Below are 1,153,433 nucleotides of genomic sequence, written 5' to 3' on the forward strand. Positions count from 1 at the left end.
CAGTATTCTTGCCTGGAGAATCCCATGGGCAGAGTAGCCTGGAGGGCTACAGTCCAGAGGGTTGTGTTGAGTGCTATAGTCCATAGGGTCCTGCACTTCAGGACACGACTGACGTGAGTTAGCACACACGCACGCTTAGTCCCCTACACTGTGGAAGGACTTAACTAGCATCGTGGTTCTGCTGTTTCCATTTATTTTCATTCAGAGGAAGCTGCAATCTGCCCTCACCCCACCCCTCCATTTTCTGCTCCATCTTGTCATTTTCCCATAGGACTTATATACTTCCAATATTATAGATAATTCACTTAATAATGACAAACACTGTTATTATTTTATTATTATTCCTCTCCCCTGCCCCACCATCCAAAGGTAAGCCTCATGGAACCAGGATTTTGTTCCCTGGACCCTGGCAGCATCTGAAGGCAGGACTAAGAAAAATGCGCTTGACTCTGGGGTCAGGGGTTTCTGCTCATTGAGCATCATCAAGGACCATGAGAGATGGTCAGTATTCCTGTTGTAGTTACTAATCACACCATTTTCACTCATTGAAGAATCCAGGTGATAGGGGAAAATCAATTGGAGGAGAGGCCAGGGAGTCAGAATACCAGTACTCCAGGACAGATGGAATGGCCAGCTATGGGGGAGGGCGCCCCTCTACTCTCAAGGACCAGCTCAATGTTTGGTGCATGGTCAGACTTCCATAAATGATTCTGGGGATGTGGAAGGACAACAGGGTAATTGAGGGAAATGTCTGGATACCTGTATAAACCTGCAAGGTGGATGGGCAAGGAACTAGTTGTGAGAGGGATGCAAGCAGAGGGAAGTCAAGGGTCATTTCTGAGTTCTGGGTCTGGACAGGTGACAGGGCAACTGTGGCCCGAGGGTAGAGGGTAGGGGAGAAGAAGGAGGGGGTCATGACTGGTGGAGTAGTAGAGTCTTTATTCCTGCAAACTAAAAATATGATTCCAGTTTGGCCAAAGGTAAAATGAACATATACTCTTCATAAAAGAATCGAACAATGCAGAACCATACAAAATGGTACAAAAAAGAAAATCTCCAGTGATCTCATCTTAGAGAGAGCCCCTCTTCTGCCCCTTGAAACCCCTGCCCAGGTGGAGAGAGAGCTGGGGGCCTCTGCTTATAGGGGAAACACCTGGCTGCAGCAGTTAGACTGTCTCCACCTCAATGCTGGCTGGAAGGGGCCCAGGAAGTGAGGGTGGAAACAAACCAGCTCAGAGGCTCCAGAGCTAGGAAGGGTGGGGTCCATGAAGGGAGACCCAGGCTTTGCCCAACAATCACTTCAGCCCTCAAGAGACTCCCCCTCCATCCCTTCTCTGACCCTGACTCTTCCTCACCTGGTGGGCGAGAGGGTCAGGAAGAGGCTTCAGTCATGGGTCCAGGATGAACATGCCGGGAGAATTAAGGACACCCTGAAGGGCTAGCTTAAAGGAAAGAGTTCCCCAAGGGATTTCCTGTAGTGTGAGGCCCTCAGGAATACCCAGGAGCACCTTGCCTCAGTCAGAGCCCCCATGCAGCCAGACGCTGTCCCCTACTCTACCCCTGCTCCATCCCCTACCTGGGCTTACCCTCAACATCCTAACCAAAGGTGGCCTTCATGCAGCCTGGACTCAAGGTTGATGATGTAACTCGAACCCTAATGACCACTGTTTTGGAAGAAACCAAAATGATTACCCAAGGTGACTTCTTTTTATTTTTCATGCTGTACAGTAACAACGCCACAGGAAAAAGGAACACAGAAAACATTACACTTATGATGGACAGCCTTCTGCAGTCTCGTCTCATCGTGCACACTCATTTCAGCTGCTTGTCCTCAGCGTCCACATCCTATTCACCCTGCACAGCATTTCACAGTTCAGCAGCATCCATGCGCAGCCCATTTTCAGTGGGGCTGTAATCTCCCTCTAGGCCACAGATCTTATTGCTGGCTGAGCCATTCAGTCACCTCTGCACAGGCGGGCTACAGTCCATAGAGTCACAAAGAGTCAGATGTGGCTGAAGTGACTTAGCCCACATGCACGCACAGGCATTTGGCTTGAAGTGAAATCAACCTTGTAACCACCCTTCCTTTCATCTTCAAAGTTTCCTCCAGGAAAGTGGCCATTGCTTGTGTAGTCTCTGATCATCCCTGTTACACACGGACCTGCTGCTCTTCAGAAAAGCAGAACCAATCACAATGTACAATGTTGCCAATTTACCGACAGCTCTGCAAGTGGCAGAGAGATAATATGTATATATATATACACACACATGGTTTAATGGTCAAGTAATTAACCATTGTACAGATGACAAAACTGAGGGGCAGAGAGACTAAGTCATTTTCCCCCAGGGTCATCCTGCTAGTAGACGGCAGAGATCCAGTGTTGGAGGTCACACTGACCCCCCTCTTAGCACTCCATCAGTCATACCACCCTGCCTCTGGCAGTTGCTTCTAGATGTGGACATAGCAGGCTCTTCTCTTGTCTTTTGTCCTTGAAGGAAAACAAGCATGGCCTTTCCCCTCGTGGCTTCTGTGTCCTACAGCCCAGATTTCTTGGCTTCATCTGCTAGATCCAGGCCTTGAGGAGCTCCTCAGAAGACAGCCCTGAAGTCACACAGGCTTCTACCTCTTCTTTTCTGCAGCTGATTAACTTCTGGGGTGAGTTTGTTATTTTCTGAAAGACAATTTTCATTCATATTCACTAGGTTAATAGTCATAGTCAGAGTTGAAGAGAATATCACCAAAAATCCCAACTATTTGACTCATTAACTTTCTAGCAGCTAAAAAGCCCAAAGAGACTTCCCTAGTGGTCCAGAAGTTAAGAATCCGCTTTCCAATGCAGGGGACACAAGTTCAGTCCCTGATCAGGGAAGTAAGATTTCATGTGCCTCAGAGCCACTAAGCCCATGCTTTGCGACTATTGAACCCACACACTCTGGAATGAGCCACAGTTAGTGAGTCTCTGAGCCACAACAGATTTCCCACATACTGCAACCAAGACCCAATGCAGCCATATAAATAAACTTAAAAAAAAAAAAAGACCTAAAGACAATTCTAACCCCTAGAGCATGGGCTTGCCATTCTACTGAGGTCATTTCCCATGTCACTGACCAGCAGATCTCTTGGGGCCCTGCCTCCTCAGGGACCCTGTCCCACAAAAGCCCAGCATGTAGTGCTGGTTCCAAAACTCAGGCCTTCTTCCACCAGAGAGCTCTGAGGACAGTGGTCCAAGGCGCTCTACAAACAGCACCAGCAGGATGTCTGCTCCAGGGATGGTTTTCCATAGACAGAAGTCCCTTCCTACTCGTATTTCACTTTCTTGCCATCTTCTCCCAGTGACCCCAATGCATCGTCATAACTGATGGTAAAAATGCAGGTATATTCCTTTCAAGGTAACTCTCTCCACTGTTGCTAACTCAGTCACTTCCACCAGACTCACTTGACTCTTCAACAGCTTCTCCCAAAGCCCTGCCCATCATTACCATTATTACTCTGAAGAGTGGCACATGGGCACAGACAGGTAGGCACCATGGTTTCCTCCACCCCAGTCCCCAGGAGACAACAGCTTCATCCAGTCAGTTGCTCTGGATCTTGTTTGTAAAGAAGTGGCTTCAGGGCTTACTCCTGCATCCACAGGCAAACAATGGGCAAGGACAGTGTACAAGCAGGGCTCACCAAACAGGATGTCAGTGTGGAGCCCACCATCAATTCACACTGCCGGTCCACTTGTTCTCAGGACACTGGCTACCTACATCGGCGGTGCTGACACCTGATTGTTTCTTAAACTCTTGAGCAGCGCTATCCAATGGAAATGTACTGGGAGCTACATGTGCAATTAAAAATCCTCTAGTAGCACATTTTATAAGCTAAAAAGAAATAGGTAAAATTAATTTTAATAATATACTTTATTTTTTTAATGTTATTTCAATATATAATCAATATAAATTATTAATAAACTATTTTATACTCTCCTTGTACTGCCTTCAAAATCTATTGTTTATTTTATAGTTACAGCATATCTCAATTTGGACCAGTCACATTTCAAGTGCTTAATAATCACATACGCTAGCAGCTACTGTTTTGGATGGTGTAGTTCTAGGATGTTAAAGTGAAACAGCATAATCTCAGAATTTCGGAAGGTACAAAACTGTCATCCCGTAGGTCAGAACAGGCTTTCAAGCAAGGTTTAGCTAATATATATATATACAAACTCGAATTAGTTCTTAATGTTCAAAAATCAGGAGATTTATTATAAAGTCTAGATTTCTGGTTTCTCATTTCAAACGTAGAGCCCAGGGAGCACCAGCTCACATCCCCTCTTGGTAGGAACCTGCTTGAACTGAGAAGCAGATGCTTTCTTGAGCTGGGGCATGTGCACCTTGGTCCCCATATCCGTCTCTCCCTATTAAGTCACACTTATTGCACTGTACACTCTTTTTTTTTTCTGGGCCCTTTTTTTCTTCTGTACCTGTCTAGGCCCCTGAGGTATCTGAGTTCACAAACTTCACTTTCTTTTTTTGTTTTTAACTTTTTATTTTGTATTGGGGTATAGTTGATTATTATTCATACTTGGAGAATCCCATGGACACAGGAGCCTGGTGGGCTATAGGATCACAAAGAGTCAGACATGACTGAAGTGACCTAGCACAGCACATAGCCAATTAACAATGTTGTGATAGACAGCAAAGGAACTCAGCCATACATATACATTTATCCATTCTCCCCCAAACTCCTCTCCTATTCAGCCTGCCACATAACATTGAGTGGAGTTCCATGTGCTAAACAGTAGGTCCTTGTCAGTTATCTATTTTAAATATAGCAGTGTGTACCTGTCCATCCCAAGCTCCCTAAGTATCACGTCCCCCTGGCAACCGTAAGTTCGTTCTTTAAGTCTCTGAGTCTGTCTCTGCTCACAGACTCCACTTTCTATGAAGCGCACAGAGTCGGACTTGGGATAGTGCACTGAAGCATATCTCAATTCAGAGATGACTAACGTGCGGCCATCTTGATGTTGGCTACCCACATTACAGTGGAATGTGACAGCAAGAAGAGAAAGAATAAAGTGAGTCACAGAAGGAAAGTAAGACCTTTAGCACCAAAGCCTCCATCTCCATGAAGCAATTATGGATAAAAGACAAGGGAAACACATTATATTTTAAAATAGGGAACAGACACTGAGCAGTCTTAATATAATTCTCCTTGCATATATACTTTGGCTTTAGGCTGTTCCTTAGTGATATAAACTTGAATGGAAAGACATTCTTAATGGTATATTTCAGAGCGCAACCATCACCAACTGTAAAATTACAGATGTAGACAGGAAATATTTAATCCAAACAGATAAAACCACTTACAAGCTCAGTAGGACTTTTTGAAGCTCGTCAAGGATTTCCACTTGGTAATTTTCCATGGTTTAATTGGAAAGATGCATGGATTTTTCAAGGTTGGCTGGAAGTTGCTTTTTAATAGTTTGGAGGTTTATCTATGACTAAGGCCGATGCTGAAGTGCAGCTAGCCTGTACTAAAGTCGAGGCTGAGGATGGGGGGAGATGGCAGTGGAGGTGTGCAGCTCCAGAACTTGTTTGGGGTTTGATGGACACTAGCGATCTGTTTCTCACACAGCACTGCAGGAAATGCATATACTCAGAGAAATTGTCCACATTAAAATCTGGGGGAAAACAGAATAGAAATCAAAAGCCTTATGGAAAGGAATGCATGTAGGAAGACACTGGGACAATGTAGGAAGGATGGTAAAGGGAACAGAGAGGCAAAAGGGGGTCAAGGATCACGGCATTTATCTTCCATGGACCAAAGTGGAGATTCTCTCACAGAATCTCTTGTCTCTGGTCTCATCTCAGTTGCTTGGATTTTCCCAGAAGCTTGAGAGTCCCTTGGACTGAAAGGAGATCAGATCAGTCACTCCTAAAGGAAATCAACCCTGAATGTTCATTGGAAGGACTGATGCTGAAGGTAAAGCTCCAATACTTTGGCCACCTGATGCAAAGAGCCGACTCATCGGAAAAGACCCTGATGCTGGGAAAGATTGAAGGCAGAAGATGAAAGGGGCGGCAGAGGATGAGACGGTTAGATAGCATTATTGATTCAATGGACATGAATTTGAGCAAACTCTGGGAGATAGTGGAGGACAGAGGAGCCTGGCATGCTGCAGTCCATGGGGTGGCAAAGAGTTGGAAACGACTTAGAGACTAAACAACAAGAACAGAATGCATTAGGATTCCTAGGAGCTCTTATCATTTGAGGGCTTTCCTTGTGCTCCTGAAGTTCTGTACAGATGCAACATGGAGGGAGCTCTGGAGGCCTGCTTTTGCATTTCCCCCTACCCCTGCAAAGCACACAGGGCCTGCCCCCACTGGGAGACTCAGATCGATGGCCCAGGGTCCTCCTGGCTTGTGAGCTGTGGGAACCCCTCACCTGGGGTAGTCACTGGGCAGGTCTGGATAGTTCCCCTTCCCCAGCCAAAGGTAAAGCACTGTCCACATGCCCCACACTCACACACGTGCACCTCACCCCAAGAACCCAGGATACTCTTGGTGTATGAACTGATTCTGTTGTGTTGGAACATGTTTCTGGATGTAGCTAATATTATAATGATGGGAGAGGGCCAAGAAGGCCCGGCAGGCTGGTCCTCAGGGTAAGACTGTGCATGATTCCTGGAACGCCGAGCTCCTGGGCTGGGCTACACACCTGCTGCCTTGGCTGTGCCAGGCCCTGGGGACAAGCAGCAGAGGCCTGATGGGAGCCTGGGGGAGGCCACCTCCACCCAGAAGGGCGGTCTCCCAGCCCCTCTGATTAGAAGGGAGGTCCTTCTCCCTTCTTGGTGTAAATGCTTGTAAACCCACGAAGTGGAGGTCCATGCCCCACTCAGGCCCAGATGACATCTGGACAGCGCGTCATGCTGAAAGGAAGAAGAGCAATTACCAAGGTGTCGGGGAGCATCACCACGGGGCAGCAGGAGTGCTGGAGCAGCCGGCCCATCTTCCAGACAGAGAGCAGCGCCACCACCAGGATCAGCACAAAGCCCACGAAGGCGAACAGGGCTAGCGCCAGGGGCAGGGCCTCTCCTGGAAACAGAAAGACAGGAACTGGCTTAGGAGACATCAGTGAAGACCAGCTCGCTCGCCAGTCCTGGGCCTCCCTGGCCTTCCTGGGACTGGCTCTGCAGACGGATCAAGAGAGAAGACTCTGGCACCCTGAGATCTGACATATGCCCCAGGGACAAGAGTGACCACCATTCAATCGTTTTTCTGGAATCCAGATTGGTTTCCAGAAAGCCAAGGAAGATTACAGTCTTTTTCTTGGGAAGGAAAAGGGAGGAGCCTCGTGCATTAACCACTAGCTGTGTTTGCACGCACCTTGGCACCACTGCCAGAAGGAAGGCAGAGAGCCAGGCCCCCAGGCAGGATGAGAGGACGGCGCCCAAGAGCACAGCCCAGAAGGGAGCTGGGCAGTACTGAAAACAAAGTGTGTTTCACAATTTTTCCCTTGGCATTGATCTGTATTATGGAGGAAAATACTGAATTCAGATACACAGTCACATAATAACTCTGATGTATTAAGTCCTGGTTATGGTTAAGTGACTTACCCCAGGTCACACAGGGAGGCTGTGCTCCAAATGCTACTAAGTGATGTATCAGAAAGTGCCAAGTCTGAGCATCTGGAGATGTGGAAGTGGGGGATGGGTTATTTTCCCATCTCTCTGTCTTATTCGTGTAGCCCCTCTGGGCTGGGCTGCTCACCCACAGTGTGAAGGGTGGCACAGCCAATACAGCTACAGAGAAGCTGGGAGGGTCTCCTCAATGATTTTCAAAACTATTTTGGCAGTACACATCAAGAGATGGGGCTTCCCAGGAGGCTCAGTGGTAAAGATTCTGCCTGCCAATGCAGGAGACATGGGTTCAATCCGTGGATCAGGAAGATTCCCTGGAGAAGGAAATGGCAGCCCACTCCAGTATTCTTGCCTAGAAAACCCCATGAAAAGAGGAGCCTGGTGGGGTACAGTCCACGGGGGTGCAAAAGAGTCAAACATGACTGAGTGACTGAGCACAGAGCATGCATCAGGAGATAAACAAATGTTCAGACTCTTTCATCCGCTCCTGTGAGTAGATTCCAAAGAATAATTCCAAAGAAGAAAACATACACATAAAGCAATTCACAGCAACGTCTAGCTTAGAGCCACAGCCTCGTAACCAGCTGTCCACTGAGCTCAAAGCAGCACCGAGCACCCCAGCATGCTCTGGTGAGTTCCCTCATAGCACGAACCACCAAAGGAAACCATCTTATTTGCTTACTTGTTTATAGTCTGTCTACTCAACTAGAAGGTAAGCTCAGTGAGGGCAGGGACTTGTCTGCTATATCCCAGTGACAGTGCTGAGTAATTATTCACTGAATGAATGAATGAATCAGTGAATGAATATCATCTTCAAAAGCAGATGGAAATGGGTACTTCCGGGGGTAGTCCAGTGGTTAGGAATCCACCTGCCAATGCAGGGGACATGGGTTTGATCCCTGGTCTGGGAAGATCCTATATGACACTGAACCATTAAGCCCACGTGCCACAACTACTGAGCCTGTGCTCTAGAGCCCATGAGCTGCAACTACTGAGGCCCCCGTGCTCTGCAACAAGAGAAGCCACTGCAATGTGAAGCCTGAGCTCTGCACGTAGAGCATAGCCCCTGCTTGCCGCAACTAGAGAAATTCCACATGTAGCAAAGACCCAGCAGACAAAACTAAATAATTTTTTTTTAAAAGAGCAGATGGAAATGACCTAAATATCCCCAAGTAGAGGATGATTTACTACATCATCGGATATCAGCATGGCAGGTCAGGAGGTCAGCTATTAAAATGAGAATTGGGATACATAATATACACAAGCTTGTTCACTGCAGCATGGGTGGTAGTCACAAAACACTGGAAAGCACAGAATATGCCTAGTTATGGGGTTCTGTTACATGTATTTTGACACATCCACACATTGGCTTGTTATGCATCTTTAAAAATGAGGTAGATCCATATGTACTGACACGAACAGATGTTCACAATAGCAATACCAAGTGAAGGTGAGGGTGGTACAGAGCAGTAAGCATAGTATAGTCCCAACTGTGCTTGTGAGTTCTGGCCTCACACGATGATTGCAAAATTAAACACCACACTTGCCAAAGGAAACCTCCTCAGTGGTGTGGGGAGAATGGAAAACTTGGATCAGGAGGATCCCCTGGAGGAGGAAATGGCAACCCACTCCAGGATTCTTGCCTGGAAAATTCCATGGACAGAGGAGCCTGGCGGGCTATAGTCCATGGGCTCACAAAAGAGTCAGACACAACTGAGCTCACACACACGTACGCACACTTCTTACTCTACATACTTCTCTGTTGTCTGAATTTTTTAATGAGCTTGACCTACATGGTTTTAAAAGATAGTATAAAATGGTAATCAGAGTGTCTTCATGAAAAATGTTTTTGATATGATATTTGTGAAAAAGCAGACACAAAACATACATATAATACAACTGGAACATATGCCTACATGAAGGATAACACCCCTTGAGAGGATAATTTGGAAACAGCAGCCAAAATTCAAATGTGTATCCCTTCGACCCAGCAACTCTGCTGCCAGGAATTTATCCTTCACATACACCAGCAAATGATCTATGTACAAGGTAACTAACAAGAACATTGGCTATAATAGCAAAATATCAGGAAAAAACCTAAATACCTCTCAATAGCATGCGTGTGTGCTCAGTTGCTTCAGTCATCTCCAACTCTTTGCAACTCTATGGACTGTAGCCCACCAGGCTCCTCTGTCCATGGGATTCTCCAGGCAACAATACTGGAGTGGGTTGCCATGCCCTCTTCCAGAGGATCTTCCCAACCCAGGGATCAAATCCCTGTCTCCTGTGTCTTCTGCCTTGCAGGCAGATTCTTTGCTGCTGAGCCGCCGGGGAAGCCCACCTCTTAATAGAGGGGTAGTTAAATTAGTTATGGGTACACAACACACAATGGAATACTAGGTAGCTAGTGAAAGAAGGTTAAAGAAATTCTTTTTTAGATATGGAAAAATCCATAATATGTATAAAGTGAAAAAGACTTTATAGATCCAGAAGATCTATAAAAAGATCCAGAACAGTGCACGGAATATGCTACCATTTGTGCTAAAAAGAAGAAAAATACATAATAATTTATTCCCATTTACTTATAAATGCATTGGGAAGTTTTCAGAAAGATATACAAAGAGCTAACCCCTATGGGGAAGTGAGTAGGAATGACATGGGTGAGTAGGAATGACATGGGTGAGGAAGAGGAGGAGGAAGCCAATTCTTCCAAATTCTTATCATATTTTTTGAAATATATATGTACCAAATATTCAAAATTATATTTTAAAAACTAAAAAGCTATACACAAATGTCACTAGCAGTGTCTGTATGGCAGAATCATGGGATCTGGGGTTTCATTTTGTTTCTTTTCATTGTAGGTTTGTACACCATAGAAAATTTAAGGGAAGAAAATTAAAGAAGAGGATTCTGCAGACTTTCCATCAGGCAGCTGAGAGCAGCTGTGCTACACAGTGGGCACCCTCTCATGAGGTCTGACTTTCAGGGGCTCCAGCTGGCTCACCTGCACTGGTCCCTGATTCATAGGCAGCGGCCACCTGGTCAACCAGCTTTGCAAAGTCTGTCCTCAGGCCTCGGAAGCTTTCAGGGGAAAGTGTGCCAGATAGCTGCCAAGGGACCCCCACCCAGCCCGAGGGTGGACTTTTACCTCAGGGTTGGGGTGGGGATTAGAACACAGCACAATTTCACCACCGGAACCCGTGCAGCCTGGGGGAGCAGGTCAGGGAAACCAAGGGGAGACTCAGAGCCAGAGGAAGCAGCAGGTGCCGTGCGCCCGCAGGAGGGGCAGCCAGGCTGCCTTACCTTGCACCTTGACACATTCTGTCTGGCTGAAGGCACTGTGCCGCCCAATGGCCTTCACGAACGTCCGGGCCTTCACACAGTATGCCGCCCCGGGCTCCACCGTCTCCAGGTACACGGGAAGGACCCCGGGCCTCACCACTTTGACGTGTTCCTTTAGGAAACCAGAAAACAGTCACACCCTGAGCAGAGCGGGACAGGAAAGGGAGAGGAGGAGGGAAGGAAAGCTCTCAATATTTCCTTTCCAGCATGCACACAGAATGTTCCTCTCATTCTTTCATTTATTCATTCATTCATTTTTTTAAAATGACTTATTTATTTAGCACCTACTGTGTGCCAGGCACAGTTCTAGGCACGGAACAAAACAGGGACACACAGCACTGAACAAAACAAAAAGTTCCTGCCTTCGCGGAGCTTATGTCATATATGAGGAAGCCAGACCATTGATAACACACATCAGGTGGTGATGAGGGCTGTGAGGAATCATGGAGCAGGACAAGCAGGTAGAGAGTGACGAGGAGGCACCAGCAGAGTGGCTCAGGGAGGCCTCTCTGAAAGGCTTGTACTTGGACAGAAAGTTGACTGCGTGCTTGGCCCGGCCATGACTTCCAGAGGGTCAGTGAAGAGGAGCACTGCAGCCAGTAGGCAGTGCCTCCTCACGCATCCACCCATCCACTGTCTGTCCATCCATCTACACAGCCCTCCACCTATGCCACCCCCTGATACTTGCGGAGGCTTGTCTGGGCCAAGCCCAGGTGACTCAGGGCAGGCACTCCTCTCCCAAAGAACCTGAGGGACCCGCCTGTTCCCTGCAGCCCAGGCCCTGATCTGCTTCCACACGACTGCATCTGCCTGACTCGCCGTGCCAGGCCCTACCACTGGGCCCTGACCCAGCAGGAGTAAATGCTAGAAACCATGGCTACTCCACTTCCAGGGGAGTGTGGTGGGGCACACTCCTAATGTCCTGGCATTAGGTCAGGGGTACCCTGGGCCGGAGAAGGGTCTATCAAAGGCCAGCCAGCAACTGGCAACCCCTACACTTGGCCTGATAAAATCAGCAGGACCAGTCAGATTTCTTGTCCTGGGAACTGGTTTGAGGAACTGAATACCTGCAGCCAGAAGCAGGGACCAAGGGGAGAAGACACGGTAAGGGGAGTCAGGCACTCACAGGAAGGGGTGATGAGGGGTCAGGGCAAGCTGGGGTGAGGGCCCCAGACAGAGCGCATAGAGAGGACCCCCCAGGGGGAAGCAAGGGCTCCCCAGGCGGACGGGGGCCTCTGGGTGAGTGAGGCTGTGCAGCAGCCTGGCTCTGGGCCTGCTCCAGTCACGGATTCTGTGACGGCCCCCGACAGCACCGTGTTCATCCTTGTGACAGGGCTTCTCTGGTGACTCAGTGGTAAAGAATCCTCCTGCCAATGCAGGAAACGCAAGTTCGATCCCTGGGTCAGAAGGATCCCCTGGAGAAGGAAGTGACAACCCACTCCAGTTATTCTTGCCTGGGAAATCCCATGGACAGAGGAACCTGACCTGATGGGCTATATTCCATGGGGTCGCAAAGAGTCAGACACAACTGAGTGACGAAACAACAACAGTCCTTATGACAGCCTACTTTTTCTTGTGTTGATCTAAGTGGGTTTTATCACCGTTTCAGCTTGGACAGGGCTCCACAGGTGCACCCATGCTCCATGCCTTCTGCTGCTGCAGCTCAGCCACTCCCTCTGAGAGAACTGACCTCCCACCCAGCCTGGCCCGCAGAACCCACCCCACAGGGAGAGGCCGCGCCCCATCTAGGCGTTCCGGGTGGCCCATTGGCTTATAATTAGGGTTGTTTATAAGCTAGCTCCTGGCTCTCTGCCCCAAATTCTGCACCCAGCCCAGATGCACACCCTCAAGAAGCTGGGACCGGCCTCGTATACTTATGAAATCATCCAGTTGATCTGGAACAGCCCTGTCTGCTGCCCCTAAACAGTGGGAAGAATGGCTGAGAAGATATGCTGATGGGAGAGAAGAAATGCATTGCATAGGTATTGTGGATCCAACTGTGACAGAGTTTAAGGCAAAGAGGTGGCCCCCCTACTTCAGCGAATGTGTCCTGAGATGGCTGCCAGCCAAAGTCTGGGTGGGACCAAGGCAGTCCTTTGAGTTTGACACTGCCAGCACTGTCAGCCTACACCCATCTCTGTGTTCCCTCATTTCACCCAGGCCTGCTCATCCTCTGGCCACCCCAGTCAGTGGGCACTGCAGGGGCCAGCCTTCCTCATCCAGCTCTCAGAGCTTCTCCAAAGTCTAACTCAAAGGCCCAGGCTGCAAGTCTCACCTTGGCACCGGGCTCCCTTCTCCAGTAGGACACAAAGAACTCAAAATGGGGCCCCAGGTCTTCCAGCTTAATAAGCAGGTGGAAGCCGTCCATGGTGATCTCCATCCTAGGTGGGGTGAGGATGGCTGTTGGAAAGACAAGGGGAGAGTCAAAGCCAGTCCCAGGCAGGACTGATTTCTGTCCAGGGAGACCATGACCAAATCATCAGTGGAAACACGCCAGGCTCATGGGAAGGAGGGGTTTTGTTGTGGCTTCACAGCATGCAGAAGCAAGCACTGTACTCAGCAGGTGCTCAGTAAACTGTTTGTGAATGATGAGCAAATGAAAAAAATAAACAACAACCATTTAGTACAATTCACATAGATCAGTGATATATACCGTCTGCTGCTAACTTTCAAACACCAGCAGGTCAGCAGCCTGTGGATGGGTTGGCCTTTCTATTCCCAGTCCAAGGAGTCTTCATCTCATAGCCTTATGGGAGATGTTGGAAAGTCAGAGGGTTTTACAAATTCCAAGAATCAGCTCTAGTAATCACAGCCTAAGCACAAACACCATCTTTCATGTTATAGGATCCGAAACAGAGAGACCCGCAGGCCCCCTGGATACTTTCCACTTAGTAGACCAGGAACCAAAGGGCCCACACAGACAGGCTTCAGTCCCTGTCTACTGATGATGGATCCAGACGTTCCTCTCAGATCCAGACACTGCAAGACAAGAAGGGCCACCCCAATTGTGGGCTGTAGCTTGGGAGTGTGTTCTGGCTAAATCCTCCTGTACTGGGGTCAGTGGACACTCAACAGAAAGGCAGTTCCTGCAAGGAGTTTTCAGAGGACAAAGTATTTCCTGGCATCTAAAGAGCATCTATTTCTGCTTTATTGACTATGCCAAAGCCTTTGACTGTGTGGATCACAATAAACTGTGGAAAATTCTGAAAGAGATGGGAATACCAGACCACCTGATCTGCCTCTTGAGAAACCTGTATGCAGGTCAGGAAGCAACAGTTAGAACTAGACATGGAACAACAGACTGGTTCCAAATAGGAAAAGGAGTACGTCAAGGCTGTATATTGTCACCCTGCTTATTTAACTTATATGCAGAGTACATCATGAGAAATGCTGGGCTGGAAGAAGCACAAGCTGGAATCAAGATTGCCGGCAGAAATATCAATAACCTCAGAGATGCAGATGACACCACCCTTATGGCAGAAAGCGAAGAAGAACTAAAGAGCCTCTTGATGAAAGTGAAAGAGGGGAGTGAAAAAGTTGGCTTAAAGCTCAACATGCAGAAAACTAAGATCATGGCATCTGGTCCCATCACCTCATGGGAAATAGATGGGGAAACAGGGCAAACAGTGTCAGACTTTATTTTTTGGGGCTCCAAAATCACTGCTGATGGTGATTGCAGCCATGAAATTAAAAGACACTTACTCCTTGGAAGGAAAGTTATGACCAACCTAGATAGCATATTGAAAAGCAGAGACATTACTCCGCCAACAAAAGTCCGTCTAGTCAAGGCTATGGTTTTTCCAGTAGTCATGTATGGATGTGAGAGTTGGACAGTGAAGAAAGCTGAGTGTTGAAGAATTGAGGCTTTTGAACTGTGGTGTTGGAGAAGACTCTTGAGAGTCCCTTGGACTGCAAGAAGATCCAACCAGTCCATCCTAAAGGAGATCAGTCCTGGGTGTTCATTGGAAGGACTGATGTTGAAGCCGCAACTCCAATACTTTGGCCACCTCATGCGAAGAGTTGACTCATTGGAAAAGACCCTAATTCTGGAAAGGATTGGGGACAGGAGGAGAAGGGGACAACAGAGGATGAGATGGTTGGATGGCATCACCGACTCGATGGACATGGGTTTGGGTGGACTCCGGGAGTTGGTGATGGACAGGGAGGCCTGGCGTGCTGCAGTTCATGGGGTCGCAAAGAGTCGGACACGACTGAGCGACTGAACTGAACTGAACTGAAAGAGCTGCCTGGAAAGGGGACAGGAGGACTTGGGAAGTCAGGGGCCAACTGTGCAAAACATGCCTGGATCAGAGGCTTCATATGAGCACACAGCACTACTAGAACTGCCTCTGAAACACCTCCAATAATAAAGGAGATGTTTGACTCCTCCACTTTTAAGTTAAACATGATTAGAATTGGATCCCCTGGTCTCCATCTATGTGGAGAATAGAATTAGACAAAATGACCGCATGTCATTTCAGTTCAGATGATTTTTTTACAATGTTGTGGCAGGAACCTCTATCCTATGTACCTACATACTCATCTCATTTAATCCAACCAGCAAGCTTCAGAAAGTAAATACTACTCTTATTTACAGATGACATAGCAGAGCCTCAGAGAGGTTTAGTGACATTCCCAGAGTCATCCACTGAATGGCCAGACTTTGAGCTCATGTCTTTCCACGTTTCTAGACTCTGCTGTGTGGGGTGTTTTTTAACTCCCAAAGAACAGGATGCGCTTAGATCACTTAAATCAGACTCTAGGGATGGGTCCCGGAGATCAGGGTTTCTAAAGCTCTCCTGTGACTTGAATTTGCATTTAGGTTAAGAACCTCTGCTCTCAACAGGCTTCCCTTTAAGAACTGGGGATCCTTTCCAAGACAGCCTTAAAACCAGATTTTTCATATGTCTAGGGAGAAGTCGGGGTGGGGTTTTTCAAAGGCCAAAAAGCAGACGTCATGCCCTGAGGAGTCTCAATTTCCTCCCAGCTCTGCAACTGGGTCCACCTGCGTGAGGACCCTCATCCTCTGCTTCTGGGGCAGGTATAGAGACACCTTTCCTCAGCTCCTCGGCAGGAAGCCCTTTTCCTCTTTATACTGGCTGTCTCAAGCGCAAGTTGCTACTGCACACACCCGCCCCCAGAGCTGTGTACACTTCCTTATCTCCAAATGCCCCGTGCCTGCCTTTCCAAAAACAGCTGCCAGCCTCCAGCAATGATCTTGGCTGGAACTCTGTGCTTCCAGGAGCCAGAGGGAGGTGGTGCTGGTGCTGCCCAGGCACTGTGGGTAGAGGCAGAGCTGCAGCAGCCTCCGGTGCCCCTCCAGCTCCCCCAGGGCCTGGCACTGGGATCCCACTGCTTCCACCATGTCCTGCCAGTGCCATGGGAGAGAGGGCAGGCAGAGGAGCCCACATCCTGCACCAAAATTGCTACTGGTATCCATTCCAAAAGGACTTCCCTGTAGCGCAAACGGTAAAGAATCTGCCTGTGATGCAGCAGACCAGGGTTCGATCCCTGGGTCGGGAAGATCCTCTGGAGAAGGGAACGGCAATCCACTCCAGTATTCTTGCCTGGAGAATTCCATGGACAGAGAAGCCTGGTGGGCTACAGTTCATGGGGTCGGAAAGAGTCGGACACAACTGAGCGACTAACACACCCACATATCCATTCCAATGGTCCCACTCCCGCCCCCTAGCTCTTCCCTTCCTCCTCTGCTCGCTGGCTCTCAACTCTGGGCATATCCCTAGGGTAATAATAATAATACGAATAGCTGAGTGCTATTACAAGGCGGCACTGCCCTGAGCATTTACACTTTCATCTCATCCCCAACTACCCAGTGAGGCAAGCCATTGCCCCTCTCACTCAAGTGGCTGAGCTGGGATTTGAACCCCGTCTGTCTGACTCTAGAGGACCAAGTTCTCTCTCAGATCTACATTTACCTTCCTCAACCTCCTCCAGCAGGGGCTCCCTCACCTTCTAACCCTCCCGGTTTCTCCCAACCCCCACGCTCCTCAGAAAGCTCTGACTCACTCCATTAATTTAGAGGCTGCCCCGATCTCTCTGTGTCCTCACTCCCAGCAGAGGGTCACCTGTCACACAGAGAATAGAGGTCCCTGAAGACCTTTCATTTGCCTTTCCTGTGTGTCCCAGGGGGTCACATCATCGCCCACATCTGTCTTTCTACCTCTACTCAATCCCCAAGTCGGCAGCCTGCCCAACATCCCCCCTCCTCCTGCTCCATGAAACCACTTTCAAGAGGACCTATTTGGGGGCCTCCCTCAGGCCCAGCAGCTGCTCGTCTGTTCTCCCCTCTCTGACTCTTTCCCTGTCCAGCACTATTGGTGCCCTCCCCTCCATTCTCTTTAAACCCTAGGTTTCCCAGAATCCTAGCCTGGTTTCTATTTGTCCTCATATCTTGTCCCTAGACACCTTCACCTGCTCTCAAGTCATTAGCTATTAATTTCATTTTGTGTGTCTGTGACCTGAGTCCCAGGGTCTGATTCCCAACTGCCAATCAGACATCCATGGGATGATGTCTGATAGGAATCTCAACCTCAAAGAGCCCAAAGCCAGCAGCATCTCTTATTTCTCAGACCAGCCGCTCCTCCTGGGTTCTCTTTCTTGGATGGCATTCCTACTAACCCCATCTGGAAGCTGGGTCCCATCACCATCTCCCCCAACTCTGTCTCACAGGAACTGGTCACCGAGCTCTGTCCTTTCTAACTCAACCATGTCTCTAGAATTTGTCCTCTTCTTCCCATCCCTCCCCCTTCTCTAGGATCACGATCCACCTTGGTTCAGCTGGAATGTTACAGCCCTCTCTTCACTCTTTCCATGGCCTGTAGGTCTGTCTTATTCCAGTTCACTTTCCATACCACAGCCAGAGCGATTGTTCTGCAGACAGACCTGCACGAGCTCCCCTCCTCTTCCATGACTCTCCTCTACTGATCTGATGAGATTTCATGTCAAAGACCTTCACCATGTGACCAGCTGCTTTCTCGCTCCCAGCCATCCAGACCCTGTTCCTGCTCTTTCCCGACACACCCTTGAACACAGTGGGCATTGTTTGCACTCTGCCATTTTGGTCACCAATCCAGATTCTTCCCTTACTTCTTTCTCAATACATTTGCCAGGTTCCATTGCTATAGAAAAGTTATTTATTTCCAAAGGGCTCTTTTGGGTCACTCTGATCATGTATAGACCCTATTGCCAAAGAAGATGCTCACACAGGCAACAAAGATGGGGACGGTGAGGCCTCAGATGGGAGGCAGTGTTAAGAGTTAATGATGTGTGATCACGGAGGGGAGAGGCCATCCTAGCGCCTCTACCCACTTTCAGAGCAGTTTTCCTTCCAGAGACAGTCAGGAATGACTTCCAAAGTCTCATTTCAAAATGAGAGAGAGGAAGCAGCTGGCAATGGTTTCAACAGACCCAGTTAGGGTTGTTTATGTTTGCAGCATTCTGACTTTGTAAGACTCATTTGATGCTGAAAAGAATCCCAACAGTCTCAGTGAGCACGGCTGCTGAAGGGGAGGCTGCTGGGGGTGAGGGAGTAAGGAGAGAAGGGCCTTACTTGAGTTTTGGTTAAATCGGTGCTTCAGGGTGCTCCAGGCCGAGGTCAGCGAGCCCAGGGTGGCCCTGACCCGGAGGCTGTACGACACAGTGGCAGTGATATCCTCCGTGATGTCGCACTCAGGCCTTTGGGTGGGTGAGCACCAGCTGCTGGGGATCCAGATGTGGCTCATGTACAGGCTCTCATACTCCCTGGCCAAAGAGAGGAGGGGACAGCGTCACACCAGGCCCTTCCACCCAGGCTCAATGATGGTTTCAAGTAACCGCCTCCTCCGCTAACTTTTTATGGGCCAGGAAAACATGCATTTGCTCCACATTCCGTTCCTCCCCTCTCTTCCATCACCAACCATCTTTTCTTCCTGACTCCTTCTCCAAAGACAAGGGAAACCCAGGCATCAACCCCACTCTGTCCTGGTCTGTCCATCTGCAGGTCACCACTCTAGTCTCAGCTATTGTCACCCCTCGCCTTGCTGTGTCTCTGGACAGATTTTCCTACTTCCCTTCCTGCCAGTCTTCAAACCATCTGTCACTCAGCAGAGCAGAGCATTTCTCTCTTTAGTGACTTCCAAAGAGCCGAGAATGGAATGCACACTCTCCCCTGGCCAACAAGACTCTCTGGCCTTCTCGCTCTGCCACTCAAAGCCATGCTCCCTCCACACAGGCCTCCTCACCAGTCCTCCAACTTGGCAACGTGCTTGCTGTGTCTCAGTGCCCTGTCCCCACATTCACACTGGTTGCCTGCTCCTGTCCTTCATATAGTGCCTTAAATATCACATCCTCAGACAGACCTTCCCTAACCATCAGATAAAAAGCTGCCACAGAGCCAACTCGCTGTTGCACTGGATTTTAGCTCCCTCCTAGAACTGATTTCTATCTGAACTTACCTACAGCAGTGCTGCCTGACAGAACTTCCTGTGATGGTGAAAACCTTCTGTATTTGTGTTGTTTTATACGGTAGCCAGTAGCCACAGTTGGCTACTAAGAACTTGAAATGTGGTTCATAAAACTAGGAAACAGATTTTTGAATTTAATTTTGATTAATTTAAGTATAAATAGCTGTTCGTGTCTAGTAGCTAGCACGTTGGACAGTGCAGACCTAGTGTACTTACTTCTTTAAGTTTTTACTGTCTCTTCCTCTAAATGTAATCTTCTTCTGCCTGGAAACTTTGTGGTCTGTACTCCTGAGCCTAGGAGAATGTCTACACATGTAGCTGCTTGGTTTGTATGAATTGTTAATGAACTTTATTGAGTATCTTCTGTGTCCCTGTCATTCCTTGACAGCTCTGAAGGCCTGGACACCTGGAGAAGGGCCAGCTGACCTATAGGCTCACAATTTGTTTTGGCTCCTGGGGGCAAGCGTACAGTCAGGAAAACTGAGGTCTCCCCGACCCCTAAAAGATCTGAGTCTCCAAATAATTTCTCTTCCTCAAGTCAAAAGAAAATTCATTTCATCTTAAGATTTTCTTCAGCTTTAGACAACTGACTCACTGTTGGAAAGAAGCTTCACGAAAACGTGTTTATATACATTTGTGTTCCCAGAGAGTTCACTGTCAAATCCATGGGACAAGTTCCCTTGTTGCTTCAATTCTCTCAGGGCCCGTGAAGACAGAGGAGGCAGATCATAGGAAATCATGTTTCTCTGGGCTCACAAAGCCTTCTTGAGCTCTGGAATGAGGGCTGTGCCTCCAGGAATCAACTACTGTCTAAAGAAGAAAAACTAAAAAACAAAACAACAGCAACAACAACAACAAAAACTCACCCCTGGTACTCGACAGAATAGTGTATTATTTCTTCAGGCACAGTCACTGGGCTCCATGTCAAGACATGCTTCATGTTGGTTGATTGTACAGAGAGGTTCTGGGGGGCAGGTAGAACAGCCACTCCATCTGGGACCAAGGGAGACAGACAAGCTGACAAGGTGAGTTCACCTCAGAGAATGCCACAGCTTCAAGTTAGTTTCTAATGAAAAGTCAAACATGCTTAGGAACTAATCATTCAGTCAGTTCAGTCGCTCAGTCGTGTCCGACTCTTTGTGATCCCATGAACTGCAGCACGTCAGGCCTCCCTGTCCATCACCAACTCCCAGAGTTTACCCAAACTCATGTCCATTGAGTTGGTGATGCCATCCAACCATCTCATCCTCTGTCATCCCCTTCTCCTCCCGCCCTCAATCTTTCCCAGCATCAGGATCTTTTCAAATGAGTCAGTTCTTTGCATCAGGTGGCCAAAGTATTGGAGTTTCAGCTTCAACATCAGTCCTTCCAATGGACTGATCTCCTTTAGGACTGATCTCCTTTAGGATGGACTGGTTGGAACTAGAAGCAACTCTAATTTTACCATATTTGTGTTCATGCTAAATTTTGCTATCATCATTGTAATTCTCCCTTTGGTGACAGAATAGCATATTAACATTAATAATATGTATGTGTATGGGTGCTGAGTCGTGACCAACTCTTTGTGACCCTATGGAATATAACCTGCCAGATTCCTCTGCCCATGAGATTTTCCAGGCACGAATACTGGAGTGGGTTGCCATGCCCTCCTCCATGGGGATCTTCCTGACCCAAGGATCAAACCCACATCTCCTGAATCTCCTGCATTGCAGGCTGAATCTTTACCACTGAGCCATCTGGAAAACTCAATTAATATGAATAATAATAGCTAATATTATTCACATTAATAATGGTTAATATTTTTGGTCACCTGATGCCATCTCATTGGAAAGGTCCCTGATGCTGGGAAAGATTGAAGGCAGGAGAAGAGGGCATCAGAAGATGAGAAGGCTGGATGGCATCACCGATGCAATGGACATGAACTTGGGCAAACTTCGGGAGATGGTGAGGGACAGGGAGGCCTGGCGTGCTGCAGTCCATGGGGTTGCAAAGAGTCGGACGTGACTGGGTGACTGAACAACAGCAATATTACTGAGCACTTACCAAGCTCTATCTATGCCGTGTGCTCAGTTATCACATGATTATCTCATTTAATTCTCATGACCATACTGGGATGTAAGGACCATCGGTTTCTCTGCTTGTACAAGTGAGAAAACTGAAGCACATTATATACAACCTTTGTGTCACATCGGCCTCGATGCAGGCCTGGACTTTGTTTGGACTTTGCCACTGACTTTGTGTCTGTAAACATGTTACGTAAACCTGAACTCCCCACCTCTACATGGCAAAACCATATCGGCTCCTGCCAGCTTCTCATCACCACCCTCTCTTGCTACTGCCATCCTCAGGTACTAAAGCAATTCCTTTGTGTCCCCAAAATGGCCAAACAGGGCAAAGCTGCTGTTTGGGAAGTGCAGGCTCAGGTCTGCCATGGAAGGAGTCCAGTACAGAAGGGCACCAAGCCAGTTAGGAGACTCCGCCCCAGACAGCCTGCAGTTCTCTGAGCCAGACGAGACTCAAGCATCTGCTCACACAGCTGTGTGCCTAGAGTGTGCACACAGTGGGTCTACAGCTTGCACACAGACTCAAAGAGGTCTGTGAAGCTGATCCTTTATAAGGACTTTGCAGCCCCAGTCTGGATCTTCTACTGTGGTCTTCCCCTCTGACTTTTACACACTCCTTTAATCCCTAACACCTGCCTCCTTTTGCTGTTACAGTTGCAGTGATAACATCAACAGCACAGTGTGTATGAGGCTGGGACCCTCGCCTGGGACTTTCCATCTCTGTGTCTGTCTCCAAATTGGCACCTGCTGTTCATTATCAAGTCCTGTAACCATGAGGGGATGGGGGCTGCCGGGAACCTCCCACTTAATGCCCTTGTGGGCACTAATGTAGGACTCTGGTGATGCAGCCCAATCTCACTCTCAGCATCCAGGGCCTGGCCTGTGAGGAAACACCTGGGGTGCCCTCAAGGGAGGCTTCCTGCCCTCCCCACCCTTATACTTGTCGTCACCCAAGGGAAGAAAGGGAAAAGAGTCAGCTGCAGTAAGATAGCACAGGAGAGCGGGGCGTTGTCCCCTCTGACATGCTTCCTCTGGTGAAGTAGACAAAACATTTCTCTAGTCAGATATGTGGGGATTTTAAAACTATAAACATAAAGCTCAAATTCATAATTCTAAAATTCTCAAAAATGAAATCTCCAGGCCCAGATAACTATACTGGAGAATATGAATGTGAGATATGAGAGCTGGACCATAAAGAAAGCTGAGCACTGAAGAATTGATGGTTTCAAACTGTGGTGCTGGAGAAGACTCTTGACAGTCCCTTGGACAGCAAGGAGATCAAACCAGTCAATCCTAGAGAAAATCAACCCTGAATATTCATTGGAAGGACTGATGGTGAAGTTGAAGCTCCAGTACTTTGGCCACCTGATGTGAGGAGCTGACTCACTGGAAAAGTGTCTGATGCTGGGAAAGATTGAAGGCATGAGGAGAAGGGGGGAACAGAAGATAAGATGGTTGGATGGCATCATCGGCTCAATGGATGTGAATTTGAGCAAACTCCAGGGGATAGTGAAGGACAGGGAAGCCTCGCATGCTGCAATCCATGTGGTCACAAACAGTCAGATACTACTTATCAACTGAACAACAACAAAAACTATGAAATAGTTAAAGAGAAAGTAGTACTAATTTTATACAATATCTTCCAGAAATGAAAGAGGAAAAACCTTACTTCATGGGGTCAGTATTACCCTGATACCAAAATCAAAGATTATGTATATTTTTTAAAAAGCAAAAGACTACAGATCAATCTATGTCAGGCACTTAGATGCAAAAATCTTCAACAAATACAATCCAAATTCGGTGTTGTATAAGGCTATACACCCTGATCAAGTGGGAATTATTCCAGGTATGCAAGGGTGCTTCAGTATTTGAAAATCAATTAATGTAATCCACCACATCAACAAGATAAAGAAGAAAAATCATATAATTGTTTCCATTGACACCAAGAAAGCATTTACAAAATTCAACAGCCGTTCATAATTTTGAAACAAAATGAAAAAAAGAAACTGTTTCTTTGAATTATGAACAACAGGAATTATCTCAATTTGATAATGATCATCTATAAAAAACCTACAGCTGGACTTTCCTGGTGGCGCAGTGGAAAAAAATCTGCCTGCCAATGCAGAAGACACAGGTTTGATCCCTGATCTGGGAAGATCCCACATGCCCTGGAACAAGTAAGCCCATACAGCACAACTACCGAGCCCAAGTTCTAGAGCCTGCCAGCCACAACTACTGACATCTGTGCACCTAGAACCTGTGCCCCACGATAAGAGAAGCCACTGCAGTGAGAAGCACTGCAATGAAGAGCAGCCCCTGATCACTGCACCTAAGAAAGCCCATGCAAATCAATGAAGACCCAGCATAGCCAAAAAAAAAAAAAAACAACCTACAGCTAACATCTTGTTCAATGGTGAAAGACTGGATGCTTTTTCCCTATATCAAGAATGAGGCAAAGATGCCCACACTTATCACTTTTATTTGACATTGTACTAGAAGTTCTAGAAACTGTAATAAGGCAAACAAAGGAAGTAAAAGACATTATAGCTTGGAAAATAAGTGATAAATCTCTCTTTATTTCCAGGTGACATGTTAGGCTATGTAGGAAATCCCACAGAATCTACCAAAAAAGCCTCTAAAAACCAATATTGAGTTTGGCAAGTTCATAGGATACAAGATAAACATAAAAAAATTAGTTGTATCTCTAAATACTAGCAATGAACACTTATATGCAGAAACTTAAAATATTATTTGCAATCATTGCCCCTCTCCAAAAGAAAAACTCAGGTGTAAATACAACAAAACATACCTAAAATTTCTGTGGGGAAAACACCACAATGCCAGTGAAAAAATTTCAAAGAAAACCTAAATAGATGGAGAGGCATACTGTGCTCATGGATTAGGCAACTCAACACAGTTAAAATGGTAATTCTCCCCAAACTGATGTATATACGTTTCACAGGATTCCTATCAAAAACCCAGCAAGGTTTTTTGTGGAGATAGGCAAGCTTTTTCTAAAATTTATGAGAAAAGGCAAAGGAACAAGAATAAAACAATTTTGAAAAAGCAAAAGGTAAGAGAACTCAATCTATCCAATTTTAAAACTTACAATAATTAAGACTGTGTGGTATTGACAAAGAAATAGACATGTAGATTGATGAAACAATATAAACATCCCAGAAATAGACCCACACAAATATGCTCAGCTGATTTTGGGCAAAGGTACAAAAGCAATTCACTGAAGGAAGGATAGCCTTTTCAACAAACAATTTTAGAGCAATTGTATATTTGCAGGCAAACAAAAAACCTCAACCTACATCTCACGTTAGCAAAAATTAACTCAAAGTAGACTGTGGACTTGATGTAAAATGTGAAAGTCTAAAACTTTTAGGAAAAAACATAGGAGAAAATCTTCAGGGCCAGACAAAGATTTCTTACACTCGACACCCAAAGCATGATCCATAAAAGGAAAAATTTATAAACAGGCATCATCAAAATTAAAATCTCTTGCACTACAAAGACCCTGTTAAGAGGATGAAAAGACAAGATACAGACTAGGAGAAAATATTTGCAAACAATATATTTCACAAAGGATTTATATCTAGAACATATATATAAAGAATACTCAAAACCCAACAGTAAAAAAGCAAGCAATTCAATTAGAAAATGAGTAAAAGACCTGAAGAGTCATTTCACCAAAAAAGCACACACAGATGACAAATAAGCACATGAAAATATGTTCAATATCATTTCCCTATTAGGGAAATGCAAATTAAAACTTCCATGAGAGAGTGCCTTGCAGCTATCAGAATGACTAAAAATTCTTAAAGTGACAAAACCAAACTCTGATGAGGATGCAGAGAAAGTGGATCCCTCATATATCACTAGGTGGGAACATAAAGTGGTACTACCACACTAGAGGATAGTTCAGCAGTTTCTTGCAGAACTAAACTTGTAAATTACTACACAACCCAGCAAGTGGACTCTTGGGCATTTATCCCAAGGTGAGGAAAATTTATATCACACAAAGTCTGCACAACAAATGTCCATAAACAAACTGGAATCAGCCCAGATGCCCACAGGTGAATGGTTAAACAAATATGGTATATCCAATAAAAAGGCACAAACTACACAAAACAATCTGGATGAATCTCCAGGGAATTACACCAACTGAAAGAAGCCAAACCCCTCAAAGTTACACACTGTATAATTCAATTTTTATAATATTTTCAAATGACAAAATTTTAGATTTTGACAGATTAATGGTTGCCAGGAGTTAGGAAGAGTGGGGAAAGGCATAGTAGTGAGAGATGGGTGAGGTTATAAAAAGGCAACAAAACATATCATTGTGATATTGGAAATGTTCAGTATCTTGACTGTGGTGATAAATATACAAACCTTCACACACACACACACACACACACATTCTCAAACAAATGCAAGTAAAGCTGGGGAAATCTGAACAAGATGTGTGGATTTTGTCAATACCTAGGATTTCAATATCCTAGTTGTAGTATTATACTATTGTTTGCAAAATACCATTGGGGAAACTGGGTATTCTGTATTATTTCTTTTTTTAAAATTTATTTGGCTACACCAAGTCTTAGTTGGGCATGAGGGATCTTTTTTAGTTGCAGCATGCAGGGTTTTTTTTTTTAGTTGTGGCATGCAAACTCTTAGTTGTGGCATGTGAGATCTAGTTCCCTGACTAGGGATCAAACCCAGGGCCCCCTGCATTGTGGGGGTGGAGTCTTAGCCACTGGACCACCGAGGAAGTCCCTCTGTGTTATATCTTATGAAAAGTGTGAAAGTGTTAGTTGCTCAGTCGTGTCCAATTCTCTGTGACCCCATGGCCTGTAGCCCACAGGCTCCTTTGTCCATGGGATTCTCCAGGCAAGAATACTGAATTGGGTTGCCATTTCCTACTCCAGGGAATCTTCCTGACCCAAGGATTAAACCAGGGTCTCCTGCATTATAGGCAGATTCTTCACCATCTGAGCCACCAGGAAAGCCCACTTATTTCTTATAACTGCATAAAAATCTAGAATTACAACAAAATTTCAGTTAAAAAATACAGTGTCATCACACATAAAAAATTAACATTAATTCTGATTATCTGAATGACAGGATACATTTTAAAAGACCACGATAGGATAAACTCAAACAGGATGAAACGCATCTAGGAAAGAAGTTGTAGAATTAAGTGCAGTCAATTAAATCAGCGAGGGAGACCTGTTTAGGGAGGGAGACGTAATGATTAGCTGTCCCAATGATTAGGGCACTCACCAAGGCTTTAAGGAAGACACTCTGAGGTTGAATTTCTGGGTATGTCTTTCTTCATGAAGGGCACACAGGCAGGACAACAGCAAAAGATGTCCCAACTTTTAGGTTACTCCATTATGCTATGTAACAGTTTACACTTGTGTAACTGTCTAATCTAGCTGTGAAGTTCCAAATCTAACTCCACTATGGGCAGAATACTGTCTCATTCCTATATTAAAATGAAAATTACTGCTTCTTTCTGAGCTCTATAAGCAACATCTTCAATACCTTTATGCCACTTGTATAGTATATTCCAAATTCTATCTTTGTTTCACTGTAGTTTATGTAGCACACACACACACTGGGAATGAGATGGAAAATCAGTAATGCCAGTGAACTACTGATGCCAGGGTATGTTTAATTGGGTTACATAGAAAGTATAGCAGAGGACTTCCCTGATGGTCCAGTGGTTAAGAATCTGCCTTCCAAGGCAGGGGGCACGGGTTCAGTCCCTGGTCTGGGCAAAGATCCCACATGCCGTGCAGCCAAAATTTTTAATTAAAAAAAAATAAACTAAGGTGGCACAACATGAGGAAGGATCCATTTTATGCTAGGATACTAAATAGGGAACTCTAGTTTCAGCTCATCTCTAAGAGTGACTCCTTTCACTATGAAAGGTTTTAAAATCCCCTCCAATTGTTTGAGAAGGCACATGGTGGTCCTTAGAAATCAACTCAATGGAGGAAAAAACTTTGTCATCCTCCCAGCAATCTCATTAACAAGAAATGTCATCTAACAGCCAGGAGTAATATGTATTGAAGTCAAATCTCTGAGGAAGCCAGTTAATAGACACTCTCCCTGATGTAAATAAGCAAATACAAAAACAAAGAATACAGTTAAGGGACTTTCCTGGTGATCCAGTGGTTAAGACTTCACTGTCCAGTGCAAGGGGTGCAGGGAGCTAACATCCCACAGCTCTCACAGCCAAAAAACACAAAATGTAAGACAAAAGCAATATTGTAATGAATTCAATAAAGACTTTAAAAAAATACTAAAAAAAAAAAGAAAGAATATAGTCAAGGGAGAAGAGGGGAGAGTAAGCCTGTAGTGTGAATGGGAAAGACACATTAGCCACAGGGAGGAGGGTGCAAAATGGGGAAGAGTTTTTTCCTCAGCCACACTGGATGAGAATTCTCACCGGAGCTGGAGTGAGATGTTGGAATATCTTCTGTATGATCATTTGGTTCCTCTGAATAATTATGCTCTTGTCACTATAGAGAATTACTCTCTTCTAGCTGTCTGACTCAGTATCTCAAGAAGGCCCACAGGGTGGAGCCTCTTGGATGGTGTTTCCAACAAAGACTTGAGTTGGGTGACTGTGACCTGACCATTAAGATTTTGGTGCTCAGTGTGGCAAAACTAGCTAAGCAACATTTTTTGCACACAGCTGCATTCACAAAGCTGATCTCATTTTCTTGTGGCCTGTTCATTTTCTATTGCACTGTAATAAATTCCCACAAAGGCAGTATCTTAAAACAACACAAGATTTATTATTTTCCAGTTCCATAGGTCAGGAATCTGAATCAGGTCTAACTGAGCTAAACTCAAGGCATTGGCAGAAGAGCAGGCTCCAGGGAAGACTGTTTTCTTGCCATTTCCAGTTGCTGGGACAAGGCCCCTCTCTCCTCCATCTTCAAAGCCAACAATGGCTGGTTAAGTCCCTTTCATGTTTCAAATTTTTCCTGCCTCTTTTTCTGTCCTCCCATCCCTCTCTCGCTGCATCCAGTAAAGCTTCTCAGCTTTGAAGGACTCATGTGATTAGATTGGGCCCATCCAATAATCCAGGATAATCTCCTAATCTCAAAATCCCATAACATTAATCGAATCTTTAAAATCCCTTTTTCCACAGGAGGTAACATATCCATGGTTTCCAGGAATTAGAGTGTAGACATCTTGAATTCCCCTGGTGGTCCAATGGTTAAGACTCCGTGCTCCCAATGCAGAGGGTAGGGGTTCAATCCCTGGTCATGGAACTAAGAACCCACAAGCCTCACAGTCAAATAAATGTTTTTTGAAAAAAGAATGTGGACATCATTGGGGGACCATCATTTTGACCACCACTACAAGGGGCTTGAACTTTAGGGGATACTGGTACTACAAACTGACATGACATGTCTCTCAATCATAGTAGATTATTTCAAGAGAATAATCTGAACAAAAGAGCAAGCCTGAGCTAGGACCTGGCTGCTAAACAAGTTGCTGGCATCACTTGCTGCCTAGTAACTAGTGCCCACATCCCAGCTTCAAAAGGTTATGCAAACCAGTTCATGCCTCAGGAAAGTGGTCTATTGTTTCAGGATCTTGAAGTATGGTCTGGATCAGCAGCAGCACAAAAGCCTGCAACCTATGCCCTACTGAACCAGAATCTGCATTTTAAGAAGACCCCACAGGTAATTCATAAACATTAAATTTTGAGAAGCACTGGTGTATAGAGGTTAAACTAACCGTTCTCAATCTTGGCTGCCCATTAGAATCACTGGGGAAGAGGCTTTTTTTTTTTTAAGTTTTATTTTGAAGTAATTTCAGACTTACAGAAGAGCTGCAAAATAGTACAGAGAGCTCCCATATACCCTTCAGTCAGCCTTCCACATGTACATAACCAGAGAACAAATATGAAAAGGAAGATATTAACATTGGCCCAATATCCATAATGAAGCCTCAGTCTGTATCCGAATTTCACCAAAATTTCCCCTAAATCTCTTTCTTTCTTTCTCTCTTCCTCCCTTCCTTCCTCTCTCCCCTCCTTCCTTCCATCCTGTTTTCTTTTTTCAGGAACCAATCCAGGATCCTACATTTCGTTGTCATAGCTACTTAGTCTTCTCCAGTCTGTCCTCAGTCTTTCCTTGACATTTTTGACAGGTACAGGTCAGTTGTGTTGTACGATATTCCTCAGTTTGGGTTTGTCTGACATTTTTTCATGATTTGATTAAGGTTGTATGTTTTTGCCATGTACTCACAGGGAGTGTATGATGTTAACATGTCTTATGACTGGTGGAGTTACCCTTGACCACTTGGTTAAGGCTGTGTCTTAACTATAAAATTACCATTTTCCCCTTTATAATTAATAAATAATTTAGGGGAAATACTGTGATACTGAAATATTCTTTCTCCTCAAATTTTCATCCATTAATTTTTGTATTTATTGGTGGATGTTACTTGCAACAATCATAGCTATGATATTCTAGTAGTGGTTTTGTATGTGTTAACTGGAATTTTGTAAGGAAGAGCTCTTCCAGCTCTACCATTTATGGAGATTTGTAATATATAACTGTGGACTCATAGAAATTTATTTTATTCTATCAATATTTATTGTTATTCAAATTGTTCCATCTTTGGTTATTGGGAACTATTTTGGATTTTGTGTGCTTTTGACTTATTTTCATCTCTCATTCTCTTTTTTCATGTTATTTTCATTAAGACTTTTAATTTTTAGAATAATTTTAGATTTATATGAAAAAGTACAGACAGTAAGTACAGAGTTCTTGTAAAGCCTTCTCTCAGCTTCCCCTGATGCTAACATCTAATATAGTCATGACATACTTGTCAAGACTAAGAAACTAACATTGGTACGTTACTTTTAATGAAACTCCAAACTTTACTTGGATTTTGCCAAATTTTCCATTGATACCCTTTTTCCATCCCAGGTTCCAATCCAGGATACTTGCAGTATCTTGGCCCCCATCCTTTTTTGAGTGCTTCCTTCGTTAACACAAGATGCTCCAAACTTGTATTTTCTCTTCCCAGTTACGGAATAAATCCCTTCTCTAAGGAGTCTGACCCAGGAAGCTTTTAAAAATCCCAGAGCCAAGGCGGCACCCTAGATTAATTAAGTCAGATTTCTGGCTGTGAAATCCTGGCATTTGTATTTTTAAAAGCTCTCCAGGTGATTCCAACGTGTACTTGAGATTGAGAACCACTGACCTAGACCTTATTTCTGGTGCCTGAAAGATAGTTAAAACTATGAATGATAAATGATATCACTTTTACATGGAATCTAAAATACGACACAAAAGAACCTGTCTATGAAACAGAAACAGAATCACGGACATAGAACAGAATGGTGGTTGCTAAGGGGGAGGGGATGGGGGAAGGGGTGGAGTAGGAGTCTGGGGTTAGCAGATGTAAGGTTTTTGTTTGTTTGTTTGTTTTTTGTTTTTCGATGCATGATACAGGGTGCTCGGGGCTGGTGCACCAGGATGACCCAGAGGGATGGGATGGGGAGGGAGGTGGGAGGGGGATTCTGGAAGGGGAAAACATGTACACCCATGGTGGATTCATGTCAGTGTATGGCAAAACCAATACAATATTGTAAAGTTAAAAAACAGATAAATAAACTAATTTTAAAAAAAAGATGTAAGGTTTTATAGATAGAATGGATAAGCAACAAGGCCCTACTGTATAGCACAGCAAACTATATTTAATATTCTGTGATAAACCATAATGGAAAAGAATATTTAAAAAGAATGTACATATATACATGTATAACTATATCATTGTGCTGTACAGGAATAATTATGACAAAATTATAAATCAACTATATTTCATTTAAAAAAAACTATGAATGATAAATCTCCCAAGACTTGAGTGTATTTCCCAATAGGCTCTTATGTTCCCCAAAGACAGGAGACTCTGTTTTGCTTATCTTTAATCAGCACCTAATCCAGAAACTGGCACAGAGTGGGTGCTCAGAAATTTAGAATGAATGGAAACAAAACATGTGAACCAAATCTCGGCTCAGTGAAACTGGCCTCAGCCTGAATTTTTTTCTCCTCTGATTCCTATCTAATTCAGATGACCACTATATCTACTACTGTGGACAAGAATCCCTTAGAAGAAATGGAGTAGCCATCATAGCCAACAAAAGAGTCCAAAATGCAGTACTTGGGTGCAATCTCAAAAACGACAGAAGGATCTCGGCTCATTTCCAAGGCAAACCATTCAATATCACAGTAATCCAAGTCTATGCCCCGACCACTAATGCCAAAGAAGCTGAAGTTGAACTGTACCATGATGACCTACAAGACCTTCTAGAACTAACACCAAAAAAAGGTGTCCTTTTCATCACAGGGGACTGGAATGCAAAAGTAGGAAGTCAAGAGCTACCTGGAGTAACAGGCAAGTTTGGCCTTGGAGTACAAAATGAAGCAGGGCAAAGGCTAACAGTTTTGCCAAGAGAACACACTAGTCATAGCAAATACCCTCCTCCAACAACACAAGAGATGACACTACACATGAACACCACCAGATGGTCAATACTGAAATCAGATTGATTATATTCTTTGCAGCCAAAGATGGAGAAGCTCTGTACAGTCAGTGAAAAGAAGAGTGGGGAATAACTGCGGTTCAGATCATGAACTCCTTATTGCAAAATTTAGATTTCAGTTGAAGAAAGAGGGAAAACCACTAGACCATTCAGATAGGACCTAAATGAAATCCCTTATGATTATACACGGAAGTGACAAATAGATTCAAGGGATTAGATCTGATAGAGAGACTGCCTGAAGAATTATGTAAGAGGTTCGTAACATTGTATAGGAGAAGGTGATCAAAATCATCCCCAAGAAAAAGAAATACAAAAAGGCAAAATGGGTTGTCTGAAGAGGCCTTACAAACAGCTGAGAAAAGAAGAGAAGCGAAAAGCACAGGAGAAAAGGAAAGATAGACCCATCTGAATGCAGACTTCCAAAGAATAGCAAGAAGAGATAAGAAAGCCCTTTTAAAGCAAACAATGAAAAGAAACAGAGGAAAACAATAGAATGGGAAAGACTAGAGAGCTCGTCAAGAAACTTAGAGATAACACGGAAATATTTCATGCATAGATGGACACAATAAAGGACAGAAATGGTATGGACCTATCAGAAGCAGAAGACATTAAGAAGAGGTGGCAAGAATACACAGAAGAACTAACTAAAAAGGTCTTAATGACCCAGATAACCACAATGGTGTGATCACTCACTTGGAGCCAGACATGCTGGAGTATGAAGTCAAGGGGGTCTGAGGAAGCACCACTACAAACAAATCTAGTGGAGGTGATGGAGTTCCAGTTGAGTTATTTCAAAGCCTAAAAGATGATGCTGTGAAAGTGCTGCACTCAATATGGCAGCAAATTTGTAAAACTCAGCAATGGCTACAGGACTGAAAAAGGTCAGTTTTCATTGCAATCCAAAGAAAGGCAATGCCAAACAATGTTCAAACTACCACACAATTGTATGCATTTCACACGCTAGCAAGGTAATGAAATCATTCAAGCTAGACTTTACAGTATGTGAACCGAGAACTTCCAGATGTACAAATTGGATTTAGAAAAGGCAGAGGTACCAGAGATCAAATTGCCAACATCTGTTGGATCACAGAAAAAGCAAGAGAATTCCACAAAAACATCTACTTCAGCTTCATTGACTACGCTAAAGCCTTTGTGTGGATCACAACAAACTGGAAAATTCTTCAAGAGATGGGAATACCAGATCACCTGATCTGTCTCCTGTGCAACCTGTATGCAGGACAAGAAGCAGCAGTTAGAACTGGACATGGAACAACAGACTGGTTCCAAATTGGGAAAGGAGTATGTCAAGGCTGTATATTGTCACCCTGCTTATTTAACTTATGTGCATAGTACATCATGCAAAATGCTGGACTGGATGAAGCAGAAGCTGGAATCAAAATTGCTGGGAGAAATATCAATAACCTCAGATATGTAGATGATACCTCCCTAATGTCAGAAAGCGAAGAGGAACTAAAGAGCCTCTTGATGAAGGTGAAAGGAGAGTGAAAAAGCTGGCTTAAAACTAAACATTTAAAAAACTAAGATCATGGCATCCAGTCCAATCACTTCACGGCAGATAGATGGGGAAACAATGGAAACAGTGACAGACTTTATTTTCTTGGGCTCCAAAATCACTGCAGATGGTGACTGCAGCCATGAAATTAAAAGATGCTTGCCCTTTGGAAGAAAAGCTATGACAAACCTAGACAGCATATTAAAAGCAGAATCATTACCTTGTGGATAAAAGTCCATATAGTCAAAGCTATGGTTTTTCCAGTAGTCATGTATGGATGTGAGAGTTGGACCTTAAAGAAGGCTGAGCACTGAAGAATTGATGCTGTTGAATTGTGGTGCTAGAGAAGACTCTTGAGGGTCCCTTGGACAGCAAGGAGATCAAACCAGTCAAATCTAAAGGATTTCAAGTCTGATTTGAATTCAACACTGAATATTCACTGGAAGGACTGATGCTGAAGCTGAAGCTCCAATACTTTGGCCACATGATGCAAAGAGCCAACTCACTGGAAAAGACCCTGATGCTAGGAAAGATTGAAGGCAGGAGGAGAAGGGTACAGCAGAGGATGAGATGGTTGGATGGCATCACTGACTCAATTGACATGAGTTTGAGAAAACTCTGGGAAATAGTGAAGGACACGGAAGCCTGATGTTCTGCAGTCCACGGGGTCACGAAGACATGACTGATCGACTGAACAACAGTTCCTATCTCACATTAGACCTTTGTGTCCTTCTGAGGTTTATGCCCACCAGAAAGTCCTCAAATTTCTCCAGCAGAAAACCTTGCATCTTCTCCCTTGCATGACTCCATACTGGCTTTCTCCTCATGGGGTCTGCTGTCAATTCCCCTTATTCAGATCCTCTTCTGTCACTTTTACCTCAATAGCCCTTCTGGCAAATGTGTCAGAGAAGGTAGAAACATCTTTATTACTTTCGCTTTGTCCCGCCAACCTTTTCCTGTCCTGCTTATGTGTCAGCTTCTTCTGCAGAGAACTAAAAGGGCACAGGCTCTGCAGGCACCCAAACCAGGATCAAATCCCAGATCTCCAACTTACTAGATGTATACACTTGGGTAACTAACGGAACCTCTCTAAGTCTGTTTCCTAGGGCATAAATGGGGATTATATCACCTCCCTTGCAGGACTGATGTGAGATGTCAAGAGAATGTTTTTACTAATCTAGCACACAGTGTGTGCTCATAAATGGCAGTCATGATAGTCATTGTTGTTGCTATTTTTATTACTATTATTATTGGTAATGGGCATCAGTTTCTTGAATCACACACTATTACTTGAAAGGGACAGGGCAAGGCAAAATAATTCTATAAAAGAGAGCAAGAACTCTATCCATCTGTCCCAAGGATCTAGAGTAAGAACTATTTCATTTAGATGTTGCTGAAATCATTTCAGGCTTCTACACAATTCAGAGGAAATGATCAAAATTGCATAAAAGTAACCTCAGCTAAAGCAAATATTTGCTAACACCACCACCAATTTGCATAACCAACAGATGGTAAGTAACATGGGGTGGGCACCTTGACATCTTCAGAGTTCCTTTGTTTGCATAATCTCGTTTGACAGCTCCCAACCACAAGGCAGCTATTTTGACCATTTTACAGACAAGGAAATTGAAGTGATGTGATACATTCACTGAACTAACAAATGATAAAACTCAAGACTCACCCACAGGTCCTTCTCACTCGACATCCTTGTGGCTTCTACCACTGTTTTTTTTGGTGGGAGGGCAGGGAGAGACAAGGGTGGGGGTGGCTGTTTTTGTTTGTTTGTTTTTCTGGGCAAGATTACAGGTATCAGAAGAGTATTCATCTCCAGATCTGTTTAAAATAGGAGTTTTCCTTGAAAGGCTGGACTGCCTCATTGAAGAAAATGTCAAATTAATAAATGGGTCAAGAGGATCAAAAAAACATAAATTTCCTGTTTAAAAAAAATTAGGAAAAATATGCTGGCTTTTCCCCTTCTCATTCAGCCTCCCCATCTTCTCCCTTTGGCTTAATGGAGGAGTATTTTCTTGGCAACTTGTTTGTCCCACCAATTAATCAATCAATCATTCAACTAACTAACCAATCAATCAACACACTTAGCCTATGCTAGGGGCCATGGGGACACCAGGAAAGATGCCTAGGCCCTGCCTTCAGGCCAGTGTAGGAAACACAAATAACCCACTGATATAGAGTACATGGGGTCAAGGGTCAAAGGAGAGAGGTCTGGTAAGGATCTGCAGGAGCAGGGTCCCACCTGGAATGAAGATGGGACGATGGGTTTGAGGTGGGGTGAGGAACCAGAGATGGAGCTTCTGGTGGAGAAGAACAATAATAAAGTCCAGGAGGAGGAAATGAGGGGGTTACATGCCAACTGTGAAGACAACAGCTGCCTGTGGCCCATACTTGTTTACAAGGAGCTGTGAGAAAGAAGATTGGGGCCTAAATACAGTGGGTCATGAAACAAAGAGCAAATTTACATATCACATGCTGAGACACAGAGCTGTGAAGGGCTGTTGAGCTACACAGGCATAAATTTGATGTTTAAGTCAGCTCCAAACATTTGCTAATCACCTTGGCACTGATTTGTTACCTGATTTAAACTAACTGGATGATTAGTTCTCAATGTTACCCCAAAAAGAAAAGAAAGTATGAAAAAGAAAGTACTCAATACACCCATCAACAGTGCAAAGTGTCTAGTACCTTGATGTATTCAAATTAGAAATTTCTCTTAAATGCTACCTGACAGGAAGAAACATCAAAAGAGAAGAGCTGCGATTTCAGAACAATAAAACATGTAGGTGCAAGCAGCCAGAAATGGAGCAGAGAAAATTATGTAATCTTAACTGGCAGGCAAAATGCTCCAAACCAAATACTTTCAAAAATGTTACAGAGTACCTGACCAGGAGAGGGATCCAATTTTCATAACTCTTGGACCCAATATTAAGGTTGCAAAGTATGTCTTCTTATTCACATGTGTTTTATTAGAATCTTTATTTTACTTAAACCTCTCCTTACAGAGAACATCTCTGAGGCACACACAGAAAGACTGAGATAATACTGTGTTGTGGCTTTTAAAACTCGATAATGAAATGAATAATAAAATGTATATGGATCTCTGCTCACCTTTAAACTATTTGTTCTGATGCTTTATTTCTCTAGATTGGCTCTGTGGAATTTAAGAGAGGTTTCTTAATAGAATGCAGGCCTTTTCTTTGTGGGAATGGAGGATTAGGAAGTGAAAAACCTTTTTAAAAACAGACACAAGGTGATCTATGCATATATTACAACCCCAAACCCTGGGAAAGTATTTTTCAGCTTCTTAACCTATAGTTGAATCCCAGACTATTGGCCGTATTTTGATTAATACTTACCCACAAACAAACAAGGAATCAAGGCGTAGGAAAACCACATGATAAGACTTGTCTTGATTTCTTCTAGAATCATTTTGAGGGTCGGTGTTTGGCAGACTCAGCTTGACCTGGAATGTTTTCTTCCAGAATGAAGCATGCTTTCCATCTCAGCCATCCTTGCTTCAGGACACAGATGTTGGAGCTGAGTCTGAGTCGCTGTAAAACCTGAATTGTTCTGGAAAGCGGAGCCAGCCCAGACAGCTCAGAAAAGGCAGGCGGTGCAGCACCCTCCTTTCTGCCCAAACCTAGATATTGCATCAAGGGGGAGTGGCCTAGGAGAGTTCCAGAGAAAAGGTACCTGGGAAGCTTAAGAATCATCATGGTGGGGGGGAATTCCCTGGTGTCCAGTGGTTAGGACTCTGTGCTTCCACTGCAGGGGGCACAGATTCGATCCCTAGTTGGGGAACTAAGATCCTGCATGTAAATAAAGTTATTATTACTGTTATCTTTTTTTTAAAAAATTAAAAAATCTGCCGGGATCACAGGCTCTAACCTGGGGGACCCTGAATAGACCTGTAGAGGTCTCCTTGGCAGTACCAGGCAAGATTATCTGACCCTCTCATCAAATAGCTGTTCTCTTTCACAAGGCTCCCTCTTGTGAGTTCATTGGAGGTGGGTACTTTTTGCTACATCTCCACTTCAGAAGAAGTAGAGATGTTTAAAAAAATTTTTTTAAATATCTTTTTAAAAGTCAGGAGATGAAGAATATATAGCTTCATATTTGTTTGCATTTGCAAAAAGAAAACCTGGAAGGAGACAGAGAAACTACCAAGGTTGTTTATCTTGGGGCAAAGGGAGTGGGAATTGGGAAGATGGAGGAGAAAAATGGGAACCACTCTTTCCAGTAACTTTTGTTTGTTTGGGGAATTTTAAAAACTGTTTTTATTGTGGTAAAATACACATAAAATTTACCATCTTAACCATTTTTCCATATACAGTCAGTGGTATTAAATACATCCAAATTGTTATACAACCATTACCACCATCCGTCCCCATAATTCTTTTCATCTTGTAAAACTGAAACTCTATACTCATTAAACAGTAACTCCCCCTTCTCCCCTCCCCCTGGAAATCACCATTATATTTCCTGTCTTCACGGTTTTGACTACTCCAAGTACCTCATGAAAGTGGAATCCTGCAATACTTGTCTTTCTGTGACTTGCTTATTTCAAATAACAGCTTAATGTCCTCAAGATTCACCCATTTTGTATATTATAGAATCCCTTCCTTTTTAAGACTGAATAATGTTTCATATACCACACTATGCTTCTCCATTCATTGACACTTGAGTTGCTTCCACATCTTAGTTACTGTGAATATAATGCCGCTCTGAACACAGACGTACAAATATCCTGAGGTTCTGCTTTCAACTCTTGTGGGTGCTATGTATCCTTTTATATTGTTTGATTACTAAACCATGTGAATGTATTATTGAACATTTTCACTTTTTTTTAAATTGGAAGGAAATCTTATGATAAGGTTTGGCCCCTTAAAATGTCAGCTTTTTAAAGTTTCTAAACACTCTACATGTGCAAACGCATTAGTAAAAAGAACGTGAATTTTAGAGTGCAACATTTTAGTTACAGTGTCAGAAATTATTTGCAATATAACCTTAGGCAAGTTATTTATTTATTCATTCAACCACCATTCACTAAGGGCTTACTATATGCTGCTGCTAAGTCACTTCAGTCATGTCAGACTCTGTGAAACCCCATAGATGGCAGCTCACCAGGCTCACCGTCCCTGGGATTCTCCAGGCAAGAATACTGGAGTGGGTTGCCATTTCCTTCTCCAGTGCATGAAAGTGAAAGTGAAGTCGCTCAGTTGTGTCCGACTCAGCGACCCCATGGACTGTAGCCTACCAGGCTCCTCCATCCATGGGATTTTCCAGGTAAGAGTACTGGAGTGGGGTGCCATCGCCTTCTCCTACCATATGCTAGATACTGGAAATTAATAGTTTCCTGCCCTCAACCACAAACTTCCCAACTAGTGGAGAAAATGGACATGAGAATAATCACAAATCAATATTGAAAATGAAGTGACAGAAATGTTATCAAAGGAATATAGGAGCATTAAACAGAACCACCTAACCCAGCCTAGCAGGTCAGAGAAGACTTCCTGGAAGAGGTGACTTTAGGGCTGAGTATTAAATGCTAAAAAAAATCAGCCAGCTACAGTGTGTTTAGGAAACCACAAGAAGCTTGGTGCAACTGGAGAACAAGGTTGGAGTAGCAAGAAATGGGGCTCAAAGGCAGACAAAAACAGAATTTGTGAGAGCTTTGAATGTCTTGTTGAAGAGCATTGAGTTCATCCTGAGGCAATGAGGGTTAAAGGAGGGGTTTAGAGCTCCAATCTGATTACATCGTCCTCTGTATTTGAGTTTGAGAAAGTTTATGACGAGGGCGGAGAAAATAGTGGAAGCAGCCAGACTGGAGGCTGGTAGGTGAGGAGGGAGGTATTTTGGTCAGTTAGGTGAGAGATGTTGGCTTCCACTAGGTTTTCCCATGTCTCGAGAGAGAAGCGAATAAATTCAAAACATGGAGGTAGAATTGACAGCTCCTAGACATTGAGTGGATTGGAGGAGGAGGAGGCAAACGTGATTTTCAGGTTCTAGGTTTCAGTAACTAGGTGGTGACAGCAGCTTAACCTAAATAATGTTAAGGAGGGTGGAGTGGCAGCAAGGCAGTCAGGGTTGGGGATGGTATAGAAAAAGTGTGCATGTGTTCAGTTTGATATACTTGAACTTGAGGTGCTCGTAAGGACTCGGGGAGTCTTCAAATGTAAACGATCTTTGTCTCAGTTTATGAGTGTCAGGGTATGGCATCATTTCCCCTACCTTCAACATTTCAGTGATAGCTGAGACTAGGAAATGGTGAGAACATTCAGGGAGGGTATGTAGATTAAGGAGGTGGGTGGATATGCTGTTGGAGAAGATTGGCATTTAAGAATGAACTGACACAAGAGAAATGGCATAGAAAGATATGGGGGAATAAATAGGTCAGAGAGGTGGTTCTGGAACAAACTATGGTCCTGGAAACGAGGGAAGAGGCGGTCACCAAGGGGGAGTGCACAAGAAAGTCACTTGAATTAATCATCAAAAAACGTCTCCAAGATTTATGTCACCTAGAAGGTCATTTGTAATCTCAGTAAGAGGAGTTTCAGTGGAGAACTTCGATCAGAAGTTAGATCGCTGTAGGCTGAGGAGCGGATTGGAAAAAGTAGTGCTCTCTTGATGTGAAGGGGAAGATAGCAACTCCATAAGCCTCATTTTTATAAAACAACAATGTCTTGCATAATAGTTGTGGGAATTAAAGAATGCAGACAAAGCATATTAGCACAGTGCCAGGAACACAATAGGTCTTCACAAATGGCTTATTAACCATTTGTTGTATTAATAATATTAACAATAAATACATTAGGGATTATTTGCTCTTCCTGGCTGGACCTTTGTAGGCTACCCATCTTTCAGTTTGGACCCTGGATCAGTAAAGAAAGGCTTCCAGTTGGTGACATCTACTAAGAGGGTCGTTGAAAGCATGGGTTCTGGAGCCAGACTGTCTGGGTTGGCGTTTGGGCTTCGCCATTTACTAGTTGTGGTTTTTTTAGCCAACTCTTTAAAGCAATCTGTTTTAATGTCTTCCTCTGCAAATTGGAAAAAATTGTAATAGTACCTAATTCATAGGGCTGTTGTTAGGATTATATGAGACAGCACATTCAGGACAAGATCTGGCAAAGTAAGTACACAATAAGCATTAGCTGTATCTTTTAACTACATAATGGTCAAGAACACTTGCTGCACCGTCTCCTTGATCCCCACATTTTATATATATAGTATATATACAATTTAAGTCTTTCAAGGTAAGATTTGATTCCCAACTTTTCAGATGAGGACACATCTGAAAATTTACTGTAGACCCCCAGAGCTAGACAGAGACAGGAATTTTGACAGAGATCTGCCTAACTCCAAGTTCATTTCACTCACCTTACTGCCTCCCAATTAGCACCAAAAGAGGGCTCATAATGTGTATGAGGGACATAAAACAGTGAACAATCTAGGAGATTAGCAAGGGCTTTCGAGAACAGACAGTCCTTACTATGACATTTCAAGGATGTACCCACTTAGATTTGGATAGGAGATACACATTTGCAGTTAAGCATTCCAACCGAGAGGATGGCATGGGCAAGGCTCAAGGATGGAAAAGTTGAAGGAAAACGGATGAAAAGGATAAAAAGGTAAATAAACAGAAAATGGGAGAAAGAACAAGACTCATTTAGTTATGCTGTAGGGGAAGGAGAGTTGTTCACCAGACTTTGAGGTCTTAAGATATTTAGCTCAATCTGTACATGAGTCCCTGTCAAGATCCCCTGCCCACCACTGCTATGTTGACAAGGCAGTACTGCCTGCCAATCCTTCACAATCCACTGCAAAGACTCTGAACTCTGCTCAGCAGACTTCTGGGGCACTGAAGGGTAACGCTACCCGGCTGTCACAAGCTTTTGAATGGCAGTTCATCTCAGGACTGGCCCATGAATCAACAAGGAGCTCAGACCATCAACCTCTGCATGGGCCATGCCACTGGTTGAGAATTTCTGGAGGGTCATGCCTCACCTGCTAGCCGCTACCCTTGCCTGGACATGCCTGACTGTGACCATACCTTTTTCTTCTGACTTTGAGGAACTTCCGTTTCTATACCTTCTCATCAGTTGGTTGTGACCTATTGGTTGGTTAGTCTATGCAACCTGACAAAACCGAACTATCCTCTAACGTGCTGCCAGGACTTCTCAGATTAATTCCCACAGTATTCCAGAGTTGAAGATGATCAGTCATCTATGTCTGAAGATGAACCACTGGAAGAACAAAGCTATTTCCTATCATAAGTACAGTCTACAAACAGGAATTAGTTTTCCTATTACGCTATTTGCCACTTGAATGATTATGGAAGGAAAAGCAAGGAGATAGTTTTTTTATGGAAAGGCAAAAGAGTTAGGAGGGAAAAGGAAATTGATGCTCAAGGAAGAAACTCCTACGCCCTCTGAGCCCCATAAGGGCTGGGATTAAACTGAAGCAAGGGAGGCACAAGGGCACAAAATTTGAGGCACTAACTCTTAAGGTTGTGCAAACTCAGGGTAGGTCCTGGTGTTCTGGCACAGACCATGAGGTCAATTAACTGCAATGATGCTTCCCTGCTCTACTTAGCACAAAATAATTCTCTTCCCTTTAACCAAAGGAATATGTCTATGTCCTGTGTTTCAACACATCTGACATTTCATTGTAACCCCTTCTCAATTTTTTTTTTCTTCTGCAAGTAACACAGTAGGTATTTAAACAGTAGAATTTGCCTTGTCTTAGATTTTTTTTACTCCTGCTTCCACTGAGTCTGCTCCAGATGTAACTTTGACACACTTTCCAGCTCTCGTTTTCAGGATTCTTGCAGCCCCTTTTCAACCTCCTCTGAACATACTTTACTTTTTCAATTTCCTGCCTGGTTTATTGTCTGGCCACAGTGCAGAACATCAGGAATGTTAACCTCAATTCTTTCCTTCGGGTGTGAATTAAAACCTTCAAGTCTGTCAACAAACTGTCCTCCTTCCTGTAGCTGTAACTGATTCTTTTCTATGTGACATTCCTCAACAACTCCTTTTAAGATGGAGAATCAGGCCTTATTCAAAATAGAACTTTGCAGTTAAAAGTTCCATGTCTGAATAAACCAAATATCACTTTATTCAATTTTACAATTTGAAAACCAGAAACAATGCTCTGTAACAGTGAAGCTCTTAATATAATTTTTCAAATGATTCTGACTGCTGTATTTTCACTCATTCACTGGTTTAAAGCTAGTCACCAGAGATTAAGTGAAGCACACAGTACACTCAAGGTCAATTTTATGAGACCTCCTTTGACCATCCTACATAAATTAACAACACTCTCACTCTCATCTTGCTCTGATTTTCTTCACAGAACTTCTCCATTAGGCTTTATATCATGAAAAATGTACAGCTTTTGGACAAACGTGTCCCTTTTCTTCCCTCTCATATTGCTAGGTTAGAATGGTCTGGCACCTACGCAATCAAATTATTTGAGGTGAGGTGGCTGGATGGTTGGTTGATGGATAAGTATCTCCAAAACCTAAGCAGACATAAAACTATACACATAAATATATAACTGTCCAAAAAGTATTTTTCTCATCCTGACACCAAGTGATTAGCATATGCCCTGATGAAATTATTTGTCTTCTACACCATCCCCCTGACCTATAGTCTAAAACATATCAAAACAAGCAAAAGTGTGATTGCATTACTTGTTCCAAGAAAAGACATTTATTCAGGGATCACTAATTTCTTCAACAAATGCTCAAAAAACATCAATTTTATAACCATTCCAGTATTTAACAGACTCTGTAGTCTCATTCTGGAATACATCTGTCTCCATAATTTCCCAAAAGCTACCTTCAAATGTTCTACAGAGTTTAATATATTTTCTGAGTCTAGAGATCTATTTAAAGCAATATCTAAACTACTTTAGATGCCTATTCTTGTTTACTTATAAGTTTGTTTTCCTGTTCACAAGTCACAGTAATACATGGAGAGGAAATTGAGTACTTTTTGTCTTCTGTAACTACAAATAAAATTTGCAACATTATTTCAAAATACACAGACCAGCTTTCTCAAAAGTAATTTGAGAGGAAACATTTAAAAAATCTGCTAGGTAAACTAAATGTGTGAATCCTTTGTAGGCATCAGGCCAATTCTGAAGTATCCAAGATAACGTAAGCGCTCAAACCAACATACACCCTCTCCATGGTGGTTTATCTCTGTGAACACGGCCAGTGATAATAAAAACTCTTGCTCTTCACAACCTAAGCCCAATTTATGTTCTCATTTAAAAGTCTCAACAAACTATATTAGTGCTTCCAAATCAAAAGAACCCTTCACAGAAAACAAGAAAAATGTATTTCAGTTCTTTGGTCACTGGTTTTAGGTTATTTAACAGCAAGAAACTAGGGTGTGGAGTAAGAGTTTAGAAGATGACGGTTAAGTCATATAAACTTGTTAAAAGCCAATAGAACCAGTTTATCAGAAGAAAGGAGCTTTCCTACCTTGCCTTGCAATAGAATAAAACACTGATTTTCCCCAGAAGCAGTAATATGGCATTTTCAAAAAGTCCATTGGATGCTGTTCAAAACATAAAATGAGGGTGTCATTTGTGCTGTATCAAATTTGCTTTATGTTAGAAGTGACTTCAGTTGTGAAACCACTCAAAAACATTCAAAGAATCTAGATAAATAAGATTACAAAGGATCTCCTTTTCTTCTAGCAAAATACTAAAGTGGAAAAGTTAAAGCATGCTGTACTATTATATTCCTAATTTTTTAATTTGGACATTGCAATTGAAATGTTTCTGCCAAAATGGTCACTTTCCAGATTCCAAACCAAAAACTCCAAGTTACAGGAAAAACAGGGAGTAACAGTAACTGCATTTTGAGATTTGAACTAGGAGAATAAAGGTTGGGAAACAGTTTTATGCTGTTAATCTTTAATGTATTGGTAAAAATAAGGGGAGCATCCATACTATCCAATGCCTTGTGAGAATTCAAATCCAGTGTGACCAGCTTCTCATTTTTCAGGGGAAACCAAAACTCTGTTTATGTAATCCCCCCATTTAAAAATGTTAACAATTATTTTTTTAAGCATTGTAGGTTGAACTGTATTCCTGTTTGGTTGTATCCTGAACTGGGTTATCTTGCAAGACAGGGGAAGGGTGGTGATGGTGAGTTTTGGACTTATCAACAGCAACAGAAGTGGCTGTCTTGCCAGGGGAAGACGTGCCTTTTTGTAATTCTCACAAATGTACATACACAGACGGTAGTGGCCCTGCTTCTTGCAAACTCTCAATTAGATGACAAAATTAAAGCATTAAAGCTGGAGACAACTTATGGGTCATTACTCTATCCACATATCCATGAAGACATCATTCTAGCAACCAAAGCTAGGCGTTTTATTCTTACAGCAATTACAATGAATTGCACTAAAGCCTTCTGATTTTGTTAAGTGATGTATCTGTGACACATCATCTTTAAAAGTGCCAGGTGTTACTGTGTATAGTCAAAGGTGGGTGAGTATGTATTCAGCTGAACATAAGGACTTCTGACTAAATAACATATACAGCAGCAATAGTTTTCTGTCACTGAGCTTATACAAAGTTCTGAAAATCCTTCTTCCAGGAGTTTGAAGTTATTTGTAGAAGTGGGCAGAGTTATGTGTGTCATGAATATTTAAATTGAAAGCTAAGCATCTCTTCACAGGTGAAAGAAAACTTCTGTAATATTGCTCTTTATAGGACTTTCCTCCTAGTCTAAAAACAGGCACAATGAGGCCAACGTGCCACAAGGCAAGTGTACAAGCTAGGATGAGGAAACGTGGTTTCTAAGACAAGTCCTGCTACTAGCTAGCTATGTAGATGTTTTTGAAAATGGTTCCAGTTCTTAAGAAAATCCATGCTTTTAAAAAAGAAGTCATTGATGTAAACACTGGTTTTAAGACTTTAAAAAAATTGATAAAATGTTGAAGCACAAAATTAAGTAGTTCCCAGTGAGGTTTCCATCATATAGTAAATGCACACAATAGCTATTATTGGCACACATGGATCTCCTAGGAATTCTCTAGTTATTATAAATCTAATTATAGCACAGAAATATGCATTGTTTCCAGTGCTACTCCAATCCTAGCTACTTTCTCAAAATGCTTGACATCAGCTCAGCAAGGTTTGCTATAAATAGCTCATGTCTGTGATACAAAGTAGTAATTGAACCCATCCCCTCCTTTCTTTTTTTAAACAAACATCCATTTTTTAAGTAAGGAAGCCTGGGGTGGGGGGAAACCACAAAGAGGTAGAGAATAAAAAGAAAGCATCATCAAATGTTTGTTTAAAATTAAAAAGTCATTTTACAACTACTTTAGAACTATTTTCCTCAATTTATATTCAAGTGATTTTACAGCCAAAAAAAGGTAAGCATGTGACTTTTGTTTCTATTAAACTTGCCTACTCATAATTATCTTAATAAATAAAGTGGGGCTGAGAAAGATGATGAAATACAAACTGAAAGGCTTTAAAAGCAGATGTAATAAAGGTAAAAAAAATTGTAAAATGTTTATATTTGCTGACTCCTGTTGCTTAGAGGGAGAAGTCAGGGCTGCCACCCAGTGGCAATGTAAGTCTTTAAATGATTTGAAGATTCAGAGAATTAAAAGACAAAATAAATCTAAAAACACCAAAATCAAGAAATTCATGAATTAGACAACTTCAATTTTAGAATCAGTAATTTTGTGTCTTAAATGTGTTTATAATATATTAAAGAATAGAAACATTCATTTGCCTAGGCAGCACTGGTGAAATTTTAAAAAAAATTTCATGACTTTCTCCTAATTACTAAATTGTTTTAGTAAGTATTTTCTATTAAAATATTGAGGGTACTTTCCTTAAATCTCCAGAATTCATAATGGTGTGTGTGTGTGTGGGGGGGAGTTGTGGCCATAAAATGTAACTGGTTTTCTTCTGTGATGTACAGAAATAGATTAAATTCTCTACAGTAGCCTCAGCCTCTTACGCATACACCCAAACTTCTGCTAGACAAAAATGTAATAGAAGCATCTGCAAAAAGAAGATTCTAAAAATTTTCTCAAAGCATTAGCACATCACATCTTTTCCTCAAGTATATATCAATTTTAGTGTCCTGGTCAATAAAATTCAAAGCTGAATGAAGAAAATAAAAATACTACAACTACTATGCCTGATTATTACTGATTTTTGGGGGGTGATGGGTGGTAGGGAGAGAACCAAGTAGCTCATTGTCACCTACTTCTTCAAAATTTGGCCATAGCTTTTTTCACAGTGACAAGATATAACATACTCAAAAACAAGACGCTTTGGTAAAATAACACTAGGGGAAAAAAATAACACTAGAGCATCCCTTTACAGTTAAAAGCGAAATATCTTGAGAATGCTTTTTTCTCTTGAATAATCAGATAAGAAAGAAGTGGGGTAAAAAAATTCATAGGAATTTGGAGATTTTTGCTTCCAACAGCTGTAAATTTAAATTTTACAAGATATATTTTCTAACCTATGTCCCATATGGTTTGCTTTAAACTGAAAACAAATGAATTCTGAAAAATGACAGACACAACATATTTGGTACTTACAATGGTTTGTGACAAATATAATAGCTGAAAATAATTTCTAATTTTCCATTTATTATTGCTATTTAGTCACAGAAAAGATTAACTCTCCAAGAAATTTATTTTAGCATATGGTATATGTTGATATAATAGATATAATAATTTTATATGAATAGAAACCACTGCAGAAGTAACTAAGGTGGTACCCTTACAAGAAAATAAAGGAAAGGCAATAAAGAAATTCTTTCATATAAAGACTTTTGATTTGCATCATTTTTTCAAAATATAAAACCTTAATATTAGAAGCAAGAGAAAAAAGAGCAAAGAAAACAATAAATCAGAAGACCAAGGATAAGGAACTGCTCTATGCAGATGCTTGGTGTATGTAGTATATATATATGGTCTGAGTTATAATAAAAATATTTTATGTATTATAGTCAATTCTCATATAGAGTTAGAAACAGCAATTTCCAATCAAGCATGACTGGACTGACATTTTCTCAGTCTTCAATTACATGACGAATTACAACTGTACAGCAGTTCACTTCGGTCAGCAATATCATGATAAATGCTTGATAAGATATAATTTTTCTCCTTGTTCACTTGTAAAAATTGGTGCCTTTTTGTAATGTTCTACAAGTTCTTCCATGGTGCTGAATTTACGCTGCCCAATGCAGTAGACAGTCTCTTTTAGTTGTACTTTAAAATGCTTGTTTTTCCCTTGTGCTTTTAGTGATACTGAGAAATCATTTGGCTAGAAGAGAAAAAAACATTTTGAAAGACATCTATTAGCATTTTTATATAAACTAATAACAGCTAAAATGTGAGCACTTTAAACACCAGGCACAATGCTAAATTATTTACATGAATTATCTCCTTTATGCCTCAAAAAGACCCATTTCACAGATGAAAAAATAAAGGCTGAGTTGCCCAAGATCATCTATCTAGTTAAAAGAGCCAGGATTCAATATTGAACCAGTTAGACACCAAAATCTCCCTAACGCCACTGCAAATCCTTTAGTTTAACATTTGATGCATAAGATCTTCTCTTCATTCAAACTACTGGAGAAACATAGCAGAAAATCCAAGACATCCACCCCTTTTCAATTAGTAGCAAACAGTAGATGTCTTACATAATAGCTGATATATACTCTGAATTCTCAAAGATGAAGGACACAAAAATGAGAACTAATGTAAACTCTAAGAGGTCATAAAATCAAAATGCCTGTAAGGGGGAAGAAAGAAATATAAACAAGGGCCAGGGTGGTTATATAGGGGGAACAACAGTGCACGGCCACTTAGCTGCAACTGTTGCCCTGTAGGAACATAGCTCAACATTGACAGGTCTTCCAATTTTAAAAGGGACGTCTGATGTCTAAATTTTTATTCGAAACCTCCCAATATTTAAATACTGACAATGAATTCAAATTATTAAAAACACTGTGCAAGTCAAACAAAATATGCCTATTTGCGATCTCTACTTTAAAACTTCTACTACTAAGAATAATGGTATATTTTGGCTAATATCTATGCTCAATTACCTACAAGAAAATACAAGGTATTCTGCAATCAAGCTACTTTCTTAGGTTATTTCTTTTTTTAAATCTAACACCTAATAGTTTAAATCTGACATCTAATAGTCTGTATCACCGTCTTATACAGTCACTGTCAAAGCTGCAAACAGCGGGTATCTTATGGTTATTAACCACCCACTCCAGGGTCACTCCCTTCCTAGCCCTTCTGCCCACTGCTTGTCCTGGAAACCAGGGCCAGGTCAAGCATCTAACAAAAATCAAATCCCACTACTATTCCCCATCATCAACCACCTGCTCTTCCTGCAGAGTTACATACAGACCCCCATTTCCTGAACTTCACAGCAGGCAGTTCAATTAATTTCAATCTTGCTCTCTCTTCCCCCACACCTTACATACATGCGCGCGCACACACACACACACACACCACTCAGACAGATAGGTTTTCTTTCTTTCAACCTTTTATAGAATCACACGTAAACTTTTTGTACAAATATATACACACAAAGCCAATACTAATCATGGAAAAGTAGCGATATCCTTTATCAAGGAAAAATAAAGGTCATTTTTAAGGGAAATAAGTATTGTCAAATTCTAAAATCCTATACAGTATGCAAAAGAGCCCACATAACTATTTTCTTATTCAATTTTTATGGTTTCACAATTTTATTGTTTTACTACTATGGGAACAGAATTTATCATTATTGTAAATGCCCTCCAAATACGGTGCACGTTCAAATGGGTTTTTGAGGTACCTAAAAGTGTATTCCAACTTCCAAACAAGTAATTTATAGAGAAACAAATAGATTTTTTTCTAAATTCAGGGATTTCCTTTATTGTAAGGATGACAGTGTACCCATGATGCAATTTAAGAAATGTTTTTCCAGTTTAATCTACTGCATTGTTCTCAGTGAAAAAGTCAGTGTTTAATTTTCTCCATTTTTCAGTTTAATGCAACAGAAATATTTCAGGAAGGCAAAACCAACAGAACTAGACAAGGCCAAATAATCCTGTTTAAGGCTGCTGCTGCTGCTGCTAAGTTGCTTCAGTCGTGTCCAACTCTGTGCGACCCCACAGACGGTAGCCCACCAGGCTCCCCTGTCCCCAGTATTCTCCAGGCAAGAACACTGGAGTGGGTTGCCAGTTCCTTCTCCAATGCATGAAAGTGAAAAGTGAAAGTGACGTCACTCAGTAGTGTCCGACTCCTAGCGACCCCATGGACTACAGCCCACAAGGCTCCTCCATCCACGGGATTTTCCAGGCAAGAGTACTCGAGTGGGTTGCCATTGCCTTCTCCGTGTTTAAGGCTATATTTTACTAAAAATAAATATACTTGGAAAGAACATCGACTTTACTCAACAATTTCACATGTTAACAGATATACTACCTGGTTAATTTTACAGAAACCACTACACCTCTCTGGTCTTCCATTTATTTTTTTTAAATATCCAGGGCTCTATTTCCATTTACCTTTGAAAACCAACTTACCGAAGATTCACTATCACGAATGAGGAAATCACCTTCGTGCCCTCTTTCATTTAATGCCATTTCTGCTTGGTGCCTGGTGACTTTCCCATAATACCACGGATTGCCAGCAAACTTTCCAGTGAGTGAAGGCCTAATGTAATCACACTGTGGAGGCGATGGTTCCAAACCTGATGTTAATGGATTATTCTGCATAATGGTAACATAGTTTTTTGGCACCAGACCAACCATTCCATTGATCTTCCTGCATTTCCACCATTCGGGGTCATTTTCAGGTTTTTCAATAACATCCATTATATCTCCTTTCTCAAAATTAAGTTCTTCATCATTGGACGAGCTGAATGGGTAAAGAGCCTGAACCACATGTAACACTTGCCCAGTATTTAGGTTATTGACGACTGCTGCTAACTTCTCTGACAAAGAACCCACATGGTCACCCAAAGGACTGTCACCTTCCTCAGTCACATAGTTTGAAGGGAACCATCCAACTTGTCCATTGTAGCTACCCCGCCACCACCCATCACTGCATTTCTCCATAACGATCACCTTCGTCCCTTTTATCAATGATAATTCATCCTCTCTCTCTGCCATATAGTTAAATTTTACATAAGCAGGCATGTTGAGGTCATAGAGACGTTCCCCTGGGTCAACAAAGCTATCATCAGCAGGAGATGCAGAGTCTGGCACACTAGGTTTTCTTTTCACTTTTCCAATGCCTGTTTAAATAAAAAAGGGTAATGAGAATATAAAACAATGATAATCAAAAAACACCAATTCATTCATTACAAAAGGATCTTCAACTCAGTAACTTAAGTTTTTTACTCTCCCTCCTCCTCTCCCTCTCTCCTCCTCTTCTTTCTTTACATCCTCATGACTTATTTATTTTATATAACTGAAGTTTGTTACTTTTGACCCCCCTCATAAATTCTCTCTTCTCATGTTAAAGGCCCTGAAGTAACTGTATAGCATCATTATAAAGTTGCCCTAAAATTAATAAACTCTCTTAAATGTAAATATTAAATTATTTCCCACATATCTACAATCTAAATAAAGGCTCCAGCAAACCCAAGTTCTTCTTTACTAACTGAGAGTCTATAGCTGTATAGAAATTAAATAGTAACTTACATTAAATAGTAACTTACAATTTGATATGCAATATAAAATTCTAGTTATGTCTGGGTAATCCTCCCATTTGCTTTCTTAGTGTCCAAGACTCAGGTTGCTCTATTTACTTCAGCTTATTTTACAATAATATACTATTTACTTGCTTATCTGTCTTCACCCAATTCACATATAAATAAGCTCCAAAACAGCAGAGATTTTTGCTGACTTTGTTCACAGATATAATCCCAAGGATCTCACACAATGCCTTAGTACACAGGAGATGCTTAACATATATTTGTTAAAAGAATGAAAAAAATAACCAAATGGTACTATCATTGTAAATGTATGCTACAGCAACTTTAGTCAGGCATTTTCACTACTGCTCACTTCTTAGCATATGAGTTTGTGCTCTCCTTTTACTGAAAAAACTAAGGCATCCTTAGGTAAAATTTCTCAAATACTTTATATCTCAAAATTCTTTCTCATTACCCTTACTCTCTTTCTTCTGCCAAGTTCCAATCTCGAATCCTTCTGGACTCTTAATACCATCTTTCCTGCCTCTTTTTGGGACTCTTGGCCATCCAGATGTGTTTCCCTCCCACTCACTCCCAAAGTCTAGAAAAACACTTAGATCACTTCTATTCCAAAATCAAGTTCTACAACTCTGCTACTGTTTTTTAACTACATCATTCTTAAAAGGTTGTCTTCCCTTTTTCCTCAACTCTTTCACCACTCACTCACTTCTAACTCCTTATAATCTGGTCCTCCATCTCCACCAAAACTACTCAATTACAACTGTCATCTTTTCACTGCAAATCAGACCATTTTAGAGTCCTCAGTCTTTTCAAACTCTCTATACAGAACCAAGATCACACATTGCTCTCTACAACATCTTCTCCTTCTTTAATTTTCCCGAGAGTATGTTGTTTTCCCCACTGACCTGTTTAAATATTCTTGTGTTCCTCTGTCTGGGCTCCTGTAAACCTTGTTATAAAAACTGCATTTTTACTTGCTCACTTGTCCATCTTAATAAAACAGTAAGTTTCCTGAGGCAGTAAACTGGATTTTACTACTTTGTCTCTCCAGCACTTAGCAGTAACTATACTAGTAGCAGGAGCAAAGGGAATGTCTGCTGAAAGAGTAAGTGAATGATTCCTTAGTTCAAAGTATTTCCCAAGATGCCATGCTTGGACTTAGCCTCTACTTCAAGGAAATCACTTTCATCTTCTGTAACTTCCAAAGAGAAGGTTCCAATGTCTCTTTGCAGCTCCAAGCTGGAATTCACACATTACAATTCCAATTGCCACTAATCATCTACAGAAGGCACCATGAGCACCTCAAATACAACTGCCATGTCCAGATGAAAATAATCTAATATCCAGAAATCAACTAACTCCCTCCCCTCCTAATTTCCTTCCTTCTGGCTAATGATATATTATAATTATGAAAAATTTGTACATCAGGGATTTCTGGCACTGTAAGGAACTCTAGGGTTCCATCCTTCCAAAAGAGTAATTAATGAGCTCCTGAATACTGTCAAAATCAACTTTTGTGGAACTCTAGAATCTAGTAAGGAACTTACAATAACTAGGGCAAGGCTTAATGAAGAAAGAAGCTGCTGCTGTGTAGTAAGAGAGCATGGTAGCATTTTAAGTTGTCTGCCTAAGTATCTCTTAATTCCAAATCAGCTGTGACTGTGAGGACAGCAACCTAAACTAATAATGTCAGAGAGAGTAATACAGATCTTTCTCACAAAGAATTGTAATTACGGGTTTCAGCCTCTCGGGCAGCTACCTGAAGGACTGGCACAGTCAGTGGCTTGCCTTGCTTTCACCTGACTTGGAACATTTTCAGAGTTAGGGTGTTTTCTGCTGAAATTATTTAATTGATACAGCAGCCTGAGGTAAAAAACATAAAAATCTTGAAAAAAAAAAAGAAAAAAATTTTAGAAATTCCTAAAAGGAAAACTTGCATGTCCTATCATCAGCAACTATTTATATAGAATTTACATTATATTAGGTATTGCAAGTAACCTAGAGATGATTTAACATATATGGGAGAGTATGTGTAGAGTATATGCAAATACTACACTGTTTTGTGTAAGGACTATCCCTAAGTTTTGGTATTTGCAGGGGATACCAGAACCAAAACCAAGCAGATACCAACGGATGACTATACAATCCAAAGTGATGCACAGATTCAATGTAATCCTTATCAAAGTACCCCCCTTTTTTTTTCAGAAATGGAAAAAGCTGACCCTAAAATTCATATAAAATTGTAAAAGATCCCAAATAGCCAAAAGAAAAATCTTAAAAATGGAAAACAAAGTTAGAAGACTCATATTTCCCAATTTCAAAATTTATTACAAAGCCACAGTAATCAAAACAGTGTAGTACTGGCACAAAAGGAATGAAAAATAGACCAACACAATAGAATTGAGAGTAGTGAAATAAAACCATACATCTATGGTCAATTGATTTTTGACTCTGACCACGAGAAGGGTGCCAAGACCATTTAATACAGGAAAGAATAATCTCTTTAACAAATGATGCTGGGACACCTGGATATCCACATACAAAAGAATGAAACTGGATTCCTATTTTGTATCACATACAAGTATCAACTCAAAATAGATGGATGAAGCAAATATAAGAGTTAAAACTTAAAAATTCTCAGAAGGAAACATAGGAAAAAGTCTTTCTGACCTTGGATTTAGCAATAGATTCTCAGATTTGACAACAAATAATAATAATAAACTATACTTCATTAAAAAAAAAAAACCACTTGTGCAAAGGACACTATCAAGAAAATGAAAAGACAACCTACAGAATTAGAAAAGAATACTTGCAAATATAATTCTGATAAGGATCTATATCCAGAACATATAACGCACTTGAAGAACCCAACAACAAAAACTTATCTCACAAATGGACAACGGACTTGAATAAGTAATTCTCCAAAGAAGGTATACAAATACCTCAAAAGCACTTGAAAAGATGCTCAGTATCATTAGTCATTACAGAAATACCAATCAAAATAACAATGAAATACCATTTCACATCTTACTAGGATGGCTATAATAAAACCAAATTAAACCAAACCAAAAAAAAGGAAAGTAAGTGTTGATGAGGATATGTAGAAACTGGAACCCCTTTTAAACCACTGGTCAAAATGTAAAATGGTACAACTGCCAATGGAAACAGGTGATGGTTCCTCAAATGTTAAACACAGAACTACCATAATTCCACCCCTAGGTAGATACTCAAAAGAATTGAAACAGGAATTCAAACAAATACTTGTGTACAAATGTTCACAGCTTCCTAGTAACAATAATCAAAAGATAGAAACAACCCAAATGTACATCAACAGATGAATGGGTAAACAAAAATGTGGTATATACCCGTATAAGGCAATATTATTCAGCCATAAAAGGGATGAAGTAATGATACATGCTACAACATGGATGAACCTCAAAAACAGCGTGCTGAGTGAAAGAAACTAGACACAGAAGGTTAATATTGTATGATTCCATATTACCTACTCTGGTTATGTCATATAATGATTACATATTATACTACAACATAGCCAGAATAGGTAACTCTGTATAGACGGAAAGCCGATTCGTGGTTGCCAGGGGCTGAAGGGAAGGAGTAACGGGAGCAACTGTTGAATGGGAATAGGGTTTCCTTTTGGAGTGATGAAAATAGTTTGGAATTAGACAGATGTGATGGCTGCACAACACTGTTAATGGACTAAATAATGCTGAATTATACACTTTAAAAAGGTTAATTAACTTCATGAGCTTGACATCATAAAAATTACTTTCTTAAAAGATTCCCACGTCAATTTCTTAAAGTCATCATATGTCATTTCTGCCAAAACTTTCCATTTCTACTATTCATGTTCTAGTTCAGGCCCATGTTGGGCTTGAGCCTTCACTACTCTCTAGTTTTCTTTTCCTTTTTCTTTTACTAACCCAGTCTAACTCACTTCAACCCATCACCCATATCATCCAGTCTAACTTTATTTTACAGCTACAATTACATGACCTATTGTAGCACAAGCTGGAATCAAGATTGCAGGGAGAAATATCAATAACCTCAGATACACAGATGACAACACCCTTATGGCAGAAAGTGAAGAGGAACTAAAGAGCCTCTTGAAAGTGAAAGATAAGAGTGAAAAAACTGGCTTAAAACTCAACATTCAAAAAACAAAGATCATGGCATCCAGTCCCATCACTTCATGGCAAATAGAGAGGGAAACAATGGAAACAGTGATAGACTTTATCTTCTTGGCTCCAAAATCACTATGAATGGTGACTGCAGCCATGAAATTAAAAGATGCTTGTTCCCTGGAAGAAAAGCTATGACAAACCTAGACAGTATATTAAAAAGCACAGACATTACTTTACCAACAAAGGTCTGTCTTGTCAAAGCTATGGTTTTTTCAGTACTCATACATGGATGTGAGAGTTGGACCATAAAGAAGGCTGAGCACTGAAGAATTGATGCCTTCAAACTATGGTGCTGGAGAAGACTCTTGAGAGTCCTTTGGACTGCAAGATCAAATCAGTCAATCCTAAAGGAAACCAGTCCTGAATATTCATTGAAAGGACTGATGCTGAAGCTGAAGCTCCAGTACTTTGGCCACCTAATGCGAAAAACTGACTCACTGGAAAAGATCCTGATGCTGGGAAAGACCGAAGACAGGAGGAGGAGGGAACGACAGAGGATAAGATGGATGGAGGCTGGATGGCATCACCGAATTGATGGACATGAGTTTGAACAAGCTCCAGGAGTAGGTGATGGACAGGGAAGCCAAGTGTGCTGCAGTCCATGGGGTTGCAAAGAGTTGGACTCAACTGAGCGACTGAACTGAACTGATGGCTCAAAACCCAACAGTGGCTCTTGTGCCTAACAAATTGAAAGAAATACTGTGCCTAGAGTCTACAGTCCTCTACAGAATGTCCTCAAACTTTCCTTTCCAGGCTTATGTTACAGACTATAGAAAACAGAGGCCTTGAAACATTATAGGCCTTTGGGTTCAATTCCCAGGTATGCATCTTACTAACCATGCCAGCGTGAGCAAGCTATTTCACTTTTCTAAGCTCAGAAATGGGGTAAACAGCACTTACCATGAGTGTTATGACAAATGAATAAAATAATGTAAAGTAATAGCACAGTACACAGGAGTAAATGTTAAATAAAAGCATCTTTCTGTAACGCCCTGCATTGAAATTACTCTAAATTTTAATAAAAATGTGGAAACATCTAATGCATGACTTAGTTTACCTCGTTTGCTAGTTTTTTTCCAAAACCTTATTAAAAATTCTGTCTTTTAAAGAATCTACCCATTCAAGAAGTGTCATTTCAAATAACAACTTTATTATTTTATCTTCCTGCTTTGTGTTTTTCAACATCCTTCATTCTCCATCCTCACCTCCAATGATATATAAGCTCTCTTTTTTTTTTAGTATTTTTATTTTAGTATTCTGTATTTCTGAGGTACTTGTATGCTAGCATTTCCTGTGTTTATCTTTTAACCCTATCGACTGGAATATAAGCTTTCAGAGAGGATCATTTTACTATCTCACTGATCTTTTGCATTTCCTATATACTATTTATAACTGTACAGATGGAAGAGGATCAATGGGTTTATTAAATTAATTAAATCGAATATTGATATAAGCAAATGTAAAATTTAAACCTGAAAATGAAGACTAGTTCTAAAATTTTTTTGATTCTGAAAAAGATAATGGTCTAAGACTAATTATACCTTGTCTAAAAAAAAGAAGGAAGAATTTCTGGACAGACCCAACAATTAAATCCCAAGTGGGAAACAATCAAAACAACTTATTTTAATCTTAGAGGCCAGAAATAGTTCAGAGAAAGAATATAAACTTAGAATATCTGTTTTCTGTGCAACACAAAGTCCTGTTTATCATGTGGATGATAGACAAATGCATGCAAAATCAATGGTTTGCTTTTTCCCCTGCTTACAAACCTTTAGGAAGGGCTTGTTTATTTCTTTTGTTTCCACTGCTTAAAAACAGTCGTCTAATCTCATGTTTTATCAATGAGAGTAGATGCAAATGCACTTTACAAAATTATACAATGTAAAGTATTAGTATCTCAATTTCTCATGTTATAATCAACAACAATTAGATCATTCCAACAACACAGTGCTTCTTGGATAGCTCAGTTGGTAAATAATCCGCCTGCAATGCAGGTGACCCCGGTTCGATTCCTGGGTCAAGAAGATCCGCTGGAGAAGGGATAGGCTACCCACTCCAGTATTCTTGGGCTTCCCTTGTGGCTCAGCTGGTAAATAATCTGCCTACAATGTGGGAGACCTGGGTTGGGAAGACACCCTGGAGAAGGAAAAGGCTACCCACTACAGTATTTTGGCCTGGAGAATTCCACGGACTGTATAGTCCATGGGGTTGCAAAGTGTCAGACATGACCGAGTGACTTTCTCATCACATCACATCAACAAGCAGGCTCCCTCAGATTAATGTATAATCTTTTCTAAATTTTCCTCAACTTCAGCTGGTTCACCACAATCCTAATTTTAATCAGACCCTTTTGCAGCAAATCCTGCCAATCCATTGCTTATCTGACTCTAACGCTAGAGTCATAAATGTAATGTGTGCACTAGGAAAACTCTTTAACAAGAGACCCTAAGTTTAAATTTCAATGGTGCTACTTACAGATTAATCAGAGCTTGGTCAAGTTATTTAACCTTCTTTAAACTCCAGTTTCCTTGTTTGTGAAATGTGGTATACAGTAAGTACCTATCTCAGAAAAATTTTGTAAAGAATTTTTAAGTTTATATGGAAAGCACTCAGCACAGTACATAGCACACAGCAGGCACTCAATCGATAGTGATGAGTATCGATATTTTCCTACCTCCTAGTGCTTCTGGAATTTATTTTTTCAAAAATAAGCATTTTTTTTACTATACTTCTTATTTTTACTGTTTTATTTATTTATTTTTTACTATACTTCTACTATAGCATGAAATAGCTGGACGTGGCCAGGGTTGGGAGGGAAATACTTAGGTCTATGTACTCAGGATGTGCATAACTCTGAGGCAGTCATTTTTTTTTTTAATATTTAATTATATTTAATCCTATAGCACACATAAGAAAATATTAAAATATATATAACATATTAAAATACACATATTAAAATATACCTAAACCCCCAACATCTTATCCAAGTAAAAAATAAAATGCTTCCCCATTATGCATTCAATTAAAACAATTTCCAAGCTACTCCTTGTAACTTAAGAAGGGAGAAGGCTAACAGAATCTCTCGAGGTAGTCATTTTTATCATTAGCTTTGTTTAAAAAAACCAAAAGCATTAGTGTAGCTTTCAATATTCCCCTCACTCACACTCTTCCCTTTCCACTCCAATCTACTGGTCTTACTTCTTTCTTCCTATAGCACGGTTTCTTGACCAAAACAATGTACTATTAACTCCTCAAAAGTTTTCAAGAATCTAGTGAAGCACTGTGAATATTCCATCTTTATAAATAGTTATCCTCTCCTATAGTATACTTAAGGCAAATCTTTGTACCCATTAACTATTCGTTATGTAACCTGGTTTCCAAATCCTTTGATAAACCTGATGCCAGTATTTGGAAGCACCTCAGTTTCTCAAAACCACTCTTAAAAAAGTATAGCTCTCCAAAATGAATAGACTATGTCATGTTTTATTTGGCCAGCACACACTGCAGCCCTTCACCTGAGTGCCTCATAAATCTGAATCAACACCATCATATAATATGTTGAGTTTTTTTTTAGCACATACATTATCACAGCAGCTCCTGCTAAGTCTTTCACTCATGTAAACCACTGCCAGAACAGATTCTCAGCAATTCTTTCAATCTCTTTTAAAAAAATTAATGTAGACTTTTACATTAATGTCTATCTCTATTCATCTGTTTCTGTTTTTAGCTTTCAAATGTATTTCTGAACTCAATGTACTAGTTACACTTTCATCATTAGGTCTTTACTTTAAGGATGTCATTTCCCCTCCATCTAAATCACACAGTAAATAAATGTCAACAGAATGAGTCCGATGGGGCACTTCTCTGGTGGTCTAGTGGTTAAGAATCCCCCTTCCAATGCAGGGGAGGCAGGTCCAATCCCTGGTCAGTGAACGAAAATCCCATATGCTGTGTGCAGTTAAGCCCACATGCCACAACTACTGAGCCCAACATGCTCTAGAGCCCGTGCTTTGCAACAAGAGAAGCCTGTGTGCTGCAATGAAGACCCAGCACAGCAAAAATAAAATAAAATTATTACTGATCCTTGCTAATTCTTTAGGCAACTATAATTCTGTTCTTATGTTCCTATTTCTTCAAAACCAGTTTTTCCCTTATGGATTTTCCCCTGATTTCTATGACACATGTAAGACTGATCAGCTGTGAACCAGGACTATAAGACTTTCAGAGTCAGTAGGGAATTTCCAAGATCATCTGATCTTGCCCAACTCTCTCCTTTACAAATAAGAAACAGGAAATCAGGAAAGTTATACACCCTTGGCCACATGGCTAATAAGTGGTATATCTGGGAGGAGAATGAAGGAATTCTAAATATTATAAATGATGTTCTTTCCAATAGAGGTTTTTATTTAATTTTTTTTGTATTTTTATCAGTTCACCTGATTTATATGAAATAAAATAAATTACTGCTTTTTATTATTCTCTGCTTTATCTGAAACAATGCCCTTTCTGTTCTAGTTACCTGCCACACAAGGAGCACAAATATTATTTCCTCTATGTTTCAAGTCCATTCAGGGTGGTGAAGAGCCTATTTCTATTCTAACAAGCTATAAAACTAAATTAGTAAAAATTTCGGCTTACTGTAAGCAGTGAGGAAATGAATATTTTGGAAATCAATCTCAAATCCTGATTCTAAGTCTACAAATGTATTTAAGAATAACTATCAACTTTCTAAGATTCAACAGAATGATAATTTTATATTATATTGATGGTATATATTAAATCACTGTATCAGTGATACAGTATATCCTTTTTATATCACTTCTAGTTGGTGTATGGTATCACTCAAAATCAAACTTAAGAAATATTAACAATAAATAACAACCATCACCTACTTCCCCATCAGAATGTAAGTTCTGTGATAGTTTTTATCTGGCTTGCAGTAGGTAGGTTCTCAATAAAAATGCTGATAAACGAATGAATGAATAAATAAACTCTTTAAAAGGAAAACTAACTCCCAAAAATGGATTTAAAATTTTAACAACTCCCCAAAAAGTAAACAAGAGAGACATATTCCAGAAGGATTCACCTGGCCACCAAAGGGAAAGGGAAAGGGAAGTCGCTCAGTCGTGTCCGACTCTTTGCGACCCCGTGGACTGTAGCCTGCCAGGCTCCTCCGTCCATGGGATTCTCCAGGCAAGAATACTGGAGTGGTTTGCCATTTCCTTCTCCAGGGGATCTTCCCGACCCAGGGATCGAACCCAGGTCTCCCGCATTGGAGGCAGATGCTTTAACCTCTGAGCCACCAGGGAAGTCCAGAAGTTACTAAAAAAAATGAATGAGTCTTAATACTACAGTTACAGCTTTTTTTTCCAATGAAGTGCCTGATCCCTTTCCATTTTGCTCTTTGTCCCAAAATCTCCTGACAGGTTACTCTGTTTCCTTAGACTCCTTACACATAAGAGAGTTTTACAACAATTTCTCTGTTCATTTTTCTAGAACCACTGAGCAACTGTTCAAAGAGACCAAATCAAGTTCACTATCATAGGAGTATAAAGAGGCTATCAGCAGATCCACAGTTTAGGTTCTTTGTTAGTATCAGAATCACTTTAAAACCTTGACTCAAAGCAATCCAAGAGTTCATTATTTTGTCAATGTTTTCGTATTCTTTGTATGCAGCTGCTCTCACAATTCATTTAGAACTACCAAATCTCACATTAACCAAAACAGTAATTTCTAGCAATCTGACACTTATTAAATTAAAATACTCTCTATATCGGTACTTTCATTAAGTGTTATCTTCTACATCAGTCCTCTAAAGTCTAAGTAAAAAGCAATAACAGTATCATGTTACTTCAAATGCTGAGGATGAAAGAACTTGCTCACTTAAATCCTTTTTCTCCTCCTGATTTTAATATGTTTACAATTTATTTAGTTCATTTCAAATGTCTATGCTAAGTTCAGAGAACTAACTATATCAAAGTCAAATCATTTTTACTTTTTCTATTTGTTATTTAAATATTGACATTAAAAATTTTGAAATTATTTTACTTATCAAGTCAAAGCTATTAATATCTGATGTATTGCCAATCACTTAGCTTATGATTCACAAACAACGTAAAGCACCAGCCTATATAAATCCACCATGTTCTCTCCTTACAGTTTTCCTTTAAATTCACAAACTGAAAACTCTAATTCAAAAACAAGAAAGCTATAGATATAATAAACAGATTAACTTACCGAAAAAATCTTTAAACACCTTTAGCCAATCCATTTTGGAAAAAAATCCCGTGTTCTCTTTTGTCAGTTTGTTAACACAGCTCAGGATAATGTTCAGTGAACTTCCAGGTTCTGCAACACTGAAACTCCCCACACCCCATCCATGTGACCTGGCCCACACCCAGGCAATAGAAAGTTTTCCTAAGGCTTTTCTCTTGCCAAAACATTTTTTCCCTGAACGCTAACAGAACTAATAAAACAAGGATATTGTGATGGCCACAAATATGACCTTATTATTCAGATTTATTCTGGAAGAAGTTTTAAAGCACATACTTAAAGCATATTTTTTTTTTTCAGTAGTTGAAAATATATTCATGTATTACATTCTTTTTTAATTGGAGTAGAATTACTTTACAATGTTGTGTTAGTTTCTGCTGTACAACAAAGTGAATCAGCAATATGTATATCTATATACCCTCCCTCTTGGATCTCCCTCGCATCCTACACCCCCAACCCACCCACTGAGGTCATCACAGAGCACTAAGCTGAGCTCCCTGTGCTGCACTGCAGGTTCCCACTAGCTATCTGTTTCACACGTGTTAGCGTACTTCTGTCAAACCTAATCTCCCAGTTCATCTCACCCTCCCCTTTCCTAATCCCTTCTCCCAGAGTTCTGTATGTCTGAGTCTCTATTCCCGCCCTGGAACTACATTCATCTGTACTATTTTTCTATTTTTCATCATGTATTCATTCTTTCCTTTGTTTTCTCCTTTTCTTTCTTAACCTTCAAACAATATCTCCATCAGCACAATCTTTGTGAAACAAATCCATTAGTTATACGGAACATTTAAGTTACCAAAAAGAAATTCAGAAACCTTGAGAAAGGGGAGAAGGCTGTCCATCCAAGGCAAAAGCTAGATTTACATCATTAGTCAGGCTAACTGTAGGTCACTACCTTAAAACAGAATGTTTCCAAGTACTTTGGAATAGACAGCAATAATTGTAATATAATACAATGATAGCCTAGAACTTAAATAGATACAATCTCAATAATACAGTCTCAAGACAGTTAAAAAGATACAGTCTCGAGACAGCTAAACTGTCTCAATAATATCAGAAAATAGTATGCAAGGTTTCCCAAGAGTATTAATTAAAAAAACTGTATCTAATAAAGCTTTTAAAATTTATATGAAGTTGTATCTAAAACTGAGATGTTTTTTCTCCTTGCTCTATATTAGTTTTTTCACTGTCTTTTGTTAATTACTGTCACATCTGCTATAGTCTCAGGATACCACTACCCTTTTTTAAAGAAACATAAAGGTTTATCTAGGTGTGTCCCTAGTCCTTTCTGTGCCTTCATCACTATAAAGCATACTTTGACAGAAGTTACCTTAATTTTCCCGAACATCTCTAATCAATATGCTTTAAATAAATATCCAATTATTTACAAAATCATAAGTATTCCTGGTTCTAACTTTGATCTCTTCAACCATTTGAGGACAATCTCTTTCCAGCTGTCTTCCATTTAAAAACTAATATTAAATATTAAATAATTAAATAATATTAACTAATAACAATGACCTCAAAAATCTCAAAAAAAAAAAGGTAAGCCTAGTTAAAGCATTTAAATGTATGGTTAATAACTTAATTTATTAAATTACCTTTAGAATAGAATAACAATAATGCTGAGTAAGAAATAAAAATTAATATAAAGCAGTCAATAATACTCCATGTTCATCAATCATGTCACATTATTCTCAAACTATCTTTTTCAAGGAGAAATTATACTTTTTCTTCTACATATACACGAAGAACTATTAAGTAACAGCATGCTTGCCTGAATATCTGAGGGAAACTCTGTCCCTCCCAATTCCTTCCTGTCAGCTAAGGAGAATTTTTTAAAGAGAGAGACAGACTGGTTCTCATCTGCGCATACTTCCTTCCTATCACAGCTTGGCCAAGCCCAACATGAAGTAGGGTCCCCTATTTATGGCCCTTCCCTTAGGGGAAGGTCAGTAAAAACAAAATTTACAGTTACAGGAAGAAAGAAGAGAAAAAAAGAGAAACAAGAAAGATAAGCTTTGTAGATGCTAATATATGGTAATGATCTACAACTTAAAACTTTTATCAAATATAAGAACAAAATGACAGTTTGTTTTTAAAAGCAAATATCAAAATGTAAGCCATTAGATGTAAAATCCATCAATATATCCTGCAAAATAAGTGACCTTAATGACAAGGAGGATATTCTGCATATCATTCATTTATCCCCATCTCAATTATATGGAGAATCTGTCTAAACTCCAATAGGTACCTACGATTCAAGAAGCCCCTGACAGAAGATCAGTCAGTTCCACTACCTAGATTTACAGAAAATGCCTTCATTGGTCTCTTTGAACACACCTGACTTGAATACACTTGCTATGAGCCAAACTTACCTTGCCTAGCTGTACATCCCAGCTTGGGATGTTCTTTCTAGTCAGTTCTGCCAACTGATGCCAAAATTCTGTACAAAGAACCAATTTCTAGCATTCATTAAAAAGAAAGTATTGCTGTTCTTGTTTTAAAACAAAAATAACTTACCTAAGGTATCTTTTAGGTTTTTTACAATAGATGCTTTCCGGGCACTGTTTTTCCTTTCCACATAGTTAGAAGGCACAAAACCCGTTTTATTCATGGAATTTCGAACTCGCCACCAGGACTTAGAATCATCCAGAAGCCACAATCTCTCATTCTTCTTGATGTCCAGCTCTTGTTCTTGTTGGGCCACATAATCAAACTTGGCTACTACTACCACTTCCTCTGCCATTTTTCAGCACCTTCTGCACTGTAACCACACAGAAAATATTTTAAATAAGGTTGAGAAGTCGTCCACATGCTTTAAGAGAAACAAACCTAAGAACCTAGGAGTACTGAATGGTTAAAAAATAAAAATAGGGAAAAAAATTAAAATACCAGGCAAATACTAATCAATACAAAACTGGTATAGATGTATTAATAACACACAAAAGGACTTTAAGGCAAAGTTATCACTAGTGATAGGAAAGTCACTATATCCTGACAAAAGGTTTTATTCAATATGTATAACAGCTAAGCTTATGTGTACCTATTAATATAGGCCCAAAATAGATTGACAAAACAAGAAAAAAGTGACAAATCCACTGTCATAGAGGTTTAACTTTTAACATATTTATCTCAGCAGTAAATTAAGAAGACAAAAAATTAGAAAGGTTAAAGAAGAACTGACATGATAACCATTAAGTTTGATGCAATAAACATATACAAATATAGATGGTTTATTCCTTAGCTATATTCAGGCCTTCTTTAATTTCATGGAGCAATTTGAAAGGAATACAGTACTAAGAGATTTTATTAAGTGCTGGTATGATGAGAACTGACTTCCATACAGAAGACTTCCAAACAGAAGAACACAAATAAGAGTATGTACAAAATCCAATCAAATGCCATAAAAGTCTCTACACATTTTTCGTGTACTTGGTATCCTAAATCATATTCTCTGACAATCCCAACAAAAAGATAGCTTTTAAAAAATCTTATATGTTTAGAAACTTCTAAAAACTGATGTGGAGAAGGAAATGGCAACCCACTCAAGTATTCTTGCCTGGAAATTCCCATGGACAGAGGAGCCTGGCGGGCTACAGTCCATGGGGTTGCAAGAGTCAGAAACGACTTAGCAACTAAACCACCACCAACATTGCTTTCGCTGAAAAGAAAATCCGGTTTCACATAAACGCATAGCTGGAAAAAGGGAAAGAATATTTTAAAAGTGTTTTCAGATAACTGTGGATTCTTTTTTGGTACTACACCAAAACATGACAAGCAGTAGAGTTTCTTAAAGACTAGTTTCTAATGTGGAATCTAAAACTTCATCAATGAACTTTTCCATACTGTTTTAAATATTAAAAATCACTGGCCCAAGCATTTTTAATTTCAGGAATGATGAGTGTAAACAAGCCTGCTGCAAACCCTCTCTCCAACTGATCACAACTAAAACCTCCATGAAAAAAATGCAAAGAATCAGCTACCTAAGGACTCTGGAAGTATACAATAGGTAGCTTGGAGAGGAAAATCAACCTTGAAAAAAAGATCAATACATAAATTTCTCTTTGAATAAAATTTCCTTTGAAATTTGACTGAACAATAAATTCCCTTTTGGTCACCCCACCACACACATACTTTATTTCTTCAGTTCAGTTCGGTCGCTCAGTTGTGTCCAACTCTTTGTGACCCCATAACTGCAGCATGCCACGCCTCCCTGTCCATCACCAACTTCCAGAGTCCACCCAAACCCATGTCCCTCAAGTCGGTGATGCCATCCAGCCATCTCATCCTCTGTCGTCCCCTTCTCCTCCTGCCCTCAATCCTTCCCAGCATCAGGGTCTTTTCCAATGAGTCAGCTCTTCACATCAGGTGGCCAAAGTACTGGTGTTTCAGCTTCAACATCAGTCCTTCCAATGAACATCCAGGACTGATCTCCTTTAGGACGGACTGGTTGGATCTCCTTGCAGTCCAAGGGACTCTCAAGAGTCTTCTCCAACACCACAGTTCAAAAGCATCAATTCTTCAGCACTCAGCTTTCTTTACAGTCCAACTCTCACATCCACACACAACTACTGGAAAAACCATAGCCTTGACTAGACGGACCTTTGTTGGCAAAGTAATGTCTTTGCTCTTTAATATGCTGTTTAGGTTGGTCATAACTTTCCTTCCAAGGAGTAAGCGTCTTTTAATTTCATGGCTGCAATCACCATCTGCAGTGATTTTGGAGCCCAGAAAAATAAAGTCTGACACTGTTTCCCTATCTATCTGCTATGAAGTGATGGGACCAGATGCCATGACCTTAAGTTTTCTGCATGTTGAGCTTTAAGCCAACTTTTTCACTCTCCTCTTTCACTTTCATCAAGAGGCTCTCTAGGTCTTCTTCACTTTCTGCCATAAGGGTGGTGTCATCTGCATATCTGAGGTTATTGATATTTATCCCCACAATCTTGATTCCAGCTTGTGCTTCTTCCAGCCCAGCATTTCTCATGATGTACTCTGCATATAAGTTAAATAAGCAGGGTGACAATATACAGCCTTGACGTACTCCTTTCCCAATTTGGAACCAGTCTGTTGTTCCATGTCTAGTTCTAACGTTGCTTCCTGACCTGCATACAGATTTCTCAAGAGGCAAGTCAGGTGGTCTGGTATTCCCATGTCTTTCAGAATTTTCCACAGTTTACTGTTACCCACACAGTCAAAGGCTTTGGCATAGTCAATAAAGCAGAAATAGATGTTTTTCTGGAACCCTGTTGCTTTTTCAATGATCCATTGGATGTTGGCAATTTGATTTCTGGTTCCTCTGCCTTTTCTAAAGCCAGCTTGAACATCTGGAAGTTCACGGTTCACATATTGCTGAAGCCTGGCTTGGAGAATTTTAAGCATTACTTTAAACTAAGCAGAACAGGAAATTGTGTAGCAGGTACAATAAGGAAAAACCTCATACGGAAGAGAAGCTCACCTGGCCAAAGCACTGGGGGAAAAGGCTCTTGAAAGCCAGAGTGGGTAAGTTAAGTCTCTGAGGTTGTTTCCTTCTTCTCCTCCTCTCCCAGCCCTGTCCCAAGGCCAGCAACGGTGGATGTGCATTACTGCCACAATGGTGGAGATAGCATATACATTAAGACCACTTCCCTGGGAAGGGACTTCCCTGGCAGCCCAGAGGTTAAGACTGCGCTCCCAATGTAGGGAACGTGGGTTTGAGTCCTGGTCATGGAACTAGCATCCCACATGCTATGCGGCACAACCAAAAGAGAAATAATTTTTCTTAAAAAAAAGAACCTAAAGGGACATCTATGCTTTCTCTAACCACTTCACCCTGAAGGCAGGCATAGTTGTGCCGAAAACTGAGCAACTGTTGTTGTTCAGTACGTACTGAAACTGTACGTGTTGTTCAGTAGCTAAGTCGTGTCCAACTCTTTGAGACCCCATGGACTGCAGCATACCAGGCTTCCCTGTCCCCTTCTCTATTTCCCTGAGTTTGTTCAAACTCATGTCCACTGAGTCGGTGATGCCAACCAACCATCTTATCCTCTGTTATTCCTGTCTCCTCTTGCCTTCAATCTTTCACAGCAACAGGGTGTTTTCCAATGAGTCAGCTCTTCACATCTGGTGGCCAAAGTATTAGAGCTTCAGCATCAGTCCTTCCAATGAATATTCAGGGTTGATTTCCTTTAGGATTGAATGGTTTGATCTCCTTGCTGTCCAAAGGACTCTGAAGAGTCTTCTCCAGCACCACAATTTGAAAGCATCAATTCAGTGCTCAGACGTCTAATAAGAGAACCCAACTTTTCTGGCTACGGGAACTGGAGAATATGGGGAAAACTCCCATGAAAGAAGAGCAAAAGAATGTAATCTATGACAAAGACTTCTTCTTGACCAAATTCTAGTCAGGTTCCTCTGAACCCTCTTCTTGAGTAGGCCTCAAACCTGATCTATAAAAACTGCAGACTCTCAGCATAAATGCTTTGTCATAAATGACTTCTCAAACTAACAGACTTGAACAAACACTAGGATAGTTTCCAACTTATGGCTCCATCCCTAAGATGACTCCTCCAGCCCCCTTAATTTCCTGCCTAAGAAAGTTCAGTGTTGCCAGAAGAATTTACTGTTTGTTCCAGCTAAAACTTGATGACAGGCCCCTGAAATCCCTCTTAAAGCAGTTACTTTAGAAAGCTTGCAATTATAAGTACTTCTTCTGCCCCCTTGAGATATAAATTGTCTACCACCTAAAACTGCCTTTTCAAGGACTGCAGAGCAATCTTTTTAAAATGCAAACATTCAAGAAGATAGTTCTCATTTTTGTTCCCAGACCCTGTAGGAAGATAGGGACTTAACTTTGGTGGGTGCCTTGCTCTAACTTGGGCTTCCCTGGTGGCCCACTCCAGTATTCTGGCCTGGAGAATTCCATGGACAGAGGAAGCTGGTGGGCTACAGTCCAAAGGGTCGCAAAGAGTCGAACACAACTGAGGGACTTTCACTTAGCTCTAAAACCTGCACCACTGCCTCTGTTATAAACAGAAGTTTATTTCTCCTCTGGATAAGTAACAATTACAAACCCAGGTTCCCCTAGGCATATGGACCAATCCCACTTCAACACCACTTGATGCCTTTCCCTTAGTACACCCCAGTTTTGAAAAAGCCTCCTGCCTTTTGTTTTGACAAAGTTGAATTCTCTCTTCCCTACTGTAATATTTATTGAATAAAAGCTATCCTTAACACTCCAATTAGTATTGAGCTTGTGAATCTTTAATATCTATAATTCTAGTTATGAACCAACTTAAGTACTAAACCTCCACCAAGTTGGACATTCATGGAATTTCCAAATAAGTATTACAAAAGCACTGAGAACTGAAGTACAAAATAAATGCCGCCCAAGCCCAGTCCACCCCTGACTACTGCATACAGCAAACAGATGCAATCAGCACAGCAAAGGTTTATAAACTGAAACTGATATTGGAACTACAATCCATAAAAACCAAGTAAAAACTGCTCTGAACCTAACCAGATTGACGCCTGCTTAAACAACAGCAAATTCTCCAAAGAATTTTAACAGGATCCAAATTCTCACAACATAATACTCAAAATGTCCAGTACATAAGCCCAAATTACCCAACATACCAAGAAGCAGGAAAATTTGGCCAAAAATTGGAAGAAAAGGACAACTAATAGATGCCAACCAATAAATAACCCAGATGTTGGACTTACTAAAAATCTTAAAGTAGCCAATATAACCGCATTCCATTAATAAAGGTAAACACTCAAATGGAAAGATAAATCTGAGAAGCTGCTATTAAATGAATCAAATGTAAATTTTAGAACTAAAAAATCACAATATTTGAAATAAAAATTTCACTGGATAGCACACAGAATCAAGATGGCAGATGTATTCATTTTCTATGACTGTTGTAACAAACTGGGTGGTTTAAAAATAACAGAAATTTATTCTGTCACAGATCTGAAGGTCTCAATCAAGGATACAATCAAGAAGTCTGAAATCAAGGTGCTGACAGATCTGTACTATCTCTGAAGGCTCTAGGGAACAACCAGTACTTTGCCTCTTTCAGCTTTTAGTGGCTGTAAACATTCCTTGTGACTGCATCATTCTGCCCCTGCAGTTATACTGCCTCCTCCTCTTCTGTCTAGCAAATCTCCCTCTGCCTCACTCTTATAAGCTTACTTGTCATGGGATTTACAGCTTACCAGATAATACAGGAATTTATCCTCCTCTCAAAATTCTCAAATTAATTAATCATACTGTTTATCACATAAGGTAATATTCACTAATTCCAGAGATTAGGAAATGAACATATCTTTTTAAAGGGTCCCATTCAGCAAAATACCACAAAAGCTATGTAAACCTGAAGACAGATCAATAAAAATGATCCAACCTGAAGAATGGAGAGGGGAAAATATTTTTGAAAAAGAAAAAAACAGGGCTTCAGGGACCAATGGGACAATATCAAAAAAGCTATTCATGTCTTTGGAAACCCTAAAGAAAAGCTACTGATGCAGAAAAAAACACACTTGGAAGAAACAGTGGTTGAAACTTTCCAAAAGTTAGCAAAAGTCATAAACTTATAGATTCAAGAAAATAAGCAAATCCAAACAGGATAAATTGAAATCATGTCCAAGCCCATCAGAATCTAACTGCTAAAAACAATAAATGAAAAATCTTGAAAGCAGCCAGAGAAAAACAACATATACATACAAGTCAGTGGTTCTCAACTGGGGGGTTATTTCATATCCCTTGGGGATATGTTACAATGTCCAGAGTCATTTTTTATTACCACTGTGGGGGGAGGGGGAGCCAAGGGTGGGGGTGCTAAAGGGTATAGTCTAGAGATACTGCTAAACATCCTATGATGAATGGGATAGGACTCCACAACAAGAAATTATCCTGTCCAAAGTACTGAAGTTGAAAAATCCTGATATAGGGAGCAATTTGAATGAAAGGACTTTTCATCAGAAATCATAAACCATATCTAAAAATACTGGAAGAAAATAACTCAAAATTCAGAATTCTATATTCAGTGAAAATATCCTTCAGGAATGAAATGAAATAAAGATATTCTCAGATGAAGCAAAATTATGTCATTTTGTTGCCAACACTCTAGCTCTAAAAGAAATGTAAAGGAAGTTTCAAGGCTAAAACTGGTAAAAAAAAAAAATAAGTATCAAAGGGAAATGAAACTTCAGGAATGATGGAGGAGCAATAAAAACGGGGATATCTGGGTGAAATAAGAAGATTAATCTTCATCTCTTAAGATCTTCAAAATATACACAGCTCTTGAAACGGAATATTATAACATTTACATGGGGGGAGCTTCCAACCTATATATGTACAATTCATATGACAATTATCATGTAAGTGGATAGGACAATGGAACCTAGACAGTTGTTAAGGCTTTATGTTCTAGCTTAAGTTGTAAAATATAAACTTAAAAGATATACGGGGAGGTGGGGGTGAGGGGAAGAAGGGGTAAAAGTGTTAGTCACTCAGTCACATTCAACTCGGCAACCCCATGAACTATATAGCCCACCAGGCTCCTTTTGTCCACAGAATTCTCCAGGTAAGAATACTGGAGTGGGTAGCCATTTCCTTCTCCAGAGATCTTCCTGACCCACGTGGGTCTCTTGCATTGCAGGTAGATTCCTTACCAACTGAGCCACCAGGGAAGTATAATGTTCAATTTAATATACTATATTTATATTTAATAATATGGGGGAAATTAAATATTAAATATATGGTATATTAAATTAGATATAATCTTTAGAGCAATTACTAAAAAGAGGGACAAAGAGATATAGCCAAAAACCGATACATTAAACAGATACTAAAAAAATACTCAATCCAAAAGAAGGGAAATGGGAACAAAAAACACAAGAAACAAACAGTAACAAATATTAAAACTCAATGTATCAATAATTATATTGATTAAATATAATTAAGATTAAATTAACAAATAAGACCCAACTGTTACCAAAAATCCATTTTAAATATGATGCTGTATAGATTAAAAGTAAAAGAATCAAGTATATATTATTTCAAAAGAAAGCTGTAGTGGCTATCTAACCACATGGTTTTCAGAATAAAAATTACCAGGGGCTTCCCAGGCAGCTCAGAGGCAAAGAATCCACCTGCCAATGCAGGAGATGTGGGTTAGATCCCTGGGTCTGGAAGACACCCTGGAGAAAGAAATGGGAGCCCACTCTAATATTCTGTAGATCTGGTAGACAGAGTGCCTGAAGAACTATGGACAGAGATTCGTAACACTGTACAGGACTGAGTGACCAAAACCATCCCAAAGAAAAAGAAATGCATGAAGGCAAAACGGTTGTCTGAGGAGGCTTTACACACATCTGGGGAAAGAAGAGAAGCAAAAAGCAAGGGAGACAGGGAAAGATATACCCAACTGAATGTAGACTTCCAGAGAATAGCAAAGAGAGATAAGAAAGCCTTCTTAAATGAACAGTACAAAGAAGTAGAGGAAAACAACAGAATGGGAAAAACTAGAGATCTCTTCAAGAAAATTGGAAATATCAAGGGAAGGGAACATCCCATGCAAGGATGGGCACGATAAAGGACAGAAATGGTATCTAACAGAAGTAGAAGTGATTAGAAAGATGTGGCAAGAATACACAAGAACTATATAAAAAAGGTCTTAATAACCCAGATAACCACAATGATAAGGTCACTCACCTAAAGCCTGACATCCTGGTGTCTGAAGTCAAGTGGGCCTTAGGAAGCTGTATGACAAACCAGGCTAGTGGAGGTGATGGAATTCCAGCTGAGCCATTTCAAACCCTAAAAGATGATGATGTTGAAGTGCTGCACTCAACATGTCAGCAAATTTGGAAAACCCAGCAGTGGCCACAGGACTGGAAAAGGTCAGTTTTCATTCCAATCCCAAAGAAGGGCAATGGCAAAGAATGTACAAACTACCATACAACTGTGCTTATTTCACATGCTAGTAAGGTTATGCTCAAAATCCTTCAAGTTAGGCTTCAACAGTACATAAACTGAGAAATTCCAGATGTACAAGCTAGATTTCAAAGAGACAGAGGAACCAGAGATCAAACTGCCAACATTCACTGGCTCGCAGAGAAAGCAAGGGAATTCCAGAAAAACATCTACTTCTGCTTCACTGACTATGCTAAAGCCTTTGACTGTGTGGATCTCAACAAACTGCAGAAAATTCTTAAAGAGATAGGAATACTAGACCATCTTACCTGTCTCCTGAGAAACCTGTATGCAGGCCAAAAAGCAACAGTAACAACCAGACACGGAACAACAGACTGGTTCAAAATTGGGATAGGAGTTAAGACACGACTGTATATCGACACTCTACTTATTTAACTTACATGCAGAGTACATCATGTAAAATGCTGGGCTGGATGAATCACAAGCTGGAATCAAGACTGCTGGGAGAAGTATCAATAACCTCAGATATGTAGATAATACCGCTCTAATGGCAGACAGCGAAAAGGAACTAAAGAGCCTCTTGATGAGAGCAAAAGAAAAGAGTGAAAAAGCTGGCTTAAAATTCAACATTCAAAAAATGAAGATCATGGCATCCAGTCCTATCACGCATGACAAAGAGATGAGGAAACAATGGAAACAGTGACAGAGTTTATTTTCTTGGGCTCTAAACAAAATCACTATGAATGGTGACCGCAGCCACAAAATTAAGATGCCTGCTCCTTGGGAAAAAAAGCTATGACCAACCTAGACAGCATACTAAAAAGCAAAGACATCACTTTGCCAACAAAGGTCTGTATAGTCAAAGCTATGGTTTTTCCAGTAGTCATGTATGGATGTGAGAGTTGGACCATAAAGAAGGCTGAGTGCTGAAGAACTGATTCCTTCCAACTGTGGTGCTGGGGAAGACTCTTGAGAGTCCCCTGGACTGACTGCAAGATTAAACCAGTCAATTCTAAAGGAAATCAACCCTGAATATTCATTGGAAGGACTGATGATGAAGCTGAAGCTCCAATAGTTTGGCCACTTGATGCAAAGAGCTGACTCAATGGAAAAGACCCTGATCAAAAAACTGAAGGCAAAAAGAGAACAGGGTGACAGAGGATGAGTTGGTTAGATAGCATCACTGACTCAATGGACATAAATCTGAGCAAACTTCAGGAGATGGTGAAGGACAGGGAAGCCGAGCGTGCTACAGTCCATGGGGTCGCAAAGAGTTGGACACCACTTAGCAACTGAACAACAGCAAAACAAGAGTTCCAAAATACATGAAGCTAAAACTACTAAAACTGAAAGGAGTAAAGAAATTCACCATTTTTCTTGGGGACTGTAACACTACTCTTGATAATACATAAAACAAGTAGACAGAATAGCAGCAAAGATACAGAAGATCTAAACACAGCCCTCTCAATCTAATTGAAAATTATACTCAACAAAGCAACATATGTACACATCTTTCAAGTACACCAAGACAGACAATATTCTGGACCATAAAACAAACCTTAATAAATGCAAAATAACTGAAATCACACAGCATATGTTCTCTGACCATGAAGGAATTAAACTAGAAATCAGGAACAGAAAGGTAACTGGAAAATTTCTAAATATTTGGAAATTAAACAACACAATTCTAAATAATTCATGCACCAAAGGGTCTTCTCAAAACAAACTAGAATATATTTTGAACTGAATGAATATGAAAACACAACAAATGAAAATTTGCTGGATGAAGCTAAAGCACTGCTTGGAAAGAAATTTATAGCATTAAAATGCTATTACAAGATGTATGAAAAGAAGATCTCAAATCAATAATGTAAGCTTCCACCCTAAGAAACTACAAAAAGAACACACTAAACCCAAAGGAAATAGAACAACTTAATAATGATCAGAGATCAATGAAACTCAAACAAAACATACTCTGAAACCAAAAGGATGTTCTTTGAAATGATCAGGAAAATTGCTAACTCTCTAGCAAGAATGACCAAGAAAACAACTTGTTCATGTCTTATTGTTCAGTGTAAGGTAGAACTTTTGAGGATGAAACTGAACTATTTGGCTGACGCTATTTCCAAACAATGTGCAGAAGCAGCAGTATGGCTTCTCTTGAATGCTAATACTGAAATGCAAGTAGAGAAATAAAGATGCAATTGTTATTCAAGTGGTAAACAGAAGTTTAAATATTAAGTTGAAAAACTCTCTGCCTATATATATTGGAAAAAATGAGAAAGCACTATGTTCAGAACAGAATACTGAAGTTGTGGCCCAGGACCCCATGATAAAGAGATTAGTATGGGTGTGAAATCAGACTTAATTAGACACCCAAGCAAGAAACAGCCAATCTGAATTGGAAGAAGAAGAAAGATTGTCAGTTTTCTTAGAAGACTTTTACAGGATGGGACCACGAACCTATTCAGTTGGTAACTTGGGATATTGTTCAAGACGTGAGAACAAGGACCCCAAAGGTGACTCTGAAATCATGAAGGCTGCCTCCCCAGTTTTCAAAGAGGAGGCTATTACCTGGGTTTCAACAGGCCTGAGAAAGACTCCCAGCCCAAAGCCATGGGGGCCAGGCCAGTAGAACCACTAGTCTGTAAGATTTCATACACTAAATTATTATTAATAATAAATGCTTTGCCACTGATTATCAAATTAATATATTTAATTAAATGCTAAATATTTAATATTTAAATGGGCAATTTTTTTTAATATTCTTTTTTTTTTTCTGGCCACATTGTACAGTATGTGGGATCTTAGTTCCCAACCAGGGATTGAACCCATGCCCCCAGCATTGGAAGCATGGAATCTTAACCACTGGACCACCAGGAAGTTCCAGAATAGACAAAATATTTGAACAGATACTTCACCAATGAAGACATATGGAGAGTATATAAGCATGTGAAAAGATCTTCAATATCATTAGTTATTACAGAAATGCAAATTAAACCCACAAAATGCTACCACTACACAGCTATTAAATGGCTTAAAAAGAGAAGGGAGGTAAAGAAGGAAGGAAGTAAAGAAAGAAAGGGAAAAAGGGAGCAAGGAAAGCAAGTGAGATAGAGGAGAAACAAACACAAAAACTGACAATAATAGGTGTGAATGAGGCTGCAGAGCAGTTTGAATCCATACACTGCTTGTTGGAATGCAAAGCAGCACAGCCACTATGGAAAACAGTTTGGCAGCTTCTTACAGAATTAAACATAACTTACCATAGGACACAGCTATCTCACTGAGTCAGACTCAAAAGGCTACATATGACATTCTGGAAAAGGCAAAACTAATGTGAACAAAGACTAGACCAGTGGCTTTCACAAGTTAACGGTGGGAAGAGAATATGACTACAAAGCAAGAAAGAAATTTTTTTTTCTTGAGCAGGTGAAGGAACTGTTCTATACTAACACTGTGGTGTTACATCACTGTGATTACTTCATTCCAAGTATGTGTCGAACTCATTTATACCCCAAAGTGTGAATCCTACTGTACGTAAACTAAAATAAACATACAGCAGAAAACATTCATTGGGGCCTTAAATGTAACTATTTTTACTTATATATGGTATTGTGTCATCACTCAATATACAGTCACCAAGTTTTGCAGACCTTCCAAATGCTGACATCTTTATAACACTGCATTTCAAGCAGTCTCTAGTAATTTCAGAGTGGAAACAGAAACTGAATATCCCAGTCTAATGAAAACAGTTTGTGCCTTAGGAACTCCCTGAAAGGTCCACTTTAGCAACGTTGTTGTTGTTGTTACTGTTGTTCAGTTGCTATGTCATGTCTGACTCTTTGCGACCCCATAGACTGTAGCCCACCAGGCTCCTCTGGGTTCTTTGCCATTGAGCCACCAGGGAAGCTCCTTTAGAGAACTGCTTATCTAAATGTGGGAATAACATCAAGCCAAACACATAAAAATAAGTTCTTCCCAACCTACTTTTACAAATTCATTAGGTGTATCTATATATTAATGACACTAAGTCATGTCAACAATCATCTTCATATTGTGTAGGATCTGTACACAATGAGAAAGGGTAATGTTTGCTACATATGTGTGAGTGCTCAGTCACTTCAGTCATATCCGATCTTTGCAACCTCATGGACTGTGGCCCACCAGGCTCTTCTGTCCATGAGATTCTACAGGCAAGAATACTGGAGTGGGTTGCTGTGCTCTCCTCCAGGAGGTCTTCTGGACCCAGGGACTGAACCCGTGTCTATTACGTCTCCAGCACTGGCAGGCAGATTCTTTACCACTAGCGCCACCTGGGAAGCTCTTGCTATGAATATAGATCATGGAAATATGACCGTTTGGGGGAAGCCAGTTATTATATTCCAAGGAAAAAGAGAAGAACCAGCTAGTGATTCTAAAGGGAAATCTCCCATGCTAATACAAATGCAATTTTAGAAATCTGCTGTACTTTAGCACATAACTTGACAACTTCCTGTTTCTGATAAAAATCAGCAGAGTGACAATACCCAAGTGACTAGCTCCGGAAGTTAGGCTGGGCTACAGATCTCTCAATAAACAATGAAGAGGGGGAAATCCCCAAATAACTAACTTCAATATGCTCATCCTGAAAAACTCCCAGTATGTCTAGGGGTTACTGGGATGATACCCTTTTCCCAACAGACTAAAACCTGAGAACATGTATACTCAGAGTAACCATCACCACGTGGAACCTGGCAATGAAGCTGAGGGGCAAATAAAAATTAGATTTCATTTTTTGAACCTCTAAACCTAATCATTCTTCTATCTAGAATCTATCTCTGAATTTTTCATTTCACAAGCGAAAAAGTACCTTTCTGTTAAAAACAAACTAAAAGGGTCAACATGTAAGAATGATAGGCATCTGAACTGACTGGAAAAAAAAAGTATTAAATTTAAAGGAGAAAAGACTAGTATAAGAAAGACTTCAGATGGAAGAAAAATGAACAAAAACAAGAATATAAAAAGCTAGACGAGGTTTAAGGAAACTCTAACACTAGCAAGTATAGATACTTTCATATTTAACAATTTTGTATGTGTGCCTATACATGTACATATAAACACTCTGCAATAGGTTAATGAAAGCTAACACTGAACACTATGTGGTGCTTATAAACAACCAAATCACTGATTTTACCAAGCTTTCACTTTGTAAATGTTTACTAGGTGTTTTTTTTTCTTTGAGGTCCTACTGTGTGTCAAGCACAGTGTCAGTGAACCAGCTTAGAAAACTAAAGCTGTCCTGGAAGAGCTTACAGACTAGTGAGAAAAGTTTTACTTCTTGTTACTATTATTTTACCTATAATGCTGACTTATCTTAAACACATTTCACTTCCAATCAGCATCACAAACTATGCCAAATGCATGCATAAATTAGGTCCAATGTGTTGCTACTGTTTATACATTTATCTGGGCTTCCATGGTGATTTAGCCTCTCTTTTCACTTTATAAACTCTTAGCTGCCAGAACACACCAATTTTAAAATGTAATATAAAAACATATGGCCTGCCTTGAATTCCAAAGGCCTAAAGAACAAAAAATATAATGGTCCTAAGAAGGCAAGCTTGGTATCAGGTTAAAATAGGATAGATCCAGAAGAGCAGCGTAACAAGTTTATACTTACTAGTTCTAAGACAGAGGCTGTACATTCTGGCTTCATTCTCCTCACACAGGGTAATGCAAAAAAGGAAACCACTAATAGTCGGAGGGGAGCTTTTTCTACTCCATGAGTCATCCATCCTGGAGGTGCTGGTAAATACAAACTATCTTCCTGAGACATGGAAGGAGGCATTTTACTCAGCCTTGTCTGCCTCTACCCCCTAACTGCTGGGGGAAAGGACTCTCAAAAAGAAACATGTTCTTTTTCCAAGAAGAATGGAGCTGAATTAGGTGACTGCACCCTCAAAAACAAAAAAGGAGTCATAGAGAGACCAGTTTTACTTGACTGTGACAGTAAAACACCTGATATATCTCATGTCTTTTTTACAATTATCTTTAAACTTCCTCCACATTGGTATGTGCGCTGTAACGCAGAAGAAATGAGGATTGTCTACAGATTCTCTAACTCTTCAGCCAAGCTTGAGAGAATCCCAGGTGGTTGTGTAGGTGAACACAACTTTAGAAGCACAAAGGAAAATCTACACTCTCTGATTCAAGGAAAAAAAGAATAGGAAACAGTCCAAGTCTGACAACAGTACACCCTACACTGTTCTCAGGGAGTGAAGCAATGTTCCACAAGTGCTCACAAACTGTTAGATAACCTCACACAGAGGGCTAGGTCTGAAGGGACAATTCTCTTCTACCATCACCCCACCTAGCTTCCTCAAGCTATCCCTAATGTGTTGGGCTGGGAGGTACCTCTTAGTCTTATTTGACATTTTAAATCACGTTCATACATTACGCTGATAAATAAGGATTTTAGAAGTGCAAGGGCTGCACCTAAGAATGAGTACTTCCTTCAGTTCTGTATCCTAGGCAACTTAGTTGCTTGTCTCACAGTAGTTCCAGTCCTGCTTGACTGCCCCATGAATAAAACATGCTTATGATACATTCGATTTCCTTTTTAACCACACACTCGGGTTCTAAACATTGCTCAGTCATTAGCTATGACTCAGGGAATGTCACATCAACCTCCAGGAAACTCCATTTCCTTATCTGTAAAATAAGGGAACTGAATAAGATAAAATCAAAAAGTCTTTTTTTGAGCATCAAAATTATGATCTAAGTTTCCCCTTAAATTTTATGGCCTAAACAAGACCATATTTATCTTGTGTTTTTAACTTTTTTTCACTATATTAACCACCTCACTATTCCACTCCTTACTCTTCAGTATACTCTAATTATTGTACGTATTAAAAGTGTCACTCGAAGTTGTACATATTTCCAAAAGAGTACGGAACAGACAGGATAGGGGAATGTACAGTATAAATAAGGTTTAGATTGCATCATCACTTTTACCATATTTACAGTAAAATTTACCAACCATATTCTCCTGACATACACCAAACTCATGGTCACCTGAAATTCCAGCCTATTTAACATGCAATTAATCATAACATTTGGGCATCTTTCACATTAACTGCTGCACTTAATTCTACTTTCCCCTCAAGGCCTCCATGTGTAATTTTCATTCAAAAATAGATTTAGGACTTCACTCAGAGGTCATCTCACATTTGCCAGAATGGCTATTATCAAAAGGACAAATAAGTACTGGTGAAGATGTGGAGAAAACAGAAACCTTATGCACTTGTTGGTGGAAATGTAAATTGGTACAGCCACTACAGAAAACAGTGTCAAGATTCCTCAAAATCCTACAAATAAAACTACCGTATGACCCAGCATTTTGACTACTGGGTATTTACCTGAAGTAAATCAAAACATTAACTTAGAAAGATACATGCATCTCTATGTTGACTGCAGTATTATTTACAAGAGCCAAGATATGGAAACAAACTAAGTGACCAACAGGTGAGTGGATAAAGAAGATGTGGTATATATGTATGTGTACACACACATACACACAAGAATATTACTCAGCCATATAAAAGATGAAATCTTGCATTTGCAACAACATGGATGGACCTAAGAGGGTACGATGCTAAGGGAAGTAAGTCAGACAGAAAAAGACAAATACTGAATGATTTCACTTATATGCAGACTCTAGAAAACAAACCAACCAACATAACAACAGAAAGATACAGAAAGCAAACAGGTGGTTGCCAGAGGGGAGGGGTGGGGGGAACAGGAGAAGTTAAGTGAGGGAGATTGAGAGGTATAAACTCTCAGTTACAAAATAAATGAGTCACAGATATGAAATATACAGTGTGGGAAATATGTCAATAATTAATGTAATACCTTGGTATGGTGGCAGATGACAACAACTTATCATTTTGAAATATACAGAAATATGAATCATATTCTGTATATCAGAGACATATAGTGTTGTAGGTCAATTATACTCCAAAAACAAACAAACTCATAGAAAAAGAGACCAGTTTTGTGGCTACCAGAGGGGTTGGGAGAGGGAATTAGATGAAGGCAGTCAAAAGGTACAAACTTTCAGTTACAAGACAAATAAGTACTAGGGACATACTGTAAAACATGATAAAGATAATTAACACTGCTGTAAGTTATAGATAAACATTGTTAAGAGAGTAAATCTAAGAGTTCTCATCACAAGGAAAATTTTTTTCTATTTTTTAATGTTGCATCTATATGAGATGATGGATATTCACTAAACCTACTCTGCTAATCATCTCATGATATATGTAAGTCAAGTCACTATGTTATACACCTTAAATTTACATAGCACTTGATTTCAATTATATCTCAATAAAACCGGGAGGAAAGTTTAGGATGGTAAATTTTGCATTATATGTATTTTTACTACAATATTAAAAATTTGGGGGGAAAGTTATATATTGGGTTGGTCAGAAAGTTCATTCAGGTTTTTCTGTAAAATGTTGTGGGAAAACCAAACAAACTTTTTGGTCAACCCAATAGATTTAAACTTCCTAGGTCTAATGTTTCCCTTTTTTAGCATTTCTGTTTAATTATTAAATTGTAAATGACCTAGTCTCCATGCTACAGCCACAGTAATCTGAGCTTTTTTAAAAGTCCCCTACTCAAAATCCTTCAATGGTTCCTCCTAGCCCTCAGAATAAAACCACCTTCATACAGACCTATCTTTCCATATTCTCACCTATGCTCCATCATAAAGATCCATGTTCTGCTTCCCCAATTTGGCATCCTTTAAAGATGTTTGTCTCTGCATTGCTCCTTCTTTGGAACCTAAATTCAAGAGTCATTTCTCTTATCATCAGATAAGGCTGATTTAGGTGCCTCTCCACTGTGCTCTCAGGTGGCACAGTGGGAATCTGCCTGCCAATGCAGGACACAGGTTCAATCCTTGGGTCGGGAAGAGTCCCTGGAGCAGGAAATGGCAACCTGCTCCAGTATTCTTGTCTGGAAAATTCCATGGACAGAGAAGCCTAGTGGGCTACAGTCTGATAGCTTACGGTGAACGATGTCGGATTCGTGATCTCCGAAGAAGATTTAACTTTGGGACCAGGCACCAGAATTGACCACTCTGCTTTTGTATAGCAGAGTTTTATTAAAGTATAAGAAGGGACAGAGAAAGCTTCTGACGTAAGACATCAGAAGGGGATGGAAAGTGCCGCCTCTTGCTAGTTTTAGCAAGCTGTTTCATGTCTGTTGCTAACTGCTAAGTCACCTCAGTCGTGTCCGACTCTGTGTGACCCCATAGATGGCAGCCCAGCAGGCTCCACCGTCTCTGGGATTCTCCAGGCAAGAACACTGGAGTGGGTTGCCATTTCCTTCTCCAATGCATCAAAGTGAAAAGTGAAAGTGAAGTCGCTCAGTCACGTCCGACTCTTAGCGACCCCATGGACTGCAGGCTACCAGGCTCCTCCATCCATGGGATTTTCCAGGCAAGAGTACTGGAGTGGGGTGCCATTGCCTTCTCATGTCTGTTAGAAAGCTATTAATCAGATAAGAGAGATACCTCAAGGCTGACAGTTTCACCAGGCCCCTCTCCCACAATATGCATTTTTGAGATAGGATGGCATGAGGTGTATCATCCTCCAGCCATAAAACAATTAATATGAATACTGGTTTGTTGAGCTATTATTAGCCCAAGGTTTGAAAAGAGAAAAAGTTATTCTTAGGTGGAACCATTTTGAAGAAAGGCAAATTCCAAAACAAATACATAGCTTCATTAACATGGCTTAAGAAAAACATTTCCATAGAGAAACCTCCTTTTAATTTTGTATGGAGAAGGAGAAAAAAAATCTGACACTTGCAGTTTGTTTCCTCCTGCCGCTTAAGGGAGAGAGAAAAAATGTCTGACACTGGCAGCCTATTTCCTCTGTTTGAAGATCCCTGGGCCTTCCTGCCTGTTACCCTCTCAAGTCCATGGGGGTCGCAAAAAGTTGGACGTGACTAAGCATGCACACCAGGCAGGCCACTGTGCTCTTACACCACTTTTTATTTATTCAGGCATTGAGTGTCCTGTCATTGAAACAGGCTGCTTAAATAGTAGCTCCCCACCCAGCAAGTTCTTAGATGAACTAAACAAAGTCTCATTTCACTTTGTATTCTTGGCTCCTTAACAGAATACCATGTGTGTGATAATTAAATTTACAGAATCAACATCATAACTTTAAGCTTCCTTCATATGGTATTTCATTCCTCAATACAAGTGCCTTTCCTCACTCAGCAAACTCCTGAATTTCCTTTATGATCTCATTTATGGTTTTTTTTTTTCATTATTTCCTCATACTTCTCTGAGCAGAGTTAGTCAATCCCTTCACAATGCATCTGCCTAACTTCTTCTCTTTATATACTTATCCCACTGCATCTGAAATCCTCTTGTACACAGTTCTTACAATTTCCGTGCCTCCATATGGCAGGAATCATTAGTTGTCTGCCTTTTTATTTGTTCTCTTCTTCCTAAATAACAGAACTTCCCAACTGAGCTCAGCACATGGCAACCACAATAAAAAATAAAATGTAAATTTGGAGTTAGCTGTGACCATGTAAGTTTTACTCTGAAGTAGCAGGCAGTTGTAGTGTGCCTCCCATAACAAGTAAGGCAACTCACCCCTATGTCTGGTTTTGCTCAGTACCCTTAGCTCTGGTCTCCAGTATCAAGTGTGACTCTCAGCCTCTATGATCTTACAGGACATGAATTCAGGACCACCTCAACCATTTCCGTATCTAAATCCTGGCACTGCCAAGGCTTCAACTCCACTTTGCAAGTCTTACTTCTAATCTACTACTTACTCCCACATATAAATTTATCTCATTTTTTCAAACAAGGCTTCACCTTTTAAAATTCTTTCTATTTTATCTATCATTGGTTTTATAGACCAGGCATATATTATCCATTCTAAAAACTTAATCCAACCAATTATTAAAACTATATGGGTCTCTGCAGATACTGGTGAAGAAATGTTAGTACGGTAAAGCCAAGAGGCTATATAGGATATGCATGTATTATTTTGTTATTAAAAAGAAACACATGCTAAATACAAAAATCTTATCAATTGTTTTTCTTTCCTCCCTTCTTCCCTCCCTTCCCTTCTTTTGCAGTTTTGAAGGGCAAAAGCTTCCAAATCTACTTTCAGAAATACCATCACTACTAAGATAAAAACAGTATTTATCACTGTATCACCCAGTTCCCTAGCATATTAGGTACACAAGGATCTAGTGACTGAGGCTGATACCATATAAGGATTTGGTATCTGAGGCAATGAGGTCAATAGGTAATTCTATATTCCCACTTTGTTATAAACTGAATTATAAGTAGTATTCAATTACCAACTCATCAAAAGACAGAAAAAGAGAAGTAAAAGTGGTAAACAAATCAATGAAAAATTCAGTCTACTAGATGTTCAGTTCAGTTCAGTCACTCAGTCGTGTCTGACTCTTTGCGACCCCATGAACCGCAGCTCACCAGGCCTCCCTGTCCATCACCAACTCCCAAAGTCCACCCAAACCCATGTCCATTGAGTCGGTGATGCCATCCACCATCTCATCCTCTGTCGTTCCCTTCTTCTCCTGTCCTCAATCTTTCCCAGCATCAGGGTCTTTTCCAATGAGTCAGCTCTTCGCATCAGGTAACCAAAGTATTGGAGTTTCAGTTTCAACATCAGTCCTTCCAATGAACACCCAGGACTAGATGTAAATGTGTTTAGTTCATTTGTAAGAAGTTATCAACTTTGATATAAAAATAAAACACAAAATTCAACTAAAGGCTGTTTATAGGAGAAATAAGCTGAAAATAAATTTTAAAATATTTTGGCAAACACCAACAGAAAAAAGATGATGCAGAAATCTTATTATCAGACAAAACAATATTATGACAACATTAATAGGTATGGAGAGGTATGATACACAGTAAAAGAAGTATAAATAAACAGGAATTCCCTGGCTGTCCAGTGGTTAGGATTCAGCACTTTCAGCACTACCAGGGCCTGGGTTCAATCCCTAGTCAGGGAACTAAGATTCACAAGCTGCACAGGGTGGCCAAAAAAAAAAAAAGCATAAATAAACTAATAAAATGCATCAAAACTTTATTCACACCTCACTCTTAAGTAAGGCAAAGCTAATATAATTATAAGAAAAAATCAATCTTCAACCACTGCATGAACTGCTTGCTAATTTACTTTTTTTAAAAACTGATAAATCAGAATAAGTATATAGAATAGATCCAAATTAATAAGTTTAACCTAACGGTTATATAGAAAACTTACTACTAAACAAAAATACAAGGATACAATTATTTTCAAGTACACATGGAACTAAAAAACCGATTACAGAGTCACAAAAAAAGACAAACTTTCAAAGAACTTATGTCTAAGATTACCTTCTCCGACCACAATATAATATTGAAATCATCAATAAAACATCTTTTAAATGTTTTAAAACTTAAAAATGGGACCCCAAGGGACTTCCCTGATGGTCCAGTGGCTAAGACTCTGCACCTCCAATGCAGGGGGGCCAGGTTCAATACCTGGTCAGGGAATTAGATCCCACATGCCACAACTAAGAGTTCACATGCCATAACTAAAGACTCCATATGACACAACAAAGATCAAACATCCTGTGTGTCCCAACTAAGACCAGGTACAGACAAATAAATAAGTATTTTTTAAGAATGGACTCCTACACAAAAAATTTAAAAGAAAATCACAATAGAAATGATACAAAAAGAACCAGGCAACAATCAAAGTATTATGCTATCCAAAGGTAGATCTCAGCTTATAGTTTTAATGCATTTATTACCCTAGTAAGACAAAATACACTTAATTAATACATTTTCAATCAAAAGAGAATGTAAACCTAAAGAAAGCATAAATGCATTAATTATGTTTAAAAATTTCCTGTATCTTTTAATGGGCTTCCATGGTGGCTCAGTGGTAAAGACTCACCTTTCAAAGCAGGAGATGCAAGTTTGATCCCTGGGTTGGGAAGATCCCCCGGAGAAGGAAATGGCAACCCAATCCAGTATTCCTGCCTGGGAAAACCCATGGACAGGGGAGTCTGGCAGGCTAAAGTCCGTGGGGTCGCAGAAGAGCTGGACTAAACTAAACTCAGTGACTAAACAACAACATATCTTTTAATGCTCTGATATGGCAGAGCCTTTAAGACCCAGGGAAGGACTGGTCATCCAAGGAGTACCTATCTAATCCCTAGAGATAGCAAATAAACCCAGAAGCACATCTCTGATGTACAACAATGAACCCAGAGCCTATATCCCCAACCATTTCCATCAAAAGAAACCTCTCATACACCAAGCCAATATTCTCCCTGCCCTAAATCACTTCAGGGCCACTACAAGAAACAACTGAAGACCACCCCTATCACCTGGAGTTATAAATTATTCAAACTATCCAGTTCCAAACTTGCTCAAGTTTGCCTACCCTGCTTCAATCATGCCTTCTCATAGAAACCACAATAAAGGCTCCATACAGCACTACCATCCAATGGCTTAAAAATGTTTGCTTTACCAAAATGCGATCCCTCTTAACATCACCTCAAACCAAAAGACCGGCTTAATGGTGAAGGAAAAATAGTATTAATAATAAGCATCCACTGCTCTTAGCACAGACTGCGTCACCAGGAAATTACCAGACTAACAAAGCAATGGAATGGCATGTTACTCAGCTGAGCAATCACCCTGCTAGTCTTCCAGGATGCAGTATATGCACTGAACCAGTGACTATGCTGTTGTATCTCTAGTATCCAGAATATGGATGTGTGCTCAGTCACTCATTCGTGTCCAACTCTTTTTCACCATCAATCCCAGTAACTCACTTGTGGAATCTGGTTTCCCATACCCACAATTTAAAAGCTCTCTTGTACTAGAGGTTCTGAGGGTAATACTTTTACCAGAAGATACAATAAGGGTTCCACTGAGCCTAAAAGCTACAACCATGGAAATCAAAGAAAAAGAAGCTTCCAGAGGAGGAAGGCAAGAAGCACCTTTTTGAGGCAGGGCCTTTGCACACGTCCTATCGGTTGGAATGTTCTTCTCCACTTTACTTAACTTCAACTTATCCTTCCAATTTCCAAGTAAGTGGAGTTCCCTTAGAGAGACCATCCCCAACTCCTGAATGTAAGGCCTCATCTCTCTCTCCTTTTATATGCGCTCATGGTCCTGAAAATTTTCTATATAACTATTATCACAATCGTGTTGGCTGAAATGTGACTAATGTAAATATAACTGTACTAACTGAAATGTAATTAGATGAATTGGCATTAGATGAATCTAATGTAATTAGATGAATTGCCCAACCACTACTTGGGCACTGTGGGCTCATGTTGACAGAACAGCAGACAAAGAAAGGAATAAAATATACTAGCTGTGACAACAGAATTCTGAATATCATTAGGAGTTGTACACAATGGAGGTAGGAAGCAGTCTGTCTGAAACCTTTTTCCATGCTTGGTACTAACAAAGGAAACAGGAAATCAAAGCAACCATGGCCCAAAAAGGGTTAAGACCACTAAGAGCTCAAGTCCCTCAGGTTTGGAAGGGAAGGACTTGAGGTCACAAGCCACCTAGAGCAGCTGAACTGCTGGGCCAGCATAAGGAAAATCTAGACTGGGTGGTGGAAGAGGAAAACGACTGAGTACTAATCCTTGCTTCAAGACCAGCTGCAGCAGCCAGTACCAACAGCGTGCATCAACAACCCTTTGTAAATGTCTATTGAGAGTGCAGTGACTCAGTGAAGGATTAGAATCAATGCATGGTCCAAACAGATCTGCAGCCCTTCTTGGTAGTTCAGTGGTATGAAGAATCCATCTGCCAGTTCAGGAGACATGGGTTCGATAACAGGGGTCAGGAAGATGCCCTGAAGAAGGAAATGGCAACCCACTCCAGCACTCTTGGCCTGGGAATCCCATGGACAGAGGAGCCTGGCAGGCTGCAGTCTATCAGGTGGCAAAGAGATGGACAGGACTTAGCAACTGAACAACAACAATCAGATCTGAGCAGAGCAAGAGGGACATTTATGGTAATTTGTTACACAGCAAAAGCCTGAAACAGCTAGAATTGAAGGTGAGGCTGGAAGCAAGGTGTAGATTCTATCAGAAAAATTTTCATCTTCATGAGGTCCAATTCTCTTTTGATTCTAACTGTATTAATTTTCCTAATGCCATGTTAACAAACTGTCATACATTTAGTGGCTTAAAACAATACCAATTTGTTATCTTAAAGGTCTGGAGATAAGTTCAAAATAAGTTTTACAGAGCTGAAATCAAAGTCTACATTTCTTCAAAAGGTTCAAGGGGAAAATCCATTCCTGTCTATTCCAACTTCTAGAAGCTTCCCACATTCCTTGGCTCCTAGCCAGATCATTGTGATGACCTCTGTCTCCACTGTCATACTTTTTTAATGAAACAGAGTCAAGTTTATTGAAATCCTTCAAAGTGTATACTTAATATATTGTTTCTAAAATGTTTCACGTTTATATAGTTTTTATTTCACCTTTCTTTTATATTTTGTAGTTTTTTCCATTTTTTTCTCTTTCTAAAACTGACACTCCTACTTCCTCTTATAAGGTTCCTTGTGATTACACTGGGTTCACCAGATAATCCAGAAAAATCAACCTATCTCCAGAGTTCCTTCTGCCATGCAACGTAAGATATTCACAGGTTTAGAAGATTAGGATGTATATATCTTTGGGAGATCACTATTCTGCCTACCACACTAGGCATAAGCCAAGGCTAATAATTATAGGTAGGTTCTGACTTACTTCCCCCACAATATTCACTGTGATTCATTTTCTTTGTGCCCCGAGGCTTCTTTAAAGCCATGAAGTGAGACACCACTTAGCAGGCTCCTGCGTGCAGCCCTAAAATAGGGGAGGGAAGGAGAAAGAATTTACTCCCTACTGAGGTAACTGTCTACTGGAGGAGAACAAGGACAGATTGTGTGATACAGGTCACGCCTGACCATCCCTGAATCGACAAACTGAGAAGCATCAAGATCCTCAGAAGTTCCCACTGGGATTGAGTCCTAATTGTCACAGCACTTAATAATTCAATAACACACTCTTACATCATCTTTTCTTTCATTTCATTCACCTTGGTCCTTTGCTTTTGTTCCCTAAGATCATCTGCCAAATACATTACCTACATGCAACTCTTCTTTTAGATTGTTCTAGGGGAAAGGGTGAGGAAGAGATTTGGCTAAGGCAGTCAGTCAGGTATAGAGTTTCAAACACAGAAAAGGGAAACAAAAACTATGCATAAAGGAGGGTGTCAAGTGTTGAGATTACCACTGTATAACTTGGAGTCAAATTTCTTAATTTCTCTGTTTTATCACCTGTAAATGAATGATTTGACTTCCATGATTCTCTGTAATTCCTTTCAGCTCGAAACTTTTATGATACAACAAACAAAGTTATGGATTGGTGAAAGGGGACAGTAGTAAGGCAGAACTGAGAAATTATACCAAAGAGGCCAGCCAAGAAAATATTGAAACAAGCCAGTCAGAAGGTAATATAGTGTGAATTCAAAAAGCCATGGAGAAATTAGAACCCTTATACACAGCCACTTTGGAAAGTAGTTTTGACAGCTCTCTGAAAAGCTAGACACAGTTAGCATATAACCCAAGAATTCCATTCCTAGTTACAAACCCCAATCTATATTCACATAAAATTTATACAATGAAGTTGAAGCCTTACCTTACACCATACACACAAAACAAAAGAACTCAAAATGGATCAAAGACCTAAATGGAAGAACTAAAACCATGAAACCCTTAGAAGAAAACAAGGCGAAAGCTTCACAACATTAGACATGGCAACAATTTCTTGGATCTAACATCTAAAGCACAGGTGACACAAGAAAAAGTTGACAAACTGGACTTCAACAAAACTAATTCTTTTGAGCATCAAAGGAATCCATCCTGGCATGGAAGATAATATTTGCAAGTCACATATCTGATAAGGAATTCACATCCAGAATATAAAAAGAACTCTTACAACTGGATAACAAAAAAACCCAACCCAATTTAAAAATGTGCAAAGAATCTGAATAGACACTTCTCTAAAGACTATATACAAATGACAACAAGCACAAGAAAAGAAGCTCAACATCACTAGTCATTAGGAAAATGCAAATCAAATAAAATCTGCCACTAGCTTAAAACTCAACATTCAAAAATCTAAGATCATGGCATCAGGTCCCATCACTTGATGGCAAATAAATGCAGGAAAAATAAATATATAAACAGTGGCAGATACTATTTTCTTTGGTTCCAAAACCACTGCAGACAATGGTGACTGCAGCCATGAAATTAAAAGACACTTGCTCCTTGAAAGAAAAGCTACGACAAACCTAGACAGCATATTAAAAAGCAGAGACGTCACCTTGCCAACAAAGGTCCATATAGTCAAACCTATGGTTTTTACAGCAGTCATGTATGGATGTGAGAGTTGGACCATAAAGAAGGCTGAGTGCTGAAGAATTGATGCTTTTGAACTGTGGTTCTAGAGAAGACTCTTGAGAATCACGTGGACAGCAAGGAGATCAAACCAATCAATCCTAAAGGAAATCAACCCTGAATATTCATTGGAAGGTCTGATGCTGAAGCTGAAGCTCCACCAATACTTTGGCCACCTGAAGCGAAGAGCTGATTCTTTGGAAAGACCTTGATGCTGGGAAAGACTGAGGGCAGGAGGAGAAGGGGCAACAGACTCTGGGAAATAGTGAAGGACAAGGAAGCCTGGTGTGCTGCAGTCCATTGGGTCACAAAGAGTCGTACATAACTTAGTGACCGAACGAGATACCACTACCTCACACTCATTAGGATGCTAATCCTATCAAAAAACAGAAAATAACAAGTATTGGTGAAGACATGGAGAATTTAGAACCCTTGTGCATTACTGGTAGGAAAGTGAAATGGTACAGCCACTGCAGAAAAGTTTGGGGTCCCTTAAAAATTGAAAATATAATCAAACAACTCTACTTCTTGGGATATACTCAAAAGAAATAGTAGCACAATCCTGAATAGATATTTGTACACACATATTCACACAGCACTATTCACAATAAAAAAAGGGGGAAGCTACCAGAGTCCATCAACAGATGAATGGGTAAATAAAATATGATATATACAATCAATGGAATATTACCAGCCTTAAAAAGGATGTGCTACAATGTGAAGACATTATGCTAAATGAAATAAGCCAATCACAAAAAGACACTGTAAATAAGGTTCCTAGGTCAAATATACAGAGGCAAATTATGGTGGTTACCAGGGGCAGGGGGAATGGGAGAATGAGAGTTAGTGCTTACCGAGTAATGTATACCAAGTTTCAGTTGAGGAAGATGAAAAAGTTCTGGAACTAGCTGGTGGTGATGGTTGCACAACACTGTGAATATACTTAAGAGCCAAAGAACAATACTTAAAAATAGTTAAAATGGTAAATTCTATGTTATGTATATTTTAACCAAATAAAAAAAAAAAAATTCAAAAAAAAAAAAAAAAAAAAAAAATTCATACATGAATGTTCCTAACAGTATTAAGTAATAGTCAAAAGGAAGAAATAATCCAAATGCCCATCAACTGATGAAAAAGGATAAATTTGGTATATCCATACAATGGAATATTATTCAGTAATAAAAATAATAAAGTACTAATGAATTAACAAAGTACTAAACACATGTCATCACATGGATGAACCTTAAAAACATTATGCTACGGAAAGAAGCCAGCCACAAAGGACCACATATTACATGATTCCATTTATATGAAATGTGCAGAATGAACAAATCTAGAGACAGGAAGTAGATTAATGGAGGACTGGGGGCAGGTTGGTGAGACGGTGACAAGAGGAGTGGGGTTTCTTTTCAGGGGTGGTATAAATGTTCTATGTGGTGATGGCTGCAAAGCTGTGAAAGTATGAAAAGCTACTCAATTGGACAGTTTATCTCAAGGTATTTTTTTAATTTCCTCTTTGATTTCATTGGTGATCCATTGGTTTTTTAGCAGCATGTTGTTAAGTCTCCATGTAATCATTTTTCTCTCATTTCTCTTTCTGTGGTTGATTTCAGAATAGTATATTTTAAATAAGTGAAGTGTATGTACGGGAACTATATCTCAGTAAGCTGCTTTTTTTTTTTTTTAAATGTCAACAGGGCCCAGGGACTGACTGGGACTGTAAAATGAAACAAGGGATGAGTAAAAGATTAACTGCAAGAACACAGAGACCGCACAGCTTGAGCTCTGCTCCGACACTGCGTGTGTGACCGTGTGCAAGTTACAGACACTCTGTGCTTTGATGGCATCTACTTGCAGAGCCGCCGTGAAGATTAAACAGAGCAACATGGAAAACAGTACAGTGCCTGCTACATAATCACCTTTTCCTGCCCTATCCTCCCACCTAACTTAATGATAGTTATATCTGAATTTTATAAGGAAATTATGTCCATTCCACGTAGCAAACTACCTAAAAGTCATCAATTACATGCTACTGGCAACACAATTTTCAACTGCGAATTCACTGCAAGTTGAAACCTGAGGCAAAGCAAACGATAACCTTTAGAAGCTCCATTCACCAATTATCTCTTAGCTTCCTTTTCTCTTCCCCTCCCTTCACTTTATACACGTCTTTCCTTGCCTCCCTGACTTTTTATCTTACCCTTTATTACAAACTACTACTCTTACTTACAAGTTGCTATTGATCATGAAAAGGCAATAATAATTTACTTTTTTTCATAATAATACATGTGAAGATAAGAAAAGAAAAAAAGAGAAACTGGTCAGGCAAGCTACAGAACAATCAAACTGTGCAGCTAACCTGCCAAAGTTCCCTAAACAAAAAGACAATAATGAAAATGAGTGCAGGAAAGCTCCCACACCTTTCCTCAGGAGGCTCTCTTACTTGATTACCTGGAGACAGAATCTTGTGGCAGCTACATAAAAGGAACTGGAATTTCGTCACACTACCTATAACTAAGTTCCACTACCAAAAGTCAAGTGCTCTTTAAAGTTAATACAATTTGACATATTAAACTATGCTTCCATTTTAAATATACTTTCATTTAATTTCAATGTTAAATAAGAATTTAATCTCAACCCAGTTTAAAGGACAATGCCTTTCAAAGAAGCACCTGCATTATAAATGCATCTGGAGTAAGATTCAGTAAAAGGATGTGGTTAAGAAGCATAAAAAGATGAACTGTCACTGTACTGCTATGATTCTGCATACTTTCAGGTCAGAAAATTCCTACTAAAAACACTTCAAAATAAATTCATAAATGTTATCTACAACATTTAAAAAGAATGTATATCTAAAGAAAAGATGCTACAGCAAACTGAGAAGTCTTTTCTTCCTCTACAAACTACTTAATGTCTCCTTGATGCTTAATTGTATTGTCTTATTGAATTTCACTTCAAAACGTTTACTGGACACTTAAGGAAAAGAGCAAGTACACTAAGTGCTTTTAATATAATATGTTAATAATCCCCACAGTGACCTTATGAAGCAGACATTAATACTGCCATCAAAAGGAATAGCCATACTAGCAGCAATCAAGTTAAACTTGCTTCTTTCCCGAAATGCCTTGGCTTCCTTAACCCTGTATTAAGTTGGTTCTCCTCCTCCCTCTCTGCTTATTTCTGATTTACATATCTGGCTTCTCTTTTTTTTCTTCTCCCCTTGCTCTTACCAGTATATACATTCTCAGTAGATCATCCATTTTCATGGCTTCATCTTACCACCTTGGTCAACTGATTTCCAGATCTAAAATTTCAATGGTGTGCTCTAATTTAAGCCACTGTTCCTCAATATTTCTACATGAAAGTCTTGCTATCACGTCAAACTCAACATGTATCAATCCCAACTCATCAACTCCAAAATGCCAACTGTTCTATCCTCTTTGTGCTGAGTCACGTCCAACTCTTTGCCACCCAATGGACTGTAGCCCGCCAGGCCCCTCTATCCTCTTTCAGTTCAGTTCAGTTCAGTCGCTCAGTCATGTCTGACTCTCTGCGACCCCATGAATTGCAGCACGCCAGGCCTCTCTGTCCATCACCAACTCCCGGAGTCTACCCAAACCCATGTTCATCGAGTCGGTGATGCCATCCAACCATCTCATCCTCTGTCGTCCCCTTCTCCTCCCGCCCCCAATCCTACCCAGCATTAGGGTCTTTTCCAATGAGTCAACCCTTCGCATGAGGTGGCCAAAGTACTGGAGCTTCAGCTTCAACATCAGACCTTCCAATGAACACCCAGGATTGATCTCTTTTAGGATGGATTGATTGGATCTCCTTGCAGTCCAAGAAACTCTCAAGAGTCTTCTCCAACACCACAGTTCAAAAGCATCAATTCTGCGGCGCTCAGCCTTCTTCACCGTCCAACTCTCACATCCATACATGACCACTGGAAAAACCATAGTCTTGACTAGACGGACTTTTGTTGGCAAAGTAATGTCTCTGCTTTTAAACATGCTATCTAGGTTGGCCATAACCTTCCTTCCAAGGAGTAAGCGTCTTTTAATTTCATGGCTGCAGTCACCATCAGCAGTGATTCTGGAGCCCAAAAAAGTAAAGTCTGACACTGTTTCCACTGTTTCCCCATCTATTTCCCATGGAGTTATGGGACCAGATGCCATGATCTTAGTTTTCTGCATGTTGAGCTTTAAGCCAACTTCTTCACTCTCCTCCTTCACCTTCATCAAGAGGCTCTTTAGTTCTTCTTCACTTTCTGCCATGAGGGTGGTGTCATCTGCATATCTGAGGTTATTGATATTTCTGCCGGCAATCTTGATTCCAGCTTGTGTTTCTTCCAGCCCAGCGTTTCTCATGATGTACTCTGCATATAAGTTAAATAAGCAGGGTGACAATATACAGCCTTGACGTACTCCTTTTCCTATTTGGAACCAGTCTGTTGTTCCATGTCCAGTTCTAACTGTTGCTTCCTGACCTGCATACAGGTTTCTCAAGAGACAGGTCAGATGGTCTGGTATTCCCATCTCTTTCAGAATTTTCCACAGTTTATTGTGATCCACACAGTCAAAGGCTTTGGCATAGTCAATAAAGCAGAAATAGATGTTTTTCTGGAACTCTCTTGCTTTTTCGATGATCCAGCGGATATTGGCAATTTGATCTCTGGTTCCTCTCTGCCTTTTCTAAAACCAGCTTGAACATTTGGAAGTTCACGGTTCATGTATCCTCTTTACTCATCTGTAAATTATAAACCACTATCATTCCCTTTATCCAGACTCCCCACTTTAGTCACAGCAATTTGCATTTATTTTTCCTTTCTTGTCCATCCTTTTCTGTTCCACTGGCACTGCCACCACTAAAACCCAAGCCCTCAGCAATTCACCTAAACTACCATTTGAAGTGTTCATTATAATTAATTCACTCCAATCTCTCCATTTCAGTCTGTTCAGTATAATGGTCATTCATTCATACAACACATTTACAGAACGACTAGAGTGTGCTAAGCATTGGCTGGGTATTGCAGGGATATAAAAGTGAGAAAGACATCTCTTGCTTTACTTAAAGCAAACTAATTTTGTTTTTCAAATAAAATTCAATTTTTTTTCAAATAAAATCCCATGGATGGAGGAGCCTGGTGGGCTTCAGTCCATGGGGTCACTAAGAGTCAGACACGACTGAGCGACTTCACTTTCACTTTTCACTTTCATGCATTGGAGAAGGAAATGGCAACCCACTCCAGTATTCTTGCCTGGAGAATCCCAGGGACAGGGGAGCCTGGTGCCCTGCCATCTACAGGGTCGCACAGAGTCGGACACGACTGAAGCGACTTAGCAGCAGCAGCAGCAGCAACCAGCAACCAGCTGTGCTGTACTGTTATGTCTGACTCTGCAACCCTGTGGACTGCAGCCCACCAGGCTCCTCTGTCCATGGGATTTTCCAAGCAAGAATACTGGAATGGGTTGCCATTTCCTACTCTAGGGGATCTTCCAGACTCAGAGATTGAACCTGCATTTCCTATACTGGCATGGCAGGCGGATCCTTTACCACTGAGCCACCTGCTGCTGCTGCTAAGTCGCTTCAGTCGTGTCCGACTCTGTGCGACCCCATGGACTGCAGCCCACCAGGCTCCTCCATCCATGGGATTTTCCAGACAAGAGTACTGGAGTGGGTTGTCATTGCCTTCTCCGACTAAGCCACCTGGGAAGCCCTTAATCAAGGGAGTTCTAATCTAATACACACTGTGACAGAGACTGCTAGAGCTATTGCTCATGAATATCTATGTTTTCTCATTAGTACAACTGCTATACAACATTTCTCAGCCGCCTCTGTAGTTAGGTGAAGTCATGGGACTCAGTTCTGACCAATGAAATGTGGGTGGAAGTGATATATGCCACTTTCTGAGCAGACCCTAGAATCTTCCTCCACACTTGCTTCCCTTTTCAAGACCATCTCAAAAGCTACATTGTGATGTGACAGTGATAACTTAAAAAGATAGAGGAGCCTACGCCTCTGAATTACTGCACAGAGTAGAGGTAGCCCTACTCCTACTCTATTTACCCAGAAGCTTCCCTAGTGGCTCAGTGGTAGAGAATTCACCTGCCAATGCAAGGAATGTGGGTTTGAGTCTTTGGTTGGGAAGATCCCTTGGAGAAGGAAATGGCAACCCATTCCAGTATTCTTGCCTGGGAAATCCCATGGACAGAGGAGCCTGGCAGGCTACAGTCCATGGGGTCGCAAAAAGAGTCAGACATGATTTAGTAACAACTCCTCCAAAACACATATACAGTAGACTGACGTGAGAAAGTAATATAAACTTCCATCATGTTAAGCCACTTAAGATTTGTTGCTTAGTAAAGCTGTTAGCATATCACGATTAATAGAGAAATCTTAAAAACCATTCTTTGACTACTGGTAAAGAATTAGTTAAAGGAAAAAATAAAACAGTAGAAATATAAACTGGTCCATTAGACTGGTTAAGACAACAACAAAAATTTTAAATACAATATTTATATAGACATTTCTCTAGAGATAAAAGAAGAAGGGAGAGACAGAGGATGAGATGGTTAAATAGCATCACTGACTCAATGGACATGAATTTGAACAAACTCAGGGAAACAGTGAAGGACAGAGGAGCCTGGCGTGCTGCAGTGCATGGGATGGGGTCGCAACGAGTCGGACAGGACTTAGCGACTTAAGGACAACAACTAAATATATACAAATGACCAACAACCACATGAAAAGGTGCTCAACATCATGAATCATTAGGAAAACAACAATCAAAACCACAATGAGATATCACCTCATATCCATTAGGATAGCTACTATCAAGAAAGGAGTGAAGGAAGGGAGGGAGGAATGATACTTCCTCAAAAGAAAGTATTGCAGTTCCTCAAAAAATCAGAGAATTATCATGTGGTCCAGGAATTTCTGAAAAGAGACTTGAACAGGCATTTGTACATTCATGTTCACAGCAGCATTATTCAAAATAGCCGAAAGTAGAAGCAAACTAAGTGTCCATCAACAGATGGATAAACAATATGCGGTATGTATATTCAATGGAATATTATCAGCCTTAAAAAGGAAGAAAATTTTGCACATGAAGACTATGCTAGTGAAATAATGCAGCCATAAAAAGACAAATGCCAATGATTCCACTTACATGAGGCATCCAGAGCAAACAAACAGAAACAAAAAGAACCAGAAAGGAGACTGGTGGGTGCCAGACATTGGGGGAATGGGAGAATGGCAAGTTGTTTAGTGAGTGCAGTGTTTTGTTTTTGCAAGGCAGAAAAGTTCTGGAGATTGGTTGCACAACAATGTGAATTTACTTAACAATACTGAACTATATACACTTAAAACTGGTTAGAAAGGTAAATTTTATGTTATGCGCATTTTACCACAATTTTTTAAAGACATGAATCATTACATGGCATACCTGAAACTAGTAAAATGTTAATCATATCTCAAATAAATACTGACAAGAGTCTAACTGAAATGATGATGGTGGCTTGGTAGCCTGGACTTGAATGTTATGGTGACTATGTAGACAGAAAATAGAAGAATTCAAGATGTATTTGGACTTTGAAGAAACCGGATGGATTAGAAGTATGGGAAGTAAAGAAAGCAAGCTACTGGGTGAATGGCAATACCCATTTAATGAAGTTAGAAAGATTGAGGAATGGACTAATGGAGGAAAGAAGGGAAAGCGTGCAGTTTAAGAGTAAGAAATCAAGAATTCATTTTGATTAAGTTCAAAATCTCTAAGATATACAAGTGGCAATATCAAGGAAACAGTTTGATACATGTGGCATACTGTGTTTTCCAAAGATGGTTGAAACAGTATCTTTAATACTGCATGATTCTCTATGATTTAGACACTGCCTCTTAATGGGGGGGAGGGAGGAGGAGACAGTCAATTTCCCTAGCCTTGAACACTGGTACACTTATTACTATGCAGAAGTGAAGCTACCTGACTTCCAAGGCTGTCATAATAAAAACTGTCACAGCTTCTGCTGGACACTCTAAAACTGCCTGGTCTTGGAGCCCAGCCATCATGCTATGATGAAGCCCAAGCAGCCCTAGGTAGACATCTATAGGAGAGGAAACAAGGTTCCCAACCCATACCCAGCCACAGAACTCCCAATCAACTATTAATAACTTGTCAGCAACACGAGTAAGCCACCTTTAGATGATACCTCATGGAAAACAGACAAGCCATCTCTACCCAAGTCCTGCCTAAACATGGATCTATGAACAGAATAAAATGATCACTGTTTTAAACCACTCAGTTTTGGAATGGCTTTTACAAAGTAATAGATAATGGATATAATATATGACTCTGGACCTTGGAACAGAGGTCTTGCATAGAGACATAAATTTGTGAATCAACCACATACCAATACTATGTATAATCACACGACATGATTAAACTAAGGGACAGTACAAGAGAAAACTAATTTCAGAATGAAGCTCTAAACTCCAGCTCTTAAAATGAAGCTCTTAGGCTTCAACTAAGTAAGCAAAAGACATCACTAAATCAACTTCAAACTCTTTGCCGATTGCCTAAATTAAGAGATACAGACACAAGGTATTCTAATAGTTTCATTGTCATAAAACTACAAGGGCCTTCTCACCCATTCAAATCCAGACTCAATGCTCTTTCACTTAGCAATCAGTTAGCATTAAGGGAATCCTCTTTATCACCTTAAGGATCCCGCTTGTTCCTTTAGAATTCTATTTCCTGCTTCTATATTGCTCATCTTCTCTCATTGACATTTACTCCTTCCTTTTGGTGGGTGGAGCAAATCACACAATAGCATTAGTGATGAAAAGAAATATTTGGAAACCTTGCATGACTTAAAATGTCTACATTCTATACTATGTGTAATAATTTGGCTGGGTAAAGAATTCTAGCTTGGAAATTATTTTCCTCCAGAATTTGAGGGCATTGCTGTCTTCCAGTTTGAGAGGTTGCAGTTGAGAATACTCAATCTCTGAAGTTGACAGACCCATTTCTCCCTCTATGGAAGTTTATAGATATTCTTTGGCCCATGTATTCCAAACTTTCACAATAACATACTTCAGTGTCTGTTGGTTAGTAAGCTATTGTCCCAGAGTTCAAACCTACTCTTCACTAGTCTGCTCTGTTGGGGCTGGAACCCTGCAAACCACATTTCTTTGCTAGCTGGCTTCCTGTTAGACTCTGCCCAAGGGGACACTAGCAAGCACTGGAAGACTGAAGGAGGAAACAGGGAGATACTCCTTCAGCTCAGTATCAACCGTCAACCTTCACTCGGGCAATAGCAATTATTCTAGTATCGGCAACTGGTTTCAGTTAACAACTTTTGTGTTTCTCCTGCCATTCCCATACCAGCCTCATCAAGTGTCCTAAAATACATTTACTTTCTGAGCACATAGCAACTTCTTAGAAGTTTGAGTTCCAGTGCCTCAGAGCCACTCTTCAACATTTCTTATAATTCCAATCTCTTCTCTTTGTTCTCCCAAACCTAAGGGTGTGCTAGAAATTACTTCCTACAGTTAATTATCTTTGTGATACCTGAAAGTTCCCTTATTGCCTTTTCAGTCCTCTAATTACCTAGTCTATTAGTTTCTGAGGGCTGCTGTAACAAAGTAACACAAACTAGACTGGCTTCCAACAGAAATTCTTCCCACAGTTGTAGAGGCCACAAGTCTAAACTCAAAGTATTGGCCATGTTCAAGACTCTCTCCTAGCTTCTACAAGGCAGGCATTCCTTGGCTTGTAGATGGCCACCTTCCCTCTATGCATACCTGTGTCCAAATTTATGTCTAAATTTCCCCACTGTTTTTAAAGAACACTGGTTGGGACTTTCTTGGTAGTCCAGCGGTTAAGACTTTGCCTTCCAGTGTAGGGGTGCTGGTTCAATCAGTGGTCAGGGAACTAAGATTCCACATGCTTTGCAGCCAAAAAACCAAAACATAAAACAGAAGCAATATTGTAACAAATTCAATAAAGACTTTAAAAATAGCCTACATTCAAAAAAAAAAATCTTAACACCAGTCATACTGGATTAAAGGACACTCTATGACCTTATCTTCTTACTTTAACTTGATTACCTCTGAAAAGACTCTTTTCGAGTAAGGACACATTCTGAGGTACTGCAGGTTGGACTTCAAATATCATTTTGCAGGGACACAACTTAACCCATTACATATGGCTAAACAATTCTTTGTATTATAAAATTCTGTTATAAGTAGTATGGTCTTCATTTTCCTGACTAGACATTGATTCCAAGTACATTTATCTTTTTTCATTCATTTTCCTTGAGTACTCAGAGGACCTCTCAATATGCAAAATGATGTTCCTGAACTCTCCGGTATTTTTTTTTTAATATTTCATGAATATTTCTTCTCTATACTGTTCTCTTACCAGCATTTTTGTTACTTGGAAGTTGATCTCCTGGATGGACTGACTTTTGAATTGTATTGCTGTTTTCTTTTAACTTATTTTCCATCTTTTCCTCTACTTTATCCAAGGTCTACTCTAGGGCTTCCCTGGTGGCTCAGTCAGTAAAGAATCCACCTGCAATGCGGGAAAGTTGGGTTCAATCCCTATGTCGGGAAGATCCCCTGGAAGAGGGCATACAACCCACTCCAGTATTCTTGCCTGGAGAATCCCCATGGACAGAGGAGCTGGCCAGTCCATGGGGTCACAGAGTCAGACACGAATGAATGACTAACACTTGCACTTGCTTCTACTTTAACTTCTATTCTTCTAGAGTGTTTTTTTCTTGCTACTACCCTCTAATTTTCAAGAGCTTTTTTTTTTCCTCTGAGTGCTCCAAATTCTTTTTTTCTATTTGTTTTGATCTCCTGTATTAAAAAAAAAAAAAGCTGTTCTCATTAACCTGGTGATCCTTGATTTGCTCATATTTAAAAGCTGGGCCCTAAAAACTGTGTATAATTTAAAGCGTTTTTCTTCTTGTTTCTACGAAGAATCATCCTCTAAGTCAGCAGTCCCCAACTTTTTAGCACCAGGGACTGGTTTCATGGAAGACTATTTTTCCATGGATCAGGTATAGTTTCAAGATTATTCAAGCACACTACATTTATTGTGCACTTTATTCCTATTATTATTACATCAGCTTCACCTCAAATCATCAAGCATTAGATCCTGGAGGCTTGGGACCCCTGCTCTAAGTTCCTACTTGACTGTCAAGATTCTGGGCCCCCAGGAGAGAGACTTCATTAAGGTTCTAATATTGAGCGTATTTACATAATCCAAGTGTTCACTGTAGGATACCTGGTCTTCAATTATATCTATCCCTCTCTCAGAGACACTGCATTTTATCCACTGTAGAGGATAAACCTTCAGTCTTCTGCTGAGGTAGTAAAGAGGACAGGCACTTAGCTATACAAATTGACAAAAATATCTAGGCTCATGTTGCCTTTTTTTTTTAAATAAGAGCTTACTGAGATATAACTCAAATACTATACAAGTGATCAATTTAAAGCATACAATTCAATGATTTTAGTATATTCAGTTGTGTAACCATCACAATTTTAGAACATTTTCATTACACCAAAAAGAAGTCTGTACCCTTGAGCAGTCATTTCCCATCTCCCTCTTATCTCCCCAACTCCTAGCCCTAGGCCACCACTAATTTACTCCTTATCTCTATAGATTTGTATTTTCAAGACATCTCATACAAAACAGAATGACATAATATGTGGTCTTCTGTGACTGGCTTCTCTCACATAAGCATATTGTTAAGGTTCATTCATGTTACAACATGTATGAGTCCCTCACTACTTTTATTATAATATGCATTTTATTTACCATTTATCAGGTGATGGACATTTGGGCTGTTTCTACTTTTTTGGTTATTAGAATTGACTGAGCTGGCTCCTTAAACAGTCTTTCAAACAATCCTATTTTTAGCACCACTCTTGCCTGCTTCTTCCACAAGAATACCTGATGCTGTGAACTCCTGAGCCTGAGGATTCTTTTCCATTTTTCCCACTTCTACTAAGATGTTTCTTAGACCAATCTAGACAGCATATTAAAAAGCAGAGACATTATTTTGCCAACAAAGGTCCATATAGTCAAGACTATGGTTTTTCCAGTGGTCATGTATGGATGTGAGAGTCAGACTATAAAGAAAGCTGAGCACTGAAGAATTGATGCTTTTGAACTGTGGTGTTGGAGAAGACTGTTGCAAGTCCCTTGGACTGCAAGGAGATCCATCCTTCAGTCCTGAGTGTTCATTGGAAGGACTGATGTTGAAGCTGAAACTCCAATACTTTGGCCACCTGATGCGAAGAGCTGACTCATCTGAAAAGACCCTGAAGCTGGGAAAGATTGAGGGCAGGAGGAGAAGGGGACGACGGAGGATGAGATGGTTGGATGGCATCACCGACTCAATGGACATGGCTTTGGGTAGACTCCAGCAGTGGGTGATGGACAGGGAGGCCTGGTGTGCCGCAGTTCATGGGGTCGCAAAGAGTTGGACACAACTGAGCAACTGAACTGAAGATGTTTCTATCAGTCTGTTGCTTTCCAGCTTCCAAATTTCATTGCTTCTTCCATTTTCTTTACCTGTACAGTTCAAATCTATAAAAAAAATTCTATATGATAATCTTTGTAGGCTTTGGAGGGGAGTAAAAGTTACTGCACCTTTCACTCATCCATCTTTACACAGAAGTCTTTTGTATAATAATCTAAGAGTATGTAGTTGTTCCACTATTAATAATTATTATTAATAGTATTTGACTATTAATAATTACTCAAAGTTATTCTAAAATATTCCAAATTATATTTGTAGATTTGTCTCCTTTTTAGTTCTGCCAGTTTTTTTTCTACCAGATTGGCAAAAATTAGAACAACAATGCAAAGACAAGGAACACTGTTGGTAAACAGATAAATCAGTATTTTTTTTCTGAAGAGTAGTTTGGCAACCGTTATCAACACTTAAGAACCTCTGTATCTTTGAACCTTGTTATTTTACACCTAGAAACTGATTCTAAAGCTCTTAGTGTGCACCAAACATTGCTTAGCAGTTAAGAGGATTCACGAATTATCATGTAAGTTCGGTTCAGTTCAGTCGCTCAGTCGTGTCCCACTCTTTGCGACCCCATGGACTGAAGCACGCCAGGCCTCCCTGATCATCACTAACTCCTGGAGTTTACTCAAACTCATGTCCAATGAGTCAGTGATGCCAAACAACCATCTCATCCTCTGTCATCCCCTTCTCCTCCAGCCTTCAATCTTTCTCAGCATCAGAGGCTTTTAAAATGAGTCAGCTCTTCGCATCAGGTGGCCAAAGTATTGGAGTTTCAGCTTCAGCATCAGTCCTTCCAATGAATATTCAGGACTGATTTCCTTTATGATGGACTAGTTGGATCTCCTCGCAGTCCAAGGGACTCTCAAGAGTCTTCTCCAACACCACAGTTCAAAAGCATCAATTCTTTGGCACTCAGCTTTCTTTATAGTCCAACTCTCACATCCATATGACTACTGGAAAAATGTAGCTTTGAATAGACAGATCTTTGTTGGCAAAGTAATGTCTCTGCTTTTTAACATGCTGTCTAGGTTGGTCATAACTGTTCTTCCAAGGAGTAAATGTCTTTTAACTTCACGGCTGCAGTCACAATTTGCAGTGATTTTGGAGCCCAAAAAAATGAAGTCTGCCACTGTTTCCCCATCTATTTGCCATGAAGTGATAGAACCAGATGCCATGATCTTAGTTTTCTGAATGTTGAGTTTTAAGCAAACTTTATCATGTAAACTTTATAATAATCTTCTGAAGAATAAGCTTAAAAAAAGGCTTAAGCCCCAACAAATAGTGATGAAGTCTACCTAACGATGAAGTCTACCTATACTGGAATTTAAGTTGTCTGACTCTAGAATCTTTAAACTTATATATACTGACTCAGGGCTTCCCTGATAGCTCAGTTGGTAAAGAATCCACCTGCAAGGCAGGGGACCCCGGTTCAATTCCTGGGTGGGGAAGATCTGCTGGAGAAGGGATAGGCTACCCACTCCAGTATTCTTGGGCTTCCCTTGTGGCTCAGCTAGTAAAGAATCTGCCTGCAATGCAGGAGACCTGGGTTTGATCCGTGGGTTGGGAAGATCCCCTGGGGAAGGAAAGGCTACCAACTCCAGCATTTTGCCCTGGAGAATTCCATGGACTATACAGTCCATGGGGTCGCAAAGAGTCCTACATAGACAACTGAGTGACTTTCACTTTCATACTGACTTAAAAGAATGTTTCTAAGAAACAAGTTAGAAAACAAGATGTAGCATGTGATCCCATTTTTAAGTTAGCATGAGTTTATATATTCATAGAAACAATTCTGGAATATACATATCAAAAAACAACAGAGATAGGGACTTCCCCAGCAGTCCAGTGGTTAAGATTCCATGCTCCCAGAGCAGGGGACATGGGTTTGATCCCTGATCAGGGAACTAAGACCCCACATGCCACATGGTGCAGCCAAAACAAAAAGAAAACACATAAACGCTAAAGACAGTTATCATTGAGAGGAAAGAAAAAGATCATTATACAGAAACCTGTGATGAGACTGCTCACACAATTAAGACTAAACATAACTTAGTTTTTCAGCAGCTAGGACTTAAAGGATAAGATATTTATTTCCTGTAACAATATAAGTCCTATTTCTCCCATTCTGCCACGTGGCTTACATTAATTCTCTCATTTCTGAATGATATCAGGTGGAAAAATACAAGCGCACACACACACACATACATACATATACACATATACTACTGCCTGGAACAGCTTCCTGTCTAGAGCAGATTTATTCTGCCAGTTAAGATTTACTGACTACAGAGAGAGCAGTTGAAGGTGGCTCATTTAAAATATGACTTGGGCCTGTTCTTAATACAATTGTCCCTCTGCCATTTTTCAAAGTATATGCTCTCATGTTCTGTACTTAGGTGACAAGACAAAGAACAATGCATACACTCGTTATGTGTTGTGATTTATTTCTTCAATATTTTGTGTCTACTTTTTGAGATTTTAAATTAAAAATATCTCACATCTATGAATTGAGTATATCCTACCAAATCTTAGTCGTAACTTCCATGTTATGCACTAGACTAAACCAAAGAACTTCAGGAAGTTCCAAGATTGTAAACTTAAGCCTGAGTAGGACTAAGTAGTTATAGTCTAGAAGCTTTATTAAAGGAAATCAGAACCATTACAACAACAAGGTACACACTTTTTTCTGTAAATGGCCAAACAGCAAACGTTTTAGTCTTTAGTCTTTATGTAGTCTCTATTACATATTGTTCTCTTTTTTACAACCCTTTAAAAATGTAGTATCATTCAGACTGGTTGGCTTCCCCACTCTCACTAGAAATAATTAAAGACTGGCATACCCTACCAAAAGAAGGGGATTGAGAAATCCAGCCCCTCACACCAAAAAAATACTGGCAGCCAAACTTTCAGCCCTCAAGCAGATTTGTGTTTTCCTTCACTAACCTGACCCAAGAGGAAAACACCTCTTGGACAACAATCAGGGTTTTCTCTAAAAATGGCTCACTTAGGCCACTAAGAAGTCTTTAAGTCCCCATCAATTCAGACTTTCACTCTCTAGATAACATCCAAGGATTACTGACACCTAAGTAAGCCTCCAACAGAAAAGCTGGAGACCAATTTAGAAGGAAAGAGGCTGTAAAAAGAAAAAAAAAAAAAGTGTTTTTTTAAAAATTACACTCAGAAATTAAAGACAAGGCATCCATGACACAAGCACAAGATGTGCTCTATAAAAGAGAAACTTTAAGAGAAAAAGAACTCTTGGAAAATCAAAAATCTTCACAACAAAAAAAGGAAAATTCAACACCAGGCTTAAAATAAAGTTAACAAAGACTCCCACATAAAATAGAGCAAAAAGACTAGGAGGTGAAAAGAAAAAGAAAAAGCAAGTATTAGAGGACTAGTCGAAGAGATCCAAACAAATAATGGAAGTTTCATAGAGAGAAGAGATACAAACAGGAGAAGAGGAAACCATTGTTATAAACTGAATTGTGTCCTGTCAAAATGTGTATGTTGAAGCCCTAGCCCCCAACGTGACTGTATTTGGAGATATGACACTTTGGAGGTAGCTATGGTTAAAAGAGGTCATAAGGGTGGGGCCCGAATCCAACAGGACTGGTATCCTCCTAAGAGGAGGAAAGATACAGTTCTTTCCACAGAACGCCCTGTAAAGGACACAGTGAAAAGGTAGCTGTCTACAAACCAAGAAGCAAACTCATCAGAAACCAATCCCAATGGCACCGTGATCTCAGATTTCCAGCCTCCAGAACTGTGAGAAAATTAGTACCTGTTATTTAAAACACACAGTCTGTGGTATTTTGTTATGGCAGTACTAGGCAATTAATCTAACCATCAATTACGAAATTAAAGAAAAATTACCAGAGCTGATGAAGATAATTTGGTCGATTTGGAGGGCACAATAAATAACATCTAGGGAAATGCACAAAACTAGATGTATTTCATGAGAGTATGCCAAGTCACAGTCTCATGAAATTAAAAAAATTCCAAAACGGCCAAAAGCATTAGGATCAGGAATCAGAATGTCTTCAGAATTCCTAAAACAGTTACAAACTAGAAAACAATGGAGATGCCTTCAAAATTTCTAAGGGAAATTATTTCCAACCTACATTACTCAACTAACCAAATCAGTGGGAAGACCTACATAAATAAATAAAGGAGGGGTTATTAATGTAGATCTCAACTTTTCACAGGAATCTACTGTGGGATATAACCCATCAAAAGGAGGGGGGTCAAACCAATAAAAAAAAATTATGATTCACAGGAAATAAGAAATTTAAGGCAAAGGGAATAGTTTTATGGTCATGCGGGAAATCCCAGGAAACTACTATAGACCAGCTAAAGAACTAGTTTGATCAAGTGCAAAAACTGGTAGACAAAAACAGAGCAATTCTACTCCCATAAGGATGTATGTCCACTAAAAGAGTTGTAAGTAAATGTTCACAGCTGCTTTATTCACAACTGCTTTTAAAAAAATGGAAATAAATATTCATTAATGGTGATTTTTTTTTTTTAATATCTATTCATCCAACAAAATACAGTCTTCAGTGAATAAGACCAACTACTTCTGCACCCAACACCATGGGTGAATCCACAAACACAAAGTTAAGTAAAAGCAGCCACAAAAGAGTATATACAGTATGGTTCCACTTACATTAAGTTCAAGAACAGGTAAAAATAATCTATGGTAATACAAGTGAAAACGGTGATTACTTTGGGAGGCAAGAGGACAGATTCGAAGGAAGCATGAGAGCGCCTTCTGGAGCACTAGGACTGTTCTATACTTTGACCTGGGTGATGGGTAATACGATGCCTACGAACGGAAAAATTCATTATGGATACACTGAAATTTGGGCACCTTACAATTTAAAAAAAATATAACAATACTGTCTCTAAACAAGTTTTTAAAGAAATTAACGGACTTTTCAATTGGATCCCACAACAGGAACTAATCAAAAGGAAAATTTTCTAAGGCCTTATACACGAAGATTTTTGTTTCAAAGTTATTTATAATAGGAAAAAAAAAACTAGGAATAACACTTAAAAAACAAATGCAAACTCTAGATTTCTCTGGCATAGGAGAGAAATTATTATTTGATGTGTTTTTATTACTAGCAGCCAAACTTAATACTTATTACCCTAAGGAAGCCATCTGCCAGGCGGGTTCACAGGCTACAAGGCAAAAAAGAGCCTGGTTATTCAAGGTCCAAAGAGCAGCCTAAAGGAAAAAGATAATGACAAGAGATGCAGATAGAAGCTGGCAAAAGCTAAATCATGGAAAGTTTCACAGGGCTTTCTAAGAACATGTAAAAAAAATGAAAAAAAAAAAAAAAAATTAAATGACTTCCCAGGCAGCAAATTGAGAGGCAGTATAGGAGGTATTCTAAATGTAACTAAAAATAATGTTACATAAAAACATACAATATCTGGAAGTTATCAAGCATTTCCAAAAACTTTTCCAATGCACTGTTTAATTAATAAAATGTTTTCTTAATATACCTGGACTAGGCAAAAAGTACAAGGAATATTAAATTCTTTGTTATATTTATTATCTGAACTGATCTAAGTGCAACATGATTTTGAAGCATGTACTGAGACTTTTGGAAGGCTGGTTCACCTAAAAAACAAAACAAAACAAACAAAAAACCTTTTTAGATGCACTCATTTTTTAAAGAGATTTCCCCAAGCCATACTCTCACTGCTTTATTCAACTGGTCTGTTTGAACAGAAATTACTCATAGTACACTCATCCAATTTAGCACTCCTTAAGTACAATTTCAGGAATAAAGAACAAGAGAATCAGTGTTTCAACAGTTTATTTTAGCAGATAATTTAAACAAATAAAAATAAGCCATTTATAAACAACCAAAAAATAAAACAAAAATAGCTTCTAATTTGTTTCAGGCCAAAAATGTCAAGCATACCCTCCTGAGATATTTCACCTAATTTTTCTGTGCTACTTGTCTTGTTACATAAATATTAAGAAAAATACCAAGGAAACTCTATGCTGCTGGTTTTAATAGAAACTTTAGAGTTGGGGGGGGTGCGGAGTGTGAAGGACAAACATACAAAAGGTCTCCAACTTTCCAAGTGGAACAAATGATTTTCAGAATGTTCTGCTCAATAAACAGATTGCTCAATAATCTGTTTCTTGACAGAACAAAATGAAAAAATAGCAAAAGTGTTCCTGTTCTATCAAAAAGAGCATTTAGTTAGATCAATAAACTCAGATGCCTTACAAGTAATGCATTGTTCACATTTACTTTCAAGGCTCCCAAAGAGTTTCTCTTTTTCAAGAGATTCAGACTAAAATCCAACAGTAAAACTTGTAAGAGATTCATTTTTAATGGCTCATAGGACTCAACAGTGGACACGCCAATATTATTTTAGTTAATGCTGTTAATATACCCAACAAGCTAGAGAAAGACTTCATGTAGACTTTTTTTTTTTAATTCATGTAGACTTTAAATCACTGTTTCAATGATTCAAACAATTCAGGTCATAAAGGTTACCCTTCCCTCATACAGAAGTTCTGAATCTATTTGAGAAGGCATTAACACACAAAATGCAAAGTAATGTGAAACAAACAATACAAAATGACATTGCAAGAGATGAAAAGAAGTATAGTTTCATAAGAATACACACATACATTTTTTTTTTTTTAATATACAGAGCTTGAGTTAGGAAATCAAGTAGGAAATTAAGGTTTAAGTCAGCTCTGCCAGGGTCACTAGGTGAATTTCAGTGAACTTAGTCTGTATGGATTACATATTCCCTACGTATAAAATGGAAGGATGGATTCCAACATTCCCACAATATTGTTCCATAGCATTATAATATGTGTCCACATATTAAAAACCAAAGAAATGATAAAACGGTAAGGGCTGTGGGTTCAAAGGAAAGCAACAACACAGGGAACAGAAAGATCTAGAAAGCTGTGTGGAAGGACCAAATATGAAATGTCAACAAAATCTGACTTTACTTGCCACTTAATTTTAGGAGGAAAATTTCTTTTAAAGCCTACTAGCAATAAACAGGCAGTCAAAGTGTCAACAGACATGAAGGCAGAAAAATACACAATCTAGATGAGAACAAGAGATTGATTTGTGTTAGGGTGGACAGCTCCTACAGAGAATTACTGATATCATTAGAAAAAACAGGTTTTGAGCAGACTGTTAGAAGGCTAGGAATTCTGAACTATACTCTAAATAACAGAGAACTAATGCTGGTTTAACAGTGAGGGCGGTGGAAGCATTATTTTAAGAACAAGGCAGAAGCCAGGACATACTAAACAGGGAGAAAAGAGGCAGAAAATCCAGTTAAAAGCTACTGGGGGTGGGGGGCGGGAAATAGTGGGAAGAACAGCTGTCTGAAAGAAATTTCAGAAAATGGCTGACAAAAATTGGGCAATGTTATGTGGTGAGAGGAAGTCTAAGATAAAACCAGGGCTTATGCCTGGGTAGTTTAAGGCATGATAGTATCACCAAAACAAAGTCAGCATATGGAATCAGTTTTGAAGGAAGACTACAAATTACATCTTTCAAATAAAGTGAAGAACATCCAGACAGAATTGTTGCCTCATTAAATAATCTTTAAATGTCACTTTTGGCCCTGTCAGTTGTCTTCCTAAGACAGCACAGCAAAGTATTGACAGAGAATTTGTTAAATGCTTAGTGATTTCAAGAGTTTCCTCCAATTCTACTTATCAACTAAATAAGTAAATCATTTAGTCTTCTGGTGTAGGCAGAAAAATATCTGGTATTTTTCCATATTACAAAGGTAAATAAATTGTAAAATTTGTTAAATTATAAAAGAATAAAATAGACAGGATATGTATTTATTAAGTCTTCCTGACAAATGATTTATAACAATATTTGCATCAAATCTACTTTGAGTTTTTGCAGGGAAGTTCTCAAAGGTGCAAAAATCCAGTGGCCTAAAATATATTTCAATATCTAACAAAATGTACCATGTATTTTTCAAGTTCTATTTTCAAGGACCTGAAAGCACTAGTAAAATCTAGACTAAAGATAATATTTAGAAAAACAAAGCAAACAAGTTTATAATTTAATATATGAACAAGCACAGCTGAGAAATCTTTAACATTCTGCAAACTGTCCACAATTTTCCAAAGGAAAAAATGGTAGTTTGCAATGAAAATGAAATAAAACTACTATTAATCAACCAATGCATAGTTCTCGAGTTTCTATCAAACTATGAGTGGGATACCTATTTAAGAACTGAACATTACTGACAATTACCAGACAAACAGAACCTTCTTCTTGGATAATTTCTCCATTTACTCTGTAAACTCCCTGAAGGTTGAGACACAGAGCTTTCCGTCTGCTTAATAAACTGTATGGTTGGTCTTTTCTTACATCTACGAAAATAAGATTTTTAAAAATGAATACCTCTTGCAACACTTCCTCGTCCTGACTGGACGGTGAGCTTTTTTTGCTCACCACACAAGATGGGGATAGAAATTTCTCCTTCAACTCATCCTTTCCTAACTCCCATGGTTTCTTGCCTAAGTTAACGGGCAGAATTATTTTTAAGTAACTAGTTCATTAGTGTGACACTAAACTGGGCGTCTATAAAGTAAGCGTTCTCAGTCCCGCACAAAATCCAGCTTCCAGAGCTTCTGATGGCAAACTTTCATGGACACACATAAGAAAGGTTACAAAACCAACTATCAAGATACATTTTTTCCCCCAGATATAGTACAACTCAAGTCAAAAGCTTACAGCCCAAGTAACTCAAGTACAAATCCATAGGATGAAAATAACCCAGATTTCCAGACGAGGGAAACGGCTGGGGGCTGGGTGGGGGGAGGGGCGGGAGGAGCATCCCGAGGATGTCCATCCTCCGCACCCGGAACGGCTCCCTCCCACTCCTCGAGGTGAGCGCCCCCACCACCACCACCACCACCACCACGTCCCTACCTCCGCGGCCTCGGAATGCGCCACAACAGCCGTCAGGACTTTTAGAGAGGAAAAGAAAAGGAGAAGGGTGCACGCCACACACTCGACCTCCCAGCCTCCGGGGGCGGCCGGCCGCAGCGCTCACCCAGACCCGACGCTCCAGGGATGGGCAGGAAGGCCGTAGGGCTGCGCTGTCCAGGGCAGTGGCCGGAGGGTCGCGCGGAGCTGCGAGGCAAAAGCCCAGGCCCAACCAAGCGGCCTCCCCGCCCCCTCCGGCTTAGCTCCGGGCCGGCAGACGGCGCCCCGGGAGCTAACTTCAGCAGGGTAGAGGAAGCACCGCGGCAAGTAACAGGCTATGTGGATTCCCCGGACGAGAAAAGGCTGTCTGTGCGTCTCCCTGCCGGCAGGACCGTCTCACCTCAACTCCCCTCTGCCGAGCCCGGGCGGCGCCAGCTCACTTGAGGAGGGCAGGGACGCCGCCACGGCCGCCGCGATGGCCGTTACGGCACGAGGCCTCAGCTCTGCCGCCGCGTAGCTCTGAGGAGAGGGGCGGGGCGCGCGCGGCGGGAGGGCGGGGCTGCAGCGCCGACTGGTCGCGAGGCCCTGGGCGGACCCGCGCGGACAGGAAACCCCCCTCCCTGCCCAATCTGATAGGTTCAGTCTTCCCTTTCCTTCCTATCACTGACGCGAGGGCGGTCTTCGCCGTGCTGGGATTGGGCGACTCCGCCTGTCAATCAATTGCTGTGCTGTGTGTAAAGCTGAGGCTGCTCCGCGGAGAGAGTGAGAGAGACAGAAGCGGTCTCCCTGTCCATGGGTTTTTTTGCTTTTGTGTCTCTGGCTGATTATTCTGGGGCCTTCCTCCTCAGCGCCACAGGAGACTCCGCAGCAAAAGTGACTGCTTTCCGAGTTAAGCCCCGATTGCTCTGGGAGCTTCCTTCTGGTTTCTGCACCTGGAGAAGGTCTTACCAGCGGAAAGTTCTTAGGGACGAGGAGAGAAAATGAAAAGCAAACAAAAAGGCATGAACGTGGAGTCCTGAGAGAAAAATGTAAGATGTGTTCTTAATTTGAAGCGCAAATCAAAATAAGCTGAGTCTGAGGGCCTTCGAAGCGCCCTGGTGCGTGGATAGCTTCCATTCTTGGCTGCGGTAGCCTTGCTGTGAGGACAGTGACTTTCGGTGCCAGGTCTGTCCTTTCTTAGCAACCCAGCCCCAGACACCTGCCATCAGTAAGTTGGTTCTCCCCACGCCGGCGCTTCAGACCCCATCACCTGCCTCTTCCTCCCCAGCCATCTCTGTGGCTCTGCTTAAGCATTTCCCGCCCAGGGAAGCCTGCTGAGCGCACAGGTGTTTTCCCCACCCAGCTGCTGAAAGAGCCAGACTTTTTGCGACCCCATAGATCTGAAGCCCGCCAGGCTCCTCTCTCCATGGAATTTGCCAGGCAAGAATACTGGAGCCGGTTCCATTTCCTAGGGATCCAACCAGCGTCTCCTGCACTGGCAAGGGGATTCTTTACCACCTGGGAAGACCTCTCTACCCCTACCTGGATTGTAAACTCAAATCAGGAATCACGTCAGTACTGTTTTTCCCCAGTACCTAGCACATGGTAGTGTTAGGCACTTAGTCCTGTCTGACGCTTTGCGACCCCATGGACTGTAACACATGGAATTGTCCAGGCAAGAATACTGGAGTGGGTTGCCATTTCCTTCTCCAGGGGATCTTCCTGACCCAGGGATCGAACCCAGGTCTCCCACTTTACAGGCAGATTCTAGCACATGGTAGATTGTCAGTATTGTTTAAGGCATTAGTACAGCTTCGAGTCCCAATTTCATTCGTTTACGCTTCTCTGTATTTAACCTAAGAGGTGTTCATTTGGATCCTAATAGAGGAAAATGGTTCACTTGCCATATATAGGATCACATGGTCAAGCATAAATCACCTGTGGCCCCTTCCTGGCCTCAAGTTGAGAGGGCAAGTGGACCAGGAAACTCTGGGCAGCAACTCCATGTATATCCCATAATTAGGATCTAAAGTCAATAATGTAAGTGGATTTTGGATTTATTCTAAGGATCTAAATACCTTTGTATATTTTATCATGGCTTCTATGGACTGAATTGTGTCCCCTCTCAAAATTCATATGTTGAAGCTCTAACCCCCCAATGTGACTGTATTTAGAGACAAGACCTTTCAGAGATAATTTAGGTTAACTGAGGTGATAAGAGTGGGGCCCTAATCCTATAGAATTAGCATCCTTTATAAGAAGTGACTGCAGAGACATAGACACTGTCTTCCTGTCTGTCCTCACAACTAGAAGACACAGTGAGAAGGCAGCCATTTGCAAACCAGGAAGAGAGCATTCACCAGAAACTAACCATGCTGGCATCCAGACGTGGGACTTCCAGTCTCCAAAACTGTGAGAAGTTAAGTTTTTGTTGTTTAAGCCACCCAGTCTATGGCATTTTGTTATAGCAGCCCACACTATTGTTATAGCTCTAACACAATAGTTTTATTTGTTGATACATCTTATAAAGTTTATGGATTGAGATATTTCATTCATTTTTGAAGCTGTATAAACCGATTGTCCAGAGGTTGAAACTATTTCTCCAAAATAGTTTCACACAACAAACTGTTAGGTACACCTGGTTCATAACAAACTTAGCTACACCTGGCTCGGTTCAGCTTTAGTTTTTTAACATGTGACAGGATTAGGGGAATGTGAATACAAACATAACAGGTAAAATAGTCCTTGCCATCAGGCAGCGTAGACCACTTCCATAAATGGGGAAAATAAACACAGAAAAAAAATATGCTGAAGTTGTAACTTAAGATTTTATTTTGTAAGGGATTATGTATTTTGAATGGGTCAATGATCTGAACAGACTGTGAGATTTTGATTCAGATCTCTTAACTACTGTGTGCCATATGTTTAAGTAATAGAAGAAGTAAAGGAGAGAACTTTTTCGTAAAAGGATTTTAGTTTCCTGTAATACGTGTTTTCCTTTTAACTTTTCTTTAAACGTTCCCTCATCACCCTATTCTTACCAGGAACTCTTAAGAAAGAAAGAAAAACTCAAAAAATATAAGAAAAAGAGAAGGAATTGAAGAATAAAAATAAGAAAACAGCAATGAAAGGAAAGCATTGGGGTAGATAGACAGGAAGTCATGTATGAAATTGCTCTATAGTGTACTTAGAAGTATGGAGCCCATGTTTGTAAGGGGTGGGTGTTGTCCCAGAGACCTTTCACACTGTCTCCCCAACTTCCAAACAGAAACATGTGCTTGACTTCTTCTTCCTCTCTTTTAGCGGAACTCAAACCAAAAATGGGAATCAACCCTGCTAATTAGTTCTCAGTGAACTAGCCAGAATCAGGCAACAACATTTAGGTCAAAACTTATGACCTATGGACTAGAAATAGGGTTTCAGATACTGGTAGCTAATCAATCTAGGATAAGAACATGTAGGTAGTTCACTTCATTCATCCCAGAGGAGAGAATTTGGGAAGACAAGAAAAGGAAAAATGGCCTCCATGTCTCAAGTTCTTTCCCGGGAAACTATTGAGGACTTGTAGTTAGAAATGATTAGAGAGAATGATCTGGTTTAATATCACTGTAAGGACTACGTAGGACAAAACAAACAAAAACAAAGTCCTACCTACTAAATCAGTAAGAAGTCACTAATCACAAGCTTGACTGTGAAGTGCAGAAATTAGTGGACCCTGGTAACTAAATTCTCTTTCTGGGTAGAGTATTATCACTCTTTTATGGGAATTAATTAAACAAAAATTTATTGAGTTCACTCTGTGTTAAGCACTACAATACATACCAGAGATCAGTCTTAAAGGAGTTCCATCCAATGTCAGAGAATGAAATTTAAACTGATACTTATTATTTGTATAGTAAATACAGCAATAGATGTCTACGGGGAGACATTAGGCCACAATGCAAGGGGAGGTGTGTCTGTGATCAGGCTAGTGAAGGTAAATAAGTAGGCAAAGAAGAGAAGGGCTTTTCATATAGAGGGGCCTCCATAAAAAAAAAAATTAATTTTTTAAAAAAGGAAGTACACAACAGTAGAATATTGCTAGAGCAAAAGACGACAAAGTATAAGCAAGAGTGGGTTATGCAAGTTAAGTGCCTTCATTTTTATACTATAGGCAATGAGAAGCCTTCAAAGGGTTTTCTTAACAGCACTTTAAACTGTCATTCTATTGCTTTCTGGCCTCCACTGTTTCTGATGAGAAGCTAGCTGTAATTCTTACCATTGTTTTTCTGTAGGTCATGCTGCTTTTAAGGTTTGTTTGTTTATCAGCAGTTACACTATGTTTCTAGGTGTGGTTTTCTTTGTATTTATGCTGCTGGGGGGTTCACGTATTTCCCTGGATATGTGGATTGCTGGTTATTGTATCTTTTTATTGAATTTGGAAGACTCTTGGCCAGCATTTCTTCAAGTATTTTTTTCTGCCTGTTCTCTCTTTCTCTGTGACTACACTTACATTTATGCTAAATTTCTTACTCCTTAGTACAGGTCATTCCAAGATCTGTTCATTTTTTTTTCAAATCTTTTTGTTTCTTTGCTTCAATTTGCATAATTTCTATTGAGAGTCAGTAATTCCTGGAAAATCTGAATGTTAACATTTTCCCAAAAACACAAACACCCTACAAATGGCTGTGGGTTCCTTTGGGATATGTCCAAGGGCATGTTAGCCAAGAGAACAGAAATCAAAAGATATTACAACAAAAAACTTACTACCGGGTGTTGATGGATTGGAAAAGCAAAAAGGGAACACTGAAGTAGCCCACATGTGTTAACTACAGAGAGCAGCTATCACCTCTAACCTAGCGAGATACCAGCTGGCATAGGAAAAATGTAGTTTGCAGGATCTGAGCCATAGAATCACATAGGAAAGTTATAGATGAGTGTATATGAAGTTAAGATAGCTCAATAACAATAACTTAATAACCAGTAGCATATCAACGTTTGTTTGTGCTAAATTAGTAAAAACTTCCCAAATTGGATCCAAATTAATGCTACCTTATGCAGTTTTACAGACTTTTAGCTCTTTTGAAAGGAATCCAGTACACAAAGTTTTCAGTTTTCTGCTGTACTATGATTACTGTTAGTGTCTTTTCCAGGAGTAAGGAGTACCTTTGCTGCAGCTCACACACGTACTTGCTACAAAATCGTAAACAAGGGCAGGTTTGGAAGAAAACTGCATAACTGAGGATTAGTAGACCCTCCTGCAGCATTCAATCTCACACCATATGGCACAGAATGGCATAGACTAAGTAGAGCTGGCATGAATCCATCTTCTCCCTACCTCCATTTCCTATGCATTGCCTAATATGGCCCGAGCAAAGGGAAGAGTTTCCTCTCCTAAGGTAGGACAACTACCATTGCCAGTGAAAAACCAACTCCTTTCCTTTGTTTTCTCTTTCTTGCCTCAACTCCAGCTACTTTACCCAGCCCGATCATCTCTAGTTCCCTAATGCAAACAGATGACAAAAACAGGGCTTGGTATTCAGCATTTCATCTTATAGAGTTCTGAATATTGAAGGATTTTTGTCGAACACTTATAGAACATTGGACATGAACATTTTTTCTAACTTCTTAATCTTTAGGACTGCTGAATTTCCACTGGAAAGGAGTCATTTCTTTAAGTCTTATGTTTTTTAGTGCTAAAAGTTGACATTCTCTACCACCTTTTATTATTTATAATAAATAATAATTTTATAATAAAAATTACCTTTTATTGTTAACAGCAAACAGACCAGATTCATGATATTCCACATAATTTAATATTTAGAAGACTAGAATAAATTTTTCTACATCTGCATATATTAATTATATATGGCACTCTGTCAGTTATACAACACACAAAAAAATTTATAGGTGAACATTAAAATGGCAGTGTACCTATTAGTAACTGAACATTAACAAGATAATAATCAAGTATTCATTTAATGGGAGAGTCTAGTATTTCCTGATAATCCTGCCTTCTTAAATTCCTCCAGTAAAGTTTGTAGCCAGCAAGGACAAAGACACTAATCATAATGATTACCCCTCCAAAGACATCATAGACACTAGGAAATATATGTAACACTAGAAGCTGCAACACCATTGCTACCACAATCTCCAGATGTTGTACTGTGCTGACCAAAGCTGGATGGAATTTGTCCAAGGCATAATAAACTCCCAAGAAGGCTGCAGTAGAACAAATGCATATAGCAATTAGATAACTCCAGGTTTCTCCATCTAATGGGATGATGGGTTCTTGAAGAACAAACATAGTAGATATTCCCCAGACTGTCCCAGTCCAACCAAATGTAAACAGTGCAGTCCACATGCTGATCTTCTCCTTAATGGATCTGTATACTATCATGGAAAGAGCAGTAGTCAGTCCAGCCATCACAGTCATAGTATACCCAAAGGCTTCTTTCCAGGCATTTAACAAAGAATTATCTTCATCAACAATGTTGGGGATCATGACAAGACAAACACCTAAGATGCTGCAAACGACTGTAGCCATGTCAACATAAGCCATTTTCTCATCTACAAGTAAAAAAGCCAAAATGGCACTGAAGACGGTGGTTGTGGCTCTCCACATAGTGGTCCCATTGCTGGGAGGAACTATTGAAAATGATGTATAAGCACAGGTGATAGAGATGACATTGCATACACCATAAAAGAAAAGTCGCAGTCTGTATCCACTTGGTCCAAAGGGAGCTTCCTGGTAGTAACACACAACTAACACAGATAAGACCTGCAAAACAGAACGGATAAAAATCAGTTCTAGAGATGGAACTTTGGAACGATCAGAAACAAGCCTAGTGATAAGAGCTACACATCCATGAGCCAAAGCAGATCCAAACAGCACTATCCACATTTTTCTGGATTGAAAAATATTTTTTTCTGCAAAGCTTTGGAACTGTCCAATCTCATTGGTCACTGGGTCTTCTGTTGGAGGGCAGGTATCCATGGTTCCAAAGAAGGTTCTTCCTTTTCTTTTCATTTCACTCAGCAGGCCTTTCTTTGGGTTTTCTTCCATAAAACTTCCATAGTCTTCATTGATTTCTTCATATCCACCATCCCCAGGTTGAGGATAATGAGAAGTATATTTCACCATGACTGTGTTTGGATGTATTTTCACCCGTTTTTTAACTGGATATTTTTTGGAGGGAGAAGTATCCATTTCTCCAGGCAATCAATTCTATTTAAGAAGGAAAAAAAGACAAATGTACATGTTCATCAGTTGAATTATAGTTTTAAATTCCATTATAGTCTCATGCATCAATTCAATAATAGAAAGCAGAGGTTGTAACAGGAGTTTTTTTCCTAAAGTAATAGGAAGAGATGATCTGACAATATGCCTCATCAGTATACAAGCCCCAATGAAATTGTCTACCCTTTTTTCACTCTCATCCTAAGTCAGCCCCAATTTCTCATCATGATTATTCTTTGTCTCATTAAATTGTATTTCTTTAAATAATGAATAACTGATTTTTTCCATTTTTTCATTCCTACCTCTACCAACCCCATAAGATAAACACAGAAAAATAAATAACAAAGTAGATCAAACCTTTCCTTCTGATTGTGTCCATTTGTCTATAAGTAATTAAGTCCAAATTCTTTGGTGTAATCACTTCTGTATGATACCAAAACTAGTATTATGAATTATAGTGATTTTTTAAACATTTATTCTGGATTCCCATACATCTTCAGATATATGGAATACTGAAATTAGAAAATAAAATGTATTTTTTGACATTCATGCACTGTTGCTATATATAACTTTTTTGATGAGCAAATGGGCAATAGGTTTAAGATTCTAACTGAAACTACCCTTCAATTCATCAATATCACATCTAAGATTTTACCTTAAAGAGATGAACACAAGATACTTTTTACCTTATGTGTTTTTTAAGAAAGGAAAAAATAAGAGTACATATTTATATTTGTTTATATAATATAAAAAGTATAACATAAAGGAATTATGGAAACATACAAAGGAAACTAATAATCATTGAGGTGGGACAGGAAATAAGAATAGAAAGAAAACATTCTGTATACTTTTTAATATATTATTTGAATCATAATTGATTAATTTTTTTTTTTACGAGTTCATCTGGTTTTGAGAAAAGAGAGCACATAAAAAGATTGGGAAAATGTATGAACAGGAGAGTTCATTGTAGCTTACCAGAATGACCCTCCATACTACACTATGCATGCGTTTAAAATAATAATGCTGATCTTTACTGATGTAGAAAGATGTCCATGTTGTATGAAGGATTTGCCATGCTGCTGGCATATAGTAAAATCTCAAAGAATATTAATAAATTCAGCTTCCTTTCACCTATAATTAACTCTTTTGAAACACTGGGTGTCTTCTACAATGTTATTCTTTCTTTGAGACCAGTATTTGTTCATTCAGTTCTCTTTAGTTCTTTCCCCTCTCCCCAAGAACAATTTGCTATTTCCTTCCCAATGATTTCTTCCCCCCAAAACAAAAAAATTTAAAAAGGAAACCTTTTTATTTTTTGTCTTCATGACATATTTCCCTTGTTCAATGCCAAAAACTCATCAGTTCCAGGATCTTAAACCACAGTCCAGAAATCAAATCCCATTTTTTTCTTTAACACCATCTGTTCCTATTTATTAGTTTCTCTTCTAAGTGACACTACCTTCGGTTGGAAGAATCATTTTAAAAAACATCACCTGTGCCTCCAAGCCCTTCAGTTCCTGGCCTGGATCTCCAACTTGCAGTCCTTCATGCATAATGCTATTAAACTAATCTGGATGTTCTCTTTTTTCAACTTTTATTTCCACTTTGAATCATTACTTTAGCTTTAATCACAAACTGAATTAACAGTCTTGGTCTCCCAAATAGATTTTCTGTCCCTAAATTCCTCATTTATGTTTGAAATATCACCATCTTTCTAGTTCCCCAAGCTAGAAACCAAGGAATACTCAATTATTCTTTCTGCCGTCACACTCCATTTGGTCATCAATTTTATTGTTTTTGTCTCTGAAATATTTCTCAGACTTTTCCTTTCTCCTCCAATTTATTTTACCTTTTGAATCTGGATCAGATTTTTGTGAATTCCCTTCTAGCATATTGCAACAGCATCCTAACTAGTCCCCTTGAATCCTAGTCCTTCTCTTCTAAAATTCAACTATATTATACTACTGTCACATTAATGCCTTTAAAAGATTCAAACAAAACAAAAAACTCCCCTCAAGCTTTCCCCATTCAAGAACATACAACATTTCCTACCAACTACCTCACTGAGTCTCAACCCTTCTGCCTAGCTCTCAAGACCCTGCCTAGCCTTTGCCCCTATCAATACTTAGCTCCTTAACACAGAGACTTCACTCCAGTGTTCTCCCTGTCCTGACGCCCCACGTTACATGTTTCTCTTAAGTCTTTATTCCTACTAGTTTCCCCTCTGCTCCCACTTTATAAACACTGCTCATCTTTTAAGACGGCCCAGTCCAAATCCTGCCTTTTAGAAACAAGCCTTCCCTGACCACTCTAGTCTCTTATTTTTTCTTCCTTATTTAACATCTGCAATAGTTCTTCTAATTTTTGTAATCTCATCACTTTTTTATTTACTTGTCTTAACTCAGTGGAATTTTATCTGCAGTCATTGTACCCAAATTTGCTGTTCAATCGCCTTTCCTTGTTAGTCAGCAAGTATCTTTTTTTTTTTAAGCAAGTATCTTAACGACATCTCATAACTTTCTATTTGCTTAAAATTGTTAAAATTGCATATCCATCAAAGCTTTTCCCTTCCCACTGCAGCCAGATTTCTAGTCCCAGGAGCGCAAATAGGGGAAGGACACATTCTGCTGTTTCACTCCTTCTGAGAGAAAGGAGTGAAAGGAGCTGGGCTCCAGCTTCCCTGGTGTATTGGCACAGGGAGGAAGGGAAAGGACACGTATCTCAGACACTGGTCGCTGCTGTGTGATGGCTTTTGGATGTATAAACTCGGCTAGGCTGGGCTACATTCCTGAGTTGTTTAATCTAACACTAACCTATGTGCTGCTATGAAGGTTTTTGCAGATGTGACAGAAGTTCCTAATCAGCTGACTTTAAGTTAATAAAAGAAAGACTATCCTGGGTGAAGTGAAGCAAAAGTCACTCAGTTGTGTCTGACTCTTTGCAACCCCATGGACTGTAGCCTATCAAGCTCCTCTGTCCATAGGATTTCCCAGGCAAGAATACTGGAGTGGGTTAACCTCTGACCCAAACAAGTAAGCTCTTTCAAAAAGAGATTAGGCTTTCCATGAGCTCAGAAATCCCAAATAGTTCATGCCATTAGAGTCCCAGCCTTCTCATGACCTTCCTTCCTTACTACCTGTGGACAAGAAACTTTGGCCTGTTCTCATGGTTTCCAACTGGAGAAGGCAATGGCACCCCACTCCAGTACTCTTGCCTGGAAAATCCCATGGACAGAGGAGCCTGGTAGGCTGCAGTCCATGGGGTCGCTAAGAGTCAGACACGACTGAGCGACTTCACTTTCACTTTTCACTTTCATGCATTGGAGAAGGAAATGGCAACCCACTCCAGTGTTCTTGCCTGGAGAATCCCAGGGACGGGGGAGCCTGTTGGGCTGCCGTCTATGGGGTCGCACAGAGTCGGACACGACTGAAGCAACTTAGCAGTAGTAGCATGGTTTCCAACATGCTCCTGATCTTTTCTTTCTGATTGCCTGCCCTATAGACCACAGACTTCATTATCCAACCCTGACAATTACATTAGCCATTTCCTTATAATAAATTGTCTGGTTCTGTGTCTCAGGTTGAACCCTGACTCTAATACATGGTGAAATTCTGTCTTTGATTGTTGTCTTTGTTTCTGTACTAACTCTAACAGGCCACTGATAGTCTCTAGGTTGTAGGCATCCAAATGCAGGCTATCTTAGATCAATTATGTAATCTCCCAGTGCACAAATCCTTGATGTAGGCTGCTATGGGCCACAGGTTTTTGCTGTTTGGGTTCTCTTGCGTGTTGGGAAGTTCTCTTAGTGAGGCACCAACAGTATTCACTTGACCCCGCGAAAGTCATATATCCTTACCACTCCAGTGAGTATTATATCAGCTACTCACCACTGCCCTCTTCTCTCCAATCTTACTTCTCTTTGCTCGAGCAAGTAAAGAGCGAATTAAAATGTGCTGTCTAAGCAGACTTTGGGTTGGAGGAAGAAAGCACACCCAACTGTTGTAGATAATGATCTGGTAACCTTCACCCTCAGTTGATTTTAAAGGGGAATATCCCTCTCCTCTCTCCATTAGGAAAAAGTACAATACTGTTCTTGGACCAAGGACCCATAACAGATATGATCCCTTTGACAGATTGTGTTTTCCAAAGAGAGCCACCAATCTAGTATCTCCCATACTACATGTCTAGTTTTTTTTTTAATGTGAGTTTGACATTATTAAATAGAGAAGTGGGGTCTATGCTCCTTCCCTTTAAAAGTAGCCCCACTTTTGTGACTATTTCACAAGTAGAGTATGGCAGAAGTGACCTGTTATGACTTCTGAGGTTAAGTCATAAATATATCTATGCCTTCCTAGCTGCAACACTTGTGCTTGGAGCTCTGAGCTGCTAGGTCAGCAGTCTGACTGCTCAGAAGCCACCATGCTGTGAATAAGCTCAAACGAGCTATGTAAAGAAACCACATGGAGAGGTCCTGAGACTAACTGAACAGAGAGAAATTCCTGGTCAGCCCCCAGGTGCTCCAGCCCCCCCCTGTTCCAAGTCCAGCCACTCATCTAACTTTAAGTATATATGAGACCCTGAGTCAGAATTGCCCTTCCAAGATATTTCCAAATTCCTGATCTATAGAAACCATGACAGATAGTAAAATGAGTGTTGTCATTTTAAGCTACTAAAGCTTTGGAGTGACTTGTTACTTGCAATAGATAACTGGAACACCCTATTTCCTTTCCCAAGATTTAAGGAATGGGAAGGAGGAATGGTCTTAATGATAGTTTAAAGGCCTCTTATATTTGGACCAAATTGATTGGCTTTTGAAAGTTGGACATTTTGTCCCCTGTTGTGAGATCCTGGATTCTAATTCTGAGTTAAGAGGAAAGTTTTTTGTTTTGTTTTCATCGAAGTATAGTTGATTTACAATGTGTTAGTTTCTGGTGTACAGCAAAATAATTTTATTATATATATGTATATACATATATATGCACATGTATATAACTGAATCACTTTGAGATATATAATGTATACATACATATATGAATGAAGAAGAAAATTTTATTCAACATCCTGTTAGGCACAGATTAATGTATTTCATCCTAGTCCAACTGCATATTTTAAAGTATTATTTGAACTGTGTCATCTTTTTCATTTCTGTCAATGGATTGGTCTATACCTGATATCTTCCAGGTATATCTCAATATTATATTATATTGTATCCCACTGATACAGAAGTCAGTCATCTTATACTAAAGGGATACATAAAGATTTTGGTTTTTTTGTTTTGGCTGCACCATTCAACATGTGAGATCTTCCCTTACCAGGGATCGAACCTGTGCCCCCTGCATTGGGAGTATGGAGCCTTAACAACTGGACCACCAGGGAAGTCTCAAGATCGTATTCATTCTCTCTAGTTTTCATTTAATTTCAGGCTTTGTGAGTATAATTCTTGAAGAGAATCTGGAATCCTGACTAGTACTTACATTTGTACACATTTAAGTCATTCAACCTGTGAACATTTCAGTAAATAATGAGGTACCATGTCCCCAGCACCACTCCAGGCTCTATAAATAGAAAGATAAATAAAACTAGTGGAAGAGACAGCAAGCAATTCAAATTTAATATTTTTAAAAGTCAATAATGCAAGTAACTACTTGAATACAGGAAAGGGCACATACAAAAGGCATCTAAACCCAAACACGGAGGATCTTTGCAGATTTCCAGGTGGAAAGGACACCTGAACTGGGGCTTTAAGTATATGTAACCTGTAAACAAACAAAGAGGATAAAGAGAAAAACCAAAATTTTTTTTCTACTGCTGCTGCTGCCAAGTCGCTTCAGTTGTGTCTGACTCTGTTCGATCCCATAGACGGCAGCCTACCAGGCTCCTCTGTCCCTGGGATTCTCCAGGCAAGACACTGGAGAGGGTTGCCATTTCCTTCTCCAATGCATGAAAGTGAAAAGTGAAAGGGAAGCCGCTCAGTCGTGTCTGACTCTTTGTAACCCCATGGACTGCAGCCTAGCAGGCTCCGCCGTCCATGGGATTTTCCAGGCAAGAGTACATGTTGATTTTCAGTTCTAGCTCTGCCACCAAATAGAGCAATAATTATGTCTATTTTAAGATAAAGAGTTTTAGATGATAATTGTTGGGATCTTTCAACTCAACTCTCTTCAAAATCAGTTTGTCAGTTTAATGATTTCACATATCTAGTGTTTTGCCATCCCTCCGATGAGGGATCACCATGCAATTCAATGATCACAACTTTCTACTACCTGCTCTAAGTTATTCTGACCAATGCGCCAACTCAACTTCTCCTCCTCCTTTACAGAGATGAGGAATCTGAACTAATTTTATGGCTCCAGGGCCCTTGACTTTATGTGGGGATGTCCTCCTCCCAGGCAGAAATGTCCATTTCAGCTGTGTAAAGCAACTGGCCTGAGCAGAAAGAATGTGAAACAACAGGACCAGAAGACTAGCCTCCCCAGCTACAAATGTATCAACTTGAAATGCTGGGCATAAATGGATTAAAAGGATACATAGTTGGTCTCTGCTTGAACAATGGGCAAAATTCAAGCCTGAAAGCAGTACTTGTATCCAAAAGAGGTAGTTTCCTAAGCTACATCCACAACATAGGGCCCAAGATCACTTCTGTCCTAAGTTGCAAATATCAACACTGCATCCCTATTGTTTTAGTGAGAATCCTTAGATATAACCCTTATGGTGCCTAAGGCAAATGGCACTTGGTAATAAGAACTTCTTTCTTTAGTTACCAGACTAACTCCTAAAATAATAAAAAGTCTTAGATATAAAGCTAGCTAGAGCAACTTGATTATAATATAGTGATTTAAATGTAGGCATTGATGTGATATTTGACACTCATGAGTCAGACTGGCTTTGAACCAAATATTTATCAGAAACTGATAGGTTACTACCTTATACCTGAGAAGCCAAGTCCTGAGAAACCTTATTACCCTGGTACCTTTGGACAGTCTTGCCCCTGAATGAAAATAAAAAGACCATACCTAACTGGTCACCTGAAAGGGAAGACCTAACAACCATCTTTCCAGGATATTGTGAGACATTAGGATATGCATAGGATCTGTGCTATTAAACATACCTTCTGAGACCTACTGAGAGAAGCCATTCTCCCTCCAAACTGATGAAAAAGGGGACCATATTCTGAATGCTCCAAAAGCTGTGAGCATGAGTCTACCCATCCTTGTGCTGAACTCTGCCTAGCATAACCTTTAACACCTCTCTTTGAATTCTCTCTCTTCCCCACTGCAACCCATGAAGATCAGAAGAATTAGAGGCATCATTTAAGTCTGCTTGTGTTTTATTAACACTCTTTGAGACTTCCCTGGCGGCTCAGACGGTAAAGTGTCTGCCTACAATGTGGGAGACCCGGGTTCAGTCCCTGGGTTGGGAAGATCCTCTGGAGAAAGAAATGGCAACCCACTCCAGTACTCTTGCCTGGAAAATCCCATGGACAGAGGAGCATGGTAGGCTCCTACAGTCCATGGGGTTGCAGAGTCGGACACGACTGAGCGACTTCACTCACTCACTTTGAGTCTATATCTTTTTGTAAAGGCCTACTGTTTTAGTGGTAAAAGAACCTCCTTTTAAGCTCCAACCTCTGGAACTAGAAAATTAGTTCTTATATAAACTAACAAAGTAGAATTTGAAAGACAAGAATAATAAGTGAGAAATAACAGAGTAGAAGTAAAGAACATGCCCTTTCTTAAATCAATCACACTTAGGAAGTGAGGGATTTACGATGAAGAAGTAAATGTCGCCCTTCTTAGAAGGTGTGATAATATTCACATTGTGTGTAAGTAGTAAATGAGCAAAATGAAATAAGTCTATAAGCAAATCATGAAACTGAGCACTTTTATGAAGAGGTAAATGGGGGGCTGCAAGAAAAGTTAATTGTATAAGATTTCAAATACTCAGATTATAAAAGAACCAACATAAGCAAATTCAACTAAAGGAGGGAAAAAGAAGAGACATACAACCTAGGAGTCTCCTATGGTAAACCAACTGAATCTCTTGTTGTTGTGTTCAGTCACTAAGTCCTATTCAACTCTTTCAAACCCCACAGACTGCAGCACACCAGGCCTTCCTGTCCTTCACTATCTCCTAGCGTTTGCTCAAACTCAAGTCCCTTGATGCCATCCAGCCATCTCATCCTCTGTTGCCCCCTTCTCCTCCTCCCTCAATCCTTCCCAGCATCAGGATCTTTTCCAGTGAGTTGACTCTTCGCATCAGGTGGCCAAAGTATTGGAGTTTCAGCTTCAGCATCAGTATTTCCAATGAATATTCAGGACTGATTTCCTTTAGGATTGACTGGTTAGTTCTCCTTGCTGTCCAAGGAATTCTCAAGAGTCTTCTGCAGCACCACAATTTGAAGGCATCAATTCTTTGGCACTCAGCCTTCTTTATGGTTCAATTCTCACATTCATACATGACTACTGGAAAAACCATAGCTTTGACTATACAGACCTTTGTTAGCAAAGTAATGTCTCTGCTTTTTAATATGCTCTCTAGGTTTGCATAATTTTTCTTCCAGGGATCAAGATCTTTTAATTTCATGGCTTGTAGTCATGTAGAAATTTTCTTGGAGCCCAAGAAAAAAAAAAACTGCCACTGTTTACACTTTTTCCCCATCTATTTGCCATGAAGTAATAGGTCTGGATGCCATGATCTTTGTTTTTTGAATGGTGAATTTTAAGCCAGCTTTTTCACTCTCCTCTTTCAGTTTCATCAATGGGATCTTTAGTTCCTTTTCGCTTTCTACATTTGGAAGGTATCATCTGCATATCTGAGGTTATTGATATTTCTCCTGGCAATCTTGATTCCAGCTTGTGATTCATCCAGCCTGGCATTTAGCATGATGTACTCTGCATATAAGTTAAATAAGCAGAGTGACAATATATAGCCTTGATGTACTCCTTTCCCAATTTTGAACCAGTCCATTGTTCCATGTCTAGTTCTAACTGTTGCTACTTGCATACAGGTTTCTCCTCTCAAGAGGCAGGTAAGGTAGTATGGTATTTCCTTCTCTTTAAGAATTTTCCACAGTTAGTTGTGATCCACCTAGTCGAAGGCTTTAGTGTTGTCAGTGAAGCAGAAGTAGATGTTTTTCTGGGATTCCCTAGCTTTTTCTATGATCCAACAGATGTTGGCAATTTGATCTCTAGTTCCTCTGCCTTCTCTAAATCCAGCTTGTATATCTAGAAGTTCTCCATTCATGTACTGTTGAAGCCTATCTTGAAGGATTTTGAACATCACTTTGCTAGCATGTGAAATGGGTGCACTGAATCTCTATAAAAATATAGAAAGAAATTTCAAAGAATCTGAACATTCTAACTCAAATGTATTACTTAGGACAGATCCCTGGGCCAGGAAGATCTCCTGGAGGAGGAAATGGCATCCCATTCCAGTGTTCTTTGTTTTTTCTTTCAAACTTTAAACTTTTTATTTTGTATTGGGGTATAACTGATTAACAGTTGTGGCAGTTTCAAGTGAACAGTGAAGGGACTCAGCCATGCATATATATGTATCCATTCTCTCCCAAACCCCCATCCCATCCAAGCTGACACATAACATTGGATAGAGTTCCATGTGCTATAAAATATATCCTTGTTGGTTATCCATTTTGAATATAGCAGTGTGTACGTGACCTTCCCAAACTTCCTAACTATCCTTTCCCCACTGGCAACCATAAGTTTATTTTATAAGTCTGTGAGTCTTTCTGTTTTGTAAGTAAGTTCATTTGTATCATTCCTTTTTAGATTCCACATATAAGGGATGTCATACAATATTTCTCCTTCTTTATCTGACTTATTTCACTCAGTATGACACTCTCTAGGTCCATCCATATTGCTGCAAATGGCATTATTTCATTCTTTTTAATGGCTGAGGAATATTCCATTGTACATGTGTACCACATTTTCTTTATTCATTCCTCTGTCGATGGACATTTAGTTTGCTTCCATGTCTTGGCTATTGTAAACAGTGCTGTCATGAATATTGGGGAGCCTGTATCCTTTCAGATCATGTTTTTCTCTGGATATATGCTCAAGAGTGGGATTGCAAGGTCATATGGTAGCTCTATTTTTAGTTTTTTTAAGGAACATCCATCCTGTTCTCTATAATGGCTGTATTAATTTACATTCCCAATAACAGTGTAGGAGGGTTCCCTTCTCTCCACACCCTCTCCAGCATTTGTTGTTTGTGGATTTTTTTTTATGATAGGCATTCTGACTAATGTGAGGTGTCTCATTGTAGTTTTGATTTACATTTCTCTAATAACTAGCGGTGTTGAACATCTTTTCATATGACTGTTGGTCATCTGTATATTCTCTTTGGAGAAATGTCTGTTTGGATATTCTGCCCATTTTTTGAGTGGACTGCTTGTTTTGATGATGTTAAGCATCATTTAAGTGTTTGTAAATTTTGGAGACTAACCCCCTATTGGTCATATTATTTGCAAGTATTTTCTCCCAATCTGTGGGTTGTCTTCTCATCTTGTTTATTGTTTCCTTTGCTGTGCAGAAATTGCTGAGCTTAAGTAGGTCTCATTTGTTTATTTTTGTTCTTATCTCTATTATTCTGGGAGATGGATCAAAAAAAGATGTTGCTGTAATTTGTCAGAGAGAGTTCTGCCTGTGTTTTCCTCTAAAAGTTTTATAGTACTGGTCTCACATTTAGCTATTTAATCCATTTTGAGCTTATTTTTGTGTCACCCCAATATTCTTGCCTGAAAAATCCCATAGACGAAGGAGCCTGGCATGCTACAGTCCCTAGGGTCACAAAGAATCAGACACGACTAAGCAACTGAGCATTGAGTACTGACTATATATGATGGCTGAAACTGCAATTAAAATATTGATAGCACTCATATTGCATCAGATTATTGCCTGACAAACAACAGTGCATCTACATCAGTCTTAGAAAAGCAAAAAATAAGGCATGTTATCAATTTCTCCTTTGTAGCACTTAGATTAAAGCATACTTGCAATAGCTATCAGAAAGAGACTAAGAAGACAAGATCTTTATTTAGCCAGAGAACATGACAACTTTTTCAGCTCTAATGGAAACAATCAGAATTAGCATAAAAGCAAGAATGGGAAAACATAGAAAAAAGAAAGGCACAAATGATGACTCTAAAATCCAGTGAAAATAAGGAAATATGGAAGAAGTCAATAATAATACTGTCAGTAGACAGACATATTGATATTTACGTTTGTACAGACAATGTGCTAAACACTAAACATGGGTCAACTCAGCTTTGAGAGAAAATGAAATCTTAAGAGATTGTGGAGTAGGACAGCATTGGGGAAGGGTGGAAAACAACCCCCCCCCAAAATGGAGAAAACTAATGGCCTACCTCACTTTGAACAGAAAGAACTTAAAAGAAAGGTACTCACTTTAGGAAACTAATTTGGCACATATTGTTGAACACCCTCTATGTGAAGGGCACCCGGTAGTCCATGTGGAGCAGGTCAGTAGCTTCTATTGTTGAAGAGAATTTGTCCCAGAGTTTTGTCTGGAACTTTGTCACATGTCACCCCAAATTAGTCTCTCCTCCCTGCTCTTCTGTCACCCTTTCTTCTTCCCAATCTACTCACTCTTTCCCCATCTTACCTTCTCAGCTTTACTCTTGTCACCCACAGATACAACCTGGTCTGATGTTCTAGCCCAGAAGTAACTACCATTTGTTCATGCAAATGGTTTCAGGGAAAAAATTGTATTTATTTTATTGCCTTAAAGGACAAGCCATTATCACTGTCAGAGTCACATTCTGCTTTCATAACAGAATAAACTATTTTCATTTTCCTGAAATCATAAGTTCTCTGACAGGATACAGGAGTGATGATGACAAAATATCTATGCAGAAAATAGGATAAAAGCCTCAGTCATGTGAGCACCCCTGACACTAGAACCCCACCCTAAAAACTAGCCTCTTAACATCCAAACCAAAATGTATACATATCACTACTCTGGGTCTTTTTCCTATTCTATCTGGTACTTAGACTCTGCCTCCTTTTTTCATTTTATTCTCTTTGTGAATGACACTGTTAAGTTTTAAAAAGCAGTGGATCCTCAGTATGTGTTTGCGGAAAGAGGGACAACCTAAGTGCCCCAACAGATGAATGGATAAAGAAAATACAGTATATCCATACAATTGAATATTACTCATCCATAAAAAGGAATGAAGTTCCAGTACATGCCACATCATGGATGAACCTGGAAGACAGTAGGCTAACTGAAATAAGCCATACCCAAAAGGACAAATACTGCATAATTCTACTTATATGTGGTATTTAGAATAGGCACATTCATAAAAAGAGAAAATCAATTAGAGATTCCTGAGGGCTGGGGGAAGAGGGAATGGGAGTTATGGCTACAAGGTTTCTGTTTTGGGTAATCAAAAAATTTCAGAAATAGATAGTGGTGGTGATTGTACAATATTGTGAATGTAATTAATGTCATTGAATTGAATATTTTAAAAGTGTTAAAATGGTAGATTTTGCTTTATTTCTATTTTAACCCAATTTTTTAAAATAGGAGAGAAAAGAAAAGAAAGGTGTGTGTGTGTGTTGGGGGGTGTTGTGATTCCTCCAGTTGGGGGATAAAGGAAGGCAATGATAGGCATTGATATTTTTAAAAACCTCCTCAGTGATCCTAATGCCTAATTTTCTTGTGCAAGAACTACTCAACTAAATTATCTAGGGACCCTTCTGGCTTTAAGATTTAATGAATCTATGGCTACTGCATGATTGAGGAAAACAGGGATGGAGATTTTTTTTTTAAAGTGGTCATTGAAGCCAGACTGTCTGGAGTTGAGTCTAAGTTATAGAACTTATTAAATATGCTACCTTGGGTACTTACTTAACCTCTTCTGAAAATTTCAATAAGATTCTACTCATAGGGTAGAATAAAAATATTAAATCACTTAACACATACAAAACACCTAGTATATGGCACCTAGCAATTGCTCAATAAATTTTAGTTCTTTTTTTCACATGATTCCATCTGCCTGGAATGACATGGTCCTCCCCCTTTCTGCTCTTGTCTACCTGCAGAGCTTACATTTTGTGCTTCAGTGGTTTGCTTAAGTGTTACTTCCTCCTTTACAAAGTCTTAACTGGTCTCTCCAATCTTTGTGCTCCATTATCTCTGGCACATACTGGCATGAAGAAAATGTCTGTTGGGTGGAATGGAATGGATTTGAAAACCAAGAAGTGGAAGACATGGAAAAGAATGAGGAATGATGCTGACTACTGACATCTCTATAGGATCTTACAGAACCACATATCCACTTCTGGTCTCTTACATCACTGTTCAGTCAATGGTAGGTAACTGAAAACCTGCAGTTTCCCATGATTATTCAAACTAAAAACTGTTCAGAAGAATTCTCCCTGTCCTCTGCCTTTACCCTCTTTATTAATCAGGGTTCTCCAGACAAACAAAATTAATATGATGTGTATATATACAGTTGTAAGAAAAAAATAATTGTAAGGAATTGGCTCATCCAATTATGCAGCCTGGCAAATCTAAAATCTTCAGAATACCCCAGCAGGCTGCAGATCCTGGAAAAAGTTGCAGTTTAAGTCCAAAAGAGTCTGCTGGCAGAATTCCCTTCTCCTCAGGAGCTGTCAGGTTTTTTCTATTAAGTCCTTCAGCTGATTGGCTGAGGCCCACCCTTATAATGGAGAGCAATCTGCTTTACTCAAATCCACCAATTTAAATGTAACTCTTATCGAAAAACACTCTTGCAAAAACATCAGCATCATCTTTTTTTAAATTAATTTATTTATTTTAATTGGAGGCTAATTACAATATTGTAGTGGTTTTTGTCATACATTGACATGAATCAGCCATGGGTGTACATGTGTTCCCCATCCTGAACCCCCCTCCCACCTCCCTCCCCATCCCATCCCTCAGGGTCGTCACAGTGCACCGGCCCTGAGTGCCCTGTCTCATGCATCGAACCTGGACTGGCAATCTGTTTCACATATGGTAATATGTATGTTTCAATGCTATTCTCTCAAATCATCCCACCCTCGTCTTCTCCTGCAGAGTCCAAAAGTCTGTTCTTTATCTCTGTGTCTCTTTTGCTGTCTCGCTTATAGGGTCATTGTTACCATCTTTCTAAATTCCATATATACACATTAGTATACTGTATTGGTGTTTTTCTTTCTGACTTACTTCACTCTGTATAATAGGCTCCAGTTTCATCCACCTCATTAGAACTGATTCAAATGCATTCTTTTTAATAGCTGAGTAATATTTCATTGTGTATATGTACCACAGCTTTCTTATCCATTCATTTGCTGATGGACATCTAGGTTGCTTCCATGTCCTAGCTATTGCAAACAGTATCAACAACATCTTTGACCAGCCAAGTTGACACATAAAATTAACTATCAGAGTCTCAACCATTGCTTGTCCTTTATATGCACAAAAGTTCTGGCTATTGTAAACTGTAGGAAATTCTCTGAATATGTCATGCTCTCTCATGATTCTGGATTTTTATATATGCTGTTCCTTCTTTATGGATTACTCTTTTCCTGCTTTTTCACCTGGTAAATTCCTGCTTATTTTTTAAGGCCCATCTCTGGAGATCTTCCCTAGGCCCACTTCCCACCCCCAGTCTGAGTTAGATGCCCACCAAAGTGCTTCAATCATAGAATTTATTGAATGCATTGAATTATAACTGTATTTTTGTCTTTATCTTCTGCTAGACCTGTGAGGGTTTTAACCCCACAGGTATTAAAATTACATATTACTGATTTTTATGTTTGTAGCACCTAGCTCAGTGCTTGGCATGAGATGGGTGTTTAGTGTTTGTTGAATGAATGAATGAGTGAATGAATGGACTATTTTTAATGAAGCAAATTTTGTTAAGTAGAAATTATAAGTAACATGCATGCATGCATGCTAAGTTGCTTCAGTTGTGTCCATCTCTTTGTGACCCTACAGACTGTAGCCTGCCAGGCTCCTCTGTCCATGGGATTCTCCAGGCAAGAATACTGAAGTGGGTTGCCATGCCCTCCTCTAGGAGATCTTCTCAACCCAGGATCAAACCCTTATCTCCCATGGCTCCTGACTTGTAGGTAGATTATTTACCACTGAGCCACCAGGGAAGCCCATAAGTAACATCAGTTAAGTTCAGCTCAGTCACTCAGTCAGGTCCGACTCTTTGCGACCCCCATGAACAGCAGCACGCCAGGCCTCCCTGTCCATCACCAACTCCCAGAGTCTACCCAAACTCATGTCCATCGAGTCAGTGATGCCATCCAGCCATCTCATCCTCTGTCGTCCCCTTCTCCTCCTGCCCCCAATCCTTCCCAGCATTAGGGTCTTTGCCAATGAGTCAACTCTTTGCATGAGGTGGCCAAAGTATTGGAGTTGCAGCTTCAACATCAGCCCTTCCAATGAACACCCAGGACTGATCTCCTTTAGGATGGACTGGTTGGATCTTCTTGCAGTCCAAGGGACTCTCAAGAGTCTTCTCCAACACCACAGTTCAAAAGCATCAATTCTTTGGCGCTCAGCTTTCTTCACCATCCAACTCTCACATCCATACATGACTACTGGAAAAACCATAGCCTTGACTAGACGGACCTTTGTTGGCAGAGTAATGTTTCTGCTTTTAAATATGCTCTCTAGGTTGGTCATAACCTTCCTTCCAAGGAGTAAGCGTCTTTTAATTTCATGGCTGCAGTCACCATCTGCAGTGATTTTGGAGCCCCCAAAAATAAAGTCTGACACTGTTTCCACCGTTTCCCCATCTATTTCCCATGAGGTGATGGGACTAGATGCCATGATCTTAGTTTTCTGAATGTTGAGCTTTAAGCCAACTTTTTCACTCTCCTCTTTCACTTTCATCAAGAGGCTCTTTAGTTCTTCTTCACTTTCTGCCATAAGGGTGGTGTCATCTGCATATCTGAGGTTATTGATATTTCTCCCGGCAATCTTGATTCCAGCTTGTGTTTCTTCCAGCCCAGCATTTCTCATGATGTACTCTGCATAGAAGTTAAATAAGCAGGGTGACAGTATACAGCCTTGACGGACTCCTTTTCCTATTTAGAACCAGTCTGTTGTTCCATGTCCAGTTCTAACTGTTGCTTCCTGACCTGCATACAGGTTTCTCAAGAGACAGGTCGGATGGTCTGGTATTCCCATGTCTTTCAGGATTTTCCACAGTTTATTGTGATCAACACAGTCAAAGGCTTTGGCATAGTCAAAAAGCAGAAATAGATGTTTTTCTGGAACTCTCTTGCTTTTTCGATGATCCAGCGGATGTTGGCAATTTGATCTCTGGTTCCTCTGCCTTTTCTAAAACCAGCTTGAACATCTGGAAGTTCACGGTTCACATGTTGTTGAAGCCTGGCTTGGAGAATTTTGAGCATTACTTTACTAGCGCGTGAGATGAGTGCAATTGTGCAGTAGTTGGAACATTCTTTGGCATTGCCTTTCTTTGGGATTGGAATGAAAACTGACCTTTTCCAGTTCTGTGGCCACTGCTGAGTTTTCCAGATTTGCTGGCATATTGAGTGCAGCACTTTCACAGCATCATCTTTCAGGATTTGAAATAGCTCAACTGGAATTCCATCACCTCCACTAGCTTTGTTCATAGTGATGCTTTCTAAGGCCCACTTGACTTCACATTGCAGGATGTCTGGCTCTAGGTGAATGATCACACCATCGTGATTATCTGGGTCATGAAGATCTTTTTTGTACAGATCTTCTGTGTATTCTTACCACATAAACAAATGGATTTAAATGGAAAGTAACTCAAATAGGGGGCCTTATCATTAAAGTACTTTAAAGTCCTTAATAACATATCAAGAATGATAAAACATTAAGGTGAGAAGTTGGCTATTAAGAAAATGTGTGTATTTAGTTTCTCTGCCTCTCGTTCTATTTCTGCTGCTAGGTCTCCCATATTTTCTTTAATATTAAATTCTCCAGGCATAACTAGAGCTGTCCCTTAAATAATGTGTATCTAGTTTTCTTAATTAAACCATTATTAAACAGCTAGGAAGGGTGTAGAGATACATATCTTTCAGCACCACCAGACTGAACTTCAGTTGCTATCTCCCTGCTTTCCAGAACATGTCTCACAGTTTGGCCCAGTCAAATGAATCCCACCAACAAGACAACAGCAGTTCCTTAACAGAGTTCCCTTGACTTGCTCAGGACAAGCTTCACTCAGAAGCTGTTCACCACCATCAGATCTTTAATTAAAAAAAAAAACAAAACACATTTTGTTTATTCCTATTTCAAAAGCAACATGTTTATTGTAGAAAATTGAGAAATGTGAGGAAGCAAAGAAAATGAAAACAACTCATAATCCTACCACCCAGAGATAACTGCTGACCCTCCCAGGCTTTTTTCTATTTGCGAACATTTTTTCCCCAATGTAATGCAATACAAATACTCACTCATACATATCCAACTCTTTGCACCCCAATGGACTGTAGCCTGCCAGGCTCCTCTGTCCATGGGATTCCCAGGCAAGAATACTGGAGCAAGCTGCCATTTCCTACTCCAGGGGATCTTCCCAAACCAGGGATCAAACCCCAGTCTCCTGCATCTCCGTGTCTCCTGCATTCATAGGTAGGTTCTTTACCACTGGGCTTCCCTTGTGGCTTAGCTGGTAAAGAATCCGCCTGCAATGCAGGAGACCTGGGTTCGATCCCTGGGTTGGGAAGATCCCCTGGAGAAGGGAAGGGCTACCCACTCCAGTATTCTGGCCTGGAGAATTGCATGGACAATCCATTGGGTCACAGAGAGTTGGACAGGACTGAGCGACTTTCACTCACTTCACTTTCACTTTACCACTAATGCCACCTGGGAACAAAAGCGGTATCAAAGGCTATATCCTATTTTATAACTTCCCCCTTACTTATCAATACATTGTAAACATTTTTCCATGTCATTAAATATCATTTTTAATGGATAGTTACTATGTACCCAATATTGGGTTCTGAACACAACAGGTCAGTCATTAACTTCAGCTTTTTGACAGCTGAAAGGCAAATGAGATGACCAACTGCTGCTGATCTTTTATGCAGGGATAGATCTATAACCATCCCAGGAAAAGCCACAGATAACAATGTTGAAGTTTTCTCACTGAATGTAAATGAGGAAACAGTTTTTGATGGCCAGGGGAAGATTGTGAAAGAATAAGTAGGAGATAAATCAAGAGGATTCGTGTTTCTCTCTTTGTTCCCTGTTCAGATGTCATCTATGGAGAGAAACTGGCTGAGATGAGTAGTGAAATAAAATGTGTCTTCATTCATTTTTTGTGTTTATTTAGGATCAATACACTGTTTGGTTTTGAAAAACTTTGAGGTAACCATCCAATTATAGTTAAAGGAAAAATGAAACCACGGGAAATATCAAGCACAGATGCTTCCAAGCATCTGGGAAGTACTCTTTTGAATTGCTTGGTCCTGAATATAGTTCTAGGTTCTCTAATTATAAGGATATGTTTGCTGCTGCTAAGTCGCTTCAGTCATGTCCAACTCTGTGCAACCCCATAGACGGCAGCCCACCAGGCTCCCCCGTCCCTGGGATTCTCCAGGCAAGAACACTGGAGTGGGTTGCCATTTCCTTCTCCAATATGTTTATTAGCCTCTATTCTGTGGCAGGCATATACTAAGAACTTTACCATTTAAAGGTCAAATGAATTCTGTGAGGTAGGTTATAATCTCTATTCTGTACATAAGGAAATAGGTTCTGAGAGATTGGATAATTTGCCAGTGAGTGAGTGACATAACTAGTTAATACTAGAGACAAGATTCAGATCCAGGTCTGCCTTCCCAAGCGCTTTCTCCTATGTTACTCTATTAAGTAACCATTCATGGTAGGCAGAGTAATACCCCCCTCCTTCATCCTAACTGCCAGAACATTACATTATATGACAAAGAGGAATTAAGGTTGCAGACGGAGTTAAAGTTGTTAATCAATTGAGCTTAAAATAGGGAGACCATCCTGGATTATCTAGTTGGGCCCATTGTAATCACAAGTGTCCTTAAAAGTGGAAGACAGAGACAGAGAAGATGTCTCAACAGAGGCAAAGTCAGAGTGATGCAATGTGAGGACTCAGTCTGCTGTTGCTAACATTGGAGATAGAAGGCAATCATGAACCAAGAGATGTGGGCAGCCTCTAGAAGCTAGAAAAGGCAAGGAAGTGAATCCTCCCCTAGGACATCCAGAAAGGGATATACCCTGCCAACACCTGGGTTAAGCCCAGTGATACCTGAACTGGACCTCTGACTCACAGAACTGCCAGATAATAAATTCATGTTGTTTTAAGCCACCAAGTTTGTGGTACTTCGTTACAGCAGCAAACAGAAAACTCATACACCATCATTTTGTGACTATCTAAAGATCAGATTTGTATTCTTAGAGAGAAGACCCACACACTTAGCTGTTGTTCAGTTGCTACTTCCTGCATGTAAATCCATGATTTTCCCCAGAAAAGAATTCTTAAGATCTAGAAAAGTGTTGGATGAGACTACAAAGTTCTGGGTCAAGTGACATGGACAAGATTATTTTAACCTGAGATAGAAAATTATCTACTATCTATTTACTACTATGGCTTGCTTACCCCTATGATACTGTTTGAGAATCTGCTTTTAAGATCCACATCCTCAGGGATCATCTAGGAAAAAAAGTGAATTATAAAACACTTCTCAAGGGCTGAGTAAACTGCCTTGTTGGATGTAGTCATTATATACTAAGTCAGAACTTTGGCTGGATACCACAGATAGGACTTTGGAGTAATAAACAATGCTGAACAACAGGTCTACCAATTCTCAAGGCAGAAGATCTGAACCTGAATTCTACCTCTATCACTTTCTACCTGTGTATATATAGTGTAATCTTTCTAAACATCCATTTTTTCATCAAGATGGGCTGATATTACCAGCTTGGAAAGGTTTTTAATAAGGACTTAATAAAAAGATATATCTAAAGCATCTAGAACAAGGAATTCCCTGGTGATGCAGTGGATAGGAATCTGCCTGCCAATGCAGGGACATGAGTTCAATCCCTGGTCCAGGAAGATTCCACATGCCGCAGAGCAACTGAGCCTGTGCGCCACAATTACTGAGCCTATGCTCTAGAGCCAGTAAACCACAAATACTGAGCCTGCTTGCTGCAACTAGTGAAGACCATTTGCATAGAGCCTGTGCTCTAGTGACAAGAGAAGGCCCCGCAGTGAGAAGCCCACGCACTGCAACTAGAGAAAGCTGGAACACAGCAACAAAGACCTGTCACAACCAAAAACAAACAAATAAATAATAATAAAAACAATTTTAAAGCATCTAGAACAATACCTGGCACATAGCAGCCAATAACTACTAGCTTACTTCCTTCATGTTACTGAAATGCTGTGAAGGCTTTTTTTACCAGCAGAGAGGAAATGCTTATTTTCCTCTATGATCTGTTTTTATTGCAAGAAGGCTTACATATAGTTTATAAATTGCTAGATTAGGAATTTTTTTTAAAGGATATAAACATTCATTCTAGGAAATGTGCCTGGAGGCCCAGATTGAAATCTGCTCCTCCAGCCCTTCCAATGATTTTAGAGGCTTCTGATCCCTTGTGTTATATCTCTTACTGATTCAAAGAGCTAGAGTAATTTTTGTTATCTGTAACTACACCCTGCCAGATACACAGATGTGCTGTGTGTTACACCATGTGATATGTAAAATTGAATCCCGTCAGTTAAGGAAACTCTTCTGCTTATTCTGCTTTTAACAACATAGATGCTAATAAAGCATTAATATTTTGGAATTTATGGAAGAGTATTCACTCATACATAATGCCAATCTAATGAGCCAAAGACTAAAGATAGTGCTGGTGATCTCTTCCAATAATCTTAAATTGCCATTAACTCTTTACTTGATGAGACAGGGTGGTGAACAACAATAATTCATGGTAGACAATTGCCTAACATTTTCTTCCTCATGTAGTTATTTTTTGGGGAAAATGGCCTACAATTTATCAAGAAAGCTAGAACATGTTTTTGAAAGAATCAACCAGGATTGGTGTGGAGTAATAATAACATAAGGTTTTCATAAAGATGAGTAGACAGCACTTTGAGCTCCTACTGCAGAAATACATGTTAATTGTGGTAAATAAGAATTTAGGACAGCTAATTAGGATAGAATCCAAAAAATTCCTTCAATCTATCTTCTACTGTTGTTGGAAACCTTTGAAATTTAACGTGGACTACTTAATAATTCTCTGTAAATACAATTATCAAAGTGAGTTTCTTACAACTTCCTTACACATTCTGTCTACTCTGTCAAACACTTCTCAAATCTTCTTGTAGGCCCGGCTAGCAAATTTCAGGCAAGTGTTAAAAGTTACTCAATCCTCTGATTTTTTTAAAAAGAGCTATTTCTGAGAGGACTCAGAGCCATAGAGAAGTCAGAAGTCATCACAGTATGACTCTATCTCCGCCCACATCCATGTTAGGCAGGACTTGTCAGTGCATCTCAAGTTTCCTGTGTTGTGCACAGCCCAGTGTAGCTCCTTTAATCTGCCATGTCCACTTTCTCAACAGATCAGGCACTAAACAGGCACTATTTAAGGGGAGCTGGCCAAGTCACAATCTCCTTTGTGGCCTGTAAGTTCCATGAAAGCAAGAGAGTTCTCATCCATATTTGTATTCCTAGCACACAAAACACATTGAACAAATGCAGGTTGAACAAAAATACTCAGTTCTGAACTACATTCTACAACTGCTCCTTGAACTCTGTCCCAGTCTGCTATCAGTTTTCACAGGCTCTGCTGTTCGGTCTCTCATTTCTCTCCTGTTTTCACCTTTGAGATTGTCCTCACATTGTTATTTTTGCCACTTGGCTACAGTTCTGACTTCTGTGTTAGAGATATTGGTTCCAGATCCCTGAGGAACCCTTCTCCTGATGCCCAAAAGGTTGGGGACCACTGGTCCCAGTGATCTAAGAAGTATTGCGCTCTTCTGGGCTATGAGAAAACTAGAGCAAGGCCCGAGGATGTTGCTGAGCTGTGTCAGCCTGGGTTATAGAGAGGAGACAATTACAGCTAAAGGGCTTGGAGATGCGGTGAGGTGGGGAGAGAGATCTAACACGGTGGATATGGGGTCAGGAGAGGTAGGAAGGAGAAGTGGAGAGATGCACCAAACAGGAAGCCTAGCACTAGTTTGAGCTGGAGAATCAGCTGACAGTTCTAGGGCAGAAAGTTAGGAAAGAGATAGCCAGGGGCTGTCAGCTGTGCAGAAGCTACCAGGAGTCAACTCTGGGAGGGGAAAAGACTGAGAAAAAAGAAATAATTAAATGTAGAGGTGCAAAATGTGGAAGAGGGAAAGGAGTGAAAGAGGGGAGGTAAGGATGAGAGCTATCAGTCTGGTTATGTCGCTTCAGTCGTGCCTGACACTTTGTGACCCCCCTGGACTATGGCCCACCAGGCTCTTCTGTGAATGGGATTTCCCAAGTAAGAATACTGGAGTGGGTTGCCATTTCCTTCTCCAGATAAGTCTGGTTAGAGCTGGGCTAAACATTCTATTTTGCCATCAGCTTGGAACTTCTGGGCATTCAGTTGCTGTGTAGGCAAAATTGAAGTGAGAAGCTTGTCTCCTCTGTACTCAAATGACTTGGGTAGATTCTAATGAACTGTGTATATCAGGAAAGGAAAAGGTTAACTGAGATTAACCTGAAAAACAGCCTTATGTGGCAGTTTCCAAACAAGCAGGTTGACTTGGCTTGTGTGAAGGTGATGATGCCTGATCTGGAAAAGAGCAATATATGTTGTACCATTTTAAAATCCCTTCTGGCACACTGTGGTGAATGTGTCAGCTGGCAGCTAAGAACTTGCTGAAATGCAAAGTCTCTCACCATTTATAATCGACACTCCCCTTCTAGGAAAGAGCTTGTCTCATCTCTAAAGCAGTGGACTTATTAATTTGCATAAAATCTGCCATTCTCAATGAACACATATTTATCATCTACCACTTACTTTCCTACTGTCTTTAAAAAAAAAAAAAACAAAAGCCAAAACAGAATTAGTGTGCAGTGAATCAGCACCTTTAAATTCAGCCATGCCAGGTGAATCTGTCAAGAGTGGCAGGAAGCCATTTCTGGAAGGGAGAGGGAAAGGCATATTATGATCCTTTTCTGTTTCCATCATCTTTTTTTGTATGTATTTAAGTGGTTAAATCACCAAGTAGGTCAGATGTTAATTAAATGTAAAATAGATTACCGTGCTGTTTTGATATCATGTTAAAGTTGTACTTGTCGGTTGTTTATTATTTACCTAACTTATGAGAGATGATCAAATAGCCCAACTGAGTACAAAGAAATCTGCCAACCCTCCAGGTCTTAATACCAGTTCCTGAACAAAATAGGAACACCCACGATCAACAGTCTACTCTCAAATCCCACAGACACTACATATACTACCTGCTCACATTTGCCCTGTTCTTGCTGCTATTTGCCCATGAGAAAGCCAAGCCCGAGTTTTCTCTTGAAGCTAAGACTTATGGAAATGCCAAATTAATCAGTTCAAAATTTTACACATTTGGTTTCATTTAACTGATTCTTCGTGCTATAGGCACCACTTGATGACATTACAACTCAGTCACATCTCTCCATACATCTTATTAAACTGAAATAACATAAAGCAATAGAAAAAATGGTGACCAGATGCCATCTTGTTTCAGAACAAACTATGTCAGATTTTGAATGAAACTTGACAACATCTGGTTGCTTAGATGGCATATATAGATTTATTAGAGTTATTTCAGGGGATTTCTCTGGTGGTCCAGTGGTTAGGGAATATGCTTTGCAATGCAGGGGACGTGGGTTCTACCTCTGATCCAGGAAGTAAGATTCCACATGCAGCTAAGCCTGCACACTGCAACTACTGAAGCCCACACACCACAACTAAAGAGTCTGTGTGCTGCAATGAAAGATCCCACATGATGCAATGAAGATCCTGCATGCTACAACTAAGACCCAACACAGCTAAATAAATAAATATTTTTATAAATAAAGTTGTTCCACTCCTTTAATGTCATTTAGAGAATGCACACAAATATATGATGCTACTGCAAAGCTGAAAAGAAACTTTATAAAGTCCCATCATTGGCAGGGACACTATATGAAAGAAAAGCATAGTATAATCCATCTCATCAAGAGTTAATTTTACCAGAAGCATGTATGAAAATTCAGAATGTGTGAAGTCTTTGACCCAGCAGTCCTATTTCCAGGAATATATCCAAAGGAGATCACTAGTAAAGTACATAAAGATGGCAAGCAAGGATACTCATCATGGCTTTCTTTACACAATGAAAAATGGAAAATAACTTTACTGTCCTTTAATGAGGGACCTGTTAAACAAAAACATCAATGCAATATTATGCAGTCATCAAAAAAGATAATGTATCTGTACACATATATTAACATAAAAAATCTTCATGTCACCTACGTGCGTGCTAAGTTGCTTCAGTCGTGTCCAATTCTTTGCGACCCTATGGACTGTAGCCTGCCAGGCTCCTCGGTCCATGGGACTCTCCAGGCAAGAATACTGGAGTGGGTTGCCATGCCCTCCTCCAGGAAATCTTTCCAACCCAGGGATCAAACCTTGAACTCACGTCTCCTGTGTTTCCTGCATTGGCAGGCAGGTTCTTTATCACCACTTGGGAAGCCCTAGTGCCACCTGGAAAGCCCCTTCATGTCACAATGCTAAGTAAAAAGAAAGGTATAAAAGATATAAAAAAGCATTCATCCTATGACTCTATATAAAACAATTTGTATCTAGACTCTGGATGGTGAAACTTCAATTATTCAACACTTTGTTCTATTTACTTCTTAGTTTTATTTTCCATATAAGCCATGCATCTACTTTAAAAGCAGGGGAAAAAAAAACAAGCTACTTTCATCAGAGGGAAAATAATCAGTATTCCATGTTTCAGTCAGACCAGAAGTCACCCAGGAAGCCAAATGTAGCTCTTACACTTCTATGCCTTCTGTTACAAGGAAAACTGCATATAAACAGACCATGTTACAAAGGGAAACTGGATAAGTGGTGTCTAGAACCCAAACCAAAACAGAGGTGAAATACTACATAAACTAAAGTGGATGGCTTTATTATACATAGTGTTCAAAAAAATGAATTGTGCGTGTGTACGTGTATTACTATATTTTCATGACTAACAAAAAAAATAACGTGGATTCCAAATAGCAGCAAAGAATATAATCATCGTTTTTTCTTACATAAATTACCACTCTATAAATCTCCATGTTAATGTGGAAAAATCTGACCTGAACAGATGGATCTCACGCTGTTTTCTAAAACATGAACAGATTTCTGATCTTCTGGACCAGGAAATGAAGTCAGCACTACAACAGCAGACACCATCATCCAGCTCCTAGCATTTTAATTTAAGGAACTGCTAATAAAAGCAATATTCCCTCTTTAGAAATAACAACACAGCGATATGTTTGTCTTAATGGAATGTGCTCTTGATACAGAAACAAAACATAGTGGAGACCTGTAGCAGTGGAGGTGCTGGCTGACTGATCACTGAATTGCACTAGTTTTGGAGAAGCCCCTCACTGTGGTTCTTGGCAGGTAGCATCATTCGGCTGCCTCCATCCTTCATTCTCCAAGTTTCCCATGGAAGGCACAGTCCTGAAAGCTGCCACTCTGCCTGCTTAAATCTTCATCTCATTAGCCCAAGGGCCCCTTTTCCTTGAGTATGTCTTCACAGCAGCAGCTTCACAATAGACACTCTTGGGTTGGAGAACTCGCTGTCAAGCAATTAAGCAACTTTGCACATTTTTTCCTGCTTCACCACTTTCTAGCTGTGTAACTTAAGGCTGTGAAGAGACTGGTAGCGGCAGCAAGACTGAGCATGAGGAAGAACTGTGGCCAAGGAGATCGCCCATGAGGTCAAGATATCGGTTATATAAAGGGAGAATAAACAAATATTATAGTTAAATATACTGAAGATAATGGGAACCAGATTTCTCACCATCAGAGAAGGAAGATATAAATAGAAAAAAGGTGAAGACTAGAATTAACACTGTGGTATTGGAGTGCAGTTTAAGATATTAAACTAATTTTAATATCAATAGATTAATAAATATAGATGTGTATATGTACTTATGAGTTTCCCAGTTCTGTCAGCTAAGATGGCCCTTGTTCTTGTTGTTGTTGTTTAGTCGATAAATCATGTCCAGCTCTGTGACCCCATGGACTGTAGCCCACCAGGCTCCTCTGTGCATGGAATTTCCCAGGCAAGAATTCCGGAGTGGGTAGCCATTCCTTTCTTCAGGGGATTTTTCCGACCTAGGGATTGAACTCTCATCTCCTTCATTGGCAGGTGGGATTCTTTACTGCTGAGCCACCAGGGAAGCCCAGGATGGCCCTAAAGTAGCCTAAAGTAATGATACTCCAGTAGCAATGACCACACCTAGCACCCCAATCTTGTATTCTCTACTAAAAGAAAGCAAGGCTCTTTGGAAAAATATCTTTTGAAATGACTGAAATGGCAGGGGCGGGAAAAGTACAAGATGAATCTGAAACATCTTACACTAGAAAGTACTCTGATAATAACAGAGATTTCAAAGCAACACAAGAAACAACTTGAATGGGATTCAAATGACCAAATCTGTAACAATTTCATCATCAAAGTCAACAATGAGAGTAATACACTGAACACAATAGAAATCCACAAGCCAAACTGATGTAAATAAATGAATACATAAATAAAGAGAAAACTCCCTTACAATAGATTACCAACTAGTAAAAGTAAAATAAATGGGGAATTCCCTGGTGGTCATGTGGTTAAGACTCCACCTGGGGTTCAATCTCTGGTCTCGAGGAGTTAAGACCCCACAAGCCACATGGCATGGCCAAAGAAAACAAAAAAGATAACATGAATATTGGAATTGGAAAAATTGCCATTTGGCAATCATCATAGTAATTATTTAAGCAAGAATCATCATAAGTGACTGAAAGTTTGTTGAAAAATAGGATGACATAGTCTCAAAGTATCTCCCCACAAAATGCTTATTAATTACAAAGGGAGGGCTTCCTTCATGGCTCAGTGGTAAAGAATCTGCCTGCCAGTATAGGAGACACGGATTTGATCCCTGGTCTGGGAAGATTCCACATGCTGCAGAGCAACTAAGCCTGTGTGCCGCAACTATTGAGGCTGTGCTCTGGAACCAAGGAGCCACAACTACTGAAGCCTGTGCACCCTTGAGTCCATGGGTGCCACTGCAATGAGAAGCCTAAGCACCACAAATGAAGAGTAGCGCCCCCTCTCCACAACTAGAGAAAAGCATTTGCAGCAATGAAGACTCAGCATAACCAAAAATAAATAAATAAAATTATCTTTTAAAAATTACAAAAGGAAAAATAACAATTTGACAGTGGAGAAGTCACCACCTTTACCAAGTCATCAAAGTTCACATCATCAGCAAAAAGACCAATCACTGGGGAAGGGGCGGCAGGCACCATATTGGGCAGCAAAGATACAAGAAGAAGCCCCCGAAGCAGTCCAAGAAGCGAGACAGAAAGATGGACGAGGAAGACAAGGCATTCAATCAGAAAAAGAAGGAGGAGCAGAAGAAACTCGAGGAGCTAAAAGTGAAGGCCGCGGGGAAAGGCCCCATGGACACAGATGGAATTAAGAAATCTGGCAAAAAGGAAGCTGTTCCTTGTGCCTGAGGCAATGATGATCCTTAATTCCATTCATGTTTCAACATCTGGATTTCCTGCTGTAACATCTGTTGCCATCTGCAGCTAGAATGAGGTGTTGTCTTAGAACCTGGTACATTTAAGAACAAACGTTTGTATAAATTAATAAGTAATCATAGAGTAGCTCCTCTTTAGTTCTTCTTAGCCATTTCTACCTTGGCTATGAGATCTGCATAAACCCAACTGAGAATCCTGCCGAAATGTGTTCTTAAGTCTTTGTTCTATACTGAATTCTGTACTACTTGGAATTAAATAAATTCATTTGAAATGGGAAAAAAAAAAGACAAATCAATATTGTGTCTCTTAATAAGATCCACTGAAAACACACAATATCACATCTATCATTTTCCTGCCAAAAATGCGTAACTTGCATCAGACAAACCTAAAACCTAAATGAGGAACATTCTACCAAATGAATGGTCTGAACTTCCAAAAATGTCAAAGTCACTAACAACAAGAAAGAAATGAAGAACTACCACAGGGTAAAGATTAAAGGGACATAACTAAATGCAATTACAACCCTGGATTTGATTCTAGACAAGAAATAAAAAATATTTTTCCAAAAAGGAAATTACTGGGACAAATACTGAATGAGATCTGTGGATTCAATGCAGAATTATGTGTTAAGTTCCTCATTTTGGTGATAATTCTGTGGTTATACAGAAGAGTGTCTTGTCTTTAAGGAAGACACTTGCTACTGCTACTGCTGCTAAGTCGCTTCAGTCGTGTCCGACTCTGTGCAACCCCATAGATGGCAACCCACAGGCTCCGCCATCCCTGGGATTCTCCAGGCAAGAATACTGGAGTGGGTTGCCATTTCCTTCTCCAGTGCATGAAAGGGAAAAGTGAAAGTGAAGTTGCTCAGTCGTGTCCGACTCAGCGACCCCATGGACTGTAGCCTACCAGGCTCCTCCGTCCATGGGATTTTCCAGGCAAGAGTACTGGAGTGGGGTGCCATCGCCTTCTCCGAAGGAAGACACTTAAGTAGGCATAATTAGGCATCATATTTGCAACTTACTTTCAATTGGTTCAGAAAAAAAAAGAAAGTACCTGAGTGAATGACAAAGCAAACATTGAAAAATGTTTATCACTGGAGAACTTGGGGTGAAGTATACATGAGAATTATCTTTCACCCCACGAGTTTGTTGGGCTATGCATGAAACTTTACTATAAGTTTGAAATTATTTCTAAATAAAACATGAAAAAATATATTGGGGATAACATAAGAGTTTTTGGAAGAAGTACATGAGTTAATACATTTGAGGTGCTTAAAACATAGCTAGGTATACAGTACCTGTAAAGAAGGCTGAGCATTGAAGAATTGATGTTTTCAAACTGTGGTGCTGGAGAAGACTCTTGAGAGTCCCATGGACAGCAAGGAAATTAAACCACTAAATCCTAAAGGAAATCAACCCTGAATATTCATTGGAGAGACTGACACTGAAGATGAAGTTCCAATATTTGGCCACCTGATGCGAAGAGCCAACTCTTTGGAAAAGACCATGATGCTGGGAAAGATTGAGGGCAAGAGAAGAAGAGAGGAACAGAGGAGATTTTTGGATGGCATCGCTGACTCAATGGACATGAGTTTGAGCAAACTCCGGGAGATAAAGAAGGACAAGGAAGCCTGGTGTGCTGCAGTTCATGGGTTGCAAAGAGTCAGACACGATTTAGCAACTAAAAAACAACAAGGTACACAATAAATGTTAAATAAATGTTAGTGATAAAGGTAGTAGTAGTAATGAATACCTCACCACAACTCATCTGAATCAGAACAAGTTGACTCTGGCTCACTTATTTGTTTTCTCTTTTCAGATTTAATTTTGAGATTGAAAGAACATTTATTTGCATTTGAGATGCTAACACCATCATTAAACTTTTTATTGAAGTTTAAGCACACAGTATACATGTAGGACAATATTTTATAAACTGTTAGTAAAAAAAGACGTTAGTAAAATATTTTAAATAATCAAGATCAAGCTTTTGAAAAGTCATTTTCATCTTTCATTAATTTAAGCAATATGGTGATAATGAGATTTTATGATCTGTACATACATAGATATATATGTCTTTATCCATATACAATATATACATTAACATGTATATATTTACTATAGGGTATTCATATACAACATTATAATAATACATATAGAATTAACGACCATGAGAGTTGAAAAAGTCTTTGTGGGTCATCTACTCCAATTCCTTTAATAGCAACTATACCTCTATAGCATCTGCAACAAATAGTACAGTTTCTGTTTGAACCTACTTATTCCTTTTGAAGGCAGTCACCTGGGAATCATTCTGGTTGTTAGAAAATTGTTTTTTAACATTCAGTGAAAATCTCTCTATCTATAATTTCCAGAGTCTGTTCCTACATATTAGCTCTGGGGTCACTAATTATTTCTCTTCCATAGAAAATTTCAGTATCAGGAACTTTTCTACCCTCCTCATCCCAGGCCTCCCATCATGAGTTTTCTCTTCTCCGGACTGAAAATCTCCTCTTTTTTCAATTACTCCACATATAATCATGGTTTTCATCTCACCATATTAACCACTCCAGTTTCTATGATCTCTCCTATTCAGGAGATTCTGTTTCTATGAGGGGAGCCTGAGATCACACCAGCTATTCTGGCATCCTCACACATTTATGGTTTCTCCTTCATTCAGTCAATATTTACTAAATGCCTATGGTGTGGAAGGCACTGTGCTAAGATATTGTGAGAGAGAAAATTAAGAAAACATATGCTTTCTCTTAAAGAACTTACACATTCATTTGGGAAAAAAGAAATATGCTAATAAGTACCAAAAATAGACACAAGTGCTGTGTATGTTAAAAGAAGGAAATTATACAATTAAATATCTATTTGTTGTAACACTGAGTACTAGAGAACAAAAAAAGTAATGACAGTTTCAGACTAGACCTGTTTTGGTTTGGGATAGCATGAGAATTGGTAAAAAGCAGTAAGCGTGGGATTTAAAAACAGTAAGAGAGGCAACATTGAGAGAGGAATTTCTAGATTGGGAGAATTATGCATTGGTTAAGAAGACACAAAAGGTTTATATTTTTATCCTTTTGACCTGTGACGATGTGATCAATAAACACTTGTCCAGATTGATTTACATGAGACAAGAAATAAATTGACTGGACTACTACGCATCTAATGCTTTACATGTATTATTTTACTAAATCCCACAACAACCCCAACAAGGTAGGCACTAATATTAGTCCCTCTTTAAAAACAAATCAGTGCTCACTTTGGCAGCACATATACTAAAGTTGGAACGATACAGAGAAGATTAGCATGGCCCCTGTGCAAGGACGACACGCAAATTCGTGAAGCATTCCATATTTTTGCAAAAACCACTACAATATTGTAAAGTAATTAGCCTCCAACTAAAATAAATAAATTAAAAAATAAATAAATAAATAAAAACAAATCAAGTGAAGATCAACAAGCTTCAGTGACTTGGCCAAGGTTACAGAGCTGCTTATGGCAGCCAGTCTTCAAATTCAGACTGTCATATTCTAGTTCAACTTGAAATCATCAACTACTTACTGCCCAATGAAGCAATATTCGGCAAACTCCCACCCACATTCCCACAACCTTTCTTGAGAACTACTTGGGAGAAATCTCTCACTGAACAATCTGTTCCTCCTCTGGGTTCAAGAACACTTTCTACAGAACTCTGTTACAATCCTTGGCATAAGGTATCACTGTGAATTGTGTATGTAACACTCACTCCTGATAAAGTGTTACTGCTCCAAGAGCAGAGATTATGTCCTTATCTTCTTCATGGTATCCCCATACCCTAAGGCATTGCCAGACTCACTGGGAGCATGGTATAGCTTGCCTTCTTTGAAGAAAGTCACCCGTTTAACCAGAGACCTCTAACTCTGGATCTCATTTGTCGTGCAGAGCTTTGGTTGCCACAATTCTGCAATCTAACACTATCTTCTATCTCAGCTCTAAATTAAGGGAATCATCCAAGAAGTAATTGTGAGTATCTGGCTTCAGTCCATCCCACCCTCAGCAGCCTCATTCATCTTTGGGATCCTCACTCCTATCTATTATTTTTTAAATTTTATTTATTTTTGGCTCCACTAGGTCTTTGTTGCAGTGAGTGGGCGGCGAGCAGGGGCTGCTGTCTAGTTGTGGTGTGCTGCTTCTCATTGTGGTGGCTTCTTGTTGCAGAGAAACAGGGGCACAAGGACTCAATAGTTGTGGGACATGGGATTAGTTGCCCCGAGGCAAGTGGGACCTTCATGGACCAGGGATGGAACCTATGTTCCCTGCATTGGCAGGTGAATTCTGAACCACTGGACCACCGGGCAAGTCCCTCACCCTCATTCAGAACAATGGCTCAGCCAGAGTTACACAGAGCCCAGAGGCAAAATAAATGGGAAATTAGATTACCTAATAGCTTTACTTTCCTTCAAGTTTTTAAAGTAAAAGTCAGGGTTCAATAAAGTTGCTGATACTCCGGAGACTTAAATAAAAGGAAAGGGAAAAGTGATTTTGAGAAGTCAGGAAATGACTAAATGAACCTAAGTAATGATGACACACATGTGGATTGAATTAATATAAAATTCAATACATGAAATAGTGTTAAGTGCACATAAATTATTACATATGCCCATTAATATATATAATTCAACTACAGCAGTGGCTATAAGAGAAATCAGAGTAGTAAGTATTTAACATGTATAATGTTATATAGTGAAAGTGAAAGTCACTCAGTCGTTTCTGACTCTTTGTGTCCCCATGGACTGTAGTTAATGGAATTCTCTAGGCCAGAATATTGGAGTGAGTAGCCTTTCCCTTCTCCAGGGGATCTTCCCAACCCAGGGATTGAACCCAGGTCTCCCACATTTCAGGTGGATTCTTTACTAGCTGAGCTACAAGGGAAGCCCAAGAATACTGGAGTGGGTAGCCAATCCCTTCTCCAGTGGATCTTCCAACCCAGGAATCAAACTGGGGTTTCCTGCATTGCAGGTGGAGTCTTTACCAACTGAGCTATCAGGGAAGCTTATAAAGGGCCAAAATTTTTAAGCTTTATATATATATATATAAACATTTATTGGGCAAAGTACAGTTTTGGTCCACAGAAGGAAAAAACTCAATGATCTCAGCTCATCTTTGACATTTCCCTAAGTAGACGGGGATTTCCTGTGTCTAGACTAGAAGGTAGATGGATGAAAAGTGAGAAGGGAGAGGCACTGGAGTGGGTATCATTCTCCTTCTGGCACCCAAGCCAGTGATCAGCACACAGTGACTTTTAAACAATACTTTGGTTACTAAGAGAATCAACTGTTAAGGACAGAATGGCAAAAGAAAAACAAAAACAAGTGTGGTGATGGGAAAGTTTACTGTGCCTGATTTTATAATAAAAATAATGCCAGAGAAACATGAAATAAGAAAGAGCAGCGGCACATAACATCCTGGAACTGTGACTTACCAGAGTGTTTAAGAATACCATCCATATTTCCTTGCAGAGGCAAAGTGACCTCCACAAAGAAAATGAGACAAGACACTCATCACCAATGAAATGTCCGAAAGTGCTCAAAAAAGAGAGTTTGGTTAGAATACGATTAATACCATCATCATTTTCCCCATCAACAAATCCCAACCTCAGAATGGCAAATTATACTGCCACTCAGTTCACCAGGAGGCAAAGACTCCTCAAGCATCTACTAATTGGGAATGATCTAGTCCTCATGAATACCAGCACAAACTGTCAGATTTGTGCTAGACAGGCCAACAATTGCTATGATCAGCTAAAAGATCTGAAATGTGGATAGCAGTACTATCCAACTTAAAAGTCATTAGGGATAAACAACAAAGTCCTAATGTATATCATGGGGAACTATATTCAATATTCTGTGATAAACCATAAAGGAAAAGACTATTTTTAAAAAGAATATATATGTGTGTATAACTGAGTCACTTTGCTGTACAGCAGAGACTGGCACAACACTGTAAATCAACTATACTTCAATTTAAAAGAGTTACTGGGGAATTCAGCCATCCATTTGAATTAAAATATTGTGAAAATTAATTTTATAAGCTCCAATTAAGCTTATATTTGATTATGGCATATTCAGTTCAGTTCAGTCGCTCAGTCATTTCTACCTCTTTGCAACCCCATGGACTGCAGCATGCCAGGCTTCTCTGTCCATCACCAACTCCCGGAGCTTGCTCAAACTCATGTCCATTGAGTTGGTGATGCCATTCAATCATCTCATCCTCTGTCACACCTTCTCCTCCTGTCTTCAGTCTTTCCCAGCATCAAGGTCTTTTCCAATGAGTCAGTTCTTCACATCAGGTAGCCAAATATTGGAGCTTCAGCTTCAGCATCGGTCCTTCCAATGAATATTCAGGACTGATTTCCTTTAGGATTGACTGGTTTGATCTTCTTGCAAGCCAAGGGACTCCCAAGAGTCTTCTCCAACACCACAGTTCAAAAGTATCAATTCTTCGGCACTCAGCTTTCTTTATAGTCCAACTCTCACATCCATACATGACTACTGGAAAAACCACAGCTTTGACTAGATGGACCTTTGTCAGCAAAGTAATGTCTCTGCTTTTTAATGTGCTATCTAGGTTGGTCATAACTTTTCTTCCAAGGAGTAAGCGTCTTTTAAATTCATGGCTGCAATCACCATCTGCAGTGATTTTGGAGCCCCAAAAAACAAAGTCCGTCACTGTTTCCATTGTTTCCCCATCTATTTGCCATGAAGTGATGGAACCGGATGCCATGGTTTTAGTTTTTTGAATGTTGAGTTTTAAGCCAGCTTTTTCACTCTCCTCTTTCACTTTCATCAAGAGGCTCTTTAGTTCCTCTTCACTTTCTGCCATAAGAGTGGTATAATCTGCATATCTGAGGTTATTGATATTTCTCCTGGCAATCTTGATTCCAGCTTGTGCTTCATCCAGCCCGGCATTTCTCATGATGTATTCTGCATATAAATTAAGTAAGCAAGGTGACAATATACAGTCTTGATGTACTCTTTATTCAATATTCCAGGTATATTTATATCTATACATATTTTCTTCATGGTCATATTTTCTTTCATCTACCACAAATACTCTAAAGAATAGCTCCTTTTTTAAAAGATTGGATAGTAACAGTTTAAAAATATGACAGACTAAATGGCATTTAAATAAAAACACTTTCATTAAGTATTTTTTTATTAATTTTTATTGGAGTATAGTTGCTTTATATTGTTGTTAGTTTCTGCTGTTCAGCAAAGTGAATCAGTTATACATATACACATATCCCCTTTTTTGTATTTTCTTCCTTTTTAGGCCACCACAGAGCCCTGAGTATAGAGTTCCTTTTGCTATACAGTAGGTTCTCATTAGTTATTTGTTTTATACATAATTGTGTAGATATGTCAATCCCAATCTTCCAATTCATTCCACTTCCTCGCCTCCTTGATATCCATACATTTGTTTTCTACATTGGTGCCTCTATTTCTGCTTTACAGATAAGTTCATCTGTACCATTTTTCTAGATTCCACATATAAGTGACACTATATGATATCTGTTTTTCTCTTTCTGACTTACTTCACTCTGTTTGACAGTCTCTAGATCCATCCTCATCTCTGCCAATAGCACAATTTAGTTCCTTTTTATGGCTGAGTAATATTCCATTGTGTATATATGCCATAACTTCTTTATCCATTCACCTATTGATGGACATCTAGGTTACTTCCTTGTCCTGGCTATTGTAAATATTGCTGCAATGAACATGGGGGTGCATGTATCTTTTTTAATCATTAAGTATTTAGAAACTGAATAAGTATTAAAAGGTTCAAACTGAGTAACGTGTTACTCCTTATAGAAGACAAGCCTATGTACATGTGGGTTAAAATAAGCAATTACTTCTCACAAAGTCATCTTCAATAGAATTTTACATCTAGTAATGAAATGAATTTAAAAAGGAAAATGGAAGTATAAACCTAGAATTTAAAATGTAATCTTTTTATATCATGAAACATAGTAGATTATCTTTATTATAGAAGGATGAACAACCAAATGTAAGTGTCAAATATTATAAAGGGTAAAAAGATAGATTTGACTATATAAAATGTGAAATTTTCTATACAGCAGAAAATATCATAAAGTTTAAAAATTAAAAAAAGTCAGGAAAAAAGTTGCAACACATGCAACCAAATCTTTAGCATCTGAAGAATTTTCACAAATAAGAAACAGCCTATAAGCATACCAACAGAAAAATAAAGCTATGAGCTGGAAACTCACAAAACAAAAATAAATATAACCAGTAAGTATATAAAAAGATGCTCTTTACTGCCTATCCAACTGACAAAAAACCTTATTTTGGTAATAGTATGGGGATTCTGACATTCTAATTCAGTTTTTATACTGGTATATATTGGTACATCTTTTCTGTAGCACAATCTAGAAATATCATTCTTCCAACAAATATTTCTTGAATACACATATATCTGACATTGTGTAGATGCTAAGAACATAGTAAAGAATAAAACAGGCAAGGGAAGAGATAAGAAATAATTAAATAATTAAAGAAATAAATCAGTGTATCAAAAATAAAACATACATATCCATTGAACCATCAATTTCACTTCTAGGAATTTTTTCCAAGGATATAATCAAGTGCACAAATATTTACTCAAAGATACTATTTGCAGAATAGTATAATAACAGCAAAAATAAGAAATAAATAGATGTTCTTTATTATGAGATTATTTAAATAAATTGCTCTGCTTACATAGTACAATATTACACAACACTTAATACTGATGACCTAGTTTTATATGTATTGATTTGAAAGACATTAGTGATAAATTATCGGAGAAGGCAATGGCACCCCACTCCAGTACTCTTGCCTGGAAAATCCCATGGATGGAGGAGCCTGGTAGGCTACAGTCCATGGGGTCGCTAAGAGTTGGACGACTGAGCGACTTCACTTTCACTTTTCCCTTTCATGCACTGGAGAAGGAAACGGCAACCCACTCCAGTATTCTTGCCTGGAGAATCCCAGGGACGGCGGAGCCTGGTGGGCTGCCGTCTGCGGGGTCGCACAGAGTCGGACACGACTGAAGTGACTTAGCAGTGATAAATTATACAGTGAAAATGCAACCAACAGAAGATTGGCTCATTTAAAATACATGTGGACTTATTTAAAAGAAAATCTGTTTGAGTATAGAGGTGTCCTAAAAATCTAAAAATAGAATTACCATAATGATCCAGGAATCTCACTCCTGGACATGCATCCAAAAAACACGAAAGCTCTAATTCAAAAAGGTACATGTACCCCAATGTTCTTAGAGGCACTGTTTACAATACCCAAGACACTGAAGCAACCTAAGTGTCCATCAGCAGATGAATGCATAAAGAAGATGTGGTATATATATATAATGGAATATTACTAATCTATAAAAAGAATGAAATAATGTCATTTGCAGCAATATGAATGGACTGACAGATTAACATACTAAGTGAAGTAAGTCAGAGAAAGACAAATATTACATCTCTTATATATGGAATCTAAAAAATAAAACAAATGAACTTATTTACAAAACAGAAACAGATTCATAGACATAGGAAACAAACATTGTTACCAAAGGGAAAGGGTGGCATAAGTTGGAATATGGGATTAACAGATGCACACTACCAAATATAAAATAGATAAATAACAAAGATTTACTGTATAGCACAGGGAACTATACTCAATATCCTATAATAAACTATAATGGAAAAGAATCAGAAAAAAGAATATAATGCATATATGTATAACTGAATCACTTGCTACACTCACACAATATTGTAAGTCAACTATAATTCAATTTTTTAAAAAATTTATTTACAATGTTTTCTCTGGTTTTATGTATTGCCCTATTACCCAAATTTCCTAACAATGAGCATACATTTTATTAGAGAAAAACCACAGCTATTTAACATTTTGAAAAACATATATGTAGTCTTTACAGGGTTCACAAAGCGTATCCCACCAGTATAATTGAGATTATCAGCATTATGATATATCTTAGTTATTATTTTCTTCAGATTATAACTTTCCATAAGATTGTTGGCTAGCTATTGTTTTCTACTAAATTTGTCATTAATTCTTTCTGTTTAAACTTCGTTTAGGAACATCTTTTTTGTATTAATATCAATTTTACCTCTTTATAGACTATATTTGTTCTGTAATTAAAATATGTGTATTTTCTTATACTTCAAACTTTTTATCTTGTTTTGGGGTATAATTGATTAACAATGTTGTGATAGTTTCAGGTGAACAGCGAAGGGACTAAGCCATACATACACATGTATCCATTCTCCCCTAAATTCCTGTCCCATCCAAGCTGACGCATAACATTGAGCAGATTTCCATATGGTGCTCAATGTGCTCAGTCACTAAGTCATGTCCGACCCTTTGTGACCCCATAGACTGTAGCCTGCCAGGCTCCTCTGTCCATGGGATTCTCCAGGCAAGAATACTGGAGTGGGTTTCCATTTCCATCTCTAGGGGATCTTCCTGACCCAGGGACCAAACCTGCGTCTCCTGCATTGGAAGGTGGATTTTTTACCACTGAGCCACCAAGGGAGCACCATGCTATACAGTAGTAGGTCCTTGTAAAAATAAATAAATAAATAATTCTAAAATATGTGTAAATACTTTCTTGCTCAGCCAAATACCAATAACTTTAATTCACAGGTTCTGTGACTTGGGAACAGATGATTATGAACATTAATAGTTCTGCAGAGTTCAGAAATACTAAAGGTGTCAAAAAATAAAGATGGATTATAAAAATGTTCTGGAAAACATGTAATTTGTAGTGTGTGATGGCGCTGAAAACCAGTGAGTGTATTTACATGTGTGTAATGTTTGTGTGTATATATTCACACATGCATCCCACATATGCTATGTATTTGCATATGTGAGAGTTCTTGTTTATGCTCACCCTGTGCCCTCCCATGTAGGTAAACCAAACCTGTTAGGCATATGCTTTATCTGCACCCCCAGGACGAGCCACATTTGCCTTCAGGTTATCTTCAGGAAACAAGCATCAACTCATCCGAAAAAGGTTTCACTGTCGAGCGGGCGCCACTCTGGCCACTTGCCTTGGAGGCCGGCTATTTCTGGCAAAGGTGCAGGATAGAACCGCAAGGAAGGTCGCCTCCAGGGAACGAAGCCGACGACGAAGGCGCTGGAGGTACTTCAGCACCACGGACACGGGCAACCCCAATCAGGTCCTTTAGAGCCTAAAGTCAGCCGACACCTCCCCTTCCCCAAGCGCTCCCAGCCCTCTCCGCTCAGTGCGTCACTGTCTCTGGGCCCTCAATCGTCACTCGTCGCCAGCTTTTCATCCCGCTCCCTCGCCAAGCCTGGCAAAAGCCTGCACAGAGATGCGAGTCTGCGCAACTCCCCTACTTGCCTTTCCTGCTGCCCCGTGCCACCCCTCCATCCTCCTCTCTCCAAAGACGCCACACGAGCGCACGTGGCGTAGAAACCCTACGGCCCAAAGGCGGGTCAGGGAGGGGTCGTACTTTCCTCCTCGGAGCTGGGGGAGACTGCGTGGACTTGCCCTGCGCCTCCAGCCACCACTCTCGGCAGCGGCCTGGCCCTTCCTCCACTACTCCTTGCCCTTGCCTTTCATTGGGGAAAGATCGCGCTATACCGTTTATTCGCCGCGAAAATCTCAAACCATGCAGACAGGCGTCCAAGAGTCGGCAACAGAGTAAAGGAAAATACTCATTCTTGGCCTTATTTCTAAAACCACCCAGCATTCTTAAAAAGTTTGAAATTGATGCCATGGCGCCACAGGGACTCACCCTGGTTTGGGTGGGCTCCCGGGCGTGAGGAAAGCAAGAGCCCCTGGCCTTTATCAGAGAAGTACACGTAAACGCGACGGTGGCAGGAAACGGGGGCGCAGAGGCCATAGCTGATGCTGACCCTACCGAACCCATGTCCAGGTTTTCCAAGGCAGCAGTGCTGGCAAGTGGGGGCCCCGCGGACCCTCAGGCGTCGAGCAGAGCCCCGGAAAAAGGGTGTGAAGGGGGCGGGGCGCTTCACCCGGGTCCGGCCCAAGCCCCAAAGAGGGACTCGGCCTCTTAGGTGCCTCGGCTGAAAGTGAGTGTGTGGGCTTCGGGGTATGCCCTCACTCATGGGTGGGGGCGGCCCGGCAGGCAGCGTCAAGTCCCCAGTCTGTTGTGCTGACCGGCGGCCGGGCCCGGGTTACCTGCGTGCCGCGGCGAGGAAGGCGCGAACCGGTGCTCCGGCCGGGGCTGCCCGCTGCCGCGCGCCTAGTCCAGGCTCTGAGCCCGATGAGGCCACCGCGGGTTCGCCACGAAAACCGCGGCTGGCGCGGCGGAGGCCGCGGGGCTGGGCGGGGAGAGGGGCGTCGCCCGCGCGGACACTGCGCCTGCGCTCTCTGCGGCTCCCCCTGTCCCTCACCCGCAGGTGCCCCAGTGGAAGACAACTGGCAGCGCCGGGCGTTCGTGCCGGGACTGAGGGACTTCCCCTACCCGCGCGGTGGGAGGGCCCAGGAGCCGGGAGACTGCCTTCCCGGACCGCTAGAGCCTACGCCGTCAGAAACACGCCCTTGGAGAGACCAGATTTGAAGCAATCGCCAGCCAGCCCGAGTGACCTGGTTTTCTGGAAGCGAGCAGGGAGGCAGCCTCAAACCATTTCGACCTTTCTGTTTGTGCTTAAAGTCGCAAATCGATTCCTTGATATTTAAAATATGTCTGGCATCAGTAAATCATGGTCCGAAAAGGTCTTCGGGCATCCCGGACTGCACGGGAAGTTTTACCCATGAGGTTTCTGGGGGGGGGGGGGGTCTTGACGCTCCAGAGCTGGCTCCTGAACTGAGGTCTATACACCCCAATCCTGTGCTGAATGAATTCAGCTTCTTGAAAACAGACCTGGTCATCAAAGCAATGGACTAGATGGGTCAAGAGGACGGGCAAGAAGACCAGCATCACAGGCCAGACAAGAAAGGGTGATGCCTGAATCAAAGTGCCAGCTGCGGGAAAAGATAGGAAGTGACTGTTGGTTTTACTCGTGTCCTTCCAGACCCACTTACCACTCTGCTCTGTGACTCAGGGCTGACTTTTAGGGATGACATCAACTGTCCTCTGGCTTTTTGCCTGGTATTGGCCAATGGAAGGCACCTGCAGAAGATGGATCACGGTGTTTGCATGCTAAGGGGCTTCAGTCGTGTCCCATTCTTTGCGACCCTATAGACTGTAGCCTGCCAGGATCCTCTGACCATACGGATTCTCCAGGCGAGAATACTTGAATGGGTTGCCATTTCCTTCTGCAGGGGATCTTCCTGACCCAGGGATCGAACTCAGGTCTCCTGCGGCTCCTGCTCTGCAGGCAGATTCTTTACCACTGAGCCACCAATGGATCACAAGGCAGGATGTTATTCAGGACCTCCCCCTTGCAACATCAGAGGGCCACTCTGTTAGCTGTGGCTACATTCTCTATCTGACCACCATTTCTCCAATCCCGTGGCCTTCTCCTACAGTTCTCCCTTACTTCTGTTTGCCACCTGCTGCCTCTGCCCCTACAGACCTGGGGCTAGTTGTGGTTCCCAGTACGTGCATGCTCAGTGGTTCTGTGGTGACTTTTTGTGACACTATGGACTATAGCCCACCAGGCTCCTCTATCCATGGGATTCTCCAGGCAAAAATATTGGAGTGGGTTTTGGTGCCCTCCTCCAGGGGATCTTCCCAACCCAGGGATGGAAGCCAGGTCTTCTGCATAGGCAAGTGGATTCTTTATCATTGAGCGAACTGAGAAGCTTACAGTTCCCAGAGGTTTCCCTTCAGTTCAGTTCAGTTCAGTTGCTCAGTCGTGTCCGACTATTTGCGACCCCGTGAATCATAGCTCGCCAGGCCTCCCTGTCCATCACCAACTCCTGGAGTTTACCCAAACCCATGTCCATCAAGTCAGTGATGCCATCCAACCATCTCATCCTCTGTCGTCCCCTTCTCCTCCTGCCCCCAATCCTTCCCAGCATTAAGGTCTTTTCCAATGAGTCAACTCTTCGCATGAGGTGGCCAAAGTATCGGAGTTTCAGCTTCAACATCAGTCCTTCCAATGAACACCCAGGACTGATATCTTTTAGGATGGACTGGTTGGATCTTCTTGCAGTCCAAGGGACTCTCAAGAGTCTTCTCCAACACCACAGTTCAAAAGCATCAGTTCTTTGGCACTCAGCTTTCTTCACCATCCAACTCTCACATCCATACATGACCACTGGAAAAACCATAGCCTTGACTAGACGGACCTTTGTTGGCAAAGTAATGTCTCTGCTTTTAAATATGCTCTCTAGGTTGGTCATAACCTTCCTTCCAAGGAGTAAGCATCTTTTAATTTCATGGCTGCAATCACCATCAACAGTGATTTTGGAGCCCAAAAAAATAAAGTCTGACACTGTTTCCATTGTTTCCCCATCTATTTCCCAAGAAGTGATGGGACCAGATGCCATGATCTTAGTTTTCTGAACGTTGAGCTTTAAGCCAACTTTTTCACTCTCCTCTTTCACTTTCATCAAGAGGCTCTTTAGTTCTTTTTTGCTTTCTGCCATAAGGGTGGTGTCATCTGCATATCTGAGGTTATTGGTATTTCTCCCGGCAATCTTGATTCCAGCTTGTGTTTCTTCCAGCCCAGCATTTCTCATGATGTACTCTACATAGAAGTTAAATAAGCAGGGTGATAATATACAGCCTTGACATGCTCCTTTTCCAATTTGGAACCAGTCTGTTTTCCGTGTCCAGTTCTAACTGTTGCTTCCTGATCTGCATACAGGTTTCTCAAGAGACAGGTCAGATGGTCTGGTATTCCCATGTCTTTCAGAATTTTCCACAGTTTATTGTGATCCACACAGTCAAAGGCTTTGGCATAGTCAATAAAGCAGAAATAGATGTTTTTCTGGAACTCTCTTGCTTTTTCGATGATCCAGAGGATGTTGGCAACTTGATCTCTGGTTCCCCTGCCTTTTCTAAAACCAGCTTGAACATCTGGAAGTTCACGGTTCACGTATTGCTGAAGCCTGGCTTGGAGAATTTTGAGCATTACTTTACTAGCGCGTGAGATGAGTGCAATTGTGCAGTAGTTGGAACATTCTTTGGCATTGCCTTTCTTTGGGATTGGAATGAAAACTGACCTTTTCCAGTCCTGTGGCCACTGCTGAGTTTTCCAGATCTGCTGGTATATTGAGTGCAGCCTTTAACCCTGCCCAAATCTTTTTAAATAGTCCCTTCCTTAAATTCTCAACTATCCCGTGGATGTGCCATGCCATCGTTATCCCCCCACCTTTTTCCTACCATTCCAAGATACTATAACAGACTTTGACTTTACTGTGGCTGGGAAGATTCATTAAAAAAAAAAAAAAGTGCCAAAAAAGATGGGACTTTTAAAAGGCGAGATGTCTCCCAGACTCATCCTGATAGTTCTCAGGCTCTGGGCAGCCATCATGGTGGTCTCCCCACTGGGTTCACTGGCCTGAGGGCATCAAAGACAGTCTGAGTAGACCCAAGAATGTGATTCAGACTACTCACAATCAGTGTGTTCACAAAAGGGCTGGGGGGGTCATCTGAGTGTACAGCATAGCAGAACTTTTGGATGCCTCTTAATGTAGAGACAATCTAGACCTTTATGGAGCAAGAGCTTGTGCCCTTCCAACTGCAGCTGGGCAGCTTTTGAATGAGTCAAAATCCTTGGAACACTTAAAGAGTCTTGGGCACAGTGTCTGAAAAAATGTGTTTATGAAGGAGCTGCTGAGTGAGGCAATTGTCAAGGAGAGTCTCCAGCTGTTTCTGTAGAAAACCCAAAGAATGTTCCCAAAGAGGGAGAAATGAAAGGCAATAGTGAGTAGCAATTGCCCATAGCACTCATGTTAGCTGGGTTTCCTGACCATTCCTCTGGCTTGTAAGGACAATCAAACTGGTTTAACTAACTTAATTTTTCCTCACCCCACCCCACCCTCTTAAAAAAATCACACAGACAAAACAAAACACTGAGGCACTATCTTGACAAAATTTACTGAAAGGTAACTCCAGGAGTAGTTGTTTGCAAACAGAATTAATGTCCACTATTTGAACTGAATACAAATGAGGCCAGAGCATAAAATTTAACATGTATTTTTGGCCTTTCATCTATTTGAAGAGGAAGGATCCTTTGTTGTTCAGAAAGCAGCCTGGGCACTAACTGTGTGATCTAGGTAAGGAGTAGAGGTACAGAAGCAAAAGGAGCCTGAGAAGGCTAGACTGATGCACAAAACTCAGCTGCTGCTGCTGCTGCTGCTAAGTCGCTTCAGTCATGTCCGACTCTGTGCGACCCCATAGACGGCAGCCTACCAGGCTCCGCCGTCCCTGGGATTCTCCAGGCAAAAATACTGGAGTGGATTGCCATTTCCTTCTCCAGTGCATGAAAGGGAAAAGTGAAAGTGAAGTCGCTCAGTCGTGTCCGATTCTTGGCAACCGCATGGACTGTAGCCTACCAGGCTCCTCCGTCCATGGGATTTTCCAGGCAAGAGTATGGAGTGGGGTGCCATTGACTTCTCCGACAAAACTCAGCTAGAGCTTATGTTTCTCTTGAAGGAGGTGGGGGAGGAAGAGAACCTGAAAAGTTTTGAGAATCAGAGTGAGAAAAATGAAGATAGAGAGTAATCTGAGTTTAAGAGAGGTTTCTGGGAGGTTTGAGACAGTAAAACTAGGAATCTAGCACAGCTGCCATTCTGAATGATACTGAGAGATACAGAGAAACAGGAAAAAGGATTTTTAGATATTTTGTTATGCGTATTAAGTGGAATTCTTCTTTTGTGCTATAATATTGAGAACTTTTTCTGGCAAGTGTCAAAAATGCAAACTGATTTAACTGAAAAAAATTATAAATAGATAGCTGCAGATATGGCTGGATCCAGGGTGCAAGCAATGTTATCAAACATGGTCCTTCCCTCTCTGTTGCCTTCAAAGTGTTTATTCTCATGCAGTGATTTTTTCCCCCACCTCCTCACCTTTCCCCAATGTTGAACCTATATCATCCTTATAGCTAATCATTCCAGTAGGAACAAAGTACTTATTTCCTAGTAGTTCCAATAAAATCTTATTCTCATTAGCAAACTCTGGATTATATATTCAACCATATGCTTTAGCCCAGGGGACAAAGAATGGGGGATGAGTCATTCTCCAAAGGAAAATCAAGGTTCTATTATCAGAAAAAAACTGTAAAATGATAGGCAGGTGGAAAATAGAACATGTCCACTACAAGTTCTTCTCAAAGAAACTTCAGTTAAGATTTATGTTTGCTTTTCAATTTTTTAATATTAGAATTGCGTTTCTTTTGAAAATGACATCATGTTGACATGAGAAGCATGGCAGCTGAAATGTTCTTTCAACTAAAAAAATACAGTGAAATATCTTGCTGTTCCTCCAGAAAGAGGTGCCAGAAAAGATTTTTTAAATATATTTTTGTTCTGAGTTTCCATATACATACAGCCTTTATTTAAAGGTCTCTTTTCTGATCCCAGGAAATGGTTCAAATTCCTGAAAACCTGATTACCATTGTGAAAATACATGTTTCCCCCATCAGTGCCACCACAACTTTACTCTTGGGATTAGACACAAAGCTCAATACTTGTAGCACTCTGGGCTAAACAGCTAGGAATTGGTTTGCGTATCCGCACAGGGCGGCACACAGTAACAACCCATTTCAGGAGCATTCAGATTTTCATTAACTCAAATGCTCCTCTGTATGGAAATTCTCCAGGTAAGAATACTGGAATGGATTGCCATTTCCTTCTCCAGGGGATCTTCCTGACCCAGGGATCCAACCTGGGTCTCCTGAATTGCAGGCAGATTCTTTACCAACTGAGCCACCAGGAAAGTCCCAAATACCTGGCACAGCACCACAAACCTTGAAATATGTGAGACAACTTGCTGTCTCAAAGATCAAGCACTTGCTTTAGCCTTCAAATTGTGTACAAAACAAAGGGTACCAACAATATGCAGAGCTGTCTGTTGTCAATCAATTCTTTCTTCATTATCATTTAGTACCCTATTACCACAATTGCTTGTGGCTCATCTGGTAAAGAATCTACCTGCAATGTGGGAGACCTGGGTTCAATCCCTGGGTTGGGAAGATCCCCTGGAGAAGGGAAAAACTACCCACTCTAGTATTCTGGCCTGGAGAATTCCATTGACTGTATAGCCCATGGGGTCACAAAGAGTCAGACACAACTGAGCAACTTTCACTTCACCACATTTGCTGACTACACCACTTACTAGCGCTGTGCTTCAGATTCCTTATCAGGAAAAGGGACAATGATAACCTACTACCCAGGGGTGTTATGAGGATTAAATTAATTAATACATGTCAAGTGTTGAGGAGGACAATGTTGGGCACTCAATAAGCACTAAATTAATGTTTGCTTTTATGATTACAGGGGCCTAAAAGTACATCTCTCTCCATAAGTAAAACATGTGAAAAAAAATTTTTTGGATATCGTGTCTGAAGAGAATGCTGTATAGGGAGAGTAGATGTTCATTCAGCTTCAGAGACCTTAAGGAAATTCAAATCCAGTGCTGAAAGATCCTTTGTTTTTTTTAAATATGAGGTAGAAATCTTGATTTATTTTCAGTTTTGCCACAAGGCTTGATGGATCTTAGTTTCCCCACCAGGGATGGAACCCTGGTCCATAGCAGTGAAAGCATCAAGTCCTAACCACTGGACAACCAGACAATTCCCAGGAATCTTGGTGTTTAAAAAAATTCATTGCTCTTCTTTCCTGCTCGTGGATGCTACAGAATAATCATCATTGAAGCGTACCCCCTTCCACTGATGTCATGTCTAAATCTGAGTCTCCCAAAGAGCCCGGACAAAGCTCATCAGAGGACTGAGCTTTGAAACAACTGATGAGAGTCTGAGGAGCCATTTTGAACAACAGGGAATGCTCACAGACTGTGTGGGAATGAGGGATCCAAACCCCAAGTGCTGCAGAGGCTTCCAGTTTGTCAGGTACATCACTGTGGAGGAGGTGGATGCAGTCATGAATGCAAAGCCACACAAGGCAGATGAAAGAGTTTTTGGAACCACAGTAGGCCATCTCAAGAGAAGATTGTCAAAGACCTGGTGCCCACTTAACTGGGAAAAAGATTTTTGTTGGTGACATTAAAGAAAACACTGAAGAACATCACATAAAAGATTATTTTAAATAGTATGGGAAAACTGAAATGATTGAAATCACAGCTGACCAAGGCAGTGGCAAAAAGAGAGGCTTTTGTAACCTTTGATGACCCTGACTCCGTAGACAAGAATGTCATTCAGAAATACCACACTGTGAACGGCCACAACTGTGAAGCAAAAAAAGCCCTATCTTAGCAAGAGATGGCTAATGCTTCATCCAGCCAAAGAGGTCAACGTGGTTCTGGAAACTTTGGTGGTGGTCATGGAGGTAGTTTTGATGGAAATGACAGCCTTGGTTGTGGAGGAAACTTCAGTGGTCGAGGTGGCTTTGGTGGGAGCTGTGGTGGTGGTTGTGGGTATGGTGGTGGCAATGGGGATGGCTATAATGGGTTTGGTAATGATGTAAGCAATTTTGGAGGTGGTGGAAGCTACAGTGATCTTGGCAATTATGACAACTGATCTTCAAGTTTTGGACCCATGAAAGGAGGAAATTTTGGAGACAGAAGTCCTGGCCCCAATGGTGGTGGAGGCCAATATTTTGCCAAACCACGAGTAACTATGACAGTGACAGAAAGTTTTAATTACTGCCAGAAAACAAAGCTTAGCAGGGGAGAAGAGCCAGAGAAGTGACAGGGAGGCTACCGGTTACAACTGATTTGTGAACTTTTAGGCAAGTACAGTGGTGGCAAGGTCTAGCTGCTACAAAGAAAACATGTTTTAGACAATACTCATGTGTATGGCAAAAAACTCCAGGATTGTATTTGTAACTAATTGTATAACAGGTTGTTTAATTTCTTTTCTGTGCAAAGTGTAAAGCATTCCAACAAAGGATTTTAATGTAGATTTTTTTTTCTTTTGCACCCATGTTGTTGATTGCTATTGGAGAAGGCAATGGCACCCCACTCCAGTACACTTGCCTGGAAAATCCCATGGACGGAGGAGCCTGGTAAGCTACAGTCCATGAGGTCGCGAAGAGTCGGACACGACTGAACGACTTCACTTTCACTTTTCCCTTTCATGCACTGGAGGAGGAAATGGCAACCCACTCCAGTATTCTTGCCTGGAGAATCCCAGGGATAGCGGAGCCTGGTGGGCTGCCGTCTATGGGGTCGCACAGAGTTGGACACGACTGAAGCGACTTAGCAGTAGCAGTGTTGACTGCTAAATGTAATAGTCTGATCATAATGCTGAATAAATGTGTCTTTTTAAAAATGTGCTGTAACTAAAATAAATAAATTTATTAAAATAATAATAATAATAAAAATGTGCTGTGTAAGGTTAGTCTACTCAGAAGCCATTTTGGTGAACTACCCCAACAGTGTGGAGTTAGAATTCCTTCAGCGTGATGCTAGGTTCCATTCAAAATTTATTTACAACCTGCTTTGGTGAAGAAGCTGTTGTCTTCAGAAACCTTGGTGTAGCTGAACTGACAATTACTGTGTTGTGACCTGGAGTTCACTGCTAAAAGGGTCACCCATACAAAGTATTCCATTGTATGTATCTACCATATTTTCTTCATCTATCTGTCAATGGACATTTAGGTCTTTTCCATAACTTGGCTGTTGTAAATAGTGCTGCTATGAACACAGGGGTACCTGTATGTTTAAAAAAAATTTATTGGAGTATAGTTGTTTTACAGCACTGTGTTAGTTTCTACCATACAGCAATGTGAATCAGCTATACATATGTACGTATGTACATACATACATACACATATCTCCTCTTGTTTGGTTTTCCTTCCCATTTAGGTCACTACAGAGCATTCCCTGTGCTATATAGTAGGTTCTCGTTAGTTATCTATTTTACACATAGTATCAATAGTGTATATTTATCAATCTCAATCTCCCAATTCATTCCACCACCACCTCTTTCCCCCTTGGTTCAGTTCCGTCGCTCAGTTGTGTCCAACTCTTTGCGACCCCACGGACTGCAGCATGCCAGGCCTCCCTGTCCATCGCCAACTCCCAGAGTTTACTCAAACTCATGTCCATTGAGTTGGTGATGCCATCCAACCATCTCATCCTCTGTTGTTCCCTTTTCCTCCTGCCTTCAATCTTTCCTAGGATCAGGGGCTTTTCAAATTAGTCAGATCTTCGCACAAGGTGGCCAAAGTATTGGAGTTTCAGCTTCAACATCAGTCCTTCCAATGAACATTCAGGACTGATTTCTTTTAGGATGGACTTGTTGAATCTCCTTTCAGTCCAAGGGACTCTCAAGAGTCTTCTCCAACACCACAATTCAAAAGCATCAATTTTTCAGCGCTCAGCTTTCTTTATAGTCCAACTCTCACATCCATACATGACTAGCGGAAAAACCATAGCTTTAACTAGATGGACCTTTGTTGGCAAAGTGATGTCTCTGCTTTTTAATATGCTATCTAGGTTGGTCATAAATTTCCTTCCAAGGAGCAAGCGTCTTTTAATTTCATGGCTGCAGTCACCATTTGCAGTGATTTTGGAACCCCAAAAAATAAAGTCTGCCACTGTTTCCACTGTTTCCCCATCTATTTGCCGTGAAGTGATGGGACCGGATGCCATGATCTTAGTTTTCTGAATGTTGAGCTTTAAGCCAACTTTTTCACTCTCCTCTTTCGCTTTCATCAAGAGGCTCTTTAGTTCTTCTTCGCTTTCTGCCATAAAGGTGGTGTCATCTGCATATCTGAGGCTATTGATATTTCTCCTTAATTCCATTTTGTACTTCATCCAGCCCAGCGTTTCTTATGATGTACTCTGCATATAAGTTAAATAAGCAGGGTGACAATATACAGCCTTGACGTACTCCTTTTCCTATTTGGAACCAGTCTGTTGTTCCATGTCCAGTTCTAACTGTTGCTTCCTGACCTGCATACAGGTTTCTCAAGAGACAGGTCAGATGGTCTGATATTCCCATGTCTTTCAGAATTTTCCACAGTTTATTGTGATCCACGCAGTCAAAGGTTTTGGCATAGTCAATAAAGCAGAAATAGATGTTTTTCTGGAACTCTCTCACTTTTTCGATGATCCAGCGGATGTTGGCAATTTGATCTCTGGTTCCTCTGCCTTTTCTAAAACCAGCTTGAACGTCTGGAAGTTCACGATTCACTTACTGTTGAAGCCTAGCTTGGAGAATTCTCCCTTGGTATCCATACATTTATTCTCTATGTCTGTGTCTCTATTTCTGCTTCATGAATAAGACTGTCTATACCAATTTTTTTTTCAGATTACACATATATACATTAATGTACGATATCCGCTTTTCTCTTTCTGACTTACTTCAGTCTGTATGACCATCTTTATGTCCATCCGTGAAAGTGAAAGTGAAAGTCACTCAGTCATGTCCAACTCTTTACCACCCCATAGACTATACAGTCCATGGAATTCTCCAGGCCAAAATACTGGAGTGGGTAGCCTTTCCCTTTTCCAGGGGATCTTCCCAACCCAGGGATCAAACCCAGGTCTCCTGCATTGCAGGCGGGTTCTTTACCAGCTGAGCCACAAGGGAAGCCCAAGAATACTGGAGTGGGTAGCCTATCCCTTCTCCAGCGGATCTTTCCGACCCAGGAATTGAACTGGGGTCTCCTGCATTGCAGGTGGATTCTTTACCAACTGAGCTCTCAGGGAACCCCTAGGTCCATCCCTGTCTCTACAAAGGACCCAATTTCACTCTTTTTTATGGCTGAGTAATATTCCATGGTATCTATGTACCACGTTTTCATTATTCATTCATCTGTCAGTGGACGTTTAGCTTGTTTTCATGTCTTGGCCATTGTGACTAGTGCTGCTATGAGCATAGGGGTGCGTGTATCTTTTGGAATTACAGCTTGGCTGGATATCTGCCCAAAAGTGGGATTACTGGATCATATGGTAATTCTATTTTTAGTTTTCTGAGGAACCTCCATACTGTTTTCCACCGTGGCTTCATCAACTTACATTCCCATTAACAGTGTGGGAAGGTTCCCTTTTCTCCACACTATCTCCAGCATTTGTAATTTGTGGACTTTTTAATGATGACCATTCTGACTGGTATGAGGTGATACTGTTAGGGAAACCACTGACTGGCCCACCCTGGCCAGGCAAGATAGTAACTTCTTACAGAAGTTATCTTACAACAAGAGGTCCTGGTAAGGAACTCAGAAGTAGCAAGCTACCACCAACAGGAAGAATTCTGAAAAGGTCAAAAGAAGAGAGGGGCCCCAATTCCTATGTCCTACAAACCTCCCAGAATTCTCCTTGCTGGAATCCATCTTTGCTGAATGATGCATGTGCCACCAGGAAGAACTCTGGGTCAGAAAGATTGGCCAGAGACAACATGGAAACTAACCCCATCACCATAAAACCCGAGACTGCAAGCCTTGCGGCAGAGCAGTTCTCTTGTGTTCTCTTAACCTGCTGCTCTCTACCCAGGCATCCCTTCCCAATAAAGTCTCTTGCTTTGTCGGCATGTGTTTCTCTTCACACAAGTCATTTCTGAGCATTAGAAAAGAGCCCACTCTTGGGCCCTGGAAGGGCTCCCCCTTCCTGTGACAGTACTTCATTGTAGTTTTGATTTGCAATTTTTTAATAGTTAGCAATGAGTACATTTTCATGTGCCTATTGGCTATCTGCATTCCTTCTTTGGAGAAATTTCTTTTTAGGTCTTCTGCCCATGTTTTGATTGGGTTATTTCTTTGTTGTCGAGTTGTATGATTGTTTGTATATTTTGGAAATTAAGCCCTTGTCGGTCACATCATTTGCAAATATTTTCTCCCATTCTGTATGTTGTCTTTTTTCATTTTTCTTTCTTGTTGTTTCCTTTGCTGTGTAGAAGCTTGTACCTTTGATTAGGTCCCATTTGTTTATTTTCATTTTTATTTCTAATGCTTTGGGAGATTGACCTAAGAAAACATTGGTACAATTTATATCAGAGAATGTTTGCCAACATAAAATCATACACTTTATTTTTTTAATTTTTAACTTATTTTATTTTGCTGCAATGAGTCTTAATTGCAGCACATGGGATCTTTCATTGTGGTGCTCAGGCTTTTCTCTGGTTGTGGTGTGGGCTCCAAAGCGCATGGGCTCAGTAGTTGTGGTGCCCAGGCTTAGTTACTCCATGGTATGTAGGATCTTAGTTCCCTGACTAGGAATAGATATGTACACCTTAAAATAGTTAAAATGGTAAATGTATGTTATGCATATTTGCGATAATTTTTTAAAAGTTAAGTTACAAAATGCAAATACATAAACACTCTGTCAAACACATCCATAATCACAAGTTATAGAACTTGCAGAGGAAAAGATGTTAACAAACAAAAAATTAAAAATTACATGAGGAATCATCAATAGGGAGAGTCAAGGAGATGCAGCAGGGAAGTCATCTCTGGTATTGATTGCTTCCTACTGGCACTACGGATCCCCTTGATGTCTGGCTGTGACTTCTAGAGGATTTCTAGCCCAAGAAATCTACAAATATCTTTTGGCTACAAGGTCGCTTTGCTGCCACCATGGTGACCTTCTGGTCAGATGAACTTGTATAATCAGTTACTTTCCATATCCCTCACAGTGCAGGCAGGAGCCTCTGGATCCCTTCCACACTCTACAAGAGTATGAGAAGAACTAGGAGTGTCACCTCAGCCCCACTTTTCTGCCTTGAGTATGCCACACTCACTTCTCCTCTGCTTTGCCATCCTGTGTTGGTGCAAAGCCACCTGTGAGGCTTCCTCCTCACTCATTCACATCAGGAGTGGAACTGAAGCTCTTTCTACTCTTGGCTTGCCCATAGCCTTGGAATTTCTGCTTGGAAGACTAAGGTCACAATACAAGGGTCTGTCTACCTCTTTACTCCTACTTTCACTTTCTTCTCCTTTCTGCACTCAAGTAGCAAACTGAACTTTGACTCTATTTTTTTTTCTCATTAAATTCCTTTTTCAGGAGTCCTAATCATCCCCACCCTCATGGTTAGTAGGTAACTTTGACGGACTAGAGAGGTAATATACATGGAAATGCAAAAGAGAAGAACATATTGTATATTATTTTACTCCTGTCCCTTCAGGCTATCATTTCACAGCCAACAGCTGTCTCCTCCCTGAGTCTGTGCTTCAGACCCCCCACTTTCCAGCACCCAGCCCACCCCCTGCAATGAGACACACTACTCAGGCTAGGGTGGGCAGGGCTGCGGCATGGACTATGTGCACAGTTCTTAACCTGTCCTGTCTTCCACAGACCATCCGCTGTGTTCTCTTTCAATCCCCCAAACATCCCTTTCTGTCTCAGCTGATTTCCCCACCATGAGGGGATTTTTCTGATTGGGAAAATCTCTTCTCACTTTCAGCTTCCTGCCAGAGTTGCTGGCCCATTTTTTCATTCCTGTTTTCCTTTTCCTATCTAGTTGTGAAGAGAGATTTTTCTTGTCCTTTTAGGTGCCTGAGTCTTCCACTAATATTCGGCAGGTGCTCTGGGAGAACTGTTCCATTTTTAGATGTACTCTTGATGTGCGGTAGTCTGAACGTTCTCTGACATTGCCTTTCTTTGGGATTGGAATGAAAACTGACCTTTTCCAGTCCTATGGCCACTGCTGGATTTTCCAAATTTGCTGGCATATTGAGTGCAGCACTTTCACAGCATCATCTTTTAGGATTTGAAACAGCACAACTGGAATTCCATCATCTCTATTGGCTTTGTTTGTAGTGATGCTTCCTAAGACCCACTTGACTTTACATTCCAGGATGTCTGGCTCTAGGTGAGTGATCACACCATCGTGGTTATCTGGGTCATGAATAAAGATCTTTTTTCTATAGTTCTTCTGTGTATTCTTGCCACCTCTTCTTAATATCTTCTGCTTCTTTTAGGTCCATACCATTTCTGTTCTTTATTGTGCCCATCTTTGCATGAAATGTTCCCTTGGTATCTCTAATTTTCTTGAAGATATCTCTAGTCTTCCCCATTCTATTATTTTCCTCTATTTCTTTGCATTGATTGCTGAGGAAGGCTTTCTTATCTCTCCTTGCTATTCTTTGGAACTCTGCATTCAGATGGGAATAGCTTTCCTTTTCTCCTTTACCTTTAGCTTCTCTTCTTTTCTCAGCCTCCTCAGACAACCATTTAGCCTTTTTGCATTTCTTTTTGTTGGGGTTGGTCTTGATCACTGCTTCCTGTACAATGTCATGAACCTCCACCCATAGTTCTTCAGGCACTCTGTCTATCAGATCTAATCCTTTGAATCTATTTGTCACTTCCACTGTATAATCATAAGGGATTTGATTCAGGTCATACCTGAATGGTCTAGTGGTTTTCTCTACTTTCTTAAATTTAAGTTTGAATTTGGCAATAAGGAGTTTATGATCTGAGTCACAGTCAGCTCCTGGTCTTGTTTTTGCTGACTGTATAGAGCTTCTCCATCTTCGGCTGCAAAGAATATAATCAGTCTGATTTTGGTAACGACCATCTGGTGATGTCCATGTGTAGAGTCCTTGGAAGAAAAGCTATGACAAACCTAGAGAGCATATTGAAAAGCAGAGACATTACTTTGCTGAAAGCTATGGTTTTTCCAGTAGACATACATGGATGTGAGAATTGAACCATAAAGAATGGACCACTGAAGAATTGGTGCTTTTGAACTGTGGTGTTGGAGAAGACTCTTGAGAGTCCCTTGGACTGCAAGGAGATCCATCCAGTCCATCCTAAAGGAGATCAATCCTGAATATTCATTGGAAGGACTGGTGCTGAAGCTGAAGCTCCAATACTTTGGCCACTTTGGTGAAGAACTGACTCACTAGAAAAGACCGCGATGCTGGGAAAGACTGAAGGCAGGAGGAGAAGGGGACGACAGAGGATGAGATGGTTGGATGGCATCACTGACTTGATGGACCTGAGTTAAAGCAAGCTCCGGGAGTTGGTGATGACAGGGAAGGCTGGCATGCTGCACCCATGGGGTCACAAAGAGTCGGACATGATTGAGTGACTGAACTGAACTGAACTGAACTGAACTCTTGATGTAGTTGTGAGGAGAAAGGAGTTCTGGGTCCTCCTATTCCTCCATCTTGACTCCTCCTCTGTGTGTTATTTTAAATTAAATAAAACAGACTAATTTAGGCAATAAAGAGATATAATTGCTCGTATAACTGAACAGTCCAGAGTTTCAGGCCAGGCTTTAACCAAATGCTGAAATGATGGAATTAGGACTCAGTTTCTCTCTGTTTCTCAAATCTACATGTTCGTTGTTGGCTCCATTTTTGTCAGGTTTCTCCCTTCATGGTTTCAAGAAGCTCCAGGAGACTGTCTGAGTCTCCAGGACACACATGCTTTCTTGTTCACTTGCAGGAAAGAAGAGCACATTCCCTCTTCCACTTTTGAACCAAAATCTTGAGCTTAGCCAGGTTTGGATTTGTCCTTCCCTGATCCAGTCATTGTGATTGAGATGATACCTTTTAGCTTAAGTTAAACACCACATCCCATGTGAAATATTCCATCCCTAAAGCAGGGTATCAAGTTCCCCTGAAGCCCATGTATCATGGCAATAAGCATTAGATATCATTAACCAGGAAAAAGGGAAACATGTGTTGGGTGACCAATGATAGTGATGTAGGCTACCTCCAGTGTCTACCAGATTTGATTTGACTTACTGCTCAACACACATTTATTAAACTAAATACTGAAAAAAAAAGAATTGTAAAACAGAAACAACCTAATCTTAACAACTCTTCCTCATAGCACAGATCCTTTTTGACTCCTATTCTTGCTTGGGGAAATTTCTTTTAAAATAATATCCTAGTCTGTACTTCTGGAGAAGGCAATGGCACCCCACTCCAGTACTCTTGCCTGGAAAATCCCATGGATGGAGGAGCCTGGTAGGCTGCAGTCCATGGGGTCGCGAAGAGTTGGACACGACTGAGCGACTTCACTTTCACTTTTCACTTTCATGCATTGGAGAAGGAAATGGCAACCCACTCCAGTGTTCTTGCCTGGAGAATCTCACGGACGGTGGAGCCTGTTGGGCTGCCGTCTATGGGGTCGCACAGAGTCGGACACGACTGAAGCTACTTAGCAGCAGCAGTCTGTACTTGATACACCAAAATTCATCTATTTCCTAGATGTCCTAGGCCACTTCTGTATTCAGTCTCTGTCCTTGCCCTAGGACTTTGTTTGAACCCTTGGGGCTTTATGAGAAACAGGAGCCTGTGCCCAATACCCCTGGCTATGTGGGCAAGCTGCCAGTCTACATGTCCACATCTCCTTAAAGATCATTAAAATGGTTCATAAATCACCTCACGACTGAACAGAGTTTGCTCTCATTTTTATCACATTGCTTATTATTGTGTATAATATTAATAATATCTGTAATATATGGGTCTTTCTGCTTCAATCTGACTGTGAAAATACAAAGAAAAAGAAGCGGTCTGTTGGGAGGGGGTCACCAGGACCGAAGCCCAGTGGCAGTACTGGGGGTGGAGGGGACTCACCCCAGGCTTCCTGCCTTTGCCCCCCTGCCATTTCACTTTTATTCCCCTCTGAGCCCTCTCTAAACACAGAACAATAACCAGCCTGTCACCAAATTTTCTATATGCAAAATAACCTCTCTCTTCTCGCTCCGTTAATCCTCAAAGATTTTTCACTTTAAAACTGGAGATATAACTGCTCACACAGGATATTTAATATCATATGTAATAATAACCAGTGTGATAAAAAATTAGAGCAAACTTAGCTTCAGCTGTGAGGTAGTTTATGAAACACTTTAATGATCTTTAAGGAGATGTGGACACTCAGACTGGCAGTCTGCCCACACGGCAGGTGACGTTGGGCATGAGCTCCTGACTGGCGGGGGGAGGATGGCCCGAGTTCTATTGTTAGCTCTGCTGCCCTGCAACTGTGTGACCTTGAGCAAATCAATTAACCCTCTGGACCTACCAGTTCCTTAGCTCTAAAGAGCACGATTAAACTTGATGTTCTCTAAGCTCTCTTCACCTGCAGCATTCTAAAATGTTCAAAGAAATTGATTTTGTTTTTAACAGGTCACAAATGAGAAGTTACCAATAAAGATTTCTTATTTTTTCTGCAATAGGAAGGATCATTAAGAAACACTCATTCAGGCTGAAGGGATTAAGGAAGAAGTGGGGTGTAGACAGGGTACCGCAGGGTGATGAAGATGGAGGAGGAAAAGCTCCTGTGCAGGTCTGACCCTCCTGAGTCTCTAGTGAACCTCAGAGAACACCCTCACAGCCTCTGTGTGCATTTAACTCTCCATGCCCTTTGGCCTGGGGCGAGGTTGAGTATTCTAGATTCATAGGATTCCCTTCTTCTGAAGCTCCTCCAGGGACCCAGTGCTCTCTCCCGCCACCTCTATTTCCTAGAGGAGGGCCCTAACTAGAGGGGAAACATCCAAGGTATTGTCCTATGACACCTAAATTAGGATGACAATTGGAAAGCTTGAAGTAACCTAGGAAAGAGTTTTTCTGTTTTGTTTTTATTTATTTTTGGCTGTGTTGGGTCTTCATCGCTGCTTACAGGCTTTGTCTGGCTGTGGTGAGTGGGCGACTCTGTAGTTATCGTATTCGGGCTTCTCATTGCTGTTACTTTTCCTGTTGCTCAGTATGGCCTCTAGGTGCATGGACTCAGTAGTTGTGGTGCTCAAACATGTGTCCCGCAGCATGTGGAATCCTCCTGGACTAGGGATCGAACCAGATATTGAACCTGTGTCCCCTGCTTTGGCTGGCAAATACTTAGCCACTGGATCACCGGGGAAGTTCAGGAAAGGTTTTTTGATTTTTTTTTTTTAAGATATGTATCTACAAGGACCAAGATAAAAGATGAGGAGACAACAACTGAATTTTATCTGAATTCAGGGAGTTAGAAAATGCCTAAACGAGCAGTAACTGGCTTCAAGGACTCTAGTAAACAGAATCCTAAATCGGTGATGGTGGAAAAGAAGAAGCAGCCCGATTTACACTGCAAAACCCCAAAGCTCATGAACTGGCAGCACTAGGTATCAGTAAAGTGGGGCTAAAATAAGCGATGGAGATAAAATGGATTGATTGAAGGTTCTTTTAAGAAGTTGTCAGTTCCCCAGATTCCCCTCCAAATTTACACAGCCAGGAAACTACCTCTACCCCACCATAGTAGGAGACTAGAGGCCTTCCCTCTGAGGGCAGAGGCATGCTCTCTGGAGAAGGGAAATCTGAGGGTCTTTGAACTGGAGGACATCGGGCCTAACTGAGGGTAGGGGGAGCCACGTGGAAAGCAGGAGGGTGTGAATGTTCACATACTGAATGTTAAAACCACTGGCCCTCTTCTACATTTTAACTCCCAGAATAATGGCAGCCAGGCCTGTACCATCCAAGAGCCTGGAGGAGCCTTCTCTGAGTATTCTGATGCTCAAGAGAGAGACTTCAAAATTCTGACATAGGGATTTGCTAGCCATTGGCCATGCTAAACCTCTGTACAGTGAAATAAACAACTGACGGGCCACAGTCTATGCTCTGAGAGCTTCCAATCAGCATTTTATGCCCTATCCTCAAATATGAGCAGAGGTCAAAAATCACCACACATCTGAGAAAAGCCTCAGAGAGACCAGAACAAACAAAGATAATTTTGAGGAAACAGAGTCTATCCAGGGAGAGAAAAAAAATTTTTTTTAATAACCCAAATTCTCAGAGAGCAGGATATTACATCAATGAAAGAAAGAAAGTATATTTATAAAAAAGAATACTCAGAGAACACAAAGGGAGCCTTTGAAAATTTAAAACATAGTAGTAAAGTTTTTTAAAATTGTTATTCATTTATTTTTGGTTGTGCTGGGTCTTCATTGCTGTTCTGGGGTTTTCTCTAGTTGTGGCGATAGGGGGCTACTCTCTAGGTGTGTGGGCTTGTCATTCAGGTGGCTCCTCCTGTTGCAGAGCATAGGCTCTAGAACTCAGGATCAGTAATTATGGCACACCTATTTAGTCACTCCGAGGCTTGTGGGATCTTTCCGGACTAGGGATCAAACCCATGTACCATGCATTGGCAGGTGGATTCTTATCCACTGTGCCACCACACAAATCCCAAAAGCTTTTTTTTTCTTAAGTTAGTAAAAAGATGGAAAAGAATAGTGCCCTATGATGTGAAACAAAAGGACAAGAGGATGGAACATTGGATAGAAAAAGTAAGACAATGGGAAGACCTATTCTGGAAGTATAACATACAAATAAAGAGTCCCGAAAGACGGAACAGAGAAAACAGAGGTGAGGAAATAATCCTTGAAATGATTCAGGATAATATCCTAGAGTTTGCAAATTGAAAGAGCCTATATAGTACCCAACATGGCTGTCTAAAATAGGCCCACATGAAGGCATATCTTAGTGAAATTTCATAACCCTTGGGGGTTCCCATGTGGCACAGTTAGTAAAGAATCTGCCTGCCAAAGCAGGAGACGCAAGAGATGCAGGTTTGATCCTTTGGTCGGGAAGATGCCCTGGAGAAGGAAGTGGCAACCCACTCCAGTATTCTTGCCTGAAAGTCCCATGGACAGAAGAGGCAGGCTAGAGTCCATGGGGTCACAAAGAGTCAGACATGACTGAGCACACACACACACACAGGGACAAGCAGAGAACACCTTCAAGCTTCTAGAAGGAAAATAAAAATGAAAAACATTTTGATAGAACATATAGAAACTTGAAAATGACACAAACAGAAATATACCCCGTGTTCTTGGATTGGAAGGATTAATACTATTAAAATGACCACACTACCCAAGGCAATCTACAGATTCAATGCAATACCTATCAAAATACCAATGACATTTTACAAAAGTAGAACAAATAATTTAAAAATGTACATGGAAACAGAAATGACCTCATATAGCCAAAACAATCTTGAAAAAGAAAAGCAGAGCTAGAAGAATCATGCTCCTTGTCTTCAAACTATGCTACAAAGACACAGTTATCAAAATAGTATGATACTGGCACAAAAACAGAGACAGATCAATAGAACAGAATAGAGATCCCAGCAGTAAATCATGCACTTATGGCCAATTAATCTCTATGACAAAGGAGGCAAGAATATACAATGGAGAAAAGACAACCTCTTCATAAATGGTGATGGGAAAACTGGACAGCCACATGTTTGACAATTCAGGTAGAACACTCTCTAACACCACATACAAAAATAAACTCAAAATGAGTTAAAGACCTAAATGTAAGACCAGAAACCATAGAAATCCTGGAGGAAAACATAGGCAGAACACTCTTTGACGTAAATCATAGCAATATTTTTTTGATTCATCTCCTATAGCAAAGGAAATAAAAGCAAAAATAGACAAATAGGACCTAATTAAACTTAAAAACTTTTGCACATCAAAGGAAACCACTGACAAGTGAAAAGATAGCCTACTGAATGGGAGAAAATATTTGCAAATGATATGACCAATAAAGAGTTAATATCCAACATGTACAAACAGCTCATACCTCAACATCAAGAAAACAAACAACCCAATTTTATAAGTGGGTAGAAGAACTAAAGAGACATTTTTTTCAAAGAGGAAATGCAGATGGCCAGCGAGCACATGAAAAGATGTTCAACATCACTAAGTGTCAGGAAAATGCAAATCAAAACCACAATGAGATGTCACTTCACACCTGTCACAATGGCTATCATCAAAAAGAACACAAATAACAAATGTTGGCAAGGATATTGAGAAAAGGGAACGCTGTTGTACACTGTTGGTGGGAATGTAAATTGGTGCAGCCACTGTGAAAAACCTCCATACTGTTTTTCACAGTGACTGCATGAATTTACATTCCCACCAACAGAATTACCATATGAGCCAGCAATTCTACTCCTGGGTATACATCCAAAAAACAAAAACTCTAATCAAAAAAGATACATGCACCCCAATGTTCAGAGCACCACTATTTACAATAGTCAAGATACAGAGGCAACCTAAATGTCCATCAACAGATGAATGGATAAAGAAGATGTGGAATACTACTCAACCACAAAAAAGAATGGGAGTTTTCCATTTGCAGCAACATGAATGGACTTGGAGTGAATTATGCTAAGTGAAATAAGTCACACAGAGAAATATTGTATGATATCACTTGCGTGTGGAATCTAAATAATACAGCAAACTAATGAATATAACAAAAAGAAGCAGACTGACAAGTATATAGAACAAACTAGCAGTTACCACTGGGGAGAGGGAAAGGGGGAGAGGAAATACAGGGGTAGGGGAATAAGAGATTCAAACTATTGTTTATAAAATAAGCTACAAGGATGTATTGTACAACATGGGAAACATAAGCCAATATTTTATAATAACCATAAATGGAGTATAACCTTTAAAAACTGTGAATCACTCTTTTGTAATGTATATAATATTGCACATCAAATATACTTTAATAACTGATCAATCAATCAAGAATTAGAATTCCTGGGGCTTCTTGAACAAAGCCCCTGCCGTGTGCTCAGCGGTTCCAGCCAAATTTTCAGTGCTTGACTCTTTTCCTTTTTTGGTCACGCCGCAGGGCTTGCAGAATCTCAGCTTCCCAACTAGAGGTTGAACCCAGGCCACAGCAGTGAAAGTACAGAGTCTTAAGCATTGGACCACCAGGGGATTCCCTTCAGTGCTCTACTCTTAAATGTAAGTCAAAGACTGAGGACAAAAGAAAATTATAAATGATGATAGTAGAAGACTGCTGCTGCTGCTAAGTCGCTTCAGTCGTGTCCGACTCTGTGCGACCCCATAGATGGCAGCCCGCCAGGCTCCCCTGTCCCTAGGATTCTCCAGGCAAGAACACTGGAGTGGGTTGCCATTTCCTTCTCCAGTGCATGAAAGGGAAAAGTGAAAGTGAAGTCGCTCAGTCGTGTCCGACTCTTAGCGACCCCATGGACTGCAGCCTACCAGGCTCCTCCATCCATGGGACTTTCCAGGCAAAAGTACTGGAGTGGGGTGCCATTGCCTTCTCCAAGTAGAAGACTAAGTCCTGTTTAAAAGTCTAAAACTCATTCCCCTCTCCACTACATCCTGAGCAACCAGAGGGATGGATGGAGCCAGAGCTAAGGAACTGCTTGCCAGCCATCCCTTTACTTTTCCCTCAGACTTCACCTCTGCCACCCAACCTTTCATTATTCACTGCTACCACCCTCTCTCTCTCTCTCACCCACACACAGATACACATACACTAGCTTAATTTGAGGACATGCATCATGCTGCTTTTCTTGATAGCAAAAATTGTTAATTATGGCTCTGCCCAGGAAATAGGCAAAGATCCCAGGAGCTCAGGCCTTGACAGTAGGGAGTTACACTTCTCTTTGGACAAAGAATCAGGCTAGATTTAGTGACAAATTCTAAACTGGTGTGAGACTTTCTGATTTCCTTGAAGCATAATGCTCCATTGATTGCAAGCTGAGTCATATATCGAATCTGCTACTCACACTGTCAGTGGGAAGTGTAATTCCTGAATGACTCCCAGCAGACATTTATAGATTTTTCAGTCTGTTAAGTTATAAAAGATATTCAAAGTCTTTTTTTTCCTGAAGACCTTTAAATAAATCTTGATCACAACAGCAAGCCATTGAGCATAATTACATTCAACACACTTGGAGTAATCTGCATAGAAGCAAGAGTTAAGTTAATGAGGATAGAAAAACAATCAAGTAAGTGTGTAAAGGAAGAAAGAACAGAGGGCTGAAGACTGTAGTTCCACCTTGCAGTGTGCTCTTGTTTAAGAGGTAGAAGAAAGAAAACCAGCTATTTAAGTAGACAGGACAAAGACGGGAATTAGAACTTGTTTAGGGTGCCAGGAAAGAAAGAAAAGAAAAAAAAATACTTCAACGCCACTCATTATTAGAGAAATATAAATAAAAACTACAATGAGGTATCACCTCACACTGGTCAGAATGGCCATCAACAAAAAATCTACAAACAAGAGATGCTGGCGAGGGTGTGGAGAAAAGGGAACCCTCTTGCACTGTTGGTGGGACTGTAAACTGATACAACCATTATGGAGAACAGTATGGAGATTCCTTAAAAATCTAGGAATAAAGCTACCACATGACCCAACAATCCTGCCACTGTGCATATTCCCTGAGAAAATCATAACTGAAAATGACATATGTATCCCAGTATTCACTGCAGCACTCTTTACAATAGCTAAGACATGGAAGCAACCTAGATGCCCATTGACAGATAAAGAAGTTGTGGTACATATATATGAAGGAATATTACTCAGCCATAAAAAGAATGTATTTGAGTCAGTTCTAATGAAGTGGATGAACCTAGAGCCTACTATACAGAGTGAAGTAAGTCAGAAAGAGAAAAACAAATATAGCATATTAACGCACATACATGGAATATAGGAAGATGGTACTGATGAACCTATTTGCAGGGCAGCAATGGAGAAACAGACATAGAGAAAGACTTGTGGACACAGTGGGGGAAGGAGAGGGTGGGACGAATTGAGAGAGTAGCATGGAAACATACATTACCATAGGTAAAATAGACAGCCAGTGGGAATTTGCTGTATGATGCAGGGAGCTCAAACCCAGTGCTCTGTGACAACCTAGAGGAGTTAGATGGGGTAGGAGATGAGAGGGAGGTTCAAGAAGGAGAGGACATATGTTTACCTATGGCTGATTCATGTTGATGTATGGCAGAAACCAACACTATATTGTAAAGCAATTACCCTCCAATTAAAAATAAGTACTTTTTAAAAAAAAAAAGAAAAGAAAGTGCTAGGAAATTAGTGCTTTCCTGTCCTTGCTCCAGCACAATAGCCCTTAATCAGTGACTAACTAGAGTTGGTGTATAAATATCCCAGATTCCACACCCCTTAGGATAATTCTGAGCCCATGTTCTGCACTGACTCCGAGTTCCTGTGCAGCATTAAGTTCTAGTCACAGTGGTAACTGACTTGATAGGATACCATTTATTGCCTTTGCTCCTTTTTCTTTCTCACTTTCTCTACTGTTGCTTCTTGGCATCATCTACAAAAGACTACGATGAGAAAAGGCCATTGATCAGATAGCCTGGAGATTCCTGAGAGATCAAGATCTGTCAAATGGAAAAGGCAGAAGCGACATAAGGAATTAGAGACAGAAATGGAAAACTCTTGTCAGAAGTTTAGCTTTTAGAGGAAGGAAAGAAACAGGGGATGGGGGTAGTGGCGTTAATGGGGCAATGTTGCTCAGTCACTTAGTCATGTCCGAATCTTTGCAACCCTATGGGCTGCAGCCCACCAACTTCCTCTGTCCAGGAGCCTCTGTTCCTGCCTCAGTTCAGGCCATTAGCATCTCTTACATGAACTATAATGTGCTCCTAAGTCATCTCACTGCTTTTAGTCTTGGGCCATTCAACACATTCTTCACACTTCTGCCAAATAGATTTCCTGCTGTTTAAAACATCTCCAGTCTTTGTCACATGCTTGTGTGTGTGTGCGTGTGTGTGTGTGTGTGTGTGGTGGGGGTGGGGAGTGGGTTATGAGAGAGAGAAAGACTATAGAAGGATGTTCATGGGGAAAATTGTGTCAAGGACCCCAGCTTTCTGGGTCCTTTCCCATCTCCTTTCCTGTAGGTTCAAAACAAGAAAATGACTCCTCCAAAGATAATGAATCTTTTTCTGGGGTCAGCCCCTGTGAACCAGGGAAAAGATAGGAAAGACATCCCCTGGTATTTTTCATCTATGGATGACAGCCACCAGTGGTCCCCTGGTATTTTTCATCTACGGATGACAGCCACCAGTGGAGTGCCCACAGTTAAGAAGCAGAACTGAAGGAGAGTCATGCTACAAAGACAGAAAGCTCAAGGTTCAGGAGCCCTCCTAAGGTAAGCATCTTCAAGGCAAAGGCCAACTTGGCAAGACAAAAGAAGGTGATTTCTTTTTTCTTAAAAAATTCTTGTTTCAAAAGTTGTTTATGGACTGAGGAGGGAGACATTCCCATCCTAGATCTCATACGGGCCAACAACATCTCCCAAGACAGTGGTCTTCAACCTGAGGCTTGTATAGCTCTAGAGGCACATGAAGATTTTCTTATTTCTTTTCTTCTAAATGACTGATGTGGGTTTGCATCCTGTCCTACCTACTATTTTACGGTTATCCTTCTCCTTCTTTACAAAGGAGAGTCACATCTGTCACTCATCCTGAATCTTACTATGGTGTACCAAAAAAGGGTGTGAGTATACTGGGGTGGAGGAATTTGATAACTTTGTATTGGTGCTGAGGTGAATCACTAGATTACAAAACTTTTTGTAAGCAAGGTGTTTCTTATTCTTTCTTCAACAAATTGAAGGAGGATCTAATCAAGTTATCAGCTGACAGCTCAAAGGAAATAAATTTTTATATTATATAATTCTATTATTTTGTGGCATATAACTTAAAGGAGTTTGAAGCCCTGAGTGACATTTATTTATAACAAAATGCTTTCCATTTCCATCATCTCATTCATATAAATAATAAGATTTCTCAGAGCTCACACATATATAAGCAAACAAAAAAGAAATACGGTTGCTACTGGATGCTATCTTGTTCCAGCAATAAATAATTTTCATCCATGCATTCATGAACTAATTTTTTAAATAGCCCTCCACTTCATTAATAAGCTTACTCCAACTAATTTTAATCTTGATGTTTAGTATTACTTATCAAAACTTGGGATATATTTATATTGTTTTAATCAAATAAGTACTTATATTAATTGTAATGATAACTTGATCCAGAAGAAATATTTAAATAATTAGTCTAATGTAGGCTAATGGTCACAGCAAACGTTTTAAAATTCCATTTCAATTTATATATACAATTTTGTCACAGAGGTGTATGATACTGTGATCAATAAAAGACTGACAAGCATAAAAATATACTTCTGTGAAGGAAGCGAAATGGAAATCTAAGTTCGAGGAGAAAAAAATGCAATGAAATTTTGCAGTACAAAATTTTCTACTGAAAAAAAGGCTGTTCGTGTATGTTTTAAATGGACATTGGTTGGAGGATGGTACTGCATTGCTTTGGTATTTAAATTCTACTGGATTCATTTAAAAGAGTGAAATAACAGTTTATTTTAAAATGCCAATATTTATAAAGTACCAGAAAGTATATCCTTTGCCGTGATTAAACTTATGATAAACATTTTAAAGTTCAACTTAAAAATATGCAAAAAAATGCACAGGATATATAGTTTTCAAATTATTTTAGGGAACATAAGAGCAAAAATGTTTGAAGCCCACTGAGTTAAGACTGTTTTATTTTGTTTTAAGTTAACCATCACCATAAAAGAGCTCCCAGTCCTGATAATGCTCCTTATCACTGAGGATAAACTTCTTAGCATTGAGCCAGGCTCATAAAGTTCTATCTGCCTACTTCAGATTCCACCAACTTCCTATTTGGCCAATCCCCTCCTTTTGCCTCATTTTCCACTTGGCCGCCCTCTCACATGGGATCCTTACAACTCCTCCCCAAACCACCATCTCATTCTGTACCTCAGGCCTTTGCTCAAACTTCTCCTCTGCCTGGGATGCTCCTCAACTCTCCCCTCAGTTCCGCTTCTCCATCCAACAGGGAATTTCTGCCTCAAACTGTCATTCATAACTGGTCATTCATTAGCATGACCAACTATCCCAGTCTTCCCAGGACTGAAAGGTTTCCTCAGAATGAGGGACTTTCAGCAATAAAACCAGAACGGTCCTGGGCCAACCAGGATATTTGGTCACTTCACTATTCTGTGTTCAAGGAATTCACGATGTGGTTTGGGAAAAGCGACCCCAACTTTAGGGTGTTAGGGTCTTTCTTCTTCCTACTGACCACCTCTCACCTGTGGGAGATAATCACTCTTCTGTGTTCTTAGAGCCGTTTCTTAGGATAATACAATTCAAATGCTGTGACCCTTTAAGCTACTGTATTCCCAATTATCAACTCACACTTCAAAGAGCAGTTCCTTTGTGATCTTAAAAGAAACACTCCCTTCTAATTAATTAAACTCATTAAGCTTGCATATTCAACTCCTGCCAGTGCATGCCTTAGATCACTTCAAAATAATTGATCTGCAAAGATTGGGGTTTGTAATCTCCTAAATATAATTTTGAGAGGAGCATTATAAATTTCCTGTGACTGTATGAGTGTTGGGGGGGGGAGGTGGAAGATGGAAAGTTGAGTGTAAGTCATTGAAGTGTTTCCAGAATTTCTCAAGGTCAGAATGTGATCAGGAGTGGAGAAGCCATAGAAACGTGTTACCTGACTGAGCTTCAGTATCCAATCCAGTAAGCATGATAGCATCTACTTTATTGAATTATTGAAAGAGGCAGCATAACAACTTGGTTAGGAACACAGATCCTGGAGTTAGGTTGTTCTTGGCCTGAAATTTGTCTCTCTAGCTTACTAGCTATATGACCTTGGGCAAGTCACTAGAACATCTCTGTATCTCAACTTCTTTATCTGTAAAATGGGGACAACAATAGAAGATGCCTCATAGGTTTCCCATGAGGATTAAATGAATTAATATGTGCAAAGTGCTTAGAACAGTGCCTGGCACACAGCAAGTGATATAAAAGTGTTTACAAAGAAATGCATGGAAAATGCCAGGAGCATTAACAGAAGCCTGGGATATATACCTATATATAAACTATTATTGTTTTTATAGGCATTCTTTCTTAGCTAGAATCTCTAAACTTTCAGAGAATAACTGGATTCAGCAGAAGTTCAACAAATTACTGAACCATGAGAATAGATTTTCTACCTCTCTACTGAGAGTTCTTTTTGCTCAAATTATTTAGGGCTCACTGAGAAAAGATTTTGAGAGATAGATTGTTTTTTTTTTCCATTGATAAGAAAATCTGACAATTGACAATAGAATTATTTTAGATAAACTGTCTTATATTAGCAAGGGCATCCCTGAGGTTTTCATTCAAATATTTCATTTCTATCATTGTTCTGCTTGCAAGGGAAGGGAGGCCAGCATTTGCAGCATGGTTCAGAGTCCAGGTCAGCAGGCAGCCTTCCTCAGCAGGGCTCCCCTTGGTACACAGGACAGTGAAACCAATTTGGGGTTACCATGGTAACTAAGGGAGGTTCTGGAAATTTTTCCAAATGAAACATCCATTCAGGGCACCAACAGGCATGGCCTGGGGGGAGGAGGGAGTGGGGAGAGGGACAAAAATGCACTGTCCCTGACTCCACCAAGTTCACAAGTCTATTGGATAGAAAGAGTTTTATAAAAAACCAGTGTGTTAAAAAGATGCTTTTTAAAAACATTTTAAAGCTTCTGAAATCAGATGTGTCAATGGATGATGGGTTCTCCCTATTAGTAATATATATAGACCCAGATATCTATTACTAAGTTAATAGATTAAAAGATGTCTTACAATCTGTAACTTCTTGGAACTGAAGAAATTTGGTATACTGCTGTGCCCTGTGCTATGACTGAAGCCTGTACAAAGGACAGAAGGGACCAAGTGTTAGAGGGAGGGAAAAATAGCAGAAATGTAGTTTAGCTCCCCAGGAAACTTTCTGCAAATTTCTGCCTTGGTTCTGAATTATTTGGATACAGAAAAAGATACAGGACCGTACCAGCAGGATGCAAATCAAATTCCCCCTACCTTCTCTCTCTTTCAACATGCCACACCAGCCTTACCTTATGATACGGAGATGACAGAAAGATGAAAGGAATAGAACTTGGGTGGCAAGGCTTATGCCCACAGATGGCCATCTGTGAGCACTGGTCCCTGGCTCTTGCAGCCCAGACAGCAAGAAGCAGACCTGCTGAGGAGGCTCTGTCTGTTGCATCAGCTTTTAGTATGGCTACTCTCAGGGGCACCTTCAGTCAAACTAATAAGAAACCCTACATACACTATAAAGTGCCAGCACCGCACTCTTCCTTGTGAACTGGAGGGAGAGTACTGTCCACAAACCAAGAACAGCAAACACTTAATAGACCTTTCTGTGTTAAAACTCTGACACTGTTCTAAGAGGCTTACACAGTGAATTCATCTAATACACACAACAACTTTATAGATATGACTATCCCCATTGTGGATTTCCCAGGTGGCTCAGTGAGTAAAGAATCTGCCTGCAATGCGGGAGACTCGGATTCAGTCCCTGGGTTGGGAAGATTCCCTGGAGGAGGGCATGGAAACCCACTCCAGTATTCTTGCCTGGAGAATCCCTATGGACAGAGGAGCCTGGTGGGCAATGGTCCATAGGATCGCAAGAGTCAGACATGACTGAAACGACTGAGCATGCATCCCCATTGTGGTCTTCCCTGGTGATTTAGTGGTAAAGAATCTGCCTACAATGTAGGAGACTTGGGTTCAGTCCCTGGGTTGGGAAGATCCCCTGGAGGAGGGCATGACAACCCACTCCAGTATTCTTGCCTGGAGAATCCCCATGGACAGAGAAGCCTGGCTGGCTAGAGTCCATAGAGGGTTGCACAGAGTTGGACATGACCGAAGCAATTAAGCAGCAGCAGCAGTAGCATCTCCATTGTACTGATTAGACAATAAAGGCATAGAGGTGAAATAACCTGCTCTCAGCACCACACTCTACAAAGTGCTGAGATGTGAACTCAGTCTGAATTTAAAGTCCAAGTTCTCTACCTTCTGCTGCCTCTCAGGCTTGCTGTGAGTTAGACAAGCGCATATGGGGATCCAGGACCATACAGACAGCTCTTAACTTTGCCTTTCATGGTATATTCCCATCCTTAGAGACTAGAGAGCAGGGAGAAGAAATAAAGGTGGGCAAGGCTTCTATTGAACTTGAATGTCTAGCCACTGCTGCTGGTGTGGGATCAGGTAGGGTGAGGGTTCCTGACACTCAGGCCACCTTATGTGGCCAACTTCTCATAGATAAAAAAGAAACCTTCCCTTTTGCATCCTTTCCAGCCCTTCATCCACAGGCCTTTCATTCATTTACCCAGAGGTCTTCAGGGACCAGTAATATAACACAGAGAGCTAAAGAACAAATGCTCAAATTCAAAAACATGAAAGCCTATGACTGACAAAGAAAACACTTCTGGAGACAGAATATAGACTGGGAAGTTGCCAGCTTGCTATCACTGGTCTATTTCTTATTTATTTATTTTTTGACTCTGCTGGGTCTTTGTTGCTTTGTGAGCTTTTCTGCAGTTGTAGTGAGCAGGCTACTCTCTAGCTGTGGTTCACAGGCTTCTTGTTGAAGTAGCTTCACTTGTTTCAGAGCAGGAACTCTAGGCGTAGGGGCTGTAGTCCTCGCAGCTCCCAGGGCTCTAGAGCACAGGCTCAGTTGTTGTGGCTCAAGGGCTTCACTGCTCCACGGCACGTGGGATCTGCTTGGACCAAGGATCAAATTGGTGTCTCCTGCATTGGCAGTCTGATTCTTTACAAGTGGTCTATTTCTTTGCTCCCCGCTCATAGCCAGAGACTCACTTGCAATGCAAGAGACCCAGATTTGATTCCTGGGTCAGGAAGATACCCTGGCAAAAGAAATGGCAACCCTCTCCAGTATTCTTGCCTGGAGAATTCCATGGACAGAGGAGCCTGATGGGCTACAGTCCATGGGGTCACAAAAGTCGGCCATGACTGAGCACAAGAGAGCACCCCTTTCTGGTGCTCAGCCTCTAAGGAGCTGTCACCTTGGCATCCTGTCCCATCCTAATCCCTTGAGGGATAGCCCAGGGGAGGCTTTGTTGATCTGGGTCTTAAAGGATGGGTATGAGTTTGCCAGGGAGGAGTTTGACAATGAAGAAAAATGGAGAAAGAAATAGCAAGAGCAGGGACCTCCCTGGTGGTTCAGTGGTTAGGAATCTGCTTTGCAACGCAGGGTACGTGGGTTCCATCCCTGGTCAGGAAACTAAGATCCCACATGCCTCAGAGCAACTAAGCCCACACACCACAACTAGAGAGCCCTTGCCCCACAATGAAGAACAAACACAGTCAAAATAATAAGAATAATAATAGCAAGAGCAAAGACTGAGAGGTAGATCACTTATGAGACTGCTTGAGGATTTGTGGGTGATTTTATGTGACTGGAGAGTATGGCCTTTGGGGGAGGCTGGAGAGGGAGGCAGGGCAAGGTATCAGCAGGATTCCAGCATCTACTGAAGAAACTTAGCTTTGACACTGGAGTTGTGAGAAAAGATCTCCAAGATTTTAAGCTAGAAAGTAGGATACTTTGACTTCTATTTAGAATCTTCACCCTGACAGCTGTAAGGAAATGATTAGAGCCAGTAGGGAGCTGCCAGGAGGCCAGGCTACTTGAACCAAAGCAGTGGCTCTCAGGAGAGAGGGCAGAGGTCCCAGGGATAATTAGCTTGTAGGAAGGATGGTGTTCAGTGATGTAGGGGGGAAGAGGAGAGAAAACTGCAGTATGGATAATGTTAGAGCTAGTTCAGGAAAACAGTCTAGAACATGTCACTTGAATGTCTTTGTAGAATCTGTATCATTTTGACTTGAATTTATCCTTGAATTGACTCAAACTAATATGAGTAAATCCCTGTAGAACTGCTTTAAAAGTTCATTCTGTTCTAGTACAGTTGTAACTGAGATTAACAGTTACAGTTTCCTCTGTAACTGTAGCAGAGGGCAAAAAAAAAAGCACAGAACCCATTTGTGAGGAAATGCGGAGGGAATACAGGCAGTAACATGGCAGTGGTAGGTGGGCACGTAGCTGGTGTTAGCTCCCATGTTCTCTTGGTTCCTCTCTCTCTCTAACTCTCTCAAAGCTTCCAACCAGCACTGTCCATCTTCAGTCCTCTAGCCTTTAATTGACTGACTCCTCAGAAGCAAGCTGTTGCTGCTGCTAAGTCACTTCAGTCTTGTCCGACTCTGTGCGACCCCATAGACGGCAGCCCACCAGGCTCCTCCGTTCCTGGAATTCTCCAGGCAAGAACACTGGAGTGGGTTGCCATTTCCTTCTCCAATGCATGAAAGTGAAAAGTGAAAGTGAAGTCACTCAGTCGTGTCCGACTCTTCAAGACCCCATGGACTGCAGCCTACCAGGCTCCTCCGTCCATGGGATTTTCCAGGCAAGAGTACTGGAGTGGGGTGCCATTGCCTTCTCTGCCTCAGAAGCAAGCACCTCTGGTCTATTTAGTCAATGCCCTGAAAAGGCAGAATGACACTTAGTCAGATGGATCCCAGTATCTCCAGATACAGGACAATTATCAGGGAGAGAAGGGGTGGGTAGGTAACAGGGAAAACTGCTCTTTGAATCAAGGTCCCCTTGGGGAGATGAGCGGTGGATGGCTCAGTGCTCAGAGGTTTTGTTCAGAATGAACCACAAGGATTGGGAGGCATGAGAGTAAGCTTTGAGCTGACTCACAAGGGACAGTGCCAAGGCACGGGAGACATGAAATTCAGCAAATAAGAAAAGGCCATGATCTTTACCTTTAGGGGTAGGAAACCCAACTGCCTACAGGGACCATGCAAGAGTGAAGTGGGTTGAGGGAGACTGGTACCCTGGAGCAGGTGTGTCTCATCTAGAAGGGGCAACTCCCACGCAGCTCCAGCGAAGACCATGTGGCAACGTGGGCAGGGAGACTGGTACCCTGGAGCAGGTGTGTCTCATCTAGAAGGGGCAACTCCCATGCAGCTCCAGCGAAGACCATGTGGCAACGTGGGCCCAAGAAAGGGAGAACTGCTAACTTCTCAAGAGGAAGCAGAAGTTCAGAGTTTTATGAGCCATCTCCTGGTCTGGGAATGTTGGCAGTTAATTCAAAGTTTAAAGACAGTGAGTAGGCCAAACAAAGCTCACTTGTGGGATGGATTTGGCCCAACAGCTACCAAGTTCCAATCTCTGCTCGGAAACTGGACATTAAGTTCTGAATTTCAACAATCCAGAGCTAGAACAGGAAAGATGGTGGAGACATCAGGAGGTCGGAAAGGGGCAAATGGTTCATCGGACCTGAGGAGTCATTAGTCTAATTCCTAATGGCATAGATGGGGAAACTGAGGCTCGAGAAGACAAGTACTGAAGGGCACAGAGTTTCAGGGAACCCGTGGCGTTTGTATCAAGAACAAGGAGCTCAGAGCAAGCTTGAGAAAAGCAGCTCTGAGCCGGCCTGAATGGCATTTGCTCCTCTCCCCTCAGTCTCCTGTTTGCTTATTTATTTAGTTCCCTAGTTTGCAGCTGTGACTGATACGTATGTCCTTTTCTGAACTCTGGGTTCTCCCCATTGGGCTCCTGGAGACTGTCTTGGGCTTCATCTGGAGCCCAGCCCAGACCTCTCATCCTGAAGCTGGTGCTATATCTGAGTCTGCTGGCACTGTTCCCCACCCCTGGGCTCCTCTTGGGGCCTGAGCCCCACCTGTGCTGGTGTGACAGGGCAAAAATAGTTACTGTTACTCAGCTGTTACTCTCAGTCTGCCTGAGTCCTGTGTTCTGTCCACTCAGACACACTGCTTCCCAGGATTAATATCTCCTGCAGAGTGGAGACAAAGGCTTGAATATTGGTTTTGAATGTGAACTATAAAATGAGTTTGAGTACATTTCAGTTTGGTCTTTCTCACCCTTTTTGCCCTCTCATAGTCAGGGCCAACTTGTCTGTTAGACACAGCAAGCACAGCATTGAGGATCTGTGACACTTGAAAGGGACCACCAAATTTTCTTTTTTTTTTTAATCAGAATATGGGTTTCCCTAATGGTCCAGTGGTTAAGACTTCATCTTCCAATGCAGGGGTCGCAGGTTCAATCCCTGGTTGGGGAGCTAAGATCCCATATACCTCAGGGCCAAAAAACTGAAACAGTATTGTAACAAATTCAATAAAGACTTTAAAAATGGTCCACATTAAAAAAATATTTTAAAAAATCAGAATAAAAATAAATACAATGACTATATAAAAACGAATCCAGTATACTTAATGCCAGTGAACTGTACACTTAAAATGGTAAATTTTTTGTGATGCATAATAACACACTAAAAAAAAGGTGAATGCAGCCTGGATTGTATTCATCTTTATACCAAAAATCATAAAATACAATTTTTTAAAAAAAAAATTAATGGAAAAAGAGGTCTACAAATTCAAAATGCCAAGGATCATGAAAGTCATAATTCAGCCCTACTAATAATGAATGGTTGGTTAATTCATATCAATGATAAGGTTTGTATTTATGGGCCAAAGCATATGGACTGTCACTTGTCCATGGCTAATCATGTCATGGCCTAATCATGAAGGCTACACACCAAGATCTAGGCTCCCAGCACCTGTCACCTGGTGACAGACAGCTACAAAGATTGTAGATGATTCAGATGAGATGCTGAAGACAGTGGGTGTGAGAACCTTCCACAGTATAGGTTCCCCCTTCACACAGTAAACCCAGACACTTGGAGGTGATCAGTTTTATTCCAAAGTGCATTTCTGATATTTTTTAAAAAATTAACAAGTCTTCCTCTTGGCCTACCGAAACAGCCTTTTGGTGGCTCTCCCTGGCTGGACTTTTGCTCCCGTCCAACCCAGTATGATCTTTGTAAACTTCTATTTCCCCAAAATAAGATTCTTCAGTGACTCCCAATATTTTCATTATTATAAAAACTCGACAGAGATTCCACTTTTACTCAAGCAAGTAAAACAAATGAACTCAAAACTGTTTGAGTTTGGGCTAGAATTGTACCAGCATGCTTGGTTTAATTAATAAATTTTGGGAAAACAAATGCATTTTTCTTCCAGGCCCATGCTGTGTTTTGCAAAGAGGTATCTCACACAAGGGCCCCTGGGGAAAAAATCATGAATGGGTCCTGGGAAGTGCAAAGGTGTGGGGGTCCCTGGAAGTGCCTTGGTAGAGTTGGGAGGGTCAGGCCAACTGTTTCTGTTACTGTTACTGAGCTGTTATTCCAGCCACAGAGAAATTACTGACTAGCTGACTCTGGGACTCCGGGAGAGGGGGAGGGGATGATGAGGAATCATCACATTAAAATTCAATGCAAAGTGAAAGCTTGTCTTGAGCAAGGGTGAATGACTCAGCAAGAAACTTGTTTCCAGGATTTAGTTGCTGCTCTCCACAATTTCTATATTAAACAAAAAGCACATACTTATTATCTACTTGAAATAATTCCATAACTCACCAGATGGCAAGTAAGTAACAAATACATTTCCTGGAATGTGTTTTAAGTCCTAAAGTGAAAGACTGCTTAGGGTCACAGCTACTTGGTGTATCTGGTCTTTGTGAGAAAATTGGCCTTTGGCAGCATGAGAGAGGTTTTGGTGTTTTAAGTCTAGTTCTGCTTGTTCGTCTTTATAGTACGGAGTTATCATCTCCCCCTCCCAATTTGGGGGGAAATCAATAAATACATACTCAGTTCACTCTTTTCTTTATTTTATTATTTTTAAATTTATCTTTATTTATTTATTTTTATTATTTGGCTGCACTGGGTCTTAGTTGCAGCATGCGTGATCTTTAGTTACAGCATGAGAACGCTTAGCTGTGGCATATTTGTTGTAGTTTTCTGACCAAGGATGGAACCCGGGAGTCTTAGCCACTAGACCAGTAGGGAAGTCCCTTCTTAATTCATTTAAGTAGTACTTATTAGATGCTTTCACTATGCTATTCTGGACCTAGGAGCCACAGCAGTGAACAATTCAAGGTCCTTAATGAAAGCTATTTGGGAATTCAGGTTTATGTGGTATAGGTGGGCATGTGACCTTGGTTATTTCTTAGCATAATCTCTCCCCTTAACTACCTACCATTCAGTAACTGACTCAGAAATGTGCCCGTGTCTTAGATGAGGTTCCCTAGATGAAGAACCTGAGGCAAGGATTCAGAGGTAAGAAAGACAGGGTGTGCTCTTAGGAGAAATATGTAACGGGGTGAGGGAAGAAAGATAAAAAAGAAGAAGGAAACAAGCAGAGAGCTGGCGTAGAAGAATATGGAGAAACAGAGTCCTGATGACACTGTCTCACAACCAGCTGTATAAAGAGGCAGGTAGCCTTGGACATAGGTGATGTTCAGCTGGGCAAAGTATAAAAGCTGAGTCCAGGGGGCACAGATGTTTAAAGAGAGAACCGAAGAAGAAACACTCATGGAGGATGCTAGGAGGTCAGAGAAACAAGAATCTAAACTGAAGAAGAGGTTTTGAGCCTGGGTCAGTAAGGCTTTGCATAAATTCATTTAGGGAATTAGTGTAGTGGAATATCCCTGGGTGGCACCTTCCCCCTTTTCTAGATCTCCTGCAACTGTGAAATGGATATGTTCATTTTTGCCTCAAAAACAATCCTCCCCCACCACCCATGGACATGATCCTTTGCATAGTTCCTGCTCACTCTGGAGTTCTGTCTCCTCTGGCCACAGTTTATTAGAACCTATGGAAATCAATCCAAAGGCAACCAAATTCTCTGATTAATCTAAGCTGAAAAGCCAAGTAATGACTCTGATGAATATTTTAACAAAAAACCATAGAGTGTGAACCTAAATCAGCACAGGAACAAGTCAGCACCATAGCTAGCAGGAAACAAAAATAAAGAAAGAAGGGTCACCTTGAGAAGAAAGAAGAAACTGGTCCTCACAGAGAAACAGGTTAATAAAGCAAATGCAAAAGAAGCAGAAATCAAGAGCCATATCACTTTGTGAGAACTGCAGGGGTAGCTTTGTTACTGAGTCCAAGCTCACTCTGTTCACTGCACGACAGGCCAGTGAATCCCAGAGACAAAGTTGAGGCAAGGAAAAGGACTTTATTCCGAAAGCTGGCTGACCAAGAAGAAGGCATACTAGTGTCTCAAAGTAACCATCTTGTCAGGGTCTGGGTGCCAGTTTCTTTTGTAGGGTCAGAGAAAGAAGCAACAAGGAACTAAAGTCAAAAGGCAGAATAGAGAGGGAGAGCAGGATTGAGAGGGGAAATAAAGTGAAAGGGTCTTCAGTGTTGCATAACATCTCCAAGGGATTGACCAGCCTGTGGAAGTGGTGTGTTAATCTCTTCCTTTCGTTATAGCTTTTCACAGGTGGGCAGGGTCAGATTATCTCTCTCTGAGCTGAACAAAGGCATTGCAGTTTACAGTCAGGCAGAGGGACAGGGTCCTCTGAGGCAGGCCATTATATATGACTGTAATAACAAAAGCAATGAAAAGCAAGTCAAAGAAACAGTTCCAACATGGAGTCAGGCTTGGCTTCTTCTCTGCAACAGTTTCTCATCCTGACTTTCTAGTTTGAGTCCCATGTCACCAGTGCAGCCTCATTTCCTGCCCTCAGATGTTTAAGACATTGTTCATTGATCTCTTACAATAATATATTCTTCACATAAGCTAACTCAAATGACCTCCTGTTATATGACCAGCCCTGTCTGAATTAAGAGACAATATGCTTATTACATCTCTGTGGCTCATTAAACAGATGTGTATTACTTATAGACAGTATGGTAGATGGATTTATTGGCACCAGTTCTTCACCTTTGCCTGCAAACACACCTTTTGCCATGTGACTTTATTGTTCCTTTCATTAGAGGCAGAACATATTTCTCCTTATTGTGTGTAAAGCTTTGTGATTCTCTTTGGCCAAGAGGATATTATTGGACACTGTGCATGGGAAAGCTGGAAATCTGTTCGTGCAATTCAGCTTGGCCTCTCGCATCTCGGCTGTCACCATGAGAACTGTCCTAAGGAACAATTGCCCTCGCAGCCTGAGCCTTAGAGGGAACACATATGGAGCATATCTGAGCCCTATTTTCAATGAAGAGCCAAACACAGGTGAACCCACAGCTTGAAGCAGAGCCAGCCAACCAAATCCAGTCTAGATCAGTCAACTCTCTGATACACAAGCAAAAATAAATGAGTTTGTGATCATTTGCTACACAGAATTATTGTGACTATAGCTCACTAACATGCCCACTAACAATTCCTGGAATATTCCAGCCAAGTAATGCTATTACCACCTTTCTACATGTATTGAAATTTCCTTGGCCTTCCCCTCAGTTCATAGGGGGACCTGTGCGGTGGGCTCAGCTTTGTACATCAGGCCTCACAGTATCCCAGCTATCTTCAGGCTCCACTGGACACATGAACTTCCATTCTCTTCAGGGTCCATGCTAAAATCATCATTCTTCAAGTTCATGGCTCAAGCCTAGCAAGGCTGGTGGATCCTACCTATAGCAGGTGCTGAGTTTCGGAGCCTAACAGCAAAGCAGTGCCAATTACCTTCTTTCTGCCACAACCAGACCATGAGATAGTTAAGTAAGAAGGCCCCCAGACACTGGTAGGTAATTCATTTACATAAATTCTTTTGTTTAATCCTCATAGTAAGTCTTGACATATTATTATAAAGTGGTATATTATCTCCACTTTTCTTTGAAGATTGAGAGAATTTTAGTGTTATGGCCAAGGTCACCAGCTGGTTAATACAAGAATGAAGCAGAACTCCAGTCTCCTAAATCCTAGTTGGTGTTTTTTCCTCTGTATACCAATGTGTCCTCCACCTGGATATGTCCCGTTCCCTTCAGCACACATAAGCTTAACCCAGCTGTGAGGGGACTCAGTAGTCAGAGTCCAGTTCTCTTACTTCAGAGAAGAGATTAAGTGAGTTTAAGGTGGTAGAAAATTGGGGATTGGAATCCAAACCTCATGACTGAAATTGAGGGCATGTTCAGGGCACCAGGCTGTCCTAGCCCTTGGAAGGGACTAAAATTCTTTTGCCAAGGGAAGAGTATCTATTTTACAAGGTCGCACTGTTAGGAGAGACACAAAAAGAAACCCTGCCTGGTGATTGTTCAGTGTATTCCAATTTATGAAACATTTTCACATCTAAGATATCCTTTGAGCCTTCCAGCAGCCCTGGAAGTCACCAAGTTCTGTGCCCTGTGTCATTTCTCCCTGGAGACTCAGAGTGATTGAGTGTTCCACTCGAAAAAGAACTGGGACAGGAGGAGGGCTGGCTTCTGTGCTGACCTATCTGTTCTGCCTCTTGGTTACATACAAGCTGAGAGAGGCCCTTCCTGGAGACTCCGCCGCACCCTGCAAATGCAGGCTGGGCTGCACTCACCCTTGGCCTCTGTTGGCTCTGTGTTTCTTGCATTTCAAGGAGCCAGCAGGCTGAGGGCCAGAAGAAGATCTCATTAAGGAATATGAAACATATGCTTCACCGCTCCTTTGTTGCTGTCAGACAAGAAGACTGAAGAATTAAGTGTTGATGAATTTCTGGAAGTGAACAAAGATAGTGCCAGAGTCAAGAAGGCAAGAGAAAACACCAACTTTTTTAAAATGACGAAATCCGAACTTAAAGAGACTGTGAGGTTTCAAGCAACTGACTAGTTGTCCAACCTTGGAGTGATTCCTCTACTCTCCTCCATACTCGAAAGCTTGAAAATGTTATTTTGAAAACATATCCTCCAAGGATTAGCAATGCTTTTGTGGGACTAGTCAGTGATGAATCAGAAATTTAAAATGAACTTCTAAAATTTGAAGTTAGGATTCTCCAACTGTTTTTACTTTTCTGAAATACAACGTTGAAGACTACCTCCTTCCATCTGGGCAGCCAGGCCACTCGGCTGTGGTGAGTGTCTCCTTGGTGAATGTCATAGACATGGTAACCTGCCATTCAGATCCCCTTCATTGCAGGATTGCTGTCCCAGCTACTGGGAGTGCTGTTAGCAGAGAGCCTTGGGCCTTCAGTTCCTTCAGAGGTTGTCTTGTCTGTAGAGATTTGCTTCACCTAAGGTCAGTCTTTCAGAGCAGGCCATATTCAACGAAGAAAGATGCAGGAAATAAAGACCTAGCCACCTCAATCCAACTTGGGAAAACTTTGATGGGCCATTCTCACTCTTATACTCCGTTTGAGGGAGCCAAGGCTACTGTTGGGCTTGCACTGGAGTTTGGTTTCTCACTCTGTCAACTCCTGCTTCTTTCCCCTTTGTTCAGCAAGGGTTGATTCCGAGGGCACTTCCCCATAAATAGCCAGCACACTAAACTCCATTTTCAATCTGCTTACTGGAGAATATAATTTGAGATAAATTGTTTCAATATTTTTTCAACCTTTAGATGATTTTTAGAGCAGGTTTAGGGTCACAGCAAAACTGAGCAGAAGGTAAAAAGATTTCTCACAGAACTCCCTGCCCATCACACACACAATCTCCCCCAATATAAAAATCCCACATCACAGTGATTCATTTGTTACAACTGATAAACCTACATTGACACATCATTATCACCCAAAGTTCATAGTTTATATTAGAGTACTATGTGCTGTGCTGTCCTTAGTCACACAGTCATGTCCAACTCTTTGAGACCCAATGGATTGTAGCCTACCAGGCTCCTCTGTCCAAGGAATTTTCCAGACAAGAATACTGAAGCAAGTTTCCATTTCCTACTCCAAGGGATCTTCTCCACCCGGCGACCAAACCCATTATCTCTTGTGTCTCCTACATTGGCCAGAGGATTCTTTACCACTGAGCCACCAGGGAAGCCCCATTAGAGTTCTGCGTGTGTGTGTGTGTGTGTGTGTATGTATGTGTGTGTGTGTGTATTAGTCACTCAGTCGTGTCCAACTCTTTGTGACCCTATAGACTGTAGCTTGCCAGGCTCCTCTGTCCATGGGATTCTCCAGGCAAGAATACTGGAGTGGACAGCCATTCCCTTCTCCAGGGGATCTTCCCAACCCAGGGATTGAACCTGGGTCTCCTGCCTTGCAGGCAGATTCTTTAATGTCTGAGCCGCCAGGGAAGCCCATAGGGTTCTATAGGTTTTGACAAGTTCATCGTGGTATGTATCAATTATTATGGTGTCATACAGAGTAGTTTTATTGCCCTAAAAACTCCGTGCTCTGCCTGTTCATCCCTCCTTCCTTCCTTTTTTAAAAAATATTTTATTTATTCATTTGGCTTCTTCAGGTCTTAGTTATATAAAGCAACTCTTAAAATGCAGACAGGCAGGATCTTCATCATGTAGGATCTTTTGTTGCCAGGTACAGACTTTCTAGTTGTAGGGTCAGGGGCTCCAGAGCACACAGGCTCAGAATCTGTGGCAAAGCAGGCTTAGTTGCTCTGTGGCATGTGGGATCTTAGCTCCCCCAATACCCGTGTCTCCTGCATTGCAAGGGTTAGGGTTAACATTGCATTGCCCTGCATTGCAAGGAACACGTGTATTGGGTCCTTTATGAATCACTCTGATATGGGATTTTGATACCAGAGGAGGCTGTGTTTGTGATGGGCAGGGAGTTATGTGAGAAATCTTTGTAACTTCTGCTCAATTTTGCTGCATTGCAAGGCAGATTCTTAACCAATGGACCCCCGTTGGTTAAGGGAGCCCCCCTCCCACCTTCCTTTATTCCTAGCAACCAGTGATTTTTCAATGCTTCTTTAGTTTTGCCTTTTCCAAACTGTCATGTAGTTGAAGCCATACAGTAGGTAGCCTTTTCAGATTGGCTTCTCTCACTTAGTAATATATAGGTAAGTTTCTTCCATGTCTTTTCATGGCTTGGTGGCTCATTTCTTTTTAGGGCTGAATAATAATACACTGTCCAGATGGACCACAGTTTATTTATCCGTTCACCTAGAGAGGGACATGTTGGTTGCTTCCAAGTTTTGGCAGTCGTGACTAAAGCTGCTGTAAACATTCCCATGCAGATCTTCATGTCGACATACGTTTTCAATTTCTTTGAGTAAATACCAAGGAGTGTGATTGCTGGATCATATGGTAAGAGTATTTTTAGTTTTGTAAGACACCTGCCAAACTGTCTTCCAAAGTGGCAGGACTATTTTGCATTCCAACCAGCAATGTAAGAGAGTTCCTGTTGCTCCATATCCTCATAGCATTTGGTGTTGAAAGTGTTCCAGATTCTGGCCATTCTAATCAGTATGTTGTGATATCTCATTGTTGCTTTAATTTGCACTTCTCTGATGGCATGTGCTGTAGAGCGTCTTTTCATATGCATATTTGCCATTGTGTATCTTCTTTGGTGACAAGTCTGTTAAGGTCTTTGGCCCATTTTTAAATTGTGTTGTTTTCTTAATGGTTGAGTTTTAAGAGTTCTTTTGGATAATGGTTCTTTATCAGAGGAGCCTTTTGCGAATATTTTCTCCCAGTCTGTGGCTTGTCTTCTGATTCTCTTAGCATTGTCTTTTGCAGAGAAGAAGTTTTTAATTTTACTGGAGTTCACTTTATCAATTATTTCTTTCATGGATTGTATCTTTGTTGCTGTTGCTAAAAAGGTATCATCTTACCCAAAGTCATCTAGTTTTTCTCTTGTATTATCACCTAGGCGTTTCATAATAAGCTTTGTATTTTATGCTTAGGTCTATGATCCATTTTGAGTTAATTTTTTTTGAAGAAAATAAGATCTGTGTCTAAATTTTTTTTCTTTGTGTGGATATCCAATTGTTCCAGCACCATTTGTTGAAGATACTGTATTCTTTCTATTGTATCATCTTTGTTCCTTTGTCAAAGATGAGTTTATTAGGACATGGGGAAAGGGGATGAGAGGGTGAAATGTATGGAGAGATTAACATGGAAACTTGCATTACCATATGTAAAATAGATAGCCAACGGGAATTTGCTGTATGTCTCAGGAAACTCAAACAGGGGCTCTGTATCAACCTAGAGGGGTGGGGAGGGGAGGGAGATGGGGATGAAGTTCAAGAGGGAGGGGATATATGTATACCTATGGCTGATTCATGCTGAGGTTTGACAGAAAACAACAAAATCCTGTAAAGCAATTATCTTTCAATTAAAAAATAAATTTTAAATAAATAAATAAATTTTTAAAAATAGAAAAAAAAGATGAGTTGATTATATTTATGGGGGCATATTTCTTTTTTTTTTTATAAATTTATTTATTTTAGTTGGGGGCTAATTACTTTACAATATTGTAATAGTTTTTGCCATACATTGACATGAATCAGCCATGGGTTTACATGTGTTCCCCTTCCTGGACCCCCCACCCACCTCCCTCCCCATCCCATCCCTCTGGGTCATCCCACTGCCCCAGCCCTGAGCCCTTGTCTCATGCATCGAACATGGAATGGTGAACATGAACTCTCAACTCTATTCCATTGATCTATTTGTCTATTCTTTTGCCACTATTGCACCATCTTGATTACTGTGGCTTTGTGGTTAAGTCTTGAATCTGAATAATGTCAATCCTCTACTTTGTTCTTCTCCTTCAATATTATATTGGTCACTCTGGATTTTTTGCCTTTCAATGTAAACTTTATTTAGTATTTAAAATTCTTAATTTTATTTTCCTCTGCTTCATTGTGATATAATTGATATAAAACATCGTGTAACCATAAGGTGTACAAGTAATGGTTTGATATATGTATATACTGTGAAATGTTTGTCACAATAAGGTTAGTTAACACATCCTTCATCTCACATAAGTACCATTTTTGTTGTTCATCTTATGGTGAGAGCACTTAAGATTTACTCTCATAGCAACTTTCAGGTATACAGTATTGTTAACTATAGCCACTGTGCTGTACATTAGATCCCTGGAACTTATTCACCTTATAATTGAAACTTTGCATCCTTTGGCAGACATTTTCCCTACCTCTTATTCCCTGATAACCATCAATCTGCTCTTTATTTCTATGACATCAATACTTTTAGATTCCATGTATAATTGAGATCATACAATATTTGTCTTTCTCTGTCTTGTTTATTTCACTTAACATAATGCCTTCTAGATTCATTCATTTTGTTACAAATGGAAAGATTTTTTTCTGACTGACTAATATTTCATGCAGTTTTATATATATATATATATATATATACACACACACACATACAGTAACCCACATTTTATTTATCCCTTCATCCATTGATGGACACTTAGTTTGCTTTCTTGTCATGGCTACTGTGAATAATGCTGCAGTGAACATGAGAATGCAGTTATCTCTTCAAGATAAAGATATCAGTTCCTTTGGCTATATACCCAGGAGTGGGAACGCCAGATCATATGCAGTTCTATTCTCAAGTTTTTGAGAAACTTCCATACTGTTTTACATAGTGGCTGCACCAGTTTACATTCTCACCAACAAATCACCAAGGTTCCCTCTTCTCCACGTTCTCATCAGTCTCTGTTATCTTTTTTTTTTTTTTAATGATAGCCATTCTAACAGGTGTGAGGTGGTATCACATTGTGATTTTGATTTTCATTTCAGTGATGATTAGTGATTTTGAGCCCCTTTTCATGTATTTGTTGACCATATGTATGTTTTCTTTGGGGAAATGTGTATTCAGACCCTTTACCCATTTTCTAATTGGATTATTTGTTTTTTCCCTATTGAATAGTATAAGTTCATTATGTATTTTGGATGTTAACCCCTTAACAGATATATGGTTTATAAATATTTTCTCCCCTTCCTAGGTCACCTTTTCATTTTGTTGATTGATTCTTTTGATGTGCTTTTTAGCTAATCATAGTCCCACTCATTTATTTTTGCTTTTATTGCTTGTACTTTTAGTGTCACATCCAAAAAACCATTGCCAGGACTGATGCGTGTGTGCTTTCCCTTGTTTTCTTCTAGAAATTTTATATTTTCAAGTCTTATGTTTATGTCTTTAATCCATTGTAGGTTAGTTTTTGTGAATGATGTAAGACAGGGATCCAGTTTCATTCTTTTTTGAATGAATATCTTATTTTCCCAACATCATTTATTGAAGAGAATATATTTTCCCCATTGCATATTAGTTGACTACATATGTTGGGATTTATTTCTGTGATCTCAATTCTCTTCCTGTGATCCAATTCTCTTCCTGATCCAATTCTCTTCTCTTTCTGTGTATGTTTCTATGCCAGTACCATGTCGTTTTGATTAGCGTGGCTTTGTAATATAATGTGAAATCAGGAAGCATGATATCTCAAGCTCTGTTACTTCTCAAAATGGCTTTGCCTATTTGGGGTCTTTGTGATTACAAATGAATTTTAGGATTGTTTTTCCTATTTCTGACAAAAATGATATTGGAATTTTAATAGGGACTGCTTTGAATCTATAGATGGCTTAGAATAGTGTGGACACTAACAATATTAACTCTTCTAATCCATGAACAATAGACATCTTTCCATTTATTTATATCTTCTTCAAAATTCCCCTCAATCAGCTCAGTTCAGTCACTCAGTTTGTCCGATTCTTTGCAACCCCATGGACTGCAGCATGCCAGGCTTCCCTGTCCATCACCAACTCCCAGAGCAAGCAAACTCAAGCTTGCTCCCATTGAGTCGGTGATGCCATCCAAGCATGTCATCCTCTGTTATCCCCTTCTCCTCCTGCCTTCAATCTTTTCCAGCATCAGGGTCTTTTCCAATGAGTCAGTTCTTCACATCAGGTGGCCAAATAATTGGAGCTTCAGATTCAGTGTCAGTCCTTCCAATGAATATTCAGGACTGATTTCCTTTAGGATGGATTGATTGGATCTCCTTGCAGTCCAAGGAAGTCTCAAGAGTCTTATCCAACACCACAGTTCAAAAGCATCAATTCTTTAGCACTCAGGTTTCTTTAAACTCCAACTCTCATACTACTGGAAAAACCATAGCTTTGACTAGACAGACTTTTGTCAGCAAAGTAATGTCTCTGCTTTTTAACATGCTGTCTAGGTTGGTCATAGCTTTTCTTCCAAGGAGCAAGCGTCTTTTAATTTCATGGATGCAATCACTATCTGCAGTGATTTTGGAGCCCAGGAATATCTGTAGGAGGATTACCAGCCAAATACAGTCACTAAGGGTTTCCCTTGTGGCTCAGCTGGTAAAGAATCCGCCTGCAGTGTGGGAGACCTGGGTTCAATCCCTGGGTTGGGAAGATCCCCTGGAGAAGGGAACGGCTACCCACCCACTCCAGTAGATGTATAGACCTTTTACTTCCTTCGTTAAATTTATTCCTGTGTAGTTTATTGTTTTTGATGCTATTGTAAATAGAATTGTTTTCTTTATTTCTTTTTCATATAGTTCATTTGTCATTTGGTTCATCTATATTCATCTGGGATATTGTCTTGTAGTTTTCTTTTCTTATAGTATCCTTATCTGGCTGCGGTAAAAAGGTAATGCTGGTCTTGCAAAATGCATCTAAGAGTGTTCCTTCCTCTTCAGTTTTTTGGAAGAGTTTAAGAAGGAATGGCATTCATTCTTTTAATATATTGTTGTATTCAGCCATGAAGCCACCTGGACTTTTCCTGGTAGGATTTGATTACTAAGCAAACTCCTTACTTGTTGTTGGTCTGATTTTCTATTTCTTCATGATTCAGTTTTGGTAGGTTGAATGTTTCTAGGGATTTATCCATTTGTTCTAGGTTGCCCAGTTTTTTGACATATAATTGTTCTTAATTCTTTTATGATCCTTTGTATTTCTGTGATATCAATTGCAATGCCTCTTCTTTCATTTATAATTTTATTTGTTTGAATTCTGTCTCTTTTTCTTGGTAAATCTAGATAAAAATTTGCTTATTGCTTATCTTTTCAAAAGTCAACTTTTAGTTTCATTGATCCTTTCTAATTTTTTTTTTCTATTCTCTATTTCATTTACTTTTACTCTGATCTTTGTAATCTCCTTTCTGCTAACTTTTGGCTTAGATTGTTTTTCTTTTTCTAATTGCTTGAGGTGTAAAATTAGATAGTTTGCTTGAGATCTTTCTTTTTTTTCTTAATGTAGGCCTGTATCACTATACACTTTCCTCTTACCACAGCTTTTGCTGCATTCTGTAAGTTTAAGTGTGTTGTATCTCCAGTTTCACTTTTTTAATTTTAATAGTTATTTGTTTGGCTATGTCAGGTCTTAGTTATGGCACACAAGATCTTCATTTCATTGTGTAAGATCTTTTGCCACAGCACACAGACTGTCTTGTTGTTGTGCACGAGCTCAGCAGTTGTGGCATATGGGCTTATTTGCTCTGTGGCATATGGGATCTGATTAGTTCCCTGACTAGGGATTAAACCTATGTCTCCTGCATTGCAAGGTGGATATTTAACCACTAAATCACCAGGGAAGCCCTTCCATTTTCATTTGTCTCAAAATATTTTTTTATTTTATTTTTTACCTATTAGTTGTTCGGGAGTGTGTTAATTTCCACGTATTTGTTAATTTTCCAGTTTTCCTCTTGTTTTCAATTTGTAGTTTCATACCATTGTGAAATGATAACTGGTGCATTTTTAGTCTTTTTAAACTTGTTAAGATTTGTTTTGTGGCCTAACATATGACTTGTCCTAGAAAATGTTCCATGTTCTTTTGAGAAGAATAATATTCTGTTGCTGTTGGATGAAATGTTCTCTTAGTTCCCCAACCAAGAATTGAACCAAGGCACATAGGAGTGAAAGTGCTAAGTCCTAACCACTGAACTTCCACATAATTGCCTTGAGTATTATTTTCTGATGTGTTGTATTTTCATGTTATGAATTAGTATCCTTTTGTTTCAGTTTGATGGATTCCTTTCATCATTTCTTGTAAGGGAGGACTAGTGATGATGAATTCTGAACTTTTGTTTGTTTGAGAAAGTCTTTATCTTACTTTCATTTCTGCCAGGTAAGATATTCCTGATGACAGTTTTTTTTTTTTTTTCTTTCAGCACTTTAAATGTATCATGCCCCTCTCTCCTGGCCTGTATGGTTTCTGTTGGGAAATGCATGGATAACCTTATGGAGATTCTCTTGTATGAGAGAGAGTCTTTTCTCTTGCTACTTTAAAAATTCTCTCTTTGTCTTTGATTTTAGACTGTTTTACTATAATTTGTCTTGGGGAGGATTGTTTTGAATTGAAACATGAAATTAGCTTCATGGACTTGGATTTCCAAATTTCTCCCCAGATTTGGGAAGTTTTCAGTCATTATTTCTTCAGATAAGCTTTCTACCTCTTTCTCCCTCTCTTTTCCTTCTGGAACTCCAATGATGCATAGATTGTTTATCTTAATGGAGTCCCACAAATCCCATGGGATTTCTTCATTTCTTTCCATTCTTTTTTCTCTCTATTTTCAAATGATCTGTCTTCAAGTGCACTAATTCTTTATTCTACTTGGTCCAGTCTACTGTGGAAGCTCCCTATTGAACTCTTCAGTTTAGTTCTTTAATTCTTTAAAATTTCCGCTTGGCTCCTTTTTATTATCTATCTCTTTGTTAAACTTCCCATTTTATTCTTATGTTGTCTTCCTGATCTCATTAAATTATCTGTTTTCTCTTGTAGCTCTTGAGCATCTTTAAACCAATTATTTTTAATTCGTTATCCGAAAATTCACATGTTTCCGTTTCTTTGTGGTCAGGTACTAGAAGTTTACTGTAGTCCTTTAGTGGTGTCGTGTTTCCCTGATTCTTTGTGATCCTTGTAGCCTTTTACAGGTGTCTAAACATCTGAGAAAGAAGTCACCTCTTCCAGATTTTATGAACTGACTGGTAAAGAAAGATATTCACCTGTGGGTGGGGTACACAAGAGCATGCTGTGACCCAAGGTTTAGTGGTGTAGGGTGTCAAGTGAAGGGATATGTGGCAGCTCCAGATCCATGATGTGTGTGATGACAATGGCTCAGCCTGCTGGGGTCCACAGCATTGACAACCATGTGGTCTTTGATGAGTATTGCGGGGAGTCCACAATGGCTATAAGGGCTGTTGGGTGCTTCCAGGTTATGAAGATTATTGCAGGCACTGGTGGTGGCTGGAGCCAATTGTGTGCACACACTTGGCTGTGGGAGCCAGCTGCAGGTGCCTCTTTAGTGGCAGGGGATGGTTGCTGACACACTCAGTGGTGAGGGCTAGGGCCAGAACTAAGGACCAGGGCCAACTTCAGGGACAATAGCATCTGTGTATGCTGGCTATGCAAGCCTACTCCTATGGCCACAGAATCTATGGGAATGCACATAGCAGTGGAGGCCAATGATAGGAGTTGCGCCAGGGTGTGCAAATTTCACAGATAGAAGGGCTGCAGGTGAGATCAGCAGCGCAAGCCAGTGACAAAAGAGGGGTTTTATATGTGCCAACAAGCAGCCGTGGGGCCTCTGGCTGTTGGCCTGGACTTGTGCAACTCTGAAATCATGCAACAAGTGCATGGCAGTAAAGCCTGGTGACAGTATGCAGGTCAACAGGGTACAGGTGCACAGCTGAAGGGGCTAGCTGCAGTTGAGTTCACCAATGCAGGCCAGTGATAGGAGACAGGGCTGGATTGGGATCCAGAAGCAACTGTGGGGGCTCTGGCTGTTGGTGTGCATTCTTGTGGCTACAGGATCTCACCACAGGCACATGTAATACTATGGAGGTTAGCCCTTGGGGCTAAGTTGGCATTTTCACTTATGCAGGTGTAGAGGCAGGGGCTGGCTGCTTTTATGGATCTTGGGCTGGAGTGGTTGGAGGGAAAGAGACTAAAGAAAGAGCTGGGAGGGACTTAGACAGCTAGTGTCTTCCAATGTGAAAATTGGTGGGGTAAAAACCATTGAAATCTGTAGAGGGTCATTGGTGGCTGTGCTGGCCTTTAGTTTCATCAGTGGTAAATCTCCTGGGGTCCCCTACATAGCTGATCACTGGAAAGTGCAGTGCCTCCTACTGCATGGCTGATAATGGGAGAACTTCTTCCTGGCTGTCTCTATATATCTCTGTATATCTATGTAATTCTGTATATCTCAGCTTTGCTTGTCTCTGGGTGGGGTGAAACTGAACTGGGTCCCTTGAGTATTGCCCCTAAAGTCTGGTTATTCATCCTGCTCTCCCATTACTGATGAGGAGAATTATTTCTAGCTGGAAAATTTTCTCTTGGAGCTGAGCAGTGCTGGCCTAGGGGATAGGATGATGCAGGCAAAATGGAACTGTTAATTCTCCCTTTTTGTGAGTTATTCTCAGGTTTTTTTCCTACTGTGTGGCTGAAATTTCTAAAGTGGAATCCTGAGCTCTCCCAGAGCTGTTTTTGTTTTGGATGCCCTTCTAATTGTCAACTGTTGTGGGAGGACAGAGACTGAAGTCTCCTACACTGTCATCTTGGTGACATCACCCCATACAATTTGGAATCAGCTTATAAATATCCACAAAATACCTTTCTGGAATGTGATTAGGATTGTATTGAACCTATAGATGAAGTTGGGAAGAACTGATATCTTGACAAAATTGAGTGTTCTTATCCATGAACATGGAGTAGCTCTCCATTTATTTAGTTCTTTCTGTATTTCTTTCATCAGAGTGTTACAGTTTTCCTCATATAAATATTGTCCATATTTTATTAGATTTATACTTAATTAATTTGTTGAAAGTTAGTGTAAATAGTATTGTGTTTTTAATTTCAAATTTGACTTGTTCATCATTAATATATAGGAAAGTGATTTTTTTTTATTTACAAGCTACTAATCTAGTATCCTGCAAACTTTCTATAATTGCTTATTAGTTGATTTTTTCAGATTTTCTACATAGATGACCATTTCCTCTGTGAGCAAAGATGGATGTCTTTGTTAAAATGTATATAGTTTCCTTTCCAAGTTACATACATTCTATTTTCTTGTCATATTGCACTAGCCAGGAATTCCAGTATGATAAAAAACAGTGATAAAAAGGAATATCCTTGCTTTGTTTCCAATCATAATAGGAATGTTTTGATTTTCTTATCATTGAGTATGATATCATGTGTAAATTTTTTTATACACATTTTTTGTCAGATTAACAAAGTTTTCCTCTATTCTTAATTTGCTGAGAGTTTTTGTCATGATTGGCATTGGATTTTGTCAAATGCTCTTCCTCCATCTATGGCCATCTACAAACCAAGTTGAGAGACTTCAGAAGAAAAACTTTGCTGACACCTTGATCTTGGACTGTTAGCCACCAGAACTGTTAGAAAATAAATTTCTGTCTAACACAGGACTAATCTTGACCATTTTTTGAGCTGATGATGCTCACTCATGGTACATTGTCAATGTTCTGATTGTAGTGCTACATTTTGAGTTTTATATTGTCCTTGTCCATATCAATGCTTCTGTGCTATGCTTTGTTGCTCAGTAGTGTCCAACTCTTTGTGACCCCATGGACTGTAGCCCACCAGGCACCTCTGTCCTTGGGGCTTCTCCAGGCAAAAATACTGGAGTGGGTAGCCATTCCCTTCTCCAGAGGAACTTCCCAACCCAAGAATTGAACTGGGGTCTCCTGCATTGCAGGCAGATTCTTTATCAGCTGAGCTACCAGAGAAGTCCATCCATATCAATATGTGGTATCAAATTAGCCATAAAGTTAAATACAGAAATCTTGACAAATTCTAGTTCATAGAAATTCCATCAAAAAAGGTTTAGGAATGTATTAAGTATTTATAGTTATAAATGTTGTGTTACTAAGTATATTCTCAAAGGCATGAATGAGAATAGAATCACATGCTTATAATTGTTATGTGTAGTGATTGCTAAAATATTCCACAGAGTAACATCTGGATCTATATATTTCAAACTATATTTCCATTCCCTATATACTTCAATTGTCAGGTTCTGCGGACAACTTCATAAGGCAATTCATCCTCTAACTCATACCTTAATGTCACGATCCCAGGTAAATTAGTATAATGGGCAGTAGGAGTTCTCCTAGAAGACATTTCTAACCCAGGACAGTAAGCAATAAACTACTACATATAGATGGACTGTAGCTTACCAGGCTCCTCTGTCCATGGAATTCTCCAGGCAAGAATACTGAAGTGGGTAACCATTCCTTTCTTCAGGGGATCTTCCCAACCCAGGGATCAAACCCAGGTTTCCTGCATTGGAGGTGGATTCTTTACCATCCGAGCCACCAGGTAAGCCCAAGTACATTAACATACTTCACTAAATCCAAACTAATTGTTTTTCCAACTCAACTTCTCCTTAACCAGATTTCCAAAATGCTCATGGCCATTCCAATGCTGCACAACTCAAGAAGTGTGACACAGGAGAAATTTAAGTGGAAATAAATTTCTTATTTTTGCCAAGTTTACAAAAATATACCACTCTTAGAATGTTCTCGGGTTCTCTCTTGAGCTCTAAAAGAAATTGTGTGCATGTCAGGAAACCTGGAGCTTAAGTTCTAATGATTTTACTATAAACCTGCCTCTGCCACTATGACAGCCTTGACTCTAACACCAGTCATGAATCACTACATGGTTCTCTGACCGACCAAGACCTTCTGTCCATGGCATTTTCCAGGCAAGAATACTGGAGTGAGTTGCCAGTTCCTCCTCCAGGGGATCTTCCTGACCCAGAGATCAAACCTGCATCACCTGTGCCTCCTGCATTGGCAGGTGGATTCTTTTCCACTGAGCCACCTGGGAATCTCTACCCACTTCTAGTGCCTACCTAATTTGCTGGTCTCATACCCTGAAATCAATGTAAAATTCTGCCATAACAATATGAAAAACAATAACTACTTCAAGAATTTCTGCCCTATGTTCCTAACCACAGTCCCATCACATTCAGGTTTATCATGGTCTTTTCCTTGAGTCTCTCTGGTTTGCATTCTAATCATCACTCACTATTGTCACAATATGAAGTGACACCTGTAACCTATCACCTCAGACACTTGACTAGACCCTGAAAGAGAGAGGATCAAGGAAGAGGCAGAGTCTGGATGACCAGGAATGGGGAACCATGACCAGAAACATAACAGCTTAAGTCAGGAAGAAGAGTTGACTGGGTTTAAAATATAATCTCCTTTTTGTTTATTTTATTTTTATATTGAACGTGCTGCTTCTGAAAAGTAAATGTATCTTTAACGTGAAAAGTAAGAACCTCCCCACTTTGAAGTCATCATCCCTTACTCCATAGTTAATCAGTCACTGTGGTTAATGATTTCCTCTGTGTGAATCTGAAGGATTAATTTTGAGAGAGAGATTATGACTCTGGTTTGAGACACATTAAGTGGAGGATTATGATGTTATATCTTGGTGGCAATGTTCCAAGAACAGCTGGTCGTTTTAAATAGGCAGTTGGAGAAGTGAGAACTGAGGTAGATCTGGAATTTTTTTCTGCATTGTTAATGGTGTGAGAGTGAAGGAGTTGTGAGGGAGAGAAATGAGAGGTAACCACACACACACAAAAAAGAGAGCACAGTTCTTAATCCTAGATAATGTCCACATTTCAGAGGTGGCCAAGGAAAGTGAGCCCTTGAAACTCAATGGTCAATGAGAAAAGCCAAGAAATGATTCTGTATTTTAATGACACATAAACTCAGCTTCCCTGTGAAAAATGCATTATAAACATACCTGGCAGCCAATATTCATACTGACAAAAAAACTTATAGCAGATGTAAATACATTTTTAAAGATTTTTTATGTGGGCCCTTTATTGAATTTGTTACAGTATTGCTTCTGTTTTATGTTTTGGTTTTTCTTTGGCCATGAGGCATGTGGGCTCTTAGCTTCCTGACGAGGGATTGAACCCATAGCCCCTGCACTGGGAGCTGAAGTCTTAACCACTGAACTACCAGAGAATTCCCAAACATAACTTCATCTTGTGCGGTATTTTACTGTAGAGCTTTCTGTTGCTCATTCTTGTTCACCAGTGTTCTGCTCTGAGTTTCTGTTAATATATGCTGGAGTTTGGGCCTCAAGCCTAACATAGACACGTGGGGACCACAAAGTCTCCCCGTGCCTCAGCTTTCTTTTCAGTTTTGCTCTCTGGCCATTGTAAAAACCTCCCTCCTCTCTCACTGTGGTAGGTAGACTTCTAAGGTGGCTTCTTATGATTCTCCAACTGCTAGTATTCATACCCTTGCATAATTCCCTCCCCTTTAGTATGGGCTAGACCTATTGAGTTGATTCTATGGAATTGGTTATGGGATGTCATTTCCATGATTAAGTTATAAAATATTATAACTTCTGTCTTGCTAGCAGATGTTCTCTGTTGTCTCTGGACTTGAACATTTTGAGGAAGTCAGCAATTCGTGTAGTAGAGGACTGTGTGGTGAAGAACTGAGGGCAGCTTCTAGCTCAGTGGTTACCAGCCTTTTTGGCACCAAAGACTGGTTTTGTGGAAGACAATTTTTCCATGGACCAGGGTAGGGAGGGATGGTTTCAGGATGACTCTAGTGCATTACGTTTATTGTGCACTTTATTTTTATTATTATTACATTTTGATATATAATGAAATTATTATACAACTCACCATAATTCAGATCAGATTATCAGGCATTAGATTCTCAAGGAGCATGCAACCTAGATCCCTCACACGTGCAGTTCACGATAGGGTTCTCGCTCCTGTGAGAATCTAATGCTGCTGCTGATCTGACAAGAGGTGGAGCTCAGGTGGTAATGCAAATGATGGGGAGCGGCTATAAATACAGATGAAGCTTTTTTCACTTGCCTACCACTCACCTCCTGCTGTGTCGCCCAGTCCCTAACAGGCCATGGAGTAGTACCTGTCTATGTCCCAGGGGTTGAGGGCCTCGGTTTTAGCTGATAGGCAGCAAGGAACTGAAGTTATCACTGTGCAACAGCCAGTGAGTTGTTGGCTTGGAAGTTGATTCTTTCCCAGTTGAACCTTCAGATGAGATCACAGACTCTGGGCTAAAACCATGATTCCAGCCTTGTGAAAGACTGTAAAGCAGGGAACCCAGCTCAGCTGTGTCCAGATTTGTAACCTACAGGAACTGAAATATGATATACGTGTATGGTTTGAAGCCACTAAATTTGGGGGTAATTTGTACACAGCAATAGATAAATAATAAACATACTAAACTCCTAATGCTGGTTGTCTAAGAAGTGTCCCAAACCTCAAGTGTCAGGCTCCAGACATGCAAAAGCCTGGACCAGGACCATGACAAAGGGAATGGAGAGTAGTAGTATGTAGGAGGCAGGACGAGCTAGACTATCAACTGGACAGTGAAAGTTTAAGAGGAGGAGCTGAGCTGCGTTTCCAGGGGGGAGGGTGGGGCTATTCACTAAGGAGTCATATACAAAGGATGAGGCAATGAGGAGATGGTTTTGCATAAAATGGTCTGTTCTCAACTAGAAAAAAAAATAGTTCAGTTTCAGACTTCTTTGATCTGCTTAAAAGCATATCTGTTGGCAAACTATATAGGGGTACATACACTATATTTTAGAAGCTGGGGTCATGGATATACAAAAGTATACTTTTCATTATACAATTTTCAAAATTTGTACATGTTTGAAATTTTCCATAGTGAAAAAAAAAAAAAAAGCTCAGTTGGTAAAGAATCTACTTGCAAAGCAGGAGACCCTGGTTCGATTCCAGAGGAATATCCCCTGGAGAAGGGATAGGCTACCCACTCCAGTATTCTTGGGCTTCCCTAGTGGTTCAGACAGTAAAGAATCCACCCACAATGTGGGAGACCTGGGTTCAGTCACTGCATTGGGAAGATCCCCTGGAGGAGGGCATGACAACCCACTCCAGTATTCTTGCCTGGAGAATCCCCATGGACAGAGGAGCCTGGCAGGCTACAGTCCATGGGATCACAAAAAGTTGGACATGACTGAGTGAATAAGCATGGTACAAAAAAAAAAAAAAGGAAAAAATTAATAGCTAGGATAACCTCGGTTGTGCTAAAGGAAAAATGAAGAGAGAGAATGTGTATTAAAGGTAACAGGCAGAAGAAGAAGAATTAAATAAAAACAGGACAGTTTAAAGCTGCCTTGTGGGAATTCCCTGCCAGTCCAGTGGTTAGGACTCTGCACTTTCACTGCCAAGGGCATGGGTTCATTCCCTGGTCAGGGAACTAAGATTCCTTAGGGCACATGGCATGGCCAAATTTTAAAAAACAAAAAACAAAGCAGCCTGAGAAGTTCCCTCAGCTAAAGAGGACAGTAGCTAAAACTTTTAAGGGGATGCTATGACCTTGACCACTGAAGGCCCTGAACCAGCCTGAACTCTGAGCTACAAAAACAATCCCAGCCCCTCCTCTGGTAAGATGCTTAGGACATTTCATAGGTAGAGACAGCAGTAGTATCATTCCAAGCAGTGTCATTGTGGAAAGCCATCTAAAAACCCGGCAGGGAAGAAAAGGCCAACAGACAGCCCCCAGAAAATGAACCTGACTGGAAAAGTATCCAAGTTGGTAGTGGTAGACTGCAGAGATACAGGAGTATCCTTCATGTTTGCATCACTGGTAGAGGAAAGGGGACTGGGAAGAAAGTGGTCAAGTGTAAATAAGTGACCTTTCAGAAGGAGATCTGGGAGGCAGCAGGCCTTCCTTCTGGTGAAAATTACAAGATACCTACAGAAGCTAAGAAGGAGCAGCCCAAGACTATTACCAATGCCATTGACTCCTGGGATTAGAGCCATCCAACTGCCTTCCACTGTTAGCCTTTCATAATTCCAAACAATGGGTAAAAAATTTGCAGGGAGCTGAAAGGCTGATTTGAACAGCAGGGATGAGGCAAGGGTAAAACAAAGGCTGACAATTACCTACAGACTTCGAGCCATGGTAGAAACGCTATAGGATCAAATCAAACACAGTAGCAACCAAAGTGTGTGCCACGTGGGACAGATTATAGTTCCAAAGATCACTCTGTGAATGCATCCGTCATGCATTATCCTGGGATAAAGTCAGTGCTTTCTTCTCAAAAAGCTGATGGACCTTACAAAGGTAAAGTGAACATCTCTTACTAAACTCAAAGCCATCCTCAGTTCCTCCACTGCTCAGAGGCAGGTAATATCTGCTGCCATGAAACTGAGTCCTTACCTTGGCAGAATAAATTAGTAGCAGTGACATACTGGTAATTTTTTTTTCATTCAGAGTTTTAAAAAATATTTATTTATTTGGCTGTATCAGGTCTTAGTTGTGGCATGTGGGATCTTTAGTTGTGGTATGTTCCCTGCATTGGAAGGGTGGAGTCTTAGCCACTGGGCCACCAGGGAAGTTCAGTAAATATATAACAACTGGTTCTCAAGGGTTGAAGTAGGGGAGAATCACTGGTTTTAGCATTTGTCAATATCCATGGTGTAAATCCCAATTTCAACTTGACATCACAGAACACAGTTGGGAAGACATGTGCACAAACAGCTCTTACAAGCAACCCATGCTCTACAGGTCTCAGCTAAAGCAACATTTCTTTGAAGTTGTCTTTTCAAGAATCCTCACATCAGTCAGATGCCCCTGTATGTGGTATCTTAGAATCCTGCACTTTTTCATAGCACTATGACAATTAGAATAGCTACTATTGGGCTTCCAGTGTAGCTCAGCTGATAAAGAATCTGCCTGCAATGCGAGAGACCTGGGTTCAACCCCTAAGTTGGGAAGATGCCCTGGAGAAGGGAATGGCTACCCACTACAGCATTCTGGCCAGGAGAATTCCATGGACTATATAGTCCATGGGGTCGCAAAGAGTCGGACATAACTGAGCGACTTTCACTTTTGCTATTATAGAAGACACTTGAGAGCCCCTTGGATTGCAAGAAGATCAAAGATTGAAGGCAGGAGGAGAAAGGGACAGAGGGTGAGATGGTTGGATGACATCATCGACTTGATGGACATGAGTTTGAGCAAGCTCTGGGAGCTGGACAGGGATGCCTGGTGTGCAGCAGTCCATGGGATTGCAGAGTGGGACATGACTTAGTGACTGAACAATAATGACAACAACTATATACCTACTTGTTACATAGTTTTTTATTATATAAGTAGTTATTATATAATTCGCTGTTTAATGCTTTTATTCTCCGCTAGAATGTTAATCTCTAAGAGGGTGAGGACTGTGTCTGTCTTGTTCTTCATTGTCTCCCTAACACCTAACATGGGGTTTTACATACTATAATAGGTACTCAAATATATTTGGTAAATGAATGAGAACTGCTTCATTCTCAGAGTCTCCCAGCCTTCTGTTGGAAGGGAAATCTCCTTTCTTTAAGACTCACAATACATCTTGGTTTCAGCCTCTGAGAGGCACATGCAGATACCTAGGCCTCTCTCTTTCTAATGGAAGGTCACCTGGACTTGGATTTCATGTTTCTTTCCAGTTCTAGATGTCTGCTTATGATGCATGTACTCAGAAACCATTCGTCCAAGAGTTATTCAGTGCTTTAGCCCTAAGTTAAAAGAATCTTTTCAGTGGTGAAAATTAGATACAATTATTTTAATGGTTCTTTCATTATTTAAATACTAATATGAATGTTTAATAAGTCATTTTCCTTTATGGTATGTTGCATACCATATTATTTTATAGCTTTAGAAGTAGCAAACAAAATGATGTTTGTAATACTACTCAGTTTCTAGAAATGAATACATAAAAATGTATAATACACTTAACATTGTTTAACTTTAAAGACATCATTTTTCTCTGATTATAACAGTCTATATTTACTAAGAAAATTTGGAACATTCACAAAAACAGAGAAGAAAATAAATATCACCTTTAATTCTAATACCTTAGAAATAGACCATTAACATTTTCATGTAGTTTCTGATAGTGTTTTTGTTATTGATATCATATAGTTCAATTTTTTAGAAAAATGAAATTATATACATTTTTAGTTTTATATCCTGCCTGTGTCTTTTGGTAGATTGTAGGTACAAGTTGGTACTCTCTTTGAAGGGCAATTAAAATTAATGATACAAATTTAAAATCCATATACCCTTTGACTTAGCAATTCTATTTATTTTCTAGGTACACTCCATGAGCATGAAAAGATAAAAATGTATAAGGATGTTTCAACAGTAAATAATTAAAAGTAACCTAAATGTTCATATGGTACATTTACACAGTGAAATACTGTTCAGCCATTAGAAAGAAAGTAGATGTCTTGTTTCTCATTCAGTTGTTAGAGAAAATAGATGATATAGGACAATGTTATTAGTATGTACTCATTTGTGTAAAAAATTTAAAAATGTAAAACGGGCAATATGGGCACAAAAATATTTCTTTTGATTTGTACAACTGGTTTCTTTGGGGAGGAATATTGTTCTGAAGTGTTAGGAAGGTTAAGTTTCCCTTGCATATACATTTTGCAATATAATTTTCTCTTTTAATAATCATGAGCATTTATATTATATTTTTTAATAAGAAAAATTAAAGATTTTAAAAAGGACCTGAAATTCCAATTTTCAGAAATATTTGTTGTTAACATTTTGATATATTTTCTCCCACTCTTTTCCTTTGTGAGAGTATGTGTATGTGTGTGGATACATTTACATCCATGTGTATATGTTGGTAAGAAACAATCCCCAATCCCCAAGATAATGGGGATTATTGATTATAAATCTGTATCTATAACTTTATATATTAATTTCTGCCATTTACTAGTATCATATTGTAATATTTTTATGTTAATGAATATTCTTTGAAAACAAACAATGTTTCGAAAAGCTATAAAGTTTATGCACACACATATATCATGTATGGGCTTCCCTTGTGGTTCAGCTGGTAAAGAATCCACCTGCAATGTGGGAGACCTGGGGTCAATCCCTGGGTTGGGAAGAGCCCCTGGAGGAGGGAAAGGCTACCGACTCCAGTATTCTGGCCTAGAGAACATGGACTGTATAGTCCATTGGGTCACAGAGAGTTGGACACAACTGAGTGACTTTCACTTTCACTTTTCAGATATCATGCATATATGTGAATCATTTATGTTGTTTTTTTCCTTCTGACTAATTGAAGTAAGGCTGTGATAAATATCTTTGTGTATATTAAATTCCCCATTAATTTATTTAATCAAGTTTAAAATTATACTCAAAGAATAAATTCCTCAAAATAGAATTACTGGGAATTAAGGATCTTTATATGTACATTTAAGTTAATTTCCAGGTTGTTTACACCAGTTTACTGCCTTAGGTGAGGAAGAGATTGTCTATTTATGACAAAGTTAATTTTCCAAAATTAAAATAGCTTTGTTGCACATTTTGATTAAAAATAAAAATACAAATTCAGAAAATGCAGGAAAATAGTAAAAAGGAAAAGAAAAATTACTATCCAGACAGTGTTACCATTAACACCAAGGTATACATCTAGATTTTTTTCTTACTATATATTAACCTGATTTTATTTAACTTAACGTTTCTTTCCAAGCCAACACATCTTATGGAGGTACAGTATCTTTTTAACAAGTACACAGTAATCTATTAAAAGGTAATACTATAAATGGCTGTCTCAGGCTGGGTCCCCTGGGAAGCAGACTCTGAGCTGAATTTTAATAGGCAGGATATTTATTAAGGAGTGACTTTGGTATCAAAATCTATGGGAGGAAGGAGAAGGAAGCAGAATAAGAAAGAGAGAAGTTAAACTGGGATGCAAGCCCAATGAGAGCCTCAGTTGACCTCACAAAGAATTCTAGTGCTGAAATGCCACCCCTTGCCCCAAGAATTATCCCAAATTAGACTTAGATGCCAGGCCTTTCATACTCTGGCATTGCTTGGTCATTGGATATGGGCCATTCTGGGAAGGGACACACCTCTTTGCAGAGAAGTCCATCTCTGAAGGAGCTAATAGCATTCCCAGAAGTCAGGGTAACAAATCCTTCACTGATTAAGAATCTGGGCAGCATATCACAGTGTCCACTGCAGCTGAAACCAAGCAGGACCCTGCAGGGCCTTTCTAGAGACAGCCTCCCCAATCCCCCACCTCTCATTCATAGAAATGCTTTAACCTCCTAGGCCTTCCCCAAGTTCCAAAGAGCAAGTTTAATGAGAGAAGTAAGAAAATGCAGAAACAAAGGAAAAGAGTCAAGCAAGACAAAATAACAATAGTTTAGCCATAAAGCAAAGTTAGGGCCTCCCTAGTGGCTCAGATGGTAAAGAATCCATCAGCAATGCAGGAGACCTGGGTTTGATCCCTGGGTTAGGAAGATCCACTGGAGAAGGGAATGACAACCCACTGCAGTATTCTTGCCTGGAGAATTCCATGGACAGAGGAATCTGGTGGGCTACAGTTTATGGGGTCGCAAAGAGTTGGACACAACTTAGTGACTAACACTTCCAAAGCAAAGTTAAGGACTTTTAGTTCCTCCTCAAGGGCTATAGAAAATGTTCTGAGCCAGATCCTTTGAGCTGTTTTTCCAGAAACTGATGCCTGCTGGTCCCTGGAGTCAAAGAACCCAAAGAGCTTGTGTTAGCAGCCTAGCTTGTAGCTCAGTGGGAGTCTCGCTGTGTTCGCTGGTAAAACTGGGTTGCCTTTGGAGACCTGTACCTCCAACTCTGCAGAGCTGGGAGACAATTTTCCATGGATCTGTTTCTGCTGATCTTCCCTGAGGACACCAACAGCTTTTGTTCTGAGCTATCTTTTCAAGGGTGTTTGTACAGGAGCAACCTTAGAAGATAGAGATGGTGTCTCTCTTCAGAACAAAAGGCAAAGTGTTTTAGAAAATTGAAATATAGTTGATTTACAAGGATGTGTTAGTTTCTGGTGTACAGCAAAATGATTCAGTTATATATAAGCTATGCAGGCTTGTGTGCTAAGTTGCTTCAGTTGTGTCTGACTCTGAGACACCATGACTGTAGCCCACCAGGCTTCTCTGTCCATGGGATTCTCCAGGCAAGATTCCTGGAGCGGGTTGCCATGCCCTCTTCCTGGGGATTGTCTCAACCCAGCGATCAAACTTGCATCCCTTATGTCTCCTGCATTGGCAGGCAGGTTCTTTACCACTAGTGCCACCTGGGAAGCCCATATATGTCATATACATATATATAATATATATTATTTTCAGATTCTTTTCCATTATAGGTTATTACAAGATATTAAATATAGTTTCCTGTGCTATACGGTAGATCCTTATTGTTTACCTATTTTATGTACAGTAGTGTGTATCTGCATTTGAATGCAGAGTTCCAAAGAATAGCAAGGAGAGATAAGAAAGCCTTCCTCAGTGATCAATGCAAAGAAATAGAGGAAAACAACAGAATGGGAAAGACTAGAGATCTCTTCAAGAAAATTAGAGATACCAAGGGAACATTTCATGCAAAGATGGGCACAATAAAGGACAGAAATGGTATGGACCTAACAAAAGCTGAACATATTAAGAAGAGGTGGCAAGAATACACAGAACTGTACAAAAAAGATCTTCATGACCCAGATAATCACGATGGTGTGATCACTCACCTAGAGCCAGACATCCTGGAATGTGAAGTCAAGTGAGTCTTAGGAAGCATCACTATGAACAAAGCTAGTGGAGGTGATGGAATTCCAGTTGAGCTATTTCAAATCCTGAAAGACGATGCTATGAAAGTGCTGCTCTCAATATGCCAGCAAATTTGGAAAACTCAGCAGTGGCCACAGGACTGGATAAGGTCAGTTTTCATTCCAATCCCAAAGAGAGGCAATGCCAAAGATTGTTCAAACTACCACACAATTGCACTCATCTCACACGCTAGTAAATTAATGCTCAAAATTCTCCAAGCCAGACTTCAGCAATACGTGAGCTGTGAACTTCCAGATGTTGAAGCTGGATTTAGAAAAGGCAGAGGAACCAGAGATCAAATTGCCAACATCCGCTGTATCATCAAAAAAGCAAGAGAGTTCCAGAAAAACATCTATTTCTGCTTTATTGACTATGCCAAAGCCTTTGACTGTGTGGATCACAATAAACTGTGGGAAATTCTACAAAGGATGGGAATACCAGATCCCCTGACCTGCCTCTTGAGAAGCCTGTATGCAGGTCAGGAAGCAACAGTCAGAACTGGACATGGAACAACAGACTGGTTCCAAATAGGAAAAGGAGTACCTCAAGGCTGTATATTGTCACCATGCTTATTTAACTTATATGCAGAGTACATCATGAGAAACGCTGGGCTGGAAGAAACACAAGCTGGAATCAAGATTGCCGGCAGAAATATCAATAACCTCAGATATGCAGATGACACCACCCTTATGGCAGAAAGTGAAGAGGAACTAAAAAGCATCTTGATGAAAGTGAGAGAGGAGAGTGAAAAAGTTGGCTTAAAGCTCAACATTCAGAAAACTAAGATCATGGCATCCGGTCCCATCACTTCATGGGAAATGGATGGGGAAACAGTGGCTGACTTTATTTTTTTGGGCTCAAAATCACAGCAGATGGTGACTGCAGCCATGAAATTAAAAGACACTTACTCCTTGGAAGAAGAATTATGACCAACCTAAACAGCTTATTAAAAAGCAGAGACATTACTTTGCCAACAAAGGTCAGTCTAGTCAAGGGTATGGTTTTTCCAGTAGTCATGTATGGATGTGAGAGTTGCACTGTGAAGAAAGCTGAATACCAAAGAATTGATGCTTTTGAACTGTAGTGTTGGAGAAGACTCTTGAGAGTCCCTTGGACTGCAAGAAGATCCAACCAGTCCATCCATTAATTTGAGCAGCCTCAAAATTCAATTCTACACATACTCTCTCAGTTTATGCTGACTAGATATTGAAGCTCCTTTGGAATATAATTATTTTCCTACATTATTAGATCTAGCACATTGAGACATACCTTCAGTTAAGGCCTCTTGGACAGGATAAAAACTGAGAACAAATCTTGAGAGGGAGGGAACTTGTCCTGATGGGAAGAAGTCTTTGTACCGTTTCTGAATAATGGGAAAGGAATTAGGCTTAGCAGAGGAGGGTGGGCCACTACTGGGAATATCTTCATCTACTGTGTTAAGCCCCATTCTTTCCCAACAGGGCCCTGACCTTGGCTTAATATATTTGTCTTGACTTAATTTTTGGAGCTTAGCCACTTTGAGTTTATTCTGGTCTCCCACTGTAGGAGATGACAGCTACTTTGTGTACCACCAAAGTACTATAGTATTCATTTTAGCTTTCAGTTGGTGATTAATCACTTAGCTTATCATTATCTTTTTACAGTGCATCCATCTGGCTAAGGAATAGCCACCTGTTTTAGTCAGCTCAGACTGCCATAACAAAATACCATAGACTAGGTGACTTAAACACCTGAAATTTACTTCTCAGTGTTCTAGGAAGAGATCAAGGTGCCTACCAGCTGATTCAGTTTCCAATAAAACTTTTCTTCTTGGTATGCAGACAGCAGCCTTATGGCTATATCTTCATATGACCTTTCCTTCCCTGTGTGTGGTGGGGAGAGTGGGAAGAGGAGGTGGAAGGGAGGGGAATGTGAAGGAGAGAGGGAGGAAGGGAGGGAGAGAAAGAGAGGGCTCTTCCTCTGTTGGGGTCCTTTAATGGACCGGAACTTGGGGGTACAGAGTCGACAGATAAGAAAGTGAAAGAAGGAAGAAAAGAGGCTGAGCAGCCTGAAGGGGACAGAGAGAGAGAAATGAAGAAAGACACGGGGACCAGTGCTCTGATGGAACAAAGGCGTTTATTCAACATATTGTGGGCATATATATACTCTCTTACAAGATAGCCCTTTTAGCAGAGACAGGGATAAAAGAATCTTACAAGTTATTCAGGAAGCTGGAGGCTAGAATCATTTTCAAGGGAGGGGATTGTAAGAGTTACTTTCCATATCAGAAGGGAAGAGAGTTGTAAATGGCTGCTTTCCACCGTATGGAGAAGTTACTTTCCATACGAACGAGATGCATAAATTCCTATTATTCCGGGAACCATGTGCGATTCCTCCAGCGCCTGCATTCAGGTGCTATGAGGAACAAAGGATTTATGCAAGACCGAAAACAGCATACGGGAAGCCTTCTGTTAAATGCTACCCTACATTCCTCTTAATTATAAGACCACCAGTTCTATCAGATCAGGATCCTATTCATAAGACTTTGTGAGTGTGTGCTCAGTCGCTTCAGTCATGTCCAACTCTTTGTGACTCTATGGACTGTAGCCCACCAGGCTCCTCAGTCCATGGGATCCTCCAGGCAAGAATACTGGAGTGGGTTATCATGTCCTCCTCCAGGGGATCTTCCCTACCCAGGGATCGAAACTGCGTCTGTGTTTCCCACATTGCAGGCAGATTCTTTATCGCGGGGCCATCAGAGAAGCCATAAGATTTCGTTTAATCTTAATTACTACCTTCTAAACGCCCTATTTTCAAAGGCAATCACATAGGGGGTTAGGACTTCAACCGATGAATTTGAGGGAGCAGGACACAATTCAGTCCTTGTTGTTGTCGTTCAGTCACTAAGTCATCTGACTCTTTGTGACCCTGTGGACTGTAGCACGCCAGCCTCCTCTGTTCTCTGCTATCTTCCAGAGTTTTCTCAAATTAATGTCTATTGAGTGGAAATGCTTTCTAACCATCTCATCCTCTGCTGCCCTCTCCTTTTGTCTTCAATCTTTCCCAGCTTCAGGGTCTTTTCCAATGAGTAGGCTCTTCACATCAAGTGATCAAAGCACTGGAGCTTCAGCTTCAGCATCAGTCCTTCCAATGAATATTCAGGATTGACTTCCTTTAGGATTGACTGGTTTGATCTCCTTGCAGTCCAAGAGACTCTGAAGAGTCTTCTACAGCACTATAATTTGAAAGCATCAATTCTTCAGCACTCAGCCTTCTTTATGGTTCAACTCTCATATCCATACATGACTACTGGAAAAATCATAGCTTTGACTATATGGACATTTGTCAGCAAAGTGATGTCTCTGCTTTTTAATACACGGTCTAGGTTTGGCATAGCTTTCCTTTCAAGGAGCAAGTGTCTTTTAATTTCATGGCTGCAGTCACTCTCTGCAGTGATTTTGGAGCCCAAGAAAATAAAATCTGTCACTGCTTCCACTTTTCCCCCCCTTCTATTTGTCATGAAGTAATGGGATTGGATGCCACAATCTTTTTGAATGTTGAGTTTCAAGCCAGCTTTTTCACCCTCCTGTTTGACCCTCATAAAGAGGCTCTTTAGGTCCTCTTCACTTTCTGCCATTAGAGTGGTATCATCTGCGTATCTGAGGTTGATGATATTTCTCCTGGAAACCTTAATTCCAGCTTGTGCTTCATCCAGCCTGGTATTTCACTCTGCATATATATACTCTGCATATAAGTTAAATAAACAGGGTTACAATATACAGCCTTATTGTATTCCTTTTCCAATTTGGAACCAGTCAGTTGTTCCATGTCCAGTTCTAACTGTTGCTTCTTGACCCACATACAGGTTTCTCAGGGGACAGGTAAGGTGGTCTGGTACACCCATCTCTTAGAGAATTTTCTGCAGTTTGTTGTGATACACATAGTCAAAGGCTTTAGAGTAGTCAATGAAGCAGAAGTAGATATTTTTCTGGAACTCCCTTGCCTTCTCCATGATCCAACAAATGTTAGCAATTTGATCTCTGGTTCCTCTGCCTTTTCTAAACTCAGCTTGTACATTTGGAAGTTGTCAGTTCACATACTGGTGAAGCATAGCTTGAAGGATTTTGAGCATAACCTTACTTGCATGGGAGGAAGGGGGTGACAGAGGATGATGGTTGGATGGCATCATCAACTCAATGGACACGAGTCTGAGCAAACTCTAGGAGATAGTAAAGGACAGGTAAGCCTGGCATGCTGCAGTCCATGGGGTCGCAAAGAGTTGGACATGACTGAGTGACTGAAAACAAAATGAGAAATGAGCACAATTGTACAGTAGTTTGAATATTCCTTGGCATTGCCTTTCTTTGGGATTGGAATGAAAACTGACCATTTCCAATTGTGGCCACTGCTCAGTTTAGTTCAGGTGTCCAACTCTTTGTGACCTCATGGACTGCAGCATGCCAGGCTTCCCTGTCCATCACCAACTCCCAGAGTTTGCTCAAATTCATGTCCATTGAGAGAGTGACGTCATCCAACCATATCATTCTCTGTCGTCTCCTTTTCCTCCTGCCCTCAATCTTTCCCACCATCAGGGTCTTTTCAAATGAGTCAGTTCTTTGCATCAGGTGGCCAAAGTCTGGAGTTTCAGCTTTAGCATCAGTCTTTCCAGTGAATATTCAGGACTGATTTCCTTTAGGATGGACTGGTTGGATCTCTTTGCAGTCTAAGGGACTCTCAAGAGTTTTCTCCAACAACACAGTTCAAAAGCATCAATTCTTTGGCACTCAGCTTTCTTTATAGTCCAACTCTCACATCCATACATGAATAGGGGAAAAACCAAAGTTTTGCCTAGATTGACCTTTGTTGGCAAAGTAATGTCTCTGCTTTTTAATATGCTGTCTAGGTTGGTCATAGCTTTTCTTTCAAGGAGCAAGTGTCTTTTAATTTCATGGCTGCAGTCACCATCTGCAGTGACTTTGGAGCCCAAGAAAATAAAGTCTGTCACTGTTTCCATTGTTTCCCCATCTGTCTGCCATGAAGTGATGGGACTGGATGCCACAATCTTAGTTTTTTGAATGTTTAGTTTTAAGCCAGATTTTTCACTCTCCTCTTTCACTTTCATCAAAAGCCTCTTTAGTTCTTCTTCACTTTCTGCCAGAAGGGTGGTGTCATCTGCGTATCTGAGATTATTGATATTTGTCCCAGTAGTCTTGATTCCAGCTTGTGCTTCATCCAGGCTGGCATTTCACATGATGTACTCTGCATATAAGTTAAATAAGCTGGGTGACAATATACAGCCTTGACGTACTCCTTTCCCAATTTGGAACCAGGCTGTTGTTCCACGTCCAGTTCAAACTGTTGCTTCTTGACCTGCACACTGATTTCTCAGGAGGCAGGTCAGGTGGTCTGGTATTCCCACCCTTTGTAGAATTTCCCACAGTTTGTTGTGATCCACACAGTCAAAGGCTTTGGCATAGTCAATAAAGCAAATGTAGATATTTTTCTGTAACTCTCTTGCCTTTTCTATGATCCAATGGATGTTTGCAGCTTGATCTCTGGTTCCTTTGTGTTTTCTAAACCCAGCTTGAACATCTGGAAGTTCACAGCTCATGTACTGTTGAAGCCTTGCTTTGAGAATTTTGAGAATTACTTTGCTAGTGTGTGAGATAAGTAGAACTGTGTAGTAGTCAGAACATTCATTGGCATTGCCTTTCTTTGAGAGTGGAATGAAAACTGACCTTTTCCAGTCCTGTAGCCACTGCTGAGTTTTTCAAATTTGCTGGCATATTGAGTGCAGCACTTTCACAGCATCATCTTTTAGGATTTGAAATAGTTAAAATAGTCCATCACCTCCACTAGCTTTGTTCATAGTGATGCTTCCAAGGGCCCACTTGACTTCACATTCCAGGATGTCTGGCTCTAGGTGAGTGATCACAACATCATGGCTATCTGGGTCATGAAGAAATATCTTTTTTTGTATAGTTCTTCTGTGTATTCTTGCCACTTCTTAATATCTTCTGTTTCTGTTAGAGTCATACCATTTCTGTCCTTTATTTTGCCCATTTTCCCATAAATGTTCCCTTGGTATCTCTAATTTTCTTGAAGAGATCTCTAGTCTTTCCCATTCTATTATTTTCCTCTATTTCTTTGCATTGATCACTGAGGAAGGCTCTCTTATCTCTCCTTGCTATTCTTTGGAATTCTGCATTCAGATGGGAATAGCTTTCCTTTTCTCCTTTGCCTTTAGCTTCTCTTCCTTTCTCAGCTATTTGTAAGGCCTCATCAGACAACCATTTTGCCTGTTTACATTTCTCTTTCTTGGGGATGGTCTTGATCACTGCCTCCCGTACAATGTTACGAACCTCTGGCCATAGTTCTTCAGGTACTCTGTCTATAGATCTAACCCCTGGAATCTATTTGTCACTTCCACGGTATAATCGTAAAGGATTTAATTTAGGTCATACCTGAATGGTCTAGTGGTTTTCCCTACTTTCTGAGTTTTCCAAATTTGCTGAGTTTTCAGCTCAGGCCACTGCTGAATTCTCCAAATTTGCTGACATATTTAGTGCAGCACTTTAACAGCATAATTTTCTAGGATTTGAAATAGCGAAGCTAGAAATCTGTCACCTACACTAGTTTGTTAACCGAAATGCTTCCTAAGGCCCTTTTGACTGCACACTCCAGGATGTCTGGCAACTAAACCATCACAGTTATCCAGGTCATTACAACTTTTCTTGTATAGTTCTTCTGTGAATTATTGCTACCTCTTCTTAATCTCTTCAGTTTCTGTTATGTTCTCCCCACTTCTGACCTTTATTGTGCCCTTCCTTGCAAGAAATATTCCCTTGATATCTCCAATTTTCTTGACGAGATCTCTCTTTCCCATTCTATTGTTTTTCTCTACTTATTCTGTTGTTTCCCTCTATTTCTTTGCATTGTCCATTTAAGAAGGCCTTATCTTTCCTTGTCATTCTCTGGAACTCTGCGTTCACTTGGCTGTATCTTTCCCTTTCTCCCTTGCCTTTTGCTTCTCTTCTTTCCTCAGCTATTTGTGATTCATGATTTAGTCTACCAACTGAATACCAAATCCAGTGAAACATAATCAGTGTCTCAGTGTTCATAACAGCTTTACTATAAGAAAAATATTAAGTACAAAATGTACATTGGCAGTTAAATGGACATACTGTAGTCTAATCATATAATGGAACACTACAGCAGTGCTAAAGAGGAATGAATAATTTCTATACACAACAATGTGGATGAATCTCAAAATAATTTTACCAAGTAAAGAAATTTTTTTAAAAAGTACATAATATATTATTCAGGGCTTCCCTGGTAGCTCAGATGGTAAAGAATCTGCTTGCAATGCAGGAGACCTGGGTACAATCCCTGGGTCAGGAAGATCACCCAGAGAAGGGAATGACTACCTACTCCAGTATTCTTGGCTGGAGAATCCCATGGACAGGGTAGCTTGGCAGGCTACAAATCCATAGGCTCGCAAAGAGTCACAAATGACTGAGCAACTAACGTTTTCCCTTTCAATGTATTATTCAGTTTATATAAAATTCTAGTAAATGCAGTTAATCTATGGTGACAGAAAGCAGACCAGTAGTTGCCTGAATGGATGAGAGGAGAGAGGTGAAGTCATTCAGTCATGCCCGATTCTTTATGATCCCATGGACTGTAGCCTGCAAGGCTCCTCTGTCCATGGGTTTTACCAGGCAAGAATACTGGAGTGGGTTGCTATTTCCTTCTCCAGAGGATCTTCCCAACCCAGGGATTCAACCTGGGTGTCCTGCATTGTAGGCAGACTCCTTACTGGCTGAGTCAGGAGGGAAGTCCAAAAAAGTGAAAGTGACTCAGTCCTGTTCCAGTCTCTGCAACTCCACGGACTATACAGTCCAGGGAGTTCTCCAGGCCAGAATACTCGAGTGGGTAACTTTTTCCCTTCTCCAGCAGATCTTCCCAACCCAGGAATCAAACTGGGGTCTCCTGCATTGCAGGCGGATTCTTTACCAACTGAGCTATCAGGGAAATCCCAATAAAGGCAGAGAGGGATGGATTACAAAGGGATATGAGGCAACTTTTAGAGTTGATGGATATATTTATTATCTTGATTATGGTGATGGTTCCATGGGTTTATATAGGTTACAGATGAGTAAATCATATACTTTAAATATGTGCAGCTTATTATATATCAATCACACCTCAATATAACTGTAAAAAATAAAATTAAACCCACAAAAGAAAACAAAAAATACCAAGTATACCAAGTATCTGCCATATATACTAGTAAGTGCTCAATGCACATCTACCTAAACATCATTGAAAGAAGATGCTTATATTCATTGATTGTTTCCATGGTTTCAGAAAAAACTGCAAAGTCCTGGTAACTTTTTATTAAAATTTGATCCCTAGAAATGTCATAACACTAAGATTAAAGAAAAAGTCCAAAAGCTTCTGGAACTGGGTAATTGTGGCTGCTTCTTGAGAGAACTAAGAGGCTAGGGGGAAAAGATAGGTAACTTTTAAAATTGATCACTTGCATGTAGTATTTATATTAAGAGGTTCTTCTTCTCAATGTAATAGAGGAGGGCAAATTATAGAGGAGAGAAGTGTGATCTAAGGAAGCAGCCATGAGCCAAGGAATGTGGGCAACCTCTAGAAGCTAGAGGCAGGAAGTAGATTCTCACCTAGAGCCTCCAAAAGAACTCAGTCCTGTGGACACTATTTAGAGCTTCTGACTCTAGAACTGTAAGATAATAAACTTGTATTGCTGTAAAGCCACACATTTGTGGCAAAGTGTTACAGTAGCAATAGAAAACTAATGTTAGATCTCAGTTCATCTCAGTCGAGAAATCACTTACATAAGTTTGATAGAATTAGTAGGAAACCAGCAAAAAAAGTTATTTTTAAGAAAAAATTTGATATTTAAAAAATGCAGTAAAAAATCACAAGAATTGATTTGAATGTGTTTCCACGAAATATTTTACCCAGTGATGATTTATAGCAAATAAAGCAAATTAAACATGTGTAAGCTTCTGGTGATGATGATGAAATTAAGCAACTAGTCATTCATTAAGAGTAAGACCACACTTCCATCCAGTTTATCAGTATCACTGCATACTAGAATACACTAGACAATGCTTTGAGAGTTTTAACGGAAAGTAAATTCAGTTACATTGACAGCATTACTTCCTATTCTTTTATATGTAGTTATTGAGGATATTCTTCTGAAAAACAAGAAGATTAACCAAGAACGTAGACCAAGATTCTAGAAGAGTAGCTCCAACTTTGGAGCAGAGTAAAGGGAGGCTGTTAGCAGTATAAGAGTTTAAGAACAGTTAGGCTAAGTAGGGGCAGAAGGCCAAAGGTCAATCAGGTGTCATCACCAGAGGATCACCAGAGGCCAAAAGAAAGAGATCATCTCTGTAAAAGGATAGAGAAAACAGAAAAACTTGATTAGATAAACTATGTGTAACATACAGGAAAAAAAACACTATTTGAAGCTCTAGAAGCAATAAAGCCAAATGAGCAGCTTATGGTCCAAGTATGACGCACACATATTTGGGCAATGGGTAATAAGGGTAGAGAATTTATTTGATCCTGATGCTCCACATGTTTTGAGTGGCTTTCTAGTGGCTGTGACAGAGGTCTTATAGAGAAAGTGAAAGTCGCTCAGTTGGCTCTGACTCCTTGGAATTCTCCAGGCCAGAATACTGGAGTGGGTAGCCTTTCCTTTCTCCAGAGGATCTTCCCAACCCAGGTCTCCCTCATTGCAGGTGGATTCTTTACCAACTGAGCCACAAGGGAAGCCCAAGAATACTCGAGTGGGTAGCCTAGAGAAGAAAATGTAATCCCAACACTTTTCATAGCCTGGAAGTTGGTTGTTAATTTAGAATCAACTAATAGACAAAACACGAATGATATTGACTGTGTTTAAGGGAGGTGAGTAGAAGGTGGGAAGGAAGAATGGTGGTATTAATACTAAAGTCAAAATACTGTCTTAGGTTGAAGTATTATCTAGAGTTTCACAGTATTCTGTTAAAAGTTACAAAGATAACCAACAAAAGAGCTGAAATTATTGTAACTTTAAGTATCAGAAGGCTGGTTGTTAACACAATCCTTATCTTCTATGAGTGAGTCCTTGCTGCTGCTGCTGCTGCTAAGTCGCTTCAGTCGTGTCCGACTCTGTGCGACCCCATAGCCGGCAGCTCACCAGGCTCCACCATCCCTAGGATTCTCCAGGCAAGAATACTGGAGTGGGTTGCCATTTCCTTCTCCAGTGCATGAAAGGGAAAAGTGAAAGTGAAGTCGCTCAGTCGTGTCCGACTCTTAGCGACCCCATGGACCGTAGCCTACCAGGCTCCTCCGTCCATGGGATTTTTTTTTATACTGTCTAAAACTGATATGAGCATATTTAGAAATACTGAAGTAATCACAAACAAAAACATGTAAAATAGGTTGTCCCTGGTGAATAGGCCTAGAGGTAGAAAGGATTAGCATGAGATTTGTTGCTTTTCATCATAAATTCTTTGGTGCAGTTTGATTTGTTATGGTGTAATTTGTTTCATTTGTTGCCATTTGTACACTTCTTTGATTGAAAAAAACATTAGAGACTGGTTGCTCTGTTTATATGGAAACAATATTTTAGACATCTACCTTTATCAAAGTTGACTCCCTGAAATATGTCAGGCCTCCTTCCAGAACTTTTAAAATGAAATTCCAAGGACACCAAGATACTTGGACTAAGCAAATGGCTGTTCTACTGATACTTTACTCTTTATCCTAAATGATATTTACTTAATTTCTCAGTCATGTCTGACTCTTTGTGACCCCATGGATTTGTAGCCTGCCAGGCTACTCTGTCCATGGGATTCTCCAGGCAAGAATACTGGAATAGATAGCCATTCCCTTCTCCAGGGCGTCTTCTCAACCCAGGGATCAAACCCAGGTCTCCTGCATTACAGACAGATTCTTTACCATCTGAGAGACCACGGAAGCCCAAATGACATTTAAGAGTCCTTAATTTTACAGCTACTAGCTCCAGCACTCTGCTTACGAGATTTCTTTTTTAAAGTGTCTGAGTAGTTCTTTTCCTCAATTTTTGGGAGAACAGAGTTTTTCCTGAACCCAGTTTTACTGATTCTGAAAGAGGAAGACTTCTGGTTTTGGGACAGAATTGATTTTTCACGTCTAGAAGGAGTTGGGAAAAAAGAGGGGTGGGATGAGGTAGGAGGTGGGAGGGAGGCTCCAGAGGGAGGGGACATATGTATACCTATGGTTGATTCATGCTGATGTATGGCAGAAACCAACACAATATTGTAAGGCAATTGTCCTTCAATTAAAAATAAATAAGTTAAAATGTTTTTAAAAATGGAATGGAAAAAGTCACAGTTTAATCTGAAAGGTAGGCCACTATGGCACATTACTGCCACCAGTTGGCAGCACACCTTAATTGCAAGAGTAGAAAAGAAGGGAAAACCATTCATGATTTTTGCAAAAGTCTAGCTGATAAGCAACAGGAAATATCCTGTAGCCAAGCGAAAAATGCAAAGGAAGAATACTTGATTTGGGAAGAGTAAATTGAGACAGTGGTCATGATCCCTAAAATACTATGTTACAGATATCCATGTGGTTTGTGGAGGTAGTCAAAGTGAAGTATGATAAAGTATAATCAGAAGACTTTTCTTCAGTCTAAATATCAAGAGGTGTATCTGGAACTCTGTTAAAAGGTATGGGAAAGGGGAGAATCATGAATCAATTGCTACGTTAAACAGTTTTTCTTACAAGATCTATATGAGGAAAACTATAAAATTCTGATGAATGCAATCAGAAAAGAACAAAATAAATGAAGAGATGGCTAGGAAGATTCAATATTATCAAGACGTCAGTTCTTCCCAAATTGATCTTAAATTCATGCAATACAAATAAAAATCCTGGCAAGTTATTTTATGAATATCAACAAATTGATTCTGAAGTTTATATAGAGAGGCAAAAGACCTAGGATAGCCAGTATAATATTGAAGGAGAGGAACAAAGGTGGAGGACTAATGCTACCTGACTTCAAGACTTAATATTAAGCTACAGTAATCAAGACAGCTGTGGTACTCATGAAAGATAGACACATAGATCAATGGAAGAGAATAGGGAGCCCAGAAGTAGACTCCTATAAATATAATCAACTGATCTTTGACACAGGAGCAAAGGTAATACAGCAGAGTAAAGATAGTTTTTTCAATAAATGTTGCTGGAAGAACTGCATACCCACATCCCCAAAAAGAAGAATCTAGACACAGGTCTTGCTGCTGCTGCTGCTGCTGCTGCTAAGTCGCTTCAGCTGTGTCCGACTCTGTGCGACCCCATAGATGGCAGCCCACCAGGCTCCACCATCCCTGGGATTCTCCAGGCAAGAACACTGGAGTGGGTTGCCATTTCCTTCTCCAATGCATGAAAGTGAAAAGTGAAAGTGAAGTCGCTCAGTCGTGTCCAACTCTTCGGCGACCCCATGGACTGCAGCCTACCAGGCTCCTCCATCCATGGGATTTTCCAGGCAAGAGTACTGGAGTGGGGTGCCATTGCCTTCTCCGAGACACAGGTCTTAGATCTTTCATAAAAATTAACTCAAAATGGATCATAGACCTAAACATAAAATACAAGACTATGAAACTCCTAGATGATAACTTAGGAGAAAATCTAAATGACCATGGGTAGGTGACACCTTTTTATGTATTACCCAACTCTAAAGACACAATCCATGAAAGAAATAATTGATAAGCTGGACTTCCATAAAATTAAAAACTTCTGCCCTGGAAAAGACAATGCCAAGAGAATCAGAAGCCACATACTGGGAAAAAATATTTGGAAAAGACATATCTGATAAAAGACTGTTATACAAATAACTCTTAAAACTCAGCTATAAGAAAACAAACAACCCAATTTAAAAATGAGCCAAAGACTTTAACAGACATGTCACCAAAGAAGATACACAATGGCAAATATGCATACGAAAAGGTGTTCTACAGAATGTGCCATCAGAGAAGTGCAAATTAAAGCAACAATGAGATATCACAACATACTGATTAGAATGGCCAGAATCTGGAACACTTTCAACACCAAATGCTGATGAGGATATGGAGCAACAGGAACTCTCTTACATTGCTGGTGGGAATGCAAAATAGTACTGCTACTTTGGAAGACAGTTTGGCAGTGTCTTACAAAACTAAAGATACTCTTACCATATGATCCAGCAATCACACTCCTTGGTATTTACTCAAAGGAGTTGAAAACTTATGTCTGCACAAAGGCCTATATAGGAATGTTTGTTGTTGTTGCTTAGTGACTCAGTTGTGCCTGATTCTTTGCGACCCATGGACTGTAGCCCGCCAGGCTCCTGTCCATGGGATTTCTCAGGCAAGAATATTGGAGTGAGTTGTCATTTCCTTCTCCAGGGGATCTTTCTGACCCAGGAATTGAACTTGCATCTCCTGTATTGGCAGGTAGATTCTTTACCAATTAGCCACTGGGGAAGCCCACAGGAACTTTATTCATAATTGCCAAAACTTGGAAGCAAACAATAGGTTCCTCAGTACGTGTGTGTGAGTGAATGAATAAATAAGACTGTGGTATATCTGCACAATGAATTATTCTCTAAAAAGAAATGAGCCATTAAACCATCAAAAGACATGGAAGAGGCATGGAAGTGGCTTAAATGCATATTACAAAGTGAGAGAAGCCACTGAAAAGGCTACCTATCCATATGACAATAAAAATTAGTGATTTCCAGGGATGAGGGAAGAGGAGGGATGAATACACAGAGCATGGAGGATTTTTAGGTCAATGAAAAAACTATTATAATGATGGACATATATCACTACACATTTGTCTAAATTCATAGAAAGTACAATACTAAGAGTGAACTCTAAGGAATTGCCTGTGGACTTTGAGTGATTATAATGTGTCAATATAGGTTTATCCTCAGTAACAACTTTATCATTCTGGTGAATGATGTTGATTACAGGGGAGGCTATACCTGTGTGCAGGCTCAATTTTGTTGTGAACCTAACAGTGCTCTAAAAGAAAAGTCATTAAAAAAAAAAAGGCTTCCGTGAAAGGAATGCAATCATTACTGTCATGAAGCAAGTTGGCTGAATGTCTTTTACTTTAAGCAGGACTCTAAGGTCAATGGAATAACTTTGAAATCTTCTTCATGCTAAAATTATCCAGAAAGGAAAAAGATTAAGTTCAGCCAAAATTTAAAAGGAGTTCTGCCATCTAAATAGCCACAAGTTAGCTTTTTATAAGGCAAAGTTCTTCACATTGTTGGTTAGTAAATGTTAATGATTTATTCTGTAAAGCATTTATATTACATTTACATGTAATTCTGTAATGCAATTTAAAATTTTTAATAATAAAACTTTCAAATTTAGTATTTCATGTATTATATGCTTTTGGACCAGATTGGCTAAGAGATTGAGTTGAAACAAAAGTCTAATAGGCATGTGCTTCTTCTTTAGACAACTAATCTATCAACCTGAATCTTCAAAGTGGGTCAGGTCTCATTTCAGGTCATTTGAAATTAACGATGAGGTACAAATTCCAAAGGGCACCAAGAAACTTGGACTAAGCAAATGTTTGTTCTATTGATACTCTACTCCCTACCCCAAATAATACTTAAAAATCCTTAGCTCTATCCACACTAGTTCCAGGTATTCTTTTTGACATTTTTGTTCACACCTCTGACTTAAAGCTGTTAATGAAAATTGTGGTGTTTGAAAACCATTGCCGAGATCTTTGGACTCCTGGTTAAGAATTTCATGAAAGCAGAGGCTCCTGGGAAACATATGGCTCTGCAACAAGGTCAACTTGTTATAGGACCTATAGACTTCTCTGGTGGCTCAAACGGTAAAACGTCTGCCTACAATGTGGGAGACCCGGGTTTGATCCCTGGGTTGGGAAGATCCTCTGGAGAAGGAAATGGCAACCCACTTCAGTACTCTTGCCTGGAAAATCCCAAGGACGGAGGAGCCTGGTAGGCTACAGTTCATGGTGTCGCAAAGAGTCGGACACGACTAAGTGCCTAAACTTAAACTTTCTACTTTATCTTGGGCTTCCCTGATAGCTCAGTTGGTGAAGAATCCGCCTGCAATGAAGTAGACCCCGGTTTGATTCCTAGGTTGGGAAGATCCGCTGGAGAATGGATAGGCTACCCCTCCAGTATTCTTGGGCTTCTCTTGTGGCTCAGCTGGTAAACAATCGCCTGCAATGTGGGAGACCTGGGTTCCATCCTTGTGTTGGGAAGATCCCTTGGAAAAGGGAAAGGCTACCCACTCCAGTATTCTGGCCTGGAGAATTCCACGGACTACAGTCCATGGGGTCAGATGACTGAATGAATTTTACTTTATCTTATCAAATAGATAAAAGTTGAATGTATCTGATATTACAAAGCTACTAAGAGGAATCAGAAACTTGAATAAGAAACATGCATTATTTTAAATGTTGAATTTTGCACTGGAGCTTCCTGGCAAGAAAGCTGAATATGAGGAACGCTAAGGGAAAATCAGGAACAGATAGTAATTTAAAGAGACTTTTGAAGGGCAGTAATGTAGTAGAGAATACCACAGAGAGCTAAGAGTTGACCTATGGGTTGGACGAAAGAGGAGGCACTAGCAAAGGAATACAAAGACCAGAAAACCAGGTAGGTTGTAGATCCCAGGAACTGTCTTAAAAAAGGGGGGCACAGGGTTTCAAGAAGGGGATAAAGATTGGGTGTGCCAAGAAAAAGAGGATGAGAAAATGGTTGGAAGTTAGAACTCGTGTGACTTTAAAGTGTAAATTCAGTTTGCCATTATGGGTTAGACTGGTAAAAGGTAAGGAGTAAGGTGGAAGTGAAAGCAGGAGACCACTTCTCTTAAGAAATGTGACAGTGAAAAGAAGGTTGATATTACAGTAACTGGAGGTAGTAGTACAAATTTTTAAAAAGCCCTTGGAAATTGCTGAAAAACAGAAAGAAGCCAATGGCTAAGATACTGAAGATATAAGATCCTAGGAAAGTAGCGGTGGAAGGAGAAAATAGGAATGGACGACTTAGGTAGTCCTTCCTGCAAGAAGCACTGATTTTGGAGAGAAGGGGAGGGGGAGAATGGGTTAATTTGGTGAGAATTTGAAAGGTCATGTCAACAAATGTTTTAAGATGGAGAGAATATCAAACTGGAATTCCATGGCTCTGATCCTGTTAACCAGATGATTTTATCTATTAGTATGGATTGGGACTGGCACCTTAACAAGGAAAATGAGAAACAGTCTGCAGAGAATACGATAGGAATAAATCCAAAGATGAGTTTATATATATATATATATATATATATATATATATAAAAAGTGGGAGTGCAGTCACGACTTCATATCCAACCAGGTAGAACTGGGGCTTCCTCCAGTGAAAAACCACACAGTGTGACCTTTGAGAGAGAAATCAGAAATAGGGATAGTTTATTGGAGACCGGCCCTTAAGACTATAAAGGAGTCGAGCAATTCTAAGGCAATACAGAAATAGAGCTGGTTGGCTACAATAACAAGAGAATTTAGTCATAAATGGGGCTGATGACCTGGGAGATTAAGGATTCACTTTTGCATTGAAAGTTTTGAGTGGGTGAAAGGTAGGAGCCACGACCAGGCAGAGGCGGGGCGGGGGGGGGGAGAGTAGAGAAAAGGCGACATTTAAAGGCATATTTTGGTCATGATTTCACGCTAGTCAATTGTTTCCCTTTTGGCAGCTAAAAGGCTAGGATTCTCCAGTCCATTTCAGAGCTACTGAGAGTAATACTAGGCTATGGAAGGAGAAATCTGATTCCAAAGCGGAGGCTATATTTTCTCAATCTACTTAACATTCTTTTCTCACTAACTAGCCAATGCTGCCGCCTTATGCAAAGCCGGCACCACGGAAAGGATCTGCTTTAGAGGCAGTGACGACGCCAATCGGCCTGGGGCGCGCAGTGTTGCGTCTAGATGCACGGCGAGGGAGGTCCCAAACAGCTCTCAAAACCTTTTCACCCTCGTCCGGGAAAGCACCTCGTCAAGAGTAGACAATAAATCGCTCGTACATGCTAAGCTCTGAGGCCCTGGTTAACACCAGGAGAGGCGGGAACGTGGTTTTGCGCTGCCACTCCTCCGCTTTTCTGCAGAGCGCTCTTCTGCAGAGCGCTTTTCTGCAGAGGCGGGGGATGGGGGCAGCAGGAGCCGGGCGGGGCTGCGGGGGTGCGCTAGTCCAGCGACCTGGGGAGGGGCCGCAGTGAAGGGGCCAGGGGCGGGTTTCCCTCCCAGGTCCCGGAAAAGCTCCAAAAATGGCGGGCGGCAACCCAGCCAGCGGGGCGCGCAAGCGCCACCGCGGCCATCCTTCCGCCCGCCCCGGGCGGCCCACGAACCGTCCACAGCACCCTCACGAAGAGGTATCCGCCGCTTGCGATTGGCTGAGCTGGGCCAGCGCTCCGTGCGGGGGCCGGGCCGCCACGCAGCGGCCACGTTTCCCGCCCCGCTGGTGCGCGTGCGCGCAATCCCCACAGGAAAGCGTTCGCGCGCGTCCCCGCCGCGGCCCCCAGCTCGCGCCTCAGCTCCCTCCCCTTTCCGGGCAGGCCCGTCCCGTCAGCGAGGCAGTAAGCACCGCGGCCAGCAGAGGGCGGTCCGGACCCAAGTCTGCAGCGGCGCCATTGGCGTGTGGAAAATGCCACCAGATGGCGGGTTAGGATTGCAGCTCCGTTGAAGGCGCGGCCCCCGCTCCCGAACCCCCGGCGACCACCCCGTAACAACCCCCCCACATCGGGAATAACACACCGGAGACTTTTGGGGGGAAACTAGGTCGACGGCCGGCGGTGCCCGGATGGGCAGCTGAGGTGAGCGCGGGCGGCGGCGACGGCGGCGGGGGGCGGGAAAGAGGGGGAATGCGGCGGCAGCGGCGCGGGGGCTGGAAGCGCCGATCCAAGATGGAGTCCGGGCGAGAGCGAGAGAGCGCGAGCGGGGAGCGGGCGGGCCGGGCGCGGGCCCCGCGCGGGGGAGGGAGGCCGCGCAGGCCTGTGCGGGGCGCGGCGGTCGCCGGCCGTCCGGGCGCCAGCGGGGACGGCTGGGGGTGCGGCGGGCACCCCGGAACCCTAGTCGCTCCGCACCCCTCCCGCGGGCCCCGAAAATTGTGCCCCCGCCCGCTCGGGCACTACGGCGACGGGCGCGGAAGCCTTTGTGGCGCGCTCGGGCCCGCCGCCAAGCCCGCCCTCCGCCCCCCCGCCCTCCGCCCCCCCGCCCGGACTCTCGGGACTCGCCCGCGCCCGGCGGGGCCGGGCCGAGGCGGGCTGGTGCGAATGCCATCCGCCGCCCTGCGTTTCTGCGGTGTTTTAGCGGCGGCGGCGGCGGCGTCACATGACAACGAGCTCGCCTCGGCTGAGGGGCCTGGGGGTCGCTCGGCGAGGCGACCGGCCCAGGCCTCTTCTCAGCGGGGAGGAGCGGGGGGCTGGCGCCTGGGGCAGAGGGGACGTCAAAGCCGGGCTTTCCCGCTATCTGCCCTCCCCGCCCCCGACGGAGGCCTCCTCGTGAAACGTGTCCAGGCCGGAGCACTGCCCCGCTAGTTTTCCAGCCCCCCGGGAGACGAGGCCAATAAAAGTTGTTTTCCCTCCTTTCTCGGGGTGGGGGCGGGGTGAAGAGCTGGGAAACGAGAGTGCTTGGAGTTGAACCTGGGCCTCGATTGGAGAGTCCAAACTGGGTGCTTCTTGTGTGCTGTGGGGACTAAGAAATTTTCAGGTTTTAGGATTGTCACATCACCTCTTCTACCTACCTTTGAAAGGTTACCGATTCTCTTCATATTGCAGAGAATCGTGCCCCGGGAGTGTAAAGCAGGGGATGGTTTTGGACACTTACATTCAAAACAATGCTGTTTGTATGCGACAGTAGCGAATTATTTGCTGTTAGTCGATGTTAAGATGATGTGTACAGTTTATTCTTGTGGTTGTGACTAGAAAGGACTTTTTTTTTCATCTCTTAGCGAACGTAGTGTTTATGAAAGTATTTGACATGGCATAAAGAAAGTTGTATGATTTGTGACTTACGGGGTATTTGACTCCATCTTTTAGATTTGCATGTGCCTTTTTAAGAAAATTGCAAATTCTGATGGTGAAGCATTTAGGAAAATAAAGATTCAGAACAGGGAAAATAAAAACAACTTGTGTATTGTATTGAATAGTGTACCTTGTACTCATATTTATACTGTACGAAAAATTCAGGCTAAAAAAATTGGCTCTAGGGAGGAAATAGCGAAAAGTTTGGGAAGGTTGTTTACTTGCTTTCAGTTTTTGAGAATAGTTATAACACAAGTAGTTTGCTATCTAAATAAAGTACTAGAAAAACCGACAAAGAGTTTTGCTACAATTTTTTCTTTATATTTCAAAACGTAGATTAAGTTTACTCCGGTGGTCTACCAATGGTCATTTTAACAACCAAGCTACTTTGATTGGAAATTCCTCAATATCCACTTTAGTTTTGATATTCTGACAAAACTTAGGAGTATTTAAATAGATGTGAAATATGGAAAATTGTTATTTTCCATATGGAAAATGTCGCTGGATTTGCTTCCTTTGAACACAGTATACAAGTACTGTTGATTTGAATGACTCTTAAAGGCTGGGGTAGGAAGAGAGCCCAGGACTGAAGTTATTTTAAACTTTTCCTAGGTTTTTGATCTTTGGGTTGTCGCTCTTCCAGCCTTACTTTCCTCATCACTAAAATGAAAATTTTTGGGTTGTATTAGTTTTCTTTTTATGTATAGCGAGGTACCAGAAATTTAGTAGCTTCAGTTCAGTCGCTCAGTCGTGTCCGACTCTTGGCGACCCGATGAACCGCAGCATGCCAGGCCTCCCTGTCCATCACCAACTCCCGGAGTTCACCCAGACTCATGTCCATTGAGTAGGTGATGCCATCCAACCATCTCATCCTCTGTCGTACCCGCCCCCTTCTGCTCTCAATCTTTCCCAGCATCAGGGTGTTTTCCAGTGAGTCAGCTCTTCGCATCAGGTGGCCAAAATATTGGAGTTTCAGCTTCAACATCAGTCCTTCCAATGAACACCCAGGACTGATCTCCTTTAGGATGGACTGGTCGGATCTCCTTGCAGTCCAAGAGACTCTCAAGAGTCTTCTCCAACACCACAGTTCAAAAGCATCAATTCTTCGGCGCTCAGCTTTCTTTATAATCCGACTCTCACATCCATACACGACTACTGGAAAAACCATAGCCTTGACTAGACGGACTTTTGTCAACACAGTAATGTCTTTGCTTTTTAATATGCTGTCTAGGTTGGTCATAACTTTCCTTCCAAGGAGTAAGCGTCTTTTAGTTTCATGGCTGCAGTCACCATCTGCAGTGATTTGAAGCCCCCCAGTGGAGACTGTTTCCACTGTCTCCCCATCTATTTGTCATGAAGTGATGGGACCAGATGCCATGATCTTAGTTTTCTGAGCTTTAAGCCAACTTTTTCACACTCCTCTTTCACTTTCATCAAGAGGCTCTTAAGTTCTTCTTCACTTTCTGCCATAAGGGTGGTGTCATCTGCATATCTGATATTATTGATATTTCTCCCGGCATCTTGATTCCAGCTTGTGCTTCTTCCAGCCCAGTGTTTCTCATGATGTACTCTGCATGTAAGTTAAATGCAGAGTATATTTAGTAGCTTCAACAACACCTATTTATTATCTCACACTTTATATAGGTGAGAAATCTGGGTACCTTGTAGTGGGTCTTTCTGTTCAACATCTCACCTGGCTAAAATCAAGATGTTGGTTGTGTTGGCTCAGTTCTTATCTGAGGCTTAGGACCTTCTTCCATGCTCACTACTTGTTGGCAGAATTTCCTTGTGGCTGTATGACTGGAGTCACCATCTTCTTTCTAGCTGTTGGCAAGGCTTTCTCACTTCCTTACCACATGTTCATATAGGCATTTTCACATCATGACTTTTTGCTTTCATCCAGGCAAGCAAGAGTAAGTTCTCTGGCTTCCTCTTTGTCCTCTGGACTCCCTTAGGAGATTCCTTTTTAAAGCTGATCTAATTAGATCAGACCTACTCAGGATGATCTTTTTGATGAACTCAACTGATTAGGGACCTTAAGTACATATGGAAAAATCTGTTTGCCATATAACAATCACAGGAGTGATATCCCATTATAATTACAGGTCTCTCCCATACTGGAGGGTTGCTTATGAGGATGAGTCACTGTGGTTTGTTAGGATTTTGCTTGCCATGGGGACAGAAGTATCTTTATAGTTTGGAATCTTTATGTACAAGAAGACCACTTAGGCAAAGCAGTAACCCTACTTGATAAGTTTACTCATACTTGTTTTGTCTTCATGCTTTTTCCTCTTTGTATTTCCTGGTACCTCAGTTGAAGTACCTCCCTCTATAATAAGACTTTATTGCATATAGAGGAAATTAAAAATAAAAATTAAAAAGTTAAGTAAAAAGAAAGGCAAAAAAAGGGAAGTGGAGATTATGTAATTCTCATTGTTGCTTGATACCTATTGTTTTACTAATTTTAGGAATGAGATTGAGTCTCAGGGAAGTTAAGAAATTTAGATGACTAAGATCACCCTCCTATTAAGTGGCAGGTAGATTCATAAACTTATTACATCAGACAGTTGCTGTGGCATGATTGGTCCAGCTACTTTTGAAGAGAGAATTATGAAAAAGAATAATTATTTAAAATGGAGTACAGATATTGAAAAGTGTTAGTTGCTCAGCCATGTCCTACTCTTTGCAACCCTGTGGACTGTAGCCTAGCAGTCTCCTCTGTCCATGGGATTCTCCAGGCTTGAATACTGGAGTGGGTTGCCATTTCCTTCTCCAGGGGGTCTTCCCTACCCAGGGATCAAACCTGGGTCAATTGGTGGACAAAGAGGGGAGCAAAAATTGGTCATGGTACATTGGAGGTTTAACAGTCTAAGAAGCAAAATATCTTCAAAAGAAGGCAATTAGGACTGTTTTAGTTAAGAATAAGAAGATTTAGAGACTATAACCAGGAGTTAAAATTGTTCAGGAGGTACAGCTAAATTTCTTAATAGAGAGATGATAAAGTAAGGGCTTGGTAGATCTTTGTTAGCTGAATTAAAATATAAGTCTCTAGGATTTATATGATCCTTGCTACTGTGACACTGTAGGGAAAGGAAGGAAGCAGAGAACTAAGAGGATGCTCTTTCATAAGCCTAGGAAAGAGATGATTCTTGAGGTGGGAATAAGGATGTGGCTACAGAGAAGAAGGGATCATTTTCTGTCATTTTAGTAGTCAAGAGGACAGGATCCCAACTTCCTGAGTTTTAGTGCTGAGGGAAACCTTGTGATTGACAAATGTGATTTTTTTAAATTGAGCTTTAAGTAGGTCATAGGCCAGTTGGTTTTCTAGAATCTTTTCTCTGTGTACTAATTCACACCTTATTGCTTCTTTCAAGTTTCTTCCCCTTCCTTTGCTGTGTTCTTGCCAGTTAGTGTTTAAAGGACAGTCAGTCCTACCTTCTCTATAAGATACATTCCTTTGTGCTGTGAGCCTAAATGATGCACCAGTTAGTCCTCCAAATTTCTCTATAGAGTTTTGCTGCAATTAAACAGCTCTATAGATGGCTTTTAACTTACTGGAAGCACAAAGTTACAAAAACATTTTATGTTGTGACCCAGTACAAACACACACACAATGGAAATAACACTTAAACTTTATGCAGTACGTTCTGATATATTGTATATATTTTTGAAACTAAGAATGCTGGTTGCAGCTCACCTATGTGACTTACAGCAACCCTTTCACTTGGCTGAATTATAATCTCATTGGTAATTGGGAGAGTGCAAAGTAAAACCAAACCATAAGAAATCATTTCACTTCCATCAGATTGGCAAATACTAAAAATTCTGATAATATCAAGTGTTGGTGAGAATGTGGGGAAATTAGCCTACGACTTTTGGAGGAATATATAGTCATTTTGTAAAAGAAAGTGACTTTTGTTGTAGAAGAGTACATGTACCTTAACCTAGTAATTATACTTTTGTCTTTTTATTCCTAATGAGAGAAATTCTTGTATGCTGAGATATGTGAACAAAAATATTTGCAATAACCAAAATTTAGCAACAAAGTGTTCATCATGCTACCAATGTTTTTCAAATACCAGTGGTGATTTTCAAATGATAAAATAATCTTGATTCGTAGGATAACCTCACTTGGTCACAGTGTATTATCTCTTTTATATTTAATGTTTTGCTAGAATTTGGGGATATTTTTTCATCAGGAATATTATTTTGTAGTTTTCTTTGGTTGTAATGTCTTTGTCAGGTTTCAGTATTTGGATTATGATGTTCTCATAAGTACGAGAGGTGTTCCCTCTACTTACTGAAAGACCTTGTCCAGTATTCCTTGACTGTTTGGTAGAGTTCATCAGTGATACCATTTGGACTTAAATTTTTTTTTGTAGGGAGACTTTTGGTAAGTTCAAATTCTTTTTTGTTTTTCATTGGACATAGAGCTGTTCAGATTGTTTCATCTTATGTCAGTTTTGGTGTATTTTTAAAGAAGTTTGTTGACATTAGTTGTTTATACGATTCCCTTGTCATCTTTAGGATGTTTGTAGGATTTGTATCGCTATCTCTTTAATTTCTGATGTTGTTAATGTGTTCTTGCTTTTTTTTCTTGACCAGTCTAATTCTTGGTTTATCTGTGTATCTTTTCAAAAATAATGCTGGTTTTCTCCATTTGTCTTTTCTCTCTTTTTTTTCCTGTTGTTTTTAATTTTCTTTTCCCCATGTATTTTGCTTTTCCTTTTCTAGCTTCTTAAAGTGGTCAGAGATTTCAGACATTTCTTGTTTTCCAATTTAAATATGCAAAGCTCTAGATTTTCTTCCAAGCACTGCAGTTACCTACAGTGATATTCTTATTATCATTTACTTTGAAATAGCTTCTAACTTGCTTTGTGATTTCTTTGTTGACCCAGGGATTATTTAAAAAGGGTTTTGTTTAATTTTCAAATATTTGGCGTTTAGATATCTTGTTATTGATTTCTAACAATTTCATTTTGAGGCTTGAGATATACTCTGTATAATTTTAATCTTTTCAAATGTACAGAACCTTGAGTTATGGTTCAACATGTGGTTTATCTTGATAAATATATCTTTCACATTTGAAAAAAAAAATGTGTTCTGCAGTTGTATGGTGTACTATTCTGTAAATATCAGTTAGATTCAGGTGTTTTGGTAGCATTTTTCAAATCATTTGTGTCTACTGGTTTTTTTTGTTGTTGTTATTTTTCTGGTCTAGTTATATCAGTTGCTGAGAGGGATGTTAAAATATCTAACTGTGACTGTGGAATTAGCTATTTCTCCCTTAATTTTGTTGCTTTTTGCCTCTGTATTTTGAAGCTTTGTTACTTGGCACATTCAGTTAATACAACCACTCTAATTTTCTTGAGCTTACTGTTTCTGTAGTGTATTTTCTTCTATCCAGTTACTTTACTGGATAGAAGTTACTTTTTCCAGTTACTTTTCTTCTATCCAGTTACATTTTGTGTTGAAAATACCTCTCTTGAAGGCAGCATATAGTTGAGTTTTGCTTTTTTTAAAAATCCATTGTGACAGTATGGAAGTAGCATCTCTCAGTTATTCTGAACATTGATTAAGTACTAATGCCTGTCAAGAAATGTGGATGTTCTAAGATTTTACTGAGATTTAACTTGCTAACAAGTTAACCTGCTACAGTTTAATGGAGTCATGAGACTCCTTGGTCAGAGATGAACAGTGCCCTAGAGCAATAACAGTAGCCATGGCATCAGCATTAGTGTCAGATCTTGGAGCCCCACTTTGTACACTGTGGAGTAAAGATGTGACACCCACACGTGTATTGGGTTGTGTTAGAGGAGAGGAATCCTAAAGCTTAGAGAAACTCGTATCTTTACAATGGATTATAAGCATACCTCTCCTTTTCTCTGACGGGGATACTATTTCTCTTTTCCAAGATAATTCACTCTACAAATATACTTGAAAACATTGGATCAAAGACAGTTGGTGTCTCTGTTTTCAAGATAGGCAGAAAAACAAGAGACCCGTGGAAAATTCTTTCAAAACTGTCCAGTGAATTTTCTCAATTTCCCTGTGTACCTAGATTTTTCTTTTTTTTCTTAGATGGCCCCAGCCTAGCTTTCCAGCTCTGTCTCTGCACTGTACTGCTCTTTGGGTTTTATGCTCTCACTAGATTGATTTCATACTTTATTCCACGTCCCTCATGTCTTTGTTCTGGTGTATAATGTGTGTGTAAGGAACACTCATTGAGTATTTACCGTGTACCAATAAATATTTTGCAATAACCCTGTGAAGAAGTTATATTGGTATTGTCTGTTTTACAGGTTAGGATAAATTTATTTAATCTTAAATTAACTAGATAAGTTTATTAGGTTTGATTAAGTCTCTCATGTTTGTGATGAGGGAGGGACACATTGAGAATCCTTTGATTTCTTGATGTTGGTGGTAGTTAGTTACATGGAGTGCTCCCTTTATAATTCTTTGAACTATTATCTAGATTTTATGTAATTATGCTACATAATTGACATATCTCACAAAGAAAGGAAAAACAGGAAAAAGAAATAAACACTGAGCTGTAGAATCTGTTTCAAGTCTTCCTGATATCTTCACCCTCTTTGTATTTTCATTTGTTGCAAATATATTATTGGCACAATAATGTTTGGTAAGTGGTGGGGTTCATAAGGCAAGGTATTTTGTAGACTACTTGTTGCAAGGCCACACAACTGATAAATGAGAGAGTCAGGATTTAAACCCAGGCTTACTTTCAGAACCCACAATTTAAATCTCTTAAAAGGGCATTTTAATCTCAGCTTTATTTATGCTGTTTGAAATCTTTTGCATTTTGAAGTTTATCTTACAGAGATTTGGTTTTCTTTCCTTTTCCATCACATAACAGTCGGGTAGTCTTGAGTAGAACATTTGATTTCTAGAGGCCTCAGTTGTCTTATCTCTATGATGGGAATCCAGTTAAGATTCTTTCAATAAATATTTATGAGTGCCTAGTCCATGACTAGTAGTGAGTATACAAAGTTGTTTAATACATAGACTTTGCTTTTAAACAGCTTCTGTTCTATTGAGAGAGATTAAAAACCAAAACCCCCAAAGCAACAAACCAAGCTAATAGGGATAATACATGGAAGTTGTGAGAGCATTAGGTTCAGGATACTTTGGAAGCATAAAGTACAGAGGTAAGAGGACATGCCCCTCTCCTTGTCACTTCCCCCCCAAAGTAGATAATTTTTAGTATATCAGGAAGAGTTAGAAGAGTTTTTCAGGGTAGTTCCTTGACTTTGATAGTTAAGTGTAACCTGTACTGTTTTTCGCCTCTGGCAAAATTTCTCTTCATAATTGTTGAGTTGGTCTAAAGGTTCAGGTAGAGGTTTGAGACACCACTGCTTGTTTCCTTAGTCTTAGGCAAAAAAAAGTGTTTTATACATAGTCAAGCATGAATATGACCTGATTGTCTCTTTTGAGGTAACTGATTCCCTGAAGCTATCCTGAAGTTATCTTCCCTGAGGTTATCCTGAAGCTCTGTCAGTTCTATTAGGTTATTATTTTTTTCCTATCTCATTTAGAGTACTGAGAGGTAGGCTTTCTCTGTTCTCTAGTAGAGACAGTACGAAGTAGCATATGTGCAGAAATTCTTATGACAGAATGCAAGATATAGAAGCTAAAGAATGTCTTAAGCTATGTTCTGCTTAATTGTTAAAGCCTAAATTAATTTTCAGAGAGAAAATGCCCTACTGTGTGCTTTGTACTGTTGGGGATAGTTAAAAAGTTTGTGCGTTCACAGATGAAGCGCTGTCACATAATGAAGGGCTAAGAAAGCCATTGTCTGTCGTCCAAGAGATTTCCTGGCCTGAGTTACACTCCTGGTGTTAAATTCTAATTCATCTCCTACTTAGGTATGTAAACATGGGCAGATTCTTTAACCTCGATAAACCTCAGTTTTCTCACCTGTGTGATGTCACTAGTGCCTCATGGATTAACGTATCAGTTAAAAAGTTAGCTTTTAACTGTTAGACTGTGCTGTTTTGTATGTAAATCTAAAGGACATTAATGTTAAATTTAAAAGGTGAATAAAGTTAAAATACAGATAAGTCATAAGATTACTTTCCAGAAGCAAAGACTATTAATTAATTGGGTCTTACCAGCACATAGAGCTAGCTGATTCTTATTAGCACGTAAAGCTAGTTCAACAATGAGCTCTGTTAATGAGAGTGGTCGGAGGGTGAGGTTCTCAGGTTAATAGAGAGATGAGGGTTATAGCCAGTGTTTGAGTGTGTGCGAAGAGGCTTGGGGTTACTTAGAGATTAAAATACAGAGCAGTAAGCAGTGACCAGAGTGCCTAGTGTGCCAAAGTAGAGGTTAAACTTTGTCCTTTGGCCAGTGACTGCACATTAGAATCACCTGGGAGCTTTAAACATAAGCTAAAGAATGGGACTTCTAGTGGCTCAGTGGATGGGAGTCTGCCTGCCAATGCAGGGGACAGTGGTCTGGGAAGATTCCACATGCCGTGGGGCAACTGTGCCTGTGAACCACAACTTCTGAGCCTGTGCTCTAGAGCCTTTGAGCCAAAACTACTGAGCCCATGTGCTGCAACTACTGAAGCCTGTGCGCCTAGAGCCTGTGCTCGCCAACAAGAGAAGCCACCGCAATGAGAAGCCTGTACACTGCAATGAAGAGTAGCCCCTGGTAGCCGCAACTAGAGAAAGATTGTCTGCAGGGATGAAGACCCGGTACAACCAAAAAATTAAAAATAAATAAATAGAAGAAGTTTAAAAAAACAGAAAATAAACTAAAGAATGGTTGGGATCTACCCCAGACCAACTGACATCCAGTCTCTGACTTTCTAATGCACAGAGGGTTCTGAAGTACATACTTGACAGAACTTGGTTACTTATTATAATAGAATATATGTTTATTGAGAATGTGTCAAATACTTTGTCGAGAACTGATGATGATAAATAACACCACAGTCTTACCTAGGTATTACATTTCACAGATGAGGTAGAGAGGTTAAGTACTTTTCCCTAGCTAGGAAGTGGTAGGTTTGAGTGCAAGTTTTTATAACTCTATGATAAAGTCATAAGCAATAAACTATAATAAATCTCTTAAGCAATTTTTTTTTAACCTGGGATTCATAAACTTAGAGGGGAAAATAATCATATTTTCATTTTCCTTAATCTCTTAAGAGATTTCACATTTTCTTTAATTTTGAATGTAGTAACAAATCACAGTTGTATAAGCAATACTGTAGCTTTCTTACCAATAGAAATCAGAAATATTTTCATATTAAATTACAGATGTTGCAGATATCTCAAAATATCTTTTATTCTAAGCAGTGCTTTAAAATTGGGCTGTTAGATCCACCTCTAGATCTTTTATTTATTGTGTTAAAGAAGCACATACAATACTGTATCACAAATCTGTTTTCTTAATATGTTGATAATTATATTTGAATATAATTAATAATGAATTCCTTTTCTAGATAATAGTCTTTGCTGAGAGAGTTTAGTAGGGTAAGGTGGGCAGAAAATAAAAGAATCATTTTTGTTATCTTGTAGAATGGAGATCCTTATAAAAGACAGTCTCTCTTTCCTTCACCACTTCTCTTTCTTTGTTAAATAGGACCAAAACCCAAGTTCTTCTTACTTGTCAAAGTTATTAAAGACTACTTGGGTTTGGAGTGCCTTTTTTTAAGCACTTTCTGAAAAATTAGAAGAGGTATATGCATTATCTCATCAGGCATTCTTGTAATCTGATACAGTGCAATTTAATAGAACTTTCTGCAGTGATGGAAATGTTTTGTTCATGTGCTATCCAGTATGGCATCTATTAAGCATAATAACACAATCAAAGTGACGATAACAGCAATATAATAACATTGATAGTTAGCAGTACTACCTGAACATTTTACATATATTAACTTGTGGGATCCATACAACAACCCCATGAGGTAGACACTGTTTTTAAGTTTCAATTTACATGTAAACTGAAACATGGAGAAGTTAAGTGATTTTCCAGAGTTCACATAGCTAGTAATTAGCAGAACTGGGGATTCAGACCCTGGCAGTCTGGCTTCCTTTATGTTCCCTTTTTAATATATTCCTTTAATCACTTTCCTCAGATTCCCCCTCCCCTCACCGCCCCCCATGCATATACAGGATGCTATCAGAAGCAATATTTTAAAACGGAATTTAAGATCACTCATTTTGCTCTAACTATTAGCTAAAAGTTGTGCAGAACTTACTGGTTTATTTCCTGTAAGTAAATTTGTCTTAGATGTATTAGATATTTTTAGTAACCAACACTGATATTGTTAAACAGGAATTTATACTTTTCCTGAGTTTAATTTAAATCTGGGTTCAGAAACTGAATATTCATGTGGTTATTTTGTTTACTGAAACTAACTGAAATATAATTCTGAAGCCATTTTGTGATGAGTTGGCTTTGGTTAATAGATACTTGGCTTTCCTTAGTCAATATACACATGTGACTAACTAACCTATGTTACACCTAGTATGGTATGTTGTGTTCCTGGAGGCCCAGAAGGGGAGAAGTATATCTCTGAGGTACAAAATTCCATTCCTGCTCTATTCTGGGTGAGCTGGTGGTAGAGTGATATTAAAAGGGGCACGAGAACTGTTATTTTTCAGTTATCTGTATAGGCATTGTGCTTGAGGCTTTACATACAAAGCCATCATTTATTAAATATAGGCTGTTTTTCACACCCTTCCAGTGCTTTAGATTCATTACATATGTCATTTAATCTGCACCCAATGCCTCAGAGAACATTATGATGACAAGGATACTTTATGGATGAGGGCTTTGTTAGTCTCTTCCTCTCCTCTCAGCTTTCCCCTCTCCACTTCAAGGGAATGATCATAAATATAGGCGGGGAATGATCATAAATATAGGCGGGGAATGAGAGGGGAGTGGTGCTGAGGTTATTGATACCAGCTTATCTAGTACTTAAGGTTCTCCAGCTGATAAGTCCATTCATTTCATTTTGCCTAGATGTTGGAAATAAGGCAGACAAGATATTTGTCTTCATGTGAGAGACAGTCAATAATCAGGTAAACAAAATAACCATACACTGTGTTAAAAGCTGCGAAGGGAATGATTGAGGTACTGTGATTGGTAATATTGAGATACCTACAGTCAGGAAAGGCATCTTTGAGGATGTTAAATTTAAGCTGAGCTTGCACAAAACCTGACAAGAATGGTCCAGGCACAAGGAAGAGCCGGTGCAAAATTTCTGTAGCAGAAATGGCTGTTGTATTTTAGGAACTGAGAGGTGATAATGGAGGGAGCGAGCATAATACTGGAAGAGTATAGTGGCTTCACCTGAGGCTAGAGGGGTAGGCCAGAGTCTGGCTTATGTATGATATGTTTGGGTTAGCAGGGACTATAAGGAGTGCAGATTTTATTATAAGTAAAATGAGAAACCATTGAGTTTTAAGCAGAGAAGCATTTAAACAACATCTCTCCCTCTAGTTCAGTGATTCTCAACTATGGGTTATATCTTGCTTTACAGGGGACATTTGGCAATCTGCAGACATTTTTGATTGTCATGACTGGGGGGTGATGACGTATGCTACTGGCATTAGTGGGTAGAGACCAGGGATGCTGCTAAACATTCTTCAGTAAGCCCCCTCCAGCAAAGGATTGTTGGCCCAAAATGTCAGTAGTGCCAAAGTTGAGAACTTCTGTTCTAGCTGCTCTGTGAGTATTGGATTGTGCTGAGGGTTGGAATGTAAGAAGGAAAAGTTAGGTTGATGCAATGTCCAGGTGATGGTACCTGCACCATGGTTGCAATAGAGGTAATAATAAGAAATATTGTAATTGTTTTTATGTTTTGAAAATGATGAGTCAAGAATGATCTCCAGGTTTCTGACTTTAGTAACTGAGTGAATGGTGGTGCCATCCTGGCACCACTTTGGGAAAGACCGAGAATGATGAGTTCTAATTTTTTAAATCTTATTTCATGGAACCTGAGTTGCCATTAAAAGATGACACAGCACTATTTTATGGGCAGTAAGAAAGAAAATGCTGTATGCTTGTGCAGTCTGTAATTGGTCATACCAGCCACTCATTGCTTGGAAACCTTTTATCTATTTCCAGAGATTTGACAACTTCTTCTACCTTCATTTCCATTGCTTGGCATGTGATAGGCTGTCCTTTAGCATGTATCTCAATAGCAAAACATAATACAGTTTCCTCTACTTGTGGCTGTTTTCATATCCCATAAGTCGCTTTGTTCCTTTGCAAGAAAACATGAAATTGGGATTGTTACTAGCAATAATGAAATTTTATTTACTAATCTTAATTTTTGTAACTTAGTGTATGGTAAGTTTTTATTTCAATATTAAATTACGGAGTAATATTTTAAGACATTTAGCAGGTAGTTAAACTCAACATGCATGAAGCTGACAGTGCAGACAATTCAATTGATGACAGGGTCAGTCAACAATTATGCTTGAGTTCATGGATGAACAGTGGCAGCTGTGTTTAATTACTGTCTGTTCAGCACATTTATAAAATGCCTTTAATTGTGAGATACATCTTTATCTCAGAAATGTTAAAATAGGGGGAAAATATGAAATACAGTAGGTAGTCAGAAACATCCCATACCAGTCCATTTAACAAATGATAGGTTGAAACGGATTAATAGCACTACTGATAGTACTTGTGTTAATAATATAAATGGTTTCTATGTATGGAAACTCACTTTTTAAAGATCACTGGCAGGTAAAAACTTGAATTTGCAACGAGCTGATCAGACAGTGGTAGAATTTGTTGAAAGAATGGATTCAGAGGGTGACAAGTAAGAAATCACTCTAAGACAGTATTGTGGAAGCTAAGTGATGAAATTAAAGCAATGAAACTCCATGTGTATGTGATTTTTGAGGCTGTGTGCTTATACTAGCAGCACAATTTTACAGAGTGGATGTATAGGCAAATACATCTTAATTTTGGTTAGTTAGAAAACCTAGCCGGTTCCCCCTCCCCCCTCCCCCCCACACTGCATTATAATTTCTGTTAATAGTTTAACTTACATAGCTTTGGAAAGCAGTTTGCTAATAGTTTTGGTGCATTATATTAAAAGATAAAACAGATACTGAATGTTTATTAACCAAAACAAAGTTCCTTTGTATATAAAAGGTGTGTGCATATGTGTGTATGTTAGTAATGTTTCTTTGACATACAAAACCCAGAACTCTTACTGCTACCATTCTTCAGTGTGAACGAAGCTGTGGTTCTTTAGTCCAAACCATACCATAGCCAGGCCGGTTGGAAACACTAGATACTCCTGTGAGGTCTGATAGTGATCTTATTCCAGCCCCCCGTAATAACCATATTGGTCAAGTCGCAAATAGCCTGCTATGACTTTATCTTACTTGTTTGGCACTTAAAATATTGTTTGTATTGTGATAAACTATAATAATTTACACACGGTTTTCTTTTCTATACTATAAAGTGTCTTTCAGGGTAGGGACATGTTTTTTGTGTGTGTGCCTTATAGCAGTGGAGCAAGCACATTGCTGGGCAAAATAATAGACACTCAGTAAAGACTGCATAATTCAACCATATTGAGTAATTTAGATTCATATTATATACTAAGCTTAATTGTTATACTTTAAATCTTTTTATTAGAGATTATTGCATTTAGCTTTAGATATGCTGAAAACATCATTCTTTGCTGAGATTAATTCCTTTATTATGCTATTTGTTCCTAAATCTTTTCAGCCACCTTTTTCCTGTCTACTTATACTTCTTTCGTTCATTGCATATTGTTACTGACCAGTTTCACTTTTAAGGTCAAGCTGAACAGAGTTTGGAAATGGGAAATAATTCTTTTGTCATATGACTTTAAACAGATATCCATACAATTAAAGAATGGTATATTGATGTATGCATTGACCTGTTTGCTTACATTAGATTTTTTGATAAAGATGGTAAAGGTTCATTGATTCACCAAGAAATTTGGATGCTTCTTTAGTTAATTCAAAATATTATTGGAAAAAATTTATCTTTGGATTTACATAGAAATGTTGAGGAAAATATAAATTTGTAATTATAATACTTCAGACATTTAACCTTTTCCATTTGGAACCTTTCTTAGTTCCCTTAAAAAAAGGAAATTTTTTAATTGTTAGGAGGATTTCATTTTCTAAAATAATGAGAAAAAAAATGGCACTTTGTATAAAAGACCTGTTCATGAATTTCTATATATGTTGAATTTTTGGATTTTTTTTTTTTTTTTTAACACAGTCATTAACAGTTTTTTTTCAGTCCAGAGCCTTAGTCCTTTGACACCTCTCTTGTCTCCCTCCTGCTTTAATTTTCTTATGTAGCTTGGAACGTTATTTAACTTTTGAAATATGTTGTGCTGCTTTCCTTTTTTGTCTCTTCATTGTATCTTTTCAATCAATACTCAGCCACAGATCAGTTACTGATTTCTATGTACCTGGCTGCGACCTGCTGAGCACAGCTGGAAAAAACCATAACTTCGCTGACTGCAGCTACCAGATTATTCATGCTCACCAATCTTAATTGGACCATCACTGTTACCCAGTAATTCTTTTTTGCCTAGTTAGTTCTTTTTCACTTTTCATAGCAGTTATTAAAAAATTTTTACTCTCTTGTAACCCCTTACTTAACCACTTATTCTCTCTTTCTCAGTAGATGATCATATCTATTCATTGATAAACTTGGATTTAATTACTGTTTTATTTCCGGAATATGTTGAAATGAGGCTAGATAGAGATTACCCTGACATTTGCTATGCCCAACCCTTGGAGGCATACACCAAACTAAGATAGAAATTTTAGAGCAAAATTTAAAATACTTATCTTTGTATACTTTTGGTTGAATCTACTGTGGGCTGATTTTAGTATAAAATCACTTCTTCAATTATAATTACATTCTTGGAATAGTTTTATGTATTGAAATTTAAGATTAAAACCATTTTTCTGCGTTGTGTTAAAGGTTCCAAATAAATATCTTGTGCCATCTTTTAAAAGTATAAACATGTTAATACATAAAGAACACTGCCCATAAGTTTGATGAATTTTTACCATGTAACCACTTCCCAGATCAAAGATCTAAAACAATTCTGGCACCCCAAAATCTTCTCTTAGTTATTTCTCCCTCTCGTCTCCCAAACTATTCCAACTTTTGTAGCTATCGTTTAATTGTACTTTGAGTTCTTTTGCTTTACATGATGTTTGTGAGATTCATCCATATTGTGGCATGTATCCACGGTTCTTTTTTTATTGCCATGTAGAATTCTACTGTATGAATATACCAAAATGTATATCTTTTTTTGTGTGTGTGTATGTGGACATTTGGGCTGTTTTCTGAAGTTTTTGGCTATTAAAGTTGCTGTGAACAGTCTTGTACAAGTTTCTTGGTGAACATATGCTCTTATTTTTTTTTTGGATACATATACCTTGAGTGGAATTGCTGGATTAGTATACTTCTCAATGCCTCTTGTGCTTCCCAGGTAGCTCAGTCAATGCCTCTTTTGTAATGGAACCAAATCATTAACGTCTGACTCGTTGCGACCCCATGGACTGCAGTGCACCAGTCTTCCCTGTCCATCACCAACTCCCAGAACTTATTCAGACTCATGTCCATCGAGTCGGTGATGCCATCCAACCATCTCATCCTCTGTCGTCCACTTCTTCTCCCGCCTTTAATCTTTCCAAGCATCAGGGTCTTTTCAGATGAGTCAGTTCTTCTCATCAGGTGGCCACATAATTGGAGTTTCAGCTTCGGCATCAGTCCTTCCAGTGAATATTCAGGACTGATTTCCTTTAGGATGGACTGGTTGGATCTCCTTGCAGTCCAAGGGACTCTCAAGAGTCTTCTGCAACACTACAGTTCAAAAGCATCAATTCTTTGGCACTCAACTTTCTTTATAGTCCAACTCTCATATCCATACATGACTACTGGAAAAACCATAGCTTTGACTAGATGGACCTTTGTTGGCAAAGTAATGTTTTCTGCTTTTTAATGTGCTGTCTAGGTTTGTCATAGCTTTTCTTCCAAGGAGCAAGTTTCTTTTAATTCATGGCTGCAGTCACCATCTGCAGTGACTTTGGAGCTCCAAAAAATAAAGTCTGTCAGTGTTTCCCTTGTTTCACCATCTATTTGCCATGAAGTGATGGGACCGGATGCCATGATCTGTACAGTTTTCTGAATGTTGACTTTTTAGCCAACTTTTTCACTCTTGTCTTTCACTTTCAACAAGAGGCTCTTTAGTTCTTCTTCATTTTCTGCCATAAGTGTGGTGTCATCTGCATATCTGAGGTTATTGATATTTCTCCCTGCAATCTTGATTCCAGTTTGTGCTTCATCCAGTCCAGCATTGCGCATGATGTACTCTCCATATAAGTTAAATAAGCAGGGTGACAGTATACCTGACGTTCTTGATGTAGTGCTTTCCTGATTTGGAACCAGTGTGTTGTTCCATGTCCAGTTTAACTGTTGCTTCCTGATCTGCATATAGATTTCTCAGGAGACAGATCAGATGGTCTGGTAGTCCCATCTCTTTAAGAATTTTGTACAGTTGTGATCCACACCATCAAAGGCTTTGGCGTAGTCAGTAAAGCAAAAGTAGATGTTTCTCTGGAACTCGCTTGCTTTTTTGATGAATCTTGGATGTTGGCGATTTGATCTCTAGTTCTTCTGCCTTTTCTAAGTCCAGCTTGAACATCTGGAAGTTTGCGGTTCACATACTGTTGAATCCTGGCTTGAAGAAATTTGAACATTACTTTGGTAGCGTGTGAGATGAGTGCAATTGTGTGGTAGTTTGAACATTCCGTGGCATTGCCTTTCTTTGGGATTGGAATGAAAACTGACCTTTTCCAGTCCTGTGGCCACTGCTGAGATTTCCAGAGTTGCTGGTGTATTGAGTGCTGCACTTTCACAGCATTACCTTTTAGGATTTGAAATAACTCAAATGGAATTCCATCACCTCCACTAGCTTTGTTCATAGTGATGCTTCCTAAGGCCCACTTGGCTTCTCATTCCAGGATGTCTGGCTCTAGGTGAGTGATCACACCATCATGGTTACCTGGGTCATGAAGATCTTTTTTGTATAGTTCCTCTGTGTATTCTTGCCATCTGAATATCTTCTGCATCTGTTATGTCCATACCATTTCTGTCCTTTATTGTGCTCATCTTTGCATGATATGTTTCCTTGGTGTCTCTAATTTTCTTGAAGAGATCTCTAGTCTTTCCCATTGTATTGTTTTCCTCTATTTCTTTTCACTGATCACTGAGGAATGCTTTCTTATCTCTCCTTGCTATTCTTTGGAACTCTACATTCAAATGGGTATATCTTTTCTTTTCTCCTTTGCCTTTAGCTTCTCTTCTTTTTTTTATTTTTTATTTTTTTTATTTTTAATAAATTTATTTATTTTAGTTGGGGGCTAATTACTTTACAGTATTGTAGTGGTTTTTGCCATACATTGACATGAATCAGCCATGGGTTTACATGTGTTCCCCATCCTGAACCCCCCTCCCACCTCCTTCCCCATCCCATCCCTCTGGGTCATCCCATTGCCCCAGCCCTGAGCATTTGTCTCATGCATTGAACCTGGAATGGTATTCTATTCCACATATGATAATATACATGTTTCAATGCTATTGTCCCAGAACGTCCCACCCTCACCTTCTCCCTCAGAGTCCATAAGACTGTTCTATGCATCTGTGTCTCTTATTCTGTCTCGCATATAGGGTTATCGTTACCATCTTTCAAATTCGTATATATGCATTAGTATACTGTATTGGTGTTTTTCTTTCTGGCTTACTTCACTCTGTATAATGGGCTCCAGTTTCATCCATCTCAATAGAACCGATTCAAATGTATTTTTTTTAATGGCTGAGTAATATTCCATTGTGTATATGTACCACAGCTTCCTTATCCATTCATCTGCTGATGGACATCTAGGTTGCTTCCATGTGCTGGCTATTGTAAACAGTAGCTTCTCTTCTTTTCACAGCTATTTGTAAGGCCTGGTCAGACAACCATTTAGCCTTTTTGCATTTCTTTTTCTTGGGGTTGGTCTTGATCACTGCCTTCTATACAATGTCACAAACTTCCACCCATAGTTCTTCAGGCACTCTATCAGATCTATTCCCTTGAATCTATTTGTCCCTTCCACTGTATAATCATAAGGGATGTGATTTAAGTCATAGCTGAATGGTCTAGTAGTTTTCCCTACTTTCTTCAATTTAAGTCTGAATTTGGCAATAAGGAGTTCATGATCTGAGCCACAGTCTGCTCCCGGTCTTGTTTTTGCTGACTGTATAGAGCTTCTCCATCTTCGGTTGCAAAGAATATAATCAGTCTGATTTCGGTCTTGACCATTTGATGATGTCCATGTGTACCCCTATCTATAAGCAGCGTCATTCCTTTTGGTAAATAATACAAAAAGAGCATTAGACTTTCTAACAAGACTCTAAGAAAAGGCACTTTTTTTGTTTTTCATTTACATATAAGATTAAAATTCTTCATTTGGCTCCAAATGGAACTATTTTTGTTTCTGCTAGTACTTCCTTCAATGTTGTTTGTAAGTCTTTATTTATAAATTTCCTGCCTTTATTCAAATTTTATCATTTCTTTCTATTATAGTTCACCCTGATCCCTGTAAAATTATCTTATTATTAAAGGATTTCTCTGACTGCTCTTAAGACTTCAGAAAATAATCATTGGTTTTTCTGGTAGAAACATAGGCTTTCTTGGTCTTACTGGGTTCACTTTTTAGACACTTGAATTGTCTGAAGTGGAAGGAACAACTGAATTTGTAGACCAGAGATCTGGATTCTAATCCAAGCTAGTCTGTTTGTTAGCAGCATGTCTTTTTGTGAATAACTTTTAAGGATAAGCCTCACTGATGTTAGGGATAAGAATGTATGTCCTTGTTATCTCAGAGGATGTTAGTAAATGGGCTACTGTAACAGTGCTCTATAAACTATGAAAAATGAATATATACAGTTGTCTATTGAGGGGACATTTTGTACATTTGCAGATTTCTGAGCAGCATTCATCTAGTTTATAAAACAAACAAAATACAAGTTGCAGTTGTCAGAGGCATGCAGCAGGGCGGTAGAGTGTCTCCAGGGAAGGCTCACTGTCTGATGAGTCAGTTCTTAAGTGTGGCAGGAACTGATGAACTATGTACCAGACTCTGGTTCTCAGAATTGATATGTTTAAAAGTTCAATTTATTATTTAAATGTAGGAGTGATTTAGGTTTTGGGTGAAATCTGAGGTGTAAGTCAGGGTATCAGGCTATTGATGTACATTGAGAAATGTAATTTTCAAATGAAATGGACTGTCTGTGCTCATTAGTCATTTTATTCTGCTCCTGTCGGAAGACCTGTGTCAGACACAGATCTGAAGATTGACCAGTAAACCTAGAATGAACCCAAAGTAAGTTCGGTCATCTTAGTTGTCAGTATTATTGAACTGTGATAGCCTGATATATATGTCTGCACTGCAGCAAATCTGGGTCAGAACACTATCCAGAGACAGTGTTGGAGACAAACTGCCAGATTTAATTTGTTTCAGCACTCTTCAGTATTCAGTTAATTTGGTTTCTGCTTTCATATAGTCATGGACAAGAGCTGGGTCCTGCTTCCCATGCTGCCTTATTTGTATTTTATGTATTTACTTTTTTTTCATTCTACAGATGATTTATCTCTTATGTTTGATTCTCTAATTTAATTCTCATTCTGACTTTACCTCAGTTTAAAAGGAACCTTTTTCTTTGTGTCCCAAGTACTGCTTCATTAGTGGATTAGATTTATCCTTGCAAAGTTGAGTAATACTGCTTTGAGTCTACCCTTACTTCTGGATGTAGGAAGAATAAGGATTTTGCAGTCAAGTTTGGATCTCAGTATTGGCTCTGACATCTGTTTAGCTGAGACTTTTGGTCAGGTTACTTAGATCAATCTGTCCATTCATTCATCATCTCAGAGGCACTTTCGTCCCGCTGCTCCGTCTTCCCCTCCTTTCCTGTCTCCTTTACAATTATACTGAGGTATAATTCATGTAATATAAATACTCTTAAAGTATATGATTCAGTGATTTTTAGTTAACTTGCAAAGTTGTACAACAATCACCACAGTCTAATTTTAGAATATTTCTGTTATCCCCAAAGAAATTCCATAACCATTTGCAGTCACTTAACATTTTCACCCCTAAACCTAGGCAACTACTAATTTATTCTCTGTATTTATTCATTTGCCCTTTTTGGATAATTCATATAAATGGAATTATAAAAATATGTGGTCTTCTGTGTTTCCTTCTTTCATTTAAGTGGTTTTGAAGGATGGCCTATATGATAGCATGTTTCAGTACTTACTTTTTTATTGTTGAAGAGTATTGATTTTTTGATACATTGACCAGTTGACGATCATTTGGATTTCCATTAGTTGGCTATTGTGAACAGTGCTGTTAAAAGTTTGTGTACAAGTCTTGGTGAAGACATATTTTTATTTCTTTTCCATTGATACCTTGGAGTAGAATTGTTGTTAAATTTATATTTAACATTTTAAAAATTGCCAAACTGTTTTCCAAAATGGCTATACCACTTTGTTTCTGCTTATCAGTATGTGAGGGTTTCTGAATGTTGTAGATGTCTCTTTGATTAGATTTTAATATCACATGATATTAGTTGCTATCAGCAAATAATCATAGCATTACAGGATTTTACGTATAAAGCTAGAAAAAAAATTTTAATTACAAAATGTAATAATATAGTTCCAAATGTTGAAAAACCTAAATTTCAACTAGGTGAATGTAATTATTCGAAAAATTTCAATACAGCAAGACAAATCATTCTATAGAACTGGGAAAACTTTGTTACTTTAATTAAAATTAGCTCTTAATTACAGAAAAACCTGAAATATGTAGGTGATGACAGGTTAGTTTAGTGAATCCTCACATACTCATCACCCAGTTTCAAAATTGTTATCATGTCTAGTATTGTTTCATCTATAGCCATATCTGTTCCCTTCTCCCCCATATTATTTTGAAGCAAACCCTAGACATGTTAAAGATAAAGCCATTATCATACCTGATGCTATTAGTAATAATCCTTTACTAAGAATTTATTGCTTTAGAAGAGTGAGATGCAGAAAGAAAATTTTAAATACGTCTACTATTAAAAATGAAAATATTAATACTTAAAAATAGATTTCTAACTCAGGAATTGGAGTGTGTGTGTGTCTGTGTTTTAAAGAAATGTCTATGCATTTTTTAGTTCTATATTTTCCTCTCCTCCCCACCTAAAAAAATATGACAAAGTTTTGAGGGTGTAGAGACTGGGATTATGCTTTCTGTGGTCCATTTACATGAGGATAAGTATCTACTTCTGCTTCATTGACTACGCTAAAGCATTTGACTGTGTGGATCACAACAAACTGTGGAAGATTCTTAAAGAGATGGAAATACCAGACCAGCTTACCTGCCTCCAGAGAAACCTGTATGTGGGTCAAGAAGCCGCAGTTAGAACCAGACGTGAAAAAATGAACTGGTTCAAAACTGGGAAAGGAATATGTCAAGGCTGTCTGTTGTCACTGTTTATTTAACTTCTATGCAGAGACATTACTGACAAAGGTCCATCTAGTCAAAGCTGTGGTTTTTCCAGGAGTCATGTATGAATGAGAGAGTTGGACTATAAAGAGAGCTGAGCGCCAAAGAACTGATGCTTTTGAACTGTGGTGTTGGAGAAGACTCTTGAGAGTCCCTTGGATAGCAAGGAGATCAAACCAGTCAATCCTAAAGGAAATCAGTCCTGAATAGTCATTGAAAGGACTGATGCTGAAGCTCCAATACTTTGGCCACCTGATGCGAAGAACTGACTTATTAGAAAAAACCCTAATGCTGGGAAAGATTGAAGGCAGGAGGAGAAGGGGATGACAGAGGATGAGATGGTTGGATGGCATCACAGACTCAATGGATATGAATTTGAGCAGGCTCTGAAAGTTGATGTTGGACAGGGAAGCCTGCCTAGCGTGCTGCAGTTCATGGGTTGAAAAGAATTGGACACGACTGAGTGACTGAAGTATCTTTGAAACATGAGGTGAGGTTAGAAGGAATTTGCCATTTCTCATTGGAATTTACTTTATTGCAGTTTTAGGGAAATTTTTAAAATTTACATTCAAAATTGGCTTTCTGAGTTTTGGTCTTCCCTGGTGGCTCAGATGGTAAAGAATCCACCTGCAATGCAGGAGACCTGGGTTCGATCCCTGGGTTGGGAAGATCCCCTGGAGGAGAGCATGGCAACCCACTCCAATATTTTTGCCTGAAGAATCCCCATAGACAGAGGAACCTGGTGGGGCACAGTCCATGGGTTTCTAAAGAGTCGGACACGACTGAGTGATTAAGCACAGCACACAACTTTCTATAACATGATTTCTGACCAGCATTATAGATCCTCTGGATACTCCCAGATTCATGGTCTATTTTTTGTTTTGTTTTCTGAAAAGAGTACAGTTTTTCTTTTCCTGGTACACAGAATTGATTTCTTATTAGTACCAAAATGCCTGTAATATCAAAGTCAGTGGTAACTTTATGGTAAGTCTGGGCTTTCAGATTTACTAAAGAATAAAATGAGGTTTAGTAGATGCAAGAGGATTTTTTTGGGAGTGTGGATGTTGGACAGGGTTAACAATACTGTGTGGTGTTACACTTCATGAATTTACAGAGGAGAGCAAGGAGAAATGGAAAAACAGAGGGCAACTATTAAGTGCCTGTTAGATACTACTCATTATGGTAATTTATTTACATAAATTCCTGCTTGCTTGTTACAACAATGCTGGAAAGATTATATGTATTATTATCTTCATTCTAAACCAAAGCTCAGAAATGTGAAGTGTTTTGCAAAATGTGTATGTTATCCTCACTTTGTGAGTGACGAATCTAAGGCTTGCAAAAGTGTAGTAATTTGCAAAAATGCTTACAACTAGTTAGTGTCAGAATTTCAGTCTAGGGCAGCTTTAATTTGAAAGTTCATGCTTCTTTCTATTGTGAGCAGTTGTATATCAGGGAGATAATGCACATTTTTACTCTCTTTTTTTTGGTCTTAAGCATTATAATGTTGAAAGCTACTTTCGCCAGTTAGTTACTTAAAATATTTATAATATAACCATACTTGTTAGTAATATATTTAGGCGACTTTACAGAAAAGTAAAACTTGAGTTATTTTCTGTTATCTGCATAGCTGAATTGGATTTATAGAATAAGCATCCTGAAAGCACATGGTCAAAGCAATGGGTCATCAAAAGTGTTGTCAGAACTTCAGATTTTCAGGTACAAATGTCAGCAGTTTTGCCATTTTCCAGTTTTAGATTAAAAACTTGTTTAGTGTTGCACCAGGAATTCTTCCTTAGCCACTGGTGGTTCTTCATAGCACTCATTGGAGAAAACTCAGATTTGAAAGATTTAACCCTAAGAGTTTTATCTGTTTTCAAGGTAAAATAAGCTGATAGAGAAAAATTAAGTTAAGGAAGGTGCAGGCATTCATACTAAGCAAGAGCAAGACTAGAGCAGAAACCATTTGCTACCAGGCCCAAAGTGGCTTCTTTATCTGTGATGTGAACCATTAGAAATGATTCATGTCAGTTTATGTGGACCTTTTATATATCTTTTTTAGCTATAGTAATTGACTAAGATGTTTAGCAGACTTTGTCTATTTATTTGCCTTTCGAAAAGAACTTTCAGCTGTGAAATAAAGCACATTAAGTGCATCAAACATAAATGTACTGCTTAATTATTATAAAGTAAACATTGTGAAACTGATTTGGTCAAGAACCAGGACATTGTCCGCACTGAAGAATCTCCTCCACTGCATGCCCATTTGCATTACAGCTCCATCCCTTTACCCTAAATGAATCATTATCCTGATTTTTTTTGGTTAGAATTTTTCTTGTTTTTTAAAAATATTTCTACCTCCTAAGTCTTTATTCCTGAATGCTATAGCTTGGCTTTGTCTATTTTATAGTTTCACATGGACAGAATCACGCTGTTTTTTTATGTCTTGCTTCTTTCAGTCAGTAGTGTATTTGTGAAATTCATCCAGGTTGTGAAGACATAGTTCATTTTTAGTAAGTATTCAGTTGTGTGATTATGCCACAGTTTATCCATTCTACTGTTGATATCCATTAGATTATTTTCAGGTCAGGGCCATTATGAATAATGCTTCTAAGAACAATCCTATATATGTTTTTAATGCCATTTCTCTTGGATCTGTATCTTGGAGTCAGATCTTCTGGTGCTAATGTATGTCATCCAAAAATGCCAAGTTGTTTCCCAAAGTAGTTTTTGTTGTTCCATATTTTATTTCTACTAGCAGTATATGAGAATTCCCTTTCCTTTCTTTATATTTCTCCTCAGCACTTACTACTAGTCTTTTAAAGTTTTAGCCATTTTTGATGGTTTAAGTTTGTATTTTCACTGGATACTAATGCTGTTAAGAATCTCACTTTTGGCTCTTTTTATAAGCTATTTTGTGAAGTGATTGTTCTTATCACTTGTCCATTTTTCTGTTGGATTGTCTCTGTTTTGATTCATGGAGTTTCTTAATATTGAGTCCTTTGTCAGTTTAAATAGATCCCTACTATTTTCCATTCTGTAGTTGCCTAAGGTGCCATTTAAAGTGGTATCTTTTGGTGCAGAGTTGTTTTTATATAGTTATATTTAGCATTTTTTTTCCTTTCTGCTTAGTGCTTTTTGTGTCCTGTTTAAAAAAAAATTCCTTACTTGGATGTTATGAAGTTACTATTTTAAATCATTTAGAAGCTTTATTTGCTTTTCTTATTTAGACGTGTACTTTACCTGGAGATAACTTTTGTGTGTGTATTAAGTCATATTTTAATACTTTTTGATATATATATCCAGTTGTCCTGGCACCATTTAGAAACAACCAAACAAGACATCAGAAACCTTTCCTATTGCTCTGCAGTGTCATCTTTTTATAATTCGTGTTCATGTATGCATGCTTTGTCTCTCTGCTTCTATCTTGTTACATCAATCTATTTGTCTGTCTTTGCACTAATATCATTACATTATTTATTGAGTTTAATGTTGACTTAGACTATTCTACAAAGCAAGTCTTCCCACCTTATTTTTTCCCTCAAGACTTTTTAGTCTAATTTTTGCATTTCATGTGTAATTTAGAACTATCCTGTCAGGTCTTCCCTCACCCACACCCCCATTAAAAAAAAAAAAATCAGTAAAACTCCAGAACCTGTTGGAGTTTTGATTGGAATTGCATTGTTGCTTTAAATCAGTTTTGGAGTGGGGAGAAATGACATCCTTTATAGCTTTCTGGGTAGAAGTTATGCCTATCCTTTGTTAGATTTATTATTAGATATTTGGTTTTTTTTAAATGCTATTATAAGTACTCTTTAATTTTTTTTTTTTTATGGTATTCTCACAGAAATTGGGATACTTTAATCAGGAGGTTTTTTTTTTTTTTTTTAAGATCAGGAGTTTTATAGCAAAATTTTTTGTGAACAGAATTTTATTCTAGTTCTAAGCCAAATTGTCTAAAGCATCTTTAGCATTTCTAAAGCCTGACAGGTTCCAGATACTACACAAAATAATTGCTTCTAATAATGGTATTTTCCTTTTGCTTTCAAAGAAGGTAGACAAAGCGATTATTGTGTGTTGTGATAAAAATACATACACATGACCATTTCACTTTAACCAGTATGGTTGAATAGACTTTTTTTTTTTTTTTGCATTTGATGTTTATTTGCATTTACAGTTTTAAGCTAGTTACAGAAAGAGTTGCTTAAATAAAATGGTCTATTTACTGTTTTTTTAGTTTTAGATTTTTCTTCTTGCCAAACTCTACTTTGCATTAAATCATTTCTTCTGGTCCTTGGTTATAATGGGGTAGGACTATGACCTAAATAAACGTTAAAGTGAAGTACATTATGCAAATTCCAACCTTGTTGCAATGAATATGAAGTATAAAAAGATATTTTGAAATTCTGTGACTGTGGAAAGGAAACAAAATACAGTGTAGGTTTAATTCTGCATAGTGGTGTATGTGTGTGTGGGAGAGAAAAAATTAGACAGGAACTCTGGAACTGGAGCACTGGAATAGAGTGTAAGGGAGAAAAGTATCAGAGAATAATGGTAAAATAAGATACCCTAGAGAATGGAATAATAAAATAATACTTGAGCAGCTTGTTTTTGGAAAATCCTTATGAATTCAGATTTCAATACTGTGGGAAGACTGATTTTCATTTAATAAAAACTTACGCATTGGAATTTTATGTGGGTGAACTTTCCAAGACTTTAAAAACAATATCCAGAAAGGAAAGAAAAAGAACAAAACCCACGTATTTTGGGGGGTAGATAGGCCAGTTCAGTTCAGTTCAGAAGATGAAGCTCCAATACATTGGCCACTTGATGTGAAGAACTGACTCATTGGAAAAGACCTTGGTGCTGAGAAAGACTGAAGGCAGGAGGAGAAGGGGACGACAGAGGTTGAGATGGTTGGATGGCATCACCGACTCAATGGACATGAGTTTCATCAAGCTCCGGGAGTTGGTGATGGACAGGGGAGCCTGGCGTGCTGCAGTCCATGGGGTCGCAAAGAGTCAGACACGACTGAGCAACTGAAGTAAACTGAACTGAACTTTCCTAGCCCTTAAAAACAATATCCAGAAAAGAAGGAAAAAGAAAAAACCCCACATATTTCTGGGGGTAAATAGACCGGAAAATGTATTATGTTTTATGAGTAAATTCTGTGAGACTTATCTGGCATTCTCAAATTCCTCCTTAATTAGGGCAAAGTTCATTTAAACTGAAAAATAACCATAGATCATCTATGTAAATCATACTGTAATCTGACTTTCCTACATCATAAATTCTACATCAGGGTTGGTTATAAAGTAGATACTAGTAAATACACACATGCTTAAAATAATTTTAAGAATTTACCACACATTTCAAAGATTCTGTGACTTTTACTACACATATATTTGAGGGCGTTCGAGGATTAAACTAGACACCTAAATGGTATAAATACCACTATTAGTAAGCAATGAAACTGTTTATTTCAAGTTAGTATTTCATAATTCATATTGGTTTTCCATTAATCTTTTTTTCTTAAATTGGAAAATTCGTATAACATCCAGTTAACTATTTTAAAGTGACATTTAGTGCAGTCATAGTTTTGTGCAGCCACAACTCTCCAGTTTCAAAACTTTCATAACACCAGAACAACACACAGCATATCCATTAAGGAATCACTCCCCACTGCCCCCTACACTTGTTAGAAATCAACCCTCAGCAGATCTCTATGGATTTGTTTATTTATGGTATTTCATATAAATGGAATCATTTAATATATGGCTTTCACTTAGCATAATGGTTTCAAAGTTTATCCAAGTTGTAGCTTAATCCTTTTTATGACTGAATGGTAATTTCATTGTATGTATGCCTTTTTATATAAGGGACTAAAGCATCTGTGGATTTTGGTATCTGTGATGGGGTCTTAGAACCAATCCCTTGGGAATACCAAGGGACAACTGTACCACAGCTTGTTCGTTCATCTAATGCACATTTTGGCTGATTGTCAATAATGCTGCTATAAATATTTGTGTACACATTTCTGTGTGAACCTGTGTTTTCATTTCTTTTGGGTATATACCTGGGAGTGAAATTGCCACATCACATGGTTATCATATGCCAGATCTGTGTTTAGCTTTCTGAGGGACTGCCAAACTTTTCTTGACTGTGGCTGCACCATTGTACGTGTTCACCAGTGTTGTAGACTTCCTATTAGTCTACATTCTTGTTCAGTTCAGTCACTCAGTCGTGTCCAAATCTGCGACCCCATGGACTATAGCCCACCAGACTCCTCCATCCATGGAATTTTCCACGCAAGAGTACTGGAGTGGGTTGCCATTTCGTTCTCCAGGGGATCTTCCTGGCCCAGGGATCAAACCCTGGTCTCCCGCATTGCAGGCAGACACTTCACCGTCTGAGCCACCAGGGCTTCCCTATCAGATGTATGATTCGCACATATTTTCTTTAAGTCTGTGAACTGTCTTTTAACTCACTTGATAGTGTCCAAAGTTAAGTTTGATGCTGCTGCTGCTGCTAAGTCGCTTCAGTTGTGTCCGACTCTGAGCAACTCCATAGACAGCAGCCCGCCAGGCAAGAATACTGGAGTGGGTTGCCATTTCCTTCTCCAGTGCATGAAAGGGAAAAGTGAAAGTGAAGTTGCTCAGTTGTGTCCGACTTTTAGCGACCCCATGGACTGTAGCCTACCAGGCTCCTCTGTGCATGGGATTTTCCAGGCAAGAGTACTGGAGTGGGGTGCCATTGCCTTCTCTGTAAGTTTGATGAGGTACAGTTTATTTTTTCCATGAAGTTCTTGTATTTCTGGTGTTATCTCTAAGAAGCCATGGCCAACTGCAAGTCCATAGCTTACCTCTGTACTTTCTTATAAGAGTGTTATGGTTTTAGTCTTTATATTTAGGTCTTTGATCCTTTTTGTGTTAACTTTTATACGGTGTGAGGTAAGAGTCCAACTTCATTCTGTTTCGTGTGGATATCAAATTACTCCAACATGTTTTGTTTGAAGAGATTTGTTTCTTTGTCATTAAATTGTCTTGCATCCTTGTAAAATATCAGTTGACCCTAGAATTATGTTTATTTCTGGATTCTCATTTCTTTTGGTTTATGTCTCTCTTTGTACCAGTACAACACTGTTCTGATTTAGTAGCTTTGTAGGAAGTTTTTTAAATTAGGTGTGAACTGTCCAACTTTGTTTCTCTTTTTCAGTATTGATTTGACTGTTCAGGGCCCTTTGTAATTTCATGTTAATTTAGGAGTTGATTTCTCCATTTCTGCAAAAAGGCCATGAGAATTTTGAAAGGGATTGTCCTGAATCTGTAGATCACTTTGAGGAGTAGTGCCACTTTAGCAGTACTAAATACTCTTTCAATCTGTGAATATGGGATGCTTTTCCATTTCATTAGGTCTTCTTAATTTCTCTCAGCAGTGTTCTTTTTGTTGTTAGTTTACAGGTCTTTAACCTCCTTGGTTAAACTTATTTCGGGGTGTTTTATTTTTTGGATGTTGTTATAAATGGAGTTATCTTTATTTCCATTTTGGATTGTTCATTGTGAATAGAAAACACACGATTTTTGTATGTTGATCTTACGTCCTGCAACTTGGCTTAGTTTTATTAGCTTAGTAACTTTTTTGTGGATTCTGTGGTATAGTTTATATATCTATCTATATCTATCTGATCCTGTTCTATACAACTAGAAGTAGTTCTTCCTTTCTACTATGTTGTTGTTCAGTTGCTAAGTTGTATCTGACTTTTTGCAACCTCATGGACTGCAGCACACCAGGCTTCCCTGTCCTTCATTATCTCCTGGAGTTTGGTCAAACTCATGTCCATTGTAGGTGATGCCATCCAGCCATCTCATCCTCTGTCATCCCCTTCTCCGGCTATCAATTTTCCCCAGCATCAGGATCTTTTCTGATGAGTTGGCTCTTTGGATCAGGTGGTCAAAGTATTGGAGCTTCAGCTTCAGCATCATGGATGCCCTTTAATTTTTTCTTGCCTAAATCTTGCCTAATTTAACTTGCCAGTACAATGTTAAATAGCACTGGGCTTCCTTATCTTGTTTTTGATCTTAGGGGAAAAGCTTCAGTGTTAACTATTGATTTTTCATAAATTTCTTTTATCATGTTCAGGAGGCTTCCTTCTATTCCTAGTTTTCCGAGTATTGTTTTTAGCACGAAAGGCTGTTGAACTTTGTCAAATGGTTTTTGTATGTATGTCTATTAATATTATCATATGGTCTCCCCCCCCAAGTTCTATTAATATGATTTATTACACTGATGAAATTGTGTGAGCCATTCCAGGATAATTCTCATATGGTCATGGTATATAATCCTTTTAATGTGCTATTGTATGTAGTTTTCTGATATTCTGTGTGGGTTTTTTGCATGTATATTCATAAAGAATATTGTTGTATAGTGTTTTTTTTTTTCTCTTGTACTTCTGTTGAGCTTTGGTGTCAGGGTAATACTGCCCTTGTAGAATGTGTTAGGAAGTATTTCTTGTTGTAATTTTTGGAGGAGTTTGATAGTATTGGCATTATTTCTTTTAAAATGTTTGGTAGAATTCACCAATGAAGCTAACTTTTGCTGGCCTTGGCTTTTCTTTGTCTGGAGGCTTTTGATGATTGATTCTCTTGTTAGAAATATATTGATTTTCTTCTTGAGTTAGTTTTGGTCTGTTTCATTTACATTATCCAATTTGTTGGTGTACAATTGTTCATAGTGTTCTCTCATAGTCCTTTTATTTTCTGTGTGATTGGTAATAATACCCTCACTTTCATTTCTGATTTTAATTATTTGTGTTTTGATGTTTTGTTCTTAATCTAGGTAAAGATTTGTCAAGTTTGTTGAATTCTGTGAGTTGTTTTTCTGTTCTCTATATTTCATTTATCTCTGCTCTAGTCTTTCTTACCTCCTTTTTGCTGGCTTTGGGTTTTGTTTGCTCTTCTTTTCCTATTTCCTTAAGGTATAAAGTTAGGTTATTGATTTGAAATACTATTTTTTAATGTAGATGTTTATAGGTGCTATAAATTACTTTCTGAGTACTGCCTTTGCTATATACAGGTTTTGGTAACTTGTAAATTCATTTTCATTAGTCTCAGGTTATTTTCTGATTTTCTTTCTGATCTATTCTTTGACTTATTTCTTGTTTAAAGGTGGGTTTATGTTGTTAATTTTCCAGTTTTCCTTCTGATACTGATTTCTAGTTTCATTCTATTGTGGTCCAAGAAGATATGTTGTATATTTCAGTCTGTTTAAATTTATCAAGGATTGTTTTGAAACCTCAACATGTGGCATATCCCAGAGAAAATTCCATGTGTACTTGAGAAGGGTATATGTTCTTCTGGTAGGTGGAATGTTCTATGTATGTCTGTTACACCTTGTTGACTTATAGTATTGTTAGTGTACTTTGTTTTCTTATTGATCTTCTGTCTAGCTGTTCCAGCCATTGTTTAAAGCAGAATTTTAGTCTTCACAACTATTATCATCTCTTTCTCCATTCAGTTCTCAATGTTTGCATGTTTTTCTGGGCTTTTTTGCTTGCTTATAATCATTATTGATTTTTTTGACCTAAAATCAGTAAATGAATCTGGATAGTTGAAGTGAATTATAAGTTTAATTATAGGTGAATTTATAAAGTAACATTTGCTAATTTAATAATTTAAATTAATTTAATGTTGGGCATTATTGATTGGAAATAATTTTAACAAGTAGTGATTTTCATTTAAAAAATGTAAAAGAATAGTCACATTAGGTTTGAATCAATAATTAAAATCTAATTTGTATAGTAAAACTGTGGGGTCAAAGAAATAGCTCTTCATATTTTATGTTAATTAGCTGACTTCATTTGAAGTTTTCAGTGGATAGAAAGAATTGATATGTTAAATGAGTCCCACAAAAGTAATAGTCACCTTTTATTGAGCAATTGCTATATTCCTAGGACACTGAAAGTTGCAGTATATGATCCATTTTAATCCTCAGAACATCCTCACAAGATAGGTATTTATCTTTTCAGTTGGAGACAGTTGATGCTCAGAGAAGTTAGGTATATGTACACAGTGGGGTGGCCAATATCAGCTATTAAGTGGCAGAGGTTGGAGGCAAGTTCAGGTCCTTCTGGCTCTTCTACTGAGCTGCTTTTTATTATGGGATACAGTGACTTCTAGGACTTACCTGAAAAAGTGGAAAGAATACGACTTACTCTGGAGAGATTTCCTGTAATGAGGTATGGGGTATTGATGTTTTCGTTGAAGAAGAGGGTCTTTTTTTTTTTTTAAACCTTTTGTTTTGTACGGAGTATAACCGATTAACAATGTTGTGATAGTTTCAGGTGAACAGGCAAGGGACTCAGCCATACATATACTTGTATCCTTTCTCCCCCAAACTCCCTTCCCATCCAGGCTGCCACATAACATTGAGTAGAGTTCCATGTGCTGTACAGTAGGTCCTTGTTAATTATGCATTTTAAATATAGCAGTGTACCTGTCCATTCCAGACTCCCAAACTCTTCCCACATCCTTCTGCCCTGGCAACCATAAATTCATTAAGAGATTCTTTCTTAGTAACAGCTTTATAGCTGTGTACACATGTAGACATTTGAGGATAGAGTAGTGGTGGTGGTGTGTCAGCTAGGGGTTAAATTTTAATCAGGAACCAAAATATTCAAGGATAGAAGTCAGGTTTTTATTTTTTAAAAAGCTTTTAATATATTTCAGACAAATTGGATATTTAAAAAATAAATATATTTAAGGGTTTTTGAAGATGCAATAACTCAAGATAGGGATTGTTACATTTACTTAAAATACTTGAGAAAGCATATTTATATTCTTTTAAATTGTTTTTGAGAGACCTTGTGTTGATTTCTTGCTAGCAGTGCCATTATAGGTTAGAGAATCATTAAATCATATATCCTGTAACTAGAAGGGATTTTTGAAGTAATCTACTTCTGTATGTCCGTTTATCAAATGAGAAAACGGAGTTTTTTCATCTTAGTAAGATGAGAAACCCAGTTTGTGTGTATGTACTTAGTCACGTCCAACTCTTTGTGACCCCATGGACTGTAGCCCACTAGGCTCCTCTGTCCATGGAATTTTCCAGGCAAGAATACTGGAATGGGTTGCCATTTCCTACTCCAGAGAGAGACCCAGTTTTGTGATACATTTGCTTTAAGTTCCCTTGGTGCTTAATTGCTCAAGATTAGGAATGGAAGATAGCATGAGCATCTAGAAGTTGTCTTCTGGAATTGCCAATTCTAGGCAAAGCTTTCTAGACAGGGAGGAAGAAAAAGTTTGGGAGGTATGCCAATAAGGAGAGAAGGTGGAAGGACATTGTCACATTTTAATCATGTAGAAGAATATCAAAGAAAGGGAGGAATAAACTTCTTTTTCAATGATTAGGCCGTTTTGAATCTTCTGAAGTAAATTTATAGATATTAGCAGACAAAGAATTGGAGGCCTGTTGCGTGGTAACAAGCATAGAATATTGAAGGTGATCATATGTAGACAAGATGTGGCTACTTGGTAGGTCCCTCCTTATTTCTTAGTATTGATCAAACCTATTGGTTAATCTGTTAATTTAACTATTAACTTCTGACTTGTTCCTCTGAAAGTACTTTTCTTTAAGAGAATCAAGGATGTGAAGACTTAAAGATTATGAATCACAGCCTTGTATATTTTAATTCAGTGATTGTCAACGTACTGTTTGGGTTTATAGAACATTAGAAGTGTCTATGGAAGCTTTTTGAAAAGTATATATCTATTTATGATTCTTCTTGGTAAATCGGAATGTACAAATGTAGGGTCAGAGTAGAGAGGAAGATACTATTTACATTCTGGGAAAAGCTACCCATGTGATTATTCTGCATCAGCCTCCTACCTTCTCTCTGAAAAGAGGGTTGAAAAAGTTAAAATCTTCCATCAAAGACAGGAATTTGGAGAAGTCTGAATTTGGAGTTGATAGAAAGAGCTTTAAAAAAAGGATGAGTTTTAAAATATGTTTGCTTAACTGAATATGTTAATGCTGAAACTGAATTGATGTTTTGAATAGGAGATATGACACAGAATGATGTGTCACAGAGGAAGACTTCTTCAGTTATCTTTAGAAATACAATTAGAAGAGTTCAGAGGCAAATCACAGACAAGTGAAATTTGGGTACCAAGTGAACTACTTATATGAGCAGAATGAAGAATGGCTTTTTAATTTACATTTTTAAAAAGCTTATTTATTGTTAATTGAAGGATAATTGCTCTACAATATTGGTTTGACTTCGGCCATGCATCAACATAAATCAGCCACACGTGTATGAACGTTGCCTCCCACCTCCCAGCATTTCCCACCCCTGTAGATTGTTACTGAGCCCCAGTTTTAATTCCCTGAGTCATATAGCAAATTTTTGTTTCCTATCCAGTTTACATATGGTTGTGTATATGCTTCCATATTACTCTCGTATTTACACTTTTTTAGTTAAAAAATCAGTTTAGCAAATAAGTGTGTTTACCATGTGACAGGCTCTGTTCTAGATTAATCATTGAACAAAGATGACAAAGATTCCTATCATAAAGAAAGTTACATTTCAATTTGAGGAGGAGGGCACAGTGTAAACAATTGCTGAACATAAGTAAATAGATTAAGTGGTAAGTACTCTTCTAAAAGAAAAAAGTAGAGCAGAGTAAGGAGATTGAGAGTGTTAAGAAGTGGAATGTTGGAATTTGTATTAGGATGTAAGAGTAAAACTGTTGAGAACCAGAGACCAGAAGACATAAATAATCTGGTGTAGCGATTTAATGGTAGGGAAAGTTGACTTAGCAGGTACTTGGTGGTGATGTCAGTGTTCAGTTCAGTTGCTCAGTTGAGTCCAACTATTTGCCACCTCATGGACTGCAGCACACAAGGCTTTCTTGTCCATAATCAACTCCCAGCGCTTGCTCAAACTCATGTCCATTGAGTCGGTGATGCCATCCAACTGTCTCATCTTCTGTCGTCCCCTTCTCCTCCTGCCTTCAATCTTTGCCAGCATCAGGGTCTTTTCCAGTGAGTCACTTCTTTGCATCAGGTGGCCAAAGGATTGGAGTTTCAGCTTCAGCATTTCAATGAATATTCAAGACTGATTTCCTTTAGGATGGTCTAGTTGGATCTCCTTGCAGTCCAAAGGACTCTCAAGAGTCTTCTCCAACACCACAGTTCAAAAGCATCAATTCTTCGGCGCTCAGCTTTCTTTATGGTCCACCTCTCACATGCATACATGACTACTGGAAAAACCATAGCTTTCATTAGATGGACCTTTGTCGGCAAAGTAATGTCTCTGCTTTTTAGTATGCTGTCTGGGTTGGTCATAACTTTTCTTCCACTGAGCAAGCGTCTTTTAACTTCATGGCTGCAATCACCATCTGGAGTGATTTCGGAGCTGAAGAAAATAAAGTCTGTCAGTGTTTCCATGGTTTCCCCATCTCTTTGCCATGAAGTGATGACTGGATGCCATGGTCTTTGGTTTTTGAATGTTGAGTTTTAAGCCAGATTTTTCACTCTTCTCTTTCACTTTCATCAAGAGGCTCTTTATTTCTTCTTGGCTTTCTTCCATAAGGATGGTATCGTCTGCATATCTGACGTTACTTGTATTTCTCCTGGCAATCTTGATTCCAGCTTGTGTTTCATCCAGTCCGACATTTCTCATGATGTACTCTGGATAGAAGTTAAATAAACTGGGTAACAGTATACAACCTTGATATACTCCTTTCCCATTTGGAACCAGTCCCTTGTTCCATGTCTGGTTCTAACTGTTGCTTCTTGACCTGCATACAGATTTCTCAGGAGGCAGGTAAGGTGGTCTGGTATTCCCATCTCTTTAAGAATTTTCCACAGTTTGTGATGATCCACACAGTCAAAGTCTTTGGTGTAGTCAATGAAGCTGAAGTAGACATTTTTCTGGAACTTGCTTGCTTTTTTCTATGATCCCACAGATGTTGGCAATTTGAGCTCTGGTTTGTCTGCCTTTTCTAAATCCAGCTTGAACATCTGGGAGTTCTTGGTCCACATACTGTTGCAAGCCTTGCTTGGAGAATTTTGAGCATCACTTTACTAGCGTGTGAGACGAGTGCAGTTGTGCGATAGTTTGAACATTCTTTGGCATTGCCTTTCTTTGGGATTGGAATGAAAACTGACCTTTTCCAGTCCTGTGGCCACTGCTGAGTTTTCCAGAGTTGCTGGCATATTGAGTGCAGCACTTTCACAGCATCATCTTTGAGGATTTGAAATAGCTCGACTGGAATTCCATCACCTCCACTAACTTTGTTCATAGTGATGCTTCCTAAGGCCCACTTGACTTTGCGTTCCAGAATGTCTGGCTGTAGGTAGTGATCACACTATTGTAGTTATCTGGATCATGAAGATCTTTTTTGTACAGTTCTTCTGTGTATTCTTGCCACCTCTTCTTAATATCTTCTGCTTCTGTTAGGTCCATACCATTTCTGTCCTTTATTGTGCCCATCTTTGCATGAAATGTTCCTTTGGTATTCTAATTTTCTTGAAGAGATCTCTAGTCTTTCCCACTGTATTGTCTTCCTCTATTTCTTTGTATTGATCACTGAGGAGGGCTTTCTTATCTCTGCTTGCTGTTTGGAACTCTGCATTCATGAACAGTATGAAAAGGCAAAAAGATATGACACTGAAAGATGAACTCCCCAGGTCAGTAGCCAAAGTGAAAAAAACGCCCAGTTTTGGATGTGACCAGTGATGAAAGTAAAGCCTGATGCTGTAAAGAACAATATTGCATAGGAACCTGGAATGTTAGGTTCATGAAACAAGGTAAATTTTAAGTGGTCAAATAGGAGATGGCAAGAATGAGCATCAACATTTTAGGAATCGGTGAACTAAAATGGACCAGAATGGGCAAATTTAATTCAGATGACCATTATATCTATTACTGTGGGCCAGAATCCCTTAGAGAAAATGGAGTAGCCCTCAGAGTCAGCAAAAGAGTCCAAAATGCAGTACTTGGGTGCAGTCTCAAAAATGACAGAATCATTTCTGTTCATTTCCAAGGCAAACCATTCAATATCACAGTAATCCAAGTCTGGGCCCCAACCATTAATGCTGAAGAAGCTGAAGTTGAACGGTTCTGTGATGACCAACAAGACCTTCTAGAACTAACACCCAATATAGATGCCCTTTTCCTCATAGGGCACTGGAATGCAAAAGTAGGAATTCAAGAGATACCTGGAGTAACAGGCAAGTTTGGCCTTGGAGTACAAAATGAAACAGGGCAAAGGCTAACAGCTTTGCCAAGAGAATGCACTGGTCATAACAGACACCCTCTTCCAACAACACAAGAGATGACTTTACACCTGGACGTCACTGGATTGTCAGTACCAAAATCAGATTGATTATGTTCTTTGTAGCCAAAGATGGAGAAGCTGTATAGAGTCAGCAAAAACAAGACTGGGAGTTGACTGTGGCTCAGATCATGAACTCCTTATTGTAAAATTCAGACTTAAATTGAAGAAAGTAGGGAAAACTACTAGTCCATTCAGGTATAACCTAAATCAAATCCTCTATGATTATACAGTGGAAGGGACAAATAGATTGAAGGGATTAGATCTGATAGGGTGCCAGAAGAACTATGGACGGAGGTTTGTGACATTGTACAGGATGCAGTGATCAAAACCATCCCCAAGAAAAAAAATGCAAAAAGGCAAAATGGTTGTTTGAGGAGGCCTTACAAATAGCTGAGAAAAGGGAAGATGTCAGTGTAGGAAGTTGCGTAAAACAAACCAGGAGTTTGGGAAAGATTTCTATACTAGAAATATAAAATTGAGATAGTTTAGATCTTTAAATCTGTGAAATTACATTTCCAGAGACTGATCATTGATAGGGAAGAGCCTTAGGGTTGTTTTGCTCTGAGGTCTGTACTCAAGTGGTAGGGGAGGAGATGTGTGTGTGCGTGCTCAGTAGTGTTTGATTCTTTGTGACTCTGTGGACTATCCTATCAGGTTTCTCTGCCCATTGAATTTCCCAGGCAGAAATACTGAAGTGGGTTGCCCTTTCCTCCTCAAGGGGAGCTTCCAGACCCCGAGATTGAACTGCGTTCTGTGTCTCCTGCATTGTCAAGCAGATTCTTTTCACCACTGAGACACTTGGGAAGCCAGGGAAGGAGAGGAAGATCCAGCAAGTTGTTACCAGCAAAGGAGAACAGCTAGAAAAGTAAGGTGATCCAGAGGCAACAAATGTTTTAAATTAAATTTTTGTGCTGCTGATAGGTCAAGTTAAGATGAAGACTGAATATTGACTGTTAGGTTTAGCAAAAAGGAGTTACTGGTGACTTTGGCTAGCTCTTTCGATGGTATAGTGGAGGAAAAGTCTTACAGAAAAGTGAGTTTAAGAAAGAACGAAATGAACAATGTTGGCAATAGCAAGTACAGATAATTAAATTGGGCTCCAGAGATTTTTATTATTTAATTAAAAATATTTTTGATGTGGACTCTTTTTAAGTCTTTCTTGCTGCTATTTTTGACCCCGAGGCATGTAGGATCTTAGCTCCATGACCAGGGAACCAACTCACATTCCCTGCATTAGAAGGAAAGGTCCTAACCACTGAACCACCTGGGAGATGCCTGGCGTAGGTGTTTAAAAGAAATTGCAAATTCGTTTCTGTGCTGAGGTGGATGATCAATTAGTATGTGAAAAATTGATGTTGGAAAAAATTTGAGAAATTGTGGGAATATATCCTTGGCAAGTTCACTGGAGGGAGGCAAGTCTGTGGGCATAGGTGCCAGTGAGTGGGTAAATGATGGGTTTTTGGTTTGTGGAAGTTTTCTGATAATTTCAGTTTTTTTCTGTGAAAGGGGAAGCTGAGCAAAGATGGGAAATGGTATGTTGTAGGACTGAAGAGAGATTTAGTGTGGGTGTGTGTAAAATGGTTGTCTAGAACAGTGGGAAATAAAGTGCTCCTTATTTAATTTTTTTCAGAAGTATATAAAGTAGAATATGAAAATTGCCATTCACTTTTTTATCTGCCTCCCTTCCTCAGAGGTAACTGCTGTTAATAGTTTTCTCTGTATCCTTTCATTCCTTTTTTCTAGCTATTTAAAACTGTATGTTGATATATATATATATATATGTATATGCAGTTAACAAAATGTAGCTGAGCTGGGTAAACGTTGAATAGTACCAGTTATGTGTCCATGTCCTAACCTCTGGAACCTGTGAATGTGACTTTGAAAGAAAGGGTCTTTGCAGATATAATTAAGGATCCTGAGAGAAGATCATCTTGGATTAGGGTGGAATTTAAATCCCAATAACAAATATCCTTAGAAGAGAAGAGAAGACACAGAAGCAGACATGTGAAGTCAACAAGTTTGGGGAGAAGGTAATGTGAAGATGGAAGCAGAGGTTTAATCCACAAGCTAAGGAACACTAGGAGCCAGCAGAAACTGGAAGAAGCAGGGAAGAATTTCCCTCTAGAGCCTTTGTGGTGAGCATAGTAGATTGAGCATATGGAAATATAATGCAATTGTTGTAAGAGAACAAAATCTATCCTTCTTCAGTAGCTGTATGTTTCTGTCAAATTTCTAGAAGATCTGCCAAATATGCCCTCCTAAGAGATTGTTTTAATCTATATTCCTATCTTCAGTTTGAGCATTTCTTACACTAACACGGAATATTAAGAATCTTTAATTTCTCTTATCTAATGGGTAAAAATTAGTATATTGTTTTGTTTTGCTTTCCTCTAATTGCTAGTGAATTAAATATTTTGTTATGCTCAGCCATTTGTAAGGCTGCCTAAAAGTGATACTCATTGTTTAAAAGAAAATAGTTAAGTATAATAAACTTCAAGTATATTTTTAAGAGACAAATGTATAATCTTCTTTTGTTTGCAGTTGACAGTTATCTTCCTTTATTAGTTTAATCAAAGGTAATAATAAGCCTAACATAACATAAAATGCTGAAAAAGAAGGGAGGGCAGAGTTGAGGGAGGCGGCTTTGTAACCTTTGAAGACAAAAGTAGAATCTTGTAAATGGAGTTTGGTATGTTGAACTGGTATAAAATACTGGTAAGCCTGCATGTAATGAAATTGTTTAACTCACAGAAATCTGGTAGTTTGTAAGTATTAGAAAACCACTTTTGTTATAAACTGTATATAATTCTCACCACTTAAAATCATGAGTTCTTGGTACAACTTCTCACACCACTCTTCTTTGAGCCCTATTCCTAGATTTCATTTCATTTTTCTTTGTGTTTCATGTAAAGCATGACATTGGACTTTCATATTAAGAATCCTGTATGTTATGAAAATCAAATCATCATGATGATTTTAATTATTGAAATTAAATATATTCAGAGTATCTTAGGTTATTTAAATGAAGATAATTAAAGGAGAAAGACTTGTTGCTCCTGTTGTCATAAACAGAAAATATGACTAGTGAATTAGATTGCAGTTTGATCCCCATTCTGAAAGTAAGAAATGAGTTACTTAATCAAGAAACTCCTATATTAACTACATCTTCCAACACTGAAGATTTGATTGATCCCTTTGGTTTTTCTCTTAACTAAGTCTTCTACTGATATGATAGATTCATGTCTGTTGATTCATAGGTCTGTGAAATATGGCCCAGATTCAGTGTGCTCTGTCTTAAGTTACTGTTCTAATATAGTCATGTAATTCAGAATATAAGTTGTGTGAATTTTGTTCAATTTTTGAAAAAATTTTAATCTTCAGTTTACTTTTTTGTACACTTGGCCAGAGGAATTAGGATGAAAAATGACAAATTGTCATAAAGTTAAGAAAAGCTGAACAACACTTTGGAAATGGTGCATGATGAGGCAGGTCAACAACATTTAGGAATGAAAGAGTTCTTGGTGTTTTTTTTTTTTTTTTGCTGTGAACATAGTTATGAAGGACCCTGGAAAACTTTGAAGGCAATGAGGAGCACCAGGCCAGTATAATCAAGTGATGATGAGAAAATACAGTTGACTGATTTTCTAATTTGGAACAATTTTTGGTTATGTGGGTGAAAAGAAAAGCACTTGTATTTCTTCTCTTCTCTGCTACAATATTGAAGACTCACTGCCCAAATGTGTTGGTTATCCAAACATCAAGCAATTCCATGTCACCAGCTGGGTATCCCAAAATTTTAGTCAGTTCTGACATTTTACCTGGGGTTAGCATCAGGTCACGCAAGTAAAAGACTTAATCCCACAGGACCAAAGCCCACCACCTCTCCTCCCACAGACATACAGACACACATGCATGTATCTTCAGATACGAATAACTAACCCAAGTTGTTACTTGTGCTTTTGACCAACTGGCTGTCAGTGGAGGTTCCTATACCTTCCTCCTCGGGTTTGATTAGTTTGCTCTAATGGCTCGTGGAACTCAGGATAGTGGTCTGTTTACTAGAGTATGGGTTTATTATAAAAGGATACAACTCAGGAACACCTCGTGGAAGAGGAGGTATAGAGCCAGGTGTGGGAGAAGAGGCATGGCATGAGTTCCCAACCCAGAAGCTCTCTGAGCTCCCTTTTGGCTTTCTATGGAGATTTCATTGCATAGGCATACTTGATAAATCATTGATCATTGGTGATTAATTGATCTCTATCCTTTTCTCCCTTCCTTGGAGGTCAGGGGATAGGGTTTAAAAGTCTGACCCTCTTCTTACAAAGTACAATACAACAGTGGATAAACAATCAAACACAGAGGGCCTTAAGTATATGAATAAACAGTTATCTCAGCAGAGCCATTATCTCCCTATAAAATTAAGTAGACTAGTGAGACATTAAAAGGAGACATTTTTAATAGGAGCAAAGAAGATGGTTTGATCTTGCCAGTAAGACAGCTGGTTAGCAAATAGCACTAGTATCAAAGTATTTTCAGTGTGAGCAAAATAGGAAACTATTTTGATTCTTGACTATGAAGCAAGTATGGTTGAATTGTTAGATACAGAATCCCAGGAATGGAAGATTTTTGCTTAAGAGTCTCCATGGGAACAACATTCTGCCAGCATTTATTCTCATACCTTCTAAAATGAATTTAGATTTTAGAAGGTAAATCACAGAAGATTTTTACAAAGAGTAACAACCCCAGTTTTATAGAAAAGTCTACATTCCTTAAGCAATGATTGCCTGTCTTTTTATATAGATTAAAATAATATGAAAACAAGAAAATGTGTTCTCCACAAACTTGTTTACTGCTTTATGATATGAAACAGAATTCTAAGAAGACAAAAATGACACGTTCGGGAAGTAAGGGATCTTGTTAAGGAGAATACTTAGCAACTATTTGTTTCAGGAATCAGTGGGTCTTAAAGTGAGGTTCAATCAGTGGTCTTGAGCAATGAATAAAATAGCATTGAAAAGCAGGAGAATATAGGTTTATGTCTTGACTTACTTGATTTTGGGGGATAAATACCTCCTTTAGTCAGTTTCCTGTTCTATAAATTGATAATTCTTCTTATTAATGGGACTGAGAGAATGTATCTGAAAGTGATTAGTAAACTGTTAGATATATCTCTCTATATATGTGCGTGTATGTGTATATATATGTTTTGTTAAAGATTGTAAATGGAAAGCCAGGGGAAAGTGGGGAAAAAAGGAAAAGAAATGTCAAAAAGTTGAGTCTTATAATATTAAAACCCAAATAAAATTTTATCTTTGTTTTTAAATTTTACAAAGAATATTTAGTGCTAAAATGAGTTTTTAATAGCCAAAAGTTAACAGTTGGCTCACTTATCATTTCTTTTTCTTAACCAAGTGTGTGAAACTAATCTGAAACAAACAGAGCCTGTATTAGTGCTAAAGTTTGATAATCACCGAATTTTCTATAGTTGTAACATGTATGTCATTGAAAAATATGATTGTGGATATCTCACTTGTGCCAAATTTACCTCATATTTATTTGCTTAAATATTTGTTGTGTAGTCTAGCTTCTATAAATATATACTTAAAAAATATATACTTTAACTTCTCTATTAAACAAGATACAGATCTTGGGGATGCAGTCAGGATGAGGAAATTTTGGTCTCTTCATTTTCTATTTCTCTTCACTGCATAACTCCAGATTTTAAAATGTCTGGGTTGTGTCTAATTTCAGAATGTTCAAGTAGACGAGTTTTAGCAGTAATAAAGTACAGTACATTGTGGTAGTGGGTTGTAGTCATTATTTGTGATCAATGATTTTTTTAAAAATTGTGGATCCTTAGGCTACTGACATTAGAAATGACTGGAGTGCTTGTTAAAAATCTGACCTCTGATTCCAACCCAAGACTTACTGAATCAAAATAAACCTTAGTTACACATTGGAATTACCTGGGAAGATTAAAAAAATTACAATTGACTGGACCCCACCCCCAGAAAATCTGATTTAATGCATCTGCAGTCATGGTTAGGGGTTCTCAAAACAGTGTTAGAATTACCTTAGGGCTCTTCTGAGTTTGTTAGATCCCAGACTGAGAATTTGTGATTCAGCTGATTATGTTTGGGACCTGATATTTTGCAGTTCTAATAAGTTTTCAGGTGGTACTGATGCCAGTCCAGGGACTACACTTTGAGAACTGTACTCTGAGGTTATGAACTACCTGTTTTGGAGGATATGCAATATTAAATGAGGAAGCTTAGTCCATAAGGAACATAGGAATTATAATAGATTTCAAAAAAAAAGGTGTTTTGTGGTAAACTCTGTATTTTAATTTGTAAAGGAGAAAGGTTATTACTGTATTCATTATATTCATAAGTCTGAAGCCTTTAAAGTTTTTAGATGAATGAAAAAATCCCAAATATTATTAATAATGTGTGTGTGCTCAGTTGCTCAGTCATGTCCGACTCTTTGCAACCCCACAGACTGTGGCCCGCCAGGCTCCTTTGTCCATGAGATTTTCCTGGCAAGAATACTGGAGTGGGTTACCATTTCCTCTTCAAAAAGAATATCCTGTGATGTTGAAGAAAGCTAATTTTTCTCTCTCATGTCAGGTTTATTGACATGGAATTTACATAAAGTAGAAGTAACTCTTTCCTGAGTTTTGACAAACGCATCAACTGTGAAACTATCAGAATCAAAATATAGAAGAGTTGTAACAATTCTCTCATGCCACTGTGTAGTCGCCTGTTTCTCCAACCCCATACCTTGGCAACCAGTGATCTCCTTTCTCATCTTATAGTTCTGCTTCTTTAAGAATGTCATATAAATGAAATCACCTATTCTGGTTTCTTTCACTAAGCAGAATGCATTTGAGATTCATCCATGTTGTTGCATTTATCAGTAGTTCCATTTCTTTCTTTCTTTTTGTAAGAACATTTTAAGTTTATGCCAAATTTAGCTGAAAGTGTGGAGAATTCTTGTATAGCCACGATGCCCCCATTCTCAGCCAACCTGATTAACAACAGAGTGGTTCACTAGTTATAATCAATGAACCTACATTGACACATCATTATTACCCAAAGTCCATAGTTTACACTAGGGTTCATTTTATTGTTTATTTTTTGAGTTTGACAAAAATGTAATGACATGTATCGACCATTATAGTATTACACAAAATAGTTGCACTGCCCTAAAAAAATGTGTTTTGCCTGTTTATCCCTTCTATCCCCTTAATCCCTGGCAGCTACTTTTTACTGTCCTCCATGGTTTAGCCTTTTCCAGAATGCCATTTAGTTGAAATCATCCAGTATGTAGTGTTTTCAGATTGGCTACATCACTTAAAAATTTGCATTTAAACTTTCTTCATGTCATTTCATGACTTGATAGCTCATTTTCTTTTTATCACTGAATAACACCACAGTTTATTCATTTACATGCCGAAGGACATCTTGGTTGCTTCTAAGTTTTAGCAATTAGGAATAAAACTGTTCTAAACATCTGTGTGTATATTTTTATGTGAGCATAAGTTGTCAGTTCATTTAGATAACCTTCAAGGAGTGAAGTTGCTGGATTGTATGGTAAAAGTATGTTAGTTTTGTAAGAAACTCCCCAACTGTCTTCCAAGTGGTTATACCTGCCAGCGATATAAGAGAGTTCCTGATGCTCTGCATTCTCATCAGCATCTGATATTGTCAGTGTTCCAGACTTTGACCATTTTGGTAGATGTGTGTTGTTGAGTATCTTTTTATATGCCATCTGAGTATCTTCTTTGGTGAGATATTTAGGTCTTTTGCCCATTTATAAATTGAATTGTTTGTCTCTCTTACTGTTAAGTGCTAAGAGTCCTTTGTATATTTTAGGTAACAGTCATTATTAGATATATTGTTTATGTACATTTTTTCCCAGTCTGTCAGTTTGCTTATTCTCTTGGCAGTGTCTTTTCAGAGGAGAAGTTTTTAATTTATCAAAGTCCAACCTAATTTTTTCCTTTTATGAATTGTGCCTTGGATGTGGTATCTAAAAAGTTCTCTCCAGACCCAGGATCATCTGGATTTTTCTCCTGTGTTATCTTCTAAGATTTTTATGCATTTTAGATATAAGCCTGTCATCTATTTTGTATTCACTTTTGTGAAGAATGTAAAATCTTTGTCTAGATTTTTGTGGGGGGAGGGCATGTGAGTGTCTCTTTGTTCCAGCACCCTTTGTTGAAAATGTTTACTTTCTTCTCCGTTGTATCACCTCTTGCTCCTTTGTCAAAGATCAGTCGACTAGATTGGTGTGGGTCTATTTCTGGGCTCTCTGTAATGCTTTCTTAACCTAGTTGTCTGTTCTTTTGACACTATCGCACTGCTTTGATTACTGTAGATTCAAAGAAAGTTTTAAAGTTGAGTGGTTTCAGCCCCCCTGAATTTCTTTAATACTGTGTTGGTTCATAATTGGAAAAGAATGTATACCCCAGTGTTTATTGCAGCACTGTTTAACAATAGCTAGGACATGGAAGCAACCCAGATATCCATCAACAGATGAATGGATAGAGAAGTTGTGATGTATAAATACACAATGGAATATTACTCGGCCATAAAAAGCAACAAGTTAGAGTCAGTTCTAGTGAGGTGGATGGACCTACAGCCTGTTATATAAAGTTAGAAACAGAAAAACTAATATTGTACATTAATGTGTACATGTGGAATCCAGAAGAATGGTACTGATGAACATATTTGCAGGGCAGGAATAGAGGCACCGACATAAAGAATACACTTGTGAAAGCAGTCAGAGATGCACTGAAGACCGAATTCAAAGCAAACGCCATGAAGACTGCTGGCAGCAACATAAAAATTGTGAAAGTGAAAAAGGAATAATATACCCTGAGTACAGCCTGAATGCTGCAAGTTCAAGGTGAAGCTGTGGGCACATATTATAGCAGATTGGAAACCACCTCCCTTCATGAAAAATAAATAAATAATACCTGTCTTGTTCATAGATTGACAATGCCAGTAAATTAAAGTACATTCACTCTAAAAAAAAAAAAAAAAAAAAAAGAATACACTTGTGGGCACAGCCGGGGAAGGAGAGGGTGGTTCGAGTTGAGAGAATAGCATGGAAGTATATACATTACCATATTTAAACTAGATAGCTAGTGGGAGGTTGCTGTACAACACAGGGAGCTCAATCCAGTGCTCTGTGACAACTTAGAGGGGTGGGATGGGGTCAGGGGTGGGAGAGAGGTTTAAGAGGGGGTCACATGTATACTTACGGCTGATTCATGTTGTATGGCAGAAACCAACACAGCTTTGTAAAGCAGTTACCCTCCAATTAAAAGCTAAAAAATATTGTGTTAGTTTTTCTGTCTTTTGCCTACCTGTATAAGCTTAAGAGGAGAAGGCAATGGCACCCCACTCCGGTATTCTTGCCTGGAAAATCCCATGGACGGAGGAGCCTGGTAGGCTACAGTCCATGGGGTCGCTAAGAGTCGGACACGACTGAGCGACTTCACTTTCACTTTTCCCTTTCATGCAGTGGAGAAAGAAATGGCAACCCACTCCAGTATTCTTGCCTGGAGAATCCTAGGGACGGCAGAGCCTGGTGAGCTGCCGTCTATGGGGTCGCACAGAGTCGGACACGACTGAAGCGACTTAGCATAGCATAGCATAAGCTTTAGAACCAGTTTGTGATATACATAATGTAACTTGTTGATTTTGATTGGGATTGTGTTGAATCTATAGCTCCAGTTGGGAGGAACTGACATTTTGACAATGTTTTCTATTCGTGAACATGGAATAGCTCTCCATTTACTTAGTTCTTGGGTTTCTTTCACCAGTGTCATCATTATTAGTTTTCCTCGTATAGGTCTTACATATAACTTTTTAGGTTTAGCTTAAGTATTTCATTTTTTGGTGTTGATACAAATGGTGTTATGTTTGCATTTTTTGATGTTGATACAAATTGCACTTGCTCATTGCTGAAATACAGGAAAGCAATTGACTTTTGTACGTTAACCTTGTATCCTGCAACCTTGCTATAATTGCTTATTATATAGGAATTTTTTATCTATTCATTTAGATTTTCTGCATAGACAATCATGTCATCTGTGAATAAAGGCAGTTTTATTTCATCTTTTCCAATCCATGTACCTTTTATCTCCTTTCCATGTTTAATTGCATTAGCCACAGTGATGATGGAACATCTTTGACTTGTTCCTGATGTTAGTGGGAAAGCTTCTGTTTTATCAACATTAAGGGATGAAATTAGCTGTAGGTTTTTTTTTTTTTTAAATTGTGTTCAAGTACACATAACAGAAAATGTACCATCTTGATTGTTAAGTGCACATTTCTGTAGTGTTTAGTACTTTCATATTGTACAATCAATATCAGAATTCTTTCCATCTTGCAAAACGGAAACTCCATACTGGTTAAACAACTTTCTATTTCTCACTCTTCATAGCTCTTGGCAGCCACCATTTTACTTTCTGTGTCTATGAATTTGACTACTCTAGGTACCTCATATAAGTGGAATCATACACTATTTGTCTTTTTGTGATTAGTCTATCTCACTTAGCATAATGACCTCAGGTTTCATCCATGTTATAACTTGTGTCAGAATTTTCATCTTTTTTAAGGCTGAATTATATGTACAATGTATAAATTACATGTATATATAATTTTTTTTTATCCATTCACCCACCAGTGTACACTTGGATTGCTTCCAGGTGCTATTCTGAATAATCCTGTTCTGAATGTGGATATACATGTATCTCTTTGAAGTCTGTTTTTAATTGTTTTTGGTGTACACTCAGAAGTAGAATTACTGGATCATTCATTACTTCTTTAATTTCTTTAAACAACTTTTTGTAGTTTTTAGTGTATAAGGGTTATGCTTTCTTTGTTGTATTTGTTCTTAAGTATTTTATTTTCAGTTTTTCAATTTTTTTTTATTTTATTGACTTATGGTTGATTTACAGTGTTGTGTTAGTTTCTGGTATATAGCAAAGTGATTCAGTTAAAAAATATATATATACACACACACACACAAACACACACTTAAATATATATATTTTTTACATTCTCTTCCACTATAGGTTATTACAAGATATTGAGTATAGCTCTCTATGTTTACACAGTAGGTCCTTGTTGATCATCTGTTTTATATATAGAAGTGTGTATATTTTAATCTGAAACTCCTAATTTATCTCTCACTTTTGTAACCATAATTTTGTTTTCTTTGTGAGTCTAATTCTGTTTTGTAAATTCATTTGTATCATTTTTTTTAGATTCCACATATAAGCAGTGTTACATGATATTTGTCTGGCTTACTTATAATAATCTCTAGGTTCATCCATGTTGCTGCAGGTGGCATTTTATTCTTTTTTTATGGCTGAGTAATATTCCATTGTGTTTGTATGTGAGGGGTGGGGATAGATACACATCCATTCATTTGTTGATGGACACTGAGGTTGCTTCCATGTCTTAGTTATTGTAAATGGTGCTGCAATAGATATTAGGGTGTGTGTTTCTTTTCAAATTATGTTTTCCTTTGGATATATGCCCAGAAGTGGGGTTGCAGGATCATATGTTAGCTCTGTTTCTAATTTTTTAAGGATTAAGTATTTTATTTTTGATGACATTGTAAATGGAGTTGTTCATTTTCAGATTGTTCATATTTATTATATGGAAACACGGCATATATTTGTTTATTTTTTAATCATACAAGTTTGCTAAATTTTAAAAATTAGTGCTAAAATTTTTCTCTGTGTGTGTAATCTTTAGGATTTTCTGCATGTAATATTATATGATCTACAGATAGTTTTATTTCTTTTCCTATTTGGATGCCATTTCTATTTTTTTCCTGCCTGGTTGTTGTGGTTTCTAATACTGTGTTGAAAAGAAGTGGTGAAAGTAGGCATCCTTAGCTCCTTCCAGATTTTAGAGAAAAGCTTTTCAGCCTTTCACTATTAGGTGTGATATTAGCTGTGAACTTTTAATATATGGCCTTTATCATGAAAAAGATGATTTCCTTCTATTCCTAGTTTGTTGTTTTTAATCTGAAATGGCATCATATTTTGTAAAGTGCTTTTCTGTATTGCTTGAGATGATTATGTAGTTTTTTCCTCTTTGTTCATTAACGTGCTGTGTAGTACATTGATGGATTTCGATATGTTGATCCATCCTTGCTTTCTAGGAATAAATCCCATTTGGTTAAGGGGTATAATCCTTTCAGCATGCTATTGTTTAGCTCAATCTTGAAACATTTTAAAAAATAAAGTTATTTTTGTTTATATAATGATAGTCTTAGTAAATGACAAGGCTATCTTCATTTTATACAGAGTTTGTATAGTGTGGTATTTCAGTTCTTACTTTTGACCTCATGTCTATATACTGCCTTACTTGGATTATACCTGATTTAAGGGGGTATATTGTTTCTCCTGAGGCTACAGACAGAATTTCACATGTGAAAGCTGCTCATTTAAGACATACAGTTAAATATTGGTGAGTTTGATACAGTTTTCAGTTCTTGTATAAAAGAGGCATATTTTGCAATTAGGGCATATGTATGTTGCTATTTTGTAATGTTCTGAACTGTAATTCTCAGATGAATATATTTTAAGTCAAAGAGATACAATAATTTTTGTTCCTCAGTCACCTAGTCGTGTCCTACTCTGCAACCCCATAGATTGCAGCATGCCAGGCTTCCCTGTCTTTTACTATCTTCAGGAGTTTGAATGATTTTATTTTCCTCTGTATAATTCAGTTGATAGTTATTCATATTTATATATTTTTACCATGCAAAAAAATCAAATTTTTGTGTGTGTTACAACAGGCAATGCTTAGTTTAGTTTTTTTTATCATATATAATTCTTTAATCCTTATATTGGACAAAATCTGCATCTTGATGTATCTACTTAAAATTAAAAATATTCAATTCATATAGTTTTTACCTGAAGACATGAGAATTTACCCCCGTTGCTATTCTTTTTGGCTTAGCTCTCAACTTTTCCTTCATTCTGTGCAAATAGCATAGTATCTATTGCTCCATATTTATCTCTCTTCATATTATCTTATACAGATATTTGTATTCCTAGTTACATATATAGACTTGCTGTGATGTCGAGTTTAAAAAGGTGGGATCATTATATACACTTTTCTGCATCCTTTCTGTTTTCATTAAGAGTACCTTAGAGAAATCCCACATCTAAAGGGTAACTTTGCTCTCCATTTGAAGTGTAACGCTTAATTTATTGTTTTTGCGACTTCAAAAGAATGCTTAATTGTGTGTTGTATAAACTTTATTTAATCATTCCCACATTTATAGAAATACTGTCTTTCTAGTTCATTGTCATTTTAAACAGTATTGCATCTTTGAATATGTCCTTTCTTCCAGATGGTTTTATTTCTTTGGGATAGATTTCCAGAAGTAGAATTGTTGGGTTGAAGGGTTTTTATATTTTTTATTTAAGTAGATGATGCCAAATTGCTTTTTACTGAAATTTTCCACTAGCAGTGTGTGATAGATAATACTCTTTCTCTTACACCTCTGCCAGGAATTGGGGCTATAGCTTTTTAAACCTTTGCCAGTCTAGTAGGTGTAATGTTCATCTCATTGTTATTTCTAATTTGAATTTCCCTGAGTACTAATGAGTTTGGACATCTTTTTTTTTTTATTTGTGAGCATTGATTTTCCTTTTTTGTGAATTGTTCTTTTGATATCCTTTTTGGCCAAACTCTGTTTGAGTTGTTGGTCTTTTTCACATTGTAAGAGCTCACTGTGTCTTAATACATTAATGCATTACCTCTGTTGCAGATGTTTTTATTTCTCCCCAGGTACAAAAAGCTTTTTATGTGAATCCCTTTATGCTTTTTTAGTTTTGAAGAATCATGAATAAGATGTTTCCCAGATTTTTTTTCATGGAAGATTTTTACTTTTTTTACACTTACATTTGTCTTGAGTTTATTTTTCTTTGTTTTACAACGTTAGAGCACCTACTTTTTCTTCAAGATTACCAACACTTTAAAAAAATTAATTAGGCCACTGTGACATTGTACAGGAGGCAGAGATCAAGACCATCCCCAAGAAAACGAAATGCAAAAAGGCAAAATGGTTGTCTGAGGAGGCCTTACAAATACCTGTGAAAAGAAGAGAAGCTAAAAGCAGAGGAGAAAAAGAAAGATATTCATTTGAATGAGAGTTCCAGAGAATAGCAAGGAGAGATAAGAAAGCCTTCCTCAGTGATCAATGCAAAGAAATAGAGGAAAACAATACAATGGGAAAGATTAGAGATCTCTTCAAGAAAAGTAGAGATACCAAGGGAACATTTCATGCAAAGATGGGCTCAATAAAGGACAGAAATGTTAGGGACCTAACATAAGCAGAAGATATTAAGAAGAGGTGGCAAGAATACACAGAAGAACTGTACGAAAAAGATCTTCACATCCCAGATAATCACGATGGTGTGATCACTCACCTAGAGCCAGACATCCTGGAGTGTGAAGTCGAGTGGGCCTAAGGAGCATCACTATAAACAAAGCTAGTGGAGGTGATGGAATTCCAGTGGAGCTATTTCCAATCCTAAAAGATGATGCTGTGAAAGTGCTGCACTCAATATGCCAGCAAATTTGGAAAACTCAACAGTGGCCACAGGACTGGAAAAGGTCAGTTTTCATCCCAATCCCTAAGAAAGTCAATGCCAAAGACTGCTCAAACTACCGCACAATTGCACTCATCTCACACACTAGTAAAGTAATGCTCAAAAATGCTCAAAATTCTCCAAGCCAGGCTTCAGCAAGACGTGAACCGTGAACTTCCAGATGTTCAAGCTGGATTTAGAAAAGGCAGAGGAACCAGAGATCAAATTGCCAGCATCCGTTGAATCATTGAAAAAGCAAGAGTTCCAGAAAAACATCTACTTCTGCCTTATTGACTATGCTAAAGCTTTTGACTGTGTGGATCACAATAAACTGTGGAAAATTCTGAAAGAGATGGGAATACCAGACCACCTGACCTGCCTCTTGAGAAACCTGTATGCAGGTCAGGAAGCAACAGTTAGAACTGGACATGGAACAACAGACTGGTTCCAAATAGGGAAAGAAGTACATCAAGGCTGTTTCCTGTCACCCTGCTTATTTAACTTCTGTGCAGAGTACAACATGAGAAATGTCGGACTGGATGAAGCACAAGCTCGAATCAAGATTGCTGGGAGAAATGTCAGTAACCTCAGATACACAGATGACACCACCTTTACGGCAGAAAGTGAAGAAGAACTAAAGAGCCTCTTGATGAAAGTGAAAGATGAGAGTGAAAAAGTTGGCTTAAAACTCAACATTCAGAAAACTAAGATCATGGCATCTAGTCCCATCACTTCATGGCAAATAGATGGGGAAACAGTGGAAACAGTGGCAGACTTTATTTTTTGGGCTCCAAAATCACCGCAGATGGTGACTGCAGCCGTGAAATTAAAAGATACTTGGTCTTTGGAAGGAAAGTTACAACCACCCTAGACAGCTTATTAAAAAGCAGAGACATTACTTTGCCAACAAAGGTCCATCTAGTCAAAGCTATGGCTTTTCCATTGGTCATGTATGGATGTGAGAGTTGGACTATAAAGAAAGCTGAGGGCCGAAGAATTGATTCTTTTGAACTGTGGTGTTGCAGAAGACTCTTGAGAGTCCCTTGGACTGCAAGGAGATCCAACCAGTCCATCCTAAAGGAGATCAGTCCTGAATATTCATTGGAAGGACTGATGCTGAAGCTGAAACTCCAATACTTTGGCCACCTGATGCGAAGAACTGACTGATTTGAAAAGACTCTGATGCTGGGAAAGCTTGAAGGCTGGAGGAGAAGGGGACGACAGAGGATGAGATGGTTGGATGGCATCACTGACTTAATGGACATGAGTTTGAATAAACTACAGGGGTTGGTGACCAACAGGGAGTTGGTGACTGCCTGGCTTGCTGCAGTCCATGGGGTCTCAGAGTCGGACACAACTGAGCGACTGAACTGAAGCCATACATTTTCCTCTAACTTGAGGGAATGCCATTACTTCATTAAAAATTTTCAGTTTTATGGCACTCCTTCTCTCATTTTGTTATTTTATTGATACTATTCTGTTTCTGTATAAATACTGAGTAGTTTTCTCTAACAGTAATGTGTTTTCATATTAGATACAGGTTCAAGCTTAACCTTTTTCATCTTTGGTTTGCAGCATTTGTTCTTATATATAAATATGATCGTTCTTTCCTTAAAAATAGTTTGTAAAAGCCATTTGGATTCTAATTTGAATTACATGAAATTCATTAGCATAGGGGATAACTGACATGTCTATGATAGTGCTTTCTGAATATATGATAATGTGTATATTTTTTAATATATACTTTCTTTATATATTTTGCCAAATTATTTATTTAAAAGTATTTTATAGGTCTTGATGCTTTTCTGATGAGAACATTTTATTCTTACTTCTCTCTCTAAGGTTATTCTTCCTCCAGCACAAAAACTATTGATTTTTGTATATTGCTCTTTTCTCCAGCCATCACCTGGTAAATGGATTAAAAACAATGTGGTATACAACAAAGCATTATTTAGCCATAAAGAGGAACCAAGTGTTGATTTGTGCTTTAGATAAGATAGATGAACCTTGAAAACATTATGCTAAGTAAAAAGAGTCAAATCCAGAAGTTCATATAGTATATGATTCCATTTATATGAAAATGTTCAAAATAGGTAAATGCAGAGAAACAGAAAGTAGATTAGTATTTGTCAGGGGCTATGGATAGGAGAAATGAGAAATTACTGCCAATGGGTGTAGGGTGTCTTTTGGGGATGATGAAAATGTTCTGGAAGTAGATAGTGGTGATGGTTATACAACCTTGTGAATAAACTGAAAACTACTGGATTATATGCTTAAAGTATATAAGGTTGAATTTTATGATGTGTGAATTGTATCTCAGTGTTTAAAAAGAAAAGGTGACTTTTTATTTGTGTTACTTAGCATTGAATTTGGTGTTAGGAAACAGAAAACCAGACAACCTTGGCTTGATAAAATAGAATTTCATTTTTCTTACACAGTTGTCTTGTATTGCTTCGTTGATACAGTGATAGCAGAACAGGTAATTGATTCTTGCTCCGTAATTTATTCTTGACTTCTTTTTCATGTTTGCATGTGGTTGATATGGCTCCAAGCACAGGAAATAGAGGAAGGGGAAGCAACAGTGATTGTATCAGTAACTCCAAAGTAGTCTTCAAATCTCAAGGCTGGACCTTGTTAAATGGTCACTCTTGGCTGGAAGTTGGTGGGGGAAAAGATGGTGGTGGGGAGTGAGATTTGTGTCAGAAAGTTTGTGGCACATGAACTTTCCCATTTAGATCCTTATTTAAACTAATGTCACTTAGCATTTCACAGTTAAAAAAGACACTTGTTAATTTTGTAGTCTCAGTTATATTCAAGTTTTTTTCCTAGTTCACTTAGTTTTTTTCCTTTAAAGTTCTCTACATTTTCAGGAGTTGTTCATAGCATTTGTTTATTTACAGAATAGGGAATAGGGAACTAATTATTCAGGACTCCCTTTAGCTTTGTTTTTAATAGCTTTATTGAATTAGAATTGACATACAATAAAGTGTACATATTTAAATTGCACACTTCAAATTGTACTATTAAATTTTGACATAAGTATACACTTGTGAAAACATCCATCACTGCAGTTAAGAAACTTTTTTTGTTAATGCCTCTCTTTTTTATTGAGATGTAATTGATGTGTAACATTGTAATAGTTTCAGGTATACAACATAATGATTTGATATTTGTATTTATTGCACAGTGGTCACCACAATAAGTCTAGTAAATGTCCATCAGTACACAGTTACAAGTTTTTTTTTCTTGTGATAAGAACTTTTAATACTGTCAGTAACTTTAAAATATATAATACAAAATTATTAATTGTAGTTACCATGCTATACATTACATCCCTTGGACTTAACTTATTTTATAACTGGCAGTTTGTACCTTTTGTTTACCTTCACCCATTTTTCCTGCCCTGAGCTCCTGCCTCTGAGAACTACCAATGCCCTCTGTATTTATGAGCTGGTATTCTGTTTTGTTTTCAGTTTTTTAGATTCCACATTTAAGAGATCATGTAGTATTTCTCTTTCTCTGTCTGACTTATCGTAATGCCCCCATGGTCCATCCATTTTTCACAAATAGCAAGATTTTCTTCTTTTTTATAGGGGCATAATATTTAATTGCATATATATTTATATATAGCTACATATATAGGTGTGTGTGTAACATGCAATCTAAATTGCCTCCTGCCATTTTTTGGCTATTGTGAATAATTCTGCAGTGAACATGAAAATGCAGATCTCTTCGAGATAATGTTTTCATTTCCTTTGGACAAATGCTGAGAAGTGGAAGTGCTGGATCATGTAGTAGTTCTATATTTAATATTTAATATTTGTTTTCCGTGGTGGTTACACCAATTTATAATTCCATTGACAGTATACAAGTGGTCCCTTTTCTCCATATTCTCACCAAGACTTATTTTTTTCTCTTTTTGATTATAGCCAAAGAGTTGGACATGATTTAGCAACTGAACAACAAAATTCTAATACATGTGAAGTGGTAACTCATTTTGGTTTGATTTGCATTTCCCTGATGGTTAGTTATATTGAGTGTCTTTTCATATACCTGTTGGCCATATGTATGCCTTTGAAAACAATATCTATTCAGATTTTCTACTAGTTTTTAAATTGGATTTTTTTTTTTTGCTATTGAGTTGTATGAGTTCTTTATGTATTTTTGATATTAACCCCTTATCAGGTATATGGCTTAGAAATATTTTCTCCCATACAATAGGTTGCCTTTTTACTTTGTTGATGGTTTCCTTTGCTGTATAGAAAATTTTTAGTTTGATATTGTCCCACTTGTTTGCTTTTTCTTTTGTTGCCTTTGCTTGTGGTATCAAATTCAAAAAATCATTAACAAGACTAATGTCAAGGTCTTAGCACCTATAGTTTCTTCTAGGAGTTTTATAGCTTCAGGTCTTACATTCAAATCTTTAATCGTTTTGAATAAATTTTTGTGAATGATGTAAGATGGTGGTCCAATTTCTTTCTTTTGCATGTGGCTGTCCAGTTTTCCCAACACTATTTATTGAGATTGTTCTTTCCTTGTGTATTTTTGGCTCATTTGTCATAAATTAATTGACTGTATAGTCTTGATTTTATTTCTGGGCTCTTTATTCTGTTTCATTGATTTGTGTGCCTGTTTCGTTGCAATATGATACTGTTTTGAAATTAGGAAATGTGATGCCTCCAGCTTTGTTATACTTTCTCAAGATTGCTTTGGCTATTCATGTTCTCCTGTGGCTCCATACAGATTTTTGGATTGTTCTGTTTCTGTGAAAAATGCTGTTGGAATTTTGATAGGGATTTCTTTGAATCTGTTGATTATTTTTAGTAGTATGGGCATATTAACAGCATTAATTTTTTTAATTCATGAGTATGATATACTCATTTATTTCTTTCGTTTTCAGTTTTTTTCATAGGTGTCTTCTAATTTAAAATGTACTTCTTTCTTCTCCATTAAATTTATTCCTAGGCATTTTATTCTTTTTGATACAATTGTGAATAGGATTTTTTTTGTTACTTCTTAAAATCAACTTTTTGGGGGATGGTGTTTATGTTTGAATTGTAAGTGCATGGTTTTAGTTTTGACAAATATATAGGTTTTTGTAACCACTACCACCATAATCAAGATGAAAACCATTTTCAGCAGTCCAAGAGAGTCTCCTCATGTTTCCTTCAGTCATTATCTCAGGCAACTGTAGTTATACTGTATGTGACAGAATTTTTCAATAGAACAGATAGAATCAAAAAGTGTATATAGTTTTGCTTTTGGCTTCTTTTGGTGAGGCAGTGTCTTTTAAAAGTGATGCATGTTGTTGTACAGGGCTTTCCTAATAGCTCAGTTGGTAAAGAATCCACCTGCAATGCAGGAGACCCCAGTTTGACTCCTGAGTCGGGAAGATCTGCTGGAGAAGGGATAGGCTACCCGCTCCAGTGTTCTTGGGCTTCCCCTGTGGCTCAGCTGGTAAAGAATCTGCCTGTAATGCGGGAGACCTGGGTTCGATCCCTGGGTTGGGAAGATCTCTTGGAAACGGGAAAGGCGACCCACTCGAGTATTATGGCCTGGAGAATTCTAGGACTGTATAGTCCATGGGATCGCAAAGAGTCGGATACAACTCAGTGACTTTCACTTTCATGTTGTTGTATGTATCAGTATTTTTCTGTTGTTTGAATGTATTCATTTTGTCTCGTCCCTTGTTGACATATTTGGCTGTTACTGGTGTGGCCAAAATGTTTGTTCAATTTTGTCCAATGATGGCTCTATAGCACTTAGTTATCTTTAACTTAATTTGAAAGAATTTTGTTAGATTGTTTTGTGACAACTGTGATTTTAAAAAATCTAACCAGAATTGGAGAATTTTTGTGTAGACAATATTGAAGATGGAAGGAAAAAAAGCAACTTTTTTTAGCATATTATGCTATGAAATATTAGTATTTCAACAAAGGTAGAAACCCAACTGAAATGCAAAAAAGTATTTGTACAGTGTATGGAGAAGGTGTGTGCTGTGACTGATAAAAGATGTCAAAAGTAATTCGCAAAGTTTCATGCTGGATATTTCTCACAGGATGATGCTCCATGGTTGGGTAGACCCGTTGAAATTGATAGCAATCAGTTTGAGACCTTAATTGAAAACAATCAATGTTCTACCACTTGAGAGATTGCCAGCATACTCAAAATATCTAAATCGGCTGTTGAGAATCATTGGCACCAGCTTGGTTGTGTTAGTTGCTTTGTTGTTTGGGATCCAACTAAATTAAGTGGGAAAAAAAAAACCTTCTTGTCCCTATTTCTGCATGTGATTGTATACTTAAATGTAACAAAAATGTTCTGTTTTTAAAACATTGCAAGGAGTGATGAAACCTGCATAGTGTAAGTAATGTGGGACAGAAGATATGGGACAAGTGAAATGAACCACCACCAATGACACCAAAGACCAGTCTTCATCCAAAGAAGGTGATGTTGTATACATGCTGGGATTGGAAGGGGGTCCTCTCTTATGAGCTCATTCTGGAAAACAAACGATTAATTCCAACAAGTGCGGCTCCCAGTAAGACCAACTGAAAGCAGCACTTGATGAAAAGCATCTGAATTGGTCAGCGGAAAATGCATAATCTTATATCAGGATAATCCAAGACTGCCTGTTTCTTTGTTGACCAGGCAAAAACTGTTACAGCTGGCTGGGAAGTTTGATTCATCTGCTGTATTCACCAGAGATTATACCTTCAGATTTCCATTTATTTTGATCTTTACAAAATTCTTTTAATGGAAAAAAATTTTAATTCCCTGGAAGATTGTACAAGGCACCTGGTAGAGTTCTTTGCTCAAAAAGATGAAAAGTTTTGGGAAGATGGAATTACGAAGTTGCCTGAAAAATTGCAGAAGATAGTGGAATAAAATGCATGGTGAATACGTTGTTCAGTAGAATTCTTGGTGAAAATGACAAGTGTGTCTTTTGTTTTTACTTTAAAACCAAAGGAACATTTTTGGCTAACCCAGTAGAAATAAATTCTTCTCAAACATTTTTGTAGAAGTCTTTGTGTGGCTGTAAGTTTTCATTTCCATAGATAATGTCAGTCCACATTATCTAAAAATGTCATTTCTCTTATATGACTACTTTATCATTATGTCTGAGAAAACTACCAGTGATTTGTTTTTTATTATAATATAATGCTTTGTTCAAATTTACCTAGTTGATTTCAAGGTCTTTCATAGTGTCTTTTCCTTCCCTTGTGTGTATGGGTAACCCACTGCATCAAGGCCTGTGGTTATGTGTTTGTTCTGTTGTAATCTAGAATCACTCATACCCTTTTCCTTGTAAGATACTGACTTTTTACTAGACAAGACTGCTTATTTTTAAAATGTCTCAACCGTTTTTTTTTTTTTCTTTGTTTCAGAGGTATTCTTTAACTTGTTCCTTTATCTTCTTTCTGTATTCCTTCTGAACTGGAAACACTGAATGACTGTTTGCTGAAAACTTTTTAGTTATAACTAGTTTTTACCATAAAGTCTCTTCACTCCCTGATATCGTTAATTATGTTCTGAGCCCAGGATGAATAGACGTTTCATTTATTATTTCATTTTTGGAAGGTAAAATTGTACTAGTTATAATTACATAATTATTAGATAATATATTAGAACACATGAGTTGTTAAATCTAAAAGGAGTAGCAGGTTTAACAAAGATGAATTTAGGTCATCAGAGATGACCACTTGATGTAGGGATTAGAAAACTGTAATATAACAATCCAACAACCCCTGTTTCAAGTTGTATATATATGCTACAGTGTTACTACCTCAATATTTTAATCTCTTTTTCATAACTAATATTTAAAGAGAAAGGGGGAGTGTTTCATTTCAACACCTGCCCATTAGATGACACAGTCCTTGGTCTCCAATTTTGTTTTCCCTGTGCATGAAAAAAGCCCCACTGGCTAAATTTTGAACAATTTTAACATCAAAAAGAATAACTATAATTGATTATAGAAATGTAAGAACTCTGAATCCACAAGGATACTCAACAAGACAAAATGAGAAACTGACTTGCTACCATAGAAATGTACATTGGATAAACTCCTTATTCTGAAAATATGGTTAAGTAAAGGTAAAGAATTAAGCATTTCTGCTGCATTTTTAGGTGAGCTATAGTTTACCCTCACTACTTACAAAGGGGAAGGTTTTTTTTATTTTTTTGTAATGTGGAAGTAAATGTGGAAGAAATAAAAGAATTAGAAAATTACCATTTTGCAATCACCAGTGAAATAACTGACTCAGATAAAGATCATCAATGAATTCTAATGCCATTACATGAAAGATATTCTGGGCAACAATATCACTCCACAGATTGCAAAGGGAAAGATCTGGTAAATCTTACCATTAACTAAATGATCAGATTCATCATCGCTCACAGTGGAAAAAAATTGAATTTATGTTCCCACTTCAGCAGGAACTTAGAAGGTATACGATGTTACTTTTACACTGTGTGGAAAAAAAGTTTAACCATAAATTAATGAAGGATTTTAGACAATTTTCAGTTCACAGGACCTGAATATCTGTGTTGGTATGCTTTCTCCAGTCTCTTTTCCCTTAAATTTGGTTTACTAGTTCAGTCAGCCTCTTTATTGTGGCCTTTGTCTAACAATATTCTTGCATTCAAAATCTTGTATTCAAAATCTGAAGCTGTACTAATTCTTTTTGTTTCTTCTTTTGACTTGGGGTGGATGTGTGTGTGTGTGTGTGTGTGTGTGTGTGTGTTTGGCAAAGAGTGGAGTGGTTGGTACATTTACCCAATGGTAACTTTATTCCAGGTTCTCTAGTTGATTTTTACATCTTGGTAAAAATCACTTTGTTAATTTCTATGTTTTGTGGTAAAATTTTAATGAAAATATGTGTATGTCAAAAATACAAAATAGCAAAACTTTGTTATAGTTTTTTTCTTTCTCTAAATTGTATTACTTAAAAAATGTCCACATACATGCATATATGTTTGTTTAGGCATATAATACAGCTGAAAAGATACAGACACAATTGGTTATAATGGTGGGTCTAGTTGCCTCTGGGATAAGGAGTTGTAGGAGTATTACTTTTCATTATGTATCCTTATTTACTTATTCACTCCCTATCCCCAGATTTAAGCTCTTCTGTTGTAATGAAGCTCACATATCTGTGTGTGTACATACATCCATTAAAAATGCTGTTTCCATCTTCACTGAAACATTTAGCAGGAGCAGTAATTTTCAGTTTGTGGGCTTCATTTTTGTGGGCTAATCTGAATTCTGATGACATTTCTATATTCTAGTTAGGCTCATATATGTTGGCTAGAATGCTAGCTCCATGTCAAGGAAATCTTTGCTTTGTTAAACAGTAACAACAGCAACAAAATAGAGAAGTGTTTCTGCATATTTATTTGAGTGAAATTGTAGAAATATGCTTTATTGTTGAATGGGTTGTTTGACTTAACTCATGTTTCAGCAGCTCAGCTTCCTACTACCTCATAAATCACTAAAGATGAGAATATTAATTTATTCCTTGTTGGTTCTGTGCTTATATTATTTGTATCTGTTCATTTGTATCTGGTCATCATTTCAGTATATTGCATTTTTATTAAAATTCTTCAAGAGTCCTATTTTTTTCTTAGTTTATCTGAGGGTGAAAAACCTGGCTTAAAACTCAGTGTTGAAAAACTAAGATCATGGCATCCAGTCCCATCACTTTATGGCAAATAGATGGGGAAAAAGTAGAAACAGTGGCAGATTTTATTTTCTTGGGCTTCAAAATCACTGAAGATGGTGACTGCAGCCACAAAATTAAAAGACCCTTGTTCCTTGGAAGGAAAGCTATGACCAACTTAGTGTATTAAAAAGCAGAGACATCACTTTGCCAACAAAGGTCCATCTAGTGAAAGCCGTGGTTTTTCCAGTAGTCATATAAGGATGTGAGAATTGGACCATAAAGAAGGCTGAGCACTGAAGAATTGATGCTTTCGAACTGTGGTGCTGGAGAAGACTCCTGAGAGTCCCTTGGGTAGCAAGGAGATCCACCCAGTCAATTCTAAAGGAAATCAGTCCTGAATATTCATTGGAAAGACTGATGCTGAAGCTCTAATACTTTGGCCAGCTGATACGAAGAGCCAGCTCATTGGCAAAGACTTTGGTGCTGGGAAGGATTGAGGACAGGAAGAGAAGAGGGTGACAGAGGATGAGATGGTTGGATAACATCACCGACTCAGTGGACATGAGTTTGAGCAAACTCTAGGAGATAGTGAAGGACAGGGAAGCCCGGCATGCTGCACTCTATGCGGTCGCAGAGTTGGACATGACTTAGTGACTGAATACCTAGAACAACATTATTTTTCTTGGTGCTGTCAAAGGATTTATCTAGAGATATGTTGGATCCAGACGTTAGCTTTCTCCTTTGCTTCCTGTCAATCTGCATTTGTGAAGATAATAGTAAGGCTGTGTTGAGATTCAAATAGAGTATGAGATAATATCTGTTATAGGTTTATAAAGCATTTGGAAGAGAAAAAACATGAGCTGTAAGATATATACACATTTTGGTCGATTTATTTTAAAGCGAATAAAAGCTCATTAAAAAATTGAGCCTCTTTGTTTTTGTGCTGTTTCTGGCATAGTCTTTATAGATGCAAAACAAAAACATTTCACCATGAGCTGGAAAATTCATCCATTATTGAAACTCTTGGTGGTGTCAGTTAATATTTATCCCAACATGTGTTGAGATACATTATTTTTCTTCAAAGTACAAGTTGATTAAAAAAAAATCTAGAGTTCTACCTCTTTTCTTTAAAGTGAATGTATTTTTATTCTGGTAAATACAGAGTTCTGAAAGAATGGGTGAGTTTTGCAAGAGCCTTACTAGTGTAGTCTAAAAATCAGTTATGAATCAGTGTTTTTCCCTGGCTTTGCCACTTCCTTGCTTGGCGACCTCATACATCAAATTTTGCATTTATTAAATGGGAATACTGGAAGCATTTTTGGCTACAGGGTTGGAAAAATCAAAAGAGTAATGTGAAATTATGTGCTTTTTACTACATACATTGCTGGTAATGTTGAAGGAGTCTGTGAAATTGAAATGGTGAGTGAGTAATTTGACTGTAAGTTGTTCCTGACACATATATTCAAATCATTGAAAATTTCCTGAAAATTATGTAATATGTGTTAGTTATTTGTGTGCTGCTATAAATAGTAAGTGCCATGATTTCATTAGTTAAATGTAAGGATGTTATTTAGAATAATTAAATTCAGGTCTTGTTCCTTAAGGGGTAGAGTGCTCTTTGAAGTGAATGTTATAATTTATAATATGACTTTTTTGGGGGGGATAAGTATATTGCTTTTTTTCTTTTTTTTTTTAAATAGAAAAATAGTTGATTTACAATGTGTGAGTTTTAAAGATATAGCAGAGTGATTCAGTTATGCATATATGTATATATGTTTTTTTCAGATTCTTTTTCCTTATAGGTTATTATAAAATACTGAATATAGTCCTGTGCTATATAGTTAGGTCCTTGTTGATTATCTGTTTTAAATATGTGTGTATATGTTAATCCCAAACTTGTAATTTATCTTCCTCATCTTCCCCTTTGGTAACCATAAGTTTGTTTTCTAAGTCTGTGGGTCTGTTTTTTTTCTGTATATAAGTTTATTTGTACTTATTTTTTTTCTTTAGGTTCTACATATAAGGGATTTTGTCTTTGGCTTTGTAAATGTGATTTCTTTTTTTCTGTTATTAATAAGATGCCAGGTAATTTTTTGAAGTAATACATAGGTCTGAGGTTGTGGAAAGAGACAGTTTGTCAGTTCAGGGCTTTAAATTTTAATAGAGTTTATATTCCCTGATTGGCAAGATCTTGTAATGGGAATTGTAAAAAGTACAGAAAATACAAGTAAGCAACAAAATAAAAAAGTTATAATCTCACCACTGAGTAGGTTACATCATATTGATGTTTAAAAGACTATAACATTTATCCTTACAGTCTTTTATGTTTCTGTTACAGGCTTACACACAAGCACAAGAATAATTCTAAACACAATTTGGTAATTTTTTCAATTAGAAGTTATTTTTTGTGGTAGAGATGTTTCCAAGTTCTTCTTAGCATTGTAGCTATTAGTTCAAACTACTTTAGGGAGAAATGTAGTAAATAAAACAGATAACAGTAGAGCTGCTTTGTTGAAAATAGGATGGAAATACAAAACTTCAGTATTTGGCTTTTTTTCCCTAGCCTGAATAATCTGCCTTGGAGATACCTCTGAAGAACTCTAGGAATTGTAATTGAAGATTAGGACTAACATACATCTTTAATGGCTGCAGAGTGTATTCCTTTATATGGCATCTGTAATAGTCCTATAGGTATTCTGCTTGGCTTTCCCTTGGAAGAAACCTACCTTAAGAAGTGTTAGATGACAGCCTCCAGGCTACAGAGCCTTTGGGATTTGCTGCAGCATTGAGGCGTGGCCATGTTCCTGGGCAGCTGTCTGCCAGTAACTGAATACAGCAGGATACTAATGTCTCCATTTCTTCCCAGTGTGGGTTCTTTTTAAGGCAGTTCTTTGGGTATCTGGAATTTCCCCTGGAGAAGGAAATGGCAACCCATTACAGTATTCTTGCCTGGAGAATCCCATGGACAGAGGAGCCTGACAGGCTACAGTTCATGGGACCACAAGAGTTGGACACAGCCTAGCACTATCTTTATCTTTTGCACCTAAACTCCCTGTTGTGCTGGCAGACCAGAGCTGCACTGATCTGAGGCTCATACAGTACTCAGACCTGCATTGCAGCCTGAACAGTTTCTCTGCCTATCAGCTTCTGCTCCTCCTTCTCTCCTTCATTCTTTTTGTTTTCTTCTTCTTTTTGGCTGCATGGCATATGGTATCTTATCTTAGTTCTTGGACCAAGGATGGAACCTGTGCCCCCTGCTTTGGGAGCCTGGAGTCTTAACCACTCGACTGCCAGGAAAGTCCCTCCCCTTCATTCTTCATAGGCATTTCTCATAATGAATTTCTTTAACTTCTAACTGCATGTTGGGTCTGATTCCCAGAGAAACTGACTTGACTCACATCCAGGTGTGTAGTGTTTACTAAATCTTTTTCAGTGTTATAGATGTAATATGTGTGCTTGGTTCTAAAAAAGCAGAGAAATGCACAAAATGAAAAGTAAAATATCTACCCCTTCCCCAAAACTCTCAGAAGCTGGGCATATACACCGAGGAAACCAGAATTGAAAGAGACGCGTGTACCCCAATGTTCATCGCAGCACTGTTTACAATAGCCAGGACATGGAAGCAACCTAGATGTCCATCAGCAGACGAATGGATAAGGAAGCTGTGGTACATATACACAATGGAATATTACTCAGCTATTAAAAAAATACATTTGAATCGGTTCTACTGAGATGGATGAAACTGGAGCCCATTATACAGAGTGAAGTAAGCCAGAAAGAAAAACAACAATACAGTATACTAATGCATATATATGGAATTTGAAAGATGGTAACGATAACCCTATATGCGAGACAGAATAAGAGACACAGATGCATGGAACAATTTTATGGACTCTGAGGGAGAAGGTGAGGGTGGGACGTTCTGGGAGAATAGCATTGAAACATGTATATTATCATATGTGAAACAGAACACCATTCCATGTTCGATGCATGTGACAAGGGCTCAGGGCCGGGGCAATGGGATGATCCAGAAGGATGGGATGGGGAGGGAGGTGGGTGGGGGGTCCAGGAATGGGAACACATGTAAACCCATGGCTGATTCATGTCAATGTATGGCAAAAACTATTACAATATTGTAAAGTAATTAGCCCCCAACTAAAATAAATAAATTTATTAAAAAAACAAAAAAGAAAACAATCTTCACTAGTTAATTTTTATGCTAGTGTCATACTCTAACTTACTATTTTTGGATTTGTCAACTTTAGGTAGTATGTTATCTTACTGTTTTGAAAGATCAGGGAATTAGTGTATCTAACATTCCTTTTATAATTCCTCCTTCTCTTTTAATTTTTGTTAACTTGTGATGTTATTATTTTTACCTCATCAAAGTTTTGTTTATACATAGTTATAAAATCTGTAATTTATACTGTTTTGACTATCAGTTGACTTTAAAAATAGATTTTAAACAACAGCATCTGCTATTTTATAATTGTATAATTTAGTTGTGAACCAAGTGATTTGTTGAAACTATAAAGGGGAAGTGTAATTCTTTGTATTTTAGCTTCTGCCAGAGAAAGTCTTCAAGTTTCATTCTAGATGCCCAGCTATCTCTGTTCCTTCTTGCTCATGTTGTCTTCTTCAATGGTTAAGAACACATTCCACACTACTTATGATTGAATCTGAATATCAGTAGTTATGGTAATGTGATATTGAGCAAGTTACTTAAGCTCTCAGCTTAAAAATTCTGATCTGCAAAGTTCGTGTGTTGTTCAGTTGCTGTGTCAAATCTGAATCTTTGCAACGCCATGGAAGCACACTCCAGGCTTCCGTGTCCTTCACAGTCTCCTGGAGCCTGCGTAAACTCATGAACATTGAGTCAATGATGCTATCCAACCATCTCATCCTCTCTTGCTCCCTTCTTTTCCTGCTCTCAATCTTTCCCAGTGTCAGGGTTTTTTCCAATGAGTTGGCTTTTCACATCAGGTGGCCCAAGTATTGTAACATCTACTTCAGCATCAGTCCTTCCACTGAATATTCAGGACTGATTTCCTTTAGGATGGACTGGTTTCATCTCCTTGCAGTCTGAGGGACTCTCAAGAGTCTTCTCCAACACCACAGTTCAAAAGCATCGATTCTTCGGCGCTCAGCTTTCTTTATAGTCCAACTCGCACATCCATACATGACTACTGGAAAAACCATAACCTCGACTTGACGGACCTTTGTCCACAAAGTAGTGTCTCTGCTTTTTAATATGCTGTCTAGGTTGGTCCTAGCTTTTCTTCCAAGGAGCAAGTGTCTTTTAGTATCACAGCTGCAGTCACCATCTGCAGTGATGTTGGAGCCCAAGAAAATAAAGCCTGCCACTGTTTCCATTGTTTCCCCATCTATTTGCCATGAAGTGATGGGACTGGATGCCATGATCTTAGTTTTTTGAATGTTGAGTTTGAAGCCAACTTTTTCACTCTCATCTTTCACTTTCATCAGGAGACTCTTTAGTTCCTCTTGGCTTTCTGCTATAAGGGTGGTGTCATCTGCATATCTTAGTTTATTGATATTTCTCTCGGAAATCTTGATTCCAGCTTGTGCTTCATCCAGCCTGGTATTTTGCATGATGTACTCTGCATATAAGTTAAATAAGCAGGGTGACAATATACAGCCTTGATGTACCCTTTCCCAGTTTGAAACCAATCTGTTGTTCCATGTCTGGTTCTAACTGTTGCTTCCTGACCTGCATACAGATTTCTCAGGAGGCAGGTATGGTAGTCTGGTATTGCTATCTCTTTAAGAATTTTCCACAGTTTGTTGTGATCTACATAGTCAAAGACTTTGGTGTAGTCAGTAAAGCAGGAGTAGAATTTTTTCTGGAACTCTCTTGCTTGTTTGATGATCCAGCGGATGTTCGCAGTTTGATCTCTGGTTCCTCTGCCTTTTCTAAATCCTGTATAGTCTGTATAGTCTACCTGTTTGGTGGTGGTGGTGGTTTAGTCCCTAAGTCGTGTCTGACTCTTACTCTGTGATAATCTCCTTGTTTAAAAGGTCCTAAGTCATTTCTCATGTAGTGAGGTGTCTAAAGAAGTAACTACAGGGAATGGAGATCATGGTGACCAAAATCTTGGCCTAATACAGTCCTCCCTTTGGCCTCTGTGATCCGTATCTGTCTTACATGTAAAAATGCGTTAACCCTGTCTCAGGATCCCCAAAGGCCTCATCCTTCTTAGAGTATCCATTCGGAGTTCTAAGTCTCATCAGCTTAGAAGTGTTAAATTTTGTGTCTAAATTATTTAATTCAAGTATGGGTGAAGCTCTCTGTGGACCTATGAAACTAACGAGGTAGTTATCCATCCCCAAAATACAGTGGTGGGACAGCATTAAGATGATAGTTTTTAGATTTTTCAGTTCAAAAGGGAGAAAATGGAAAGAAAAATTAGTCACAAGTACTAAGTAACTTTTAAAAACTAGTTGGAATGGGGGGACCCATGTACACCCATGGCTGATTCATGTCAATGTGTGGCAAAACCCACAATACTTTACAATATTGTAAAGTAATTAGCCTCCAATTAATATAAATTAATTAATTTAAAAAAAAAACCAGTTGGGGAATTACCAGTAGATTTTAAGGCCTGGGAGTGAATAATCCTCTGCAGTTGTGACCTTTGCCCTGTGGGCTTACATCTCTGCCCTCCTTGGTTATTTTTGTTGTTTGGTTTTTCATCTTTTATCTTTCCTTATATTTGGTAATTCTTGGTTGTCTATTCATACTCATGGAAGAAGGACTAAGTTGCTAAGTGAGTTTCTCTGCTGCAGGTTTGTTTTATTAATAGGTTCCTTCCTATACTGTGGTAGACTTCTTTATTTACTCTAAGGCATTAATTCTTAAAGAGGTAAAAATTGGTTATGGGGTTAAAAAAAAAGGGGCTCTTTTTAAGTATAAACCACAGAGATACATTACAAACAAATTCACAGTGTGTCTGTGGTACTACAGTTTCATGGAAATGGTGATTAGGGTGAAGACGTTAAAAAATCTCCTTAGGGGGTAAATATTGGAAAGAAAGGTGGGAAAAGTGCTTTAAGGTATTTAGTTGAGGAGGAGGCAGACTGTTGGGTATCCACAGTTGCCAAACTCATCATAGCTTATGTGGAGAGTGTCTCAGCTGCTGCTTTGCTTTTTTTCATGCTTCAACACCCACCCTAGGAGCCCTCCACAGACCTGCACACTTTATTTCGAGTAATAATATTCTGATATTTTCATTGAAACTTAGTACATTCACACATACATAAATTTATAGATCCATAACTGAGCAAAAGTTCCGTGAAATAGTGTATACTCTCACTTTGTATTTTCTGTACTATTCATTCTTGACTGTTGAAAATTGCTAGCTGTAACCCATCCAAACTTCAGACCTGTAGTTTTGAATAGGGTCTTCCCACATGGTGCAGTGGTAAAGAGTCTGCATGCCAGTGCAGGAGATGCAGGAGATGTGGGTTCAATCCCTGGCTCAGGAACATCCTCTCGAGTAGGAAATGGCAACCTGCTCCAGTATATCTTGTCTGGAGAATCCCATGGACAGAGGAGCCTGGCTGGCTACAGTCTGTGGGGTTGCACAGAGCTGGACAGCTGGACAGCAACTGAGTAGCAGCATAGTTTGAAGAGGACTTTAGTGCCTGGCCTTAATGGTAAGACTAAGAACCACTGCTTTTTCTTTAAGCAGGGAGAGTTGACTAATTATTTCGAATGCGGTTCTTTTATTACTGATATACTGATTTATATTCTGGATAACATCCCACCATCACCTCCTGCTCTTTTTATTGGAATCTTATGGAAAATCCTGAATGAGGTTTTTGGCCAACCCAGTATTTTAAGCTTGGCGCCTCTCTTTGACTTTGTTGGGAAGACCCAAAGTGCTTATCTTTGTTTCAGTTCCTTTGTTCACTTTTTCTTAATCTGAATTTTTTTTTTCCAAGTATTACCCAAATTTCTGATCTGATTGTGGAATGCTTTTCTTCTGTATGTTTATGATGTATTTTCTTAAAGGCACCTTTGTGTGTTCAGTCTGCCACCTTGAATTGGAAGGTCTTTAGTTTGTTTAACGTTGGGTTTCCCTGTTGGCTCAGACGGTAAAGAATCTGCCTCTGATGCAGGAGACTTGGGTTCAATCCCTCGGTTGGTAAGATCCCCTGGAGAAGGAAATGGTAACCGACTCTAGTATTCTTGCCTGGAGAATTCCATGGACAGAGAAGCCTGGTGGGCTACAGTCCGTGTGGTTCCAAGAGTCACACAACTGTGTGACTAACACTTTCACACTCAAATGTTATATTTTGGTGTTTTCCAATTTTTCTGCAAGTTTATGATGGTTAAATCTGCATGCATAGCCACGATTATTTTTAGGAATGTTTATGTTGACTGACTGTGTGACATATCTACCTGTAAAATCTTCTGCTTCCCTGTTTCACCAAAGCTAAGTGGTTGACTGGGTCATGATTAAGCTGTCTATGGTGAAACTGCCAGAGGTTTTTGAATTCCAGTTTTGCCACTTAGTAGCTCTGTACCTTTGGGCAAATTATCTCATTTCTCTCTACCTTTTTGCTTATTCTAAAGTAAGGGTAGTAATATGTACTTCTTAGGGTTGTTGTGATAATTAGAATTTAGAGCATATTAAAAAAAACCAAAACTTTTAGGACAACGCTAGTGACATATTCAGCTGGTAAATAATCCGCCTGCAATGCAGGAGACTTGAGTTCAATCCCTGGGTTGGAAAGATTCCCTGGAGAAGGGAAAGGCTACTCACTCCAGTATTCTGACCTAGACTGTATAATCCATGGGGTCGCGAAGAGTTGGCACAACTTAACTTTGACTTTTAGGGCTTCCCTGATAGCACAGATGGTAAAGAATCCGTTCGATTCCTGAGTCAGGAAGATCCGTTGGAGAAGGGATAGGCTACCCACTCCAGTATTCTTGAGCTTCCCTGGTGGCTCAGCTGGTAAAGAATCTGCCTGCATTGTGGGAGACCAGGGTTCGATCCCTGTGTTGGGAAGATCCCCTGGAGAAGGGAAGGGCTTACCCACTCCAGTATTCTGGCCTGGAGAATTCCATGGACTGTATATAGTCCATGGGGTCACAAAGAGTCAGATACGACTGAGCGACTTTCACTTCACTTTTGTGACATGTAGTAAGCATTTGACTGTTACTTGTCTATGTCACTATCATAACCATATTCATCTATACGTATGTGGTTTTTTTGCATAAGAAGAAGGAAATGGTATTTTGTTTTATCCTCTTGACCATTGTTTTTATCTAAGTTTCATATTTGTGCAAATTTTACCTTTGTGGGGGTTTTCAGCCTACTTGATTTTTATTTTAAACAATCAAATTCATTTTTGCTTTGATGGAATTATTAAGCTGGGAAATTGACATAGCTAAGAATGAGTTAAGTAAATTAAGGATAGCAAGGGTAAGAGGTAACTGGAGAAACATCAGTTAGGCTGATGGGTTGAAGGTTGTAAACCATATTCACTTACTTCGGCATTGTAGATATAGGTAAATGTAAGAGATATCGAGTCGGATTGTCTGGGTTACAACATTGATTCCACGACTTATTTATTGGCTATGTGACTTGGTGTAAGTTACTTTTCTGTACCTCAGTTTTATCATCTGTAAAGTGGAGACAATAAGGATTATTGAGAAGATCCCATGAATTAACACATAAAAATTGCTTGGAAGAGCTTAATTATTAGTAGTTTTGATATGTTGCTAGAGTTTTGAATTGTGTTTGATGGTATTCAGAGTTAAAGTGTAAGGAGTATAGAGTTGTAAAAAGGGTGAGGTTTTTGTATTGAAAGGAGAAATGTACTGTTTTCTACTCTTTAGAGATGATATAGCATTTGGTACGAAGGAATTAATCTAAATTAATGAATATTTTATTAATACAAATAATACTTCAGTCATTGGGCCTTCTAGGGTTGTTCCTATGTGTTTGGAGCCACACCTAGTCATTGTTGCTAATTGTCTCATTTAATAGCCATTAAAACATTTCTCTTTCATATTTGTTATGTCTTACTAAAAAAGTTTCTCCTTTAGTAGTTAACAGTAGTTAGCCCCTATTTATTTATTTATGTTTTATTGAGGTATAGTTGATTTACGATGTTTTGTTAATTTCTTCTGTGGAGCAGAGTCACTCAGATATATATATATGTGTGTATATATATATCTGACCCCCATATTCTTTTCAATTATGGTTGTCACAAGATATTGGAATATAGTTCCTTGTGAACTATATACAGTAAGACCTTTGTTTATCCATTCTATATGTAATAGTTTGCCTTACCTAATCTCAAACTCCTATTCCTTTCTCCCCTAGCTCCTATTAGAAGTTTATTTTCCTTTCAAGTTGTGCAAAATTTAAAGTTAAAATATGTATGACATACAGTCTTACATTAACTTATAGTTTCCTTTTAGAGTAGTTACTCAAAATATTTTTCTTTATAGTTTTTGAGTATCACATACTCAAAAGTATTAGATTTTTAGTAATTTCAGTGTAGTTTACCTAGTTATCCTATTTGTAGCAACTTTTTCCTGTTTAAAACCACTTTGGGTAATACTTATACATTCTATTTATTTATATGAATTATATGTTTGAGTATAGCTTTAGAAATAGATTTTTTAAGGCTGCTAAGTTTTGTTTACTATTTTTTCATTTAGTCATGTAAATGCGTTAAATAGCCATTTGAAGTTATTTGCAGATACAAATTTGTTTTTGAAAGTTTTTTATTGCAGAATTGCATACGGTTCAAATGACTTCATTGGTTCACCCTGGCTAGCTGTGTATCTCTTCATGAGAAGGAATTTCGTCAGTATAGTCTTTGAAGAAAAGATGTCTTATCTCTGATGAGTTGCCAGAAGAATAATTTTTCTTAAAAATAGTGAAGTGTCTTTTGTATTTACTATTTGCCTGCACATCTTTTATCTTTGAAGTGTGTGTGACATACGTGTACACGCCATATGTGCATTGAGAAACATTTTAATCTACCACATTTAGGGCCAACTTTTTCATTAGTAAAATTGCATGAAAATTTGGCAGTTTTTATTACAGCATATTAAGTTTATTACCTTTGATGGTCTATTGCTAAATGTAGTTCTGATTATTTTTATCTCCTTTCCTGTATCAGTTGTGTGCATTTATAAAAAAGCTCTGAATCTATTCTTTATATTCTGTGTTATTAATTATAAGCTCAAATTTGAAATTTATAGAGCACGATAACATTTTGATTCAAGAATATCAAATATCCCTCTTGTTACAAAGTAGTTGCCCTGTTAAAGGTAGTTGAGTTTCTCCTTTCATTAGGGTAATGTGCTATGTTGAGCTTAGGTTGTTAATTGATAGATGTGGTATCCTCTCTGCAAGAGCTTTTAAAATGCATAACACGTATTTCTGAAAGCAGCTGTTGCTATGGCAACTCTCGGGTCACTTGCAGCTCAGCTTACATGATTGGCTGTTAATGGAGTCTAATATGCTTAAGAAGAGAATTGAGCAAATGAAAGAGGGTTTTGAAGGGTTCCTCTTAAACCTCTTGAAGTTTAACAGACTAGCACACAAAATTTTAACACTTATAACACTGTTAAACAATTTACTAGTTTTATGAATAATGAAAGACAGGAAACATTTTTGGAAAAATAATTTTCTGAACCCTTTTAGGAATGCTGGAAGCTTGTGTTGTCACTTTTCCTCATTTTACTATTGTTTAAAGAAACACTCAACTGTCAGTTACGTTCCATATTCTACTGTCTGTAGCACCTACCTCAGAGGAGTTAATTAGATTGGGACATGGAAAGGTTACTAATTGTGCAGGCTCAGAAAGAATGGTACAACCAGGAATGAAGTTTAAATTGACTCTAGTTACCTGAGTTAAGAGTCTGCTCTCACTTGGATTCTTAATGTAGTCACATGAAGTCTTAGGGGTATAGGAATGGTGTGAAAAGGGAGATAGTGATGTGTAGTTTGAATTTTGAGGCCTGTTAAGTAAAATCAAGTCTAATTAGGAACTACCATAGTAAAAATAAATTGAGCCATGCAAATTGGCACAGTTATATCTATCTTCTTAAATGATGGAATTTTTCTCAGTATCTACCTACCACCTCTTTTGTAACTATGATGTTAGAATGAGGGCAGTTATACTAATTTAAGTAACTGCTGTTTCTACTTTATGTTAGGGTTATAAAAAGTTGATTATGGTGGTGGTGCTGAAATTGATACACTAAGGAATAGGCTGTGTTGGTATGTATAGTTATATTAGATTTTCTTATTTTGCTAGCAAAACTAACTCATGATAAAAAATTAATTAGCACTTGGTAACACTCTAAATTACCTTTGATAATTTCCCTTATTAAGGAAATCCTTTATGACATTAAAGAACTTTTCATAACAGACTGCATAGAAATGTGGAGTACCCCCATTAATTTTTTGACAAAACACTTTGGAAGTTCAATAAATGACTTCTAAACACTAAAACTGTATGCCCATCATCAGTATGATCTTTGGAAATATTTTAAAATATCGTTTGTTTTTAAATGATAATGACATGTGATCTGGGGGATCTGGTGACCGTAGGTCCTGTTCTGCCTGGGCCATTCTGGTAGTACTGAATTATTATTGTTCTGTTACCTAAATGAAAATATTAAATGGCACTCCTGTTTTGTATATAATACTAGGAAATTTAAAGAAAAATATTGGAAATCATGTACAGATTTGTATGTAGTTCATAGATAATCACCTGTTAACATTTTAGTGCATCTTCTTAGTGCATCTCCTTTTCAGTCTTCTGTGTATGTAAATATCTATGCAAGTCACTCTTCATATATTTTCCTTCCATAAAGTTTCATTAACATTTCATGCTTAATATTTCATAGTCATTATTTTAATGGTATATGAAATATACTGCTGTCCCTTTATAGGGCATTGTTTCCAGTTTTATTTATTTTTTCTATTATAAATGTTTCAGGACAATGTGTAAAAATTTGTATGTGTAAAAATATTTACTTTTTAAAATTTAGGATTCAGAGAATAACAGTAAGTCAAAGATTACTGATATTTTAAAGGTCTTAATATGTTAGTTGCTTTCTAGAAGAATTTTTTTTTCATTTTTTTTCCTACTTTGAAGTTACTTTAAATTTACTTGTTGGACCCCAAGTGCAGAATGTAGAATTAATACTCTCCTCACTTCATGGCACATGGTAATTACTGACTCACTTAAGATCTTGCTCTCATTTTATTTCCTGTTATCTGCATTATCCACTCTTCTATCTCTTCTCACAGGCATTTATATAACATGATACCTACACACACACAAAAATCTATTTGTGTGCATTCTTGAGAAACATATATTGCTGAATTGTGTGGAGTTTATCCTTGTCAGACATAGAGTAGAATTGGCATCATTTTGTCCTTTACTTTTTTTTCTTCCCACTCAGCATTATGTTTTAAAGATCTATTCATGTTACTCTATGCCTGTCTTGTCCATTGAATCTAATGGCTTCTTAGTATTCCATAGTGTTCCACCTGCCATGTTTCACTTAACCATTGCCTTAGTTCAGTGATGTACACTATAATTCCTCCAGCTCTCTGTTAGCACAAACATTACTGAAAAAAAGCGTTCTTATTCTTATTCCAAGAATAGCAAGGAGAGGTAAGAAAGCCTTCCTCAGCGATCAATGCAAAGAAATAGAGGAAAAAACAGAATGGGACAGACTGGAGATCTCTTCAAGAAAACTAGAGATACCGGGGAACATTTCATGCAAGGATGGGCTCAATAAAGGACAGAAATGGTATGGACCTAACAGAAGTGGAAGATATTAAGAAGAGGTGGCAAGAATACACAGAAGAACTATACAAAAAAGATTTTCACAACCCAGATAATCACAATGGTGTGATCACTCACCTAGAGCCAGACATCCTGGAATGTGAAGTCAAGTGGGCCTAAGCTAGTGGAGGTGGTGGAATTTCGTTTGAGCTATTTCAAATCCTAAAAGATGATGCTGTTGAAAGTGTTACACTCAATATGTCAACAAATTTGGAAAACTCAGCAGTGGCCACAGGACTGGAAAAGGTCAGTCTTCATTCCAATCCCAAAGAAAGGCCATGCCAAAGAATGCTCAAACTACCGCACAGTTGCACATCTTACAAGCTAGTGTAATGCTCAAAATTCTCCAAGCCAGGCTTCAGTAGTACGTGAACTTCCAGATGTTCAAGCTGGTTTTATTTTTTTTTTTATTTTTATTTTTTTTGCCATGTAAAGCTGAACTTTTATTTCCAGTCTTCCCTTCCACACAGTTCTGTTTGAAAGCATGGTAGTTACAAGATTAAAAATGTTAACATTCTGGCTATGCTCCTTACTACTGGTCATGTGATTTAGCAGCCACTTATTAACCTCTGTTTCTAAATTTTCCATCTAGGAAATGGAAATAATACCAATTCCTACCTATAAGGTTAATGTAAGATAGAAATGAGTCCGTGTCTGGGCTAGGCTAAGTCGCTTCAATTGTGTTCAACTCTGAGATTATATGGACTCTAGCCTGCCAGGCTCCTTTGTCCATGGGATTTCCCAGGCAAGAATACTGGAGTGGGTTGCCATATCCTCCTCCAAGACATCTTCCTGACCCGGGGATTGAAATCATGTATCTTAACTCTTCTGCAGCATTCAATATTAATGTCTCAAAATTGGGCACATAGTTTCTCAGGAAAATGTTAATACAGAAAAAGAAAACAATGAAATAATAAGAAAGCATTCTTTGGTTCAGTTCAGTTCAATTCAGTTTCTCAGTTGTGTCAGACTCTTTGCAACCTCATGACCCGCAGCATGCCAGGCCTCCCTGTCCATCACCATCTCCCAGAGTTTACCCAAACTCATGTCCATTGAGTCGGTGATCCCATCCAACCATCTCATCCTTTGTCGTCTCCCTCTCCTCCTGCCTTCAATCTTTCCCAACATCAGGGTCTTTTCAAATCAGTCAGCTCTTCACATCAGGTGGCCAAAGTATTGGAGTTAAAGCTTCAACATCAGTCCTTCCAATGAATATTCAGGACTGATCTCCCTTAGGATGGACAGGTTGGATCTCCTTGCAGTCCAAGGGACTCTCAAGAGTCTTCTCCAACACCACAGTTCAAAACATCAATTCTTCAGCCCTCAGCCTTCTTCATAGTTCAACTCTCACATCCATACACGACTACTGGAAAAAACCATAGCCCTGACTAGATGGACCTTTGTTGGCAAAGTAATGTCTCTGCTTTTTATTTTTATTTTTTTTATAAATTTATTTATTTTAGTTGGGGGCTAATTACTTTATAATATTGTTTTTGCCATACATTGACATGAATCAGCCATGGGTTTACATGTGTTCCCCTTCCTGGACCCCCCACCCACCTCCCTCCCCATCCCATCCCTCTGGGTCATCCCATTGCCCCCCGGCCTTGAGCCCTTGTCTCATGCATCGAACATGGAATGGTGTTCTGTTTCACATATGATAATATACATGTTTCAATGTCAAGCTGGTTTTAGAAAAGGCAGAGGAACCAGAGGTCAAATTGCCAACATTCTCTGGATCATTGAAAAAGCAAGCGAGTTCCAGAAAAACATCTATTTCTGCTTTATTGACTGTGTGGATCACAATCAACTGTGGAAAATTCTGAAAGAGATGGGAATACCAGACCACCTGACCTGCTTCTTGAGAAACCTGTATGCAGGTCAGGAAGCAGCAATTAGAACTGGACGTGGAGCAACAGATTAGTTCCAAATAGGAAAAGGAGTACGTCAAGGCTGTATATTGTCACCATGCTTATTTAACTTATATGGAGACTACATCATGAGAAATGCTGGGCTGGATGAAGCACGAGCTGGATGAAGCACAACCTGGAATCAAGATTGCCGGGAGAAATATCAATAACCTCAGATATGCAGATGACACCACCCTTATGGCAGAAAGTGAAGAAGAACTAAAGAGCCTCTTGATGAAAGTGAAAGAGGAGAGTGGAAAAGTTGACTTAAAGCTCAACATTCAGAAAACTAAGATCGTGGCATCCGGTCCCATCACTTTGTGGCAAATAGATGGGGAAACAGTGGAAACAGTGGCTGACTTGAATTTTTTGGGCTCCAAAATCACTGCAGATGGTGATTGCAACCATCAAATTAAAAGACGCTTACTCCTGGGAAGGAAAGTTATGACCAAACTGGACAGCATATTAAAAAGCAGAGACATTACTCTGCCAACAAAGGTCCATCTAGTCAAGGCTATGGTTTTTCCAGTAGTCATGTATGGATGTGAGAGTTGGACGGTGAAGAAAGCTGAGCACCGCAGAACTGATGCTTTTGAACTGTGGTGTTGGAGAAGACTCTTGAGAGTCCCTTGGACTGAAAGGAGGTCCAACCAGTCCATCCTAAAGGAGATCAATCCTGGGTGTTCATTGAAAGGACTGATGTTGAAGCTGAAACTTCAATATTTTGGCCACCTGATGCGAAGAGCTGACTCATTTGAAAAGACTCTGATGTTGGGAAAGATTGAAGGCAGGAGGAGAAGGGGATGACAGAGGATGAGATGGTTAGATGGCATCACTGACTCAATGGACGTGAGTTTGAGTAAACTCCGGGAGTTGGTGATGGACAGGGAGGCCTGGCATGCTGCTGTTCATGGGGGTCGCAAAGAGTCGGACACGACTGAGTGACTGAACTGAACTTAACAGTCCCATAGAACTCCAGTATTCTTGCCTAGGAAATTACATGGACAGAGGAGCCTGGCGGACTACAGTCCGTGGGGTTGCAAAAGAGTTGGACATGATTTAGTGACAAAACAGCAGCAAGAATGCAGCAGTGTTTTCAACCTTTGGGGGAAAGTGGGAAGATCAGTTAATAAAATCAACTGTTTCTTTCTTCATGTTTTTGGATCTTATAATGAGGTGTATTTAGTGTACAGTTTGGGAGTTATTTTGAATTTTTCTCTTTACCTCCTAAAATAATTTCAATTAAGTCTCCAAAGTAATATAGATTTATTCTCTGTATCCTTCACCTAGCTTCCCCAAATGCCAGTATCTTAATTATCACAGCACAATTTTCAAAATCAGAAAATTAACTGATGCCATATTATTAACTAATATGCAGACCTTATTCATATCTTATCAGTTGTCTCACTAACATCCATTTTCTGATCTAGGATCGAATCTAGGATCCACATGGCATTTAATTGTTATGCCTCTTCTCGACAGTTTCTCAGCCTTCTGTCTTGCATGACTTTGATGCTGTTGAAGAATACCGGGTTGTTGTTTTCTATAATGTCCTTCAGTTTCGGTTTATAGGATTATGATTAAACTCAAATTTTTCTTTTTTGGCAAGAGTACAATGGAACTGAATTGTATCCTTTTTTGTTCTTCATATCAGGAGGCTCCTGTTGATGTGTCCCATTATTAGCAGTGTTAAATGATTCCCTGGTTAAGGAGGGGCTTGTCAGTTTTCTCCATTGTACTGTCACTGTTTTCCTCTTTGTCATTAGTATGTTGTACAAAGGAGATACTTCAAGACAATACTTTTCGTTATACTTTTGCCTACCAGTTTTGGTATCCATTAATGATTCCTGCCTCAAAAAGTAATTATGATGTTTATTAAGTGGTGATTTTTCTTCTTTTATCATTTCTTATACATTTATTCTGTGAGGAAAAGCTTTCCCTTCTCCCCCATTTACTTTTTCATTCAATTTTTATTTATATCATTATGTACTGTTAGATGATTGCCTTATTTTTGGGGTTGTAAGCCATTATAGTTCAGGTTTTTCTAATTATACTAGTCTTCAAGATTAAAGAATTTTTCAGAATTTAAGATAAAATATTACTTGCTGGTGGAACAGTAGATTTGAGGAGAACTCACAGTAGGTCTCTGGATTTAAAGAAGCAAGAGAAAATTAGATACTTTAATTATTGTTCATAGGGTCGCAAAGAGTCGGACACGACTGAGCGACTGAACTGAACTGAACTGAAAACAATGTTCAAATTTTCTAGTTGTAAAAGAACTTTTCCTAAACCTATGCACAAAGCAGTGCATCCGTAAAATTTCATATCTTTTATCTGGTTTGGACCTTTATTTTTTCTTTTTTAACTTGAAGTATTAAATACTGTGGTAGTTTCAGATGTATAGCATAGTAATTCAGCATTTGTGCAGATTATATGCCATTATAGGTTATTATAAGATGATAGATATAATTCACTGTGGTATACCAGTATATCCTTATTGCTTATCTATTTTATTTATATATATATGTGTGTATATATATATGTGTGTGTGTGTATATATATATACATGTATATGTATATGTATATATGTACACATATATGCATACATACATATATGCATACATACATATATATATATATATATGTAGTAGTTTGTGTTCCTTAATCCTGCACCGCTAATTTGACTCTCTTCCTGTCTCCCCTGTGGTAACCACAAGTTTTCTATATTTGTGAGTTTTGTGTATACATTCATCTGTATTAGTTTTTTAATTCCACATATAAGTTACATTTAATATGTTTCTTTTTCTGACAAAATTCACTAAGCGTAGTATTCTCTAAGTCCATTCTCATTGCTGCAAATGACAGTAGTTAATTCTTTTTATGTGACTGAATAACAGGCTATTGTACATACACAGCACATCTTCTTAACCCAGTGTCTGTTGATAGGCACTTGGGCTGCTTCCATGTCTTGGCTATTATAAATAGTGCTGCTGTGACCACTGAGGTACATGTATCTTTTCAAGTTGAAGTTTACCTTTTTTTTTTTCCGGGTATATGCCCAGGAGTGGAATTGCTGGATCATATGGTAGTTCTATATTTAGTTTCATAAAGGACCCTCCATGCTGTTTCCATGGGCTTTCCTGGTGACTCAGTGGTAAAGAATCCACCTGCCAATGCAGGAGACTCGGGTTCAATTCCTGGGTCAGGAAGATCCCTGGAGGAAAAAGTGGCAACCCACTCCAGTATTCTTGCGTGGCAAATCCCATAGACCGAGGAGCTTGGTGGGCTCCGGTCCATGGGTCGCAAAAGTGTAGGACATGACTTAGCAACTAAGCAGCAACTACTTAATGTTTCCATTGTGCTTGTATTAATTACATTCCTATCAGCACTGAATGGGCTCCTTTCTCTCTACATCCTCTTTAACATTTATTATTTATAAACTTTTTGATGATAGCCATTCTGACAGGTATAAGGTGATACCGCATTGTGGCTTTGATTTGCATTTCCCCAATAATTAGCAGATGTGGCTGTTAGCCATCTCTGTGTCATCTTTTGAAAAATAGGACCTCATTCTTTTAAAGTTTGTTTAGTCATAAGGATTTATTAAGAACCCATTTCTTCCTGATCGTGGCCCCATAGAATCTGTTTTTTCACTGCCTTTATCAAACTGAATAGGCATGTATTCCTCTCTCAAGAACTAAGAATCTATCATGCGTTCTGTGTGTTTTAGTTCCTTAAGAGCAAGCAGCATAATTTTTTTAATAATTAAACTTATTTTTAATTGTAGAATAATTGCTTTACAGTATTGTGTTGGTTTCTGCCGAACATCAGCATGAATCAGCCATAGGTATACATATGTCCCCTGCCTCTTGATCCTGCCTCCCTCATCCGTCGCCACGCCACCCCTCTAGGTTGTTACAGAGCCCAGCAAATTCTCCTTGGCTATCTGTTTTACATATGGTAATGTGTTTCCATGTTGACTTTCTTCATACATCCCACCCTCTCCTTTTTCCCCTACCCATGTCCATAAGTCTGTTCTCGATGTCTCCATTGCTGCCCTGTAAATAGATCATCCGGAGAAGGCAATGGCACCCCACTCCAGTACTCTTGCCTGGAAAATCCCATGGACGGAGGAGCCTGGTAGGCCACAGTCCATGGGGTCGCTAAGAGTCGGACATGACTGAGCGACTTCACTTTCACTTTTCCCTTTCATGCACTGGAGAAGGAAATGGCAACCCACTCCAGTATTCTTGCCTGGAGAATCCCAGGGACGGCGGAGCCTGGTGAGCTGCCGTCTATGGGGTCGCACAGAGTCGGACACGACTGAAGCGACTTAGGAGCAGCAGCAGCAGCAAATAGGTCATCAGTACTATCTTTCTAGATTCCATATATATGCATTAGTTTACAGTATTTGTTTTTCTCTTCCTGACTTACTTCGTTCTGTGTAATAGGCTCTGGGTTCATCCATCTCATTAGAACTGACTCAAATACATTCCTTTTTATGTCTGAGTAATAGTCCACTGTATATATGTACCACAGCCTCTTTATCCATTCATCTGTCAGTGGACATCTAGGTTGCTTCCATATCCTAGCTGTTGTAAATAGTGCTGCAGTGAACTTTGGGGTACAAGTGTCATTTTCACTTTTGGTTTCCTCGGGGCATATGGCTAGTAGTGCAATTGCTGGGTCATATGGTGGTTTTATTCCTAGTTTTAAAAGAAATCTCCATACTGTCTTCCATAGAGGGTGTATCAATTTGCATTCCCACCAATAGTGCAAGAGGGTTCCCTTTTCTCCACACCCCCTCCAGCACTTACTGTTTGTAGATTTTCTGATGATGACCATTCTGACTGGTGTGAGGTCATACCTCATTGTAGTTTTGATTTGCATTTCTCTAATAATGAATGATGTTGAGCTTCTTTTCAGGTGTTTATCAGCCATCTCTGTGTCTTCTTTGGAGAAATGTCTGTTTAGATCTTTTGCCCCGTTTTTGAGTAGGTGGTTTGTTTTTCTCATATTGAGTCGTGTGAGCTTCTTGTATATTTTTGAAATTAATCCTTTGTCAGTTGTTTCAATTGCTATTATTTTCTCCCATTCTAGGGGCTTCCTTCGTAGCTCAGACGGTAAAGTGTCTGCCTGCAATGCGGGAGAACCGGGTTTGATCCCAGGGTCAGGAAAACCCCCTGGGTAAGGAAATGGCAACCCACTTCAGTACTCTTGCCTGGAAAATCCCATGGATGGAGGAGCCTCATAGGCTACAGTCCATGGGGTTGCTAAAAGTCGGACATGACTGAGCAACTTCCCTTTCTCCCATTCTGAGGGTTGTCTTTTCACCTTGCTTACCGTTTCCTTTGCTGTACAGAAGCTTTTATGTTTAATCAGGTCCCACTTGTTTACTTTTTGTTTTTATTTCCATTATTCTAGGAGGTGAGTCATAGAGGATCTTGCTGTGGTTTATGTTGCAGAGTGTTCTGCCTGTGTTTTCCTCTAAGAGTTTTGTAGTTTCTGGTCTTACATTTACGTCTTTAATCCATTTAGAATTTTTCCCTGTATATGATGTTAGGAAACGTTCTAATTTCATTCTTTTACATGTAGCTGTCCAGTTTTCCCAGCAGCACTTATTGAAGAGACTATCTTTGCCCCATTGTATATTCTTGCCTTCTTTGTCCAAAATAAGGTACCCATAGTTGCTTGGGCTTATCTCTGGGCTTTCTGTCTTGTTCTGTTGATCTATATTTCTGTTTTTGTGCCATTACCATACTGTCTTGGTGACTGTAGCTTTGTAGTATAGTCTGAAGTTAGGAAGGTTGATTCCTTCAGCTCCATTCTTCTTTCTCAAGATTGCTTTGATTATTCTGGGTCTTTTTTGTTTCCGTATGAATTGTGAGATTTTTTTTGTTATAGTTCTGTGAAAACTGCCATTGGTAATTTGATAGGGATCGCAGCGAATCTGTAGATTGCTTTTGGTAGTTTAGTCATTTTCACAATATTGATTCTTCTACCTCAGAAACATGGAGTATCTCTCCATCTGTTTATGTCATCTTTGATTTTTTTAATCAGTGTCTTATATTTTTCTGTATACAGCTCTTTTGTCTCCTTAGGTAGGTTTATTCCTAGATGCTTTATTCTTCTTGTTTCAGTGGTGAATGGGCTTGATTCATTAATATCTCTTTCTGATTTTTCATTGTTAGTGTATAGAAATGCAAGTGATTTCTGTATAATGATTTTTTATCCTGCAGCTTTGCTAAATTCACTGATTAACTCTAGTAATTTTCTGATAGTATTTTTAGGGCTCTGTGTATCATGTTATCTGCAAACAGAGTTTTACTTCTTTTCTAATCTGGATTCCATTTATTTCCTTTTCTTCTCTGGTTGCCATAGGACTTCCAAAACTGTATTGAATGATAGTGGTGAGAGTGGGCACCTTTGTCTTGTTCCTGATCTTAGAGGTAATGCTTTCAGTTTTTCCATTGAGAGTAATGTTTACTGTGGGTTTATCATATATGGCATTTATTATGTTGGGGTAAATTCCTACTATGCCCATGTTTTGAAGTCTTTTTTTTTTTTTAATCATAAATGGGTACTGAATTTTGTCAAAGGCTTTCTCTGCATCTAATTGAGAATGTCATACGGTTTTTATCTTTCCTTTGTTAATATGGTGTGTCACAATGATTGATTTGTGTGTATTGAAGGATCCTTGCATCCATGGGATAAACCCTACTTGACCATGGCAAGCACTGTAATTTAAACATTTTTTGATACCAACATTTTCTAACATCGCCTTGCATTTAGTAGATCAAATACCATTGGGGGCATTTAAATACCACTGGGGATATGGAATGGAGGGCTGCAGAGGAATATGGTCTTGTCTTTTTAAGTTTGTGGGGTTATTTCCCTGTGAAGCTAAGCATATACAAAACTATTCCAGAATGTCTCCTGGAGACTACACATTTATCCCTAAACCAGAGAACAGAAGTATGCATTCTGCAGTGAGAAAAGTTTGTTATGTTGCTTTTATTTTGAAAATTAGAATTACTATTAGAAAGTTAGTTTTGCAAATTAATATTGTACAAGGTGATAAAAGAAATAGTGAATTGTAAATAAAAGAATAGTGTGGAAAGTTACGAGTTTAAACTTGAGCCATAAATTATGCATGAATTTAAAATTTGTTTTTGAAAAGTTTTAATAATGGAATAATACACATATTCTGAGGGTAATTGAAAAAAAATGTTGGCTAGAAAGCACATAGAAACATAGATTCCTGTAATTTTGGCAGACAGGTATGTCAGTTATCTGTTTGCAATTGTATTCTCTCTTGAATACTTAGTACAGGATGATTTAATGTAAGGAACTTAATTTCCTTGGTGTTCATTTTTACTTATTAGCTATCTTAAAGGTTGATGGCATTTTTAATGCTATTTAAATTTAGAGCAGGCCAATCAATAACATATTTGTAGTTGGTTAGTTGAATAATGTAATATTTTTTAAGATAATTTTAGAGGGCTATATATTTAAATTTATTTAAATTTAATTTTTTCTTAAAATGACAATGAATACATATTCGTAATGCTTTCTTAAATTTTTGATTAAGTTAGATTAATAATACAGATGAGCAAATGTCTTGACTCTGCCACAAATCCACGTATTATATTCATGCAGTCTTTGAAGTTTTATTACTTGTTTCCAGTCTGCTCTGGTCTTGATACAATAGTTTATGTAAGATTCTTTTCTCTTAGTTCCATTTTGTGCTTGTAATTTTACTCCTGTTTGTTAGATTTGTCATTTTGCATCTGACTTTGGATTCTGATTCCTTATCAAAGCTCTAGTTTGGATCTGTTCGATTGATGCTTTTTTGTTTTTCTACATTTTTCATATAGTACACCTGCCTGTCGAACTCTTGAAACTTAACTCAGGAGGCCTGAACCTTCTCTAGAGGAACCAGGGATAAAGCATACTGTACTCTGACTTCCTTTTGTAGTTTTGGTGCTGTACAGATTTCCAGAAATGAGAAATCTCAGTTAAACTAAAAGGCAGTTTTTATGACAGCTATGTAACTGGTTAGAAATTATAGTGAGAAAAAGCTCCCGTGCACAATAGCTTTAAAAACTTCCCTTGTAGTCCAGTGGCTAAGACTCCACACTGTCGGTGCAAGGGGTCCGGGTTTGATCCTTGGTTAGGGACTGGATCCCACCTGCTGCCACTAAGAGTTCACCTACTACATTTTTTTTTTTTTTAAGATCTCACATGGTGCAACTAAAGCCACATAAATAATATTTCAAACAGACTTATAAATGAACTAGCAATTTACTTACCATTTTAGTGAGCTTCCCTGGTGGCTCAGTGATAAAGAATCCACTTGCCAATGCAGGCGATGTGAGATGCGGTTTGATCCCTGGGTTGGGGAGATCTTCTGGAGGAGGGAATGACAATCCACTCTAATGTTCTTGCCTAGAGAATTCCATGGACAGACCACGGAGTTGCAAAGAGTTGGGACATGACTGAGTGACTAACACTTTCACCTACCACTTTATTAATGTTTTACATTTGCTAATACGCCACCTTTTTGGGTGCCAGGTACTAGACATTTCCTTAGGAACAAGATGAGAAGACAGTTCTTCCCAGAAGATCATACAATCTCCTAAAAAGCTAGAAATACAAATGAATTATTTAAATTGTGTGGTGGATTGCTGTGAACTTAAAACTGCCTTAGGAAACTCAGTCAGGGGCTCTGTATCAACTTAGAGGGGTGGGATGGGTAGGGAGATGGGGAGGAGGTTCAAGAGAGAGGGGATATATGTATACCTACGGCTGATTCATGTTGAGGTTTGACAGAAAACAATTCTGTAAAGCAATTATCCGTAAATTAAAAAATAAACTAAAAAAAAAAAAGACTAACAGAGTGGCGTGATAGAAGTAAGGAGCTGGAAGAAATTTGTGGAACTATTACTTACAAAATAATACATGATCACACACAGACACGCACACATAGTACACAGCAAAAAGTGTGATTCCTAACCCTGCCTAGATTTCAAGAAGTTGAGAGCTTTCGAATTTGCTTCAGGAGTAGGGTTTTATTGGGCATGAGGTAGTATTTGCACATGCGCAGAAGCAGAAGAGAATTGGTTTTGTCAAGAAATAACAAGCACTTTGGAATTAGGAGTAGATTAATGGGAGAGGAGCAGTGAAAGTTGCAATTGCAGGACAGTTTTAAGGTGCTTGCTGTTATCTCTTGGTTTTAGAGTATAAGAACATAAAGTAATGGGAATATAAAAAGTAAAGGGAAAATGTAACTAGATGTGAAGAAGATAAAAAGGAAGAATTTGGGAAATAGTTTGAGGATGTTTATCATGGAACTGCATTTTCCAAGGCCAACATGTAAAGCTTTGGCACAGTTTGGTCAAAACAGAAAAAAATTCGAAGCTTTCTGGATATGACAGGAGTCTTATTTTGGCTTGTCATTTTCCCTTAGTGCCAGGACATTTATCTGTGTGGTAGAGTTGTATGTGGGTATAAGATCACCTATGGGGGGCTTTTTCAAACAACTTTCTTCCATTTCTCATATACTCTGTTCCTCCATCTTATCTCTTAACCCCCTTGCTTGTCCTCCTACCTTCATCTGCCCAACATCTTAATGTCACTGCTAAATAAGTCAGTTACTGAGAATACTACTGTCAACTATTTTTGTGTTTGCTTTTAAAGAAAATGCTGCTGATTTTGGTTTGTCAACTATCTGAGAATTCTCATGTTCAGTTTTGCAACTTTGGCTTTTAAAAATATATTTACATAATATACATGCATGGACACATACTTCAATTGAACAAATTTTTACTGGGTTTCAGGCATTAAGAGTATGCTTTCATGTGTGGTAATTTGCTTCAGTCGTATCTCTTCGCGACCCTGTGGACTGTAGCCCCTCCAAACTCCTCTCTGTCCATGGGGTTCTCCAGGCAAGAATACCAGAGTTGGTTGCCATGCCCTCCTCCAGGGGATCTTCCCAACCCAGGGATCGAACCCGCATCTCCTGCATTGACAGGTGTGTTCCTTACCACCAGTGCCACCTGGGAAGCCCCATTAAGAGTGTAGCAGTGAGCAAAAAGAACAGATACTTGGACCTGCAGAGCTTTGTGTTTTTATATGCTTCTTTCTGTAGCCCGGTCTTAATATTAAACAGTTACAGGCATTCTTCCAATTATTTCTCTCAGCAACCATATGAAGTTTTTTTTTTTTTCCTTAGTTTTATTATTCCTGTTTCAGAGGTGGGAATACTGAGGCATAGTGAGTTACAGAGTTAGAAAGCTTAAGGCCCAGATGATCTGGATCCAGGGCCCAAATTCTTGAAGCCCTCTGCTATATTTCCTTTTGATTTTAAGGCTTTGTTACCTGGAGATGGTAAAAGAAGGGAATACTTTTTTAGAATATTTGAAGAGAAAAAGAGGACTAATGAATGAGTCAACTTACTGTTACCAGTAAACTGTCCCATTGAGCATGTAGTTCAATTTTTGTTGTAACAATGTCTTGTCTCTTTAATATTTGAGATTTTGAGGATTAATGTTTTCTAAAGTTTATTACTTCTCCATTTCCTATGTCATAACAGTGCCTTTTTCCTATTTACATCATCTTGTAGTAGGAATTGCTGTGTAACTTGGAGGTTTGAATTCTATTTTGGCATTCTTTTTATTCACTAAAAGAACTAGAAAAAATTTCTCATTTGTAGGCTTACTTTTACTTAGAGATTGGTACTTTGTTTTCTTGATTGAAATCTGCTTAAATTCTTTGTAGTATGACGTATACATTTATGTATTGGAAAAATTTTTTTCTCTTAATATCTTTAATTTGCTGTCATGAACATCAGTAACAATCATAATTCTAGTTAAAAGAGTAAATGAGTATAACACTTCTATGTTGGTACAGAGTAGTACTTCAGATCCACACACGCAGGATCTTTGTTGTGAAAAATGCATGGACTCTCTAGTTGTGTGAGGGCTCAGTTGCCCTACAACATGTGGGATCCTAGTTTGCTAACCTGGGATCGAATCCTTGTCCCCTGCATTGCAGGGTGGATTCTTAATCTCTGGATCACCGGGGAAGTCCACAGTTTTAGAAACACCGTTGTTTTGCTTTGCAAATCATTTGCCATCCACTACCATGTACCCTCATGTGTGAGTATATACACATTAACTGCTAAGAGATTCTCTCAGACAGCTCAGATAAAATTTTAGGAATGATAAAATAGGGGCCTGAATTAATTAGATTGTAAGTGTGCCTGGAGAGTGAATTCCTCTGATTAAAGACTAGAACTTTGTACTCCACAGGTGATACTGCCTGTAATTGGAAATAAACTGTGCATTAGATACTGCTTTTTAACCCTTGTTCTTCAATCAGTTAATGAGAATTTATAAAACTGGGTGTTATTTAGGCAAGATACAGGTTGGTCATTATATTCCGAATTTTATGTTTCTTCCTCTCATCATCTTTGGCACAGTGCATGGCAAACAGATAGGGGCACTGTGTATTTAAGTAGATGGGGCATTATGCCTCTGTATCTGTGTGTGCGCACATGTGCTTAAATCCATGTGAGATCAGAAAATTGACCAAGGATATAAATTAACTCTGTGGAAAACTTTAATCAGCTAATAAGTTATTTACTATTTCTAAAAAAAGACTTTATTTTTAAGAGCAATTTTAGGATCACAGCAAAATTGAATAGAATATACGGAGACTATCCCATATATTCCTTGTCACCATGTACATACAGTCTCTTCCACTATCAGCATCTTGTACTATAGTGGTACATACGTGAGTTTAATTGATGAACCTACACTCACATGTCCTTATCAACCAGAGTCCATAGTGGAACATTACTGTTCACTTTTGGTGTTGTATAAACTATGGCTTTTTATAACTAGATCATGACGTGTGTCCATCATTATAGTATCATAAAAAAAGTTTTACTGCTGTAAAAACCTGTGCTCCACCTATTATCTCTTCTGCCCTTGTAATCCCTGGCAACCACTGGTATTTTTAACGTCTCATAGTTTTGCCTTGTCAAGAATGCAGTGTAGTTGAAATCATGTAGTATGTAGCAGTTTCAGATTGACTTCTTTCAGTTACTAATATGCATATGACTTTCCTCTGTGTCTTTTCATGACTTGGTGACTTGTTCCTTTTAGTACTGAGTAATATTCCATTGTCTGCATGTACCACAGTTTATCCATTCACCTCCTGAAGAACATCTTGGTTCCTTCCATGTTTTCACAATTTTAAATAAAACTACTGAACATCTTTATGTAGGTTTATGTGTGGAGATGAGTTTTTATTTCCTTTGGATATATACTTTGGAGGATATATACTTTGGAACATATGGTAAGAATATATGAAGTTTGTAAGAAACTGCAAGACTGTCATCCAAAGTTGCTGTACCTTTTGCTTTCCTGCCAGCAGTGAATTTCTGTTGTTCCATTTACTTGTCAGCGTTTGGTTTTGTCAGTCTTTTGGCTTTTCACCATTCTGAGTGTAGAAGTATCTTACTGTTTTTTAATTTGCAGTTCTTTAATGACGTAGGATGTTAAGTATTTTTTCATATGCTTATATGCCAGCTGTGTAGTTTCCTTTGTGAGGTGTTATTCGAGTCTTATACCCATATTTTAAGCAGGTTATTTGTTTTCTTATTGAGTTTAATACTTCTTTATATATTTTGGACATTTAAGATACTAGATTAAAAATATATTGAAAATATTAAACAGAAATGTCTAGAGAAATATTATTTCCCTGCCTGTGACTTGTCTTTTCATTTTCTTGACAGTCCTTTGCTGAGCAGAAGTTTTTAATTCTAGTAAGTCCAGTTTAACAATCATTTTCCCCTCATAGTTCATGCCTTTGGTGTTGTATCTAAAAAGTCATCACCATACCAAAGGTCATCTGGATATTCCCATATGTTATCTTAAGAGTTTAACTTTTCAGTTTATATTTAGTTCTTTGATCCATGCTGAGTTAATTGTTTGAAGGATGTAAGATCTGTGTTTAGATTCTTCTTTTTCTTCCCACATGGATATCCAATTTTAACATCATACATTGAAAAGATGATGTTTTCTCCATTATATCACTTTTGTTCAGTTGTCAAAGATCAATTGACTATATTTGGGTGGGTTGACTTCTGGGCTCTCTATATTATTTTATTAATCTAGTTGTTTACTTTTTGCCACTATCACAGTCTTGATTACTATAAACGTATTAAAGCAAATCTTAAATTCAGATGTTATCAGTCTTCTGATTTTGTTCTTGTTTTTGAATATTGTTTTGGCTATTCTAGATCTTTTGCCTTCCAAATCAACTTTAGCACCAGTTTTCGATATATGGAAATTAACTTGTTAGGCAGTCAACAGGGAATGTGTTGAATCTACAGACCAAGATGGGACTGACATCTTGACAATATTGAGTCTTCCTGTCTGAACCAGGAATAGCTATCTGCTTCTTTAGTTCTTGGGCTTCTCAGGTGGCTCAGTGGTAAAGAATCTACTTGCCAGTGCAGGAGATTCAAAGGACACAGGTTCCATCTCTGGGTTGGGGAGATCCCCCTGGAGTAGGTAATGGCAACCTGCTCCAATATTCCTGTCTGAAAAATTTCATGGACAGAGGAGCCTGGTGGGCTGTAGTCCATGGGATCACAAAGAATCAAGATGCAACTGAGCACATATTTAGTTCTTAGATTTCTTTCATTGGAATTTTGGAGTTTTCCTTGTTTAGATCTTGTCCATATTTTTTTGGATTTATATCCAAATATTTCTCTTTTTTCCAGTGCTGATGTAAATGGTTAGATGGATAGACAACATCACCGAATCAATGGATATGAATTTGAGCAAACTCTGGTAGATAGTGGAGGACAGAGGAGCCTGGTGTTCTGCAGTCCTTGAGGTCGCAAAGAGTCAGACATGACATAGCGACTGAACAATGTAAATGGTGTATTAATTTCAAATTTCATTTGTTCATTTTATATATGAAAAACGGCTTTTCAGTTTTTTCAGGTTTTCTATATAGACAGTCATGTAATCTGCATACAAAGAAAGTTTGATTTCTTCCTTCCCAGTCTGTATACCTTTTATTTCCTTATTGCTTTAGCTTGAATTTCTAGTACACTGTTGAAAAGGAGTGATAAAAGATATCTTTGCTTTGTTCTTGTTATTAAGAGGGCTAGTTCTTCCCATTATGTATGTGTTAGGTGTAAGTTCAGGCAGATCTCATTTATTTTAGTTGAGTGAAATTTCTTTTAAAAATTATGAATGGGTGTTGGATTTTATAAAATCTTTTCCCTGAATTTATTGATATGACTGTGTGGCTTTACTTCTTTGCCTCTTGTTGTGATGGGTTCCATTATTTGATTTTCAAATTTTAACTAGATATGTGTATATAGGATAAAGGACTTCACTGGTGGCTCAGATGCTAAAGAATCTGCCTGCAGTGCAGGAGACCAGGATTCTATTCCTAGGTTGGGAAGATTCCTTGGAGAAGAAAATGACAACCCACTCCAGTATTCTTGCCTGGAGAATCCCATGGACAGAGGAGCCTGGAAGGCTATAGTTCATGGAGTTCATTTCCAAGACAAACCTTTCAGTATCACAGTAATCCACGTCTATGCCCCAATCACTGATGCTGAAGAAGCTGAAGTTGAACGGTTCTATGATGACCTAAAAGAACTTCTAGAACTAACACCAAAAAAAAAAAAAGTCATTTTCATCATAGGGGACTAGAATGCAAAAGTAGGAAGTCAAAAGATAACTGGAGTAATAGGCAAGTTTGGCTTTGGAGTACAAAATAAAGTAGGGCAAAGGCTAACAGAGTTTTGCCATGAGAATGCACTGGTCATAGAAACACCCTTTGCCAACAACACAAGAGACAACTCTGCACTAGTACATCAGCAGATGGTCAGTACTGAAATCAGATTGAGTATGTTCTTTGCAGCCGAAGATGGAGAAATTCTATACAGTCAGCAAAAGCAAGACCGGGAGCTGAATGTGGCTCAGATCATGAACACCTTATTGAAAAATTCAGACTTATATTGAAGAAAGTGGGGAAGACTACTAGACCATTCAAGTATGACCTAAGTCAAATCCCTTATAATTATACAGTGGAAGTGACAAAGAGATTCAAGAGATTAGCTCTGATAGAAGTGCCTGAAGAACTATGAACAGAGTTTTGTGACATTGTTCAGGAGGCAGTGATCAAAACCATCTCCTAGAAAAAAATGTGCAAACAGGCAAATGGTTGCCTGAGGAGTCCTTACAAATACTGAGAAAAGAAGAGAAGCTAAAGGTAAAGGAGAAAAAGAAAGATATATCCATCTGAATGCAGAGTTCTAAAAAATAGCAAGGAGAGATAAGAAAGCCTTCCTTAATGATCAGTGCAAAGAAATAGAGGAAAACAATAGAATGGGAAAGACTAGAGATCTCTTAAAATTATAGAGATACCAGAGCATTTCATTTTATGCCCATTTCATGAAAATGGGCATAATAAAGTACAGAAATGGTATGGGCCTAACAGAAGCAGAAGATAATAAAAAAAAAGGTGACAAGAATACAAAGAGGAACTATACAAAAAAGATCTTAATGACCCAGATAACCATGATGATGTGATCACTCACCTTGAGCCAGACATCCTGAAGTGTGAAGTCAAGTGGGCCTTAAGAAGCATCACTACAAACAAAGGTAGTGGTGTTGATGGAATTCCAGATGAGCTATTTCAAATCCTGAAAGATGATGCTGTGAAAGTGCTGCACTCGGTATACTAGCAAATTTGAAAAACTCAGCAGTGGCCACACGAGGAGAAAAGATCAGTTTTTATTCCAATCTGAAAAAGGGCAGTGCCAAAGAATGTTCAAACTACCACACAGTTGCACTCTTTTCACATGATAGCAAAGCCCAAAATTCTCCAAGTGAGGCTTCAACAGTACGTGAATGGAGAACTTCCAGATGTTCAAGCTGGATTTAGAAAATGCAGAGGAACCAGAGATCAAATTGCCAACATCTGTTGCATCATTGAAAAAGCAGTTCAGTTCAGTTCACTTGCTCAGTTGTGTCTGACTCTTTGCGACTCTGCAAACTGCAGTACACTAGGCCTCCCTGTCCATCACCAACTCCTGGAGTCTATCCAAACCCATGTCCATTGAGTCAGTGATGTCATCCAACCATCTCATCCTCTGTCGTCCCCTTCTCCTCCTGCCCTCAGTCTTTCCCAGCATCAGGGTCTTTTCCAGTGAGTCAGCTCTTCGCATCAGGTGGCCAAAGTATTGGAGTTTCAGCTTCAACATCAGTCCTTCCACTGAACACCCAGGACTGATCTCCTTTAGGATGGACTGGTTGGATCTCCTTGCAGTCCAAGGGACTCTCAAGAGTCTTCTCCAACACCACAGTTCAAAAGCACAATTTTTCGGCACTCAGCTTTCTTTATAGTCCAACTCTCACATCCATACATGACCACTGGAAAAACCATAGCCTTGACTAGATGGACCTTTGTGGACAAAGTAATGTCTGCTTCTTAATATGCTGTCTAGGGTGGTCATAAACATCTGCTTTATTGACTACACCAAAGCCTTAGACTTTGTGGATCACAACAAACTATGGAAAATTCTTAAAGAGTTGGGAATACCAGATCATCTTACCTGCCTCCTCAGAAACTTATGTGCGGGTCAAGAATCAATAGTTAGTGCCGGTCATGGAACAACAGACTGGTTCCAAATTCGGAAGGGAGTATGTCAAGACTGTATGTTGGCACCCTAATTACATGCAGAGTACATCATGTGACATGCTGGATTGGATGAAGCACAAGCTGGAATCAAGATTGCTGGGAGAAATATCGATAACCTCAGATATGCAGATGACACCACCCTTATGGCAGAAAGTGAAGAAGAACTAAAGAGCCTCTTGATGAAAGTGAAAGAGTAGAGTGAAAAAGTTGACTTAAAGCTCAACATTCAGAAAACTAAGATCATGGCACCCAGTCCCATCACTTCATGGCAAATAGATGGGAAACCATTGAACAGTGGCTGCAGCCATGAAATTAAAAGACACTTGCTCCTTGGAAGAAAAGCTATGGCCAGCTTAGACAGCATATTAAGAAGCAGAGACATTACTTTGCCAACAAACGTCCTTCTAGTCAGAGCTATGGTTTTTCCAGTAGTCATGTATGGTTGTGAGAGTTTGACCATAAAGAAAGCTGAGCACCAAAGAATTGATGATTTTGACCTGTGGTTTTAGAGAAGATCTTGAGAGTCCTTTGGACTGCAGGGAGTTCAAACCAGTCCATCCTAAAAGAAATCAGTCCTGAATATTCATTGGAAGGACTGATACTGTAGCTGAAGCTTCAATATTTGCTACCTGATGTGAAGAACTGACTCATTTGAAAAGACCCTGATGCTGGGAAAGATTGAAGGCAGGAGGAGAAGGGCTGACAGAGGATGAGATTGTTGGATGGCATTACCAAATCAATGGGCATGAGTTTGATGAAGCTCTGAGAGTTGGTGATGGACAGGGAATCCTGGAGTGCTGTAGTTCATGGGGTTGCTCATGAGTGAGTAACTGAACTGAACTGGACCTGGGATAAATCTCACTTGCTTGTGGTGCATAATTTTTTAAATACATTTAAATTTTTTATTGGGTATTATTTTGTTGAGGATTTTACATCTGTGTTGATGAGAGATAGTGGTCTTTAATTTTCTTGCTGTGTGTTTGTCTAATTTTGATGTTAGGGTAATATTGTCTCATAAAATGAGATAGGAAATATCTCCTGCCCTTTCATCTTCTGGAAGAGATGGTAGAGAATTGGTTATAGCTTCTTCCCTAAATGTTTGTTAGAATTTACCAGTGAACCTATCTGTGTTTGGTTCTTTATGTTGTGGCAGGTTTTAATATATTGATGCAGTTTCTTTTATAGATATAGGCCAGTTTATATTGCCTGTTCCTTGTTGGCATATTTTATCTTTCAAAGAATTGAGTCCATTTCATCTCGGTTTCACATCTTGTGAGTATACTCATAGTATTCTGTTGTTATCCTTTTTGTGTTGTCGTTTTCTGTAATGATATTCTGTTTTTTATTTCTGATATTGTGTACTTTTTTCTTAGTTAGCCTAGGTGGATGTTTATTGATTTTTATTGGTCTTTTCAAAGAAGTCAGTGCTATAAATTCTCTCCAAGTTGCTTTGGCTGCATCCTAAAGATTTTGATGAGTTGTATTTTCAGATTCATTCGGTTGAAATGTTTTTAAATTTCTGTTGAGATTTCTCCTTTGACTCGTGTGACTTAGAAGCATGTTGTTTAATTTCCAGGTGTTTTGTGATCTTTACAATTATTTATTAATGATTTCTAGTTTAATTCCATTGTAGCCTGAGAGCATGCATTGTATGATTTCTCCTTTTTCAGATTTGTTAAGGAATTTTTTATGGTCCAGGATGTTATCTGTTCCGATGAATGTTCCATGTGAGCTTGAGAGAAATGTGAATTCTGCTGTTGTTGAATGAAATAGCTTATAGATGTCAATTAAATCCAGTTGATTGATTGTGTTATAGAGTTCACTTGTGTCTTTATTGATTTTCTGCCTGCTTTTTACTATTTTTGTTGCCATTCTTTATCCCTCAGAAGTTTGACAGAATGAGAGGAACAACTCTTTTACATTTTATTTTGAGTGTGAGAACTGATGGGAGAAGTGGAAGAGTTAGGAGCCTTGAGAAGAAGTAATCAGCTCAGCTTAGAAGGTAACCTTAGGAATGATGAGCAATGTACCTTTAGAATGAGAAAGAGATATATATATATATATATATATATATATATGCTCTTTCAGGTGTAGTATCTTTCCAGGTGGCTCAGTGGGAAAAACTGCCTGCCAGTGCAGGAGATTCGTATTTGATCTGTAGGTCAGGAAGGTTCTTGGAGGAGGACAAGGCAACTCATTCCAGTATTTTTGCCTGGAAAAATCCCATGCACAGATGAGCCTCATGGACTGAAGTTGGGTCACAGAAAATTAAACACGACTGAGCATGCATGCATCTTTAAAATGAACATAACTCAGAAAGAATGTGGAATTTTCTTTATTGAAAGTGAAATTTAGCATAGTGTCTAGCATGTAGGTAGATACTTTAATGAGTGTTGAATGTTCTCAGTAAAGAGAAAAAACAATAGCAACTTAGTTACAGTGATACCAATTTATGGGTGACTACCTATAAAACGAAATAGAGGACTATATGACCAATGATAAATTTATAAGATTGGTGGAATGATAAGAGAAATGTTTAGAATGGCTTATGAAAAATGTAGTAAGTACAAACGAGTTTTAAAGCTATGATTAGAACAGAAATAAGATTAAGGGATGGTAAAATGTTAAGTGAAAGATTGGTATGCATCATTTTTATATACTTTCTCCACCAAGGGAAATTTTTTTAGAGCTGGAGAGAGCCAAATGTATAGGTTTCTAAGACAAAGTTGGTTGTGTTTAATAAAATGAGACTTAATTAAAACTGGGGAATAGAGAATAAGAGTGCACCAGATTATTTTACTTAAGTAAAGTACTCATAAAATGAGATTCTCAAAATTTTGCAGATGTCCTGAAACCATCAGCAGACTTCGTGTTTTTTGATCCCAGAACCTGGTGTTCATATGTGCTAAGTCGCCTCAGTCGTGTCTGACTCTTTGGAACTCAGTGGACCATAGACCATAAGGCTGCTCTGTCCAGGCAAGAATACTGGAGTGGGTTGCCTTGCCCTTCTCCAGGAGATATTCCTGACTCAAGGATTGAATTCATGTCTCTTATGTCTCCCGCATTGGCATGCGGGTTCTTTACCACTGGTGCCACCTGGGAAGCCCCTAAGGAAAAAAAAAAAAACCTACCAGTGGACTTTATTTTCTGAGGAAGAAGATTAAATGCAGGAAGGTAAGCTGAGTGTTCTGCCTTTTAAACTTGTATTGGTATAAAACTAAAACTATAGTAGGTTTATGCTTAGCTGCTCAGTCGTGTCTGACTATTGCAACCGCATGGACTGTAGCACTCCAGGCTCCCCTGTCCATGGGGTTTCCCAGAGAATACTGAAATGGGTTGCGATTCCGTTCTCCAGGGGATCTTCCCCACCCAGGGATCGAACACAGTCGAATGCAGGTCTCCTGCATTGCACGTGGATTCTTTAACAGCTGAACTACCAGGGAAGCCCCATACTGTGTTTATGGAAGTTTAAAATATATATTAAAATGTTTGTATGATTAAGGAAGACTACATGACAGCATTGTTTATAGTAGTCAGAAACTAGAGACAGGCTAAATTTAACCCAAGGAATGGGTTAAATACACTTATGACACATAAGTATTAACAAATGGTATAGAATTTCCACAGTGCTTTTTCCAAGTAAAAAATGTAAATGGCATATAAACATGTAAAGCATTCCATATTTGTATTTCTTATTAAATTAGTATAAGTTTGTATACTTCTAGGAATCAGGTATTTTGTTTCTTCTCAGATTTTTATTTTTCAAAATATTGTAGTTACTCATTTTAGTTCCTTTCTGTTTTGAGAATTATGTCAGTTATTTGAGATATTATTTGAGAATTAAATCAGTTGCTGCAGAAGATCCTGGTTGGATATACAAGTTAAGTTGTAATTTGGATATGTTGTTCAATCTTCAGATTCTGTTATGCTGTCGCTTTATAGTCAATCCTCTTTTACCCCAGTCTCTAACAACCACTCGTCTGTTCTGGTGTTCTCTGTGGTTTTCTCACAATGTCTTGTAAGTGAAAATCTACAGTCAATACATAGTCTGTGTACCTGAGACTCGTTTAATTGTTGAATAGTATTTCATCTTGTGAATATGCTAATTGTATATTTATAATATTTTAATTAAGGATAGTATTGGGGATGTTTACAGTTTTTGGCAGTTATGAATAAATTACTACAAGTATTTGATTATTAATGCACTTTTTCTGGAAGAACATAAGCTTTCTTTGCACTTGGTAAATACCTAGGAGTGACATTGCTTTCAGTTCAGTTCAGTAGCTCACTCATGTCTGACTTTTTGTGACCCCATGAACTGCAGCAGGCCAGGCCTCCCTGTCCATCACCAACTCCACAGTTTACCCAAACTCATGTGCATTGAATCGGTGATGCCATCCAACCATCTCATCCCTTCTCCTCCTACCCTCAATCTTTCCCAGCATCAGGGTCTTTTCCAATGAGTCAGCTCTTCGCATCAGGTGGCCAAAGTATTGGAGTTTCAGCTTCAACATCAGTCCTTCCACTGAACACCCAGGACTGATCTCCTTTAGGATGGACTGGTTGGATCTCCTTGCAGTCCAAGGGACTCTCGAGAGTCTTCTCCAACACCACAGTTCAAAAGCATCAATTCTTCGGTGCTCTGCTTTCTTTATAGTCCAACTCTCACATCCATACATGACCACTGGAAAAACCATAGCCGTAACTAGATGGACTTTTGTGGACAAAGTAATGTCTCTGCTTTTTAATATGCTGTCTAGGTTGGTCATAACTTTCCTTCCAAGGAGTAAGCGTCTTTTAGTTTCATGGCTGCAGTCACCATCTGCAGTGATTTTGGAGCCCCCCAAAATAAACTGAGCCACTGTTTCCACTGTTTCTCTATCAGTTTGCCGTGAAGTGATGGGACTGGATGCCATGATCTTAGTTTTCAGAATGTTGAGCATTAAGCCAACTTTTTCACTCTCCTCTTTCATTCTATCAAGAGGCCCTTTAGTTCTTCACTTTCTGCCATAAGGGTGGTGTCATCTGCATATCTGAGGTTATTGATATTGCTCCTGAAAGTCTTGATTCCAGCTTGTGCTTCCTCCAGCCCAGACTTTCTCATGATGTACTCTGCATATAAGTTAAATAAGCAGGGTGACAATATACAGCCTTGACGTACTCCCTTTCCTATTTGGAACCAGTCTGTTGTTCCATGTCCAGTTCTAACTGTTGCTTCCTGACCTGTATACAGGTTTCTCAAGAGGCAGGTCAGGTAGTCTGGTATTCCCATCTCTTTCAGAATTTTCCACAGATTATTGTGATGCACACAGTCAAAGGCTTTGGCATAGTCAATAAAGCAGAAATAGATGTTTTTCTGGAACTCTCTTGCTTTTTCGATGATCCAGTGGATGTTGGCAATTTGATCTCTGGTTCCTCTGCCTTTTCTAAAACCAGCTTGAACATCTGGAAGTTCACGGTTCATGTACTGCTGAAGCCTGGCTTGGAGAATTTTGAGCATTACTTTGCTAGCATGTGAGATGAGTGCAAGTGTGCACTAGTTTGAGCCTTTCTTTGGGTGGGATTGGAATGAAAACTGACCATTTCCAGTCCTATGGCCACTGTTGAGTTTTCAAAATTTGCTGGCATATTGAGTGCAGCACTTTCACAGCATCATCTTTGAGGATTTGAAATAGCTCAAATGAAATTCCATCACCTCCACTAGCTTTGTTCGTGGTGGTGCTTCCTAAGGCCCACTTGATTTCACATTCCAGGATGTCTGGCTCTAGGTGAGTGATCGCACCATCATGATTATCTGGGATGTGAAGATCTTTTTTGTACGGTTCTTCTGTGTATTCTTGCCACCTCTTCTTAATATCTTCTGCTTCTGTTAGGTCCCTACCATTTCTATTCTTTATTGAGCCCATCTTTGCATGAAATGTTCCCTTAGTATCTCTAATTTTCTTGAAGCAATCTCTTGTCTTTCCCATTCTGTTTCTTTGCATTGATCACTGAGAAAGGCTTTCTTCTCTCTCCTTGCTATTTTTTGGAACTCTGCATTCAAATGGGTATATCTTTCCTTTTCTCCTTTGCTTTTCACCTCTCTTCTTTTCACAGCTATTTGTAAGGCCTTCTCAGACAACCATTTTGCTTTTTCACATTTCTTTTTCTTGGGAATGGTCTTGATCCCTGTCTCCTGTATAATGTTACAAACATCCGTCCATAGTTCATCAGGCATTCTGTCTATCAAATCTAGTCCCTTAAATCTATTTCTCTGTTCCTCTATATAATCATAATGGATTTGATTTAGGTCATACCTGAATTGTGTTGTGGTTTTCCCCACTTTCTTCAATTTAAGTCTGAAATTGGCAATAAGGAGTTCATGATCTGAACCACAGTCAGCTCTCGATCTTGGTTTTGCTGACTGTATAGAGCTTCTCCATCTTTGGCTGCAAAGAATATTATCAGTCTGATTTCAGTGTTTAAGATCTGGTGATGTCCATGTGTAGAGTCTTCTCTTGTGTTGTTGGAAGAGGGTGTTTGCTACGACCAGTGTGTTCTCTTGGCAAAACTCTATTAGCCTTTGCCCTGCTTCATTCTGTACTCCAAGGCCAAATTTGCCTGTTACTCCAGGTATCTCTTGACTTCCTACTTTTGCATTCCAGTCCTCTATAATGAAAAGGACATCTTTTTGGGGTATTAGTTCTGAATGGTCTCATAGGTGTTCATGGAACAGTTCAACTTCAGCTGCTTAGTTATATATTAATAGTTAGTATCTAGTTACTGAACTGTTTTTTAAAGGGATTGTGCTATTTTTGCATTCCTTCCAGCTACGTATAAGTTTTCCAGTTGTTCTCACTCCTTACTAACCCTTGAAATGGTCTTTTAAAGTTTAGTCATGCTAATATGTATGTAGTAGTATCTCATTTCAGTTCTAGTTTCCATTTCCCTAATGGGAAAATCACCTGGAGAAGGAAATGGCAACCCACTCCAGTATTCTTGCCTGGGTATCCCATGAACAGAGGAGCCTGGCGGGCTATAGGCCATGGGATCACAAAAGTTCGATACAACTTAAGAGACTGAAACAACAAAACAATGGCAAAGAGCATCCGCTGGAATATATATGTCGCCCTTTTATCTTCTTTGTTGGAAGTGTCTGTTGAAATCCTTCACGTGTGGGGAAAAAAAGGAACTGTTTTCTGTCTTACATTTGAGATTTGAAATCTTTCTTCCTTTAAGTTCTTTTTCAATTACATGATTTGAAAGTGTTTTCTCTGTGTATGACTTTTTTTTAAATCTCTCAAGTGTCTTTTGCAGAGAAAAAATATTAAGTCCAGTTAATCTCTTTTTTGTTTCTTTTTATGAATTATACTTTTGGTGTCAACACATAAGAACTCATTACCTAACTGGAGATGACAGAGATTTTCTCATATTTGTTACCTTCCATTTTGTGATTATAGCCATCCTCAAAACTGCAAAATGGTATTGTGGTTTTAATGTGCATTTCTCTAACAAGTTGAGCCTCAAATCTTGATATGCTTATTGGCCAATAATATATCTTCTTTGGAGAAGTGTCTGTTTGAGTCTTTTGACCATTTTTTTAAAAAATATTATTTATTTTTGGTTGTGGTCAGTCTTTGTTGCTGCAGGCAGCTTTTTCTAGTTGCGGTGAGCTGAAGCTCCTCTTTGTTGTGGTGTGTGGGCTTCTCATTATCCTGGCTTCTCTTGTGGAGCATGGGCTCCAGGTTTGTGGGTGTAGTAGTTGCAACTCACAGGCTCTAGAGTACAGACTCAGTAATTGTGGTGCAGAGGCCTAGGTGCTCCAAGGCATGTGGGATCTTGTAGGACCAGGGGTTGAACCTGTGTCCCCTGCATGGGCAGGTTGACTGCCAACCACTGAACCTCCAGAGAAGTTCTGACAATTTCTTTTTAATTGGTTTTTTTTTTTTTCGGTCTTTTTGGATGGTAAGAAATTATAGTAGACTCTTGAACAGCATGAATTTGAATTATGTGAATCCACTTAAACATAGAATTTTTTCAATAAATGCATACTATAGTGCTAAACACAGTCTACAGTTGGTTGAATCTGTATCTGCATAACTGTGGATATAGAGGGCCATCTGTGAAGTTATATGTGATTTTTCAACTGTATGGGTGGTTGAAACTTGTAAGCCCTGTGTTGTTCAAAGGTCATCTTTGTATTCTGGATACTAGATTCTTATCAGATAAATGATTTGCAAAATTTTTTCACTCTCCCTTGGTTGCCTTCTGACTCTGTTGATAAAATCCTTTGATGTAGAAAAGTTTTTTTTATTTTCATGAAATGTAACTTATTTTTTGTTTTGTTGCCTGCACCTTTGGTGTCATAGCCAAGAAGTCATTTCCAAATCTACTATCATAAAGCTTTTGTACTAATTTTTCTTTAAGGAGTTTTATAATGTTTTTACATTTAGATGTTTGATCTATTTTCAGTTGATTTTTGTGTATGATGTAAGACCAGGGTTCAATTTCTTTCTTTCTTTTTTTTTTTTGTATGTGAATATCTATTTTTCACAGCACTATTTTTATGAAAAGACAGTGTTTCCCTTATTTGCATGATCTTAGTTTGCTTGCCAGAATCCATTTGACCAAATATGTGAGGATTTATTTCTGGAAGGTCTTTACTTTTGGTTTGTATGTTTGTCTATATACTTGTATCACAGTGTTTTGATTACTGTCACTTTGTGGTGAACTTTGAACTCTAGAAGTGTGAGACTTCCAACTTTGGTCTCTTTTTCTAAGATCATTTTGGCTTTTAAAAGTCCTTTCCATGAGATTTCATAAGAATTTTGGATGAAATTTTCTGTATAGGAGAATTAAGATTTTGATAATTAGAGTATTGAATCTGGAGATTGTTTTGAATACCTAGTGATATCCTTATAATATTGTTTTCCCATCTGTGAATGAATCTTTTACCTTGGTTAAATTTCTTTTTTCATTGTTTCATTTATTCTAATGCAACTGTATATGTAATTTTCTTCCATTTTTTTTAATGGTCACTGTACAAAAACAGTGTTTTGTGGTTGAATTTTTATCCTCAAACATTGTTAAACTTATTAGTTGTAAAAAAGAAGCAATTCATTTTTGTATGTTATCTTCCACCTACAAGTTTTTTTCAACGTGTTCAGTTGCTCAGTTGTGTCCAACTCCTCGGGACCCCATGGGCTGCAGCCCACCAGACTTCCCTGTTGTTCACTGTATCCAGGAGGTTGCTCAAACTCATGTCCATTGAATCAGTGATGCCATTTTCAATTAGTATTTGGCTATTGTTGATTCTTTAAGATTTTCTATATATAAAGGATTATGTTGTCTCTGAATAAAGTTAGTTTTACTTCTCTTCCTACTTGGATGTGATTTATGTCTCTTTCTTGCATAATTATTCTGTTTCAACATACACTAATTTGTTGAAAACCATGGTAAAAATGGACATTGTTGACTTCTTGATTTTATGGGGGTAGCTTTTATTTTAGTCGTTCAACAGAGTATGAAATTAGTTACGTGTTTTTCATAAATGCTCTTTATTATATTAAGAAAGTTCCATTCAGTTTCCTAGTTTTTTGAATATTTTATCATGAAGGAATGTTTTGGCTCTTTGGTGTCCCTTGAGGTTTTGTCAAATGCTTTTTGTCTTAATTTGAGATGATTTTGTGGTTCTTTTTTACTTTCTAATAATGTATCTTATTACATTGATTTTCTAACGTTGAACAACTTTGGCATTCTTGGGTAAATCCCCCTTGCCCATGGTATATATTATGTTTAATATGTAGTTGTATGTTTGCTATTTGAAAATGTTTGCATTTATATTTATAGGAGAAATTGTTCTGTAGGTTTTTTTTGTGGGGTGATGCTGTCTTTGGCTTTTATATAGAAGAAATGCTGGCCTCACAGATTGAGTTAGGAAATCTTCCTCGTATATTTTTAGGAAGACTTTGAGAATGACCAGTGTAATTTCTTTAAATTGCTTGTAGAATTCACTAGTGTAGCCATCTGATTCTGGACTTTTTTGTTAGGATGTTTTGATAGCTGATTCTCTTTGCATGGTATAGGTTTGTTTAATTTTTTACTTTTGCTTGAGCCATTTAATACAGGTTATGAAGTTTGTTGGCATACAGTTTTTTTCCTATTCTCAATCTTTTTTATTTCTGTAAGGTTTTTAATTCTAGAAATTCAAGAAAGGTGGGAATTTATAAATAAATAAATTTATAAATTTAAAACTCCTTTAATCAGATCCTGTTACGAAATACTTGCAGGCTCTATAGCAATAGTTCTCAAAGTATGGTTCCCCACCAGCAATGTCAGTATCACCTGGGCACAGTTAGAAATGCAGATTCTTGGGAATTCCCTGGGAGTCCAGTGGTTAGGACTCTGTGCTCTCACTGCCAAGGGCATGGGTTCAATCCCTGGTTAGGGAATAGATGCAGCAAACTGCATGGCGTAGCTAAAAAAAAAAAAAAAGAAATGTAGATTCTTTAGCTATACTCCATACCCACTGAGTCAGAACCTGGGGATGGGATCTAGCAGTTGTATTCCAACAAGACTTTCAGGTAATTCTGATACACACCAAAGTTTGAAAAACCCCAGTGCAGAGCTTTCCTGAATGTTCCTAGTATTCCTTGAATGGAGACCTGATCTCTTCAGCCCTCAGGAGCAGAAACCCTAGAAGTATTCAAAGCCTCCAAGGCATAGTCTCCAGCATCAATGGCCTATCCAGGGTTGGCACCTTACTGGTCCCAACTTGTCCTCAGAGGCAGACAGAGAATGAGCATCATACCAGCATGTCTCATCCCTCCTCAGATGTTCTACCATCTACTTGTCTGCTTCAGTCATCTGAACAAAGGCCATGTAACTGTGGGAGGAGCTCCTATCACTTCACCCAGGGCAGCTGCACAGGGCTTAGGAGCCAGTTGTCCTGGGGCCCAGACCAGGATGGCAGGGTTGGCTCCTGTAGGCTTAGTGTCAGGTAGAGGTCCTGAGATCGAGTCTTCATGTGGGTTGAATTTCTGGCTGAATTCAGTTCAGTTCAACCCTAAGTTCCATTTAGGGTTCTACATGCCGGCTGCATGATGACAGCTTTGAAAATGCACACACTTTCATGAAGTTAGAACTTCATTAATTTGAAATACTTGATATCAAAATGTTTTATTAGAGGGAATTCTCTGGTGGTCCAGTGGTTAGAGTTCCACATTTCCACTGCCAGGGCCATGGGTTTGATCCCTGGTTGGGAAACTGCTAGTGTTGGAGGGGTTGAAGGCATGGATCAGCAGTGGCTTGCTGTGGGAACCTACTTCTCTGTAAGGTTGATAGTAATATTCCTGCTTTAATTTATGAGTGTGGTTACTTGCGTCTTCAGCCTATCTGCCCCCGATCCCCTCTGTCAGTGCCTACTGTCTTTCCTGGGTTTCTCTTACCTTGGACGTGGGGTCTCTCTTCACAGCTGCTCCAACAAAGCTCAGCCCCTGCCCCTTACCTCAGACGCTCCTCTCGACCACTGCCCCTGACCTCCAGCTCCGGGCCGCTCCTCTCTGCCACTGCTCTTTACCTCAGACGTGGGGTAGCTTCTCTCGACCACTGCCCCCGACCTCTGGCCCAGGGTAGCTCATCTTGGCTGCCACTCCTTACCTGGGGAGTGGAAAGTGATGATCAGATGCAGTGCTTCAGAAGGATGCTTTGGCTGCGGTGTAGACAGTGATGGACAGTCACAGGGCTGGAGACAGGGAGATGAGCAACTGGCTTCCATCTGCGTGGGGTGACTCCGCCCCGGACCCCGCGGGTAACTGGTGCTCTCATCCTTGCCACGGCGCGGCCAGTCCGGTCATGTCTCACGTTTGAGGGCAGGGGGTGGCTCAGTGGCTGGGTCGCAGCTTTCTCCTCTGGCTGAGGCCCGCCACAACCAACATGAGCTGTTTCTGAGCGGTTACAGAAGAGTTCTGTTGTGAAGTATTGCCAATCTGATCACATGGACCACAGCCATGTCTAACTCAGTGAAACTAAGCTATGCCGTGTGGGGCCACCCCAGACGGACGGGTCATGGTGGAGAGGTCTGACAGAATGTGGTCCACTGGAGAAGGGAATGGCAAACCACTTCAGTATTCTTGCCTTGAGAACCCCATGAACAGTGTGAAAAGGCAAAAAGATAGGACACTGAAAGATGAACTCCCCAGGCCAGTAGGTAGGTGCCCAATATGCTACTGGAGATCAGTGGAGAAATAACTACAGAAAGAATGAAGGGATGGAGCCAAAGCAAAAACAACACCCAGTTGTGAATGGGACTGGTGATAGAAGCAAGATTCGATGCTGTAAAGAGCACTATTGCATAGGAACCTGGAATGTTAGGTCCATGAATCAGGGCAAATTGGAAGTGGTCAAACAGGAGATGACAAGAGTGAACATCGACATTCTAGGAATCAGTGAACTAAGATGGACTGGAATGGGTGAATTTAACTCAGATGACCATTATATCTACTACTCTGGGCAGGAATCCCTTAGAAGAAATGGAGTAGCCATCATAGTCTATAAAAGAGTCCGGAATGCAGTACTTGGATGCAATCTCAAAAAGGACAGAATGATCTCTGTTCGTTTCGAAGGCAAACCATTCAATATCATGGTAATTCAAATCTATACTCTGACCAGTAATGCCGAAGAAGCTGAAGTTGAACAGTTCTATGAAGACCTACAAGACCTTCTAAAACTAACACCCAAAAAAGATGTCCTTTTCATTATAGGGGACTGGAATGCAAAAGTAGGAAGTCAAGAAACACCTGGAATAACAGGCAAATTTGGCCTTGGAGTACAGAATGAAGCAGGGCAAAGGCTAATAGAGTTCTGCCAAGAGAACGCACTGGTCATAGCAAACACCCTCTTCCAACAACACAAGAGAAGACTCTATACATGGACATCACCAGATGGTCGACGCCAAAATCAGATTGATTACATTCTTTGCAGCCAAAGATGGAGAAGCTCTATACAGTCAGCAAAAAGAAGACTGGGAGCTGACTGTGGTTCAGATCATGAACTCCTTATTGCCAATTTCAGACTTAAATTGAAGAAAGTGGAGAAAACCACTAGACCATTCAGATATGACCTAAATCAAATCCTTTATGACTATACAGTAGAAGTGGGAAATAGATTTAAAGGACTAGATCTGCTAGACAGAATGCCTGATGAACTATGGATGGAGGTTCGTGACATTGTACAGGACAGAGGAATCAAGACCACCCCCAAGAAAACGAAATGCAAAAAAGCAAAATGGCTGTCTGAGAAGGCCTTACAAATAGCTGTGAAAAGACAGGAAGCAAAAAGCACAGGAGAAAAGGAAAGATATACCCATTTGAATGCAGAGTTCCAAAGAATAGCAAGGAGGGATAAGAAAGCCTTCCTTAGAGATCAGTGAAAAGAAATAGAGGAAAACAATAGAGTGGGAAAGACTAGAGATCACTTCAAGAAAATCAGAGATACCAAGGGAACATTTCATGCAAAGATGTGCTCGATAAAGGACAGAAATGGTAGGGACCTAACAGACGGAGAAGATATTAAGAAGAAGTGGCAAGAATACACAGAAGAACTGTACAAAAAAGATCTTTACATCCCAGATAATCGCGAAGGTGTGATCACTCACTTAGAGGCAGACATCCTGGAATGTGAAGTCAAGTGGGCCTTAGGAAGCATCACTACAAACAAAGCTAGTGAGGGTGATGGAATTCCAGTTGAGCTATTTCAAATCCTGAAAAATGATGCTGTGAAAGTGCTGCACTCAATATGCCAGCAAATTTGGAAAACTCAGCAGGGGCCACAGGACTGGAAAAGGTCAGTTTTCATTCTATTCCCAAAGAAAAGCAATGCCCAAGAATGCTCAAACTACCGCACAATTGCATGCATCTCACACGCTAGTAAATTAATGCTCAAAATTCTCCAAGCCAGGCTTCAGCAGTACGTGAACCGTGAACTTCCAGATGTTCAAGCTGTTTTTAGAAAAGGCAGAGGAACCAGAGATCAAATTGCCAACATCTGCTGGATCATCGAAAAAGCAAAAGAGTTGCAGAAAAACGTCTATTTCTGTTTATTGACTATGCCAAAGCCTTTGACTGTGTGGATCACAATAAACTGTGGAAGATTCTGAAAGAGATGGAAATACCAGACCATTTGACCTGTCTCTTGAGAAACCTTTATGCAGGTCAGGAAGCAACAGTTAGAGCTGGACATGGAACAACAGACTGGTTCCAAATAGGAAAGGGAGTACGTCAAGGCTTTATATTGTCACCCTGCTTATTTAACTTATATGCAGAGTACATTATGAGAAACGCTGGGCTGGAGGAAGCACAAGCTGGAATCAAGATTGCCGGGAGAAATATCAATAACCTGAGATATGCAGATGACACCACCCTTATGGCAGAAAGTGAAGAAGAACTAAAGAGCTTCTTGATGAAAGTGAAAGAGGAGAGTGAAAAAGTTGGCTTAAAGCTCAACATTCTGAAAACTCAGATCATGGCATCCGGTCCCATCACTTCATGGCAGATATATGGAAAAACAGTGGAAACAGTGGCTGAGTTTATTTTGGGGGGCTCCAAAATCACTGCAGATGGTGATTGCAGCCATGAAATTAAAAGACACTTACTCCTGGGAAGGAAAATTATGACCAACGTAGACAGCATATTAAAAAGCAGAGACATTACTTTGCCAACAAAGGTCCGTCTAGTCAAGGGTATGGTTTTTCCAGTAGTCATATATGGATGTGAGAGTTGGAGTATAAAGAAAGCAGAGCACCGAAGAATTGATGCTTTTGAACTGTGGTGTTGGAGAAGACTCTTGAGAGTCCCTTGGACTGCAAGGAGATCCAACCAGTCCATCCTAAAGGAGATCAGCCCTGGGTTTTCATTGGAAGGCCTGATGTTGAAGCTGAAACTCCAATACTTTGGCCACCTGATGCGAAGAGCTGACTCATTGGAAAAGACCCTGATGCTGGGAAAGATTGAGGGCAGGAGGAGAAGGGGACGACAGAGGATGAGATGGCTGGATGGCATCACCGACTTGATGGACATGGGTTTGGGTGGACTCAGGGAGTTGGTGATGGACAGGGAGGCCTGGCGTGCTGCGATTCATGGGGTTGCAAAGAGTCAGACATGACTGAGCGACTGAATTGAACTGAACTGATTTGCATCTTCTCTCTTTTTTACTTACTGAGTCTGAAAGTTTGTCAGTAATGTCAATACATTAAAAAAAGTCAAATATTAGCCTTATAAATTCTATTATTTCTCTACTCTTGTTTATTTCTTCCTTTATTTTTATCATTTCATAACTTTGCTGCCTTCAGGTTTAATTTGGCTTTCCCAGGTCGCGCTAGAACCTGCCAGCCAATGTACGCGACATGAGAGATGTAGGTTGGTGCCTGGGTCAGGAACATCCTCTGGAGGGGGTTATGGCAACCCACTCCAGTTTTCTTGCCTGGAAAATCTCATGAACAGAGGAACCTGGCAAACTACAGTCCACTGGGTTGCAAAGAGTTAGCATGACTGCAGCAACATAGCACACACACAGGTTTAATTTGCTCTTCATTAAGGTAGAGAGTTAGGTTATTGAATTGACACATTTTTTTTTAGTGGGTGTTTACAATTATAGTTCCCTCTGAGCACTACTTTTGGTATGTCTCATAAATTTTGACATATAGTGTCTTTGTTTTCACTAGTCTCATAGTATTCTAATTTGTCATTTCTTCTTTAACTCAGTAATTTAAGAGTATGCTGTTAGTTTCCACATATTTGTAAATTTTCTAGTTTCTCTCCTGTTACTGATTTCTACTTCCTTTTCATTTTGCTCTAAGAATACAGTTTGTATGATTTCAAGCTTTTAAAAATTGCTGAGACTTTTTTGTGGCCTAATCAGCTATGCTGCAGGATGTTGCGTGTGCACTTGAGAAAAAGGTGTATTCTGTTTTTGGGTGGAGTGTTCCTTACATGTCTATTAGGCCTGTTTGATTTATGGTGTCTGTTGTTCACGTCTTCTATTTCCTTATTAATCTTATGTCTGGATCTTGGTTTTTTGTTTTTTTTTTGAAAGTGGTGTATTAAAATCACCAACTATGGCGACAGTCCATGGGGTTGCAAAGAGTCCAACATGATTGGTTGACTGAGCATGCATGCTTGATAAGGAAAGAGTTTTGTCACTTTGCTTTTTTTTTTTCTTTCCTGCTTGTCTTATATCTTCATTTTTCTTTAACTTTGTATTGGGGTGTAGCTGATTAACAACCAATACTGTGATATTTTCAGGTGAACAGCAAAGGGCCTTAGGCATACATATACATGTTTCCATTCTCCTCCAAACACCCCTCCCATCCAAGCTGGCACATAACATTGAGTAGAGTTCCATGTTCTATACAGTGGGTCCTTGTTGGTTTTGCATTTTAAATATAGCACTGTGTACATGTCCATCCCAAACTTCGTAATTATCCCCTTCTCCCGTCCCCACACTGGTAGTGAGAAATTTGTTTTCTAAGTCTGTGAGTATCTGTTTTTTGCATCACTTCTTTTTTGATTCCACACATAAGAGATGTTATATAATATTTGTGTGTGACTTAGTTCGCATAGTATGACACTTTGTAGGTCGATCCATGTTGTTCCAAATGGCATTATTTCATTCATTACATTGTGTGTATGTGTGTGTATGTGTGTGTGTGTGTGTGTGTGTGTGTGTGTGTGTATACACACAAACCACATTTTCTTTATCCATTCCTCAGTTAATGGACATTTAGGTTGCCTCCATGTCTTGGCTGGTTCAAAATTTCACAAGGAGTATGTCAAGGCGGCATGTTGTCCCCCTGCTTTTTTAACTTATATGCAGAGTAATCATGTCAAGTTCAGGGCTGGAGGAATCACAAGCTGAAATCAAGATTGCCAGGAAAAATACTAACAACCTTAGATATGCAGATGATACTAACTACTCTAATGGTAGAAAGCAAAGAAGAACTAAAGAGCCTTTGGATGAGGGTGAAAGAAGAGAGTGAAAAACCTGGCTTGCAACTCAGCATGCAAAAGACTAAGATCATGGCATCTGGTCCCATCTGCTGCAGTGCTGCGTCGCTTCAGTCATGTCCGACTCTGTGCAACCCCATAGACGGAAGCCCACTAGGCTCTGCTGTCCCTGGGATTCTCCAGGCAAAAACACTGGGGTGGGTTGCCATTTCCTTCTCCAATGCATGAAAGTGAAAAGTGAAAGTGAAGTCGCTCAGTCATGTCTGACTCTTTGCATCCCCATGGACTGCAGCCTACCAGGCTCTTCTGTCCATGGGATTTTCCAAGCAAGAGTACTGGAGTGGGGTGCCATTGCCTTCTCCATCACTTCATGGCAAATAGATGGAGAAAAAAGTAGAAACAGTGGCATTTTCCACTGGGCTCCAAAATCACTATGGACAGTGACTGCAGCCATGAAATTCAAAAACTCTTAGTCCTTATAAAGAAAGCTATGACAAACCTAGACAGTGTATTAAAAAGCAGAGATAACACTTTGCTGACAAAGATCCGTATAGTCAAAGCTGTGGTTTTTCCAGTTCAGTTCAGTTGCTCAGTCGTGTCCAACTCTTTGTGACCCCATGGACTGCAGCATGCCAGGCCTCCCTGTCCGTCACCAACTCCTGGAGTTGACTCAAGCTCATGTCCATTGAATCAGTGATGCCATCCAGCCATCTCATCCTCTGTCGCCCCCTTCTCCTCCTGCCCTCAATCTTTCCCAGGATCAGGGTCTTTTCCAATGAGTCTGCTCTTCCCATAAGGTGGCCAAGTACTGGAGCATCAGCTTCAGCATCAGTCCTTCCAATGAATATTCAGGGTTGATTTCCCTTAGGATTGACTGGTTGGATCTCTTTGCTGTTCAAGGGACTCTGAAGAGTCTTCTCCAGCACCACATTTCAGAAGTATCAATTCTTTGGTGCACAGCCTTCTTTATGTTCTAGCTCTCATATCCGTACATGACTACTGGAAAAACTATAGATTTGGCTAGATGTGCCTTTGTTGACAGAGTGATGTCTCTGCTTTTTAATATAGTGTCTAGATTTGTCATAGCTTTTCTTCCAAGGAGCAAGCCTCTTTTAATTTCATGGCTGCAGTCATTGTCTGCAGTGATTTTGGAGCCCAAGAAAGTAAAGTCTGTCGCTGTTTCCATTGTTTCTCCATCTATTTGGCATAAAGTGATGAGACTGGATGCCATGATCTTTGTTTTTTGAATGTTGAGTTTTAATTCCGTTTTATCACTATTCTCTTCCACCCTCATCAAGAGGCTCTTTAGTTCCTTTTTGCTTTCTGCTATAAGGGTGGTGTCATCTGCATATCTGAGTTTATTGATATTTAACCTGGCAATCTTGATTCCAGCTTGTGCATCATCCAACCTGCATTTCATATGATGTACTTTGCATTAAGTTAAATAAGCAGGGTGACAGTAGACAGTCTTGACGTACACCTTTCCCAATTTGCAACCAGTCTGTTGTTTCATGTTTGGTTCTGACTGTTGCTTCTTGACCTACATACAGATTTCTCAGGAGGCAGGTAAAGTGGTCTGGTATTCCCATCTCTTTAAGAATTTTCCACAGTTTGTTGTGATCCACACAGTGAAAGGCTTTGGCGTAGGCAATGAAGCACAAGTAGATGTTTTTTTCTGGAATTCTGTTGCTTTTTCTATGATGCAATGGATATTTGCAATTCGATTTCTGGTTCCTCTGCCTTTTCTGAATGCAGCTTGTACATCTGGAAGTTCTCGGTTCAAATACTATTGCAGCCTAGTTTGAAAGATTTTGAGCATTAATTTGCTAGCCTGTGAAAAGAATGCAATTAATTGTTTGTTAGTTTGAATGTTCTTTCGCATTGCCTTTTTTTGGGACTGGAATGAAAACTGTCCTTTTGAAGTCCTGTGGCCACTGCTGAGTTTCCCAAATTTGCTGGGATATTGAGTGCAGCACTTTGACAGCATCATCTTTTAGGATTTGCAGTAGCTCTTCTTGAATTCTATCACCTTTAGTAGCTTTTTTCATAGTAATGCTTCCTAAGGCCCAGTTGATTTCACACGGCAGGTTTTCTGGCTGCAGGTGAGTGATCGATCACACCATTGTGGTTATCCGGATCATTAAGATTTTTTTTTGTATAGTTCTTCTGTGTATTCTTGCCACCATCTTCTTAATATCTTATGCCTCTGTTACATCTGTACCATTTCTTTCCTTTATTGTGCCTGGCTTTGCATGAAATATTTCCTTGGTATCTCTAATTTTCTTGAAGAGATCTCTAGTCTTTCCTATATTGTTTTCTTGTATTTCTTTGCATTGATCACTTAGGATGGCTTTCTTATCTTTCGTTGCTGTTCTTTGGAACTCTGCATTCTGATGGCTATCTTTCCTTTTCTCCTTTGCCTTTTGCTTCTCTTCTTTTCTCAGCTATTTGTAAGGCCTCCTCAGATAACCAGTTTGCCTTTTTTGCATTTCTTTTTCTTGGGGATGGTTTTGATCACCTCCTCCTATAGAACATTCGCGCCTCCATCCATAGTTCTTCAGGCACTCTGTGTAGTAGCTGCTGAACAACCACTGACAGAATGTTGCTGCTGTTAAGTCACTTCCGTCATGTCCGACTCTGTGCAACCCCATAGATGGCAGCTCACCAGGCTCCCCCATCCCTGGAATTCTCCAGGCAAGAACACTGAAGTGGGTTGCCATTTCCTTCTCCAGTGCATGAAAGTGAAATGTGAAAGTGAAGCCGCTCAGTCGTGTCCGACTCTTAGCGACCCCATGGACTGCAGCCTACCAGGCTCCTCCATCCATGGGATTTTCCAGGCAAGAGTACTGGAATGGGGTGCCGTTGCCTTCTCCAGACAGAATTTTGGAACCCCCCAAAATAGATACCCTATGTACAAGGGGAAAGGACACCACAACAAGATGGTAGGAGGGTGCAGTCAGATTTAAAATGAAACCTCATACTATCCAGAGACTCTTGGAGGATGCAAACAAAACCCTGTGTGCCCCAGGACCAGAGAAAGGAGCCGAAATCTCCAGAAGAGTCTGAGCCAGACCTGCCTCTCTGTGTTTGAATGTCTTTTTTGGAGGCATGCATCAGAAGTGGCCAGCTGCTGGGATGATTGTGGGAGGTGCGGCAAGTGCCATAAGTCCTCTTGGAGGAAATCGCCATTATCTCCAGTACAGAGCCACAGAGCAGGTGACCCAGAAACTGCAGAACAATTATACCAAAAAAGTTCTTTCACTGTTGCGAATGTTCTAGGCCCCACAACAGATTTCCCAACCTGGGGATCTGGCAAAGGGACTCAGAACCCCCAGGGAATTTGACTTTGAAGTCCAGTTTAGTGTAAATACCTTAATTATTTTAACTAGATCTAGTTAATTTGGTGCAACTTCTGCATCAACATTTGCTGCTTTACATTGCACTTTTATGTTAAGGAGACAGTTTCTTTCCTTAAGTGTCATGTACCAACCTCTGCTAGCTTCAGACTTTTCTATTGTAGCTTCTTCAATTCTCTTAGTCTTTGTAGAATTAAGAGAGTTAGGGCCTTTTTTGGATTAGACTTGGTTTAAGTGAAAGTTGTGACTGAGTTGATCTTTTATTGAGATCACTAAGACTTTCTATCACCAGTAGGCTGTTTTGTTTCCTTATCATTTTTGTCTTTGCTAGGATAGCATTTTCAATTTTCTTCAAGAACCTTTTCTTTGAATTCACAATTTGACTAACTGCTTGGTGTGAGAGACCTTGCTTTTGATCACTGAGCTTTCAACATTCCTTCTTCATTAAGCTTAATCACAACTAGGTTTTGTTTGAAAGTGAGAGACAATTCTTCCTTTGAGTTGAACACATAATGGCTCTTGTAGGTTTATTAATTGGCCTAATTTCAGTATTATTACATATCAAGGAATAGGTCTATGAAGAGGGAGAGAGAGACAGAGGAACAGCTGTTCAGTGGAGCAGTCATAATATACACAACATTTATTGACTATGTTCTTTGGCTTATGTGGGTGTCATTCACAGTACCTGAAAACAATTATGGTAGTAACCTTCCTGATCACAAATCACCATAACACAAAATGATAATAATCAAAAGTTTGAAGTATTGTGAGAATTACCAAGATGTGACACAGAGACATAGCAACTGCTGTTCGAAGAATAGCAGTGATAGACTCTCAGGGTTTCCAGAAAACCTTAAATTAGTCAACAAAAAAAAGCAAACAGTACCTTCAAAGTGAACAAATCAAAGTGCAATAAAATGAGGTATACCTGTAATAACTTGTAAAATCTTTCTCCTGTCCTCATCCCTCACTTATAGTATTGTTATATCTTTTAATTCAAAGAATTAGATATTCCATAATCTTGGATTGGAAGAATTTATATTGTTAAAATGTCCAGACATTTTGGACAAAGCAGTCTATAGATTTAATGCAACTGGTGTCAAAATATCCGTGGAAGTTTTCATAAAACTAGAAAATGTTGTCCTAAAATTTATATGAATTGCAAAAGACCCAGAATTGCTGAAGCAATCCTGAGGAAAAAGATCAAAGCATAGCCCGTTCAAACTTCAGACTCTACTACAAAGCTATAATATCTTACCTATTATGGAAAGTAATCTGGTAAAATGGTATAATTGAGTCACTTTGCTGTATACCTGAAACAAACATGGTATTGTAAATCAATTATACTTCAATTAGAAAGTCAACTATATCTTTATACATTGTGTATTCAGTAACATAGACATATAAATACTATTTTATTATTTTTCTTTTAAAACATAAAGGAAACAAACATGGGAATTACAAACCAAAAATAAATGAGGTTGGCTTCTGTATCTGCCTTTAGTTCATTTTTCCAGTGTTTTCTGTTTTTTGTGTGTGTGGTTTCAAGTTACTGTTTATTGTTCTTTCATTTCTGCATAAGGGACTTCCTTTATTATTTCTTGTAGGGCATTGCGGTTCTAGCAACAAGCTTCTTCAGTTTTTATTTTTCTAGGAATGTCTTCATTTCTCTGTCATTCTTGAGTGATAGTTTGCTGGGTATAGAATTCTTGTTTTGACAGTTTTCTTTTACCATTTTAGGTATGTCATTCTAATGCCTTCTGGCTTCCATATTTAATGAGAAATTGAATGTTAGTCTTATGGTGGATTCTGTGGATTACTTGTATGTGGTCAGCTTGTTTGTTTTTGTTCTTTGTTTAAGATTCTTTCATTAATCTGGCTTTTACAGTTTGTACAATTGACTTCTGAATCAAGTAGGTTTGAACTGCACTTGTTCACACTTAGTTAAACAGGTGTTTTTCAGTAAACAGTAAAGTACTTCACAATCTGGTTGGTTGAGCACTGATACAGAATCATGGATATGGCCAGCCAACTGCGAAGTTATGCATGAAGTTTTTGAATGTGCAGGAAGTCAGTTCCCCTAATCTTGTTGCTGTTCAAGAGCCAACTATAGTTTGTATCTGTGTGACTTTAAAAAGGTTACTTCCTATTTACAGTTATTATAAAATGTTAGCAATATTCGTCATGTTTTTTAATATTTGTTTAAATGTATCTTACACCCAGTAGTTTGTTTCTCCCACTCCCCCATCCCTATATTACCACCCTTCACCCTTTCCCACTGGTAACTACTATTAATAGTTTATTCTCTGTACCTTTGTGAGACTCTCTTTTGAATTTCTCCTTCTTGGAGTTCATGTATCTTATTAATTATGTAGATTTATGTATTTAAAATAGGTTAAGTTTTTGCCGTGTATCTTCAGATATTCTTTCTTGTCTCTCTTTGTTTATCTACTTCTGGAAGTCTAAGTTCAATATCTGGGCTTAGATGGAGGTGATTTCTGTGAATTTTTTTTTCCTGTTAATGAACATCATTTCATATTTCTCTGTATGCCTTTTGAATTTTTGATGTTATTAAAAACTTGACATTTTCAATATGTCCAATGTAACATTGGACACTAGATTCTTCTCTCCTCCCCATGGTTTACTGTTGTCTTTTTGAGGGCTACAGTCATCTCCTTATTTGCTTTGCTAACCGGTTTTTGCAAGGACTGTATTCTTTGTCATGTGTGGGTCCTAAAATTTTGTTGTCTTGTTCAGCAGTGATCTTCCAGATTTCTTTTTCTAATGGAAGTTGGAAACGAGTAATTTGTTTTTTCATTTTTTTTTTTTTTTTTGCAGATTGTCTATTAGCTGAGGTAATTCTTCAAAAATTAGGCAGGCTGCCTACAGCTTTGCCTTAGTAGTCACTTTGTGCTTTCACGGAGAGCAAAGATCACCTAGAATTGAAAGCCTGTACTCCCTAGTTCTTCTCTAAGAATTCATCCAGCCCTGAGCATTCATTTAGTACTCTCCATTTCCTTGCATATGTGATACCCCTTTAAAGTACTTATTCCCCAAATATCTTTCTCCTCCCCCTTTTTTATTTTGAGGCTTTTTAGATTGTTTGATGCTTATGCAATCCACTCTCTTGCACCAGACAGCTACTTGTATCACTGTGTGTTTAAATGCTTTTGAAAGATAATAGTCTTTCCAAAAAAGGAAAAAGGAAGCTCTTCAAAACACTCTGCTACAATTTTAGAGAACAGGTTCATGGTGTTCTCTTGGGTACCAGCAAGCCACACCAGTAACTTGGTCTGCTGCCCTTGTGGAGGGCATATGGAGATGGCATATGAGTAAGCAAAAATACTACTGTGCTCTCTTATCAGATATAATAGATGTCTCTTAGGCACTCTTCTCTTTATCATAAACTTTTATTAGATTTCAGATGTTCATAAGAGATGAGCTTTGTTGTTTTTTGGCCAAACTAAGAGTTGCTTCTGGCTTCCCTGGTGGTTCAATGGTAGAGAATCCACCTGCCAATACAGAATATGTGGGTTTGATCCCTGAGTCAGGAAGATTTCCCCTGGAGAAGGAAATGGCAACCCACTCCACTATTCTTGCTTGGGAAATCCCATGGACAGAGAAGCCTGGTGGACTACAGTTCATGGGGTCCCAAAAAAGTTGGATTTGACTTAATAACTAAAAACAACAAAAGTTCCTTTACTAGAGATGCTAATTAAGGTTTCCTAGTCCTCCATTTTCCATGACATTATTTCTTTCTTTTGTTTTTGAAAGATTTACAATTCAATTTTCTTGATTTTTTTTCCACTTCACATTTCAAACAATGCTTATCTGTCTTTCAGCTTACATTGTTGGAGTTGGTGATGGTCAGGGAAGCCTGACGTGCTGCAGTCCATGGGGTCGCAAAGAGTCAGACACAACTGAGTGACTGATCCCATGGACCCCAGCACTCCAGGCTTCCTGTCCTTCACCATCTCCTGGAGTTTGCTGAGACTCATATGTCTGTTGAGTCGGTGATGCCATCCAGCCATCTCATCCTCTGTCGTCCCCTTCTCCTGCCTTCTCTCTTTCCCAGCATCAGCGTCTTTTCCAGTGAGTCGGCTTTGCATCAGGTGGCGGAAGAATTGGAGCTTCAGCTTCAGCATCAGTCCTTCTAGTGAATATTCAGGATTGATTTTAGAATGGACTTGTTTAATCAGCTTGCATAGTTTCTACCGAGAAGTCTGATCAGAATTTTTTGTTTGTTTCTCTGTATGTGAGGAATTATGTTTCTTTTGTTTCCTTTCGAATTTTCTTCATATTTACCAATATTTATATTTTAGAATATTTGTGGGAATTCTTTGATCTTTCTTCTGTGTTTTAAAATCTCAAATTACTTTTGGAAAGCTCTTTGCAACCTCTTCAAATGTTTTGTTTTTGCCTTGTTGGTTCTCTCTCCTTCTGAATTCTAGTTATGTGTTATTCTGTTAGGTATTGTGTCATGGCCTGTCTTGGATGCTCTGTTTTGTCTCAGTCTGCTACTTTTTTTTTTTTATTTAATAAACTTTAATTTTAAGATAAGTTTTAGGCTCACAGCAGAATTGAATAGAAGTTAGATCCCCCATAACTCTTATTCCCACATACATATAACCTCTTCCACTGTTAACATCCCACGTCACAGTGATCCATCTGTTACAATCAGTGAACCCACGTTGACATGTCATTATCACCCAATGTTTGTAGTTTACATTAGGGTTCACTCTTTGTGTTATATATTCTATGGGTTTTGTTTTAAATGTACAGTTTAGATTACCCATGATTCTAGTATCATACAAAATAGATTCTGTGACCTAAAAATCTTTTGGTCTCACTTATTCATCTTTCCTATCCCATAATATCTGGCCATCCCTGATATTTTTACTGTCTTCATAGTTTACCTTTTCCAGAATGCCATGTCATTCAAATCATATAGGCTGTAGCTGTTTCTCATCAGCTTCTTTTAGTTAGTAATATGCATTTGAGCTTCCTCCATGTCCTTTCCTGGTTTGATAGCTCATTACTTTTAAGTGTTAAGTAATATTTTGTATTTTCTATGTACCACAGTTTATTTGTTCATTTACCTCTTAAATTTCACCTTTCTTCTCTGTTTTGGCAGTTTTGAATAAAACTGTTGTACATATCTTTATGCTGGCCTTTATCTAGACATAAATTTTCAGTTCATTTGGGTAAATACAAAGGAGTGTGATTGTTGGTAGTACTGGTAGTTGGTAGTACTGTTGGTAGTACTGTTGATTGTAGTCTATATATTCTGACATACTCATTTTTTTCCTCAAGTAATTTTCGGAGGACCTAAATAGACATTTTTCTGAAGAATATACACAGATAACCAAAATCTACATGAACAGGTACTCAACATCACTAATCTTCAGGGAAATGAAAATCAGAGGTATTCCTTCACACCTATGTGAGGATGTCTTTAATCAAAAAGATAAGAGAGATATTCTGGTTGAGGATACGGACAGAACAGAAGCCTTGTTCACTGTTAGTGGAAATGTAAATTGGTACAATCTCTAGAAAACAATTAAAAATAAGACTATTGTATTATATATAATATATAGGGTCTTTCCAATGAGTCAACTCTTCGCATGAGGTGGCCAAAGTATTGGAGTTCTTCAGCACTCAGCTTTCTTCACTGTCCAACTCTCACATCCATACATGACCACTGGAAAGACCATAGCCTTGACTAGACGGACCTTTGTTGGCAAAGTAATGTCTCTGCTTTTAAATATGCTATCTAGGTTGATCATAACCTTCCTTCCAAGGAGTAGGCGTCTTTTAATTTCATGGCTGCAATCACCATCAACATTTATTTTGGAGCCCCAAAAAATAAAGTCTGACACTGTTTCCACTGTTTCCCCATCTACTTCCGATGGGACCAGATGCCATGATCTTAGTTTTCTGAACGTTGAGCTTTAAGCCAACCTTTTTACTCTCCTCTTTCACTTTCATCAAGAGGCTCTTCAGTTCTTCACTTTATGCCATAAGGGTGGTGTCATCTGCATATCTGAGGTTATTGATATTTCTCCCAGCAATCTTGATTCCATGGGGATGGTCTTGATCCCTGTCTCCTGTACAATGTCATGAAACTCTGTCCATAGTTCATCAGGCACTCTGTCTATCAGATGTAGTCCCTTAAATCTATTTGTCACTTCCAATGTATAGTCATAAGGGATTTGATTTAGGTCATACCTGAATGGTCTAGTGGTTTTCCCTACTTTGTTCAATTTAAGTGTGAATTTGGCAATAAGGAGTTCATGATCTGAGCCACAGTCAGCTCCTGGTCTTGTTTTTGCTGACTGTATAGAGCTTCTTCATCTTTGCCTTCAAAGAATATAATCAGTCTGATTTCTGTGTTGACCATCTGGTGATGTCCATAATGCTGGGAAGGATTGGGGGCAGGAGGAGAAGGGGACGACAGAGGAGGAGATGGTTGGATGGCATCACTGACTCGATGGACATGGGTTTGGGTAAACTCTGGGAGTTGGTGATGGACAGGGAGGCCTGGCGTGTTGTGATTCATGGGGTCGCAAAGAGTCAGACACGACTGAGCGACTGAACTGAACTGATAATATTATATAGCAATCCTACTTCTCAGTATTTATCCACAGTAAATGAAATCATTATCCCAAACACATAGATATATTTATCTCATGCTTACAGCAGCATTATTTACCATTACCAAAATGTGGAAACAACTTTATGTGTCCATGGACTGAATGAATAGAGAAAACCTGATTGTCTCTGTGTACACACAGTGGAATATTACTGTCTTTAAAAAAAAAAACACAACTGATCATTAGACAACTTAGATTAGCCTGGAGGGCATTATACTAATGAAATTAGCACCACAGAGAAAGACAAATATCACATGAAATCACTTATATGTGATATCAATAGAGCGGGAAGATTCATGGAAAAAGTAGTCGCCAAGGGCAATGTGGTAGAAATAGGGAGCGATTGGTGAAAGGGTACAAACTTTGTTCTAAATGAATAGGGTCTGAAGATCTAATGTATAATAAAGTGACTGTAGTTGATAACACTTGTATAATTGAAATTTGCTAAAAGAGTAGAATTTATTAAATGTTTGGGCCAGAAAAAGAAGATATGTGAGATGATGGATGTACTAATTATAATTAACTCAATGAGGGAAGCCCTTCACTGTGTGTCCATATATCAAATCATCTTGCTGTAACTGTTTTACAGTTTGTCTACTATACATCAGTAAACTAGAAAAATAATTTCTTTCTTTCTTTTTTAATTAACAGGGTTACCTTTGAGGTTATTTTGCAAGTTTTGAGTTGTACAGCACTTGATTCTTTTGCTACATTGTGGAAAGATCTTTGCAACAATGATTACTTCAGAGTTGCCAGTGTTACAGTAAGTATTACAGCTTTTTATTTTTTTAAATGCATGTAACACTTTTCTGTATCAAAATACTTTTATTAATGAGACATGAAATGTGTTCTTTGATAATTGGGCAATATGTTTGAAGTGAAAGATCTATTAGAGGGTATAATTATTATATCCATCTATAGCCCTTCCACTGTAATGTCAGTATGTAATGTCCATGTTACTGAACCAAAAAGTTACTGTCTTATTTTAGGATTCAGCAGAAACTGTGACCATGGGCTGGTTTGACATGCCAACTTCTTTTGTAAATAAAGTGTTAATGAAATGAAATCACACTGACTCCTTTGCAGAATTGTTTATATGCTAGAGAAAAAATTAACCTGCAAACAGAAATATTTTGTTTGGCTATTTATAGACAAGAGTTTGTATACCTCTATCCCGTATCACCCTCCCACCCCATGCCAGAACTTCTTTTCCCTGAGATTGATATTGTAATTGATGAGTTGCTCTTGGCATTTCTGGTGGCATCTAATTAGATTTTGTTGGAGTTATAGGAGATATCTGGAATTTGATCTTATTTTCGATTCTCTGGGAAATGTGATCATGTAATGGCAAATACTTTTTCCTTTATAGGTTTCATTAGGCTCCGAAGTAGGAATCTGCATACTCTGGTCGTATATGATAACAGCAGTTGAGATATAATGAAAGTGACCAACAGTTTACATAATTGTTTATATGTTTTTATAGTTCCAGATCATTTATTTATATGTGTTTTTTCTAAGAAACTGTAGTCACATTCCAGTTGGTATCCTGTCCTTCCGTTTTTCCTCCAGAGTTTTAAGACAGAATGCTATCCAAATTACTTTACATGCTAAAAGCCATATGAAAGTGTTAATCGCTCAGTTCTTTCTGACTCTGTAACCCTCCAGGATTACATGGACTATAACCCTCCAGGCTCCTCTGTCTAGGGGATTCTGCAGGCAAGAATACCAGAATGGCCAGCCATTCCCTTCTCAAGGGGATCTTCCTGACCCAGGGATCAAACCCTTGTCTCTTGCATTACAGGGAGATTCTTTACTGTCTGAGCCACAAGGCAAGCTTTACTATTAAGCATTATTAAATATTGCCAATTACAACATATTGTTTATTCCACCAAATGTTGTAGTACAGGGAACTATGCTTGGCTTTGAGGAGAAAGAGCAAGTGGAAAAGACTCACTCTGTCCTTGCTGCCATGAAGCGTATATAGATAGATATTAATCAAATAATCACCAACATATAAATATAAACTGCCATTGGTGCTTTGAAGGTTAGCTGGAGGATTTTATTAGAATTTTAACACATGCCTTTAGTTAGTCTACTTTTCTAAGGAAGAAGTGTAGGGAGGTAGGAGGAATCGTGATAGGCGGAATCACAGTGTGTTTGAGGGACTGAAATAAAGCTGTGATTTTTCTTTTTTCAGGATTAAAGATGGAGAGTGGGGTGAGATATGGCTTGCAAGTAGAGTAGGGCTATATTGTATAGGACCTGCTAAGTCTTAAATTAAGAATTTTGAGGTTGTTTTCCCCTGGAAATAGAAGGAAATCATTATAGAGTTTTAATCATGAGAGAGATATAATAAGATATATACTTTGAAAATCATTCTTAGTACACAGTATAGTGATTTGATTGGAAAAGGCAACAGAAGAAACGAGGCGTTTTACTAGGAGAAAGGTGTTGCAGTGTCCAGGCCAGAGATAATAACAACTTGAGCTAAAATGATTACAGTGAAAATGGAGAGAGTAAGACAGAATTTACAGAGTTTTCAGGGAATTTAAAAAATGACTTTATAAGGTTTAACATGATTTTTCTATTCTCTTTATTTATGTCCAGTAGTCATTTCCAGGCTTTTTGGTAGAGCAATTTGTTTGAAGTTTGAATTTGCATAGCCCTTGATCCAGCTTTCTGTGCCTATTCTAGAGAGGTATTTATTGATGTGTAATAGAGTTAACAGAGTACATCATGAGAAACGCTGGGCTGGAAGAAACACAAGCTGGAATCAAGATTGCCGGGAGAAATACCAATAACCTCAGATATGCAGATGACACCACCCTTATGGCAGAAAGTGAAGAAGAACTAAAGAGCCTCTTGATGAAAGTGAAAGAGGAGAGTGAAAAAGTTGGCTTAAAGCTCAACGTTCAGAAAACTAAGATCATGGCATCTGGTGCCATCACTTCATGGGAAATAGATGGGGAAACAGTGGAAATAGTGTCAGACTTTATTTTTTGGGGCTCCAAAATCACTGCTGATGGTGATTGCAGCCATGAAATTAAAAGACGCTTACTCCTTGGAAGGAAGGATATGACCAACCTAGATAGCATATTTAAAAGCAGAGATATTACTTTGCCAACAAAAGTCCGTCTAGTCAAGGCTATGGTTTTTCCAGTGGTCATGTATGGATGTGAGAGTTGAACGGTGAAGAAAGCTGAGTGCCACAGAATTGATGCTTTTGAACTGTGGTGTTGGAGAAGACTCTTGAGAGTCCCTTGGACTGCAAGGAGATCCAACCAGTCCATCCTAAAGGAGATCAATCCTGGGTGTTCATTGGAAGGACTGATGTTGAAGCTGAAACTCTAATACTTTGGCCACCTCCTGTGAAGAGCTGACTCATTGGAAAAGATCTTAATGCTGGGTAGGATTAGGGGCAGGAGGAGAAGGGGACGACAGAGGATGAGATGCTTGGATGGCATCACCGACTTGATGGACATGGGTTTGGGCAGACTCCGGGAGTTGGTGATGAACAGAGAGGCCTGGCGTGCTGCAATTCATGGGGTCGCAAAGAGTCGGACACGACTGAGCGACTCAACTGAACTGCACTGAATAGAGTTACTGTGCAGGGACAGTTGTTTCACTTCCGTTTTTAGTAGTTAAAAACTGGAGACAGTCTAAGTACTCACAGATAGGGAACATATTACAGAGTAGCATTTCGGAATCCTTTGTATTTGTAGGAAAATTCCTATTAATATAAATTTAAAAAATTAAAATGTAGACATTGCTTTGTATTTATGTATATATATGCCAGAAATAAGTATTTATGACAGTACTGATAAAACTTAATGATCTTGTTCTGCGGATTGAAATTCAGAGTTAGGGTATAGTGAAGTGAAACTCTTCCTTGTATTCTTATATCTTGCTTGAAATTAAAAAACATAGTTATATATCATGTATTCTAATAAATAAGAAATACATATACTGATTGAAGTATGTTAGTTGTTTGTTGGTAATAGCTTTCATCTTTTAAGCTGGCTGAAGTGTGAAGAATTAAAAAACAATTTTACTTTTTTCTGTTGTCAGTGAACTATTGCTGAAGGATTAAATTAATTTTACTAATGGGACACATTTTGTATCCTTGGAACAAATTTGCTTTTGTAGTTGCCTGGAGATTTCTATAAGCATCAAAAGCACTAGTGTATTCTGTCCACATAAGAGAAATACTAAACATAATATTTGCATTCAGGTATCCTGCCATGGAGATAGAGAATTCACATTTACCTTGAGATCAAAGTGGACCCTCCCACTTAATAGTTGTGTGAATATGAACAGGATTATCACGTTTTCAGATTTCCTCATCTGTAAAACTGAGACATCATTTTGTTGCCTTAATAAGGTTTTGTGCATAGGTAATGTCTATAAACCGGCACACAGTATATGCTAAATGGTCTGTTTGGATTATAGTGAGGAGAAAAAGCAGTATGATCTATTATTATTAATTAAATCAGTGATTGAAAGACTACTGATACTGTTTCAGAAACCTGTTTTTAGAAATATTATTGGACCATAGCAATACCCATTCATTTATGTATTATGAGTGGCCATATTCATGCTATGGTCCCCAAGTTGAGTATCCGATACAGAGAACTTCATATCTTTCAGCCTGAAATATTTACTGTATATCCCTTAAAGAAAATGTTGACCCTTGGACTAGATCAGTATTATTTATAGTTTTAAATACCAAATTGCCTTTGAAGATTTGCAAAGAAAGAAGGAACATGATATGAGAATATTATTGACAGTAGTGTGTAGAGTGGCTTGGACAGGGAAATGTTAGAAGCAGAGAGATAAGTTGCAATTAATTCAAGAAGTTGTGGTTATGGTAGTAATCATAAAAAGAATGAGAAGAGGAATTAGTATATAGAGGGCGACTCAGGAGGATTTTTAACTGATGGCCTAAGAGGAAGACTGATATGATTGTAGGTTTGAGTAAGACAGGGTAATGGTGACAATAATAAGTTTATAAAACAGTGCAAATTTGGGTATTAATAAATTAGTTATTTAGTGGTATTGCTGTGAGTAGAGAGCTAGAAATAAGTCATAATTGGACTTAATTTTATATGTATTATTTGGTGAATTTGCGATGGTATGCAAAGAAGTATGTTACACATGCAGTTGAAAATCTTGAATTACAGATAGGTCTAGTGATAATATACTGAAGTCATTGCATAAAAGTTCCACATCAATTGGATGAGATGTCCAAGAGAGGTCCGCTTAAAGGGAGAAGAGCAGATACTAATGAGATGAGCTTTAAGGGATCAAAACAGAGAATGAAACCAAGAGCCTTCAGTGGAGCAGCTTCAGAAATATTAAGTTGTGAGTTGAGTTTACCATTTGCTTTGTACCCTTCCTCTTATTTGCAGTTTTATACAGATACAGTTAGTAGTGTAGAATTCAGTGAAGATATTTTTGTTAATATTATACATGTATTTCTAATGCCATGCTAGGGCCAGTCTGTATTGGCCTGCAGAGCTGAATATTAAATTTCCAGGAATTTTGTGACCTTGTTAAATATAACATGCATGCATGTGTGCGTGCTAAGTTTCCTCAGTTGTATTCAACTCTTTGCAACCTTATGGAACACTGTAGCCTTCCATACTCCTCAGTCCATGGGATTCTCCATGCCTGAAGACTGGAGTGGGTTGCCATGCCCTCCTCCAGGGTGTCTTCCCTACCCAGGGGTAAAACCTGCGTCTCTTACATCTCCTGCATTAGCAGGCAGATTCTTTACCACTGGTGCCCCTGGAAAGCCCATATATAACATAGCTATTATGGAAAGTTAAATTAGACAAGCTTAAAATTAAATAAATCCTATTAAAAATAAAAGTAAATGCTCAAAACTCATCACTTCCTAATTATTTTATATCCTACTATTTTCTATGCTCTCAAGGTTTTTATTTACACCTATTCCATGTATGGTGGAAATACTTTGTAGTAGTGTACTACTATTGTTAATTACTTTTCAACTCTGTATTTGGTGATGTCACTTTGGTAGTTTGAATTTGGTTGTGGTAAGAGTATTCACTTTATGAAAATCAGCAAACACTACAAATCAGGACTCAGTTTATTGTTTTGTTGTTTGTGGACTCAATAAAGTGATGGAGAAATTGTTAATAATGCAGATTAAACTTAAAGATGTATCAGGTCTTTAGTCATTATATTATGAAACCACAAAAATTTGAGGACATATCCTTCCTAGTGATTGAGAACTATCACGTATTCAATTCAGTAAAGAAGATGCTCACAGCGTTGATCAGTGAGTGAAGTTCCAACAGATGGCTTTGTCATTTCTTTTGCTTTCTATTCATTAAAATGCACAAAGGTATTAACTGTCTTTCACGTCAAAAGCCTGTTAGTTCATCAGTTGAAACCATAGATTAGCTAGGGATACAAGAGTTTCACAAAATTATCAAAATCATTTTATATGAATCTGTTAGCTAGATAGAACTTATAATAAAGAATATTGTGCATTTTATTATTGTTTGTAAGTTGTGTGCTCTACTTCCTTTATATTGGTACCATGTCTAATACTTTATGTGTGTAGATTTTTTGAAGTGCCATTGTTAAACATTTACTAACACACTTTCATTATTTTATGAAATGAGTAAAGTTCCTCCCAAGCCTTTATTTTTTTTATATTGAAGAATTAGTCTTTTGCAGATGTATTTTGCATTTATATTTTGTATAGCAGCTGCCATTTCCACAGTCCTTTCCTTGTCTATATTTCTCTGTTTGGAAAATCATTTTATTCATTGTTACTTGATATTAACCAGGGGGGGTAATGTTTTCAATTTGCTAAAGATTTTTTCTGAACGTGAAAGTATAAACCACTTTTAATCAGCTATATGTGTACATACAGCAAAAGGTAAGAAAGCTAGAGGAAGAGAGCTGCATTGTATTATTAATAGGTATGTATTTATTAATTTGTTCACTAAAATAATGTATCATATTTTCTAGAGATTCAACTAATGAGACTACTGCCCATTCTGATGCTGGCAGCGAACTTGAAGAAACAGAGGTCAAAGGGAAAAGAAAAAGAGGTCGACCTGGCCGGCCTCCAGTATGTATATACTTGTCATCTTTGTTTCTGTAATGGTTACCAAGTAAAGGTTCTTGATATGAGCTATTTGTTAATTATAATACTATTAATACTTTTAAAAATCTCACTGACTTATTAGAATGTCTTAGAAACTTTGCTTCATAAATTGGCTTAGCAGTGGTTAGAAAAAGAAAATTAATTGTATCTTTTTTGCTTTCCATACCTCTCTTATAAATAAATGGTAGTCCATATGAAGGGATTGGGAAGATGATCCACATGGAATGAGGTGTAGTTATGATTTCCTTGCTTTTTATTTTTAGATGCAGCTCTGATTTCTTGTGAGCTCTTTAAGTATGCATTTTTGTAGTATTTGAGTTCAGTCTCAGAATATATTCTCATTTACATATGATTGAGAAGTTTAGAAAAGCTCTAGGTGTTCTTACTGTATGGTATCTTTATGTCAGATGAGTACACAGTCATTTAATTGAAAGTAGTACCGTCAGAGACAGTAGTTAGTATCACTGTATCAATGGGTTAAGGCTTGTATTATTTTATACTCACCTTTATGAGTATAAAGGTGAGTTGACTTTGTTATTGCAGTTTTAAAATTTTATTTTATAAAAGGTCTTATTATGGAAAAATTTAGCCACCTTCTATGGAAGTCATAATAAACCCAAGTTACAGCAATTATCAAGTCATTGCCAATCTTTCTTTCCTGTGTTATTTTTGAAGGTTATTCTAGATATCATTCCATCTTTGAATATTTTAGAATGTATCTAAGGGCTTCCTTTCTCTCTTTTTTAAACATCACTCCATGACTTAGCAACTAAACAATAACCAATATCATTCTCATAATGCAAGATGACAGTATTTTAGTAAAATCACCAAATAACACATTTAAAGTTTATAATCATCTCATAAATATTATCTTTTAAAAGTTAGTCGGTTTGACTCATGATCTACCTATGGAATCAGTGGCTATGTTATTTAACCAGTTATTAGATATGTATGTCCTTTGTAGTGACTTAAAAATGTTTTTTATGTTATTTTTGTTCTGTCAATATTTATCTGTTTGCCACAGTTTCTAATTAGATTCAGTGAAACTCCGTAGCTTTTACTTTACAGGACAGTCTAACAACAACAAAGAAAGGAATAGAATGAAGACTTCTATAGTTTTCTTTACACTTGATTTTATCCTTCGCCTTTATGTAAAGTAAAAAATAGTGGAGGAAAAGACATATATTATAGGCACTCTTTATAATCCTTAATTTTGTAGAAGTATTTGGTGCTATGGTATTCCTTTAAGAAACATTTTGGACAAAATGAGAGTCTTGTACCTAGAAGCGGTAAACTCTTTTAGTTTGTCTTACTACTATATGATTTTTCTAAGACTATTGGCAAGTCACATTGCTTTCTCTAGGATTCATTGTTTATAAGTACACATTTTGAAATAAGACTAAAGTTGCTTGAAAATAGTAAAATAAACTGCAAACATGATTGCTTTCTTGAATTTGTTCCCCTCCAGTCAAAATTCTTTATTTAATGATTCAGGTTAAGTGCTGTCTTCTTCAAGAACACCTTTATTTATTTATTTTTTTTCCTAAACAGAATTTATCACCCCTTCAGCAGTCTGTTGTATTATTTTTATAACCTATTTAGTTGTGACTTGTCTACAGCTATATTCATGTAATGTTTTGCTTTCCTGATGAAAAGGAGTCTGTGTATCCAAATGCTTAGCTCTTTTGTGGTTAGAAATAAGATTTTGTTTTTAGTGAAATTGGCTTCCGTGGTGGCTCAGACTGTAAAGAATCTGTCTGCAGTGCAGGAGACCGAGGTTGTGTCTGTGGGTAGGGAAGATCCTCTGGACAAGAGAATGACTACCCATTCCAGTATTCTTGCCTGGAGCATTCCATGGGCAGAGGAGCCTGGTGGGCTACAGTCTATGAGTTCGCAAAGAGTCCGACATGACTGAAAGACTAGCACTGACTTTAATGAAACTGCTACTACATAATCTAATATATAAATAGTACATGTTTATCCCATGTTTCTAGAATTGAAAAACTGTCAACCATCATAGGATAGTAGCATTATAGAAACATGTGTTAGACTCTAGTCCTTATAGTCACACTCATTAGTCACATAGCTTTTTATATTTTTACCTGACTCAGAGCCATTTCTTAACCTTGGAAACAAAAGAGCTGCCTGAGTTTCTACTCTGGGGTTTGTACTACACTGATGTTTTTTATGTCATTTAATCTTCACACCAGTACTGTTAAATAGGTCTTGTATGCAGTTTACAAAGTAGAAAACAAAAAAAGAAAGTGATATTTTGCCTAAGGTCACATTGTTGCATAAGGAACAAAGCTAGGATTTAAATTCACAACCTACCTCCCAAACTTTCCCTCAAGAATGCCGAAACACCAAGATGCTAATTATAATTAAGTGGTATAATTGTCAGAATGATCATATTTGTTACGCCACAGTACCTGTTCTGAAGATAGCTTGGGCACTTTACATCAATTGGCGCCATTTTGAACAATTTTAAGTTTTGATTGATAAACTCTTTGTTATTGTTCATTCTTGTTAAAAGGACTTCATGGATCTCTGATTTTACTGATTTACTCAGTGAAATGAAAACAAATTGTATAAGGACTAATGCTTTGAACAGCATTATTTTCCTTATTTCTAAATTCTTAGGAGACATCTCATTTTTGGTGTTTCTTTTCAGTATGTTATTATTTCAAAGACTTTTCTTACTGAGCTATTACTTTGCAGATGTCCTAATTCATACTTGTTATTATTGTGGCTCTGAAAGGATGATGCTATCCAAGAATTGCACTCAATATGTCAGCAGATTTGGAAGACCCAGCAGTGGCCACAGGACTAGAAAAGGTCAACCCTCATCCCAATTCTCCAGACGGGTAGTACTAAAAAATGTTCAGACCATAGGATAGTTGTACTCATCTCCTGTGCTAGTAAGGTCATGCTTAAAATCGTGCATGCTAGGCTTCAGCATTATGTCAACCAGGAACTTCCAGACGTCCAAGCTGGGTTTAGAAAAGGCAGAGGAACCAGAGATCAAATTGCCAACATCTGCTGTATAATAGAGAAAGCAAGGGAATACCAGAAGAACATCTGTTTCATTGGCTGTGCTAAAGCCTTTGTGTGGATCATAACAAACAGTGGAAAGCTCTTAAAGAGGTGGAAATACCAGACCATCTTACCTGTCTCCTGAGAAACCTGTACGTGAGTCAAGAAGCAACAGTTCACACCCTGTATGGAACAACTGATTGGTTCAGGATCGAGAAAGGAGTACGACAGGGTTGTCTGCTGTCATTGTGTTTGTTTATATGCTGAGCACATTATGAGAAATGCCGGACTGAACGATTTACAATCCTGAATCAAAATAGACAGTAGAAACACCAACAACCTCAGATATGCGGATGATACCACTCTAATGGCAGAAAACTAAGAGGAATTAAAGAGCTTCTTATGAGGGTGAAGGAGGAGAGTAAAAGAACTGGCTTAGAACTATTAAAAAACTAAGATCATAGCATCTGGCCCCATTACTTCATGGCAAATACAAGGGGAGAAGGTGGAAGTAGTGACAGATTTCTTCTTCTTGGATTCTAAAATCACTGCGGATGGTGACTGTAGCCATGAAATCAGAAGATGTTTGCTTCTTGGCAGGAAAGTTATGACAAACCTAGACAGTGTGTTGAAAAGCAGAGACATTACTCTGCTGATGAAAGAAAGAAAGAAAGTTACGACAGATCTAGACAGTGTGTTGAAAAGCAGAGACGTTACTCTGCTGACAAAGGTCCGTATAGTAAAGGCTATGATCTTCCTTCTGGTCACATATGGTTGTGAGAGCTGGACATAAAGAAGGCAGAATACCAAAGAATTGATGCCTTCAAACTGTGGTGCTGGAGAAGACTCTTGAGAGTCTCTTGGACTGCAAGGAGATTAAACCAGTCAATCTTAAGGGAAATCAAGCCTGAATATTCCTTGAAAGGACTGAAGCTGAAGCTTCAGTGTTTGCTTACCTGGTGTGAACAGCCGACTGATTGGAAAAGTCCTTGATGCTGGGAAAGATTGAGGGCAGAAGGAGAAGTTGTCGTCAGAATATAAGATGGCTGGATGGCATCACCAATGCAATGGACATGAACTTGGGTAAACTTTGGGAGATGGTGAAGGACAGGGAGGTCTGGTGTGCTGCAGTGCATGGGGTTGCAAAATGTCAAACGTGACTGGGCAACTGAAGAACAACAATTCAAATAATTATTGATTTCCAAACAAACACTGTATAATATCAGGTTTATTCTACCTCTGTGATTTTATTAAGAATTAATGGACATCTTTTTCTCTGTCTACACCCTCTCTAAGATCATGTCACCCAGATTTATGTCTCCAGCTTGGACTTTACTCTAGATTCCAGACCACATCTAGTATCCATTGAGAATCATCATTTAGCTATTTAATGGTCCCAAGATATTTTAAAAAACCAAACTTTCATGCTTCCTATCCCCTGCTCAACCCTTTTCCATAATGGCAGCTTTGTGCTTCTAGTTGCTCAGCTGTAAACCATGTAGTCATCTTTGAATCTTTCTTTCCCAGCCTATATCTAAACTATCAACATATGTTATGTAATTGATTTTCAAATTGCATCAATCATTTTTTACTGTAATGCTGAGTTAAGCTATCATGTGCTTTTGCTGAAACCTATCATGTGTGCTCCTTGCCTCAGAGTCCTGTGTCATCTTTTCAGTGGGGCCTCCCTTATGGATGATATCTAGAATTTCGTATCTCTCCTCCTACTGCAAGAGACTTTTTGTCCTCATCGTGTGTGTGTGTGTGTTTTCTCCCCTTTTTGTCCTCATCTTCTCTGTGTGTGTGTGTGTTCTCCCTTTTCTCTGTAGTACTTATTGCTGTCTAACATAGTATGTTTTCTTGGGCTCCAAAATCACTGCAGATGGTGATTGCAGCCATGAAATTAAAAGACGCTTACTGCTTGGAAGGAAAGTTATGACCAACCTAGACAGCATATTAAAAAGCAGAGACATTACTTTGTCTACAAAGGTCCATCTAGTCAACGCTATGGTTTTTCCAGTAGTCATGTATGAATGTGAGAGTTGGACTATAAAGAAAGCTGAGCACCCAAGAATTGATGCTTTTGAACTGTGATATTGGAGATGACTCTTGAGAGTCCCTTGGACTGCAAGGAGATTCCAACCAGTCCATCCTAAAGGAGATCAATCCTGGGTGTTCATTGGAAGGACTGATGTTGAAGCTGAAACTCCAATACTTTGGTCACCTGATGCAAAGAGTTGACTCATTGGAAAAGACCCTGATGCTGGGAAAGATTGAGGGCAGGAGGAGAAGGGGACGACAGAGGATGATATGGTTGGATGGCATCACTGACTCAATGGACATGAGTTTGGGTGGACTCTGGGTGTTGGTGATGGACAGGGAGGCCTGGTGTGCTGCGGTTCATGGGGTCGCAAAGAGTGGGACACAACTGAGCAACTGAACTGAACTGAACATAGTATGTCCTTTAGTTATTTACTCATTGTCTGTCTCCCCGTATTAGAAGGTAAGCTGCAGGAAGTGAGGGATTTTTATCTGGTTTTGTTTACTGCTGTATACTTGTGTTTGACTTCAGTGAGTGTTTATTGAGTTAATGAATGGTGTTTAATTTTGCTGAATCATCATTGTTTTTTTTCTTAGTTTCTAAAATTTTTTGAATTTTGAGATAATTTCAGTCACAGATGAATTCCAAGAATTCTACAAAGAATTCCTGTGCAGATTCTTCATGCATATTGTCCAAATGTTAAAAGGTTCAATGTTTGCTTTATCATATTTTCTCTCTCTCTCTCTCTCTATATATATATATAGATGCATAAATGTAAATATACATTTATATACACAAATCTATTATATGCCAATTATTATTTTTTAACTCTTTGAGAGTAATTTGTTGACATGATGCCACTTTACTCCTAGTACTTTATTTAGTATACATGTTCTTAAAATCAGATATATTCTTCACAACCACAGTACATGTTTGAAAAATCAGGAAAACAATATTTGTATAATACTGACCTTATGTACATACATTTCATTCATATTTTGCCTGATATTCGAATAATGCCCTAAACAAAAGAAAAAAAGTGTTTTTTTTTCCCTTGGTTCATGATCCAGTCTAGGATTTCATGTTGCTTTTAGTTGTCCTGTAAATCAGCATAACTGTAACCTCACCTGTCTTTAGTCTCTGGTTTAATGTTTTATTATGTTTTTTGTTTTCCATTCTATTTAAGTGGGAACCAGTATTTATATTCTTAACATTATGTAACTTTCTGTTTGCTAGGCTGAGTAGGAATAGTAGAAAAAGAAAAGTAGAAAAAGAGATACAATGTTTACTTTTCTGTCCATATATTCATACACATAGAAGATTTAGCATAGCATATACAACAGAATATTAACAATGAGTATCAGAAGTAGGGGTTAACAGGTGAATGTGTTTTTGAAAATCAGATATTCTAAATTCATTGGTACTTTTGTTTATAATGTTATGAATTTTATGATATATATATTATAAATTTAAATCAGTACATAGTATTCTGTGTGTAATTATCTAATTTAATGAATTCCCTATTCTTTAGCATATATGTTAAAATTTGCTTACTAATTTAAACCATACAGACATAAACTTACGTCTCAAGAATAAATTTTGTTCTAGAGCCATAGGTACTTTTTAGTCTAGATTCTTTAAAGTAGAATTTATTACTCAAAAGATATGCTATATATTTTGAAAGTTTTTGATATATGTTACTGGGTTACTTTTCACACAACAAAATATATGGCATTACCTATCTTACTTTTGAATATACTGATTGTGAAATCTTTTCTGATTTTTAAGTACTGTAACATTTCATCAATATGTTCTGCAATAGTGATCATTTGTGTTTCTTCTCTGAATTGCCTCTTGGTCATTTTCCATACCACTTTTTCTCTTTTTAATTTTCTAAGCAATTGAAATCTCTTTTTAGTATAGTTTTTGTAGCTTAAGCCTGCATTTATGATCAGTTTTGGAAATGTATTTATCAGTTGGATTTGTATCTTAATCTCCTCTTTGACAAATCAGCTTTGTTGTTTTATTTTGAAAATTTTTTCATTGAACATTTCTTCTACAGACTAACATTTAGTTCTGGCTTCCTTAATTGTGCTAAAAGATACCATATTTTTTCCAGGAATCTAGAATTAAAACCCAGCAGTCACCATTGAATTTCCTCATCCCAAATCCCTTCCCTTCCAGCCTATATCTAATGAGATGCCAAGTCTCATGAATTTTTGTTCCATAATGTCTTATACATCTGTCCCTTTTGTTACATTTCCAATGTTCCTTTCTTTAGGCCTCACTTTATAGGACTTTATACTGTTACCTTCCTGTTTTTAAACTTTTCCCTTTTCCATCCTATTTTTTTAATTACTGCCAAGTTGACTCCCCCCTTTTTTTTAACTTGTTTGAATATTAAGAAGCACCTTTTTATTGGGGGAGGGCATGTTCTTCTGTTATTTTATTGTGCTTCTAAACTCATAACCTTTTATTCAGTCAGATACATCTCTTTTGTCCTTCTGTATATGGCTTGTGGTTTTTCACTTCTGTACCTGAGCTCATGGTGTTTATTTTCTTTTTGAAATCTTTGTTTCCTAAATTCTGTTTATGCTAATCTAACTAATTTTATTAATTTTATTTAATTCACTAAGTCTCAGTTTTATGCTTGTCTCTTTTGTGACGTTTTCCCTGACTATCAGTCAGTGAAAGTTATTTTTCCTTTCATAGACCCCTTCCAATATTTATCTTAAAGCAAGTTTCCATGAGAAGTTTTTTTTTAAATATGCTATAGTTTACTGTAGTTAGTTGTGTTTCTATTTCAGTTGGTAGTTTCTGAGGATTTTACATTAAGCTACCCCACATATGTTGATATTGATATTCATTATTTGTGAAAGGATGGGGATTACTTTATAGTCATACGTTATGAATAAATTTACATTAGGCACAATGAATGAAAAGAAAAGTCAGTTTATCTCTCCGTTTCTTAAAGTTTGTAGAAAAGTTATTGTACATATAGACTGCAGTTTCCTGTAGAGAACTTTCAGGATAGAGTAGTTTTGGATAATCCTCTTGTCCAACTATGCCAACTTAAAATAGTTGACCAGAAGTGTGGATACACGTTTAAATTAAGTAGTATAGGGTTGTAGTAAAGTATTTGTTCTAAAGATTGGTCTAAACTCTGACATTAAATTGCATCATTTTCACAAAGTGAAGGATGTATATAGCCTTTTTAATTCCTGAGTCTGTTTTCCAGAAAATGCATTCCTTTATACATTGAGTCAGGGGTTTGTTTTAGGAAGTTGCCCCCCCCAGCCCCCCAGATATTCGTTCATGTCTTTTTTCCCACAGTGTCCCTTGAATTACCTATAGCAATGAATATCTGAACTCTGTCTACCATAGATATCTCACTTGCACTACGATTTATGGGATTTGAAGCTTCAGTGTCCCTTCTTCACCACCAAATGACAGAATTATATTAGGATGTTGAAAAATACATTTTAAACACTGAGTTTTTTGAAAGGTATGTGTGCTGCTATATAGAAGGATCAACTATTTAATATTTTTGGCACATAGTAACTGGACAGTGAATATAGAAAGAAAAGTTGTGTTGAATAAGTGAAAGAAATTGTCTAATATCTTATATTCTGTAGATTGAATCAATTTGAGCATGTCTCTTTGCTCATGATTAGATTCACATTATGCATATTTGATAAGTGACTTACTGTCAGTTGGGCTATTAAGCATAAATTCTTAGAGGTAGAATAAATGAGCCTCTGTGAGATAAGACATTAGAAGCTAGCCATGCATAGTCGATCGAGGCACATATTTGGGAGGAGGTCCACTTTCCATTAGTAGGAGAAAGATTTACTAGGCAGGTAATAGCTGGGATAAATGGAGTAAGCTGATCATCTTCTACCAGGGAAACTGTATCTCTAGGATCATGAGCTACATCTGGGCTAGAGCTAGCCCCTGTATTGCCTGGCGCCTGTTATGAGGGCCCCACCCAATGGCCTGGGATTCAAGGATAGGATTTCAGTCCCTGAGACAAACCGATAATGGATAGGACTCTAGCTCCAGGGAGCTGGGTTACTGGCTAGGTTTCTAAGGCATTAGTAACCTCCCAATTAAGGCAAAGACTCAAGTTTTTTTGTTGTTGTTGTTTTTTTTCGTATTAACTTATTTAAATTGAAGCATAGTTGATCTATAATATTGTTAGTTTCAGGTATGCAGCAAAGTGATTCAGATTATATACTTCAGATTGTTTGCCATTATAGGTTATTATAAGATACTGAATATATTTCTTTGTGCTTACAGTAAATCCTTGTTGCTTATCTGTTTTAGTTGTTTGTATTTATTAATTCCATATTCCTAATTTATCCTTTCCCCTTTGATAACCATATTTGTTTTCTATGTCTGTGAGTATGTTTCTGTTTTGCATATAGATGCATTTGTAATTTGTTTTTAGATTCCACATATGAGTAATATCATATAATATTTGTTTTTCTCTGTCTGACTTACTTTACTAAATATAATATTCTCCAGGTACACCTGTGTTGCTGCAAATGGTTATATTTCATTTTTTGTTGTGCCTGAGTAATACTCCATTATATATATGTGCCACATCTTCTTAAGCCAGTTGATTGTTGAGGGACAATTGGGTTGTTTCCATGTCTTGACTTTTGTATTGAGTGCTACTGTGAACATTGGGATGGATATATCTTTTTGAATTGGAGTTTTCATTTTTCTCCTGATTTAGGTCCAAGAGTGGAATTGCTGGATCGTATGGTAGCTTCATTTTTAGTTTTTTGTTTGTTTTTAAGGAACCTCCATACTGCAGCACATGTCTGTATCAGTTTATATTCCCATCAACAGTGTAGGAGGGTCCCCTTTTCTCCAGACCCTCTTCAGCATTTATTTCTAGACTTGTTGATAATAGCCATTCTGATCATTGTAAGGCGTTCTGTTGCATTTCTTTACACTAAAATGAAATATCAGAAAGCGAAAGCTAAAGAAAAATCCCATTTAAAGTTGTGTAAAAAAATACCTAAGAATAAACTTAACCAGATTGAAAGGCATATATGCTGAAAATGATAATACATTGATAAAGGAAACTGAAAATGATTTAAAGAAATTGAAAGATATCCCATGCTCCTAGATTGGAAGAATTAATAGTTAAAGTGTCCATAGTACCCAAAGGAGTCTGCAGATTTAATGCAATCTATATGAAAATGCCCATAACATTTTCATAGAACTAGAGCAAATAGCCCTGAAATGTATATGGAACCCAGAATTGCCAAAGCAATACTGAGGGAACAGAACAAAGCTGGAGGGATAACCCTTTCAGTTTTCAGACTATACTACGAAGGTATAGTAACCGAAACAGTGTGATGTTGGCATGAAAAACAGGCATATAGATCAATGGAACAGAATAGGGAGCCCAGAAATAAACCCATGTGTTCATGGTCAAGTAATCTATGACAAAGGAGGCAGGAATATACAATGGGAAAAAGAAAAGAAACACCCTCTTCAATAAGTTGTGTTGAGAAAGCTGGACAATTATATGTAAAGCAATGAAATTAGAACACTCCCATGTACTATGTACATGAATAAACTAAAAAATGCTTTAATGACCTAAAGACATGACACTATATATCTCCTAGAAGAGAAAATACGCTAGACATTCTCTGACACAAATTGTAGCAATATTTTCTTCAAGTAGTTTCCCATGGCAAAAGAAGTAAAAGATAAAGAAGTGGGGCTTCATTAAACTTAAAAGCTTTTACACAGCAAAGGAAACCATCAAAAGAAAAGACAACCTAGGAATGGGAGAAAATATTTTTAAATGATATGACTGACAAGGGGTTAATAACCAGAATATATAAACAGCTCTTACAACTCAATATTATGAAAACAAACAGCTCAATCAAAAAAAGGAGGGGCAGAAGACCAGAATAGATACTTTTTCCAAAGAAGACATATAGATGGTCAATAGGCACATGAAAAGATGCTCATCGCTAATTGTTAGAGAAATGCAAATCAAAGCCACAGATGAGATATTATTTCACACTGGTCAGTATGACTCAGTTCTTAAGATGGCATCACTGGAAACTGGACCAGTCAAGCAAGTTTGATACAGAACATCACCCATTTCTTTCATTTGAGAGCACCATGATTTCTTGTCCAGGAGTGAGACTATATCTACAGGTGTCCTAACCTTTGTATCAAAAATATGTAGCCAGTTCAGTTCAGTCGCTCAGTCGTGTCCAACTCTTTGCTGCTGCTGCTGCTGCTAAGTCGCTTCAGTTGTGTCTGACTCTGTGCGACTTCGTAGACGGCAGCCCACCAGGCTCTGCCGTTTCTGGGATTCTCCAGGCAAGAACACTGGAGTGGGTTGCCATTTCCTTCTCCAATGCAGGAAAGTGAAAAGTGAAAGTGAAGCCACACAGTCGTGTCTGACTCTTAGTGACCCTATGGACTGCAGTCTACCAGGCTCCTCCGTCCATGGGATTTTCCAGGCAAGAGTACTGGAGTGGGTTGCCATTGCCTTCTCCAACTCTTTGCGACCCCATAAATCGCAGCACGCCAGGCCTCCCTGTCCATCACCAACTCCCAGAATCTACCCAAACCCATGTCCATCGAGTCAGTGATGCCATCCAGCCATCTCATCCTCTGTCGTCCCCTTCTCCTCCTGCCCCCAATCCTTCCCAGCATTAGGGTCTTTTCCAATGAGTCAGCTCTTTGCATGAGGTGGCCAAAGTATTGGAGTTTCAGGATGGGCTTCGATGATTGCTCTCAATTAGTTGTTGTCTGTTTCTGATGGTTGGCCACTGTGCTCCTCATCTTCAAGGCTCTTGTGTAGTTGCAAAAATTCTTGAACTACCACTGCACTGTATGTTTGTTAGCAGTTCCTGGGCCAGATGCATTGTTGATGTTGTGAGTTGTCTCTGCTGCTTTATGACCCATTTTGAACTCAAATTAAAAAAAAAAAATCGCTAGAATTTGCTTTCTGTGTAAAAGAAATATAAAATAGAGTGCAAGTGTTAAGTCATTAGGAAAAAAAGTGAGAAATGTACATTCAAATGATGTCTATGATAATCACATGTATTTAACAGTGTATTCCAATATCAAACAGCAATGTTCAACAATGCAAAACCACAATTACTTTTGTACTAGCCTAACAGCTATGTGAGGCTAGAGGTTATGATGTTGGATTGTACAAGGTTGGAGAGACTAATAAGGAGACAAATCTTCACCAGTAATTCAAACAGAAAAATGTAATGTGAGGAATTATTTGTTGAAAATTCTTTAATCATTTATCATTCAAGGATTGTGAATTAAGACAACTAACTATCTCCCTGTTAGAGTGGCTGAAATCTAAGAACCTGGCAATACCAATTTCCTGGCACGAATATGAAGCAACAGAAGCTGGAGCTCATTGCTGGTTAGAATGCAAAATGATGTTGCTACTTTGGAAGACTGTTCGGAAGTTTTGTACTAAGCTAAACATAGTTTTGCTGTATGATCTGGTAGTTCTAGGTGTTTGCACAATGGATTTGGAAGTTTTGTTTATACGCAACTCTGCATGTAAATTCTTATAGGAGTTTTATTCCTAACTGGCAAAAATGGTGGTCAGGATGTCCACCGTTAGGTAAATGGATGACAAAACACGGTACATGCATACAGTAGAATATTGTTTACAGATAAACAAATGAGCTATTCAACCACTAAAAGACATGGCTCAATCTTTAATTCGTTTTGTTAAAATGAAAAATGCCACTATGAAAATGTATGCTGTGTGACTACAATTATATGACTGTGTAAAAGACAAAACAGTAGTGGTGATTAAAAAAATTTCTTTGGCATTTGCCAAGGGAAAGTGGGAGGGTTAAATGTGAAGCACAGGCATTTTTTTAAGATAGTGAAACTTTTTTTCTATTATACCATAATTGTGCATACATGACACTATGTGTTTGTCAAAAACCACTGAGCTTCTCATAAAAAGTGTATTTTATTAATTCACGTGTTTAAAAAATCATTTATAAGGTTGGGGGGATACCAGGATGGAATATAGAGTGTATCAATATCATCTAACTCTGTTGCTGACTTTAGTAACTTTGGAAATGAGTCTGTAAGACTAAAGTCAAAGGAACTGCTGTACACAGTGCATAAAAGAACTGCAATCTAGTTCATAAAATTGTTTCCCATGGGGTAGGGCTTAAAATACTGCTATGTAAGTACACTGATGAGAGCCAGATTTCTCACTGTTGGAGTGGGAGTTTGTAGATGAAGAAGGGGAAGAAGTATCCATATGCTAATGGATTAGAGTTGGAGATACCAGTTACAAAAAAAATTTGCTTAACTTAATGTAGATAACAGATCATTGCATACAGAAATATTTGTAGTTATGTGTATATATATGGAACATACATTTCATTCTTTTGCCTATTTAAGGGCCTAGAAGCAAGAGCACTCAGTATCAAGGACCAAAACCTAGTGCCCAGATCTTCTTTCCTAATAAAATTCTCTAATAAAAGGAGCCAGGACTATTACCTGATTCTAAAACTGGAAAACAGAATATACAGTATGAGCATGGAAAATGTTGTGCTGCCAGAAAGTAACCAAGTACTAAATAAAAAATACACACAAGGAAGTATGTGTGTATTTATCACACAATAATATGTCAAAAGGACACAGGAGACAAAACTGAAAGATCTCTCAATGGCCAAAGCTGAAACAAGTTGAACAACAAAATAAAATCACATTGAATTGTAATCCAAAATAAATGTTGACAGGTCTACGTTAGTATAAATGATTGAATGAATGAGAGAGAATAGAGAAATCTCCCATGCTGAAAGAATATCAAATAGTATGTGTAAATGCTCTACCTCCAAGGAGGTGGAGCATAGCCCCTCCCCCCTTCACTGTGGAATGCACATAGAGACTTTCTTCCAAATGGTGCGTATGGAAAGGAGAGTAAAAGCAACTGTACAGTGGAAAACCTGACAAATACCACCTCTGCCAACTGACTAACAGGTCAGCATTAAGAGTGATAAATCATGTGTTAGACTATACCCTTGATTGTGAGGTGACAAAAATGACACTTTATCTCTCGTATCTTCCTCTCCAAATCCATAATTCCAGTCTAGTCATGAGAAAAATATCAGACAAACCCCAGTTGAGGAACGTTGTATAGAATACCTGTACAATATAAAATACTTGTCCAAAATTTCTTAAAATTTTTAAGGTCACCATAAACCAGGAAAGAATAAAAACTGTTGCAGCCAAGACGAGCTTAGGGAGACATGATGTGAATATGTCTAAGAGCCCTTGGGTGGGCTTCTAGAACAGACCATTAAACAAAAACTAGGAAAATTTGAATTAAATATGGACTTTTGTTAATGTATCAATAGTGGTTCATTAACTGTAATAGATGTATCATGCAAATAATGTGTTAATAATAGGTCTAATTACATGTGATATATGTGGGGGTTCCTTGTACTATCTTCACAACTTTTTTCTGTAAAGCTAACACTGTTCTAAAAATACTTTATTTAAAAAAGCAGTAAATTCATTATGTATTAATCCACACACACAAATAGAGGTCAGGCTATTAACTATAACATCAAGAGGAGTGAGAGAGTACTTTGAAGAATACAAGAATAGAGAATGATGGGAGTGTGTCCTGTGAGCAGGAAGAGAAGCCCCACTATGCTGTGCTTTGTAGTGTTCCTCTTAAGGCAGTTTAGTTATAAAGCTTACCATTGCAGTAGATGACAAGAGAAATGTTTACCAAATCCAGTTCCAGCATCACAAAGTGGGGCAGAATAGAGTACATTTGGAGACCAGTAAATTGATAACCAAAACACGCTGGTATGAGAGAACCAAACCACTCGAGAGCATATAAAGATTGAAAAGATGCTTAGCAGAGACCTAAGGTAACACTGATGGGTAAGGAATATAGGGAGGGAAGAGATATCTGAAACACATAGGGATAATGTGGCTTGCTGGGAGAGTTACAAAAAATGTCTATTAAATTTAGCAACATTAATTTTACTGGTGAGTTTGGTCAGCAACTCTAATGAGTTTATATATAAGTGAAATTTATGAGAATGATAACAAGAATAGTGACTGCAAGCTATTCTATCTTGACTCTAAAGGTAAGACATAGCAGGTGTTGACTTTTCTTTATAAGTTGGGGGCATGGGATGGGTTATTAATTGAAGAATGTGCCTTGTCTAACTCAGTGAATGAGCCATGCCCTGTAGGGCCACCCAAGTTGGACGGGTCATGGTGTAGAGTTCTGGCAAAATGTGGTCCACTAGAGAACTGAATGGCAAACCACTTCAGTATTCTTGCCTAGAGAACCCCATGAACAGTATGAAAAGGTGAAAAGATAGGACACTAGAAGATAAACTCCCTAGGTCAATAGGTGCCCAATATGCTACTGGAGAAGAGTGGAGAAGTAACTCCAGAAAGAATGAAGAGACAGAGCCAAAGCAGAAAAAAAAAAACCCATTTGTGGACTGACTGGTAATGGAAGTAAAGTCCGATGCTGTAAAGAACAATGTTGCATAGACACCTGGAATGTTAGGTCCAAGGTAAATTGGAAGTGGTCAAACAGGAGATGGCAAGAGTGAACATTGATATTTTAGGAATCAGGGAACTAAAATGGACCAGAATGGGCAAATTTAATCCAGATGACCATTATATCTACTACTGTGGGCAAGAATCCTTTAGAAGAAATGGAGTAGCCGTCATAGTCAACAGAGGAGTCTGAAGTACTTAGGTGCAGTCTCAAAAACAGCAGAATGATCTTTGTTGGTTTCCATGGCAAACCATTCAGTATCACAATAACCCAAGTCTATACCCCAACCAGTAATGCTGAAGAAGCTGAGGTTGAATGGTTCTATGAAGGCCTACAAGATCTTCTAGAACTAACACCCAAAAAAGATGTCCTTTTCATTATAGCAGATTGGAATGCAAAAGTAGAAAGTCAAAAGATACCTGGAGTAACAGGCAAGTTTGGCCTTGGAGTACAAAATGAAGCAGGGCAAAGACCAACAGAGTTTCCCCAAGAGAACACACTGGTCATAGCAAACACCCTTTTCCAACAAAACAAGAGACGAATCTATACGTGGACATCACCAGATGGTCAATACCAAAATCAGATTGATTGTATTCTTTGCAGCAAAAGCTGAAGAAGCTCTATACAGTCAGCAAAAACAAGACTAGGAGCTGACTGTGGTTCAGATCATGAACTCCTTATTGCCAAATTCAGACTTAAATTGAAGAAAGTAGGGAGAATCACTAGACCATTCAGGTATGACCTAAATCAACCCCCTTAGGATTATACAGTGGGAGGGACAAATAAATTCAAGGGATTAGATCTGATAGAGAGAGTTTCTGCAGAACTATGGATATCGGTTCGTGACATTGTCCAGGAGGTGTTGATCAAAACCATCCTCAAGAAAATGAAATACAGAAAGGCAAAGTGGTTGTCTGAGGAGGCCCTAGAAATAGCTGAAAAAAAGAAGCAAAAGGCAAAGGAGAAAAGGAAAGATACATCCATCTGAATGCAGAGTTCCAAAAACAGCAAGGAGATATAAGAAAGCCTTCCTTAGTGATCAGTGCAGAGAAATAGAGGAAAGTAATAGAATGTGAAAGACTAGAGATCTCTTGAAGAAGATTAGAGATACTGAGGGAACATTTCTTGCAAAGATGGGCACAGTAAATGACAGAAATGATATGGACGTAATAGAAGCAGAATATACTAAGAAAAGGTGGCAAGAATACACAGAAGAGCTGTACAAAAAGATCTTGATGACCCAGATAGCCATGATGCTATGATCCCTCACCTCGAGCCAGACACCCTGGAGTGTGAAGTTAAGTGGGCCTTAGGAAGCATCACTAGGAACAAAGCTAGTGGATATGATGGAATTCAGCTGAGCTATTTCAAATCCTAAAAGATGATGCTGTTAAAGTGCTGCGCTCAATATGCCAGCAAATTTGGAAAACTCAGAATGGCCACAGGACTGGAAAACGTCAGTTTTCATCCCAATCCCGGAGAAACGCAATGCTAAAAATGTTCAGACTACCACACAATTGCACACATCTCACACACTAGCAAAGTAATACTCCAAATTCTCCAGGCTAGGGTTCAACAGTAAATGAACAGTACAGGTGTTCAAGCTGGCTTTAGAAAAGGCAGAGGAACCAGAGATCAAATTGCCAACATACATTGGATCATGGAAAAAGCAAGAGAATTCCAGGAAAACTTCTGCTTTATTGACTATTCCAATAGCTGTGACTGTGTACATCACAGGAAACTGTGGAAAATTCTTAAAGAGATGGGAATACCAGACCACCTTACCTGCCTCCTGAGAAATCCGTATGCAGATCAAGAAGCAACAGTTAGAACCATACATGAAACCATGGACTGGTTCTAAGTTGGGAAAGCAGTACGTCAGGGCTGTCTGTTGTCACCCTGCTTACTTAACTTCTCTGCAGAGTACATCATGTGAAATACCGGGCTGGATGAAGCACAAGCTGGAATCAAGTTTCCTGGGAGAAATATTAGTAATCTCAGATATGCAGATGATACTACCCTTATGGCAGAAAATGAAAAGGATCTAAAGAGTTTTCTGATGAAAGTGAAAGAGGAGAGTGAAAAAGCTGGCTTAAAACTCAACATTCAGAAAACTAAGATCATGGCATCTGGTGCCATCATTTCATGGCAAATAGATGGGGAAACAATGGAAACAGTGAGAGGCTTTATTTTTTGGTCTCCATAATCACTGCAATTGGTGACTGCCCTATGAAATTAAAAGATGCTTGCTCCTTTGAAGGAAAGGTCTGACAAACCTAGACAATATATTAGAAAGCAGAGACATTATTTTGCCAACAAAGGTCCCTCTAGTCAAAGCTATGGTTTTTCCAGCAGTCATGTATGGATGTGCAAGTTGGACCATAAAGAAAGCTGAGCGCCAGAGATCTGATCTTTTGAACTGTGGGGTTGAAGAAGACTCTTGAGAGTCCCTTAGACAGCACAGATATCAAACCAGTCAATCCTAAAGGAAATCAATCCTAAGTATTCATTGGAAGAATTGATGTTGAAGCTGAAACTCCCAATACTTTGGCCATATGATGAGAAGAACTGACTCATTGGAAAAAACCCTGGTGCTGGGAAAGATTGAATGGGGGAGAAGAAGGTTGTGACAACAGAGGATGAGATGGTTGGATGACATCACTGACTCAATGGACATGAGCTGAACAAGCTCCGGGAGTTGGGGATCGATAGGGAAGCCTGTCGTGCTGCAGTCCATTGGGTGGCAAAGAGTCGGACTTGACTGAGTGACTGAACTGAACTGACTGAAAACGTTCTTCAAAGCCAGAATATTTGCCATAATTTTAATACTTGGAATGGTTCAAAAATTGTCAACATATATTTGTTGCATGACTGAATAAGAAATATTTTAGTATTTAAGTTGAAGGAGAAGTTGAACATGCAGTTTGTCCAAGTAGCATTTTGTTAAACATGATTTCTGAGGAAGTCTAGTCTTGAGGTTGGTAATAAGAAAATGTCAAGACGGGGTTGTGTTTGGGGACAGGGTTACAGCATTGGCATTATTGTACAAAATGGTAAATATTTTTATTTTCATACCTTGTGTAAATTAACTTGTACTTTGCTGTTTGCACTTTTTTTTAAAATCAATACAAACATCGTAAAGCTTCTTTTGAAATTATCTCTTGTCTGTAACAGTGCTAACTTCCCTTTCACAGGTTCAAGCACAATTTGAGATCACTCTCCATAAGGCAAATATGCCTGCATTTAATTTTGCTTTTCCTCTTTTTTTTAATTCAGTCTACAAATAAGAAACCTCGAAAATCACCGGGAGAGAAGAGTAGAATTGAAGCTGGAGTTAGAGGAACAGGCCGTGGAAGAGCTAATGGGCACCCTCAACAGAATGGTGAAGGGGAACCTGTCACATTATTTGAAGTGGTGAAACTGGGGAAAAGTGCAATGCAGGTAAATTTTAAGTGTTTCTATCTTATTAATAAAGCAATATATTGTCAATAACATGTAAAACCTGTTAGTGTGTATTTTGACATTTTTATACAATTGTTGATTGTGTAGTCAAGTTTATTAAAGGTTTTTCTTTGCTTGTTTTGTAAGTGTCAGGAAAGGCATATTGTTTAATAGTAAGTTAACATTACAAATTTTAGATTGCATTATGTTGAATAAAATAATTGTATATAGTAGGAACTGCCTAAGAATTTGTATTGCCTCAATCGTGTGTATTTTTAGAATTTGACTTAATGTAAGTAACATGTGTATTGAAGAATATTTGAAAGAAGAAAAGGGTGTAAAAAAATGCTTAAGTAGTGAATTAGAAATAATCACAGTTAACATTTTATGGTTTTTTGTGTTTGTGTGATCTTTTATAACTTCTTACACTGTTTTCTGCCCTCATTCACTCAAGTGTCATTAAATAGTCTCGAAGAGCACATCTTTATTGGCTTCTGACTAATTCATTTTAAGGATAAACTATAAGTATTATGGTTCCTTTAGTGTGTTTTTACATTTTTAGAATATTTTAAAACTTATTCATCATTTGTATTTAGTTCCTTATATTTTCTTTTCATTTTAAAGGACTAGAGGTAAAATTATTTTAAGGATATTTCTTAACTCTGTAGTAATAAATACCCTTTTATTCTCCAGAATTTGTACTAGTTTATCTTTCACCAGAAGTGTAGCTAGCAATTAGATATTTTATATTTAAGAATTATTTGGCATTATAGATAAAGACCGTAATTCATTATTTTAATTTTCATTTTTTAACTACTAACGATTGTATGTTAAATCTTTCAATTTTTATTTGCTCATTTTTGATACTTCATTTTCAATTTAAGTGTGAAAGTTGGGTAATTTATGAAACAGATTTACTTTTAGAACTAATAGCAGGCAACTTTTCATTAGTATACCTTTTATTTTTTATATGTATTTGTTTTTGAATTCCTTAAGGAGGTTTAGTGTATGTTACTGGATTGATTTGTTCAGGAATCTTGGAATTTGTATGGGAGGGTGTTGGAGTGGTGGGATGATGCTAAATGGTGAAAGAAGTATTGAATTCCCAGTTATCTAAAGCAATGGACAACATTAAAGTATATAAGTATAATTTTGAAATATATTAAGTGATTTGTAGCCATTAAGGTTGATAGTTTCTATCACAGATACAAACTGCAATAGAAAAATTGTTAACAGGCTATAGAAATACTAATCAAAATCTATTTATTGCCTCCCATCTGTAGGTAGAGACACAAGCAGAAAATCAAGGAAATTAAATTTAAAAATTGCATTGCATTATTTTGCTTTCTTTTTTCATGCAAAAGTTTATTTTTGCAGCTTTTACTTAATATGAATAAAATCTTCAGTATTTAGTGTGAACAAAATCTAGTGATTTGATTTTGATACACACTAGTGATGAGTATACGATTTTTTCTTCTTCACCCATTACGTTCTGTATCCTTCATCTACATTACTCTTCCGTATCGGTGTTTTCATACTGTATTCTATTTTTAAATTATTTTGGATTCATATTTATGAAGGGTAAAGATTAGTAGTCAGAACCTTGGTACGTTCCAGAATTTGGTTTTAACTTACTTTTTCAACTTATTCTCACTCTTCTTCTATTGAAAGTGACCCTATGCATTTTCGACTTTGCTGTAATTTTTTATTATTCCTTTATGTTTTTGTTTCCTAGCTGTATTCAAATTAATCTACAAACTGCTGTAATTTTTTTCATTTCATTCAGCATTCTGTTGTGGGCATTTTTTTCCAGTAGATTAACTTTACAGTTTTTAACGTTTATATACTATAACATGGCTGAGCCATGATTTATCTAATTAGTTTTCTGTTGGACTGCTTTATTATTTAAGAAGAATAAGTGTATATAAGATAACTATTTAAGAGTAGTTTTATTCTGTTAAAAATAGTACTTCTTCGAAGATCTTTATATATCCCTATGAAATGTTGCCTGTAGGAATCCTTTGTAATGTAAATTCCTGAAAGCGGTCACTGAGTGAAAGGAATGCTTAAAAATTCATGTTTAAAAAATGAATGCAGGTCTTTTAATGAAATTGGCACACTAATTTCAGTGTTTATTATCCCTTCATTTCAAATATAAAGTAATGAAAGACAAAGTACTAAAAAGAGGGTAGACATTAATGAGTTTAGAAACTAAATGTTTCTGTGGTTTATATAGAAAAACTACCTAGTGGTCAGCATTAGATTTAAGGTAGCAGAAGTATATACTTGTAGACAAGAGTTTGGATATTGTATGTTAAAAGGACGTAAGGTGCTTCATGAAGCATGTATCAATAGAGTTAGGCTTAAAATACATGAAGCCAGGGCCTAATATGAGACCCCATACTTGGAAAGGAGATGAAAGAAAGCCACTGATAACTGCTGCGTAGGCCAGGGCTTAGTGTTTAAGGGGATCATATTAATAAATGTCTTAGGTTACCCTTGAGACTCTGCTTTATGCTTATCATCCATGTATTTAACTAATAGAGACTCCTTTACTACTCAGGATGGTCCTAGTTTGGATACTGGCTTATGCTAAAACCCCACTTTTTGGAAATCGTGAGATGAAGGAAAGGGGAGGACAGACATAGTCCTTATAATCAGGACCTGAATTAAAATGACTACTTTCTTGGTTGGTGAGGGAGTCTTTAAAAATCTCCTGTATCATCTTAGAGCAGTAAGTTCTTTTTAAACCCACTGTACCGTCTAGTTCTCCATGAAGTGAGTAGATGGAGCAGAGATAATCTCAAAAACATAGGGAGGGGTAAATAATAAAAGAAACAAGTATGTTTAAATTTCCATAGAAATGAAAGAAATTCTACCTAATACTAAAAAGGAAATAAACGTAGTAAATAGGTTTTTCTGAGGTTAAAAAGCCACATTAGATGCCATCAAAGGGAGAATTCAAGAATTGGCATTCATTAGGCATTTATTCAGAATGTAGCCCTGAAATAAAAAAGTAAATATGAAAGAGCAGTTGAGTGACTTTGATGTGGATTGAAAGGGTTCCAAAATATGCAGGGGAAGAATTCCAAGGGAGTAGAAGAGACTCAGTTTTTGAAGAGGTAGTCTTGTAGAAATTTTCAGTCACATTTCCTCGGATCTAGAGTTTGTTCTCAGGAGTAAGTAAGATAAGTGAAAATCATTACACAGGCATTCCTTGTTGTTGTTGTTTTTTTTTCCTGCGCTTCGCAGATACTGAATTTTTCACAAATTGAAGGCTTATGGCAACCCTTCATCGAACAAGTCTATAAGCACCATTTTTCCAACACATTATCTTTTAATTAAGGTATGTACAATGATTTTTTAGACATAAATGTTTCTGCACACTTAATATAATATAGTGTGAACATAACTTTTATATAAACTGAGAAACCAAAAATTCACGTGACTCACTGTATTGCAATATTTGCTGTGATGCAGTGGTCTGAAACCAAATCCTTAATAGGTCTAAGGTGTGCCTGTACACTATAACTGTAGAATATTGAGGCTAGAAAGAAAGTCTTGAAATATTTCATTAAGGATTACCGGAATCTTTTCTCTAACTACAATGCAAGTAAGACTGAAATATGCAAAATAAATTCCCTTTCTATATTACATCATAGTCACAAATCTTGGAAAGGCACTTTTAATTATTTCATGTAGTAAAGAGTTAAATAAGCAGTTGAAATGTGAATGTTAATAAAAGTAATACCAGCAAAAACACTAATTAGCAAAAATAGTATCAACTTAGAGAAAGAAAAATAGCAAACCTGAAGTAATCAGGAAGAAAGGAATAAAGAAAAGTAGAAATGGAAATTAAGTAGAAAAAGAAATAATAGAAAGGTCAACTGATTCAACATGGTGGCAATTTGAGTTCAGTACACTTAAAACTTACAGATTTTATCTTAGGAATGCAAGGGTGACTTAATGGTAGAAAGTCTTTTACTATTACATAGCAGATAATCATATCAAGGGGGAAATTAATGTAGAATGTTTATAAAAATCATTTGATAAAATAATAGTTGATACATTGAACAATAACTCTTTGTGAGTAAACTATCAAGAGGGAAGTTCCATAGCTTGGTAAAGGTTATCACACAAAAATCTTGTAGGTCACATCACACCATTTTTAACAGGGAAATTTAGATGTATTCCCAGGAATAAGCACTAGAGTATAATAGTTGAAAATACAAAATTATCTATATTTGCAGAATATACAATTATCTATGTAGGAATTTCAACATAACTTAGACTGTTGGACTAATGAGTATTCAGTAAAACTCCTAGAGAGAAAATTAACACTTTAAAAAAAATCAGCATTCTGTAAAGTAGTAATAAACAGAATACGTTAGAGGAAACAGTAGGCCATTTAAGAAAATAGGAAGGAAGAATGAATAAAATTTGGTGTGAAATAGAATAAAATTCTGTTTCATACTCTTCATTTGAGTACCATAAAAATATCTGGAAAGTACCAAAAGTCAGTAAGGATGCAGAGTACCAACTAGTGAGAGTAAAAATCTGTATAACCCCTTTGGAGAAAAATTGGACAGTATTAAGAAAGGTTAAATGATCTATTCATTTTTCCTTCATTAGCAACTATTTAATGAGTACTTACACTGTGGGCCACACCTTTTTTCTTTCTTATGTCTTTCTTTTTTTAACTGGGATACTTTGAAGAAAGGGAATTTAATTCCTAGATATAACTTCTAGAGAAATTTTTATGTAGTTTTATAGATGAGGCTCATACAGTAATTTTTGTTATTAATGTGTAATGGTGAAAAGAAAGACAAAAGAAGTAAAAGTCTGTGAACAGAACAGTTGATAAATAAAATGTGGTATATTCAGACAGTTAAATTTTCTGTGGCAGTTAAAACTAGTGTGAACTAGAGCTTTAGGTACCATTATGGACAAATTCTAGAAATGCATTTTAAGGAACAAAGCAAGCTACAAAATGATACATAATATATCATACTACTTATATAAACACGTACCTAAAGGGATCAGACAGGTGTATTTGGACTACTGGAGCAATAACTAAAAAAGAAGCAGAAAGAAACAAATATGGCTGTAAAATATTAACTGTTGTTGAAACTGGGTGGTCTGTACCTTCTTATCTATCTTATTATTTGAAATAAAAGTGATAGTATTTCTGAAATGCTTCTCAAAAGGAGGACTTATATTGTCAGTATATTTGAAAAATGACTGTATCCCTTCCCCTTTGGAGAAGTGACATGTGAAGGCTTTGGTAAGATTGGTTTTAAAGACCCTAGTTTCTTTTATTTATCCAGCATTTCACAAACCTTTGATTCCTACAACTATTTATGACCATTTTGTATTTTAGTCTTTTCTCCTTATTGCAAGTGTGAAAAATCAATTTTACTATCTTAACAGATATTTGTTACATACCTCCTGTAATTGGATGTTGTGCTAGATAGTTCCTGAATGTATAGAAATAAAACCACAGTTTTTCTCTCATGGGAAACAGGTATTACAGAATACTTTAATAAAACAGATATATAGAATAGGTTGAAAATATTAAAAATTCACTTGGGCCTCTCTAGAGGACAGGGTTATTATGTAAGTCTTGCCTATATAGCTGAAATTTGACCTGAGACTTGAAGGACGAAAAGGAGTTAGCTAGGCAGTAGCAGAGGGAACTTCTTATAGCAGAAATGCGACACACAAAGATAAAATCTCTACCCCTACAATGGAAGCCATAAGATGTCCAGTAAAAATAGAGCTAAAAGAGGCTAAATTCTAAACATTGAGCTTTTTGTGAAATTGATGGCATTTTAGTAAGAAAATGACATGATCATATTAGCATTTTTAGAAGTACCTTTCTGGAAACAGTTTAGGTGATGATTTGGGGTGTGTAAGGCTAGAAGTAGAGACACTAGTTAGGAGGCCTTTTTTTTTTAATTGATCCAATTCGTAAGTAATGAAAGTTTGAATTTATAGTGTCAGTGTAGGGGAAGAGAAAGAGATAGGGGCTGATTCTATAAATATTAAGGCTGCAAGATGCTTCTGAAAGATGAGAAAGAGGACAGAATCTAAGGTAATTCCTATTTGTTTGACTTGGGGATATTCACTGAGAGGAAATTTGTAAGAATATAGATGTTAGTGGTGGGTATGAGAATAGTTTGGTTTGGACATTTTGCCATTTAGGTGCATGACACTGACTACATACTGTATTTTGGAACACTCAAGCTGTTATTCTGTTATTTGTTGCTTTAATAGTTATGAAGTAGTATTTTAATGAATTTCTATAATCCATTGGCATTTGCATTTTGTACCCCAGACTTCATCTAAAAAAGTTGGGCTACAGTTGATTCATTCAACAGAAATTCATTGAGAGCTCTTGTTTAAGGCATTGGATTAGGTGCAAGGGATACAGTATGAACTAAGTTTGTCTAACCCTTCCCTTCATAGACTTTCTAACCATAGATGGGAGAGGAAATTCTGCATAAAAGTCAAATGGTCTGTTAATATACTATTACAAACTGTTGATTAATGCTAAGAAAACTCCATTTGGTCTTAATGTACTGATATAATAAATTTTGTGAATAAGAAATTGGATTAAGCCTATAAATGAAGCATACTCAATGGCACAGGTTGGTTTCCTGTTTGCTTTTGACAGATGACTATGAAGATTAAAACTGATTTTGTCTGTTGAAGTTGTGATTGGGAAAGACCCAGGTATTTTAGGGCGTTAGTCTGTGATTAGTCATTCTCTATCTTTTAGGGAGGAAACTTTGTTCTGATGCTAAATAAAAGTATAAACTTCTACAGGACATTTGTTTGTTCTAGTACCCAACTTACAAATGAGTTAGATGCCAAATCTCAAGGTATCAAATGCAGGGGAGTTCTCCCCCAAGATTTGTGTAGGTGAGTTTTACTTACTTTATGACAACACCAAGGAAAGTGAAAAAAGCACCTATGAGTTTATTAAAATCACACCTGTTAACTTGTGTTTGACTGGTAGGTAGTGACTGTATGAGAATTGAATACTTTTCTGAGCTGTTAATTGAATGGATAAACATGTCCATAATAGTTTTTTAATTTTTGAATGTTCATTAGAAGCTTAAAAGTTTTAAGAAGTATTAAAATAGCTGAAGGATATTGTAAGAAGTGTAATTATAGAAGAATTGGTAATGAAGTAAACCTTAGGAGACAAATACTATTAGGAGAACTTAGAACTATTGTGTGAAATGAAACTTTATAACAAAGATGGTCAGGAAATATTGAGCGAACGAAATACTACAATGATGATGAGGAGTGAAACCTTATAAAACTAAGCAAATACGTAAGTATTTGAATAGGATCAATGTATGAGTGTAATATAAGAAATACCTGCTTATAAGTGCAAACACTACAGTGGCAGGATATTGGGTATAGGACTTAAAAATCATGAAAAAGAATGAAAAGATTTATTCTGATTTTTAACAGTATCATAATAAAACATCTAAACTTAACGTAAAACATTTAGATTTTAAGTTTAGGTGAAGATAAGTGTGGAAAACTGAAAATAGCCATTGTTTAAACAGTAGTTTATTTCTGTTTCTCTTATATGTAAAATATCTTAGGTGATCTTTGCAATGGCAGTAGGTAGACCGACAGAGGATCAAAATTGTTAATATATTTAATACTTTAATAATCATTAAGGAATATATAATCATAAAAACTTTAACAGCTATTCTGCTGCTAAGTCGCTTCAGTCGTGTCCACCTCTCTGCAACCTAGACAGCAGCCCACCAGGCTCCGCTGTCCCTGGGATTCTCCAGGCAAGAACACTGGAGTGGGTTTTTAACAGCTATACATTTTGATATTTATAAAAAATGACAGGCAAGAACACTGGAGTGGGTTTTTAACAGCTATACATTTTGATATTTATAAAAAATGAATATTACATAATAGAAAGACGCCACAGCAACACAATTGTAGTCTTTACCCAAGGTAGCAGAAATTGGGTCCTATTTTAAATCCGGTGATTATCTTTTAAATCCTATTTCTCATTCCTCTGTCTTGACCCTTGTGGACCTAATATTTCTACTAATGATGACAGCTAGCCACATTGCACGTTACATATTCTATGAATAAGTTGATGTTTTAGGGATGGGGTGAGGGTGGAAGTCCTGCTGGTGCCAGGCACTGGGCTATTGAGATGAACTGCTTCATTTTAAACCTCTTAAGTTCCTGTAGATAAACCATGCATGAATGGCCACAAGAATGGTCAAAGCCTGGTAAGTAAGGACTAGCAAGCATACCTTTGTGGACATTGATTGCCTGCAGAGCCCCAAATGTGACAGAAATGTTGTTTGAAGGCCTACCAGTGCAACTAGATGTAATCGTGTTGGTGAACCTGGGTGGCATCCATAAGTTGGAAAAAGAAGATCTGAGTTTTCAACAAACACCCTGTTGCAAAAACATCACTGCTAGGATGCCTGTGGCTTTTAAACTCAGACTGGGAAGCTGGGCTGCAGTGCTTCTTTTGTGACTGCTGCTGGCTAAATTCCAACTACATGCTGGCACTACAAGCAGCCCACCATCTATCTTAAGCAGCAACAGAGCACTTTTTAGAAGACCCTAGATGACATGGCCATTGGATGAGATGGACATTCCTAGCTCTGCCTATTTTGAGACAAGGGTAGGGTTGAATTACTCTTCTGGGTCTAGAAGTCTCACTGTGCACTTATGTGGAAGTCCCCTGCTGGTAATCTCTACATGGATAAGAAATCCAACCCAACCCCCATGAAACTTTGACAGCTAGTTCCATTCACTGTGGTGGTCCTGCTGGCCATGGTTGTTAGCATTGCAGTCCTGCTGATCAACCTCAGAAGTAGGGGAAGTACAAGAAAGCAGGAATCCTAAAGTATGTGAACCATGAACTTCCAGATGTTCAAGGTGGATTTAGAAAAGGCAGAGGAACCAGAGAACAAATTGCCAACATCCGTTGGATCATAGAAAATGCAAGAGAATTCCAGAAAAACATCTACTTCTGCATCATTGACTACGCCAAAGCGTTTGTGTGGATTACAACAAAACTGTGGCAAATTCTGAAACAGATGGGAATACCAAACCACCTGACCTGCCTCTTGAGAAATCTGTATGCAGGTCAAGAAGCAACAGAATTGGACATGAAACAACTGGTTACAAATTGGGAAAGGAGTAAGTCAAGGCTGTATATCGCCACCTTGCTTATTTAACTTATATGCAGAGTGTACATTATGTGAAATGCTGGGCTGGATGAAGCTCCCAACAACATAAATGAGCTTAGTAGTAGGTTCTTTCTCATTTGCACCTCCAAGTGATAGTGTAGCATAGCAAATACCTTGATTGCAGCCTTGTGAGACCCTATGAGAAGATTCAGCTGAGTTGTATCTACATTCCTGACTCTCAAAGATTGGGAGATGTAGGTAACCACAAAGATGTTTATGGCAGCAGGAAAATTAATATAGTGCTTAGGCAACACTGAAAGTTGTACTTTCTTGTCCATTCCAGATAAAAACAACTTACCTTGAATGGTCCTTGTAAATAAGGAAAAAAGACATTAGCCAGATTGTGTGTGTGTGTGCTCAGTCGTGTCTACCTCTTTGCAACCCCATCAACTGTAATCCACCAAACTCCTCTGTCCATGGGATTTCCCGGTGAGAACATTGGAGTGGGTTGCCATTTTCTCCTCCAGAGGATCTTCCTGACCCAGGGATCAAACCCATGTTTGTGGCATCTCCTGCATTGGCAGGCAGATTCTTTACCACTGAGCCCACCTGGGTAGCCCAACCAAGTTGGTAGCTGCATATCAATTGACAAGGTCTGCAGGTGCCATGAAGGTCACCACATAATTAAGCTTACAATGACCCATAGTTCCCCAGTTTCCATCTGACTTCGGTGTTGGCCAACCTGATGAGTTTAGTAGGGATAGGATCGATTTCTCTACCTCTCTCTCTTTGAAGTCTTTGGTTAGATTCTATAATTCCCCCAGGGATGTTGTATTGCTTCTAGTTTATTATCTTGGTAAGGAAAGGAAGTTCCATGAACTTTCTTCAGACAGTCCTACCATAATGCCTCTTATTCCACAGTCAGAAAGTTAATGTGGGTTTCTTCCAGTTGCCAAGTATGTCTGTTCCAAGTATATATTCAGGAACCAAGGAAATAACCACAGGGTGAATTCCTGGACCATTTGGCCTCATTCTTGGTCAGGCTGGAGTTAACAACCCCATGTATATCACCTGACCCATGTATCATGTATCACCATAAACCTCTTTCTTAAATTAACTTCTGAACCACAGTGCCAGGAATTAAGGGCTGTTCTGAGACAATGTTTATTAATAACTATTTCATTTTTACAATATATAATACCTCTAATTAATGGCTTCAAGTCTCTGGGGAGGGTTAAGAGGAGGGTATATGGTGTGACTTAACTTCTGCGGGGTCCTTTTGCAAGGGACCTGGTTTCCACTTGTGACTCTGCATCTGTGAGCTAACTCAGATTTGGCAAGTGAGAAGGCTTTAAGTTCCTGGTGAGAAGTTAACTTGATGAGAAGGCTTTAACTCTGCACTGTGTGTTGGTGACAGACTTCTGGCTACAAGTCCTAGCATTTTTCCTGTTATATAAATTAAACATGGACTGCACACCTGTTTTGTTCCTGGGGGCACTGTAACCATTTAGCTGCTGCCAAATTATTCTGATGATAAATACGTCCCTGATGCCCTGTACGGGTAATGTACCCACCTTGTCTTTGATGCTTAAGTTTATCCTCTTAGACTGTGTTTCCTTGGCTCTCATCATCTCCATTGAAGCCTGGAAGCTATTCTTGATGACCACATTCCCTGCACTCTTACCAGGCTCACAAAGGAGAGTAATCACAGACCTTTGTAAGGTTGGTAGATGTTGTTCCTCCCTGCACTAATGCTCTCTGGGCTCTCTTGTGTAACATAGATGAGGAATGGCAGTATGAAATTCTCACATGATAAGTCCAGTTCGGCTCCCTAAATCATTATATTATTTCCTCCTTCCTTGCATATCAATGCCAAGAAGGCTCTGGCGTCTCAACCTTTAAATCCAGCTTTTGGTGCACCAATTAGATAATAATGATCACCACTTTCAGCTACATGAACTATTGTATTACCCTCTGTGGTCAAATACTTCAGGAATCCACTCTACACTTGGTTTTCCAGTTTCTTCTGGGTATGTAAGCTATTTCCTCTTGGGTCATAGTGTGTACCTGTCCCCCTGGATCATGCTGAGTTTTGACTCTAGTTATGAATCTAATGGCCAAAGGAGTTGGCTGTGGCAGGTCTTTAGGAGAATGAGCATAACCCTTCAAGAATTTTTCCATGTGAGATTATCATAAGATTTTTAAGCCAAAGAGGGCTAGTGTTCTTAGACACTGGAAAGCAAGCTATTTCCATCTGTATAGGAGCTCCTAATTACTAGTGGAGGGTTAGGGAGTAGGGAACGGGTCAAAATTGTTAGTTTCATTTAAGACCAACTAGATGCTCCATTCGAATTTCAGCATCTTATTCTTTACCCGTTAAGGTTTTAATTTACAAATGAGAAACTTGAGACTGAATTTAGCTGATTTTTGTAATTCAGCAGTGTACACAATTAAATTTTTAGTTTGACTTTCAACAGTGTCAGCTCTCTGGTTCTCACAGTGGGACTTAAGCTGAGAGTTAATGGACTTGAGCCTTTTATTTTCTAAGTGCTCAGTTGTCATCATTACTACCATAATGGGAGGAGGTATCCTGTGCTGTACTAAGTCATTTCAGTCATGGCAGACTCTTTCTGACCCTATGGACTGTAGCCCGCCAGGCTCCTCTTGTCTATGGGATTCTCCAGGCAAGAATACTGGAGTGGGCTGCCATGCCCTCCTCCAGGGGATCTTCCTGATGCAGATATTGAACTCATGTCTCTTATGTCTCCTGCATTGGCAGGCGAATTCTTTACCATTAGCACCACTTGGGAAACCCAGTGGCAAATATAGTAGCCAAAGTTCCAAAGGCATGTGCTTGAGTTGACACTTCATCATGATGAAACACAGCTGAAAAGTTCACTGGTTTTCTGAAACTGCTGTATGCCATATATTACTAGCATCCCATTTGCTTGGCCAGGAGCTCAGCCCTGTGCTTAATCCCTAGGATGTGACCAAACCAGTCCCCAAATCTCATCTTTACTGGTTTATCATTTGGAGCCATCCCCAGGACTATTTCTGTACCTGTCTAGATTCAGTTTGGAGTTGGAAATGAGAGAGTAATTTGAATTGGTAAAATGTATTATACATAATTACTAAACTATGATAGAAGAGTAACTATAAAGATGTAAAGATAACACTAAATCTTCTAGGACTGAAGGAGATTTCTCAAGGAAAGACAGCCTTGGAAGAGAGGGTTCCCTAGGCAGGAGTTCAGACCTTATTGGAGAAAGTGGAATTAGAGTCTATTAAGTAACAGAGAAGTTCACTGGATTGCCTTAACCAGAGCTGGTTCACAGTTACTGGGCAGCAGAAAACAGTACTGAGTTATAGCCGTGTTAAGCATGGTAGACAGTTGTACATGAAAGATGGGGGCACTGCTGGCAGCATGAGACCTGAAGCATGCCAGTGTCTGTGTCAGTAGGCCTGCATCAAAAGGGTAATCACTAATCCCAGGCTAGGGTATAAGGTTGCCAAAAGACTGCACGCCCTTGTCATGAGCTTGGGATAAACACCACTGGATTTCCTTTTATATAATTGCTACTATTGGACTATGCATCAAGAGCAAGAATAACTAGACTGACATATGAAAAGGAAGAGAGGCCCCTTTCCTCCTGCAGTGTTCTTCCAGAGCTATATGTGAATAAAGCTTAAATAGTGCTTACTGTGAGAGAAGTATCTGCTCATTAGTACAGAGCAGATAACTGAAGGGTAACTTTGGAGTTGAGGCACAGTAAACTGGTAACTAATGAAGATTTCCTTAAATGTCTGGTGTTGGCAGCTCTTTGCTTTCTTAAGAGAGAGGCAGGTTGGATGCTCTGTGTGTAGAGGTGGAGTTGGTATAGGTTTTCTGATATAAGATTTTATCTCGACTTTGCCCTTTTCCTCATGAATTCCATTTCTATATTTTTGTGTTGAGATTTGTTTCCCCATTCACCTTCCAGGATTTTAAATTTATTCTTTATAGTGATTATTCTTAAATTGGTCCAATGAATATTTAAATTTGATAGTCTTTTTTTTTTTTAACTTCCAGAAAGTCTTTTTATGGTTTAAATCTTCCGTTTCATATAAACGCGATTTTCTTTTTTCTTCTTGATTGCTGAGTCTTTTAGGCATTTTACTTTGCTTTGACTTCTTAAGGCTCGTTTTAATTTTGGTGGTCAAATCCAATGATTGGCATCCTTCCATTGCCAGAAATTCGTGTATAATGGGTGTTGCCATGGCCTCCATTCCTGTGAATATCACGCTAACCAGTAGTTCTACTAACTGGATAGTGTCTTCCCAGCTTTAGGAGGAGACAACTCACCTTATAGTAATAGTCCCCTGTAGTTCCTCTGAGGCCAGGAATATAAAAACTTTACATTAAGAGAACTGATATTTAAAATATCGTTTTAAGGTATTTGTATCATTTTACTTAGATATCACTATTATAGTACTCAGCTTCAGACCTAGATAGGTTATCATGTTAAACTGAAAAGTGTACTTGTTGAAAGTGCTTTCTATTTCAAAAGCTGAATAATACAAAACAAAAGAAAAACAGAACAAGATTAGTGTCAAGTAAAAGTATGAAAGTGGTTTATTTTTCTGAAAAATGACATTGAAATGATATTACAATATGTGATTCCATTCCTAACTCCAGAATAAAATCTGCCCTGTCACATGATGGGTCACAGCATTTATCTGAGTTTAAGAACAAATATCTCTAAGCAATAATACAGTTGAGTAAAAGGACAGTGATAAAGGTGATCAGATTGGCCAAAAACTGCAGTTAACACAAAAATCAACAACAAAGAGCAGCCTTTAGAAAACTCTGAAAAGAAGAATATTTTAGCTTATATCTGAGGTTAAAATAACAGTCTTGTTTCATGGAATAATAAAAAACTTTTCTCAGTCTACCTATATCGTATTTTATTTTTTTACTTTCATTCAGAGAAAACATGTATATGGTATTAGTAAAAGCAGTGTTGAAAAAAATCATCTAAATATTAATTTACAATGTAATGATTCTTGTTTGAAAAGAGGTAGGACCCTTTATTCATTTAAGATTCCTAGTTAGTCTTTAGTTTATGAAGCATCTATATTGCCATCTGTTTGTATTTCTTCAAAGCAAATGAATCTACTCTTAAGCAACAGTATAGAATACTAATTCTCTATGACCTTGTCTGTTTAACCAAGGTCCTATCAAATGGCTTGCTGAAAAAAGTATATTTATCTAATAGAATTTGAAGAATGTACACTCAGTGTGCTATGAAGATATCCATATTGAATTGATTATCTTTCTTTTAGGTTTACTTTATAAGACACTTAGAGGCAAATCTAAATTTTAAACTATGATATTTACTGTTCTGTTCCACATTTTTTCTGTTTCCTGTTCTTATCCTTGACATTTATTTTCTCTTTAGTTTTTCTTTCTCAGTTTTTAAGCTATACTTCTAACTACTATAAATTTGTTATACTGTCCTATATTTGTAGAATGATAAAGTGTATAGCAAATGTCATGATTTTTGTCACTTCACTGTTATCTGTGATTCAGGTGCTGGCTAATGGTTTTCTCTTTGAGGATCTATAACTTTTCAGAGATTATCATTTTAGTAAAGTCTTAGATTTAAACTTTCTGTAATGAATTAAGGACAAGCCTGTCAGTGTCACAGTTTGAATTTTTGCATATCTTTTTCTATGCTACTATAAATGCATGTGTGTGATATCTAAGAGTAGAATCATACAGTTCTCTTTTCACTTAACATGTCACAAATAACTTTATATCGTTAGTGCTAACATATTGATATATACCATTTGTATAGTTATATTTTATTCTGTACACATATAATGTAATTTAGTGAAACCTTCTTTTATAAATATTTTAGATTGATATTTTTGCCCCAGTAAGCAGTACTTAGAGTATCCAGGCGGGTGAGTATTTTTTCTTTGTGGGAAGAAGGCTGGATATAAATATTTATAGACAGAGGGCAGATTTTGGCAGAGATGACTGGCCACTTACCAAATTTATTTTTCCTTTTTCATAGTGGATAAAGTTCCAGGAGGGTACTGGCCAAAACAGACTTCATGTTCCCATTTATCTAGATGTGGCTAGTTTATACGATCATGCTAATGAAGTATTAGACAAAGTGTTGTATACTACTTCCAAAGCTGAATTATAAAAATCTACCATGCTTTTCTATGTTTTTTTTCTTCCATTATCTGGCTTTGGACTTCTCATGATCAACCTTGGAAGCCTCTTATAGAGGATAATCTTATATGACCTTATAAGGTGACAGAGGATGATAGAGCCTCTGTCACCTTAGCTCCCAGAATGATTGTGTGACTTGTATTTTATATGTTCTTCTCTCTGAGAGATTGTGGGTGTGTTATTAGAAATGTTTTTTCTTGTAATCTTGCAGTAATATCTTTCTCTGCTCCTTAACTGAGGGCAACCAACATTTAAATGTAATGTGTGTTTCTTAAGGTGGAAGCTTAAATCATTGGTTTAGAACTTTCTTTTATTATAAAGTGTGTGAAGCCATAAATTTCCCTCTAAGGACTGTTTTACCTGCATTCTACAAATTTTGATATATTGTACTTTCATTATCATTCAGTTCAAAATATTTCCTAATTACTAAAACATTTGGGATATTTCAGATAACGTTTTTGTTACTGATGTCTAATTTAAATCCATAATATTCTGAGAATTTTCCCTGTGTTTTTTTTATCCTTAAAAACTCATAGAGTCTTCCTGTTCGGTCTTTTGGTGAATGTTCAATGTATACCTAAAAGGAGTGTGTATTCTGTAATTGTTGGTGTTGTGATTGTATGTTGATTGGATCATGTTTATTAGAAGTGCTGTTCAAATCTTCTATATGTTTACTATTTTTTGTGTTTGCTTCTTCCCTCAGTTACCAATAGAGGTGTAGTAAAAATGTCACCTATGGTTGTATACATTTATTCTCCATTTTACTGTAACCTGTATGTGCTATTATATTCAAAGTATGTCTCTTGTAAATATCATGTGATTGATTTTTATTCAGTCTGGATTGTCTGTTTTTCAAGAGTAGTCTTTATTAGTCTATTTGCTTGGTTTTGTTTTAGTTTTCTTTGTGAAGTTTTTATGTTGCTTTTATTTGAAGGTATCTTTTTGCCATATACAAAATTCTAGATAGGCAGTTTTTTCTTTATTTTCTCCACCTTTATTGAGATATATGTGTGTGTTGAGGGGAGGGCAATACTAATTCATCCATGAGAGAGGAGGAAATCCTGCCATTTGCAACAACTTAGATGAACCTTGAGGCCATTGTACTAAGTGAAGTACATGAAAGAAGGACAAACACTGTGTAACACTTATATGTGGAATATTAAAAAAAGAAAAGATACTAAGTTATTTCCATATTTTGACCATTGTGAATGCAGTGAACATAACAGTGCAGATATTTCAATAAAATCCTGATTTTATTTCCTTTATATATATACCCATCAGTGGGATTTCTGGATTATGTGGTGGTTCTAGTTTTTAATTTTATGATGAACATCTGCACTGTTTTATGTAGTGGCTGTACTAGTTGACATTCACACTAACAGTGCACACTCTCACCAACACTTGTTATGTCTTATCTTTTTGATAATAACCATTCCAAAGTGGTGTGACATTAATATCTCATTGTGGTTTTAATTTGCATTTTCTATTTGATTAAATGATGTTGAGTGTCTTTTCATGTATTTCTTTGCCATTTGTATGTCTTCTGTGTAAAACTATTCAAATTCTCTGCCAACTTTTAATTAGATTGTTTTCTATTAAAGTTAGTGATTTATTAATTTGATTTAATATAGAAATGCAATTTTACATTGTATAGAAATGCAGCTGTTTTCTGTATGTTGGTTTTGTATCCTGCAACGTGTTGACTTGTTTTTTCATGGAGTCTTGAAGATTTTCTATATGGAAGGTCATTAGCTGCAAAAACATTTTTTTATTGTTCCTTTTCTATTTGGATACCTTTTATATACCTTTTAAAATACATTTTCTTTTTCTTGACTGATTGCTCTGGCTAGGAGAATTGAATAAGAGTGATGATAAGAGTGCACTTTTAATCTTTTATTCTATTAATGTGGTATATCACATTTATTTCCTTGCATCACTGGAACAAATCCTGCTTAGTCAAGGTATATGATCCTTTTACTATATTGTTGAGTTTGATTTGCTAATATTCATAGAGAATTTTTGCATCTGTGTTCATCAGGAATATTGGCCTTTTCTTGTGGTATTTTTTGTCTGGCTTTGGTATCAGAGTAATATTGGCCTCATAAAATGTGTTTGGAAGACCTCCACCATCTTCCTAGAATGTTTGTTGGAAGTTATCAATGAAGCCTTCTGGTGCTGGACTTTGTTGTGAGGTTTTTAATTACTGATTCAGTCTCCTTGCTAGTAACTGGTTAGTTCAGATTTTCCATTTCATCATGAGATAGTCTTACTAGGTTGTATGTTTCTAGGAATTACTCATTTTTTAAAATCAGGTTTAATTATTTATTTAAATATTTGGTCCCACCCTGCAGCATGTGGGATCTTAGTTCCCTGACCAGGGATTGAACCCACACCCCCTTTGTTGGAGGGCAGAATCTTAACCACTGTACTTCTGGGGAAGTCCTGAAATTTAGTAATTTTTTCCCTAGGTTCTCTAATTTGTTGGCCTATGATTGTTCACAGTAGTCTTTCATCATCCTTGCATTTTTGTGGACTCAACTGTAATACCTCTTTATTTCTGAGTTTGTTTATTTCAGTCTTCTTTTTTTCTTGTTGAGTCTAGATAAAGGTTTGTCAGTTTTGTTTACTTTTTCAGAGAACCAGTTCTTAATTTCTGCTTGAATCTTTATTATTATATTTCTGCCTCTCCACTAATTTTGAGCTTAGTTCCTTCAAGTTTCTTGAAGTATAAACTTAGGTTGTTAATTTGAGATTCTTCTTGTCTCTCGAGATGGGTGTTGATCGCAGTGAACTTCCTTCTTAGAACTGCTTTTGCTGTATCCCATAAATTTTGGTATGCTATATTTCCATTTTCATTTTTCCCAAGAGAAGGAGAAAGCAATAGAGAGGAACTACAAAAGCAGCTGAAAGCAGTTAATAAGGTTGCAGTACACACATACATATCAATAATTACTTTAAATGTGAATGTAGCAAGGTCTGTAATCAAAAGATACAGTAATGGATAACCAATTTCTATTTATTTATACCAATAAAAGTATATCTCTTTAATATATTCTGTGTTGAATTCTTCGATATAGTCATTGTATCCTTCAGTTTCAAAATTTGTTTGGTTCTTTTGTTTTTTGTTTCTTTGTTGAACTCATTTTGTTCTTGTATTTTTTTTTTCCTGATACATTAGTTGTTCATCTGTGTTCTCTTACAGCTCTCTGACCATCTGCAGAGTAATTATGTTGAATCTCCTTGTCAGGCAAAGATCTCCTGGATCGGCCAGTTACTGTAGGCTTACTATGTTCTTTGGTAGAGATATATTTCCCTAATTCTTCATAATCCCAGTTGCTTTGTTTTCATGTCTGTTCATTTGAAGAAGCAGTTAACCTCTTCCAGAATTTATAGACTGAATTTGATAAGGGTCAGCCTTTCACCTGTGAGTGAGAGTACACTAGAACATGCTGTGAGCCTTGGTATAGTGATGCAGGGTGACAATGTGGGGATCATGTGGTAGCTTGGATCCCTGTGGGCATGATGTATATTTAGCTCAGGCCATTGGGCTACACATGATTGACAACTGTGTGGTTCTTGCTCAGCACTGAGAGGAACCTTGTAGTAGTTCTAAGCAGTGCCTTCACTGTGATTTATCAGCTAGGAACCAAGGCAGGCTGTTGTAGAGGCCAGTTGCAGGCATACATACAGTGATGAGGGCCACTGCAGACAATAAGGATTGGTGCTAACTATGGTCTCATTGGCTAAACTGGAGTCCCTGGCCATCAGTGTCATCTCCTGTGGTTGCACACACTCCGCCCACATGTGCACACTGCTTTGAAGGCTGGCAGAGGTTATTGGGCCGGGTTGTGCAGTGCACAGCTTGGAGTGGCTAAATATAGGTGGACATGTTGGTACTGGCCAGTGACAGGAGGCAGAGCCTTATCTGGGCCCACAAGAAGCTATGGGGTGCCTTCGTTGTAGGTGCTCTCACTGGTGGCTGCATATCCCTCCCATCCCTTCTGTGCATGCTCACTGCAGTGGAGGCCAGTGATGGATGTCAGTCTGGTAGTGCACAGTTGGAGGGACAATCCCTGAGCATGAACACAGTGGTCTGGTTTAGTGTGGGTAGGTGGTGTTAGGATAGTATTTTGCATTTGTGCAGCTGCAACAGCCCCAGTTGGCTGCATGTGTGGCTCTCTGGCTCCTTGGTGGGTAGAGATTCAGGGGGCTGGCATCTTAAACTCTCACAGCTATAGAGAGCTATAACATATTATAATCTCCTCCCCCCATTGTGTTTGTGTGTTTATTTCTTTATTTTATATGTTTATAAAATATAAATATAAAATATCCTTATTTATATAGTAGCCACCATAGTGGCTACAGTGTAGGTTCAGTATTGGCGGGAGAAGGGTACAGAGAGGGACTCAGGTGGCTGGCATCAGTGAACACAAACACAAATACCTGTGGGGAAAAAGCTGGCAAGATCTGTAGGGGTGTACAGTGACTATGCTGGCCTTTGGCTTTCTCATTGGTGAAATTTGCTGAGTTTGTCTGAAGAGCCGTTCTCTGTGAACTGTGATGCCTCTGGCTGCTTCTCTGTTAATAATATTGCTTCTGCTTTTATTCCTTGTTCATAGCTGGGTCAGTAACATCTCAGATTGCTGGGCTTGGTGGGATGAAACCAAAGCAGAACCTCTGTACAATGCACTGTGAAGCTAGGGAAGCTGGTCAGTCACCCCACACTCCTTTTCTTGGCAAGAAGAATTCTTTTTAACTGTGAAAAATTTCTTCTTAGCACTGAAGGGTGCCAGTTTGGGGGATGGGATGATGCAGGCAAAATGAAGTTAACCTTCCTTTTCTTCTAATGTGAATGTTCTCAGTTTTGTTGTTCTTAAAACTTCATAAGTGGACTATAGAGATCTCCTGGATCTTTTTTATTCTTGGATAGCTGTTCAGTCATTTTTTTTTTTTTTTTTTTTGAAGATTTAGTTATTTATATATGGCTGCACTAGGTCTTCCTTGCTGCATGAGGACTTTCTCTAGTTGCAGCAAGCAGGGGCCACTTTTCATTGGGGTGCGTGTGCTTCTCATTGCAGTAGTTTTTCTTGTTGTAGAGCATGGGCTCTGTAATTGCAGCATATGGGCTTAGTTGCTCCGCAGCATATGGAATCTTTGTTCCTCAGCCTGGGATGGAATCCATGTCCCCTGCTTTGGCAGGAGAACTCTTAACCACTAGACCACCAGGGAAGCTCCAGACAATTGATTTTTGTGGGATGATGGAGAAGCTGGGTTTTATCCCAACCAATAGGTAATTTTTCTTTCTTTCTTTAAACATATCATTCCATTATTCACTGGCTTTTATTATTTTCTATGAGAAGTGTGCCATATATCTTATCCTTTTATCTCATGTATGTACCCTGTGGGTTTTTTTTCCTCTTTATTAAATGTTGCCAGCTATTTAGTTTTGATGTGCCTTATGAAGTTTTTTACTTTATCCTCTTCACCTATCAGCCAAAGCTCTGTAAATTATGACAAGTTGTATCATCCACCTGCTTGTGTCCATACTTGGGAATGTCTCTAACAGTTATCAGTCTGCCAGTCTAAAAGGCTTATCTTTCTGGAGTTAACTGTTTAGATTCTTTGGTCCCTACACTCTGATAACTTTTAAAATGTATAACTTTGTTTCCTTCCAGATGAATATCAATTATATCAATATCATTTATTAAATGAACCACTCTTTTTTCCATCTAAAATTGAAATATCTCCTCTATTATAGCTTAAGTTTTAAATATACCTGTATCTATTTCTGTGCTCTGCTGTCTTATATGACTTTTCTTGTCCTATATTGCTTTCAATATACATTGTTTTCAGTATTCTTGTATTTTTTAATATTCTAATGCAAGTCCCTCCTCACTAGTGTTACTTATTCAGAATGTTTTGGGCTCTTCATATATAACTGGTGGGATTATAAATTTATATTTGTATTATACGCTGGGAGCTAAAGAAATTTAGTCACAGTATTGAGTGCATTCACAATGCCGGGTCCCATGTAGAAGTGGGGAAATGGCCTCCTCTGTTCTTTGTGCCATACTTTGTTACCTGGGTTACAAAGCATTTCTACTTTACTCCTGAGTCTCAAAGTCACTGTTGACCTGCTTTATCCATTCTTAGGCCTTACCACCATGCTTAGCCAACAGACCCAAACACAATATGCAACAGAGCTGAACCTTGAATAGATAATAAGCTGTTCATTTTACTCATTTTCTTTTTACCCTCTACTACCATCCAAGAAAAAGAAATGCAACAAGGCAAAATGGTTGTCTGCAGAGGCCTTAAAATGAGCTGAGAAAACAAGACCAAGTGAAAGGCAAAGGAGAAAGGGAAAGATATACCTAACTGAATGCAGAGTTCCAGAGAATAGCAAGGAGAGATAAGAAAGCCTTCTTAAGTGAATGATGCAAAGATATAGAGGAAAACAGTAGAATGAGAAAGACTAGAGATCTCTTCAAAAAAAACTGGAGATACCAAGAGAACATTTCATGCAAAAATGGGCACAATAAAGGACAGAAGCAGTATGGACCTAACAGAAGCAGAAGATGTTAAGAAGAGGTGGCAAGAATATGCAGAGGAACTGTACAAAAAAGACTTCAATGACTCAGATAACCACGATAGTGTGATCACTCACCTAGACCAGACATTCTGGAATGTGAAGTCATGTGGGCCTTAGGAGGAATTAGTACAACTAAAACTAGTAGAGGTGATGGAATTCTACCTGAGCTATTTCAGATCCTAAAAGATGATGTTGGCAAAGTGCTGCACTCAGTATGCCATGAAATTAGGAAAACTCAGCAGTGACTACAGGACTAAAAGAGGTTAGTTTTCATGCCAATCAAAGAGGGCAATGCCGAAGAATGTTCAAACTACCACACAGTTGTGCTCATTTCAAATGCTCACAAGGTAATACTCAGAATCAGCGTGAACCGATAACTTCCAGATGTACAAGCTGGATTTAGAAAAGGCAGAGGAATCAGAGATCAAATTTCCAACATCCGTTGGATCACAGAAAAAGCAAGGGAATTCCAGAAAAACATCTACTTCTGCTTCATTGATTATGCTAAAGCCTTTGACTGTGTGGGTCGCAACAAACTGTGAAAAATTCTTGAAGAGATGGGAATACCAGACCACCTTACCTGTCTCCTGAGAAACCTGTATGCAGGTTGAGAAACAGCCATTAGACTTGGACGTGAAACAATGGACTGGTTCAAAATACGGAAAGGAGTACTTCAAGGCTATCTGTTGTCAACCTGCTTATTTAACTTATATGCAGAGTACATCATGCAAAATGCTGGCTGGATGAAGCACAGGCTGTAATCAAGATTGCTGGGAAAAATATCAGTAACCTCAGATATGCAGATGACACCACCCTAATGGCAGAAAGCGAAGAGGAACTAAACAGGCTCTTGATGAAGGTTAAAGAGGACAGTGAAAAAGCTGGCTTAAAACTCAACTTTGAAAAAACTAACATAGCACCTGGTTTCATCACTTCATGGCAAATAGATGGGGGAAAAATGGAAGCAGATTTTGTTTATCTTAGTCTCCAAAATCACTGTGGATGGTGACTGCAGGCCATGAAATGAAAAGAGGTTTGTTCCTTGGAAGCAAAGCAGTGACCAACCTAGACAGCATATTAACAAGCAGAGACATCACTTTTCCAGCAAAGGTACATCTGGTCAAAAGCTATGGTTTTTCTAGTAGTCATGTACGAATGAACTTTTGAACTGTTGTATTGAAGAGGACTCTTGAGAGTCTCTTGGACTGCAAGGAGGTCAAACCGATCAATTCTAAAGGATATCAACCCTGAATATTCTCGGGACGGGCTGATGGTAAAGCTGAAGCTCTAATACTTTAGCCACTTGATGAAAAGTGCTGCCTCATTCAAAAAAACCCTGATGCTAGGAAAGATTGAAGGCATGAGGAGAAGGGGACCACAGAGGACAAGATGGTTGGATGGCATCACCGACAACTCAATGGACATGAGTTTGAGCAAGCTCCAGGAGACGGTGAAGGACAGGGAAGCCTGGCATGCTACAGTCCATGGGGTCACAAAGAGTTGGACATGACTGAGTGAATGAACAGAAATAAATGTATGAATGTGAGAGTTGGACCATAATGAAGGCTGAGCACAGAATTGATGCTTTTGAATTGTGGTGTTGGAGAAGACTGTTGAGAGTCCCTTGAACAGCAAGGAGATCCAACCAGTCTATCCTAAAGGAAATCAGCCCTGAATATTCATTGGAAGGACTGATGCTGAAACTGAAGCTCCAATACTTTGGCCACCTGATGGGAAGAGCCAACTCACTGCTAAAGACCCTGATGCTGGGAAAGATTGAAGGCAGGAGGAGAAGGGGACGACAGAGGAAGAGATGATTGAATGTCATCATCATCTCAATGGACATGAATAAGCTCTTGGAGATAGTGGATAACAGGGAAGCCTGGTGTGCTGCATTCCCTGGGGTTGCAAAGATTCAGACACAACTGAGCAACTACCACCACCATTGTATTTTTTTTATACTCTAAAAACAAAATCTACCAGATACTAATGTGTTGAGAGAAAGTTGTTATATACACCAGCTTTTAATAAAGGGTCTTCCCCTTAAACATAGAAGGAAATATGATTGCTCCTTAGATCACTAAAGAAGAGAAATGTTCAATCAGAATGGGTTAAAATAAAAAGGCTGATGAGATCTAGAGTTGGTGAGGATGTGGAGCACCAAATATCAATACCATTTGTTGCTGGAGGAAGTATAATTTAATATACCTGTTTTGGAAAACAGTATGACATTGTGTAGTAAACTTCAGTATATATGTATTGTTTGTTAATAAGTCTGCTACTAGGTATGTATACAGCAGAAAAAAATGTTTATGTGAAAAGATGTGTATAGTTGTGTTCATAATAATTTTATTTACAATAGCCCTAAAATGGAAACAACTCTCATGTGCATCAATAGTAAATTGGGTTATAAGATAAAGTATGTTAATTCAATGAAACACTGTCCAGCAGTGCAAACAAGGAATTACTAATAACACATAGTAACATGACTGAATCTCACTGATAAAACATTGAAAGAAATCAAACACAAAACACAATAGTATTTACATGAATTTCAAAAGCATATCTATTGTTAAGGAATAATAATTAAGTTATTTGCTTGCTGAATGATTACTAACTGGAAGGAAACATGAGGCAGCCTGTTTTAGTTCTGGAAATGTTTTTTATATTTGCATTTTGGTTATGGTTATACAGGTGCATGTATATGTAAACTTTCATTGAGGAATAACTTAAGATTTCTGCATTAATTATACATAATTGTAGCTAAGTACAGAAATAAAAGTTTATTTAAAACTTTTTAAAAAGTAATTTTTATCTATTTCTTGTGCTTCCCCTTTACCCCCAGCAAAACCCTCAATAGTTATGCCTGGTAGTATGCTAAGTGGAATTACATTGTTTATCTAACAATTTGGAAAGACTTTCTTGATGCAGCATGAAGTATTTCTAATATGGAACTCATTTAAGTCATTTTCTGTAAACTAAAGGTGTTTTTATAATGTTCTTCATTGAAATTTATATACTCCTTCAATTTGTTTTTAGATGATTTTAGTTGTGAGCAGCCTTCTCAATCCGATTATATTTTATAATATTGCTAATGTTCAAATTTGATTTTGTACTTTTGTCTTTTGTCAGTTGTCAAATTTTTTATTAGTCTTTAGATCGCATTAGTAGAGACTCAGTAGAAAAGGAGAATTGTTGTTATTGATATTTTACTAATTTTTGCATAAACTAAAATTTTTAAAATATGTGTTAAATGCTTAGTGATGCATCCTTGCCTCATTCTTCTTGGAGCTGAAAAGTGTTAAGGTTTCTACAAGAAATATGTTTTGGCCTTTGTCTTTATGTTGTCTACCAACATATCACATAACCCTAGTTTTTCTAGACATGTTTTTATTAAGCATGGCTCCAGGATTTTTATCAGATACCTTTTGAGATCTGGTATTATAATCATTTATTTTTCTTCTTTACATTGATGACTAATTGAATTGAGTTCCTAATATTGAATCATACTTGTATTCCTGGGAAAAAATGTATTTTATTATATATGGTCTTAATTTTATATTATATATATAATTTTATATATATTACATATGTGATTTAATTAAGTAGTTTTCTTGTTTAAATAGCTACACATAGAAAAACAGTAATTTATCGAAAATTCATTTGCTGTAATATCAATTAAAAACTTTTTCATTTTTTTTTTCCCCCCACAGTCTGTGGTCGATGACTGGATTGAATCATATAAACAAGACAGGGACATTGCACTTCTGGATTTAATCAACTTTTTTATCCAGTGTTCAGGATGTCGAGGTACAGAATGTTGAAATAAATGATATACATTGAGACTGTCAGTCCAGCAGTTTCAAATTTACTTTACCTTGTGTTAATCATTTTATAATTCATTCTGGAATTAATTACCAATCTTTTGTGGTAAAATTATATTATTTAAAAATATTTCTCTTTTTCCTAATTCAATCTTACTCATAATTTAATGCTTTGAAGGAAATTTGAAATTAAGGAGTTTGTGAAAAGACTTTTTAGATCATAAGATTTTATAATTAATATTTTCTGATATTATTTGTATCTGTGCTCTATATTGTGAACTGTGCCAGTTGCTAACATTTATTACTTTGAATCCTCATCTTGTAGGTGAAGTGCTTGAAGCTTAAATATTTGAAGGTGACATAAATATGAAAATCAGGTTTAAGTTTACAATCATTTGGAATCCATAGACAATTTGTTGAAAAGTGAAGGTATTTTTATCATATTAGTAGGTAACTGATAGAGACCTTTTTTCTCTAGAATAAATATTAACAGGTTAAATTGTACTGCATGGGATAAATCAGTTGGTAAACACTATTCTTTGCTTATCAGTGCAGAAAGGTGATCTATTGAGGTCACTGATCAAATTGATTTCTTGATGGCTTTCTTATTTCTGATCAAGTTATCACTCACCATATTAACATAAGAATTTTATCAAATATTTACAAAGTACCTAGGTTATTGTTCCAAAATAAATATATATATATACTATCAAGACAGTCTCTGCCCCAGTAACTATTAGAATATGCTTAATTTTTATTTATTTTTTTAATAATTTCTGCTCTAATTTTTTTTTAATGTCCTTTCTACTTTGAGTTTGTTTGCTATTTATTCATTTGGCCATGCTATGCAGTGTGTGACATCTTAATTCTCCAGCTGGGAATCCAGTCTTTTGCCTACTACAGTGGAAGTGTGAAGTCTTGATCACTGGACCACCAAGAAAGTCCCTGTTGAGTTTTTAAAGAAGGATGTTTTGCAAAGAAAAGGAGGGAAATAATACCAGTAGTTCAGTGAACTGCTCATTACCAGGAGAATAATAAAATTGGTTACAATTAAATGACTGTTTCAGCTTGGCAGTGTATGTGCCAAGCTGTGTGCCTTACATACATTAGCTCGTTTGATATTGGTTTGACACTTTTATTAGTCAGATGGGATTTTTATTCTGACGTTGAAGTAACTAAGGATTCAGGGCTTAGGTTAGTTTTTGGACATCATCCAGTTTTTAAGTGCCAAATTAACGATTTAGATTCAAGCTTGTCGCTATCTGTAGTCTCCATGTCTAACCACAAGGTGTAGTGTAGGAATAACAAGGAGGAGCTTCTGATTCAACCTAGGCTGTGTGTTTCTGTGTATGTGTGAATGTGGGGATATTTGTAAGAAAGTGCATCTCGAAGGAACAAACTTGATACTGGAACTGAGGTGTTGAGTAAGAGTAAATTAAGGTGGAAGAGAAAGGTCCAAGTTGACAGTTGATGTAAAAATTCCAGAAGAAGAGAAAGTATAGCACACTCTAGTGCATAAAGAGAGTGTGTGGCTGCAACCTGGAGCATAGAGGTGGGTGAGGATTGGCAAGAGATTAGTTTATTTGAAGGATTAGTTTATTTTACAGTCTTAAACTGGGAAAGGCAAGTACTGAGTAATGTGCTTTACGTATGTAGTCTTGTCTAATCTATGTAAGTGTCCTGTTAGAATGAGTTTCAATTTTAAAACAAATGGCAGTCTTAAAATTTTTTGCTTTTGTAAATCGTTCGTATCGTTCAAAAAAAAAAAAACAGAAATGTAAATCAAAAAGCCTTTACTACTTCTTGCCTTCCCATCTATCTCCACAGAGTTACTTATTTCTTAACTGCTTTGTTGTATATCCATCTGTCTGTCTGAATGAGTAGGAAATGTATACTCTTTTCTTCCTCACTCCTCTCATACAAAAGATAATGGTGTATAGAGAACTTACTTGGTTTCCTGCCTTCCCTCCCCTTTCCTCTTTCTTTCCTTCCCTCCCTTCCCTCACATTTCTCCCCTTCCTCTCTTCCCCTTCCTTTTCTTCCCTCTCTCCCCTCCTCTCCATTTCCTTCCTTCCCTCTCCCTCTTTTCCAGCATCAAAGCATTCCTTTTTATGTATGTACAATTTATTTAACTATTTGTCTGTTAACAGTGCATTGACTATTATCTGTTGTCTTTTGCTCTTACAGTGAGTAATTTCATGTGTACCTCATTTGTTCTTTGTGGCAGAATGTCTGTAGGTTATTATATTTTTAATTATGTTAGATATTGCCAAATTTCCTGTTACGGAAATTATGTCCATTTTTACTCCTATCAGTATATATGACAATATCTGTTTCTAAGTGTTTTTATCAAGTATTTTTATTGGTCTTATGAATGACTTAAAAATACATCATATGATTTTTTTTTAATTGAGGTGAAATTCACTTAAACAGTTAACCATTTTAAAGTGGGTGGTTTATTAGTTTTTAGCACATTAACACTGTTGTACAACCACCTCTTTTTGATATCAAAACTTATTTTTTATCATCCCAGAAGAATACTTATCATTAACTAGTCACTTCACATTAGCCTCTTCCCTGCAGTTCTTGGCTACCTCTAATCTGCTTTCTGGTCCTATGTTCTAGTCATTTTATGTAAAAGGAGATTGTACAGTATGTGACCTTTTGTGTCTGATCTCTTTAACTTAGCATATCTTTGAGATTTCTCCGAGTAGTAGCATATATTGACAAAATTCATTTCATTGTGTGTATATATTACAATTTGTTTATCCATTCATCCATTGATGGACACTTGGACTTGCACTTTTTGGTTGTTGTGAATATTGCTACTATGAATATTTATGATCAGGTATCTATTTGAGCACTTTTTTAAAAATTCTTTTGATATAAATACCTGGGAGTGAAATTGCTGGATCATATGGTAATTCTATTTTAAGTTTTTGAGGAACTGCCAAACTGTTTTCACAGCAGCTGCACCATTTTAAATTCCAGAAATATATGAAGACTCTTATTTCTCCACATCCTCTAAAACATTTTTACTTTCCAGTTTTAAAATTTTAATGTCCTAGGGGGTATGAAGTGGTATTTTTTTATGGTGTTTGATTTGCATTTTCTTTATTAACAGTGACTTTGGCAACTTTTTGTGTTTTTGGCAATTTGTCTTTTTTGAAGAAATGTGTATTTGAGTCCTGTGCTTATTTTGAAATTAGATGGTTTTTATTTTGCTGTGAGTTATTGTATTAGAGTTCTTTGTATATTCTTGATATTAAATCTTTTATCAGATACATAATATGGAACTGTTTATAACTTGCAACTACTCCCACACTGTAGGTTGTCTTCTTCCTTTATTAAAGATGTCCTTTGATGGACAAAAGTTTTAAATCTTTGTGAAGTCCAACTTTTTTTTCATTTCTTTTGCTCATCCTTATGGTATCAAGTCTATGAATCCGTTGCTAATTCTAAGAGCATGAAGACTTACCTCCGTATTTTCTTCTAATAGTTTTATAGTTTTAGATCTTACATGTAGGTCATTGATCCATGGTTAAGTTTTGTATTTGGATGATTTTAATTTGTATTTCTCTTACGTGTGTGACTTGAGAGCCATTTTTATTTCTTTTTTTTCAGTTTTTTGTTCATATCCCTTGCTTATTTTCCTTTCAGCTATCTTCATAGTTCCTGAAAAGGCATTTAACAAAACAGATTTTAAAACATTTTAGACTGAGATGCATATTTTCTTAATATGTTTAAAAGAGAAAGCTCACTGTCTCTCATATTAGTTCAGTATAATAAAAATCTAAAATAGATTCAAGTACCTGTGAACATGTAGTAAGCAGATACTACTAGCACATATGAAAGAAGACAGCTGCAAGATACAACTATACAATATACCATTTTTCATCTATCAGATTGATAAAAATTATAAGTTATAATCTCTGTTCTTTAGGCTGTGAGGAAACAGACACTCTTATATTATTTGTTGGAATAAAAGTGCATACATATCTCATAGATAGAAATTTGACATTATCTACCAAAACTCCCTTATAGCTCAGTTGGTAAAGAATCCACCTGCAATGCAGGAGACCCTTGTTCGATTCCTGGATCGGGAAGATCTTCTGGAGAAGGCATAGGCTACCCACTCCGGTATTCTTGGGTTTCCCTTGTGGCTCAGGTGGTAAAGAATCTGCTTGCAATGCGGGAGACCTGGGTTTGACCCCTGGGTTGGGAAGATCTCCTGGAAAAGGGAAAGGCGACCCACTTTAGTATTATGGCCTGGAAAATTCCATGGACTGTACAGTCCATGGGGTCGCAAAGAGTTGGACACGACTGAGCAACTCTCACTTTCACCAAAACTCCATATGTTCTTATCTTTTGACCTAGCTATACTGTTTCTCAGAGAGGGCAATGGCACCCCACTCCAGTACTCTTGCTTGGGAAACCCCGTGGACAGAGGAGCCTGGTAGGCTACAGTCCATGGGGTCGCGAAGAGTCGGACACGACTGAAGCGACTTAGCAGCAGCATACTGTTTCTAGAATTTTGCTGTTAAGATACATTTCCATTTTGCAGAAATAAATGCACAGGGTTATTCAATAACATATTATTTGTAGTTGTGAAATATTGGAAACAACCTAAATGCCAATGTATAGGACAGTGATTGAATAAACTGTGGCAAAACTTATTCAATGGAGCTTTTTGGCATGCCAAAAAATTATGAGGAAAAACTGTGGGCTAATGCAGGGAGATTTTCAGGATACATTTATTTAAGTGCAAGAGAATGTATAAAAGTATTCAACTTTTTTTTATTGGAACGAAGGGAAATAATAGAATATACACATGTATCTGGCCACTTGAGCACAAAGAAACAAAGGGAAGATAAGACACAGAACAATGATTGACTACCTGTAGGGTATGTGTGTATGTAAATGGAGTGGAAAACTTACAGGGAATTGGGGTGGAGGGATGATATTTACTGGAATATACTTTTTGAACAGTCTTGACTTTGGGAGTTATCTTCATGTTTCATATACTGTGAAAAAAAGAAAAATCAGTGAAGATGGACGGAAAATGCAAGACTTGGATGCACTCAGAATAGATGAATCATGCATAAATAACTTATGCTGAAGAGTGTAAAAAGTACAAACTAAATTTTGAACTCAGTGCTTATACTCCAAAACTAGTGGGGGAAAGTGAAAAACATAATATTTACCTCCTCAGATTGTCTCCTTACAAGATATATATTATGAATAAAATGGTACTTTACCTGTACAAACTTAATAGACACCACCTTAAACAAATTATGAAAGCAAACAGTGCAAACAGCTATAGAACCAGTTGATAGCATGTACTTCATGGTAGGCACTTATAAGAATTCAGCCTCATTTTTGTATTATTCTAGCCTATAGTACAGAGTCTGAAACTACTCATGAGAAAACTGGGCAAGCTCAAGTTGAGATACATTTTTCATAATAACTATCCTGTACTCTGTAAGAGTGTCCATGTCACGAAATAGAAATGACTAAGTAAACTGTTCCAGAACTGAATGCAATACATGGTCTTAGATTTTTCTTTTGACACAAAGAACATTATTGAGACAAATACTAAATTCCAAAATCAGTTCTGTGAATTAGAACATATATATTATATTGTTAATTTCAACTTTCTGATCATTGTTCTGTAGTTGTATTAGATTTTTCTTTGCTTTGGGTAAATATATACAGGAGTATTGATGAATAAAGGGATATGTGAAGAGGGAAAGGATAAAAAAGGTAAAATGTTTACATCTGAGAATTTGGTGATGGATATTCAGAATCCCATGTACTTTTCTTATAACTTTTTTGTAAAGTCTGGAAAGTGAAAAATGGAAGGATAAAAAATGCTTTTAACCCCAAAGCCAGCATCACGCTCAAGGGAATCTAGTAGAATACTTTTCACTGAAGTCAAACAAGACAAAGATGCCCATTTTCACAACTGCCAGTTAATATTAGCCATATAAGCCAGCATGTTTGTGGTGAAGCCATTAAAGTGAAGTATGGGACGGGGGCGCCTGGTGGGCGGCCGTCTATGGGGTCTCACAGAGTCGGACATGACTGAGGTGACTTAGCAGCAGCAGCGTGTATGATCACTATTTGAGAGTAATATTGAAAGTTGAGAAATTTCAAGAGGAATAGTTTGCAAAGCTAATAAAAACAATATAATAATTCTGAAAGAGATCAAAATAGCAGAGTACAAGGATGCTGAGCTCCCTTCTCCCTGAGGGACATCTCATAAATACAGTACATGTGTGGCTACTGTTACTGAAACAAACTGTATACTGATAGAACAGCCTTTCTGTAACCAAGACTGCAAAGAAAGATTCACACAGAGTTGAGTAGGAAGAGAGGAGAAATGATCAGTTCCGGACTTGCACCCCTAGCAAGGAGAGTATATCACAAGCTCAAGGATCCTTCCTAGGGTGTGAGACATTTGAGCTACATATTTGGCAACCCAGATTTGGGGTCTGTTACCAGGAAGATGAGTCCCCTTAGCTGGTTTGAAATCCAATAAGACTTACCATATGGCTATACAAAACCAAAATTCCACTTGTGATGGTTGTATACAAACACTTGCTTCCCCTCGGGAACAAGGTGGAGGAAGCAGATTTAAAATGACCTGAGACTGACTGATTTCCTGCAACTGTCCCATTGCACACTCTAGCTTGCACTGGGTACTTTCTCCGGCCCCCCTTCCTCTAGCACCATACTCTCCTAGGGTGAAGGCTGCGATTGCCAGGTAGGGTGAGGACTTGGAGATTTGGACCTAGCTCAGACTCAGTCTTATGTCAGAACAGAGCGAGGGCAGTCCAGGACTGGATGGCTTCACAGGAGAATTCTACCAAACATATTAAGAATAGCTACAACCTGTCCTTCTCAAACGTTTCCAAAAAGTTGAAGAGGAGGAAACATTCCTAAATTCATTCTGTAAGGCCACTAATGCACAAAGACTGCCCCCACCCCAAATACAAGCCAATATCTCTGATGAATATAGCTACAGAAATCTCAAGAAAATATTAGAAAACCAAATTGAGCAATCATCAAAAGGATCATACACCAAGATCAGAATTCAGCAATCAGAAGGATCATACACCATGATCAAAGTTCAGCAATCAGAAGGATCATACACCATGATCAAAATTCAGCAATCAGAAGGATTATACACCATGATTAAGTTGGTTTTATACAGGGATACAGGGATGGTTCTGCATTCATAAATTAATATACCACATTCATAAAAAGAATAAAATTACACAATCATTTCAGTAGACAGAATTCAGCATTTATTCATTCATGATAAAAACTCTCATCAAACATTAAAGTCGCTTAGTCATATCTGACTCTGCAACCCCATGGACTATGGAATTCTCTAGGCCAGAATACTGGAGTATGTAGCCTTTCCCTTCTGCAGGGGATCTTGCCAACCCAGGGATTGAACTCAGGTCTCCCGCATTGCAGGTGGATTCTTTACCAACTGAGTTATCAGGGAAACATCTTCCTGTATTGCAGGAGGATTCTTTACCAACTGAGTTATCAGGGAAACCTCAAACTTGATATGAAGGATATATGGCAGTATAATAAGGTTTAAGTATGACAGACACACAGCTTTTAGGTTAGTGCAAAAGTAATAGCGGTTTCAGAGCCTGAATTTTAAATCATTATAACTAGGCACAGACACATCTTTATTAAACAAAAAAGGAACCATTAACTGTCAACACATTTTTGCCAGTGAAAAATAAGTTTATTCCTGTAGCATAAATATCCGTGCTTTGGGATTCGGTGAACTCTGGGAAAGCATTTTCTTTGTCCTGCTGGTTGTGGAAACATTTTCCTTGCAAAAAGTTGCCGAGATGCTTGAAGAAGAGGTAGTTGGTACTGGTGAGAGGTCAGGTGAATATGGCTGATGGGCAAAAATTTGTAGCCTGATTAATTTAACTTTTGAAATGTTGGTTGCGTGACCTGTGGTCAAGCATTGTTGTGGAGAAGAATTGGGCTCTTTCTGTTGACCAGTGCTGGCTTTAGGCATTCCAGTTTTTGGTGCATCTCATCAAGTTTGTGTACATGAGTAAAAAATTCTTATATTTGTGTTTCCAAAATTTTTATTTCTGAACTTTAGGTATTAAAAGAAATCATTGTAAGTATAGTCTTCATTTTTTCTAAAGTAGACTTTATTTTTTATAGGAGTTTGAGGTTTACAAAAAAATTAAGTGAAAATTACACAGTTCCCATATACCCTCTTCTCCCCTCAGTTTCACCTGTTAACATCTTGTACATTTGTGAAAATTGATGAAACAGTATTGATACATTATTAACTAAAGTCCTTAGTTGACATTAGGGTGTGTCCACTGAAAAAAATGCACAATCTAAAAGTTGAGAATTATGTTTTATTTTGTGAACTTGCTGAGGACCTAACCCTAAAACACAGCCTATGAGATAGCTCAAAGGGACTACTCCAAAGAGGTAAGGGAGGAACCAGGATATATAGGAGTTTTTGCACCAAAAACTAAATATTAGTATTTTATTTTGTCTTGTTTTTAAATTGCAGGATAATTGCTTTACAGTATTGTGTTGTTTTCTGCTGTACAACAACTCATATCCGCCGTAATTATATATAACCCCTCCATCTGGACCTCCCTCCCACCCCACTGCATCCCACCCCTCTAGGTCATAACAGAACCCTGGCTGGCCTCTATATGTTATATAACAGCTTCCCACTAGATATCTATTTTAAACATAGTAGTGTGTATACGTCAGTGCTGCTCTGTCAGTTCGTCCCACCCTCTCCTTCTACCACAAGTTCAATCTCTACATCTGTGTTGCTATTCCTGCTCTGCAAATAGGTTCATCAGTAATGTTTTATCTTGATTCCATATATGTGCATTAATATACAGTATTGTTTTTCTCTTTCTGACTTCACTCTGTGTAACAGGCTTTAGTTTCATCCACCTCTGTTCATCTGACTCACGTTTGTTTGTTTATGGCTGAGTAATATTCCATTGTATATACATACCACACCTTCTTTATTGTTCATATGTTGATGGACAGCTAGGTGGTTCCCATGTCCTGGCTAGTTAACATAGTCCTGCAGTGAACATTGGGGTACATGTGTAAAAATTATGGTTTTCCCAGGTTTGTGCCTAATAGTGAGATTGCTAAGTCAGAGGGTGGTTTTAATCCTAGTTTTTAAGGACTCTCCATACTGTTCTCCGTAGTCAGTGTGTCAGTTTACATTGCCACCAACAGTACAAAAAGGTTCCCTTTTCTCCCCATCCTCTACAGCATTTATTGTTTGTAGATTTTTGAATGATGTCCATTCTGACTGGTGTAAGGTGGTACCTCATTGTAGTTTTGATTTGCATCTCTCTAATAATGAACAGTGCTGAGCTTCTTTTAATGTGTTTATTGGCCATCTGTATGTCTTCTTTGAAGAAATACCTGTTTATGTCTTCTGCCCCTTATGGGATTTGGTTGTTTGTTTTTCTGATAATTTGCTGCATGAGTTGCTTGTTTATTTTGGAACTTCTTTGTTGCTTCACTTGCAGTTATTTTCTCCCATTCTTAAGGTTGTCTTTTCACCTTGCTTATACTTTGCTGTGCAAAAGCTTTTAAGTTCAATTAGATCCCATTTGTTTATTTTTTTTATTCTCATTACTCTAGGAGGTGGGTCAAACTGAATCTTGCTGTGATTTACGTCAAAGAGTGTTCTGCCTATGTTTTATAATTTATGGTTTCTGAACTTATATGTTGGTCTTTAATCCATTTTGAGTTTATTTTTATGTGTAGTGTTGTTAAGTGTTATAATTTCATTCTTTTACTCATAGCTGTCCAGTTTTCCCAGCACCACTTACAGAAGAGACTGTCTTTTCTCTATTGTATATTCTTCCCTCCTTTGTCAAGGATAAGGTGTCCATCAGTGTGTGAGTTAATCTCTGGACTTTCTTGTTCTATTGATCTGTATTTCTGTTTTTGTGCCAGTACCACACTGTCTTGATTACTATTCCTTGGTGGTATGGTCTGAAGTCAGGAAGGTTGATTCCTCCAGCTCCATTTTCTTTCCTAAGATTGCTTTGACTATTTGGAGTCTTTGGTGTTTCCATACAAACTGTGATATTTTTTCTTCTAGTTCTGTGAAACATGCCATTGGTAATGTGATAGCGAATGCATTGAATCTGTAGATTGCTTTGGGTAGTATAGCATTCCCATCCAAAAACATGGTATACCTCTCCATCTGTTTGTGTCATCTTTGATTTCTTTCATCAGTGTTTTAAAGTTTTCTGTATACAGGCCTTTTGTCTCTGTAGGTAAGGTTGTTCCTATATTTTTTATTCTTTTTATGGCAGTGATGAATGGGATTGTTTTCTTAATTTCTCTTTCTGATTTTTCATTATAAGTTTACAGGATTGCAAGAGATTTCTTCTTTTTAATTTTGTATTCTGTGACTACTGAATTCACTGATTACCTCTAGTAATATTCTGGTGGCATCTTTAGGGTTTTCTATGTATATAGTATTATGTCATCTGCAAAGAGAGACAGTTTTACTTCTTTTCCAATCTGGATTTGTTTGTTTGTTTGTTTCTTTTTCTTATCTGATTGCCTTGACCAGAACTTCCCAAAACTATATTGAATAATAGTGACGAGAGTGTGTACACTTGTCTTGTTGCCAGTCTTACAGGAAATGCTTTCAGTTTTTCACCATTGAGAATAATGTTTATTGTGGGTTTGTCATATATGGCCTTTATTATGTTGAGGTAGGTTCCTATGTGCTCACTTTCTGAAAAGTTTTTGTCATCAATTGGTAGTTTCTTTTGTCAGATGCTTTTTCTGCATCTATTGAGATGATCATTTGGTTTTTATTGTTCAGTGTGTTTATATGGTATATCACATTGATTCATTTGTGTATATTGAAAAATCCTTTCATACCTGGGATAAACCCAACTTGATCATAGTGTATGATCTTTTCAATGTGTTGTTGGATTCTGTTTGTTAGTATTTTGTTGAGGATATTTGCATGTATGTTCATCAGTGATATTGGCCTGTAATTTTCTTTTTTTGTGTTGTCATTGTCCGGTTTTGGTATCAGGGTGATGGTGGCCTCGTAAAATGAGTTTGGTAGTGTTCCTCCTTCTCAATTTTTGGAAGAGTGTGAGCAGGATAGGTGGTTAGCTCTGCTCTAACCATCTGATGGAATTCTCCTGTGAAGCCATAGGGCTTTTATTTTTTGGAATATTTTTGATTACAGTTTTCATTTCCGTATTTGTGATTGATCTATTCATATTTTCTATTTCTTCCTGGTTCAGTCTTGGAAAGTTATACTTCTCTAACAATTTGCCCATTTCTTTCAGGTTGTCATTTTATTTGCATATAGATGTTTATAGTAGTCTCTATGCTGCTAAGTCGCTTCAGTCGTGTCCGACTCTGTGTGACCCCATAGACAGCAGCCCACCAGGCTCCACCGTCCCTAGGATTCTCCAGGCAAGAACACTGGAGTGTGTTGCCATTTCCTTCTCCAGTGCATGAAAGGGAAAAGTGAAAGTGAAGTCGCTCAGTCGTATCCGACTCTTAGCGACCCCATGGACTGTAGCCTACCAGGCTCTTCCGTCCATGGGATTTTCCAGGTAAGAGTACTGGAGTGGGGTGCCATTGCCTTCTCCGAGTAGTCTCTATGATCCTTTGTATTTCTGTGTTGTACATTGTTACTTCTCCTTTTTCATTGCTAATTTTATAGATTTGAGTCTTCTCCCATTTTTCTTAATGAGTCTAGCTAATGGTTTATGAATTGCATTTATCTTCTCAAAGAACCAGCTTTTAGTTTTATTGATCTTTGCTGTTGTTTTCTTCACTTCTTTCTGCTGTAATTTTCATGATTCTGTTCCTTCTACTGACTGGGAGTTTTTCGTACTTTTTTAGTTCCTTTAGTTATTAACCTTATTGGCATCCCTTTGTATGTTATCTGTTGCTTTTCCCTTGCTGCTTTCAGTAATTTTTCTTTGTATTAATTTTTGTTGGTTAGATTGATATGTGTCTTGTTGTATTTCCTTGTAGCTCAGCTGGTAAGGAATCCGCCTACAGTGCGGGAGACCTGGGTTCGATCCCTGAGTTGGGAAGATCCCCTGGAGAAGGGAAAGGCTACCCACTCCAGTATTTTGGCCTGGAGAATTCCAGGAACTATCCAGTCCATGGGGTCGCAAAGAGTCGGACACGACTGAGCAACTTTCACTTCACTTCACTTGTTGTAGTTCTCATTTGGCTTATCCTGTTTGAGACTCTCTGGGTATCCTGTACTTGGGTGGCTATTTCCCATGTTATGCAAGTTTCCAATTATAATCTCCTCAAATATTCTCTCATTTCCTTTCTTTTTTTCTTCTTCTTCTGAGGCCCCTATAATTTATATGCTTGTGTATTTCATGTTGTCGCAGAGGTCTCTGCAACTGTCCTTATTTCTTCTTCATTCTTTTTTATTTATTCTGCTATGCTTCAGTTATTTCCACCATTCTGTCTTGCTACTTAGTTACTTGTTCTTCTGCCTCAGTTATTTTGCTATTAGTTCCCTCTAGTGTATTATTTATTTCAGTTCTTGAGTCATTCATCGCTGATTGTTCTTTAGTACTTCTAAGTTCTTGTTAAACATTTCTTGTATCTTCTCTGTCAGATCTCCATTCTATTATCTGTGCCTTCCTTCTGTTTCCCAGATTTTAGATCATCTTTACTATCATTACTCTGAATTCTTTCTCAGATAGACTGCCTATTTCCTCTTCATTTTTTTGGTCTTGTTGGTTTTTACCTTTCTCCTTAATCTTCTGCGTATTTCTCTGTCTTCTCATTTTGTTTAACCTACTGAATCTAGGGTCCCCTTTCCACAAGCTTCAGGGTCATAGTTCATCTTAACTTGTAGCATGTCTGTCCAGTGGATTGGGTTTGGACCAGTGCCTTGTGTGGTCTTCCTAGTGAGGGGTCTGGTGCCTGTGTTCTGTTGGGTGGATCTAGATCTTCTCTTTCTGATGGGCAATGCTGCCTCTACTGTGTGTTTTGGGGAGTCTGTGAATTTAGTATGGGTTTACACAGCCTGTCTGCTAATGGGTGGGGTTCTGTTCCAATTTTGCTAGTTGTTTGGCATGAGGCATCCAGCACTGGAGCTTGCTGGCTGTTCAGTGGAACCAGGTTTTAGTGTTGTCAACTAAAATGATGCACAATGTGAGAGTTCCAAATCAGATTTTATTTGGGGCAAAATGAATATAGGAGCCTGGGAGATAGCACCTCAGACAGCTCTCATAGACTGCTCCAGAGAGGCTGTGGGGAAAGGTCAATATATAAGATTTTGGTGAAGGGAACTTAAGTGCAATCAAGTGCCTACTTTACAAAAGGTTTTCTGCTAGTCACAAGGAGCTGATGTCATCAGGAAGGGATTTAGTGATTTTCTAGATGTGAAAAGATGCAAGCATTGGGATCTTGAAGTAGTTCCTGAAAATATCTAACTATCTGAAGACCTGTTCCACCAGTTTCCCTGGAGCAGAGTGCCTCATTCTTCACCCTGAATTCCCCTCAGGAGGTATTGAAGGTCAGTAGCTGCAACAGCACAGACAGGGTCCAGTCACCACAGAAGCAGATGACAAAAGCCCTTGTTGTTGTTCACTCACTGCCAAATGCTTTTGGGAAGTACCAGTTTGTAGTTGACAGGCAAGTGCTGGTTTGTAGCTGACAGCGTTGAGATGGAGGCCTTTTGGAGAGCTCTTGTATCTTGGATTGGGACTTGAACCCATGTACTGGGACTCAAATGCAGCCAAAACCCATCTTGGGTCTCAAACCCACGTGGTGGGACTGGAACCTGGCCAAAACCCTGGTTCGGACTTGAACTCGTAAGACTGGAAATCTAACCCACCCAAAATCCATGGTACCTGGTTTCAGGACCTAATGAAGCTCAGGTTGTTGATGTCTTATCTCTGAAAGAATTCAGTGAGACAAACTGATGGGTAAGAAGTGGGTTTATTCATATTCAGAGAGAAACATACTTCATAGATATAGTGTGGACCATTCCAGAGGGCGTGTGCAGCTACGAAACGTGGCCTGGTTAGTTATTGTAGACTGGGTAACTTAATATGCTAAGTAGTGGGAGGATTATTCCAACTATATTGGGAAAGGGGTGGAGATTTCCAGAAATTGGGCCTACTCCTTGGTCTTTTGACAGTGCCTTGGGACTGTCCTTGGTATCTCTAATTTTCCTGAAGAGATCTATAGTCTTTCTTGTTTCCTTGTTTTCCTCTATTTCTTTGCATTGATCGCTGAGAAAGGCTTTCTTATCTCTCCTTGCTTTTCTCTGAAACTCTGTATTCAAATGGGTATCAATTCAGTTCAGTTCAGTCATGTCCGACTCTTTGCGACCCCCATGGACTGTGGCACGCCAGGCCACCCTGTCCATCACCAATTCACGGAGTTTACTCAAACTCATGTCCGTTGAGTCGGTGATGCCATCCAACCATCTCATCCTCTGTCGTCCCCTTCTTCTCCCCTCTTCAATTTTTCCCAGCATCAGTGTCTTTTCAAATGAGTCAGCTCTTGGCATTAGGTGGTGAAAGTATTGGAGTTTCAGCTTCAGCATCAGTCCTTCCTATGAATATTCTGGACTGATTTCCTTTATGATAGACTGGTTTGATCTCCTTGCTGTCCAAGGGACTCTCAAGAGTCTTCTCCAACACCACAGTTCAAAAGCATCGATTCTTCGGCTCTCAGCTTTCTTTATAGTCCAACTCTCACATCGATACATGACTACTGGAAAAACCATAACCTTGACTTGACGGACCTTTTTTGACAAAGTAATGTCTCTGCTTTTTAATATGCTGTCTAGGTTGGTCTTGGCTTTTCTTCCAAGGAGCAAGCGTCTTTTAATATCACAGCTGCAGTCACCATCTGCAGTGATTTTGGAGCCCAAGAAAATAAAGCCTACCACTCTTTCCACTGTTTTCCCCATCTATTTGCCATGAAGTGATGGGACTGGATGTCATGATCTTAGTTTTTTGAATGTTGAGTTTGAATCCAACTTTTTCACTCTCCTCTTTCACTTTCATCAAGAGACTCTTTAGTTCCTCTTGACTTTCTGCTATAAGGGTGGTGTCATCTGCATATCTTAGTTTATTGATATTTCTCCTGGAAATCTTGATTCCAGCTTGTGCTTCATCCAGCCTGGTATTTTGCATGATATACTATACATATAAGTTAAATAAGCAGGGTGACAATATACAGCCTTGATGTACTCTTTTTCCTATTTGGAAGCACTCTGTTGTTCCATGTCCAGTCCTAACTGTCTCTTCAGGTATTGTACCCATTTTTTGAGTGTGTTGTTTGTTTTGATGCTATTAAGTGTCATAAGCTGTTTGTAAATTTTTGAGACTAATCCTTTCTCAGTCACATCATTTACAAATATTTTCTCCCAGTTTGTGGGTTGTCTTTTTGTTTTCTTTATTGTTTGCTTTGCTGTGCAAGTTTTTGAGTTTAAGGAGGTCCCATTTGTTTATTTTTGCTTTTATTTCCGTTATTCTGGAAGGTAGATTAAACAATATTTCACTTTGATTTATGTCAGAGAGTGTTCTACCTGTTTTTCTCCAAGAGTTTTTTAGTGTCCGGTCTAACATTTAGGTCTCTAATCCATTTTGAGCTTATTTTTGTGTATGAATTTAAGGAATGATGTAATTTCATTCTTTTACATGTGGCTGTCCAGTTTTCCCAGCACCATTTATTAAAGAGACTGTCATTCAAACATTGTGTGTTCTTGCCTCCTTTTTCATACATTAATTGCGTATAGGTGCTTGGGCTTACATCTGGGTTTTTTATCCTGTTCCATTGGTCTGTATTTCTATTTTTGTGCCAGTACCGTAGTGTCTTGATGACTGTAGCTTTGTAGTATATAGTTTGACTTTGGGGTCTGATTCCTCCATCTCCATTTTTCTTTTTCGAGATTGCTTTGGCTATTCTGAGTTTTTTGTGTCTCCATACAAGTTTGAAGATTTTTTTTTCTAGTTCTGTGAATAATGCCATTGGTAATTTGATAGAGATTGCATCAAATCTGTAGGTGACCTTGGGTAGTTTAGTCATTTTGACAATATTGATTCTTCCAATCCACGAACATAGTATATCTTTCCATCTGTTTATGTCTTCAATTTCTTTCATCAGAATCTTACAGTTTTCAGAGTACAGGTCTTTGACTTCCTTAGGTAGATTTATTCCTATGTATTTTATTCTTTTTGATGCAGTTGTAAATGGAATTGTTTCTTTAAATACTGTTTCTGGTCTGTAGTTGTTAATCCGTAGAAATGCAACAGACTTCTATGTATTAATTTTGTAACCTGCAACTTTACCAGATTCATTGAGAACTTTTAGTAGTTTTTTGATAGCATCTTTGGATCTTCCGTGCATACTATCATGTCAACTGCACACAGTAACAGTTTTAACTTCTTTCCCAATTTGGATTCCCTTTACCCATTTTTTCTTCTCTGATAGCTATAGCTAGGATTTCCAAAACTATGTTGAATAAGAAAAATGGTGAGAGTGAACATCCTTGTCTTGCTCCTGACCTAGAAGTAATGCTTTCAGCTTTTCACTGTTGAGTATGATGCTGGCTGTGGGTTTATCATATATGGTCTTTATTAAGTTGAGATATGGACCTTCTATGCCCACTTTTTGGAGAGTTTTTTTGGATCATAAATGGGTGTTGAATTTTGTCAAACGACAATACTGCATCTATTGAGATGATCATATGGATTTTATTCTTCAGTTTGTTGATATGCTGTATCACATTGATTGATTTGCAGATGTTGAAAAATCGATACATCTCTGGGATGAATCCCACTTGATCATGGTGTATGATCCTTTTAATGTATTGTTGGATATGGATTGCTAGTATTTTGTTGAGGATTTTTCCATCTATTTCCATCAGTGATATTGGTGTATAATTTTATCTTTTTTTGTGGTCTTTATCTGGTTTTGGTGTCAGAGTGATGGTGGCCCCATAAAATGAGTTGGAAAATTTTCCATCATGTACAGCTTTTTTGGAAGTTTCAGTAGATAGGTGTTAACTGTTTAGTAAATATTTGATAAAATTCACCTGTGAAGCCATCAGGTCCTGGACTTTTGTTTGTTGGGAGATATTTATTCATGCTTTCAATTTCAATGCTTGTGATTGGTCTGTTCCTATTTTCTGTTTCTCCCTGGTTCAGTCAATGGAGACTGTACCTTTCTAAGAAATTGTATTTCTGCCAGATTGTCCATTTTATTGGCATACAGTTGTTCATAGTAGTCTGTTACAAGTCTCAGTGTTTGTGTGGAGTCACTTGTTGCTTCTCCTTTTTCATTTCTAATTTTACTGATTTGAGTCCTCTCTATATTTTTCTTAATGCCTCTAGATAAAGGTTTATCAATCTTGTTTATCTTTTCAAAGAATCAGCTTTTAGTTTTATTGATCTTTGAGATTGTTTTCTTTGTTTGAATTTCACTTATTTCACCTCTGATCTTTATTATTTCCTTCCTTCTAGTACCTTAAGTTTTTTTTTTTTTTTTTGTACTTCCACTAATTGTTTTAAGTGTAAGGTTAGACTGTTTATTTGAGACTTTTCTTGTTTTTTGAGGTAAGATTGTATTGCTGTAAACTTCCCTCTTTGTTGTTTTTCATTCACTTAGTTGTATCTGACTCTTTGTGACCCCCTCGACTGCAGCATGCCAGGCTTCTCTATCCTTCACCATCTCCTGGAGTTTGCTCAAAGTCATGTCGATGATGCCATCCAACCATCTATCCTCTGTCATCCCCTTCTTCTCCTGCCTTCAGTCTTTCCCAGCATCAGGGTCTTTTCCAGTGAGTCAGCTCTTTGCATCAGGAAGCCAAAGTACTGGAGCTTCAACTTCAGCTTCAGTCCTTCCAATGAATATTCAGGACTGATTTCCTTTAGGATTCACTGGTTTGATCTCCTTGCAGTCCAAGGGACTCTCAAGAGTCTTTTCCAACACCACGGTTAAAGCATCAATTCTTTGGCGCTCAATGTTCTTTACAGTCCAATTCTCATATCCATACTTGAGTACTGGAAAAACCATAGCTTTGACTAGATGGACCTTTGTTGGCAAGGTAGCGTCTCTGTTTTTAATATGCTGTGTAGTTGGTCATAGCTTTTCTTCCAAGGAGCAAGTGTCTTTAAATTTCATGGCTGCAGTAACCATCTACAGTGATTTTGGAGCCCCCCAAAATAAAGTCTGTCATTGTTTCCATTGTTTCCCCATCTATTTGCCATGAAGTGATGGGACTGGATGCCATGATCTTCAATTTTGAATGTTGAGTTTTAAGCCAGCTTTTTCATTCTCCTCTTTCACTTTCATTAAGAGGTTCCTTAGTTCTTCTTTGCTTTCTGCTGTAAGGATGGTTTCATCTGCATATCTGAGGTTATTGATATTTCTCCCGGCAATCTTGATTCTAGCTTGTGCTTCATCCAGCCCAGTATTTTGCATGATGTGCTTTGCATTAAGTTAAATAATCAGGGTGACAATATACAGCCTTGACGTACTCCTTTCCCAGTTTGGATGCAGTCTGTTTTTGCATGTCCAGGTCTAACTTGCTTTTTGACCTGCATACAGATTTCTCAGGAGGCAGATAAGGTGGTGTGGTACTCCTGTCTCCTTAAGAATTTTCCACAGTTGTTGTGATCCACAAAGTCAAAGGCATTTCCTATATCCCATAAGTTTTTCACCATTGTTCTTTCATTTTCATTTGTGTCTAGGTATTTTTTAAAATTCCTTTTTGATTTCTTCAATGATCCAGTGGTTGTTTAGTAGTATATTGTTTAGCTGCCACATGTTTGTGTTTCTTAAGAGATTTTTCTTGTAGTTTATTTCTAATTTCATAGAGTGTGACTAGAAAAGATGGTTGATATTATTTTCATACCCCACTTTCATCAATGGACAGATCATCCAGACAGAAAATCAGTAAGGAAATGCAGGCCTTAAATGACACTCTAGATAAGTTGGACTTAATTGATATTTATAGAGAATTCCATCCAAAAGCAACAGACTACACATTTTTGTCAAGTGCACATGGGACATTTTCTAGGATTGATCACAATGTAGGCCACAAGGCAAGTCTTGGTACATTTAAGAAAATTAAAATAATATCAAGCTTTATTATTTTTTTAAAGTAAAATTATTATTAGTTTCATCCATGTGTATGCCAAATTGTATATTTCTTTTTCTTCATATGTGTCTGGGATCACTTCTGCCTGCTGGTCACCATTTAGAAATTCCTTTCAAGGTCTCTTGTGATTCTGTAGACTTTGTTGAACTTTTTCTGAAATATGTTTAACGTGTCTTTATTTCTTAAAATATATTTTAATGGGTATATAAATTCATATTTCCCTTCAGAGCATTGAAGATTTCTGCTTTCTTCTAGCTTGAATTATTTTTGATATCTTGGAATAATCATTTCCCTCATTTTCAATGATTTTTTTCCCTAAAGTATAGGATTTCCTTTTGTTTCCCATTTTCTGCATTTTGACTACATTATATTCTAGATATAGAGCTTTTTTCTTCCATTTAGTTATTTTCAACAATCACTTCAGTTCAGTTGCTCACTTGTGTCAACTCTTTGCGATCCTATGGACTGCAACACTCCAGGCTTTCCTATCCATTACCAACTCCTGGAGCTTACTCAAACTCATGTCCATTGAGTCAGTGATGCCATTCCAACCATCTCATCCTCTGTCATCCCCTTCTCCTCATGCCTTCAGTCTCTCCCAGCATCAGGATCTTTTCCAGTGAGTCAGTTCTTCGCATCAGGTGGCCCAAGTATTGGAGTTTCAGCTTCAGCGTCTGTCCTTCCAGTGGATATTCAGGACTGATTTCCTTTAGGATTGACTGGTTGGATCTCCTTGCAATCCAAGGAACTCGCATGTGACTTCTCCAACAGCGCAGTTCAAAAGCATCAATTCTTTGGCACTCAGCTTTCTTCAATCTTTTAAAATATTGCTTCTTCTCCTTTTATTTTACTACTCCCTTGGTAACGCTCTTTGAACTTCTTTACATACTCTCTTCTGTTTTCATTTCTGTATATTTAAATTTTTGTGCTGTTCTCTGTGTAATTTTCCACCTCTTACACTTCAAGTTACTGTTTTTTCATTTGTGGCAATCTATTGTATTTATTTTTCACCCATTTCTAAACATTATAGCTACTTGGCTTTCGTTAAAGAAGTTCATGATATTGTTCTCCATATATGTTCAGTCATTTATTTTCCTTTTTTAACAAGTAAACTTATTTCATTTATAATCTGTATCTGATAATTCTACTATTTAAGTATAATTCTAATATATAATCTGTATCTGATAATGTTTCCAAAGTCAGACTTGACTACTTGCTGCTCATAAGCTAGTGGTTCGAGAGGCAAGTGTCATTACAAAGGAAAGATGCTTTATCTGGAAAAGCTAGTGATCTGAGCAGATGGTCAGCTTGTGTCCAAAGGCAAACTTCAAACATTCTGCTCAGTCATGACAGTTTTTAAAGTGAGAAATGGAGAGGAAAAGATCTCAGTGAACCATCGTCGAGTTAGTATCTAGCTGTAGTATTCCTTAGGGGGACTGTTGGGAGTAGAGGGCTTATCATTCTTTAACTACTTAATTGTTGATTCTTACTACTTTGTATCTGGGCCGAGAATTATCATGTTAGGAAAGGCATAATGTGCATTCATGAAAGAATATGTCAGGAATTAGTTTCAATTGCTTAGTGATCTCATTTCTATAATTACATTTTTTAGGTTAGATGGGGAAGAAATGGTTAAATAGGAAAGAGGCAAAAGAGCTGGTTTTAATAATTCTAATATTTGCATGTATTTTTTGGTCTTTTTCTTTTGTGCTTGTCCTTTTTCCTGTTGCTCTTCTTTTTGATATATGTAGTTACATTTTATTTCAAGCTCCATATTTTTTCTCAAATTTAAGGCCTAGGATAAAGACACTAGTGAGGATTTGTCATTTATCTGACAAATGCCCAGGGCTATTACCAATCTGGGAATATTTGCTACTAAGTACACTTTGAAATTTTTTGGTTTGGGTTATGTGAATTCAGGATACCTGTGAGAATACCAGTTTTTGATTACCACATTGGTAAATGTTCCAGGCACATTTACCACCTTCTACTTAGTACCCCCCCCCCCCCAAAAAAAACCCACACCAGAAAAACCTTATTTTTGGCACTCCCCAAATTGTTAAATACACTGTTTCTGTTGTTTTTCAGTCACCCATCACATCTGACTCTTTGCAACCCCATGGACTGCAGCATGCCAGCCCTCTCTGTCCCTCACTGTCTCCCAAAGTTTGCCCAAGTTCATATCTAGTGCATCGATGATGCCATCCAGCCACCTCATCCTCTGATACCCTCTTCTTCTGCGCTCAGTCTTCCCCAGCATCAGGGTCTTTTCCAGTGAGTCAGCGGTTTGCATCATATAACCAAAACACTAGAGTTTTAGCTTCAGTATCAGTCTTTCCAATGAGTACTCAGGGTTGATTTCACTTACGATTGACTCGTTTAATCTTGCTGTCCACGGGACTTCCAGGAGACTTCTTCAGCATCACGGTTCCCAGGCATCAATTCTTCAGCACTCTGCCTTCTTTACAATCCAACTCTCACTACCGAATGTGAGCACTGGTAAGACCATAACCTTGACTATACAAACCTTTGTTGGCAGAGTAATGTCTCTGCGTCTGAATGCATTGTCTAGGTTTGTCATAGCTTTGCTGCTAAGAAGCAGTCATCTTCTGATTTCAAGGCTGCAGTCACCATCCACAGTGATTTTAGAGCCCAAGAAGAGGAAATCTATTACTACTTACATATTTTCCCCCTCCGTTGCCATGAAGTAATGGGTCAGATTCCACAATCTTAGCTTTTTAAATATATACTTTAAAACTGGCTTTTTCACTCTCCTCCTTCCCCTCATCATTAGCCTCTTTAGTTCCTCTTGGCCTTCTGCCATTAGAGAGGGGTATCATCTGCATATCTGAGGTTGTTGGTGTTTCTCCTGCTTATCTTCATTCCAGCTTGTAACTCATCCAGCCTGGCATGTCTCACGATGTGCTCAGCATATAGATTAAACAAAAAGGGCGACAGCAGACAGCCTTGTCATACTCCTTTCTCAATCTTGAACCAATTAGTTGTTCCATACAGGCTGCTACGTGTTGCTTCTTCACCCTCATACCGGTTTCTCTGGAGACAGGTAAGATGGTCTGGTATTCCCATTTCTTTAAGAGGTTTCCACAATTTATTATGATCTTCACAGTCAAAGGTTCCTCTGGTTCCTCCTCCTTTTGTAAACCCAGCTGGGACATCTGGAATTTTCATGAGATATGTTAGGAAAGTGTAATTTCCTCAGTTCTTTCTCTCCACAACAAAGATTTGAAATGGTGGTCCAGTGTTACAACTCCCTTGCAGCTCAGAGTTATATTTGGCAAACAAAGGTTAGTATACCCTCAGAGGCCTGAGGGCAGACGGACCTGAAAGGAGAGGCCTCAATCTGTCTCAGTTTAGTTGCTCAGTCGTGTCCGACTCTTTGTGACCCCATGAATCGCAGCACACCAGACGTCCCTGTCCATCACCAACTCCCGGAGTTTACTGAAACTCATGTCCATTGAGTCGGTGTTGCCATCCAACCATCTCATCCTCTGTCATCCCCTTCTCCCCGCTTCAATCCTTCCCAGCATCAGGGTCTTTTCTAATGAGTCAGCTCTTCTCATCAGATGGCTAGCTCATCAGATGGCCAAAGTATTGGAGTTTCAGCTTCAACATCAGTCCTTCCAGTGAACATTCAGGACTCATCTCCTTTAGGATGGACTGGTTGGATCTCCTTGCAGTCCAAGGGACTCTCAAGAGTCTTCTCCAACACCACAGTTCAAAAGCATCAGTTCTTCAGCACTCAGCTTTCTTTATAGTCCAACTCTCACATCCATACATGACTACTGGAAAAACCATAGCCTTGACTAGACGGACCTTTTTTGACAAAGTAGTGTCTCTGCTTTTTAATACGCTGTCTAGGTTGGTCATAACTTTCCTTCCAAGGAGTAAACGTCTTCTAATTTCACGGCTGCAGTCACCATCTGCAGTGATTTTGGAGTCCCCCAAAATAAAGTCTGCCACTGTTTCCATGGTTTCTCCATCTATTTGCCATGACGTGATGGGGCCGGATGCCATGATCTTAGTTTTCTGGATGTTGAGCTTTAAGCCAACTTTTTCACTCTCCTCTTTCACTTTCATCAAGAGGCTCTTTAGTTCTTCTTCACTTTCTGCAATACGTGTGGTGTCATCTGCATATCTGAGGTTATTGATATTTCTCCCAGCAATCTTGATTCTAGCTTGTGCTTCATCCAGCCCAGCATTTCTGATGATGCACTCTGCATATTAGTTAAATAAGAAGCGTGACAATATATACAGCCTTGACACACTCTTTTTCCTATTTGGAACCAGTCTGTTGTTCCATGTCCAGTTGTAACTGTTGCTTCCTATCCTGCATACAGATTTCCTAGGAGGCAGGTCAGGTGGTCTGGTATTCCCATCTCTTGAAGAATTTTCCACCATTTATTGTGATCCACACAGTCAAAGGCTTTGGCATAGTCAATAAAGCAGAAAAAGATATTTTTCTGGAATCTCTTGCTTTTTCAATACTCCAGCGGATGTTGGCAATTTGATCTCTGGTTCCTCTGCCTTTCTAAAACCACCTTGAACATCTGGAAGTTTTCGGTTCATGTATTGTCGAAGCCTGGCTTGGAGAATTTTGAGCATTACTTTGCTGGCATGTGAGATGAGTGCAATTGTGCGGTAGTTTGAGCATTCTTTGACATTGTCTTTCTTTGGGATTGGAATGAAAACTGACCTTTTCCAGTCCTGTGGCCACTGCTGAGTTTTCCAAGTTTGCTGGCATATTGAGTGCAGTACTGTCACAGCATCATCTTTTAGGATTTGAAATAGCTCAACTGGAATTCCATCACCTCTACTAGCTTTGTTAGTAGTGATGCTTCCTAAAACCCACTGGACTTCACATTCTAGGATGTCTGACTCTAGGTGAGCAATCACACCATCATGATTATCAGGGTCACGATTCTATTATCAAGATCTTTTTGTACAGTTTTTCTCTGTATTCTTGCCACATCTTAGTATCTTCTGCTTCTGTTAGGTCCATACCACTTCTGTCCTTTATTATGCCCATCTTTGCATGAAATGTTCCCCTGGTATCTCTAATTTTCTTGAAGAGATTTCTAGTCTTTCCCATTCTATTGTTTTCCTCTATTTCTTTGCACTGATCACTGAGGAAGGCTTTCTTATCTCTCCTTGCTATTCTTTGGCTCTCTGCATTCAAATGGGTGTATCTTTCCTTTTCTCCTTTGCTTTTCACTTATCTTTTTTTCACAGCTATTTGTAAGGCCTCCTCAGACAGCCATTTTGATTTCTTGCATTTCTTTTTCTTGGGGATGGTCTTGATTCCTGTCCCCTGTACAGTGTTACGAACCTCTGTCCATAGTTCATCAGGCTCTCTATCAGTTCTAGTCCCTTAAATCTATTTCTCATTTCCTCTGTATAATCATCAGTGATTTGATTTAGGTCATACCTGAATGGCCTAATATTTTTTCCTACTTTCTTCAACTTAAGTCTGTATTTGGCAGTAAGGAGTTCATGATCTGAGCCACAGTCAGCTCCTAGTCTTGTTTTTGCTGACTGTATAGAGCTTTTCCATCTTTGGCTGCAAAGAATATAATCAGTCTGATTTCCGTGTTGACCATCTGGTGACGTCCAGGTGTAGAGTGTTCTTGGCTTCCTCTTTTTTTTTTTTTTGGCTTCCTCTTTTTATATGTTTTGTCTCCGCCTACATCCCCCCTTGAGCCTGCCCTATGCAAATTGGGCTTGCCAGGAAGGAGTTGAGTTTCGTTCACCTAAGGTTCTCACTCTAGTCATTGGATTGTCTTTTGTTCCGTTTTCACAGGCTTTTTCCTTTCTTTGTCGTGTAGCCACCACTATTTTGTACTCTTTTTACCTATTCTAAGTACCTAACATTCCCCCCTCAAGAGATAGGAGGCCCAGTTCTTTGGGAATAGGAGCATGGAGGTCTCTCTCTCTCTAGTTCCTGCTGAGCTGGGACAGCAAGGAGTGTTGGGCCTCCCTCAACCCCTGCTAGTCTCCAGCTTCAGAGTCCTTATGGCAGTGTGCTCATCTAAGGGTGAGTGATAGATGTTTTCCCCAGCCGCATATAATTCTCTATATCCTTGTTGAACTAGCAGTTCACTGTGTAGCTTGTTGACCTGGGAAGAGACAAAACGACTTAAACAATTTACCTTGATTTGTGGACTGATTCCAGGTTCCTATGCAATCCTGTTCTTTGTAACATCAAATTTTAGAATCACCAGACACATCCACAAGTGAGCATTGTGTCTGCTTTGGCCCAGCCGCTTCATTCTTTTGGGGGCTATTAGTAGTTTTCCTCCACTGTTCCCCAGTAGCATATTGGATACCTTCAGACCTGTGGGACTCATATTTTGGTGTCATATATTGTTGTCCTTTTATGCATGTCTTGAAGTTCTCACGGCAAGTGACCTATTCATCTTCGATGGCTGTAAACAGAGTGGCTCATGGGTTAAAGTTACCGGCAAGCCCCTTTGCCATGAAGGAAGTGATCTGTGAAGGGGAGGTATACTGCTAGTTTAACCTTAATCTAGAGGTTAAATTCTTTGAGCCTCCACTTCATGAAAGAATTATTTTTTCTCTGACGTTTCACGTTAGAATTCCAAATTCATGCAATGTAGGTTCAGCAAGTGTTATCAGAGAAAGATGATTTCGGTGTTTCTTCCTTATTTTGGGTTTCCAGTTTTAGTTATTTATCATAGTAAATAACTATGTAACCTGTATGTATCAAATCTGAGTCTTGTGCCTCCTGCATTGGCAGCTGGGTTCTTTACCAGCTAAGCCACTAGGGAAGCCCTTCATAATAATTATAATTGCTAAAACTAGAAACAACAACGATGTCCTTCAGAAGATGAAATGGATAAACTGTGGTGCATCCATTCAATGAATCCTTCTTGATGAGAAGGAAATGAGTTCCCATGACATGCAAAAACAGAGAAATCTTAATGGGTATTATTGAGTGAAAGAGACCCATTTGAAAAGCCTTCATAATGTGTTAATTAAGTTTATGTGACGTTCTGGCAAAGGCAAACTGTAAAGATGGTAAACATATCAGCATCAGGATTTTGGGGAAGAATGACGGTTGAATAGGGTATGAAACTATTCTGTATGATAATGTAATGTTGGATATGTGGGCATTATGCATTTTTCAAAGCCCATAGAACTTTATAGCACAAAGAATAAAAATCAGTGCATGACAATTAAAAAAAATACCTATCAGGTCATCCTAGGATGAATGCAGACTATGGCAAAAGGATAAATGATCTAACTGTATTTAAAAAACTACATGAAATAAACTTACTGCAGGGTATTTCATGTATGTTTTTTAAAAACTTTTTTTTGGCTTCCCAGTTGGCTCAGTGGTAAAAAAATCTGCCTGTAGTGCCAGAGACCTGGGTTTGATCCCAGGGTTGGGAAGATCCCTTAGAGAAGAGAATGGCAACCCACTCCCATTATTCTTGCCTGGAGAATTCCTTGGACAGAGGAACCTGGCAGGCTACAGTCCCTGGGGTTCCAAAGAGTCAAAAATGACTGACTTTAATACTTTCATTTTCACTTTCAGCCTCACTGAATGGATGTGGGAAAGCAGTGTTCTTAATGACTCAAGAAGCGAGTGAATGCTCATAACTAATGACAAAAGGAACTGTATGTGATAAACAAGAAGTATCTGTTATATAGCACAGAGAACTGTATTTAGTATCTTGAATAAAATATAACAGAAAAGAATCAGAAAAGAATGTAGGCATTTCAGTAACTGAAATTACTTTGATACACACCCAAAAGTAGCACAGTATCATAAACCAACTGTACTTCAATTTTTTAAAAAAGGAACTATATATAAGCACTGTACTTTAAATAGCAAGTTGTTTCCCGTGGGAGTGTCAGTTACCAATTCTGAGGTATGCTTGGGTTGGAAAATTAAGTAAATAAAAAATTAATGGTGGGAACCAGGTTTTTTGCCGTTGAAGGAAGAGATAATGGATAAGTCAGGGGAGGACATTAGAATAATCCATTTGGTAATTCTGTTGAAGGTATTAGTATAACTTATATAGCATAATATATATATATATATGTTATTACATATGAAAATATTTATTGGTATGTTTGTATAGTGGTGGTGGTTTAGTCACTAAGCTGTATCTGACTTTTGTGACCCTATGGACTGACCTTCCCCGATGGCTCAGTGGGTAACGAATCTGCCTGCAATGCTGGAGACACAGGATACGCAGGTTCGATCCCTGGGTTGGGAAGATCCCTTGGAGCAGGAAATGGCAACCCACTCCAATATTCTTGGCTGGAAAACCCCAGGGACAGAGGAGCCTGGTGGGCTAATTCCAAAGGGTCAGAAAGAGTTGGATACAACTAAGCATGCAGGCAGGGACTGTAGCCCACCAGGCTCCTATGTCCATTGGGTTTCCTAGGCAGGAATACTGGAGTGGGTTTGCCATTTCCTTCTGCATAGGGTCTTCCAGAACCCAGTCTCCTGTGCTGCAGGCGGTTTCCTGCATTGCAGGCAGATTCTCTACGGACTGAGCCACTAGGGAAGCCCCACATAAATGTTTTCTTATTATTTCAGCTGAGAGAGCTTAGGGGAAATGACAGTCTACTAATAGTGATCCAGTACCAATGGACACACCTAGACCCAAATCTTGGTTTTTAATTCTATTCTCCAGTAAGAAAGCTAAGCAGAAATCCTAAGTGTTCTCATCATAAGGAGAAGTTTTTTCTTTTTATTGTAACTGTATGAGATGATGGATGTTAACTAAACCTATTGTAATCATTTCATTGTGTATATATGTCAAACCATCATGCTATATGCGTTAAACTTACATGCAGTGATGTATGTCAATTATTTCTCAATAAAATAATGTTAGTCAGAAAATAGTAATGTTATCAATATTGGCTTGTTTCAGATATGCCTTACTAATGTCACATTCTAACAGTAGGAGAAACTGGTTGTGATGTTTATGGCAACCTGTGTACTGTGGTCATAACTTTTCTGTCAGCCTAAACTACTCTGAAATAAAATGTATATTTTAAGAAAATACTGGGGAATTCACTTTAAGAAAACCTTTTTGAGACTCTTATTAAAACCAGTTAGTTTTTTTTCTCTTTGATCACATACATAAGTTTGATAAAACAGAAAAAAGGCCTTTTAGACAAAGATAAGTTGAGAAAGTTTTAAAGCCCCATAAAAATTTTATAAGAGGGAGTTCACAAAACTGTGCTGGAGAGTATTTAGGATCTTCTATTGATAAAGCCTTGAAACACAGGTTAAACAAACAGGACTTGGTTATTTACATGAAGTTTGATAAGAAACTGCCAGATAATCCTGCTGCTGCTGCTGCTAAGTCGCTTCAGTCATGTCCGACTCTGTGCGACCCCATAGACGGCAGCCCACCAGGCTCCGCCGTGCCTGGGATTCTCCAGGCAAGAATACTGGAGTGGATTGCCGTTTCCTTCTCCAGTGCATGAAAGGGAAAAGTGAAAGTGAAGTCGCTCAGTCATCCGACTCTTAGCGACCCCATGGACTGTAGCCTACCAGGCTCCTCCGTCCATGGGATTTTCCAGGCAAGAGTACTGGAGTGGGGTGCCATTGCCTTCTCCGAGATACTCCTACATAATCTCAAATATTTAAATCTTGTATTATATAGCTGGAGTGAAATATGTAGCATTTTCTGTAAATTGGATAGTTGGTAAATAAAAATTTTCACTATTTATGGATTAATGTAATGTGCAAATTCCCTTGTGGTTTTTCCTTTGCCATTTAGAGATGACAGGGGTTCTCTTTAAACAATGTGGCAACCCACTCCAATATTCTTGCCTGGAGAATCCCAGGGACGAAGGAGCCTGGTGGGCTGCCGTCTGTGGGGTCGCACAGAGTCGGACACGACTGAAGCAACTTAGCAGCAGCAGCATGGCTTGATTTATTAGGATGGGAAAGAGTTCAGCCTTTTCTTCTCTCCATTTTAAAGTCCAGTCTTTGCTTTTCTGTACCACACTATGAAGGGTGAATCTTCTCTGGAGCTATTCTTTACTGTCACAATTTTATTTCTCCCTTTATTTTTCTAAGAAGAAAAATCTTTAGTATTTTTTGTGTAATGGATAATTTTTACTTTTTTTGATTTCTCAAATTCCTGTAATAATATCCTGAAAAGTTTGGACCTTTCTCTACAGAAGTACATAGAGCCAGATTTTCGTATAGTTTCAAAAGGTTCATAGATACTTAAGAATCCATGTGCTATGGATTAAGAGAAAGCCTGTCTGTCTTGAATTACGTTAGCGATAGTAATAGAGCCTCAGGTAGCAGACAGGCATTTTAAAAATATTTATTTTCCTCACTTTTCTTTACTCTAGTTCTTGTCTGTATGAACAGCACAAGCACTGAAGATGAAGTTAATTATAATATTGTTGAAGATTTGGTGAAAATAGTTTGAAATATTACAGCTCTGGGACATTGCTTTGCTTTGGCCCTGTGCTATACTAGCATGGCTAACAAGCTCCAAAATTTCAAATTCTAATATTTTAGTAAAATTATCTGCTCTTGATATGGATGAAATATACTGTATTCAGTTTTGAAAGACTTGATACTCATCATATCATATGCCAGTGTGTCATTTTTCTTTTTGAGCATTTATTTTGATGTTTCCCTTACCTTCTGTATTTACAGAGGAAGAAGTATATTAACCTTTTTTTTACTTAACAAAGAATTTACAAAGTACAGGCTGCCATCTAGAGACAGTGTTACTGGAGACATCACAATAAGTTTTATTTTTATGCAATTTAAAAAAATTTATGTTTCTGAAACTACATATTTATTTATAATTTGTGAGTTAATTTTTTCCATATTTTCATATGTTACTTAGACCAAATACATCCTAAGATTTTTATAATTAAGCTTGAAATGCTAATTAAAAGGGATGTAGAGTATCTGTTTCTCTCTACCTTTTCCCCACTCCTTTTAAATCTTGAGAAAGACTTTTACATATGGTCACTGGAATCCTAGGTTTCTGTTACATTCTACACTTTTGGTATGCAGATGTTCCTTTAGTGACTCCTCACTTTTAGTAGCGTCAGCATTATTTCCCCTCTTTTGACTCAGATTTTCTCTACTAAATTTAACCATGTTTATGTTCAATTTTTCTAATTTTATTTAATTAATTTATTTTTGGCTGCACTGGTTCTTTGTTGCTGTGAACAGGCTTTCTCTAGTTGTGCGCAGTGGGGGCTACTTTCTATTTGCAGTGTGTGGGCTTCTCCTTACAGTGGCTTCTTTTGTTGTGGAGCACAGGCTTCAGTAGTTCTCCAGCCCTAGAGTGTGTGCTCAGTAGTTGCAGTGCACGGGCTTAGTTGCCCTGAGACAGTGGAATCGTCCTGGACCAGGGATGGAACCTGTGTCCCCTGCATTGGCAGGCAGATTCTTAACCACTGGACTACCACAGAAGTTCTTTTTCCATTTTATTTTGATTTACTGTCTGCTGCGTATTAGGCAAAATAAAATGAGACAAAAAATAAAAGACAACCAAACCATCCTGTTACATGCTTGGATTCTCTGGTCCCTCATCAGATTAGATTTTATTTATTTAGACTCTGTAATCTACTCTGAAAAAAAACAGTCTTAAAATTAAAAGTTTTTAAATACATAGACCAGTTACTTAGAAAACATTTACTGGTTGGAAGGCTCTCTGTTAAGTGCTCCCAGGCAATGTTAGTGTCCTACACCCATGAAATCTCAACTCCCAGGTTAATTTTGAGTGAGCTGTAATATCATAAAAGCTACAAATATTTTGTTATCTTTAGATGAATTGTTTTTCATTCTTCATTTCTACCTGCTTCTGTATCTTGTTGGAAGAATACAGAGAAGGCTAATGTTCCTGTCTGTCTGGCATCGTAATATAGTGGAGGGATAGAATTGAAAAGATTGAAGAAGATAAGGTGAGATGTTCTTTAAGCCATGAGTTCATACATATAAGAATAAGACAGTTTGCTGGTTCCTGCTTGACTTCTCTAAGAATGAATTCTTTATGGCCATAGCTTATCCCTGTGACAGGTTCTGGGCTTTTGGGGCACAGATGTTTACTGCTGTTGTATTTGATCAGCTCCACTCTGGACGTGGAAGCTAAAGGTCTGGGTGATGGGAAAATTGCTGGGATGACTTTCCACGATTCTGGAATAAAAGAGGTGACTGATCTCATTCTCCAAAGAGCATTAATTAACCTAGCAACATGCATAAGTAGGAATCTGAAGTCAGGTAAGGAATTAGAGCTCATAGCTTGCCTCCAAAATTGCAGAATAATCTATCCAAAAATGAATGCTTAAAGTAAGAGAGTATAATACTAACTGAACATCTTATATCCTGCAGATACTGTGCTAAGTACTTTACATTTATTGTCTCTTATAGTTCCCGTCCTTAGTTTTAACAATTTTTTTAAGTTCGCTTAGTAGCCACAGGTTTTTGTTGGAATCTTTAGGGTTTTCTCTATACATAAGATCATGTCATTTGCAAGCAGTGATAGTTCTACTTCTCCCTTTTCAGTTTGGATGCCTTTTGTTTGTGTGTTTATTTTTGATTAATTGTTCTGACTAGGATTTTCAGTACTATGTTAAATAAAAATGACAATAGTGGGCCTTGTTGTCTTGTTCCTGATCTTAGAGAAAAGACTTCAGCTGTGCACTATGAAGTATAATGGTGGCTGTAGGCTTGTCATGCATGCATGCATGCTAAGTCGCTTCAGTCATGTCCGACTATGTGCGACCCTATGTTCTGTAGCCCGCCAGGCTCCTCTTTCCATGGGGATTCTCTAGGCAAGGATACTGGAGTGGGTTGCCATGCCCTATCCCAGAGGATCTTAACCCACCCAGGGATGGAGCCTGCCTGTCTTATATCTCCTGTACTGGCAAGCAGGTTCTTTACCACTAGTGCCACCTGGGAAGCCCATAGGCTTGTCATATATGGCCTATACTATGTTGTGATAAATTCCCTCTATAACTGCTAAGTTGAGAATATTTATCATTTATGGATGTTTAATGTTGTATGTATTTGTTTATTTACTCATTTATTTATTTAGCTGTGCCAGGTCTTAATTGCAGCATGTAGGGTCTTTGATTTTCCTTGTTGTTTGATGATTTTTACATCTGTGTTCATCAGGGATATTGGCCTGCAATTTTCTCTTTGTGACATCTTTGTCTGATTTTAGTATGAGCATAATGGTGGTCTTGTAAAATGTGTTTGAAAGAGTTCCCGTCCCCCTGCCCCCATTCTGGTTTTTGGAAGAGTTCCAGAAGGTTTGGCATTAATACTTCTTTGAATAGTTGATAGAATTCACCAATGAAGCATTGGGTTTTGGGTTTTGTTTGTTGGGAGAGCTTTGATTACTTGTATCTCTTTGGTAATCTGTCTACTCAGATTTTCTGTTTTGTCTTGATTGACTATTTAGATAGGTTGTTTCTAGGTATTTATCCATTTCTCTAGGTTGTCCAGTTTGTTGTTTTTTATGATCCTTGGTGTTTCTGTAAAATCAGATAGAACAGCTCTTTCATTTCTTTTTTTAAATTTGATTCTGTCTTTTTTCCCCTTTTGGTGAGTCTAGCCAAAACACTTCTCGGGTTTTTTTTTCCAAAGATTCACCTGTTCATTTCATTAATCTTGATTACTGTCCTTTTAGTCTCTGTTTCATTACTGGCCCAGTCTTTATTATTTCCTTCCATCTACTAACTTTTGGCTTCATTTCTTTCTACTCTTTCTAATTCATTTAGGTGTAAAGTTAGATTGTTTTCTTGTTTCTTGAGGTAAACATTTATCTCAGTAAACGTCCCACCTAAAACTGCTTTTGCTGTATCTCATAAATTTTGACATGTTGCATATCTATTTTCACTTCCCTCAAGGTATTTTTTATTTCTTTAAATTTCTTTGACCCATCATTTATTTAATATCATATGTGGTTTAATCTCTGCAAATTGTAAATTTTCCAGTTTTCTACATGTAACTAATTTCTACTTTATACCATTGCAGTCACGAAGTATACTTAATATGATTTCAATCCTCTTTTCTTGTAATTTTTATTTTATATCAGAGCATAGTTGTTCACAATGTTGTATTAGTTTCAGGTATAGAGCAAAGTGATTAGGTTATGTATATTGTTCTTGTATATCTATACTTTCTCAATGAATGCATGTGTTAGCTGCTCAATTGTGTCCGACTCTTAGCGACTCCATGTAGCCCACCAGGCTCCTCTGTCCATGGCATTTTCTAGGCAAGAATACTGGAATGGGCTGCCATTTCCTTCTCCAGGGGATCTTCACTATCCAGGGATCAAACCTGGGTCTCCCGCATTGCAGGCAGATTTTTTACTGTCTGACCCCCCAAGGAAGCCCATACTTCTTCAAGTTCTTTCCCATTTAGATTTTTACAGAATATTGAGCAGTGTTCCCTGTGCTATGCAGTAGGTCTTTGTTAACTATCTGTTTTAAATATAGCAGTTTATACATGTCAGTCCCAAACTCCCATTCTGTCCCTCTCCCACCCTTCCCTGCTGGGAACCTGAAGATCATTCTCTTAAGTTTGTAGATCTGTTTCTGATTTTTTAGGTAAGTTCATTTGTATCCTCTATTTTTAGATTCACCATACAATATTATTTGATATTTATCTTTCTCTGTCTGACTTCACTTATCTGATAATCTCCACATCTGTTCATGTTGTGGCAAATGATATTATTTCCTTCTTTTTAATGACTGAACTTGGTACCACATCTTCTTTATCTCTTCATCCGTCAGTGGGCATTTAGGTTGCTTTTATGTCTTGGCTATTGTTAACAGCACTACTATGAATGTTGGCATACCAGTATCTTTCAAACCATGTTTTTCTCTAGATACTTGCCCAGGATTGGAATTTCTGGATCATATGATAGGTCTTAAGGAACTAGATCTTAACGTAGGTCTTAAGGATCATATGGTAGTCTTTAGTTTCTTAAGGAACCTCCACACAGTTCTGCATAGTGGCTGTACCAGTTTACTTCCCACCAATGCTGTAGGAGGGTTCCCTTTTTTCCACACCCTCTCCAACATTCACTGTAGGTTTTTGAGGATGGCAATTCTCAGTGATATGAGGTGATTTCTCACTGTAGTTTTCATTTGCATTTTTCTAATAAGTAGAAATGTTGAGCATTGTTTCGTGTGCCTGTTGGTGAGCTCTTTTTTGGAGAAAGAAATGCCTGTTTGGGTCTTCTGCCCTTTTTTTGATTGGGTTCCTTGTTTTTTTTTTAAATACAGAGCCACATGAGCTGTTCTGTGAATTTTGGAGACTAATCCATTGTTAGTTGAATCCTGTGCAAATACTTTCTCCCATTCTATGGTTTGACTTTCTGTTCTGTTTATGGTTTCCTTTGCTGTGCAAAAGCTTTTGAGTTTAATTAGGTCCCATTTGTTTGTTTGTTTTCCATTACTGTAGGAAATGTATTGGAAAAGATACTGCTGTGGTTTATGTCAAAGAGTGTTCTGCCTATGTTTTCCTCTAGTAGTTTTATACTATTTGGTCTTACATTTAGATCTCTAATCTGTTTTGATTTTGTGTATGGTATTAGAGAACGTTCTAATTTTATTCTTTTACATGTAGCTTTACAATTTTCCCAGCTCCACTTATTGAAGAGACTGTCTTCTCTCCATTGTTTGTTCTTATCTGCTTTGTCATAGATTATGTGACTATAGGTGCATGAGTTTAGCCTTTCTATCCTGTTCCATTGATTTATATTTGTATTTTTGTGCCCATACCATACTGTTTTGATATTGACTTTAGCTTTATAGCCTAGCTTTGAGGTAGGGAGCCTGTTTCCTCCAGGTCCGTTTTTGTTTTTCAAGATCTATCTGGCTTCAGGATCTTTTGTATCTTCATGCAAATTGAAGATTTTGTTGTTGTTGTTATATTAATAGTTCTGTGAAAAATGCCATTGGTAATTTGATATTTTGCATTAAATATATAAATTGGCTTTGGTCATTTTGACAGTATTGAGTCTTCTGGTCCAAGAACATTGTATATCTTTCCCATCTGTTTCTGTCATTTTTAATTTCTATCTTCCATGTCTTATATTTTTTGCCTACAGTTCTTTTGTTTCCTTAAGGGAGTTTTTTCGAGATATTTTATTCTTTTTGATGTGATGATAAATGGTATTGTTTATTATTTAAAATGTTTTGAAATCAAATTTTATTCCTTTATTGAAAATCATATTTATTTTTGGCTGTGCTGGATGTTCGTTGCCATGTGGGGGTTTTCTCGAGTTGCAATGAGTGGAGGCTATTCTTTGTTGCCGTGTACAGCCTTCCCATTGTGGTGGCTTCTTGTTGCAGAGCATTGATTCTAGGTGTATAGGCTTCTGTGGCTGCTGTGCAAAGGTTCAGTAGTTGTACAGGCCCTAGAGTGGATGGGCTTCAGTAATTGCTGTGCATGGTCATAGTAGTTGTACCTTGCAGAATCAAGAGCCTAGACTCAGTAGTCGTGGTGTACGAACTTAGCTGCCCCTCAATATGTGGGATCTTCCTGGACCAGAGATCGAACCCATGTCGCCTGCATTGGCCCATAGACTCCCAACCACTGGACCACCAGAGTAGTCTGGGATTGTTTCTTTAATTTATCTTTTGTTGTTAGCATATGGAAATGCAAAAAATTTCTGTGTGTTGATTTTGTATACTACAGCTTTACCAAATTCATTGATGAACTCTAGTAGATTTCTGGTAGCATCTTTAGAATTTTCTATGTATAGTAAGTATCGTTTCATTTGCAAACTTTTTTTTAATTTGTTGACTCATTTATTTATTTTTGGCTGCACTGGATCTTCACTGCTTCCCACAGGCTTTTTCTAGTTGGGATCAGCAGGTGCCCTTCCAGTTGTGGTACACGGGCTTTTCATTGTGGTGGCTTCTCTAGTTGTGGAGCACAGGTTCTAGAGCATGCAGCCTTCAGTAGTTGTGCTACCTGGGCCCAGGACTTGTAGCGCATGGGCTTAGTTGTCCCATGGCACCGGTTGTCCTCGAACCAGAGATCAAACCCTTGTTCCCTGCCTTGGCAGGTGAATTCTTAACCACTGGACCACCAGGAAAGTTCAGACAGTTACAGTTTTAAGTCTTCTTTTCCAGTCTGGGTTCTGTTCACTTATTTTTTTCTTCTCTGATTGCCCTGGCTGGGACTGCCAAAACTATCCTGAATTAAAATGGGGAGAGTGGACATCCTTTCTCATTTCTGATCTTACATGAAATGCTCTCAGATTTTCACCATTGAGTGTGATGTTAGCTGTCAGTTTATCATAGAAGGCCTTTATTATATTGATATATGATTCCTCTGTGCCCATTTTGTGGAGAGTTTTTATTTTAATTATAAATGGGTGTTTGTCAGAAACTTTTTTTGAATCTGTTGAGATAAGCATGTGCTTTTTATTCAGTTTGTTGATGTGGTGTATCCCATTGATTGATTTGTGGAGATACTGAAAAATCTTAGCATTCTTAAGGTAAATTCCAATCGATCATTAGTGTATGATCCTTTGAACGTGGCATTTGTTAAATTTGGATTGCTAGCATTTTGTTGAGGATTTTTGTGTCTACATTCATCACTGATACTGGCCTGTGGTTTTCTTTTTCATGTGTGTGATATCTTTAATGTTTTGTTATCAGGGTGATCATGGCCTCATGAAATGGTTTCATCATATTCCTTCCTCTGCAATTTTTTTTAAAGAATCATTTCAGAAGGATAGGTGTTAACTTTTCTCTATGTGTTTGATAAACTTTTCTTGTGAAGCTATCATGTCTTGGACTTTTGTTTCTTGGGAATTTTTTAAATCACAGTTTCAATTTCAGTGCTTGTGATTGCTCAGTTCATATTTTCTGTTTCTTCCTGATTCAGTCTTGGGAGACAGTATGTACTCTTAGAATTTGCCTGTTTCTGCCATTTTCTCCATTTTATTGGCATATAGTTGCTTGTAGTAGTCTTTTATGATCCTTTGTATTTCTGCAGTCTCTATTGTAGCTTCTCCTTTTACATTTGCAATTTTATTGACTTGATCCCCCTTTTTTGATTAGTCTGCTAAAGTTTTATTGATTTTTTAAAAATCTTTTTAGGAAGCAGCTTTTAGTTTTATTGATCTTTTCTATTGTTTTCTTCATTTCTGTATCATTTATTCTGCTCTGATCTTTATGATTTCTTTCCTTCTACTAACATTTTTTTTTTTTTTTCTTTAGTTGCTGTAGGTGTAACATTAGGATGTTTATTTGTGGTTTTTCTTATTTCTTGTGGTAAGGTTGGTTTCCCTCTTAGAACAGCTTTTATGGTACCCCATAGGTTTTAGATATTTACGTTTTCATTATCATTTGTCTCTAGACATTTTTTAATTTCTTTGATTTTTCACAGCTTCATGTTTACTATGCTATGCTCAGTTGCTCAGTCTTGTCCGACTCTTTTCAACCCCATGAACTAAAACCCAATAGGCTACTCTACCCAGGATATTTTCCAGGCAAGAATACTAGAGTGGTTTGCAATTTCTTACTTCAGGGAATTTTCCTGACCTGGAGATTGAACCCACGTCTCTTGTGTCTCCTTCATTGGCAGGCGGATTCTTTACCACTAGCGCCACCTAGGATCCATGTTTAGTAGCATATTTTTAGCCTGCACGTGTATGTGTTTTTTATGGTTTTTCGTTATCCTTGATTTCTAATCTCATGAGCATTGTGGTCAGAAAAGATACTGGATATAATTTCAATTTTCTTAAATTTACCAAGGCTTGTTTTGTAGCCCAGCATATGATCAGTCCTGGAAAATATTCCATGAGCACTTGAGAAGAATGTCTTTCTGTGGCTTTTGTATGGTATGCTCCATAAATATCAGTGAGGACAATCTGGTCTAAGGTGTTACTTAAGGCCTGTGTTTCCTTATTGATCTTCTGTCTGGATGATCTGTGCATTGATGAAAGTGGGGTCTTAAAATAACCCACTGTTATTGAGGTAATGCCAGTTTTTCCTTTTATGGCTCTTAATATTTATATTATATGTTGGGGTGTTCCTATGCTGGATACATATATATTTGTAGTTGTAACATATTCTTCTTGAATTTATCCCTTTATCATTATGTAGTGTTTGTCTCTTGTAATAGTCTTTATTTTAAAGTGTACTTTGTCTAACACGAGTGTTGCTGTTCCAGCTTGCTTTTGATTTCCATTTGCATGAAATACTTTTTTTCATCCCTCACTTTCAGACTATTTTGTCCCTAGATTTGAAGTGTGTCTTTTGTAGACAGTATATGTACAAGTTTTGATTTTGTATCTATTCATCCAGTCTATGTCTTTTGGTTGAAGCGTTTAATCCATTTACATTTAAGGTAGTTATCTCAATGTATATTACTATTGCCATTTTGTTGATTGTTTTGAATTTGTTTTTATAGGTCTTTTTTTCTTCCCTTCCTGTTTCGTTCTCTTCTCTTCTGATTTGATGGTTAACTTTAGTGTTGTGTTTGGATTCCTCTGTGTGTGTGCGTGTGTGTTTATTATAGAGTTTCTATTTGTAGTTATTGTGAGAGTTTGTTTTAGGTTTTTCTTATGTGTAGCATTTTTAAAGTTTTTATTGAATTTGTCATAGTATTGTTTCTGTTTTACATTTTGATTTTTTTTGGCCATGAGACGTGTATGATCTTAGCTCCTTGATTGGAGATCCAACATACATCCCATGCATTGGAAGGCAGAGACCTAATTACTGGACTTCTGGGGAAGGCCCAAAGGGTGGAGTGGGGGATAATTTTGTTTTGGCCCTGCTGCTTAACATGTGGGGATCCTAGCTCCATGACCAGGGATCAAACCCATGTCCCCTGCTTTGGGATCATGGAGTCTTAACCATTGGACCACCAGGGAAGTTCCTGTGAGATTTTGATATAGCAGTCTATAACAAGAATATTCTAAGTTGCTGCCTTTTAAATTCAGTTGCCTTTCTGATATCTTGCATTTGTTGCTCTCCTCTTCTCACAGTTGCTGGTTTTGATATCTTATCTGTATGCAGATGAATTCCTACCTTTATTTTATATTTGGCTATACCAGTGAATTTTCCATTCATAGTAGTGGCCTTGTTTCTAGTAGTGGTCTTTTATTTTTCACTTAGGAAAGTTCCCATAGCTTTTGTTGCAAAGGTGGTTTCATGATGCTGAATTCTCTTAGTTTTTGCTTGTCTGTGAAGTTTTTTATTTTTATTTTTTGTTGAATCTGAATGAGAGCCTTGCAAGACAGGAAATTCTTGGTTGTAGGTTTTACCCATTCATCACTTTAAATATATCATTCCACTCCCTTCTTGCCTGCAGAGTTTCTGCTAAGAAATCAGCTGATACCCTTATGGGAGGGATATCTCTTATATGTTACTTCTTGCTTTTCTTATGTTTTTTAAAAAATATTTTTTTCTGCTTTAATTTTTGTGTTTGGTTACTGTGTCTCAGTGTATTCCTTTTTGGGTTTATCCTGCCTGGACCTTGCTGCACTTCCAAATCAAATGACTGTTTCCATTCCCATGTTAACGAAGTTTTCAGGTATCTCTTCAAATATTCTCTTAGGTCCTCACTCTCTCTTCTTCTGGGACTCCTGTAATGCAAATTAGTGCATTTAATGTTATCCCAGAGCATCTGAGGCTGTTTTCATTGTTTTTTTCTTTATTGTGTTCTGCAGGTGTGATTTCCACCATTCTTGTCTTGCAGCTTATTTATCTGTTCTGACTCAATTATTCTGCTGTTGATTTCTTCTGTTGTCTTTTTTATTTCAGTTATTGTATTGTTCCTCTCTCTTTGTTCTGTAAGGTCTTTGTTAAACATTTCTTGCATTTTTTTAATCTCTGCCTCCATTTTTTTTTTTTCTGAAACCTTGCATCTTCTTCACTCTCTTTACTCGGTATTCTTTCTCCAGTAGATTGCCTATTTGGACTTCACTTCATTACTTTTCTGAGGTTTTGTCATGTTCTTCATCAGCAGTATATTCCTCTACCATCTCATTTTGTCTGATTTTCTTTAATTCTAGTTTCTGTTTCACACGCTATAGAATTGTAGTTTCTTTGCCCTTCCGTTTTCTGCCTTTCTCCTGGATAAGGCTGTCTGAGATGCTTGTGCAGGCTTCTTTGTGGGAGAGTTTATTCCTGCTCTCACTGGTGGATGGAGCTGGGTCTTGTTCTTCTGCTGGGCAGCACTGTGCTCAGGAAGACCTAAGCAGCCTATCTTTTGTTGGGTGGGGCTCTGCTGGTTGTGTGGCCCGAGGCCTTCCAGCATTGGAGCCTACAGGCTGTTGGGTTAGGCTAGGTCTTGGGGAGCAAATGATGGTTTCCAGGAGGGCTCATATGAATGAATATTCGCCAAAACTGCCAGTGTGTTTATCCCTGCAGTCAGCAACAGCCACCTCCCCAACCCCATGCCACCTCTGCAGATGACCATCCAGTTCTAAAAGGTAGGTCCAGCCCAGCCTCATGTCGTCACTGCTTTTTTCCCCCTATGTGCTGTCATGTGTGGGACCTTGTGTGCACCTCCAAGAGTGGAGTTTATTTTATACATTCCTATGAAATCTCTGTGATCTAACCCCACTGACCTTCAAGGCCAAATTCTGTGGGGGCCCTTCCCCTTGTTGCCAGGCCCCAAACCTTGGCAGTTTGACCTGGGCCCAGGCCTTTCACTACCATGGGAGAACTTGTGTGGGTATAATTGTTTACCAGTTTGTGGCTTGTCAATCTGGCAAGTATGGGATTTGATTTTATTGTGACTCTACCCCTCCTACTGTGTCATTGTCATTGCTTCTTTTTATTTGAATCTAAGATATGTTTTTTGGTAGCTGCCAGCATGCCTCCTCCCCCCACTATGGTTATTTAGGATTTAGTTGTGATTATAGTGTTTTTGTCAGAAAGGGTGAGGTCATGTCCATCTACTCTGCCAACTTTCCAGACAACATTATGCCATGTGCTTAGTCGCTCAGTCGTGTACAACTCTTTGTGACCCCATGGACTATAGCCCACTAGGCTCCTCTCTCCATGGGGATTCTCCAGGCAAGAATACTGGAGAGCATTGCCATGCCCTACTCTAGGGGATCTTCCCAACCCAGGTCTCCCGCACTGCCGGTGGATTCTTTACCATCTGAACCAACAGGGAAGCCCATCTACTCTGCTAGCTTTCCAGACAACATTGCTATGCTATGCTATGCTAAGTCGCTTCAGTCGTGTCCGACTCTGTGCGACCCCATAGACGGCAGCTCACCAGGCTCCGCCGTCCCTAGGATTCTCCAGGCAAGAATACTGGAGTGGGTTGCCATTTCCTTCTCCAATGCATGAGAGTGAAAAGTGAAAGTGAAGTTGCTCAGTCGTGTCCGACTCTTAGCGACCCCATGGACTGTAGCCTACCAGGCTCCTCCGTCCATGGGATTTTCCAGGCAAGACAACATTAGTCATCTTGAATTTATTAAAACTTGTTTTATGGCCCAATATATGATCTAAGAATATGTTTCCTGTGCACTAGAAGAAAATGTTGATTTTAGATGGAATGTTCATATATATCTGTTAAGTCCATCTGTTCTAATACTTGATTTAAGGCAGTTATTTTCTTCTTAAGTTATGAAAGTCTTCTATTATACATTGCTTTCTCTTTCTCGCTCCCCCCCCACTTTCTCTTTCTTTTATTAGTTGTTTTAATTATTTTGTGCATAAATATTTTCAGATGTTATATTTTTTGTTGGATGACCCCTTTACCATTATCTTATACATAAAATTATTTTTTTTATTATACCATTATTATAAGTCTCCTACTTAAGTCTGTTTTGTGTGATGTGTGAATATCTGTCCCAGCTTTATTTTAGTTTTTATTTACATGGTATAGTGTTTCTGTACCTTTACTTCAGTCTGTGTGTCTTTACATCTAGTGTGTCTTATGTTGGCAGCACATAGAAGGAACTTGGTTTTTAATTTGCTCAGCTACTCCATGTCTTTCGGTTGGAGAATTTAGTCCATTTACATTGAAAGTAGTTACTGATAGATTTTTGCTTATTGCCTTTTTCTTGTTTCCTAGCTGCTCTTGAAGTTACTCTCTGTTCCTTTCTTCTTCTCTGCCTCTGCTTTGTAGTTTGATAATTTTCTCTAGTGATAGGTATATGTTTCTTTATTTTCTGTGTATTTATAGTATAGGTTTTTGCTTTGGATTACCATGAGATATATAACAGCATTTTAAGTTGATAATAACTTTACATTTCATCCCATTTTAAGGCTCAACACGTATACTCTGTCCCCGCACTCCATGTTTTATATTTTTGATGTTATATATAACATTTTGAAAAATCTTATGTATTTCTTAACTAATTATTTTCATGCAAGTCATTAATCCACTACTTTACTATATATTTGCTTTTCAGTGAGATTTATTATTTCATATGTGTTCTGATAACTAAGTAGTGCTGTTTCCTTTCATCTTAAAGATGTCCATTAAACATTTCTTGTAGACTGGTTTAATGGTATAGATTCCTTTAGCTTTTGCTTGCCTGGAAAACTCCCTTATCTTTTGAATCTGGATGAGAACTCTTCCAGGTGGAGTTTGCTTGGTTAGAAGTTTCTTTTCTTTCTTTCTTTTTTTTTCTAGCACTTTGAATATATCATGCATTCCCTTCTGGCCTGTAGAGTTTTTACTGAAAAGTGTGTTCAAAGTCTCATGGGAGGTCTTTGTGTATAGCCAGTTGCTTTTCTCCAGTTGTTTTTAGCATTATTCTTTTGTCTTTAAATTTTAACATTTTATTTTATAATGTGCCTTCCTTGGAGCCTTTTTCAGTTCATCTTAATTGGTATTCTCTGGGATTCTAGGACTTGAATGTCTGATTTTTGCTCCTTTCTTGCCCTCTTCTCCTGGGAGACCTAAAATGTGAATGTTAGTATATTTGGTACCATCCCAGGGACAGCGGAGCCCGTTGGGCTGTTGCCTGTGGAGTCACATAGAGTTGAACACAACTGAAGCAACTTGGCAGCAGCAGCAGAAGTCACTTAAGCTATTTTCATTGTTTTTTGTTTTTGCTGCTGTGATTAAGTTCCAGTGCATTGTTTAAGTTTCAGTGTATTGTTTTCAAGTTGATTGATCCTTCTTCAATTTCATTTGTCTTCTCTTAAACCAATCTAGTGTACTTATCAATTCTGTTGCTGTCTTCTTCATCTCTGTGGTTGTATTGGTTACCTTTTTATGTTTTCCATCTCTTGTTGAAGTTCTCACTGTATTTATCCATTATTCTCCCCATTTCAGTGAATATCTTTATGAGTTTTACTTTATAAGGTAAAATGTAGTCCTTTCATTTGGAACATATTCCTCTGCTTCTTCCTTTTGCTCAACTCTTTGTTCATTGCTATACAGTGGGTGAAACAACCACCCCTTCTAGTCATGAGGGAGTAGCCTCGTGTAGGAGATGAACCTTTTTGTTCAGCTTTGCCCTAACTATTTGTCATCTGTCAAACCTCTGTTTGTTGTCCAAACAGTCTAATATATTTTTAATAGCTCTCAGTAGTTGAGGATGTGCCAATGTTTGTCACTGGCTCAAAGTGGAAGATTTCACTCCTCGATTCAGGGTGACTAGAAGCCAGGCCATCAGCTAACAGCTTTTAAAAATATGTAGATATAATATATGCAGTCCTAAAAGGCTGCAAGCATAAGACCCACTGGTTACCAGATCCAGGCAATCTGAATGTATATCTTGGAGAGCAGTCACAAAAATCAGGGATTCAGATGAGTGTATTACTTCTTTGTAGAAGATAACGGTGAATTGGAACAAGGCTAGAGAGAGCATCAAAATGACATCCACAGTCGGTATTCCTTGAGAGCTGCTCCATATGTGCTGCTACATGTGTGTCAAACCTGAAGCCTTTTTGTCGATCTGAAGCTCCAAGAGAAGTAAAGTAGCCTCTTTCATAGACTGGAAATGTGTTTCAGGCAGCTATTTGTGCAGTGGTCTATACATGTTAACCTGCCCAGAATCATCCCTCTAATTGCCACAGTCCATCACCCAGGTACCCCATTCCCTTCTGTCAGAACAAGGTTATCAGGTAGCCATCAGTTCCATTTGTAAAATCTCAGGTGTTAAACACAAAAATCCAGGGCACCAGATACATGTAAAAGTTCCTACCAGTGGACTCTGGTGCTCTGGAACACTTCAGAGAGTGAGGGTGAATATAGTGCCCAGTCTCTGAAATCATTGAAAAAGGAATGCTCAGTCCCTCGATATTTGTTTAAAGAGAACCCTGCCCCTTCGGTCACAATTGTAATGATTAGCTAATAGGTCTCTTTCACAGAAAGATTGAACTTTTGGATCTGTTGCCTCTTCCTATTCCCTGGAAGTGGTAGCTGATTTAGAACTCTTTCTTTATTGGTTAAGGTGTTGCAAGATCTACAGTTTTAAGTCCCACCGGCCTCCAAAGTCAAATGAAACAAAGGTGTCCCCCTGACAGCAGTCACAAAAATCAGGGTACCAGGTGGATAGGAGCTCCATTCTGGTGACACTGATTATTACAGTTCCATGTGATCAGGAATGCAAGCTCCCCTGACCTCCAGAGCCGGGTGATCAAGAATTATATCGTCAGCAGCAGCTGCAAAAATTAGGACATCAGGCACATGTAGGCCCCCTTCCAGGAGATATTGGTGCTCCAGAGCATGGCAAAGGGAAAGGATAAAAATGGTGCCTGCTACTCTCTGTCCCCAGAGAGTGTTCCAGCAGGCTGCTAGATGTGCATGTGTTAAATTAGGTACCTGCTTCTTAGGCTATGGTTTTAATGTAAGCACGTGATCCTTATTTGCTTTAAGTTTTAGTTGCCTTAACCTACCTCTGAGCTGAGCCCTGGGTGGATGAGTTCAAGTTGTGCAGGCCCTTTTAGAACTTTCTACTAGATTGATGCTATTTTATGGGTCTCAAGATACGATCCCTGTTGATTTCAAAAGTAGATTTTTTTTGGATGGGGCTCATCTCTCAAGTGCCTATCTTAAAATTTGGCGTGCCTGATGTGGAGTTTGAGCCCTTCACTCCTCAGGGAGAAGCTCTGGTTTTGAGTTCCCTCCAAGTTGTAGTTCACTGCAGTGTAGATTGGTTTTATTTTGTGCCACATTTGATGATATTTTGTGCCAGCCTGTCTTACTGCTTTGATGTGATTTTCTTCTCGTTTGTTGGATATATAATCATCATTCAGCCAACCTTTAGCTTTTTTTTTTTTTTTTTTTTTTTTTTTTATAAATTTATTTATTTTACTTGGGGGCTAATTACTTTACAATATTGTAATAGTTTTTGCCATACATTGACAAGAATCAGCCATGGGTTTACATGTGTTCCCCTTCCCGAACCCCCCACCCACCTCCCTCCCCCTCCCATCCCTCTGGATCATCCCACTGCCCCGGCCCCGAGCCCTTGTCACATGCATCGAACATTGAATGGTGCTCTGTTTCACATATGACAATACACATGTCTCAATGCCATTCTCCCAGAACGTCCCACCCTCACCTTCTCCCTCAGAGTCCATAAAATTGTTCCATGCATCTGTGTCTCTCATTCTGTCCCGCATATAGGGTTATCGTTACCATCTTTCAGATTCCATATATATGCATTAGTATACTGTATTGTTGTTTTTCTTTCTGGCTTACTTCACTCTGTATAATGGGCTCCAGTTTCATCCATCTCAGTAGAACCGGTTCAAATGTATTTTTTTTTAATGGCTGAGTAATATTCCATTGTGTATATGTACCACAGCTTCCTTATCCATTCATCTGCTGATGGACATCTAGGTTGCTTCCATGTCCTGGCTATTGTAAACAGTGCTGCGATGAACATTGGGGTACACGCGTCTCTTTCAATTCTGGTTTCCTCGGTGTATATGCCCAGCAGTGGGATTGCTGGGTCATATGGCAGTTCTATTCCCAGTTTTTTAAGGAATCTCCACACTGTTCTCCATAGTGGCTGTACTAGTTTGCATTCCCACCAACAGTGTAAGAGGGTTCCCTTTTCTCCACACCCTCTCCAGCATTTATTGCTTGTAGACTTTTGGACAGCAGCCATTCTGACTGGTGTGAAATGATACCTCATTGTGGTTTTGATTTGCATTTCTCTAATAATGAGTGATGTTGAGCATCTTTTCATGTGTTTGTTAGCCATCTGTATGTCTTCTTTGGAGAAATGTCTGTTTAGTTCTTTGGCCCATTTTTTGATTGGGTCATTTATTTTTCGGGAATTCAGCTGCAGAAGTTGCTTGTATATTTTTGAGATTAATTGTTTGTCTGTTGCTTCATTTGCTATTATTTTCTCCCATTCTGAAGGCTGTCTTTTCACCTTGTTTATAGTTTCCTTTGTTGTGCAAAAGCTTTTAATTTTAATTAGGTCCCATTTGTTTATTTTTGCTTTTATTTCCAATATTCTGGGAGGTGGGTCATGGAGGATCCTGCTGTGATTTATGTCGGAGAGTGTTTTGCCTATGTTTTCCTCTAGGAGTTTTATTGTTTCTGGTCTTACGTTTAGATCTTTAATCCATTTTGAGTTTATTTTTGTGTACGGTGTTAGGAAGTGTTCTAGTTTCATTCTTTTACAAGTGGTTGACCAGTTTTCCCAGCACCACTTGTTAAAGAGGTTGTCTTTTCTCCATTGTATATTCTTGCCTCCTTTGTCGAAGATAAGGTGTCCATATGTGCGTGGGTTTATCTCTGGGCTTTCTATTTTGTTCCATTGATCTATATTTCTATCTTTGTGCCAGTACCATACTGTCTTGATGACTGTGGCTTTGTAGTAGAGTCTGAAGTCAGGCAGGTTGATTCCTCCAGTTCCATTCTTCTTCCTCAAGATTGCTTTGGCTATTCGAGGTTTCTTACATTTCTATACAAATTGTGAGATGATTTGTTCTAGTTCTGTGAAAAATACCATTGGTAGCTTGATAGGGATTGCATTGAATCTGTAGATTGCTTTGGGTAGAATACTCATTTTCACTATATTAATTCTTCCAATCCATGAACACGGTATATTTCTCCATCTGTTTGTGTCCTCTTTGATTTCTTTCATCAGTGTTTTATAGTTTTCTATATATAAGTCTTTTGTTTCTTTAGGTAGATATATTCCTAAGTATTTTATTCTTTTTGATGCAATGGTGAATGGTATTGTTTCCTTAATTTCTCTTTCTGTTTTCTCATTATTGGTGTATAGGAATGCAAGGGATTTCTGTGTGTTAATTTTATATCCTGCAACTTTACTATATTCATTGATCAACTCTAGTAATTTTCTAGTAGAGTCTTTAGGGTTTTCTATGTAGAGGATCATGTCATCTGCAAACAGTGAGAGTTTTACTTCTTCTTTTCCTATCTGTATTCCTTTTATTTCTTTTTCAGCTCTGATTGCTGTGGCCAAAACTTCCAAAACTATGTTGAATAGTAGTGGTGAAAGTGGGCATCCTTGCCTTGTTCCTGACTTTAGGGGAAATGCTTTCAATTTTTCACCATTGAGGATAATGTTTGCTGTGGGTTTGTCATATATAGCTTTTATTATGTTGAGATATGTTCCTTCTATTCCTGCTTTCTGGAGGGTTTTAATCATAAATGGATGCTGAATTTTGTCAAAGGCTTTTTCTGCATCTATTGAGATAACCATATGGTTTTTTTCTTTCAATTTGTTAATGTGGTGTATTACATTGATTGATTTGCGGATGTTAAAAAAACCTTGCATTCCTGGGATAAAGCCCACTTGGTCATGATGTATGATCTTTTTAATATGATGTTGGATTCTGTTTGCTAGAATTTTATTAAGGATTTTTGCATCTATGTTCATCAGTGATATTGGCCTGTAGTTTTCCTTTTTTGTGACATCTTTGTCTAGTTTTGGAATTAGGGTGATGGTGGCCTCATAGAATGAGTTTGGAAGTTTACCATCTTCTGCAATTTTCTGGAAGAGTTTGAGCAGGATAGGTGTTAGCTCTTCTCTAAATTTTTGGTAGAATTCCGCTGTGAAGCCGTCTGGTCCTGGGCTTTTGTTTGCTGGAAGATTTCTGATTACACTTTCGATTTCCGTGCTTGTGATGGGTCTGTTAAGATCTTCTATTTCTTCCTGGTTCAGTTTTGGAAAGTTATACTTTTCTAAGAATTTGTCCATTTCTTCCAAGTTGTCCATTTTATTGGCATATAGCTGTTGGTAGTAGTCTCTTATGATCCTTTGTATTTCTGTGGAATCTGTTGTGATCTCTCCATTTTCATTTCTAATTTTGTTGATCTGATTCTTCTCCCTTTGTTTCTTGATGAGTCTGGCTAATGGCTTATCAATTTTGTTTATCTTCTCGAAAAACCAGCTTTTAGTTTTGTTGATTTTTGCTATGGTCTCTTTTGTTTCTTTTGCATTTATTTCTGCCCTAATTTTTAAGATTTCTTTCCTTCTACTGACCCTGGGGTTTTTCATTTCTTCCTTCTCTAGTTGCTTTAGGTGTAGAGTTAGTTGATTTATTTGATTTTTTTCTTGTTTCTTGAGGTACGCCTGTATTGCTATGAACCTTCCCCTTAGTATTGCTTTTACAGTGTCCCATAGGTTTTGGGTTGTTGTGTTTTCATTTTCATTCGTTTCTATGCATAATTTTATTTCTTTTTTGATTTCTTCTGTGATTTGTTGGTTATTCAGAAGCGTGTTGTTTAGCCTCCATATGTTGGAACTTTTAATAGTTTTTTTCCTGTAATTGAGGTCTAATCTTACTGCATTGTGGTCAGAGAAGATGGCTGGGATGATTTCAATTTTTTTGAATTTACCAAGGCTAGATTTATGGCCCAGGATGTGATCTATCCTGGAGAAAGTTCCATGTGCACTTGAGAAAAAGGTAAAATTGATTGTTTTGGGGTGGAAACTCCTGTAAATATCAATTAAATCTAATTTGTCTATTGTATCATTTAAAGTTTGTGTTTCCTTGTTAATTTTCTGTTTAGTTGATCTATCCATATGCGTGAGTGGAGTATTAAAGTCTCCCACTATTATTGTGTTATTGTTAATTTCCCCTTTCATACTTGTTAGTATTTGCCTTATATATTGTGGTGCTCCTATGTTGGGTGCATATATATTTATGATTGTTACGTCTTCTTCTTGAATTGATCCTTTGATCTTTATGTAGTGTCCTTCTTTGTCCCTTTTCACATCCTTTATTTTAAAGTCTATTTTATCTGAAATGAGTATTGCGACTCCTGCTTTCTTTTGGTCTCCGTTTGCATGGAATATGTTTTTCCATCCTTTCACTTTCAGCCTGTGTGTGTCCCTAGTTTTGAGGTGGGTCTCTTGTAGACAGCATATATAGGGGTCTTGTTTTTGTATCCATTCAGCAACCCTTTGCCTTTTGGTTGGGGCATTCAACCCATTTACATTTAAGGTAATTATTGATAAGTATGATCCCATTGCCATTTACTTTGTTGTTTTGAGTTCGTGTTGAAACATCCTTTCTGTGTTTCCTGTTTAGAGAAGATCCTTTAGCATTTGCTGGAGAGCTGGTTTGGTGGTGCTGAATTCCCTCAGCTCTTGCTTGTCTGTAAAGCTTTTGAATTCTCCTTCATATCTGAATGAGATCCTTGCTGGGTACAGTAATCTGGGTTGTAGATTATTCTCTTTCATTACTTTAAGTATGTCCTGCCATTCCCTTCTAGCCTGAAGGGTTTCTATTGAAAGATCAGCTGTTATCCTTATGGGGATCCCCTTGTGTGTTATTTGTTGTTTTTCCCTTGCTGCTTTTAATATTTGTTCTTTGTGTTTGATCTTTGTTAATTTGATTAATATGTGTCTTGGGGTGTTTCGCCTTGGGTTTATCCTGTTTGGAACTCTCTGGGTTTCTTGGACTTCTGTGACTATTTCTTTCCTCAATTTAGGGAAATTCTCAACTATTATCTCCTCGAGTATTTTTTCATGGCCTTTCCTTTTATCTTCTTCTTCTGGGACTCCTATGATTCGAATGTTGGGGCGTTTCATATTGTCCCAGAGGTCCCGGAGGTTTTCCTCATTTCTTTTGATTCTTTTTTCTTTTTTCCTCTCTGCTTCGTTTATTTCCATCATTCTATCTTCTACCTCACTTATCCTATCTTCTGCCTCCGTTATTCTACTGTTGGTTCCCTCCAGAGTGTCTTTTATCTCCTTTATTTCATTATTCATTCTATATTGATTCCTTTTTATTTCTTCTAAGTCCTTGATAAACCTTTCTTGCATCTTCTCAATCTTTGTCTCCAGGCTATTTATCTGTAACTCCATTTTGCTTTCAAGATTTTGGATCATTTTTATTATCCTTATTCTAAATTCTTTTTCGGATAGATTCCCTATCTCCTCCTCTTTTGTTTGGCTTTGTGGGCATTTCTCATTTTCCTTTACTTGCTGAGTATTTCTCTGCCTTTTCATCTTGTTTAGATTGCTGTGTTAGGCGTGGCCCTTCTGTATTCTGGTAGTATGAAGTTCCTCTTTGTTGTGGAGGTTCCTCACTGCGGTTGGGGTTGGACAGGTGGCTTGTCAAGGTTTCCTGGTTGGGGGAGCTTGTGTCGGTGTTCTGGTGGGTGGAGCTGGATTTCTGCTCTCTTGAGTGTAATGGAGTGACCAGTATTAATTTTTGAGATGTCTATGGATTTGGTGTGCCTCTGGGCAGCCTGTATATTGATGCTCAGGTCTATGTTCCTGCGTTGCTGGAGAATTTGCGTGGTATGTCTTGCTCTGGAACTTATTATCTCTTGGGTGGAGCTTGGTTTCAGTGAATTTATGGAGGCTATTGGATGGTCTCTTATTAATTAATGTTTCCCCTGGCTTTCAGTCTTATTCTTGCAGTAGCCTCAAGACTTCTCCTTCCATACAGCCTCAATAATAAAACTTTTAGGTTAATGGTGAAAAGATTCTCCACAGTGAGGGATACCCAGAAAGGTTCACTGAGTTACATGGAGAGATGAGGTGGGGGGGGTGGGTTGAAGTGACCAGGAGGGGAAGAGGGGAATTCAAATGTGGAGAGAGCAATCTAGCCAGTAAGCACTTCCCTCTGTGCTTTCCACAGTTTGGAACCCTCAGAGTGATTCACAGAGATACATAGAGAGGGGGGAGGAAGGTAACAGAGGTGAGCATGAGTAGAAAGGGAGGAATTAAGAGGGGAGAGAGAGATCTGGGCAGTATCCTGTTCCTGAAGTGTTCTCCGGTACCCAGAACACCCTCAGAGATTCACAGAATTGGGTTGAGAAGAGAAGGAGGAGGGTGGGAGATAGAGGTTCCCTGGGGGAGAAGAAAGAGCATCAATAGGGGGAGAGAGTGATCAGGCCAGTGATCACACTCCTGAGTAAAAATGGGTCCTAAAGATTGGGTTCTTAAATGTACAAAGTTGATATCAAATATGTAAAACACAGATTAAAAATCTAGAGTAGAGGTTAGACTCTTATAAAACTTACAATCTAAAAAAAAAAATAAAAAGAAAAAAGGGAACAGTGTAAAAAGAAAAAAAAAAACAGTAAAACAGTAAAAAAAGAAACAGTAAAAAAATGTAGAACAGGAAAAAAACATTAAAAAAAAAAACACAAAAGGTATAAGATATATGTATGTAGTTTGCTTCAAAAATAGGGTTTTTTTTTTTTTTGCAAGTTAATAGTGTGTTATGAAAATGAAAGTTAAAGGTGTAATAGAGGACTTGAAGAAAAAGGAAAGAAGAGAAAAAAAAATTTTTTTTAATTAAAAAAAAAAAATTAAAAAAAAAATTAAAAAAAAAAAATAATAATAGTAAAAAATATATATATCCCGGACTTTCTCTGGAGCTGTTGTGAGCAGTGTGGGATCTGCTCAGTTTTAGATAGATCCTTATTCCTGCTTATACTTTTCAAGATCTGTAGGTCCTTTTTAATGCAGTCGGTATTAGCTACAGGGATCTTAATCTGTTGGCCTGTCCCTTCCAAAGCACTTCCCTCTGTTTATTTGGCTTCTGTTTGGAGATCTCTTCAGTATCTAATTTCCGCCCTGCAACAAAGCGGTGGAGGTGATCTCTTTAGGTTCGCTTGTTCAGTCGTGCTGTGGGGAGGAAGGAACACTGCAATTCTGGCGTGTGTGTGGTAAGCTCGCAGTGTCTCGGCCGCACTGGGTTCGCCCCCGCTCACGGCGTGTGTGCTTTCCCCGTCTACCCTGCTCAGGCTTCAGGTTACTCGGCCGGGGAGCGGGCCCTGAGCTGCGTGCACTTCCTAGGACTAAGCCGCTCAGGTTCAGGCTCCCGGTTACTCCACAAAGGCGCAGACTCGATTTTGCCCGCGGCTTGTGCCGTTCCCGGTCGGAGCTGCCCAGGCGGCCAGGAGTTTGGCGAGGGCGCTGTCCCCTGTTGGGGCGGTGCGGCTTATCACCTCCCTAGTCCCCGCCTCGGTTTACGGGCGCGCCCGGCTCCGGTGTGCTTTGTGTCGGTTCTGGGGAGCTGGTCTCTGGCTGCGACCCTCCCGGCTGCTGTCGACCCTCCGGGATCTCAGGCAGTCTTTGCTTAAAAACTGGGAGCCTGTTTGCAGTTTGGTAGGGGGTGCCCTCTCTGGAGCCGAGTTTGCCCCTTTCCGGCTCTAGCGGGCCCCGCCTGCCCGCTGTGTCCGGCGGGGGATGGCGCGGTCCGCAGCCGGCTAGCTCTCCTCTGGTATCGCTCAGTCCTTTGTTCTGTGAGCGGGCCGGCAGTGCCTTAGAGTTGGGCTTTTCGCGGGATAGTTCTCTCTCTCTCGCTGTCCCACAGTTTAGGTTACTATCTCACGTTAGCTCCCTCAGATTGCCCTCGGGGCACTCGGGCCCGGTCCTTACCCTAGGCAATGCCGCCCGCTCCTCTCCGTTCAGCCCCCACTTGCTGGTGGCGGATGATGCGAGCGTCTGGGGTTCTTTGCTGGGAGTTGCTTTAGGCACGTAATCTGTCGATTTTATTTATTTTTTCCTCCCAGTTACGTTGCCCTCCGAGATAAAAAATCCTCCCCCACACCCGCCGGTGAGAGGGTTTCCTGGTGCTTGGAAATTCCTCCTCTTTTACGACTCCCTCCCCGGGACGGGTCTCCGTCCCTAACTCTTTTGTCTCTCTTTTTATCTTTTATAATTTCTCCTACCTCTTTTGAAGATAATGCGCAGTTTTTGTGAAAGCCTGACGTCCTCAGCCAGCCTTCAGAAGTAGTTTTGTGAAGTTTGGTCAGCGTTCAGATGTTCTTTCGATAAATTTGTGGAGGAGAGAGTGGTCTCCCCGTCCTATTCCTCCGCCATCTTCTGCTCCTAGCTTTTTTTTTAAGAGGAAGTCTTTGCATGTGTAACTGTCGACTGTCTCCATGGGATAAGGTGAGTTCAGGATCTTCCTATATTGCCATCTTGAACTAGAACCTATACCTCCCTTTTTCATGTGTGAATATATCCTACAGATCTTTTTATATCAGTCATAGATAACTTTGTTTTTTATATCCATGGCTTCCATTGACTTTAAGAGCCATTTAATAGTAGTGGTTTCCATGGCTCTATCGCCAGTCTGCCTACATACAGGCAGGCCATGGATCTTCTGCTGGAAAAGCCCTTTACAAGGTGCTAAATCTCTTAAGTGTCTCCAGTTTCTCATCTGTAAACGGGAGAAAAATTGTATTCTGTCTGAATAAGGTTGTTGTGAAGTTTAAGCACTTATTTAGTACAGTGCCTAGTTGGTGGTGAGCAGCCAAATGTTGTCTGCCACCATTGTCATTATCATCACCATTTTTACTTATTTAATCAGATTCTTATTTATGGGGAAATGGGGTTTTTACCTTTTTTGTTGTTGCAAACTATGCTTCAGGGAATAACCTTGTGTATTCATTATTTTGCACAGATGTGATTTTATGAATGCTTCGAAACAAGTACAATATCAAGGCAGAAAGGAATATAAATTTGTAATTTTGGTAGACATTTGCCAAATCATATCCCACAGGGATTGTATCAATTTCTGCTGTCTTCAGTGTTTGACATAGTTTAAATGATCAAGAATTTACGGGTAGATTTCTGATGTTACTTCTGTTTCTAAAATTATTCGTAGTTTAAAATGACAACTTTTAAAGTTCTTCCTTTTTCTTTATTAAAACTACAGTCCTGTTTGGAGAGCCTGCTGAAAGAACCTTTCATAAAATATGTATATTGGTGGCTTATTCTTTTAGGATTCTCATAGGTAACTTGTTAGTATTTAAGGGCTTGAAAGATGATCTTTACTCTTTTTTATTCTATATTTTCATATAGTTTTGTTTCCATAAATCTGAATTATTTCAGCTTTATTTACCTTTACTCTCCATAATCTTAGGATAATCTATAACATTCATATTTAAGAACCAAGAATCCAAAAATGAACTGAGGTTAGCTTTTTAATGTATTTTTTAATTAGTTTATTTTCTATTTTTTAACTTTACAACATTGTATTTGTTTTTGCCGTACATTGACATGAATCCACCATGGGTGTACATGTTTTCCCCTTCCAGAACCCCCCCCTTCCACCTCCCTCCCCATCCCATCCCTCTGGGCCATCCCGGTGCACCAGCCCCGAGCACCCTGTATCATGCATTGAACCTGGACTGGCAATTCATTTCACATATGATAATTTACATGCTTCCATGCCATTCTCCCATATCATCCCACCCTCGCCCTCTCCCATAGAGTCCATAATACTGTTCTATTTATCTGTGTCTCTTTTGATGTCTCACATACAGGGTTATCTTTACTGGTTGACTAAATACCATATATATGTGTTAGTATACTGTATTGGCGTTTTTCTTTCTGGCTTACTTCACTCTGTATAATAGGCTCCAGTTTCATCCACCTCATTAGAACTGATCCGAATGTATTCTTTTTAATGGCTGAGTAATATTCCATTGTGTATATGTACCACAGCTTCCTTATCCATTCATCTGCTGATGGGCATCTAGGCTGCTTCCATGTCCTGGCTATTATAAACAGTGCTGCGATGAACATTGGGGTATACGTGTCTCTTTCAAGTCTGGTTTGCTCAATGTGTATGCCCAGCAGTGGGATAGCTGGTTCATATGGCAGTTCTATTTCCAGTTTTTTTGAGGAATCTCCACACTGTTCTCCATAGTGGCTGTACTAGTTTGCATTCCCACCAACAGTGTAAGAGGGTTCCCTTTTCTCCGCACCCTCTCCAGCATTTATTGCTTGTAGTCTTTTGGATAGCAGCCATTCTGACGGGCATGAAATGGTACCTCATTGTGGTTTTGATTTGCTTTTTAATGTATTTTGAAAATTCATCTTGAATTAGGGCAATATTCTTTTGTTGTTATTATCAAAGAAAACTGAATAGGACAGAAGAACTTAAGACGTCAGAAAGTGTTCAAGGCTCATGGAGAAATAAAAAGATCAGTAAATAGTGGTCCCTGCTATACTTTTTTCTATTGGGTGGGCTAGATGGGGGCCGTTTCCAGGCTAGAAAATTTAAAAATGGACAACGAATGCTTGAATGGAGCTTTAGAAACTACCTGTATTTACTCACGTTAAATGCCTGAAAGTAAGTGAAAGAAATCAAAACAAATCAACAGAAAATACAGTACAAATATATAATGCTATAGGAACCAGTGAAATAAACAAATGCTTTAAATAGAATAGATAGATTATTACTAAGATTGTTTGATGTAGCAGTTCAGAGATAACTGGTGTGAGGAAGCAGTTTCAATAGAATTGTGGGACTCAGTTGGAGAAGAATGAACAGGTGGAAAATAAGTAAATAAGGTAATCTTTGGCACAGTCATTATGGCAGCAAAAGGAATTTCTTAAAAAGTATCAGTGCAAAGCTTCTCTGTTCATTTTAAAAAGTATGACTTTTAAACATCTGATTTTATTTTGTTAGTAATTGTTTTTTGTATATTATAGTCATCTTTAAAGTTTTTTATATTGCTTTTAATACTGGTTGCTGTTTTGTTGCCTTTCGCTTCACCACATTAAATTGATGCCGTGAAATAGTCTTCCCTTTATGAACTAGCATAGCTATTTTATTGAAAGTATATTTAAGACTCCACTCTATGTGAAAACTGCCTTGTCAATTATGGAAATTGAGTAGTTGAGCATTATTTACATTGGAAGTATTTTAACAGTGATATGTGCAACTCATTACTGAAGAAGTAGGGTTAGCTTTGTCCTTTTCCTTGAATTTTTAAAGAATCAACTTTACCAAGATCTAATTTCCATGCATTAAAATTCACCAGAGTATATAGATAGATCGCTTTTGACAAATGCATACAGCCATATGATGACACTCTATTCAATATCTAAAATATTTCTATCCCCTTAAGAAGAACAGTTCTTCGCATGTTTAATAATTTTAACATCTAATTTTATTTCTTTTGCTTTATAAGTACAGATGAATGTAATTTTACTTATCAAATGTTGTTGTTGTTCAGTCGCTAAGTCATATCCGATTCTGTGAACCCATGAACTGCAGTACGCCAGGCTTCTCTGTTCTTCACTACCTCCCTGAGTTTGCTCAGGTTCATGCCCATTGAGTCGGTGATGCCATCCAACCATCTCATCCTCTGTCGTCCCCTTCTCCTCCTGCCCTCAATCTTTCCCAGCATCAGGGTGTTTTCCAGTGAGTCAGCTCTTTGCATCAGGTGGCCAAAATATTAAAGCTTCAGTTTCAGCATAAGTCCTTCCACTTATCAAGGGTACCATGAATTAACTCTTGAAGTGACTTACTTTTTATCTATGGAAATCTATTTCAGATTGATGGAATATTTCATGACCCATACAAGGTTAAATATAAACATATTTATTTAATTGAGTGATTTTTAAGAATATCTAACAGAAAGTTATTTTTATTTGAGCTCACTTATCAGCACATTTCTTGTTTATTTAATTTTTAAAAATCCTCTGAAAATATAGACTGTTCTATAGTACATAAACAGCCTATTTTCAACACTGTTGAATACTCTCTGCATTACTGCTTTTCTCATAAAATTTTAAATCACAGTAAAAATTTTCTCATTTTTTTTGGAAATTTCATGTTGGGGAAGAACTATTTAAAAACATTTTTCCTCTTCATTCTCCTTCCAGCCTATCATCTCTACAGTTGAATATTTGGAATACCTATTGAAAATTAATGAGAGCTATGTATCAATAAATAAAATGTGCTGTAAAATGGTTCTGATTTAAAGATAGGGCAAGTATAATTTTTCTTGTTTTAAGATTAGTAAAAATTAAGTTAAATAAGTGCTAGATATGCCACTGTAGTTTTTTTAGGACTCTGATTCTCGATCATACTTTGACTTTAATGGCTATTCATTGTCCATGCTCTTTCATACAGTATGTCTCAGAGACTCTTCCTGCCTCCATTGCTAATTGTGATTTCAGTTAGAGGTGATATTAATCACTGGCAAGGAGCCTGTCAGAAGTTATAAATTAATTATTTTCCTACTGTTTATTGAGTATTATTCTTGTGATTTTTAACTTGAACATTTTACATTTATGCAGTTGAAACTGAACCTCATTTAATTATTGAGCTTCCCAGGTGGCTCAGTGGTAAAGAATTCGCCCGCCAATGCCGGAGACTCTGTTTGATCCCTGGGTCAGGAAGATCTCCTGGATCAGAAAATGGCAACCGACCTCTGTATTCTCGCCTGGGAAATCCCATGGACAGAGAAGCCTGGTGGGCTACAGTCCATGGGGTCGCAAGAGTCAGACACGACTTAGTATCCAACACATTTATCCAACTAAAACAGAACCTGCTTTAATTATGTGCCAGAATTCTTTGTATCTAAGTTGATTTTGAACCTTGTTTCAGTTTTCTTTAAATGATGTTATTTTTAACATAGATTTTTCAATATAAACTACTCATTCTTATAATAGTGATAATATTTACATAGCCACGTTTGAGATAAAAGTAAAGTAAGGTAGAAGTATGAAGGAATGAGATGAAAAGGGGATTACAGCTTTTTCCTTTGTTTGATCCTTATTCCTTTGTTTGTTCCTGGCATCTTCAAAGAAAACAGATATGACTGAAAGCATTGTTAAATTAAGGAACAGTTAGTTTGAATTAATAGAATATTCTGATGATTAAAAAAAAACAGAGGGTGCCTTCAAGGGAGATAACATTCTCTATACTTGGATGTTTTTCGGAGTAAGGCATCCAGCTGGATCTTCTTGACCCAGGGATTGAACCCAGGTCTCCTGCTTTGCGGGCCAACTCTTCATCATCTCAGCCACCAGGGAAGCCTCATATATCTGATTATCATAAGTCATCTGTAGGGCCCTCCGTAGTATGTAAATTCATTGTTTTATTTCTTTGTCTTTTCCTTCTTCAGTACTTCTGTCAACATTTTTCCTTAGACTTGTCTCCATAGGATATTCAGGTTTTTTTTTTTTAATGTTTTAAGAATTTTTAAATTCTTAAACAAGGGATTCCTTTAAAATAGAAGTTTGGGGAAGAAAGAAAAACCCAATCACTTTCATATAAAACTTTTCAAATAGTAGTCAAGTTAAATTTAACTTTTAGCATGGATAGGAAAAATTAACTATAGAATCTGTTGTTCCACAGGTACTGTGAGAATAGAGATGTTTCGAAATATGCAGAATGCAGAAATCATCAGAAAAATGACTGAAGAATTTGATGAGGTATAGCATTTCACTGTTTATATAAATTGCCTGCTTGCACTTGTAAATGGTGAATATGTTGATTAGTTTTGTTTTGACTTGGTATTTAGTATAAGAGAAGTTATAGTATTTTCTCATTTATGTACTAATCCATGCTGTTAATTCCAAAATGAATCATCTTTGGAAATTTTATTACATTGCATGGAGATAGTAGCACTGAATAATAACTGATGGTTGATAATGATTGGAAAATTAATGGTATGAGGTATGAGTTGATTCTTGACATTCAGTCTTGAAGACCATCTAAAATCGTGAATTTATAAATGCACCTCCAGCAGTTTCATATTCTGTGGAATGCTAGTCCTCTTAAATGTTTTAAAGAAAAAAGGATTTGGAGGTCAAGGAAGTGTCAGAAGGCTGGCTATTATACCTACCTTAGAGATTGTCAAAGCACATTCTCTTATTTAAGGGTTATTAGAAATCCTAACAGGGAAAAATTTCCTAAATTTAATCCAGAATTCCCCAAATTATTTTATATGGATCACTGATATGTGTCCCTCTGCCCTCCCCCACCCCATTTCCATTTTCTGTGTGTGTGTATAGTATTTCCATTTGGAACACTCTGCTTGAGATAATATGATTTCTCTTCAGAATACAAGTTTTCTTTGCTAGTCTTCACGAGTTAATCATGCATGATTTTCCATTTTAAGAGTTAAATATTCTCTCAAGTAGTTTCACACTGGTCATAAATGTTTATTTTTGAGACACTTTAACAGTTTTATTTCTTTATTTATAGTGAACTCAATTCATGTCATGCTTTAGGCCAGCATCAGTTCCTGTTTTAACATTCTGCCTTTGGTATTATTTTCTATTTTCTGATAGGCGTTCCTTTGTTTTGACCTTCAACACTAACCACAAGGATTGGTTTTCTTACAAGTCCACTCTTTTAGTAAGATGGGTTTAGGTTTTTTATTAGTAGTAGCAGTTACTACAAATACATACTAAAGTAAACATCCAAGCATAGACTGCTCAATGTGTCTTTCTCATCAGGTGTTCACTTTTAGCAGCACTATCAAAATGTTTTAAGGTGCATCTTTCTAGATAAACATTCTGTCAGTGGCTTTCAGACTATGTAGTCACAATTTATGGGAGATAGGGAAGAACTTGAATTGTAACCTATGCAAATAATATTTCAGAATCACTTGCCTTAATTTCTATAATCTCAAAAAGCTCTGACAGTTCATAATCCAAACTGTCAGGTTTGGCTCTGAGGCCACATGGCCTCAACTAACATGAGGCTATTTACAGTCAATTTTTATTTCTCACAGTCAGTTTGAATATAAATATATATATATATGTATATATATAGCTGTTAAATATTAATGTTCTTAACTACTGAGTGCTACACCAGATTTTATTGGGGTATGATGAAATATAAGGTTATGCACCAAGTTCACTTTTAAAATTCAAAAACCCTAGATTCTGAAACATTTCTGTGGGGCTACTGTTCAGTAAAACGTTATTTTTTTGTTGTTAATTCATGAGTTTATATGTTAGAAATAGAAGTTAAAGCCAGGTAACATACAGTTACGGTGCAGGTAGTAGGTTTACTCACCAGCTGCTATTCTACCATGCGTGGCCTGCAATACAGGTGATTCAGATTGTAGATTTAAAAGTAGTATATGTCTTGGACCTTCCCAGGGCTAACACATGATGGAGTGATTATTAACTATTTTAAGACAGTGGTTCACAAACTAAATTTGAGCTGCAAATTAATGTCTCACTGGGGTACTGATGCCTGGCTCCCTTACACATGCCCTAGACATTTGATTAATTTGTAAGGCATGTGACCTTGGCATAGGGATTTTATTTTTAAAAGCTCACCAGGTGATTCTAACATAGAACAACTATTGAGAACTATTATTTTAAGGTAAGTAAAAAGAGGAATCCAAGATTTAAGTTATAAGAACACTTCATATATGAAAACAAGCTGAGGGGAAAACAAAAATGAATACAGTGTAACAAATGAAATTTTTCAGAATGCATGTTTCATATTCTTAAACATTTTGTCTGAATATCTGAGATCATTGACCTAATCAAAGACTTTTAAAAATCAGCATTCTCTTTGAATACAATTCTGTTCTAATATTATTTTGATTGTTATTAGAATATATTAACTTAAAGCAGAATTAGATATCTTCTAGGGCTACATAAAAGTAAATAAATATAATTGTGGTGATTAGACATTTTAATAAATATTTTTAAGTTTCAATTTTAAATATCTATTTAATACTTTTAATTAGGTGGGATCTTAAAACAGTGTCATTAAAAAAATAGGATGCTTACTCATTTGCTTGAGATTTTCTTGTATAACCAATTTGAAAAATAAAAATTTGAACTCAGAATAATGAATAAATCAATAAACACACAACAAATAGACAAAATTTCCAGGGATAATATTAGTGAACAAGATGTGCCAGACCTATTTGACAATGATAATTGTCTGCAAGTATGACAAGATTCGTTGAAGCAAGAACAAGTGGAAATTCTGTTTGAAAGGTAGTATTGTGTTTTGGAGGGACAGACTATGTATTTGCAAAAGCCGTTGATGATGCAGAGTGGTAAGATTTATGAGCTCAGTACATAATAAGCATAAGTGGGAGTGAATCACACATTGTTCACTGTAATGAATTCAATGAAATTATAATTCAGATGGAGATAACAAAAATTTTTATCTTCAATTCTTTAGAAAGATATTGATCTTTTGCTACTGTGTATATACTTGAGAATGCATTTAAATGCTGGCATATTATTAAATACACAGGTTTTTTTTTTTTTTCTTAAATACCGAATAGGTCATTTAATTCCTTGGGAGTGGAAGGAGGTTAGTTTTTGAATTATGATTTGTGATAAAATTCTGAAATATCTGATGACAGGAGTCATTAGATCCCAAGATCCTAGAAAAATGCCTAGTTAATAGGGAAAAGCCACTAAACTTCTGTTGAATGGATGACTGAATATGTTGTATTATAGCAAAGTAAAGTAAAGGTGAAATGAGGTAGAAGTCATTTCGATTGAAACTGTTTAAACTGAAAAAGGTGGTCAAAAGTATGTTATTGTCTGAAAAAATACTATGCTGTAGCTTCTATTCCTTATTACAAACTAGTCATACCCAGTTATTACATGACCTTTTTTGAAAGCCCTACAAATCTCTGCCTGGCCAAAAGTCTTTTATAATTGTAATAACAACCTAATTTAGAAACATGTTAATTCCCAAAGCAGTCTATAACTCTTCAAGGTCAGTAGATATACTTAGTTCCTGGTGGAGTCAGTTGTCATGAGATAAAGCAAAATGTAATTGTATTTCTTCCTGAGATTATTAGAATCAGATCTCCATATATAAATTTTTAGATACTGTTTCTCAAAGGTCAGTTTGTGTAGTTTTCAAATATTTAAGTAAGACATCTATGTTGGGGAATCTTTGCAACACAACACATTTCATATTCAGCTGACCCTTGGACAGCATGGGTGTTAGGTACTGTAATGCCTCTGTAGCTGAAAATCGTCATTATAACTTTTGACTCTCCCAAAAGTTAACTACTAATACCTTACTGTTGACTGAAAACTTTACCAACAATATTGACAGTCAGATAACACATATTTTGTGTTTTATGTATAGTATGTGCTATATTCTTAAAGTAGTCTAGAGAAAATAAAATGTTATTAAAATCATAAAAAGGGGAAAGTAAATTTACAGTATTGTGTACTACATTTATCATTACTGTAAGTTTATGTCATCAGTTTACAAGGTGAATCATCCGTTAGTACCTATATCAGTATTTTCTTATATGATACAAAACACCATAGTAGGTGTTACATATATTACTAACACTAGACTTCAAAAAATGAAAAGATGATGTGAATAATTCATATTGATTTATAGTTATGATTTATGGGTGATGATGAAGAAGGCAACAACATAGCTGCTTTATATTAGCCTAGCATAACTGATAAAATTGTTTCACAGTAGCCTTGCCTTTACACTAATGAATGAATTGTTATAAAATTTTTATAGCATACAGTATTACTGTCATATTTATAATATACTATTGGAAACATTTTTTAAAATCATGCTGATACATAGTTTCAGCTCATATATTGCTGATACAAGATATGCTGATACATAGTTTCTCCAGCTATATGAGAGATAGTATGTCATACTATATAGTAATGTAACTCTTTGAAAGCAAAGTTATAGAACACTGTAAAAAATATCACTCACCTCATGCTTGTCTTGCACACAAAACATAATTGAATACTTAAGCAATGATGATGGCACAAGAACTCATACAGTTCTTGCCATAAAAAGATAAAGATAGTGCTAAGGTGTGTCTGACTCTTGTGATCCAGTTCATGGGAACTGTACCCTGCCAGGCTCCACTGTCCATGGGATTCTCCAGGCAAGAATACTGGAGTGGGTTGCGATTTCCTTCTCCAGGGGAACTTCCCGATCCAGGAATTGAACCCAGGACTCCCACATTGTAGGCAGATGCTTTACCTACTGAGCTCTGTGGGATATTTTCCGCTGGAGACACACACATATACAGCAGATACATTTATTAAGTGTATGGCATGGTGATTGTTGCTGTTCCTTAAGTGGAAGTGAATCATCATAAAAATCTTTTTCCTGATTATCTTTACATTGAGTATGCTGAGGAAGAGGAGAGTTTGGTCTTGCTGTTTCAGAGATGGCAGATGTGGAGGAGGTGGAACAGTAAGCAGGAAAACAGGCATATTCAGTGTAATTTTATGCAACTACATCATAATTTCTGTCTGAATTTTGCTTTTTCATCTATATAAAAATGCTTCTATATAATACCAAACCTTCTTCCACCATTCGCTCTAGTTTCAGTGCCCTATAATAAAAGGGTCCTTGTTGTAAAAGAAGTTAAAAGTAGTGTTTTAGTAAGATTGTCTAATGTTGTTTGTTTTCTGGCATTGTTTCTTCTATGTGTTCTTCCTCATTGTACAGTACTGGTTTGGAAGCACTCATCTGTATCAAGTCATCTTCTCATAATTCCTTTGGTGTAGTGTATATTAGCTCTTGATTTCTCCAAAATTTGTATCTTAAAACCCTTCATTCACTACACGCCACCTTTTATGCCATATTCATAGTCTCCTTCATGATTCCTTTCATAGGCTCTCGCCTAAGTCCTCTAAAGTAATGGTAAACATACGGGCAAAATTGATCTCCAGTGGAAATTTATTATTTCAGGCCTGATAGCTTTCATGACTCTTTCTGTAGCAACAATGGCAACTTCAGTGATGAAGTTCTTCCAGACTTTCATGATGCTCTATCTTCCATAGTACAGAGACAGTCCTTTCCATCGATTACTATGTATCATGAGGCCCTTATGTGAACATTTTATTCAATGATCGGGCACAGTAAAGGTCAGAAATGGTAAGGACCTAAGAGAAGCAGAAGACATTAAGAAGAGGTGGCAAGAATACACAGAAGAACTATACAAAAAAGGTCTTAATGATCCAGATAATTGCGATGATGTGCTCACTCAATTGGAACCAGACATATTGGCATGTGAGGTCAAGTGGGCCTTAGGAAATAATTACTATGAACATAGCTAGTGGAGGTGACAGAATTCCTCCTGAGCTATTTAAAATCCTGAGAGCTACACTCAGTATGCCAGCAAACTTTGAAAACTCAGCTGCAGGACTGGAAAAGGTCAGTTTTCATTCCAGTTCCAAAGAAGGGCGATGCCAAACAATGTTAAAACTACCATACATTTTTGCTCATTCCACGTGCTAGCAAGGTAATGCTCAGAATCCTTCAACCTAGGCTTCAGCAGTATGTGAACTTCCAAATGTACCAAGAACTTCCAAATGTACAAGCTGGATTTCGAAGAGGCAGAGGAACCAGAGATCAGAGTGCCAACATCCATTGGATCATAGAGAAGGCAAAGGAATTCCAGAAAAACTTCTGTTTCATTGACTACCTGAAAACCTTGGACTGTGTGGATCATAAAAACAAATTATGGAAATTTCTTCAAGAGATAGGAGTACTAGACCACCTTACTTGCCTCCTGAGAAACCTGTATTCAAGTCAAGAAGCAACAGTTAGAACCGGATGCGGAACAACTGACTGGTTCAAAATTGGGAAAGGAGTACAACAGCGCTATATATTGTCACCCTACTCATCTAACTTATGTGCAGAGTGTGTGTGCGCATGCTGAGTCGCTTCAGTGGTGTCTGACTCTGTGCAGCCCTGTCACTTTAATCCAGTAGGCTTATCTGTCCATGGGATTCTCCAGGCAGTGCTGGAGTAGGTTGCCATTTTCTACCCCAGGGCATCTTCCCAATCCAGGGATCAAACCTGAGTTGCTTACATATACCTGCATTGGCAGGCAAGTTCTTTACCACTAGTGCCACCTGGGAAGCCCCTATATGCAGAATACATTATGTGAAATGCCAGGCTGGATGAATCACAAGTTGGAATCAAGGTTGCTGGGAGAAATAGCAGTTTCAACCTCAAATATGCAGATGATACCACTCCAATGACAGTAGTTCAAAAGAAGCTATAAATCTTGATATGGATGAAAGAGGAGCGTGAAAAAGTTGGCGTGAAACTCAACATTCAAAGACTAAAAAGACCGTGGCATCCAGTCTCATCACTTTATGGCAAATAGAAGGGGGAAAAGTGGAAATAGTGACAGATTTTATTTTCTTGGGATCCAAAATCACTGTGGACAGTGACCACAACCATGAAATTAAAAGACCCTTCTCCTTGGATGGAAAGCTTATGACAAACCTTGACTGAATATTAAAAAGCTGAGACATCACTTTGCCAACAAAGGTACATACAGTCAAAGCTATGGTTTTTCCAATAGTCATGTATGGATGTGAGAGTTGGATGGTAAAGAAGGCTGAGCATGGGAGAATTGATGCTTTTGAATTGCGTTTTTGGAGAAGATTCTTGAGAGTCCCTTTGACTGCAAAGAGTCAGTCCTAAAGGAAATCAAGCCTGAATATTCATTGGAAGTACTGAAGCTGAAGCTCCAATACTTTGGCCACCTGATGTGAAGAGCCAACTCACTGGAAAAGACCCTGGTGCTCGGAAAGATTGAGGGCAAAAGGAGAAGAGGGTGGCAGAGGATGAGATAGTTAGATAGCATCATGGACTCAATGGAAATTAATTTCAGCAGACTCCAGGAGATAGTGAAAGATAGATGAGCCTGGCATGCTGTAGACCATGGGGCCACAAAGAGTTGCACACGACTTAGGAACTGAACAGCAACAACTGTGACTTCCTGATCTAAAGACTGAATTAGAGATGTTTTATTTGAGAACAATTTGATTACTTTGACACCGTCAGTGTTGAATTCATAGGGTTCTGGGTAATCAGGGGCATTGTCCATTATGAAAAGAATTTTAAAAGTCAGTCTCTTACTTGCAAGGTACTTCCTAAATTCAGCAACAAAGCATTAATGGAATCAGTCCGGAAAAAAGGTTCTCATTGTCCATGCATTCTGATTGTACAGCCAAAAGTCTGGTAGCCAGTATTTATCTTTTTCTTTCAAGGCTGAGGAGATTGTAGTTTTGTAGTTGAGAGGAGTCTTGCTCATAAACCTGACTTCCGTATGTGCAAAAAGTAGAGTTAACCTATGCCTTCTTGCCTTATGGCCTGGTGCTCACTTCTTCCTTACTAATAATGTTCTTTATGATAATTTTTTTCCTGAAAAAAATTTTTTTTTCACAAAAGATCACTTTCATCTGCAATAAAAACTTGTTCAGGCAGACTTACATATCACTGAGCATGTGCAGATATAAGTAAACTTTGTCTCTTCTCCATTTAGCCTGTTGGTTGTCAGTTAATTTTCAGGCCCTCTCTATAGGATCCAAGCTGGAAGGGAAAAAAGTTTTTCCTGTCAGAAGTTTTGTTGACTAGGACAGGATGGTTGGAACTTTCTGCTCAGTCCAGAGACAGTAGCTGCAGCTGAGATCACTAGTCCAGCATAGCTGAGCTACTCTCCTGCCACTGAGATATATAGGAACACACTCAGCCGTGAACAACGAGGTATGTGTTATGCTGAAGAGCAGTTGCTAGCACTGTTGACACTAAGCAAGGGTCTATGACTCTTGCTAGTTCCTGCAGGTGCCCCATCCTTAGCTGGCCAGGAGAGAAAACAGTATGGCAGAGTAGAAGAACTTAAGCTCACTTCCTCCCATAAGAATATCAAAAAATCACAACTAACTTCTGTATAGCCATAAATTAAAAAAGACTGAAACCTTCCAAAAAGGTACTCTACATCCAAAGACAGGAAATCACGAGGTGATAGGTGGAGCGCATTTGTGATATAATCAAATCCCGTACATCTTGAGTAACCCAGAAACTGGAAAATAATTCTATCACAGAAATTTTCCCATGGGAGTGAGAGCTCTGAGCCCCACATTAGGCTCCCTAGCCTGTGGGTCTGGCATCAGGAGGAAGAGCCTCCAGAGCATTTATTTGGCTTCTGACTCCAGCAGCTTTTGATCACAGGAGCTCCATGGACTGAGGAAAACAGAGACTCCAGTCTTGGATGATGCACATGAGGTTGTGTGAGCACCAGGACTCAGAGGGAAAGCAGTGACTTCATAGGAGCCTGGGCTAGAACTAATCCTGCTCTTGGAGGGTGTCCTGGGAAGGAGAATGTGGCTGTGACTCTCTGTTGGGTCATAAAGTTGGCGGTGAACATATCCATAACAAATCATCTGAAGGTTGACATCTTGCTTGGGACATTAGCACCAAGACCTGGCACCACCCAACAGCCTGTAGGTTCCAGTCCTGGAATACCTCAGACCAAATAAGCAACAGGACTGGAACACAGCCCCACCCATCAATAAAGAGGCTGCCTAAAGACTTCCTGATCCCACAGCCACCTCTTGGCACATCTTTTAACAAAGCCCTGCCTACCAAAGAGCCAAGATCCAACTCTACCCACCAGGCCCTCCCACCAGGAAGGCTCCACAAGCCTCTAGATCAGCCTCACCCACCAGAGAGGAGACAGCTGAAGAAAAAAATATACAATCTTACACCCTGTGGAGGTGAGTCCCCAAACAGGTCAGAACTTACAATGGGACCAGCTGGTACCTGACCATTGCATTATGAGAAGGAATTGTACTGCTGAAACACATAGGACATACCCAACAGAGGGCTTCTTTTTAAAATTCAAGAATAATAACTTTACATATACATAAAATAAAAATACAACTTTAGACAAAATGAGATGACAGAAGAACATATTCGAGATAAAGGAGCAAAATTAAGTCCCCAAACAACTAAATGATGTGGAGATAGGTAACTACATGAGAAAGAGTGCAGAGTAATGATTGGAAACATGATGCAAACATTTAGGAAGATAATGGATACACAGAGCAATAAGTTAAAAGAAGTTTTTAACAGGGATTAGAAAAATAAAGAATACAATATCTGGGGACTTCTGGTGGTCCACTGGTTAAGAATCCTCTTGCCAATGGACGGTACATGGGTTTGATCCCTGACCTGGGAAGATCGCACTTGAAGTAGCACAACTTGGCCCATGTGTCACAGCTACTGAACCTGTGCGCTGCAGCTACTGAAGCCCACTCACCCTAGAGACCATGCTTTGCAACAAGAGAAGCTACAACTGCAATGAGAAGCCTGCACACTGAAACCAGAAAGTAGCCCCTGCTCGCCATAACTAGAGAAAGCCTGTACATAGCATTGAAGACCCAGTACAGCCAAAAATCAAACAAATAAAAGATTTAAAAAGAGAATACAAAAGCTGAAATGAAACATACAGTGGAAGGAACCATTAAATAAATAAAGCAGAAGGCCAAATGAGTGTACTGGTTCAGTTCAGTTCAGTTGCTCAGTCGTGTCCGACCCTTTACGACCCCATGAATTGCAGCACGCCAGGCCTCCCTGTCCATCACCAACTCCCGGAGTCTACCCAAATCTATGTCCATCGAGTCAGTGATGCCATCCAACCATCTCATCCTCTGTCGTCCCCTTCTCCTCCTGCCCCCAGTCCTTCCCAGCATTAGGGTCTTTTCCAATGAGTCAACCCTTCGCATGAGGTGGCCAAAGTATTGGGAGTTTCAGCTTCAACATCAGTCCTTCCAATGAATACCCAGGATTGATCTCCTTTAGAATAGCTTGATTGGATCTCCTTGCAGTCCAAGGGACTCTCAAGAGTCTTCTCCAACACCACAGTTTAAAAGCATCAATTCTTCAGTGCTGAGCTTTCTTCACCGTCCAACTGTCACATCCATACATGACCACTGGAAAAACTATAGCCTTGACTAGACGGACTTTTGTTGGCAAAGTAATGTCTCTGCTTTTAAATATGCTATCTAGGTTGGCCATAACCTTCCTTCCAAGGAGTAAGCGTCTTTTAATTTCATGGCTGCAATCACTATCAGCAGTGATTTTGGAGCCCCCCAAAATAAAGTCTGACACTCTTTCCACTGTTTCCCCATCTATTTCCCATGAAGTGATGGGGCCAGATGCCATGATCTTAGTTTTCTGAACGTTGAGCTTTAAGCCAACTTTTTCACTCTCCTCTTTCACTTTCATCAAGAGGCTCTTTAGTTCTTCTTCACTTTTCTGCCATAAGGGTGGTGTCATCTGCATATCTGAGGTTATTGATATTTCTCCTGGCAGTCTTGATTCCAGCTTGTGTTTCTTCCAGCCCAGCTTTTCTCATGATGTAGTGTATATCACCGTTGTGGTTTAGAATAAACGAAAAAGAATGGAAAGAAACAATAGTATTTTTTTTTCTTTTTTTGTTGAAGAATAATTGCTTTACAGAATTTTCTTGTTTTCTATCAACTCCAAAATAAATCAGCCATAAGTATACATATATCCCCTCTTTTGAACCTCGCTCCCTTCTCCCTCCCCACCCCACCCCTCTAGGTTGGTACAGAGCCCCTGATTGAGTTTCCTGAGCCATACAGCAAATTCCTGATGGCTATCTATTTTGCATATTGTGATGTAAGTTTCCATGTTACTCTTTCCATACATCTCACCCTCTCCTCCCCTCTCCCCATGTCCATAAGTGAATTCTCTATGTCTGCTTCTCCAGTGCTGCCCTGTAAATAAATTATTCAGTACCGTTTTCCTAGATTCCATATATGTGTGTTAGAATATGGTATTTATCTTTCTCTTTCTGACTCACTTCACTCTGTATACTAGGTTCTAGGTTCATCCACCTCGTCAGAACTGACTCAAATGCGTTCCGTTTTATGGCTGAGTGATATTCCATTGTGTATATGTACCACAGCTTCTTTATCCATTCATCTCTTGATGGACATCTAGGCTGTTTCCATGTTCTAGCTATTTTAAATAGTGCTGCAATGAACAGTGGGATACATGTGCCTTTTCAATTTTGGTTTCCTCAGGGTATATGCCTAGGCGTGGGATTGCTGGGTCATATGGTGATTTTATTCCTACTTTCTTAAGGAATCTCAAAACCTCTTCCATATGGCTGTATCAATTTACATTCCCACCAACAGTGCAAGAGCATTCCCTTTTCTCCACACCCTCTCCAGCATTTATTGTTTGTAGACCTTTTTGATGATGGCTCTTCTAACTGGTGTGAGGTGATAATCTCATTGTGGTTTTGATCTGTATTTCTCTAATAATGAGCGATGTTGAGGATCTTTCCATGTATTTGTTAGCCATTTGTATGTCTTCCTTGGAGAAATGCCTGTTTAGTTCTTTTTCCCACTTTTTGATTGGGTGGTTTGTTTTTTTTTGGCATTGAGTTGTATGAGCTGCTTGTATATTTTGGAAATTAATCCTTTGTCAGTTGTTTCATTTGCTATTATTTTCTCCCATTCTGAGGGTTGTCTTTTCACCTTCCTTATAGTTTCCTTGGCTGTGTAAAAGCTTTTAAGTTTAATCAGGTCCCACTTGTTTATGTTTGTTTTTATTTCTGTTACTGTAGGAGGTCGATCATATAGGATCTTGCTTTGATTTATGTCATTCAGTGTTCTGCCTACATTTTCCTCTAAGAGTTTTATAGTCTGGTCTTACATTTAGGTCTTTAATCCATTTTGAGTTTATCTTGTGTATAATGTTAGGAAGTGTTCTAATTTCATTCTTTTACATGTAGCTGTCCAGTTTTCACAGCACCATTTATTGAAGAGGCTGTCTTTGCCCCATTATATATTCATTTGTCAAAAATAAGGTACCCATAGGTGCATGGGTTTATGTCAGAGCTTTCTATCTTGTTCCATTGCTCTGTATTTTTGTTTTTGTGCCAGTAGCATGCTGTGTTGATGACTGTAGCTTTGTAGTATAATCTGAAACCAGGAAGGTTGATTCCTCCAACTCCATTCTTCTTTCTCAAGAGTGCCTTGGCTATTTGGGGTCTTTGTGTTTCCATATGAGTTTAGAAATTTTTTGTTCTAGTTCTGTGAAAAGTACCATTGGTAATTTGATAGGGATCGCATTGAATCTGTAGATTGCATTTGCTAATATACTAATTTTCACAATACTGACTCTTCCTGCCCCAGAACATGGACTATCTCTCCATCTGTTTATGTCATCTTTGATTTCTTTCGTCAGTGTCATAATTTTCTGTGTGCAGTTTTTGTCTCCTTAAGTAAGTTTATTCCTAGATATTTAATTCTTTTTATTTCAGTGGTGAATGGGATTAATTCCTTAATTTGTCTTTCTTATTTTTTCATTGTTAGTATATAGAAATGCAAGTGATTTCTGTGTATTGATTTTGTTTCCTACAGCTTTGCTAAATTCACTGATGAGCTCTAGTAATTTTCTGATACTGTCTTTAGGGTTTTCTATGTAGTTACATGTCATCTGCAAACAGTGAGTGCTTTACTTATTCTTTTCCAATCTGGATTCCTTTTATTTCTTTTTCTTCTCTGATTGCTGAAGCTAGGACTTCCAGAACTATGTTGAATAATAGTAGTGAAAGTGGACACCCTTGTCTTCTTCCTATTCTTAAGGAGAATGCTTTCAGTTTTTCACCATTGAGAATAATGTTTGCTGTAGGCTTCTCATATATGGCCTTTACTATGTTGAGGTAGGTTCCTTCTATGTCCATTTTTTGAAGAGTTTTAATCATAAATGGATGGTGAATTTTGTCAAAGGCTTTTTCAGCATCTATTGAGATGATCATATGGTTTTTATTTTCAATTTGTTAATATGGTGTATCACATTGATTGATTTGCATTTATTGAAGAATCCTTATATCTCCAGAAGAAACCTGACTTGATCATTATGTATGAGCTTTTTGATGTGTTGCTGAATTCTGTTTGCTAAACTTTTGTTGAGGATTTTTGCATCCATGTTCATCAGTGTTATTGGCCTATAGTTTTCTTTTTTTGTGCTGTCTGTCTGTTTTTGGTATCAGGGTGATGGTGACCTCATAGAGTGAGATTGGAAGTGTTCCTTCCTCTGCAATTTATTGAAAGAGTTTTAGAAGGATAGGCATGTTTGATAGAATTCTCCTGTGAAGCCACCTGGTCCTGGGCTTTTGTTTATTTGGAGATTTTTGATCAGAGCTTCAATTTCAGTGCTTGTAATAGGTTGTTCATAATTTCTATTTCTTCCTGGTTCAGTCTTGGAAGATCAAGCTTTTCTAAGAATCTGTCCATTTCTTCCATATTATCCATTTTATTGCCATATATTGCTCATAATAGTCTCATAATTCTTTGTATTTCTGCATTGTCTGTTGTAACCTCTCCTTTTTGATTTCTAATATTGTTGATTTGATTCTTCTTTTTTTCTTGATGAGTCTGGCTAAAGGTTTGTGAATTCTGTTTACCTTCTCAACGAACCATCTTTTAGTTTTATTAATCTTTACTTTGTTTCTTTCATTTCTTTTTCATTTGTTTCTGCTTGGATCTTAATGATTTCTTTCCTTCTGCTAATTTTAGGGTTTTTTTGTTCTTTTTCCAGTTTTACTAGGTGTAAAGTTAGATTGTCTATTCGATGTTTTTCTCGATTCTTGAGATAGTATTGTATTTCTGTAAACTTCCCTCTTAGAACTGCTTTTGTTGTATCCCATAGGTTTTGAGTTGTTGTGTTTTCATTGTCATTTGTTTCTAGAAATTTTTTGATTTCCCTTTAGATTTCTTCAGTAACCTGTTGGTTAGTTAGAAATGTGTTGTTTAGTCTCCATGTGTTTGTGTTTTTAACAGCTTTTTCCCTGTAATTGATATCTAGTCTCATAGCTTTGTGGTTGGAGAAGATGCTGGATACGATTTCAATTTTCTTAAATTTATTGAGGTTAGATTTGTGACCCAAGATATGGTCCATCCTGGAGAATGTTCCATGTGCACTTGAGAAGGTGTATTCTTCTGCATTTGGTTGCAATGTCCTGAAGATATCAATGAGATCCATCTCATCTAATATATTATTTGAGACTTGTATTTCCTTATTAATTTTTTGTTTTGGTGATCTGTCCATTGGTGTGAGTGGGGTGTTAAATTCTACTATTATTCTGCTACTGTCCATTTCTCCTTGTATGTTTGTTAGTGTTTGTTTTATGTATTGAGGTGCTCCTATTTTAGGTTCATAGATATTTACCATTGTTATGTCTTCCTCTTAGGTTGAGCCCTTGATCATTATATAGTGTCTTTGCTTATCGCTTGTAATATTCTTTATTTTGCAGTCTAATTTGTCTGATATGAAGATTGCTACTCCAGCTTTCTTTTGCCTCCAGTTTGCATGGAATATTTTTTTTCCATCCTCTCACTTTTAGTCTGTATGTGTCTTTAGGTCTAAAGCAGTTTCTTGTAGAGAGCATATGGTCTTGTTTTTGTATCCATTCAGCCCATCTGTGTCTTTTGTTTGGAGTATTTAATCCATTTATATTTAAAGTAATTACTGATATATATGTTCCTGTTGCCATTTTCTTAATTGGGGTTGATTTTGTACATCTTTTCTCTTTTGTATTTTGTGACTATATAAGTTCCTTTAATATTTGTTATAAAGGTGGCTTGGTGGTACTGAATTCTCTTAACTTTTGCTTCTCGCGAAAGCTTTTTATTTCTCCATCAATTTTGAATGAGATCCTTGCCGGGTACAATAATCTTGGTTGTAGATTTTTCCCTTTCAGTACTTTAAATATATCTTGCCATTCCCTTCTGGCCTGCAGTTTCTGCTGAAAGATCAGCTGTTAAGCGTATGGGGTTTCCTTTGTATGTTACTGGTCGCTTCTCCTTTGCTTCTTTTAATATTGTTTCTTTGTGTTTAGTCCTGGTTATTTTGATTAGTATGTGTCTTGGTGTGTTTCTCCTTCGGTCAATAAAGGAGAAATAGATGTTTTTCTGGAACTCTCTTGCTTTTTGGAAGATCCAGCGGATGTTGGAAATTTGATCTCTGGTTCCTCTGCCTTTTCTAAGACCAGCTTGAACATCTGGAAGTTCTCAGTTCAAGTATTGCTGAAGACTGGCTTGGAGAATTTTGAGCACTACTTTACTAGCGTGTGAGATGAGTGCGATTGTGCGGTAGTTTGAGCATTCTTTGGCATTGCCCTTCTTTGTGATTGGGATGAAAACTGATCTTTTCCAGTCCTGTGGCCACTGCTGAGTTTTCCAAATTTGCTGGCACATTGAGTGCAGCACTTTCACAGCATCATCTTTCAGGATTTGAAATAGCTCAACTGGAACTCCATCACCTCCACTAGCTTTGTTCGTAGTGATGCTTCCTAAGGCCCACTGGACTTCACATTCCAAGATGTCTGGCTCTAGGTGAGCAATCACACCATCATGATTATCTGGGTCGTGAAGATCTTTTTTTTTTACATTTTTTCTGTGTATTCTTGCCACCTCTTCTTAATATCTTCTGCTTCTGGTAGGTCCATACCATTCTGTCCTTTATTGAGTCCATATTTGCATGAAATGTTCCCTTGGTCTCTAATTTTCTTGAAGAAATCTCTAGTCTTTCCCATTCTATTGTTTTCCTCTATTTCTTTGCATTGATCCCTGAGGAAGGCTTTCTTATCTCTCCTTGCTATTCTTTGGAACTCTGCATTCAAATGGGTGTATCTTTCCTTTTCTCCTTTGCTTTTCACTTCTCTTCTCTTCTCAGCTATTTGTAAGGCCTCCTCAGACAACCATTTTGCTTTTTTGCATTTCTTTCTCTTGGGGATGGTCTTGATCCATGTCTCCTGTACAATGTCACGAACCTCTGTCCATAGTTCATCAGACACTCTGTCTATCATATCTAGTCCAATGAATCTATTTCACATTTCCACTGTATAATCATAATGGATTTGATTTAGGTCATACCTGAATGGTCTAATGGTTTTCCCCACTTTCTCAATTTAAGTCTGAATTAGGCAATAAGGAGTTCATGATCTTAACCACAGTCAGCTCCTGATCTTGTTTTTGCTGACTGTGTAGAGTTTCTCCATCTTTGATACTCCCTATGGTTAGTTCTCTGGTAGTCTAGGATCTTGGAGTCAGTGCTGCGACTTCAGAGATTCACGGCTTGATCTCCACAGTCCTCCTGTAAGGGTGAGAGAGACGGTGACCTCAAAGGGTACAGCATGTGCATCATGTGTGTCTTGCTGTCCCATAGATGGTTAGCAGTCAGCTTCAGATCTCATTTCCCCATTGCCAGAAACAAAATCTGCAGGTGCTCAGACCCGTAAGCTGCCTTTGTCGAAACAAGAGTATTTTAAGTGACATTTTGGACCGTCTCAAACACACCAACATTTGCATTATAGGAGTCTTCATAAGAGAAGGGAAAGGGCCTGAGAAGACATTTGATGAGGTAACAGCTTAAAATATCTGCAGCATGGAAAAGGAAGCAGTAACTAAGTTTACTAAGTACAGAAAGTAGCATATTGGATGAAACCATGGAGGAACATACCAAGACTCACAGTATCAAATTGATAAAAAGATAAAAAGAAAATATTAAAAAACAACAAGGGGAAAAGAACGAATAACATGCAAGGAAATCCCCAATATGTGATCAGTTGAATTTTCAGCAGAAACTTTGTGACCAGAAAGGGCTGGCATGGTACATTTAAAACAAGGAATCGGAAAAACCTACAACTAAGAATTCACTATCCAGCAAGTCTCTTACTTAGATTCAATGAAGAAATCAAAAGCTTTACAGACAAGGAGAAGCTATGAGAATCCAGCCCCACCTAAGCAGATATACAGCAAATGCTAATGGGAATTCTATAGACAGAAAGGCCCACTTTTAGAAGGAGGAAAATCACAAAGCAGGAAAGTTCCCCAGGAAAGACAAACATTCAATAAAGATAGAAAATCATACATGCACATAAATGGTATCTATACCAATAATTGTGAAAGGAGGAGTGTATAAATTCAGGCTATTTCAAATAAATTTGAAATCTAGTGATCAACAACTGAAAACATTCATGTGTATGTACAGACTGCTATATCAAACACTCATGGTGACCACAATGGAAAAAGCTATAATAGATATACACACAAATAAGAAAATAGAATCCAACCGCAGCACTAAAGAAAATCATCAGATCATAAGAGAAGAGAACAGAAGATGAAGGGAGAAAAAAGAGCTATAAAAATAAACCCAAAACTATTACCAAAAGAGCAGTAAGAACATACATATTGAAAATTGCCTTAAATTTAAATGGATTAAGTTCGTCAGCAGAAAGACGTAGAACTGGCTGAATGCATATAAAAAAAGACCTGTATATATGCTGTCAACAAGAGACCCTCTTTAGATCTATAGTTATATACAGAATTAAAGGAAGAAGATAAAAGATATTTCATGCAAATGGAAGTCAAAATAAAGCTGGAAGTAACAATACTCATATCTGACAAGATAAACTAAAAAAAAAAAAAGACTATTATAAGAGGCTAACAAGGGTATTGTATAATGACTAATCCAAAATCATACAACAGCTGTAAATGAATGCATCCAACATAAAAGCACCTCAGTGTATAAGGCAAATGTTAATGGACATAAAATGAGAAATTCACAATAACACAGTAATAAAGGTTCCTTTAACATGTCACATACATCAATGGACAGACCATCTGGATAGAAAAAAAGGAAACACAGACTTGAAATGATGCATCGGACCAGATGGACTTAATTGATACTCAGAGAATTCCATCCTAATGCTGCAGAGTACAGATTCTTTTTAAGTATACATGGAACATTCACCAGGGTAGATCAGGTGCTTGGCTACAATACAAGTCTCAGTAAATTTAAAAAGGTTGAAATTGTATGAAGCAATTTTTCCAGTCACAACACAAGGCTAGAAATTAACTGCAGGAAAAAAAAGTGTGCACATGGCACGAACACATGGAGAGTTCACATATTCTAGGAAACAACCAATGGATCATTGAAGAAGTTATAGAGGAAATCAGTAAAGACCTAGTGACAAATGAAAATGCAAAGATGAAGACTCAAAATCAATGGGATGCAACAAAAGCAATTCTGTGAGGAAAGTTTATAGCAATACATTCTTACCTTAGGAAACAAGAACAATCTCAAATAAACATCCTAACTATCCACAAAAGCAATGAGATTAAGAAGAACAAGGGAAAGCCCAAGTTAGTAGATGGAAAGAAAATACAAAGGTCAAAGTAGAAATGAATGCTGCTGCTGCTGCTGCTGCTAAGTCGCTTCAGTCGTGTCCGACTCTGTGCGACCCCATAGCCGGCAGCCCACCAGGCTCCGCCATCCCTGGGATTCTCCAGGCAAGAATACTGGAGTGGGTTGCCATTTCTTTCTCCAGTGCATGAAAGGGAAAAGTGAAAGTGAAGTCGCTCAGTCGTGTCTGACTCCCAGCGACCCCACGGACTGAAGCCTGCCAGGCTCCTCCGTCCATGGGATTCTCCAGGCAAAAGAGTACTGTAGTGGGGTGCCATCGCCTTCTCCGAAATGAATGCAACAGAGACTAAAAAAGCAATAGAAAGGATCAATGTAATGATAGTTAATTCCTTGGAAGATTGAAAGATTTAAAGAATGGTAAAACTTTAGCCAGACTCATCAAGAAAAAAATAGGTAAAGGGCCCAAATCAGTAAAATTAGAAATTAAAAAGAAAAGTTAAAACTGACATCACAGAAATAGAAGGGACCTTAAGAGACTACAGTGAGCAGCTGTATGCCTATAAAATGGACAGTCTGTAAGAAGTAGAAAAATTCTTAGAAATTTACAATCTCCTAAGCTGGAACTAGGAAGAAATAGAAAACAAGAATAGGACAGGTATAAGGTCTGAAATTGAATGTGAGACTTAAAAACTCCCAACAAACAAAAGTAACCAGATAATTTCACAGGTCAATTCTGTTATATTTAGAAGAGAATTAAAATACCTATCCTTATAAAACTATTTCTAAAAATTGCAGATGAAAGAGCATGTCCAAGGTCATTCTTTGAGGCCAACATCAGTGTGATACCACACGATATGCAAAAAAACCCACAATTATATATATATATATATATTACAGGCCAATTTTACTGATGCACATAAGTACAAAGTTCTTCAAGAAAATACAAGCAAACCGAATATGGTATAAAGATCATAAGCTGTCATCAGGTTGGTTTTATCTCAGAAATGCAAGGGCTTTCCTGTATCTGCAAATCAGTAAGTGTGATACATTGCATTAGCAAGTTGGAAAATAAAAACCATACTGTCCTCTTAATTGATGCAGAAAAATGCTTTTATAAAGTTCAACATCGATTTATAATTTTAAAAAAATTTTCCGGAAAGCAGACAGTACAGAGCTCAATATAATAGAGGCCATATATCAACAAATGCACAGCTACCATCATACTCAGTGGTGAACAGCTGAAAGGACTTCCTCTGAGATCAGTAACAAGATAAGGTTGTCTGCTCTCACCACTTTAAGAAGTCCTAGTCAAGGTAATAAGAGAAATAAAAAGAATCCAAATTGATAAAGAAGACATAATACTTTTATTGTTTGCAGGTGACACTGCCTGTAGAAAATCCTAAAGATAGTACTAGAAATCTGCTGAAACTCATCAATGAATTTCATAAAGTGTATAAAATTGATACACAGAAATCTGTTGTATTTCTATACACTAACAATGGAAATTCAGAAAGTTAAAGAAAAATCCCACGTAGCATTGTATCAAAGGGAAAAAAAAATACCTGAGAGTAATCCTAGAAAAGGAGGTAAACGACCTATACTCCAAACACTATAAAATGCTGAAAGAAATTGAAGATGATACAAATAGATGGGAAGGTATACCATATTTTTGGATTGGCTGAATCAACATTGTCAGAATGACTATTCTGCTGAAGACAATCTACAGATTCAGTGCAATAACTATCAAATTGCCAGTGGCATTTTTCACAGAACTAGACTTTTAACAGAATTGTGTGGAAACACAAAAGACCACAATTAGCCAAAGCAATGTTAAGAAAGAAAACCAATGCTGGAGAAAGCAGGCACCCCGTGTTCAGACTATACCGCAAAGCTACAGTCATCAAAATGGTATGGCACTGGCACAAACAGACATACAGAACATGATACAAAACTCAGAAATAAAACCAGGTACCTGTGGTCAATTAATCTATGACAAATGATGCAGGAATACACAATGGAGAGTAGAAAATCTCTTCAGTAAGTGGTGCCAGGAAATCTAAAAACTACATGTAAAAAAATAAGATTAGAACTTTCTTTCATACCATACACAAAAACAAACTCAAAATGGATTAGAGACCAAATATAAAGACTAGATAGTATAAAACTCCTATATGAAAACATAGAACATTCTTTAACATAAATCATTGGAATATCTTTTTTGATCTATCTCCTAGATTCATGGAAACAAAAACAAATTTAATAATGGGACATAATTAAAAAAACAAAAAGATAACATATAGAATAGGAGAATATATTTGCAAATAATGCAGCTGAAATGGGATTAATCTCTGAAATAATGCAAAGAGCTTATGCAACTCAACATCAAAAAAGCAAGCAAATAAAAAATAGGCAGAAGAGATAGAGAAGCATACAGATTACCAACAGGCACATGAAAAGATGTTCAACATTACTAGTTATTAGAGAAATGCAAATCAAAACTATAATAAGATACCACCTCATACCAGTCAGAATGACCTACATCAAAAAGTCTATAAATAATAAATGCTGGAGAAGGTATGGAGAAAAGGGAACCCTCCTACATTGTTGGTAGTAATGTATATTGGGACAGCCACTTTGGAGAACATTATGGAGGTTTGTTAAAATAGTAAAAATCAAGCTACCATATGACTCTGCAGTCCCACTCCTGGGCTTGTGAAGAAAAACATATCCTGAAAAAAAAGCATAGTTGGAAATGATACATGCACCACAGTGTGCACAGCAGCACTATTTATAACAGTCAAGACACGGAAGCTCTGTAAGTGTCCATTGACAGATGAATGGATAAAGAAGAGTGCTGTGTGTATGTGTGTTTGCAGTGAAATATTACTTAGCCATTAAAAGAAAAAGAAGAATGAAATCTCACTTAGAGCAATGTGGTTATACCTAGGAGATTATCATACTAAGTGATATAAGTCAGACAGAGAAAGACTAATATCATATATCATTTATAAGTGAAATTTAATAAAAGTGATACAAATGAACTTACGTAAAAAACAAATACACTCACAGACATAGAAAACAAATATTTGGTTTACTAAAAGGCACAAGGGGTTTGGTTACAAAATACACACAGTACTATATGTAAAATATATAAGCAGCAAGTACCTAGAGTTATAGCACAGGTCTAGACTCAGTATCTTGTAATAACATATAATGGAAGAGAATGTAAAAAAAGAAATACATATACATACACATACATATGTACACACCTAAATAACTTTGGTGTACACTTGAAATGAATACAACATTGTAAATCAACTATATTTCAATAAAAGTTAAAAAAATTTTTTTAGGCAGTTGTCCTTTCTCCTTAGTGATTGTCTTAATGAAGACTTGGAATTTGTCTGCTGCCTCTTGGTCAGCAGAATTTTCTTTGCCTGTTATCTTGATGTTTGTTAAAGCAAACACTTTTTCTAAAATTATCAAACAATCCTTTTCAGGCTTTAAATTCTCCAGCTTTAGATGTTTCACCTTTCTTTCGTTTTATGTTTTCATATAATGACCACATTTTCTCCACTTATATTAGAAATCATAGATATGCCTTTCTTAAAGCAGTCCTATACCAGCATAAGAGCTGCATTCAATATGAAATAAAAAGATACGAAAAGTGCAAGGTTTTCATGCCTGCTGATGTAGCTACAGTGATCATTTCATGAATTTCCTTTTCTTTTTAAATGGTCTTTATGCTGGATTTCATTTATTTTGAAATGGTAGGCAGCCACAGCTGCAGACCTCAGTCTTTCGTACATACCAAGCAACTTTTCTCTTCTTTCGAGGAGCACTTCCAGCATCATTAGTAGCACTTCCTGTGAGTCTCATGGTATTATTGAAGGTTTCTCGTGGTATTGCACTAAACATGATGTTAAATATGAAAGAACAGCAAAGATTCCTTTTTACTGTAATTATGCAATTTACTAAAGAAACAAAGTGCTCACATGGAGAAGATTAGTGTCACACAGCATATTAAGCCAGTACTCACTAAAATAGAAAGAGAAAGTAGCTACAAAATTATGACAGTAATACAGTATGTACTATAGTTAATTTTATGCAGTTATGTTTTAATATTGCATCTTTACATTTGTTTACATTTCTCCCAACTGCAAATGGCGCCATGTGACAGTCTGTAAGTGTTTGTGTGGGTAAGTTTTGATATATTTTAACTTTTTATAGTAGATTTATGTATATTTTATGATAGTGATAAAGTAATTGGTATCACTTTATTTTAAGCATTGATGATATTACTATTTCTCTTAGTTTTTTGGTTGACAGGCTATATGGTTTGCCAGTTAATTTTCAAGTTTTTGCAAATCTATAAAAAAATTTCCCAATTTATTTAAATTTGAAAAACTTTGTGTGGATTTGCATAGTTCAAACCCGTGTTTTTCACGGGTCAACTGTATCCACTTAATGCCTTTCATTCTTATGTGTGTTATTTTGTATTGCTCTGCTCATAATTCTAAATGTTGTTTATTGTGCTCTTTATAGTGTATGATTTATCTTCTAGCTTTTTTCTTCTCATTTTTAATCATATGTGCTTCTGTGAATTTGTTGATTTAAACTTAAGTATAGTACTTTTTGCTTATCCATTTGAGCAGTTATTAAACAAATGATTAAAAATATTATGAAATGTAAAAATGTTTAAATAGTACAAACTGAGAAAATGTGAAGAGATGCCAAAACGTGATAAGAGGAAACCTGAATTTAAAGTCTCTAAATATTTTTGATTGTATATTCTATCAATGAGATATTTTTAACCTAAATTTCTAATCATAAAAACTTATGAAAAAGCTAATTTTATATATGAAATTATTCTACCCATGTCTTCCCCACACTTCTTCTCAGAAGGCTATAGTTCTTATCTTGTAAGGAAATTGCTTAAAAAGTAGCTGCCTGGCAATTGTTGCAGACTTTCTTAGTTCTGAACTAAGTTTATTTCCTAAACACCTAATAAATAAAAATAGGAAGTTGTTTTCTTTTATCCTTATGTCACTAGACTGTGTATTTATTGTTTATTATATTTAGTGTTTGTTAAAGCATATATTTATTTATAGAATTAAATGCTTGTACTAGTAGGTCAGTTTCTTTTGTTTTTAATTTATTTTTAACTGGAGGATAATTGCTGGTGAGTTTCTATTGATGGATGTCGTTAGCTTGTCATCGCGGCTCTTAAGTTTCATAGTGATCTAAAGGAGAGCTTGTGAAGGAAGTGTCAGTGCCTCCATGTTTCTTGTTATTCACTTGTGATTATAGATTTTTGTTTTTGTGTCTGTTTTCTCCGGAAATCTTTGCATTTCCATTTTGTGAAGAGTTAAACATAATATAAATCATAAATCCATTGCAATGATAATAAGTAACTTATGAACAACCTGTGAAGAGTTCCATTTCTCATGTCAATCCTTTAGAGCACTGAACTATTTTTGTTCTCCTAGGATACCTCAAATAGGATACCTCAAATACTATCTGTGACACAGAACAATCTGAAATATGGACCTAGTGAGGACATACCAATCTTACTCATTATCTTAAATATTTATAGTAAATTATTTATTTTTAGATAAAAATAAAAAGTTGTATTTTGTTGCAGTGCATTGTTCAGTTTGTGTTGTCTGTATTACTTTGGAGACTACTCCAAGTTGAGGCAGGTAAACAGAATATTAAAGAAAGGAGGCAAAGTTGGATATGAGAAATGCCAAAACAAAGGAATAATCGTGTAGGAAGCTAATACAGACTCAAGAAGTTGTACCCAGTTTGTAATGTGGAAAGATTTCAGACTGGAAATAATATTACACCTATGAACCTTGAAGTATAATTATTGAAGACATGATGAAACATGTTGAAAAATAATCGTAGCAGATACAGATACTATACATGCTATTATGTACCATGCACCATTGTAAGTAAATTTCATAAAAATGTAATGCTTGACATTTTCATGAGGTAGGTTTTCTGTATCTTCTTTTCACAGATGATAATATTGAGGCCAAAGGAGTAGAGAAACTTCTCCTAGGTCACAAAACTAGTAAATGGCAAAGCCAGAAACTGAACCCAGATCATTTAGCTCCTAAGTTCATATTGGTAGCCACTACTGTATTCTGCCTAATATATAACTCTAAGTGTATAATCTGAAATAGCTGGAGATGGGTACAAGTAATAGTTATACCTTTAGTCAGGTAATAACATTCTGGTGGGTTTTATTATCTGTGTCTTAGGACTAACTGAATAAGTTGTGGAATTTAGCTAATATTTCTTAAAGGATCAATTATATTCTATTGATTAGTATTAAATCTTTAATTTAGATTGAGTTTTCTGAGACACTCTCATTATGAGAAATGCTTAAATGAGATAATCATAAACCAAAGTATGACTCAACAATAATACTTGTATCGCTGGGAACTGGATTAACTCCCTGTCTGTGTTAATCATAATCAGCTGTATATTGAGGTTATTCCTTTGTGGTAATTTCAAGCATTATATCCTTCAGTTTTAAAATATGCCTACAAAATCATGATGTAATTGATGTGTGACATAAATGATGCATATTTATTTTAGGGGTAACTTTTTATTCTAACAAATGTTAAATGAACTGTTTGATCTTTCAAACTTATTTGTATGGTATTAATGTAATTTTGTATTTGTTCAGTAATAACACTTAATGTATGTCCAACTTTTGGTTAGGAGCTATAGAGATCAACAGGTTATAGCTCTAGACAGTGAATTTATGTTCTAAATGATGAAAGAACTTTGTAAACTAATAGCAGTAATACACTGACAACTTCAATATTGAAAAATATAAGACCTGTGAGAACCCAGAGGATGAGTTCATTATCTGAGGTGTGAATGCTTCATACCTCAGATAATGATTATTTAACCATTAAAATTAGATTTCCAAAGATACACAGAAGTTCTGTCATAAAACATGGAAGGAGCTTATAGAGAAGATGATGTTTAGCCTGTAGAGGAGGAAATAGTGAGATACAAAGCTGGAAAGAGTGAAAACAGCCTTGTAGATTAGACTGAGGAGATTGTATTTAGTACTAATAAATAAGTCATGTCCAAAATATTGTTGTCCTCCTAAGCACATGACACAATGTCCTAGATAAATGCTAGAGATACAGAGATGAGTAAAATTATAATAACATTTTTGTTGCATTGACTTGTAAAGTTGTTCTTTCCAAATGTATTTTTATATTGTTTCTTAATTAGTTTACATATATTTCTATGGGCATATGAATTTACTGATACTTCGGAAGTCTGAGTGTTTGCCAAAATTGGAAGAGTTAGTTTCAGCTTAATTAGCAGAGGTCTGATAGTAAAGAGCAATTTCTCTTTTGTGCATCATGGCAGACAACCAAAAAATCTCTCCTGTAAATAATTTTTATAGTTATTTTTGTTGTTTTTAAATGTACAGTATAATTTAAAAACAAAAGTTCAAAGGATATATTTAATAACAAAATATTAATGATAAAATGTAAAATACTCAGTTTTGTTTCATAACTGTGTTTTTTACTGGATCTTTCCGAAGATAAGAAGTATATCCTTTTCTTTGTTCAGTTGTTATGCGTTTTGACATTGAGGGAAAATTAAAATGAAGAACTCTACTGATCACTGTGATATGTAAATTCACAGATGTTAATAAACACAGACTGTGACATTGTGATAATTTAGATAATCATACCCCAGAATTTGGGATTTCTTCTAGTGATTTTAGGAACTCAAAGATGTTGATGTGGATAGTTTCAAACACTTTTTAATGCATCCACCTAGAGAAATTATATGTCACTCGATACATACCAAAAAATGTACTTAATGTGTAAGATATGTAAATCTCCCACCCTCAGCTTAAGAACTGAACTATTATTAATATTACTAAAATGCTTCTCATCAGAGGTAATCAATGTCTTGACGTTTGTAAGCATTTTTTTTTCTTACAAACCCATTAATCATTTACCACTCCTTATGAAATGTTTGTGAAGATGCATGGATAGGAGTAGAGAGGCCAGACGTTCCATAGCACTTCACTTAAATAACGGATATCAGTGTCGAGCAGGACGTATTTAAAAGGAGCAATACTTGTAGTCCCATTGCTGCTTTGACTTTATATGTTTTCCTCATTTCTGTCTATGCCTAAAGAAACAAAAGTTATCAAAGTTTATGATTAAGGAAAATATTGATAGGGATCATTTAGATATGTTTACCATTATTTTAGGCCCATTTTGACAGTATCATTTTTGAGGTAATTCATTCGTTCTACCAAGAAATATTTGACTGTCTATTAACCATGCCAAGCATGGAAGACTTAGCACTGAATAAACCAAAATCCCAGTCTTCATTGGAATTTTCATTTTATTCAGGGGAAAAGCTAATGAATAACATATATAGCCAAAAGAGTATGACAAATGATAATAAATGCTATGCAGAATAATAAATCAGAGAAGACTGAAGAAATTAGGAAGGGAAAGATTATTTTAAATAGGATGGTCAGAAAAACCCTGTAAGTATGTAACCTTAAGTAAAGACTTGAAGGAGGTGATGGAACATCGAGCCATATATCTGGGGGAAGAGAAAACAACAAGGGCAAACGGCCCCTTGATAGAAGCATAACTAGGGTGTTAGACAACAGTGAAGTAAAAGCACACTGATATACATTCTGCACTTGATTGTTGTGTTCTCAGGACTTTTAAAATATGAAATAGTCCCTCCACTGTTTTTGTTATTTGCATCACATTAACTTTTAGATGACAACCTAGTTTTCATCTAAAAAAATACCTCACATTTTTATTTAATTGCTTTCCCTCCATGGTATCATTTAATTTTTTCCTATAGTGCCTCTATTTTGTAACAGAAAGTTAGATCTAGTGACTTCATTAAATTATATTTACATTCTCTGGAAAGATAATTTCATAGGTGATGCTGTACACTTCATATATTGTCACAGTAGGTAGCTCATAATGTCAGGTTGCCCACTTATTATTTTGATTGATCACTTGTTTAATTTAAGGTAATAACTGTTGAATCTTTTTGTGAAACTACTTTTCCCTTTTCAAGTCTCAAATTATTTGGCACTTAACATTCTGCTTATGTCAACTTGCCTCTTAATGGTTTTAGCATCCGTTGACAACGTGTTCCAGAAATTTTGTATTTATTTTGACTGTAGATACCAGTGTGGTGTGATGTCTAAAAATAGGATATTCTCTATCAATCATTTATGAATTAAAGGGTGTTAGTCTCTTCTTATGGGATATACTAATTAGGCATTCTTAAAAGTGTTATGCCTTCTGCAGGAGTCAGGGAGTAAAGAATTCTTTGTTTCCTGTTGTGAGGAAACAGATTCCACCCAGAAACAGAAAGTCATTTTTTCTCCATTACTCAATTTACTTGAGTAGATTTTAATTCTTTAATTTTTGAATATTCATCACATCCCTCCCATTTTGTCTGTTATTATTTTTACTATATTAAATGGTCTCTCCCCTCACACTTTCGTTTTTGGATTGACTGCAGTGGAGAGTCACCTTTGCTCCATTTCCTTCACCTTTTCCGCTATTTTTCACATTGGAACCAAAATACATTTTTAAACCTCATAGCTGTTGATGAACATCCCTCAGTTCAGTTCAGTTCAGTTGCTCAGTCTTGTCCGACTCTTTGCGACCCCCTGGACTGCAGCACACAAGGCCTCCCTGTCCATCACCAACTCCTGGAGTTTACTCATGTCCATTGAGTTAGTGATGCCATCCAGCCGTCTCATCCTCTGTCCTCCCCTTCTTCTGCCTTCTGTCTTTCCCAGCATCAGGGTCTTTTCAAATGAGTCAGTTCTTCGCATCAGGTGGCCGGAGTATTGGAGTTTCAGCTTCAGCATCAGTCCTTCCAATGAATATTCAGGACTGATTTCCTTTAGGATGGACTGGTTGGATCTCCTTGCAGTCGAAGGGATCTCAAGAGTCTTCTCCAATACCACAGTTTAAAAGCATCAGTTCTTTGGCGCTCAGCTTTCTGGATAGTCCAACTCTCACATCCATACATGACTCCTGGAAAAACCATAGCTTTGACTAGACAGACCTTTGTTGGCAAAGTAATTTCTCTGCTTTTTAATTCAGTGACCACCTGTTTTCTCCAAAGTAAAGTTTGGCTTCCTTACCTTTCTTTGATCCAGCCCCATCTTTCTTCTTGGTTACAGAATCTGGTTTAGATTCCAACTGTAATGCAGTTCTGTACTCCCATTGTTGTACCTTTGTTTATAGGCCTTCACTATTGTTATTGCCTAGAAAAGGTGTTGACCCTGTTTTCCCTGTCCAGTTGCTTCTGCAGAGAATTGACATTCCTTTCTAAGTACTACAAACCCTTGTCAAGTTCCTATTATTGAATTTAATTCTTTCACAGTTTTTTTAATGTGTTCATCTTATCAATTAAATTAGTTTTCTTTAGGGGATTGGAGAAATGGGGAGAAGTTGATAAAAGAGTTTAAATTTCCACTTACAAGATGAATAAGTTCTAATGATTTAATGTACAGCAATAGTACGTGTTACATACTTAAAACTTGCTAAGAGAGAAGATCTTAAATCTTATGTCACACATACAAAAAGTAATGGGATGAAGGTGTTAACTAATTCAGTGGTGATAAGCTTTGCAATATATGTGTATTAAATCAACATGTTGTATAACTTAAATTTACACAGTGTCACATATCAATTATATCTCAATAAAGCTGTTAAAAAATATAGAGTAGAAATTCTTAGAAGAATATCCTTGTTCTCATCTTTGTATGCCTGAGGACCTGGTATAGTGCCAGAGCTTATTTGTTGCTTAATAAATGGTATGAATAGATAAATGAGTGGGTGGATGGATAGTTTCTCCAAACAGATGTTTGCAAATCATTGATTTAAGCAATAGTGGTACATATCCTCAGGCAAAGTCTGTTGAGATTAGGTAAGCAAAAGCCAAGTTTTACCGAAAACAGGTAACTTTTTTATGACATTGTCCATCAGCTGGGTTAAAAATCAAATCTCTTGGATTTAGTCTTAGAAAGTGTTTTATCTCTTTAAATATTTGTAATTTGTGACCACATTGAGTTCCCAAATACCAAAGTCTTAGAAATTAGGCAGTTAGCCTTCCACCTCTGCTAGCTGCATGAGTTCTACCTTGCAGTGGACCTCTTATCTTTTAAGATTCTTATTTTAATCCCAGTTAGAACCTCACAATCTTCTCGTTCTTATTGTTGACTCTTGTCTCTAAAGCTTGACACCCTTAGCTACCCACACCCATCAGTGTTCCCAGAACTTCCAAAATAGACGTTTTCATTAGTTTTTTGTCTCTCCGTTTGGCAGCAAAAACAGAGTTTTTCTCCTTTGGAACAGTATTCACTAGACAGCCTTTCTGTCCTCCAAGGTTACTGTAGTAAACCAGGTGAGGCTCCATTGTAGAATAGAGAATACATGGATTTTACAAACCCAGAACCAGAGGAGACTTGTAGCTGTGTGATCTGGGACAGGTTCTTTAGAAGTTATTTTTCCCCATCTTTATATGTACTATAGGATTCTTTTTTCTACTCGTCTAGCTGCAGTGGGTTTTTGCTGTGCCATAATGGTGAATCCATTTATTTACCCTCCCCCACAAGATTAAGGTTTCTGGCTTTTAGCGGAGAAAGGTCTAGAGAAGTGAGCTGTATGTCTTACCTTTCCCATAGCAATTGAGGATCATCCTTTGTAGGCCTACATCAAAATAGGTTCTGTCTTTTCTGCTGTCTCGGACTTTTATTACCTGGTTGAAACCTGTGGTCAACTGATAAAAAGAGATTTGGAGTGAGTGTGAATTTCTTGTCATTCTGCGCTGACAGGTTGGCCCACACTTGGTCTTTGACATTTGTTAGCATTTTGCCTCAGAGAAGGCAGTGGCACCCCACTCCAGTACTCTTGCCTGGAAAATCCTCTGGACAGAGGAGCCTGGTAGGCTACAGTCCGTGGGGTTGCTAAGAGTCGGACACGACTGAGGGACTTCACTTTCACTTTTCCCTTTCATGCACCGGAGAAAGAAATGGCAACCCACTCCAGTATTCTTGCCTGGATAATCCTAGGGACAGTGGAGCCTGGTGGGCTGCCGTCTGTAGGGTTGCACAGATTCAGACACGACTGAAGCAACTTAGCAGCAGCAGCAGCAGCATTTTGCCTGATTTCTTCTTACCTCTTTTTATCATGTCACCTTTTCTTCCTGGGTTCTGCCACAGGTGGTAGAGTTTGTGTGGCTCATCTTTTCTTGGAAAGCTTATTCTTTGAAGTTCAAGTTACTTAAGCTCAAGGTGGGATTAAGAAAAACTATAATTTTTTTATGTTGGTTAAGCTTATTTTCATTGTTTGTAGCATTTTATATTCTAAGTGGAGGCTAAACCCTGTTGTTACTCTTTTGACTTTGCTTTTAGTATTGTGTTTTTTTAATGCAAAAAAACACTTTTATGTTGTTTGAATTTGTTGGTTCTTCTTTTTTTAAATTTGTTGATTTCTGACTTTTTTAATATTTTTGAAAAAAAGACCCACTCAGAATATTCTCCCATATTTTCTTCTATTTCTCTTTTTGTTAAGTATTTTTATTTCATTGGGAATTTAATTTGGTATAAGGTACAGTGATATCTAATGTTTTTCTAATGAAAAGCCAGTTGTATTGTACCAAAATTATTTATTAAGTTATCTTTCCCCACTGCTCATAATTCTGCTATAAGAGAAATGAATTTGTTTGTAGCAGAAAACCTGAGCAGTAGTGGCTCAAATTCATAGGAGATTGTCTCACACAAAATAAATGTGTAAGTAGACAAAGCATGGTTAGTACTACACCTTAACAGAGCAAAAACCTATACTTTTTCCATCTTTTTCTCTAGGATTCTTTATCCATGTCCCCTCATAGTTACAAAATGGCTATTGACTATCAATACCAAATCCAGTGAAAAAGGAAAGGGCAAAGGTTGAAGAGGTCATAGTAACCTACTTTGCCCATTTTAAAGATTTTTTCCACAAGTCCCATCTAGGGTATTATTTTCTAGGCTACTAGCGTAACTTCTGTCAGTGACCATCCTTTCCTTTAGTTCATCAATTGAGTTCCTAAAGAAATAATGTATTTTAGATATATGCAACCTCATGTTAATTGCAGCATTATTTACAGTAGCCAAATATGGAAACAACATAAGTGTCCATCAATGGATTAATGGGTAAAGAAAGTGTGGTATGTACACACACACACACACACACACACACACATAAGAAATAGTATTCAGTAGTTAAAAAAAGGAAATCTTGAATTTGTGACAGCATGGGTGGTCCTTTAGGTCACTACACTAAGTGAAAATAAGTCAGAGAAGGACAGATACTGTATGATCTCACTTATATGTGAAATAAAAACAATAGCAACACAGAAGAACGCTGAGCTCATAGATACAGAGAACATGTTAAGTGTTTGTCAGTGTGGAGTGATATGCAAAATGGGTGAAGGGGGTCGAAAGATATAAATTTTCCAGTTATGAAATAAGTCCTGTGGATGTAAAGCATGGTGACTATAGTTCTTAACACTTCATTGCATATTGAAAAGTTGCTAAGAGAACAGATCTTAATAGTTCTTACCACAAGAAAAAACAAAAAGTTTTGTAACTGTTCATGGTAACAGATATTAACTACACTTATTGTGATGATTTTTTTAATATATAGAGATATTGAATCATATTTTATCCCTGGGACTAATGTTATATATGAATTATACTTCAAAAAAGTACATATATATAGATATATATAAGTTCTCTAGAGTTTTTTGTTTGTTTTATGCTACATTTGAATCTTCGAAGTATACTTATTTTTTTTATTTAGGTTTTCCTAAATGCAGATTTTTCGGGCTTGCTTTCTTCTTTCTGTTGCACCTGAACACAAAGATTATTTTCTTTCTGTTTCCTTGGGGCCCAGGTCAGGTTATGAGCTCTAAGTGGTTGACTTTCACAGTTGGTACAAAGCAAAAGAAGCTCTTCCTTGGTGGGCTTTTGTGAAATAGAAGCAGCAGGCAGCCTTCAGAGATACCTTTGAGAAATACCTTACCTTTCCATCCTGCTACCGTCTCCAATCTGTGTTTCCATATCCCCAGTCTAAAGAGCTGGGAAGAGTCAGCCAGCCCTTCAATTCCTTTTTGGTCTGCTATAGAGCTTAGGAGAGCTTATACGGAGCTTATAGAGCTTATATGGCTGTCTGAGGAGGCCTTACAAATAGCTGTGAAAAGAAGAAGCCAAAAGCAAAAGAGAAAAGGGAAGATATACCCATCTGAATGCAGAGTTCCAAAGAATAGCAAGGAGAGATAAGAAAACATTCTTCAGTGATTAGTGCAAAGAAATAGAGGAAAACAATAGAATGGAAAAGACTAGAGATCTCTTCAAGAAAATGAGAGATACCAAGGGAACATTTCATGCAAAGGTGGACTCAATAAAGGACAGAGATAGTATGGACCTAACAGAAGCAGAAGATATTAAGAAGAGGTGGCAAGAATACACAGAAAAACTGTACAAAAAAGATTTTCATGACCCAGATAATCACAATGGTGTGATCACTCACCTAGAGCCAGACACTCTGGAATGTGAAGTCAAGTGGGCCTTAGGAAGCATCACTATGAACAAAGCTAGTGGAGGTGATGGAATTCCAGTTGAGCTATTTCAAATCCTCAAAGATGATGCTGTGAAAGTGCTACACTCAATATGCCAGCAAATTTGGAAAACTGAGCAGTGGCCACAGGACTGGAAAAGGTCAGTTTTCATTCCAATCCCTAAGAAAGGCCATGCCAAAGAACACCCAGACTACCACACAGTTGCACTCATCTCACATGCTAGTAAAGTAATGCTCAAAATTCTCCAAGCCAGGCTTCAACAATACGTGAACTGTGAACTTCCAGATGTTCAAGCTGGCTTTAGAAAAGGTAGAGGAACCAGAGATCAAATTGCCAACATCTGCTGGATCATCGAAAAAGCAAAAGAGTTCCAGAAAAACATCTATTTCTGCTTTATTGACTATGCCAAAGCCTTTGACTGTGTGGATCACAATAAACTGTGGAAAATTCTGAAAGAGAAGGGAATGTCAGACAACCTGACCTGCCTCTTGAGAAACCTGTATGCAGGTCAAGAAGCAACAGTTAGAACTGGACATGGAACAACAGACTGGTTCCAAATCAGGAAAAGAGTACATCAAGGCTGTATATTGTCACCCTGCTTATTTAACGCATGCAGAGTACATCATGAGAAACTGGGCTGGATGAAGCACAAGCTGGAATCAAGATTGCTGGGAGAAATATTAGTAAACTCAGATATGCAGATGATACCACCATTATGGCAGAAATTGAAGAAGAACTAAAGAGCCTCTTGATGAAAGTGAAAGAAGAGAGTGAAGAAGTTGGTTTAAAGCTCAACATTCAGAAACCTGAGATCATGGCATCCAGTCCCATCCCTTCATGGTAAATAGATGGGGAAACAGTGGCAGACTTTGTTTTTTGGGGCTCCAAAATCACTGCAGATGGTGACTGCAGCCATGAAATTAAAAGTCGCTTACTCCTTGGAAAGAAGGTTATGACCAGCTTAGACAGCATATTAAAAAGCAGTGACATTACTTTGCCAACAAAGGTCCGTCTAGTCAAGGCTATGGTTTTTCCAGTAGTCATGTATGGATGCAAGAGTTGGACTCTAAAGAAAGCTGAGCACCGAAGAATTGATGCTTTTGAACTGTGGTGTTGGAGAAGACTCTTGAGAGTCCCTTGGACTGCAAGGAGATCCAGTCAGTCCATCCTAAAGGAGATCAGTCCTGGGTGTTCATTGGAAGGACTGATGTTCAAGCTGAAACTCCAATTCATTGGCCACCTGATGTGAAGAGCTGACTCATTTGAAAAGTCCCTGATACTGGGCAAGATTGAAGGTGGGAGAAGCAGGGAACGACAAAGGATGAGATGGTTGGATGGCATCACCGACTAAATGGACATGAGTTTGAATAAATTCCGGGAGTCGGTGGTGGACAGGGAGGCCTGTCGTGCTGCCATCCGTGGGATCGCAAAGAGTTGGACACGAATGAACGACTGAACTGAACTGGTAGAGCTTAGTGTCCCATGTGGTATTCATGTAATACCAAAATTAACTTTCTTTTTAGGGTATTTAACTAAGTGCCAAGCTTTTCCCTTCTTTCTATTCCAGGCTCTTAAGAGTCTTTCCTGTTGTAAGTATCACAGTACTCTTTCCTGGGACACCAGCAGTGCTAAAGACCTCATTTGTATCCAATTTTCCTAGCTGCATTTTGGCCTGGAAAAAACAGTCACAAATTGAGAATAGATAACAAAGTTCACCGAATTTCTCACTCTCTGCCTTGTGAATTTCCATTTCTCCACCAAAATGTTTTAGGCTAGAGTGGGAAACCTCTGCTGTATTCAGCTTTCAGTTTTGTATTTTAAACAAGATGATACAATCTAGTGATACCAAGAGCCCATGGTAGGCTTTTTTTTTTGAAAAGTTTATAAATTCTCTTGAAATTCTTAACTCTTTAAAGTGTCTTATTTAAAATAATTGAAAAGTGCTGTGACACATATCATGATTAGTTTGATCAGAATTTAGTAGCAAATAATCCTTTCTAGTTAAACTTTTTTCGTTTTTTGTTTTCTTCTTTACTTTAAATCATCTCAACTAGTTCCCTAGTACAACAAAACTTAAACTATTATTTTGAATGAATGGCTTAGAATAATGAATTAAATACTGGTTGTAAATAATAATTTTGAACACATTAACAATTATTTAGTTGTGGCAGATCAAAACAAGCAAAAAAGAGAAAGCCATCATGTACCTCTTGATATCTGTGCATATATACTTTGAGAAAAAATGTTCCTTTTCCAGTAGGAGGAAAAAAGAAATCGAACTGGATGTCATATATCATATTTAATATGTTCTTTTTTCTTTTTATCCCTTTTAGGACAGTGGTGATTACCCCCTTACCATGCCTGGACCTCAGTGGAAAAAATTTCGTTCAAACTTTTGTGAATTTATTGGAGTCCTGATTCGACAGTGTCAATATAGCATAATTTATGATGAGTATATGATGGACACAGTAATCTCGCTTTTGACTGGTTTGTCAGACTCCCAGGTCAGAGCTTTTAGGCATACAAGTACTCTTGCTGGTAAGTAACTAACACTTTATTTCCTTTTGATTTAGTTTTGTTAAATATATTCCATTCTAGTTAAGCTTTATTTAGATTAAATATTAATTTAAATTAATTACTTTGCTCTTGAAAAACACAATTTTTCTCCAAAATTCACATGAATGGTTTGTATTCTCTGAAGTAAAATGTGCGCTTATTTTGATAACTGACGTTTGATAGTCTTGAGAATGAAAATTGAAATTTTCTGACGAATGTTACCAAATCTCTTTCTGAATCTGTAGTTATTTTCTTGCATTTTTTATTTTGTAACCAAATAAGTTTTAGGAGTCCACCAGGCCATATTCTTTGATAAAACCAAGTAATAGTTGAAATTCCAAATTCACAGGTTTTTATCCTACTTAATTACATTGTTTCATGTTATACATAAATGTGTAAATATCTGTTTATATATATATATATTTTAAACAGTCCCATCTGATTGTAATAGGTAATTGTGACCTAGCTAGCATTCTTTCTATTCCTAGTGCTATAATAGATTAAATGTAGTGTTTCTAAAATCAGTTCAAGTACGTAGGCTAAGTCCTGAAGAACTGATAGATTATCGTTTTCCCTTTTGCTTCTGTTTTAGAATTATCTGTATAACTTCTCAGTCAAGTATATTCATTTTCCCCTTGTTTTCCTGTAAGAAGATAATTTTGTTAGTTTAGCTGTTCTGAATTTTTCGGCGATTTTAACTGTATTTACCTAAAATGACTAAATGACTATTCTTTTTCTATTATATATATGTGTATGTTTATTAAGAAACTGTATGTTTGCATAAACATATATTTAAATATTCCCAAATTACATCCCTTTTAGTAGCAATAACTATGTTCAACTTATACACATTACCATGACAAAAATGAGATATAATATAATTAATTGCATTTTATTTTGAATTTACATTTAAATTTCTCATTTATGTAAGTTATTAAATACACTGATTCTTAAATTTTAGCATTCACAAGAATCACTCCAGGCCTTACTGAAACAGATTGTGTGCCCTAGCCCCCAAGTTTAGCATATTTCTAGCTGATGCTGTTACTTTGGGCACTATACATTACAAATCCTGAATTTAAAGTTTTATCATTTTCTTGTTTAACCTGTTGGCTAAAGCCAATGTGATACTTTTATATAGAATCATCTGCATTTTTTCCACTTTTTTTTTCCATTTCTTTTTCCTTCCTTATTCAATGTGATTAATCTATATTATTAGTGTCCCATATTCCCTTAGTTGCAATTCTGTATGGAACAAACATGACACACATCTATTCTTCTGAGAGTTTCCCTTTCCTATTTACTAGGTAAAGAGGAAAATCTTTTACTTAATTTTATCTTTTTTTAAAAAGGTAAAATCACACAGTTTATTGTTGAAAAAATTTTCTGTATAAAACAAACATCAAGCACATTTTATTCTGTGTTTTGAGAGACTTTGTACCAAGTTGTAGCTTTTTTGACAAGATACTGTAAATATACTACTTATTACTTAAAAGTTACCAGATACTATATATTTTTTCTAATTCATGCCTTTATTATTTTCTGCCCTTTATATGTACTTTTTTCTTTTCTTTATATTTTCTATTTACTTTTCATCTGTCATTCTTCTGTCTGCAATTCCCATTTATTTAGCTATTTTTCAGATGCATAGTACCAAGAAAAATAGGAGATCAATGTTATGTTTATCCTTATTTTTCAAAAGCTAACCTATTTTTCAAGTTATTCTCAAATTTACTTCAGAATACTACGATAATTTCTCTGTGTACATTAATGATCATGTCTTCCAAAGTTCAGTTTCATAAAAAGTGAGACACCAGTCCTACCCTTCAACAAAGTGTGGAAATCTTGCTGAGAATTTAATTCCTGGCTGGATAATAATTTCCATCTTTTCAAGGATTATTTTCTTTTCATCTTTGATCTCTTCTCTGGTTCTCGTCCCCACCCCCTTTTGTTTTCTTTTATGGTATGTGTATGAGGGATAGATTTAAAGATAATCATTTTTATTCACTTTACAGGACGAGTCTTGGGGACTAGATAAAATGGGCAGGAACATTTAATCCTCTGCTTCAAAGACTATGTGCATGGACAGTTACAAGGCAGTTATGGCCAGATATGATTATCGGCTTTGGAATAAAATGCTCCTTGACATTGCTTATATCTTAGCTGAGAAGAGAGACAATCAGGTTAGTTATTTTCTAGGGTACAGACAAGATAAGTTTTAGAGCTTCGTAAGTCATCAGAGTGGTCTTATCGGTAGTACTTTTAATCTGTTTACCAATATCCCATTTTCTTGTTGTTAATTAATAGTGTGTCCCAATTTGTTAGTGTTTATGCATTGCGTTTAGTTGTATATTTTTGCCACATTTTTATTAAATTTTTTCATCATTTTGTAGTTTTTCAGGTTTCTCTGTTTTCCAGGTAGAAGTAGTCTCATTTTCCATTAGAGATAAACTGAAGTTTCCCTTTTATTTTTGGAATTCTTTTTACCATTAAATTGAAGCAGATTGTTAACAATTAGATTTTATATTACTTTTTCCTTATTTTTTTCCTATTCTTTTACTTGTAAAGCATACTCTCCTGTTCGTCTGATTTATCTTCAATAAAGAAGCTTTACTTTGTAGTAAACTTTTCATTAACAATCTTCACAGTTAAGTGCCTTTGTTATGAAGCTACATAGATAGATAGCTAAATAGTTAAGACATATTAGAACATAGTTTGTGGAATTAATATATATAAGTAATATTTTGGTTGATTTACAGTCAGAGATTGGCCATATTTTCTTTCTCCAATTTCATGAAATTTTCATGAAAAAATGTTTTTCTCCTCCAGGTCAAAAATAAGTAGGATTCCCTTTGTTTTACCACTTTGTTCTTTGGTATTATAAAGATAATTCTACTCTCAAAGGATCTATTTTTCAGATTTATAGTTATACTCAGTCATTTGCTTTTATAATCTATGCCAGTACTTTAGAAATTGACTTCAAAATTTTGTTAGATAACAAGATGAATAATGTTGGCTTACCTTTTTTATTTTTTGCTGTTTTATCACCTGCATAATTTTCTCCGTTACAAGTAGATTAATAATGGCTGTGTCTCGTTTCTAAGGTAAAAATGCTAATTTGAACAAAGAGGGATTAACAGTACAGAATTTTATTAATAGCAATATGATGATTGATTCTGTTCTATTTTTTTCTAAAGTGAATTATGGAAAAATTAGAAAATGTGGTCAAAATCATCATATGGTAGGTGGCCTCATTATGCTGGAAGGTTATCACTATTTAACAATAATGGGTGCCTCTCAGACTCTTGGGGAAGGAAACATTTCTTTTATATCTCATTGTTTAACATCATTATGTTGGTAAATGATTGATTTTTATATTGACATATGATTTGTTATTGATTATCACTTTCTACCAAGTCAGCATCTCTGGACTTCCACTGAAGAAAGACAAGCTATATGAAATTTCTTTGTTCTCCTGTCATAGACTAAAAATAATTTTGTCTCAGTAAATTGATGTCTTTTCTTTGGCTTTCAGTTGTTGAAACCATATAATATAGGGTTCATAGAATGGGTTCTGAACCAGATTGTCTGAATACATATCCTTTTCTGCTTTTTACTAATTGGGTAACTTTGACGAGTCCATAATTTATTTGGCCTCACTTTCTTCATTTGCAAAATGGGAAAGATGTTGATAACTATCTCATTAAAAGAAATTAGGAAAGCCTGAATGGTGCCTGACATTTAGCAAACTAGTGCTGTTATTCTGTAATTACAAAAAGAGCCAGTAGTATTTGCAGTGTTTCCCTTCATTCATGTCTTTTTCCCTCAGAATTTATTGAACATCTACTATTTTAGTAATAGAAGACATTAGAGATGGGGAAATCGGAAACAAACATGTAAATAGATCTTTCAAAAACTATTATTTGGAAAACTAACATTATGCACTTTCATTTTATTTATCTTTTAGTTCTTCAATGACAAATTCTGCTTATTAAATTCAGTAGATATTTTATGGCTCTTAACCAAATTGGATGTCAATTTCTATATGGTAGACTTCTGGTATTCTAGGATTAATGCCCAATAATTGACCAAATCTACAAGTGCCACTGTATATCATGTAACGGTATACACAAAATATAGTAAACTTTTAAAATGTAATTTGCTCTTTCAAATCTAAATATAATTCAAGTAATGAAGAAGTATCATTTTCTTAGAATTATCTCTTATTTTCTATCACCAGGTATGAAAATTAGTTTTCTTTTGGGAGCTAGTTTTTGTAATGAAGTTATGATTTTTAAAATCATTTTATAAGCATGTCCTTTCTGTGTCAGCTTAATGACCTTGGGCAAGTCACATAACTTCGGGGCCTTACTTTCCTCATCTGTATAATACTGATACAAATAGTCCCATTTTATTAGGAGTGTTGGGAGGCTTAAATGAAATAATTTGTGTTAAATGTTTCACATATACAAGTCATTCAGTAAGTGTCTGATGTTATAATTATGATAGAATGACAAAGCTTGCTTGGTTTGACTCTAAAGAGGGCAGAGAAACCGAGAAAATCTTGTAGATTTTCCATTAATGTTTCCATGTTACATGTGTAAACATTTTCTGTACATATTAAATCACACATGCAACTTAACGAATTCAGAGAAGGAGAAAAGTACAAAAGTAAAAATCAGCCATAATCGTACCACTTCTTAATTTTGCCATGACATGTTGGTGTTTCCTTTTAGTTTTTTTTCTCTTATACATATGTATGAGGATTTTTTATTTTTAAACAAATAATAGGATATTATAATCAATTTCGTGGAATGCATTTTCTATGCTTTTAATTTTTTATAATTATGTTTAATATAGCAGCCTCATCTTCTAAATCTAGATGTCCTTTAACTAATGTAGCATTTTTGCCATTATTTGGATCCTTTGTTTTCTGTTGGATCTCCTGTCTTTTGCCTTGACTTTTTTTTTTTATTTAATTTATTCTCTTTTTTGGGGGGTAGCATGTTTTTTGATAGCTTCTTGAGAAAAAGAGCATTGGAAAAGTATATATTTTAGATTTTATATGCCTGAAAAATACATTATATTCTTATGTTTAGTTGGCCCAGTACAGAATTCATCATTGAAGATTTTCTTGAGAATTTTTCATCTTGTTTCCAGCGTTGCTGTTGAGAATTCCAATACATTCTCAAACTTCTGATTCTGATCCTATTTCTTGTCTGTGGAAGCTTCATTTTATGAAATATCATGGTGATGTATCCTGATATATGTAGATACATAATTTCCCATTCATTATTCTGGGCACCCTCTGCTGAATATATTTTACTTGGATGTTAATCTGTTGAATCAGTCGTAAGTTTCTTGTTATTTCTCTTTTAGTTTTCATTCCTTACTCTTTTTGTTCACTTTGCTTATATTTCTTCAACTTAATTGAGGTAATTTTCGTTATAATTTTAAATATTCTAAGAGTTCTTTTCCATTCTCCATGTCGTTTTTTAACATTATCATGGGTGTAACATTTTCTCTTATCTCTTTGACAGTGTTATTACTCAGAAGTTTTGTTTTTGTTTTTTTGGTGCCCCATTCTGACCTCTTTTTCAGTTCTCTTTTACCAGTGTCTTTCATGGGAAGCTTTCCTTAAGTATCTGTTGGCTCTCTAGCCATTGCTAACAATGAAACACTAAAGAACTGATTGCTGGTGTGTGTGTGTGTGTGTTGTGTTCGACAGGTAGTGGCAATGACTTTGACCTTTTTGGTGACCATCACTGTAGGTTGGCCCTGTGGTCACTTACCGTTTTCATTATGAACCATAGAGGGTTGGTGTTGATAATTATTTTCCCTGAGGAAGTTCAGCTCCTTTGCAGAAGGATCTTTCAATCTCAGGTCTGGTTGCTGTCTACCATTTGGGAGTTATACAGGGTGAAGGAGTACCCAGGGCACCGTGAACTTCACGTATGTCCCTTCTCTGTATCTGATGAATCCACATTGCTTGTTTATGTTCTTTAGGGAATAAACTTTTTTAACTTCCAAGATGAGTGTGTGATGGAGGAATTACATGACTGCCTTGGTTCAAGTGGAGATTTAATTGCTTATTATACAGACTTTGAAATGCTCCTGTTTTTAGACCTTACTTCACTTCATCTTCTGTAAAAGCCAGTACTTCTCCAGTTCCTTAATGCTTCTGAGTTCTACAGAGTAAAACTGTTTTCTTTTTGTCTTTTCTTTAAATACAGTTGTCAAGCTTTTTTGACCATTTAGTTTGATTTGCATACTTCATCTATCTGCTTTACATATGTTAACATATTATGGTTTGGCATTCCAAGTGTTTTTCTGAATTTATTGAGGATGAAAATTGTTTTCTCATTATTTTGGTTGGGTTTTTAAGAGACAAAAGATTTATTAAATATTGTTTGTAAAGTGGAAGCTTGTAAACCTTAAGTTTTTTTTAAACAAGTTTTTTAAAACTAAAGAAGAAACATAATTACAATGGAATACTATTCAGCCTTAAAAAATAATGAAGTAATGCCATTTACAGCAACATGAGTAGACCTAGTGATCAGAAAGACATATGGTATGTGATACACATGAACTTATTTGGAAAGCAGGAACAGACTCATATACAGAAGAAATTTATGGTTGGGAATGGGGGTGGGGGATTAGGAGTTTGGGATTTGAAGATACAAGCTACTATATATAAAACAGATAAACAACAAGGTTGTACTGTATAGCACAAAGAATTATATTTACTATCCTGTAAACATTATGTAAAATATGTATGTAAAAATACATAATATATTTTATATGTAAAAATAAAACATTATGGAAAAGAGTATGTATATATGTGCACAACTGAATCACTTTCCTGTACACTAGAAACTAACATTGTAAATCAATGATACTTCAATTTTTAAAAAAGGAAGATAATCATATCTCTCTTTAAAATTTAGTTTTGTCCCACTATCAAACAGTTTTAGAGTTTGCAGTAATATTTTTCAAAAGTATAGTAGGTATCAACTAAATATAAGGGCAGATTTTTAGTTTTCATTTTTATGTTTAAGGAAACATAGTTGCAAATTGTTGAATAGTGATTTAATGGCCAGTGTCCATAATCTTAGTTTCAGCCATCCTATTTGCTGATACCTTTTGTCGCTGTTTTTGTTTTATATTTTCCCACCTCCAGTATTGTTTCTCCTTTACTAGGCTGTTAAATTCTTTGATCCTCTTTGTTCAGTGCTCTTGATGTCGTTACTTCCTCCACTTTCCTAGCTTAGATTCTGTTACCCAGATTTATTATAATCATGTCCTTCTCATGAAGGACCCTTAACATCCTTGCCTGGTTGCCCTCTATTATATCCCTTAGGAAAACCTCATATTATCACCTGCTCCATAACTGCACCAGTGGAGTTGAACGTGAGTGTAGAAAAACACATAATGACTGGGCTTTTTACATTTTTCTCTGATTTCTACCTAGCAATCCTATTACAGTATTTTATGCTATGGATATTCCTTTCTTATAATATTATTTCATACCTTCTCATCAAACCTATAATGTCTGCTATCCTCTTTTCTTCACACTTGGCTGATTATCTTACTAGCTTTATATGAATAGAAGAGAATCCTTCAAGGATTAAATCTACTTATCTTAGCTGCACCTGTACACATATACTCTGCCTTTTCTCTTATGAGGGTGCTATCTACCTAAGATCAGTTCTTGCACTTGTGCAGTGGATCCAATCCCTGTTCACTACCTCAAGAAATTTTCTCTCTCTCTCCTGCTTCAATTCCTGCACACTTTTTATCATTATATTAATATTCTGTAACAGCCCTTATCTTTTAGAAACACTTTGTATCAGATAGGGCTCTTCAGAAACATAGAACCATTGGGAAATATACTTTGTTACTTGCTTACTTATTTGCATAATACAACCATTAAGCTATGTTGTGTGTGTGTGTGTATGTATGTGTGTATGTATGTGTATATATTTGGAGAGAGGAAGATTTATTTTAGTGAATGACACACACAGTTTTGGAGCTGGCTATTTTAAAATCTGTAGGGCAGACCTGCAGGCCAGAAACTTAGGCAGAAGTTGTACAGTCTCGAAGGAGAAATTGCTTTTCCTGTACCCCTCTGTTTTTGCTCTTAAGGGATTCAGCTGATTGGGTGAAGCCACCACATTATTGGGGGTAGTCTCCTTTACTTATAGATGTTAATTTTATCTACAAAATAGCTTCACAATAACACCTGGAATACTGTTTGTTTAAATAACTGGATACCATAGCCTAGCCAAGTTGATACCTAAGACTGACCATCCCACCATCCCTCGTTTCCACATGCTCCTTAGCTATAGTCCTATTTTTCTCCTTTTCTTTATAGCAAATCTCAAATAATTATTTCTGTTTACTGTCTCTACTCACTCTCCTCTTACTTTCTTTAAACCCACTCCAGTAGGGTTTTATCTCTACCTCTTGACTGCCTTTGCTCTTGTTGAGGTCGGCAGTTAACCTTCTTAGTGTCCTAATCACTGAGCAGTTCCATTGTTACCTTTCTCTTTCTTGAAAGACATAGCTTCTTCTTCCTTCTTAAAATGCTATTTTGATTTATCTTAGAAAGCTAAACTGTAAATACTGAATTATCTCAGGACTCAATCTAAAGATCTTTTCATTTTTTTATATCTTTATTCACTCCTCAGTGAATAAAGTGAAAACAAATTCCATGTTTTTATTATTTCTACTAAAAAATAATGATGGTAGGAGAGTAATGCTGTCATTTGATTTAAAATTCTAGATGTAAAAATGTTATATGGTGAAATGTCACTCTTCTATCCGTGGCTTTCAGGCAGCAAATTCTCTTCTCTGAATGCATCCAAGTTTCCTGTTTCTAATATATCTTTCCAATGATATTTTATGACTATGATAGCAAATGCATATTCAGTGAGAGGCAGTATGGTATAGTGGTTAAGAGCTTAGACTGTGGAGCATGATAGCTGCAATCAAATTATATCTCTGCCAGCTACTGGCTGTGTAATTGCCAAATCTCTTATCTAATCTGTGCCTCAGATTTCTCTTATATAAAAAAGAAATAATTACAGTACTTGATAGAGTTGTGAGGTACAAATGAATAAGTGTGTAAAGAGCTTAGAAGATTGGCACATAAATAATGCATTCCTTATTTATGCATAAATGATAATATACACACTGACAATCATCTTTTTTTTCCCCCATTAACAAGTGTATTGGTAGACTTCTTTTCTGCATACAAATCATGCCTCATTTGTTTCCAGTGACTACGTTGTAGTCCATTGAATCAATATGACATCAGTTTAATGGCTTTAGAAACCAGTATTTTGATGATGATGTATATCTGTTAACCATCTCCACTTGTTGTTTAGTTGCTAAGTCATGTCCAACTCCTTTTGCAATCCCATGGACTGAGGCTCCTCTGTCCATGGAATTTCCAGGCAAGAATACTAGAACATGTTGTCATTTCCTTCTCCAGGTGATCTTCCTGACCCAGGGATCGAATCTGCACCTTTCGCATATGCGGGTTCTTTACCACTGAGCCACCTGGAAAGCCCCGTTTCCATTTAGATACCTAATAAGCACGAGACTTTCTAATTTCCCTTGCATTTGCTGTTTCTCTAATTTCCTATATTATCATATTCTTTCAGCTTTACCTTGGAAATATATTTCGGATCTAATTTTCTCTCTACCTCTTGCTGCCACTCTAATCAAAGCTAGGATTGCTTTACTGAGTTGCTTAAGGCCAAAAACTTGAGAATCAACTTTATAAGGTTTTCACAAAATATGTGCAGCTCTTTTTCAGTGTTCTTCTATTTGGTCTTCCTTCTTCCACTTTTACTCTTCTATAAATGTTCACACAGCATTTTAAAATATAAATCAGGCTATTTCTCACCCACACCAAAATTTCCAGTGGGTCGTATCTCATTTAGATTTCATTCTTGTGTTCTAACTAATTCCTAGTAAAACTCTTGTAACCTGGCCTTTTCATTTCCTCTTCAGCCTGTCTCTTGCCTATCTCTATGCTCCAGCCACACTAAATATGTTGCTCTTTTTATGAACAGTTTACCTCATAACCTTTGCACTTTTTATTCCCTCTCCCTGGGAATTCTGTTACAGAATCATGTTCATCACCTCAGTTTATGCTTAATTGTGAGCTCTTCAGAGAGGCCTAACCAGCCTGTTTGCCCTCTGTCCTTTTTTGTTGTTGTTGTTCAGTTGCTCAGTCATGTCCAACTCTTTATGACCCCATGAACTGTAGCACACTAGGCTTCCCTGTCCTTTCCTGTCTCCTGGAGTTTGCTCAAACTTGTGTTCATTGAATTGGTGATGCCTTCCAACCATCTCATCCTCTGTTGCCCCCTTCTCCTCCTGCCATCAGTCTTTCCCAGCATCAGGGTATTTTCCAGTGAATCAGCTGTTCACATCAGGTGGCCAAAGTATTGGAGCTTCAGCATTCGTCCTTCCAGTGAATATTCAGGATTGATTTCCTTTAGTATTGACTGGTTTGAACTCCTTGCTATCCAAGGGTCTCTCAAGAATCTTCTGTAGCACCACAGTTCGAAAGCATCAATTCTTTGGCACTCAGCCTTCTTTATGGTCCAGCTCTCACATCCATACATGACTGCTGGAAAAACCATAGCTTTGACTACACATACCTTAGTCGGAAAAGTGATGTATCTGCTTTTTAATACACTGTCTATGTTTGTCATACCTTTTCTTCCAAGGAGCAAATGTCTTTTAATTTCATGGCTGCAGTCACTGTCCACAGTGATTTTGGAGCTGAAGAAAATAGTCTGTCACTATTTTTCCATTCCATTTTTCCCCATCTATTTGCCATGAAGTGATGGGACCGGATGCCATGATCTTCGTTTTTAGAATGTTGAGTTTTAAGCCAGTTTTTTCACTCTTGAACTTCATCAAGAGGCTCTTTAGTTCCTCTTCAATTTCTGCCATTAATATGGTGTTATCTACATATCTGAGGTTATTTATATTTCCCCTGGCAATCTTGATTCCAGCTTGTGCTTCATACAGTCTGGCATTTTGCATGATATACTTTGCATAGAAGTTAAATAGACAGGGTGATAATATATAGCCTTGACATATTCCTTTATCAATTTTGAACTAGTCAGTTCAAAATAGTTGGGTCTAATCTAATCTAATAGTCTGGTTCTAACTGTTGCTTTTTGACCTGCATACATGTTTCTCAGGAGGCAAGTGAGGTGGTCTGGTATTACCATCTTTTTAAGAATTGTCCACAGTTTGTTGTGATCCACACAAAGGCTTTAGCGTAGTCAACAAAGCAGAAGATGTTTTTCTGAAATTTCCTTGCTTTTTCTATGATGCAACGAATGTTGGTAATTTGATCTCTAGTTTCTCTTGCCTTTTCTGAATCCAGCTTTTTTTCTGTAATTTCTTGGTTTACATACTGTTGAAGCTTCAGTTCAGTTCAGTCGCTCAGTCATGTCCAACTCTTTGCGACCCCATGGACTGCAGCACACCAGGCCTCCCTGTCCATCACCAGCTCCCGGAGTTTACTCAAACTCAGGTCCATTGAGTTGGTGATGCCATCCAACCATCTCATCCTCTTGTCATCCCCTTCTCCTCATGCCTTCAATCTTTCCCAGCATCAGGGTCTTTTCAAATAAGTCAGCTCTTCTCATCAGGTGGTCAAAGTATTGGAGTTTCAGCTTCAACATCAGTCCTTCCAATGAACATTCAGGACTGGTCTCCTTTAGGATGGACTGGTTGGATCCCCCTGCAACCCAAGGGACTCTCAAGAGTCTTCTCCAACACCACAGTTCAAAAGCATCAATTCTTCAGCGCTCAGCTTCCTTTACAGTCCAACTCACATCCATACATGACCGCTGGAAAAACCATACCCTTGACTAGACGGACCTTTGTTGGCAAAGTAATGTCTCTGCTTTTTAATATGCTGTCTAGGTTGGTCATAACTTTCCTTCCAAGGAGTAAGCGTCTTTTAATTTCATGGCTGCAGTCACCATCTGCAGTGATTTTGGAGCCCCCAAAAATAAAGTCAACCACTGTTTCCCCATCTATTTGCCATGAAGTGATGGGACCAGATGCCAAGATCTTTGTTTTCTGAAGGTTGAGCTTTAAGCCAACTTTTTCACTCTCCTCTTTCACTTTCATCAAGAGGCTCTTTAGTTCTTCACTTTCTGCCATAAGGGTAGTGTCATCTGCATATCTGAGGTTATTGATATTACTAACAGCAATCTTGATTCCAGCTTGTGCTTCATCCAGCCCAGCGTTTCTCATGATGTACTCTGCATATAAGTTCAATAAGCAGGGTGACAATATACAGCTTTGACGTACTCCTTTTCCTATTTGGAACCAGTCTGTTGTTCCATGTCCATTTCTAGCTGTTACTTCCTGACCTGCATACAGATTTCTCAAGAAGCAGGTCAGGTGGTCTGGTATTCCCATCTCTTTCAGAATTTGCCACAGTTTATTGTGATCCACACAGTCAAAGGCTTTGGCCTAGTCAAAGGATTTTGTGCATTACCTTGCTGGCATATGAAACGAGTGCAATTGTGTTCTGTCCTTTTTACCATACTTTATTTTTCTTAACCATGTCTTACTTTTATTTAGCTGATATATTTTTTTCTTTATGTTATCTATTGATACTTTGCCTTCTCCTCTCTAGACGATAAATTTATAGAAGCAGATACTGTCTCATTCACTTTTCAGCTTCTGATACTCAGAACAGTGTTTAGTTCGGATTGGCAGATGAGTGGGAAGCACTAAATAAGTACTTTTTGTGGTGAAAGACTAGTTGTTACAAAACATTCTTAGTGTCATTTTGTTAATAGACTCAATATATATAAGATTATTCTGTCAGATTGTTATAAAAATTTCTAAAATGTTACTTTCAAATTTATACTTTTTTTTTTTTTTTTTACAGCAAGAAACGTTTATTTTTCTCACTAATAAGTTTATAGTTTGTCTTGGAAGTCTCTGTGGACTAAATGGGGATTAGCTGGCTAGACTCGAGGCTTCAAGTGTGTTTTGACTCCAAGCTGCAATTTGGGTTAGATGTGCTCAAAATTTCTCTCTTCTGGAATCAGCAGCTCCCCAGAGCATGCTCCTGTTATGACTTTAACAGAAGCACAAGAGGCCAAACCAAATCATTTAACAACAGAGTTATACTTTACTGAACTTGTAACAAGCCATTTGTATTCTGAACATATTTGCATAGCACACTCTTAGTAGTACAGCAGTAGAACAAGTTTGTTATCCCATAGCTAACCTTTAAAATGTGAATGCTAAATGAAGTATTCACTTTGGTAAACAAAGAGAAGACACTTTCAAAGTCCATATCATAGACCAGGCTGAATTCCTGTAGGATTATTAATTTATAAAATTCTTTTAGTAATAGCAGTAAATCTTCATTCATGCTCACTTTATGCAGGAATGAGTCTTTTTCCAGGGGACTCTATCATCCCACTCACAATCCCCATATTGTACCTACATTGTTAAGTTAGGAGTCTTCTTCACTTGCTGTATTTGCTTGTATGTTGGTATTTAAGGTGAAAGTTTCAGTGAAGTTTAAATTTTACATATTCATAAACATTAGATACTATCATATCTAATATATTTCTAAAAACATACTGATCATTTTACACTTCTTCTGTTTTAGTTTGTTGATATATTTTTGTTGTTGATATATACCTAGAGTGTGAGAAGGGTCATTACACAACCGATAGTTGGGGAGTTTGGGATCTGGGTTCACAAGGCGATATAACAAAGCATAAAACAGTTAAGTTCAAGAGCATTAATGTCTCAGCTTCCACTGGTTAATTCCAGAAAGAGTTGGTGTAAATTTAAATGCTTTCCAACTCCTTGATCTTCAAGTCATTTTATTTTAGATCTAGGAGTATAAACTGAAGTAAGCTCCATTTGGGTATGACTTTGTATGCTTAGGACAAACTCCCTTAAAATGTTATCCCTAAAGGAAAAGTAATTCTTGACTTAGGTAGTTTGAATGCCCCTGATCAGTTCTGTCTTTCAGCTATTCTTATTTATGCAGGTTAATTTTAAAAGTACTGTTAACTTTCAGAGGTATTCTACTGAAAATGAGTAAAATGCTGTCAAATCACTAGCCTATATTTTGAAACACAAGATTTTTCAATATATTATATTTAGATGTTGTATCTCAGAAAAAGAGAAACATTTTAATTTAAATGCGTTTCCTTTTTGTGTGTGTGTGTTTCAAGGAAAGTTTTATTTGTAAAATTTAATGTAATTATTGACATGCTTGAATTTCATATCATTATTTGATTTTTTTTTATCCTTTCATTGTCCTCTGCTGGTTTTCTTTTGTCTCTTTTTGGCAGTATATAAATGTATTTTTAATATTCTGCATTAAATGCATTTCTAACAGCTCACTAACTTAAATGCATTTTGTTTTTAGGATTTTTGTCTTATATTTTGGTTTGAGGGCAGTATCAATTGATAGTATCCAAAATGTAGATAGAGTTTCAGAATAATGCGCACACATGTGTGTGTAGATGAATAGATAGATATAGATACCGCATTATGTATATATGTTTATGTGTAATTAAAGGAAATTTTGGAAGTTTTAAAAGAAGTGCAGGCTCATATTTAATTATGTATATGTTTGTATTGGTTCTTTCAAAACACTCATTAGTAACTGAGCATTCATATTGCAGATAAGTAAACTAAAGGGACAAAAGGGGAGATTATTTTTCCATCACAAGTTCATCTGTTCCTTTAACAGATTTCCTTATACTCTCATCATCTCAATGATGAAACTGAATAGGAGTAGACAATAGATTAAGTATTGTGTCATACCTGTTCCTCAGAGGATTTGAAACAGAAGTTTGAAAATATCTAAATAGATTTATAAATACAGGTGAATGTTTAAAAGTACATGAACACTGTGACTGGGGAAAATAGATCAATCAGAAATTCACAAAATATGTTTTTGATGAATTTAATGTGTTTCATAGGTTCAGTCCATTTTTCAGAAAGGAATCAAAAGTTATGCCATTCACTGAGGTAAGGAATACAGGGAAAGAACCATCTTTGGGAATAAAAGTCATGAATTGATTGTACACAGCTGAGACACCTCTGAGGCATCTAAGCACAGGTATTAAGGAAGCAATTGTATACACAGAACTGGTAGCCAGAAGTGAGGTCTAAAAGGCTTGGTTCGTATTCTTGCCTGAAGAATCCCATGGACAGAGGAGCCTGGTGGGCTACAGTCCATAGGGTTGCAAAGAGCTGGACACAACTGAAGTGACAGAGCACACATGCACACACTTAGGTTTGTGTGTGTTTGAAGGTGAGGGGAAAGAGTTGTTGAAGATACTACTTAAATTTTTCATGCTAATAATTAGAATGAGTCAGTTGAGGGGGGCGGGGTGGTGTTTGGGTTTGGGATTTTTTTTTGTTATTGTTACTTGTTTGTGTCTGCACCATACAGCTTGCAGGATCTTAGTTCCGCAACCAGGAATTGAACCACCCAAGGCCATGGCAGTGAAAGTGCCAATTCCTAGCCACTGCACCACCAGAGAACTCCCAGGATGAGTCTGTTTTTCGTAGGAATATTAATAAGCCAAGCCTATAGGTACACTGAGACAGAGAAAATTTTTGCAGACTAAAATGATGACTTTATTTCCGTAAACTAATTTTTCTTTTTATTTCAATTATGCCTAAATTATAAAACATAGAACTTGACTAGTTTCCTTCCATCATCCATTTCTGCTACAAAATTGTAAACTTTTGAAGTTCTGATTCACAGGTGAATACTAGAATCTTCCTTTATTTCATAGCCATGAAGCTCATGACTGCTCTGGTGAATGTTGCCTTAAACCTCAGTATTCATCAGGATAATACACAGAGACAGTATGAAGCTGAGAGAAATAAAATGATTGGGAAGAGAGCCAATGAAAGGTTGGAGTTACTACTTCAGAAACGCAAAGAGGTAAGTTTCACAGTAACTGAGATTCTTCAATTTGTTTTTTAAAGCTAGATTATTTGATCTCAAAGTTTTCAAATGAATCTGGTATTAGATTCCAGCCAGTGGTTATCTGAGTGCAGTGTGATGGCAGAAGAGTGTCACAAAACAACCCTGTTTAGAAAGAAGGTAGTCTTGAGAGTTAGATAACTCAGAAAGATTATCAAGCAATGAAACCAGAAAGTACAGTAAATACTAACATCAGAACTAGGGGCCAACAAAGTTGCATTCCACAAGAAAGCCAAAGACTGTATATTTGTAGATGTATGAAACATTTCTGTGAATAATAAGATTGGCCCCCGTTTTACAGTGAAAGTTTCATATATGGGTTGAAAATGATTTTAAACTGGATTTTTATAGGAAACATTTTTTCATCCAATCAGAAATAATATTTTAGATGTACAGTATTAACCTCTGTTTTAACTTGAAAAAAGAATAAGATCTCAGCGCTATAAACACATTGCTGTCAACAAATACTGGGTTATAACTGGCAATTAGAAGGAACAAACTTATAATTGATTAAATCGTGGTCTGTGATGTATTGGAGGGCTAAGGCTGCTATAGCAGATACCACAAACTGATTTTTCTTTAGGACAGAAATTTATTGTCTCACAGTTGTGTAGGCTGGAAAGTAGAAGATAACTCTAATCTTCACATGGCCTTCTCACTGTGTGTGTCTCTAAGTTTCTCCTTATAAAAAGGAGACATCAGTCATATTAGATTTGAGGTCCATCCTACCCCATTATGACTCCAAGTTAACTAATTACATCTGCTACAACCCTGTTTCAAACCAAATAAGGTTTGAGGTTCTAGGAGTTAAGACTTCTGTATGTGAAGTTTTGAGGAACACAATACAACTCAGCACATTCCATACTAGAAATAATTGTAAGTAAGTTTTGGAATTGTTCTTTAGTAAGTCCTGCTAACCAAACTGTATACCTCTCATATAAATTACTAAGTTTTTGTATAATAAAGGTAGCAAAAGTAAATTTAAAGTAAGTTTCAATAATTTGAATGATTCCCAAACTTATTTCAGTAAAACTGAAAATAAAGCATATAGCAAAAGAGGAAGTCTGAGGGTATTTTATTGTCACAGTATTGAATATACTTTTTGTATCGCTGGTTTTATTCATTTTGAGTAGTAATTGAACTCAAGATTTTAACTCCAATGATTAGTAATGCCTGAAATTTCTTTATCTCTTTTCTATAGTATTTTATTTTGTTGCTGCATTTCATCACTAATGGCTAAGATGCTTGCTGCCTTGTATTCCTCCTATATTGGGAATTTGACCTACACTCACTTTGAGGCTATCAGATGTAGAGTAATATTTGGATACTTTAGGTGGAATAGGAACTTTCCTGTACAATGGCAAATATAATAATCAAGATTATCTGTTACTGGAAAAGTAAAACCAAGCAGGGGACCTGATTTGGACAGGAGAGGTATAGAAATTGAGGCCTATTCCCAAAGCAAATGATATTTTGTGATAGTCATCTGGCCACACTTAAACCATACCAGTCTTTTTTAGTCATTGTGTAATACATGTTGAGAGAGACAGAAAGAGGTTCTAAGCCAATGTAGTAAAGCTGTAGAAAAAATGAAAGGATCCTGGTAATTTCAGACATCTGTTGTACAATACTTAAGAAAAAAGATTGAAAATTACACAGAATGAGAATAATCATGAATTTAAAATAATTGGAACTCTTTATTTCAAATAAAATTATTAGTATTTTAATTTATATTTATTTCTTATTTCAGCTACAAGAAAATCAGGATGAAATCGAAAATATGATGAACTCTATTTTTAAGGGTATATTTGTTCATAGATACCGGTAAGGGATTTTAAAAATCATTTAGAAGATTTTTAATTTGTTGCTTCTTTGTAGTCCTACTCAATTATAGAAACATAAACTCTTTAATTACTTGTTTTGTTAGCTGTAAAACACCTTTGTATTTGAAAACTAAATAAATGTCATGCTATTAACTGTGGTCAAGATTGTACCACAACTATCATTGACACGTTCTTCCAGATTCAGAATATATATTGTTAGCGACTTCCTATGTACTTGCATTTGTATGAATTTCTCTTAATTAATAAGATATCAGTAAGTTAATGTGGCCTTAATATGATTTCATTATCTTCATTTTTGAAAGAATTAAATTCCATGCTTAATGCCCCATTATACACATCTTATTATATGATCAAATTAACCAGTGGTGTTTTAAAAACTGTTATGGGAGAAATGTGTACAGGAAAGGGTGCCTCTGCAGATAATACAGCATCTCTGTAATATCATTCTTCTTTACCTTCAACTATATACATGAAAGTAGGAGCAAAATATTCCTGAAGTATTTTTGTCATGCTCTATTGCAAGTGTCTTTCTGTAAAACCTGTGAACTTTTAAAATATTAACTACATGAGTGTATTTCATAGAGAATTAATGAATCAAATACATATGCTTGTTGCTTTCTGTTAATTAGGCGTGATATGATGTTTACATAGATAAGACACAGACACAGATAATAGGACTGTTTTTTAGACACATTTGAAACTTGTGATGGGCCAGTTAATTTTAAAAGTTAATTAAAACAGAAAAAGTAGGGGGAATTGCTTTTTTTTTTAAGGAAAAATTGTAACTTTGATAATTTACTTTAAATCATTTTGATGTCATTTGAAATATAAAACTCTTGAAATAGAACCAAGGCTTTTACTTTGAGTGTGAATTCTTTGAATGGAGAATCACATGCTCTTCCTTGCCTATACTGGGCTTTCCTGGTGGCTCAGCTGGTAAAGAATCTGCCTGCAATGTGGGAGGCCTGGGTTGGGAAGATCCCCTGGAGAAGGGAAAGACTACCCACTCCAGTATTCTGGCCTGGAGAATTTCATGGACTGTATAGTTCATGGAGTTGCAAAGAGTCGAACACGACTGAGCGACTTTCACTTCACTTCATAATGAATTATCAACAAATTAATTTTCAAAAATGCAAGAATTTCCATATACCTGCTGTGCAGTCTTTCTGAACTTCCCTAGTGGCTCAATGGTTAAAGGATCCGTCTGCAATGCAAGAGACACAGGAGATGTGGGTTCGATCACTAAGGTAGGAAGATCTCCAAGAGAAGGAATCAACAACCCCTTCCAGTGTTCTTGTCTGCAAAATCCCATGGACAGAGGAGCTTGGCAGGCTACAGTCCAAAGGGTCACAGAGTCGCACATGAGTGAGCGACTGAGCATGTATATACATATATAAATATAATTAACATAAAATAAATTGTACATTTAAATGCATAATTTGATGTTTTGACACATATACACACACACCTGTAAAAGTCACAGGCAAGGTATGTCCATATCCTGAAAAGATTTCTCATAACACTTTGTAATTCCTCCCTTCCTGCCACTCTTCACCTTCCCCATCCTTAAGCAATCATTAATCAGCTAAATGATTTGTTTACATTTTCTAAAATTTTATAGAAATAGAATTTACATGTTGTACTCCTGATTCTTGTTCTTGTCTCCTTCTGATTTCTTTCACTAATAAAATTAAAGTCTTTCATCCTTAAGACTGAACTGTAAGTTTTTCATAGATTAACTTTGTTGAGTTCAGGAAGTTTCCTGTCTCGTCCTGGTTTTCTGAGACTTCATTAGGAATAAATGCTGAATTTTGTCAAGTACTTTTCTCCATCTTTTGAGATCATTTTGTGGTTTTTCTTTTTTAAGATTATTAATGTTGTGAGTTAATTTGGTTGATTTCTCATATGTTAACTCAACTTTAAGTTCTTGGGATAAAACCCACATAATAATGATGTATTATTTTTCTTCGTTTAATGTTTTTATCACTATAAATTCAGGTTTATTTTTTAAAGTACAAATGATTTACAGTATCGTGTTTCTGGTACACAGCAAGTGACTCAGATATATACACGCACACACACACAGATTTACACACACATGCTTTAAGACCCCTATACAAGCATAAGTTCTGTCCTGAGAGCAAATGTTTAAGTCCAATGTGTTGATAAGTCCAACAAAGTTATACTGAACCCCCAACTAACACAATCGGCTATATAGTAAAGTACTGTGCTTAGTCGCTCAGTCATATCCAACTCTTTGCAACCCCATGGACTGTAGCCCACCAGATTCCTCTGTCCATGGGGATTCTCTAGGCAAAAATACTGGAGTGGTTGCCATGCCCTCCTCCAGGGGATCTTCCCACTTCAGGGATCGAACCCAGGTCTCCTGCATTGCAGGTGAATTTACCAGCTGAGCTACCAGGGAAGCCCATATAGTACAGTACCATAGTGTAATTAGTTTTATAATACTTTTATACACGAATAATACACAAAAAACAAACAGAATAAACATTTTTTATATTTACAGTATGTAAAAAGTACAGTATTACAGCAGCTGACATACAGGAGTTGGCATCGAGTGAATAAGCAAGAAGAGTTGCTGACTGTAGGAGGGAGGAAGGGTGGGAGATGGTAGAGCTGAAGGATTGTCAGCAGTGAGACAGAGCAAGGTGCAATTTCACGCACACCTGATGATGATTGCAGTTTCTGGTTTCTTGGCGGGATTCAGTTCTGTGTACTCTCTTAGGAAAAAAAAAATGATCCCGTGATATGTGGGTAGTAGCTCTATTTTTCTTACCATAGATGACACAGTACCCAGGTTGCATTCTGAACTGCTGCTGCAAGCTTCATATACCGTTCTATGTTAAGGTCCTGTGCCTCACAAACAAATAGCACCTCCTCAAATAAAATCCCCTTGCCATTTCCCACATCATGGATCTCTTCAGTGTTTCAATTACTACTTCTTTCTCTTCTTTGTTTTTTCTCTGAGCCTGCAATTCCTGGCACTTCTTAGCAGTACCACTTATATCACTGCTGCTCTTATGCTTGCTTCCAGACATCCTGGACTGACATAAAGATCCTATACTACTGTACTCTATACAGTATTGCACAGTAAAGTGCAGAAAAGAACAACCACTTGTAGAGGATGCACACACATGACAATGTATGGCAGACATGTGAACTAACTTATGTAAATTGGACATGCAAACACACGTTGTCATCTTTGAAATTTCACAACTTGCAGGTTTGTGTGGAGGGCACTCACTGTACATGAATGTAAATTTATTTTTTTCCTGATTTTTTTGCCATGTTGTTCATTCACTAAGTCATGTCCAGATCTTTGTAACCCCATGAACTGCAGCATGCCAGGCTTCCCTGTCCTTCACTATCTCCCAGAGTTTACTCAAACTCATATCCATTGAGTCAGTTATGCCATGCAACCATCTCATCCTCTGTTGCCCCCTTCTCCTCCTGCCCTCAATCTTTGCACACATCAGGGTCTTTTCCAGTAAGTCAGCTCATCCCATCAGGTGGCCCAAGTATTGGAGCCTTAGCATCAGAACTTCCAATGAATATTAGCTGTTGATTTCCTTTAATACACTGTCTAGGTTTGTCTTAGCTTTTCTTCCAAGGGTCAAGCGTCTTTTACTTTTGTAGCTGCTGTCACTATCCGCAGTGATTACAGAGCCCAAGAAAATAAAATGTCACTGTTTCCACTTTTCCTCCATATATTTGCCATGAGGTAATGGGACCAGATATCATGATTTTCACTTATAAATGTTGAGTTTTAAGCCAGCTTTTTCATTCTCCTCATTCACCCTCATCAAGAGACTCTCTAGTTCTTCTTTGCTTTCTGCCGTTAAAGTGGCAGAAGATTTGTGCACTGTGTAGAGAAGGTGCTGTGACTAATCAAAGATGTCAAAAGTAGTTTGGAAAGTTTCATGCTGGAGATTTCTTGGTCGGATAGAGCAGTTGAAGTTGATGGCAGTCAAATCAAGACATTAATTGAAAACAATGAATATTATACCGTTCAGGAGATAGCCGAGATACTCAAAATATCTAAATCAAGCGTTGAAAATCATTTCCACCATCTTGGTAATGTGGAATGGAAGAGATCTTAGAGCAAGTGAAATGAACCAACCCCAACCACACCAAAGGCCACTCTTCATCCAAAGAAGGTTATGTTGTGTATATGATGGCATTGGAAAGGAATCCTATTATGAGCTCCTTCCAGAGAACCAAACAGTTCCAACAAATACTGTTCCTAGTTAAACCAACTGAAAGTAGCACATGATGATATGCGTACAGAATTAGTCAGCAGAAAACACATAATCTCTTTCATCACGATAACACAAGACCGCAAGTTTCCTTGATAACAGGCAAAAACTCTTACAGCTTGACTGGGAAATTCTGATTTTTTCCACTATATTCAACAGACATTGCACCTTCAGATTTCCATTTATTTTGGTGTTTCCAACATTCTATTAATGAAAAAAATTCAATTCCCTGGGAGACTGGACCAGAAAACTTACCTGAAACAATTCTTTGTTCAAAATGATTAAAAAAAAAAAAAGAAACGTGTTGGGAAAGTGAAATTATGAAGGTGCCTGAAAAATCATAGAAGACAGACTTTTTCTTTTGCCTTTATCAGTGAGCTTTTCAATTTTGTCCTTTTGTTTTGTTTCCAGTTGTAGCCTTTTCTTTTCAACCTAGAGAACTTCTTTCAACATTTGTTGTAAAGCTTGTTTGATGATGCTGAATTATTTCATCTTTTGCATGTCTATAAAGCTTTTGATTTGTCCATCAGATCTGAGCAAGACCTTTGCTGATAGAATATTCTTTGTTATATGCTTCTCTCCTTTGTCACTTTAGGTATATTGTGCCACTCCTTTCTGGCTTGCAGTTTCTGCTGGAAAATCAGCTGATAACCTTATGTGAATTAACTTGTATATTTTTTGTTGCTTTTCCCTTGTTTTTAATGTTCTCTCTTTAACTTTTGTTAATTGGTTACATTGTGTCTAGGTGTGTTCCTCTGTGGATTAATCCTGTGTAGGAATTTGGGTGACTATTTTCTTTTCCTTGGTTAGGAAAGTTTCCAGCTCTTCAAGCTCTTCCTCCACCTCGCTCCTCTCTTTCTGGGACCCCTATAATGTAAATATTAATCTACTTGATGGTTTCCCAGAATTCTCTTAAACTTCTTCACTTTATATCATTTTTTTTTCTATTCTGTGGCAGTGATTTTCACTACTCTGTCTTCCAGCTGATACATTCTTCTGCCTCATGTAGTCTACTGTTGATTACTCCTGTTATATTTTTCATTTCAGTTATTGTATTCTTCTGTTTTGTTTATTCTTTATATTTTCTAATTCTTTGTTAAAAATGCCTCATTTCTCACTCCATGCATCCATTCTTCTCTCAGCACCTTTCATCATCTTTAGAGTTATCACTCTTAATGCTTAGGTAGATTGCCTGTCTTCACATCTCTTGGTTGTTCTTCTGTGGTTTTATCTTATATTTTTGTCTGAAACATATTCCTCTGTCATGTCATTTTGTCTAAATTACCATTTGTATGTGTGGAATAGGTTGATTACGTTTCTCAACCTTGTGAAAGTGTGGCCCTCTGTAGGACACGTCATATAGTTCCAAGCAGTACATGCCTGTCTCCTTATCTAAGGACCAGGGTCCAGCTGGCCTGCATTTGCAGATTCAGTCTGCAGGCTGCCTGAGTGTAGTTTTATTGCTTCTGTTGTCTGCCCCCTGGTGGGTGAGGCTGCTCTAGAGGTTTGTACAGGATTCTTAGTGGGAGGAGTAGAGCTGAGTTTGGGCCCTCTGATGGGCAGAGCTGGGTCTTGACCCTCCAGTGATTAAGGCCATGTCTATGGGCCTGTCTTTAGGTGAATGTGTGCTCAGGAAGTCTTAGGCAGCCTGTCTAGTGACACATCCCCACTTGGTTAGTTGTTTGGCCTGAGGCATTCCATTACTGGAGTCTACAGGCTATTGGATAGGGCCAGCACTTTGTATTAATGACCCAAGCAAGATGTTAGCCTCCCTGAGCATTCATGCAGATGAATACTCCCTGATAAGTCTATCTAGTGTCTGTGTCCCCAGGGTGAGCCATAGCCACCCTCCCCAGCTCCCCAGGAGACCCTCCAATACAAGCAGGAAGATCTGGCTCCTAAAAAATTACTCCTTTGGCTTTTTGTCCCAGTGCACATGTGATTTTGTGTGCACCCTTTAAGAGTGAAGTCTGTTTCTCCCAATCTTGTGGAACTCCTGTGGTCAAGCCCTGCTGTCCTTCAAAGCCAGGTGCTCTGGGCACTCCTCTTCCCGAGTGTTGGACCCTCAGCCTAGGCAGCCTGATGTAAGATTCACATTTCTCACTCCTATGAGAGAACCTCTGTATTATAATTATTCTCCAGTATATGGATTGCCCACCTGGGGTATGGAATTTGATTATATTGTGAGTCTGCCCCTCCTACCTATCTTACTGTGTTACTTCTTTATGTCTTTTGTTTTACAAAATCTTTTCTGATGGATTATACTCCTCACTGATAGTTGTTCTGTGCATTGTTCTGATATTCATGTGCTCATGAGAAGAGGTAAGTTTCAGGGATCGAACTAGCATCTCCTGCTTAGTAGGTGGGTTCTTTACTACTGAGCCACCTGGGAAGCCCAAAGTATCAATATAAAATTGTTCATAATATTGGTGGTTACATATGTCTCTCTCACGTATCTTCTGTCTAGAGCTAATCAATTATACTTATTTTTTCTTAAGAGATTGAGATTTTGGTTAATTGTACTTCACTGTTTTTGTTTTCTGTTTCACTTGAGGACTGCTCTTTTTCTTATTGTTTTCTTTCTTCTGCTTTCTTTAGGTTTCCTTCCTTTGTCCTTAGTTTCTCAAGGTGGAAACAGAGATCGTTGATTTAATCCTTGCTTTTCTTTCTGCTATAATTCTTTTGTTGTTCAGTCAGTTAGCTGTGTTCAACTGTTTGCAACCCCATGGACTGCTGCACACCAGGCTTGCTTGTCACTCAGTTTCTCGGAGTTTGCTCAAACTCATGTCCATTGGGCTTCCCTGGTAGCTCAGATGGTAAAGAGACCTGGGTTCGATCCCTGGGTTGGGAAGATCCCCTGGAGAAGAAAATGGCAACCCACTCCAGTAATCTTGCCTGAAAAATCCCATGGGCAGAGGAACCTGGTGGGTTACAGTCCATGGTGGTCACAAAGAGTCAGACAATGTCCATTGAGTTGATGATGCCATCCAACCATCTCATCCTCTGTCACCCCCTTCTCCTCCTACCTTCATTCATTCCCAGTGTCAAGGTCTTTTCCTATGACTCTGCTCTTAGCATCATGTGGCCAAAGTATTGGAGCTTTTTTACTCCTATACATTTCTTTCTTAGCAGTGCTATACCTATTTTACCTAGATTTGGATGTGTCGTGTTTCCATTTTCATTTAGTTCAAAATACTTTCTTATTTCCCTTTGGGCTTATTTTTTTGAACCATGGATTATTTAGAAGTTTTGTGTATATTTGCAAATATCTCAAAACTTTCTATTATTTTCTCATAATTTAATTTCATTTTAGTCAGAGAATATACTTTGTATGATTTAAATGTTTTTGAGTTTAATAAGATTTGTTTTATGTACCACAGTATGTTCTATCTACTTTCATTTTGAGTGGGAAAACAGTACGTATCATGCTTTTGTTTTTATGCCAGTTAGGTCAGAGTTGGTTGATGGTTGGTTAAGTCTTTTCTATCCTTACTAATATTCTGTCTGTATTCTTGATTCTGGTGCGTTATCACATAAATGATTTTCATAATTTTCCCCAGCCTATGACTTTATTTGCTTTCTTCATGGTACTTTTTGAAGGCAAAAGTTTTCAAATTCAATAATTTATCCATTTTTCTTCTTTGGTCATGCCTTTGATGTCATATCTGTGAACAATTTGCCTAACCCATTCTTATGCATTACATTCTAGAGGTTTAATCATTTAAATTAGTTTATATAAACTATTTTTAAGTTAATTTTTGTATATGGTGGATATAAGGGTATAAGTACACTTTTTGCATATAGGTGTTTATTTTTAGAAGTACCATTGGTGGAAGGCTGTTCTTCAGCTGAGTTGCTTTAGCGCTTTTCTTGGGAATCAAATCACTATAAATGCAAAGTTTTGTTTTTGGTTTTTTTAATCTTTTCTTACACCCATACCACCTCTATTGATCTCAGTACTTTTGAAATTTTTTAAAAAGCTTTATTGAGATCTAGTTGACATATAACATGCGTACGTTTAAGGTGTACAACAAAGTCCTTTGAAACATATATTTTGAAAAGATTAACATCCTATAAGGTTAGTTAATTCCTCCATCACCTCACCTTTTTTAATTTAAAGTTGTGGTAATATTTAAGAATTACTCCCTTAGCAGCTTTCAACTGTGTAATACAGTATGGTTAACTATAGTTGCTGTACTGTACATTAGGTCCCTAGAACCTTTTTATCTTAAACTAGAAGTTTGTTCTCTTTGATCAATACCTCCCCACTTTACCTCCCTACTTTACCTTAGCATTTGCAACCATCTTTGTACTCTGATTTCTGTAAGTTCACCATTTTAGATTCTACATAAAAGTGAGAACATAAAATTTTATAATTAGATTGTCAATTTTTACATAAAAGCTTGCTGGAATTTTAATGGAAAATATAATCAATAAATACTTCATTATGGAGAGAATTGCCTTCTTCATTATATTGCATTTTCCATTCTGTGAGTATAGATTGTATCTGCATTTACTTAGATATTGTTTAGTTTCTCTTAGCAATTTTTATTATTTTCAGTGTATGTCTTTATTGCTTTTATTAAATTTATTTCTATATGTTTTCATTTTTATTTTGTTATAAATGGGAGTTGTTTTCCTTAATATTTGTTCTAGACTCCTTCTTATCAATGTTAAAAACATAATTCTTTTATTCCTCAAAAGTTATAAAATATTTTCATTAATTCTGTAGTTTCAGTGTTTTGTTTTTTTAGATTCATTAAGATATTCTACATACAGGATCATGTCTTTTGTGAGCAAAGACACTTTTAATACTTACCTTGACTCTCCAGTATAATACTCAATAAAATTGTGAGAGACAACAAATTTACTAGATTCCCTCTTCCAAAAATATACTCCATGTGCATAGAAGAATATATTCTATTTTGTTATATCTTTCCATAGACCTTTTTATTATTATGAAATGTCTTTTCTAATATGAAAAGTCTTTTTCTTAAAGACTTGTTTGCCTGATAATAACATACCTATAGCTCTTTTCTGTTTGCTTGATGTATGACATCTTTTTTCCTCCTTTTACTTACAACTTACTTGTGTCTTTGAACATGAAATATATCTCTTATGGAGAGCCTAGAGATGGATTTTGGGTTTTAATCATTAAACAATCTCTTTATTTTCTTTGTAGTTACTACAGAAACTTCATCCCATTAGCATGACTAACTTCACATAAATACAGTTTCTTTGCTTCAGTATATCTCCATTTTCTTCTTCCTTTGCAGTGTTATTGTCATATATCTTTTATCTCTGTTCTTGTCTTAACAGTGCCAGCTTAACCATAATCCACTATCAAAATCTTATGCTATTCAGTGAAATTACCACTATCAAAATCTTATGCTAGTCAATGAAATTAAACAAGTAAATGTTCATTCTGTCTTCTCTGTTTACCCTGTTGTTAGCATTTCTAACATTCTTCATTTTCTTCTATGAATGTGAGCTATTATATAGAGTTATATTTCCTTTCAGTTTGAAGGACTTTCTTTCCTGTTTCTTGTAAGGCAAGTGTGCTAGCAATCTTTCTTTATCTGGAAGTGTGTTATTTCATCATCATTTTTAAAAGATAGGTTTGCTGGATGTAGAATTCTTGGTGGACAGTTTTATTTTCCTTGCAATAACTCGATGCCTTTCTGCCGCTTATTGTACTTCATAGTTTCTGAATAAAAACTCAGTTGTTAGTCTTGCTTTTCCCCTGTACATCATGAGTCACTTTTTTTGTATTGTTCATTTTTCTTTTCTTTCCCCATTTTATTAGCTTTCCACAGTTTATCTGTTTAGATATGGACCTCTTTGTGTTTATCCTGAGATTTTGTTGACCTTCTTGGATCTGTAAATTAATGATTTTTATCAATTTCAGAAGCTTTTAGCCATGGATTCTTCTAACATTTTTTACTTATTTCTCTTTGTTTGGACTCCTTTTTCACATATGTTGGTACACATGATACTGTTTTTTTAGGGTTTTGGAGCTTACTCACATTCTCTCTTTCTCTCTCTATCACACTCCCTCTCCCCCTCTTCCTCACTCTTTCTCTTTCTTATTTTTCCTTCTCAGTGTTTTTCATCTCAATTATTTGGATATTTTCTATTATCTTCAGGTTTGGTGTTTTCTTCTGTCAATTCAAATATACTGCTGAAAGTATGGTGAGATTTTAGGTTTTTTTATTGTACTTTTCAGTTTGTCCTATTTTCTATTTGGTATTTCTTCATCATAATCCACTCGTGTCCTTCTCATGTTCTCATCTAACTCTTTGAGTATAGCTTCTTGTAATGCATTGATTCTACTTGTTATATCTGCTTTAAAATTGTTGCTGTATTTAACCACTGGGCCACTCAGAGACAATTTCTTTAGACTGTTTCAGTATCCAGGTGTTACTGTTATTTCCCTTTTTCTTTGTATGTCATGCAACTTTTGTTAGAAACTATTTATATTACAAAATATAGCAAATTTGGGTTCTGATTTTTCCCTTGAAATTTGTTCTACTGTTGGAGATTTTGTTTTTGAATAATTTAATTGGACTTAATATGAAGAATTTCTTTCTGCTAGACGGTAGCTTTAAGCAGAATGCTGCTCTTTCCAAATTCATTTCTTATAGAGTTCAGTGTTTTTATTGAAATCTTCCCTGGATGTAGATATGTAGCACGCTGTATCAGTTGAGTCACCTTCCTCAGCTTAAATCTTTGGTTTTCCTGCACATTCCCAGTCCTGTCAACTCAACTGTACCTGCTGCTCCTGCTTTTAAAAGGGTGTTTGAAGGGGTTAGGTCCCTTCCAAGATGCCATAGAGTTTTGCTCTTTTTGGCTCAAATTTTATCAATTTTTTACAAGTAAATGCTTTTCAACTTCTTAAAATTTATTTCCAGAAAAACAAAGATTATTTTTATATTTTGAGTTATTTGGAGGGGGTTAGAAAGGTGTTTTCTCTTAGTATGGATTGTAGGTTGACTTTTTTTCAGTCTTTTAAAGGAATTGATCCACTTTCTGTGGTTTGCCTTGTTTCTATCTAAAACTCCTATCATACTTATCTTGTGTCCTTTGTAGTTAATTTATCTTTTGCACTGGTTGTATTTAAGATTTTTTAAAATTTATAACTAGTTTATACCATTCTTTCGTGCTATTCTTTGGGGTCATTTTCCTCATGTTTCTTTTATTCTCTCCAGGCTCTCTTGTAGCCTCTTAAACACATGAATTTAACTGTAACTGTTTTACTCTTCTATTTCACTAGCTTCATCATCTACATCATGTCTGGTTTTGTTTGTTTTGATTGATTTTTCTCATTCTTATGAGTCGTTTTCTTGCTTCTTTGAATGCCTCACAATTTTCATTAGATGCCGGCCACTGTGGGCTTTGTTGAGTGCCAGACAAGACATTCTGAAAATTATCATCCACTTTTCTCTGGGACATAATTAATGATTGGTCTTTTTCAAGACTTTATATCAAGGTTTGTAAAGTAGACCAGTGCAGCATTTAGTCTACGGTTAACTTTACCCAGATACTAAGGTAAAACCATTTTTTGTACTTTTCTTGATGAATTACAAGGTTTTTCTGCTCTAATTCATTGGAACACAAAAGTATTCCAGGCCCTATATTTGTTCCAGATATTGCCCTGTCTGCTCTTTCCATTCTTTCCTCAGCATTGGGTGGTTTCTTCACATGCATGTGCTCTTGAGTACTCACCTGAAGACTTGCTAGGGTCTTCCTGTAGACTTACGGAGCTCACTGTCATGTGCATCTCTGGTACCGTGTCTCATAATAATTTAGCTACCCTGCCGTCTATATTCCCAGCCTCTTTTCCTCAACTCAGGGAGATATGCAGTCTCTGTCTGGGTTCCTCTGCCTATACTACTGCCCTTCTCTGCCTGACATTCCAACATCTAAAAGCTATTATTTTATATATTTTATGCAGCTTTTTTTACTTTTTTTCTAGTAGAAGTATAAAACCTGTCCATCTTGGCTGAGCCATGCAAATTCAGTGCAGAATCCATTTCATTTTTTATGATATTAGTTTAGTCTTCAACCCCAAAGTAACATAGTCTTTATTTTATTTTAGTGACACACCCTTTTTGAGTCTTGCCAAAGTTTTCAGTCTATTATTCTCATAGAAACAATTCTTTAATTTGTTACTGTTACCTTATTGATTTTTAATTTAATCAGACCTTGCATACTAGCATTGAGTCTGCCATAGCTCAGTTTTCAATTTCAGTTATCAGTTCAGTCACTCAGTCGTGTTGCTTTGCAACCCCATGGACTGCAGCACACCAGGCCTCCCTGTCCATCACCAACTCCTGGAGTTTACTCACACTCATGTCCATCAAGTCAGTGATGCCATCCAACCAACTCATCCTCTGTCATCACCTTCTCCCACCTTCAATCTTGCCCAGCATCAGGATCTTTTCAAATGGGTCAGTTCTTCACATCTGGTGGCCAAAGTATTGGAATTTCAGCTTCAACATCAGTCCTTCCAATGAATATTCAGGACTGATTTCCTTTAGGATGGACTGGTTGGATCTCCTTGCAGTCCAGGGGACTCTCAAGAGTCTTCTGCAACACCACAGTTCAAAAACATCAATTCTTCAGTGCTCAGTTTTCTTTATAGTCCAACTCTCACATCCATACCTGACTACTGGAAAAACCATAGCCGTGACTAGATGGACCTTTGTTGACAAAGTAATGTCTCTGCTTTTTAATGTGCTCTCTGGGTTGGTCACTTTTATTCCAAAGAGTAAGCATCTTTTAACTTCATGGCTGCAATCACCATCAGCAGTGATTTTGGAGTCCAAAAAAATAAAGTCTGACACTGTTTCCATGGTTTCTCCATCTATTTGCCATGAAGTGATGGGACCAGATGCCATGATCTTAGTTTTCTGATTATTGAGCTTTAAAGCAACTTTTTCACTCTCTTCTTTCACTTTCATCAAGAGGCTTTTTAGTTCTTTGCTTTCTGCCATAAGGGTGGTGTCATCTGTATATCTGAGATTATTGATATTTCTCCTGGCAATCTTGATTCCAGCTTGAGCTTCATCCAGCCCAGCATTTCTCATGATGTACTCTACATATGAGTTAAATAAGCATGGTGACAATATACAGCCTTGATGTACTCCTTTTCCTATTTGGAACCAGTCTGTTGTTCCATGTGCAGTTCTAACTGTTGCTTCCAGACCTGCATACAGATTTCTTAAGAGGCAGGTCATGTGGTCTGGTATTCCCTTCTCTTGAAGAATTTTCCACAGTTTTTTGTGATCCACACAGTCAAAGGCTTTGGCATAGTCATTAAAGCAGAAATAGAAGTCTTACTGAAACTCTCTTGCTTTTTCACTGATCCAACAGATGTTTGCAATTTGATCTCTGGTTCTTCTGCCTTTTCTAAAACCAGCTTGAATATCTGGAAGTTCACACTTAACATATTGTTGAAGCCTAGCTTGGAGAATTTTGAGCATTATTTTACTAGCGTGTGAGATGAGTGCAATTGTGCGCTAGTTTCAGCATTCTTTGGCGTTGCCTTTCTTTGGGATTAGAATAAAAATTGACCTTTTTCAGTCCTGTGGCCACTGCTGAGTTTTCCAAATTTTCTGGCACATTGAGTGCAGCACTTCTATAGCATCATCTTTTAGGATTTCAAATAGCTCAACTGGAATTCCATCACCTCCACTAGCTTTATTCATAGTGATGCTTCCTAAGGCCCATTTTGCTTCACATTTGAGGATGTCTGGCTCTAGGTGAGTGATCACACCATCGTGATTATCTTCATCGTGAAGATCTTTTTTGTATAGTTCTTCTGTGTATTCTTCTTAATATATTCTGGTTTTTTTAGGGCCATACCATTTCTGTCCTTTATTGAGTTCATCTTTCCATGAATTGTTCCCTTGGTATCTCTGATTTTCTTCAAGACACCTCTAGTCTTTCCCATCCTATTGTTTTCCTCTATTTCTTTTTATTGATCACTGAGGAAGGCTTTTTATCTTTCCTTGCTATTCTTTGGAACTCTGCATTCAAGTGAGTATATCTCTCCTTTTCTCCTTTGCTTGTTGCTTCTCTTCTTTTCACAGCTATTTGTAAGACCTCCTCAGACAACCTTTCTGCCTTTTTGCGTTTCTTTTTCTTGGGGTTGGTCTTGATCCCTGCCTCCTGTACAGTGTCATAAACCTCTATCCATAGTTCATCATGCACCCTGTCTAGGAGCAGCTGTGAGGAGATACCTCATACCCAAGGGCAAAGGATAAGCCCCAGCAAGATCGTAGGAGGGGCGAATTCCCATTCAAAATCAAACCCCATTCCCGCCAGAGAAACTCAGAGGGCTCAAACAAACCTTGTGCACACCAGGACCCAGGTTCCCCACAGAAACTGAGACAGAACTGTGTTTGAGCATATCCTGTGGCAGTACGGGTCAGCAGTGGACTGCCACATGGACAGGAGCTCTGGGTGCAGCAGACTTGGGTATGGCATAAGCTCTCTTGGAGGAGGTTTCCATTAAACCCACCATAGAGCTGCCAGAACTTACACAAGACTTGGAAATAGACTCTTGGAGGGCTCAAACAGAACCTTGTGTGTACCAGGACCCAGGAGAAAGGAGCAGTGACCCCACAAGAGACTCACCCAGACTTTCCTGTGAGTGTCCAGGAGTCTTCAGCAGAGGCGTGGGTCGGTGGTAGCCTGCTGCAGGGTTGGGGGCACTCAGTGTAGCAGTACATGCATGGGATCTTTTGAAGGAGGTCGCTGTTATCTTCATTACCTCTACCATAGTTTGGCCCCTGGTAAATAGCAGGGAGGAAACACAGTGCCATACATCAATAGAAAATTGGATTAAAGATTTACTGAACATGGCCCTGCCCATCAGAACAAGACCCAGTTTCCCCCTCAACAGTCTCTCCCATCAGGAAGCTTCCATATGCCTCTTATCCTTCTCCATCAGAGGGCAGACAGACTGAAAACCACAATCACAGAAAAATAACCAATCTAATCACATGAACCACAGCCTTGTCTAACTCAATGAAACTATGAACCATGCTGTGTAAGGCCACCCAAGACAGATGGGTCATGGTGGAGAGTTCTGACAAAATGTGGTCCCCTGGAGAAGGGAATGGCAAACCACTTCAGTATCCTTGGCTTCAGAACTCCATGAACAGTGTGAAAAGGCAAAAAGATAGGACACTGAAAGATGAACTCCCCAGGTCAGTAGGTGCCCAGTATGCTATTGGAGAGCAGTGGAGAAATAACTCCAGATCCAGAAAGAATGAAGACATGGAGCCAAAGCTAAAACAACGCCCAGTTGTGAATGTGACTGGTGATGGAAAGAAGGTCCGATGCTGTAAAGAGCAATATTGCAAGGAAGTTGGAATGTTAGGTCCATGAATCAAAGCAAATTGGAAGTGGTCAAACAGGAGACGGCAAGAGTGAACCATTTTAGAAATCAGCAAACTAAAATGGACTGGAATCGGTGAGTTGAACTCAGATGACCATTATATCTACTACTGTGGGCAGGAATCCCTTAGAAGAAATGGAGTAGCCATCATAGTCAACAAAAGAGTCCAAAATGCATTACTTGGATGCAGTCTCAAAAACGATAGAATGATCTCTGTTCGTTTCCAAGGCAAACCATTCAATATCACAGTAATCCAAGTCTATGCCACTACCAATAATGCTGAAGAAGCTGAACAGTTCTATGAAGACCTACAAGAACTTCTAGAACTAACACCCAGAAAAGATGTCCTTTTCATTATAGGGGACTGGAATGCAAAAGTAGGAAGTCAAGAAACATCTGGAGTAACAGGCAAATTTAGCCTTGGAGTACAGAATGAAGCAGGGCAAAATCTAATAGAGTTTTGCCAAGTGAACCCACTGGTGGTAGCAACCACCCTCTTCCAAAAACACAAGAGAAGAGTCGACACATGGACATCATCAAGTGGTCAACACCGAAATCAGATTGATTATATTCTTTGCAGCCAAAGATGGAGAAGCTCTATCCAGTCAGCAAAAACAAGACCAGGAGCTGACTGTGGCTCAGATCATGAACTCCTTTATTGCCAAATTCAGACTTAAATTGAAGAAACTAGGGAAAACCACTAGGCCATTCAGATATGACCTAAATCAAATCCCTTACGATTATACAGTGGCAGTGACAAATAGATTCAAGGGACTAGATCTGATAGAGTCCCTGATGAACTAGCTCATTTTTGATACATTAAATTTCAGTTCCTCAAAATGGAAGAGTATGATCTTCTTGCCAAAGTGATTAGCATGTCATAAATACTGGTTATTGATTTTTCCAGAAGTATCTCTTAATCTAGTTTATTTGTTAAAGAAAGATGTTATTGCATGTACGTAGAAATAGAAGTTCCATGGAGAGGTGACAATTTCAGTTGATGCTTTGTATCTCGCCTGCCACCCCAACTTCAAACAAAAACTAAATATTAATGTGTATGTTGCTAGATTTAACTCCTAGTTATAGGAAATACAGAAAATAGAAGATCATTCTGTCTGACTGAATCCTTATGGTATCATTTTAGTCCAGAATGTGGGAAATTCATATACCAAATGACTCAGTTTATTCAACAATTAAATGGCGTATAATACTAACAAGTAGACTTAAAAACACAATCTTAAAATACAAGATATAAAAACTGTATTAATGGATATATATTTAGTGAAGAAAATAGACTTCAGACTGTTGAAGAGACTACTAGTGAATTATAATATAATACTGAGGAATTTACCCAGACATAGAATGTAATAGAATGGCATTTCTGAAAAAAAAGGGAATCATTTGAGAGGCTTTGTAAGTCCTTTACATAATATTTCAAAAGAAGAGAGACGTATTGGAAAGTAGTAATAAAATGAGAGAACTGAAATTTCAGAAATTGGTTAGAAAAACGGGTTGAAAAAATTAATGTGTGGTAAGTAGGTTAAGAAGAATATTTCATGTCTATGCATACCATAGTCAAAGTGTAAAACATCGAAGACCAAGAAAAAGTCTTAAAAGCAATCAGAAAAGAAAGACTGTTATTTTAGTGTTAGTAAAAGAATTTAAATGTTATTAGTTCTTGGGCTTCCCTGGTAGCTCAGTGCTAAACCCATTGAGAAAGACCTGTCATATTTTCAGAACTGTTCTTATACTATACTATGATATGATTTATTATGAGTAAACCTGTCATTCGGTTGCTTTAATCTCCTTACTTCCTAACATTTCATCCTTGACCTAAACCTGTGGGTCAAATTCGTAGTTTCAATGTAAATATAAATTAAATATATTTTTCCTTGAAAGTTAATGTATCCTTGACATTCAGTTTTTAATCTTATACATAAACTTCTGTTAATAGTAACATATTAAGGGGTTATACAAGATAGCAGATAACTATGTCACCTGTTCTGTGGGAGACTTTGTCATGTATTTTGTCAATACATTGTCATGTATTTTGTCAGTATTTTTTCTAATGGATAATACAGCAAAAGAAAGGAAATGTATTTTTAATTTCTGTAAGCTTATTATGTTTCTGATGCACTTAAAATCAGTGGTCCCCAAACTTTTTGGTACCAGGAACTGGTTTCATCAAAGACAATTTTTTCATGGACCAGAGGTGAAGGGGAATGGTTTTGCAATGATTCATATATTGTGCGCTTCATTTTTATTATTATTACTTCATCTCTATCTCATTTCATCAGGCATTAAATCCAAGAGGTTAGGGACCCCTGCTTTAAATAACACTGGTCATACTGAAATAATTTAGTGGAAGATTTGGTTTTAGTAAGAAACCAGGAGAGTTTCAGCTGTTTGGGTCTATACAAACATTACTGCCTCTCAGAAGCCTTCTTCGACCCTCTGTTTCCCTCTGTCATTTTACATGGTTCGGGTTTCCCTGTACTGCCCTTTATTAACATTTAACACTCTCTAAGTGAATGTTTGGAGAAGGCAATGGCAACCCACTCCAGTACTCTTGCCTGGAAAATCCCATGGACGGAGGAGCCTGGTAGGCTGCAGTCCATAGGGTCGCTAAGAGTCAGACACGACTGAGCGGCTTCACTTTCACTTTTCACTTTCATGCATTGGAGAAGGAAATGGCAGCCCACTCCAGTGTTCTTGCCTGGAGAATCCCAGGGACGGCGGGGCCTGGTGGGCTGCCGTCTATGGGGTCGCACAGAGTCGGACACGACTGAAGTGACTTAGCAGCAGCAGCAGCAGCAAGTGAATGTTTTAATCATTTTCTGCAAGCTATGTATTCTCTAGTTCTTATTCACAGTCCAGTGAATGATACAGTATGACTTTTTAGTGACTCCTTCAGCTATTCCTTTCTCCCTTAGGCTTTTGTCTACCTTATAAGAGTTGTGCTATTTTGAAAAATGTAAATTTTTTAGCAAAACATTAGTGACAAAATTGGTTGAGACATGAATTTACTGTGTTGTACAATTTAGATAGCAGACCTTCTCAGCATTCGTATTATACTTCCTACTCCAGTACTCTCATGAAATTTCTTGTTTAAGAGAGATAACTGTGTCAAAACATGTATATTAACTAAGAATTTGTCTCTGAAATTTGTTTATTTGCCAATTTAGTGTTCTTTCTTACTGGGAAAGCATCTATAAGGGTAGTGCACAAAACATTTAATTAAAATTAATTAGCAGAAAACAATTTAAATTTCATCTACCAGGAAAGGAATTCAAAACAAAAACTTAAGTCCCGATATTAAATTAAAGGTACGGTAACTGTGAGGATCAATAAAGTATGGAAATTTTCCGTAGAAATGAATATAATTATTCTTTTATACTGTGAAAAAAAAAAAAGAGGTACAGCAAAGGATTAATTGCCACAGAATTATTCTTTTCTAGTTTTTTTCCTTTAAATTTGCAGGTGAAGTGTGTTCTGGGCTTCCCAATTGGCTCAATGGTAAAGAATCCACCTCTAAGCAGGGGACATTAGTTTGACCCCTGGGTCAAGAAGATCCCTTGGAGAAGGAAATGACAACCCATTCCAGTATTCTTGTCTGGGAAATCCCATGCACAGAGGAGCCTGGCAGGCTGCAGTTTATTGGGTCACAATCAAGAGTCAGACATGACTTAGCGACTAAATATCAACAACAATGTATATTCTGACTTCTTTTTTAGTTGTTCATTTCAAGACCCCAGTACTAGAACTAATAGAAATTAGTTCCTCATATTATTGTCTTTATACCTTTCCTCTTGTCTTACTAAGTTTTTTGCTCCACCACTTTAATCCTTACTTTGGAAACTTCCAAACACCTGCAGCTAAATGTTATCTTTCAAAATGGATTGAGGCCTTCGAAAGTAGATTAAGGTGTTAAAAATAAATTTTAGTATGAAAATCGAGGACTGAAAGACTCTTATATGAGAAAAATATCTGTGTATCAAAAGATATACTGTAATCAAACCAGGAATTTTAGAACTGTACTAAATTTTCATTTCCTAATTCATATACTTAAATAGAATGTTAGTTCCTGGAAACCAAGAAAGCATTCTCTGATAATAAGAGGATATGCCATGGATCGTGGAAGAACCAAAACTTTACTGGAACTTGAAAGAATAATCATTGTACATAATCAGAGTGGAACGAGCGCACTGTATATGTAGGAATGATCACAGACATGTAGTCTGTATGGTTGAGATATTTGGACTAAAAAACTCACTCACAGACTAAACTAGAAGAAAATTGGTTATGGCTTAATTGTTAAAGGCCTATAACAATAATAAAATTAATAGTTGTTGCTCAATCACTAAGTCATTTCCAACTCCTTGAGACCCCATGGACTGCAGCACACCAGGCTCCCCTGTCCTTCTTTATCTCCCGGAGTTTGCCCAGACTCATTTCCATTGTATCAATGATGCCATCCAACCATCTCATCCTCTGTCCTCTCCTTGTCCTCCTGTCCTCAATCTTCCCCAGCATCAGCATCTTTTCCAATGTGTCAGCTCTTTGCATCAGGTGGCCAAAGTATTGGAGCTTCAGCTTTAGCATCAGTCTTTACAATGAATATTCAGGGTTGATTTCCTTTTGGATTGATCTGGTTTGATCTCCTTGCAGTCCAATGACTCCCAAGAGTCTTCTCCAGCACCACAGTTAGAAAGCATCATTTCTTAGGTGCTCAACCTTCTTTATGGTCCAACTCTCACATCCATACATGACTACTGGAAAAACCATAGCTTTGACTATGCAGACCCTTTTTTGGCAAAGAGGTGTTTCTTCTTTTTAATATGCTATTTAGGTTTGTCATAGCTTTTCTTCCAAGGAGCAAACATCTTTAATTTCCTGGCTGCAGTCACTGTCTGCAGTGATTTTGGTGCCCATGAAAATAAAATTTTGTCACTTTCCACTTTTTCCCCATCTATTTCCCATGAAGTGATAGGAGCAGTTACCATGATCTTAGTTTTTGACTTTTGAGTTTTAAACCAGGTTTTTCACTGTCGTCTTTCACCCTCATCTTGAATAGTATGAAAACTAATAATATTGGTTATCTTTTGCCATGTAACAGGAAGCAAGAAAGACTCCAATATTCAAAAAAAGAGGCATGTCCCTCCACAATAAGGAATACTAACAAAATCTATGGAAATTTTAAGACCAACACCAAAAAATTCTAATTTTACTCTATAATCTATGATTACATAATATAATTACATGTAGAGAATGATTAGTAGGGTGGTATCAGCAAGCAAAGTAGATTAGCACTCCAAAACCCAAATTGAGGAAGGATCACCAAGGGACTTTTAATAGTAGTAAAGTGGGCTATCTTATCACACACGGTTTAAATTGAAGTTGGAGGGGTCAGATGAGCATCTGAAGTAGACAGGGACTGGCATTCCAAGAAGAAAAGCTGAATCAAAATGTTGGCAATGCATACAGAGGAGAGCAGTGTTCCAAAACCATGAGCTTTGGGGAGTCTAATAAGTGAACCAAAATGGCGTTAGAATATGTATACATATGGCTGATTCAGTTTACTATACAGCAGGAAATAGCACAACATTGTAAAACAACTATACTCAGACAAAAAATACTTTTTTTAAAAAGACATTAAAGATTAAGGTTAGACATAGATATGGTTATAAAAAAAGATTTTGACACTATTTCCAGTTTTTCCTACTGAAATAAAGCTAAGCCTTTATATTCTCTAGCCTTGGAAATCAGCCACCCATAATCTCAATTCCAGTAGTAAGGATAATACCAATAGTAATGAGTAGAAGAATGATTGAGCTATGTATTATGAATTACCATACTTAATAGTCACTAAAGTTTTGTTTGTAATATTTATTTATTTATTTATTTATTCATTTATTTTTGTCTGCATCAGGTCTTAGTTGCTGCTCATGGGATCTTTCATTGTAGCGCATGGGCGTTTCTCCAACTGAGGCTCACAGACTCTATTAATAGTTGGGATGCATCATGGGCTTACTTGCTCCATGGCATATGGGATCCAGCTCCCGGATTAGGGATCCAATACATGTCCCCTGCAATGGAAGGCAGATTCTTAACCACTGGATCATGAGGGAAGTCCCATCGTCACTATAGTTTTAGTCACAATACTATACCTATTCATTTTGTCCTTTGCCTGCTTCCCTGAGATTGTGTAGTTTAAAAAAAAATAAAAACTCAGCCTGGTTTGGGTTTGTTTTAGTTTTTATTTTTATTTTAAGATTAGTCTTTCCAAAAGTAATTCAGCAGGGAATAAGTGTAATAGATCTCTGGGAGTGACTGCTTGGTAGGACTGGGAGAGCTACAATGGGTATTTTGTGTTTATGTTTTGTTTTTGGATGGGGAGCTATTTTGTTGTTTGTTTTGTTTTTAACTTAGTCCAGTAGAACGCAAAGTATATGAACTTGTAGTTCTCACAGGTGGAAATTTATGTAAAATAGTAGAACACAATGTCAGGCAGGGATTTAAAGCACTATATGGAGAAATTTGTTAATATCTGATTAAAGTGAAGATGTATATTCATTCTCACCCAGTAAATTCTACTTCTAAGTATAACAGCACTGTCTCACAGACTTCACTGACCATGGTTTAGTCCCTAACTCGTGTCTGACTCTTGCGACCCTGTGGACTGTAGCCTTCCAGGCTCCTCTGTCCATGAGATTTTCCAGGCAGGAATACTGTAGTGGGTTGCCATTTCCTTTTCCAGAGGATCTTCCGAACCCAGGGATCAAACCTGGGTCTCCTGCATTGCAGGCGGATTCCTGCATTGATTATGTCCTACATCAAGTACACAGATGTTCCAAGAAAAAAATACTTACTTGCCTCATCCCATGTGAAGCACTTGAGTGTTTTCTGTCCTGAACACTTTTGGTTGCCGCTCGGAGAAGGCAGTGGCACCCCACTCCAGTACTCTTGCCTGGAAAGTCCCATGGACGGAGGAGCCTGGTAGGCTACAGTCCATGGGGTCGCTAAGAGTCGGACACGATTGAGCGACTTCGCTTTCACTTTTCCCATTTGTGCGCTGGAGAGGGAGGTGGCAACCCACTCCAGCGTTCTTGCCTGGAGAATCCCGGGGATGGCAGAGCCTGGTGGGCTGCCGTCTATGGGGTCACACAGAGTCAGACACGACTGAAGCAACTTAGCAGCAGCAGCATAATGTGCTGATAGGTAATAATGTCCTGTTTGAAAAACACTGCCCTAGGGAAATCTTTACACATGTGCATAAGGAGACATGTAAGAAAATGCTTATGGCATTCATTGTTAATAAAAACAAAAACTGCAAAACAACTGGTGTCTTCTACTGAGAGAATGTTAAGTAATTTGTAATTTATTTGTAGAAAAGATCACTGAACATCAGTTAAAGTTAATAAATTGGAGTTGAAGCTATATGAATCAGTATGTATAAAGTGTAAAACCTGACTTGTGAAAAAATCAAGTTGGAGGCAATACCTACAAGATATAATGTATGTAAAGTTTCAAAATATGTAATATGAAGTTAAAGTTCAATAACTTTGTAATGTCTGAAATGTTTCACATTCAGAAAAAATAAATGTTTCCTCTTTAGAAAATGCCCTTGATCTATTGCATTCAGTATTTTACAGGTCAGGGAACATTCTTTTACAGTTGTTAAGCTGCTTTTTATATTATCTTGTCTAGATGTGAATGTCTAGATTGGAGATAATTAAAAAATTGTAATAATGAACATTTATGGAAGGTTTTAGTAGGTACAGAACACAGTTCTGAGCTTCTCAGGTGGCACTAGTGGTAAAGAACCCACCTGCCAATGCATGAGACATAAGAAATGTGAGTTCGATCCCTGAGTTGGAAAGATCCTCTGCAGGAGAGAATGGCAAACCACTCCAGTATTTTTGCCTTGAGAATCCCCATGGACAGAGGAGCCTGACAGGCTATAATCCATAGGATCACGAAGAGTCATACACAACTGAAATGACTGAGCACACATGCACACAAACACATTTCTAAGTATTTTATTTTACTCTCAGAGTAACGCCTTCTCACAGTAACTATGAGGTCTAGATTCCATTATTATTCTTGTTTTACCAATGAGGAAATTAAGAAAGAGGGAAGTAACTAACAGCTAGTAAATAGCAGAGTTAGGATTTACATTCAAGATGTCATGCTCCAAAGTCTGTATCATTCACCTCTGTGCTATAGAGAAAAAGGTATTAACAGCAGCAACAACAACAAAAATGTAGGCAGACCTTAACTCTGTAACTGGTAGTATATTTTTGAAAGAGAGTGTTTCATATTTTTGTTCTTTAAGCAATGACACAGACTTAGAAAAACTAAATTTATTAGAGCAGAGAATTAAATATTAGAATACTAGCACTCATTGCAAAAGAGAAACCAAAGAAAAGCACCTTGATAGATGATTGCCTTGTGTAAATTGGAGAATTAAAAATTACCTAAAGTTTTAACTATGTATTCATGTATGGCAGCTCAGAAACCTTTAAGATTGATCTACAAAAGAAAGTTAGGATTTACCTTATTGTATAATTTGGAAGTGTTTTTAGCCAGAATTATTAACCTGTTGAAAGATAAGGTAAAAAATTAATATCGTGTCTGTTTGTGGTGCACAGATTTTTAGAAGTAATCCCAAGAGGGTTGTGGTGGATGCTGATGGTGAGGTGAAAAGTTGTCTGGGCACAGAGCCAGAGACCTTGACTTTTGCAGTTTTTTCTCCTACAACTTCATAGTGTAGTCACCAGGATTGTTCTTTTGTGACTAAATGTGAATTAAGGTCTTGGGTTTTGTAAGCTATATTTTCAAGGGCTTCCCGAGTGGCACAGTAATAAAAAAATCTGCCTACCAATGCAGGAGACAAAGGTTCAATTTCTGGGTCAGGAAATAGCCTGTTGAAGGAAATAGCAACCCACGCCTGTATTCTTGCCTGGAAAATTCCATGGACAGTGGAGCCTGGTGGGTTACAGTCCATGGGATCAGAGAGTCAGATGCAACTGAACACACATGCTCATACATTTTCAAATAATACAGGCTTCTAAAATTTTGCCTCATAAATACTAATTTGTTGTTCATGAAAATCATTTTCTTTTAATTCTTTAGATGTGTACTAGCTTATAACTCACAGTTATTTAGAAAAACAATTTTTGAATTCTACATTATTCTGTATTTGGATATTGATACTCTAGTTCCTTAGAAGTTTTAACATATTTAATGATCCCATAATTGTGAGGTTTTCAGAAAGCTGCAAATGCCATTTCCGAGTCCACTGAAAATACAGCACTTGAGTCAAAATAAGATGATTTCCAGAAGCTTTTTTTTTTTCAGTTTGTTATTGGTAGTTTTTATAGAAGTCATACAAAAAATAGAAGATACTCAAGTTGGAGACCTTCGAGAGTGCATGTATAAATAACAGTATTTGGATTGTGCTAAGTTGCTTCAGTCGTGTCCAACTCTTTGTGACCCTATGGATTATACCCCACCAGGCTTCTCTTCCCATGGGATTCTCCAGGCAAGAATACTGGAGTGGTTGCCGTTTCCTTCTCCAGTGGATCTTCCCAACCCAGGGATTGAACTCACATCTCTTATGTCTCCTTCATTGGCAGGCAGGTTCTTTAACACTAGCACCACCTGGGAAGCCCAGTATTTGGATAATACTGTTTTTATTGCTTGCTGAAAATGAGTACGAAGTCCATTGTACCTTTGAATGTTAGTCAGAGATTTTTCTTTTTTTGTTTTGTTTTTTTTTGTTTTTTCCTCCTCTAGTGATGCTATTGCTGAAATTAGAGCCATTTGTATTGAAGAAATTGGAGTATGGATGAAAATGTATAGTGATGCCTTTTTGAATGACAGTTACCTAAAATATGTTGGCTGGACTCTTCATGACAGGGTAAGTTACTCTGTTCTCAGCTTTGATAGAATATATGCTTTGTGCAAATATTAATGGTAAAAAGCTTGAAATTAAGATGGCATTTGTTGGGCTTTTTTTCCAAAAAGTGTAATAATAATGAAATTTGAGATGATATAGCTGAATACGGTTTACTTGTGGCCATGATGAAACTTGAGACATCAGGACATGTCTCAAAACTCTTGTCTTACTTAGTTGTAATGCTATCTTAAACCATGGTTGACAGCCTGATACATCTGAATTTAAGAGAGTATAGTATCTTAAGAAGCTAATTACAATTACGATTACAATCTTTTTCTAGTTTATAATCAAAAGAGATTCCTTGTTTCTCTTAATATATAGAAACTAAATAAGCTTTCTTATTTTGATTCTCAAGGGTCATATCCATGGTAGAACTTTTTTTTTTTTTTATAAATTTATTTATTTTAGTTGGGGGCTAATTACTTTACAATATTGTAATAGCTTTTGGCATAGATTGACATGAATCAGCCATGGGTTTACATGTGTTCCCCTTCCTGGACCCCTCACCCACCTCCCTCCCCATCCCATCCATGGTAGAACTTTTATCAGAGGTGAATAAATTTGTTGGATTTTAGAATATTTGATCTTAAACTCTATCTGTACTTCCACTCTCTTAGAAAAGGCTCTGACATAAAAGGAATCCCACAGTATTGAATACTGGATATGTAATCCTTAAAATAACAAAGGATAGGAATGAGAAATTACTGGAATTTTTATATTGAATAACCTGTATTCCTATAACTTGAACTGCCAGATTTTCACAGAAAAAACTAAATCTCACAACAATTTTTTTTTAAGTTGCTATATTCCATTATTTGAATTGTTAAGAGTATCATAGGTATTAGAAAACATTTTAAATTTCTGTTTATTTATTTATTTTTGGCTGTGCTTCGTCTTCATTGCTATGCCAGCTTTTCTCTAGTTGTGGCAAGCTTGAGCTGCATTCTAGTTGTGCTATGTAGGCTTTTCAATGTCGTGGCTTCTCTTTTTGCAGAGCACAGGTTCTAGGGAACCTAGCTTCAGTAGTTGGACCTTCTGAGCTCTAGAGCACAGGCTCAGGAGTTGTGGCACATGGGCTTAGTTGTTCCATGACATGTGGAATCTTCCTGGATCAGGGATTTGAATCCTTATCTCCTGCATTGTCAGGTGGATTCCTTACCACTAGGCCACAAGGGAAGCCCAACATTTTATCTTTTTAAGTGCAATATTATTTTTAGACTTCTAAGGTAATTTTGGTAATATTCTTTGACTTTATGTTTTATGCTATTTTTTAGAATTTGTTAATTGGAGGATAATGGCTTTACAATGTTGTGTTGGTTTCTGCCATACAACAATGTGAATCAGAAATAATTTTATACATTTCCCCTCCCTCTTGAGCCTCCTTCTCTGCTCGCATCTCACCCCTCTAGGTCATCACAGAGAGCCAGGCTGGGCTCCCTGTGTTATATAACAGCTTCCCAATAGTTATCCATTTTTACATGATAGTATAGGCTCTCACATCAGGAAGTGTTCATAAACCTCTTATCCTCATTCATCAGAGGGCAGACAGAATGAAAACCACAATCAAAGAAAACTAACCAACCTAATCACATGGACCACAGCCTTGTCTAACTCAATGAAACTATGAGCCATGCTATGTAGGGCCACCCAAGACGGATGAGTCATGATGGAGAGTTATGACAAAACATGGTCGACTGAAGAAGAGAATGGCAAACCACTTCAGTATTCTTGCCTTTAGAACCCCAAAAACAGTATGAAAAGGCAAAAAGATAGGACGCTGAAAGATGAACTCCCCAGGTCAGTAGGTGCCCAATATGCTACTGGAGAAGAGTGGAGAAATAACTCCAGAAAGAATGAAGAGGCGGAGTCAAAGCGAAAACAGTGCCCAGTTCTGGATGTGACTAGTGATGGAAGTAAAGTCCAGTGCTGTAAAGAACAGTGTTGCATAGGAACCTGGATGTTAGGTCCATGAATCAATGTAAATTGAAAGTGGTCAAACAGGAGATGGCAAAAGTGAGCATTGACATTTTAGGACTCAGTGAACTAAAGTCTGAATTTAATTCAGATGACCATTATCTCTACTACTTTAGGCAAGAATCCCTTACAAGAAATGGAGTAGCCCTCACAGTCAACAAAAGAGTCTGAATTGCAGTACTTGGGTACATCTCAAAAACAACAGAATGACCTGTGTTGGTTTCCATGGCAAATCATTCAGTATCACAGTGATCCAAGTCTGTGCCTGAACCAGTAGTGCTAAAGAAGCTAACATTGAATGATTCTATGAAGACTTACAAGACCTTCTAAAACTAACACCAAAAGAAGATGTCCTTTTCATCATAGGGGACTGGAATGCAAAAGTAGAAAGGCATGAGATGCCTGGAGTAACAGGCAAGTTTGGCCTTGAAGTACAAAATGAAGCAGGGCAAAGGAAAACAGAATTTTGCCAAGAGAACACACTGGTCAGAGCAAACACCCTCTTCCAACAACACAAAGACAGTTCTATACATGAACATCACCAGATGGTCAACATCGAAATCAGATTGATTATATTCTTTGCAGCCGAAGACGGAGAAGCTCTATACAGTCAGCAAAAACAAGACCGGGAGCTGACTGTGGCTCAGATCATGAGCTCCTTATTGCAAAATTAAATTGAAGAAAGTAGGGAAAACCACTCGGAGAAGGCAATGGCACCCCACTCCAGTACTCTTGCCTGGGAAACCCCATGGATGGAGAAGCCTGGTAGGCTGCAGTCCATGGGGTCTCTAAGAGTCGGACACAACTGAGTGACTTCACTTTCACTTTTCATTTTCATGCACTGGAGAAGTAAATGGCAACCCACTCCAGTGTTCTTGCCTGGAGAATCCCAGGGACGGTGGAGCCTGGTGGGCTGCCATCTATGGGGTCGCACAGAGTTGGACACAACTGAGGTGACTTAGCAGTAGCAGGAGGGAAAACCACTAGACCATTCAGATATGACCTAAATCATATCCTTTACAATTATACAGCGGCAGTGACAAATAGATTCAAGGGACTAGATCTGATAGAGTGCCAAAAGAACTATGGACGGAGGTTCATGACATTGTACAGGAAGCAGTGATCAAGACCATCCCCAAGAGAGAGAAATGCAAAAAGACAGAAGGGTTGTCTGAAGAGGTCTTACAAATAGCTGAAAAAAGAAGAGAAGCGAAAGGCAAAGGAAAAAAGGAAATACATACACATTTGAATGCAGAGAACCAAAGAATAGCATGGAGAGATAAGAAAGCCTTCCTCATTGATCAATGCAAACAAATAGAGGAAAACAGTAGGATGGGAAAGACTAGAGATGTCTTGAAGAAAATTAGAGATACCAAGGGAACATTTCATGGAACGATGGGCTCAATAAAGGACAGAAACAATATGGACAAAACAGAAGCAGAATCTATTAGGAAGAGGTGTCAAGAATACACAGAAGAATTATGCAAAAAAGATCTTCATGACCCAGATAACCATGATGGTGTGATCACTCAACTAAGAGCCAGGAATGTGAAGTCAAGTGGGCCTTAGGAAGTATCACTAAGAAATAAAGCTAATAGAGGTGATGGAATTCCAGCTGAGCTATTTCAAATCCTAAAAGATGATGCTGTGAAAGTGCTGCACTCAATATGTCAGGAAATCTGGAAGACTGAGTAGTGGCCACAGAAGTGGAAAGGGTCAGTTTTCTTTCCAGTCCCAAAGAAAAGCAGGGCCAAAGAATGTTCAAAGTACTGCACAACTACACTCATCTCACATGCTAGCAAAATAATGCCCAAAATTCTCCAAGCAAGGCTTCAACAGTACCTGAACCAAGAACTTCCAGATATTCAAGCTGGATTTAGAAAAGGCAGAGGAACCAGAGATCAAATTGCCAACATCCACTGGATCATTGAAAAAGCAAGAGAGTTCCAGAAAAACATCTGGAATATCTGCTTTATTGACTACACGAAAGCCTTTGACTCTGTGAATCACAACAAACTGTGGAAAATTCTTCAAGAGATGGGAATGCCAGACCACCTTACCTGCCTCTTGAAATCTGTATGCAGATCAAGAATCAACAGTTAGAACCGGGCACGGAATGACAGATTGGTTCCGAATTGGAAAAGGAGTATGTCAAGGCTGTCTAATGTCACCCTCTTTATTTAAATTATATGCAGAGTACATCATGCAAAATGCCGGGCTGGATGAAGCACAAGCTGGAATCAAGATTGCCGGGAGAAATATCAATAACCTCAGATACGCAGATGACACCACCCTTATGACAGAAAGCAAAAAGGAACTGAAGAGCCTCTTGATGAAAGTGAAGTAAGAGACTGAAAAAGCCAGTTTAAAACTCAACATTCAAAAAACTAAGATCATGGCATCCAATCTCCCATCATCTCATGGCAAGTAGATGGGCAAACAATGGAAACAGTAAGAGTCTATTTTCTTGGGCTCCAAAATCACTGGAAATACTGACTGCAGCCAGGAAATTAAAAGACGCTTGCTCTTTGGAAGAAAAGCTAAGACCAACCTAGACAGCATATTAAAAAGCAGAGACATTACTTTGCCAACAAAGGTCCATCTAGTCAAAGCTATGGTTTTTCCAGTAGTATTGTATGGATGTGAGAGTTGGACCATAAAGAAAGTTGAGTGCCAAAGAATTGATGCTTTTGAGCTGTGGTGTTGGAGAAGACTCTTGAGAGTCCCTTGGACTGCAAGGAGATCTAACCAGTCCATCCTAAAGGAAATCGGTCTTGAATATTCATTGGAAGGACTGAAGCTGCAGTTGAAGCACCAATACTTGGGCCACCTGATGCAAAGAACTGACTCATTAGAGAAGACTGATGCTGGGCAAGATTGAAGGCAGGAGGAGAAGGGGACGACAGAGGGTGACATGGTTGGATGGCATCACCAACTCGATGGACATGAGTTTGAGCAAGCTTCGGGACTTGGTGATGGACAGGGAGGCCTGAAGTGCTGCTCTCCATGGGGTCTCAAAGAGTCGGACATGACTGAGCGACTGAAATGAATGTATATATGGCAATACTACTTTCTCCCTTCATCCTACCCTCTCTTTTCTCCGTTGTGTCCACAATTAAGACTTTATTTTCTATATGTTACTATTACTAGCCTGTAGGTCATTTTTAGTTTTTTATTTTTAGAGAGCTCAGAGCAATTTATTGTTTTAATACGTTGGCAAGTTTAAAATTTTTCTTTAATTGAAGGATAGTTAATTTGTATTATCCAATTTCTGTAGTACAGCATAGTGACTCAGTTATACAGATACATATATTCCTTTTTTTATATTCCTTTCCAGTATGATTTGTCACTGGATATTTGGTATAGTTTCCTGTGCTATATATTAGGATCTTGTTGTTTATGGATAAATGTAATAATTATGAATGTAATAGTTTCCATCTACCAACCCTAGCCTTCCAGTCCATCACTCTCCCTCTCCCCCTTCTCCATGGCAACCACAAGTCTATATGTCAGTGAGTCTGTTTCTATTTTGTTGGTAGGTTCATTTGTAGCATATTTTAGATTCCACATATAAGTTCTCATGATATTTGTCTTGCTCTTTCTGACTTAACTTCACTTAGTATGATGCATCCATGTTGCTGCAAGTGGCATTATTTCATTTTTTTTTATGGCTGAGTACTATTTCATTTTTTATATTTACCATGTCTTAATCCATTCATCTGTCAGTGGACATTTACGTCGTTTATATGTTTTGGCTATTGTGAACAGTGCTGTTATGAATATAGGGGTACACATATCTTTCTGACTTACAGTTTTGTCCAGGTATATTCCCAGCAGTGAGACTACTGGATCATATGATAATTCTGTTTTTATAGTTTTCTGAGAAACCTTTATTCTGTTTCTCATAGTGGCTGTACAAGCTTTACTTCTCACCAACGGTGTAGGAAAGTCCCCTTTTTGCCACATCCTTTCTAGCATTTATTACTTGTAGACTTTTTAATGATGACCATTCTGACTGATGTGAGGTGGTACCTTATTGTAGTTTTCATTTGCATTTCTCTAATAATTTAGTGATGTTGAGCATCTTTTCTTGTACCTAGTGGCCTTCTGTATGTCTTGTTTGGAGAAAGGTCTATTAAGGTTGTCTACCCACATTTTGATTGGGTTATTTGGTTTTTTGTTGTTAAATTGTGTTGAGTTGTTTGTGTATTTCGGAGATTAAGCCCTTGTGTGTCACATCATTTGCAGTTGCTTTCTCCCATTCCATAGGTTTTTTCAGTGTTGTTTTTTTTAATGGTTTCCTTTGCTGTAAGAAGTATATAAATTTGATTATGTCTCATTGTTTTATTTTTTATTTCTATTGTCTTGGGAGACTGATCTAAGAAAACATTGGTACAATTTATGTCAGAGAATGTTTTGCTTATGCTTTTTTCTAGGAGTTTTATGGTGTCTTTTCTTATGTTTAGTCTTTAAGCTATTTCAAGTTTATTTTTGTGCATTGAGTGAGGATGTGTTCTAACTTCAGTGATTTATTGATACATGCAGGTTTCTAGCTTTCCTAGCACCACTAGCTGCAGAGACTTTCTTTTTCCCATTGTATATTCTTGTCTCATTTGTCGAAGATTAATTGATCATGGTTGTGTAGGTTTATTTCTGGGCCCTCTATTCCTTTGATTCATATGCCTGTTTTTCTACCAATACCATACTGTTTGGATTACTGTAGCTTTGTAGTATTGTCTGAAGTCTGGGAGAGTTATACCTCCTGCTTGGCTTTTTTTCTTTTTTTTCTTTCCAGAATGCTCTGGCAATTCTGGGTCTTTTATGGTTCAATATACATTTGTTATAGTTCTGTGGAAAGTGTCATGAGTATTTTGATAGGGATGGCATTAACTCTGTGGATTACTTTGGCTAATATTGCCTCTTTAACAGTGTTAATTGTTCAAATTCAAAAGCCTGGGTTATTTTTCCATTTTTTGAATTTTTTTATTCCATTTATTAATGTTTTATAGTTCTTAGCACATAAGTCTTTCACCTCCTTGGTCAGTTTTATACCTAGGATTTTATTTTTATTTTTGATGTAATTTAAAAAAATTGTTTGTTTTTTTTTTTTACATTCCCTTTCTGATATTTCATTGTTTGTGTAAAGGAATGCAACCAATTTCTGAATGTTAATCTTGTATTCTGCTACTTTCCTGAATTCACTTTTTATAACTGTTTGTTTTCCTGTGGAGTCCTTGGAATTTCCTGTGTATAGTATCTTGTTATCTGCATATAGTAAAAATTTTACCTTCCAGTTTGGATACCTTTTTATTTCTTTTTCTTGTTTGATTGATGTGGCTAGAACTTCTGAAACTGTATTAAATAGAAGTGGTGACAGTGGGTATCCTTGTCTATTCCAGCCTTTACTGCGAAGGCTCTCCATTTTACCTCATTGAGTATTATATTGGCTGTGGGTTTCTCATAAATGGCTTTTAGTATGTTGAGCTTTGTTCCCTCTTTTCCGACTTTGGTAAGAATTTTTATCATGAATGAATGTTGAATTTTGTCAAATGCTTATTCTGCATCTATTGAGATGATCATGTGGTTTTTACTTTTCTTTTGTTACTACATTCATTTATTTGCATATTTTGAACTGTCCTTGTAAATCTGGGATATAATCTCACATAGTCATGATATGTTGTCTTTTTTATGTGTTACTGGATTCGGTTTGCTAGTATTTTGTTGAGAATTTTTGCATCTACATTCATCAAAGATACTGACGTGTCATTTTCTTTTTTGGTAATGTCTTAGTCTGATTTTGGTATCAGGGTGATGGGGTTTCATAGAGTGTCTTTGGGAGTGTTCCCTCCTCTTGAGTCTTTTAGAAGAGTTTGTCGAGAATCAGTATACGTTCTTGTATGTATGTTTGTAGAATTTGTCTGTGAAACCACCTGGTCCTGGACTGAATTTTTTTTAGGACGTTTTTTAATTACAGGTTGTATTTTACTTTTAGTGATCAGTCTTTTCAAATTATTTATTTCTTCTTGATTCACTTTTGGTTGTCTATATGTTTCTACAAAGTTGCCCATTTCTTCTAAGTTGACAAATTTGTTGCTGTATAATTGCACAGTATTCTCTTACCTTTTTTTTCCCCCCTGCACTATCAATTGAAATTACTCCTTTTTCACGTCTTACTTTGTTTATTGGGTGCCTTCTCTTTTCTTCTTGGTGAGTCTGGCCAGAGGTTTGTCAATTTTGTTTGCTCTTTCAAAGAACCAGCTCTTGGATTTGTTGATTTTTTTTTTTAATCTTTATTTTCTTTCTACCCTGTTCTTTATTATTTCACTCCTTCGACTTTAATTTTTTGTTATTGTTTTTGTTCTCCTTTTTCTAATTCTTTTAGGTTAGAGCTTAGGGTGTGTACTTGAAATTTTTTGGTTTTTGATCAAGGCCTGTATCACTCTGAACATTCCTCTAAGAACTGCTTTTGCTGCATTCAGATTTTTTATGATTGTATTTTCATTGTCGTTTGTCTCAAGGTATTTTTTAAATTCTTCTATTATGATTTCCTCATTGACCCATTTTTCAGTAGCATGTTATTTAGTCTCCAGGTCATCATTTTTTCTCATTTCTTTTCCTGTGGTTGATTTCTAGTTTCATGCCATTGTGGTCAGAAAAGATACTTGAAACAATTTCTGTACTATTAAATTTGTTAAGATTAGTTTTGTGCCCCAGGACATGGTCAGTCCTAGAGAATATTCCGTGTGCACTTGAGAAGAATGTTTATTTGGGGTTTTGTTTTTTCTTTTATTTTTTGTATGTAGTATCCTGAAAATACCAATTAAGCTAAGCTGTTCTGTTGTATCATTAAGGACTTACATTGCCTTATTGATTCTCTGTATGGAAGATCTGTCTATTGATGTGAGTAGGATGTTAGAGTCTCCTGCTGTTAATGTATTCATATTGGTTTCTCCCTTTATGTCTGTTAGTATTGGGGTGCTTGTATATTAGGTGCATATATGTTGAAGTGGCTAAAATCCGCTTATTGTATTGATCCTTTTATCATTATTAATGCCGTTTATCTTTCAGCCTTTGCTTTCAAGTCCATGAATTTCTTGTATGTTTTTAATTTGTGGTTGCCCTGTTTTTTCAAGTCTGTTAAGCCCTTCCTAATCCACTTGATTTAGACTGATACTCATATCGGCTCAAATACATTCTTAAAAAAAAGAAAAGAAAAAGAATCTGCATTTTCTTACTCTCCTTCCTTACATTTTATGGTTTTGATGTCCCTTTTTATATCTTCATATTTATCCCTTTGCTGCTCCTTGTGTTTATCATTGCTTTCACAAGTAAGTTTTTTTTTTTTTCTTTTGATTGTATTCTGGCTGATTTTAGTGCTTTACTTTACATTTCTGATTTTCTCCTTCCTATTTCTTCTTTTCTATTTAGCAGTGACCTTTCAATATTTATTGGTTTAGTATTGCTAAACCAATACTAGGTTTAGTATTGCTATGTTGTTTTAATTTCTGCTTCTCTGAAAAATTCTTTATTTCTCCTCCTATTCTAAATGATAATCTTGCTGGCTAGAATATTCTAGGTTGCAGATTTTTCTCTTTTAAGATTTTGAGTATATATTGCCACTCCCTTCTGGCCTACAGTATTTCTGTAGAGAAATCAGCTGACTGCCTTATGGGAATTGCCTTGTAAAAAAAACTTTTTTCTCTTGCTGCCTTTAGAATCCTCTCCCTTTAACTTGTGCCTTTTTTATTATAATATGTGTTTGTGTAGGTCTGATTGTGTTCATCCTGTTTGGGACCTTCTGTGCTTTCTGTATCTGGATATCTGTTTCCTTCTTTAAGTTTGAGAAATTTTCTGCCGTAATTTCTTCAAATACATTTTAAATCTTCTGTCCTCCTTTTTCCTCTTCTGGAATTCCTATTATGCATAGATTAACCCACTTTATATTATCCCATGCTGCTAAGTTGCTTCAGTCGTGTCCGACTCTGTGCGACCCCTAGACGGCAGCCCACCAGGCTCCGCCGTCCCTGGGATTCTCCAGGCAAGAACACTGGAGTGGGTTGCTATTTTCTTCTCCAATGCAGGAAAGTGAAAAGTGAAAGTGAAGCCGCTCAGTCGTGTCTGACTCTTAGCGATCCTATGGACTGCAGCCTACCAGGCTCCTCCGTCCATGGGATTTTCCAGGCAAGAGTACTGGAGTGGGTTGCCATTGCCTTCTCCAATATTATCCCATAGGTCTCTTTATTTTGGGTTTTTTGTTTGTTTTTTGGCATTCTGTCTGCTGCTTTGATTCGGTAGTTTTTATCAGTCTGTTTTCCAGGTCACTTATTCTTTCTTCTGCATTCATTCTTCTGTTCATTGCCTTGAGCTCAGATTTTGTCTCAGGAAAGGAATTTTATAATTTTTCTTGGCACCTCCTTATAGCTTCTACTTCCTTTTTTATAATAACCTACATTTTCATCAATAGTCTTTATTAATTTCTTCTGTATTTTCAATACCTCCTTTTTGAAGTCTGTAACTGTTAGACTGAAAAGGTCTGTTACATTGTTTATTCCTTCAGGGGCATTTTCTTGGTCTTTTAACTGAGAATGGTTCCTCTGCTTTTTCATTTTCTTATATTTCTCTTACTCTGAGTTTAGGAGGAACAGTTATCTACTGTGGTCTTGGAAGGCTGTTTATCAGCAGAAGTGAAGAGAAGCAAAAGCAAAGGAGAAAAGGAATGATACACCCATCTGAATGCAGAGTTCCAAAGAATAGCAAGGAGAGATAAGAATGCCTTCTTAAGTGAACAATGCAAAGAAATAGAGGAAAACAATAAAATGGGGAAGGCTAGCAGTCTCTTCAAGAAAATTAGAGATACCAAGGAAACATTTCATGCAAAGATGAACACAATAAAGGACAGAAACAGTATGGACCTAATAGAAGCAGAAATATTAAGAAGAGATAGCAAGAATACACAAAAGAACTGTGGAAGATAGGTCTTAATGACCCGGATAACCACAGTGATGTGATCCCTCACGTAGAGCCAGATAGCCTGGAGTGCGAAGTCAAGGAGGCCTTAGGAAACATCACTACGAACAAAGCTAGTGGAGGTGATGGAATTCCAGCTGAGCTATTTCAAATCCTAAAAGGTGGTGCTGTTAAAGTGTTTCACTCAATATGCCACAAATTTGGCAAACTCAGCAGTGGCCACAGGACTGGAAAAGGTCAGTTTTCATTCCAATCCCAAAAAAAGGCAATGTCAAAGAATGTTCAGACTACTGCACAGTTGCACTCATTTCACATGCTAACAGGTAATGCTCGAAATCCTTCAAGCTAGGCTTCAGCAGTATGTGAACAAAGAACAAAGAACTTCCAGATGTACAAGCTGTATTTAGAAAAGGCAGAGGAACCAGAAATAAAATTGCCAATGTCCTTTAGATCATAGAAAAAGCAAGGCAATTCCAGAAAAACATCTGCTTCATTGACTCTGATAAAGCCTTTAGCTGTGTGGATCACAACAAACTATGGAAAATTCTTCAAGAGATGGGAATACCAGACCAACTTACCTGCCTCCTGAGAGTTCTCTATGCAGGTCAAGCAATAGTTCAAACCTGACATGGAACAACAGACTGGTTCCAAACTGGGAAAGGAGTGTGTCAAGGCTGTATATTGTCACCCTGCTTATTTAACTTATATACAGAGTACATCATGAGAAATACCTGGGTGGATGAAGCTCAAGCTGAAATCAAGATTGCCAGCATAAATATCAATAACCTCAGTTATGCAGATGACACCCACCCTCATGGCCAAAAGTGAAGAGGAAGTAAAGAGCCTCTTGATGAAAGTGAAATAGGAGAATGATAAAGCTGGCCTAAAAATCAGTGTTCAGTAAACTAAAATCATGGCATCCGGTCCCATCACTTCATGGCAAATAGATGGGGATAAAATGGAAACAGTGACAAACTTTATTTTCTTGGGCTCCAAACTCACTGCAGATGGTGACTGCAGCTATGAGATTAAAAGATGCTTACTCCTTGGAAGAAAAGTTTTGACAAACCTAAACAATGTATTAAAAAGCAGATACAACGCTTTGCCAACAAAGGTCCATCTAGTCAAAGCTATGGTTTTTCTTGTAGTCATGTACAGATGTGAGAGTTGTACCATAAAGAAAGCTGAGCATCAAAGAATTGATGCCTTTGAACTGTGGTGTTGGAGAAGACTCTTGAGAGTCCCTTGGACAGCCCCTCTGACTGTCTTCATGCAGCCAAGTCCAGTCCAGTCCCCAGGGTTGCTGAAGCCTGAGCCTTAGTATCCAGCCCCTACCATTTCCACCCAGTGGGCAGACAGATATCTCAGGCTGAAGAGTGCTGGGTGGTCAGGACCTGATTCTGCTTTGCCCTCTGCACACCTATTGCTGGGCTCTCCTCTGAGGCTCCAAAGCTCCACCTGTGTCCCTGCTAGTGAGGGGACTTGCTCGTGTGATGAAAGCATTCCTCTTTCACAGCTCCCTCCCAGAGGCATAGGTCTTGTCTGTATTTCTTTCTCTTTTTTTCGTTTTTCTTTTGCCCTACCCACTTTTCATCCCCTTTTGGAAGTCTGAAGTCTTCTGCCAGTGTTCAGTAGATATTCTGTGAGAGTTGTTCCACACATAAATGTATTTTTGATGTATCTGTGGGAAGATGAGCTCCACATCCTACTCTTCTGCCATCTTGATCTAGTCCCCCAGACATGTTTTTTTAATAGTAGTGTGCTAAGTATTAGAAAAGATATTTAGAAAATGTCAAAATTACATAAATTATATTGAAAGTTCCCAGTGGAATTTACTAATGCCATTTTTGCTATAAGAGAAATTTCAGAGCATCACAGATGGGTTGGTCAATTTCACAATTATTGATTTTTATTTGATGATTAGAAGGTTAGATGGAAATTGATGGTTCTTACTTCCCACCTCATGTGAGGGGAAATCCACTTAGTATGTACATAGCGAATTTTTTCCTGAATATTTATTTTCCCTAGCAATTCACATTCTTTTCTTTTCACTAATAAATCCCATGCTCAATGTTGTTTTCGTTTTCCAGTCTTTGTGTGGTTTTGGGGACCTTCATGTCTAAGCCTCATCTCAGGTGCATCCAGTTAAATTTCACTACAGTGTGAGACATTGCAGGATTTCACCTGTGCCATTATGCAGGCATATCCACACTATTAAACCCGACAAGACCAACTTTTTAGTAAGAATAAGTTTAAAGTCTTTCATTTATATTACCCACTACTACTGTACCAGTTTTCCTCCTTTCCTTATCTCCCTAGTAGAATATTGTACCGAATTTCAGTAACAATAACATTTACTAGTTTTAACAGAACTTATGTATGTCAGAGAAGGCAATGGCACCCCACTCCAGTATTCTTGCCTGGATAATCCCAGGGATGGGGGAGCCTGGTGGGCTGCCGTCTATGGGGTCGCACAGAGTCGGACACGACTGAAGCGACTTAGCAGCAGCAGCAGCATGTATCTCCACGAATTTGGGGGAAAATACTGATTTGATGTTACTTATCAAAAAATAACCACCCTTTTCAAATAAATCGCTAAACTGTGTTTCGAGGAATCTTCTGTCAAGATAAAGAGGTAGATTTCTCTTTTATATTGTTGATAAAATGATTTAAGGAGTTTTGCATAGAATGATTTTAAAAACTTCTTGTGTGATCTCCAGTTGCTTTACTTAGAAAAGGGCATAAGTGTTAAATAGTTATTTCTAAACTTTCTTTTTTGTCATTCCCTTTTCATCACCTTGTATTTTCTTTTCCTCTGAGGACCAAAGTCATTTCCTTTCTCTCCATTTAATCATCTGGTTGAAACTGCTCGTTGTATAGGCTATAGCTTCTGTGTTCAGACCCAACCTGTGCCTTTTCTAATGAGCTGATAAAATTTCTTCTTTTTTTTAAGATTACATTTTAATTATCAATTGCATTTTTCCATTTTTATTGCAATATAATTGACTTTATCATTGTTTTGGTTTAAGGTGTACAGCAGAATACTTTGATATTCTGTTTTTATTTTAGAATATTATAAGTTATAACCTAGTTTACCCTCCTAAAAATAAGACAAACTTTTTTGTAATGCTGCTGGTTTGTGTAAGTTTTAAAGTATAAGTTTTGGCCAATAGAAAGACAATTTCTAGTTTAGCTAAAGGAGTTGTTAGAAATTCAGTTTGTCTCTCTGCGAAAACTTATTTACAAATTCCTACCCATTCATTTTAATTCTAACATTGAGAATGACACAGAAGAGACCTAATTTAAATATACCTTTAGTAATCTTGTGCTAAATATCTTACTCTCTTTTTGTATTTATGCTCATGACTCTAGGTTGCCTTTCTCTGTCCTTTCCAGTTAGGAAATATGACTCTTTAGTGTTTTTACTTTTAGCTTATGTGTACAGTTCTCCTACTTTCTTGCATTATACTTGTTTTGCTTGAAGCAAAGCACAAAGGTTTTAGCTTCAATTGGCCAGTCTAAGAAGGACTGCACAAACTTCACATGCATGATAACGCATCCACCTGATTGGAACGATCAGCAGCATGCCAGCACTACTAGAAGGATCCTAGCTAACACCCTGGTACTGCTGAGTTTCATCTCCCACCTTGGTGGTATCCCAAAGGAGGAAAGTGCCCATGGGAAGCATCATGTCAAGAGTAGAGTCAAGGAGCCCTATACATTGGTACCCAGAACCTCAGACCACCCCAAAGCTGTACGCTCCAAGGGGAAAAAAGAAAAATAATGATTGACATATTGAGATTATGGTTTTGCAGGCATAGCCTAATTCTGTGACTGCCTAGTTCACTTCTACCACAATCAAACTGAGTATTTCCCAACATGTTTTGCAGAGCCTCATTCCCTTGAACTGGAGTGTTTAGTCTCCAGAGTCCATAGGAGTGTGCCCATTGTTGTCTTGCTTGGGCAGTGAAACATCTTCCTTGGACAGAGTCAACTCACATGGGGTATCCAAAAATATGATGTACGTTTTATTCAAGGTCAGCTATGATAGTTTTGGCATCCACATGCCAGACTGGAATAGTAATACCATAGCCTAACCAGGCATTATGACAATGAGGCATCATCCTTGCCTGTGACTGGTGGTCAGGGGTTTGATGTGAATAATCTGCCACACCCAGGCAAGTCCAAGTCCTTGGTTAGTGTATCCCAGTTCTTCTCTCTGGATGATTTAAGTATGTCAACAAGAATCACAAGATTATATTACATCCTTAGACTTCTAGATCATCTTTTGAGCCCTGGCCCATTTTTGCATCTGAAGTGGACTCCTTTTCCCATAGATGTACCCAGGCATCTGTTGCAACCTACTAGGCACAAATTTGATTGGCACATGAATTCCCTTTATGTATTTTAAAAGGTCCTTTGCAAACTCAGTCATGTAGTTCTTTGCAAAAAAAGAAGAAAAAATGCTACTGTTAAAAAAAAAGCAATGAGTCAATGAAGAAATTAAAGAGGAAATCAGAAAATATCTCGACAAATGGAAATAAAAATGCAACTTGCCAAAATCCATGGGATATAGAAAAGCAGCTCTCAGAGGGAAGTTTGTAGCAATACAGGTCTACAAGAAAAATCTCAAACAAACAACCTAACCTACCAATTGAAGGAGTTAGAACCAGTACTCTTGCTGGAGAATCCCATGGACGGAGGAGCCTGGTAGGCTGCAGTCCACGGGGTCGTGAAGAGTCGGACATGACTGAGTGACTTCACTTTCACTTTCATGCATTGGAGAAGGAAATGGCAACCCACTCCAGTGTTCTTGCCTGAAGAATCCCATGGACGGGGGAGCCTGGTGGGCTGCTCTGTATGAGGTCTCACAGAGTCGGACACGACTGAAGCAGCTTAGCAGAACAAAGCCCAAAGTCAGCAGGAATAAAGAAATAATAAAGATCAAAGAGGACATATATGAAATAGAGCCACCTGTCCACCCGCCCCCAAAAAAAGATGTAATAGAAAAGATCAGTGAAGCTGAGTTGATTTTTTTGCAGACATAAGCAAAATGGAAAAGTCTTTAGTCAGGCTTGTTAATAAGAGAGAGAGAGAACCCAAATAAGCAAAATAAGAAATGAAAGAGGAGAAACTATAACCGATATCACAGACATACAAAAAACTCAAAAGAGAGTACTATAAGAAGTTATATGCAAACAGATTGGAAATCTAGAAAAAAATGGGTAAATTTCTAGAAAAGTACAATCTTTCAAGACTGATTCTGGAAGAAATAATCTAAGCTGAACAGTCACTAGTAGTAAAATAGAACTAGTAGTCAAAAAACTCCCAGCAAATTTAAGTCCAAGATCCATTGGCTACACAGAGGAATTCTACCAAACACATAAAGAAAAGATACTACCTATCCTTCTCAAACTATTCCCACGAATTAAAGACCAGTTTCAAATTCATTCCATGAGGCCACCATTACCCAATACTAAAACCAGATAACGATACTTCAAAAAATGAAAGTGAAAGTCACTCAGTCGTGTCCAGCTCTTTGTGACCCCATGGGCCATACGTCCATGGAATTCTCGAGGCCAGCATACTGGAGTGGGTAGCCTTTCCCTTCTCCAGGGGATCTTCCCAACCCAGGGATTGAACCCAGGTCTCCCACATTGCAGGCAGATTCTTTACCAACTGAGCCACAAGGGATGCCCAAGAATACTGGAGTAGGTAGCCTATCCCTTCTCCAGGGGATCTTCCCAACCCAGGAATCGAACCAGGGTCTCCTGCATTGCAGACAGACTCTTTACCAACCGAGCTATCAGAAAAAGAAAACTAGAGACTAATATCTCTGATAAATAAAAATGCAGAAATTCTCAACAAAATATGAACGGAGCTGATTTAGGAATATAGGAAAAGGATCATACACAATGATCAACTGGAATTTATGATACGAATGTAAGGATTTAATATCTGCAAATGAGTCAGTGATACACAACATTGACAAAATGGCAAATATAACCCCATCATTTCAGTAGACACAGATAAAGCATTTGACAGAATTCAACAGCTCTCATCAAGGTTGTTATCAAGAAAGCATATGTCAAATAATAAGGCCTATTTATGACAAACCTAAGAGGCCCTAGTGGTGAAGAACTCGCCTACCAGTGCAGGAGACATAAGAGACATGGGTTTGATCCCTGGATTGGGAAGATTCCCTGGAGGAGGGTATGGCAACCCACTCCAGTATTCTTGCCTGGAGAATCCTATGGACAAAGGAGCCTGGCAGGCTACAGTCACAAAGAGCCGGACACAACTGAAGTGACTTGGCGCGCACACACACGACAAACCCACAGCTGACATCATCCTCAGTGGTGGAAAGCTGCTAAAATCAGGAACAAGACTAGAATGCCCAACTCTTGCCAGTTCCGTTTAACATGGTATTGAAAGTCCTTGCCACAAGAATCAAAGAAATGAAAGGCATCTAAATTGGAAAGGAAAAAGTAAAACTGTCTATTTGCAGATAGCATGATACTGTATTTGGAAAACCTTAAAATGTCCACTAATGTACCATTAGAACTAATAAATGCATTTAGTAAAGTTGCAGGACACAAGATTAATATACCAGAATCAGTTGCTCTTCTATATGCTAGTAATGAACTATCAGAAAAAGAAGGCATGAGAACAATCCCATTTAAAACTGCAGTAAATGGACAGAAGAGAAAGTCCAGAGATAAACCCATGCAGCTATAGACACCTAGGCTATGACAGAAGGCAAGAATATAAACTGGAAGAAGGAAAGTCTCTTCAGTAAGTAGTACAGGGAAAACTGGAGAACTACATGTAAACGAATGAAATTAGAACACTCTCTAACATCATGTGCAAAGATAAACTCAAAGTGTATTAAAGACCTAAATGTAAAGCTGGATACTATAAAACTCACCAAGATATTTTTCAATCCACCTCCTTGAGAATAATATAAATAAAAACAAAAATAAACGAATCCTAATTGATCTTAAAAGCTTTTGCACAGCAAAGGAAACATAAACAGACAACTCTCAATATGGAAGAAAATATTTGTAAACAAAGCAACAGACAAAGGATAAATCTCCAAAACGTACAAACAGCTCATAAAGCTAAAAAAAAAAAAAAAAGTCACAATATGGCACAATATCTAAATAGACATTTCTCTAAAAAAGACATACAGATGGATAAAAAATACATGAAAAGATGCTTAAAATTACTAATTATTAGAGAAGTGCAAATCAAAACTACAGTGAGCTATCATTTCACACCAGTCAGAATCAAAGTGAAAGTCAATCATGTCTGACTCTTTGTGACCCCATGGACTATACAGTCCCTGTTCATCAACAGAGGAATGGATAAAGAAGATGTAGTACATGTATACAATGTAATATTACTAAGCCATAAAAAAGAATGGAAAAATGCCATTTGCTGCAACATGGATGGACCTAGAGATTGTCATACAGAGTGAAGTAAATCAGAGAAAGACAAATATCCTATGGTACTGTTTATATGCTGCTGCTGCTAAGTCGCTTCAGTCGTGTCCGACTCTGTGCGACCCCATAGGCTGCCGTCTATGGGGTCGCACAGAGTCGGACACGACTGAAGCGACTTAGCAGCAGCAGCAAAAGTGGGGTATACCCGTGTTAATTGCAGCACTATTTACATTAGCTTGGACATGGAAGCGGAGAAGGCAATGGCAACCCACTCCAGTACTCTTGCCTGGAAAATTCCATGGCTGAAGGAGCCTGGTAGGCTGCAGTCCATGGGGGCTGCAGTCCAAAGAGTCGGACACGACTGAGTGACTTCATTTTCACTTTTCACTTTCATGCATTGGAGAAGGAAATGGCAACCCACTCCAGTGTTCTTGCCTGGAGAATCCCAGGGACGGGGGAGCCTGGTGGGCTGCCGTCTATGGGTCGCACAGAGTTGGAGACGACTCAAGCAACTTAGCAGCAGCAGGATGTGGAAGCAACCTAGATGTCCATCAACAGATTAATGGATAAGGAAGTAGTAGTCCATGTGCACAATGGAATATTGGTCAGCTGTGAAAAGGGAACACATTTGAGTCAATGTTAATGAAGTGGATGAACCTGTAGCCTATTATACAGAGTGAAATAAGTCAGAAAGACCAATACTGTATATTAATGCATATATAGAATCTAGAAAGATGGTAATGTTGATCCTATTTGCAGGGCAGTCAAGGAGATGCAGACATAAAGGACAGCCTTTTAGACAATGGGGGAAGGAGAGGGTGGGATGATTTGAGAGAGTAGCATTGAAACATATATATTACCATATGTAAAATAGATAGCCAGTGGGAATTTATTGTATAATGCAGGGAACCCAAAGTCAGGACTCAGTGACAACATAGAGGGGTGGAATGGGGAGGGATGTAGGAGGGAGGTTTAAGAGGAAGGAGACATATGTATACATATAACTGATCCATGTTGATGTATGGCAGAAACCATCACAATATTGTAAAGTAATTATCCTTCAATTAATAAATTTTAAAAATAAATTTTTGAAGAGTACAAATGAACTTATCTACAAAACAGAAATAATTGCAGGCATAGAAACCAAACATGATTACAAGGGGGTAAGAGAGAAGAAGAGTAAATTGGAGCATTGGGATTGATGTATATACACTATTGTACATAAAACAGATAACTAATAATGATCTATACAGGAGCACAGAACTCTATAGTAGAGCATGTAGAATTCTACTCAATACTTTGTAATGGCCTATAATGGGGAAAAAATCTGAAAAAGAGTGGGTGTATGTATATCTATAACTGATTCACTTTGTTCTACATCTGAAACTAACATAACATTGTAAATCAATTATACTTTGTAATTACATCAAAAAAATAAGATACCTAAGAATAAACTTAAGCAAGGAGATGAAAGACCTGTTGCTGCTGTTGTTCATTCGCCCAGTCATGTCCAACTCTTTGTGACCCCATGGACTACAGCACGCCAGTCCTCTCTGTCTCTCACCACCTCCTGAGGTTTGCCCAAGTTCATAGCCATTGCATAGTGATGTCATCCAGCCATTTCATCCTCTGACACCTTCTTCTCCTTCTCCTCAATCTTTCTCAGCATCAGGGACTTTTCCAGTGAGTCAGCTGTTCACATCAGATAACCATAATACTGGAGTTTCAGCTTCAGCCTCAGTCCTTCCAACAACTAGTCAGGGTCGATTTCCCTTCAGATTGACTGGTTTGTTCTCGTTTCTGTCCAGGGGACTCTCAGGAGTCTTCTTCAGCACCATGGTTCAAAGGCAGCAATTCTTTGGCTCTCCATCTTCTTTACAGTCCAGCTGTCACAACCATATGTGACCACTGGGAAGACCATAGCCTTGACTATATGAACCTTTGTCAGAGTAATGTCTCTGTGTTTCAACGCACTGTCTAGGTTTGTCATAGTTTTCCTGCCAAGAAGCAAATGTCTTCTGATTTCATGACTGCAGTCCCCGTCCGCGGTGATTTTAAAGCCCAAGAAGAGGAAATCTGTCACTACTTCCACCTTTTCCCTATTTGCTATGAAGTAATGGGGCCAAATGCCGTGATCTTAGTTTAATATTTAGTTTTAAGCCAGGTCTTTCGCTCTTCTCCTTCACCCTCGTGAGTCTCTCTAATTCCTCTTCACTTTCTGCCATTAGACTGGTATCATCTGCATATCTGAGATTATTGATGTTTCTCCTGCTTATCTTGATTCCAGCTTGTAACTCATCCCGCATGGCATTTCTCATGATGTTCTCAACATATAGATGAAACAAACAAGGCAACAGCAGACAGCCTTGTCATACTTCTTTCTCAATCTTGAACTAATCAGTTGTTGCATACAGGCTACTACATGTTGCTTCTTCACCCCATACAGATTTCTCTGGAGACAGGTAAGATGGTCTGGTGTTCCCATTTCTTTAGGAGGTTTCCATAGTTTATTATGACCCTCACAGTCAAAGACTCTGGCATAGTTGATGAAACAGGGGTAGATGTTTTTCTGGAATTCTCTAGCTTTCCCTGTGATCCAGCAAATGTTGGCAATTTGATGCCTGGTTCCTCTTCCTTTTCTAAACCCAGCTTGGACATCTGGAAGTTCTTGGTTCTCATAATGCTGAAGCGTAGCATGTAAGCTTTTAAGCATGACCTTACTAGCATGGGAGATGACTACAATTGTCCAATGGTCAGTACATTCTTTAGTTACTACCCTTCTTGGGAAGTGGGATGAGAATTGACTTTTCCAGTCCTGTAGCCACTGCTGGGTCTTCCAGATTTGCTGACATATTGAATGCACCACCTTGATGGCATCATCCTTTCAGGTTTTGAATAGTTCTACTGGAATTCCGTTGCATCCACTGGCTTTATTAACAGCAGTGCTTCATAAGGCCCACTTGACTTCAGTCTTCAGAATGTCCGGCTCTGTGTTGCTGACCACACCATCATAGTAATCAGGTTCATTTGGATCTTTTTTGTACAGTTCTTCAATGTATTCTTTCCATCTCTTCTTGATCTCTTCGGCATCGACTAGGTATCTGCCACTTATATCTTTTATTGTGCCCATCTTTGGGCAAAATGTTCCCTTGATAGCCCCAATTTTCCTGATGAGATGTCTAGTCTTTCCCTTTCTGTTGTTTTATACACTATTCATTGAAGTAAACCTTATCTCTCCTTGCTGATCTTTGGAAATCTGCATTTAGTTGGATATTCCTTTCCCTTTTCCCCTTGCTTTTCACATCTCTTCTTTTCTTTAGCTATTTGAGTCCTCCTCAGATAACCACTTTGCCTTCTTGCTTTTCTTTTTCTTTGGGATGGTTTTGTTCGCTACCTCCTGTACAATATTACAGACCTCCATCCATAGTTCTTAAGGTACACTGTTTACAATTTCTAATCCCTTGAATCTATTTGTTACCTCCACTGCATAGTCATAGGGGACTTGATTTAAGTCGTGGGCTTCCCTCATAGCTCAGTTGGTAAAGAATCCGCCTGTGATGCAGGAGACCCTGGTTCAATTTCTGGGTTGGGAAGATCCCCTGGAGAAGGGATGGGCTACCCACTCCAGTATTCTTGGGGTTTCCTTGTGGCTCAGCTGGTAAAGAATCTGCCTGCAATGTGGGAGACCTGGGTTTGATCCCTAGGTTGGGAAGATCCCCTGAAGAAGGGAAAGGCTACCCACTCCAGTATGCTGGCCTCGAGAATTCCATGGACTAAGTCCATGGGGTCGCAAAGAGTTGGACACGACTGAGCAACTTTCACTTTCTCTTTGATTTAAGTCGTACCCAGCCGGCCTAGTGGTTTTCCCCACTTTCTTCAATTTAAGCGTGAATTTTGCTATGAGAAGTTGATGATCTAAGCCACAGTCAGCTCCAGGTCTTGTTTTTGCTGACTGACAGCTTCTCCATCTTCAGATACAAAGAATGTAACCAGTTTGATTTCAGTATTGGCCATTTGGTAATGTCCATGTGTAAAGTCATCTCTTGTGTTGTTGAAAAAGAGTATTTATTATGACCAGTGCCTTCTCTTGGCAGAATTCCATTAGCCTTTGCCCTGCTTCATTTTGTTCTCCAAGGCCAAACTTGCCCGTTACTCCAGCTAAGACCTGTATTCTGAAAATTATAAAATATTGTTGAAGATCATAAATGATACAAAAAATGGAAAGATATTCCATGTTCTCAGACTTAAAGAACACTGTTCGGATGGTTATACTGAAAACAATCTACAGATTGCAGTCTGTATCCAAATACTCATGTCATTTATGACATAAGTAGAACAAATCATCCTAAAATGTATGTGGAATTACAAAATACCCTGAATAATCAAAGCAACCTTTACAAAAAAGAACAAAGCTGGAGATAGCATGCTTCCTGACTTCAGACTACACTACAGTGCTACAATAATCAAAGTATGGTACTAGCACTAAAACAGACACACAGATAAAGAGAATAGAATAGAGAGCCCCAAAATAGAGTCAATTAATCTACAACAAATAGGCAAGACTATGCAATGGGGAAGATACAGTCTCTAAAATAAGTGGTGTGGGGAAAGGTGCACAGCTATATGTAAATGAAATTAGAGCATTTTTACACACCATATACAAAAATAAATTCAAAATAGATTAAAGACCTAAATGTAGTCCAGAAGTACAAAACTTCTAGAAGAAAACAGGCAGGATACTCTTTGACGTAAATTATAGCAATATTTTTTTGGCTCAATCTCCTAAGGCCAAAGAAACAAATGTAAAAATAATCAAATAGAACCTAACTAATTCAAAAGTTTTGCAAAGCTTTTATCAAAGGAAACCATCAACAAAATGAAAAGACAACCTACTGAATGAGAGAAAATATTTGCAAATGATACAGTGGATAAGGGATTAAAAACAGCTCATACAACTCAATATCAAAAAACCAAGCAACCTGATTTTAAAATGGGCAGAAGATCTGAATAGTCATTTTTCCAAAGACATACAGATGGCAAACAAGCACATATAAAGATGCTCAACATTGCTAATCACTGTAGGAATGCAAATTAAAGCCACAATGACATATTACCTCATACCTGTCAAAATGGCTGTCATCAAAAATACCATAAGTAACAAATGTCAAGGATGTTGGGAAAATGAAACCTGCCTACAGTGTTTGTGGGAATGGATTGGAGATGCCACTGTGAAAACCAGCATGACAGTTTCTAAAAAAACTGAAAATATGTGTGATATAGCAGTTCTACTCCTAGGTTTATTCCCAAAGAAAACAAAAACACTGATTTGAAAAGATGTGTGCACTCCTGTGTTCATAATGGCAACATCTACAATAACAAAGATATGGAAGAAACCTGTGTTCATCAACAGATGAATGGATAAAGAAGATGTGGTATATATACATACATACACACCAATGGAATATTGCTCAGCCGTATAATAATATGAAATTTTGCCATTGCAACAACATAGATGGATCTGGAGAGTACTATGCTTTGTGAAAAGTCAGAGAAAGACAAATACTACATGTTAGTACATATCTAAAGATGAATGAATATTACAAAACAAGCCAACTTACAGATATAGAGAACAAACTAGTGTTTACCTGTGGGGAGAGGGAAGTGAAGAGGGCCAGGAAGGAATAGGAAATTAAGAGGCACAAACTACAAGGATAAACTGTACAAAGCAGGAAATATAGCCAATATTTTATAACTTTAAATGGAGGATAAATCTATAAAATGTTGACTCAGTATGTTGTACACCTGTAACTAATATAATATTGTAAATCCACTATACTTCAATAAATATAAAAATAAAGAGAAGATCCTTTGCCATGAGTATCTACATAAGTGACATATGTTTTTTTCTTCCCAGGGAGCAAGCTGCTGCCATAGTTCTTTTTCCCATATGGGGGATCCAGTCTTTTAATTGCTATTTGCCTGACCAGATGGCTAGGTCATTGGCAACAACCTGCTTGTTGGTGAAAAATGTTACAAGGAATGGTAGTAGGGGTGACTTGCACTGCTATTACCATAGTGCAGATCTTGGCCTATTGAAATGCTGACACGTGATAGTCAAAAGATAGCCATACACTGGTCCAGATGGTGGCTGCAGCCTAGCAGGACTTATCTACCTTTGTTTCACAGAGCTGTCAGTCAACCATGCCATAATGTCATTTTTGAACCCTGAGCCTTAGAAATTGCACCTGCTGTGCCTAGGGCCTGGATTTTATCTGTATTTATAGTCAAATTGGCGCTAATCATTCAGTGTCAGTGGCCCAGTACAGCACTGTAGCCTCCATGTCGTTAGCAGCACTGTAGCTGTGTCATTAAGGAATGACTAAAATTTCTGTGGGCACTTGGGCTTATTGAAGATCAAGCCCTGCCCTCTGATAGCATATTACAGAATAATTTAGGTATCCCTACAGGAGTGCAGTAGAAATATACTGTAGGCTGTTCAGTGTGAACAAAAATTGGTCATGACCTCATTCTGCAAAGGGATCAAGTAAGAAGCCTTAGCCAGATCAGTCACAGCTTGCTTGTTTCACATGTGAGTTGCACTGTCTCAGTGATGGTGATAATATCAGAAGCTGCTGGGGCAAAAGCTCAAACTTCCACGTTTCTCCTTTGGTAATCTGTCAATCTCTAGTCTCTGGAGGCCTTCCTTATGGGCCAGATTGGACTGCTTGTATTATCTTGAATTAGCAGAATGATGTCCTTATCCCCACCATGGATTTAGTATTTTTGTTGAACAGTGTACCATGATTTGGACAGCTCTGGAGTTGGTTAGGAGCGTACCTGTCCCATTGTGCTTGAATTTGTCCTTGTTGTACATACCCCATGAGGCAATGGTGGTGGTCGGTACTATACACAGCCAAATTGTTAATGCCTATTATATACTCAGTGATAGGAACCACTCAGTGATAAGATTATCAGCACCTGAAATGGTCTAAAGGGCCTCATCTACAAAAACATGTGGATGGCCTTCTGTAACTTCATTCTTCACAGAGCTACTATGTACGTCAAGGATGTGTAGTGTCACCCTGCTTATTTAACTTATATGTAGAGTACATCATGCGAAATGCCGGACTGGTTGAAGCACAAGCTGGAATCAAGTTCCTGGGAGAAATATCAATAACCTCAGATATACAGATGACACCACACTAATGGCAGGAAGGGAAGAACTAAAGAGCCTCTTGATGAAAGTGAAAAAGAAGAGTGAAAAGGCTGGCTGAAAACCCAACATTCAGAAAACTAAGATTATGCCATCCAGTCCCATCACTTCGTGGCAATAGATGGGGAAACAATGAAAATAGTTAAGAGACTTTATTTGGGGGAGCTCCAAAATCACTGCAGATGGTGACTGCAACCATGAAATTAAAAGATGCTTGCTCTTTGAAAGAAAAACTATGACCAACCTAGGCAGCATATTGAAAAGCAGAGACATTACTTTGCCAACAAAGGTCTGTCTAGTCAAAGCTATGGTTTTTCCAGTAGTCATGTATGGATGTTAGAGTTGGACTATAAAGAAGGCTGAGTGCTTTTGAACTGTGGCATTGGAGAAGACTCTTGGGAGTCCCTTGGATTGCAAGGACATGAAACCAGTCCATCCTATCCTAAAGGAAATCAATCCTGAATATTCGTTGGAAGGACTGATGCTGAAGCTCCAATATTTGGCTACCTGATGTGAAGAACTGACTCATTAGAAAAGACCGTGAAGCTGGGAAAGATTGAAGGCAGAAGGAGAAGGGGACGACAGAGGATGAGATGGTTGGATGGCCTTACTGACTCAATGGACATGAGTTTGAGCAAGCTTTGGGACCTTATTACTGACAGGGAAGCCTGGCATGCTGCAGTCCATGGGGTCGCAAAGAGTTGGACACGACTGTGTGACTGAACTGAACTGAACTCTTTCACAGTATTCCCATTGGGGTGTTCATACTATATGTATGCATTTTAATAACAATCAACATTTTCTCCTATAAGTATGAAAACTGTCCATTTAAATACAACCCATTGTGAAATCATGCCATCTTTTTTTATAATACTTGTAGCTCTTGACATTTTTTCAAAAATAATTTTGCAAAAATCTTAACATTTTTGTGTCTCTGACAAATAACTCATCCCCTCTCCCTTAACAAATTATTTTTCTGTGTTTCTTTTATGTTTTCTCATTTTTATATAGTTAGTCATCCAAAAAATATTTTTCGAGCAACACAGTGGGTTAGGCACTGTGTTAAATAGCACTCAGGTCTGAATAAGATTTTGTGTAATAGGAAAACAACAAAGCGTTTAGGCTCTCTGATAGCAGCAGCTTCAGAGTATAATGGAGTCCCAAAAGAGAAAAATTACCAAAATTGCAGGTGGGTTTTTCATCTAAGTTATTGTTAAAGTTATTTAGTTAAGTTCCTGTAATGTATGCAGGCCATGTCATAGGTAAAGAACAAAGATTTGGTATAAGAGGTACTTGATTGGGAAGCATCACCAAACAAGGTGCAGATAAAACTTAATTAATGTCTTTGTTCTATGTATAATTTTCTGTGTGAACTTGATTGGGTGAAAGTAATTTCATCTTTTTTGGCCTTATTTTGAAATTTAGAGGTTAAGAAACTTCTTACATGCTATCTTAAATCTGGGATTATAATTTTACTTTGGATCAGCCGTCTTTAATCTTTTGTTTATCTGTTGTTGATCTCTTGTAATCATGTATACATATTATGTAATACTTTTTTTGGGTTTTCATATATCTTGCCTCCAGGAAAACCATATCTTATGAGCCATATCCACCGACCCCAAGGGCTGCTCTTCAACATTGCTCTGCCCATTACAATTATCATGTCCATCTTGCATCTACTAGTTTGGTGATGCTACCTTGTTTCTGCTATTCTGTAATTTCATCATCATTTTTGTTATTGGAATGGAAACTGAATTCTCTTTGAGTCTCTTCTGTTGCCAGCTCTAGCCTCCAGAACACAGACATTTTGTAGTTTCTCAGTAATGCCTGGGCCCCCAGTCTTTTCTTTATTGCCTTGATAAACAGTATTGTCCAGGCTCTCCTGAGGAACATACCCAACCAGTAGGTCTTCTGAGTTTATACAGTAGATCCTTTATACTGCTTACTTCACTGTGTTTTAATTACCTTTCTTCACAGTCTGTCACAATGATTCTTGGATCTCTTATTTCTTTAATATACACCACTGCTTTTTCCAGAGGTCATCCAGCAATGTTAGTCCATTTGCATGGGCCTTAAATCCTGAGGCAAGAAAGAGCGCCCCATATCCCAAAACTCTCTCTTATCTTGTTTGATATTCCCATTCCCTAGTCCAGTACCCTTAGCAACCACTCTCGGTTCGTTCTTGTTCAAATTGTCCCATTCCTGCAGCACTTAGAGTAATATAATCTTCCTCCTCCTTTAGCAGACCTATTACTTCCCCATTTGGGCCATACTGAAATTTGACCTTAGCTTGTGGCCATAAAGGAAGGTTGGTAGAGAACATGAGGAAAGCTACTAGCATTGTCCTTAAGGTAGTTGCTTCACTTGAGGTTTGCATATATTCAAGGGAATAGTTAGGTGGAAGAAGCATGCTTTCTTCTAACAGGGGAACTTGAGACTTATTTGCAGGCCCACATGTTCATAGAAAACTTCAAGTTCATGGTTCTATCTACATCTGCCAGCTAATCTTTGAACTCCCACTTCTTTCCTATATGGCTATGATTTGGCATAGACTTGCCTGAGATGCAACGTCTCATTAATTCTGCCACCCTTAAAATTGGGTTTTTGGTCTAGTCTTCAATATAATGAACTCTTTATCTGTAGGAGATGAAAGTCTCTTAAATGTTGCCATTTGTTGATTTAAACTGGTGATTAATTAGCCTGTCATTTTCTCTCTTCAGCGCTCAGTGACAGCCACCCAATTCCATAGTCCTTATAGTTATTGTTTACAACGTTATTCCTCAAATGCTTGTCATGTTGTACAAGCTAAGTGCATATCTTCTTTCATGTACAAGTGAATTAGCAAATTGCTACTCTTCTATGTCAGAGACTATCATTGATTTCACTTACAACCAATAATTGGGTCCATCCTCATAGTAGCTCTTCCTTCAAATGATCCATCTTCAGAATCCCATCAGTGAAGTCTGCTTGTTAGGACCACTCTTGCTACTGGCTGTTTAGGTCACATTCCCTAGAATCTCAGCCTCAGTCAGAGATTTTTGTGCTAGAAATACATTGAAGTGTATATTCTCAGGAGAAACCTGTAAGTAAATGAGGAATATAGGATAAAGTAGGAGACATTGACAGAAATGTGGTTTCAGGAGAAGTTTTGTCTGAGCATAACCTCAGAAGGAACTTTGAAGAATAAATTGCACCTCAGAGGTTATCCTGTCCTGAGACAAGGAGATTGGGCTATTTTACCCTCCTATATCATTCCCCAAGGCTATGAGCTTCATCCTGAAGGAGGCAAAGGCAAAGTAGAGCATAGGAATCTCTGTACTAGGTGGTTCTTTCCAGCCATGGTCAATTCTCCAGAGAGAGATGCAGATAAGCTCCATTAACTGTCAATACAGAAGGAAGTGGAATGATTAGCTATGTATATTAGGATTTGGACATCTGGGCAGGTCATCAATAGCAACTACCACAGATACCTTCTCTGTGCTAGAGACTTGACCAACAAGCATGTCTCACAGTGATGTGCTTGAGCTACCTTGAATCAGCGTTCAGTGCACATCCATTCATTTATATCACTTCAGGATTGGTATCTTGAAATTGGCTGTGGAGAAAGGAATCACATCACAGAAATCTGTAAATGAACAGTTCAGGGCCCATTCCCAGAGCTGGTTGTTAAAACTTTTACCAGCATACCTCTGCATTCAAATTTTAAAACAACTTAATGAAGTCAGAATCATATTTTATAAGTGAGAAAACTAGTATCAGACTGATTAGTGTACTTCAGTTCAGTCTCTCACTCGCTTCTGACCCTTTGCAACCCCATGGACTGCAGCACCCCCATGGACTGCAGCACCCCAGGCCTCCCTGTCCACCATCACCAACTCCCAGAGCCTGTTCAAACTCATGTCCATCGAGTCGGTGATGCCATCCAACCGTCTCATATCTGTCATCCCCTTCTCCTCCTGCCTTCGGTCTTTCCCAGCATCAGGATCTTTTCCAAAGAGTCAGTTCTTTGCATCAGCTGGCCCAAGTATTGGAGCTTCAACTTCAGCTTCAGTCTTTCCAATGAATGTTCAGGACTGATTTCCTTCGGGATTGACTGGTTTGATCTATTGCAGTCCAAGGGACTCTAAAGGTCTTCTCCAACACCACAGTTTAAACGCATCAGTTCTTTGGCGCTCCTTTTTCTTTATGGTCCAACTCTCACACCCATACATGACCACTGGAAAAACAATGGCTTTGACTAGACGGACCTTTGTCAGCAAAGTAATGTCTCTGCTTTTTAATATGCTGTCTAGGTTAGTCACAGCTTTTCTTCCAAGGAAAAGCGTCTTTAATTTCATGGCTGCAGTCACCATCTGCAGTAATTTTGGAGCCCAAGAAAATAAAGTTTGTCACTGTTTCCATTGTTTCCCCATCTATTTGCCATGAAGTGATGGGACCGGGTGCCATCATCTTAGTTTTCTGAATTTTGAGTTTTAAGTCAACTTTTTCACTCTCCTCTTTCACTTTCATCAGGAGGCTCTTTAGTTCTTCTTCCCTTTCTGCCATAAGTGTGGTGTCATCTGCATATCTGAGGTTATTGGTATTTCTCTCAACAATCTTGATTCCAGCTTGTGCTTCATCCAGCCTGGCATTCCTCATGATACACTCTCCATATAAGTTAAATAAACAGGGTGACAGTATACAGCCTTGATGTACTCTTTTCCCAATTTGGAACCAGTCTGTTGTTCCATGTCCAGTTCTAACTGTTGCTTCTTGACCTGCATATAGATTTCTGAGCAGGCAGGTAAGGTGGTCTGGTATTCCCATCTCTTTCAGAATTTTCCACTTTGTTGTGAGTCACACAGTCAAAGGCTTTAGCATGGTCAGTGAAGCAGAAGTAGATGTTTTTCTGAAATTCTCTTGCTTTTTCTATGATGCAGCGGGTGTTGGCAATTTGATCTCTGGTTCCTCTGCCTTTTCTAAAACCAGCTTGAGTATTTGGAAGTCCTTGGTTCATGTACTGTTGAAGCCTGGCTTGGAGAATTTTGAGTATTTCTTTATTAACGTGTGAGATGACTGCAACTGTGTTGTAGTTTGAACATTCTTGATATTGCCTTTCTTTGGGACTGGAATGAAAACTGACCTTTTCCAGTCCTGTGTCCGCTGCTGAGTTTTCCAAATTTGCTGGCATATTGAGTGCAGCCCTTCACAGCATCATCTTTTAGGATTTGAAAGAGCTTTGCTGAAATTCCATCACCTCCACTAGCTTTGTTCATAGTGATGCTTCCTAAGACTCACTTGACTTCACACTCCAGGATGTCTGGCTCTTAGTTGAATGAGCACACCATCGTGGTTATCTGGGTCATGAAGATCTTTTTTTGTATAGTTCTTCTGTGTATTCTTGCCACATCTTAATATCTTCTGCTTCCTGTTAGGTCCATACAGTTTCTGTCCTTTACTGTGCCCATCTTGCATGAAATGTTATCTTGGTATCTCTAATTTTCTTGAAGACATCTCTAGTCTTTCCCATTTTATTATTTTCCTCTATTTCTTTGCATTGATCACTGAGGAAGGCTTTCTTATCTCCCCTTGCTGTTCTTTGGAACTCTACATTCAGATAGATATATCTTTCCATTTCTTCTTTGCCTTTCCCTTTTCTTTTCTCAGCTGTTTGTAAGCCCTCCTCAGACAACCATTTTGCCTTTTTGCATTTGTTTTTCTGGGGGATGGTTTTAGTATACTTATCATCTCTCTAATAATATATAGAATTGGATGTCTAGTTTTGTCTGATTCCAAAACTCGGGTGCCCACTGTGGAACATGTTGCTTTTTGAACATAGAAATTTCGTTCTCTTTTGAATCATTTGGATTGGCTAAGTTTCCATGTGATCCTGAATGCATTTTGATTACCAACATCCACTCCAAATTAATGGTTTTTTTATATTTCCCTAGTAAAGAGCAACCCCAGGACACATCACTATCATTTTTCCTTTGTTTTAAACATTCTTCCCTTTATCATGTTTTCCTAACTGCTCTTCCTGGGATATAAAAGACATTTAGTAAATATTTGCTAAATGAATGAGTGATAGTACTTTATTATGAAGTTAAATTTTTTTAGCATACCCTTTTTTAATTAAAACCGTAGGGTACAAATTATCTCACAGTGCCACAGTATGATTGTAGGAAATATTTCATGTTGAACCAGAATTGATACATATTTTAAAAAGGTGTAGGCTTACTCTCACGTAACTAAGGGGTTTTAGTGCATTTTTAGTTAAATGTAAGTGCAATATAATTACTTGGTTCTACCTTATGTCAAATTACAGTATGAAATAAATTGAATGGTTAAGCTGAAAATAACTTTAGTCTTCATATAGACTTGAAAATCTAACTTTTTTGACATGGAATTGACTGTTTCTGTTTTGGTTTTATTTGCATTTCTGAAGCAAGGAGAAGTCAGACTGAAGTGTTTGAAAGCTCTGCAAAGTCTGTATACCAATAGAGAATTATTCCCCAAATTGGAGCTATTCACTAACCGATTCAAGGTAAGAATGCTTAACTTCTTTCCTTTTTCACTTTAAAAATGCTTGTTATAGCTAGCTTAGCAAATGGCATTACCATAGCAAATGTAGCTCATGTTCTTTGCTATATATTCTTTAAATAGACCTGTATTAAACAGATGAATCTCTGCTTTATAAAAGATGTTACCACAATGAGTTCTTATTTGTTACCTTCAGTAGAAACCTCTCCTGCTTAAAATAAGATTATTTTCCTGGACATCTTTTTATAGTTATATTAATTTTGCAAGATAAGGTTTGTCTCTTTGCTAGAGAATGAAAATTTCTCTTTGTTGATGAAAATTATAAACATTTACAACACCTCCTGTTTGTGCATAAGATCATGATGATATGATTTGAGAAGGAAAACTTTCCATCTAATCTAATCATCATTAGACTAATCTATCATTAGTCTTCCATCAGCTCCCCGCAAAACATTACCTCAGATCTGTCTCAGCTTCTTTTCTGTTCATGGTTGGTTTGACTTATAACTTTTCTTCAGGATCGCATTGTATCAATGACGCTTGATAAGGAATATGATGTTGCTGTTGAAGCTATTCGATTGGTTACACTAATACTTCAGTAAGTATAATATTTTAATTTAGTCTATTAAAATATTAATGTTGTTTCCCAGCATTATTGATGCCTTTCACATATATAATCCTGATGTATATTCTTATCACTTTAGGTTTTATTTTCTTATTTTAAGGTTAGGTTTGAAACAATGTTTTCTCTTTGTTTTTTATTTTGAATATTTGCTATTTCCTCTATGTAAAAGTTCTTTTATGCAATCCAGAAAAAGTATCAATGAAGTAACATTGTTATTGTTTAATCTCGAAGTCATGTCCAACTCTTTTTCAACTCCTTGGACTGTAGCCCACCAGGCTCCTCTGTCCATGTGATTTCCCAGGCAAGATTACTGGAGTGGGTTGCCATTTCCTTCTCCAAGGGATCTTCCCAACCCAGGGATTGAACCCACATTTCCTGCATTGGCAGGTGGATTCTTCTGTTTAAAGAGAGAGAAATTGAGAGAGAAAAGACTTCAAAGGGTTAGGTTTTTCAAATAGGCTTCTTTCGAATGGTACAGAAGTAAAAGAAAGTAAGGTGTTTAAATTATGTCATTAATATGATATAGATTTTAAAATAGGAGTAGTTTCATATGTAGAACTTTAACTAAAAACCAGGAAGAATCTGTATGAGAGAATGCAAGACCTGACAAAGTCATTACAAATCCTCCTCTCCCTATTTTGTGATGCATGGAACAACAGACTGGTTCCAAATAGGAAAAGGAGTACGTCAAGGCTGTATATTGTCACCCTGCTTATTTAACTTATATGCAGAGTACATCATGAGAAACGCTGGGCTGGAAGAAACACAAGCTGGAATCAAGATTGCCAGGAGAAATATCAATAACCTCAAATATGCGGATGACACCACCCTTATGGCAGAAAGTGAGAAGAACTAAAGAGCCTCTTGATGAAGGTGAAAGAGGAGAGTGAAAAAGTTGGCTTAAAGCTCAACGTTCAGAAAACTAAGACCATGGCATCTGGTCCCATCACTTCATGGGAAATAGATGGGGAAACAGTGGAAACAGTGTCAGACTTTATTTTTTTGGGCTCCAAAATCACTGCTGATGGTGATTGCAACCATGAAATTAAAAGACGCTTACTCCTTTGAAGGAAGGTTATGGCCAACCTAGATAGCATATTTAAAAGCAGAGACATTACTTTGCCAACAAAAGTCCGTCTAGTCAAGGCTATGGTTTTTCCAGTGGTCATGTATGGATGTGAGAGTTGGACAGTGAAGAAAGCTGAGCGCTGAAGAATTGATGCTTTTGAACTGTGGTGTTGGAGAAGACTCTTGAGAGTCCCTTGGACTGCAAGGAGATCCAATCAATCCATCCTAAAAGAGATCAATCCTGGGTGTTCATTGGAAGGTCTGATGTTGAAGCTGAAACTCCCAATACTTTGGGCACCTCATGCGAAGGGTTGACTCATTGGAAAAGACCCTGATGCTGGGTAGGATTGGGGGCAGGAGGAGAAGGGGACGACAGAGGATGAGATGGTTGGATGGCATCACCGACTCGATGGACATGGGTTTGGGTAGACTCCGGGAGTTGGTAATGGGCAGAGAGGCCTGGCGTGCTGCAATTCATGGGGTCGCAAAGAGTCGGACACGACTGAGTGACTGAACTGAACTGAACTGATATCTGTCATACACCAAATATCATGTATGTCAGAGTCTATTGTTGTTTTGGTCTCTTTTTACCCCTTTCTGCTGTACTACCATATTCTTTATTATTGTGGCTTTATATTCTAGTAGATGTTGTGTGTTTATAAGTATGGCCTCTTACTGATCAGTACCTTCTTTGCCTTTCTTTTTAAAATGCACTTAGCTACTTTTTCCTTATGAATTTTTAAGGTACTTTTTTCTAATTCTTCAGAAACTTTGGTTGGGAGTTTAAATATTAGAACTGCATTTAGGAACTTCCCTGGCAGTCCAGTGGTTAAGACTTTGCACTTTCACTACAGGGACAAGGGTTTGATCCCTGGCTGGGAAACTAAGATCTTATAGTGGCGTGGCCAAAGAAAGAAGAACTGCATTTAATTTTATGATAAATTTAGGAGAGAATGAAATTTTTTATAATTATATATCATTTATACATGAAAATGATATATTCCTTTATTCAGATCTCATTTAGTCTTGTATAAAGTTTAAATTTGTTTTGTAGCAGTAGTGTACATTGTTTACTGGGTTAATTCTTAAATACTTTATGGTTTTGTTGTTATGTGATTAATATTTAGTGTTAATATATTTTCTGCTGAATTATCGCTAAGACAGAGAACCTTAATCTTCATGGTTTGTCTTTTATGTGCAGCATATTAGAACTTTTATCCATGGTGATGGTTGGATTTTATTGAATGTACTATGTAGATTATTTTATAAAGTGAAGGACAATTTTAGTTCTGCCTTCTCCTCTTCTAATTTTAAAACTTTTGTTTCATTTTCTTGTCTAATTCCATTAGCCAGGATATTGAGCACTATAAAAGTATCCTTGATAGTGGATTTTTTTGTTCTTTTTCTAGGACGGCATCTAAAGTTTTTTGTTTCTGCAGTTACTGAGATAGGTTTTTGATATGAAAAATGTTCTTTTGTATTCTCAATTTTCTGGGATTTTCTTTTTTTACATAAATGAGTCTGAATGAAATTGATGGATTTGTCTAATGGTAAACCACATGTGCATTTCTAAACTAAATCCTGTTTGAACGTGACATATTTGTTTTCATTATAATTTGCTTAAATGCAGTTTTATGTTTTATTTAGGATTTTCACAGTTATGTATAACTTTGATAATTTTTTCTTTTCTTTATCCAACTTTGAAATCAGAGTTATATGTATACTCTTTGTAAATTATCTTCAGTAATTTCTCACCCTTTTTCTGTTCTGAAATAACTATTCTGTGACAAAGATTAATTTCTCCTTGAAAGTTTGAGAGAATTCTCTTGTTAAAGCTATGTGTCAGTTTTAAGTTTCTTTTGAGGTCTTTGATCATCATTTCTACTTCTTTAACTGTTATCTATCTAAGTTAATCTTTATTTCCTCTTATATTAATTTTGACTTTTTGTAAGCTTTTGAAAATATATCAGTTTTATCACAGTTTTCAACTTTATTGTTTTATTGTTTGTGATATGTTTACTCATAAAACTTTGCTATTTTTCTGTTATTTCTCTTTTTCATCATTTATCTTGTTTGTATCCCCTTTTTCTTGATCAGTCATGCCAGAGGTTTGTCTATTCTACTGTTCTTTTCAATGAACTAGCTTCTTTAAGCTATTTGTTTATTGTTTCTGAATACTCATGTTTAAAGTAATGAATATACCTTTAAGTACTACTTTCAATTTCACTACTAGTCTCCTAAAAATTTGGACATGGAATATTTTCATAGACAGTCAATGATAAATATTTTGATTGCTGTTATGATCTTCAGTTTAATCATAGATTATTCAGTGGTAATTTCTGTTCTCCCTAGATCAGATTGTTTAAAGCTATTCTTTCTATTTTATTGTATTACTTAAGAATGTGCTCTGCATATTTTAGTCAATCTTCTGAATTTTCTAAATTGTGTAAAAACAATACTTATCTGTGTTGCTTATATAATAGTTATGTATTCATAGTCATTACTTTTAATTTATTCAGTGTCATTCAAATTATGTATAACTTTACTTTTTTTGCCTATTTTTCAGAAGGATGTGTTAGAGTCTTCAACTATCTTTTACTTATCTTTTCTTATACACTGTTGTTTGATATACATCAGATTATACAGATCAGTACCTCTCTATTCATGATTTGTACATCTTCTGATGGTATTCACTTTATCCTTATATATCTTCTTTGTCATTTATGAAGAATATAACTACTATGACAAGTAGATTATAATCTACGTGTGAATTTTACGAGCTTATCAATGTCTTTCCCTTGAACCAAAAATAACCTCATTCCACCCACTCATCTTTTTCATTGAAATTGTCTAGAGTTTAAAATCTGTTGTTAAGGATTACTTTTTTACCCTTTTTTTTTTTTTAATTTAGTTTCAATACTTGCTCATTCAGGCAAGTGTTAACTGCTTTGATATTTTCAATACTTCTTCCCTTACCTTCAAGGAAGAGTAATTCTCTCATTTGTTGTTGTTGTTCAGTCACCCAGTCATGTCCCATTCTTTGTGACCCCATGGAGTGACCCCAGGCCTGCCTGTCCCTCATCATTTCCTGAAGTTTGCCAAGCTCATGTCCATTGGATCGGTGATGCCATCCAGCCATTTCATCTTCTGATGCCCTCTTCTCCTTCTGCTCTGTGTTTCCTTGCGTCAGGGACTTTTCCAATGAATCGGCTGTTCGCATCAGATGACCAAAATACTGGAGCTTCAACTTCAGCTTCCCTGATAGCTCAGTTGGTAAAGAATCTGCTTGCAATGCAGGAGACCCCGGTTTGATTCGTGGGTTGGCAAGATCTGCTGGAGAAGGGATAGGCTACTCACTTCAGTATTTTTGGGCTTCCCTGGTGGCTCAGCTGGGAAAGAACCTGCCTGCAAGGTGGAGACCTGGGTTCTATCCCTGGTTTGGGAAGATCCCCTGGAGAAGGGAAAGGCTACCCACTCCAGTATTCTGGCCTGGAGAATTCCATGGACTGTATCGTCCATGGGGTCCCAAAGAGTCGGACACGACTGAGCAACTTTCACTATGCTCAGCTTCAGCATCAGTCTTTCCGACAAGTATTCAGGGTTGATTTCCCTTAAGATAATTGGTTTGATCTCCTTATTGTCCAAGGGACTTTCAGGAGTCTTCTCCAGCACCACAGTCGAAGGCATCAATTGTTTGGCGTTCTGCCTTATTTACGGCAGTCTCTCATAGGCTCCTCCAATATTATATTTTCTGGTTAGTTTACTTCCTGAAAGAGTGTTTTCAAACTATCTGATAGCTTGTTTGGCTAAAAAAAAAATCATACTTTCATCCTGAATTTAGAAAGTAGTTTGGCTAGTTTCAAAAGTCTATTTTTAAGATTCTTTACTGTGTTTTCATTGGAGGAAATAAGGGCAGAACATATCTTATATAAAAAGTACAGTTATGGCCCTCCAACTGTGTCAGATGATCTAATTCATTAGATACTTTGGTCCTTTTCTGGATTCCTCAGACAGTTCTCCCTGTTGCAGGAGAGGGAGATGTCATCCTGAGACCCACAGAAGTCCTTAGGATGGACCTCCAAGTGAGGGTCATTGGCTACCCACAGGAAGAATTCAGGAGGGAACCATAGTAAAGGGAAAGCAAGTTTATTTAGTGATACACATTCCATAGACAGAATGCAGCCTGTCTCAGAAGGCAAGAGCCACCCCAGGGCACAGGGTCCTCTGGGAAACTGAAAAGGCCCATGGGCATGGGGACGTACATTTTTTGTGTTAAGTGATTTCATAGGCCAATGAGGAGGAGAAATATTCTTGCTTTTTGGGGGAAGGGTGGAGATTTCCCAAGAATTGGGCCACTGCCTACTCTTTTTGGCCTTTTATGGTCCTTTTCAGAATTGACATGGTGTGAAAGGAGTGCTTTTTAGTATTTCGGTGAAGGTATTATGAGCTAAAGAACAATAACTGTACTGTTCTCAAGCCATCTTGGTTTCAGCTGGCTCCAGCCTGTCCAGCATGCCAGCAGGTGCTCTCCATCGTCATTATCTAGCGTTTGTGTCCTGCCCTTTTTCCTCCTGTCTTATCCCCCCTTTGGGTGTTTATGACAGTGGTTCCCCACAGTGGATGATGCTTCCTTTGGCTATTAACTTTGTGGTTCAGCACCTGGCTTTCCGTTTCCTCTCTTTGAGTCGCTTGCCCTGTATATGGCCTTGTTGGGCAAAATGTCTTTTAAAACTATCCAGGCTGGCTCTCTTTAATTATTTCATATCTGGCCTAAAGGAAACTTGGAGGAAGTATGAATTTATACTCATTATATTGCTCTGTCTTCTGATTTCTACTTATATGGTGAGGTTCACAAACTAACTCTCAGTCTCTTATAGCACTGCATGAAATAATCTGGCCTTATTTTTCTTGGCTTGTGAGATGTCTACCAAAACTTCCTCAAACTAACAAGTTATAGTCACCTTTAACATCTTGTTGTACTATCTTTAAATTCTTTTTCTCTCCATCTGTTTATTCTTCTTTTGGTGTAGATTATTTCCTTTCCCTTATGAGCTTGGATTACTGAGAAATCTTATTAATTTTTTTTCCTATGAGTTTAACTTCATCTTGGGGGTATTAGTTCATTGAGCTGATTTATATACATATAATTAAGTGGTTAAAACTTAGGCCTTGTTGAGAGGGGAAAAGAGTGAACTTTAAACTGCTTCTAATCTGTCTCCCATCCTTGATATCCAGCTCTTTTTCATTCAGAACTAAAGTTTCTCCCTTATACTATGATGCAACTACATTATTTTGCTGCAAAGGTCTTTCTAATTTATATTCATTTGACAGATCCCTCAATCTCCTTCTAGTCTCTGAGGCATGTCCAGAATTGAATTCTGTGGAATGAGTTTGTACCGCTACATCTTGTCGAGAACCTGTACAGCCCAAACATTCTGTACCTCAACTAGTCATTAATCTTTAATCCTTTCAAATGTTTTTAACCATGTTAATAGTCAGGAAATAGATATTCCCTCTTTGGGGAAAAATACTTAAAGATACATTCCAGCAAACCAATAAAAGGTTGAAACTTTAAAACTACATGAAAAGAAAGACGGCAAATTTGCATTAGTGAAGGAGTGATTATGACTAGTAAATCCATTTTATATAAAAAGAAGACTAAATAGTATTGTAAATATTGTGATAAACTATAAAATAGGCAATTCTGGGAAGAGTGACATAGCACAGTAACAATTTAACTATGAAATGGGCAAATATATGACTACTGTCTGTTAACAAAAAAACTTTTGCACATTTAAAGAAGCTGAGCTAAATTAAGCGAATATATATCCGAAGGTATTAATAGTTGTTGTCTATAAGTGTGTATGGGAAGAAATGTGGACCTTTTATTTTCTTGTTTTATCTATATTTTCTGAATTTTATACAACAATTGAAGCGCCCTTTATAGTTAAAGAAAAATATTATTTTCAAACTCAACTAAAAAGAGTGGAAAAATAAAATCAGTATACCTTGAGCTTTTGTAAAGAACCATATAAAATTTTGATGAAGGTAGAACTGACAGTAAACATTTGTTTTGGCTCAGTTTTACTTTTCTGAATTTTTCAGTGGAAGTGAAGAAGCTCTTTCCAATGAAGACTGTGAAAATGTTTACCATTTGGTGTACTCAGCACATCGCCCTGTTGCTGTGGCAGCTGGAGAATTCCTTCACAAAAAGTGAGTTAATCTCTTTGAAACAAGTTCCACTTTTCTGTTTTTGTTTTGATGTTGTTTTATAGTTCGTAAAAGAAAGAGTGACTGAAAATAGTGCTAGAAGTGGCCACTGCAAATTCTGTGGGCTGTAACATTCTTACAGCCTATATACACATCATGAATCACATCCCTGAGAAAGATGTCCCTTGTGACGTATTCCTTTGATCTAAAATCTAAAAGGACAGTCGTCAGCTAGTCAGCTCCTTGTAAATGGAGACGGCAGAAGTGCTTGAAGTTTATAAAGACTCACCTAAGTAATTGATATTTTATTTCATCAAATTGCTTTCCCTTTTAAAATTCTGTGTTCTCATCTTAACTTCCCAACACTGGTAATCTAAAATTATCTTCAAAATACCTCCCAAATTTTCAGGGTTTTTTTTTCATCTTATTAGGATTATTTTAATCAGTAATCTGTAATGATAGTAAAAATATGTATGCAGCTACAGTTTAATTTCAAAGCAAAATCTCATCCAATTTTTTGACAAAGCATAGAGCTAATGAGAGTTTTTTGATGTAATTAAACATCCTTATGAAATATGTTTTTGATCATGATCTCTATTATATATATTCTATAAGTTATTAATTTATTCTTAAAATATAAGCATATTCTTGGGCCAGGGGATGTTTTGCTATGTTTTTGTTTTTGTTCATAGATTTAACTTAGTGACTTTGACAGGTTAACCCAGAGGTCTTTTACATGTAGTGATTTGTAATTACGTGTGATTATGCTAAGCACAGATACAAGTCATGCACTGGGCAACTGTTGTACATGGGTGATTAACTTTGATAATGAGCAAGCGTGGCCCTCCATCTAGCATCAGCATCTTGGTGCTGCAATCACAAACTGCTCTTTACTCAGTAGTAAAGTGACTCTTCCTTATAACTTATATATTTGTCTCACTGTCCTTTTTTAAACCTGTTTCTCTGTGGACAGCTACAAAGTAGGCTAAGACTGAGGGTGCTCAGCTGTCATAGGAGTCAGCAAAGCACAAGGAAGCGCCACACATCCAGTGTGCTTAGCCACTCAGTCATGTCCAGCTCTTTGGACTGCAGCCTGCCAAGTTCCTCTGTCCATAAAATTTTCCAGACAAGAACACTGGAGTGGTTTTCTGTTTCCTCCTCCAGGGGATCTTTCCAATCCAGAGATCGAACCTGATCTCCTGTGTCTGCTGCATTGCAGGTAGATTCTTTACTAGCTGAGCCATTGAGGAAGCCCCTCTTTACTCAGTGGTACCTCTCAAAACAAGAAAGAGCTATTTCTATGTAAAAAATATTTATTTAAGAAGGAAGCTGGCTAGGAGTGCATGCTGCTAATGAAAGTGAAGAAGTCAGAATTTTCAGGCATGGCTTTTACAGCAAGATGTGACTCTTGACTCATTGGCCTGTATAGAATAGTGCTATTTCCATATTTATCTTGAGGTGTTGTCTGTCGCGAATATCAAGGGTATATATTGTAGTCTTAATTTCCCCTTTTTTTTTATTATATTCTAGTTAGTCTCTAACTTTTCAAAAGGAATTTTAGAAAGAATTTATTGCTTCTGTATTTTTAGAAAGAATGTATTGCTTCTGTAGTTTCAAAGAAAAGATAGATTAAAAAGGTTAATTATGTACAGAATGGAGGCCATTAACTGGCAGCATTGGAATCAGAAAGAGCCCTTGGATACATGTAATCTTATCTGTATTGTAATTGTCTAAGTTTGAAACATTTGCTAAAATTTTTTAAATTTAATATTTCATATAAATATCTACCAAGTAAGCCTCCATTATTTTTTACTTCTTTGAGAAAATGGAGTCAATTGCTATGCAAACAAAAGCTTCGCTTCATAAGCATCTTTTATTCCCCTGCCGTGGAAATACTCAGTTGGAGAACTTTTGAAAAAGCTAATGATCTTTTTCAGCATTTTCCTACCATTTAATATTGTGATCTTTTAAAATCTGTTAAGTAAACTGTAGAGTAGACTCAGAATTCCATGATCAAGTTTGTTTTTCTGTTTGTTTTTTACAAAATGTACATGCACATACACTTAGTCTGTTTTTTAGTCTAAACACTGAAATTTATATACTGAAGGAGAAGGCTTAAATTCATATCCATGTAAATTTGTAATATTCTTGTTTTGTTACTTATTTCCAGATTGTTTAGCAGACATGACCCACAAGCAGAAGAAGCATTAGCAAAGAGAAGGGGGAGAAACAGTCCGAATGGGAACCTCATTAGGATGCTTGTCCTTTTCTTTCTTGAAAGTGAGGTAAATTTTTAACATAGCTCTTTATTTTGTTGTATTAGATTACATTTTAAGTAAAACTATCATTTAATCATTGTAATTAGTGATATTTTTTAATCAAATGAAGACAAGACTGTTTCTTACAAAGTTACCTCCATGGATATTTTAAATTTTTGGCTGTGATGCGCAACTTGTGGGATGTTAGTTCCCTGAATGAAAGCCCATGTCCTAACCATTGGACCACCAGGAAATTCCTTACCTCCGTGGATTTGATTCCATGATAATGGGATCAGTACTCTACCTTTTTTGGGAATACCTGCATAGGTATGGATTAACATTAAATATAGGTTAGCAGTTTTTAAAGTTTTATAGTACTGCATTGCAATAGAGCATACTTTTTTTTGTTGCTTTTTGTTTTTCTTGAATTTTTATCTGTAGCTTTTAAATTATATTATTTAGGGAATTCCCTGGTGATCTAGCAGTTCACCAGGGAATTCCCTGCTGAGGGCCTGGGTTCAATCCCTAGTCAGGAAACTAAGATCCTACAAGCTGTGTGGTATGGCCAAAATAAAAAGAAAAACTGTATTATTGAAACAGTGTATGAACATTTTCAAGCTGTCAAAACCACTGGTTCTATCTTGTTTGAAAGTTATTTAAGGAAAAGGAAAAATATGAATTTGAATATAAATTAGTATTTGTGTAAGCGTATGCGACATTTCCATGTCAGTTTATCAAACAGTTAACATCCATAACATATTATCCATCAGAATCTGTTTGCACATGTGAACTTTAGTTTGCTCGTTTAGATGTTCTTTGATGTTAGAACTGTATTTCCTACTATTACATGGGGGGATGGCAGACTGATACCTGAAGCCCTGAATGAACGAACTTGGCTTAGAAATGAGTGGGAACAGAGTTGCAAATAAAGGTAGCAAAAATCTAGAAATCTAGGGCCCTGAACCTTACTTGGGGGAAGTGTATTTTTGGTTTGTATGGGAATGTCTAGGAATAAGAAAAACATAAGAGACTGGATGACTGCTCAAGTTTGAAAGTGCTGGAGAAAGTCTGTAGAAATGAGGAATTGAGAGACAAACAGGTAGTCTATAAGAAAATTAAGATCAGAGAGAGATGTAAGGATTAGTGGAAAGAGTGGGGTTAGGGCAAAGCAGAGCCAGAAAAGTGATGAAGGAATTGCTGATATTTTTTAGGTGAGTTGGGAACAGATAGAGAAAAGAATACAGTCAAAATGAAACCAACTGGAGAGTTACATTTGTGTAAAGGATGTGTTTAAGAACAGTGTATTAAATATGTATACAAATTTTGTGGAGATCTTAAAATGCCAGTTGTAATTCAGTTACTCTTGAGTTGGAATCTGAGATGCTACTTTTTGTTTATGCTTCTGGACCAGAAGTCCAGGAGCCACTTGGATACCAAGAGTCCAAAGCGTTATTTTCGTAACAAAGCAAGTGTGGATATTATTATGGAGTAAAATACAGATGCTTGTGAATGTTTAAGGTAAAACGCTAAATAGTAAATATCACACCTGTGATAGACTATTCAAATTAAACCCTTAACCCTTTACGCTTTAAAGAAATGAGATTAAAAGTATTTTGCAACAATCAAGTCCTATTTAAAATTTTGACTTTAATAGTAACAAAAATTGATAGGGATGAGATACACATATACTATTAAACTGCTGACAAGTTTGGGTAATATGGTGATCAGATTAGTTGAACTTGATTATTAATTGAAAGAAAATGCTTTGGATCTCTGAAAGCCCAAGGACCTTACTTTTTTGATGTATTAAAAGCCATAAATACTTAGTTTTACAGTTTCATCTTCTATTTATAGCAGTAATTTGTGATGTGTATTACTGCTTTATTTTTGAAATGGTATTGCTGTTTTATGTGTTTGCTGCTCTTTACTAAAATGTTACAAGAACATTAAAATATATTTCCCAGTTGTCTTCTGTGACATTCTTGTCAGCTGCAAAAACAACTGCAAATCATATTTAAGGATTTCTAGTTGATTCATGATCATAATATTGGTGTTTATGGTCTCCTGTTTCACAGGAAGCATTGTTTGTTAAAATCTTTTTTCTTATTTTGTAATACTAATGTACACCTGGAGTTGAATGCTTATTAAACCCATATTCTTGTAATATGGTGGGATTCTGATTATACGTTACTCTGAATTCCTCTGGTTTTGCTATAATGTGTATTTTAGTAATATTTTAGTCATAGGCTCATAAAAAGTTGAATTGGAAGAAACCTTAGAAATCATAAAAGTAGAATAAATCTAGCTTATAGTTGAATTATCAATCAGTTACCTAGAATTGACTGAACTGATTATCTTTCCTGTTCCTTTGTTTTACTGGGATGATGTTGTTGTTCTTTACTTGCTAAGCCCTGTCCAACTCTTTGCAACCTTATGGACTATAGCCCGCCAGTCCTCTGTCCATGGAATTTCCTGGGATGTTAAGTAGTAACATTTTAATAATAGAATTGTAAAATAGTGAATTGAAAGAAGTTTGTAGTCCATAGGGTCTTCCTCTTTTATATGTGAATTATAGGTGAAATAATCAAGATTAAGAGATCTGCCTAAATTAGTTTTTCTTTCTTTTTGTACCAAAAAGTGGCATTTTTTTTTTAATAAATTTATTTATTTTAGTTGGGGGCTAATTACTTTACAATATTGTAATAGTTTTTGCCATACATTGACATGAATCAGCCATGGGTTTACATGTGTTCCCCTTCCTGGACCCCCCACCCACCTCCCTCCCCATCCCATCCCTCTGGGTCATCCCATTGCCCCGGCCCTGAGCCCTTGTCTCATGCATCGAACATGGAATGGTGTTCTGTTTCACATATGATAATATACATGTTTCAATGCTATTCTCCCAGAACGTCCCACCCTCACCTTCTCCCTCAGAGTCCATAAAATTGTTCTATGCATCTGTGTCTCTTATTCTGTCTCGCATATAGAGTTATCGTTACCATCTTTCAAAAAAAAGTGGCATTTTTAAGCCATCACAACTTTTTTAGCAGTCATTGGTTTCAAGTGAAAAAAATACCTAGTGTATTTGGGATTGTCGTTGTTTGAAATACATGCCAAATAGTAGGATAAATGGTACTTGTGTATGGTAAGTCCACAGATTTCCCTGTAGGTAGTGTGAGCATGATACTTACTATACAAACTTTTGAAACTGATGCTTTTCAGAGTGACAAGGATGCTGTTAATAATTAGTCCAAAAAAGGTAATCATAACCCAGAACATTCCAGACAATCTAGAAGTATTGTAACTGTATTTCTAGGCATATAGAATGATAAGGCCAATTATGGCAGTGATTTAAGACAGAAATTTAACAGATATATTATGAATGTAACCACCAGGAAATTCCCCCCAGAAAAACTTTTTCTTGTGTTTTGTTTTTTTTAATGTGTTCTTCAAGATTACCAAAGCTGACTCTGTTTCAGCAGAGAATAAACCCAGTATAAGAGTATTTACAAATTTAGGCTTAATTATTTAGAATGGTTATTTGAACTGTAAATGATTTTTCATAAAAGGAATAAGTATAAGATTCCATTATACTGTGAGCTCCTTTAAAGTACTAACTGTTTGACAGAAGAGTTAACTATTTGACATGAGGTACAATATTTATGAATAACCTTGAAACCAATTAAAGACAAATGGGAACACACTGAGAAAATTTTAATTAAAGTCACCAGGAAAATGAAATTAGTTATATACAAGATTAGATGAAACTCTGTAAAATAAATTATGCTTAGATATAGCAGAGTAAAATTCACCCCACATAAATGTAATTTTAATTTATGTATATAATATAATTCTGATTATTTTGCTGTACAGTGACTCTTTATCCATTAATGAGCAACCTTTTTTGTTCATCTGTTTCAAAGGAATACAAAGAATGCTTGCACAACCTGATTTTCATGCTGTTTTTATAAAATTATGATACCAAAAACTGTTTTTAGAAAGTAAATTTTTGTTTCATTGTTAGGGTTCCAGATCCTTTTTAATCCCAGGGCTTCTTTATGGCCATTGAGAATGCCTCAAGACCTTTCTTCTTAATAGCTTCATCTTTCACTAACAATAGAAAATCCTTGGTATGAATTGTCTGAAAGACTATTGTAACATTTTACCCTATTGGCCACATAAAAAAAAATTTTTTTTTTCTCAAACATGTATCTGTCTACCTGGTATTCTTGTAGAAGTTTGAGAGTAGCAAGTTATGTGGCCATCACAGATGCCTCAAGACAGGAAGATGGTATCATGAATATTATGTCAAGCCAGTTCCTGACAGACTGTGTTGTACTGATTGCTGTTGCTAATACTGGTGAACTTAAAATTTTTAATCAAAAAATGGGCCAACATATTATCATGCCCTGCTGGTGTACACATTGAGTTTGAAACAAGAGGTTATTGGTGTTAACAGAATGCATTTTACTAAGCCACCACCTTAGTCAGAAAGAAAATGGTCCAAGACATTAGCATCTATATTGAAAATACACACACAAAAAATTTCCAGAACAATGACAGCATTCCTGAGTTAAATTTTAATATGCTATCATTTAAGGCATAGAAAAATCATCCTTAAAAATGCCAATACTAGGGGAATCACAATATTTAAAGCCTTGAATTGTGCCAACAATTCATCCAACTGAAAACCTCAGGCTAAAAATGTCAAAATGAATGAGACATTACCAATTGACCAGGACAATGCAAAGTAAATGATTATGAATTCATTCCAGTAGAGTTAAGTATCCCATTCCCTCACGGAAGACAAAAATAGGGAAAAAATTTTTGAGACTTTTTTAGTAGAAATCTGAAATATGTTAAAGACAAGAGAGAGCAACAAAGGCTGGTGAAAGGAGTAAGCTATCAGTAATAATTAAGTGACTGCCCTTTAGTAGAGCTTATTTCTCACTTTAGAAATGCTGGTCCAGGCATTGGGATATAGACATTAGGCTGAGAAGCAAAATCGTGAATAAATACGTCAGTAATTTATGGGTACCTGTAGGGACAGGGAACTTCTGCACTCAAAATACAAAGTGCATACCTACAATTAGCCTGCCTGACTATATATCCCCCTTTCCACTTTCTTCACAACCAAGGAAGCTAGGACCTTGCGATCAGACTCAAGAAAAGCATTCTAGCTACTAGTATTCTTCAGTCTGGGCTCATTTTTATATATATATATATATATATATATATATATATATGTATGTATGTATGTATGCTGGTACCCAAGAAACTGAAACCTGAAAATAAAATACCATGAAAAAGAAGCACAAGGCCTGACATACGAAAATTTTTTATTAATGCCCCCAAATACAATAAGAAGTAATTATGAAAGAGGAAGAGAGTTCTTAGAAATTAACATGATTTTCAAAATGTGGGGGAAAAGTGGATCATTAAATGACCTGAATTGACATAACCAAAGATTGGCTATAGATCAAGGGATTTTTTTCCAGGAAGGAAACAATTTTTTCCAAAGGAGGAAAGATAATAAAAGTATGAGAGAGAAATTAAGAAATAGGGGGTACAGATTAAGAAAGTTTGTTATATTGTCTAGTAGAAACTCTAAAGAAAACAGAGAATGAAGGGGGGGAACTAAACAAAGGATATGTAGTTAAAATGTTTACTACCTTTGTATCCTATAAGCAAAGTATTACTTGAGGAAGTTTTTTAGCAAAGTGAAAAATTGATGCAAAAACAGGAAAATAAGGAATATAAGAAATATTGATGAACAAATAAGTCTAGGAATCAAGCTAAACAATATGGCTGTTAAGCTTAAGGAAAATAAAATTGTAAAATTTTGGTGATGATGGTGATGGAAAAAACAAGTTAGGAAAAAAACTCTGCAGGGAGCACAGATTTAAAAAAGATAACTTCATTAGTAGAGCACAGGGGAAGCAGATGCCAACACCTGCAATCTCAATAAATGTAAATGGACTAATATGCTTTATTTAAAAGGCAAGTTATCATAAAGGGTTGAAATAAAGAGATTAAATGTTTACAAATACACCTTAATCAAAAATTTAACACAGAAAGTGAACTGGGTAGATACTGGATGTAATTAACAAATGCTTATAAAAAGCTGAAGGAGCAATGTCATATGTAAGTCCAGAATTCAGAACTAAAAGGGACAAGGAGGATATGTATAGAAGGTATAATCTGCCAAAAATATAATTGTTAACTTTTTATACCTATTGTATAGATATGGTTAAGTATGTCAAGCATAAACTCAGGTTTACTCAGTATTTTTTTTAATTTTGGTGAAACAGTTTAGCATTTTAGCTACTAGTAAGTGTACTTGTTCATTGGCATTAAATACATTCACGTGGATGTCCAGGTGTAACTACCATCAATTTCTCGAACTTTTTCAAAATCTTCCCTATATTGAAACTCTATACCCACTAAATAGTAACTCCATTTCAGCATAGACTTAGTAGCCTATTTAAAAAAAAAAAAACTATTGGTTTTTCTATTTTCTGCTGCTAATTTTCATTTTTGTTACCAGGTTGTGCACTATATTTGTGCCTGTCACTGTTGGAATGATGTTACTAATGGTCTAGGGATATTTTCCTAGGATATGTGATTTAGAAAGTTTGACTGTATCTGGCTGCAAACCTTTGCCCATCTTCTTTCTGAACAGAGATGCTAATCAGTATTATCTACTCTGGCTTTGACAAAAAAACATTGGGAAACTGTGGATGTTGAGTGTGCATGGGTGTGTACATAGTTTCCTGAGGCATTTCAGAAAACAGAATGTGAGATTTAAAATGCAATGGAAATGAAGTACAGAATTCAAGAGGTGAAATGAGGCAGAGCTTTAAATAGGTCATCAGAATTTACATAGAAGTTAAGAATAATGATAGAATTAGGAATGAGGAAGAAAAGCAACTCACCTGCAAAATGTACCAAGATATCAGTAGATAACCAGTAGGTCTACTAAGGTGACTTTCACATTTTCAGACCCCTCCTCATAATGTAAAACTATTTTCTCTCACAAATACAAGAACATATGACTGATATATAAAATAGTACTTAACATTCTGTGTGTTAACATTCTATTCCACACTCTTTTTTACTGTTTCATTTTTTTTAAACTTTGATCTCAACACATTAAATTATATTAACAGCCAGTGAATGGCTTGCAATCCTAAAGTTTGAAAAATGCTGCTCTAGAAAGTGGTTGTCATGCGACTCAAAGGTAGTAGAACTTTCATACAAGGATAGAGAAGTTAATTTTAAGTAGCAGAAACTAGAACATGGCCAACACCTCTACTGAACTTTTCTAAAGAGATTAATATTCTTCACAGTTTAGTGACTCACAGGCAGAAAAGAGTTGAGTGTGAAATGTTTGATGAGGAACTTTAGAGCATTTGTTTACTGTGGGAACAAGGATTCCAAAGAAAATAGTAAAGTAATAAGCAGCAAAAAGTGAAGGTGTGGTGAAATGACAGATTCACTGAATTAAGTGGAAATTAGAGGGGGAAAGCAGAGATATGGAGTAACTTACATTTTGACCTTTACGAAGAAAACAGAGATAAAAAGTAAGGCTGGTACCAATGTTTCAAATGAAATTATGGGAGAAAGTAATTGATTTTTTTTTTTTTTTTAAAGTTTGTTATAGAGAGAGATAAACCAAAAGTAATGAATAGTGGCATAAATCCAAATGTAACTTCAGGAATTCTGTTAACTAGTTGTCCTCTCAGTTTACTCATTAAAGATAATGCCGTTGGGCTAGAAGATCCTTAACCTTACTATTATTTTAAAAAATTGATTGAGTCTATATATTGTATCCCCATTATCAGTAGTGGAAAGCAAATGTGTGTGTATGTGTATGTATATTCTCTAAGTGGCTCTTGAAAACATTGTCAACAGTTTTAATTATAAACAAAATGGCTGAATAACTCAATATATTAGTAGTAGTTTCTTCATTAAATGTTCTTCAGTCACATTTGATTTGTTATTTTTAGTTACATGAACATGCCGCCTACTTGGTGGACAGTTTGTGGGAGAGCTCTCAAGAACTGTTGAAAGACTGGGAATGTATGACAGAATTGCTATTAGAAGAACCTGTTCAAGGAGAGGAAGGTACAGTATTTTGATAAGTTGATTTACATATTGTTTTGGGTTCCCTTTAATAATCATAGCATCCTGTATAAATGACTTCTTAAAAATGAGTATATGCAAGTATACTGTGTATCTTTTTTGCAAAGAGAACAGTTTGTTTCCTGTAACAAGCAAAGATGTCTTAAGAGTGTCTAACATCTTTCTATATTAGGACTACAACCATGCATGTCCCACAAGTTTTTAAAACCCTATAAACGTCATATAGCATTCAAGGTTTTCTTTATGCTGATTTGAGATACAAAATACTGACATACTTATTATAAAAAGAAAAAAAAATGGTTCATCCAGAGTCTTTTTGCTGTATATAAGTACTTGGCCTTTCACATACAAGGTTTAATTAGACCACAATCATCCCATCTTTCGTTATATTATTTTTTAACGTTAAAATCAGGAAGCCAACAATAAAGTTACTTACTTAGCTGTTCAAGAAATAGGGAGGGAACTTCCCTGGTGGTCCAGTGGCTAAGACTCCACACTCCCAGTGCAGGAGTCCTGGGTTTGATCCCTCATAGGGGAACAAGACCTCATATGCTGCACCTAAGAGTTCATATGCTGCAACTGAGACCCAGCACAGCCAAATAAATATTAAGAAAAAGAAGAAATATGGAGAAATAATTGCTATACTGATAATTTCTGAAGTATGCATCTTAATGTTACACTTTGTGTAAGAACATGAACAGCAGACTGGATGTGTATACTTAATAAGACATTCATCTTCTAAAAGCTTATATGAATATTAGCTCCTTGAAGCTAGCAATGCTTTTTCTTCTGTATAGCTTGTTTTTCAGTCTAGTCCAGAATATTGTTCAGTCAATAGGTCATATCTGACTCTGCAACCCTATGGACTACAGCACACCAGGCTTCCCTGTCCTTCATCATTTCCTGGAGTTTACTCAAATTCATGTCATTGAGTTGGTGATGCTATATAATCATCTCATCCTCTGTCACCCCCTTTTCCTCCTGCCCTCAGTCTTTCCCAGCATCAGGGTCTTTTCCAGTGAGTCCACTCGTTGAATCAGGTGGCCAAAGCTTTGGAGCTTCACTTTCAGCTTTAGTCTCTCCAATGAATATTCAGGGCTGATTTCCTTTAGGATTGACTGGTTTGATCTCCCTGCTGTCCAAGGGACTCAAGAGTCTTCTCCAGCACCACAATTCAACAGCATCAATTCTTCACCGCTCAGCCTTTATGGTCCAACTCTCACATCCATATATAACTACCAGAAAAACCATAGCTTTGACTAGACAGACCTTTGTCAGCAAACTGATGTCTCTGCTTTTTAGTACACTGTCTAGGTTTGTCATAGCTTTTCTTCCAAGAAGCAAGCGTCTTATGATTTCATGACTGCAGCTGCAGTCCGCACTGATTTTGGAGCCCAAGAAAATAAAATCTGTCACTGTTTCCATCGTTTCCCCATCTGTTTGTCATGAAGTGATGGGACCGGTTGCCATGATCTTAGTTTTTTGAATGTTGAGTTTTAAGCCAACTTTTTCACTCTCCTCTTTCACTTTCATCAAGAGGCTCTTTAGTTCCTCTTCACTTTCTGCCATAAGGGTGGTGACATCTGCATATCTAAGGTTATTGATATTTCTCCCGGCAATCTTGATTCCAGCTTGTGCTTCATCCAGCCTTGCTTTTCTCATGATGTACTCTGCATGTAAGTTAAATAAGCAAGGTGACAATATACAGCCTTGATGTGCTTCTTTCCTAATTTGAACAGAGTCCGTTGTTCCATGTCCGATTCTAACTGTTGCTTCTTGGCCTGCAAATAGGTTTCCCAGGAGGCAGGTAAGGTGGTCTGGTATCCCCATCTCTTTAAGAATTTTCCACAGTTTGTTGTGATCCACATAGTCAAAGGGTTTAGCATGGTCAGTGAAGCAGAAATAGATGTTTTTCTGGAATTCTCTTGCTTTTTCTATGATTCTATGGATGTTGGATACTTCACCTTCTTATATTTCTTTTTATTTGGGATGGTTTTGGTCACTGCCTCCTGTACAGTGTTACAGATCTCTGTCCACAGTTCTTGAGGCACTCTGCCTACCAGAGCTAATCCTTTGACTCTATTTGTTACCTACGCTATATAATAATAAGAAATTTGATTTAAGTCATACCTGAATGGCCTAGTGGTTTTCCTCACAGAAGTAGTTTAAAAAATGACTATTTCATGTAATCTATATGAATTCCTAGAATGGAGATGATACCTTTATGTGAGGCTTGTAATGAGCTTTAGAATTGAAAGAAACAGATTCAGATATCTAATTATCCTTTGTTACTTAGATCGTGTTTTTTCTGTTCCTTAGATTACTTTTCTTTAAAACATAGATTCTTTTTCTTATTTTCTTAAATAGTTGTTGTGAGGATTAAATGAAATAGTTTACTATTGATTCTCCATTCTTTTTTTTTTCCTACTTTTCTGCGTGGTTCAGCTCTCTGGTATATGAGCAGAATTAGCCATTACCTGCAATCCATTACCTTTACTGAATAGTGACCATCCCTTAATGTTCTTTCCAAGCAGTAATGCTAATTCTTAACCACCAGACCACCAGGGCAGTCCTTGGTATTGTTAAATTTTTACTCTCATTTAAATATATAAAACATATCATTCAGAAAATAATTACCATGACTGTTAGTCATCAAGGTGTTCTAGATGGATCTGCCTTCTTAAAATAAGTATGTATTATTATTAGATTTTCTTTGTGGTTTAAGTTTAGTTGACGTTGGATTTAACTTGCCCCCAGTTGGCTTGGTTTGGTTTAATTTTTGATTTTAACTAGAAAAGCAGATTGTAAAATGGGGGAAATTTTTTAAATCAACCACAATTTCAGGGTATGGTTGACTCTGGAAAGGCATGACTGGAGAATTTATTCATAACGAGTGCAGAACTATTTTGAAATCCTGACTCAACTTTTTTTCATACATTTGTCCATTTGCATGCTGTACCACATATAAGCTTTGGTGTGGAATGACATCCAAATCAATATTCTGAGCTGCTGTTTTGCTGTATTTTATATAATAAAATGCCATTGTAACTTATTTTCTTAAGACTAATTAGAAGTTAAGTTGTACTTCAGGTAAGTGAAGTTTGATAGATATTCTAGTGTGTGAGTGTCTAGTTAGCAGTTGCAAATATAGGACTAAAATTTTTTCAAAACAGTTATCAAAAACTACCAATAGAAATTTAAATCATAGCTGCTATATGTCCAAACAAAATCACCAGTCAGAAAGGTAAATGCACCCCTGAGTGCATAGTAACACTATTTACAGTAATCAAGATGTGGAAACAACCTTAATGTTCATCAGCAGATGAATGGATGAAAAAGATGTGGTGCATGTGTACAATGGAATACTACTCAGCCATAAAAAAGAATGAATGTCATTTGCAGCTACATGGATGGACCTAGAGATTACCATACTATGTGAAGTAAGTCAGAAAGAGCAAAACAAATACCATACGATACCACTTATATGTGGAATCTAAAATATGACACACGTGAACTTATCTATGAAACAGAAATGGACTCACAGACATAGAGAACAGACTTGTGGTTGCTGATTGGGCAGGGCGTTGAATTGGGAATTTGGGACTAGCAGATGCAGACTACTGTATAAAGGTGAAGTCACTCGGTCATGTCCAACTCTTTGCGACCCCACGGACTGTAGCCCACCAGGCTCTTTCGTCCATGGGATTTTCCAGGCAAGAATACAGGAGTGGTTGCCATTTCCTTCTCCAGGGGATCTTCCCGACCCAGGGATCAAACTCTGGTCTTCTGCATTGCAGGCAGACTCTTTACCATCTGAGCCACCAGGGAATCCCACCTGTATGTAGAATGGATAAACAATAAGGTCCTATTGTATAGCACAGGGAACTGTTAGTATATTCAATATCCTATAATAAACCATAATGGAAAAAAAATAAATCACAACTTCTATAAGACTACTTTGCAGTGTTTTTAAGAGATGGTTGTTTGTGAGGATATATGTGTATTCTACAACAAAATCAAATTGCTGGTTAAATGTTTTAGTGTAATGTGAAGGTCTGGATAACAGGTAATCAGGCAAAAACAGGGCCATAGCTAAGTTATTTAACCTCTCTGGGTCTTAGCTTCTTCATTTATTAAGAAAAGTCTTGTTGATTAGATAAACTTCTGTGGTCATTTAAGGTTAGATTTCTGTGACCCAGTTGAGGCTGAGGTAACGTGGATAAGTGGAATTCTTCAGGTAGGGAGTCATTAATTCGGTTATAATATGAACATATTTGTTGACCACCTTCTATGTGCTGTTATACCAAGCATTGCAAAAGTAGTCTTAAGCAGGGACAGCTCACTGCCCATATGGAGCTTACATTCAAGTGGGGATGATAGACCAGAACTAAGTGGTCAGATTTAAGGGACTAGATCTGATAGACAGAGTGCCTGATGAACTATGGACAGAGGTTTGTGACATTATACAGGAGACAGGGATCAAGACAATCCCCATGGAAAAGACATGCAAAAAAGCAAAATGGCTGTCTGAGGAGGCCTTACAGATAGCTGGGAAGAGAAGAGAAGCGAAAAGCAAAGGAGAAAAGGAAAGATATTCCCATCTGAATGCAGAGTTCCAAAGAATAGCAAGGAGAGATAAGAAAGCCTTCCTCAGCGATCAATGCAAAGAAACAGAGGAAAACAACAGATTGGGAAAGACTAGAGATCTCTTCAAGAAAATCAGAGATACCAAAGGAACATTTCATGCAAAGATAGGCTCGATAAAGGACAGAAATGGTATGGACCTAACAGGAGAAGAAGATATTAAGAAGAGGTGGCAAGAATACACAGAAGAACTGTACAAAAAAGATCTTCACGACCCAGATAATCACAATGGTGTGATCACTCACCTAGAGCCAGACATCCTGGAATGTGAAGTTAAGTGGGCCTTAGAAAGCATCACTACGAACAAAGCTAGTGCAGGTGATGGAATTCCAGTTGAGCTATTTCAAATCCTCAAAAGTGATGCTGTGAAAGTGCTGCACTCAATATGCCAGCAAATTTGGAAAACTCAGCAATGGCCACAGGACTGGAAAAGGTCAGTTTTCGTTCCAATTCCAAAGAAAGGCAATGCCAAAGAAAGCTCAAACTACCGCACAATTGCATTCATCTCACACGCTAGTAAAGTAATGCTCAAAATTCTCCAAGCCAGGCTTCAGCAGTACGTGAACCGTGAACTTCCAGATGTTCAAGCTGGTTTTAGAAAAGGCAGAGGAACCAGAGATCAAATGGCCAACATCCGCTGGATCATCGAAAAAGCAAGAGAGTTCCAGAAAAATATCTATTTCTGCTTTATTGACTATGCCAAAGCCTTTGACTGTGTTGATCACAATAAACTGTGGAAAATTCTGAAAGAGATGGGAATACCAGACCATCTGACCTGTCTCTTGAGAAACCTGTATGCAGGTCAGGAAGCAACAGTTAGAACTGGACATGGAACAACAGACTGGTTCCAAATAGGAAAAGGAGTACGTCAAGCCTGTATATCGTCACCCTGCTTATTTAACTTCTATGTAGAGTACATCATGAGAAACGCTGGGCTGGAAGAAACACAAGCTGGAATCAAGATTGCTGGGAGAAATATCAATAACCTCAGATATGCAGATGACACCACCCTTATGGCAGAAAGTGAAGAAGAACTAAAGAGCCTCTTGATGAAAGTGAAAGAAGAGAGTGAAAAAGGCAGCTTAAAGCTCAATGTTCAGAAAACTAAGATCATGGCATCTGGTCCCATCACATCATGGGAAATAGATGAGGAAACAGTGTCAGACTTTATTTTTTTGGGCTCCAAAATCACTGCTGATGGTGATTGCAACCATGAAATTAAAAGACGCTTACTCCTTGGAAGGAAGGTTATGTCCAACCTAGATAGCATATTTAAAAGCAGAGACATTGCTTTGCCAACAAAGGTCCGTCTAGTCAAGGCTATGGTTTTTCCAGTGGTCATGTATGGATGTGAGAGTTGGACGGTGAAGAAAGCTGAGCGCCGAAGAATTGATGCTTTTGAACTGTGGTGTTGGAGAAGACTCTGGAGAGTCCCTTGGACTGCAAGGAGATCCAACCAGTCCATCCTAAGGGAGATGAGTCCTGAGTGTTCACTGGAAAGACTGATGTTGAAGCTGAAACTCCAATACTTTGGCCACCTCATGTGAAGAGTTGACTCATTGGAAAAGACCCTGATGCTGGGTAGGATTGGGGGCAGGAGGAGAAGGGGACGACAGAGGATGAGATGGTTGAATGGCATCACTGACTCGATGGACATGGGTTTGGGTAGACTCCGGGAGTTGGTGATGAACAGGGAGGCCTGGCGTGCTGCAATTCATGGGGTCGCAAAGAGTCGGACACAACTGAGTGACTGAACTGAACTGAACTGAACTGAACTGAAGTGGTCAGAATAATTTCAAAAGTTAGTAAGTACCTGTAATAGGTGATAACAATAAGAAGGGGACCGTCTTTAGATTGAATCTCAAAAGGAGATTTTGTCTAAGGATTCCATCCATGAGCCAGGAATTTAAAGGATATGGGGTCTAGCCTTTAGAAAAAAATAGGTGTCTAGATAGAGGAAATGGTAATTGCAGAGTGTATAGCATGAATGATATTGTTATATTCCAAAAGCTGCAATAGCTGGAGCACGGTGGGTCAACGGCACTAGATGATAGAGGCAGAGGCCTGATGATGTAGAATGTTTAAGTTCATAAGTGGATTTATTTAGTTTATTGTAAGTGTAATAGGAAGCCGCTGAAAGATTTTAAACAGGGAAGTGTTGTGATCGCATTCGTATTTTAAGAAAAATGCTTTTTGTTAACATTTTTGGAATAGGCAAAAGATCAGTTAGATAACTGTTGCAGTGGTCTCTATGGAAAATGATAATAAAAATACAAAAGATGTAGATAAATTATGGAAATAAAAAGCCCTTGTGAGTTTTTAAAATTGTGGATAGGAAGGGGACAAAAGCAGAAAGAGCAAGAGTGACAACAAGCTGTATAAAAAGAATGGTAAGAGATAACTGTACACTATAGAAGACCCAGTAAAGAGGGTGTTCAAGAGAGCTATGGTTAATAATATCAAATATTACAGACGAGAAGAAAAAGGACTGTGCAGAGACCATTAGCTTTAAGTGAAGATTTAGATTATCAGTGACTTTTTAGTGTTTCCTTTCAGTAGTATTAAGGAGAAAAGCCGGAGTTTAAGGTGATAAGACTGAAATCAGTAATGAGGAAATTGAGATGATGTGTAAAGAGATTTCTGAAAACTTAAAAATTTGTGAGGTTATTTGATAATTCATAGAGCAAACAGCACCCATTCCTTTTGGCCATTGTGGCTATTTGGCTCTCAACTGTGGCTTAAGGCTTGCTTGTTTTCACTTTTAAATTTCGATTGTTTTGAGTTTGCCATATCAAAATGAATGATTTCAAATTATACACTAATAAAGCTGATGGCATTAGACACTGTATAAGGTTGAGTTATTCTTCAACACTAATTTATAGATTTTAGTGTATAATAGAGTATATCTATATTTGATAAGGTTTTCTTTGTCCTCACTTTCCACAGAACTAGATTTTTTTTTCATAAATAATAGAAAATGCATTTATTGGGTTGGCCAGCGAGTTCATTCAGGTTTTTCTGTAAGCCGTTACAGAAAAACCCAAACGAACTTTTTGGCTGACCCAGTAGTTCATAGTCTTGTCATTCCTTTATCCCCAGCCAAATGTGAAAAAATAAGAAATTCTAGAATCATAAAGTAGAAACTTTGATTGTTTTATTGCATGGGAAGTTTTTTCATATTATTAAGCATTGAATTAGAGAGTATAAATGGAAAGCTGAAGCTGTCTCTGTGGTTTTAGTAAGACAAGCTAAAGTTCATGTGTTTTTCCTATCAGTTAAAGTGTTAAAAATGATTGAATTAAGATGTACATACATATTCCTGTTCAGGGTGATTTTGGTATAGAATACAAAACTAAGATGTAACGCCTTTGTTTGCCTTTTCGTTGGTGTTGCACCAGCTTATTTTGAAATAATCAATATAGACGTCTCAGCTTCCAAAGCTTATTATTTTTTCTTTATGCCTAGTTCTGTCTCTATAATCCCCATATCTATTGGTCTTATTTTTTTAATTTGTCTTTAGCATAAATAAGTATACAGAGAACACGAGGAAGGAGACAAAGATAAAATGAAACTATTCAAATTAGTTTCAAAATGTTTTTAAATATATATATAGGAATGAATTCAATAAGGAAAGTACAGAATCAATCTGAAGAAAATCATAATGTTTCATTAAATAATGTCAAATACGATCTTATAAATGTAGAGTTATATCATGTTCCTGGCTGGAAAGATGATTAAAATGTCAGTTCTTCCCAACATAATGTATAATTTTCTTAAAAATACCAGTTCAAATTCCAGTGCATTTGAGAGAGTTCTGAAAGGTGAGGTGAGAAAATGAGCTAAGCATAATGATTTTAAAACTTATATAGACTTAGTAAAGTAAGTCCAACAGAGAAGATAAATGTCATATGATATTAGGTATATGTGGAATATTTTTTTTAAAGGGTACAAATTAACAGTCTGCAAAACAGAAATACAGTTACAGATGCAAAAAACAAACATGGTTACCAGAAAGTTGAGGCAGATAGATTGAAAGATTGGGATTGACATATACACACCGCTATATATAAAATAGATAATAATGGCCTACTGTATAGCACAGGAAACTACTTAGTACTCTTTAGTGGCCTATATGAGAAAAGAATCTAGAAAAGAGTGGAGAGGTATATATATATATATGGCTCACTTTGCTGTACACCTGAATTAACACAACACTGTAAATCAACTATACTCCAATAAAAATTAAAAATTAAAGTTTATGCAGAATTTCAGGCATATGTTATAAAGACAGTATAGCATAGTGCTTAAGAGCATAAACCTTGAAGTCAGACTACCTGGGTTCATATCTTGGGTCTACTACTAATTGAGTGCTTTGAAAAGTTATTTATAACTGTGCCTTACATATAGAAAATACTTAATAAATTGTTTGCTACTAGCTTTATAGAAATTAGAAATTTTTTAGGAAAAGGATTAGATAAGGGAAATTTGTCCAACTGAATATTCAAATTAGTTGAATTAAGGTGTATTATAACATTATAAAGTTGCTGTAATCAAAACAGCATGGCTTTATAACACTGAAACTAAAGAATCCAGAAATATTAATAGATCAAAGTATATAGGAGCATCTAAAACATGTTAAAAGGTGACATTTCAAATAAACCAAGGAAAGCTGGTTTTCTTTAACAGTGGTGGGGGCATCATTGAGCCCATCTGGTGGGGGTAAACAAACCCATACCTGAAATTAATACTATCAGCAGAATAAATTTAAGATAGATTAGAGATGTAAAAGCAAACAACAGAGACAGAGAAGAAAACATACTTCTTTAATCTCTGGGAGAAAGGAGCTTTTTGAAAGCAATGTCAGAAACCCAAAAGACTTTTATTTTAATCTCTATGAGATGATAGATGTTAGCTAAACTTACTGTGGTAATCATTTCACAATGTATGTAAATTAAATCATTGTGTGGTACAACTTAAACCTGGATGGTATTGTATGTCAGTTGTCTCTCCAAAAAAAAAAACAACCCCTGGAAAGCATAGAGAGAAATCTGAAAGTCATAAAACAGATCAGTATAGATATGACTCTGTAAAAGTTAACTATTTCTGACAAAAGATACCATGACAAGTCTAAAACCAAAAGAGCAAACTGTGAGAAAATATTTGCATCATTTAAGACAAAGTTAATGCTACTGATATGTAAGAATCCAAGAAAGGTGTATAACAATAGAAAAATTAGCAGAGAATAAACAGAAAAATCTCCCAAAATTTTTTTAACTAATAAACAAGAAAATGCACTCCACTAATTATGCAGGAGCAAAATAAGAAATACCACTTTCAGTGATTGGATTGGCAAAAATTAAAGGAACTTATAACACCCAGTGTTGGCAGGGATAAGAGGACTCAAACATTGTCATCATTGCAGTTGGAGGTGTGGACTGCAGTAAGTAACCTTATTGATTTGTCAGTACCAAGATTTTAACCTTTGACTCATTTCTCCTTCTCTTGACATTTATTCTGCAGAAATAGAAGTGTTAGTTACATAAATATGTATGTATTTATGATACTTGTTATTGAATTTTTTATAAATGTGAGAAGAATTTGGGGAAAATTAGAGTGAATGTTAATAGAGAAGGTTGAATAAACTGTGGAACACAAATTATGTAATAACTTGTAATTATTTAAGGTAAAATTATTCATATGTGTCATATGACTTGAAAGATACTCAAAATCTATTGTTAATTTTTTTTTTACTAAAGAAAGCAAAAGATATGTAAACTTTGAAATGATACAGAAGGAAATTTTTGGCATTGTGTAATTCAGAAGTATGATATTACAAAAGATTAGGTATTAGAAGAAACTGGAGGTTATCCTCTTTTTCTTTACTTGTATATCTCTTTCTTATTTGACTTATGACAGGCACATATCATTGAAAAGATAAAAAGGACAAAGAATAGAACTTCACCTTAGTCTTTAAGTAATAGGTTGCAGGTTTATTTTTTTTTTTTGTAATTGTGTGAGTTTTTGATATGTGGCTATTATAAAACTATCTACTTATGCTAATATGTTTTGTTTGACTTTAGCAATGTCCGACCGTCAGGAGAGTGCTCTTATAGAGCTAATGGTTTGTACAATTCGTCAAGCTGCTGAGGCACATCCTCCAGTGGGAAGGGGTACCGGCAAGAGAGTAAGTTATATTAGTGAGAAATCTAAAAAAAAAAATTAACGACTTAACTGTTTCACATATTTGAATATTTACTGACGTATGTATTCCTAAAAACATGGAATTTTTGTAAATGATACATGCTGTGGTAGTACATCTTATATCCTGTCTACTCATTTTCCAAAAGTAGATTCTTTTCGTCCATGTTGCTATAGCACCTGTGCCTGCTTCTCTTCAGTATCCTAAGAATTTTCACATGCATATTTGTTTAAAGTACAGAAAGGCTCTGAAGGCAAACTATCTAGTTTTGCAAACTCTTCATTCAGCATCTATGTAATCTTTGGACAGTTGACCATTTTCTTTGTTAATTTGCTCACCCATAGTATGAGGCTAATAATGCAGGTGTTATTACTGATAGCTTACAGTGAATGATGTCGGATCCGTAATCTCTGAGGAAGGTTTAGCTTCGGGACCAGGGACCAGGCTTGATCACTCAAGACCTTTTGTGTAGCAGAGTTTTACTAAAGTGAAAAAAGACAGAGAAAACTTCTGACATACATCAGAGGGGGATGGAGAGTGCCCCCCTCACTAGTCTTAGCAAGGCCTTATATACTTTTACCAGACCCACTCCCACAACATACATCTTAAATTAACAGGATTAGAACTAACAAGTGAAAGGTCTTACCAGATCCATTCCCACAACATACATCTTAAGATAACAAGATTAGTCAGAAGGTTCTTGCTAAGAAGAAACATGTCCTCAAACAAGATACATTGTTATATTGACTAAGACAAAGCAATGTAGAAAAAGTTTGTCCTTTTCTCCTTCTTGAGAGCCCCAGACCCCTTCTTCTCAAGGGCTCTGGACCCCTTCCTCCTTGAGGACCTCAGACTCCTTATCAACCTACCTAAGGATTAGATCTTTCATTGCTATTCCAGATGAATTGAGATGATCACAGATGGAAAGACTAGCTCTGGTAGTGTGAAGAAGTAGGCAATTTCCCTTCCCCCCCCCAAAAAAAAGGAATGAAACTGGAAAAATTATCAAAACCCATATCAGGGCTCTGGAAATTCACCACAGATAAAAAATTAAAAAATTGAGAAGTATTTCTAGGCATATCTTAGAGATATTGTATGTTGAGTTCCAGACCACTACAATAAAGCAAATATTACAGTAAAGCTAGGCACATGAATTTTTTCTTTTCTCAATGTGTATAAAAGTTGTATTTATACTATACAATAGTCTATTAAGTGTACAATGCCTTATGCCTAGAAAAATGATGTACATACCTTAATTTAAAAATACTTTATTGCTTAAAGAAAAACACTATCATCTGAGCCTTCAGAAAGTTAGTCTTTTTACTGGTGGTAATTTCTTAAAGTTAGACAACAATGTTTACCTCACTGATGGACTTTTCCTTTCGAAAAATGGTTCTCAGTAGCATGTAATACTGTCTGATAGCATTTGACCCACAGTAGAAGTCTTTCATAATTGGAGTCAGTCCTCTCAAACTCTGCCACAGCCTTATCAACTAAGTATGTGTCATATTCTAAATCCTTTACTGTCATTTCAACAATCATCACAGCATTTTTGCCATGAGTAGATTACATCTCTACTCTAGGAACCACTTACTTTGCTCACCCATAAGAAGCAATTCCTCATCTGTTAAAGTGTTTATCGTGAGGTTTATACATATTTAGACTCCACTTTGAATTCTTTCTCTTATTATTTCCAGCACATCTGTAGTCTGTAGTTCCTTCCTCCACAGAACCCCTTGTACTTCTCAAAGTCATTCATAAGAGTTGAAATCAACTTCTTCAAAAATCCTGTTAATGTTGATATTTTGATCTCTTCTCCTTGAATCATGAATATTTTTAGTGCCATCTAGAATGCTGAATCCTTTTTAGAAAGTTTCCAATGGACTTTGCTCAGATTGATCAGAGGAATCACTGTCTATGGCAGCTATAGCCTTACAAAATTTTTCTTAACTAGTAAAACTTGAAAGTTGAAATTACTCCTTGATCCATGGGGCTGTAAAATGAATATTGTTAGGCGGCATAAAAACAACATTATTCTCTTTGTGCATCTCCATCAGAACTCTTGGGTGACCAGATGCATCGTCAGTGAGCAGTCATATTTTGAAAGGGATCTTTTTTTTGAGCCATAGATCTCAACAGTGGGCTTAAAATACTTGCCAAACCACCGGCTCCAGAAGTTGGTGATGGACAAGGAAGCCTGGCATGCTGCAGTCCATGGAGTCACAAAGAGTCAGACACTACTGAGCAACAGAACTGAACTGAAACCACGTTGTAAACAGATACGCTATCACCCAGACTTTGTTGCCGCATTGATAGAGCATAGGCAGGGTAGATTTAGCATAATTTATGGGGCCTTGATCCATGGGGCTGCAAAATGAATATTGTGGTAGGCAGCTTGTAGCTCAGTTGATTAAGAATCTGCCTGCAGTGCAGAAGACCCAGGTTCAATTCCTGGGTTGGGAAGATCCCCTGGAGAAGGAAATGGCAACCCACTCCAGTATTCTCCAGTATTGCCTGGAGAATCCCATGGACAGAGGAGCCTGACAAGCTACAGTCCATGGGGTCGCAAGAATCAGACATGACTTAGTGACTAAACCACTACCACTAAGGGGCCCTAGGACTCTCAGAAAGGCAAATGAACATTGGCTTCAGGTTAAAGTCACCAGCTGTATAACTATGAAAATCCTAAATGGCATCTTCTTTTAATATAATGCTATTTTATCTACATTGTAAATCTTTTGTTTAGCGTAGCCACCTTCGTTACTTGTCTTAGCTGGTTCTAGATAACTTGCTGCAGCTTCTACATCAGTACTTACTGCTTCACCTTGAAGTCTTATGTTATGGAAATGGCTTCTTTTCTTAAATCTCATGAACTAGATTCAAACTTTTCTCTTGGAGCTTCCTCACTTCTTTCAGCATAGAATTTAAGAGAGGGCCTTGCTTTGTATTAGACTTTGACATAAGGGAATGTTATATCTGGTTTGCTTTTATCAGATCACTAAAGCTGATTCCATATCCTCATAAGGTTGTTTCACTTTATTATTATTTATGTATTCACTGGAGTAGCACTTTTAATTTCTTTCAAGAACGTTTCCTTTGCATTCACAGGTTAGCTACCTGTTTGACTCATAAGGCCTAGTTTCCAACCTGTCTTAGCTTTCAACACTCCTTCCCCATTAAGCTTAGTCATGTCTAGTTTTTGTTACTCAGTTGCTAAGTCAAGTCCAAGTCTTTGAGACCCTGTGGACTGTAGCACACCAGGCTTCCCTGTGTGTTTGCTCAAACTCATGTGCATTGAGTCAGTGATGCCATCCAACCATCTCATCCTCTGTTGTCCCCTTCTCCTCCTGCCTTCAGTCTTTCCCAGCATCAGGGTCCTTTCCAATGAGTCGGCTCTTTGCATCAGGTGACCAAAGTATTGGAGCTTCAGCATCAGTCCTTCCAATGAATGTTCAGAGTTGATTTCCTTTAGGATTGACTGGTTTGATCCCCTTTGCTATCCAAGGGACTTTCAAGAGTCTTATCCAGCACACCGTTCAAACACATCAGTTCTTCAGTGTTCAGACTTCTTTATGGTCCAACTCTCACATCTGCACATGACTGTTGAAAAAACCAGAGCTTTGACTATTCAGACCTTTGTCACCAAAATGAAGTCTTGGCTTTTTAATATGTTATCTAGGTTTCTCATAGCTTCTCTTGCAAGGAGCAAACATCTTTTAAAATCATGGCTGCAGCCACCATCCACAGTGATTTTGGAGCCCAAGAAAATAAAGCCTGTCACTGTTTCCGTTGTTTCCCCATATATTTGCCATAAAGTGATGTTACCAGATGCCATGATCTTAGTTTTTTGAATGTTGAGTTTTAAGCTAGCTTTTTCACCCTGCTCTTTCACCTGCATCAGGCTTTTGATTTAAAGTGAGAAATGTGTGATGAAGCTTCTTTTCACCTGAACACTTAAGAGGCTTATTAGGGGTTAGTAGGGTTATTAATTTCAATATTGTTGAGTCTCAGGGAGTAGGGAAGCCTGAGAGGGAGAAAGATGGGAGAACAGCTAGTTGGTGGAGCAGCAGTGAGGCACAACATTCATCGAGTAAGTTCCCCAATTTATATGAGCATGGTCTCTGGCGCCCCAAAACAAATTAAGTGGTAACATCAAAGATTGTTGTTCACACCAGAACAAATATAATAATAATGATGAAAAAGTTTGAAATATTGCCAGAATTACCAAAATGTGATGCAGAAACACAAAGTGAGCAAATGCAACTGGAAAAATGGCACCAATAGACTTGCTCAAACAGAGTTGTCACAGAGTTCCAATTTGGTGGATTTTTTTTTTTTTTTAATGCAGTATCTGCAAAATATACTGAGGTGTGCTTGTATTCTTGAAAAACTGCTGAAGCTTCAGTTTAAAGCTGTAGGAGTCTACAGCCTTTTTGCCTAGGGTTACAATGCACACAACCCGCAAGCTTGATTGGTGACGTCTCTGGTTTTACCAGACTGGTACCGTATGCAAAAACCAGCATACAATTGCTGTCAGAGAGAAAAGACTCAATACATGACAAGAGGGAAAAGTCCACAACTTTGTCAACTAGAAATGGAAGAAGCACATATAAGAAAAACTTTCACCTATGACATTCAGAGATTGTATCTGCAATTGTTAAGAATAGTGGACCAGCCAAGAATCTAACCATAAAAATACCGGAAATGAGAAAGCCAGAAAAGGTTTCATAAACTCTTCATACCATCCCTGACTGATTGGGAAACCTCAGAGAACCCAACAGAAAATAAAAAGCAAGAAAACTAACAAACTGACTGAACCTCGAATGTGCTCCCTATCCCACAGCAAATCAGGTCTCAGAGAGGAGAAGTCTTATAAATTTGGAGCATTTGAACACAATCTCTGCCAAATCATTGGCTGTGATATGTTGAAACACAGAGGAAACTTCCAGGAAGACAGGTTAAAAAAAAAAGAATAAAATTCCAAACAGAAACCATCCATCATGTGAGAGACAAGTTACACAGTTTCAATTAAGGATTAATTTGTTAAAGTGAAACTTAGGAAAATAATTTTGAAATATGTAGCTGTTACAAGATACCCCAAAATGTCTGCTTTTCTAGAAAAATTGGAGCCATGCCAAAAAAAAAAAAAAAAATGAACAGTAAAGTGTGACCATACTCAGGGGGGAAAGTAGACAATAGAAATGATTTCTCAAGGGCTTCCCTGGTAGTCCAGTGGTTAAGAATCCACCTGCTGGTGCTGGGGATACAAGTTTGATCCCTATTCAGGAAAGATCCCACATGCCTTAGAGCAACTAAGCCCACATGCCACAGCTACTGAAGTCTGAATGCCTAGAGCCTGTGCTCTGCAGCAAGAGAAGCCACCACAATGAGAAGCCCATGCACCACAATGAAGAGTAGTCCTGACTTACTACAACCAGAGAAAGCCCTCGTGCAGCAATAAAGACCCAGGGCAGGTTAAAAAAAATTAAAATTAATTAAAAATGTAAAAAAAAAAAAAACCTTAGAAACAAGAAATGGCTTCTCAGTAGGCCCAGTTGTTGGGTTTAACAGATACTCCAGAGCCCTTTTTGTAAATGTGTTCAAAGAGTTATAGGAAAATATGTTCAGAGAATTATAGGAAAATACGGTAACAAGAAATGAGGAATGAGTAATTTTAATTTTTCAAATGCTAATTTATGAGTTGAAAATTACAATAACAGAAATTTATAATTTATTAGATGAGCTGACCAGATTTTAGATGACAGAAGAAACAATGAACATGAAAGATTAATAGAAATTATTCATTTTGAAAAAAAACAGGGAAAAAGATGAAGAGAAATGACAGAGCTTAAGAAATGTGTGAAACAACATCAAGTGCACCAGATTTGTGTAATGGAGTCCTAGAAAGAAAGGAATGAGAGAAGGAGACAAGAAGGAAAAACATTTAAAGGAATATTAAGAATTGCCAGAGACTTCCCAAATTTGGTGAGAAATGTTAACCCACAGATCCAAGAAATTTATAAAAAACCCAAATAGTGTAAACACAGGTCACGTTGTTGAAAGACAAAAATGAAAAATCTTGAAAGCAGCAAGTAGAAAAGAACTAATGTCGGGGACAGCAGCAATAGATTTAATAGTTTAACTTATCAGAAACAGTTAAGGCCAGAAGACAGTAAAATGACAGTCACCAAAAGACAACAAAATTGCCAACAAAGAATATTTTACAAGTATGAAGATGAAATGAAAACATTCCTATATAAACAAAGATTGAGAGACATGTTTTGCCTTTGAAGAAACACACAAAAAAATGCTTTAAGTTGTAAAGAATGGAAACTGTAATCCACAGGAAGAAATAGAAAGTACTAGAAATGATAAATATGTAGGTGGGTATAAAAGGCTGTTTTGTTTTGTTTTGTTTTTTTGTTTTTAAAGGGGCATGAGATTATTTAAAGTAATAGTACTAGCACTGTAGTGTTAAGATTGTAATATACATAGACATGTGACAATAGCACAAAGAAGCATAAAGGAAATAGAATTCCCTTGTAGTAAAATTGCTGTATTTTGTTGTAATTAATTCATTATTAATTTGAAGTTGTTTGTAATAAGTTGAAGAGCTATTGATATATTGTAATCCCTAGAGCAACCTCTCATACCTAAAAAAGAGAACAAAATCAACAGAGAAAATACAATTGCTTGCTGAAGAATGTTTAATTGCATAGAAGACAGTAAAGAATGAAAAGAAAGGAGGAAAAAAAGATACATAGATAACAAATAGCCAGTGACTGATATAAATTTAACCATATTAGTAATTGCATTAAATATGAACATAGGGCTTCCAGGTGGTGGTAGTGTTAAAGAACCCGCATGCCAGTGCAGGAGACTTAAAAGACATGGGTTTGAACCTTGGGTCAAGAAAGTCCCCTGGAGGAGGTCATGGCAACCCGCTCCAGTATCTTACCTGGAGAATCCCATGGACAAAGAAATCTGGAGGGCTACAATCTATAGGGTTGCAAAGAGTCAGACACGACTGAAGCGACCTAGCACACCCACATGAATATAGGAAAGATTCCAAAAAGTAAAGATTGAGAAAAGTAGTGACTAGGTACGTAATGATAATACGGGATTATTGCTTAATGTTGGAGATGTAAAGTCTGTTCTTGCATCTTCATCTGTTAAATACATACTTAAATATCAGGGGTGAAATAATATACCAAGAATTTGCCTTAAAATGCTACAGGTGGGGAAAAAAAAAAAAACTTAGAGAAATTGATGAAGCAATGACAGAATGTAATCTTGACTGACAGCCCCTTTGGGCTAATTTCTTGTCATTCTGACATACTACCATTTTTTGAGTGCTTTCTTTTAGAGCAAAATGTTCCAGGCTCACTTTCTACCTTTACTGCTTATATTAGTAATCTATTGCTATGTTTAAAAAAATTACAGTAGTTGTCCCTTATCCATCGTTTCTCTTCCCAAGTTTTAATTATCAGTCAACTATGGTCCAGAATATTAAATGGAAAATTCAAGAATAAACAGTTGGTAAGTTTGAAGTTGCATACTGTGCTAGGAAGCATGGTAAAAATTCTCACGCATCCAGCTTTGTCTGTCTCCATCCTACCTGGATCGTGAATCATACCATTGTCCAATGTACTCCACTAGTTAGATACTTCATAGCTGTTGTAGGTTATCAAGTCTGCTATAATAGTATTGCTGTGATTGTGTTCAAATATCCCTTATTGTACTTAATATTGACCTGAATGCACAAGAGTAGTGATGCTAGCGTTTTGGATATGTCAAAGAAAAGCCGTAACTGCTTCCTATAAGTGAAAAGATGAAAGTTCTAGACTTAACAGGGAGAGAAAAAAATATGTGCTGAGTTTGCAAAGATGTTCGTTAAGAATAAATTTCTGTGACATTGTGAGGAAGGAAAAGGAAATTCCTGTTTGTTTTGCTGTCATTCATCAAACTGCAAAAGTGATGGACACAATACTTGATGAGTTCTTAGTTAAGATGGAAAAAGCATTAAATTTATATAAAATATTTTGAAAGAGACCACATTCACGTTTTATTGCAGTATATTGTTATAATTGTTATGTTAGTTACTGTTGTTAATCTCTCACTACGCCTAATCAATTTAACTTTATCATAGGCATGTTCGTGTTGGTAAAAAACATACTATATCAAGGGTTCAGGACAATTAGCAATTTCAGACATCCACTGGGCATCTTGGAATGTATCCCATATGGTTAAGGGGGACAACTGTACTCCAAACTTCGAGGCTTAAAGCAATAAGTATTCATTGTCTCATATAGTTTCTGTAGGTCAGAAATTTGTGAATGACTTAGCTGTTTTTAATTTAAATTCTCTCATAGGATTACAGTTAAGATATAGCCAGGGCCTTAACCTCTGAAGTCTTGATAGTAAATTTGCTACTTCCATAATGGTTCAGTCACATGATTGGCAAGTTAGTGTTTGTTGTTGGTAGGAAGCCTTAGATCCTTACCTTGTTGACCTCTTAGTAGTACTGTTTCAAGGCTGCAAGCCTCCCCCAGAATGAATGATCCAAGAGAGAATAAAGTGGACACTTCTTCTATGTCTTTTATGACCTCGAAAGTCATACAGCATAATTCCCACAGTATTCTTTAGGTTACACATGTCAGTCTTATTCATTTTTGGAAGAGATTCTATTAAGGGCATGAATACTAGGAGACAATGGTCTTTTGGGAGTCACGCTGTAGGCTACATTACCCTAGAACAGGAATCTCCCACGAGCACTAGTTCCGTATGATAGAGAGTAATATGTAAAAATCAGAATCTTGTCACTAAGGATCAGTTCTGTTCAGTCGCTCAGTTGTGTCCAATGCTTTGCGACCCCATGGACTGCAGCACACCAGGCCTCCCTGTCCATCACCAACTCCCAGAGTTTACTCAAACTCATGTCCATTGAATCGGTGATGCCATCCAACCATCTCATTCTCTGTCATCCCCTTCTCATCCCGCCTTCAATCTTTCCCAGCATGAGGTCTTTTCAAATGAGTCAGTTCTTCGCATCAGGTGGCCAGAGTATTGGAGTTTCAATTTCAACATCAGTCCTTCCAATGAATATTCAGGATTCATCTCCTTTAGGATGGACTGGTTGGATCTCCTTGCAGTCCAAGGGACTCGCAAGAGTCTTCTCCAACACCACAGTTCAAAGCATCAATTCTTCAGTGCTCAGCCTTCTTTATAGTCCAACTCTGACATCCATACATGACTACTGGAAAAACCATAGCTTTGACTATACAGACCTTTGTTGGCAAAGTAATGTCTCTGCTTTTTAATATGCTGTCTAGGTTGGTCATAGCTTTTTTTCCAAGGAGCAAGTGTCTTTTAATTTCATGGCTGCAATCACCATCTGCAGTGATTTTGAAGCCCAAAAAAATAAAATCTGTCACTGTTTCCACTGTTTCCCATCTATTTGCCATGAAGGGATGGGACCAGATGCCATGATCTTAGTTTTCTGAATGGTGAGTTTTTAGCCAACTTTTTCATTCTCCTCTTTCACTTTCATCAAGAGGCTCTTGAGTTCTTCTCTTTCTGCCATAAGAGTGGTGTCATCTGCATATCTGAAGTTATTGATATTTCTCCCAGCAATCTATGATTCCAGCTTGTGCTTCATCCAGTCCAGCATTTCTCATGATATACTCTGCATATAAGTTAAATAAGCAGGGTGACAATAATATAGCCTTGATGTACTCCTTTCCTGATTTGGAACCATTCTGTTGTTCCATGTCCAGTTCAAACTGTTGCTTCTTGACCTGCATACAGATTTCTCAGGAGGCAGGTCAGGTGGTCTGGTATTCTTATCTGTTGAATTTTCCACAGTTTGTTGTGATTCACTAAGAATACTCATTGTCAATTGATTATCATTTCCACTAGGCACCATTATATACAGAGCTAAAAAATACATGTATTTATATATACACATTTGTGCTTAAATCATGCATTCATATTAATATTTCTGACTTAAATTTAGTATAACAGAGTTTTTAACCTCTTTGATTTTGTTTTGCATCTTTATTTTTTGGAAATACATAAAAAGTTTACTTAATTAAAAAATCAGAATGTTTAGAGAAGTCTTTCTTAAATCCTTCTAATACCCCTTTTCTACCAGTATCCAATTTTATTTGTTTTTTAATCTCTCCTTCAGTGTTTCATTTTGCAAATATAGATAAATGCATGCACAGATACAGGTGCATGTATTCTTATTCTCCATCCTCTTCTCTTTCAATCTCCTATCTCCTACAAAAGATAGCATATTTTATATGGTGTTCTGTACCTTATATTTTCATTTAACAGTACATAACTTAATTTGCATATTTTTTGTATTTTCTTGTGTCTGAATAGGATTCGTTTTGCATATACACTATTGAGAGTCTTTTTGGTTGTTGCCAATCTTTTGCTAGAAATAATGTGAGGTGAATAACTCTGTATCATTTCATATTTGTACCAAGTGTGTTGGTGGGGTAGATTGCTAAAGTAAGATGGCTGGGGCAAAGAAAAAAAGTGTATACAATTTTGTTGGATATTTTCAAATTTCCCCTTCATAGGTATTATGCCATTTTTGCTCTCCCATTGAAGATTCCATGAGGATTAAATGAGTTCATGTACATAGAGTGCCTGACACAATGACCATTTAATTGATGATACCTATTACCCTAAAATCAATATCCTTAGACCTTTCATACATTGTCTAATGAATTTCAAGACTTCTCAATATTCTAAATACATTTCTATATACATATACATTTCATTTTATATGTATCCCCTTTATGCAAAACTAAGCTTGACACTTGATGGTAGATCATTCCAAAATGTTTATTTTATGTTTTAAGAGGTTGAAGAACAATTGTTGTTCAGTCGTGTCCAACTCTTTGCAACCCCATGGACGCCAGGATTCCCTGTCCTTCACCATCTCCCGGAGCTTGCTCAATGTCCGTTGAGTTGGTGGTGCCATCCAACCACCTCGTCCTCTGTTGTCCCCTTCTCCTCCTGCCTTCAATGTTTCCCAGCATCAGTCTTTCTAATGAGTCTGCTCTTCACATCAGGCTGCCAAAGTATTAGAGCTTCAGCTTCAGCATCAGTCTTCTATTGAATATACAGGGTTGATTTCCTTTAAGATTGACTGGTTTGATCTCCTTGCTGTCTGTGCAAGGGACTCTCAGTTCTCCAGCACCACAGTTCAAAAGCATCAATTCTTGGATGCTTCTTTTTGGTCTAACTCTCACATCCATACATGACTACTGGATAAACCATACCTTTGACTATATGGACCTTTGTTGGCAAAGAAATATCTCTGCTTTTTAGTACACTGTTTAGGTTTGTCATAGCTTTTCTTCCAAGGAGGAAGCGTCTTTTAATTTCATGGCTGCAGTCACCATCTGCAGTGATTTTGGAGCCCAAGAAAGTAAAGTCTGTCACGATTTGCATTGTTTCCCCTTCTAATTGCCGTGAAGTGATGGAACCAGATGCCATGATTTTATTGAAAAGCAGTAAAGCCCCTGAAAGAACAATTAAATAGGAGATCCTGTTCTTTCATATGTTATCAAACATTGAAGTTTACATTTATAAAGTAGCAGTTTATATTGTAATGTTTCTGTCCTGTAAAATCATTCAAAATTATGGTGGTAAATTCCTTCAAACTGCAGAATACTTTGAGAAAATAACTATCCTCACTGAGCCTGCATTTTAATGTTTTATTTTTGGAACCACCTATGGTTTAACTAGTTGAGTACAAGTTAAGGTGAAAGGCTGTAGTCTGCTCAGTGACCACAGGCTATACTCCTCTGTCTCAAATATTGTAACTGGTTTTTTAGAAATGTTTTTGTTTTGATTTAATCTAAACAAGTAGTAATTTATCTAAAATAAGTAGCTATTTAATAAAGGAAGTGTACATGTTTATTAGTAGTTTGAGTAAAACTAGATACTTTCATTTTAGTAGTTTGTTAAGCTTTTCTGAAACTTCTGTTATATTATCTGCCAGTGCTTCATCATCTTGGTAACATTCTAGATGTATAAATCAGTACATTACACTTATTCTTTACACATTTAAATTTATTTCTAGGTGCTAACTGCCAAAGAAAGGAAAACTCAAATTGATGATAGAAACAAATTGACTGAGCATTTTATTATCACACTGCCTATGTTGCTGTCAAAGGTACAGTTTCCATTTTCAGTTTTGTGATAGTATGCCACCAAATTTGCTTACTACACTGTACTATTAAAGTAGTTACATCTTTTTCTTTGCTTCTTCTTCTAGTATTCTGCAGATGCAGAGAAGGTAGCAAACTTGCTACAAATCCCACAGTATTTTGATCTAGAAATTTATAGCACAGGTAGAATGGAAAAGGTAAGAAATTGTAAAATTGAAATTCTGCTGTTATAGTCTGTTTTATTAACTGGATTATTTTATTTTCATGTAATATATAGGCTTATTATGTGACAGATGCTTAGTTTTATTTTTTGTTATTAATCTAAATATCATAGTTTTTTTTTCCTCTGCAGCATCTAGATGCTTTATTAAAACAGATTAAATTTGTTGTGGAGAAACACGTAGAATCAGATGTTCTGGAAGCCTGCAGTAAAACCTATAGCATCTTATGCAGTGAAGAGTATACCATCCAGAACAGAGTTGACATAGCTCGAAGCCAACTGATTGATGAGTTTGTAGATCGATTCAATCATTCTGTGGAAGATCTGTTGCAAGAGGTTGGTTTTAAAGTTAATGTGTACATATAATAATTTTGGCTAATAATTATTCAAGGTAGCTGAGTTTGTAAATTTTTTCCATTTTAAAATTTAGTAGAATTCTCTAACGTTTTCACAGCTTGGCAGCATTATTGCAGTTCATTTTATAAAGATCTGCCTTAGTTACACTTTATTTTTATTTTAGAAAACCTATTTCATAAAGGGCAGGTTTTTTCGTGTTTTTTTTTTTTTAAGGAAGATCTTTTTAAGGCCAGCTTTTTTAACTCATGTTTTTCATTTTCTATTCCTGGAATCTAATTTGCATTTTAATATTACTGAACTATGATGATGTACTAGTGAATAGAACATGAAAATAAAGTGTGCTAATAAAGGATGGCTGCTCAACAGTGGTGTGCCTAGGAAAGCAGCAAGCACCTCCAGCTGGTTATTTTTATAATTATTTCTGTGATTCCTGAGTCTTGCCATCTTCCTTCAATCTATATAAGGCAACCTGGAATTCCCACAGCTTTATATGTCCTGACAGCCAGGCTCATAGAATTTCTTTTTAATAGGAATTTTCCCCTATAATCAATTTTCCCCTATTTTTAATTTTAACTTTTAATTTTTTCAACTATTTTAAAATTTTCATTGTGATTTTGCAGTTACACACGTAAGTGACAGTAAAATCTTTGAAATAACCATTAAAATCTTTAAAGTATATATCCTTCCACTCAGCAGTTTCAAGGAATTTATCCTAAGGTATTAATCAGAAAAGGGTACAAAGTCATGTTTATGACATTGTTTAAAATGCAAAAGTGGTCATGTCTGGGTGTTGGACTTACAGGTGTTTTTTATTTTCTGGTATTTTGCTTATTTGTACTTTCTCATTTAGCAACAGTGAATATGTACTTTTTGAATAATTTAACATAATTTTTCTTTATTAATAGACTTTCATATGAATTTGAGGATGAGTAAATTTATGGTAGTGAGGTGCTATCTGCTTTCTGTTTATAGGGAGAAGAAGCTGATGATGATGATATTTACAATGTTCTTTCTACATTAAAGCGGTTAACCTCTTTTCACAAGTATGTCATTTTATTTAAAGTAGATTTAGTGAATATCCTATATTAGTTAACATAAAACAAACTGATTGTAATGTTTAACATCTGTGTAACAATGGGAAATTTTAGAGAAATATTGAGATGTAAATTTTTTATTATTCAGATTTTCTCAAGATAAATTGAGTATTTTGTTATTATTTGATTACTTACGGAGTAAGATTTATCTTTCAGCATAGTGAATGTACACTCTCCACTGTAAAAACTTGAAGATAATTAGTTTTATTAACAAATTAGATGGGCTTATTCTGTAAGCTAGAGTTTTGTAGATATAATTGTCAGTTCATAGATCTTAGAAAGCTTGCTAAATAAGAATCACAATTTTGACAAAAGCCATAAAAGTTATTTCCATATGCTTTTTTCCCTGAATTGTTCTTGTTTGTCTGTTTATTATTGTGTTCTTACTGTGTAGACAGAACAGTTGGATTTGAGTAAGGAAAAAAGGCTCAGATCAGTGAAATAGGTATCATTTTCAAATTCACCTTTACATATCCCTTGTAATGAGACATGCTTATCTTCTCCATAAAGAGGGGGAAGTAAAGAACTTTGTTGTGAAAAAGAATATTTAGGTATAGCTCTTACTTTAATGAATACTTCAGAGTCATTTCAAAAGCAGTGTCTAAAATCTAAGCCTTTTTTATATATACAAGTACATTTTTGGAGTTCCATGGAGAAACAGACTCATATCTAAAAAAATATTTTGACATCTGAAAATAAAAGTTGACAACCAGTGTCAAAACTCCTTTTTAAGAAAATATTGTGACACTTGAAAATAGAGGTTGACAGCCAGTAATCATACTGTTTTTAGTAGCACAGCTCATGAGAATTTACAATGTCAGTCTTACCTCATTCAGAAGTCCTCAGCCCATATAAACAGCTACACCAAAGTTTTAGAACTATGCCATATTTCCCTTAGCCTGACTTTGTCTTTCGTGTCTTTTGTTATCTCCATCTTGTGATGATTACAGATCTCTTTCAAAAATATGCATGTATTTATACTTTGAAATTGTAAATGAATTTGCTTAAATATACTTTAAAATATAGTAGAAAGAATGGTAACCTTCACTTAAACATATGAAATTTTATTATTATTGATTTCTCTTAATGAATTCCTAATATCAGCTTCTATTCTCTTTCTCTACCCATCTCTGTCCTCTTCTCTCCCTCTCATTCCCCTCTTCCCTCTTTTTTCCTTTTCTCTCTCTCTGTCTCTGTCTCTCCCACTCTTTCTCTTTTTTCTTCTGTTTGGAGACTTGAACGTTTCCTTATGGAACTTTTACACTTCTACTAGAAAATGAAATTACGTTATTTTTCCCCCATTGAAACTGAGCTCAACAAATTTAAACTTTCCTCCACTCTAGAATAAAGTTAATGCATCTTTGTTTATTTTAGCGCCCATGATCTCACAAAATGGGATCTATTTGGTAATTGCTACAGATTATTGAAGACTGGAATTGAACATGGAGCTATGCCAGAACAGGTAGGAGTTTATCGTTATTCCTTCCATGTCATTTTATTTATTTATTTATTTATTTATTTATTTATTTTGGCTGTGCTGGGTCTTAGTTGAAGCTGGCAACTCCATTGCAGGATGCACACGGGATTTAGTTCCCCAACCAGGGATCGAACACAGCCCTCCTGCATTGGGAGCACAAAGTCTTACCCACTGGACCGCCAGCAAAGTCCTTCTGTGTCATTTTAGAAAGCTAAGCTTTTCTGAGATCATGGGGGATTATCAAAAGCCTTTCATGGAAACATAGTTGACAGTTCTTAAATGCAGCCACCTCTTTTGAGAATTATCACCATAGTGATTGAGTGTTACAGATAGGTATATTTTACTTTCAGATTTGAACAGAAAAAAATAGAAAAAGTTTGCTATAATGTAGCAGAAGTTTAATATGAATATTTAATTTTAAAGTAAGTATTGTTACTCTTTTAGGAAGAATACCATTAATTACTCTAGAAGCAGTTTCAAAACTTGATCAATTTAATATAATGAAAATTTCTGATCATGTGTGTTTCAGGCACTGTTCTAGGTATTAATAAGAGTAAGCCTTAGATATGACTTAGTTTTTGTGGAAGAATCATAGTTAAATAAGTTTAGAGGCTTTTAGCAGATTTTAGACTTTTTTGTATTCATATGTAAGTTGGAGTAAAAGTTTCTCTAGTCTGAAAGAGATTTCAGTTATCATACAGAGAATTAAGACTATAATACTTAATTAAGTTGTGAGTTATTAATTAACAATTATAATTATTGCTAATTAACCATAAACAATCTGTTGTTAAGAAGTAAGAGTTACTTTGTACATTGCAGACACTTATTCATATAGACCAAAATATTAATACTATCCCCGTGGTTAGGTACAGATGATGTTTAAGGATGAGTTCATCGATTCCTGTTTTGGTAATATGGTATGCTTAGATGACACTGCGTTATACTAAAGCAATAAGAATGTCAATAGATGTAACAAAATTACTAATTTATGTTACAACTTAATTGCAGAAACAATGCTTTATTATTGCTATGATTAACTCTTAAGTTGCCTTAATTCATGTCTTTGATCTCTACTTTGTAGGCACTCTTAATAACAAATGTCCCTGATTGTATTAGATGTTTCATTACAGTTTGTGCGAAAATGTTGAATATTTGACCCCTTGTTTGTTCTTCACTTATTGTTGACTCTTCCAACTTTCATCCTCTTTTTATCTCAAACTTTTCAGTAGCCTACATGCAATTCACTGATACTCTAAGCTGTGCTTCAGAGTTGAAATGATAGAGTTAAGATAATCTTGTTTTGGTCTACTTATTTTCCTCAAGAAGAGAATAAGAATAGCACTTTGCTGTTTTATCTGGAGATATAACTAACTATATCTAAATTTATTTTTAATTCTCAATACCATCATTTGTCAGTGATCTTTTTTTAATTTATTTATTTATAATTGAATGATAATTGCGTTATAGTCAGTATCATTTTTTGTATTAGACCTGACTTGTTATAGTCTCACAATATTTTTTGGTGATTATGCTGTTTTTCTGTTATTTATTTGTACTACATATGCATTATTTACCCCATCTTATTTTAATTTCTTTGAGTAAAAGAACATATTTATGTGACATTTGCTTTAGCTTTGTTAACTTCTTAGACACGTTCTTTAAACTTTAATCATGGGTATGCGTTTTGAGTACATCACTACTAGATTGTACTCTTATTCATTTTAGCAGTTAGAAATTATTTAGCTTTTAGCAGCTCTTAGAAACATCTCTTTATATACCCAGTATTAAAAATCCAAAATGTGAATTCAGTCATTTCTTCATAGGACCGTGAAAAAAAAAAAGTAGAAGTGTTAGTTGCTCAGTTGTGTCCAACTCTTTGCGACCCCATAACTGTAGCTTGCCAGGCTCTTCTGTCCATGAAATTCTCGAGGCGAGAATACTGGAGTGTGTAGCCATTGCCATGCAAGCTTGCTTTTTTAGATTCCAGTTCTGTTCCTTTCATTTAGAATCCAAAATATATGTCAAAAAACTACCACAATGTGTACTATTATTAAACCTCAGTTATGCTTAACATTTTGAAGATAGATTAAAATTTATTTACCAACTGTTTTGTGGAACTGTATTGTCCTTTTATGTTTGACTTCATTTTCTGTGGTTAACCATTTCACGAGAAGTTTTACAGTCCCACTCTTCGGGATTAACTGAACTCTTTTTTTCCTTCCTCTTTCCATGATCTCCTTTCAGTGCTGTTTTAACTATTGTAGTAGAATATGTAAAACCAAATTTTAAAAAATCTAGCTGTTCTTAAAATAGGTTTTTAAAGTTGAATTAAAAAAAAAGTTATAATAGAAAAATTAACTTATTTCCTTTAGTTCATCAGTTGTCTATTTCCCATAGTTGCATACTCACGTTTGCACTTGCTCTCTCCCTCTTTCTCTCTTCCTCCCCATATAATAATATGCATGTGTAAAAATAAATATTAATAATACTCTAGAATTTTTCTCCAGCCCTGGATCCAAGTCATAATAATGCATTACATTTTTGTAATATCTTTGGGGGTTTTTTTGGTCTTCTTTAACCTGAATGGTCATTCAGGCTTGTCTTTTATGACATTTTGAAGAGTACAGACCAGTTATTTTATAGAATGTTCTCCATTTAGTTTTGTCTGATCTGCATGTTTAGATTTAAATTATACATTCTTGGCAGGAATGCTACATAAATGATACTCTGTTTTCAGTGATCACATCAGGAAGCACATGATGGCAGTTTGTTCAGTATTGGTGATAGTTAATTTTGATCACTTTAGTAAGTGAGGTCTGCCAAGTAACTCCTGTGTAGAGTTGCCGTGTTCTTTTTTAATTCGTTAAGTAATCTGTGGGAAGATTCCTTAAGACTGTGTATATAATCCTGTTTCCTATCAAACTTTAACATAATAATTTGAGCATTCATTTATGATTTTGCCTGACTTGTTTGTTACTATGATAGTCACAGAATGGTAACTTAAGTGGTGATTTTCTGTCTTTTATTTTATGTTTATTTGTTGGCCCTCCGCTGTAAGAAAGAGCTTTTCCTTACTCCCAATAGTTATTTACTTATGTATTTGTTCATTAATTTACCTTTTTAAATTTTAAACTTATTTTTAAAAATTTAGTAGCATTATGGACTTATGGTTTCCTGTTTTATTCCTATTCTGTTCATCTGGTCAAAACAGTACTATGGTTATTTATTTTGGTGCTCAAGTTGTTGTAGATTTAGCCAGACGGAATTTCTTTCCAGCCTGCTCCTGTGTGCTTTAAATATCTTTCTGAGCATTTCCATACTTTCTGGCTCAAGAATATGTTCTAAGGTCTGTTTAGGCCCTGCCCTATGCTAATGAAACTTACTGCAACTCCTTGACACAGTAGTTATTAGCTTGTATAGAATGCGCATTTCAGAATTTAGTGTAGTATTTCTTCATACTTTTTTCTTTTTTTGGGTAAAAAAATGAAGGCAAAAAAATTTAAATATTTAAATTCTTATCCTGTTTTGTATTTCTTGTTAGTATATCTGTAAGTTATCTGAAACTCTTCTTAGGCAACATCAGAGAAAAATTAAATATTAAAATTCTGCTTTAATACATAGTTCCCAGAATTATCTTTCCATATTCTAAAAATTGAAAGCCAAGAAACAGAAATTCATAAATTGTTTTGGTAAAGATTTGCTATATAGCAATAGTGTTATTAAACACATAAAAAAGGAAGTTAATCATGTCAGTAACTTTGGACCTGTCAAGCCATCAGTAATAGAAAATTTTAGTTTTGTGTTTATTATGTACCATGTACTATTTTAAGTCTTTATATGCATACATTTGTTGAAGCCTCCTGACAACCCTATGGAATATACATTGTTATTCTCATTTTATTGATTATTAAACTGAAGCAAACAGACATTAACTTACCCGAAGTCTCATAACTGCTTCATACCTTCTTAAAGCTTTTAAATTCTTTTCATTGTCTTTTCAAATTTTCTGCTGCTAGTTTGCTACTACTGTTTATAGTATCCCATGCCTTCTGATGTTTGTCCCATGTCAAACTCTTATTATTTTGCATTTTTATATTTTTTCCAAACTTCTTTTGTATTTTTCTAGTGAGAATTATGGGGAGAGATTAGATGCTGGTACTTTATCATTGTAAATTGAAAATCAATACATTTCTTTCTTTCTTTCTTTCTTTTTTAATTTATTTTTGGCTATGCTGAATCTTCATTGCTGCACAGTCTTCTGTAGTTGCAGTGAATGGGAGGGAGCTGCTCTCTAGTTGCAGTGCATGGGCTTTTCATTGTGGTAGATTCTCTTCTTGCAGAACACAGGCTCTATGAGTTTCTAGAAGGTTTCAGTAGTTGCAATTCCTGGACTCTTAAGCAGAGACTCAGTGGTTATGTGCATGGGCTTAGTTGCTCCTGCAAGATGTGGCATCTTCCTGAAACAGGAATCAAACTTGTCTCCTGCATTGGTAGGTGGATTCTTTACCACTGAGCCACCAGGGAAGCCCTCAACATATTTCTTTAGACGTAACATAGTATATGGAGTTAAGTTTAATTTTAGTCAAGTTATTGCTTATGATTATAATAAGGCTTATTATATAAATATTGGAACCTTGTTTTCTTCAGAAGTATATCGATGTAGTCATGCTTTCCTTGAAAGACTACATACTTATTTCGTTGACTGGGCATAGAAATGTTTTCACTTACGAACTTCTGACTATTCTTTGGGCATGCCATATCAGAACCTTTTGGAACATCTTCACGACCCTTCCACACACATCCACTTAATTCTCTGATCCTAATGGACCAAAAATGTGTTTGAGGTTCTGGAGGTATAAGGATATCTTGGGAGCAGTGTTTAACCTCAAGAGACTTTTGATCTTTTTAAAAATTCTACCTCCTTAATATCTCTTCCTGTCATCATTCTTTTAGCCCTACTGCTATTTCCTTAGTTTCATCCTTCATATCTTCTCTCATGGATCATAGTAATAGCTGCCTGTTTTGTCTTAGTAACCTGAGTTTCATCCTCTGTCCAGTCTAGGTTCTATTCTAGTAATTTTCAACTATATGTGTGTGTCAGAAAACGTTACGGAGTTGTTGTTGTTTTTTTTAATACTGACATACTTTCAAATACCGTTCTGAGAATAAATTAGTGTGATCCTTTTGGAAGGTTATTTGTCATTCTCTATCAAAATTAAAAGTGGGCATACCTTTTATTGAGTGTTTGTAGTTTGAGGAATTTAGACTACAGGTATGTACTTGGACATAGGTACAAAGGTGTTCATTGCAAAATTACTTATAAAAATTTAAAACTTAAAATAATTTTAAATGTCCAGCAACAGAAAACTGGTTGTCTGTGGAAGGACTGTTTTGAGTCTGTATAATACTGTGTAGTCATAATTAAAAGAGTGGGGTTGATATTATTTGTTCTGTAATATTCTCTGTGAGAAGACATTTTACGAAAAAGGCAAGGGACAGAACAGTGTAAATTTAAAAGGATGATAAGATTTATATATACATGTACCTTTTGATTGACAGACTATTTCTGGAATGATAAATAAGAAATTAACAGTGACTTTAACAGTGGCTTTCTCAGTGGAAAACTAGAGATTTTTAGTGGTCAAGAAACTTAATTATAAGGGGGTAGGTAATTTAGGAGTTTGGGATTAAGATATACACAGTACTATGTGTAGAACAGATAACCAACAAGAACCTTCTGTATAGCACAGGGAACTATACTCAGTATTTCATAATAACCTATAGGGAAAAGAATCTGAAAAATCTGTGTACACACACACACGTATGTATTACTGAATCACTTTGCTATATACCTGAAACTAACACAACTTTGTCAATCAACTATACTTCAATAAAAATAAAAACAAAAGTATATTGTTGTACATTTTACCATTATACTTACTGCTTTTTAAGTTTAAAAACCAGCTGTTTAAGACCAGTAAGGTAAGGTATGGGGGAGGGGCAAGATAAGGGTATGGAATTGATACAAACTACAATATAAAAAACAGTTGTTTAGTAATAAACACTGGCAAGTGAAACTTGAGAAATACGTGCCATTTACAATAGCACCAAAAGACGCGAAATACTTAGGTATAAATCCAACAAAATATGTGCAGGGTATGTATACTGAAAACTATAAAACACTAATGATAGAAATCAAAGAAGATTTTCATAAATGAAGATATATTGAGTTTGTGAATTACAAAGCTCTGTGTTGTTTAAATGTCAATTCTCCGCAAACTGATCTTAGATTTAGCACAATTCTGGTTAAAATCTCAACAAAATGTTTTTGTAGAAAGTGACAACTTGATACTAAAATTTATATGGAGAGAAAATAAAATAACCAAAAGAATGTGTTAAAAATGAATGAAGAAGATTCACTCTACTTGATTTCAAGACTACAAAAAGTTTTAGTGTAACACTAAAGAGAGGATAGACATAAATAAATCAAAGGAACAGTATAGAGAATCCAGAGATAGACCTACACATATATGGTCAATTGATTTTTGAAAAACGTGTCAAAGCAGTTCTTTGGAGAAAGGATGATCTTTTCAAAAGTGGTGCTCAAATGGCTGGATATCCATATGCCAAAAAAAAAAAAAAAAGAATCTCAGTTCATTTACTTAATTCAAAATAGACCATAGACCTAGAACACGCAGGCTTCAGTAGCTGTGGTTCCTGAGCTCTGGAGCTCTGGCTCAATAATTATGTGCAAGGGCTTAGTTACTCCTCCGCATGTGGAATCTTCCCGAAACAGGGATCAAACTCACGTTCCTGCATTGGCAGGCGGACTCTTTACTACTGAGCCCTTTTATTGTTTGAATATTTTGCTTGAGTTTTTCAATCTTACAATTGAAAAAAAAGTTTATATAGTATGCATATTGGTAATACAACAGTGGATGATCTCTCATTCCCAAAACACATGTAGGATTTAGGAATCTCCTTTTTATTAAATAATTTTTGCTACTTTATGATCTGCTTCCATGTTTGTGCTTTTCTTGCATTTACTCAAAAATATTACTGTAAACTTTACTCTTTGCCACATTGATTCTTACTCATTGTTATACAGTAAAACTGACTTGTCTTCCTTCCTATGTGACGAATTTTAACATATGTATAGATTATGTGGTTACCACCACAATCAGGATGCAGAACAGTTTCATCATCCCCAAAACTTCACATTATCCCTTCACAGTCATATGCTTGCACCACCTACATACGACTACTGGAAATCACTCATCTGTTTTGCATCACTATGGTTTTGTCTTTCTGAGATTTCCAAATAAATGAAATTTTATAGTATGAACCCTGAGCATAATGCCTTTGAGATTAATCCAGGTTATAGTGTGAGTTGGTTTGTTTTTACTGCTCATTGTTAGTCCATTGTGTAGATATTTATGTTGGTGAAAAAGCAATTGTGGTTTCAAGCCATAAATTTTAAATCATTATAGCTAGGCTCAAACAAGTCTTTATTATTCAAAATAGAGACCACTACAATCAACACATTTTTGCCAATGAGAAATAAGTTTGGTTATTCCTGTAACATAAAAAAATCCATGCTTCAGGATTTCAAGAACTCTTGGAAAGCATTTTCTGCCTCCTGCTGATTGTGGAAGCATTTTCCTTGCAAAAAGTTACAGAGATGCTTGAAGAAGTGCTAGTCAGTTAGCTAGAGGTCAGGTGAATATGGAGAATGAGGCAAAACAGCATAGCCCAATTAGTTCAACTTTTGAAGCATTGGTGTGTGACATGTGGTTGGATATTGTCATGGAAAAGAATTGGGCCGATTCTGTTGACCAATGACAGCTGCAATTCTTGCATTTTTCGGTCCATCTCATTGATTTGCTGAGCATGCTTCTCAGATGTAACGGTATTGCTGGGATTCAGAAAACTGTAGTGGATCAGACTAGTAGACCACCAAAGAGTGATCATGACCCCTTTTTGGTGCAAGTTTGGCTTTGGGAAGTGCTTTGGGGCTTCTTCTTGGTCTAACCACTGAGCTGGCTATTGTCAGTTGTCATATAAAATGCACTTTTCATCGCACATCACAATCCAATAGAGAAATGGTTTATTGTTGTTGCATAAAATAAGAGAAGACAACACTTCAAAACGATTTTTTGAATTTATAGTCAGCTTATAAGGCACCCATTTATGGAGCTTTTTAACCTTTTCAATTTGCTTCAGATGCCAAACGACCATAGAGTGGTTGATGTTGAGTTCTTGGGCAACTTCTCATGTAGTTGTAAGAGGATCAGCTTCAGTGATCCTCTGAATTGGTCATTGTCGACTTCCGATGGCTGACCACTGCACTCCTCATCTTCAAGGCTCTTCTCTCCTTTGCAAAACTTCTTGAACCGCCACATGCTGTATGTTCGTTAGCAGTTCCTGGGCCACATGCGTTGTTGGCGTTTCAAGTTGTCTTTGCTGCTTTACAACACATTTTGAACTCCAGTAAAAAAATCGAATTTGCTTTTTGGGTAACATAATTTCCCTAATCTAAAATAAACAGCAAGTAACAAGTCTTTGGCAAAAAAAACATACAGCAATAAATGTGCATTAAAATGGTGTACACCACAACCACATTTATTTAAGAATGTATTCCAGTATCAAATGGCAAAGTTCAGCAGTGCAAAACTGCAGTTACTTTTGCACCAACCTATGCATCACTGTTTTTAGTCATTCAGTTGAAAATATTTGGGTTGTTTTCAACTTTTGGCTATCACAATAAAAAGCACTGTAAATATTTGTGTACAGTCTTTTGTTTGAATGTAAATTTTCACTTCTCTAAATTCCCAGGAGTGTAATTGCAGGGTCTTATGGTAAGTACATGTTTAACTTCATTAGAAACTGCCAAGCCATTTTCCAGAGTAACTGTACTATTCTGCATTTCTGCCAGCAATGTATGAAAGTTCCAGTTGTTCTGAATTCTTATCAGCACTTCATATCGTCAGCAGTTTTTACTCTAGCCATCTGAGTAGATATGTATTGGTGTTTCACTATATTTTTTAATGTAAGTTTTCTTAATGCTAATGATGTTAAACATGTTTACATGTACTTATTTGCCAGCCTTATACCCTTTTTCATGAAACCATGTTGGTTATTAATTTTTACCAGAAAGGATCTTTTTTTTCATGTTAACCAACTCTAAATATGATAAATAAAAAAGACCAGTTTTGGATATTAGAAGCAGACTAGTACTAAGTTCAGTTCATTCTTTTGTCATGCACTTGTCCACTAAAAAAATTTGATCATCCTTCCCCTTAAAGTGTCTTACAAACAGAAAAAAAGTAAGAGTCTTAATTTATCCCAATCATTATGTGGATTTTCAGAATTTTATTACTTTGCCAGGCAAAGGGGGGACATGGTAGGCTAGTGCCTCAAGAACTGTGCCCCCAGGTTTTCAGATTTTTAAACATGTCCAGTATATGTAGATGATACATATCTACACATGCATATATATTACATGAACATTTTTCCCATTCTTATTATAATAATAATTTTTCCTATTATTAGTCACTTGTCAGATTTTATTTTCCAGGCAAATTCAGTTTTGCAAAACTTTAAACTTCCTAAGATTTTCTATCTCTTTAGTCTTCACTTACATGTAATAAATACAGTTCACCTTCATCTCCAAGATATATCATTAGTTATAGGTTGAATGATTCTCAGTGATTCAATCTGCTAATCAAAGAGCTAGCTCCTTTAAATAGATTAAAGTAATTATTTTTTAAAAAGGGCCAATAAAAAAGAATTTTTATGTTGGTTAGGGTAATACTAGCTGCTATAATAATCTTAGTATCTCAGTGGCTTAACACAATAGAAAGTAATTTCTCACTTACATAACCATAAAGCACAATTACGGGAAGTAGGTGTCACTGCACAGCCAAGTCATTCAGAGACCCATGGTCTCCTGGATTGTTGGTATCCTGCTGGCAGATAGGGGAGGAAAGGGTGAAGCAAGCAGTCCTGCTTCTTAACTAATTTTTGCCCAGAAGTGTGCAGTATACATTACTATGTCCTTCCAGGAACATCATTACCTTGTGCAAAAATGAGGTCAGAAGAGTAGGGTTGGAAGAAATTCTTAGTCATCAGACTAATACTTGGTATTACTCAGTTCAGTTCAGTCACTCAGTCATGTCTGACTCTTTGCGACCCCATGGACGGCAGCAGCCAGGCCTCCCTGTCCATCACCAACTCCTGGAGTTTACCCAAACTCATGTCCATTGAGTCGGTGATGCCATCCAAGCATCTCATCCTCTGTCGTCCCCTTCTCCTCCTGCCTTCAATTTTTCCCAGCATCAGGGTCTTTTCAAATGAGTCAGCTCTTTTCATCAGGTGGCCAGAGTATTGGAGTTTCAGCTTCAGCATCAGTCCTTCCAATGAACACTGAGGACTGATATCGTTTAGGATAGTTGGATCTCCTTGCAGTCCAAGGGACTCTCAAGAGTCTTCTCCAACACCACAGTTCAAAAGCATCAATTCTTCGGCGTTCAGCCTTCTTTATAGTCCAACTGTCACATCCATACATGACTACTGGAAAAACCATAGCCTTGACTAGACAGACCTTTGTTTGACAAAGGCCTCTGCTTTTTAATATGCTGTCTAGGTTGGTCATAACCTTCCTTCCAAGGAGTAAGCGTCTTTTAATTTCATGGCTGCAGTCACCATCTGCAGTGATTTTGGAGCCCAAAAAAATAAAGTCAGCCATTGTTTCCACTGTTTCCCCATCTATTTGATATTATTAAAAGATCCTTTCCAGAGTCAGAGCAGTGTTAGTCAAGAAAAGGCAGGACTGCCCTGCTCCTAGGTTAGAATTATCTTTCGGCTTTTTCAGTTTTTAATTGCTTGTCTTTCCTGTTTTACCTGTACTACAAAAAGGTGAAGTTGCTAAATAAAAATGACTTTCAGATTTAGGATAACATTGCTAGTATAGGAGATAAAAATCAATATGATTGATGTAAAGGCTGGAAGAAAGAGTTCTGAATTTTCCTTTGAAGTGTGATCAACTATATTGTTACATAATTATAACTGTGAGAAAGCAAAATGTTTCCCAGTCAATGAGAGTGAGCTTTTTATTTTAAAATAATACTGTGGAGCCCTTCTGAAGTAAACATATGATGAATACCATTGTATTGAAAATTAAAATGGGGGTGCTGTATTGGAAATAGGTATTGAAGTGACCTGTTTCTCTCTTCTAAATCTAAGAAACTTGTGCACAACTTTGAAATACGTTTTGAGTAATTCCTAGTATATAGGTCATAGAAATGTAGAATGAAAAGAAATGATACTTGTAATGATTAGGATAGATATAACCAAAATTAAGCAGATCTTCAACAATACTTTTTTCCATGTCTTAATTTCCCATTGATTAATGTTCTTTGTATATTACTTTTCTAGTAATCTAACAGCACAGATAGTTTCAAATTCAAGAAAAAGTTTTAAATCACACAAACCACTTCAGTACTTTTTTTATAAGGTAGAACTTATCAGAAGGTATCTCAGGACCAGAAGTGTACTATATTGAGTATCTTCTAAGTGTAGTAAGAGGACTTCTTTAGCATTAATGTTCATAAGTTGATGGTGTTTCAGTAAGTCTTATTTCTGGCATTCTGACATAAATCAGGCATTTAATTATCATGTTTAATAAAACCTTGACATCTCATTAGTATTGTATGAAAAGCAGCACCACTCATCCTAGTTCTGATGAGTTATTTTCAGAGCTGAGAAGATACACTGGAAATATCTTTTATTTAATGTGATCTGAAACCTGAAATTTTTAAAGTAAAACAAATTAAATTTCTACTTCCTGAAGCATTCCACTTACTGATTTCTCTTTTGATTTATCTTATACATATATTCATTCTTATGATTTTTAGTCTATCTAGAGGGGAAAATAATAGAGACGCTATAATAATGGAGTATCATATCTGATATTCTTTATTGCAGTAGAGATCTATCATGTATTCAAACAAAAATGTTAATAAAAGACCTATCCAAAATGAAATTTCCTTTTTTATTATGATAATTAACTTTTATTTTCCTAAATTCTACTGTTTGCCTTGCTGAAATATATGGATTAACATTTTACAGAATAGGGTTCAGCCCTAATAAAAAATGAAAAGGTGCTCATCTCCATTGATAATTAGAAAAATATAAATTAATACCACATTAAGATACTACTCATACATAAAATAAAGTCACCAGATGTAAAATATGTGATGATATCAAATGTAGATAAAAACATGGAGCCACAAGAACTGTCAAAGAATATTAGATATAGCCACTTTGGACAAAAATTTGGCACTATCTCCTGTAAAGTTAAATACACAGATACCCAGCAATCCTGTTCTCAGAGCAGAGATTCTCAAAATGTGGTTCAGGGAGGCTGGGAGATTTCCAAGGCAGGCTCGTAAGGTCAAACTATTTTCATAAAAGAGAAAGGTGTCATTTGCTTTCTCTCAAAGTGCAAATTGAAGTATTTGGTGTTGTATCAAAGAATATCCACATTTATCTACAGACACTAATCTGTGACAGTATTTTCTTCACATACGTCAGTCATTAAGTTTTATGTATGTTTATGCACATTTCTGTATGAGTGTTATATTTCATATTAAAAACTCTTAAAACAAATTAAGTAATTATTTAAGTGTAACATTTGGATAAAACAATTTCTTCAATCTCTTCTTAAAAATTTGACTGAGTAAAGTATTCATGACAATGCATTTTTGTGTAAAGCATAGTGTATTCGGGTCCATATTTATTGAGATACATTGTATCTGTATTCTCCAGATTGATTGATTGGTTTGTCTTTTTTAACTAAATATTATTTGGTGCATTCTTATTAATTCTACAACTATTTGGACTTGAAACTTTATTGTAAGATAAAAACTGTGATAAATATTGTTCTCAATATTGTACAAACGTAAATTATGTCTCATTTGTTTGAATTTTTTATTTGATACAGATAGTCGTACAGGCACTGCAGTGTTCCCATTACTCGATTCTTTGGCAGTTGGTGAAAATTACTGATGGTTCTCCTTCCAAAGTAAGTAAGAGTTTCCGTAGGCAGAAGGATTATTACTAAAGCAAATTAATCTTGCTTAACTCATTATATTATTTTTATTATTATAATTTTAATAAAATATAAAACTACTGTTATCAATTCTTGTTTTATCCTGAACATATATATGTATATATATTTTTTTACATCTTTGAAAGATAAAGTTTTCCAAGCAATAGCCAGAGTTGTATGTATACATGAAGTTTAAATTATTTTAAGAAATAACTGTACTTGAAACCACAAGAGCTTTGATAGGTAATGTGCTGTAAGAGAATAATATTGAAAGACAACAGTGTGTAGGTTTCAGTTCTGGCATTATGGCACCTTGGGACCCAAACTAAACAACACTTTTGTTTTTGAACATTTTAAATCATTGGGGAAAATATATTTTTTTTAATTTTTAATTTACCCATGACCATGCAAAACAAAGGGAAAATACAAACCAGAAGTTAAGTGAAACTCAGATCCAAGAAAGTCAAGCAGAGTACTAACACCTACTTAACCTTAAGGATATTTTCTAATCTAGGCAATTCCCAAAGCCCTCCTGAAGAGGAATGTCTAATAGGTAGCATGTCCCTTGCTAAAGTTGGGATCCCAAAAAGAGCTACTCCCAGCATAAGGGTAAATTAGAAATAAACTCATACCAGTTCCATTTATGAGGGAATAAATAAGATTTGGATTTAAAATGTTCTATAATGGTAGTATCCCCAAGCACCTAAGAGAATCAAATATAAATCCTTTCTGAAGGAAGTTGCCTCAGAGTTTTCCAGAGTTTTAAGAAAAATGAGCTCATATTAAAAAACCAACTTTACTGAAAAGAAGACTAGAAACCATGAAGAAATTCAGACTAAAAAATATTTTATACATTGCAATTATCTGACATAAATACAAAACCAAATATATTTCAATTGTTTCATGAAATCAAAGGGGCTTGAACATATGCACAAAGAGCAAACACTTGATAAAGAACCAAATAAAGAGACTGTGATGTTTACATATTCTCATCTTAACAAAACAGAAGCTATTCAACCAGTAACAATGTTAATAATACATTTCCATATAGAACCAACTGCTTGATACAGAGTATTCTTTTCTCGGAGAAAGAATTTTTTTTCTTTTTGTCTTTTCCATTGAACGATTTGAGGATTTCTTTGCCTTTGGAAGTAATTGGGGGTTTTGTTCATTTTCAGTTAGAAGGAGGTTGATATATTTGTTGGCTTCTTGGTTTTTTTCTATTTTATTAAAGGTTTTAGTCTTGAAAAGCAAAAATCAAGGTTGATCTTCTTTTATTGGAAACAAAAACCACTTTAAAACTATATAACATTTTCATGTTTTTTGAAATATTCTTTTATATGAAAAGATTAAAGGAGAGTGTATATATGTAAGTTAAAATTTGAAAGCAAGAGTTTATATGTTATACATAATTAGTTTATTTGAATTTTTCACTTAGTTTATTTGACTTTTATATTCAGTTTTTCCACTGAGATCATTTTGATTGAGTTATTTGTATTTTAACTGAATGTTGATAACTGCATTTTAGTAAATTTGGAATATATGCTAGCCTAAAACTTTAGCATAATTAGTGGTTATTTCCTTCATTTAATTTAAATTTTGTCCCTTTACAATTAAATTCCATATTTAGAGTAAAAATCTATTGTTGGACCTCCTTCTTTGAATATTTTGTTTTTTAACCCCGACCAGAACGCATATCGAACGCATACCCCCCTGCATTGGAAGCACAGAATTTTAAACACTGGACCAACAGGGAAGTCCAGAATATTTTGTTTTTTTAATCCTGTTGCAACAGAGCTATTTTGAGATTCTTTGCCTTTCTGTTTAACATTCATCTGATACATTCTCCTAATGAAAATAGCTTCCTTTTTGTCTTTAGTCATTCTACTGATTCTGTTTTTGTCATTGCCACAATGGCAATGCAGATTTCATAGCCAACACTGGTTTTGTTTATTCTGGAAACAGTGCCCTAGCATCTTTTAGATGCTTTAGTGTTCATTGATTTCCATTTTGGTTTTGTGTGCATTTATATCACATGTGAAATTCTCCTTACTTGGCTGTCTCTCAGGATGTTTCTTCTCACTTTGAAGTTGTTGGTAATTTTTGCAAACCAAAGTATATTTAGTAATCATGTATTGGTTGTGTCTATAGTTTAAAAGTGATTCGCTCAAGTGATAACCTTATAAAACATGAATCTTTAGGATACACACAAACTTGAAAAATTAATCTTCCATTGCTAATATTTTTTCTTTTAAAGTAGTTATTTTAATGATTCTTATTTATAATAATCACAAGATCAAGCACTGTCAAACTTTCTAATCCTCTATATGATATAGGATATCTTTGAAAATGTACGAGCCACACACATAAGCTTTGTACACATGAATCTATATTAGTAACATCCCACTTGATAAGATATCAAATTCTAAGTATAGACTCAGCCACATCATTAAGTTATTAAAATAACCTTGAGGCAAGTCACTTAAATAATTTTAAAGTAAATAATTTATATCAAAGCATTTTATCAGTTGTAAAGGGCTTTCCATATTCTAGTAACAACTGAAAAATCACTTATCTGTGTCTCAGGTTACTTTGTTATGAAGTTTATAGTTGTGTGTCGCCAATCTTTTCTAGCTCTAGAATTCTACAATCTATGCTAAAGTTAAAAACTGCATACTGAAAATGTTTGGATATATATACAGGAATCTTAACAGTGATTACCTCTGGGAAGTTGAAATTCTTTGGGGGCAGGCATAAGGAGAGAAATTTACTTTTCCATTTATACCTTTTGATACTTTCTGAGGGATTGTTTTTGTTGTTGATATTTAAAGTGAATATTAATACCTTAAAAATTAATTTTTAAAAACCACTACTACGAAAATTTTTTGATTTTCCATCTTCTAATCTTAAGTTTTGGTTTATCACAAATAACTCACTGAGTTGTTGGACTTAGATGAATACTAAAAAAAGTACATATTATGTTCTGTATCTTACTTGCTGTTACAGCATTCTTCTGTTGTTTATAAATGTAATATTAAAGCTATAAAGGAATTTGAAAATAATTTGATGAAACCTATAAGGGGACATTTAATTTTTACCTTGTTGATATTTTACATGTTATTAGTCATTTTAATATAAATGTTCTAATTTAGTTAAATCTACTTAATCATCCTGTAAAGTGGATATTATAATCCCATTTTTACAGAAAAGGAACCTAATACTTAACAAAAATTGAGTTGTCTAAAATCACACTTACAGCACAAGTCTCTTTGAATCTCAGCATACTGTCTTTCTGTTACTACTCCTTAAAATCTTGTATTATTAAGCTTTTATATGGAGTTTTGTTGTAGTTGGTTTTTTTTAAAGCAAATTTTCTAAGGACACATTGGTTAATTCCTCACTGAACAATATCAGTTGTCAGTTGTATATTGAAAAGTATGACACATGGCAGTTTTCTGTGGTCATTCCGTATCCCTCAAGGTATTTAAATGGGAAGCTATCATGATTTTTAAATGGCTCAGTTTGTAATGTCAGTGGCTTAGTTAAAGTATATGGAAAACTTTGCTAATAATGCACTTGAAATTCTCTGTCCTTCTTTTTCCCCCTTAATTTGTTTCCTGAAATTTAAATGTAATACAGCAAACCCTTTGGGTCTATATGTTTAACATTTGTAATATTGATTTTGTAGAGGTAACATGAAAGTCTTACTACATGAATTAATTTTGGTTTTTTTTATTGTTGAATAACTGTTAATATAGAATGAGCCATTTATTTAGTGAGGAACTGGCCACTTGACTGCTGTTTTTCTCTGCTCATTTTTGTTATATTTATAGAAATTCATTTAAACCTCTGAAAAGATCACTCATATTTTTAATTAATAAATTATGCATGTTTGGTTTTGGTGTAAAATATAAGGTAGAATGGTTTTCATAAATTTGAGCTTTCTTACTTATGTGTTCATTATAAAAACTATATACATAAAATGAAGTTTCCAAATCTTACCGCCTGTTAATATTTTGATGTATTTCAGTACTTTTTCTTACATACTTTTCAGTCTTATTAAGATTATGATGTATTTATAATTTTGTGCCTCTTCAATTAACATAACATATTCTTCATGTATTGAATGTTTATAGATAATATTTTAATGTATGCATGATAGTACATAGGGTGGCTTATAACTTATTTTACTGCTGTCTTGGATATTTAGATTGTTTGCACATTTTAAGTAATAAAATTAATTCTGTGATGGACATTCTGGTGCAAAAGCTTGTTCTGTGTTTTGCATTTTTTCATCTTACATTCTTGGAAATAGAATTGCTTGGTCAAAGATTGTACATACTTTTAAGGCTTAATACACACTGTCAAATTGCTCTTTAGCAAGTACTTTCTAAAATTTATTTTTCTTCTTTCTCTGTTGTCATGAACACTGTCATTTGGGGGATTATGAATGGTAGTTATATTTGAAGTTTAAATTCAAATTATAGCTTAACAGTGAACAGTATTCTATAAAATGAAGTATATGAGAAGACTGTGTCAAGAACAGGATTAGATCTTTATTTGAAATGGAAGTCCACTGGGTTTCACCAATGGGTGTTTCCTCTGTTCCCCTGATTTCCAGAGTCTCACAGGTCATGCTCAGTATACTTTGCTCCGGTGCCCCCTAGTGCTGGTCCTGTAGAAGCAGCCTTCAGTTTCTCTTCTCTGTAGCAGAAAACATACTTCTTCCTTCAGCTCGTTCTGGACATATACAGAGACATTTAAAGAGCCAGGTAAATAAGAGTTAGGGCTGAACTAATGCCCCTATTGCCTTTTTTGGCCTGGGGATCTAGAATTTATCCTCAATTTTTTTTTTTCCTCCCGAGAGGAGCTGTCCTGCTCTCTGTAGTCTTAAATTTGTAGTGCTCTCTGCCTTACCCTGCATGTTTCTATTCTAGACAGCAGTAGGAATGGCCTGGGGAAAAATCCCTGTATTCTGCACCCAGGCTTTATTCTTAAGTCTTCAAATTAAAGAAAATCCACATCCCTCAGGGAGCTACAAGTCAAATTATTACTGAGAAGTATAGCATGTTTACTATGAAATTTGTTCCTCCATTACACTCTTGACTAAAGATTCTCCTCTGTAAATTTCAACTTGTTTACCACCAAACAATTGGGGTAAAGATGGGACTGATGATGGCCAAGCCCCATGAGGAGAAATGTTTAACCTTGCTGTGTATAAAAATCTACAGTCTGCTTTCTAGACCTCTTCCTTTCCCCTTCCAAGTCCTGTAGAGTATTAATATCTGTGAATAAGAAAAAGATAGCTCACTCAGGTCCTTGCCCCCCCAACTCTTATAATAACAAAATACAGATAATACACCTCAGTCTGCAGAGTTCACTGCTTTGAAGGGGAAGGGAATGAGGCCAACAGCTGGCAACAGTTGCTATCCCTCTAGGAATAAAGTATACAACCATTTTGCTTCATTCTTTTCTAGATCTCCCCTCCCCTACCTTTTTATTTCTTGAGAAGTCTATCCTCAATAACTGTCTACTTGGTTTTAGTTTTAAGCCTTTCCTTTTGACTGGTCCATGACTTCAGAGTGTTTTTGTGGTAGCTGTGTTTCTATTGTGTCCAGTCTCAAGTGCCTGATTTGCTGGTCTGGGAAAGTTAGGAGGGAAAGATCCAGGACTTGTTTTATATTCATTTCTTTTTCAGCTCCTGGAAGGTTCTTTTTTGTTGTTGTTGTTAATCTGGAATACATAAGTAGATGGCTGTTTATACTAAACTCCCAACTTGTCCAAAATTTTATCCAACTCAACATTCTAAAACTTTCTGGAAATCAGAAGTAAATATGTTCAACTTAGAGGGGAATGTACAATTCATGATTCCAACATCTTACTAAGAATTCCACGCTGTGTTTGCAACCCTGTCCCTGGGCCTCTACTTTTTGGAGCTTGCTTTCTGGTAAGGAATGCCTTCCCACCCCTTGAAGGACAGCATAAGGCTTCCTCAACTTCACTAGCCTGTCCATTTGGATGCTGTTTTTACTTGCACAAGGACAGTGGTCTTTAAAGTACCACTTTATAAATACTCTTAACTCCTAATTTATTTAATACCTCAGGATCTAAGCAGTGAGCCAGGACTGAGAAGATCTATTCTAAATAACCATTATTATAATGTAAAAATGTGTTTTAACTGAGTTTATTAGAGTCTGAAAGCAATGTTAACAATATTTAATGCTGTGTGGTGTGGCCAGATATCTTTTAAAAAGAATATTTAAACAAAGCATAACGCTTCCCACTCTTCAGTACAGAGATTGGAGATCTTTCTCCACCAAAATTAATGATAAAAGAAGTTTACTTTCCTGTCAGGCCATTTATTTGAATAAAAGAATGTAAGTATTTTATATTATTTAATATTCCCTGAGTGATAAAATAATCACTTTTCCTTTCTGCAGTAGGTTTTTTATTTTGAAAATGTTTTTTCCAGCCCATTCTGTAATTGCTAGGTATTTGTTTAAATGATTTCTTCTTGCTGACCCAGTTTATATATATATAAGAAACTTTCAGTTTATAAATAGGATATCTTTCCAGCATTTTTTGTGTTGAAACATGGCCTTTGGAGTTAAATCGAGTTTGAAGTTTGGCTCCATTTAAAGGTATACAAATAGCTTCACATTTGAACTTTAGTTTCCTAATAAGTGATATTCACTGCTGGATAGGGTTGTTGGGAAGATTAAATTAAAAGAAATGTTTTAGTCAGCAATAACTGTTGCTTTGATAGCATTAAATTACAGTCCTAGCCTGTGCTTTCCTAATCTTCTCCCCTGCCAAAACCAAAAATTAATGCTAAATAAACTGTTATGTAAAGTTATGAAAGTATATAAACATGCTCAGTGTCTAGTGTAGGTTTGAAATATAGCATGATAGATTTTGTCCTCTATCTGTATTTTGAAAAACTTGAGAATTCACGTCTCTCACTTTGCTCCTAACAGTCACTACTTTCCCCCTATCCCTCTGACTCCTCCTTTAGCTTCCTGCATCTTTGTACACCACAGAAAAGAGAAATCAGAAGATGTTTTGGAACTACAGTAGGCAGCTTAAGGGTTCCTAGATCGATTGGATTACCCTTGAGGCAATGGCAGGAGTCAGCAGGTGGGAATTCAGATCACCAAGAAAAACAACACTGAAAACTAGGTATTAGATTTGGGGTTTTAAAATCCAGTATTTTACTGTATATTCACAAAAGTGGCACAGTCTCCTTATCTTCAGAAGAGAAGCTAGTAGCAGTTACTCGTGCATGAAGGCAGTTTCAAAGATATTCCATAGGATTTACTCTACAGCAACGGTGAGGCTTTTGTGTCTTGCCCACTGATGTGTCCCAAGTGAATGAATTACCTAGTTAAATATGTTTCTGTCATATTTACTATGGATAATGAGTTAGTTGAGCTGAAAAATAATTTAATGAACCTTATGTTAGTAATGATGCTAAGTACATAAAAGTATAATGCAGTTTATATGTCCAAAGAGCTTTGTAGCCCAATACATACTAGACAAACTGTAGCCCATGGGGCAAATCTGACTAGACACCTGTTGTTGTAAGGAACGTTTTAATGGAACACAACAATGCTCATTCATTTATGTTCTGCTTTCTTGCTCCAAAGGCAAAGTTAAGTAGTTGTAACAGAGACATTATGACCCACAAACCCTAAAATATTTACTATCTTACCCTTTACCCAAAAGGTTTGCCAGTACCTGGCCTAGTAGAGTAACCCCTTGGTCTTGTTTTTAACTAGCTTAGTTTTGTGCCCCATTTTTTAATCACAAAAAGTGTTTCACTAAATTCTTAACAGGCTTTATTTTCATATTCTAAGATCTTTGGCCTGATCTAGGTCCTTATTTCACAACTTTCCATGTTTTACTTCTGCACACTCTGAAAATGTAGAATTGTCAGATAATGTTGAACTAGTTTTAGCTATTTATTGCTAGTTTTTCCATGGCTTCAGTTTCTATGATTATCTAAATGGTATTTCATAGTTGTGGATAAAAGGGCAGACAAATGTAGTCTTCCTCTAGATACATAAAATTATGATGCAAAAATGAAATCACCCATTTAAATCTGCTTCTTTGGGTCTTCCAGGGAGTTCAGTGGGTAAGACTTTGCCTCCCATTGGAGGGGGTGCAGGTTTGATCCATGGTCAGGGAATTAAGATCCCACACGCCCTGTGATATGACCAAAAAAGAAAAAATCTGTCAAGATCTGCATGTTTTGTGTGTTTAGGAATTAAACCCTTATCTTTCCTCACTGACTGTAATCATATTGAGATACTTGGCTCTTAAAGGACAATCTGCATTTTTTCTTCCCAAGATGTTAGGGTAAGTCAAGTTTGAGCCTTTGTACCTTTGTATATTGTCACCCTGCTTATTTAACTTATATGCAGAGTACATCATGAGAAACGCTGGGCTGGAAGAAACACAAGCTGGAATCAAGATTGCTGGGAGAAATATCAATAACACAGATGACACCACCTTTATGGCAGAAACTGAAGAAGAACTAAAGAGCCTCTTGATGAAAGTGAAAGAGGAGAGTGAAAAAAAGTTGGCTTAAAGCTCAATGTTCAGAAAACTAAGATCATGGCATCTGGTCCCATCACGTCATGGGTAATAGATGGGGAAACAGTGGAAACAGTATCAGACTTTATTTTTTTGGGCTCCAAAATCACTGCTGATGGTGATTGCAGCCATGAAATTAAAAGACGCTTACTCCTTGGAAGGAAGGTTATGACCAACCTAGATAGCATATTTAAAAGCAGACATTACTTTGCCAACAAAGGTCCGTCTAGTCAAGGCTATGGTTTTTCCAGTGGTCATGTATGGATGTGAGAGTTGGACGGTGAAGAAAGCTGAGTGCCGCAGAATTGATGCTTTTGAACTGTGGTGTTGGAGAAGACTCTTGAGAGTCCCTTGGACTGCAAGGAGATCCAACCAGTCCATCCTAAAGGAGATGAGTCCTGAATGTTCACTGGAAGGACTGATGTTGAAGCTGAAACTCCAATACTTTGGCCACCTCATGTGAAGAGTTGACTCATTGGAAAAGACCCTAATGCTGGGAAAGATTGGGGGCAGGAGAAGGGGACGACAGATGAGATGGTTGGATGGCATCACTGACTCGATGGACATGGGTTTGGGTAAACTCTGGGAGTTGGTGATGGACAGGGAGACCTGGCATGCTGCAATTCATGGGGTCGCAAAGAGTCAGACACGACTGAGCGACTGAACTGAACTGAACTGAACTGACCTTTGAGAAAATTTATAATATAGTGTATATGGTAAATTCACCATCTTAATTGTGCCAGCCTTATTTGGGGCTCTTCTTTGTTGAGATTTGCTGACTAGGGTATATTTTCAAAACATCATGTTAGTTCGTTAAGGGAGATTTCTTTTATTTTTAACAGTAGATCACTGAAAAACTGAAGCTCTTTTAGCCCTTTCACATTTGAGCATACTGGGTTTCAGTCTTCTAATTCTTGGTTTCACTAAATCTACAGGGAAGCAAAAGCTTCTCTTAGTGAAGCAACTTGCAAAATGTATACAAAAGAACATAGCCAAGATATTATCATTTAAATCTCAGTGTCATCTTCTCACTTGACCCTTTTGAATTCCTTTCCAAAACTACTTTAGGAAAAGTGCTCTTAACCCCAATCTGCTTTCTGAAAATAAGAGAAAATACTGGTTTCATCTAGGGAGAAGCATTTAAAAGGAAGCACTGTATTCTTAGTCTACATTCTCTTATATGGACTGAGAGAAGAGATTACTGTTCTAACTCTGCCTTCAGTTTTTATCACTAGAATGCAGGTACTTTGGCTGAAAAGAATTTAAATAGAATTCCATCATGTTCAGAGTGTTAGAGGCACTCCCTAAAAATTTTAGTCACTTAAAATTACAGTCTATTACATATAGTTAGCTCTTGCGTTGTTCTTTTTCAGTGTCTTGGGTTGACCTGCGTTTTTGTTTATATATAAGTATATTTGAGTAACTTGAGTTTCATATTTCTTACCTCCATAATGCTGCCTGTTTCTTCAGTATATTAATTTTTCTGCATTATAGAAAGTCACTATAGCAAAATGGTTACGACTACAGACTCTGGAGGCAAACTGTTCTGGTTAATTTACTACCTCACTTAACTAGCTTTGTCTTTGGGTCTGCGTTTAACATTTCTGAGCCTGTTTCTTCATTTGTAGAATCAAAGTGATAGTATCTATACCCGTCACAGTTGAATTAATATGTGAGAAGCTTAGATTAGTGCCTAGTACACAGTAACTGCCAATAGATGTTAACTTTATGTAGTGTGAGATGCTAGCATAATGAGGTTTGTAGGAAAATTGTAGGATGAATAAATAAAGCACAGTGTTCTGAAATCCAAAAGAACTGAAGTTTTGTTCTCAGCTGTTCAGAGGAATTTAATATTTGAGATTAGCTATCTCTGTTAAATATACAGGATCTGTGCCTGTTTACCTAAAATTGTTGGTACTTACACTTCTCTCAGTGGGTTCTAACTGATTACAATTAAGTTAACTTTCTTGAGCACTGAATATTGAAGTTACATCCAAATCTATGTTAAACTTACTGCTAAAGAAGCTTCTATTTCCTTAGGTGCTTTCCATTTCCACATTCTTAAAATGCTACTGCTGATCAGTAAGCAATCAGTAGGTTGCTTACCTAGTTGTGATGTTAAATTTATAACTCAGATGGATTGGCAAGTAATCATTTTATATAAGGCACATCTGCTTTATGATTGACCTTTAAAGGAATCTTTTGTCTCCAACTCCAGCAATAGCTGATTCCCTAGACTGCTTCAAACTGCACAGTAACCATGAAATTTAAGGGAATAAAGGAGCATTAATGCCTCCTAGCATCATTTTTAACTATATTTATTGTGTAGTAAAATGAACACATTTATTTGTCCCTCGGATTGTGCTATCATCTGTATTATGTGTACTTGGATATCATTCAGCAAATATTTACTAAGCATCTGCCCATGTGCCAAACACTGTTCTAGGTACCAGCAGGAACAGTGAATATTCATCCTTTGAATACTAAGTTTACCAGTTAGCACCTGTATGTTCTCGTTTGAATGCCTAGATTAATTCAGCAGAATCACAGAATGCCATAGAACCTCAAAGAATACATATTTCAACCCTTTTGTTTATAGATTTTTAAAATCTGTAATCCTGAGATAGTTTCTCTAAGATCTAAACTAGTTCATAGCATGGCCTGCATTTTGTTTTTCTTTCGGTTATTTATTCAACAAACATTCTCAAATCTTTTCTGTTGAAAGGTCAACAAAGACCCTCAAAGACCTCTCCAGTAAGCTGTCCTATTTTTCTCTCACTCTTTACAGTCAAATTTTTTTGAAAGAGTTGCCTTCTTTCTTATCCTTTCTACCATTGCAGTTTTAAGCCCTTTTAATTCCTTTGAATGAGTGTGTGTGCTCGGTCATGTCCAACTCTTTATGAGCCCATGGACTGTAGCTTGCCAGGCTTCTCTATCCATGGGATTTTCCAAGCAAGAATACTGGAGTGGGTTACCATTTCCTACTACAGGGGATCTTCCTGACCCAAGGAGAGAACCTGCATCTCTTGTGACTCCTGGATTGGCAGGCAAATTCTTTACTTCTCTTGCCACCCGGGAAGAATTGATGCCTTCGAATTGTAATGCTGGAGAAGACTCTTGACAGACCCTTGGACTGCAAGGAGATCAAACCAGTCAATCTTAAAGGAAATCAACTTTGAATATTCATTGGAAGGACTTACGCTGAAGCTGAAGCTCAAGAATTGATCCCTTCAAATTGTAATGCTAGAAAAGACTCTTGACAGTCCCTTGGACTACAAGGAGATCAAACCAGTCAATCTTAAAGGAAATCAACTTTGAATATTCACTGGACTGACGCTGAAGCTGAAGCTACAGTACTTTGGCCACCTGATGCGAAGAGCTGACTCATTGTACAAGAACCTGATGCTGAGAAAGATTGAGGGCAGGAGGAGAAGGGGACGACAGGTGATGGTTAGATAGCATCACCGACTCAATGGACATGAATTTGAGCAAACTCCAGGAGACAGTGAAGGACAGTGAAGCCTCGTATGCTGCAGTCCATGGGGTCGCAAAGAGTCAGACATGACTTAGCAACTGAACAACAACAACAAAATTCTTTTGAAGAGCCTTCCTAGTGGCTCAGTGGTAAATGCAGGAGACACGGGTTTGATTCCTGGGTTGGAAGATCCCCTGGAAAAGTAAATGGCAACCCACTTCGGTATTCTCACCTGGGAAATCCCATGGAGAGAGGAGTCTGGTGTGCTGCAGTCCACAGAGTCACAAAAGAGTTGAACACAACTTAGCAACTAAACAACAATCCCTTTGAAAGTGTTCTCCCAAGGTCACTCATAACATTGTTGCTTTATTCTTGCAACACTTTCAAGTCCTTTTCTTTTCTCTTGGTGACATTTGTCATCATTAAACTATTCCATTCATTACTGTTGTTCAATATTTTTATTTATTTGTTTGTTTTTTAGCTGTGTCGGGTCTTAGTTGGAGCAGGGGGGATCTTCAATCCAGTGCACAGGATCTTTTGTTGTGGTGCTCAGGCTCGTCTCTAGTTGTGATAGGAGGCTTAGTTTCCCTGCGGCATATGGGATCCAAGTTCCCTGACCAGGGATCAAATCCACATCCCCTGCAGTGGTTTATTTAAGGTACAGTGCTCAAGGTGAATTCTTAAGCACTGGACCACCAACGAAGTCTCAATTCTACTCGTTTTTAAATGTTTCCTTTTCTTACCTCTGGGATGCCATATTCTGATTTTCTTCCTACTTCTCAGACTATTTCTAAGATTTCTTCATATGCTTTTCTTTCTTATCCATCTGTTAAGTTTTGGTGTTCCCTAGGGTACTTTTGTCAGCCCTATTTACATATTCTCTTTTTAACGGTCTCATCTACTTCCATTGTTTCTAAATGCAGAGGACTCCCAAATCTCTTCTTGCTCAGAGTCTTTACTGTGGACTTTGAACTCATACAGCTGCCTATTAGACATCTTTAGTAGGATATTGTCCGGGGAGTGTGTAATTTCCTCGGTTCTGTCTCACTGCAACAAAAATTTGAAGCAACAGGTGGACCAGTGTTACAGCCCCGTGTAATTTCCTCAGTCGCAGCAAAAATTTGAAGTGATGGATGGACTGGTGTTATAGCTCAGTGTTATTGGCAAGCAAAGGAAAATACATCCTCGAGGTGTGAGGGTGGTCCAACCCAAAAGACGAGAAAAGAAAAGCCCGAGGCTCAATTTTGGCTCCTCTCTTTTATGTTTTTTCTCCTCCCCCTGAGCCTGCCTTATGTAAATTGGGCTAGCCAGGAGGGCTGTTTGTGTTACCTGAGGTCCTCACTCCTTCGTTTCTTCTATTTTTGCAGGCTTTTCCCTTCCTTGTCTTTTAACCACTGCCATTTTGGACTCCTTTTTCCTATTCTCACTACCTAACGATATCCTTCAGGGTTTGCAGATCAGCATCCCTAAAGCCAAACTTATTACTTTAGCATTTGTTCTTAACTATCTTGGTGACTTATACCATAATCCATCTAGTAGGCAACTACCTAGAAATTAGGAGTCACATCAACATCCTCTGTTCCTGTTAGCTCCTGCTGCTAAGTCGCTTCAGTCGTGTCCGACTCTGTGCGACCCCATGGACGGCAGTTCACCAGGCTCCGCCGTCCCTAGGATTTTCCAGGCAAGAGTACTGGAGTGGGGTGCCATTGCCTTCTCCCTGTTAGCTCCTAAATGCTATCAATTCTGCTGCTTTAATTTCTCTACACTCTGTTGACATCTTTACTGACAACATTTTATTTTTAGGCCCAATATTTTATTTTCAGATTATTCCTATGGCATCTGTTAATAGGATGATGGTTAGAAGCATAGGCTTTAGAGTCAGATAGCACTAGGTATAGATCCTTACTCTATCACTTAGAATCTATAGATGCTCTGAACCTCACTTTCCTCCTCTGTAATACAGGCATATTAATCACTTACTTCATAGGGTGATTGTGAGACTTAAATTTATGCCCGTTCACCGTCGTTCATTCAGTTGCTCAGTTTGACTCTTTGCAGCTCCATGAACTGCAGCATGCCAGCTTCCCTGCTCTTCATCATGCCCCTTAGAACACAGCATTTGGTACATAATAAACCCTCAAGAGAAGACTGTATTTATTATTAATACTATTAAGATTTTATTTACTATTTTACATCTTTCTCCCTTTTCCTTAGAGTATGATTCCTTAGCATAAATTTTTAGCAACTTCATAATAAAAATCCTTATTTATTAGCTCCTTATTGCTGACAGGATAATAGCCAAATAATTTAACATGGCATTTTAAATTGTATTCCATTTAAATGGAAATAGGTCCTCTTTCTCTTCGGTTTTCTCTCACCACTCTCCTCTCATTTGCACCCCAACTGCAATAAATTAACAGTAGTCTCTCAAAAGCACCTCCAGGCTTTTGGACATTCTGTGCCCTCTGGAACATGTATCCTTATAGGTAGATGATTTTCAGTTGTTCAGAACTCTTCTTTGGCAACCCTGCTGTGACTGCTCTTGACTCTGGGTTAAGCTTTCCAATGTAAGGACTCCATAAATTCTTTTGTGACTGCCTATTCTCTTCTCTCTTTCCCCTAAAGCTTTGTGAGTCTTTGAAATTAAAGAAGATCAAGGAATGTTGAAGTTTGATTGTTGGATGTTAATCTACAGGGACATTAAAGGTTCTGAAGACAGTGTCCTTTTTATTACTCTGCACAAGAGGGTCTTATTCATTCTAAATAGTGCACTCATTTTAGCAAAAGGATATATATATAATTTTTGAAGTATCATTATTTGGGATGTGAAGATTCCAAAATGGAATAAGCACTGTCAACTATGCAAAATAGAAAAGCTTAAAGAATCTTAGTTTCATAGAATGCCTTTTAAAAGTGATTTCTATACCAGCCTATGCTCATTTAATTACTCTTCATTACTATTTTAAATATCAATATAATACTGAGTTATCTGCATGCATCTTGCTCATTAGTCAGTGAAAGAATGTGAGCTCTGCTATCAGACAGTCTTGCTTTCAATCTTTGCTAATAATAACTACTTCTTATAATCAATATAAATATTAAATTATACAATAGCGCTCTTACCAGTGCCTGGCACTTTATAGGGACTTGATAAATTTAAATTTCCTTTTATAGTTTTCCACTGTTTCATATTGAATATTATAATATGGCCATCTGATTAAATCCTCTTCACCTATCCAATCTTGGATTAAAGCTCAGCTTTCTATGAAGCTGCCTCCAACTCAGCCATGTATGTCTGCTACAGTTAGAGTTGATACCAAAAAATTAAACAATTAATTATTCTATGATTGGTCTAACTCCCTGCTAAAATATTAACTCTTTGAGGACAGGGACACTATCTTAAAGTTATCTCTTCACCTTGACATTTTGCAGAGTGCTGAGAATATGGGAAAAATTCAGTACATGTTTATTGCTTAATTGGTTTTTTTTTTCAAAATGCTGCTGCACCTCCTCATTTTACTACATCTAGTATTTGTTATAGGAATGACTATCTATTTTAATACCAGCCCAAGTAAACCATATTTATAAAGGAAGTATGTTGGAGGAAATCATACTGAGCATTCCAAAGCGAAACTGAACAGAGTATTTGGGATTATCAGTTTTGCTGCCCCTTCTGTTAGGATAACTAGGAAATTATGATTTGGTTCCCAGTGATAAATTTGGTTTTATGAATTTCCTTAACAGTAAACTGATTTGGCTATTTTCCATTTACTATTTCTTCAGTTTTCAAGAATAATGTAATTCATGCCTGCAAATTTGTGTCTTACAGGAGGACTTGTTGGTATTGAGGAAAACAGTGAAGTCCTTTCTGGCTGTTTGCCAGCAGTGCCTGTCTAATGTTAATACTCCAGTGAAGGAACAGGTAAGAGATTGTCAGTTAAGACCTCTCAATATAAATAACTCACATGCATTGAAGAAGCGTAATAAGATGTAAATTTTTTTAAGATGTAATTTTTTATGGCAGTTCTTAGCATGTAGTTTATCTTATGGGACCTGGGACAAGAGTATAGATGTCTAAATATTTAAGTTATAAAGAATGCTAACAAACTTGTTATACATCTTTGTACCTTGGCAAATGAGGTCAGGTTTAAATTTAGAATTCTTGATTCTTATGAATTCTATACCAGAACCTGAGGATTCTGTACCAGAATGGGAGCTGGCTTAGGTTCCACTTTCTTCTCATCTTACCTTCAGCTCTTTCCCACACCAGGTAGAACTTCTCACATATGCATGTGAACAATTTAGCCCACATATCCAAACTATCAGCATCACTTCCTTAAACAAATTGTTCCTTAACTATCCTGGGGCCTAGGAGTGCACACTGGGGATGCCGTTGTCTCAGAAGGATGCCTGTGCAGCCCCTCGTAGCAGAATCCAGTCTGTGAGGGCAGGGAATTCCTGAATCCCTGTCCCTGGACAGAGATGTAAAGTTGGGCATATCCCATTGGTCCAACAGACTCCTCACCCCTTGGCAAGGGGTGTAGACCAAAGACCGTCAAAGTGAAGCCCAAAGCAATACCATTTTCACAAAGTGATTTTGTAAACTAAAACTGTTCTATTAGGAAGAGCTTCTATTAAAAAAAAAAAAAAAAAGATATATCTTTTCCATGCTGTTTTTTATTATGACGTTCAACTAGAAAGAGTCTGTATCTAGTTAAAGAATACAATAGTACTTACCCTTTGCTATCTCGTCTTACAAATAGGGTATCACAGGTCTCTTCTTTATTAAGTTATCAGCATCTAACTTAAAATAGGAACAGAGATTATCTTTCCTAAACCTTATTCTCTAAATCTTCTGAACTTAACCAGTGCTATCTAAAAGTGCCTAACTCAGGATATTTAAGCCAGAAATTCAGTGTTTCTGCATCATCACTGTTTGGTTACATGCAAAAGTATGGCCTCGGTTAAAAATATAGATTTCCCTGGATTCCTTTCATGCTCTCCTCTTTTCAAGTGACTGTTTCTAAATTTATGTATTTCATGGTAGTGTACTTAGAGCATGAATTTCCATGATTCTTCCTGGAGGTAAACAGCCAAGTATACAACCATCTCCAAATATATACCAAAATTGTGTTTTCCACAGAAGTCAATTTTTAGAGGGGGGTGAATGGATTGTTTTAGGGTGTAAGAGCCCTCAGTTATTCCATAACAGTAAATTGATGACACAGGTTTATTTTGTATCATCCATTAAATAGGATAAATTTGGCAATATAACCGTAATGTATTCTCTATGGGAAAATATATTGAAAGTTCTTTATGTGAATACATTTGTTGGGAAGTTTTGCATCACTGTTTTTTATGTGAATGATCTTGAATCCAAGTTTAACCTGTGGTTCAAAATTTTGTTTTACAGTAGATTATTAAAAGAAGAATCCAAAATGGTAGCTTACAGATTTAGTGTACTACATTGTAATTGATTGAATTATACAGTTTATCTTAAGATTTGTGCTTATTTTTTGCTTACGCAGTATACAATTGATTTATAATCTCTGTCATTAATATAGTAATTCAATTTTGTGTTTCCAGAGTTGAATTCAGTTCATTTTTTATAAGTTCAAGTCAAAAATCTCTTAATGGTTTTGAGTTAATACAGCCAAATAAAAAAATAGTTTATATTTAGGGGAAGTGAAGAGTCTTAAATATGACTAGTATATAATGAGAAAAAGTAATTTTATTATGTTTGGAAATTAAAATTAAGTAGCTGCAGTTTGACTACTTAGCATTTGTATTATGCTGCTATTACTGAACTGCATTTAATTTAGTATATTATCATTTGTAGTTATTACTGTACAATGTTTTACTGATGAGTTTTCCTTTGCATTCCAGGCTTTCATGCTACTCTGTGATCTTTTGATGATTTTTAGCCACCAGTTAATGACAGGTGGCAGGGAGGGCCTTCAGCCTTTGGTGTTTAATCCAGATACTGGTCTTCAGTCTGAACTTCTCAGTTTTGTGATGGATCATGTTTTCATTGACCAAGATGAGGAGAACCAGAGCATGGGTATTTGCAGCTATCATCTTGTCAATATTGATCTTGTCTTAACAACCTCAAGAGATTGAAGAAAAAATTTCCAATTCAGTCCTAAAAAATACTACAATTTCTCTCTTTTAAACGAAAGTTAATAAATTCATATAATTCAGAAATCAAGAATAATAATAATATACACAGTGAAGTGTCGCTCCTTTAACATAGTACCTTAGCGATCTTTCCCCATCACTAAGTACAGAGAGTTCCTTATTCTTATTCTAATAGCTACACAGTATTTTATTATTTAAATATAGCATAATTTATATTATTCATCTCATATTGATTGACATTTGACTAGTTTCCAGTCTTCTGCTATTCTAAACTATACTCTAATGGATAATTGTGTATATTTGTTATTTCCCACATGTTTGAAATGTATGTTTAAGATAGATTTTTTTTTCTAATAGAATCCAGGTTCATAATTTTCTAAAGGAAAGCATCTGAGCTCCTTTCTGTTCCTGAGTAGTGGTCATATATTACTTAAATTAACAAAATGTGACTCTTAAGATACTAAATGCTAAAAGAATATTATGAAACCTCACCGGTCAAAATTGTTCTGAGCCTCCAGAATGAAAACTTAGTAAAATAAGACTGAATATAAATAATTATAAATAAATACTGTATAAAATAGGTTATTTGTGAAATAGATGATTTAAGCTGTCTTAAGTAAGATCTGTGGCATATCAAATCCACAGATCTACTTAGTGCTATTGGAATGCTCTTTATTTAACAGAACATTTTAAAAAATACTAGACTGTGAAAAAAGGATCTTTGAGTTCATGTTAATCTCAGGAGACAATATTTACCTGCTACTTGTCCTAAGCAAAAAGATTTCCAACTTCCAAAAGCATTGTTGCTTCACAGCAGGACCAGTTAATAGAAAGGGAAGGGAGAAGCTGAGAATAAGTTATTTTATGAATATACATGTGAAGAAGAGAAAAAGAACACTGTCCCTAAATAAGGGCAGGCCAAGACATGAGAGGGTCAGGACAGAACCTGAAACAACTGTGTCGACTTTTATCATCTGGAGACTTGTGGAGATATTTTGAGGGGGATTAGAAATAGATAAACCTGAGAATCTAAAAAATGAGGAATAAACACTACTTGTTTGAAAGCATTTGATAATGTTTTGTTTCAAAAAATGTGTATGTACATAACATGGTTTGCAAAATATACTTTATTTCTCAGCTTATAATGTAACCATGTTTAAGACAAGAACTGAAAACTAACTCCTTCATGTAATTTCCATTACTCCCCGTATATGTTTCTAAAAGAAAACTTTTCCCTGTGTCTTAAATTTTTCTGGAAATTTCTTCTCTGTAGAAATAGATTAGCACGTATAAGGAATATTCAGATAAAAGGCAGCATTTTAAAGGTAAAAGGACAACAGTATTGTTATGACAAAAGTATGAGAAAAAAATATATATGGTTTGCTTCTCTAACTAGTCTTTGCTATGATAATCTCCTAGATCCTTAGTGCCTAGTAAGTGTTTAATCAGTATGTAACTAAGTATAGCACCCTAAAATAATCAGTATAACTAATAATTTTTATCCTATCTAAAACTAAATTGTACCTGTTTGTAAAGTTATAGCCTAGTTATTTGTTCTACAGATTGTCTGCAATGTTTTACTTTGGATAAAGGGCCATAGTTCATAACTAATTTATTTTCTGTGGTTAGAGGGTGATGAAGAAGATGAAGCTAATAAAATTGAGGCCTTACACAAGAGAAGGAATCTACTTGCTGCCTTCAGCAAGCTTATCATCTATGATATTGTTGACATGCATGCAGCTGCAGACATCTTTAAACACTACATGAAGGTATAGTCTCATAGTCGTTTTTTTAACGGGTCAAAGGACATTTATTGATTGATTGATTGATTAAGATAGTAGCTTCTTATTCCTGTTTTTATCATCCCACCTAAGTGCCTTAGAAGTTTGCAACTAAAAATGAAAGAGTAGTGAGCAAGCTAAAATTGACAGCTTTTACCTAAATATTATTGATGGTTTTCTGACATATTTAAAATTTCTCTTTTTTATGAGCTTTGTATCACCCTATACCATTATATCAATTCCATGAAGTAGGAGTTCCTTACATTTATAAGAAAGAATGCTGTTTTATTTTCTTAAGGCCATGGACCCTTCTTATGGGAAACACTCTCTCTTCCCTATGACATCTCTCCAGTTATGTTTATTTGTGTGCCTACCATGCTACCTGCCAGACACTAAAGTTAACAAAGATTTTTAAATTCCTACTCCAAAGTGGTCTAAAGCTGGAGACAATCAAGTGATTAGACAATTGCATTTCTGCAGTGTAGAGAGATATGTGTAGGGGCTCCTGGAAATACATAAAATAGATACACTCTTAAGAAATATGAGGGTTAATGAAAACCGTTAGACATGCCTTTTGAACTAAGTCTGAGATGAGAAGCATTCATTAGTCAAGCAAAGAACTAGCAAAAGGGCTTTCAGGCAGACTGGACTACTTGTACAAAGACAAAGGAAATTATTTGAGGAAAATGCAAGTAATTTGATATAGCAACATAGATTGCTTATGAGAATGGAGCTAGAGGTAAGATTTAAAGAAGTTAAATGAGGTTAGACCTTACATGCTGTGTGAGAATTTGGGATTTTTTCCTGCAGGAGGTAAGGAGATGTCCAGAGTTTTACACCATTCTGATAAGTATCCGACTTCCTGGCTGCTCTTCTTCCCAGAAGCTCCATTTTGTTTCTGACATTCAAAAAAAGCAGTCCTCAAAAATCTTTATGATAAAACCTAACAGGCATACTTATCGGTGTACATATTTTTGCCTTGTTTCTATGTCAGAGACAGTATTTTATTTTACCCATGTTCAGAATATCGTGTATGCCATTGATTCACTTGTGTCTTTGTCCATGTTTGGGTTCTGTTATAGTTATGACACAGTAACTAAATATTTTGCTAGACAACTCCAATGTGATGAGTACTATGTTGATAGCCAGAGCTTTAAGTAAGACATAATTTCTGTACTAAGGTGGTTATAGATTACAGAGAAACTGAAATGTAAACATTATATAACATGCTAATAATGAATAGCTGCCTATGTTCTATGCCATTTATATTCAAGAAACTGCTCTAAGGCTTTTATATTATCTTTGTTGACTGCAGTAACTGTGATTTAGGAGATCATCATTTATAGAAAAGGAAATCAAGGCTCAGAGAGGTTAAGTAACTTTCAAAGATCACACAACTATTAAAGTAGCAAAACCTGACATTTGGTTTTTCTAACTTAACTCTTTCCACTAGATGTAAAGCCTCAGCATGATTATTGTGGTGACAGATGTATAAATTACAAAGCAAGCACAGATACATAGACACTTAAGTGAGCAACCAGGGCAGGCTTCCAAAAGTAATATCTAAACAGGATTTGGTTGGATGAATATGAGCTTACCATGGTTTTCCTTGTCATCCCTCAGCAGTACTATCTTGGGTTGAAGAAATAGGCTTTATCCAAACTTTCATCATCCTTAGCAGTTTTTACACACCTGTGTTCATTATAGGCTTTAATCTTTTATGAATATTTTAATCGCTGTTTACCATTCTTTATATATCCTTGTCTATTTGGCTTTTTGCCTCATTTCTCTATGTGATTATTAAAAATCTGAATTTTTGTTGATCTACCTGTTGAACTACTTTAGTGTTCTCATATATCTTTTTCTTTTTATCTGCACTGAGATAATTTTTAATTGCACTGAAAAGATGATTCTTTTGAGATATTTCCCTTTTTGGCTTTCCATTTTCTTTTTTTGCACCTCCCATCATGGAAATATACCCGTCTTCTTGAAGATAAAATGCAATTGTCAAGCTAATATACTCACTTCCTTACATAGGTTATAGGTTTTAGGTTTTAGTTTGGAAATAACATGCAGATTTAATAGTCTCAGAGTTTCTCCTAATTATTTACTCACAAGGAAAACTCTTTAAATCCTGTGTCAAAAAATTGAATTATAAAATTAGTTGAATTTTTCCCAATCACTGTTAAAGAAATCACTGTTTTTATTTTTTATATTCTATATGATGGTAAAATATAGACATTGTGGGGGAAAATGGGTACACAAAAGTATTTAATGAAAAGTTAAATCTGTTATTGTAATCTACCCTTCCTTTGTTTAGGCCCTCTCCCCGGAAGTAAGCAATTTTGACTGTTTAGGTTTTAGTTCTTCAAGATGTTTCTACCAGAGTTCTGTTTCTTGATCTGGACAGGTGGTGTCTGTTGTAAAGAATGAGTAATTTTCCTCACATATATCACTTCTCCTCTTTGAATTTCCCAGTTTTTTAGTTTTATTATTAGTTATTTCATAATTTTAAATGTCCAATGTGTATTTTTTTAACATTAGACTATCATTTAACTCTCATTAGGTTTTTAAGATGAAAAATTAAACATGTCTTTACTCACCTTTCCGTTTTTTTCACCAGCCTGTTCTTTATCTCATGAAATGTCAACAGTTTTAAAGCTGTGTTTCTTTTCCTTACAGTATTACAATGACTATGGTGATATTATTAAGGAAACATTGAGTAAAACTAGGCAAATTGATAAAATTCAGTGTGCCAAGACCCTCATTCTCAGTTTACAGCAGGTAAGAAATTTGAAGGAAAAGAAATGAGTAGAATTAATATTATTGAGCACTGGCATGTGCTTATTATTATGTGCTAAGTTATCTTACTTCATTTAAATTAGATCATTATATTAATACATTACTATGGATACTTTCTGGTACAAAGATGTGTTATGTGTCTTTTCTTTAGGAAGACAGTCCTATAGTTCACATTTCAAATGAGTGAAATCCTAAGGTGATCTACTCTTAGACCAGACAAAATGCCAAATTGGATATTTAAAAAGTGATCATTTTTAAAGAACAAATATAAAAATACATTTTAAAAGTATTTAATAAGGGAAGGGGCAACAGTAGTATCCAAAAAAGAAAATATGTCACATGTATTTCCTAAAGAAGATTCCTAATAAATGCCTAGTATTAAAGTAGAGATGAGGGATAGTAGTGGCTATAGGTATGTATGTATATATTTAGCCTTTGATAAAGGTCAGTGGGGAAAGGATCAGTTCCTTTTTAATAGGTGATGGGTCCATTGACTATGTATTTGGAGAAATGGCTATAAATAGCCCTTCCTAACATCCTAACATGTATCCAAAATAACTACTAGGTGGATTATATATATATATATGTATATATATATATATATATGTATATATATATATATATATGTTAAAAATTAAAAGTTTAAAAGAATATAAAAGGATATTTTTATATACTGGAGTAGAGAAGTCCTCCAGGAGAGAAGCCACAATGTAAAAAATTGATTATATATGTAAACTTAAACAGATTTATACATCAACCAGCACTCTGAACAAAAGTAAAAAACCAATGACAGATTATGGGAAAATATTTTTAATCATACAAAGCAAATCCTAGAAATCTGTAGTAAAGGTAAATAAATCCCATACAAAAGTAAGCAAATGAAAAAAGCCACTTTTCAGAAGAGGCAACTTTTCCTTAAAAAGCAATAAACATGTGAAAAAACATAACTTCATTAATAATTAATATAATACAAATTGAAGCAAGCAGATATTTATCACTGCCAAATAGACTGGCATAAATTAAAATGATAGATATACCAATGATTGTTAAAGATACGGCAAGAAAAAGGTCCCTTGTGAAAGCAATTGCTCCTACCTTCTTGGAATATAATTTTGCAGTATATTTCAAAGTTTAAGATATACATTCCTTTTGAACCAGTTTTTTCCTACTTAGGTATCTGCATAGATACATTCAGGTATGCACAAAACCGTGTATATGAAAGATAGTTTTATTGCAACAGTCTGTGTAATATTGCAAGATTCTAAATAGTCTAAATGTTCATCAACATAGGACTAGTAAAATAAACTTATTCTGAAATAGCTAAAAAAAATTGTAAGACAAAATAGTAAGTGTAAAACAGCAAGTTTCAGGACAAAATATAGTACATTACCATATAAACAAAAATTAAAACTTTATGTATATGTAATATATTAATGTGTCTAAATTGGTCTAAAAAACTTTCAAACTTGAACCCTAACATTGATTACTTTTGGAGAGAAGAATGATACATAATGGGAAAGAGAAAAGAGAATTTTACTTTGATATTTCTTGAATTTTATAGTTTTATACAGTTATACAAAGAATTTTACTTTGATATTTCTTGAATTTTATACAGTTTTATACAGTTAATCAAAGAATATACAATATATTCTTTGTATTTATTGTAAATGTAAATTTTAGAGTTTAAGGCTATTGTGTACATCTATCTCTGAAAACATTTTAAAATTTAATAATTTATAAACAATTAGCCATGAATAAATTTGAAAATCTCTGGAAGAACTGCTGTTTCTAGTCATGGCAGAGTAAGTAGTTTAAGCCAGTCTATTGCTAAAGAAACCTAAAAAGGCAGACAATATAATTAATAGAAGAGAAGAGCTATTTCAATGAAGTGGTGTGACTAGAGTAAATTGAGAGATTGGGAGGTGAGGAAGTAAAGAAAACAAATAAAAACAGTATTTCTCAGGATCGTTGTGTAAAGAGAATGTGACAGATGGATCTGTAATTGGCAGAGGAGATGGAATTAAGAAGTTAGGGTTGTTTGTTTTTTAAGATGCATGCATATCACAGAGAGGGAGTAGTTAATGATTCAGGAAAAAGCAGTACATGGGACCAAACCACTAAGTAGGTAAAGGACGGTGAGATTCATAAGCAGGGAGTGGCTTTAGATCAGAGCTTGGACTGTTCATTCTCTCATAATAGAAGAGGAGGCAGATACATGTAAGTGTCTAACTTTGGTGGCAGAATGACAATGGCTTTTATATTCTTTAGTATTCCAGAGTTTTGATCCTGTTATTTTGATGCAATACATGTAATGTGTATGTAATTATAAAACCCCATCACTCAGTTTTAGAACTTTTTTGTGTATTTTGTCATTGGATGGGAAAAAACATTTCATATATCTTAATGATCTTCTTTTACATAATGTTCTTGTCTAAGATGTAATGAGTGAAAAACAAAGTTCTGAACCCTGCATTTTATATATTGCCATTCCTGTGAAAACAACAAAAAGAATAGTGTATTTTTGTAAACATTCTCCCCAACCCAAAATATGTTCCTTTTGGTAGAAAAATAAATTCTGGTTTGCATGTAATCACACAACTAGCATGAAAATGAGTTCGAGAAATTGTAGATAATAGTAGATGACTTGGAGATGGGGAAAGTGTGGCTACTGTTAATACAAGAAGGTAAATATGTATTTTACCATATGGCTTTTAAATATTATTTAAATTGCATTACCTGTTCTAACAGTAAATAAATATTTCTTAGCTATGAACTTTTTCCTCGTTTTTTCTTTTCTACCAGTTGTTTAATGAACTTGTTCAAGAGCAAGGGCCCAACCTAGATAGGACATCTGCCCATGTCAGTGGCATTAAAGAATTGGCACGTCGCTTTGCCCTTACATTCGGATTGGACCAGATCAAGACACGAGAAGCAGTTGCCACACTCCACAAGTGAGTGAGCTAAATAAACACTGTTATATACAATCTGGTTTACTGAAACTTACCAAAAACAACTATTATTTGACTGATTTTTTAAAGTAACAAATGTTAGACTTTTCAAGGAAAGTTTTAACAAAATATTCTTGTCAGTCTATCACTGAGAAAATGTTGTGGGAGACATAAGTTTAAAAACACTGTGCATCCTCATTTCATAATTAAAAACTGAATGATAAAAAAAACTTTTTTAAGTACCTTACAAAAACTCTAAGAACCAAATTTTCTGACATTCTCTGTATCTTTCCAGGGTATTTTATTACCTCTAAAAGCTACACAGAAATTTAGCTTTGTGGCTATATAGCTATTTTTTATTTTTTACAATATAAGTTTTGAAATATAACTTCACAACATAAGTTGTTTTCCACTATAAACACTAAAATTAAATATTATTATGCAACTATGTCATGCAAATTATTACTTTACCATTTGAGAAGGTAAACTTCAGTGATGATTTTGCTGCCTTCCCAACTATTTTTCTTAAATTCTAGCCTGTTGAAGAACTATACTAGCTATTTGGAAAAATAAGACAATATTTTCTTTTATTTCAGGGATGGCATAGAATTTGCCTTTAAATACCAGAATCAGAAAGGACAAGAATACCCACCTCCTAATCTGGCTTTCCTAGAAGTACTAAGTGAATTTTCATCTAAGCTTCTTCGGCAAGACAAAAAGACTGTGTAAGTTGCACGTTGCAGGATAAGTGGTTTTTATCATGATACCATTATAATTTTTGGAGAAGGGAATGGCAACCCACTCCAGTACTCTTGCCTAGAAAATCCCATGGATGGAGGAGCCTGGTAGGCTACAGTCCATGGGGTCACAAAGAGTCAGACACGACTGAGTGACTTCACTCACATTATAATTCTAAGTGTTACAATTTTTGAAGGAAATTAATCATGTAATTACATTGATAACTTAGGCTCTGATAGTTTAAAGGACTATAATTTTCTTTCAAACTTTCATGTAATTTTTCTTTGCTTACCTTTCAGTACCCTAGAATTTGAAAGTGGAAATGATTTCTTATTCTCTTATTCAAAGATCTGTGAACACTAGCTTAACCATTGTGGAACACTTCCTTCTTTCCTTTTATATTAGTTATAGTTTAGTTTTATTTTGTATTTGGCTTGTTTCCATAAAATCAAAGTCCAGTTGGCTTATAGTTTTCTTTATAACATAGTAGTCTTCTATTTTCTGTTAGTTCTGTGAATTACTGCAAATGGGGTATTGAAGTCTCCAACTATTTTTATTGAATTGTTATTTCTCCTTTCAGTTCTCAGTTCTCAGTTTTTGCTTCAGGTGTATTTTGGGACTCTGTTCTTAGGTTGTATGTATAATTGTTATATCTCCCTGGTGGACTGATTGACTCTTAACTCCACCGCCTTCTCTGTCCCTAGAAGATTTTTGTCTTAATGTCTATTTTGTCTGATACTAGTGTGTAACCACTCCAGCTCTATTTTAGTTACTGTTTGCATAGTATAGCTTTCTTTCTCCATCCTATCACTTTCTACCTTTTTTGCCTTTGAATCTGAAGTGTGTTTCTTGTAGATAGCATATACAGGCATACCTCAGAGATGTTACAAGTTCAGTTCCTCACCACCACAAGAAAATAAATATTGTGATAAAGTCACATGAATTTTTTGGTTTGTCAGTGAGTGCATAGAAACGTTGTATTTACACTCTATTGTAGTATATTAAGTGTGTGATAGCATTATGTCTTATAAACAATGTCCATACCTTCATTTTAAAAACACATTATTGCTTAAAAATACTAACCATCATCTGACAATGCAGGCTTCCTGCAAACTTTTAATTTGTAAAAACTGCAAAATGCAGTAAAGCAAAAGCACAATTAAAATGAGGTTATTTGTTATTAGATCATGTTATTTGTTTTAAAACAGTCTCTGCCATGATACTTTGTTTTCTATATGTCTGTGTCTTTGATTTTTCCATCTTTTATTGCCTTCTTTTATATTAAATAGATATTTTCTAGTGTAACATTTTATTCCTCAGTCCTTAATTATATTTTTCAGTTCTTTCTTAGTGGTAGATGTGAAATACCATCTCTATCTCTTGTCATTTCCTTACTCCCAATACATCTTTGCTGTCACCCACTTTTTTGTGTACATTGTTAAATATACATTTCTGTTATTAGCCCAACAGCACAGTAGTGCATATTGTTTTATACAGTTGCTTTTTAAATCAATGAAAAGATAAGTAGGCAATTATATTGTTCTTTATGACTACCTGGTAATTACTCTTCCACACTCATAGTTTTTTTCATGTAAATTCAGATTACTTTCTGGTGTGATTTGTTTTTAGCCTGAAGAACTGTCTTTAGTATTTCTTGTAAGGCAAGTCAGCCACCAACAAATTCTCTATACATTTTTGTTCATCTGAGAGACTGTTTTTATTTCCTCTTTACCTTTGAAGTATAGTTTTTTAGATACAAGATTCTTGTTTGATAGTGTTTTACTTCCAGCATATTGACTGTGTAATCTTGCTGCCTTCTGGCATTTACTGTGTCTGATGAGAAGTCAGCTTTTAAACTTATTGGTGTTCCCTTGTTTGTAATCAATTACTTTTCTCTAACTACTTTCTAGATTTTTTTAGTCTTTGGCATTCAGCATTTTCATTGTCATGCATGTCATTGTGGATCTCTTTGTATTTATACTGCTTAGAGTTTGTTGCACTTTGAGGATGTGTTGATTGTTTTTCATCAAATTCTGAAGTTATTAGCCGTATTTCTTCACATTTGCTTCTACACCTCTCTTCTCCTGGCACTCCCATTACACATGTCAGTGTGTTTAATGATATCCCACATTTCTCTCAGGCACTGTTCATTTTTCTTCATTTTTTTTCCTCTCTGCTCTTCAGATTACATAATCTCTATTGATATTGATATATGATCAAGATTATTGACTTCTCTTCTGCCAGCTCAAATCTGTTGAGCACCTTTAATGAATTTTTAATTTCCATTGTTGTACTCTACAATTTCCATCTGATTCTTTATCATTTCTATCTTCTTATTCATGTTCTCTATTTAATGAGAAATAGTGTTATTATGGGGCTTACTTTTAATTCTTTAGACATTGTTTCCTTTAGTTCTTTGAATATATATATAATAATTGCTTTGCACTGTTTTAGGCCAAGATTTCTGTTGCTTGCTTTTTTTTTTCCCCTATATATGGATTACATTTCCCTATTTCTTTGCATGTCTCATGATTTTTTGTTGAAAAGTGACCATTTTAGATAACATATTGCACATATGATACATCATGAGATAATTATCTACTTATGATGTTCATTCTTTATCTCCCTAGAGACTGATGGGTTTTTTTTGGGGTTTTTTTTGTCTTTTTTTTTATTATTATTATTATTTTTTATAAATTTATTTATTTTAGTTGGGGGCTAATTACTTTACAATATTGTAATAGTTTTTGCCATACATTGACATGAATCAGCCATGGGTTTACATGTGTTCCCCTTCCTGGACCCCCCACCCACCTCCCCTTAGAGACTGATGTTATTGGTTACTTGGTTGTTTATTTGTTTAGAGACTTGCATCAACAAACTCTGTGAGGTCTGTTTCTCTTGCAGCATGCAGCCTCTACTGTCCCTGCTGAGATCTTTGTTCTTTGTTTTCTTTATCATTTAACCTGTATTAGCCTCTCAAAGGTTGTGCTTTAACCTCTTTAGCAAGTTAGATTTTTTACCTTTTACTGTTGGATATGGGTGTGGCTTTTAAAAGCTGCTATCACAGTTCAGGTTGTTTACTTTGCCCCATGATCAGTCAGGAGACCAGCAGCTTAGAAGCTTCCTCCCTGATTGCTCCTGAGAAGGGCAGCCTTGGGCCATGTACTGTCTTCTAGACCAACAGGGAAACATGTGATATAAAGTATTTATTTTATTTAACTTTACTTTTTTAGAGCAGTTTTAGGTTCACAGCAAATGTGAGGGGAAGGTACAGACAGTTCCCATCCCATAGACCCCCTAGCATCCCCCACTATCTACCACCAAAAAGGTGGTTTTGTTGGGGACAGGGTATGCCACTCTCCGCACTCCACCATTTTAGAAATCCTGCCCTGTTTGAATGTTTTAAAAAAGTATCAGTATCTTTTTTGAGCCAAACTTCTGACTTGTTTTTTTTGAACATTGGTATTTAAAAAGGAATAAAGGAAGAAACACATACACCCTTAGAAATACATTGCTTATTCCAGAGATAATGTGAAGCAAAATCTTAAATTCTCAATCCCTGTCTTTCTAAAGGTAACCACTATGAACAGTTTAATGTGTATCTTTAAGGATTATTCAGAGAGAGAACAGAGCTTCAGGTTATGAGAAAAATTAAATAAATAAGTGATGCATGAACTGCTTCCATAAAAATGACTGCTTCTGTTCTGTTTCTAGTCACTCGTACCTAGAAAAATTCCTTACGGAACAAATGATGGAAAGGAGGGAGGATGTATGGCTTCCACTCATCTCCTACAGAAATTCTTTAGTCACTGGCGGTGAAGATGATAGAATGTCTGTGAACAGTGGAAGTAGCAGCAGCAAAACCTCCTCAGTAAGGAATAAGAAAGGACGACCTCCACTTCACAAAAAACGAGTAGAAGGTAAGTGTGCCTTTATGGTGTGAGGCAAATAATGTGCCTGCCGAGATAAATAAAGCAGTGAATGCTCTGTTGAAGCAAGATAATACTGTTAAGCACATTATTTCCTTGTGTGTTTCATACACACTGAGAGAGGTGTAGGCATGAAGGTTAGAATAGACAAAGTCGAGCAGAAGCGGGTCAAGGAAAAAGAAGTTGAAAAAGCATTGAACACAGGAAGATGATAAGCACAGAGAAATAAAGGAGACAAGAAGGTTGATAAAATTGATTCCCTTACCATAGACCTCTAATACATTAAAATTTAAAATAAGACAGTCATAATGTTATTCTATCAACATGCATCCTAATATAGGAGAGATTCTGGTAAGTTTAGGGTAGAACTCTGCAACACATTGAATATACCAAAACAACTTCCCATTTCCACTGCTTGGTTGGAAAATTTATTTTTGTATATCAAAGTAGTGATGGTCAGATCTAGTTTTAGATCTAGACCTCATAGATACAGATTACTCGTAGGCTATGGGGGACGGGAGTTGAACTGTCGTGAAAATGTGATCAAGAGTAGAAATTCCTATATCCCAAAAGACTAAAGATTGCTATTAAGACAAAAGTGTGCAAGTCGCTCAGTTGTGTCCGATTCTTTGTGACCCCATGGACTGTAGCCTGCCAGGCTCCTCTGTCCATGGAATTCTCCAGGCCATAATATACTAGAGTGGGTAACCCTTCCTTTCTCCAGGGGATCTTCCTAACCCAGGGATCAAACCCAGGTCTCCTGCATTGCAAGAGGATTCTTTACCATCTGAGCCACCAGGGAAGCCCAGAGGATTATTCTTTTTTTTTTTTTTTTTTTAAGGATTATTCTTAAACTAAGAGAAAACTCAAAGTAAAAATGCTTATTTCCTCAAATAATCTTCCTCCATCTCCATGATTCTCCTAATAAAATTTCTCCAAACCAAGGCAGCAACATGCTTCTTCTTACAAATTTCTGTTTACTTCTGCTACCTTAAAAACAGTGATTCATCAAAGACTTTGCTGAAATCTGTAGCAGAATTAATTAGAATTTAAGTCTGATATTTCCCTCATCATTGAGGAAGTGGTATTAACTATTGATGAAGAGCACAAACTCTAAATTCAGAGTTCTAGAATACAGACCTGGATTTCTCATTTTCCAGTTGTATAACCTTTGAGCAGGTTACTGAACTTCCATAAGCCTCAGTCACTGAGCAGATGAAGGATGATCTGAGTACTTGTGTTGTTGGCTGTTGTGAATATTAGATACTCTTAAATAAAAAACTTAGTATACAGACAGTGATTACCTAGCACAGTGCTTGACACAAAGGCACTGTTTTATAAATGTTAGCTGCCATTGTTCAGATGTGGTCATCATATAGTATTGTCCCTCATCTAGCATTAGTCATTGGATCAGGCTGAATTTATATTTCAAAGAGAATAAAAAAATTTGAAAATATTTACAAAATTAATGTTAAAGATTTCCTTTCAAGTTTCAACTTTAGGACTTAACATCTTTTTGGTCCAGAAAATGAAAATAACAGAACCCTATCTTTACAGTATAGGATCCTCAACTTTTCTCTAAAGAATAATTTCAGTCATTTCCTCTTGAAAATGTCTTTATCTGGGCACCCCACATCTATTCATCTATCTGGACTCATTTTTCTGCTTACAGCTTTTCTTAGGTGTAGTATGCATTTATGAGCCAGCATTCATCAAATCCTTGCTATGTACTTACATTCTATCACTTAATCATTTATTTGACCAGTGTTTGTAAAGCACTTAGGTCAGTTCCTGGCACATAATGAATGCTGTGTAGATGTTTTATAAATCAGTTCTGAGTTCAGCACTATTACCCAGATTTTACAGAGAAGAAACAAAGGCCTAGAGAATTTAGATACCCACTTATCTACACACTAATGGAGAGTTAGTCATTAGTGTGCTCAGGACAGAGAGGTATATGTGGGCCAGATAACCAACTTTGGTAACCATTTAATTGCAAAAAAGAAAATCTTTTTCCATATCAGTTTCAGATTTACCAAGTGAATAAGGTAGGTTAGGTCCAGAACCCTTAAGCAATAGGGTTTCATCAGTTTGGGATGAAGATGAGAGAGCTTTGCAAGAAGTGTTTTCATTGAGGAATCTTGAGGGGTTAGGAGGATCTCTTGAAGAAGAATAAATTCTTCCTGAAGTTATTCTTCTATTCAGTAAGTTTTTACCAAGCACCATCCTAAGAACTGTGCTATATGCTAGGGATTTGGTATTAAAAAAGAGTTCATACTACAGAAAGGGAGACAGAAGCAGGCAGTTTCAGTTCAGTGTGGTGAGTGCTCTGATGGGCCAAAAAGTTCTCTGGAAACATACAGGGAGTGACCAATCTCTTAATGGATCCGGGAAGATTTTTTTGGAGATGACATGTAGTAGAAAGCTGAAAGATGGTTTACCAAGTTAAAAAACCTAAATGAAACCATTCCTATGATCATCAAGTTTTAAATGCAGCAGAGAATAACAGTTCTGAATTAAATGTTGAATGAAAGTGATATGAATAAAAGATGTAATCTTGGCTGACTTAGAAGAGATTTGGTAGTGAGTTTCAGATCAGTGGAATGACCTTAACCAGATAGTAGATAGATATTTCCAGGAACAAAAAAGCTTATCCAGAACATACGTGCATCTGACAAAATTTTAGAAAATCTGAAGGCAATAGAATGCTTGATGGCTAAAGAGAAGCCTCACGTACACATTGTCTCTGTGACTAAATGGGGGAGGAAAATTTCGTAATATATCTTGTGATTAAAATTCTTCTGACACAAGAAAATGCAGTTGACTTTGAACCAATGGAGTGGGGGAGCAACCACCTACATAGTTGAAAATCCATATCTAACTTTACAGGCCATATACATGGTTCTGCATCTGTGGATTCAGCCAACCGTGAAGCATATAGCACTGGAATACATATTTATTTTTTAAAATCCATGTTTAAGTGGACCCAACAGTTCAAACTATATTGTTCAAGGATCAACTGTAATTTAGAATTTTATAGGTAGAACTTTATAACTACATAGTATTTTATCAGAATTTAGATATGCAAATGATGCTATAAATAGTGATTTAATCTGTTCAAGTCTTTATAAATGATCTTTAGAAAAAGGAAAAAATAGTTCCTGGTCTCTTGAAGAAACTTAAATCTGATTACAGAGATAGTGAATGCACATTACAGATCACTGCCAGGACAGTATATAAAATTAAGCCCTAAGTGAGCAAGAATGATTCTGTTTCCTCTGGAAGCTAAAAAAGAATGGTAAGTGGGGGCCAAGCAGGGTGACCAGGGAAGACTTCCCTAAAGAGGTCGAAGTTAAAGGTGTGAAAACAGATCCTCAATCCAGCCTCAGAAGTATAACTTGGCAGAGAGTTACTTGTCTGGTGACCAGAGCCTAATTGTGTAATAGGATTTGCTGATTTCTCAGTGAAGCCAGACTTTCATTGCTACTGCCTGGGGCCCCTGTAAGACCCAGCAAATAGGCCCTTTATTGCTTTAGCAAAGGAAGGTAGAGGGGTCTCTGGCTGACTACATTCTTCCTCTCTGTGGAGGTAGAGGGACTTGGAAGAGATGATAATGTAGGATAGCTAACATTGATTTGCTGATTACATACATCACCTCGTTTAATCCTTACAATAGGGAGGGCAGTTACTGATATGCCATTTTGCATACAAGGAGGTTGAATTTTGGAAATTTAATAGCTTGTACAAAGTCACACAAGTGAGTGGTATAACTGGAATTCAAACCCAGGCAGTCTACTCCAGAGCCATGCTCTTTGAATGTGTGCTGTAACTTCTACCAGAGTTCACTCCACCCATGACATTCTGTGACTCTGACTGGAATTTTACAGATGAAAGCCTGGATAATACGTGGCTGAACAGGACTGACACCATGATTCAGACTCCTGGCCCCCTGCCCGCACCACAGCTGACTTCCACTGTCCTGCGGGAGAACAGCCGACCCATAGGAGAGCAGATTCAGGAGCCTGAGTCTGAACATGGCTCCGAGCCCGACTTTTTACACAAGTGAGTAGTAAAAAATAGTTTTCTTGGCATAAACCTTCACCTGTTAAAGTAAGAGGAATTATTTCATCTGAGCATATTATTTTCTCAATTCATGAGAAAACAAAACCACCAAGAGATTAAATAACTTGTATTAGAAGACATATAGTATCTTCTAAAGTGGTGATAAATTCTGTATTTCTGTAAAAGAGAATCAAGTGCTTACCTTTTCCCACACCAGAGATTAAAGTGTTTTCTGGTACCATGGGTCTGCAAATCATGGAAAAGTCAGGGTGATGGCATGACTTTCGCTATGAAAACCTTAACTTTTTGTTATTTTTCCATTCAAATTTGGAAGTCTCTAAGTTCCTCACTTGTGTTTCTATTCATATTAGAGTAATTCTGTGAGTTATTCTGATGGATAAAAGAATTCTCACTCGAACTCAACAAACTTAGGTTGAAAAGAGAAAGGTTAGAAGTGTTAGAAGTATTCAAATCTTGGGTTTTCATAAGGAATCTTTTCTCTTAAGATCTGCCGTCTTCAAAGCTGAAAGGATAATTATTGTCAGCTCCTGCATAACTGAGCAGTCTTAGAGGGGAGTTTACCTTATGACCAACATTCCAACTCCACTTCCTTGGCAGTGAGGAGTCTTTATTTGAGCAGCCCGCCTTGCTTTCCTGATTTTATACCACGTCAGGCCCTCCTGGCTGTGGTCTGTCATCTTTTTCCTGCTATAGTTTTATAGGTTGAATCAACGTGGTAGCCTCACATGATAAAAGACAGCTGCTTTGAGAGAACTTCATGTGGCAGATTTTAGCTACCAAAAAGTCATCCCATCCAAGTTTGCATCCTATAAAATTCACAAGAAGCATATGTATGCAAGTGTCCATGTTTCAGGAAGGAGAGAGTGCAGGTGAAGATTTGGCCCACATGTACCTGACTCCAAACTTCCTCAGAAGGACTGAGAAAAAATGTGGTCTATCCCTCCTTGTTCGACTCTGGAGAGCTCTGAGCCACCAAGCCAGCATCATTCCTGTCCCTTAGGGGACTGAGTGTCCAGCTAGGAACACTTGTAAGTAGGGTAGCAGCTGGATACAGGAGTCTGAGAAGCGTTCTTGTTTAGTTAGGGATTTGTGGAATTAGGATGATAATTTAAGCATCTAATAGGGGAGGAAAAAGTTTTCCTCAACCCTCTTAGAGCCCCTGTCAGGGTCTAAAAATTAAACTGACAAAGACAGATTAACAGGGGAAAAGTATACAAATGTTATTAAATTTTTATATGTACAGGGGAGCCTTCACAAGAGAAGGAAGACCTGAAGAAGTAACCAGAGTAGGAAGCTTTTAAGCCTTTTAGACAAAGAAACAATACATTTGTGAAGAAATGACAAGACACATGAGTTTGGACTAGGGGTGGTCCCACCAGGGCTAGGTAGTCCTCATCTTCCTTCACCAAGAATGAGCATTTGTGTATCAAGGTTTGTTTGCAGGTTCCTCTGGTGCCATCTCTGGGCTCATCAGAGTCTATCGCCAGTAAAAGGATAATTTATTTCCTACCCTTTTAGGATGAAAAGGGGAACTTTTTGTATTTTGCTGCTGCTTAATTGCCTTCAGCTCAAAATAATTTCTGTCTCAAAGAGGCATATTTGCAGATGACATATTCTGATTGCCTTCACATCTAACAACTAGCTGCCACAGCCAACTGCTCTTGGGGACTTAGGGATCTCCAGCTTACTACCATTTCTGCCAAGACAGGTCCTTTGATAATGATCTCAACCTTGACCCTGGAATAAATCCAGCTAACTCCGCTTACATGGGTATTAGACCAACCAACTATGCCTTCTTAGCATGGGACTGATTACCTAAACCCCTCCTCTGCTGCCACAAAATGAATAATACTACCCTCTCTCAGTCCTCAGATGCAGATCTCTTGGTTAGGCCAGCCGAAATTAGAAGACTTAAATCGGAAGGACAGAACAGGAATGAACTACATGAAAGTGAGAACTGGAGTAAGGCATGCCGTGTAAGTGTTCCATCAAGTGTCATGAGAACATGATGACTGTGTGATGATGGTCATTTTGTGTAATGACTTCTTGGGTTTCTCTGATGTTTAGTCTTAGGAGTTAAAATCATAACACAAATATGCTATGCAGCGTAGAATAGGAATGGAGGGCATGGGCCCTTAAAGTGTTCAGCATTTAAATCCTAGTGCTGTCTCTTGTCAGTTGTGTGGTCTTGGGTAAGCTCTAAAACCTCTGTGCCTCCAGTTCCTCCTTTGTAAATTTTGGATAATAATGATACCCATCACTTAGAGTTCTGTGGGAATTTGTGTACATAGTTAAGTAGTAATATGGTTATTGCATTTAACTTCCTTCTGATGAACTGAGATGAAATCTTGAGTGAACCAAATGAATGATCCTTAATTACCTGAGTTCAATAGCATAATTTGTGCAGTCTGTTGGTTGCAATTGGAAGGTGCTTTAACTGGTTTGCAAACCCAATATAAGAGTCAGGATTCCAGGTTCTATGAGTCTGAACAGCTTTCTGACTATCTTTTCATATCAGTCGGGGTCTCATGGAGGAAGATGCTGAGCCCATCTTTGAAGATGTGATGATGTCATCCCGGAGCCAGTTAGAAGATATGAACGAAGAATTTGAAGACACCATGGTTATTGACCTGGTAAGGAAGTTCAATACATTTTTTTCTGTTAACATATGTGAAAGCGTTGGTGTAAGATGATGCTCTTGTTTTAAGAACCCTGTGAGGCACAAGAGGAGATAACATTGACCAACAGTGGGTGTGGCATTTGGATGAGCTTGTGTTTTTCAAACCTGCTTTCAAAGCAAGTCAGATTTTTAATTCTGGCAATAATAGGAACTGGCTCCTTATTACATTCATGAAAAACAGCTTCCCTAGATCTGTCTTTCAGTGCAGCATGTGTATCTGGCTTCTCGTACTTTAAATTGGAGTCTGACTATATACACTGTGGTCCAACATAGCAAACAGTTGCAGAATATGGACATAGTGTAGGTATACTAAAATGATTAACTTTGTCAGAAATACATGGTGGTTATGTTCTTTTAAAAAGAGATCTGTTAAGAGATACACTGAAGTTGTCAGAAGTGAAATGACATGAGGGAAGAAAAACAAAACAGGCGATTCAGTGAAACAAGATTGGCCAAGTGTTTGAAAATTGTTGAAGCTGGGTGATAGGTGCACAGGGGTTCATCATACTGCTTCCTCTGTGTATTAATTTGCTAGACTGCCATACAAATACACCACTGACTGGGTGGCTTAACAAATTTATTTTCTCACAGCTCTGGAGGTTAGAAGTCTGAGAGCAAGGTGTCAGCAATGTTGATTCATTCTGAGACCTCTCTCCTTGACTTGTAGACGGCCATCTTCTCCCTTTGTCTTCACATGATGTTTCCTCTGTGTGTGTCTCCTCTTCTTATAAGAACATAGATCACATTGAATTAGAACCCACCCATATGATCTCTGGGCTTCCCTGGTAGCTCAGTTGGTAAAGAATCTGCCTGCAGTGCAGGAGACCAGGGTTCAATCCCTGGGTCAGGACAATCCCCTGGAGAAGGAAATGGCAAACCACTCCAGTAGCTTTGCCTGGAAAATCCCATGGACAGAGACACCTGGTGGACTGCAGGCTATGGCACAGAGGGTAAAGAGTCTGCCTGCAGTGTGGGAGACCCGGATTCGATCTTTGGGTCGGGAAGATCCCCTGGAGAAGGAAATGGCAACCACTCCAGTATTCTTGCCTGGAGAATCCCCATGGACAGAGGAGACTGGTGGGTCCATGGTGTCCCGAAGAGCCGGACACAACTGAGCAATTTCACGTTCACGTTCATATGATCTCCTATTATCTTACTCACCTCTTTTTTAAACACCCTATCTCCAAATACAGTCAAATTCTGTGGTCTAGGGGTTAGCACTTAAATATATTAATTTGAGGGGCATAATTTAGCTCATAACAGTATGCTTTATGTTTTTGAATTTTACATAATGAAAAGGTCTGGTAAGACATGTAAATGAGACATATCCACTCTAACCTCCTTCAACCCACCCATCAGTAGCTCTCCATCTACCTACTTCGGGTAGGGAATTTAGTGAAGTTTTGTCACCTATTGTTTGATCAATCTTACAATTATCCCATGATTGAAAGGTGTGTTCTTTGTTTATAGGCCCGAAAATTATATACTTTTACACATTTATTGTAATTTGAAAGACTTCAAAAAAAAAAATAAACTAAGTGATAAAAGCCAAACAGTTAGATTTTTCTTTAATGTATGCTCCTGTAAGTCAGACTCTTTTTCCTTTCAAAGTGACACTTAACAGTTATTTATATTAATGATACCATAGAAATATTAGCTGATTATCACAGTTTGTCTTAATGTATCTCAGGAAAAAATTAAGTATCGGTTTCTCTTTCCAGCCCCCGTCAAGAAATCGGCGAGAGAGAGCCGAGTTGAGGCCAGATTTCTTTGATTCTGCAGCTATCATAGAAGACGATTCAGTAAATGTTAAATTATTACTGTTCTTTCTTGTGTTTTCTGGGTCTTGTTTACGCATGAAGTTAATAATTGTGTTTCATTTTTTCTAGGGATTTGGAATGCCTATGTTCTGAAGTCTGAAGAAAATTTACAAATCTGGAACTCTATTATTTAGAGCTAGAGGCCTATATACTGTGATAGCTTGTATGGGGAAAAAAACACTTTTGATGTGATCTGATTTGTTTTTTAATCAAATGATTAAGGTCAATCCCTTTTTGCAGTGACAGAAGAGGAGCATGTAAATTACCCAAGGGAATGTTGGTGAATGTCACCTCAGAAAGACTGACCTGAAAAATCATTTGTGTCCTATTATTGGACTTATCCCAGTACAGATGTGTGTGTTTTTCTGGAGGGAGGAAGAAATTTTAAATTTTTAAAACAGCTGTCAAGATAAACACTGTAATACCTGTTTTATGAAAACTCAGCATTGAGTAAAAAAAAATATTTTTAACTTTATTTTCCTGTTGTACAATTTAAAAACCGTTTTAACATTTTGCCTTTTTATGTTTTAAAAGCTAACCATTTTTATTAAACCTATGAGTAAGCAGCTCACCCTAATTGCCGAAGAGTGTTTTTGGAGCTCACTGGATTTGGTTGACCATGTGGAATACGAGAATATGGAGGAGCAGAATATTGACAAGCTATGATGAAATTCTGACAGTGCATCTCTGCCAAAAACCACACACCCTCTGTGGACATGGATATGAATTCCCAGATTTTATATACTCTTGAATAAAAAGGTTTATTTTTATTTATAAGGGGGCATAAAATAAGAAATGTCCATGCAGCCATTTTTCCAACAGATGCTGTACACCATTCATTTTATATAGAATAGGGAGATTCAAATACAGTACATTTTCTATTGGTATTTGTTCTGTGCATTTTTAGCAACTTCTACCAGCAAATAAAGTATTCTCAGTAAAACAAAAATGGTTCTCAAGTTATCAGTTTGCTGTTTTTACCACTTATTTCATGCCCTGCCAAATTCAAGTTACATGGACTTCCATTTTCTTAAAATGATAATCATGAACTCCTTTGCCATTCAAACGTAATTTTAAGTGTAACATAACCGTGTCTACTTCCCATGCACTTAATACCCTTATGCACTAATTTTGTGAATTAAGTTTACCAATTATAGAAGTATGTGCTGCATAGAAGTCTGTGCTTAGAGGGTGAAGTACTTAAGCTTACCTTGAAATACAGCTACATTTCAGTGTTAAATGTGCATATTAAGGATAATTCTTTGGGGGAAAGAAATTATGAATCTTCAGGACAGCCTTCATGGTTTAGAGTTACATTCTGCTTAGACTTTTATGACTTGCTGCTACTGTTATTTTTTTTAAAAGCCCACTTAGTTTCTTCCTTTCTGATTTTAAAAGGAAGCCTCAGAATTTGCAAACCAATCCACCACAGCTGTTTCCAGGCTGGTTTTTAAAGTAGCTGCAACAGAATGATGAGGCTTTGCTTTCCCTTTTTACCAAAAAATAAAAGCGTTTTTTAAAAAACAAATCTGTGCACCCAGTGACTATGTGGGAAAGCAAAATGGGTTATTTTATTCATCCTTTTAGTAAACAAACTTCTCAACATTTGTACAGTTCTGAAAAAAACTTGGTCACCAAAAATGTTTTATCTGCTAATTTAGCAATTCCTGGGCTCCATTTAGGGGGGCTGGGGTATCGCTTTCTTCCAGAAATATGGATTTCACTGGATGTGAAGGGGCAGGGATGACTGGACTGTCTACCACACCAGCCCTGCCCCCTGTGGCTCTGACTGGGGAGCAGGCTGGGAAGTGCCCTGGCACCTGCACAGATGATTGGTCCTTTGCTGGACAGTTTCATGTGGAAAAACCAATGCCGACTTAGAATCGTAGACAACCACACGACAGAAAAGGCTTAGTCTCTACTCCAATGGGTTTCCAGTTTAGTTTGAAGTCAATCGAATTTTTGTATTTTCAGTGTCTCCTTGATTGGTTTTGCTAGTAATTCTGTAAATTGTACATTTGCAATATGAGGTTTTTTTCCTTTTGTACAATTTGAAACTGATGCTTCACCTTTCCTTTAATAAACTATTCAAAATCAGGCTTGTGGTAGTCATCCTATTGTTCCTGTTAGGTAAAGCTTGAAATAGGTGATTTCTCATCCTGTTCAACAGAATGATGAAGCTTTCCTTTTTTTTTTTAACCAAGAACTGAGAATTTGCTCTTTAGGATAATCTGTTAAAACAACAGCAAATCACTGTATCAGTGAGGCTTTACTCTTTTAAGCAAGTAGAATTTTAAGACTAGCTCATCAGTTTTCTTTCATCCATTGGATTTCCTTGGAGAGAGGGAAAGACTGGTTAGACCAAGTGGGCATTCAAGAGGAAGTCTCTTGTGGGCTGAGTGTTGGAGGAGGCATTCATGGATTATCAACTGGTCTGAAGCCTGGGACCGTCCCCCACCTGAGATCCAGACCCAGCACTTACGTACGACCATGCCCTTTAAAGACCACTTGTGTTCTACATGGCTGCCAAAGGGAAGGTTTCTCTTGACACCGCTGCCAGATGTCACTGCACAAAATCGTGTCCTACACTTTACAGGCCCCACCGTGTTCTCTGGGCTGTGTTCATTAGATGGCCTGAGATGTCCATGAGAAGAAGCAAGAATTGCAGGGGATAAATGGGCAGCGGGGATTCTGGGGAGCCAAAGACGAAGGTGATTAAGTTGAGGCTCTAGCAGCTCATCTGGAAGGTTATGTGCTTATGAGATTAGACCAGGGCTTTACCCAGGTGCAATTCTACCCTGGCTGTGACTGTTGGCCCTGCTCTCAGAAAAGAATCAAACAAGGAGCAGGATCTTCATGGGAAGCAAAGGCTTAGTGCCTGTTCAGGCTCTTCATAGCAGACCAAACTCAGGTAAGGTTCCATCCCTGCCCTCCTAAGTGCCTTGCTCTGCAGAGGTCAAGGATAGCTTTCTACTCCCAAGGACACACAAATTATCACAGACAGTAGGGACATGGGAAGTACCTACCTACTAAATACACTCAAGTCCTCTCTGGTGACAAGATTCACCATTTCCTCTAAGACAAGACCACAGTTGGGAAAGGCATGCCTAAACACCAGCCCATGAGAACTCAATGCCACTCTGTAACCCACAGAGGCTGGTCTACTGGACAAAGCTGCCAAGATCTTACAGCCTTGTGTCTCCTCCACCACCAGCTTGGTTTTCAAATGGGCCAAATCCTAGATTGGCAGACCCCAGAAATAGGATTGGCCGGGCAACTTCAAGCTATTGAGCCACACACTAGCCAACCTGTATGATTCTTCCTTAGCCAGGGGCCCTCTAAAAACCCAGGAATCCACCACCACTCCTTTCCCAGCTCCAATAGCTTAATCTTACTGCTGGTGCCAAAGAGAAGTACAAAGGACCCCTGGCCAAACATCTCTACCCACTAGCAACTTATCACCTAGCTTGGAAGACAAAACTATGTTTCAGGTCTAAAAAGGGAAGGAGGCTGAGGAATGCACCATAAACTGCTTAAAAAAAAATACATGTTATGAGCAGAATCATCTCAATACAAGTTGAGATGAACTAATGGGAAAGTCGGGCCCTTGAGCATGAGCAGATTGGAGCTACTTGAAGCAAAACAGTATTCTCAAAACTCACTAGAGGCAGGACAGGGACATATCAGAACCTTCTGTGTGGGCTGCAGACTCTGGAGAGCAGGGTACTATCCATTAGAAGTGCTAGAAATGCAACAAGATCTGGACATGGAATGAGTCTTAGCTCAGGACAAGATTTCTGGCTTAGCAGGAGGCCACAGAGATGGGCAAGAGGTGGGGGAAGACTTGTAAAAGAACTCAGAACCCAACTAGAGTGGGAGATGATTCCCATTCTCCAACACAGGGAAGATGCTCAAGAAAAATAACTCTAGGGGCATAAACCTATCTATCCAGAATGGTGGGGTGACTGGCGGAAATGGAAAAAGTGGATGATAGTCACATGTAGGTTAAGTTGAGCTTAAAATGATGCAATCAAGCAGGGCTTACAGACCTTTGGATCTAAGAGTCTGGAACAAAGTCATCAGGGATTGGAGGATTCAGAACTCTCACCTCAAAGAAGCACACTCATGCTTTAATCTTCATGTTGGAATCAGTTAAAATCACCATTTCTGGTATTACTTAATAGTTTACATACTCAGAAAAATAAAGTCAACAAGGGTGGGGGGAAAAACTCTATAAAGTGGTCTACAAACAAAGGACTGATTCTTTAAAAATGATAACCACCCAAGTTACTAATCCAAGTAACCATGTACCTTCTGTTTAGAAACAATTACAAAAAAGTCTTGAACTTTACTTTAGAAGGTTTGATGTTGATAAAGCTGTAGTATCTCTGAAATTGGTGTTTATTATAGGACTAAGCAAGTGAGTAAAATACCCTTAAACAACACAGGTTTTCAACTGGACAAGTCCACTTATACAGGTTTTTCAACAGTAACTACTACAGTACTACATGGTGCACAGTTGACTGAATCCTGGACATGGAACTACAGATTGGATCTGCATATAGGGAGAGCCAACTATATTTTACATGGCTTCTCAACGGCAGGATGGCAGGCCCCCCCTAACCCCTGCATTGTTCAAGGGTCAAGTATATACTGAATAAGAGCCCATTTCATCAGTGTAGGAGAAGACCTACCTAATTATGGAAGGAAAGGAAGGCAAATAACTTATATGTTAGATTAGAATTAAAAGTTTCAATATGAGCTCAAAATTTCAAAAATTACATAATATATATTTTCATATATATATGTTCCCTATATACATATATATATATACACACACATACCGGGATAAATATTTCATAGTCCGCTGAAAATACCTAGAAGCAATGACAACCCAGTATCAATGTGAAAATATAGTGTCAATGTTTGCATCCAAATTTCATCTACTAAAAGAAACCACGGCTCTAAGAAAAATATACGATGAACCTAATACATTATCCTGTGTCAAAAGCAAGTGCACAAAAAATTACTGTAACATATCAACAGGACTAAGAAACCAGCTTGAAAGAGCACCCCTCTGGCCATATCAGGAAATTCTGAACATCAAAATGAGTAACATTAAATCTTTAAAGAACCCATGATTGAATATATTCATTCACTAAAAGCAAGCATTTATGAAATTATGTACCAAGCACAGATTTCAGCTATGAATATATGATTCTCAATCTCAAGAAAGCCTAGGGTGGGGCTTCCCTGGTGGCTCAGTGGTAAAGAATCCTCCTGCCAATGCAGGAGACACGGGTTCGATCCCTGGTCCAGTAAGATCCCACATGCCTCAGAGCAACTAAGCCCATGCACAACTACTGAGCCTGTGCTCCTAAGCCTGGGAGCCGCAAATACTGAGCCCACCCGCCGCAACTACTGGGAAACCATACGCCCTATAGCCTGTGCCCCAGAACGAGAAGCCTGAGCAGTGCAACTACAGAGTAGACCCAACTTGCCACAACTAGAGAAAAGCCCGCACAACAAAAAAGACCCAGCTCAGCCGAAAATCATAAATAAATTAAAAAAAAAAAGAAACCCTGGGTTGGAGAAGGTATGGGACAGGGAGAAAAATGTAACAAACAAGTATAATGTGTGTTTGAAAATTTGACAGGGTGATAGATAGCATAGTAAGAAAAGGCTTCCCTAGTGGCTCAGACAGTAAAAAGTCTCCCTGCAATTGCAGGACACTCAGGTTCAATCCCTGGGTTGGGAGAATGGCAGCCCACTCCAGGATTCTTGCCTGGAGAATTCAATGGACAAAAGAGCCTAGGGGGATACAGTCCATAGGGTCGCCGAGAGCCAGACACAACTGACCCCACACACACATAGTAAGAAAAATAAACTATTTCAGGAAAACTGTTTAAAAATGAAAAAACAATTTACATGTCTAAATTGATACTAAAAATTTTTTCTGAAGAGGAGAAAACTCCTCCTTCCTTCCTTATGGGTAAAATGATAGGATCAGAAATATAGTATTTTATAACCAACATAGAACAGCTGATTGAGGCAAGAATCATACTACAAGTACTAGACAAAAGTGTGCTGACAGGCTTACAAAATGCCCCCAGATTCACTACTAATTACAAAGAGAAAATTACAAAGGCTGTCATCTTTGCAGCTGTCACCTTAACCAAGTGATAAGATTCAATTTCATCAATAACGGGAAAAAACTAACATGTGCTTCCTAATGTAATATAAGAAAAGAACACTCTTGTGTATTATTCTTACCTGGATCTAAATTTCTGTAAACAACCAGACAGACCCAAACTGAGCGACTGTCTACAAAATATTTGACAAACATGCTTCAAAAATGTCAATCTCATTAAAGACTATGTAAGACAATGAGCCTTGTTTCATAGGAAATAAACACTGAAATCTGGAGAGACAAAGGGTTATGAGTCTGCAACTTACTCTCAAATAGATCAATAAAAATAGTAATTATACATTTATGTAGGAGATGAAGCAAATGTAGAAAGTGTTAAGAACTGGAGAATCTTGGTAAAGAGTATACAACTCTTGCCACATTTCCACAGGTTTGAAATTTTCCAAAATTTTTTAAAATCTGAGGACACATTTCTGGAAAGAAGTTAATATAAGGTAAGCAATTACTATACAGTATATGCTTCCTAAGCGTCTATTCTGGTAGACACACACATATATACACACAATTATAAATACGTTTAATCCTCAACATTTCCTGAAGGAAACAAGGACAGTATACATCATTTAAATATTATACCATTTATAAGTAAGAAAACTGAAGCCTAAGCAGATAAATAGTTCACTCTAAAGGCTTATTATCTCACCTTCAGAGAAAAAATTAATTCTTAGGGAAAGAAAGGAAAACAATACACAGATAAGGGTGAGCTCAAAGTGATAATACTATAGTGTTTTCTTTCTAGTTTTCTTCATTTTTCAGATTTCTACCACAAAGGAAAAAAAAGAAAGAAATTTAAGCTCAAAATATATCAGTTAAGATTTTTAATAAAATAATTTTACAGTAAGGCACAAATGAAATCTTTCTAGAATTTAATAAACTTAGCCATTTCAAGTGATTAATGGTATCTAGATTCCCAGGTTTCATGACTGCAAAGGCAGGGGCATATACAAATGGCCTGGCAGTAATTAGGTCCTGGTTTATCTTTCCCTGATTCATTTACAATGGAATATTCGCATGTTTCCTCCAAGGGCGCTGTACCTTCTTGCTGGCCAGGACATCCAGGTCACAGCAGATTCGGGCACGTGTGGAGGAAGGCTGGATGATGTCATCCACAAACCCTGGGGAAGCACAGGAAAGGAAGTGGATCACCTGCTGCCCACCAAGCCCTCACGTGGTGCTCAGTGTGGGCACCGCCTTCTAGGGCCCAGGCTGACACAAGAGGGGCTCGGTCCTGCGAACCTCCTCATGACCCCAGGAGCCCCCTGTTCCTCTGGAGGGTTCCAAACTGGCCCAGAAACACTCAGCAAGAAAAGGAAAATGTGACCCCTCTTCCATCCTGTCAAGATGAATTTAGTAGGGAATAAAATGAAGAAAGTGCACTTTTATTTTTAAAAACTCACTACAATCATTGGTCCCATCCTGTGCGTAAGTCCCTCTGCCACTTTACTTTGCCACTCTTCCCATCAGGAAGTGGACTGTACTTCTTCACCTGGCCTTGTAAATTGCCTTGGCCAATAGAATGTAGCAAGAGTAACATTGCAACTTCCACACCTAGGCCTCAAGGCACTTTCTTTCCCCTCTCACCCTCTTGCTGCCCTCAGGACACCCTGCAGAGCAGGGTGGACTCACCTCCCAAAGAATAAGCAACCCCGTGAAGGAAAGTCCAGCTGACAGCCAGCACCAGCCATGTGAGTGGGGCCACCACGGACTATCCAGCCTGAGTCAGGCAGCTAGATGACATACTTCATGACTGATCCCAGGAGAACCACTACCCAGCTCAGCCCAGACCAAACGCTGACCCTCAGAACTATGAGGGGAAGGTGCAGGGAGGTTATTTTAGACCACTTTGTTTTGAGTAGATTTTTCACAGTACTAGGTGACTGGAACACCATGAAGAGAGATTTAGCCACTTCAGCAATGTTTTCTTGATCATGGTTACAAAGTGGCCCATACAAGCCCCTCTGCCCTTAAGTGATGATGGCTCGTGGTCCAGCAAGCCCTCACCAGTCTTCAGATTCAACAGGAAGGGCAAAGGTAGGCCTTCTGGAGCAAAATAAGCAGCAAGCGACTCAACAACTGAGCCAAGCTGCTCTCCCCAACACAAGCCCACCTCTCACGGCTGCAGGAAAAGGGTTGGCAAACTTCTCGATGTACTCTGCCTGAGCAGCCTCCACGTTCTCGTGCCCTTTGAAGATGATCTCCACAGCACCCTGTCATGAGAGGAGTTGGTGATCATCCTGGAGGCCCCCGGAGACCAGGTCTGGCACCCCCTCCTCTCAACATCACTGGGAGTGATTGCAAATGTCTCGGTAAACAAAGTGTGCTAGAGAGAAGTGGCCACGCCAGGTGCCTGGAGTGACTGCCATAACCCCACGGCTGCAATGGATGCTCAGCCACGGCTCCAGTGACCGGGTGGCCCAGACCAAGTCATCACTTGCCTCCCTAGATTCTGTCCTAATCTCTCCAAGTGCATTTGTCCTTCTCCGAGGCCAAGATATTTGGCCCAGTTTCCACTGTTAGAGTCAAGGTCCTCTTATCAAGGGAAGCAGAATGCTGTTAACACTTTTTCATTATCCTGAGCCCTGAGCACACAACTCAATGGCCAGAGGCAGAGAATCTAAAATGCAAACGTAGAAAAATGAGGACTGAGAGAGAAGCCTTCTTATCAGAACCCCTAAAAGTCAGCTTGGGGAGGTGGGGGCCTGGGAGATACCTAGTTCAACCCCAACAGATATTTCAAAGCAGGAAAGGAATGGTGAGTAGACCAAGCAACAGGAGGCACCCTGCCCAAAGTCAGCAGGGTCAGGACTACAGCCCGGCTTCCGTGGGCTGCAGGAGTGGCTCCGGGCCCTCTTGGGAGCTGGGGATGGGGTTGGGAAAACATCCAGTCCTCCAACAACTAGTTCAGCTGACTCAGCCCTTTCCCTTCTACTGAATCCCTGAACCCACTCGAGGCCCCTACTACCTGGGTCCGTGCCTGAAGTGAAAGTGCGGGAGGGGGATTGCCAAGGTCTACACCTCAACTCCTCAGAGGCCTGGTGACCCCAGAGGCCCAGTTCTTCCCTACACTTCCCAGCTATGCAAGTAGAGTGGAGTCCCTGGAGCCAGGAGAAGGGAAAGCTAGAGGGTCTTACCTTTGCTCCCATGACTGCAATCTCCGCTGTGGGCCAGGCATAGTTGGTGTCACCACAAAGGTGCTTGGAGCTCATGACATCATAGGCACCACCGTAGGCCTAGAACAGTCCCAAATGCTGAATGTTAGAGCCTGAGTCAACCAGATCACATCCCTATAAGACCCCAGGAAGCCAAGTGAAATGAGGATGAAAAGCAAGACTGGCCCTGCTGGGTTCCTGAAGGCCCAGGGCTGGGAGGCCCGGGAACACAAGGGCGCAGCCACAGGCCTTTCACAGTTCACGGTCATGGTCTTCCGGCCTTTTCCCACTGCTGCTCTCAGTTTCCAGATGAGCAGGGACTTCTCTGCTGGGCGTATCTGCAGGGCCATCCACGCTGAGCCATCCTCGAGAACTTGTTAAGGGGAGTGAGGCGTAGACTCCTTCCAGCACTGCTGACCCTCTCGGCCAGACCCCCAACCCCCAGGCCCCGCCACTGGGGGTGAGGGGGCTCCAGCCTCCAGCCTGAGCTCCTCACCTTCCTAGTGATGACCGTCACTTTGGGCACAGTGGCCTCTGCAAACGCGTAGAGCAGCTTGGCACCGTGGCGGATGATGCCCCCATACTCCTGCGCAGTGCCTGTGTCACAAGCAAGTTACTGGATCCCCAAAGAATCTCCCCGGGGTCAACCCCCACTCTCAGCTGTGAGGGATTCCCCCTCCCCACAGGGCCACCCCCAGCCAGTCCCACCCTCCAGACACCCAGAAGATGGCAACGTCACAAATCCTGAGGGAACTGTGCAAGAAGATCTCCAAATAAAGTGGGCATCTCACTGGGCAAAACCACCTCTCCTGACCCACCTCTGTCAGTGACTCACCAGGCAGGAAGCCAGGGACATCCACAAAAGTGATGAGGGGAATGTTGAACGAGTCACAGAATCGGACAAAACGAGCCCCTTTCACAGATGAATTAATGTCCAAGCATCCTAGAAAGAGATAGACCACCATGCTTAGCTTCTAGGCCGCTCCCAGTCCCACCCATGCTGAGCAACCATTCAGAGCTGGTTTCTACAGGGGCACCAAAGTTTCGTCATCAGAGAAACTAAAGGAGGGCTTCATATTCCAAGAAAAACAGGGGAAACAGGAGAATCCACCTGGCACTGGCCAGAGGACCCAGCAATGGCTCGGCCCCAAGGGCTGGCACCACCCCCCAGCACAGACATCCAGTCTTTGTCTTGTGAACTGAAGGGTAGCTGTCACCTGAGGCACAGCCTACCTCACCCCTGGAGCCTGCAGTGGGAGGCCTCATCCAGGGGCTGGTCTTATAGAGTCCGTGTAGTTGGGATTGGATTCTGCCTCCACCAACTACAGCCATGTGTTTAGGGAAATTACTTTCTGAGCCTGAGATTCCCCACCTGAAAAGGAGGGATGTTACTACCCCTACCATGGAGGTGGTGGGTTAGTCGCTAAGTCGTGTGCAACTCTTGCGACCTCATGGACTATATAGCTCGCCAGGCTCCTCTGTTCATGGAATTCTCCAGGCAAGAACCCTGGAGTGGGTTGCCATTTGCTTCTCCAGGGGATCCTTCCTGACCCAAGGATCAAACCAGGGTCTCCCACATTGCAGGCAGATTCTTTACCAACTGAACCACCAGGGAAGCCCTACCATAGGTGTAAGGATTAAAGGAGATGGTATCAGTAAAATGGCACAGAATAGAATAAGAGCTCAATTACTAGTAAATCCCCCCAACCAGGACAGGCTGCAGAGTATTCTATGAGGCCAGCATTATCCTGATACCAAAACTTCTTGTTTTGGGACAAGAAAATGCAGAGCAAAATCCCTCATTAACACAGATGCAAAAAGTCCTGAGATATTATAAAAACACTGTCAAGTGCAGTTTAACCCAAGAATCCGGAGTTGATCTAATGTGTGAAAAGCAGTGAAATTATTAAAGGAAAAAAACAATATGGTCATCACAACAGATATAAACATCTGAGAAAATCCAATATTCATAATTAAAAACTAGCAGTAAACTAGGAGTACAATGGAACTTCTACTATCTGATAAAGAATGTCCATAAAAAACTTAAATACTCATGGATCAGAAGAATATATAAATCCCCAAAGTGAACTATGCCAGTGCTGTCCAAGAGAGCTTTCTATGATGATGAAAATGTTCTCTGGCTCTGTTATTTGTTGACACAGTAACCACTAGCCACATGTGGTTACTGAACACCTGAAATATGACTAGGGAAAGTGAGAGACTAAGCTCCTAATCATATTGAATCTTAATTACTTATGCTATTTTATTATTTTAGCCTAGCTTAATAGCTAGGCTAGCATAGCTGGACAAATCTGCATTTTCAAGCAATTCCTATCAAAATCATAGGAAATTCCTTTGTAGAAACTGATAAGCAGATTCTAAAATGCATATGGTAATACAAAGGAGACAGAATAGTCAAGTGGTATTTTTTTTTAAATAGCAGTATCAGAAGACTTCCACTAGCTGACCTGAAGACTCAGAAAAGCAGGGTTTCTCTGTCTTGGCCCTACCAACATTTTGGACAGAATGATTCTTTGCTACAGGGGTTTGACTTCTGCATGTAGAACGTTTAGTCGTCATCTCTGGGTTAGACACACTAGATGTCAAGAGCCCCCTTCCATCCCTCACACCCACTGTGACAATCAAAATTGCTTCTAATATAGCCACATGTTCCCGGTACATTGAAATTGTCCCTAGTTGAGAACCACCAAGAACTATAAAGCTTCAGAAATCAAGACAAGATGGGAGAGGCATGAAGGTGGGCAAAACCAGCAACAAAAACAGGACAGACAGGGAAGAAATAGACCCAGACGACTGATTTCAGACCAGGCACCAAAACAATGTGGAAAGCAAGATACTGTTTCACTCCATACTCTACACATGAAAATCAACCCAAAATGGACCATAGACCTTAACATAACCCACAACCACAAAGATCTGAGAAGGTGATTTGGACTATCTTTGAAACCTTGATGTAGGCAAAGATTTCCTGGACAGGACATAAAAAGCTCTAATCAGAAATAAAACACTTTTTACCATTTTTTAAAAATAATGTGAGTCAAAAGACACCATTAATTAAATAAACAAACAAGTCACAGGCCAGGAAAAAAATATTTAAAATACACATATCTGACAAAGGGTTCACATCAGAATATATAAAGAACCTTAGAAATTACCAATAAAAAGACAACAAAAAATAACAATAGGCAAAACTTCCCTCTTGCTAAATGCATTTTCTGAGATGATAGAAATGTTCTATATCTTATTTTGAATGGTGATTACAGGTTGTGAGTTTTCCCCTGGGTGGGGAAGATCCCTGGAAGAGGGCATGGCAACCCACTCTAGTTTTCTTGCCTGCAGAATCCCATGGAGCCTATGGTCCATGGGGTCACAAAGAGTCAGACTTGACTGAAGTGATTTAGCACACATGAATTGTCAACTTGCCAAAACCCACCCAAATGAGCATGTAAAAGCTGTGCATTTTATGGTCTGTAAATTATAACTCGGTAAAAGAAAAATGTTTTAAATCTCCCCTCCTCCTTTATCCAAACTTATGTTAATAAAGAATGCAAATGATGAGTCCTGGGATGAAGACAACTCTAAATTAAGAAACCGCAAGATGGAAAAGAGGTCAGAATAAAAATCAAAAAGAAGAAAAATATAAGCAATGACAACCAAAACAAGATAAAATCATTGGGGAATTGAAAATAGTCAGAAATGGAAAACCTGTGACCCGGAGCTGCCAAGAGTGGGCCCTAGGTCCAAGAGCTTGGCTTCCTCATCATAGTCCAGGCCTGTCAGAGCATATGGCACCCAGGGAGTCCAATGAGCCCTGGAAAATTCTACAAGGAAGAAATAAGAACCAGTGACAAGCGGGAGGAGAGGAAGGGGAGAGAAGGAGTGTGAGTTTGGGATTAGCAGATGCAAACCAGTATACATAAAATGGGTAAACAACAAGGTCCTACTATATAGCATGGGGAACTATATTCAATACCCCATGGTTTATCATGAATATGAAAAAGTATATATATATATTAATATATGTATAACTGAATCACTTTTTTTGTATAGCAGAAATTAACACAACATTGTAAATCAACTACATCAATAAAAAAGAAACAGAAATGAGAACCATGACAGAGGCCTCCTCTGTGAGCCTCTGACACTTTATGACACTCCATAAACATCACAAAGAAAATTACAAGGTCAGAAGGTGGGAAGCTGAAGAATCACAATGGAACCAAGTATTCAGACCCCAGTCAGGGCTCAGGAAGGCCCTGGGATAGAAGTCTTAGGTATTTGAGGATAAAGTTTCCAGAATAAGCTAAGCAGTTTCTTCAAAAGTGAGCTTGTGAGAGTGCACCTGTACTGGAGGATGCCAGAACCTGCAGACATGGTCTCGGGACGAGAAATCTCTTTGTGCAGACACAGGAAATCATGTGAAGTCCATGCCAGGGACAGACACAGTGAGGAGGAGGAACTCAAGAATACATGAACAGATGAGAACTTACCACAGGAACAAAATGCATGTTCAGTGTGTGTAAACATGATTTCTAACTAACAAAAAGCTGGAACAGACAGCACTGAGCTCCTATCCTCAAAGAGAAACATCAAAAAACAAGCAGAAACAGTCAGAACTAACTTTGTCAAAATTCTGAAACAGGCAAGTTAACTAAACAAAAGCTGAATTGGGAAAAAGGCAATTTAGAAACAGCAGAAAAGCTTTGTAGCATTTTGAATTACACTTGCCCCACATTCTCCCTGGTTCTAGAGGAAGCAAAGACGACCTCAGACACAAATCACCATGTAGGTCTGTTCTACCTTGTGTGAGGGTGCCCTGAAAAATGATGCAAGCCTTTCATCTCTGTACCTAACTCAGAACTCACCCAGACCACAAAAGTAGCAGCCATTGCTCACTGTGAGAAAAAAAGAACCACCGACAGACATCTGGGGCAAAAGATTACAGTTGAGATCACCTAAGGCCAGGGAGAAAAAAAAACAGGCAGAGTGGGGGTTTGGTGGAGGTGGGGCAGAATTTGGACATTCAAGAGCAACTGTATATACAAGGGACTTCAGAAAGAGGCAGATATGCCTAGAGCAAGATGTATGCTCAGAAAAGATCTGAGAAGGGAAATTAGAAAGTACCTTGAATAGATCAGTGAAACATAACAGAGCCCAGAAATAAACCCACAGAGCTAAGGACAATTAATCTTCGACAAAGAAGGCAATAGTATACAATGGGAGAAAACAGTCTTTCAGCAAGTGGTGTTAAGAAAGTTGGGCAGCCACATGTAAACCACCCTCTGAGCATACTCAAAAAGAAATTCAAAATGCCTGAAAGACTTAAATGTAAGACAAGACACCATCAAACTCCAAGAGCAGTACACTGGCAAAACATTCTGACATAAATCGTACCAGTGTTTTCATAAGTCAGTCTCTCATGGCAACAGAAATAAAAGCAAAAATAAACAAATAAGATCTAACCAAGCACATAAGCTTTCAAACAGCAAAGGAATCCATAAACAAAATGAAAAAGACAAACTTCCAACTGAGAGAAGATATCCGCAAATGATGCAACCAGCAAAGGCTTAATTTCCAAAATATACAAACAGCTTCTACAATTCAATAACAAAAAAGCAAATAACCAACCAAAAAATGGGCAGAAGGCCTAAACAGACATTTCTCCAAAGAAGATATACTGATGGCCAATAGATACATGAAAATATGCTCATCATTGCTAATGATTAAATAAATGTAAATCAAAACTACAATAAGGTACCACCTCACACCAGTCAGAATGACCACATTGAAAAGTCTAGAAATAATAAATGCTGGAGAGAGAGTTGAGAAAAGAGCATCTTCTTACACTGTTGGTGGGAATGTAAATTAGTGCAGTTCAATGCAAAACAGTATGGAGGTTCCTCAAAAACCTAAAAATAGAGGTGAGGTATGACACAGCAATCTCACCCCTGGGCATATACCCAGACAAAACTATAATTTGAAAAGATGTATGCATCCCTATTGTTCATAACAGCACTATTTACAATAGCCAAGACATGGAAAGAACCTAAATGTCCAGTGACAGAATGGTGTGTGTGGTGTATACACACACACAATGAAATATTACTCAGCCATTAAAAAGAATGAAATAATGCCATTTGCAGCAACATGGATAGACCAAGAGATTATCACATTAAGTGAAGTAAGTCAGAAACAGAAAGACAAATTCCGTGTATCACTTATATGTGGAACACAGAACATGACACAAATGAACATATGTACAAAACAGAAACAGACTCACAGACAGAGAATAAACATACTTATGGTGGCCAAGGGGGAGGGTGTATGGGGGAAGTAAAATTAGGAATTTGGTTATTAGCAGGTGCAATCTGTTATATAGAGAGTGGATAAACAAGGTCCTACTGTATAGCACAGGGATATTCAACATCCTGTGATAAATCAGAATGCAACTGACTATACAATATAGCAGAATTTAACACAACACTGTAAATCAACTGTACTTGAACAAAATTTTTCTAAAAAAGAATATACCTTGAGATGAATGAAAATGAAAACATAACATTACAAAACAAAAGGCCTGAAAGGATCTTAAGCTTTAATCTTGGGCTGATTCCTAAACTCTGTTTAAGTCTGGCCAAGTGTTGAAAGAAAGCCTCAATACAGAGCCAAATTGCAAAGACTAAAAGAGATGTTTTCTCATTTGCCTATTTTGGTACCTCAATCAAAAACAGTAGTTGGACACAAGCTAAGGAAGAGAACAAGGAATACAGCCTCTGCAAAAACAGTTAGGAAAAGTCACTAGACAAATGGACTACTACAGCATTCAACAATCAAAAAAACAACAAACTCTGGAAAAGGAGGAGAATATGATTCCAGAGTTTAACACATTATAATATTCAAGTGTTCAGTTTCCAACAACAATAAAAAAAGGCATACAGAAAAACAGGAAAGTAGAACCATTCGAATAAACAAAATAAATATAAACAATCATCCTTAAGGAAGCCCAGACAATAAATTTACTAAACAAAGATTTTAAAACAACTGTTTCAAACATGCTCAAGGAGGTAAAGAAAAACATGAAGAACTAAACAAACAAACAAAATAAACCAGGAAAAAAATATATGGACAAAATGAGAATATTAATGGAGAGACAGAAATTATAAAAACGAAACAAACAAATTCTATTACTAAAAAGTACAATAACTGAAACAAAAAAATCACTACAGGGGTTCAACAACAGAATTGAAAAGACAGGAAGAAGGATGAGGAATCCTGAAAATACAAAAACTTAAATTATCCAATCCAAGGAACAGAAAGAAGAGAAAAACTGAAGTGATTACAGACTAATGGACTATCAATACCATGAAGTAAACCAATACATACAGCATGTCAGTACCATAACAAGGAGAGAGGAGAAATGGGTAGAGATATTGTTTGAAGAAATAATGTCCAAAAATTTCTCGAATTTGGCACAAGATGTGAAGAAACAAAACCAAGAAACTGTAAGCGTAAGTAGAATAAACTCACATATATCCACACTGAGACACACTATAGTCAAACTATTTAAAGAAAAAGAATCCTGAAAGTAGCAAAAGTAAGAGATTAATCAAATACAAAGAATCGTCAATAAGATTACAAATTGATTTCTCAGCAGAAACCATGGAGGCCAGAAGACAATGGGATACATATCTAAAGTGCTGAAAGTTCTATTTTTTATTTTTTTATTGAAGGATAATTACTTTACAGAATTCTGTTGTTTTCTGTCAAACCTCAACATGAATCAGCCATAGGTATACATATATCCCCTCCCTCTTGAACTTTCCTCCCATCTCCCTCACCATCCCACCCCTCTAGGTTGATACAGAGCTCCTGTTTGAGTTTCCTGAAACATACAGCAAATTCCCATTAGCTATCTATTTGACATATGGTAATGTAAGTTTCCATGTTACTCTCTCCATACATCTCACCTTCTCTTCCCATCTCCCCATGTCCGTAAGTCTGTTCTCTATGTCTGTTTTTCCACTTCTGCCCTGTAAGTAAGTTCTTCAGTACCATTTTTCTAGATTCCGGATATATGTGTTAGAATACAATATTTATCTTTCTCTTTCTGACTCACTTCACTCTGTATAATAGGTTTAAGGTTCATCCACCTCATCAGAACTGACCCAAATGCTTTCGTTTTTATGGCTGAGTAATATTCCATTGTGTACACATACCACAACCTCTTTATCCATTCATCTGTTGATGGACATTTAGGTTGCTTCCATGTTCCAGCTATTGTAAATACTGCTATGATGAACAAAGGGATACATGTGTCTTTTCAATTTTGCTTTCCTCAGGGTAGATACCTAGGTGTGGGATTGCTGGGTCATGTGGTGGTTTTACTCCTAGCTTTTTAAGGAATCTCCATTCCGTCTTCCACAGCGGCTGTATCAATTTACATTCCCACCAACAGTGCAAGAGTGTTCCATTTTCTCCACACCCTCTCCAACATTTATTGTTTGTAGACTTTTTCATGATGGCCATTCTGACCAGTGTGAGGCAATATCTCATTGTAGTTTTGATATGCATTTCTCTAATAATGAGTGATGCTGAGCATCTTCTCATGTGTTTGTTAGCCATCGGTATGTCTTCTTAGGAGAAATGTCTGTTTAGGTTTTTTTCCCAATTTTGATTGGGTTGTTTGCTTTTATGCCATTGAGTTGTATGAGCTGCTTGCATATTTTGGAAATTCATCCTTTGTCCGTTATTTCATTTTCTATTATTTTCTCCCATTCTGAGGGTTGTCTTTTCACCTTGCTTATAGTTTCCTCTGCTGTGCAAAAGCTTTTAAGTTTAATCAGGTCCCACTTGTTTACTTTCGTTTCTATTTCCATTACTCTAGGAGGTGGGTCATAGAGGATCTTGCTTTGATTTATGTCATCGAGTGTTGTGCCTATGTTTTCCTCTAAGAGTTTTATAGTTTTCTGGTCTTACATTTAGGTCTTTAATCCATTTTGAGTTTATCTTTGTATATGGTGTTAGGAAGTGTTCTCAGTTCAGTTCAGTCGCACAGTCGTGTCCAACTCTGCAACCCCATGAACCAAGCATACCAGGCCTCCCTGTCCATCACCAACTCCCGGAGTCCACCCAAACCCATGTCCATCGAGTTGGTCATGCCATCCAACCATCTCATCCTCTGTAATTCCCTTCTTCTCCTGCCCTCAATCTTTCCCAGCATCAGGGTCTTTTCCAATGAGTCAGCTCTTCACATCAGGTGGCCAAAGTATTGGAGTTTCAGCTTTAACATCAGTCCTTCCAGTGAACACCCAGGACTGATCTCCTTTAGGATGGACTGGTTGGATCTCCTTGCAGTCCAAGGGACTCTCAAGAGTCTTCTCCAACACCACAGTTCAAAAGCATCAATTCTTCGGCGCTCAGCTATCTTAATAGTCCAACTCTCACATCCATACATGACCACTGGAAAAACCATAGCCTTGACTAGATGGACCTTTTTTGGCAAAATAATGTCTCTGCTTTTTAATATGCAGTCTAGGTTGGTCATAACTGTCCTTCCAAAGAGTAGGCGTCTTTTAATTTCATGGCTGCAGTCACCACCTGCAGTGATTTTGGAGACAAGAAAAATAAAGTCTGCCACTGTTTCTACTGTTTCCCCATCTATCTGCCATGAAGTGATGGGACTGGATGCCATGATCTTAGTTTTCTGAATGTTGAGCTTAAGCCAACTTTTTCACTCTCCTCTTTCACTTTCATCAAGAGGCTCTTTAGTTCTTCTTCACTTTCTGCCATAAGGGTGCTGTCACCTGCATATCTGAGGTTATTGATATTTATGCCGGCAATCTTGATTCTAGCTTGTGCTTCCTCCAGCCCAGCATTTCTCATGATGTACTCTGCATATAAGTTAAATAAGCAGGGTGACAATATACAGCTTTGATGTACTCCTTTTCCTATTTGGAACCAGTCTGTTGTTCCATGTCCAGTTCTAACTGTTGCTTCCTGATCTGCATATAGGTTTCTCAAGAGACAGGTCAGATGGTCTGGTATTTCCATCTCTTTCAGAATTTTCCATAGTTTATTGTGATCCACACAGTCAAAGGCTTTGGCATAGTCAATAAAGCAGAAATAGATGTTTTTCTGGAACTCTCTTGCTTTTTTGTTCTAATTTCATCCTTTTACACATAGCTGTCCAGTTTTCCCAGCACCATTTATTGAAGAGGCTGTCTTTTCTCCATTGTATATTCTTGCATCCTTTGTCAAAAATAAGGTAGCCATAGGTGCATGGGTTTGTTTCTGGGCTTTCTATCTTGTTCCATGGGTCCATATTTCTGTTTTTGTGCCAGTAGCATACTGTCTTGATGACTGTAGCTTTGTAGTATAATCTGAAATCAGGAAGGTTGATTCCTCCAGCTCCATTCTTCTTTCTCAAGACTGCTTTGGCTATTCGGGGGCTTCTGTGTTTCCATATAAATTGTGAAATTTTTTATCCTAGTTCTGTGAAAAACACCATTGGTGATTTGATAGGGATAGCATTGAGTCTGTAGATTGCCTTTGGTAGTACAGTCATCTTCACAATATTGATTCTTCCTACCCAGGAACATGGACTATCTCCCCATCTGTTTATGTCGTCTTTGATTTCTCCCATCAGTGTCTTACAATTTTCTGTGGGCAGTTCTTTTGTCTCCTTAGGTAAGTTTATTCCTAGATATTTAATTCTTTTTGTTGCAATAGTGAATAGGATTGATTCCTTAATTTCCCTTTCTGATTTTTGTTAGTATATAGAAATGCAAGTGATTTCTGTGTATTGATTTTGTTTCCTGAAACTTTGCTAAATTCACTGACTAGCTCTAATAATTTTCTGATACTATCTTTAGGGTTTTCTCTGTACAGTATCATGTCATCTGCATACTGTGAGCGTGTTATTTCTTCTTTTCCAATCTGGATACCTTTTGCTTCTTTTTATTCTCTGTTTGCTGTAGCTAGGACTTCCAGAACTATGTTGAATAACAGTAGTGAAAGTGGACACTCTTCTCTTGTTCCTATTCTTAAGGGGAATGGTTTCAGTTTTTCACCACTGAGCATGTTTGCTGTTGGGTTCTCATATATGGCCTTTACTATATTAAGGTAGGTTCCTTCTATGCCCATTTTCTGAAGAGTTTTAATCATAAATGGGTGCTGAATTTTGTCAAAGGTTTTTCTCTATCTATTGAGATTATCATATGGTTTTTATCTCTCAATTTGTTAATATGGTATATCAAATTGATTGATTTGCATATATTGAAGAATCCTTGCATTCCTCGAATAAACCCAACTTGATCATGGTGTATGAGCTTTTCGATGTGTTGCTGAATTCTGTTTGCTAAACTTTTGTTGAGGATTTTTGCATCTATGTTCATCAGTGATATTGGCCTGTAGTTTTCTTTTTTGTGTTGTCTTTGTCTGGTTTTGGTATCACAGTGATGGTGGCCTCATAGAATGAGTTTGGAAGTGTTCCTTCCTCTGCAATTTTTTGAAAGAGTTTTAAAAGGATAGGCATTAGCTCTTCTCTAAATGTTTGACAGAATTCTCCTGTGAAGGAAGCCATCTGGTCTTGGGCTTTTGTTTTGGGGGAGATTTTTGATCACACCCTCAATTTCAGTGCTTGTAATTGGGTTGTTCATAATTTCTATTTCTTCCTGGTTCAGTCTTGGAAAATTGAACCTTTCTAAGAATCTGTCCATTTCTTCCAGATTATCCATTTTATTCCCATATAGTTGTTCATAATAGTCTCATAATCTTTTGTATTTCTGCACTGTCTGTTGTAACCTCTCCTTTTTCTAATTTTTTTGATTTGATTCTTCTCTCTTTTTTTCTTGATGAGTCTAGCTAACGGTTTGTCAGTTTTGTTTATCTTCTCAAAGAACAAGTTTTCAGTTTTATTAAGCTTTACTATTGTTTCTTTCATTTCTTTTCCACTTATTTCTGCTAGGATCTTTATGACTTCTTTCCTTCTACTAATTTTTGGGGGTTTTTGTTCTTCTTTTTCCAGTTGTTTTAGGTGTAAAGTTAGGTTGCCTATTCAATGTTTTTCTTGTTTCTTGAAGTAGGATTGTATTGCTATAAACTTTCCTCTTAGAACTGCTTTTGGTGCATCCCATAGGTTTTGAGTTGTGATCTTTTCATTGTCATTTGTTTCTAGAAATTTTTTGATTTCCCTTTTGATTTCTTCAGTAACCTGTTGATTATTTACAAATGTGTTGCTTAATCTCTCCATGTGCTTGTATTTCTTACAGTTTTTCTCTTGTAATTGATATCTAGTCTCATAGTGTTGTGGTTGGAGAAGATGCTTGATACCATTTCAATTTTCTTAAATTTACTGAGGTTTGATTTGTGATCCAAGATGTGGTCTATCCTGGAGAATGTTCCATGTGCACTTGAGAAGAAAGTGTATTCTTCTGCATTTGGATGGAATGTCTTGCAGATATCAATGAGATCCATCTCATCTGAAGTATCATTTAAGATTTGTATTTCCTTATTAATTTTCTGTTTTGATGATCTGTCCGTTGGTGTGAGTAGGGTGTTAAAGTCTCCTACTATTATTGTGTTACTGTCCATTTCTCCTTTTATGTCTGTTAGTGTTTGTCTTATGTATTGAAGTGCTCCTGTGTTGGGTGCATAAATATTTATAATTGTTATGTCTTCCTCTTGGATTGATCCCTTGATCATAATGTAGTGTCCGTTCTTATCTCTTGTAATATTCTTTATTTTACGGTCTATTTTGTCGGATATGAGGATTGCTACTCCAGCTTTCTTTTGCTTCCCATTTGCATGGAATATATTTTTCCATCCTCTCACTTTCAGTCTGTATGTGTTTTTAGGTCTAAAGCAGGTTTCTTGTAGGCAGCATATATATGGGTCTTGTTTTTGTATCCATTTAGCCAGTCTGTGTTTTTTGGTTGGAGCATTTAATCTATTTACATTTAAAGTAACCACTGATATATACGTTCTTATTGCCATTTTCTTAATTGTTTGGGGTTGATTTTGTAGATCTTTTTACTTCTCTTGTATTTCTTGGCTATATAAGTCCTTTTAACACTTGTTGTAAAGCTGGTTTGGTCGTACTGAATTCTCTTAACTTTTGCTTGTCTGAAAAGCTTTTGATTTCTCCATCAATTTTGAATGAGACCCTTGCAGGGTACAGTAATCTTGGATGTAGATTTTTCCCTTTCAGTACTTTAAATATATGCTGCCATTCCCTTCTGGCCTGCAGAGTTTCTGCTGAAAGATCAGCTGTTAAGCACATGGGGCTTTCCTTGTATGTTACTTGCTGCTTCTCCCTTGCTGCTTTTAATATTCTTTGTGTTTAGTCTTTGTTAGCTTGATTAGTATATGTCTTGGCATGTTTTTCCTTGGGTTTATCGTGTATGGGACTCTTTGTGCCTCTTGGACTTGACTGACTATTTTATTTTCCTTGATGGGGAAATTTTCAATGATAATGTCTTCAAAACTTTTCCCATACGCTTTCTTTTTCTCTTCTTCTTCTGGGACCCCTATAATTTGAATGTTGGTGTGTTTGATATTGTCCCAGAGGTCTCTGAGACAATCCTCAGTTCTTTTCATTTTTTTTATTTATACTGCTCTTCAGAAGTTATTTCCACCATTTTATCGTCCAGCTCACTGATTTGCTCTTCTGCTTCAGATATTCTGCTATTGATTCTTTCTAGAGTGTTTTTAATTTCAGTAATTGTGTTGTTTGTCTCTGTATATTTATCCTTTAAGTCTTCTAGGTCTTTGTTAACTGATTCTTGCATTTTCTCCATTTTGTTTTCAAGGTTTTTGATCATCTTTACTATCATTCTTAATTCTTTTTCAGGTGGTTTGCCTATTTCCCCTTCATTTATTTAGACTTCTGTGTTTCTAGTTTGTTCCTTCATTTGTGTAGTATTTCTCTGCCTTCTCATTATTATTTTTTTTAACTTATTGTGATTGAGGTTTCCTTTTCCCAGGCTTCAAGGTTGAATTCTTTCTTCCTTTTGGTTTCTGCCCTCCTAAGATTGGGCCAGTGGTTTGTACAAGCTTCCTACAGGTGGGATTTGTGCTGAGCTTTTGTTTGTTTGTTTTTCCTCTGATGGTCAAGGCTGAGTGAGGTGGTAATCCTATCTGCTGATGATTGGGTTTATATTTTTCTTTTGTTTGTTGTTTAGATGAGGCATCCTGCACAGGGTGCTACTGGTTGTTGTGTGATGCTGGGTCTTGTATTCAACTGGTTTCCTTTGCGTGAGTTCTCACTATTTGATACTCCCTAGGGTTAGCTGTCTGGTAGTCCATGGTCTTGGAGTCAGTGCTCCCACTCTAAAGGCTCAGGGCTTGATCTTGTCCTGAAGGCTGAAAGTCTCAGATCGAGGTGACCAGTGTGGTCAGGTGAAGACACTCCTCCAAGCCACAGACTCATCACTGGATGCTCCCCTCTCTGAAGCGAAGTCCTGGAGGGATACCCCAGCGTGTGCAGCAGATAGATTGCTAGGCAGAATGTGGCAGCAGTCTTTGCTCCCCCTATTTTTTTTTAATGGTAGTTTTATGTTTTGGTTTTTTGAGAATCCTCCATACTGTTTTGCATAGTGGCTATACCAATATACATTCCCACTAATAGTATACAAGGGCTCCTTTTTCTCCACATCTTTGCCAACATTTATTTGTGTTCGTTTTGATGACAGTTATTCTGACAGGTGTGAGGTGATATCTCATTGTGGGCTTGATTTTCCATTTCCCTGATGATTAGCGAGGATGAGGATCTTTTCATGTACATATTTGCCATTGCATTTCTTCTCTGGAAAAATGTCTATTTAGTGCTTCTGCCCTAGTAATTTCCACTCCTGGGTATGTATCAAAAAAAAAAAACCACCACTAATTCAAAAAGATACATGCACTCCAATGTTCATAACAGCATTATTTATAATTCCCAAGATATGTAAGCAACCTAAGTGTCAATAAACAGATGAACAGATAGAGAAAAATGGTGCATACATATAATGGGCTTCCCTGGCGGCTCAGACAGTAAAGAATCTGCCTGCAATGTGGGAGACCCAGGTTCATCCTTGGGTCAGGAAGATCACCTGGAAATGGGAATGACTACTCCTCCAGTATTCTTGCCTGGAGAATACCATGGACAGAGGAGCCTGGCCAGCTACAGTCCACTGGGTTGCAAAGAGTTAGACATGACTGAGTAACTAACACTCATACATATAATGGACTACTACTCAGACATACAAAGAATGAAATTTTGCCATTTGTGGCAACATGGATGGACTTGGAGGGCATTATACTAAGCGAAATAAGCCAGAGAAAGACAAATACTGTATGATATCACTTATATATGGAATCTAAAAAATAGAACAAACTAGTGTACACAACCAAAAAGAATCAGACACAGATGTAGACAACAAACTAGTGGTTGTCAATGGGGAGAAATAAGACAGGAGGGGCAATATAGGGGTAAGAGAGTAAGAGGCACAAGGTATAAAGTAAGCTATGGGATACATTGTATAACATGGTGAATACAGTCAATATTTTATAACTATAAATATATATACAACTATAAATATTTTTAAATTATAACCTTTAAAAATTGTGAATTACTATGTTGTACGCTATAATATATATTATACAGCAAACATATATACTTCAATTGAAAAATTAAGAGACAAAGTGCTGAAAGTGTAAAATCTCAACCAAGAAGTCTACACTTGGCAAGCTGTCCTTCAAAACTGAGGGACAAATTAAGACGTTTCTGGATAAACAAGCTGAAGAGTTTGTTACCACTATGCCTGCCCTACAAGAAATGGTAAAGCAAGCCCACCAGGTTGAAATAAAAAGATAGTAGATGGTATCACAAAACCATACCAAGAAATCAAGATCTCCAATAAAGATAACTACATGGGGAAATATGAAAGTCATTATTACTGTATTTCTGGTTATTATTTCTGGCATTATTACTGTAATGCCACTTTTTATTTCTTACATGATTTAAAAAATAAATTCAGGGAATGCCCTGGCAGTCCAGTGGTTATGACTCCACACTTTCATTGCCAGGGCCTGTGTTCAACCCCTGGTCAGGGAACCTAAGATTGCGTAAGTTGTGTGGCGTAGCCTAAAAACAGAACAGCAACAACAAAAAACGCACTCCAAAAAAGTTCATTGGTGGAGAATTCTACAAAACCTTTAAAAACGAAATTGCACCAGTTCTCTATGATCTCTTCTAGAAGATACAATCAGAGAGAATATTTCATAACTCATTCTATGAGGCCATCATCATCCTAATACCGAAACAACATTACAAGAAAACTACAGACCAATGTCTCTCACAAACATAAATGCAAGAATCCTCAACAAGATATTTAACAAATCAAACTCAGTAATAGACAAAAATAATTATACACTACTTCCAGGTGGGATTTATGCGAGGCTGATTCAACATCTGAAAAACAGACTTCCCTGGTGGTCCAATGGCTCAGACTCCATGCTCCCAATCCAGGGGGACTAGGTTTGATCCCTGGTCAGGGAACTAGATCCCACATGCCACAACTAAGAGTTCACATATTGCAACTCAGAGTTCTTATGCCGCAACTGAAGATCCCTCATGCTGCAACAAAGATCAAAGACCACATGTACCACAACTAAGACCCAGCATAGCCAAATAAATAATTTCTTTTATCTGAAAAGCAATTCACATATTTCACTACATCAACATCTAAGGAAGAAAAACTACATGAATATATCAATAGATGAAGAAAAGCATTCACAAAATCCAGCATCTCATGATTAAAAACTCCCAACAAACTATAAATAGAAATAAAGGGGAATGTTCTTAACTTGATAGAGAACATCCACAAAAACCCATAGCTAACATCATATGTAATGGTGAAAACCTAGAAACTTTTCCAATAAGATCAGGTATAAAGGCAAGAATAAGCCCTCTCACCACTCCTTTTAAAAACTGTACTTGAAGTTCTAGATAATACAATAAACCAAAAAAAGAAAATATATAGAAACCACACAGACTAGGAAGGAAGAAACCTAACTTTCTTTGTTTACAGATGACATGATTGTCTATGTAGAAAATCCTATAGAACAAAAACACTGCTGAAACTAATAATTACAGCAAAGTTGCAGTATCCAAAGTGAATTTACTAAAGTAAATCACTTTTCTATATACCAGCAATGAATTTGAAACTATTAGTAACAACACAATACCATTTACATTAGCACATGCCCCTCCCCCAGAAAGAAATATATAGGCATAAATCTAACAAAACAAATACAAGATCTATATGAGGAAGATTACGAAACTCTTATGAACAAAATGAAAAAGCTAAATAAGTGAAGAGATATTCCATGTTCATGGATAGAAAGACTCAATATCATCAAGAGGTATGGTATTGGTGAAATAAATGAGGTATGGCATTGGTGAAATAAATCAATGGAACAAAATAGAGTCCAGAAATAGACCTACATAAATATAATAAAGTAATCTTTGACAAAGGATCAAAGGTAATACAGTGGAAGAAAGACAGTCTTTTTAACAAATGATGCTGGAACAACCAGACATCCCTATCCCAAAAAACTGATGTAGATCCAAACCTTACACCTTTCACAATAAATTAACTCAAAATGGATTCACAGACCTAAATGTAAAACACAAAACTATAAAACTCCTAGAAGACAACATGGGAGAATACTTAGGTGACCCTGGGTATAGTAGTTAACTTTTTAGATATACTACTTTCAAAGGCATTATCCATGAAGGAAATAATTGGTATGCAGGACTTAAAATTAAAATTTCTCCTCTGTGAAAGACACTATCCAGAGTATGAGAAGACAATCACAGACTGGGAGAAAATACTTACAAAACACACAGTCTGACAAAAGCCAGCTATCTAATGTACACAAAGAACTCCTAAAACTTGTGAAAGAATTTCAGCCTAAAATAGGATATAAAATGGAGAGGATATAAAATGGAGAATCTCATACATTTGTCCTCAGGGAGACAAAACTTATACACTAAAAAACTGATTTCCCTAAAATGCCTGATTTATTGAACACCAATAGTGCCAAAGGGGCTGTCTCATATCAAACTTTGGGAAGTTTCAAAAATGGGAGATGACCCAGGTCAGGTGACTCAAAGGGGGGGCTGAACTGAGTTTTGTTTCTGTAGCTAAACTGATTTTTATCTGCTCAGGAAGTTTTCAAGGCTGGTCTCCATTTCTTGTTTATTTTAACTGACTGTAACTGAACTCTCCCCTCTTTACACTCCTTGTCCGTAAATACAACCTGCCCCAAACCCTCAATGGACTCACCTGTAACTTGCTACAGTTTGCTTGTCCTGAATTACAGTTCCTCTGCTATTCCTAAATAAACTCATTTTCTTGAGCTTGCTTCAGTCTACCTCTATATTTAGGTCAAACAAACTCAACAATAAGAAAACAAGCCAATTAAAAAAAATGGGCAAAAGACCTGAACAGATCCCTTACCAAAGAAAACACAGACATGGCAAATAAGCATATGAAAATATGTTCTACATCATATGTCATCAAGGAAATGCAAATTATAATGAGATACCACTACACACCTATCAGAACAGCCAAAATTCAGAACACTGACTCCAAATGCTGAAAAAAGATGTGGAGCAAGAGAACTCTTCTTCCTGCTGGTAGGGATGCAAATTAGTACAGCCACTCTAGAAGACACTTTGGCAAACTAAACATACTTAGAAATTTACTTACAAGCTAAACACACTCTTACTTTTTTGAGCCAGCAATCATGTTCCTCCATATTTATCCAATGAGGTGAAAACTTATGCATGTCCACATAAAAACTTGCATATGTATTTTTAGCAGCTTTATTCATAATTGCCAAAACTTAAAAGCAGCGAAGACATTCTTCAGTAGGTGAATAGAAAAATGAATTATAATATAACCAGACAATGTAATATTAATGCTGAAGAGAATTCAGATATTAAGCAATGACAAGACATGGAGGAAACTTGAATCACAGACTAAACAGCCTTATCAGGCCAGCTTCTCCCATATAACTAGATGGAAGGGGCTGATCCAAATAATCTACATACTGTGTGATTCTAGCTACACAGTATTTTGCAAAATTTTGGAAAACTATAGAAACAATAGACGCATGAGTGACTGCCAGTGGTTATCAGTCTATCGGGGTTATGGCTAAGGGAGTGGTGAATAGACAGAGGATTTTTAGGGCAAGTGAAACCATTTAGTATGGTGCTGCAAATGGTAGATACATATCATTATACATTTATCAAAACCTACAGAAATGCAAAAGTGGTTCAATATACAAAAAAATCAATCAGTATGACTTAACCACATTAATACAACAAAGGACAAAAGCTACATGATCATCTCAATTGACACAGAAAAGGCATTTGGCAAAATCTATCACCTTTCATGAAAAACACTCAGAAAACTACAAACAGAAGGACACTTTCCCAACATCATGACCATGTACAAAAACCTACAGCTAACATCCTATTCAATAATGAAACACATAATTCTCACTCTAGGATCAGGAACAAGACAAGGATGCACACTAGTACCACTGCTATTCAACACTGTGCTGGAAGTTCCAGTCAGAGCAGTTAACAATAAAAAGGCATCCAAGTTGGAGAGGAAGAAGTGAAACCATTTTTATTTGCATAACGACCCTATATATAGAAAATCCCAGAGAATTTACAAGAAAACTATTGAAGCTAATAATTTCAGCAAAGTTGCAGGTTACAAGATCAGTAAACCAAAAGCAGGTGCATACTTGACTTTCTATATGCCAATAATGAACAATCTGAAAAGGAAACCAAAAAAGGAATTCCATTTATGATAGCATCTAAAAGAATAAAACATTTAGGAGTAAATTTGACCAAGAGGTTACTTAAAGACTTATGCAGTAAAAACTACAAAATACTGTCGAAGAAATAAAAGAAGACCAAAATAAATGGAAAGACATCCTGTCTTCATGGGTCAGAAGACTTTACATAGTTAAAATGTCAATACTACATGAAGTGATCAATAGACTAACTGCAATCACCATCAAACTTCCAACGTCCTGTTTTGCAAAAATAGAAAGGCCAGTCAATAGTCAATGGAACTGCAATAGCTCATATGGAACTGCAAGGGGGCTACAAAATAATCTTGAAAAAGAACAGCACAAGACGACTCACACTTCCCAATATTAAAACTTACTACAAACCTACAGTAACCAGAACAATGTAATACCAGCATATGGACAGACATGTAGACGAAAGGAACAGTACTGAGAAACCAGAAATAAATTTATACATCTCTAAACCATTGATTTCTGACAAAAATGCCAAAGCCATTCAATAGGAAAAGAATAGTCTATATAGCAAATGATGCTGGGATAACTAAGTTTCCACATGCAAAAGAATAAAGTGGGGGGGTGGTCCTCAGATGGTGGAGGAATAGGATGAGGAGACCACCTTCTCCCCCACAAAATCATCAAAAGATCATCTGAACACTGAGCAAATTCCACAAAACAACTTCTGAATGCTGGTGGAGGACACCAGAAAGGCAGCCCATTGTCTTCGAAAGGAGGTAGGACAAAATATAACAGATAAAAAGAGACACAAAAGAGTTAGGGACAGAGACCCGTCCTGGGGAGGGAGTCATGAAAGAGGAGAAGTTTCCAAACACCAGGAAACCCTCTCACTGGTGGCTGTGTGGCGAGTTTTGGAATCTCAGAGGGCAACATAACCGGGAGGAAAAAAATAAATAAATAAAACCCACAGAGTACGCACCTAACCGCAACTCCCAGCAGAGAAGTAGCTCAGACGCTTGCATCTGCCACCAGTGAGCAGGGGCTGAACAGGGAGGAGCAGGCTGCATTGCTTAGGGTAAGGACTGGGCCTGAATGCCCTGAGGACGATCTAAGGGAGCTAACCTGAGATAGCAACCCAAACTATGGGATAGCCAGAGAGGAAAAAAAAAGAAAGAGAGAGAAAGAGAGAACTTTCAGGCGAAAAGCTCTAACCAAAGGCACTGCGGGCCCTCCTCACAGAACAAAGGACAGAGTGAATACCAGAGGACAGCTAGCTGGCTGCGGACTGACCCATCCCTTGCCCGAGGCAGAGAGGCAGGCGGGCAACAGCCAGAGAGAGAGGGAGAGGGGCAATCTCTGCCCCAGAGATGGCATCCTCCACCAAACTATGAGCAGGCCCCCAGTTGCTAACCAAGTCTTCCTGGGATCGTGGATGGTTGACATCCACCAGGAGGGTCACGGCAGAGATCAGCTCTCCAGAGGAGACACATGGCACACCTGAGATGGCACTCCCGCTGCGCACCCAGGAAACCAAGCAGCTGGGACCAGGGAGGTGATAAGACGCACCGCCCCACTGGGGAGAGTGCACTCACCAAGCACCTGGTTGCTTGAGCTGCTCGGACCTGGGAAGGGCACAAAACGCAGGCCCAACCGAGTCTGTGCCTTTGTGGAGTACCCGAGAACCTGAACCTGAGCAGCTTAAACCTGGGAAGTCCACGCAACCCAGGGCCTGCTTTAGATAGCTCCCCTGCAGAGCAACCTGGAGCCTGACCAGTGGAGACTGGGAAAGCACACCCGCCGTGAGCGGGTGCAAACCCAGTGTGGCCCAGACACTGTGAGCACTCCCCACACACGCCAGTGATATATGTTTGCAGTGTTCCTCCCTCCCCACAGCACAAGTGAACAAGTGAACCTAAATAAGTGATCACCTCTGCCCCCTCGTGTCAGGGCTGAAATTAGACACTGAAGAGACCTGCAAACAGAAGAAGCCAAAATAAACAGAGGGAACTGCTTTGGAAGTGACAGGTGGAATAGATTAATACCCTGTAGTTAGGACCAACTACATTGGAAGAGGCCTATAGACCTTGAGAAGAAGTATAAGCTGGAACAAGGAACTACCTGAAACTGAACTGACCCCACACTGCCCACAACAGCTCCAGAGAAATTCCTAGATATATTTTATTATTATCATTTTTAAAATTTTTAAATTTTAATTCCTTTATTACTCCTTTAATTTTCATTTTTATAACCTACTACTACCTTGCAAAAAGAAAAGACCCTATTTTTAAAGCAAATTTCATATATATTTTTTATAATTTTTGTGATTTTGTTTTGTTTTTTTAATATTGTATTTTTGAGAGTCTAACCTCTACTCCAGATTTTTGATCTTTGCTTTTTGGTATTTGTTATCAATTTTGTACCTTTAAGAATCCAATCTTCAGTACCCATTTTAACTTAGGAGTGTGATTACTGGCTTGATTGCCCTCTCCCCCTTTTGACTCTTTTTTTTCTTCCCCAGGTCACCTCTATCTCTTCCCTACCCTTCTCTTCTCTACCCAACTCTGTGAATCTCTTTGGGTATTCCAGGCTGTGGAGAACACTTAGGGAACTGATTACTGGCTAGATCTGTCTCTCTCCTTTTGACTCCCCATCTTCTCCTCCTAGTCACCTCTATCTCCCTCCTCCCTCTTCTCTTCTCTACATAGCTCTGTGAACCTCTCTGGGTGTTCCAGGTTGTGGAGAGCACACAGGGAACTGATTACTGGCTAGATTGCTCTCTCCCCTTTTGATTCCCCCTCTTCTCCTCCTGGTCATCTCTATCTCCCCCCTCTCTCTTCTCTTCTCCACGTAACTCTGTGAACCTCTCTGGGTGTCCCTCACTGTGGAGAACCTTTTCTCCATTAACCTAGATGTTTTATCATCAGTGCAGTATGGATGGAGAAGTCTTCAGGTTACTGTAAGAATAAGACTGAAAACCAGAGGCAGGAGGCTTAAATCCAAAACTTGAGAACACTAGAAAACTCCTGACTCCAGGGAACATTAATTGACAACAGCTCATCCAAAAGCCTCCATACCTACACTGAAACCAAGGTCCACTCAACTGCCAACAAGTTCCAGAGCAAGACATATCACAATAATTCTCCAGCAACACAGGAAAATAGCCCTGAGCATTAATATACAGGCTGCCCAAAGTCACACCAAACCCATAGATACCTCAAAACTCACTACTGGACACTACATTACACTCCAGAGAGAACAGATCCACCTCCACCCACCAGAACACCGATGCAAGCTTCCCTAATCAGGAAACCTTGACAAGCCACTTGTCCAACCCCACCCACAGGGAGGAACCTCCACAATAAAGAGGAACCACAAACTTCCAATATACAGAAAGGCCACCACAAACACAGCAATATAAACAAGATGAAAAGGCAGAGAAATATTCAACAGGTAAAGGAACATGATAAATGCCCACCAAACCAAACAAAAGAAGAGGAGATAGGGAGTCTACCTGAAAAAGAACTCAGAATAATGATAGTAAAAATGATCCAAAATCTTGAAAACAAAATGGAGTTACAGATAAATAGTCTGGAGACAAGGGTTGAGAAGATCCAAGAAATGTTTAACAAGGACCTAGAAGAAATAAAAAGAGTCAGTCAATAATGAATAATGCAATAAATAAGATCAAAAACACTCTGGAGGGAACCAACAGTAGAATAACGGAGGCAGAAGATAGGATAAGTGAGGTGGAAGATAGAATGGTGGAAATAAATGAAGCAGAGAGGAAAAAAGAATTAAAAGAAATGAGGACAACTTCAGAGACCTCTGGAACAATGCCAAACACCCCAACATTCAAATCATAGGAGTCCGAGAAGAAGAAGACAAAAAGAAAGACCATGAGAAAATACTTGAGGGGATAACAGTTGAAAACTTCCCTAAAATGGGGAAGGAAATAGCCACCCAAGCAAGTCTAAGAAACCCAGAGAGTCCCAAACAGGATAATCCCAAGATGAAACACCCCAAGGCACATATTAATCAAATTAATGAAGATCAAACACAAAGAAGAGACATTAAAAGCAGCAAGGGAAAAACAACAAATAACACACAAGGGGATTCCCATAAGAATAACAGCTGATCTTTCAATAGAAACTCTTCAGGCCAGAAGGGAATGGCAGGACATACTTAAAGTGATGAAAGAGAAAAACCTACAACCCAGATTACTGTACTCAGCAAGGATCTAATTCAGATATGAAGGAGAAATCAAAAGCTTTACAGACAAGCAAAAGCTGAGAGAATTCAGCACCACCAAACCAGCTCTCCAACAAATGCTAAAGGATCTTCTCTAGACAGGAAACACAGAAAAGGTGTATAAATTAGAACCCAAAACAACAAAGTAAATGGCAACGGGATCATACTTATCAATAATTACCTTAAATGTAAATGGGTTGAATGCCCCAACCAAAAGACAAAGACTGGCTGAATAGAAAAACAAGACCCCTATATAGGCTGTCTACAAGAGACCCACCTCAAAACAAGGGACAAATACAGACTGAAAGTGAAGGGCTGGAAAAAGATATTTCATGCAAATGGAGACCAAAAGAAAGCAGGAGTAGCAATACTCATACCAGATAAAATAGACTTTGAACTAAAGGCCGGGGAATGAGACAAAGAAGGACACTACATAATGATCAAAGGGTCAATCCAAGAAGAAGGTATAACAATTATAAATATATATGCACCCAACATAGGAGCATCACAATACGTAAGGCAAATGCTAAGAAGTATGAAAGGGGAAATTAACAGTAACACAGTAATAGTGGGAGACTTTAATACCCCACTCACACCTATGGATAGATCAACTAAACAGAAAATTAGCAAGGAAACACAAACTTTAAATGATAGAATGGACCAGTTAGATATAATTGATATCTATAGGCCATTTCACCACAAAACAATGAATTTCACCTTTTTCGCAAGTGCACACGGAACCTTCTCCAGGATAGAGAACATCCTGGGCCATAAATCTAGCCTTGGTAAATTCAAAAAAATCGAAATCATTTCAAGCATTTTTTTGATCACAATGCAGTAAGATTAGATGTCAAATACAGGAAAAAAAAACTATTAAAAATACAAACATATGGAGGCTAACCAACACACTTCTGAATAAACAGCAAATCACAGAAGAAATCAAAAAAGAAATCAAAATATGCATAGAAACGAATGAAAATGAAAACACAACAACCCAAAACCTATGGGACTCAATAAAAGCAGTGCTAAGGGGGAAGTTCATAGCAATACAAGCTTACCTCAAGAAACAAGAGCAAAGTCAAATAAATAACCTAACTCTACACCTAAAGCAACTAGAAAAGGAAAAAATTAAGAACCCCAGAGTTAGTAGAAAGAAATCATAAAAATTAGGGCAGAAATAAATGAAAAAGAAACAAAGGAGACCATAGCAAAAATCAACAAAGCTAAAAGCTTGTTCTTTGAGAAGATAAATAAAATAGACAAACCATTAGCCAGTCTCATCAAGGAAAAAAAGGAGAAGAATCAAATCAACAAAATCAGAAATGAAAATGGAGAAATCACAACATACAACACAGAAATACAAAGGATCATAAGAGACTACTATCAGCAACTATATGCCAATAAAATGGACAACTTGGAAGAAATAGACAAATTCTTAGAAAAGTATAACTTTCCAAAACTGAACCAGGAAGAAATAGAAAATCTTAACAGATGCATCACAAGCACGGAAATCAAAACTGTAATCAGAAATCTCCAGCAAACAAAAGCCCAGGATCAGATGGTTTCACAGATGAATTCTACCTGAAATTTAAAGAAGAGCTAACACCTATCCTACTCAAACTCTTCCAGAAAATTGCAGAGGAAGGTAAACTTCCAAATTCATTCTATGAGGCCACCATCACCCCAGTACCAAAACCAGACAAAGATGTCACAAAAAAAGAAAACTACAGGCCAATATCACTGATGAACATAGATACAAAAATCCTTAACAGAATTCCAGCAAACAGAATCCAACAACATATTAAAAAGATCATATAACATGACCAAGTGGGCTTTATCCCAGGAATGCAAGGATTCTTTAATATCTGCAAATCAATCAATGTGATACGCCACATTAACAAATTGAAAGATAAAAACCATATGATTATCTCAATAGATTCAGAGAATGCCTTTGACAAAATTCACCATCCATTTATGATAAAAACCCTCCAGAAAGCAGGAATAGAAGGAACATACCTCAACATAATAAAAGCCATATATGATAAACCCTCAGCAAACATTATCCTCAATGGTGAAAAATTGAAAGCATTTCCCCTTAAGTCAGGAACAAGACAAGGGTGCCCACTCTCACCACTACTATTCAACATAGTTTTGGAAGTTTTAGCCACAGCAATCAGAGCAGAAAAAGAAATAAAAGGAATCCAGATTAGAAAAGAAGAAGTAAAACTCTCACTGTTTGGAGATGACATGATCCTCTACATAGAAAACCCTAAAGACTCCACCAGAAAATTACTAGAGCTAACCAATGAATATAGTAAAGTTGCAGGATATAAAATTAATACACAGAAATCCCTTGCATTCCTATACACTAACAATGAAAAAACAGAAAAAGAAATTAAGGAAACAATCCCATTCACCATTGCAACAAAAAGAATAAAATACTTAGGAATAAATCTACCTAAAGAAACAAAAGACCTATATATAGAAAACTATAAAACACTGATGAAAGAAATCAAAGATGACACAAATAGATGGAGAAATATACCATGTCCATGGATTGGAAGAATCAATATGGTGAAAATGAGTATACTACTCAAAGCAATCTATAGATTCAATGCAATCCCTATCAAGCTATCAACAGTATTTTTCACAGAACTAGAACAAATAATTTCAAAATTTGTATGGACTAGCCAAAGCAATCTTGAGAAAGAAGAATGGAACTGGAGGAATCAACCTGCCTGACTTCAGACTATACTACAAAGCTACAGTTCATCAAGACAGTACGGTACTGGCACGAAGACAGAAATATAGATCAGTGGAACAAAATAGAAAGCCCAGAAATAAATCCATGCACCTATGGACACCTTATCTTTGACAAAGGAGGCAAAAATATACAATGGAGAAAAAACAATCTCTTTAACAAGTGGTGCTGGGAAAACTGAATTCCACTCACATTGCAACGAAAAGAATAAAATACTTAGGAATATATCTACCTAAAGAAACAAAAGACCTATATATAGAAAACCATAAAACACTGATGAAAGAAATCAAAGATGACACAAACAGATGGAGAAATATACCATGTTCATGGATCAGAAGAATCAATATAGTGAAACTGGATATACTACCCAAAGCAATCTATACATTCAATGCAATCCCTATCAAGCTACCAACGGTATTTTTCAGAGAACTAGAACATATAATTTCACAATTTGTATGGAAATACAAAAAAAACTCGAATAGCCAAAGTAATCTTGAGAAAGAAAAATGGGACTGGAGGAATCAATCTGCCTGACCTCAGGCTATACTACAAACCTACAGTCATCAAGACAGTATGGTGCTGGCACAAAGACAGAAATATAGAATAATGTAACACAATAGAAAGCCCAGAGATAAATCCGCACACCTATGGACACCTTATCTTTGACAAAGGAGGCAAGAATATACAATGGAGAAAAGACAAGTGGTGCTGGGAAAACTGGTCAATCTCTTGTAAAAGAATGAAACTAGAACACTTTCTAACACCATACACAAAAATAGACTCAAAATGGATTAAAGATCTAAATCTAAGATCAGAAACTATAAAACCCCTAGAGGAAAACATAGGCAAAACATTCTCTGACATAAATCACAGCAGGATCCTCTATGACCCACCTCCCAGAGTAATGGAAATAAAAGCAAAAATAAACAAATGAGACCTAATTAAACTTAAAAGCTTTTGCACAACAAAGGAAACCATAAGCAAGGTGAAAAGACAGCCTTCAGAATGTGAGAAAATAATAGCAAATGAAGCAACTGACAAAGAGTTAATCTCAAAAATATACAAGCAACTCCTGCAGCTCAATTCCGGAAAAATAAGCTACCCAATCAAAAAATGGGCCAAAGAACTAAACAGACATTTCCCCAAAGAAGACATACAGATGGCTAACAAACACATGAAAAGATGCTCAACATCACTCATTATCACAGAAATTCAAATCAAAACCACAATGAGGTACTATCTCATGCCAGTCAGAATGGCTGCTGTCAAAGAGTCTACAAACAATAAATGATGGAGAGGGTGCAGAGAAAAAGGAAGCCTCTTACACTGTTGGTGGGAATGCAAACTAGTATGGCCTCTATGGAGAACAGTGAGGAGATTCCTTAAAAAACTGGAAATAGAACTGCCATAAGACCCAGCAATCCCACTGCTGGGCATACACACTGAGGAAACCAAAATTGAAAGAGACACGTGTACCCCAGTGTTCATCACTGCACTGTTTACAATAGCTAGGACATAAAAGCAACAGATGTCCATTGGCAGACGAATGGATAAGAAAGCTGTGGTACATATACACAATGGAATATTACTCAGCCATTAAAAAGAATGCATTTGAATCAGTTCTAATGAGGTGGATGAAACTGGAGCCTATTATACAGGGTGAAGTAAGTCAGAAAGAAAAACACCAATATAGTATACTAACACATATATATGGAATTTAGAAAGATGGTAATGATGACCCTATATGCGAGACAGCAAGAGACACAGATATAAAGAACAGTCTTTTGGACTCTGTGGGGGAAGGCGAGGGTGGGATGATTTGAGAGAATAGCATTGAAACATGTATATTATCATATGTGAAGCAGATTGCCAGTCCAGGTTCGATGCATGAGACAGGGTGCTCAGGGCTGATGTGCTGGGATAACCCTGGGGGATGGGATGGGGAGGGAAGTGAGAGGGGGGTTCTGGATAGGGAACACATGTGCACCTGTGGCTGATTGATGTCGATGTTTGGCAAAAACCACTACAATATTGTAAAGTAATTAGCCTCCAATTAAAATCAATAAATTAATTTTTTTAAAAAAGAATTAAGTGAACCCCTAACTCATACTATATGTAAAATATAGGTATATAGGCAAAGAACTGAAAATGGGGTTTCAAACAAATACTTAAACGCCAGGGCTCACTGTGACATTATTCACAATACTGAAAAGGTAGAAACAACCCAAGTTTCCATCAACAGAAGAATGATTAAATAAAATGTAGCATGAGGCTCGGAGAAGGCAATGGCAACCCACTCCAGTACTCTTGCCTGGAAAATCCCATGGCCGGAGGAGCCTGGTAGGCTGCTGTCTGTGGGGTCACACAGAGCCGGACATGACTGAGCAACTTCACATTCACTTTTCACTTTCATGCATTGGAGAAGGAAATGGCAACCCACTCCAGTGTTCTTGCCTGGAGAATCCCAGGGACGGAAGAGCCTGGTGGGCTGCTGTCTCTGGGGTCGCACAGAGTCAGACACGACTAAAGCGACTTAGCAGCAGCAGCAGCAGCAGCATGAGGCTTCCCTGATGGCTCAGTGGTAAAGAATCTGCCTGCCAACGCACAAGATGCAGGTTCAGTCCCTGGGTTGGAAAGATCTACTGGAAAAGGAAATGTCAACCCACTCCAGTATTCTTGCCTGGGAAATCCCATGGACAGAGAAGCCTGGAGGGCTACAGTCTATGGGGTCACAAAAGAGACAGACACAATTTAGTGACTAAAGAACAAGTATACACATGCACTATCATATATAAAATAAAGAACAAGGATTTATTGTATAGCACAGAGAACTATATTCAATATCATAATAACCTATAAACATCTGCACATCACTGGATGGTCAATACTGAAATCAGACTGACTATATTCTTTGCAGCCAAAGATGGAGAAGCTCTATACAATAAGCAAAAACAAGACTGGGAGCTGACTGTGGCTCAGATTATGAACTCCTTATTGCCAAATTCAGACTTAAATTGAAGAAAGTAGGGAAAACCACTAGACCATTCAGGTATGACCTAAATCAAATCCCTTACAATTATACAGTGGAAGTGACAAATAGATTCAAGGGATTATATCTGATAGAGTGCCTGAAGAACTATGGATGGAGGTTTGTGACATGGTACAAGAGGCAGTGATCAAGACCATCCCCAAGAAAAAGAAATCCAAAAAGGCAAAATGGTTGTCTGAGGAGGCCTTACATATAGCTGAGGAAAGAGGAGAATTGAATGGCAAGGGAGAAAAGAAAAGATATACCCACTTGAATCCAAAGTTTCAAAGAATAGCAAGGAGAGATAAGAAAGCTTTCTTCAGTGATCAATGCAAAGAAATAGAGGAAAACAACAGAATGGGAAAGACTAGAGATCTCTTCAAGAAAATTAGAGATACCAAGGGAACATTTCATGCAAAGATGGGCTCAATAAAGGAGAGAAATGGTAGGGACCTAACAGAAGCAGAAGATATTAAGAAGAGGTGGCAAGAATACACAGAAGAACTAGACAAAAAAGATCTTCATGACCCAGATAATCACAATGGTGTCATCATTCACCTAGAGCCAGACATCCTGGAATGTGAAATCAAGTGGGCCTTAGGAAGCATCACTATGAACAAAGCTAGTGGAGGTGATGGAATTCCATTTGAGCTATTTCAAATCCTAACAGATGATGCTGTGAAAGTGCTGCACTCAATATGCCACCTGAAGGAAAGTTATATGGTTCAAAATAGCCTGGAGTTAAAACTCTCCTCCTCCAAGTCCTCCCCACCATTCTATGCAAAACAAAGAACTCTCTCACCCAAAGAAAAAAATGGACATTAAGGTTGATTATGCCCAGCTCCCAGCTGGTCCAGCCTCTGGCTGATCGCCATAATTCCTTGCCCCAGCTGTTTAACAGATAACTACTCCGAACAACCTTGGAGAAGAACAGGCCCCCTTAAGACAGTAACTTTCCACATACATGCCTATATACACTTACTCATTTCTTAGGTTAGTGCAGCAGCTCGCTAATCTGACTGCTGCCCCTTCTCACCTCATTAAAGGTGATCTGTTCCTGTAAAGTGCCGGTCTCATTCTTTTTCTGAAACTCACCTTCTCTAATTCCCTTACATTTTTGGTGCCAAAACCCGGGAGGTTGAGATTCCTTCTCATTCTCCACGGCCAGCTCTTTGGAGCGTGGAAGCCTGCCGAGCTCACTTTCCTGCCTGGGCTTTCAAGACCTCCTCAAGAGGATGCCCTCTGCCTTTGTGAGCAGTACAAGTCCTGTGTAAGGGCTTTATTGATTTTCCACATAACCTGAAGAATATTGGCCTCTCTCTCTCTCTTCCTCTTTTCTCTACACTTTCTTTTCCACGAGACCGACAGGACAGAAGCCTTTTGCCATTCGACCACTTTACATGCAACACTTCACTCAAGCCGGCCCCTAGATTAAGGTAAGATCCGCACAATGTTCTAGAGGCGGTCCCGGGGACCCTCGGCCTGGGGCCACTCTGTAGACGACGGTGGGGGATGCTCCACCTCGACACACAACTCTCTTCTTATAACTCCTATTGCAACAACGGGTGACAACTCGAGCTCCTAATAGGAGCCTCTGCTTGCCTTTCAATTATGGGGTCTGGCCAATCTGTCCCAAAGGATTCCCCTCTGGCCTGTGTTCTCAAAAATCTCAGACCACTCTCACTCCCTGAACTCAAAGCTAACCACTTAAAACAACTCTATATACAGATTTGGCCTCAATACCAATTAGACAACCAAAACCGCTGGTCTGAGTTCAGGACTTTCAATTTCAATATTTTATCAGATCTCAGTAACTTCCTCAAATGGAATGGCAAACGGTCGAAGGTTCCCTATATTCAAGCTTTCTGAGACCTTAAAAGCTGTCCTTCTCTCTACAAAGACTGTTCTATCTATCAAATCCTTCTCTGCTCTCTCTCCCCCTCCATTACAAAAGAATCCAAATCTAAAGCCCCTAAAAGGCCCCCTAAACCCTCACCTCCCAATTTTGACCAGACAGATGAGCCTCCTCCCTACTGCCCCGGAGAAAAAGCTTCCAGAGACGAGACCCCATCCTCTAGCCCTTCCTCCTCCAAAACATAAAGTGATGACTCCAAAACCCCAAAAGAGATTTCCACCCCATCTCCATCGGCCAGGACCCAAAGCAAATACATTTCCTCTCAAAGAGGTAACAGGACTGGAGGGCCCTACATGGGTTCATGTGCCTTTCTCAATTTCTGATATGAGCCAAATTGAAGAAAAATTGGGATCCTTTTCAAAAAATCCTACTAGATACAGAAAAAATTCCCCCACCTTACACAAACATATCATTTAACCTAAAATGATCTTTATTACATCCTAAATACCACTTTAACCCTGATGGGAAGGAAAAAAAAACAGATATCACAGGCAGCCCAGACTCATGCTGATCAGCTCCATAACCAAGATTAAGACTAATCCAGTGACTGATGATACAGTCCCTTTAACTGAGCCACGGTGGACATATCAAGCAGGTGATGCCAACATCCAGTACCCACATCATATGATCACCTGTTTACTAGAAAGAATGCTAAAAAGCTCTCACATTCATATTAACTACAATAAGATTAAGGAAGTGACTCAAAGAAAAAGATAAAAATTCTGCCCTTTTTCTTTCATGGCTTACTGAGGCAGTCCAAAAATACACTAATCTAGATATTTCCACCCCTGCTGGACTTCTGTACCTACATGTCCATTTTATAAGCCAGTCAGCCCCCAATATTCGCCAAAAACTACGCCAATTAGAGAAGGTCCCTGAGACACTCCCAAAGAGATCTTCTAAAAATAGCCTTCAAGAAATTCAATAACAGAGACGAAGAGGCTAAGAGAGAGAGAGACCATGAAAAAAAAGCTAAATATGCCTTTTTGGTGGCAGCAATTAAGATCAGCCCGGCCCAAGTCATCCCAGACTAAAACTTACGATCCGCCCCCCAACCCCGGACCCTGCTTCCAATGCAACCAGTAAGGACACTGGACAAAGACATGTCCAAACCCACGGCCCCCGCAAAAACATGCCCAACCTGTGGTCAGTGGAGACACTGAGATGTAGACTGTCCTCAGGGACGCCCTGACACCCCTGGGGAGGTCCCCGCCTCCCAGACCTGGAGGATGGAATGTCCACAGGGATGCCCTGGCGCCCCTGGAGAGATCCCCACTTCTCCCCAAAACCCCAGCCCAACCCTACGAGAGTTGTTCCAATGACAGGGCCTGGGTTCCAGCCCCATGGTCCATGTCCCGGATACAAGCTCAGAACTTAGGGTAGACAGGGTAGTGGCCGGAAAAAAGACCTCCTTTATAGTAGACACTGGAACCACTCTCTCTCTCTTAACTTCCTACTCTGGCCCAACTCAAGACTCAAAACTCACAATCAAGGGAGTCTCTGGAGTTCCCTTAAGGCCAAAAATCAGCCCTCCATTACTCTGTCAATTTGAAAAATCGACCCTCATACACTCATTTCTCATAATGTCTAAGGCCCAATGGCACTCCTAGAGAGAGATTTGTTATCCAAATTGGGGGTTTTTATTACCATACCACCCCCCCTCGATACAGTCGCTATATTCTGCATGTAGATGGCACCTGGACCACTCTATCCCTTACCCCTGACCTTCCCTTGGATCTACCCGCCTTAGACCCCAAGTCTGGGACACTGATCACCCATCCATAGCCAAACATCATCCCCCAGTCCACATTACCCTAAAAGACCGCTCAACTATAATCACCCAACAACAGTACTCTCTCACCCCGAAGGCCCACAAGGGACTTAAGCCTATCATAGACCGTCTTCTTCAAGCCTCTATCTTAATTCCTACCCATTCACCACACAACACCTCTATTCTGGCAGTAAGCAAGGGACCAAACTCTTGGAGACTGGTCCAAGAGCTGCAAAAAATCAATGAGGCTATTATGCCAACATTCCCAGTAGTCCCTAATCCTTACACCCTTCTGTCTGCCATACTCCCGACTGCAACCCACTTCATGGTATTAGATCTCAAAGATGCCTTTTTCACCATCCCCCTCCACCCCCTCTCCCAACCCCCTTTCGTCTTCACCTGCAAGACCTCGAGACTCATGTTTCCCAACAACTAACATGGACAGTTCTCCCCCAGGGGTTCAGAGACAGCCCCCACTTTTTTGAACAGGCTTTACAAAAGGACCTACAGACACTCGACCTAGCCCCAAGACATCTCCTCAATACTAGATGACCTCCTCCTTTGTAGCCCAACCCTAAAACTCTGCTTCTAACATATTGCTAAACGCCTTGGGGCCCTGGGATCCTGAGGTTATCGGGTGTCCCGATCCAAGGCCCAAGTAGTACAGACAAACGTCACCTACCTGGGGCTCTCCATATCCCACCAACAAAATACTATTCTCCCAGATAGAATCCAGGCCTTAATTAACTGTACACTTCCAAAAACAAAAAGAAAACTCCTGTCCATCCTCGGCCTCCTAAACTTTTTCCATATCTGGATCCCTAACTTCTCCCTCATTGCAAAGCCACTCTATGAGGCCATTAAAGGATGTCTGGATGAGCCCCTCTTTAACCCCTCCTCACTGGCCAATCCTATTCGCCAGCTCAGCTAGAGCCTCCTCCGAGTGCCAACTCTCCACCTGCCAGATCACACCAGGCCATTCTTTCTCTTTGCCCATTCCAACCAAGGACAGGCCCTGAGACTTCTATGTCAGCGGGCAAGAGACACCTGGGCTCCCATAGCCTATCTGTCAAAACAGCTTGACAAGTCCCATCCTGGTTCATAGATGGCAATGCCCAAAAACAAGCCCCATTTGGGGCTGGATACACTATAGTTCAGAGACAGCCCGACAAAGTTACCTCCCCACCCCTGCCTCATCAAGTCAGCCACACTCTCAGCTCACACATCTTCACAACAGGCTGAACTGATAACTCTTACACAAGCTTTGACCCTAGCCAAAGACCAAAAAATAAACATTTACACTGACTCCAAATATGTCTATAACATATTACATTCTAACATTATAACCTGAAAAGAGAGGAGATTGCTCTCTCAGAAGGACACACCTATTCTCAATGCTTCTTTTATTTCTGAACTCCTCCATGCGGCTCAGTTCCCAAAACAAGCTGCTGTAATAAATACATTGCCGGAGACATCAGAGACATAGTCTTTTTATAACAATATAACAAATCATGAAACAAAACGACAAGCCGTCTCTGTTAGTGCTGTCTTTACTATAGCCCAAATTGGTGAGCCTAACATCCACACATTACTTTCATATTTACATTCCCTTTTCCACCCCTCTGCAAAAGTACTTAAGGCTTTCCTTCAGAACTTTATTAAACTGACTAAGGACGATGTGACTTATTTAAATAATCTGACCCAAACTTCTACCATTTGTCAGCGGAGAAATCCTAATTCTAACATTCACCCCCTTCCTTTCCCCACCCACCAAGTTCATAGACATCTTCCCACACAAGACTGGCAGGCAGAATTCACCCACATGCCACCCGTAAAAAGGGTTAAATTTCTCCTAGTCTTTGTAGATACATTTTCTAGATAGATTGAAGCTTTCCCAACTACTAACAAACGAGCCCCTACTGTGGCTCAGCTTATTCTTACTAAAATCCTCCCAAGGTTTGAAATGCCTTCCTCCCTCCAGTCTGACAATGGGCCCGAGTTCACATCCCAAATCACCCAAAATATTGCATGAGCCCTTCAAGTCCCTTAGAGGTTTCACATTCCTTATCATCCTTGGTCTTCCGAAAAGGTTGAGAGCCAGCTGAGTCCTAAAAGAAACTCTGACCAAATTAACGATCGAACTTCATCAAGACTGAACTAAACTCCTCCCTTTAGCCCTCTTAAACGTCCAGGCCTTACCAAAAAAACCCCTTAAATATCAGTCCATTTGAGGCCATGTATGGGAGGCCCATAATACCTTTGGGTCTTCCCCTCTCCCAAAACAGTTCCAAACTGCCTTCCCACCTTCCTTTTCCTTTACTTGCCCAGATACAAGATGCTCTTTGGCAACATATGGATAACTTCCTCCCTCGACCACACCCCAATCTTCCATACTCATCCCTTCAAATAGGAGACAAAGTCTATATGACAGTTGAGTCCCACTCAGCTCTAACCCCAAAATGGCAAGACCCTACACAGTAATTCTGCTGACCCCTATCACTGCAAAGTTAAAAGAAATCACCCCTTGGGTACACATCACCTGGTTTAAAAAAATAAAAAAGGTTATACAGCCCAATGATGAAAACGCTTGCCAGACTAATACTTATCAACTTTCTCACACAGGCCCTACAACTCTAAAGTTCTCACAGCTTCCACTGGTCCCAACTGGTGACAGATGAGCCTGTCAGATTCACGGCTACAATTATTCCTGGAACAACTTCTGGCAGATATCTGGGTCTTGAGTCCTCAAAGATCCACGCTCGAACACATTGAAGATTATACTCCACACTGTGGCTATAAGAAACCTTTTATAACTTTTACCCCTTCTCAGACCATTCATTTTTATCATCCTCCTACTCACCTTTGGGCCTTGTTTGTTTAATCTCTTCCAGAGATTCCTCCAAGACCAAATCCGAGCCATTTCCCGAGTCCAAGTCAAGACTGTTCTTTTGCCTGAGACTCTGACGGCTAAAATAAAAAATCAACACTACAAGCCTTGGACCTCCTTCCTCCCAGACCACAAACCCCTGATCCTCATTTATCAGCACGAAGAAGCCCTGAACACTAACAGCGCCCACCTCTCTTTCTCTTTTTCTATATATTCCTTAGGGTCTGGAATGAAGGAAAGTTACATGGCTCAAATAGCCTGGAGTTATAACTCCCCTCCAGGTCCTCCCCACCATTCTATGCAAAACAAAGAACTCTCTCACCCAAAGGAAAAAATGGACATTAAGGTTGATTATGCCCAGCTCCCAGCTGGTCCAGCCTCTGGCCGATCTCCAAAATTCCTTGCCCCAGCTGTTTAACAGATAACTACTCCGAACAACCTTGGAGAAGAACAGGCCCCCTTAAGACAGTAACTTTCCACATACATGCCTATATATACTTACTCATTTCTTAGGTTAGTGCAGCAGCTCGCTAATCTGACAGCTGCCCCTTCTCGCCTCATTAAAAGTGGTCTGTTCCTGTAAAGTGCCATCGTTCTTTTTCTGAACCTCACCTTCTCTAACTCCCTTACACCACCAAATTTGGAAAACTCAGCAGCAGTGGCCATAGGACTAGAAAAGGTCAGTTTTCGTTCCAATTCCAAAGAAAGGCAATGCCAAAGAATGTTCAAACTACCACACAATTACACTCACCTCACACACTAGCAAAGTAATGCTCAAAATTCTCCAACCCAGTCTTCAATAGTATGTGAACCATGAACTTCCAAATGTTCAAGCTGGATTTAGAAAAGGCAGAGGAACCTGAGATCAAATTGCCAACATCCGTTGCATCATGGAAAAAGCAAGAGAGTTCCAGAAAAACATCTATTTCTGCTTTACTGACTACCCCAAAGCCTTAGACTGTGTAGATCACAACAAACTGTGGAAAATTCTTAAAGAGACAGAAATACCAGGCCACCTGACCTGCCTCTTGAGAAATCTGTATGCAGGTCAAGAAGCAACAGTGAGAACTGGACATGGAACAACAGACTGGTTCCAAACAGGGAAAGGAGTACGTCAAGGCAGTATATTGTAACCCTGCTTATTTAACTTATATGCAGAGTATGTCATGTGAAATGCCAGGCTGGATGAAGCACAAGCTGGAATCAAGACTGTCAAAAGAAATGTCAATAACCTCAGATATGCAGATGACACCATCCTTATGGCAGAAAGTGAAGAAGAACTAAAGAACCTCTTGATGAAAGTGAAAGAGGAGAGTGAAAAAGTTGGCTAAAAACTCAACATTCAGAAAACTAAGATCATGGCATCCAGTCCCATCACTTCATGGCAAATATATGGGGAAACAGTGGAAACAGTGACAGACTATTTTCTTGGGCTCCAAAATCATTGAAGATGATGACTGCAGCCATGAAATTAAAAGACGCTTGCTCCTTGGGAGAAAAGTTATGACCAACCTAGACAGCATATTAAAAAGTAGAGACATTACTTTGCCAACAAAGGTCCATCTAGTCAAAGCTATGATTTTTCCAGTAGTCATGTATGGATGTGAGAGTTGGACTATAAAGAAAGCTGAGTATCGAAGAATTGATGCTTTCGAACTATGGTATTGGAGAAGACTCTTGAGAGTCCCTTGGACTGCAAGGAGATCAAACCAGTCCATCCTAAAGGAAATCAATCCTGAATGTTCATTGGAAGAACTGATGCTGAAGCTGAAACTCCAATACTTTGGCCACCTGATACAAAGAACTGATTCATTGGAAAAGACCCTGATGCTGGGGAAGATTGAAGGTGGGAGGAGAAAGGGACAACAGAGGATGAGATGGCTGGATGGCATCACCGACTCAACAGACATGAGTTTGAGTAAGCTCTGGGAGTTGGTGACGGAAGGGAAGCTTGGCATGCTGCAGTCCATGGGGTCACAAAGAGTCAGACATGACTGAACAACTGAACTGAACTGACATATATCATACAGACACACACATATAGACGTATATAAAAACTGAATCACTCTGATGTACACCTGAAACTAACACAAGATTGTAAATCAACCATAGTTCACTATCACAAAAAATGGTTAAAATGGCAAATTTTACATTAATATATTTTACCACAATAAAAAACATTTTTACAAACCTTTTTCTAAAGACAAGGAAGGAGAAATTGCCATGGCAGAAATAAAAGATGAGACTGGGTCAAAAAGGGAAGGTGTATGCATCCCACACAGGGATTCAAAGGAAACCTAAGAAGGAAGATAGTAAGGAGGGAAGTGGTGAGCAGAGTCCCCAGCCCCACCCTGAGCACAAGCATGGAATAGTCCCCATCCCACCCAGCTGGGATTCAAGTGTGGCCATCTCACCAGAAAACTGTGCACAGCAGGATGCTGTTAACTTGTCACATATAACTCTGTACCTGGCACCCCTGAAGCCACTAGCAATAAAACTATGAATAAGACACCAACACCCCTGGCCTCATGGAGCTCACAGTTCAGTAGGTTAGTCATAACCAGATGGACAGAAGGCAAACCTCTGAAAAAGCGAAGAGCTTAAAAGTTAAAAAGTAATCCATAAACATTTAAAAAACTAGAGAAGCATGAAAGAAGCATTTTCAGATACGTATGTTAATTTTGAGGAATTAAGAGAGAAAGGAGCTTTTGCAACATCTATTGAGTTTCTCTGGCCATAGAAGGCCTTGACTGAGGAAAAGGCAGAAGACAGGCACTGTGGGCGCAGGCAGCTCTGGCCCCCATCCGCTCCCCTACCCCGATTTAGGTCTGTAAGAGCATTTCCCTCCTACCTGAAGCCACCTTAGGTTGGTTGCCAACAATTCCAACAGTCCTCCCGTTCATTCTTGCAAAACCAACAATGATGTTCTTGGCATAATTGGGCATGATCTCAAAAAATTCTCGCTCATCAACAACCTGCAGGGATAAATTCACTCCTGAGCTCAAAATGATAAACAAGATACAACCACATTACAGAATGTCAGATATTTACAGATTTACAGGCAGGACAGCTGCTCCCCAGCACAGGTTCTCCCTGTGAACAGGACAACGCACAGAGGTGGTACCTCCTCCTGTGCACGGCTGGGGGAAGATAAATAAGTGCACCCTTCTTTTTAAAGGTTCTATTTAACTCGGCATATTTAATACATTTTTTACCTTATTTTGAAATAATTTCAAACTTACATAAAAATTTCGAGAATAGTACAAAAAATTTAAATATTCTTCACCCAGATTCCCCGTTATTAACATTTTACCATATAAGCTTTATCATTCCCTCTCCCTATCTACCTTACTCTTCTCTTAGTCTCTCAAGAATATAAGTGTGTATATATATTTACTATTATGTATGTATATATAAGCAATCTTTTTTTCTGAGTTTTGAGAATTACAGACATGTTGCCTCTTTACCTCTAAGTACCTAAGTGTCTATCTCCTAAAAATAGGACAGTCTTCTATGTAACTTCAATGACAGTGTCAAAATAAGGATGATAATATTAATAGATTATCATCTATTATAAAATCTTATTCCCATTTTGTCAGTGATTCCAATAACACCTCTTACAGCAACAAAAGTCTGGTCTTAGAACCTAACCCAAGATCACCTGGTACTTTTAGTGGTAATGCCTCTTTAGCCTCCCATAAATTTTTCCCCTCCATCTTTGTCTTTCATGTTCATAACATCTCTGAAGACTACAGGTTGGTTATATGGTTATTTGGGTTTCATGTTTGTTCATGTTTAATTTCAGCCTAAGCATTTTTGGCAGAATATCACAGAAGTGACCCTCTCGAGTGCATCACATCAAAAGGCACACAAAGTCAATTTGCCCATTAATAGAGGTGAGATATGCCAGGTTTCTCTCCTGTAAAGCCACTATTTTTCCACTTGTAATTAGTATTTTGTGGGGAAGTATTTCAAACTTATGTAAAAATCCTATTCTTCGTCAAGTTTTTACTCAGGAGGTTTACTTAGCATTCATGGATGAGTGCTCACTCACTTCAGTCGAGTCCGACTCTATGCAACCCTATGGACTGTAGCCCGCCAGGCTCTTCTGCCCATAGGATTTCCCAGGCGAGACTGCTGGAGAGGGTTACCATTCCCTTCTCCAGGGGATCTTCCCAACTCAGGGATTAAACCCACATCTCCAGCACTGGCAAGCAGATTCTTTACCTCTGAGCCACCAGGGAACCCAAATTACTGCCACAATAACTGTCAAATGATTTCTCTAACTCTATTTTCCTTCTCCACTTTTTACTTGGCATTCTCCTGTTAAAAATGTCTTTGCCGTTCCCATTTACTAATGGAAAATCCAGTGTGAATTTACAGATTTATATTTTATCATGTGGGTTACAATCTTTACCAACATTACTTTATGTTCAAATTTTCCCATATTTGACAGTGAGAGCTCATTCAAGACAGATCCTATGCCCTTTTGATGTTTCTCCACCATTCTTTGAGCACTACCTTACTTTCTGGAATTACCTTACTTCTAGGTTCATCTCATATTTTTTTCCTGCCCCAAATGTATAAACAACCATTTTTCCAAGAAGCCCAGGTCCCTGGGGTGGAGAGGTGGGGTAAACAATTACTTCCAAGAAGCTATCCCAGAGCAAAGAGATAGGAAGTCCACAGACACACACATACACACATTTCTGTGAGTAATATGAAAATCGGGAGTTCACACTGATGACTTCATTCTAGTTCAACTACAGGGTTAATTCTAGTACCTCCCTTTCCATACCTCTTTCTCCTACAGTGGAATCTAACTCCATTAACCTCAAAACATTTATTCAATCTGCAAATAAAAATGAAATGGTTTCAGAATTCATATGGCTGCCAAATACACACACACAGAAAATACAACTTCAATTCAGTATTTCCTTATTTCTGTCATTACACTAAAGGTTTAGAGTCAAAATACTGTGTTCAAGTCATTCACTTGAAACACAGTCATGTTCTTTTGTTTTTATTTCAAAGGTTAACTACCCAGTATTGATTTTATTTTTTAATATGTAAACATTAACATAGTTTAATAATGTCATTCCCAATCTCTTCCACTCACCAGGTTATGAATGTCATCATTTTCTGATTTATGATTTGTGTGTGTATTGCAGAAATGAGTAGATACATTTATAACATTTTGATTCCCCTTCCACCTTAGACAGAGAAATACTCTCTCTTGCACTCTGGGTTTCTTCAATTAATATATCCTGGGAATCACTCCATATGATTCAGAGGGCTCTGCCTCACTCTTTTTGACTCCTGGATAGCACTGCATTGTATGGATATACCATAGTTTATTCAATCTCCTATGTGTTGTTTACATTATTGTGAAACTGACATTCAAGTTGCTTAGAATATTTTGTAATCATAAATAATGATGTAACAGTAGTAACCTTGTTCATCTATAATTTTGTATGGTGGGAAGTGTATCTTCAAGGTAAATCCCTAGAGGTGGGACTGCTAGGGCAAAATCTCACATATTACCATAACCCTTACCAGCAATATATCAGAGTGTCTACTCTCCACAGACTTACCACAGAAAGCATTTCCAAGTTTTTAGTTTTTGGCCAATCTGACAAAGGAGAAACAACTCAGTATAATTTTAAGTTGCATTTCTAGCATTATGAGTAAACTGGAACATCTTTGTAAGATGTTTAAGGTCCATTTCATATCTTCTTGTGTGTGTGTGTATCAGCTATCCATGATTTTTTCCTGCTTTTTATCAATTTTAGTTTTTGTTCTCTTAATTTTTTAAAAAGTTCCTTACATTTTAGTTATTGGTCCTTTATTTGTGATATATGTCACAAACATTTTCTCCCAGGTTGTTGGTTGTCTTTTCTTTCTCTTGTGCCACACCTTGGGGCATGTGGGATCTCAGTTCCCTGACCAGGGACTGAACTCCAGCCCTCTGCAGTGGAAGCAGAGTTCTAATAAAGGGACCACTAAGGAATTCCTGGTTGTCTTTTTAATATTCATGTTTTTATTTGGCTGCTCTGGATTTTAGCTGTGGCACGTAGGATCTCTGATCTTTGCTGTGGCATGCAGGATCTTTCCATTGTAGCATGCAAACTCTTCAGTTCCTGCATGTGGGGTCTAGTTCACTGACCAGAGATTAAACTCTGGTCCCCTGCATTGGGAGTGTGGAGTCTTTGCCACTGGACCACCAGGGAAGTCCCATTCCTGGCTGTCTTTTAACTGATGTACTTTTTGCCATGCAGAGTGGAATTTTTAAATGTTTACACAGTCAAATTTATCAATTTTTAAACAGAAATTGCATTTTAAATCAGTTCAAAATCCTTTATCTTTTCCTAGAGAAATTGTGGAGAAGGCAATGGCACCCCACTCCAGCACTCTTGCCTGGAAAATCCCATGGATGGAAGAGCCTGGTAGGCTGCAGTCCATGGGGTCGCTAAGAGTCGGACACGACTGAGCAACTTCACTTTCACTTTTCCCTTTCATGCACTGGAGAAGGAAATGGCAACCCACTCCAGTGTTCTTGCCTGGAGAATCCCAGGGACGGCGGAGCCTGGTGGGCTGCCGTCTATGAGGTCGCACAGAGTCGGACACGACTGAAGTGACTTAACAGTGGCAGCAGCAGCACAGAAATTGATCCATGATTTTTTTTAGTACTAATTCACTTATTGTATTTAGTTCTCTGATCTATTTGTAGTTTATTTTTGTATATGGTATGAACTAAAAATATAATTTTATATTTTCCTAACCAGCTATTTGGGCTTGCCTTGTGGTTCAGTGGTAAACAATCCGCCTGCCAATGCAGAGACACAAGTTTGATCCCTGGGTCAGGAAGACCCCCTGGAGAAGGAAATGGCAACACACTCCAGTATTCTTGCCTGGGAAATCCTATGAATAGAGGAGCTTGGTGGGCTACAGTACATGGGGTTGCAAAGAATCGAATACACCTTAGAGACTGAGCATGCAACCAGCTATCAAGTCACCTAGCACCATTATTTTTGGGCGGAGGGCCATTTTCTTTTTTTGAATGCAGGCCTTCAGCAGTGAGAGAGTAGACTCGGAACCACTGAACTGCCAGCAAATTCTTTAGCACCATTAAAAAGCTAATCTTGCCCCGAGAATTTGACATAATACCTTTATCATATGTGCCTGAACTCTATTATGTACTTGAATCAACTTCTAGCTTTTCTATTCTATTCCACTATTTATGTGTCAAGACTATACCGTTTTAACTATAGCATGCTTTAATAAAGGATATGGCCATAGTTTTTCTTTTGACATTTTTATATTAACTCAATATCCAGGAACAAGGGATGTCTGCATTTGTTCAAGCCTATATTCATGTTTTTCAGAAGTTTTAAAATTTTCCCTGTAAATTTATTACTAAATATTTTATCTTTGTTGTTGTTCAGTTGCTAAGTCATGTCCAGCTCTTTGCGATTTCATGAACTGCAGCCTCCAGGCTTCCCTGTCCTTCACTATCTCCCAGAGTTTGCTCAAACTCATGCCCATTGAGTCGGTGATGCCATCCAACCATCTCATCCTCTGTGGCCCCCTTCTCCTCCTGTCCTCAATCTTTCCCAGCATCAGGGTCTTTTCCAGTGAGTCTGCTCTTTGCGTCAGGTGGACAAAGTACTAGAGCTTCAGCTTCACTATCAGTCCTTCCAGTGAATATTCAGGGTTGATTTCCTTTAGGATTGACTGGCTTGATCTCCCTGCTGTCTAAGGGACTCTCAAGAGTCTTCTCCAACACCACAGTTCAAAAGCATTGATTATTTGTGCTCAGCTTTCTTTAGGTCCAACTCTCACATCCATACATGACTACTGAAAAAACCATAGCTTTGACTAGACGGACCTTTGTTGGCAAAGTGATGTCTCTGTTTTTTTAATACACTGCCTAGGTTTCTCATCGCTTTTCTTCCAAGAAGCAAGCGTCTTTTAATTTCATAGCTGCAGTCACTGTCCACATTGATTTTGAAGCCCAAGAAAATAAAGTCTGCAACTGTTTCCACTTTTTCACCATCTATTTGCCATGAAGTGATGGGACCGGATGCCATGATCTTAGTTTTTTAAATGTTGAGTTTTAAGGCAGTTTTTTCACTCTCCTCTTTCACGTTCATCAAGAGGCTCTTTAGTTCCTCTTCTCTTTCTGCCATTAAAGTAGTATCATCTACATATCTAGATTGTTGACATTTCTCTCAGCAATCTTGATTCCAGCTTGTGATTCATCCAGCCCAGCATTTCGCATGATGTACTCTGCATAAAAGTTAACTAAGCAGGGTCATAGTATGTAGCCTCGACCTACACCTTTTCCAGTTTTGAAAAGGAGTCCATTGTTTCATGTCCGGTTCTATCTTTATTGCTATGTAAAATGAGTTTTTACACTACCATATACAATTGGTTATTGTTTGTGTATATGAACACTATTCCTACGTTAATTTTATATCCTGTTCCCTATTTATTCTATTTATCACATATTCTCTAGCATCTTTAGCATATTATGTCCTCTACAAGCATAGGTTAAACTTTCCAAAGCTTTTTGCCTCTAGTTGACTTTCTTGCCAAATTGCATTGACTGATACCTCCAGTACAATGTTAAATAATAGTGAAGATGGACAGCATCCCAGATCTTAGTGTGAGTATTTCCATATCAAGTAAGATGCTTGGTTTTGAAGAAGTGTACATTAAAGTCTATCATGTTAAATATTCATCAATTCCTAGTCTGAGTGTGTGTATTAGAAATAGGTGTTGAACTTTCTTAAAAGCTTTTCTCAGCATCTATGAAAACAACTACATGATCTTTCTTCCATCTTTTAACAGAGTACATTATAGATTTTCTATATAAGCAACCTTGCATTCCAATAAATCCTACTTCCTTATGGTATATATTAACATGGTGTTGGAATCTGTTAACATTTGGTATTCTTGCCAAGTGATGGTAAGTGATGCCAATCTGAAATATTTTTCTACATCAGGTTCAAGTATCAATGCCACACTTGCTTCATGAAAAGAATTTCTAAAGGGTGTGTGTATGTGTGTGTTTAATGTCTAGTCTCTGAAACAATTTATGTAGCATTGTCACTCTTTGGTCTTTGAAAGTTTAATAGAATTCCCACCTGAAACTATCTAGGCCTGCAGCTATTTTTGTGAAACAACTAATATGTAATTGGGTCTACTTAGGCTTTCTACCTCTAAGAGGGTCAGTTTTTGGTAAAATGTATTTTCCAAATAAAATGTCCAGTTCATCTAACCTCTTGTGATTTTGAAATTTCTTATATTTCCTTTGCGTTTTTTAAAACTATTTATTTTAATTGGAGGCTAATTATTCTACAGTATTGTAGTGGTTTCTGCCATACATTCACATGAATCAGCCATGGGTGCACATGTGTCCCCCATCCTGAAACCCCTCCCACTTCCCTCCCCATCCCATCCCCCAGTGTCATCCCAGTGCACCAGCCCTGAGCACCCTGTCTTATGCACCGAACCTGAACTGGTGATCTATTTCACATATGGTAATATACACGTTTCAATGCTACTCTCTCAAATCATCCCACCCTCGCCTTCTCCCACAGAGTCCAAAAGTCTGTTCTTTACATCTGTGTCTCTTTTGCTGTCTCGCATATAGGGTCATCATTACCATCTTTCTAAATTCTATATATATGTGTGTTAATATACTGTATTGGTGTTTTTCTTTCTGACTTACTTCACTCTGTATAATAGGCTCCAATTTCATCCACCTCTTTAGAACTGATTCAAATGCATTCTTTTTAATAGCTGAGCAATATTCCATTGTGTATATGAACCACAGCTTCCTTATCCCTTCGTCTGCTGATGGACATCTAGGTTGCTTCCATGTCCTAGCTATTGTAAACTGTGCTGCAATGAACACTGGGGTACGTGTGTCTCTTCCAATTCTGGTTTCCTCAGTGTGTATGCCCAGCAGTGGGATTGCTGGGTTGTATGGCAGTTCTATTTCCAGTTTTTTAAGGAATCTCCACACTGTTCTCCATAGTGGCTGAACTAGTTTGCATTCTCACCAACAGTGTAGCAGGGTTGCCTTTTCTCTGCACCCTCTCCAGCATTTATTGTTTGTAGACTTTTTGATAGCAGCCATTCTGACTGGCGTGAGATGGTACCTCATTGTGGTTTTGATTTGCATTTCTCTGATAATGAGTGATGTTGAGCATCTTTTCATGTGTTTGTTAGCCATCTGTATGTCTTCTTTGGGGAAATGTCTGTTTAGTTCTTTGGCTCATTTTTTGACTGGGTCATTTATTTTTCTGGAATTGAACTGCAGGTGTTGCTTGTATATTTTTGAGATTAACTCTTTATCAGTTGCTTCATTTGCTATTATTTTCTCCCATTCTGAAGGCTGTCTTTTCACCTTGCTTATAGTTTCCGTTGTTGTGCAAAAGCTTTTAAGTTTAATTAGGTCCCATTTGTTTATTTTTGCTTTTATTTCCATTACTCTGGGAGATGGGTCATAGAGGATCCTGCTGTGATTTAGGTCAGAGAGTGTTTTGCCTATGTTTTCCTCTAGGAGTTTCATGGTTTCTGGTCTTACATGCAGATCTTTAATCCATTTTGAGTTTGTTTATGGTGTTAGAAAGTGTTCTAGTTTCATTCTTTTACAAGAGATTGACCACTTTTCCCAGCACCACTTGTTAAAGAGATTGCCTTTTCTCCATTGAATACTCTTGCCTCCTTTGTCAAAGATAAGGTGTCCATAGGTGTGTGGATTTATCTCTGGGCTTTCTATTTTGTTCCATTGATCTATATTTCTTCCTTTGCACTTTTTACTTGTCTATTTTATACTTGACTAGTAGTTATTCTATTCCATTAGTTACAGTTTTTTTTCTATATCCTAAATCATAAAATTTCTGCTTTATTATTAAATTCTTATAATCCTTTAGAATATTTTATTTTTCCCCAGCTTTTTGAGTACAGAATTTAGTTTCTTTTCCTTCTTTCATTTTTTACTAAGCATTGAAGGCTATAAATTTTCCTCCTCTCACAGAGAGTATTCTGTAGATATTGATATGAAGTGTTTTCATCATCTTGATTCTCTTATAATTCTGTCGTGTGTGCAAGTTAAGTCTCTTCAGTCATGTCCAACTGTTTGAGACCATACGGAGTATAGCCCACCAGGCTCCTCTGTCCATGGGGCTCTCCAGGAAGAACACTGGAGTGGGTTGCCACGCCCTCCTCCAGGGGATCTTCCTGACCCAGGGTTCAAACCCACATCTTTTACATCTGCCTGCACTTGCAGGCGGATTCTTTATCACTAGCGCCACCTCATTATTCTGTCATTTTGGCTTTTATTTTCTCCTTTTGTCCAAGAATTAACAGAAATTTTATTTCCAAATGAGTATATTTATTGTTGTAGCTATAAATTTCTAGTTTTGATCAGTGTTGTTTACAATATTTTTGCTTCATGGGCTGCTAGGATGCTTTCTTTCTGACCAAATATATGATCAACTTTTGTAAATGTTCCACGTGCACTTGAGAATAAGATTCATTGCCTTTTACCAGGCTGTAAAGTCTGAAATACATGCATAATATCTACCTATGATGTTACTGAGGTCTTCCATATATTACTTTTTTTGTCCATTTCATGTACATTGTACTAATTATGGTGTGTTCAGTTGTTTCTACCTATGTCTACTTGAATATCCTATAGCTTTTCTTTTTCAAAGATGGTAGTTGTATCATTTAGAGCACAGATCTTTTTATCATTATTGTGGATAATGGCTTTTAACATTTGAAAATATCTGTCCTTGTCACAGTAAATATTTGAATTTTACATTATCCAATATTAGGCTCACACATACTTGCTATTTCTGTTCTCCTGACATACCTTTGCCCATCCTTTATGTTTAACTTTTCAGAATCACTTTGTCTCCTGTACATCACATATAGCTGGTTTTGCTTTATGAGGTACATTGAACATCTTTTTCTTTTAATAGATGAGATGAATTTAATAAGTTAAGCCATTTATATTTATTGGTATTTCAGATTTTTATTCTTATAATTATTCTGTGTATCATGTTGTATTTGCTGCTCTAAATGATAGGTTTTATGTTTTTATTTAAAAAGATGTATATTTTTGATCTAGCGGTTGCCACTGTAATCATACCTTTTTAATGCCCTTAGTATATTTCCCTATTTAATGTCTTTATTAACTGAGTTGTCTACTTTTAAAATCTGTTGAGCCACAACTATCAGTGAACTTATTCTGTTGTACTCTCTCTTTCATCTTTCAGCGGCATTTTCTTCTCCAACTGAAACACTCATTCCCAACCCAGTTTCAGTCTTATAGTTAAATAAGTACCATCAATCCCTTTGCTAAAATTTCTCCACTCATCTCTTGGTTGGTTGAAACTCATCCTCCGGTAGCTTCAAGAAACACCTGGGAACACAGAATTCCCTCAGTTTTACCTATTTAAAACTGGTTTTCTTTAGTCTTCATACATGAACATCAGCTTGGCCAGCCATAACATCCTCAGTCCCATACTCTTTCCTGGAGTCTCCAGAAGTGTTTTTCTATTGTTGCCTTGCTTTGTTGTTGCTGTTGAGAAATCTGCTGCTACTCTAGTCCTCCTAACCTTGTAAGTTTTCATCTTTTTGCCTCAAAGTCCTGTTTGTATTTGCACTATGTGCTCAGTCATGACTGATCAGAGGATTTTTAAAAATCTAATGGTTATATGTGGATATTAACTAGAGTTTCATCATTCTTGGTTAATTTTCCCATATACTCAGCGTGAGTGTAGCTCTAGGTCCTATTTCTGGAATGCTTTCTTGGATTACAGTTTTACACATCAATTCTATTCCTGTTTGTCCTTCATCAGACACTCCAGTTATATGTATGTTCAGTCTTCTTTGCCACTTTAATCACTTGTTTTCTGATTTTTGTTTACATTTTTCTTTATATTCCTGGTTGTCCTCTCACTTTTCTTCAACATTCCTTATTAAATTTCATTCAAATTTTCTCCCTAGAGCACTTTATAATTGTCTTCATTTCTGATATGTGATTTTGTCCCCCAATTTTAATTCAGTCACCACTAACATTTACCTCTTCCTATTTTATGTCTATTCTGTTATTCGTTTCTGAATTTTTCACAATTCAAATGATTTGAGATGATTTGAGGCTACTGAACACAACTGCAGGGTGATCATCTGCTGAATGAATTCTTACTCTGAAAGGAGTTTTGTCAATTGAAGTTTTTATTCTCATTTTTGGTTTTCATTTTAGTAGCTTTATATAGATAAACTACTTGCATCGAATGAACAAGGTTGGCAGTTTGGATGGTGAACAAGATTCTCAGTTCAAGAGCACCCTCTTCTGTCAGTATAACAAAGTGCCATTTAGTTAATGGGTGTCTTGATATTAGAGTGGTAGGGAAAGGGGTATTATGATCTTCAAATTTTGGTTTTTATCTTGCAAACACATAAATTTATCTCTTTCTTCATTCTTCCCTCATTTCATAATTTCCAAAGGTGCCTCAATAACCTCAGATATGCAGATGACAATACCCTTATGGCAGAAAGTGAAGAAGAACTAAAGAGCTTATTGATGAAAGTGAAAGAGGAGAGTGAAAAAGTTGGCTTAAAGTTCAACATTCAGAAAACTAAGATCATGGCATCCAGACCCATCCCTTCATGGGAAATAGATGGGGAAATAGTGGAAACTGGCTGACTTTACTTTGGGGGGCTTCAAAATCACTGCAGATGGTGATTGCAGCCATGAAATTAAGAGACGCGTACTCCTTGGAAGGAAAGTTATGACCAACCTAGACAGCATATTAAAAAGCAGAGACATTACTTTGTCAACAAAGGTCCATCTAGTCACGGCTATGGTTTTACCAGTAGTCATGTATGGATGTGAGAGTTGGACTATTAAGAAAGCTGAGCGCCGAAGAATTGATGCTTTGGAACTGTGGTGTTGGAGAAGACTCTTGAGAGTCCCTTGGACTGCAAGGAGATCCAACCAGTCCATCCTAAAGGAGATCAGTCCTCGGTGTTCATTGGAAGGACTGATGTTGAAGCTGAAACTCCAATACTTTGGCCACCTGATGCGAAGAGCTGACTCATTGGAAAAGACCCTGATGCTGGGAAAGATTGAGGGCAGGAGGAGAAGGGGATGACAGAGGATGAGATGGTTGGATGGCATCACCAATTCAATGGACATGAGTTTAGGCGAATTCCAGGAATTGGTGATGGACAGGGAGGCCTGGCATGCTACGGTTCATGGGGTCACAAAGAGTCGGACATGACTGAGCGACTGAACTGAACTGAAAGGTGCCTCTCTCTTCCTTTAAATCTTTTCTTCCCAAGAAGGAATACCCTTCCATGACTGCCTTCGTGATTCTTGTGCATGTTTAAATCCCCCCTCTGAAGTAACTCTTCTGAACTAACAGGACTCTTTTCCAATATTTTCACTCTTACAGTGAACTTTCTCTCTGAGTGGTTTCTTCTAAATACCCTTCTCTTTCTTCTGAGCAACATCTCAACACTTCTAGCTCTCCACAGAGACTTATAGCCAAAACTCAAGAAACAGTCCAACTAGAAAATGGTATTTATTGTTCCACTCATTTTTATAGTAAGTTTATGGTTTCCTGTCTTCCAGTTACAATAAAGGCATGGAATTGGTAGGTTTTTATTCCTTCTTATTGACCTACATACAGTTTTTCAGGGATGTGTAGAGTTTTGGATTTAGAAGACCATGACTACCCAGAAATACCACCTTCCCTACTGCCTTTTTAAAAAAAAAAAACAATTTTAAGACTTTTGCTCTCTGGCCAAATTCCATTACTGGTCAAATATCCATTCTGATCCAATGGATATAGTCACAAAAACATACTGATACACAGAGATGTTTTCTGCACCACTACTGTAAAAGCAAAAACTATTAAAGATTGAACTGTCCATCAGTAAGTACTGCTACTGCTGCTAAGTCGCTTCAGTCGTGTCTGACTCTGTGCGACCCCATAGACAGCAGCCCACCAGGCTCCGCCATTCCTGGGATTCTCCAGGCAAGAATACTGGAGTGGGTTGCCATTTCCTTCTCTACAGTAAGTACAGTAATGCTTAAATAATGTTCCATCCATACGACAGAATAATACACGGCCATCACAATGAATAAGGTGACTTTGTGTGTCATGACTGGGAGAGAAAGTGAAAAACAGTAAGGTGTGCAAGTGTCTATAATAATTTTTTCTTCAGTTAAAAGTAAATATGTTGATACGTATTTGACATATAATTTGTCTTCCAAAAAGATACACAAGAAACTTAATAGTAGTTACCTCTGAGAAAGACTGATAAGGAGAGAGAAAAGATGTGTATTTCACCTTACATGTTTCTATAGTATGTTTTCTCCTTTGTACATATTATTTACTTGTATTTTAAAAGGATTAAGAGACTGTAGCAGAGTCTCCTAAGTATCCACCAAAAATCCAGCTTCCATTTCTACCACTGTAACAGAAACGATGGCCAAATGGCCCTCATATTTCCTAACTCCCCTGCAGTTAGATGTGGCTATATCAAAATTAAAGAAAATATATTAAACTTATGGTTCAAAAATCTGAGAAGGGGAAAAAATGATTAAATGAAAGGAGAAAAGGAATTAATACAAAATCAAAAAACATATAGCTTTAAAAAAGAAAAAACTCTGAAAGTTGACTCTTCAAAATACCCCAATAAAATATTTCAACTACTAGGTAACTATCAAGAAAATACAGAATACAAAATGTCAGAGGAGCAAACCACTAAAAGAGATTTTGCTGATCTGAGACTATATAACCCTACGTAACCCTATGCAGGTAAAATTAAAAATCTGGACGAAATAGTTAAGTCACAGAGAAAAATTTATATACTTTACCAAAACTGACCCCAGCAAAGATAAAGTTTAGAGACATTAGCATTAAAGACCAGAGGAAGTTATCAAAAAGCCACTCCTCCATCAAAAAAAACAATAATAAAGCACTAGGCACTGACAATTTTACATGAGAATTTCTCCCAGATTTTTAAAGAGGAGAAAATCCCAATGCTATTTCAGTTGTTCAGTCCATAGAAAAAGAAAGAAAACTTGTACATTCTTATTATGGCACTTTATGAACTGAACTGTGTACCCCCATTCCAAATTCATATGTTGAAACCTAACACCCAATGTGATTATACTGGGAGACAGAGCCTTTAAGGAGATAAAGTAAACAAGGTCATAAGGATTCAGGCCCTAGTCTGAAAGGACTGGTATCCTTTTAAGAGGAAGAACACTGGGCAGTGTCCACTCAAGCTCCACGTATGCACAACTGTGACGTGGTGCTTCCACTCTCAGTATGGACTCAGAGATGCAAAAGTTTTGTTTTGTTTTTTGCCAAAATCACATAACAGAATGATCATATCAGAACTATCTGTAATTGCCTCACACCAGAATTATCCAAATGCCCATCAACAGCAGATAAACTGTGGTCTGTTCATATAAAAGATGAAGAACCATGGCAATAATATACACTGCAACAATGCAGATGAATTACAATTGTCATGTTGAATGAAAGTAGCCAGACAGGCAAGACCACACGCTATATGACTCCATTCCTATGATATACAAAACCAAGAAAAACTAAACTATGCTGTTAAAAGTCAGGATGGTGGTTTCCCTTAAAGGTTTAGGGGGAAACAGTGCCTAGAAGAGAACACCAGGGAGGCGTCTCTGTTTCTCTAGGTGATGCATTTGAGCTACTCTACGTGACGTTGCTTTGTTTTTAGGAAGATTTGTAATTGTTAAAAATAATAATAATAATGGTTACCTCTGTAACTATACCTATTTAATGCTCTTGGTCCCCTGAAGTTAGCAATTGGAGAAGTCATCAGGAGGGCTGTCATTCAACAGAGAGACAAAACCAGAAGCCAGGTTCCAGAGAGGAATAAAGGAAGAAGAGACATGAGGAGGTGAAGGTAGAAGGGAGGGAAGACTGTGGACAGCAGTTGAGCAGAAACACAGGTAAAGAGGGGCATGTTTTAGCAGACAAGAAGTCCATACATGTTCAAACACACTGATTGCCCAGAGGAAGGAGTTACCAGAGGGAGAAGTTCAACCAGGTAAGAAAGCAAGAGGCCAAATAGACAGGGATGGAACAAGAAGCCCCGGTGAAGGCACCTCATTCCTTGAGCCTGGGGAGATACGACGTGGGGGGTTGTGGGGGGATGGTGGGGAGGGAGAAATGGGCACCTATGGGGCTCCAGGAACCTGATGCTCTTAATTTTCTCCATAAAGGAAATGCCAATGTCATGTGATCCGAGTGCGGAGTAGACAAGGAAGTTAGGGTTTGAATCAGGAAGAGTGAAGAAGATAAGACCAGGGGCTGAGGGGAGGTTCACAACACATATTCAAGCCAGGGGCCAGAGAGGCACACCGAGGGCCCAGCTCAGGCTGGAGCAAGGCTCCAGGGCTTTCCCCCAGCAGGCTAGCAACACAGGCGGATGGGCAGATGACTGCAGCCTTGAACCAGGGATGGTGCGCCATAGGATCAAAGGAGAATCGGGGCACTGATGACAAAGACCCCATTTTACCTTATTCACTGTATTTTTGGACCTAAAATTACCCATGCTGGGTATGCTTTTGCTCTCTGAATCTCTCACCCCGAGGTAAGGTCACCAAGGCAGGGTTTTGTCCATCACAGTGTCACTAAGAACAGTGCCTGGCTACTAACATCTGGCACAATGGCAGAGTCCAAGCTGGGCCAGGAAGGAAGTGGCCAGAAGGCGCAGAGGGCTCCAGAAGAAAGGGAAGGACAGAGACAGTGAGAGATGGACAGGACAACTGCGAGGTGCAGAGAGTAGTGAAGGCCAAGATCAGAGGAGGGCCTGCTGGAGGAAGGGGGCTCACACGGTGCTCAGCAGGCAAAGATCCCTGCAACAAGGATCAGCTGCTAACTCACGCTGGCTTCCCACAGCACAGGGGAGAAGGAACAGGTCCCTGGGGGAACCAGGGCCTTGGGAGAGGCTGACCCCACAGAGCTGCCTGGGCTCAATTAAGCAAGAAGAGCTGAGAGCTCAGAGCACACAGGGAAGCAGGAGGGAGACAATGGCCATGGACAGGCACCTCCAGTTCACTCCAACACTGTCCTCTCCACTTCATGAGCCAGGAACCCACTACACCAAGAAAAAGGTGCAAAGGACTCCTGTGCTCCTCAGACCTACACACATGTCCCTCAACCCTGTCACAGGATGCCTTGTGAACTCTCCTTTCTCTAGAGAAACAAAACCCTCCCTGAGCATGAGACCCCAAACAGAAGTGCGTGAAGAGTCAACCCACCTCAACTCCAGGCTCTGGACACATGGCCCCTTCTCCGTGGGCCACAGAGTGCCAGCTCAGGACCTCTGGGCTCTGCTGGCCCAAATGCTGCCCCTCCCTCAGGTCCATCTGAGCCAGTAGGGTGGCCACAGCCACTGACTCTTCCCACAACATGCTCCTCAGCGCCCTGCTTCTGTGCCACCCCATGCCCCGCCTGTGGTGCCTGCTGTGAAGGCGTGTGGGTCCTGCACTTCCTCACTGAGCCAAAGCACAATGACACGCACACTGCCAAGCCAGCGGACAGACAGACAGATGTGGCACTCACAGCGTGTATGATGTCCACCATGTTGTAGGCTTTGGTAGATTCCAAAGGGACAATTGTGTCAAGCTCAGGAACCAGACGGTCACTTTGGGTAGAAAAAGAAGTAGATTTAATCAACATGGAAGAGCCGGTTGCCTTCTGTGGGTGGTGGGGGATAGGAGAGGGAAATGGGAGACAAGAGTGTGGGGGCTGGACTGATTCTGTCCCTGCCGGGCTTGCAAAGCAGTCCTCAAAGATACATTCCTATGTTACCACCACATTAAAATGAACCTGAGCTTGATATTAACCCAGAAGATCTTCCCATTTTCATTTGGAGGAAAAAACTGAGCTTATTCCCCTGAATGTGGTGATGCCTTCATTTATCCTCTGAACACTTCCTACATTCCAGGGACTGTACAGGGCACTAAAAGACATGTAGTGAACAAGACAATGCCCATCCAATTTTGTCTTGTGGGAACAAGACAATTCCCACACTGGGGTTTTGGGTATCACCCCACCCAGTAAAAAGGCCTCTCTTATTGTTCATTTGCTGTTTACTTAGACACATACAACTTCCCTGGGACTGAATAGAGAGCAGCTATGGCTGGGCCAAAGCAGGCTATTCAGACATGTGTAGGCCCTTGGTCCATAACACCTTCAAAGATGTCCTAAACTTTTCAAGAACCCACACACAGTGCAGAGGCTCAGAAAAGGAGGCTGTGCCCATTGCTCTGGGCCTTGTGACCACCCTGCCTTTCATGACCACACACAGTGGGCCACTGGTTGGGTCTCCTGAGGAATAAGGCAGGCAGACAGGGAGGGGTCCTGGTGACATGACTCTTCAGAGCAATTCTGGCCCACACACAGCCCAGAAGGTGGGAGCCCAGGTCCACCCACAGGGGAGGGTCTGAAAATGGCTTCTTCTCAAGGGACACAATTTCAAATCCTTCTGCAGAAGTCATGTAGGCCAAGTGAGTGCTTCAAAATCAGAGAGGAAACAAAGTGGAGAAGAAAGCTGCCAGAGGTCTGGAGCAGTGGTTCCCCAGCTGGGCTTCTGGTTTACTCTGTGGCATGCTCCCACATCAGACAGAGGCCCAAATAAGCAAGAAGGAAAGTGAAGAAGGTCTTCACAGGGTGGCCAGCAACACGGCCTTCCCCAGGGCTGCCCTAGCTCCTGGCCGCAAGCAAGTGTGCATAAGCACATTTCCTAAAGGGCACGCTGTCTGTATCAGTTCACACTGATTTACTTCATGTTAATACAAACAAACAAAATCTATCTCAATTCTGAACAAATTAAGACTGCCAGAAATAATATTTTGGGGCCCCATTTTTTTTATTCCCAACATACTTGTCAGGTATTACAGAGAGGAAAAAAAGAAAATAAAAATAAAATCTTTTGGGACTTCCCTGGCAGTCCAGTGGTTAAGTCGCCACTCTTCCACTGGAGGGAGCACGGGTTCGATCCCTGGTTGGGGAACTAACATTTCGCATGCCACACCGCATGGCCAAAAATAAATTTAAAAAGAAAAAAAAATTTTTTTAATAAATGACATCTTTCTCAGCTTCTGTACCCAGACATGCCACCACCATGCCTACACCTGACTCCACTCCACAGTCTACTCCCAGCTACCCACGAGGGCAGACCTTGGAGGTCCAGCCAGGGCAGGGGGACCAGAGGACTCAAAACTGCAACTCACCTGGGGTCATGGCACTCAAGGACAGGAGCTGGGTCCTGATTGCTGAGAGGCAGGTAGTTGAAGAACTCCCGGAGATTACACAAGGCATCAATGTCATTCTCAAAAGCCCTGTGGGCCACGCCTGAGAAGACAGGGAGGACGTGATGAGCCAGGGCACCTGTCAGTCCAGAGACGCAGCTTCATGCCCACCTGCCCCTTCTAGGGCAGGCTGGCTGACAGCCCTGTCGCTGCCCCCCTCCACTGAGGATGGCATCCCACCACACACCTTCAGGCTGATCCTCTGTCTATGCAGCCTGTTTCTTCTGCTCCGAATCTACACCTCTACAGGGGTCACTCCTTATATTATACAAGTTTTTGCCCTAATATCACCTAGTCACTGGGGTTTCCCCTGGCCCCTCTCCCAAATGCAGCCCACTATGTGAATTATATCTCAATAAAGCTATTACTAAAAAATAAATATATATGTGCGCATTGGGAGAAGGCAATGGCACCCCACTCCGGTACTCTTGCCTGGAAAATCCCATGGATGGAGGAGCCTGGTGGGCTGCTGTCCATGGGGTCGCTACGAGTCGGGCACGACTGAGCAACTTCACTTTCAGAGCATCTTTGGGGTCTTACTCTGAGACTACAGAGCTAAGTGCATCAGACACAGCCCAAGAGCCTAAGATTCAGGACACCAAATTCTGCTTTTAAAGCTAAAATTATGTTATAGAAGAAAATATAATGTCACAAACAATAATTCATTACATTAAGCTGTCAAATGAAAAAACAGGCCACAAATGAACATTTTACACCTATGTTTGAGTATGCAGTTGCATATTCACATCCATCTGCACAAAAAGACTGCAGGGTATAACCAAAAAGTGAATAGCATTTATATTTGGGTAATAAAATTCCTAGTGATTTTTATTCCTACAGTTTCTAAATTATCTACCACAAATATGTAATATTATTGCAGTCAGGAAAAAAATTGCATATTTCATCAAATCTAAGACTCCATCAAGACTCAACATTATTTAGGGTGGAATGGATTGTGAGATTGGAATTGACATATAGACACTACTATATCTAAAATAGATAACCAATGAGAACCTACTGCATAGCACAGGGAACTCTACTCATCGCTCTGTGGTGACTTACATGGGAAGGAAATCCAAAATGGAGGGGATATATCTATACATATAGCAGACTCACTTTGTTGTACAGCAGGAACGAACACATTATACAACTATACTCTAATTAAATAAATACATAAATTTTTGAAAATTCTATGGTTAATTTCCAATCATGGTATTAATTTAAGAACTTCTGTGGTGTGATCTATAAAATCAGATCTATAAATCTATAATAAAGTCAAGATTACAAACAAAGGGAAAAAAAAGTCGCAACATTATTTTATATTCCAGTAAGAAAAAAACTGCTGCCAATTGAGCCCTGAGATAGGAATGTGACAAGCTGTGGGTCAGCAGTGAGAAGTATGCTGGCCAGAGAGCTGAAAGGACCTGAAGGGTAAGAGAAAGGGGTGTGTCAAGGTGACCCCCACCCAAAATAGGGGAGGAACAACTTCTGTGGGTGGGGGGAATCAAGAGGTCTTTTATTTTTTAACCAAATTTCATCAAATGTTAAGACCTCACGGACATTAAGACATACCTCAGCTATATGTACGCCAAGAAAGAAATGCTGACAATCAAATGATGACCCAATGCCTTAAGCACAATATAGCGTAGTGCACAGATCATCCACCAGCCTCTCAATGCCCTGAAATCTCTCAAAGAGGCAATTTCTCCTGTCTTCAGTTACACTGCTTGCTGTGTGGTACGCAATCCTTTCACAACTTGAGGTCTTTCACCAAGGAATTATGTAATTCCAATCATTATTCCAACAACTATCTTCTCTAATATCAGATTCATGCTCTGCTCCCAATTACATGCCTCTGTGTATAAACAGTCTCTTTCAATGGTGAAAGCAAAGGATAATCTTCTAGCATATGTGACACTTAACCTTAAGGTGGTGAAAAGCTATGACCAACCTCTTGAGCACATGGGTCTTGACCACGTGCTCACTGGCCAATGGTGACTGGTAAGATGCCACTGACTCTTAAAACATACCCCAACTTTGGAGTAAAAAACTTCCACACAAAGGGGCTTCCCTGGTGTGGCCCAGTGGCTAAGACTCCCCACTCCCAATGCAGAAGGCCCAGATTCAATCCCTGATCAGGGAACTAGATCCCACACGCCACAACTAAAGATCTTGTTTACCTCAACTAAGACTCAGCGCAGCCAAAAAATTATTTTCTTCTTAAAAAGTCACATCAAAATGCAATTTTTTAAGTTCAACTATACTCACATGAATCATAATTCTTATAGCCATCATTCTAGTTAGTTCAACATTTTGAAAGACTACAAAAGCATTAGAAGTACCCTGTTAGTTAACGAGTTTGAGATATAAATCCACATTTATTACTATCTGTAGACAATACATCACACTACAGTCTATTCAAATAAACTCTGTCAATGAAGCGATATTTGTAACAGACTGTCAGCTCTAGCAGTGCCTCGTCTCAGTGTCTGACAACAGTGAGGTGAGCCTCAAGGCCCCTCACCTGACATGGTGGTGTGGGTCCTGGCACCTCCGAGTTCCTCCTGAGTAACGTCCTCATTGGTGACAGACTTCACAACGTCAGGGCCAGTGATGAATAAGTAGGAGGTGTCCTGAAACCAGAGAATTCCAGAAAGTTCAATCTCAGAGAAGGTGGTGACATGGTGGCAGAACCAGGTTAGGATACAGCTCATAGATGCCTAACCAAAGTAAAGACCCATGGTTTCCCTGCCTTGCCATCAAAAAATCTTCGTTGCCTGGTTCTCTCTCAGCAAAACGACCTGCAGTGTGGCTAACATTTCAGGGTCATTCATCTGTAGGGCCACACCCTAACAGGTGGCCCTGATGCAGACCCTGCTATGCACCAAGGACTTTTCTAAGCACTTCACCAGACTGTGTCATTAAAGCCTAAGTACTATTATCACCTTATTCATAGATGAAGAAAGGCACTGGTCTGCAGCTTGCCTAAAATGAACCAGTCACTTTAAGTGAAGCCATCTGGAGACAATGATAATAATCAATGTTTGGTGTTCTGAGAGACTGATAGGCTTTGATTTCTAGTTTTTAACTTAAAGATAATAAAGATACATTGTAAAATATTTAACCAGAATAGGAGATACAGTGGAATGTAAGTCTACATGCCAGCCCTTATTTCCAGGCCTCTAATTTCCATCCCCAAAGGCAACCACTGTCAGTTTCTCTGACACCCATGCATATGGGAGCATTTATATATTTTTCCCTTCTTATTTTCTCTCTAGCACAGTGCCACACACACACTGTTCTGGAACTTCCTGATGATCATTCCACATCAGTAGAGTAAAATATGTATCACATATTTACTGATGTCACCTACTGATGGTCTTTTAGATTGTTTCCAGAGTTTTGCTATAGCAAGCAATCTTGCAATAAATATCTTACTACAATTATCTGTCAACTCACTGTTCATGTTCTTTGCTCATTTTCTTACTGGATAGATGTTTTTATATAAAGGACATTAGTCCTTAGATTATTACCTGTGTGTATCAAGCTTTATTTTATGGCTCCATGGTTTGGAATCTTGCAAGAATGGCCTATCTAGAGAGGTCTATCTTCTCCACTCTACACATGGACTCAAACACATGTTCACATGACTTGCATCAGCCAGAAATTAGTAACAGCCCAATTCCATCAACAAGTGAATCTCAAAATAATTATCCTAAGTGAATGAAACCAGCCCCATGCCACAAAACAAACAAAAAGAAAAGTACATAGTGGACTTCCCTAGTGGTCCAGAGGTTAAGAGTGCACCTGCCAGTGCAGGGGACATAGGTTCAATCCCTGGTCCCGGAAGATTAGTCCCGCAACTAAGCCTGTGCACCACAACTACTGAAACCGACGTGCATAGAACCCATGCTCTGCAGCAAGAGCAGCCACCACAGTGAGAAGCATACGCCACAGCTAGAATAGGCTCTGCTTGTCACAACTAGAGAAAGCTCGTGCACAGCAACAAAGACTCAGTGGAGTCAAATATAAAATAAAACAAAATTTTAGAAAACTGTGAATGAAAAACAAAAGTACATATTTTTTGTATATATTTTGTATACACAAAATGTTTTTTTGTAAAATTTCATTTTGCATGATTCTGTTTATATCAACATAATATTCTAGAAAATGCAAATTAATCTAGTGTGATAAAAAGCAGATGAACCTGAGGACAGGGCTGGGAGGTAGGAAAGAATGAATTACAATGATACATGAAGAAACTTTGGGAAGTAATGGCTATGTTCATTATCTTAATTGTGGTCATAGCTTCACGGCTATATACATGCATCAAAAAACTCTTAATTACACAACTAAAATGTGTGCAGTTCACCATACATCGATTATATCTCAAATTTGTAAAATATGTGGAAATGCAAAGGGTCAAGAATATCCCATATCCCATATCCATATGACTTAAAGAAAATCAGGGGGAACAGCTTGCTGTACCAGATGTTAGCATTTGTTATAAAGCCATTCTCATTGATAGTATGGTACTGACTGCCAGAGATAAGCAAACGGATCAAGAAAGCACAATAAACACTCTTGATATATGGACACTTGATTAGTGACATAAACGACATTACAGAGCAGGAAACAATGTTTTTTCAATATAAGGCTCTATGTCAACTAGGTATCTATATTGGAAAAAAAATTTTTAAATTAATCAAACTAGCCTCTATGTGTAAAAGCCACTCCAATTTTACATGAAAATATAAAACACAAAATAAAAAAGCCTTTAGAAAACAGAAAGTATCTTCATGACTTCAGGGTTGGAAAACGTTCAAGAACTTAAACTCACTATCCATAAAGTATTCATTTGACACAGGCTCTCCTATCAAAAGGGCACAGAAGCCAGCTTACAGCGACTCCCATTGGCTAAGGGAAGGACAATTTGAGCATCAAAATAATGATAGTAATGGATTATAAACCACTCAGTAAAATATGAAATCCATGAACCTGTATTAAGTCAATGAAATGAACAAATGCCCAAGAAATGCAGGGCTCTTCCTTAAAGTAGAATTCCAATTAATATGAAGCAAGTGGTGGAGCTGGAAAATAACCATCTTGTAAAGATTGGTTTGGACAGGGATAATCGATAAATATTAATCAAGGAGCAAAAGTATAACATGGAACAGTTATATGGCCTCAAAGCATCTTTCCAGTGAGGATCAGCTACAAAGTAAAAACAGTAACTACACAGTGGAGAAACCAAACACCTCAACAATGATCAAATTAATATCATCAGTGAAGGGCAGATGGCCACCACTTGCCTCCAGATGCGATCATCTAAGCAGGATACAATACCACTAATGTTGTAGACAGACTGGGATATCTAATCTGAATCTGATCACGAGGAAATGCTAGATAAATCCAAACTGAGCAACAACCTATGAAATAATTCATTCTGTAGCCTTCAATGTCATGACAAAGAATCTGAGGAATTGTCACAGGGTAAAGGAAATTACTGCAATGTAACAACTAAATGCAATATGTGATCCTGAAATGGATCCTGTACTAAAGAAAATGCTATAAAGGACATTTTTGGGACAACTGCCTGAACTGGAATCTGCTTGGTAAACAAAGGTATTACATCAGATGGACTACATGTTAGTCATATGCAAAATAAGCTTAAGAAATTTTTAAAAATTAAAATCATACAAACTATCTTGTTTGATCACAATGGAATGGAACTGGAAACAGAAAGAAAACTGGAAACTTACAAATACATGGAAATTAAACATCAAACTCTTTGAACAACCAATGGACTAAGATGAAATCAAGGGAAATTAAAAAATATCAAGAAATGAAAACATACAAAAACTTATGAGATACAGCAAAAACAGTACTAAGAGGAGAAATTAAAGCTGTAAACACTTACACTAAGAAAGTTCTGAACCCAACTTTACACCTTCAGGAACTTATCAAGAAAAAAAAGAACTAAACCTAAAGAGCAGAAGGAAGGAAATAAATATTAGAACTGAGATAAGTGAAAAATAGAAAAAATAGAGGGAGAAAAAAAAATCAGTAAAACCAGAAGTTGGTTTTTCGAAAAGATCAACAAAATTGACAAATATTTAGCAAGATGGACAAATATTTAGCAATATTTAGCAAAAAGAGACTCACATTACTAAAATCAGAAATGAAAGTGGGGGGACTTTCCTGGTGGTCCTGCAGTTAAGAATCCACCTGCAATGCAGGGGACACAGGTTCGATCCCTGCCACAATTACAGAGCCCGCACTCTAGAGCCCAGAAGCCACAACTACTGAAGCATGCACACCCTAGATCCTGTGCTCTTCAATAAGAGAAGCCTCTGCAATGAGAAGCCTATCCATCACAACAAGAGTAGCCCCCACTCACCTCACTACAACTAGAGACAGCCCACATGCAGCAATGAACACCCAGCACTACCCCAGACAAAAAAATGTTTTTAAACAGAAATGAAAGTGGAGACATAACTACTAATTCTACAGAAATAAAAAGATTATAAGAGTCCTATGAAAAAAAAAAAAAGAGTCCTATGAACAATTCTATATCAACAAATTGGATAACCTAGATGATATGGGCAAATTCCTAGAAACATAAAACCTACTACCAAGATTGAATCATGAAAAAGTAGAAAATCTGAATAGACCTGTAACTAGTAAGGAGACTCAATCAGTAATCAAAAACCTCCCAAATAAAAGCTCAAGACCAAGTGGTTTCACCACTGAATTCTACCAAATATTAAGAAAGATTAAACACCAATCCCCTCAAACTCTTTCCAAAAAACTGAAGAGGAGGAAATATCTCCTAATTCATTCTATGAGACCCAGCATTACCTTAACACCAAAGCAGACAAAGACACTACAAGAAAAGTATAGATCAATATCCTATAAATATTTTGATGTAAAAATACTCAACAAAATACTATCAGACCTAATCTAACAATATTTTATAAGAAATTATACACCAAAATGAAGAAGAATTTTTTCCTGAAATATAAGGATGGTTGAACACACCAATATCAATGTAATACACCACACTAACAAAACACAAAGAAAAAATTACATGATCATCTCAATGTAAAAAAGCATGACAGAATTTAACACTCTTTCATGATAAAGATACTCAGAAAACTAGAAAGAAACTACTTCAACATGATTAAGGTCATATACGAAAAACCTACAGCTAACATACTCAATGGTGAGATTAGAAGCTTTCCTCTAAGAACAGGTACAAGGTAAGGATGCCCATTTTCTCCACTTCTATTCAACATAGACCTAGTCAAAGCAACCAAAAAAAAAGAAAGAAAGAAAAAGGTATCTAGATCAGAAAGAAAGAATAAAATTATCCGTTTGCAGACGACGTGGATTTTATATGCAGAAAACCCTAAAGATTCCACACAAAGTTAGAATGAACAAATTAAGTTGCAGGATACAAAATTAACACATCAAAATCAGTTGCATTCTGTACACTAACAATGAAAAATCTGAAAAGGAAGTTACAAAAACAAGTTCATTTACAATAGCTTCTAAAAGAATAAAGCACTTACGAATAAGGCAAAAAGGTAAAATAAAGAAAACTTGTACAATAAAAATTGCAAAACATTTCTGAATGAAATTAAATAAGACATACAGAAAAGACAGCTGTGTGTGGACTGAAAGACTCAATATTATTAAGATGTCAAAACTACCAGAAGGAATATACAGATTCAGTGTCATCCCTATCAAAATCCCAATGACATTTTTGAAGAAATAGAAAAATCCATCCTAAAGTTGATGTGGAGTCTAAAGCGACTCTGCATGCAGTCAAACAATATTTTTTTGTGTAAATTACAAATATCCTTTACGAATATTGACATAGAAATCCTGAACAAATACGCACAAACCAAAGGAGAACATTAAAAGGTTTATCCCACTATAATCAAGTGGGATTTATTCCTGGAATTTGAGAATGGGTCAACAGACAAAAATTAATCAATGTGATATGTCACCTTAATAGAATTAAGGATAAAAATCCCAAATCATGTCAATTGATACAATAAAATAATGACAGTCAAACAATTTTTAAAAAGAACTAAGTTGGAGATCTCACACTTTCTGACTTCAAAACCTACTACAAAGCTACAGAAATCAAAACAATGTGGTACTGGCATAAAAGCAGACATACAGACCAATGGAACAGAATAATGAGCCCAGAAATAAACCCTTCCATACTTAGTCAAGTGTTTTCAGCAATGATCCTTAGACTATTCAATGGAGAAAGAACAGTCTTTCCAAAAAATGGTGCTGGAATCCAGCATTATGTTGGAATCCTGGGCATATATTCAGAGAAAACTCTAATTCAGAAAAAATGCATGCAGTCCAGTATTTATAATAGCACTATTAACAACAGCCAAGGCATGAAAGCAACTGAAATGTCCATCAAGAGATGACTGGATAAAGAAGATGTACTACATATATACAATAAAATACTGCTGCTGCTGCTGCTAAGTCACTACAGTTGTGTCCGACTCTGCGCAACCCCATAGATGGTAGCCCACCAGGCTCCCCAGTCCCTGGGATTCTCCAGGCAAGAACACTGGAGTGGGTTGCCATTTCCTTCTCCAATGCATGAAAGGAAAAAGTGAAAGTGAAGTCGCTCAGTCGTGTTCTGCTCTTAGTGACCCCATGGACTGCAGCCTACCAGGCTCCTCCATCCATGGGATTTTCCAGGCAAGAGTACTGAGTGGGGTGCCATTGCCTTCTCCGAATAAAATACTACTCAGCCATAAAAAAGAATGAGAGACATCCCTGGTGATCCAGTGATTAAGACTCCATGCTTCCACTGCAAGAGGCACAGGTTCAATCCCTGATGGGGAACTAAGATCCCACATGCCACTTAGTATGGCCAAAAATTTTCTTTACTAAAAATAAATAATAAATAAAAGAATAAAATAATTGCCATTTGCAGCAACATGGATGGATGTAGACATTATCATACTAAGTGAACTAAAGAAAATGAAAGTTAGTCACTCAGTCATGCCCAGCTCTTTGCAACCCCATGAACTGTAGCCTGCCAGTCTCCTCTGTCATTAGAATTCTCCAGGCAAGATACTGGAGTGGGTTGCCATTCCCTTTTCCAGGGGATCTTCCCAACCCAGGAATCAAACCTGGGTCTCCTACACTGCAGACAGATTCTTTACCATCTGACTCACCAGGGACTAAGAGAAGGACAAATATCATATGATATTACTTATATGTGGAATCTAAAATATGATACAAATGAACTTACTGACAAAACAGAAACAGACCCCTAGATATAAAAAACAAGCCTATGATGGACTATTACTCAGCTATTTAAAAGAATGCATTTGAAGCAGTTCTAATGAGGTGGATGAAACTGGAGCCTATTATACAGAGTGAAGTAAGTCAGAAAGAAAAACACCAATAGAGTGTATTAACGCATATATATGGAATTTAAAAAGATGGTAACAATGACCATATATGCGAGACAGCAAAAGAGACACAGACGTAAAGAACACACTGTTGGACTCCGTGGGAGAAGGTGAGGGTGGGATGATTTGAGAGAATAGCACTGAAACATGTATATTATCATATGTGAAAGAGATTGCCAGTCCAGGTTCGATGCATGAGGCAAGGTGCTCAGGGCTGGTGCACTGGGATGACCCTGAGGGATGGGATGGGGAGGGAGGTGGGAGGTAGGGTCAGAATGGGGAACACATGTACACCCATGGCTGATTCATGTGAATGTATGGCAAAAACCACCACAATATTGTAAAGTAATTAGCCTAATAAATAAATAAATAAATAATTTTTTTTAAAAAAGCCTATGGTTACCAAAGGGGAAGGAGTAGGGAGAGGAAAAAATACTTACAGATACACACTACTATATATAAAATGGAACAGCAAGGACCTACTGTAGAGACCAGGAAACTAAATTCAACATCCTATAATAAACAATAATAAAAAAAAAATATTGCTGGAAAAACTGGATATCCACATGCCAAAACATGAAGTTGGACCTTGTGTTATATCATGTACAAAAATTAACTCAAAATAGATCAAAGGACCAAACATAAGAGCTAAAACTATACAACTCAGAAAAGAAAAAGGGGAAACTCCTGTTACACTGGATTTGGCAAGATTTCTCAGGTATGACAACAAAAGCAGAGATAACAAAAGTACATAGACTTCATCAAAATTAAAATCTTTTGTGCTAAAAACACTAACAGAATAAAAAAGCAGCCCACAGAATGGGAGGAAATATTTTCAAATATGTATGTGTTAAGCGGTAATATCAGGATATGTAAAGAACTTCTACAACTCAACAACAACAAAAACAATCCAATCAAGAAGGCTTGAATAGACATCTGCAAAAAAGACATATGAAAGTGAAAATATCAGTCGCTCAGTCATTCCCGACTCTTTGCACCCCATGAACTGCAGCCCACCAGGCCCCTCTGTCCATGAGATTTTCCAGGTAAGGATACTGGAGTGGTTTGCCATTTCCTTCTCCAGGGGATCTTTCCAACCCAGGGATCAAACCCAGGTCTCCCGCACTGCGGTCATATTCTTCCCCCAAATGAGCTACCAGGGAAGCACGTACCAATGGCAAATAATAGGAAAAGAGGCTCAACATCACTAATTATATTAGAAAATGTAAATGAAAACAACAATGAGATACCACTTCACACAAACTAAGATAGCTATCATCAAAACAGAAAACAAGTGCTGACAAGGATGTGGAGAAGAGGAAACTTTTGTGCATTTTTGGTGGGAATGTAAAATGGTACAGCCACTGTGCAAAAACACTGTAATGTTCCCTCAAAATATTAAACAGAATTACCATTTTGTTGAAAAGTTAGAAAAGGCAAAAAGATAGGACACTGAAAGATGAACTCCCCAGGTTGGTAGGTGCCCAGTATGCTACTAGAGATCAGTAGAGAAATAACTCCAGAAAGAATGAAGAGATGGAGTCAAGCAAAAACAACACCCAGTTGTGGTTGTGACTGGCGATAGAAGCAAAGTCCGATGCTGTAAAGAGCAATACTGCATAGGAACCTGGAATGCTAGGTCTCTGAACCAAGGCAAATTGGAATAGTCAAAGAGGAGATGGCAAGAGTCAACGTGGACATTTTAGGAATCAGCGAACTAAAATAGACTGAAATAGGTGAATTTAACTCACCTGATCAATACATCTACTACTGTGGGCAAGAATCTCTTAGAAAAAATGAAGTAGCCCTCATAGTCAACAAAAGAGTTCGAAATGCAGTCCTTGGATGCAATCTCAAAAACGACAAAATGATCTCTGTTCATTCAATATCACAGTAATCTAAGTCTATGGCCCAACCAGTAATTGCTGAAGAAGCTAAAGTTGAAAGGTTCTATGAAGACCTACAAGACCCTCTAGAACTAACACCCAAAAAAGATGACCTTTTCATCGTAGAGGACTGGAATGAAAAAGTAGAAAGTCAAGAAACACCTGGAGTAACAGGCAAATTTGGCCTTGGAGTACAGAATGAAGCAAGGCAAAGGCTAACAGAGTTTTGCCAAGAGAATACACTGGTCATAGCAAATACCCACTTCCAACAACACAAGAGAAGACTCTACACGTGGATATCACCAGATGGTCAATACCAAAACCAGATTGATTATATTCTTTGCAGCCAAAGATGGAGAAGCTCTATGTAGTCAGCAAAAACAAGACCAGGAGCTGACTGTGGCCCAGATTATGAACTCCTTATTGCCAAATTCAGACTTAAATTGAAGAAAGTAGGGAAAACCACTAGACTATTTGGTTCAGTCCAGTTCACTTCAGTTGCTCAGTCATGTCCGACTCTTTGCGATCCCATGAATTGCAGCACGCCAGGCCTCTCTGTCCATCACCAACTCCCGGAGTCTACCCAACCCCATGTCCATCAAGTCAGTGATGCCATCCAAGCATCTGACCCTCTGTTGTCCCCTTCTCCTCCTGCCCCCAATCCTTCCCAGCATCAGGGTCTTTTCCAATGAGTCAACTCTTCGCATGAGGTGGCCAAAGTATTGGAGTTTCAGCTTCAACATCAGTCCTTCCAATGAACACCCAGGATTGATCTCCTTTAGGATGGGTTGATTGGATCTCCTTGCAGTCCAAGGGACTCTCAAGAGTCTTCTCCAACACCACAGTTCAAAAGCATCAATTCTGCGATGCTCAGCTTTCTTTACCGTCCAACTGTCACATCCACACATGACCACTGGAAAAACCACAGCCTTGACTAGACGGACTTTTGTTGGCAAAGTAATGTCTCTGCTTTTAAATACGCTATCTAGGTTGGCCATAACCTTCCTTCCAAGGAGTAAGCGTCTTTTAATTTCATGGCTGCAATCACCATCAGTAGTGATTTTGGAGACCAAAAAAATAAAGTCTGACACTGTTTCCACTGTTTCCCCATCTATTTCCCATGAAGTGATGGGACCAGATGCCATGATCTTAGTTTTCTGAACGTTGAGCTTTAAGCCAACTTTTTCACTCTCCTCTTCCACTTTCATCAAGAGGCTCTTTAGTTCTTCTTCACTTTCTGCCATAAGGGTGGCATCTGCATATCTGAGGTTATTGATATTTCTCCCGGCAATCTTGATTCCATTCTTCCAGCCCAGCGTTTCTGATGCTGTACTCTGCATATAAGTTAAATAAGCAGGGTGACAATATACAGCCTTGACATACTCCTTTTCCTATTTGGAACCAGTCTGTTGTTCCATGTCCAGTTCTAACTGTTGCTTCTTGACCTGCATACAGGTTTCTCAAAAGACAGGTCAGATGGTCTGGTATTCCCATCTCTTTCAGAATTTTCCACAGTTTATTGTGATCCACACAGTCAAAGGCTTTGGCATAGTCAATAAAGCAGAAATAAATGTTTTTCTGGAACTCTCTTGCTTTTTCGATGATCCAGCAGATATTGGCAATTTGATCTCTGGTTCCTCTGCCGTTTCTAAAACCAGCTTGAACATCTGGAAGTTCACGGTTCACGTATTGCTGAAGCCTGGCTTGGAGAATTTTGAGCATTACTTTACTAGCATGTGAGATGAGTGCAATTGTGTGGTAGTTTGAGCATTCTTTGGCATTGCCTTTCTTTGGGATTGCAACGAAAACTGACCTTTTCCAGTCCTGTGGCCACTGCTGAGTTTTCCAAATTTGCTGGCATATTGAGTGCAGCACTTTCACAGCATCATCTTTCAGGATTTGAAATAGCTCAACTGGAATTCCATCACCTCCACTAGCTTTGTTCAAAGACTATTCAGGTATGTCCTAAAGCAAATTGCTTACAGTTATACAGTGGAAGTGAGAAATAGATTCAAGGGATTAGATCTGATAGACAGAGTGTCTGAAAAACTTTGGACCGAGGTTTGTTATGTTGTACAGGAGACAGGAATCAAGACCATACCCAAGAAAAAGAAATGCAAAAAAGCAAAATGGTTGTCTGAGGCAGCCTTACAAATAGCTGAGAAAGGAAGGTAAAGGCAAAAGAGAAAAGGAAAGATATAACCATTTGAATGCAGAGTTCCAAAGAATAGCAAGGAGAGATAAGAAAGCCTTCCTCAGTGATCAGTTCAAAGAAATGGAGGAAAACAATAGAATGGGAAAGACTAGAGATCTCTTCAAGAAAATTAGAGATAACAAGGGAACATTTCATGCAAAGATGGGCACAATAAAGGACAGAAATGGTATGGACCTAACAGAAGCCGAAGATATTAAGAAGAGGTGGCAAGCATACACAGAAAAGAAAGTGAAGTCACTCAGTCGTGTCCAACTCTTTGCGACCCCATGGACTGTAGCCTACCAGGTTCCTTCATCCATGGGGTTTTCAGGCAAGAATACTGGTGTGGGTTGCCATTTCCTTCTCCAGGGGATCTTCCCAACCCAGGGATCGAACCCAGGTCTCCCGCATTGCAGGCAGATTCTTTACAGTTTGAGCCACCAGAATATGCAGAGGAACTATGCAAAAAAGATCTTAATAACCCAGATAATCACAATGGTATGATCACTCACCTAGAGCCAGACATCCTGGAATGTGAAGTCAAGTGTGCCTTAGGAAGCATCACTACGAATAAAGCTAGTGGAGGTGATGCAATTCCAGGTGAGCTTTTTCAAATTCTAAAAGATGATGCTGTGAAAGTGCTGCACTCAATATGCCAGAAAACTTGGAAAACTCAGCAGTGGCCACAGGACTGGAAAAGGTCAGTTTTCATTCCAATCTCAAAAAAAGGCGATGCCAAAGAATGTTCGAACTATCACACAATTGCACTCATCTCACATGCTAGTAGAGTAATGCTCAAAATTCTTCAAGCCAGGCTTCAACAGTACGTGAACCGTGAACTTCCAAATGTTCAAGCTGGATTTAGAAAAGGCAGAGGAACCAGAGATCAAATTGCCAACATCCACTGGATCATTGAAAAAGCAATAGAGTTCCAGAAAAACATCTATTTCTGCTTTATTGACTATGCCAAAGCCTTTGACTGCGTGGATCACAATAAACTGTGGAAAATTCTTCAAGAGATGGGAATACCAGACCACCTGACCTGCCCTTGAGACATCTCTATGCAGGTCAAGAAGCAACAGTTAGAACTGGACATGGAACAAGAGACTGGTTCCAAATAGGGAAAGGAGTACATCAAAGCTGTATATTGTCACCCTGCTTATTTAACTTACATGCGGAGTACATCATGAGAAATGCTGGGCTGCAGGAAGCACAAGCTGGAATCAAGATTGCCGGGAGAAATATCAATAACCTCAGATATGCAGATTACACCACCCTTCCGGCGGAAAGTGAAGAACTAAAGAGCCTCTTGATGAAAGTGAAAGAGGAGAGTGAAAAAGTTGGCTTAAAGCTCAACAGTCAGAAAACTAAGATCATGGCATCTGGTCCCATCCCTTCATGGCAAATAGATGGGGGAACAGTGGAAACTGTGAGAGACTCCAAAATCACTGCTGATGGTGACTGCAGCCGTGAAATTAAAAGATGCTTGCTCCTTGGAAGAAAAGTTATGACCAACCTAGACAGCATATTAAAAAGCAGAGACATTACTTTGTCAACAAAGGTCCATCTAGTTGAAGCTATGATTTTTCCAGTAGTCATATATGGATGTGAGAGTTGGACTATAAAGAAAGCTGAGCAGTGAAGAATTGATGCTTTTGAACTGTGGTGTTGCAAAAGACTCGAGAGTCCTTTGGACTGCAAGGAGATCCAACCAGGCTATCCTAAAGGAAATCAGTTGTGAATATTCCTGGAAGGACTGATGCTGAAGCTGAAACTCCAATACTTTGGCCACCTGATGTGAAGAACTGCCTCATTTGAAAAGATCCTGATGCTGGGAAAGACTGAGGGTGGGAAGAGAAGGGGATGACAGAGAATCAGATGGTTGGATGGCATCACTGACTTGATGGACGTGAGTTTGAGTAAACTCCGGGAGTTGGTGATGGACAGGTAGGCCTGGCGTGCTGCGGTTCATGGGGTCACAAAGAGTCAGACACAGCTGAGCGACTGAACTGAACTAAGGCCACAGAAATATAACAAATTTTTACCACATTAACCATTTCTTATGTGTATTCTATAATTTTTTTGTAAGTATTATATCTGGACTTCCCTAATGGTTCAGTGGTGAAGAATCCACTTGCCAATGCAGGAGACACTAGCTGGATCCTGGGTCAGGGAAGATCCCACGTGCCTCGAAGCAAATACCCCATGCACCATAACTATTGAGTCTGTGTTCTAGTGCCTGGGAGCCGCAACTATTGAGCCACGTGCCATAACTACTGAAGCCCACATGCCTAGAGCCCAGGCTTCCCAAAAGAAGCCACTGCAATGAGAAGCCCAAGCACCGCAACAAGAAAGTAGCCCTTGCTCACTGCAACTTGAGAGAAGCATGTGCAGCAGAGACCCAGCACAGCCAAAAATAAGTTAACAATTTTTAAAAAGTATTATATCAGTGTTAAACTTCTAGAATTTAAAAAGGTTATATAAGTTCTTAAGAATTATACACTGAAGCATTAAAAAGGTAAAGGGACATGATATATATAATCCATTCTCTGTTAAGAATTCTGTACATTTGAAATTTCAAGATAAAAAGATTTATTTTTTAATTCTGCCCAAAGGATAGCATTGAGACAGAAAACTTCATGTCACAGAGTAGGAGAAGACAGGTACAACATACATAATTGATACTCATATCCAGACCATAAAAGAACTGCTAAAACCAGGAAGAAAAAAATGAAAACCCCAATTTTTAAAAATGGGCAAAACAGATGAACAGGCATGCCACAAAAGAAACATACAAATGAATTCCCTGGCAGTCCAGTGGTTAGACTCCTTGCTTTTACTGCCAAGGGCCCAGGTTCAATTCTTGGTCAGGGAACTAGGATCCCACAAGTCACACAGCATAGATAAAAAATAAATAAATAAAAGAAACATATGAAAAGGGTTCAACCTCATCAGTCATGTAATGCAAATTAAGACAAGAAGAGATCACACCACATGTAAACTGGCATTAATTAAATTACATCAATAAAAGTGCTGGCAAGGACATTAGTTCAGTTCAGTCACTCAGTCATGTCCGACTCTTTGCGACCCCATGGACTGCAGCACTCCAGGCTTCCCTGTCCATCACCAACTCCCGGAGCTTGCTCAAATTCATGTTCATCAAGTCAGTGATGCCATCGATGCAGTCGGCAAGGACATAGAACAAGTGAAATTCTCACACACTACTAGCAGAAGTGTAAATTGCTGCAACTTCTTAGTAACAGTGTTACCTAGAAAAGCTGAAGATATGTATATCCTCTGAGAAACTGAAACATGTATGCAGCAAGATACATGTGTAAGAATGCTTACATCAGCATGGTTTGTAATGGTGATACCACTATTAAAATTAAACACTTTTACAAAGTACACAGATAAATCTTAAAAGCATGAGGCACAGTCACACACAAAAGAATGTATATTTATTTTAAAGGTAAAATAGACAGCATTACCCCTCTGTTTAGTGAGACATAAATAAAATTTTAAACTGAAAAGCAAAACAAATTTTTAAATTACCATAAAAGTTGAAATAAATACTTCTAGGCAGGATAGATGGAGACAATAGTGATTAGGAGGGTAATGGGAGCAGGGCTCCTAGAGGGCCATTTCTTTCTTTTTTCAAATTTTTTGGCTGAGCTGAATGGCATTTGGGACCATAGTTCCCTGACCAGGGATCAAAACCACACCCCCTCGCAGTGGCAGCACAGAGCCTTAACCCCTGGACCACCAGGGAAGTCCCTGGAGGGCCATTTCTCCATCTGGGTGTTATTTACATGAATCTGTACTTAATAATAATTGTTTTCCATATTTTATGTACTTCCCTGAGTATGTACTACATTAGAAAATTTAAAGTGCTCAAAATTTTGGGGACTTCCCCAGTGGTTCAGTGGTTAAGAATCTGCCTGTCAATTCTGGGGACATGGATTCCATCCCTGCTCCAGGAAGATCCCACATGCTGAGCGGCAGCTAAGCCCATGTGCCACAACTACTGAGCCTGTGCTCTAAACCCTGTGCTCCACAACAAGAGAAGCCACCGCAATGAGAAGTCCACATGCTGCAACTAGAGAGCAGTCCCTGCTTGTCCCAACTAGAGAAAGTCTCTGCATAGCAAGACCCAGTGCAGCTAAAAATAAAAATAAATAAACAAGCAAATAAATAAAGTATTTAAAATTTTTTAAATTAACTGGGAGAGGAGGCTGAGACAGAAGCAGGAAAACCAGTTAGAAGGATTCTGCAATAACCCCAGATGGGGTGTTTGACTCAAAGTAATGGCAGTGTAAGTAATAAGAAGTACATGGCAATTTGATTATGCTTTAGATTATATCCTAAGGTAGAGCAAATATGATTTCTGACTGATTGAACTTGGAATTTGACAGAAAAACAGGAGTCAAAATTATGCCAATGTTTTTGACCTGAGCCAATGGAAGACTGGTCTTGCCATTTATTGAGATGAGGAAGGCAACGGAAGAGCACTTTGGGAAAGGTTCATGGAAGATCTACACCTATCAATTTTGAGAAACCCGTTAAAGTCCAAATGGAAATGTTGATAGGAAACTGAATGTTTAGTCCTGGAGTTCAGGAGACTGTTCCATCCTGAAGAAATAGGTCTGAGAGCTGTCAGCACATAGATATTTAAAGTCTTGAGATAGGATAAGATCACCAAGGGAATGAGAGAATTGCTAGAAGAAAACCAAGAGAGTATAGTGCCCTGATGTTTCAAAGAGGAAGAAGTGATGAGATTGGTCAAGTGCTGCTGGAAGATCAAGAAAGATGAGGACTGAGAAATGTCCACTGGATTTAGTGATACAGAAATCGTTGGTGTCTTTGATAAGAGAAACTGATATTATCAATGGCCCTGAATAGAATAATATCCTTTTCATCCTAAATTAAATGTCTAAGTATATTTGGGTTTCCCTGTGGCTCAGATGGTAAAGAACCTGCCTGTAATGCGGATCAAATCCAGGTTTGATCCCTAGATTGGGAAGATCCCCTGGAGAAGGGAATGGCAACCCACTCCAGTATTCTTGCCTGGAGAATTCCATGGACAGAGGAGCCTGGCAAGCTACAGTCCATGGGGTCAAAAAGAATCAGACATGACTGAGCAACTAACACACACAAGTACATTTAGATTTATTTCTCAATTCTGTTCTGTTCCCTAGTCTACTTATTTACAAACTGACCAGTTTAGTTATTTTAGCTTTATAATGTATTTTCTCCCCTGGCAGCACTAGCCCTTCATTGCACTTCCTTCATGGTATGTCTATTTTTACACTGTGGTTTTCCCCCTAATATGAACTTTATAGTTACCTTGTCTAGTCCTTTAGAAGAGAATCTGCTAGCATTTTTACTGTACTCTCACTAAACACATGGGAAATTTAAGATGCAGACTGGTTAAGGCTTAATGATTAGTTGTGGAGGACGAGAAAGAAGAGGTGGTGCCAATACGTAGGTATTAAAGTTCTACCAGTGAAGAGTGGAATTACTTAGGATGAAAACACAGGATTAAAAGACAAAGCATACAAAGTCAACGTAGAAATCAACTGTACTTCTACATACTATATACAAAATATACACCATATACAAAATATCTGAGAAAGAAATAAAACCAGCCTATTCACAATAGCATCGAACGTTACAATACTTAGGGATTAATTTAACCAAGGAATTGAAAGATTTACACACTGAAAACTATAGGACTTTGATGAAAAACACCAAAGAAGACACAAATAAATGGAGGGAAAAAATACCCATGTTTAAGGATAAAAATATTGTCAAAATGTTCATACTACCCACAGCCATCTATAAATTCAATGCAACTCCTATCAAAACTGCAATGGCATTTTTCAACAGAAGTCTGTCATGGCATAAAAAGAGAAACACAGACTAATGGAACAGAATCAAGAGCCCAGAAACAAGCACTCACATATACAGTCAATGAATACTTGACAAGTGAGTCAAGAGTATTCGGTGAGCAAAAGATAAGTCTCTTCAATAAATTTACAGTGGGAAAACTGGATAACCACATGCAGAAGGTGAAATTGAACTTGGACCCATATCTTACACCTCTCACAAAAATTAACTTAAAATGAATTAAGGACTTAAAGACCTGAAGCTGTAAAACTTCTAGAAAAAAAACACAGGGGAAATACTCCCTAACACTGGTCTTGGCAATAATTTTATGTATGACACCAAAAGGGGATGCAACAGAAGCAAAATAAGTGTGAGGCTTCCATAGTGGCTCAATGATAGAGAAACCGCCTGCCAATGCAGGAGACACAGGTTTGACCCTTGGTCTGGGAAGATCACACATGCCGCCAAGCAACTAAGGCCATGCTCCACTTCTACTGAGCCAGCACTCTAGAGCCCACACGTTGCAATTACGGAAGCCCTCGCACCTAGAACAGCAATAAAGACCCAGCACAGCCATAAATAAATGAATTTTTAAAAACAAATTAGTAAGTGGGACTATATCAAACTAAAAAGCTTCTACAGAGCAAAAGAAACAATCAACAAAATGAAATGGCAACCTACTGAATGGGAGAAAGTATTTGCAAATCATATATCTAACAAGGAGTTAATATTCAAAATATAGAGAGACCTCAAGCAACAGCAAAATTTTTTTGATTAAAAAATGGGCAAAGAATCTGAACAGGTATTTTTCCAAAGAGAATATAAAAATGGGTACATGAAAAGATGCTCAATATCACTCATCATCAGGGAAATGCAAACCAAAACCACAATGAGGTTTTAGCTTCACACCTGTTAGAATGGCAATTACCAAAAAGTCAAGAAATGACAAGTGTTAGTGAGGATGTGGAAAAAAATGGAACACTTGTGCACACTGGTAGGAATGTAAATTGATACAGCCATTGTAGAAAAAAATATGGAAATATTCCTCAAAAAACTAAAAATAGAACTATAAAATGATCCAGCAATCTCACTTCTGGGTATGTATCCAAAGGAAATCAAATCAGGACCTCAAAGAGATATCTGCATTTCCATGTTCAATACAGCATTATTCACAATAGCCAAGATACAGAAACAACCTAAGTGCCCACCAATGGATGAATGGATAAAAAAAAAGTGACACACATACACACACACATATATACACAGCATTATCCATTGGATATGCATATCAATAAAGAAAATGTGACACATACATACACACAACCACAGCCAGAGAAATATTCAGCTATGATAAAAAAGGAAATCCTACCATTTGTGACATGAATGGACCCTTAGGGCACTTTGCTTAGCATATGCTAAGAAAATAAGTCAGAGAAAGAGAAACACTGTATAATCTCATTTATATGTGGACTCTAAAACAGCTCAACTAGTAGAAAAAGAATGGTGGTTACCAAGTGGGGGGGGCATGTTAATCAAAAGATACAACCTTCCAATTATAAGATGAATAAGTTCTGGGGATTTACTGTACAACATGGTGATTAGTTATCAATAAATATCATATCATATACTGGAAAACTGCTGAAAGAGTAGATCTTAAATATTATCATCACAAAATGGGAATGGCATTTATGGGAGGACTACGAGGATAATCATTTTGCAATATGTAAGTATCAAATCAACATGTACACCTTAAACTAGAACAATGCTATATGTCAATTATATCTCAGTAAAACAGGGGAAAATGTTTTAAAATCCCAGCATGTAAGTAGGGAGAGGAGGAAAGAAGGCTTTAGCCTGAGGAACTGATCCCACTCCTCCATTCCTACCAGATAGGAAAACAACTAGTGTAGCACCAGGTAGGTATGGCATACACAGATTTAGTGGGCAAAGTTCAAGGAATCCTGCTTTGTTCAGGAAGTAAGGGATGTGGTCATCTTAATTTTTAAAGCCCAACCTAAACTGAACATTGAACTTTTAGGTTGTTTTTAATCCATCACTAAGAAAAAATAGTTGAGTCAAGGGGTAAGGACTCTGCTAAACCTTAATTCCTAATGCCAAAGAGAAAAGTGTTTCCTATGTACGCTCCCTGTGTTTACACTATTTTCCTCTTGGATGATTCTCTTTCATTTTGCACACTAAGTCGTCTTGACATTTATTGCTCATTATGCTTAAAAATATTTTAAGAGAAAAGACTTTTTTAAGTATCAGGGTAAGGGTAATTACACACATATGATTTCAAATAGGCTTCTTTTAAAAATCATTTTTTTCAAAGGCTACATATTGTATGATTCCATTTATATGACTTTTTTTTAAATGTGGACCATTTTTAAAGTCTTTCCTGAATTTGTTACAATATTGCTTCTGTTGTCTATGTTTTGGTTTTTTGGCCATGAGGACTATGGGGTCTTAGCTCTCTGAAAAGTACGTTAGTCGCTCAGTCGTGTCTGACTCTTTGTGACCCCATGGACTGTAGCCCACCAGGCTCTTCCGTCCATGGAATTCTCCAGGCAAGAATACTGGAGTAGGCTGTCATTCCCTTCTCCAGGGGATCTTCCTGACCCAGGGATCAAACCCAAACTCCCTGCGTTGGAAGGCAAAGTCTTAACCACTAAACTACCAGGGAAGTCCCCCAAAATCATTTTAAAATATCAAGTCATCTAAATCATGTAATACAGATATGTACCTTGCACAATGAAGCTAGATATCAGATTTAACATTACCATCATAAACAAAATATAATAAAATGGCAAAGAAATAAAGGCAGAACATAAGCAACAACTTCCCAGTGAAACAGATTACAGAAAAGTTTTCCATGAGAAACTTTCTAATAGAATCCAGTAAATAATCACCTGCCTAGGCAGAGGATAGAATCTTTCGATTACCTAAAATCATCTGCAATTCATATCAGCAAGTAAAGTCACCCACCAATGAAGTACACAAGCATATTCTGCCACTGAATCCACACAAGCTGCAGTTTTCATGCCAAAACTTTATCCCTACCAAGATTTTATCATCACTACATTGAAAGTCAATATAACTGTACAGATAACAACCCAGATCTGGGTCAGGAATGATTGCTATTGCAGATGAGGTGCTGCATAACTCTCAAAGGGCAGGAGAACCAGGCACTTCTTTCTTACCTTCACCATGAATGTGAAGTCTGTTAAGGCTGGGGAGTAGACAGCCCCACCAGCACACGGGCCCATGATCAGAGAAATCTGAGGGATGACTCCGGATGCTGTGACATTCCTCTGCCAACAGAGAAAGGCAAAGATATCTGGTTACAGAGGTGTTCAAGGCATTATCTGCAGAAAGACAGAGGCAACAATGAAAGTATATTTGGCTTTTATTCAAAGAAATTCTATCCAAGAGAGCTAATCTGTACAGTTTCTTCCAAAATTGTATATGGGATCTTCTCCCCATAACTGGTGGGAAGGTTGACATATTACTTTCTGGACCAAATAACCTCTTCTCTCCTTGGCGGGGCATTCGTTCCCCAAAAGCTTCACCAGGACATGAAGTCAGAGAGAACCCCACCACTCTCAACCCACTGCTAAACACACCTCAGGCCAGAGCCTCTGTCTGTACAAAACTGGCTGGAAGAATGAATGGAAACCTTAGACATGATACACAAGGCCAACACTTATCCTGGACCCTTGACCTCTACTTGGAGCCCCTTCCCACCACCCCCAGAGGATACCCAATAGTTACAGGGTAAGGCTAAGAGGTTAAGTGCTACTTTACCCTGAGTCTTCAATGTCTGCCTACCCCTAGACAGGGCAGATGGGCAAGAAGGAGGCAGCAGGAGCCAGAAGGGCTCCATAGGGACAACGGTGCTGTGAAAAGCCAACCCTCAGGCCATCTTTTGGGAAAAACAAGATTTCCCAGGGGGCTGGAGGACTCAGGCAAGATATGAGCCCAATGACTCCTTGCCCAACCACCAGCTTCTATCCTTCCCTGAGCCATGTCAGCTTAAGAGAAGTATGTCCATTTTTAGCCCTGCCCTGGGTCTGAGCCCAATTTCTGTAAGGACATAGCTCAGGACAGCACAAAAAGGATCTATAGAGAGGATTCTGGGAAGATAGAGTGGGAAGCACCAGGAATCTGACACCCCACCTGGACAAAAACTGCACTGGCAGAATCTGCCTCATGTAACTTTTTGTAACTCCAGAGGCTACTGAAGGTTTTTAACTTTGAGAGGAAGATTAGGAAGGCAAATTGTGGTTCATTTCCATTTCAGCTCTTAGCACAGCAGCAGCCACCCCTACCCAGCCCCTAACCCGAGCCATGAGGCACATGCAGCTGTGCATGTTTTCCTGGAACAGTTTACCAGACGAAAGCCAAAAGGACTCTGTCCTCCAAATATTGGAAATCTATGCTCTGATGGTCAGTTGCTGATTCTAACCAGAGGTGCAGTTAGGAAGTTAGGCAGCCATTGTTGTTGCACCTCACCTCATTGTTGCAAGCCCCTCTCTCCAGCTCAGAATCACTTGCATGAGGGCAAATCAAACCTAGAATGAGATGCCACATCATACGCATTAGGATGGCTACTATCAAAAAAATAGAAAACAAGTAGTGTCGGTAAGGATGAGGAGAAATTGGACCCCTGTGCACTGCTGGTGGGAATGGTACAGCTGCTGGGAAAAAGCATGGTGGTTCCTCAAAAATTTTTAAATAGAATTATCACACAATCCAGAAAGTCTACTGTAGAGCCCTATACCAAGGCCACAGGTGCAAGGCCTTGTACCAAGGCCACAGATGTGGAGCCCCACAACCAAGGTCATCTCCGGAACTGACTGAGCCCCATAACAACTGTTGCCGAGAGCCCCTCTGATCTAAACTGGCCTGTTCTCTGACAGCATATTAGATAAAAATATCCACCTTATTCACCACCTTATAGCATCCTCACCAATCACCTCATGCCACCCTTCCAGAAGGAATTTTCTTTGTTGTGAGGCTACAAATATTGGCTACTAGCCCACGAAAAGCATGGACTCGCGCTTGAGCCAGCCGCTGTTCTAACAGCATCTCCCACTCTAATAAACTCAATCCTCCTCTCGGTCTGCCTCATGTCAGGAAATTCTTTTCCAACCCCCACGACATCTACTTCTGGGGATATACCATATAGCATGCAAAACAGCGTCTCAAGGAGATAATTTTACACCCACATTCATAGCAGCATTACTCACAATAGCTAAAATGTGGGATCAACCCAAATGCCCATCAACAGATGAATGGATAAACAAAATGTATATGTATACAGTGGAATATTATTCAGCCAGTCACAAAAAAACCAATGTACAATTTTCCTTGCTGCTGCTGCTGCTAAGTCGCTTCAGTCGGGTCCGACTCTGTGCGACCCCATAGACGGCAGCCCACCAGGCTCCGCCATCCCTGGGATTCTCCAGGCAAGAATACTGGAGTGGGTTGCCATTTCCTTCTCCAGTGCATGAAAGGGAAAAGTGAAAGTGAAGTCGCTCAGTCGTGTCCAACTCTTAGCGACCCCATGCACTGTAGCCTACCAGGCTCCTCCGTCCATGGGATTTTCCAGGCAAGAGTATGGAGTAGGATGCCACTGCCTTCTCCGACAATTTTCCTTAAATAAGCTATTTAGTCAAAGTAATAGAGTATAATGGTGATTACCAGAGGCTGGGGAAGGGGATAACAGAAAGTAACTGTTTAATGGGTACAGAGTTTCAGTTTTGCAAGACAAAAAGTTATAGAGATGGACAATGGTGACAGGTGCATAAAATCATGAATGTATTCAAGACCACTGAACTGTACATCTTCTGCTGCTGCTGCTAAGTCGCTTCAGTCGTGTCCGACTCTGTGCGACCCCATAGACGGCAGCCCACCAGGCTCCGCTGTCCCTGGGATTCTCCAGGCAAGAATACTGGAGTGGGTTGCCATTTCCGTCTCCAGTGCACGCAAGGGAAAAGTGAAGGTGAAGTCGCTCAGTCGTGTCCGACTCTTAGCGACCCCATGGACTGTAGCCTACCAGGCTCCGCTGTCCATGGGATTTTCCAGGCAAGAGTACTGGAGTGGGGTGCCAGTGCCTTCTCCAACTGTACATCTAAGAAGGTTTAAATTTAGTAATTTCTATTATGTGTATTTTACCACAATTATTAAAAAAAAGATGAAGAAAAGCTGTTCATATTCTGCAGAAAATATCAAGCTGGGTGAACAGGCTTCCAGCTCTGACAGAGTGAAAAGTTCAGAAAACTCTCTCCCCAAAAGCCAACTATAAAATATCGCTAAATTGTCAAAAACATTTCAGGGCTCTGAAACTAGACCAAACATTAATGGAGGCATGTTTACTAATGAAAAACTGCTGACTGTGCGATAAGAACCGTGGGAGTCTAAGGCATTCTTAACCAAGGCTCTATCATTGCCCACACAAGCTCAGGATGTCCTTCAGGGTGAAAGAAAACACCACCAGATGGTAATTCAAATCCACAAGAAGTAAGAACACTGAAACTGGTAAATTTGTGGTTAAATATACAATACTGCATAAACATAGTTCTCTCTCTTAATCCTTTTAAAACAACAAGGGTGCACAAGGCAACAATGCTAATATGTTGATGTTAGACTTATAACAATAACAGCACAAAGAAAGGATAAAAATGGAGGTCTGTTGGAACAAAGTTATTATATTTTACCAGAATTAAGTCAGGATCAATTTGAAATAGATAAATTTACATATTATTACCCTTAGAGTTGAAACCATGTACAAGCCCTGTGTCCTTGTCTTGTGAAGTAAAATGCTGACTCGAGAGTTAATGAGTGGGAAATGTGAAGATGCAGAAACAAAGAATAGCTGTTGGGCTAAGGAACTGGTAACAATTTAGACTATAATTCTGCCACATAACAGAATCACCAAACTCCCAGTTTCCTGAAAGATATAAACGCCTGACACACATTCCTAAGTTGTTTTTACAGGAAGCAGACCCCCTCCAGATGAAAACTGCTGACCATAGGAACATAGACCCTGGACTGGTTGAAACCAGAAGGTTGACTGTATTGCTGATCCTGTTGGTGATGCCAGTTGTTTTGCTGTTCACAGTGTTCACTGAACCCAGGGTAGGCAAGCTAAGAGTCTGGAAGAAGATACAAGCAGACATAGGAACTGCAGACATGGTTATTCTCTCTTGGCTGGCACGGCAGCCATAACCCAGCCTCTCTCTTGGCTGATGCAGCAGCTGTAGCAGCAGCCACCACACAGCCATAACCGAGTCATCACATTATCTCACATAACATAACCATGATGCCGCCCCAGCAGCCAGGGCTTTTCAGGTGAAGCTTATATCTACTTATAGAACAAAAGTAGCCAGTGGCCAAGCAAGTACCTCCAGGCGTGCATGCGTATTGCTATAATTGATCTCAGCTGTTACATAACCCTGCAAAGTCCTTGTTTACAGAACATAGGGCGAGACGGTGTGAGAGTGTAGAGCGAGAGAGCCTGACTGGGGCCATCTTGTTAATTTCCCCACAGTTGATGATGCTAGAAACTTCACCTTGATGCCAACCAATCCAAGAATTGTCCACGAGCTGATCACGCCCTGCTCCTTGAACACTATAAGACTCCTCTCTACCCCTTCCATGGTGGGTCACACAGTCTTCAGGGCATTAGCCCACTCTGGCCCCCTTTGCCTGGCAAAGCAATAAAAGCTAGACTTTTTACTGCACCCAAAACTCTGTTTCCATGCTTCTATTTGGCACCTGTGAAGAGAGGCTGAGCTTCAATAAGGGCAGCCACTTAATAAAACTCATACAGTACCAAAAGTTCAGAGGAACTGGAAAGGTACATTTAAAAATATTTGTTTGACATAATATTTGAGTGACATCAAAGATTATAGAAAAGGAATCCATCCCACCACCAACATAACTACAGAGTTGGCAGGAACTGTCTGAAGCAACTCTTTTGAAACTCTGTGGAGTCTAAGTATACACTTGTAGCTTCCAGGCAAGACTTCCTAAAGAGGTAGGTAAATTTCGGTCAGTTTTCACATTTAGCATAGTAGTGTTGCAACAGAGTTCTTGGCCTCCTTAATTAGCAGAAATTGACTAGAGATCAGACAAGAAATTCAGGGGAGGCTTGAGGTGGGCAGGGGGAGGGGGAAACCCATGCTCAGCAGGGAGGAGCAAGAACAAACAAGTTTCCTTTGGATGCTGGTTCCCCAAATTGGGAGGCAGGGCAGGTAGTAAGCTTGTTCATTGTATTGGGTGAGGGTAGGGGTGTGTCCAGGTGTCAGACCAGAGGGGTGGCTTAGGCGGTTTGCCCACCCCATAGGTAGTGTTCTGTGCAGAGGGCATGCACAGTATCCTGCTTTTGCTCCAGGCTCCTTAGAAGTAGCAGTTGCGTTTTCTGGTTTCTTTGCATCTTTTGTCCAGGATTTGTCCTGACTGCCCATTCATGAAGTTATTTTTAGTCCCATATAGTTTCTCTGTATTTTGTTGCTCGAGGTGTGTCCAGGTACAAGCATTGCAGCACTGCAGCAAAGAGTCCCAGATCTCAGTAGCTGCCCTCCCACAGCCTACAACCCTGTGACAGCCTGGGTTCCTAGGGTGGCTAGCTGGTGTCAGAGTGGGTAATAAGGGCCTTGTCCTCCAAAAATCAGGTTTGTGGGTTTAGTTACTGATCACTGGGAGGCCAGCACAGAGGCTAGCCACTGTTTTACCCCTGACTGGCTAAAGCCACTTCCCAGCTGAGATGGGATTTAAAGGGACTTCTCATCTCCTAGGAGCCAGATATTTAAAGAAATATTTGTCAGGTCACCAGGTGACTGTAGAGACAATGGAACTGTTAGGGGAAGCACACTGAATGAAACTGCCCACCCTGGCCAGGCACCATAGTAACCATTTGCATGAGTTATTTTATGAAGGAGGTCCTGGTAAGGAACATGAAACTAATAAGCCACCATCAACCAGAAGAGTTCAGGCAAAGTCAAAAGGAGGTGCCAGGTGTCCTACCACCTCCCAGAATCCTTCTCGCTGGCATCCATCTTGGCTGAGAAATGTGTGTGCCATCAGGAAACAGAACGATTGGCCAAAGACAACTCGGAAACTAATCCCACCACCATAAAACCTGAGACTGCAAACCACATGGCAGAGAAGTTCTCCTGGGTTCCCTTACCCTACTGCTCTCCACCCAGGCACCCCTTTCCCAATAAAACCTCTTGCTTTGTTAGCATGTGTGTCCTTCAGTGAGTGTTTGACAAGAGTCCACTTTCAGGCCCTGGAAGGGGTTCCCCTTCCTGCAACAGAATTAAAGCTTCAGTGGCCACAAAAATGGGAAACATTTTGCAAAAATAAGTTGGCGAAGTCACAAATAGAAGCCCCTGGGGGCTCAGATGATAAAAAATCTGCCTGTAATGCAAGAGACCCAGGTTCAATCTCTGGGTCAGGAAGATCCCCTGGAGAAGTGAACAGCAACTCATTCTAGTGTTCTTGCCTGGAGACTCCCCATGTACAGAGGAGCCTGGTGGGCTACAGTCCACGGGTTCGCAAAGAGTCAGACACGACTTAGCAACTAACACGTTCACTTTTCAGCCTCCATAAGCAAAAATCAGCAATCTAAAAAGTGGGAGAATTAGATTTCCAACATTACCAAACACAATTCAATGTCTAATACATAAAAAATTACCAAACACACAAAGAAACAGCCTAGTATAGTCTATTTACAGGGAAAAAAAGAACCTGACAAAAACTACTGCTGGGAAGCCCAGACAATGGAATTATAAGTCAGAGATGTTACATTAACTGTCTTAAATATGTTCAGTGAGCTATAGGGAATCAGGAAAACAATGTGTGAACAAAATGAGAAGGACAGTAAAGAAATAGAAATTATAGAGAAAAACCAAGCATAAATTCTGGAGTTAAAAAGTACAATAACTAAAACCAAAAAGATGACTAAAGGGGTTTAACAGATTTTAGCAAGCAGAAGAACCTGAGAGAACTTGAAGACAAGACAATTGAAACTATTCACTATGAGGAACAGCGAAAAAGCAAAAAAAAAAAAGAATAGAGACTGAGGGACCCGTGGAAAAACATCAAATGTACCAACAAACACTGTATATGAATACCAGGAGAGAGAGTGTACTTTTGATGTGAAGATAAGCATATAGATCAATGGAAAAGAACTGAGTCCAGAAAGGAACCCTTACATTTATGTCAATTGATTTTCTTTCCACCAAAGTGCCATGACAATTCAAGAGAGAAAGAATGATCATGTCAGTAAATGGTGGTGAGACAAGGATGAATTTGGACCCTGACCTCACACCACACTCAAAAATTAACTCAAAAGGGATCACAGACCTAATATGAGAGCCAAAACCTGTAAAACTCCATTTAAAAAAACAAAACACTGCACAAAATCTCCATGACTTCATGACATATTGGGCAGGGTTCTTACATATGACAAATAAAACACGATTCACAATAGAAAAAACTGATAAACTGGACTTTAAAATTTAAAATTGTGCACTTCAAAAGCCACCATTAAGAAACAAAAAGCTACAGACTAGGAAAATATATTTGTAAATTGTACCTGATAGAGGACTGGTATCCAGAATATATAAAGAACTCTCACAACTCAAGATCCAATTATAAAATGAGCAAAAAACCTGAATAAACACTTCAGCAAATAAAATATACAAATGACTACTATGTACATAAAAAAATATTCAACAGGATTTGTTGGCAGGAAAATACAGATTAAAACCTTAGATACCACTACTTATCACTGAAATGGCTATAATGAAAAAGGATGACAACGCTAAGTGTCAACAAGGATGGCAAGAACCTGAAACCCTCAATTACAGCCACTCTGGAAAAAAATTTGGCAGTTTCTTATAAAGTTACACATAGGAGATTCCTTAAAAAACTGGGAATAGAACTGCCATATGACCCAGCAATCCCACTGCTGGGCATACACACCAAAGAAACCAGAATTAAAAGAGACGTGTGTACCCCAATGTTCATCGCAACACTGTTTGCAATAGCCAGGACATGGAAGCAACCTAGATGTCCATCAGCAGACGAATGGATAAGGAAGCTGTGGTACATATACACAATGGAATATTACTCAGCCATTAAAAAAATACATTTGAATCGGTTCTACTGAGATGGATGAAACTGGAGCCCATTATACAGAGTGAAGTAAGCCAGAAAGAAAAACAACAATACAGTATACTAATGCATATATATGGAATTTGAAAGATGGTAACGATAACCCTATATGTGAGACAGAATAAGAGACACAGATGCATAGAACAATTTTATGGACTCTGAGGGAGAAGGTGAGGGTGGGACGTTCTGGGAGAATAGTATTGAAACATGTATATTATCATATGTGAAACAGAACACCATTCCATGTTCGATGCATGAGACAAGGGCTCAGGGCCGGGGCAATGGGATGACCCAGAGGGATGGGATGGGGAGGGAGGTGGGTGGGGGGTCCAGGAAGGGGAACACATGTAAACCCATGGCTGATTCATGTCAATGTATGGCAAAAACTATTACAATATTGTAAAGTAATTAGCCCCCAACTAAAATAAATAAATTTATTAAAAAAATAAAAAATAAAAAAAAATAAAAAAATAAAGTTACACATAAACTTATCACAATGAAGTCAAGCAGGATCTTGTAAGACCTTCCAAGTACAAAAATCTTACTGGGTCCCCCAATTCTTGTTTGTAGGAAAAACTGTCAGCCTCCTAGACCTTCCCTGAGTTCCAAAGGGCAGATTCAAATAGTGACTAGTTAAGTGAGTGAATGGGGCCGGGGCCTGTTCCTCCTCAGGGGATGTGCCTAACAATTTGACACATATCTCTGAGTTCTACAGAAACTAACGCCCTCTACCACCAAGGTGGGGGATGGTAACTTGAGGCTAAGCGCAAGGACTGAATCTCAGCCTGGTTGGAACCAGAATGCTGGTAAGTGAGATTCCTGGAACACCACCATGTTATCTCACCATCAACCACAATGCTACTCACCTTCTGAAAAACTCTTACTGAAACCCATTGAGGAGTTCAGGTCTTTCCTTGGCCCTACAATAAACTTTTCTCCACTCCAAATTCAACGTTTTAGTTTTGTTTGGCCTCACTGTGCATCTGGTACACAAACTTGGGTTCAACAATTTGATGCAATAATTCTACTCTTAGGAATATACTCAAGGGTTATGAAAACATATGTCCACACAATGTGTTATATGCAAATGTACATTGCAGCATTATTTATAATAGTCAAAAGTAGAAACCCAAATGTCCATCAATTAGATAAATAAAATGTGGTGTATCTATATGTTATTCAGCAATAAACACAAACCACTGATAAACAGTACAATATGAATGAACTTCAAAAACATGCTAAGTGAAAGATTCAGATGAAAAAGGATCTTTTTGGAAGGAACGATTCTAAACTGTAGATTGTGGTAATGGTTGCATAACTCTAAGTATATTTTAAAAATTGTTGAATTGTATGCAATGGATGGATTTTTAAATTATATCTCAATAAAGCTGTATTTAAAAATATCAGAAGTCATGGAAGACAAAGTAAATCTGAGGAAATGCTCCAGATTAAAGGATATATAACAACTAAAGGCAGTACCTAATCCTAGATTGGATTGGGGGGGGGGGTGCCCAGGGAGCAGGGAGTAACTTAAGGGTCTTTATTAGGATCATTTGATGGAATATGAATAAAAACCATGAATAACATCGATGAGTCAATATTAAGTTTCCTGACTACTGTACTCTGTTTATACAAGAACGTCCTTGTTCTTAGAAAACAATGAAGGATTTAGGAGATAAAGGGGGCACAATCTCCAATCTATTCTCAAATGTTTCAGAAAACTATAACATGCAAATATGCATATAGAGAGAGGAAATGATAGAGCAAACAGGCAAAATGTAAACTGGTGAATGTGGGTAAACAATACATAGGAGTTCCTTTACTCCCTAGTGGGCTATCCCTAGAGCTCAAGTTTAAAGATTAAAAGGTAGGTTTAAGATCTACAAAGTGGCTTCTTAACGCACCCAAGTGCTCCCACAACTAGCCGAGTATCATACACAAAGTAAAAAGACATTTTTCTGTATGATCACAGAGGGCAGTGGCCAGGAATAAAAAGCCTCATAAGCCTGCAGGCCTGGGGACAACAAGAACAGCTGGCCTGATTAGAAACAATGTCTGCCTGTCTCCCTCCTATCTCTCCTCCCTTCCCTGGAAATGCTGACCTGTCCCTTGCTTAAGTTTCCATTTGGCAGGATCTCTCCCTCACCCCAGCCTCCCTTACTATACTCTCACAATACACTGCCCACTTCAAATAACACATTTATTTTTATGTTTCTTTTTATTTCTTTCTCTTTAATTTCAGTCTGTAAGAAAGCAGAAAGACATCTGAAATGATGTTCACCAAATGTTCCTGAATGGTGAGGTCTGGGGGAGGGGAGATTTCTTTCTTCTTTGCACTACAGCTTGAACTTTGTACTGTGTAATGATCTTGTAATGTCTTAACCAAAAAAAAAACAAGCACTGCTTTTTTAAAATTTCCAATCCTATAGATACATGTATCCATATAACTGAACCACTACACTGTACATCTGAAGCTAACATAGCATTGTTAATCAACTATACTGCAACATAAAATAAAGTTTAAAAAAAATTATAATAAGAAAATTCCTAATTCTAGCAAGTCAGTTAATTTTAACCTTTTAGATTCCTTCCTCCTTGCTTTTGAAAAAAAAAAATTTAAGTGACTTTCGCTTCTGAATGATCTTTAATTTTTTTTCCCCAGTAAGTGTGAGGCCTCTACAAGTTAAAAAGGAAGAAAATCCTCCCCACTGTACCTCTCTTGCTTTTTTTTCCCCCTTGTCACAGCACTCTGCTTGCGAGATCTCAGTTCCCCCAACCAGGGATTAAACCTGGGCAATGGCAGAGTCCTAACCACTAGGCCTCTAGGGAACTCCCATCTCTCTTGCTTTTCACCCAGCCCTTAAGCCACCCCTAGTGACACAGGAAAGAGCCACAGGACACAAGGAGGTGAGATGGGGAAGCTCTAACCAGCACACAGCTTAGAGAACTCAGCCCTGTACTCTTTTATTCTCTTTGAACAGTTTCTCACCAGAAAGATGTCTGCGTAGCCAGCCAAAGACTCCACTCCCTCTTGAATCCGTGCACCCCCAGAGTCATTCAGTCCAATCACTGGAGCCCCCACTGTGAGGGCTTGGTCCATGATCTGAGACAGCAGAGAAACCTTTTGTGAGACAACTGATCTTGCTATGAAAAACCATATTTACAAAGCACCACAGTGGTTTTCTAGAAAATGTTTTGAGTGTCCTTTTCAAAACAAGAGTTGGCAACACTGGCTTCATTACCCATGGTGACTGGGTACCTTCATGGAAGACAGCGAATCAGATATTTAAAGGGCTGATTAAAGACCCCCAAGCAGCCCAGAGCCAAAGAACTTCCCATTAGCAGACGCTAAGACTATTCATGGCAATTTCTAGAGCCAGAGGCCCAGGCTGTAATATTTTTTCAATAGTCAGTTTTGTTCCCAATTACTCTTTTGAAAGAACTGATAGAAGACAGAATGGCAAAGCAATATTTTTCTTTTAGTGTTCATATATTTATTTGGCTGTACTGGGTCTTAGTTGTGGCATATGGGATCTAGTTCCCAAACTAGGGATCGAACCTAGGCCTCCTGCAACAAGAGCGTGGAGTCTTAGCCACTGGACCACCAGGGAAATCCCCCAAAGCAGTATTTCTGTGAAAGTAAATGCTGACTCATCTATTAAGAAGAGTCCAGGCTCAGGCCTTCTACTTCCAACAAGAGATTTTTCTCACAAGTCAGTAGTTGACAGCCTAATGAGCAACATTTTTAACAGTGCTAGAGAATTTACAAAGTACTTTCACTTCCATTATCTCATCTAAGCATCATAACAGAGACAGTAAGAAAAGAAAAATTAGGAAGATTTAAAAGTGAAGTGATTGGCCCAAGGTCTCAGGAATAACACGATAGGACCATATCAAGAAGCCAGGTGTTCTGTTACACAGGGAAACCCACCCAGCTATTAAGTAATGTCTACCTTTAGATCAGCTGGTTAGAGCGTGGTGCTAGTAACGCCAGGGTTGCAGGTTCAATCCCCGTATGGGCCATAGTTCCCTTTGGGCTTCCCTAGTGGCTCAGATAGTAGAGAATCTGCCAACAATGTGGGAGACCTGGGTTTGATACCTGGGTGGGGAAGATCCCCTGGAGGAGGACATGGCAACCCACTCCAGTATTCCTGCCTGGAGAATCCCCATGTACAGAGCAGCCTGGCGGGCTACAGTCCATGGGGTAACAAAGAGTAGGACACAACTGAGCAACTAAGCACAGCACTTTTAATTGAAAAACTCTCCAAATGTGATCTACACTATTACTTCCAGAGCATCTAATCTCTAGCAGAGGTTTTTAAATACCATCATGTAATCCTGTACTGTTCTTTTAGCAACTGAACTCTCCACCTAGACCACAGGTTCTTTCACTGGGGTCCCAAGAACCCAAAGTGGCTTGTGAACTTGGACCCTTAGAGCAAGGAGTCTATGAACTTGGATGGGAAAATCTTACATCTTTATTAACCACAGAGGTAACAGAAATACCTGTGATTTTTGTCATAAAAAGAAGTCAGATTTTTACATCCCATTAAAGTTCCTGCAGATAGTCTCAAAATACTGTTTTCATTCATACCTACTTTGAAACCAGAGTTTATCCACTGCTAAATCTTGTTATTTAACACATTAAATAAGGAAGCATATATATTACATAGGTGATTTTTAATATTTTTAATCCCTTGTAATCCTACATATTTTATTTTATGCATGTGTAAAAATGTGGGTCCAGGCTTCACAAGACTGCCAAAGAGATCCATGTTACAAAAAATGTTAAGAAATCCTGCCCTGGACTGAAGGAACCTTCAGGTCAGCACCACATCCTGCACACCTCTGACCCACCCCATGTAACTGATGAAAGTACTGAGTTTGTTTTGCAACATTGAATACTTACTTTGCAGATCTTTTGGGCATGTGCTCCAGACAGGCTACCTCCAAAAACTGTAAAATCCTAAAAAGAAAACTAAATCAAAAAATATGTAATGACTAGGCAGAGATGAAGACCCACTAGGAGGAGGAAATGAAAAATTCACAGATTTTAAAGTTTTTTAAAGCATTTTCAAAAGTTTAAAAGACTGGGGGAAAAGTCTGACTTCTAAATTATTCTACAGAATAAGTAGTGAATAAAATATCTTAAAAGGGGTTCATGTAATGTGAAGAGCAAAAGACCCAGTTTTTGTCTACAAAAAAAAGATTTGTAGCTCTGAGGAAAGGAAAAGTTTTCATGCAGAATTAACCTCAAAAATAAGATTCTATGGAGGTCAAACAGGGATTTCTGTTACTAGGATATATTTGCTGTTTTGACAAAAGAGGTGAAAGAAGTGAATGACAGTCCTCACTGCTTATTCTTGCCTCTAGATTTTCATTACCTTCTGATATAAAAAGCTTTCTGTAGGAATGACCTCCTTCCTGAAACCCCTTCAAAAAGATAGTAGAGAATTAATAACAGATTCACCCCATGAGGACAAAAAAGGAAGAGCAAACAACAGCAGACGAGCGAGTGAACAAATAAGCAAACTGAAAGCACAAGAATATCTAACTTGGAGCAAATGGAAGCCTCTACACGTGTGTAGGGAGTAACCTCAGGAGGGGACAGCCCAGGAACCACAGAACGTGTGGTGGGAAGTGGGCAGGAAGTCTAGGTTGAGAGCAGTTAGACCCCACAGGGCCTCTTCTTTACCTGGAGAGGAGAAAGGACGTTTACTCCCTCAAGAAACCTAACCAGAAGGTTGTTGTCACAACACCCGCCACTACAGGCAGCAAAGATGAGGCTGAAACAGGTGAGATTTCCAATCTGTACAGTGAATGATGAGCCAATGCTGACCTCCCTCCGGCAGGAACACATCTACAGCCAATTATCGCGCAAAAGACTGCGATTGCTTCTCTGGAAAAACGAACGCTCCTCCTAGAAAAAAAGGCCTGCAGATACGAACATCCGGGGGATCACTACAAAAAAGCTGGCTCATCACTCTTCCCCTCAGTATCCTTCAGGGCCTATTTCACATGCCCCATTTTCCCTAAAGCTTTCCTGGATCCGAATGTGATCTTTCCGTGTCCTGAGAGCTAGCCCAGAACCTCACTATAGATGTAGCCATTCCTGTTCTGCCCCATTCCATCAACAAAATGATTAGCTTCTTCAGGACAAGAACTGTCTCATCATCTCCACCTCCACCACACTCCCACCAAACAGGGGCAGAAGAGGCGATCAAAGTATCAATTCAATGAATTTTTGTATCTGCTTACAGTTCAGAGAACATTGTGCCCAAAAAGCACAATAACCTTCTTTCTTCTAGCTATCTTACTAATGGTTCCTTCTGTACAATTTTTTGCCTAGCTCTCCTAAATGACAAAAAAAAGAGATAAGATTCCTTCTAGTCAGGCATTTGGTATTCTCATTTATAAAAAAGTTTTAAAATATTTCAAAAGTAATCCTATTCGCAAATTAGTATGGTTTAAATTTTAAAATAATCAAGCATAATTATTTTACTACCAAATCCAGAAAACATTCTAGGTTCCTAAACAAGCTCCCTACTTTTAGGATCTGTAAAAGAAACTGAATATTTAAAGTTATATATATTCCCATCTCTTAGTGGAGGGGGAAAAAAAGAGTCAAACAAAAAAATAGTATACAACATGTTCTTTACATTAGTTTTCATTGCTGTTGTAACAAATTACCACAAATTCAGTGGCTTGAGACAATACATTTTCATTACCTTACAGTTCTGTAATTCAAAAGTCCTGCATGGGTCTCATTGGGCTAAAATCATGGTTAGTGGGCCTATGCTCCTTTCTGGAGGCTCCACGGGAGAATCTCTTATCTTTTCCAACTTCTAGCGACCATCTATTTGCTTTCCTCCCCTCACGCCCCTGTCTCCCTTTTCTGACGCAGCAATGGCAGGAGGAGTCCTTCTTATATAGCCTTACTCCGACTTCCCCTTCTGCCTCTCTCTTCCACTTCTAAGGACCCTTGTGCTTACACTGGGCCCACCTAAATAACCCAAGCTGTTCTATTTTAAAGTCAACTGATTAGTAACATTTATTCCAGCTACAAGCTTAATTCTACTTTGCCAGGTAAAATTACATATTCATGGGTTTCAGGGATTAGGATTTTGAGTCACTATTCTGTCTACCACATTCTCCTATGGTCTCCATGTGAAGAAACTGTATCTGTCTTAAGAACCTAACAAAACTTGCTTGAACACATTCATGAAAGCCCAAAATGGCCTGTGGTTCTGAGAGTCAACTCCCCTCTGCCCAAATGCATCCACTGCCCAGACCATGGCAGCCCTCCCGGCACACACCCAATCTGCCAAGGGGAATCTCACTCACTTGGATAAACTCCTGTCTCCCAAGACCGCTTACAAGACTACTGCCCTGTGATCCTCCCCCAAACAGACTAAGGATTCTTTCTCCCTAAGAAAAAAAACACATAGTATAATACTCTGGACATATGTACTAACAAAAATAATAATAATTCCCTCACCAGCCCCAACTATGGGTAAGCATTCTTTCCCCAGAACTGTTTTCTTCTCAAAGAAAAGAACATTTTGCTCCTGGCTCTGCCCTCAAGGAGAGCTCAGCCAAGTAGAGTAGAAAATACCTGACTGAAGACATAAACCAGTCTTCCATTGATTCGTCCTCGTCCAGTGACCACACTGTCTCCAGGAAACTACCAGAAAAACAGAAAAATAAAGGTTAAAAAATCCAAATACTTCTCTCACGAATCTAGCAATTATGCCCCAATGAAAGATCCCACCCTAAAAAAAACTCCACCCCAAATCCCTTAAAATTCAGTATAAAAACAGAACATGAAGGAATCCCCCCTCCCCACCTCAGCTCTGCAACAGCAAGCACTGGGCTACTGCTTCATCACCAGAAGTGAAAAGCACTATATCCTTCCTAGAAGTAGAATAATCAGGAGACCCCCCCTAGGGCTGTCACTATTGAGGGCTCAGAGGAAAGGAGACGACATACAAAGAAACATGGCAATTTCTGCAAAGCCACACACCACCCCCCAAACCTTAAAAAGGCAAACCTAGCATTTTGCTTGGAATTCTGACAGTCACTGTGTGGTTCATGATGAATCAAATGGAGCTGGCTAGTTTATTGCTAAGGTTACAAATCTTTGATCACAGACCTGAAGAAAATGGACCCAGTGAGTCCAAAGAATTCTGTGCACCTTGGAGAACACCCAGTCGAAAGAATAGGTGTCGGTAACTCTGATCTCCAAAACTCCAAAGCATAAACTTAAAGTATGTCAAAGAGGTGACTGGTTAGCCTTTAGGGGTCCCTGGTACCTAGGCAGAACAGAACCCAATCAAAAGACATTCTCAACTCTCCTTCTAAGTTTGTCATTCTAGACCTTCGAGAACTGGGAAACCACACGGGAGCTGGGCCAGTCACCTTGCACAAGGCATGAGCAGTGCACCCACTTCCTTCAATTGCAGACAAAGGTGACTGGTGAAACTGGAGACCCCAACAGTGCTTCTCAAGAGGCACTTCTGCAATTCCAGAACCCGATATTTGAAAATTTTCAATGTATCCTGAGTTCCGGCAGGACTTCATTATCTAGTAGTAGACCAGCAGGGCCACAGCTGGTAAGTGCAACTTGGAGGCCTGCACCATCGTGAACAGATACCTTATTCTTATCAGCAGCCATTCCAAAATCTGCACATCTGTGTTCCACAAACATGTCACTCTCAACAAAACTGCCAGGGTCCAGCAAGAGACTGATCCGCTCTCTGGCCGTCAGCTTTCCCTAAAATGCAACAAAAATCACTCAGCAATGTCATGACACACAAAGTCAGCAGGCAAGGAGTGTTCACGGGAGGGCCAGGAGGACTGGGTTTGCTTTCACCCCACATGAAAGCCCTCTCTCTATTCCATCAACCCACCCAAGAGACAGGTGTTATCAGTAGAATTCAGCCAGTAAGGCAATCAGGGCAAACCAGCTGCTCCAGGAGCCACTAACTGTGAAAACAAATAGAGAGTAGGAGGAAAAGGTGGAGAGGACAAATGGCGGGGTAAGGAGAGCCTGACCCTGGAACAAGATAACTAGTTCCACCAACATTTACTGGAGATCCAAGGGTCTTTCTCCTGAATAAGCAGGAGAAAGAAAACTAAAGCAGGCTTTGCAAAGCATCTGAGGCTACACCCCCAGGTTCACAGTCTTCCTATAGGGAACCCCACCACCCCTCTTAAAAAAAACAAAACAAAACAAAAAACACCTCTAACTAGCTATATTTTCCCCTTAAGAAAGAGACCAAAGCTAACATTGCATATTAACACAAAAAGGCAATCCTCCACACTACTGCGTAAAATAAGTTTTCAGGAAAGCAATTGGGCAATATATATCAGTGTTGAAAAATATTCAGATCTTTTGACCTAGTAATTCCACTTCTGGAAATCTACCCTATGGAAGTAGTCCAAAAATTGTGTAAAAGGGAGTGGAGTGAGAGGTTTAAACCAAGTCAGCCTGCTGACTAAGTCAGCTTTGGCAAAAGAAAAACAGTTTCTGGGGGTTACATCTAAAGCCAGTAGAATCACTTGGAGATGGTTGGGGTGATGATCCAGGGAGGGAATGAGTCATGGACCCCAAGAGAAAGATCGCACAGAACACCGACAGGCCTTTGCAGAGGACGATCTGAAATTCCCTCACAAACAGCCACCCGGGGTCGGTCAACCAAATTTACATCTCACTCCCAAATGGCAAAAAGGAACTGTCACCTTCAGGCCCTTATCAAATGGGTATTTACAACATCTAAATCAACATTCAATTTAAACTTAATAAAGGGCTGGTGCAAATCTCCTCACTGAAGACCCCACCTCCCCCCTGCTTGTGAGTTTATGCCTCAGTGTCCTTCATCTCTAAGAATTTCACTTTCGTGCCTTCCAGGTTGGTTATTTAACTCTTCTAGCACACCAATCCAGACTCACACGTGTCCAGGACCCACTGGGCGAGCCTTGTTTTAAGTCCCAGGTCACTGATCTGGGCCTCAGTTTTTTTTTTTTTTTCTGCTACTAAAATGATCCACAGAAGCACCCTGGGCAGTGGGTGGCAGTGCTTGAGCTGTTCACTTCAACCAAATACTCAGAATGACCTGAGCAACCCCAGGAAGAAAAAAAAAAACAAAAAACACCTGTTTCCTAGCGTGCCTTTCCTACCCAGCAAGCAGGTCGATGTACTCTTGAGACCCATAAGAGGTTCAGCTGGCACTGGGAGGAGAGTTTCCACAAGTTCCCTACACAAACCACACGCCTACCCAGGTGAAGGAAAGTTTGCCCATGTAACTTGCCCTGCCAAATGTCTTGATTTTCCTGCTTCCATAATGGAGCAAGAAGCTCCTACCACTCTTAAACCGGGCATGAGAAGAGCAAGATTTTTTTTTTCCGTGCCTATGGTTGTTTCATTATCTTATTCCACTAAGATTATGAGGGGAGAATTATTGCCATTTTCTGTTAAGAATAAACTGACTCCGGGGGAATAAGTAACTTGTCCAAAGTTAACTGGTAAGCCGCTGGAGCCCAGCCAGGCTCGTCTAAAATTCCAAAGAGAAAGTAGACAGTGACAAAGCACAATGGTGCTTGTCCTGGTTTTACCTGCCCAGTGAAAGGCATCAGGTTCACAAGGTGAACATCCTCGGCCCCGCCCCGCCCCTCAAGACATCGCGTCGATTGGCTGAGAGGCCTCTTACGCAGCGAGCCGCACTCGCTGTGATAGGTCGCGAACGCTGGGGGCGGGCTGGCTGGCCTGGACCCCCTCACGACTCACTCGCTTGTGCTGCGCGTCAATGCGGCGCTGCCCTCCTCCCAGCAGTGCAGCTTGCCGCTTGTTCTCGATGCGTTCGTTAACCGATAAGGGCTGGGTGCACAAGCTGCGCACCGCGCCCCGGAGACTTCTCACTACAGCACTGAGCCTGACTCCGGCCTTCGCCACGCGCATTGCTGCAGCCATTTTTGCTCTAGCAGCGCACTGGAGTGCGCATGTGCTTCAAGTGGGCGCTCTGTGGCGTCTGCGCCTGCGCAGCATGGGCGGGACGTAGGAAGCCTGTGGGCTGAAATACCGGAGGCGTTTGAGAGAAAGTCTTTGGAGTCCTGAGGCTGCGCTAGGGCGTCACCCTGAGAAGACATGTGGGACGAATCAATCTGTGTTGTGCCCTCCAGGTTGCACAGAAGAGGGACTTAGCCTTTGCTTTTTGTGGCTACCTAGACTGCTAGTTGTGTCCTCCACGTAGCAACCAAGAACTGCCAGCTGTCCAAGCTGGATTTAGAAAAGTAAGAGGAACTAGAGATCAAATTGCCAACATTCTGGATTATAGAGAAAGCAAAGGAATTTCAGAAAAATATCTGTCTGTGTTTCAGTGACTACACTAAAGCCTTTGTGTGGATCATGACAAACTGTCAAAGCTCTTAGAGATACGGGAATAGCAGACCTGAGAAACCTGTATGCGGGCCAAGAAGCAACAGTTAGAACCCTGTATGAAACAACTGATTGGTTCAAGATCGAGAAAAGAGTATGACAAGGCTGTCTGCTGTCACCCTGTTTGTTTAACCTATACGCTGAGCACATCATGAGAAATGCTGGGCTGGTTGAGTTACAAGATGAAATCAAGACAGGCGGGAGAAACATCAACAATCTCAGATATGCGGATGATACCACTCTAATGGCTGAAAGTGAAGAGGAACTGAAGAGCCTCTTGACCAGGGTGAAGGAGAAGAGTGAAAAGAGCCGGCTTAAGACTAAATGTTAGAAAAACTAAGATGAAAGCATCTGGCTCCATTACTTCATGGCAAATAGAAGGGGGAAAGGTGGAAGTAGTGACAGATTTCCTCTTCTTGGGCTGCAAAATCACTGCTGATGGTGACTGCAGACATGAAATCAGAAGACAATTGCTTCTTGGCAGAAAATCGATGATAAACCTAGACTGTGTTGAAAAGCAGAGACATTACTCTGCCAACAAAGGGCCATATAATCAAGGCTATGGTCTTGCCAGTGATCACATTTTGTGAGAGCTGGACCATAAAGAAGGCAGAAGGCCAAAGAATTGATGCCTTGGAACTGGGGTGCTGGAGAAAACTCCTGAAAGTGCCTTTGACAGGAAGGAGATCAAACCAGTCAATCTTAAGGGAGATCAACCCTGAATATTAACTGGAAGGACTGATGCCGAAGCTGAAGCTCCAGTATTTGGTCATCTAATGCAAACAGATGACTCATTGGAAAAGTCCCTGATGCTAGAAAAAATTGAGGGCAGAAGGAGAAGAGGGTGTCAGAGGATGAGATAGATGGGTAGCATCATCAATGCAATGAACATGAACTTGAGCAAACTCCAGGAGATGGCAAGGGACAGGGAAGCCTGATGTGCTGCAGTCCATGCAGTTGCAAAGAGTTGGACACAACTGAGTGGCTGAACAACCACAATAATTAACTTTATGGAACACTGTACCAAGTGTCACTTTAACCATTTTCTGTATTAGCTATTATCCTGATTTTACTGGTGAGGCAAATTAAGCGAGGTAAACTGATTTGATCCAGTGAGGAGTACAGAAATGGAACCAGGATTCAAACACAGATGTTTTATGTACAACTTATTGAGCACCTGACATCAGCATCACCTGAAGGCCAGTAGGGAAATGCAAACTTTCAAATTCTCAAATTCCATCCCAGACCTACTGAATCAGGAATTCTGGGGGTTTGGCCAGCAATCTCTTTGGACAGATGGCCTCTAGGTGATTTTGGTACTTGCTCTGAGTTTGAGAACCACTGCTCTAGGGCTTTAGAACTGAACTGTTGGGAGCTTGTCCATTTCCCCAGCTAACTGTTGGCTCTTCAAGGAAAAGAATAAGGTGTACGTTTTATGTTCTTCACCACAGGAAACTGCTGAAGTTGATCATTAATCCCACTGAGCTCACAGCTAGGGCATTCATAAAGTCCAAACTCTGGCCTGAGACTTCAGTGTTAATACAGCTCAATTCAGCCAATGTTTTTGAGCAGTTGCTATCTGCCAAGAACAAACCACCAGTACTTACTACTTTCTTGGAGTACGAATTGTTCACCTAGATATGCAGGGAAGCTAAGGATTTTAGGCCTGAGGTCATATGACTGGACAAAGCCCACCTGAAGCTCTCTGACTCCATAGTATTAATAGATGCTCTTGGCCCTGCGTTTGGGTCCCTCCTGGGTGGCACGGTGGTAAAGAATCCACTTGCCAATGCAGGAGACACAAAAGACACAAATTCGATCCCTGGGTCAGAAAGATCCCCTGGAGTAGGAAATGGTAACCTGCTCCAGTATTCTGGACTGGAAAATTCCATGAAGAGAGGAACCTGGTGGGTTGCAGTCCTTGGGGGTGGAGAAGAGCCAGACATGACTGAGCACACAGCTGAGCGTGCATGCACAGCCAACCTAGAGAGGTAGACTAAGGACCGGCCTGATAGCACAGGGAAGAATTTGGGCAAGGCTGAGTGTGTCAAGGAGAGTTATCTCTAAGAAGGTAACTGCATTCCGGGAGTGATGGCCTGTCCAGATTCATACACATGATTGTGTCCCCAGCTTTGGGGAGAATGGTGGTAAATTATAGTGTGAAGAATTTTGCCATATTCTGAAACTGGGACTTGACTTGGCTTGGGGCATTGGGACTCCTTTGTCCTAAGGTGCTTTGCAGATCCCTCTCCTGTGGCTCATTTCACACTGTGTTAACATTCACTCTGTGTTTAGCTCTCTTCCCAGTGAGATTCCCAAGCCAGAGAGCAGGGACCGTGGCAGCTCGCTCACCACTGTGGCCCCTGCACCTAGAAGAAGACCTAAAACAAAGGAGACCTTCAGAATATATTTGTGGAATTGAGTTGAGCCTTAGGCAATAGATATGGTTCAGGAGGTTTTCTCCTAGACCTCTACATCTTTCCAGGCTCTGCTCAGGTATCATCTCAGGCAGTCTACCCTGATCCTCTACCTGAGTTAGGGAGACTGTTGGTCCCTCTGGCAGCAAGGAAGTTTGTTTTTCTTATTTAACTTTGAGTAACCAGTGTTTAACAGAAAGCACAGCACAGGAGGGATCCATAAACAACTGTTAAGAGTTGTTAAGAGCCCTGTTCAGACTGTTCTCTTTCCCTCCCTTTCTTTCTCCTCCCAGTCTTCCTCATCACTGTTCTAGTAACCCACCATGGCTACTCAATACTGTGCAGAATTCTGAAGATCCATCATGTTATTTCTCCTACTTCAGATGTAAGCCTAGGGTGGGTGGGAGAAGGAGGAGGAATATTTGAGTACTCAACAATTGCCCTTGGGAATCCTCGCATGCTCTGGGCTATGTTTGAGTTATTTCTTCATTTCAAGACAGGAGTCACCTTGATCTGGCCATTCTATGCTTGTCAGTGACCACTGTCAGCAAAGATGGGTGAAATGGAAAGAATAAATTTGGAAGAGGTGGCATATTTGGGGGAGTGGGTTATCAGAATCTTCAGAAAAGCAGCTGCCAAGAGAGGAATTAAACATGTAAGAAATCAATTAGGGTAATCGCCTATAAGAGAAAATGGGACAGCACCTGGGAGAGGCTGGAAGACCCATCAGTCAGATTGCAGTTCAGTCTGACCCCCAGTCAAAGAGAAAGAGAAAGAAGAAGGGCAACTAGGAGCTTTTTAGAGTTATGTGCCATTTTAAGAGACTGAGAGGCGTGGCCTCAGGGCAAGTTCAGCAGTTAATTAAGGAATGAAGCCAGGGGCTCTCTGTCAGTTAGGATTAGTGTAATACTGCTATCTTCTCACCTTAGAGAAGGTAGGACCAAAGGGTGTTAGAGGAAATTTTGGAGAGCAGCTACCATCCATGTGGGGAGACAGGATTTTTTTTAAATGTTTCTTGTACGTTATGAATGCACTTATCCCTCAGTGTTCTATTTTTTTAAGTGAAGGGGGAAAGTACTTTAAATTCACTTTTTGTTTTTTTCTGGACCGTGTTTCTTTGACTACTGAGATTGAGTCACAAGAGCCCTGGTTTAAATTACAGTTAAAACTGTTACTAAGATGTGGGACCTGGTTTTCCCCAGTCCACACATTTTTCAAGTCATCTTGGAAAATATCTTTTCTGACACCTTGGGCTCTGTGGGAAATGAACAGAACTGGCTTATCCTTTTTTCCAGAGGCAGTTCCAGGCCTCTCTTCCACGTTTGATAAGCTGGTCTTCTTTTGAAGTTTTTGCTATCTGTTGATACCACCTTTCAGCATTCTCTGACCTCCACAACATACCTTCTCTGCCTTCTCTTATGATGTCTATGTCAGGCTCACATTTTCCCTCTTCCCTACTACACTAATCAGGATTAGGGTTCTGCAAAGAAATAGAACTACGGGCGATAGAGACAGGGAAAGACACATAGAGAGGGTTTTTATAAGAACTGACTCAAAACAACAGTGAGCTGCTGCTGCTGCTGCTAAGTCGCTTCAGTCGTGTCTGACTCTGTGCGACCTCATAGACGGCAGCCCACCAGGCTCCCCTGTCCCTGGGATTCTCCAGGCAAGAACACTGGAGTGGGTTGCCATTTCCTTCTCCAATGCAAAGTGAAAAGTGAAAGGAAAGTCGCTCAGTCATGTTCGACTCCTAACGACCCCATGGACTGCAGCCTACCAGGCTCCTCCGTCCATGGGATTTTCCAGGCAAGAGTCCTGGAGTGGGTTGCCATTTCCTTGTCACTACCTCACATCAGTCAGAATGGCCATCATTAAAAAGTCTACAAATAACAAATGCTGGAAAGGGTGTAGAGAAAAAGGAACACTTTCACACTGTTGATGGAACTGTAAGTTATTGCAGTCACTATGGAGAACAGTTTGGAGGTTCCTCAAAAATTAAAAATAGAGTTGCCATATGACCCCACAATCCGACTCCTGGGCGTATACCCAGACAAAACTATAAAAATATACATGTACCTCTATGTTCATAGCAGCACTATTTACAACAGTCAAGACATGGAAACAACCAAAATATTTAGTGACAGATGAATGGAAAAAGAAGATGTGGACAATGGACTTTTTGTTTAGTCATTAAAAAGAATGAAATAATACCCTTTACAGTTACAAGGACAGACCTAGAAATTATTATAGTAAGTGAGTGGGAAAGAGAAAGACAAATACCATGTGATATCACTTATATGTGAAATCTAAACTATGGCACAAGGACTTCTCTGGTGCTGCAGTGGATAAGAATCCACCTATCAATGCAGGGGACACAAGTTTGATCCCTGGTTTGGAAAGATTCCACATGCTGTGGCACAACTACTGAGCCCATGCTCTGGGACCTGCAAGTCACAGCTGCTGAGTCCCCATGCAGCAACTACTGAAGCCCACATGCCCTAAGCCTATGCTCTGAAACAAGAGAAGCTACCACAAGGAGAAGCCTGTGCACTGCAGTGAAAAGTAGCCCCTGCTTGCTGCAACTAGAGAAAGCACGTGCACACCAACAAAGACCCAGCACAGCCAAAAATAAATTAATTAATTAAAATTTTAAAATAAAATAAGCTATGACCCAAATGAACATATCTACTAAACAAACCCACAAATATAGAAAACAGACTTGTGGTTCCCAAAGGTGGGGGTGGGGTAGGGAAAGATTGAGAGTTTGAAATTAGCAGATGCAAATAATTACATATAGGATGGATAAACAATAAGGTCCTACTGTATAGCACAGGGAATTATATTCACTATCCTGTGATAATTTATAATGGAAAATAATATATATAACTAAGTCACTTTGCTACATAGCACAAATGAAACACATTATAAATTAACTATACTCAACAATAAAATAATAATAATCTGATTTAAAAATGGACAGAGGATCTGAATAGAAATCTTTTCAAAGAAAACATACAAATGGCTAATGGGTACATGAAAAGATGCTCAATATCACTCATCATCTGCTGCTGCTAAGCTGCTGCTGCTAAGTCGCTTCAGTCGTGTCCGACTCTGCGCGACCCCATAGATGGCAGCCCACCAGGCTCCGCCGTCCCTGGGATTCTCCAGGCAAGAATACTGGAGTGGGTTGCCGTTTCCTTCTCCAGTGCATGAAAGGGAAAAGTGAAAGTGAAGTCGCTCAGTTGTCCGACTTTAAGCGACCCCATGGACTGTAGCCTACCAGGCTCCTCTGTCCATGGGATTTTCCAGGCAAGAGTACTGGAGTGGGGTGCCATTGCCTTCTCCACGCTCATCATCAGGGAAATGCAAATAAAAACCACAATGAGGTGTTAGTCTCACATTTGTTAAAATGGCTATTACCAAAAAGTCAAGCAATAACAAGTGTTAGTGATGATGTGGGAAAAAAGGGAACACTTGTACACTGTTGGTAGGAATGTAAATTGATACAGCCATTATGGAAAATATTATGGAGTTCCCTCCAAAAACTAAAAACAGAACTACCATATGATCTAGCAATTCCACTTCTGGGTATTTGTCCAAAGAAATTGAGAACACTAACTTGAAAAGGTATATGTACCACCATGTTCACTGCAGCTTTATTTACAATAGCCAAGACATGGAAACTGCCTGTGTCCACCAATGGATGAATGGGTAAATAATATAATATGAATATTATTCAGCCATGAGAAAAAATGAGATCTTGCCATTTGTGACATCATGGGTGTACCTTGAGGGTATTATGCTAAGTGAAATAAGTCAGGCAGAGGAAGACAAATACTGTATGATCTCACTTATACATGGAATTTTTAAAAAGTGCTCAGATTAGTGGTTGCCAGAACTGGAAGGGTGGAGGGGAGGTAGGGGGGCAAAACTGATGAAGGGAATCAAAAGGTACAAACTTCCAGTACTAAATATGTCATGGGGAATGTAATGTACAGGTTAGTGACTATAGTTCGTAATACTGTATTTCATATTTGAAAGTTGCTAAGAGAATAGATCTTAAAAGTTCTCATCACAAGGAAAAAAAATGTGTAACTATGTATAGTGTCAAGTTAACTAGACTTGTTGTGGTGACAATTCCACAACGTATACAAATATAGAATCATTAGGTTGTATACCTAAAACTAATATAATGTTATGTGTCAATTACCGGAGAAGACAATGGCAACCCACTCTAGTATTCTTGCCTGGAAAATCCCATGGACGGAGGAGCCTGGTAGGCTACAGTCCATGGGGTCGCTAGGAGTCGGACACGACTGAGCGACTTCCCTTTCACTTTTCCCTTTCATGCATTGGAGAAGGAAATGGCAACCCACTCCAGTGTTCTTGCCTGGAGAATCCCAGGGACGGGGGAGCCTGGTGGGCTGCTGTCTATGGGGTCGCACAGAGTTGGACGTGACTGAAGCGACTTAGCAGCAGCAGCATATGTCAATTACACCTTAATTTAAAAAAAAAAAAGCATTTTCAGCCATGTAAATGGACCTAGAGACTGCCATACTGAGTGAAGTAAAGTCAGACAGAGAAGGAGAAATATCATATGACATCTATTATATGTGGATCTAAAAAGAAATGATACAAATGAACTTACAAAACAGAAAGAGACACAGAGACTTAGAGAATGAACTAATGGTTGAAGAGGGGAAGGGATAGTTAGGGAATTTGGGGTGGACATGTACACACTGCTATATTTAGAATGGATAACCAACAAGGATCTGCTGTATAGCACATAGAGCTCTGTTCAGTGTTATGTGGCAGCCTGGATGGGAGGGGAGTTTGGGAGAGAATGGATGCATATATATATATGGCTGAGTCCCTTTGCTGTTCACCTGAAACTATCACAACATTGTTTATCAGCTGTACCCCAATACAAAATAAAAAGTTTAAAAAAGAAAGGGCTACAGTTAACATTTTTGAATTAAAAAGAAAGCACTCTGTAATAGTCACAGTTTATTTCATGTTAATATATGTTATCAATATTAAAGATTATTTAATGATTTATTTTTTAAAAAGAAAGCCTGTTGTGCTATTCAGTCTGAGTCCAAAATTCTGAAAAAGGAAGGCTGAAGAGTTAATAATGTAAATCTCCATCTGAGTCCAAAAGCCATCAGGAATGCAGGTGTCCAAGTGCAGGAAAAATGGATGTCTCAGCTCAAGCAGAGACATTTGGCCTTCCTCTGCCTTTTTGTCGTACTTGATTGGATGATGCCCATCCACATTTGTGATGATGATCCTTTTTACCCAGTATGCTCAAATACAAATTTCTTCTAGAGACACCCTCACAGACACACCCAGAAATAATGTTTACCAGTTATTTGGACATCACTTAGCCTAAACTTAGTTAGGCTGACACATCAAATTAACCTTCACATCTTCCTTCTACCACCATTGTCAAAGAGTTCGTTCAATCTTTATACTGATATCCTCTGATTATGTGGCCTGAGAGTGCCTCACCTTCCATAACAGGAAGGGTCTTCAGCTGTCTTCCACTTCAGCCACCCACATGTTGGGCCCTCCAGTCACCTAGAATTGCTCCACTTCCAGGACCTAGAACCCAGAGGTCCTCTCTACCACTCTCTGTCCTCCTGCGTTTCCCACACCCTTTCTTCATACTGAATCTGGTCCATGCCCTCAATATAATCCCCCACCTTCCCCCTCGCAGCCCTTTTTTTTTTTTTTAATGAAGATGACATAGCAGGAGTATTTATTCATTTTTATTTTTGTCTGTGCTCGGTCTTTGTTATTTTGCTCCTGCTTTCTCTAGTTTTGATGACTGGGGCTACTCTTCACTGAGTGCACGGGCTTCTCCTTGTGGTGGCCTCTTTTGTTGCAGAGCACAGGCTCTAGAACTCAGTAGTTGTGGTACAGGGGCTTAATTGCTCTGAGACATGTGGAATCTTCCTGGACCAGGGATTGAACCCATATCTCCTGCATTGGCAGGCAGATTCCTATCCATTGTGCCACCAGGACAGTCTGGTAGTATTTATTTATTGGCTGAGTCAGGTCTTAGTTGCAGCAAGAGGGATCTTTCATTGTGGCATGTGGGCTTAGTTGCCCTGTGGCATGTGAGATCTTAGTTCCGGGACCAGGGATCAAACTGCATCCCCTGCGTTGGAAGATGGATTCTTAACCACTGGACCACCAGAAAAATCCCAATATAACCTCTTTTAAATCCCGCAATATAACTATTTAAACTCTACCTACTCTAGCACTGGCCTCTCTCGATCCTTTGCCATCAAGATCACTATGCCAAGGCCCAACCCTGGGTCATTGCTTCTTTTGGATCATGCTGATTCTGCTCACAGACTGCCCACAGTTGCTGGAAGAAGTAAAAAAAAATCATACCAGGCATATTAATTTCCTAGAGTTGTTGCAACCAATTACCACAAAATTGGTGTTAAACAATAGAAGTTTATTCTCTCTCAGTTCTGGAGGACAAGAGACCAAAATCAGGGTATTGGCAGGGACAATCTGCCTTCAAAGGCTTTTGAGGAGAACCCTTTCTTGTCTCTTCCAGCTTCTGGTGATTCCTGATATTCCTAAGGTTATGGTAGCATCACTCTTGTCTACATCTTCACATATGTGGTCTTCTTCTCTGGGTCTCCTTGTCTGCGCTCTCCCTCTTCCTTTCTTTGTTAGGATACCAGTCATTGGATTTAGGACCTACCCTAAATCCAGGAAGGCTTCTCAGGTGGCACTGGTGGTAAGGAACCCACCTGCCAATGCAGGAGACATTAAGAGATGTGGCTTTGATCCCTGGGTTGGGAAGATGTCCTGGAGGAGGACGTGGCAACCTATTCCAGTATTCTTGCTTGGAGAATCACATGGACAGAGGAGCCCGGCAGGCTATAGTTCATAGGGTTGCAAAGAGTCAGACACGACTGAAGGGACTTAACATGCATGCATGATCTCTAAATCCAGAATGACCTCATCTTGAGATCATGCACAAGATTACATATGCAAAGGTCTATTTCCAAATAAGGTCACAGTCACAGGTGCTAGGGGTTAGGGCTTGGATGTATCATTTGGGGGGCCATCATTCCCAATACTGCACTAGGTCACTGAAGATTCTTGCTGTTCCTTGCTCTTCTCTTCAACCCTATCTCTGCATGTCCTAATCTAATACATCCACTTTCAAACACCATTTCTTCCACAAAACATTTCCACAGTTCCACATCATAAGCAACCTCTTCTTTTGCTAAACTCCCATCTACTTTTTGTTCCTAATTTATGGCTTTTATCAATTTCTGCCTGCTACTGGTGATATCTCTGGTTCCCTGGGTTGCAGAAAGTATCTCATTAGTAGTCTTCACTTTGGAATCTTAGCTCTGACTGGAATCATTTATGTTGTTCCTGCCACAAATGAACATGCTGCCCTGGCCCCTCTACCCTAAAGGTCCTTGTCTTTCTCAATCAAAAGAGGCTTACAATTCTTAGTGATTCTTCTTCCCTAACTAGTTCTCTGTCTTCCTCCCTCTTGCTTCCGCTTCCCCCCAGTACTCTGCTCAGCAACCTATCCTTTTTCTACTTCCACTTCTCAATCAGGCCATTGGTTGCTTCCCTTTTCTCTCCTTGACCAGTTCAGTTCTTTGCTTAGGGTTTTCTTCTACTGCCTCAGGGCCCACTAGATAGCCCTTTTAAAATCAGTTGATTAATTAATTAATTTGGCTGCTCTGGGTCTTGGTTGTGGCACATGGGATCTTCAATCTTTGTTGCAACATGGAAACTGTTAGATCTAGTTCCCCAACCAGGGACTGAACCCAGGTCTGGTGCATTGGGAGTGCACAGTCTTAGCCACTGGACCACAAGGGAAGTCCCCTTGATGGCCTTAACTTTCTCCAAGAACACTCCCTTCAACTTCTTGCCTTTCCTGATAGCCTTAGTCCACTTTTTCTAATATCCAACATGTGTGCATTTGTCTTTCATGTTCCCATTGTTTGTCCCTACTTCTGTGATGGTACCTTCTTGATAAGTTGCATTAAAATTACTTGTTCGGGTTTTGCAAACTTGACCCTTACCATCCATGTTACACTTCAATTCTATCTGTATCTATATCTGGCAATGTGTTTGGGATGAGTGTGTTCAGGACTATTGTACATACACCCAGCTGGAATGATAGAAGATAAGAAAAATGATGTAGATTTGAAGAAAGAATCCTTGAGCTTGCAAAAACAGTTCCAGTATTGCCTTCTGAGTATATTGATTCTACTATCCTTGAGAATAGCCTTTTCCACTTCGACTGAAAGTCTTAACAATTCTCTCCATTTCTGGATACTGGGTTGCATTTAAATTAAAATCTAACCATCATACTAGAAATATTCTTTCATTTTTCCTAATCTTCCTCCTTCCTTGCCCTCTTCCAACTGTTTAGAAAATTCCAAGACAAGAGTCATGGTACTGGATTAAGAAATGTTTCTTTTATTTAGGGGCTTCTCCTCCTCACTTCTTTTCTAATTTCTGGTATAGAATTCCATAGACAGAAGAGCCTGGTGGGCTACAGTCCATAAGGTCTCAAAGAGTCAGACACAAGTGAGCAACTAACACTTTCACTTTCACACAGATGACCTATGTTAATTTCACAATTATTTCTATTATAATGGATGGTTTTAAGCATTTGATATGAATTATGCTGTTCTAAAGCAATTAAAGTTAACATCTAGAAACTGGAAAAATTGAGTATTAATACATGACTCTCTATTGGATTATAAAGTTGTTTAGGGTAAGGATTCTATAATTTTTATTTCTAAGTTTCTAGTACTCTTGCCTGGAAAATCCCATGAACAGAGGAGCCTGGTAGGCTACAGTCCATGGGGTCGCTAAGAGTCGGACACGACTGAGCGACTTCACTTCCACTTTTCCCTTTCATGCACTGGAGAAGGAAATGGCAACCCACTCCAGTATTCTTGCCTGGAGAATCCCAGGGACGGCGGAGCCTGGTGGGCTGCCATCTATGGGGTCGCACAGAGTCGGACACGACTGAAGTGACTTAGCAGAAGCAGCAGCCAATAGTTCCTAGTCCAGGGGAGGTATTCAATCACTGAATGAATTTCCCATCTCCTTACTCTAGTTTCTTTGGGAAAATGGAATTTTCCAAAATGGAACCCTCAGTTCCATTATTAGAAGCAGCTTCGGAGAGAACAGGTGGCAGAGGACTAGGTGGACGTGGAGTACATCTCTCTCCCCGGATACATCAGGAATACACTTTAGAAATGCATACAGAACACCAGCTGAGAGCAGACAGGAGGACCTGATCAGCAGAAAAGAATATATAGACCTACCCAAAACTTGGTAGGAAGAAAGAACTAGTGGGAAAAACAGGAGTGTTAGTAGGACTGCCCTCAGATGGTGGGGGAACTGAAACAGGGGTCTGATCCCCACATTGGGGCAATTGTCTGAGTCAGAGGAGAAACATTTAAGGCTGAGAGTGAAACAGATGATCTCTGGCAGCCACCCAAGACGGACAGGTCATGGTGGAGAGTTCTGACAATACGTGGTCCCCACTTCAGTATTCTTTCCTTGAGAACCCCATGAACAGTATAAAAAGGCAAAAAGATAGGACCCTGAAAGATGAACTTCCTAGGTCAGTAGGTGCCCAGTATGCTACTGGAGATCAGTAGAGAAATAATTCCAGAAAGAATGAATACATGGAGCCAAAGCAAAAACAACACCCAGTTGTGGATGTGACTGGTGATAGAAGCAAAGTCTGATGCTGTAAAGAGCAATATTGCATAAGAACCTAGAATGTTAGGTCCATGAATCAAGGCAAATTGGAAGTGGTCAAACAGAGATGGCAAGAGTGAACATTGACATTTTAGAAATCAGTGAACTAAAATGAACCGGAATGGGTAGATTTAACTCAGATGACCATTACATCTACTATTGTGGACAAGAATCCCTTAGAAAAAGTGGACTAGCCATCATGGTCAGCAAAAGAGTCCAAAATACAGTACTTGGATGCATCTCAAAACCGACAGAATGATCTCTGCTCGTTTTCAAGGCAAACCATTCAATGTCATGGTAATCCAAATCTATGCCCCAACCAGTAATGCTGAAGAAGCTGGAGTTGAATGGTTCTATGAAGACCTGCAAGACCTTCTAGAACTAACACCCAAAAAAGATATCTTTTTCATTATAGGGGACTGGAATGCAAAAGTAGAAAGTCAAGAAGCACCTGGAATAACAGGCAAATTTGGCCTTGGAGTACAGAATGAAACAGGGCAAAGGCTAATAGAGCTCTGCCAAGAGAACGTACTGGTCATAGCAAACACTCTCTTCCAACAACACAAGAGGAGACTCTACACATGGACATCACCAGATGGTCAATACCAAAATCAGATTGATTATATTCTTTGCAGCCAAAGATGGAGAAGCTCTATACAGTCAGCAAAAACAAGACTGGGAGCTGACTGTGGCTCAAATCATGAACTCCTTATTGCCAAATTCAGACTTAAATTGAAGAAAGTAGGGAAAACCACTAGATCATTCAGGTATGACCTAAATCAAATCCCTTATGATTATACAGTGGAAGTGAGACATAGTTTCAAGGCATTAGATATGATAGACAGAATGCCTGATGAACTATGGATGAAGGTTCGAGACATTGTACAGGAGACAGGGATCAAGATCATTCCCAAGAAAAAGAAATGCAAAAAAGCAAAATGGCTGTCTGAGGAGGCCTTACCGATAGCTGTGAAAAGAAGAGAAGTGAAAAGCAAAGGAGAAAAGGAAAGATATACCCATTTGAATGCAGAGTTCCAAAGAATAGCAAGGAGAGATAAGAAAGCCTTCCTCAGTGATCAGTGCAAAGAAATAGCGGGAAACAATAGAATGGGAAAGACTAGAGATCTCTTCAAGAAAATTAGAGATACCAAGGGAACATTTCATGCAAAGATGGGCTTTTTCCCCTCAGTCACATTTTTTTTTATTGTTGTTATAAAACCTCTGCCTCTATGTTGGGGTTTTGCAGGTCTGGGGAGTTTTGGTTTTTTTTTTCTCTCTCCCTCTTTTTAATTTTAATTTTTTAAACCTATTATTATTTTTTCTACATTTATTCCTTTGTTTGATTTTCCTACTGTTTTTTTCCCCGTGGTTAATCTTTAATATATATAAATCTTCTTTATCTACCTCTATTTAACTTTGCATATCTATTCTTTCTTTTCTTTCTTTCCCTTAGTCTCAACATATTTGTTAGTTTTATTTTCATTGCTTTGTTCCCCACTTGGAACCTTGCTTTAGTTTTGTTTTCCAGTTCATGCATTAGTTACTTCTGTTCTGGTAGATATAATTTTTGGTTTCCTTTGTTCACTGATTCAATCTATTGTACTTTATTTTTGTTGGACTGTTTTGATTTTGCTTATGGGTATATGTGTATATGTGTATTTTCAGTCACATTTTTATTGTTGTTATAAACCTCTACATCTATGTTAGGCTTTTGCAGTTCTGTGGAGTTTTCCTTTTTTAAAAAATTTTCTTATTCTTCTGTTTTTTTTAATTTTCTTTTCTCTTTTTTATAATTTTAACTTTTATTTTTCTTAAACCTAGTACATTTTTTCTACATTTATTCCTTTGTTTGCATTTCCTACTACTCTTTTCCCCTGCAGTTAACCTTTATATGTACAAATCTTCTTCATCTACCTCTATTTAACTTTACATATCTATTCTTTCTTTTCTTTCCTCTCAACATATTTGTTAGTCTTGCTTTTATTGCTTTATTCCCCACTTGGAACCTTGCTTTAGTTTTGTTTTCCAGTTTCTGCTTTAGTTAGTTTTGTTCTTAACTGGTAAATATAATTTTTGATATCCTTTGTTTGCCAGATCAATCTATTGTACTTTATTTTTGTTGGACTGTTTTGACTTTGCTCATGGGTGTATATGTATATGTGTATATTCCATTATTTTAATTATTATTTGCCTGATTTTGTAACTGCCATTTGTCTGGGATTCATCTTTGGTTTCTCATTTTTGGATGTTTGTTTTAATCACACTTAACGCTATAACAAACCACTTGTGAAATTTTCCTTCCTGACCAGAGATCAAGCCCCGAGCCTTTGGAGTGGGAGCACTGACTCCAACACCCTAGACTACTAGAGAACTAACCCTCAGGGGTATCAAATAGTGAGAACTGACACAAAGGAAACCACTGGGATACAAGACCCCTCATCACATAACTACCAGTAGCACCCTGTGCAGTAACATCATCTAAACAACACAAAACAAAAATACAAACCCCATCATCAACAGACAGGATTATCACCTCACTCAGCCTTGCCCATCAGAGGAAAAACAAAAACAAACAAACAAAAACTTAGCACAAATCTCATCCTGTAAGAAGCTTACACAAACCACTGGACCAACCTTAGAGGGCAGAAACCAAAAGGAAGAAAGAATTCAATCTTGAAGCCTGGGAAAGAAAGTTGATCACTCAATCATGTCTGACTTTTTGTGACCCCATGGACTGTAGCCCGCCAGGCTCCTTTGTTCATGGAAGTCTCCAGAAAAGATACTGGAGTGGGTTGCCATTTTCTTCTCCAGGGGATCTTCTTGACCCAGGGATCAAACCAAGGTTTCCCACATGGCAGGCAGACTCTTTACTGGCTGAGCCACCAGGGAAGCCTGGGAAAAGGAGACCTCAAACACAATAAGATTTAAAAAAAAAAGAATAATGAAAAGGCATAGAAACACTACACAAATGAAGGAACAAAATAGCAACACAGAAGTCCAAATAAATGAAGAGGAAATAGGCCAACTACCCGACAAAGAATTCAGAATAATGATAGTAAAGATGATCAAAAACCTTGAAAGCAAAATGGAGAAAATGCAAGAATCAGTTAACAAAGATCTAGGAGAATTAAAGAACAAACATGCAGAGATAAACAACACAATTACTGAAATTAAAAACACTCTAGAAGGAATCAGTAGCAGACTATCTGAAGCAGAAGAACGGATCAGTGAGCTGGAAGATAAAATGGTGGAAATAACTTCTGAGGAGCAGAATAAAGTAAAAAAAATGAAAAGAAGTGAGGATCATCTCAGAGACCTCTGGGACCATATCAAACACACCAACATTTGAATTATAGCAGTTCCAGAAGAAGAGAAAAAGAAAGGGTATGAGAAATTTTTTGAAGAGATTATCATTGAAAATTTCCCCAACATGGAAAAGGAAAGAAATAGTCAATCAAGTCCAAGAGGCACAAAGAGTCCCATACACGATAAACCCAAGGAAAAACATGCTGAGACACATGCTAATCAAGCTAACAAAGACTAAACACAAAGAAAGAATATTAAAAGCAGCAAGCGAGAAGCAACAAGTAACATACAAGGGAAACCCCATACGCTTAACAGCTAATCTTTCAGCAGAAACTCTGCAGGTCAGAGGGGAATGGCAGGATATATTTAAAGTACTGAAAGGGAAAAATCTGCAGCCAAGATTACCATACCTGGCAAGGATCTCATTCAAAATTGAGGAGAAATCAAAAGCTTTTCAGACAAGCAAAAGTTAAGCAAATTCACTACACCCAAACCAACAAATGTTAAAGGGACTTATATAGCCAAGAAATACGAGAGAAGAAAAAAGATCAACAAAATCAACCCCAAACAAGAAAATGGCAACAGGAATATATATATTAATAATTACTTTAAGTGTAAATTTACTAAATGCTCCAACCAAAAGACACAGACTGGCTAAATGGATATACAACCAAGACCCATATATATGCTGTCTACAAGAAACCCACTTCAGACCTAAAAACACATATAAACTGAAAGTGAGAGGATGAAAAAATATATTCCATGCAAATGGGAAGCAAAAGAGAGCTGGAGTAACAATCCTCATATCAGACAAAATAGACCATAAAATAAAGAATATTACAAGCGATAAGGAAGGCCGCTACACAATGATCAAAGGATCAATCCAAGAGGAAGACACAACAATTGCAAATATCTATGCAACCCAACATAGGAGTACCTCAATACATAAGAGAAACACTAACAGACATAAAAGGAGAAATGGACTGTAACACAATAATAGTAGGAGACTTTAACACCCCACTCACACCATGGACAGATCATCAAAACAGAAAATTAATAAGGAAACACAAATCTTAAATGATACATTCGATGAGCTGGATCTCATTGATATCTTCAGGACATTCCATTCAAATGCAGAAGAATACACCTTCTTCTCAAATGCACATGGAACATTCCCCAGGATAGACCACATCTTGGGTCACAAATCAAATTTAAGAAAATTGAAATCATATCAAGTATTTTCTCCAACCACAGCACTGTGAGACTAGATTGGAAAAAAACTGTAAGAAACACAAACACATGGAGGTTAAACAACATGTTTGTAAATAACCAACAGGTTACTGAAGAAATCAAAGGGAAATAAAAAAATTTCTAGAAACTAATGACAAGGAAAACACAACAACTCAAAACCTATGGGATGCAGCAAAAGTAGTCCTAAGAGGGAAGTTTATAGCAATACAATCCTACTTCAAGAAACAAGAAAAACATCAAATAGACAACCTAAGTTTACACCTAAAACAACTGGAAAAAGAAGAACAACCCCCCCCCAAATTTAGTAGAAGGAACGATATCGTAAAGATCCTAGCAGAAATAAGTGAAAAAGCAATGAAAGAAACAATAGTAAAGCTTAATAAAACCAAAAGCTGGTTCTTTGAGAAGATAAACAAAACTGACAAACCTTTAGCCAGACTCATTAAGAAAAAAAGAGAAGAATCAAATCAACAAAATTAGAAATGAAAAAGGAGAGGTTACAACAGACAATGCAGAAATATAAAGGATTATAAGAGACTATTATGAACAATTATATGGCAGTAAAATGGATAACCTGGAAGAAATGGACAAGATCTTAGAAAAGTTCAATCTTCCAAGACTGAACCAGGAAGAAATAGAAATTATGAACAACCCAATTACAAGCACTGAAATTGAAGCTGTGATCAAAAATCTTCCAAAAAACAAAAGCCCAGGACCAGATGGCTTCACAGGAGAATGCTATCAAATATTTAGGGAAAAGCTAATGCCTATCCTTCTAAAACTCTTTCAAAAAATTGCAGAGGAACACTTCCAAACTCATTCTATGAGGCCACCATCACCTTGATACCAAAACCAGACAAAGACAACATGAAAATAAAACTACAGGCCAATATCACTGATGAACATAGATGCAAAAATCCTCAACAAAATTTTAGCAAACAGAATTCAGCAACACATCAAAAAGCTCATACACCATGATCAAGTTGGATTTATTGCAGGAATGCAAGAATTCTTCAATAAATGCAGATTAAACAATGTGATACACCGTATTAACAAATTAAAAGATAAAAACCATATGATAATCTCAATAGATTCAGAAAAAGCCTTTGACAAAATTCAGCACCCATTTATGATTAGAAATCTTCAAAAAATGGGTATAGAAGGAACCTACCTTAACATATTAAAGGCCATATATGAGAACCCTACAGCAAATGTTATTCTCATTGGTGAAAAATTGAAAGCATTCCCTCTAAGAATAGGAACAAGACAAGGGTGTCCACTTATACTACTGTTATTCAACATAGTTCTGGAAGTCCTGGCTACAGCAGTCAGAGAAGAAAAAGAATTAACAGGAATCCAGATCAGAAAAGAAGAAGTAAAGTGCTCACTGTTTGCAGATGATATGATACTGTACATAAAAAATCCTAAATATAGTATCAAAAAATTACTAGAGCTAATCAGCAAATTTAGTAAATTTGCAGGATACAAAATCAATACACAGAAATTACTTGCATTTCTATATACTAACAATGAAAAATCAGAAAGAGAAATTAAGGAATCAATCCCATTCACCATTGCAACAAAAAGAATTAAATATCTAGGAATAAACTTACCTAAGGAGACAAAATAACTGTCCACAGAAAATTGTAAGACACTGATGGAAGAAATCAAAGACAACATAAATAGATGGAGAGATATTCCATGTTCCTGGGTAGGAAGAATCAATATTGTGAAAATGACTATATTACCAAAGGCAATCTACAGACTCAATGCTATCCCTATCAAATTACCAATGGCATTTTTCACAGAACTAGAACAAAAAATTTCAAAATTTGTATGGAAACACAAAAGCCCCCAAATAGCCAAAGCAGTCCTGAGAAAGAAGAATGGAGCTGGAGGAATACCAATGGCTAACAAACACATGAAAAGATGCTCAACATTGCTTATTATTAGAGAAATGGAAATCAAAACCACAATGAGATATCACCTCACACCGGTCAGAATGGCCATCATCAAAAAGTCTACAAACAATAAACGCTGGAGAGGGCGTGGAGAAAAGGAAACACTCTTGCACTGTTAGTGGGAATATAAATTGATACAGCCACTATGGAAGACGGTATGGAGATTCCTTAAAAAACTAGGAATAAAACCACCATATGACCCAGCAATACCACTCCTAGGAATACATCCTGAGGAAGCCAAAATTGAAAGAGACACATGTATCCTATTGTTCATTGCAGCACTATTTACAATAGCTAGAACACGGAAGCAATCTAGATGTCCATCTACAGATGAATGGATAAAGAAGCAGTGGTACATATACATGATGGTATATTACTCAGTCATAAAAAGGAACGCATTTGTGTCAGTTCTGATGATGTGGATGAACCTAGAACCTATTATATAGAGTAAAGTGAGTCAGAGAAAGATAAATATAGTATTCTAAAGCACATATATGCAATCTAGAAAAATGGTACTGAAGAATTTATTTACAGGGCAGCAATGGAGAAATGGACATAGAGAATGGACTTATGGACCTGAGGAGAGGAGAGGAGAGAGTTAGATATATGGAAAGAGTAACATGGAAGCTTACATTACCATATGTAAAATAGATAGCCAACAGGAATTTGCTGTATGGCTCAGGAAACTCAAACAGGGGCTCTGTATCAATCTAGAGGGGTGGGATGGGAAGGGAGATGGGAGGGAGGTTCAAAAGGGAGATGATATATATATATATACCTATGGCTGATTCATGCTGAAGTTTGACAGAAAACAACAAAATTCTGTAAAGCAATTATCCTTCAATAAAATAAATAAATAAATAAATAAAAGAAGCAATTTCTTTCTCATGGAGCATGGAAAACCTATACAGTTTCCCAATGGTGTTTTTGATATTTGAGACATACTTCCTGGGGAATATCAAAAGTAATAAAGATAATCGCTTTCCTTTAGGGCATGGTTCATTCAATCTTATGACTGATGCAAGTGTGAATGACCCTAAGTGAATGAGAGAAAGAAGGCAGGAGGTTTGGGAAGAGGCAGGGCATTTTAAGGAAAGTCAGCAGGGGAGCTGAATGATGTGATGCCACCAAGTGCTATCTGCTGTCCCACATGATTTGTTATTTTGTTAAGGAAGGAAGGAAAAAATGAAAGAAGGAACAAAGGGAGCAAGGAATGAGAAAGAAAGAGAAAATAAGGAAAGATGAAAGAGAAAGGAAGAAAAGGAAGAGCAGGGAAGGGCAAGAAAGGCAATGAAAAACACATATTGTTTGAAGCCTTAGAAAGCAGATACAATAGGAGAATTTTCTTTAGAACCTCTTTTATATATAGGGAAGGATTAAGTAAATATTGATGTATTTCATGCTTCCAGAATCAGATGATCACAGGCTACAAGGGGCCCTAGAGAGGAGCACTGCAGTGGTTAGGAGTTAGTGAAGGGTTTCTGGCACGATGAAAAAACATGCTTTGATGCCATAAAAATGGAATTTAAAGTAACACAGCACTGAAAAACATGAGTTTATCTCTTTGAGCTGCAGTTTTCCCATTTATTAACAGCAATATTAATATTGACCCTATAGAAGAGATAGAAGGATTAAATTAAGTGTAACAGCATATTTAAAAGTGCCTTTCACAGTGCTGGGTATGCACTAGGTGCTTGATAAACGTTAATCTCATTGACTCTAGCTTGGGAGGAGAGGCCAATTAGATAGGAAGGATAGTATAGATGAAACCAATTCTGTAGCTCTGAAGAAGATAGCTAACTATTGCAAGGAGGGAATTGTCAAGAAGTCTGAAGAAAAGTCAAAAAGTAAGTGAATCTAGAAGTAGGAAAACAGAGCCAAGGTTATGCCACAAGAATAGTCTGCTTAGAACATTGACCTAAAAAACACTGTTGCCAGGACATGCTGGCACTGCCCCTGGATTCTCAAGGCCATACCACTACTGTGAACGGTTTTGATACTGTTATGTATCTTTGTGTTACTCCCACATTTGGAGTTTTGAGTGGGAATGTGTCAGATTGTCAGAGACTAAGTAAAATGCCCACACTCTAGCATGAGAGCGATCTAATCCATTTGTCAAGAGTCCCATGAAAGGAGACTCCCTCTAAATAAAAGGGAGTTATGATGGTGAGTAGCCAAGAAAAGGACAAATGATTTCTGTATTATTTAGAATAATGCTAGCAACTGTAACGAACCAACCCCCAAATTTCAGTGACCTAACATAATAGAAGCTTATTGTTCACTCATTGAACATTCCAGTGTAGGTGTTCCTCACATGGTGGGCAGCTTTCCTCCACATGGTGTTTCAGGGGCTGAGGTATCTTCAATCTTGTGGCCTCACTATCCCTAGAGTCCTCTGTATTCAACTGGAGAATAGGGAAGAAGACAAGTAGAAGAGGAGTCCTGCTTCTTAAAGAGCCCAGCTATCCCTGGATACAGGAGCAAGCTTGGCCATGTGATCCCTGACTGGCCAGCCACTTTCTAGCAACAACTCCACGCTACAGAAAGGGAATTGCAAAAGTGTGGTGGCCAATAAGCTGCCTATGCCACATCCTCTACTGAATCAACGTATGTGGTAAAGTGTGTGGGGTTTGGGATCAGGGAAGTAAATATGAAAGCAACCTGAAAAGATGGGGAACTCTTTGAGTAGGGGATTGGAGAGTGGGGAAAGAGATAGTACACCAGGAAGTGGAAGTAAATGGGGAACATCAATCCCAGGGTGCAGGATAGTCTGAAAAATGCAGCATTCCTGGCAACCTCTTTCCTATGACTGTTGCACTGAATTCCTGTGTGTATAGCGCACTTGGTGAAGTGCAGAGGTTGACAAGGGTGACCTAATGGTAGCTATCTCCATGAGACTTCTAAACTATTGGGAAGATGTGAACATATATAGAAAGATAAGTTTTGTTTTCTTAGGTAGCACTTGGGAAGTATAAAGTGAGTGGTGCGGGTAAGTGCCATAAAAGTTCAAAATAGAAAGTTGTCACTGACTGCTGAGGGCTTAGGGCAGGTGTTTAGTCAAGGTTCTCCAAAAAACTGACACCAGACACAACTGAATGCCTGTGAGAGAAAGGGCTTCCCTGGTGACTCAGACGGTAAATTCGCCAGCAATGCGGGAGACCTGGCTTTGATCCATGGGTTGGGAAGATCCCCTGGAGGAGGGCATGGCAACCCACTCCAGTATTTTTGCCTGGAGAATCTCTATGGACCGAAGAGCCTGGTGAGCTACAGGCTCACCACATGGTTGCACTACTCACATAGTCTCAAAGAGTTGGACACAACTGAGCGACTAAGCTCAGCACAGCAATGAGAGAAAATGCAGCGGGAGCCAGGGGAGTCTGGGAGAGACTCTAGACTATGAGTATAAGGTAAACCTGATCCTGAGTGAAGGAGAATGTGAGAAGTGATCTGAGTGGAAGCAACTTTTTATTTTTGGCTGTGCTGCACATCATACGGGACCTTAGTTCCCTGACCAGGCACTGAAACTTCACCCCCTGCAGCGGATGCTCGGAATCTTAACCAGGGGACCTCCAGAGAAGTCCTAGGTGGAAGCATCTTAAACTGCAGAGTAGGTTAAGGAAAGTGGAGCTAGACCATCCAGGAGTCCTTGAGCAAAGTCACCCACCTGATGAGCCCCGCATCTCCCAGGAACTTCAGTTTCCCTGTCACACTCAGTCATTGACTGGGAGCAGCCTGCAGGATGTACAGCCTTGGAGAAAATCCAGCCAGGGAATGCGGAGAGCAGCAGCGAGGCCCTTGGTCAGTTATATTCCTTTAAGTTGGAGATCTGAAAGGTATATCCTCAGGGCCACCACAGTCTACCCTCTACCCCCACACAGATCTGCCTCTTCCCATAGGTTAAGGAAGCAGTTCCTCCCTGTTCCTGTGGGCCTTTCTTTCTGAGAGGAAACTCAAAAAAGGGCATTTAGTGGCACAAGCTATAGCCTCTGTGGCTGCAGTTACTCTCAGAGCCACAACTGGTGTTCATCCTCTCCATCCCTCACCACCCATTCTCAAGTCCCCTCGCCCTCAGCAATCACCTTGGCAGGTCTTGTTGACTGAACTGGTGATATGACCCAAACTTTGATCCTGGAAGAGTCTGAACCTTTCTCAGGCCACATTGCATTTATGGCTACAACAGAGAGTACCAGGAGGCACCTAAGTGGATCACTTGGCTTCCACATGTTTCCTCCTTGTCCCCATTGTGTAAAAGCCATGTCCCCAACCTACTCCACCCCCACCCAGCTAAACAGAGTCAATTACCCTTGCTAGATAGTGATTCCTCTCACCTGTGGTCCTGGACACACGGAACTCAAAGAGCCATGGCAGCAGCTGCAGCTTGTAGTTCAAAGGGGTCCTCGTTATATCTTTTGGCAAAAGTGTGCCCTGTTTGGGGACTTGGATGTCTAACCTGTTGAGTCAAGAGTTGTGGGTCTAGGGACTTCCCTGGTGATCCAGTGTTAAGACTCTGCACTGCCAATGCAAGGGGCTTTGGGTTCACACCCTGGTGACGGCACTAGATCCCACATGCTACAAAAAAGAGCCCACATGCTAAAGATCCCATGTGCCACAACTAAGACCAGGCACAGCCAAGCAAATTGAAAAAAAAAAAGTGTGGTGGGTACAGGAAGCACAAAACTCCTTGGTGGGACATTGGGTGTGATAGCAAGTGAGGTCACTTCTGCTTCTATCTCTTGTTTCCTAGACCCATGTATCCTTCCTAATGAGAACACAGCACCATGTAGAGATCTCTGCTTTAACACACACACTGTGTCTTGTATGTGTTAAATCAGATGGGCACCCCATCCACCAAACTCTATGCTGTAACTTGCTGCCTCTATCAAGTACTTCAGTGCCCTTGGAGGCCACTGCAGACCTGCCTTAGCTGAGCATTCCAACATCTCTGGAGCTCTGCTACTCTAACAATTAGGTCTTCATCCTGCAACTCAGCTGTGTATTCCCTTCCCCTGATGGACATAAAGGTCTCTCTGTAAGCTATCCCAAAAGCCTATGGCTTCTTGCTTAACCAAAAATTGCTTGTTGTTAATGGCCTTCCATCTCTCATGATTTCTCTGCAGGCATCAATACAACTTGATAGTAACCACTTAGTTTTATTTTGTAAGCGTTATTCCTTCCCATGTTTTTATTATTATTATTTATTTTATGTATTTTTTTGGCCACGCCACATGGCAAGCAGGATCTTAGTTCCCCAACCAGGGATCAAACCTGTGCGCCTTGCATTGCAAGTGTGGTGTCTTAGCCACTGGACTGCCAGGGAAGTGCCCCCTATTCCCACTCCCATGTTTTAAAATGCTTGTATCATCACACCTGCCACAGCATTCCCATCCATTGGGCCATTTCCCTGGGTTAACACTGGTAGAATCTTTAGCAGTTGAGCTACAACCTATGTTCTGCCTACAAACCAGCTTGGTGTGCTTTTGAATAGGCAGTAGATAAGCCAGTCCAAATTCTTATCTTACCACTTGTTTTCTTGGACCCCTTCTGGTACCATTTGTGTAAGTCCAGATCACTGAGAAACGATGCAAGACAAGACTAACCATGCAAGAAATGTATTAGAGGAAATGACTATAGAGAAAATAGGGAGTCAAAAAAAAAAAGGATACTGGAAGAGCCATCAGATTACAAAGCGAGTCTGACTCTGAGTGAAAGGATGAGGGAAGGAAGATTCAATGTAAGCATCTTACACCCCAGTGCAGTTCTAAGTACAGTTGGACAAGGATTTTCAGTATTTCTCAAAGTCATCTATCAGAGGAGTCTGGCATCTCCCAAGAATAGGCCTGCTTTAGCGTCTGTGCCACATTCAGTCATTGTCTGGGAGCAGCCCATGGGAAGAAGAACCTTGGTGCAAACAGTGATGAGTTTCAGAGGTCAGTAGCTAGTGCCCTCGGTCAATTATGCTCACTTCAATCAGAGAGCTGAGAAGTATATTCTAATGACCTCCACAGCAGTCTTCATAGGAGAGGTAAGATAGGGTCAGGGCCTAGAAAATAGGCAGTAATTAGATAAGTAGTGATGGGCAGAAGATATATCCAATGGCGATTGTTAGGCAGAATATACTATCTGTTCTAGATTAAAAAGAAAATTGGGTACCTTATCTGAAGGGCACCTTATCTAAAAGGCTCATTTTAACACTGTCATGGGAAAAATAATGGAAAGGTAGGTAAAGTTATAATTGTTGTGGGCCTTCTACCAGAGTGAGAAATTCAGGCTTTATCCCATCAACACTTGGAAGTGATGGACATATTAAATCTACATTTTACTCTCAGTAGCTTTGAATACAAATGATCACTCTCCTTCACTTCCTCCTTCATGAAAAATTCTCTTGGCTTCTTTGACATCACATACTCCTAATTTTCCTCCTGTATCATTGATCACTTGTTTTCAGTCTCCTTTGTGCAGTTACTCATGACTTGAAAGTGGGTGGTTTGCCCAGAGGAGAATATAAATGGGTAAGAGCAGAAATCCAAAGAATTAGTTATTGAGTTAACCCATCCTTAAGCAACTTTATCAGGATTATGCCATTCTCAAATCGAAACACTTCAATGGATTCTCAGTGTTCATATGATAAAGACAAGCATTCTTAACACTGTCTATAAGACCCTGCATGGCATAGGTCCTACCAACCTCTATGACTCATCTAGTACATCCCTCAATCTCTCTGCTCCAGCCAAACTGGTCTTCTACCAACTCTTCAAAGTCACCACGTTTCTCCTTCTGCAAGGTTTTTGTCTTTACCGGGTAAAGGTGCATCTCTTCTCTTTTCAGTGGTTGAAGTCTACTCATCCTTAGATTTCAGTTTGACACTTCCTTAGAGAAGCCTTCCATGACTTTTTTAAGTCAAATTCTTCTGTTTTATCTCTTATACCATTTATTTTTATTTGTACTTATCAAAGTTGTTATTGTATATTTATTTGTGTGATTATTTGTAATTATCAAAGTTATTTTTGTATATTTATTTGTGTGAATGTTTGATTAACATCAGTTTTGTCAGTCTCTCCAACTCTACTGTAGAGGCACGTGAGAGTAAGGACTGTATCCATATTTTTATTTTTCTTCTATCACTTAGGACAGTGACTGAAATATATTTAATACAATACCTTAATTAATCGGGCTTCCCAGGTAACTCAGTGGTAAAGAATCCTCTTGCCAATAGAGGAGACACAGGAGATTCCAGTTTAATCCCTGGGTCGGGGAGATCCCCTGGAGGAGGAAATGGCAACCCACTCTAGGTTGTGTGTTTATAGCAAGAGGCTTTTTGTTCTCCCAGGAAAGCAATGCTTTTCCTCTATTCTCACCACCAAGTGAGTTAGGAGTACTGGTATGTGGGAAAGGGAAGCTGATTTCCTGTTGAATGTATTTTTGAGTAGGAGACTTGATGGAAGCAAAGGGAAAGGAACTGAAGAGAGATGTCAAATGGGCATTGGAGGTAGGCTATGGGGGCTTTCAAGGTGGCGATAGTGGTAAAGAATCCACCTGCCAATGCAGGAGACATGAGACGTGGGTTTGATCCCTAGGGTGGGAAGATTCCCCTAGAGTAGGAAATGGCAACCCCTTCCATAGTGTCGCAAAGAGTTGGACACTACTTTAGTGACTCAGCAGGGTATGGAGCAGTCTGAACTTCCATCATTTTTCATAACAAGAATGAGTAATTCCAAAGAAGCAGAGGTAACCATAAGGGCAAGAACTATGATCCTTCCTAGCTGGGCAGACACTCATTGAGACCCACCCCAACCATTTGCAGGGCCCAGGACAAGTGTACAAATGGCAGCTTACATACCATAGGTCTAAATATTTACACGTTATAAATCAAACTAACAAACTTTTAAATGATATATGTTTTATCCTCCTACTTTGATGAACATATTTTCAAAACAACATTTAAGGCGGGGTTACAATTTAGAATTTTTGAAGTCTTTGGAGTTTCACACCAGAATATGGCAGCACAGGCAGAGTTGGTCTTCCAACTATGGCTCCTGGCCCACCTCCCTTCTCGTTTTACTCTGATTGTTCCTCATTCTTCAAAGTTCCTAATCTTGAGGTTTTTCACCTAAACTCAAACATCCAACCTCTATTACCAACTGCTGTCCCTTGACCACTTCTTAGACTCTTGGGAAAATCTCTTTGGTTTTGTGGACCCCTCTACCTGAAAGGAGAGTCTTCCCCAGAGTGGCTCCTTCTAGTCTGGGTCTAAGTGCGCTACTGCCCTAGTTCCTCTTCCTCTCCTATTTGTACCAACACACCAGAAGAGCTAGATCTTGAGTGAAGGGAAAAGAAGAGATGAGATTTTAAAGTATTTTGAGATACTGAAAATACTAGCAGCTGAAACTACTAGTTGCCATCCAAAGTCTATCCTCTTCTTCTTCCTTGATGTTAGAACTTCAATTTTGCTTGGCAAGTCCATGCACCTACTAAAAGCCTGTTTTTCTAGGGTCTCTTCCCATTGGGCATGGTAAAGTGATCAAGTTATGGCCAAAGAAATGTAAAAGAAGTGTTATGTGGGCTGCTTAAAACTGGAAATTTCTTAGAAGGTGCTGACACAGCTGGAAGGTAGGCCCTTTTGTTTTCCCTTTCTCCTTACTGTTGTCTGAAATGCTGAAACTTCAGAAGCTGTCTTGTACTATAAGACAGTCTTGAAGGTAGATGTTTTTGGATGGTGGAGTATAAAGATAAAGCTTGAGTCCCTGATGACAGTGGAATTACCACGCCAACTGTGCAAGTCCTACCTCTGGACTTTTTCTTTAAAAAACATGAAAGAAGTAGATAGATATCTATGTTGTTTAAAAATTGTTAGTTTAGCTTTTCTGTGATTTCATCCAAACCTACCCTTGATTCAAAGTTTTAAACTAGGCTTTATTAACCAGAAAGTTATGGACTCTACAGAAGATGTAATACAAGGACAAGAAAGGCCAATTTAATATAGCATGGTTGAAAGTAGTGATTGGACAATAAATGAGTCAAACAGTAGGGCCCCTCTGTGGTTTTGAAGAATATTGCTTCAGTAAATGGTGGAGACAGAAATCTGATTTCAAGAGATGAAAAACATTGAAATAAGGTTAAATTCTACCAAAAGTTTGACAGATTAAAGGAAGAGAGAGAAGAAGTGGTCTGAAGGATGGTTTTTGAAACATATGTCCCGGTTAGACAGAACTGAGGAACATAGCAACGAGGGATGGAAGGCTGAAGAAGTATTTAATAAGATTTGGGAAAACCGTGGAACAAATTCCTAGAGGAAGCCAGAAACAGAAGGCAATGATAAAAGATGGGGAATTATGGACTATTTTGATGCAGACAAGAAAAAGATCTCGAATTTCTCCTTAAAGTAGAGAGGTAAGGTCTGCTAAGAACTGCAAGGTGAGATGGGAGTTCAAAGATATGAGAATGTGGAAAAGATTTGGAACAGACAGCACCATTCCATGGCTAAGAAAGAGCTGGCCCTTTCAAATAAGACTTCAGTAGTAAAAGGAGCTACCATTTGTGATGCCTACTGTATGCTGTATAGTATGCTAGACACTTACATACACCACTTCACTAAAAAGGAAAAATTTTTCCTGTTTGCTTTTTACCTCTGTAACTACTCCTTCTCAGTCTTTTTTGTGAGATGCTCTTCTCTGCTCTTTGTTTAAATATTGGTGGTCCTGAGGGTTTCATTCTTAGCCTTTTTCTCTTATTTCCCTGGGTAATTCCTGTCTCTCCCATGATTGCTCTTGCCAGCTGACTGCCAGGTTTAGGTCTATAATCCAGATCGCTCCCTCCCATACCTGGAACACCAGACTCATCTAACTGCCTACTGGACATTTCATTTGGATGTCTCATAGCAACTGTAAACGTCTAAAACCTGCATTTACCATTTCCCTCCAAACTCATTTTACCTACTGAGTTCCCTATTCTGAATTTATAGAATATTAAAAGTAGAGACTGTGGAACCAGACAACCGGGATTCAATTCTCACCTCCCATTAATTGTGTGACCTTGAACAAATTACTGGACCTCTGTGCCTCAGCTTCCCCATAAGCGAAATGGGGATGATAAAATAGCAATTACCTCATGTTGAACAGGATAACAAGTTAATATACTTAAATGACTTTGATCAGTGCCTGGCACATGGTAAGGCCATGTGTTTGTTATTATTGTTGGCAAAATAAGAGAATTTTGACATCACCTGTGACTGTCTCTCATTCTCGCATTCCATCTTTCATCAAGTTCTATTGATTCAGTCTCCTAATATCTCTCATCCCTCACTGACACCTCCTTAGCTTGATGCCCAAGATCAAGGGTCAGCAAATTTGTTGACCTAAGAGGCCAGTTAGTAAATATTTCAGGCTTTGCAGGTCACAACTACTCAAATCTCCTGAAGTAATTTAAAAAAATTATATAAATTCATAAATGATTGAGTGTGGCTGTGTTCCAATAAGATTTATTTATGAACACTAAGATTTGAATTTAATGTGCCATGAAATATTATTATTTAAAAAACTTTTAAATGTAAAAAATTCTTATTTTGTGTACCATACAAAAATAGGCCTTTAGTCTGTAATGGCCAACTCCTGGGCAAGATCATTTTTTGATGAGATATTGCAATAACTTCTTAATCGGTCTCTCAGCTTCTGATCTTGTATCCCCTCCTTGCAAAACCTATTTTCTACGATGTCCCATTACTCTTAGGATGATCCTAATAGTGTCCATAAAGTCCTTCATATTACATCACTTTTTCTCTTGCACTATATATGTTTTAGCCCTACTCAGCTACATGAAGTCTCCCAAATACGCAAGCTTTTTCCTCTGGGCCTTAGTACATGCTGTTTATTCTGTCTATAGACTCTTCCCACCTTTCCCACTTTCTCTCACTTCTCCTTCAGGTCACGTTTTGTATATCACTTCCTTTATACTTTCCTGAGTTTTGATGTCTAGTTAGGTGTCCCTTCTCATGTTTCTCAGTCAGTTCAGATCAGTTGAGTTGCTCAGTCGTGTCTGACCCTTTGAGATCCCAAGAACTGCAGCATGCCAGGCTTCCCTGTCCATCACCAACTCCCAGAGCTCACTCAAACTCATGTCCGTCGAGTCGGTGATGCCATCCAACCATCTTATCCTCTGTCGTCCCCTCCTCCTCCCACCTTCAATCTTTCCCAGAATCAGGGTCTTTTCAAATGAGTCAGTTCTTTGCATGAGGGGGCCAAAGTATTGGAGTTTCAGCTTCAACATCAGTCCTTACAATGAATATTCAGGACTGATTTTTTTTTAGGATGGACTGGTTGGATCTCCTTGCAGTCCAAGGGACTCTCAAGAGTCTTCTCCAACACCACATTTCAAAAGCATCATTTCTTTGGTGCTCAGCTTTCTTTATGGTCCAACTCTCACATCCATACATGACTGCTGGAAAAACCAGAGCTTTCACTATACAGACCTTTGTTGGCAAAGTAATTGTACTTTTTAATACACTGTCTAGGTTTGTCACAGTTTTTCTTCCAAGGAGCAAGTGTTTTTTAATGTCATGGCTGCAGTCACCATCTGCAGTGATTTTGGAGCCCAAGAAAATAAAGTCTGTCATTGTTTCCATTGTTTCCCCATCTATTTGCTATGAAGTGATGGGACTGGATGCCATGACCTTCATTTTTTGAATGTTGAGTTTTTAGTCAGCTTTTTCACTCTCCTTTTTCATTTTATCAAGAGGCTCTTTAGTTCCTCTTTGCTTTCTGCCATTAGGGTGGTGTTATCTTCATATCTGAGGTTATTGATATTTCTCCCGGTAATCTTGATTCCAGCTTGAGCTTCATCCAGCACAGGATTTTGCATGATGCACTCTGCATATACGTTAAATAAGCAGGATGACAATATACAGCCTTGACATACTGCTTTCCCAATTTGGAACCAGTCCGTTGTTCCATGTCCAGTTTTAACTGTTGCTTCTTGACCTGCATACAGATTTCTCAGGAGGCAGTTAAGGTGGTCTGGTATTCCCATCTCTTTAAGAATTTTCCACAGTGTGCTGTGATTCACACAGTCAAAGGCTTTGGAATAGTCAACAAAGCAGAAAGTGAAAGTCGCTCAGTCATGTCTGACTTTTTGCAACCTCATGGACTATACAGCACGTGGAATTCTCCAGAGGAGAATACTGGAGTGGGTAGACTTCCCAGGGGATCTTCCCAGCCCAGGGATCGAACCCAGGTCTCCCTCATTGCAAGTGGATTCTTTACCAGCTGAGCCACAAGGGAAGCCCCAATAAGGCAGAAGCAGATGTTTTCCTGGAACTCTCTTGCTTTTTCTATGATCCAAGAGATGTCGGCAATTGATCTCTGGTTCCTCTTCCTTTTCTAAATCCAGCTTGAACATCTGGAAGTTCTCGGTCACGTACTGTTGAAGCCTTGCTTGGAGAATTTTGAGTATTACTTTGCTAGCATGTGAGATGAGTGCAATTGTGTGGTAGTTTGAACATTCTTTGGCATCGTCTTTCTTTGGGACTGGAATGAAAACTGACCTTTTCCAGTCCTGTGGCCCCTGCTGAGTTTCCAAAATCTTCTGGCATTTTGAGTGCAGCACTTTCACAGCATCATCTTTCAGAATTTGAAATAGCTCAACTGGAATTTCATCACCTCCACTAGCTTTGTTTGTAGCAATGTTTTCTAAGGTCCACTTGAGTTCGCATTCCAGGATGTATGGCTCCAAGTGAATGATCACACCTTCATGACTATCTGGGTCATGAAGATCTTTCTTATATAGTTCTTCTGTGTATTCTTGCCACCTCTTCTTAATATCTTCTGCTTCTGTTAGGTCCATACCGTTTATGTCCTTTTCTGTGCCCACCTTTGCATGAAATGTTCCCTCGGTATCTCTATTTCTCTAGTCTTTCCCATTCTATTGTTTGCCACTATTTGTTTGCACTGATCACTGAGGAAGGCTTTCTTATCTCTCCTTGCTATTCTTTGGAACTCTGCATTCAAATGGATATATCTTTCCTTTTCTCCTTTGCCTTTCCCTTCTCTTCTCAGCTATTTGTAAGGCCTCTTCAGACAGTCATTTTGCCTTTTTGCATTTATTTTTCTTGAGGATGGTCTTGATCACCGCCTCCTGTACAGTGTTATTAACCTCTGTCCATAGTTCTTCAGGCACTCTATCTATCCAGTCTAATCCCTTGAATCTTTGGCAGAATAGGAGGACATGCACTCATCTTTTCCTGCAAGAACTCCAAAATTGCAACTCACTGCTGAACAACCATCAACAGGAGAATGTTGAATCCCTCCAAAAAAAGATACCCCACATCCAAGGGCAAAGGAGAAGACAATTGGAGGGGTGAAATCACGTTTAGAATCAAACACCATACCTGCCAGAGATGCTTGGAGGGCTCAGACAAGGCCTTGTGTGCACTAGGACCCAAGAACCTCACAGAGACTGAGTTAAACCTGCCTTTGAGTGTTTGAGTGTCTCTTGCGGAGGCTCGAGTCAGCAGTGGCCTGCTGTGGGGACAGGGGCTCTGGCTGCAGCAGACCTGGGACATATAGCATGTAGCATAAGCCCTCTTGGAGGAGGTTGCCATTAGCCCCACCATAAAGCTGCCAAGTAGATGACCCACAAACTACAGAACAACTATACCAAAGAAATTCTCACACTGTTAATTAAGAAAGTTTTAGGACTCACAACAGACTTTTCAACCTGGGGATCTGGCAAAGGGACTGAGAATCCCCAGGAAATTTGATTTTGGAGGCCAGTGGGGTTTGATGATAGAACTTCCACAGGACTGGGGAAACAGACTCTTGGAGGGCACAAATAAAACCTTGTGTGTACCAGGAGCCAGGAGAAAGGCACAGTGTCCCCACAAGAGACTGAGCCAGACTTGCCTGTGAGTGTCCAGCAGTATCCTGCGGAGGCGTGGATCAACAGTGGCCTGCTGAGGGGTCAAGGGCACTGAATACAACAGTGCAAACTTAAGTCCTTTTGAAGGAGGTCACCATTACTGTTATTACCCCTACCATAGTTTGGCCTCAGGCCAAACAACAAGGAGGGAACACAGCCCCACCCATCAATAGAAAATTGGATTAAAGATTTACTGAGCATGGCCCCACCCATCAGAACAAGACCCAGATTTCTCTACAGTCAGTCTCTTCCATCAGGAGGCTTCTACAAGCCTCTTATACTTATCCATCAAAGGGCAGACAGAATGAAAACAATGATCACAGCGAACTAACCAGACTGATCACATGGATCACAGCCTTGTCTAATTCAGTGAAATTATGAGCCGTGTAGGGCCACGCAAGACACACGGGTCATAATAGAGAGTTCTGACAAAACATGGTCCACTGCAGAAGGGAATGGCAAACCACTTCAGTATTCTTGCCTTGAGAACCCCATGAACACTATGAAAAAGCAAAAAGATATGACATTGAAAGATGAACTCCCCAGGTTGGTAGGTGCCCAATATGCTACCAGAGAAGAGTGGAGGAATAACTCCAGAAAGAATGAAGAGACAGAGCTAAAGCAAAAACAACACCCAGCTGTGGATGTGACTGGTGATGGAAGTAAAATCCAATGCTGTAAAGAGCAATATTGCACAGGAACCTGGAATATTAGGTCCATGAATCAAGGTAAATTGGAAGTGGTCAAACAGGAGATGGCAAGAGTGAACATCGACATTTTAGGAATCAGTGAACTACAATGGACTGCTGCTGCTGCTGCTGCTAAGTCGCTTCAGTCGTGTCTGACTTTGTGCGACCCCATAGACGGCAGACCACCAGGCTCCCTGGGATTCTCCAGGCAAGAATACTGGAGTGGGTTGCCGTTTCCTTCTCCAGTACATGAAAGGGACAAGTGAAAGTGAAGTCACTCAGTCGTGTCCAACTCTTAGTGACCCCATGGGCTATAGCCTACCAGGCTCCTCCGTCCATTCAGATGACCATTACATCTACTACTGTGGGCAAGAATCCCTTAGAAGAAGTGGAATAGCCCTCATAGTCAACAAAAGAATCCAAAATGCAGTACTTGGGTGCAGTCTCAAAAATGACTGAATGATCTCTGTTCGTCTCCAAGGCAAACCATTCAATATCACAGTAATCCAAGTCTATGCCCCAACCACTAATGCCAAAGAAGCTAAAGTTGAATGGTTCTATGATGACCTACAAGACCTTCTAGAACTAACCCCCCAAAAGATGTTCTTTTCCTCATAGGGGACTGTAATGCAGTCCAGAGATACTTAGAGATACTTGGAGTAACAGGAAAATTTGGCCTTGGAGTACAAAATGAAGCAGGGCAATGGCTAATAGAGCTCTGCCAAGAGAACGCACTGGTCATACCAAACACCCACTTCCAACAAAACAAGAGAAGACTCTACACGTGGATATCACCAGATGGTCAATACTGAAATCATATTGATTATATTCTTTGCAGCTGAAGATGGAGAAGCTCTATACAGTCAGCAAAAACAAGACCAGGAGTTGACTGTGGCTCAGATCATGAACTCTTTATTGCCAAATTCAGACTTAAATTGATGAAAGTAGGGAAAACCAGTAGACCATTCAAGTATGACCTAAATCTCATGTTTTTTACAGGACCATATTGAAGTACTTGTCTCATTGCATTGTAACTATATATTCATTTCTGTCTTAGCTGGTAGACTGGAAATCCTGAGACTGTCTTTTTCACCTGTGTACTCATAGTGCCTATGTTAGAATTACATTTGATGACAATATGACTCTCCATGGTAACCCTTCAAGGTAAGTATTTTTATCCCCATTTTACAGATGAGAAGACTAAGGCTCAGAGAGCTTGGATATTTTCCCCAACTCTACACAGTAAGTATTGGAATAAAGATTTGTTCATACTAATATCACTACCCCATGCCACCCCCCAAAACTCAGAAATAACAAGAAGGTTTGGCTCAACTTCAGGTTAGAAATATTTTTTAAACTATTTTTTTTTATTTGCAGTACAGTTAATTTACAATTTGTGTTAATTTAGTTTCACATGTACAGCATACATACATACATATATATAAAAAACAGGTTAGAAATATTCATTTTTAGCCTGTGTTCTGTCTTTAAGTTGCAAATACCATTTTTTCCCAATTTTATTGAGAAATCATTGACACATATAACTGTGTAAGTTTAAAGTATATAGCAAGATGATTTGATTTACATATGTTGTGAAATGATTACAATAGGTTCAGTTATCATTCATCTTCTCATATAGATACGATAAGAAAAAATAAATAAGAAAAAAGGAAAACATTTTCTCCCTATGATGAGAAATCTTAGGGTTTACTCTCTCAACATGTTTCCTATTTATTATATACCAGTGTTAGTTATAGTCATCATATTGTACATTACATCGCTAGAGCTTATTTATCTTATAACTGAGAGTTTGTACCTTTTGACTACATTTCTCCAATACTCTCTCTCCCCATCCATCACCCCTAGTAACCACAAATCTGATATCTTTTTCTGAGTTTTTGTTTTCAGATTCCACATATAAATGAGATCATACAGTATTTGTCTCTCTGTTTGACTTATTTCAGACAGAGAGCATAATGCCTTCAGCATAATGCCTTCAGGGTCTATCCATGTTGTCACAAATGGTAGGATTTTCTTGTTTGTTTTTTTCAATGGCTGAATAACTTTGCATTGTATATATGCCAGAACTTCTTTATCCATTTATCCATGGATGGACAGTTAGCTTGTTTTCATGTCTTGGCTATTGTAAATAATGCTGCAGTGAACATGGAAGTGCAGTTATCTTTTTGAGTTAGTGTTTTCATCTCCTTTGGATGTATTCCCAGAAGTGGGATTCCTGGATCATATGGTAGTTCTATTTTTAATTTTTTGAGGCTCCTCAATACTGTTTTCCACAGTGTCTGTACAAATTTAGAATCCCACCAACAGTGCACCTGGGTTCCCTTTTTTCCTTACATTCACACCAGCATTTGTTATTTATTGTCATTTTGATGGTGGCCATTCTAATAGATTTGAGGTGATATAACACTGGAGTTTCAATTTGCATTTTCTCTAATGACTAGTGATGTTGAGCATTTTTTCGTGTACCTCTTGACCTTCTGTATATCTTATTTGGAGAAATATCTATTCAGGTCCTTTGCCCATTTTTATTTATTTTTATTTTTTTGCCTATTTTTAAATTGGATTTTTTCTATTGTGTTATATAAGTTCTTTTTATATTTCGGATATTAACCCCTTACCAGATAAATGATTTGCAAATATTTTTTCTCATCCCACAGGCTGTCTTTCAGTTTGTTGATGGTTTCGTCTTCTGTGAAGAGCTTTTTAGTTTGATATAGTCCCTTGTTTATTTTGATTTTGTTGATTGTGACTGAGATGTCATATCCAAAAGATCATTGCTGAGACCAATATGAAGGAGCTTTATTCCTATGCTTACTTCTAGGAGTTTCACAGTTTCTGGTCTTACATTTAAGTCATTAATCCATTTTGAGTTAAGTGTTGTAAGAAATGAATTCAGTTTCATTCTCTCACTGAATGATGGAGAATGATTCAGTTTGGAGAATGATGGAGAATGATAGTGAATGATTCAGTTTCATTCACTCACTGGATGTGAGTATCCAGTTATCTCAGCATCATTTATTAAAAAGACTTGTCTTTTTTCCACTGAGTATTCTTGGCCCCCTTTTCAAATATTAGTTGACCATATATGCTTAGGTTTATTTCTTGGCTCTCGATTCTGTTCCATTGGTTTAGTTGTCTGTTTTTATGCCAGTAGCATACTATTTTGATGACTATAGCTTTACAGTATAGCTTGAAATCAAGAAGTGTGATGCCTCCTGCTTTGTTGTTCTTTCTCAGGAGTACTTTGGCTCCTTAGGATCTTGCGTGGTTCAAAGACCATTTTTTAAGCCTTATTGTTCAGGAGTGTCTCCTAAGATATCTTTACAGATCTCATTTTATCCAAGAGATATACCCTTTTAGAAACAATTTCTGCAATCGCTTTTTTCCCTGTCCCTAAGCAGTTCCCTCTCTCATTTCACATAGCAGCAATACCAAACTCGCATCACTCTCTCGAAATTTTCTTGCTACCTTCCCTAATACTAAAATTTTGAACAATCATATTTAGGACTGAGGCTCTTTCAGTCCTACCTTCTTGACTCAACCTGCTTGACTAGAGAACTGTCTTAATCATGTAATGCTAAATCCTGTACAGTAGGTTGGTGGTCTTGATGCTAGCAAACTTCAGGTAGTACCACATGCCATATGGAACAAGTGGGAATTGTAAAGAGATATAAATTGTCCTAAGACAAACAGAGATCTTAGATAATGGCCATGTAAAAGCCCCCAGGGACAAATGGGCTATGTTTCAAAAATTCAATTTTAAATTGATTGTTTGGAATGCAGGACACGTTTTCCCTTAGAAACAATGCTATGAATAATCGCAACTATTCTCTCAGGGAAGTCTACAGAAGCTTGTTTAGCCCATAGTGTAACAGAAATATCTGCTAAGATATTTTAGATTTGCAACAAGTGCATCCCTAAATCCTTACCACTCTGAATTATTAATTAGCTGTTTACATAGCTGCCACCCCAACAAGACTGTGAACTCTTTGAGGGCTGGAAACTGTTGAATTATTCATTTTTGTATTTTGAATGCCTGGCATATAACTGGCAATAAATGTTGGTTGCATAAATGAATGGACAAATTTAATAGGTATTTGAATAGTGTTAAAAGTGTCTTAAGGAATAAAAACAGTAACATTTAGTGGGTACCTTAATATGTGTCTGGCACTGTGGAGTCAGATGACCAACAAAGCAGCTGCTTTGCTTAGGCTAGAGTTAGAGATGAAGAAACTGAAGGCGATTTTAATATTTGAGACATAAATAGGTGCTGGACTTGCTAAATAAATGTTTTGGATGAAATGAATGGATATATGTATTAATTTGGAAAAAATTTCATTGAAAAATAACAGAAATTGATATGTAAAGGGATATGTGTCTTTTGAAGGGCTACTTTTTTTTTTTTTTTAATATTTATTTATTTGGTCATGCTGGGTCTTCAGCTGCACCACTCAGGATCTTTAGTTGTGGCATGTGGGATCTAGTTTCCTGACCAGTGACTGAACCCAGACTCCCTGCATTGGGAGAATGCATTCTTAGCCGCTGGACCACTAGGGAAGTGTCAGTGAGGGGCTACTTTTGAGGAGGAGATAGGTATGACCACAGCTAAAGAGCAGCAGATGGAAGATGAAATTTGGTAACAGTCAGAAAGGAGTGGATGGAAAGAGCAGGATTGGTTTTGATTAAGCCCTGGGCTTAAGTTCATCTGGTTTACTGTTCCTCATAAAGTGATATTTGCTCTGGCCAATCTTCAAAGGCTCCTTGTGAGTTATATTAAGCTATTATGATCACTTTTCATAGATGGAAGTTAATTGGATTGATTTCTTTCCACAACAGTAGATCAAGCACTTGTTAAAATTTGGTAGGGATGACGTCTCAGTGAGCCTAGTGAAAGATTGTTTGCTGAATCACTAAAAGACACCGGGATTCTTGGCCTCCGGAGGAGAAGAATTCAATCCGGGGCCAGAGACGAGGCTTGATCACTCAGAGCTTTTGTGTAATAAAGTTTTATTAAAGTATAAAGGAGACAGAGAAAGCTTCTGACATAGGCATCAGAAGGGGGCAGAAAGAGTACCCCCCTGCTAGTGTTAGCAGTGGAGTTATACACTCTAAGATAACAGGATTAGCCAGAAGGTTTAATCCAGAGACTGTCCTCAGGCAGGATATATTATTGTTAGATAATCCTCGTAAAGACAGACCTACTCCCATAATTTACATTTTAAGATAACAGAATTAGCCAGAAAGTTTAATCCAGAGACTGTCCTCAGGCAGGATACATTGTTATATGATCCTAAGGAATGTAGAGAGAAAAGAAAAAAAAAAAGTTTGTCCTTTCTTGCTCCTTGAGAATTCCAGACCCCTCTCTTGGGGACCTTGGGGACCCCTAGACTTCTTATCAACCTGCCTAGGAAATGACTCTCTCACTAGGCTGCTATCACACAAAACCATAAACTGAAACTTAGTGGCTTAGAGAATATTTATTTCTACAATTCTGGATGTTAAAAGTGTGAGATCAAGGTGCCAGCATGATCACCTAGCAACGGCCCTCTTTTGGGTTGAAGATGGCTTATACCTTTGTTGTATTCTCACATGACAGAGTGAGAGAGTTCTTTGGGGTTCTTTTCATAAGGGCACTAATCCTGTTACAGCCACGCGTTTTGGGAAACAAACTCACTCAGAAGAACAATGCAGGTAATGGAGGGCAGTTTACTACACCGGCGGGGCCCAAGGCAGAGTCTCCTCTTAGCCAAGGACCCCGACCAGCATTTGTGAAAATCTTTTATACCCCATGTGTACATGTCTGAACTCACCACCCCCCAAATTCCTTGAGACTTCCATAAACAAAGGAAGGGTAAATACAATCACAATAATCTCATCATTTAGGTGTTATGCGTTCAAACAGTTAAACAATTGGCCAATAATCAATAAGCCCGAGGTTACGCTCCGATAGGTACAGAAAAATTTACGGCCTGTCCAGAGACAGGGGTGATTAGTGTATGTTTTCTCTTAGGCGATGAGTAACCTGGATAGGATCTTCAAGGTTCCCCTGTCCGGAGGGGGTCTTATCCTTCTATTGTTGTTTCCACAGGCACAAAGCACAGAGTTCAGAGTCCATCAGAGAGGTGGCCGAGCATGATCAGCACGAACAGGCCTAAGATGGAGTCCAGGCCCTATGAATTCCTTCTTCAATCCCATTCATAAGGGCTCTATCCTCATGACCTAATTATCTCCCAAAGCCCCACCTTCTAATACTATCACACTGGAGGTTAAGATTTATATATATAAATTTAAGTTGGGAACTTCTCTGGTGGTGCAGTGGATAAGAATCTGCCTGCCAATGGCAGGGGACATGGGTTTGATTCCTGGTCCAGGAAGATTCCACATGCTTCAGAGCAACTAAGCCCTGAGCCACAACTACTGTGCTCCAACTATTGAAGCTCATGTGCCTAGAGCCTGGGTTTCACAACAAGAGAAGACACCCCAATGAGAAGCCCATGAGTGGCAACGAAGAGCAGCCCCCACTTGCCACAACTAGAGAAGGCCCTGCATGCAGCAGACCCAGTGCAACCAAAAATAAAATTATAAAAAAATAAATAAATTTGGGTTGGGGAGGGGGACATAGACAACAGATGGTTACAGGAGAGAAGGTACTGGAGCAGAGATACTAGGCAGTTAGGGAGACTGCATCCTGGGAAGGTGAGAGAGGGAATATCATCTCCAGATAGATTTTGGTTTTGGAAGGAGAAGGCAGAGGGAGGAGGGTGAAATAGGAAGAGAAAAGAAGGCAAAAACTTTTTCGCAATTTTCTAAAGGGCTTAACCCCTCAGAAAACCCCTTTGACTTATCGCCAGCCTGATCTTTGTTCACTGAAAGTATAACTATAACTACTTCTGCATTAATTTTATTGTCCTCAAAGTGCTAGACGACAATCAATAAATACTTGTTTGATTATTCCTAGTGTTTCAAATCAATCCACACTCTGGCTTTACTAAGGGTCTTAGAATTGACATTGATCAAGCTGAAGTAAGAACTATCGTTAAATTTATAAGACATTTTATGTTTTTCTCCAAGGAGAAGTAAACATTTGTCCATGTCTATTATTCACCACACACTGTATTTTGGGATGTTTACTTATAGTATCACATTTCTAGCAATTCATCATTATTTTAACAATTACTGAGGAACCATTATATGTCAAACCCTGTGCTTGGCAATAATGATAAAGGCAGAGAGAGAAGAGCAGAAAACTGCTCTTCAAATGGTTCTAGCATAATAAGAAGATAGGACTAAACCAACAACTGTCACTTAGTGTGATAAATGCAGTCAAAGAGGTAAGCACTTGGAAATCTTGGAAGACAGAAAACGGGAGCTTTAATTCAAAATGGATAGGAAAAACGATAATAAGAAGGAAACAAGTATTTGTTGTTTGTCTGAAATGAAAATTTAAGTGCCAAGAGGAGTCTAAGGAGCCATGACTAAATGTGATGTGCTACCCTTGATGGCATCCCAGATCAAGAAAAGAACATTAGGGAAAAACTGAAGAAATATGAATAAAATATGGATTTTAATTAATAATAATGTATTACTATTGGTTCATTGATTGTGACAAATGTACAATACTAAGCTGTTACTGATAGAGAAAATTGGATGTAGAATTTAGAACTACCTGTACTATCTGCGTAATAATTCTGTAAATTCAAAACTGTTTTCAAATAAAAAGTTAAGTAATTTTTAAAACTGGCATTTTGTATTTTTATCAGATCTGGCAACCCTAACAGTTTTACTTCCAAATAATAATTAAACACAAAATATGAAAAAAATTACCTTAAGTTGATAGTTTGAGATATTTAAGTTATATATGAATTCTCCTAAATATTTGATCCAGGCACTTCTTTTAATATAAACAGTTCATTTGTTTTCTTTTCAGGCAAACCTCAAACAAGTAAATAGTTATTATACAAGGAATGTATTTCAGCGTGGAGATGCTTTGCCTCTGAGTGCCATAGCCTATCAGCATTTGCAACCAATTTCAAAAGCTAAAAAAGAACTGCCTCTTCTTTCTCTTTCACACACACTCACACATGAACCATTAATAGAATTATTCTTAATCTGACGTGCACATCTCAAGAGATTTAAAAAAATCCGTTTATGTGAAAATCAGCAAGGTTAAGGCCCTGAAAATAATCACTTGCCTAGGGTGACCGCTAACTTGTAATGTCTGAATGGAAACAGTGCTGATATTTCACTCTCCCTGTTGGTCCTCTGGGGAAGAACAACCTGTGTGTTATAGAAGAACTTGAGTCTGGAATAAAAATAGAACTATTACAATATTGTAAAGTAATTAGCCCCCAACTAAAATAAATAAATTTATTAAAAAAAAAAAACAGTTTTATTTGAAGGTGAGCTTAGAAAAGATTTCTTATTTAAGAAAAAAGGAAGACCAGGCTTTTAAGAGTGAATTTTATAAACTATTTGTCATTTTCTAGATACAATGACCAAATACATTTTGCACAGCTTTGTTTCACAAAATTAGGAAAATAGATTATTTTTAACACTTCATACTAATAGTATGCCAGTGCTTCCAAAGAAAATGTACCTGTCCTCAAATGGTAATAGAATTTATCAGACGTTATATGAGTTCTCTTGATACCTTAACTCTTCATTTCTACTCTAAGCGGCAAGCCTCTAAAACAAATGTGTTTGTGTCAGAAAAGATGTACATACGTCATAAATCTTCATTTGCAGACATGTGTAGAGCATTTACTAAGCGCAAAAAGTTACGCTGAAGAGCTTTGGTGTATCCAGAGATGATTCCTACGCTGTTTCTATTTTTAAAGACGGTTTTGTTCTTTTGGAGGGGAGGGGAGTCAGACGTTAAATTAGGGTTTTGTTTTTATCTCAGTGACCTTGGTCTCCTGCAAAAACAGGAGGTCAAAACTTACTTCGAAAAACAGGTAATACTTTCAAGGATTTGGGTTCTAAAGCAGGACCATGGGTTCTTTATCTGTTCATACAGAGGGCGAGGTCTATTAAAGGACAGAAAGAGATTTCGTTTTGTTGTTAAATTGGATTCCTGTGGAGAGCTTGGTGCCCTGGAAGGCTGGGCTGCTCACGTCCGTCGTTCTCCAAGCACTCGAGAAAGAGCCCGCTCTGACGGGTAGAGTAGGAGGTGAGAGCGGGCACCACCGCTTCAGACGGCCTGCTCCGGCCTTAGAGGCCTCAGGCTGCCGTCGACGCGAGCCGCAGCCCCAAAAGAGCCCACGCCGCCCGAACGCCCGCTGGGAGCGCAGCCACGTCGCTCGCCACCTCCCTTCTGAGCCGGGCGGGTGCAGGGGAGCGGCGGCAGCGCCCTTTCGGCCGTCTGGAAGCTCGGTTCCAGGAGAAAGGCCGCGAGGGCGGGGCTTGGGGCGGTGCGGAGCTTTCTCCTCACCTCGCGGTCAGCCCGGGCGAGGAGAGGCCGCGTGGGGCCAGGGCGGAGCGTCACATGGCGCGACCCAGCCGGGGCTCCGCGTTGGCGGACACCGAGGAAGCCGTGTAGTGCGAGAAGCCTACAACCCACACTGGGGAAGGATGGGTCAACTAACGAACGTTTCACCACAGCCCACACGCCTAAGAGGGAATTTGAGAGCGCATGGGGGAGGGGCGAGGAGAGCACCAGGAGCACACACAGTACAGGGAGCAGGAAAGTGGAGAGTCAGGCATGCGCAGTGAGCTCAGGGTGGGTTGGCAGCGGGGAGGGGCTGGTGTGAGCGGGCTGATGTGTTTATCCGGTTTTCTGGGTGGGCGCTCAAAGCGCACGCGTTAAGGGCGAAAGGCGGCGGAGTTGGGTAGTGGAATGCGCATGCGCTGAGCGAGCCGGTAGCTCTGGGAGGGTGTGGAGGGGGCTCTTAGAGGAGAAGCAGGGGAAAAGGGAAGCGAAGGGAAAGGAAAGGGCGGGGGGAGGGGTGAGAATGTGGTCTGCGCATGCGTGCGAGCACTAGCGACGACGGCGGCGGGGGAGTCTCGGGGATGACAGTGGCTTTGCCCGTTGGGGTAACGGTCGTCGTCGCCGGCAGGGCCTGAGGCACCGCACAGCCCGCGGGATCCATTAAGACCGCAGCAGCCCGGGCCCTACCGAGCTAGAGTGGCGCGTGGAGTCGGGGTGAGGGCGGCGAGGCACGGGGGGAGGGGCCTGCGGCGGGGCCTTGCTGTGTGCGCTGGGCGGCGGCGGGGCCTGTCGGTGTGAGCGCTTGCCTCCGCCGCGGCCGGCCGGGCGTCGTGGGCGGTGGCGGCCGTGGTGCTTGGCGGAGGAGGTGTCCGTGTGTGTGGCGCGGAGAAGATGGCCGGGCAGTGAGGGGGCGGCGCTTGCGCCTGGTGACCTCGGAGTGAGCGACTGAGGAGCGAGGGGCGCCGCCGCGGCCCGGCCGGGCCTGCTCCCCGCCCCCTCCCGCCGCCACCGGCCCGCGCACTTCCTCCCTGGCCCTCCCCTCTCGGGCGGGGGCCTCCCCTACCCGCTTCGCCACCTCAGGGAACAGCCGGGCTCTAACCGCCGGGGCGGAGAGCCAGGCTCAGTCCGGACCCCGCGTCCGATATGGAGAGAGCGGCGGCGGTTTCCGCCAGCCGCAGCAGCAACGTTCTCCGCCGCCGCGGCTCGGTGCACTAGATCCAGGAAGCCGACGCCCGCGCCGCCGTCCTTGCCGTCGCCGCTGCCTCCGCGCCGGGCGCTGTGATGGAGTAAGGGCCCCGCAACCCGTGAGAAGCGTGCCCGCCCCTCGGACCGGGCCGGGGCCTGCTGCCGCGCCCGCCCAGCTCGACCACAGGAGGTGCCTCCGCGTCCAGGGATGCAGCTCGAGCGCAGGCCGCCCGCCGAGCCGCGGGGCTAGACTGAGCGCCGCCTCCGCCGCGTTCTGCGCCCCGCGGCCGCCCGGGACGAACTCGAACGCTGGTTTCTTGCTCGGTCTTTTTTATATTTTTTTCTACTCGGTCTGCAAGTCTCAGGGACGGAGGAGGGGCGCCAGGGCCCCATGTGTGGGAGGATTGCTTCAGCTCCACAAACTTGTACGGATTTTGGTTACTACTTTGGCCAGTGGTTCTGCCCCGATTTCCTCCGAATTGTTACAAACTCGCCGTTGTTCCCTGGCTGCTTACAAAGTTGGATCCGGAATTTCTTTTCACCCGGGAGCCAACAGTGTCGAAGCGTCTGCAATGAACCCGGTGAATGCTACTGCTCTCTACATTTCCGCGAGCCGCCTAGTGCTCAACTACGACCCCGGAGACCCCAAGGCGTTTACAGAGATTAACAGGCTCTTGCCTTACTTCCGACAGTCCCTCTCGTGCTGCGTTTGCGGTGAGACGCCTTTTATTGTTCCCTTTTCAATGCTGATTTAAAAAAAAAAAAGAAAAACTCTGGGCGATGGTAACAGGAACGGTTTGACGGCCGGGTAGTTTGTATTAAGCTTTTGTTATTTGTACGGTAGTGCAAGGTCTTTAGTTTTGAAACTCGCCAGAGGACTTTTGCCCGGCATTTGAGACAGAACCTTCTAAACCGCCCTGTACGGCGGCCTCAGTGTTCAAAATTATTTAATTCGCCTTAAGTCAGTTCTGTACCATTTCTGGTGGTGGGTTTTTGTTGTCTTTTTTTTTTCCCCCCTCAAAAAGGGGAAATCATGCATGCTGCTGCCTTAAAAAAAATTTTTTTTGACGCTTTCGATATCAGAACTGGCAAAACACCTACCTTGGTTAAACCTGGTATAAACACTGTACATGTGGCGTGTTTGCATTTCTCCAAACGTGTTAGGTGTGGGTGATGGTATAGCGGGTGAACTCGGTGTGGAACTTTTCCCCCCAGGTTCTTCTAATAGTTTGACAGCTTGACGGTAAACGATGATCCAGGGTAGACTGATGGTACTAAGTGCTTTTTAGCTGGTGGGGTTTTTTACAGGATTACTTTTTCTTTGGCTTTACTATATCGTGGCTTGCTAGAAAGTGATTTTAGGTGTTTTTGTTCAAGAAGTATTAGTTCGTGCTGGACAGGATATTTTCCAAGTTATTTTTGAGAGATGAAGTTGTCTAACATTCGTGTTTCAAAAATGGTAGTAACTTGTGATTATTATCGAAGTGATTGAAATTTATTTTTCAAAACACACCTAGACTGAAAACTTTAATATAAAGGAAAGGGCAACTGGCAAAACCAAAACAAAATAGTAATACTCCACATTCTTATTTCTCCAAAACTTCTGAGGTTTTGTTGATCCACTTGTTTCGTCAGAATTTGAGAAATTCAGTCGTTTCAGGCTTTCACTTAAAGACAAATTTTGCGACTGTAGTGGCTGAAGGGAGAAATAGTATTCATCTGAGATTCAACTTTTTCTGTATAGCTCTGGGGCAAAGCACTGAGGAGGGTGCAGAAAAGGTGAAGAGGTTTTTTTTTTTTTTTTTTGCACGTCAGGTACTTAATTTATTCTCATAGACATTTAAGTAACAGTGTTCGAATGTGATTAAGTGCTACGCTGACTGGTAACGGAGACTTAATCTTTATAGAGAAACGGTTGCTCTGGGTGAATCAGTTAACTGCCCCCGGACCTCAGTTTCTTAACGTGTGAAATGAAAGCTTTGGGCTAGATTCACAGTTTTCTTTCTGCTCATATTTTACAAATATAAGGATTTGCTTGATTTCAGCGTTCTATCCCACCTCATTCTCCCTCTCTTTTTTGTATGGAGTACTTTTTTTTTATGCCTTCACAGCTTTTGATAGTTCGTGGAATGAGGAGATGGGCCTGCTGTAACAACTTTTTACACAAACTTTTCTGGGGGTGGGGATTGCTACTGTGGAAATGTAGAGTGCATAAGCCAGCCCATCCCGGCCTGCAATAAAGAGTGATGTCATAATCCAGATAACACTTCAATATCTGGTAGGTCTCCTTTTTACAAGATAGAGGGAATTAGCTCTCTAAGAAGGAAATGGTAGTTTTGAATAGTGTAGGTGCTTGGTTCTTATCAGTAGCTTCAGGACAGGTGTGGTCTAATTGAACATTTTCTAGAGTCTAACCTGGATTTTAAACAATGTTATTAAAGCTACATTATAATCTATTTTGAAAACCAGATTGACAACTCAAAAAGGAATTTTTCTGACATTGGGGCTTGGTAATTATTCCTTTTTCTTCAAAGGTCTCTTTCCCATCATTCTATGGAAGAGATTTGTGGGTTCTACTTTGCCTTTATAATTAAGTAGCTGGCATAAAATTTCAGCATTATAGGTGTAGGTTCAGTTTTTTCCCCTTATCTCTTTGGATATAAGTCTGTGGTTATCAAGAGATGGGAAAAAAAATCTGTTATTTGAATTCAGATCCAACATTTTTCATCTTTGTACCAGATACTATTCTAGACCCTTTCTTCTTAGCTGAAAAATAGTTATTTCAATTAACAGGTCATATGCAATCTTACTTAATAAGGATAAACAGATATGTAAAAACTAAGTTTAATTCTCTTGGTGCTTTAAGTAGGAAGTTTGTTTCAATAGGTCCTTCAGTGTCTGACCCAGTCCTACCTTTTCAGCTTTGTATTCAACTGCCCTCTTATATGTAATTTCAGTCAGTTTAATGTTTTTGTCTTTTCAAACGTACATACTTTATGACTTTCTCCTCTTTTCCCCACCTTTGCATTCTGAAGTTCTTTCTACCTAAAATATGTTTCTATTCTGTATTGTCTAACTCCCTCCTCAGTGAATTCGTTGTTCTAATCATAGGCACTTTTAACTCTTGTAATGCAGTTTTTATATAAAATTATTCTATCTTAGGGTAAATACTAAGTTTTTATACATTTTTGTGTTCCTTCTGCCTCATTCTTTCCTATCCAGTGACTTGCATGTAGGTGTTTATGACAGACTCAGAGGAATGAAGTGAGAGGAGGTGGGGAGGTAAAAAAGGTCTATGAACTTTGCAGTTAGGTACAAATCCTAGCTTTGCTACTTACTGTCTAGGCAAGTTATTTTAACTTTTCGCCTAAATATCCTCTATGTACAGAACAGGATAGTTATGCCTTCTTTAAGTTTTGTTTCTCCAAATCTGTGTTATATGTGAGTTTATTTTTAAGGGGGAAAAGCCTTTTGAACCCATGAGAACAAGTGTGTGGAGTTGCTGTCTGGCTTAGTATCCTACTGTTGCAGAGAGGTAGAGAAAGGTAGGGGGAAGTGAGAGATTGAACTGTCAGTTCAGATATTGTGAGTGAGTGAAAGTTGCTTAGTCGTGTCCGACTCTTTGCGGCCCCATGGGCTATACAGTCCATGGAATTCTCCAGGCCAGAATACTTGAGTGGGTAGCCTTTCCCTTCTCCAGGAAATCTTCCCAACCCAGGGATCAAACCCAGTTCTCTGGCATTGCAGGTGGATTTTTTACCAGCTGAGCCACAAGGGAAGCCCTTGTGAATATTGTGAAACCTTGAGTATTCACTGGAACTACAGGTTTTGTTATCCTTGTTCTTTGAAATGTTAATAAGCTGATTATCACTGCTTGTTTTTCAGTTGCTTTGTATGTTTAAACTTTCTGAAGCTTCTGGTGAATGGGATAGCAATGCTCCAGAGAGTTATTGTTGTTTCTAGGCCACTGAAACAGTGACCAGACAGTATTACTGCAGGTACTAATTTTGTGTCAGTTTTTTTCCCTTGTTATAAATGTTGAGCTTTATTATTTTGTCATTTATCTTGAAGTATGTAGAATTTACTTTTGATGGCATGAGACTTCATAAGTTCTAAGGATTTTAAGTTTTTTGTTAAGCTTTTAAGTCCTCAAATGGTGTAATAAGTTTGATATGTTAGAATCAAATACTGTTAGAACTGGAAGGACAAGATATGTGGAAAAATATTACTCTCTGACATATTTGGAGTCCTGTAAATTAATCATGGTCACATCACTACTCAGGGATGTGAATATTTCCCTGATGTTTTAAATTCTAGAAATGAAATGGTTTTGACTTTTACTGAATAGTTGTGAAACTTTTGGATATCCAGTTTCTCATTTATAAAATAGAAAGGGGCTGGAGAATAGTACCACTCACTTAGGCTGACCAACTTTTTGTTTTGAATGTTACGGTCTTAAAAACCAAGCCCTATCTTTTCTTTCTACTGTTACTCTCACATTGCATTGCAAGGTAGGTGGTTCCCTGAGGGCGAGACTCTTGCTGGTCTTGGTCACCTCTGTAGCCCTGCACCTAACAGTTACTGGCTCAACGAGTATTGTTGAATGGTTGAAATTACTGTTAAATAGAGCAAGGTTCAAAGTAGGAAGGATGTGCTCTTAGAATAAAGTATATGCCTTAAAATTAAATAGATTTAACTTTATGAAAGACGACTTTCATTTTCCTTATTTGTCTCATTTTGGCATTGTTTGTGGGACCGCGTTGGAATTAGTGCAGTAGATGATCTCAAGAATCTCTTTCAGTTCTGGAATTCTGATTCTTGAAGCAGAAATGCTTTGTCCTTTGACTGAGTAAACAATTTATAAATAGCAAGAATCTTCTAAAATGAAGTTTGAATATGTAGCCTGGAGTGACTTATTTTAAACTATCTTTTAGACAGTGGCTGAATTAAAAGCCATTTGTATAATGTAAGCATTACACTAACTTTAAAAATTTTAATTAATTTATTTGGCTGTGCAGAGTCTTAGTTGCAGCCCGGTAGGATCTTCCGTCTTTGTTGAGACATGCGAGATCTTTAGTTGTGGCCTGTGGGATCTAGTTCCCTGACCAGGGATCGAACCTCGGCCTCCTGCATTGGGAGCATGATTTGCCACTGGACTACCAGGAAAGTCCCTATACTAATGTTTTATATTTATATTTGTTTCAAGTGTGAGTTCATTTGATATATTTTTCTTGTACCTAAAATCACTGTAGTAAAATTTTTTTATTGTAAGCACATAATATAAATATAAAACTTAACCACCTTAACCTTTCTTTTAAAAGTTAATGTTTGGTGTGTTGGATCTTTGTTGCTTCTCATGACTTTATTTGTGGTGAGTAGGGGCTAGTCTTCATTGAGATGTGCAGGCTTCTCATTGAGGTGTCTTCTCTTGTGGAGAATGGGCTATAGGTGAGTGGACTTCAGTAGTTGTGGCGTGTGGGCTTAGTTGCTCCAAGACACGTGGAATCTTCTCAGACTGGTGATCAAACTTGTGTCCTCTGCATTGGCAGGTGGTTTCTTAATCACTACACCATGAGGGAAGACTGTTAACAATTTTTAAATGTATAGTTCAGTAGTGTTGAATATGTTTACATTGTTGTGAAACAGGTTTCCACAACTTTTTTGGTCTTGCAAATCTATGCCTAACAAGCAGCTACCATTTTCTTTCTTCCCCCCAATCCCTTGTAACCACTGTTGTACTTTCTGTCTTTCTGAATTTGACTGCTGTCACTGATTCCTTATATAAGTAGAATTATATAGTCTTATATTTGTCTTTTTTTTGGCTTATTTTGCTTGGCATAACATCTTCAAGGAACATGAGTGTGTAAACAACTCTTGGAGACACTGCTTTCAATTCTTTTTGGTGTATATATACCTAGAAGTAGGATTGCTGAATTGCGTGGTATTTCTGTTTTTATTTTTTGAGGAACTCCATACTGTTTTCCAAAGTGGTTGTACCGTTTTAGAATTCTACCAGCAAAACAGGGTTTCCAGTTAGTTTCTCCATGTCTTTGCCAACACTTGTATTTCCTGTAATGTTGTTGATTTTTTTTTTTTTAATGGTAGCCATCCTGATGGGTGTGAGATGATCTCACATTGTGATTTGTATTTCTCTGTAGATTGGTGATTTTTGCTTATACTTACTGGCAGTTGTATATCATCTTTGGAGAACTTTTTTTAAATCTTGAAAATCTTTTATTTTGCTTATAAAATTGATATCTTTAATCAGTTGTGATGTTCTCAGTGCTGGAATAAAAGATGAATTAAGACACATAGCCCCAACCATATGTTCCTCAGTGATATGGGGAAGACAGATAAGTAAACCAGCAATTATTGTGTGTTAGAGGCACTTATACCAAGTCTCAAGCATTATAATAGAATACTCATAAGTTAATTTTGTCACACATGTAAAAACCTCAGAAATTAATAGAGTAGTCATGTCCCCCCTGCCCCCAACTTGTTTTTGAATAGCTGTTTGGGTCAAAGTTTGGGCAACCCTGATTGGGGTTAAAGCAGAATTTGGTTTACCAATTTTTTCTTGGAACTTAAGTTTGCCTCTTTGATCTGGGAAGAATTCTTTGCTCAGTCACCCATGTAACTTTTTACAACTTTTTCGATTGTAGTCCGCCAGGCTCCTTTCTCCATGGGATTTTTCAGGCAAGAATACTGAAGCAGGTTGCAATTTCCTCCTCCAAGGGATCTTCCCAACCCAGGGATCGAACCCACGTCTCCTGCACTGCAGGCAGATTCTTTACCACTGAGCCATTGGGGAAGCCAAAGGAAGAAAATTATGTAGTATTATGTTTTGGCAGATACTCTTATTTTAGATATATTTAACTGTTGGTCTCTTTTCCTAAGAAAAATCTCCTTTTTACAGTTTGCCGTTTTAGTATTCTAAAATTATTTCTAAAATGTTAGTTCCTACTTGGTTATGTTTGAAAAGTGAAAGTCTCTCAATTGTGTCCAACTCTTTGGGACCCCATGGACTATAACCTGCCAGGCTCCTCTGTCCATGGAATTCTCCAGGCAAGAATACTGGAGTGGGTTGCCATTCCGTTCTCCAGGGGATCTTCCCGACCCAGGGATCGAACCCAGGTCTCCCGCACTGCAGGCGGATTATGTTTATGTACAGTGAAATTGCCTTAGGGAAAGGGATGCTGAGTGAGAATAGCTTTGATTCACACTCCTTTGTCATATGATAAATACTACTGAAAATGCAGTAATGGTTCAGGGCAGAAACAGTATGGTACTGTAGAATTAGGCAGCAGAAATTGTTTCAGTCTAGTGGGATCTAAGGATTTCCCAGGTGGCTCAGTGGTAAAGAATCCACCTGCCAAGCAGGAGATGCAGGTTTCATCCCTGGGTCAGGAAGATCCCCTGGAGAAAAGTGAAAGTGTTAGTCACTCAGTTGTGTCTGACTCTTTGCGACCCATGGACTGTAGCCTGCCAGGTTTCTCTGTCCATGAAATTCTCCAGGCAAGTTGTACTGGAGTGGGTAGCCATTCCCTTCTTCAGAAGGGAAGATCCCTGGGTTAGGAAGATCAGCTGGAGAAGGAAATGGCAACCCACTTCATTATTCTTGCTTGGGAAATCCCATGGACAGAGGAGCCTGGCGGGCTACAGTCCTTGGGGTCTCAAAGAGTAGGGGACATGACTTAGAGACTCAGCAGCAGCAGTGAGATCAAGGAAGTTTGGGGCTTGAGCTGGGCTAAGAGGAATGGTGAAAAGTGAACATTTTCAACAAGACATAAGAGAGAACATTTGGCTTGTTCAGGATGCAAAAAATCAAGTTTATTTCTAATGAGTCCTTGTAGGAGAGCGTATCTGTGACCCATAGTGGTAACTCAGGGACCTTCTGTGGGAGGGAACCTTGATGTCAGGCTAAAGAATTTGACATTTACCATATGACTTGTCTTTTTCACAGTGTGTTCTATAGGTCACCAAATCAAACCTACTGAAAGAGATTGTTAAAATACAGATTCCTGGTTATCAGACTGATTGAATTGAAATCTCTGTGGGCAAGGCCTTGTAATCTGCATTTTCTCCCTTCCCCCCAATATGGGGAGCAGAATTTGGAAATCCCTATTACTTTTGAGAAATATTTTTAAAGTAGGAGAGTGATGTGATTGAAACTATTTTAGAGAAGATTAGTTTGGGGATGGAATTTAGGATTGATTATTGGAGTAAGGTGAAATTCAGTTAGGAAGGATAATATGTATCCATGTTATAGAGGCCTGAATAGTGGTTGGGAGTGAAGAGGCAACACCCTAAGATAATGCAAAGGGAAAATTTTGTCCTCTTTATGGTTATAACATTTTAATTCTTTGATATATACTGTAGTATACTTTGTTTTTGGCTAGGCATATTTCGCTGTGAATGGGTTAAAATGAGATATTTCCTCCCGTTAAATTTATAAAAGTACTAAATTTTACAGATAAAACCTGGCTTGTCAGGTACTTGGGAGAGGTTTCAGTTAAGATAGAAATTAGTGGAGAAGGAAGTGGCAGCCCACTCCAGTACTCTTGCCTGGAGAATCCCTTGGACAGAGGAGCCTGGTGGGCTACAGCCCATGGAATCGCAGAGTCGGACACGACTGAGCGACTGACACACACACAAAATTGAGGAGATACTTGATGGTGCAATACACTTGATCTACTCTCCCATCTCCTGCAGGAAGCAGGATGGGGCAGGCAGCACCTGGGAGGCAGGATGGCTCCCCCCCACTGCCCCCCCCAATCCCTTCTGGAAGTCTTGGGGCTTCAGTGCCTGCAACAGCTGGCCTTGGGCAAATAAAAGACTTAAGTTGTTTACTGGCAAAACAAAAAAAAAGATAGGAATTAGGACCAAGTGGGCCTGGGGAGAATGAAGAGGAGGATGAAACAGTAATGATTTGATGATGTCTAGGAGTTAGGACTAGTGAGGAAATATTATTGGAAATGTGTTTAGGAAAGGCTCAAATTGAAACAATTTTGTGCCCTTTCCTGGAAACTTGATTTTAAAATGATCTTATATACTTTTTGGTATAGCAAAACAAACAATATAGCTTTTGACTCCTGGGGTTATGGTTTTTATTCTCTCAAATTAATGTGAACATTCAGTGCTTTTTTTACACTCTTTGTTTTCATTGCATCGATGGTATACCATCATTAATTGGTTAATGCTTTATTGTATTATCTTCTCTTGGAGTCCACCTGGCTATTTTAATGTATGATTTGATTTGTTTTTGTGAGTTCTGATTAAATTTTATCTTTTATTTTAAAAGATAGTGTTTCAGAGTCCTTATTCTAATTTGTATTTTTCTCTGTGTCCATCACCTTTGAGTTTTCTTCTTATCCGTTTAGTTTATGTTATTGTCTTTTCTCTTTTAAAGATTACTTTTTGTTGTTTCCATGTCAGGAAATTAATTCAGATATTTTTTTTCACGTTATTATTGTATGCCTGGCCATTTTCATCTTTTCCCTGTTCTGACTCCATAATATTTTAGCAGATGTTTTCTTGTTCATTGCCTTTCTGCTGGACACATCTGGCTTTGTCAAGCTATTTTTATTGAGTTTTATAGCCTGCATATTTTCTGTATGTTGACTTTAGTTTGTCTATTGATTAGCATTTGCCCTTTAAAAAAAGTAATTATATTTTTGGCTGAGCTTGTTCTTCATTGCTGCAAGGGCTTTTTTCTAGTTGCAGCAAGCAGGGGCTATTCTGAATTGCAGTGCATGGGCTTCTCGTATCCGTGGCTTCTCTTGGGTTGTAGAGTGTTGACTCAGTAGTTTCGGTTTGTGGGCTTACCCCACTATATGTGGGATCTTAGTTCCCCAGCCAGGGATCGAACCCATGTTCCCTGCTTTGGAAGGCAAATTCTTAACTAACCACTGGACCACCAGACAAGACCACCTTGAAGTTTAAATCTCTGTCTCTTGTTCTCCCAGGTGGCACAGTGGTAAAGAATCTGCCTGCCAGTGCAGAAGATGTGGGTTCGATTCTGGGTCAGGAAGATCCCTGCCATAGGAAATGCAACCCACTCCATTATTCTTGCCTGGAGAATTCTACCAACAGAGGAGCCTGGCAGGCTACAGTCCATGGGGTTGCAAAGAGTCAGACATGACTGAGCTACAGAGCACAGCATACACTCCTGTTGTGAAATTTGGGACTCTGTCCATATATAATACGGGATTCTAAAATTAGAAGGGACCATTCCAATTCAGGTATCCTTGTGATGGATTTCTGAATCCCCTCCACAGTTAATTAGTTGGTTGTCCAGCTTATGAGTCAGCTTTTTCAAGATATGACATAAGATATGACTGGCGTATTCTTTCCACCAGAATCTCTGAGTCTCTCAGGGATCCTTTAATGATATCATTTGAGCTTGCCGGTTCAGTTTTTACATAGATTTTACATGGAAGGTTAGTCTTCCTAATGAGAATTTATAAAGTTTTAGACAGAAAGGAAGATAAATTGTAAAGCCATTTTTTTCACATCAAATAATCCTTTCTGTAGTATTCTTGAAAATTCATCCAAGCAGTCTCATGAATACCTCTGGGGTAGGGAGCTAAATTTTACTCTGCAAAATAGCCCTATCTGTTTTGAACCATAGAATTCTAATGTTGGGATCTTGAATTATTTTGTGAAGCCATATCTGGATAAGGATCACTGTTGCTTTATCTTGTTTGGCATTTGGGATAGTTATTGGTTCACAATGTTTATGGTCAGTTAAAGCATTTTCATAAATTGGTTGATGGTATTGTTTAGATCTTCTCTGTCATTACTGATTTTCTGTTTTGTAAGTTTTTGAGAGATGTTGTTATCTCTAGCTGTGATTACGGACTTAGTTTCTCTTTGGAGTTTCTATCACTTCCTGCTTTGTGTATTTTGAAGTTCTGTTTTTAGGTACGTAAAATAATTCTGAACATATGGGATATAGTTAAGATATATAATGTGATAGTTATATAACATAATTGGTCAAGAGCAAGTTGATTTTTAGTGTTCTGGTCAAATCCTGTCATCTATCATTTCTAGTTATATTGCTGTTTGGTTCTTCTACTCTGCATGGGTCATATTTTTCTGCCTTTTTGCATACTTAGTTAATTTTTTAAAAAATGTATTTTTGGCCATGCTGTGGATACAGGATGTGGGATCTTAGTTCTCCTATCAGAGATTGAACCTTGTGCCCCTTTCGATGGAAGTGTGGATGGAATCTTAATACAGGACTACCAGGCAAGTCCATAGCTGGTTAATTTTGATTGGATGCTAGATACTGTGAATTGTACCTTGTTGGTAAAATTTTACCTTGTGGGTGGGTGTTTTTCTGTTATTCTTGAGCTTTGTTCTTGAGAATGAGGTTAAGTTACTTGGCAGATAGTTTGACCCTTGATCCTTTTGAAGCTTGTTTTTTTTTTTTTAAGGGATAACCGAATTATCCTTTTGGGACTGATTTTCTGCACTACTGAGGCAAGAACCTTTTAACTATTCTGATGCCTCATGAATTATGTGATTCCTCACACAAGGTGGTGGGAATAAGAATTGTTCTGCTGCTTTGGAGTTACAGGTATTGTTCTTTTTGCTCCTTTCTGGAGGTTTTCTCTCCATCCTGGGGTGATTTCCTCATACACATGTGCTAATCATTTTTTACTCAGCTGAAGATTTGAAAAGGACCACCATGTATGAGCATGTATTCTTTCACTGTGCAGCTCTCTCATCTGTGGTGTACTCTGCCCTGAGAAGTCTAGCTGCCTTAGCATCCCAGTTCTGTCTTCTCAGCTCAGGGAGACTCCTGTACCTTGTCTTGGTTCTCTCTCCTTGTACTGTGGCCTGAACATTATTTCCAGACAGTAAGCTGGGACAGCTTAAGTTGTTTGTTACTCCATCCAGGGGTCACTATTCTGTGGAATCCATTGGACAATATGTGTGAAAACCATTGTTTTGTCCAGTTTTTGTTTCAGTTGGGAGAGTAAGTCTGATTATTCCATTTTGTCTGGAAGCAGAATCAGATTATATTTTGAACCCATGTTGTCCCATACAGCAGCCATTAGCTGCTGTGACAATTTTAAATGCAGTTCTTTAGTTATACTTAGCTTTATCTTAGGTGCTCGGTAGCCACATGTAGGTAAGAACTACCTTATTGCACATGTAAAATATTTCCATCATTATGCATAAAACCGTTCTCCTGGGACTTACTTGGTGGTCCAGTGGTTAAGACACTGCACTGCCCCTGCCGGGAGCACAGGTTCAGTCTCTGGTTGGGGAACTAAGATGCTGCACACTGTTGGTGGTCAAGAAATAAACGGAAAATAAAAATCTTAAAATAATAAAAAAGCTCTACTGGACAGTGCTAACACAACTAAAGAACTTAGGTTTATTCCTGAAAGCTGTGGGAGCATGGAAAGATACTGTTTTCATCTCAAGTTTTAAAGCATTGAGTCCTTAAAACATTATGAACAGATCACTGGAGCTCACCACTATAGACTTAAAAAACAATTTTCCCAAATCAGTGTTAGTGAATTGGGTTCAAGCAGGTGTTTCACAGTATTCATGTAGTGAAGTGAAGTGAAAGTTGCACGGTTGTGTCCGACTCTTTGCGATCCCATGGACTATATAGTCCATGGAATTCTCCAGGCCAAAATGCTGGAGTGGCTAGCTGGTCCCTTCTCCAGGGGATCTTCCCAATCCAGGGATCGAACCTAGGTCTCCTGATTGGCAGTCTGATTCTTTACCACTGAGCCATCTGGGAAGACCTCATGTAGTAAAAGGTTTCCATTATTTAAGAAAAGGGAAAATAACTATTTTTCTTCCTTTGAAATTAGGCAATTTGAGATGTCAAATGAATACTGAACCAAAGCGTGTGACATACTAGTGAGTAATTTTGCCAAATCCTTCTATCTGTTGTGAGGGTTTTAAATTGTTGTACTAGTTCAGTTCAGTTTAGTTGCTCAGTTTTGTCTGACTCTTTGTGACCCCATGGACTGCAGCATGCCAGGCCTCCCTCTCCATCGCCAACTCCTGGAGTTTACTCAAACTCATGTCCATTGAGTTGGTGATGCCATCCAATCATCTCATCCTCTCTCATCCCCTTCTCTTCCTGCCTTCAATCTTTCCCAGCATCAGAGTCTTTTCCAATGAGTCAGTTCTTCGCATCAGGTGGCCAAAGTATTGGAGTTTCAGCTTCAGCGTCAGTCCTTCCAATGAATATTCAAGACTGATCTCCTTTAGGATGGACTGGTTGGATTTCCTTACAGTCCAAGGGACTCTCAGGAGTCTTCTCCAATACTACAGTGCAAAAGCATCAATTCTTTGGCGCTCAGCTTTCTTTTTAGTCCAACTCTCACATCCATACATGACTACTGGAAAAACCATAGCTTTGACTAGATGGATCTTTGTTGGCAAAGTAATGTCTCTGCTTTTTAATATGCTGTCTAGGTTGGTCATAACTTTTCTTCCAAGGAGTAAGCGTCTTTTCATTTCATGGCTGCAGTCACCATCTGCAGTGATTTTGGAGCCCAAGAAAATAGTCTGTCACTGTTTCCACGGTTTCCCTGTCTATTGCCCATGAAGTGATGGGACCAGATGTCATGATCTTAAGTTTTCTGAATGTTGAGCTTTAAGCCAACTTTTTAACTCTCCTCTTTCACTTTCATCAAGAGACTCTTTAGTTCTTCTTCACTTTCTGCCATAAGGGTGGTATCATCTGCATATCTGAGGTTATTGATATTTCTCCTAGCAATCTTGATTCCAGCTTGTGCTTCCTCCAGCCCAACATTTCTCATGATGTACTCTGCATATAAGTTAAATAAGCAGGATGACAATATACAGCTTTGACGCACTCTTTTTCCTATTTGGAACCAGTCTGTTCCATGTCCAGTTCTAACTTTTGCTTCCTGATCTGCATACTCATTTCTCAAGAGGCAGGTCAAGTGGTCTGGTATTCCCATCTCTTTAAGAATTTTCCAGAGTTTGTTGTGCTCCACACAATCAAAGGCTTTGGCATAGACAATTAAACAGAAATAGATATTTTTCTGGAACTCTCTTGCTTTTTTGATGATCCAGTGAATGTTGGATGTTCTACTCCTTAGTCATGTGTTAATGTTTTATTAATTCTTAGTAATATTGTTTTAGTTTTTTGAGTTCTTTGTATATCCACTTAATGGACCATTGATTAGGGACAAGAAACATTAAGAAAATTAAGTTGCTACAGAAATACTAGGTAACAAGGAACACAAAAATGCTGATGATTTTAAGTATCTGGCTCATGATTATTATTGCCTCTCTCTGTAAATTGTCTGTGTTCTGTTAATATCCTGTGTATTAACAGGGTATAGGTGATTATCCAAAAAGAAATATTAGCAAGAAAAAATAGTGATATATTTGTATATATATTTTCAGTTGCTTCAGTCGTGTCCAGCTCTTTGCAACCCCATGGACTGTAGCCCGCCAGGCTCTTCTGTCCATGGGATTCTCCAGGCGAGAATGCTGGAGTGGGTTGACATTTCCTACTCCAGGATATATATATTTGGCCTTTTATTTTTAGAGAATAAAGACTACGCTTGCTGTGTTACTTGAAGTGTTTGTATATACCAAACACTTTATCATTTAGTAATAGAACACTAAAAGTTTTTCTAGTGAAAGATGAATTCCAAATACCAAGTCACATTTACAGTTTTGTCCTTGTATAACGTATTAAATTTTAGCCTGTTTTTAACATTCGTGAGTCTACAAATGAGTCATTTGAAAATAGATATTGGGGGGGTGTCCTTGGCAGTCCAGTGGTTAGGACGCTGTGCTTCTGTTGGGCTTCTACTGCAGGGTGCAGGTTGGGGAACTAAGAACCCACGTGCTGTGTGGTGCGGGCCAACAATAAAAAAGATACATTGCCAAAATGCATTTTCTTACATAATTTAAATAAATCAAGATGTAGTCCTTGTCAGTAGGAAGTCAAAATTTATGTTTTATTAAAATGAACTCATAGTATAATCTTTGATAATACTCTGATTTTAAAATTTTCTTTTTTGAAACCATTTAATCACATTTCTTAACTGATGAGAAAATTGTCCAGGTTCTTGTTCCTGTGAAAGATGGCATCAAGGCAAAAAAGGTAAAGTATCTTTAATCCTGGTTATGGATCAGAATTTGTTAGGAAGCTTATTCAAAATACATATTCCTGGGCAGTATTGAGTCAATCTGGAGAAGGCCATCTACATAATTCTAATACTAATCTCTGAATAAGAGTACTGCTGTCTTTGAATTCTCCTTATGTGAGGTTTTATAGGTGTACTTTTAAAAATATGTATGTGCCAATAAATTTAGGTAATGCCGTATTAAGCAAGGGCTTCCCTGGTGGCTCAGTGGTAAAGAATCCACCTGCCAATGCAGGAGACGTGGAAGATGTGGGTTCGATTCCTGGGTTGGGAAGATCCATTTCTTAGAGAAGAAAATGGCAACCCACTCCAGTATTCTTGCCAGGGAAATCGCATGGACAGAGGAGCTTGGCAGACTACAGTCCATGGGGTCACAAAGAATTGGACACAACTAAGCGACTAAACGACAATATTAAGTGAGCAAGTTTCTTGACAGTTTTCAGTTTTAAGACACTACTGTAGATTTTGGGATGCCTTTCCAGGAGGGTATTAAAGCAAACCTATTACTGCATTCTGGTATAATGAAACACCAGTTTGGGAAATTTGGATCTAGCTTTATATTGATTTATTCAGTTAATGTTTGGTTGTTCAGTTATGAATCAATTGTGCCTGACTAGCCTGCTTTATCTTACTGCTAATAATTTAATGAGAGATCATCATGGCTTTCCTAAACTATGAAAATAACAGAATATTACAAAAGTGCTCTGTAACCACAAAACACTCTATAAAAGTCTCCCCTACATAATTATAAGATAAATGGTGTCTGGCATTCTTTTAATTTCTTACTAGAATGTGAAATGAGGCATGACTTGAGTTTATGACTATGCTGTGGTTTATATAGCATCCATTTAATAATTTATGATGAGTGTTTGGTCTTTTAGTTTATAATGGTAGTTGACTGGTGAAGCCTACTTACCTTGTTATCAACTACTGACATCACCAAGAGGATCAGGAAATATTTTTCATAGTTTTACATTGACTAAAGACATAAAAGTTAAAGAAGCTCTGAAGTTTAATTATTCAGATGTTCAGTAAACAGGTTGGCTTGAGTAACGTTCATACTTTTAAAATTGCAGTATTTAACAGTTGATTTGCATTTTTCATTACTCAGCAGACTAGTTATAATCCTTTTTCCAAAACTGGAAATGCAGATTTTGTGTCTTTTTTTTTTTTTTCACCACTCTCCCCCACCACCGCCTCTCCTCTGGTGTACATAATTAGCTGTCACTGATCTCTCAGTAAAGTAGTGCTTACTTATTTCAAGTGATGTAGTGAACTTTAATTACTTGATCAAGCACTCAAAATACATCTCTCTGTGTCATCATTTTTAGTGATCGATGCATATCTATCATCATACTCCCTTATTTTAAAATGCACCTTTTTCTACCATACTGTGAAATTATGGATGTTTGTGCTAGATATTTTAAAGAAAAGTTTACAGGTGTGTGAAATCTAGATGGTCAGGGGCTAATGGTGGTTTGGGGCATAGCTGCTTGAATATTTAATTAAAGAATAATAATTTCTTTGAAATTTTAATTTGTTTGGATTTGACTTTTTGAGGCATGTATTTGCTCTTTTTTTAAACTTGTTTTTTAGTTTATTACTAAAGTAAATTTATGCAAAACTTTAAAAGAACATGTTTTAAGTGCTGCTTAATCAAAAATTTAAAGAAGAAAAACAGACCTGGATTAGCAAGCTCTGCCAAGAGGAAAATGGAGTTGTCTTCTTAAGAAGGTTCTCTAATCTCATTCATTTCTCTTTGATTTGTGCTTATTATTCTTCATAGTGGTGCTCATACTGATGAATTTTGCCTAATGAAAAGATTTGTAAGAGGTTTAGACTTCAACATATGTTTGAAAAAAGCATATTGGGCACAGGTTTTATAAGACTAGTAACAAGTTTTAAAAAGAACAGTTTAAATTGTCTCAAAGTTAATTCATCTGTGCCCATTTGCTAAGTGATACATAGGATCTTTTTATGGTATTGTAATTTTTGTTCTTAACTGAATCCAGATTATTAATCCCATGTGTTTATCTATCTAGGAGATCTCTTAATATTGTTTCAAAACATACCTTACATCTTTAATTTTGGGGTGTAATTTTGGTGCTGTAATTCAGTGATGTAGAAAGGTCCAAGTATTCTTTATTAAATACACAGTGCTTGGCACAGAGCTGGGCCTTAGAAGTTACTGCTTAATTGAAGAAAGCCTAAACAATTAATTCTTCATTTGGAAGAGGTGAAAAATGGGGATACTTAGATCAGTAGGTTGAATTATGCAAAGATTATTGACCTTTGCTTGATTATGCAAAGGTTATTGACACCAGTAGGAGAAGTAAATTTTCCCAGCCTTTTTTTTTCTCTTCAGCTAAGACAGTAAAAGAGATGATTTATTTTATACAAGTTACATTTAGCCACAACTGAGTACAGAACTAGTCCATAATGTCACAGGTTCAGGGCAAAGGACCCAAAGGGACTGCTTTGTTACAAGCAAGGTGGGTCTCTGAAAGGTGGTCTCGGCGATCAGAATGGCTATAGTGCTCCAGATACACTGAGACAAGGTCTAGACGGTAGGCACGCAGTCCAGCAGTTCATACGAGTGTCCGTGGCCCACGGTTTCCCTCGCTTCTGCCTCTGGCTTCGGATGTACAGGTTCACCTGGCCTCTGCCTTATCTCCTTTTGCGCTTTAGCTCACACGCTTCCTCCTCCGCCTAACCTGCATGGTGGGGCGGTGTCTCGGGATGGTGCTGAGGCTGGGAACTCGCCCAGTGTGTATGTGCCTTGATAGTGCTGTTGGAGATTGAATCTAGGCTGAATGGCTGTAACTCAGAGTCAGCAGAGTTATTCTCACACCACAGGAAGAATAGGGCGTATGTATGTACTGGGGTCCATTAGCGTCAATTTAGTGCTACTACTAGCTTCACTTTTGTAGATGAATTATAATACTTTTGAAAGTGGCATTGCTTACAAAAACCAGCTCATCCTAATCTTAAGAGTTTAATATGTACATATTTACTTATTTTATATACTTAATGTTATGTACATAGAACATTAATATATATACACATAGTCTTTAGTTAAGATTTCTCATGCTGTAAATTCATAGACTGATGTGTAGTCTGGGGTTTTTTTGTTGGGCTGTCTTCACAGAGGAGATAATACAATGCTTTATATTATCATGTATGTTCACTTAAAACATTTAAGATTAACTTTAAAAATAGAGCTTGGTGTATAAGAGAATCCAGGCAGGACTCTTGTAGCTCCAGTTTCTATGCAGTAAAGATTTCCTCACCCCCACCAAACTATTATTGGTCATCCATTCTCCCCTTTGTTTCATTCACTCTTCCTGTCTCATTCACTGTTCCTTACTTCCAGTACCCGTTCCTGTCTTGTATCTCATTCCCTCAAAATGTTTTACATCTTGTGGTTGTTGATTCTGCTGTGGCCCAATTTCAGTAATTACTCTTTTTGATAAGTGAAAACAAAAATTGTCTCAGTGGATGCCATGGACTTAATAGCAGATGTAGGGATGCTGCCTGTTAAGTAGAAAGAATACTAAGATTGGGAATCAATAGATTAAGCTTCTATTTTTCTTTGCTAGTAACTAGCTATGTAATTGTATGGAAGTCCATCTTGGTTAAAATGAGGCCATGGAACAAGTTGATTTCCAAGGTCATTCCCAACTGTAATGTGCTTATTTTTATGATTCATTCATTGAACATTTATTAGGTGCTGGCTTATGTGCCAACACTGGCTTAAAGATACAGAGATAAATAAGTTTCTGGCCTTGAGTAAGTGAGACCTAGTGAATGGTGACTGTATAATGTGATAAGTGCTATAATAGGATGTGCAAACTCCTTTTTGAACAAACTGAGGGGCAGCAATTAAGGAAAGGTTCCTCTTGGAGGTCATAGTTGAGTCATGTCTTATAGAGTAAACAGTTTACCGTGCAAGGAACGAAGAAGGTCTTTATAGGAAGAGCAAATCACAGAGGTATGAGTAAGCAAGCATTGCTTGTTTTAAAATGGCCAGGTGAGAATTGAGTATGGAGTTTGTGGAGAAAGCTCAGTGGTACAAAATATTTGGGAAAAAGGTGAGTAGGGGCTAGATTCTTAAAGGCCATATGTCATTCCAAAGACTTTGGGTTTTAAAGGTTGCTTGAAGGTGTTTTTAGTTGTTCCTTTGTGAAGTATTTTGTAAAGAAGAAAGATCATCAGATTTGTGTTTTAGAAATGTCACTTGGTGGTAGTATGGAAAATGAACTGATGGAAGTAGGTGAAGTTAAGTCAGGAAGATATGCTATAGAGAACCCTTGCAGTATTCAGGATGAGAAATGATGAGGGTCCAACTAAGGCGGTATGTTGTTTGGAGTGGGTGTGAGTAGGATGGGCAGTGGGGGGAGAGGGAGAATATTTAAATATGTAAATCTGGTAAGTTTGAAATCATGAAAAAATTGGGGCAAGTGAAAATATGCAAGCTTTCATTGAGTTTTTTTTTTTTTCATTGAGTTTTATTTTGAAACTTGTATAGAAAATTTCATTATACAAAATAGAACCCTAATATCCCTATCCTTTCAACAGTGGTACTCAAATGTAAGACTTCTTCTGATATACTATCGACCTTGCCGTAAAATCTTAGCATCATCAAATTTTGGAGTTAGATCTTAGATATTTAATCACTTTATAACTTTAAGAAATAGGCTAGTCATTTTTAAAGGCAGAAATCATACACTTTTTTTTTTCAACTCAAAATTAATCAGATTGGGACGGCTAAAATTACTAGTGTAGTGGTTGTCATGTACACACTAGCCAAATCCCCATTTAGGACTGAAGGATTTCATTTTCTTAGTTACTGGCGTTGTCAGATCTCCCTGGGAATTGCTGCTGGCTGAAGAGAGACACTCACCCACACTCACATTCCCTTCCTTGGAGTATCTTGCATCCAAAGACTAGTCAATTAAAGACCTTGCTCTCTTGCCAGGACAACCTTGAAGAGCCATCTCAGCTTGAGAGCTGTGGGGTCGGTCTGAGGCCTTTGTTGTGATAGATCCCAGCCTGATTTGTTCTTCTGCCCCTTCCTTCCTTGCCTGATAAACTTTCCACACTCTAACATCTCTCCTAAGGGTTTGAATGTCTAGGAACTTGATTTCCAACACTGATGAACTTTAAAAACTTCTTTTGATTTGTAACAGATTTGTCAACTTTGAAGGATTTAACATCTACCACTTTTTCATGTTTATGAGAAATATTCAAGTAAATGTTGAAAAAGTCACGTAATAATGTAATGAAAGGATGGAAAAAAATTATTTTTGTGTGTGTGTGTGTGTTAGTCGCTCAGTTGTGTCCAACTTTGCGACCCCATGGACTGTAGCCTGCCAGGCTCCTCTGTTGGTAGAATTCTCCAGGCAAGAATAATGGAGTGGGTTGCTGTTCCCTTTCCAGAGGATCTTCCCGACCCAGGGATTGAACCTGGCATTGCAGGCAGATTATTTACCATCCGAGCCACCAGAAAAAAAAATGCATTATTTGAACATGTTTTGGGATGGAACAAAAAGGAAAGTAACTTTTATAGTATGGTACACTTTTACCAATGGTATTCTGAAGTGAATGAATTACCACTGGCTTTGTTCAAACTTGGTATCACTTATGAATTTAGAAGAGTTTGCCAAGACTAATCATATCCTTGCTTGCTTCTTATACTAAGGAGTTGTGCCTATTCCTTGTACAGAGAAAGGGGCAAGCTGATTTGAGACCTAGTTATATAGTTTGCTTATTTATTTTGGTGCTGTGGGCCTTTTTCTCAAACTTAGGCTGCTTTGTTGTTCTTGATGCTGGCAGTGGTGCTTGGCAGAGGTAGGGCATGGCAACACATCTTAGCTTTAGTATATTAATACTGCAAAAGTAGCAATTTGAATGATCTATGTTAAATCTGTTTAATAGAAGGAACATTTTACGACTACCCCAAAAGCCATAAATATGTTTACTGAGAAAATACAACTTCTGAAATGTTTTTTTTTTTAATGCCAGAATTAAAGCCCTCTTCTAGGTTTTTAAAATTTTTTCCCTCAAGTTAAACCTAAATTTGATTTTCATTTTATTTATTATATTTATTTAAATAATTAATTTTGTTTGGTGTGATAATAACATTCTGATTACTTAAGAAAATGTACTTTGTAGTGATTTATACTGATACATAGAGATGAGACTTGGTGGAATTTGCTTTGAAATACTTAAAGATCAAAAGATGTAGATGAACCAAATGTGGCATAATCTAGATAATTATTGAATCTGTGTGATAGGTATTTGAAGGCTAGTTTTACTATTCCCTGCTTTTGAAACTACTGTAATAAAGAGTGTCACAAATTTAAGAGCATTAAAAAATTTTGGTATTGAATATCTTAGTAAATTACTTGCCAACAGTTACAGTTACGTATTCTCAGAAATTCCCAGAATGACTATTATGGTAATCTAAAACTAAATCTTAAATCTCAGATTATAAGTATCTTAGTTGGGGATGGGAAAAGTTAAGGAGATGGAGAGTAAAAAAGGAATTAGTAACTTTCATTACGGTGAGGAGTAGAAATGAAATTTAATCTTTATTATTTTTAGGGTCAATATAGCATCATTTAGTATTAGGGCACATGATATCAAATTCATTTAGTTACAAGACAACTTGCATTATATAAAGGAAGGTAATTCCTGTGATATATTGCTGATTAAGACTTCAAGTCAGTGCAGTGAGAAAACTTTTTGTCATGAACTATCAATTTTTAAGGTCTGAAGGTGTGTACTTTTGGGCAAGTCTTTTTGTGCATGAGTATGAAACTGGATGTAAGCTAAGCAAGTTAAACTTCTTCCCAAATACTCCCAGTTTTTACGGTATGGTCTACCAGTAAGTGACACATTTCCTCTTGATGCAAATTGCCCCTCCATTTTACTTTCTAGGGCAAGATGTATTTTTACCATTTAAGAAGTGTTATTTGATAATTTCTTAATTTTGCAGGAAGGAGTTTCCTTAGGGACATACAGTAAGTATATGGTTAACATTTGGTTCTAGGAAGCCCATGAACTTTTTCTTCCTTCCTCGTATCATTGGAGCTGCCTTCCTCATGAAGTGTAAAGAGAACCCTTTGGGAAGCTTTTGAGTATTAGGATACTTAATTGAGTGCATGAAACAAGTTTGCTGATAGACATCTTCAATAGTAGATTAAAATTTCAAATATCTTTGTTGAGGAATGGTTGGGCAATCCAATAGGTAATATGAGTCTACATGGCGGAAGTTCTTAGGAACTCAGTGGTAGTAGAATTATGAATTAATAAGTGATAGTTTTTGTGTTTTCTAGCCCGTTTTCAGTTCTCAGGATTAGGCATAGTCTAAAACCTCATCACAGGACACAAAAGATGTGTAGGGGGTAAGTCCTTTAAAGGTGCTGGGTAGCTCATGATTAACATAACTGGTGAAAAGAAAATCAGTGATGGAATGAGGGCAAGAGGTAATCCTTACTTTTCACTTAGCTTGTACAATTTGCAAATCATCGTTGTTGAGTTGCCAAGTCGTGTCCGACTCTTGCGACCTCATAGACTGTAGCCTGCAGGCTTCTCTGTCTGTGGGATTTTTCAGGCAGGAATACTGAAGTGGGTTGCTATTTCCTTCTCCAGGGGATCATTCCAACCCAGGGATTAAACCTGCATCTCCTGCATTAGCAGGTGGATTTCTTTACCTCTGACCCACCAGGGGAGCCCTTAAAATGATATTCAAATTAATGTTATTCTTCCTTTATTATATTATTTCTATAAAGTGAAACGTCTCATCTGTGATTTGGTTATTTAGTGGTTTAGCTCATATGTAGGTAAGTCAGAATAAATACTTGCTTCTTGCTCTTTGTTGTTGCTGTTGTTTAGTCCCCTTCTCCAGGGGATCTTCCTGACCCAGGGATTGAACCTGAGTCTCCTGAAAGTCTCCTGTATTGCAGGCGGATTCTTGTACTGTGGAGCCGCTGGGGAAGCTCTTGCTCTTGGGGCTTCCCCTGTGGCTCAGAGGTTAAAGCATCTGCCTGCAATGTGGGAGACCCAGGTTCGATCCCTGGATCAGGAAGATCCCCTGGAGAAGGAAATGGCAACCCACTCCAGTATTCTCGCCTGGAGAATCCCATGGACTGAGGAGCCTGGTAGGCTACAGTCCACGGGGTCGCAGAGTCGGACACGACTGAGCGACTTCACTTTCACTTCCAAACTTAATGAGGAGGTTCACTAGCATCCTGAAACTGGTTTTCTCCCTGTTTTTAAAAATGAACTCAAGAGATTTGAACTTTTTTAGGTGTGCTTTTATATTCCATTGCATTTATGCATGCTCAGATTTTCTCATCTTGGGTCACTGGAAGCCTCTTCAGGTTTGCTCCTGAGTCTCTTTATTTTATTTTATTTTTTAATAAATTTATTTATTTTAGTTGGGGGCTAATTACTTTACAATATTATAGTGGGTTTTGCCATACATTGACATGAATCAGCCATGGGTTCTGAGTCTCTTTAAACATTATCCTGATCTTTGATAGTTTCCTTGTGAAATTCCTAGCATAGGGTAATCAAAATTAATCTCTTCTAACTTATGTCACAGATTTAGAATTCACCATTTGCCCTGATCCCTTTGAACAGGAAATTGTTTTTCAGCATTATTAACTGAGTTCATTGCTTCTGTGGTTGGTTCCTGTTTCCATGCCTTTTCAGTGTATCGTGCTAGGAAATATGTATGTCTGAAGTGAAAACTTAAGTTCCTGTTGATAAATCCAATTGAAATTCAGGCCTACGGAATTTTTAATTTTAACTTTCATATCTTATGACATTTGCCTCCTTCTTACTAAAAAAAAATCAGGATTTTCAAGGACTTCAACGTTTACTTTATCCCACAATTAGACACTATCACTTTATGGTAACTATCAACACTACCAGCAACAAATATAATTTCTGAAAACAAAACAAGGATATAAGGACTAGAGTCAATTTTCTGTTTTAAAGTTTAATATTTGAAATAGTTAACTGAAATGGTTATACCATCAATTTGATAAATTACAGTTACTTGTGTTGCTTTTTATTTGTAGGCGTTTCCTTTAAATTTATATAATTATGTAAAGTATTTACATGGTTGGCAAGTTAAACGTTACAAAACAGTTTAAACCCAGAATAGATTAGTGCTATCCCAGGTCATTTCACTTTGTTCAGTCTTCTCTTCTCAAGAGGGTAACATATTTTTTAGCTTTACGCTTTATCCTTTTAAGTGTGTACACATCTCTCTTTATTCATATTTTCTATACCCTTCCTTAGATTAAGTCAAGGGTACCTTAAAGGGTTCCTGCATTGGATGGAAAGCAGGTTGGACTCTGTAACTACAGAGGCCTTGCCTTAAGGTGTTTTTATTTATTTATTTTTAAGTGCTGTGCAGCCATCACCATGAAATGATGTTAGAACATTTTAATCACCCCAGAAGTTCCATTGAGCCTACTTAAAATTAACCCCTGCTCCTGCCCCTAGACTTAGGCAACCACTATTTCTGCTTTTCTGTCATTTCTAGACATTTTATGTAATTGTTGTGCTTAGTTGCTCAGTCATGTCTGACTCTTTGCAACCCTTCGGACTGTAGCCTGCCAGGCTCCTCTGTCTGTGGGGTTTTCCAGGCAAGAATACTGGAGTGGGTTGCCATTTCCTTTTCCAGGGGAATCTTCCTGACCCAGGGATTGAAGCAGCATCTCTTGTGTCTCCTTCATTGCAGGCAGATTCTTCACCCTCTGAGCCATCAGGGAAGCCCTTTGGGTGATCAGGGAAGCCCTTATATAAATGGGATAATACAACAATGTATTCTTTTGCATCCATCTTCTTTCACCTAACGTAATGTTTCTGAAGTTCATCATAATGTGGCATGTACCAATAGTTCTCATAATTGCTGAACATTATTCTTTTGTATGAATATACCACATTTTGTTTATTCACTAGTTGATGGACATTTGGATTGTTTTTGTCTATTATGAATAATGGGCTTCCCTGATGGCTCAGTTGTTAAAAAATCTGCCTGCGATGCAGGAGACCGCGGTTTGATTCCTGGGTCAGGAAGATCCCCTGGAGAAAGGATAGGCTACCCACTCCAGTATTCTTGGGCTTTCCTTGTGGCTTAGCTGGTAAATAATCCTCCTGCAGTGCAGGAGACCTGGGTTCAATCTTGTTCACAAACATCTCTTTATATGGATATATGTCATTTGTTTTTGAGTAGGCTCCTAGGAATAGAATTGCTGGTTTGTATGGTAAGTGTATGTTTAACTTTTAAAGAAACTACCAGACTGTTTCCCAGTGTGATTTGTTATTTTATATTCTTACCAGTGATATAGAAGGGTTCTGATTTCTCCACATTTTTGTCAACTCTTGATATTATCGGTCATTTTGGGTTTATCCATACTAGTAGGTATATAGCTGTATGCCATAGTTTTACTTAATAACTATATTTGGCATATTTTCATGCTTATTAAATATTCATGTTTTATTTAGTGAGATGTTTATTCAAATTTTGTTTGATTTTTAAATTGAATTGTCTTTATTGATTTATATGAAGTTTTTAAAATATCAAGTTATAAGGTTTTTATCAGATGTATGGTTTGCAAATATTTTTTTCTCATCACTCTGTGGATTATCTTGTTTTCTTAATGATGAGTTCTGAAGCACAAGTTTTTTTATTTTTTGAATATCTGTTCTACAGTTTTTTTCTTTTTGTGCATTTGATGACACATCTGACACTGCCCAACTCAAAGTCACAGTTTTTTTCTCTTCATTTTCTTCTGCTTCTGACTTTCAGCTTAGATTTTGGTCTGTGATCTACTTTTAAGTTGGTATTTGTGTATGTTGTATACTAAGTGGAATGAATCCTCTTCCATCTTAGCAGCTTCCTATTCTCAGAGGGTAAAAACCGATAGAGCTGGGTGGTTGGGAAGCCCCAGAGCAGAACCCCACAGATTCCCACTGTCCTTACCTGAAATTCAGCAGTTTTTCATACATATATGCTTCTCAGATGGTTTTATGTCTTTGGTTGTGAAAATGACTCTTTGTCAAAAAATTTTCAGGTTTATAGTTTTTAAGGGAGAGGGTTTGCTGATTTCACCATCTATAACCAGAAGTACCTTCTGTCTCAATCTTAAATTATGTAATGTTTATGAGAAAAGAATGCTGCTTTGAGTTCATTATTATTTGTCCTGAATTGGAAACCAGTAACAGTTGTTTCTCTGGGGAGTAGGGTAGAGATAGGGACTGGATCTAGTTGTGTTCCCCTTTCTGATGTCATTTATAATTTAGGAGTTATATCAAGTTAGGCATTCACTTTTATATTATATTGCTGTACTTGGGATACTTGACCATGGTCATTTTCTATTCTGACAGAAAAATTTGAGCCCAATATTAAATTCTTTTATTTTTTTAAGCTACATTTAAATGTTCTTTTCTGTTGTCATTGTATTTTGATTTTCTGTAAAAGGATGTAATACTATTCCCTTTTTTTAAATAAATGAATATAGTTCTTTTTCATCATAACTATATCTTGGTCATCTCTTTTCTAGTTTATGATTAGTATATACAGTCAAATGGTTTGCAGTTATACTTTTTCCGTGAAGATGCTTTTGTACTGATGATTAATGAATACCCTCAAACAATGTCTGATGAGGCAAGGACTAACTTTTTTTTGGGAGCCTTGTTTATCTACCCACAAGGCCTGAAAAAATTATCAGGAAATAGTTGGCCTGTCGCTACCTAACTGAATCTTCCCTATGAAACAAAACATTCAGTTTAAGGAAGAGAAACGAGTAAGAATAAGAATAGGGATTAACTCTTGTGCTTATCTTTTTCCCAGTGTCTAGACAATTGTTGCATTATGTTGAGGTCCCAAGGGTTATAGGCCTAGTTTGTACTTTTAGTGACTGATCTTCACCTCTTTATAGCCTTTGGAGAAGAGAGTAAGAAAGTGAACCAGAATATACTGTTTTGGGGGAGAAACAGACAGAGGAACATTGAGATAAATGGGGAATGTAGCATGGAAATGAAGTGAGCTATTGAGTATTTTTCTGTTTCCTGTAAGATACATTTTTTTGTATCCTGTTTTGTTACCTGGTCTGGTGAGTTTAGTCCATCTTAAATTTTAATAGATTATTTATAATCTCAACTTTGGTATATGAAATTATAAATTTATTTTACTAAAATCTTTGCTTTCCTCCTTTTTCCCTCTTAGGACATTTGCTACAAGATCCTATTGCACCCACCAACTCAACCTGCCAACACTATGTCTGCAAAAGTTGTAAAGGCAAGAAAATGATGATGAAACCTTCATGTAGCTGGTGCAAAGACTATGAGCAGTTTGAGGAAAACAAGCAGTTAAGCATCCTAGTGAACTGCTACAAAAAACTATGTGAATATATAACACAGACTGCATTGGCACAGGATATAATAGAAGCAGTCGACTGTTCTTCTGATATTTTGGCTTTGCTTAATGATGGATCCTTGTTTTGTGAGGAGACGGAAAAACCCTCAGATTCATCCTTTACTTTGTGTTTGACACATTCCCCCTTACCTTCAACCTCAGAACCCACAACTGATCCTCAAGCTAGTTTATCTCCAATATCTGAAAGCACCCTCAGCATTGCTATTGGCAGTTCTGTTATCAATGGTTTGCCTACTTACAATGGGCTTTCAATAGATAGATTTGGTATAAATATTCCTTCACCTGAACATTCAAATACGATTGATGTATGTAACACTGTTGACATAAAAACTGAGGATCTATCTGACAGTTTGCCACCTGTCTGTGACACGGTAGCCTCTGACTTATGTTCCACAGGCATTGATATTTGCAGTTTCAGTGAAGATATAAAACCTGGTGACTCTCTGTTACTGAGTGTTGAGGAAGTGCTCCGCAGCTTAGAAACTGTTTCAAACACAGAAGTTTGTTGCCCTAATTTGCAGCCCAACTTGGAAGCCACTGTATCCAATGGACCTTTTCTGCAGCTTTCTTCCCAGTCTCTTAGCCATAATGTTTTTATGTCCACCAGTCCTGCACTTCATGGGTTATCATGTACAGCAGCAACTCCGAAGGTAGCAAAACTGAATAGAAAACGATCCAGGTCAGAAAGCGACAGTGAGAAAGTTCAACCACTTCCAATTTCTACCATTATCCGAGGCCCGACATTGGGGGCATCTGCTCCTGTGACAGTGAAACGGGAGAGCAAAATTTCTCTTCAGCCTATAGCAACTGTTCCCAATGGAGGCACAACACCCAAAATCAGCAAAACTGTGCTTTTATCTACTAAAAGCGTGAAAAAGAGTCATGAACACGGATCCAAGAAATCTCACTCTAAAACCAAGCCAGGTATTCTTAAAAAAGACAAAACAGTAAAGGAAAAGATTCCCAGTCATCATTTTATGCCAGGAAGTCCTACCAAGACTGTGTATAAAAAGCCCCAGGAAAAGAAAGGGTGTAAATGTGGGCGTGCTACTCAAAATCCAAGTGTTCTTACATGCCGCGGCCAACGCTGCCCTTGCTACTCTAACCGCAAAGCCTGCTTAGATTGTATATGTCGTGGCTGCCAAAACTCCTATATGGCCAATGGGGAGAAGAAGCTGGAGGCATTTGCTGTGCCAGAAAAGGCTTTGGAGCAGACCAGGCTCACTTTGGGCATTAATGTGACTAGCATTGCTGTGCGCAATGCTAGTACCAGCACCAGTGTAATTAATGTCACAGGGTCCCCAGTAACGACGTTTTTAGCTGCCAGTACACATGATGATAAAAGTTTGGATGAAGCTATAGACATGAGATTCGACTGTTAAATCAGTGGGTCTTTAAACCTACCTCTGGTAGGAAAATAGCTACAGTTTTACGGCAGCTATGGTTTTGTTGGTTTAACTTGCCGGAGCTCCTGCATATAGATCACTTGTATCAAGTGTTTTCATTGCTAAGTTATATGTGTTAGTGTCGGGGAAATAGTTTGCAGATAATGGAGGAGTAACCCTACAACTATATGTCCTTAGTTCTTACAGAACCTCATAGTTTGAGAACAAATGCTGATGCAACTGATTTATACAAAATGAACTTTGGCAAGGAAAATAACATTAACCTCATTGTTTATGGTCATGCTTTGTGCATAATCAAAGTTTATGATTAAATGTAAGGAAGTGGTATCTAGTCAGTCCATAAAGATTGTGCTCATATTTTGTGAAAAAGTAGCCATTAGTTTGGTCAGGAGACTCAGTGCTACCCTTCAGATGCCATTGATGTTTCTCCTGTTGAAAAGCTGATGTGTCCAGCTCAACCTTTGTACTGACATAATACCATTTCTGATCATGAAAATTGGCTACTGGTGTGTGTAGCAGTTTTTAAATCAGCAGTATTATGAAAGAAAATTTGCCCCTCATTAGAATGTTGAAAAAAATCTGTCTTTTAAAAGTGAACAGACTGAAATTCTGTCAGACTGTGGATGTTTAGCTGTTCATGCCACAAAACTCTTCTGAGTTGAATCCCATTTTTAGTTAAGTCTGACTCATTTCTAGGGGAAAAACTCCAAATCTTTCCTTCACTTTGAGCAATGTTCTAATTAGATAAATGAAGTGGAGAAGAGTAGTTTTATTCTGAAGGTAATTGAATTTAGACTATACTATGTGACAATTTAAAAAAACTATACAAATGTTTTATTTAGAAATTGGGATTTACTTAAAATAATTTTGGAATAATGCTCCAAAACTTACTCAGATTTATGCGTTATACCTATTGCCATTGGCCACTTCAAAGTGATTTTGTTTCCTCTTACAGTTCGCCGCAGGCTTTATTTTGAAGATGCTTTTTCCTTTTTTTTTTTTTTTCAATAGGGTGCTATTCGTTGTGGAGACTTCTTTATAGAGGCCTAATAAAAATGCCTTTTTATGAAGCCTGTGCATTTAGGTAGGTTTGAAGCTAGTTGGATTTTCTTTAGAATACTCTTTTGCATGTAAAGCACAAACGATGCTTCAGTTTAAATACTTGTCTTCCCTGTAATTTTTATGGGGGAGATAAGTGAGTCACAAACATTCTGTTGAAGGGAAATCTAGTCAGTTGCTTGAAAGAGCACACACAGCCCAAATAAAACAAGGACTGACTAGGTTGTAAAGAAATGACCTTATGATTTAAAAGAAGAGTTGCTGCTTTGACAGTGCTTATTTAAAGAAAAATACTGCTGGAAAATTTTCAGTTTCTACTACGTTCACCATCTCTTCTGAGATCTGACATATGCTGAAGTTATGTTTTGATTTGGCACACAGCATGTTCAATGATGGTTACTCACCTAGTACAAGACATGGAGAAGAAACCTTTGGACACAGAGCAGATGACACCTCCTTCTGTTTTGTAGTGTATCCTGGTGTCATTTTCTGTGAATGTGGTCAGGTAGAGTTGTTTTTGTTGTTGTTGGGCTTTTTTTTTTTTTGTCTCTTTTGGTGGGGTGGGGGTGGGCTAAAGCCATAGGAAGAAAAATGTGATGTATGTGTCCAGTATGTACTATTTTGTTTTTGTTTTGCAAGAAGAGTTGAACTATTTTTGATAACAAGAGTAAATGGTGGAAAATGCTTCTTAGTTGTCTTGTCTTTATTTGCTTTCCAAGTTTTGGAATTTTATTTAATTCCTCTGAGTGTTAGCAGTGTCTTATGAAACATGTATTTGCCTAAAGTTTGTAACAGTTTTACGTTGGACGCAGATGCCCTGCTATATAAACTTGTAAATCTGTTCTTTATTCACTAATGATCACTGCAAAAATGACTAGAAATAATGAGATTGTACACATGGATGATTAGAATATATTTTGCAAATCTCCCAAACTTTCTTAATATTATGATCTTAAAATTCCTTGAGTACTTTATTGCTTCCCAAGTTTGATAATCTTAGTTTCGTGTTTTTTGATGCATGGGAGGTTGGCAATATAGACAAAGTGAAAATCATTAGTATGTGAGGGCCTTGATTGTTATGTAATATTGCCAATGATGAATTCAGGTTGTTTTTAGCACAAGTTTCTCTTTTTTATGCTGGTATTCTCACTGCCACACTTTTGGAAACCTGTATTACACCTTAAATCTATCAATAAATGTTAGTTTTCTAATTCTATGTTGTAGAATACTGAGGAGTTTGGGATAGCATGCTTTGAATGGCCTGTATTATATACATTTGGGGAAGAGTCATTACTGTGCCTTGATTTTTATGTTTTTCTTTATGGTGAATTATTTTTAGGAATGCTGACCAATGGCTAACAATGGATAATGGAGAAATTATTACTGAAGTAACTGGATTTACTTCAACAGGAGTTAAAACCACCAAAACAATAACAGCATTTAATATGACTCATCTTCATTTGTTTTTTTTGATTCCTTGTAATTACCATAAATGATCCAATGATCTTTCACCTTAGGCAACAGAAGTTTTACAGCTGACAGTTCTAGAACTAATCTTTTTGATTAGTTTCCATAGGTGTACACCTCTAAACAGAGATGCAGTACAGTTCTAGGATACAGAATTTCTTCACTGTGTTCTTAGTTTTCTTAAAACAACTTGCTGGTGACTAAAGAAAAGTAAAAGTTTCACAACAGATGAAAAATAAAATTTTCCTCGTATTATAGGCAAAAAATATAAAATGTTTTAGAGAATACTAAGTTCACAGTTTAGAATTGGAATCTAAAGTGTGGATGGTATTTTTTCTCCCTCTTTGTTAAAAAAAATTTAGGTATCCAAATAACAATTACACATTCTTTAAACAATATATAAGGCTAAATTCTCCTTTGATCTTATGAACTTCTCATTCCCAAACCCAAATTCCCATCCCCAGAGGAAATGACTTCTTAGTATTAGGTGTTATCTTTCCATATCTTTCTTTATAAAGTTTTCCCAGAGGTTCAAAGAGTTACTTTCTTTGAAACTCAAGCTTGTTTATAATGCTACTCTTTCAAACATAAAAATGAGTTGCAAGTGTCATTAAAACCAAAAGTGTGTATTTGACAACTTTATTTAGTTTTGCAAAAAGGGAAGAACAAAAGTTAAATCATGCAGGCTTCTCCACCCAAACACACGGTAACATTTCCAAAGTTGAGCAAATGACTTCTCTCATTTGATCAGTCTAGAGTTTTAGAAACACTTAGAACAGTACACAATGACATAGATAAGATGCGAAAATACACATAATTTCATTAGTTTAATTACCTTGGCAGTTAATGTTATGCTCTGAAACTTACATCTCAATGATTAGCTTTAAGGTCATACCCTCAATTTAACTTTTATCAAGGAAACTTGGATATTGTAACAACTTGAAATTTCCAGTTGGGCAATAATGATTATATTCTGCATGATCTTTACCAGAAAGTCAAATATATCCTATTTTAGTTCCTCAGAATTCACATTTCTTATATTTAATACTAAGAAGGGAATACAGTGAAACACATTCTTGTTTCTGAAAATGTGTTAACTTTGGGTAACCTAAATTAAAAGCGCTTATCTTAAGTGGAATGATACTGGTAGCTATACTTTTATAATAATTACAGGCTTTTGAAACCAAATATTGACCAAAATGAAAGCAAGATGACTTCAGTAAGGAGAAACAAGGTAAAGTACAGCCATGTAGTTAAAAAAAAACAATCAAACTTGTATTGGAAAACTGAATTTGTGCTGAGCCTTAGAAATAGTTTAGATCATTATGGCTAATAAAACCTATAAACCATATCTGACTTCTAAAAAAATTTACCATTTGAGTATTTTTATCTGAAAAAAAATTTGTTTCCTTGTAAAGGCTGGATGGTGTAGATGGTAAATTTTATGTACTACAAAAATACTTTTAATCCTAATTTCCAATGTGTTTAGATTATTGCATGTAGTATTTCCTAAAAATTTAGTCACTTTAAGCTTTTCTTTCTTTGTGAGCTATTAGAAACTAAGTTTTTTCTGTAATAGTTAAATTGAATGTCAGTTCTGATCATGAAGGTAAAACAACAGGAAACCGGGAGGATACTGACAAAAGCATTGGTAAATCTATTAATAACTGTACTAGTTGATGGTGCATTTCCTAGATTCTCCTTTTCTCTACTTTTTGCCAATGTTTGATTATTTCAAAAGTTTGGCCTTCACACCAGCAAGGGAACCAATGTGGGGCAGAAAGGGAGCTATTCTGACATTTAGGACTTGTGGTTAATAAATCCAGGGGAAAACTTAATACAGAGGTGGATATTAAAAAGTTTCTTGGAGGTTTCTTTTATACTAGCAGAAATTTCCATCCTAAATTTTTAATAGTTTATTTTCAATTTGTCTTCAACAATATTGTGTGATTTGACTGCCTTGTGGTTTGCTGACAAATACAGTATTCTGTAATAACCACATCTACTACTCTAGTAAACATGAAGTTGCTTTCTTTTATGGGTAGCATCTGTTTTCTCCCATTTTTGTGATAAATACTGAAGTGGATGCAGTATTTTGAATAAGTTATTTTTCAACATGAAGGAATAATGTTGAGATTGAGGCCTTTACTGTTAGCCTAGGCTAATATTCAGTGATGAATATGTCTAGTAAGAATTTTCATATATTATTTAAGCCTTCAAGTAGGCTTTGTGATACGAAGTACAGATGGGACACTAATTTTTAGATTAATAAATCACTCAATATTTGTTACAAATATTAGATGAATTAAAAGGAAACTTTTTTCCCTCTCAATTAGGAGTCATATTCTGTACTTGTCCTCAGTTATGTTTTTCTTCAGATTTTATATAAGATCTACAGTCAGGATGGGGGAGGGTTTAGAGCTTGCTAGCAAGGTTGGAAGGCCCAGTGGTTACAATACCTGAGGATGTAAAGTGACTAGCAGTTTGGCAGGTCATTGTGAAATTACATTAACTAAGTTCAAGATCTTTGAACTCCAGTACACATACAATTAAAAGAAGTCTCTGAGATGTTTTGGCAGTGCTTTTATTACCAGGGCTAATTCAGTTCTGGAGGCCCTGACTGCTTTTTCAAGTTCCAGAATTTCTTGACTCAAGTCTTCTGAAAGTGAAGGTTTCTTCTGGGCTCCATAGGAGCCCTGATGGGCCTCAGGGATACTGGACAACAGAGGCAACTTCTGCTTTTGTGCAGAGAACCGTGCTTGGCACTGTCCCCAAGAGATCCTTGGTACATTCAGGGTGAAGAGTGCTGATTCACAGACGTTGGAAGGTGATGTATATATCATTTGCTTCTGAGGAAAAGCTCTGTAGGAGGTTTGAGGCAAACTGGAGGAGTCTCCCAAATTGGGTATGTGTATCCAGAGCTATTGCTCAAAAACGTTAAAAAGTTCCTAGTGCAGATACACACTTGCAGAAATCAAAGCTTTTAAAATGCAATATGCAAACTAGAGCATCTCTTCACAAAAAAAAATTTTTTTTAAATACATATCTCTCATGTAGACATTGGCAGCTATTCTTCATCCACTGACTGAAGCTTTCCACATTTCTCTGAAAGGCTTGAGGTCACTATTTTATTGCCTTTGTTTCCAATTTCAGAGGGAGAGGGAGGCTCCTCTGTTTCATAATCTTCAAAGGAGCTGAAAGAACAAAAATGAGTTACTGATTTTTTAAAAGTTTTAATGTTTGGATAGAAGTCAACATAGCAAACCAGACTGAAGATTAGCTAGCAAAAGTACCTGGAGTTGCTAAATGGCAACTATAAACTGAAACACCCTGGGAGAAATCCTGCCCTGGAACAAAAAACACATTCTCCCTGTTCCTTCAAGCTCAAGTTCATGTTAGAATATGTTGAAAATGTGCTGAATCAAGCTTTCCCTTGGAGGCTTTGATGGGAATGGAAGCATTATGGATTGAGGATATGAGGTCTGGAAACTATGAGCTTTTACATGAATGCTTGCACTGAAGTGGCTTCAATGCAGAGTGGGGAACTTTCTCAACTCTAATTGCTTTATAGCTTCCATGGCTTCTAAGAAATCTGTGTACACAGAGCTGATTAAAGCTTACTCTTGGATTTTGTTTCATTCTTTGCAGAATTCCACAGCATATTCCCTCTGCTCACCCCTCTTTAGAGTTCCATATCCTCCAGACTATCCCTCCTGGCTACTCCAGGCATGGATGACAAAATATTTTATCTCCTGGGAATGATGGCTGCTTCACCTGTGCAGAAATTTCTGGATAGATAATTGTTTTGTCAAAAAGTTACCAATACTGGCTGGTGACAAAAAAAAATACTAGGTTAAGACTACCCAGTAGGTGGCACTTACTCATTGAGGGTAGAGAATGTTAACATTTTTATTAAAAAGCATATCTGATGTTTGAAAAACTGCTGAGTATCAGTTGACGATCCTGTCAGAAATCATTTACAACTGTCATTTTGCAAAAACTGTCCATACTTAATTTCTGTTTTCACTCTGCCATCTCCTAGAGGCTGCAATATAACTGGTATATGATGACTAAAGAGGCAATAAGAGTAATTTTGCTTTAATGGAATTGAAGCAGGGTTGATGGAAGATCCTCCATTTCTGGGGGGAAACACTCAAAGAAAAGTTAATTCTAGAAATGCAGTTACTTATTTCCCATCAGACTGGAAGACATTTTCTTCCTCTTTGTGATCTAATCTGCTGTCTGTGAGTGCTCTCTCAATGCAGATCTATGAATGAATTAGAGTTAAGTCTGAGCTGAGACTATTCAATATTCAATAAATATTTGAGCTTCTGTTGCTAAGCATGAGCCAAATGCTAGGTATACTATGGTGAAAAAGACTGACCAGCCCCTTCCTCACAGAGCTTACAGCCTAATGGAGACCATCTGGAATAGTGGTTAAGTGGTTTAGCTTTAGAGCATGGACTTTGGAGTCAGACTCCAAAGTTGAGTTCTAATCTTAGTTTGGTCACTTAATGCTACTTTGGCCATATAACTTAACCAACCCCTCTGCCATCAGCTTCCTCAACTAATAGTTCCTACCCCACTATATATGGGCTTTACTGATAGCTCAGTTTGTAAAGAATCCGGATGCAGGAGACCCTGGTTCGATTTCTGCATTGGGAAGATCCGCTGGAGAAAGGATAGGCTACCCACTCCAATATTCTTGGGCTTCCCTTGTGGCTTAGCTGGTAAAGAATCGGCTTGCAACGTGGGAGACCTGGGTTTGATCCCTAGATTGGAAAGATCCTCTAGAGAAAGGCGTGGCAAGCCACTCCAGTATTCTGGCCTGGAGAATTTCATGGACTGAATAGTCCATGGGGTCGCGAGGAGCCGGACACGGCTGAGTGACTCGCTTCACTTCAGCCCATTATAAGGGTTGAATAGAGATTAGGTGAGAGAGAAAATACCACATTGTAACGGTGGAGAAGTACTGGGGCTTACTGAAGCAGAGTGGTGACACCTAATCCTATACTAGGGGACAGGGTTTTGTGAATTTTTTTTTTTTTAACAAAGGAGTATATGTGTTTTCCCACTAGCCTCATGTAGAAATGGAATTTTTAACAACGGGTTTGTTTCAAGCTAGTACCTAAACGTATTCCAATGCTTTGTGGGTTGGATGTAGTGGAATGTCACCTGCATTTCTTTTGTACTTTCAAGGCACCAAGAACAGTACTATACATAAAGGCTTTGGAGGAATCTTGGGTCAAGGGAGCTCATTCAGAACCTCTTGTCAGTGTGCTGATGAATCTTTTTACCCTAACTCAGTAGTTCTCAGCTGGGGTTGATTCCCCCCACCTTGGGGGTCATTTGGCGATGTCTGGAGACATATTGGCATCTAGTGGATAGAGACCAGGGATGCTGCTAAACGTCCTACAGCAGAATTACCAGCTTAAGACACCAGTGCTGTTGAGAGATCCTGCTCTAACTGGCCCTGGTACTGTCAGTGCCTCCCAGGGTTCTGGACTAAGCTCTTCTCACTTTGTTTCCCTGAGCAATCTGTCTTTCTCATGGCTTTATTATCTACACTTGTGGTTTCTAAACGTACATGTCCAGCCTCAGCCTCTTTCTAAGCCGAACACTGCCATGTATCCACCTGTCTAGTATGTGGCTCTTCCAATGTGGCAGCGTATACAAACCTGGACTCATCCTACCTACAACCCTGGTTCTCCCTATTGTAGCAAATCGTACCGTAATCCCACTCAAAGCCATAAATCTCATTACTTCAAGCTCCTCTTCCCTCCCCTCTTCAAATCCAGCGACTCCCTCCTATGACTTTGAATAATACCACATGGATACAGTCTTGGCTCTTCCTCTCCATTGCCACTAATTGAGTAAAGGATGTTATACTTTCTTGCTTGGATTACTGCAATAGTTTTCTAACAATTGGTCTTCCTGTTTTTGCTCCTATCACATAGCCTTTGCTCCTGCCATACCAGACTGTTTACAGTGTCAGAACAGATCTTGGGACCTAACACCACAATAGGTGTTTTTCAGGGGCCTGCAGTGCCCTCCCTCCTTGGTTAACTTGTGCTCATATTTTAATCTGAGATATCATTTAAAAAGTTCTTGATTTCCAGTGCCTGAGCTTCCACCATCTCGTACTTAGATGTCTGTAATGGCTTCCTTATTTGTCTCCTCATCTCTGTTCTTGCACCTCTCCAACCTAGCAGAGTACTACCTTAACTTTTTTCAATAGCTCCCCCAGGCCCTGCATGATCTGACCCTTGCTAATCTTTCCAGCTATGATTCCCTCTGTTTCTCACTATACTCCAGCTATACTGGCTTTTTAAAATGTCCTCAACACCATTTCCTGCCTCAGAGCCATTGCACACATTTACCCCTCTGCCTAGAATATTTCTCCTCCCTGCTTTTTGCATAACTTTGCTTCTCAAATTTTTACGTTCTCATCACCTTAGAAAGTTCTTCCCTCAGCTCCCTAAGTTGCAAGCCTCTATTACTGGTTTACCGTGTTTATTTTTCGTAATTATATAATTAAATGTGTCATGCCAGGTAGCTCAGATGGTAAAGTGTCTGCCTGCAATTCGAGAGACCTAGGTTCGATCCGCGGGTTGGGAAGATTCCCTGGAGAAGGAAATGGCAACCCACTCCAGTACTCTTGCCTGGAAAATTCCAAGGATGGAGGAGCCTGGTAGGCTACAGTCCATGGGATCGCAAAGAGTCGGACACGACTGAGCAACTTCACATACATATGCCCACTCAAATGTGAAATGTCCATTTTGTAACGCACTAACATCCTTGGGTTATAGTATAGTGACTGACACTAGCTGCTTAAAATGTGCTGTTGAATGAAAAACAATGTCTTAGTGCTCTTTTAAAATAATGTATTGAGTTGTTGACGAAGGCTGGAGTCAGTAAAATGGTGAGGGTACAGAAGTCATCTTGAAGTCACCAAAGTCTTTATCTTGCTCTCCAGGAATTCCTGAGGGAGAGAGAATGTTGACTGATTGTCTTCTAAATGACCACTTCCAGGCTTACTTGCAGGTCAATGGAATTCCTCTGGGCTCAAATGAAATTATTTTATGATGTATTGCCTGTTCATTTAATTGGCCATTTTAAATTGAGTAGAGGGGTCAGAGGATTAAAGAACTCAGGGTTCACAAGAAACCCTAGGCATCAAATTGAGCACAGATTCTTTAATTGAGTAGTACCAGTATTGTTAGCATAAGGGAAAATAATGGTTCATGTATTTTTTTAAAAACTTTATTTTGTATTGGGGTATAGCCGATTATTGATGCTTTTGAATTGTGTTGGAGAAGACTTTTGAGAGTCCCTTGGACTGCAAGGAGATCAAACCAGTCAATCCTAAAGGAAATCAGTCCTGAATATCCATTGGAAGGACTGATGCTGAAACTGAAACTCCAATACTTTGGCCACCTGATGCGAAGAACTGACTCATCTGAAAAGACCCTGATGCTGGGAAAGATTGAAGGCGGGAGGAGAAGGGGACGACAGAGGATAAGATGGTTGGATGGCATCACTGACTCGATGGACATGAGTTTGAGTAAGCTCCGGGAGTTGGTGAGGGACGGGGAAGCCTGGCGTGCTGCAGTCCATGGGGTCACAAAGAGTCGCACACGACTGAGCAACTGAACTAATAGCTGATTAACAATGTTGTGACAGTTTCAGGTGAACACAGAAGGAACTCAGCTCTACATATATGTGTATCTATTCTCCCCTAAAACCCCCTCATCCATGATGCCACATAACATTGTGCAGAGTTCTGTGTACAATAGGTCCTTGTTGGTTATACATTTTAAACACTGTAGTGTTTACAGGTTCATGTATTTTTGCTAGCAATATGGTAGCCTTTAGAAACCCGTGTCCCTAAGTTTCCCCTTTTAGAAACTGTGTCCCTAAGTAAGTTTCCCATTTCAGATGAGCAATTTCTGGGGAAACGTATTAAGGCTAGTCCTGCAGATTCCTGGGATTGAAGTATAATAGCTGGAACGAACAGAAATAATGACTGGCACATATGTGGTCTGACAAAGGATTTGTATGCAGTTTTAGGATGTTGTCTGGGAGTTACGGTTTGATTCCAGTTTGGGGATTCTGACTATTTACAGGGGCAAAGGGATAGAATATTTGATTCAGGGTTCGTCTGAGGAAATCTAAGATACATGATAGCTATAAGCATAGAATAAAATGTTAACTAGTCCTCTTAATTTGAAGTCTATATTGCTGTAGAAATAGGAGTAGATGAATTTTACCCTTATACTTTTAAGAACAGATATCCTAAGCCATTTACATAAAATGAATTACCTGAAATACTTTAGAAGTTGGATATTTGGTTCAAAGAATTTCCTTATTGAGCCATTCAATCACTAGAAAATCTTTTGCTTCAAATTTTGTTAAAATTTCCTAATACATACCATTTACTTTTTTACCTTAGAAAGTTGATCCTATTTATTTTTTGATGGCTGAGGATCTCTTGCAGTTCTAGGTCATGAGCCATCAGTAATTCTTTATTTTGGCTGTAGATATTATAAAAATTTTGGATTAAATATATTCTAATTATGAACTTGAAGGGAGGGACAGAGTTCAATTCATTTTTATTACCAGCCACAGTGCCTGGCATAAATTAGATACCAGTGCATATCTACTGAAATAAATTAAAATTTATTTAATTTTAAAATTCTCTGGCCTTCTGACTGACCTTCTGCAGTGTCTTATTTTCCAGTGCTAATTGAAGTATATGTACATCTCATATAAATAGTAATTCAATATATGTTTATATTTAACATAAAGGAGAAATTCACCTTTAAAAACATCCAGTGGAAAATAATTCTAAATTATCTAAATGTCTGAAGATAGGGAATATGGATGTGTTACTGCTTGAGAGAATGCTCTGAAGCATTAAAAGTCATGTTTTTGAACACACTAGTAACATTAAGCATCAAAAAGAAATACACCAAAGTATATATAGTGGTTATCTCTGGGTGACTGAACCAAGGATGATTTTAATCTTTTTATATTTTTCAACTTTTCTTCAGCAAAGCCTGTCTTTCTCTACTAATCAGATAAAGACTCAGAAGAGAAAATTGTGTTTAGGTTAATCAAATGTAAAGCTGTTGGTGAAATACCAGAATATCCTGTAAGAAAATATTTTTAAGATAATGTAAAAGGCTCTTAACTAAAAATCTGAAGTAATCAAGTTTTTGTCAGACTGGTAGAGAAGATTGTTTCTAATTAATACAGGTCCTAGTTCCTTAAGATAGCAACATGGAGGACCCTTTAGCCTATTTTTCACAATTCTTGTGGCATTTTAAACTTTATTGCAAAAACCATAAGAAAGGTAATTATAAATTAATTGGGTTTCATAACTTGTTATCTTCATGTATGTGACATGCTTAGTTGACCAGGGGTATGTAACTGTTACCCTGTCTCTGGCTTCCCCTATGACCTTGGCTGAATTTATACAAATGCTGTTGTATGCTGTTATCATGCTGTGTGCTAGATGGGGTAATTCACAATGTTTGCAAATTCATACCTAAGGAGACCCTTGGCCCTCCTTCACCTCAGTAAAATATGGAGTCATACTGCATTTCTCATTTTTTCATTACTAGGTTGCTTACTGAAGGCATTACCCAGGCAACAGCCTTGAGTCAGGGGGTACAGGCACTTGGCCCAGAGGTGGCCTGTGATGTGAAATGGTAAAGTAGAGAATTTCAAGTTGTTTCTGGAAGGTCAAATTGTCTAGGCTTCTGCAGTTATCCTTGTAGTGAGGGTGGCTTCCAGATTAGTGCTACCTTCTGTGCCACTCAGTAAACATTTGTTGAGGCTCTCCTACCTCCCGAATAGTTTGCCCAGTGCTGGGGCTACAGGATGAATGAAACAGGTGCTTTGCCTTAAAGGAGCCTGTGTTCCAGTGGAAACACAAACAGGTCCATTTTCCCCAGCATTTATATGCCAGATACTGTTAGTTAGATACTGTTAGAAATCTCTTAATTCTCATGCAACATATGTTCACTGTGTGTCAACTGTGTGCCATGTTCTGGGAATGAAGGGGAAAGAGGCAGTGGAATGCTAATGTGCTGCTGCTAAGTCTCTTCAGTCGTGTCCGACTCTGTGCAACCCTTGACGGCAGCCCACTAGGCTCCCCTGTCCCTGGGATTCTCCAGGCAAGAATGCTGGAGTGGGTTGCCATTTCCTTCTCCAAGCTAATGTACTACCTGACTAAATTCTAGTTCAGAGAGGTAATGTAATGTGGCCATGATCACAGAAGTGGTAATAATAATTGTTATTGTTTAGTTGCTCAGTCGTGTCTGACTCTTTTGAGACCCCATGGACTGTAGCCTGCCATGGGATGACAGTTGACATAGCCTGCTCCTATGTCCATGGGATTTTCCAGGCAAGAATACAGGAGTGGTTGCCACTTCCTTCTCCAGGGGATCTTCCCACCCAGGGATTGAACCCGTGTCTCCTGCACTGCAGACATTCTTTACTGTGGAGCCACTGGTGAAATATGGTACTAATAATAGCCATTGTTTATTGATTACACATTTCCCCAGTGGTAAAGAATCTGCCTGCAATGCTGGAGACTTGCAGGAGATGTGGATTTGATTCCTGGAAGTAGAAGATCCCCTGGAGAAGAAAATGGCAATCCACTCCATATCCTTACCCGAGAAATCCCATAGACAGAAGAGCCTGGTGAGCTATTGTCCATGGGGTCGCAAACAAGAGGGACATAACTGAGAGACTAAACATCAACAACAACAAAATTGACTACATAGGCACTGTGCCTAAGAACATAATATATTATGTATGTTGTCTTGTTTGAAACAGTCTGGTGTGGCAGGTGGTATCCTCATTGGATAGGGAATGCTGAGGCTTAGATGACTAGTAAGTGACAGCAAGGATTTGAACTTAACTAAATTTGTCTGACTCCAGATTCTGTGGTTTTTAACCATGATGTTATATTGTATAATATCTCTTCCTCTTCAGGGAGTAGTAGTAATAGCTACTATTTGTCAGGTATTTATATCAATACTATGTGATAGGTGTTTATAGAAATATATTATCATTGATTCTTACAACCACCTTGGAAGGTAGTTGAAACTGAGCCGCAAGGAGTCAGATAACCTGCCCAGCTGGTGAGTAAGGAGGCAGAATCAGATCTGTCTGGCTCTTTCCATGGTATTACTCTTCTTCCTCCCTTTCTAATATTTGATTCTGGTAATTTCTGTTTGACAAACTCACCCTGACTTATTTGTAATTCCTTTTGAGATGAAGCCCTAGGTAACATACCCTTGGAATTCTGGATCTGGCCTTGCTTTTGAACTATGTCAGTCAGTTATTAACAACTGTAAACAGGCCTTTCTTTTCTTGTGGTGACATTCCAGGGCTCACTCTACAGGCTGCGGCTGTTAAGGCTTCTCCTCTCCCCCTGAGACCTCATCACCCACATGGGCTTTGTGCAGGCTTTATCTTATCTCCCACAACATGAGAAGAGGGGTGTCCAGCAGAAGCCTCTCATATGCACTGGTCGAATTTCACTACAGCTGGTCTCGGCATCTCCTCTTGTGACCCCTCCTCACCTGCATTTCTGTCTGCATCCCTTTTTCTCCTCTGTCTCCCTCCACACACACACTGGGACCTTCTTTGAGCACCACCACAGCTCGAAAAAAATTTTTACTTGACACAATAATTCTCTTTAGCTGCCATCATTTTCTTGTCTCTTCAGTAAACTTCTAAGTGTTTAGATCTGCTATCTCTTTTTCTCCTTCCTCTAAAGCAGGTTACAAAACAGTATGTTGTATCAAATTCCATTTTTGTAAAACAAATTACTTATCTATTAATATTTGCAAAGAAGTGTCTAGAAGCATACTCCTAAATGATGTCAGGCTATCTCTGGGTGGTGGATTTTAGGTGAAGATTTTTATCTTCATTTCTACTCTTCTGTAGTGAATACATATTACTTATGTAAGCAGATAAAGGAGAAAAATAACTTTTCCTATTTATTAAAATAGTACATGTTCATTATACAAACATTATAAATTATAGAACAGAATAAAAAGCCAAATTACTTGCAATTCTACAGCCCAGAGTCAGTCACTGTTAATATTTTGGAGTCTTACCATTTAGCTCATGTATATATTGATATACATTTGTAACATTGGGATTGTATCACAATTTTGTAAACTTGATTTTTCCGTGTTATGTTTTTGTGCAACACTTAGTTTAGATGTCTGCATAGTATGACACAGATATTAATACCATGACTTATTTAACTATTATTGTACATTTGTGTTGCTTTGAATTTTTTAATTTTACAATTTAGTTAGAAGAGTTCTATCTAAACTTCTGATTATTTACAGTAGATACTCAGAATTGGGAGTTAAAGGGTATGAATTCAGGCTTTTGCAGCATATTGTCAAATTAATTTCCATGTAGTTTGGGCCAATTTGCTTCTACCAGCAATATCTGTTAACGACAGTGTGTTGGTTCTATGAGAGAGCAGTAAAGACACTTTAACTGCATCTGCCTGTTTCTCCTGCTAAGGCAGGGATCCTGTGTTCATCAGTATCCAATAATGCTTAGTGTATAGAAGGAATGCAAACACTTATTGAATTAATATTGTCTTTTAAAAAATTCCTGCCAGTTAATCTCAACTTTTTTCGGTGCTTGCTTTTTACAAAAATTTTCAGTTTAATTTACATATCACAGAATTCACTCATCTTAAGTGGAACTCACTGCAGTATTCTTGCCTGGAGAATCGCATGGAAAGAGAAGCCTGGCAGGCTACAGTCCATGGGGTCACAAAGAGTTGGACGTGACTGAAGTGACTGAGGACACACAGTGAAGTTTTACAATTGTGCAATTATCACAATTCAAATTTAGACTACTTTCATCTCTCCATCTGCCCCTCCTCTCCCTGTGTTTGTTTGTATTCATTTTCTACTTTTTTTATGGAACCTAGGCAACCACTGATCTGTTTCATGGCTCTATAATTTTGCCTTTTCTAGAAATTTCATATAATGGAATTATGTGGTCTTTGGTATCTGGCTTCTTTCATGTAAAATGGTATTTTTTTGGATTCATCTGTGTTGCTGCATGTATTAATAGTTCTTTTGTTTATTGAGGTATAACTGACAGAATAAATTGCTTATATTTAAAGTGTACAATTAATAAGTTCTGACTTTTGTATACACTTATAAAACATCATATTGAGATCATGAAAATATCCATCCCTCCCACAAAAGTTTCCTCCTGCCCCTTTATAATTACTTTTGCCTTACCAAGGTAACCACTGACTTGCTGTCATTATAGATTAGAATGCATTTTCTAGAATTTTCCATAAATGGAATCATACAAGATTGGAATATATTTTTGTCTAGCTTCTTCCACTTCACTTGCAATTCATCCATGTTGTGTCAGTCAATAGTTCATTCTTTCTATTGCTGAGGAGCATTCCGTTATATGGATATACTGTATTTTGCTTATTAATTCACCAGTTTAGTGGATATCTGGATTATTTTCAGTTTGGGGCTACTATGAATAGTGCTGCTATAAACATTCATGTACAAGTCTTTGGGTGAACATTTTTCCTGGGTAGATTCCTAGGAGTGGAATTGCTGATTCATATGACAAATGTTTGTTTAACTTTTTAAGAAATTGCCAAACACTTCCAAATAGGTTACATAATTTTACATACACATCAATCCAATATATGAGGGTTCCAGCTTCTTCACATCATTGCCAACTGGTGGTTTTAGTTGTTCTAGTGGCTGTGTATGTATCTCATTGTGGTTTTAATTTACATTTTCCTAATGACTAGTGATGTAGGACATCTTTTCATGTATCTATTTGCTGTTGGAACCTCTAATTTAGTTATTGTTTAACCAAATTTTTGTCCATTTAAAAAATTAGGTTGCCTTTTTTATTAGTGAGTTTTAAGTTCTTTACATATTCTGGATGGAGTCCTTTATCAGGATGTTTTGGAAATATTTTCCCCCAGTGTGTCTTTTTCATTTTCTTAATGGTGTCTTTGAAGAGCAATACTTTTTAATTTTCAAAGAAGTCCAGTTTATCAATATTTTATTGCTTTTGCATAACTCAGGGTCACAAAGATTTTCTCCTGTGTTTTATTCTAAAAACTTTAGGATTTCAACTCTTACATTTATTGAGATTATTATTATTATTTTGGCTGTACTGTGCAGCTTGAAGGATCGCAGTACCTCGACCAAGGATTGAAACTAGGCCATGGCAGTGAAAGCACCAAATCCTAACCACTAGACAACCAGGGAACTTCAGATAATTATTTTTGTATATGGTGTGAGATATGGATTGAGGTTTTCTTTTTTTTTTTGCAGAAGGATGTCCAATTATTTCAGTATCATTTCTGATAAGACTACCCTTTCTCCTTTGGTTGAAAATTAATTGGTCGTATATATGAGCATCTATTTCTAGAGTGTTTCATTGATTGTGTATACCTAGCAGTTCTGCGACTTCCCTCATGGCTTAATTAGATGGTTAAAGAAACTGCCTGCAATGCAGGAGACCCAGGTTTGATCCCTGGGTTAGGAAGATCCCCTGGAGAAGGGAATGGCTACCGACTCCAGTATTCTTGCCTGGAGAATTCCATAGAGGAGCCTGGTGGGATACAGTCTGTGGGGGTCACAAAGAATGGAACGTGACTGAGTGACTAACACACACATACTTACCAATTCTACAGTGCCTTGATGGTTGTTTGCTTTATAATAAGTTTTGAAATCAAGTAGCCTAGGTCCTTCAACTTTGTTCATTTAAAAAAGTGTTTGGCTATTCTAGGTATTTTGCATTTCCATATAAATTTTAGGATCAGTTTGCCAGTTTTAACAAAAGCCTGTAGGGATTTTGATAGGGAGTGGGTTAAATCTGTAGATCAATTTGGGGAGAACTGACATTTTAAAAATACCGAGCTTTCTAATTCTATTGTTATAATATTATTTGGATCTTCCTTAATTTTTATAAACACTATTTTGCAGTTTTCAGTGTGCAAGTGTGTTCTTTTGTTATATTATTTATACATATATAAAAGTGTGTTCTTTTGTTATATTCCTAAGTGTTTTTCTCTTTGATGCTGTTGTGAATAGTTATTTTTATTTGAATTTCTCTATTTGATTGTTCATTACTAGTACATGGAAATACAACTGCTTTTTATATATTTAGTTTGTATTCTGAAAAAAAGTGAAAGTGTTAATTGCTCTGTCGTGTCTGACTCTTTGCAACCTCATGGACTATGAGGTAGCCCACCAGGCTTCTCTGTCCATGGAATTATCCAGGTAAGAATACTGGAATTGGTTGCCATTCCCTTCAGGGGATCTTCCCGACCCAGGGATCGAACCCACGTCTCCCACATTTCAGGCAAATTCTTTACCATCTGAGCCACCAGGGAAGCTGAGACCTTGCTAACGAATTTATTAGTTCTGGTAGCTTTTATGCAGATTTCTTCATATTTTCTACTTAAAGTATATATAACCTAGGGATAGATTTACTTCTTTCTTTCCAGTCTGAATACCTTTTTTTTTTTTTCCTTGTCTTAACGCACAGGATAGGACCCTCAGTTACAATGTTGATTAGAAATGGAGAGGAACAGAAGCGTATTTGCCTTGCTCCAGATCTCAGTGGGAAGGCATTCAGTTTTTCACCATAAGTATAATGTAAATAATGTAATTATAGATGTCTTCTATCTGGTTAAGAAAGTTCCTTTCTATCCTTACTTGGGTAAGAGATACTTTGAATGGATGTTGGATTTTGTCAAATGGCTTTTTTTGTGTCTATGGAAATGATCATGTACTTTTTGTCCTGTGTTGTATTAATATGGTTTATTATATTAGTAGATTTTCAGATGTTAAGACAGCCTTCCATTCCTGGGGTAAACCTACTTAGAGTGTATAATCTTTTTTATATGTTGCTGGATTTGATATTTTTAATATTTTGTAAAATGTTTTATATTGGTATCACAAGGGATATCGGTATCTTTGTCTAGCTTTGGTATCAGGGTAATACCAGCTTTCTAAAATTAGTTTTGAAGTGTTCCCTCCTACTATTATTTTCTGAAAATATTAATGAAAGGATTATTTTTTTCCCTTAAATATATGACAGAAATTTCCACTGGAACCATTTGGACCTAGACTTTTCTTTTGGGGAGAACTTAATAACTTATTTAGTGTCTTGATATGGCCTATCCTGATTTTCCATTTCTTCTTGAGCTGTTTTCTTTTTTTAATAAATATAATTAAATTTATTTAAGTTGATTTTGATAATTTGAGTTTTCAGATGATTTTGTCCCATGTCATCTAAGATGTGAAACTTATTGAGATAAAGCTGTTCATAATACTCCTTTATAAGTAAGTTCTGTAGTATCTATAGTGATGTATCCTCTTTTATCCTGATTTTAATTTATTCCTTTCTCTTTTCTTCTAAAGCTTTCTATTTTAAAATCTTTTCAAAGAACCAGCTTTTGATTTCATGAATTCTTTCATATTATTTTCCTATTTTCTATTTCATGGATTTCTACTCTGATCTTTATTATAGCCTTCTTCCTACTTATTTTGGGTCTGATTGGCTCTTACTTTTGCTAGCTTAAGATGGAAGCTTATCTTACTGATGTTAGAACTTTCTGGGTCATAAACATTCCTCTAAGCACTGCTTTAACTGCACCCCATACATGGATTTTCATATCATCTTTTATTTTCATTTGTTTCAGGATAACATCAAATTTCCCTGCAGTGTCTCCTTTGACCCATGTGTCTTTAGGAATGTGTTATTTAATCTCCAAACATTTTGGGGTTCCTAGATTTCCTTCTGTTATTAATCTGTAATTTTATCCTATTATGATCAGACAACATACCTTATTTGAATTTACTGAATCTTTTTTTTTCACCTAACATATGATCTTTCCTGAAGAAGTTCCATGTGCATTTGAGAAAAATGTATATTTTGCTACTGTTTTGTAGAGTATATATGCTGGTTAGATCAAATACACTGATGGTGTTGTTCAAGTCTTCTGTGTCCTTAGTGATTGACTCTACTAGTACCAACTACTGTAAGAGGAGTGTTGAAATCTCCAACTATTAATTGTTGAATTGTTTGACAACTTTTGTTTTATGTATTTTGAGGCTGTTGTTAGGTACAAATAACATTTAAAATAGTTATATCTGGCTACTACATTTTAACTGTTGGTGAAGTGGAAATTTTCATTATTTCCTGGTGAAATTTCTATCTTTTGATGTTTTAGAATTGGTTAGTCATGTTCTTAACTACTGATTTTGAAGACTCTAATAATGAAAGAACATTATTGATCATATGATTCAACCCTATGCCTTTTGATTGTGATATAGAATTTGTCACTTTTAAAATATACTCAAATCTATAAATAATTCTCTTATAAATTTCTCCCATCATTTTTTTGCTTTTGAAGTCTTTATTTACATGCAGCTATTAGCTTAATATGTACTTTTTTCAGTCTGCAGAGAGTCAACATTTTACTGACTAGACTTTTCTTGACACTATATTGGTTTGTATAAATCTTCAGTTTTGGCATGGATCCTATAAGGAGTTTAGTTACAATAGCTTTGGATTATGCATCCCCTGTGCCCTACCATACCTTTGATTCTTTTCAGAACTCACTTCAGTTCTTTTGTATTTATTGTTCAATGTGAGTTTCAGAATTAGTTGATCAAGTTCTATAACATATTTGGGGGGATTATATAAAATTTTAACATGGAGAATGATCTTTGTAATTTTTAGTGAAATTTTATATTTTCATCATATATATTTTCAAGTCACTTTTTTTGTTGCTATCACAAATGGGATTTTCTCCCTATTCTATTTTTAGCTGGTTATTTTTGAGGTATAGGATTAATACCCTTTACCCATTAAGGAGGTGCTCTTTTTAAGTTTGCTTAGTTTCATTTTTTCCAAATTAGAAAATATATTTTATCACATGCCTTCAAAGAATCAGTCTATATTTTCTTTTCTTTTCTTTCTCCTTTAATCTGTTAATGACAGATTTTGTAAAGTTGAACCACTTGCAATCTTGGGATAAAACCAACTTACTTATGATGTATTCTTTTATATATGTTGGTAGATTTGACAAGTTAATCTGTATTTCAGTTTTAATATCTGTAAAATAGGGGTAAAGCATCTACAAGATATGAGTTTTGTGATTAAAATGAATTAAATATTCAGAATAGTGCTTGGCACAGAGTATGTTTTGTGGTTGTGTATGTATAAATTAATAGATTTATTTTTTGTTTGAAATACAGTTGTTTAACTTCTTTTCATGAACTTTATTTGGGTCTATTTTGTCATCCTTTTTCATGCATCTTGAGATGACAGCCTAATTTATTTCTTTCTTTCTTCAGATTACTACTTTTCCCTTGTTTATATCCCACAGATTTTAATAAATATAATGCTTTTATTGCCTGGTTCTAAATAAACCTGTAATTGGTTTTTTGATCTTCTCTGTAGCTTAACGGTTATTTTAAGATATTTAATTTTTCAAAATGTTATTTTTAACTTTCCAGATATATGCATTTTTGTTGTTGCTAATTTCATAAGTAACAGATATGACCTATATGTTAGTAATTTTTAAAAATGTGATATCTTTCATGCCTTAGTAAACAGGCACTGTATTGTGATGGTTCCATATCTGTTGGGTACCAAATCTATTTTTTAGTACCTCTATGAACGTTTACTAATTCTGTATTCTTTATGAATTTTTTGTCCTATTTGATTTGTTGCATTTTATATGACTATGGGATTGTCAGTTTTTCTTTTGTATTTCTATCAGATTTGCTTTTTGTATTGCATAAAGTTGGTGACTTATTTTCATGGCCAACTGCTAAAATACTGATGTTTCTTTTAAAGCTTTCAATTCTATTTGTCTCATAAACATTGCTATACCTGATTTCCTCTTATTTACTATTTATTTATTTGACTGTTGCCTCTGTGTTAGGTATGAATCTAAAGAATAGTATACAGTTGGATTTTTAATCCATTCTAAGTTTTGTAATTCATACTATATCTGGACTTATTTTGTCTATTTATTTTTGTCTCCTTTTTTACTGTAGTGAACATCTGCTGTTCCTTTACCAGCACAGCGTTTCCCCTTTTTTGACCGTATGTTCAAATTTTCCAAATTTTCCTTGAGAAAACACGTGGTTTGGATGAACTTGAACTTCTGTCCAAGCTAATTTCTAGGTCTGACTCCTTCTAGAGCTGGTTCAGGGACTAGACCCAAAACAGGCCAGTTACAGCCAAACAAGTCCTGGGCTTTTGTAGAATCTGGTGGGAAAGAGACTTGCTCTTTTATTTGAACAAGCTCCGGGAGTTGGTGATGGAGAGAGAAGCCTTGTGTGCTGCAGTCCATGAGGTTGAAAAGAGTTGGACACGACTGAGTGGCTGAACAGAATGGGGCCATACTGCTCTAAGATTCCATTCTTACTGCTTTTGTCTTTCCTTTAAGAGTAGGATGGGATGTATAGGGTTCAACCTACCTGGATTGAAACTTTTTGCTCTTGGTTTCAGTCAAATTAAGGTATGGATCATCTTTAAGTACTGCTCCCTTATCTGTGGCAATTAACTTTCTCATCTTCCGGCAGAGAACCTAAGCTCTGGCTCCCTCTTCAATCTGATTCCATCTATTGTCCTGTTAGTCCACTGAAAGTTTCTCTTCTTACTTCAGGTGATGCTCTGTATTTCTTATTTTTATATGGCATGAGAGACTGAAAACTATAGGATGCTTTACCACCTTGAAATGAGAAGCTACTCTATATTATTGTAATACTTTTGGGAAGTCGACTGAAGTTTTGTTTGTGGCCTAATATTTATTTTGTAAATAGTCTCTGGACAATATACCACAAAAATATTTTCAGGGAATAATTTACTATGGATGCAAATAACAGGTTTCAAGTTCTCCTTTTTTTTCCTTTTGGAGTTTTTGCTTCAAAAATTTGATGTTATCAGGACAGCTTTTTGGGGATGGTTAGTTCTTTTTTTTAAAGTCTATTTGGCTGCTACGGGTCTTAGTTGCAGCACGTGGGATCTTTAGTTGCAGGATCTTTTTTATTTTCAGTTGTGGCACAGTGGCTCTTAGTTGCAGCATGCAGAATCTAGTTCCCAGACCAGGAATTGAACCCAGGCCCCCAGCACTGGGATTGTGGAGTGTTAACCACTGAACCACCAGGGAGGTCCCTGTTTAGTCTTTTTAAATTCAACTTTTGTTACCATTCTATAATGGAATTGTTTTCTTTTTATAAGTGAGTTTGTTCCACTTACATTCACTGATCAAAAAGTATTTATTTTAGTTCTGTCATCTTTATGCTGCATGGTGTGTGTTTTTCTTTTTTGTGCATGCATGTTTTCTGATTGAATTAGAATATTTAGAGTCTGGCTTTGGTTTTTCAAGTGTTTAATTAATAGTCTTAAACCTCAACTTATCAGCTTTAGAGGGGAGCCATTGAGGACCTGCTAATGAAACTTATACATATGTTTCTTCCTCCTCTCTACATCCCACTTTGAGTTATATTATTTTTTCCAGAATGCTATGTTCTGACCCTATCCTTTATATTGAAATGGACTGAACACTCACTGTTATTTCTTTTCCATGGTCGCTCCATTTCTGGGCTCCTTATTTTGGCTCATCTCTTTGTTTTATGATTATGCCCTTTTTAAACAAGAGCTCATGGGTGCTTTATTCCTTTCAGTTTTTATAAAATTCCCATTTGTGTTCTCATGCTTGAATGTCATCTTGAGTTAGTATAAAACTTTAGGGTATAGAATTTCTTTCTCTGAGAGAGTTATAAATATTGCTTCATGATCTTTTCCAGTATTCATTTTTACTGTGGCAGTCTCTGAGGCAAGGTTGATATTTTTTCCCCTTTACATGGTGACTTACATTTTTAAAAAGCTGAAAAAGTCCCCCAAATAATCTTTGAATTTTGTTAAATTCACCACACATCTATGGGGCCAGTCATTATCATATGGTGTGACTTCTGACCTTTCAGACTCAGGTCTTTTATTTCAAAAAAGCTTTTTATTATCTTTGAATTTTTTTTTCTACTTCATTTGTTCTACTATCTAGTATGTATAAGTTAGATCCCTTTTGTTTTCCTTACATATACCAATTTTCTTTATGATACTTTATTTTGTTCTTTTCTGTTTTACTTGATCTTTTAAGGCCTTTTTTCATATTCCTGTTTTTTCTTTGATGGTCAATAATTATACACCCACAAAATGATTTTTTAATGGTTAAATGGGATTGCACTAGTGTACATGTATGATAATTTTATTAATCTTATTACTTAGATTGTCTCTGGTTTTCACTATTATAAACATCTGCACATGTTCTTAACGGTAGTGATGGGTATCTACGTCATTTCTTACTGGCTTCTCTCAAATTCTCCTGTGTATTTGTAAGTTTGCTATCTGTTTGCTCTGTGTGTGTTTTCGTGTGTGCTCAGTTGTGTCAGACTCTTTGCGACCCCATGGATTGTAGCCTGCCAGGCTCCTCTGTTCATGGAAGTTTCCAGGCAAGAACACTGGAGTGGGTTGCCATTTCCTACTTCAGGAGATCTTCCCAACCCAGGAATCGAACCCACATCTCTTGTGTCTCCTGTACCCGCAGGCAGATTCTTTACCACTGTGCCACCTGGGAAACCCTATCTGTTAGCTACACCCTAGAAATTTATCCCACATATGTATAAAATGACATATATATAAGATTATTCACTGCAACCTTATATCTCTTTAATATTTCACTATTTTCACTATAATGTCTGTGAACAGAGGAATATAAGATAATGGTATAACTATACAGTGGAATATTATGCAGTTGTAAAAAACTTAGCACATTCACTGAATATATTTATGGAATAATCTCCAATTTATTTATTTGTTTTTCCTCCAATCTTCAGTTATTCTTTTATTAATTTTTTCATACACTCAGGGATCCCTAGATATTTATGCTGCCTCATTTATACCTCAGTGATTATAAAATACAAGTATTTAGTTCACCATGCTGTTCTCCCAAGCTTTGTTGTTACTGTTTTTAGATTTATTGAAGTTTGATACAAAAAGCTGGACACACTTACTGAATACAACTTGATGATTTTGGAATATGCATATATCTGTCATATCACTACAGTCAACGCACTAAATATATCCATTACTTCCAGACATTTCCTTGTGTTCTTTTTTTTTTCTTTTGTAGGAACACTTAACATAAGATCTATCTTCTTAATATATTTTAAACTGCACAATACCATATTTTAACTATAGATACTATGTTGTACAGCAGGTCTCCAGAACTTATTTTATGTAACAGAAACTTTATAAAAAGTGTGGAAAAAGCTGGGAACCAAATAATGAGTATGCTACCATATGTGTAAGAGAAAAAAAAGAAAGAAAAAAAATGTATATGTGTATTTGCTTTTATACACATACACATATGTATAAAGAGTGTGTGTGAGAATGGGAGGGAACAGGATGGAGCATCCTTGGAAAGGCACATAAAGTGATAATAGTGGTTGCTTCTGGGAGAACTGAGTAGCAGGAAACTTACTATTTATTTTTTAATTTGAATATTAAATGAATATACTGCCTATTCAAAAAAGTATTACATTAATAATAAGGATTAATTGAGAGCCTTACAGAAACAGTGATTGTAGAGGAACTGCTAAAGACATCAACAGAAGATGAAAACAGCCAACAAATTACAGTTACTGAAATGTTCTAAGCAGTAAAAGTCTTGGATAATTTAATTTCTTACCATGGTCCCTTTGTAGAAGTAAACTTCTTATTCAGAGTTGAATGCACAAAACCATGTCTGATAAAAGTTTGTTTTGATGATCATAATGATCTTTATTATTTAAAAGAGCTTCAGTTCTCCTGTGTTTATAGGGTTTACTAACATCCCTAACAAAGTAGTATGACTGCACAGTGATCTCCGTTTTCAGCGGAAGGTACAACTTCATTAAAGGAAATTGCACATGAGAAGACTTTTCATAAAATCAGTGAAGGGAAGAGAAGACTGCTGGGGGAATATTCACTCAACTAAAATTGGGTTAAAATCACTCATTTTTATGATATGGCAAAAATAGGAAAGGACTGCTGCTGCTGCTGCTGCTGCTAAGTCGCTTCAGTTGTGTCCGACTCTGTGCGACTCCAGGGACAGCAGCCCACCAGGCTCCTCCGTCCACAGGATTCTCCAGGCAAGAATACTGGAGTGGGGTGCCATTTCCTTCTACAGAAAGGACTACTAGCTTGATTTTTTTAAAGGTGATCCAAATGTGGTTACCCCTGTTAAAAAAGTTTGCAAGACATAGGGAAACTTACTCACCCTTCCTGGAACTGTGCTTGGGCAGACTCCTCTGCTACAAGGGTCTCATACTCTTCAGCAGCAAACCTGTCCCAGTCGGAGGGCTCAGGACTGTCATTCTCAACATCCTAATTGGGAAGGGGATGGCCACAGGAAACAGAATCAGAAACAAAAATTGGAGACACAATTTGGTCATCACACATGTTTTACATCCTGAAAAAAGCCTATGTGAAAAATGTTTCATTTGACCGCATGGACTATACAGTTCGTGGAATTCTCCAGGCAAGAATCTCTTCTCCAGGGGATCTTCCCAACCTAGGGATTGAACCCAGGTCTCCCGCATTGCAGGCAGATTCTTTACCAGCTGAGCCACCAGGGAAGTCCAAGAATACTGGAGTGGGTAGCCTATCCCTTCTCCAGCGGATCTTCCCAACCCAGGAATCAAACTGGGGTTTCCTGCATTACAGGCTGCTGCTTTACCAACTGAGCTATCAGGGAAGCCGTAAACATGTTAAAAGAGGTACTAAAGTCACAGTCCTAAACGGATTTTCTACACCTTGAATCACAAAATTATTAAGTACTGTTCATCAGCTGGACTGTTTGGGTCTAGATTCTTCAGCTTTGTAATCAGAGACTTTTCTCTAGCCCCTTCTCCTCTCGCACTTGGCATAGCAGCGATCTGGAGTGACCTGTGGTTTGCATATGCCCAGATGAAATGTGGCTTCCCTGGTGGCTCAGATGCTAATGAATCTGCCTGCAATGCAGGCGACCTGGGTTCGACCTCTGGGTTGGGAAAATCCTCTGGAGAAGGAAATGGCCACCTACTCCAGTATTCTTTTTTTTTTTCTTTAATGTATTTTTTAATTGAAGGATAATTGCTTTACAGAATTTTGTTTTCTGTCAAACCTCAACTTGAATCAGCATATACCGCTCCACTATTCTTGCCTGGAGAATTCCATGGACAGAAGCTACAGTCCATGGGGTCACAAAGAGTCAGACACGACTGAGAGACTTAAACTTAACCTGAAATATACCATCCCTTCCTCAAGAGAATTTTTATTGCTTCCTTCACAGCCAGCTCGGATACCCTGCCACCCGAGTTACCTTCTTAGAAACAGGCCTTCTCCCCCTAGTCATTTCCTTCGTTGTACCATGTATGCTTGGTTGCCACCTTTTGCTCTCCTGTCTTTGTCATCTCTATATACCCGTTCTTTTTATATACTGAGTTCTCTCTCTCTAACCCCCAGTGTCTCTTCAACACAGTACCTGGAATTTTCTGAGCACTTACTAATAGCATTCTTTGCAGATCAGAATGTGGATAATTACTACCTCTCAGAAAAAAGAGGAAAATTTAAAGTAAAATTTGTAATACAAATAAAAAAATTAAGGGGGAGAAAGGTATATATTTTCTTTTCCTTCTACAATACAGGCTGCATCTTAGATTATATGTTCTAGGTAAAATGATGTTTTTCCATAATGAAATTGGGTTAACATTGCCCTAGGATGTAAGGTTAGTTATGCTAGAAGAACGTAAGTACATTAATACAGACTACACAATCTGTTAATTACTATAATCCATTTGAAGAACTTCACCCCACCTTTTAAACATGTCTGAAATTCCTATGCATCTTAGATTTATAATTGCTTTTTCTTGCTTAAAGGTATTTAAAATAATGAAACATTTTAAACTCAATGAAATATAATACGGACTTTAGGCTAGTGATAATGTGCCTTGATATGCCCTTAATAATGTGCCTTGATATGTTCTGGTGCAGAGTATTTGTTTTTAGAAGCTGGTCCTTGTATTCTTAACTATTAATATTTAGGTCAAATAGTTATGCAACATATGGAAGACAAAAGACTGAGGAAGTTTCCTGTAGTGTACTCAACCAGTTCTTTTCCATCAATATAGTTTTTACTCTTTAAACAGGGGAATAGAAGGAGAAGTGGTGATAGTCTGCTTTTTGTTTGTTTGTTTTCTGGACGTGGGTTTTCTGAGAGTCCACAGGTTTTTGTGAGTGGGGAAGGCAGCTCACGGCTCTTCAGCTGTAGAATGACTTCAAACTGATGTCATGTACCGTCATCATTACTGCTTGAAATAGTGTTACATTTATCTGCAAGTTGTCTATCTTGGAGAGCATCTAGTTTTCATTACTATGCCATCCCGAAATTGAATGGTACAGTTAAATCAAGCCCAGTATACTCTGTAACAGAGATGTATCCATTGATATAGTTTTTCAAAGTGAGAAAGACAATTATTTCAAAATTTTCTGTAACCAGTTTCTATGTATACGGAAGTACACAAAACACACAATTCATTCAGTGGAAGGTAGATGCAGGTTATTACCTACACGTGCAGATTAGCTATGGGAAGAGATGGGCTCTAAGTCCTTTATTCTTTCTTTTCAGTATATGATGAAATGTTTTAAATGTAAGCCTTTTTAAATACCAAAATTCCTTCAGACAGAGGCCACTTTTATCTGAAGCATACAACCCCTGGTACTGCATCCCTCAAACAGAAGTTAAAACTATCCCGCTACCTTCTGGACCGCAAAGGGATCTCTCTGTTCATGGTCCAAGTATTTCTCCAGATTAAAGAAAGTGTCATAAAAGATGTGAGCCATTCTGCATCTCTTCAGGTCTCGTAGAGTTATTTTGCCTGTGTAAGAACAAATCTGGTAAATTTCAAAGGCTTTTTTTGAAGTGAAAAAAAAAAACTTTTACTGAAGTTTAAAAGGATATATGCATATGCTTATTTGATTATAAAAATCTGATTTTTTTGAGGTAAAGTTCACATAAAATTCACCATTTTAATCATTCTAATGGTTTTTCATACATTCACAGTGTTGCATAAGCATCACCACTATCACATGCCATAGCATTTTCTTCACCTCCAAAGGAAACTGTACCCGTCAAACAGTCTCACTCCCCCCAGCTCTGCAATCCTCCCCAACTGGCTACCACTAATCTGCCTTCTGAATTTGCCATTAATTGTTAGTTCTATGCTAACAATAAAGGAGAAACTTAAATACTTCTGTATTTGGAAAGCCTGTTTGGAAGACTCTGGGAAGTTAAATAATTTAGAGCAATCCAGGATTATAACCCCCACTCTGTTATGCAGATGGACAATGCAACTTGGCTCTTTATTCAGTCTTACCATCACTGGCTGGCTTCACCAGGTCAAGCATCTGGCACAACAAATCATGGAATGGCAAGGGCTCAATGCCCATGGCTTCCATCCGTTCACACTGCTCCTCGTAGAAGTATTCCAGCTCATACATGGAGAGCACTCCATCCCCATCCACATCCATACAGCGGAACCAGTACTCAATGCTAGGAGGTAAGGATACTCATTAGCAATGGCCTGTTAAAACTCTTTTATTCACTCAGATTTATTATTGTTTGTTTCTTTTAAAAGTTATATATGGTTATACTTTAGACTCAGACATAGTTTTACAAAATTTATTAGAAAAAATGGCAGTCATCTTTTTTTTATTTTCTCTTCCCCAGATCCAAGCATTTTATCCTTCTGCAAAAAATTTTTTATTTTTTTATTTTAAATTAGTTTATTTATCTATTTTTTAACTTTACAATATTGTATTTGTTCTGCCACACACTGACATGAATCCACCATGGGTGTACATGTTCCCCCCCTCCAGAACCCCCCTCCCACCTCCCTCCCCACCCCATCCCTCCGGGCCAACCGGTGCACCAGCCCTGAGCACCCTGTATCATGCTTTGAACCTGGACCGAGCACCCTGTATCATGCCTTGAACCTGGACTGGCGATCCGCCCCACACATGATAACCTACATGCCTCAATGCCACTCTCCCATATCATCCTGCCCTCGCCCTCTCCCACAGAGTCCACAATACTGTTCCATTTATCTGTGTTTCTTTTGATGTCTCGCATACAGGGTTATCTTCACCGTTTAACTAAATACCATATATATGAGTTAGTATACTGTATTGGCGTTTCTCTTTCTGGCCCACTTCACTCTGCACAATAGGCTCCAGTCCCATCTACCTCACCAGAACCGACTCTAATGTATTCCCTTTATTTTGGTTTTTATCTTTACATTTCAGTTAAGATGTCTATATTGTTCCTTTCTTGTTATTTCTGATTTAAGGACTGTGGTTTAATTTTGCACTATGAAAGATGAGGTTTCAGCTCTTTTGCTACTCATTCCACCTTACCCACATGCCCTTTCTAACCTCTTAGCATAGATAAATTACTCAACATTCAGAGTTTATAACTTTACATTTTCCTTTTATCTCTTTTATTTGTTTAGTTTTGGGATACAGTACATGTTACTAATTCAAAGACTTCTGCCAGTTTTTTGTGTCCATAATCAGTCCCATTGGGTATTCTATCAATTGCATTTCCTTAAAATCCTTTTCAGTTCCTTCTGTCCTACTCTTATCTGGACCGGTTGATCTCTAGGCCTGATTTATTTCACCCTAGGGATTCCTTTCACCTTTCTCCTGTTTCTTATATCTCACATTTTCCTCATTCTTGGTTTGCTTCCTTGTTTGGTATCACACATTCTTCAGTAGCTTCCTAAAAAAGGGAGCATAGCAGGTACATTTTTTAGATGTTAGATCATTGAAAATACCCTTTATCTACCCCCTAATGTGGTTGGTATTTATAGAATTATGGCTTGATGGTTCTTTCCCTCAGAATTTTAAAGGCACTGATTCATTGTCCTCCATTTATCCACTGTTGTTGAGAAGTCTAAAGCCACTGATCCTTTGACTGCAACCTGTTCGTTTTTTTTTCCCCTTTGAAGCCTACAGAGGTTTCTGAGTTCCTGGTGTTTTAAAATAAAACTGATGAAGTGCCTTGGTCTGGATCTAATTCACTTTTGCTGGGCTCAGAGCCTCCTCAGTTTGGAAACTAGTATTCTTAAGTTCTTGGACATTTTCTTAAAATTGCTTTATTTCTTCTCTGCTTCTCTTTCCCCTTATCCACTCTCTTTCTGGAATTCTTGTTATTCAAATCAGCATGGTCCAATATGGTGACTGCTAGCCATATGTGGATAACCCAATTTGAGATGTCTTTTTTTTAAAAAAAAATTTGTTTTCTGTTAATTTTTATTTATTTATTTGGCTGTGTTGGATATTAGCTGCAGCATGTGGGATCTAGTTCCCTGACCAGGGGCTGAACCCAGTCCCCCTGCACTGGGAATGCAGAATCTTAGCCACTGGACCACCAGGAAAATCGCTGGGATGTCTTTAAGTGCAAATACAGATTCTGAAGACTTTGTAAGAAAAAAACAGTAAAACATCTTATCAATACTTTTATACTGATTACATGTTGGAAAAATATTTTAGATATATGGTATTAAATAAGAGATGTAAGTAAAATTAATCCTATGTTTCTTTTTACTTTCTTACCGTGGTTAATTTTATTTAAAAAATTTAAAAACATTTAAAGTAAAAATTGTATGTATTTAAGATATATAACAAAATAATGTGATATAGACAGTGAAACAATTACTACAGTAAAGCTGCTTAACATAGCATCTCCCCACAATATTACTATTTTGCAGGATAGTAGGGATGTAGAGGACCTGAAATCTACCCTCTTAAATGAATTTTCAGCATTTAAAACAATATTATATTAAATGTATAGTCATATTATACATTAGATCTCTAGATTTATTCATCCTGTATAACTGCAACTCTGTACATTGGGTCAGCATCTCCTCTTTTCCCTCATACCCCCAGCCCCTGGTAACCACCATTCTACTTTCTGCTTCTATTAAGTCTGGCTTTTTTTGATTCTCATATAAGAGATCATGTACTATTTGACTTCCTGTGCCTGGCTTATTCCACTTAGCATAATATCCTCCAGGTTAATCCATGTTGCAAATGACAGGATTTCCTCCTTTTTTGAAGGCTGAATAATATTCCATTGTGTGTGTATACATAAACCACATTTTATTTATCTATTTATTCTGTGAGAGACATTTAGCTTGATTTCATATAATGCTGTAATGAACAAGGGACTTCAAGAGACTGATTTCAGAGTTCTGGTTCAAGATGGTGAAATAGGAACTCGCCTTCTCCCACAGACGCACCTATATAGCTACATATGGACCAATTTCTTCTGAAAAAAACCCTAAAAACCAGCTGAGTGACTTCTGTATTATTGGGAAAATGAGAAAAAACTCATATTTAGTGGATAGGAGATGCTGAGGCACAATCTTGCTGTAAACCCCAGCACACTGACCCACAATTAGGAGGAAACTGGAAATCAGAGCTTCTCCCCGAGGAGCAAAGAGTTCCCACGTTGTGAACCCAACTTTTAAGATCTGCAACTGAGACAACTACCTTCAAATCTAGCTTTTTTCCTTCCTTTTAAAAAGCTGAAGTATAGTTGACATGTAATATTATATTAGTTTCAGGTGTACAACATAGTGATTTAACATTTGTATACATTATGAACTGGTCACCACAATAAGTCTAGTAACCATCTGTTATCAAAGTTATGACTATATTATTGACTATATTCTCTATGCTATACATTACATCCCTGTGCTTTATTTATTTTATACCTGGAGGCTTGTACTTCTTAATTCCCTTTGTCTATTTCACCCAACCACCCACTTACCCTCTGGTGACCTCTACTGTGTTCTCTCTGTTGGTGTTTCTGTTTAGTTTGTTTGATTTTTAAATTCCACATATAAATGAAATCATATAGTATTTGTCTTTCTCTGTCAGACCTATTTCACTTAGCATAATACCCTTAGAGTCCATTCCTGTTGTTTAAAATGTCAAGCTTTCATTCCTTTTTTATGGCTAAGTAAAATTCCATTGTGTGTGTGTGTGTGTGTGTGTGTGTGTGTATCACATCACCTTTATCCACTTATCTATTGATGAATACTTAGGTTACTTCCATATGTTGGGTATTGTGAATAATATTGCAGTGAATGTTGGAGAGCATTTATCTTTTCAAAATAATATTTTTATTTTCTTTGGTTAAATACCCAGAAGTGAAATTACTGGATCATATAGCAGTTCTATTTTTAATTTTTTGAGGAACGTCTACACTGTCCAGTAGTGGTTGCACCAATTTACATTCTCACCAACAGTGCAGGGTCCCCTTTCCTCCATATCCTTGCCAACACTTGTCATTTGTTGTTTCTTTGATAACAGTCATTCTGAAAGGTGTGACGATAGCTCATTGTGGTTTATATTTGCACTACACTGATGATTAGTGATGTTGAATACCTCTTTGTGCGTCTGTTGGCCATCTCTATGTCTTTCTTGAAAAAGCATCTGTTCAGGCTTTTTGCTTATTTTAAAATCAGGTTGGGTTTTTTGATACTATGTAAGTTTTTTAAAAATATATTTTAGATATTAGCCCCTTATCAGATATATCATCTACAAGTATTTCTTCCTATTCAGTAAATTGCCTTTATGTTTGTTGATGGTTTCCTTCATTGTGCAAAACCTTTATTTTTTTTTAATTTTAATTTTTTTTTTTTATAAATTTATTTACTTTAGTTGGGGGCTAATTACTTTACAATATTGTAATAGTTTTTGCCATACATTGACATGAATCAGCCATGGGTTTACATGTGTTCCCCTTCCTGGACCCCCCACCCACCTCCCTCCCCATCCCATCCCTCTGGGTCATCCCATTGCCCCGGCCCTGAGCCCTTGTCTCATGCATCGAACATGGAATGGTGTTCTGTTTCACATATGATAATATACATGTTTCAATGCTATTCTCCCAGAACGTCCCACCCTCACCTTTTCCCTCAGAGTCCATAAAATTGTTCTATGCATCTGTGTCTCTTATTCTGTCTTGCATATAGGGTTATCATTACCATCTTTCAAATTCCATATATATATGCATTAGTATACTGTATGGTTGTTTTTCTTTCTGGCTTACTTCACTCTGTATAATGGGCTCCAGTTTCATCCATCTCAGTAGAACCGATTCAAATGTATTTTTTTTAATGGCTGAGTAATAGTGCATTGTGTATATGTACCACAGCTTCCTTATCCATTCATCTGCTGATGGACATCTAGGTTGCTTCCATGTCCTGGCTATTGTAAACAGTGCTGCGATGAACATTGGGGTACACGCGTCTCTTTCAATTCTGGTTTCCTCGGTGTGTATGCCCAGCAGTGGGATTGCTGGGTCATATGGCAGTTCTATTCCCAGTTTTTTAAGGAATCTCCACACTGTTCTCCATAGTGGCTGTACTAGTTTGCATTCCCACCAACAGTGTAAGAGGGTTCCCTTTTCTCCACACCCTCTCCAGCATTTATTGCTTGTAGACTTTTGGATAGCAGCCATTCTGACTGGTGTGAAATGATACCTCATTGTGGTTTTGATTTGCATTTCTCTAATAATGAGTGATGTTGAGCATCTTTTCATGTGTTTGTTAGCCATCTGTATTTCTTCTTTGGAGAAATGTCTGAGGAAGAAGAATGGAACTGGAGGAATCAACCTGCCTGACTTCAGGCTCTACTACAAAGCCACAGTCATCAAGACAGTATGGTACTGGCACAAAGATAGAAATATAGATCAATGGAACAAAATAGAAAGCCCAGAGATAAACCCATGCACATATGGACACCTTATCTTCGACAAAGGAGGCAAGAATATACAATGGAGAAAAGACAATCTCTTTAACAAGTGTTGCTGGGAAAACTGGTCAATCACTTGTAAAAGAATGAAACTAGAACACTTCCTAACACCATACACAAAAATAAACTCAAAATGGATTAAAGATCTAAACGTAAGACCAGAAACTATAAAACTCCTAGAGGAAAACATAGGCAAAACACTCTCCGACATAAATCACAGCAGGATCCTCCATGACCCACCTCCCAGAATATTGGAAATAAAAGCAAAAATAAACAAATGGGACCTAATTAAAATTAAAAGCTTTTGCACAACAAAGGAAACTATAAGCAAGGTGAAAAGACAGCCGTCAGAATGGGAGAAAATAATAGCAAACGAAGCAACAGACAAACAATTAATCTCAAAAATATACAAGCAACTCCTGCAGCTCAATTCCAGAAAAATAAACGACCCAATCAAAAAATGGGCCAAAGAACTAAACAGACATTTCTCCAAAGAAGAAATACAGATGGCTAACAAAACCTTTAAAACTGATGTAGTCTTATTTATTTTTGTTTTTCCTGCCCTTGCCTGAGGAGACACATTCAAAAAAATACTGCTGAGTCTAATTTTAAAGAGTATACAGCCTATGTTTTCTTCTAGGAGTTTTTTATGGTTTCAGATCTCACATTTAAGTCTTCAATCCTTTTTGAGTTTTTATTTTGTATACGGCATAGAAAGTAACCCAGTTTCATTCTTTTGCATGAAGCTGTCAAGTTTCCCAATATCATTTATTGAAGACACTGTCTTTTACCTATTGTGTATTCTTGGCTCCATTGTTGTACATTCAGTTCACTTCAGTCGCTCAGTTGTGTATGACTCTGTGACCCCATGGACTGCAGCACGCCAGGCTTCCCTGTCCAGCATCAACTCCCAGAGCTTGCTTAAACTCATGTACAGCAAGTCAGTGATGCCATCCAACCATCTTATCCTCTGTCATTCCCTTCTCCTCCTGCCTTCAATCGTTCCCAGCATCAGGGTCTTTTCCAGTGAATCAGTTCTTTGTATCAGGTGGCCAAAGTATTGGAGTTTCAGCTTCAGCATCAGTTCTTCCAATGAATATTCAGGACTGCTTTTCTTTAGGATGGACTGGCTGGATCTCCTTGCAGTCCAAGGGACTCTCAAGAGTCTTCTCCAAGAACACAGAAGTGTCAATTCTTTGGCACTCAGCATTCTTTACAGTCCAACTCTCACATCCATACATGACTACTGGAAAAACCATAGCTTTGACTAGATGGAGCTTTGTTGGCAAAGTAATGTCTTTGCTTTTTAATATGCTGTCTAGGTTAGTCATAGCTTTTCTTCCAAGGAGCAAACGTCTTTTAATTTCATGCAGTGATTTTAAAGCCCAGAAAAATAAAGTCTGTCACTGTTTCCATTGTTTCCCCATCTATTTGCCATGAAAGGATGGGACCAGATGCCATGATCTTAGTTTTCTGAATGGTGAGTTTTAAGCCAACTTTTTCACTCTCCTCTTTCACTTTTATCAAGAGGCTCTTTAGTTCTTCTTCACTTTCTGCCATAAGGGTGGTGTCATCTGCGTATCTGAGGTTATTGATGTTTCTCCCAGCAATCTTGATTCCAGCTTGTGCTTCTTCCAGCCCACCATTTCACATGATGTACTCTGCATATAAGTTAACTAAGCAGGGTGACAATATACAGCCATGATGTACTCCTTTCCTGATTTGGAACCAGTCTGTTGTTCCATGTCCAGTTCTAACTGTTGCTTCTTAACCTGTATACAGATTTCTCAGGAGGCAGGTAAGGTGGTCTGGTATTCGCACTTCTTGAAGCATTTTCCATAGTCTGTTGTGATGCACATAATCAAAGGCTTTGGTATAGTCAATAAAGCAGACGTAGATGTTTTACTGGAACTCTTGTGCTTTTTTGATGATCCAATGGATGTTGGCAATTTGATCTCTGGTTCCTCTGCCTTTTCTAAATCCAGCTTGAACATCTGGAAGTTCACAGTTCACGTACTGTTGAAGCCTGGCTTGGAGAATTTTGATCATTCCCTTGCTAGTGTGTGAAATGAGTGTAATTGTGCTTGAACATTGTGTTTTTGTGCATGAAAATGTATTTGAATATTCTTTGCCACTGCCTTTCTTTTGGATTGGAATGGAAACTGACCTTTTCCAGTCCCATGGCCACTGCTGAGTTTTCCAGATTTGCTGGCATATTGAATGCAGCACTTTCACAGCATCATCTTTAGGATTTGAAATAGCTCAGCTGGAATTCCATCACCTCCACTAGCTTTGTTCATAGTGATGCTTCCTAAGACCCACTTGACTTCACATTCCAGGATGTCTGGCTGTAGGTGAGTGATCATACCATCATGATTATCTGGGTCGTGAAGATCTTTTTTGTATAGTTCTTCTGTGTATTCTTGCCACCTCTTTATTATATCTTCTGCTTCTGTTAGGTTCATACCATTTCTGTCCTTTATTGTGCCCATCTTTGAATGAAATGTTTCCTTGGTATCTCTAATTTTCTTGAAGAGATCTCTAGTCTTTCCCATTCTATTGTTTTCCTCTATTTCTTTCCACTGATCACTGAAGAAGGCTTTCTCATCTCTCCTTGCTATTCATGAAACTGCATTCAAATGGGTATATCTTTCCTTTTCTCCTTTGCCTTTACCTTCTTTTCTCAGCAATTTGTAAGGCCTCCCCAGACAAGCATTTTCCTTTTTTGCATTACTTTTTCTTGGGAATGGTCTTGATCACTGCCTCCTGTACAGTGTCACGAACCTCCATCCATAGTTCATCAGGCACTCTATCACATCTAATCCCTTGAATCTATTTCTCACTTCCACTGTATAATCATAAGGGATTTGATTTAGGTCATACCTGAATGGTCTAGTGGTTTTCCCTATTTTCTTCAATTTAAGTCTGAATTTGGCAATAAGGAGTTCATGATCTGAGCCACAGTCAGCTCCCGGTCTTGTTTTTGCTGACTGGATAGAGCTTCTCCATCTTTGGCTGCAAAGAATATAATCAATCTGATTTTGGTATTGACCATCTGGTCATGTCCATGTGTAGAGTCTCCTTTTATGTTGCTGGAAGAGGGTGTTTGCTATGATCAGTGCATTCTCTTAGCAAAACTCGGTTACCCTTGGCCCTGTTGTTTTTGTACTCCAAGGCCAAATTTGCCTGTTACTCCAAGTATCTCTTGAGTTCCTACTTTTGCATTCCATTCCCCTGTAATGAAAAGGGCATCTTTTTTTGGGTGTTAGTTCTAGAAGGTCTTTGTAGGTCTTCATAGAACTGTTCAACTTCAGCTCCTTCAGCATTACTAGTTGGGGCACAGACTTGGATTACTGTGATGTTGAATGGTTTGCCTTGGAAACGAACAGATCATTTTGTCATTTTTGAGACTGCACCCAAGAACTGCATTTTGGACTCTTCTGTTGACTATGAGGGCTACTCCATTTCTTCTAAGGGATTCTTGCCCACAGTAGTAGATATAATGGTCATCTTAGTTAAATTTGCCCATTCCAGTGAATGGTTGTACATTAACTGACCACATAAGAGGGGCTTTATTTCTGGGTTCTCTATTCTCCATTGATCTATGTGTCTATTTTTGTGCCATGATCATACTGTTTTGATTCTTATAGCTTTGTAGCACAGTTTGAAATCAGGGTGTATGACACCTCTGGCTTTGTTCCTCTTTTAAATTGCTTTGGTTTTCACAGTCTTTTATGTTCTAGAATTCACTTTAGGATGCTTTGTTTCAATTCTGTAAAAAATGCTACTGTTACTTTGATAAGAGATTTCATTAAATCTGTAGATTGCTTTGAGTAGTATGGACATTTTAACAACATTAGATCTTTCATCAATGTTTAATGGTTTTCAGAGTATAGGTCTTTCACTTTCTTGGCAAATTTTATTCTTATTCTTTTGGCTGAAAGTGTAAATAGAATTGTCTTAATTACTATTTCTTATTGTTCATTATTGGTGTATAGAAATGCAACTGATTTCTATATATTGATTTTTTATCCTGAAGTTTTACTGAATTCATATATTAGTCTCAATAGTTTAATTTTTTTTTGGTGGAGTTTTTATGGTTTTCTATATCTGTTATCATGTCATCAGCAAATAGGGACAGTTTTACTACTTCCTTTCCAATATGGATGCCTTTTATTTCTTTTTCTTGTGTGACTGCTGTCGCTAGGACTTCTGATACTATTTTGAGTAAAAGTGTCAATAGTGGACACTTTTCTTTGTTCCTGATCTTAAAGGAAGAGCATTTGGCTTTTCATTGATAAGTATTTTCTGAGCTACTGGTTTGTCATACACAGCTCTTATTATGTTGATACATGTTTCCTGTATACCCACTTTATTCAGAGTTTTTATAAAAAATGGATATTGAATTTTGTCAAATACATTTTCTGCATTGATTCAAATGATCAAGTGGTTGTTATTCTTTACTTTGTTAATGTAATATATCATGTTGATTTATTTGTGTATATAGAACCATCCTTGCATCTGTGGAATACACTTGATAATGTGCATGGTTCTTTTACTATACTGTTGATATCTGTCTAATATTTTGTTTAGAAATTTTGCATTTATGTTCATCCAGGATACTGGCCTGTAATTTTTTTGTAGTGTCTTTATCTGGTTTTGATATCAGCATAATGCTGACTTCAGAGAATGAATTTAGAATAGTTCCTTCCTCTTCAACTTTTTGGAATAGTTTGAGAAGGATAGGTATTAACTCTTCCTTAAGTTTGTTGAATTTACCTGTTGTCTGGTCCTGGGCTTGTTTGTTGGGAAATTTTTTAAAATTTCTAATTCAGTTTCATTATTGTTCATCTTTCTGTTCAGATTTTCTATTTTTCCTGATTCACTTTTGGAAGGTTGCATGTTTCTGGGAACTTACCCATTTCTTCTAGGCTGTTAATTTTGTTGGCAAATAATTGTTTATAGTAATCTTTTATGATCCTTTGTATTTCTGTTGTGTCAATTGTAACTTCTTTGTTTTCAGGTCTATTTTGCCTGATATTAGTATTGCTACTACAGGTTTCTTTTCATTTTCATTTGCATGAAATGTCTTTTTCTATCCCTTCATTTTCATTCTGTGTATGTCTTTAGATCTGAAGGCTGGGTATGCAGCATATAAATGGGTCTCGTTGTTTTAATCCATTCAGCCACCCTTTGTCTTTGATTGGAGCATTTAGTCCATTTACATTTAAAGTAGTTATTGATAGGTATGTACTTATTGCCATTTTGTTAATTGTTTTGTAGTTCCTCTGTTCATTTCTTCTTTTCTTGTCCTCTTTGTGATTTGATGACTTTCTTTAGTGTGTTGTTTGTATTCCTTTCTCTTTATTTTTTTTGTGTATATTATGGGTTTTAGGTTTGTGGTTACCATGAGGTTCATATACAACAACCTATGTAAACAGGAGTCTATTTAAATGGATGGTCATTTAAGTCAGAGCATATTCTAAAAGCACTACTTAACCCCCCCCCATATTTTATGTTTCTGACATATTTTGCATCTTTTTGTGTATCGTCTATTTGTTTCATATATAGGTGATTTTACTACTTTTGTCTTTTAACCTTCATATTAGCTTTGTAGGTGACTGGGACCTTTAGTATATGTTTGCCCTTACCAGTGATATTTTTTCTTTCATGATTCTCATGTTTCTAGTTATGGCCTCGTCTTTTTGGTTTAAAGAAATCCCTTTACCACTTCTTATAAGGCTCAGTTAGTGGTGATGAACTCTATTAGCTTTTACTTCTCTGGGAAACCCATTATCTCTACTTCAGTTCTGAATGATAGTCTTGCCAGGTAGAGTATTCTTGGTTGTAAATTTTTTTTCTTTTAGCACTTTGAATACCATGTTAGTCTCTTCTGGCCTGAAAAGTTTCTGTGGACAAGTCAGCTGATGATAGTCTTATGTGGGTGTCCTTTGTTGCCTTAAAGATTCCTTCTTTGTCTTTAACTTTTGAGGTTTTAATTATAATGTATCTTGGTATGGGTCTCTTGGGTTCATCTTATTTGGGATTCTGTGCATCCTGGACTTGGATGTCTGTTTTGCTGGCCAGGTTAGGAAAGTTTTCAGTCATTTTTCTTCAAATATGTTTTGACGAGAAATTCCCCTCTCTCTTCTCCTTCTGGACCCCTGTGAATGTTAATATATTCGATGTTGTCTCACAGGTCCTTTAAACTATCCTATTACTTTATTTTTTAAAATTATTTTTTGGCTGCATTGTGTGGCATGCACAACTTCCCTTACCAGAGATCAAACCTGTGCCCCTTGTAGTGGAAGCATGGAGTTTGAACCACTGGACTACCATGGAAGTTCCAAGCTATCTTCATTTTAAAAATTATTATTATTTTATTTTTTTGCTGTTTTGATTGGGTGATATCCACTACCCTGCTCATATTGCTGATCTATTCCTTTGCATCTTCTAGTCTGCTGTTGATTCCCTGGTGTATTTTTCATTTCTGTTAATCTATTTTTCAGTTCTGATTGGTTCTTTTCTATATCTTCTATCTCATGGTTGCAGTTCTCACCAAGTTGATCCATTCTCCAGATACCAGTGAACAACTTTAAGACTATTAATTTGAACTTTTTATCTGGTTAATTGCTTATCTCCATTTTGTTTATTTTTTTCCCCTTGGTTTTGTCTTGTTTTCTCATTTGTAGGCTATTCCTTTGTCTCCTCATTTTGCCTCTCTGTATTTGTTTCTGCATATTACAACTACATCTCTCTCTTGAAAGACTGGCCCTATGTAAGTATCTGTGGGCCCAATGGCACCATCACCCCAGGCACCAGTGAGATCCTCCTGTTATCCCCTGTGTGTGCTGTGTATGCCTTCTTGTTGTGGCTGGGCTGCAAGTTCTGTGCGTGCACTGGTAGATGGGGCTGGTCCCTGACCTGGCTAGCTGAGTGGCTTTGCTACAACTGCTGTTGACACCCTTGTGGGTAGGGCTAGCACCCAGCCTGGCTGTCCATGAAGCCTGGCTGTGACTACTATGGGTACATTAGTGTGCAAGGCCTGTTCCCTCTAGCAGGAGCCATTTTTGAGGGGCACTGGTGCTGGTTGGGACTACTTGCCAGGTAGGGCAGGGTCGGTGCTATTTTGGAGGCACTGGCTGAGGCTGGTGGGTTGGGTAGTGTGAGTTCTCAGAGGAATGCTGGGGATGGGTCCAAGGTGTTAGGTAGGTTGATGGAGAGTGACAGAAATGGTACCTGGCAGAACAGGAGAGTAAAAACAAAAAGGATGCCCAATAGCACTTCTATCACTGGAGGAAGATCCACCAGAAACCTGCCCTTCATGGCACATGCCCTAAAATAAGTCTCCCTCTTGTATGATCCAGGTGCTTTTCAAGCTGCTGTCTCTGTGCTGGGACTCAGAGTGAGTGAGCTTGTGTGAGCTTTTCAAGAGTGAAGCTTTATTTTCCCATAGTCCTTAGGCTCTCCTGGACATAAGCCCAGCTGATTTTCAAAGCCACATTGTGGGGATTCATCGACTCATGTTCCCTGAGTAGGCCTATGGGGTATAAAGCTTGACGTGAGGCTTGAGCTTCTTGCTCCTCAGGGGAGACCTCCTCGGTTATGATATGCCTCCTGCTTGTGGCAATGCCTCAGGGGCATGGGTTCTGTTGAAATCCATCTCTGCCTCTCCTATCTGTCTTGATGTGGCCTTTTATTTATATCTAGAGTTGTAGAAAATTTGTTCTGCTAGTTTTCAGGTTGTTCTCAAAGACAGCTGTTCCATATAAAGTAGTTTTAGTGTGTCTGTGGGAGGAGATAAGCTTAGTTTTTCTTTTTCTGCCATCTTGACCTGGACTCTCCCTGAAACATTTAGCTTTGAAAACCAATGAGGCTGGAGTCCATGAGACCTACAAGGCTATACTGAAGTGAGAAAAGGCTCTTAAAGGGTTTGTATGCTTGGTCTCCCCTAAACCAGGGCCCAGTATAGAAGCAGCCACTATAAAGGTGACAGATTTTCTGTTAAGGAGGCAAATTTCCTTATCTTTAAGCCTTGGCCTAAGGGACAAGCATCTAATTTAATGCACATCTAGGGGCCTCCTGGCTACTCTGAAAGGACAGACACTAGCAGGCACCGTCTTTACACTCCCTCTGTGGCTCATTCCAGCCAGAGAGCACTGGTTTCCCACTCTCCCACTGCTTTACAGAACACCAGTATCTCACCAGCGTCCTGGCTTTTATGTCAGGTGCTCCAGTTTTTATTGCACGACCTGGGGGATGCCACTTGATTGCCTGGCTCGGGAAGCCAGGATGGCCTATGGTACCATAGCATGGGACCATAACAATTTGAGACAGTTCTTAGCAGGCTACCATATCCAGGGCACAGCACAGACTGCAGACCAGAAAACACTCCTAGTCTTTCAGTGAGAAGCCTATTTGCTTAACCAGGAACTTGGGCCTGAGGGGCAGGCTTCTGATTTGGCACACATCTAGAGGTCACTAGAGGAGCTCTCAGGGAATGACGACTGATGGATGCAATCTTTGAGCTTCCCCTCTGCCATACTCTAGCTGGGTATATCTTTCAGGAAGGAGCTTATAAACTTGTCTGACACCTTGGTTACTGTGGCTGCCTCCAGGGACATCTCTGGATTGTCTGGCTCTGGTGGCCACCAGGGCTTATACTCATGGGTTCCACAGGACTGTAACCAAAGGAGAAAGAATTCTTAAAGAGCTACCACTCCCAGGGCAAAGCAAGAGGCAACACACCCAGGAGCCCAGTCTATTAAAGAAGCCTATTAGCTTACCATCACAGCTGCAGTCAGAGGGATAGAAATTCTTAGTTAAACACAGATCTAAGGGTAATGCTTTTCAGAGGCCTCAAAGGGTGGGTGTTTCTTCATACTGTCTTTCTGATGCACTCCAGAGGCCCAGGATCTCCTGGAGGGGAATTTTTATGTATGTCTGGTGCCCTGGGTTTTATATCTGGAGCCCTGGTTTTAGTGGCTGCCACCCAGGGGACACCTGATCACCTGGTTCTGGTGGCCAGGGGGCCTTGCATTCCTAGGTACCATGATACTGTAACAGCTGGAGAGACAGTTCTTTGTAAGCTAGCAAACCAGAGCCCTATGCAAACAGCAGAGTGAAATATAAACCCACCAGTCTTTCTGTGAAAAACGTCTACTTTTGCGTGCTGGAGCACTGGCTTCAGCTACAGCCTTTGGGTTTGGCTCACATTTAGGGCCCTATGGAGGTGCTTTTAGGGAACACGTGGTGATGGATGCCATCCATTCACTCTCACTTTGTCTTGCTTCAGCCTGCCAGTACCTCTCAGAAAGGAGTTTATACAGTTATTTAGCACCCCTGATTTTTCTGACTGTTGCCCAGGTATATTTTCCAATTACTTAGTTCTGATGGCAGTGGGACTTACACTTGTGGTGCCATAAGACTTTATACATTTGCATAATTTAAGAGCTGCTGATAAGAGTCTCCACTTCCCTGGTGGCTCAGACGGTAAAGTGTCTGCCTGCAATGCGGGAGACCTGGGTTTGATCCCTGGGTTGGGAAGATCCTCTGGAAAAGGACATGGCAACCCACTCCAGTACTCTTGCCTGGAAAATTCCATGTCTAGCTTTTAATCAGCCTGAATCTAGCTGCTGCCTGAGATCCTTCCTTTGGGACACTGACAAGTCTTCACATATTCTTAACTACTGGGAACCATCAAACTTAAAATAGGATGCTTGGACGAGTACAGATGTTTGAGAGACAACCAAGAGCTAGAGCAGAGTTGAACCATAATGTTCATGTCCTATGTGAAGCCACTACTTCAAGATTGGGAGAGGTGTTTGTTTTATCTAATGCACAGAAACTAACATAGGGAGTCAAGCACAATGAAGAGAGAAATATGTTCCAAACTAAAGAAAAAGGGAAAAAAATCTCAGAAAAAAATCCTTAATGAAATGGAGATAACTGATTTACCTGATAAAGAGTTCAAAATAAAGGTCATAAAAATCTTCACCAAACTCAGAAGAAGAAAGAATGAATACAGTGAGAACTTCAACAAAGACACAAAATATATAAAAAAGTACTAAACAGAAGTTACAGAGCTGAAGAATACAATAATGGAATGAAATACATTAGGGGAGTTCAACAGCAGACTAGATGAAGCAAAGAAAGGATCAGTGAACTCAAAGACATGGCAGTGGAATTCATACAGTCAGAGGAGCAAAAAACAAAACAAAAAGAATGAAGTAAAGTGAAGACTGCTTAAACGACTTATGGAACAATATCAAACAGACCAATATTTGCCTTACAGGGGTCTGAAAAGGAGAAGAGAGAGAGAAAGGCAAAAGCAGAAAACTTAATTGAAATAATGGCTGAAAACATTCCTAACATGGTGAAAAAAACAGACATCTGGATCTAGGGAGCCCAGAGGATTCCAAAACAGAGTAATCCAAAGAGATCCACAGGAACACATATTAAAGTGTAAAGAGCTAAAGACAAGAAGAGAATCTTAAAAGCAGCAAGAGAAAAAAAAAAAACTAGCTGCATACAAAGAAACCCCTATAAGATGATGAGTTGATTTTTCAGCAGAAAAATTGTAGACCAGAAGCGAGCAGTATGGTATATTTAAAGTGCGGAAAGAAAACTTCTAGCCCAGAGTACTCTACCAGGCATTGTTTTCATCAAGCACTGAAGAAGAGAGAGAGTTTTCCAGACAAGCAAAGCTAACAGAGTTTACTGCCACTAAACTGGCCTGACAAGAAATAAAAGAAAAGTACTTTTTTAAAACTGAAAAAAATGGGGCTAATTAGTAACAAGAAAACATATGAAAGTATATATCTCACTGGTAATGACAAATATATAGTAAAGACGGTGAATTATTTATAAAATATTAAAGTTAAAATATAAAAGTAGTAAAAATAGCTATAATTAATTAATACATATATAAAAGATGTAAAATGTGACAACAAAAAATGACAGGAAAGAGCAAGAATGTAGAGCTTTAGAATGCATTCAAACTTAAGTTAAAATAGACTGTTCTTTTATAATTTTTTATGTAAGCCCCATGGTAACCAAAAAGCAGTAACCTATAAAAGATACACAAAAGATAAAGAAATCTAAGCATACCATGAAAGTCATCACACCATAAAGATAAAATAAAAAGAAGAAAGAAACAGAGAACTACAACAATCAGAAAACAATTAACAAAATGGCAGTAAGTACATACCTATCAATAATTACTTTAAATGTAAATGGACTAAATTCTCCAATCAAAGGACACAAACTGGCTAAATGGATAAGAAAACAAGACCTAGCTATATGCTGCATACAAAAATTCACTGACTGTAAAGACATGCACAGACTGAAAGTGAAGGAATGGAAAATGATTTCACGCAAATGGAAACAAAAAGAAAGCTGGGTTAGCAGTATTTGTGTCAGACAAAAGACTTTATAATAAAGACTGTAATAAGAGGGAAAGAAAGGCATTACAGAATGATATAGAGATCTACATGAGGACATATCATTTGTAAATATTTATGCACCTTAATATATAAAACAAATATTACCAGACTTAAATAGACAAATAGGCAGCAATACAATAATAGTAAGATACTTAACTACCACACTTCCATCAATGAATACATCATTCAGATAGAAAATCAGTGAAGAAACATGTCTTAAATGACATGTTAGGTCAGATGAACTTAATTGATACATACAAAACATTCCATCAAAAAGCATCAAAATACACTGACTGTTCACAAGTGACATGAAAGTTTCTTCAAGATAGATCGTACATTATGCTATAAAACACGTCAATACATTTTAAGAAGGTACAAATTATATCAAGCATCTTTTCTGACAGTTGTATAAAACTAGAAATTGTAAGAAGAAAACTGGGAAATTCTCAAATATGTAGCAACATAACTAACATGATACTGAACAACCAATGTGTCAAAGAAATAAAAGAAAGCAAAAAATACCTTGAGATAAATGAAAATCAAAATATAACATACCGAAACTTACAAGATGTAATGAAAGCTGTTCTAAGGGGAAAATTCATAGTGATAAATGCTTATATCAAAACCCAAGAAATATCTCAAATAAATAACTGAACTTTAATCCTCCAGCAACTAGAGAGAGTAGAACAAATGAAACCCAAAAGTAATAGAAGGAAGGAAACAACAAAGATCAGAGTGGAAATAAATGAAAAAGAGGTTAAAAAGACAATAAAAAGTCAATGAACTAAGAGCTGGTCCTTTGAAAAGATGAACAAAATTGATAAACCTGCACCTATACTCCCAAAGAGAAGAGAGAAAGAGAAGTCAAATAAAACCAGAAGTGAAAGAGAAAACATTAATAGTGATAGTACTGAACACAAAGGACTATAGGAGGCTACTATGAACAATTACACACCAACAAACTTGACAACCTACAAAAAAATGGATAAACTCCTAGAAACATACAATCTACCAAGACTTGAATTATGAAAAAAAGAAAATCTAAACAGTCCAATTACTAGTAAGGTGATTGAATCAGTAATGAAAAACCTCCCAACAAAGAAAAGCCTAGGACCAGATTTACTAATGAATTCTATAAAACATCTAAAAAGAATTAACACTGGTTCTCTCAAACTATTCTAAAAGACAGGAGAGGAAGGAATATCCAAACTAATTTTGAGGCCAGCATTACCCTCAAATAACAAAATCAGACAAAGATGCCATAAGAAAATTACAGGCCAATATTTCTGACAATCATAGATGAAAAAACCTCAACAAAATATTAGTAAATCAAATGCAACAACAAAGTGCTGCTGCTGCTGCTGCTGCTAACTCGGTTCAGTCATGTCTGACTCTGTGTGACCCCAAGTAAAAGGATCATAAACCAAGATTCAGTTCAGTTCAACATCTGCAAATCAATCAAGGTGATACACCACATTAACAAAAGGAAGGGTAAGAAACATATGATCATCTGAATAGACGTGGAAAAAGTGTTTGACAAAATTCAACATCCATTAATTATAAAAACTCTCAACAAAGTGGGTATAGTGGGAACATATCTCAACATAATAAGGGCCATAGTGATAAATGCTTATATCAAAACCCAAGAAATATCTCAAACAAACAGTTGAACTTTAATCCTCCAGGAACTAGAAAGAGTAGACCAAATGAAATCCAAAAGTAATAGAAGGAAGGAAACAACAAAGATCTGAGTGGAAACAAATGAAAAAGAGATTAAAAAGACAATAAAAAGTCAATGAAACTAAGAGCTGGTTCTTTGAAAAGATGAAGCTTTTCAGCTAACATCATACTCAATGGTGAAAAGCTGGAAGTTTTTCCTCTAAGACTAAGAACAAGAAAAGGGTACTCACTCTTGCTACTTTTATTCAATGTAGTACTGGAAGTCCTAGCTGGGACAACTGGGCAAGAGAAAGAAAGAAAAGCTAACCAAATTTAAAATGAAGAATTAAACTGTCACTAGGTGCAGATAATATAATATTATGTACAGAAAACCTTAAAGACTTTACCAAAAGACTGTTAAAAACTAATAAACACAATAAAATTGCAAGATACAGAATCAATATACAAAAATCTTTTGCATTTCTACACAGTAACAATGAACTAGCAGAAAGAGAAATTAACAAATTTCCACTGCATCAAGAATGAAACAAAATATCTGGAAATAAATTTAAACAAAGAGGTGAAAGATCTGTGTACTGAAAATCATAGGACACTGATGAATGAAATTGAAGTTACATATAAATTGAGATATTTCATTCTAATGGACTGGAATAATTAATGTTGTCAAAATGTCCCTACTACCCAAAGTCATCTACAGATTAAATGCAATTCCTATAAAAATTCCAATGACATTTTCCACATAAATAAAACAATCCTAAAATTTGTATGGAATCATACAAGATCACAACTTGTCAAAGCAAACTTGAGCAAAAAGAACAAAACTGGAGCATCACATCACCTCATTTCAAATTATACTACACTATAATAATCAAAACAGTATGGCTGTCACAAAAATAGACACATAGATTAGTGGGACAGAATAGGGCCCTGAAATCAATCTACACATATATGATCAATTGATTTATAACAGAGGAGCCAAGAATATACAATATACGAGAATATACAATGGGGGAAAGAACAATCTGTTCAATAACAGGTATTGTGAAGAATGGACAGCTTTATGCAAAACAAAACAAAACAAAATAAAACAAAACTGCACCACTGTCTTACATACACACAGAAACCAACTCAAAATGGATTAAAGACTTGAATATAAGACCTGAAACCAAGCTTCTAGGCTGTGATCTCCTTGACATTGGTCTTGGCAATGTTTCTTTTGGGTCTGATACCAAAAGCAAACCAATAAAATAAAAAATACATGAGTCAGCCACATCAAACTAAAAAGCTTCTGCACAGCAAAGGTGAGGTGAGGTGAAGTCACTCAGTTGTGTCCAACTCTGCAACCCCATGGACTGTAGCCTACCAGGCTCCTCTGTCCATGGGATTTTCCAGGCAAGAGTACTGGAGTGGGTTGCCATTTCCTTCTCCAGAGAAACAGAGTTAGAAGCTCTGCACAGCAAAGGAAATCATCAAAAAAATAAAAAGACAACCTACTGAATAAAATATTTGCAAATTACATATCTGATAAGGCATTAATATTCAAAATTTATAAAGAACTTATAAAACTCAACAGCAAAAAAAAAAAACCAAAAAACTGAAAAAATTGCAGAGGATCTTACTAGACATTTTCCCAGGAAGAGATAAGAATGGGAAAAAAAAAAGAGAGATACAAATGGCCAACAGGTACATGAAAAGATGCTGAACATCACTAATTATCAGGGAAATGAAAATCAAAATCACAATGAGACACCTCATACCTGTCAGAATGATTGTTATCAAAAAGACAACTGTTGGCAAGGATGTGAAGAAAGGGGAATCCTTGTGTACTGTGAAATGTAAATTAGTGCTGCCACTATGGAACACAGTAGGGAGTTCCTTAAAACATTGCAAATAGAACTACCATATGATCTAGCAGTTCCACTTCTGGGTATTTATCAAAAGAAAAAACAACATCTCCAAAAGACATTTACCCCCTTGTTCACTGCATAGCTAATATATGGAAACAACCTATATGTCCATCAATGGATGAACAGGTAAAGAAAATATGGTATATACATACAATGGAATATTATTCAGCTATAAAAAATGAAATATTGCCATTTGTGACAACATGGATGGACATTGAGGGCATTATGTAAGTGAGTTAAGTTAGATCGAGAAAGGTAAATCCTGTATGATCTCACTTTCATAAGGAATTTAAAGACCACCGCCACCGCCACCGCCACCGCCACCACCACCAAAACCCAAAACCAAGAGATCACACGTAAAGAGAACAGACTGGTGTTTGCCAGAGGTGGAGGGTAGAGAGTGTGTGAAATGGTGTAAGGGGGTCAAATATTACAAACTTCTAATTATAAAATAACTCCTAGGGATATACTGTAAAGTATGGTACCTAGAGTTTATAACACTGTATTGCATATTTGAAAGGTGCTAAACGAGTAGATCTTAGAAATTCTCATCACAAGAAAAGTGTAACCATATATGGTGACAGATTAAGCAGACTTATTGAAATGATCTTTTTGAAGCATGTATGAACAGTGAATCATGAAGTACAGCCGAAATTAATGTTATAGGTCAATTATACCTAAAAAAGGAAGGAAAAAAGGAGGTGGAAAAGGAAAAAGAAAGAAAAGAAAAGACACAAATTGGAACTGTAGTAATTTGATATGAGACCAGTCTTTTTTCCTGGGGGGAAGTAGGCAAAGAGACTTTATTTATATGGAAGTATAGTTGATTTATAATAATGTGTTAGTTTAAGGTGTACAGCAAAGTGATTCAGATATATGTATTTTTCAGAGTTTTTTCCATTACAGGTTATTATATATATAATATATTCTGACTAGAGTGATGTGGATTTATTTCTGGATCTGCCCACTTTTTGATTTTTTTAAAAAAATTTTGAGTTGTATGAACTGTTTACATATTTTGGAAATTGACCCCTTGTTAGTCCCATCACTTGCAAATGTTTTCTCCCATTCTGTAAGTTTTTTTTCATTTTGTCAATGGCTTCTTTTGCTGTGCAAAAGCTTTTAAGTTTGATTATGTCCCCTTTACTTATTTTTGCTTTTCTTTCTCTTGCCTTGGGAGACTGATCTAAGAAAATACTGCTACAACTTATGTCAGAGGATGTTTTGCCCAAATTAAGAGGCCAGTCATTGAAGCCTGTACTTTCAAGGGCTTTGAGTCAGAAAAAAATTACCTTAATAATTTACTGTGGCTAAAAAGACCATTACATTTGCATCTAAATCAGTCATTATTTGAGAAAGAGAGTTTCTTTAGAGCCCAGAAAATGTCACTTGCCACAAGCATAACTAGTTTTCTCAATACGCTTTATTATTTATTTTTGAACATCCTTTATCGAAGAGACTGTCCTTTCCTCATGCATGTTCTTGGCAACTTTGTTGAAGATCAATTGACCATAAATGCACAGGTTTATTTCTAGTTTCTCTATTCTGTTCTATTAGTGTATGTGTGTATGTATGTTTTTATGCAACATGATGCTGTTTTATTATAGATAGCTTTGTAGTATATTTTGAAATCAAGTAGTATGATGCCTCCAGCTTTGTTTTTGTTCCTTAAGATTGCTTTGTGTTCTTTTCTAGGACCATATGAATTTTAGAATTGTTCTTCTATTTTTGTTTAAAATTTCATAGGAATTTTGATAGGTATTGCATTGGTTCTGTAGACAACTTTGAGAAGCAGTGCTTTTTTTTCATTTTAAACAATTTATTAAGGTATAATTAATATACAATAAATTAGACATATTTAGAGTATATAATTTTGATGTTTTGTTATATATATATATATATATAATAAAACCACTACTATAATCAAGAAAGCTACCAGGTCCCAGTGGTTAAGACTCTGGGCTTCCACTGCAGGGGCACAGGTTTGATCCTTGGCTGGGGAACTAAGATCCCATATGCTGAGTGGCCAAAAAATACATTGAAAAAAATTTTTTTAAAGACAGCAACCATATCATCACCCCCAAATGTTCTTCATGCATTTTGTAAACCGTTCCCATGTCCCTTCCTGCTTACTGGCACCCCACCCCCAGGAAACTACCTGTTTTCTGTTGCACTTGTTTAGGTTACAATGTTAGGATTTTATATCCATGGACCCATACAGTATGCACTCTTTTTTTATCTGGCTTCTTTAACTCACCGTAACTATTCTGAGATTCATCTGTGTTTTTTATATGCATCAGTAGTCTATTACTTTTTATTGCTGAGTGGCCTTCAAGTCTGCATAATCAGTTCAGTTCAGTTGCTCAGTTGTGTCCGACTCTTTGCCACCCCATAGACTGCAGCATGCCAGGCTTCCCGGTCCATCACCAACTCCTGGAGTTCACTCAAACTCATGTCCATTGAGTCGGTGATGCCGTCCAACCATCTCATCCTCTGTCGTCCCCTTCTCCTCCTGCTTTCAATCTTTCCTAGCATCAGGGTCTTTTCCAATGAGTCAATTCTTTGCATCAGGTGGCCAAAGTCAAAATTGGAGTTTCAGCTTCAGCATCAATCCTTCCAATGAATATTCAGGATTGATTTCCTTTAGGATGGACTGGTTGGATCTCCTTGCAGTCCAAGGGACTCTCAAGAGTCTTCTCCAACATCACAGTTCAGAAGCAACAATTCTTCAGCGCTCAGCTTTCTTTACAGTCCAACTCTCACATCCATACGTGACTACTGGAAAAACCACAGCTTTGACTAGATGGATCTTTGTTGGCAAAGTAATGTCTCTGCTTTTTAATATGCTGTCTAGGTTGGTCATATCTTTTCTTCCCAGGAGCAAGTGTCTTTTAATTTTATGGCTGCAATCACCATCTGCAATGATTTTGGAGCCCCCAAAAATAAAGTCTGACACTGTTTCCCCATCTATTTGCCATGAAGTGATGGGACTGGATGCCGTGATCTTAGTTTTCTGAATGGTGAGTTTTAAGCCAACTTTTTCACTCTCCTCTTTCACTTTCATCAGGAGGCTCTTTAGTTCTTTGCTTTCTGCCATAAGGGTGGTGTCATCTGCATATCTGAGGTTATTGATATTTCTCCCAGCAATCTTGATTCCAGTTAGTGCTTCCTCCAGCCCACCATTTTGTATGATGTACTCTGCATGTAAGTTAAATAAGCAGGGTGACAATATACAGCCTTGATGTACTCCTTTCCTGATTTGGAACCAGTCTGTTGTTCCATGTCCAGTTCTAACTGTTGCTTCTTGACCTCCATACAGATTTCTCAGGAGGCAGGTCAGGTGGTCTGGTATTCCCATCTCTTTAAGAATTTTCCACAGTAATCAGTTTTCTTTTAATTTTGAGACATGTCCATCATATCAGTTTCCTAGAGCTGCCTTAAAAATTATACCACAAACTATGTGGCTTTAAACAGAAGTTTTTCTCTTTCAAGTTCTGGAGGGAAGCATGGATATTTTAACAAGATTCTTCCAAATCATTAAGATGGGGTATCTTTCCATTTTTGGTATCCTCTTTAAATTCTTTCATCAAGATTTTATATATTTCAGTATACAGATCTTTAATTTCCTTGGTCAAATGTATTTCTATGTGTTTCATTTCACTTGATGCTATTGTACATGGGAAGATTTTCTTAAATCCCTTTTCAAATATTCTGCTGTCAGTGTACAGAAATGCAGCTAATTTTTGTAGCTTCATTTAATATACTGCAACTTTCCAATATTCATTTATTTTTTTCTAACAGATTTTGTGGTCTTTAAGGGTTTTCTATATATAACATTATGCAATTTGCAAAGAAAAAAATTTACTCTTTCCCTGGTCTGGGTACTTCTTCTTTACTTTTCTTGACCAATTTTTCTGGCTAAGACTTCTACTTCAGTTAAAGTGGCAAGAGTGGGCTTCCTTGTCTTGATCTTAGAGAAAAAGCTTTCACCTTTTTACCACTGAGTATGATGTTAGTTGTGGACTTGTCATGCATGTGTGCGTGCTGAATTGCTTCAGTCATTTCCAACTCTTTGTGACCCTATGAACTGTAGCCTACCAGGGCCCTTTGTCCATGGGATTCTCCACCCAGGGATTGAACCTGTGTCTCTTATGTCTCCTGCATTGGTAGATGAGTTCATTATCACTTGTGCCGCCTGGGAAGCCTGGGACTTGTCATACATAGTCTTTATTATGTTGAGGTACATTCCTTCTACACCTAATTTGATTAGACTTTTTTAATCTCTTTAATTGAAAAGTTGCTCAATCGTGTCAAATGCTTTTCTGTATCTATTGAGTTGATCATATAACTTTTATCCTTTATTCTTTTAATGTGGCATATGACATTTATAGATTTGCATGTCAAACCATCCTTGCATCCTAGGCATAAACCCCACTTAATCTTGGTATATGATCATTTTAATGTGTTATTGAATTCAGTTTGCCAGTATTTTGTTGAGAATTTCTATATCTATGTTCATTAGAAATATTAGCTTATGGACTTCCCTGGTGGTCCAGTGGTTAAGAATCCACCTGCCAATGCAGGGGACTCCAGTTCGATCCCTGGTCCGGGAAGATCCCACATGCCACGGAGCACATAAGCTGGTGTGCTATCAATAGTGAGCAGGCACTCCAGAGCCTGTGATCCATAACTAGAGAAAGCCCGTGCACAGCAATGAAGACCAAGCGTAGCCAAAAAAAATTAATTAATTAATCGAATAAAAAAAAAAGAAATATTAGCTTACAATTTTCTTCTTTCATAGTTTCCTTATCTGACTTTGGTAGAAGGGTAATGCTGGTTTCATAAAACTAATTTGAGAGTATTCCCTCTTCACTTTTTAAGAAGAGTTTTAGAAGAATTTGGATTCATTCTTTCATTGGCAGAATTCAATTGTAAAATCATTAGGTCTTGGACTTTTCTTTCTTGGGATGTTTCTGATTACTGATTCTATCTCCTTACTCACTCATTACTGGCCTGTTCAGATTTCCTTATTCAGTCTTGGTAGGTTGAATGTTTCAAGGAATTTATCCATTCTTCTAGGTTATCAAATTTCTTGCTATATAAGTATTTATATAAATCAACCCTGAATCCTCACTGGAGGGACTGATGCTGAAGTTGAAGCTCCAAGAATTTGGTCACCTGATGGGAAGAGCTGACTCACTAGAAAAGACCCTGATGCTGGGAAATACTGAGGGCAGGAGGAGTAGGGGGTGACACAGGATGAGATGGTTGGATGGCATCACTGACTCAATGGATAGGAGTTTGAGCAAACTCCAGGAGATAATAAAGGACAGGGAAGCCTGGCATGCTGCAGTCCATGGGGTCACAAAGATTTGGACACAACTGAGCAACTGAATGACAACAACAGCTATTACTGTTTCTCCATTTAAGTCTGATAATATTTGCTTTATATATTTAGGGGCTCCTACATGTTAGGTGCATAAATATTTACAAGTGTTATATCCTCTGTTGGAATGATCTCTGTATCATTCTGCACTGCCCTTCTTTGTCTTTTATTAAAGTCTTTTGTCTGGCATAAAGGCAGCTAATCCAGCTTTCTTTTTGTTTCCATTTGCATTGAATATCTTTTCCTATCCCTTAACTTTTAGGCTATGTGTGTCCTTAAAGCTAAAGTGAGTCTCTTGTAGGCAGCATATAATACCATCTTGGTTTTTTTAAAAAAAATATTTATTTATTTATTCTTTTTTGGCTGCGTCAAGTCTTAGCTGTGGCATGTGAGAGTGTGAGGACTCAGTGGTTGTGGATGTGGGCTCTGTAGCTGTGGTGTGTGGGATCCAGGGCATGTAGGCTCTGCAGTTTGTGGCACTCAAGCTTTCTGGTAGAGACATGTGGGCTCAGTAGTTGTGGCAGGCAGGGTTAGTTGTCCCATGCCATGTAGGATCTTAGATCCCTGGGTTCTTTGGTGGCTCAGTTAGTAAAGAGTCTGCCTGCAATGTGGAAGACCTGGGTTCAATTGCTGGGTCAGGAAGATCCCCTAGAGAAGGAAATGGCCACCCACTCCAGTATTCTTGCCTGGAGAATTCCATGGACAGAGGAACCTCGTGGGCTACAGTCCATGGGGTCACAGAGAGTCGGACATGACTGAGTGACTTTCACCTTCATTTTGCAGGGATCGAACTCACATCTCCTGAATTAGAAGGCTGATTCTTAATCACTTGACCACCAAGGAAGTCCCTGTACAATCTTGTTTTTAATCATTTCGCAATCTGTGTTTTTTTTGGTTGGTGATTTTGATCCATTTACATTTAAAGTAATTATTTATTGGTAAGGATTTACTATTGCCATTTTGTTAATTTGTTTATGTTTTATAGTTCTGTTGCCTTTTTCCTCCTGTCTTCCTTCTTCAATGAACGATTTTTTTTGTAGTGATGTACCTGGATTCCTTTATTTTTTGTATCTATTACAGGTTTCCTATTTGTGGTTATCTTATGTGAAAGATCTTATAGTGATTAATTTGAAGTTGACAACAGCTTTAATTTGACTACATACAAAATTTGTATGTTTTAACTTTTCCTCCCATCAAGTTATTAATGTCATAATTCATGTCTCATATATTGTGTATTCACTACAAAATTACTGTAGTTATATAGTTAAATACTTTTGTCTTAACTTTTAAAGCAGAGTTAAAAGTGATTTATGCTTTATCCTTATAATATTAAAATGTTCTGAACTTAACTATATTCTTATCTTTACAATGAGCTTTGTAATTTCTGTTTTTATGTTAGTTGGCATCCTTTAAGGAATGTTTGAATAACTCTCTTTAGTATTTCCTGTAAGGCAGGTCTAGTGATGACGAACTCCCACAGATTTCATCTGGAAAAGTCTTTATCCCCCCTTTATTTCCGAAGTATAGCTTTGCCAAGTATAGCATTTTTGGTTGAAATTTTTTTCTTTCAGCAGTGTGAATACATCATGCCACTCTTTCTTGTCTGTAAAGTGTACACTAAGAAATACACTGCAAGTGGACTGAAAAAGAAAAAAGAAATACACTCCTAGTCTTATGGGGTCCCCTTGTATATGATGAGTTGGTTTTCTCTTGGTGATTTCAAAATTGTCTTTGAGAATCTGATTATAATGTGTCATGGTGAAGATCTCTTTATATTTTCTATATTTGAGATTCCTTGTGCTACATGGATCTGGATGTCTATTTCCCTCTCCAGATAAGTGAAGTTTTCTGTCATTATTTCTTTAACACATATTGACCAGACACATATGTCTTTTGTTACCCAAATGTTACTGACCGGAGGCATATCAATATCACTTACATAACAAATTGCCCACCACAGGCATTAGTTTCTGCAAAAATCCTCCAGTTAATAATGAGTTAAGTAGATAACCCTATATGCGAGACAGAATAAGAGACACAGATGCATAGAACAATTTTATGGACTCTGAGGGAGAAGGTGAGGGTGGGACGTTCTGGGAGAATAGCATTGAAACATGTATATTATCATATGTGAAACAGAACACCATTCCATGTTCGATGCATGAGACAAGGGCTCAGGGCCGGGGCAATGGGATGACCCAGAGGGATGGGATGGGGAGGGAGGTGGGTGGGGGGTCCAGGAAGGGGAACACATGTAAACCCATGGCTGATTCATGTCAATGTATGGCAAAAACTATTACAATATTGTAAAGTAATTAGCCCCCAACTAAAATAAATAAATTAAAAAAAAAAATAAATAAAATAAATAAAAAAAAAATAATGAGTTAAGTAAATTTTCTGCCTTTGTCCCTTTCTCTGTTCAGAGATTCTAGACAAGTTTTCTGGTGGGGTCTGTAGGTAGGTTTGCTGCTGGAGTACCTGGGTAGGCTGCACAAGTGCCTGGGTCTGTAGGTGAGTGGGCCTATGCCTGGGTCCATATGGGCTGACCCAGTAATAAGGGGTCTTAAGCCTGATTCTGTAGGGACTAGCCTAGTGCTGGGATGTTCCTTGATCCCTGTGGTGCCTGAAACTTCAATCTGCAGGGCTAGATCCTGAGTCTGGCCAGTGTTGACGTCTACTGGCATTTGTTGGAATCTGGGTTTCCAGGGTTGGTTTGGGATGGGATGAGTCTGGGGCCATAGGAAATGGCTTGGTGCTGGGTGAGTCTGGAGGATGGATCTGTAATATCCTACCTGGAATCTGGGATTTCAGGGGCCGGCCTGGTGCTGAGATGGGCTCAAAGGCTGGATCTTTTGGTGCTGACCTGGAATCCTTAGCTCTTGTGCATGTATTTTTGTTCATGGATAGTTGTTTAAATGGGTGTTTCTGCGAGAGGATAAGCAATCGACATGCATATCTCACCATCTTGCTGACATTACTCATTTATGGCTAAATTTTAAAATTATCATGTAAATCTTGTATTAATATTTCCAGTTATGTTGGACTTCTTAGATTGGTTCTCTAATTTTCATATTTGTCTCTATATTACTTCAATTTCCAGGTTTTTTTTTTTTTTGAGGTTTATCTAGCTTTATCTTCTGAAAATTGTTTTTTTTTTTCTTCCTGTTATCATAATTTTGATTTTCTAGAGTTCTCTTTCAGTTCTGTGAATGTTCCTTTTATTAAAAAGTACCATTCTGTTCTATGGGTTTAATTTCTTATCTCTGAGGATACTAATAACTGTATTTGTTGTTTTTGCTGGAAGTTTCTTCTCCCTGAATTCTGTTTCATCCAAGTTACTCTCCCCCATTTCTATTTGTTTGGTTTCTATCTTTTAAGTAAGAAGCTTTACTTAGGTATTTAGTGATTCTTTGTTCTCTGCTCCTATTTAAGAGTAGATGTTAAAAAGCTGACTGGAAATTCTGGCTTATGGGTTTGTTGATGTTGAACTTTACTCTAAAATCATCTGGCTGGTTTCTTTCCTTGGGGATGAACCAATGTCAAATTTTCAGGTCTTTTATTCTTGGGCTGCCAGATTCTCCAGAAAAGCATTTTCTTGTCTTCTGCCTAAAGGTTCAGGACAGGTTGCCAGGATTAAGGTTCAGAGAGGAATGAAGACTAGACATCTTATTTTCAGTATGCATACACTCATTTAATCTGTTTTCAGTATGGCAGCCCTACCTTCAATTGTGCCCAGTGTTCCCCAGTCCAGAGGCTCTCTATACCCTCCAGGGAATAAGGCCCAGTTTCCTGTCTGGGCAGAGGAGATGATCTGGAGGTTAGTTGTTTCTTTAATAAGCTTTCTATAAACTCTCCAGATTTTTGGTTTTATCTTTCAGTTCAGTTCAGTTCAGTCGCTCAGTTGTGTTTGACTCTTTGTGACCCCATGGACTGCAGCACATCAGGCCTCCCTGTCCATCGCCAACTCCTGGAGTTTACTCAAACTCATGTCCATTGAGTCAGTGATGCCATCCAACCATTATCCTCTCCTATTTCCAGCATTCCTGGTACCCCCTCAAGTCCTGAATGTTTGGAGGTTTTTGCGATATATCTGGTTGCCTCTTTGTCTTTTCCTGTGGTGGCATAGGTTTCAGTTAGTCTGCTAAATTTATTTACTTTCTGGTTTCCAAATCTTCATTATTATTTTCTCTTTTTTTCCTTATAAAAATCTCTGTATTGTCATTTTAATGGAATATCAAGAGGGATTAAAAGTACTACATGTGGATATGTTGCTATGTTCATTTGAAAACTTATCCACACTCTACTATGACCATGTTAGCATTTAGCAATGTCACTTTTAGTAGCAAGTATAGCCATGTTACTGATTTATCATATAATAAGAAAATAATAGCATTAAATGGTAATAGAGAATAATATTTTTCTATGAAGAGCCAGTGATTCATGGTAAAGTGAAGCTTCTCAAGAGAAGGTTCTAAGAGACTCTTGGATAAATTACCATTTGTAGGCTTTAAGCTATATTGAGAAACCATATACTTACTGGTTTTAAAAAATCTCTTTTGAGAAGAGAAAGGTAAAAATAACTAGGTTGTGACTATTAATAGTTTTCAAGTACATCATACTAAGATTCATAATGCACCTTTATTCTGAAAGATAAGTTTTACATTACTGAAACAAACTAAACATGTAATATTTGCAAAATTCTTTTCAGAAATTTTTTTTAAAAATTGTACCAGGGTGATGTTTAATACTACCATCAAAGAATACAGGAAACATTCATTGGATCCAAAAACATGAGGTAAAAGAGTTTGGCTGTGGTGAATTCCAGTCATATTACATCTACTTGCACAGTTTTCATACTGTCCCACCTTGAAACATTTCCTGATTGTGAGAAAAACCATGAGGAGACAGATCTCCTGAGCAGAAGGCTACAATAAATGTGGTAATATGTGGCTCTTATACCACTGTATCATTGCTTTTTAAAGTAATAATGTTTTGAATAGTACAAATAGAAGCAGTAGACTGTCCTTTGACTGCTCTCCAAGGCCTCTTGGGAACTTGAAATTCCTTTTTACTTATCCTAGGATAATAAAAATTAAGATAATAGGAAGTAACTTGATTTTGGCAATTATCTAATAGGACGTTAGTGAAAGGCAACTCATTTTACTGAGAAATATAAACTCAAGTTAGTTGCATTTTCAATTAAGAACTAAGTTGTTGTTCAGTCGCTAAGTTATGTCTGACTCTTTGCGACACCATGGACTGCAGCACGCCAGGCTCCCCTGTCCTTCACTATCTCTCGGAGTTTGCTCAAAGTCATGTCCATTGAGTTGGTGATGCCATCCAACCATCTCATCCTCTGTGGCCCCCTTCTCCTCCTGCCCTCAATCTTTCCCAGCATCAGGGTCTTTTCCAGTGAGTCTGCTTTTTGCATCAAGTGGCCAAAGTACTGGAGCTTCAGCTTCACTATCAGTCCTTCCAGTGAATATACAGGGTTGACTTCCTTTAGGATTGACTGGTTTGATCTCCCTACAGTCCAAGGGACTCTCAAGAATCTTCTCCAAAACCACAGTTCAAAAGCATCAACTCTTCGGCACTCAGCCTCCTTTATAGTCCAACTCTCACATCCGTGTATGACTACTGGAAAAACCATAGCTTTGACTATATGGACCTTTGTCAGCAAAGTGATGTCTCTGTTTTTTAATAAGCCGTCTAGGTTTATCATAGCTTTCCTTCCAAGGAACAAGTGTCTGTTAATTTCATGGCTGCAGTCACCATCCACAGTGATTTTGGAGCCCAAGAAAATAAAGTCTGTCACTGTTTCCACTTTTTCTCCATCTGTTTGCCATGAAGTGATGGAACCAGATGCCATGATCTTAATTTTTTGAATGTTGAATTTTAAACTAGCTTTTTCACTCTCTTTCACCCTCACCAAGAGGCTCTTTAGTTTCTCTTTGCTTTCTGCCATTATAGTGCTATCATCTGCATATCTGAGGTTGTTGATATTTCTCCCAGCAATCTTGATTCCACCTTGTGAATCAGCTGGCCCAACATTTCACATGATGTACTCTGCACAGAAGTTAAATTAGCAGGGTGACAATATACAGCCTTGACCATACTCTTTTCCCAATTTCGAACCAGTCTGTTGTTCCATGTCTGGTTCTAAATGTTTCTTCTTGACCTGCATACAGGTTTCTCAGGAGACAGATAAGATGGTCTGGTATTCCCATTTCTTTAGGAATTTTCCACAGTTTGTTGTGATCTACGTAGTCAAAGGCTTTAGCGTAGTCAGTGAAGCAGAAGTAGATGTTTTTCTGGAATTTCCTTATTTAATTTTCCTTATCTAATGGATCACAGGCAATCAGGAAGCTTGCATAAGCCTCATCCTCATTCATCAGAGGGCAGACAGAAGAAGCAAGAACTACAATTCCAGAGCCTCCAGAATGAAAACCACAATCAGAAGAACTAAGTTAAAGAGCCTATATAATAAATAAGGTTAAGATGAATTCATCGACAGATGAATGGATAAAGAAGCTGTGGTACATATATATAATGAAATATTACTCAGCCATAAAAAGGAACACATTTGAGTCAGTTCTAATGAGGTGGATGAACCTTGAATCTATTATACAGAGTGAAGTAAAAGTCAGAGAGATAAAATATTGTATATTAACACATATATATGGAATCTAGAAAGACTGTATTGATGAACCTATTTGTAAGGCAGCAGTGGAGATGCAGACATAGAAAACAGACTTGTGGACACAGGGGTGGGGAAGGAGAATGTGTAGTGAATGGAGAGAGTAGCAAGACAACATATACACTACCATATGTAAAACAGATAGCCAGTGGAATTTGCTGTATGATTCAGGGAGCTTAAACCAGTGCTCTGTGACAACATAGTGGGGTGGGATGGAGTGGAAAGTGGGAAGGAGGTTCAAGAGGGAGGGGACATATGTATACCTATGGCTGATTCATATTGTACGGCAGAATCCAACAAAATATTGTAAAGCAATTATCCTTCAATTAAAACTAAATAAATTTAAAAAGAACCTGATGACAAATTTCTTTTGTTTCTTGCAGGCTAGCAGGCAGTGAAAATAATTGAGTCAGCATTATACGTAATGCCTCTGGTTCACTGAAATTTAGCATTGTGAGGTGTACGACTCAAAGTGCTCTATGTTGCTGTTTTATCATACCTCATTATATTTGACAGTTTTACAAACTCATCTTTAATGTTATGCCAAGAAATAAGTATAAAGTGTGCCAATATTGCATGGTGTTAGAAAAAAACAAACAAGGAGCAGAGATTAGTCTTTTAAGCTAAAGTAGTTAACTTCAGAGTTTGCTTTATAATCTAGATGATGTCATTTAAACTACTATATCAATTTACAAAACCAAAAATACAATGCTTTGTTTTCTAATTTAGATAAATCTTATGTTCAATTAAGTAAAAGTTAATAAATACAAGTTATACAATCAATTAAAACAAATAAAAATAAAGCTAAAGTATTTACTTCAGTTCTTTGTAACAGCCCATAAAAGAGAAACAAAGCTAGAACACAAAACAAGTGGCAAATAAACTGCCTTGATATTTGCCAAAGTCACATGAGAGCTGCTTTTAAATATTTGAAAGAATATCATGTGATAGATGAATCTGATGTAATTTTGTGAGTATTAGACAGCATAAAAAGATCAATGCACAGAAACAGAAAATGTTTTTAAGCTCAGAGCTAGGAAAAAAAAAAATACCTCAGTAGATAGCTGTTTGTCTCTGAAAGTTTAGAACAGGGTCTGCTGGAGGGTTTAACACTTATAGGACATGTTCAGAGGAAGTTTTCTTATTGAAAATTATAGATACTCTCTAAAGTTTTTTTCCAATATAGATTTAATTCTTTTCTAACAAAAGCAATATTTTCTTAGGTCTAGAAGGAATTCATTGTAGGAAAATTGGAAAACAGGAAAACAAAAGGAATAACTGCCCAGAAAGAATCAGTGTTAAATTTTTGGTATATTTGCCACCAATTTTTGGTTTTAAAGCATAATTATAGTCATTAAAGATTGTAAAATTTTAGATATAAACAAGATTAGCTTTTGGCTTGTCCTCAGGCGGATAAAATTAAGTTCTGAACTAGAGATATCTTATCATTGGTATAAATTCTTATATGCTACTGATGAAGCAAGTTATGGGGAACTTCATGACTATCTAGGGAATAACTAAATGTATATTCCTTTCTATATTCAATATACATAATTTAGCACCTATTACCTTCAAAGGCACTGGCCTAGTGTCCTCAGACATAAAGGTGAATGAGATAGTTGCTGGAAAGGATGCCTAATCAGAGGCCAATGGAGAAGGCAGAACGTGACAAATAGCCAGATCAGAAGGGTGGTTAAAGGCATACCAAAAGAGTATGCCTTTGGTTGCAAGAGCCTGTCCACAAAAAATGATCTATCCAAAGACACTTTCCATATCCAACCCTGACAGGGCCAGGCATAAGAAAGATAACAATTTTCTAAATAGTATTTTACACAGCACTCATTGCACTTTAGAGAGTTTATTACTTCTTTCATAAAATACATTTTTTTCTATCCATGTCATTTGTAAGCCACAAATCTGATTTCTATAAAGTGTTGCCTACTATATTTTAAATAAGAGTTTGATGTATAGATCTCTTCTTCATTATTTTAAAACAATGAGGTTTAACTGTTTTCTGATCACATTCTGCTTTTGTAAGATAATGTGAAACACTGATAACAAATACACTGGGTGCAAAGTAAGTGCCAGTAAGAGCCAAGAAAACAAATTAGGCCAATGCCTAATCTTGAATCTGTTAAACAATAAGGAATTTCAGGACACCAAGAGAACACTCTTTCAGGGATTCCATAGCCTAGCTGGTGAGAAGATAGGCGAACGTGCTGTCTCATATGATAGGCCATATCTTATAGTGGTAAATAGTCCAGGATTTGGAGTGATATAGACCTGGACTTTAATCAAAGCTAGGTCACTTACTAGGTCTGCAATCTCTCAGAGTGTTTGTTTTCTCAACTGCAGAATGGGAGCATTGACACCTAGAGTCATAGGGATGAAGATTAAATAAGCCATTACATATGAAACACTTGTTACCTGGCAAAGAATAAAGCTTCAACAATATCTGAACTGTTAGGTAGAAGAAAGGCAACATACAAGGCAGAAAAGGGGAATAAAAGAAAGCTTTTGACTTAAAAACCTCTTTTGGCAATATTTCTATAAATAAAGATCCAGTTATGTATCTCAAAAGATATGAAAAGTTGATCTGAAAGGGTCTGCTTCTAGTAATGATGAAGTAACTGTTTGGATTAACCATCTCACTGAGAAAATTTGGAGTAAAATTCCTTCTTGAAAGCACTGAACTATTAACTGGGCAGTGAAGAATTATGGTGTCCAGATGTAGAAGGAAATCTAGAAAGGAGGAGCCTGGCATTTGAGATTATCTTTCCTGTAGGGCATCAGCTGATTTTGGAAGAGGGGTCTGAGAGGTTGAGAAGTTGAGCTCTGACTTGCTAGTATCCTGTTAATGATTTTTGGGTCTCTCTTCATGAGGGATGTTGGTCTGTAGTTTTATTTTCCTGTATGTGTTTGTTGGTTTTCATATCTAGGTAATGCTGGTTTCATAAAATAAGCTGGGAGTTGTTCCCTCCTTTTCTATTTTCTGAAAGAAGTAGGGCAGAATTTGATACTTTTTCTTCAGCTATTTGGAAGAATGCAATAGTAAAATTATCTGGGCTGAGATGTCTTTTTCAGAAAGTTTTAAACTATGAATTCAGTTGTCTTTAATAGATACAAGACTATTTGGATCACATATTTCTTCTTGGACAACTTTTGTTAATTTGTGACTTTAATGAAATTGGTCCATTTAAGTCACCACATTTATGTGTGTGTATGTTATTCATAGTATTCCTTTACCTTTTGAATATCTGTTTCTCTTGATACATGCTTTTGGACCCAAGGGTTACTTAGCATTGTGTGTTTAATTTCCAGTCATCTTTCTCTTATTGATTTTTACATTAATTCCATTATGATCAGAGAATATACTTTGTATTATCTCAACTCTTCTTTTAAAAGAAACAGCTTTACTGAGAACGAGTTCACATATCATACAATTCATCCATATAATATGTATAATCCAATGGTTTTTAGTATATCCACAGAGTTGTATAACTATCACCAAAATTTAACTTTCATCACCTCAAAAATGAAACTCCAAACCTATTAACACTTATACCTCACTCCCTACTTCCCTGCCCTCACCCCTCCAGGTCCCTCATGGTCTAGACAACTATAAGCCTACTTTCTCTATTATAGATTGATCTGTTTTGGACAACTCATATAAATGTATTCACACAATATGTAGTATTTTGTGATTGATGTCTTTTAATTTGCATAATACTTTAAAGATTCAACTATACTGTAGTATGTATCAGTATTTCATTTTTTTTTTTTTTGCTGAATAACGTTAGATTACACAGATATGTCACATGTGTTTATCCATTTATTAAACTGATAGACATTTGGGTTGTTTCACATTTTGGCTACTAAAAATAGTGATGTTATGAAAACAGGTGCATAACTCTTCATGTGAATATATTTTCATTTCACTTGGGTATTTTCCTGGCAGTGAAATTCCTGGGTTCATGGTAACAGTAGAGCCATTTGAGGAACTGCCAGTGTTTTCAGTAATGGCTGCTGCATTATATACTCCCAATAGCAGCGTATTAGAGTTCTGATTTCTCCATATCCTTGCCAACACTTGTTTATTACCTGACTTTTTATTCATAGCTATCCCAGTGGGTGTAAAGTGGTATTTCACTGTGGTTTTGATTTGCATTTCTTTGATGACAGTGATATCAAGAATCCTGTTATGTGGTTATTGGCCATATAGATACCTTCTCTGGAGAAATGTCTATTCAGATCCTTTGTTCATTTTAAAACTGAGTAACCTATTTTTTTTTTTATTATTGAGTTGTGTTATTCATACATTCTAGATAGAAGTCATGTATCAGATATATCATCTAAAATATTTTCTCCCATGCTATGGTTTATCTTTTATGTTTTTGATGTTGTCTTTTGAAGCATAAACTTTTAAAATTTTGATAAAGTCCAATTCATTCATTTTTTTTCTTTTGTTGTGTTTTGGTGCCATCTAAGAAACTGCATCTAACCAAGGTCATGAAAATTTACTCCCATACTTTCTCTTGAAAGTTTTATAGTTTTAGCTCTTGCATTTAGGTCTGTAAACCATTTGAGCTAACTTGTTTTGTATAATGTGAGGTACGGGTCCAAATTAATTCTTTTCCATGTGGATATCCAGTGCCTAGCACCACTTGTTACAAAACATTTTCTCTCCCCCAGTGAATTGTGTCTTAACATCCTTGTTGAAAATCAATTATCATAAATGTAAGGATTTATTTCTGGACTTCTAATTTAATTCAATTTATGTTTGTTTATCTTTATGCTAGTATTACATGGTCTTTACCTCAGCTTTGTATATTTCAAAATCAGAAAGTATGAATCCTATAGTTTTATTCTTTTTCAAGATAGTTTTGGTTTACCCTGATCCTTATCCTTTTGTATTTTCATATGAATTCAAGGTTCAGTTTTTCTCTTATTGCAACAACAACAAAAAGTAGCTGAGATTTTGAATCTACAGATCAGTTTGGGGAACTGCATGTTAATATTAAGCCTTGTGATCCATGAACATGGAATATCTTTGTTTCATTTAGGTATTCCTTAGTTTCTTTCAACAATATGTTAGAATTCTCACAATGTAAGTTTTATACTTCTTTTGTTAAATTTATTTCTAGATACTCTATTCTGTTTGTTACTATTATATTTATTTATTTTTATTTACTTTTGGCTGCTCTGGGTTTTTGTTGCCATGCGTGGACTTTCTCTAGTTGCGGTGAGGAGGGGCTACTCTTCATTGCAGTGCAAGAGCTTCTCATTGTGGTGGCTTCTTCAGACTCTAGGTGCGCTGGCTCAGTAGTTGTGGCACACGGGTTTTGTTGCTCCACAGCATATGGGATCTTCCTAGACCAGGGAATGAATCTGTGTCCTCTGCACTGGCAGACAGATTATTAACCACTGGATCAGCAGCAAAGTCCTGCTGCTATTATAAATGGAATTATTCTCTTAATTTCAGTTTTGGGGTTTTCATTGTTCATGCACAGAAACAGATTTTTATAATTTGATATTATATATCAATCTTATAAACTAATTTTGTAAACTGAAATTAACCTTTACTAAGTTTTAATAGTTTCTTGGTTGATTTCTTAGGATTTCCTATATACAACATCATATTTAAACAGTTTTCCTTCTTCCTTTCCAATTTGGATGCTTTTTATTTCATTTTCTTGCCTGATAATTCTGTTTAGGCTCCAGTGTTGAACAGAGCATACAGCTTTGTCTTTTTCCTAATCTTAGGAAAATAGCATTCACACTTGCACCATTAACTAGTTAGCAGCTGTGGGTTTTTCATAGATAAGCTTTATCAGGTCAAGGAAATTCCCGTCTGTTTTTAACCCCCCCCTTTTTTTTTTCTTTTTTAACCATGAAGCAGTGTTAGGCTTTTTCAAGTGCTTTTTCTCAGACTGCTAGGATGAGCATATGGTTTTTATCCTTTGTTGTATTAATATGATACATAGATTTTTACATGGTAAACTAACCTTGCATTTTTGGGAAAAGCCTCAGTCATGATACATAATATTTTTCATATTTTTCTAGATTAATTTTTCTAATTTTGAGTATTTTTGTATCTATATTCATAAAGGATACTCATTTACAGTTTTCTTGTTAATGTGTTGTCTGGTTTTGGTATCTGGGTAATTCTGGCCTTATAAAATTAATTTGGAAGTGTTCTTTCTGCTTTTGCTTTTTCAAAGAGATTGTAAAAAATTGTTTTAAAAAAAAAAAAAAACGTTTAGTAGCATCCTTTAGTGAAGCCAGATCAGTCTAGGATTGGTTTTCCTATTCAGATTTTTAATTTCTTCTTGAAACAGTTAAGTAGTTTGTGTCTCTCTAGGAATTTGTTCATCTGTTAGTTAATTTGATAGTATCAAGTTGTTATATACAATACATATACTATAATCCTTTTCATTCATGTATGGTCAGTAGTCATGTTCCCTCTTAATTCTGACCTCAGTAATTTATATGTTCATTTTTTTTTTCTTTTGATCAGTATTTGTTGTTGTTCAGTAGCTAAGTTGTGTCCAACTCTTTGCGACCCTATGGACTTAAGCATGACAGGCTCCCCTGCCCTCCACTATCTCCCAAAGTTTGCTCAAAGTCATGTCCATTGAGTCAGTGATGCTATCTAACCATCTCATCCTCTGCCATCCCTTTCTCCTTTTGCCTTCAATCTTTCCAGCATCAGGGTCTTTTCCAATGAGTTGGCTCTTTGCATCAGGTGGCCAAAGTATTGGAGCTTCAGCTTCAAAATTAGTCCTTCCAATGAATATTCAGGGTTGAATTCTTCCTTTAGGATTTTTTTTTTTTAATAAATTTATTTATTTTAGTTGGGGGCTAATTACTTTACAATATTGTAAGTTTTTGCCATACATTGACATGAATCAGCCATGAGTTTACATGCGTTCCCCTTCCTGGACCCCTCACCCACCTCCCTCCCCATCCCATCCCTCTGGGTCATCCCATTGCCCTGGCCCTGAGCCTTTGTCTCATGCATCGAACATGGAATGGTGTTCTGTTTCACATATGATAATATACATGTTTCAATGCTATTCTCCCAGAACGTCCCACCCTCACCTTCTCCCTCAGAGTCCATAAAATTGTTCTATGCATCTGTGTCTCTTATTCTGTCTCGCATATAGGGTTATCGTTACCATCTTTCAAATTCCATATATATGCATTAGTATACTGTATTGTTGTTTTACTTTCTGGCTTACTTCACTCTGTATAATGGGCTCCAGTTTCATCCATCTCAGTAGAACCGATTCAAATGTATTTTTTTTAATGGCTGAGTAATATTCCATTGTGTATATGTACCACAGCTTCCTTATCCATTTGTCTGCTGATGGACATCTAGGTTGCTTCCATGTCCTGGCTATTGTAAACAGTGCTGCGATGAACATTGGGGTACACGCGTCTCTTTCAATTCTGGTTTCTTCGGTGTGTATGCTCAGCAGTGGGATTGCTGGATCATATGGCAGTTCTATTCCCAGTTTTTTAAGGAATCTCCACACTGTTCTCCATAGTGGCTGTACTAGTTTGCATTCCCACCAACAGTGTAAGAGGGTTCCCTTTTCTCCACACCCTCTCCAGCATTTATTGCTTGTAGACTTTTGGATAGCAGCCATTCTGACTGGTGTGAAATGATACCTCATTGTGGTTTTGATTTGCATTTCGATGTTGAGCATCTTTTCATGTGTTTGTTAGCCATCTGTATGTCTTCTTTGGAGAAATGTCTGTTTAGTTCTTTGGCCCATTTTTTGACTGGGTCGTTTATTTTTCTGGAATTCAGCTGCAGAAGTTGCTTGTATACTTTTGAGATTAATTGTTTGTCTGTTGCTTCGTTTGCTATTATTTTCTCCCATTCTGAAGGCTGTCCTTTAGGATTGATTGGTTTGATCTCCCTGCAGTCCAAGGGACTCTCAAAAGTATTCTCCAACACACAGTTCAAAAGTATTAATTTTTCAGGACTCAGCCTCCTTTATGGTCCAACTCTCACATGCATACATAACTACTGGAAAAACCATAGCTGTGACATTCGTCAGCAAAGTAATGTCTCTGCTATCTAATATGTTGTCTAGGTTTGTCATAGCTTTCCTTCCAAGGAGCAAGTGTCTTTTAATTTCATGGTTACAGTCACTGTCCGCAGTGATTTTTGGAGCCCAAGAAAGTAAAGCTTGTCACTGTTTCCACTTTCCCCCTTCTATTTGCCATGAAATGATGGGACTGGATGCCATGATTTTGGTTTTTTTAAAGTTGAGTTTTAAGCTAGCTTTTTCACTCTCCTCTTTCACCCTCACCAAGAGGCTTTTTAGTTTCTCTTTGCTTTCTGCCATTAGAGTGCTATCATCTGCATATCTGAGGTTGTTGCTATTTCTCCTGGCAATATTGGTTCCTGCTTGTGACTCATCTGGCCTGGCATTTTGCATGATGTGCTTGGTATAGAAGTTAAATTAGCAGGGTGACAATATACAGCCTTGATGTACTCTTTTCCCAATTTTGAAAAAGTCTGTTGTTCTATGTCTGGTTCTAACTGTTGCTTCTTGACCTGCGTACACGTTTTTCAGGAGACAGGTAAGGTGGTCTGGTATTCCCATCTATTTAAGACTTTTCCATAGTTTGTTGTGATTCACACAGTCAAAGGCTTTAGCGTAGTCAATGAAGCAGATGTTTTTCTGGAATTCCCTTGCTTTCTCTATGATCCAGTGAATGTTGGCAATTTGATCTATATATGGTTCCTCTGCCTTTTCTAAATCTGGCTTGTGTATCTGGAAGTTCTAGATTCACCTACTGCTAAAACCTAGCTTGAAGGATTTTGAGTATAACCTTACTAGCACGTGAGTCCATGGGGTCACTAGAAGTCAGACACAACTGAGTGACTTCACTTTCACTTTTCACTTTCATACATTGGAGAAGGAAATGGCAACCCACTCCAGTGTTCTTGCCTGGAGAATCCCAGGGACAGGGGAGCCTGGTGGGCTGCCGTCTAAGGGGGTCACACAGAGTTGGACACGACTGAAGCAACTTAGCAGCAGCAGCACGTGAAATGAGCATAATTATATGGTAGTTGGAACATTCTTTGGTGTTTCCCTTCTTTGGGATTGGAATGAAAACTGACCTTTTTCAAGCCTGTGGCCATTGCTTAGTTTTCCAAGTTTGCTGATATACTGAGTTCAGCACTTTAACAGCACCGTCTTTTATGATTTTAAGTGGTTCAGCTGGAATTTCATTCTCCACTAGCTTTGTTTGTAGTAATGCTTCCTAAGGCCCACATGACTTTAAACTCCTGGATATTTGGCTCCAGGTGAGTGACCACACCACTGTGGTTATCTGGGTCATTAAGACCTTTTTTGTATAGTTCTTTTATGTATTCTTGCCACCTCTTCTTAATCTCTTCTGCTTCTATTAGGTCCTTACTGTTTCTGTACTTTATGTGCCCATCCTTGCATGAACTGTTCCCTTGATATCTCCAGTTTTCTTGAAGAGATCTCTGTCTTTTCCATTCTACTGTTTTCCTCTATTTCTTTCCACTGTTCACTTAAGAAGGCTTTCTTCTCTCTCCTTGCTATTTATTCTCTGGAACTCTGCATTCAGTTGGGTACATCTTTTCCTTTTTCCTTTGCCTTTCACTTCTCTTTCCTCAGCTATGCCTTCTTGCAGTTCTTTTTCTTTGGGATGGTTTTGGTCACTGCCTCCTGTACAATGTTACAAATTTCTGTCCATAGTTCTTCAGGTTCTCTGTCTACCAGATCTAATCCCTTGAATCTATTTGTCACCTTGACTGTATAATCAAGGGATTTGATTTGGGTCATACCTGAATGGCCTACTGGTTTTCCCTACTTCCTTCAATTTAAGCCTTAATTTTACAATAAGGAGTTCATAATCTGAGCCACAATCAGCTCCCAGGTCCTGTTTTTGCTGACTGTAGAGAGCTTCTACATCTTCAGCTGCAGAGAATAAAATCAATCTGATTCTGGTATTGATCATTTGGTGATGTTCATGTGTAGAGATGTCTTTTGCGTTGCTGTAAAAGGGTGTTTGTTATGACCAATGTGCTCTCTTGACAAAATTCTGTTAGTCTTTGCTCTGCTTCATTTTGTACTGCAAGGCCAAACTTGCCAATTACTCCAGCTATCTCTTAACTTCCTACTTTTGCATTCCAATCTCCTATGATGAAAAAGACATCTTTTTTTGGTGTTAGTTCTAGAAAGTCTGGTAGGTCTTTATTTAACTGGTCAACTTCAGCTTATTCAGGATTAGTGGTTGGGGCATAGACTTGGATTACTGTGATGTTGAATAAATTATAAGCTATATAAAAATAAATTATATAATTATTGGAAATAAACCAAGATCCTGTCATTTTTGAAAATGTACCCAAGTATTACATTTTGGGCTCTTTTGTTGACTGTGAGGGCTACTGCATTTCTTCTAAGGGATTCTTGCCCACAGTAATAGATATAGTAACCATCTGAATTAAATTCTTCCATTACTATACATTTAGTTCACTGATTCCTAAGATGTCAATGTTAAGTCTTGCCATCTCCTATTTGACCATGTCCAACTTACCTTGATTCATGTTAATTCCAGGTTTATGCAATATCATTCTTTACAGCACTGGACTTTACTTTCACTACCAGTCACATCCATAACTGAGCACTGTTTCCACCTTGGTCCAGTCACTTCATTCTTTCTGGAGCTATTTGTAATTGCACTCCAGTCTTCCTCAGTAACATACTGGACACCTTCTGACCTGGGGGGTTCATCTTCCAGTGTCATATCTTTTTGCTTTTTCATACTGCTCATGGGGTTCTCATGGCAAGCACTGGAGTGGTTTGCCATTCCCTCTTCCAGGGCACCACGTTTTGCCAGAACTCTTCACTGTGACCCATCCATCCTGGGTGGCCCTGCAGAGCATGGCTCATAGCTTCATTGAATTATGCAAGCCCATTTACCACAATAAAGCTGTGATCCATAAAGGGGCTTAGTACAGCTAAAGCCTTATCAAGATTACTAATATTTTCAAAATAACTGACTTTGGCTCCAGTGATTTTCTCTGTTTTCCTATTCTCTCATTTATCAGTTCTAACCTTTATTCTTTTCTTCTGTTTGCTGTGCTTCATTTGCTATTTTTTCCCCAGTGTCTTAAAGTAGAAGGTTGGGTTATTAAGACATTTCTTTTTCAGTTGATGGATTTACAGCTTCATCCTACACATTTTGGTATGTTTTGCTTTTTATTCATTTAAAGTTTTAGTATGTTGTTCTTTCATTTTCATTCATTTCAAATTAGTTTCTAATTTCCTTTAGGTATTCTTTTTAGATCCACTGGTTACTTAAACTGTGTTATTAAAATTTTTGCATATTGTGGAACCTCAAATTTCTTTCTGTTAATTTTATTCCATTGTGGTCAGAAAACATAATTTGTATAATTTCAGTTTTTATATTTTTTGAGGCTGTTTTATGGCCTTGCACATATTCTATCCTAGAGAATGTTCTATGTGTACTTAAGAATATATATTCCACTGTTCCTAGGTGGGACATTCTGTAGATATGTTAGGTACAGTTGATTTCTAATTTTGTTTGTAGTGTTGTTCATGACTTTTATTTCCTTGTTGATCTTCTTCCTGGTTGTTTTTCCATCACTGAAAGTGGGGTACTGAAGTCTCCAAATACTATTGTTGAATTATTTATTTCTCTTTGCAATTCTGTTAGTTTTTGTTTCATGTATTTTTAGGACTCTGTGTTGTTAGATGCATATATGTTTTTAATTATAATGTCTTTCTGTTGGATTGAACCCTTTATGAAATAGAATGTCCTGTTGTCTCTAGTAACACTTTTTGTACTGAACTCTAAGTCCTCTGATATTTATACAGCCACTCCAGGTTCCTTATGGTTGTTTGCATTACATATCTTGATCCTTCCTCCTCCTTTCTTACCCCTCTTGTATCTTTAAACTTAGTATGTGTCTCATACAAACAGTAAAGAATTGTATCCCCAAAATGGTTTTTTTTTTTGATCCAGCCTGAAAATCTCTACTTTGATGGAATGATTAATCCATTCACATTTAATGTTGTTACTGTTATATTTGGACTTATGTCTGCCATTTTAATTTTTGCTTTTTAAGTGTCTTGGAGTTTTCCCTCTATTCTTCCTTTATTGCTTTCTTTTACATTTAAGTGAGTATTTTCTAAGTGGAACACTTTAACTCTTTTAACAATTTTTTTATTATGTATTTTTGAGTTACTTTTCCTTCTGGTTCCTCTAGAGCTTACCATATACATTTCAACTTCTTATATTTACTTCAGATTGATACTTAATTCCTGTGAGATATTGAAGTGTTACTCCTATATAACTAGATTTCCTCATCCCTCTTATTTGTGCTATTATCTCTTTATATTACAAATCTAACAATACAGTGTTCTAATTATTGTATATAATTTATGTTTTTTAAAAAAGCTGATAGAAGGCAAACAAGTATATATTCATGTTTATTATCTAAAGCTTCCTTATTATAATTTCTATCATTTATGTCATTTGTCCCTATGAAATACAGAAGGAAAAGATGGGAAGTATTTGAGGAAAGCCTTCTTATAACTAAGTAAATACAAAAGGTAAAAGATTAAGAGGGTTAATTAAGAACACCCCAAAGGCAAGAAACAGAAAAATGCACAGCTTTCAAAGCTTTGAGGATTTAGATAATTAAAACCACCTAAGGTTTTTCCAGTAGTCATGTATGGATGTGAGAGTTGGACTATCAAGAAAGCTGAGCGCCGAAGAATTGATGCTTTTTTTTATATATATTTTTTTTTTTTTTTATTTTTTTGAATTGATGCTTTTGAACTGTAGTGTTGGAGAAGACCCTTGAAGAGTTGCCTGGACTGCAAGGAGATCCAACCTGTCAATCCTAAAGGAAATCAGTCCTGAATATTCATTGGAAGAACTGATGCTGAAGCTGAAACTCCAATACTTTGGCCACCCGATGCGAAGAACCGACTCACTGGAGAAGACCCTGATACTGGGAAAGATTGAAGGTGGGAGGAGAAGGAGACGACAGAGGATGAGATGGTTGGATGGCATCCCTGACTCAACAGACACGAGTCTGAGTAACTCTGGGAGTTGATGATGGACAGGGAAGCCTGGTGTCCTGCAGTCCATGGAGTCGCAAAGAGTCGGACATGACTGAGCGACTGAACTGAAGCATTCAAAAAATGGATTAATAATATAAACAAGCACACTTACTGGCACAGAATTAAACTGTTATGTGAAGAAATGTGTCACAAAATTGTATAATATGGTACCATTTAGTATACTATGTCATTTGGTGCAGAGAGAGGAGCAGGAGGGTGAAAGTAGGAGGGAAAGTAAGAGAAGGGAGAGGTATGAGGATGAGGTAGGAGGACCCATACCAAAATGTTAGCTATGGGTCAAAGAATTATGGATAAATTTTATATTAAGGTTTCTGAATGTATATATTTAAAGTTTTTTAATATTTAATGTGTATTTGTGATAAAACAATAAACTTAAAAAATTAATCCAGCAAAAATGAGCAAAAGATACAAAAAGGCAAGTCACTTTAGATGAAATAAAAATGGCCAAAAATGTATGAAAAATCTTCTGCCTCACTAGTAATGAAAGAAATGCAATGTAAGATAATGTTGAATTTATTACTTACCAAATGGGAAAGATTCTTAAAGAGGAAGATAGTTAGTGTGAATAAGGGTTATAGGAAATACACTCAATACTTTGTTGATGAAAGTATAAAATGAAAATACATTCTAAAAATAAATTTTATAGTTTTTATAAAAGCCCTTAAAAATATCTATGCCCTTTAATTTAGCAATTCCTTTTCTGCGGAACTTATTTTAAGGAAAAGTATAGTGGATGTTGGGCTTCCCAGGTGGCATTCGTGGTAAAGAATGTGCCTGACAATGCAGGAGATGTGGGTTTGATCCCTGGGTCGGGAAAATCCCCTGGAGGAGGGCACAGCAACCCACTCCAGTATCCTTAGCTGGAGAATCCCATGGACAGAGGAACCTGGAAGGCTACAGTCCATGGAGTCACACAGAGTCAGACATGACTAAAGTAACTTAGCATGCACACATGCATAGTGGATTATTACAACTGTTTAGCTAAACTACTGGGGATATTTAGGAGAATAAATTAATCTAAATATCCAAAGAGTATATAAAAGTTTATGTGAAAAAGATTGTACAACACATTCCAACTTTTAATAGTGTCTTTTTCTGAGTGGTAGAATTATTAGTATTAAAATTATTATTAAAATTTATTTTCTTCAGGTTTATCCATGTTTTCTAAGTTGTCTATAATGAATAATAAATTGCTATCTTTGAAATGGACAACAAAGTTATTTAATATACATGCTGCCCATGAAATAAATTCGTTTCATTTCTATTTCAATGATTTCCAAACCATATATCTAACATTTAGGTAACTTTTTGAACTAATATGCAGACAGCTGAGTCAGTGATGCTAGGAAGCAGCATCAGGGACTATAGGCTCCCCCTCCGTTGGTACTGAGCATAAGCTATGTGCAGGGTACTGTGTTATACAAGATAGGTATGAAAAGAAAGGGACTTAGATTTTTGCATCCCTCTTTTTTTCTTTTTATTCCTAGCTTGTGTAACACAGTGTTACAGATGTCTAAGAAACAGGTGCATAAACTCACAGCTACCAATCAAGGTATGCCAAAGAAACGGAGAGATGATGCTAACTGGCAGAGTGAGGGCATGTTATCCAGTTTACTACTGAACCAGGAAGATCATGAAACAACTAAAATTCACAGTTATATATTCCCATATTCCATATAAATGCTTGCTATCCTTCAGAGATAGCTCACATGTCACTTCACCTTTGTTTCCTGGGGTAAGAGTACTTCTCTTGATACACTGTGACTGTGGACTCAGTCTGAGGGCAGAGACTTAAGTCTAACCTATCCTGGCACCCCTAGTTAACCTGGCATTCACTAGATATTCATCATGAATTTCTCAAGCTTTGTTCATGTGTTTAACATCTGGGCAAAGGAAACTTAGAAGTCATACCTGGTGGGGTTCCTTTTGTCTTCCTCAGAGATCAAAAACCAAACAAAATCTGCATAGCTCATTCGTCCCTCTTTCTGTACTGTTTTTCCCCTGAAGAAAACACATGGTTACAAAGTTTCCTAAGCAATTAATTACTCTTCTAAATTTAGCAGGATGACAGATTTAAGGAATAAAGTAACATTTCTTTGGAAATTAAGTTAAAAAAAAACAAACACAATGCTTGAAACCTCACAAAGGGCAAACTCTTTCATTGCCTATCTTATTTTCAAATGCCTGGAGGATGAAATTAGAAAGCATCTGCAGATTTGAAGGAACTCTGGTTTCTAATTTGAATACAAATCAGGTCAAATACTGTTACCTGTACTTAGATAAATAGGGCTTCCCTGATAGCTCAGTTGGTAAAGAATCCACCTGTAATACAGGAGGCCCCGGTTTGATTACTGGGTAGGGAAGATCTGCTGGAGAAGGGATAGGCTACCCACTCCGGTATTCTTGGGCTTCCTTTGTGGCTCAGCTGGTAAAGAATCCGCCTGCAATGTGGGAGAACTGGGTTCAACCTTTGGGTTGGGAAGATCTCCTGGAGAAGGAAAGGCTACCCACTCCAGTATTCTGGCCTGGAGAATCCATGGACTGTATAGCCCATGGGGACTAATATCCATATATTACAGTATTACTGCCATCCTGTATGAAGCCACACTGCATATTTTGTAGGGTATTATCTAACCTACAGCACTGACAAATTATGCAGGAAGCCTTGATAAAAGGACATTGCTAAAGTATTACCTGTAGTTCATTTTAAAACTCAGACGGTTTTTCTTACCTTGTTACTGCCCCAGAGAATATTCTTTCAATAATCCTGTTTGATGAAGCTAAACATAAATAAAAAGTACAAAGCTAGTTAAAACATACTCCAAAAGGTATCATTTTTGGCAAATTTATTTTCAAGTAGCCACAAGGTAAAGCTTAATAATCTTCCATGATAAGAATACGAGTAGTTGAATTTTTACTTTTTATGTACAATTGATACTTTTTGAAAGAAGTAATTTGAGATAGCTTGGTCTGTCAATCATTTAAAAAAAGAACAGGCAAATGGATGTGCCTGACAGCTGAAATATATAAATATAGTTGAGCACCAAATTGGTTCTGAATATCCTGACAACTGAGACAAAAATGCACAAAATTTATATTGATCTTGTTATCCAACAAGACAAGACAACATTTCCTCTAAAACAAGACAGATTTTATCCTAGCATTAAATTCAAGGGGGAGCTGATTGTTGGGGATTTGAGTCAAACAACTGAGAATTGTTTTTCAGGTAGAATTTTAGAAAAGGTACCAAAAACATACCACAAAATACTTTTCTTACATTCTTATCCTATAAAATTCCAGGATATAACATGATATACAACTTTTAAATAAATCCCATCAGTAAAGTTTATTCAGAGAGAGATGATTATATCTTGAGATAGTATGTTGCATGTGATGATAGATCCTATTAATCTGTATCAGTGTACCTCACTATGAGTTCAAAGTAACCAAAAGCATTAGTCAAAAAAAGGAGGTAACAATGAACCTCAGATCTAGGGATGTGGTGAGGATAGGAATCTGTTCGTTTAACAAATGCCTCGCCAATGGCATGCACACTACAATTTCAGAACCAGTGATGAGGTCATTAGAGAGTTAGCAGCTACCAGCATCTAACTCTTTTGCGTAGCGTTAGGTACAGTCAACATAAAGGTTCATTACTTTGGTTGAAGAATGTTGAGAAGATGAGTGTCAGCACAGCCATTCCTGGCCACATACCAAAGGTTGTACAAGGGCCCTCTAGAGTTTGTTGAGCACTGGTTTATGGAGTTAATAATTTGAAAATAAGAGGAAATAGAATAAAAGGCAGCTACACAGGAAAGGCAGGGATATTTATTTCTGAAGTCTTTCTTTTGATTTGGAAGGTTTAACTTGCTAAAACTGCAGATCATGTTGTCCCATTAAGGACAGGTTGGTGGGTAGGCAATTACACAGAGTTTCAGTGGCCCCTTCATTTTGCAGGCCTAGATGCCTGCTTTTCTGGACTTATTCCTTTAACATGCCTCTAATGAGTTACTATATGTGTATATACAATATTTTAGGGGTTAATGAGAACTATGTTTATGACAGCCAGAAAAGGTGCTTTAGAGCCCATAGGGTTTTGTGTTATCTCTGGAGGCTAGCTCACGTTATACAGATGATCTGGCCACTGAGGATCAAAAAGTACATAGCTAATAAAGCTGATCCAATACCCCTATAAATATCTTCATCTTTATACTATGCTTGTAATAGGAAGGTATGACTATAGGCATAACACAGAGATACCGTGGGTTCAGTTCTAGGTCACCTCAATACAGTAAATATCACAATAAAGTGAGTCATATGAATTTTTTGGTTTCCCAGTGCATATAAGTTATGTTTGTACTATACTATAGTCTATTATGTGTTTAACAGCAGTTATGTCTTTAAAAAACCAATGTATATAGCTTAAAAATGTTTTATTGCTAAAAAAATGCTAATAATCATCCGAGCCTTCAGCAAACTGTAATCTTTTTGTTGGTGGAGGGTCCTGCCACCACCAATGTTGATGGCTGCTGACTGATCAGGGTAGTGGTTGTTGAAGGCTGAGGTGGCTTTGGCAATTTCTTAAGACAACAATGAAATCTGCCATATAGATCGACTCTTCCCTTCACAAATGATTTCTCTGTTATGTGCAATGAAGTTTGACAGCATTTTACCCATAGCAGAAATTCTTTCAAAATTGGAGACAATCTTCTCAAACCTTGCTGCTGCTTTATCAATTAAGTTCATGTAATATTCTAAACCCTTTGTTGTCATTTCAACAATCTTCACACTGTCTTTGCCAGGAGTAGATTCCATCTCAAGAGACTGCTCTCTTTCCTCATCCATAAGCAGCAACTCCTCATCTGTTAAAATTTTATTATGGAATTGTAGTGATTCAGTCACATCTTCAGGCTCCTCCTCTAATTCTAGTTCTCTTGCTATTTCTACTGCATCTGCAGTTACTTCCTCCATTGAAGTCTTGAACCCCTCAAACACATGCATGAGAATTGGAACTGACTTCTAAATTCCTGTTCATGTTGATATTCTGCCCTCATGAATCATGAATGGTCTTAATGGCATCTAGAATGGTGATCCTTTACAGAAGGTTTTCAATGGACTTTGCCCAGATCCATCAGAGGAATGAATCATTACCTATGGTAGCTATACCCTTATGAAATATATTTCTTGAATAAGACTTGAAAGTTGAAATTACTCTTTGATCCATTAGGTGCAGAATGGATGTTGTGTCAGTAGGCATTTAAAGAACATTAATCTCATTGTACAGTCTCCATCAGAGCTCTTGAGTGACCAGGTGCATTGTCAATCAGGGTCATATTTTGAATCTTTTTTTTTTTTTCTGAGCAGTAGGTCTCAACAGTGGGCTTAAAATATTCAGAAAACCATGTTGTAAACAGATGTGCTGTCATTCAGGCTTTGTTGTTCCACTTGCCAAGTACAGGCATAAAGAGATTTAGCATAATTCTTAAGGGCCGTTGGATCTTTGGAATGGTAAATAAGCACTGTTTTCACCTTAAAGTCACTACCTGCACCGCATTTACCCCTAAAAAGACAGTCAGCCTGTCCTTTGGAGCTTTGAAGCCAGGCACTGACTTCTCCTCTCTAGATATGAAAGTCCTAGATGGCATCTTCTTTCAACAGAAGGAGATTTTCAAACATGAAAATCTGATGTTTAGTGTAGCCACTTTCATGATCTTAGCTAGATCTTCTAGATAACTTGCTGCTTCACCTTGCACTTTCATATTATAGAGATGGCTTCTTTCCTTAAACCTCATGAACCAATTTCTGCTAGTTTCAAACTTTTATCCTGTAACTTCCTCACTTCTCTCAGCCTTCACAGAGCTGAAGACAACCTTGCTCTGGATTAGAATCTGGCTTAAGGGAATGTTGTGGCTGGTGTGGTCTTCTATCCAGGCTACTAAAATTTTCTACATCAGCAAACAAAGTGTTTCACTTTCTTCTTCTTCTTCAGCTGCATCACACAACCTGGGGGATCTTAGTTTCCTGGCCAGGGATTGAACCTGGGCCCTCGGCAATGAAAGCGTGGAGTCCTAACCACTGGATCGGCAAGGAATTCCCTGCTTCACTTTCTTCTTCATGTGTTCACTGGAATAGCACTTTTAATTTCCTTCAAGAACTTGGGCTAACTGGCACAAAAAGCCTAGCTTTCAGCCTATCCTAGCTTTCAACATGCCTTCTCCTCTAAGTTTCTAGCTTTTGATTTGAAGTCAGAGATGTGCCACTCTCCCTTTCACTTGAACACTTAGAGACCACTGCAGTATTAATGGTATGTATTAACTGGCCTGATTTCAATATTGTTGTGTCTCAGGGAATAGGGAGACCCGAGGAGGGGGAGAGAGACAGGGAATACTTGGTTGGTGAAGCACTCAGAACACCAACAACAGTTATCAATTAAGCTTGCTGTCACCTAGGTGTGGTTCATGGCACCCCAAAACAATTACAATAGTAACATCAAAGATCACTGACCACAGATCATCATAACAAATATAATGTTATATATCAATAAATCAATAAAATTTTGACATATTGTAAGAATTACCAAAATGTGACAAAGACACAAAATGCACAAATACTTTTGTAAAAATGGCACTGACAAGACTTGCTCAATACAGGGTTGCTACAAACATTCAATTTGTAAAAAAAAAACAACTCTATTTGCAAAGTACAATAAAGCAAAGTGAATTAAAATGAGGCACACCTACCTGTACTTAAAGGAGGACAGATATAGTACTAAAATGATTTTTTATCAATAAGTATGATTTAGTTATTTCCTCTTGATGCCTGGTTGGCATGTGAACTTTTGAGAACTAGAACTCTGTTTGCTCAAGATGGAAAGGTCTATGAATATTGACATGTAGAATGAACCTTTTCTTAAGATGTGTATTACTAGTCATAGATACACTAAATAACAGAAACAAAGCATTTATTTAAGATTTGTACTTTGCTACATCTAAAAGGATAAAGGCTTATTTAGAAAATCCACAGTGTCTGAGAAGACATTTAATAATAGAATAGGGACAATCTTATGAGAGAAGAATGAATCAATGTATCTTGGTGCTTGGTTAAGAATATGCAATCAGCAGATAATAGGTTCTAAGTTTACTACTGGTCAAAATGAAGTAAAGAGTGTAGTATCATGTGATATATAATATTTTGTTTTCTGGCAAAAGAAAACACACAAAATTCATCTGCAGAGAAACTATATTTTCTAGAACTAAATTCCAAAAAGTTTTATGAATCCTTGAAAGCACTGGCAAGTTAGAAACATCATTTTCATCCTTAGCTGTTTATAAATAGTATAAATTGAGAAGTTATAAAGGTGTATATAATTTTCTTTCAAGTAAACTTTATATAGATGTGGTTCTTATTGAATTCATCAGGAGAAAATGAGCATCACTATAAAGACTCTTCATTCATCAAAACCAAGACTCTAATTTCTTACTTACCTCCAAACCCCTTCTCCTAAACCTGGTTTCTAAATAAAAAATTAGTATCTTCACTCATTTCTACTTTAAAATTCTTGGCCTTTTCAAGAGAATTTGATTAGATACATAATTTAAGAAATGGGAATTCCCCATAATGAGTGAGCACAATTTAACTCTTGTCTCCTTCAAAATAGCTAAGTCAACATCCACGGAAACACTCACCCTGGTCATTGTATCGAGATAGATCGGCCTGGCTGATGTAGAGGTCATGATCACTATCTAGTTCCCAGAATTTACAATAAATAACATAGAAGTGTTCATAGGAGAAGTAATCTGTGATTTGGTTTATATCTTCCTCTTCTTCCAAAAGGGCTAGAGTCTGAAATGGTATGAATAAAAGGATTATTTTATTTTAAAAATATGAAGACCCAGCTTTGGCCATTATTCCAATTCTAGTACATTTTTATTCTAAACTGAATTAAAAATTTTGGTTTTGGTACCAAACCAGGAAATTTACTAGGCAACCTCATCCTATCTTTTAATCAGTTGACCAATCTGCAAGCATTTATGAACTCTGTACTATTCTTAGCAAAGAATTAGGGGTTATGGAGGATTCAAAAACAGGGATAGGGAAGAATTATCACCAAGAGGACTGCAGCCTATCAGAGATCCCCCGACTAGGAAGCACAGAGCAATCAGACAACAGACTTTTAATTACATGACTGTAAACTGACACTGCTTTTAACTTTTCAAATTTATGAAAAGTGGTCTTCTATCTATTCTATTATGAAGAGTGGGCATCCACATGCAGGGTTTGGCTTTGTAATGGCATCAAGTTTACCAGAAAGGTGACTCATGTATACTTCTATGATAGTGTGGGGCAGCCTGGTATAAAAGGCATGGGGGACAGAGCCACAAGGCCCTGAACTGGAAATATTATCTGGATCTATCTTGACTCCCTGTGTGTCCCTAGGATAAACACCAAAACCAATCATTTTTGAGTCCAGAATTCTTATTATCAGTCAAATTATCATATAAGTGGCCAGAGATATATGAAGACCTTTTTAGAAAGATTCGGAAAAAGAAAAAAAGATAAACCATAAGGAAACTCAGGAAGTAGAAAAAACAAAGTGAGATGACAGAAATAAGATCAGATATATCAATAGCTGGGACTTCCCTCATAGCTCAGTCGGTAAAGAATCTGCCTGCAATGAAGGAGACCCAGGTTCAGTTTCTGGGTTGAGAGGATCCCCTGGAGAAGGGAATGGCAACCCACTCCAGTATTCTTGCCTGTAGATTCCCATGGACTGAGGAGCCTGGCAGGCTATAGTCCATGGGGTTGCAAGAGTCAGACATGACTTAGTGACTAAACCACTGCCATATCAACAGTCACAATAAAGGTAAAGAGGTAAATCTCCCTATTAAAAGATTTTCAGATTGAGAATAAAACTCAAATCCAAAAAGCAGATCTAGGTATACACTGTCCATAAGAGATAAGTCTGACAGAGGATAAGATAGTTGGATGGCATCACCAACTTGATGGACATGAGTTTGAGCAGGCTCAGGGAGCTGGTGATGGATAGGGAAGCCTGGCGTGCTGCAGTCCATGGGGTCGCAAAGAGTCGGACACGACTGAATGACTGAACTGAACTAAACTTAAAATTTAAAAGTAAGGTTAAAATATATACTAGCTAAATCTTAAAAAGAAAGCATGTTAATATTAGAAAATAAAATGGAATCCAAGGTGAAAAGCATTATAAGAAAGATAACTATTAATATTTCATAATACAAATGTATTACTTTGATAAGATTCATTTTCTAAAACATGAATACTGGAAATCCAAAATACTTTGGCAAACTGAAAACAAGATAAATTACGAAATTATGGTAAAAAAGACTCAATGAAAGATTTTGCAGCCAGTAAAAATTATAAAGTCTACATAGAAACAAAGGAAAATCATGACATGCTAAGTGCAAAATACAGGGTATACGATTGTACACACTAAGAACTATATTAAATTCTAAAATCCAAATATGCATGTGAATAAGACTAGAAGTACATATAAAAATATTAGTTTTATTAGGGCACTAAAATATGCTTTCTCTTCTGTTTTTCAAACTTGCTTGTAATGTTTTGTTTTATAAAATGATCTTTAATGTATAAAGCAGAATATGTACAATAAAATAAATCTGGAGAAGTAGGGTGCTCTCATTTTCATCTACTGGATTGTTATAAAATGAAAAAAATGAATAACTTCTGCTGTTGGTGAGTATACAAATTTAAGTATGCATTAGTGAAGGCTTTTAGGAGGGTAACTTGGCAGGATCTATGAAATTGAAAATGCATACACCATCTGATCCAGGATTTTCCTTCCAGTAGTCTATTTTAGAGATATTCATACTCATATGGACACAAGAGGAAAAGTGTAAGGGTGTTCGCTGCATTCCTATAATAGGGAGAATATGAGAACGACTTGAACATCTTCAATATGTATGTAATTACAGCATAGCCATGCCACAGATTATGCAGTAGTTAAAAGAATGAGATAGAATTATATTGATCAAAATGAAAAAACATCAAGACATACTGTTAAGTTAAAAAAAAGTTAATAGAATATAAGTGTGGTCTCACATATTAAAAAAAATTCACAAAAAGCAGCCATACAGAACAAAACTAAGTAAATACTCCATACATATACACTCCATGCACATGCATAAAAAGGAATAAAACCACAGATAATATGGGTTCCCTCTGGTAAAAGGAGTGAAATGGCAGGATAAAGAGATAAATAGTGACTTCTGGTTATTATTTTATACATGTTTATATTATTTGAATATTTTATGTGCACACATTCAGGTACTAAGAGGCAAACTAAGGAGAGGATTAGGGAAGAAAATAGAGGGAAGCAGAACACTTGAGCTCTATTTCTAGTTCAGTCACTTAGTAGCTGTATGATCTTATCCAAGTCATTCAACCATATTTGGGGCTCAAATTTTATCCTAAGTAAGAAAAATCTGGATTATAATAATGACCTAGAAATACAAACTTAATATGCGTCGGGAATGTTAGGATTATCATTCTTCAGATGTAAGGCCTTTTTTCAATGGAATTCTTGCCATCTCAGCCCATCTCATATAACCTCCTGAGAGCCCAGGCAAAAACCAGATGTTCAGTACATATTAATAATGACTGTAATGATGACTTTTCATTTATTAGCATAAGAAATGTTTGCATATCTATTACAGATTGCTAATTTTACCAAGTCTTCATTACTTTGTCTGTCCCAGATAAAGATGGGAAAAAAATAAGAGCATAAACAAGGTTGTATTATTCACCCAAGTTTCATTTAGTATGATTTATTTAAAATAAAACACTTCATTTCCTTTCAAGTGTGACCAATTCTACTTTCTTGAAGTTAGTAGAAATGCTTGAACAATCAAGCATGAAGACTGCCTCGGTAAAAGGCTCCCACTAGTGGTCAATACTTTCTCATTTGGTAAAATAAACAAAATAATTGAATGAAATACATTCTTTCTTAAAAGGAATTTTCAGTATTTTTCTCCAGCAGGAGCTAGATAAAGAGTCATTGCTCAAAGGAACAAGTCGAAACTCCTCCATTTGTTTTGCCAGGCTCTTCCCAACCTGTCCCTGTCTCACCCCTCAGGCCTCATCACTGGTCACGTATCACTCTCTCCTTGGAGGCTGTGGCCACTTCAGACTGTCCTGCAGTTCCTGAACATGACACTTTCATGCTTCTGGGCCTTTGCTTATGCTGCTTCCTCTATCTGGAATCCCCTTTTTGTTTAATTTTTTTATCTTGTAAACACTTGATATCTTCAAGGTCAAGATCACATGCCAGTCCTACTGTGAAGCCTTCATTGCATATTTATGACACATTTCTATGGAATTTTTCAAGTCAGGTGTGGTTGTCTGTACAGTTTTCTCTTTTGTTCCACAATGCATGCCCGGATGCGAAAATCTCTTGTTACTCATCTTTGTTCCCCCAACACATCCCAGGTATCTGATAATTGCTTAATGACTGAAAATAGTGACTCTGCACATAATAGGGCTTTGCACATAATGAGCATTCAAATATTTGTTAAACGAAGTAAGATTATCATTTAAATTGCTCCTTAAACATGAATTTCAATGAGAGGCATACTTGCAAAAAGTTGCTTTTTCTTATCTCTGTTGCAGTAATTTTTCCGCTCCAAGATCTGTTGACTGTGTAGAATATTCTCTGAATAACCTGGTTCCAGAAGGAAAACAAAACCAAATAAAAACATTAAAGATATCTATTACATTATCAAAGGCCATTTTATGAATGTTCTTTGAACCAAGCTAAGTTTTGTGATTATATCAAGTATCATTTCTAGTACATCCATATACTTTACATCTGCCCTTACAGTTCTAAGAATAAAAAGATTCTTTGCTCACAAGTCTGCATTTCCTAGGTGCCTACATGTCACTTTTTTTTTTTTAACCTCTCATACAGTGATTCCTGATTCAAGTAGTGCCTATTAGGCTAGGTGTTTTTGGAAAGCACAAGAGGTGAGAAGTATACACTGGGTTGGCTTTAACAATTACTAGGTCAGAAGAATGGCTGCCAATGTGGTATGATTCAAGAGGGCATTATTCCAGTTAGCACAGCCTTATCCATTGGTGTTTTGAAGACTTACAGACTCTGGAAACTCAGATAATCTATTTGGGATAATTTATAATCCCAAGTCCTTACTTGGGCATGAACAATTTTGTTACTAACTGGGTTTTAGTAAGTTTAACAAAGGTGAAACTCTGGAGAAAGACCAGGACAAGACGAAAGAGGAGGAGGAAGGGTGGCAAGTGTGTCTGAAATTGAGGATGTATGTGCTGTGGTGGAGGGAGGACTGGAGAAGGAAGACAGGCTGTGGTCCAGGACGTAGGAGGCCACGGTGCATTCTTTCAATTTTACCTGGCTTATTCCCACCCATTTAATTTGCCCTTGACCTGGTAGTTTTGTTTTTTTTTAATTTTTCCTTTTCTCCAAAAAGAAGCAAGAGGGAGAAAAGCAATTAAAAAGGTTTTTTTTTTTTTTTTTTTTTTTTGGTACACTGGCTTTGATTTTGATTATCTAATGATATGGAAATTCTGTATCCTTGGTAGTTTTTAACATAGAAGAGATTAGATCCCTTTAAAAAGGCTATTTTAGTGCATGAAGAACAAAAAGGGGAAGACATTTGGACATCTATCGTAAGCTAAACCACTATTCTGTTTCTGGGCTCTTTGCCAAACAGAGTGATTCCCAAGAATAAGAGGAAAAAACTAGCCTCATGATGAAGGTTCAGACTTCTAGCACCCAGCATTTCTCACCCCACCTTTGCTATCAGTACTAATGTACCCTGACCTTCAGAATCCAGCTCAACCACCAGCTCCATAAGAAGCCCCAGCATAGGGACTTGGGCTGAGCTGTCTTCTGTGCTCCTGACGTCACCTGTGTCTCCTTCAGTCATCCGGTGGTTATATTCTAGACACAGGTATACCTGACTGTCATCACCTCCAAACTCTAAGGAACTTGGTCTTTTTTCACGTGTATCCCAGTGCCTGATACATTGCTCTGCCTATATCATCAGGTGGTCAATAACTACATGAAAAACTGAGGTATAATTAACATACATTACATTAGTTTTTGGCATACTAATGATTTAATATTTGTATATATTGTGAAGGGCTTCCCCAATGGCTCAGCAGGTAAAGAATCTGCCTGCAATGCAGGAGACACAGATTCAATTCCTGGGTCAAGAAAAGCCCCTGGAGGAGGGCATGGCAATCCACTCCAGTATTCTTGCTGGGAAAATCCCATGGACAGAGGAGCCTGGTAGGTTAAGGTCCATGGGGTCGCAAAGAGGTGGACATGGCTGAAGCGATTGAACATATATATTGTGAAATGATCATCCCACAATGTCTACTTAACATCCATTACTATAGTTACAGAATTTTTTTTCTTGTGAAATTTTAAGATTTACTCTTAGTAATTTTCAAATATGCAGTATAGTATTATGATCTATAGTTACCACGCTGTACATTATATCCCCATGACTAATTTATTTTACAACGGGAAGTTTATGCCTTCTGATTTTCTTCACCCATTTCCCCCTCTCCCCATCTCCCACCTCTGGCAATCCTCAATCTATTCTCTGAGTTTATGGATTTTTCTTTTTTTCTTAAAGATTTATATCATACAGTATTTATCTTTCTCTTACTGATTTCACTTGGCATAATGCCCTCAAGGTCCATCTATGGTGTTGCAAATGGCAAGATTTCACTCTTTTCTAATGGATGAATAATATTTCATTGTATATATATTCTGAAAGTGCAAGTCACTCAGTTGTATCTGACTCTTTGCGACCCCATTGACTACGCAGTCCATGGAATCCTCCAGGCCAGAATACTGGAGTGGCCTTTCCCTTCTCCAGGGGATCTTCCCAACCCAGGGATTGAACCCAAGTCTCCTGCATTGCCGGCAGATTCTTAACCAGCTGAGCTATCATGGAAGCCCACATCTTCTTTATCCATTCATTTGTTAATGAACATTTAGCTTGTTTCCATATATTGGCCATTGTAAATAAGGCCATAGTAAACACAGGGGTGCATGTATCTTTTCATGTTACTGTTTCTGTTTTCTTTGGATGAGAATACCCAGAAGCAGAATTGCTGAATTAGCTCTATTTTAATTTGTTTGAGGAACTTCCATTGGTTGCACCAATTTACATTCCCACCAACAATGCACATGGATTCCCTTTTCTCCATATCTGTTATTTCTTGTCTTTTTGATGAAAGCCATTCTAACAAGTGTGAGGTGATATCTCACTTTAGTTTTGATTTGAATTTCCCTGATGATTAGTGGTGTTGAACATCTTTTCATGTACCTGTTGGCCATCTGTATGTCTTCTTTGGAAAATTGCTTGATAAATTAATGAGGTTGGAAAGCTGTGTAACAAAGATTTCTGAGTTATATTTGTGATAGAGACATATGTGGTGGATTCATAGCTAATTGAATAACTCTTCAGAGTTTTGAACAGCAGATGGATATAACCTAGGGAAGTAATTAATATTTTACATAAATCAGTATTGTTGTCTATGATTTATTGATAGGCTACATATAAGATATACAGAAAATATAAAACAGGAAACTGTACACAAAATTATTGTGAAAGATACTACTGGACTAGAGTGTAGATGTGATCATGATCTGAAGGGCTATCAGGTGGAAGAAGTTGATTTGCTTTGTATTGCATCACAGTGTAGAAGTAGAACTGGAATTACTAGAATTACTGGATAGAAATGCTTCAGTGTAAATAAGAGTTTCCTAAAATTAGCCCTATTAAGCAATGGGTTGTATGAAGTAGCGAAGTTTCTTCTCACCAAGTTATTTACGCAGAAACACACAGGAGTCCTATGTTAGGTGGGAGTCCTATGTTAGGTGGGAGTCCTATGTTAGGTGGGAGCAGGGACTAGCTGATGTCTATAAATTCTCTACTGGCTCCACTCAGACTCTGAATGAGGTGATTCAGGGAAGAGAATAGAAGATTTTAGGCCAGAAATTATATATATATGAAAATAAAAATTAAGAATATCTTTTATCATAGTTCCTTGTTCCTTTTCTCAAGTTAAAGTCAATTACAACACATATTATTACACAAACTTTTCTTTTTGTACATTATTAGATTTTGTCCTTATTTCTTGATTCTGAATATAAAATTATCTTAAAGTCTCAGTTTCCTATCTAAGTTTTATATATATATATATACACATATACACATATATATACTCCTTAAATATTTTATATTACTTATGGAGGTACTATGTTATACTTAAAAGTATAAAACTTGAGTCTGTATTTTTGCTTATTTTATTCTTTTTTCATTTTTTGTTCTGACAGAATTTTTCAAATTTGTAAACATTTTGAATATCAAGTAATTTCCTATTTTTAGCATCTGATAAGCTACTTGTCTGATACTGTAAAAAACTGTACACGTATTCCATTTTTCCATAGCCTAAATCTCCTTATTCAGTGGCCCCACTATATCAGCACATTTATTGGTTTCCACAATACTGATTCAGCATTTTAACTTACCGAGGTAGGGGCACCATCTAGTGGTAAGAGCATATAGCTGCTGGTTCTACACTAATTGCAGATTATTCCCCCCTAACTTTTGGTCTTGGAGAATGCAATGGCAACCCACTCCAGTACTCTTGCCTGGAAAATCCCATGGACAGAGGAGCCTGGCAGGCTGCAGTCCATGGGGTCACGAAGAGTCGGACACGACTGAGCGACTTCCTTTTCACTTTTCAATTTCATGCATTGGAGAAGGAAATGGCAAACCACTCCAGTGTTCTTGTCTGGAGAATCCCAGGGACAGTGGAGCCTGGTGGGCTGCCATCTATGGGGTCGCACAGAGTTGGACATGACTGAAGCGACTTAGCAGCAGCAGCAACTTTTGGTCTACCAGTTTTAGGTTTTTAAAATAGAAATTAAGAAAAATATAAAAATATCAAAAAATGTAAAAATTAATAGCAGTAAGAATAACTACATACTACCAATGAGAGAAATGAAATTGGATAATTTTTCACCAGGGGATCTCTAGTCAACTTGATAGACAATTTGGATTATAAATCAGTTTTTCTTTATATCTACTCAATTGGAAATTTCTAATTCACAATTTTAGATCACCAGGAATGAAAGGGGACTTCCCTGGTGGCTCAGATGGTAAAGAATCTGCCTGCAATGCAGGAGACCTGGGTTCAATCCCTGGGTTGGGAAGATCCCCTGGAGAAGTGAATGGCTACCCACTCCAGTATTCTTGCCTGGTGAATTCCTTGGACAGAAGAGCCTGGTGGGCTACAGTCCATGAGGTTGCAAAGAGTTGGTTACAAGACTGAGTGATACTTTTCACACTTTTAAGAATGAAAGTATGTGTTTGGTGGCTCTGTCAAGAGACTTTTAGACAAGGGGATCAAACACAGACATAGAAATTACAGAGATTGCTCTTTGTAGGTGACGTGGATGCAGATGAACAACTCAGTGCCAGAAGCCTGGCCCTTCTACTAGGCGCCACTGAAATATCTTTACTGCCAGCACCAATATTATAAAAAAGTATTTTCAATCTTATCGCTTATTTTAAAACCTACCTCTTTCCTCAAAAATCAGCATATGCCAATAAGGATGGGCAGAGTCTTATTTACTGGTAATTTCTTTGCATGGTATGCAAATATGCAAACTCAAGGGTCACAATTTGCAGGTATTTCCAATTTTCATTTTCATTCAATATCAAAAGGCTTATTACTCAACGTCAACTCTTCTCTGGAAATAAGGGTGACTTTGGGTATTTGCTATATGCATAGTTGGTGTTCTGTCTTTCCAATCTAAAACAGCTGACAAAATAATTAAGACTAACTAAACAAACAAATATAAAGTTTTTTCCAGTAGCACAGGTTTTCACTGATAAATGGAAAATAAGTTGCCCAGTTTTCTCCATCATTTATGTGTCACACATAAGCTAATACTTGAGTCATACACTGTGTCAGCAGTTTCTTCCAACTGTAAAGTGAAATAACTGAGTAACTCTAGCATGCAAACAAAATATATTAATTGTCCTATGCTGTATGCCATTGAAATTATATAATATTCAGGAGGGTCATATGATAAATTAATTTTGCTTTTTTGAGACATTTGTCATTAATTCTGAGGCTGATCTTTGTAAGTCTCTTGGAAATACTGTTGTCTGTCTTTGTCATGAGCAGGGCAGAGCACGACACTTTTCTAAATTTGCTTACTATTAATGCCTTTAGCAAGAAAATTAATTTCATACTAGAAAGCTTATTTTGTATTTTTTATAGAAAGATTCACTGTACTTTGATATAGCGCAAAATTTTCAATGACTTCATGTCATTATCTGACCAAATTTCATAATAGAAAAGACACTGTGGAGAACAGATCATCAGTCCAATAAAATTCTATTCAGTGTGATTTTTTTTATTGGCACCTCTGTGCTTTCAATGATAGTATGAGATTATCACAAACAAGCAGTTATACTTATCTCAGTATATACAGATTCACATTTTGTATTCTCAGTTGGACCTAATTTACTACTTATGTTATGATGCTGTTTCGAGCTGCCCATTATCACTATTTAATCACAAGTAGTTTACACTTTTATGACAACTTCTGAGTAATGGATTCATCTTTAAAAAATTTTTATTGTTTACAATGTTGTGTTAGTTTCTTCTGTACAGCAAAGTGAACAAGTTATACTGGATTCATTTTTGTGAACTGGGGATAAAGTAGCATAATACTAGCAATAAAGTATAAGTTAAAAAAAAGTAAACAATAATATGCAAATACCATGGAGATATGTCAGCAGAAAATTAACTGGATTCTGTTAATTGACCTATGTAGTTCTTTTTGGTCAATGACTGACATACTAGTATGTCTCAGAAAATGTTAATTACATGCAAACAAAATTGTATCATGGCTTTTCACTCTGAAATCATAGAACTACCGGGGGTCACTAGATGATCCCAGTCTATCATAGGTCAGGGGATCATACTTTAGTAAATACCAAACTAGAAAGAGTACAAAGGAAAATTTATGCTTTCATAATTCTGTTCTTTAGCATCTTCTCTAAGAACAAATTCAAATGATTCCTATAGAGAGCATTTTCTGAATTGGCAGAAGGTTGGAATAGATTATCAAGATCTTTTCAATCTCTTGACATTCTAATACATTATTGAGTGACCAAAAAGTTTGTTCAGGTTTTTCTGTTACATCTTACAGAAAAGCCTGAACAAACTTTTTGGCCAGCTCAATTTTAATATGCCCTAAGTTTACAGATGGAGAAGGCAATGGCACCCCACTCCAGTATTCTTGCCTGGAAAATCCCATGGACGGAGGGGCCTGGTGGGCTGCAGTCCAGGGGGTCGCGAAGAGTCGGACACGACTGAGCGACTTCACTTTCACTTTTCACTTTCATGCACTGGAGAAGGAAATGGCAACCCACTCCAGTGTTCTTGCCTGGAGAATCCCAGGGACGGCGGAGCCTGGTGGGCTGCCGTCTATGGGGTCGGACAGAGTCGGACACGACTGAAGCGACTTAGCAGTAGCAGCAAGTTTACAGAACAGTCAACAATCAGAATCCAGTAATTTCTCTTTGGGATTGAAACCACGGTTACATGTAGAATTCTTAATTCTACACATGAATAATTTCACTTACTCACTCAATAAATACCTACTGTCTATCTATTATGTGCCAGGTCCTATTTCAGGTATTAGAGATACAGCAGGATCTAAATATAGACAAAGTCCCTCCTCTCATGGAGTTTATGTTATAGAGAAGGACATGGACAATAGACAAAAAATTTAAATACCAGATGTTATAGGCACTAAGAAGGAAAATAAAGCAAAACAAAAGAAGAGTAGAGGGAAAGGGCAGAGAGAGAAGACAAGTGAAGAAGGCAGAGGGTGATCAGGGAAGGTCTCACTAAGAAGGGAATGTCTGAGCACACATCTGGATGAAGTGAGGGTGTGGGTCATGCAGCAATCTGTAGGAAGAGCATTCCAGGAAGAGGAGAGAGTAAGAACAAAGCACCTGAGGCAGAAGTGGGTTTGGCTTATTCCAGGAACAGGGAGAAAAACTGTTGCTTAAGTAACAGAGTAGGGATCGTGAGGGTGTGGGTGGGTGGGTGGGTGGGGGGTTACGGAGAATAATGGCAAGAACTCTGGCTTTCATTCTGAATGAGATGGGGAAACACTGGAGGGTTTGAGCAGAGGAGTGACATGATCTGACTTACATTTTCAAAGAATAACTCTGCTTTGTGGAGATTAGACTGTAGGGCAATGAGGGTATAAGCTGGGAGACCAATTAGAAGGAATCCATGTCAGAAACAAGGATGACCAGCTGGGCCAGGGTGACTGTGGTAGAGTAGTTTAGTATCAGGTTGCGGTTAACAGGCAAAAATAACTTCTAAGATAGTCATAGATGGAAGTGACATCTTACGGTTCAAATAAAGTCTTATAAAGTTTTATGTCAGAAGAGAATCAATGTAAAAGGAAAGTTCCTACAGGAGAAAAAAGAATGGTAGTATTCTGTAACTCAACAGAACCCAACAATCCACAGCCAACAAAAAGTGCCCCGAGAATGAGAGGGTCTTCCTCGGAAGAGACTGCCCTATTTACTGGGAGATCTGAACAGGAGGTGGGGATTATATCAGCCAGGTATGGCTGTGAATGCAAGGTGTGCCCTGTGGTTCATTTGTGGAATTCTTGCAAAGATAATCTGGAAGCTAGGGCAGAGAACACCTGGTGTGGCTGCAGTGTGAGCTGCAGGCCTGTGAGCTCTCACCCATAATGCATGCCCTGCCTGTGACTGATCAAATGAGGCTGTGCATGAGAAACAGGGAATGAGAACACCTTGCAAAACAGGAGACTGTGATTATGTTATTTTAAATTCTTACATGATTTATTTTCTGATTATATATACTGTTATTTCTCATTACCATCTCAGTTCTAATTTTGAGGTACTCTAGATACATCTTTTTTTTTGGAAAAGGTTGTTGAAAAATTCTTGTATTATTTGCAAATACTAAAGATCAACTGGGTATCAATATTAATGGAGACCAAACAGAATGAGTGTATCACTTAGATTTTGTATACAAGAAACTTCTTAAGCACTAGGCACATGTAAGAAGTGAGCTAGGTATAAATAATTAATTCAATTTTTTTTCTTCCCATTTACAATAATCATTATGGCCCATTCTACATAAAGATTTAAAAGCCTAGATACTAGGTAGTGACAAAAAGGAAACTTAAAGAGTTTTATTAAGACAAAAAAGGACTCAGCCTACCGTGGTGATGTACCGGGAGTGGAATTCTGGAGCATCTTTCAGGAACGTGAGGCCAGGATGTGTATCTACCACATCCTGAAAAAGAACAAAATCATAACTAAATCAACAAACATACCAAAAAACCCCCTAAGATACATACTGAATTTTTTTAACTCTTGTACAATACTTGCCAGTTGAGCAAACTTGCTGTTTCACAATACTGAACAATGCACTTAAAATTTAACTAGTATTTTATTAAACTCAAATATTTCACAAGCACACTTTTGTGCGACTTTAATATGTACAGCATACTTCAAGAAAGTTAAAATGTTAATCTGGCTATACTTGGTGATTTGTAAATCAAGTGTCTTACAGGTACATGCTATAATTCTAACATACGTCAGCGAAATTCATCCCATAGATCTCATTAGGGATTGCCAAGTGAAATTTACACAGAAAGGAGGATAGACACAAGCCAACTAGAATGATTCTTTCTTAACCTACAGACATGGAAAATTATTGGAAAAAATAATAGCCTGGTAGCCAAATAACTTTATGTTAAGGTGTGTGAGTCAGCTAATGTTCATCAAAATCATTGTGTTGATAAATCTGTTTTCCAATTTAGGATTTTATTTATTTTAAATCTGATATCCTGTTCTCATAGAAGACTATTTGAATATTAAAACCTTGAAATAGTATTTTTTTTTCTTTGTTGTTCAGTTGCTCAGTCACATCCAACTCTTTGCAAACCCATGGACTGCAGCATGCCAGCCTCCCCTGTCCATCACCATCTCCTGGAGCTTGCTAAACTCATGTCCACTGAGTCAATGATGCCATCCAACCATCTCGTCCTCTGTCATCCCCTTCTCCTCCTGCCTTCAATCCTTCCCAGCATCAGGGTCTTTTCTAATGAGTCAGTTCTTTGCAGGAAGTGGCCAAAGTATTGGAGCTTCAGCTTCAGCATCAGTCCTTCCAATAATATTCAGGATTGACTTCCTTTAGGATTGACTGGTTTGATCTTGCAGTCTAAGGGACTCAAGAGTCTTCTCCAACACCACAGTTCAAAAGCATCAATTCTTCGGCACTCAGCTTTCTTTATGGTCCAACTCTCACATCCATATGTGACTACTGGAAAAACCATAGCTTCGACTATACAGACCTTTGTTGACAAAGTAAAGTCTCTGCTTCTTAATATGCTGTTAGGTTTGTCATAGCTTTTCTTCCAAGGAGCAAGCGTCTTTGAATTTCATGGATGCAGTCACCATCTGCAGTGATTTTGGAGCCTACGAAAATAAAGTCTGTCACTGTTTCCATTGTTTCTCCATCTATTTGCCATGAAGTGATGGGATCAGATGCCATGATCTTCATTTTTTGAATGTTCAATTATAAGCCAACTTTTTCACTCTCCTCCTTCACCTTCATCAAGAGGCTCTTTAGTTCCTCATCACTTTCTGCCATAAGGGTAGTATCATCTGTGTATCGGAGATTACTGTTATTTCACCTGGCAATCTTGATTCCAGCTTATGCTTCATTCAGTCTGGCATTTTGGGTGACATGCTCTGCATATAAGGTAAATAAGCAAGGTGACAATATACAGCCTTGACATACTCCTTTCCCCCTTTTGAATCAGTCTGTTTCTCCATGTCCGGTTCTGTTGCTTCTTGACCTGCATACAGGCTTCTCAGGAGGCAGGTAAGGTGGTCTGGTATTCCCATCTCTTTAAGAATTTTCCACTATTTGTTGTCCACACAGTCAAAGGCTTTAGTGTAGACAATGAAGCAGAAGTAGACATTTTTCTGAAATTCTCTAGCTTTTTCTATGATCCAACAGATGTTGGCAATTTGATCTCTGGTTTCTCTGCCTTTTCTAAATCCAGCTTGTTTTAAATCCTGTAAGTTCTCAGTTCACATACTACTGAAGCCTAGTTTGGAGGATTTTGAGCATTATTACCTTGCTAGCATGTGAAATGAGTTTTTTTTTTTCTAATTGGGTTTTTAAAACATTTTCAATGAGTATAGAGAATCTAATGGAGATAATTACTGTTAATTTAATAACCAGAGGCAACAGTAATGCTACCACAGAAATAATCTATTAATTTGCTAGTCGTGAATGGACAGACATCAGTTACATCTCTTTTGTTTCCTTAGAGCAGTTAGCTATTCATACTTAGCAGTACAGTCTAAAACCAATGAACCTTATTTAAATTTTTATTTGGAAATAATTTTAGTCTTATAGAAAATTACAAAAATATTACAGAGAGATTCCCTATGTTCTTCTCCTAGCTTCTCATAATGGTAACAACAAACCACAGTACAATTATCAAAACTAAGAAATGAACATTGATGTAATACTGGGTTGGTGCAAAAGTAATTGCGGTTTCACTCTGTTGAACTTTGCTGTTTGATACTGGAATACATTCTCAAATAAAAGTGGTTATACATCATTTTAATGCACATTTCTTGCTTTATGATTAATGACTTGTTACTTGTTTATTTTATATATATTTTAGACTCCAGAAATGATGTTAGACAAGCAAATTTCAGTGATTTTTTATTCGAGTTCAAAATGGGTTGTAAAGCAGTGGAGACAACTACCAATGTCAACAACACATTTGGCCCAGGAACTAATAACGAACATACAGTGCAGTGGCAGTTTAAGAAGTTTTGCAAAGGAGATGAGAGCCTCGAAGATGAAGAGCACTGTAGCTAGCCATCAGAAGTTGATATTGACCAACTGAGAGCAATCATTGAAGCTGATCATCTTACAATTACATGGAAAGTTGCTGAAGAACTCAACATCAATCTTTCTACAGTCATTCGGCATTTGAAACAAATTGGAAGGGTGAAGAAGTTTGATAAATGGCTGCCTCATGAGCTGACTGAAAAGAAAAATCGTTGTTTTGAAGTGTTGTCTTCTCCTATTCTATGCAACAACAATGAAACATTTCTCAATCAAATTGTGATGTGTGATGAAAGGTGGACTTCATACAACAGCCGGTGATAACCAGCTCAGTGGTTGGACCAAGAAGAAGCTCCAAAGCACTTCCCAAAACCAAACTTGCACCAAAAAAAAAAAAAAAGGCATGGTCACCGTCTGGTGGTCTGCTGCCCATATGATCCACTACAGCCTTCTGAATCCCAGCAAACCATTACATCTGAGAAGTATGTTCAGCAAATCGATGAGATGCACCAAAAACTGCAACGTCTGCAGCTAGTATTGGTCAACAGAAAGGGCCCAATTCTTCTCCATGACAATGCTTGACCACATGTCGCAGAACCAACACTTCAAAAGTTTAACGAATTGGGCTACAAAGTTTTGCCTCGTTTGCCCTATTCACCTGACCTCTTGCCAGCTAACTACCACTTCTTCAAGCATCTTGACAACTTCTTGCAGGGAAAATGTCTCCACAACCAGCAGGAGGCAGAAAATACTTTCCAAGAGTTCACTGAATGCTGAAGCACAGATTTTTATGCTACAGGAATAAACAAACATTTTTTGATGGCAAAAATGTGGTGATTGTGATGGTTTTTATTTTGATTGATAAAGATGTGTTTGAGCCTAGTTGTAATGATTTAAAATTCACAGTCCAAAACTGCAGTTACTTTTGTACCAACCTAATACTAAACTCGGAGAAGGCAATGGCCCCCCACTCCAGTACTCTTGCCTGGAAAATCCCATGGACGGAGAAGCCTGGTAGGCTACAGTCCATGGGGTCGCTAAGAGTCGGACACGACTGAGCAACTTCACTTTCACTTTTCCCTTTCATGCACTGGAGAAGGAAATGGCAACCCACTCCAGTATTCTTGCCTGGAGAATCCCAGGGACGGCGGAGCCTGGTGGGCTGCCGTCTATGGGGTCGCACAGAGTTGGACACGACTGAAGCGACTTAGCAGCAGCAGTAGCAATACTAAACTACAGATCTTATTCAAAATTTACCAGCTTTCCCCCTAATGTCTTTTTTTCTGTTTCAGGATCCTAATTGTATTTAGTTCTTGTGTCTCATTGCTATCCCAATCCATGGCAGTTCTTCAGTCTTTCCTTATGTTTCATGATTCTGACACTTTAATGAGTTCTGGTCAGTTATTCTGTAGAATGTCTCTCAATGTGGCATGTCTGGTATTTTCTCATGATTAAAGTTACACACTTTTAGTGAGTTTACCACAGAAGTGATGTGTCCTTTTCAGTCATATAAGGAGTATGTAGTTGATAGGTCTTACAACTTGTATTAATTTTTGAATACACTTGGTTAAAGTGGTATCTGTTGGGTCTGCCACCATAAATTTATTACATTCCTTTAATAGTTGATAAATATCATGGAGGAGATACTTAGAGACTCTGTCAATATCCTGTTTCTCTGCAAATTTTTGCCCACAAATATTAGCAGCCATTGATAGAAATTGACTGTGGCATTTTTATAGTGCTGTTTACCAAATTTATATAGTAGTGTTAACTTTGCTTTTCCCCTCATTCCCTCCACATTTGTTAACTGAAATTTTTCTATAAGGAAGAGCTGTCCTTTCCCTTGTATTTATTTGTTCAATTTATGTCGGTATAGACTCATGGGTATTTATTTAATTCTGTGGGTTATAATCCAATGCTATCATTATGGTGGATTATATCATTTTATCCACAGCATCATGAAATACTAACATTATTCTGCTGCTCAAATTGAGCTAGCTTTGGTCTCCGGGAGCTGTTAGGTTGGCTCCTTTGTCCTCTTGACATACCCCATCCTTTTGTGAACACTTCCATATTTTCTGGTATCACAAAATAGTGCAGGCTCATTTTATATTTTCTATGCTCCCACTGAGAATCAACCTTTTCTCCAGCCTTGATTCCTTTTACTGGAGAATGGTTCAGTTCAGTTCAGTCATTCAGTTGTGTCCAATTCTTTGGGACCCCATGAATCGCAGCACGCCAGGCCTCCCTGTCCATCACCAGCTCCTGGAGTCCACTAGGGTGTCATTGCTACCGAATTCTCTTAGTAGACAGAACTAGGAATACATGTATGTATGTCAGTTCATACATACACATATACTTGTATTTTTCTATATCTATTATGTATTAAAAACTATGTAATCATACAGATAACTAATTTTAATTCAATACTGCAAGGTTCCCCCTTTCCTTTGTAATTTTTAACAGAATTGCCAACCCTTACTCCATTGAGAAAGTAATTTACTAACTAGACTACAGTATTTGTATACAGTATCTTTGGTCTTTAGTTTTAGAGTATCCAGTGAAAATATTATTTTGAGATACCAAGGTAACATTTCATGCAAAGATGGGCTCGATAAAGGACAGAAATGGTATGGACCTAACAGAAGCAGATGATATTAAGAAGAGGTGGCAAGAATACACAGAAGAACTGTACAAAAAAGATCTTCACGACCCAGATAATCACGATGGTGTGATCACTCACCTAGAGCTAGACATCCTGGAATGTGAAGTCAAGTGGGCCTTAGAAAGCATCACTATGAATAAAGCTAGTGGAGGTGATGGAATTCCAGTTGAGCTATTTCAAATCCTCAAAGGTGATGCTGTGAAAGTGCTGCACTCAATATGCCAGAAAATTTGGAAACTCAGCAGTGGCCACAGGACTGGAAAAGGTCAGTTTTCATTCCAATCCCAAAGAAAGGCAATGCCAAAGAATGCTCAAACTACCGCACAATTGCACTCATCTCACACACTAGTAAAGTAGTGCTCAAAATTCTCCAAGCCAGGCTTCAACAATATGTGAACCATGAACTTCCAGATGTTCAAGCTGGTTTTAGAAAAGGCAGAGGAACCAGAGATCAAATTTACAACATCTGCGAGATCATCAAAAAAGCAAGAGAGTTCCAGAAAAACATCTATTTCTGCTTTATTGACTATGCCAAAACTTTTGACTGTGTCGATCACTATAAACTGTGGAAAATTCTGAAAGAGATGGGAATACCAGACCACCTGACCTGTTTCTTGAGAAACCTGTATGCAGGTCAGGAAGCAACAGTTAGAACTGGACATGGAACAACAGACTGGTTCCAAATAGGAAAAGGAGTATATGGTCACCCTGCTTATTTAACTTATATGCAGAGTACATCTTGAGAAACGCTGGGCTGGAGGAAGCACAAGCTGGAATCAAGATTGCCAGGAGAAATATCAATAACCTCAGATATGCAGATGACACCACCCTTATAGCAGAAAGTGAAGAGGAACTAAAAAGCCTCTTGATGAAAGTGAAAGAGGAGAGTGAAAAAACTGGCTTAAAGCTCAACATTCAGAAAACTAAGGTCATGGCATCTGGTCCCATCACTTCATGGGAAATAGATGGGGAAACAGTGGAAACAGTGTCAGACTTTATTTTTGGGGGGGGCTCCAAAATCACTGCTTATGGTGATTGCAGCCATGAAATTAAAAGAAACTTACTCCTTGGAAGGGAAGTTATGACCATCCTAGATAGCATATTAAAAAGCAGAGACATTACTTTGCCAACAAAGGTCCATCTAGTCAAGGCTATGGTTTTTCCAGTAGTCATGTATGGATGTGAGAGTTGGACTGAGCGCTGAAGAATTGATGCTTTTGAACTGTGGTGTTGGAGAAGACTCTTGAGAGTCCCTTGGACTGCAAGGAGATCCAACCAGTCCATCCTAAAGGAGATCAATCCTGGGTGTTCATTGGAAGGACTGATGTTGAAGCTGAAACTCCAATACTTTGGCCACCTCATGCGAAGAGTTGACTCACTGCAAATTACCCTGATGCTGGGAAGGATTGGGGGCAGAAGGAGAAGGGGACGACAGAGGATGAGATGGCTGGATGGCATCACTGACTTGATGGACATGAGTCTGGGTAAACTCTGGGAGTTGGTGATGGACAGGGAGGCCTGGCATGCTGCGATTCATGGAGTCACGAAGAGTCAGACACGACTGAGAGACTGAACTAAACTGAAGGTTATTTAGCTCTTTAGCTCTTTCCTTCCTTTATCTTCTTTAACGTAGTTGTGTTACCCATTTGTAATACAGTTCATTTGTTATTGTTTATATTCTATGTTGGGCTTCTTTTCTACAGGTTTAGTTGATTTTAATTCATTGTTTATTTCTTGGAGGGTGAGTATGCAAAACATTACTATGATAGTTCTAAGAGTCCAATCTAATGTAGAACTGACATCTTAATAATACCAAATCTTCCTATTCATAAAGAACAATCTCTCCATCTATATAAATCTTAATTTCTCTCAGCAATGTTTTACTGTTTTCATTACCCAGGTCTTGTACATCTACTGTCAGATTTACCTCTAAGTATTTAATATTTTGGTGAAGAATTATAAATGGTATTTAAAAGATTTTATTTTCACTTATTTGTTGCTAGTATATGAAAGTTGAGTTTCATATATTGATCATGTATCTGTAACCTTGCTAAACTCACTTATTAAATACAGCTTTAGCAGCATCCCATAAATTTTGATATGCTCTATTTTCATTCATTTCAAAATACTTCCTAATTTTCCTTTTGATTTCTTCTTCTCTGACCCATAAGTTGTTTAAAAGTTGTTATTTATCAAACATTTAGGAATTTTTCACAGATCTGTTATTATTTCTAATTTAATTCCATTATGGTCAGAGAACACATTTTGTGAACAGAATATTTAAAATTTGTTGAGATTTATTATGTGGTCAGAATATAGTCTATCTTGGGAAATATTCTGTGTATGTGTTAAAGGTATGTATATTCTGTATGACAAGGGTATGCTTGAACCCATACTGTCTTACTCAGATTCCTAATGCCCTTTTTGCTTTTCAATATAAAGTAGAAAAGATAACATGTAGGGAAAGACAATAAAATATATTAAGATTTCACAGGAAAAAATTAAAAGAATGTGTATTCTGCTGTGGTTCAGTGAAGCGTAATATAAATGTCAATTAGGTCAGGTTGGTTGATAGTCTTGTTTAAGTGTTCTATATATCCTTACTGATTTTCTCTCTACTTGTTCTATTCATTATTAAGAGCAGCACATGGAAATCTACAACTACATTTATGGATTTATCCTTGCAGTTCTATTGGATTTTGCTTCATGCATTCTGAAGTTCTGTTATTAGGTGTATAAACATTTAGAATTGTTATATCCTCTTGATAAACTGACCCCTTTACCATTCCCCAGAAATATTATTTTCTCTAAAAATTACTTTGACATTAATATAGTGACTCAACTTTTTCTTTTCTTTTTGTGGCAAAGAAAACATAAGATTCATCCTCCCAACAATTTCCAAGTGTAGAGTACAGTATTGTCAATCACTTGCACAATACTGTCAATCACTTGGGCTTCGATTGTTTTCAGCTTGAAACAATTACATCCAGATATTTTGGGGTGCAAATACTGTAGTTAACAGACTACAATATTGTCAATCACTTGCACAATCTGGGATATCCCCAGATTCTCCCCACTTCCCATCCAACTCAATCCTGCATGACTGAAAGTACTACACTCATCACACAATGAACTCTTACTTCATCCTCCCTCCAGCCCCTGGCAACCACTATTGTTCTATTTGTATGCATTTGACCACTTTAGATTCCTCATAAGTGGAGTCATGCAGTATACATCTTTTTGTGACTGGCTGATTTCCCTTAGCATAACGTTCTCAAGATTAGTCTATGTTGCTTCATGTGACAGAATTCTCCTTTTTTAAAAAGGTAAACAATATTCTGTTATATATATATACCACATTTTCTTAATCCATTCATCCATTGATGGACATTTACATCACTTCTACCTCTTGACTAGAGTGAATAATGCTGCTATCAACACTGGTGTACAGATCTCTTTGAGATTTTGTTTTCAATTCTTTTGGATGTATACCCAGGAGTAGTATTGATGATCATATGGAACTTCTGTTTAATTTTCCACAGTGGTGGCTATACCATTTTACATTCTTACCAGTATTCCAGTTTCTCCACATCCTTACCAACACTTAAAAAAACAAACAGTAGCCATCTTAATGGGTGTGAGGTGGTATCTCATTGTGGTTTTAATTTGCGTTCCCCTGCTTATTTAATGATGTTGAACATCTTTTCATATGCTTATTTGACATTTTATCTTCTTTGGAGAAATGGTTATCCAAGTCCTTTGCTTGTTTCAAATTCAGGCTACTTGTTTACTTGTTATTACTGAGTCACAGGAGTTCTTTATATAATCTGGATAGTAGCCTATCCAGATATGTTTACAAACACATATCAGATATGTTTGCAAATACGTCTTCCATTCTGTAGGTTGCCTTTCACTGTGCTGTTTCTTTGCTGTGACAATTTAAAATTTGATATAATCCCATTTTGTCTTTTGCTTTTGTTACCTGTGCTTTTGGTGTCATATCCATAAAAATCATTGTCAAAACTAGTATCATAAAGTTTCTCCCTATGTTTTCTTCTAAAAGGTACATAGTTTGAAGTCTTATGTTTAGGTCTTTAATTCATTTTAATTTTTCTACATGCTATGAGATATGATCTAACTTCTTTCCTTTACATATGAATATTCAGTTTTCCTAACACCATTTGTTGGAGATTATCTTTTCCCCACTGTTACTCTTGGCAACAACACTGAAGATCATTTGACCATATAAGCAAGAATTTATTTCTGGGTTCTCTACTCTGTTCCATTGGTCTACATGTCTGTGTTTACGCCAGTACCATCCTGTTTTGACTTCTGTGTCTTTGTAATATGTTTTGAAGTCATAAAGTGTGAGACTTCCAGCTTTATTCTCCTTTTACAGGATTGTTTTGGCTATTCCAAGTCCTTTGAACTTCCATATGAATTTTAGAACTGTTTTTTCCACTTCTGTAAAAATACCACTGGTATTTTAAAACAACTTTATTGAGGTATAATTGATATACAAAAACTGTACATATATCTGAGTCTGGACAAATGCATATACCTTAGGAAACCACCACTGCAATCAAGGTAACAGATACATCCATCATCTCCAGCACTTTCCTTGTGCTTCTCCTTTTTTGTTTTTTGATAATACTTAACATGAAATCTACCTTTTAACAAAAATTTAAGTGCACAACACAGTACTGTTAATGACAGGCACTATGTTGTACAACAGATCTCTAGAACTTAACTTGTCTTGCATAACTCATTGAACAACATCTCCATGATTCCACTTATACAGGATATCTAAAATAGTCAAACTCACAGAAGCAGAGAACAGAAATGGTACCTGCTAGGGAATGGCAGAATGGAACCGCTGGGATTTTGATAGAGGTTACATTGATCTATAGATTGCTCTGGACAGTATGGGCATTTAAAAACAGTAAGTCTTTCAATCCATGAACATGGAAAGCCTTCCATTTATTTATAAGAATTTTCTTTTAACAGGCAAAAAATTAAACAGAAGTTTAATAATGTGTATACATGGGAGAGACCCAGGAAAACTGAGTAACTAGCCAAAATGGCCAAAGCTCTTACTTTAAATACCATCTTCAGCTAGAGACACTAGTGGATGTTGGAGGTGGTGGTTTGAGACTTCAAAGGGGAGGAAAGCAATTCACATGAAGATGGAAAAGCAATGTTTGATAAACAAAGGTTTGCTGGGCAAACAACAGGACAGGAGGACACAGAGTGGACTGTGATCTCTAGGCCCTGCTCAGTTTTGCCCACCATACTTGGCCCATATTTTTTGCAGAGATTTCCACTGACTGCTCTGATCACTCTGTTCCAGGAAGAGGTCCTCTATCTAAATTTTTTTAGGCAGCTAGGGAGATGGTCAAAGTTTTTCCTGAGTCTTTTGGGCTTCGATTGTTTTCAGCTTAAAATAATTACATCCAGATATTTTGGGGGTCAAACTTTGCTCCCTTACATGGACTTCAGTGACGAAGTCAAAATATGAATGGGTTACCTCACAAAAATAATTCCCACAGACTTTGGAGGTGGGTGTCAAGGCACATGAACTCCGGGGGCCTGCAAGAGAGCTGACAGCTACTGCAGTGAGGGAATTCCTGGGGACCTCATCCTTACCCCCCAGCAGATAATGCCTGGGACATTTGGTTATTAACAATGTAAGAAATTAATACTTTGATGAAACTTGCTTTAGGGGTCTTTCCGGCCCCCTGTCTTCATGGCCCTTTTTGACTGAGTTCAGAGCCCTTGAAGTGCCTTCAAAATCCTCCACTCCCTAGCCACTGGGAAATCTCTACTGGGGTCTGCTTTCTTCCTGGAGATCCATGAGGAGAGAGGTCTGGGTATATAGGTGAGATCCTCGAAACAGTGAGTGCATGGAAAAGAGATGTCAAAGGGCTCAGCCCTGGGAGTTCCAACATTCAGAAATCAGAAGAATGTGGAGGGACTTTTCTGCTCTTGTCAAATTATTTCTTTCTTGAGTTCTTGGCGATAACATTTCTGGCTAAAGGGTGGGAACAATATGCCTGTAAATGAATATATGAGTCAATTTCTGGGCAACTTCACCATCATTGGATATTAACATTCAGCTTTTGGGGGGTTTCTTTCAGAATGTATAAATTGTTATCTTCAGACTACTTTCATCTACATTTCTTTGATTTCTAGTGAGAATTAACATTTTCCTGTCTGGGGCTTCTCTGGTGGCTAGTGGTGAAGAATCCGCCTGCAATACAGGAGACGACTACAATGCAGGAGACACAAGTTAAATCCCTGGGTCGGGAAGATCCCCTAGAGAAGGAAATGGCAACCCACTCCATCATTCTTGCCTGGGAAACCCCATCGACAGAGAAGCCTGGCAGGATACAGATCATGGGGTTGCAAAAGAGTCAGATAAGACTAAGCAACTAAACAACAACTATTTGTTTATTAACTATATTTCCCTTATGGGGATGGTCCTGTCTTTTATCTCTTTATCTTTTAGAATATAGACATTTATTTTACAAATTTGAATCAGCTATTTTTTTATTTAATTGTTTTGTTGAAGTATAGTTGATTTACAGTATTATGTTAGTTTCAGAATTTTTGCAGATTATATTCCATTATAGATTACTACCAGAAAATGGCCATCATTCCCTGTGCTAAACAGCATATCCTTGTTACTTATTTTATAATATATAATATATACTTTTTCAGATTCTTTTGCATTGTAGGTTATTACAAGATATTGAATACAGTTCCCTGTGCTATATAGTAGGTCCCTGTCGTGTATCTATTTTATATATAGTACATGTATCTATTAATCCAAAGCTCCTAATTTATCCCACCCTCTGGCTTGGTTCCCCTTCAGTAACCATAAATTTGTTTCTATGTCTGTGAGTCTGTTTCTATTTTGTAAATAAGTTCATTTGTATCATTTTTTAAGATTCTACATACAAGTGATAGCATATGATATCTATCTTTGTCTGACTTACTTCATTTAGTGTGATAATCTCTAGGTCCATCTATATTGCTACAAATGACATTATTTCATTCTTTTTTTACGGCTGAGTAATACTCCATTATCTACATCTTCTTTATCCATTACTCTGTCAATGGACATTTAGGCTGCTTCCATGTCTTGGCTATTGTAAATAGTCCTGCTATGAACATTGAAGTGCATCTATCTTTTCAAGTTAAGGGATTTTGTCTTTTCCAAATATGTGCCCAACAGTCGGATTGCTGGCAGCTCTAATTTTACTTTTCTGAGTAACCTTTATACTGTGTTCCACACTTGCTGTACCAATCTACATTCCACCACAGTGTAGGAGGGTTTCCTTTTCTCCACACCTTCTCCAGCATTTGTTATCTGTAGACTTTTTAATAGCCATTTTGACTGGTGTGGCAATATACAGCCTTGACGTACTCCTTTTCCTATTTGGAACCAGTCTGTTGTTCCATGTCCAGTTCTAACTGTTGCTTCCTGACCTGCATACAGGTTTCTCAAGAGACAGGTCAGATGGTCTGGTACTCCCATCTCTTTCAGAATTTTCCACAGTTTATTGTGAACCATGCAGTCAAAGGCTTTGGCATAGTCAATAAAGCAGAAATAGATGTTTTTCTGGAACTCTCTTGCTTTTTCGATGATCCAGCGGATATTGGCACTTTGATCTCTGGTTCCTCTGCCTTTTCTAAAACCAGCTTGAACATCTGGAAGTTCACGGTTCACGTATTGCTGAAGCCTGGCTTGGAGAATTTTGAGCATTACTTTACTAGCATGTGAGATGAGTGCAACTGTGCGGTAGTTTGAGCATTCTTTGGCATTGCCTTTCTTTGGGATTGGAACGAAGACTGACCTCTTCCAGTCCTGTGGCCACTGCTGAGTTTTCCAAATTTTCTGGCATATCGAGTGCAGCACTTTCACAGCATCACCTTTGAGGATTTGAAATAACTCAACTGGAATTCCATCACCTCCACTAGCTTTGTTCGTAGTGATGCTTTCTAAGGCCCACTTGACTTTACATTCCAGGATGTCTGGCTCTAGGTGAGTGATCACACCATCGTGATTATCGGGTCGTGAAGATCTTTTTTGTACAGTTCTTCTGTGTATTCTTGCCACCTCTTCTTAATATCTTCTGCTTCTGTTAGGTCCATACCATTTCTGTCCTTTATCGAGCCCATCTTTGCATGAAATGTTCCCTTGGTATCTCTAATTTTCTTGAAGAGATCTCTAGTCTTTCCCAATCTGTTGTTTTCCTCTATTTCTTTGCATTGATCACTGAGGAAGGCTTTCTTATCTCTCCTTGCTATTCTTTGGAACTCTGCATTCAGATGGGAATATCCTTCCTTTTCTCCTTTGCTTTTCGCTTCTCTTCTCTTCCAAGCTATCTGTAAGGCCTCCTCAGACAGCCATTTTGCTTTTTTGCATTTCTTTTCCATGGGGATTTTCTTGATCCCTGTCTCCTGTACAATGTCACGAACCTCTGTCCATAGTTCATCAGGCACTCTGTCTATCAGGTCTAGACCCTTAAATCTATTTGGCACTCCCATGGTATACTCATAAGGGATTTGATCTAGGTCATACCTGAATGGTCTAGTGGTTTTCCCTACTTTCTTCAATTTAAGTCTGAAATAAATTTGGAACAGACTGGTTCCAAATAGGAAAAGGAGTACGTCAAGGCTGTATATTGTCACCCTGCTTATTTAGCTTATATGCAGAGTACATCATGAGAAACGCTGGGCTGGAAGAAACACAAGCTGGAGTCAAGACTGCCGGGAGAAATATCAACAACCTCAGATATGCGGATGACACCACCCTTATGGCAGAAAGTGAAGAAGAACTAAAGAGCCTCTTGATGAAGGTGAAAGAGGAGAGTGAAAAAGTCGGCTTAAAGCTCAACGTTCAGAAAACTAAGATCATGGCATCTGGTCCCATCACTCCATGGGAAATAGATGGGGAAACAGTGGAAACAGTGTCAGACTTTATTTTTGGGGGCTCCAAAATCACTGCTGATGGTGATTGCAGCCATGAAATTAAAAGACGCTTACTCCTTGGAAGAAACGTTATGGCCAACCTAGATAGCATATTTAAAAGCAGAGACATTACTTTGCCAACAAAAGTACGTCTAGTCAAGGCTATGGTTTTTCCAGTGGTCATGTATGGATGTGCGAGTTGGATGGTGAAGAAAGCTGAGCGCCGCAGAATTGATGCTTTTGAACTGTGGTGTTGGAGAAGACTCTTGAGAGTCCCTTGGACTGCAAGGAGATCCAATCAATCCATCCTCAAAGAGATCAATCCTGGGTGTTCATTGGAAGGTCTGATGTTGAAGCTGAAACTCCAATACTTTGGGCACCTCATGCGAAGGGCTGACTCATTGGAAAAGACCCTAATGCTGGGTAGGATTGGGGGCGGGAGGAGAAGGGGACGACGGAGGATGAGATGGTTGGATGGCATCACCGACTCGATGGACATGGGTTTGGGTGGACTCCGGGAGTTGGTGATGGACAGAGAGGCCTGGCGTGCTGCGATTCATGGGGTCGCAAAGAGTCGGACACGACTAAGCGATTGAACTGAACTGATGACTGGTGTGAGGTTATACCTCATTGTAGTTTTGATTTGCATTTCTTCAAGAGCCTTCTTTTGATTAGCGTTAGTATGATATATATTTTTTCCTCTCCTTTTACTTTTAACCTGTTTGTGTCTTTATGTTTCTTTCAGGGTCTTGGTTTTTTGTCTAATCTTTGGGTCTTGGTTTTTTTTGTCTAATATTATTTTAGGTCTTGGTATTTTTGTCTAATATTTGCCTTTGAGGGATATGCACACCACTTATAGGTGACTATTGATATGGTTAGGTTTAAATCTCTTATCCCATCCAGGCTTTGTTCCTTGTTTTCCTTCCATTTCTGCCTCCATTTGGGTTAACTGAGTGTGCTTTATAATTCTTTTATTTCCTTTTTTGGATTATTAGCTATTACTATAGCTATAGCTCTGTTATTTCAGAGGTACATCAGAGGTTACAACATACATCTTTAACTTAGTATAATCTACTTGCAAGAAATGTTAAACAACTTCATGGATTATATGTGAACCATAACAATATACTTCCATTTCTCTTCTCCTAATCTGTGCTGCACTCGATATGCCAGCAAATTTGGAAAACTCAGCAGTGGCCACAGGACTGGAAGAGGTCAGTCTTCGTTCCAATCCCAAAGAAAGGCAATGCCAAAGAATGCTCAAACTACCGCACAATTGCACTCATCTCACATGCTAGTAAAGTAATGCTCAAAATTCTCCAAGCCAGGCTTCAGCAATACGTGAACCGTGAACTTCCAGATGTTCAAGCTGGTTTTAGAAAAGGCAGAGGAACCAGAGATCAAAGTGCCAATATCCGCTGGATCATTGAAAAAGCAAGAAAGTTCCAGAAAAACATCTATTTCTGCTTTATTGACTATGCCAAAGCCTTTGACTGTGTCACAATAAACTGGATCACAATAAACTGTGGAAAATTCTGAAAGAGATGGGAGTACCAGACCATCTGACCTGTCTCTTGAGAAACCTGTATGCAGGTCAGGAAGCAACAGTTAGAACTGGACATGGAACAACAGACTGGTTCCAAATAGGAAAAGGAGTACGTCAAGGCTGTATACTGTCACCCTGCTTGTTTAACTTATATGCAGAGTACATCATGAGAAACGCTGGGCTGGAAGAAGCACAAGCTGGAATCAAGATTGCCAGGAGAAATATCAATAACCTCAGATATGCGGATGACACCACCCTTATGGCAGAGAATGAAGAAGAACTAAAGAGCCTCTTGATGAAGGTGAAGGAGGAGAGTGAAAAAGTTGGCTTAAAGCTCAACGTTCAGAAAACTAAGATCATGGCATCTGGTCCCATCACTCCATGGGAAATAGATGGAGAAACAGTGGAAACAGTGTCAGACTTTATTTTTTTGGGCTCCAGAATCACTGCTTATGGTGATTGCAGCCATGAAATTAAAAGACGCTTACTCCTTGGAAGGAAGATTATGGCCAACCTAGATAGCATATTTAAAAGCAGAGACATTACTTTGCCAACAAAAGTACATCTAGTCAAGGCTATGGTTTTTCCAGTGGTCATGTATGAATGTGAGAGTTGGACGGTGAAGAAAGCTGAGCGCCGCAGAATTGATGCTTTTGAACTGTGGTGTTGGAGAAGACTCTTGAGAGTCCCTTGGACTGCAAGGAGATCCAATCAATCCATCCTCAAAGAGATCAATCCTGGGTGTTCATTGGAAGGTCTGATGTTGAAGCTGAAACTCCAATACTTTGGCCACCTCATGCGAAGGATTGACTCATTGGAAAAGACCCTAATGCTGGGTAGGATTGGGGGCGGGAGGAGAAGGGGACGACAGAGGATGAGATGGTTGGATGGCATCACCGACTCGATGAACATGGGTCTGGGTAGACTCCGGGAGTTGGTGATGGACAGGGAGGCCTGGCGTGCTGCAATTCATGGGGTCGCAAAGAGTCGGACACGACTGAGCGACTGAACTGAACTGAATCTTTATGCTATTGTTGTTAAATTGTACTTAAACATATGTTAGAAATAACATAATGCAGTGTTGATAGCTTCATTTAAAGAGTTAATTTTCTTCTAAAGAGATTTGAATAATAAAAAATCACATATATGTAGTTACTACTCCTGGAGCTCATTCCTTTGTGTAGATTTGTATTTCCATATGGTATTATTTTCCTCCTTGCCTAAACAAACTTTTTTTTTTAATAAATTTATTTATTTTAGTTGGGGGCTAATTACTTTACCTTAAACAACTTTTTAAAAAACAAACAAATGAAACACATCTCTTGTAATGCATTTCTGCTCGTGATGAATTCTTTGAACTTTTTTATGTCCAAAAATAAAAATCTTTAGTTCACCTTCATTTTTGAAGAATATTTTCAGTGGGTATAGTATTCAAGGTTGACTGTTCTTTTCTTTCAGTACTTCATAGAGATGTTGCTCCTCTGTCTTCTGGCTTGGACTTTTCCAAGTCATCTTTTCCACTGTCATCTTTATCTTTGTTCCACTCTATGAAATGTGACTATTTTCTCTGGCTACTTTTCAAACTTTCTATTATTGATTTTGAACTACTTTATTGTGATGTGCCATAGCTCAGTTGGTAAAGAATCTGCCTGCAATGCAGGAGATCCCACTTCGATTCCTGGGTCGGGAAGATCCACTGGAGAATGGATAGGCTACCTATTCCAGTATTCTTGGGCTTCCCTTGTGGCTCAGCTGGTAAAGAATCTGCCTGCAATGTGGGAGACCTGGGTTTGATCCCTGGGTTGGGAAAATCCCCTGGAGAAGGGAAAGGCTACCCACTCCAGTATTCTGGCCTGGAGAATTCTATGGACTACTGTCCATGGGGTAGCAAAGAGTTGGACATGACTGAGTGACTTTTACTTTCACTGGTATAATTTTGTGTTTCTTGAGTTTTGGGCTTATTGAGCATCTTAGGTTTGTGGGTTTATAGTTTTTATCAAGTACAGAAAATTCTGGGCCATTATCTTTTCAAATAATTTTTGGTCCCCCTGCAATGTAATTTCAGCACTAACCATCCAGAGTTAGTGCAGATTTCACAGGTTAAGGACATAGTCCTAAACAAGACTCCTCTTACTTCAGACACCAGCCATAACTCCGGGGTTCCCAGGACACCCACACTTCTGACTAATCGGTTATAAATTTGGGGGTTTCCATTATCCTCTGAGGTTCAACAACTTTCCCAAATGACAGAACCAGGCAAACACTATACACAGAACCGAGGAAAGTACTATATTATGATTTCTATTCTATTATAAAGAATACAAATCAGGACAAGCCAAGTAAGAGATGCACAGGGCAAGGTCTGGGAAGGTCTGAAATGTGGAGCTTCTGTGTCCCCAAGACAAGTCACCCTTTCAGCACATCACTGTGTATCATTAACCAGGGGAGCTCAATTGTGCTTCAGTGTCCAGAGTTTTTAACTGGGTTTCATTATGTAGACATGATTAACTGAATCATTGGCCACATGACTGAATTCAACTCCATGCTTCCTCCCTTTTTTGGAGATCAGGCTGATAATCCAATCTCAGGTTATCACCTGGCTGAAAGCCTCAACCTCTATTCATGTGGTTGCCCTTCTAGAAGGCAGGCTCTCCTCCTAGAACTATATAGGGGCTCATGATGAGTCACCTCATTAGCATAAATGCAGGCATGGTCCCAGAAGCCCACCATGAAGAACACAGATACTTATCATTCAGGAAATTCCAAGGCTTTAGAAGCTCTGTCCCAGGAACCCTGGGCTAAGACCTGACAAATTCTTTATTTTACACCATCCTCTCTTCCATTTGTTAGGTTGCTTGAAGTCAGGTCCCACAGCTCACTGATGCTCTTTTCATTTTCCTTTAATTCTTTTTTTATGTCTCTGTGTCTCATTTTGGGTAGCTTCTATTCTATGTCTTCAAGTTCACTATTCATTTCATTTGCAATGTTTAATCTGTCAATCCAATCTGGTATATCTTTCACCCCAGACACATTAGTTTTCATCTCTATAAGTTCAATTTGGGTCTTTAAAAAAATGTTCAGTTTTGATATTTATTTTAATATACTTATCTGCTAATTTTAATATCTATGTCAGTTCAGAGTCAGTTTCAATTGATCGGTTTTTCTCCTAATCATCAATTGTATTCTTTTGTTTCCTGGCATGCCTGATGGTGCCAGTCATTATGAATTTTGTCTTTTTGAGTGTTGGATATTTTATATTCTTATTCTCAACTTCTGAATAGAATACATATTTTATCTTCTGGGATACTGTTAAGTCACTTTGAAAAACCTTTCATCCTTCTAGATTGTGCTTTCCAGATCTGTTAGACAGGACCCAGTGCTGTCTATTCTGGGGCTAATTATTTCCCCCTACTACTGAGGCAGGTGGCTCAGAGAGTAAAGAGTCTGCCCACAATGTGAGAGATCTGGGTTTGACCCCTGAGTCAGAAGATCCCTTGGAGAAGGAAATGGCAATCCACTCTGGTACTCTTGCCTGGAAAATTCCATGGATGGAGAAGCCTGGTAGACTACAGTCCATGCGGTCATAAAGAGTTCGACACGACTGAGAGACTTCACTTTCACTTTCACTACTGAGGCAAGAGGGATTCCCTGGTGACTCAGGGGTAAAGGATCCATCTGCCAATACAGGAGACACAGGTACTATCCCTGGGTTGGGAAGATCTCCTGGAGAAGGAAATGGCAACCGACTCTAGTATTCTTGCCTGGGAGGTCCAATGAACAGAGGAACCTGGGGTTGCAAAATAGTCAGACTCAGCTTAGTGACTAAATAATAAGTGAGGCAAGACTCCTATGACTACTCAAAGTGCTATGTCTTATGAAGTTTTCCAGTCTGGGTAGTAGGGTCAGAAACTATTCTTGGCTCTGTGTGACCCACAGGTATTGTCCCAGTTTTGGTTGCAAAGAGTCAGACATGACTGAGCAACTTTCACTTCACTTCTTCATCTTTGGTTACTATCCTCATATTTATCTGCTGGATACTCACGGAAGAGTTCTGAAGATCTCTGGAGTTTTCTTTCTGTGCACTTCTTTCCTCTTTGGCGCTCTGCCCTGAGAATTCTAGCTACTTTTTCTTCCAGATTCTCAACTCTCCTAAACTCAGGGAGTTCGTTGAACTCCGCTTAGGGTCCCCATCAATACACTGTCGCTTGGAAACTCTCTCAAGGCAATTATAAAGCTAACTTTTATTTTTTCTGTTTCTCAGGAATCACTCTTATCTTTTGTTGTCAGATGTCTGGCACCTTGAAAACCACTGTTTTGTACTTCTTGCCTGATGTTTTTTGTTGTTTCAAGTGGCAAGGCAAATCTAGTCCCAGTTACTCCATTTTGGTAACAAACAGAACATCTGTTGATTTTGTATGTTAATTTTATTTCCTACTATTTTACTGAACTCTTTTATTGTTTGAGTTTATCACTGATTCTCTTGGGTTTCCAGGTTTACTGTCATGCCATCTATGAATAGATACTTCTTCAACCATTCTTTTTTTAAAAAACTTTTAATTTTGTAATTGAAGTAGGGTTTCAGCTCAGTTGGTAAAGAATCCTCCTGCAATGCAGGAAACCTGGGATTGATCCCTGGGTTGGGAAGATCCCCTGAAGAAGGGAAAGGCTACCCATTCCAGTATTCTGGCCTGGAGAATTCCATGGACTGTATAGTCCATGGGGTCGCAAAGAGTCGGACACAACTGAGCAACTTTCACTTACCATAGCCAACTAACAATGTCTTCAACCATTCTTATGCCTCTAATTGTTTTCTCTTGCATAATTACTCTAGTACAATGTTGAACAGTACTGGAGACAGTGGCATCCTTGCCCTGTTTCTGATCTTAATTCAGTTCAGTTCAGTCACTCAGTCGTGTCCAACTCTTTGTGACCCCATGGACTGCAGCATGCCAGGCCTCCCTGTCCATCACCAACTCCCTGAGTCCACCCAAACTCATGCCCATCGAGTCGGTGATGCCATCCAGCCATCTCATCCTCTGTCGACCCCTTCTCCTCTTGCCCTCAATCCTTCCCAGCATCAGGGTCTTTTCCAATAAGGCCTTTAATATTTCCTTATTAAATAACACACTGGCTTTAGCATTAGGTATATACATTGTAATAATGTTAAGAAAGTATTTCAAATACCTACTTTCTTGAGCAGTTTTTTTTTTGGCTGTGCCATATGGCATGTGGGATCTTATTAACAGTTCCCCAACCAGGTATTGAACCTGTGCCCTCTGCAGTGGAAGCATGCAGCCTTAACTACTGGACTTCCAGGGAAGTCTCTTGAGCATTTTTACGAACGGGTGTTAAAATTTTGTCCACAGTTATTTCAGCATCTGTTGAGATAATCATGATTCTTCTCTTAGATACAATATGTGATATTAACAAAGATCTTAATGTTGAACCAATTTTGACTTCCTGGAATAAATCCCACCAGGTTATGTGCATCTGCTTGGTAATATTTTTTTATTTTTTATCATTAATCATGAATTAGGTTCATTTGCAGTTTTCTTTTTTGTATTGTCTTTACTTGGTTTATTAGTTATTTCATAGAAAGAGCTATGGAGTTTTCCTTCCTTTTCAATTCTCTGGAATAATTTACTGAGCATGAGGACTCTCTGATCTTTGAGGGTTTTATAGAATTCCCCTGAAACTACCTGGGCCTGTTGCTTTTTGTGGGGTAGTTCCTTAATAAAGATCTCTATTTCTTCCAAGGAAATTATTTTATTAATCTTTCTAAATAAAATGGGGTGAATTTTGGCCAGATATATTTTCCTAGGAAATTATCCATTCCAGCTAGGTTTTCAGTTTTATTTCTGAATAAATATGAGGTCTGCAAAATAGTCTTTTATGATTTTTTAAAAATTTCTTCTGTTCTTCCTTGTCATTTCTTATTTTGTGTATTAGTGCTCTCTCCTTTTTCTTGATGAAATTAGCTAATTGTTGGTCTATTTTGTTAATATTTTTCCCATAGCAAGATTTCAATTTACTAAAAATGCTACTGTTTTTTAAATTCGCTGTCTCTTTAGTTTTTGATCATTATTGGAGGTGAGTGATGGGTATATAGAGGTTCACAGATCACTCTGCATTTGTAGATGCTCAAAATTCTCCATAATAAAAATTAAAAAATTATATATACATATGGTATAAAATCAAGTAGTATATAAAAACTTATGATGGAAAGAACCATTCTACCAACCTACCCTATCCAGGGGCCTTTAGCCCTACTTCTTTTGAATTACTTATGTTTTTATGTCTTTTACTGCTTACCTCTATAATTAAACATAAATTTAAAATAAACAAATTATTTAAGTATAATGAAATACTATGTTACAATTACTTTTCTTGATAGCTTTATCAACTTTAGACAATATTTATGATTCTCTGCTAGGGAAGATGAGGATTTAGCTCATTTATACTGGCCCACTTTACTCCCCTTTACCCAGTATTTGTGGTTATGATTTTTAGTTCTTGTATTGGTTATCTCTGTAACTGAGAAATAATCTATTTATATATTTCATTTTCACCCCATTTCATCTTAGTGCCTTAATTTCTATTTACAGGATGATGACAATAGCACTTCTACCTTTATTTTCTCTTCTCCTTCACATTTTGGCAATATTTTGACTTCTACATTGTTCAGGTTGCTTAAATACTGTTCTGCAACCATAATAAAATTTTCTTCAGTTTATTCATAGGATGACTTTAGGTGTTATACATTAAAATATTTTACAACATTTTGACTCTAAATACTGTTGAACGCCAGTTAAGCAGCATACAAGGAATGCATATCATTTCTTACTGGTCCAACATCATGTCCCTTGGGCATTCAAAGGAGAATATTCCAGGCACTGAGGTTAAATGAACTTCCTTTTTTTCTTTTTTTAAGGTGAGGCATCCTAAAGGAAATCAGTCCTTAATATTCATTGAAAGGACCAATGCTGAAGCTGAAACTTCAATACTTTGGCCACCTGATGCGAAGAACTGACTCACTGGAAAAGACTCTGATGCTGGGAAAGATTGAAGGTGAGAGGAGAAGGGGATAACAGAGGATGAGATGGTTGGATGGCATCACTGACTCGATGGACATGAGTTTGAGTAAACTCTGGGAGTTGGTGATGGACAGGGAGGCCTGGCATGCTGTAGTCCATGGGGTTGCAAAGAGTCAGACACAACTGAGTGACTGAACTGAAGATGAGGCTTTATTGGGGTCCCTTGAATTTCCTTTTCTTACTTTCCATCAGTTGTTTATAATCCTGTCATATTTTAGTTTGCATCATGTTTATACATGACTGTCTTCAGAGTTTTTTTCATTTTTCTTTGAGTTTCTAATTGCTTTTCTTCAGCTTGTTGACACATAATGCTGCATCTGCATCATACTCTCTAGTTCCCCTGTTCTTAAATATAAAAACTATTGCATGGGCTCACTTCTCCTCTCCTAGCTCCTTCCCAGAGAAATCCCCTATCTTCTCTATTCTGCACCTGGCTGCTCTTCAGTTGCCAACCTGGGACTTTATCTCACTGATTCTCTGAAGTGAATCCATTGTTTCCTGGATCTCATGCATGTCTTCTTCTTGGTTTACTTAATTTGCTATAGTATATATTCAAGTAACTCTCCAAGAAAACAGGAGATAACTTTCTGAGTTTTTAAATGTCTTTATTCTAAACGCTTATCTGATCTACAGCTTGGCAGGATATAGAAATCTGAGTTCAAATCCATTTCCCCAGAGTTGCCAATGAGAATGTAATACCACTCCAATTCTTATTCCTATTAGGGTGACCTGGTTTTTCTCTCTGGAGGATTTCAGTGGCTTTCTAAAATTTCAAGAGGACTTGTTTATGTCTTTTTTTTAATTCATTGTATTTGGCACTCAGAGGCTCCTTTCAACCAAAAGACTTATATTCTGAATATTCTGGTTCTGTGGGCAGTGACTGGAGGGAACGTGAGAGCTGGGTTGGAGGGTCATATTCTGTTTCTGATCATGTGATGGCCACACAGGCATGATGTGTTTCCCCAAGAAAGTAAACAGGAATCTGAAGGAGTCCCACTGGGTTTCTGTTCTTTGGACCCATCCTATCACTCCTGTCTTTCCAATTCTCTCCATCTTGTATTATTTATTTGATGATTCTGTATTACTTCTTTGATGATTTCCTTCTTTCCATTTTCCCACTTCTTTCTCCCCTAGATTCCAGTTAGTGAGATGTTGAAATTCTTGAATTGGTCCTTTATGTCATCACCTCTGTCTCTCTCTCTCTCTAACATGTATGCATTTGCATGCCCCAGAGACATCCTTAACTTTAGTTGCCAGGCCTTATGCTGAAATTTAAAATTTTGGCACTTACATTTTAAAATTTGCACAGCTCTTTTTTGTGTCAGCATCTATTCTTGTCTTATATAATCTCTCTGAATATAGTAATTATTTTTTTAAAAAAGACATTTTAAGAACAGTTTTAGCCTTACAGAAAAGTTGAGAAGATAGTGTCAAGTTCCCATATATCTGCACCCAGGTCTCTAATTATTAACATCTTACATTAGCATTTGTTATAATTAATAACCCAATATTGATACATTATTATTACTATTATTCAAGGCTATACTTAATTCACATTTCCTTAGTTGCTACCTAATGTCTGTTCTTCTGTTCTAGCATCTCATATTACATTTAGTTGTTGTGCCTCCTTAGGCTGCTTTTGGCTTAGACAGTTTTTCACACTTCCCTTGTTTCTGACCACCTTGATAATCTTGACAAGTACTGGCCAGACACTATCTAGGATGTTCCTCTACTGAAATTTGTCTTAACATGCTCCAAGTGCAGTCCGGCTGCACTTTATATTTGGGAACCAGGTAGGTAAGCAGTCAAATGGTCAACTGCTCTGTACCCCAGCCTTCAGTGATTCCCTATTCCTAATACTTCACATCAGCTCTGCCAACTCTGAGTTCATAGCCTCCCTGGGAGATCCTAATGAGCAGAGTGGAATAGAGTAGCTCACTTCTCCACTGCAGCCCATACATAGCCCCTTGCTGTGGGCTGTGGTCTCCTTTGCTTGTTTCCACTTTCTATCTTCAAGAAATACTAGACCTCCTATACACTGATTTTTTTCCTCCTCTGTTCCTCTCTGACATTCCACTCACTTTCACTGGCTTATTCGTTTTAACATTTCAATATTTACCTTCAGAGGAGTTTGGAAAAGAATAAGAGGGGTATCAGTCTGTCCTCTTTTATGAGCAGACTCCACATATCCACTTTTTATATAAAAATAAAACTTCTTATATTTAAGGGAAGGAAATAAAAATATCCACTAATTTTGTTGTTTGTTTATAGGAGACAGAGTAGGGCCGGGAATGGATGGAGTGGGTGAGGGTGAGGGGTGGCTGAAGAATTTACATAAAACATAAATAGGAATACCTAACATTGGATTTTATACATGATGGTCTCTTAAAAAACTTAACAATCTTCATTCCCATGAATACCTTTTAAAGGGGAATAAAAACATATCGCAAAAGAGTTTAAGAATAATCAAAGCTATCATGCAGATTAAAATAAGCTCAAAACCCCTGCACATAAAAGAAATTACATCCAAACTTCATTTTCTGAACATGTAAAACTGTTCCAACAATTAGAATCTGTGATACAGCATTAGAAATTAGGATAGTGGTTCCCCTATGGTGGCAGGGGCTGGGAGGGAGCATGAAGTTTGGGGGTGCTGGTAATGTTTGGTTTCTTCATCTGGGCGCTAGTTACACAGAAGTGCTCACATTGTGAAAATTAACTGATGCATCATGATTAGTGTGTTTTTATGTGTATATGTTGCAATTCAAAAATCTAAAAGTAAAAAAAAAAAGATGGTAGCCACAAATACAACTTAAAAAAATCTAAAGTATGTCCATTATGTCTTTCTGCCCTTTATTAGGCATCCTCACTAACAGTCAACAAGGATTTACTAGAACAACTCAAAAATGATGTGCATTCAACAGAAATGAAAGGCAGATCTCAGCTTCGAGGAATTTGTGAACTACTTAGGAAAATGTAATATTTAGATATGGAATTAAGAACATTAACAAGCAATGTATCAAGCTATGAAGAATGCTGTAATAAAAACAGATTCAATATTGGCATGCAACTGATTCTCATCAGAAGGCCTGGATATAAATATTCCCCTACTGGGCTCTTACTGTTGGAGATCTCTTTCTCTTTAACCTTAATGAAGATCAACTTGATTAGCTAGGCCAAATGCCTGATTTCAGGAGGTGCTTCTGTGATTGCTGTGGATGGGCACAGGGGGAGCCTAAGTAAGGCCTCTCTCTTCTGCTTCAGTGGGAATAGCCCTGTTTCATCTGGGCTATAATATATATACTATTATCTGTTTTCTACTATTTGTTTATACTATTATCTGTATCAACTTTTACTTAACCAAAGGATTTTGCTGCTAAAATAAGCTTGGAAACCACTCGTCTAGAAATCTAATCTCTAAATTTGTATATCTCAATTGACACATCTTACAGTTGAAAAAATTTTAAAAGCCTCTGAAACTCTAAAAATAAAACCCACTTTAAAAGGAAATGAAAATTACCTGAAGTAAAGGAATAAAATCATCCTGTTCTAGAGAGCTGCAGCTGGGCTTTGCAAGAAGACAGATAAACTTAGAGGCATCATCATGATGGTTACTCAGCAACCTAGAAAAGAAATGACTGCTTAGGAAGATTGGCTACTGTGAACAGTGACCACAACATCAATAGTTGGGAATTTCAGTCTGGTCTGAAGGCCGTTTAGGTCAAGAATCAAGTGCTCTCTTTTCAATGATTAAAAAAAGGGAAAAATTTCCATGCTGCTGATTTTGTCCAAGGGCCTTCTTAATAAAAGCTCAACAACAAGATGGTGTATTATTTTTGTAGAATGCTTCTGAGACCACCAAGTCAACTGAACTAATGCAGCTAAAAATACACTTGAAGAATGTCCATTCAGGTTAGCTCAGGGTATATGGAACCAGAACTCCACAGCTGCCCACAAGGAAGGAACACATCTGATGGACCACCACGTATCATGTAAGACATGAACTTCTGTTTGTCCAGGTTTGCAGACATTCAGGACCAACCTGAGGGGGCTTTTGAAATGAGACTTTGAAGGACCAGGCTTAAGAAAAAATGAAGGCCCTATTAAATCTTAAAGCTCTAAGAATTCCTCATATCCAGCTAATTGCTGGACATTTCCATTTGGATGCTATACTCACATAGCAAAGTCAAAATAGAGAAAACCAAATTTAGAATCTTCTTCTCAGAGTCAGTTCTTTTCATGGATGTCTATTTTTGTTAATGGTTGCACCACTCCAAGTTATCTGGGCTTGAAAATGTGAAGTCATTTCAAACTTATTTCTCTTCCTTATTCTCCACATCCAATTAGTCTCCAAACTTTCTTGCTTTTCTTTCTTAATCATTTATTGAATGCTAATTGTGTGCCAGATACTGTGTCTGGCTTCGTGTATATTTGGAACACAAAGAAAATAAGACATGGTTTTGTGCCCTGTAACGAGCTTACAGTCTAGTGAGAGAGATACACCAATAAGATCATACTCCTGGATAATCTTATTAGAGAAATAATAAATTCAGGGTGTCATGGAAGGACACAGGATGGCCAGTGAGATTCCCTGAAGAGTTGTGAAGTGGAAAAGGGCCTGCTGTGGATCAAGAGGGCTGCATGTACAAATGCCTGGTATGAGAGTGCACAAATTATTTGGGCAACTGCAAACACTGGAGGTGGGAAGGGAAGGGGCATGAGTGTTAGGATCAGATCCTGGAGGCCGTTTCACATTCAGGTCCAGGGCAAGTCCAGGTCAAGAAGCCTGGGCTTCCGCCTACTCAGAAAAATTTTAACTTGGACAGTGACATGATCAGATGTGTTTTTCATAAATACCAGGCAGAAGTTTGTCTAAGGGCCTAAGCAAGAATACTGGCAGTGTGAGACAAAGAGAAAGGGGCAAATACAGTTGAAAATGAAAGGACATGATAGTTGATTGGTGTAGAGGGGTAAAAGTGGGGAAAGTCCACGATGACTTCCAGGTTTCTAGTCTGGACCACTAGGTGCTTGGAATACAGGATGGGAATACATTTTAAACAACCATTTCTTCCTTCCTGTTTCCAGTTTACCATTAAGTCCAGGGTCTTTCTATTTCATGCTGAGACTTTCAGAAGGGAAGAAGGTCAAAACAGGCTTCAGTGTCCATCCAACCTCACACCACAGAGAATTCATCATTCTAAAACATTCTTTAATTATATAATTCCCTTTTCCAAGAATGTTCAACAGTTTTCTACCACTTATAGGAGGAAGTCTAGATATCTAAGTTTGGCATTTAAGGCCCTCTTTAATTAGGCTAGAGCCAGCATGTCTCTATCTCACCACTTTGCTAAACTGAAATGTCCACTCTGGGCAGCCGGCCTGACCCACTCTGCTCTGAGTGTGCCGTGTGCATTCTTGCCTCAGTGCCATTTCTCATGCTGTTTATCTCTCCTAGAAAACCACCTCTTCCAACTTTGCTATCTGAATACTGGTTATTCTTTAAGGTCCAGCTAACAACTCACCTCTTTCAAAAAGCTTTCTCCGATAACTAACTCCCTTACTGATCTTTGTACTATATTTAGTTTATGTGTATTACATATGCCATTGTACCATGAATTTCCTTTTATTTCTCTGGCACCTAAAGGGCAGGCAAAGTTATAGCTCTTTTTTTGCCTTTAGCACTAGAAACAGTGACTTTCATACAGAAGATTCTTAAAAAATGTTTGTGATCTGACCAACAGGTATCCACTTAACTGATTCCATATGTGATTATTAAAGTCATAGAACACTCTTTAAAGTTATTTTCCTTATCATTCTTCAGCATGCTTAAGGTTCCCAAAGTTATATAAATACATGTTTCAGAAAGAGATTAGTGAAACAGGTGCTGATGGGAACCATCTCTTACAATTTGAAAATGAGTGGGATGATCACAACCAAAAGGCAGTGAGGTCTTTGGAAAATAGTGTTTTCAGGGAGAAAGGATAGCAGCACTATGTACAAACTGCACAGATATACCAGACGAAAGAGATTCTGAGAGGGTAAAGTTAAGTCAGGTATGGCCTTTTGGTATTAGAAGCATGCAACAGAAAGAAAAGATGAATTATGATGTTCAGCCAGTGCTAGAGGCTGGTAAACTTCATATGGCAGGAGAAAAAGAGATAATAAAAGTCATGAAAACTGGAGAAAGAAGGTAAACACAGCTACTCTAAACTATCTTCCAGAGCTCTTAAGACGAAATGTTGTTTTGTTAATGAACAAATGACACTTTGACATGAAAAGGTAAGAGGAAGTAAAGCATATAAAAGTTGGAGCAATATTACCAACTCTGAGAGGTGTTCTTTCACAAAGTTGGTAATCTAAGAACTCAAAAAGAAATGCTGTGGAGCAATCTCTTTCCCCTAAAAATGTCTTGATGGTAGCAGAAATAGTTATCAAAGAATAGAGAGGAAATCGGCAGCAGAACAGGGAAGGGAGAGGGATCAGAGGCAGGTAAACAAAAGCCTGACGAGGAGTTCATGCTCGAAACACTCAGAAGAGAGGTCAGAAACCTCCACCCCATGAGCACTGGGACAGGAGGAAAATTATTTACTGTTATGCTGTGACTTTTGTATTTGACTTTCCCCACAAGATTATATAGAGCCTATTATTGGGGTCAGTCAGCACGTGTATGTATATGCCAATATGTTTTGATTCTATTATTTTTTTTGGTACTTGAAAGTCTTAATATGCTAAAGTTGGACCCAGGTCACTAAGCAAAAGGTACAATTTGTAAAAAAATTATAAAAATAAACACATGTCTTCTTCAAGGTAAGTGTGGTAATTCATCATGCTTAGTTGCTTAGTCTCCCAAAATAGCCATACTTGGTGCTCCTTTAAAGCATCCTGGTTTTTAAAAGGCATTTTGAGCGCTTAAGAGAGGAGCTGCCACTAGAGGGCGCGCCAGTCATTATAGTATCTGGCTAGAAAACAGAAAACAAGACCTTACACTTATCTATTCATAGGATTTTTTTTTTTTAATTAAAAAAACACAGAGACAGTTGCTCATGCTATATATTTCATAAGCAGTTTCCTGCAGTAACGGAAAATGAGGACCTGTGCTTCATGTCCTTTTTCCCCCTTTTGCCTTTACAGAAATCTCTTTTCCTTGAAGATAAAGTGAAAATGATTCATCTGAATAAAGAAATACAGCTGTTGTGGATGCTGCTGCTCTATCCACCAACATAAATGTCCCCTCTATTCCAGTGACACAGACTCTTAAGACCAAAAAAACCTGGCTGTTACTATCCTTAACATTATGAAGTTAATTGTAGGTAAACAAGTTGATTACTAGTTTTCTTCTGCCATAGTCAGCTTCAGGCTCACAAACACAGGGCCCTCGCAAAGTGAAAATAACTTAGACTGCATAGTGAACATAACTTAGAATGCAAGCTCTTCTCTCTGGCTCTAATCATTTATAGAATGAACTACTTCCTTTTATTTTTTTTGAATCTCCCAGGTTGTTCAAACTTTTACCTGAAACAATCACAACTCACTCTTGCTGCTTGCCCAGATTGTTATATTGTTTTTGCCAACAATGCTGAATTCAGGGGCTGAAGATACCCTGACAAGAGCTGTGTAACATCCCTATTCTTTCTACCCTTTGTTCACACTCCACCTGAGGCCTTTTTTAGGGCCTGGCACCTACCCAGGGGAGAGAAGGTAGCTGAAAGCCAGAACATCTACACATTTCAAGTTCTTCAATTCTGCTACTGTTATATGCTGATTTAAAATAACAACAATAGTAACTAATAATAGACAAGCAGACCACCCTGCTGAAGTCCTGGCTTTACTGGTGGGGAAAGGAGAGGGAATCCTAGGTCTTTGGCTCTATTTTCTTCCCTCTGGTTCTAGGTGCCAGAATAGCCAGAATGGCAAATACCACTTTTCTTTTTTTTTTTTTACTGGCTTAATTAGTGTTTTTTGCTAATTCTGGACTCCAAGGAATTATTCTGCTTTTATTATTGCTTAACCATACACTGGGGGAAAAAAACCCATTTTTTAGACTTCTATCCAGCTGTGTCCTATTTGCAATAGGAGAGAGGGAATGGTGACCATGGCCCTGACTTCTGGAGGGTCATTCCACTAGTGTATAAGGAGTGATTCTCCCATGACCACTGCAATCCTTGGTATTTGAACAACTTAGAACTATTCCCTGTAACAAAATGATCAAAATTCACCTGGAAAACATGAAGCACTTATAACTTTTAGCTTTGGTGTGAACTGGTAGTCTTATTTCTCCTGATTACTTTGTTGTTCAGTCACTTAGTCGTATCCGACTCTTTGAGGCTCCATGGACTGCAGCATGCCAGGTTTCCCTGTCCTTCACCATCTACCAGAACTTGCTCAAACTCATGTCCATCAAGTTGGTGATGCCATCCAACCATCTCATCCTCTGTCGTCCACTTCTCCTCCTGCCTTCAATCCTTCCCAGCGTCAAGGTCTTTTCTAATGAGTCAGCTCTTTGCAGGAGGTGGCCAAAGTTTTGGAGCTTCAGCTTTAGCATTAGTCCTTCCAATGAATATTCAGGATTTTATTTCCTTTAGGACTGACTGGTTTGATCTCCTTGCAGTCCAAGGGACTCTCAAGAGTCTTCTCCAACACCACGGTTCAAAAGCATCAATTCTTCTGCACTCAGCTTTCTTTATGGTCCTACTCTCACATCCATACAACTACTGGAAAAACTACAGCTTTGACTAGACGGACCTTTGTTGGCAAAGTAATGTCCCTGCTTTTTAATATGCTCTCTAGGTTTGTCATAGCTTTTCTTTCAAGCAGCAAGTGTCTTTTAATTTCATGGCTGTAGTAACCATCTGCAGTGATTTTGGAGCCCAAGAAAATAGTCTGTCACTGTTTACACTGTTTCCCCATCTATTTGCCATGAAGTGATGGGACTGGATGCCATGATTTTTGTTTCCTGAACGTTCAGTTTTAAGCCAGCTTTTTCACTCTCCTCTTCCACTTTCATCAAGAGGCTCTTGAGTTCCTCTTCACTTTCTGTCATAAGGGTGGTGTCATCTGCATATCTGAGCTATTGATGTTTCTCCCAAATCTTAATTTCAGCTTGTGCTTCATCCAACCCAGCATTTCACATGATGTACTCTGCATATAAGTTAAATAAGCAGGGTGACAATATACAGCCTTGACATACTCCTTTCCCAGTTTGGAACCAGTCTGTTGTTCCATGTCAAGTTCTAACTGCTGCTTCTTGACCTGCTACAGATTTCTCAGGAGGCAGGTAAGGGGGTCTGGTATTTCCATCTCTTTAAGAATTTTTCCACAGTTGGTTGTGATCCACACAGTCAAAGGCTTTAGCGTAGTCAGTGAAGCAGATGTTTTTCTGGAATTCTCTAGCTTTTTCTATTATCCAACAGATGTTGGCAAGTTGATCTCCGGTCCCTCTGTCTTTTCTAAATCCAGCTTGAACATCTGGAAGTTCACAGTTCACGTACTGTTGAAACCTAGCTTGGAGAATTTTGAGTATTACTTTGCTAGCCTGTGAAATGAGTCCAATTGTGCAGTAGTTTGAAATTCTTTGGCATTGCCTTTCTTTGGGATTGGAATGAAAACTGACCTTTTCCAGTCCTGTGGCCACTGCTGAGTTTTCCAAATTTGCTGGCATACTGAGTGCATCACTTTAACGGCATCATCTTTTAGGATTTGAAGTAGCTCAGCTGGAATTCCAACACCTCCACTAGTTTTGTTTGTAGTGATGCTTCCTAAGGCCCACTTGGCCTCACACTCCAGTATGTCTAGCTCTAGGTGAGTGATCACACCATCGTGGTTATCTGGGTCATGAAGATCTTTTCTGTATAGTTCTTCTGTGTATTCTTGCCACCTCTTCTTAATATCTTCTGCTTCTGTTAGGTCTAAACTGTTTTTGCCTTTTATTGTGCCCATCTTTGCATAAAATGTTCCCTGGTATCTCTAATTTTCCTGAAGAGATCTCTAGTCTTTCCCATTCCTGATCACTTGAGTTCTGTTGTAATGAAAGAAGAACTTGGTGAACTCAACTTGTGAACTAGATTTAATAAGAATATAGTTATTAATCACCTATGATGTTCTCAAGCATTATACTAGTAAGGGCTTTGAGGTGGCAGGAAAGGATTAGAAGAATCTGTAAGCTGAGTTTTGCTGTTATTATATGCTGATTTTAAATAACCATGATGATAGTGATGGCGTGAACAGCATTTCCCAATAGTTCATCAGGAAAGGTATCCAGCCCAGAAAGTGAGAACAGCATACTTAAAGAAGGCTGATCGGTTAAAAGAGATAGAAGGGGCAAGCTATAACATTCCCTTAAATTGTGCATAAATATATCAAGAAATAATTTCTAAAGAAAGAAGGGAGAAAAAAGAAAAGAGAGAAGAAAATTGGATTTACATTCAAGAGAACTTGTCAGGATATTAAAATCCAGGAGCATCTTTATAAATATACTAACCTTTTGTTCCTTAACTGGAGCTTTCAAAAAGTAATGACTAAAATCTATTAGAATTCAGTTATTTTTTTAAAAGAAAAGCCTTTATTTTTGGCCGTGCAGCATGTGGGAATCCTAACTCTTGACCAGGGATGGAACCAGCGCCCCCTGGGTTAGAAGCACAATCTTAACCACTGGACCACCACAGAAGTCTCAGAATTCAGTTATTTTTAATAAATCAACTGGATACAATTCTAAATTGGATCAGATGAGGATGAAAGCATGTGACATGTATGATTTGCTCCCCTTAAAGGAGCATTTATGTCACTGCTACAAGAGTCAAATCCTAAGACTCAAATTGTTAACAAGTGAAACTAAGAAACTATCAAATAGTTATTAAACAAGTATTTTTGGAGATCTGCTTCACCTATCAGAGACATGTAAGAAAAAGGCTTAGGAAAAGAATTTGTTTGTGGGCATAAAAAGTTGTGAATCATTGGATTTTACTTGCTGAAACAAAGGGTAAGCGGGAAATTAATGAATGAGTAAAATTAGTGTCCTTTATGGAGAAGGCAATGGCACCCCACTCCAGTACTCTTGCCTGGAAAATCCCATGGACGGAGGAGCCTGGTAGGCTGCAGTCCATGGGGTCGCTGAGAGTCGGACATGACTGAGCGGTTTCACTTTCATGCATTGGAGAAGGCAATGGCACCCCACTCCAGTACTCTTGCCTGGAGAATCCCAGGGACAGCAGAGCCTGGTGGGCTGCCGTCTATGGGATCGCACAGAGACGGACACGACTGAAGTGACTTAGCAGCAGCAGCAGCAGCAGTGTCCTTTATAAAGCATGTTGTGAGGACCAGATAATTCCTTGCCCAGCCCAAGTAGCTGCTCTCTTACTTACTTTCTCCACATGGCGATGAATGACTGTGCTGACACAAATCCTGTCCTCTCTCCCCCTGCAGCCCTGAACATGGGGGCTTTCCAATAAAGAGGACAGCCGCAGGCCTGCAAATAAAACACAAATGCAGTGTGAGCCAAGGGGCAGTGAAGAGATGACATGGCCAAAGAAAGGGCCTTTGTGGCTTTTACTCTTCAGGCCACAGTGGACAAAAGGGGACCTGGGGGAGCAAAACTGGGATGGAGGCAGATACATCAGCTGGGGCAGATTCAGCGAGACAGAGGGGAAACAATACAAGAGGATGACATGTTTCAAGAAGAAGATGAAAATCCATTTGCCTTTTCTTAAAGTCCATTTATAGTGATGTGTATTTCCCGTAAATTTTATAGTTAAAGCAACCAGTCTCCCTCCCTTCCTACCACTCTTACATCATGTATTTTCTACTTTTAGAAAGAAAAAGAGGTGACTAAATGTCATGGTTGTGTAAATGGCCTCCCTTCCTATGGCAGAAAAATACAGCCACCTTTACTGCCCAGTCTCTTAGTATCAATACGCTCTAACCTCTCTCTCCCTTTTCCCTTTGCTTACTGTTATTAAGCCCCAGGTTCAAGGAGAAACAGAAAAGCCTGGACTGTTTTAGAAAACAGCTATAAATCTATTTCAATGGTTACAATTCAGGTGAAAGATGGGAGGCAAAAATTAAAATGCTATCATTGATTTATATATCAGAACATATCACCAATGACAACATATTATAAGAGCCTTAGAAAGAACTAAAATACAATACCCTAAAAGGTAATGATTTTCTTCGCAATAAAAAACCTTTTTCTTTCAATTAAGAAAAATTATTCTTATCCTTTTATAAGAAACAATTCATACCAAATTTACCTGCTTTTTTTTCTAGAGGGAAAATTCTTCCAAGTAATAATATCTAAATATTAGCAGAAAAATAGTCTCCAAATGTTCCCAATTTTGTATACACACATAAAACGTATTCCCAAATCTAAAGCTCTTCAAAGAGTCACATCTTATTATTGGATAAAGATATTCTTATTATCATAATAGATATAGGACTGTTGAGTCTTATTCTACAAAGGGAAGCTTCTCCTCTGGTAGATGACTAGATGTGAATCCACATTAGGCTGAGGTGAAGCTGCTCCTGATGTGGGGCCTCTGTGCATAGGGGATCCTACAGAAGCCTGAACAGTACTTCATCTGAGGTTAGTTATGCTGAGAGAATGCCCAGGACTGCTGGGTTCATGTCAGAGATGAGGACATGGATGATGAGATTCAAGCCAAGGGAGGTAAGTTAAGTACAGGGCAGAAATAAGAGATTGCTTCTGCCAGGGCCACCCAATCACATTCTGCAAGCAGGGTGGAATTTAAAATTTCTTAAGTCCAGAGGTCAAATACCACCACTGAGGTCAAGAATGAGGGAAAGGTGTTGCTTAGCAACCAAATGGATTTTGTTTATTGTGTCAATTATGATTGCCAAGGTACAAAGCTCACAATTCATATACTTTGGGTGGTTACTGTCAAATCCACTTTCCCCAATCCCAAGTCTCCCTTTCATGAGGAATGGTAGTTTGCCAAGAAAATGCTCTTATATGTGATAGGCTATTGGCAACTGCTGGGAAAATTAAAAGAACAGCCTGTGTTATGGACGTAGGGGTGCAGAGCCACAAAAAGAGAGAGAAAATACAGAGACAGACTGGGACTGGCTTGCCAAAGTACTTGATGCTCCCAACATTAGAGTCACTATGGATTTTTTCAGAATTGGAAGGGATCCGGAATCGTCTCACTCATCACTGGGAAGTGGTCAGCTCAGCTGAAACACGTTCAGGGCCTGTGCACTTACCACCCCGTGGGACTATATCCACTATTAAACAACTTTCATTTCCTTGGATTATGATTTTTATTCAGAAGACTTTGTTAAAATGTACATGTCAGCTCATAAAGAGTAGCAAATCACTGGGATTACCATTTACAAACTTATTATGACCCAAAAGAAGGCAATGGCACCCCACTCCAGTACTCTTGCTTGGAAAATCCCATGGACCGAGGAGCCTGGTAGGCTGTAGTCCGTGGAGTCGCTAAGAGTCGGACACGACTGAGCAACTTCACTTTCACTTTTCACTTTCATGCATTGGAGAAGGAAATGGCAACCTACTCCAGTGTTCTTGCCTGGAGAATCCCAGGGATGAGGGAGCCCAGTGGGCTGCTGTCTATGGGGTCGCACAGAGTCAGACACGACTGAAGCGACTTAGCAGCAGCAGCAGCAGCAAAGGCAGAACCCTAGGAGATATGGTACAGAATAGATACATTTTGAAGTGGGTGTGAAAGGACTGACCTATTTTTCTTGTAGTGGGACACCCCGAGTAGCCAAGGGTTGAGCAGCATGAAGCTATCAAGCCCTTAGAGAAAACACCAAAGGCAAAAACAGGAAGGGCAGCGGATGGCAAGGGCTGCAGATATTACACTTTGACTGTTTTTTAAAAATGTAGGGATTTCTCTGGTGGTCCAGTGGTTAAGAATACATCTCCCAATGTATGAGATGGGTTTAACCCCTGGCTAGGGAAATAAGATCTCACATGACATGGGGCAACTAAGCCCATGCACCACAACAAAAGAAGTTCCCATGTGCCACAACTAGAGAAAGCCTGCATGCCACAAGGAAGACCCTGCACAGCCAAAATAAAAAAATTAATAAATAAAAATTGCTCTGAAATCTGAGAAAATAAGTACACTTTCCCGCTATTTAAAAAATAAATGTATGTCTGGCCTGCATCTTCTTAAAAACAGAGAATTATGATAAAAGGAACCAGGAGATCAATACGAAGCTAAAAAAAGTAAATAATATTAATCTGAGGGCAACAGAACAGAGACTTTTATAATAAAGGAGAGAACAAGCTCATGTCAAGGCTCTTCACAAAGGAAAAGACAGTATGACAAGTGAGGAGGTACAGGACATGCTGAAAATGGGTTTAGGAAACAGGTTTAGAGGAGAAGGCAAGCGTCAGTGCTGCTGGAGCCAAGAAAACTTGATTAACACCTACAATTTCATCTAAAAATGACCCAACAACATAAAGAACTGAAAGCAAGTTGTCTAATGATATGTAGGAAGAGATGCTTGCCCAATATTTGTAAGGTTCTTTAACATTTTAAAATGTCTCATGCTTGTTATTTTATTCAGTCCTGACATGACCCCATATAGAAGAGGGCAGGTATTTTTATTCCATTCTGCAGACAAAGAAATAAAGGTACCAAGAGGCTACCTTATAGGCCACAGGCAAGAGGGTTAAGATGGTGTTATGTCAGCTAGTGAGAAGAGCTGGAATGCTCTGTACAGTTCAGAAGATAGTTTCATTCTTCTCCCTCAAATTCTCCCTCTTTTCCCTCAAACCTGTCAGAGGCTAAAACTCAGTGGTGCCAAATACTTTCCTTGCTGTTGCTCAGTTTCTGTTCCTATGCTGCTTTTGTCCCTCTTAGATCATTCTCTATTCGTTTCTTCTCCATCACTTCATCAAGCTGTGGAAAAAAACTACACACTAAGAATTTAATCAGACAGGGACATCAGTCTCTCCAAGGAGCGAGGACAATCTGCAGAACAAAGAGTGGTGGAAAGGCTGGTTTAGTGAGTACTAACAGACTGACCATAGCCAAGAACAAGTTGGATTACATGGAAAACTGGAAGACATGATTAAATAAATTTTTTAAAATAAATGATTTTAAGAATAAAAAGATAAAATCCAATAAAATGAGCTAATATAGTACTTGTGAGGTCATCACACACACATCCTCATCTTACATGAATGTTAGCTCACTTTGCTACCTAAACTGACAATTAAGGTCTGAGGGCAATGAACACAAATGCTTGGCACCCCTGAATGGAATTTAGGACTATAGTCAAGCACAATTCAGACAAGTTAATCAGATATGTATGTGTATACTGGCTACTGTGCCCCATGATAATTTGGTATAAACAGTAAATTATTATGTAAATGACTGTTACTGTGGCTAAACAAGTTTTCTATCTTTTTTTATAATTAAAAAAATTTATTTTTGGCCGTGCTGGGTCTTTGTTGCTGCGAGCAGGGGCTACTCTCTAGTTGCGGTGCACAGGCTTCTCATTGTGGTAGGCCCTCCTGTTCTGAGCACAGGCTATAGGGCATGTGGTTTCAATAGTTGTGTCTCTCAGGCTCTCGAGCAAAGACTAAGTAGTTTTGGCACATGGGCTTAGTTGCTCTGCAGCATATGGGATCTTCCCGGATCAGGGATAGAACCTGTATATTGGCAGGCGGATTCTTTACCCCTGAGCCACTAGGGAAGCCCCAGTTTTCTCTTTTTAAACTTCTCTATGTTGTCAGCTGTAACACTGGCAGTTTTTCCTGATGCCACCTACAGATGGATCCCCACTGTCTGTGAACAGGAAAGTCCTCCCTCTGATTCCCCAGCACCAAACCCCTTCCCTGACCTGACTACACTCTCTCCTACACTCCTCGTGACCGCCTAGAGTCCTCAGGCTCCCTGCTGTTCTCTCACTGTGCATTCACTGTGGAGTGCTGGTTGGCCGGTAAGCCACAGGCAGGGAGGGCTACCATGAGCCAGGTGGGAGCACCAGAGCCAGAGGGTGGCGGCAGCATGCAGGAAAGCTCCTTAGGCGGGGGCTGGGAATATTCAAGAGGAGGAAGGTTGACCTGCGACCTTCAAGACAGAGCAGGCTGCAGGTCTCTGACAGTGAGGCACTGATCCCTTGGATTGGCTCTCCAGATGTGGGGAGCCCAGCAGAGCACGAGGGAGCTACCACAGTGCTCAATCTGCAGTTTCTCCTGCTTGTTTGCTCAAACTTGTCCATGAAGCCTCCTGTCTCTCTTACGCAAACCATTGCCATGTTAGACATACCCTGTTTGGCATTTATGTGATCAACATGTTACCTCCAAATGCAGATTTCATTCATCTCTGCTAAATTCTCTCTCTTGGATTTAGGTTCAACATTCCAGCCCATTCAGATAATTTACCACCTTGATTCATAATAAAATAGTCATCTCTCAAAGCTTGGGGTAAAAAATTGCAAATGCCCTAAAAGAACTTATAATTTATTTGAGTGGGTACTGCTTAGTAGAAGTAGCTGATTTTACGTTAGCCCACTTCAGGGGAGATAAGGCAGAAACAGCACGATGCAGGAGTCAGAGGACATGTCTCCTAACATGAACAAACTGTGACCTCAGGGACATACTTGTGGGATATCAGTTTCCTCATGTTACAATAGAGTGGAAATAGGTGAGATCTTATTTCTAGAATGAAAGAGTTTGTTTTTCACTAGAAACACCTAAGGTGTCAACAAGAAAGCAAGACTGGGAGATGATGAAAAAAGGAGTAAAAAAAGAAAGAATTCTTTTTCATTTCCTTGAAAATCACTCTACTTACAAATTAACAGCAGTAACAAATGTTCTGGGGTTAGAGGTAGGAAAGCAGATGGGGCATGACAGGGCAGGGCCTTAGAGAATGGTGATGTGGAAGTGGAGAGTAGAAGTCCATTTTGGAGGGGAGAAGCATGAAAGCCCAAATGCAGAAGCAGGTGCAGGTGGGTCAGGCGGATACAGGGAATAGTAGTTTGGATTTTATCCTCAAAAGTGGTAGTTTTCAAACTTAAATATCCTTCCTGAAGGTAGAGGTAGTGTTCCAAGTAGAAGGGTGCATGGAGCCTCGGGAACTCCCACTTGGTGTCTCCTTGCCCACATGCAGCCCTTACCCTGCTAACCCCTCTGTCTCTTGAAGCACAGCTTGAGACCACTGCTAAATCCTGAGGTTGGATCTGACTCTTAGGTATAGTGTACATGCATGATCAAAACATGACCCAAACGAAACAAAGCACTCCTATAGCTCAGGGGTCCCCAAACCCTGGTACTGGTCCTTAACCTGTTAGGAACTGGGCTGCACAGCCGGCAGTGTGCAGCAGGCGAGCAAAACTTCATCTGCGGCTCCCCACCACTTGCGTTACTGTCTAAAGCATCCCTCCCTCACTCCCTTGGTCCATGGAAAAATTGTCTTCTGTGAAACTGGTCCCTGGTGCCAAACAGGTTGGGGACTGCTGCTATAGATGGTAGGAATCCCTGCATTTTGCTGAGCTGGGGAATGACATGATCAAATATAAACTGGTGGTTATGCTCAGTATTAACTGTTCTAGGAGGAGCCTGGAAGTGTAGAATCCAGTTACCGAAGGTGCTACAGTAGTCCAAGGGTTAGGAACTAAGAGCTTAAATTAGAAGCAGCTGGACGTATTGAAAAGTATCAAAGACTTGCAATAACAAATCCATCTATTTCTGAGAAGAATCCCAGCATTGAGTTGGCCTAATAGTTCCTTGTCTGGCTTTGGGGCAAGGAATTATGACCAATGAATGAGAATAAAAAAGGAGATTTGTATTCAACAAGGGGATTTTTTCTAACAAGTAAATCTATTTAATGATGGAACAGGTTGCATGGCAAGGTAGTGAGTCTCCTGTCACTGAAGGCACTCAAGCAGGAAATTTATGTTTTGGTGATGCCATGAATGGAATTCCTATATTAAATAGGAGGTTGGACTAGGAGACCACTAAGGTTTTTTTCAAACTGTACCACAGCTAATACATCAGTATCAAATATATTTTTTTGATATGGAAAAAAAAAACCTAGGCATGCTTAAAAATAGAGAGCAAGGAGGCACTAAAGAGAGGGAGATTGGGATAGCTACAGAAAGGGAGATTATACATCATTTAGTAGTTACATTACCTTTGCAATTTTTCCCATTTCATAAACATCTGCTTTCTGATCTTCAATATCCATGAAAGCAGCTTCAATTCTGCTGAGAGTCTGTTCATGATTACTGCAGGCATCGGGGAGTCCTTCAGGAAAGTAGAACCGTGGAATGTTGATGGATAATGTTGCACTCACAACGTTATTCACATGAGGAACAGGGGAGGGAGGTTGGGGACTACTTGGAAAGGGGGCTGGAGGTGGAAGTGGTGTTCCAGGTTTCTTTTCTGGTTTATTTTGAATCTGTAAGGAAAATATGAGACACAAAAATTCTAAACAGTATGTATTACTAGAAGATCCTCACCAGTAATAGGAAGTTGGGTATAAATATTAACAAGAAACACAGTTAGAAGCAGTACAGATGAAAAGCTCACTCTACTCGAGAGAGGGCAGGCATGCTCTGAGGGAATGCTTTTCTACACTGAATCAATCAATACATTACTTAACCTGTCAATACCTGAATTTACACAGATCTGTGCTTAAAAAACCCTACAGTACGTTTTCCACGAGTGATGTGGAAGAGTGATGTCAGCTGACATATTAAGGATCCCCAGGTGAATTCTCAGTCTGTTGGACCTGGATTAGTGAATTCTTCTTGGAGACTGTTTTTGGTCTTTCTGTACATTTTCACCAGTCCTTCAACAGGCAGATAGAATGAGTTCCTTTTAAATATGTAGACCTAAAATGTATTGTGTGTGGGGGTCCTTGTACCTTCTTCCTTGGTTTGGCTTTATCTAAGTAGAATCATTGCAAGTCTCTGAGCAGAGAAACTCTTTGTTAAGAAAATTAAAGCATTTTAGTTTTAGAATATCTTCTCCCAGGCTGATTTACTTTCAACCAGGGGCATGCCATTTTTTTTGAGATGCACACTTCTCTCATTCCTGATGGACTCCAATAGGCAACATGGTCATTAACTTTACCATGGCCAAGCCCTTGTTACAGTTTATTAATTCATTAATAGTTTATATCATTCCTTTTCCCAAAAAGGATCTGATGTGGTAAACCATAAAGAGACATAGAAAGGACAGTACAAAAAAAGTGGGGGGCAATGGAGAGATTAAGATTATCCATGATTTAGGGAAAGGGGAGGGGAAATACATTAATATTCAGGTAGAAGTTTATTTTACCAATGAAGACTAAATTTAGTTCTGAGATTCCTAGCAGAAAAAGCAAAAAAGATTTCACAAAGATTTTCAGAGATTAATTTCTATTCTTAATTTTGACCAAATTATCATCAAAGCTCATGAGCATGGTACTATTAGATGCTACATAAAGTATGAAAAATGGATATGACTGTTAACTAGCTAAATTTATTTTAAATTCCCTGTGAGCTCAAAATATTACTCTACTGTTAGTCTTTCTTAAATTATATCCTAATGCCATTCCTAAAGTCTGAACAATGGTTTATCAGCACGAAGCAGATCTGAATATCATATTCCCTTCTGACACATGGACTTATAATATGATTTTTAAATTCAGGGTAAAATTTTTAGCTACCTTTGAAAAGCATGAGTAGTACAGGAAGATAGGCTTCATTCACACAAATATGTGATAAATATGATTTAGTCTACTACTTTTGTTAAACATGGCCCATTTTTCATGTTAATATCTGACATTAACACAGAGTGGAGTCTGCTCATATATTAACACTATTGAGGATATGAAGGTCAGTTGTTATACCAAGCCTTTGCTGCAGTACAAGGATATTATCCATATAAAGCAATAGTCAAGGAAGAAGTGGCAGAGGGAAGTGACGCCAATGAAATACGAAAAACTTAACAAAAAACAGTGATGGGTTACTTGGTCTGTGACCTTAGGACAGTTACTTAATCTTTCAGAATTTCAGTAATAAAACAGATTATAACCCCTTCTTCTTGCAAGGTTGTTGTGAGGATTAAAGGAAATTACAGGATGTAATGTAGGGAAATGGCTCAAAGCTGTGCTGGGCAGAGATGTCTTTATATAAGAAAATGAGTCACAAGGCCAAAGGATTGGGTTCTCAAAAGATAAAACATAATTTGGCATGGTCTTTCAGCTTCAATAACAAATAAAATAATAATTTACACTTGTAAGGCAATTTAAAGTTTACACACTACTTTTGAGTCAAAAAACTGATAATCTATTTGAAGTAATATTTCTCTCTGCCTTGGTGCTAAACCCACAACTATTACACAGTCCTATGAGTCAATAACAGAAGAAACCATTCTTAAATTTCTAAAATAAGGCATATAATTCTACAGCAGCTTTACTTAGGTCATTTGTATTAAGTGTCATTTTCTTTCTATTATTCTAAAATTCTAAAGAGATTTGTGAGACTACAAGCATACAATTGTCAAAATTCTTTTTTTGTTTCCCCAAAATGTTGCCCATAGTGCGACAGCCAGGGCAGTTATGGATCACTTCAGGGCAGTTATAACCATAGGATTAAGGCCACAGTCCCAATGGAGACAAAACTCAATAGTCGAGTGAACACACACTACTGAAGAAGGTTTAGAGCAAGCCTTTCACTGTTTTTGCTTTTGCTTTGACAGAAGTAAGTGACATTCAGAACAAACCCAGGCTATCTGTCAAAGTTTTAATTTGAATAGAAAAATATTCAATTATATAATAGCCTACCTTGCTTTCCTCAGTGTACTTAACATAGAACAGTTCACTAATAGGCAAGTATTTATTAATTCACTGTGTAACTCCATATTTAATAAAACTGATGTCAATATTTAAAGGGAAAATAAAAAAAATGCATTTATTATGAACTTTTCAAGTATACTGATTTACTTTTCACTGAGTTCAATAGAAGGCATATAATTTAAACCTTACAGGAGTTTAATAAAACTGACACTTTACAACATTATAGAATAAAACAGTAATATAAAGTTTGTCAGATTTACTAAGTTTAGCATCTGCCCACTTTGATAAAACTTTTTCATTCAAATCTAGGATTACAAGAGAATTAAAAGAGATAAAGAGAATTAGCTGTGCAAAAGTATCTCAGCTCTCCATTACCTTACAGTATCATTTAGATATTCATTCTGAACAGTACCCTAACGCTATTATGTTACTGTAGCATTTCCAATATTTGACCATTTTTTTACCTGTTTTTAAAAAAGCCATTTCACATGGTTCAAATGATTTGAAATTACTGTAGGTCAGAATAACTACGAAACTGTGGTTTCTTGCTGGATTCTGGATGTCCATCATGATATGGCTCCCAATTTGTACTGTATTTAATGCTAGGCAACTTGTTTCGTGAGATACTGGCCCTACAGTTGTGAGCAAGTAAGCATGGTCCCTGCAGACAGAAATGACTCAACCTCACAGCTGAGGGAAGTCATTCTTTCACAACTCAGAAGTAACTGCCATGCTTTATTACCTATACACAGTATATCATACACACACAACTGCAGATATATGTAAAAATAGTCTTTTCAAAAAACCATGATTATCAGGATCAATATTCATTTTTAAAAAGATTAATTACAGATGTATGCATGTTAACACAAATTTAGTCTACTGATTCAAAGTGCAAACAGGCTTTTAATATGGAAATTCTAATTTCTCAAAGATATTTTTATGAAAAATTCTAAATTGCAAAATATTTGTTAAGTTGTATTTATTGTCTCTAAAACTGGATTCTCTCTCTACAAGAGAAAAATGTGAGTACTGTACTTCAGGTCCAGAAGGTCTATTTTTAAACCTGTTGGAATCTCTCTACAAATAGCTTTCTGGAAATAGCTGAATAGAGGACACAGATTAATTCCTTGATCTAATATCAAGTGAGCTGTAAAATTATTTGTAAGTTAGTTCACTGGGTGGTTTTATTAGTAATAAAAATATTTTAAAAGAAACACCCAAGTTTCAAACCTGTGTCTGCTGAAATGACTTCAGCCGCTTCTTAAACCGTGACGGGAGAACAAAATCACAGCCCCTTGCCAGGAAAGCTAACTCTCCCCTTAAATCCGGGTCCCTTCGTAGAGATGTTTCCTTGATCATCATCTTTGAAAAGTGGATGTTTACTTAGCAACTGTCCAGCACACTTCTGAAGATAGTCAGATTTAATACGTTGTCAATCTTGTCAGGTAGAAAGGTATTTTTTTCTTCTTATCTCCCAAAGAAATTAAGTTCAAGCATTGTGCTCTCCCAGCCTCCAGGGACCACAATCCATGCTTGTACTGACATGCAGCTGGTTCCCAAGTAAAGCCTGTGGCTCCCAAGACCTGCTCATAATTTTCAAGTAAGAAACGGGCTGTAATGGGCCTGCTGCTCCTCGTAGGTGGCTTTATGTCAAATTGACCTGCCCATGTAGAGAATACAGAGCCTTCTGGGAAAGGAAGCACCCACTACTCTGCACACCAAAGTTAGAAGCATTACAGCTGGACCTAAAAATAGTGACTTCTCAGATAAAGCTAACTTCTTAAACTCAAGAGTATGTGAGGTGTCAACCCACATAAAACAGTTCCTGCTCAAGCTAGAAGAGAATGTGTAGAGGATTTTTGATTTTGTTACTTAATATTTTACGAAAAAAAAAAAAAAAAAAACCATGCTGCACTTCAAATGTGAAACCATTAACTATCATTTTAATTTTAAAAAATTTCCTTATTAGAAGGGAAGTAAACATCCAACACCCTCTAGATATATCCACAGGATGTATGAAGAAAAATATGGAGAAAAACAGTTTTATCCTCAAATGGGAATATACAAAGAGGATTGTTAAGTCTCAGATTTTAAAATAAAAAAAAATTTTTTGGTTTGTTTGCAGAAGACTATCTTAGTGATCAAATATACTTTTCTGAAGTGATTTTGAATATGGATATATTTGAAAATTTATTGTCAAAGAAACTGACGGAATTCCAAAAGAAAGCAGATTTAGATGCAGAGAAGTGAATGAAATTTGGCTATAGTAAAGGTACAAAAGATGGTCACACAGCAATGACATAACAGATCTTGAATTTGTGAGACTTGTTCTTCTTAAGAAGCTTTGAAGAATTCTCAGATTTAAAAAATATTCTATTATTTTATCATATATTGAATAGCTGCCTCCATTATTTACAAGTGAATCAAGTACTTGCTCATGTTTAATATTCAGAATGCAATATTTATTTTCAATCATCCATATTTAAATCCATATTGATTTTCTACTAATTAAAAGTATAAATCAAAAACAAAAAGTATAAATCAAATATTACCAAATAAACCCCCTAAACCAAAAACAGCTTATGATTCTCTTCTGCTGAACCTTTTTCTAATTAGTGGGAATTAAATTCTTTGGTTTTCCATTGTTTCCTACAACTTAAGTTTTTTCCTTGATTTAGAGACATTCTGACAACACTTTGTAACATGTATATTTGGCTTATATATCTAAATCCATAGTTTTCAAATTTCTTAAGCTGTAGAATTCTCCACTCATACAAAATCTTACCTGAAAATTTTTAGTATATACTCTGATTGAAAGAGGATTACACTGAAACCACTGGGGTGATGCTTTAACCTGGGCCTTTCCTTTGTCCCCCAATTTTCCTCATTTAGGCTGACTCTGAGCTAGGTGGCTTTCCCTACACTCTTGTTTACAATACTCTAATTCCTCCTTCATTATTTACCTCCAAATTAAAACATTTAATAAGTTTGTTATGAATGCAACTGGGTTTTTAGACTTGTGAAATAATGTTTTTTCAATTAAATCACATCTTTGTTGTATTTCTCCCCTTCCCAATATCAACCTGTGGCTTTGGGAGGTGACTTTTCATGCCCTTCCTGAGAACACTCCTTCTCAATTTCACACACGTTAACCATCCTTCAAAATTCAACTCAAATTTTACCTATTTCATAAAGGATTACCTATTCAAGCCCCCTTACTGCAATTCTCTTAATAAAATATTGTAGAATCTTTCTTGAATGATTCTATTTATTCTCTGGATGAGCCAATTCTCTCTCTCCATTTCATCTATAAAAGAAAACCACCAATGCCCTGGACACACTGATTCATGGCTAATAGTTTAGTTTCTGTTTCATGTGCCTTATCTCAGTAGCCGAGTTTAATGCTTATTAAGAGCTGGTTGTACTCATCCCCACTTGTTTATACTGGTTGTACTTTTCACAGTAATTATTCAATTCATAAACTAATGAGTGTGGAAAAAAGAGTTGATATTTTTAAAGTTGAGGGGAAGACTCTAAATTGAATATTTTACAAAGACTCAGTAAAGGTAAAATCTACTAAAATTTTGTTGCTGTAAAATTAAGTTATTGGTGTGATAAAAGGAAAAAACATTAAAATCTAGAAGGTATCTACATTCAAACTGTTTTACTACTGACCTAAGTTCCTGGAGATAAGTGAACAAATGTACTAAGTATGATTTATTAAAGAAAGATGTCATGAAACTTCAATTTCCAACTATGACACTTATTTCCAAAGAAAAGACTTTGGCACTACATTAAAAGATCTGAATACTTGATGTCTGAGTTAAAATAAAATGTTTAACATACACATTTTACAGAATACATAGAGTTTATGATGTCCTACTGAGTAATCCAAATAGGAAAAGGAGTACGTCAAGGCTGTATATTGTCACCCTGCTTATTTAACTTATATGCAGAGTACATCATGAGAAATGCTGGGCTGGAAGAAACACAAGCTGGAATCAAGATTGCCAGGAGAAATATCAATAACCTCAGATATGCGGATGACATCACCCTTATGGCAGAGAGTGAAGAAGAACTAAAGAGCCTCTTGATGAAGGTGAAGGAGGAGAGTGAAAAAGTTGGCTTAAAGCTCAACATTCAGAAAACTAAGATCATGGCATCTGGTCCCATCACTTCATGGGAAATAGATGGGGAAACAGTGGAAACAGTGTCAGACTTTATTTTTTTGGGCTCCGGAATCACTGCTGATGGTGACTGCAGCCATGAAATTAAGAGACGCTTACTCCTTGGAAGGAAGGTTATGACCAACCTAGATAGCATATTTAAAAGCAGAGACATTACTTTGCCAACAAAAGTCCGTCTAGTCAAGGCTATGATTTTTCCAGTGGTCATGTATGGATGTGAGAGTTGGACGGTGAAGAAAGCTGAGCGCCGCAGAATTGATGCTTTTGAACTGTGGTATTGGAGAAGACTCTTGAGAGTCCCTTGGACTGCAAGGAGATCCAATCAATCCATCCTCAAAGAGATCAATCCTGGGTGTTCATTGGAAGGTCTGATGTTGAAGCTGAAACTCCAATACTTTGGCCACCTCATGTGAAGGGTTGACTCATTGGAAAAGACCCTAATGCTGGGTAGGATTGGGGGCGGGAGGAGAAGGGGACGGCAGAGGATGAGATGGTTGGATGGCATCACCGACTCGATGAACATGGGTTTGGGTAGACTCCGGGAGTTGGTGATGGACAGAGAGGCCTGGCGTGCTGCGATTCATGGGGTCGCAGAGAGTCGGACACGACTGAGCGACTGAACTGAACTGAACTGAGTAACTACCCATATCCCAATCATGTTCAGGTAAATGGGCTTCTACTGTATATTTTATAATCTGACAATATTTTTGAACAGTGTCTAAACTCTTGAGGGTATGGTCAATTTTAAAGTCATTCAATCATTCAACAAATATTTTTCTGATGCTTTTTATATGCAGTTACTTTGCTGAGTGCTGAGGATATGAAGAAGATAAAGAAGTGATCCTTTCTTCATTGCTCCTAGCACAGTCTCGGTTTGGAGCAAAGGACAACGAATAATTTCACTTCATTTATTTCTCATAAATCTTTGGAGTTTCAAAGTCAGAACAGTGGTTAAAAGCCTGTCCTGCTATCCCTCTTAGGCAAGAAGAAAACATTTCTCCACGTCTTTTGATGGCGAAATAAGCTCTAAGTTTTTATTTATCCAAGTGCTTTCCCAAAAACTCAGAGGGAGAAAAGGCCAGGTCCCCTAGAGGGAGTTAGGGAAGAAATGGACTGTGGCAATGAGTTACTGATGGAGAAAGACTATTTTGAAATTTATTTGCCTTTAACTTATTTACTTGTGTTTCTATGGAAGTATACCTGCTGGGTTCTAGAAAGAATCTGAGAATGTGAGTTGGTTTCAAGAAGTATATGATAACTAGAACACAGCAGCAAAGAACATGGTTTTTAGAGTGACCTCTTCTTTACTGGGAAAATGTCAAACATAAGGAATTTCACTATTAACTCAAACACAGCCTATAATCTACTCTCTTCTCTATTTTTATCACAGAGAAGAGTATACAACCTTTGAGGCTGGGTGCTGGAAGGGAAAAGCTGTTTCTAGGTGAGAGGTTTCCCCTGGAGGGACTAAACAGAATGAGGAAGAACAGAAAACAATAGTTTATAAATTCAACTTGAAAAGATGGAAAGTTGGGCAGTTATAATGGAACGAGTGGACTGTAAGGGTCTTCCCAATGTCCTTCTGGAATAAACCATGAGATATTCTCTCCTGCCCTTTGCAGCATACACGATGTTTCTCCTAACAAGAGAGCTAGCCAACAGTAGGTGTCTCCTGCATAGCAACCTGCATCTCTTTTTTGGCCTGCAGATCATTCATGCGCATACACTGCCTGCAGACCCAGGCTGTCCTGTCTGGACCACAGGCCCAACCTGGGTCTTCAGGGCAGCTGTGCTGACTAAAGGATGAGAAAGACTGGTGTTCTCTTGTTGTGAGAATGACTGGGATAGATCACGTGCTACCTCAAGATCCAGCTGCCTTGACTGGGGTTCCTTTTCTATCTTATCATTCTATATATGTTCCCCCAGAGGAAACATGCTTGAGTAAGGAGGCTAACCTTTCTCAAAGAGAACAAGTTTGGTGGTGGGTTCTTGGGTTACAGGGTTTTACAGGCTCCCTGGCAGGGGTACACAGAAGAGAGGCTGGTCTCTCTGAAATGCCTCTAAAAACTGAAGAATTGTTTTAGGGTAGCCTCCAGTATGGAGAAGGCAATGGCAACCCACTCCAGTACTCTTGCCTGGAAAATTCCATGGATGGAGGAGCCTGGTGGGCTGTAGTCCATGGCGTCGCTAGGAGTCGGACACGACTGAGCAACCTCACTTTCACGCGTTGGAGAAGGAAATGGCAATCCACTCCAGTGTTCTTGCCTGGAGAATCCCAGGGATGGGGGAGCCTGGTGGGCTGCCATCTATGGGGTCACACAGAGTCAGACACTATTGAAGTGACTTAGCAGCACCCGCAGCAGCCTCCAGTATATCAAGTGAGAAAAGATATTCCTTCATCATGTCCTACAATGACCTGCAGAACTGAGGAGTGAGTCCAGAAAGAGCTTGCATCCTGAAGGAAGATGACAATGGGAGAAGACAGAGGATAAAATTGTATGTGACACCAACATATTCTGTTTTTGTAGAATTCACTTTTTGAAGTTTAGTTTCAAGCTCAGGATGGATTTTCCAGAGCTTTCCAAATCCTTTCACAACTCTTTGCCCTTCCCCATCAGTTCTATGGGATGTTTTAAGAAAAGAAAAATGGGTTGATTACACAAGTTAGCGAAAATTTTGAATATCTGCTGAAGATGTAAATCACTTATTTTGAACTGTATAAAACTGCTAAACAGTTAATGTTGTGTATGCAACATTTTGTCTTAAAATAAGTCTAGCTTTTATTTTACAAACCAACATGTAACATCATACCAGCCTCAAATGAAGATGACTTTGGAGACTGAGAGAATAGCATCCACCAAGGTCTCAGAGTTAAGACCTGGTTGGAATAAACAATGCAGCAAAACCATCAACATCTGAGTGAAGCACAGCAAGCCTGGAAATCAGCTCAGCTGTGAGGATCTGTGTTGAGGTGAAGATCAGAACCAGGTCCAGAAAGCAGCAGAGTCACTTTAAATTCACATCAAAAGATTTTGCTCATAAGATGCTACAGGGGGAGAAAAAAGTTACATATTAAAGAGGAAGTTCTGCTACATGAAGAGGGTACTTCTGATTTTAAAAAGGAAGCTGGCTGTTTCAAAAAAGTTGAAAATGCTAAATCAAAAGCCTTTCTGTCTGCATGAAAACTTGTATGTGAATGTTCACAGTAGTGTTATTCACAGTAGCCAAAAAGTGGAAACAACCCAAAGGGCCATCAATTGATTGATGGATAAACAGAATGTGGTATATTCATACAATGGGACATTATTTAACCATAAAAAGGAATGAAATACTGGCACATACTACATGATAAACCTTTAAAGCAGTTGCTAAGTGAAAGTAGCCAGACACAAAAGACCACATATTGTATGATTCTGTTTACATGAAATGTCCAAAATAGGCAAATTCATAGAGATGGAAAGATTAGTGATTGCCAGGGGCTGGTGGAGGGGGGGATGGGGAGTGACTGCTAATGAACACAGATTTTTTGTGAAGTGATGAAAATGTTCTGGAATTAGTGCTGATGGTTACATAATCTTGTTGAATATACTAAAAACCTATGAATTATGCACTTTGTGTGGTTATATTTTATTAATGTATAAACATAAAGTGATACAATGAACATGACTGGGCATATAGTTTTTTTAACTGCGGTTCAGCTGATGTACAATATTATATGTTACAGGTGTACAATGTAGTGATTCTTAATTAGGCACTTTATTTTTTTAACTTTTAATTTTTGTATTGGAGTATAGCCAATTAACAATGCTGTGATAGGTTTCAGGTGGAAAGCAAAGGGTCTCAGCCACACATATTGAATTAGGCACTTTTAAAACAGTAAATTTTATACTATTATATTTCAATTTTAAAAGGTCTTTCCCATCATGGCTCTAACTGGCAAAGCAGTTATTAATAAACAAAAAAGGTATAATAACTTGGAATCACAGACTTTGCTTAAAACATCATCATAAAGCTTTAACAGAGAAAACTGATTATAAGCCAATTAGTTAATTACTCTTAATCCTAAATTTTTATATCCTCATTTATGCTCCAACTTGGTGTCTTTGCATTATTTAATAGCTTGCTTTGTTGTGCCAGTAACGTGAATTTACTCTTAAGTAATGAAGCACTGGAGTGGGGAATGGAGGCTGGGTGGTTGTGGTGGTGATCTATGACTTCTTCGCTCCTCTAGCCTTAACTTCACAGGTTGCAGAAAAACAGGAACAGATCTAATAAGCACTTCTGTGTCTTGCTTCAACTGCATCCAAATGATAGGAACACATTCCATGACCCGTAAGAGAAAGAACCAACAAATCTAGTATTTTTACCTCTCAGTGTTCCTAATCCTTGGGAGTAGATGTTCTTCTGGGATCTGGGGCAGGGAGAGATAATTAAGAACCTAAAATTATTACATATGATAATTCTTGGATCTCTACAACTTCTGGTTCCTAGAGTACTGTACTTCTTAGTCTGCCTTTCTTCTTCCTCAGTAATTACTTCAAGTAGAGACTGCTCATTATAGAGCATAAGAAATTCATTTTGGGCTCATAAATATGTCAGACAACTTAAGTTAGAAGGCATAGAGGGTATCTAATCCACTGACACTGCCATGTTGAATATGAGTGAATGCATGGTGGCAGTACTGTAAAATACCTTGCCCCAGCGTCTTTGTGGGGGGTGTGCATGTGTGTGGTTTCTCAGTAATTTGGGGTGAGGGCTGAATTAAGAGATGTCAAAAGAGAAGGCTAGAATTGATGGTCAAGGACCCTAGGGATGATCTTTATGTTGCAAATATAATAGCTGATGGAGCTGAATCTCCTGGATGCCAAAGTGTCTTTTGAATGCCTGGTTTTAAAGAGGGGAGAATTGTTGCATGTTTATCAGTTGATGGAATGATCAAAGGGAAAAAACTGATGACTGCATGGGAGAAAGGGGCCAGGGCCTGAGAATATGTATTTCTAACCAGTTCCCAGGTGATGCTAATGCTGTTAGTTGGGAACTACACTTTTAAAGCCACTGACACAAAAACAGGACCAGAGAATGACTAGCTAAAGAAGGGCAGACGACAAGCTCACTGGAGGAGAGATCAAAGAACTGAGAAGCTCGTGGATTGGAAGCCTCATCTACTGAAAACTCGTGAAAATCTTGACAGTAGTACTGAAAAGTGTCATACAGCCAGGAGCTAAAATCATCAAGGAAGGGACCTGGGGGTGGTAGATGACTACAGTCAAGGAAGGGTAGGGCTTCCCTTGTGGCTCAGATGGTAAAGAATTTGCCTGCAATGCCGGAGACCTGGGTTTGAGTTCTGGGTTGGGAAGATCCCAGGAGGGCATGGCAACCCGCTCCAGATTCTTGCCTGGAAAATCCCGTGGACAGAGGAGCCTGGTGTGCTACAGTCCATGGGGTCACAGAGTCAGAGACAACTGAGCAACTAAGCAAGATGGGTAGTGAGTCTGACGACATTAGCTCAAAGTTGGGGGATGGTAGTTGCAGAGAAGTGGGAAAAAGAATAGTCTGGAAGTTGCAATGAAACACAAGAACATTTACAGCTTCCTCCAGATTCAGTGAGATAGGGGGTGGAGTGGGAAAGAAAAAAGTCACCATTTCACATGGTTATAGTACCCTTGGGCTTCCCAGGTGGTGCCAGTGGTAAAGAACCTGCCTGCCAATGCAGGAGACGTTAAGAGATGTGAGTTCAATCCCTGAGTCAGAAAGATCCCCTGGAGGAGGGCACAGCAACCTATTCTAGTATTCTTGCCTGAAGAATCCCATGGACAGAGGAGCCTGGTGGCTTACAGTCTATGGGGCCACAAAGTCGGACACCACTGAAGCAACTTAGCACACACCCTTAGGGAGAGATGGGCTTCAGATAGAATAAGAGAGCAAACTCTTCTAAACATTTAGAAGAGTTTGATGACCTAGGACATTCTGCCAGTGAATGATCAAGAGGGCACAGTGAAAGATTTCAGGGCTGGACTCAGAAACAGGATATACAAGAGTAGGGTGAAGAGGTAAGTAGTTATGTGAACTCCTAGACTGCTGTGGTGACTGATGTAAACAGGGATGAAGGGCTATTAGATTAGTCCTGATAGTCTTAAGGCAGAGAATGGTGAAGATGTGTGCTGGGTAGGTCTATGAGGGGAACCACGGGCTGACCAGAAGCAATCTGAGTTCTAGGAGCTCCTTTCACTCCTGTTTTGGAGGCTGGGGAGGGCTATACTTATCAGGAGTACCTGGATATCTGGGTCTCAATCTTACTTCAACAAAAACATGTGTAATTTAGAGTGCATTTAACCCCAATTTTTTTGCATACACATAAACATACTAATTACAAAAAGGGATCACATTGGTATATTTGTTTTACAATTTATATCTTTAACTTGACAATTGATGTGAATAATCAGAAAGGATGGAGATGCAACAGGACCTGATCTCAGAAGACATTAAAGGTGGAGGGGAAATACCTGTTGAACTCATCCTGCAAATTTACATGTGCCACTGGCCAGATCCCTTTACTTATATTAATCTTTGTGGTGGTTAAATGAAGTAGAAGGGAGAATGGTTTCTTGCTGTACTGATGAGTGCTTTGACTTCTATTCAAATATTTGCAGCACTGAACCCAAGAAACCGTCAGCACCTAAAGCTGGGGGAGAAGAAACATTTTCCCCCAGTGATATGACTGCTCAATCTTAATGAAGGCACGGATACAAACCTAGAAAGTAAAAGAAGAAATGCTTCAGAAGAAGCTTTTAATAAGATTCCAAAAGTGTGTTCTGCTATAATTTCATTTTCATAATTATTCTACATTTAAACGTATTTGAAATTATACAATATAATATCTAAACTCTGAAAAGACTTATAATATTAGATCATTAACCTAGGAAGGCTCTTGATTCCCCCTGGAATGATATCTGAGACACATATTACTGATCAGGGTCAGAAAGAAACAAAGTAAATTCTAGTAACGGTGCAAATCCTACCCACCTTGAAAGATTTCTCTTACCCACTTGGGCATCCAAAAACAAACAAAAAATGAATGCTATACTGAAGGGTAAGGGGCGAGAAAAGTTCTTTTCCAAGCTAAATCTGTTGGGATGAAGGTGGGACTTCTAAGATGGGAAAAAGGAATTTTTAGGATAAATAAACAGCTCATATGTGGAGGTACTACAATAGGGCTTAAGGGTGAAGTGGTGAATGAGAGAGCACCCCCTCAAAATGCCTACAGTCTATAATCAAGAGACTTTTATCCTGTGATAAGGTAAAATGATCTATACTCTTAATGGGGTTTCCCCTCTTGTCAGGGGAGGTGATGGGATTTTCCCCAGAACTCCATAGGTTTTTAGGTGTTACAAGCTAGAGGAATTAAGAGGCTAAAGGTCTGGGTGAGATCTGAGGCTTGCTGAGGCACCAGCCTCAAGTCCTAGAAGGGAACCAGATGTCAGGTCCTTTTCCATGCATCCTTGAGAAGCCAAGGGCCAGGAAAGAGATGGCCTTCAGGCAAGAGAGCACAGTTTCTACTTTAGAAGCAGGCAAAGCAGACAAGCAAAAATCCCTTCATTTGATTATTCATTCACTTATTTGTTTATTCATTCAATAAATACTTATTTAATGCTGCTAAGTCGCTTCAGTCGTGTCCCACTCTGTGCGACCCCATAGACGGCAGCCCACTGGGCTCCCCCGTCCCTGGGATTCTCCAGGCAAGAACACTGGAGTGGGTTGCCATTGCCTTCTCCAGTGCATGAAAGTGAAAAGTGAAAGTGAAGTCACTCAGTCATGTCTGACTCTTAGCGACCCCATTGACTACAGCCTACCAGGCTCCTCCGTCCACGGGATTTTCCAGGCAAGAGTACTGGAGTGGGGTGCCATTGCCTTTGTTAAATAAAGGCCAAAGGAGGATAGTGCCAGGCAATGAAACTTGAGAGGGATTCATAAATCTCTATGCATGTGCTTATTTTAATATTTCATCTTTATTAGATATAGGTTTGGGAGCTGGAGATTATAATTTTGGAGCCTGAAGTAGTAAAAGAGAAGATAAGGTATGAATCAGGCTGTCAGATAAGACTGTCTGCTTTAAGTGTGACTTAAAACCTGCAAAAAACAATGAGAACTACCATCTAATGCTTTACTTTATTAGCATGAGTTTTATCAACTTAGAATTTGAAATAATATAAGCAGAGCAGCCTGAGATTTTCTTTTATACTCTCTAGGAAGGAGAGTTCTGTTAAGCCAATTTCACTTACTCTTGATCATCAAGATTAGACTACCAGAGAGCTTGGGTTTGACAGAAATAATGGATTTATGATCTAGTCATCTAGCCTCCCTTACTGGATTCCCCAAGGACCAAAAGCTTCTATATGTAAGACAGATGGAGAAGATTACCATGGACCACAGCCCTGTCTAAGTCAATGAAACTATGAGCCATGCCGTGTAGGGCCACCCAAGATGGATGGGTCATGGTGGAGAGTTCTGACAAAACGTGGTCCACCAGAAGAGGGAATGGCAAACCACTTCAGTATTCTTGCCTTGAGAATCCCATGCATAGTATGAAAAGGCAAAAAGATAGGACATTGAAAGATGAATTCCCCAGCGGAAAACAGTGGAGAAACAACTCCAGAATGAAGAGACAGAGCCAAAGCAAAAAGAACACCCAGTTGTCAACGTGACTGGTGATGGAAGTAAAGTCTGACGCTGTATAGAACAGTACTGCATAGGAACCTGGAATGTTAGGTCCGTGAATCAAGGTAAGTTGGAAGTAGTCAAACAGGAGATGGCAAGAGTGAACATTGACATTTTAGGAATCAGGGAACTAAAATGGACTGGAATGGGTGAATTTAACTCAGATGACCATTGTATCTACTACTGTGGGCAAGAATCCCTTAGAAGAAATGAAGTAGCCCTCATAGTCAACAGAAGAGTCTGGAATTCAGTACTTGGATGCAATCTCAAAAATGACAGAATGATCTCTGTTCCTTTCCAAGGCAAACCATTCAATATCACAATAATCCAAGTCTATGCCCCAACCAGTAATGCTGAAGAAGCTGAAGTTGAACGGTTCTATGAAGACCTAACATCCAAAAAAGATGTCCTTTTCATTATTGGGGACTGGAATGCAAAAGTAGGAAGTCAAGAGATATCTGGAGGAACAGGCAAATTTGGCCTTGGAGTACAAAATGAAGCAGGGCAAAGGCCAACAGAGTTTTGTCAAGAAAAGGCACTGGTTATAGCAAATACCCACTTTCAACAGCACAGCAGAAGACTCTACACATGGATATCAACAGATGGTCAATACCGAAATCAGATTTATTATATTCTTTGCAGCCAAAGATGGAGAAGCTCTATACAGTCAGCAAAAACAAGACCGGGAGCAGACTGTGGTTCAGATCATGAATTCCTCATTGCCAAATTCAGACTTAAATTGAAGAAAGTAGGGAAAACTACTAGACCGTTCAGGTACGACCTAAATCAAATCCCTTATGATTATACAGTGGAAGTGAGAAATAGATTCAAGGGATTAGATCTGATAGAGTGCGTGAAGAACTATGGACGGAGGTTCGTGACATTGTACAGGAGGCAGTGATCAAGACCATCCTCAAGAAAAAGAAATGCAAAATGGCAAAATGGTTGTTTGATGGGACCTTACAAATAGCTGGGAAAAGAAGAGAAACTAAAGGCAAAGGAGAAAAAGAAAGATATACCCATTTGAATCCAGAGTTCCAAATAGCAAGGAGAGATAAGAAAGCCTTCCTCAGTGATCAATGCAAAGAAATAGAGGAAAACAACAGAATGGGAAAGACTAGAGATCTCTTCAAGAAAGTTAGAGATACCAAGGGAACATTTCATGCAAAGATGGGCTCGATAAAGGACAGAAATGGTATGGACCTAACAGAAGCAGAAGATATTAAGAAGAGGTGGCAAGAATACACAAAACTATACAAAAAAGATCTTCATGACCCAGATAACCACAATGGTATGATCACTCACCTAGAGTCAGACATCCTGGAATGTGAAGCCAAGTGGGCCTTAGGAAGCATCACTATGAACAAAGCTAGTGAAGGTGATGGAATTCCAACTGAGCTATTCAGAATCCTGAAAGATGATGCTGTGAAAGTGCTGCACTCAATATGCCAGCAAATTTGGAAAACTCGGCAATGGCCACAGGACTGGAAAAGGTCAGTTTTCGTTCCAATCCCAAAGAAAGGCAATGCCAAAGAATGCTCAAACTACCGCACAATTGCACTCATCTCACACGCTAGCAAAGTAATGCTCAAAATTCTTCAAGCCAGGCTTCAATAGTATGTGAACTGTGAACTTCTAGATATTCAAGCTGGATTTAGAAAAGTCAGAGGAACCAGAGATCAAATTGCCAACATCCGTTGGATGATGGAAAAAGCAAGAGAGTTCTAGTAAAACATCTACTTCTGCTTTATTGACTGCGCCAAAGCCTTTGACTGTGTGGATCACAACCAACTGTGGAAAATTCTTCAACAGATGGGAATACCTGACTTGCCTCCTGAGAAATCTGTATGCAGGTCAAGAAGCAACAGTTAGAATTGGACATGCAACAACAGACTGGTTCCAAATCGGGAAAGGAGTGTGTCATGGCTGTATATTGTCACCCTGCTTATTTAACTTATATGCAGACTACATCATGCGAAATGGTGGGCTAGATGAAGCACAAGCTGGAATCAAGATTGCTGGGAGAAATATCAACAACTTCAGATACACACCGATAAAACCACCCTTATGGCTGAAAGTGAAGAAGAACTAAAGAGCCTCTTGATGAAAGTGAAAGAGGAAAGTGAAAAAGTTGGCTTAAAACTCACCATTCAGAAAACTAAGATCATGGTATCCAGTTGTATCACTTCATGGCAAATAGATGGGAAAAAAATGGAAACAGTGAGAGATTTTGATTTTTGGGGTTCCAAAATCACTGTAGATGGTGACTGCAGCCATGAAATTAAAAGACGCTTGCTCCTTGAAAGAAAAGCTATGACCAACCTAGACAGCATAATAAAAACCAGAGACATTACTTTGCTGACAAAGGTCCGTCTACTCAAAGCTATGGTTTTACCAGTAGTCATGTATGGATGTGAGAGTTCGACTATAAAGAAAGTTGAATGCCAAAGAATTGATTTGAACCATGGTGTTGGAGAAGACTCTTGAGAGTCTCTTGGACTGCTAGGAGATCCAACCTTTCAATCCTAAAGGAGATCAGTCCTGAATATTCATTGGAAGGACTGATGCTGAAGCTGAAACTCCAATATTTTGGCCACCTGATGTGAAGAACTGACTCATTGGAAAAGACCCTGATGCTGGGAAAGACTGAAGGCAGGAGGAGAAGGGGACAACAGAGGATGAGATAGTTGGATGGCATCACTGACTCGATGGACATGAGTTTGAGTTAGCTCTGGGAGTTGGTGATAGACAGGGAAGCGTGGCATGCGGTAGTCCACGGGGTTGCAAAGAGTCAAGACACAACTGAGCAACTGAACTGAAGTGGAGAAGATTAAGGTACATTTTTACGTCTTAGAACAGAATGGAAATGGTCCAAGCCAATGTGATAAATAAACCTCTATCCTTAGTACCATTAACACTATAATAACACTAACATTTAGGACTTTAAGTAAATTCACTGAATAAGACTAGGGTATCTGTATCCAAATGCTATTTCCTCCAGAGAAACTTCCCTGAATTTCACAAGCTGGGATCTCTCTCTCTCCATCCTCTGAACTCCTGTAGCATTTCGTCTCTCTCTCTCATGGGATCCCTTCTTTTCACTCTGCATCACAATAAATAGCTCATCTCTTCTACTAGGCTGTGGGCTCCACAAAGACTTATGATGTCTGATTCATCTTAATCCCCAACTGTGTGCTCTACACAGTACATGCTTAAGCTATTTAGAAACTATCATTTTTAAATCATTTTGGCAACCTCCATTTTACATAATAATGTATTAACTATGTTGAAATAAACTTCCAGGCTCATGATGGAGCCATTCCTGCCCAGGAACTCCTGACAAATCACCAAACCAAAATCTGGATAACTTATATGTCCCTGTATATGGTCCACTTGACCAAAAATATAGTATATTCAGTCAGCTAATCCCCAAGTGCCAAGCCAATTCTGGGCCTTCTCACCCCAAACAAGCTTGACTATGGAGCGCCAGCCATTCATATACTTTATTCTTTAATAATTTTTCAACAATTATAAAAGTGATCTTTACACCATTTTTGAAGTAGGTCCTGCTAAAGTTCACATCTGGCAATACTTTGACAACAGTTTTACTCTTAATAGTTTTTTTTAAAAAATTAGAGTTTTAATTTGAACTTTCTAATAATTTAGATACCTTTCCCCCTCAGTTAGTGAAATTTGTAAGGTTTCACTAGACTTAAGCATTACAGTATAGCTTAAAAAAAATCTTCCTAAAAAAAAAAAAAAAATCTTCCTTTTTGTTTAGCTTAAAATTTTCCTCTTTCATTGACAAGTCCTCCCACCCTGCCCTCCCCTCTTTCAATGGAGACAAGCAATAATGGAAACTTTTCCCAGGCTTTGTTTTCACTAAAATTAAGTAAAAGTAAATAATTTTCAGGGGAGGCTAGGGTTTATTATTTTAACCTGTGAATAATAACTAACAGGTTATTGTCCCATAAAGCTAAATAAAAGCAGACCAAAAATGACTGTAATATCATCTGCTAAAGGTAATAAAATGTGGAATTAAAACATCATTTATTATATGAACTTCCAAAGCAGTATATTTTTCTAAGTGTTTTTTAAAAAAATTTTATGTCCATGTCACACATGTAATTCACTCATTTGTTATTATGAAACCTTCTAAAACCTCAGCCACACCCCCTTTCTCTCCTCCACAAGCTGTTCTTATTTTTTTTTTAAACTGAAGTATAGTTGATTTACAATATTATATTAGTTTTAGGTGTACATTATAGTGATTTGATTTTTTTTATAGATTTTACTCCATTCAATTATTATAAAATATTGACTGCATTCCCTATGCTGTACAATATATCTTTGTAGTTTATTTTCCACCTAGTAGTTTGTACCGCTTAATGCCCTTCCCTATCCTGCCCTATGTCCCACCCCTCAACCTACTAGTAACCACTAGTTTGTCCACTATATCTGTGAGTCTATTTCTGTTTTGTTATATTCTTCTGTTTTAATTTTTAAGATTCTATATATAAGTGAAAACACACCGTTCTCTTTGTTCAACTCATTTCAGGCCTATCTGAGTAACGTTATTCCAGGACCTTCAGGGTTGTTTCCTGTCACTTGTTGACCAATTATATAGAACTTGACACAGTGAGAGAGTTCATGAGCAAAGAAAGGAAAAAAGAGCAGAGAATAAGACATGGGATGAAAAGGAATCTGTTTTAAGTGGAAAAGTCAGAGACAGGGAATGACTGGAGAGGAAAAGGGAGAAAGCTATGTAGATAAGAACCCATGATGAAGAATTCTGAAACTCTGGGCTTACTTATTTTTCTATTTCTATTTGACTATCTGACTGCCACATCGGCAGTTTTTGCTACTGATGTCTTTAAAAAAATATCACACCGAACCTTATCAAAAATCTGTTTTGATGATCTACACGAAATAATATCTAGACCAGGAAATTAGCAAACTGTTTCTATAAATGGGCAGACAGTAAGTATATTAGGCTTTAAGGTCTTTGTTACAACTACTCAACTTAGTAGACAGAGCACAAGAGCAGTCACAGTCCATACGGAAATGAAGGACTGTAGCTGTGCTACGATAAAACTATTTACAAACACAGATGGCAGGTCAGATTTGGCCCACGGGCCACAGGTTTCTGACCCCTGATTTTTTTAAGCTCTTTAAAGCTGATTTGTGTCTTTATTTTTAATTGGAGGATAATTGCTTTACAGTGTTGTGTTGGTTTCTGTCGTACAGCAGTGTGAATCAGCCATAAATACACATGTATACCCTCCCTCTTAAAACTGCCTCCCACCCACTGCCCCCAGGTTGTCACATAGCACCAGGGCTGAGCTCCCTGTGCTATATAGCAACTTCCCACTAGTTATCTATTTTACATATGGTAACATACACGTTTCAATGCTACTGTCTGAATTCATCCCACCCTCTCCTTACCCCACTTTGCCTATAAGCCTGTTCTCCATGTCTTCATCCCTATTCCTGCCCTGCAAATAGGTTCATCAGTACCATTTTTCTAGATTCCCTATATATGTGCTAATATACAATATTTGCTTTTCTCTTTCTGACTTACTTGACTCTGTATAATAGGCTCTAGGTTCATCCACCTCAGTTCAGCTGACTCAAATCTATTCCTTTTTATGGTTGAGTAATATTCCATTGTATATATGTACCACAACTTCATCTGTTCATCTGACCCCTGATTTAGACTGATATCCTCTGTACCAATCTCTCAACATCCTTCTAGTATTTTTTATTTGATTCCCTCTCCCAATACAGATTTGAAATGTATTTCTGGAAAACAAATACTGTTCCTCTTGAGAAATTATTTTGAAATACATATTAAAATATTAATGATATATAATATTGTCAATTAGATCTTGTCAGGGATAATCATCAATGTCAAATAAAAGCAATTCCTATATGTCCCTTACATAAGTCTTTTACTTGAAATGTTTTGAAAAACTGGAAAATTTTTGACTGTTCAAAATGTTAAAAAAATAAAAGTCTTAATTTAAAATTGATTATTCTTTAAAAAATTATTCTTAAAAAACTATACTGTGGGACTCCTGTGCTTTAAAATCTTCGTTAGCTAGCCAGTCCCTTAGAACAATCTCTTTTAAAAAAAAAAAAATTGTAGTTGCTGTATAATATGTTACAGGTATATGATACAGTGATCCACAATTTTTAAAGGTTATGCTTCATTTATAGTTATTATCAACTACTGGCTGTATTCCCTGTGTTGCATAATATGTCCTTGTAGCTTATTTTATACCTAGTAGTTTATACCTCTTACTCCCCTAAGCCTATATTGGACCCCACCCACTCCCCTGTCCCCACTGGCAACCACTAGTTTGTTCTCTGTATCTGTGAGTCTGCTGCTTTTTTGTGAAAGAAACACTTTAGCATAGCACACATGGTCATTCGTAAGTTGGCCCCAACCTACCTCTCTGATTTTATTTGCTTTTGAACTGTGGTGTTGGAGAAGACTCTTGAGAGTCCCTTGGACTACAAGAAGATCCAACCAGTCCATCCTTAAGGAAATCAGTCCTGAATATTCATTGGAAAGACTGATGCTTAGGCTGAAACTCCAATACTTTGGCTATCTGATGTGAAGGACTGACTCATTGGAAAAGACCCTGATGCTGGGGAAGATTGAAGGCAGGAGGAGAAAGGGACAACAGAGAATGAGATGGTTGGATGGCATCACCGACTTGATGGACATGAGCTTGAGTAAGCTCTGTGAGTTGCAGTGATGGACAGGGAAGCATGGCGTGCTTCAGTTCATGGGGTCACAAAGAGTCGGACACTACTGAGCGACTGAACTGAACTTTCTGTTCATTCTTTGTATACAAGAATAAAAACAAGACCAGGAGATAAAAACACTGACATTTCAGGAAATGGTTACTTCTAGAAGAGGAGAGAATACTGGGGAGTGGAACCCTTGGGATTTCAACTATATCTGAGGTGACTTTTTTAAAAACAATGGTGATATTAATGAAAATATTAAATAAAGATCTGAAGCAAAGCTACAGCAAAGCATTAAGATTTGATAAAGCAAAATGGTGAATAATAAAAATGCTTTTTCTGTCATTCACAATACTTTTCTATTTGTTTAAGACAGGGGTTGACAAACTACAATCTGGCCCACTGCCCATTTTTTAAGACTTGGAGCTAAGAATAGTTTTACATTATTGAAATGCTGTTTAAAAAAGAAAAAAACAAAAGACTGTATGACAGAAACTTGTGACCTGCAAAGACTATAATATTAACTATTTGGCCCTATATATAAAACATTTGCCAACTCCTGATTTTAAATATTTCATAAAAAGAAAAGATTTAAAAAATGAAGAGGTAAGGAGGCAACTGAGTCAAGGAAGGACGGTTTTGTTTTCTTACCTTAAGATCTTCCTGAAACATTTTATACTGCTTGTTTCTTTAAATTAGCTTTTCATGAATTATTTTTTCAACTTTTATGAAGAATAAATCTCATCAAAGTAATAAAAATTGTAACTATGTATGGCAGTAGATGGTAATAAGACTTAATTTGGATTATTTCAGTGTATACAAATATCAAGTTGTTGTACACCTGAAACTAATATGTCAATTATACCTCAATTAAAAAAAATGATGTACCTCTGTGGGGAAAAAAGAAATCTCATCAAATTTTATTCTATGAGGTTGGAACTCATAGAAAATGAATTCTATGAGGAACTCATTTAAAAGACCTATGGGAGAATTGTTTAATATGATTTTGATTTCAGTCAGTCCATACTTGTCAAAAAACTGGGGAGCTCATTTAGAGCCCAGTATGTCATTTTTAGGTAGCTGTACTTAGATTGGTGACCACTTATGAGCCGTCAGCCAGGGACACAGGAGAGATGCTGCATGGGATCTATTCTTGGCTTCAGGTTCACATTTTCTGCTTTCTGCAGTCCACCTCTTTTAGAAGAATTTGTTTTTTTTTTTTCCCCCACAGATGATAATGGGGCAAGAGGGCTAAACAAATTTCAAAACACTGTATTACAATAAGAGTTTCTGGCCATAGTAGTTGTGAAACATTGGAATATGTCATCAGAGAAGGTAGACTTTTTTTTTTAATGGGGAAAACAGATAACACATTTAAATATTTTAGTATGCCGCAGATCACAAGAACTGTTAGATCTTATGTTATTATCATTTTGGTTACTGTATAGGTATTTTCTTTATAAAATATTAAGCACATCGGTCTTGCCTATGTACATGAAAGGATTTTTAAAAAATTTTCTAATTAACTGACATAGTTTCTCCCCTTCAGCACTGACCCACGTTAATGAAAGAGTATTACCAACTGTAAATCAATGAGTGAAAAGACTCACAGAGATTTCACAGTAATGCTCAGTGGACAACTGAGGATCTTTTAGACCTAAATTATTTAATACTTTAAATATGTACTGTTTTAAACTTTAGCGTCACTGGTAACCAAAAATGTGTACAGGAGAACAACAGCCACAAAAAAATATGAGGTAAAAATTATTCATCTGATCATAATATGCATTTTTTCCTGTTCTAATGAAAATATTAATGTGAAAATAATAACTTGTTTTTTAACTGGGCCATATATAATATATATACATATATATATGCCATCTCTAATATCCATTTGTTTTTTTTTAATTTATTATATTAAAGATATACAAAATGGCATGACAAAATACTGGTGATTCATTACCAGATTAAATATTGCTGAGGCCCTGTGCACTCTTCCTCAGCTCTATCTCTCTTCCTTCTTCCGTGGATTAATCACTGTTCTCAACACTGTACCTGATGTATCCATGCATTTATTCATACTTTTTATACAATACAAATACCTCTAATAATTCCTATCATTATTTTACAACTAGTTTTGTTGACTTCGCTTCATGTCTGAATTCATACACGTTGACACATATAGTGTATTCACATGGTAGAGATAGAGCTCACCAAATATTCTCTGTGCTCCCATATGATTCTTAGACTTCAGGTTGGAATCACTGGGCTGTAAGCAGACGGGAATTGTGTCAAGAGTGGGACAAGGTGGTTAAAAGCTCCATTTGTTTCTTAGCCTTCTTCAGTGAACTCATAAGCCACATCTTCCAGATGGGGCAATGGGGCAGCTATAGGAACATGGAGCATCCATCAGTCTGGGTCCCTGCGCGAGGTGGAGCAGAGCCTCTTACCAACTGTGCTGGACATGTAAAATGAATAAGAATAATCCTATTGTGCTAAGACACATATACATACCTACAAATGAGCAGGTAACTTCCTTTCTGGGATTATTCAAAATTAATGCTATCAGTAGCAGGGTAAATTCAAAGCCTTCTGAAAATATTTCTACCTTGTAACTCTAGACTGACATTCATTCTCACTTGCATGATGAAGGATATTTCATATACTCTAATCTTTACCTTCTTTGAAGATCTACTGCACTAACAAAACTTTCAGAGATGTGCTTATATGTTCACATACTTTTTCTGGTATGTTAGTTTTGTTTCCCCAACTAGATTCTAAGTTCTACACAGGCTTGTAGTCCACAAAGGCATGCAGTGAAGAGCGGCTTACTGGTTGAGGATGGTGAAACTAATATTAAATAACTCTTTGTGTAAGGCACCTTGCTTGTGCTTCACCTGACTTATCTTGATCATTATTATTCCCATTATACAGATGAGGATATTAAGACTAAGTCACTTTCCTTTGGTCACAGAGCTAGGAAGAAGATAAAGGGTGTGGGGAAGGAAATTGAAAGCAGTCTGCTTAACTCTATAAAGACTTTGCTTTTTAGCTTTTTCCACTGAACTTAGTGAGACCATACCTAGTGTATGGTAGGAGCTTTAGTGGAACATAAAACGACTGACAAAATTTTTTTTGTTTCTAAATTTTGCAAACATTAGTACATTTCTTTGGAGACTTCTTGGGACTGAAGATTGTTAGGTCTTACCTTGATCACCTCTGGGGTCTGCTGAATCAAAACCACTGAGGTAGTGTCTTTGACTTTATCACCAACAGGACTTCTGCCGACTGATAAATTGGCCTGGGAGGAAGTTGTCAAGGTTTCTTGTAGAATTTGCATCATCTCTTTTTCTTGTGATAGGCTCCCTCTGCCCGATTTGCATTCAACCAATTCTTGAGCAAAATCTTCAATGCTTTCTAGAATCCGCAGTAAGAGAGCTCGATCTTCTTCCTCTATTTTGTGTCCATTGGTTTCAATAATCCTTGTTAGACAGGAAGGTGATACTTTTTCCGTGGGTGAAGAGACTTTAGATTTAGCCTCAAGATCTGAGAGCTGACTCTGACTATTTAGAGAGTTAGAGCTTTTACCTTTAGCAAGTGGCTCTCTTAGAGAGGTCTCCATCTTCTGTGAGAAAGATTCCAAGTCCATTAACAATTTATCTATCTCTTCCTGACTGTTAGAATTCATAAAATCTCTGTGGTTTCCCTCTTCAACTCTAGGAACTTTAGATTTAAGATCTTCTTCAGGTAGACTAACAACTGATTTCTCAAATATCTTACCAATTTCATTTTGCATTGAGGCAGGACATTTTTTAAGATGAGCACCATGGTCTGATAATTCTGCTCTATCTTCATTTACCTTTATCCACTCCTGAGAGGGTCCATTTTCTATCCTCTGTTCTTGATCTAATGCTTTCTTTCCATCTGACTCTTCTTCAATATATAGGGTTTCCATGAGATCACCAGAAGAAACATTTTCTAAAGGATTTACAGTTAGTGACTCTGATTGAAGCTGGACATCTTTAGTTCTGGGATCACTTATCTCTAAATTATATAAGGAATTTGTAGAGTTATTTGGAATGGGTTTTATAGTATCTGTTTTTCTAGAACTGTGCTGGTCACCTTGCAATTCTATAGTTTGAAACTGTCCAGAGTCAAGGGCTGAGAGCTGGACAACATCCTCATACTTAGGGGGCTGTTCAGTGCCAAATACTGGGGAAAAGGGAGTCAGTTGTAAACTAGGCATATTACTGACCAGTTCTGTTAAATCTATAGCCTCATTATTCCCAGATTGCATGAATTCAAATGGTAGCTTTTTCAGGTAGGATGCTAACCTGGTCATTACATTCATATAGACAGTTTCAGAGCTAGAAATTGCATCATTACCATTTCCTTCATTGATGCTACTCCCTGTCTTTTTCTTTATACACTGTTTTATGATGTCTGTGCATTTTTTCAAATCCTCAGAGCATTTTAGCAAGATGTCTAAGCACATCTTTATGTCTGTACCAGAAGAAAAATTATCTATTTTATGTTTTTCTAAAATCTGAGTAACCAGATCTTCTTCAGAGAAGTTGTGAAGAAACACTGAAGTCAGGTTTGTATCGAGTGAGTTTCTATGGGATAAAGATTTTTCCTCAACTGAGGAACTCCGGAGTAAACCAAAGGATGGAGAGTTCCCATCATGGTTATAATGGCCACAGAGCAAGTCAAAATCAACTGACCTCCTGTTGAATGAGTCAGATTTAACTTTTCTTCCCTTTTTGTAAGCGGCATGGTTAGAGTTTTTGAGTTTCTCAAGAGAAAATTCTTTTATTTTCCCACTGGCAAAACTGATTGCTTCTCCTGCAATGTCCTTTAAATTACAGGTACTCTGAAATGTAGATCCTTTCCTGACCTTGGGTATGCCTGTGAGGGCTTGATGGGGATAGTCACCTTCAGCGGAGGAAAACCCATTTTCATGGGGTAGAAACAGAGAGTCCAGATCTGTATCTTTGAACTGAGACACAGGGATGTGTAAGAGGTCTGCACAAACACTATGATGTATCACAATGCAGTCAACGCCAGGTGTGAAGGTGTGGCAGGTTCCAGTGCAATAATGTATCGCTTGCTCAAAACGCCGGTCTATTACCACACTGCTGTAGTGGTTCACAGTACTAACCACAAGTCTGTAAGCTGCTGCCATAATATCAAATCCACTGGGTGGTAGGATGTAGAATTCTCCAGAACTTGTTTCAAGTAAATTCTCCTAAATGACACTCAGCTAAAAATATATTTGACTGACAATGTTCAGTGGTTTCTTGCAAATATAATGACCTTTCCCGCAAAGGGAAATCATCAAAATTTGAGGTTTGGTAACTGTCAGATACAGTAGCTGTTGCACATGCGTGCTTGTATCAGAAAGTCTAATAATTTAATAATTGTGCTTTCTAGTTTCATTTAGTAATATAATACTATAGGATTATTTTTAGGAATAAATTTTAAGAAGAATAAAGAATATTCTCTTTTAGTTCTTCAGCAGTTCTATGATGCAGACATTTATGGTCATAAATGTACTGTCATAAATCTCAGATGGTAGTATAGAAGTACTGTGATAACTGAGTCCTCCAAAGGCTTAAATGATCCATTTTTTTGTGAATGACAGGAAAACCTATAATGAAAAAAGAAAATAATTTAAAGGAAATACAATCTCTTAATACTGACAGAATCTTTTATTTCCTCTTCTTTTGTATCCCACATGCAGTTAATCATCTTTTTCTTTGCCACATCACTGATGGCTTATCTTTGATTCAAGTTTTTGCTTCATTACACCTTACACTCCTTATTATCTAAAGCAGTATTACCAGCTTTCCTGGGGACTCGGTGATAAAGAATCCGCTTGCTAATGCATGAGATGCGGGTTTGATTTCTGAGTCGGGAAGATCCCCTGGAGGAGGAAATGGCAACCCCCACCAGAATTCTTACCTGGAAAATCCCAAGAACAGAGAGCCTGCTGGGCTACAGTCCACGGGGTCACAGAACAGTCAGATGTGACTTAGTAACTTAGCTACAGTAACAGTATCACCTCAACTCTGCCTTGTTACAACTGCCTCTCAGTTGGCATTTCTAATCCCACCCTCCTTGCTTCCTAACATGACACTGACTAGCTTTGATATAGAGAGCTTTCTCACCTCTCACAAGATCAAGAATTCACACTACTGATCTCTAACATGCATCATGGCAGGTCTAGCTTCCTTGACTCATTTTCAACAATTATTCCCATCCACACATAAGCTTATTTTCTGCTACTGTCCTGCATCAACATTTTGCTTCCATCAACCTAGATGTCTTAAAGATGGCTGACACACAGTGCTTGTTCTTGATTGTACAACTTCCTCTACACTTGGAAATTATTCCCTTACCTTTATCTCTTTTCTTACTCTTTCTGAGAGTGAAAAACAACCTTTACTACTGATCTTGATCTCATCCTCTCAGACCTTGCCACATGCAGATCTCCCTCTCTTGTCATCAATGGATAGAATTTAATCATTCTCTTTTTTTTTTTAAAAAAAAAAGGGCACTTAAACCATGCTATAAATTGCTGTCCAAAAAGGTTCAATCCACTGCTGCCTAGTAGTCCTATCCATTATTGAAAGTGGGGGGAGGGGGTACTGAATTCTCCAAATATTATTGTTGAGCTTTCTATTTCTCCCTTAATTTGTTTTGCTTTCTGTATTTTGATATTCTGTTGTTAGATACGTATGTTTCTAACTGTTATATCTGCCAGATGGAGGGACACAAACTATTATAAAATGTGTATAATTGACTCACTTTGCTGTACAGCAGAAACTAACACAGCACTATAAACTGATTATCCTCTAATAAAAATTAATGAAAAATAATAAGAGAAAAAACATTAAAAAACAAAACAAAATAAAAAGGTTCAGTCAATGTTCTGACTTAATCAATAAATACTGAGTGCTTACTGTGTGACAGGCACCTGCTAAGTGCTAGAGATAGAGCAGTGAATAAAGTCCCTGTCCTGAATGAACTGACAATCTAGCTGGAAAAAGAAAAACAACATGTAAGTAAACATAACTTAGATGGTGATATGTGCAATAGAGAAAGATGAAACACAGCAAGGGTTTAGAAAGGATGAGAAGGTGCTGTGTTACAAAGGGCAGTCAGGGAAGACCTCACTGATATCTGAACAGAGATCTGAAAGAAGAGAGGGAGCAGGTTGAGGAGGTATTTGGGGTTAAATCATATTGGGAAGAATAACCAAAAGTAAAAAGGCTCTGCGGTATGAGCATGGTTGACTTACTAAAAGAATGACAAGGAGGCTAAAGTGACTGGAGTAGAGAAAGCAAGGTGGTAGGCAGTGTGGGAGAAGAGGCCAGAAAGGAAAGGTGGGAGTCTAAATCATGCAGAGCCTGTAGACTATTATGATATAAATTTGGCTTCACTGTGAGTGAGCTGGGAAACAACTGATGTCTACTAAGCAGAGGAATGACATGATCAGACTTGCATTTTTAAATTGGTAATTTTGGCTTCTGTGTTCAGAGGAGACTGTAGAGGAGCAAGACAGAAAATAAGGAAACAAGGTAGGGGCTATATTAGTAAATGAGGCAAGAAGGCTGGGGGGCTTGAACCAGGAGAGGCACAGTGAAAGTGAAAGTCACTCAGTCGTGTCTGACTCTTTGCAACCCCATGGCCTATACAGTCCATGGACTTCTCCAGGCCAGAATACTGGAGTGGGTAGCCTTCCCCTTCTCCAGGGGATCTTAAACGCTGAATATATTTCAAAGGTAGAGCCAATATAACTTGTTGAATGATCAGAGTGTGCAATTCTACTGCATCAAGAAAGGTGGACTAAGACAATGACAGGTAGGACATGACGACAGCAGAGAAAGAGAGCATCAGTTTAACAATACCAAGAATTGCACTTGTATTTTAACAATAAAAACAGTTACCCACTTAATAATGAGAAACAGAACTTGACTGTTTTCATTGTTATTTCTTCAATCCTAGAAAATTCTGTTTAGTTTGCTTATTTGTTATATTTCTTCTTTGGTAAAGTTTCTATTCAAATCCTTTGCTTATTTCTGTATTTGAGACAGTGAAATCAGATATGGTTAATAGTTAATACAATTAATTCATGAAGAACCCTTTGTTTTATTGAATTCTTATACTGTTTAGGATATATTTCTTGGCTCTTTAGATTCAACGATTATTACTCTGTTTTTATGTCAATCCTATACTATCATAATTACTGTCATCTTATTAAGTTTTACTACCTGACTTTTTCCCTCATATTTTGAATTATGATTCCTTTTTATGTTCCAATATTCTTTGATGGTCTTCCAGATGAATTCCTGCATTGTCAGGTTTTAAGAAAAATCTGACAGGAATTTGATTATAATTACAGTAAACTTATGAATTATTTTGAAGGAACACTGATATCACTATAATATTCAGATTTTCCTTCCACAAACATATTAATTCCAACACTCCTTTCTTTTTTTCTTTGTGGTTTTTCTTCAGTGTTTCACCCCCATTCTTTTCCTTCAGTGTCTCAACTTTGTTGCTATGTGAATGGATCTTGAGCCATTGTTTTGTCCTCTACTTCCTTGCCTTCAAATCCAAGATGGTGGCTCATATAAAACTATAAAGCTGAATATCATGCAGGTTGGCTGAAGCTCAAGTATAAAGAAGATCCATAGTAAAGGGAGTGAGTGAAAGTCACTCAATCGTGTCCGACTCTTTGTGACCCCATGGACTATAATTTGTGACCCCATGGGATTCTCCAGGCCAGAACACTGGAGTGGGTAGCTTTTTCCTTCTCCAGGGGATCTTCCCAACCCAGGAATCGAACCCAGGTCTCCCGCATTGCAGGCAGATTCTTTACCAGCTGAGCCACAAGGGAGTACCTACCCAATAATTCTTAAGTGAAAATACAAACGTGCCAAAGAGGAATAAGTGTTATGGGGCAAAAGACTAGAATGCAGCAATGGAAGAAAATACATTTTTAAAATAAGTACATCCAGGAGACAGGGAAGAAACAGCACCAAACACAAAAAACTATGAGCCTTTTCAGAAAATCATGATTTTGAAGGAGTTTTTGGGTAAGGATAAAAAAGAAGGAAAATCAAAGGACACCATCAAGAAAGAATATTAGGATAACTGTATGAGAGCTATTAAGACTATATCGTTTTAGTTTGTTTTGGCCATGCTATATGGCATGCAGGATTTTAGTTCCCTGACCAGGGATAGAACTTGTGCCCCCTGCAGTGGGAGCATGGGGTCCTAATCATTGGATCTCCAGGGAAGTCCCAGGACTATATCTTAATATGGGTGATAAAAGTGGTCCTGAAGCAAAATACAGAACTGTTAGACAATTTAAATATCCAGATTAAGTTGGATATTTAAATATTAAATTTAAACTATTAAACTATTAAAACAGTTGTCAGATAAATTCCTAAACTGACGTAAGACTCTTTTATTTCTCTGAAATTTGAGAAACTAAAGAGAAATCTTTCTCTAGGTTTGAAAATGAGCAAAACAACCAGTTAATAAGGTAACATGACAGAAAATACAAGAAAGTATTGTGATGTTAGAATTTGAAGTAATCAAGGGAGAGAATACTGGCCAGAGTCAGACATAATGCTTTTAGCCAGTGTTGCCTAATAAAACTTTCTGCATTGATGGAAACATCCCATGTCTGCCATGATATGGCTGCCATCTGCTACATGTGGCTATTGAGTACTTTAAACATGGCTACTGTAACTGAAGCACTGAACTTTAATTTTATTTAGTTAAACATTTAAAATTTTGAAATTATTTTAGACTCACAGAAAAGTTACAAAAATACACAGAGTTCCTGTGTACCCTTCCCCCAGTTTCCTCCAACGGTAACATCCTATATCATCACACCACAAGGATCAAAAGCAGGAAACTGACTATTAACAGACCTTATTTAGATTTCACCAGTTTTATATGACTCACTCCTTCCTTTTCTTTACTTCCTCCCTTCCTTTTACAGTAAGTACCACCACAATCAGGATACAGAACTACCCTTTCACTCTTCAGAATCCCTCACACTACTCTTTTGTAGTCATACAGTAAACAGACCACTAAACTGTTCTGCATCATTACGATTCTGTCATTTCAAGAACATTTATGTAAGGCACACAGTGTTTAAGCTTTTTGATTGGTTTCTCTCACTGAACTCAATGATTTTGAGAGTCATGCACTTTACTGAACATTTCAACAGTTCATTCCTTTTTATTGCTGAGTCTATTGATTGTATGGATATACCACAATTTGTTTGCCCATTCACCTATTTAAGGATGTTTATGTTGTTTGCAGTTTGGGTTATTACAAATAAAGCTGCTGTTTTTGTGTAAACATGGTTTTCATTTCTCTATGGTAAATAACCACAGGTTATTTACAAGTCTGATGGTTAGGTTGAATGTTAAGCATATTTTTGTAAGAAACTGCCAAACTATTTACCAGAGTGGCTATACCATTTTACATTCCCACCAGTAATGTATGAGAGAGATGGCTGATTCCACATCCTCTTCAACATTTGTGATTGCCAGTATTTTCTACTTTAGCCATTCTAATAGTGTGCTGTATTACTTCAATGGAGCTTTAACCTACATCTCCCTTCTAGCTAATGATGTTGAACATCTTATCCTGTGCTACTGACCAGCCCCATATGTCCCTAGAGAAGCACTGTTTAAATATTTTGCCTATTGTTATTAATTCCAAATAATTTCTTTGAAAGCCATATGTGGTTAGAGGCCACCATATTATCCAGTATAGTTCCAGTTAGTAGGAAGGCAGCTTTCAGAAATTCTGAGACTTTAAAAGAAAATATGAAGGAAAAAAGAGAAGATAAAACAAAAATAAAGACTGATAGGTTTTAAAAATGAAATCTGATGACCCTGTCATAAGTAATCTTACTGAGAAAGAGAAGTGGTGAGAGGAAGAGCTAAAGAACTAATTAAAAATTTAGGTCTTTGAGTTTAAGTTTTGAAGGGACATGAATATCACAGAGAGGGGACATAAAACTAAATCCCAAGGGATGGCACCAATTTCAATAAGAAGTTTACCATGTAAAATGATTTGAGTTTTGTTTTTTTTTTTAAGGTAAAAGAAATGAAGATTACTCTCCTGGTATTTGGTTCAGATTCTGTGGGTGTCAAATTCTGCCTTTTTGTTTAGACCATGATTCAACTGATGCCCAACTGTACGGCTGCAATCCTAGACATGGAGTCTAATCCAATTATTCTTAATCAGAGATACAATCTAACTAAGAACTATGATGCTATCTTATGTCTCTCAGTAAAAGCCAGTCTGCATGGGTTTGAATTCCAAGCCTGCCACTAACAGCTACGTGGCCTTACAGAAGTTGGTTAACTTTTATCGCTTGTTTCACCTGCAAAACAGAGATAATAATAGTAACCATCTCATGAGGATTAAGTGAATATGCTGAATGCTTAGAACAATGCCTAAGACACTGGAAATACTCAATAACTGTGAGCTATTACTAGTATAACTCACTTATCTAGCATTTTCTACTCTGAGACAGATGTTGGTGGGATGATGCTAAATAATTCTTGGTGATGGCCCTCAGCAAACTCACTGTTTAATCAGGGAAACCAGGGAGGCAAGTACAGCATGGATCAGGAGCACAAAGGTGGGGGTTCTCTTTTCCATTTTGCTCTCACAATGAATACATGTTCTCAGAAAAGTTAGAAAATTAGAAAAGTTAGAAAAGCTGTAATTACTCATATCACAATTCCTCTCATAACAATAACCATTGTTAACATCTTTATGAATGAACATCATGAAATTTTGTGAAAGTATGTTTTACAAAAAAGTTATTTTCTTAGGATATATTCCAAGGTGTAAAATGCTAAGCCAAAAGGAGTGTGTGTATATGCCTATTATTTTCCTATTATTTTTAATGGTTCTAGAAACATACATCCATTTTCTGCTCTCCAGAAAAATGGCAAATTTATATTTCCAATATCAGTGTAGGAGTAGGTCCATCTTTCCATGTTCTTGAGTGATACCACTCTTTAAATCTTTGCCAATTTGATAGATGAAAAAATGAAGTGCATGTCTCAATCTGCACCTAAACATCTTTCTATTTACCTAGTAGACATTTTGTGTTCATTCACAAAGCCTTTCTTCAAGCCCTTTCCTCCATTTTAAAAGACAGTATCTAAATCAGACCTCAAAGTCAGGAAAGGCTCCCCTAAATAAGGGATGTATGTACCTATTCTTGAGTTCTAAATTCTAACTAATGAGAAGTAGATAAGAAGGTTAGGGAGAATACTCTAGAGGGTAACATATATGTGAAGGCTCAGAGGCCTAACATGGCACAGTGAGTTCAGAACTATGATAGTTCCAGCTGATTTCAATGGGGGTGAGGTGGGATGGGGAGTGTACAGACAGGCAAGAGGGGAGGAAACCAGAGGAGCAGGAACTGGACCACAGACTGTCTTGTGTGCTAACCTCAGCAGTCTGAACTTTATTCTGAAAACTGTGGGAAAAGAAACAAAGACTTTTAAGCTGGTAAGTAACATGATGAGGTTTATGTTTGAGAAAGACATTCCAGCAGTTGAGTGAAAGTGTGGAAATCAATTAGAAGACTAATGTAATAATTCATGCAATAAGTGCTAAGACTCTAAACCAAGTAGATGGCATAAGTTAATAAACAGGAAGGCACTGATTAAATAGTCAGTGAGAAAGAATTCACAGAAAAGGAGGAGGAGAGAGTAAAAAGGGAGGGATCTTGGGTTTCTGATTTAGGTACTAGAGGACTAATGTTACCACTTCCAACACGTTTCTTGTTTTTGTTTCATGGGAGGTGGTCATAGAAAACATGAAGTGTTTTATTCTGAATGTGTTGTTTGAAGGGGTAACACACATGGATCATCCAAGTGGTGATGAGTGGATGAAATGTGAATGTAAAAACCTTCAGGTCAGCAGCAAGATCTGGGTGGGAGAGGCAGCTCCGAGAGGTCACTCAGAGTGTGTGCATATAGTGAGAAGGGCTCTGGGTTGAGGATCACAGACATTTCTGGGTTAAAGAGAAGAAAAGAATTCTTAAGAGGGATCTTAAAAAATAACTTTCAAGGATATTGAAGGAGAAACTTTCAAAATGGAGATCATTAGTGTTGGGTGCTGCTGAGAGGTCAAGAAAAAATAAAAATTACCCACTGGATTTGCCAGTGTGAAGGTCATTGGTAACCTCGGTAAGTGAGATTTCAAAAACAAACAAACCCCAAAGACTATGGCATAGTTCCAAAGACTATGTATGCATAAGAGGTATGTATAATTAAAAATATCTGTCAACAGAAGTCCAAAAGAACTAAGTAAAAAAAGTCCTAAATGAAAAGAAAGCCTTGTATTCTAGTTTGAGATTTTTCTTTCTAAATGGCACATGAAATGAGTGTTTTACAATGTTCAATTTGATGAAATATCAGTCTAAACGTTATATCAGGGGTAGAAAGCAGAGAGTGAGGGAAATTAAGAGATGATATTTTGAATATTTACATTTATTCCTCTTCAGGTCTTTTTGCACACTGCCTGCCCACCTCCCCCAAGCCTTTCATCTTCTCTGTTCCTTCATCTCCACAATGGGCCCGAGTCTGTTTTCCCAATTTCTGTGTAAGTGGTTCATATGCACTCTAAGTGGTTCAGTGTTCATTCAACACTTCCTATTACTTCCACGTTAATCAGTGTATGACTATGTTAACAAGTACTCTCCAGGGACTCCTGGTATTCCTTCAGAGCAAACATCCCGATGAAGTGGATTTCTTGTGAAATCAAGGTACAGAGGCAGCCGACAAGAAAAGTTAGGAGGGAGAACTGGATTTTGAAGGATGAGAGCCTTAGCAGGTGAAGATGGGATTTAACTGGTGGGGAAGATCCCCTAGAGAAGGAAATGGCAACCTACTTCAATATTCTTGCCTGGAAAATCCCATTGAGCCTGGCAGGCTATAGTCCATGGGGTCTCAAGGAACTGAGCACGCACATGCATATAAGCAAAAAGGAATTCAACAAAGGTACAGGGATATAGCAGATATTCTACTATATAATTAAGAGAGCTTTGTGTGTTTGGAGAAGTAGCAGGAGTTTGGTATCGGTAAGGCTGAAAATGTACAGTATGGATTTTACAGTTTTATGGTCTCCTTCAAATATTAAGAACAAAAATAGGAATATAAACTCAATCTTCAAAGAACCTAAGAGACATCAGTAACCTCAAATCACTGTATATGAAGACAGAAAACTGCAGCAGGATAGTAAGTGACTTAGCAGAGTAGAGGAGGAAGGGATACTAGTGACAAACAAACCAATTCCCCCTGCACAACCCCAGAAGGCCCAGGTTAGGAGGTACCAAGAATCACAGAAAATCGGCTAGGGTAGAGGATGGAACACAAGGGGAGTGATTGAAAGTTTGAAAGGAATCGAGTTCTCCCCACCCTTACTCCACAAACTCAGGAAATCATTCCTCCTTTCCTGCTGAGACAGGAACCCTATTTGTTGGAAAAAACCTGAACCAGAAAAACACCAACCTCAGGCAATCACACACAGAGAGGATGGTAAAGGATTTAAAATTGAGTAAAGGTCTACTTTCTGAATAAGCCCACCAGCCTCCTTATCCCAGCTCAAATCCAGGTCAGTCACCAAAACCAGGTTTATTATCTCCAGCTCCCAACCCCCACTGTGGGTTAAAGAATTCTTTTCTGGGGATTAGAAAGCCCATCTAATCACATGATCACTTTACAGAGAAGCCCACTAATTGACAAAGGAACTCTATTCCTTTCAAACTTTCAAACACTCCCCCTGTGTTCATTAATTGACAAATGCTACTCCAAAACAGAGCTTCCTCTCAGTTCTTCGAGTGCGTGCTAAGTCGCTTCAGTCATGTCTGACTCTTTGTGACCCTATGGACCGTAGCCTGCCAGGATCCTCTGTCCATGGGATTCTCCAGGCAGTACTGGAGTGGGTTGCCATGCCCTCCTCCAGGGTATCTTCACGACCCAAGGATCAAACTTGCGCCTCTTAACCTCCTGCATTGGCAGGTGGGTTCTTTACCACTAGCTCTACCTGGGAAGCCCCTCAGCTCTTAAGAGTCTCACTTTTATTTTAAATCAGCTTTACTGATGCATAATTTAGAGTAAAAATGTTCATATTAGATGTATAGTTCAAGGAGATTTAGCAAGAACCATTGTCCTAAAAGAGAGGGAAAATTTATACTGCCCTAAAACTTTCTGTGCCCCTTCTCAATCAATTTTCCTACCCTGCAATATTTGACAACTACTCATCTGAGTCCTATCACCACAGATTTGTTCTGCCAGTTCTAGATCTTCACATGACTGAAGATGTGTATATATAAGATGTACATACATTTTCAGTCTGGCTTCTTTCATTTTGCATAATGGCTTTGAGATTCATCCATGTTACTGCATGCATCAACAGTATACACCTTTTTACTGCTTAGTAGATATTCTACTATATCATTAAATATACCCAAATTCATCTTGTCTATTCAGTTAATGGACATCCAGGTTGTTTCTAGTTTGGACTCTTATGTATTAAAACTGCTAAGAACTTTCAAGTAAAAGTCTTTTTTGTCAATAAGCATTCATTTCTTTTGGGTAACTAACAATGGAATTAATGAGTCACAAGAAGTGTACGTTATATAAAAATCTGTAAAATAGTTTTTCAAAGTGGTTCTGTCATTTTATGGTCTCATCAGCAACACTCAAGAGCTCTAGTAGCCCTACACCCTTTTGGATACTTGTCAGTTTCCTTAATTTAAGCCATTTTAGCAGGTGTGAAGTGGTAGCCCACTGTGGTTTTAATTTGCATTTCCCTGATGACTAACGATGCTGAGCAATTTTCATGTTTTTTTAAAAACTGCTGTATAGCTGCTTTACAATATTGTGCTAGTTTCTGCTCTAAAAAAAAGCATCATATGCTTATTATTAGCAATTCATATGCATCTTTTTTGGTGAAGTTTCTAGTCAAATCTTTTGGGTTGCTTTTGACTACTGAGTTCTAAAAACTCACTTACATATTTTAGATGTACATATTGTCTCTTGGTCTGTGGCTTTCCTACTGCTCAGTTTCTGAGCAGTAGCTTTTGAAGAGTAGGAGATTTTAATTCCAATTTTAATTCTACTAATTTTATTAATCCAATTAATCAAATTATCTTCTGTAGTTAATAAAAAGCAAGAGATTTCCAGAAAAACATCTATTTTTGCTTTATTGACTATGCCAAAGCCTTTGACTGTGTGGATCACAATAAACTGTGGAAAATCCTTAAAGAGATGGGAATACCAGACCACCTGACCTGTCTCTTGAGAAACCTGTATGCAGGTCAGGAAGCAACAGTTAGAATTGGACATGGAACAACAGACTGGTTCCAAATTGGGAAAGGAGTATATATCAAGGCTGTATATTGTCACCCTGCTTCTTTAACTTATATGCAGAGTACATCATGAGAAACTCTGGGCTGGAAGAAGCACAAGCTGGAATCAAGATTGCTGAGAGAAATATCAATAACCTCAGATATGCAGATGACACCACCCTTATGACAGAAAGTGAAGAGGAACTAAAGAGCCTCTTGATGAAAGTGAAAGAGGAGAGTGAAAAAGTTGGCTTAAAGCTCTGGGGAACACATGTAACCCCATGGCTGATTCATGTCAATGTATGGCAAAAACCACTACAATATTGTAAAGTAATTAGCCCCCAACTAAAATAAATAAATTCATTAAAAAAAAAAAAAAAAAGCTCAACATTCAGAAAACTAACATCATGGCATCCAGTCCCATCACTTCATGAGAAATAGATGGGGAAACAGTGGAAACAGTGTCAGACTTTATTTTGGGGGGGCTCCAAAATCACTGCAGATGGTGATTTCAGCCATGAAATTAAAAGACGCTTACTCCTTGGAAGGAAAGTTATGAGCAACCTAGATAGCATATTAAAAAGCAGAGACATTACTTTGCCAACAAAGGTCCGCCTAGTCAAGGCTTTGGTTTTTCCAGTGGTCATGGATGGATGTGAGAGTTAAGACTATGAAGAAAGCTGAGCGCCGAAGAATTGATGCTTTTGAACTGTGGTGTTGGAAAAGACTCTTGAGAGTCCCTTGGACTGCAAGGAGATCCAACCAGTCCATCCTAAAGGAGATCAGTCTTGGGTGTTCATTGGAAGGACTAATGTTGAAGCTGAAACTCCAATACTTTGGCCACCTCATGCAGAGTTGACTCATTGGAAAAGACCCTAATGCTGGGAAGGATTAGAGGCAGGAGGAGAAGGGGACGACAGAGGATGAGATGACTGGATGGCATCACCGACTCGATGAATGAGTTTGAGTGGACTCCAGGAGTTGGTGACAGACAAGGAGGCCTGGTGTGCTGCGATTCATGGGGTCGCAAAGAGTCGGACACGACTGAGCGACTGAACTGAACTGAGTTAATCAATTTGTATCCTGTCTTAAGATTTCTGTCTATCTTAAGGTCATAGATGCTTTAAGGTTTTTAGGGGTTTCAAGTGTTATGTTTAGGTCTATGATCTATTTTGAATTAATTTTCATGTACGGTATGAGGCTGAATTTCAACATTATCCAGCATCACTTGTTCAAAAGACTATCCTGTCCCCACTGAACTGTGTTGGAGCCTCTGTTGAAAAGCAAATCACCATACATATAGATTTATTTCTGGATTCTCTATTCTTTTGTCTTTATATATACCAATACCATTCTGTCTTAATTGTTGTAGCTTTATAATAACCCTTAAGATAATAATGTAAATGCACCATTTCTTCTTTTTCAGAATTGTTCTGGCTATTCTAGGTCCTCTGCACTTCCATATTGATACTGGAATCACTGTGCCTATTTTCACAAAGAAACATGCAGGGCTACTGACTGGAATTTCATTTAATCTAAATCTCCATTTGGTGACAGTGGAGACCTTAACACTATCAAGTCTCCAATCATTATAATCCATGAACATACATATATCTCTCCAAATATTTACATGATCTTTCATTTCTCTAAGCAATGTCTATAGGCCTTTCATTAAATTTACTCCCAAGTATTTCATGTTTTATGATGCTAATACAAATGGTACTATTATACTAATTTCATTTTCCACTGTGTTTGTTGTTGGTATAGAAAAATACAGTTGATTTATGTATATTGATCTTATCACTTGCCACTTGGCTAAATTCATTTATTAAAGAATTTGGGGGGGGTAGTAAATTCCTTGGGATTGTCCATATAGACAATCGTATTGTCTGAGACTAGAGAGTTTTACTTTTTCCTTTTCCAGTACTTACTGCCTTACTGACTATTGCACTGGTTAGAATCTTCAGAACAATACTGAACAGCAATGTGAGTTCAGAAATCCTTGCCTTGTATCTGATCTTACGGAAAAGTACTCAGTCTTTCACCTTGATGACAGCTGCAGGTTTTTTAGTAGATATCCTTTATCAGATTGAGAAAGTTCTATTTCTAGTTTGTTGAGATTTTTTTAAAAATCTCATGAGGTGGTTTAGTTCTGTTAAATATCTATTCTGAACCTGTTGAGATGGTCACATAATTTTTACCATTTATTTTGCTAATGTGATGGAAGAGGGGTAAGAAAACTGAAATTCAGCTTCAGGCATGGGCTGTTTTGGTAGGGCATCCAGAAGAGATACTTCTCATTCAGATGAATATACATGGCAGTAAAGAGACAGGAGCTGAAAATAAAAACTTGGGAGTAAGTGCCAGATAAAGGTTTTAAAGCCACAAGAGTGGACAAGACTGATCTGCACAGAATGAGAAATGAAACAAAGACAAAACTCTGAGGAAGGCTGATGTGTATAGGGTGAAGAGAAGGATGCAAGGAAGGAGACAGAGAATGAATTTTCAAAAGGCAGGAAGAGAACCAGCCAAACGTGACATGGAAGTCAAGGGAGGCAAGTACTACATTCTTCCAACGTTCTGAATTCCAAAGAGTGTGTACCAATAAACATTAAAACTATACTTTTCTTTTGTACATGTTTCTCCCTAATTTCATGTAGAAATTTGAGGAGTTAATAAAACCTTAAACAGCATACCTATAATGATGGAAAATAGAGAATGATGTTACACAAATTTTTATGTTGCTATTTGTGTGTTCTATTTCAGGAAACATCTGGAGCAGAGAGTATGAGGTAAAGAACTTCCACCACTTATCTCAGCTGATGAAAGGGTTCAAGAAGAAAATGATCTCCATAAATCATAGACGCAAGGGACGACTGTTTGAATATCCATGATATTTAAATAGGACATTCTGAAGACTAGATAAGGAAAAATTGTAGAAAAGCGTCTAAAACTTTTTTTTTTAACAGAGTACATAAGGTGTGATGATTCAGAAGGAATGAGTCATTTAGAAATAATAAGATAATCTGCCTGGAAAACACCGGTACTCTGTAGTGGATGACTCAGTATGGAAACTGATCCCAAGAGAACAATTTAGAGGGATACAAAAACATATAGCACAGAGCTACTTGTAGAATAAAAAAAGGAGACCTGGAATATTTTATGTGTTGTGTTCACTTCAAAAATTGTTGAGAAAATAAATTAAGAAATCTTATAGAAGGCAATATTTTTCTGATGCTCAAAGAAATTATATGTATAAACATGAAAGAATAATTAATGTTCTAGGTTTAACGCTGATGTCTTGATGAGACTAAAAGTAAAATAAGAACATCTCAGCAGCAGGCCTAATTTGAACATACAGGAACTAGGAAGTGCTTAAAGACTTACTTTTTTCTTTACTCTAGTGGAGAAGGAGGAAATGTGGCTGAGGGAAAAAGCACCAGGTGGGCAGGCAGGAGTTCCTCGTCCAAGCTCCTACTTCTGCACTGATAAGCTCAGTAAGGTGGTCAAGTCAATGCCCTCAATGGGATTCCCCTTCTCTTCTGGAAAAATAGAACAAGAGATGGTTCTGGGGTCTAGGGAACACAAGAAAAGCAAAACATTCTTTCTTGCTTTGAATTACAAAAAAGCAATATTTTACCCAAAAACTATTTTATATTTTTTGATGTGGGCATCACAATGAACTGGCTATTAATTTTTAAAAAATATTTACTTATTTGGCTGTGTTGGGTTTTAGCTGAGGCACGCAAGAGTTTTAGCTGTGGCATGTGAACTCTTAGTTGTGGCATGTGGGACCTAGTTCCCTGACCAGGGATCAAAGCTGGGCCCCCTGCATTAGGAGTACGGAGTCTCAGCCACTGGACCACCAGGGAAGTCCCTAAACTGGCTATTAATTTTAATGCATGTAACTTGCAAAACTACTAATTTCTGAGTGTCGGCTCTAAGTGGCAAATCATGAAGTTAAACTTTGTGCATGTGTGCACGCTGCTCACTCAGTTGAGTCCGACTCTTTGGGACCCAATGGACTGTAGCCCACCAGGCTCCTCTGCCCATGTGATTTGCCAGACAAGAATACTGGAGTGGGTTGCCATTTCCTTCTTCAGGGAATCTTCCTGACCCAGGGATCAAACTGGAGTCTCCTGCATCTCTTGCATTGGTAGGTGGATTCTTTACCTTTGAGCTACCTGGGAAGTCTGGTGGTTAAACTTTGATCATTTTATAATTAAAAAATTCTCTATAATACATTCCAAAACAGCAATAATAGCTATCTCCATTGCTGGTAGTACTTTAAGTTACTCTGATTCATATATTTCCTTCTTCTAAGGCTTTTCATATTTTGAAGCAGATCATATAAAGATAAAATCATATTCTGTAGATGAAAATCATTTGGATGATTTAGAAGAACATATATACAACCCAGTTTAATAAACAGTTGATGCTACTACAAGCCAGGTACTCTTCAAGACAAGGAAACTACAAATCCTATAATTTTGCCTCAAATGAGCTAACAGTGTAAGTAGGCAGAGAAAAGAATATTTTTTATATCAAGGAAGGCACCCCAGAGAGCAGGACTGCCAAACCCAGTGTGGAATGGAGTAGAAGCACTGGCTGCTGAAAGAAAGGGAAGATGCCTTGTGGATAAAGAGAGCTAGGCAGGAGGTGGCCTGGGAGGTATGAGGAGCTCCTGGGAATTTGGTGTTATTTCAAAGTCAAGTGTGGAGAGAGGCTTCTAGGTGCTACCACTAAAGGGGTGGGGAAGAGGCAACAGCATCAGAGAATCCCTGAGCGGCTTCAGTGGGGGTGAGGGGGACTCAGTCAGGTTTACACTGTGGGCATATCACTGTGGAGGACAGAGCTGGGGAAGCAAGACCAAAGCCAGGCAGAGCAGGTAGCAGGGCTCTGCAGAGAGATTTCAGAAGAGAATCAGTGAGGCTGTAAATGAAGGCAGCTCAAAGGCTTATGTGACTACCCATGACCACAAATCTATGGGTTCGATCTGAATGTAAGTTATCTTTATTTCTTTTTTAAAATTTATTTATTTCTTTTTGGTGCTGGGTCTCTGTTGCTGTGTGGACTTTTCTCTAGGTGTGGGGAGCAGGGGCTACTCACTGTTGTGGCTTCTCTTGCTGTGGAGCCTCATGTGGGCTCAGTACTTGTGGCTCCCGGGCTCTAGAGCACAGGCTCAAAAGTTGTGGTGCACGGGCTTAGTTGCTCCACAGCATGTGGGATCTTCCCCGATTAGGGATTGAACCTGCATCTCCTGCACTGGCAGGCAGATTCTTTACCACTGAGTCACAAGGGAAGTCCATAAGTTATCTTTAAATCCTGTTCTTTTCTGTATCCCTGTGCAATTATAAATTCTGGCCAAAGCTGACAACAGATCCTACATTCAGTTTTATTAGGTAATTACGGACCTTAAAAAGAAAAAAGGACTATTTATTAATGTATACTAAGTACCCAAAATGTTTAGGTTATCACAGAAAACAAGCAAAGCTCCTGACTGTAGGAACTTACAAAATAAATGAGGTAAAAAAGAATAAATCAATTCATTCAACTGGGGTATACAGGGGTATACTGGGGGGGCACTTCTGGGCCTTGATGAAAATCACATTCTAGTGACAGTTCCTTTTAGAACATAATTTTTACATCCACCTTTCTTTTTCTGACAAGTTTACTGTGATACAAGTGAGCAGAGAAGCTCTCCAGAGGCAAGTGGGCAATTCTAGGTGATAACCAGGAACCTGGAGTAAAATAAATAGAAGCCTGAGTCAGGGGAAAACTTGCTTGAATGGGACAATAACAGACCAGAGAAAAATCCCAAAAGATGGCATGGATGGCAGTAGCTGAGGAAGAGTGGAACTGCTTTGAACATAGCTTGGATTTGACAGATTGAAATTATAACTGCTTATTTCTTAAACAACAGTTTTAATCTTTGTAAAAGTAATGACTGTAGAAATAAGACATGACTGCTGGGAAAAAAAAAGAGAAAGAGAAAATATAAAGAGGAAAAAAAGATCATACCCAGAGACAGAATCAATATGAAGATTTTTCCCCTTTTTGACTTTCAACACATACATAAAGATACACATAAATAAGACATGGGGAATTTTGCAAATATTTATCAATTTTTAAAACAAAAGTGAGACAATTATAGTTTATTATCTGCCTTTTCCACTTAAGATAGGAAAACACCTTTTCATAAAAATAAAAATAAATGGCGTACATCCTAGATACAATCTGTGGACATACCAAATTTACTTTTTCAGCTCTTTACTAAGGCACATTAAAGCTCTATGATAAGAAAGGTGCATAAAGGAAGCAAGCAGCAAGCAAATAATAAAACCGACTTCAGCTGTGGCAGTATTTTCAATATTTTAAAGGTGGAAAGAGGTAAGACATGGAAGCTCATGAGATTTTAGTGTTCCAGACACAAGATGAATAATGTCTGATTCTGAATTCTTTGTGGATGAAGAATTTCCAAAAGGGAAGCAGGAAAAAAAAAGAAAAGACTGCAGCCCAACACACACTAAAAATGAAGTAATTTCAAATCTTCACATCTGCAGAACAGATAGAATGTCAAAGACAGCACCCAGACAACTAAAAGCAGTGGGTGGACTGCCAGGGAAAAACCAAGTGCCATTCTGGTGACCATCCATAACCACGGCTTTCCCAGGAAGTGACACACTGTGCTCTAACACAAAGCACACTGAACCTTTCTCATAAGATGCTAGGCCACCTTAAGACTTCATGGACCCTCTTCAGGTCTGCTTCCTCCAGCGCTGGCTGGGCTCCGTGAATTACAAACAAAGCTCGTCAGAGTTCCCTTGGAAGCTGCCAATACTAGCCATTTCCCACTCCAATTAGAATAGCTCTGCTGTTATCTGCTTTACTGGGTTGGCCAAAAAGTTCCTTCCATTTTTAAGTAAAAATAAAAGACGCAGTTTTCATTTTCACCAAGAACTTCATTGAACAATGTATTCACTGTTTGTTCCACTACCTTCTGCCATTTTTCAGGCATCTTCATAATTCCATCTTCACAAAACTTTTTCTCTTTTTGAGCAAAGAACTGTTCCAGGTGCTTTTTACAGTCTTTTAGGGAACTGAAATTTTTCCACTAAGAGAATTTTTTAAAGACCGAAATACATGGAAATCTGAAGTTGCAATATCTGGTGAATATGGTGGATGAATCAGAATTTCCCAGTCAAGCTGTAACCGTTTTTGCCTGATTATCAAAGAAACATGCAGTCTTGCTTATCCTGATGAGAGATTATGAGCTTCTTTTAACAAATTTTGGACACTTATCATCGACTGCTGCTTTCAGTTGGTCTAACTGGGAGCAGTACCTGCTGGAATTAATCATCTGGCTTTCTGGAAGGAGCTCATAACAGAGGACTCCCTTCCAATCCCACCATATACACAACATCACCTTCTTTGGATGAAGACTGGCCTTTGGTGTGGTTGGTGGTGGTTCATTTCGCTTGCCCTGTGATCTCTTCTGTTCCACATTATTGTACAGTATTTACTTTTCATCACCTATCACAATTTGTCCTTAAAAATGGAATGTTTTGGTTATGTTTCAGTAGAGAATCACATGTGTTAATATGGTTAAGAAGTTCTTTTTTGCTTAACTTATGTGGAATCCAAACATCAGAGCAATTTAACATAACCAAGCTGGTGTAAATGACTTTCAAATGTTTATTGATTTGGATATTTTGACTAAGTTGGCTATCTCCCTTAGTGTAGTGTTGATTGTTCTTAATTAATGTCTCAGTTTGATTGCTATCGACTTCAACTGTTCTACCATAAAGCATTGTCCAGCAAAGAATCTCTAGCACGCAACTTTGCAAAAGACTTTTGACATATTCAGGCTTCCCTTATAGCTCAGTTGGTAAAGAATCCACCTGCAATGAGGCGACCCCGGTTTGATTCCTGGGTTGGGAAGATCTGCTGGAGAAGGGATAGGCTACCCACTCCAGTCTTCTTTGGCTTTCCTTGTGGCTCAGCTGGTTAAGAATCTAGCCACAATGCGGGAGACCGGGGTTCAATCCCTCGGTTGGGAAGATCCCCTGGAGAAGGGAAAGGCTACCCACTCCAGTATTCTGGCCTGGAGAATTCCATGGACTGTATAGCACATGGAGTCGCAAAGAGTCAGACACGACTGAGTGACTTTCACTTTTCACTTTGACATGTTCGATCAGTCACAGCAACTTCTCTATATGCTGCACAAATCTTTCCTTACATTTGTGTTTTTACGTTTTTGAAATAATAAAGCATAATATGCTAAAAATATTGCTTTTCTTCCATTTTCAATATTAAAATGGCTACACAAAAATTCACCAATTTTGATAAGTTTTCTAAAAAATGTGTGCTGATATGACAGCTGTAACAATACAACCTAACAAAATTGTGCTGTATGAAGTTAAATACACTAAGCCCTACTAGAGCCATCTTACAGAAAAAAACTGAATGAACTCTTTGGCCAACCCAATATATATTGGATGAATCTCTAAAAAATATTTTATTTGAAAAAATACAAATAGCTCAAAATTATTCTTAAAAACCATGTGATTAAAAAAATAACATTCACCATTCAGATTGTTAATCACAAAGGTAAAATATAAATTTATAATGAAGGGATCTGAAAGTCACCACCATAACACCTTAAGTTAAACTTAGAATCACTAATGGTGGGGTAATCAGATAATATGTACCTCCCAACTGGATGCAATATGAAGCCTGAATATCATGCATGGATTTTTCTTGCCCAGAATATTTAGCTTTAATCAAACTTTCAGATTTAACATTCAATTATAGGAAATATAGGCAATAGAGAAATAAGTTTTAAACCACCATAGGTAAACAGAGAAATTCATGATATGGCTCATTCTGTAAGACAACTGGCCAGGTCTCTTCAATAAGTCAGTATCATGAGGGAAAAAGCACAGGTGTGGAGCTTGGTTGGGGGGAAGGGGGTGTGGTGAAAAGAATATCAACTATAAAGGCTCTGAGGTGGGAACATGTCTTGAATATTTTAGCAAGGTGAGAATGCCAGTGTGACTAGACTTTGACATTTACTGAGTGAGATAGGAAGCTACTAAGGAATTTTAAGCAGAGAAATTACATGATCTGACTTACTTTTAAAACAAGACCATTTTAGTTGCTCTTATGGGAACAGACTACAGGGAACAAGGGTAGAAGTAGGGAGAACAAAAAAGGGGGCCAAAATTGCCTAGAATATTCCAGGCAAAAGATGATGTTGGCTTGAACCAAGTGACAGTAGAGGAAGGGTGAAGTCAGATTCTGGATACACTTTGAAACAAGAGCCAATGGGACACATATGAGGGCTTTGTGGAAAAGAGAGGTCAAGGGTGAATCTCAGGGTTGATTTTTTTAAAACCATTGTTTGTTTTCCTGAACAACTGGAAGAAGAAAACTGAGATAATTCAGACTGGGAAGACTGCAGGAAGAACCAATTCATTGGTGGGAGATGAAGCAGTGGTGGCAAGAAGGTTAGTAATTCAATTTTGGCTGTTACTTTTGAGGTGCCTACTAGACATTCAGATAAAGATGTGCAGAATGCTGTTAGAGAATTAAACCTAGACTTCTGGGGAGAGATTTAGGCTGGTATAAATCCGAGACTCATATTTAAAGCCTTGAGACTAGATGAGATCACCAAGGGAGGGAATATAGAAAGAAAAGAAATACATATATATCCTATAATAAATCTTATTCTTTAAGATTCTATAGAAATCTACGTTTCTATATAGAAACAGAATAAGAAAGAATCAACCAAGGCTAAGCCTAGGTGCTGTTCAATAGAACTGTCTGAGATGATGAAATATTTTATATATCTGTGCCATTTATATGGCTATTGAGCACCTGAAATATGGCTAATGCAACTGAATAGTCGAAAATTTAAATTAAGTAGCTACATGAGCTAATGGCTACAGTCGAGTAGTAGCTACAGTACCTAGAGTCTTAGGGAATGAAGCGGAATCAGCAGAGAAGACAGAAAAGAAGTGATCAGAGAGGGAGGAATTGTGAGACAGTTCTCCATGGGTCTCTCATGTTTCTGTACACATTGCAAGCAAGGCACTGCCTGTCTTGATAATCAGTGATAAGATATTTTATATAATATGACAGTTCCATATGATCTTTTTCAAGAATGTCTGTATAGCAAAAAACCTTGAACACTTGATACTGCCTCCCTCTGGAGCAAAGAGAAGGCATGCTAATTGTCCATCATAAAAGATTTGCATTCTCTAAGATCAGGCTTCCTTTCTAATAACACATCCTACCATGCTGGTAGCTGTAGTTTGCCCCCTTTTGCACTGCCTCAGAGCGACTGAGGCTAAGGGAACCAGTACAAAAAGACTCCTATTGTGGCTACTACTATTGCTGTGTTTATTACAGACAATTTACCTGTCTCTGATCCAGAAGTCTTGTGCCTTCTACCACCCTTCATGAAACTAATGGCGTTTCTGTAGTGTAGTGGTTATCACGTTCACCTCACACCATTCAGAAACTGGCAAGCTAAACTGTTGGCTTACAAACAGGGTAAAATCTAAGATATTGAACAGCTCTTGACAAATATTTTAAAGTGAATAAGGTATTTCAAGAAGGAGAGAATGGTTAACTCTGTTCCTGAATGTTAAATCAGGTAAGTATAGAGAAATGTGTTGATGAAATTCGGGAAGCAGAAATATGATTGGCTTGAGTTAAAAAAACAAAAAGAAGAATGGGAAGACAGAAACTATCAATAGAATATAGACAACTCTTCCAAGTGAAGTTTAACTGAAATAAGGCAATAGTTAGAGAGGAAGGTGGAGTCGAGGAGAATTATTTTTAAGATGGGGCAATACAAGCATATTTTCATGTATAAGACAATGACTCAGAGAGGGTAAAACTGATATAAAAGAAAGAATTACAAAGCACTTAGTTAATAGGAAAGAAAGCAGAGTATATGGATACTATGGCAAAGAGTGGGTAGGTATGGTGGTGAAAACTTATGAAAGCTCTTTTTCTTCTGTTTCTTTTCTGAACTAAGAAGTAAGGTCAACAGCTGAAAGTGAAGAATAGGGAGGAGATGGTGAAACATGTAAGGAGACTGAAGACATGCAATAATCATCTAGGGGAAATGAAACAGAAAATGACTAGGGAAATCTAGTATGATTTGCCAGGCAGCATTATGGGCCCACTTGAGGTTATGATCATTAATTTGATAAGCACCCAGCCACATGGTTTTATAGGCATGGAACAAGCAAAGAAGTGGATTTAATCAGTGCTGTGGATTAGCCAGGTAAGGCTGCTGAAGTGAGAGGGAGGCAAAGGACCTGAGTGTGTATGCAAGGGAGGCATGATGATGATGATGACGATGGACTCCAAGCCTCTATTCTATCTCCAGAAATTGTAACCCACCCACTGAGCCCTATAGAACACATGTGTAGACATCAGCAAATTCCCCATATCTTGGATCTCTTCTCTGAAGCTTTCTTCAACTTCATCTACTTTCTTATTTAAAATGAATCTGGACTTTCCCCTGAGGATACTGCTTTCCCTGTAGTCCTCTTAGATGATGACTCTTTTCCACACCCTTCAAACATGAGGCCTGGTAGGAGCCCTTCTTGTTCTGCACTGCTTCTCTGCCTGCCCTCTCCCTAAATCCCCTGCTCTTAGTCACATACCATTCAATTCTACCACCCACCTGGCTTCCTTTTTGCAGGATTTAAGGCTCCCCAAAGTCACTCTCTTTCATTTCTTGATTTTAGCTTTTGGCTCACTGTCACTCCAACACTATTTCTAGCGTATTTCCTATTAATTTTGACAGTCAAACAGATAACCCATCTGACATCCTGGCCTCTTAGGTTCTTGACCTTTTCTCTACAATGTTAAATATACTGATCTTGTTCTCTACTCTATCTCAGCCACTTTCTCCCATGATCTTACCCTAAGCCTTTAGAACATCCAAAAGCATACTTTAAGAGCCACACATCTGAAGGAGTAGCATTTACCAAAAATGTGCTAGTGAGCTGAGAGTAAGTGGGCTTCCCTGGTGGCTCAATTGGTAAAAAATCTGCCTGCAATGCAGGAGACCTGAGTTTGATCCCTGGGTTGGGAAGATCCCCTGCAGAAGGGAATGGCAATCCACTCCAGTACTCTTGCCTGGAGAATTACAAGAACAGAGGAGCCTGGAGAGCTACAGTCCATAGGACCACAGAGTCGAACATGACTGAAGTGATTTTCACTTTCAGAGTAAGAACATCCTCTCCAGGACTCCACTGGCAAAGTCAAGAAGATGGTCATTCATCAGGCAAGAGACCATCCTCTGCAGGAATTATGCTACCATCATCAGCAGATAATGAGACAGCAAGAAAAAGAACTAGAAATACTTCTTTGAGGACTCTTATCACGGGCTTGTATTCCTTAGATGCAGGGGAGAGGTATGTGTGAATGCCTGGGAGGGAGAAGCAGAGGCATGCTGCTGTGTTGACTGATCCTTCTTGAACTGGACTTGCAAAGGGAAGATTAGTATTATCACTTAAAAAGTATTTATATGCTAGGTATTGTGTTGAGCATGTAAATGCATTTTCTAATTTATTTTTACGGCAGCACTGAACACAGTGTTACCTCTATTTCACAGATGAGTAAACTGAGGCTAAGTTAAAAAAAAAAACTTGCTCATATTACATACTTAGAAAGTGGAAAAACGGACTGAGCATAATTTTCTCTAACATCAAAGCCCCTCTGTCTTACACCATGTCCATATTAAAGCCAAAAGAGCTGAGATAAACAGTACTTGAGTCCCTGCCATAATTTCAGATTTCTCAACATATAGGGAAGGAAATATCTCAAATCTCAGCAGGAACAAGAAAGAGAAAAGAAGGCTGGAAGAACAGAAAGATGGAAGGATGGCAAGAAGGAAGGAAGAAGGGAAGGAGTGAAAAAGGAAGGATGGGCATAAATCTATAGAACACTGAAGTTCTTTGTAGTAACCTGGATAAAAAGAACAGAAAAGGTTCTTTTTATCTCAATTTTGTGTTTCAGAAACCTTGATAACTTAATAAATTTATTAGTGAATGATGAAATTGTGACACATAAAATAGCCAAACAAAATACATAAGATACATTAACAGAGTAAAATGTAGACCCTTAAGGACCAATGCATAATGTTAATGCTATCTATCTGAATTTTAGATCACAAGTATATCACCAAACTTTATAAGCATAATTAAGACAATGGGCCTATTCAATAATAAAGCTGAGAAATAATTAAAAGCATACATATACATGGCATCATATCCAGAAGCAGAACTATACACAAGACATGCCACAAAGTCAAGCATGTAGCTTAATTTTTTTCTTTAGAACAAGAGACCTATAAGATTAAATCAACAAAGGAAATGAAAAATGCAGAAGACTGTAAACATGAAAGAGCTACAAGCATCAGGGCAAGAAAAAAATTAATGTATTAACAAGTGTGAAATACGAGATCTGATTTGGAGGAAAAGAAATACAAAAGTTTAGTGCAAAGATTCTCTGAATAAAAGAAACTTGGAAATAATTTCCATTTACTCACAAGGTATTTATTAAGCATTTATAGCACTGCTAAGTTTCTCAGGAAGGGAGATGACAGGATTCAGGTGGCAGTGTGATGGATCAGGGAAGTAGAAGTAGAAATGAGTCAGAAAGCCACTGCAATTTACTCATCCTTATATCCCCAATGTGGAGCCAGTGCACAGCATAAAACAGGAATTCAGTGTTATTTTCTTAATATATGAACTGTTAGATGCTGCAGAGCACCCCAAAATTCAACTGGGGGAGAGGAACAGAGCAAATGGAAATATCTGGAACAGCCCAATTGAAATTTCTACTGGCAAGAAGGAAATGCAAATTATTTTGAACTGACAATTTTCAGTTTTCACGTGTCTCTCAAAAGAACCCAGTGCTTCCCCATTTCTTTGTTTGTGCCCTGGATACAGTTTTGATATCTTATTTATTGAGCCAATTGATCCCCTCTATTTAATCAACCTTAACGTATCTCAGTTGAAATCATACTATAAATAAGATCATTGGTTCACTTTTGCACAGATTGAGCAAATCTCTGAGCCTGCCCACTGGAAGAGTGCAGGAAGCACTTGTCTATCTTTAAGTCAATTTCAGGCAAAAGGCTGTGGTCTTCTGGGCTGCAGAGTAGTACCCAACTAAACAAAACAATCCTCGGGGCACAAGTCTGAGCCACCACGTCTAGTGGGTTCTATGGCCACAATTTCAGAAGAAAAAATTTTAACAGGTGTGTTTGGGAAAGTAGGGAGGTGGGAAAGAGGATGCTGAGATCAGACAGGAAAGCAGAGCTGAGAACCAGGTTCCAGGGGGAGACATAATGGGTGTCCAAACAAGAAGGCTAGAAGTGGTTATAGAGGTTGACCTCAGAGTCAGAAATCTGAGAACAGGAGACATGAGAATAAACAGAATTATTTGCTGTAACAGAACAAGTGAGATTGTTCAGGACTTGCTTTGTATTTGCTGGTCATACATATGGTTATGTTAGACTGAGCTGACAAGTCCAAGTCTAGGGCCACCACCAAGCCTGCCTCACCACCTGTCATTCAGCCTGAAGGACATGAGAACCTGAGACACTCCCAAAGTTCTTCATTCAGTTGGCATTCTACATGTGGGACTAAGGGCCCTCTGTTTCCCTGTAGATGAGGTCTAGCAAGCGTTTACTTGTTACTAATTCCTTACTGTATACACAGACAACCCAGTATAGCTGGTACACACACAACCGGAGTAACTTATGGGGGCAATAGATCTTTTTATAGATACCTTGGTAGGTGTTTGTAAGTCCATACAAGTGCAATGGCCATCTTGACATATTTGTTGGCCATAGCTAGGATATAAGCTCACTGTGCTCAGTCGCTCAGTCAAATCTGACTCTTTGCAACCCCATGGACTGTAGCCTGCCAGGCTCCTCTGTCCACAGGATTTTCCCAGCAAGAATACTGGAGTGGGTTGCCATTTCCTCCTCCAATAGGCTCACTAAGGCCTATCAACCCTATTGCCAAAACCTCTCTCAATTTTGACCACTTCTAATTAGAATCCTGCTAAAATCTTGGCCCAAATTACGCAGCTCTATCACCTGCACTACCATTATGGCCTTCTAACTGGTCTCTCTGCTTTCACTGCTGCTTCTCCATACTCCAGTAATTTTACAAACAGCACAATTAGAGCAATACAAATCAGTGAATCACACTCCTATTTAAAATGCTCCAATGGTTACCAGTCACCAAAAACAGACAGGAGCTGACTGTGGCTCAGATCATGAACTACTTCCTACAAAATTCACACTTAAATTGAAAAACATAGGGAAAACCACCAGGCCATTCAGGTATGACCTAAATCAAATCCCTTATGATTATACAGTGGAAGTGACAAACAGATTCAAGGGATTAAATCTGATAGAGCGCCAGAAGAACTAGGAATGGAGGTCTGTAACACTGTCTAGCAGACAGTGATCAAAACCATCCCCAAGAAAAAGAAACGCAAAAAGGCAAAATGGTTGTTTGAGGAGGCCTTACAAATAGCTGAGAAAAGAGAAGCAAAAGGCAAAGGAGAAAAGGAAAGATATACCCATCTGAATGCAGAATTCCAGAGAATATCAAGGAGACGTAAGAAAGCCCTTTTAAGTGAACAATGCAAAGAAATAGAGAAAACCAACAGAATGGGTAAGACTATGATCTCTTCAAGAAAATCAGAGCTACCAAGGGAACATTTCATGCAAAGATGGGCACAATAAAGGACAGAAATGGTATGGACCTAACAGAAGCAGAAGATATTAAGAAGAGGTAGCAAGAATGCACAGAACTATAAAAAAAAGATCTTCATAACCCAGATAACTACAATGGTTTGATCACTCATCTAGAGCCAGACATCCTGGAGTGTGAAGTCAAGTGGGCCTTAGGAAGCATCACTACAAACAAAACTAGTGGAGGTGTTGGAATTCCAGCTGAGCAATTCCAAATCCTAAAAGATGATGCTGTTAAAAGTGCTGCATATTGAGAATGTGCCAGCAAATTTGGAAAACTGAGCAGTGGCCACAGGACTGGAGAAGGTCAGTTTTCATTCCAATCCCAAAAAAAGGCAATGACAAATGTTCAAACTACCACACAACTTCACTCATTTCACATGCTAGCAAGGTCATGCTCAAAATTTTCCAAGCTAAGCTTCAATAGTATGTAAACCAATAACTTTCAGATGTACAAGGCAGAGGAACCAGAGATCAAACTGCCAACATCCGCTGGATCACAGAAAAAGCTAGAGAATTCCAGAAAAACATCTACTTCTGCTTCATTGACTATGCTAAAGCCTGTGAATGTGTGGATCACAACAAATTGTGGAAAATTCTTAAAGAGATGGGACTACCAGACCACTTGACCTGCTTCCTGAAAAACCTGTATTCAGGTCAAGAAGCAACAGTTAGAAAAGTCAGAACAACAGACTGATTCCAAATTGAGTGAGGAGTATGTCAAGGCTGTATATTGTCACCCTGCTTATTTAACTTGTATGCAGAGTACATCATATGAAATGCCAGGCTCGATGAAGCATAAGCTGGAATGAACACTGTCGAGAGAAATACCAATAACCTCAGATATGCATATGACACCACCCTTATGGCAGAAAGCAAAGAGGAATTAAACAGCCTCTTGGTGAAAGTGAAACAGGAGAGTGAAAAAGCTGGCTTAAAACTCGACATTCAGAAAACATGGTTAATGTAAGATCATGGCATCTAGTCCCATCACTTCATGGCAAATAGATGGGGAAGCAATGGAAACGGTCACAGACTTTATTTTCTTGGGCTCCAAAATCAATGTGGATGATGACTGTAGCCATGAAATTAAAAGACACTCACTCCTTGGAAGAAAAGCAATGACAAATCTAGACAGTGTATTAAAAAGCAAAGACATTATTTTGCCTACAAAGGTTCATATAGTCAAAGCTACGATTTTTCCAGTAGTCACGTAGAGACATTGAGAGCTGGATGATAAAAAAGACTGAGCGCCAAAGAATTGATGCCTTCATACTGGATTGCTGGAGAAGACTCGCGAGAGTCCCCTGGACTGCAAGGAAATCAAACCAGTCAATCCTAAAGGAAATCAACCCTGAATACTCACTGGAAGGACTGATGCTAAAGCTCCAATACTTGGGCCACCTGATGGGAAGAGCTGACTGATTGGAAAAAACCCTGATGCTGGGAAAGATTGAAAGCAGGAGGAGAAGGGCTGACAGAGAATGAGATGGTTTCATGGCACTACCGACTCAATGCACATGAGTTTGAGCAAACTTTGGGAGATGGTGAAGGACAGAGAAGTTTGGAGTGCTGCAATCCATGGGGTTGCAAAGAGTCAGACACGACTGAACGACTGAACAACAACAATGGTTACCTACTCCATTCTAAACAAAATCTACACTCCTCTCAGTTCAGTTCAGTTGCTCAGTCGTGTCCGACTCTTTGCGACCCCATGAATCACAGCATGCCAGGCCTCCCTGTCCATCACCAACTCCCGGAGTCCACCCAAACACATGTCCGTCGAGTCGATGATGCCATCCAGCCATCTCATCCTTTGTCATCCCCTTCTCCTCCTGTCCTCAATCTTTCCCAGCATCAGGGTCTTTTCCAATGAGTCAGCTCTTCGCATCAGGTGGCCAGAGTATTGGAGTTTCAGCTTCAACATCAGTCCTTCCAATGAACAACCAGGACTGATCTCCTTTAGGATGGACTGGTTGGATCTCCTTGCAATTCAAGGGACTCTCAAGAGTCTTCTCCAACACCACAGTTCAAAAGCATCAGTTCTTCAGCACTCAGCTTTCTTTATAGTCCAACTCTCACATCCATACACGACCACTGGAAAAACCAGAGCCTTGACTAGACGGACCTTTGTTGGCAAAGTAACGTCTCTGCTTTTTAATATGCTGTCTAGGTTGGTCATAACTTTCCTTCCAAGGAGTAAGCGTCTTTTAATTTTATGGCTGCAGTCACCATCTGCAGCGATTTTGGAGCCCAGAAAAATAAAGTCAGCCACTGTTTCCCCATCTATCTGCCATGAAGTGATGGGACCAGATGCCATGATCTTAGTTTTCTGATTGTTGAGCTTTAAGCCAACTTTTTCACTCTCCTCTTTCACTTTCATCAAGAGGCTCTTTAGTTCTTCTTCACTTTCTGCCATAAGGGTGGTGTCATCTGCATAGCTGAGGTTATTGATATTTCTCCCGGCAATCTTGATTCCAGCTTGTGCTTCCTCCAGCCCAGCGTTTCTCATGATGTACACTGCATAGAAGTTAAATTAGTAGGGTGACAATATACAGTCTTGACGTACTCTTTTCCTATTTGGAACCAGTCTGTTGTTCCATGTCCAGTTCTAACTGTTGCTTCCTGACCTGCATACAGGTTTCTCAAGAGGCAGGTCAGATGGTCTGGTATTTCCATCTCTTTCAGGATTTTCCACAGTTTATTGTGATCCACACAGTCAAAGGCTTTGGCACAGTCAATAAAGCAGAAATAGATGTTTTTCTGGTACTCTCTTGCTTTTTTGATCATGGCTAAATATAGCTCCAGAATCTACTTACCACTTTGCTGACCTCATTTTGTTCTGTTCTTCTTTGGCCTCTGTTTTGTTTCCTCCAATCAACATTTCTTCCTTGACCAAGGTCCCATTTCATTACTCTCTACTGTTCCCTGATAGCTCAGTTGGTCAAGAATCCACCTGCAATGCAGGAGACCCTGGTTCAATTCCTGGGTCAGAAAGATCTGCTGGAGAAGGGATAGGCTACCTACTGCAGTATGCTTGGGGTTCCCTTGCTCAGCTGGTAAAAGAATCTGCCTGCAATGCAGGAGACCTGGGTTCAATCCCTGGGTTGGGAAGATCCCCCGGAGAAGGGAAAGATTACCCATTCCAGTATTCTGGCCTGGAGAATTCCATGGACTGCATAGTCAATGGGGTCGCAAAGAGTCAGACACGACTGAGCGGCCTTCACTTTCACCCCATTACTCAGTTTATTGTCTGTATCAGCACTTATCAGTATCTGTAATTATTTTATTTATTGTTTACATATTTACTATATTTATCCCTGCAATAGAATGTAACCTCCACAGAGGCAGGGGTCTTGTTTGCTTGTTCATTACAGTATCCCAACACCAGTACAGTGCTTGGTACAGAGGAAGAACTTAATGAGGAAGTGAAGGAAGTAATCTGGTAATATACTACCATTTCTGATTCTTCAGATGAGACCTGGACTGGGAACAAAGTCACCTTTTAAAACTAGTTTTTGGTTTTTTTTTAAACTGGTTTCAGGAGGGATGACTGACACCGTCTAGAATGAGGTGGCCCTCTTGGACACTTCTGATAACTGCTTAGCCTAACCTTCATTTTATCAGATAAAGAGGTTTAGCACATGCCCTGTATCTAAGACTAGCATCCCTGGCCCATATGACAAAATACTGAGAGACAGTGTACAGAAGAAAATCCACTAGAGCTGCATGATCCAGCACCACTCCCTCTAATATATACTGAGAAAGACTGCCTGCCAAAAGCAGGACTGATTATTCTTATACCATTGCTAGGAAAGCTCCTTCATAAAAGTCTACTCATCAACAGATTTCTGGTTCACCAATAAGGGGGTCGTGTACCACCCTGATCTCCAAACTTAAGTAACACATGTCCAAATCCTACAGAATGCATTCCTGTACAAGTATTTTCATACTGAAGCATCTGAAAACATTCTGCCAACTAGGTCTTGGTCCTTTAAGAAAAGTGACACATCCACACTGATAAATGGTACCATTAACAAGTACTTAACCAGTACTTCTGGTTAACCATTAACCATTAACCAGTACTTCTGCTGGTTAGTACTGTCACTCTGTATATCTACCCCTGGCAGTGCTCCTCCTTATGAATGCCCTTGCTACTATTCACCTATACTATGCATGAGGGGCTCAAGACAATCCCAACCCCATTACTTTGGAGTGGAAGGACCAGGACATTTGAATGCTGGTGCTTACCAAGCTTGGTGAGCTGGATGGAACTTAATGGAGCTTTCCAGTCTGATCTGTCATCTGCTTAAACAAACTTTTATCATGACTGTAGCTGGGAAACAGACTTTAGACCAAGGTATCTATCTACACCTTGACAGACATTATACTACAGGTCTTACGGAAATTTTTGGCTATATTTCTAAAGTTTTAATCATTTACTTTATCTCGTCTCCCAGGGCCCTCATTCCTGTTAGATGGGAAGCAGTTGTAAAGATTATTGGGACAACAAAGTTGAATAGGGTTATAGAATGGACAGTGGGTGGTTCATTTTGTAAACTGACCTAACTGATTTTTTTTAAACTGAAGCAGAGGTGATTTACAATGTTGTGTTACTTTCAAGTGTACAGCAAAGTGATTCAGTTACACATACACATGCATGTTGTCACTTTAGTAGTGTCCGACTCCTTGTGACCCTACGGACTGTAACCTGCCAGGCTCCTCTGTCTATGGGATTCTCCAGGCAAGAATACTGGAGTGGGTTGCCATGCCCCTTTCCAGGGAATCTTTCCAACCTAGGGATCAAACCCACATCTCTCATTTCTCCTTCAATGGCAGGCAAGTTCTTTACCACAAGCACCACCTGGGAAGCCCCTATATGTACATATATATATACAAACATATATATTCTTTTTCAGATTCTTTCTCCTTATAGGTTACTAAAAAATACTGAGTATAATTCTCTGTGCTATACAGTAGGTGCTTAGTGGTTATGTATTTTATATAAAGTAGTGTGTATATGTTAATTTCAAACTCCTAATTCATCCCTACTCCCTCTTTTCCTTTTGGTAACCATAAGGTTTTCTATGTCTATGGGCCTATTTCTGTTTTGTATGTAAGTTCACTTATATCATTTGTTTTTATTTTCTTTCTTTTTAAAAAATATTTTAAAATTTAAGTATACATGGTTTACAACTTTGTGTTTGTTTTAGGTGTACAGCAAAGTGATTCAGTTACACATATATATTCATTGGTACCTTTTTTTAGATTCCAAATATAAGTAATATCATGGACTATTTATCTTTCTCTGACTTCACTTAGAATAATTTCTAGATCCATCCATGTTGCTGCAAAGGACATTATTTCATTCTTTTTAATGCTGAGTAATATATCACTGTGGCTTCCCAGGTGGCTCAGTGGTAAAGAATGTGCCTGTCAATGTAGGAGACGTAGGTTCAATCCCTGGGTTGGGAAGATCCCCTGGAGGAGGAAATGGCAACTCACTCTAGTATTCTTGCCTGGAAAACCCCATGGACAGAGGAGCCTAGCAGGCTAGAGTCCATGGGATCGCAAAGAGTTGGATACGACTTAGCAACTGAGTATGCACACAACATTCCACTGTAGGTATATGTATATATACATATACACACATATTATATCTCCTTTATCCATTCACTCTCGATAGACATTTTGGTTGCTTCCATGTCTTGGCTACTGTAAACAGTGCTGCAGTGAACACTGGGGTGTGTGTATATTTTCAAATTACAGCTTCTTTCTGGATATATGCCCAGGAGGGGGACTGCAAGATCGTATGGTAGCTCTATGTTTAGTTTTTTAAGGAACCTCTGTACTGTTCTCTATAGTGGCTACATCTTCACATTCCCACCAACAGTGCAGGAGGGTTCCTTTTTCTCTACACTCTCCAGCATTTATTATTTGTAGACTTTTTGATGATGGTCATTCTGACTGGTGTGAGGTGATACCTTACTGAAGTTTTGATTTGCAATTTTCCAGTAATTAGCAATGTTGAGTATCTTTTCATGTGCTTTTTGGCCATCTGAATGTTCTTTTTGGTGAAATGTCTGTTTAGATTTTCTATCCATTTTTTTGACTGGGTTGTTTTGTTGTTTGGTTTTTTTGATATCAAGCTGTATGTATATTTTGGATGTTAATCCCTTGTCAGTTGCTTTGTTTGCAAATATTTTCTCCCATTCTGAGGGCTGTCTTTTGTTTTATGTTTTCTTTTGCTGTGCAAAACTTTTAAGTTTAAATAGGTCCCATTTTGTTTTGTTTGTTTTTGACTTCCATTACTCTAAGAGATGGATCCAGAAAGATACTGCTGAGATTTATGTAAACTGGCCTAATCTTCCTAGGAAGATTACACTTAGGAGACTATTACACTCTTTATTTTTTTGTGTGGGGGCATACAAATTTTATAATCCCCTCTTGTTCTCAGAGCTCAGGGCACTAATCCATTCCTTCTCAAACTGGTCTTCTCTCCTATATACTGAACAAGAGATATAGGAGAACATCCTATAGATGTTCTCTATAGAACAGCCTGCTTCTTAGAGACTTGCCTTCTTCACAGGCTAGGTGGGACAACTTTATGAGTCACATGCTTTCAAATTTCTGGTCAAGTTTAGTTGGGACACTGACTCAAGGTAGGACAACCTTGTTTTCTCTACTGGGGACTTGGAATTAAAGCACTGAAACATTGTCAATTAGCTGAGAGCTCTGGATCTTAAAGTTTAAGAACTGAAGGCTGTAACAAAAAGCCAGTTGGACAGAATAATCCTTATTTTACCTTTTTCTTATTTTTGAGTGTTTAAATCTTCCTTTTTAGAACACTGCTTGGGGGCATTCATAATGAGTAACAAGGCTGGAGAAGCTGGGGTTAAGCAAAAAGAGTACGTATAATACAGAAAGAGTAGTATGCTCAGCTCAGCTTCTAAAATTACAGTGAACTGATATGCTCCCTGTATATTTTTACTATAAATAACCTTTTTACTAATATATCTTTAAGTGGATATTTATTCCTTATAGCTAATCATTTTCTATGACACTGAAACGTATACCTTCACTGATATTCTGTCTCTACTTTTCTTTCAGCTCGAGCTTTCGTAATACTCTACTGCCTTCCCTTTCCCCGTCTTTCTTCATTTAATCTGTAACCAAAAAACTTCACAGTGTGTAATGGATACTTAACATTTGTTTTCTTTTTTTTTTAACCAGCCTAGAATCTTTTGGACATTGTAATTTTTTATTATAATGGGGCAGTTGTGCAATACATGTATCCATCTGCCCAGTTTTAAGACCAAAGTGACAACGTGTATTGAAAGAGGGGAAACTATTACCCTTCTGAAAGTGAGCAGCAATGCTGTGCTCTTCAGTTAAATGGCCACATCACATGACACATCCTGTCCCTACATTCGGATGATGGTACATGTCTTTTCCAGGCTGGCCATTCTGGATCCAGGCACAATCTGACATCAATCAGTACAATTTCAGTGACCAGGCCTACACATTATTTTGATAATTTGGAGGTTTAGTTTTTAATTATCAAGGTAGAAAATGGTTTTACGTACTCTTTTGAGAGAAGTTCTCAGCAAACATATACTGCAGATATTTATCACCAATAAACAAAAAGTCAATTGGATAGAATAATCCTTAAATTTTTTTCACATTTTCAAATGTTTAAATCTTTCCTTTTTAGAATTTTAAGTATCTAAACAGAGTATGATCAATTATTGATATAATAAACATCCAGCTGTCTGTAGCATCTAGTTGTATAGTAAGTTGAAAATGAATTCTTTTTAGAGCAAACCACTTCCTTATTTCACACCACATGGAAACCCACAATTGACAATCCATTTTAGAAATGAAAGCATCTTAATTTGATTAGACCCTTTCTATGTTTCTCTTATCTTTCCCTTGCTATTAGTATTTGTACTTAGTTAACAAACTTGAAATTATTTTCTATGCAGTAGCTTTAGGAATAGGAAATAGCAAATGCCAATTATATACATATATGAATACATATATGATTTTAAACTAAGGCATGTTGGCTAATGTTTTTGTGTTTAAAATAATTGAAAAACCTTTATATCTTGAAATAATTATAGATTTCCAGAAGAACTGAAAAAAGAATATAGAGAATTCCCTTATACCTTTCACCCAGCTTCCTTTAATCATGTAATTTTTTAAGTATTAGAAACATCTTGGTATTTCACAAAAATTTTGATCAGATGAATGCAAATTACATATTTCATAAAAGCATCTTGAAACAGTTTTACAGAATTATCATTTTTCATATGCCTCATTAATTTACAATATTCTGACATGTGTTTCACACATGTTCCATCTTTAACCAACAGTCTACTATGACTACAATTTAAACTATACTTACAACTAAGACCAACATTTAATAACAGTATAATGGTCCTTCTTAAACTCTTCCAAAACATAGAAGAAGAGGGACTACTTCCAAACTCACTTTATTATTTAAAAAAATTTTATTGGAGTATAGTTGATTCACTTTGCTATATACCTGAAACAAATAGAAAAGTGAATCCGTTATAAATATATATACTTAAAAAATTTTTTTTCCCATATAGGCCATTACAGAGTATTGAGTAGAGTTCCCTGTGCTATACAGTAAGTAGGTCCTTATTGTGTGTGTGTTAGTCGCTCAGTCATGTCTGGCTCTATGCGACCCCATGGACTGTAGCTTACCAGGCTTCTCTGTCCACGGGATACTCCAGGAAACAATACTGGAGTGGACTGCCAACCCTCCTCCGGGGGATCTTCCACACCCAGGGACTGAACCTGGGTTTCCTGCATTGCAGGCAGACTATTTATCATCTAGCCACAAGGGAAGCTCCAGGTCCTTATCAGATATCTCTTTTATATACAGTAGTGTGTATATGTCAGTCTCAATCTCCCAATTTATTCCTTCCCCCAATTCCCTATTAACCATAAGTTTGGTTTCCACATCTGTGACTGTACTTCTGTTCTATAAATAAGTTCATTTATATCATTTTTTTTAAGATTACACATATAAGTGCTAACATATGGTATTTGTCTTTCTCTCAAAGTAAGTATTTGACTTACTTCACTTGTATGACAATCTCTAAGTCCATCCATGTTGCCACAAATGGCATTATTTTGTTCTTTTTAATGGCTGAGTAATATTCCACTGTATATATGTACAACATTTGCCTTATCCATTCCTCTGTCAATGACATTTAGGCTGCTTCCATGTCCTGGCTATTGTAAACAGTGCTTCAATGAACACTGGAATGCATGTATTTTTTCAAATTATGGTTTTCTCCAGGTATATACCCAAGAGTGGGATTGATGGGTCACATGATAGTTCTATGTTTAGTTTTTTAAAAGAACTCCATTCTGTTCTTCAGTGGCTGTACCAGTTTACATTCCCACCAACAGTGTAGGAGGGGGGGTTTCCCTTTTCTCACTCTTTCTAGCATTTATTTTTTGTAGATTTTTTTTTGATGATGGCCATTTGATCATCGAAAAAGCAAGAGAGTATCAGAAAAACATCTGTTTCTGCTTTATTGACTATGCCAAAGCCTTTGTGTGGATCACAATAAACTGTGGAAAATTCTGAAAGAGATGGGAATACCAGACCACCTGACCTGCCTCTTGAGAAACCTGTATGCAGGTCAGGAAGCAACAGTTAGAACTGGACATGGAACAGACTGGTTCCAAATAGGAAAAGGAGTACGTCAAGGCTGTATATTGTCATCCTACTAATTTAACTTCTATGCAGTGTACATCATGAGAAACGCTGGGCTGGAGGAAGCACAAGCTGGAATCAAGATTGCCGGGAGAAATATCAATAACCTCAGATATGCAGATGACACCACCCTTATGACAGAAAGTGAAGAAGAACTAAAGAACCTCTTGATGAAAGTGAAAGAGGAGAGTGAAAAAGTTGGCTTAAAGCTCAACATTCAGAAAACTAACATCATGGCATCCAGTCCCATCACTTCATGGCAGGTAGATGGGGAAACAGTGGAAACAGTGTCAGACTTTATTTTTCTGGGCTCCCAAATCACTACAGATGGTGACTGCAGCCATGAAATTAAAAGACGCTTACTTCTTGGAAGGAAAGTTATGACCAACCTAGACAGCATATTAAAAAGCAGAGACATTACTTTGCCAACAAAGGTCCGTCTAGTCAAGGCTATGGTTTTTCCAGGGGTCATGTATGGATGTGAGAGTTGGACTATAAAGAAAGCTGAGTGCCGAAGAATTGATGCTTTTGAACTGTGGTGTTGGAGAAGACTCTCGAGAGTCCCTTGAATTGCAAGATCCAACCAGTCCATCCTAAAGGAGATCAGTCCTGGGTGTTCATTGGAAGGACTGATGTTGAAGCTGAAACTCCAATACTCTGGCCACCTGATGCGAAGAGCTGACTCATTGGAAAAGACCCTGATGCTGGGAAAGACTGAGGGCAGGAGGAGAAGAGGACGACAGAGGATGAGATGGCTGGATGGCATCACCGACTCGACAGACATGGGTTTGGGTGGACTCAGGGAGTTGGTGATGGACAGGGAGGCTTGGCGTGCTGTGGTTCATGGGGTCGCAAAGAGTCAGACATGAATGAGTGACTGAACTGAACTGATTCTGACAAATGTGAGGTGATACTCACATTGTTGTTCTGATTTACATTTCTCTAACAACTAGCGATGCCAAACATCTTTTCATGTGCTTCTTGGCCATCTGTATGTCTTTGGAGAAGTATCTATTTAAATCTTCTGCCCATTTTTGATTAGGTTATTTTGGTCTTTTAAAAATATTTGAGCTGCATGAGCTATTTGTATACTTTGGAGATTAATCCCTTGTCAGTAGTTTTGTTTGCAAATATTTTCTCCCATTCTGAGAGTTTTCTTTTTGTTTTGTTTATGGTTTCTTTGCTGTATAAAAGTTTTCAAGTTTAATTAGATCCCATCTGTTTTTATTTTTATTTTCATTCCTCTGGGAGATAGATTAAAAAAACACTTTGCTGTGATTTACGTCAAAGAATGTTCTGTCTATGCTTTCCTATAAGAGTTTTATAGTGTCCAGCCTTACATTTAGATCTTTAATCCATTTTGAGTTTATTTTTATGTATTAAGAGAGTGTTCTAACTTCATTCTTTTATATGGTTCAGTTTCCTCAGCAATACTTATTGAAAAGACTATCTTTTCTCCACTGTATATTCTTGCCTCCTTTGTCATAGATTAGGTGACCATAAGTGCATAATCAAACTCATTTTACAAGGCCAGCATTACATGTAATTCAACTTGGCAACACCACTATAAAAAAAAGAAAATTAGAGACCAATATCCTTGATGAACAAATACAAGATGAAAATCCTCAACAAAGTATTAGCAAACCAAAATCAACAATACAGCAAAAGAATCATATACCATGGTCAAGTGGAATCTATTCCAGGGATGTAAGGATGGTTTAACACCCACAAATCAATCAACATGACACACCACATTAACAAAATGGAGGATAAAAAGCATATGATCATCTCAATAAATGCAGAAAAGGCATTTGACAAAATTCACGAGCCATTCATGATTAAAACTCTCAACAAACTGGGAGAAGAAGAAATGTAAATCAAAATAAGAAAGACCATATATGACAAACCCACAGCTTGTATGAGACTCAATGGTAAAAAGTTGAAAGCTTCTCCTCCAATATCAGGAACAAGTAAAGGATGCCCACTCTTACAACACGTATTCAACACAGTATTTGAAGTCCTAGCCAGAGCAATTAGGAAGGAAAAAAAATAAAGCAATCCAAATCAGAAAGGATGAAATAAAACTGTTTCTATTTATAGATGACATGGTATTATATATAGAAAACTCTACCAAAAAACTGTTACGACTAATAAACAAATTCTGTAAACTTTGCATGATACACAAACAATATACAAAAATCAGTTGCATTTCTATTTGCTAATAATAAACTATGAGAAAGAGAAATCAAGAAAAAAATCACATTTACACTTGCATTAAAAAGAATAAAATATCTAGGAATAAATTTTACCAAGGAGGTAAAAGATGGGTACACTGAAATACTGTAAGACACTGACGAAAGAAACTGAAGACACAAATAAATAGAAAGATATTCCATGCTCATGGATAAGAAGAATTAATATTGTTTAAATATCCATATTACCCAAAGCAACTTACAGATTCATTGCAATCCTTATCAAAATTGCAATAGAATTTTTCACAGAAACAGAACAAAGTGAAAGGTCAAAGTGAAAGTCACTCAGTCATGTCTGACTCTTTGTGACCTCATGAACTGTAGCCTGCAAGGCTCCTCTGTCCATGGAATTCTCTAGGTAAGAATACTGGAGTGAGTAGCCATTCCCTTCTCCAGGGGATCTTCCCAACCAAGGGATCGAACCCAGGTCTCCTACATTGCAGGTGGATTTTTTACCATCTTAGCCACCAGGGAAGTCCGAGAATACTGGAGTGGGTAGCCTATCTCTTCTCCAGGGTATCTTCCCGACCCAAGAATCGAACCATGGTCTCCTGCATTGCAGGTGGATTCTTTACCAGCTGACGCTCAATCTTGAAATTTGTATGGAACTGCAAAAGACCCTGGATAGCCAAAAGTAATCTTGAGAAAGAAGGACAAAACTGGAAGTACCATACTACCTGATTTCAAAATATATTACAAAGCTATAGTAATCTAAACAGTGTGGTACTGGAATAAAAATAGACACACAGATCAATGGAATAGAATAGAGCTCAGAAATAAGCCCATGTATATATGGTCAATTAATTTATGACAAAAGAGCCAAGAACATGTAATGGGGAAAGGACAATCTTTTCAGTAAGTGATGTTGGGAAAACTGGACAGCCACAAGCAAGAGAGTGAAAATAGATCACTATCTTATCCCATACACAAAAAATTAACTCAAAATGGATAAAAGAGTTGAATGTAAGACCTGAAACCATAAAATTCATAGAAGAAAACACAAGTGGTAAGTTCTGTGACACTGGTCTTGACAATAGTGTTTTGGATTTGACACCAAAAGTAAAGGTAACAAAAGCAAAAATAAAACAAATGGGATTACACTAAAAAGTGTCTGTACATCAACAGAAACCATCAACCACCAACAAAATGAAAAGGCAACCTCAGGGAGAATATATTTACAAATCAGCTACCTGGTGAGCTGTTAATATATAAATATATAAAGGACTCACACAAGAGTAAAAAAGCACAAACAACCAGATTAAAAAATGGGCAGAGGATCTGAATAGAGATTTTTTCCAATGAAGATATACAGATGGCCAATAGGTACAGAGGAATTCACTCAGAGGAATATCAAAACTACAATGAGTTATCACTTCACACCTGTTAGAATGGCTATTATCAGAAAGACAACAAATAATAAGCACTGGCCAGGATGTAGAGAAAAGGGAACACTTTTGTACTGTTTGTGGGAAACTAAATTGGTGCAGCCACTATGGAAAACAATGTGGAAGTTCCTCAAAAGATTAAAAATAGAACTACTATATGATCCAGCAACTCCACTTTTGGGCATATATCTGAAAGAAATGAAAACATTAACTTGAAGAGATATCCACACTCCCATGGTTCACTGAAGCTTTATAATAGCTAAGGCATGGAAACACAAGTTTTTTTTCAATGCGAATAACATTTAAATAGTTTATTAATTTCCAAAAGACATTATTGATACAAAAACTATTATTGCCTTCAGTTATATGTATTGATTCTAAGACCAATATATAAGCTAATTCTAAAATTTCACATGGAAGAGAAAATATGAAAGAAGAGTGCAGAGAAGTCAGGGGACTAAGACAAAATAGTAATAATATTTTTCCTTTAAACTGAGCAGTGGGTAACTCTCATTGTACTGCTACGTTTTACACCTTACATATGTTTTATAAATATTGTGCTGTAGCTGTCTTATATTTTTTAAAAAAGAACAAAGAAAGAAGATCGTGCCTACCAAAAATCAAAATATATTATCAAGATATAGTAATTAAAAATGTATTAATGGCACAGAAGCAAAGATCAATGGAACTAAATAGAGTACTAAAACCAATCTATACATATAAACTATTAATTAGTGATCTGACATGCCACTTACTAGAAAAATTATTCAAATGAATAGCCAACTGAACAAGATTTTTCCCTTATACTATTCACAAAAATAAATTCCAGATGAATTAAAGACTTAATTTTATAAGAACATATAAGAAAATGTAAGATACTATGTTTTTATCTTCAGGACAGGAAAGACATCCATTAAAAAGTTATTTAAAACAAAAAACAAAACTTAGCAAAAAAAAAAAAAAAATTAAATCAAAAAGCCATAAAAGCAAAGATAGGAAAATTTGACCTCAAAATTAAAAACTGACAATGGGATTGGACTTACAGATTGGAAGAAAATGTACAATTTTCATAAATAAAGAATGAGTATCTAGACCCCAAAGAACTCTTATAAATAAATAAAAAGCACTTGCTACATTGTATATAACAGGAAAAAAATAAGAATGCTTAAACAAAACAGAAGTTAAATGTCTCTCTTATGTAAAAGAAGTTGAGGGCTGGTGCAGCAGCTCCACCAAATGCACAGAGACCCAGATTTTCTGGCTCATTGAGCTCATGATCCTCATAGTTTAGGATGGCTGTTAGAGCTCCAGTTATTACTTCTGTGTTCCAATATACCGATTGGGTGAAGGGATGAGGGAGTGCCTTCTCTCTTGAAGGAGACTTCAGAAAGTAACATCAAGCCCTTCTGCTTACGTATTGTTAGCTAAAACTTACATAGTTATACTTAGCTCCAAGGAAGCCCAGAAATGTAATCTTCTGGATGCTGGCAGCAATGGATCTACCTAAAAGCTGGGGTTCCTATTACTAAAGATAAAGGAAGAATGGGTCATAGGAGGTAACCAGCAGTCTTTGTTATGCAATCCAAATAGAAAAGAGAAATACAAATGGTCAAAAATTGAGGAAATGTGCTCAACCCCAGGGATATAAAAATTAAAACAAGGAGAGAGCTATGGCCGATTTATGTTGATGTCTGAAACCAATGCAATACTGTAAAGCAATTATCCTTCAGTTAAAAATAAATTTAAAAAGGAGGAGTTTAAAAAACTTTTGAGAGAGGCAAAAATTTGCAAGTTGGTGAATACATGAGGCTTTTTAGCCTTTGTTAAATTTTTTCAATAAAGAGACTACATTCTATATTCCTAGTGTAACTAAAAGTAATAAAATATTTTATTTATTAAAAAACATAAACATATACAGATTTTAATTATATTACATAAACTATTAGAATAGACACCTTGGGGACGAATTTGGCATTATCTGTTAAAATTATGATTATATGGTTATATGACCTGGTAATTCCATCTTTCAGAATCTATACAATATAAACATTCATACATTTGCGTAAGTACAAGGATGTTCACTGCAGTAATGCTTAAAAGAGGAAAAACTGGAAACAACCCAAAGGTTCATCATTAGGGGAATAGCCCTACTTAATTTTCTTCATAGCACTTTTACCACTATCTGAAATTACATTATTTATCTACTTATTTGTCATCCAGGAAATTAGCTCATCTAGGGGCTTCCTTAGTGGCTCAGGAGGTAAAGAATCTGCCTGCAATGTGGGATGGCCAGGTTTGATCCTTGGGTTGGGAAGATACCCTGGAGACAGGAATGGCAACCCACTCCAGTATTCTTGCCTGGAAAATTCCATGGACAGAGGAGCCTGGCAGACCACAGTCCATTGGGTCACAAAGAGTCAGACATGACAGAAGTGACTTAGCACGCATGCATGTAACTGCTTTTACGTGTGGATTCCAATACTGTGGAATGTGGATTCCAATACTGCTGCCAACACTGAATGAAACCCCACTCACGAGCAGGGCCTGCCATAGGAAAGAGGCCCCAACTAGAATGCCAGGAGAATGCCAAGATTGCTAAGACATACCATGCTTAGAGAAGACAAAATGCTGATATCTGAGCCACAGTGCTTGAGTGGGGGCTAGCAATGGTAGAAATGCTGTAGCCAGCATTACATCAGTCTTCACAGCAGGAATATGCTAGGGCTCCATCCTTGTTGTTGTTCAGTCGCTCAGTTGTGTCTGACTCTTTGTGACCCCATGGACTGCAGCACACCAGGCTTCCCTGTCCTTCACTGTTTCCCGGAGCCTGCTCAAACTCATGTCTATTGAGTCGGTGATGCCATCCAACCAACTCATCTTCTGTTGTCCCCTTCTCCTCCTGTCTTCAATCTCTCCTACCATCAGGGTCTTCTAATGAGGCAGTTCTTCACATCAGGTGGCCAAAGTATTGGAGCTTCAGAAATCAGTCCTTTCAGTGAATATTCAGGGTTGATTTCCTTTAGGACTGACTGGTTTGATCTCCTTGCAGTCCAAGGGACTCTCAAGAGTCTTGGCCAGCACCACAGTTCAAAAGCATCAATTCTTGAGTGCTCAGCCTTCTTTATGGTCCAACTCCATACATGACTCGGAGAAGGCAATGGCACCCCACTCCAGTACTCTTGCCTGGAAAATCCCATGGATGGAGGAGCCTGGTAGGCTGCAATCCATGGGGTCGCTAAGAGTCAGATACGCCTGAGCGACTTCACTTTCACTTTTCACTTTCGTGCATTGGAGAAGGAAATGGCAACCCACTCCAGTGTTCTTGCCTGGAGAATCCCAGGGATGGGGGAGCCTGGTGGGCTGCCGTCTATGGGGTCGCACAGAGTCGGACACGACTGAAGCGACTTAGCAGCAGCAGCAGCAGCCATACATGACTACAGGAAAAACAGTAGCTTTGACTAGACGGACCTTTGTTGGCAAAGTAATGTCTCTGCTTTTTAATATGTTGTCTAGGTTTGTCATAGCTTTTCTTCCAAGGAGCAAGCGTCTTTTAATTTCAAGGCTGCAGACACCATCTGCAGTGATTTTGGAGCCCAAGAAAATAAAGGGCTCCATCCTTAAGGCTGTGAAATAGGGAATATGTCTGTGATCACAAAATGGAAGGGCTCAGTGCCTTTGCTACGATCTCTAAGTTCATAATGACAAACCCATTCACAGACACTAATCTCTGCTTTTTATTTCTAACCTCACAGACAAGCAGTTTTCAAATTGCTTAAAAAAATGAAATGAAACTGGGGGACTTGGTTCAAAAGAAAGCTTAAAGATAAATAAACAAACAGAAGGGAGAGAAACAGCCTCAGTGCTCGATATTGGGAGTTGGGAGGAACACTCAAGACTACCGAGGGCTCTGGGAAGAAGAATTTGAAAGGGAAGTGAATGCTGGGGAAAATGAACTTAAGCAAAGACCCGAGAGAAGGAGCTTTGTAGACATTATGGGAAAGCAAAGGTCCTGAGGGAGGGATGTACCTGCTTTGTTGAAGGAAGTACAAGGTACATTGGTGACTGGGACAAAGTAAGCACAGGGGAGAGTAGTAGGAGATGAGATCAGAGAAGTAAAAGGGGGTTTAGATTATGCAGTGCCTTGTAGGTAAGTGTAAAACCTCTGATCAGAGAACTTGCTTTTTAAAAAAAAATTTTTTTATTGAAGGATAATTGCTTTAAAGAACTGTGTTGTTTTCTGTCAAACCTCAACATGAATCAGCCATATGTATACATATATCCACTCCCTTTTGAACCTCCCTCGCATATCTCGCCCCATCCTACCCCTCTAGATTGATATAGGCCCCTGTTTGAGTTTCCTGAACCATACAGCAAATTCCCGTTGGCTATCTATTTTACATATGGTAATGTAAGTTTCCATGTTACTCTTTCCATACATCTCATCCTCTCCTCCCCTCTTCCCACGTCCATAAATCTATTCCCTATATCTGTTTCTCCACTGCTGCCCTGTACATAAATTCTTCAGTACCGTACCTCTAGATTCCATATATATGCATTAGAATATGATATTTATCTTTCCCTTTCTGACTCACTTCACTCTGTATAAAAGGTTCTAGGTTCATCCTCCTCATTAGAACTGACTGAAATGTGTTCCTTTTCATGGCGGAGTAATATTCCATTGCATATGTACCACAACTTCTTTATCCATTCATCTGTTGACAGACATCTAGGTTGCTTCCATGTTCTAGCTATTGTAAATACTGCTGCAATGAACAATGGGATATATGTGTCTCTTTCAATTTTGATTTCCTCAGGGTATATACCTAGGAGTGGGATTGCTGGGTCATACGGTGGTTGTATTCCTAGTTTTTCAAGGATCTGCATACCATCTTCCATAGTGGCTGTATCAATTTACATTCCCACCAACAGTGCAAGAGCATTCCCTTTTCTCCACACCCTCTCCAGCATTTATTGTTTGTAGACTTTTTGATGATGGCCATTCTGACTGGTATGAGGTGCTATCTCATTGTAGTTTCGATTTGCATTTCTCTAAGTTTTAGATTTGCATGAGTTTGAGCATCTTTTCATGTGTTTGTTAGCCATCTGTATGTCTTCTCAGGAGAAATCTCTGTTTAGGTCTTTTTCGCACTTTTTGATTGGGTTGTGTTTTTATCACATTGAGCTGTATGAGCTGCTTATATATTTTGGAAATTCATCCTTTGTCAGTTGTTTCATTTGCTATTATTTTCTCCCATTCTGAGGGTTGTCTTTTCACCTTGCTTATAGTTTCCTTTTCTGTGCAAAAGCTTTTAAGTTTAATCAGGTCCCACCTGCTTACTTTTGTTTTTATTTCCATTACTCTAGGAGGTGGGTCATAGAGGATCTTGCTTTGATTTATTTCATCATGTGTTCTGCCTATGTTTCCCTCTAAGAGCTTTACAGTCTCTGCTCTTACATTTAGGTGTTTAATCTATTTTGAATTTATCTTTGTGTATGGTGTTAGGAAGTGTTCTAATTTCATTCTTTTATACATAGCTATCCAGTTTTCCCAGCACCATTTACTGAAGAGGCTGTCTTTGACCCATTGTATATTCTTGCCTTCTTTCTCAAAAATAAGGTAGCCACAGGTGCATGGGTTTATTTCTGGGCTTTCTATCTTTTTCCATTGGTCTATATTTCTGTTTTTGTACCAGTACTATACTGTCGTGATGACTGTAGCTTTGTAGTATAATCTGAAGTCAGGAAGGTTGATTCCTTCAGCTCCATTCTTCTTTCTCAAGACTGCTTTGGCTATTCAGGGGCTTTTGTGTTCCATATGAATTTTGAAATTTTTTGTTCTAGTTCTGTGAAAAATGCCATTGGTAATGTGATAGGGATCGCATCGAATCTGTAGATTGTGTTTGGTAGCATAATCATTTTCATAATATTGATTCTTCCTACCCAGGAACATGGAATATCTCTCCATCTATTTATTTCATCTTTGATTTCTTTCATCAGTGTCTTATAATTTTCTGTGTACAGTTCTTTTGTCTCCTTAGGTAAGTTTATTCCTAGATATTTAATTCTTTTTGTTGCAATGGTGAATGGTATTGTTTCCTTAATTTCTCTTTCTGATTTTTCATTGTTAGCATATAGAAATGCAAGTGATTTCTGTGTGTTGATTTTGTATCCTGCAACTTTGCTAAATTCACTGATTAGGTCTAATAATTTTCTGATATGATCTTTAGGGTTTTCTATGGACAGTATCATGTCACGTGCAAACAGTGAGCGCTTTACTACTTCTTTTCTGATCTGGATTTCTTTTAATTCTTTTTCTTCTCTGATTGCTGTAGATAGGACTTGCAGAACTATGTTGAATAACAGTGGTGAAAGTGGACACCCTTGTCTTGTTCCTGATCTTAGGGGGAATGCTTTCAGTTTTTCACCACTGAGAATAATGTTTGCTGTAGGCTTATCATATATAGCTTTTACTATGCTGAGGTAGGTTCCTTCTATGCCCACTTTTTGAAGGTTTTAATCATAAATGGGCGCTGAATTTTGTCAAAGGCTTTTTCTGAATCTATTGAGATGATCATATGGTTTTTATCTTTCAATCGTTATCACCAATTGTTAATATGGTGGATCACATTGATTGATTTGCATACATTGAAGAATCCTTGGATTCCTGGAATAAACCCAACTTGATCATGGTGTATGAGCTTTCTGATGTGTTGCTGAATTCTGTTTGCTAAAATTTTATTGAGGATTTTTGCATCTATGTTCATCTGTGATACTGGCCTGTAGTTTTCTCTTTTTGCGTTGTCTTTGTCTGGTTTTGGTATCTGGGTGATGGTGGCCTCAAAGAATGAGTTTGGAAGTGTTCCTTCCTTTGCAATTTTTTGAAAAAGTTTTAGAAGGATAGGCATTAGCTCTTCTCTAAATGTTTGATAGAATTCTCCTGTGAAACCATCTGGTCCTGGGCTTTTTTTTTTGGGGGGGGGGTAGATTTTTGATCACAGCTTCAATTTTAGTGCTTGTAATTGGGTTGTTCATAATTTCTATTTCTTCCTGGTTCAGTCTTGGAAGATCGAACTTTTCTAAGAATCTGTCCATTTCTTCCAGATTATCCATTTTATTGCCATATATTTGTTCAAAATAGTCTCTTTCAATCCTTTGTATTTCTGTATTGTCTGTTGTAACCTCTCCTTTTTCATTTCTAATTTTGTTGATTTGATTCTTTTTTTCTTGATGAGTCTGGTGAAGGGCTTGTCAATTTTGTTTATCTTCTCAAAGAACCAGCTTTTAGTTTTATTAATCTTTACTATTGTTTCTTTCATTTCTTTTTCATTTATTTCTCCTCAGATCTTTATGATTTCTTTCCTTCTACTAATTTTGGGGTTTTTTTGTTCTTTTTTTTCCAATTGTTTTAGGTGTAAAGTTAGGTTGTCTACTTGATGTTTTTCTTATTTATTCAGGTAGGACTGTATTGCTGTAAACTTACCTCTTAGAACTGCCTTTGCTGCATCCCATAGGTTTTGAGTTGTCATGTTTTCATTATTTGTTTCTAGAAATTTTTTGATTTCCCCTTTGATTTCTTCAGTAATCTGTTGGTTATTTCAAAATGTGTTGTTTAATCTCCATGTGTTTGTGTTTCTTACAGTTTTTTCTTGTAATTGATATCTAGTTTCATAGCGTTGTGGTCAGAGAAGATGCTTGATACAATTTCAATTTTCTTAAATTTACTGAGGTTTGATTTGTGACCCAAGATGTGGTCTATCCTGGAGAATGTTCCATGTGCACTTGAGAAGAAGGTGTACTCTGCATTTTGATGGAATGTCCTGAAGATATCAATGAGACCCACCTCATCTAATGTATCATTTAAGACGTGTCTCTTTATTAAATTTCTGTTTTGATGATCTATCATTAGTGTGAGGTGTTCAAGTCTCCTACTATTACTGTGTTACTGTCCATTTCTCCTTTTATGTCCATTAGTGTTTGTCTTATGTATTGAGGTGCTTCTATGTTGGGTACATAGATATTTACAATTGTTATGTCTTCCTCTTGGATTGATCCCTTGATCATTATGTAGTGTCTTCCTTATCTCTTGCAATATTCTTTATTTTACGGTCTATTTTGTCTGATATGAGGACTGCTACTCCAGCTTTCTTTTGCTTCCCGTTTGCATGGAATATATTTTTCCATCCTCTCACTTTCAGTCTATATGTGTCTTGAGGTCTGAAGTGGGTTTTTTTTGTAGACAGCATATATATATGGGTCTTGTTTTTGTATCCATTCTGCCAGTCTGTGTCTTTTGGTTGGAGCATTTAATCCACTTACTTTTAAGGTAATTATTGATATATATATTCCTATTGCTATTTTCTAATTCTTTGGGGTTGATTTTGTAGATATTTTCTCTTGTATTTCTTGACTATATACATCCCTTTAACATGTGTTATAAAGCTGGCTTGGTGGTACTGAATTCTCTTAACTTTTGCTTGTCTGAAAAGCTTTTGATTTCTCCACCAATTCTGAATGAGATCCTTGCTGGGTACAGTAATCTTGGTTGTAGATTTTTCCCTTTCAGTACTTTAAACATATCCTGCCATTCCCTTCTGGCCTGCAGAGTTTCTGCTGAAAGATCAGCTGTTAAGTGTAAGTTAAGTATGTATGTTACTTGTTGCTCCTTCCTTGCTGCTTTTAATAGTCTTTCTTTGTGTTTAGTTTTTGTTAGTTTGATTAGTATGTGTCTTGGCATGTTTCTCCTTGGGTTTATCCTGTATGGGCCTCTTTGTGCCTCTTGGACTTGACTGAATCCTTTTCCATGTTGGGGAAATTTTCAACTATAATCTCTTCAAAAATTTTCTCATATCCTTTCTTTTTCTCTTCTTCTTCTGGGACCCCTATAATTCGAATGTGGGTGCATCTGATATTGTCCCAGAGGTTTTTGAGACCATCCTCATTTTTCATTCTTTTTAATTTATTCTGCTCTTCAGAAGTTATTTCCACCATTTTATCTTCCAATTCACCAATTCATTCTTCTGCTTCAGATATTTTGCTATTGATTCCTTCTAGAGTATTTTTAATTTCAGTAATTGTGCTGTTTGTTTCTGTATGTTTATTCTTTAATTCTTCTAGGTTTTTGTTAATTGACTCTTGCATTTTTTCCATTTTATTTTCAAGGTTTTTGATCACCTTTACTATCATTATTATGAATTCTTTTTCAGGTGGTTTGCCTATTTCCTCTTCATTATTTGGACTTATGTGTTTCTAGTTTGTTCCTTCATTTCTGTAATATTTCTCTGCCTTTTCATTGTTTTTTTTTTTAACTTATTTTGACTGAGGTCTCCTTTTCCCAGGCTTCAAGGTTGAATTCTTTCTTTCTTTTGGTTTCTGCCCTCCTAAGGTTGGTCCAGTGGTTTGTGTAAGCTTTATATAGGGTGAGATTTGTGCTGAGTTTTTGTTTGTTTGTTTTTCCTCTGATGGGCAAGGCTGAGTGAGGTGCTAATCCTGTCTGCTGATGATTTGGTTTGTATTTTTGTTTTGTGTTGTTTAGAAGATGCTTCCTGCACAGGGTGTCACTGGTGGTTAGGTGATGCTGGGTCTTGTATTCAAGTGGTTTCCTTTGTGGGAGTTCTCACTATTTGATACTCCATACGGTTAGTTCTCTCATAATCTAGGGTCTTGGAGCCAGTGCTCCCTCTCCAGAGGCTCAGGATTTGATCTCCTGTCTGTGTTCTTCTGTCTTCTAGGAGGTGGCTCAACAGTAAAGAATCCACCTGGTAGGGTTGTTGCATAGGTCTCACATTTTCATCCAGGAAAACACCTGGAACAGTGCCTGGCAAGTAGTAAGCATGCAAAAAAAAACTAGCCTTTATTAGTATGTTAACATTCAGTCAACCTCAAACACCATAAGGGTCCTGAAGCAGAACGCCCCCACCTCAGGCTGCATGGAAGCCAGGGCCGAGAACTTACTTTTAGTTGGGTCCCTCTAGCTACCAGGAGGGAGAAGGCAATAGCACCCCACTCCAGTACTCTAGCCTGGAAAATCCCATGGACAGAGGAGCCTGGTAGGCTGGAGTCCATGGGGTCGCTACGAGTCGGACACGATTGAGTGACTTCACTTTCACTTTTCACTTTCGTGCATTAGAGAAGGAAATGGCAACCCACTCCAGTGTTCTTGCCTGGAGAATCCCAGGGACATCGGAGCCTAGTGGGCTGCTGTCTATGGGGTCACACAGAGTCGGGCACGACTGAAGCGACTTAGCAGCAGCAGCTACCAGGAGAGCAAGGGTAGAAGGAGGGGGAAAGAGGCTTTGGCAATAATCCAGATGAGATACAATGGTGGTCTAGACAAGGTAGAAGCAGTAGAGATATTGGGATGTGACCAATTCTAGATGCATTCTCTTGTCAGAGCCAAGAGTTTTTGCTGATAGATTGAATGTGGGGTAAAAGAGAAGAGAGTCAGAGATGATGCCAATATTTTTGGCCTGGGCTACTGGAAGAATGGAGCTGCTATTTTCCAAGATAGGACAGGTTGTGGGAAGAGTGGGTTTTACAGGGTAAGATCAGGAGTTCAGTTTTGAGATACCTGTTAGATAGCCAAATGGAGAGGTCAAGTAGGCACTTAGACAGAATGTGAGATTCAGAGGAGAGGTGTAACTTGGAGAAAAAACTGGTAGTCGTTGGTGGTAGTAGTTGGTATGTATTTAAGGTCACGGGACTAGGTAAAATGACAAGGAAATAGGGTTGATAAGGAAGATTGCACGGTTCAGGAATAAGCAGCACTAACTCTCAGAGGTCAGGAAGATGATGAAGAATGAGCAAAAAGACTGAGAAAGAATCACCAGTAAGGTAGGAAGAAATCTAGAGAATGTAGTATTTTGGATACTAAGTGACGAAAGTATTTCAAAGAAAGGAATAAACAACTATGCAAAATGCTGTTGAAAGGTCAAGCAAGAAAAAGACTGCAAACTTACTCACTAGAGTCAGCAATGATGAAGGTAAAGTCCTGACTCAAGAGAAAGGGCTCAAGAGAGACTGGTGGAAAGGAACTTACTGTCTCTCAGTAAGTGAGGCAACAGACAGGAACAGATGTGGAGAAGGATCAAGAGGAGGGTCAAGAGAGCGTTTGGGTTTGTATCACAAGGCACTGTATGTATTTGGTAAAGTGCCAGGCACATAGTGATAACTCAATAAATATTTGTTGACTAAAGTGAATGAAATCACTAACCACTGAATCAGGAAATAATCTTAGTTTTATAAGTTTAAAGTAGGTACAATGAAATGTGAAATTCTTGGTCCAATAAAAAGAACTGCTTTCATTCTCCTTCAGTGCCTGAAAACTCTTTCATTTTGAAAACTATGACTCACATACCTAGAACAGCTATCCTTAAATTTGAGGAACAGTAACAGAATTTGACAAGTATATGCTCAACAAGAAAAAAATACTTTCAATTCTGGATGGGTACAACTTATCCAAATACCTTTTGCACCTGGGGTCCTGTGACCGGCTGAGTCCCAGTCCTCTAGTTACGTCATGACTCACTAGGCATTATTAATAGAAGGGAAGACTCTTGGTAGTTGCTGAAGGATCATATATCTGACAAGGATCTGGTAACCAGAATATATAAAGAACTCTTAACTACACAACAACAAAAGGACAGACAATGCAATTAAAAGGCTAAGAACTTGAATAGACATCTCACCAATAAAAAGGCCAAAAAACACATTAAAAGATGCACAGCGTTAAGGTAATGCAAATCAAAATCACAGTGAGATATCACTTCACACCCACTAGGATGGCTGTAACAAAAACCAAAACAAACCCAGAAAATAACAAGTGTTGACAAGGACATGGAGAAACTGGAACTTTCAAACACTGATAGTGGAAATGTAAAATGGTACAGCTGCTGTAAAAACAGTATGGTGGTTACTCAAAAAGATAAATATAGAATTACCATATGGTCCAGCAATTCCACTCCAGGTATATACACGAAAGAACTGAAAGAGATATTCAAGTAAAAACTTGCACAAAAATGTTCTTGGTAGCACTATTTACAGTAGCCAGAAGGTATAAACAACGGAAATGCCCATTAACTGATAAACGGACAAACAAAATGTGGTATATCCATTCAACGGAATTATTATTCAAAGAAAGGAATGAATATTTTTCAAAGAAAGGAACACATGCTACAACATGGATGAACCTTATCAACATCATGCTAAATGAAAGAAGCCAGACACAGGAAGTCACATATTTTGTGGTTCCATTTTTATGAAATGTCCAGAATAAACAACTTCATAGAAAAAGAAAGCAAACTGGTGGTCACCAGGAAATAGGGGGAGAAAGGGATGGAGGGTGACTGCTTAATGGGTACAGGGTTTCCCTCTGGGGTGATAAAAATGTTCTGGAATTAGATAATGGTGATGGTTGTTCAACACTGTAAATGTATTGAGATTCACTGAATTGTACACTTTAAAATGATTAAAATGGTTAATTTTATGTTATGTGAATTTTAACTCAATAAAAACAATAAATCACATAGCTCACACTTGACAGATTAAGGCCATGCACACAAGAACTGACTCAATTCTCTCTTACCATGCCGCCACTGTCTCCTTTACAAACCAAAGGCATTCCAGACAACTTTGGTAGTCAACTTTTCCCTCCATCTAGCACCATCAGGCATAGTGTGTATGTGTGCATGTGTGCGCATTGTGTGTGTGTGTGTGTGTGTGTGTGTGTGTATGTGTGTACATGCTCAGTCGTGTCTGACTCTTTGGGATCCCATGGACTGTAGCCCACCAGGCTCCCCTGTCCATAGCATTTTCCAGGCAAGAAATACTGGAGTGAGTTGCCATTTCTTTCTCCAGGGGATCTTCCTGACCCAGGGATTGAACCCATGTTTCTTGTGTCTCCTGCACTGGCAGGCAGAGTCTTTACCACTTGCGCCACCTGGGGAACCAACAGACATAGTACAGAATTCCTACAATTGACTAAGCACATAAAAGTTTCTTAGCAAAATATTTTCTTATCATAGAGTCCCAATGTAAACCTTCTTAAACCAAGGTCTGCTATTCATATCACAAAGTCATCCTTCATTTAGAAGTTAACCATTATTCACATAACTGATGAACCAATGACAGCTGTGAAGGACAATCCCTTATGAGATGATACTGTTTGCAAAAAGAGTACAGCCAATGGAGTTTACGCCTTCAACTAATAAATACCATTTTTTACTAACAATCCTTGGCATTTTCCAAACCCTGTGATTTCTATCCTGCTGGTAGATCACAACTCTTAGAAATATGATGTGTAAAACTGACCTTTAAACCTTCCTGTGTCAGATTACCGTTGCCAATGAGGCAGAAATGGATAAAAGACAGATTGGTAGTGAACATCTGCATGACAACCCACTCCAGAGAGTCACTCTAACCTAAAGTCTTCAGGCAAAAGCATTCAAACAGCCTTCTGGAAACCAAAGTTTGTTTGGTATTCTCTTATTCTGAGCTCAATGAGGGCCTAATCCTCCAACTTACATCCATACCTTTTAATCACCATCAGTGATAAAGATTTCAAAGTATCAGAAATGTTACATGCATGCAACTGGAAAATCACACTGCAAGATCAAGTTAATTAGGAAAAAAAAAAGCTGCAAAGACTACTCCTAGGAATGACACCTAGATACATACTCCCTAACCAAGCCAAGTATTACATTTTCAACATGCTGACAATCTGGTCTTTGTTCATCGATTCACTGAAAGGATGATGTCAGGGTCACTGGAGTGCTGCTAGCCTTTAGGATCGATGGCCTTTCCAGATAAGAAACAAGACTAAGGGCATAATCACCAACATCTGAGTCTCTAGAGTCCTGGCAAAATACCTCCTCAGGGAAAACCACAAAGTCTCCAAAACAAATGCAAACAAGACCCCTTGAAATGGGGTAGAGGGGTAATCAGGCATCTCTAAGATACCTCCCTGAAAAGTCAGAAGCATTTGGGTAACAACACAGGCTAAGCACCTCCCATAGAGACATACAAGACACCTCCCTCTCCCTCATCACTCCTCTATTGGGTAAACTTCTCAAAAGATTTTTCCAACATTCACAATTTCCATTTCCTTATTTTCTATTCACTTCAATCTGGTTTCTGCTTTTTTCAATCTAAAGCAGTTGTTACTGAGGTCAAAGACTCCATCTTGCTAAATTCAATATATCATTTTCAGTCTACATCTTTACTTGAGGACTCCTCTTTTTAAAATACTCTCTTCCCTTGCCTTTCATGACACATCTTAAACTGGAATTAAATTTGAAAGTGAGTTTCTAAGACAAAAATCAAATACAGTTTAAATTACTCTTGAAAATTCTTTAGATGGCTTACTAAGTAAAGCCTGTTTTTTGTATGTATAACTTTATGCAGTAATGAACAGAATATATGTATACATGCAAAACAAACAGTAAGTATACCTGCTGTTTAGAACACTTTCTTTCATCTAACTAGAAACAACTTCAAGTGTATTGAGTTAAGTGTGCACACCTTAACTGCAAGCAGGTTACCATCCACTGTACCTCTCTTGCCACTTCTCATCACTTTCCTGGGGCTATCCTCCTGGACCCAACTCTGAAATGCTAGAGCTGAGTCCTCCTCTCAGTCTCTAACCGATGGTTCTCAACTTCCACTGCTCAGTGGAAACACCGGAGGACTTTAAAAATCCCAGACTGCAATTTAGATAAAATAAACAGAAACAGGGGCTTCCCTAGAGGCCCAGCTGTAAAGAATCTGCCTGTAATGCAGGACACTCGGGTTTGATCCCTGAGTCGGGAAGATCCCCTGGAGAAGAAAATGGCAACCCATTCCAGTATGCTTTGCCTGGAAAATCCCAAGGATAGAGGAGCCTGGCGGGCTACAGTCTGGAGGGTCGCAGAGGTGGACATGACCTAGCAACTAAGCAACAACAAACAGAAAAAGAAATTTCTGAGGTAGGCTACAGCAATAGTATTTTTTAACCATTCAGTGTTTCCATGTGCCACGAAAATGAGAATCACTATTCTATACTCTCTCCCTACAGCAGGGATTCCACACTCAAATGCCTATAGGGTCAGAGAAGAAAATAAGCAAAGCAGGCCAGGAATAAGTCTAAGGTAGTGGTAGGCTCTTTGGTGGACTAGAAAGCAGCTGGGATTAGCTGTGCTCAATTGTTCCCATATGGGAAGGCCAGCTCAGTAGTGCTACATCTTCATACTTTTAAAGAAAAGCCCCAAATCTAGATTTTCATGGGAAATTTTCACATTTTAAATTACTGGCAACTAACTCAAAATTAAACAACCACCACCACCACCGTATGTGAAAAACAACACACATCTGTAAAGCAGATTCAGCTGTGGGCTGAGGGTGTACAACCTCTCTGTTGGTTAATTCCATCTATGCCCTTCAATTTACACCTAAATATGTGTATCTCCTGTTCATCCCACTCTTCTGAGCTCTGGATTTGAATTAGCAAATGCTCCGTAACATCTCCGTTTCTCACCAGTCACAAAGTGAACTGTAATTTAAACTACCTCAACCATCTGTCCTTCCAATGTTCTCTAGTTCAGGTAACAGCACCATTCACCTGGCTGAGGAAGCAAGAAACTTGGGCTTCATCCTATGCATGTATTTCTTTCTCTTACTGCTTGTACCATACCACTCATCAAATCCTATTAATTACACCTCCTAAATATATCCCTTGCATCTATCCACTTCCCTTCATCTCCTCTGTTATCAGCTTGGTCCCAGCTACCAGTTTTTATCTACCTTTCCACAGTGTAGTTTTCCTCTGTATCCATGGATGCAAACCTGTGATATGGAAGCCTGACTGTACTACACCATGTTATATAAGGGACTTGAGCATCCATGGATTTTGGTATCCAAGAGGGTCCCAGAACCAATCCCCAGTGGATCCTAAAGGCTGAGAGTATTAGCCAGCTCAAGTTGCCACAATAAAATACCACAGATTGGATAGCTTAAACAACAGAAATTTGTTTTCCTACAGTTCTGAAGGATAGACCTCTCATATCAATGTCTGGCAAGGCTGGTTTCTGGTAAGGACTCTGCCTGGTATGTAAATGGCTACATTCTCACTGTGTGCTCACATGGCCTTCCCTTCCTCCACTTCTTGTAAAGCCACCAATTTTATTGGATTAGGGCCCCACCCTTACGACCTCTTTTAACCTTAATTATCTCCTAAATAATACCTTCAAATATAGTCACATTAAGGAGTAGGGCTTCAAAAAGCAATTTTAGGGGGACGCAATTCACTCTATAGCACACTGTAATCTTAGAATCATTTTTCTCCCAACATTCACTCATTCTCTTCAATTTGGTAAGAATAATCTTTTACAACCACAAATATTTACAAATGTTTGTGTGTATACATACTTGACCCAACAATTCCACTTCTAGGAATTTATCCTACAAATATATTCACACACATATGAACTATACTATTTCTTACAGTAAATTACTGGAAACAATTTGAATGTCCCTCAATAGAGGAATGGTTAAATAATCTGTGGTGTTATCTATACAATGGAATACTAGATAGTCATTCGAAAGAATAGGAACACTATGTTGTTGTGAATGGAAAGATTTCTAGGACATTGTTAAGAGAACAAAACAAGAAACAGAACAGTGTATACCAGTATGCTGTTTGTGTAAACAACAGAAAGAATATGCATTTGCTTGAATGTTAATGATATTTCTAGAATGACAATTTTAGAAAATGTCTAGAATGATACATAAAACTACTAACAGTGATGACCCCTTTGGAAGGTATGGGAAAATTGGCAGCTGGGGGAGCAGGTAGGACCTGCTGCAGATATTCTGCAGACTGTCCCCCTAAGCTTCGCCTTGTAACTTCTATTTTTTCTTGAGTCTACCTCACCTTAAAGGTTATTTCCCAAGGAAACTTTCCCCAGTTTCCAAATTAGGTCAGCACCCCTTTTTTAGGTACTCACAGTACCTGTACTTCCTGACCCTATCACAATTGTAATGGGGAACTGTATAATTATACATGTCTGTCACGCCCTTTAGATTGCATGGTCCAAGAGTGCAGAGACAACATCCGTGGCTTTTACTGCTATATTCCCAGACCTCAATTAATGTCTGCCTGGCAAAGTAGGCCCTCCCTCACATGTTTGTTGAACAAATGAATGACTGCTCTTACCTTCAAATCTAGCATAGTAAACTGACACAAGCAAATGATCACAATGCATTTGTCATTAGTGTTAAGACAGCAGTCCATTTAGAACAGTGATTCTCAAGTGGGGGGTGATTTTGACCCTCCCAGGGGACATCTGGAAGTGTCTGGAAACATTTTTGAGTGTCACAACTGTGTGGGTTGTGTGACTGTTTGACTGTCACAACTGTGTGTATGTGGAGGGGGACTCCTGGTAACTATTAACTAGAGGTCAGGAATGCTGCTAAACAACCTATTATGCACAGGATAGCCTCCACAAAAAGAATCATCTGGTCCAAAATGTCAACCATATCTCTAATTTAGAGGAAGGTCATAACCAAAAGGGTGATCAGTTCTACTCCAGGTGGTGGTGTTTTTTTGCAGGGGGTAGTAGGGTGGGGTTAGGATGTCAAGAAAAGCTTCAGAGAGGAAGTAAAGCTTTAAGCTGCGTGTTGAAGGGTGGCAGGGACCATATCAGAGTAAATTGTCCGCCAGAGGTAATGTGAAGTGTTTAAAGGCAAAGTTATGGTTTGAACAGGTAGCCCCCCACCAAGTACCCCATACCCTGATGTTACTCATCTTCTTTATTCCCTTCTTGCTGAAACAAAACTTTCATTCTCCTAGGGTAGTGGTTTCAGCTGAAAATATTAAGGCCAAATTAATTCAGACTAAGATAAAGTCCGATAGGCCTTTCACTCTTCAAAATGTCAGCTGCATTTCAAAATATGCAAATACTTACGAAGACAAAAAAATCTTTAACTCCTTAATGTTCAGATTACTTGTAATAAAGCTATTTTTGAACTCAATAGCCAGGTTGTTTCTGGTAAAGATTTCTCCAGTTTTTTAAGAAAAGGGCTTCTCCATTTTTTTTTTTAAACTTTCTTTCCTCTGTCCTCAGTTTCTGAGCTCCCAAGATCCAAGTTTTTTCACAAGCATCTCATGCCCAGTTCTTGTGCCAGAGAGGATAGGGTGCAATAAATGTAAATTAATTGTACACATAAATTAGGAGTGACCTATAGATTTTTAAAAAGGCTTTCACTAAAAGTTATAGATACTCCTGTAAGAAATTAAGTTCAGAAAATTTAAAATAGAAAGAACGAAAGAAAACTGTTTTACTGTAACACAAGCCTGCTGCCTACTGAGATGGAAGCACACAATCTGCTTTAGTATGGTCATTCTCAGGGTCTCGGAGTGGGTGTTCTCTCCAGAAACTGAGGCCTGAGACTAACCAAGAACAAAGAAAAACGCCTGGCACGGAAGGTTTGGGCGAAGTTTTGTACATAAATGATTTGAGGAGGAACACTTCCTCGGATTTTGGAAGGCATACAAATCACTCTTTTTCTTGCTTACATGTTAAAAAACTTTTATTTCGTGTTTCCAGATCATTTCCTAATAAGAAAATACCTTATAATTTAACAGAGGGCAATTTATTCTCCCTTACATTTGCTGACCACTAAAACTGGATACAGTTTCCTTAAGCTTTACCAGAGTCAGAGGATTGGGAATGATGTGAGCATAGCGGAGTGCAGATGCAACATCAACTCCAACGTCGGCCAGCTGGTTTCCATCGAGAGGTCCCCCAGGAGAAAGCCCCTCCGAGGCGGCGGCTGGGGTCAGCGCGGAGTAAGACCCACCGGGGCGGCCCAGTGGCGGCCACAGGGCAGGGCCGGGGTCTGCCTGGCCCCTGTTTACCTTTGTTTCAGGTACTCCCGCGCCCAGCCGGGCCCGGGATCCCGCCCGAGGCCCCGAGCTGGTGACACATCCTTCTTTGGCCAAGTCGGGCCGAGGTTGGGCAGGGGGCGGGGAAGGAAAATAAAGCCTCAGCGCCTAACGACGTGACTCTCAGTTCTTCCAAAACGTTGGCATTTGTTTCTCTGCCAAGCTTTCCTATTAACAAGTTCCCGAGGGCTGTACGGGCGAACTGGCCCCGGAGCCCCGAAAGTGGGAGGGACCAGGCCGTCCCCCGCCCTCTCGTCCGTGGGCGCCCCGGGGCAGGCCGTTTTCACACCTCCCGGGCTGACAAGGCCCGGGACCAAGCTGGGCATGAGGCGGCGCCCGTACCGCCTTGAACCCCGACTTCCGCGGCCCGGCCAGCCCCGCTGGCCCCTTGGGCCAGTCCGGTCCCCGCCCCCAGGCCCCGGCCCCGCCCCCGCCCGCCCGGGCCTCCGCGCACCGCCCCCCGGCCTCGCCACAACCCGCGGGCCGGACCCGGGGCGCGAGAGCGCCGGGCCGCGCGGCGGGCGGCAACACGCCTACCTCAGCGCCCGCGGTTCCTCCTCCGGCTCCTGCCTCGGATCGCGGACAGCGCTAGCCGCCAGGCCTCCCGGCGGCGCGGGATATGAGACTGCGAGTGCGGCGCGTGAGGAGCTGAGGCCCGAGCGCGCCCCGCCCAGCCGCCAGTCCACCCCCTCCTACCCCTCGGCCCCACCCTTTACTGTGGGCTCGGCGCGCCGCCCCGCCCGCCAGACTCCGCCCCTCCGAGTGGGCCCCGCCCACCCTGCTGGCCGAGAGTGACAGGGGGCCGTCAGGGGCGCTAGGAGAGCCGCGGCGGCCGCAGTCCCTGCAGTCCCGTGTCTGGCGGCCATGCGGGAACGCGATTCGTAGTGCTTATTACGATTTGGCGGATGCGAATTTCACTCGCGGATATATTATTACAGTGACTGGTATTATAACCTTATCGCTGTTGTTGTTATTGTCATTAGTAGTTTTGCTCTCTTGTAGCCGACTGGATGCTACCATCTGAGGCTAGAGGTGGCAGACAGGTAGCCCTCACCGCTGACCAGACATTCTTGGTCACTCCGATCCTGCCAGTGGCCAGCATCTGCGCCATATGTCGTTATGAAATAGTGAACAAGTTGTGTGAATTTTGAAAGATATTTATTATCAACAGTTATTGTTAAATATAACACAAATACAGAAAGTCGTATAAAACCAATATATAACTTATGAATTATCCAGAGACATACGCCCTTATAACAACTCCTGAGATTTAGCTCCATGTAAAATGGTCTGGCTTAAAACATAAATCTCATCGATAGTTGGGAGGAGTCAGCTCGGGAAGGTCCTCCCAAAATTGCTTTCCTTGTAAATGACACAGGAATTCACAGGCCACTTGCCCACAATCGTGTGCTAAGAGCACATATAGAAAACTTGAAAAAGTGAAATTCTTAATTAAAAAGATAAATCAATAAATACACAAACATGTAAATAACTTAATAAATAAGTCAACTAGGAGAGTGAACAGCATGATTAAGGAGCACCTAGGGGTGGGAAGTATGTGGTTATGTGAAGACTTAAAAATAGCCAAGGATTAGGTGGCCTGCAAGGGCAGGTCCTGGACACCTGGCTGTCCTCACTGTGTCACCAGCACCTAGCACAAAATCAAGGTTATAATAGATGCTTTGTGTGTATTTATAATTCAAGAAAGGTAAAAATATAGTTTATATGTTAATATATACAGTTGACCCCTGAACAAGGTTGGGTGGGTAAGGGGTGTCTATCACCCACCCACTCCCTTGCAGTGGAAAATCCTCTGTCATGCTATCTCTGACTCAAAAACAAAGAATTGATAAATGACTCACTCGATGGCTGAAAAAGTTTGGATAGAATCGGGACTCAAATCCTAGTTCTTTTGATCCCACATATTGTAATCGCTAATCAAGCACAGATTTTCCCCTGCATTTAAAGATCTGAAACGTGAAAATACAAGTACCATATTTATTGAAAAATATCTGCATATAATTGGGTCTGCAATGTCCGAACCTTTGTTGTCAGGGGTCAAATGTATAATCACCCCAAACATGCTTTGCCTACTGAACAATTTCATCCAGGGTCACATCTCCCAATAGTGAAAATGATGTGCTCCCTAAGATGCCTTCATGCCTTGGAGCTTTAAACTTTATGCTGCTTTCCAGTTTAAAAAAAAAAAAATCTCTTTCAAGTGGATTAGCCTATCTTACTTAGAGACTTAGAGCAATCCTGTGAGAAAGGCAGGGCAGGACAGAAGGACTTTGAAAAGGTCACAGTGTAATGCATACTTGTGAGGAAGGGAAGTACACAATGAACTGTACAACATTTCAGTACTACTGACCCTGCCAATCCCTGCTAGATTCCAAGTTTGTTTTGACAGTTTCATTATCTGAGTTTTTACATTAGAACTTTTTTGGGCTCCTTTGCCATTTGCAGTATGATTTGAATTTATAAAGCACACAAGATCTAACTTGAAGTTTGATTCAGCATGACAGAGTCAGCATATCCGTCATAAGCACCTTGGCGACTTAGGGTAGAGAGCTGCCAATTCACCACCAGTTATTGAGCATCCCAACTCTGTGGTTGGTGATAGGAATACAAAGAATAGAAAATGTGTAAGACATAATCTTTGCTCTGCTGCTGCTGCTCAGTTGCTTCAGTCGTGTCCGACTCTCTGTGACCCCATAGACAGCAGCCCACCAGGCTCCGCCGTCCCTGGGATTCTCCAGGCAAGAATACTGGAGTGGGTTGCCATTTCCTTCTCCAGTGCATGAAAGGGAAAAGTGAAAGTGAAGTCGCTCAGCCGTGTCCGACTCTTAGCAACCCCATGGACTGTAGCCTACCAGGCTCCTCCGTCCATGGGATTTTCCAGGCAAGAGTACTGGAGTGGGGTGCCATTGCCTTCTCCGAATCTTTGCTTTAAAGGGATTTATAACTGAATTAGGGAGAGCAATTTGAAAATAAATGAGTGTTTAATTTGGATGGTAGGGGAACAGTCTTGAGCATAATTAATTCTATTAGGTCTAGGGAGAGAGTATGATAAGTCTTTTCAGAGAAGAGAATACCTGATTATTTTTTTAAGTATGGAAAAAAAATCAACTTTTGCAAAAGTGGGGCTTCCTCAGTGGCTCAGCAGTAAAGAATTCACCAGTAATGCAGCAGACTCAGGAGACTCGGGTTCAATCCCTGGGTTGGGAAGATCCCCTGGAGGAGGAAATGGAAACCCACTCCAATATTCCTGTTTGGGAAATTTCATGGACAAGGAGCCTAGAGGGCTACAATCCATAGGGCGCAGAGTCGGACGTGACTGAGCAACGGAACACAAGACAACAACACTGCAAAAGCAGAGAGAATAATATGATGAACTACTGTGCTCTCATTACTCAACTTTAACAGTTACCATCCCATGGCCATGTGTTCCTTCTGTATCCTCACCTTCTCTCTCCCTCCCTGGATTATTCTGAAGCAAATTACAGTAGCATATTATTTCATTCATAAATATTTTACTATGTATCTCTAAAATATAAGTTCTGTTTTTAAAAACAACAAAATCATTCATCTTTAAAAATTAACGATTTTTTGGCTCAGGTGATAAAGAATTTCCCTGCAATGCAGGAGACCCGGTTTCATCCTTGGGACAGGAAGATCTCCTAGAGAAGGGAATGGCTATCCATTCTAGTATTTTTGCCTGGAGAATTCCATGGACAGAGGAGCCTGGTGGGCTACAGTCCATGGGGTCGCAAAGAGTCAGAATACAACTGAGTGAGTAACACTTTCACTAACATCTAGTCAGTATTCAAATTTCTCCAATTTTCTCACAAGTGTTTTATATAGTTTATATCTTCAAGTCAGGATTCAGACAAAGTCCTCACGTTGTATTTTTTAATGATTCTTTTTTATTTTTTAAGTTTATTTAGGAAATATTACTATGAATAAAGCTAGTGGAAGTGCTGGAATTCCAGCTGAGCTATTCCAAATCCTAAAAGATAATGCTGTTAGAGTGCTGCACTCAATATGCCAGCAAATTTGGAAAATTCAGCTGTGGCCACAGGACAGGAAAAGGTCAGTTTCATTCCAATCCCAAAGAAAGGCATTGCCATAGAATGTTCAAACTACCGCCCAATTGTGCTCATTTCACATGCTAGCTCAAAATCCTTCTAGCTAGGCTTCAACAGTACATAAACTGAGAACTACCGGAGTCTAGCTCCGGCAGCCAGGGAAACGCCCTGAAGGGATGAACGGGGTCGGCGAACGAAAATGATGCAGTCTCTCGCTCAAAGCACTGGGCTGCATGTTTATTTTAAGCATCAGGTTTTCTTTTATACTTTTACAAAAGCATTAGGTCAGAGGTATGACATCTTCAGTTTCCCCTCACCCATATTTACTGTCTCCATAAATCATTGTTGTTCTTCTTAAGTGTCCTTGTGATAACATTGTAACTCAAGTTTGTCTCTGGTCTGTATATTACACTCCTCAGTTTATTTCTTATCTCTTTAAATCCTGCTATCCCCTAGTAACTTAAGCTCATCATCTCCTAAAAAGGCTTTTGGCTATTAGTATCTCTAAAATCGGAGAAGGCAATGGCACCCCACTCCAGTACTCTTGCCTGGAAAATCCCATGGACGGAGGAGCCTGGTAGGCTACAGTCCATGGGGTCGCTAAGAGTCGGACACGACTGAGCGACTTCACTTTCACTTTTCCCTTTCATGCACTGGAGAAAGAAATGGCAACCCACTCCAGTATTCTTGCCTGGAGAATCCTAGGGACGGCGGAGCCTGGTGAGCTGCCGTCTATGGGGTCGCACAGAGTCGGACACGACTGAAGCGACTTAGCATAGCATAGCATAGCATCTCTAAAATACCTAGTTTCCATAAGCTATAGTAAAATATGCCAACACTACAACATACCTTAAACCTTTAGCTTCTAACTATTCTTAATTATTCCTAAACCCTAAACTCAGCAAACTTCTTTTGCCATAAACATTCCCCTTACAGGCAGGTTTCAGATAACAATGTTTCCCATGGCCTCAGGCTGCAGCCTATGTGCTCATCCTGGAGCATTCTTTGTAAAGATCCTTGAACAAATGTCAATAGTTAACGTTATGGATTATAACATTCTTTCCAGCCAACTCAACAGGAGGAAGGAAAGGACAAGTCAGAATCACAAGACCTAACTCCTTCATCCCGGGACTTTGCCTGTGGGATGAGGAGAGGGGGTTGGGGCCGTGCCTCCATTTTGTCAGTAATGCCTATCTCGGCTCCCGACAGAGAACTTCCAGGTGTACAAGCTGGATTTAGAAAAGGCAGAAGAACCAGAGATCAAATTTCCAACATCTGCTGGATCATAGAAAAAGCAAGAGAGTTCCAGAAAAACATCTACTTCCGCTTCATTATCTTTGACTGTGTGGATCACAGCAAACTAGAAAATTCTTAAAGAGATGGGAATACCAGACCACCTCATCTGCCTTCTGAGAAACCTGTGTGCAAATCAAGAAGCAACAGTTAAAACCAGACGCGGAATAACTCACTGGTTCAAAATTGGGAAAGGAGTATGTCAAGGCTGTATATTGTCACCTTGCTTATTTAACGTCTATGGAGAATACATCATGAGAAATGCCAGGCTGGATGAAGCGCAAGATGGAATCGAGATTGCTGGGAGAAATATCAATAACCTCAGATGTGCAGATGACACCACCCTGATGGCAGAAAGCAAATAAGAGCTAAAGAGCCTTTTGATGAAGGTGAAAGAGGAGAGTGAAAAAGCTGTCTTAAAACTCAACATTCAAAAACAAAGATCACGGCATCTGGTCCCATCACTTCATGGCAAATAGATGAGGAGGAAATGGGAACAGTGACAGACTTTATATTTTCTTGGGTTCCAAAATCACTGTGGACGGTGACTGTAGCCATAAAATTAAAAGACGCCTGCTCCTTGTCATAGCTATGACAAACCTAGACAGTGTATTGAAAAGCAGAGACATTTTGCTGACAAAGTTCTGTACAGTCAAAGCTATGGTTTTTCCAGTAGTCATGTATGGATGTAAGAGTTGAACTACCTAACCAGACCACCTTACCTGCCTCCTGAGAAACCTGTATGCAAATCAAGAAGCAGTAGTTAGAACCAGACATGGAACAACTCACTGGTTCAAAACTGGGAAAGGAATATGTCAAGGCTGTATATTGTCACCAAAGAACTGACGTTAAGCACCAAAGAACTGATGCTTTTGAACTGTGGTGCTGGAGAAGACTCTTGAGAGTCCCTTGGACTGCAATGAGTTCAAACCAGTCAATCCTAAAGGAGATCAACCCTGAATATTCGTTGGAAGGATTGATGCTGAAGCTCCAATACTTTGGCCATCTGATGGGAAGAGTAGACTCATTGAAAAAGACCCTGGTGCTGGGAAAGATTGAGGGGAGGAGGAGAAGGGATGAGAGGATGAGATGGTTGGATGGCATCACCAATTCAATGGACATGAGTTTGAGCAAACTCTGGGAGTTAGTAAAGGACAGGGAAGCGTGGCATGCTGTGGTCCAAGGGGTCGCAAAGAGTCAGACACAACTGAGTGACTGAATAACAACAACAAGTTTTTATTTTGACTGTGCCATGCAGCTTGCAGGATATCTTAGTTCCCTGATGAGGGATTGAACCGGTACTTTTAGCAGTGAAAGTGTGGAGTCCTAACCACTGCACTGCCAGGGAATTCCCGTCACATTGTATTTGGTGAAAACTCTTAAAACATATTTGTTCCCGTGCACTTTATAAGGTAAAGAAATTAATAGTTGGTCCTGGATTTTCCTACATTCTGCACTTTACTGATTATACCCTAAGGTGTTGTTTAATGTGTTCCTCTATCTCTATGTTTCCCATAAACAGGTAATAGATAACAACATTAAAACAGTTACCGTAATTGTATTCTAAATGTTCAAAAAGTTAAGCAGAGAAATGAGATAAATAAAAAGACCCAAATTGTACTTCTAAAGAAGATGACAATGTTTGAATAAAAATATATTGTATAGGTTAGTGGCAAATTGGACATTGCCAAAGAAAAGATTAGTGAACTTGAAGTCACACCAATAGAAGTTTCCAAAATGAAACATACATAGGGGAAAAAAAGATTTTGAAAATATAGAGAATCAGTGAGTTTTGGGACAATTTCAAGTGGCCTAACATATGTAAATGAAATCTCCAAAAGAGAGCAGCAGCAGCAGCTAAGTCACTTCAGTCTTGTCCAACTCTGTGTGACCCCATAGACGGCAGCCCACCAGGGTCCTCTGTCCCTGGGATTCTCCAGGCAAGAATACTGGAGTGGGTTGCCATTTCCTTCTCCAACGCATACATGCATGCTAATTCGCTTCAGTCGTGTCCAACTCTGTGCGACCACATGGACAGCAGCCCACCAGGCTCGGAGTGAAAAAGTGTTTGGATAAATAATGGCCTAAAATATTCAACATCGATGAAAACTATATACTCACAGATCTAAGAATTTCAACACCCAAAACACACACAAAAAATAAAGAAAGCTATATGAAGGCACATCAAAATCAGATTGCTCATTAACACAACATTGTAAAGCAATTACACTTCAAATTAAAAAATAAAAGTAATAAATGAAAACTATAAAATTGTTCAAAATCTGTAATAAAGAGAAAAATCTTAAAAGTAGGAAGAGGAGAGACATGTTACATATAGAGGAACAAAGAAAGGATGATAGCAGATCTCTTGTTAGGAACAATGGAAGCAAGAACATAGTGAAGTAACATCTTTAAAGTACTGAAAAAAACCTACCAATCTAGAATTCTATTCTCAAAAGAAGAAGCTTCAACGAATTAGAAAAAATAGAATTCTATTCTCATCTAAAAATGTCTCAAAAATGAAGACAAAAGAAAGACTTTTTCAGATGTACAAAAGGTAAAAAAATTCATCATAGCAGACCTGTACTGCAATAAATGCTAAAGGAAGTCTTCCATACATAAGGAAAAATGGCACTGAAAGAAATTACAGATCTATGACAACAAAGGAAGAGTGAAAAATAGTAACTGTATGTATAAATATATAAAATCTTAAAATTATTATTAAAATCACTTTAAAAGATGCTTTATTACTTAAACAAAAATACAACATATTATGGCTATGATTGCCAGATAAAATATGAGATGCCCAATTGACTTTGAATTTCAAATAATTGTTACCTTATTAGTATGTGTTCCTAAATATTGCCTGAAACATATTTAATGAAGTTATTTGGTATTTATCTGAACTTTAGATTTTACTTAGTGCCCTTCATTTTTATTCGTTAGACCTGGCAGTCCAATTTTGAAGTTTATAATGTATGACAAAAACAGCAAAAATGCTAAGAGAGGAAATAAAAGTATGCTGCTATAAGTTTCTTATACTGTATTGATACTTAAAATAAAAAAATTTCACTTGAATTTAAATTTTGTTAAGTTAAAAATTCATATAAACCCTAAAGCAATTACTAAAATAACAAGATAGTAAAAGCTAAAAAAGCCACAAACGAGTTAAAATCTAAACATAAAAAATTTTAATTAACCCAAAAGCACATACAAAAACAGGAGAAAGCAACAAAGAATCAATTGAAAAGGTAGAAAACAACAAGATGATAGACTTTAACCAAGCCATATCAATAATCATACTAAGTTTAAACAGATTGAACACCTCCAATTAAAAGGTAGAGACTGGATTAAAGAGAAGGCACAACAGTATGCTGCTTACAAAGAATGCACTTCAAATCCACAGACACAAATAGGTTAACACTAGAAGGATGGAAAAAGATTTACTATGCAAACAAAAGGAAATTAATCAGAAGAAAAGATTTCAGAGCAAAGAATATTACAAGAAGTAAAGAAGATCAGTTCACAAGGATAAAGGGATCAATCCATCAAGAGGACATAACAATTCTAATGTTTATTTAATATAATAGAGCTTTGAAATACATGCAGCAAACATAGAAGTAGACAAATTCACAATCATACTTGTTTATTTCAAACTCTTCTCCTAGTAACTGATAGAATAAGTAGACAGGAAATTAGCAAGGATGTAGAAGACTTGGATAACACCATCAAGAGCTTCACCCAACTGGCATTTGTAGTACACTCCATCCAATAAAATAATTCACATACTTTCTAGATACATATGGAACGCTTAATCAAGATAGACCAGATTTTGTGCTATAAAATAAAGTTCAATGCATTTAAAAGAATTTAAGTCATACACATTATCCTCTCTGACCACAATGGAATTAAATTAGAAGTCAGTAATATATCTAGAATTTAGGGTACTCCCTCCTCCTTCCCCTAAGTCTCAAAACTCCTCTTCCTCCCATGTTCGTCATTTCTCTGCCAAGATCCCATTATCCATTCAGTTACTTAAGCCAGGAATTCTTTTCTTCTTTCTGAAAAATTTTCTTTTTGTTAAAAAGAAATGAACCATTTTTGACTATTCTGGGTCATCATGGCTGAGTGGGCTTTTCTCTGGTTGTGAAGAGGAGGGGCTACTCTCTAGCCATGGTGCACAGGCTTCTCATTGTGGTGCCTTCTCTTGTTGCTGAGCACGGGCTCTTGGGCTTGTGGGCTTCAGTAGCTGTGGCACATAGGCTCAGTACTGGTGGCTCCTGGCCTGTAGAACACAAACTCAGTAGCTGTGGCACACGGACTTAGTTGCTCTGCAAATGGCAACCCACTCCAGTACTCTCGCCTGGAAAATCCCATGGACGGAGGAGCCTGGTAGGCTGCACAGTCCATGGGGTCGCTAAGAGTCGGACACGACTGAGTAACTTTACTTTCACTTTTCATTTTCATGCATTGGAGAAGGAAATGGCAACCCACTACAGTATTCTTGCCTGGAGAATCCCAGGGACAGAGGAGCCTGGTGGGCTGCCGTCTATGGGGTTGCACAGAATCGGACACGACTGAAGTGACTTAGCAGCAGCAGCATGTGGGATCTTCCTGGATCAGGGATTGAACTCATGTCTCCTGCATTGGCAGGCAGATTCTTTACTTCTGAGCCACCAGAGAAGCCTAAACCAAAAAATTCTTAATTCCTCCTTCTTCCCCATCTCTCTTGTGAAACAAATCTGCTGACTTTTCTTTCAAATTGTTTCTCAAATCTGTTTGCTCCTCTCTGCTTCCATTACTGCAGCCTTAGTCATCAAAAGTTCAGATCATAACCATCCCTCTTTGTGGGCCTGCACCAGGCACCTAACTGGTCCCTCTGCCTCCCATCTTGCCCCCCCTTTAACATAATTCACACACTTTCCAATGTGGCTGAGCACAGTGAACAATCTGTCACATTCTTACAGTTTCTTAATATCTGTGAATATTTTTCCTTTATTTAGAGAGTCTCTACTGTCAGGCATCACCAACTCAATGGACATGAGTTTGAGCAAGCTCCGGGAGGTGGTGAAGGACAGGGAAGCCTGGTGTGCTGCAGTCCACGGGGTCGTGAAGAGTTGGACACGACTGAAAGAGTGAACAACTACTGTTAGGAGTTCTGATTCCTAGGTTGAAACAAGAATTCAATTTCTCCACTTTTCTTGCAGCTATGGGAGGATATGTTTCTAGAGACATTGTTTGCTTACATGGGGAATGTGATTACTTTGGGAAATCTGAAAAGTTTGAAGTTTGTGTTTAGTTTTCTTTTTTGTTTTTGTTTTCTTCCTTGTTCCCACCCACTTTTCCTCTTTTCCTTCCTTGCTGTGACATCTTTATTGAGACATAATTCACACACCATACAATTCACCTATTTAAAATGTGAAATTCAGTGTTTTTGGTATATTCACAGATATGTGCAATCATCATCAAAATCAGTATTAGAACATTTTCATCAACCCAAAGAGGAATGCCACATCCATTAAGCCATTCTCTGGTTTTACCCATCCTACCTTCCAGCAACCACTGGTCTACTTTCTGTATTAATAACTATTCTGAAGATTTGATGTAAATAGAACCATCTAACACGTGATTATTACATCTTGTTTATTGCATATCTGTAGCATGTTTTCAAGGTTCACCTGTGTTATACTGATCCGTGTGTCAGTATTTTATTCCTTTTTTTTTTAGCTGAGCAATATTCTTAGTATGGCTATACTACAGTTCATTTATCCATTCACTTGCTAATGATCAGGGTTGGGTTGGTTTCAACTTTTTGGTATTACAAATAAGATTCATGTCTAAGTCTTTGTATGGACATATGCCTTCATTTCTCTTAACTATATATTTATTGGTGGAATTGCTGGGTCAATTACCATATAGTGGTAACTCTGTGTTTAAGCGTTTGATTTTCTTTGCTAGAAGGTTAAAGTTAAGAAGATGATTTTTGAGAGAACTAGGATATGGGAAAAGTTAATTTTTCATTATTTCATCATTTGAGTTTTTTAAAGAGCAAGCTTTTGTATATAGAAAGAAAAACAAAAACAAACACTTAGAACTACATTTGTTTAATTAAAGTCAAATTAGTTAAAGGTAGCCAGTTTTAAGATTTAGTTTTTCTTAGGCTTTTAAGCTTAATTTTAAATATTGTAATTTTATATAAATGTAGTATTCTGTTGCAACTTAAAATTAATTTATAAATATGAAGAGTCCCCTAAACATTTATTATTACATTGATTAAATCATCAGATATTTCAAACTACAGCTACAAATGTAACATATTTGATCCTCCAAAGCACTTTAGACATTCAATAAGCAATCCTACAAATGTAAAAACCAATATTCCTAAGCATTTAAACTGTGTAAACTTAGTTACTCAAAATTTATAGATTTAGTATCTCCAATTCTCTGAAAAGTTCAAACAGTTTATAATCATAATCAATTCAACTTTTACACATCTCAAATTTGAATCCTCAATCTACTATCAATAAAATTCTTTTCAATGTTTAAAATTAAAATCACAAGTCTAAATTCAAGATTTCAAGTACCCATTTGTAAAATAAGAGACACCTAAATTGCCAAGATGATTAAAAATAACTTATTCTTGATCTCAACACCAAAAATGTTAAATCTTAGGCTTGAATCACTTCTTCACTCTTATGTGGGGACTGTGGAAATTCGGCTGATAGGAAAATTCAGCTAAAGTGACAAATCATAAATAATAGTTCATACATAGTTTAACATTTTTAGGTAAATGTTTAGGTTAGAACAATATAAATATACATTCATTCACCATACCTTTTCTTTGAGTGAGTCTGAATTGAAGAGTCAAGACATCTTCATTGCATAAACCACTCTCAAGTTGTATCCTGTATGATTTCTATCTTGGATTATGTTAAAATGGAGCAAAACCTTTAAGCCACTTGCAAAAACAATGTAACTGTGACTTGAGTTTAGATTTTTACCATTTCCTTTCAATCTGTCATTAACTGTCTTGTTCATTTATTTTGGCTGCACTGTTTGTAATGAGGGATCCTGCTTCCCTGACCAGGGATCAAACCTGTGCCCCTTGAAATGAAAGCACGGATTCTTAACCACTGGACTACCAGGGAAGGCCCTGTCTTGTCCATTTTTAGTTTAAGAATTTTTTTTAGCAAGTTGCCATTATCTAGTCTTTCCAAAGCATTCATCTTAATTTTCATAGAAACAAAAACTCTTCCTTTCCACACTTAGGTTTCATGAGTTTATGTCATATTTAATTAAATCGGGTAATTAGAATTACAAGCACAAATAACGTTGGTAAGTTTGGGAAAATATGCAACTGATTCTTGGTTTGTGTTGTGCTTAACTGGCAGGAGCAGACAATGACTGTATACTAGAGAGACTTCGGAGAAGGAAATGGCAACCCACTCCAGTATTCTATTCTTGCCTGGAGAATCCCAGGGACGGGGGAGCCTGGTGGGCTGCCGTCTATGGGGTCGCACAGAGTCGGACATGACTGAAGTGACTCAGCAGCAGCAGCAGAGAGGGACTAGCCGTAAATACTCAACTGTAAATGTCCTGGGTAGCAATGGGTATATTTTATGGAAAGAATGGAGAATGTTGGCTAATTCAGTAATAGAGCTAAGTGGAGGTTGGTTTAAAAAGTTTCTATCATTTTTCACAGTTTTAAAAATTGAGTTACAATTGTTACATACAATAAAATCTACCCTTTTGAGTGTATAGTCCTATGAGTTTTGACAAATGCTTGCAGTTGTGTAACCACCACTATCATGATCAAGGTACAGAATATTGCTCCCAACCCTCAAAATGCCCTTGTGCTAATTCTTTGTAGTCAGTCACTCCCCCACTGTTCCCCAGCCCCAGCTCCAGCTCCAGATAACAATGATGTCTGTGTAATTCTCTGTAGAGTCAACCAAATTGCTATGTATGTCATTAATTTTTTCTATTTTCTTGCTGAGTAGTGTTCCATGGTATGGATATACTACAATTTATTTGACTATTTACCTATTGAAGCACATCTAAGTTGTTTCCAGTTTGGAGTTATTATGCAGAAAGCTACCAGGAACAGGTTTTTGTCTGAACATACATTTTCCTTTCTCTGTGTAGTGATATGTCTTTGTGATTTAAATTAACCCCTAATGGCTAATGGGGTTTCCCAGATGGCTCAGTGGTAAAGAATCTGCCTGCCAAGCAGGAGACATGGGTTCAATCCCTGGGTGGGGAAGGTCCCCTAGAGAAGGAAATGGCATCCCACAACAGTATTCTTGCCTGGGAAATCCCATGGACAGAGGAGACTGGTGGGCTACAGTCCCTGGGGTTGCAAAGAATCAAGACAACTAAATAGCAGCAGCAGTGATGGCTGATGATGTTGGATATCCTTTCAAGTGCTTATCTGTATATCCTTTTTGGTGAAATGTCTATTTGTGTCTTTTGCCCATTTTCTAATTAGATCATTTAGTTTGTCACTGTTGAGTTGGGGATTCCTTTGTATATTGTCTTTTGTTGGGTATGTGGTTTGCAAATATTTTCTCTCAGTCTGTAGTAACTTGTTTTTTTCATTCTTTTAATAAGATTTTTTTTTTTCACAGCAAAATTTTCTAATTTTGATGAGATCTTATTTATCAATTTTTCCCTTTTGGATCATACTTTTTGTTTTAAGTCTAAGAACTATTTGCCTCATCCTAGATTCTGAAGATTTGGTATTGCTTTTCAAAAGTTTTATGGTTTTACATTTTGCATTACACCCATGATTCATTTTTAGTTAATTTTCACACACAATGTGACTTTTATCCTGACCCGCCCCCCCATGGGTGTTCAATTGCTACAGCACCATTTGTCAAAATGGTTATCCTCCCTCCACTGACTAGATTTGCATGTTTGTCAAAAATCAGTTGGTCATTCCAGTAACAAGGACTACACCTAGGGTCCAGACTGTGGTTTCTAATATCACTCTCCAATAAAAGGAATAGGGTTCCTTAGAGAAAATTTTGATTCTAGGGCTGTGGTGGGAAAAAAAGAAGATGATACTGGAGCATCTTATAGTATCAAAAAGTAAGGAAGTGATTAAAAAACAAAACACATTGGTGGAGGTATGCCAAAGGTGCAACTGGAAGAGTTCCCAGTGGCCACAGTTGAAACAATTTGAACAAGAAAATAAAGTAGTATTGGATTAAAGCTCACAGTGCAAAATAAATATTCGTGATTCCCTACTGAGGTAAATGATTGAATAATAAATAAATGGGAGAGAATAGACAAATCCCCTATACAGAAAGATTCCAAATAATTGATGCAGATATTCTGACTTCAAGGGGGGAATATAACTCCTCATTATTTGGATGTGATCTATGCGTAGATTGTTTCAAAGAGTACAGTCTGAAAATAGGAGTAAAGTAACTAGACAGTGGAGCAACCTGACAAATACTAGCTTAGTCAGGTGATCAATATATCAACAGTCATAAATCATGTTGATAACATGTATTTTTGATATGAGCTGATAAAAATAATACTTCACTTCTGTTACCTTCGTCCTAACAAACATTACCACAGTCTCATTAGAAGAAAATTATTAGACAAATTGTAATATTGTGGCATCCTACAAAATATATGACCCGTACTCCTCAAACCTGCAAAGGTTGTGAAAAACAAGGAAAATCTAAGAAACTGCCATGGCTAAGAACAGCCAAGGAAACATGACAACCAGAAACTAAGGAAATCTGAGTACACTATTACTATTAGTTAATGATAAAGTTATCAGTATTGGTTTCCTCATTGTGGGACTTCCCTGGTGGCTCAGATGGTAAAGCATCTGCCTACAGTGAGGGATACCCGGGTTCAATCCCTGGGTCGGGAAGATCTCCTGGAGAAGGAAATGGCAACCCACTCCAATATTCTTGCCTGGAAAATCCCATGGACGGAGAAGCCTAGTATAGGCTACAGTCCATGGGGTCGCAAAGAGTCGGACACGACTGAGCGACTTCACTTCACTTCACTCCCTCATTGTAACAAATGTACCATCCTAATGGAAGATATTAGTTATAAGGGGAACTGAGTATAAAGTATACAGGAACTCTTTGGACTATCAGCTAACTTTTCTCTAAATCAAAACTGTTCTAAAAAATAAAGTTTATTTAAAAAAATCAGTTGGGCATATTTGTATGGTTCTATTTTGGGGCTCTCTATTCTGTTCCATTGGTCTATTTGGCTATCCCTCTGCCAGTAACACACTGTCTTGATTACTCTGTGGTGTTGCCAGAGGAAAAACTATCTACGAGGCCTTAAAAACTGTGTGCTTTTTGCCCATTGTAAAGAGTTGTTTGTCTTCTTATTTTTGAGTTTTGAGGAAGTGCCAGTGGCCTAGAGAGAAGCCCTCTAATACTAGTGCTAGCTGCAAGAGCTCAGTGTGACTTGTGATACATAGGATCACAAAGGAAACCAAGTATTAAAATATAGTTTTCAAAATAGTAAAGTAAATGTACAGTATATTTACATATGCTTCTTTATTAATAGGTGAAATGTTAAAATCTAATGACAAATTTAATTGTCATCATAATTTCAGAGTAACAATGATCGAAAATGATATTTCAAGATATTTTTAACAACCATAAAGTTAATCGAAGATATCTGTCAATTCTTTTGGTGACAAAGTCATTGATGCTACGAAACTCCTCTGGTATATTGCTTCCATTCATAATTGAAGGAAATGCTATATTTTTAGTTACGGGTTAGTGAAAATAAAGATGCAATTTTTTTTCTTCCTCTGAGTTCATGGCTTAATGGAATCCCACTTCTGTTCTGTGAGATTCTTCACGCTTTTCATATTTTATGTTATGTGACTCATCTACCACCATTTTCTGCTCATTTGTATTAACCCCTCTGGGATGAGCTTTAGAAGGATGTTGAAGGGAGTGAAGGATATTAGTGAGTACAGACCTGATTGCTTGCCACCTCCCCTTCCCTCCCCCCACCTAGCTGGCTGTTGCAAGCAACTCCTCAGCCATAAGTACCAGCCCTAGTTAAAGAGGCTTGATCTCCCATTTGTAGCATCAATGACTTGGCTGCATTGATTTCCCCCTGTGCTTTGCTGACTTATCCACAAGACCTACCCACAGCAGCTTTATCCTCCCAAAACTTGTTGTGTTGGAAAAATATTTTGCTTCAGACATTCTGAATTTGGACAGGCCCTTTGAAATGTGTAAGAATTCAAACTGCTTTTCAGTTTCAACCTCTATAGATCCTAGAAGGCAAACTAGAACCACATTTAAATACCACCTTGCTGCTGCTGCTGCTGAGTCGCTTTAGTCGTGTCCGACTCTGTGCGACCCCATAGACGGCAGCCCACCAGGCTCTGCCGTCCCTGGGATTCTCCAGGAAAGAATACTGGAGTGGGTTGCCATTTCCTTCTCCAGTGCATGAATGGGAAAAGTGAAAGTGAAGTCGCTCAGTCGTGTCCGACTCTTAGCGACCCCATGGACTGCAGCCTACCAGGCTCCTCCGTCCATGGGATTTTCCAGGCGAGAGTACTGGAGTGGGGTGCCACCTTAATAAAGCACAATATTGAAGACTATGAAGACTAAGAAAAATGAACACTTACGTATATTAGCAATACATTGCTAGTACTGTGAAGCCAAACAATGAAGGCAATTATTTTATTAAAGCGGGGACAACTGTTTAGCCTCTGCAACATTCTTCTGTCTTTGATTCCAGTGCCTGGAGACCGGCAGTACAGTCAGACTCTTAGTGGTGAGAATGAAATGTGTTTTCTGCCTTTGGTGACACTGCTGTTTTTGCAGTGTTTTCTGTGCTGTGGGACTCCTGTTGATTTCTGCTGTAGAGGTCAAGGGCAGACATGTTCCAGCTCTCTTGAGGAGCTCTCAGAGGACTGGGAGTGGACTGGATTCTGGCCAGCGCCATTTATTCTTGAAGAAATTAGAAACCAGTGGGATATGGGTCTACTTATTCGGAAGGAGTAAGAAATAAACTAGTATGTGACAGGGCAAGGAAGTTTATCTCCATCTAGACAAACTTTCATTTATATAGGTCTATAGAGGTATAAAGGTGATCAAATGAAGACCAGGAGGGAAGATATGGCTGGTAGTAAAATGAGAGGTGGGGATGGGGGGAGGGAAGGAGGAACAAAGAGAGAGAGAGAGACTGATAAGGCAAGTTTCTATCCAATAAAGGTTGTTTTCATGTAGAGTTAGGATTCTTCCCCCTTATTCTCTCTCACAGTTCTTTTTCTTTTTAAATTAAGAAACTTTAGAATACGTGAAGCATACAGAAAAGTAGAGTTATAATATACATGTTAAATAACATCCATGTTGTCACCACCCAGATGGGACAAGTGTTATAGATACCTGAAAGGAGAGAGAAGGCCTGATGCGTCTGTGAAGATGACCCAAGAGAAGATGCCTGCTAACCATCTTCCTGGCTCAGAGAGTGTGAAGCCACCCAGTCAGGTAGGAACTGCTCTATCCCTTTCCTCCTCTTGCTGTCAAGCCCCTACCTTTAGGGAAGAGAATAAGACAGCAGGTGGTAAGTGGTGAATGAGGAAGACAGGTAGGAAGGGCTGAGAGCAGGAGAACCCATTCCTCCTTTCTATTGCAGGCTGCCAACCCTGCAGTTGGTGGAGGGGAGAAGGTTTACTGCTAAGTGAATTTGTGAGTTTTGATTATTTCAGGGGATTTTACATTCTGATGCTAAACTGAGACTGTGTTTCTGACTTAAAATAACTGTGGGATTGTTCCTTATTTAAGAGGGCGCAGAAAAGCCATGGAGCTCATTGAGTTTTTGTTCAGGAATGGGGAAGGTGACTTCCACTGAATAAATGTGTAAAGGAAACAGAGAGAGGCAAAGCCAAGCTGAATTTCATTGCCAGGTATTGTGCTTGTTCCACACACCATATGGAAAGCATTTCGCTAAATCTAAGATGCCACTGATACTAAGGAAAACTATAAGTTTAGATGCCGCTTAGAACAAAAAAAATTTCTATCCATGATACATCAAAATTAAGGCAAGAGGATTTCCCTGGTGGTCCAGTGGTTAAGACTCCGTGCTCCCATTGTAGGGGGTGCTGGTTTAATCCCTGGTCAGGGAACTACATGCCTCAATGGAGATCCATTGCAGCCGAATATACACTGAAAAAATTAACAACAACAAACACCCCCCCAATATTAAAAAAAATCAATGAACAATATACTAAGTTTTAAATAGGCAGGATCAGAAATATTAACTTTTCCTTTTGCTTTAGGCTTCAGTATATCTAGGATGGCACTGTTGCTCATCTTTATCTAAAAATGTGACTTTTTTTTCATTCTATGGCATTACTTCATTTTTGAAGAATATTCATTAAAATATATTTATCTTGACATTTGAGGTTTCTTGTCACTTAGTTAAAATTTTTATCATAGACAAGTGCCTCACTCATCTACTTCTCTATCTCTGAGAGACAGAGATGGGGGAAGAAAAAAAAAAGAAAAAGGGAAGAAAGAAAGAAAAAAAAGAATGAAAGATTCTTTTGCTTATTTTCTTGCCTATGTAATTACAAATGGGAGGAATAGTTTAATTTCTCAGAGATCTCATTAAAATTCTTGCTGGAAATTATTAGATGGTCTAACTGATAACCCCAGATAACAGTGAGTAGAGGAGCTCTAATCATTTTGAGAAGACTCCCATTCACTGCCTGGATGACAAAAGTCCACAATAACCCACTAAAATGGGGCTCTCACGGCTGCTGATGCTAAAGTAGGAAGAAAAATTTTTGTTGTTTATTTCCTCATTCCTGCCATTTAAGGAAATTCCCTCTAGTTCCAATGAAAATGTAGAAGGAGATTTATGACACTTGTGTGTAATGATAATACCTGGTTTACAGCCCTCTACCATTTCCATCACCTCACTTCATTGTCGTCATATTTCTCATTCAATTCTCAAAACGACCGCAGGGTGTAGGCAGGGAGAGTATTGCCCTATTTTATGGACAAGGTATCAGTCTCATTTTTCAGGTGAGGCTGATCCAAGTCACCTGATGAACTGCTACTGAAGGGGAAGCAGAACCCTGATCTTTCTGCTTCAAGAGGGTCCCTTTCCTTTACAGTGTTGTATGCCACTGAAGACAGGCAGAAAGATATTCTTAAGTGGCTGTGTTTGAGGAATTGCAGTTATAATCTGAGCTGGTTAGCAGCTGATCTCCTTGAGGCTATATCCAGTCTCCTAATGCTGTTTCATATTAAACAGGTTTGCGAGTGAGTCATTTGGCTGGCACAAACCAGCCAAGCGATTGCTTCAGCCAGCTTGGAAACTCCACGTCCTCCCTTTGCCTGGGGGAAGCAAACTCTGTGCAAACCACAGCTGTAAAACTGCAGCTGCTCTGGGGCTGACTTTGTATTTCACTTTTGTAATTTAAAGCTTCGTTGAGCATTCACCCATTTTCCCCTTCCATGCTTATGTGGTTTGGTACAGTGTTCTCTTTTGCTCACACCCTAGTCTACACACATTTTCCTTTGCATAGGTGATACTGGAGTAGGAAGGAAGACACGCCCTCCCCACAGAGCTCTCAGTCAAAAAAGGCACTCAAGTGGGCTGCTTGCTACCTGCCCCCTGGGTAGGTCCTGGAGGTGGTGGGATTTTGAACAATTCGAGGAGGGAATTTGGATCTTCTGCTTCTACTTGTCTGGGACTTGAGGCTTAGGTTGCTCATGGTCATTGATTTGGGAGCTAGAAAATGTCCCCTCCTAAGCCCCACTGACCTTACTGCTGAGAGAGCACATATCTGTCCTTGAGCAAGAGGTAAACTAGTGACCTCTCCCTCAATTGCCACCCCATGCCTTACAGAGAGGTGTGACCAGCACTTGGCAAAGTTTTATTGTGCTATTTTACGTTAAATGACTGTTTTCTCTATTGGACTCTGAGCATCTAGAGAGCAGGGACCATGTCTTATACTGTAAACCCCTTAGAGCTGGGCTACTTGGTAACAGCCAGTTTTATCCTAGTGTGGCATCCAAGGGTAAAACATGATCCCAGCTGCAAAGAAGTTCATAGTCGCCAAGAGACCATGGGCAGAAATTACTGTCACACACACACACACCCCCTGTGCTCTTCTATCCTTCGCAGGTCAGTTCATTGACCCACCTGCTACCATTTTTCTCAGCATCTCAACTCCAGACTCATTCAGTTTCTCCCTCCTCTCTCTCTCCTTCCCCCCAATCCCCTTCCTTGCTCCTACAGATCTCTGATCTCCTCTGCCCCAGTTCTTTCTGGCTCAATTCTTTACTGTTTCCCCTGAATTCTTTCCATCTTCTTTGTCCCCCATTTTCCTGACCAGCACAGCACAGCTCCAGAAGTATGTGAACAGAAACCTCCATAAAAGGGCTGGAAGTGTTGATAGAGGGGGAGGAGGAGGCTGTGAAAACATGTTTGTTAATATTTTTGTCCCTGTCATATTTACTTTTGTTTCTTCAGCACTTAGCTCTGCATTTAGCACATATTAGGCTTTTAGTAAATGATCCATGAATGGATGAAGGATTGTTAGCCTTTACCCCAATGTATCGTCAAACCTGTTCATGAGTTCCACCCCTTTTAAGGAGAGACTGGCAGATCAGTAGTTTTTGTCTCATAAATCAGTGGGGTTTGGCCATAACTTTTTGGCTGCTTTTAATCTTGCAGGCTTCGCTGGTAGCTCAGATGGTAAGTAATCCGTCTGCAATGCGAGACACCTGGGTTTGACCCCTGGGTTGGGAAGATTCTTTGGAGGAGGGCATGGCAAGCCACTCCAGTATTCTTGCCTGGAGAATCCCCATGGACAGAGGAGCCTGGTGGGCTACAGCCCATGGGGTCACAAAGAGTCGGATACGATTGAGTGACTAAGCACACGATCTTGTAGGCAGAGGTGCCAGACTCCCTGGGGCCATCCTCCATCAGGAGGGGACTAATTCCTCCCAAGCCTTCTCATGCCTAGATGCCCAGGTCACTGGCTTCCCAGGTGGTGTGTGGGGGTGAGAAGCCTTGTCCTGATATATGGGTGTACAGGGCCTTGATCCTGCCAGCCCCGTTTCCTGAGACCAGGCCCATGCTCCCAGATCCCCTGTGCCTCAGTGAGCAGAATGCTTCAACAAACCTCATCTACCTGGTGCCCCTCACTCTTTGGACCCCAGTTCTTTGAATGAGTTCTTCCTGGGGCCCCTCAACTCCTGGCTGGTAAGTGGGCTGAGTCTGTTGCATTAGGCTCAGATTTTTGTCTTTTTAAAAAAATATATTGTTTATTTTTTACAAGACTTTATTGAATTTGTTATAATATTATTTTTGTTTTACGTTTTTTGATTTTTGTCCACAAGTCATGTGTGATCTTAGCTCCCCGACCTGGGATTTAACCCACACCCCCGTATAGGAAGTTGTAACCACTGGACGGACCACCAGGAAAGTCTCAGATTTTTGTCTTTTATTGTTGATCTCTGCTGGACCCACCTCTGCTCCCATCTCTGGCTTTTTTGCCCTATGATTTTTTTTTCCTGTTTTACAATCCCCTAGCAACCATTTTCCTAACTCTGCTGGATGCAAATGTTGACAGTCTCGACTCTAGAGAGCCATGGCTTGAAGTGGAGAAGGATGAGGAAAACAGTGCCTGCCATCTGAACAGCAAGACCTACCTGTTATGGCCAAGGCTTCCTACCAAGACTTGATTTGAAGGTTAGTGTTAATATATTTTGGCAAGAATATTAGTTATAAGTGACTTTTTATAGTTTGACATTAAGAAGTATTTCTACATTATGATAAAGGAAGAAAAGTGATATAAGATGGATGGAGAGTTAGGTCAAAGAGGAGATAATTCCCTTAAGACATTATGATGATTCTTTAAAAAGACAAGGCACCAGCATAGTACTGAGAGGAGAAATGTTTGTTGGATAATAAAATTCTAAATTATTCCTGGATAGAGTCCTCTAAGTTCTACTGCTCCGACTCTGCTCCAAATCCAACTGGGAGGTGAATTGGCTCTATTGAAATCCAAGTAGAGTTTACTTATAGGGATGTGCTTTTGCTCAGTCATTAAATATTATCCAGAGCCCTGTGAAAAAGCTTAAGATTACCTGGATAATATCAATACTAGTAGAATTTTTATTTTATTAATATTTATTTTACATGAAACACTGTTCATTGTTTCCAGTGTTTCATTTGTAAATAAGGTTGTCTGTTCTCCTCCTGAATGAATCTATAAAAGACAGTGGTAAAATACCGGCTTAATGGATAGCATATAGGGCCCAAGTAGGTGAGACAGTGAAAGCAGATGAGAGAGAGATTAGAATGAAATAGAGGGATCCAGGGGTTAGCACACTGAAGGTCAAAGAGTAGTTGTTTTTGTTGTTCTTCTTAAAAGAAAGAACTGGAAAATGGACATGTAATGGGGTTTGGTAGGATATTAGACTTCAAGTTGGCAGAACTGAAATAGCTCTGGGTAATGATAATGTTCAGAGTGAAGCCACAGGAGTGACTGGTGAAGAGAAGAGGAGGTAAAAGTCACCTGTAACCTTGGCAAGACTTGGGGAAGAGAGAGTGAGGGCCAGTGAATGTAGAGGGAGTGACTGAGAGAAAGATAGATGCCAACGATGACCACAACAAAGGCAGAGAGTGTTTCTAAATGAATGAAAAGTAAGTGTTTGGATATGTTCATAGGGCACCAGAAGGATAAATATGTTCCTTTTCCCAAATAGTAATGGGGTGTGTGAAGAATGGAAGAATAAACATCCTCACTCCCAGGGGCCTGCAGAAATGGCAGTATCCTTCAACAAGTGTTATGTTTCAGTTAAGGCAGGAGAGCAAAGGAGCCCAAGGAAAGTCTTACATTATAGAGAAGGGAGTTTGTGAATGAATGAAGGGTCGAGAGGAACAGTAGGAAGGGTAAGTTGTGGGAGAGGGAAAAGTAAGAGGATGAGCCAGAGAAGCATGGAGGTCATAGTAACAGAAAAAAGTCATCAGAGGAGCTAGTCTTCAGGGCGGAAACAAAGCTTGCCAGTAGTGGAGAGATAGGTAAAGCTGAATTAACTAGTCTGGATGATCTGTCTGGGCCTCTGGTGTTAGGGGTTTCTAAGATCATGCTGGAGAAGGCAATGGCACCCCACTCCAGTACTCTTGCCTGGAAAATCCCATGGATGGAGGAGCCTGGTAGGCAGCAGTCCATGGGGTTGGGAAGAGTCGGACGTGACTGAGCGACTTCACTTTCACTTTTCACTTTCATGCACTGGAGAAGGAAATGGCAATCCACTCCAGTGTTCTTGCCTGGAGAATCCCAGGGATGGCGGAGCCTGGTGGGCTGCCGTCTATGGGGTCGCACAGAGTCGGACACGACTGAAGCAACTTAGCAGCAAGCTCATGCAGAGAGGGTGCCAGGTGGTATCTGAGGCTAGGTGCTGCCCACCCTCCTGGTCTTGTCAGCAACAAGAGCCCTCTGCCCAGGGCACCAAAGTTTGCAACATAGCTGTATGGTTGTGTTGCGGCATGAACCAACCTCAAAAAAGGAGGGTAGGGACTTCCCTGGTGGTCCAGTGGCTGAAACTTCATGCTCCAAATGCAGGAGGCCCAGGTTTGATCTCTGATCAGGGAACTAGATCCCACATGTGTGTGTGCTAAGTCACTTCAGTTGTATCAGACTCTCTGCGAACCCATGGACTGTAGCCTTCCAGGCTCCTCTGTCCATGGGATTCTCCAGGCAAGAATACTGGAGTGGGTTGCCATTTCCTTCTCCAAGATCCCACATGCCACAGCTAAAGATCCCACAAGCTACAGTGAAGATTAAAGATCCTGCATGCCACAGCTAAGACCTGGCACAGCCCAATAAATAAAAAATAAATAAATATTTAAATAAATAAATATTCAAATAATTTTTTAAAAATAAATATTAAAGAAAATAAAAAGGTAGAATTGTCAGACCTGAATCAAAGGAACAGAACTATACATGCTCCCAGGCCTCCTGGGCGCGTGTATCTAATCGTGGGTCCTGACAAATTAGCTAAGCCACCCTCATGTTGCTGACACACCCTCGTCCCTGGCGTCCCCTCAGAAACATTTGGGCCTCAGCCACAGACTCAAGTTTAGGAGACAGAAGAAATCAGCACCTAAACTCCTTGGCCTTCCCAACAAGTGACCGGGAAATAAAACTGCTCCCAAGAGTCTTCATCATGATGACAGTGAGTCTCCCCAACACTGCTTCCCTTTGCTAGGGTGACCACCCCTCACCCAACCCTCTACTGTACAGGGGTCAGTTGCTGGAGATTTAGATATGAAGCTGAGAATTTGGTCCAAGAGGGAAAAACTATAAATTCAAGTTTGGGGAAAAATTGATATTAAGTTAAGACAGGAAGAGCAGGAAGATAAATGTCGTGCTGAATCAGCTAGTGGCTGATCTAATCTTTATGTAACTCAGATGTCAGCTGCAGTCACCCTGCCCTTAGTATTTGTTAGGAGGCTCCAGCCCATCCTGGTGGCTCAGATGGTAATCTGTCTGTAATGCAAGAGACCTGGGTTTGATCTCTGGGTTGGGAAGATCCCCTGGAGGAGGGCATGGTGACCCACTCCAGTATTCTTGCCTGGAGAATCCTCATGGACAGAGGAGCCTGGCGGGCTACAGTCCATGGGATTGCAAAGAGTCGGACACAACCGAGTGACTAAGCACATTCTGGGGAAGTTCTGTGCCCTCCTGGAGTTTCTACACTGCTTCTCCTGCTGTGTGTCTGAGTTCTTCTCCACCCCCAAGTGGTCCTGGTCACAGGATCTAGTCCTTTCTGCTTGGTTTCCTCCTAAAGCACCACTCATAGAAGTTAGCAGCGCGTTGGAGAGTTTCTGCTGTTGGCGTTCCAGATACACATTAGACAGTGGGTGATGAATTAACATCAGATAAGCCTGTTTGAAAAACCCCCTACGCCATTTCTCCCAACTCCTAGATTCCTACCACATTACCTAAGTCTCTTTCTCTTCTCCTCTCTCTGCCATCTTCTTCCTCTTTCATCTCTCCCCTCCAAGTCCCTTTTCATTTTTTTTGAGCAGAGGCGTCTATCTGCTTCCTTGTTAACGCCTGCTAATCCCTGTCCCAAGGCTCACCCTTTATCTCCACCTGACTTTTCAAGATATTTTCCTGTGCAGGGTAGTTGCTTCTCTAGGAGGAATTCTGGAGCAAGCTGGCTAGAAGGTTTTCCTTACTTCTCTATTTTTATTGCCCCAATTGGAAGACAACTGACTCCCAGAATCTGCGATGGGGCTTAACCTACAGGTACATTTTAAGTTGTTCCTGATTTGATGGGTTGGAGGAGGGGTCAGTAGACAGCACTGGGCTCTTGCCATGACCTTCTCAACCAGGGCTTGGTTTTCACACATTCTCAACTTTGTGGTCCCCTGAGCGACTTCTCTCGTGGGAACTTCCAGACCACCTGTGTGTTTTTCTTGGAAAATGCATCAGCCTGTCTCTTATTCACTCTCCTTCAGGTAACAGACTGTTCCTCCCGCAGTTTTTTTTCTCTCTCTCTTTCTCTGCACTCTTAGCTCAGAGATACCTTCCTCCTTTCTCTCCAGTAGAATAGACACAAAGCAGCTCTTTGTTTAGGGCTTGAAAACTCAGTGTCTCTTTCCACGTAACTAGAAGGAAGTATTTTTCCATTCACTTCATTTTCTTATTGGAAATTTTGCTAACTGGATCAGAGGAGCTTAGTTTGCACACAAGGTTGTTCATTAAATAACAGCCTCCAGGCCAGGTTGTCCTTATCAGGACTTAATATCTAACTCAGCACTGGCTAAACCAGAAAGAGTGCTGGAAATTGCTGGTAGCTACTGCTCTGCTGGGAAAGGACCTCCACAGTGGTAGCAACTCTTTTTCTGGGTTGGAAGCTATTTTGAAGACGAAGACCCTCCAAGGACTGTAACCTGAAATGTTTGCGGATCCCTGACAGGGGTTAGGAATGGCCACCGCTTTGCCAGTTGCTTGTCAAGACAAAGTAAAACAAATGCCTCAAGTTTCGAAGAAGACAGAAAACAGTCAAAAGAGTTTTTTTAAAAGTATTTTTTCCAAACAAGTCTCTGTTTATTTTCTATTCAAGAAAGCACTAAGTAATTGCCAGCTATTGCCTCACTGGTTTCTCCATCCTCTGCTATCTGGTTGTGATTACGTGATTTTGCTCCCTGATATTAATCCTGTGATTATGCTATATTAATTGGCAAAGGAGACTTTGCAGATATAATTAAGGTTACTAATCAATTCACCCTAAAATAAGGAGTGGGTTCAGTATAATTATGTGAGCCCTTAAAAGCTGAAGGCAGAGGGGCAAGGCAGAGAGATTTCAAGCATGAGAAGGATTTAATGTGTTGTTGCTGGCTCTGAGATAGAGGGGCCATGTGCATGGACCAGGAAGAGGCCTTTTGGAGCTAAAGGCAGCTGACAGTCAGCAGAGAAACATAGACCTTAGTCCTGCAACAGCAAAGGATTGAATTCTGCCAACAACCTGAATGAGCTTGGAAATGGATCTTCCCCAGAGCCTGCAGAAAGGAATGCAGCCTGGCTGACACCTTGACTTGAGCCTCGTGAGACCCTGAACAGAGAATTCAGTTGACTTCTGCCATGTGAGGACTTCTGACCTACAGAAACTGTGAGACAAATATGTGTTGGTTTAACCTTCAAAGTTTGTGAAAATTTGTTGCAGAAATAGAAAATGATTACAAGGGGTTTATTTTTTTTGTTAAAAAGTTGTGAGCAGCAGAGACCCTTCTTGCTTAGGAGCAGCTAAGTAAGTAAGGATCTTCACAGCAAAGTTCCAGATTGGTCACTGTGCTCAAGGGGGTGAGGTGGCTGGGCCTCTTGTTTTCTAATCTGGATCTGTGTAGTCCAATATGGTAGTTGCGAGCCATGGATGGTTTAAATTGAAATTTAAATGAATGGAAATTAAATAAAATTTTAAAGTTTTTTTCCTGTGCTGTATTAGTTATGCTTTAAGTGTTCAACAACACTATGTGGCTAAGGGCCATTGAACTGGAAGGCACAAACACAGAACATTTCCTTCATTACAGAAAGTTCTGTTGGGCAGTTCTGGTCTAGATTATTAACAGTGATAACATCCAGTGACAACTGTGGTTTTTCTCATTTGGGGCACAGAGAGATAGGATTCCTGTCCTCTCTCGTAGAATTATTACAGAGCAGAATGCAGGCAAATTTCTCTCAACTGCAGCAAGAAAATGTTTGAAGTTTGTGAAAACTTTCATGTCTCTACTTTCTTTCCTTATCACTTGCATAAATTTTCTCTTGAAGATAGAAAGCCCTGAATTTGCAGTAGAATACTCTAGAAATACCAGTGACAGAGAATCAGGGCTCTTTTTTTTCCAGATGAAGGAGGAGTTACCACGTGATGGATGGCCATAACACCCCTGACTTTGACTGCAGGATTTTCTAAGGGTCTCTTGTACAGCAAGACAAGGTTTCTACTGGGGCAGATCAATAGGATCACCCCCTGAAGCAAACAAACCCCCAAAAGCTATTGCTATAGTTAGACTGGCCTCCTTATGTTGGTTTCCAATGCCCCAAAGTGACACTAACTAAAGAGGAAGAGAGGCTTATTCTCCCAGGAGACTGAAGCATCTTTTGCCTCAGGCTTAAACAACAAAAGTTGAGACAAAAGGCTTAGTGGCCAGGACTTACCTGGTCCAATGGTTAAGACTATACCTTCCAATGCAGGGGGTTTGGGTTTGAGCCCTGGTCAGGGAGGTAAGATCCCACATGTTTTGCAGTCCAATAATCAGAATGTAAATAACAAAAGCTGATATTATAACAAGTTCAATAAAGACTTTGAAAAAAGTTGTTTTTAAAAAAAGACTTCGGGGCCAGAGCATATATGTACCTGCATGTTAAGTCGCTTTGGTCATGTCTAGCCCACCAGGCTCCTCTTGTCCAGGCAAGAATACTGGAGTGGATAGCCATTCCCTTCTCTGTGGGATCTTCCTAACCCAGCGATCGAACCTGGGTCTCTGGCATTGCAGGTAGATTCTTTACAGTCTGAGCCACTTGGGACTCAATTGTAACCGGTGGTCATGGACTAAAGTTTGTAGGTGATGCAGTTGGAGAGGTGTGGCACAGGCCAGCCTGGCTTTGGGGTTAGAAGACGTGAGTCTGAATCCTGTAACCATATTGCTCTGTTACCCTGAGCTAATTAAGGAACCTTTGTGAGCCTTACTTTTTTTATCCAGGACATAGATGAAACAATTGGAGGATAATTATCTCTGATTCTTGGGGTTGTTGTAGGGTTATTATGAGGATTAAAGGAGAGAATTGCATACATTGTCTGGAGCACAGGAGTTGCTCAGGTAATAATAGCCAGTGTGGTTACTCACATATGTGTCAGCCCCAGGTTACATCAGGAAAGACCATTCACCCAGTACCCTGGCCAGTCACATATGTAGTCTTGTCTCTATTCCTGCCCTAATCTTCCCTCCGATGACCAGAGCCTCACGTGAGGCAATTCAACACTTCCACTCCCCACCAAGAATCCTACAATTTCAAACATCCACTTACTCACCTCTACTCGGTACATTCCTCTGAACATCTGATTCCTTGCAGTCCTCCATATTGCCAATACCTGCAGTCCATCATTTCACTAAGAAAATAGAAGCAGCTGGAAGAGAACTTCCACAAGCTCTTCCCACCACGTCTACCCATCTCTGGCATCTGTGCACATAGATGCTGCCTTTCTTCCTGCCGTGATGGGTGCACTGTCTGTGCTTCTGTGTAAGTCAGCCTTGCCACCTCTGCACTAGATCCAGCCCCTCTTCCCTACTCTAGAATTTCACTCCTGCAATTGCCCTTCTCCTGAATCTTGAAATTTTTTTCTTTTTCACTGGATCATTTTCATTGCATCAAATATACTGTAACATTTCTCATATATAAAAATCTTTCCTAGATCCCTATCCTTTTTCATCTGCTACCTCTTTCTCTGCTCCCTTTATAGTGTCCTTCACTGTTGTTTTCTCATCACCCTGAATTCTAAATGTCAGAGTGTCTCAGGGTTTGCTTCTCAGAACTCCATTCTTCTCTGCCTACACTCATTCCCAGGGGATGGACACAGTTCCATGACTTTAAACACCTTCATCTTGCTGCCAGATTTGTTTGCCCTCCCTGGACCTCTCCCCTGAACTGCAGAACACAAAACTAGGCACCTGCTTAACATCTCAACTAAATACCTGTTAGGCATCTTAACCTTAATATGTTCAAAAATGAACTATTGATTTTCAGCTCCCAACTCCCAAACCTGCTCCTTCCACAGCTGTCTCTGACTCAGTACATGGAACTCTGTTCTTTCATTTGCACACGCTCAAAAATTTCAGTTTCCCCCTTGTCTCTCTTTTTCTCTCACATACCGCACCTAGTCCATCAGAAAGCAAAGCGAGATCAAGAATCCTGAAAGGCTGTTTCAACCAGGTCAGAGAAAATTCCTAGTCACCAAACAATACTCCCTTCCAGTGATGAGAATTATTACATAACATTAGTGTGTTCAGTCTTAATTCAGCAAATGTATTTGGAATATTTATCACACTCCAGGCAATGTTCTAGGTGCTAGGGATATAACAATGAACAAAACATTTCATGGATCTTACCTTCTGCCAAAGAGAGACAGAAAACTTGTCAGATGGTTAAGGAGAAACACTTTTAGGGTAAGGGGATGTAAAAGCGAAGGCAGGAGGCTGTTTCAGGTAGGGTGACCGGCTGTGACTTCTGCAGAAAGATGCCAGTTAAGCATAGATATTTAAGCATTAAGCAGAGTGAGCCATGCAGATATCTGGGAATAAATGATTCAAGCAGGAGGGGGATGTGCAGAGGTCATAAGGCAAAAGCATTCTTGAGGTATCCCAGGAGGGGGATGAAAGTGAGTGAGTAGAGTGAGTGTAGAGTGAGTGAGGAGGGTACTGGGCTACAGTGAGATCAGAGAATAGGGGTAGAGCATGCAGCCCAAGAAAGACATCTGGGCTTTAATTCTAAGAAGTAGGAAGCCAATGGAGCTACATCATGATCCTTGACATTTAAAAGGATCAGCCTAACATCCTTATCATATTTACCAATACTGGACTGTAGCAGGGAGACAGTGGAAACCAGGAGACCAGCTAGAGGGCCTAGTCCATCAGTCCAGGTGCAGGAAGATGGTACCCAGTTTAAATAGTTACTGTGGATGTAGCAGGAAGTACTGAATTTCGAATTCATTTTGAAGGTAGAGCTGACAAGGTTTGGTAAGTATACGGTAAAAGGTACACAATTTATATTTGTTGAGTGATGAATACACAAAGTATTCTGGGTGTGTGTGCATGCATGCATGCTCAGTTGTATATGACTCTTTGCAACCCCATGGACTGTAGCCTGACAGGCTCCTCTGTTTCTTGGAGTTTTCCAGGCAAGAATACTGAAGTGGGTTGCCATTCTCTGGGGGTGAGGCAGGACATTTTCCTGACCTGGATGAAATATCCCAGCCATTGACACTCCACCCTCTGTTCTCTCTAATGCTTATTTGCAGCCGTCTGATGACTGATACTTTGTTCCATATCTAGGGAGGTTGAACACTGTGATATTGTCACTGGAAAATATCTACAACTCTTAGTAATTGGGACTCTGGATTATTTGCAATTCTCTTGCCAGTTTCAGACCATATTTTTTTATGCTGATAAAGTTGAGCTCCCGATCTAAAAACCTGGAGCCCAAACTCTGGAACATGGAGGTTCCACATTGTCCTTTCACACTGTTGACTCATTCCCATTAATTGGAATCTTTGTTGAGGGTTTTCTCTCATTTTAGCAATACATGCTTCTTATTACTCTTCAAATTCATACTGTTAAATTTCTAATTTGTGGGATAATAAAATTGGGCAGAATCTCAGTTATCATCGTCAGAGATTTATAGAGTTCTTCTTTACTTCCAAGCCCTTTACTTCAATTCCAAGGGCAGCTATAATGCCTACCATGGCCAGGACAAGGGTGAGGCAAGTGAAGTGCCTAGGGTGCAGCACTGAAGGAGGTGTTCACTTTCACAGCTGTGGATGTGCAGGTGGGTACCTGGGAATGAGGGCCTCCTGAGAAGCTGTGCTCTGGGCACCTTGGGCACCTCCCTCCAGTCCTGGCCCTGCTACTCCTTGCAGAAAAGCATTTTGGTTTATTAACTGGGCAGCTGTAGCAACAAGAGCAAGACCAGTTCCCCACTGTTTGACCATGACTGTGCAAGAGAAAGCTGCTCTCAGAGAAAGCAAATGGCATGGAGAGGAGCCATGTTCTGAGAAGCTTTGCCAATTTAGAAATAAAAACCAGTGGGAAAATGGTGATGAACATCATGGAATTTTGATTTGTAATTAAGTCAGCAAGCCACTGGAGAAGGAAATGGCAACCCACTCCAGTACTCTCGCCTGGAAAATCCCATGGACGGAGGAGCCTGGGGGGCTACAGTCCATGGGGTCACGAAGAGTTGGACATGACTGAGCGACTTCACTTTCACTTTCATGCATTGGAGAAGGAAATGGCAACCCACTCCAGTGTTCTTGCCTGGAGAATCCCAGGGACGGGGGAGCCTGATGGGCTGCTGTCTATGGGGTCGCACAGAGTCGGACACGACTGAAGCGACTTAGCAGCAGCAGCAACAAGCCACTGGCATTCCGTTTGTTGAGGGCTATCTGGATCTAGTCATCCTATCTATAGCATTTTTATCCAGTTTGCAATTTCTCAGATACAATACTTAAAAAATGTTTATTCTCCACTACCTCCTGTGCCTTCTTTTTATATGTTCCAGAAGTTAATGAAACAAATAAATGGCTGCAGTGCAAATGCTTTGGACAGTCAGGTAAGGGCTTATTTTTAAGGCTGGCTTAACAAATTCCATTTTCAAAACAAACCCAAACTGAGTGAGTGATTCTAAATTAGCGGCTTAGTTTTTCCCCCTATTCAGTGATAATGCCACTATTAATTTCAATTATTTAGAGGCAACATTAATGTGTGAAACAAAAACAGCAATAAAGACAGAGAGGAATAAATTACTCCCTGCAAGACGGAATGACATTTTGACTGGCACAGAGATTTTTTTTTTCCTTCACACACTTTGTGCTTTGACATTTCACTTGGCACAAACATTTCACAAATTCTTGACCTATTCTGATGTAGTGTTGTTTAGCAATTGCTGACATGACACATTTTAACCTCAAACTCGCTGGATTCCAAATGTTACCTTTTCCCGTCAATCAGGGTTGGATGACCTCCAAAAAACAGCCCAGGCAAAAGTCTGTGTACCTAGGAGGATAAGTGTTTGCTCAGAATAGAGAAAGAGTAGCTTGAAGTAGGATTTGGGGGAAAGACAGGAAAGACGGTGTCATTTAGGCAATTATGGGGTGGAAAGAGGAGGAAGACAGATCCCTAGGGAACCTCAACATCTTGAGAGAGACAACAGCCCCAAACATAAAATACCTAGGAATAAACCTAACAAGAAATAGCCGGGGCAATATGACAAAAACATAAAACTTAGAGTCAGAAGAGATTTAAATATTGGAAAAATACATAATCTTCCAACAGAGGAAAACTGTATCGTATAAAGATGTCACTTCTCAAATTATCTTTTGAGTATGACTTGACTACCTCTAAGCCTCATTGACTGTGGGTGCTGGAAAGAGGTCACATTCTTATTATTACTCAGATTTTGCTAGCTCGTTAGGTGCTATTGACATCTTCTATCTCCCAGATCTTTACTGAAGAATAAACCAACTTACAATGCTCTGCTTGATATCCTTTTTTAAGGGTTCTATCATTTAAAAATGCTTTCAGCTGCAAGTAATAAAACATCAACAATGGTTCAAATAATAAAGATTTTCATCATCTCAATCGTTAAACCAGTTTCAGGTATGATGCATTGGCTTACTCAACAAAATCATCAAGGACCTGGGCTTTTTCTGTGTTTCCACTCTTGCCAACCTGAGAAAATTGCTTTTGTTGAAAGAACTACAGCTCCAAGTGTGATGTCCACACATAACCATGTTCAAGTCAGGAAGAAGGGGTGGGCAAAGGAATTTCTTTTTGCAAGGCTGTGTCTTTTTATCAGACAAGATAAACTTTTCTAGAACCATTCCCAGCAGACTTCTCCTTAATCTCATGGCCCAAAGCTGGATCATGTTGCCTGCCAATCTAGACCAAACATTTGCCAAGAGGGACTGCAACTGCCACAACCAGCTTTGACCAAACATGATTCATTCACAGGCTCTGGGAACATGGCTATGGGAACCAAACTGTGGTTCTGTGAGCTACGAAGAAAGGAGCGTGGGTGTGGTGTAAGCAGCCACAGCATTTGCCCAAAGAGGCAGTACCCATAAGCATTTGAGAGCCCCCTCACAAGAGCACTGCACTGCTGGCTTCTCCAGACTCTTCTTTGATCTGCAAGGCAAGCTCTCCTTAGTGGTTGCTCCTAGTCAGAATCTCCAGGCTGCGTGGCCTCCTGCAGCAAGGAGGGGCGGAATGGCCTTCTCAGTAGGGTTCGCTGTGTTACCTGGATCCCATGGCAACACTCCTGGATCCCAGTCTTGCACAGGTTCTCCCAAAAACGGCTCCCACAGCTCCTGCCTCTGGTTCCTCCTCCATGGTGACTTCATGGGATTCCCTGCAGGTGGGCTCAGTCAATATCCATTTTCATCTCTCTCCTCCCATTTCCATTCTAGAGGCTGGAAACCAAACATTTTGTAGCCTCCTTTACAGGGAAATGTAATCACGTGTGTGACAGTTTGGGGTAATGATATGGAAGCAGACATTTGCCAGGAGTTTCTGGAAAAACATTTGCTTCCCTGATAAAGGCCTTGGCTTTACCTTGGATTATAGGGCTTAGTTTAACATGATCTCAGTCAAAGTATTAATGGGATTTTTAGGTGGAGGGGAAAACAGCAAAATGATTCTACAGTTTGCCTGGAAAAAGATACAAGTGAGAATACCGAGAATATTAGCTTTATCGGAACTGGGATTATATCAAAGTAATTTCCGCATTATTTCTTCCAGTGCTTTTATGATATGAGACTTCCTAGTTCTGATATTCATGAAATATTTACCTTATTTTTTCTGGTTTTATTTTTTATATTCAAAATACTTATATATCAAAAATCACTATAAGAAAAGATATGAGGCAAGCAACAAATGGGGAAAAGTCTTGCATGGTGACATGGGAGCGTGATATCAGGGGTGGGGTGAGAGCTAGGGTTACTGGAGTCTGGGGTCTCCTTTATACCACAGGCTTGTGGTATTATCATCCCCCAATACAACTGTTGTTGTTTATCTCCATTTTGTCTCCATTAAGAAATTAGGTAACTTGGGGCTTTCCTAGTGATTCAGTGGTTAAGAATCTGCCTTGCAGTGCAGGGGACATGGGTTCAATCCCTGGTCAAAGAACTAAGATCCCACAAACAGTGAGGTAACTAAGCCTGAGCATTGCAACTACTGAGCTCAAGTGCTCTGGAACCCGTGGGCCACAACTGGAGAGTCTGTGCCCTGCAGTGAAAGATCCTGTGTGCTGCAACTAAGACCAGATGTGTCTAAATAAATAAATATTTTTTCTAATTTAAGATTAAGTTTATGATACTGCTAAAAACATAAAAAAAAAAGAAATTAGGTAACTTGTCCAATGTCAAGTGGGATGGACTGAAATCCAAATCCAGGTGTTACTGGTAAAATGATATGTTAATGATATGTTAATGATAAAAAGCCAAGGTTTTTGCTCTCTCTACTACACCCCACTGCCAATGAACTTTTAACTGAGAAAAGTTAACTTTTCTTTTTTTTTTTTTTCAGAAAAGTCAACTTTTCAACAAAATAGAAATAATCAGAGGAGTGGCAGAAGAGGGCTATTTGAGAGATATGGAAAGCAGGAGGAATATATATTAATGGGGAAAGATGAAAATGAAAGTTATCTACACACATGATACAAATTGGGTCTAGGATCATTGGGAACTGATAGGTAGGAAGGATGGACCCCAAATCTGTGTTGCTTGTGACCTGGATTGAATTCTTGGTCAGACATAGCCAAGCAGTGTATAATGGAAAGTCCAGACCTTTGATATCCAACAGATCTTTGTTGATCCTCCTTCATCACTTACTAACCACATGTCAAAATGAGGATAAAACTGAATCCTTAAGTAATCCAACCATAGCCTCCATCAGATTGCAATTTTATCTTCTCCAAGGATACTGAGGTGGGGACTGTTGCTCCTGGTGTTTGATTCCTGCTAAATTGCACTCCCAGACACCAGTGCTATATCCCAGCGCCATAAAGCTGTAGGCATGACAGCTTTTGTTGCCAACAAGAACCCAATAAGCATAATTTAATTCTGGTTGCAAGTATCCATCCAAACTCCATGCATTTAGTACTCTCCACTATTTTCCCTGGCCTGATTCTACTATGTAATAAAGGTTACACAGTTGCACCCATAGCCCTCCAGAGAATACTATTTTTTTATAGGTATACCATATTTAAATGGGAGTGGCCATTGTGTATTGACAAAGGTAAATGAAATTAAATAAAAGCAATTGTGGTCATGATGGATAATTTCTATTTGTCCTATTCATATAATAAATGTGAATAGTAAAATCCATGATGGAATAGTTCCATTTGAAACTAACATTGCTCAATTTATGGCCAGCTTTTCAAAATCTTAACTTCAATCACTTTCTTACTCAACACAAGTATAACCATAAATAATTCAAACTGATTAAATTTGAAAATGAAAAATTCAATTTATGAAAAGTTACAAAGCATAGTCAAATGTGGCAGATCAGATAGCACATGAAAATTGGCTTACATTGTTTGCAAAGAAATTCTTAATACAAAAAAATATGATTAATGTAACACTAGGTTATCAAACTGGTCAATAGACAGAACTGAAGATTATCACAATAACTTCTAAAAATAAATAAAAGTGGCTGATATGATATGAGAATTTATATTCTCTTCTTGTATTTAATAATAAATAAGAATACTCAATTAAAAATGGCCATATTATTTTCCTAGTTTAGCGTATTTGCTTTTTATTGTACAATTGCTCTGAGCTACTGCTTTGATGTCTTTAAAAGCTTTAATTTTGCTACAGACCTTGAAATTAATTTAGAAACAATTTGATGTTCAATTTTTCAGTAAACAAATAAGCTGGTAAAACTAATCACCGTGCATCAGTATGAACATATTTAATGAGTGTGTATGGGTGGAAAATTGGAGAAGGAAATGGCAACCCACTCCAATGTTCTTGCCTGGAGAATCCCAGGGATGGGGGAGCCTTGTGGGCTGCCGTCTCTGGGGTCGCACAGAGTCGGACACGACTGAAGCGACTTAGCAGCAGCAGCAGCATGGGTGGAAAAAACATTTTCTTGCTTCTGATAGTTCTTAAATATTTATAGTATTGTAGTTAAATACAAGCACACATATCAAGGCATTTCCTGGTACATAGTAGGTGGTTAGGAAATGTTTGTTGAATAAGTGATTAATACACTTTATCAAACAAATAAGTTTACATCGTTGTGCCATATACATATTCTCCAAAAATCATGGAATTTTAAACATTAAAAAAGTATTCTAATGATGTGTGGAGTATTTACACAAGATGGTAGGGCACAAAGTCCTCAGACAAGTGTGACCTCGTGTCTGTTTTGTTTGCCGCATAGCATATCAATTCTAACCACCTCTTCCAGATCCCCTCCCATTTCTGCACCTGTGAACTTAAACTCCACTATTATTGGAAAGGTTCCATCCTTACCCTAGGGAAGCCACGTTTTTCATTTCTTATTTTAGAAAGAATCTCTGTTGGATTAGATGCACTTGTACAATTTTCTTTGGCTTTTCAAAACTTCTCATAAAACTTTTTTCATTGTGTGCCCCTAGACCTGAGAAAAACCTTCTAAACTCAATTCTACTTTGGTTTTTCAATTTATCCTACTGCTTTTTAGTAGGTCATAACCTTTTTGTTTCCTACATTCATTTTAAGTCTCTCATATCCATACAATTTTGTCTCATGCTTCCTCCAAATGTTTAGTGACCATCCATCAATCCAACTGCATGCTGGCATTTTTAGAGTTAAAAAGGACTTAATTTTAATAGCACATTGGCCTAACAGATGTTCTTGCTTGAGGACACAGAAGGCATCTCTCCTGCAGGCGGTGTCACCAGGGACCATTAGGGACACCTAGCCAAAAGAGCTTCTGGCGGCTGGGATAGGAATGGGGTACAATGAGCAAGACCTACAGCATGTGAGGGGTCAGCCAGGAAGTCCCATCAGTCGCTGAAATAAAATTTACTCAAGACTCTTTGTCGAGAGAAGGGAGGGTGGTCATGGGACATGGCACATTGTGGGGGACCTGGCTTCTGCCTCTCAGCTTCTCTCCTGAGGACTTTGGGAACACCCACACAAGTGCCCTACTCACATCCTACACAATGGATGCTGAATTGTCCAACCATTTCCCCCTTCCCCTTTCCCACAGGTCCACTTTCCTTTCGGCACCAGTCTCTCCTCCCCACCTCCCCCCATAGCTGGCTGCCTCAAGGAAGCTGACCCTCTCTTGGTTCCAAGGCTGGGACTAATTGGCCCAATGGCTCACCCCTTTGTTAGGAAGGGGGTAGAGAATGTGCACGTGGCCCAGTTTGAATCAATGGGGTTTTACTGTGTTTTTGGGAAAGGACTTCATCGATTTCTAGGAGAGTTCCTAGTAGCAGCTGACTTTCTCTTCCTATGGCTGTTGTTACTCACAGTCCTGAGGCCTCCTGCCTGAGGAAGAAGCCAAAGCACAGAGGAGGGCATTGTTGGAGGGCAGAGGAGGCTTTTCCACCCATAATTTGGGAAGGCAGTTTTTGTCCTTTCCCTACCTCCTTTCCTTCCGTGAAGGGGGACCTAGAAAAAATTGTGCTAAAATACACACAACATAAAATTTTACCAAAGTAACTATTTTAAGTGTACAATTGAGAGGAATTAAGTATATTTGCCTTGTGGTGCAACCATCATCTCTACCCATCTCCAGAAATTTTTCATTACCCCAAACTGAAACTCTGTACCTATTAAACATTAAAATGGACTTTTATTTAGTGTGTATGTATGTATGTATTTTTATTAAAGAATAGTTGATTTATGATGTTGTGATTGTTTCTGGTGTATAGCAAACTGATTCATTTGTATATATAGATTCTTTTTCAGGAGGCTTTCCTGGTGGCTCTGCGATAAAGAATCTGCCTGCAATGCAGGAGACAGAGGCGATGCGGGTTTGATCCCTGGGTCAGGAAGAGCCCCTGGAGGAGGGCATGGCAACCCATTCCAGGATTCTTGCCTGGAGAATCCCATGGACTGAGGAGCCTGGCAGGCTGTAGTCTATGGGGTAGCGAAGAGTTGGACATGACTGAAGCAACTGAGCATGCACACACATATTCTTTTTCAGATGCTTTTCCATTATGGTTTATAACAAGATAGTGAATATAATTCCTTGTGCTATACAGTAGGACTTTATTGTTTTAATCTCTTTTATGTATAGTATTGGGTATCTGCTAATTCTGAACTCCTAATTTACCCACCTCCTCCTTTCCCCTTTGGTAACTGTAAAATTATTTTCTGTGTCTATATCTGTTTCACTTTGTGAAAAAGTTTGTGTCATATTTTAGATTCCGCTTAGATTCCACTTATATAAGTGATATCATGTGACATTTGTCTGACTTTACTTAATATGATAATCTCTAGGTCCATCTGTGTTGCTGCTAATGGCTTTATTTCATTCTTTTTATGGCTGAGTAATATTCCATTGTACCACACTTCTTTATCTATTCTTCTGTCAACAGACATTTAGATTGCTTCCATGTTTTACCCATTGTAAATTGTGCTATTATGAACATTGGGGGATATGTATCATTTTAAATTATGGTTTTCTCCAGATATATGCTCAGGAATGGGATTGCTGGATCATATGATAGCTCTATTTTTAGTTGTTGAAAGAACTTTCATACTGCTTCCCATAGTGGTTGCACCAATTTACATTCCCACCAGCATCAATGTAGGAGGGTTCCTAACAAGGGAATTTTAATCTGGCTGGATTCCAGTGTGCAGACTGCACCCTTACCTCCTGGAGAAGGTGGTCACAATGTGTTTAAACGTCATACACATAGGAGTGGCTCTTGCCCTCAGGCTTTTCTTTCCACCCACAAAGCAGGAGGATGAGCTGAGTCAATGCCCTCTCCCTGGGGAAGGCCTGGACATCTTGGTCCCTCCACTTCTACTTCCTTGAGAAAGTACTGTGAGAAGGTTGGTGGTTGGTTGGACAAAAAAAAACCATTTGTTGTTTACCTGAAATTCTACTTTCACTGGGCATTCTGTATTTTTATTTGCTAAATCTGGCATTGCTATGTAAGGAGAATGAATCCTATTGAATGTGGTGACTGGAGACCTTGAAGGACCCCTGGCAGTAGCAGTGGACCCCAGTGCATGGCAATAAGGATAAAGCAAGAAGCTGGCTCTCGGCAGAGACCAGCATGAAGAGAGGATTGTGGGCCCAGCTGACACTCTATATCTTCATTCCGGTTGTCTGGATGAAACATAAATTACACCTCATACCCCACCTGAACTTAGACTGTGGAGGTTGGTAGGGAGGAGAACAGAGACTAACTAAACTAGCTAAGTAAACCTTAACTGGTTTAGTATTAACTCAAAAAAGACAGACCTGAGGGTGTGTGGGTGCGGGGAAATGTGAAAGTGACCGAGTTCTTCTGCACTGGTAAGACTGAGTTGAAGTGAGAACTTAAGCACTAAGTTCAGTTACAGTGTAATAAAGTCACATTTTCATATTTGAGCCTGGGAGTGAAAATCTGAACCTGCTACAAATTAAAAATTCAGACTGATGAGCGTGTCTCCAAGGTCCCTTCTGTACTGACAATTCCATAGCTATAGAGATGAGGCTTGAGGACCTGAAAGGAAAAGTAAGACAGAAGCTAGATGGAGGTTGCAGTATTAGAAAAAACCCCTATTAAGTGCCTGGTTACAGGAGACCTAGCAAATGAGCCTGGATGGGAAGAGGGGTAAGGAAAATCATAACTACTGTGCATTTAAGCTGTCCCTGTTTTGAGTTTGCTACTTTTTAAACATTTAAAGTTGAGAATGTGCTGGAGTTAATTATTATTAGCAGTGAGAGGCAGCTGATTTATGTTGATTAAGCTGATTTAAGAGCTGTTTTCTTAAGAGAACTATGATCAGGCTTTTTAGGGAATCAACCGGTGAACAAACATGTTTCTACAGGGAGAGCCACAAAGGACTTGACCCAGGAAGTCTGAAAGCTGAAGGAATTGTTGCAGAGTGCACCATGTTCCAGAGAAGACAATGGCAACCCACTCCAGTACTCTTGCCTGGAAAATCCCATGGACAGAGGAGCCTGGCAGGCTGCAGTCCATGGGGTCACTAAGAGTCGGACACAACTGAGCGACTTCACTTTCACTTTTCACTTTCATGCATTGGAGAAGGAAATGGCAACCCACTCCAGTGTTCTTGCCTGGAGAATCCCAGGGACAGGGGGAGCCTGGTGGGCTGCCATCTATGGGGTCGCACAGAGTCGGACACGACTGAAGCGACTTAGCAGCAGCAGCAGCACCATGTTCAACTTCCTGCTTAAACAGGCAGTACGTGCTGCAAGCATAGGGTGTCCTCCCTGTTTCCAAAGAGGGTGAAAGGCTTCATCTGGAGCTCCCAAAACCCTGCAGAGGAAAAAGTGTGCCTAGACAGTGGGAAAGACACATGCCAGTCAGGAAGCCAGAATGGAAACCTTCCTAAGAGAGATGGGAGTTTAGCCAATTTCAGGAGGCTTGAGAGTAAAAGTGATCCAGTGGAAGGGCTAGTGGAGGAGAAACATCTCTACCTGGGGCCAAGAAGGTGGCTTTGTGCTCCTGCCCAGCAGTGTCCCACACTTACCTGCAATCAGAAAGCAGACCATGCACTGGTAGGAGCAGGAACAAGCAAGCCTGTTCCTACCCAGTGAGGAAGAAGTGAGTCACAGAGGTTGGTGAGTAACTCCCTTTGGTGGAACCATGCAGCCTGACCCAGACAGCAGTGGTGAATTGTCATTCTGGAGCATGGAGGCATAGCTGCCACCCACCAGTATATATTAGTCCTATCAATCAATACTCATCCCTACAAATTTATATATAAAGGAGAGAGTGAGGCAGAAGAACTCTGCCATGTATATCTTTTCTGACTTTGAAGTCCCTTAAAAAATACATGGAAGGCTAAAAATAGAGGTGGGCAGTGGTCATAATCATGTTACCTTGTATTTTAAAGGTTGCCCCTAGTGAAGAATAATGAGGAGTGAAAATTGAAGTATTGGCTAATCCTGGTATTAAGTATCAGGCTTTAGTTTTCTAGATGGTGGTTTTTGATACCAGAACTTCTGGCAGAGATTTTGCACTAAATCTGGGAAGACCTGTTTGACAGGAAACACCTATCTTAATTGAGAGATTTTACCCCAAATTGGAAGGAGTGGGGAGAAATTGGTCTAATAACACCATGAAACCAGTTATCTTGGCAGATAACCACTACAGCACAAAACAAATATGCAATTCATGTGGAAGCATCCAGTAAATGAGTTAGAAGTAGTGTCCATAGACATTGAGATCTAGTCTGTAAGGTGCAGAATCAGGGGAAAAAAACAAAACATATTCAACATTTTTACACAATGAGGTAAATATAATCCCACAGATATGACGTGCAATGGGAAGAACAAATTGCCAGCCCAGGCCTGTCATATCCACGAGAAGGGTGTCGGAAAGACTAAAGCCAAGAACAAGCCAAAACTTGTGGGCAAAAAAAACTAAAGACAAGCAAAAGGTTTTTTAAAAAAACTCTGGAACAAGAAGTACACGGAGGGTGTAGTTCTGCTGTTCGGGAAGTTTAGCACAATAGTTGTAGACAATAAAGATCAAGGGAAAGTACATAACAAGGGTAGTGGATTTAATCACTTATAAAGCAAGCATTAAGGCTAAAAGATAAAAGTAGCAAAATTAACTAAAATTACGATAGTTAATTAAGGGATGCATGAAATAAAAAGATGTAAAATGTCATCAAAAGTATAAAATGTGGAGGTGGGTAAATTGATAAAGCTTTGGGATGTGTTCAAATTTAAGTTGTACCAGCTTAAAATATATGACTATTTCAATAGAATGTTATGCACAATAACCACAAGGAAAAAAATTATACTAGGTACACACAAAAAATGAGAAAGGAATCTAAACACAATGTTAAAGAAAAATCACAAAAGCACAAGGGAAGAGAAAAAGAGAATAAGAAAGGAACAGAGAAGAGCTATAAAATCAGCCAGAAACCAAAATGGCAATAAGCACATATCTATCAATAATTACGTTAAAGGTAATTTAGACCAAGTTCACCAATCAAAAGACATAGAGTGGCTAAGTGGATAAAAAATAAGACCCATCTATATTCTGCCTCCGAGAGACTCACTTCAGAAGAAAGGACACACACAGCATGAAAGTGAGGTGTGGAAAATGATATTCTATGCAAATGGAAATAAAAAGAAAGGTGGAGTAGCTATACTCATACCAGACAAAATAGACTTAAAAATGCTTAATGATAAAGGGGTCAATCCATAAAGAACATATAACATTTATAAATGTGTATGCACCTAACAGAGGAGCACCAAGATATATAAAGCAAATATTACTAGATCTAAAGGGAGAAATTGAAAGCAATAAATAATAGTAGAGGGCTGTAACACTTTCACTTACACCCAATGAGTAGATCATCCAGACAGAAAATCAATAATGAAGCATGGAATTTAAATGACACATAAGACAAGATTGACTTTACACACACACACACACACACACACACACACACACACACACACACACACACACACACACACACACACACACACGACATTCTATCCGAAAGCAGTGGATAGTGCACACGGAACATTCTCCAGGATAAATCACATTAGGGCACAAAATTAGTCCCAAAGTCAAGACTGAAATCATATAAAGCATTTTCCACAGAAACTACAGACTATACAGATTACAATGATATTAAACTAGAAATCAATCACAAGAAAAACCACAAAAATGTGGAGATTAAGCAATATGTTACTAAACAACTAATGGGTCATCGAAGAAATAAAAGGAGAAATTAAAAAAAAAACCCTAGTGACAAATGAAAACAGAAATATGGTATACCAAAAAACTAAGTGATGCAGCAAAAGTGGTTCTAGGAGGGAAGTTAATAGCAATATAGACCCACCTCAAGAAACAACAATTCCAAACAAGCAATCAAACTTTACACCTAAAGGAACTAGAAAATGAAGAACAAATGAAGCCCAAAGTTAGTAGAAGGAAGGAAATAATGAAGATCAGAGTGGAAATAAATGAAATACATTAAGAAAACAAGAGATGATAATAAATAAAAGTAAGAGCTGGTTCTTCAAATTTTCTTTGAAAATTTACAAATCTTTAGCTATATCAACAAAGAGGGAGAGAGAGAGGAAAGAGATGGAGAGAGGAGACTCAAATGAATACAATCAGAATTGAAAAAAAGGTAACAACATCAGAAATGCAAAGGATCTTAAGAGATGATTGTGAATTATATGTCAACACACTGTAGAAGAAGTAGATAAATTCCTTAAAACATATAATCTCCCCAGATTGAATCATGAAGAAATAAAAAAACTGAATAGATCGCTTACTAGAAAGGAGATTGAAATAGTAATCAAAAATCCCCCAACAAACTAAAGCTCAGGACAGATGGCTTCACTGGAGAATTCTAGATTTATTCAAAGAAAACTTAATCTTTGTCAAACACTTCCAAAAATTTTAAGAGGAGAGAAAACTTCCAAAACATTTTACAAAGCCCTGATACCAAAATCAGACATGGAAACCACATGAAAAAATTACAGGCCAATATCCTTGATGAAGATAGATGCAAAATCCTCAAAAAAAATTAGCAAACTGATGAGAAAATACATTAAAAAGATCATATCCCACAATCAAATGGTATTTATTTCAGGGATGCAAGGATATTCAACATCCACAAATTGATCAATGTGATACATTATATTAATGAAATGACAGATAAAAATCATATTATCACCTCATGAAAGAAATCAAAGATGACATAAACAGATGGAGAGATATTCCATGTTCCTGGGTAGGAAGAATCAATATTGTGAAAATGACTATACTACCAAACACAATCTACAGATTCAATGTGGTCCCTATCAAATTACCAATGGCATTTTATCACAGAACTGGTACAAAAAATTCACAATTCATATGGAAACACAAAAGCCCCCGAATAGCCAAAGCAGTCTTGAGAAAGATGAATGGAGCTGGAGGAATCAACCTTCCTGACTTCAGGTTACACTACAAAGCTACAGTCATCAAGACAGTATGGTACTGGCACAAAAACAAAAATATAGACCAATGGAAAAAGATAGAAAGCCCAGAAATAAACCCATGCACCTCTGGGTACCTTATTTTTGAGAAAGGAGGCAAGAATATACAATGGGGCAAAGACAGCCTCTTCAATAACTGGTGCTAGGAAAGCTGGACAGCTATGTGTAAAAGAATGAAATTAGAATACTTCCTAACACCATATACAAAGATAAACTCAAAATGGATTAAAGACCTAAATGTAAGACCAGAAACTATAAAACTCTTCAAGGAAAACATAGGCAGAACACATGATGACACAAATCAAAGCAAGATCCTCTATGACCCCCCTCCTAGAGTAATGGAAATAAAAACAAAAGTAAGCAGGTGGGACCTGATTAAACTTAAAAGCTTTTGCACAGCAAAGGAAACTATAAGCAAAGTGAAAAGACAACCCTCAGAATGGGAGAAAATAATAGCAAATGAAACAACAGACAAAGGATGAATTTCCAAAACATACAAGCAGCTCATACAACTCAATACCAGGAAAACAAACAATCCAATCAAAAAGTGGGAAAAAGACCTAAACAGACATTTCTCCCAAGAAGACATACAGATGGCTAACAAACACATGAAAGGATGCTCAACATCACTTATTATTAGAGAAGTGCAAATCAAAACTGCAATGATACATCACCTCACACTGGCCAGAATGGGCATCATCAAAAAGTCTATAAACAATAAATGCTGGAGAGGGTGTGGAGAAAAGGGAACCCTCTTGCACTGAAGTGAAAGTCACTCAGTCTTGTCTGACTCTTTTTGACCCCATGGACTGCAGCCTGCCAGGTTCCTCTCTCCATGGAATTCTCCAGGCAAGAATACTGGAGTGGGTTGCCATTTCCTTCTCCACTTGCATTGTTGGTGGGAATGTAAATTGATACAACCACTACTGAAGATGGTATTTTTTATTACTTAAAAAACTAGGAATAAAACCACCATATGACCCAGCAATCCCACTCCTATGCATGTATCCTTTGGAAACCAAAATTGAAAAAGACACATGTATCCCATTGTTCACTGCAGCACTATTTACAATAGCTAGAACATGGAAGCAGCCTAGATGCCCATTGATAGATGAATGGATAAAGAAGTTGTGGTACCTATACACAATGTAATATTACTCAGCCATAAAAAGGAACGCATTTGAGTCAGTTCTAATGAGGTGGATGAACCTAGAGCCTATTACATAGAGTGAAGTAAGTCAGAAAGAGAAAGATTAATATATACTAACGCATATATATGGCATCTAGAAAGATGGTACTGAAGAATTTATTTGCAGGGCAGCAGTGGAGAAACAGACATAGAGAATAGACTTATGGACATGGGGAGAGGGGAGGAGAGGGTGAGATGTATGGAGAGAGTAACATGGAAACTTACCATATGTAAAATAGATAGCCAATGGGAATTTGCTGTATGTTTCAGGAAACTCAAAGAGAGGCTCTGTATCAACCTAGAAGGGTGGGGTGGGGAGGGAGATGAGAAGGAGGTTCAAAAAGGAGAGGATATATGTATACCTATAGCTGATTCATGTTGTGGTTTGACAGAAAACAACAAAATTCTGTAAAGCAATTATTCTTCAATTAATAAGTAAATAAATTAAAAATACCATATTATCACCTCAACAGATGTAGAAAAAATATTTGACAAAACTGAACATTCAGGATAAAACCCTTTACAAAGTGGGTATAGAGGGTACCTCAATATAATAACGGCCATGTATGGTGCTAACATGATATCCAACAGGTATCCGACTGATATCCAATTATCTAAGATCAAGAAGAAGACAAAGATGCCTACTCACATCACTTTTATTTGACAAAGTATTGGAAGTCCTAGCCAGGGCAATTAGGCGAGAAAAGGAAACAAAAGTCATTCAAACTGGAAAGCAAGAAGTAAAATTGTTATTATTTGCATATGAAATGATACTATATAGAGAGAACCTTAAAGATTTCACTCAAAATTTTTTAGAACTAGTAAATGCATTCAGTAAAGTCATGGGATACAAAATCAATATACAGAAATCTCTAGCATTTCTATACACTAATAAACTATCAGAAGGAGAAATTAAGAAAATAGCCTAATTTACAGTTGCATCAAAAAGAAAAAAATTCCTAACGGTACACTTAACCAAGGAACTGAAAGACTTGTACACTGAACTCTGATATTGATGAAAGAAATTGAAGAAGACACAAATAAATGGAAAGACATTCTGTATTCATGGATTGGAAGAATTAATATTGTTAAAATGTAATCTACAGATTCAATGCAATCCCTATCAAAATTCCAATGGCATATTTAACATAACTTGAACAAATAATTCTAAAATTTATATGGAACCTCCAAAGATCCTGAATAGCCAAAACAATCTTGAGAAAGAAGGATAAAGTTGGAGACATCATGCTCCTGATTTCAGACTATACTGCAAAGTTATAGTAACCAAAACAGTATGGTACTGGCACAAAATCAGGCACACGTACCAATGGGACAGAATTGAGAGCCAGAAATAAACCTATGCACATATGGTCATTTAATTTACCAAAAAGAGCAAAAAACATACAATGAAGAGAGGATATTCTCTTCAATAAATGAAGTTGGGAAAACTAGACAGCCACATGCAAATGAGAAAAAATAGACCACTGTCTTTCACCACACACAAAAATTAACTCAAAATGGATTAAATACTTGAAGGTAAAGACCTGAAACCATAAATCTCCTAGAAGAAAACATGTGCATTGACAATAGTCATAGTAATGTTTTTGTGGATATAACTCCAAAGGCAAGGATAACAGAAGCAAAAATAAACAAGTGGGACTACATCAAACTAAAAAGCTTCTGCATTAACAATAACACAATAATAGTGGGAGACTTTAATACTCCACTCACACATATGGATAGATCAACTAAACAGAAAATTAACAAGGAAACACAAACTTTAAATGATACAATAGACAAATTAGATTTAATTGATATTTACAGGACTTTCCACCCCAAAACAATCAATTTTATCTTTTTCTCAAGTGCACACGGAACTTTCTCCAGGATAGATCACATCCTGGGCCATAAATCTAGCCTTGGTAAATTCCAAAAAATTGAAATCATCCCAGCCATCTTCTCTGACCACAATGCAGTAAGATTAGACCCCAAATACAGGAAAAAAACTATTAAAAATTCCAACATATGGAGGCTAAACAACATGCTTCTGAATAACCAACAAATCACAGAAGAAATCAAAAAAGAAATCAAAATATGCATAGAAACGAATGAAAATGAAAACACAACAACCCAAAACCTATGGGACACTGTAAAAGCAATGCTAAGGGGAAGGTCCATAGCAATACAGGTGTACCTCAAGAAACAAGAAAAAAATCAAATAAATAAACTAACTCTACACCTAAAGCAACTAGAGAAGGAAGAAATGAAGAACCCCAGGGTCAGTAGAAGGAAAGAAATCTTAAAAATTAGGGCAGAAATAAATGCAAAAGAAACAAAAGAGACCATAGCAAAAATCAACAAAACTAAAAGCTGGTTTTTCGAGAAGATAAACAAAATTGACAAGCCATTAGCCAGACTCATCAAGAAACAAAGGGAGAAGAATCAGATCAACAAAATTAGAAATGAAAATGGAGAGATCACAACAGACTCCACAGAAATACAAAGGATCATAAGAGACTACTACCAACAGCTATATGCCAATAAAATGGACAACTTGGAAGAAATGGACAAATTCTTAGAAAAGTATAACTTTCCAAAACTGAACCAGGAAGAAACAGAAGAGCTTAACAGACCCATCACAAGCACGGAAATCGAAACTGTAATCAGAAATCTTCCAGCAAACAAAAGCCCAGGACCAGCCAGCTTCACAGTGGAATTCTACCAAAAATTTAGAGAAGAGCTAACACCTATCCTACTCAAACTCTTCCAGAAAATTGCAGAAGATGGTAAACTTCCAAACTCATTCTATGAGGCCACCATCACCCTAATTCCAAAACTAGACAAAGATGCCACCAAAAAAGAAAACTACAGGCCAATATCACTGATGAACATAGATGCAAAAATCCTTAATAAAATTCTAGCAAACAGAATCCAACATCATATTAAAAAGATCATACATCATGACCAAGTGGGCTTTATCCCAGGAATGCAAGGTTTCTTTAACATCTGCAAATCAATCGATGTAATACACCACATTAACAAATTGAAAGATAAAAACCATATGATTATCTCAATAGATGCAGAAAAAGCCTTTGACAAAATTCAGCATCCATTTATGATGAAAACCTTCCAGAAAGCAGGAATAGAAGGAACATACCTCAACATAATAAAAGCTATATATGACAAACCCACAGCAAACATTATCCTCAATGGTGAAAAATTGAAAGCATTTCCCCTAAAGTCAGGAACAAGGCAAGGGTGCCCACTTTCACCACTACTATTCAACATAGTTTTGGAAGTTTTGGCCACAGCAATCAGAGCTGAAAAAGAAATAAAAGGAATACAGATAGGAAAAGAAGAAGTAAAACTCTCATTGTTTGCAGATGACATGATCCTCTACATAGAAAACCCTAAAGATTCTACTAGAAAATTACTAGAGCTAATCAATGAATATAGTAAAGTTGCAGGATATAAAATTAACACACAGAAATCCCTTGCATTCCTATACACCAGTAATGAGAAAACAGAAAGAGAAATTAAGGAAACAATACCATTCACCATTGCAACAAAAAGAATAAAATACTTAGGAATATATCTACCTAAAGAAACAAAAGACTTATATATAGAAAACTATAAAACACTGATGAAAGAAATCAAAGAGGACACAAACAGATGGAGAAATATACCGTGTTCATGGATTGGAAGAATTAATATAGTGAAAATGAATATAGTACTCAAAGCAATCTATAGATTCAGTGCAATCCCTATATGAAGCTACCAATGGTATTTTTCACAGAACTAGAACAAATCATTTCGCAATTTGTTTGGAAATATAAGAAACCTCGAATAGCCAAAGCAATCTTGAGGAAGAAGAATGGAACTGGAGGAATCAACCTGCCTGACTTCAGGCTCTACTACAAAGCCACAGTCATCAAGACAGTATGGTACTGGCACAAAGATAGAAATATAGATCAATGGAACAAAATAGAAAGCCCAGAGATAAACCCACACACCTATGGACACCTTATCTTCGACAAAGGAGGCAAGAATATACAATGGAGGAAAGACAATCTCTTTAACAAGTGGTGCTGGGAAAACTGGTCAACCACTTGTAAAAGAATGAAACTAGAACACTTCCTAACACCATATACAAAAATAAACTCAAAATGGATTAAAGATCTAAATGTAAGACCAGAAACTATAAAACTCCTAGAGGAAAACATAGGCAAAACACTCTCCGACATAAATCACAGCAGGATCCTCCATGACCCACCTCCCAGAATATTGGAAATAAAAGCAAAAATAAACAAATGGGACCTAATTAAAATTAAAAGCTTTTGCACAACAAAGGAAACTATAAGCAAGGTGAAAAGACAGCCTTCAGAATGGGAGAAAATAATAGCAGACGAAGCAACAGACAAACAATTAATCTCAAAAATATACAAGCAACTCCTGCAGCTGAATTCCAGAAAAATAAACGACCCAATCAAAAAATGGGCCAAAGAACTAAACAGACATTTCTCCAAAGAAGACATACAGATGACTAACAAACACGTGAAAAGATGCTCAACATCACTCATTATTAGAGAAATGCAAATCAAAACCACAATGAGGTACCATTTCATGCCAGTCAGAATGGCTGCTATCCAAAAGTCTACAAGCAATAAATGCTGGAGAGGGTGTGGAGAAAAGGGAACCCTCTTACACTGTTGGTGGGAATGCAAACTAGTACAGCCACTATGGAGAACAGTGTGGAGATTCCTTAAAAAACTGGGAATAGAACTGCCATATGACCCAGCAATCCCACTGCTGGGCATACACACCGAGGAAACCAGAATTGAAAGAGGTGCATGTACCCCAGTGTTCATCGCAGCACTATTTACAATAGCCAGGACATGGAAGCAACCTAGATGTCCATCAGCAGATGAATGGATAAGGAAGCTGTGGTACATATACACAATGGAATATTACTCAGCCATTAAAAAGAATACATTTGAATCAGTTCTATTGAGATGGATTAAACTGGAGCCCATTATACAGAGTGAAGTAAGCCAGAAAGAAAAACACCAATACAGTGTACTAATGCATATATATGGAATTTGAAAGATGGTAACGATAACCCTATAGGCGAGACAGAATAAGAGACACAGATGCATAGAACAGTCTTATGGACTCTGAGGAAGAAGGTGAGGGTGGGACGTTCTGGGAGAATAGCATTGAAACATGTATATTATCATATGTGAAACAGAACACCATTCCATGTTCGATGCATGAGACAAATGCTCAGGACTGGGGCAATGGGATGACCCAGAGGGATGGGATGGGGAGGGAGGTGGGAGGGGGGTTCAGGATGGGGAACACATGTAAACCCATGGCTGATTCATGTCAATGTATGGCAAAAACTACTACAATATTGTAAAGTAATTAGCCCCCAACTAAAATAAATAAATTTATTAAAAAAATAAATTAAAAAAATAAAAAGCTCCTGCATAATAAAGGAAACCATTATCAAAGCAAAAAGACAACCTACAGAATGGGAGAAAACATTTGCAGATTATATATCTCACAAAGAATTAACATCTAAAATATATAATAAACTCATATGATCCAGCAACAACAGAAAACCCAATTGAAAAATGGGAAGAGGATTTGAATAGACACTTTTCAAAGACACACAGATGGCCAACAGACACAGACAAAGGTGTTCAACATCACTGTTAGGGAAATACTAATCAAAACCCCAATGAGATATCACCTCACCTGTATTTAGAATGGTTATTATCAAGATGTTAAGAAATGACAAATGTTGGAGAGGGTGTGGAGAAAAGAGAACACTTGTACAATGTTGGTGAGACTATTAATTGTTGTAGCCACTATGGAAAACAATAGAGATTCCCCCAAAACTTAAGAAAAATCTGTCATGTGACCTAGCTATTCCTTTTTTGGTTATTTATTCACAGGATATGAAAACACTAATTTGAAAAGATATATGCACTCCTATGCTTATTGCAACATTATTTGTAGTAGTCAAGATAAGCAACCTAAGTGTCTGTTAATAAATGAATGGTAAAGAAGATGTGGTATATGTACAATGGAATACTACTTACCCATAGAAAAGAATTAAATCTTGCCATTTGTGACAACATGGATGGACTTTGAAGGTATTATGCTAAGTGAAATAAGACAGAGGGAGAAAGACAAATGCCATATGATTTCACTCATACATGTGTCTGAGCCACCAGGGAAATCTCATACATGGATCCAAAAAAATCCAAAACACATGAGTGAAAAAAATAAAATTAAAACAAATACGTAGATACAGAGATCAGATTAGTAGTTACCAGAGAGAAAGGGGGTTGGGTGGGTGAAACAGGTGAAGGGGGTCAACTGTAGTGTGTGTGTGTGTGTGTGTGTGTGTGTGTGTGTTAGTCGCTCAGGTGTGTCCAACTCTTTGTGATCCCATGGACTGTAGCCCACCATGCTCCTCTGTCCATGGAAGGCAAAAATACTGGAGAGGGTAGCCATCCCTGGAGATTGAACCCTTCCCTTCTTCCCGACCTAGGGATCAAACCTGGATCTCCTACATTGCAGGTGGATTCTTTACCATCTGAGCCACCAGGGAAGCCCCAGCTGTAGGATGACTTGTGGTGGTGATCACATTGTAGGGTATGCGGATGTTGAATTTTAATGCTGTACACCTGAAATTAACATAGTAAAAAAGTGTTTAATCCCAGGGAGAGAAATTGAATTGGAAAACGAAGGATATGGGAAGGTTTTCACTTGACATATTTCTGTATTGCTTTTTCCACAAGTTTTATGTATTACTTAACAGAGAGAAACATTTGAAAACACATTTAAAAAATCTATCAGGCAAAGCACAATGAATTTAATGGCTCACTTTAAAAATACTGAAATGAACTAATTCTTAGTTTAAAAAAAAACGAGAGAGAATACACTGTCTGTTGCTTCTGTCTCCTCCAAGAAGAGTATGCTTTTCAAGCTCCATAGAGCTTGAAAATACAGAGGAAAAGGAAAGATAGGAGAAGAGATCCAGGCTTCAAATATTTACCTGTCAGGGAAGTGCTTGTTAAAAAATTGTTGTTAATTAACTTGGTGCAAAAAATGAAGAATGGTGAGGAGATAAAAGAGACCTTTATACAAAGGAATTTGAGTACTTGTTTTAGAAGATTCCCTTAATGTAGACTATCTTCTCCAAGCACTCTGGGGAGTATCTGCCAAGCTTAATGACTGTCCTTACCCTCCCAACTGTATACCCTCTTAATGCATGTTACAGAGAAAGGGCATAACAGAGAGAAACCTGTACATTACTACAGACCAAGGTCAAAAGCCCTACCAACTTCCCATTCTCAAAGGCAGGAGCAGAAAAAGTGGGAGGGTAATAGGAGATTCTCTGGTCCTAGTGTCAGGAGAGAGAGCCACCATGTCATTCTCTGCTAAACTGACACCTGTTTTCAGCAGGTGACTTAATCACTAATCCCTTAAAATAGCGGCTCATTCCCTAAGCATTCTGGGTTTCTAGTTTAAAAAAAAATACTCTTTGATGATTTGTTTTAAAGAGCCATACATTTTCATAGTATGAAATTTGGAGAGCATTTTGGACAACACATAGAAGTAAGAAATCAAAATTAAGAAATTTTCTAGAAATAGCCTCTGTTAATATTTTCTGTTATAGTGTTTATTATTTTTCTGTGATAATAGTGGGGTATACATAGAATTAAATTTTGGAAAATAGAGACAAACTTACAGAATAAAAGAAAACTGTCTGTAATTTCACTACTGCTGATATTTTGATCTTTTTCCTTCCAGTCTTTTTACACACACACACACACACACACACACACACACACACACAGAGGTAAATTTTAAATAAAATGTAAATCATACAGTATATGTAATTTTGTATCCTATTTTTTTATACTTAATGTTATATCAAGCATTTTTCTTGTCATTAAGTATTATTCAAGAACATGATTATAATTGGTCATCAACTATTTTATTAGGTAAATTAGCCACAGTTCATCTAACCTGTATCTCAGTGAAGTTTGGCTTGTTTCTACTTCTTTACCATTTGAAAATAATGCCATTTTAAACATCCCTGTATGGAAATCTTCACCAAGGATCGATTTCTAAAGGTTGAGTTTCTAAGTCAAAGACCACGGACATTTTTAAGGGTTTCAGTACATACTGTAGCCTTGTCCTACAGGAAGGCTGTGCCCTTTCACATTCCCCTAGTGAGCAAGCCGTGCCTATTTCTTGTCAGCTTCTGTTAGATGACTTCCCTGGTGGCTCAGACGGTAAAGCATCTGTCTACAAGCGGGAGACCCGAGTTCGATCCCTGGGTGGGGAAGATCTCCTGGAGAAGGAAATGGCAACCCACTCCAGTATTCTTGCCTGGAAAATCCCATGGACAGAGGATCCTGGTGGGCTACAGTCCATGGGGTCGCAAAGAGTCGGACACGACTGAGCGGCTTCACTCACTCACTCACTCTGTTAGATTTGTGGTTTCTGTCTGAGCAGCCTCCTGCTTGGTGCAATCCCATCGCACCACTGCCACCTTGTGTTCTCCCTCTGCGGCTTTTCTGGGAGAGAAAGTCCGTGTGCTCTTTGAAACACTCTTCCTATATTCCTCTAAAGGCATTCAGTGCTCTTAGGTTATTTCTGAGTTTGCTTGGAGCTGATGTGGATTCCCCTCATTTGACCAGCTTGACAATTCCTGCCCTGCACTCAGTTTATAACTTGTCTCCTCTGCAAAGCTTCCACTGCCACTCCAGGCTTGTTTAAGACCCTCTCCTCGGTACTCCCCTCGGTCCTTCCCCTGTCAAAGTTCTTGTCACATTTTACTGTGTGCTCAGCTGTCTTCCTTCCAGATGTGAGCTCTCTAGGGATAGAGATGTGTGTCTTTTCCTACTGTTCTCAGTGCCTGATGCTGCATTTGGCAGATGTGGATATTCCAGAGATGCTGAATAAATGCTTACTGTATTTAAAAAAATCCTTGAATGTTCATCTTTATTTCCATACCATGTATTCTATCCTAAACTCTGTAAATATTTACTGAGAGCTTTTCTGATTATATAAGCATCTTGTAGTTCTATTTATTTAATCTTATTTTTTCTAGCTTTATTTATGTATAATTCACACATAACATTGTGTAAGTGTAAGGTGCACAGCATGATGATTTGATAATTAGATATATATATAAATATATATGTATATATAGTAAAGGATTATCACAATAAGCTTAGTTAATACATCTATCACTTCACATAGCTACTAAGGTAGGGTTTCTTTATTTTTTTGCTGTGAGAACTTTTAAGGTCTACTTTCTTAGTACTTTTCATGTATGCAATAAAGTATTCTTAACTATAATCACCAGGCTGTTTATTAGATCCTCAGAACTAATCCTAGCACAAACTTGAAATTTCTACCTTTGACTAACAATATCCAATTTCCTCACCAACCTCACCTGCCATCCACCCCCAACACTGGCAACCACCATTCTCGTCTCTGTTTCATAGAGTTTAGCTTTTCTAGATTCCATACAAAACGTGAGATTACACATTATTTGTCTTTCTCTGTCTTACTTATTTCACTTAGCTCTTAGTTTTCATCCATGTTGTTGCAAATGGTAGGATTCCTTTATTTCTTATGACTGAATAATATTCCATTAAATATGTATGTATATATCTTTTCTTTTTGTAATCCATTTATTCATTAGTGGACCTTTAGGATGCTTCCCATATTGGCTATTGTAAATAATGGTGTTATGAACATGAAGCAATAGATATCTATTTGAAATAGTGATTTCATTTTCTTCCACTATATACCCAGAGTGGAACTGCTGGATCATATGGCAGTTTGTGATTTTTTGAGGACACCTCATACAGTTTTCCACAGTGGCTGTACCAGTTTACATTCCCATGAATGGTGCACAAGAGTTCTCCTTTTACGACATCTTTACCAATACTTGTTATTTGTTACCTTCTGGATAATAGCCATTCTGGCAGGTGTAAGGTGTTATCTCATTGTGCTTTCATATGCATTTCCCTGAGCATTAATGGTGAGCACCTTCAAATGTGCTTGTTGACTATATATCTTCTTTGGAAAAATATAATATATATCATATATGTATAACAATATAATAACATTATTATAAATGTGTAAAATATATATTTGTATATAAAATATATAAAATTTATATATATTATATATAATGATATTATATATAATATATATGTACTATATAGTATAAAATAGATACATAAATATAATTTTTATATAGTATAAAATATGTATATTATATATTATATATAATATATATTATATAAAAATATATAATTATATTATTATGTATATATTACCCATATATATATCATATAATATCGTGAGCCATGAACTTCCAGATGTTCAAGCTGGTTTTAGAAAAGGCAGAGGAACCAGAGATCAAATTGCCAACATCCGCTGGATCATTGAAAAAGCAAGTGAGTTCCAGAAAAACATCTATTTCTGCCCTATTGACTATGCCAAAGCCTTTGACTGTGTGGATCACAATAAACTGTGGAAAATTCTGAAAGAGATGGGAATACCAGATCATGTGACCTGTCTCTTGAGAAACCTGTATGCAGGTCAGGAAGCAACAGTTAGAACTGGACATGGAACAACAGACTGGTTCCAAATAGGAAAAGGAGTACGTCAAGGTTGTATATTGTCACCCTGCTTATTTAACTTATATGCAGAGTACATCATGAGAAACGCTGGGCTGGAAGAAACACAAGCTGAAATCAAGATTGCCGGCAGAAATATCAATAACCTCAGATATGCAGATGACACTACCCTTATAGCAGAAAGTGAAGAGGAACTAAAGAGCCTCTTGAAAGTGAAAGAGGAGAGTGAAAAAGTTGACTTAAAGCTCAACGTTCAGAAAACTAAGATCATGGCATCTGGTCCCATCACTTCATGGGAAATAGATGGGGAAACAGTGGAAACAGTGTCAGACTTTACTTTTTCGGGCTCCAAAATCACTGCAGATGGTGATCGCAGCCATGAAATTAAAAGATGCTTACTCCTTGGAAGGAAGGTTATGACCAACCTAGATAGCATATTGAAAAGCAGAGATATTACTTTGCCAACAAAAGTCTGTCTAGTCAAGGCTATGGTTTTTCCAGTAGTCATGTATGGATGTGACAGTTGGATGGTGAAGAAAGCTGAGCACCAAAGAATTGATGCTTTTGAACTGTGGTGTTGGAGAAGATTCTTGAGAGTCCCTTGGACTGCAAGGAGATCCAACCAGTCCATCCTAAAGGAGATCAGTCCTGGCTGCTCACTGGAAGGACTGATGTTGAAGCTGAAACTCTAATACTTTGGCCACCTCATGGGAAGAGTTGACTCATTGGAAAAGACCCCAATGCTGGGAAGGATTGGGGTCAGGAGGAGAAGGGGACGACAGAGGATGAGATGGTTGGATGGCATCACTGACTCAATGGACATGGGTTTGGGTAAACTCCGGGAGTTGGTGATGGACAGGGAGGCCTGGCATGTTGCGATTCATGGGGTCGCAAAGAGTTGGACATGACTGAGCGACTGAACTGAACTGAACTGATAATACACATATCATATATATTATGTATATATATAATATATGTATAATATGTATTAGAAATATATAATATTATAATATAATATTATATTAGATATATATAATATATTATGTATATTGTATATATAATGTATAATTATATATAATATAATATATAATAATATTATCATAATATATTAACATTATAATATATATACCATTATAATATAGATAATATTATATATTATATATAATATAGATAATTATATATTATATAATGTACATAATATATTATACATTGTATAAATACATATAATAAATTATATATAGTATATATATATTGTTGAATGAATATATAATTTTATTATTATATAATTATATAATATTTATTATATTATATATATATAATATATAATAATTTTCATTTCCCTGAGCATTATAGGTGAGCACCTTCAAATGTGCTTGTTGACTATATATTTTGTTTGGAAAAATATCATATACATAATAATATTATGTATATTATTATATATATTATATTATATATTAACATAATATAATATAATATAGCTAATATAATATATTCATAAAATATACACATTAATATACAATAAATATATTAATATATAACACATATCATATTATTATATATAATATATGCATATTAAATATATATAACATATTTATATAATATATACATTATATTTAATATATTACATATATTATATATAATTTTACATAATATATAATTTTACATCATATTTATGTATTTATATTTAATATTTATAAATATATCTCTATATATTTATATTATATATAATATTATATATAGTGCATGTATAATATTAATCTATTTAATATATGTAATATATGTAATATATAATTAATATATGTATTATATATTATATAATTATTAATTTTATAAATTTATGTAAAGTTATGTATAATATATACTAGTTTATTATATATTGTATAATATATACTAGTTTATTATATATTGTATATATATACTAGTTTATTATATATTGTATAATATATTGTATATTACTGTATATATTATATAATAATATAATATAATATATATTATAATATAATAAAATAATACATATTATATATTAATTAACTATATTAATTAACTAATTATATTATAGTAATTAATTATATATAATTTATATATGTTTATATATAATATTATATATAATTATAATTATATATAATTTATATATAATTATCAATTATTTATTTGATGTATATAATATATAATTATTATATTTATTTCTAAATTATAGAAATATATAGTTATATATTGTATATAACTATATATAGTAATATATAATAATATTACTATATTAATATTAATTAATGGATCACAGCAAACTGGAAAATTCTTAAAGAGATCAGAATACCAGACCACCTTACGTGCCCTCTGAGAAATCTGTATGCAGGTCAAGAAGCAACAGTTAGAACTGGACATGGAACAACTTACTGGCTCCAATTTGGGAAAGGAGTATGTCAAGGCTGTATATTGTCACCCTGCTTGTTTTACTTATATGCAGAGTACATCATGTGAAATTCCAGACTGGATGAAGCAGAAGATGGAATCAAGATTGCCGGGAGAAATATCAATAACCTCAGATATGCAGATGACACCACCTAATGGCAGAAAGCAAAGAATAACTAATGAGTCTCTTGATGAAAGCGAAAGAGGAGAGTGAAACTGCTGGCTTAAAACTGAACATTAAAACGAAGATCACAGCATCTGGTCCCATCACTTCATGGCAAATAGATAGGGAGACAATGGAAACAGTGAGAGACTTTTTTCTTGGTCTCGAGAATCCCTGAGATTTCATGTCTGCTGGCATGAAATTAAAAGACGTTTGCTCCTTGGAAGAAAAGCTATGACAAACCTAGACAGTATATAAAAAGCAGAGACATTACTTTGCCTACAAAGGTCCATCTAGTCAAAGCTATGGTTTTTCCAGTAGTCATGTATGGATGTGGGAGTTGGACCATAAAGAAAGCTGAACGCCTAAAAATTGATGCTTTTGAACTGTGGTGTTGGAGAAGACTCTTGAGAGTTCCTTGGACTGCAAGTAGATCAAACCAGTCAGACCTAAAGGAAATCAGTCCTGAACGTTCATTGGAATGACTGATGCTGAAGCTGAAGCTCCAATACTTTGGCCACCTGATGTGAAGAGTTGACTCCTTAGAAAAGACCCTGATGCTGGGCAAGATTGAAGGCAGGAAGAGGAAGGGATGACAGAGGATGAATGGTTGGATGGCATCACCAGCTCATTGCACATGAGTTTGAGCAGGCTCCGGGAGCTGGTAATGGACAAGGAAGACTGGCATGCTGCAGTCCATGGGATCACAAAGAGTCAGACATGACTGAGTGACTGAACTGAACTGAACTTTCCACGTATAGCATTTTTAAATTCTTGGAAAGCAACAGAGCATAGAAGTTAAGAGTATGGGCTATGAAGTAAGACTGCTTGGGCTAGAATCTTAATTCAATCACTTCCATTTTGTGTGATCTTGGGCAAGTTTCTCAACCTGTCTACAATCTAGTTTCCTCATTTTTTAATTGGGAATAATAAAAGTACTTAACCCAGTGGGATATTGTGAAAATATAATGGGATAATGCATATAAAGGGCATATAACAGAGTCTGGCCGATGGCCAACACTTAATAAATATTGACTCTCTTTTCTAGGATTGCCTTCTAGTTGCAGACATGGAGGAAAATGTCTGCAGATGTGTTCAGTAAGCAATGAGCATGGTGCCATTTTCAATTGCTTGGGATCCTCTAAGAATTCCTAAGTACCTGAAAGTCACACAGGAGAACATACCTTACAGTATCCTGCCCTTGGCCAAAGTTTCTGGGAAAGTGAGAAGACTGTTCAGGAGCCAGTGGCAGTCAACCCCTTTGGTACTTCACCCTCTACCCATCCTTCAGCTAGGTTCCAGAGGTTACATGACATTCTCTTCCCTTAAGTTGCCTTTGATATTTTCTTTAAGGTAACTCCAGACACAAGACTAGAGTTGGACACCAAGAAAACTACTGCAGATACTACCAAAAGTTAGTCTTAGAAAACTCAGCAATTGGAATTCAGTATTTCCTTAGACACACTAATTACAAATGATCTAGGTCAGAGCCAGTAAATGATTTGTTTGGCTAGCATGTTATCTATTTGGTGTATCTATCTATCTATCTATTTACCTACCTATTTATCCATCTACCTATCTGACTTTCTGTACTTTTAGTCAGGATATGTACTCTCCAAGGGCTTCCCTGGTGGCTCAGAGGGTAAAGCGTCTGCCTGCATTGTGGAAGACCTGGGTTCGTTCCCTGGGTTGGGAAGATCCCCTGGAGAAGGAAATGGCAACCCACTCCAGTACTCTTGCCTGGAAAATGTCATGGATGGAGGAGCTTGGTAGGCTACAGTCAATGGGATCGCAAAGAGTCATACACGACTGAGCAACTTCACTTTGTACTCTCTAATCTGTTGACATACTTTTGTTACTAGCTTGAGCAGACAGATACTCCTATTCTAGATTCAACTTGCCAAGAACATCTAATACTGATATTTATTTGTTATTGATATTTTTTTTGTATGGTGGGTCATATGTTCCTCTTTCCTTAATCTAGGTCCCCATTGAATACCAATGCTGTCTGAGTTTCTCTCCAGTGCTTACCAGGTCCTTCATGACCTGGCCACTGATCACACTTCCATTTTCTTCTCTTGCTCCTGCCCACTCTTTGATCTATTCTAGTCTCAAACTTTAAGCTCCAGCCATAGGAGCTAAGGTGGTTCTTGGCACTCTTTATGCATATATTCACCTTCTTGCCTTTACTAATTTGTCTCTTATCACGTAACCTACCTAATATCTCCTAATATATTTGGTCTTAGTTCAGTCCTTACATTATGTTGGAATCTTTCTCGAATCCCCTTGTGATGGATCAGATTCTCCCTTCAGTTTTCTCATAATTCTCTAATCAAATGTTTATTTTAGTCCTTACACACTGTGTCATAATTTATGTACTGTGTTTGTGTCCTTATACCTCCTGGGCAATAGAAATCATGTCTTACCCACTTTTCAGTGCCCATAGTAACTAGTATATATGTTTGTTGAATGAATTCCTGAATGATTATGACTAAAGACATAAAAACAAGCAATAAAAAACATGATAAATTTATGAGACACTATTAAAAAATAGATGAAGCCAAAAGGCAGAATTAAATATACTTTCTAGAAACAGCAATATAGTTATTAAAATAAAAACCTAATGTATGAAATAAATAGCAAATCAGACAGAATTGAAAGGAAACTGAAACTGAATTGTAGGAGAGAGAAGCTAAGACACAGAAAACATGAAAGAGAGCTTAAGAAACACATGCACACACATACATACATGCATGCCACATACAATGAGAAAGACTAAAGTAAAATGAATTGTAGAAAAGGAATATTTGAAGAGAGAATGACAATTTTCTAGTGTTGATAAAAGATAAACATTCTCTTTCAGGAATCACGAATCTTTTGTTTATCTGACAGAAAAAAAAAAGGAAACTGCACACCTAGACATATGAAAATGCCAAAATATTAGAGAAGAAAATGTCATAAAGGCAGAAAATAGACTTCACCTATAAAGAAATGATAATTAGAATGACAGCCAACTTCTCAACCATTACAATGGAAAGTAAAACACAATGATAGACTAACAGTTAACAAGGAACAAGGTTAGGTAACCAAGTACAGACCTCAGATCCTGGGGCTATATTTAGAAACAGAAAGTGATATGGTATGGCTTCATCCATAACTTAGAGGAAATCCTCAACTGAGCTCACATTTGGAGGAAAGGAGCAGATTATGATATCAACATCCAAGGACTCCCCCTCTCTCACCTCAGAGGCAGCTTAAGGTCCAAAATAGAAATTGCATCCATCTAACGTGCTGCCTATATGGGGGAGTGAGCCACCAGCAGGACTGTGGCAGTAATTTTGCCTCTCACTCTTGTTGTTTCAGGGCCCCAGTACGGATGATTTGGAACCCAATGTTGGCTGTAAGTAGATAGCTGCACATTCTCTTCCTTTAAGGCAAACAGGGAAATCTTATGATTGCTTATCTCTAGGCATCCTGTCCTCTTCTAGTCTAGAGTTGGGCCCCTCTGCTGGAGATCACCTTATGTTCATTTAGTGTGACTCCAAATTTTTTCATTTTCCTCATAAGCCATGAGGTGCAAGAGGTTATGAAACACTACTCGAGCTAATACTCTTGTAGGGAGGGAAGATTGGGTGTGAATATGGATATATCTCTGGCTGGGAAATTTCCCATTACCTAGTCCAACAATTTATTAGAAAGGTCTGATAAGTCCAGACAAGTTCACTCAGCAGCGGTTCACAGATCCAAGAGAGCAATGGCTCTCAACTCTGTTAGATCAGTGATTCCTAAAATTGAATGTGATAAGACTCTCCCTGGCAGGCACATTAAACCAGTTTCTGGGCCCTTTCCCCAGAGATTGTAATTTAATAGAGTGGAGTGGGGCTCATGAATTTGCATTTTTGATCGGCTCCCAGCTGATAGAATGCTGCTGGTCTAAGGCATTGAAATTACCATAGAAAAAGATGGGGGGGAAATTGGGGATGGGATGTGGAGGGAGGAAAACACTGAAAGGCCAGAGTCCCTACAGCATGTATTTGTATATGACGTAGATTTTTTGGGAGGATGGGATGGGTGAACCTATGAAAATTCCCAGCCTTTACTCTTCTACTCTCCCCTGCCACCTAAAGACTGTTCTGGCTTTGCCTTCTGTTTCCTGCTCTCCTCTGCACAGTGAGGGGACTAATTCCTGAGTTTCGAGGGGCAGAAATTGGAGACCAGGAGACAGAGAGCCAGAGAGATGAAAGGAAAGGGAAAGAGTGGAAAGACAGGAAGCTCAGGGCCCAGGGATGGACTTTTCCAGGCAGTTTTGGGGAGGGAGGTGGAAGCAGCTGTGGGGCATGAGGGAAGTGGATGAGAGAAGAAAGGGAATTTCTTTGAGTGTCATGACCTCAGAGTGCCAGAGTATGGTCTGGGGCAGGCTACAGGTATTTGAGAAATGCAGGAAATAGCTCAAGTTATTTTAAAGTTACTGTTTGATTGTTTGATGGTGTGTCTTAGGATGCGCCACTGCTCTGAGACTCCAGTCTTGGCTTCATTAGAGTTATAATAGCATAACAGTTCTGATGCATCATGTTTGGGACACTGGGGGGCCCAGGTGGGGCCACCAAGTCCCTCATCCTTATTAAGACACTCCATGTTTCTCACTGGGCCTCCTGTTACCCTGTCTTGAGGCTCTCTTCCTCCTTCCCTCCACACACAGCCATTAGGCTAGTCAGCATAGACCAGAATTCTGATAACAATCACTAGCATTCATTTGGCTTCTGCCACAGAACCCCTGGCCCCTAGGAAAGTCAGATTCCCTAGCGTTATAACAGGCTCTTATGTTCCCTTTAAGTCTCTTCTAGTAGAAGGATTGTTACATATTCTACTGACTATTGGTTTTAACCAAAATACTTTTCAAGGCATTCAAGGCTTCATAGCACTATGCTTCTAGTGCTCTACCCAGATGTATGTATCTCATTCTTCAATACCTCTGTTCTTTGAATATTTACTTAGTTTTCCACCTCCACGCCTTTGGACATGCGGTTCTTGACACCCGGAATGCTCTCCTTAGCACTTCTGCCTAATGAGATGAACCCATGCTTCAAGGCCTCGCTCAAATGCCTCCTCTTTAGGATCCTCCTGCAGATGATGATTGCAGCCATGAAATTAAAAGACGCTTACTCCTTGGAAGGAAAGTTGTGACCAACCTAGACAGCATATTGAAAAGCAGAGACATTACTTTGCCAACAAAGGTCCATCTGGCCAAGGCTATGGTTTTTCCAGTGGTCATGTATGGATGTGAGAGTTGGACTATAAAGATAGCTGAGCACAGAAGAATTGATGCTTTTGAACTGTGATGCTGGAGAAGACTCTTGAGAGTCCCTTGGACTGCAAGGAGATCCAACCAGTCCATCCTGAAGGAGATCAGTCCTGCATACTCATTGGAAGAACTGATGCTGAAGCTGAAACTCCAATACTTTGGCCACCTGATGGGAGGAGCTGACTCATTAGAAAAGACCCTGATGCTGGGAAAGATTGAGGGCAGGAGGAGAAGGGGATGACAGAGGATGAGATGGTTAGATGGCGTCACTAACTCAATGGACATGTGTTTGGGTGGACTCAGGAAGTTGGTGATGGACAGGGAGGCCTGGCGTGCTGCGGTTCATGGGGTCGCAAGAGTCGGACACGACTGAGCGACTGAACTGAACTGATTGTCATCTCTACTCATCCTTCCCACTATGGAACTTTCTTTGTACTTCCCTGTGCTACAAACTCTGCTGATACTGTAGTTGTCTGTGTTTTAGTCTTATCTGTCTTTCAAGACCTGTGCTGTCCAGTGTGGTAGCCAGTAGCCATGTGTGGCTATTTAAATTAACTAAAATGAAATAAAATTCTAAATTTAGTTCCTCACATTTAAAGTGCCCAATAGCACATGTAGCTAGTAACCACTGTACTGGGCAGTATGGATAGAAGACATTTTGAAAGTTGTAGCGGACAATAATGAGACCATATATCATTTATTCCTGTTATTTTCATTGACTAAAAGTCAGTTTGAATCAACTAGAATCTTACTGGTTGTTTTATATTGATTTCTTAACCAGAATGGGAGCTTTATATTTCTATATTTTATACCTGTTCCTTCCTCTCTCTTTTTATACCTGTTCCTTGCTCTTTCTTAAAATTTGTACTTTTAAAAAATAATTTTATTTTTATTTATTCATTAATATTTGTGTAGGCTGTGCTGGATCTTTGTTGCTGCACAGACTTTTCTCTATTTGCTGGGAGCAGGGTCTACTCTCTAGCTGTGGTGTGAGGGCTTCTCATTGTGGTGGCTTCTCCTTTTGTGGAGCACAGGATCTAGGGCACTCAGGCATTAAGAGTTGTGGCATGTGGGCTCGATATGGGTTCAGTAGTTGAGGTTCCCAGGCTCTAGAACACAGGCTTAATAGTTGTGGTGCATGGGCTTAGTTGCTCTGTGGTATGTGGGACCTTCCTGGACCAGGGATCGAATCTATGTCTCTTGCAATGGCAGTTGGAGGGGAAGCCCCTATATTTCATATTTTATACCAATTTCGTCCTCTTTTTCTTTTTACAACTTTCTCATAGTCTTTATTTGATCTCTACAACTCCTTCAAGCTTATTTTTATGTATTTATTTTTGTTTTTTTAATTTTTATAAAGTTGTGTTGGTTTCTGCTGTACAACAACGCAAATCAGCCATGCATCAGCCAAACCACACATATTTCGCTCTCTTTTTTATACCTTTTTCTTGCTCTACATTCTGATGAAATGAAGCCCTGTCTCCTTTTTCTGTGGGTTGTCTTCATTACAAGGCCATTCTGAGAGTTGTTTGCTGCTTCATCTTTCTCCAAGGTGTTCCAGGTCGCTTCCCTAGGCTTACCCCTTTAACAGTATTCTTCAGTAATGAGGCCTCTGCCTCAGAAGAAAAGAACAGCTTCCGTAACTCTCATGGTTACACTAAGCTGCCTGTCCTTCTTGACAGTCCCTCATGCCTGCAGAGTGAGAAAGACATGGACACGAGGACACCTAAGACAATTAGCAATGGCATTTGGCTTTCTGATTACATCTTGTAAAATCAGTTGTCTGTAGAAGGCTTCTGGGAAGAAACCATAAAACCAGAATGACCACAAGAGGGCACCAGCACACCTTCAACAACGTTTACCTCCAAAAACCCTGGGAAGGTTTCTGTTGCAAGGGCAGGGTAGAATGAATCACATAGAATCTGAAAGGAATAGAAAAAGAAAAAAGAAAAAAAAAAGATTTCATCATATTATGTCTAACTGGAAGACCTGCTTGCCAGGCTTTTATTTATGCACCCAGAACCTCCTTATATAGGAATAACAGGGACATTATACAATAATAGCCAGACAAGGGATTAGATTGAAAATATTCCAAATGGGGATATGAATAGGTCAGTAGACTTTAAAACAGAATAAACCTCACTTCGAAGCAAGGTAGCTATGGAAACATTACCAAAATCATTCTCTTACTTCATGGCTGCCGTGGTTTCTGCAGCCAGGAAATGCTGTCAAGGGACGACAGAATATTATTTTCTTATAAATAATACAACATAGGATCCTATATGGAAAGTTGCAAGAAATTAGATTTCAGAGGTAGAGATGTTTCAACAAAAATACCCAACAGCTTTAATTTGGTTTCTGATAACTTGGCTCTGGGTTTGCAGTTGTTAAGTTTTTCTATATTTCTGTTTTCTGTTGCAGAAAGAAAGGGTGCCTTTGAGAGATTTATTATTTCCATGTCTCTGAATGTATTATTTACATACAAATTTGTGCACATTTAGCATGGCTGATAGAAGTCACCTGTTCACCTCTGGTGTGACCCATGTGAGGGCAAGTGACCTATATTTAGACCTTAGACAAGGGGTTTACTTTCCTGTAGGGGATGGGTCTGGAGTTACCCAGCCTAAGGCGACAGGGTCCTGCCATCGGCTCTCTGAGACACTAAGCCAACTATCCATTCCCTTGAGATTCCTAGCAAACCTTAATGAACACATGAAGGCCATTTTATGTGCCTGTTCTCTGACCATGCTTAATCATTTGAGTTTTTTCTTTTTCTTCTTCTTTTTTTAAGTCTTGTCTGACTCTTTTGTGACCCCATGGACTATAGCTGGCCAGGCTCCTCATTCCATGGGATTTCCCAAGTAAGGATACTGGAGTGGGTTACCATTTCCTTCTCCAGGGGATCTTCTGGGCCCAGGGATCCAAGGATCCAACTCACAGCTCCTTCATTGGCAGGCAGATTCTTTACCACTGAGCCACCAGGGAAGCCCCAGACCATTCTGATCAAGTAGTGGGAGGTGTGGGTAAACAAAGTAGGTTGGCACTTCCCTGGTGGTCCAGTGGTTAAGATTGCACCTGCCCATGCAAGGGACATGGGTTCGATCTCTGGTCTGGGAGGATCCCACATGCCGCAGGGAAACTAAGCTGTGTGCCACCACTACTGAAGCCCGTGTGCCTAGGGCCTGTGCTCCACTACAAGAGAAGCCACCGCGATGAGAAACCCACTCACCACAACTAGAGGGTAGCGCCCACTCACCACAGCTAGCAAAAACCCATGTGTAGCAGAGAAGACCACGCATAGCCAAAAATAAATACATAAATAAAAATTAAAAAAGAGAAAAAAACCCCAAAAAACAAAATAGTGAGAGGGGTAGATGTTTAGTAAGTTAGGAAATGCGGTACCTGCCCTGGAAATATGGTAGATGTCATGCTGGTAGGTGCCATCTCCTTTTCCCCATTCCTTCCAACGCTTCAAGCCATAGGCTACCACTACTTTCTTCTGGATGTTTTGTGTATATGGAATCATGCAATATATTGTTTTCTTATGATTGGCTTTTTTCACTTAGCATAAAATTTTCAAAGTTCATTCATGTTGTAGTATGTACCAGTACTTCATTTCTTTATGTTGCCAAGTAATAGTTGATTGTGTGTGTGTATACCATGTTTGATTTATCCATTCATTAGTGGATGGACACTTGGGTTGTTTCTATTTTTTGCCTATTGTAAGTAATGCTACTATGAACATTCATGTGCATATTTTTGTGTGGATAAATAATCTTATCTCTTTTGGATATATACTTAGGAATGGGTTTGCTGGGTTATAGGATTACTCTATATTTACAGTTTTGAAGAACTGCCAAATTGTTTTCCAAAGTGACTGAAATTTTACATTTTACATTCTCATCAGCAGTAAAGGTCCAATTTCTCCATATCCTCACCAACTCTTGTTTTTTGATTAAAGCCATTCTAGTACTCTTGCCTGGACAATCCCATGGACGGAGGAGCCTGGTAGGCTGCAGTCTATGGGGTCGCTAAGAGTCGGACACGACTGAGCGACTTCACTTTCACTTTTCCCTTTCATGCATTGGAGAAGGAAATGGCAACCCACTCCAGTGTTCTTGCCTGGAGAATCCCAGGGATGGAGGAGCCTGGTGGGCTGCCATCTATGAGGTCGCACAGAGTCGGACACGACTGAAGCGACTTAGCAGCAGCAGCAGCAGCAGCAGCAGTAGCAGCAGTGGGCCTTAAGTGGTATCTCATGTTGTTTTGATTTGTATTTCCATGATAGCTAACAATGTTGAGCATCTTTTCATGTGTTTATCAGTGATTTGTGTATCTTCTTTGGAGAAATGTCTATTCTGATTCTTCAACCATTTTCAATTGGGTTATTAGTCTTTTTATTGTTGAGTTGTAAGAGTTCTTCACAGTCTATTTAAAGTCCTTTATCAGAGATACAATTCAAAACCATTTTTCACTCTGTGTGTATTGTCTTTTCACTGTCCTAATGATGCCTTTTGAAGAACAAAGTTTTTAAAAAATTTTGATGATGTCCAGTGTATCCATTTTTTCTTTTATTACTTAGGCTTTTGGTGTCATACCTAAGAAACCATTGCCTAATTCAACATCATAAAGATTTATTTCTATGTTTTCTTCTAAGAGTCTTCTATTTTAGCTCTTACATTTATGTCTATGATCAATTTAGAGTTAATTTCGTGTATTGTATTAGGAAGGAGTCCGAATTCATTCTTTTGCCTGTGAATATCCAGTTGTCACCCATTTAAAATATAGTTGATAAAAAAACTAGAGCAAAAAAAAGAACCTCTTTTTTTGTGGGAAGTTTTGAATATTGATATGATTTGAACAGTATTTATTTTTGTGGATTTGCTCATACCTGATCAAACACACTCATTCTTCCAATAAATATTTTCAGAGCACCTACTTTCTGCCAAAGATGTTTAAGTTGCTGGTGATACAGCAACAAATAGGGCAAAGATCTTGCCTACATGTTGCTTATATGATAGTGATGAAGATGGGTATAAACAAAATAAATGAACAAATATATAGTATACTGCAGTAGTGCTAAGAATTATGAAGAAACAGCAGAGTGAAAGGATGGAGGAGGTGTGGGGGCTGTAAAAAGATTACTATTTTATATTGTGTAGGACAGTCAAAGAATGCATCTCTTGAGTGGTCACATTTGTTCAGTAACATGAATTACATAAGGAGGTAAGACATGTAAATACCTGGAAGAAGTGTTCCAGGCAAGGGA

General features: G+C 38.4%; 7 protein-coding genes, 3 long non-coding RNA genes, 2 other non-coding genes and 1 pseudogene across 40 annotated transcripts; 8 read left to right on the forward strand and 5 right to left on the reverse strand.

The window, feature by feature from the left end:
• Positions 1-1,691: 1,691 nt before the first annotated feature.
• IL20RB (interleukin 20 receptor subunit beta) lies at positions 1,692-38,933 on the reverse strand. Of its 2 annotated transcripts, XR_014076678.1 has the most exons (8): positions 36,962-38,810; positions 20,296-20,422; positions 18,538-18,728; positions 13,243-13,367; positions 10,929-11,079; positions 6,938-7,080; positions 5,353-5,666; positions 1,692-2,672 (listed from the first exon to the last, which is right to left on the reverse strand). XR_014076678.1 is itself a non-coding variant. In XM_081569701.1 (7 exons), the coding sequence occupies exons 1-7, from the start codon at positions 37,032-37,034 to the stop codon at positions 2,565-2,567; spliced, it is 918 nt and encodes a 305-aa protein (XP_081425827.1). In that variant the 5' UTR covers positions 37,035-38,933; the 3' UTR covers positions 1,692-2,564. The 2 variants fall into 2 exon arrangements, 1 of the variants encoding a protein (XP_081425827.1); XM_081569701.1 differs by lacking the exon at positions 5,353-5,666 and having other exon boundaries at positions 36,962-38,933.
• Positions 29,592-34,806, forward strand: LOC145538156 (uncharacterized). Its single transcript, XR_014076681.1, has 2 exons — positions 29,592-29,679; positions 31,606-34,806. It is a non-coding gene; the product is annotated as an uncharacterized LOC145538156 (long non-coding RNA).
• An 8,297-nt stretch (positions 38,934-47,230) lies between the features above and the next one.
• NCK1 (NCK adaptor protein 1) lies at positions 47,231-112,269 on the reverse strand. Of its 5 annotated transcripts, XM_081569699.1 has the most exons (5): positions 112,149-112,269; positions 64,331-64,574; positions 50,737-50,906; positions 50,194-50,337; positions 47,231-47,927 (listed from the first exon to the last, which is right to left on the reverse strand). In XM_081569699.1, exons 2-5 carry the CDS (start codon positions 64,554-64,556, stop codon positions 47,733-47,735), a joined length of 735 nt encoding a protein of 244 aa, XP_081425825.1. In that variant the 5' UTR covers positions 64,557-64,574; positions 112,149-112,269; the 3' UTR covers positions 47,231-47,732. The 5 variants fall into 5 exon arrangements, with proteins under 5 accessions (XP_081425825.1, XP_081425824.1, XP_081425822.1 ...); XM_081569698.1 differs by having other exon boundaries at positions 50,194-50,906; positions 64,331-64,569; XM_081569696.1 differs by having other exon boundaries at positions 50,194-50,906.
• Positions 85,242-85,314, forward strand: TRNAG-UCC (transfer RNA glycine (anticodon UCC)). The gene has a single exon. It is a non-coding gene; the product is annotated as a tRNA-Gly (tRNA).
• Positions 112,270-117,499: 5,230 nt separating the features above from the next.
• SLC35G2 (solute carrier family 35 member G2) lies at positions 117,500-159,099 on the reverse strand. 4 transcript variants are annotated; one of them, XR_014076675.1, is made up of 3 exons: positions 158,951-159,099; positions 124,421-124,501; positions 117,500-118,934 (listed from the first exon to the last, which is right to left on the reverse strand). XR_014076675.1 is itself a non-coding variant. In XM_081569693.1 (2 exons), the coding sequence occupies exon 2, from the start codon at positions 118,914-118,916 to the stop codon at positions 117,681-117,683; it is 1,236 nt and encodes a 411-aa protein (XP_081425819.1). In that variant the 5' UTR covers positions 118,917-118,934; positions 158,951-159,099; the 3' UTR covers positions 117,500-117,680. The 4 variants fall into 4 exon arrangements, 3 of the variants coding, with proteins under 3 accessions (XP_081425819.1, XP_081425821.1, XP_081425820.1); XM_081569693.1 differs by lacking the exon at positions 124,421-124,501; XM_081569695.1 differs by lacking the exons at positions 124,421-124,501; positions 158,951-159,099 and adding an exon at positions 158,544-158,602.
• On the forward strand, positions 149,968-150,074 carry LOC145540104 (U6 spliceosomal RNA). Its single transcript, XR_014078221.1, has one exon. It is a non-coding gene; the product is annotated as a U6 spliceosomal RNA (small nuclear RNA).
• Positions 159,100-165,566: 6,467 nt separating the features above from the next.
• On the forward strand, positions 165,567-166,536 carry LOC145539567 (heterogeneous nuclear ribonucleoprotein A1 pseudogene; annotated as a pseudogene).
• Positions 166,537-197,484: 30,948 nt separating this feature from the next.
• Positions 197,485-681,435, forward strand: STAG1 (STAG1 cohesin complex component). 9 transcript variants are annotated; one of them, XM_081569675.1, is made up of 36 exons: positions 197,485-198,264; positions 210,353-210,427; positions 323,165-323,232; positions 361,160-361,271; positions 367,511-367,613; positions 386,570-386,734; positions 412,457-412,553; positions 471,255-471,331; positions 506,888-507,092; positions 522,947-523,098; positions 524,891-524,964; positions 550,467-550,590; positions 582,653-582,751; positions 583,266-583,345; positions 590,546-590,653; positions 592,821-592,935; positions 600,918-601,035; positions 611,778-611,881; positions 624,000-624,092; positions 624,195-624,284; positions 624,440-624,643; positions 625,637-625,707; positions 627,133-627,220; positions 640,239-640,319; positions 656,246-656,338; positions 658,303-658,477; positions 660,184-660,323; positions 663,018-663,119; positions 665,940-666,088; positions 666,682-666,810; positions 670,541-670,746; positions 674,643-674,817; positions 676,704-676,814; positions 677,357-677,471; positions 679,240-679,320; positions 679,408-681,435. In XM_081569675.1, exons 4-36 carry the CDS (start codon positions 361,243-361,245, stop codon positions 679,429-679,431), a joined length of 3,777 nt encoding a protein of 1,258 aa, XP_081425801.1. In that variant the 5' UTR covers positions 197,485-198,264; positions 210,353-210,427; positions 323,165-323,232; positions 361,160-361,242; the 3' UTR covers positions 679,432-681,435. The 9 variants fall into 9 exon arrangements, with proteins under 9 accessions (XP_081425801.1, XP_081425798.1, XP_081425797.1 ...); XM_081569672.1 differs by lacking the exon at positions 323,165-323,232; XM_081569670.1 differs by lacking the exons at positions 197,485-198,264; positions 210,353-210,427 and adding an exon at positions 238,405-238,588.
• Positions 644,883-787,143, reverse strand: PCCB (propionyl-CoA carboxylase subunit beta). 6 transcript variants are annotated; one of them, XM_081569687.1, is made up of 17 exons: positions 786,952-787,143; positions 784,819-784,938; positions 783,781-783,849; positions 781,075-781,131; positions 779,155-779,268; positions 768,179-768,289; positions 748,079-748,187; positions 745,477-745,597; positions 743,804-743,885; positions 728,005-728,128; positions 689,531-689,638; positions 689,192-689,292; positions 688,678-688,776; positions 687,654-687,753; positions 686,582-686,661; positions 648,438-648,551; positions 644,883-645,086 (listed from the first exon to the last, which is right to left on the reverse strand). In XM_081569687.1, the coding sequence occupies exons 1-16, from the start codon at positions 787,132-787,134 to the stop codon at positions 648,474-648,476; spliced, it is 1,656 nt and encodes a 551-aa protein (XP_081425813.1). In that variant the 5' UTR covers positions 787,135-787,143; the 3' UTR covers positions 644,883-645,086; positions 648,438-648,473. The 6 variants fall into 6 exon arrangements, with proteins under 6 accessions (XP_081425813.1, XP_081425811.1, XP_081425810.1 ...); XM_081569684.1 differs by lacking the exons at positions 644,883-645,086; positions 648,438-648,551 and adding exons at positions 658,130-658,523; positions 661,112-661,233; XM_081569685.1 differs by lacking the exon at positions 648,438-648,551.
• Positions 787,144-830,241: 43,098 nt separating this feature from the next.
• On the forward strand, positions 830,242-862,312 carry MSL2 (MSL complex subunit 2). 3 transcript variants are annotated; one of them, XM_081569691.1, is made up of 2 exons: positions 830,242-830,612; positions 858,953-862,312. In XM_081569691.1, exons 1-2 carry the CDS (start codon positions 830,558-830,560, stop codon positions 860,542-860,544), a joined length of 1,647 nt encoding a protein of 548 aa, XP_081425817.1. In that variant the 5' UTR covers positions 830,242-830,557; the 3' UTR covers positions 860,545-862,312. The 3 variants fall into 3 exon arrangements, with proteins under 3 accessions (XP_081425817.1, XP_081425816.1, XP_081425818.1); XM_081569690.1 differs by lacking the exon at positions 830,242-830,612 and adding an exon at positions 830,908-832,252; XM_081569692.1 differs by lacking the exon at positions 830,242-830,612 and adding an exon at positions 830,908-831,067.
• A 1,405-nt stretch (positions 862,313-863,717) lies between these two features.
• PPP2R3A (protein phosphatase 2 regulatory subunit B''alpha) lies at positions 863,718-1,084,295 on the reverse strand. Of its 6 annotated transcripts, XM_081569680.1 has the most exons (16): positions 1,084,126-1,084,295; positions 1,054,101-1,054,237; positions 1,038,867-1,039,021; positions 1,022,274-1,024,715; positions 996,753-997,019; positions 989,988-990,091; positions 982,151-982,253; positions 955,692-955,766; positions 946,975-947,061; positions 943,034-943,190; positions 938,080-938,128; positions 937,260-937,349; positions 889,617-889,792; positions 889,000-889,118; positions 886,481-886,587; positions 863,718-866,288 (listed from the first exon to the last, which is right to left on the reverse strand). In XM_081569680.1, the coding sequence occupies exons 4-16, from the start codon at positions 1,024,248-1,024,250 to the stop codon at positions 866,162-866,164; spliced, it is 3,438 nt and encodes a 1,145-aa protein (XP_081425806.1). In that variant the 5' UTR covers positions 1,024,251-1,024,715; positions 1,038,867-1,039,021; positions 1,054,101-1,054,237; positions 1,084,126-1,084,295; the 3' UTR covers positions 863,718-866,161. The 6 variants fall into 6 exon arrangements, with proteins under 6 accessions (XP_081425806.1, XP_081425805.1, XP_081425807.1 ...); XM_081569679.1 differs by lacking the exon at positions 1,054,101-1,054,237; XM_081569681.1 differs by lacking the exon at positions 1,038,867-1,039,021.
• Positions 868,121-874,955, forward strand: LOC145538155 (uncharacterized). Its single transcript, XR_014076680.1, has 2 exons — positions 868,121-869,795; positions 873,468-874,955. It is a non-coding gene; the product is annotated as an uncharacterized LOC145538155 (long non-coding RNA).
• Positions 975,413-985,436, forward strand: LOC145538154 (uncharacterized). Its single transcript, XR_014076679.1, has 3 exons — positions 975,413-975,472; positions 978,468-978,604; positions 981,491-985,436. It is a non-coding gene; the product is annotated as an uncharacterized LOC145538154 (long non-coding RNA).
• Positions 1,084,296-1,153,433: the final 69,138 nt, after the last annotated feature.

Source organism: Giraffa tippelskirchi, chromosome 2 (genome assembly GCF_054371585.1).
Source record: "Giraffa tippelskirchi isolate mGirTip1 chromosome 2, T2T-mGirTip1v1.2.pri, whole genome shotgun sequence".
Classification (NCBI taxonomy): domain Eukaryota; kingdom Metazoa; phylum Chordata; class Mammalia; order Artiodactyla; family Giraffidae; genus Giraffa; species Giraffa tippelskirchi.

Coding starts and splice junctions, on each gene's coding strand:
- MSL2 (XM_081569690.1), top strand. CDS start 832,111: ATGAACCCGGTGAATGCTACTGCTCTCTACATTTCCGCGAGCCGCCTA. Junction 832,253..858,952: donor CCTCTCGTGCTGCGTTTGCG/GTGAGACGCCTT, acceptor TTTCCCTCTTAG/GACATTTGCTACAAGATCCT.
- NCK1 (XM_081569698.1), bottom strand. CDS start 64,556: ATGGCAGAGGAAGTGGTAGTAGTAGCCAAGTTTGATTATGTGGCCCAA. Junction 50,907..64,330: donor AAACCTAAAAGATACCTTAG/GTAAGTTATTTT, acceptor TTATTTAAACAG/GCATTGGAAAAGTGAAAAGA. Junction 47,928..50,193: donor TTCGTGATAGTGAATCTTCG/GTAAGTTGGTTT, acceptor TTTCTCTTCTAG/CCAAATGATTTCTCAGTATC.
- PCCB (XM_081569684.1), bottom strand. CDS start 787,134: ATGGCTGCAGCAATGCGCGTGGCGAAGGCCGGAGTCAGGCTCAGTGCT. Junction 783,850..784,818: donor TGGCTGCTGATAAGAATAAG/GTATCTGTTCAC, acceptor TTTTTCTGGTAG/TTTCCTGGAGACAGTGTGGT. Junction 728,129..743,803: donor TGGTGGACATCATACACGCT/GTGAGTGCCACA, acceptor TTATCCCTGCAG/GTTGTTGATGAGCGAGAATT.
- PPP2R3A (XM_081569678.1), bottom strand. CDS start 1,024,250: ATGGCAGCAGCTTACAGACTTGTGGTTAGTACTGTGAACCACTACAGC. Junction 990,092..996,752: donor AAATGGGAAAAATTGCAAAG/GTAATGTAACTA, acceptor TTTTATTTGCAG/GCCTGCGGCTGTCCTCTTTA. Junction 866,289..886,480: donor CAAGCACAGTTCCAGGAAGG/GTGAGTAAGTTT, acceptor TTGTTCTTTCAG/CTCCTTTGAAGATTATGAAA.
- STAG1 (XM_081569675.1), top strand. CDS start 361,243: ATGATTACTTCAGAGTTGCCAGTGTTACA. Junction 592,936..600,917: donor TTTTCTTTCTTGAAAGTGAG/GTAAATTTTTAA, acceptor TGTTATTTTTAG/TTACATGAACATGCCGCCTA. Junction 666,089..666,681: donor GCAGTTGCCACACTCCACAA/GTGAGTGAGCTA, acceptor CTTTTATTTCAG/GGATGGCATAGAATTTGCCT.
- IL20RB (XM_081569701.1), bottom strand. CDS start 37,034: ATGATTCTAGAAGAAATCAAGACAAGTCTTATCATGTGGTTTTCCTAC. Junction 18,729..20,295: donor TATTCTGTCGAGTACCAGGG/GTGAGTTTTTGT, acceptor CTCTTTGGCCAG/GGAGTATGAGAGCCTGTACA. Junction 7,081..10,928: donor AGAATGTGTCAAGGTGCAAG/GTAAGGCAGCCT, acceptor TTCTGTTTCCAG/GAGAGGCCCTGCCCCTGGCG.
- SLC35G2 (XM_081569693.1), bottom strand. CDS start 118,916: ATGGATACTTCTCCCTCCAAAAAATATCCAGTTAAAAAACGGGTGAAA.